This window comes from Prionailurus viverrinus, chromosome A2, assembly GCF_022837055.1.
Source record: "Prionailurus viverrinus isolate Anna chromosome A2, UM_Priviv_1.0, whole genome shotgun sequence".
Lineage (NCBI taxonomy): Eukaryota > Metazoa > Chordata > Mammalia > Carnivora > Felidae > Prionailurus > Prionailurus viverrinus.
In genome coordinates this window covers 51,594,872-52,701,155 of record NC_062562.1, presented here as the reverse complement: position 1 = coordinate 52,701,155, position 1,106,284 = coordinate 51,594,872, and the positions used below count along the sequence as shown (strand labels likewise).

The window sequence follows — 1,106,284 nt, the reverse complement described above, 5'->3', positions numbered from 1 at the left end:
GTCCCCCACAACTTCTGTGTTCACCTCTCTGTCAGGCAGGGCTGCAGCCTATGGAGTACCAAGAAGTTTATCTCTTCAAAATCCTTCTATTTGTTTTTTTCCAGTTCATTCATTGGCTAGATCTGCCTCCACCTCCGTGAAGACCTCTGATTATCACCTTCCCATGTGCTCTCCCTAGATCTTGTATGACCTCTGGACCTTTGTTTTCACCTCTCATGAGATATACTTAATCCCTGTGTTGTATTGGTATTGGATTGGTGTTGTATTGGAACAGGACACCGCAGATATAGTACTTTATATTCAGGCCACTCTGGGTGATGTGCGACCTCAGGCAGATTAGCCTCTGAACCTCTTTTCTCTAGCTGATAAAAAAGATAACACTTTAAAAATTTTTTAATTTGAATATAGTTGACACACATCATTACATTAGCTTCAGGTGTACAAAATAATGATTCAACAAGTTTATATGTTATGCCATGGGGAGATAACACTTTTCAAAGTTGTTACATACACAGAATAAATGAGATTGTGTATATATAAAGCACCCGGCACACAGTGGGTCTTCTAGTAGTAGTGGCTAGATTCTTATTTGAGCCAGTTCTCAGTATAATAATGCATAATAATGCAGTGGTCTTCCCATCTACCATGTGCCAGGCAGTGGTAAGAGCTGGATAAACCGATATGAATGGGAAGTGACCCCTGTCTGTGGGAAGTTCATGATCTATATGGGACAGAGGAGAGTATGGGGAGGATAAACACAGGAACAATTAACCACAATAAGATGTGAGAAATGCTATAACACAGTTGGGCAAAGTGGGTTAGGGGCACCAAGGCATGAGGGAAGCATGGCTTCTCAGGGGGCACCTGGCTGGCTCATTTGGTTAAGTGTGGAACTCTGACACTGGCTCTGATCTCGAGGTTTGTGAGATTGAGCCCCACATTAGGCTCTGCCCTGACAGTGCTGAACTTGCTTGGGATTCTCTCTCTCTTTCTCTCTCAAAATAAATAAATAAACTTAAAAAAATGGCTTTCCCAGAGGAGGTGACATTTGAAGTGGGTCTTGAAGCAGCTGTAAGAGTTTACCAGCAGAGAAATGGGGAAAGCACTCAGAGAAGGTATGGAGGAATGCTAGTTGATGACTCCTCCAAGAAGCCTTCCCTCAATCCTCCAAGGCAGACTAAGTGTTCATTACCTATGCTTGGTTTTGTCATAGCCCCTTAAAAATTATAATGAAATATTCTTGTGACTTGTATGTAAGATTTTCAAGGATAGGATTATGTTTTAGCCATCTTGGACCCCAATATGAAGCACAGTGCTTGGCATGCAGTAAGGACTCAGCTGTTTGAAAGTTGAACTGTAATCTTACCCAATTCAGCTCTTGTGTCTGTTGGAGAATAAAACTGATATGTCACTGATAACTAAATAAATTCAATTTAGGGTATCGCCCTTCCTGGAAGTATTTTTTAGAGTGTCAGATGAATCTTTTACAAAGGTATGAATCTCTAATGATGGGATTTCATATACTGTATCACTTCGATTTTTCAGATGTGTGATTATCTTTTTTTTAATGTTTATTTATTTTTGACAGAGAGAGAGACAGAGTGCGAGTGAGGAAGGGGCAGAAACAGAAAGGGAGACACAGAATCTGAAGCAGGCTCCAGGCTCCCAGCTGTCAGCACAGAGCCCAACGATGGGGCTTGAACCCATGAACCGCAAGATCAAGACCTGAGCCAAAGTCAACGCTCAACCAACTGAGCCACCCAGGCACCCCCCCTTTTTAAATTGGGTTATCTTTTTTATATTTCACTAAGCAGTTCCCCTTAACCATTAAGGGTGTAGTACATGTATAATATTTTTAAATCAACCAGTTAAAAAACATGTTGTGAGTACCTAATACATACAGGGTATTATGCTAAGCACTCAAAGGTAAACAAGATTCAAGAACGAATAAAACCCAAGTTATGCCCTTAAAAAGACAACTCATAAACATGTGAACACATAACCAGCAATAGCAGAGCAGTCTCTGAATGACAAGAAAGTGGAGCAGGCAGTGAGTGTTAAAAGAGCCAGAGGAAGAAGAGATCTTTGAGGTGGAAGAGGATTTCACAGAGGAAGTACGGCTCAGGCATTGTGAAATGGGTGGAATTTAGATACCCAGGACAGGGTGGAGAAGGCAACCAAGACAGAGAGGACAGGAAAAGCAGAGACAGAGAAGCTGGACTAGGCATGTGATGAAAATGTATTGATCTACTCCTCGAAGGCAAAGACCCCACCTGTGTTATCACTATATCCTTTAAGCCTTGGAATAGCACCTGGCATAAAGTATACCCTTAAATATTTGTAAGGAGGCTCTGAGAGGCTGTACTTGTATGTATGTTCTGTTGTTAGTGTCTATCCAGCTTTCTTTTTAGCTGGCAGTCACCTCAAGGTGAGGGATTCTGTCTATGTTCTATGAAGCCTGATATAACACCTAACACACAATTAGTGTAATCTTGGGTGCGAGACCAGAATGTTCCCAAAGAACTACTTAGGTTGAGATTGCTTCATTGAGACAATGTAGGCCCACAAGACCATTGAAACATATTTATTAAATATTCCATGAATTTATTGTTATTTTCTGGTAAGTTTAAATAAGGATATTATTCTTATGGAAAAACAGACTATTTTCTTATAATTGGGAATGTGTGGTCATTAATCAGTTGTATATGAGCAGAAGATTTTGATTAGTTGGCACAACTATAAATCACATCTGCTTCAACCAGTATTCTCCATACTCCTCTGAGTCCTTGCCAAGAAGTGTCTGTGCAGCATGCAAAGACACGTGCTTGTAAGTGGGCTTGGGTTTTTAATGAGCTATAATGAAAATCTTTCCCTTATCCTTACCTGTGGATCCAGATTCCAGGGGCAGGAAGAATACAGCACTTTCAGTCTATCATATGTCTTGTCTTTTCTCTGGAATTGAAGGGGAAGCAGGCCTTGGAAATTCTACAAAACATACAATTCTGGCACTATTTAGGTCTTTTCTCCCTATCTCCTTCTGAGACCAAGCAGCCATTCCCAGCTCTAGGCAGAAGGCATTTCTCTCAGAGCAATCAGTGGAAAGGCCTCCCCCACCTTTCTGAATCACTCAGTGACCGACTAAGCCAAATGTCAGAATTTCAGAGGTCTCTACTAGTTTTAGAAGCCCAGGACTGTGTAATGCTCTTCCTTGCATAATCTTTATCTTCCCACTGAGTTGTAAACACAGGCACACATCTGGTGACTGCAGATGAAAGAATCCTGCTAAAATCAGGAACGAATTTAAATGCTTTATCGCCTCTCTGATTTCTCTCTTCCCATGAACAACAATGCAGTAAAGAATGCTCACAGGGAGAAAGGCAGACAGAGCTCAAAAAAAGAGCTTAAAGGAAAAGCTGACACACCAAGCCACCTGACCAAACACTTGTTGTCCAGTGTCCTCTCAAACGAGGGAGTTTGCTAGAACATGCCACCTTTGGCCCTTGCTCACGTCTCAGGATCAGGGACCCCATTCAGACCTCCTGCCCTAAAGAGATGTAGAAAGAATTTGAAATTCAGAAACTATAGGTCCCATCACTACTTGGCTTTGCAATTTTCAACAAGTTGCTCAGTCTCTGGGCCTCTTACGTAAACAGGGAGGGACAGGTGTGCCTTGGGTCTCTCATGAGATAATATAAGAACACTTTGAAAGTGAAAAGCTTTACCAGAAAAGGCATCAATATTGCTTTCCACACGTATGTTACCTGCCATTTGGAGAACCCAACTGAATTGACTTTGTCACCTTCACTCGGGGGCCTTTCGTGACATCAGCCCTGTGGATGCCTTCCTCCTCCACCTGTGGATAGAGAACAGCTGTGTGCCTGACACTGCATTCTCCATAGGTGGCCATGTCAGCTGGGCCAGTGTGCTGTAATTAGGAATCACACAAATAGAAGTTTAATTCTTAAATCTACCCCACGGTAACTGTGTAACTTTGAACAAATCACTTTCAGACTCAGTTTTCTCATCTGTAAAAGAATGGTGTGATTATCATAATGACCTGGAAGGACTACTACCAAGGCTAAATAAGATCAAGTATATGAGTGTACCTTATAAGCTGTAAAGCACTGTGCAAATGTTAGCTATTAATATTCCTGACGCCAGGGGAATCACAGAACTCACCAGCACCACAACTAAACTACAAAAAAAGGACTCTCCCCACACACACTTATCCTAAAGCCACACACCCAAGAGATTTCATGAAAAGCATGAGGTGGGTCCTCTGCAGCTACTCCCAGGCTTAATCACACCTGCTAAAATGAATGCAACAATCCCTTCAACTAATGGCTTCTACCTCCCTGGGTGACCTTAAACAATGCACTTCTCTCTCCAGGCTTCCATTTCCTGACCTGGAAAATGAGGGAGAGGGACCTGAGCTGGGTGATCCCCAAGGTCTAGTGTTGTGAGATTCTGTGAGCGGAGCCCCACAGGGGGAAGTAAGCATCTGATGTCACCAGGCTGAGCCAGGCAATACAGGGGCTGAGTCTGGGGAGCAAACACTGAGCATGGCTTTAGGAAGAACGACAGAGAGAGAAAGAGAGAGAAGCAGAAGCACCCAGGAAACTTCTAAGTCCAAGTCTTTCCCTGACTTCAAGGAGTCGGAGATGGTCCCCTTGCCAAGTCTCCATTTCTCTGACAGTATTGGGGACACAATAATGACTACAACTGATTAGATGCTGACCACATGCCAGAAACTGCTCATGTGTTATCTCATTTAATCTCCCTCGGGGAGGTGTTAAATATCCCGTTTTTGCCATTGAAGCAATTAGACTTCAAAGAGGTTATACCAACTAACATGAAATCTTAGAATTAAAAAATTGTGGAGATGGAAGGCAGGTCTGGTTGTTTGCAAGGCCCATAAGATTCCCCATTAGAATACTCTGGCAGGCCCCTTAGAAAGGTGCCATTCATCAGCAGCTTGCCGAATAAGTTCATTTCATTGGAAGCCATGGAAGAAATAATGTGCCCTCCTGGGCTCTCAGCTTCCCTGTCATCTCCCTTTGCCCAGAATCCTGCAGATATAGGAGGCTTGGCATCCTGTATAAACATTCCTGCCCTCAGGAACAAGCTGGCTTCAAGCAGAAAGAATCAAGCTGGTGAAACACCCCTTCCCCCATGCACCCTACTCCTACTCCCACCCAGCATGGACCACAACTCCCCACAGAGCAGCTCTGGCCTCTTGTGGGATGCGGGTGTATTGTTTGTTGCTATGGTGATAGAGGAACATTACTGTCACGCACAGAGGAGCAGCACAGAGTGGGTCTCCCCCGCCTGAGAAACTCAGAGGATTCATCAGAGGTTGTTTTCTAGTAGCTTCCTCACACCACTTCATGGATAAGTGAAAGAGCATCCTTTCCACTTAGCATTCAACCCACCCCAGGGATAACATTGAGCTTTTTGTACTGAGTGGGTGTAGAAGACAACACCCTGTCTCTACTTGGTACAGTTCCTCTTCAAGGAGGCTCCTGCCAGGTAGTAGGAAGAGATATTTACAAGATGCCAGTGAATGAGCTGTTGTGTTTATAATCTTTTGACTACTCTTAGATTGTGAACCAATTAGATTTTTAGTGTCAACCCCCTGTGGGTTTATCCTCTGCCTCAGCTGCTTATTAGCAAAGCAATCTCATGCAATTTATTTAATGAGACTCAATTTATTTATCTGTAAAGTGGGGTTAATCACTCGTTGCAGAGTTTCTGAAGAAAAATAAGTGAGATCATGTATGAACAGTGCTCAAAACAATGTCTGGCACATATTCATGACAGCAATTATTTTAAAGAGAGAAATATAATGAAACATATGTTCTGAATTGGAGACAAATATTTGAATCCCTCGTTCACCACTTAATAGCTTAATAGCTATGTAATATTCTGAGGTCAATTTCATTTTGAGTCTCAGTTTCCTCAGGTGTAAAAGGAAGAGGTCAGGAGAGATTCATAGGCTCAAAGTCTATGATATTCTTAAGTGAAGATTTATTTTGAAGGTATGGTTATAATATCTCTGCTTGGAATCTGAGGATTTATGTGAAAAAGAAAAGAAAAAGACATCCACTTCTTTATTGGTGAAGTGGCATAAATAATCAATGGCATTCTTTCTTTCTTTCTTTATTTCTTTTTTCTTTTTTTTTTTTTTTCTTTTTTGAGAGAGAGAGAGAGAGCGTGGGACAAAGGGGCAGAGGGAGGGAGAGAGAGAAAAAAAAAAAAATCTTAAGCAGGCTCCACACTCAGCACGGAGCCCTATGTAGTATTTGATCCCACCACCCTGGGATCATGTCCTGAGCTAAAATCAAGAGTCAGATGCTGAACCGAATGAGCTACCTAGGTGCCCCAGCATGACTTCTTAATGTAAGTGTCTACACATTGAGAATACATTTCTCCCACCCCCACCCTTGACACCGCATTGTATGAGTTCCTGCACAGCTGTCCCTAGGGAAAGGTTCCTTAGTGCCAGGACCAGCTCTGAGCAGATGGCCCCATTTCTTCTCTCGAAAACAGTCAGCTCCAGGGATCTGAGAAAAACAGAGTCATAGTCCAAGGTCGAATGCTTGACTGTTGTTTTAATGAGTGTGATTCAGCCTGAAAGCCCATCAGCACTTTCTCTTCGTCCCCTCCCCTAAGTCCCAGGGTCTGCAGGACTCTGCCAGGGCTGGAGGCCCTCTGGATAGCTGAAGACACCTGGCTGGCTTGCCTGTCCCTTGTTCCTGATTAGGAGTGGGTCAGTTTTCCTATTTCTTGGTTTTTATCTTCCTACACTGCCAGTGTCAAGAGAATGTCTTTTCTCATCTCCAAAATAGCATCTGGTCCATTTGAAGCAGGCTAGCAGTAGGCTTTCTGCCAGCATTCTCATTTCTTGGAGGATGGAAGGCATTCCCCCATCCAATTATCTAAAAGTCCCTCTGCCTGATGATTCAGCCAACCCCTCCATCAGGAGCCAGTCCTGGGTATCCTAAAGTCACCTTGAACAGATCGATAGTAATGATCTTGCCTTGAATTCTTACAGCTCTACAAGGTAGGATACATACTCTCACTTAAATAAGGAAACAGAGGCTCCGAGAGGGGAAAAGACTTCTCCAAGGTCACACAGCCTGTCACAAAAGAGCTGATATTGAAACTCTATTTCACAATTTTAAGAGAAAGACTTAAACATTTACTTGCCACTTGCTTTTCCTACAAGCCACAGTGAGCACTTTGGAAAGTGCTGGGGACTAGTGAGCATGGCAGCCAAGGGTTCCAAAAAATTACCCCATATGTCATCTCTATTGTGCTTCCAAGCCTTTGCCCAAGCTGTTCCCTCCACTTGAGACACCCTTCCCCATGCTTTGCAGCATGGTGCAATGGGACAACCACAAGCTTTGCAGAAAGTAGACAGAGCTATTTTGGAATCCTGACAGTACCATTTACAGATTTATGATCTCAGCTAATTTATCTAATATCCCTGAGGTTTTCTTCTTCTGTATAGTAGGACTATCTACCTCATAATGTTGTCATGAGGACTCGAGCTAAAAGGGCCTAGCATGGTGCCTGGCAGTTAGCAGGTGCTCATGACTATAACCAATCCTTCCAAATGCAGTTCAGGCACCACTGCCTCTGTGAAGCCTTCCCTGACTATGCCTCCCTCCTCCATGCCCTAACCCATGATCTCACAGCTGGTGGGATCAAGCCCTGTGTTGAGCTCCGCACCACAGCATGGAGCCTGCTTGCTATTCTCTCTCTCTCTTCTCTCTCTGCCCTTCCCTCCCCTCTCTTTCTCTCTCTCTCTCAAAATAAATAAATAAACAAACAAACATTTAAAAATATAGTAAAGTACATAAATAACTCAATTGTAGAACTCAGCAAATGGTATTGTAATTATTGGATCATGTTCTGTTTCCTTCATTAAACAGATCTTTCTGGTGGCAGAGATTTCAACTAAATCATCTCTGAATCCAGAATGCTTCATCCAAGGCCTGGCAGGAGGAAGGAAAGGCAGAAGAAAGATGAAAGAATAAAAGGCAGAACGAAAAGAAAACAAGGCCAAAGACTGCTTATGACACCTGCTCAAAAAACAAAACAAAACAAAACAAAACAAAACACCCCTCAGTATTCAGGCAGACAGGAAAAGCACCTGGTCCTTCCCCAGCCTGTTATGCAAAAGCCTCCCAATTCCCCCATTGACAGAAGCCAACAACAGGATGAGAATATCAATGACTGAATAGGAAGCTTCAGATGAGCCCCACATGGAGAGTGGAGACAGGCAAGTGGTGAGCGCGAAAGCGCAGCTGCAGAAAGGAAAATTCAGTCTGTGCAGGCGCTGGGGATAGACAGTCGCCAGGGCCTGGCAACAGCGCCGGCTGTTGAAAGAGCTCCGCCCACCTCCGGAGACAGCGGCTGCATCCCCCGCAACTCCTTGGCCTGGTCTGGCCAGTGATGAAGGCAGCAACCAATCAGTAGGAAGGCAGGAGGCACTCCCAGGTGAGGGTCTGAGCCCTATAGATAGCACTACAGAGCTGGAGCTTGGAGTCCCAAGCCTTGGCCAAAAATACTAGGAAGGAGGAGATGAAGGTCTTCAGTCTCCCTCCTCCCCAGACAGTGCCCTTACCCGCCACCAAATCATCCGAGAGACTTCTAAAAAATCCCATTCTCATCATATCGTCCTTCTTCACAAGAGGATAAATGCCACTTGGTAGCCAGGCATTTGTGATTCTCCATGCTGCTTTTTCAGTCATCTCCTAGCCTTCCTTGAACCGGTCTGCAACCATCTGCAACTGCTTTCTGGGCCCAAAAGAAGGCAAGTTGTCATATGTATGTGCCTTTGCTGATGTTCTTCCCTCTTCTGGTAATGCACTCTGTGCTTTGCTCTGTTGGGTCAGTTTCCCAGAAGCAGACCCTGAAACTAGGATTTGAGTGCAAATAGTTTGTTCAGAGATGATTCCCAGGAAGCCCCATTCGGGACACGGACAAGTGAGACCAGAAAAGGAAGAAATCAGGGAAAAGCATTATCACTTTGGGTGGCTGGGGCCCAATCCTACTCAGCAACCCTGGTAGATATTGTAAAGCATATCTTGGAGTTATCCCACTCAAGGGGTGAGAAAACTAGGGCAATTATCAGTCAGATCCCATTCAAAACTGGTTGAGTACTGCTCCTGGGAGCATTAGCTCCCCCAGCAGCCTGCCTTCTACAAGAGCCAGGCATATCTCTTCACCAAAGCTAGCATTTGAATAGAGAGTTACAGGTTACTAGTACCACCTGCTACCCTTGTCAAACTAGCTAACTACTTCTTACCTTTCAAGGCCCGACTCAAAAGCCAATACTGCTAATACCAAATTAATTTCACAACCCCTTCTCTGCATTCCCAGAACATGTTGATCTTAACTCTATAGAATATTTAATCTAGTGCATTATAGTGAGTTTCTACCTATTATCCCCACTTGACTGTGGACTCCTCTAGGGAAAGGAATTGTGACTTTACTCACTTCTGTGTCCAGAGCTCCTAGCACAGAATGGCACATAAATAGCAGGTGCTCATTAAATAGTAATGCTGATTGAGAATGCTAATGAACATTGACAAATTCCAATGCCAGCCCAATAATCCATTTTTCTGGTAGCATACCTGACTCCCTATTGTCTTTTGTGATTTGAGGAGAAAATCATACTATATCTTTAGAATGTGTAATACTGAATGCTACATCAATTTCCTCAAGGTGAGCAGTTACAGGACACCAAAGAAAAATCCATCTAAAGAGTCTCATCTTGAAGCAACATAAGCTTTAGTTTGCCATCTTTTGCCCTGGGGTGGACAGACACCTTACAGTGCATGAAAAGACATTCAATTCTTACAGATTTGTGTTGTTTATAACACATATAACACCATCAACCTGTTTTAGTATCCATGGCACCCACTCTAGAAGAGCTTAAGGTGTATGGACAGGGCATTCCCTGGGCCAGAACCCTCAGAGGGTCTAGGTCTTGCCTGCAAGCTGGCAGCAGGAACTGGAACCCAAATCAAATCAGATATGATGTTTCTCAAGATACCATGAGGCAATACTGCCACCATGGAGATCTTAAATTGTTGCCAAAAGAACATCCAGTTAGAGCACATGGAGGAAAGAACAAATACTTATATAGCAATAAAAAGATAAGTTATCCATCAGTAAAGTTAAAAAGATGTATTCAAATTCTGTTTGAAAAAAATTAACGTTGGGGTGCCTGGGTGGCTCAGTCGGTTGAGCGTCCGGCTTCGCCTCAGGTCATGAGCTCACCGTTCGTGAGTTTGAGCCCCGCATCCGGCTCTGTGCTGACAGCTCAGAGCCTGGAGCCTGCTTCGGATTCTGTGTCCCCCTCTCTCTCCGCCCCACCCCTGCTTGTGCTCTTTCTCTGTTTCAAAAATGAATAAACATAAAAAAATTTTTTAAAAAAAGAGAAAATAATGTTACTAAGGGATACCAAAGAACACTTAAAAAAAGCTATGTTTTTTTCTTGGGTAGGAAGACTCAACGTCATAAAGATGTCATTTCTCCCTAAATTTAATGCAATTCCAGTAGAAAAGATACTGACTGACAGGTTTCTTGGGGGAACTAGACAAACCAACTTTGAAATTCATATAGAAAATAATCAAGCAGAGGGGTGCCTGGCTGGCTCACTTAGGAGAGCAGGCGACTCTTGATTTCAGAGTTGTTAGTTTGGGCCCCACATTGGGTATAGAGATTACTTAAAAATAAAATCTTTGAAAAGAAAAGAAACAAGCAGAAGCTAGGTGAATTCTGAAAAGGAAGAGAAGAAAGAGAGTGGCCGGCTCTACTACATATTAAAACATGATATTGAGCTGCAGTGATTTAAACAATCAATAAATAGACAACTCAGAAATAAAGCTAAATATATCCAGAAATCTAGCATAGGATAAATGTGGCATTTCAAAGCAGTGGGGAACAAGATTACTCAATAAACATTGTTGGAATAACTTGAAACTTATCAAGTTAAATTGGATCCATATCTCACACATTACATCAAAAATTTTTCAGATGGATCAAAGCCAAAACAATAATAGAGGAAAACATAGGGTAATTTGTTTTATAATCTTGGACTAAGGAATAACCTAAGAATGACATATCCCAGTCATAAAATTTTTAAAAATTGATAAATTAGACTGCCAAACATTTCTCCATGGAAAAAACCTTCATATATTCAGAAGGCAAAAAGACAAACTGGGAAAAATACTGGCAATTCATACCACAGGCATAGAACTAATTCACTTATAATAAAAGCTTCCACATATCAGTAAGGAAAAAAAAAACAATTCTATAGAAAAATAGATAATAGACATGAAAGAAAGAAAATACAAATGACCTCTAAACCTCATGCATTTTAAACAACAAAAATTCAGCTGAGTAAATTTCAAGATCAAATCGGCTTTATTCAATGATTCATGAATCAGGCAGCATCCTATTGAGCAATAGAAAGGAGATCTGCTGAACTGTAGAAAAGGAAAAGTTTTTAAAGTTTTTATTTAAATTCCATTTAGTTAATACACAGTGTAATATTAGTTTTAGGTGTACAATAGAGAGATTCAACACTTCCATACAACACCTGGTGCTCATCACAACAATGCTCTCCTTAATCCCCATCGCCTATTTAACCCACCCCACCCCACCTCCCCTCTGGTAACCATCAGTTTGTTCTCCATAGTTAAGAATCTGTTTCTTGGTTTGCGCCCCCTCCTTTTTTTGTCCCTTTGCCCATTTGTTTTGTCTCTTAAATTCCATATATGAGTGAAATCATATGGTATTTATCTTTCTCTGACCGATTTTTTCACTTAACATAATATTCTTTAGCTCCATCCATGTTGTTGCAAAAGGCAAGATTTCATTCTTTTTAAGGCTGAGTAATATTCCAGTGTGTGTGTGTGTGTGTGTGTGTGTGTGTGTGTGTGTATGACATATATCACACACACATGTGTGTATATATATATATACATATATCACATATTCTTTATCCTTTCATCAATCAATGGGCACTTGGGCTGTTTCCATAATCTGGCTATTATAGACAATGCTGCTATAAAGATTGGGGTGCATGTATCCCTCTGAATTAGTATTTTTTTATTCTTTGGGTAAATACCTAGTAGTAAGATTGCTAGATCGTAGGGAAGGTCCTTTTTTTAACCTTTTGAGGAACTCCCATATTGTTTAAGGAACAAAACAATGCTGATGTGGGGTCTAGTACAAGTGACTCCATTTTGGACCTGCTGTCTTCTTTTTAACATGCTTAATAAGATAACTGGGTGATGGGGAAATAACCGTATGGTCTTTTGTATCTCTAAATTTTATACCATTTGCCTATATATTACCTTGTTTTCAAAAAAATTTCAAGTTAAAAAAAACAAACAAAAAGTTATGTTTTAATGATAATCAATATTACCCTGAGTACTAGCTGAAGGGGTAACTATCAGCATCAAAGGAGTACATGGAAAAACAACTAAAGTTGATAACTAAGGGAGTTAAAAGCAGGGTGGGGGAGCTTAGTGAGGTGACCAATTACACAGTCTTTGGTGTTCAAGCTGCAGATCTACTTTCTGTTAGCTGTGTGACTTCAGCAATTGACTTCATTCTATGACCCTCAATTTTCTCATCTGTGAAATGGGAACAATTATAGTAATTACCTCTTGGGGGTTTTCTAAGATTCAAAGAAATGATGCATGAAAAATGCTATGACAGGGGCTCCTGGTGGCTTAGTCGGTTAAGAGTCCAACTCTTGATTTCAGCTCAGGTCATGATCTCATGGTTGTGAGATCAAGCGCTGTGTCAGGTTCCATGCTCAACAGAAAGAGTGCAGAAATAAGAAAGTATTAGCAAAGAACGCGTTGTTTCTGGCAAGGTCACCCTCCTGAGGGTCATTCCCTTAAAGATTATTGCCCTCCTTCTCCCTCTGCCTCTTCCCCACTTGTGTGCATGCAGGCATGAGCATGCGCATTTTCTCTTTTTCCCAAAAAAGAAAAAGAAAAAAAGAAAAATGCTAGGACATTGTCTGGCATATAGTAAATGCACGAAGGGCACCTTGCATATGCCTGGAAGAGAGTGCGTTTGACAGCTTAGTGGCTGTGCAGGATAAGCACAGGGTTCTAGACCTCTGATTTCCCAAGCTTAACACCTGGGGATCTATTCTGCATTTCGCTGTCACAAAGTCATCCCCTTTTATCTCAGAAGATCTATATGAAACAAATACCTCAAATCCTCTTCTGTTATTCTCTTTCCCAAAGTCTCTGATACCCAGGAATTCCAGATTTCTGTTGATTTGCACAGGGCTCTCTGGCCCTGAATTCTCCTGGAAAATTCCATTAAGGCTCCAAATATACAAATCTATAATTATGGCTCAATTGGGCTCACATTAAGGGTTCAGTGTACACATTTTGCACTGTGCCATGACTGTTCCACCGCTGGACCTTTCAATGAAACCATCCCACCCACACATCACATTCCTGCCAGACCTTAAAAGCAAGCTATAAATGGTAGTTGATACCTTAAGCAATCCTTCAAGGCCAGTCGATTTCCATTGCTATCTGATCTGCCTACCCAAACAATCTCCCTCTTGGGTCCAAACTCCTGGCTCCGTTCCCAGACTTTGATCCTTGCCTCTGGCCCCTTCTGGGTTTTTGTATCTTGTCTCTCCACTGGACTTTGGATCTTAGAGCTCCTGAACAATTTTAGATTTGCATAACCATTATAGTAGTTAAGGACAATACGTTGTTCCTCCACTGAGGGGGACTCAGATAAGGCTGGCCCCTAACAGAATTGGTAAGAAGATACAAGTGTTCTTACTAGGAAGATACAAGTGCATTCCGACTCCCATCACAGAGTTCCTGCCCAGGCTTGATGCTGCCTTTCTCCCTGGGTACTATTCATAGTGCTTTATTCTCAGTTCACCATCATTGGTACCCTCCAGACACCAGCTGATAAGGTTTAAGAATGAATCTAACTCCCCTTTTATCATGGATTTTCCAAGAAGTTCTGAAAACCTGCAATGCCTCCAAGACCCTGTGGAAAATTTTAATTGCATCTGTATTGCATCCTCTTCCCCAACCTTTTCTTGGGTCCTTTCTCCCAAACTCCATCCACATGGCTGCCATGTGTCACATGATTCACTTTCTTGACTACAGTTGATTGGTTCACCTGACGTAGGCCAACCCCACCCAGAGTCTTTCTCTGGGAGTTTTTTTTTTTTTTTTTTAACAAATAGATTAAAGAATAATTACTGGTCTTGATGGTAGTGGTAAATGTAGGGCAAAAATGCAAGACCTATTCAAATCCCTTTTTACCACCTGTGCTAGTTCAGGTCTTCTGAAAAGCAGTTAACCGGGATGGGATTAGACATGGAAGAGATTTCTTTCTTTCTTTTTTTTTTAATTAAAAAAAGTTTTTTAATGTTTATTTATTTTTGAGAGAGAAAGAGACAGAGAGTGAGTGGGGGAGGGAAAGAGAGAGAGGGAGACACAGAATCCAAAGCAGATTCCAGGCTCCAAGCTGTCAGCACAGAGTCCAATGCAGGGCTGGAACTCACAAGCTGTGAGATCATGACCTGAGCTTAAATCGGACGCCTAACTGACTGAGCCACCCAGATGCCCCTTTTAAAATTTTTTTAAAGTTTATTTACTTATTTTGAGAGAGAGCATGAGCTTGAGTTGGGGAGGGGTAGAGAGAGAGGGAGAGAAAGAATCCCAAGCAAGCTCTGCATAATGCAGAGAATGATATGGGGTTCGAACCCCTATGTGGGGTCCTGATACAATCTCACAACAGTGGGATCATGACCTGAGCCAAAATCAAGAATTAGATGCTTAACTAACAGCCACCTAGGCACCCCATGGAAGAGATTTCTTAAAGAAACACCTGTGAAGTATAAAAGGAAGGGAGCAGGAGTAGGGCAGGGGGAGGCTCAGACTGCAATACAGGACTGACGCCTATGAAAGGAGAGAGGGAAGGAAGGAAGATTGGTTAGGAAGAGTCTCAGTTCTAAGCACAGTTCTAAGAAAGCTTGGCCAGGCCTATGGGGAGTTGTCAAGCCAAAATTTCCCATTAGAGACATGGACTAGCATTAGCCTGCACCCCCTCCCCTGCCACCATGCTCATTTATTGGCTGTAAATAGTCTGGGAAAAGCGTGGCCTCAGCAAAATGCTGTTGTGCATCCACAAGAGTGAGCCAGGCTCTTCAGTCAATTCTGCTCTCATGGTAAACTCTCTTGAAGGAGTCTATTACTCCAGTACTCTGAGAAGCAGACACTAAAACAGGATTAAATGCACACGGATTTTATTGGGTCAATCACAGTAAGGGAAAATGGAAAGGAAGCCAGGAAGGTGGAGAGAATCATTAGACTATAATGCAAGTCTGACTCCAAGTGACAGAGGAAATTAGCTTCCAAGACTACCAACCAGTCCAAGGAAGGTTTGACAAGGCTGTTGGGGAGTCCTCAAGCCAAAATCAATCATCAAGGGGTTCTGGTCTTCCCAGGAGAAGCCTGACACACTTAGTCAGTCACTCCCATGGAGCAACCCAAGGAGATCATAACCTCAGGGCAAATAGAAGCAATGAATTTCAGCAGCTGGGACCTTTGGTCAGTGACCTCTCTCGAGTGTCTCAGGCTCATGCTCCTGATCACCTCAAGGAGATCTGAGTGGTGTATTTACATAGCCTCCAGCACCACCATGCAGAGAGAAAGCTGGTTGGCATTAAGAATGACATCAACACAACTGAGAAAAGGGATATAAAGATAATCCTGGTACTGAACCTCTGATGGCACTTCTTCCTGAAATCCAGATTTCCCTGCTTTTTCACATAATTTGGCTGTTCACCTTTTCCGTGGTGAGCCAGTAAGTTCCTCTTTTGGCTTACACTAGTTTCAGTTGGGTTTCTGTCACTTGCAACCAAAAGAATCCTAATACAGACCTAGAGTAGACAAACTTAAATGGTGAAATTTCAGCATGGAAGCTAATCTTTAGGGGGAAATGTTTCTGGTGATAGGATTCAAATCAAGCCAACTCACAGGGCCTACAGACAAGGAATGTCCAGACAAATGAGACTGATGTGAGTATGCCCTATAACAATCATCAATTTGAATTGAATTTTATGGATAAATGACTGCTTCTTTACTAAACTATGAATTCTTTAAGGGCAGGAACGTGCATTATATCTCTGATGTCTGAGCATGTGTAGTGGTGCCAGGCACAGAAGGCTTAATAAATAATCGTTGGATGAATGAGACAGAGGCCCCTGATTTCAATTAGCTCCTGCTCTAGCAGCAGGAATAGTCATATAAACATTCCAGTACAATAATTAGTATAATAGAATTATATGCAAGGTGCTATGGCATCAAAGAGCAGAGATCATTCAATTCTGCCGTAAGATATCAGGAACTATTTTACAGTCAAGCTGGATTTTAAGGGATAAATAAGACCACCAATGAGAGAAGGAAGAAAGGTCTTGCTAGGCAGCAGAAAGGGCATCTACACAGAGATGATGACATAAAAGTATGAGAAACTTTTAGAAATAGCAAACAGACTGTAACTACACCATAAGTTCCCATGTCTTAAAAAACAGAGTTGAATTTTTGAGTGAGTATCCACACTTAGAAATGGCCTGGAATATAGTAGGAGCTCAATGCATTGGTTTTTTTTTTTTTTAAGTTTTTTTTCCCTCTGCTTTATTAAGGTGTAATTGACATATGACACTGTGTGAGTTTAAGCAACATGTCGATTGGATACACTCATATATTGCAAAATTATTATCATCATAGCATTAGCTAACACCAGCATCACATACATAATTACCATTTATTTTTTGTGGTGGAACATTTAATAATCTACTCTTTTAGAATTTGCAAGTATGTAGTACAGTATTGTTAACTCTATTCGTTATACTGTTCAGTTCATTTTTTAGTGGTATTTCAAAGTGGCTGAAACATGGTGTTGTATGAAGTATGGCTGGAGGGAAATAAGGCTGACAAGCAAGTTGAAACCAAGTGGTAATAAATAATAATAAAATTAAATTTAAAAATTAACAATATAAAATAATGATAATAAATAGTAACAACAATAGAAAACACTAATTATGTGACTGATGTGTTCCAGGTTCATGCTAAAAACTTCACATGCATTAATTATCTCATATTATCTTTTCAACAATCTTATGAAATTGGCACTATTATAATCCCCTTTTTTTATTTTTACCACTGAAAATATTCATGTTCAGAAAGTGGAGTGACTTCACCAAAGTCAAACAGGAAGGATGGGGCAGACCTGGGATTCAAATCCAGCTAATTCCAGAGGGAGAGCCCTTTATCACAATCCTGCCTCCCTTGCCAAGGAGAATTAATTTGATTCTGAGGCAATGGGGAGCCAGTAGAGCCATTTAAGATCTGCATGATGCCCTCAATCTACACTGCATCAATGACCCCTTTCTTTACTTCTCTGGTGTGTAGAGTCTAAGAAGTGGGCTGAGGTATGACCAGAGTGACATGACCACATGGGATAGGAGAAGCTAAATTAAAATCGGGAATGAGATTGGGGGTAGATGCCAGGAAATGGTCTTAAAGCTACCCTTTACCGAAGCATGGAGATCTTATCATTCTCTAGGCCCTGTGTTTAGCACTTTCATTGCATCCTTGTGTCCCGTCCCTCTGTACACCATCCCACCAAACACAAGACAATTCTGAAGCTCAGAGAAGTGTAGGGTCTTGCCCTGAGGTCGCTTAGCTAGTTAGCAGCAAAGCAAGGATTCTAGCCCAGGTACTTCTGACTCTTGAAGTTAAAAGTACTCATATTTTTTCATAGCAGAAAACTGTTTATCTCCAGTTTTTATTTTAATCAACTCATAGTTCTTTCCCATCGTGGCCATGTAACAACAGAGGACAACTATATCCATGGTTTGAGGGATTATGTCAAACCCTAGGTTTCACAAAAACATCTACATAAATGCCTGCTAGTGGTCAGGGACTTGCCTGCTTTATCAGGCTTTCCTTTTTGATCAGCTGTGTCCATAGGTCTGTCACGTAAGTTTATCACACAGATAGGTTTGTGCCAAGCTGAGCCACAATCCAAGATAAGCTGCTTTATGAAGGATTTCACCTATGAGATTATTTGAGGAAATTCCCAAACATTAATATCTTTCACTAAGATTCCTCGGAGGAGGAATCACCTTCTTCCCTAAATCTGTGTCATTGGTGAAATATCTCTCAATATCTCTGTTTTAAAATCTGAAGCTCTGTTCTTTAGAGTTATGTTCTGATAAACTTAGGTCTATAACTGAAAGCTCTCCAGCTTAAAAAAAAAAATTGGTAACAACTTCTAAACTAGCTGTCAGAAAATGTGGTAATTGGAGAAAAAATTAGTTTGAAGCATCAGTGCGAACACCATTATGTAAACTGTTTCTCCTGCTTCAGTCAGAGGTGACAAAGGACTCCTCTAGGAAAAGGAATGTGCCAGAGACTTCTCTGGCCAAACAAGAATGCTAAGAAGGACAACTGAGGCTATTCCACTAATTATCCCTAACAGGAGAGGAATGTGAACCACAGAAGCTGATGGGAAGTGAGAAGTCTCTCTAAGGATGCTCAGTGTCAGCCTTATTTGAAGCATGTCCTGCATAGATAGGCTCTAGGAGGATTTAATCCTAGAATAGATTCAGGGTGTTTCAATTATCAGTTATGGCCCTTCCTCTCTTGCCCCCACCTGCCAGCAACTCATGTTAAAAGTTGAAGCTGGGAGGGGCACCTGGGTGGCTCAGTTGGTTGAGCATCTGACTCCTGATCTCACTCAGGTCATGATCCCAGGGTTGTGGGATCGAGCCCCACATTGGGAATATGGAGCCTGCTTGAGATGCCCTCTCTCTCTCTCTTTCTCTCTCTCTCTGCTCCTCCCCCCCCCAGCATGCTCATACACACACACTGTATCTCTATCTAATAAAACAAACAAATCATTTAAAAAAAAAAAAAAAGCTGGGGCTCCTGGATGGCTCAGTTGGTTAGGCGTCCGACTTCAGCTCAGATCATGATCTCATTCATGGTTGGTGAGTTCAAGCCCCGCATCGGGCTCTGTGCTCACAACTCAGAGCCTGGAGCCTGCTTTGGAATCTGTGTCTCCCTCTCTCTCTGCCCCTCTCCCCCTCATGCTCTCTCTCTCTCTCTCTCTCTCTAAAAAATAAATATTTTTAAATAATTTTTAAAAAAATATCTAAAGCCAGGTGGAATGGAAAGCCTTGTTCAGGGTCAGAAAATAAGGAAGTGTCAAATTCAGGGCTTTTTCTCCAAGCTTTTTATAGCTCTGCTCCATATCTATATTGTCTTTATAGGTGATCTTAGTGAGAGAAATCAGATCTGCTTAATGCTATCTTTATTCAAAACAAACATGTATCATTAACCCTAAGAGTTCCCCCTCTTTACAACAGTTCTTCAACAAATTAATTTGAGAGATTTGTCATTCAGGTACCCAGACCCCCTGTTTTTCATCTTTTTCCTTATTCCTTTTCTCTTGACCCAAGACTCATCTCAGTCTGCCTCTGTTGCCCCTCTTGGTTCCCTCTCCCCAGTTAAAACCTCTCTCAAGGAAGGGGTATGCACACATCCACACTGACATGCTTGAGCAGTTGCATTTTAACAAGGGTATAAGAAAGGCCTAACAGAACGCCTGGGTGGCTCAATCAGTTGAGCATCCGACTCTCTGTTTCTGCTCAGGTCATGATCTCACAGTTTGTGAGTTTGAGCCCCACCTTAGACTCTGCGCTGATAGCATGGGGTTTGCTTGGGATTCTGTCTCCCTCTCTCCTGCCTCTCTCTCACATGAAAGTAAATAAATAAACATTAAACAAAAAAATAATGGCCTAACTTAGAGGAATTAATATTTAATGTTAGAACCTCAGAGACCATCTAATGAGGGGAAAGCATATCTTGGAGAAAACAGTCTTCCCAGGGCTCTCAAAGTCATACCAATAGGGAACCACTTATATGCATTAGATTCAGATCCATTTCACTAACTTTATAGATTTGGTCAGTTTCAGTAAAAGGCAGTGTGGTGCATCATCAGAAACCACACTGGACCAGGAATTACCTGAACTTTGCTTTCCTCATATGTAAACCTTAGAAGATGTACCTTATATTCTCTTGCTTAATATTCTAGAATTCAGGGGTAGGTTTTTAAGGGTCATAGCTCTGCAAGCAGTCAAACCTGGATGAGGGTCTGTCGCTTACCATCTGAGAGAATTTGACAAGCCAGTGACCCTCACTAAGCCTTATTTTCTCCATCTATAGAATGGGAATTAAAAGTGCCTACCTCAGTATTATGCTAAGTGAAATAAGTCAGATGGAGAAAGACAAATACTGTATGATTTAACTTATATGTGACATTTTTAAAAACAAAACAAACAGTGCTCACTTCAGCACATATACTAAAAACAAAACAAACAAAACAAAATTCACAGTTACAGAGAGTAGCTGGTGATTGCCAGAGGGGAGGGGAGATTAGAGGAGTGAAGGGGATCAAGAGGTACAAACTTCCAGGTATAAAATAAATAAGTCATGGGAATGTAACATACACCATGATGACTATAGTCAATAACACTGTATTACAAATTTGAAAGTTGCTAAGAAAGGAAATCTTAAAAATTCTTATCATAGGAAAAAAATTTTGTCACTTTGTATGGTGACAGACACAAACTAGACTTATTGTGGTGATCATTTCTCAGTGTATACAAATGTTCACCATTATGTTGGACACCTGCCACTAATAGAATGTTAAATGTCAATTATACTTCAATAAAAATAAAATAAAATAAATGTATGTATCTCAGGGTGCTGTGAGAAACTCAACAAGCTGTGTGGTGCATGGAAGGGCTCAGTAAGTATTAGCTATGACCATCATTGCTTCGTGTTACAGGATGATCAATTCTACCTCAGCCAGCAGCCTGTAACCAGATAGTTGGCTATTCTTTCAATAAAGCTTGGGGATGAGCCTTCCTTTAGTTTTACTGAATTCTCCAACCTAACTTCACAGAGCAATTTATGTCTAAAACAATTACAAGTCTATTGAGAAGAAGGAAAATTATTTCTTTCTTAAACAAATGTAGCTTTAATAATCTAATTTCTCACCCTAGCACTTATGAGTCACTGAAATTAATTGGGTTCAGTATTGAAAGAAGTACATTATCCCCCTTATGTTTTCATCGTCAGCTCCCTAGAAACTATTTTTAAAGAGAAATCACTATGTCACACCTGGTCAGCATTATACCATGATTAGTTCTTAAATTAACAAGGAAGAAAAAAATATCATATTTTATTAAGTCTTTGTGGGAATATTGTTGGATTCTAGCAGCTGAATAGTTTGTAGCAATTCAGCATGGATCACGCCCAAGAAACTATTAGACAGAAAAGTATACATTTTATTCATCAAAAGTTAAAGATGTTTATCATATTTTAAAATACCTCCTTACTTACCTGGGCCGCTAACAGCATCATTGATTTCTTTTGTCTCCCCTCTCTTTAATGCACAAGTAAATGCAGGCTCTTTATAAGAAATGTAGATCAGAAAAAAAAAAAAAAATCCCCAAACGCTTTGCATAACACCATCTAGTTATGCAAACGAGAAACTTAGAATACATCCTTGATTTTACCACATATCAGAACCTTTGCCTAATCTTGTCAATTCCATCTCCTTCAGAGGAGATGGAACCTCACCATCCCACTGCCAGTAACCTAGGTCAATCCCTCATCCTGTCTGACTTAGATCCTTGCTACTTCAAATGTCATCCTGGACTAGCAGCATTGGCATCAATTGAGAACTTGTTGGAAAGGCAGAATTGCAGCTCCCCCGCCAAGACCTACAGAATCGGGATCTGCATTTCACCAAGATCCCTGGTAATTCATATATACTTCAGAGTTTGAAAAGCATTGCACTAAACCAGCTCAGGAGTGGAGGGGGATTCTGCATTTCTTTCTTTCTTTCTTTCTTTTTAAGTAGGCTCCATGCCCAACGTGGTACTTGAATTCCTGACCCTGAGATCAAGAGTTGCATGCTCTACTAACTGAGCCAGCCAGGCACCCCAGATTCTACATTTCTAACAAGCTCCCAAGTGATGCCTGATGTGGCTCTTCCACAGACACACTCTGAGAGGCTCCTCAATTGTTTCCCTACCCCCAGCCTGGAAGAATTGGAAGAAGTTCAAATCCTAACTACATTTAGCCAACAAAAGCATCTTTCTAACATGTATTTGATAATGCCACTTCCCTGCTTAAAACCCTTCAGTGGTCATTTGTTTTAGTAGCAGTAGTAATGATAGTAGTAGTTGTTGTTGCTGTTGATTTGGATTTGCATAGTTTGGCAGGGGCAATTTGGTTGATACCCTTCCTAGTTTGGGAAATCTCTTTCTCTCTAACAGTTGGTAGAAGACAAAAGTGCCTCCTAATGTAGAAGCTGAAAAGTGCAGATACAATCTCTGTCTCAGACTTTCTGGCAACTAGAGGACTGGGAACGTGACCTAGATTTGGCCAAGTTGATGTACCCATTTGGGATTTTGAATCTGGAGTTGGTGATGAAAAGAAACACAGAGTTGCATCCCCAACACCCAATTTCTAGGGGTGGAAGTGGCAGAGGTATCCAGGGCTGAAGGTGTAGGCTGTGCAACCTGGACTGTCCAATGTCCAGCAGTGAGAGTGGCAGTGTTCCCAACAGTCTGGTTCCAAGGTTGATTTTGCCTGTGATTCTGGCTATATAATTTCCTTCTGTCCTGTCCATTTCCCAATCCTGGATCCCTAGCCTTGCTGGCAATTCAGTGAACTATACCATGTCCTATCCCTACACAACTTCTTTCTTGCTTATACAATCCAGAGTCAGTTTCTGTTGTTTGCAACTAAGACCCCTGATGGTAAGGCTAACCAGTCTTGAAAGTCAAGTCTAAAGTCCTTAAACCAGCCTTCTTTATTTTTCTCTTAATTAAGGTAATGGTATCTGTTGAAACACTAACTCTCAAATCTCAGTTTAACACAATAGATTATTTCTTGTGTACATGTACTCCAACATATATGTTCCTGATCGATAGGTGGTTCTTTAAGAACCAAGTTCTTTCTACCTTGAGAATCTGCCATCTTCAGCATGGCTTCAAGATGCTAGTCTGCATCAGGCTAGTAGAGTGGAAAATGTAGCAATCTTAAGTGGCTCAGTTGGTTAAGCATCCTACTCTTGATCTCAGCTCCAGTCTTATTCTCAGGGTGGTGAGTTCAAGTTCCACATTGGACTCCATATTGGGCGTGAGGCCTACTTTTATTATTTTTTTTAATGTTTATTTATTTTTGAGAGAGAAAGAGACAGTGCAGGGGAGGGGCAGAGATACGGGGAGACACTGAATCTGAAGCAGGCTCCAAGATCTGAGCTGTTAGCACAGATCCCAACATGGGCGTGAACCCACGGACTGTGAGATCATGACCAAAGCTGAAGTCAAATGCTTAACCAACTGAGCCATCCAGGCACCCCAACCTACTTTTAAAAAAATGTAGCAATCTTTATCTGTGATTACAATTAGGTATGAGAGCAGGTAGGACAAGACTTTGGGGCTGGTGGCTGGGTGAAGAAGGGTATTAGAAGGTAGGGCAGGATATCTGGAAGCATATGGTAGAAATTCGACTATCTTCATCAAGGGTTCTTGAAGTCACAACAGATTTCTCCTCTAGCCATTTTAAGCTGGCTAAAAGAAAGAAATTTATTATGAGAATAGAGTAACATGTGATGAACACCTATTGTATTTATTGCCCTATTTCCAGTCCCCCTTCCTCTGATGAGTGTTTCTTTGGGGAGCCACTTTTCCCCTCTCAGTCTATGTGATTTGAGTCTCAGTGACTCCAACCCCTGGAACCATATTCGGTCAATTATGCATTCCATCTCTTTGAACATAGTGTTAGCCTCAGAGATGGGCAATGCCAGCCAATGACTCAATGATGAGTCCTTTCTTAGAACTTTTGGGAAAGAGATAGTCTCTGCAAGATGAAAGCCCTGCACTAGTTCTGTGCCTGGGGCTTCTGGCAGCCATCTTTCCACCATGGAAAGAGCTTGCTTGAAGCTGACACTAACACAGAAGAAAGCAGATCAAAGAACAGAGACAGGTTCCAGACAATATTGAACATATTGAATCAAGGTGTGCCTGAAGTCAGTGTTATTCTTAGAGCCAATGGATTGATTATTTTCCATTTAAACCAGTAGGAGGCAGATTTCTATCATTTACATCCTAGTCATGACTAACACAGGCAAGAAGTCTAACTGGGGAATCCAGAGAGTCTCTCTCATCTTCTCTTTCTCCACAGCCTCATTCTCCTGTTTCTGTCTTTGTGTCTGCTTCACTCTCTACAAAATTTCTGCCTTTGTGTATACCTAACCATTAATGACTACTCTGTAGCTCCCAAGTTTACATGTCTTCATTTTGAGTGACCAGCAGAGAGTATCAAGCATCTGAAATCCAATTCGCAATTTCTGGGAGAGAGAATCTAAGTGATTCAACCTGGGTCAGGTATCCAATCCTGATCCAATGAGCTGAGGCTCAGGGGCCTTTGGCAATCTACATAACTTTCTTGGACTCAGTTTCTTAATCAGTAAAATGAGGGTAACACCAGAACCTACCTCATACATTTATTGGAGAACTAAATGAGATCACACATGTAAAGTTCTAAGCATAGTACCCAGTGTGTAGTAAATACAGAACAAATGTAAGCTATGAAAATAGTACTTCATTGGTAATTATGATGCTCCTCCTCTTTCCTTGGTGTCCTTAGACTTGTAATGGTAGCATTTGAGGCATTATCTTCTTGAATCCTCACTATATGCCCCTTGAGATAGGTATTAGTATTTTTCCTTTTCCATAAATGAGAACATAGGCGCTCAAAGGGGTTAAGTAGGTTGGCAGAGTTCTCAGAGAAAGTAGGGGACAGAACCATAATGTGAACCCACATCTGTTGGATTCTGATCCCCAATTCTTTCTATTGGGCCATACCCAATTCTGCAGTGTCAGGATTCACCAATCAATCTCACTGGCTAAACGAAATCCATTACTTTTGTGACTGTAGCCATCAGTCTCACTTCTCAAACAACTGGTACAAGCCTCAGGTCACCTCATGGAACAGAGGGTGATTATAGGGGATTTGAGCACAGGAGTTAAATTCTGGAAAGAAGGAAGGGTCTAGATTGTTAGGAGTTGGCCTTTAGGCTTTGGTCTGAGGGAACTATTGATGCTTGGAGGGAAGTCCTGCTAAAAGATAGCTCTCCCCACTCTCATGGACTGGATTGTCCTCCCCAGATTCATATGTTGAAGCTGTAGCTTCCAATGTGATGATGTTTGGAGATGGGGCCTTTGGGAGATGATTAGGTTTAGATGAAGTCATGAAGGTCCCTCATGATGGGATGAGTTCCTTTATAAAAAGAGACACCAGAGCACTTGTTCTCTCTCCCCATCATGTGAGGACACAGTGATGAGGCTGCCATCTGCAAGCCAGGAAGAGGCTCTCACCAGAACCCAATATCACCCTAATATCAGACTTCCAGCCTCCAGAACTGTGAGAAAATAGATTTCTCTTATTTAAGCTACCTATTCTATGATATTTTGTTATGGCAGCCTGAATTAAGACAGATATTAACTTGTGATAGTTAATTTTATGTGTAAACTTTACTGGGCCATAGGGTATCCAGATATTTGGTTAAATGTTATTTCTAGGTGTGTCTCTGAGGTTATTTCTAAGATTAACATTTGGATAAGTAGAATGAATAAAGCAGATTGTCCCCCCACCCCAGTATGGGGGAGGCCCCATTCAATCCGTTGAAATTCTGAATAGATTAAATTTTGAGTGAAAAAGAATTCTTTCCCTCTGCCTGACTGTCTTTGAGTTGGGACAGTGGTCTTCTCCTGCCTTCATACTTGGACATGGACTGGAATTTACACCATTGACTCTCCAGGGTCTCCAGTAGATCTTGGATTTCCAGGCTCCAGGAATGTGAGAAATAAAATTCTGTTATGTAAGCCACCCAGTCTGTGTTATTTTGTTATGGCAAAAGCTAGACGTGTAACCAAGTCCAGATAAGTACCCAAAACACATACCTGAGCTATGACACTTACCAAAGTCCAGACCACCTTTGGAAGTTCCTTTTCCCCAGTTTTACTTAAATGTGTGTATAGGGAGGGGTGGGGAGATAAGAGATTTCATACCAGCATCTCTGAGGACATCCCTCTATCCCATCTCCATCACAGTGGGCAGGAAAGGCATAATCCAGACCCCAAGGAAACAAGTTTTATGGCCTGAAGTCCATGTGGACAAACTACCCCATGGAAGGCTAGGAAAGAACCAATTACGGGGTGGGGGGAAAAAAAGAACCAATTACTAGAATGGGATATAGGGCCTCTTCCTCTTCTCTCCATTCATTTGTCACTGTTTTAGTCCAATCCTTCGTCAATGTCTGCCTAGGATTGTTATAATCACCTCTTAATTTGTCTATGCGCCATCTGTCTCTCCTCTCCCATCCATCCTTTACCATGCAGCTGGAAAAATCTTATCTGGTCTTGTCCCTTCATTTCTCTGGGATTAAAAACATGAGCTTTGGAGCCCAACTGCCTGGATTCACATCTCTGCTCTGCTATTTCCAGCTGTGTTGCTTTAGTAAATTACTCAGTTTTATCATCTGTAAAATGGGGTTTGTGGTGTGTTGAATGGTAACCCCCCCCCCAAAAGATATGTATGTCCACATCCTAATCCCTAGAACCTGTGAACACAATCTTATTTGGAAGAAAAAAAAAGTCTTCATAGATATCATTAAGTTAAGGATCTTAGGGGATAATCATCCTGGATTACCCAGTGAGCCCTAAATGCAATAACAACTGCCAAAAATCAGTTGGCTATAAAAATAAGGATTTATTTTGAGATTCCCAGTTCTGTTCCATTGATCTTTATGCCTATCCTATGTAAATCATTTTTTAATTGAGATATAACTTACATACCATAGAATCCACCTTTTCAAAGTAAATAATCCAGGGGTCTTTAGTATATTCATAAAATTATACAATCATCACCACTATCTACAGGCATATCTCAAAGATATTGTGGGTTTGGTTCCACACCAACACATTGAAACAAATATCACAGTAAAGTGAGTCAAATGAATTTGTTGGTTTCCCAGTGCATATAAAAGTTATGTTTACACTATACTATATTCAGTGTGCAATAGCATTATGTCTAAAAAAAATAAAACACATAACTTTAATTAAAAATACTTTATTGCTGGGGCGCCTGGGTGGCGCAGTCGGTTAAGCGTCCCACTTCAGCCAGGTCACGATCTCGCGGTCTGTGAGTTCGAGCCCCGCGTCAGGCTCTGGGCTGATGGCTCAGAGCCTGGAGCCTGTTTCCGATTCTGTGTCTCCCTCTCTCTCTGCCCCTCCCCCGTTCATGCTCTGTCTCTCTCTGTCCCAAAAAAAAAAAAAAATACTTTATTGCTAAAAAGTGCTAAGCACTGGGACGCCTGGGTAGCTCAGTTGATTGAGCATCCAACTTCAGCTCAGGTCATGGTCTCCCAGTTTGTGAGTTAGAGCCCTGCATCAGGCTCTGTGCTGACAGCTCAGAGTCTGGAGCCTGCTTCGGATTCTGTGTGCGTCTCTCTCTTTGCTCCTCTCCCACTTGTACTTTGTCTCTCTCTATCTCTCTCTCAAAAATAAACATTAAAAAAAATTTTTTTAAGTGCTAAGCATCATCAGGGCTTTCAGCAAATTGTAGTCTTTTTGCTGGTGGAGTGTCTTGCTTTGATGTTGATGGCTGCTGACTGATCAGGGTGGTAGGTGTTAAAGGTTGAGGTGGCTGTAGCAATTTCTTAAAATAAGACAACAATTAAGTTTGTTTCATCAAATGACTCTCCCTTTCATAAATGATTTCTCTGTAGCAGGCAATGCTGTTTGATAGCATTTTATATTCAGAGTAGAACTTCTTTCAAACCCTTCCAGTGCTTTATCAACAAACGTGATGTAACATTCTAAGTCCTTTGTTGTCATTTCAACAAGCTTCACAACATCTTCACCAGGAGTACATTCCATTTCACGAAACCACTTTGCTCATCCATGAGAAGAAATTCCTCACCCATTATTGTTGTATCATGAGATGGCAGAATTCAAGTGTAATATTAATGAAAAAGTTTGAACTATTGTGAGAAAAACCAAAATATGACACAAGACACAAAGTAAGCAAATGCTGTTGGGAAAATAGCACCAGTAGTCTTGCTCTGCACAAAGTCTTGCCACAAACCTTCAATTTGTAAAAAACCCAATAAGTGCAGTAAAGTTAAGTGCAATACAATGAGATACACCTGTAATTCTGGAACATTTTCATCATCTGTAAAACCTTTTTGATCCTTTCTTTCCAGACAGGAGTTTTGGGTAATGGATGGGCTTTAAAGACTTTCTCCAGGGGCACCTGGGAGGCTCAGTTGGTTAAGCATCTGACTCTTGATTTTGGCTCAGGTCATGATCTCAGGGTTGTGAGATCCAGTTCTATGTCTGGCTCTGTTCTGGGCATGGAGCCTGCTTAAAATCCACTCTCTTGGGGTGCCAGCATGGCTCAGTTGGTTAAGCATCTTACTCTTTTTTTTTTTTTAATGTTTTTAAATTAAATTATTTTTGAGAGACAGGGAGACAGAATGAGAGTGAGGGAGGGACAGAGAGAGAGGGAGACACAGAATCTGAAGCAGGCTCCAGGCTCTGAGCTGTCAGCACAGAGCCCGACACAGGGCTCGGACCCACGAACTGTGAGATCATGACCTGAGCTGAAGTCAGTTGCTTAATCGACTGAGCCACCCAGGCACCCCAAGCATCCGACCCTTGATCTCAGCTCAGGTCATAATCTCAGAGTTCATGAGATGGAGTCTTACGTTGGGCTCTACACTTTCAGTACAGAGCCTGCTTGGGATTCTCTTTCTCCTTCTCTCTCTCTGCCCCTCCTGTCTCTCTCTCTCTCTCTCTCTCTCTCTCTCTCTCTCTCAAAAATAAATAAATAAACTTAAAAAAATTCTGTCTCCCCTTCTCCTTCTGCCCCTCCCCTGCTCACATGCAGTCTCTCGAAGAAAAAAAAAACACTTTCTCCAAAGCCTTGCAAGCTTTCTCTGAATAGAACATCAGGATGGAGTTAAATCCTGCTCTACAAGAGCAGCTCTGATGGCAACTGGAATACCAATACCCCAGCTCTGTTCACTTCTTGGGTGGGATAACTCTGAAGATGAGAGTTTTACACTCACTTTACCATTTTTTCCCCAGCAAGATAAGCCCCATTCACCCACAATGATAGCTGGCTTGACAAAACGTGCTCTTTACTGTCTACCTTCCTTTACTGTCTCACTTCCCCATTCTTCAATCTTTATCTCAGGGTCTGCTTCTGGTCAGATCTAAACTAAGGCAGTCCCCATTCCCAAATCTTTGAAACAGACAACTAATGCCTTCTCAAACGTATGTAAAGTGCTGTGCAAATGAAACTTCCAATTCTTTCTTTCAACCGGATTGCTGCCCATAAACCTCTCATATAGAAATTCTGGAACTGCCACCACTTTGCTGGACAGATCTTGGTACCTCTCTTCCCCAACACACACATTTCCTTACCCAGAACCCATCTTCAGTCTGCAAGCTTCCTCTAAGGCCCAGGGAAGGTCTACTTCAAAGAAGGAAACTTTCTAGTCATTGCTGGCTGGGCTCCATCCGATAGCCCAGAAGCAGATCAGTACTTTTTATTTCTGTTCATTGTCAATGTCAGGTCCTCTTGGCAGGCAGGATCATGCCCCTGTCTGTCAGTGGTGAGAGCTGTCTGAGCCCTCTGAGAAAAATGGATCACAACTTCCCACAGTATAAAGGGAGAGCAAAAGCAGAATTATGAATGTAGGAATTTGGAGAAAAATGACCCCAGGAGCAATGAGATCTGATTGGAGCCATACTAGAAGGAATCCCCACTGCCCAAAACTCTGTTCCCACAGACCACATTACATGTATGAAATCCCACTGATGAGGGAGCATAGGGCAAGCTGATATCCTGCAAACCACCCTCCTCCCAGGTAGGATACGTGTATATTCCTCAGGCACTCTAGGCTGCCCAAGAACAAAGGAAAGGACAGAAAACAAATGGCTAAACTGATAGAGTCTCCAACAGTTTACAATTATCTCATCAATAGCCTAATCTCCAGGAACTCCCTACTATCTTAATATTGCTTTGCTAGAGGGAAAAACAATCTTAGCCTGCCAATACCTAGGCCTCCAGTAATCTGTAAATCCTCTTTAGCGTAGGAAAATCCCTTTAAAAAACTTTCTCTTGATTTTACCTCCCCCAACTCCACAGTATATAAGCAGTCACTCTGCACAACCCTGTGCAGCTCTTTCTGCCCGTGGGTCCTGCCCCCATGCTTTAATAAGTCACCTTTTTGCACCAAAGACATCTTCAAAAATTCTGTTTTGGCCACCAGCTCCGAATCCCACCATCACCCCAAAACTCCATCCACACCATTAGAGAGTTGTGCCAGATTATGTTTTCCAAAGTCAGTTGCACTAATACATATCTGTCCCACAAGATCTTATAATATGACATTGGCATTCCTCCTTTGAGAAGTGGGGTCCATGTTACCATCCCTTGAAACTGAGTAGACTTTTGGTACCACCTCAATCAGTGAAATGAAGAAGAAACAACACTAGGTCATAAAAGGTAATATGCATTCTATCTTGTCTCTTTTGGGATACTTGCCCTGGGAACCCAGTTATTAAATTGAGAGGACATTCAGACTGCATGGATAGGCCACAAGTAAATGTGCCAGCTGCCAACCAACACCACCACCAGATATGTGAGTACCGGTGTCTTCAGATGATTTCTGCCCTAGACTTTGAGTCTTGCAGCTGAGGACCAACACATCATGTAACAGAGTAAAGACTTCTCTCTGCCCTGAGTTCCAGATTCACAGAAATTGTGAGAGATAACAAATGATTATTATTGTATCAAGCCACTAAGTTTTAGGGTTATTTAGCAATATATAGCAATATATAGCAATATAGCAATAGATTACAAATATAGTTTACATTAGAGAACAACCTCTCTAAGTGCAAACACACTCAGATGGGGAAACATATGAAGCTAGGTATAGTCATTCACACATCAGTATGAATCACTCATACTTGGCACCATTCCCCCATCCCTACTGGAAAAGAGGTAAGATTGAAAATCTTAGGAAATGAGAGTTAGCATCAGGATCTAGGAAACTGAAGAAGCCAAAATAGTTATGGGATATTTTGTAGGAAGAAATCTGGACTTAAAGCCAACAGGACTGGGTTGTAGTCCTAATTATGCCCCTTTCTGACAGAATTTTTGCTTGTGTATACAATAGGCTCTGCTACTTATTAGTTATGTGACCCTGAGCACAACCTCAGTTACCTTATTTATAAAGCACCCTAAAATGAGCCTGGGTGGCTCAGTCAGTCAAGCGTCCAACTTCAGCTCAGGTCATGATCTCAAGAGTCCATGAGTTCAAGCCCCGAGTTGGGCTCTGTGCTGACAGCTTAGAGCCTGGAGCCTGCTTCGGATTCTGTGTCTCCCGCTCTCTCTGCCCCTCCCCCCGCTCATGCTCTGTCTCTCTCTCTCTCTGTCAAAAATAAATAAACATTAAAAAATGTTAAAAAAATAAAGCACTCCACAATAATACCTATCTCCCAAGATTGCAACTGACTCTGGAAAACACAATAAGACAATTATTATGAAGGCAAATTGTCCACGTAACTTAAGAAAGCTGCAGGATGTGGTGGATCCAAGTGGGACTCAGCAGATTTGGGTTTTAGTTCAGGCTCCCCCAGTAATTCACTCTGCATCCTTGGCAAAGTCATTCCCTTCTCCGTTGTAGCCTCCACAAAGCTCATGCAAATGTAATACTCACCTCAAGACCCAAGCATCCCTGGTGCGAGGTCTTCAGCTATCAGTGCTAGCAGAGGGTTTCAGAGTCTCAAAGTCACCAGTCTAGTTACCAATGAAAGGTCAAGGGGCACCTGGGTGGCTCGGTCAGTTGAGCGACCAACTTCGGCTCAGGTCATGATCTCTCAGTTTGTGAGTTCGAGCCCTATGTGGGGCTCTGTGCTAACAGCTCAGAGCATGGAGCCTTCTTCTGATTCTGTGTCTCCCTCTCTCTCTGCCCCTCCCGCCCTCATGTTCTGTCTCTCTCTGTCTCAGAAATAAATAAAAACATTAAAAAAAAAAGAAAGGTCAAGGTCAAAGCAAGGTCAAGTCAGGGTCAAGTTAGCAAGGTACAAAGCCAATTATCAGACATGTTTAAGGGAGTTCAAGGTGAGTCCCATTGTCTAAATATACCTTTACAGCAATGAGAGACCAGGGATACAGCTCATAACTGGTAATGGGACCATCTATACCGTTCATGTATATTTATTAGATATATTATTTAATATTATAAATATTAATACATCAATATATTATGTATATAACATATATTATAGATATACAATTTAGGAACTTAGACTTTGGAGCCAAAACACCTGAGTTCCATATCCCAGTTCTCCTACCAAATAGCTATAGCAATCTTGGGCATTTTAGTTAACCTTTCCATGCCTCAGTTTCCTCATCTGTAAAATGGAGGTGATAATTACAGCACTCTTGGTAGGGTTATTGAGAAGATTCCATGAGCATGGGAAGTAGGAGTTCTTTCACACCTAGGAAGCTATCCTTCAGTGCGGCAATTTTGGCTGATATTCCCCAAGTGAGGAAAATGATGGTTATAGAGACAATTTTAGGAGGCAAATTCACAGGTCCTTTAACTTAAAATCACATGTCCCCACCTTCCAAAAAAAATCACTTTTCAGTGCACTTTTGCACCCTCTTCAAAGCACCCTCTTCAATGCATCCACTTCAATGCACCTTCTGTCTAGACTAAGGGGAAAGTATCAGTTTGGTGCTATAAAGCCTTTAACACCTCTCTAGTGCTTGCTAATTTTCTAATCTTCCTCTCTAACAATGCAAAGTTCAGGGCCTAGAGCTCAGAGCCTCCCCAGGTTACAGTGTGTAGCTACAATTTAATAACAATTTGCTTTTGTTATGGTTTATTATATTTATTTTTTTATAGTTACTTTCTTTTTTATGGGAGTGATTTATAGTAGTGACTTAAAGTTTTCTTTTAAACTTCACGGGTGCCTGGGTGGCTCAGTCAGTTGAGCGCCTAACTCTTGATTTCAGCTCAGGTCATGATCCCAGGGTCATGGGATCGAGCCCCACATCAGGCTCCATGCTGAGTGTGGAGCCTGCTTAAGATTCTCTCTCTCTCTCCTTCTGCCCCTCCCCCTAATCACACATGTGCATGCACTCTCTCAAAAAATAAAACAATAAAGTTTTCTTTTAAATTTCAAATGTATTTTTTAAAGTAAATCTATTTTTAAATATTAACTATAGTATAGATGGTTCTTGGATATGGAAAATATCATGAAGGTGATACTGAAATGATTGAAGTTTGGAAAACATGTCATTACTCTGCAAAGGGCAGACATGGCGTCTCCAGGAAACTATATGGATCTACTAACAACTAAAGCACATCCTCTAGCCCCAATTTGTGTCCTCACAGTTTCCTGTTCTGTTTCCCAGGACCTCAGGGAGTCATGCTCTCTCCTATCCTTTCAAATGTTGCCAGGATGTGAATTGGTACAAACTTGGGATAATTTGGCAAGTACATCCTCTATAAATCAGTGATTCCATTTCTAGGAATTTAATAAAATAGCCATAGATGTGCTCAAAGATAGATGGTTGGGGATATTTGTGGCCATATTATTTATGATAGGAAAAAAATGGAAATCATCTAAAGGGCCAACAACAGGGAACCAGCTTAGCAAATTATAGTATCTTTTTTTAATGGACTGATCTAAAAACAGTCATGACATTCTTACCAATTGCTCTCAAAGGACTTTAGATATGTTAGCTCATTTAATCCTCACTACAATTCTACAGGGTAGATGTTGTATTTATTAGCCCTGTTTTACAGGTGAGGAAACTGAAGCACAGAGAGATTGTCTTGCCTAAAGTCACACAAGCTAGAAGGTGGCAGAGCTGACAGTTGAACCCAGGCCATCTAGATCCAGGGTCCATGCTCTTACCCACTATGCTCTACTCTTTTCATTGAAGCTAATGTTATAGATTAGAATATATTAACATGGAAAAGCATTCCCAAGGTATTAGTAAGTAAAAAAGCAGGCAGAGGGGCTCCTGGGTGGCTCAGTCAGTTGAGCATCTGGCTCTTGATCTTGGCTCAGGTCATGACCTCACAGTCTGTGAGTTGGAGCCCTGCATCAGGCTCTGCGCTGACAGCCCAGAACCTGCCTGAGACTCTCTCTACCTCTTTCTCTGCCCCTTCTCTGCTCTTGTTCTCTCTCTCTCTCTCTCTCTCTCTATCTCTCTCTCAAATAAACATTAAAAAAATATTTTTAAAAAAATCAGTCAGGAAAAAAAAGATCTGGAAAAACATATCATTCATCAAAAAAGATTATTTCTGGTTGGTGAGATTATACATTTTTGTTGTTTGGGTTTTTTCTTATATGTGTTTTCCAGGTTTCCTGTTTTGAATGCATATTACCTTTATAACAGAAATGAAATTTACAAAAAGATGACTTTCTACTGATTTCTGCCATTCCTTGCTGTTTCTAAAAACAAGGCAATTGGTCCTTCATGATGACAATAAAACTGATGATGGTGATGATAATAGCCAATATTTAATGAGCTTTTTGTACGCTAGAGAATTGGTAACCATGGTTTCATTAACTCATCCTAGCCAGGACCACTATGTCTAGGCTGTGCACTGCACAATTCCAGGGAATAGTACTCATATATCACCTGCATGGTGGACTATGGTCTGAATGGTGCTGCTTGGAGTTATACAACATGGCCACCCTGTCAACAACGTTGAGAGGTAGATATTCTGATAATTCCCATTTTGTAGAAGAGGAAATTGAGGCACCAAGAGACTAATTAACTTCCCCCTTGTAACCCGGCTCCATGAGGGCAACCAGTATTGAAATTCAGGCAGTCTGACTTCAGGTCTATTCTCTTACTTTCAGTTACAGAGGGGAGATACAGAGGGCATGATGACGAAGAAGACAAAGTAAAATCTGGACATCTAGACAAAGATTACAGAAACAACAGAGGCATTATGGCAACTTCAAAAGAGCACTGGCCTGTGTGGCAGGACATCCACGTTCTAGTCCCTGCTCTGTCCCCATCTACCTATGTGACTTTAAGTAGGTTCCATTTTTCCCCCTGTGGGCTCAGCTTCCCCATCTGTAAAATGAAGGAATTATACAAGATGATCCTTAAGATCTCTTGCAGTTCCGAGAGTCTACAATTACAGATGGCATCCCAATATGGGCCCAGAATCGTGCCCTCCCACTCAGCATGGACCATTCTCCCTCCTGCTCGCTCAAGGCAGTGTCTCTCAAGCTGACCTACTTTGTGTGTGAGGGAGAGAAGGGCAGAGAGGAGGGTTAAGAGTGGGGTGAATAACCAAAGGTTTGCCCTCCTGTGAGGGTCAGGCTCCTCTCCAGCCAGTGCCCCATCTCACCTGCTTCTGAGGCCTCTCCCCCCTGCTCCACAGAATGCAGCAGGCTGAAAATATCTGACAGGGCGGCAGTGCTGTGTTAATGCACTGCTTTTAGTTTTTAATCATGTTAGTGATTCACCAGGGTGTTTTTCTGACTTTCCAAACATGCTTTGTTAAAGTCATTATTGCAGGATCATCAGGATGTTTATTAAACAAAAAAGCAAAGTGCAAAACAGTGTGTATAGGGCGAGAAAAATAATTTAAATATACATTTGTGGAGAGAGAACAAAAATGAATAACCAGGAGGAAACCTGAGGGCTGGTAACCACTTGCCTCCCAGGAGGGAAAACAGGTGGGGATGGAGGTGGGGTGCAGGTAGGAGGGAGGCTTCATGCTGTTTGAATGTGCATATATTATTACCTAGATAATTTTTTGACAATCAACAAGAGACATTCCTCCTCTATTCTGACTCTGCTTTTTCCAAGATATTCCTGGCTGTATTAATTTGCTAGGCTGCCATAGCAAAGTACCAGAGACCAGGTGCCTTAAACAACAGAAATTTATTTTCTGACATTTCTAAAGGCCAGAAATCCAAGATTGAGTTGTCTGCAAGACTGGTTTCTTCTGAAGCCCCTCCACTTGGCTTGCAGATGGTCACCTTCTCTGTGTGTCCTCACGTGATCTTTCTTCCTTCCTGGGTCTTTGTATCCTAATCTCTTCTTAAAAGGACACCAGTCATATTGGATGACGGCCCACCCTAATGGTCTGATTTTAGCTTAATTACCTCTTTAAAGATCCTATCTCCAAATACAGTCACATTCTGCTGTACTGGAGAGTTAGGACTGCAATAAATGAATTGTGGAGGAAATAATTCAGCCCATAACACTGCCCTGCACCAGTGAACTCACCCCTTCAGATCAGTGGCCCTCTGAGGAACAGGTTTTTACATTCATATAATTTTAATTGAGCATCTCTTGTGAGGGGAACACTGTTTTGGAGTTGGGGATAATATCAAATTGAGTTAGATTTCCTTCTTTCCTGAAGATAAATAGGGAGACAAGAAAGAATGCTAGATCCTGGCTACCTACCTCTTACTAGCTGAGTTAACCTGGACAAGATTTTTAGCCAACAGTTTTACCACGTGTAAAATGCAGGTCCTAATACATACCTCAAAGGGTTGTTGAGAGGACTGAAGGACAAAGGCATGTAAAGTACCTGGCCTAGAGTAAGTGTTTAGGATGTGGCATTTATAGTTTATCTCATCTCCCACCTGACCTGTGGGCTCAGGGAACAGGGCCCACAGCTTTTTCATCTTGTGGTTCTGGAGTGTAGCAGTGGACAGCTGCGAAGTTTTGCTGAAGCAATAGCCCAGACTGATTTGGGAGTCCATATGACCATACCCAAGAGGGACTTTTAGGAATATCTGAGGGGCCACGTTTACAAGCAGTTTAAAAGAAAAAAAGTAATAATGTTAATATGACCTTCTTGGGAACCACAGACTGATGTAAAAATGAGTAATTTGGGGGAGTTTTACTGACACTATCAAGAAAGAAGTGCTCTCTTTTCATCAGGGTTGCTAAACTGGAACTTCTAGTGGTTGCTTTGCCACTGAGAGGGGAAAACATACCTGGGATCCTGGTTACATTTTTAGAGTGCCTGGATCCAGCCTTGCCTAAAGCCATTTGCCCTGAACATCTTGGTTATGTGAACCAATAAGCTTTCCTTTCTTTCTTCCTTTCTTTCTTTCTTTCTTTCTTTCTTTCTTTCTTTCTCTGTTCATTTCCCCTCCTCCATGTCCTGGAAACCACCAGTTTATTCTTTATATTTGAGAGTCTGAGTTTGTTTGTTGTTTTTTAGATTCCACATATAGATGAAATCATATGATATTTGTCTTTGTCTGACTTATTTCATTTATCATAATACCCTCTAGGTTCATCCATGTTGTTGCAAATGGCAAGATCTCATTCTTTTTTTTATGGCTAAGTAATATTCTATTGTGTATATATACACACATCTTCTTTATCATTCTTCAGTCGATGGTCACTTGAGTTGCTTCTAAGCCTCAGCTATTGTAAATAATACTGTAATAAAGATAGGGGCGCATATATCTTTCTGCATTAGTGATTTCATTTTCTTTGGGTAAATATCAAGCAGTGGAATTACTATTTTTTAAATCTACTTTTTATTTTTTGAGGAAGCTCCATGCTGTGTTCCACAGTGGCTGCACCAATTTACATTCCCAATAACAGTGCATGAGGGTTCCTTTTCTCCACATCCTCACCAACACTTGGTATTTCTTGTCTTTTTGATACTAACCATCCATTCTGATTGGTGTGAGGTGATATCTCGTGGTTTTAATTTGCATTTCCCTGATGATGAATGATGTTGACTATCTTTTCATGTGTCCATTGACGATATGGATGTTTTCTTTGGAAAAATGTTTACTCAGGTTCTCTATTTTTTCATTGGATTATTTGGAAGTTTTTTTGGTGATGAGTTTTATTAGTTCTTTACATATTTTGGATATTAACCTCTTACTAGATATATCATTTGCAAATATCTCGCCCCATTCAGTAGGTTGCCTTTTTGTTTTGTTGATGGTTTCCTTTGCTGTGCAAAAGCTTTTTATTGGGGCACCTGGGTGGCTCAGTCAGTTAAGCATCTGACTTGGGCTCAGGTCATGATCTCATGGTTCATGAGTTCAAGCAAATACTTTTTAAAAAAATGTTATTTACTTATTTCTGAGAGAGAGAGCGCGCAAGGGGGAAGGGGCAGAGAGGGAGAGAGAGAGAGGGAGACACAGAATCTGAAGCAGGATCCAGGCTCCAGGCTCTGAGCTGTCAGCCCAGAGTCCCACGTGGGCCTTGAACTCATGAACCATGAGATCATGACCCAAGCCAAAGTTGGACGCTTAACTGACTGAGCCACCCAAGCACCCCTAAAAAAATTTTTTTTTAATTTTTTTTTATTTTGGCATAGCCCCAATAGTTTATTTTTGCTTCTGTTTCCCTTGCCTGAGGAGACATTTCCATAAATACCTTGCTAAGTCCAATGTCCAAGGGATTACTGCCTGTGTTTTCTTTTAGGAGTTTCATGGTTTCAGTCTCACATTTATGTCTTCAATCCATATTGAGTTAATTTTTGTGTATGGTGTAAAAAAGTGGTCCAGTTTCATTCTTTTGCATATGGCTGTCCAATTTTCCTGGCACCATTTATGGAAAAAACTCTCTATTCTCCATTGTATATTCTTATCTCCTTTGTTGTAGATGAGTTGGCCATAAAAGCGGGGGAAGTGTTCCTTTCTACTTAAGTCAGTTGCGTTGGGTTTCTGTCACTTACCAACCTGAGGAATTACATGTACAGGATTAGTTCTTAATGACTTCTCTCCTCTTGTAACTCAAATCCTTTGTTCATAGGCTTAGAACTAATCACTACTAAAAATCAGTTCATCAAACAACTTACATGAGGATAGCCCTTTGGAGTTTACAAATTCCTTTCACATATCCAGGTGTGTGTTGTGTGTATGTGTGTGCGTGTGTGTGTGTGTGTGTGTGTGTGGAGATAGACATTGAGGATGAAATGAGAAATTGAGAAATGTGTGGTAACTACTCCTGCCAGGTGTATCCACATGCTGATTCTGATTCAGCCAGGACACCTAGCTGCAAGGTGGCTGATTTTGGGCTCTGGGACAGTGGTACACTGGAGCTGGCTTGTACCAACTAATAGGAAGATTTGTTAAATATCTGGGAATTATCTGCAAAGTTTCTGCTTGTTGTTAAACTGTTGGTAGCCTGATGTTGGCCATGGTGAGAGTATTTATTCCATGAATATCACCAAACACTACAAATCAAGGGGAGAAATGTTCGGAGGGTCCATTTACTAGCAAACCACAGGCCCTGCCCTTGGTTCAACAGATCCCAAAGTGGCCAGTAAGAATGACTGCTTAACAACAAAGATACCTATATTCCACTTCATAGTACTTTCTCCTCCATAATCTCATCTGGTCCTTCTAGCAATGCTGTAAAGTAGAAATTATTATTCATATCGTACTCATAAGGAATCCAAGGGCTGTCTTTCTTGTGATCAGGTAGCAGAGCTAAGAAGTGAACTCAGTTCTTTGGACTCCATGCCTAAGGTTGTTTCCCTAACACCCCAGTAGGAGGTGAATGAAATATCAAAACAGGGTATAAACAAGTAATTTGGTCACTGGTATGGAAAAGCTGTTACTACAAAAAGAGCCTTTTAACAATGTATTTCTGAACAGAGGTGGCCAATTAGCAAGGCAGTTGCCCAGGAGTTAGCAATAATACTACATATTTGATCTGCTGAGAAAACACAGCATCACTTCTAATAAATTATATACCTCACATTTGTGCAGAAGTTTTTGGTTTACAAAGCCCTTCCAAATATGTTGCCTCAGTAGATCAAATCCTTTAAAATTTGGGCCCCGTGTGGCAGACTGATTAACCCACAGCCCACCACCAACACTCTTCTCCTTAACTGCTTCCACTAAAAAAGTCTGGAAAAACTAAATAATCACTTTTTAAGTCTTCTTTAGAAACATACAGTCTTGAGATCTAGTTCTGGCTATTGAGACTTATGCAGAAGTCTGCTTTCCTGATGAAAAGAATTGCCTTTCCCTCTTTTTCTTGCCTGAAATAAAGACATGGTATCTGGCTCTGCAACAGCCACATTGTAACCATGAGGTGACAAGACAAAAAGCTAAGCATAGTAGAACAAAAGTATGGGTCGTTGGTGTCATTATTGAGTTGACACCTAGCTGCTTCTTCTGAATCTTTTGTTATGTGAGAAAAATAAACCACTGTTATTCAGGTATTCTGTGCTTTTTTTGCAGGGCAAAATTCCTACTACGACTAGCAATTCTGCTTCTAGAAAATTATCATAAAGATTATCTATAACAGAAAAACTAGAGTCTAACTATCCAACAATAGGTTGGTGAAATAAATGGTGGGGTGGCCATATAATGTATAACATCCAGTTATTGAAAATTGCATTGAAAACAAGGGATTTTTAACCTTGTGTTCTTAAACAGGTACCCTTAAATTATACAGAGACATTTTTGTGTGGATGCATATGTGCATTTTTCCAGGTAAATAATTCTTATCATATTCTCAAAGGTTTCTAAAAACACTTTAAGAATCACTATTACAAATTAATATTTGTAGACATAGAAAGATGCTCATAGTATATTTGAGAAACAGACATTTACAAAATAATTTCTGCAATACTCTTCCAAATGGGAAAAATTACAATTACATTATAAATATAGGTATGTATGGTAGTGAGCTAAAAGCTACAAAATACATCCTTAGGTGTCAAAAAAAAATAGCCTTATTTATTTCTTTAAACTGAACTTGTCTTAGGCTCCTAGCCCACATTCCTGCTGATTGTAGAAAACTTAACCTTGCGATTCATAGCAACTCAGACACTTCCTGATTTCAGGTGGGCAGTTCAAGATCCTCCCCATTTCCTGTTCCTTCCTGTTTCTCCACTTCTTCCATGGTCAGATGCCTTGCCCTGGAGTTCAGAGGAGTGGCATCTGGTCTTGTGCTACCCTCTGCTCTTCCCTGGCCTCTGCAGTTATCTTACCTGGTCCTCGTTATCAAGTTCTGGCATCTGCTGCTAACGTCTATAGTTCTCTCCTGGCTGTTGGTTGAAAAGCCTACACACTCCTGGTCTACCTTTTCCCAATTTGTTCTCAGCCTGTTTGGTCCCATCACAGGGGGTCACTGGGGAACTCTTAGATGCTCTCCCTCATCTGAAGGGATGCTTTCGGCCCTGCCATCCCTGCTCAGCAACATCACCCCCTCAAGGTACTAGGTTTGAGATGGAGTGACTTTAATGAACTTACATCCTGGGAAGAGAGGCTCAGGTGCCTTCTGCTTTTTTATTCTCGTGAAACCCATTTAGAATTCCTAATACCCACTTCCAGTCTCAGGTGTGGGCCTGAGTTCTGAGCCCCTCCTCCAAATCCAGGTAATAGGTCAGTTCTGTTTTCATCCCTCCAATGCACCTTTTCTCCTCCAGATAGTCCAACCTATATCTTTTTTTTTTTTTTTTTGCGCCCTCATTCTTCTTCATTCTGGGGTTTATCCTCCAGACATTCATCTGAGGTTCCCAGGTTTGTTCTTTTATACATAAAGTCAGGCTGTTGCAAATCCAGAGGTAAACATTTTTTTTATTCCTGCCAAAAAACCCTGACTCTTTTGTATCAAAGGTACTTCCACTTCCAAACTTTTGTCTCTGCTATAGGTTTTTAAGTACCCTTAGGATTGGCCAAGAATTTGGCTTTTTGTTTTTCTAGAATCCTTATTTTCCCTCATGAGTAATGCCTGGAAAATGATCAAATGCTGGGCACAGAACACAAAAGGTACAGGTAGCATGTGTTAGGAGGGAACAACCTCTTAATAATTCAAAATAGTTTTCTGCTACATATACTTTGGAAAAAATCTGAAAATATGCACACTGAGATGTTATTGGTTATGATCTCTGGATGCTAGGAGTGTATTAATGTAACAGTTATGATAGAAGTTACAGAGAATCCAACTAACAGTGGCTTAAAATAACAAGGGTTTATTCTTCTCACAAAAGAAGTCTGGTTGTAGGTGGATGCTAGCATTGGCTCAGCAACACAACATTGTCACGGGGTAGCATCTGTGCGGTTCTCTTGGCCTTTCCCTGTGGTCTCAAGATGGTTGCAACTCACACATTGCATTCCACACTCAAGAAAGAAGGGATGGCACAAACCCCATCTGTTCATCTGAGCTGGAAAAGCAAAGCCTGACACTTTCATCTCATTGGACGGAACTGGGTTGCATGCTACCTCACGTTCAAGGGAGACAGAAAAAAACGGGGCAGAGGCAGCGGTGGGGGTGGGGGGGGGTGGGGAGGGGGACGGGGCAGGGCAGGTTGGCGTCAGGTTAGCCAGCCCATGGTGCCTACCACAAAGGATATTTATGTTGTTTTTAATTCATGCTTCTTTCTGTCTTCCAATTTTTCCACCATTGACAAATGTGTTTATAATGAGTGCTATATTTAAATACAAATAAATAATACTTAGAAATCAAATACACTGCCTCATTTGTTTCTTAAAAATGTTTATTTATTTTGAGAGAGAGAGAGAGAGATCGTGAGCATGAGCAGGAGAGGGACCGAGAGAGAGGAGAGTGAGGGAGAATCCCAAGCAGGCTCCACACTGTCAGTGCAGAGCCCAACATAGGGCTTCATCCCATGAATCATGAGATCGTGACCTGAGCCGAAATCAAGAATCAGACACTTAGCCAACTGAACTACCCAGGCACCCCTGCACTGCCTCATTTGATCCTCCCAACTCCCTGTCCTGGATAATCTTACCCTTGTTTTAAGAGAACATAAAACTTGGAAGTAAAATGACTTTTCCAAGGACATATAGCAAATTACTCATAACAGTGAACAAAGAATTCAACTACCCAGATTCCAAATACTCTGATTTTTGCTATTAAAGATCAGGAAGTTTAGGGGCACTTGGGTGGTGCAGTCAAACAACTGGCTCTTGATCTCGGCTTAAGTCATGATCTCACGGTTTGTAGGTTCAGACCCGCATTGGGCTCTGTGCTGGTGGTGTGGAGCCTGCTTGGGATTCTGTCTCTCCTTCTTTCTGCCTGTCCCCTACTTGTGTTCGTTCTCTCTCTCTCTCTCTCTCTCTCTCTCTCTCTCTCAATAAATAAATAAGTAAATAAGATCAGGGAGTTTACACATGAAACTTCACGGTTACACTAACAAAGAGGCAAGTGAAGATTAATTAAGCACAACACAAAAGCCCGATTTCCCACCTTCCAAGCAACATTTAGTGGGGTTCCCATTAAGCCTATACTGACTTCCCATGCCTCTCTACCTGCATCCTGCCTCTCCTTTCCTCTCCGCTCCCTCCTCATATTCTCTGCCCAACCTTCCCAACTGCCATCCCCAGGAAAGTGTCTTCAGCTACATCTGAGTACAATTCCTGATTCCACCCCTTACAACCTATGACACCTTGAGCAAGTTATTCAACTCTCTGGGCCCCAAATTCTTCATTTGTTAAATGAAAATAGTATCACTTATCTCACAGGCTAGTTTAGTAATTTTACGAAACAGCATGAGTGAAAGCTTCTCGTGTGGTATCTGATGCTTAGTACATGCTCAATTAATCACAATAATAGTCATTCTTGCCATAATACAGAAGTTCAACAACTTTTGAAATCTCAAATGTGGGTAAGCATGTGCCAAAGTAGAAGGTCATCAACTCTGCTCTTTGTCAACAGAGCAGTTACTTGTATGATGGGCACACCTCAGGACTTTAAGCAAGTGGATTTAGGAGCAGACTTTGAGAACTCAGTCTTCTAAGTAAAGGAATTTCTTAGTAGCATATAGTTTTGAACACAAATGGTTGAAATCATGGCTTGGACATTTAGAAGCTGTAGGTAGGAGTGCCTGGGTGGCTCAGTTGGTTAAGCATCCGACTTCAGCTCAGGTCATGATCTCACGGTTCGTGAATTCGAGCCCCGCAAAGGGCTCTGTGCTGACAGCTCAGAGCCTGGAGCCTGCTTCGGATTCTGGGTCTCCCTCTCACTCTGCACTTCCCCTGTTCATGCTCTATCTCTCTCTGTCTCAAAAAAAAAATTTAAAAAAATAAAAATAAATAAGTTAAAAAAAAAAAGCTGTATGTCAAGTTACCTAATGTTTCTGTGCCACAGTTTGCTTGGGATAATAGTACTTAATCTTATAGGGTTGTGGTGAGGATTCAGTGGGTTAAAATATATAAAGCACCTAGAAGGGTGCCTGACACTTTGTAGGTGTTACATAACTCTTTGCTATTTATATTATTGTCATATTGTATTAAATAGCTGCTATGTGTCCAGGGTGGTGAAGCCAGAATTTACACTCAGCACTGATTCCAAATCAGCACTCCTAACCACTAACCTGCCTTTTAGGGAGGAGGGTTCAGATTAATGGCAGGCGTTTTGTTTTGCTGAATGGAGATGTAAGTTTGAACCCAGAGCTGTTTTGCTTGGACAAGAGAGAGACTGTAAACTGCCAAGAGGAGTATTTGTTTTCATTGTTAACACTCAACAGCATTCAGCCTCTTCTCTAAATTCCCTTTACCAAATATTTGAGGAATAACATTTTGAAGCAATGCCAAATTATTAGCCTGCCTGAGATAGACACCACTTGTGTTCACCATTATCTGGCCTTGTTTTTCTCTTTCTGAGCACCCAACACAAGTGCACTATTCAGCCCCTTTGCAACTATGCTACATGCCTAGTTCCAGACCGCAGGCTATACGCATAGGCCACATATGTCACTTCTAGGCCGAAGCATCTACAAGTAGATGTACATTCTCCTTGGTTTTCTCTCCCCTTGCTATGACAAATGAAGAGGTCTTGTGTTGAGATAAGGGAGCCACAAAACCAAAGTGGCCTGACTCAATGAGTGTTGTCACATGGAGAACACTGCCCTAGGGGGTTGGATGGGGTCTCAGTGAACTTTGACCAACGAAGAAATAAATTTTTCAGAATAGCCCAAAAGTAAAACAACGCAAATGTCCATCAAATGATAAATGGATAAATTAAATTTGGTATATCCATGCAATCAAATATCATTCAGCCATAAAAAGAAATACCAATACATGCGACAAGGTGAAAAAATCCGGAAAACATTATGCTAAGTGAAAAAGCCAGACACAGAAGGCCACATATTGTAGGATTCCATTTATCTGAAATGTCCGAAAGAGGCAAATCCACAAAGAAAATAGATAAGTGGTTGCCAGGGGCTGGGTTGGTAGAGGGAATAAGGAGAGACTGTTAATGGGTACAGTTTCTTCTTAAGGTGATAAAATGTTCTAAAATTAGATAAGGGGTCATGGTGGCACAACTCTTAAATAGACTAAAAGCCTTTAATTGTGTGCTTTAAATGGGTGAATTTTATGATATACGAGTTTTATCTCAATATAGTTGTTAAAAAGAAATTTTGTTATGTTCAACCACAGAGATTCCATGGCTAATTTGTTACTACTAAAGCATAATCTGGTTAATTTTAAATAAAACACTGCCCAGGGTACCCACATGTCTGTAGTCAGCTTTGGCTGTAGCAAAGTATGAATAAAGTAGTACAGGAACAGAGAGCAGGGTTCAACTAACTCTACCTGGTGGCAAGATTTGAGCTCTGCATTGAATAACAAGTAAAATAGTCCTCTCCTCCCCAAACTAGATGATGGATAGATGGATAGACAGATAGATGCCTGGTGGGTGGGTGGGTGGATGGACGGATGGTTGGATGGATGAATGGATGGATGTGAGTCACTTATGATAAGATACAGACTCACTGAAAGAAGATAATGAGGAAAAAATATGCAGGCTGTGAGACACATATCATCAAAGGGTCTTAAATTCCTGCCCAATATGTTAGGACTGGATCCAATCAGAGGGGTTTTTAACAGATGGTCGGAGTGGGAATATTTGTATTTTAGATCACTCTGGCTCCGGGGAAGACACTGGATTCATGTCAGTGAAACCCTGCGTCGGAAGTTGAGAGCTTGAGTTTGTCGGTCCCATGAACATGTCTTGCTATTGGGCCTGCACACATGCTGGTACCTCTGCTGGGACACTGTCCCCTTGCCTCCTGGCCTGGTAACTCCTGCTCATCCTTCAGGCCTCAGCACCAAAGCCACTTCCTCCAGGAAGCCTGCCCTGGATCCAGAGTCTAGGGTCCCTTAGACTATGTGGGCCTTCCTGCACTTGTCCCAGTTGTAATCAATTACCATTCGTGGGATTACCTGCAGATGGTTTGTCTCCCTCACTGAACTCTAAGCTCCAATGAGCCATGCTTGCCTTGTTCATGGCTGCATCCCCACTGCCTGGCACAGTGTCTGGCCCATCTCTAGTGCTCAATAAATATCAGGTGAATAAACCAGCTGGGCAGGTACATGAACTGGTAGATGAATCTGGAATTCTAACAGCTGCCTTAAAGGTGAACTTTCTTCTTCTTGAAGCAGAAAAAAAGCATGAACTGAACGTCCATGAAAGCAGGGAGTGGTGAAGAGATTGGGCTTTGGAGATAGCCTGGCTTAGTTGTGCCTCAGCTGTGCAACTTAGAGTAAGTCACTTTCCTTCTCTGAAATTCAGTTTCTTTCTCTATAAAATGGAGACAGTATTTGTCTCATTCAATAGGGTGTTCACAAAGCAGCTAGCACTGTGTCACACAATAGTAAACCCTCAATATATGACAATAATAACAAAAATAGAGCTTAATTTTCTCAGTCCTGACAATAGTCCTTTGAGGATTATGATTCAGGGTTTCCCAAACTTGTCTGGTTATATAAGAATCACCTGAAGGGAACATGGTATTCATACAGATTCACTGACTCTCACCCTGGACATTCTGATTCAGGGGGACTGATGAGGTAGGGGTGAGGCCTAATGAATCTATATTTTCATCACACACTCCAGGTGACTCTTCTGATCAGGCAAGTTGGAGAAACACAATGGGTGCGTATAACCCCTATGTTACAGATGAGGAGAGCGAGACTTACAGGAGTGCTTCTCCCATGCACTTCAGTGCACAGGAGAATCACCTGGGGATTCTGATTCGGTAGTCTGGGGTGAGGCCTGAGGTCCCCAGGTTTTAGCAACCTTGCAAGTGATGTCAACACAGCTGGTCTGAGGACCACACCAAGTGGAAGAGACTAGGCTGGAGAGTCAGCTTACCGGTCCTCAGAGAGCTGCATTGGAATTGCTAGAAATGCTCACGCCCAGGGTTCTGCCCCCACAGATTCTGATGCAATTAGTAAGCCTGGGTATTGGAATTTTCTTTTTTTTTTTTTTAACATAAATTCTTTTATGTTTATTTATCATTTTGAGAGAGAGAGAGAGAGAGAGAGAGAGAAAGTGTGTGTGTGTGTGTGTGTGTGTGTGCACGTGGGGTAGGGGCAGAGAGAATCCCCAAACAGGCTCCATCCACACTGTCAGCACAGAGCCCGATGTGGGGCTGGAACTCAGGAACTGTAAGATCATGACCTGAGCCAAAATCAAGAGTCAGACGCTTAGCCCACTGAGCCACCCAGGAGCCCCAGGCATTGGAATTTTCAGGACCTACCTAGATGATTCTACTGAATAGCAAAGTTTGAGAACCACTGATTTAGGTAAAAATCATAGTTGAAATTCATTGAGCTAATAAGTGGCCAGGGTAGGATGTGATCCCACAGCCAAGCATCTTGTGAAAAGAGTATACAAAATGGCAAATGATACTATTATTACTAATATTATCATTATTTGAGGGGGGGGTTCCCAGAAATAGGGCACAAAGAGGTAGCATAGGCAGGGGCCCCAATCTTGAACTTGTAAGCAAGAAGTGGGCCAGGCCAGTAGCACAAGCAGGGTGTAGTCTAGGAGAGAGACACCTGCTCTTACTCCACCAGCTGTTGGCAGACAAAAGCAGACAAATGTGGATGTAGCCACTTCCCTCTCCCTCTGGCAACCTTCCAAATGGCACGAGCAGCTGAGGGCTGAACTCACCTCACACCCACACTTACAGTCTTTTGACGATGAAGACAAAAGCCAGGCTGCCCCAGCCCTGAGATGAGAGAGGCATGATTGGACAACCTTGAGAAAATTGTAGCAGCCCCTAACTCAATTTCTTGCTAATTATCCAGGCGAAATGTCTCCAAGGGACAGACGTCCTTGGCCTGATGAACTAGAATACCAGACCACCAGAGACAGACAAACAGTCTAACCACAAAATTCATTTGGAAGACTCAAAGCAGAGAAGGGATGTCAAAGAAAGCCAGCTATAATTTCAGAAGCCATGAGAGGTACCACCTGACACGAATGATAAAAAGAAAAGCTGTCATTTTCCGATGGCTCGCTGTGTGCCGGGCCCCATGCTAAGTATTCTCCGCACGTTATCTCATTTAGTCCTCTCCACCACACTATGAAGTCGGTGCTCTTGGCCCCTCTGAACAAGTAAAGGGATTCAAGTTCACAGGCCGGGAGGTCACACAACTAGTAAGTGGCAGTGCTGGGGTTTGAACTTCATCCCAGCTCCTAGCCACTTTATATTTTCCTTCTCCTTCTTCAGAGCTGAGCTTGCTTCATAGATCACTGCCTGCTTTGGCCTTTACACAAAGAAAGACATATTCTTCCTCCAACTAAGCTGTGTAATAATTATCCCTGCTGAGTTGGGGAGACACAAAGTCCAGCTGTTCTCTGTTCTCTGTATAGAAGGATGTACCCAGAGTCACATCCATCTCTCCAAGAGTTTTTTCTCTAGTGAGGAAAGGGACAGACTTTGAGATGGCTTGAAGGCCCCAAAGAGAGAAACAAATGAATTCAGTACTCAGCTTTGAAGGGCTCCGGCACCAGAGAAAGAGAGATCCTTCAGGAGCCACTAGTCTTTGGTTTTTCATCAGAGCTTTCTGCTGTTATGCCCTGGGGATCTGGAAAGACAAGCCCTCTATTCTAAAGGCTTCATGCAGAAACAATTACAGGTGTGGTCATTTAATTTCCTATCTTAGAAAAAGGAAAGAAAAAAAAAAGACCAGGTGACTTTCTGAACCAGCTGGCAGGTTTTGGTTCTAAAGAACTCTTATTTTGTGCTCTCCACCGCAGGGCACGATATGGTCCTATGTCCTCTACCAAGGTGATTCCCAGGGTACAACATTATCTATCTCCTATCTGATCTCTGAAGCCTGAAAACCCTTTCACTTGAGGACGAAAGGTTTTCTTCCATAATTAGAGACAAGGCCTTCAGGCAGATAGCCGGGAGAAAAACATGGTGAAGTCTTTCCAACCTGTCCACCAACAAAGACCTAGAATCATCACGAATCCTAAGTCTGCTTTTTAGCAACTCACAACTAAGAATGTTTTAGTAAAAGAAACTAAGCAAAAAGCTGGTAGCAGTCTTCAATTATAGGCTGTTAGCTAGCTAACAAAATAGTGAGCAAAGACTTTGAATTGCCTTTTTTTTTTTTTAAACTTGCAAGCTAATGAGGAAACGTCTTCCCTCAAATTCAGAGCTAGCTAACAAACCAGTGAATAACTGGAATCCTTGGTGGATTTCAAGCTCTTTTGTTGGCTCAGATGCATTTTGGTTTGGAAACTCTCCAGCTAGCAAGCATACAAGCAAATAGTTTGGGAGACCATCTTGATTCGTTGGTTTGTTGTTGTTGTTGTTGTTGTTTTAGTCATTCTGGCTACAAAACCTAGATACTAAACTTCCCAGTTCCTCCCTAGTTATAAAGCTTCTTCTCACCAGCTTAGGCTGCAAATTGTCATATAATAGGAATAATAATAGCCAATCTTCATAGAATGTTTATAATTCACCAGAGACAGTTTTACGGGTTTTATATATATTAACTCATTTGCTCCTTGGGACAGTTCTATGAGGTAGGTACTATTTTCATTTCAAATTACATGTGAAGAAACTGGGACACAGGCATTAGGTTTTAACTTCTCTAAAGACACAGACAATAAGAGGCCAAGTCAGGATTTGAATCCAATCCATCCAATTCCAGAGCCCACACTCTTTTAAAAATTTAGTTGTAAATGGGGCGCCTGGGTGGCTCAGTCGGTTGAGCGTCCAACTTTGGCTCAGGTCATGATCTCGCTGCTCGTGAATTCGAGCCCCGCGTCAGGCTCTGTGCTGACAGCTCAGAGCCTGGAGCCTGCTTCGGATTCTGTGTCTCCCCCTCTGCCCCTCTCATGCTCTCTCTCTCTCTGTCTCTCTCTCTCTGTCTCTCTCTCTCTGTCTCTCTCAAAAATAAATAAACATTCAAAAAATTTTAATTGTAAACATTTTATAGAAGGATAACAGAAATTAGGAAAGTGCATGAGTCATAAGTGTATAGCTTCAAGAATTTTCACCAGGTGAATATTGCCTACTACCAAAACCCAGATAAAGAAACAGCCCAGAAGTGCCCTCCAGCTCAGTTTCAGTCCCTAACACCCACCCCAGGGTAACTTCTTTTCCCAGTGCCAACTATCTAACATCCTACCGTCTTTGCCCCTTTTTGAACTTTATATAAATCTAGTCGTATAATATGTACCCTTTTGTGTCTAGCCTCATTCATTCCTCATGTTTGAAGAATGTAGTTAATGTAGCTATAATGTCGTTGCCTCTCTATCCCATTCTGTTGGTACATCCTTGGGCCAATGCCACACTGTCTTAATGACTATAAGCTTTATGTTACAACTTCACATCACACTAGTAACATAAAACTCTAGTAGGTAAGACAACATTGTTCTTCAAGATTGCTTTGGCTACTCTTTTTTTTTAACAAATTTTTTTAATGTTTATTTATTTTTGAGAGAGAGAGAGAGAGCACAATCAGGGGAGGGACAGAGAGAGAGGGAGACACAGAATCCAAAGCAAGCTCCAGGCTCTGAGCTGTCAGCACAGAGCCCGACACGGGGTTCAAACTCACTGACTGTGAGATCATGATCTGAGCTGAAGTCGGATGCTTAACTGACTGAGCCACCCAGGCACCTCTGCTTTGGCTATTCTTAATTCTTTGCCAAGTTTGTCAATCTTCACCAAAATACCTGTTGGAATTTTTTAAAGTTGAGATTGCACTAAAATTATGAGTAAACGTAGTGAGAATTGTCATGTTTACAATAATGAGTCTTCCTAATGAAATATCCCTCGGGTTTTTTGTTTGTTTATTTGTTTGTTTGCTTAGATCTTCTTTAATTTCCCTCCATAATGTTTTGGGTTTATTTTTTGTTTTTCTTTTTAGATCTTATATATCTTTCATTGAATTTATTCCTAGATAGCTGGTGCCTTTTATGCCATTATAAATCGATTTTTAAAAATTTCATTTTCAATGTGTTGCTAGAAATAAAATTATTTTTGTATATTGATCTTGTATCCAGTGATCTTGCTAAATTCACTTATTAATTTAATCATTTTGTGTAGATTCTTTTGGATTTTTTAATGTACACAATTATAATATCTAAAAATGATGATGTATTAGTTGCTTCCTTTCTAATAACTATGCTTTCATTCTTTTTTATTAAAAAAAATTTTTTTAAATGTTTATTTATTTTTGAGAGAGAGATAGAGCATGAGTGGAGGAGGGGGAAAGAGAGAGGGAGACACAGAATCTGAAGCAGGCACCAGGCTCCGAGCTGTCAGCACAGAGCCTGACGCAGGGCTTGAACTCACAAACCACAAGATCATGACATGAGCTGGAGTCAGACACTTAACCAACTGAGCCACCCAGGTGCCCCTATGCTTTCATTCTTTATGTGTGTTTATTTATCAAGTTAGGAATGCTTTCTGCCCCAAAGAACAGAAAACCTGACCTTTGTGGCATAAACAAATAGGAGGCTGTTTCATTTTGCTTTGTTTTGTATTGTTTTGTTTTGCCTGAGTCAGCTAATGGAGATTCTAAATAAATGGCTGCTGCAGCCCCAGCCATCAAAGCCACATTCATGCAGGAAGAAAAAGAAAGGGATCCATGTTTATACCCTGAACACTTTCCCAGATGTCCCCAGAGCAGATTGCCCCTAAAGGCACAGTGACCAGTATTAGGTCACACGCTCATTTCAACTTCAAGGGAGCCTGGGAAAGAGGGGCCATGCAATTATTATAATTGACTCAGCCCGGATCCATAATCTGGGCCAGACACATTGCCTCTTTGAACAAGATGGCAGTTCAGTTACCAAAGAAGAGGGAATGGTATTGGGTAGACAATTAGTAGTGTCTACTATAAGTTAGATAGACTTATCTCTACCATCACAGGCTTCTGCCTGCTCTCTCACACACCCACTGAGGATCTCTGAGTCCCCTCTGGACAACACCATCTTCTGCCACAACTGAAGCGTCCAGGAGGTCAGGCTACCCTGTAATGTAGCAGACAAGTGGAGTGAACGCTTCTCATCTCCTTTCGTGCTACCCTCTGTTAGAACTGTTGCAGAGTAATGCTGCTCATGCGCAAAACATCACAGACTTTTTAGTAAAACAGAGCAATTACAATCCTCTTCTTTGCAAGGACCTCAACACAAGTGTCTAGATCTGAACCCAGAACCAATTGAGACCCACCACACTCTACTCATGACCCTATCTGAAGAGCGTAATTTACTAGTGAGTCAAGCTCATTATGTTAGTTGCCTCCTCTCCTTAGGATGAGCTCTTTCCCAGGAAATACTGGTATGCTAGGGAGTCAGGATTTGCATCTGAATCCGCACTCAGGCTTGAGCTGGGACTTTGGCTACACACATGAGGAAAGTAAAACCTAGGAAACCATTTGGTTTTGTACACTTTTCAAACTGGATGACAAAGCAGTTTTGAATTTTTTTAGCTAGCTAGTAAGCTGAAAAAGCTGGAGTTTAGACCCAATCCCAGCACTACTTGGCATATTCAATCTGGTTTTTTTTAACCTTTTTAATGTTTGTTTTTATTTTTTTGAGAGAGAGAGAGAGAGAAAGAGTGGGGGAGGGGCAGAGAAGGAGAGACACAGAACCCAAAGCAGGTTCTGCTCTGAGCTATCAGCAGAGCCTGATGTGGGGCTCGAACTCACAAAACATGAGATCATGACCTGAGCCAAAGTCAGACACCCAACCACCTGAGCTACCCAGACACCCCAGCAAATTTAATCTTAAGCAATTTCTCTCCTCTCCCTGAGCTTCAGTTTCCACATCTGAAAACCTAAAGGAATCGGACCAGAGGACTCTCATGTTTAGCTCAGCTCAACTCTTTTTGGAGCCCACCCCACGGGAATGTGCTAAAGGAACCTGAATAACCTAGGAGGCAGCCCTAATATTATCCCCATATTAAAGATGAGGCAAACTGTGAGTCACCACAGTAAGGCAACTATCCCTTGATGGCACAGCTAGTAAGCGGCAGATCGGTATTGGAACCCAAGTTGGTCCAACTCCTTCCTTACGTCTAGACCACTACAACATGCGACCTCTACCAACACTGGTCCCACACTCCCTGAGCATGGAGCCTCTGGAGTCACTGTGCAAAACCTTGGCTGCAGGAAAGACATTCTTGCTTCTGGGTGAGTTGAAACAGCTCCCAGGTGAGGGGGAGGGCTGCCATCCACCTACCCATCCTTCCTTTGCATTGTCTGCCTACATGATTACAATTTTCTGCTAAGCTTTCAGCTTTCATCTGCTTTTCCCTACCATGTGCTTTTTATTTTGTGATTTCAATATAAATGATTTCCTGACAGTTGTCATTCCCTAGCTTGCTCAGCCTGCTATAGAAATCAGACTGCCCAAATCCACCGCTAAGTTGAACAGAGGAAGCATACATACCCTTAGTTCTAAGGATCCAGAACTGAGGTAGCAGGCAGTCTACCACACTTGCCACCTGTGTCATCCACTTAGTGGTGCATCTTGGGGCCTGCCACACAGGAGGCCTGTAAACACATCCACATGTGACTGTTCTCTTCCTGTTGTCTCCATGGGAGGCTATAGATACCTGCCGACAACTCCACCTTGGAAACTTTTTGTGAGAACTTAGGTCGTATTTGTTGACCTGCCTCAGTTTTCCCAAAAGCAATCAACCTTTGGGAGGACAATAAGCAGAAAAGGCAAATGGGAGTATTCATATTACTGCCCATTCTCTGAAGCAAAGGCAGCCAGGGTCTCAAACTTGAACTCACTGACTGCTGCAGTTTCCTAAGGGAGATTCGCAGAAATGTACGCAATACCCACTCCTTACACTGTTGACTCCTGTTCTAATCAGTTTGGTAGTCCACACAGGAGCAGAAAAACCTCCTTTTGGGGCACCTTGGTGACTCAGTTGATTAAGCATCCAACTTCGGCTTAGGTCATGATCTCACAGCTCATGGGTTCGAGCCCACGTCGGGCTCTGTTGCTGATAGCTCAGACCCTAGAGCGTGCTTTGGATTCTGTGTCTCCCTCTCTCTCTGCCCCTCTCCCACTCACTCTCTGTCTCTCTCAAAAATAAATAAACATTAAAAAATTAATTAAAAAAAAGGAAAAAACTCCTTTTGCCCCTTTCACCTGAAGCTCTCAGCCACTGCTTCTGAAAGACTCTTTGGTGAAGAACCATTTTTTCCCTTGATATGTCACGGACTAATAATTTTATAAAATGTAATAAAAGTGAATTATCTAGAAAAAAAATAAGAAGAAATACATCCAAAATAAAAGCCTGAATGTTTTATTATTAGATTCAATAGATTCAATAAATTCAATAGATTCAATTAGATTCAATAGATTCAATAAAATTACTCTGTCAAATTGCGATGAAAAATTTTAAACACTTACTCTCAATTTCTGCTCTTACCTTGTCACAGACCAGTTTCTAGTAGCTTGCAGATGAGCTCTGGTCCATGGACCATGATTGGATAGCACTTTGTCAGATCACAGAGGGCAGATATTGGCACCAGTTCCCTATCCCACAACTGCAGCAGACATTGCTAATTGATCACAACCCTCACTCTTGAACTCAACCCCAGATTCCTTCTCAACACATTCATCTACTCCCCAAACAGATTGGGTGTGCAAAATGAGAACTGTTTGCCATCCCTGTTCTCTTTTTCCAGCCCCATGCTTTCACCCTGGCTCTTCTGACTCTGTGCAGAGCTGCTGTCCTGAGCTGTCTACTCTACCCCTATTTCCCACTATTCAGCATAGGTAGGTCTCCCAAGGGGCCAGAGCCTGCCTATGGGACACGTGGCCCCAGCAGTGGATTCAGCAGAGGGAAGAGAGAGAAGTGCGATCTTGAAATTTCAAGGATAGGAAAAGTCCGGAGAATTCCTCCCCCATCCCCAGCTAGTTTTATTTATGATCACTTTACACCCCCCTAGCAGCATTTATTAATCATGTGCTTTGAATCTTTTACTAGAGATACCATCTGTAGAGCAATGTATCAGATGTTATTTTAGGCGGTTATTTTTGTTATCTCAATCCATCATACAAGATCCCTATGAAACAGCCATTATTATATCCCCTTTTTAAGAGTATGAAACTCAGAGATGGAAAGTGATGAAGTCATGCAGCTGTGACAGAGCTTAGATTCAAAGGTCTGTCGCATTCTGAGGTCTATTTTCAGATTTCCTCTATCTTTTCACCTCCATCCAGACCCTGCTTTGGAGCTGGGGAAGACCAGCTTGAGCTCCTTGTAGAGGTGACACTGTGCAGCCCACGATCTTCCCCAAGTGGTACCACAAGGCATTACAGGCAGCACTTCCCCTCCCCACCCCTAGATGACAGTGGAGGGCAGACCAAGGCAAGCTGCCTTTACCTCAAAGATCACATATTGATGTGTATTGAGGAACCACAATGTCCACTCGTATAGTACGTGAGTGTTGTTAAGGCAGTTGATTAGACATTATTCATTTGCTTCTCTGGTTCCTGGAATCTTGACATTTTAAGGTGGGAGGCTACTGAGTGTCCAGCTCCAAAAAAGTGATGGAATGACTCAGTATTTTATCAAAAGCATTGGCTGGAGAATTCACCCATCTGGCCTCAGCAATCTGGCCTCCTAGACAAATTAGGAAATAAATAAAACAAAATAAGAAAATGGGAATAACAACTGCTACTATTTATTGAGCTCCATATGCTGAGCACTGTGATAAGCATATATATATATGTATATATATTCCTATATATATGTATTCCTGTATATACATATATATATGTATTCCTGTGTATATATATATATATATATATGTATTCCTGTATATATATATATATATAAATGTATTCCTGTGTGTGTATATATATATATATATATATATATACATATATATATACATTCCTAAAATCCAAACATTTGTTTGCATTCCTTCAGTGAAGGGGAAATTTTTGTACTTTAGTAGAGTGATTTTTCAGAAGATCCTGAAGTTATTTGGTATAGAAACAGATGAATAAGGTGAATGATAGAAGTGAAGCATGGCCGTATTTGACCCAAAATGAAGTGATAACTATGGAATAATATGATCAATTTCTTATGTGTCACAGAAACTAGCTCTTAAGACTGCTGCAGAGGGGGCCCTAGAAGATTCTGAACAGCAGCAGCCCTCCAAAAGAATATTTGTGGTCAAGGTGGCATTCTTTTCCCCTTTTAGAAAAAGCAGAATTTATTTGTTGCCCAAATTGTAAAGGCCATTTCCCTTTACTATAGAAAATAGAAAAGAAAGTCATCTGCAATTTCCTGTCATTGTTTTTGTTGTTTCCAATTTCGTTGTTACTAAAATTATGATGCAATTTTTGTATTAATATATTTTTTGCACATCCCTGATTATTTCCTTAATATAAATTTCTAGCTGTGGAATTTCTACGTGAAAGAGTACATCTAGTTTTATTTTTATTTTAAAGTTCGTTTATTTTGAGAGAGAGGGAGAGAGAGCACACACACAAGCAGGGGAGGGGCAGAGAGAGAGAGAGGGAGGGAGGGAATCCCAAGCAGGCTCCGTGCCATCAGCACAGAGCCCGATGGGGGGCTTAAACTCACAAACCTGTGAGATCTTGACCCCAGCTAAAATCCAGAGTTGGACGCTTAACCGACTGAGCCACCCAGGCACCCCAGAGTCTGTATATTTTTAAAACTTTCAAAATTCATTGCCAAGTTGGTAATTGAACAATGTTATTTTGACTATTAATATGATGGAACTTTTTATAGGTTTATTTCTTATTTGTATTTGTCCTTTTGTGAGTTTCCTATTCATAATTTTTGGTTAATTTCACATTGAAATATGTATCTCTTTCTTTTTCTTTTTGTTACACATACTTATGTACTAGGAAAGCCCACCCTTTTGGTGTCCTATAGTTCACTTTGCCTAATTTGTCACTTGCCTTTCAATCTTTAATGATTTTTAAATTACATTTTTCTGATGTTTCAATTTTTTTATTTTTGAGATGGGGGCGGGGAGGGGCAGAGAGAGAGGAAGACAGAATCCAAAGCAGGCTCCAGGCTCTGAGCTGTCAGCACAGAGCCCGACACAGGCTACATCAGATCTAAATGATATCTGTCTTTGCTTGCATACTCTAAGAGGCTTTTCCTATATGGAGATAAATATTCATTAAGGTGACTGCTTTGCAGGGAACATGTTTTTGGATTTATAAGCACTGGTATATTGTTTTTGAAGTCTCCATGCTTTATAGTCCCACTTTTTAACATATTCATTCAATCTTTTTTTTAAAACCGCTACCAGATCAGCACCTTTACTTGCCAGGCTCTGTGATGACTGTTGGGGCTGCTGTGATGAATGTTTTAGGAGCTTGGAAATCACCCTCACCCCACTGTACTCTGGCCAGAGTCAAACTTGACAACCCAGGAAGCAGCAGGAAGAAGAAAATGGGGTGGCTTTCCTTGGCTTCTTCTCCTTGACATCAGTGTGTCTCTTAGATTCAGTGCTTCCTGGAGCTCCAATCTAGGTCTTTTTTTCTCACTCTCATGAGGTGCCTGGAATATCATCTCCAATGACTGTGGGGGTATGAGGACCTCCGTATTACCCTCCCAAGCATCAGAGCTCTATATGCTGTGTTCATCAACACCTGTGGTCCCATGGGGATCTCAGACTCAACATAACCCAAATAGAGCTCATTACCTTACCGATGAACCTCACCTCCCTCATTCATCTCAGTTAATGGCCCCACTATGTACCCAAGTGTCAAGCAGCAACCTGGGCCACCCCTCATTCCTAGCCTCTCTATCTCCTGTTATCTGATCAATCACCAAATCCTGACAATTCTACCTCCTAACATAGTTCATCTCTGTCCCCTTCTTTCAAACCATGACCTTACTCTAAGTTCTCTCATCTCTCACCCAGGTAACTGGCCCAGACTCCTAACCAAACTCCAAGCTTCCCATCTGGTGCCCTCCCAACCTGTCTTTCACATAGCAGCCAGAATGATCATTTCAAACAGCAACTCTGGCCATGTCATGTCCTCCTCCAGTTGGTTCTCAACGGCCTCAGGATAAAGTCCATCCCCTTAGCCTCCCCTACCAGACCTCCTCTGATGTGGCCCCTGCCAACCTCTCTAAATTCATCTGTCACGTTCTTTGCCTATCCCTCCCTCCTCATTCCAACTACATAAACTGGTCCCAAATCCCTGAATGTACCAAGCAAAAGAAGGCCTCTAGGGCTTTTCAAATGCTATTTCCTCTGCTTGGATCTTTTTCTTCCCACATCTTCCCCCAGTTAACTTCCACTTTTCCACAGGGCTCAGTTTAGATATTAAGTGAAATCCACCCCCATGTCCAATGACTTGATTAAGTACCCCTCCTCTTGGCTCACACAGTCTCCCTTCTTACTTATCTTAAATACTGTACCACAACTGTCTGTTTACTTGTTTGTCTTCCTGTCTAGACTGGGGCTGAGCAGCATGGGTTATACATTGCACAACTCATCAGACACAATGATGTAAGGAGTGACCCCTGAAGTTATGCAGTGTACATCCTATGGAACTGTATCTGGAAGCCCTACATGTGACCTCATGGAGGAGCAGAACTATATGTTGTTTACTCTTGTATGACACATGTGTTCCAAAGATAATTGTTGAATTAATGGATTGATGGATGATGAATGGGTTGATGAAAAGGTGGATGGATATAGAACTTGCTCCTTGGTCTTCGTGTCTCCTGGCCAGTGAAATCCACATCCTCTATTATCCTTGTCATCTCCTATCTGCTCTGCTTTCTTCTAACCAATCCACCATATCACCCTGCTTCTAAGCAAGCAAGTACCTTATTTATGGGAGTTAGTTCTTACATTGCCTAAAATCAAGACTCATTTCTCTTTATTGTTGCCCCAGGTCCTAAGAGTCTCCTGAAGGTTTAATCAGGAATGACTGATCACCTAGGTTTAAGTGGGTTTTTGTGTTTGACATTATGAAAAGTTAACCAGACTCTGTGCTGTGCTTCCTACGGCATAGAAGATTTAAAGAGGAAACAACTTAAATCTTTCTTCCCCACTCTCCCCGCCCTCCGTCCTTTTTTTTTTTTTACTGTTTAAGGAGAAATTGCCTTTGGAAAATTACAGAGTTTTTTCCCTGCATCCTCGAAAAGAAAAAAACAAAGAGTTTATGAGAATTATAATCAAGAGACTGTACCTAGGAAACATTTAAAGATGCACTATACAGATATGCAAAGTGAATTAAGCCAGACTCAAAACGCCAGATATCATACAATTCCATGCATATGACATTCTTGTAATGGCAAAACTATAAGGTCAGAAAGCAGAGTAGGAGATGCCAGAGGTTGAGAGTTTGGGAAATTTGGGTGGGGGATAGGGCTCTTCTATATCTTGATTATGGTGTAGTTACACAACTATATTTGTGACATTTGTCAACACTTAACAGAACTAAACACTACAAAGGTGAATTTTACTGCGTGTAAATTATGCTTTAATCTTTTTAACTGAAGAAAGTTGTACCTTTAACAACAATGTAAATGTGAAGAAAACAGAAGGTAATGTATAGTAAATTCAGTTCTATGAGTCTCTACTTTTTACCTCTGGAAATCCACCAAGAATGTCATTCTAACTCATCCTTTTGATTATCCTCTCTCTACCCCTCCCTTTTTTCCAACTAATACAGACTTGGGTTTGCAGTTTGCATTGCCACTTGCCAGCAGATGAATCCTGGATAAATTGCTCAACCTCACTGAGACTTGGTTTCTGGGTTTCCTTATCTGTAGACTGGGGATAATCATACCTATTTCTCAGGAAGTTTCGGTGGGTACTAAAAAAAAAAAAAAAAAAAAAAAAAGCCAACGTAAGCAAAAGCAGGTACCAAGTCCTGGGAAAACCTGTAGTGTAGGTAGAGTGCTGCTGTATCCATCCATCCATCCACCCACCCACCCATCCTCTACTGATCACTTCCAGATGAGAAGGGAAGAATCAGTAAACTCACTTTGTTGAGGATCTACTGGTACTGTGGAAAATACTTTCATGTAAAGTTTCTCACTCAGGGGCACCTGGATGGCTCAGTTGGTTAAGTGTCCAACTTCGGCTCAGGTGAGGATCTCAGAGTTTGTGAGTTTGAGCCTGCATCAGACTCTCCACTGTCAGCGCAGAGCCCACTTCAGACAGATCCTCTGTCCCTCTGTCTCTCTGCCCCTCCCCCGCTCACACACAGGTTTTCTGTCTCTCAAAAATGAATAAACTTTGAAAAAAGTATTTTTAAATAATAAAAACAGTAACGTTTCTCACTCAGTTCTCCCAACCTCATGAAGAAATTCAGATTCTGAAACATCAGATTTCACATCCAGGAAAAGCAATCAACGGGATGCAATTTTTCTGAGTCCACTCACTCCTTCAGTGGTACATCTGAAGGCCATCTCAGAAGGATTAGGAGTGTCCATGGAAAAGCTAAGAGGAGTCGTTGCCATAGTTACCCCATGCCCCGCACAATGCAGCTGGACAGGGACTGAGCAAAGTCTTGGGGGTGCAGGTAGGCACTACTCCCGCAGGGCCCCTCTGGGTGCTGTTGAAAGAGGTCCTCATTCCTCACCAGCAAGAGACAGCAGAGCCCTTAAAACAGAGGTAGGGTAGCCCACAGACACTGATTCATTTCTCAAATTCTTCTGGTTGCGGGTAAGGGAGAGCATTCACGCTGGTAGAAGCTAGATGGTGAGCAGAGGCTGGCTCAGCTCCTGTCCATGTGGTCCCTTCAGGTCCAAACCCACAAATTCTCTGCTTCCTCATGCCCTCTCTGTCCTTCTCCTCTCCTGGCACAGAAAATCATCCTGTAGTTTTGAGGACAAGAAGCCTTGGTCTGAATCCTCAAATTCTTCTCTCAAATGTGCTGAATATGCCCTGAGTTCTTTTCATTCTCTTGAAAGCCTAGGCTTTGGGAACTCAAAAGCCAGAAGCAGCACTCTTTCCTCTGCCAACACATCCCTTTCCTAGGATAATTTGTCCCAGAATAATCTAGCTTAGTGGTTAGCATCAACCACATCAGCACTGTTACAAGTACAAATTCTCAGACCTTCTGAGGGGGAAGCTCTGGGAGTAGGGCTCAGCAATGTTTTAACTAGCCCTCCAAGCCATTCTGACACAGGATGTAATTTGAAAACAATTGCTTAGCTGATGGCTGAAGGGTGAGGTAAGGTAGGTTAAGAAAGGGTAGAGGAGTCATATGCTAGGGGTTTACCCAAGGGATACAGGAGTGCTGATGCATAGGGGCACTTGTACCCCAATGTTCATAGCAGCATTTTCAACAATAGCCAAATTATGGAAAGAGCCTAAATGTCCATCAACTGATGGATGGATAAAGAAGTTGTGGTTTATATACACAATGGAATATTATGTGGCAATGAGAAAGAATGAAATATGGCCTTTTGTAGCAATGTGGATGGAACTGGAGAGTGTTATGCTAAGTGAAATAAGTCATACAGAGAAAGACAGATACCATATGTTTTCACTCTTATGGAGATCCTGAGAAACTTAACAGAAGACCATGGTGGGAGGGGAAGGGGAAAAAATGTTACAGAGAGGGAAGGAGGCAAATCATGAGAGACTCTTAAAAACTGAGAATAAACTTAGGGTTGATGGGAGGTGGGAGGGAGTGGAAAGTAGGTGATGGGCATTGAGGAGGACACCTGTTGGGATGAGCCCTTGGTGTTGTATGGAAACCAATTTGACAATAAATTTCATATTAAAATAATTAATTAATTAATTAATTAACTTAAATTTTTTTAATGTTTTATGTATTTTTGAGACAGAGAGAGACAGAGCATGAACGGGGGTGGGTCAGAGAGAGAGGGAGACACAGAATCTGAAACAGGCTCCAGGCTCTGAGCTGTCAGCACAGAGCCCGACGTGGGGCTCGAACCCAGGGACCATGAGATCATGACCTGAGCCGAAGTCGGACTCTCAACCGACTGAGCCACCCAGGCGCCCCAATTAATTAATTAATTAAAAAAAATAAACTCAAAAGAAAAGGGTCAAGGAGGAATTGAAAATACTAATGGCAACCAAAGAAGTTACTGTATGACATAGTGAAAGGGCGGGCCTACACAGGCCGACTCCATCTTGTTCTGTGTCCTTCACCTTGACTACACCTCCTCCCCTTGAGTAATCCCCCACTCACCTGCCTAACAGGACTCGGACCCTTCCCCAGCCAATCGGCTGAGGCCACAGCCATTACCTCACCAACCGCGCCTAGGCCCCAATAAAACCTTTGTCCTTTTGAAATTCACTCTCTCTCTCTGGTATCTCACCGCTGCATCCATGCAGGTAGGGCATTGAGCTCAAGCTAGGTCGAATAAAGGCTCTTTGCTTTTGCATCGGACTCGGCTCCCTGGTGGTCTTTGGGGATCACGAATTCTGGGCATAACAATAGGTTCTCCTCTTCTAATAATAACTAATAATTGTATTTGGGTTTTTTTGCTTTTTTTTTATGTTTATTTATTTCTGAGACAGAGAGAGGCAGAGCATGAGTGGGGGAGGGGCAGACAGAGTGGGAGACACAGAATCAGAAGCAGGCTCCAGCCTCCAAGCTGTGAGCACAGAGCCCAACGCGGGGCTCGAAGTCACAAACCACGAGATCATGACCTGAGCCGAAGTCGGTCACTCAACTGACTGAGCCACCCAGGCGCCCCTAATAATTGTATTTGTAAGGACAACTGTATTTGACTACTTATGATGTACCATGCACTAAAACAACAGATTTACCTACACTGCTCACAACAACATTGTGATGTAAGCACTATTATAACTTCCATTTGTCAGGTGAGGAAACTGAGGCCTGGAGAGAGGATTAGGAATTTGCCTTTGGTTATACAGGAAGTAGTGGGGACAAGATTGGGGTCTTGTGGGTGGGGGTAGGGAAAACGGGTGAAGGTGGTCAAAAGTACAGACTTTCGATTATAAGATAAATAAGTTCTGGGGATGTCATACACAGCATGGTGACTATAGTTACTAATACTGTGCATTATATTTGAAAGTTGCAAAGAGAGTAGATTTTTTTTATATTTATTTTTTTGAGAGAAAGAGACAGAGAGAGAGCCCACAAATGGGAGAGAGGGGCAGGGGGAGAGAAAGACGAATCTTAAGCAGGCTCCATGAGCAGCACAGAGTCCGACGCGGGGCTCTATCCCACAACCCTGGGGTCATGACCTGAGCCCAAACCAAGAATCAGAGGCTCAACCAACTGAACCACTAAGGCATCCCAAGAGGGTAGATCTTAAAATCTCTCATCACAACAACAAATCTGTAACTGTGTGGTAATGGATGTTAACTAAACTTATTCTGGTAAACACAACACATACGTAGAACATATCATTTACTGCTACAATGTTATATGTCGATTATATCTTAGTAAAAAAAAATTGGGATCTTGTAAATATGATTCAAGAGCTCCATTTTAGCACCAACTTAAAAAAAATTCAAGTTACAGGGGTGCCTGGGTGGCTTAGTTGGTTGAGCATCTGACTCTTGATTTCAGCTCAGGTCATGATCTTTTTGTCGTATCAGGCCCTGCATCAGGCTCTGCGCTGACAGCAGGAGCCTGCTTGGGATTCCCTCTCTCTCCTTCTCGCTCTGCCCCTTCCATGGGTGTGTTTGCTGTCTCTGTCTCAAAATAAATAAATAAATAAATAAATAAATAAATAAATATTTTTTAAAGGGTCATCTGAAATAAATAAATAAATAAAATATTAAAAAGTAATCTATACATTAAAGGTACCATATTGGTGAAATAAAACCTATAAAACATTATCTATAAATGCATATATATACTTTACATGAATATATTAGATCTATCAGTAGTTATTTATTCACAAGAGAAAAAACTAGAAGGCTCAGCATCCAAACATTAGCAAGGATTATCTCTGTGGTGGAGATCTAAATGATTGTAATTTTCCTCTATTTGCTGCTCAGGACTCTCATATAATACCCATAAATTACTTTTGTAATCAGAAAAAGAATTATTTTAAAAATCTGAGGCTTTCTGACTCCAACACCAGAATTCTCTCATAGCAAACTGTCAGTGCTTATTTTAAAAAGCCTTTCTTTTTTCCTAGCCTTTACCAATAAGCCAGTCTTGTTTTTCTGTCACATGTATGACTAACCACTTAGCTCATTCCACATCATCCAAGAAGGAATCAAACCTTCCAACAAGGAGCCTCCTGCAAAGCTGCCAGATGATATCTCTGATTCAGATTTTGCCTGCAATCTTGTTGTTCTAAATAAAGACTAGAAACACACTTTGCCTTTCCCTGGATAATAGTTGAGCTCTAGTTAATTATGGAATGCTCCTCTCTACATTTTTGACTATAAGTACATGAGAGGTAATGTTCCCTCCCGGCTTCTTAAAGGATTATGGAAACACACACACCTAGGTTCAAATTCTAACTATTTCCATTTCTTACCAACCCCATTGGCCTTGGGCAAAATGCTTAACTCCCCTAGGCTTTAGTTCTGTTCTAAAATTAGAGAAAGTGGGCCACCTGGATGGCTCAGTCAGTTAAGCATCTGACCCTTGATCTCAGCTCAGGTCTTGATCTCAGGGTCTTGAGTTCAAGTTCCACGTTGGGCTCTGCATTGGGCTCCACCTTGAGCTCTGTGTGGAGCATGAAGTCTACTTAAAAAAAAATTAGAGGCATCTGGGTGGCTCATTTGGTTGAGTGTCCGACTTTGGCTCAGGTCATGATCTCATGGTTTGTGAGTTCGAGCCCCTCGTTGGGCTCTGCGCTGACAGCTTGGAGCCCAGAGCCTGCTTTGGGTTCTGTGTCTCCCTCTCTCTCTCTCTGCCCCTCTCCAGCTTGTGTTCTCTCTCTCTCTCAAAAATAAACAAACATTTAAAAATTACTTTTAAAAAATTAAAGAAAGTAATGAATGGTGTTCAATATTATGAGGAACCAAGAGGAAATAAATGTGAAATCTCCTAAAGTGCCTCGCACAGAGTAACCCTCAATCTTAGTTTCCTTCTTTCTGGAAGATTCAGAGTTTGATTCTGCTAATTGCTATTGCAGGGCTGGTTACTTAGCCTTTTTCAGGCTCAGTTTTCTCATCTGTTAATGAGGATAAGACTTCTTTCACCTTTATCCTGAAGCAGTGAACACAGATGGGAGCTGTCCAGATGCCCCTTAAAAGAAGAACTTTTTGTCTCAGCTGACAGCTTCTGAGGGGTTGGCTTCAGGGGGTATCCTCATCCAAAGATTAATTACAGTGGGGATTGGAGAGTGCGCTCATCTTAGCCCGCTGTGTTGTGGTCCTGGTAGGTCTGGCCAAGGCTCTCTTATGTCTGCATTACAGTTTGACTTCTCCCTCTGCTCAGTCTACCTCCTCCCTTTCCCTGCCACAGCCAGTGATCCCTATTAAATATTCTGCGTGCCAAGTCTTATCTCAGCAACCGCTTACAGAGAATCCAAATTGTGACAGTTGGGATCAGAGTGAATCTCAGAAAACAGGCAATAGATGAGGGGTTTAGACCTAAATCGCTCATCAGTGAAGACCCCACCACTAATGGCAGGTGCAGTACAGACAGCCCCCAGCCCAAGGTGATAATAGCCCAATTGTTAAAACATTCACCTGTAGTGAATCGGGATGGCATGTACCACTGGCAATCACAAGCTGGTGTGATCTATCAGGTGTTCAGACGTATGGGCACGTAGTAGCTATGAGGACAATGGGATTGGGTGGGGGAGTACTTTCCTAATGCTGTCATAACAAATTACCACAAACGTGGCATTTTCAAACAACAACAATAGATTCCTTCACAGTTCTGGAGGCCAAATGCCCAAAATTGAAGGGTTAGCAGGGTTGGTTCCTTCTGGAGGCTCTGAGGGAGAATCCGTTGCATGCCTCTCTCCTCATGGCTGCTGGCAACTCATGGGGGCTTTGCAACTCCAAACTCTACCTCCATCTTCACACTGTACCTCCATCTTCTTCCTTCTGTACCAATGTGTCTCAAATATCCCTCTCCCTTCTCTTAAAATGAGCTATTAGATGTAGGGCATACCCGAAATCCAGGATGATCTCATCTCAAGATCCTTAACTTAATTACATCTGTAAAGACCCTGTTTCCAAGTAAGGCCACATTCTGAGATTTGGGGCACACATATCTTTTGGGAGTCACACTTCAACCTACTATAGATGGTTATTGCATAACACCATTGATGCCTTTCATAGAGATCATGAGAAGCTGCTGGATCAGTAGGCAATTGAAATCCACCTGTGAAAGCCAAGGGAACTCCTGATACCTTACAGAGGGGCTCTCATCTCCTCCCCGAGGAGGGCAGGAAGCCAAGCACCAGGCCCAAGACCTAATAGAGGCCCAAGTTCCAGGGAAGATTAACTGCTCAGTCAAGGCAGATATGTCAAGCCAAGGTCAGGGCCCAGGTTTGGAAAACATGGGCCCCTGACACTCAGGAAGGGAGTATCTGTTCTAGACCTCCTCTAGAAGCCCCGGGCCAGCATAAGTGGTCCACCCCTTCTTAGTAAGAGCACTCCCCTTGCCTCTTACTTGGAAACCATGGAGAGGCCTCTCTATAACAAGACAACAAGTACCTCCACTTAGGATCTGTCCCCACCTCCCATCCAGGCTATCAGGTCTATAGCTAGGTGACATGGTGGACCAGGTAGGGGAAGAAAAGGGCAACATCTCAAAAGAGCTGTAAGACCTAGCAAGCTTGTATTTCCAAAAGCTAGGGAAACACAGGTGGGATTGGATTCTAAGAATGTTTGATCAAGGGGGCTTATGATCAAGAACATAAGATTGGATTCCAGAGTATTTATTGATTGCCAAGCACTCTCCCCAGATACAGAAATTAACACCCTGGCAGAGAACTCCAGGAGATGGTGCAAATTCGCCCTGTAGATGGTTCCTGAAAGCATGGAAAAAGTGATGGCTCATGCTAAGCAAAGTTCCAATTGCCATGGCTGACCACAGAAGAGAATATTAAAATGCTCAGGGAAATGGATATACTATGACAGACCAAAGCCTTGCCAGAAGATTGTGTTTCATGGGAAGGCCCAGAGGATACATCATTTACCAAGACTTTAAGAATGGGTTGGTGAGAGGGACACTGGCATCACTAATAATTCAGTAATGAATGGCTCTCTTCCATAATCCAGGACTGGCAGTAGGAAGGAAGGGTAAGAACTAGGCTCATTGATAGCAGCAGAGGTAATAGGACCCCAAAATAGAGGCCAGGTGGTGGCATTTAATCGCCAGAAGCCAGGTGGATGCAATTATCATAGTGAACAGCAGGGTCGGAGTGGCAGCCAAGGGGCCTGACCCACAGAGCTGGTTAATAGTGCACAACATCCTTGGGCAAAATAGATGGGCAGCTTGTACAATCAGAGGAGATCAAGGGGGAATGATCTTAGGCTTAGGACAGTTGTCTCAAGAAAAAGCTTGATCCTTTGCCCAGTTCCAGACCTGAGCCAGTTTTTGGTCCTTGAATTTACTGACTGAATGGGAGGCTGGGTCCTCTGGAGGAAGGACCCTTGTAACACCATGGTCTGTATGCACAGTAATGATTCCCAGTCTTTTCCTAAAGGGATCTGCAGCCATTTACTCTGGTAACTGTTCTCTGGGAAAGGTGAATACACAAATATGTTGAGGACTGTTGAACACAGGGCCTGAGCTGACATTGTTAACTGTAGCCCTGAAGCGGCATTCTCCCCGATAGAGTTGGGGCACAGGGGGACAAGAGAATAAATAGAGTCCTGCCTCCAGAAACCAGAACAATGAATCAGTATGCTTTCAGAAGTCCTTCATGATCTGGTTTCTGCTATCTCTCCAGACTTATCACTCGGCACTCATTCCACATAGCTAAGCTACTCGCACTTCCTCAATACTTCATCTTCTATCCTCATATCTCTTTCAATCTCTGTCTCTGTGTCTCATCTCTCTTCTCTGTCTTCCACAACCCTGTTAAATGCCTCCTTCTGTCCTTGTCTCTCTGTTCTTTATCTCTTTTTATGTCCCTCATCAATCAGTCTCTCTCTGTCTCTGTCTCTCTCTGTCTCTCTCAGTCTTTCAGTCTCTCTGTCTCTGTCTGTCTGTCTGTCTGTCTCTCTCACAAACACACACACACACACACACACACACACACCAGGCTCTGTACACACGTATTCACTAGTCTCAAATGCTTCTCTCTCCCCCTGCCTTTCTTCTTGCTAACTTCTCTTTGTGCTTCAAACTCTTTTCAAGGATCACCTCTGAGACTCAGGGAAGCTGACTTCCTTATTCTCTCTGTGCTTGCCTCAACCACAACATAAACTAGACTCTGGAATAATTAGGACTCCCCAAATTCATCTGCATATTCAGTGCAATCCTTATCAAAATCTAAGCTGGTTTCTTGGCAGAAATTGAAGAGTTGATCCTAAAATTCATGTAGACATTCAAGGGATCCGGAATAGACAATGCTATAGTAATCAAGATGGTGGGGTACTAGCCTAAGGATAGACATATAGATCAATGGAATAAAAGTGACTGTCTGGAAATAAATCCTTACCTCTATGGTCATTGATTTGTGACAAGGGTGCTGAAATAATTCAAAGAATCTTTTCAACAAATGGTGCTGAAACAACTGGATAGCCACATGCAAAAGAATCGAGTTGAAACCCTACCTCATCATACACAAAAATTAATGCAAAATGGATCAAAGGCATAGATATAGGAGCTTAAACTGTAAAACTCCTAGAAGAAAAACCTTGGATAAAATTTGAAACCCCTTCCCATCATGGAAATGCAAATCGAAACCAAAGTGAGATACCATTTCACACTTGCTAGGATGGCTGGAATCAAAAAGATATAATAAGTATGGCAATTCCTCAAAAAATTAAATAGAATTACCACATGATTTAGCAACTCTACTTCTGGGTGTATGCTCAAGAGCATTGAAAGCAGGGACTCAAACAGATATTTGTACACCCATGTTCACTGCAGCATTATTCCCAACATCCAAACAATGAGAGGAGGCAACCCAAGTGTCCATTGACAAATGAATGTGGTCCATACATACAATGGAATATTATTCAGTCTTAAAAAAGAAGGAGATTCTGACACATACTACAACATGGATGAACCTTGGACATTATGCTTAAGTGAAATAAGTCAGTCGCAAAAAGATAAATGCCGTATGATTCCACTTATGTGAAGTACCTAGAGTAGTCCAATTCATAGAGATGGAAAATAAGATTGTGGTTTTCAGGGGTTAGGGGAGGAAGGAATGGAGACTGTTTAGTGAGTACAGAGTTTCAGTCTGGAATGATGGAAACATTCTGGAGATGGCTGGTGGTGATGGTTGCACAACAATGTGAATGTACATAATGCCACTGAACTGTGCACTTAAAAATGGTTAAAACGCTAAATTTTATGTTAGGTATATTTTATCACAATAACGAAAAAGAATATTTAAAGTTGCCTACACTTACCACTGTGTTTTTAAAAAGATAGCAGGTTGATCATCAAAGGTCAAAATCCTATTCAAGACACGTTACTAAGTTTGGAGGCACTGGGAAGGCCCATGCACCTCCTTGAACATCATGGCTTCGCTCAAAAATAAGGTGGGGCGCCTGGGTGGCTCAGTCGGTTAAGCGTAGGACTTCAGCTCAGGTCATGATTTCACGGTCCGTGAATTCGAGCCCCACATCGGGCTCTGTGCTGACAGCTCAGAGCCCGGAGCCTGTTTCAGATTCTGTGTCTCCCTCTCTCTCTGACCCTCCCCCCGTTCATGCTCTCTCTCTGTCTCAAAAATAAATAAACACTAAAAAAATTAAAGGGGCGCCTGGGTGGCGCAGTCGGTTAAGCGTCCAACTTCAGCCAGGTCACGATCTCGCGGTCCGTGAGTTCGAGCCCCGCGTCAGGCTGTGGGCTGATGGCTCAGAGCCTGGAGCCTGTTTCCGATTCTGTGTCTCCCTCTCCCTCTGCCCCTCCCCTGTTAATGCTCTGTCTCTCTCTGTCCCAAAAATAAATAAACGTTGAAAAAAAAATTTAAAAAAAAAAAGGTGTGTAAAAAGCACCTGGGTGGCTCAGTCGGTTAAGCATCTGACTTCTGCTCAGGTCACCATCCCGCAGTTCACGAGTTTGAGCTCCGTGTCGGGCTCTGTGCTGACAGCTCAGAGCCTGGAGTCTGCTTTGGATTCTGTGTCTCCTTCACTCTCTGCCCCTTCCCTGCTCACACTCTGTTTCTCTCTCTCTCTCTCAAAAATAAATAATAAAAACAGTAAAAAAAAAAAATTTTTTTTTAAATGAGGTGGATAGGATTAGATCAGTGCTACTATTCTAGCTTAGAGCCTCAGGACCCCTGTGGACTCCAAATGCAATTTAAAATATCCTCTGGTTACACTCAATATTTCAAAATAAAACCTAATAAAATTATTCTTTTACCTTCCGAAAGCCTGCCCAGAGCAATAAAAAACATCAGGCTTCACAGGTTATTAGTTATAATTTTTATAGAGGAGGGAGGAAAGGATTTAAGCTGCTTATGTAACGGCCCTACTGTTGCAGGGGGAGGGGACTGTCACCATGGAAGCTAACTGGAGAAGTATTTCAGAGCCAGCAAAGGGCACAGCAGTTTGAGCTTGGGCCACACCACCTACAGCTGGAGGAGAAGGGAAGGACGTCACACCTGAATGGGCACAGGTGCCTATGGCAGACAGAAACATCATCACAGATGAAGTAGTGCCTTCAGGTCCTATGTCAACTGGAGTCAGGCTCAGCAGCTGGGGGAGAAGAGGAACATGGCACCTGTTACAAGGCAGCTGAAAAGACCAGAGACACTGGTCTCTGACCACAGACACTGACACTCTTGATTCCCTAAATTAGCAGTTCTCAAACTGTAGCTTGCCACAGAATCACCTGGAGGGCTTGTTAAACCAAAAGGTGCTAGGTCCTGCCCACCCCCCACCCCCATATATTGTTACAATAGACATGGGGGTGGACCAGAGAACATCTAACAAGGCCTTAGGGAATCCGGAAGCTGCTGGTTTGAGGACCACACTTTCAAAACTACTGCCCTACTGTATCCATCAGGATCCCGTATGCTATGCTATAGTACTAAATAACCCCCCAAATCTCAGGAGTTTAACACCATGAAAGTTTAGTTCTTGCTCATGTCTCAGTGCAGTGTGGCTTGGCTAGCCTTCTCCCCTATCATACTATGCCAATTTACCTACAGGGAAGAAAGAGTATGGGAAAGTGCATGAGATGCTTTTAAAGGGCAATGCCTAGGTGAGTTTCACATCACTCCTTCTGTCTCCTTCTGCAATTGGCCAGATCTCAATCATAGGACTCCAACCTCACTGAGAAGTGTAATCTTCCTGGGTGCCCAGAAGGAAGGAACAAGTGTGGTAAACACACAACATTATTTCTGCCAACCGACTGTCCATTCCCACTGTTCCTCCCCGCCTTCTTAGGAGCAGATTATTTTTTAATAGAGATACATTTAACATATAACAGTGTTTATTTTTTTAATGTTTATTTATCTTTGAGAGAGAGAGAGACAGAGTGTGAGCAGGGGAGAGGCAGAGAGAGAGGGAGACACAGAATCTGAAGCAGGCTCCAGGCTCCGAGCTGTCAGAATAGAGCCTGATGCAGGGCTCGAACTCACAAACTGTGAGATCATGACCTAAACCAAAGCTGGACGCTTAACCAACTGAGCCACCCAGGTGCCCCACATATAACATTGTTTAAATTTAAGGTGTACGCTTGTTGGTTTGATACATTTATGTATTTTAATATGATTGCCACTGTAGTGATAGCATTTCTATCATGTCACATAATTACCATTTCTTTGTGATTGGAATAATTAATATCTACTTTCTTAGCATGTTTGATGATTATAATACAATATTTTTGTCTTTATTCACTGTATTGTGCATGAAATCTCTAGGACTTATTTACTACTAGGTGCAATTTGTACCCTTTTTTTTTTTTAAATTCTTTTTTTTCAACGTTTATTTATTTTTGGGACAGAGAGAGACAGAGCATGAATGGGGGAGGGGCAGAGAGAGAGGGAGACACAGAATCGGAAACAGGCTCCAGGCTCTGAGCCATCAGCCCAGAGCCTGACGCGGGGCTCGAACTCCCAGACCGCGAGATCGTGACCTGACTGAAGTCGGATGCTTAACCGACTGTGCCACCCAGGCACCCCCAATTTGTACCCTTAAACACCATCTTTCTTATTCTCCTCCCAACCCTGGTAACCACCATTTTACTCTGTTTTTACAAGTTTGGCTTTGTATATTCCACATATAAGTGATACCATACAGTATTTGTCTTTCTCTGTCTGACTTATATCACTTAGTATAATGTCCTCAAGGTCCATCCATGAATGAATGGCCCTTTCTCATGAATGAATAATGTTCCATTATATGTATACACCACATCTTATTTATCCACTCACCTGTTAACAGGCACTTAAGTTGCTTCCATATTTTGGCTATTGTGAATAATGCTGCAATAAACACAGGAGTGCATATATCTCTTCAAAATTCTGTTTTCATTTCCTTTGGATATATACCTAGAAGTGGAGTTGCTGGATCCATACTAGCAGACTTTATTTCTATCCAAGGAATTTACCCCTTCTCCAGGAGGGGGGAAAGCTCCCTCAGCTCTAGGAGATTGTCTATTAGACTAAGATAATCCACCTTGCTCATGATTAATTCAGGTACTTAGACTCAAGCCAATGAGTGCATGTCAGTCTTTTGTCAACTGTTATTGGTCCAGGGGGTGAGCATGTGACCCAATCAGGCTAAAAGGAATAAGGAGGACAGAGAGAGACTTGGAATGAGGAAGCATGCTGCTTCAGTTGACACCCGCAACCATCTTGAAACCAAGAAGCCAAGCTAAGAAATAGAATCTAAAACAAGATGAGAAAAGTGGAGCCAGAGCCCTATACTATACCTGAAGCCTACTTTACCTCTGAATTTATTTTAAGCCACTTTGAGGCCAGACCTATTGTGTGTAGCACAAATTAGCCAAACGAACACATCTCTCAAAGCATAAGAGTGGGAACAGAAATGTTTTGTTTGCTAATCCTGTGACCTTACTCTTACCCCAAGGGTTCTACAGATGAAGAAATGGGTTACACTTAATAAATGCATTTTGTGTGGTAGAAATTATTTCAAAAGGTAGATCCCACAGAGTATAGCTATAGCAGATTGTAAACTTTAAGGAGACAGAGACTAGGTCTCTTCTTTTCCCTTTTATAGACTCAGGGTCCAGCCAGTGCTTGGTGTGCACACACACACACACACAAGCACACGCACACACACACACACACACACACTCATAAAATCTATGTTGAATGAATCCATCATGAGAAACTCATAAAAATGGGTCCTTGGTGGTGAGAAGGCTGGGAGATTAAGCATTGTAAACACAGAAACAATGTAAGGTTTCAGTTAAATAAATGTGTGTAAAATGCCTACCACAGGGTCTGGCATCTAGTAAATAAATGGACATCGTCATTTATGTTACTGGAGTCAACTAAGCCATTCCATCTTGAAGGTTCCTTTCAATTCTATGTTATTCCAGGACACGTAGTTCAGTGATGAAAGAATATAGATTTTTATATTCTTTGAGATATGAGCCACCTGGGTGGCTCAGTAGGTTAAGTATCCGATTTTTGATCTCAGCTCAGGTCTTGATCTCCGGGTCGTGAGTTCAAGCCTTGCATTGCGCTCTGTACTAGGTGTGAAGCCTACTTACAAGAAAAGAGAGAGAGAGAGAAAGAGAGAGATAATATAGACTTTATTCATAATTTTCTAAAACTAGAACAACCCAATCCAAATTCCATCAGCAGGTGAATGGATAAACGAATTGTGGTCCAGCCATAAAACAATACCAATTGGCAATAAAAAAGAACAAAATTTTCTCTCTCTCTCTCTCTCTTTCTCTCTCTCTCTCTCTCTCTCTCTGTTACACACACACACACACACACACACACACACACACATCATGGATGAATCTCAATAGCATTAATGTTAAATGAAAGAAGCCAGAGACAAAAACCTATATTCTATATGATTCCATAACATGGCATTATATAATATTTTTAAAAAGGCAACACTATAAAGACAGAAATCATATTGTTGGTTGACAAGAGCTGGTGATACAAGTAAGAGATAAACTAGAAAGGGTCATGGTGGAGCTTTTTGGAGTAGTGATGAAAATATTTGATACATTAGTTATAGTGGTGTTTACACAGCTATGTATTTGTCAAAACTCATTGAACAGTATACTTTTGAAAAGGTGACTTTTATTATAATTGAATTGTACCTCAATAAACTTGACTTTTTAAAAAATGTAGCATGTAGATTGTGTAGATTGTACTCATACAGATTCAGTTTCAAATTCTGGCTTCATCACTTGTGCTGTAACCTTAAAGATATTTCCTTAATCTCTGAGGGCCTGAGTTCCATCATCTAAATAATATCAGAGGGGCTTTTGTTCCAGTTAAGATGGAATTAGCACACTACCGTCTCTCACCCACTGAATGCAGCTATAAAACCTAAAAATGATGCTTGAAGCAAATATTTGAGGTCTCTGAAAAATAAATAGTAGCAAATTAGGAAAGAAGACTAGAATTTTGGTTAAACTAAAAGACAGTTTGCCCCCCCCGCTTTTTTTTTTACTCCATTGTCTCCCAGTGTGGACTCAACACAGCCCCAACCTGGAAGAGGACATTTACAAGGACAGAGAGAAGTCCTCTAGTTATGGCTCTAGGAGCAGGATAAGGGTGTCACCTGAGGGTTTTTCTTTTCTTTTTTTTTTCCTCATCTTCTTTGCACTAGTCTCCAAACAACTGTGTAGCAATAGCAGTGACAGCAGTAGCAACAGGGACTCACAGAAACCTGAAACTCTGAGAGATGTGGGACACTTCCTTTCTGATCAGAAGAGATGTGGTCCTAGAGAGGTAGGGCACACCTACTTATTTTTCTCTTTCTTGACCCCAGATGTGGGTGTACTAATTGAAAGTGAGCAGCAGAACAGGATAGATAAGTCCCCATCTTTCTGGTCTGTGCCAGAAAATATTTTAAGTGATAAAAGAAAGAAACTACTAAAGAAACATGAATAAATGGAGAGACTGACATACAATATTCATGGATTGGAAGACACAACATAGTAAAGAAGTCAATTCTTCCCATATTTATCTACAGATTTAGCATAATTCCAGTACAAATTCCAGTGGTATTTTTGCAAATATAGACAAGCTGATTCTAAAATACAGGGAAAGGCAAAAGAATTAGAATACAAAATAATTTTTTAAAAAAAGAATAAAATTGAATGAATCACACTACCCAATTTTAAGACATTATAAATCTCCACTAATCAAGACAATGTGGTAATAGAGGAGGAAGAGACATATAGATTAATGGAACAGAATGGAGAGTCCAGAAATACACCACATAAACCATAACCAATTGATTTTTCACAAAAGTGCAAAGGCAATTCAACAGAGAAAGAACAATCTTTTTAACAATTATTGCTGGGAAATTTATACATACCTACTTAAGAAAATAAACCTTGAGTTAAACTGCACAATTTATAGAGAAATTAATTCAAAATGGATAAGATCTAATTGTATAACCAAAAATCTAAAACATTGAGAACAAAGTATGGAGAAAAAGCTTTTTGGTCTTAGGATTAAGCAGAGTTCTTAGATGTGACACCCAAAATACGGTTTTTAAAAGAAAAAATTATCACCTATTGATAAATCAGACTCAATGAAAAGTAAAACTTTTCAAAAGAATAACAAGATTAGTTACAAAGTAGGAGAAAGTATTTGCAAATCACATATCTGACAAAGACCTTGTAACCAGAACATATAAAGAACTTTCAAAACTCAACAGGAAGAAAATAATTCAACAACAACAACAAAATAAGCAAAAGATTTGACCAGACACCTCACTGAGATGGATATAGAAATGGTGGTGAATACCACACAAAAAGATGTTTTGGGGGTGAGGGAACTGTTCTATATTTTAATTGTGGTTAAAATCTATAAATGTGTTACAATTCACAGAGCTAATGCATCAACAAAAGGTCAAAAAGCCATGAAACTTTTAAAAATAAAAGTAAGGGGCGCCTGGGTGGCGCAGTCGGTTAAGCATCCGACTTCAGCCAGGTCACGATCTCGCGGTCCGTGAGTTCGAGCCCCGCGTCAGGCTCTGGGCTGATGGCTCAGAGCCTGGAGCCTGTTCCTGATTCTGTGTCTCCCTCTCTCTCTGCCCCTCCCCCGTTCATGCTCTGTCTCTCTCTGTCCCAAAAATAAATAAACGTGGAAAAAAAAATTTAAAAAAAAATAGAAAAAAAAATAAAAGTAAAAGAAAAAATAACCTCATACTACGAGTACTTTCCTCATTGGGCTTTGGTGTTTCATCCATGGAAGTACTAATAAAGAGGTGTGTGGGCATTAGCTGTAGTATTTCTTCTTCAATCATTTCCATCCATGAGGAGCCCCAGGTGATGCCCAAAGTAGTAATATACCAGGCAAAGGGTCACATGCTCAAACCCTGGAGATTTGGGGGGTTTTGCAAGATGGCGGCTTAGGAGGACGCTGGGCTCACCGCACGTCCTGCTGATCACTTAGATTCCATCTACACCTGCCTAAATAACCCAGAAAACCGCCAGAGGATTAGCAGAACGGAGTCGCCGGAGCCAAACGCAGACGAGAGGCCCACGGAAGAGGGTAGGAAGGGCGGCGAGGCGGTGCGCGCTCCACGGACTGGCGGGAGGGACCCCGGGGCGGAGGGGCGGCTCGCCGGCCAAGCAGAGCCCCCGAGTCTGGCTTGCAAAAGCGGAGGGGCCTGACGGACTGTGTTCCCACAACAAGCGCGACTTAGCGTCTGGGAGGTCATAAGTTAACAGCTCTGCTCGGAAAGCGGGAAGGCTGGAGGACAAAGGGAGGGAGAGCTGCTGAGCCCCCTGACAACAGAGCTCAGTTTGGTGGGGAACAAAGGCGCTCGCCAGCGCCATCTCCCCCGCCCATCCCCCAGCCAAAATCCCAGAGAGAACCAGTTCCTGCCAGGGAACTTGCTCGCTCAGCGCAAACACCCAACTCTGTGCTTCTGCGGAGCCAAACCTCTGGCAGCGGATCTGACTCCCTCCCGCTGCCACAGGGTCCCTCCTGAAGTGGATCACCTAAGGAGAAGCGAGCTAAGCCTGCCCCTCCTGCCCCCGTGCACCTTGCCTACCCACCCCAGCTAATACGCCAGATCCCTAGCATCACAAGCCTGGCAGGGTGCAAGTAGCCCAGACGAGCCACACCACCCCACAGTGAATCCCGCCCCTAGGAGAGGGGAAGAGAAGGCACACACCAGTCTGACTGTGGCCCCAGCGGTGGGCTGGGGGCAGACATCAGGTCTGACTGCGGCCCCGCCCACCAACTCCAGTTATACACCACAGCACAGGGGAAGTGCCCTGCAGGTCCTCACCACGCCAGGGACTATCCAAAATGACCAAGCGGAAGAATTCCCCTCAGAAGAATCTCCCAGGAAATAACAACAGCTAATGAGCTGATCAAAAAGGACTTAAATAATATAACAGAAAGTGAATTTAGAATAATAGTCATAAAATTAATCGCTGGGCTTGAAAACAGTATACAGGACAGCAGAGAATCTCTTGCTACAGAGATCAAGGGACTAAGGGACAGTCACGAGGAGCTGAAAAACGCTTTAAACGAAATGCATAACAAAATGGAAAACACCACAGCTCGGATTGAAGAGGCAGAGGAGAGAATAGGTGAACTAGAAGATAAAGTTATGGAAAAAGAGGAAGCTGAGAAAAAGAGAGATAAAAAAATCCAGGAGTATGAGGGGAAAATTAGAGAACTAAGTGATACACTAAAAAGAAATAATATACGCATAATTGGTATCCCAGAGGAGGAAGAGAGAGGGAAAGGTGCTGAAGGGGTACTTGAAGAAATAATAGCTGAGAACTTCCCTGAACTGGGGAAGGAAAAAGGCATTGAAATCCAAGAGGCACTCCCTTCAGACGTAACTTGAATCGATCTTCTGCACGACATATCATAGTGAAACTGGCAAAATACAAGGATAAAGAGAAGATTCTGAAAGCAGCAAGGGGTAAACGTGCCCTCACATATAAAGGGAGACCTATAAGACTCGTGACTGATCTCTCTTTTGAAACTTGGCAGGCCAGAAAGAATTGGCACGAGATCTTCAATGTGTTGAACAGAAAAAATATGCAGCCGAGAATCCTTTATCCAGCAAGTCTGTCATTTAGAATAGAAGGAGAGATAAAGGTCTTCCCAAACAAACAAAAACTGAAGGAATTTGTCACCACTAAACCAGCCCTACAAGAGATCCTAAGGGGGACCCTGTGAGACAAAGTCCCAGAGACATCACTACAAGCATAAAACATACAGACATCACAATGACTCTAAACCCGTATCTTTCTATAATAACACTGAATGTAAATGGATTAAATGCGCCAGCCAAAAGACATAGGGTATCAGAATGGATAAAAAAACAAGACCCATCTATTTGCTGTCTACAAGAGACTCATTTTAGACCTGAGGACACCTTTAGATTGAGAGTGAGGGGATGGAGAACTATTTATCATGTGACTGGAAGCCAAAAGAAAGCTGGAGTAGCCATACTTATATCAGACAAACTAGACTTTAAATTAAAGGCTGTAACAAGAGATGAAGAAGGACATTATATAATAGTTACAGGGTCTATCCATCAGGAAGAGCTAACAATTATAAATGTCTATGCGCCGAATACCGGAGCCCCCAAATATATAAAACAATTACTCATAAACATAAGCAACCTTATTGATAAGAATGTGGTAATTGCAGGGGACTTTAACACCCCACTTACAGAAATGGATAGATCATCTAGACACACGGTCAATAAAGAAACAAGGGCCCTGAATGAGACATTGGACCAGATGGACTTGACAGATATATTTAGAACTCTGCATCCCAAAGCAACAGAATATACTTTCTTCTCGAGTGCACATGGAACATTCTCCAAGATAGATTATATACTGGGTCACAAAACAGCCCTTCATAAGTTTACAAGAATTGAAATTATACCATGCTTACTTTCAGACCACAATGCTATGAAGCTTGAAATCAACCACAGAAAAAAGTCTGGAAAACCTCCAAAAGCATGGAGGTTAAAGAACACCCTACTAACGAATGAGTGGGTCAACCAGGCAATTAGAGAAGAAATTAAAAAATATATGGAAACAAACGAAAATGAAAATACAACAATCCAAACGCTTTGGGACGCAGCGAAGGCAGTCCTGAGAGGAAAATACATTGCCATCCAGGCCTATCTCAAGAAACAAGAAAAATCCCAAATACAAAATCTAACAGCACACCTAAAGGAACTAGAAGCAGAACAGCAAAGGCAGCCTAAGCCCAGCAGAAGAAGAGAAATAATAAAGATCAGAGCAGAAATAAACAATATAGAATCTAAAAAAACTGTAGAGCAGATCAACGAAACCAAGAGTTGGTTTTTTGAAAAAATAAACAAAATTGACAAACCTCTAGCCAGGCTTCTCAAAAAGAAAAGGGAGATGACCCAAATAGATAAAATCATGAATGAAAATGGAATTATTACAACCAATCCCTCAGAGATACAAACAATTATCAGGGAATACTATGAAAAATTATATGCCAACAAATTGGACAACCTGGAAGAAATGGACAAATTCCTGAACACCCACACTCTTCCAAAGCTCAATCAGGAGGAAATAGAAAGCTTGAACAGACCCATAACCAGCGAAGAAATTGAATCGGTTATCAAAAATCTCCCAACAAATAAGAGTCCAGGACCAGATGGCTTCCCAGGGGAGTTCTACCAGACGTTTAAAGCAGAGATAATACCTATCCTTCTCAAGCTATTCCAAGAAATATAAAGGGAAGGAAAACTTCCAGACTCATTCTATGAAGCCAGTATTACTTTGATTCCTAAACCAGACAGAGACCCAGTAAAAAAAGAGAACTACAGGCCAATATCCCTGATGAATATGGATGCAAAAATTCTCAATAAGATACTAGCAAATAGAATTCAACGGCATATGAAAAGAATTATTCACCATGATCAAGTGGGAGTCATTCCTGGGATGCAGGGCTGGTTCAACATTCGCAAATCAATCAACGTGATACATCACATTAACAAAAAAAAAAGAGAAGAACCATATCCTGTCAATCGATGCAGAAAAGGCCTTCGACAAAATCCAGCACCCTTTCTTAATAAAAACCCTTGAGAAAGTCGGGATAGAAGGAACATACTTAAAGATCATAAAAGCCATTTATGAAAAGCCCACAGCTAACATCATCCTCAACGGGGAAAAACTGAGAGCTTTTTCCCTGAGATCAGGAACACGACAAGGATGCCCACTCTCACCGCTGCTGTTTAACATAGTGCTGGAAGTTCTAACATCAGCAATCAGACAACAAAAGGAAATCAAAGGCATCAAAATTGGCAAAGATGAAGTCAAGCTTTCGCTTTTTGCAGATGACATGATATTATACATGGAAAATCCGATAGACTCCACCAAAAGTCTGCTAGAACTGATACATGAATTCAGCAAAGTTTCAGGATACAAAATCAATGTACAGAAATCAGTTGCATTCTTATACACTAACAATGAAGCAACAGAAAGACAAATAAAGAAACTGATCCCATTCACAATTGCACCAAGAAGCATAAAATACCTAGGAATAAATCTAACCAAAGATGTAAAGGATCTGTATGCTGAAAACTATAGAAAGCTTATAAAGGTAATTGAAGAAGATTTAAAGAAATGGAAAGACATTCCCTGCTCATGGATTGGAAAAATAAATATTGTCAAAATGTCAATACTACCCAAAGCTATCTACACATTCAATGCAATCCCAACCAAAATTGCACCAGCATTCTTCTCGAAACTAGAACAAGCAATCCTAAAATACATATGGAACCACAAAAGGCCCCGAATAGCCAAAGGAATTTTGAAGAAAAAGACCAAAGCAGGAGGCATCACAATCCCAGACTTTAGCCTCTACTACAAAGCTGTCATCATCAAGACAGCATGGTATTGGCACCAAAACAGACACATAGACCAATGGAATAGAATAGAAACCCCAGAACTAGACCCACAAACGTATGGCCAACTCATCTTTGACAAAGCAGGAAAGAACATCCAATGGAAAAAAGACAGCCTCTTTAACAAATGGTGCTGGGAGAACTGGACAGCAACATGCAGAAGGTTGAAACTAGACCACTTTCTCACACCATTCACAAAAATAAACTCCAAATGGATAAAGGACCTAAATGTGAGACAGGAAACCATCAAAACCTTAGAGGAGAAAGCAGGAAAAGACCTCTCTGACCTCAGCCGTAGCAATCTCTTACTCGACACATCCCCAAAGGCAAGGGAATTAAAAGCAAAAGTGAATTACTGGGACCTTATGAAGATACAAAGCTTCTGCACAGCAAAGGAAACAACCAACAAAACTAAAAGGCAACCAACGGAATGGGAAAAGATATTTGCAAATGACATATCGGACAAAGGGCTAGTATCCAAAATCTATAAAGAGCTCACCAAACTCCACACCCGAAAAACAAATAACCCAGTGAAGAAATGGGCAGAAAACATGAATAGACACTTCTCTAAAGAAGACATCCGGATGGCCAACAGGCACATGAAAAGATGTTCAGCGTCGCTCCTTATCAGGGAAATACAAATCAAAACCACACTCAGGTATCACCTCACGCCAGTCAGAGTGGCCAAAATGAACAAATCAGGAGACTATAGATGCTGGAGAGGATGTGGAGAAACGGGAACCCTCTTGCACTGTTGGTGGGAATGCAAATGGGTGCAGCCGCTCTGGAAAGCAGTGTGGAGGTTCCTCAGAAAATTAAAAATAGACCTACCCTATGACCCAGCAATAGCACTGCTAGGAATTTATCCAAGAGATACAGGAGTACTGATGCATAGGGCCACTTGTACCCCAATGTTCATAGCAGCACTGTCAACAATAGCCAAATTATGGAAAGAGCCTAAATGTCCATCCACTGATGAATGGATAAAGAAATTGTGGTTTATATACACAATGGAATATTACGTGGCAATGAGAAAAAATGAAATATGGCCTTTTGTAGCAACGTGGATGGAACTGGAGAGTGTGATGCTAAGTGAAATAAGCCATACAGAGAAAGACAGATACCATATGGTTTCACTCTTATGTGGATCCTGAGAAACTTAACAGGAACCCATGGGGGAGGGGAAGGAAAAAAAAAAAAGAGGTTAGAATGGGAGAGAGCCAAAGCATAAGAGACTGTTAAAAACTGAGAACAAACTGAGGGTTGATGGGGGGTGGGAGGGAGGAGAGGGTGGGTGATGGGTATTGTGGAGGGCACCTTTTGGGATGAGCACTGGGTGTTGTATGGAAACCAATTTGTCAATAAATTTCATAAAAAAATAAATAAATAAAAATAAAAAATAAAAAAACAAAAAACAAAAAAAAAACCCTGGAGATTTGGAGAGTGGCATCCTAAACAAGAAGATTATTCAAAGAATTTTGTCAGTTTGGAGTCTAAACAAAGACATCCTCAGAATAAAAGGCATAGATATTCTTGGGTTTTTACAACCACACATTACACCTGTAATTCATGCTTCTTAGTTTCTCTCTTAGGTTACGGCATCCTCTTGTGCCTTCAGGCAAAAGAGGTCTTGATTGGTTTGGGACCATGATATGATTCTCTGGCAGCAAAGGAGTGCTTGGCACCAATGTTTCCAAATTGATGCCATGAAATACTAGTTCCAAAAGATGTTGAGAGAGGAGAGGGGGAAGGGAAAGGAGGAGGGAGGGGGACAAGAGGAAGACATAGTCTGGGAAACTGAAAAGTGCTATGTGCTCTGTTTTTCTTTTAGAGATTCACAATGCATATTGATCTATTAATGCTCTGAGAAATCCCACAGCAAAGAAATCTATTTGCTTCTATTTAATCCAGTTTCCCAAACTCAGCTGACCATGAATTTTTTTTCAAATAACTCTGAATAATAATAATTCAGTGAAAACCCACTTTGGGACATGCTGCTCTACACCAAATCTAGATTATAGACTTTGGTGGCTAAAGATAGACTTGGTATACAGTGATTAATTCTTTCTCCTCTAACTGGGGTCTTTGCCAACTCAGTTTCTCCCAAAATTTAGGGCCAGTTTTACAAAGAGATAAAGTAGACAGTTGCTGACTTGCTTAAATTTCAGGGACAATAGGTAATAATAATTAATAATAATGGCAAACACATACACAATATCCACTACATATCAGGTATTTTCCTAAGCACTTCATTTATGTTAACCACTTTAGCTGTTATGACAATCCTGTGAGGTAAGCACAATTACTCCCAGTTAGAAGGAGGTGCTATTTGAGCTAGGATTAAGAAATGAGGAAGATTTCAGTGAGAGAGTGAATGAGTGAATGAATGAATGAGTGAACAAATCCCTTAGGAAAATGAACAGTTTCTGTTATTTTTATGGTGCAAGAGGAAAAGGATTAGACTTGGATGCTGTATTGGCAGGGGCTGCTATTAGCTCTGTGCCTTCAGGCAAATCACTTCGTTTTCTACACTTCAGTTTATCCATCTGTAAAATTGGAATAATAACCATTAATTTCCCAGGATTTGTTTTAAGAATTAAATAAAATCATGTCCGGAAAAGTGTTTCATGTGAAATGCTAAATGTCATAAAGATGTTAGGTTTAACGACGCTTCTTAATTCCTCTTGTACATTGTCTCTTAAGAATTCAATGAGATGAGGGGCGCCTGGGTGGCTCAGTTGGTTAAGCGTTGGACTTCGGCTCAGGTCATGATCTCGCGGTCTGTGAGTTCGAGCCCCACGTCAGGCTCTGTGCTGACAGCTCAGAGCCTGGAGCCTGTTTCGGATTCTGTGTCTCCCTCTCTCTGACCCTCCCCCGTTCATGCTCTGTCTCTCCCTGTCTCAAAAATAAATAAACGTTAAAAAAAAAAAAAAGAATTCAATGAGATATTTGAGAGCTTACTCTGTGGCAGGCATTATTCTATGTACTTTCTGGATACCATTCATCCATTTACTGTCCCAACAATCCTATAATGTAGGTGTTATTACTATGGCCATTCTGTAAATGTGGAAATGAAGGCACAGAATGCTTCTTGGTTGTCTTGCCAACCATCACACCACTATTAAATCTTAGGGCCAGATTCAAACTCAGGGGGTACATGAGCATCCCTGATGAGAGACTAAAGATAGTAAATGATGTCTTCAGTCTGAGCCAATTATTCTACATCAAAAATCAGCTGAGAATGGACAGATATGACAAGGTGAACTTCCTTTGATGGGCAGAGATCAAGACCCCTCTTCTTCACTTCCATCACCAGACAAATAATAAACGTGTGACTGATCATAAGAAACACAGAGCTTGGATTTTTCTCTCCCAAAATATTTTCTGTCCTTTACTTAAACCACTGATTAGACGAAAAACTAAGGTATAAAAATATAGAGATTTCACAAGGCCTTTTAAAAAATGGAATAGGTGAGCCTTGTCCTAGTGAAACCCAACCTGACAAGGTCATTGTTAATGATACAAAACCAACAGCTGGATGATAAATCAGAAAAATGAGGCCCAACATTCAGTCAAATCAAGTGGCATTTATCTGCAGTGTAAAGGGCTCTCTAACATTTGTATTTCATTGGTATGAGAGTTCCAACAGAACCCTAAAGTGATTATATAGAACACCAAGGCTTTTTAAGAGTTTCTAACTTAGCAAGCCATGGTAATTTAAAAGGGAACGGATGAACTGCTAGAAGCGAGGAGCTTTCTGCTGAAGAATACAAATGTGTTCTCTGCTATTGCTTCTGCCTCTTTCTGGGGAAAAGCAAAACGCACACAGGAATGTGATGGAACTTTCCAGCTGGTGGTTTTGCATTATCAGGAAGGAAAGTGTCTGTGAAAATGAAAATTACTGATAATTAGTTGTGAATGCCTGTAAGGGAGAAAAATGGAGAACATTGCAGAATCTTCATTTATATCAAGGGCTGACCCTCATGGGTGGCAGTGTGAATTGGTACAACCTTTCAGAGGGGGTTTTAGCAAGGCGCTGACACTTTGACCCAGCAATTCCACTTCCAAGAATGTACTTTATAGTGATATTTGCACATGTACACAAAGGTGCTTGTATGAGGATGTTCACCGTAGCATTGTTTGCATGTTTGAAAATGGAAATGAGCTGTCAGTATGAAAATGTTTAAACAAACGATGGCATATCCATAGTTTAGAAAAATTTGCTGCTAGTAAATGGGATGACATAGATCTATATATTTGACACAGAAAGATGTCCCCAGTATGTTAAGTGAAAAGGGCACATTGCAAAATACTATCTGTCATATGATTCCATTTAAACATGTTTTTAGTGTTGGGGCACCTGGGCAGCTCAGTCGGTTAAGCATCTGACTTCAGCTCAGGTTATGATCTCAAGGTTTGTGAGTTTGGAGCCCCGCGTCAGGCCCTGTGCTGACAGCTCAGAGCCTGGAGCCTGCTTTGGATTCTGTGTGTGTCTCTCTCTGCCCCTCCCCCGCTCATGCTCGCTCACTCACTCTCTCCATTAGAAATAAAATAAACATTAAAAAAATTTTTTTAATGTTTTTAATGTTAACATGTATGTAGAAAAATATCTGGAGGAATATGTACCAGAGATTGCCAGTGGCTGTTTCTGAGGGATGGTATACATGTTTTTGTAATGTTTACATTTTTATTTGCAAAGAACGGGGAGGGGAGGAATACAAAACAAAGTTGAATTATTTCCTGGAGGGAAGAACGAAAGAAACACAGCTGGTGGAGATTTATTCACTGTATTTGGGTGAAAGGTTTTAGTGAAATTCTGCAGTGAGTGTGTTTCAGATTCTGACAATCTGGGCAAGGGTGCTATTTAGTCCGAATGCTATTTAGTCCGGTGCTCTTTAGTCCAAAATGGCTGTGCTCGCGCTGGGAGACTGAGACACACTGTGTCTCCCTTCCGCCGCCCTTATTCTGGTCTCTGGGTTGTACCTCTGGCTATTGCTGCTGCTCCTCAAAACCTTAGCTGACAGATTTCCCTTTTGCTTCTCTTGCCTCACAGGTCGGCCATTTTAGAAGGCACTAAAACATGGTAGTAAACAGCTTGGCCTTTGGAGTTCCAGAGCCTTGGGTTCAAATCCCAACTTCTCCACTCTCCTAACCTTGTGACTTTGAGAAATTTGCTTCTCCTGTTAGGCTGTCTGTTTCCTCACGTGAAAAATGAGTTTAGAGAACCTGCCTACTGGGGTCTTTGGAATGATGAAAAGAGATAAGTATAGAAAGCACTTGGGAATTTATCTTGATGACCCCGCAGTAATATTTGGAACTGTTAAATCACCATAATGAACACCTGAAACTAATGTAACACGGAATGTTAACTACACCAGAATTAAAATTTTTTAAAAAGGAAGTGCTTGGGAATGATAAATAAATGAACAAATATTACCTATAATTATTGTCATCATGGCCTATCAGTCTCTTTGTAAAACTTCCTTTCATCTATCTTCTGCCTGATAAAATCCTACCCATTCTTCCAGCCCCTGCTCAGATGCCATCACTGCAAAATCTCCTCTGGTGTCTCCCCACAGAGCCAGAACTGATCAACGCTCCCATATCAGAGGTCTCGCCAGATGCTGGGTGCCCCAGCTTCATTACTGCATGTTACTAGTTCTGGATTTGCTTGTCCCTCCCCTTTATAGACCCTGAGATCCACAGAGTTTGAATTCACATAATTACTTTTCAAATTAAATTAATCTCATCCTTGCCTCTATCATCCACCAGGCATCTTTAGTTCCCAGTGAAACTATGGTAACAACATCCTAACTGCTCTCCCTCCCCCTGCTTACCCCGTTCTAATCTAAACTAACATTCAGCCCTGGATTTTAGCTCCCCTTTTGCCACAGGCTATTGTGATCCTAAGCACATTGCTTTCTCTCTCTAACATGTTAGCTTTCTCATCTGTAATGTGGAGATAGTAACTTCCTGCCATCCGGTAGTAGAGGAGACTCCTTGAAAACTGCATGTGAAAGGCATCAACATTACCTGAGTTCACCTATTACCACTTATGCTTTTTGAAAGGCAATGTATGTCAGGGAAGAAGAAACACGTATCTAAAAAGTCTATGTCCTGGAAGTTAAAGTACATCCTGAATGGCCCTGTGATTTTTATCAAGTTTCTCTAGTTACACATAAACAGGTGAGCTCTCACCTGGGGTCCTATTTCCTCCAGAAATTGCATTTGATGTGCCCTCTGTGAGCCCAATCCCAGAGGCAAAGGGGCAAAGGCTCTTCATCACCGTTAGAATGAAATACAAACCTCAGAGAACATTGGTGCAGTCCTTACTATGCATGAACACTTTCATACCCATCACTGGATTTGAAAAGAGCTTTAAGGGAGAAAGAAAAAAAAAATCACAGCTAAATCTTAACAGTGATCATCTCTGGATGGTGGAAATGGACATGATTTTAATTTTATGTGTGATTTCCTAAACCCTCAAAATCTTCAATTTTGGAGCTGGGTAGAGACGATGGCAATACAACATTGTGATGCACTGCCACTGAATTGCACATAAAGTGTACACTTTTACGTTAGTTGTGTGAATTTCACCTCATTAAAAATATTCTTCAATACACATGCATGATTTTATAGCCATTTATTTTTTTTCAATTTTTTTTTTGTTTTTTTGGGGGGACAGAGAGAGACAGAGCATGAACGGGGGAGGGGCAGAGAGAGAGGGACACACAGAATCGGAAACAGGCTCCAGGCTCTGAGCCATCAGCCCAGAGCCTGACGCGGGGCTCGAACTCCCGAACCGCGAGATCGTGACCTGAGCTGAAGTCAGACGCTTAACCGACTGCGCCACCCAGGCGCCCCTATAGCCATTTATTGAAATGTGTTTGAGATGAGAACGAACACGGATTCTTAAGGCTCAAAAGCAGTTCAAGTAGCTGACACTCTCCCGCTCCCGTCTTTCCAAGTCACTTGCCTAGGCGGCTAGCCTGCAGTGCGCTCCTCCGACCACCAGGGGTCTCCGCGGAGCCCTCGCGTCCCCACCCGCGGAAGAGCGTCATCTCTTGCGCCTTTGAAGCGCGTGTGCTGCCGAGAGGCGTGGTCGGGTTTGGCAGGTCGGCCGGCCTGACCGCCGACCACCTGGACCACCCCCCGGCTCTTCTCGGTCCTGGGCTGGGGCTGGCTTGTAGCCCCGAGCCCTCGCCTGTCCCTCCACTTCCCACCCCCGGCTGCAGTCTTCTGCTGCTTCCAACTCCCCACCCTTAACTGCCTGCCCCGGTATCTGCCCCCCCCCCCCCCACGCCGCCCTCCGCCCTGCTCTGCCCCTCCAAGGGCCGTGTCTCTGAGCCCCGACCCCATGGCGCTTCAGGCGCTGCAGAGCTCGGGGGTGGCCTTCCGCAAGATCCTGTCTCACTTCCCCGAGGAGCTGAGCCTGGCTTTCGCCTACGGCTCCGGGGTGTACCGCCAGGTGGGGCCCAGTTCAGACCAGAAGGTGAGCCTGGCCCCGGGGCAGGCCCCACGTCGGGAATCGGCCTCATCTCACGAGGTGCCTTTTGCCTTGGATCCCTCCAGAGCCCTAGAGCTGCCTCTACTACGAGCACTCCACATATCAGCTAGCAAAGTGCAAACTGTGGGAAAGTGTTCCTGGTATAATGACATCATGAGCTGAATTTTGGAGGATAAGTAGGAGCCGGTCTAGAACAGGAGATGCAGTTATGGGGAGGGTAAAGCTGATGCAGAGGCAAGATGGAAGGAAGGAAATATTTGCCTGGTGCTGGTTCAGCGTACTCAGCCTTGGCGGAACATTGGAGTTTTCCGAGAAACTTTAAAATGCTGATGCCTGGGTTCCATTTGCGGAGATTCTGATTTACTTGGTGTAGGCTCAGACCTGGGCTTCAGATATTTTAAAAAATACCCTGCTGATTCTGATAACGCAGCCAAATTTGGGAGTCACATGTATCGCTGTGGGAAAAAATACAACATGAGCCTCTTGACTTCAGGAAGCTGAAGGGCCAGGGCAGACTCAGGGAAGTTATCAGCAAAAGTTAGTGAGTGACCAGTATATTTACCAATGCTCAGAACATTTAACAAGAGTCTATTTAGGACTAGGAGTTGTTACTCTTTAAAGTTGGCTGAGCGCAGCAGGAGTGAGGGTAGGGTGTTCCTTGTGTTGCAGTCCCTCCCCCCCCCCCCCCACCCCGGTAAATAAAATGGAAAAAAGTTTGCTTTCAAGGTGGAGACAAGATTCAAGACCTTGCAGAGAAGTGGCAGGCAAATATTTTCATTTAAATGGGGCTGTTAATGACTCTCTCCGCTAAGGCTTTAGAGCTTTTGCTGAATTAACATAAAAGGAAATGGAGTCTAAATAGAGATGCTGTCTGGTGAACTGGATTTTTACTTGCGGCAGTTCATGCACAGCCTAACAATTCACTGTCTTCTTTAATAAACTAAGGAAAAAGAAGTGTGCAGATTGTGATAGGGCCCCTCTTGGATTTGGACACCTGGCTCTAATCTGTCCTTAGGTTAAAGTTTGTTCACTTCCTGGTGGAGCCATCTGTGCTGTTGCTTGGGTTTCCTTTTCCCCAACTATACTGTATTTAAGTGATACTTTGCTTTAAATTGACAATATGTGAAAAATTATAGATTGTAGGAAATTCTATAGATTATTATAGGCTAGTTATTTTTTTCTAACCTGTATTAACATAATTATACATTTTAAAAAAACATGTCCACCCCAAATCTTCAGTTTCACCAGTGGTTTGTGGATTACATTTTGAAAAACTTAGAGCAGGCCTTAGCCTCCTGATTCAATAGCCACTTCTTCATTTTTGCATGAAAATTTTCCTTTGAGTAGACCTGGAATTTCCTCCAAGAACAAGCCCTTTCTTCCCTTTTCCTCACCCTCATTCCCTACAAGATAACAAGTCTTATACATTCCAACAGGAAGTTTCAGATCAGTCCCTACCCTCAGTGCCTTACTTAGTATCTTTTTCATTTCTCACTGGGAATTTTGCAATTAACCGCCTGTGTGGTTTCCCGGCCTTTAGTCTGTCTACCTCCAGGGAGCTCTTCTGTAGGAAATTTTTTTAGCCTGGCAACCAGCCTCCGTCTCTGGTCTCATCACCACCCCCTGCTTGTGTTCTATTCCAGCCACATCAAACTCAATGCAGCATCAGGAACATGGCCAGCTCTCATATCTACAAGAATGCTTTCCTTTAACAGGACTCCCTTCCCTTCCCCATCCTTCTAATATTTCCACCAAGCCTGCTTAATTCTTGCACATTCTTCAGGACTCAGATTTATCAGAGTCTTGAAGAATATGATTTTATAGCAAGATTTCTGCTTCCTGTTCTGACCCCACTCTAAGTGAAATTGGTACATTTTGCATTCCTCTGTCAAGTTCATTTAGTGATAATTCGTGTCTTCTCCCCAGTAGACTTTTTTTAATCTCTACCCCAGGATCTATCAGAGCTCCTTGTAGGTGCTCAGTGAGTGGTTGGTGAATGGCTAAGAATTAAAATAACTTATTTCCCTTTCTATAATATTTTACAGAGCTTTGCCATACTGTGTTGTTTGATCCGGAAGAAGAGTGGGACACATTTAGATGAAAGGCCAGGTGGCATAAGGTTCAGCACAAAGAATTTGTAACCAGATTGTGTCTGCCACTCACTGGCTTTATGTCCACAGGCATGGAACTTACTCTGTGCCTTGGTTTCTTTTTCTCTAAAATTAGGATGATAACAGTACCTATCTTGCAGGATTATTTTGAAGATAGAATGAATTATGGTGCATATAATTCAAAGTATTTGGAAGAGTACATGTTGGGCAGGACAGTACTGCTGTTACTATGTGTATTGATGAAAACAAGCTCAAATTGGTACCAGAGACTTGCTTACATTTTTGCTGACAGCTTCAGGTCTTCTATTTTAATACTCATAATGGCGTAGAATGTTGGAGCTTTCTGCTCTATTTAGGTGCCTTTCTAGGAATCAAAACTAAAATCGTTCTCTTTTCTTCATTCCCAGAATGCCATGCTGGACTTTGTTTTCACAGTAGATGACCCTGTTGCATGGCATTCAAAGAACCTGAAAAAAAATTGGAATCATTACTCTTTCCTAAAAGTTTTGGGGCCCAAGATTATCACCACTGTACAGAATAACTATGGCGCTGGAGTCTACTATAATCCATTGATCATGTGTGATGGTAGGGTAAGTGACTTCGGACCTTTGTTGTAACTTGGATGGTTATTAAATTAAATATTAGAATACCAGCTGAATATATATGTTCTTGCAATTAGGAACTGTTCGCATTCCTGCTGGGTAAAGGTGGTTGAGAGTAACTGTCTTTAAGTTTTGCCTTTGGCCAGTGGTTCTCAAATTTTAATGAGCATCAGACCCACTAGGGTGCCTCTTGGACACACAGATTGCAGTTCCCCATCTCCAGAGTTTCTGATTCAGTAGGTCTGGGGTAAGGTTTGAGAATTTGTATTTTTCTTTTCTTCTTTTCTTTTTTTTTTTTAAATTTTTAATGTTTATTTTTGAGAGAGGGAGTAGGGGAGGGGCAGAGAGAGAGGGAGACAGAGAATCTGAAGCAGGCTCCAGGTTCTGAGCCGTCAGTACAGAGCCCAATGCGGGGCTCCAACTCATGAACCGCAAGATCATGACCTGAGCCAAAGTCGGAGGCTTAACCGACTGAGCCACCCAGGTGTCCCTGTATTTTTTCTATTGAGATATAGTTATATAGCATTGTGTTAGTTTTAGGTGTACAATGTAATAATTTGATATGTGTGTGTATTGCAGGATGATTACCACAATAAATTTAGCTAACATTCATCACCACACATAGTTACATTTTTTTTTCTTATGATAAGAACTTTTAAGATTACTGTCTTAATAACGAGGATTTGCATTTCAAACAAACTTCCAAATGATGCTGATGCTGCTGGTCTGGGAAACACTTTGAGAACCGCTAGTTTGGTCAGTGGGAGGAATAGGCAGGCCCATTAAGGATGAGTGTGAAGATTAGTCTTATCTATATGGAGGGACAGATACTCCCAGGAAGAAGTTGGAAGTGAAGAGGGTAATTGGGAGAATGTGGTGCCACATGATAGGAACCTCCTGGTGCCAGCAAGTGGGTGGAATTTGAGGATGCAGATAAGATGCACAGATCCCAGCAGAGTGTTGTCTGACAGCAGGAACCCTGCCAAAGGGTCTTTCACATGAAGGGGGCCAGTCTCTAAGAGAGCTCCCAAGACCTGGGCAGGACCGCAGCCTGAGAGGACCAATGGGGGACTATGTCACATCCCTCCCAGAGATTAGCTGGGCTACTGTTGACATACAGGTTCCACCAGCTATGCCAGTTCTGCTTCATGGTGCTGATTGCTTAGATCACTCCTGCTTTGATGTGCCCATAAATCATCCCTGAGGATCTCCTTGAAGTGCAGATTATGACTCACTTGGTCTGGAATGGAGCCTGAGATTCTGCATTTTTTGACAAGCTCCCAAGTGATGCTGATGCTGCTGGTCAATGGATCACACTTTGAAGGGCAGGAGGTTGGAGTATTGACCTGAGAAGGATTTTGAAGACCTGTCTGATCTTGGCGGGAATGGGCATTATGATTGGTGATGTCTGCATAGCCTCTGGGCTAGATGTATACTTTTCTGGTTGAGGTCTAATCCTGCTCCGCCTGCATTTTGCAGTTGAAAAGATGAAGGTTCAGAGAGTGAACATGGCTTTCATAAGGTCATGCGACTCGTTAGTGACAGTTAGTGACTTTCAGGTCAGTGGTGTTTCCATTACCTCCCAGCTGTTACATGCCTGCAGCAAGAAGGGCTTTTTCTGCAGTATTGCAGTCACATCGGAGGGGAGATTGTTGCTCGGTACAGCTTTTTACGTCTGCTTCAGTCATGCCAAACGCATAGCTTTGTTCTTTCTCCATAATTAGTATTATGCTGAGCCTATCTCTAATTAGTGGTTTCAAACAATATTACAAGCTCCAGTAACCAAATGTTGGGGCATAATTATATGCCAAAGAGACTGTACTTTTTAATTGAAATTCTTTAGCTACTTTTTAGATATTCATAGCCTGAGAAGGCTGTTTGGATACTGAAGTTTAGCAAAGTGAGTCTGAAGTTATTCATTGAAGCAAATGGGATTTTGTAACCTGGAACAACTACATTTAGGGTTTATACAAATTGCTTTTGAAATGAGCTTGGCCATAATTCCATGTGTTTAGCTCTGATAAAGAGGTTTAATTTTTGGAGATGTGGCTTTGTAATTACAAAAGTGTTTGAAATACTCAGTAGCAAAAGGGAAGTTCACCATGTAAAGGAATTTGGTGAAAACTTCTAAAGAAAATGTCTTGTATTCTGTGATGAAATGAATGTTGGAAGCCCAGACTGAAATTCAGGGACCTAGTTTTTACACTGCTACCATGGTTATGCCATTTATTAGGTTTCTTATTTCTCAGATGAGAACCATGAACTATATCTTGGCTTCTCACACTGTCTGTGGTACAGACTCAGTTTTTATTTCCAATCCAGGGAGGACCAATAGGTACTGGACAGCACCTAAGAACCGTTGTGCCTTTAACATCACAAGAGCCTGAGTAAAGATAGTGGTCACTTCACCTCACATCACTGAGGGGACAGATCAGTCTTGGAAACTAATCCTTTGTGACAGACTTTGTGTTTTCACAAGGTAGATTTTAAATGGCTTTGGAAATCTAGGTGCTACTCTGCTCAGAAATTTATTACCTTAGGTTTTGCATTTGCAAAAGCAATAGTATGGTATTTTGCCCTCCTTGATGCCCATTTCTCTTCTTTTCCAGCTTATCAAGTATGGGGTCATTAGCACTAGTATTTTGATTGAAGATCTCCTCAACTGGAATAATTTATACATTGCTGGACGACTCCAGAAACCGGTGAGCAAGTTTTTATTGGCTGCCACGGTTAAGGATATCTCTCCTCTCTGAACCTAACCCTGCTTTCGTCTTTGTGATTGCATTGAGATGGAACTCCAAGAAACAAAAATGCATTTCAGATTCCTTTAAGTCCTTATAGAATTCAGTGCCAAACAATATCCAGATATTACCCACACTACCCCTGCCCGCTCTCTAAAGATAGTCCAGTTGTCTGAATGGATCAGCCTCAGAGTCAGTACCTATAGATGGCAGTACCTTTGGATGGCAGAAGAGGTGCTCAGTGCCTCAGTGGAGCCTCTATCAGCATGACCCAGATCACCATTTCGGATTGTAAGTGCCACAGGGCAGTTTTTGTCCACTGATGTATCCCATCAGTGCCTGGGACAATGCCTGGCACACAGTAAGCATTCAGCAACCATTTGTTGAATAAAGGAATAAACCAGGTAGTCATTCAGAGGGGAGTAGATTCTGATCCACTTTCTTACTCTCCTCAGGCCAGTAGTGAGATCCTGCGATAAGTCCTTCCCTCATTTGGGATTCTACTAGAGGAGGCTATGGGGGGAAGGCTTCCCCCTGGGCATAGGAAAAAAGTGGAAAGGACTTGAACTTTTGACATGTATTTACATATTACATTTCTTCTTTTTTGCTGATATATAGCCTATTTTCCATGAAGGAGTCTTTTCATAGTTTAAGAACTGTGTGACATAGTCACAGTTGCTAATGTCACAGCAAGGAACGGTTTTTGTGCTGTTAGACAGTCTCAGGCCCCACAACAGGGTACATGGATTGTTCTCAAATGTTTCCTATAAGAGGGACTATGCTGCTCCCTTTTTTGTCATTTACGGCAAAAATTAAAGATTTATACAACCTTAGCTCACTTGGTTGTGCCATAAAAATCTCTCTTGATATACATGGGCAGTCACAATTCTCTTGCCTTGCTTCTGGGCTTAGAATTTAATAGTGCAGCTCATTAGAACAGCCAGAACCGCTTGATCAGGGCAATAGTTACATGGGTAAGTCTATATATGAAAATTTGTCAAGCTGTTCCCTTTAAACTTGTGCACTTCACTAAAAACATTTAAGTCCAGAAGCAATAGGCTTACTGAAATAACTTCATATTTATGTAGATGAATTTCTCATTTCTAAGCTGCATAATTAATAAAGACAATCTAGTAAAGCTGAATAATCAGTAAAATAATTGAACAAATAGATGTAATTGAAAATTTGTGTATGTTAATTTTCTTTCCATTTTTTCTTTTTTAATTTACAAAATGTGTAGCCTGATGGAAGAGTAATGCAAGTGGAATTAGAAGCCTTGGGTCTTATTCATTCATGCCACTTATTAGCTGTTTATGTGAACTTGAGAAACTTGTTTGATCTTTTTGAACCTCAGGTAATTTATCTAGGATAAATACAGTGCTTGTCCTGCCTGCCTCACGAAGGCCGTGACGAGTAGAAGCAGAATGAAAATGCTGGAAAGAACATGGGTATTTTAGACTCAGATCTAGGGCTTGGATCCCAGCTCTGACACTCCCCAGCTATGTGACCCTGCACCAATGACTTAATTTCCCTGAGCCTTGGGACATCCTCATCTGTGTATGACGCTGACAGACACCAACCTTAAAAGGGATTTGAGAAATGCCTAAATCTAAAATGCCTGGCACTGGGCGCCTGGGTGGCTCAGTTGGTTAAGTGTCCAACTTCGGCTCAGGTCATGGTCTTGCAGTTCGTGAGTTTGAGCCCCGCTTCGGGCTCTGTGCTGACAGCTCAGAGCCTGGAGCCTGCTTTGGATTCTGTGGCTCCCTCTCTCTCTGCCCCTCCTCCACTTGCACTCTATCTCTCTCTCTTTCAAAAATAAATAAACATTTGTAAAAAAAAAAAAGAAAGAAAGAAAGAAAATGTCTGGCACTTAGTAGATACTCAGGAAATGATCTTTACTTTCTCTTTGTCCTTGCCTATCTCGGTTATTTTGAGATAAAGTGAGATACTGAATGTGAAAATGTTGTATTTTGCTCTGTACTATGATTTGTGCTTACAATATTTCCATTTTTTTTTAAATAAGCTTTAGAAAATGAAACACCGTGAAATCTCAGAATTTAAGCCCTGAAATGACCTCAGATTTCATCTAAATGTCACATATCCTGGTAAAATAAAACCAGCAACTCAAGACAAGTAGTAGCTGCTACACCCATCTTGATAAAAATTGCATTTCTCATCTAACTTGAAAAAGAAAATGTTATCAAGAATGATGACTATTCTTCAGGCTTATTAAGTTTCTAACTCAAGAAAACTAGGCTATCTTAAGAATCACTTGAAAATAACACATGGTTGGGGCGCCTGGGTGGCGCAGTCGGTTAAGCGTCCGACTTCAGCCAGGTCATGATCTCGCGGTCCGTGAGTTCGAGCCCCGTGTCAGGCTCTGGGCTGATGGCTCAGAGCCTGGAGCCTGTTTCCGATTCTGTGTCTCCCTCTCTCTCTGACCCTCCCCCGTTCATACTCTGTCTCTCTCTGTCCCAAAAATAAATAAACATTGAAAAAAAAATTAAAAAAAAAAAAGAAAATAACACATGGTAAAAAATAAAATCAAAAATTATAAATGGGCAAATTAACTTTCACCCATTAGCAGCTTCCCTATCACCTAGAAATCACTGCTAACCAGAGAATTCGGTGATAACTATCTTTAAACCAATGATTTTTGCCACTAGGTGGCAGCAAATAGTAATGAAACTTGAACAAATCTGATAAAAAGAGGGTTGATAGCATTGTGGACAAAAAAAAAATGATTGAAGGTCTTAGAATTGTGAGAATACGAGTGCGAATTCTTTGCTTTTATGTATTTTCAAAGAAGTATTTATGTTAAATGATATTGTCTAAAGCTCTAAAATTGTCTTCCATATTGCAAATAGAATTTCTCAGTTCATGTCTTTAAAGGAATATACAGAGGGTATGTGAGAATTCACTGTACTTTCCAGTCAGTTTTGCTATAACTCTAAAACTGCTATAAAAAATAAATTTTATTAATAATAATAAAAAAAGAAATATAGGAGCGCCTGGGTGGCTGAGTCAGTTGAGTGAATGGCTCTTGATTTCTCCTCAGGTCATGATCCCAGAGTTGTGGGACTGAGCCCAACAACAAGTTCTGTGTTGAGCATGGAGCCTGCTTAAGATTCTCTCTCTCTCTCTCTCTCTCTCTCTCTCTCTCTCCCTCTCTCCCTCTCTCCTTCTCTCCCTCTCTCCCTCTCTCCTTCTCTCCCTCTCTCCCTCTCTCCCTCTCTTTCTCTCCCTCTCTCTCTCTCCCCCTCTCTCTTTCTCCCCCTCTCCCCCCGTCTCTCTCTCCCTCCCTCCCTCTCCCTCTCTCCCCCACTTGTGTGCGTTCTCTCTCTAAAAATATATATAAAAGAAATAAATATAAAATATAAAAAGATGGACATTTCTGGAAAAAATTGAGTGTAAATTAAATTTCTATTATACTTTACCATTAACTTACCTTGTAATTGAGGAGATGAACTATTTTTATTTCTAGGGCAGCTTTAAGTTTCCGAGTCATTTCCCAAGTCATATTTCTATGAAATATGAAATTTAAAGTATTTAACAGAATCTTGTGGCCAATCCTTTTTTTAGGTCAAAAGAACTCTAAAGTAAAATTAAGTCATTCCCCTAATTTATTTAACCTAAGTCTGGGTTTTTGTATATCTATGTTTAGATAATTTGGCTTGAATTTTTAAGACATTCACATTGACATACAATGTCAATATTTTGCTAGTAATATAGCTTTTTATAACAAATTATTGACATATAATTCATATATCATACAGTTCATCCACTTAAAGTGTTCAATTCAGTGGTTTTTAGTATATTCACAGTTTTGCATTTATTACCATATTGTAAATTTATTGATTTGCTTTTTGCAGATAGAAAATTACCAGTGGTATTAAAGATCCCTGAAAGAGAGTTGGAAAACCTGACTTACTGGTTTGGGCTCTGCCCAGTTGTGAGCAAATGTTTGCGTCCCTAGCCTTTGAAATGCAAAATTTGAGCCATTAATATACTTATTCAGACAACTAAGTTCTTTCTCTGTGGTTGCTAAAGGAATAAAAAAAATAATAACACCACATTGCTGACCCTGGAAAAGCCTGCAGTCCAACAGGCATATAATAAGGTTTCAACTAGGTCGAATGTTCAGTGTTTCTTCTTAGTCCTCAAGCAGTAACCATTTAGAAAAATTAGTCTTTCTGGTCATTTGGAATGGGAAACTTCTGTGAGAAGTGTCATTTGGTTGAGTGTTTGAACACTAGGTAGGGCTGTGTTCCTTGTGAACTGTGACTTCACTTTTTGCAATTCAAGGACTGTCTCCCTGTGACCGTATTATAGAGGAAACCACATGTGACTCTCTTTTTTTTCTGTTTTGAAAGGTACTCACAAATCTCTCCGAGTTGGGCTTTTGAAAGTCCCTTCAAGCATTGCCCCTTCCTCTTCCCAGTAAAGATTTTTCTCCTTGGCAGTAGTGCTAATGCTATCTGTGTGGTTCAGGTCGGGGCATTCCCAGTAAGATACAAACAGCTATTCACAAATCTGAGGACTTTCTTTTTTTCCCAGGCCTCTCTGGCAGCGTCCCAAGAGTTCGCTGGCTTTTCACTCTGAACCACAAATAACAGTGCTGCTGAGACAAGTTCCTAGGTCACCTTACACTGGAGAGCCAGATCAGCACAGTAGCAGAGTCTTCTGAATTGACATTTTTCCTTTGAGTAAGGATGCTTTTATTTTTACTCTCTTAACCTTAAATAGCAAACAGACTGCTTTTCTACAACCTAAGTAGAACAGCTTTCTTAGAGAACAAGTGTATTGCTTTGAATAGGAACGTTTTCCCCAAAGTTACTCTTTGCATCTGTGATTGGTTAGCATCTCAGAATAACCTCTGTTTTTATTTTCTGTAAAAGCCACCAAAAAGAGAGAGGATGAAGAATTATTGAGCAGGACCTGATGAATGAGGATGACAAATAGGGTTTTGGAAGTAAACCTGTGTCACAGGGTTGTAGGAAGAGCTCTGGATAAATCAGGGACCTACGTCCTCTCTTGGGGTGCTTCTCAAGGGGGAGTCTTTTAACCCTCCGGGCCTCAGTCTCCCCATTAGTAAGATAAGGAGGTTCCCCTTCTAGATCCATGATTCTATATGGAATACAAAGTTCATGAAAGTTATTCAAGGAATAAATATAGGTGTTATTATAGCACCCTAACATAGCTTTTAATCATCTTTTCAAGATAAATTAACCAGCACCAAAAAAAAAAAAAAAAAAAAAAAAGTTAGCCAGAACAGATCCCTAACTAAATGCATGAGAATAATTCAAAATATTTAGAGCAGGATTTGCCAAGTATAAGGGTGTTACCCTGATTTTTGCCATCGACTCATTATGCAACCTTGGGCAAGTCAGGCTACTGGACTGCACCTTCATTTTACTTTCTGCAGATGATTGCAATAATGCTAAACTCACCCAAGTGCTGAAAGGCTTAATTAAGGGCTATTAAGTGCTGTAATTACAAAGGAGGAGTTGGTAGTAGTGAATAAAGTGGCTTACCTACCATTTGAGACGTTTGGATGTTATAAATATGCCCTTAGAAAAAAAAGTAGGGACAAAAGGTGAAAGATAGAAGTGAGGTTCTTAAGTTTATAAAATAGTTATGTTTCATAATGCTGTTTTTTACAATTAAAAAAAGAAACTCTATTTTGAGACAGACATCCCTCCTTTATCCTTGCCATCCAATAAAACTTCAGAGTTTCTCATAGTGTATGTCTTTTATGTGCCATCTTAATTTTTCTCAGAAATCATCTTCCTTTGACAAATAAAAGGCAACTTAAGCCCTATTCTCTAGAATGGGAGAAGATTTGGTGACAGCGCCACATTGTGTACGGAAAGCGAATCCATTTTGCTTGTGTGAGAGTCTTTATTAGGGACTTCTAGACCCCTTCCTTGTTTAGAAAATCAGTCCGAAGCAGCCTGATGGTTTATGGATCATGCTGGGAGTGTAAATTGGCACAGCCACTCCGAAGAGCAACTTGGCATTTCTGCTTCTAAGTATGTACTTGAGAGCAGTGGTTCTCAAAATGTGGTTCCTAGACCAGCAGCATTAACATTACTAGGGACTTGTTAGAAATGTACATTTTCAGGCCTGACCCAGGCCCACTGAATCAGAAACTCTGGGGGTGGACCTAATAATATGCATTTTCACAAGCTCTCCCAAGAGATTCTGGTGCTTATTAAAGGTGACAACCCCTCGCCCAGAGAAGCTCTTGAGTCATGCCGCAAGAAAGACCCAGAAGGAAGCTACAGGTCCATATGCAGTATCTCATGATCTAACCAACAACCTTATCAATTTGGTTCTGTTATTAACCCCATTTTACTGATAAGGGATTATGGTCATAGTCACAGAGCTAGTAAGAGGTGGAGCTGGGTCTTGAACACATTTTCTTTCTCTCTCTCCCCCCCGCCCCATATTCCTTTTTCATTTATTTATTTATTTATTTTTAAAAAGCTGGCCAACCAATATCATCAGTTCCCATACTTTTTAATGTTTTCACACCTGTGAGTACCCCAAACCTGGGCATCCCTGTCCTAGATCCCATCCCCAGCCCCCTGCCATCATAGCCTTGTTCAACACATTTTCTTGACTTTACAGTGCAGTCTTCAATACAGAGAATCTCAGAACAGACTGGACCAATGTGTAGTTTAATGGACTTGGTGGAAGTCAGAGAGAGCAGCTTCTGGTGGGTGTATTCAGAAGAAAAATCCTTTTTATTGACCAAGTCACTCACTAGTACATGAGATAGTTTGCATTTATCATTTAATTCGATCTTTGAAACAATTCTTTGCTGCGTATTTATCCTCATGTTGTAGATGAGGACTTAAGTTCAGAGAAGTTAAATAATTTGCCCAAATTCACACAGCTAGTAAATCCCTAGACCTGAACCCATACCTATCCCCAAAGCCATCTGCTTCTACTGTCGCTAATTTTCTTTCCTTTTTCCTTAGTGAAGTTCAAAATAAAGCATGAAGTGCTTAGGTTATATATGGATAAGAACAAAGGTGAGTTCTAAATAAAGGAGTTAAACGCCTTTCTCTACCATGAAATTAAGTAAAGAAGACTGAGACTATAAAATTGTAAAATATAAAATTTCCCGAAGGACATGCATTCCTTTTATACTGACTTCTTTTTCAAAACCCATGGAGAGTTTATTCATTTGAGAGAAATTTTTCTTTCTTTTCTTTCTTGTATCTGATATCTTTGGTTTAGCATCAAATGCAAGCCTCTGGGATTGCTTATTAGAATAGCAATTATTTTGTGTTGGCTGCCTAATCTTCTAAGATCTTTTGGGCTAAGGGTTTGGGACAGCTCCAGTGCATGTGTAAGCCCGTAGCTTGAGCAATACTCTACTGCAATTTTTCTTCTGAATGTTCTGTTTTTTTGCAGGTGAAAATCATAGCAATGAATGAGAATGTTGCTCTTAGGTCAGCCCTTGATAAAAATCTGAAGAGTGCTGTGACCACGGCTTTCCTCATGCTACCCGAAAGCTTTTCTGAAGAGGACCTCTTTATAGAGATTGCTGGACTGTCTTATTCAGGTTAGTAGATCTGGTGCTCACGTTTTCGGCAAGGAGATTTGTTGTGCAGACCAACATTCCACTCCTCACGCTACACAGGAGGCATGGCACCCTTCGTCCTGGATCCCATCACTTCCCGTGCACGTTCCTGCAGGAACCCCATGATTTGCCTCCAAGGTCTCTCCTTCCCACATCTGTATATAGATCACCCCAGGGTAATCTTGCTGTTGTTGTTGTTGTTACTGTTCATTTTCATTTTGAAACAATTTCAAACTGACAGAAGAGTTTCAATAATGATATAAAAAACTCCCATATACCCTTTCCCCAGATTTGCCAATTTTAATGATTCACCACATTTGTGTTGTCATTCTGTTTGTACTAGTGGTTTTCTGACTCTAGTGTGCATCAGAATCCCCTGGAGGGCTTGTAAAAACAGACTCCTGGGCCCACCCACACACAGCTGCTTTGGTAGGTCTGGGGGATGGAACCTAAGAATTTGTATTTCTGGAAAGCGGATGATGCCATTGCACCTCTATGGATCCCACTCGGAAAACCACTGCTCTCTCTGTATCTGCAAATACTGTATTATGGTTTTTTTTTCTGAACTATTTGAGAGTAGTTCATTCATATCCTGTCCCCATCAGGCCAAATGCTTCAGTATATGTTTCCCAAGAACAAGGATGTTCTCTTATGTAACCACAGTACAGTTGCCAAATTCAGGAAGTTTATCACCAATACAGTACTTTTATCAAATTGAGGATCCATAGTCCATATGTTATTGCTGGTCACAGTGATGTCCTTTTTAGTGTTTTTTCCCCCCTCAAGTACATGATCCAGTCAAGGATCACATTTATTAAGATGTCCTCTCTCTTTTATCTTTTAATCTGAAACACTTCCTTAGCCTTTTTTTGTCTTTCATGATATTCACATTTTGAAGTCTCAGACCAGTGATGTTTGTGCCCTGACAAGCAGAGTTTTCTCTCTTCTAAGCAATCCATGGGGAGACATTTGAAGATCATGAATATATTCTGCTTCCTGTCAAACTTTCCTTCCTAGATTAAGCATTCAGTGATGATTCTTGCTTGAACCAGTCTTTACTATGATGGTTACAAAGTGGTGACTTTCCAGCTCCACCTCTCCTTGCACATAAAGGAAAAGCTTTCCCTTCTTCCCCATTCATTACTTTCTTTATCAATCTTAACTTCCTTTCCCTTTCTCCTTAAACCAGTTGTGTTCCTCAGATATGTCAAGGGCCCCCTTCAGAGGGGAAGGGGAAAGCTGAGAAAATAAAGTCCCTGGCCCCTAGCCCCTGACCTGGCCACAACCTGAGGGGAGTCCCCCTTCCTGTTTATTGTAGTAAGGATCTATGTAAAACTTCATTTACAAAAGAGTAGTCTGCTACTTTTAAAATAGTTTGAAAACCACTGTCTTAAATAAATGTCTTCTTTCCCAGCTTTTAAGTGTGAGTCAAGGAACTATGCTCAAAACACTGCAAAAGCAGTTTACTCATTTTCTGAATCCCTGTACAGATAAGATTTCATGGAAATCTAATGCTGAAAGAGACCACTAATGCCTGTTCTTCAGTCTTTTTTTTTCCCCGAAAGGCAGCTTGCAGGACTACAGCTTCAGTTGCAATACTGGGGAGAAAGGAAGTGACAAAACCTCTGTCTTGGTCGCTTCCAGCTCCACGTGGCAGCAGCCCTGCCTTTCGGCAGAAAGTGGAGGAGCAAAGGCTGGTGCGGCTAAGTACCAGGATGAATGGGCCTGCACGCCACATGTGGGCAAAAGGGGCCCCCATGCTCCCCTGTGAAGAAAGATGGACCCAGAGCCTTTTTTGAAGGGCTAACTTGGTGGGAGAGGTGCAGAGCCGATTTCTGCTTTGCCCACATCACTGCCGCTCTTCCATTTTCTCCCCATGATCAACATCAACAGAGTGTTGGCTGGATTCTAGGAGTTCCTATACATTCTGAGCATTGACTAAAGAAGTTTATCAAATGACATAACTGCCTGCACCTATGAGCAGACTTTAAGTTAGCATTCAAGCTGCAATCAGTCTTTAGCTGACTTTTGCTTTGTCTCCTGGAAGGGCCGTGATTTATACCCTTCTCTTCTCCTGTACTGTGAAACAGGTACTGGGTGTTCAGTGAGTACTTGCTAACTCATAACAGTATCATTCTCTGTTTTTGCTTCTTTTATAATAATTGAAACCTCACACAACAAGCCTGTTTGTTCAACAGACATTTCCAGTGTGCCTTCCATGTGGCACACACTGCCCCACGTCCTGGGCATACACTGGTGAGCATGACATGAGTGAGACTCCTCAAGGAGTTCATGTTCTCTTAGGTAGAGCCAGACAGTAAAGAAGCAGTAAGGTCATTTAAGAGAGTGGTAAGCGCAATGAAGAGAAGAAAATAACTCAAGATGAGGGCCACCGTAACGGTGGATAGTCAGGGAGGACCCTCTAAGGTAGTGATGTCTGAGCTCATATCTAATAGTGGCGTGGAGCTTGCCCTGGGCTCCCAGGAGAAGGGCAGAGAGAGAGAGAGTGAAAGAGAGCGCGCTTCCTATGAGGCAGGTCCTCACCTTGGTGTGCCTGGCTCCAACTTTCTCAGCTTCCACTTTTTCCCATTTCTTATCTGGTCTCCTCTTGCTCTCTTATCGTTATATTATTTATTGCTTAACCCAGATTTGGATCTGAGAATTTGACCAAGGATCCCACTTTACTCATTTCACGGAGGTTGGCTTCTTTTTACTAGGACAGGACACAGCACAATTAATGGTTACCTACTCTATAATATAATGGAATTAAAGTGGAATAGTGAGGATAGGGAAGGATCTAGGCCCTGCAGGTAGATACCTTTCACAGGTATGAGACCTGCCTCAGGCCATGTGTTGAAAGGCAAGCTTTTCCTCTTGCCTTTCCTAGACTTCTGAGAACCCAGTATCCTTGAACTGATTGGATTCTAACCTTTCTGCAAATCACCTAAATCTCCCAAGCCCCCGGAATATTTCAAACTTTAAATTATCCACCAATCTCATTTTTATTTACAGCTTTGACATTTATTTTGTACCGTTTCCATGTGAGAGACAATATGTTGTTCCTAACCTGCGTAGGTCAGCATTTCTCCCTGGAAGGGGGTGGGGATGGGGAGACAGGAAACAGCATCTCTCCATATTATTGGACAAGTTTCTGCCCGTAGTTACTAGCAGAGACAAGAGCTGTCTGTATTACTAGTAGTAATAATAACCCCTTACAATTTTATATAGTATTTAAGGATCACTTTGCCTTGGGGGTCGGTCTTGATGGCTTTGTTGTAAATGATGGTGAGAAAGGAGTAGGTGGAAGATGAGAGCCTGAAAATTGGGAAGGCGAAAGCTTTCTAATCCTTCACTTATTCTTAGAAGTCAGCATTTAAGTAAACAGAAAAGGAAAACCAAATGAGCTTTAAAGGGTCACCTTGACCTTTCTCATGTAAGTGCAAACTATTAAAATGACTAATTTTACATAATGATCCTGGTTTAGCATTTATCAAATGAATCAGCATCCCATACCTCATGAAGAATTAAAGCTATAATTTCTGCTCTAAGGAACTTCACATTAATAAACATGCAGTCATAGTGAGTCAGTGATAGGCTTAAAAACAACACGTGTAAAAAAAGCAGGGAGTGTGAAAGAACACAGCTTGTTTAGGGAAGAAGGAATAGATAGATGTAACTGAAGTCCGTGGCTCATAGTAGGAGAAAACAGTAGTCATTATTATGTGCCAGGAACGACGCTCAATATTTTTGATTGAATAACTAGTTTAACCTTCACAATAACCCGTTCCTTTGTGTGCTGATTTATTGCCCAATTTTAAGATTAGAAAACTGAGGGCCAAATCTGTCTAAGGTCATTTGTCTGGTAGGTTAGTAGGTAGTGGAGCTAGAATGTTATTTATTTATTTATTTGTTTGTTTATTTATTTATTTATTTAAAAAAAATTTTTTTTCAACGTTTATTTATTTTTGCGACAGAGAGAGACAGAGCATGAACGGGGGAGGGGCAGAGAGAGAGGGAGACACAGAATCGGAAACAGGCTCCAGGCTCTGAGCCATCAGCCCAGAGCCTGACGCGGGGCTCGAACTCCCAGACCGCGAGATTGTGACCTGGCTGAAGTCGGACGCTTAACCGACTGCGCCACCCAGGCACCCCTGTTTTTTAATTTTTTTTAACCTTTATTTATTTTTGAGACAGAGAGACAGAGCATGAATGGGGGAGGGGCAGAGAGAGAGGGAGACACAGAATCGGAAGCAGGCTCTAGGCTCTGAGCCATCAGCCCAGAGCCTGACGCGGGGCTCGAACTCCCAGACCGCGAGATTGTGACCTGGCTGAAGTCGGACGCTTAACCGACTGCGCCACCCAGGCACCCCTGTTTTTTAATTTTTTTTAACCTTTATTTATTTTTGAGACAGAGAGACAGAGCATGAATGGGGGAGGGGCAGAGAGAGAGGGAGACACAGAATCGGAAGCAGGCTCTAGGCTCTCAGCCATCAGCCCAGAGCCCGACGCGGGGCTTGAACTCACGGACCACGAGATCGTGACCTGAGCTGAAGTCAGATGCTTAACCGACTGAGCCACCCAGGCACCCCTATTTATTTATTTTTTTAAATGTTTATTTATCTTGAGAGAAAGAGAGAGTGAGGGAGGGGCAGAGAGAGAGAGAGAGAGAGAGAGAGAGAGAGAGAATCCCAAGCAGGCTCCACACTGTCAGTGCAGAACCCAACATGGGGCTTGAACTCACAAACCCTGAGATCATGACCTGAGCTGCAATCAAGAGTTAGATGCTTAGTAGGGGCGCCTGGGTGGCTCAGTCAGTTAGGCATCTGTTTTCAATTCAGGTCATAATCTCACAGTTCCTGAGTTCAAGCCCTATGTCCAGCTCTGTGCTGACAGCTCAGAGCCTGGAGCCTGCTTTGGATTCTGTGTCTCCCTCTCTCTCTCTGCCCCTCCCCTGCTTGTGCTCTGTCTCTCTCTCTCCGGCTCTCAAAAATAACTAAACGTTAAAAAAAGAGTCAGATGTTTAACTGACTGATCCACCCAGGCTCCCCTGGAGCTACAATTTTAGCCCACACTCTTCACCATTTAACTTCACTGCCTCTCTGGTATTTTGGAGAAGAGGTTGTGCCCTGGCCAGGCCAGGCAAGGCATTGAATACAAAGATAAATGAAAGTGGAATTTGACACCCTGTACACAAGCAGGAACCACAGGTTTCAGGCATTGCAAGACGGTGGGAGATTCATTGCTGTGGAAAGATCATTTTGCCAGCACTGTGCAGGAGGCAGAGAGACTAAAACAGGAAAAAGTCTTACTCAACAAATAATGATGAGAGTCTCCTATGCCAAGCACTCTTTAAGCTCTGGGAATGAAGGAAGTAATTAAGGCAGGCATTGTCCCTGCCACTGTGGGGCTTTGATTCTGGTTGAAAAGTCAGTCAGCAAACACATGACAGCACTAGAACAGGGGAGGGAGGCGAATGTGTACATGTTACATTAGTGTAACCAGGGAAGGCCTCTGGGGGAGATGGGGGATGACATCTGAACTGAGCACCACAGATGAGGACCCATGTGGAGGGCCCCCTCCCACCATGAGAGCCGTGCAGGCAGACAGCAAGATAGTTAGGACTGTGTTCGCATTTGGCCGGCCGTGCATCCCCAGCCTCTGGGACAATGCCATGGTACATAGTGGGCACCCTGCACATCTCTGTTGGGTGGATGGACAGGGCGTGAATGGTGATGAGGGCTCGAACTAGAGCAGCACCTCAGAGAAACGTACAAATTCAAATTCGTGTCAAGTCCTTAACTTCTTAAATCAAGTATCTTATTTTGTACCTTCCTTTTTTTTTTTTTTTTTTTGAAACATTGTATTACTTCACCGAAAGCAGAATTAGTGAAGCATTTAAGAGCTGAGACTCTAGAGTCAGAGGCCTGGGTTCGAATCTCAGCTGCACTCTTAATTTTTTTGTTTTTAGGCAAGTTTCTTAGCACCTTGTGACTCAGTTTCTTCATTTCTAAAGAAGGGTCTTATATGGATTAAATTAAATCATACATGTAAATGTACTTAACACAGTGGTTGGCACACAGTAAATGCTCAGCCATTGTTATCTTAGATACGTGGTGTTTATAGATACTAACACAGCCACTTGAGGTTGTAGACAAAAGAAAGAGAAAGATGGCAGTCAGCCCTGACTTTGAAGACTAGCTTTGTAGAAGTGCTTGAACCTCTCCGAGCCCATTTTCTTTTTGTAAAACAAAAAGAACTGTTCTATAATAAGGTTTTCAATGAGATAATATATATAAAAGTCCCAACATCATACCTCATTGATAGTTGGCTCTCAGAAAACGATTACTGTTGTTATTCATTACTGTTATCGTGTATCATTGCTGGCCGCGTAAGTTTTTCTTAAGTTGAGACACCATTATTTGCTCGTTCAGTGGTAGGTGGACACTCAATTTGGCTCCATTTATCATTTTATTAATGACACTGCTGTGAATCACTTTGGAGAAACTACTTTGTAGGGGAAGGGGGCAGAGAGGGCCATGAACTTCCTTGGATATGTTCTCCAAAATGGAATTATATTGTTAGTTATAAGAATTACAAAACTTGTTACATGTTGCCAAATAGTGCTTGTCAAAATTAGGAGGCGTTAGAGTTCACTTACATCAAGTGGATTATTTGGCCCTTTCCTGTCCTTGAGAAGTAAAAAACACCTTTAAGCACTCTTGTGTAAAAGAGAGAATGGGTTTCTTTCAATGCCAGGTTGTCTGAATTCAGGCTCAGCTACTTCTAGGAATAAGACAAAGCAAGGAAGTTGCCAGTTGAGTGATTCTTGGAGGAAAAAAAAATTAGTAATGGGTGCCAGCCCTGTAAAGTGTGAGTAAACATCCTCATTTCTGGACCCTGGTAAGAGCCAGTGAAGAAACTTTCTCTGGAGTGAGAGTTATTAAGTTTTATTCTATGAAAGTCACACCATCTGAAACCTTGCAAGCAGTGTCACTGGATAACTTGCATATTGGAGATTGACTATTTCAGTAATTTGGAAGCATATTTCTCTCTGCTTGCCAAGCTTGAGCTTTTGCTGAAGCCTCAGTTGGAACTCTGTGCTTAGTCACTTGGTAATTTCTGAGAAAGCAGTACTCCAGAAGGGATATTAATTGTCAATAATAGCTAATGTTTTTGGATTACTTACTGTGTGTCAGATACTGTTCTAAGTGTTTTACATGTATTAACTCGTTTAATCCCTGAATCTTATAAACTAGCTACTATTATTGCTTCCATCTTACATTTGAGGTAGTGAAGCCCAGAGAAGCTAAGTAGCTTGTAAGCTTGGATTTAAACAAAAGTGGTCTGGCTCTAGAACCTTTGCTCTTCTACAAAGAATCTGTGGTGGCGGGTGTGATTCCTGGTTCATACGTGGGACAGTCTTCCCCCAGGCCTCAGGGCCCTGGATGTGGCTCCCCACCTCCCTCCCTCCCCCACACCCACCTTGTCATCTTTTTCTGCTTGTGTTTTTTCCACAGCACTTCCTGTTGTCTGATACACTCGTTATTTTATTCACTTGTTGGTTTGTCTTTGGTCTCTGTTCCACTACTAGAATGTAAAGGGCAGAAATGTTTGTCTTTTTTGGCTCACTCTACCCCATGCTTATAATGGTACCTGACACATACTAGGTGAATGAACAGATAAATGGCTGTGATACTGGTGCCTTCCTGAACCAATATCGTAAACCCGATTCCTCCCTGTCTCTTTCTACACTCAGCCATTTTGTGTTCACGCAAGTATGAAAGGAAAGGTGATTCAAATTTGTATCACCAAGTGCATCAGCTGTTTATTCTTATCTCATTCTCTTCCACATTATGAGTTAGTGGGATATGGTGCCTTTTCTGCCACCATGGAGATATTTTGGGAGTTGCAATTTGAATGGTGTGTTAGACCGCCTCCTAGACATGCTGTCTTAGTCATCTTAAAATAGGTATTATTTTGTACACATGCAAAAGAATGAAGTTGGACTCCTAACTCATACTATGTAGAAAATTAACTCAAAATGGATCATGGATATAAGAGCTAAATCTATAAAGCTCTTAGAGTGACTTTGGGTTAGGTAGTGGTTTCCTAGATAGATACCAAAAGCACAAACAACAACAACAACAAAATAGATAAATGGGAAAAATAGATAAATGGGAGAAGAGATTTACAAATCATGTATCTGATAAGGAACTAGTATAAAGAATTCTTGGAATGCAATAAAAAAACAAGTAACCCAGTATAAAAATGGGCAAAGAATTTGAATAGACATGTTTTCAAAGAAAGTATACAAATAGCAAGCAAGCACATGAAAAGATGCTTGGCATCATTAGTCATTAGAGAAATGCCAGTTAACGCCACAGAAACAGTGCTTCATACAATGGCTATAATCAAAAAGACAACAAGTGTGGATGAAGATGTGGAGAAGTTGAAACTTGCATGCATTGTTGGTGGGATTATAAAATGGTGAAGCTGCTTTGGAAAAACAGTTTGGCCGTTCCTGAAAATATTAAACATAGAGTTACCATATGGCCCAGCAATTCTACTCTTAAGTATCTTCCTAAGAGAAATGAGAACACATATCCACACGAAAACTTGTACACAAATGTTCATAGCAGCATTATTCAAAAAAAAAAAAAAAAAATTAGCCCAAAAGTAGAAACAACCCAAATGTCCCTCAGCTGAGGAATGGATAAAAAAATGGGGTATATCTATCCAATGGACCATGATTTAGCCATGAACAGGAATGAGTATTAATACATGGTACAACATGACAAACTTTGACAACATAACACTAAGTCATAAAAGACCATTTATTGTACAATTCTATTTACATAAAATGTGCAGAATGGGCAAATCTACACGTACGGAAAGTAGATTCGTCTTTGTCTAGGGCTGGGGTTGGAAGGGTGGAGGGAGACAGAGAGTGGCTGCTAATGGGTACAGGGTTTCTCTTAGGGAGGCCAAAATGTTCTAAAATTCAATGTTATATAACCCTGTAATATATTCTAAAAATACTTAAAAAATTGAATTGTATATTTTACATGTGTGAATTGTATGGTATGTGAATTACATCTCAAAAAACGCTGTTAAAAAAAAAAAGAATATTATTTTGCCATATCAACATCCAATTTGGGCTCCTTTTCTTAAACACTACCACATAAGAAATTCCACTTCCGTAACCCTCACTGAAATGATCTGTTTTCACAGCACTTGCTGCCTCAAGCAGGGCGTATGTCTTTATATCTCTGATGTCTGGCACAGCTTCTGGTACTTACTAGCCACCCAAATATTTATTGAACTGAAATAGCGGCAGTGTTGCAGTTAGTTTAAGAGGGAAAAGTTAGCCAGTTATTATCTTCAAGGACTCAGGGCCTCCTCTGCCCTCTATCCTTTCCCCGTCCCAAATACATTATCACAGCAACAGTACTGTCTACTTTCCTATTTATGAAGCATTCTCTACTGCCTTAACTCACTTAAATCTAAAAAGGCGCCTGTGCGGTGCCTGGGTGGCTCATTTGACACTGACACCCAGTGAGTGTCCACCTCTTGATTTCAGCTCAGGTCACGATCCCAGGGTTGTGAGATCAAGCCCTGTGTCAGGCTCTGTGCTAAGCATGGGTCCTGCTTGGGATTCTCTTTCTCTCTCCCCTCCACTGCACATGCTTGCACGTTCTCTCTCTCTCTCTCTCTCTCTCTCTCTCAAATAAAAAAAAAAAATAACCTTGTGAGGTCAGTATGATTGTTATAGCCATTTTACAGAGAAGAAACCGACTCGGAAAGGTTAATCTCCAGTCCCCCTGAGACCCTGTCAGACTTGAGAGCCAGGGCCTTACCACTGTATGCTGTAGCCCCTTACATCCCTACCTTGGTAATAAGGCCCCTGACCACTGGAGGCATGCTAGAATCACAAAGCAGGCTGACTGCAGATGCTTCACAAGTCTCTGGGTTTGTTTCATTTCAAAGTTGAAGACAAATTATCTTTTTGGTTACCCATTGTTACTAGACTGGCAGTTCTCTGGCTGGATCGGTCAAGATTTAAACTTATCAGTCGAGGTATAAAATAAAAGCAGTCGGTTTTTCTCAGTCCCTGTGTTTTGTTGCAAACGTCTCTGGAGGTAAGAAAACTTGATTCTTATGATCAAAGTGCTGGGTCATGCTGTGCCCACGATTTTATTCATGTTGTTTTGAAGAAGCAGGTCATAAGCCCATTCGCTTGCTCTTCCCTGTGGCTGACCTAGTTGTGCTGCACGGCAGCTGGACAAATTCAGTTCAGCAGATATTTACTGATGGTGCCTTCCCTGTGCCAGGCGGCGCACAAGGAGCTGGAGATGCAGGGGTGGAGAAGCCCCAGTCCTTGCTCTCAGAGAGTCCCTAGTATTTTCCAGGTCTTTCCTTTAATCACGACATGCCATTGTTCTTTTGGCGAGGATTTGCATTAGTCGGCTTTTACATTTTATTTAAAAAAAAATTTTTTTTTTCAACGTTTATTTATTTTTGGGACAGAGAGAGACAGAGCATGAATGGGGGAGGGGCAGAGAGAGAGGGAGACACAGAATCGGAAACAGGCTCCAGGCTCTGAGCCATCAGCCCAGAGCCTGACGCGGGGCTCGAACTCCCGGACCGCGAGATCGTGACCTGGCTGAAGTCGGACGCTTAACCGACTGCGCCACCCAGGCGCCCCGGCTTTTACATTTTAGTAAAATACAGCCACTCTTTCAGAAAGTTACTGTCTAACATACAAGAACATTTCGTGGAATGCACAGAAAGAGAAGAAATGACACAAATGTGTAGAACTCAGCAATGATGCAAACTGATGTTTCACTTCAGAGCCAGCCAGGTTGGATTCAGAGTTGGATGATGTCCTATCCCTTCAAAGATCGATAGAATCCATTTATAGGCTCTAAATAAAAGCATAAGGATTTACACAAAGGAAAGTTAACCCAGCTCCTCCCCATTCACATTTGCCAAGTTAGCACGTCAGCATCCCATGCATCTGTTTAAAAATGCTAGAGGGGCGCCTGGGTGGCTCAGTCGGTTAAGCATCCGACTTTGGCTCAGCTCACGATCTTGCGGTCTGTGAGTTTGAGCCCCGCGTACCGCTCTGTGCTGACAGCTCATAGCCTGGAGCCTGCTTCGGATTCTGTGTCTCCCTCTCTGTCTCTGCCCCTCCCCTGCTCGTGCTCTGTCTTTCTTGCTCTCAAAAATAAATAAAATATAAATTTTTTTAAATAAATAAATAAATAAATAATAAAAATGCTAGAAGTAATGTGCCAACATTATAGAAGTGAGGGAAATGGAGGAAAATTGCAAAGCAGTGTAACACTAGTCACCTAAAATATCACTCCCCTGATACTGAGAGGTGGCTGTACCTTTGCACCTCAATCTCTTCATCTATAAAATTGGGAATACTTAGTACCTTCTTTAGAAGGCTTTGCCAGGACTAAACAAAGTAACAGTGCAAAGCACACACATACCACAATAAATGTGTACTTATTAGAGCAAAAATAACATTTTTCTGTAATCTTTTTGTCTTGTTTTCCCTGTTTGTTTTTTACAAAGTTTTCTTGTACTTTTGTGTCTTAGTTTCTTGCTTATTATATGATCATTTTCCATCTCACTGTGTGTGACTACTGTAATTCTTTAATGGCCATACGCTTCTGTGGTAGGGTGTGGGTGTACCACTGTAATTTATCCATTCCCCTGCTGTTGGACTTTTGGGCTGCTTCCAGTGTTTCGGTATTATAAATGGTGTCTCAGTGAACATTTGTATGTATGTAGCATATTCACTTACTTACTGGGTCCATTTCATCTCCGTCCTTGTTGCCCTGATGCTAAATGGGGTATAGAATACTATCTACCTAAGAGGATAGGGACGTGCGGATTGAACGAGGTAATACAGCAAAGCACTCGCAACAGTTCCTGGCCCTACCAGATGCTCAGCGGACATTACCACCTGACGTCTGTTTGAGTCTGTTTCTTTAGGCTCACTCTCCAGAGATAGGGTTGTCTCATTCCCTGCTTTCCGAAGGATTTTACCAGTTTATGAAGTCGATAATATTATATGAAAGGACCGATTTCTCTGCACTCTCTTTGGCAGTCATCCCAAGATGTAACTATGTTAACTCTCTTTCCCTTTAAAATAGTGAAAAAAAATAAGTTTGTTCATATTTGGGCAGCCTGTTATGACCGGAACGCATTTCTGCTCACCGCCCTGAACAGATCTGATGTGCCAAGATTAGGTTCCAGAGGCTGTTTCTAAGTCTGTTTTCATGAAGCTTGCAGTCCCCCGCTGCTTTCCATAAAATTGTAGCATAAATTGGTCTTTGGAAGCTTCAAAACCCAGCATATTTTATTCCTTACTGAAGTACATACTATTGGGTGTCTTTATTTTTTCCAAAACAAAGCAAAAGTTTGCTCTAGGAATACCTGTAGTGGCCCATAAGAATTTCAATGATCCCTCCTCTCCTGTCTCCCCAGAGGAAATAAATTGGCAAAGTTCACCGTATGTTTGGGTTTGCCCAGTTTTTACTTATCCTAATGTAATTACTCATCATGCCACCTTCACTCTCAGAAGCGACCTGGTTTGGATGATGAATTACACTGTCACCTCTTCCCCAGGAATTTCTCAGCAGCTGGGGTATCTCCCTACACTTGCTACCTCACCATTTACATGGAGGACTTTCTCCCTGTCCAACAAAAGCTTCAGCCACAGTGGAGGCAAAAGCTTCAGCCTCCCAGGTAACTGGGAGGTCCTCACATGTGCCCAGCCTGTTTTGAATGCACATTATCCCAGTAGGCGTTCCCTCAAGTTTTCACATTTTATCATCTCCCTCCCCTCCCCCATCTTGCTGATAATTGTCATAGGCAGGCCAGGGCACTTAAATTTATGTCAGAAGTAGTGTTATCCTTCAGAACTATATATTCTGCAGCTCAATTCATCCTCACACTTACCTCACATGTAGGTAAATGTAACATTCCTCATTCCTCACCAGTTGCAACTTAAAAAATGATACCTGCTTTCAAGTTCATCTTAAACGTAAACCTCTTCTTACTAGAACTTTTAACACTCACTGCTCTTGTGCTCAAATATAAGGTCCTTTTATATTCATCAAGTATCTCAGAGGCACTCATGCAAACGCAGGAAAAAGGTTCAAGCTGAGTAAGCAGTAGCAATAGCAAGGACGCATCCAAGGAGACACACAACCCCCAGCTCCATGATTGGTCCCAGGCAGAGTTTTGTTCACAGGATGAACCATCATAAGTATAGGACCTTCTACATTGGAAAAACAAAAACAGGGAAGCCTGGGTGGCTCAGTCGGTTGAACATCCGGCTTTGGCTCAGGTCATGATCTCACGGTTCATGAGTTCAAGTCCCGCGTCGGGCTCTGTGCTGACAGGTCAGAGCCTGGAGCCTGTTTCAGATTCTGTGTCTCCCTCTCTCTCTGCCCCTCCCCCAGTCATGCTCTATTTCTGTCTCTCTGTCAAAAATAAACATTAAAATTTTTAAAAAACAAAAACAAAAACAAAAACAAAAACAAATCCACTTCTCAATGGTGATTACCTTTTGTGCTTAGGTAACCAGCATAAAGGGCTTTATGATTTGGAGGCTCTCTTTTCCCCTAACAAGCATCCGCATTCCTTGGGTAATGTATTCACGGCTTCAAAGAGGAAAAGCAAATGTTTTGAATGTGGGATGCTGCTATCTTGAGGTAGTGCAGGATGAATTTGGGGCTGTAGATTATAGATTAGGATGTGGACTCTCAAGGAAAAATTTGTTTTTCCATTTGTTTTAACCAGGCGACTTTCGGATGGTGGTTGGAGAGGATAAGACAAAAGTGTTGAATATTGTGAAGCCCAACATAGCCCACTTTCGTGAGCTCTATGGCAGCATACTGCAGGAGAATCCCCAAGTGGTGTATAAAATCCAGCAAGGCAGACTGGAGGTAAACTGTGTGTGGGAAATAATTTACATTGTTCCTAAGGCAAGAGCTATTTTAAGAGGAAGAAGTAAGGGTTAGAACAGTATGACTAGTGTGATAACATTTGCAGTTTAAAAAGTAAGTTTCATATGGAAACATACTCTTCTGTGTATTTGGAATAATGCTAAAAAGTACCACAAGAGACTAGTAATAAGAGGCCACCTTTGGGGAGAGGAACCAGGGCTGACATGGGAGAGGGACCTGTCTTCACCACGTTTATCTTTTTTTGCCATTTGAAATTCTTATTATGCATACTAATTACTAATCAAAAATGAGTGAAAATAAACTCTCAGATTTACCTTCTTTTCGCCCCCAATCCCATTTGTGTCCCCAGATGTAACCTTACTGACAGTTTGGCATATATTCTCCCAGATCTTTTGTGTGCATTTTTGTATTTATTTGTACATATACACCTGTATGAAGAAGTTTGGTCTTTGGTTTTGTTTTGTATAAATGGACTCTTACTTACACATATTATTCTGATGCTTATTTTTTCCCCAGTTGTTATGTTTATTATGTCTTGGAACTTTCCTTTTGAAATATCAAATAAAACTTTCAGAGTATCTTTAAAAATTATATTATTAAGTATTTGAAAATAAGTATTAAAGAACTTTTCCTTTGAGGAAAGTGATTTGGATTTAAGGGTTTTTTTTAAACTATAAAAAACACAGGTTTTTATTTTATGTTTAGCATAAAGAACACTGTATTTTACCTTTTTTTTTTTTTTTAAGAGACAGAGAGGGACAGAGCACAAGCAGGGAAGGGGCAGAGAGAGAGGGAGACTCAGAATCCCAAGCAGGGTTCAGGCTTTGAGCTGTCAGCATAGAGCCCGATGCAGGGCTCAAACCCACGAAAGTGATATCATGACGTGAGCCAAAGTCAGAAGCTCAACGACTGAACCACCCAGGCACCCCTGCATTTTACTTTTTTTAAAAAAATTTTTTTAACATTTATTTATTATTGAGAGACAAGGAAAGATAGAGCATGAGCATGGGAGGGGCAGACAGAGGAGGAGACACAGAATCTGAAGCAGGCTCCAGGTTCTGAACTGTCAGCACAGAACCTGACTAGAACTCACAAAGCTGAGATGATGACCTGAGTCGGTTGGATGCTTAACCTACTGAGCCACCCAGGCACCGCCCCCACCCTGTATTTTACTTTTTTAATGCTCTTCCTCTTCCAAATAAAAGGGACACCTAATAAGGTTTTTTTTTTTTTAATTTTTACTTTTGTCAACATAATGCATGCATATGGGTTTTGTTTTTTTTTTTTTAAGTCTACTTATTTATTTTGAGAGAGAGGGAGAGAAAGAATCCCAAGCAGACTCTGCACTAGCAGCACAGAGCCTGATGCAGGGCTCAAGCTCATGAACCGCGATCATGACCTGAGCCAAAACCAAGAGTGGACACTTAAGTGACTGAGCCACCCAGGCACCCAACATGCACGTGGTTTAAAAACCAAGTGGTGGGGCGCCTGGGTGGCACAGTCGGTTAAGCGTCCGACTTCAGCCAGGTCACGATCTCTCGGTCCGTGAGTTCGAGCCCCGCGTCAGGCTCTGGGCTGATGGCTCAGAGCCTGGAGCCTGTTTCCAATTCTGTGTCTCCCTCTCTCTCTGCCCCTCCCCCATTCATGCTCTGTCTCTCTCTGTCCCAAAAATAAATAAACGTTAAAAAAAAAAATTAAAAAAAAAAACACAAAAACCAAGTGGTACCTCACAGTTTATAACAAAAAGTAGCGGTTCCCTCCTGTGCACTTTCCTACTCCTCAGTGCTGCTTCCCAGAGGTGAGGGCTACCCTTTCACTAGAAGGCCCGATGTTTACCTCCATGTCTCTAAACAATATGATTTGACTGTTATTTCTTGCTTTCCCCTCTTTTATGCTACATTTTTGTCACCCGTCTATGAAAGAAGAGGATTTTCTTACTCTTATGCCATTCCCATCAACGTGCCCTCACGCATGTGCGTACGCACCCCCACCCCCCCACACTTCCCTTGCCACCTCACTTCCTCTTGCTTCACATATAGTTATTTCATAATTTTTGGTTAGGTTAATATTCAATATTTATTATGAGAACTTATTTTTCTTCATTGCTGAGGTATACTACTATGAAACTTCCTTTCCTGAACAAATTTGTTTTTCTTGGAGTTAATAATTGTCTCATTTTCTTCATTTGCTTGGTTTTCTGTGTACCTATCACTAATTCATACCCTCTTATAAATCTTTATAGCTTCTCCCCTTATAGACAAACATCACACATTTTCCGTTTCTTGTTTTTCTTGGGGACATTTCTTCCTGGAGCCCTGCGTACCCTGTCTTTTCTGGACTGGTTGTTTTCTAGGCTGGCTGCACAGCTCTTCTCCTGGAACATCTTTTCATTATCACCCTGGGGATTTTTTCTGCCTCTCTTCTTTGGTAATTTTTTATTTTCTGCATCTTTTATCTTCCTCTTTCATGGTAACACTTTAATTTTGGTGAATTGTACCTTCTAGTACCTCTCTAACATCAGTTGCGAGGAAGGTAAATTTTTTGAGACTATGTACATCTGAAAATTCTACCCTTGCACTGACTGATGGGGTCCATATCACATTCTAGGTTGGAAATAATTTTCCCGTAGACTTTTTAAGTCGTAGCTTCACTTCTTCTAGTTTCTGAGTGTTGTGTTAAAAAGTCCAGCGGCAGGGGTGCCTGGGTGGCTAAGTTGGTTAAGTGTCCAACTCTTGGTTTTAGCTCATGTCGTGATCTCACAGTTCTTGGGATCAAGCCCTGCATCATGTGATTCTCTCTCTCCCTGTCTCTCTGCCCCTCTCCTGTTCATGCACATTTTTTTCTCTCTCTTTCTCTCTTAAAAAAAAAGTCCAATGACATTCAGATTGCCTGTCCTTTAGATGTGACCTTTTTAGCTCTTGGACAGTGTTTAGGATCTTTTCCTTTTTTCTAATGTTCTTAAATTTCATGATGGTTTGTCTTTATATATGTGTTTTTCACTATTATTCTGGCATTTCATGAACCTTTTCATCTGGAAATTCATGAGCTCCGGTTCTAGGAAATTTTATTATTTCTATAATAATTTTCTTCATACCCATTTTCTTACTTTGTTCTTCCTGGAATTTCTGTTAACTGGTTGTCAGGCCGCCTGGTTTGATCTTTTTTGTTTCTCTTTCCTCTTTCCTGTTTCTTTGGGGATTTTGTTCTGCTTTCCAGAAGGATTTTTCAAATTGATCTTGTAGCACTTCTATTGAATTTTTAATTTCCTCTGAATGTTCTTTTTTTCTTATAGCATCCTGTTCTTGTTTTACAAATGCATTAGCTTTCCTCAGCCCTTTAGTAGTCTTTATTATAATTTTTGAAGTTCTGTCTTTGTCCCTACATTGTCTCTGTTTCTCTTAGATACCTTTTTCATTTGATTCACCCTTGTCTGCTGTTGGAAGCTTTCTTCAAATGTTTGGATATCCTTTGTGTCCTGTTTTTAAAAAGAGAGGCACTCTCTGAAAATGCAGACTGGAAGTTCTTTGTGATGGACAGGGCTCGTCAGCTATGGGCTTCATTGCAGGATTATGGGGCAGGAGGGACCTGGCTGTTTCATTAGAGGACCCCAAGTATCAGTATCTGTAGGATTTATCCAAAGGGACATCATCTGCTCCCTGGTTCAGGATCAGGAAGGATAACATGCCTACCTGCCAACTTTCAGGAAACTTTTGGGAAACTGAGCAAGGGGAAAGGGCTGGGAATTTTCTTTGACTGTGAATATAAACGTTTCCAAGTTCCTCACTATGGCCTGTGAAAGTCTGCATAATCTAAGTTCTCATTGTTCTCTTCGCCTGGGGAAACTTAAGGGGGTAAGATGAACTACAGTTCCCAGGCTGCATCTGGTCTGAAGCTGTAACTGACACCTACCTGCTCCATCAGTTACTACCTATTCTAAATTCCCCTCACCCTCATCTGGCATTTGTGCTGGGCTCAACCTGGTGGCCCAGACCTTCATCCCTGAGGGGCCTGAGACCCGGTTACCATGCCCATCTCAGGCTATGGTTGCTGCCCTTTCCATCTACCACCAACATTGGGCAAGCGATGCTGAGAGATTGTGCCAGCAGCCCTACCCCTGATGATGAGGATCTGTTACTTCTGCCAGTATGGTGACTCCTTTCAGTGTCTGCTGGCATGGGATCTGAAGGCAGTAGGTGGCAGTCCTAGCTTCAAGTTTAAAGTCCTAAAGTTATGGAGATGGGAAGCACACATTTCCCAAGTGGGTCACTGGGAATGTTGGTAGGCAAGGCCGTCTGTTACATGCCTTGGTTCCCAGACCTATGTATTCCACCAGTTGAGAACATAGTACTAGATAGCGGGCATTACTTTAGGATGTGCACTGCACCCCGCATGCTCACAGAGTATCGTCTCCAAGCTGCTGCCTCAGCTGTTCTTCATTGTTCGGCCATAGCATTTTTTCCCGTAGCACTATTGGCATTTCAGGCTGGATGATTCTTTGTGATGTGGGCCCCAAGTTTCCCCTTTTTGAGAACTGCTCTGTGAGTCTGGCAGCCTTGGTGCAGTGTTTGGTAGGAAGAGTGGAGCCATGGTCCTGTGCCATTGCTACATCTGTGTACCTCTTGCGCTCTAAAGTGGGTCCCCTAAGTGATGTTACACAGCACAACCATGTTGGCGAAGCAAGTATTCTGTAAGCCCTGGAATGGTGCTGGCTAGGTCCTGCGGGCAGGAAAGGCAAACCCATGCTCAATATATGTGTTATTTCCAACTGAGATGAATTGCTGCCCCTTCCCATGTGGAAGGGGTTCAATGTAGTCAGCCTCCACCAAGTGGCTGGTTATTCTCAAAAGATGGTCCTATTTTCAGGATCTCAGTGTTGGCTTCTGTTGCTGTCAGGATAGAGTTTCCAAAGCAGCAGTAGCTAAGTCAGCCTTAGGCCTAGGCAGAGCCTCTATCCCCGTCACCATGGCTACTCCTTCGAGAAGCCAGATGCCAGCACTGGGATGACAAAGGCTGTTGAATCAACTGGCTGAGTTTTTCTTTTGGTTATTGTTGGTTCTTTTGTGAAGGATGCTCATGCTGGACATTAACATACAATACAAAGATCCTCACACCTTGTGCCCACCTCCAGTAGGTCCATCCACATGCCTCTTCTTCCCAGTTTTTTGTCTTCAGTCTTCCAGTCTTTTTCCTTTTAGGTGCAACCAACCAACGAACCATGCTTTGGTCCCCATGAGTCTTTGTATATTCTTACCTGGGCCCACTTTTCCATGTTATGTGCATGACCAGGTACACTCCCTGAAGCATGCCCATTTGGGAAGATTTTCCCTTAATGTCTTTCAGGACCATCCCTGAGTGAGGCTGTAATGCATCATTTTTAGTTTGTACATGCCAAGTCAAATCCTCCATGAAGCAAGCTCATCCCTTATCTTCCCCCAAAATCCAATCACAAGGGAACCTCCCTGTAGCCATATGCATGACCCAATGGGAAAGTAGAACGGTATGCACTGGAACAACTGTGCTGTACTCTACGTTGTACAGCTGTACACAGTTGTGCCAATGCACAGTAGATATTATGGGGGCCTAGGCTTCCTGTTTGTGGAGCTCACTACTTCTGGCCTTACTTCTGTCCAATGCTAGTATAGCCCTTTCATCTTCAGTGCAATACTGTTGAGCCTGCCTGACCTTAAGACTTGATGGATACAGGAGGTTCCAGCTCGTGATGGGCAGTTCTTGATGCATGGTGACTTGGTGACCCATGGTTAGGAGCTCCATCTCTCCATCTCTCCGTCTTGTATCTAGGAGCTGATTTCAAATGGTGTATGATTCTTCACTGCATATGGCAAGGCCTTGCCCCAGAACCCTAGCAGTCCACATTATGATCTCCTCAAGGGAGCCTACCACAAGCCTCCTGTGGCTTCTTTTTATACTGAAGATACACTTCGTACTATAGAGTTTACAGGGTTGTGTGGCCCAAGGGGTGGGGCCGCTTGCACTGCTGCCTGGATCTTTCGTAGAGCTCTTTTCTGCTCTGAGCCTCACCAACCTGACATCCTTTTATATCACTTGGTAAATGGGTCTGAGCATGACACCCAAGTGTGGAATATGCTGCCTCCAAAACCTAGAGGGCCTACCAGGCATCATGCTTCAATCTTAGCAGTGAGAGGTGCAAGATGCAAGAAACTGATCTTAACTTTGGGGAGGATGTCCCAGCATGCTTCACACCACTCGACGCCTAAACACTGATGTGTTTAAACTACTGATGTGGTAGACTCCTGAAACTTCTACCCTCTGGAGTATGTCTATCTATCAAGGACTCCAGTGTGCTTACCCCTTGTTGTTTATCAGGTAACAGTAGCAACATACCATTGATGTAGTGGACCAGCATGAGATTATACAGAATGTCCAAATAGTCTGGTTTTCTTGGGCTATCTTATGACAGAGGATGGGAGAGTTAACATAGCCCTGAAGCAAACCATAAGAGATACTGTTGTCTGTCTCATGAATGTGAGCTGCTTCTGATCCAACTGCCCAGTAAGAATGGAAAAGAATGCATTCCCCAGGTCTTGGCCCCATCCAGATACCTGCAGTTCTGTTGACTTGCTCTAGCAGACTTACCACATCTACAGGAGATGTAACAGGGACTTCTACTTGGTTGAGTTGTGGTAGTCTACTATAATCTTCCAGAACCCATTTGGCTTTTGTGAGGGCCAGACTTAGTGGAAATATGATGGAGACCAATAGGGTTCTCCAAAGAAACAGAGCCAGTCTGTGTGTGTGTGTGTGTGTGTGTGTGTGTATGTCTGTGTGTGTGTGTGTGTGTGTGTGTGTGTGTGTGTGTGTGTGGAGAGAGAGAGAGATTGAGATTTTAAGGAATTAAATTGTGGGGTCTGTCAAGTTTGAAATTTACAGGGAAGAGCCAGCAGGCTGGAGACCCGGGAAGAGTAGTTTTAAGTCTGAGGGCTATCTGGAGGCAGAATTCCTTCTTCCTCAGGAGACTTGAGTCTTTCTTCTTAAGGCCTTTGACTGATTAGATGAGGCCCACCTGCATTCTAGAGTGTAATCTGCTTTACTCAGAGTCTACTGACTTAAATGTTAATTATGTTGGACCAAGCAACTGAGCACTATAGCCTAGCCAAGTGACACAAAATTAAACATCACACCCCTGCATCTTTAGGTTTACAGATGGCATTAATCTCTGCCTTTCCTCCTGAAATGTGTTGGGTTTTTTTAGTTACTCTGTTGGATAAGAGGTAAAAACGGCAGCTTCAGAGGCTTCCACTCGCTTCCATATTATGACAACTCCAGAATGCCATCATGGAATATGCTTTTTAGGACCATTCCTGGTACCTATTGGTAGGATGGGAATTGAGTGGATCTGAAGCAAGCCCTCATCTGATCCTATGGTGGCGCTGTAGAGCTAGATGGCCCTTCCTAGTTATCCTAGCTTGGGGAAGAGAGGCCAGTGGTACCCCTTCATCTTCTCATCTTGGGATCCAATAAGCTCCCTTTGGTTGAGGATAAGTCTGAGAGAGACTGTAAGAGAGGGATCCAGCCGATTTTCCCAGCAGCTAGTGGAATGAGTACCTTGGCTCTTTAGCTCATCTACTTTTTTAAAATGTCAGTTGTATTGAGATATAATTCACATGCCATAAAATTCAGTGGTTTTTAGTATATTTACAGAGTTGTGCAACTGTCACTACAATCTAATTTGACAACATTTCCATCAGTCCAAAAACATCCTTGTTAGCAGTCCCTAGCTCCTGTTCCCCACAGGCAACCCCTAATCTGTTTTCTGCTTCTATGGATTTGTCTGTTCTGGACACTTCACATAAATGGAAACATACAGTATGTGGTTTTTTCCATATCTGCTTTTAAAATGCAGTTTGACTCTCACAATTTTGCTTAATGCTTTCACTACCATGTTTTAATGGAGAATCAAAGAGTAAAGATAATTACACAGAATTTAGCAATTTATTTGAACATGTCACCTAATATTTTGTCTCTTGACACATGCCTATAAGCAAAAATTCCAGTGCATTCTTTTCCTCAAGAGAAAGCAGTAGCAAATACTTTTTTTTTAATTAAAAAAAATGTTTTTATTTATTTTTGACAGAGAGCAAGAGAGAAAGAGCGCATGTGAGCCAGGGAGGGGCAGAGAGAGAGGGAGACACAGAATCCAAAGGAAGGCTCCAGGCTCTGAGTTGTCAGCACAGAGCCTGATGTGGGATCGAACCATGAGATCATGACCTGGGCCCAAGTCGGATGTTTAACCGACTGAGCCACCCAGATGCCCTGCAAATACTATTTTTTAATTCCTCATATTACTCAAGCCATTTGGCATCTCTGAAATTCCTGAAAGTTTCATAGATAAACCCTTACAGAAATATAAGGTCTTTTTGGCTAATCTCAATTCTTAGCCCCAAAATATGAGTCCATAAATGTTATTTCTAGCAAATCTACAAAAGTGTCCACATTTTTTGTCCTTTGTCTAAGCAAAACTAAACAGTGGTCAAATCCTGTGAATTTAGAACCATCTTAATGATGAATATGAAATATTCAGGTTAAAAAAAAAAACCTTTACTTTTACTGGAGCCACAAGATAATAGTATTTTCTTCTTATTTGCATTAATTTTATAGAAAACTAGAAAATCCAGGCATTAATACTCAATAAATACTTGTGGAATGAAAAAAGGTGGTAGAATGAGTGAATTCTAATTGTTAAGATGTTAGTCATATCTGGAAAATCTGAATCTAAAATTGAATACATTTGTCTAATTTTTTTCTTATTGTTCTCTTAGTCAAAGTTAAAACCTAAACATTTGTTGAAAGAATACAAGACAGATTCTTACCTGGAAAATAATGGATGAGCTGTTGAGGGCAGGGTTACTGGTTCTCACCTTGGCAGGCAGTCAATGTTTACATGATTTTGTAAAAACTTAGTTCCATGGAGCAAAGTATATTAAACTGGAGTTAGGGAAGCAAGGTGTGGCCTCGGCTCTGTGGCTAACTTTTGATTCAAAGTAAAGTCTGATGCATAGTTTTGTATGTTTTGTTTCTGTATTTGTCTTTCAACTTGATGTATTTAGAATTCTTGGGAATAGAAAACACTGGTTTCTATTTCTTACCTAATCCTAGGTAAGAAATAATGACAACTAAGTTTTATTGATGCAGGTATACATTCCTTTATTCAACCAATGTTTTTTGACTACCTCCTGTGTGCCGGGAGATTAAAAGTGAATAAGCTTAGTCCTTGTCATCAATTTATTCCTACAGCTTATGAAACACAGCATGGGAAGTCAAAGGCCCAGAAGGCAGGAGACATGAGCTTAGAGCACCCCTCTCTCCTACTGGCTGTATAATCCTGGATGTGTCACTCAGCGCCCTGCCCCTCTGTTTAAAATGGAGAGAGAGTTTGAGTGCCTGGATTTGCTGAACCTCAGTGAATGTTAACTGTAGCCTCACTTCCTTTAACTGCTGGATTTAAGACAAATAGAAATTTTGAAGCTGAGAGTGAGAAATTGATCCTTGAAAGAGGCTTCTATTCTTTTCTCATGTAAAAATGGACTATGATAGGAAAAGAAGTGGCTTTTTTGAAGGAACATAGGATCTGAACTCTTAGGCATTCAGTTTCAGAAAAGGAGTAACTCTCCTTAGTATGCCGCCCAGGGTATGGGTTCATGTATGTTTGTGTGACTTGAAAGCCATATGTCCTTGAATCTTTATAGAATTCAAAGAACTTACCATAGATATTATCTTTTTTTTTTTCTTAGATAGATAAAAGCCCAGAAGGACAATTCACTCAGCTAATGACATTGCCTAAAACCTTACAGCAACAAATAAATCATGTTATGGACCCTCCTGGAAAAAACAGAGATGTGGAAGAAACTTTATTACAAGTTGCTCATGATCCAGACTGTGGAGAGGTGGTGCGACGAGGTATGTTTATGAATTTGACGTTGAGGAAGTGCTGGCCGTGGGTAAAAAGCAAACTTTGTGACGGAGACATATTCTTTATTCTTTTTTGCTTAATTGAGATCAAGAGACAGATTGTCCCAGGGAAGAAGAAAGCACTAACAATCTGGGGTTTTTCCAGATCTAAATTGTCATTTGTTTGAAGTAGGGTGGCGTAAGTACTTCTGTTTTCAGATTCCTGGGTCCTAAATCACTGTCAAAGGGGGAAACAATGTTTGTTTTGGTTCCAAGAGCATAATCTAGAAGTTATTCCAAAGACTCCTCTGTGTTCTTCACGGTGGTCTGAGAAGGAAGGAGACTGGTGACATTTTTAGTGCTTTTGTAACATCAGGAATACAGCTTTCATCAGCCAACTCCCCTTCGATGTGTCTCTGTGTGTTCACTAGATTCCCTCTGACGTGGCCCGTAATATGTTCCACATATTATCCCCAGGGCCTTCCTCATGTTTACCCAAAAATCTTATCTTCGGAGACCCACTTCCTTTTGGAGGTGTTAAAGATAATGTAGAAAGGCAGTCAGTAAAGAAATAGTTACGATTGGAAACAACTCCCTCCCCCACATACCATATTTTCCTGTTTTACTGAGTACATATTTATGAGCTCCTCAAGGATGCAGGCTCCTGCGCTAGATGCTCTTGACCGTGACGGTACTGAGCGTTAACTCCAGTGGGCGGACCCACGTACTCTCTCGGGGACCTGCCCCAGGCTGTCAGAGCATGCATTCAGGTTACCATGTACCTATTCTGAAGATGAGTGAGGAGGCATATTGTTTGTTCTTTCCCACTTTAACATGATTCTGGTCGCAGGAGTCCTATATATGTTTTCAGAATGAAAGCTCTTCTCCTAGGCAGAAACTTTGGGGTTTTTCTTTTAAGTCATTTCAAATCTTGGGGTTGAGAACCAGCAGCCTTAAGCAGATTTAAAGTCATAAAATGACCTCTGAGGGTGACTTAGTCCACCCCTATTAATAAAGGTGAGGAGGACCAGGCCCAGAGGGGACCAGGCGTTTGCTTGTGCTCACAAGTTGGTGACATGGCCGGCGGCTCCGGGCTTCTGGCCCTCAATCCTGATACCCTTCCCACTGTCGTTCTGTGACACCAGGACAGAGATGGATTTGCTCATTTTATTGGATAACTGGAAAGAACATTTAGTTTTAGGTTTTAAAAGTGTTAAGATGACTAACAACTGGCTTTTTTGGCCTCCTTGTTGGTTTTTTCTCACAGGGCTTTCAGCAATTGTGAGACCTTCTAGTATGAAACAGAGCACCAAAGGCATTTTCACTGCCGGTAAGAACTTTGGAAAATCTATGCTTGATGTGCCTCCTGGATTGAGTGGCCTCAGCACTCCTGATTAAAACATAAAGCTTTATCTGTATCCTGCAAGTACTTCTGAAGTGCTGAATTTTGATGGGCATGAACTAGGACATAGCAATGGCGTACAGACAGACAAAACGGAACTGTCATCTGGTCTAGAGAAGTCAAACCGTGGGAGGTGATGTTGGAAGCCTTGCTCCCCTCTCAGTTCTCTGAACAACTCCTCATATACAGCTTGTCCCCTGGCTTTTGGATTTCTGAAAGTTGCCTGTGCATATTGTTGCAAAAGCGGCAGTACCTTGCCCTTCCCCCCACTGGCCCTCTCCAGAGACCCGTAGTGGGTGCTTTGTCTGCCCTGCCCGTTTTCTCTGTAGCGGGTGCATGCTGCTGCCTCCCTCCGTTTCAGTTCCAGGCATCATCTGTTGACTGCTCGCTCTGGCAGGTTAGAATTTGGCTCTCGCACCCACCCTGCCCCACACACTCAACCACTCCCATCCCTTGGTCCTAAGGTAGTTGCTTCAACGAAGTCAGTTGCCTGAGTTTACAGCATATGACTCTGCTATTGTGATTCATAGGTGAGCCACATCATACGCTTTGCTTTCCCTGCACCACTGTCTTTTCCCACGTAGATCATCTCCCATGTCTTGCAAGAGGGATCCCGTCTCCTGACTCTTGTGCCTTTTGTTTTTGCGGTGCCCGCTCTCATTTTGGGGAAGCACGCCATCCATTTCCTAAGAAAGGATGCAAGGAAGCAACTCTGGAGACTGTATACAACTCGAAATATCTTTAGCTTACCCTCACATGGAATTGACACTTCGGCTGGAGAGAGATAGAAATCATTTTTTAAAGAATTTCAATATTATTATTCCAATTGTCTTCCCACTTGAGGATTGCTATCGAGGCCCAACGCCATCCTGCTTCTCAGTCCTTCATGTGTGTTCTTTCTGGAAGCCGATTAGGTCTTCTTTTGCCCCAGGGCTCTAACATTTCTCAGGGATATACTTTGATAATGAATCTGTTTTTATCTATTTTACTGGGTACTCATTGCCCTTTCATTTTGGAAACTCAGAAAAAAAGAATATAAGAAAATGTTCTTTTATTGTTGCTTTAAGTTCTCATCTGTTTTCTCTCTTCTCTTTCTGGAACTCCTTTTCTTCAGATATTGGACTCCTTTGGTTTTGAAGAGCCCTTTGGTTTTCTTTCATCTGTGTTTTTGTTTTTTTTGTTTTTGTTTTTGTTTTTATCTCTTTATCTTTTTGCTCTGCTTTCTGGGAGATTTTCTCAACTGTAGTTTCCAACCCTTCTATTGAGGTTTTTGTTTGTGCTATTATATGTTTTAATTGCCAGGAGCTCTTTCTGTTTTGTTTTGTTTTGTTTTTTATTCTCTGAATGTACATTTAAAAACATTTTTTTTTAAACATCCTGCTATTGTCTTATGGGCCTAAGCATTTGAACATAGCTTTGGATATTGCTACACTGCCCTCCAGAATGATTGTATCAATCTATAGTCCTACTAGCAGTAAAGGAGAGTTCTCATCCCCCCCATTTTCTCCAGTACTTGGTATTGTCAAATGATGGACTTTCCTAGTTCAGTCTTTTGTGATGTGACCATCTACTGAGCCTCTCTCATGTGCTAGCCATGCAGGATATAGAAGTGAACACAACACCATCCTGCCTTCAAGGAGTTCATAAACTGAATGTGTACATTTGCAGTAACAAGGGATAGATGGCACAGAGCTAACCCAGAGAAGCGAGTAATCTTCCAGCCTGATTCTGATCCCTGGGCTGAGATTGCCAGGAAGCTGGTATGGTCACACCTCTTAACCTCTCACCCCAGCTGCCTGGATACCCAGCACAGCGTTTGGCCTCGAGGACACAGTGTTGCCTTCCTGAATCTTTGGGAAGATTCAGCCAAAAATTCAACAAAGATTTAGTAGCACATGTGCCAAATCTACTCAGCTAAAGATCTTGCTACCACTCAGGAGTGTATAGCTTTGCATTTCCAATTAAGATATTTAATCTATGATCCTGCTGGCTTATCCTAGCAAGGTGAAGATGAGGTGTCTTTGTTTGCTTGGGTGGTTCAGGCTATTAATCTGTGATTTGCATGATTGCAGCTTCTTGGGTGGGGCTGAATGCTCTTTTTTAATTTTTTTTTTATTTTGAGCCTCTTGTGCTTTAAAGAAAGATTCATGGATTTTTTTTTAGTTGTGATCATGTTTTAAAATGTTTCTTTTAGAAATTAAGTTAAAATTTTTACAGATGAAAGGACAGGATGTCTGAGATTTGCTTCAAAATCAAACATAGTGGAGGGAAGTGGGTAAGGGGTAGATAACACCAGATTGGCCATGAGTTGATATATTGTTGAAGCTGGGTGAAGAAATGAGACATACTGTAATATTCTATTATAGTTTGAATTTTTCTCTCATAAAACATTTTCTAAATCCATCATCATCTTGAGCATCAACCTGAAATAAATCTTTGGTCCTCTTTCCACTCATTCTTTCCAGTGGCCAGCAGAGGGCAGTGGGTGACACCTAACAGAAGCCACAGCCCAGTGTTTCCTTGTGGCCGTCCTAGTGCCCAGTGCTGATTCTCCTGAGTGCTCACTGCCTGCTTCCTTTTCCTCTCTAAAGATGCCTTATCGGATTGTGGAAGCCCAGAGTAACAGAATGTATGCAGCCTGCTCTGAGGGTGCAGAAATTGTGAAAAGTGTTGGGCATCCCTTCAAGGTCTATGGGTTTACTGACCTCACACTCTGGCTTCTCTGGTTTTATGGTGGTTTGGGGCTGTGATGAAGGCAGCCCAGGCCAAGGGCAGGGGTTTATGAGCCCCAGAGACTAGGGTTCATATTCCAACTTAAGTACTGTGCCTTGGGCAAGTTACCTAATTTTTCTGAGTTTTAATTTCATAGGGATAATTAAACCTGCCTCACCAGCTTGTGAAAATTACATCGTAGGATATATAAACGCATCCAGCACTGTGCCTGGTCTTTCCCTTTTTGCTATTATCACCTAAAAGATTTCGTGACCCCTCCTTAGAATATGCGTCTTTGCACTGTCATATTCAGATGGCATGAGCCCACCCATTAACCAGGTCTCCAGTGGGAGTAAACTACAAACAAAAGGGCCTGAGTGGCTGGTTTACTGTTTGTCTTCCCTCTCATTTCACATCAAGCTTCTGAACCTCTATGCTTCTGTACGTTGTTCTTTAGAAGTCCTTTTGTTGTGGTCATGGCTGTTGTTCTGCTTGCTGCACTAAGACAAAATCCACCAAGTCCTACCTGTGTTCAGTTTTTCAGCTAGCTGGTGCATCATGTGCAGGTGAGAATCCCAGTGTATTTGATGGAGTTTGTATTCGTTATTAGCCATTCTCATGCCTCCCTTCATAGTCTCCCACTGGGGGGGAGGGGTGAAAAGGAAGGTTCATACTTCCCCCTTAGCTAATGAATACCTTTTATATTGAAATATGCTTAGCTTCAGAGGTACATAGCTAACCAAGGAGCTAAGCTTCGGGTCAGAAGACCTGGACTTGTGTTGCAGTTATTCATTTGTTGCCTCTGTAACCTTGGTATGTTAATTAGCCCTTCTTCCTTGAAATGGAGGGGTTACTAATACCCAGCTCAGTACATGTTCTGAGAGGGTCCAGTATGTACCTAGTAGGTGCTTTATAAACTTGGGTGACTCTAGATCTAAATTTCACTCTATTCCTAGGAAAGATAGAGGCCAGGCATCTATAACCAGCCCAGAGGATTGCCTTTTCTAACAAACTGTTCGATAACACGATTGCCTGTTCTCATGTGGTCTTACTACCTCCAAAGCCAAACACTGTTTTCCCCTTTTAGACTAACTCACCAGCAGCTCAGGAGAAGTGAAAGGCCATTTAGTCTCCTGATACTGGCCTGCTCCTCTTTTCATGGTGGCAGCAGATGGCATCACATCTCAGACTGGTCACAGAAGACCAGCTAAGCAATCTGTCATATTCTTTTTTTTTTTTTTTTTTTTTTTTTTTTTTGAGAGAGAGAGCACAAGCAGGGAAGGGGCAGAGAGAGAGGGAGACACAGAACCCGAAGCAGGTTGCAGGCTCCAAGCTGTCAGCACAGAGCCTGATGCAGGGCTCGAACTTGTGAACCACAAGATCATGACCTAGGTCTAAGTCAGACGCTTAACCAAGTGAGCCACCCAGGCGCTCCACAATCTGTCATATGCTGATCAGCAGCAGCCTTCCCGTTAACAACCTGCTTCAGTATTCTGGTATGGGAATAAGAGAGAGATGGTGGAATATAGTGATGAGAAGTAAGCAGAAGCCAGTGAAGGGGGGCCTGAAAAGCCAGGCAGAGGAATTCAGAGTTTATTTTGAGGGCAGAGGGAAGCCACTGAAGGATTGTAGCAAGACCTCGATGGCTACAGAGAATAGAGAAGAGAGGGAAAGGAGATAAAGCTATTGCTCGGGAAACTGGTTAGCTCTGGTTGCAGCCAGTCAGTGGAGGAGTTAGGCAGTCTGAACTCAGGTCATTGCAGGCAGGGAGGAGAGATGTACACAATATTGAGAGGGCAAGTTACCTGTTCCAGATGATTGGAGGGACATGGGAAGTGAAGGAGAGAGAGGAGTCAAACAGAATTCCCAGGTTTCTGGCTTGGAAAGCAATGGATGTTGCTGCCATTCCCAGAGGTGGGGGCAGTCAGGGAGGATGATGAGTTTAATTTCTGAAATCTTGCTTTATTTTTCCCCACCTCACTTCCTGGTCAGTCATAATTGACTCTGGAGACAGATACCTATTTACCTCTCTAGCTTCAAAGGATTCAACTGAATTAACAAAACAGGTTTAGTCTTGTTCCTAAAAAGTTTTTGACATACCTGAGGGGTTCCTTACCAGCCCTTTCCTGGAACACAATAGAATGATCATTGATTATCCTCTGCTTCTGATTTCTTATTACTAAAACACTTCTTCCATTTTTTGGTACCTATATATTAAATAAGAAGAACGTATAATAGTTATGGGTTTTTTTTTCCAGCTTATTATTTAACCCAAGAGTCCTTAAAATAAGTTGTACTTCTGCTTCAAGAGATTTTCTTCATAGATAAGGTCTATGATTGGAAAATAATTGGAAGACTGTTTGGGGGCTTGCTGATTTTCCCTCATAAATATCTGAAAAGTAGAATTATGGGAACGGAGAGACCTCTCACAACCTACTCCTGTCTCTGCCTCACATTGCTTCCTGGAGAACTGTGTCTGTCATCAGACCCGTCTTGTTTAAAGTCACATAGGATTCATGGTCTTACATGTGAGTAACTTTGCTGCAGGTCACATGGAACAAGATAGAAATCAACAGAAGTAAAACCTTAGGAGCCATATGTTGAAGTAGATTTCTATATGCTTCCAAAACAGATCTGACTTTAGATACTAATCAAAATCCATAATGACTCACTTTAGGTAGATAAGAATCTGTCTAAATACACGGTATCTAAAGAGATATTCCATCTTTATCCTTTGGAGAAGGAGCAAAGACAATGACGGTGGTTCTAAATGTCTTCCCCCAAGACACATTCTAAATACAGACTTCCTAAATCACCATCCTTTTCTATAGAAAGAGAGCAGAAACCAAAAGTAGACTTAAGGTAAGCCAAGTAGAATTCTGTGGATTGTAAACTGTAAGAGCAGAAACCATAACTGTTGTCCATACCAGTATTCCCAACAGCTATCTTGGTGTCTAGTATTATATAGATGCTCAATAAATATAATAAATATGTATGTAAATAAATAAATAAATAAATAAATAAATAAATAAATATGGCTCAGTGTATTTCAGTGACTGAATAAATCAAAGATTCGAGGCTTTTGGTAGTAGAAAAAAAATCTCCATATGTACAGAAAATGCATATATCAGAAATTTGGTGAATTTTCACAAAGTGAACACTCATGAACCTAGACCCAGATGAAGAAATAGAACAGAACCATCCCCCAGACAGTGTGCCAGTCAAGGTCACTGTTCCTCCAGTAGTAACTAGTGTTTGACTTCCAATGCCTTGCTTCTGTTGTGCCCATTTTGAACTTTAAGCAAATATGTAGTCTCCTGTGTCTTTCACTCCCCATTATATCAATGAGATTCAACATGGTGGTGGGAGCAGCAATAGTTCATTTATCCTCATTGTCATGAGCCTACTTTATGATTATACCACAGTTTACCCACTCTATGTTAATGGTTTCTTGGGTTGGTTCCACTCTGGGGCCATTATAGGTAGTGCCACTGTGAATGTTTCTGTACCTGCCTTTTGGTGAGCAAACCTGTGCATTTCTCCTGGGTGCATACTTAGGGGTGGAATTACAAGATCATAAAGTATGTGAATGTTCAACTTTGGTAATACTACCTAATAGTTGTCCAAATTACACTCCCACTAACTGAGCTCCTGGTGCAGCTCCTCCTTACTTGATACTATGTCTTTTTCATTTTAGGCACCCTGATAGGTGAGTAGTGGCATCATATTGGAGTTTTAATTTACATTTTTCTGATGGCTAACGAAGCTGGGCATTTGTTCCATGTTTATTTGGATATCCTCTTTTGTGAAGTGCCTATTCTAGTTTTTTTGCTCATTTTTCTACTGAATTGTCTATCTTTTTGTGTTTTTCATTTTTTTTTAACGTTTATTTTTGAGAGAGAGAGAGACAGAGACAGAGACAGAGAGACAGAGCATGAGCAGGGGAGGGGCAGAGAGAGAGGGAGACCCAGAATCCAAAGCAGGCTCCAGGCTCTGAGCTGTCAGCACAGACCTGGATGCGGGGCTCAAATTCACAAGCCATGAGATCATGACCTGAGCTGAAGTCAGACCCCCAACTGAGTGAGCCACCCAGGTGCCCCTGAATTGTCTACCTTTTCTTACTGAATTCTCTGTAAAGTCTGGATACAGGTCTTTTGTCTGATATGCATAGCGCAAAAGTCTCCCACTTGGTGGTTGTCACTTCACTATCTTGATGGTGTATTTTTTTTAATTTTATTTAAATCCAAGTTAATTGTATATAGTGTAGTAATAGTTTCAGGAGTAGAATTTGGTGATTCATCACTTACATATAACATCCAGTGCTCATCCCAACAAGTGCCCTCCTTAATGCTTATCTCCCATTTAGCCCATGCCCCCACCCACCACCCCTCCAGCAGTCCTCAGTTCTCTGTATTGAAGAGTCGCTTATTGTTTGCCTCCCTCTCTGCTTATATCTTATTTTTCCTTCCTTTCTGTTTTATTTCTTAAATTCCACATATGAGTGAAATCATATGATATTTGTCTTTCTCTGACTGACTTATTGCTTAGCATAATACACTGTAGTTCCATCCACATTATTGCAAATGGCAAGATTTCATTCTTTTTGATTGCTGAGTAATATTCCATTGTATATATACAGAACAGTAAAACATGGCTACATGGTGATGCTCATGTACTTTAGGTATTCTTTGTCCATCTTCTTTATCCATTCATTAGTCGATGGACTCTTGGGCTCTTTCCATACTTTGGCTATTATCAATAGTGCTGCTATAAACATTGGAGTACATGTGCCCCTTTCAATCAGCACTCCAGTACCCTTTGGATAAATACCTACTAGTGCAGTTACTGGGTCACAGGTAACTCTATTTTTAATTTTTTTGATGAGCCTCCATACTGTTTTTCAGAGTGGCTGTACCAGTTTGCATTCCCACCAGCAGTGCAGAAGTATTCCCCTTTCTTCACATGCTCACCAACATCTGTTGCTTCCTGAGTTGTTCATTTTAGCCTTTCTGACAGATGTGGCGTGGTATCTCTTTGTGGTTTTAATTTGTATTTCCCTGATGATGAGAGATGCTGAGGATCTTTTCATGTCTGTTAGCTATCTGGATGACTTCTTTGGAAAAGTGTCTATTCATGTCTTTTGCCCATTTCTTCACTGGGTTATTTGTTTTTTGGGTGTTAAGATTGATAAGTTCTTTATAGATTTTGGGTACTAACCATTTATCTTATATGTCATTTGCAAATATCTTCTCCCATTCTGTCAATTGCCTTTTAGTTTGTTGATTGTTTCCTTCACTGTGCAGAAACTTTTCATTTTGTTGACGTCCCAATTGTTCCTTTTTGCTTTTATTTCCCTTGCCTCCAGAGTCATGTCTAGTAAGAAGTTGCTGTGGCCAAAGTCAAAGAGGTTGTTGCCTATTTTCTCCTCTAGGATTTTCATTGTTTCTTGTCTTAAATTTAGGTCTTTCATCCATTTGGGGGTTTTTTTTTGTGTATGGTGTAAGAAAGTTGTCCATGTTAATTCTTCTGCATGTTGCTGTCCAGTTTTCCTAACACCATTTGCTGAAGAAGCTGTCTTTTTTTCCATTTTCTTTCCTGCTTTGTCAAATGTTAGTTGGCCACACATTTATGGGTCCATTTCTGGGTTCTCTATTCTATTCCATCGATCTATGTGTCTCTTTTTGATTACAACTTTGTAATGCAGCTTGAAGTCTGGAATTGTGATGCCTCCAGCTTTGGTTTTCTTTTTTAACATTACTTTGGCTATTTGGGGACTTTTCTGGTTCCATACAAATTTTAGAATCATTTGTCCTAGCTCTGTGAAAATGCTGGTGTTATTTTGATAGGGATTATATTGAATGTGTAGATTGCTTTGAGTAGTATTGACATTTTAATAATATTTGTCCTTCCAATCCATGAGCATGGAATATTTTTCCATTTCTTTGTGTTTTCTTCAATTTCTTCTATAAGCTTTCTATAATTTTAAGTGTATAGATCCTTTACTCGATGGTATCTTTGGATGAAAAGATGCTCTTAATTTTTTTCAGTCCAGTTTATCAATGTCCTTTATGGGAGCAGCTTTTGTGCCCTGTTTAGGAAATGTTGCCCACTCCCAACCTCATGCACTGTTATTCTTCTACCTGAATTGCAGTTAGAATATTAAGGCTGAAAGAATTCTTTGCTCCAATCTGTTGGTTCTTAACCTTCTGCAAATCCTGGCTCCCTGTGAAAATCTGACAAAAACTGCACACTCTGCACAGAAGTGCACACGTGCACACACACAGCAAACTTTCCTACAGTTTCCTCCTCACTTTCCTACAGACTGACGTTGTTAAAGAACCCTGAACTAGTCCAACCAGTCTTTTTGCAGATGGGAAAGTCAAGGCGCAGAGAGAGTGAGTCACAAACTGTAAGTTTGTGATCCAGCTGCAACTAGATTTCAGGTCTCTTGACTCCTATTCCAGTGCTCTTTCTAACACAGTTCCCTCCTGCAGTCTTTCTGAGACTCACTCTGTCGGAGCCATCAAAGGGAGAGACCGTTTTCAAAGAAGAGAGGTTTCTGTGCAGTAGCAGCAAACCATGGCTACACGGTGACGCTCATGTACTTTAGGTATTTACCTTAAATGTTATGCTCCAAGGAGTCTGTATGTAAGGTTTGTGAAGTTGCGCTGGGACTTATCATGGTTGATGCATCTTCCTCTAGCTGTGACTCAATGCCCTGGGGTTGCTATGTTGAACCTTACTGTATGCACCACCTGTGTTCTGCTTAGTGTCTTGATTGGCTCCGGCTGGAATATTAAAAAAAAAAGAACCTTACGTAATAAGTTTCCAGTCTCAATGCTCAACTGGGTGAGGTTCACCAAAGTGGTTGCTCCAGGGAGAAAATTAAAAGAGGCGGAGGCAGGGAAAGGAGCTCTGAGTTTCTTGACTACGCTATGTCAGTTTGCAAATAATCAGTAGAAAAGCTGGGCCAGAGTTTATAGAAGTATTCGCTAACAATTTTCCTGATATGCTGCCTTTTTACCCACCACTGCCTGCAGTAGCTTCTTCGAAGGTTCTGAGTGGACTGGGCAGCTTCCAGGTAATATGCCCAGGTATTTTCAAGAGACCACTCAAACCCCCATAGTAGGAGTCTCCAGAGTTAATCCTGTTACTCATCCACAAAGCTTAAGGTGCACTGCCAGAAGTGTGTGTTTCAGACTTGCAACACACACCACAATTTGTATCTCATGATGAAAAAGACTGTTGGGATCTTTGGGCCACACCCTGAAACACAGACTAAATGATCTCATCCTCAGCACAAAGGAAGTTGAGCCCATAATACCGTCTGCAAATTGGATCCTATTAGATCTGACAGACAAATAGCATCCCATTATTCTATCCCATTTTACTTCTGTCCCATTGGCCCCCAGAGAGCCTCTCCTCCGGTTTCATCAGGTACTTGTGATTAAGTAGGTGGGGAGCTAGAAGGTCACATATCTGGATGAGGTGCATCTGTCACATCATTTCAAAAGTGTATACCGAATACCTGCTATGTGCCAGGCACTGTACTAGATGATGGGGATACAGGGACAAATGAGGCATGCTCCCTGTCCTTAAGGAGCTCCCAGTCTAGGCAGAGGGACAGCTCAGTAAACTGACAAGCACCACGCAGTGTGGTAAGTGCTGTACGCGTGGCCAGCACAGGTGCTGTGGGACCAGGAGGACCAGCATCTGAATCGGCCTGGGGGGTCCAGGAAGGCACTTCTGCAGAAGGAATCTGAAAGGGGGATGGAGCGAACAGATGGAGAGGGATGGAACTGATACCCGTTCTGGGCAGGCCGGTGGGGTACTCAGTGATGCAGTGGCAGGGAGCTGGGGGTGGTTGGGATGCAGGCACTGGGAGTCAGAAGGGGGGCTGCGGATGTCCATTTACATGCAGAGTTTTGTCTTTGTTTTCCTTTCTCGTTTTTAAAAGAGCTACTGAAGTCAAAGGCTGATGATAGACTTGATAGGCTCGTAACTCGAAAGATTCACGTATCCCATTAACTCAGGTACCTTTGGCATTCATGTCACTGTGGCAGTAATGCCTAAATCAGAATCTCTCCCCCTTATGTTGACCATGGTGATCCTTAATCATCTTCGGCTCCCAGGGTCTCCTGGGCACCACCAATCAGCCCATCACTGCTGCCTTCCAAAGACAGGTCTCTGATGAGAATATCATGGAAGCTCTAGCAGAGTATCTGGTCATCAAGCCCCAACTTTCTAACCATCTCTTCTTTTTGTCTTTTAGGCATGAAGAAAACAGTGGTTTATAGTTCACTAAAACTACACAAAATGTGGAAAGGATGGCTGAGGAAAACATCCTGATTTTGCTTGCTTTTATATGTTATGTGTAGTTGAATAAAGTGATCCTTTTTGACAGAACAGCGTTTGTCACTTTGACCCATTGCTTGAATTTGAAGATACCTTGGTTTGTACAATATTTGATTTTGAAACGTATGTGTTAGGTGTTTATCCAGGGGGGACCCAAATGCCTTTGAGGACTTACCATGAGAAGAGAAGAATCCTCTTTACATACAAAACCATCTGTGTCCTGCTCACATAGGAGCTTTAGCTGTGGTCTGTGTTTTGGTACGTGAGAGTCAGTGAACGGAGAAATTATGCGTACGGTTGTGGACATGCAGCCCACGGGTGACAAGCAGGGAAGTGTGGCTACCTCTGTCTCTCAAGTCTCCTCTTCACCTGGCTTTTTCCATTGAGAGCTCACAAGTGTCATGTCAACATTTTCCTAGACCTAGGCTTTTTACATTTCTCTTTGTTCTCCTAGAAGGTGTATGACAGTGACTTGTGGGTGAGGAGCCTGTGACCATCCCTTGCAGAGCCTTCCCTATCGTAACAGGAATGTTTGAGTAATAGGCAACCCCCCGCAGAGGGCCTTGAACAACAAACAATACATTAGCTCAAAGAACTGAAAAGCTAACAGTGTGGTGGGCTTCAGGGTTGGTTTGATCCAGCAGGTTGACAGGATCGCTCAGGACTGTTTCTCTCCAACTCTTCTCTCTGCCTTTTGTGGTGTTGGCCTTATGCTGAGGCTGGCTCCCCCTCATAGTTCTGAGACCGCTGGCAACAACTTCAAGGGCTATATGCTGCCCCATTTGCGTTTGGGGAGACAACGCGGGTTCCCTTCAAACTTCCTCTTAGAAAAGCAAGAAAACTTTCCAGCAGCTCCCAGCAGGCCTCCGTCTGGTTTCATGGGCCCTAAGTGGGTCACTTGCCCATCCCTGAGCCAGTAAGTACAGAAGCATGGCTGATAAGCTTAGGCCTGAACCACTTGCTCCAACTCAAGAGCCAGCTGTCCCTCAAGCTCATGGACTCTGGGGAAGGTGTGGACGCCTGGACCTTTCCTGATGAGGTGACCCAAATCCTCATTCCTGAAGGAGCTGTGTCCTTATTGGATTGCTCTAGTTAACTCTTGTTAACTTTTACTGTTGAGCATGGCTCCAGGTTTTACGTATTGAACAGTGAGAATTTGATAGCGCTTACTATTCCACAGAACATTTCTCATGACTCTTATCTTCATAGCAATACTATCAGTAGGCACTATTATCCAACTTATAAATGAGGAAACTGAAGCCCAGGTTAAGTAATTTTCCCAAAGTCACACTTCTAGTTAGATGGGAAAGCCAAGATTTCAAATCCAAACATTTGAATAGTCTGAATCGAGCTCAGTGCTCTTAACCACTGTGCTATTCCACAACTGAGCACACAATAGGTGCTCACTAAAGGGTAGTGTTATTGTTGATATTACTTCCATTTGACTGATACCTGTCTTTTGGAGACTCTTTTATTCACTGCCCTGCAAAACTAACCAGTTAATTAAATAAAGCTTAAATAAAGAAATTTCTCTGATTTCTGTCCAGAATTGTTTAAAACACTGTTCCAAAATTTACAGTCATCTAATGAAAGGCCTGATCCCCAAAAGAGTGCTTCCTCACAAATTGAGAGTCATGGCTTCTAGTGATAACATTTCCCTTTATTACCCAGGTGACCTTGGAAAAAGCTTTGGATTTGGTGACCATAGCCTCATGATCAGATTCCAGGTCAGCTGTACCACAAATCAGCCAGATGATATTGGGCCCTCTCTGAAGGAGTTGATGGTTGAGTGTTCACACTCCGCTCAAAGGTGAGCAGGCTTTGGGAGACTGGAGAAAACATAGTTGGCTAAGACCATAAATACAACAGTATCCAACACTGGTGGGCTGCCTTGGCCCACAATCATATGTCAGAACCCAAGTGACCCCTAGATGAATGTCAAAATGTCCATGTGGTCAGAGATAGTCCTTCATACTTTGTCACATAACTTCTTAGTAATTCTGTAGCTCCCTGGGGGGTTGCTGAGGGGTCTCTAGGGCCAGAGTCTTGGATTGCACTACCAGCTCAATCATGAATTCCTTTTAGGTACTATGTGGCCGATGTGTCTTCAAGCCCCATGTCTCCCTCCTGAGCGTTGCCCTTCTGTTGTCCTGGAGCTGGCCGTCACCTTAACAACCAGATACCGCTGCATTAGACTCAGAGAAGATGCTCATTGCTCTAGACACTGTCCTCCCAAAAAGTTACTGAGCTAGTCTAACCCACAGAAATGCCCATTCTCCAAATCCCAACTTGTGGTAAGGAGCAAATGAATTAGTTTTATAGGCACAGGTGGGTATCTGTGAAAGTACTTTTAACAAGTGAAGGATTGAATGGAACAGGGAAAATGACCTGACATTTCTTCAAGGCCTATTCCCTAATTTATGCCTGAGGAAACAGAGGCACAGAGGAGTTAGGCCTTGCATGCCATTTCAAAGCTGGTAGATGACAGCCAGGATTCAAAACTGGGCCATCAGTTTGCAGAGTCCTGCCTCTTAATCTCTTTGCTAAACTATCTTTCAATCACTTAGTGTTCATCCAGTCTGAAGAGAAGGACTAAGTCGTGTTCAGCCCGTTGCTTAATGAACAAGTAGGAGTTACCCTGCAGAGAAGGAAAGACTATCCCGGGCACAGGGAAGTGCTCGTTCAAAAGCCCTGAATGGAGACATCACAATGTGTGTAGGGAACTAAAGCTAGCTCAAGATGAATAAAATGCCACGCAGATACTGTACAAAAGTGAGGCTGGAGAAATAACATAAGTCAGATCATAAAGGTCTCCTAAGGCCTCTTAGTGTTATTAATCATTATCCCCGGAGTAGTGGAGAGCCAGTGGGGGACTGGAGAGTGGCCAACCTGGATTTGCATTTTATAAAAATCATTTTGTCTGAAACATGAAGAATGGATTAGAAGGGACAAGACCAATCATCCGAATGAGAGATAATGGCAACCTAGAGCAGACTCATTGAGAAGGGACCAAAAGGGACGAATTCAAGTGATGTTCAGGAAGTGGACTCAGTACAACTTGGTGGTTGAATATGAAGAAGGTGCCAGGGTTCTGGCTGGGGCAACTGGGAGAATGGTTTCTCAAACTGGGGATTCAGGAGGAGGTGCAGATTTGGGGTGGCATGAAGACAGTGATAAATTCAGGTCTCGGCATGCTGAGTTTGGAATGTCTGTGGGAGATGTTCAGTAGACAGTTGGCCACACAGGTCAGAAGCTGGAAGTGTAACTAGGAGAGTTGGCAGGTAGTAGATTGTGGGAATGGACAAGATGCCCCTAGGAAGTCTATAGAGTATGAAGAGAAGAGGGCCAAGCTCACAACACTGGGAAACACCAACATGAAAGAGGCAGGGAAAGAAAGCTAAGGGGTAATGGACAGGTCAGAAGAACACCAAAAGAACAAGGTGTCGGGTCATACAGGGGACGGTGAGGAAGGATTAAATTGTATTACTGTTCCCCAGAATAATCCGTTTTCCTTCCCTGCAGTTCCCCACCCTATGGGAGGAGTAATTTTCTTCTCTCCAAGGACATCAGTTTGACCTTATGACTTTTTTTGGCTAATGAAGTGGGAATGGGAGTGATATGTGTCACTTCTGAGCAAAATTTTAAGAGCCAGCCCAGAATTTACCATGTCTCATTTTCCCTCTGCCACAGGACTGGCAGTGTTCCAGATAGAGGCTACTCCATCGGCCTGAGTCCTCATTCAGTTGGGAGGATCAAAAAAGGTTTCATGCATTCAGTTGATTTCTTAATTTTTGGCAAGGGCACCCAGACATAAATGAGGGAAAAATGATTTTTTTCAACAAACAGTGCTGGGACAAGTGGATATCCACATCAAGAGAATGAAGTTGAACCCTTACCTCCCACCATGTATGAAAGTTATCTCAAATGGATCTAAGCCTGAATATAACAGCTAAAACTATAAAACTCTTAGAATAAAAGATGACTAAATCTTCATAACCTTGGATTAGTCCATGGCTTCTTAGACATGACACCAAAAGCACAGGCAACAAAAGAAAAAAAAAATAGACGAATAGGATATCATCGAAATTTAAAACTTACATGCTTCAAAGGACACCATCAAGAAGGTGAAAAGGCAATCCACAGAAAAATGAGAGAAAATATTTGCAAATCATATATTTGACAAGGTACTTGTACCTAGAATATATAGAAACACTTATAATTCAATAATAAAAAGATAAGTAACCATGTTTTAAAATGGGCAGGAGATCTGGATACACATTCCTGCAAAGAAGATACACAAATGGCCAGTAAGCACATGGAAAGATGCTCAACATCAGTCATCAGGAAAATGCAAATTGAATCACAACGAGATACCACTGTATACCCACCAGGGTGGCTATAATCAAAAGATAGAAAATAGCAAGCGTTGATGAAGGTGTGGAGAAATTGCAACCCTCATACATTGCTTGCAGGAATGTGAAATAGCACAGCTGCTGTGGAAAACAGGCTGGCAGTTCTTCAAATGGCTAAACATAGAGTTACCATATGATCCAACAATTCCACTTATAGCTATAGAGCCAAGAGAAATGAAAACATATGCCCACAAAAAACTTGTACAAGAATATGCATAGCACCATTATCCACAATAGCCAAGAAGTGGAAATAACCTAATATCCATCACTGATGAATGAATAAATAAAATATGGCATATCCCACACAATGGAATATTATTCAGCATTAAAAAAGATTGATGGGGCACTGGGTGGCTCAGTCGGTCATAGGACTTTTGATCTCAGCTCAGGTCATGATCTCAGGGTTCGTGAGGTTGAGCCCCACATCAGGCTCCGAGCTGACAGTGTGAAGCCTGCTTGAGATTCTCTCTCTCTCTCTCTCTCTCTCTCTCAAAATAAATAAATAAACATCTAAAAAAAATAATGAAATACTGACAACATCCTACAACATGGATGAACCTTGAAAACATTATGCTACTATAGAGAGACAGAAATTAGATTAATAGTTACCCATGGCTGGAGGTGGGTAATGGAGAGCTTAGGAGTGACAGCTGAGGGATGCAGGGTACCTTTTTGAAAATGTTTTTGAAAATGTTCTACAAGAGGGGTGCCTGTATGGCTCAGTCAGTTAAGCGTTGACTCGGTTTCAGCTCAGGTCATGATCTCGTGGTTTCATGAGTTCAAGCCCCACATCAGGCTCTGTGCTGGCTGTGCAGAGCCTGCTTGGGATTCTCTCTCTCTCTCCCTCTCTCTCTCTGCCCCTCCTCTACTCATGCTATGTCTCTCTCAAAATAAATAAATAAACTTAAAAAAAGAAAAAAAATTTTAGAAAATGTTCTAAAAGTGATTTTGGGGGCACCTGGGTGGCGCAGTCGGTTGAGCGTCCGACTTCAGCCAGGTCACGATCTCGCGGTCCGTGAGTTTGAGCCCCGCGTCGGGCTCTGGGCTGATGGCTCAGAGCCTGGAGCCTGTTTCCGATTCTGTGTCTCCCTCTCTCTGCCCCTCCCCCGTTCATGCTCTGTCTCTCTCTGTCCCAAAAATAAATAAACGTTGGAAAAAAAATAAATAAATAAAAGTGATTTTGGTGATGGATGGTTGCACAACTGTGAATATACCATAAACCATTGAATTGTACTTAAAATTCAATAGTTTAAATACATAAATGGTAAATAGAATGGTATGTGAATTATATATCAACCTTCAAAATGAAATAAGGTTTCATGGAGGAGAAACCCTTTGAGATGGTCTTGAAGGAACGAGAGAAGTTGAGTGGATGGAGAAAGAGCAAGTAAGAACGAGCCTAAAGGCTGGAAAAGTAAGGAGGTGACAAAGAGCAGGTAGTAGGACATTTTTGGTTGTTTTTTTTTTTTTGCTTGAGAATTTAGGGTTTTGTCTGAGGGTCTCCCACCAGAGCTGTGTGTCATCTTTTAAGCCAAGCTAGACTTCAGGACAAGGAGACAAATCAAAGGGTATCACATTCCCTTTGTTCCCTCTCCAATGCTATGCCAAAGATAACCTGGATGTTAGCTACACTGCTTACCATCCTCTACCAGAAGATAGGATTCCTCAGCCTGTCCCTGGCCCAGGGTTGCTCTCAGAAAGGTTGTTGGGACCTTTGAATTGAGAATCTACAAACCTCACTGCCTGAGGAAGCATGCTAACAAGACGGGCCACGGTGACATCCACTCTTACCTCATTTGTATGTTGAGTGGCAGGTGGCAGGTTTCTCCCTATTTTCTTTTTTTACAGAAATTGGAGACCCAAGTATCGTTCCTAAAACCTGGAGCGACTTGTACCAGGGAACTTGCAGTGATTACATATTTTCCTCCTTTGTGCAGATAAATAGCCAATCATCTGACAAGAGGCCCACAGACTTCAGGGTCCTTGTGCAAGTATGACCCAGAAAAATGTCAGTCTGTTAATACAGCTGCTGTCCTTATGAAGGGCAACCTAACACGGGGTAGAAGTGTTAGGAGGATTCCTCAGGAAACGGGCTCTGAGAAGGGAATCTGCCTGCAGGAGGGGTATGGAAGCATGCTCTCAAGAGTGATACCTGTAAGAAAGTGAGGGCAGAGGCATCTGGGTGGCTCAGTCGGTTAAGTGTCTGACTTTGGCTCAGGTCATGATCTCAGCATTTGCGAGTTCAAGACCCACATCTGGATCTCTGCAGTCAGCACAGAGCCTGCTTCAGATCCTTTGTCCCCCTCTCTCTCTGCCCCTCCCCAGCTCTCTCTCTCTCTCTCTCTTTCTCTCAGAAATAACAAACAGGGGCACCTGAGTGGCTCAGTCAGTTAAGCGTTCCACTCTTGATCTCGGCTCAGGTCATGATCTCACAGTTCATGTGTTTGAGCCCCACGTTGGGCTCTGCATTGACAGTGTGGAGCCTGCTTGGAGTTCTCTTTCCCTCTCTCTCTGCCCCTACCTCACTTGTGCTCTCTCTCTCTCTCTCAAAATAAATAAATAAACTTAAAAAAATTTTATATAAAAATAAATAAATAATAATAACTGAACATTAAAAAAAAAAGTGAGGGCAGCAGGATCAGGCAGAGGGACGAGTTGAGCTGGGATGCAGCTGTAACAGGGGCCTCAGCCATTCCTTCAGGAAGCTCTGGAGCTGGGTGGCTTTGCAGGGTGGTCCCAAACTGAGACAAGGCAGTCAGGACTTCTTACTAACGCAACAACAAGTTATTGGATGTGGGGCCTACCCTGATCAAGGCAACTTCCTTTGGCTGGTGGCAAAGCCCACAGAAAGACCCAACTGTGAGCTGTCAGCTGGAGGAATGTTTGCTGTGTTTCTGGAGGGAATCTGAATGGTGCTGAAGTCAAAAGGGCCTTCCGGACCTTTTTCAGCTGATAAAACTTAAGAGCCCCCGTAATGTAGAAGAAACATTCAAACATTAAATGTTTATATGTTAACACTCTTTTATTTTTTTAAGCTGGCTCCACACCCAGCGTGGACCCCAATGTGGGGTTTTAACTCACGACCCTGAGATCAAGACCTGAGCTGAAATCAAGAGTCAGATGCTTTGGAGGGAACTGGAGGGTATTATGCTAAGTGAAATAAGTCAGTCAGAGAAAGACAGGTATCATATGATTTCACTCATATGTGGAATTTGAGAAACTTAACATGACCGTAGGGGAAGGAAAGGAAAAATAAGATACAAACAGGGAGGGAGGCAAACCATAAGAGAGTCTTAAATACAAAGGACAAACTGAAGGTTGATGAGGGTGGGGGGTTGGGAGGGTGGGGAAAATGGGTGATAGGTACTGAGGAGAGCACTGGTTGGGATGAGCACTGGGTGTTGTATGTAAGTGATGTATCACGGGTATCTACTGAAGCCAAGACTACACCATAGGGTAGCTAACTTGACAATAAATTAAAAAAAAAAAAAAAGAGTCAGACACTTAATTGACTGAGCCACCCAGGTACCCCATTTGTTAACATTTTTCTTGAGCACTTTTTTCTAGAGGTCTCATAGACCTCCTTTCCAATATGGTGGCCACCAAATACATGTAGCCATAGAGCCCTTGAAATATGACTGGTCCAAATTGAGGAGTGATGTAAGTATAGAGTATACACCACATTTCAAAGCCTTTGTATGACAAAAGGAATGTAAATGTCTCATTAATAATTTTTTTACATTTATTGCATATTGAAATAATTATTTTGAAAACATTAGCCAAAATATATATATTTTTAAATTTTTTTTAAGGTTTATTTATTTTTGAGAGAGGGAGACAGAGTGTGAACGGATGAGGGGCAGAGAGAAAGGGAGACACAGAATTCGAAGCAGGCTCCAGGCTCCGAGCTGTCAGCACAGAGCCCGACACGGGGCTCGAACTCATGAACCGTGAGATCATGACCTGAGCGAAGTCGGACACTTAATTGACTGAGCCACCCACATGCCCCCAAAATATACTTTTAATGCTAATATTAATACCAATTTCACCTGTTCCTTTTTACTTTTTTTTTTTAACATGCTACTAAACAGTTGAAAATTAACATGTGTGCCTCCCATTGTATCTCCACTGGGCAGTGCCCTCATGGATGTTTTCTGACAGTCTATATACTGGCTTCTTTCTGCAGTGGGAAGAAGGCTCTTTCTCTCTTCATTTGATGGCTGGTAAGAACTCTATTCATCTCTTCCAGTCACCCATGCCTTGCTCATAGTAAACTCTCACAAAAGCTGGTTCAGGAAAATGATGAAGCAAGAACATCCCATTTTGTTTCACTTTTGTCTTTCAGATGCTGCTATGCAATTTTATCGGATTCTTAGCTTCGTCACAGATGGGAAAGAAGAAAGACGGGGGTGTGTCAAGGGTGTGTGAAAGACAAGGGAGCTTATTAGGAAGTCATGATGTCCTTCAAAGAAAGCAAGTGGGCGAAGATCCCACAATAACAATGGTTACTATTTCTACAGAGACTTAACAGCGACAACCATGTCTCTGAATGCATTTTCTCGGGCATTATCTAATTTAATCCTTACAATAGTACTGTGATATTTGTATTTTCATTACCTTAATCTTACAGGTGAGGGGAAGCTGTCTCTCCAAACTCTGGTTTACATTACCTGCGTGACCCTGCGGGATTTGTGTTTTTGACCCCTGTTCCTTGGCCAATTACATGTTCTTTATATTGAAAAACTGTTTGTAACCAAGTGAGTAGGGTTCCAGTCTATGTCTTAGTTCAAAGACCTTGATGGGACTCTTTAATCAAATGCACTTAAATTGTAACTTTAATACTTATTTAGACCTGATTTGATCCCTGCAATAGAAGATTCCATATAAGTTTTTCTCTTGTAAGCACACTCGAGTTGTTTAACACAACCTTATTATGCCTCTTTCTTAACTCAGAGTTAATTTTAAGGTTTCCTTTTTGGGAAGACCAGATGCTGCAAATTATTTGTGTGTGTGTGTGTGTGTGTGTGTGTGTGTGTGTGTGTTTGAATTCTGGAGCTATTCCAGAATATGAAGCTAATCGAAGCAGATAACTGTGAATTCACTGGGAGATGACCCATTTCCAATTCTGCAGGTCAGGGAGGGGTTTGAGGTCATCTTTTCACTATTTGCATTAGGAGTAGAGTCACAGCTAGCACAAATGCCGCGATGTCAATGGTTTTATTTAACTAGAACAACAAACATATGTTTTCCAGATATTTTTATTCAAGACCAAAAAAGCAAAAGATCTTTTTTCCAACAAAAGAATGAGAATTTTAGAAATGTTTAACTCACTTATAAATGTAAAATACGTTTGTTTTTAAAATATGTACTAACCAGGCTGTTTTCATCAGGTTGGCATGTGAACCTTAAACTATGTGATTATTTTACATGTGATTACATATGTCCATATGATTATGCAGCTAACACTCTTCTCTGTCTCCTTCCTCTTTATTTGCAAGACAGAAGAGAGTGCCTCCTTACTTTCCAATTCCCAAATATTTCCACACAGTATTAACTTATTAAAAGGAAATACGTAATTTTTCTATGAAAAGCTTCTTAACTCAGAAAGTCACCACATAGTTGAAAGGGAAAGATGTGGCCTCTCGGGATAGTCAGACCCAGGCTCAAATCCCAACCCTACCGCTTATCAGCTGAGTGGCCCTCCTTTATCCTCCAAAAAGTTGGGCTTCCTTTTCTGGAAAATGAGATAACTACCTTGCAAGGGTTGGCATGAGTCTCAGATTGACCAACTATGGTAGCATTTTATCTGCTGTAAGATTACAGGCATCTTCCCCAAAGAATCCCACTGATCACGAAGCAGCAAGGTAGAATGGCTCCAAATCTGAAGGACCACAGGAGAAAGAAGGTAACACTGCCTGAGTACCTCCTGCTCTCCTGCACTTCACCTAAGTACATCAATCTCTCTACAATAACCCTGCCAGGTAGGTGTTCATGTTCCCATTTGCACTCTGCCCTTCTCACTATGCTTCTTAGATTTAAGTTCAAGTTTCCATTATGCCAGTTACTCTATGGGCTTGAGGACAACATTTATTCTAATGCTCAGTTTCCTTATCTGTAAAACTGCATTAGTATTAATTTTGACCTCACATAGTAGCACCTCAGCCCCTTTAGGGAGACGCCCAAACCCTTCATAGAGCTACATGAGCTCTGAATAAAAAAGCAAAAGCTCCATTGGTTACCTTTAGGATTGAATGGGACGACATGCATAGTAACACATAGCTCACAAGAGGAGCTCAGTAAATAATCATGACATCTGGATCTGAATTAAGTTACCTCCACTAGCATAGTGGCATGATTTTATTTTAAAACTTCTCTGGGGCACCTGGGTGGCTCAGTCGGTTAAGCGTCTGACTCTTTCAGCTCAGGTCGTGGGAGTTCAAGCCCCACATCCGACTCCACACTGACAGCCCAGGACCTGCTTGGGATTCTATCTCTCTTTCCCTCTATTTCTGCCCCTCCCCTGCGCTCTCTCTCTCTCTCAAAATAAATAAATAAACTTAAAAAAAATTCTTGGGGCACCTGGCTGGCTTAGTCAATAGGGCATGAAACTCTTAATTCTCAGAGTTGTGAGTTCAAGCCCCACTTTGGGTGTAGAGATTACTTAAAAATGAAATCTTTTTAAAAAATAAAGAAATCTCCAGGATGGTGGCAGGGAATATGACAGAAAAGAAGATGGTGAGCAGGATTCTAAAGCCTGCAGGGAATGTAGGGGAGGTCATTTGGAGATAGTAATAAGAAAAGTATTCTGGCTCACCAGTTTGGACCTCAAAGGGCAAGAGGTAAGGTCCAGGGGCAGTCTTGGGAGCCAGGAGATTGCAGGCTCTGCCCTTGGGCCTGTGGTGTGTGGTTGCTTCGTGGAACATGCTCCTGCTTCTGCCCATTGCACAACTAGTCAGCCTGTGCTAGCCTGGCCATCTAGTTACTAGCCACTCTGGAACTCAATTACTGCTTTTTTTGGCAGGATGGGGAGCCTGCCTAGGTCAGCTTGGTTTGATAGGGAACTTTCTAGGTTCACATTTAAAAGGAAAGAATACTTTCTGATTCCCAGGGAAGAAAAGAAAACAACTGCCTGAGCTGGGATGGTGGCAAGAAGTGGCAGGAGAACTCTCCCTTGCTCTGTTTTGTCCAGGAAGTTTTCCTGTGCATACACAGAACATTCACAGAGTCAGAGGACAAGGGTGCTCAAACCTGTTTTAGGTGGCAGAGCACCTGCAAGGCAGCTTCCTTTGCAGAGGATGATGAAATACTGGCATTTCTGTGCCTCGTTATACAAACGATGACTTAGCTCCAAATACATTGGTGGATTTCGCTTGTAGGTCAGGCTAGAAACACCTGCTTAATTAATTGTGCAGACTGTTAGAGAATAAAATCACAGCCATAAGCGTACTGGCTCACAGGAGGAACAAGCTATTGAGCCACTCAGGGTCCAGTTTCCAAGTGTCTCCACGACATTCATTGCCAATATCCACTTGCCAGTAGGTTTGGATATTCTACTAGTACTTGATAGTAGTCATCAAAGGAAAATGTTGGGAGAAAAAAATTAACAAAGTACTAGCCTTTAGCTTTTTTTTTTTTTTTTTTTTTTTTAGCAAATCGGAAAGAAAAAAAAGATCACACGTAGGGTACTTTGGAGTCAGAAAGACCTGGGTTTAAATCAAGATTATTAGCTGTGTGACAGTGGGCAAGTTACTTAATCTCTTGGAACTCGCTTGCTTCCTCTTCTTTAAGAAGGAGATAATACCTCCTTGCCAGGATTGTTCTCAAGATTAGCATTCGTGTATGTGAAGTCCCTAGCACAGTGCCAGGCCCACAGTAGGAAGCTTAATATAGGGCAAGTATTGTTAGTGTTAATGGCATCAGAATGCTTCGTCCAGTTGCTAAAACATCATTGTTCCATCAGTGGGGAGAAACTAAGCTGGAAAAGGCCTAGAGACAAGATTGAGTTGTTTCCCCCCATGCAACAGATGAGGTAACAGAGACTCACAGAGGAGCCCAATGTCACACAGCAAGTGTGCCCTGAGCCAGGCATAGAATCCCAACTCCCAGTGGCCTCCCTGCCATGATGTACTGTTCTTTTCTGCCAACCCAGAGCCTTTCTAAAATGCCCCACGTTGTCCCTAGAGGCCACCGGCTGTGGCATGTATTCTCTTCTGGTGGCCAGCCAAGAGGAGACAATGTGCAGTGACTCACCAGGTGAGCCAGTCCTCAGTCCCTAGTTACTGCTCGTGTTAAAGAAAACAGTCCTGACGGCCCACATGTTTGTGTTTCTTGTTATGTGTATTCTTCCTGCTGTGGCTTGGCTGTTTGCAGAATTTGTCAAGGTAGGTGCCTTGTCCCCACACAAGGCCGCAGCTCGGGAAGCTGATATGGTGGCTACTTGGAGTAGGGAAGGGCCCAGGTCTTCAGGCTGGGCTGGGCTGAAGTGTGGGGGAAGCTGGCTGCCAGCCTAGGGGCTCCAGAGAGCAGGTCTGGGCAGAGAGAAAGGGACCAGGAGTGGAGGGAGGCGTGTCAGCACTTGTCTGCAAGTCACTGGGGAGAGAGAGAGAGAGAGAGACAGAGAGAGGAGAGAGAGAGAGAGACACCTGGTACAGGAGGAGCCCGAAGCAACACAAAAGAACCCACGTGCACTTTGGGGACCATACCCAGTTTTCACTACCTTGAAGACCCTCTTTATTATTTCAAAGACTGCTTGATGCCTTAAAAGATTTTGGTTGTTTCTCCCCCTCCCCTCCCCTCCTGCTCTTGTGATCCCATCCTGGACACATGCCACTCCTGTCCTCCACCTTCCTGCTCTGAGGCTCAGCTGGGGTGGCTGGCCCGCCAATAATGTTCATGAATTTCTATTATGTCACCGGCAGCCAATCACAGTGGCTGATTAGTATGTGATAACCAGTGTTACTACCTTGGGTTGACATAATCCTAGCCGAGAGCAAAGAAGCTTGACAGTTTTTGTCAGCAGGCAGAACTTTGTAAACGGCTGTTTGAAAGCCTACATATTTTTATAAGGCCACTCATAAACCTTCTCCGTGTCTCCACCCCATGCTGACTATTGAGTCATCTGCACACCAGGGTGAAAAACGGATATGCAAAGCCTGCAGCAGACACTGAGAAACCAAGAGAGGCACTTGCTCCTAACTTTGCAGCTCCTGGCTCAGTGTGAGTTCTAGGAGGTGCCCTGAACACACTCTTCTTTACTTAAATTAACTGGAAATCAAGCCTTCCTGTCTCAGACCAAATGATGCTTTGCCAAGACTTTGTACCTTATTACCCAAGCTTCTCCTTGCCTGGGCTGTGGGTTCCTTGGGAGGACTGTCACTAGTATAGGCTCTGTATCTCCCCCCTCCCTGACACGGGGCCTGCAGAGAACTCCAGTGGCCCAAATGAGTGTCGGGCTTTGGCGCCTGCCTGGCGTACTGCCTGGCCTTGTAAGAAACAATGGCTGGTGGGTGGGAAGCAAGAGTTCTATTTTCCAGCCCAGCCCATATTGAGGCTTGACTCTTCTTGAAGTCTGAAGACATCCTCTGGCTCAGTTAAAAAATCATACTTCCTTTGCTCCATTTTGATTTTCACCACTAACGGGAGAACTTCTGGATAGTCCAGAGTCTACTTGCTTTCATTCTTCCCTTCATCTAATCCATGAGGCAATAAACCACAGCCCCCCAGACACATCGGTTCCTCCTCTTTTTAGCAATAAAGTTGTATTAGGACACAGCTAGGCTTATACATTCGGGTATTGTCTGTGGCTGCTTTCACACCTCAAGAGCAGAGTTGAGAGGTTGTGACAAAGATCATATTTCAGCAAGGCTATGTGCTACTTGGCCCTTTACAGAGTTTGCAAACTTCTTAATTTATCTCGCTGGCTGTCCCCCGAGGGATCTCTCAAGCTTCAGATGTGATCATGCCATTCTTCTGCTTCAAAACAAAGACAAACATTTTCAAAACTGACAGGGCATAAGCAGAACTTCTTGGTGTGGCTCTACACAACCCGCCCGTGCTACCGTCCATCCCTCCTGTGCACCCTTCACCTCTGCTCTTGCTCGCCTCTGACATCACCAGTCATGCCTTTGTCCACGGTGTGCCTGATGCCTAAAATGACCTACTTTTTCCATCTGCCAAACCTCTGAACATCCTCTCTTTTTTAAAAATTTTTTAACATTTATTCATTTCTGAGAGACAGAGTGCAAGCAAGGGAGGGGCAGAGAGAGACAGGGAGACACAGAATCTGAAGCAGGATCCAGGCTCTGAGCTGTCAGCACAGAGCCCAACAGGGGGCTCGAACTCACGAACTGTGAGATCATGACCTGAACTGAAATCAGACGCCTAACTGACAGCCACCCAAGCGCCCCCCTCTGAATATCCTTTAACACTAAATTCAAATGTCACCTCCCCTAAGCCCCCTTCCTACATACCAGCAGAATTAATTGCTCCTTCCTCTATGCTCCCACAGCTCTTTGGACAGATGACTGACATTGTATTGACCAAATGGGATTGCGTGATGTGTTTATGTGTTTGTCTCCACCACTAGGCAGTGAGCTACTAGAGATCGGGGACCTTGTCTCATTGCCTTTCTGCCTCTGACAGGAACGAAGATGAATCATCTAGATGTTACAAGTAAGTCAGAAACAGACCTTTATAAAAGTACCAGGAACCTGACTGTAACAACTTATCTAATGCCATCTCTCATGATTAACTCTCTGGTTTCTTCTCATCTCTGTACTTCCTGGTAGCCGGAATATCATAGGTGCTCAGAAAATGTCTTAATGAGTGAGTTTGTAAGTGTATACAGTATATATATGTATATATATATATATATATGTATATATATATAGTGTATATATGTATATATATATACATATATACACTATATATATATACATATATATTCCTTCTATTCTAACATCAAAATGCACGAAACATATTGTCACATTCACTTTATCGTCAAGCACATTCAGGACTTTTAAAAGTAGTGTACCTCCATCCTGGGCACGTGGGTGGCTCAGTCAGTTAAGCATCTGACTTCGGCTCAGGTCATGAACCCTCACTTGGTGAGCTCGAGCCCCATGTCGGGCTCTGTGCTGACAGCTCAGAGCCTGGAGCCTGCTTCAGATTCTGTGTCTCCCTCTCTCTCTGCCCCTCTCCCACTTGCACTCTGTCTCTCTCTCTCTCTCTCAAAAATAAATAAACCTTAAAAACAAACCTTAAAAAAAAGTAGTCTACCTCCATCCAAAGATATGCAAATGGCCAAGAAACACATGAAAAGGTGGTCAACCTCATTAGCCGTTAGGACAATGCAAATTAAAACTACAATGAGATACCACTTCCCAGCCACCGGAATGACTATGATAAAAAAGACAGATAATAGCAAGTGTTGATGAGGATGTGGAGTAGTTGGAACCGTGTACATTGCTGGTGGGAATGTAACATGGTATGTAGAATGTTGTAGAAAACAGTTTGACAGTTCCATAAGTTACCAAGTCACACAGCAATTCCACTCCCAAGCATATCCTCCAGAGGAATGAAAACATGCCTCCACACAAAAACATGCACAGCAATATTCATAGCAGCATTATTTATGATACATTTCATAGCAGCACTGCTTAAAATAGCAAAAATGTATACACAATGAAAATGTCCATTGACTGATGAATGGATAAATAATATGTGGAATATTCCATACCATGAAATATTAGTCAATCTTAAAAACGAATGAAATTCTGATACATGCTACAAGATGTATGAACCTTGAAAACATTATGCTAAGAGAAGCCTGCCACAAAATGCCACGTAGTGTATAAACTGCCCTTGTATAGAATGTCCAGAATGAACAAAACCATAGAGACAGAAAACAGATTAGTGGTGGCCTGGGTTGAGCGCGGATGAGGGTGGGGAGGAGATAAGCAGTAACTGCTAATGGGTAGGGAGTTTCTTTTGGGGGTGATGAAAATGTTACGGAATTAGACAATGGTGATGCTTGTATAGCTCTGTGAATGTACTAACACCATTGAACTGTGCACTTTAAATGGGTTAATTTTATGGTAGTGGATTATACGATGTGGGTGTTGTTTTTTTCAAGTACTCTGCATCAGGTGAGAACTACAATTGGTGAATTCTATCAATTCAACTCCTGGTTGGGAAATTGTACTATAGTTTTGCAAGATGTTAGTTACCACTGGGAGAAACTGGGTAAGAGGTACATGGGATCTCTCTCTCTATTATTTCTTACAAGTGCATGTAAATCTACAATGATCTAAAAGTAAAAAATTAGGGGTGCCTGAGTGGCTCAGTCAGTTAAATGTTGGATTCTTGGTTTCAGCTCGGGTCATGATCTCACGGCTCTGAGATCAAGCCCCACATTGGGCTCCACGCTGAGCGTGCTTGGGATTCTCCCTCTTTCTCCGCCCTTCCCCCACTCACGCTTTCTGTCTCTCAAAATAAACAAATAAATAAACTTAAAAAACAAAACAAAACATATTCTACCTCTTTCCTATTTCTCTCCTCTCCAAATAAGAATTTCCTTAATGCTCCTTAAATGATGTTGCTATGGGATGGCATCTTTTACTTGTTAGGAACCATAGGCCTGGCTCACAGACCCTATGAATTTTTCAAAGTGTTGGAGGCAACAAAAATATTAATTAACTCCAAAAAGTGAAAAGAAAACCTAAAACCATTAATGAATGTTTAAATGGCTACCTAATATGATCTTACATAAAATAGTCAGCTGCAACTCAACTAGTTTATTTCTGTATGCCTGTGTGTGTGTGTGTGTGTGTGTGTGTATTATATATCCCTAATATTTGATGTGGGATATGAGAAGGATTCAAAACCAGAGGTGACTTGGTTTTGAATTTTGCCTACCTCTTGTAGCTCTGTGGCTCTGGATAAAATTTTAACTTCTTTGAATCTCAATTTCATTTTCTGTAAAAAGAATTGCAGTATCTACTCCATAGAGTTGTTGTGAGGGATAAAATTACATGAATAACCAATTCATGTAAAGGCTCAGTAGAGTACCTGCCCCAATGTAAGGGCTCAATAAACGCTAGTTATGATGATGATGATAATACCAAGCGTGGCGATGTGTGTGCTGTTGTCCCTGCTGTATATCTGTAGGCGACTGGGCCTGGTGGTAAGAACCCTAAGCCCAGGAGGTTCTCAGGCCCACTCGATAATGGGTTTGTATTTAACCAGAGCCAGAGAAAAGGCCTCTATTGTCAGTTGTGCTAGAGGATCAATAGGAAGAGGAGAACAAAGGCCTGGTTACATTGGAGGCTCAAACTAATATTATTTTAAATGAAAACCACAAAAGCTTGTGGGAAAAAACACAGGAGGGGTGAGGCCAGCTAAGGTTTGCACCCTGAGGTCGGCAGGCAGTTGACTGAGTCACAAAGCAGTTCATACAAATCGTGATCTGACACTTTAACTGTATTTTCCTTGCTGAAACTCAGGATACGTATTCTAAAAAAGCTATTTTTTAGAAATGTGTGTGATTTGTGTTGTCTTCTATATGAAAAGGTTTGTATATGATTAAATCAAATGTGGCTAGACATCTACTTTTTATTGAAAAGTGTCAGATTATGTGACACGGGCACCTGCCTGACACACGTGAGCTTTAAGGTTGTGTAAGATTGTGTGACCTTTAGGATAACTGTTTGGAGCATCTCTGCAAACATGCGTCAGAGCCTGGCACCTCGCTCAGCACCAAGTTTGCAAAAGAGTCTGTGTCGTCTGTACATCCGGTACTATACCTATAAAATGTAACAAACAACAGCAAAACCCACAGGAAAAAAAACAGAGAGATCTGTAATAAATAAAAATCAGTGATTCTCCAAATGTTTTGTCTTAACAATCAAAGATAAGATTAAAACAAGAATGATAATGAAGGTCATCTTCACGTTTCTGGCACTTTTGATGTGTTGTTTTAGAAAAACAATGTGACAGTAGAAATAGCGCTGATATTCTAGGCAATACAAAGATTAGAAATGAAAAGATCTGGGGGCACCTGGGTGGCTCAGTTGGTTAAGCGTCTGACTCCTGATTTCGGCTCAGGTCATGATCCCAGCGTTGTGGGGATTGAGCCCCGTGTCGGGCTCTGTGCTGAGCGTGGAGCCTGCTTGAGATTCTCTCTCTCTCTCTCTCTCTCTCTCTCTCTCTCTCTCCCCCTCCCTCCCTTCCTCCCTCTCTCTCTCTCTTCCTCTGCCCCTCTCCCCAAATCATGCCTCCCCCCCTCAAATAAAAGAAAAAAGAAAATAAATGAAGAGATCTGGGGTGTGGTACAGGTCCTGACCCTTACCTATTATGTGACTTGGCTAAAGTCACAAATAACCCAGGATCACAGAATTGTATTATTATTTTGTATTGTGTTGTTTCACATTTTAGGTCACAATTAGAGCAGGAAGTAAAAATTCCAGAACAATGAAGGACACCACGGAATGAACTTAATTTACCAATTTTTTTGTGTTCTGTCTTTTAAGAGCTTTAAGAGCTTCAATTCATAGAAGAGAAATCTGTGTCCACATTGGGAGGCAAATGCTCATCAAATAATAGTGCCTGAAGTGCTAGGTAGGGAAGGGTCATGCAGCAAGGGCTGGGCAAGGTGAAAGGCCAGACTCAGGCAACCGGAAACTGCTAGACAGGGAAGGGGTGCAGCAGGGGCACTGGAAAAGTTGAGAGAATCCCCAGAATTCCCAAACACTATGAAGAAAATCAATGCGGAGGCACCTGGCTGTTTCAGTCAGTGGAGCATACAGCTCTTGGTCTCAGGGTGATGGGTTTGAGCCCCATGTTGGGTGTAGAGATTACTTAAAAATAAAATCTTAAAAAAAAAAAAAAGGAAAGAAAATCAATGCTAAAACACAGAGCCAAACAAAACAACCAGGAGATGAATCTATTCTGAGTAAAATGGAAATAATAAAGCCACCTGAAGATGACTTTAAGATGATCGTGTCTACAGTCCTCTAAGGGATAGAGGGAGAAACAGCATCTATTATTTGTAAAAGGACAAGACATTAAAAAATAAAAATGGGAAGAAGTGAAAAAGTAGATATGAAAGAGAAGAAAATGCTGAAAATAAAAATAAAACCATTTATAATGAAGTATTAATAAAAAATAGGGGTGCCTGGGTGGCTCAGTTGGTTGAGCATCTGACTTTTGATTTGGGCTCAGGTTGTGATCCCAGGGTTGTGGGATCAAGCCCCACATTGAGCTCTGCACTGAGTGTGGAGCGTGCTTGTCTCCTTCTGCCCCCTCTGCCCTCTCCCCAACTCACATTCTCTCTCTCTCTCTCTCTCTCTCTCTCTCTCTCAAAAAACAAACAAAAAGAATAGAAAAGGCAGCTCCTAAATCAGTGGTAGAATACCAGAGGAAATGCTGAGTTGCTTTAAGGACTATAGGTGCCACCAGGGAGGGAACTCCTTAACATGTTTTGGAATGTTATACTCACTAGCTCTTGGGTTGTCAGATAAGGCAGTAGGTTGGCTTCCTGGCTTTGGGGAGAAAAGTAGGCAATTGCTTGCATTACAGGGAAGAAAACAAGCTTTGTTTGACAAGGAAGTTATTTCCTTAAATTGAAAAGCTTCCTGAGAGGACAGCAACTTACCCATCCAGAATGACTATAATTGCGTGTTCTGGAAATATTATTATTGGATCCGTCATCTTTTTAATTTTTTAATGTTTATTTATTTTTGAGAGAGAGAAAGAGAGAGAGACAGAGAATGAGCAGGGGAGGGGCAGAGAAAGAGGGAGACACAGACTCCAAAACATGTTCCAGGCTCTGGGCTGTCAGCACAGAGCCTGATGAGGGGCTCAAACTCATGAACGGTGAGATCATGACCTGAGCTGAAGGCAGACATTTAACCAACTGCAGGCAGCTTGGACTGTGCTATCTCTTGCCCTCCAGATTCTGTTTTTCCCTTCCTGTGCAGATCTTATTCCTACGCAACCTTTAGACCTCAGGTATCAATTCTGCGGAGAAGCAGACTGGGTTGGGGCCTTTGTTGTATGCTCCCATAGTTCTCTGTACACTGCCTTTAATAAACTCTAGTAAACTCTAGTTGCTTCTTAAATATCTTTCTTCCCAACTATACTAAGACCCTAACCAACTGGGACTATATCATTCTTTTTTTTTTTTTTTAATGTTTGTTTATTTTGAGAGAGAGAGAAAGAGCACACCGTGAACGTGAGCAGGGGAAGGGAGGAAAGAGAGAGAGGGAGAGAGAACCCCAAGCAGGCTCCATGCGGTCAGCACATGGGGTTTGATCTCATGATACGACGAGATCATAACCTGAGCCAAAATCAAGAGCCTGGCGCTTAACTGATTGAGCCACCCAGGCGCCCCAGGACTGTATCATGTTTATTCACTAACATGTCCAGAGAACCTACTCAGTGACTAGACATATGAGACACTCTCAGTGAATACATGTTCTCTGCATGAATGATTTGCACACTACCCTTAAGTGGTGACATACCCAGTGATTGAAGGGAAGTGACACAGAATTGCTTCTAAATCGCAGAATCAGAGCAAAGATTAAACGACCCCGTGATTTACTTCTACGTGACTTTTAGACAGAGAGCTCCTGATGGTCTGAAGAATAGGTTAAAAAGCATTGTCATTTTGCTGCCTGTAGCCGGCAGTTAATCAAACCCCAGTGGGGCCTGATTCCCCTGCGGGGAATAAACAAGGTGACATCATGGTGACACACTCCCGAGGGATTGTGCAAGTTGTCAGCTGTGCAAGTTGCTGGTTGGAAGAGGCTGTCCTTGCTGTCTTGGGCCGCTAATCATCTTTGGAAGGCTTATGATTCCGTGGGTCTCCAGAGATAGGTGACAAACTTGTGACCCTCAGGATCCAGCCTGTCCCTCTGGGGTGGTGCCCTCCACTGCACATGCAGAGACCAGGAGAACAGTGCCTCTGCTCACTGGTGTTCAAACCTGCATACACTCAGGACTTCTCCTCCCTTGAATTTCAATGTAACAGCTTACATCCTTTTAACAAACCTTCATTGTTTGTCAGACTTTCCCACTTTCTCTCTGTCATTTGATCATGGATCTTATATTCATTGAAGAAAGAAGATAGTTTGAAATTGCAGTATTCTGTGACATACTTTATATATACAAACAGAATCAGTTTCCTGATCTGGGCAAGTATTTTAACCTCCTTATGCTTTATTTCTTCTCTGTGAAGTGGAATAGCAATAATGACTTCATAGGATGCATGCCAAGGTTAATTAAATTAATACATATACAGAGCTATAACCATAACCAGCACACAGGTAATCACTAAATGTTTAGCCATTTCTATTACTATTGTTATATTTCATGAAAGGAAATGTGGTCTATTTGAAAGAACATGGGCTCTGACATCCCGAAAATTGGATTTCTATCTTGGATCTATCAGTTATTGGCTGTGTGACTTCAGCGTAAGTATTTAATTTCTTGGAGCCTCGGTTTGGTCATATATAGGATAGTGATTAATACTACCAACCCCCGAAGAGTCTTTGTGAATATGAACCAAGAAACTAGCTGGAAAACGCCCAACGAAGGCCAGGCACAGGGTGGGCGCCCAGTAAATGATCGCTCCTGCCAATGACTCCGCATGGAAAATGCATCACTTTCAATACATAATAAATGAGAATTGCATTGACGCTGACCAGTAAGAAGAAGTCAAGGAAGAAGGGAAAGGCAGTGCTGTCAGATACTGCTGGTAGCATCCTACAAATAGTAGCTCTCCAATGACTCTGAAATTAAAACCAACGTCTTTTGAGTATCTCAAGGGCAGGAAAGAGATTTAACATTTACTGAGTACCTCCTTTGTGCCAGGCACTTAAAAAAATTTTTTTAACATTTATTTATTTTTGAGAGATAGCATGAATGGAGGAGGGACAGAGACAGAGACACAGAATCTGAAACAGGCATCAGGCTCCAAGCTGTCAGCACAGAGCCCGATGCGGGGATGGAACCCACAAACCTCATGATCATGACCTGAGCCAAAGTCGGGTGCTTAACTGAGCCACCCAGGCACCCCTACTTGGTGCCAGGCACTTTATATAAGTCCATTTGAGCCTCAGAAAGACCTGCGAGGAAGGGATTATTACTCTATTTTGCTAATAATAAGACAGAACGGTTGCTAAGGTCTCAGTGAGTGAGCAGTAAAGCTGGAGTTCTAATCCAGGACCACGTGATGCCCAACATGGCCTTCTCCCCCCCGCCCCCATTATAAAATACTCAAACATCTAATGTCCATCGTAAGGACAGATAGATAGCAGCGAGGAGATGGGCAAGGGAGTGTGTTTTATGCAGGTGATGAGAACAGTGTGGCATATTAGAGAAGCACGAGCGAGCAAATGCTTTACAGGAATGGAGGTATCCGCCCAGGGAAGGTGAGAGAGGAGTCAGGAGAGGTGTATGGGAGGACGGCAGGTCGTGAGGGTCTTTTGCAGCACCAGATCCCTTCACAGTGACAGAAGGGGCACATCATCAAGCAGCCTTACCACAGGCCATTGAGTACACATTGGTCGCAAACACATGGGAAATGGTCCTTGTCTTCAAGTTCAAGCTCAACATTCGCACCTGTTTCCTGAGTGCTCAGAATGCTGGGGGCTGGTTCTCCTAGTCTCAGTTCGTTTTCGCAGCTCCTCCACAGGAATGTGTCCTCTGACATGGGTGCTTGGACCCCTGTGCAATCCCCTCACGGCACCTGGTCCCTTAGCCCTTTCACATTCCCTCTCCGGGAGTCCACTCTTCCTGGTTTCTGCCTGGAGCCTCAGGATGGAGCAGTGAGTTGCCTTGGAGCTGTAGGTCATGTCAGGGAGGTGCCTGCCAGTTCCAGACTTTCCACAAAACCATGAGAACGCCCCTCTCTGCCTATCTCTGATGTCCACATGTTGTTATGCTTCCTCCTCTCCTCTCTTTCTCTTCGCTCAATCCCTTTCCCAAGGTTTCCTTTTGTTATCCCAACTGAGGCATCTGCCAAGGCCTGGAAGGACAGTGCGGGGGAGGAAGGCAAAGAAAGTGGATCCCACCACCCCACGAGCAGTCAGACTTCCCCAATTGCATCCAGGAAGACTCATGTGTTAGCAGGTTCACCCTGGCGGTCAGTGTGAAGAGCACATTTAAGAAGACTGCCGGGAGAGGGACTCATTAGGGGGCTGTTGCAGCCATCTATGGAAGAAGAGCTGTGGTCATCCAGTTTAGCACTGCCATCTGGATTAGGCGGGATAGTGAGGGAAAGAGACATGAAAAATATTTTGGAAGTTAAAAAAAAATTGGTAATTGATCGGCTGGAGGATGGGTGGGAGAGGGAGTGAAACTCAAGTTTCTAGGTTGGGTGTCTGTGTAGCAGCAGTTAGTCATCACCTGGGCTGGAGAGACAGCACGTGGGGCAGATGGAAGAGGGTGCTGCAGGATGACTTTGCACAAGTCAGAGGAGCCTGTGGGACAGACAGATGGAGGGTCCAGCCTGCGTTTGATACAAGAGTCCAAGGCCCAGGGTCCCCACCCACCCAGGTAGAATGAGAGCGGGGGTCAATGAAAGAAGCTGGGAGAATAGTAACACACAAGGCTCAGGTAGAGAAAAGGCAGTTCAGAAAACAACCATAGAGACATGCAGGAAATATATGAGGAGAACCTGAGGCTTCCCAGTGTGTTGAGAATAAATCTGAATTCCTTACTGCTGCCCACAGACCCCAGAGAGATCCTGCGCTGTCCACTTACCTCCTTGTCTTTTGCACTCCCTTCCTTGGATCAGACACTTGACCTTCCTCTTTATTTGGGTGTGTTAAGTACATTCCTGCTTTAGGTCTGCTCCTTCTGACATTCACCACCTTCTAAGGCAGTCTTAAAAGAATTTTTTTACTAAGGTGTGATTGACATGTAAAAAGCTTTACAGACTTAGTGTGTACAACTCAGTGAGTTTGGGGATAAGTGTACATCTGTGACCATTGCCACCATCAAAGCCATAAATATATTCATCACCTCCCGAAGCTTCCTCTGCTTCCCTTTATTATTTTTGTTTGTGGTAAGAACACCTAACATAAGATCTATCCTCTTACGTCCAGATGGCTAACAGGCACATGAAAAGATGCTCAATGTTACTCATCGTCAGGGAAATACAAATCAAAACCATGATGAGCTACCACCTCACACCTGTCAGAATGGTTAAAATTAATGACACGGGGAATAACAGATGTTGGTGAGGATAAAGAGAAAGGGGAACCCTCTTGGACTGTTGGTGGGAATGCAAACTGGCGCAGCCACTCTGGAAAACAGTGTAGGGGTTCCTCAAAAAGTTAAAAAATAGAACTACCCTATGACCCAGCAATTGGACCATTAGATATTTACCCAAAGGATACAAAAATACAGATTCAAACGGGCACATACACCCTGATGTTTTTAGCAGCACTATCAAGAATAGTCAAACTATGGGAAGAGCCCAAATGTCTATCAACTGTTGAATGGATAAAGAAGATGTGGTATACATGTACAATGGAATATTATTCAGCCTTCAAAAAGAATGGAACCTTGGCACTTGCAACAATGTGGATGGAACTAGAGTATATTATGCTAAGCGAAATAAGTCAGAGAAAGACAAATATGTGATTTCACTCATATGTGGAATTTAAGAAACAAAACAGATGAACATACAGAAAGGGAAAAAGAGAGAGAGAGGGAAACAAACCATAAAAGAGTTTTAATGATGGAGAACAAAGCAGAGTATGAAGGAGAGAGGTGGGCAGGGGATGGGTTAAATGGGTGATGGGCATTAAGGAGGGCACCTGTTTTGATGAGCACTGGGTGTTATATGTAAGTGATGAATCATTCAATTCTACTTCTGAAGCCAATATTACACTATATGTTAACTAACTAGAATTTAAATAAATTTTTTTAAAGAAAGAAATAGAATATTAATAGTACCTTTGATGCCACTGTGTGCTTTCATTGGCTGCATGCTCCTCTTCCCTGTCCAAATGTAAGTGTGCCCTGAAGGCTGTATCATTAGTTTATTTGTTTTTACTTACATACTACAGGTCTGTATATATGCATATTCATACATATATAAAATCCATAAGCTGTATATTATTTACTTTTACTTGGTTTTGGCCTATATAAAAATTAAATCATTCAGGGAGCATGTGGGTGGCTCAGTCCGTTAAGCGTCTGACTTCAGCGCAGGTCATGATCTCACAATTTGTGAGTTCGAGCCCTGCATTGGTCTTTTTTGCTGTCACCATGGATCCTGCTTCAGTTCCTCTGTCCCCACCCCTTCTGTCCCTCTCCCACTCTCTCTCTCTCTCAAAAATAAAAAAATGTTGAAAAAAATGAAATGATTCAGTGGGTACTCTTCAAAAAAAAAATCTATCCTCTTAGCAAATTTTAAGTACACGCTATAGTACTGTTAGCTATAGGCACTATGCTGTATGGTAGGTCTCCAGAAATTATTGATCTTGCATAACTGAAAGCTTTGTACTCTCTGACCATCACTTCTGCCATTTCGTCCTCTCCCAGCCCCTGGCAACCACCACTCCAGTCTCTCCTTGTATTAGTTTGATTCTTTTTGATTCCCTATATCAATGGACTTATGCAGTATTTGTCTTCCTACATCTAGCTTATTTCACTTATTATAATGTCCTCCAGGTCCATCCACATTGGCATGAATGGCAGGATTTCCTTCTTTTTAAAGACTGAATAACATTCCATCATTTATATATATCACATTTTCTTTATCCATTCACCTGTCGATAGACATTTAGGTTGCCTCCATATCCTGGCTCCTATGAATAATGTAGGGCAGCCATTTTTGACCATCCTAATGCAAATCTTTATTCCTATCGCTTCCTCTTGATTTATTTCCTCTATAGCTCAAAGCACTGTCTGAAATCTTTGGAACATTTACTTGTTCATTTGCCTTTCTCCACATCTCCCATTAAAATAGAAGCTCCATAAGGACAATGAGCTTGTCTGCCATGTCTTAGCACCTACCTGAGTGTCTGGCACCTAGTACACACTCAATAAATTTCTGCAGAATGAATGAATGGACCAGAAGAGGGTGATGCCACAGGAGCCCAGGACAGTGGTTCTCAATCAGGACTGTTTGCATCCAAGTCACCCACGAAGCCTTGTAAATATACAGATGCCCGCCCCTTGTGCTAACCTCATACCCACAGAACTTGAGTCCCTGAGCATTGATAAGCATAAAATTCTCCACTTTGATGTACTCCGATGAAAGCCAGGCTTGCGAACCTTTACAGTGAGGAATTTCAAGAAGGATCAACAGTGGCAAAATCTACAAGGAGTTTCAGTGAGAAAAGGACTGAACAACATTCACACTTGATGTGACTTGGGGTTAAGCCAGTCAGTTCAAAGTGTAGAGGAAGTTGCTCAGGAGGAAATGTGCCGATTGCCTTCTAGGACCTACTTACCTATGCTGTCCTGATTGTCCTTTGGGGGATTCATTCTTCCCTGTTCTTGACCATGTGGTTTGGTGGGTCTGACCCCACCAGAGCAAGGGCTTGCTGGTCACAGTGATGTGCTGCCTCCTGCAGCATTTGACTCAGGGCTCAACATATGACCAGATCACAGCCAAGTATGTCTAAGAAGATGCTTGCTTTTAGGCTTCTGAGTAGAAGTCTGTTCTGGAAACTCCTAGAAGAGACTTCCTCTGGATGTTGTGATATAAGAGTATACAACACGGACCCGCAGTAGCCATTTTACTACTGCCAAATAGAATGTGGAGCCTGCAGATAAAACAGGTCCACAGAGAGAGAGCTGAGGAAGAGTGTAACTGGAGCCTCAGTGACAGGTGGGCTCTCTGGAAACAAGCCCCGTCTGGAGCCAGTTCCCTCTGAACGCTTCAGTTACAAGAGCAAATAAATTCTTCTCATGGGTGAAAAAGAGTTCTGACCAGTACGACTATTATGTCAGCCTGTGCATCTGGTGAGTTGAGAGTGAACTGGGCTTTAGTTTGTTTATGTTCAGACTCGGCAATAGATTTTATTGAAGTAGGATGTCAATCCAAGCCACAAGTCTTTAGTCATCAGAATGATGTGAGTGATCAGGACATCTGTCACAACTGGTCGATGTTTTCAGAGGGTTAGAACATAGGTCTAAAGGGGTTGGAAGCCTACTGTGGACTTGATTCTGGCAAGGAGATCTTTTACAACTGCCTCGATACAGAGAAAGCTTTTTAGAAATAGACATTCCCTGAAGTCTTTGTTCACGTGGGCACAAACTGTTGCCAAGATGTTCCAGTATCCAATATGGCCACAGTAGTCTTAAAAGCCAAAGTCAATTTGGGGCCCCTGGGTGACTTAGTCAGTTAAGCATCTGACTTTGGCTCAGGTTACAATCTCACAGTTCGTGAGTTCAAGCCCCACTTCGGGTGAGCACGAGCTCCACTTTGGGTAAAAACACAAGCCCTGCTTTGGGTGAGGCCCCCTTCTCTCTGTCTCTGTGTGCCCCCCGCTCACTTGTGCCTCCTCTCTCTCTCAAAAACAAAACAAAACAAAACAAAACAAAACAAAACAACCGCAACAACAAAAAACCCAAAGTCAATTCTTGCCATCCTCAGAAACCAAACTTAAACAAGCAGATCCAGCAGATCTCAAGTTACTTTGGGTGTGAATGAATACCCTACCTTGCTTCATATCTCAATGCTGTACATCCGTCTTGGGTTGTGTGTTTATGTGTTTATGCTTTGATTCATAGCACTTCTCATGTTATGGAATTAGTTTGTGTTGAACACAACTGTAAATAGAAAGACATAAATGGCTGAAAGAGAAAAAACTGCCAACAGATCCTGACCAACTGTAGGAACCAATGGACTAGCTAGTCCATTGTCGCTGCGTCTTACCTATGTAGGTTGGAGTTATAGAGAATTCAGGGTCCCTCCTGGGGACCCTAGTCATTGTAAAGCAAAGGAAACAAGTTTGGGTGGTCAAGACTCAAGGTATATGAATATAGGATTCTGGTTTCCAGGTGTGTCGTCAAAAGAGTATGAGGTTCAAGTCCTAGTTCAATTGCTTATTGGCTGTGTGACAAGTAAGTTGTTTAGCAAATCTGAGCCTCTTTCCTCAATTCTAAGCATGGGTGAAATGAAATTTGCTTCCTAGGGTGTTAAGGGTCAAATGATAATATATGTGTGAAAGTGCCAAGCAGGACCCACCACCACAAGCTCATTGTAATATCAAAATAATTGTCATCGGTTCAAATCTCATGCTTTCCTCTGTACCATCCAGATGACTCCTCTGATAACTCCCACTGAGAGAACTCTCAAAAAAAAATGTCAATCTCTATTTCTTTTCTTTCTCATTTTACTATTGCAAATAAAAGTACAAAAAACTTAACATTACTATCAGACACTCTAATTACTTTAAGGCTGAAGAGTTGGGATCTAGTGTTTGATATGTAAATACTGTGTCCCACTAACATTTTTAAACTTTATTAAAGTATCATCTACATCTATTTCAAGTGTATGGCTCAAGGACTTTTGACAAATGCATACACTTATGAAACCAGCAATCAAGATAGAAACTATTTCCGCCACTCCAGAAAGATCCCTCATGCCTCTTTGCAGTCATTCCCTCTGGCCTTATCCCTGGTAACCACTGGACTCGTTTCTATCACCATATATTAGATTTGTCTTTCTGGAATTTCATGTAGATGAAATCATACAGTATTTGGTCTTTTATATCTTGGGCTTTCTCAGCGTAACGTTTTGAGATTCTTCTATGTTGTTACACGTATTAGTGGTTCATTCTGTTTGTTGCTGAGGAGTATTCCATTGTATGGATATATTACAATTTGTTTTATATTTATTTACCTGTTGCTGGACATTTAACTTGTGTAGGGTCTTTGACTATTATAATCAAAGCTGTTCTGACATTGTGTACAAGTCTTTGTAACATTTCATTTCTCAGGTATATATCTGGCTTTAGTTAGAATTGCAGGATCACATGATAAGTGTATGTTTACATTTTTAGATGTTTATAAAAAGGGTTAAACAGCGTATGAGAACTCTAATTGCTTTATATCTTTGCCAGCGCCTGATAATGTTTCAGCCATTCTAGTGGATATAAAGTGGTTAACTCATCGTAGTTTGTTACTCCTTATGGGGCGCCTGGGTGGCTCAGTCAGTTAAGCACCCGACTCTTGGTTGTGGCTCAGGTCATGATCTCACGGCTCATGAGTTTGAGCCCCAAGTCGGGCTCTGCACCGATAGTGTGGAGCCTGCTTGGGATTCTCTCTCTCTCTCTCTCTCTCTCTGCCCCTCCCCGACTCTTACGTCTGTGTGTGTGTGTGTGTGCGCGTGCGCGTATGTGTGTCTTTAAAAAAAAAGACAAACAAAATTTATATCTGAACCATTTTTTAAGTGTAAAGTTTTGTGGCATTAAGTACATTCATACTGTTGTGCACCATCACCACAATCCATCTTCAGAATACTTTTCATCTTGCAAAAATGAAACTCTTTCCCCATTAAACAATAACTCCCATTCCCTGGCAACCATGATTCTACTTTTGGTCTCTAAGAATTTGACTGCTCTAACTACCTCAAGTAGGTGAAATCATATAGTATCTGTCTCTTTTTTAATGCTTATTTACTTATTTTGAAGGGGGGGAGGGGCAGAGAGAGAGAATCCCAAGCAGACTCTGCACTGTCAGTGCAGAGCTCAATGGGGCTGAAGTTGGATGCTTAACTGACTGAGCCACCTGAGCACCCTGGTATCTGTATTTTTGTGCTGGTTTATTTCACTTAGCATAGGGTCCTCAGGTTTCATCCACGTAGCATGTGTTAGAATTTCCTTCCTTTTTAAGTCTGATAATATTTCTTTGTATGCATACACCACATTGTGCGTGTCCATTCATCCTCCATGGACACTTAAGTTGCTTCCTTCTATCTTCTGGCTGTTGTGAATATTGCTGCTATAAACATGGGTGTACAAACATCTCTTTAAGACCCTCCTTTCAATTTGGGGGGATATATTACTGAACGTGGGATCTTTGGATCGTATGATCGTTCTATCTTTAATTTTTGGAGGATGGGGCACCTGGGTGGCTCAGTCGGTTGAGCGTCCGACTTCAGCTCAGGTCATGATCTCGTGGTCTGTGAGTTCGAGCCCCGCATCGGGGTCTGTGCTGGCAGCTCAGAGCCTGGAGCCTGCTTTTGATTCTGTGTCTCCCTCTCTCTCTGCCCCTCCCCTGCTTGTGCTCTGTCTCTCTCTCTGTCAAAAATAAACATTAAAAAAAAGTTTTAATTTTTGGAGGAAGCACCATATTGTTTTCCACAGGGGCTGTCCCACCTCACATTCTCACCAACAGTGCACAAGGGTTCCAATTTCTCCACATTATTTCCAACACTTGTGGTTTTCGGGGGGGGTTGTTGTTGTTGTTGTTGTTGTTGTGTTTTGGTAGCAGCCATCCTATTGAGTGTGACATGGTAGTTCACTGTGGTTTTGATTTGCTTCTCCTTAATTATTAGTGATGTTGAACATCTTTTCATGTGTTTATTGGCCATTTATGTATCTTCTTTAGAAAGATACCTATGCAAGTGTCTTGCCCATTTTTAAATTGGATTGTTCTAAACTGTCCTTCTCTTAGTAATGTTACTCCATTTTATAGATAATGAAACTCTAGCTCAGAGTGGTGAAGTGACCATGACAGTACTGGTCACAGGCGTTGTTTTTACGTCATCAAAGATAAAGATAAGCAATCATTTGAATATTGGTTGAGCAAATCCTAAGGGCAGTAGAAGTGTGACAGAGGTTAGGGATGTGGGCATGGTTCTGAGAGAAACAGATAAGTAAACAATCTTAATACAGTATGAGAAGCGCCATAAATGGGGAAGTACATGAAGCCAGTAAAGTATATTTGTGAAACTGGAAGTGGCATGTGTGGGATAGCTGGGGCACTTGGTGTAAGAAGTGGCTGGCCAGAGAAGAGGCTAGAGAAGGAGGTTGGTTGGAGTTCTTAGTTGCAAACAATAGAATCCACCTAACCTTATTTAAGCAGAAAATAAATTTTTAAAAGAGTATTAGGTAGTTTGCCTCTCCATGAGGGGCATAGAGGGGGGCTGGGAGGCCAAGGGACCAGGGAAAAAATGCCCAAACCACCTCACAGGAGTTTCACCAAAGACACCACTGCCAGCCCCCTTACTGGTATAGTCACTGCTGCTCACTGGCTGCAGTGATATGGACACCCAGACCTCCATAATTGCTGCCCTCCAAAAGCTGATTTCCACTTGTCTTACCCTAAAAGTCTCTGGAGTACCTGGGTCCTCACACAGCCCACATGTGAACAAAATCTCATACGTGTCTGATGGATGGAGCCTAAGTACCTCAGATACAACTTGGGAAAAGGAGTCTTTCTGGCTTCTGTCTTCAGTAGTCAGGACTTATAAGGCAGGGAACACTTCAATCCTAGGAAGGGGTTCAAAAAGTAGTGGGCATGTTCACACACGAAGTTGTACAGGAATGTTCATAGGCATCTTTACTTGTGATAACCCCAAACTGGAAATAGCCCAGCTGTCCCTCAGTGGGGGAATGGTTAAACTGGTACTCATCACTCAGTGGTGAAAGGAAGGGACAGATTAATACACACAACAACTTAGGTAGTTCTTTGGAGGATTATGCCAAGGGAAAAAAGCCAGTCTCCAAAAGTGGTACACTGTGTTAGTCCATCTCTAGAACATTTTCTTTATATATTTTTAAATTTTTTAATATGTATTTATTTTTGAGAGAGAGAGAGAGTGCACATGAACATGAGTGGGGGAGGGGCAGAGAAAGAGGGGGACAGAGGATCTGATCTGAAGCGGGCTCCATGCTGACAGCAGAGAGCCCAATGTGGGGCTCGAACTACAAACCATGAAATCATGACCTGACCTGAAGTCAGACTTTCAACCGACGTGAGTCACTCAGGCACCCCTTTTCTAGAACATTTTAAAATGACAAAATTTTACTCTCTCTCAAAACACAAAAACAAAACAAAACGGGTACCTGGGTGGCTCAGTCAGTTGAGCGTCCGACTCTTGGTTTGGGCTCAGATTGTGATCCCCAGAGTCATGGGATTGAGCCTCTCCTTGTGGCTCTGTGCTGAGCATGGAGCCTGTTTGGGATCCTCTCTCTTCTCTCTCTGCCCCTCCCTGCTATCTCTCTCTCTCTCTCTCTTTCTCTCAAAAATAAAGAAAGAAACTTAAAAAGTAAATAAAATGGCGGGGCGCCTGGGTGGCTTGGTCGGTTGGGCGGCCGACTTCGGCTCAGGTCATGATCTCGCGGTCCGTGAGTTCGAGCCCCGCGTCGGGCTCTGGGCTGACAGCTCAGAGCCTGGAGCCTGTTTCGGATTCTGTGTCTCCCTCTCCCTCTGCCCCTCCCCTGTTCATGCTCTGTCTCTCTCTGTCTCAAAGATAAATAAACGTAAAAAAAAAAAAAAGTAAATAAAATGGCAAAATTTTAGAAATGGGGAATAGATTGGCGGTTGCCGAGGGTCTGGAATAGGGGGAGAGGGCACAGTGTGGGGGAGGTAAGTGCGGGGATAAAAGGATCCTCATGGTCATGGAAATATTCTGTGTCTTCACTGTAGAGGTGGATATGTGGATACCTACACATGATAAAATGGTAAAGAATTAAACACACACAAGTGAGTACAGGCAAAAAGTGGGGAGTGAATCAGAGTGGTGGACTGCATCAATGTCAATTTTCTGGTTACGATGTTGTACCATATAGTTTGCGTTGGAGAAAAACCAGCAAAGGCGCATGAGATCTCTCTGTATTATTTATTACAATCACATAGGAATCCACAGTTATCACCATAGAAATTTTTAAAAGTGAAAAATAACACTAGGGACTTCAGACTTTAAGAGCTGTGGGGAACTGTTGAAGGATTTGAAACAGGAGTGACGCATGGCTTCATTTAGCACCCATGCTCTGTCCAATGGTAGGATAATGTTATCCTGCTTTAAGTTGCAACTGTGACATTTAAAAAATTTTTTCTTAACATTTATTTTTTGAGAGACAGAGAGAGTATGAGCCGGGGAGGGGCAGAGAGATAGAGGGAGACACAGAATCCGCTCCAGGCTCTGAGCTGCCAGCACAGAGCCCGATGCAGGGTTCGAACTCACAAGCCGTGAGATCATGACCTAAGCCGAAGTCGGATGCTTAATCAACTGAGCCACCCAGGCGCCCCCAAAACTGTGACATTTTAATTTAAAATAAAATTTAAAAGACTTTTCTTTACTTTTAACCTGATGTGGTTTCCCAGTGTCCAGAAAGGCAACTGTAGGCCCAATATGCAAGCTCTGGTTCCTTCTGCAACAGAAATAATAAGGATTTGTTCTTTCCTTCCTTCCTCAAGCATTTATTAAGCATCTGCTATGGGTCAGGCTCTGTGCCAGGCACATAGATTCAGCAATGAGTAAGACGGTCCTGCCTTTGAGACACCATGTTGTTAGACTCAGGGAGAAGAGTGGCCCCAACAAGAAAGGGATTTACAGAAAGAAAGAAAGAAAGAAAGAAAGAAGGGAGGGAATGAGGGAGGAAAGAAAGAAAGAAAGGAGGGAGGGAGGGAGGGAAGAAAGAAAGAAAGAAAGAAAGAAAAGGATTTATTTGAATATCGTGTGAACTGAAGCCAGGGGACAAAGGTCCAGGGACTGTGCAGTGGCCTCACAATGTCACCAACGTCCAGGCTGCTGCTGTGTTTTTTTCCCTGCCATCCTTAGCATGCATCTCCCAGCCTCAAGCTTACCCATGGCTGCAAGCTGGGCAATGCAGCCTGGCTGGTATAAGCAGGAAGGGAGAGCAGCAGACTGCCTGTCAGCCCAATCATCAAGCACCCCCAAAGCCCATCAGCCTCTGCATCTCATTGACTACTCCTGTTGGCAAGGGAGCTGGGAAATCCACGCTTTCTTGTTGGGACAAGGGGAAAATGGAAAATGACTGGTAACTAGCCTTCTCAGGAACTAATTAGAGACAATACAGTGTGACAACCACCTGTGTGTGTAATAGAAATGTGACATAAAGGCCGCAGAGCCACACTTCCAGCCTTGAAGCAATCAGGGGAAGCTGCACAGAGGATGAGACTTTTTGAAGAAATGCCCAGTAGGGGGACCACACGGCATATACCGAGGCATCAGAGGGCCTGTCACGTTTAAGACGGAAAGTAGGGGCACATGGATGGTTCAGTCGGTTGGGCGTCCAACTCTTGATTTCGGCTCCGGTCATGATCTCATGGTTTGTGAGATGGAGCCCCGCATTGGGCTCTGCACTGATAGCGTGGAGCCTGCTTGAGATTCTCTCTCTCTCTCTCTCTCTCTCTCTCTGTCTCTCTCAAAATAAATAAATAAACATTTTCTAAAAAAAGACAGAGAGTGAAGTCTGATGGTGCTAGAGCATAAGGTATTTTCAGGAGTGTTAGGAAAAGAGGCTAGGAAAGTAGCCTGGGACCAGAACAGGAAGAGCTGTGAATGTTGTGCTAAGGAAGTTTGGACTTGGTCCTATAAAGCAGTAGTTTTTAAACTTTAGCTTGTTTCGAAATCACCCAAGGGGCCCTGTTGAAATACTGATTCTTGGGCCACACCACCAGAGTTTCATCAGGAGTATGTCTGGGGTGGGGCCTGAGAATTTGCATTTACTTTTCTAACAAATCCCTGTTGATCAGGGGACCCAATGAACCACAGGTATAAACAACAGGAAATGGACAGTTTCTAAGTAGGGGAATGATGTGATCAGGTTTTTTGTTTATTTCTTTGTTTTTGTGTTTTTTTTTTTTTAATGATCATCAGTGAAATTAACCTGGAATGAGTAATTTCCTGCAGAGTGTAAATCTCGCAGACACAACAACTCCCTATGAACACGGCCCTAAAAGGTAGGCAGATGTCCCTAGGGGCCGCACACTGCTCAGCACAGGTGCTTTTAAAAGCAAAGGGTAACATGTTGAGAGGATCTGAGCTAGGTCTGTCTCTGGGACCAACTGGTATGAACTGGGGAAAATATTCCAATTTGAATGTCAGGACACCTATAACAACGAGTATCATTTATGATTGTTACACAATCATCTTGTTTAACACAACTGTCCTGAAAGATAGGTATTATTGTTCCATTTTACAGGTAAGAAAATTAAGGCTCAGATTATAACTTGCTCACAATTCCAAGACTATTAAAGGATTCAGAACCAGAATTTCTTTTCTTTAACTCAAAGCGTATACTCCTTGACTACTTTGCCATGGGATTTCTGAAACTTAGGTTTGCAAATGTATTCTTGGGAATTGATGAGAATTTTGTAAGAGAATTTTTAAAATTTAGTATTCTTGAGGTTAACCTTTAAAACATTGATATAAGCAAATATTGGGTTATCTGGAGGATCCTTCTAGCTGATTGAGCCCCTGCATTTGTGGTTATGTTTGCAATGGCATTATGGCCAAGTAGAATAATTTTAATGGTTCCAGCCAAAGAACCAAAGAACATCAGCAGTCTTCATTAGCAAATGGTGCACCCATGCAAAAAAAAAAAAAAAAAAAAAAGCAAATGACCTCAAGATAAGCTATATGAATGAAGTGCTTGCTCACAGTGGTTTGAATGGAGAAAAGAGGTAGAATTAAGTCATCAAGTGGCCCATGGTAGTAACAAAATGAGACCACATGAGCCCAAATCAGTCAGTTCCATTTTCACATTACTAACAGCCATTTAGTTTCATAAAACAGCACCATCTGTCATATTAGGTCAATGCTGTTAATTTCAGCATTGGTGATTTTGCAGCATTGCTTGTATTTACCTTGCTAATGTGTTTGTGTTCTCTAGTTGCTTAAGAACTAGCTCCAAGCCTCTAAGGAGTTTATGCTTGGTTTTATGGTGTACATATTTGAGTGACATGAGAGCAAAAATAATGCACATCAACTCTGGGTGTCCAGAATTTTTGTTCTTTATTGGGGTCTGCAAATTATTTAGTATTAAGCCAGGGCTCTAGCTTACAGTGAACAGAAATGGTCTCTGGTAATATAAGCAGAAATGGAGTTTACCAAGTGGGGTATTGGGTGGCTGAAAACCAGGTGGGACAGACTCAGAACGTGGTAAAAGCCAAAAAGGGTGGGCAGGTCTTCCTTGAGACAGTGGGGCCAAAAGCACCTCTGACTCTCCCAGCAGTGGATTCACCACTTTGCCTGGGCACTACCATTCCAGGACTCGTGACATTGCCACCCACCAAGATCCCCCATGTTCCCCAGGAACATCCAGTTGGCTGAGCCTAGACCCCGCCCTGGCATCTGCTCACCTCCTGGCTGCCAAGGAGGGGCCATGGGGCACCCTTTGACTTCCGTAGTCCCAGCCAACGTAGAATTTCCCCCAAATAGGAGGGACCTCTAGATGCTGGGGAGCCAAAACCTAGTCGATAGCCACAACTCACATTTTCCTATAAAAAAGAGAAAATGGGACCAATTCCAGAGATGTCAGCATTAACTAAGACGACCTCATGAACATCAACTGTAGAGCCCTGCCCACACGTTTGTGGTCACTGCTGAGCACTGTCCAGCGAGTCCCTCCATGATTAAAAGCAGTTCCGAAAGGCCCAGACTCCACCATGGGTATTTCTGTTTCGTGGCTCTCACCACAGTGGGCAGATCAAAAGGGAGCCACGCAAGGTAACTTAACAAGCCTGAGAAACTTCCCCACGAAAAAAGGTGTTTTTGGGGCGCCTGGGTGGCGCAGTCGGTTAGGCGTCCGACTTCAGCCAGGTCACGATCTCGCGGTCCGTGAGTTCGAGCCCCGCGTCAGGCTCTGGGCTGATGGCTCGGAGCCTGGAGCCTGTTTCCGATTCTGTGTCTCCCTCTCTCTCTGCCCCTCCCCCGTTCATGCTCTGTCTCTCTCTGTCCCAAAAATAAATAAAAAATGTTGAAAAAAAGAAAAAAGGTGTTTTTTTTTTCACTTACGCCAGCTTCTTCTGATGTTATAAAAACCCGCTGATAAAAGGCTTCTGGCTCAGTTTCTGGAGTATTCAGAAAACAAAGTATTTATTATTGCAGGATTTTAAGGTTCCCATCCTCCTGAGCTAATCACACAACTGGTCGTGCTCTGAGCACCAGGGATGGGAAGTGTTTGCTCAGGTCTCTCTGATGGCGCTTGCTAAAAATGCTTCCCCGGTGGGCACACTTCACATGTGGCTGCAATTAACTGTGAAGTAAACCTGCTGTAAGCGGAAACACTGAGCATTCTATGCTCCATGTTGTGAAACTGTAACCCTTTCTTATTTTGGTTGCAAATACTCCACTTTGAAAGTGTTTCATTTTGGGGGTTGCACAGGAAGTTATTGCTTGCGTGTTGCTTTCCTTGCAAAGATTTCTGCACTAGGAAATAGGTTTGTTTTTCTCCCTCCTTCTCCAGTTACATGAAGGTGTAGGGAAGAAACCAGTTACATGGCTGGCCAACCCCCCCACCTCTCTGACCTCATCCTCTACCGCTCTTCTCTGTTCCCACCTACTCCAGCCATACCGGCCTCATGGCTGGTTTTGGAACATGCCAGGTACTTAACTCTTCTGCCTCTGGGCCTTTGCATTTGCTCTGCCCTCACCTGGAACCATCTTACCCCACACAGACACATAGTTTGCTCCCTCACCTTCCCTCAGGTTTCTGCTCAAGTGCTCCTTTGTATAGAAGTCTCTCTGCTTCTAGTAACTCCAGGGCCTGACTTCCCTGGTACTTTCTCATTTACCCCACCTATCATTCTCTAGGGCAGGTGTACTTCTCTGTTTATGATCTTATCCTACTAGAATGGCATCTTCATGAGGCACGGACTATTTGCGAACCACCAGTATTCAGCACACACTAGACACTCAATAAACTACGTGTTGAATGAGTGAATGCACGTAATAGTAACAGCTATCACTTCATGGGTAATAAAATTACAATGATCTCTAAAGAGGGGTGAAGTTGTGCTATTGCAGTTAATGCTTTGAGTGTCAAGTGTAACGAGGGGCCCATACCTGTATGAGGAGGTGCTAGAATCAGAAGCCACTGGGTAAAGGGGAAATGCAACACTTAAATCTTTAGTCTTGACCCTTCCTTTGCAGCCCAGACTCACATACCCAGCTGCCTTTTTCAACATTTCCTTTTGGATGTTTCAAGGCAACTCATACGACATATGTCCAAAATGGGTCTCTTGATATCTCCTGCCCCTAGTATAAATCTGCTCCTCCCCCAACTTCCCTTGTCAGTTAATGACCACCTTCCACCTTTGCTCAGGCCAAAAGCCAATGAGTCATCCTGGGGGCCTCACTTTCTTTCAACCCCTGTGTGTAACCACCGGAAAAATTGCCAACTCTACCATGACAGAAATGGCCACTTGAACACCAAGGATCTATGTTCCTTTCCAGTAGTGTGGAACTGTTGACCAGAAGCGGCTGCCTACACATGGACCACATTTCTTGGCTCCCCATCATTGGGGTGAGGCCATGTGACTGGTTCTCACCATTAGGATTATGTGGGAGTGATCTGTGCGTAGGCCCCTGAAGAAGCATGCGTGCCCTCTCTGTGCTCTCTTTCTCCATCTGCTGGACGAAGAGGACCCTGCAAAGGATTCTGAGGTCCTAGGGCTACAGAATCATAAGACTGAGAGAGATCCTGGATCCCTGAGTCACAACTTGCAGAACAGCCACTTGTTCTTCTAGAACACCGTTTGAACTTTGTGTAAAAAACCACTCAGCTTTTGGGTCAAATGTTATAATAGCTGACATTGCCTTAACTGATACATCTATCAACAAAATATATCTCAAATTTGTTCACCTGCCTTCCTCTATCTCGTTTCGTTTTGAAACACCATCCCCTTTCATCTGAAAGATTGTGAAAGTCTCCTAACTCATCTCCTTGTTTCTATCTCCCTGCCAGCTAGAGACTGTGTGTTTGTCCCCCTGCAGATTCACATGCTGAAACCTCATCCCCATGTGATCGTGTTAGGAGGTGGGGCTTGTAGGAAGGTGATGAAGTCATGACAGCAGAGTCCTCATGAATGGGTCTAGTGCCCTTATACAAGACCTCGGAGAGCCCCCTTGCCCCTTCTACCATGTGAAGACACAGCAAAAAAATGCCCACCTAAGAACCAGGAAGCTGGTACTCACCAGACACTGAATATATTGGACACCTTGATCTTGGATTTCCCAGCCTCCGGAACTGTGAGAAATAAAAGTTTGTTGTTTAAGCTCCCTCATCTATGGTATTTTTGTTATACAACCCAAAAGGACTATTCTCCACATAACCATCAGAGAGTTCTTTTTAGAACTCAAACTTGTATTACCCCTTTCCCTAAACCCCCTCAAATGGCTTCCTTTTGCATTAGAATACAGTCTGAACTCCTTGCTATAGCCTGTCTACTTTTAAGTTAAGTTAACTTATGTGACTTAAATTATGCTTCCTGGCTAGTTGTGTCTCTTTCTGCCTTCTCCTCAACACCTCCCCATTAGAACATAAGCTCCTTCAGGGCAGGACCTTGTCTGTTTCAATGATAGCCACAGCTTTAATACCTAGAATGGTAAGTGGCAAACCGAAGGTGCTTACACAGAAGGAATGGAGGGAGTGAACAGCTTCCTGTTCTTTGGAAAGCTCCCACTCTGGAAGGGGAAAAAACACCCTTGCCCTTTTTTCCTTCTGTGCAGAAATCGTGTCTATTTTGGACCCAAACCCATTTCCCCCACTGCCAAACAGCACTGGAAAGATTATGGTGCCTCTTCATATATGTAATTCAGAAGAATATTAAACTGTAAACATAATATAATCAAGACATAGTTTGCCCAAGATGACTATTTATTTATATATATCAAATTCTTTCAAAAATAGTTTTGTACATTGTGGTGCCCTAAATACAAACACAGTCTGCTTCCAGGGGATTTCAGCACTATATGCAGTAGAAGCACATTAGACTTGGAACTGGAGCCACTTTCATTGTATCTGTGACTGTTCTAAAGTATACAAATACATTAAAAATATACATATATACAAGCAGGGTGCCTGGCTGAATCAGTCAGTAGACTGTACAACCCTTGATCTCGGGGCTGTGAGTTTGAGCCTCATGTTGGCTGTCAAAATTACTTAAAAAAATAAAAGCTTAAAGAAATATATACATTAAATATAGATAATATATAAATTATACATATAAATATCTACAACATATAAATAAATACATATGTGTATATGCCCACCTAAGAATATTTATATTCTTATGTATATATTTATATATACACAAGCTCATAGGAATTCATCAGCTCAAGGAGGCTTGACTTGGATTTTAAAGCTGTCTTACATAATCACAGGGTCAAACAGATGAATGAGGAAGTGGAAAAACAGCCACTAAGTAATTTTACTATTTTTAAAAGTACTTAATAATGCTTTAAAACGAACAACCCTGAATCTTTTTTTTTTTACAGTTAGGGCTTCTTTTTTTCTCCAGTTTTATGGTGGTATAATTGACACACAGCACTGTCTCCCATAATGACTTGACTTACACACACATATTGTGAAATAATTAACACAATATTTAGTTGACATCCATCATCTCATATAGACACAAAAAAAAGAAAGAAAGAGAAAAAATTATTTTTTCCCCCTGTTTTTCTTGTGATGAGAACTCTTAGGATTTACTGTCTTCACAACTTTTAAGTATATACCATACAGCCGTGCTAGCAATGGTCATCAAGTCGGGCATCCCTAGTGCTTATCTTATGACTGGAAGTTTGCATCTTTTGGCCCCCTTACTCTGATCATTCCCCAATTCTGTCTCTGGCTATCACAAATATGTTCTCTTTTTCTAGGAGTTTGGTTTCTGTTTCTTTCTTTCTTTCTTTCTTTCTTTAAATTGTTTTCCTTCCTTCCTTCCTTCCTTCCTATTCCACGTATAACTGAGATCACACAGTATTTGCCTATCAGTACTTGTCTTTTTTTTTTAATTTTTAAAATTTATTTTGAGAGAGGCAGAGACAGTGCCAGTGGGGGAGGGGCAGAGAGAGAGGAAGAGAGAGAATCCCAAGCAGGTTCCACACTGTCAGTGCAGAGCCCGATGTGGGACTCGAACTCACAAAATCATGAGATTGTGACCTGAGTTGAAGCCAAGAGTCCGATGCTTAACCGACTGAACCACCCAGGTGCCCCTGTCAGTGCCTGTCTTATCAACACCTTTCTAAGTAGGAATGTATAGGAGAGGAGAGAAAGATGGTGGGACTGAGGTTTGAACTCTGGTCTGGCTGACGCTGGTGTCTCAGCAATTATCACGTGCCAAGTGTTTTTCCATCCTTTGACAAACAATGTCAAAAATGATGCTAGAACTTCAGTAAATTTCAGTTCCATATTGTAGCCCATAGGGGATGGCCCACCAAGAGGAGATATTTCCCTTCAGAAGTGAAGTGTTGGTTTACAAGAGTAGATATAATAGTTTACCTAGAGAATCTTGAAAGGGTCTTTTCTGGGAGAACTTAGTGGTATCATTGAAAGGTTGTTGAATCAGAATCAGGACAGCTGGTTCGAATCCTGGCTCTGCACTACTGAGGCAAATGTTGTGTCCTCTCTGAGGCCCCATTGTTTCATCTGTAGAATGGGGTCTCTAACATCTTCCTCACAGGATCAAATTGCACTAAATGGGAATGCTCAGCAACGTGGCTGGCACGTAGTTGTCATCCAGGAATGTTATCTCCTTCCTTCCTTGTTTACTTTCTCCCTGACTATATATAGCACATGCTTGTAAGAGTTGAATGCAAAGGAAGAATTGGAGGCAAGAGAGACAAGTCAATCTTGGTTGGAAGAATTTCCCTCCTAGGTGGTGGTGTCCTCCGAGTGATTCTACACTCAGAGGAAAACCACACGCTCATTTCTTTTTTTTTTTTTAAGTTTATTTATTTATTTTGAGAGAGAGAGAGCACGCAAGTTCGAGAGTCGGGGAGAGGCAAAGAGAGAGGCAGAGGGAGAGAGAGAATCCCAAGCAGGCTTTGCACCACCAGTGCATAGCCCGACGCGGGGTGCGAACTCACGGACCGCAAGATCATTCCCTGAGCCGAAATCAAGAGTCAGACGCTTAACGGAATGAACCACCCAGGAGCCCCAACATATGCTTATTTCTGGTAAGTTCCCCAACTCTCAGACTCTCTCTGTCTGAGAGTTAGCTAGTTACCAGTGGTCAGACTCTCGACGACCTTGAATCCAGCATCTTTTCTCAGGAAAATGGCTTTTATTATCTCCTGCTCCGGCCCACTGGTTTGTCTCTAAGAAAGATGGCAAGCATCTATTGGCAAGATGAATTGTTTCTACAGTATTTGAAGGAAAATTCCTTGTGTGAGGATAATTCCAATCTTTGGATCAGTTAAGACAGATATCACTCAGAGATCCGAAGTCTGAGCAGTTGTTCTGGCACAAATCTTGTGTTGCTTCAGGGTACTCATTCAGAACCATGCTGTGAAAAGAGCTGACATTCAGAAAAATGCTCACCACTGACTCCTTGACAGGTTTCAAATGGTACCTCCCCGAACCTTGGAACATTGCCCTCACTGAATTCCACAAGCAGTTTGAGGCTGGGGTTACTACCACTCAAAATGGTCCCATCACTGGACTCCATCCAGTTGGGTGAAGGGTAAAATTCATGTTGGGTCATGGTGGTGGTGAGGGTCACTTCTGGGCTCGCAAGTGGTTGCAAGAAAAGAAAGAAAGGGAATTCACTGAGTGCTTATTTTGAGCCTGGCCCTGTTAGATGCTTTCATATATATATCTGCCTAGAAATTCTGCAAATATGTTAACCATTCGTAGCTCTGTTATTTACCACATTCTGATCCTGTGACCATAGCCCCAAAATCTGAGCAGTAGAGGACTTAGCAAGCCAGATCTTGGTTTGAATTCTTACTGCCTTCGCTAGAGTGACAGCTCAGTAAGCAATGTTTGTTCACTGCTGTGTCCCCAGTGCCTGCACATAGTAGGACCTCAATGCTTATTTGCAAAGTTGGGCTGCTTAGCGTTTTTAAACCTTTTGTTTTCTCAACAATCAAAGTAGGAAAAGTAAAACCTACATCATAGGATTGTTTAATTACACTTTTTATTTTGAGATAATTATAGATTTGCATGTAATTGTAAGAGGTAATACAGAGAGATCGTATGTATCCTTTCCCCAAGTGGTAACATCTTGCAAAACTACAAAATAATATCACAACCAGAATGTTGACCTTGATCAATCTATTGATCTTGTAGGATTTCCCTTCTAGGATTTTTATGTGAATTAAATGCAATTATATAGGCATAATGCTTAGCACAGAACATGCATATTGTAAACATTTAATCATGGTAGCTAATCTCTTCCTGGGAGACAATATGGTGTAGACCATGCTTCTCAAAGGGTGATGTGAATATGAATCATCTGAGGAGTTTGTTGAAATGCAGATTCTAATTCAGTAGGTCTGGTTGGGGTCTAAGAATCTGCATTACCAGCAGGCTCCCAGGGGATGTCTGATGTGGAGTTACAAGCCAACCACGTGGACTCCATAATTAGGTTGCCAGGTTCCATTCTAGTTGCACCGTTATTATCTTTAAGAACTTGGACCAAGTTATTTAACATCTCTATGCTTCAGTTTCTTCATTTGCTTAAATATGGGGATATTTACAGCCCTCACCTCAAAATGCTGTTGTGGGCAGATAATTGTCTTGAAAGCACTTAGAACAGTGTCCAGATCATAGCCGGTGCTCATTATATGTTAGGTATCATTATTAACTTTATTTATTTGTTTATTTTAATGTTTATTTATTTTTGAGAGAGAGAGAGTGCAAGCAGGGGAGGGGCAGAGAGAGAGAGAGAGAGGGAGAAACAGAATCTGAAGCAGGCTCCAGGCTCTGAGCTGTCAGCACAGAGCCCGATGTGGGGCTTGAACTCACGAACCGTGAGATCATGACCTGAGCTGAAGTTGGACACTCAAATGACTGACCCACCCAGGCAGCCCCAGGTATCATTATTACTTTAATTTCTTATTCTGTATTCTTGCACTGAAATAAGATCATTTGAGTTTTCCACTGGTTACTTTGGCCTCTGGAAAAGTAGAAATTTACCTGTTCACACTCTATGAGTAAAGGGAAGTTATGGCTAGAAGGGATTTTTAGAGCTCTTCTAGATCAGAAATGGCAAACATTCCAACACCAGTTCCCATTCCCTGTCCACAGCAGACATCACTAATCAATCTTGACACTCTTCTTTCATTAAACCTCAATTGTGGCTTCAGAGTCCTTCTCAAGATAGGACTCTAGACAGAGCTGGTGCTCAAGATAACACCTGTTTGCCAAACCTGATCTGATCTAAGCTCTTCATAGATGTGGAGACTTAGACCCATAGTTATAAAATGACTTTCATGGGCTCACACTGTCACCTAGAGAACACAAACCTTCTGAACAAGAACGCAGGTCTTCTGTCTCCTCGGTGCTCTTCGTGGAACAATTTGGACCGAAGAGAAGAAAAGAACAGGAGAAATTCATGTGAGCACATTATAAGCAATGGGCCATGGGGTAGTAAAAGACATTCTTCCTCGTTAGGTTAATGCATCGAGAAGAAGAATGAGTCTATCTGCACTATGAGCATTTCAGATTAGCAGCCATTGCTGTTTCCCCAATTCCCCCTTGGAAGTATGACATGGGAGGACAAATTGGAAAATAAATTACTTATTGGTAATTTGGTGTGAAAAACCCCATGTTTTTATAATACTGAGTAATTGGAGAGCCTTCACAAGTCATAAGGAGCACATGGAAAACAAAGACCTTATTCTCATTTAAATGAACTCCTGAGGGTCTTTCAAAGTTGCCTTGGTAAGAGACTTGGTGCTGCCCCCCCTCCACCTGCTAGCAGCTCTGTTATATACCCTGTAGTTCCCACTCTCCCTGCCCTATCCTTTCTCCTGCTGGACCATGCCTGACTTCACGGACTTTCATGGACCCTCATGGACAACGCACTTCAACACAGATTAGATTGATGCCATTTTTTTTTTAAAGTTTATTTATTTATTTAGAGACAGAGAGAGAGAAAGAGCAGAGTAGAGGCAGAGAGAGACGAAAAGAGAGATCCCAAGCAGGCTTTGCACTGTCAGCACGGAGCTGGATGGGGGGCTCAAACTCATGAACTGCAAGATCATGACCTGAGCTGAAACCAAGAGTTGGACACAACCAACTGAGCCACCCAGGCACCCCAGATTGATGCTGTTTCTATGGATTAGTAGAAAGAAGAATCAGATCGTCTCTGAACAATTTGAACTCTGAGGATACAAAGGGATTCCACTACCAGGGAAGCAAAAGCCAAAAGGACCTATACGGAGTCGAAGTGATAAGGAAGTTCCTTGGTGGAGGGGTGAGAAGGAATTAAACACAGGAGGCAGCACAGAGAAACAGAGGAAGACTGACCAATGACACTGTGGCCTGTTGAATAAGCAGGATAATGGTCCATAGAGGTTCTTCTGGTTCTTGGCACTTTCTTTTCCTTTTAATTCTTTACTGTTTTAATATAATAATTTCAAACACATACAAGAGTAGACAGAACAGTATAACAACACTCTCCCCTGTACCCATCACTTGGCTCCAGCTAAGATCAACTCAGGGCCGATTTTGTTTCTCCTCAATCTCCACTCACCCACACTCTTGATTATTTTCATTCTCTTTTTAAAAAAAATAAATTTCTAGGGGACACCTGGCTGGCTCAGTCGGTAGAGCATGAGACTCTTGAGCTCGGGGTTGTGAGTTCAAGCCCCATGTTGGGCACAGAGCTTACTGAAAAAAATAGATTTCTGAGGTGTTTATAAAATCCTTGATTTGAAACACATTCTCATTTAGTGGTCAATGTACAACCTATCTTTGTTTTTCAGGTAGCAACTCAGCAATTTTTGTTTTGTTTTTGTTTTTAGAAATTTGTTCAATTTGTTTTTCCTATAGCTCCTTTTTTTTTTTTTTATTATGGTACAATACAGATAACAAATTTTACTATTTTAACCATTTTTAAATGTCTGGTGCAGTGGCATTCACATTGTTGTGCAATCATCATTTAAGTAGTTATTTTTCCTAGTGAACCTGTGTACCCACAGCCCAAAGGTAAGGAACTTGACAATAACCTCCATTTAGGCAATGGTTCGCTCCCACCCCTACCATCCAGTCTCTTCCCTAGGTAATTACCATTCTGAATCCTTGGATCATCATCCTCTTACTTCCTTTGCATTAGTTTTATTGCAGGTGTATATATTCCTACAATTATTTTTCATTTTATGTATAACATTACAAATAGGATATTATGCTGCGTACGATCTTTTGGAACTTACTTTTTTTTTCACATAATATTGTCCAGATTTATCCCTATTGTTACAGGTCGGTGAAAGTCATTTGTTTAGGGTGTTAATATCCCATTATGTGAATATTCTATGTACCTGACATGTTCCAGGTCCAGTCCACCTATATCTTGACGGCACACCCCCTTTTTCTTAGGATATTGAGTGTGTCCTTCTTCTGTACAACTAAAACAACCATGCTTAGATGTTGCCAGAGGGAAGTCACACTAATGCTGATGTAAGGGAAGCAGTGAGATTAATTCGTGGAAAGGTCGAAGACTGGTCACATCCACGAGAAAAGGCCCTCTGTCCCCATGATTTATCTGCAGAGTAAGGTTTGCTCTGAGCAGTGATGGAAATTAAAGAGGCAGCTTTAGGACCTCCACACTGACCCCAAATGGAAATCATTTAGCAGCATACAAATGGCAGGATTGTCATAAAAATCAAATGAGATAATGATATGTGGGAACACTTTGTAAACCCCACAGCCATTTTATAAATGTGCAGTTGCATTATTATTGCTATCATCATTCATTTGCATTCATTCTCTGGGCAAATCATTTTTCTATCCCTGGATGTGAAGGTGGGTGTCTGTTTATAGGGTGCCACAGCAGGACTGGATTTAAGGTAGGAAGAGAGAAGGAGGGAGATGTGAATATTCATCAAATATTTGGCCTAGTCCTTGGTCCCTAGTCCTTGGATGTCCAAGGTAAGCATTATTATCTCTGTTTTACAGATGAGAAAATTGCACTTGATCACATGCCCAAAGTCCTGCAACTAACAGAGGTACAGTTTGGATTCAAATCCAGGTCTTTCCAAATCCAAAGCCCTCTTTCTGTCTTGCCACGCTTCCTGAAATCTGCCCAAGGAGCCCTCACTCTTTTCTCACGCCCTGCCCTAACTTGGCAGGGTGAAAACCTCCTCTTTATGATCTTTTCAGGTTTTTTCCCCCCTACTCTGAGACTACTGATGTACTAACATGGAGTCGAAGTAAAAGTATCCTTGGGAAGACTGGGAGCCTTCCCAGCTTAAATCTGTGAATTTTTTTTCAATGTTTTATTATTTTTTTTTTATTTTTGGGACAGAGAGAGACAGAGCATGAACGGGGGAGGGGCAGAGAGAGAGGGAGACACAGAATTGGAAACAGGCTCCAGGCTCTGAGCCATCAGCCCAGAGCCTGACGCGGGGCTCGAACTCACGGACCGCGAGATCGTGACCTGGCTGAAGTCGGACGCTTAACCGACTGCGCCACCCAGGCGCCCCAAATCTGTGAATTTTAATCTGGGAACTGGGAAACCTGGGGCAGCCATGCTTCTGAGACTGCCTTGTCACTTGGGCTGTCCATTTGCAGTGGTCCTGTGTGGCCTGGAGGAGAGTGTATTTCACAAGGGGCCATAAGCCCCAGGCTCTGGTACACCTCTATCTGCTTCAGGTAAAACATTTAATCTGGCAGTAGCGAACCGTTAATACCTGTCCTGCTTTCCAACAGGGGCTAAGATCAAATGAGGAAATATGCTGTGAGGTAATAGATGGGAAAACAGTGTGAAAACTAGAGCAGCCCGTCTCCCCCATCATTAATGTCAGCTGGTATTTGTTTTTACTGTTATCTTTGCCTCTCAGCGGAGCCTTCTCCCAGAGAAAGCCCTAGAGTAGGAGCTCCAAATAACGACTAAGGTTTGAAAACAGCCAGGAGGCGAGCAACATGAAGCCATTTAAAGCAAACCAGAGGAAGTCCAGTCTCTGGCTATTTATTTTATGAAGTTAGCGGCTGGATATGTTAAGCAAATGTTTTCTTAATTGTGGCAGTATGAGAAAACAATGGGGCAAGGGCTGCCGGGGACCGGAGTATTAGGCCTCCACCCCTCCTACCCCCCCCCCCAAAATCTCTAGAGAATGACAGGAAAAAATTAAAGACAGGGCTTTTCTTTTCGTGGTCACATGTCTACGCTGCTGCTGTAATAAGAACCTGCACCAATTAGAAATGTTTCACCTCCTCCCCTCTGCCCCTCCCCGGGCGCATTTCAGAACAGCCTGGGTTGTGGACTCCAGGAGTTTGCCAAACACAGCACACACTGCTGTGTGAGCGGCTGGAGGGGGCTCTTTCCACCCCGACCTCCCTCCCTTCCTCCTCTGCTCCCTCCCTTCCACACTGTTTTCATTTACTAGGACTTCCTCCTCCGGGCGAGGGAGGGGGAGGAAAGACGCTGCCGAGCGCCTGGGGCGTGAGTGTGTGTGCGTGCGTGTGTGTGTGAAGTGGAGAGTGAGTGGAGGAGTGTAAAATGCTGTAATGGGAGGAAACCGAGCCGCGTCAGAGTGCCCCGGACTGCAGCGGCCGTTCTGATCGCAGTGGCACCTGAGTATACACTTCCCCAAGCAAGTGCGACCTGTACCTGCAGGTACGTGTGGCCGCCGGCCTGTCTGGGCAGTGTGGCTGGGGTGTGTGGGTAACGAGAAAGTGAGGCAGCGGTCCAGGTCCGCGTCCCGGGGACGGGAGTCCCCCGCGTGCGCTGAGGTCTCGCGGGCGAGCCGGGTGTGAGCGCCGACCTCCGGGCGCTGGAGAAGTCGTACACCCTTCCAGGGACTGCCGCTGGAGGAAGGGGAAGCGTGCGGGTCTGAAGCCGAGCACCGCGTAGGTGCTGCGGGTCTGGCTCAAATACTCTGGCACTTGCTGGCTGTGCGTGGCGGGGAAGGGGCAGCAGACCCAGTGGGTGTGGAGTAAAGCTAGACCGTGGATGTCGGTGTCACGTGTACTGTGTGCACTGGGTGCGTGGGCCCACTGTGTGCGTGTGGGGAACGTGCCTGGCCCAGAGCAGCAGGCACCTGGGCGCCACGAAAGGTTCGTTGGTGCGTGTACACCGAAGGTGAGTTCCCACTGGCTGGGCCTTTCGGGGGTAGAGATATGCGTAAGATGCCGGGTCCTCGCGCCCTCGGGAACTGGCGCCTCCTCCGGGGGCCCAGCGCCGCTCCAGGCCTGCAGCAGGCGTCCCCCTCCCGAGCGCGTCGGCGCCCGCCGGGTGGGTGCGAGCGGCCGCGGGGCGTGCGGCGGGAGGGGGGAGGGGAAACAAGCCTCTCCCTGGCGCGCGGGGCCCCGCCCCCGCTTCCCAGCCGGCTCACCTGGGCTCGGCCGCCCACCTGCTCGGTAGGAGGGGCGTGTCCGGGGGGCGTGTTCTGGCGGGCCAGGCGGAGCCCGGCGGAGCGGGGCTGAGGGCGGGCGGGCGGCGCCTCATTCCAGGGATTCCTCGCGCTTCCGCGCTCGCGTCCGCCGCGGAGTCGGCCTGGCGCGCGCCGCCCGCGTGTGCGTGTGGGCGTGCAGCGGGGGAGTCGGTGCGGGAGCGCGGGCGCGAGCGCGCCTGTGCGTCGGCGCGCCCCCGGAGTGCGCCCCGCGCGCTCGGCGGTCCCGCCTCCACGCCCGCCCCCGCCCCCCACGGGGCCCGGCCGGCCCCAGGCGGGCGAGCCCAGAGCCGCCCGGCGGTGAGTGCGGGAGAACCGGGCCCGCGAGGGGCCGGCCTGCGGGGGGACTCCCGGGTGGGGTGACTTGGAGCTGCCCTGAGGGCGTCCTCCGGGAGGGAGGAGGCGGCTGGTTCTCGCGGGGCAACTTGAGGCTCCTGGTGGGGAGCCGAAGCTGCAGGGCTCTCAAAGGGAGGTCCGGCTCCTGGAGGGGTCCCGAGAGGAAGGCGTCCAGGGAATGCGAGGCACGGGGCCGGGAAGGGGGCCCGGAGCCCTGTAGACCCTTGGTCCTGGCCAGCGGCACCGGAGGGCTGGGTGTACGACTGCGGGAAGAGGCTGAGGATGGGCCGCTGGGATGGGTCTCGCTTTTTCTCTTCCTATATTCCCTGCCCCTCCTCAAAACAAAACGGCACACTCTTCCAGCACCGAGTGCAGGCCTCGCCGAAAAGCAAAGGTCTTTTTTTTTTTTGCTTAAAGTCTCCTTTGATTCCTGACACTGAGACATTGAAATGTCTTAGGTTAGGATGACAGTGCTTGTTGGCGCTACTTAGTCTATGCATTTTATTGACATATTCGTCTATTTAAGCTAGATAATTAAAAAAAATCGGTTTCACTTTGATCATTGGTGCTGTATGTTTTTGCTGGTTGTATTTCCTTCTCTGTGGTTAATAAGAACCAGCAGCCCGGGGGCGGGGAGTGGAGGCTGCTCTTCTAGTTTTTATCAGCAGCTGGTTGCTCTCTCTGAAAGGTGCTGTCTCTCAGTTTGCAGATTTTACAAATCTGTTTCTAAACCCCAGCCTACCTTGACTATTTGTTTCCTCTGAACGTTCAAAGACAAAACTAAAATGATAGTTTTCCTATTAGTATTCGAAGGTTAGTTTTGCATGCCATTTTAACATACCACACTTTAACTCTTTGCTCTACCCCACTACCTTGAGATGTTCATTGTTTTTCCTCCTTGCTGCGCAGCACTGTGAAGGGTAGCGTGTGTAGTTGAAAGAGCTTTAGGGTCAGTGCCTTAAGGCTGTACTGATGACGCGATCTTGGAACAAGTTTATTATCGTCTCTAAATCTTAATGCCTTAACTTTAATGGGTTTAGAAATACTTTAGAAGTTTGTTGTGTACTCAAGACACGATTTTGTGTTTGTTTTCTTCTGTGTGTTTCCTCTTACATCTGGCTGAAAATCATCTCCCCCATGGTTGAAATGATGTAAACCTCTCAAATTGTTATTTAATTTTGGCAAAATATTAATCCCAGGCTGATTTCCCCTGCCACTGGTTTTGTCACACTCTGGGGCAGCTTGCTTTTTGCTTTCCATTTGGAAGGGGAATGCAAACTAATTTTTATGTTGACCAAAACACAGTACAATTAAGATAATTCTGTTATAAATAACCATGGACTACATTCCCAAACTGTGAATGTTGTAGTGAAAACAGCTCTTGCTTATTTTTGGAGACACGACTTTAAGTCCAATCTGTGTCACCTAAGTCACGTAAGTTTGTGACCAGAAAAAGTTACCTCTACTTAACCTTTGTATTTGATTCTCCTCTGTAAGAGGGTAATAGTATCTGATCCAGTACATCACAGAGGTTCAGGAATTACAGGAAATAATATGCCTTGAAAAGTAGTTGGTATTATGTTATTTACAAAAGTCTTTGAGGATTTCAGAGAGCTTCTTAACCACAGTGGTTGCCACTTCCCCCAGCTGATTTAGAACTGTGAGTTTACCTGACTAGTTCACTTACAGACTTGATCATTGTGAAACCAAAACTTTTACTTTCAGATGTTATGTTTTATGAGTTCTGTAATGGGAAATTCCTTTTAACTGCTTATGGAGTCAGCCTTGTTGCCAGCCTCTGATGGTTGCCAGAACAAATCCAGAGGAAGATTTTACTTTGTGTCTTTTCTAGGTTCCTTGCTGGATAGTTTTGCTGTGCAGCTTCTAGTTTGCCTTATTAAAATGATAAGTAAAAGGGACACCTGGGTGGCTCAGTCGGTTAAGCATCCAACTTCGGCTCAGGTCATGATCTCACAGTTCAGGAGCTCGGCCTGTGTCAGGCTCTGTGCTGACAGCTCAGAGCCTGGAGCCTGCAGCCTGCTTTAGGGTTCTATGTTTCCCTCTTTCTCTGCCCCTCCCCCACTCATGCTCTCTTTCTCTTGAAAATAAACAAACGTGGAAAAAAAATTAAAAATAAAATGATTTTGACTCACATATTACATTAAGAAATACAAATAACATTAAAAAATTATTCTTAATGTTTATTTTTTGAGAGAGAGAGAGTGCGTGTGCACAAGCGGGGGAGGGACAGAGAGGGAGACACAGAATCTGAAGCAGGCTCTAGGCTCTGAGTTGTCAGCACAGAGCCATATGTGGGACTGGAACCCACGAACCACAAGATCATGACCTGAGTGGAAGTCGAAAGCTTAACCCACTGAGCCACCCAGGCACCCCACAAATAACATTTTTAATGAATGGAAATGTACACCTTAATTAACTGCTCTTTGAGAGCAGGGACAGCCATGTGGGGACAAGCCCTGCACCAGATCTGGGTTCTGCAGTTGGTTCTTTTGTGTGATTCCGAGCTAAGCCACTTAGCCTCTCCACATCTCTTTTTGCTCTTCTGCATAAGGCCAGAATCACACCTGCATTCCTGCCTCATAATGACCTCAGATGTTCATTTATGAAAGCTCACATAAGACAGTGGCTGCAAAAGCACGGGGAAGAAAGCCTCTGAGTAAGACTGGTGATGAAAACAGCCAGATACACAAGCAGCTGACTTCGACTCAGGTCATGATCTCACAGCTTGTGTGCTAACAGCTCAGAGCCTGCTTGTGATTCTGTGTCTCCCTCTTTTTCTGCCTCTCACCCCCCCCCCCGCTTCAAAAATACATAAACGTTAAAAAAAATAAGTAAAATAGCCATCTTAAAAGTTGTTTTGCACCTTTGAGTATGACTTAATAAAACAATAAGAGTTGTAAATTCAGGAGGTAAAAGTCACATACATTGGGAAATATTTAATGTGACTAAAATTATGACAGTGTGGCAGTCTTAACATATCAAGTCTGGATTTTGGTGTATGTTAGTTAGATAAGCTGTTGCAGAACCTGGTGAAAGGAAGTTTTTTTTGTGTGTGTGTGTGTTAAGTTTGTGCAAGTTGTGTTAACTGAAGCTCATTTGTGATTGTTTTAGGGATCCCATCTAAAGGTAATGACGTTGATATGTGAGATCCTAATAGACAAGAAAAGAGAATGAATGCTGCCAACAGTCTGTAGCCATTTAGAATATGTCCACGTTAAAATGACGATAGCAACAACAACTGCTTAGCAATTGGGATTGCCGGGGTGCCTGGGTGGCTCAGTTGGTTGAGCTGGTTGAGTATCTGGACTCTAGGTTTCAGCTCAGGTCATGAGCCTTGTGTTGGGCTCAGCACTGTTAGTGAGGAGCCTGCTTGGGATTCTCTCTCTTTTCCTCTTTGTCTGCCCCTGCGCACTCTTTCACTCTCTCTCAAAGTAAATAAATAAACTTTGAAAGAAAGAAAGAAATTGGACCGCCAAATTTTGATAGTATAAATTGCCAAGGTAGGAAAGGCGGAGTGTAAGTAGGAGGTGCTGAAACCAGAAAAATTCTTGCTACCTGGGATGCAGTATGACAGTTCCTTTGCAAAGGAGGAGAATCTTATGGAATATACTCTGTCTCATACCTCAGGTCCAATAACCAGATACAGCCCATCCTCGAATTTACGAGTTTATCTACTCACTAAAAGTTATTTGTAACCTCAAATTCGAACTTGCAGCGCTGTCTCTGTCATCCATGCACATGCACAGAGTGGTGAAAAATTGGAGTCTCCCCAAGTGTGCATCCCCAGGTGAGGTCAAACAAGGCAAGACTCTGACTTGTTCCAGCTCTCATACTGTACTCTTACTTGTGGTGTCTTTTGTGCCCCATGTTTCTCATTTGGGGGCTTTCTGTTGGTGTTTTTGCTGCTTATAATGGCCCCCAAGCATAGTGCTGAAGTGCTGTCCAGGGTTCCCAAGAGCCAGAAGGCTGTGATGTGCCTTCAGGAAAAATATGTGTGGAAAATGTGTGCATTAGATAAGCTTCCTTCAGGCATGAATTGTAGTGCTGTTGGCCATGAACTCAATGTTAATGAATCGATAATAGATCTCAAATAAGATGTCTTTAAACAGAAACACTCATGAAACAAGATGATGTATTGATCAATTGACAGAAATGTAACCAGAGGCTTGAAGGAACCTAACTGTGTACTTCCCCTAGGAGCAGTGGTTCATGTTCACGAGTTCAGTGTTATTGGACACCTTAGCGAGCGTGACTACTGTGAATAATGAGAAAGCATGTTTACTGATGCTGGTAACTAGAGTGCTTCCTAACGACAGAATGTGTCATGGGTTAGAAGGCTCTATCTAGGCTTTAATAGGCTGAGTTGAGATTTTGGACCAGTGTATATAGTTAGACCTGGGTGTTATGGGAAGTTTGCCAATTTGGACTTTGATGCAAATTCACGTTTCTCATTCTTGGGTGTGCTCTCATCCTGAGAGGACAGGCACCTGAGGGCTTGTGAATAGGAAATTCTAAGTATCCAAATAAGAGAAACGGCAAGAACAAGCATATCCAGAGTAAACTAAAAATGATGACGCGTTTCCCTTATTTCATATGCAGTGCTATAGAAGGCTGAGGACTTGGGAATGAAGAGACAGATTCACAAGAGCCTAAACATGAGAAAGAAAAGGATAGTTCAGTTTTATTTGACAGCAGTGTTGAAAAATGGTGGGAATTGGTCATCTGAATGAAATGTCCACACTTGGATTTTCTTATCTTTTCCTGACAACAGTGGTGTTAATGTGGGCCCACCATACAGTTTCTAGGGGACCCTTGAGAGAGATGTGTGAACTTCAGCCAGCAGTGAGAATTTTACCCCAGCATCAGGCAGCCTCGCATAAAAGGAAATATGCTGTAACATAAGTTTAGTTTTGCAGCATCAGGCTTACGTAGCTGGCCCTCAGCGGGCACATGGTCAGCTTTCATACTGCCTGTGCATGGCTGACATTGATACCAAACTGTAGAACAGGAACTGAGGATCTAGTTACTGCACAGTAGCAGTGTTCGTTAGCTTGTGTTGCTGGGTCATCAGGATGACTGAATAGCACATCCCTAACACACCACACCCCTGGGGGAGGGGTAGTTAAGGAGGTCCATAGAGTCAAGACTTGGGTCATTTTAGTATCGGAAGACCAGAGGTGGTTGAGTCGAGCGTTCATTTGGGAGTTTCCATCCAGAGTGGTACCTTTTATTCCACCTAAGCTGGCTGGGATTTCATTTCCCTGGGAAACGATCAGAGGTGGTGATGAGCAGTAGGCAGGGCCGAATTGATGACGCGCACCTGGGATTACTTAATTCCAACATCTCACAAATCCTACTTTGGAGGATGAGAGATGGACAGCTGCCCAACCTACAGACTGTCTCCTTTCGCAGGAGGGGTGTGATGTCATTCATTATGGGAAGGGTACAGAACTGTCCCAACTTAGCAAGTTTTATAGCTTTCTAGGACACTGGAAGGACTGCCACCAGCTGACTCTTACATTCTGGGGGTTATGCTTGAGGTCGGCAAGCACCTGAAAGCAGCCTAACTAGGGATTTTATGCACATATATTTTCAATTCTCTGGAAGTGGGCATAGAGCATGTAAGTATATTCAGATTTAATACATTTGGCCTTCAGATACATTTTCAGGAGAGGGTATGTGTAGAAGTGAGTTGTATGTAAGCAGAGGGCAGCCACGTCCTGACATTGTACTTAGTATGGAGTATGGATCGAGTATTCATGCCAGGGATATGCCTCGGTAAGGAATGCTGGCCTAGCACAGGATCCATCTGTTCATGCTTTTTCAGTAGTATGACTTTTGAAAGAGTAGTTTGAATAAGGGCTGGCCTCTATTTAGTAATGTGGTGTACCATTCAAGGTGGTGAGAAACACAAACAATTAGGTGAACATCTGAAAATACCATTCACTGATCCCTAACCGTTATCCATCGTAACTCAGGCAACAGGTTTTCTTGAGCGTGACTGAGTAGAAGCCATCCTTCCTAATACTGAGCCTGTTCTTGGAGCCTGAAGGTTTGAGGGCCTATGTTTACAGGCCGTGTTGCATTGGCCCCAGGAACCTACGGCTGCAGCTATTGACAGTGTTGCTTTGCTCTACTTTCAGAACATCTTCTGCGAGCATTTTCTCACCTGGCTTGGTTACTATTCGCGTGACTCCGTGCTCAGCTCTGTTCAAAGAAAGTATAATATGGCAGCGTTTTCGCATTTGCAAGAGGGGAGGATTTGTTTCCCTTTGCTTACTTGAGAAACTGTCAGGTTATTGCCTGATGTATCTCAAGGTGTAGGGAAAGAACATAGACTACAAGTCTTGCCTTGGTTGATGGTGGAAGGTTTTTTGGGCGGGGGTGGGGGGAAAGGGATGTAACTTAAACTAAAAATAAGTAACTGCTTTTCTTCAAAAGTCTTTATGAAAATCAGCTTAAGTGGAGTAAAAATAGCATTGGATGGTGAGTCAGGGGACTTGGATTCTAGTCTTAGCTTCTTCTGGAAGTCACTTAGATTCTTGGCACTTTGGGTTTTCATCTGTAGGAGAATATGAATAATCTTGTTTGGCCAAGTTGCAGTGAGAATCCAATGAAGTAATTTACATGAGTGTGCTTTGGAAAAGTGTGTGCCCTACAACCTTAAGATGGTGGTGGCTGTTTGAGGCTGACATATATTTTCTCAATTGAATTTACAGGGCATGTATCCTTGAATCCACACGCCAAGTCTGTGACCATATGCAGGAGGCAACATTACTGCTATTCTAAGTGAGGAAACTTGAGCCTGGAGAGGTGAAATGGCCCACACAATTAGTGTTAGCTCTGTAGAGCAGAGCCTAGAAGGAAACTGACTGAGTGAAAGTGTTAAAGTAGGGCTCGAGCTTAGGTTTTGTGCCACTAAAGTTCTGGCTGTATTGATGTAACAGATGGCAAAGTGTTGAGAAGAAAAAAAAAGGATTACACAAATGAGAGATATTTTCAGCAAGAACATAGAGGGATGGTCTGAGAATTGGATGTTAACAGGAAGATTATGTGTTGCAAGAAGCTGGGGTGGGGGGCATCAATTGGACATACTGTGGAGAAGAATCAGAAGGGGAATGCTCACCTTCTTGATGTGCCCAAAGCTATGCTTGCCCGTGGCTGTCTGGATCTGGTGATAATTTGGTCTGAAATTTCATTTCGGTTATCCTTCCTACTGGACAGACTGCTCATCAGATTGACCACAGTGTGATATTGCTTCAGGGCAGTGAGGTGCCTTTTCCTTTTCTGTAATGTCTGTATATAGTTCTAACGGAAATAGGAGAGACTCAAAGCCTCTAAATTCTTGATGGGCAAAAGGGTCACATACCTTGTGCTGTGGTGTGAGAGTTCATACTTGTAGGCTTGTGCTCCAGTTGTACTTTATTAGCCAAGGCTGGTTTAGATTATCTCAGGAAGTGGCTCTGATTGCAGGGGATAGAGGGATGGAACAGTGCCAACAGGAATTAGAGAGACTGAATAGTGTGCATCTGGAAACTGGAGATGCCATCAGTACCCAGGATAGTGCTGTCTTCCTGTTTCTGTTTTTTTGGGCAAGTGACAGTGTGGCAGGAACATCAGGAGGTTTGAATGTGCTTCTTCCCACCTCTACTGGCTTCCACCCCTAGCCAGGACGGTTGCTTCATGTTCTCATACTCTTTCCTCAATTATACTGTAGTTAGGCCACTGTTCCTGGAAGAACCATGGAGTGAGATAGTCCTGGTGCTGTAACTTTCACCTGGGAAATCTCCTTAGAACATTCGCATAACATATCTTGAAATTCTGTTCTTTTGCCTGGAAAAAAAATTTGAATACATCTTGTAATTCTATTTCTTTAATTTTTTTTAAAGTTTATTTATTTTGAGAGAGACAGCATGAATGGCGGGAGGGCAGAGAGAGAGGGAGACAGAATCCCAAGCAGGCTCTCTGCTATCAGCACAGAGCTGGACGTGGGGCTCGACCCCACGAAACTGTGAGATTGTGACCTGAGACGAAACCAAGAGTTGGATGCTTAACTGACTGAGCCACCCTTGTGCCCCATAATTCTGTTGCTGAGACAGGTGCTTTTGTCCTCTTGTTGATCAAAAAAGGACAGTTCTTCGTGGACGTCCAAAATAATGGCATTCAAATTTATAGCTGAGCTTGTCATTAGCACTGAATGTCCCTAAATTTTAGTAGCTTTAGAATTGATACCTCTTATTCTCTAATTCTGCACCTTAAGCTATTTGTAAGAGCGTTATTATTGGCGATAAGGGAGTCCAAAGAAAAGAATATGGGTCAGAAAATACCGTTGCTTGTAAAACAAAACAAAATGTATGTTCTATTCATGATGACTTATGTTCATATTTGTCAAAAATCCCCAATGAAGGTGAATGGATAGACCAGAAGTGGATTGCAGTACAGTAGAATACCTTTACAGGTGCAGTTGAAGTCTTTTTTCAGAACCATCTTCTTCTCACCTTAATGGGGTTACATTTCAGGCCTGAGCATTTCAAGTGATTATATTTTTGCTTATCATGATTTTATAGTGTAAAAACTGTCACAGAAAGGAGGACCTGTTATTGAGATGTACTTAGCTTTATTTTCCAGATGCTGCATAATCTTTGGCAAAAGGGAGGAGATGATTTTTGGTTCATAAAGGATACAGAATAAACCAGGACTTTCTCTCCCCTGTTTCAAACCATTCAGACTATTCAAGGGCTTTGCACTGATGAAGAATAAATCTCAGCTTTGTCACACCCTGCAGAGTATGCTTGATCTGCCCTTGCCCAGTTCCCTGCCACCACCTCCTGTCCTCTCCCCCTTGTTTCCTGCCCTGAGGTCATTCCCTCCACATCTCCATGCCCAGCGTGGGTCTGTCTTGGGTATTTTGCAAATGCTCTTTGTCTCCTCCCTGCCTGCCGTGCTTCACAAGGCTAATTCCTCTCCTTCAGGTGTCAGCTTTCATCCATCTTAGAGGCATCGCCATGTAAAGTTGTGGTCAGTACCCTTTTTTCAATACGTTTACCATCATTTGCAGTTTATTTAATATGTTTGCAAAAGTTTTGACAAATATTAATACATATAAAGGCCATCCATTTCTCATAACACCCTATGAGGGGAGTAATATTAATTCATATCCCCATTTTACAGATGAGGAAACAGACACACAGAGGTAAAGTCATTTTCCAGGGATACACAGATAGGAAGTGGCTGAGCCCAATTCAAACTCAGCCAGGTTGGTGTCCAAAGATCACCCTCTTAAATAACCAATCTGCTAATTTGCCTCTCAGTGTTATGTGGCCCTCCATCAAATACTGTAATCATTGTTTCCCCCCAGCTCCCCTTACTTTTTACTAACATGTTTTATTGGTTTTTTTTGGGGGGGGGTTGTGGATATTGTACAAGGTGTAAAATTCAGAAGTTTTTTTTCCATAAGTTTTTTTTTAATTTTATTTTATTACTGTTATCTTCCACCTTTATTTGCTTAGGTTTTTTTTTGTGGCTAGATAATGCCTAGTTGCTGGACCTCATCTCCCACCTTTACTGAACCAGCCCCTACTGCCCTTATCTCACACTTGGTTCCTGGAGGAGCCTCCTGACTGATCTGCTTCCAGTGACTTCTCACTTGACTTCATCAAGTCAGACCATCCTCCCCAGAACTGCTAAATGAAAATCTCATTAACATCGGATCACCAGCTCGCTCAGGGACTAATAGTTGCTGCCTGTTTCCTGCTATGTTTAGTGTGAACCTGGTTGGCTAGCCTTCTGCTTTTTCCTCTGTCCACCCACATCATGTTTACCCTGCTTAGATTCTACTCCTTATCCAAGATTCTCCATTGTGAGAATGTCTCGGGTTTTCATTCTGCCTCTGTGCCTTTCCTGAGACTTTTGATCCAACATGACTGTAACATGTAAGGATAAGACAGAGTCCTTGCACCCAGGACATATTCCAACGGTGTGATCTGGTAAATAAGAGAAGTCCGAGAGGAGCCTGACAGCCTGAGGGAGAGAAACTAGGGAAGGGAATCTTTGAAGTGGCTTTTAGAGGCACACATATGTGCACACCAACCAAAGAATAGATGTTTGCAAGGTATACGCTTTGAGCTGATGCTCATCTCTCTTTTATCACACAGTACACATTTTGGTTTTAAATTATATATTGTCTTTTATTATGCTCTTTTAAATTTGTTTGTTATCCTAGTCCCTTAAAAGATTTGTCTGTTGTCTTATTCCTTATACTTAATGTTCACAAACAAGAACGTAACTCCTTGAAAGCAGAGATCTTATCTTCTGTTTCTCTTTTCTTCTCTTGAGTACTTCCCTGAACTCAGAATAATTGTGTAATAAAAATTGATTGGTTTCATTAATAAGGTTGCAGCAGATGGCAGGTGCCTTGCAGGTGAACCTTAAACACCTAATCTCTTACCTGCCTACTTTGAACATTAAGTGCTTGGAGGTTTGGAATTCATAGTATCTGAATACATTTAAATATGTAATCTCCTAGATTTGTGTTATTTGATGTTTTTATGCTTTGATATTTTGCTTCTATGCACAACACTTGTAATTTGCATAACTTAAGGCATGTGTTGTTAATGGATATCTATTTGGGTTTAGAATTTTCACGTTGCTGGCAGAGAGTCAAGAGTGTGTGATCAGGAAGGCAAGGTCATTCAGAACTTCAATTTCATGGGGAAATTAAGGAATTTGAGTCTAAATTCTGTATTATGGAGTAGAATGCTTATCAGCATTTACTTAATCCAAATAAAAGGCTTTAAGCCCAAATCTTGCCTGAATAGGAAACTGGCTTAGATAAAGATGGTAAGACGGAGTTCTTGGGAGTTCAGCAAACCTTTCTTCTTCTTTGAACAAGTTCAAAAATCCTTACTCTCAGGAGGTGATCTTTTCTATCTTACCAAGACGATTATGAATGTGAATGCCATTACATTTTCTTTTGTTCTTCTGATTTACTCCTCTTCCCTTGTCTCTGAGAAAGAAGAAATGAACTCTGGTTTATGACGTCACTGCTCTTGCAGTGACTGACAACCCCCATTTCTGGTGTTGATGAGCAATTGATTTATTTTTGTCGACCACTTTCACCTATCCCCTCCTTACCCCACCCTGTAACCAGCAAACTGTTCTCTGTCTCGATTAATTTGTTTTTCTTCTAGATTTCACATATAAGAAACTAAACAGTATTTGTCTTTGTCTCCTCTCACATTTCGAGACCTTCCAAACCCTGTCAGTTTGTCTCTGGTTTTCTCCTGTCCCCACAGCTCCCTTAACAGTGCCCCTCATTACCTTCTGCATAGCTCTTTGATATTGTTTACCCTGTCTTTAGCTTCCCATTCTGTAGAATGGGACTACATGGTCCTATCAGAATAATTTTCATTGAATATGTGGATGACCAAGTCAGTTCTCTGCTCAGAGGTTGCAGTGGATCCCTAACACGTACACAATCAAACCCAACTTTTGTCAGAGCCCTCAGTCCTTCCATAATATGGCCCCGATCGAAACTCCCATCCCTGTCTCCTACTTCCTATTCCCGTTTTATTCTTGTCTTCTAGCTGATTGGGGCAACTTGTTCCTGAATAGATTATCCTTTTGTTCTTCCATTCTGGAAGAACTTTTCTATCCATTCTTCAGAGGTTCAGCTCATGGTTCTGTTTTCTCTACAGTCTTTCAGAATTCATCTGTATTTCTATAGGATTTTGTTTATACCACTGTTGTGGCACTTAGCACACTTTACCTTAATCCATTATTTCCCTAAGTGTTCCCTAAGAGATATTTCAGGTTAAATGAATGGCCAGTGAAATTCGAGAGATTTCATCTATCCAGAGGTAAATACCCCCACTGCCTGAGCCTCTGCAGGAGGAACGCCTAGCAGTATATTCCAAGCACAGGAAGCTGCTTAATTCGGTTTACTTCAGTGTTTCCTGAACTTATTTCTGGAAAAATTTTTTCTTGTAAAATATGAACATATAGTGCAAAACACTTTAGAAAACACTGCCTTAAACTACTTTCTTGTAGGCACGTCTACTGTACAGATTGAAAGCTCTTTGAAAACAACTACTGGCCTTTGATTTTTTTTTTCCTACCTTGGCAGCACCTAGTAGATAATTTTTTTTTAATGTTTATTTATTTTTGAGAGAAAGCGAGAATGAGCAGGGGAGGGGCAGAGAGAGAGAGGGAGACGGGATCCGAAATGGGCTCTGTGGGCAGAGAGCCCTACGTGGGGCTCAGGCTCAGAAGCCAACAGTGAGATCATGACCTGAGCTGCTGTTGGACCCTTAACTGACTGAGCCACCCAGGCGTCCCCATAGTTCACTTTTGTTGAATGAAATTACGTTGCCAGGCAAGACCTGATGTTTCTTTGGGGACCTGAAATACGAATATTATAAAGCAAGCTGATCCACCATGTCTTGTAACTGGCACATACCTAGTAGTTACTCAGTAAATGTTGAAGAAGTCTGATTAAATGCTGAGTGTCTTTTTTAATTAATTTATCTTTTTGAGAGAGTGTGGGCATGTGAGCAGGGTAGGAGCAGAGGGAGAGGGAGGGAGAGAATCCCAAGCAGGTGTTCCATTGCTGTCTTTAAAGGTATAGTTAAGAAGATATTTCTCTCAGTTGAACTAATGGAGTATGTCTGTTTTCCCAGTAATTGTGTATGTGTGCCTGTGTATGCGTGTGTGTGTGTGTGTAAGTAATCTGGAAAAGAAAAATTGGGCGAGGTGGCCTGATTTTCTAGGTTTTCCACCCACCATCTTTAAATGTTCTGCAGTCTTTGCTTTTATATGTATGCTGTAATTTAAGAAAACAGAATTAAAAATAAAACCCAGGCTTATTAGAAAACATGGCACTAGCTAAATTGGTGATGGGTGGTGGTGATAGTGGGTACTTACAAAACATATTTAAAATGTTTTTTTAATGTTTATTTATTTTTGAGAAAGAGAGAATGCGAGCAGGGGAGGGTTAGAGAGAGGGAGACACAGAATCTGAAGCAGGCTCCGGGCTCCTAGCCGTCAGCACAGAGCCCAATGTGGGGCTCGAACTCACGAACCATGAGATCATGACCTGAGCTGAAGTCAGATGCTTAACCGACTGAGCCACCCAGGCTCCCCAAAACATATTTTAAAATAAAGATACACAGGGGCGCCTGAGTGGCTCAGTCTGTTTGCATCCGACTTCGGCTCAGGTCATGATCTGACGGTCCATGAGTTCGAGCCCCGCGTCGGGCTCTGTGCTGACGGCTCGGAGCCCGCTTCAGATTCTGTGTTTCCCTCTCCCTCTCTCTCTCTCTGCCCCTCCCGCACTCATGCTCTCGCTCTCTCTCTGTCTCTGTCTCTCTGTCAAAAATAAACATAAAAAAATTTTTAAAGAAAGATAAACATATTGGCCTTAGAATACTACTTAAGTTAAAATGCCATTTAACTCATTTTTAAAATAAAGATTCTTATTGGACTTCAAATACCATTTAACTCACCCCTGGAATTCACAGACCTTTCACTAGTACATTGAGTATATTAAGTGACAAGGTCACAAAGAGTCTCTCAGCTAAGTAGGTGAATGAACAGAATGGTTCGAGCTTAGTCATTTTTGTTAAAACTAATAAACCAACAACCACCACCACCACAACAGAAATCTCAGACTGGTAGTACCACTACGTTCATAGAGTAGCCTTTGTTCCAAAGCTGTTTTTTACTTGGTCTGTCTGAATGGGCATGTTTTTATGCACGCACATAAACATTTATAAGCACAAATAACATGGGCATGAATATTCACAATATCCCTTCTTTTAGTTCTAACACTAGCTGTTTCCTGGAATCTGCAAGGTTTAGCTTAGTACACAGAATGGAATTTAACCCTTTCCTCTCTTTGTGCCTGAACCAAATCCACTGCATTTCTTCACAGATTGGGAAGATTTTCATCCTTAGGATTGTGATTTGCATTTCATGGGGGAATCATTCTAATTGTTAACTACCAGAATTCTTAAGGAGTCCTTTGAATTCTCTTTAAATTCTATTCTTTGTCTCTCTTTTTTTTTCCGTCTAGGCTCCAACCAGGAATGGAGACGCCATTGGATGTTTTGTCAAGGGCAGCGTCTCTTGTGCATGCTGATGATGAAAAACGTAAGTCATGAACCTGTTTTAAAGCACTTTTTACCCGTGTCCCCTTGTCTCCTGCATTATCATAGACTCACGTGTTTCTCCACACAGTTTGATGGTTATGTGCAGTTAACTTTGGTTGTTCTCAGAACAACTTAGTATTCTCCTTTTCATTTTCAAGTGCTAGGATATGTAAGTCTTGTAAATGTCATCTTTGGATACCACAGCTCCAAGGGTTAACTCGAGGAAGTCCTGTCCTTCCTGGCTTCCCAGCTCTTGAGTGGAGATAGTCCTTAAGAGACACTTAGGGACTTTGGAAGTTTACATAAATACGTGTTGTCTGACAGACAAATTGACCAGGAGAGAAGTAGAGGTGGAAAAAATCATCCAAGAGCATTTCTGTCATAGGTAGCACGTATGTATGTGATGGAAAATAGTCTTGAAAATTCCATTTGCGTGAGCGAGAAACAGCAAATATTGGGGGGAAAATTCACTAATGTGGTGGGGGACAGGTGAAAGGAAAAAGAACATGACATTGTTCTCCATGAGGTTATTCCACAATGTGTTAAAGCGGTTTTCCTGCTCATCCTAGGTTTTTAGTAAGTTTTTATTTACGTTTTTAAATAAGTTCTTTTTCAAAGTTAAAATTGCTTGCTGAACAGTATTTGCAAGGGTGACTGTTTTATGTGGGAACCAAGTTTTCTTTTTCTAAGCACTAAAATGCTAAAAACAAAACAATTTCTAAGGTTGAGCTTTTATACACTCTAAATTCTTTTTTTATTTAATTTTTATTTTTTTATTGAAATCCAATTAACATATAGTGTAATAATGGTTTCAGGAATAGAATTTAGTGATTTGTCACTTATGTATGGTACCCATTGCTCATCCCAACAAGTGCCCTCTTTATTGCCCATCTCCCATTTAGTCCATCCCCCCACTAACATCACTCCAGCAGCCCTGTTTTCTGTATTTAAGATTCTCTTATGGTTTGCCTCCCTGTTTTTATCTTATTTTTCCTTCCTTTCTGTTTTGTTTCTTAAATTCCACATATGAGTGAAATCATATGATATTTGTCTTTCTCTGATGGACTTATTTTGCTTAGCATACATTCTAGTTTCATCCATATTGTTGCAAATGGCAAAATTTATTTCTTTTTGATTGCTGAGTAATATTCCATTATATACACATACATGCACACACACACTTTATCTTCTTTATCCATTCATCAGTTGATGGACATTTGGGCTCTTTCCATACTTTGGTTATTATTGATAGAGCTGCTGTAAACATTGGGGTATATGTGCCCCTTCAAATCAGCATTTTCGTATTTCTGTATCCTTTGGATAAAAACTAGTATTGCAATTGCTGGGTCATAGGGTAGTTCTATTTTTAATTTTTTGAGGAACCTCCATACTGTTCTTCAGAGTGGCTGCACCAGTTTGCATTCCCACCAGTAATGCAAAAGGGTTCCCTTTTCTCCGCATCCTCACCAACATCTGTTGTTTCCTGAGTTGATAATCTTAGCCATTCTGACCAATGTGAGGTGGTGTCCACTGTGGTTTTGATTTGTATTTTCCTGATAATGAGTGATGTTGAGATCTTTTCATCTGTTAGTCATCTGGATGTCTTCTTTGGAAAAGTGTCTGTTCATGTCTTTTGCCAATTTCTTCACTGGATTATTTGCTTTTTGGGTATTGAGTTTGATAAGTTCTTTATAGATTTTTAAAAAATATAATGTATTGTCAAGTTGGCTAGCATACAGTATACACTATAAATTCTTAAAGATGAACTACTTTCCAATTTAAGTCTTAATGAATAGACAGACTGGAAAGTGCATATCCTTAAAATGTAAGCTCTGCCTTTTTACTGTCTAGGACTTTTATTTTTCTAAGCCTCAGTTTCCTCATTCCTAACATGAAATAACACTTACAAAGTATTTGTGAGGATTAAATGGGCTATTGTATAGATAGTGCCTATCTTAGCTCTTGGCTCCTGGTGGGGATTGCCATAATCTGTTCACTTTGGGCAGTTTTGTTGGCTTGTGGTCGGGCTTATTCTAGTCCTGTGTATTATCAGTGTGCCTGGGTCTTCCCACTCTCTCCTAACACCAACACTCACACGAGGTTATCTTTAAACTAGTGATTGGATGAGGTAACAATTAGAGGGTTTTTTTTTTTTTAAACCTCTTGCATAATTTACATTTATTTAGGTTTTGGATTGTTGGGGGGGGGGATATAACTATCCATTGGTGTAGTATAATTATCCCTTCCTAAAGAAATTGAAACTCAGGGATGTTATGTATCATTCCTAGGGACGCTAAGTTAGGGAGAGGCAACTCAGGTTGTGGGCTTTTATCTAAGATTGCTGAAAAGCATGAAAAGCTCCTTTATGTCTCTAAGATTGCAGTACATGTTGCTGAGTTGAATAGCTAGTTACAAGCTTCATTAAGTATGAATATAGTTAATTTAGAAGTTTTTATACTTTATTAGACAGTATTACAAAACTTTTTTTAATGTTTATTCATTTTTGAGAGAGAGAGAGAGAGAGAGCGCGCGCGCCCAATAGTGAGTGGGGGAAGGGCAGAGCCAGAGGGAGACACAGAAACTGAAGTAGGCTCTAGGCTCTGAGGTGTTAGCATCGAGCCCAAGGCAGGACTTGAACCCATGACCTGTGAGATCATGACCTGAGGTAAAGTCGAATGCTTAACCAACTGAGCCACTCAGGTGCCCCTAGATAGTATTTTTAATTTCTGTTGTATAATGCCCGCATTTAGTTAGGATCAGTAAAACAAGATAGTGTTCATACAAATGAAAAATGGAAGTAATGACCTTGAGGCTGCCCTTCGTGTCCTGGATGTAGAGAGTAAAAGTGTCTTCTCTTTTTCTCCTACCTTCTCAGGTTCGATTCTGGAGCCCAGCTTCAGGGTCACTGTGTTCAGGCAGGAGACCTGTATAGTTACCAGTTCAATGAACAAGGGTTGAATTCTTATGTAAAAGGGGCACACATAGATGAACAAGGGACAGCCACTGCCTTTATGGAGCTTATGAACGTAGACACTTGCAGCTATAAAATGCATAGAAGGGGGAGACTGGGCATATTTGGTGATAGAAATAGAACGATAATGCCAAGGGAGAGAGGAATTCTTACTTTCTTCCTGTGTTCAACACATCTGTTAATGATTTGCAGAGTAAGGATATATGCATATACAAGGCCAGAACGATTACAGAGTAGCCTTCATTCTGGAATATTCTTCTTTGGACTCTGGCATGATTCTGGAATCCCTCTGGAATGACTTCAGTTTCTCAGGATCATTTTTTACGTTTAAAGAAGAGGGAAAAAGTCCAAAGATGTCTATAGTCATTATTATTAACATCAGGCAACATTTTTGAGAAACTTTTTTGCTATGATGCTCTGTGCATCATCACCCACAGGAGCACAGAGCTCAAAAACCAGGCATTCATTGTATTTTCTATTATCTAGTCATGTAAGTATGTGAAAATTTATTCTATTTATAGGCAAAGTTGAGCATTAAGTTCAGAGTCTTCCAAGAGATTTCTTAAGACCTACTTGGGCTTGTTCAGCCTGAATCAGCTTTCTCTGTCCCAGATTAGTTCTATTTTAGCTTTTGTTGTAAATTGCTCTTACATTTAGCATTCTCCTCAACATTTAAAAAAGTCTTGTGTATGTAATCTGATTTGGGTGTCTTATTACAAACAGAAAAATGTTCTACTACTTGAGATCGGTTTCCCAACTCCTGTAGGTGACCTAAATGATTCTCTTTTCTTTTGCTCATGGAGAACTGAAAACTTAGGCATTTTTGAAGATGTTATTGTTTGAGTATTTTGAAGAGAACAGTACCTATTAGGACTTGGATCTGTAATACCTGATAGCCTTAAGGCTTCATTATGTCTACTAGCAGAGAATAGAAGAAATATCTCAATGGTACACTGTAGAGCTGAAGTCAATAGTGAAATGGTGGTTTTGTAGTCACACAATAGTCACTTATCTGGATGGCCTAGAAGGAATACATTTACTTAAAATAATCATTCCACCGCTCATGAGACATTGATTTAATCAGCACCCAGGGTAATCCTGGAAGGTACTTAATGAGAATACAACATGAGATTGCCCATTTTTCCCTGTGCTGCAGGAATCTCTTCTTTCAGTCGTAATTAATGCTGGTGCTGGGATGACCCCAACCTTTTTCCAGGCTTATTTTTAGTAGTCAAAATTGAACAAAATTTGAGGATAAGACACATTAGCACTGATGTTTAGAATAACACCTTGGTGCGTCTTTTTTTTTTTTTTTTAATTTATGTATTTTTTTTTAATGTTTTGCTTTATTTTTGAGAGAGAGAGTGAGCAAATGAGCAAGCAGGGGAGGGGCAGAGAGATAGGGAGACACAGAATCTGAAACAGGCTCCGGGCTGTCAGCACAGAACCCGATGTGGGGCTCTAACTTATCAACCGTGAGATCATGACCTGAGCTGAAGTCAGACGCTTAACCCACCGAGCTACCCAGGCGCCCCCACTTTGGTGCGTCTTTAACATACTTTGATTTATTGTGATTTTTACAAAATATTTTTGGTAATTTTGTTCATGTGGCTTCTGATGAGAAGATCTTGTATCTGCTTATGTCTTCACTTAGAATAAAATAATTTTGAGGGGCACCTGGGTGCTTCAGTTAGTTGAGTGTCTCACCTTGGCTCAGGTCATGATCTTGCTGTTAGTGAGTTCAGGCCCACATTGGGCTTGCTGCTGTCAGGGCGGAGCCTGCTTTCAATCCTCTGTCCCTCTCTCTCTGTCCCTCCTCTGCTTGTGCGTGCTCTCTCTCTCTCATAAATAAACATTAAAAACATAATTTTAAGAACTGTGAAATTTTGGTTTTGAGGATTTTGGTGGAGGAGATAGCACTTTGGATTTGCTCTGATGAGCATGCATACGATCAGGAAAAATGGGATAAAGTTGGTGTGATTGAAGTGGGGAGAACAGGAACACAAGCCAGTCTTTGTAGGGGTTGCTGCTGCACCCACTTGCTCCTAGAAATTCACGATCTCCTCACTTGGTGAAGTTCACTGCAAGTTGACTGAATGATGAAGTGTAAATTACCATAATCCTTCCAAGTAAAGAATGGCCAGGAATACAAGCTTTTCTTATTAGAGGGGACTGATGCCCCCCCGATACACGGGATATTTTCATGTATATAGGTTGTAGTCTATTTTGCCTTAAAAAGGAAAAAAAGCTTGATTAATTATAACATGATGATCAGTTGCACTCGTGTCCTGTTTTCACAGGTAAATTTCCTTCCTGCAATATCCTGACCAGCCTCTGCATCAGTATAGTAACTGGCTGCTGTGTGCACAGGTTACAGGGGCTTTAGCCACCACTTTGCTTTGAGCATATTGGCTGGATCTGCTCCTGTCTCTTTCTTCCTCTATCCTCTTAGTCTCTTGTTTTTCCTCCCAGCATCTGTTAGGGTACCTTTCAAACATTTCTGACCATGGCACAGGGTAGAAAAGCATTTATATTGTAATGATATATTGACATAAATGATACAAAAGCTTCATGAAGCAGAAATTACCCTGAGTGCATGGAGATGTGCCTCTTCTGTTCTTTATATTCTGCTTTGTTTTTATGAAAGTTGGGTCATGACTCATTAAATAGACTTTAGGATTCACTAATGAATGCACTTGAAAAAACATGATTTGCTTTATATCTCTTTTGTTGGATAAACTTGCTGCTGACTCCTCCATTTAGGTGCTGGGAAGACTTGACTAACACATGGGTCATGAAAATACAGTGAGCCAGAGGATTCAGACATGCTGGAATATATCGGTGACTAGACAGGAATGACATCATCAGTTCCTTTCAAGAGGACGGGAGGTGTTGGCACACCAGTTGTGAGCAAATGTGACTGTTTAGACACACTTCTTCCATGTTCTCAGGCTACATTGTTCCCACATTTTAGAGTCAGGGCTCAAATTCTGGTTACTCCCCTTTGGTTAAATCTAATTAGCTCCATCTTGTTCCCTAAAGTGTGCTCCTAACTGTACCTTGACACTGTTGAGCCTACCTAATAGGCACTGATGGAGAGGACACCCATCTGATCATTTGTAGCCCAATTTGATGGTTTTGTTTTATTGCATTAGTTATTTTTATTCTTGGTATCTTAAAACACCTGAGAGGGATACCACGCATTTCTATCCATGACAGTAGCTTACTGTGGCAATGATTCCCAAAGAGAGGAAGAACGGGTGTTTGTAAGCATTCTGAAAATGCCTGACTCGGTGATTCTGATGTTGGGTCCCTCTTCCCAGCTGAGAGTCATTGGTCTAATAATATTCTTTGGGGAATTCTGGATCTGGATCTTTAAGGAGGGGCTAGATCCCCCTAAGTGTCAGGTGCTGTAATTCCTTGGCTATCATGTATTCTTTAACCAAATTAACCATTTATATTTTGTACCATTTCCTTTGACACTGTCTCTCTCATGTATATGTGCATATATTTACAAATACATATGTGTGTGTATATATATATATATATATACATATATACACATATGTATATGCAGAATATTTTTCCTGAAACACCTGAGAGTAGGAGGTATCATGCCTCTTTACTCCTAAGTAAATATGTTTCCTACAAATGAGAATACTGTCTTGCATAATCACAAAATGCTTATCTTTATTAAAATGTTACTTAAGTATATAAGCGTAATAGTAGGCGTAAAACCTTTATGCATTAGTTCGTGTACAATGTCATAACCAGAATATGAATTTATAATTTAAATATAGCCATAAAAGTTAGGCATGATACAGTAGATAGTAATGAGCTACAACTAAAGCCTCTTCCACTAGTATGATACTGCTGCCATGCTGGGGTTGATTCTTCAATGTCAGGGTGCCTCTACTGCTGTGTGTCCTCTGATACAGTTTCCTCCCCACTTTTATCTTTGCACACTCTTGTAAGAAGATACGTCATTGCACAGATGGTGGTGATGTTTTTCCTAGTGCAGATGTTTCAATTTCATATTAGACTTAATTTCTGTCATTTTCTCATTAGACTAGGAAGAAATGCAAACATCTCTGAAATCATGTGCCAGTATACCTGGTTGTATCGTAGATGTCTGATTCAGAATATGGTTATGTCAGATTTCTCGTCCCCCCAACCCCAGATTTTCTTTTTTTTATTTATTTTTTTTATTTTATTTTATTTTTTTATTTTTTTTTTTTTAATTTTTTTTTCAACGTTTATTTATTTTTGGGACAGAGAGAGACAGAGCATGAACGGGGGAGGGGCAGAGAGAGAGGGAGACACAGAATCGGAAACAGGCTCCAGGCTCCGAGCCATCAGCCCAGAGCCTGACGCGGGGCTCGAACTCACGGACCGCGAGATCGTGACCTGGCTGAAGTCGGCCGCTTAACCGACTGCGCCACCCAGGCGCCCCAAGCATTTCATAAGTATTAAGTAGCTATAATCAGTGAAATATTTAGGATGTGTGGTAGCACATATTCAGGAACCACAGGAACTGTGCTTTCTCTTGTGTGTCCATGACTCAGATGCCCACTGCCACAGAATTTTTTTTTTTTTTAAGTTTACTTATGTATTTTGAGAGAGAGTGAGGGAGCACTGGCATGAATGGGGGAGGGTTAGAGAGAGGGACAGAGAGAATCCCAGGTAGGCTCCACGCTGTCAGTGCAGAGCCGTCTGCAGGGCTCCATCTCAAACCATGAGATCATGACCTGAGCCGAAATCAAGAGTCGTATGCTTAACCAGCTGAGCCACCCAGGGGCCCCACAGAACTTCTCTTTATATGGGACGTTCTTTTCTAGTAAATATCTTTCAGTTAAGGGTCTGATGGCATGGGTGGCCTCACTGAGTAACAGATCCCTTATTGCTAAAGTGTTCAAGTGGAGAAGAGATAACCACTGTTTAGTCATTGTAGAAGAGAGTTGGCAGCGGGTGGGTGGCCACACTCTCTGACCTAAGGTTCTTTGAGTCTGTTAGATCCTAGACTTGATCAAGGCAAGGGTCCTGTTCCGCACCACTTCATATTCCAGGCACGTGCCATTTGAGGCATGTGGTTGGCATTTTATAAACCTCTGTTGGTAGTAAAGTAACTGCTGTAGTAAAAGGCTCGTCTCTAAGGAATTAATTTTTTTAACACTAGCAAAAATGACTCATTACAATGGTCACTATTACTACTAATAATGTACAAACCAAAAGGAGTACTGTATTCCACTTGATAATAATACTTTGCCAAACATTTTCATCTGATGGTTATAACAAGAACTTTTGCAGTAGGCTGAGTGGGAGATGTCAGAGAAAAAATTAAGCTTGGAAAAGTTGGATGCCGAATTCAAGATTAAAGTGTAAAAAAACCGAAACAAAACAAAACACTTGCCCTATGTCTCTCCTTTCTGTGTCTTCGTATGCAGTCCCACGCCAGGATTGTCAGAGGCGCAGTTAATAACTGAGTGGCAGCTGTTGCTGGGGTGGGGAGTGCAACATTCTCCAGGGCAGGGAATCACGTGGTCTTGGGGAGCTGCCTCCTCTGACTCCCAAGCCTTTTGATTTTCAAAATAAGGACTGAATTTACTGCCCTTTCTAAAGGTTGGATTCACTAATAATATGCTTTGTGCTTTCAATTATTTCCCTTTTCTGAACAGTGGCATTGAAAATACCATCTCCCAAAAGTTTATTTTACTTCTAAAAGGTTCATAAAACATAAGGCGGGATAGTATTTATGTGCTAACTTAAGACACTCTAGGTGTGGTCAGCCGCTTTAATCAAAGGTTGCCTCCCAGGGTCAGCACCTGGCATATAGTCAGAAGGGCTGCCCTCCAGAGATAGCTACTACAAATGTCTCTGCTAGTTTTTGTGCTTTTATATCAACTCAAATTAGCATACTACATGTTAGAAATGGATCTCTGCCGGTGAAAATAATGGCTTGTTAATTAGGATAATGGATGTTGGAAATAGATTCTTCCACTGAATAGCTCTTTAGCCACTTGAGGATGGTTTATTATGTTTCTTTTAACCAAGTATTTCTCAGTCTTTAGAAATCCACACTTCCCATTAATACACATGAAAATATAATGAGCTAATTTTAATGTCGGTTGCAATTCAATTTAAAATGTCAGAGTTGAGACTCCTTGGATGAACTACTTATTTTTTCATTTGATGCCCATCTTCCTCAGTGTCCCCTTTGCTTCCCAGCATGTTCCTCCCTCCTGGGGGGTTCTCTCTTTCCCTCTCCGCATCTGGAGAATCGCTGCCCTAATCAGGATCTTCTCCGCACATCCCCCGCACCTGCAGCCATTTGTTGAGTATGTCTTCTAAACTCACCGTTGGGAGTCACTGTCTTCTCTGCCACCCCTGGCTTCTCAGTGCGGGGCTTGAACTCACGAACCTTGAGATCATGACTTGAGCTAAAATCGGACATGTAACTGACTGACCCATTTGGTGCCCTGGGACCTAAGCAATGGTTTTTGTGTGTGATCTGGGTATAGTGTACCTGGTACTGCCACCAGCTTTGATCTGGAGTTCTTTGGGGTGGAGGGAATAGCAGGGGGTGGGAGGGCAGACTGGTGCCAAGTGCACGAAGCTGCCAAGTGTAAGACCTTAGGGAGGAGGGAATCCTGGAGAACACAGCTCTTGACCCCTTTCCAGGAGGCAGCCATCATCTAGTTGCAGTCACTGTCAGAGCTGGCTCCTGAGAGCCAGCTGTGTGCATCTCAGCTGGGACCTCATGTTGGACACTTGTCCTCAGCCACGGTGGGGGTATTTACACCATGGCAAAAGCCACAGATGTGGGCTTTTTTGGTTTTTCCTCCCAACACAGCCACTTGTTACCATTTACTACCATGCCACTGGCTCCTGGTTTCTGCTTTCACATGGGACTATGGGGCTGGATTTGTCAAATTTTCTGATTGTTTAAGACAAACTGAATCCTGGATTTTTATGTAAAATGTCTAGATTTTTAAAATTTCATGTGAGCCAAACAAGCATTTCCTTGCCAAGATTGTCTTGTAAGTATCTAGTATATGCTTTTTGGTCTAGTTTCAATACTTCTATTAATATAACCTATAATAATAGGTTTTTTATTTATTTTTATTATTTATTATTTATTTATTTATTTAATAATAGGTTTTTTATTTTTATTTTATTTTATTTTATTTTTTTAAAATTTTTTTCAACGTTTATTTACTTTTTGGGACAGAGAGAGACAGAGCATGAACGGTGGAGGGGCAGAGAGAGAGGGAGACACAGAATCGGAAACAGGCTCCAGGCTCCGAGCCATCAGCCCAGAGCCTGACGCGGGGCTCGAACTCACGGACCGCGAGATCGTGACCTGGCTGAAGTCGGACGCTTAACCGACTGCGCCACCCAGGCGCCCCAATAATAGGTTTTTTAAAAAAGCAATTTACTTTAGCTTCTCTCCCTTCTCTCATTGTGGTTGGGAATGACTATAGCAGTTCTTTTCTTTTTTCTTTTCTTTTTTTTGGTAATGTTTATTTTTGAGAGAAACAGAGTGTGAGCGAGGGAGGGGCAGAGAGAGAGGACACACAGAATCTGAAACAGGCTCCAGGCTTTGACCTGTCAGCACAGAGCCAGACGCGGGAGTCGAACCCACAAACAGTGAGATCATGACTTGAACCAAAGTCAGATGTTTAACTGACTGAGCCACCCAGGTGCCCCATGACTAGGGTAATTCTTTAAGAGCTGAAGAGGTGATATTTAATATTAAACTCTCTCCTAGTATCTATCATTAACTTGATATGGAAATTAATTTGGATTAATTTTTCTTCTTATTTAGATTTTCTGTTGTTTAAGGACAGGCCACATGTTGTCTTCATCTGCTTTTGCTTTCTTTAAAAAAAAATTTTTTTTTTAATATTTCTTTATTTTTGAGAGACCTACACAGACAGAGTGTGAATGCGGGAGGGGCAGAGAGAGAGGGAGGAATGGAATCTGAAGTAGGCTGCAGGCTCTGAGCTGTCAGCACAGAGCCCAACATGGGGCTTGAACTCATGAACCACGAGATTATGACCTGAGCTAAAGTCAGAAACTTAACCGACTGAGCCACCCAGGTGCCCCTGCTTTGCTTTCTTTAAAGATTTATGTTACACACTTATGAAATACTTATTGAATTGATATTTGATGTGGGTGTAATTTGCAGAAGCAATACGTTTGGGTTTTCACTTTTAGGGGAAATAGAGCCAAGTTTGAAATATCAAACTGCTATATCCTTAGTGGTTTTAGATTTATTGTAACTACCTATTTATTGGATCAAACTCTTGATCCCTTGTAAATGAAATGAATAAATCTTTCCATTTGAAATCTGGAGAAGTTACCATTTCTTTCTCTAGGACTGCCTTTCTCATCAGATTTTATATGTGTGTGTGTGTGTGTGTGTGTGTGTTTCTCCCTCTGAAAAATATTAAATGTCATTTCTTTCATGGAACTTGCCATGTTTAACTGGATTGTAGTCACTTTTTTAATGAACTTGAAAAAGCAGAAATCTGTTTTGTTCAGCAGTAAGCAAGGGTTGAGAAGAGTGATTTTTCTTTTCCTTAGCAAAGTGTTAGTTGGGGTGCTTTGAATAAAAGAGTTTAAATTACAAAGGAATATTTCATTTAGGAACTTTGTAAAACAAACTGGACTTTGGGGATAAAATGTCAGCCTGAATATATGCCTTTAGCTCCCCTCTTACCAAAAACCCTTTAAAATAACAAAATACAGACATTAAAAGAAAATCTGTTATACTGTTAGAAAACCAGAAAATGTACCTACGTTTAGTAGACCAAAAGTTAAGAAGAATTCCTGGAAAATTGGAAACAGATGGGGTTAGATTGACAAAAGGAAATAAAAATTAAAAAATCATAACCCAAAACACAGGTGCAAAAGAAAATGGAATTAAAAGCAGAGCTTACGGTGACTAACCTAACCGCTACTGACAGGAAGGGGCCCTAGAGCCAAATTCGAGAAACTACAGTATTCCATTTATAACTGTGACCCTCCGGCTAAGAGCTGAGACCTGTACTGTGAAAAATGTGAATGCTCTCTCTTGGGAGGACTCCTCAGGTGGGTGTAGGGATCTGAGAGAGAAGCAGAGTGGAGCTTAACATTAGGGTGGTCACCCCCAACAAAAAGCAGGGTGGGCAAGACAATGTAAGCCTTCCTTCCCATAGGCAGTGTCCACAAAAATCCTTCCCCACTAGAGGAAACTTTCTTATCTAGGCAGTTTTGTGTATTTGTCTCCCAGCCTATTTTCTTGCTTGTTTCCCACTCATACACCCCAAAGCAAAGCCCGTCACTGGACACCTCTTCTACTCTTACATAGAGCCGAATGGGGACTCTCCCCAAGGAAAGACCTGCCGCTAGCCCCGACATGCATTAGCTGCCCTTGTTGATTGACCTCGTCTTTTATTCTGAAGTGTGAATGAATGTCAAAGGGTCATCCAGCATTCATGGAAAACACATAGGATGAAAGAAAGACCCAGAGTAAGCAGAATTTGGGGAATATAGGAGAAGCTGAAAACATATTAGTTGGTATCTTCAAAAAGATGTGAGATGTGAGATGGTGAATATGTTAGAAAATAGCCTGGTATGAAAAAGGATTATGCAATAAAGTTCATGGAAATTTAAACTAGTATTATTGAACTTAAAAGGTTAAGCACATCTGCTTGAGAATTAGGCAGATGTGATTAAAGACAAATTTGGTAATCTGGAAGATAGGCAACAAAATTTTGTTGAGTATCCAAAATTTTGGAGTATATCACAAGGAAATTAGGAAGTAATAGAGATCTTAAACATCCATCAGATGGAAGTTCTCGTGGGATGAGGCCAAAGAAGTATTGAGAAAATGCATTTATTAGAAAAATAGGAAATTAATGGGCCCAGTGAACAACCAAAATATTGATAGTAATAGTAGTAGTAATAATAGCACCAGAGTAGAAAGAAAATAATTGATCTCTGCTTTTATTTTTGTAAATAAAAATTAGTAAATCTAAACAAAATAAAAAACTGTTTTGTTTTGTTTTTTAAATAGGCCAACAAATGACAAATTCTTTGGTGAATTTGATTAGGGAAATGAGAATATATACAATTACAGAACATTAGAGATGATAAGAGTGGCATAATCATGAGTACAGATAGATATAACAAAGGGTGAAAAATGTAGGTGAAACGGATGCTTTAATGTGAATCATTGAGAGGTAGAAGATTTGAATTGGTCAATGATTATGGGAAAAATTGAAAAAGTAGTCTGAGATATGAGGCCCAGATGGCTTAATAAGTGAATTTTACCAAATCTTCAAGAAACAAATTTCCCTATAACACTTTTCTGGTGTGTAGAGAGCACTTTCTGACTCCTTCTCTAAGGGTAATATCACTATGATACTAAAATGTACAAAGAAGGCACAAAGCGTATGTATATAAGTCAGTTTCACTTATAACATAGACATGAGAATCCTAAATTAAATGTTACAAAAATCAGTCTAGCAGTGTAGTAAAAAAGTAACATATTACGTGTTCAAGTAAGTTGTTCGCATCACCAGAATGCAAGGACAGTTCAGTAACAGGAATCTTATAATGTAATACATTATTTGTATTACCTTAGTAGATTAAAAGAAGAAAAATCTATATAACATTCATGACAGAAATCCAAAAAGTATTTGATGAAATTCAGTATCAATTTACGACAAAAACTTAGCATGATGTGATTCAAAAGAAATTTTCTTACATTGATAAAAGTTACCTTTTAGAAACCTATAATCAACATGTTTAATGGTGAAACAGTTTAAGTCAGGGGCAGGACAACTCAAATAGCATTGATCTTCAGGTTCTACCTAGTTAATTTTTTTTTCAAGTTTTAATTTTATTTTAGTTCTGTTATAGTTAACATACAGTGTTACATTAGTTTCAAGTGTACAATATAGTGATTCAGCAATTATTTACATTACTCCGTGCTCATCATGGTAAGGGTCCTCTTTAATCCCCAATCACGTATTTTACCCATCCTCTCTCCCATCTCCCCTATGGTAACCATCAGTTTGTTCTCTATTAAGAGTCTTTTTTGGTTTGTCTTTTTTTTTTTTTTCTCCTTTGCTCATTTGTTTCTTAAATTCAATATATGACCAAAATCATATGGGGTCTTTGTCTTATTTCACTTAGCAGGATACTCTCTAGCTCCGTCTATGTTGTTACAAATGGCAGGATTTCATTCTTTATTATGGCTGAATAATGTTCTATCATACATATAATGTGTGTGTGTGTGTGAATTTATGTATATATATATATATATATGTATATACATGCATTCACACACACACACACACACACACACACACTGTATCTTCTTTATCCATTTATCTGTCTGTGGAGACTCAGGCAGTTTCCATATTTGGCTATTATAATTAATGATGCATAAATAATGATGCATGTATCCCTTTGAATTAGTGTTTTTTTTTTTTATTTTTTTAATGTTTATTTTTGAGAGAGAGACAGAGCATGAGCAGGGGAGGAGCAGAGAAAGAGGGAGACACAGAATCCAAAGCAGGCTCAGGCTTTGGGCTGTCGGCACAGATCGCGATGCAGGGCTCAAACCCACAGCTCATGAGATCACAACCTGAGCTGAAGTCAGATGCCCAACTGACGGAGCCACCCAGGCGCCCCTGTCTTTTTTTGGTAAATACCCAGTAGTGCAACTACTGGATTATAGGGTAGTTCTATTTTTAACTTTTTGAGGAAGCTTCATACTGTTTTCCACAAATACAGTTTGCATTTCCACCAACAGTGTACGAGGGTTCTTTTTTCTCCACATCCTTGCTAACACTTGTTATTTCTTGTGTTTTTGATTTTAGCCATTCAGACCCATGTGAGGTGATATCTCATTGTAGTTTTGATTTGCATTTCCCTGGTGATGAATGATGTTGAGCATCTTTTCATGTGTCTCTTGATATGGATGTCTTTGGAGAAATGTCTTTTCATGTTTTCTGCCTGTTTTTTAATTGGATTGTTTGTTTTTCTGATGAGTTTTAATTTTTTTTTTTTTCAACGTTTATTTATTTTTGGGACAGAGAGAGACAGAGCATGAACGGGGGAGGGGCAGAGAAAGAGGGAGACACAGATCGGAAACAGGCTCCAGGCTCTCAGCCATCAGCCCAGAGCCTGACGTGGGGCTCGAACTCACGGACCGCGAGATCGTGACCTGGCTGAAGTCGGACGCTTAACCGACTGTGCCACCCAGGCGCCCCTTCTGATGAGTTTTATATAAGTTCTCTCTATATTTTGGATACTAACTATTGGATATGCTATTTGCAACTATCTTTATCCATTCAGTAGGCTGTCTTTTAGTTTTGTTAATTGTTTCTTTGCTGTGCAGAAGTTTTTAAGTTTGATGTAGTCCCAGTAGTTTATTTTAGCTTTTTTATTTCCCTTGTCTCAGTAATCATATCTGGAAAAATGTTACTACCACTGACGTCAGAGAAATTATTACCTGTGCTCTCTTCTAGGAATTTTATGGTTTCAGGTCTTTACATTTAGGTCTTTAATCCATTTTGAGTTTATTTTTGTGTATGATGTAAGGAAGTCATCTGGCTTCATTCTTTTCAATGTAGCTGTCCAGTTTTCCCAACACTATTTGTTGAAGAGACTTTTTCCCATTGTATATTCTTGCCTCCTTTGTCAAAGATTAATTGACCATATAATTGTGGGTTAATTTCTGGGTTTTCTTTTCTTTCCCATTGATCTCTGTGTCTCTTTTTGTGCCAGTCCCATACTGTTTTGATTACAGCAGTTTTGTAATGTAACTTGAAGTCTGGAATTTTGACACCTCCAGTTTTGTTTTTCTTTTTCAGGATTGCTTGGGCTATTCGGGATCTTTTGTGGTTCCATATAAATTTTAGGATTGTTCTAGTTCTGGAAAAATGCTGCTGTTATTTTGATAAGGATTGAATTCTAGCTAGTGAATTTTTAAAAACTGAGAAGGTATAGTCAAACTATAATTTTCAGATGTTTATAAGTAGTCTATTAGAAAAATCATAATTTCCCTGTGTATTGTAATGGGAATAAACTACCAGGACTAATAAAAGACTCAAGGTGGCTGGTTATAACAGTAGCATTTAAAAAATCAATGATCTTTGGGGTACCTGAATGGTGACTCTTGATTTTGGCTCAGGTCATGATCTCGTGGTTGTGAGATTGAGCCTGGTGTTGGGCCCTGTGCTAGGTGTGGAGCATGCTAAGATTCTGTCTCTCCCTCTGCTCCTCCCCCACTTATTTTCTCTTTCTCTCTCTCAAAAAAAAAAAAAAATATTAAGAAAAAAAATTAATATTATCCTTACTCACTTGGTAATAACCAGTTAGAAATTATCTCTAAAAAAAGTCTCATTCACATATTAACCATAGATATAAAATATTTAGGAAAACACATAACAAGAAACACATAAGACCTATGTGAATAAATCATAAAATTGTTGAATGGCAGAGCACCTGGGTGGCTTAGTCAGTTAAGTGTCTGACTGTTGATATTGGCTCAGGTCATGATCTTGCAGTCATGAGATGAAGCCCTGAGTTGGGCTCCACGCTGGGCATGGGGCCCATTTAAGATTCTCTCTCCCACTCTCTCTGCCCCTCTCCTGCTCATGGTCGCTCTCTTTCAAAATAAATAAACATTAAAAAACAAACAAAAAAGCCCCTGTTAAAAAAAAAACAAAACAAAAAACTGTTGAGTAGCATAAAGATGATCTGAATGAAAGAAAATACCATATTTTGATTCAGTCAAATAAAGATGTCAGTTACATTCATATTCTATGTAATTCTAATCACATTCAATAATTCAGTATAATCATCAGAATATCAAATGTAATTTTTAACTTGATAAGCTGATTCTAAAGTTTATGTCAAATTTTGTTTTAATTTTTTTTTAAATGTTTACTTATTTTTGAGACAGAGACAGAGCATGAGCAGGGAAGGGTCAGAGAGAGAGGGAGACACAGAATGTGAAGCAGGGTCCAGGCTCTGAGCTGTCAGCACAGAGCCCGACGCGGGGCTCGAACTCATGAACTGTGAGATCATGACCTGAGCCGAAGTCGGACGCTTAACTGACTGAGCCACCCAAGCGCCCTCAAAATTTTTGAAAAATAAAGGGTGGGGAGGAAAGGGACTTGCTATATCAGGTATTAAAGATCTCCAACATGCATTACTATACAGTGATTAAAATGGGGTAATATTGAAATCAGGATAACTAGAGCAGTATTTATTAAATGTTTTAAAAACTACAACCCTATCACTTCTTGGCCTTTTGGCTAAGATCAAGTGTAAAAACTACAATCCATAGCTGCGTGCCTGGGTGGCTTAGTCTGTTAAGCATCCGACTTCAGATGGCTCAGGTCTCACAGTTCGTGGGTTTAAGCCCCATGTTGGGCTCTGTGCTGACAGCTCAGAATCTGGAGCCTGCTTTGGATTCTGTGTCTCTCTCTCTCTCCCTGCCCCTCCCCGACTTGTGTGCGTGCTTGCTCACTCGCTCTCTCAAAAATAAACATTACAAACAATAATAAAAAACTACAGTCCATAGCAACAAAAGCATTTTACAATTAAATCAAGTTTTATGGAGTAGATGGAGATAGTGTGCAGGAAGTTGGTTGGAGGCGTGCTGTCAGGATGGTCCCTGTGGGGGAAGGGAACGGCACAGGAGCAGTTGTTGAGCTGTCATGCAGTCACAACAAGGTCCTGCCAGTATCTCTGTTTCAGTCTGTTTTCTGGTGAACGCAGCTTGTAGCAGACCTCTGCTTCCCTATGATGACTTCTGTGCAAACATATGTAGGATTACAGGGATGGACAGGACCTTGGTTATTCTCTTATTCAGTCTTCTTTCTGATGCAGAGGTGCTGTCTGCAATATTCCTGATGTTCGGCTCTCTGTCCTCTGCTTGAATCTAAGAGATGGAAAATTTATAACTTCACTACACCCTCAGTGTTGAACACTGAGGAGTTAGAGCAGTTTTATTATTGAGTGAAAATCTACATCCTGTAACTTTCTTTCCTTAGACACACTTCTCCTAGCTACTCAGAATATCTCTTCCAATCCTTGGAATTGTTCCAGTTTCCATCCTTAGGAAAGTTGAAGAAAGTAGTCACATTTCCTTAAGTCTCTTCTTTAGATTCTATTGAAATGCCTCATTGTCTCACCTATTTTCTTTTCTTTCCTTTCCTTTCCTTTCTGTTTATTTATTTATTTCGAGGAGGGGAAGAGTAGGGAGAGAGAATCCCAAGTAGGCTCTGTGTTGTTAGCATGGAGCCTGATGCAGGGCTCAATCTTACCAACCGTGAGATCATGACCTGAGCTGAAGTCAAGTCAGACGCTTACCTGACTGAGCCACCCAGGCACCCCTCACCTATTTCTTATGTGATCTCCTTTCTTTCTTTTTTTCTGCAGATTTATTGAGGTATAATTGACAAAATTGTATATGCTCATGATGTGCAGCATGATGGTTTGATATACATATACAATGTAAATGATTACCACAATCAAACTAATACATTCATCACCTCACATTAGCAAATTTTTTGTGTGTATGTGGAGTGAACGCTTAAGATCTACTCCATCAGCAAATTTCAAGTATAAAATACAGTATTTTTACCTGTAGTCACCATACTGTACATTAGATCCTCAGAACTTATTTATCTATTAACTGAACGTTTATGCCCTTTAACCAACGTCTCCCCATTTCTCCCACCACTGGCAAGCCCTGGTAATTACTTTTCTACTGTCTGTTTCTATGAGTTTGACTTTTTTAGATTTCATGTATAAGAGAGATTGTACAGTATTTGTCTTTGGTTTATTTCAGTTAACATGTCCTCCAGATTCATTCATGTTGTCGCAAATGGCAGGATTTCTTTCTGTGTGTGTGTGTGTGTGTGAATAATACTCCATTGTGTACATATACACACAACATTTTCTTTATCCAGTCATCCATTCATAGGTTCTTTCTGTATCTTAGCTATTTGTGAATAAGGCTGCAATGAACATGGGAGTGCACATATCTCCTCCAGATGCTATTTTCATTTCCTTTTTGTATATACCTAGAAGTGGGATTGCTGGATCATACGGTAGCTCTATTTTTAATTTTTTGAGGAAACTCCTTGCTGTTTTCCACAGAGGCCATACCAATTTACATTCCAGGTAACAGTTTTACAAGGGTTTCCTTTTCTCCGTGTCCTTGCCAACATTTGTTATCTTGTCTTTTTGATAATAGTCATCGTAACACATGTGAAGTGATTATTTCGTTGTGGTTTTGATTTGCATTTCCCTGATGATTCATTGATGTTTAGCACCTTTTCATATATCTGTCGGCTATTTGTATGTTTGTTTTGGAAAAATGTCTATTCAAATCCTTCACCATTTTTTGATCAGGTAATTTGCTTTTTTGCTATTGAGTTGTATGAATTCCTTATGTATCTTGAATATCAACTCCTTATCAGATACATAGTTTGCAAATTTTTTCCCTATTCTGTGGGTTGCCTTTTGATTTTGCTGATTTTTCTTTTGCTGTGCAGAAACTTAGTTTAATGCAGTTCTGTTTATTTTTGCTTTTATTTCTTGTGCTTTTGGTATCATATCCAAAAAATCATTGCTAGAATTAGTATCAGAGATCATACCCCCTGTGGTTTTTTTTAAGGAGTTCTGTGGTTTCAGTTCTTACATTAAGTCTTTAATCCATTTCGAGTTGATTTTTGTATATGGTGTATGGCTTTCTCGAGTCTGTATTCTTGGCACCCCTGTAATAGTTTAGTTGACTGTATGTCTGTATGTTTATTTTTGGGTTCTCAATTGTGTTTCATTGGTCTATGTGTCTGTTTTTATGTAGACATAAAAACTTACTGTTTTGATTACTATGGCTTTCTAATATAGTTTGAAATCAAGAAGTATGATGCCTGCAGCTTTGTTCTTCTTTCTGAAAATCGCTTTGGCTATTTAGGGTCTTTTATGATTCCATACAAATTTTGAGATTTTTTTTTTCTATTTCTGTGAAAAATGCCATTGGAATTTTGATAGAGATTGCATTGAATCTGTAGACTGCTTTGAAGAGTATGAACATTTTAATTATTATTATTATTATTATTATTATTTTCAAGTTATTTATTTATTTTTAAACTTAACATCCAAATTAGTTAGCATGTAGTACAACAAAGATTTCATTAGTTTCCTAATGCCCCTTACCCATTTTGCCCATCCCACCTCCTACAACCCCTCCAGTAACCCTGTTTGTTCTCCATATTTAAGAGTCTCTTCATGTTTTGTCCCCCTCCCTGTTTTTATATTATTTTTTGCTTCCCTTCCCTTATGTGCATGTTTTGTATCTTGAATTCCTCATATGAGTGAAGTCATGTGATAATTGTCTTTCTCTAATTTCGCTTAGCATAATACCCTCTAGTTCCATTCACGTAGTTGCAAATGGCAAGATTTCATTCTTTTTGATTGCTGCATAATACTTGGCAATATTGTGGCGTATATACCACATCTTTATCTATTCATCCAACGATGGACAATTGGGCTCTTTCCATACTTTGGCTATTGTTGATAGTGCTGCTATAAACATTGCGGGGGGGGTCCCTTCAAAACAGCATACCTGTATCCCTTGGGTAAATACCTAGTAGTGCAATTCCTAGGTCATAGGGTAGTTCTATTTTTAATTTTTTACGGAACCTCCACACTGTTTTCCAGAGTGGCTGCCCCGGTTTGCATTCCCACCATCAGTGCCAAAGAGATCCTCTTTCTCCGCATCCTCGCCAACATCTGTTGTTGCCTGAGTTGTTAATGTTAGCCATTCTGACAGGTGTGAGGTGGTCTCTCATTGTGGTTTTGATTTGTATTTATTTCCCTGATGATGAGTGATGTTGAGCATTTTTTCATGTGTCATTTGGCCATCTGGATGTCTTCTTTTGGAAATGGTGGAATCTTTAGGGTTTTCCATATAGAGTATCATGTCATCTGCAAAGAGTGAAAGTTTGACCTCCTCCTGGCCAATTTGGATGCCTTTTATTTCTTTGTGTTGTCTGATTGCTAAGGCTAAGACTTCCAGTACTATGTTGAATAACAGTGGTGAGAGTGGACATCCTGTCTTGTTTCTGACCTTAGGAGAACTCAGTTTTTCTCCATTGAGGATGATATTAGCGTTGGGTCTTTCATATATGGCTTTTATGATCATGGCGTATGATGGTTCTCTCCCTACTTTCTTGAGGGTTTTTATCAAGAAAGGATGCTGTATTTTGTCAAATGCTTTCTCTGCATCTATTGAGAGGATCATGTGGTTCTTGTCCTTTGTTTTATTGATGTGATGTATCACATTCATTGTTTTTCAGATATTGAACGAGCCCTGCATCCCAGGTGTAAATCCCACTTGATCATGGTGAATAATTTTTTTAATGTAGTGTTGTTGGATTCTGTTGGCTAATATCTTGTTGAGGATTTTTGCATCCATGTTCATCAGGGAAATTGGTGTTAGTTCTCCTTTTTAGTGGGGTCTTGTCTGGTTTTGGAATCAAGGTAATGCTGGCTTCATACAAAGAGTTTGGAAATTTTCCTTCCATTACTATTTTTTGGAACAGCTTCAAGAGAATAGGTGTTAACTCTTCTTTAAATGCCTGGTAGAATTCCCCTGGAAAGTCATCTGGCTCTGGACCCTTGTTTTTTGGGTGTTATTTATTATTTTAAAAATAAATATTTTTAGATTGTATTGGGGGAGTGGGGGAGAAGGAGAGAGTCTCAGGCAGGTTCCATGTTCAGCGCGGAGCCCTATGTGGGGCTCAGTCCCACAACCCGGGGATCATGACCCAAGCTGAAATCAAGAGTCAGATGCTCAACTGACTGAGTTGCCGCAGGTGCCCCTGGACATTTTAATAATAGTAATTCTTTTAGTCCATGAGCAGGAGATATCTGTCCATTTTTTTTGTGTGTCATCAATTTCTTTCATTGATGTCTTACAGTTTTTTGTGTGCAGAACTTTTGCCTCCATGGTTAAATTTCTAAATCCCTTAGCATTATTAATTTTATTCCAAGTTGTCTTTATACTTTTTAGAGGTGGTTCAAACAAGGCCATTGTCATAGTACTACCTTTTCCATACATACTATTAGCTTTTAAGCCATTTTTAGGACCTTTGTTCCAGCTATTGTAACTGAAATACTCTTCTCCTAAATCTGAATTGCTGACTCCTTCTTTATATTTGGTCCTCAGCATGAATGTCTCCTAGGGCCACAGTATGACTTTCATGAGTCTGAGGCACTTTTGCCTTTGTCGGTGACTTTTTTCATAAAAAAAAGTTTCAAAAATTGTGTTTTATGACTGCATTAGTATAAAGATGACTATATTAATATTACTTATTAAACATTCTGTTCATCCTAAAATTTCATTGTTCTCTTCTGATTTTGAAACATTTTCATAGGTCCCCCAAAATGTTGTAGGCCCTAGGTACTATGCCTTCCTTAGGGCAATGTCATGCTGTGTTGCATGATCTTATGGTACGTATTGTTTACTGCTGTATTCTTATTGTCTAGAGCAGAGCCAGACTCATGAATAAATGAAGAAAGAAAGATATACTGGGCTCCAGGTGAAGAATTCTGTTCTGACTAAAATGCATGAGAATTGCATGTTCCTAGAATGTTGAAACATTTATTAAATTTTTACTATACAAATAATACCTGCTTAGTGAAGAAAGTCTGATGAATACAGAAAAGTAGGAAGAAAAAACTCATAATCCTACCATCCAGAACATCACAATTACTATTTTGCTCTATTTCTATAATTTTTTCCATGTAATTATTATTTCACGTTATCACTTACTGTTTGTTGGATATACTTAATATCCTTTTAACTTAAGAGATTGTGAACATTTTTAATGTTAGGAAATGTTTTCAAATACTTTAATGGTTGTATAATATACCGTCCAGTGCCTGGGGCACAACAGAGGTTCCTTTCATTTTGGTGTTGTCTCATGAGTTTCATGCTGCTTCTGTTTCCCCTGCCTGAGGAGACATATCCGTAAATGTGTTGTTGAGGCTGATGTCCAAGAGATTATTGCCTATTTTTTTTTTTTAAAGAGTTTCATGGTTTCAAGACTCACATTTAGGTCTTTAATTCATTTTGAATTTATTTTGGTGTGTGGTGTATGAAAGTGGTCCAGTTTGATTCTTTTGCATATATCTGTCCATTTTTCCCAAGGCCATTTGATGAAGAAACTGTCTTATCCTCATTGTATATTCTTGCCTCCTTTGTCATAGATTAATTGACCATATAAACGTGGGTTTATTTCTGGTATTTTTTATCCTGTTTTGTTGATCTGTGTGTTTATTTTTGTACTGGTACCGTACTGTTTTTTATTATTATAGCATTATAGTATATCTTGAAATCTGGGATTGTGATACTTCATCTTTGTTCTTCTTTCTCAAGATTGCTTTGGCTATTTGAGGTCTTTGGTGGTTCCATTTACATTAAAGGATTATTTATTTGGGTTCCGTGAAAAATACTCTTGGTATTTTGATAGGGATAACACTGAATCTCTAGATTGCTTTGGGTAGTATGGGCATTTTAATAATATTCTTCCAACCCATGAGCGGGGAATATTTTTCCATTTGTTGTATTGTCTTCAATTTCTTTCTCAGTTCTTTATAGTTTTCAGAGTATAGCTCTTTCATCTTTTTGATTAGATAAAAATCTTTTGCACAACGAAGGAAACTGTTGACAAAATTAAAAGGCAATCTACTGAATAGGTGAGGATATTGGCAAATGATTTATCCAGTGAGGAGTTAATGTCCCCAAAATATAAAGAACTTACACAGCGCAACACAAAAAATAAATAATATGATTAAAAATGGGCAGAGGACTTGAATAGATATTTCAGAGAAGACATGGAGATGACCAACAGGCATATGAAAAGATGCTCAACATCACTAATCATCAGGGAAACACAAATCAAAACTACAATGAGATCTCACCCCTCACGAGTCCGAAAGGTTAGTACCGAAAGGACAAGAAATAACAGGTGTTGGCAAGGATGTGGAGGAAGAGGAACTCTCATGCACTCTTGGTGAGAATACAAATTGATACAGCCCTTGTGGAAAACATTATGGAGGTTCTTCAAAAAATTCAAAATAGAACTATCCTATAATCCAGTAATTCCACTTGTGGGTATTTACCTAGAGAAAATGAAAACACACATTTGAAAAAATATATGCACCCATATCTTCATTCTGGCATTATTTACAATGAATAGCTAAGATATGGAAGCAACCTAAGTGTATGTCTAGAGATGAACAGATAAAGAATATGTGGTGTGTATTTATATACATATATGTATACATATACATATACATACAATGGGATATTAGCCATAAAAAGATAATGAAATCTTGCCATTTGCAACAACATGGATGGACCTAGAGGATATTATGGTAAGTGAAATAAAAGAAAGACAAATACCATATGATTTCACTTACATGTGGAATCTTAAAAACAAAACAAATGAAAAACAACCCGCACCACAGACTCATAAATGCAGAAAATAAAACTGGTTGCCTTCACGGCGGGTGGGCAGGTAGATGAAATAGGTTAAGGGGATTAAGAAGTACAAAGTTCTAGTCATAAAATAAGTAAGTCATGGGGATAAAAAGTACAGCATAGGGCATTGAGGAGGGCACTTGTTGGGATGAGCACTGTGTGTTGTATGGAAACCAATTTGACAGTAAGTTATATTTAAAAAAAAAAAGATTAGCCAAATACAGCTCAGATGAGCTGAACTCCCTTAATGCTCAAAAGTAAATAAATGGTTGTTACTATATGCAAAAAAAAACCAAACCCATAAAACAAAACAAAAGTACAGCCTAGAGAATATAGTCAGTAATATTATACTAACGTTGTATGGTGACAGATGGTGACTACACTTGATTCACTTACTGTGGTGAGCGTTGAATAATGTATAGAATTGTCAAATCACTATGTTGTGCACCTGAAACAACTATAACATTGTATGTCAACTGTACTTTGGTAATAAAAACTGAAAGAAACCAGATACTCCTTTACTGTTCAATTTTAAAGTTATTTCTCATTTTTCCTGTTTTATGCATGATACTACAATGAACATCTTTTGTTTAAATAACTTTTCATCTCCTTCTCCCCTTTAGGGTTATTTCTTTATGATGAGTTTCCAGACATGAATTACTAGTTCCAAACTTGTGTGTATACTTCTATCATGGCTGTCCTGTAGTCTTTAAAATAAACAAACAAACAAACAAACAAAAAACCAGAGAAAAACTATTCTCTGGTTCTTACTTTTATCACATATAGTTGAATTTTCAGTTAAGTAACTTTTAGATACATGGAATGAACAGCTTGCTATTTTCTATTTTGCATGTTGTTAGTTTATTATTTACAAGTAGGTATAAAATTATTTTTTATTTTTATTAAAAAATTTTTTTAACGTTTATTCATTTTTGAGAGAGAGAGAGACAGAGCATGAGCGGGGAAGGGACAGAGAGAGGGAGACACAGAATCTGAAGCAGGCTCCAGGCTCTGAGCTGTCAGCACAGAGCCTCACTCAGAGCTTGAACCCACGAATGTGAAATCATGACCTGAGCTGAAGTTGGACGCTCAACCTACTGAGCCACCCAGGTGCCCCTCGGTATAAAATTATTGAAGGTGGGATTCTGCATTTTCAGCCCAGCACAGAATAGAACTCATGGTAGATACTTAGTTTTGGTTGCTTCGTTGAGGAAAAAAAAGAAGTTTAGAAGGGGAGCTAATTTGGAGGAAAAGATGACAAAACATTATTGATATTTGGTCAGATTATCATTTCTAGAAATGTGAATTTGGAATTTATTCCAGAAAGAATAACAGTCGATTCCATGGAACGATATCCTCTGTGAGGGACAGAAACCCACAGCAGATGTGGGACAGAAGGGAAGTAGGTAGGATAAGGCAGCTGCCATTTACCAAGTACCTATTATAATGGTGCGAGAATTTCCGCATGTAATCCTCAAAGTAATTCCACCTCTCCATCCATTCAACAAACATGTATTGAATGCTTCTGGCATGTCAGATGCCATGCTAAGTAATGACATACAGGTATCATCTGCTTTGGTAGATTGGAACTGTTGTCAGTCATCCTCATAGCCAGTTGGTGGCAGAGATGGGTAGGAAATCAGACTTGACTGTCTTTATAGTGCATATCCTTTCCACTATGCTGTTTTGGTTGTAGGTGAACATTGAATTGACCATTGGGAATTAATCATGCACATTTTATTTAGAGTTATGTTAAGGGACTTGGCATAAGTGCTGTCTATGAGAAAAAAGTGGTATTTACCAAGGCAGCCCATGTCATCCTACTATTCTCCCCACTGCCCGTCTGCAGTCAATCTTAGTATATTATGGGACCCTGTATTTTAGTATAGTCTGCCTTGTTTTCGAATTATTACTGGTCAGTCTGTTTCTCCCACACAGTTTTAAAAAATTTTTTAATGCTTATTTATTATTGAGAGACAGACACAGAGCATGAGCAGGGGAGGGGTAGAGAGAGGGGAGACACAGAATCTGAAGTAGGCTCGAGGCTCTGAGCTGTCAGCACAGAGCCTGACGCGGTGCTTGAACTCATGAACTGTGAGATCATGATCTGAGCCAAAGTCGGTCACCTAACCAATGGAGCCACCCAGGTGCCCTGTCCCACACATTTTGACCTCCCAAAGTATCTTTGTGTAGTACTTCAAGCAAAATAGTTATTTCATTTAAAATTGAATATTATTTCTCTTAGTAGGAATGAATTTGGTAGTGTGTTGGGATACTTGATTATCATACTGCTGTGGGAAATAGCACATGGTTGTAATAATAGGAAATATTTAAAAATGTGATGGCCTTTCTTAGGAACATCTCTTGGCTCTGATTTTTAAAATATGAATATACTTGTTTTATGAAATATTTACAACATAAACAATTAGGGGGAAGTTATAATGGGCTCTCTTATGGTTTCAGTTGGATTAGGATGATATGTTGAGGGCACAGCTAAACAAAAACCAGTTTAAAAGGAATTCAACATTGTGACCAGGAATGGCATTCCTGCTAGAAGATAATTAGTATGTAGGTCAGAATAACACTCTCTTATCTCTGGAGTGAAAAATACCATGGAAATAAGAATTTAGCTATGGGTCTGAGGTATATTATTTGGTATGAATCTTTAAGGATTCTGTTCTTGTGAAAAGAGCACTGAGAATAATAGTTTTCATTGAATCTAGCCCATGAAATTAGTAATTTAAATTGTGAAGCAATATGGCTGTAACATTAAATGAAATTTTAAAAAATAAGATTACTTGTGTGTTCTCTTCTCCTGTTTGTTCACATATATTCTCTTCATTATAGCACTTTTTAAAATTTGCACTCTGCTTTTTAAAAAAATCCAACAACTCAGAGGCGCCTGGGTGGCTCAGTCAGTTAAGCGTCTGACTTGAGCTCAGGCTGTGATCTCGCGGTCTGGGAGTTTGAGCCCCGCATCGGACTCTGTGCTGACGGCTCAGAGCCTGGAGCTTGCTTCAGATTATGTGTCTCCCTCTGTCTCTGCCCCTTCTCCCACTCATGCTCTGTCTCTCAAAAATGAACAAACATTAAAAAAAAAATTAAAAAAAAATCCACAACTCATATTCATTCTCACTGATTGGGAGTACAAATGAGTAGACTCTCCATACTTAACTAATTTAGTAATTCTTCCAGGGATTTATCCTAAGAAAGTAACCTGAGACTTACACAGTGGTGCTTATTGTGGCGTTGTAAAACTATTAATATTATAAAATATTAAAAACAATGTAAATTCTTAACAAAATTACTCGTATGGTATGACACTAATTGTGCCAAAAATGTGTTTGTGTCACTTAGGAGAAAGCATGTGTCAATTTTAGCTGTAGTAATCCCTTAGTGGTAGAATTATGATTGGTTTATATGTCCTTATTTGATTTTTTTATTGTTTTCAAAAAATTTAATGGGTTAAATGTAAAATTATCAAATGTTTAACCTATTTCGTAGTGCTCTTATGGAGTTGGTAGGACATAATTTACTTATTCATCATTCCCTCTTTTATTAAATGGTTTGCTTGTAAATAGTTACTGTAGCTAGTGACTATTTTCTACTGCATTTTTTTTTCTTAGTTATTTCCTGGCTTCAGGTTAGTTATTTCCTAGTTCCACCAAGATCACTGGGTCAAAGAATATAATTTTTTAAATGTTTTTTATAAAGCTTTCTAAAAAGTTTGTACCAATTTTTTGTGACACAAAATAGTTATATCAATTTCACCTGTATTAGATACTGGCTTTTTTTTTTTTTTTTAATGTTTATTTATTTTCGAGAGAGAAGGAGAGAGAGAGCTTGAGCAGGGGCAGGGGCAGAGAGAGAGAGAGAGAGAGGGAGATAAGACTCCCAGCCAGGCTCCATGCTGTCAGCGCACAGCCTGATATGGGGCTCGAACTCACAAGCCGTGAGATCATTACCATTGCCTGAGTTGAGATCGAAAGTTGGATGCTTTTTTCTTTTTTTAATGAATATAATTTATTGTCAAATTGGCTTACAAACAACACCCAGCGCTCATCCCATCAAGTGCCCTCCTCAGTGCCCATCACCCACTTTCCCCTCTCCCTATTTCCTCATCTCCCAATCCACCCTGAGTTTGTTCTCTGTATGTAAAAGTCTCTTGTGGTTTGCTTCCCTCCCTCTCTGTAACTTAACCAACTGAGCCACTCAAGCACCCTGGGCCTCTTTTTCTTTTTTCAAAGTTTGTGATTCAGTAGACAAAATGTTGTACTTCAATGCCACATTCTTTTGGATTTCTTTGATTATTCACTGAGATGAATAATAGCCCAGAATTGTTCTAAAATTAATATTTTATTTTTTTTACAGTAGGCTTGATGCCCAGTGCAGAGCCTAATGCAGGGCTTGACTCACGGCCCTGAGATTAAGATCTGAGCTGAGATCAAGAGTCTTAACCAACTGAGCTACCCGGGGCCCCCATCTATTCATTATTTATTTATTTATTTATTTATTTATTTATTTACTTAAACTATTTTTTAATTGCACAAATCCATGAGGATTTTTGAATTGCTCATAGTTCTTGGTTCTGTTTTTTTGGAGATTACATGGGAAGAGTAGCTGTTAAGAGAGAGTGAGAGTAAAGAATACATGTGATAAAATAAATTAGGTTCTCTTGAAGGCAAAGTATATATTTATGGAAGTTAAGCATACATTATTGTATGAGAATAAAATCAAAGGAAAACACCCAAATCAAGTCAGACCTCTGTTACTGACTCCAACATGAACCTAGTTAATTTAGCAATTAGTTTTATTGAGTGGGGGTTTTCAAGCCTATTGAATATAGTATACAAGACTTTTGCTTTAGTTGAAAATTATTAACCGAATGATGTATTTTGCCTAGTCTCTTAAGAAAGGAATCTAAAAATGATTAAATGTGCCTGTTATTAGATTTTCTGACCTGTTGCATTTTGATGAAATCTGAAAAGGTGAGTTGAAGGAATATGGGATCCTGTTGGATGTGATTACTTAGTAATGGATTGGACCCAATGTCACTTGAATTATGATGTGCCATTAAAGACTGTACTTTTTGAAGTCCTGACTGAGCATGTCATTCCAATTGTATTTCTTTCTTTCTTTCTTATTTATTTATTTATTTAAAAAAAAATTTTTTTTTCTCCACGTTTTTATTTATTTTTGGGACAGAGAGAGACAGAGCATGAACGGGGGAGGGGCAGAGAGAGAGGGAGACACAGAATCGGAAACAGGCTCCAGGCTCTGAGCCATCAACCCAGAGCCCGACGCGGGGCTCGAACTCACGGACCGCGAGATCGTGACCTGGCTGAAGTCGGACGCTTAACTGACTGCGCCACCCAGGCGCCCCCCCCCCCCCCCAAATTGTATTTCTTAATGCTATGTCTTTTTCCTATTTCTTTCCATTTTCCCCTTCACTTGCCACTTTCCTCTCTCCCCCTTCCTTCATCTGTTTCCTCTTTGTTTTTTTAATTTGGAAAAGTTGTTGAAATCAGAAAATAAATACATAACAGTGTTACCCATGAATGGTAGTCTCTTTCTTTATATCTTGTTGCATGTACCTGTCCTCTTTGCTTTCTTATCCTTGTTTCCTTTCCCTCCTCCTTCAGGTTTCCAAATGTCTGTTCTATCTCACAGTATCCTCTAGTGGTCACAAGCACAGGTGTAAAAGGCTAACAGGTTTGGGTGTGAATTTTCAACTCTGCCACTCACAGCCATGTGACATTTGGGGAAATGAATCTGTCTGAACCTCAGTTTTCTCATGTACAAAAGAGCCATAATGACAGTTAATAGTAGCTCGTCTCACAGGATTACTATAGAATTTAAATGAGATGATGCACATTAATTGCTGAACATAGTGCCGGAACAGAGAATGCCCACAGGGACAGGGTGCACACTCTATAGGTGCTGGTCGTCTGGATGGTTGCCCGGGGTCGAGGACACACAGGAGTCATGCTGGGATCCCTCTTCACGTTCATCTGTGGATTCCTTCACATTTCTTCTGTGTCCGGTGTCTCTTGTATTTCTCTTTCCAGACCTACTCTCATATTTTGGAAGAGCTTATCCTGAGGAAGAGTGTGTGGAAGGTTTTGAGATCTTGCAGAAGACACCTTTATTCTACATCCACATTGGATGAGTAGTTTGAGTATAGAGTTCTCAGTTGGAAATTTTCCTCTAGAATTTTGGAGGCAAGCTCCATTGCCTTCTGGCATTGTCTTACTGTTAGGAAATCTCAAGCCATTTTGATTTCTTACGTGTTAATATGTGGCCAGTTTTTTTCTCTGAGGGAATTTTTGGAATTGTCTTTTTGTCCCCAAATGTGGTGAAATTTGGCAGTGCTGTGACTTGCTCTGGGTTTCTTTTGATTCATTTCATTGGAGACTCAGGGAGCTCCTTGTATTTGGAAACTCATTCCTGGGAAAATTTCTGAAGTGATTTTATTGATGATTTTTCTTATCTGCTTTCTTTCTTCTCTCCTTCAGGCAAATTTTTCAGATGTTGGATTTCCTGGACCGTTCTTCTAATCTTTTCACCCTTCTCTTCCTTTCTTCTTTCTTGATTTTTTATTCTACTTTGTGGAAGATTTTTCTTAACTATATTTTCCCATCCTTCTACTGATTATTTTTAAGACTTCTATCATTATTTTAATTTTCTGGAGCTCTTTTTTAAAAGTCATACTCTCTTTCACCAGTGTTATATTTCTCTGAGGTGATTGATACATGAAAGTGTTTTCCTTCTTGCATAGTCTTTGGGTTGCTTGATTTGCTTTTTTTTTTTTTTGGTTTGATGTGGTCTCTTTCTTGCATGTGAGTAGCTTTTCTCAAATATCTGCTTGTCTACTCATGATTAAGTTAAGGGAAGAAATGACTGAGTTCAGGAACAGGGGGAGGAAAGCTTGTACTCTGAACCCCACTATGGGTGATCTCTTAGGACCATCTGTTGGGGGACGTCCATTGTCAATATTGTGGGTCTTTTTATCTTGAGTTGGTCAGTTTATCAGAGCTCCCTAGAATCCAGAAGCCTGTCTGTCGGCATTCTGGGTACCAGATGAGGATGTATAATCAATCTGCCATCTTCACTTGGGTAGGGGTTTAAAGTAGCACAGAATCGTGAAGTTCAGTACCCAACTCCACTGATAAGCTGCATTTTACTTTTGTATTTTTTGAGAGAGTGCATGAGTGCGTGTGCGTGTGTGCATGTGCAGGGGAGGGGCAGAGGGAGAGAGAGAATTTTAAGCTTCATGTTCAGCGCCAAGCTTGATGCAGGCAGGGCCCAGTCTCAGGACTGTGAGGTCATCACCTGAGATGAAATGAAGAGTTGGACACTTGACTGACTGAACCACTCAGGTGCCCCATAAGCTGCATTTTAAAAACAGGCCACACCGCTGACCACCTTAAAGTGTATGGTTCATTGGTGGTTAGTACGCTTATGGAGTAGCGTATTTGTAGTGTTGTGTAACCTGCATTTCTTTTTTTTAGTTGAAATATATTTGGCATATGACATTGCATAAATACAAGGTGCACAACATGTTGATTTGATGCAGGTGTGTTTTGTAATATGATTGCCACTGTAGCAGTAGTTACTACCTCTATCATGTTACATAATTATCTTTTTTTTGTGGCTTGGAATAATTGAAATCCAGTCTCTTAGCAAGTCTGATGATTATAATATACTATCTTTGTCTGTATTCACTATGCTGTGCATTTATTTACTGGTTGCAAGTTTGTACCTTTAAACAACACTTCTGTTCCAGTACCTCCCAGCCCCTGGTAAACATTTTACTCTGTTTTTATGAGTTTGGCCTTTGCAGATTCCTCTTATAAGTGAAGCTTACATTTCTTTTTATAGCACTTGTTATTTCCTGGTATTATATCATGTATTTGTCCTTCACTGGAAAGTAAGCTCTGGGAGGGCTGGGAATGTGTCTTGTTCATTGCTGAAGCTGTGGCATCTAGAACAGTGCCCCATGTGTGACAGGCTTCCAACAAGTGTTTGTTTGCATGGAGTTGCACTTGGGATGCTTATCTGGGCTTCCTTCCCTTTGCAAACCCCTCTTTCACTGTCCTCTTTTGTAAGTGATTGCGAGGGTGTTTGTTGAAGTGGAAAAACATTGAGCTAATGATGAAATTTGAAGCTAAATATATGTTTTGGAGACCTGTTTTTTTTTTAGCCCTTGCTTTGGCAAGAACTGTGTTGTTTATTTAAGCTTTTTGTATTCCATTTTTCTTAGTGAAACTAATACCTGCCCTGTCTGCTTCGGGTGAGGCTCCCATGAGATGTCTTGTCACAGTGTTAAAAGTGTAAAAAGTATACAGTGCTCTTATTACAGAAGATTTTAAAATTAGGAACATGAGATATCACCTTGCACCTGACAGAATGGTATTTCTCAAAAAGACAAGAAACAACAAGTGCTGGCAAGGATGTAGAGAAAAGGGAGCCCTGGTGCCCTGTGGATAGGAATGTAAATTGGTGCAGCCACTGTGGAAAACAGGTGGAGGTTTCTCAAAAAAATTAAAATCGAACTACCATATGATACAGCAGTCCTTTTTTTGTGTGTGTGTGTTTATTTTTGAGAGAGAGCACATGAGCAGGGGGAGGGCAGAGAGAGAGTGGGACAGAAGATCCGAGGCGGGCTTTGTGCTAACAGCAGCTAGCCTGATGCAGGATTTGAACTCAGGAACCCTGAGGTCATGACCTGAGCAGAAGTCAGACACTTAACCGACTGAGCCACCCAGGTCCCCAGCAATCCTACTTCTGGGTGTTTATCTGAAGGAAACAAAAATAGGGTATTGAAGAGATAGATGCACTTGCATGTTCATTGGAGCATTATTCACATTAGTTAAGACCTGGAGGCAATCTAAATGTCAGTCGGGATGAACGGATAAAGAAAATGTGGTGTATTTGTTTACAGTGGAATACTACTCAGCTATAAAAAAAAGAAGGAACTCTTGTCCTTTGCAACAGTACGGATGGACCTTGAGGGCATCCTGCTAAGTGGAATAAGCCAGAGAAAGACAAATGCCATAGGGCCTCACTTATATGTGGAATCTTAAAATGAAGAAGACTCATACATACAGAGAAGAGATTGGTGGTTGCCAGAGGCAGGGAGGGGCATGGTGGGTGAAATGGGTAAAGGGTGTCAAAAGGTATACATTTCTAGTTATAAAATAAATAAGACCTGGGATGTAACCTACAGCATGGTGACTATAGTTAACAATACTGTATTGTGTATTTGAATGTTGCTTAATGTAGATCTTTAAAGTTCTCATCAGGGGCGCCTGGGTGGCGCAGTCGGTTGAGCGTCCGACTTCAGCCAGGTCACGATCTCGCGGTCCGGGAGTTCGAGCCCCGCGTCCGGCTCTGGGCTGATGGCTCGGAGCCTGGAGCCTGTTTCCGATTCTGTGTCTCCCTCTCTCTCTGCCCCTCCCCCGTTCATGCTCTGTCTTTCTTTGTCCCAAAAATAAATAAATGTGGAAAAAAAAATTAAAAAAAAAATAAAGTTCTCATCAGAAGAAATTGTAACTATATGTGGTGTTAGATGTTAACTAGACCTATTGTGACAATTTCACAATATATACAATATTGAATCATTACATTGTCCACCTGAAACTAACATAGTTACATCTCAATTACATTTCAGTTAAAAATAAATGAATGAATGAATGAATGAATGTAGTTAGAATCAGGATAACTGAAGATCTCTTTAGAGAAAGCAAAAAAAAAAAAAAATACAAAACCCTAAAACCCACAATCTCACCTGCAAAAAAAAAAAAAAAGAACCGGGGTGCCTGTGTGGGTCAGTCAGTTAAGCTTCCAACTCTTGATCTCAGCTCAGGTTTTGATCTCATGGTCAGGAGTTCAAGCCCCGTGTTGGACTCCATGCTGAGTTGTGAAGCCAACTTAGCAAAACAAAACAAAACAAAAACAAAAAAAAACCCTTATTTATTTATAACTTAACTTATTTTCAAGCTCTTAACTCTTGAAAGTCGGTATTATTATTTATGGTATACAATTAGCTCTTAGGGGTGCCTGGGGTGGCTGAGCCAGTTGGGCGTCTGACTTCAGCTCAGGTCATGATCTCATGGTTTGTGGGTTCGAGCCCTGCGTTGCACTCTGTGCTCACAGCTGGAGCCTGGAGCCTGCTTCAGATTCTGTGTCTCCCTCCCTCTCTCTCTGTCCCTCCCCTGCTCACACTGTCTTACTCTCTCTCAAAAATAAATAAAAACATTAAAAAAAAAAAAGAATTAGCCTGTAAGATAATTAGATTTAGTAATATATAAACTGAGTTCATGAGTAAAAGCAGAATCTCTTATGTAAAGCTTTCTTGGATGTCAGAGCTTGTGATAGAATATTATGATAATACAACATTAGAATGGTGATAATACAGTATTTGCAGAAAATACTATGTTTATGTTCTGGATGTTTAAAAAAAACTCTCATGTATCCAAATTCGCGTGGCTTACTAGTGACAACTGGCTGAGAAACAGTACCATGTTGTTTTTGGTATCTATCTTGCTGTAGTATTGTTTTCATCCTCAGGTTAGTTCAGGTTAATCTGAAAATGCACACTTTTTTTTTTTTTTTTTAAGATAGGATATAGGTAAATGGGATTCTAAGATTCCTTCTTTCCAAACTAGTAATTATTATTTGGAATTGCCTGTTTAATTATTCTTACTGACAAATATTTGTCAATAAGTGGGGGACTGAGAACCTAAAGGTAGGCATTGTCCCCACAGCTTGTTTTTTGAGGCCTCTGAAGGTAGAGGAGTCAGTTGCTAATGCCTAAAGGTTAAGCATTCTTCTCTATCCCTGCCTTTTCCTATTTCTCCCAAGGTTTTCTCTCTTTTCCTTGGCTGAACCTCAAGTCATGGCTTATTATCTGTCATTGGTCCATATGAAGTTCAGTTCTGGTTTATCTGTTTATTATACTGTATCCCCATTTCGCATCCCATAAACAGCCATCCCGGTGGATTTAATGTAGCTCTCTGTGCCCTGTAGCTTTCTTCTCTTTTTCCCTTTCCCCCTTGGAGTCATTCATTCACTTGTATGTGGAGCACCTGCTCCGTGTTTGTCACTCTTCTGGCCCTGGAACATAGCCACGAACACTCCAGAAACCCTGCTCTCATGGAGTTACATGGGGCTTTCAACGTTCTTCAATCTGGAATGCTTCTGTTTTTCTTTTTTAAAAAAGTCTTTTTAATTACACTTTCTGATAAATATTTGTCAGTGTTTTGAGAGGAGTAGAAAGAGAGGGTGCATGTGCACATGAGCAGGTGAGGGGCAGAGAGAGAGGGAGAGAGGGAGAATCCTCAGCAAGCTCTACCCCGTCAGCGTGGAGCCCGATGTGGGGCTCAAACTCACAAACTGTGAGATCATGACCTGAGCTGAACTCAAGAGTGGGATGCCCAACCGACGGAGCCAACGAGGCACCCCTGAGATGCCTCTTTTAATTTCCTCCAATATAAAATAAAAGTATAGTGGTGCTTGGGTGGCTCAGTTGGTTGAACATCCCACTCTCGATTTAGTCTCAGATCGCTATCCCAGAGTTGTGGGATCGAGGCCCACATTGGGGTCCCTGCTGAGAGCCTAGAGCCTGTTTAGATTCTCTCTCTCTCTCTCTCTCTCTCTCTCTCTCTCTCTCTCTCCCCCCCATCCCCCGCCCTCTCTCTCTCTCTCTCTCTCAAATAAAATAAAATAGAAGTATATCATTAAATAATACATGAATGTCTTAACTAAGGTTCAGTGGTCTTTGTTCATATTTTTAGCAGTTGCATAGTCTAAATTTTTCTGAGAATTGAACTTGAATTCTTGTAGTTACAAGTGATCCTTCACTGATTGTCTTTTGCTCTGCTTGTACTCGGTTGTACTCAATAAAAACGGATTTCCTTCCTTTGCTGAACAGCAGAGATTTGCTGTGGAACCTGGCCTGGTAGAATAGATGAGGGGGAAGTTGCTGTTCTAAATTCAGTTCTGTGAGTAGCTGGCCCCAAATATTCAGTGTGACGTCTGCCCTTTCTTTTTCAGTCTTTGTCCTTGTCATAGAATTTCTTGTTGTTGGTAACTTCTAAGGTAAATGTTTATGAATGGCTTTTATTTCTCAAAATTGGCTGCCTCAGCCTGCCTGTGGAAAATTTAAAACTGCACAGATGAGAAAACCAGGAGACCCAGTTTCAGTAGCGGCATAGCTTTGAGGGAGTCCATTAACCTCACCTATAAAATGAAGAGCCTGGAGAAAGCTGTTTGAAAGTCTCTCTTGCTGCGCCTAAGAATTTTAGCAAAGTCTCAGCAAGGGAATGATGATGAATAGAGCTCAGGATGCATATGTCATTACCTTACAGAAGTTCAACAGGTGGTGTTTGCACAGGTTTTGACTTGCCAACCTGTTCCTGTGCTGGAATACTCATGGGCAATTGTGAAGAATTTGTCAAGGATACTGCTCCAGAGATAGTGAATGTGAGAGAGAATGAAAATGGTTTTTAAAGTAAGAAAATAATAGGAAAGTAGAATTTTGAACAAGGAAAAAAGCCCACTAAACCCTAAAGAAAGCATATGCTTTCTTCTTGAGCTATTAAAAAAAATTTTTTTTAATGTTTATTTTTTGAGAGAGAGTGGGGCAGGGACACAGAGGGAGACACAGAATCTGAAGCAGGCTCCAGGCTCTGAGCTGTCAGCACAGAGCCTGAAGCGGGGCTTGAACCCACAGACTGTGAGATCATGACCTGTGCCCAAGTCGGGCACTCAACTGACTGAGCCACCGAGGCTCCCCTTCTGGAGTCATTTTAATACTGAGAGTACAGTCTTCGAAAATCAATTTACTGCCTGGTTGTCTGAAAATATCTTTGCATCCTGAATTCTTTTGAAGTTGACCTTCTGTACTTAAATTCTAGTTTTTGTTGTTAAATAGTTTTTGCTTTGCAAAGAAGACTCCTAATTGCCCTCTCTTTGGGATGATGATTTGAAGTTACCGTGAACTTGCAGAAAGTCCAAAAGTGCTTGGTTTCCTGATTCCATTACTCCCTGGCACGATATTTTGTGCCATTGGGAATCTTAAAGAATTTAGAAAGAGGGAGAGGTTGGTAAAAGGGTTCCAACTTTCAGCTATTAGGTGAATAAGGTCTGAGACTGTAATGCAGAACGTGGTGATAACACTGCATTGTCAAATTGAATTTGCTAAGACAACTTAAATGTTCTACGTAAGTAAATAAATGAACAAACAAGTAAGTACAGTGGTGGACATGTTAATTAACTAGATGGGGGAGATCCTCTCATAATGTAGATGTATATTGAGGCACCACGGTATATGCTTAAAATAGTTCATAATTTTATATGTTAGGTATACCTGAGTAAAGCTGAAATAAAAAACAAACAAACAAAAACAAAAGAATTTAGAAAACTTGCCAGGAAAAAAGTCTTCCTTTGCTTTGTAGGAGACAAGCAGATGGCAGAAGGGATTTCGTCTACCTGGCGAGCAAGAGCAGTAGAGATTTCTCAGTTTTGTGACACATTTTAATGGCAGGGTAGAGTGGGAAGTGAAAACTGAAATAAGGATGAAGTTAATAAAAAAAAATAATTGGACTGTTATCAAGAACTTTGCTAGAATTTTAGCCAAATATCCTATTCTTTTTTTGAAAAAATGCTAGGCATTTTGAAAACCTATTTTTAAGAGGCGTGTGGCTGGGATCCTGGGCTTTGAGCCAGGGTCTGGCTTTGTGCAGTTTTCCCAGTTGAAATAAAAACAACAACAAAAACAAACAAAAAACCCACAGTGAATTTTTAGATTATATATTCTCAAAATGAGCCCCTTTAGGAAAGCATATTTGTACAGAGAATATATTCTCTACCTTTTGTTGCTCCAAGGTGGTCCACGGTGTCACCTGGGGACTGGTCCTCAGAACAGAAGTACTGATGGAGAAGATGCCTTGGGGCCAGATCCCCAGGTGAGTACTGTGCACTCTCCAATTTGAGAAGCACAGCTCCACAGGTGGTAAAAACGTTCTCTGTATTTTTATATTTTCTTTCTTTTTTGAGAGGGAGGAGGCTCCATTTTGCCCTCCAGCTCTATTTAGCTATAATTGGCAAATATAATTGTACATATTTAAAGCGTATAATCTTCTTCAGGGCAGGGACTCCTGCTACTTGTCTTCACCCCCCAGCCCCCCCCCCCCCCCCCCCCCCCCGCACCGTGTCCTTCACGTGGTTGGGCCTGCTCCTCTATATCGGTGCCAGACTCCACTCGCTTCCCAGTCATTGGGCACCAGAGGCAATGGTCCAGGTCACTATAGAAGTTCTTTTTATATTTATTTTTAGCTGAAAGAGAAAGTGAAATTTTATAGATTTTGACATTATATATAATTTAGAAATGAATATATGTATTTGAGGTATGAATGTTGGAAAGCATTTAATGATGGTTACTTGATTAAGTGGAATTCAGGTAGTAACCATGTGTATGCACCCTGAAAGAGCCCCTGGGAGTCAGGTAAATTATTACATGCTCTGTCTCCAGCATTGAAGATGTTTGAAAATGATAGCATTTTCGGAACCTAAGCTTTATTTTAGGTACGAAGAAACTGAGGCCCACACAGTACTTTCCCAAGGCCCTAATATTAGGGATCAGGACAAATCCCCATGTTATACTTCAGTTTTCTTTTTATTGGTCCTTTGTGTTCTGAATGTTTCCTGGAGAATCTAGGGGTTCCGTGTGGGGGGTGCCTCAGAGGCCAAGGGTGTGGGTGGGAGGAGGAAGAATGGTAGGAAGGGGTTCTGGTAGCCTGTCTCCGATCTGAATAGTTTTGCTTTTATCTGGTAAAAGAAATAAAGAGGTTCCTGCTTTTATACGTAATGCGTTCCTGAAAATGTGGTCTTCCTAACAGAAGTCTTACCTTCTGGAAGTGGGATTCTATTTAGTTTTAAAGAAGCGTGCCAGAATTGATATATTCCAAAGAATGTTCTAACCGTTACTCTAGGATAAAAATGTTACAGTGATACTGTCATGACTCAAGACATTTGTTTTTAAGTGTTTATTTATTATTTTGAGAGAGAGAGGGAGGGAGGGAACACATGAGCAGGGGAGGGGCAGAGAGAGAGGGAGAATCCCAAACAGGTGTGTGCTTTGGAGCCAGATGCAGGCCTCCATCCCAGTAACTGTGAGATCATGACCTGAGCTAAAACCAAGAGTCAGACAAGTCACCTGACTGAGCCACCTAGGTGCCCTGGTTCAAGATATCTTTGGAGTTGCCTTAGGGAGGAGTTTATGAAATGGACCCAAATAATCACTTTCATTAACATTTAAGCTTTGTTTCAGAATAGCAGTTGTATTACCTATCTTAATTACCTCTTTCATTTACACTTATTTAAATGACTAGATGTTTCCTAATATTCTAATTACATCTTCAAATAATATTTTCCATCATTTAGGGGCGCCTGGGTGGGTCAGTCAGTTAAGACTCCGACTTTGGCTCAGGTCATGATCTTGCGGTTTGTGGGTTCGAGCCCCGCATCGGGCTCTGCGCTGACAGCTCAGAGCCTGGAGCCTGCTTCGGGTTCTGTGTCTCTGTCTCTCTCTGCCCCTCCCCCATTTGTGCTCTGCCTCTTCTCTATCAAAAATAAATAAAAAATGTAAAAAAAAAATATTTTCCATCATTTAAAATAATGTCATTTTGAAAAAAAGACAAAAAAAGATCATTTTGAAAAAAAAGATCTAGAGGAAAAGACCATATTTGTCTCCGAGTTGCATTTTGGAAAACATTTAATTGTTTTTTAATTCCAAGCCATGTGCTAGGTGCCAAGGCTACGAAGATGAATAATATACGGTCCTGACCTTGAGGTGCACACATCACCCAGAGGAGCAGAAAGAGATATTTAAATATGAATCACAATTTAAGGGTGCAACCCTCACTGTGTTAGAGGATAAATGGGAGCCCAGAGAAAGGAGAGAGTATGTCAGCCTGGTTGGTATTTAGTCAGGGACAGGCCATGGGATGTGTGGAAGTGGTTTTATTGGTGGTCTTTGAGTTGAAAGGAGTTTTTAAGGTATGAAAGAAATTCTGGATAAAGGGAACAGTGTGAACCCTGGCATGAAGTCAGTAAAGTGCATGGATACAATTGGAAAAGGGTGAATGGGTAGGGTGACCAGAGCACAGGTGATGAGGCAGAGTTTACCCCACTGGGAGGAAGCTCCATGAGAGCAGGGACATGAGGTACATCCTTGCTACCTGCGAAAGTGCCTGCTATATATCGGGCGGTCAGCATGTGTTTATTGATTTAATGGGAAGACAGTTGCAGTTATGTATTGAAGACCCTTCACTTTCTGCTAAGATGTTTGGATTTTATCTTGTGGTCATTGATGGTTTTTGATGAGAGAACGACATTTTGAGGACTGTTTTCAAAATGTAACTCTGGCAGTGGGACAGAGCTGTCCTTCCACTGTTTGACCTGAAGAGCTTGTCTGCTTCAGTAGCTTGGGGAGGGCCCTTCGGTCTGCTTTTCTGACCAGCTGCTGGTGTTGCTGGTACTGTTGGTGGCCTCACTTTCAGTAGCAAGGGAAGAATGGATTTGATCATTTTAATAAGGAAATTGCATGGTGTATATAGAAATCTGAGAGGGTATATTTTGGATTTAGAAGATGAGAATAAAGCTGTTTTGATGTTTAAAAATCTGTCCTCAGAATAGACTCTTAAGGTTGGTTTGTTTGCTCATGTTTTTTTTTTTTTTGTTGTTTTTCTTCATTTGTTTTTGTTTATATTTTGAAGAAATGCGTTGCTTCCTGTGGCTAAAGGTAGGAATTCAAGGCCCCCATGAAGTATGTCAGAAAGGCTCTTTATTTGTAAGTAGTCTTTGTTAATTGCAGAATGAAGAAAGTGCCATCCAAGTGGTAATGGTATTTAGAGAGTTTAAAAGGAAGTGCCTTTTGACGAAATTATTAATGAGCTGGCTTTGATGTTTGGTTACTTCCCACCGTCTTTTACATTTGTTTCTTTTTCTTTATATTTTTTTAATGCTTATTTATTTTTGAAAGAGAGAAACAGAGACAGACAGAGAGCGAGCTGAGGAGGGGCAGAGAGAGAGATGGAGACACAGAATCCGGAGCAGGCTTCAGGCTCCGAGCTGTCTGCACAGAGCCCAACGCGGGTCTCGAACTCATGAACCCCAAGATCATGACCTGAGCTGAAGTCAGACACTTAACTGACTGAGCCACCCAGGCGCCCCTGCATTTGTTTCTGATACAGCAAATATTGTGGCCCTTCTGTGTGCAAAATTTGGTGCACAAAGTCTGTGTGCACTGGTACTATGCAGAAGTTATATAAACTGAATCGTATAGGTCCTAAATGATTATATGGTCTAATAGAGAAGTTAAAGCAATCTAAAGCAATCAGATTGATGGTAAATAGTATATATCATAGTATGTGTATATAGAGTATATATATAGATATATAAATAGGCTATGTCACTTTTTATCTTTAGATCAGGTAGAGTGTGACATTATACTGTGACAGATAACATGTTATGTAAATTCAGAGGGAAAGATATCAGGAAACTCACCAGTCTTATGTTGTTCCATATTAGCTATCAAAGTAAGTCCAAGCTGTCTTTCAAAGTTATGCTCCCTTCTCTTTAGCCAATGAGAACAAGTGAAGATTAGAACCTTAGTTTAGGACTCAGTGAATTTGAGAGGCTTCAGGATATAAAGCACATTTGTCGAGGATGCCACTTGAAATAGCAAACTATGGTCCAAAGAGAGTCACGCTAGAGATGGAAATCTGTGCTCTTTCAAGGGATTGTTGCGTGAAGTGATTTAAAATTGTTGAGCGAAAGGCTGTTGAGACAGAAGAAAAAATAAAGGAGGATAGAACTTTGCAAAAGATCAGCATCAAGGTGTGTTGAATGAGAAAGTGCAATCAGGGAAGGAATCAGGAAGGCAGGAGTACCCGCAGAGCAGTTCAGAGAACTTCTCCAGGGAAGGGGAGTTCGTTGTGGCTGCAGAGAAGTTACTAAGAGTGAGAACTAAAGAATGTATTATTAGTGATTTATGAGAACAAACACGTTTCTTAAAAATGTGTAAGTACCTCTGCAAAGACGCGAGTGGGAGTGAGTAAAACTAGGTCAGCATTAACATTTTCTAAGTGACTAGCTATTGCAGTGAGTTTATTTGTAAGTTGGGTGTTTCATGGAGTCTTAGAAGCCTATAGGTTTACAGGTCCCTGTAGAGGACCTTTTATAACTTACAGTCCCCTTGGCCCTGGATTTCCAAGCCTGTTTTCAGCGTTTCAGCAGTAGTTATACCCAGATACACATTAAAATGTTTTACGTGGAGGCCAAAACCCTTAGAGTCTTCCTTGACTGTCTTCCTCTCACGTCTTACAGACTACCCACCAGCAGCAAATTGTGTTGCATCTACCTTCAAATATATCCCCAATCTGAGCACTTTTCACCATCATCATTGCTACCACCCCAGACCTCAGACACCTCTTTGCCTGGATTACTACAGAAACTTCTCAGCTGCTGTCAACTGCTAACTATCCCTTTTCAGTCTGTTCTCAAGGCTGTTGCTACAGTAATCCTTTAAAAATGTGTATCAGAGGTGCCTGGGGCTCAGTTGGTTAAGTGTCCCTCGGACTCTTGATTTCAGCTCAGCTCATCATCTCCCTGTTTGTGGGTTTGAGCCCCATGTTGGGCTCCATGCTGACAGCATGGAGCCAGCCTCCTTGGGATCCTCTCTTGGTCCCTACACTGCCCATTCTCTCTCTCAAGGAAAATAAACCTAAAAAAAAAAAAAAAGTAAATCATTTTGGGGTGCCTGGGTGGCTCACTCCCTGGGTCATTAGTTCAAGCTCTGTGTTGGGTGATGGGCATAGGGCTTACTTAAAAAAAAAAAAATGTAAATCAGGGGCACCTGGGTGGCTCAGTTGGTTGGTTGTCTCACTTTGGCTCAGGTCATAATCTCACAGTTCTTGGGTTCGAGCCCGGCATTGGGCTCTGTGCTGACAGCTCTGAGCCTGGAGCCTGCTTCAGATTCTATGTCTCTCTCTCTCTCTGCCCCTCCCTCACTCGCAGTGTGCCCCCCTCTTTCTCTCTCAAAAATAAACATTAAAACCAAATTTTTTTTAATGTAAATCAGATTATGTCACTCCTCTGTTCAAAAACCTTCTAGTGGCTTTCCCTCTCAAGCTGAGATTCAAGCTGATGTTCTTCTATAACCTCTGAGGCAAGAGGGCCTCCTCACTGCTACAGGAAATATGTCCTCCCTCACCTCCTGCCTCAGGACCTTTGCACTTGCTGTTCTGTCAGCACAGAATGATCTTCCTTCAGATATCCTCATGGGTTATTGCTTCCTTTCCTTCACATCTTCACTCAAGTGCACCTTCTCAGAGCAACCTTCCTTGTCCCCTGCCTTGTTCCCATCTGTGACTTGACTGCACATTTCTGCTTTATTTTTATCGAACTTGTCTCTCACATACATTAGAGTGTATGATCAATGAGACCAGGATTTTTGTCTTGTTTTATGCATTACAGAATCTCCACTGCCTAGAATGGTGCCTGGCATGTGGGAGGCGATTAATAAATATGTGCTGAATGAAGGAATACCATCTCATCTTTCCCCAAACTGGTGGTATTCTGGTGTAGAGTTAGTCACCTGCATGCATGGACAGGACTTGGTTTTCTTTATAGGAGAGTGATCTGGTAAAGGATCTCCTTCCTCCGCAGCTGCTCAGCCAGCTCCCTCTGCCCACTCAGAAGTTACTCATTCTCTAGGTTGTGGGCCAGCAGTATGGTATAAATTGGCTTTGGCAAAGTTATGGGTGCATGAAGGCATGTTGGGATTTGAATATGGTGAAATTTTTAGAGTAAGTGAAGACATTAAAATTTTTTCATCTTGGTAAGCAACATTTGGAACTGTATTTTGGAACTCATCAAATTTATCAAAAAACTTAACTAGAGACATTAAAGGAAACCCCCTGTAGTCACTGCAGAATCTCCAAAAAGTGCTACGTATGTCCTGTAAGAAATGTGGGAAGATGCTGCCTTAGAGGAGAAAGAGAATGAGAATTCACTTTGGCTAATTGAGTGGTCAGTTTTATTTTCTGAGAGAGAATTCTGTGAGTTGTAGGCATTTGGGGCTGGGAGAGTTTCAACCAAGAAAAGGCCCATTTTGGACAAATTTCAAAGGTTAAACATCTATTCTGATTTCTGGTGAGATGTTTAGTTCCAGAACTATATTCTCTTTGAGGAAATTGTTTCCAGTAATAACTCTTGACAAATCTGCCTCTCTCACCAAAGTCTAGACTAGTGTCTCTTTTATGTGGAAAGCATTTTACCTCTGGGGCATATCAGAAACCCTTGGAATGGCTTTTTACAAATGACTCTGTGTGCATGCGTGCGTGTGTGTGTGTGTGTGTGTAGATATATGGAGGTATATATATCTTCAGAGATTTTTTTTTTTTTAATTTTTTTTTCAACGTTTATTTATTTTTGGGACAGAGAGAGACAGAGCATGGACAGGGGAGGGGCAGAGAGAGAGGGAGACACAGAATCGGAAACAGGCTCCAGGCTCTGAGCCATCAGCCCAGAGCCTGACGCGGGACTCGAACTCACGGACCGCGAGATCATGACCTGGCTGAAGTCGGACGCTTAACCGACTGCGCCACCCAGGCGCCCCTCTTCAGAGATTTTAATGCAATAAACTTCTATGACTCCTGAGAGACAAATGACAGAAAATAAACCATTAGTAGATATTTTAAAAATGCTACAAGCTTTTTGTCATTTGCTTTTTGCTTATTTGTTAAAAATTGGAAAATATATACAAAACAATAACAAAAACTACCTGAAGTCCTTCCTTCTGCCTATAAGATGATTTACTAGTTTTGGTGTATAGGCTTCAAACATTTTTCTGTGCAAGTGTATACTAAATATAAAAAAATAGAATTATATCTAATATAATATTTATGTATTATTAGCTAGATATACACTATTTTATTTTATATTTTAAATGTTTATTTTTTGAGGGGGGAGAGGCAGAGAGAGAGAGGGAGAGAAAGAATCCCAAGCAGGCTCCATCGAGCTGTAAACACTGAGCCCAACGTGGGGCCCGAACCCACGAACCGTGAGATCATGACCTGAGCTGAAATCAAGAGTCAGACGTTTAACTGAGTCACCCAGGGACCCCTACATCATCTTTGTAAATGCTTACATTATGTAGATGTTCTGTAATTTATTTTGTTAGTTTATTAGGTTGTTTTCAGTTTTTTTAAACTATAAATAATGTGGTCATGTGTATTTTTGTATATATATGTGTTTCTGTGTTAGGGAGGTTTTTAAGGTGGTTTGCTACTTGTGGGACAGTTATAATAATTTTTCTTCAAATACTAGGACATGTCGTAGTTTTGTTTTGATTTGTGAGTATGTCATATAGGTATTATCACTAAGGTAGGGAATTACTAAGGCAGAGAATCTACGTCTATTTAACTGTATTTAAAAAATTTTTTTTTAATGTTTATTATTAAGAGACAGAGACAGAGCATGAGCATGGGAGGGGCAGAGAGAGGGAAAGATACAGAATCTGAAGCAGGTTCCAGGCTCTGAGCTGTCAGCGCAGAGCCTGACACGGGGCTTGAACCCACAAACTGCGAGATCATGACCTGAGCCGAAGTCAGACGCTTTAGTGACTGAACCACCCAGGCTCCCCTGTTTAACTGTATTTTAAAAGAATTGCCTATATTGGAAAAAAAAATACGTAAAGTTGGGATTGTCTTAGAAAACTGGGATAGGTGGTTACCAATTACTGGTATATTGGTGTGAGCTCATTCCCTGCTTTGTACGTAACCCTGGGCTGAGATCATTGATTTTCTTAGTGAGAACCTGGCTTAAAGCATTCGGGAACATCGGAGGAAGGCTGAGTTGTGGTTCTACGTGCACTCTGCTCTGAGTGTTTATGTAAATAGCTGTTCTGTGATTGTCTTCCAAGTAATTGAAAATTAATTATTTATAAGGGGTAACCGACTTAACCAGAGCTTTTAATTAATATTCTGTTTCTCCCAAACAAATAGGAGTGCACTGCGATTGCTTCTTGTAACTACCCTGGGTAGTTTAGCCTGTGTGTGCCTATGTCATTGAGTTTAGATAGTTAGGTATTTTAAATTGACAACAAGTTAAAATGTTTATCTTGATGAGATAATAGCAATTTAAAGGAGTCTGTTTCCAACTGTGATCATACCATAGTTTTACTTGGCAAAATTCCACAAGCAAATAGAATTTCAATTATCAGGTAATTTACTCTCTGGATTCTTATGCATAGAATTTCTCTGTTTAGACAGCCCCTGCCACCGCCCCCCCCACCCCATTCTAATTTTTCTCAACTACCTTTTGAAACTTACCTAGTAAATAGTATTCAGTGCTATGTGGTATCTTTATTTTGTTTTTGCATTGTTTTGGTTTATTTCAATTGCTCCTGGAGCAAGGAACATAAAGGAGGGAATTAAGTTACATAATCTAAAACAGAAGAAGCAGAAGAAAGTAGAGACTCAATAGTGTAGAAATATCAGATCATAGGAATAAGTAATCCGTTCTGTTGGCCAGCTGTCTCCTGAAATACCGTGTTCACCTGTATACCATTTTTAAAAGAGGGTCAGTAACATGGGGCGCCTGGGTGGCTCAGTCGGTTGAGCATCCAATATCGGCTCAGGTCATGATCTCCCGGTTTGAGCCCTGCGTCAGGCTCTGTGCTGACAGCTCAGAGCCTGGAGCCTGCTTCGGATTCTGTGTCTCCCTCTCTCTCTGCCCCTCCCCTCCCCTCTCCTCCCTGCTCACGGTTTGTCTCTCTCTGTCTCTCAATAATAAATAAATGTTAAAAAAAAAAAAGAATTAAAAAAAAAAAGAGGGTCAGTAACAAACTCCATTCACACGAAGAAGGAAGTGGAATAGAATGATGCAGGGTTAGAACTGAGATAAGAGTAGGGGTGCCTGGGTGACTCAGTTAGTTGAGCATCTAACTCTTGATTTCGGCTCAGGTCATGATCTTGTGGTTTGTGGGATCAAGCCCCAGATTGGGCTCTGCACTGACAGCACAGAGCCTGTTTGGGATTCCCTCTCTCTGGCCCTCATCCCACTCGTACTCTCTCTCTCTCTCAAAAACAAACAAACAAAAAACTGAGATAAGAATTGAAGGAACTAGGGATAGAAATAGGAGAGCTGATTTCTAAATGACAGATATTCTTGTTTTAGCTGAGGGAATAGGCTTATCCAGTGTTGTTCCAGTGGGTCTAACTGGGATCTGGGAATTGTAAAATCCTGTAAAATCAATTCCTGTAATTGATTTTAGTTCATTGGAAAGAAGGAATGTCTAACAGTAAGAGTTGTCTAGTAATGGAATTACAAGCTCCCAGATGAAATGCTAAGCCTCCAATAGCTGGAGCTGAAGGGGGCCACCATCCACTCATGGGTCTTTTGTGCGGTGATTTCTTCAACTCTAAGGAGGTGGTGAGATACAGATAACCCTCAGAGCCTTTCGAACTCTCAGATGCTTTGTTTGTTTGTTTGTTTATTTATTTATTTATTTATTTATTTTTTAATGTTTATTGTTGAGAGACAGAGAGAGACAGAGCATGAGCATGGGAGGGGCAGAGAGAGAGGGAGACACAGAATCTGAAGCAGGCTCCAGGCTCCAAGCTGTCAGCACAGAGCCTGATGCGGGGCTCAAACTCACAAATCGCAAGACCACGACCTGAGCAGAGGTCTGATGGACACCCAACTGACTGAGCTACCCAGGCGCCCCTCAGATGCTTTGGTTTTTATACATTGGTCAGTGAAATGCTCAAATCAAATGCTTAGCCATTTAAGTCTACTTCCTGCCATTTAGTTAAAAAGATTTTAAATGCTTTTCTATTGAGACTTCTGATGGCCATGCAGCCACAGCCTGGCTGCATCCTGCTATGACTCATCCCCTTGCCTTACCATGGGTTGCATCTCAGTGCTGTAAACATCCTTCTTCAATCAAAAAACTAATAAAAAAAAATCTTTAGTAAGGTACTTGAAGATGTAGATTTACAAAAGAGAATGTCTCAGTGTAAAATTTCTATCAGTGCATTAACTTAATTAACAATGAAAAAGTCCATTTCTAAGACACTGATGGTATAGAGAAAGCACCAACTGAAAGACTGAATGCATAATTTCTGCAATTTATCTAACTGACCTTTTTACCTAAAGGCATAAGAATTCATTTATGAGATATTCATCGCAGCATTGTGTGTAAAAGCAAAAAATATGATAAAGAATAACATTCTTCAGTAGGTATTTTTTTCAATTGTGGGAAACAATAGTCAACATGCAACCTACCCTCTTAACGCATTTTTAAGTGCACACAACAGGATTGTTAAGTGTAGACACCACATTGTACACCAGAGCTCTGGAACTTACCTTGTAGAGCTGACGCTGTATAACTGTTGAACAGTAACTCCCCGTTGCCCCCTTCCCCTGGCAACCAACCTACTCTTTCCATGAATTTGACTGCCTTGGATTCCTCATGTAAGGGGAATCATACGGCATTTGTCCTTCTGTGATTGGCTTCTCTCACTTAGCTCCAGGTCCATCCATCTCGTTGCATATGGCAGGATTTCCTCCCTTTTCAAGGCTGAAAAATACCCGTTACATGCATATACCATGTTTTCTTACTGTATTAAAGAAATAGAAGGAGCTCGTATAATAAATGAAAATCCTTTATACATTAAGATGGTTGTAGTCTGAGTAAATTTTTACTCTTTGTAATATCAAGCTATTAATACATTTTTTTCAAAAGCCTTATAATTTTTTTTTAATTTTGTTTTTAACCTTTATTTATTTTTGAGACAGAGAGAGACAGAGCATGAACGGGGGAGGGGCAGAGAGAGAGGGAGACACAGAATCGGAAGCAGGCTCCAGGCTCCGAGCCATCAGCCCAGAGCCCGACGCGGGGCTCGAACCCACGGACCGCGATATCGTGACCTGAGCTGAAGTCAGACGCTTAACCGACTGAGCCACCCAGGCGTCCCAAAAGCCTTATAATTTTTAATGTTTATTTATTTTAGAGAGAGAGAGTGTGAGCATGCATGAGCAGGGAGGGGCAAAGAGAGAGAGAAAGGGAGACACAGAATCTGAAATAGGTTCCATTCTCTGAGCTCTCAGCACAGAGCCCAATGTGGGGCTCGAACTCTGAACAGCGAGATCATGACCTCAGCCAAAGTTGAATGCTTAATCGACCACCCAGGAGCCACCCAGGTGCCTCTCAGAAGCCTTATATATCTTATGGATGATGTACTTCTGGTAGCTATTAAGATTTCCATATTCAAGGTACATAGGAACTTGGATCATACAGGTTCCTGAGGGTAGGACTTCTTCAATATTCAAGAAGTTTTATATAGCTGATTGGAGTGATGCATGTTCGGGGTGTCAGTGGTAACCTTTTACTACCTGTCTCTGTTGTTCAATTCTAGCTCTGGAGTTCTGGACCCAGGTTCTCAGTTGCCATTACTGCCAGCTCTAAGGCGAAACTATTCATAAAGTTTCACAGTTAAGAGAATTATAGCACACTTTTAGTCTAACTCCTTTGTTTTATAGATGAGTGCCAAGCTTCAGAAAAAGGGGGTGGCTTGTCCAAGACCATGCAGGGAACTAGAAGTAGACTTGAAACCAGAACCCAAGTCTTCAGATTCCTAACTGCGTGCTCTTTTATGATCTCTCTGCAAATGTAGTAGATCGGACTATAGTTGCCTTCCTTCTAGGCATTGGTCTGTCTAGAAGCTGCTCTCCTTTGTGGAGCTATTTAGATGGAATTTATACTTCCAGTATAATGGAAAAAGAAATGGCAAATGTATTCTCTTACATTAATGTTTAACACAGAGAAATTAAATCCATCATTTTGCTAATGTCAGAAATGATGATAGGAGCATCTGGGTGGCTCAGTCAGTTAAGCTTCTGACTCTTGGTTTCAGCTCAGGTCATGATCTCTCGATCCATGGGATCAAGCCCCTCATTGGGCTCTGTGCTGATATCCTAGAGCCTGCTTGGGATTCTCTCTGTCCCTCCCCTGCTTGCTCACTTGCCCTCAAAAAAAAAAAAAAAAAGAAAGAAAGAAAGAAAAAGAAATAATGATATATAAATAGTGCATAATGACAGAGCTGTCCAAATTCTTCAACATAATGCACCAACATAATTTTTTTTTTATCAGGTATTGCTAATTTAATTTTGAAACCTGGGAATTAAGTGGGATGAATTAGCTGTGATTTCCACCTCCTTTTCCTTTTGCTTCTTTCCCAGCTTATTCTGTATCCCAGACTGATATTCAGACACTGTTTTTATTATATCACTGCCTTCCTCTCCCTAAAAGGAACCAATAGCTGTTCTTGACTATTTTATGTTGCTGTACAGAGTCGTGTCCTGGTCCTCATCCTCTGGCCCCTTTTATCTTTTCAGGTATATTTTCTGTTGCTTTTCACTACCCCAAACCCTTTGCTTTGGTAAACTCAGTGGCTCATGTCATTTTTGTAGCCTGAATATTGTTTCCCCTTGCTATTTTGCTTACCCAACTTTTACTTGTCCCTTGTCTAAAACCTCTTAACTACTTTGTGGGACCCTTCATAATCTCTCCTCCTGTAGTTACCAAATAATTCTTATTTTATCAGTTTTGGTTATAAAATGTTTAGAGAAAAAAAGTCAGCCAGTGAAGAAAGTCTTTCCCATCTCAAGTTCCTACTTTTTCTCAGGTAACCACTATTAAGTTTCTTTTGTAGCTATTTGCTTTATGGTCACAAAATGGCTGCCTTATCTCCAGGTATCACATGTGCATTCCAGATAGTCAGGAAAGGCAGAAAAAAACAGTATAACGAGCCCAGACTGACCTTTTTATTAGGAAAAGCAAAAACTTTTCTAGAAGCCAAAGCAGACTTATGTTTACGTCTCATTGGTCAGGCCTATATTCCCTAGCTACTCCTAGCTATGAGAACTCTGGAATATTCAGTTTTCCTAGCTCCTCTAGTGGAGGTAATAAGGGGGAAGGGAGTTGGGAGTGTATTGTGAGTTAGCCATCACATTGTGTCTACCACACGCCAAGTATTATTAACTTTTTAAAAAAATTTATTTATTTCGAGAGAGAAGGAGAGCTTGAGTGGGGAGGGGCAGAGAGGGAGAGAGAGAATCCCACTGTCAGCACAGAGCCCGACGCAGGGCTCAATCCCATGAACTGTGAGATCATGACCTGAGCTGAAATCAAGAATTAGACACTTAAGTGACAGCCACCCAAGTGCCTCCAAAAATTATTATTATTATTATTATTTAATGTTTATTTTTGAGACAGGGAGAGACAGAGCATGAACGAGGGAGGGTCAGAGAGAGGGAGACACAGAATCTGAAACAGGCTCCAGGCTCTGAGCTGTCAGCACAGAGCCCAACGTGGGGCTCGAACTCACTGACCACGAGATCATGACCTGAGCCGAAGTCGGCCGCTCAACCGACTGAGCCACCCAGGCGCCCCCCAAAATTTTTATACTGGATTTTTATAAGTTAACTTTACAACAAGCCACTTTACTACCTTCTCCTATTGTTTTCAATGCTTTTTCCAACATTTCCCGCCCCCCCCCCCTTTGGCTTCCCAGTGTATTATTTTAAAATTATGAAAAATTTGCCTTTTCTATTTCAGTTGTTTTTTCCATCTGATCAAGAAGCTTTCAGTTCCAAGTAATGGAAAACTGAATCAAATGATTTTAAAAATAAAAGGAACTTATTAATTCACGTAGCTGAAAAGTCCAGAGGTAGGACGGGCTTCAGGGGCAGTGAGATTCAAAGGATCCTGGTGTTACCAGGTTTTGGCTTCATTTATCTGTGATTTTCTTGGGTATGTGGCTTTGTCCAGCAGCATGGCTACATTGTATAAGCCAGAGGAGACTGTCTCTTCCAGTCTCTTAGGCTTCTTTCTAGAAAATCTACAGCAAACATGTGCAAATCTTGTACTCACCCTTGAACCAACCACTGTGATTTCTTGCAGCCTGTCCTCTGTATACCCAGTGGCGTTTTTATTCACATCTGTTTCTTTTATTGCTTTTAATGCAGCATCCATTTCCGTCACAGACTACTTTTTTTCTATTTCTTTCCTGAACTCTGCTGGCTATCTTTTCATCTCCCCGTGTTGTCATCCTGTTTCTTAAAAATAGAGCTCTTACCTCAGAGAGGTTATGCCTTTTCTTCTTCTTTTTTTGGTATATACCACAGAGATATATTGGTTCATAACTTTCAAAATTCTGTGCAGCATAATTTCCCTGGTGTGTTTTAACACCTTGTTACTTTTCTTTCCTTCTTTTATCTTGCATCATTTGGTGATGGTTCATTTCTCATTATTACTCAAAAATTTTTTTTGATGTTTATCTATTTTGAGAAAGAGAGAAAAGGTGAGTAGGGGAGGGGAAGAGAGAGAGGGAGAGAGAGAATCCCAGCAGGCTCCATACTCAACGTGGAGCACGACTCAGGACTTGATCTCTCACGAGCATGAGATCATGACCTGAGCCAAAATCGAGAGTCAGAAACTTAACTGACTGAGCCACCGAGGCAACCCTCATTCATACCTAGTTTTAAATGGGGCTTGTTCCTTCTGTGATAGCAATTTGCTGAATGTTGGTGATTGGGGAGCGTTTGGGAAAAGTGCTGGTGCTGTTAGCTCGCAGCAGTTTGTTATCGGCACTCCATCCTGAGGGTGTTCCTCCTTCCCAGCAGAGCAGGAATTTGGGCTGCCCCACAAAATAGGTATACCCAGGTCCTTCTTACTCAGTGCTTGCATAAACAAACAAGCCAGGTGTATGTTTTCATTTTTGTGAAGACATTCGTGTATGATAGCTTAGCTGTTTTGTCCCACAGCTACTGTGATGAAACAGAACCAGGCAGTGGACTGTTTTTGATGCTGTTTGGTGTTCTGTGTTCTTGATCTATTATGGAAGCAGAGCTGAAATGAAAGTTCCATTAAAATAAAGCTTGAGTCTCAGAATGTCAAAGTTTTTTAATTTTAAGAATTCAATATAAATGATTTTTCACCAGCATTTCATATGCCCAGGTCCCCAAAGAGACAGATAACATTTTTTAAACCTATAGCACTAATTGCACAAAAAAATCCTACTGGACTAGAGATACGCTAAAGTGTGTAAGATGAAAGTCAGATTTTGAAATTGGGATTGTTTCAGAATTTGAAGAACAGTCTATAGTACAAAGGCAGGAATTTTCATAGTGAATAGAAATCCAGTAGAAGGAGAATTTGGCAGGTATTGGGCGCCTACTGGTGCTAGCACTGGGTTGTTTCAGATTTTTATTTTATTTTATTTTATTTTATTTTATTTTATTTTATTTTATTTTATTTTATTTTATTTTATTTTATATGAAATTTATTGTCAAATTGGTTTCCATACAACACTCAGTGCTCATCCCAACAGGTGCCCCCCTCAATGCCCATCACCCACCGTCCCCTCCCTCCCACCCCCCATCAACCCTCAGTTTGTTCTCAGTTTTTAAGAGTCTCCTATGGTTTGGCTCCTTCCCTCTCTCTTTTTTTTTTTTTTTTCCTTCCCCTCCCCCATGGTCTTCTGTTAAGTTTCTCAAGATCCAGTGAGATAAGTCATACAGAGAAAGACAGATACCATATGTTTTCACTCTTATGTGGATCCTCAGATTTTTTTTTTAAATGTTTTTATTTTTGAGAGAGAGAGAGGGGGGGGGCGGGGGGAAGGGGCAGAGAGAGGGAGACACAGAATCTGAAGCAGCTCCAGACTCTGAGCTGCTGGCACAGAGCCAGACATGGGGCTCAAACCTACAAACTATGAGATCATGACCTGAGCCGAAGTCAGCCGCTTAGCCAACTGAGCCACCCAGGCACTCCTGGGCTATTTCAGAATTAATAAGCAAAGAGGTTGACTCTCAGGGAGCTCTTGGTCTGTAGGGAAGATAAAGCCATGCATGATTATAACAGACTGTATTAAATAGCATGTTAGAAGCGGTGGCATCCAAGGAGAATGATTAGTCTTTTTTTAAATGTTTATTTTTGAGAGAGAGAGAGACAGGGTGAGTGGGGGAGCGGCAGAGAGAGAGGGAGACCCAGAATCTGAAGCAGGCTCCAGGCTCTGGGCTGTCAGCACAGAGCCCTATGCGGGGCTCGAACTCACCAATGGTGAGATCAAGACCTGAGCAGAAGTAGGATGCTTAACCGATGGAGCCACCCATAGAAAGATCAGTCTTTTGAGCGTGTTAGCATTCTCCCCATTTTTCAAAGATGGAGAGCCAGATCCAAGGCATTACATAATACATGTGTACTCACATAGCTGTTCTGGGACAGATCCAAGATTGGAACCTGCTTTTGACTAGCTCCTGGCCTCTTAGGATTGCACATTTTAAGTATTTCAATATTTGAAGTTACTTTTGCCCTGAGTAATGCCTGAAAGTTCACTTAATATGCCTCTGGAAATCTCATTGAGCTGTATCAAATATTTTATTTTGTTGATGTCTTAGGAAATACTGTTGGGAACGCTTTGACCCTCAAGCCTTCTTTGAAACTCTGTTCTTGTGAGGGTGCAGACAAATGCCACTCTCTTTATGAAGCCATACCTACGTCTCTTCAGAAATAGGATCTCTTCCCCCCTTTGCTTCCTATTGTTTGTCTGTAGTTCTTGTTGTCTGTCTTCAGTTGGAAGCTCTTCAAGGACAGGGACTATACCTTATTTATGTTTGGGCCCCAGTCTCTTCTGGGCCGGTGAAGCGTTGTGAGCATTAACATGGCACTCTGGTGGTATTGTGTATGGCTGTCTTGCTTGCCGTTTGTTTAGGGTCCCAAAGACAAGTGAACAGTGCTTGGAGCCAGGAACATTGTACCTGTGCTGGGTGGATTTTTACCTCTACTGTGATCCTGGGCAGGATCACTTTGTACCTGAGGCTTGGAGGGTAGGGGTCAGTTTGTATGGGTAGTCTTGTAGGATGGATGTCTCTAATTCTAGAGCTCAGCAACACTCTTTTATCAACAATAGAAATGCTATGTAGTGTCTTCTAGCAACAGCCAAATAGAACTTTTCAAGTCTTCAGAATATTTTCACCTTCATGTACTTGGTGCACATAGTGGGCATTTAAGTATTTTATAACTGCATATTAGGCAAGGTATTCCCACTCTCTTATCTTTTGTTGCTTGCTGACTAAATGTGCATTTACAAGTGAGAATAGAAGACTTGATTTTTCTTTCATGGAGATGAGTGGGCCACGTGCCAGGTGTTAAAAGAAAGGTCTAGAAAGAGTTCATGTGTTTCTTTTCTCTCTGGCCTTCCCAGTTTATTAAAATGGGCAGCTGGTTCTTTAATTAATCATGATATTCGATCAGTGAACACGCTGCAGTGCTCTGTCATAGGATGATTGGAAGGTTTGATTAAACACGAGAAGGAAAGCGTTTTTTTTTTTTTTCCAACGTGTCAGTCTTCCAAAAGAAAATGTATTGGGGTACCTTTCCTTGGTGGTTCCAGGCCAAACTAGAAGTATTTTAGCCTGCTCTTTGGAAGCAGATGTATTTTTAGAGCATCTGTAAATAAAATACGGTCATTTGGCTATTTGTGCGGGAAATGGCACTCAGTGTGCAGGTGCAAAGCTGTGTTTTCTCATGTTTCTCCTTCTCTTTTTAAAACTTGTTTTACTGGGAAAATGGAGAAGAAAGAGCAGGAAGAATCGTTTGTTTTGATGCCATGTAAATTGGCATTAGTGCAACAAGGATCATAATTTTCTTCTTGGCAGTGTGTACCGCGGGGCTGTTAGCACAGATATTCTGTAACAGGAATCCTTGAACAAGTAGAATTTCAAAGAACACTGAGAGCCATTCAAAAGTAATAGGATTATATGTGAAACGTTTAGGGGTGGTTAGGCTGCTTAACCCTCTGGTAACTAGCCTTACCTGGAACTAAAGACAACCAGGAATTTTAGATCTTTTCATTTTTTAAAAGTTTGTTTATTTGAGAGAGAGAGAGAGAGAGAGAGAGAGAGAGAGAGAGAGAGAGAGAGAGAGAGAGAGAGAGAGAGAGAGAAAGGGAGAGCAAGCATGAGTGGGGGGAAGGGCAGAGGGAGAGGGAGACACAGAATCCGAAGCAGGCTCCGGGCTCCGAGCTGTCAGCACAGAGCCCAAACACATGAACTACGAGATCATGACCTGAGATAAAGTCAGCTGCTTAACTCACTGAGCCACCAGGGCGCCCCTAGATCTTTTCATTCTTATTGAGCTGAAAAGCCAGATCTCCTCTAGGTAGTGGTGGCTTGGCTCGCCTTCGTGTTCTCCTCAAGAAATGTAGAACTTTTGGTTACTTTAAGCCCTCTTGCCCTTTGTTACTATTGTTAATTCAAACCACCAGGAAATGATCTAAACAATATCTTCATGTCCATTGTTAGGGTAAAAGTCTGTGTGTGTGTGTGTGTGTCCTCTTTTTTTTTTTTTTTTTTTTTTTTGCCCTGGGAAGTATAGCACACACACACTCTCTCCACATGCCTTCAAGTCGGAAAAACCTAAGAAAAACCTCCATAAAGCCAGCAGCAACAGCCATCTCTAAGTAATAATTACTGCCATTTATTATCCAAAACATGAAATTCTGTCTTGAGATTGCAAATGAACGTGGCAGCCTAAGGTTGGGTATGGATGAAGGGCAAAAGGGAACAGAGGAATTACCCAGAACCTTAGAATTTTAAGGTTGATGCATGTACCATAGAGGTTGAAGGAAGAATGTTGTTTATTGAAGGGGGATGTATGGTGCATTAGAAAGAAGAAATGAGGCTTGGGGAAATATGTAAGTAAAGGACGTACATTTGTGTGAGGTCAGCTGAGTAAATCCGCTCTGGTGTCAGATCCCTGTTTTTAACGCAGTCTGCAGGAGAAGCTTTTGTTCCATTTAAATAATGGAGAAGTAGTCGCTGTGATTTTTAAATATTTGACAGCTTTTAGGGTAAGGTTGCTAAATTTAACTGAACATGCATCAAGGTCATATTTTTAAAGTTAAAAAAGATGTGTGCAGATTCCTTTGGGTGTGCAGATTCCTTTGCAGATCCACAGCTGTCTTAAATTACTTTTCCGTCCTCAGGATGCACAGAAGAGGTATGTGGCAGGGGCATTCCTGGACTCTCAGAAATCCACATAGGTCTAATTAAGCATAAGGAAACTGCTAACCAGCAAAAAGTCGACCTTTGTTCCCGCGTTTTTATAGATGTTTCTGTTTGAAGTTCTTTGGGAGTCGGGAGTGGGCAGGGCAGTCTAATGTCTGAACAGGCTCTGCTTCTCCTCACGGGATACCAAGAAACCTCATCATCTGTGGAAAGAATGGCAGTAATAATTCACTCCATTTGTATGTGCTTTGTAATTCATGCATCGCTGTAATAGCTGTCCTTCCCTGGGTCCTTGGCTGCCCTATGTAATGGGCAAGTGAAGTTTTATCATCCTTCTTTTGCAGATCAGGAAATTGAGGCTGGAAGAAGGAAAATTCTCTAGGGGATAGGAACCTAACTTTTCTGACTGACTCTAGTGCTTTTTTCCTACTGGAATGCCAGTCTGAGATTGCAGAGTGCAAGGGGTAAGCTTATCATGGCTATCAGCTTCCAGTTTTACCTTCTTTCTCCTCTTTTGCCTCCCCATTCCTGGCTTCCTCTGTGGATGGCCCTATTCCCCTACAGCCCTTCCTCCTTGGATTAGCCCTTATTCCTAGGCCCTATTCTCCCTTTCCTTAGGGTCTACCTCCCCCCCCCCCCCCCCACCCCCGTGCCCCTCCCTCCAGGGCTGTGGTTTACTCTTCCTGGGTCCACAGTACTCACTGATTCCTTGGGAGGCTGGAATATCGCTAGTCTTCTAAGTCTGGTTAGAAACCTAGTTCTATATTGATCACCTACCAGGTGCCAGACAGTGTATATGGACTGGGGAAACAGTGATAAGATAGATATTAATCAGAGGACCATACCAAAGTGACATTACAGCTGTCTAAGTCCTCTGAAGGGAGATTCATGGTGCTCTAAGTCACTAACAATTCACCATCACCAGCCTTGACTAGACATACACACTGTGGAAATGCTACTCTGCTCCACCAGTAAATGCCCTGTCTTGTTTCCAGGACCCCTCACACACTACACACCCTTACCCACGTGAGGATAAGTAGGAAAGCCTGGTGTATGCATTTCAGGTCTCAAAACAGTTGAATATTGGCAGTTTATAAATTTCTGGTTTTATTCTGGCTACTGAACGCCAGTGGTTGAAGAAGGCTGAGAATGCAGGGGCTCAGTTGTCTCTTACACTGTGTAAAGTCAAATTATGGGGTTCACAGTCCAGCTTCTCAGTGGAAACAAGGTTGAGCTGTGTCTAAAGTTGGCTCACGTCGCCCCCTAGTCCTGTCCAGGAGTAACTCATTGGGATGCCCTTGAACTCTGGAGGGTGTGAATGGCAAGGGGTTTACTCAGCGTGATGCTCTTTTACTAATTTCAGCTCAACATCCCCAGTGCAGAACTCCTGAACCTCAGGGGGACGGGCCACATGTGAGAATTATATGGGGAGCTATTTTTTTTTTCAACGTTTATTTATTTTTGGGACAGAGAGAGACAGAGCATGAACGGGGGAGGGGCAGAGAGAGAGGGAGACACAGAATCAGAAACAGGCTCCAGACTCTGAGCCATCAGCCCAGAGCCTGACGCGGGGCTCGAACTCACGGACCGCGAGATCGTGACCTGGCTGAAGTCGGATGCTTGACCGACTGCGCCACCCAGGCGCCCCTATGGGGAGCTATTTTTAAACTGTACTGAGCACAGCTGTTTCCTGGGTGTAAATTCAAAATACATCTTTCAGGGCCCCACTGTGTCCTTCCCCAGATTTATTAAATCACCTTCCAGATATGGCTTTCAGAGCCTCCTGGGTGATGTGTATCCAGGATTGGAAACTGCTCTTCTGGCCAGTGGATTTCTGGTGGCCCTAAGACTGTAACGCCCTCTCAGATAGAAGCATCAGTGAAAACGTTGAAGGATGGTTGACAGGGCAATGCATGTAAATCCATCCTTGGAAAAATTGAATTGTTTGTGTTTTGAAGAGAATTTGATGGTATTGACTGTTATTTGACTTAATTGAATATTTGCAATCAAAACCTCTTTATTCTACTTGATACTAAATATAGTTGACTGGGTGAAAAAAATACAGTCTGAACCATCTGCTTGCTTTATGAGGACTCTTGTTTTCCCTCACTGGGGTTTTAGGTCACTAATCCAGGGAGCTTTAATTGCCTACTCCTGTAGGAGTTTAGGAGTATGTTTAGGCATACCCAACAAGAAATAAGACATGACCTAACTTCAGAGAGCTCACAGTGTTGTGGGGAAGATGTATTTGTTTAAAAATTTTAAGGTACAGTTCTTACAGGTGCGTGTTAATCTTAACATTGCCAATGATTTATTTTTTAGACCCAGTTTTTATTCAGTGGCATTTTGCAAAGCTAATGTGAAACTCATCCCTTGCAAGTCAACAATCCTTGTGGACTTAAAAAACTCTCCTTATTTTTAGTAAACGTAAGACCTTCGGTGTAGTGATAAAGCACAGCTTCAGATCCAGACCTACCACTGTTGTGTGTGTTTGGACAAGACACTTAGCCTCTCTGATACCTGTTTCCTCATCCTCTAAAACTGTGATAGTACCTAGTAGCATGGTTGTGAGGATTAAAAAAGAAACAAGGTATGCGAAAGAAGGTAATGCTGCGCCCTCGACTGTGCCCAACACGCAGCATGTGTCCTTTGTCTTCTGTCCCTTCAACTTTAGGGAGAAAATAACCTATTGAGAAAATAGGAAATTGGCCTCTTGAGCTGTACCAGCCGTTGATTGTATGGCTAAGGAGAAAAATTCTAATAATTGTTTGCTTAAACCAGGGTTTTTTGATAGTGACATCATTGCCATTTTGGCCTAGCTAATTCTTCGTTGTGGGGGCTGCCCTCTGTATTGTAGCACGTTTGGCAGTGTCCTTGGCCTCCATCTGTTAGGTGCCAGTAAGCGCTCCCAAGTTATGACAACCAGGCATCACCCAGTGTCCCCCAGGTGGGGGGCAGCACAACTGCCTGGTTAAGAGGCACTGGCTTAGACTCTTTCCCTCTGTCCGTGTGGGGAATCCTGTCCTTCTGCCTCGTACGAGCATTTAGGAGTTTTACTATCGGGCAGGGAAGTGCAAAGTAAAACCGCAGTGTGGCTGGTCCACACTTAGCAGAGTAGTGGGAATGAAAAGGTGGAAAAGCAAGGATGTGGAGCACCCTAAAGTCCCTACGCTCCGGCAGGTGTATGTATTGGTACAACTGCTGCGTTGTCACTGTGTCCAACTACACTTGTGCGTCAACATGGTGTGTCAACTATACTTCAGTGGAAAAGATTTAAAAAATGTAAAGCTGTAAAAAAAATAAAGTGTGAAGACATGTATTAACCTGATTTCAGTTCTCACCAGAAACAAACAAACAAAAAAAACCCAAGGCAGCCGTATGCTCACCAAAGACATGTGCTAAGAATATTGGTGGCAAACATAATTAGAATAGCCCCCAAATAGAAACTGCCGAGATGCCCATCAACAGTGAACTGGAAGAAGTGTCGTCTCTTAGGGCAACAGAATGCTATACAGCAGTGAAAAGGAATGAGTTTTCAGCCACATATAAAAATAAAGGCACCACTCGTAAACAAGTTGAGAGAATCCAGTCACAGAAGAGTACATGGCACACCGTTCTATTTGTATGAAGTGGTCCAACTAATTTACACTGTTAAAGCTTAGGATAATGATTACCTTATGGAGGTAGTTACTAGAAGGGGGCACAGGCAGGGAGGCATTAAAATTCTCTTTTAAAATGCCTGGTGTGGGATCTGTGTTCTAGACTGGATCCTGACTGGGTGCATGGGTGATTTTGGAGGTGGAAAAATGCTGTGTACTAAAGCACTGTGAAGGCAGATTGAACTGTTAATTGAAGATTGGGTCACATATTGGGACTATCAGTGATTTTAGTCCTTCATATGTTAAATACCTGGGACTTTTCCTTCATTGGATTTCTTCTCTGATTTTTACCATGGAAAGCAGTTCTAGCCAACTGTGAAGGGATACATCTATGGGTGATTAGGATTTGTGAGAATGAATATCAGAATAATATTTTATTTGTGAGGGTCCTTTGGATGGGATTTACTGAACCTACGTTTTTTTTTTTTTAGTAATGAAAACCTCTAAAATAATAAAATGTTACAAGAAAACATTTGTGTCATTCAGCATATAAGGTACTAGTTGTAAAACTAATGTTATGGTGTTTTGCAAGAGATTTCTCCTTCCTTAAATGCTAATTGATTCAATTCCTTCTCCCAGTACTGATTTATTCTGATTTAAGACATCAGTCCAAAGATGTTAGCTAAGTTTATCATGGTGATCACTTGGCAATGTGTGTGTGTGTGTATATATATATATATATATATATATATATATATGTATATGTGTGTGTGTGTGCATGTAGATATATATATTGATTCACTATGTGGTACACCTGAAACCAATATAGTATTGTATGTCAATTGCACTTCAATATATATATATATATATATAATATAAAATAGTACTTTTAAATACTATTGATATTTTAAATCATGTTAATAAAGCAGATTTCCTATTCAGTCATTTGAGAACAATTGAACTAGTTTTGTTGGTATTTTAATTTTTGCAGAGTTTAGTGACAGTTCAAGTGTTTGTTAAAAGATATTTGCTGTGACTTTTAAATAAAATAGGAGGCTCATTGTGTGACTTTTAAATAAAATAGGCTCACTGTGTTTGAAATATAATGTATATCAGTTGAGAATGGCCCAAATTGTGCAGTTTGCCTTCTCAAAATTATCTTTGCATTTTAAAATTCACCCCTAGAGGGTGCTGTTGTATTGAAAGTTTAAATCTTTGTTTTGAAGAACCATTTTAAAGTTATTTTTAGAGTACTGTACATATATTTGTGTTAAAGTACTACTATATTACAGCAAATAATCTACTAATACTTAATTGAAGTTGAGAGTGTTTTGGGGACCCTGACTGGCTCTCAGTCAATGGAGCGTGCAATGATCTTGGGGTCGTGAATTTGAGCCTCATGTTGGGTATAGAGATTACTTTAAAAATAAAATCTTAAAGTTGAGAGTGTTTTAACTTAGAAATGGCACTATTTTATTAACAATAAAAGTCAAGACATATAGCTTAATGGTTTTTGCTTTTGTGAAAAATTTGACAACATACTGTTTATTTTTCATTATTTCACTGTGAGCAGCTCCAAGTTAGAGAAATAAACAATATTTTACTGTATACTTAGGAAGTCTTTCCTTGAAAGGAAATTCAGTGATTTGGAAGCCTAATAGATATGTAGGTTCACCTCATGGATACTTGAGGCATTTGAAAATTGTTTTGTTTTGGTATCTCCTTCAGCTCAACAGCTATGTTTTTGAAGACCTACTGTGTGCAAAGCAGCCTTTATAAACTGATTGGGGGAGATACATAAATTATCTCATAGTCTCCCTTGTTTTAGAATTAAGCGCAGTATATCTAAAATAAGGTAATTTGATACAGATTAATCTGAGCTAATGGGGTTCTTAGAGAAGTTGGGATTGTAGCTAGGCCTTTAATGAGCCACAGAACTTTGCATTCTAAATAATAGTTAACAGAAAAGGAAGTTTGGTTTCTTAAGTCTTCTTTCTTCACACGCAGTCTAGGTTCATTTAAGACTTTTGAATTTTAAGACATTTTAAGACTAGGTTCATTAAGACCTTTGTCTTAGTAATTACTATAATTAGATAAAAAAGGGAAAGTGCCTTGACCAAGGAAGTGTTGTGCAAGCATCAGCATCATCTTTACTCTTGCTGCTGTCTTATTTTGAGGAATGTACCCATAAATGGCAGTGGATTCTAGAGATGCTTTGAAATATTTTTAGACAGCCAACTTCTTGTTCAACTGATACATTAAGTCAAGGTATAGTCAAGCTTCCTTTCATTCTTTTGGTTAGGTCTGTTGTGATTGTTATTCATATATCAGGCTACAGTGATTTGAAGAGAATAAATGCTCAGTAAAGAGAATACCTTAAAATAAAAACACCAGCTAAGTATCTAACTTAGAATCCTGGGAAGAAGAGAGCAGTTAAATCCTCTGGAGGAGCCAAATAACGCAGTAGGGTTATTTATATTTCCCAGTGTCTTTGAAGAGATTATTGTTAGACTTAACATTAAAATATTCCCTTCTCCATACATGTCCCCTGATACTTATAACAGCATTGTCTACAATAGCCAAATTATGGAAGCAGATTAAGTGTCCGTCGATGGATGAATGGATAAAGATGACGGGGTGTATGTGCACAGTGGAATAAAAGAGGATGTAAACTTGCCATTTGCAACAACGTGGATGGAGCTAGAGAATATTGTGCTAAGTGAAGTAAGTCAGTCAGAAAAAGATAAATATCATATGATTGTGCTCATATGTTAAATTTAAGAAAGAAAACAAATGATTATAGGGAAAAAAAAGAGTGAAAGAGGCAAACCAAGAAACAGACTCTTAACTATACAGAGAACAAACTGATGGTATTAGAGGGGAGTTGGGTGGGGGATGGGTTAGATAGGTGATGGGGGACTAAGGAGGGCAGTTGTTGTGATGAGCACTGGGTGTTGTATGAAAGTGTTGAATCACATATTATACACCTGGAACTAATACTACTCTGTATGTTAACTAACTGGAATTTAAATATCAAAACTTAAAAAAATCCAAATGAAAAAAAGTTCCCTTCTCTCTACATGTTCTAACGAGAGCATTTCGTTTTTAAAAAAAGTGTCTGGAGAGTGAATTTGATCTCCCAGCTTTTATTCAGCAGCTCACAGTTTTGGTGATTCTATTCTGAATTGGTAATCCACTCACCAGCAAATGCAGCGATTTAACCTAGAAACCAGCCTGGGCTGCTGTCACCATTTGGCCATCATTTTCCCACTAAGATGTTGAGATGCTGCCATGGTGAATACTTAGGGAGCGCTTAGTGTATGCTGTGGGGAGCTTTATACCAAAAACTGAAGTTCCATTTTTTCTCTCCAGAAGCTTAGGGTCTGTTTGGGGAATCGATACTAATGCATGAAATAACTAGTAAACAACAGAAGACAGAAAGTATATGCACACATGTCTACGTGTTCTGAAAGTTGAAAGTACAGGGACTTTCTCTTTTTTAAAAAAAATTTTTAATGTTTAGTTATTTTTGAGAAAGAGAGAGAGAGACTACGAGCAGGGGAAGGGCACAGACAGAGGGAGACACGGAATCCGAAGCAGACTCCAGGCTTCGAGCTGTCAGCACAGAGCCTGACGTGGGGCTCGAACTCACGGAGTGTGAGATCATGACCTGAGCTGAAGTCAGATGCCCACCTGACCGAGCCACCCAGGCACCCCAGTACAGGGAGTTTCTTTTTAGTTTCTTTAGGACATCTTTGAATAAACATCTTAAACGTCTTTGAATCTTACAAAGGTCTCATGTTGAGCATCTTTAGTTGTTAAATCTAAATTAAAAGGGTGTATTGTGGTGTTAAAAAAACAAACATATGATTCACCACTTAGGCCTCACCAGGGCATGTTTTCTCATTATGCACCTGCTTTTTAATAAGTGGGGAACCTGCACCCTCACCTTGATTCTGTATGGAAATATACTCTTTGTAGGTAAATTAGAAATACAGAAAAATGTCAAAAATGCCCGTCACTCAAAGACAGGCATGGTTATTTTGATACTCTTTACTGTCTCTTTAAGACATACACTTTTTCTCTATGTATGTGTATATATTCATTAATATAGAAGCAAAATTGGTGTCCAGAATACACACTGCTTTTATATCCTATTTTGATGGTATTCAGTTAACCTATGTAGTACTGTTATACAGTACATAGTATAGCACTTCCTCGTGTCATTCTATTTTTTTTTCTAATTTTTTTTAACGTTTTATTTATTTTTGAGACAGGGAGAGACAGAGCATGAACAGGGGAGTCAGAGAGAGGAAGACACAGAATCTGAAGCAGGCTCCAGGCTCTGAGCTGTCAGCACAGAGCCCGATGCAGGGCTCGAACTCAAAAACTGTGAGATTATGACCTGAGCCGGAGTCAGTCGCTCAACCAACTGAGCCACCCAGGCGCCCCTATTCTTACTGTTTTTAAAGTTTTTCAGCAAAAACTTTATTGCATTATCTGTATAGTGCTACTTATTCTGTACCAGGACCACCCCCAAAATGTTCTTTGCTTTATATTTTAAATATCTAATAGATCAAATTTCTTCAGTGTTTAAAAAAAAAGGTAGACCTTCTTACCTGCCTTTTTTGTTGATAAAATTTACAACCATCTTTTCAGTTTCCTTAAAAACAATTCTGTTGGTACTTCAGTTATGAATATATTATTAGCCTGCAAATGAACTTGAGAAGCATTGACATTTTCCAGTATTTGGATTGCAACCTGAAGTGCATTCAGAATCTCGATGAGTGTTCCTCAAATGTCAGAACTTGTGGCACCAAAAGATATCGACAGAATCCAGTTTGGGAAACCTTGTTAGGTAATACAGTGTGTGCTGGGGTGGGCGGTTGGATGGGGAATCTACCTGTGAATCCTACTGTGTAACCTTACTGATTTTATTCAACAAGTGTTCATTGATGGCCTACCATGTGGCAGGTTTATGCTAGACCTTGAAGAAGCGAAGAAGCCATAGTTCTTGCTCTTGAAGTCTAGACGTGGTTAGAAGTATATACCTGGTAAGATGATAGGGGCAGGGAGTGAGGACATGGAAGGAAGGGGTTCCCATTGGATGAGAGGGGCGTATGCCAAGTCTTAAGAGAAGAATGGGTGTGTTTGCTCGGTAGACAGGCTGGAAAAGTCTTGGACAAAGAGAGAACATATGCACTGAGAAGTGAAACAGTGTGGTTTTAAAGTAGGCGATTCAGTGTGCTTCAAGCACGAGGTGAAAGATGTGCGGAGCTGGGCTGAAGGCCGTCGCTGTGGAGGGAGTTCACTGCGCTGCAGTCCGGCCGTTGTAAGTAGCCAGCCATCTGCACAGGGCTTCTCACACCGTCTGGGTGGAAAACTAGGGTTTTCATTTTTTGTTTTTTTTTCCTGCCAGGCTTTATTGATACTTTGTAAAATACAACGAAACTCAATAACTAGAAATATGGAAAAAATAAACCCTCATTTAAAAATTTTTAGTTAAAAAAAGTTTTTTTTAATGTTTATTTATTTTTGAGACAAGGAGAGACAGAGCATGAACAGGGGAGGGTCAGAGAGAGGGAGACACAGAATCCGAAACAGGCTCCAGGCTCCGAGCTGTCAGCACAGAGCCCGACGCGGGGCTCGAACTCACGGACTGTAAGATCATGACCTGAGCCGAAGTTGGATGCTTAATTGACTGAGCCACGCAGGCGCCCCTAAAAATTTTTTTTAAAGTAATCTCTGTACCCAATGTGGGGCTCGAATTTACAACCCCAAGATCAAGAGTCGCATGTTCCGTCTACTGAATCAACCAGGTGCCCCAGCGCTCATTTTTTAAAATGAAGATTTAAGAGACATAAAATTACTCTGTCAAACGGCTATAAAAATTTGGAAATGTGCACTCTCCATTTCTGTATCTCTCTCTTATGGATAGTAGCATCCATTTCTTGAACCCCTCTGTGGACCACTGGTGAGTAGCACCACACTGGCTTCCTACATGAGTAGGGAAGATGGGTCTGGGTGCTGGGAATTTTGCCACAGATCACTCTGAACACAAATCAAGGTACACTTATGGGACTGTCGTCACAGATGATTGCCACTCAGGCTGAGAGAATCCCATTGTAAGTGACACAGGGTCATTTAGGGGAAGTTACTAAGTACTCCTATCTTTACAACTGTTTCTGTTTAAATCTGGTTAAAGCACTATATTTTATTTTAAGTTTATTTTTGAGAGAGACAGAGACTGCGTGAGTGGGGAGGGGCAGAGAGAGAGGGAGAGAGAATCCCCAGCAGGCTCTGCACTGTGAGAGCATGGTGTGGGGCTTAAACTCACAAACCATGAGATCATGACTTGAGCCAAACAAAGAGTCGGGTGCTTAACCGAATGAGCCACCCAGGAGCTCCTAAAACCACTATATTTAAAAAAAAATTTTTTTTTAACGTTTATTTATTTTTGAGACAGAGCATGAAGGGGGGAGGGGCAGAGAGAGAAGGAGACACAGAACCGGAAGCAGGCTCCAGGCTCTGAGCCATCAGCCCAGAGCCTGATGCGGGGCTTGAACTCACAGATCGCAAGATCGTGATCTGAGCTGAAGTCGGACGCTTAACCGACTGCGCCACCCAGGCGCCCCTCCTAAAACCACTATATTTTTAAAAAGAAAACCTTCTCAGAAGAAGGGTTTAAAATGAAGTATCGTAAGGGGGGTAATTTTTTTCCCCCTCAGATAAAAGCAGTGGTTTTCAACCTTGATTGCATATTAGAATCACCTAGGACTCTTCAGAAATGATACAGACCATGGGTCTCACCTCCTCAGATTAGTTTGGGATGCCACCTCAGCACTAGGATTTTTTTAAAGTCCATGTTAATTCTAATACACAGCCAGCTTTCTCCCATAGGGGACAGGCTAATGACTCATCATGTTTTTTGATTGAGACCTTATGTCAAAGAACACAGTGATTGTACTCTACAACTATCATTTGAATTTGATCTGATGCTTAAAAGATATTGAGATTGTTTGAAATGCAATAATCTGTGTATAGTAGATGCTCTAAGAGCTTTTTTTCTGACCCTCCATGCCAAATGCCATTATTTTAATTATAATTGATAGTATATGTATCTTTTCAGCATAGCTTATTCAGACTCTAGGATATGTAACCTAGTGTTAGTAAATACCCTTATAAATTAAAGCTTCATTTTTCTGTTGTCTGCTTCACCTACAGCTCTCCAGTGATGGCAGTAGTATTGGGTGTTGTATGAATCTCCTGATAAGGCTTGATTAGAACAACTTGCTGTGTGCATGCCTATTATCCAAAATGCAACTGCCGCTGGATTTTTAACATATAAGCCCTTGAAATTATTTATTCAACTCTTATTTTAGCATATTAAAATTTCAGGTCTTGGTCTACAGTATACCACATTCCTTGATATTTTCTAAGTCTCCAAATAGCATACAATAATATCAACATATGAACACTTCCTTTGGTGAATTATTATTCTATTTGTGGTGCCAAGAGCTAGCTACAGTCTGCAAAGATAAAACTATTTTCCCCTATTTGCTGGTGTGCTCTTTATGTGCCAAAGGCTCTGAACGTTCAGTGATTTACTCATTCAGTAAACAGCTTTTGGGTACCTGCTTGTGCTAGATATTGGAGATATGCAAAGTTTAAGGCTCCGGTCCTTCCAGTAAGGAACAGCATAGCAGCATGCTACTAGCCACGAATACACAGATGGAACAGCTTTCATATGTGCAAAATGAAAATAATTTTATTCTGCCCCACACCCCATCATTTCAAGTAGGCATTTGGTTTTGGGTATATCAGTCTTGCTTAATCGCCCCCTCTCTCTGTTTCTTCTTTCTCTCTCTTTCCCTCCTTTTTTTTTTGAAAAGTTATTAGGGGGAAAAATCCTAAAAGTAGTTCTACCAACTGTTTTGGGGTCATGGGCCAGTCATTTAATCCCTCTGAGCCTCAGTTTCTTCTGCTGTAAAAAGGTGATACCATCCCTGCCCTGTTCATGTGAGTTGTTATGAGGATTATGAGAGAAGTTACATGTTAACATTAACATCAAAATTTGAAACACTGTTAAAGTATAAATGGATATTATAAAACAATTTTGAAAGAAAAAAGGAGCCTTACAGATATGGGTGGAATATATCCCACAGCAAAACCACTGTGGGTTTCTGAACCCCAACAGGAAGGTACAGCAAAGTTAAGTTCCACGGACGTTTGCTTCCATGATGGATTTTTTACTTTTTACTCAGCTCCTGAAAAAGAAACTTCCTGGGTTTTCTTTCTCCTCCTCCGGTTGTGCAGTGGCAAGCCTGCTTCCCGTCAAGAGCAGCTCTGCACGGCCCCTCTGTGCAGGCTCTCCACCTCCTCTTTCTCTTTCTTTCAAACACTTAATACATTTAGAGACTGATCTTGTGCAGAAAATATCCCTGACATTTGAAGAGCTCCAGGGATTCAGTGAGCATGCTCCGTGCTCCCTCCCGCTGGGAAGAGGAAGCTCGTTTACATACGAGTCATACCAAGCATAGCCAGCATGTCAGCGCAGTTAACTTGCAGCGGGCTGTGAGGAAAGCGAGCGTGGCTTTGTCCTAGGAAATGTGCTTCGTGTTTTTCGTTTCCACTCCTTTTTTATTTCGAAGAAAGACTCGTAAAGACTTCAGAAACGGTTTCTAAGTGCTTGATTGAGGATACAAAACATAGACTATCTACAAATAAACCCTTGAAGGGTTTTGTGCGAGTTTGATTTTTTTTGTGCGTGTGTTTTTCCCCCCTCTTTTTTCGTTTTTCTTCTTTTTCTTTTCTTTCTTTTTTCTTTTTTTTTTTTTTTTTTAACTTTTACATACTTTGTTTTGATCATCTGAGGCTGGGCCTCCCGTCTTTGTGAAGTTTAAGAGAAAGCCAGGAGCTACTCAGCAGTAACTGATTTTTGAAACGTACTCTTTTGGGGCGAAAGCAGAGAGCTGGTTTTCTGTGCTAGCCCAATAAATGCTATTTATGAAGATGGATCTGTTGAACTACCAGTACTTGGACAAGATGAACAACAATATCGGCATCCTGTGCTATGAAGGTAGAGGTTCTGTTCTAGAAATTGCTCTTCCATTGCTTTTGTCAAGGCCACTCCTCCTTTAGGGTTCTGAATGCCTTCTGTGTATTTTGTTCTCTTTCTTGGGATTTCAGGGGGCTTTGAAAGGCGAGTGTCTGTTATGTACTATTTTCAATACAAAGTTTGTTGTTCCCTCTCTTAGCCTTCAGGGTTACGGTGGGGGAGGGAAGGCGGTGAAATATAAACTGTTAAAAGTTTGCTTTTTGCTTGCAACATATTAACTCTTCAAATTTTTAACTCTTGATTATATGATTATTTTTTATTTCTGTTGCTGTTTTCTTTAGAGGAAGAACTTCCAGGACCCAGTAAAAGTTAAACGTGTTGGGTTTTTTTTTTGTCTTTCTTTCTTTCTTTCCCTGCTTTGATACTTATTTTAAACCTACACTGTGGACAGTATTTATACTGTATTGCAGTCAGTGCTTTGGATTTTCATGGAGAGGGGAACGGAAAGTTACAGTGAGTTTTTGTTTTCAGGAGTGATTGTCCCAAACAATGAAGAATTTTTCTGTTCAGTTTAGGGGACTGGAAGGGCACCCATGTCACAAAGCACAGACTGGCTCTTTGTCTGACTTCCCATTTCCTGTACAGCGCTGAGAGAGTTCTGACATTGAAGGATGTTCCCTCCACACTCCAGTCCCTTGTGGAAGTGATTGCACAATGCACCAACCAGAAAGCTAAATTGAAAGAAAGAAAGAAAGAAAGAACCTACGCTAAATTCTTATTGTTTATTGCCTCCTGCTAATCCATGAGGTGTTTCCCCACTGGCTTGTAGTGTTTCAAGCTGTCTCTGTTAGTAGGAAGAAGAGAAAAAGTGATTTCTTAATCTGTTGGAACATTATCTACGTGCGATTTGAAAAAGTGGTAATGGCCAGGGTTTGAGTGGCCGGAGAGGCATCTCCGGGGGAATTCAGCTTGGCAGGAGGAGTGTTTTTTGTTGTAACCACATACAAATCGAGGAGGAGACATCTCCTCTCTGATTCAGGATGGGTAGTTTCTATGTTTTCTCTTAATAGTGAACTGAATGTTTCTTTTGAAAAAGAAAACATTGAAGAAACTTGAATTTTTCATGTAAAAATTGCAGGCCTGTTGTCTAATCAGTTGAAAACTTAACCCTTTCCCCTTCAAGGAAAATAAAATCTCATTCATACTGTTTTTTACTTAACTCTGTGGATAAAGATCTCATACTTAAGAATTTTTTTTAAGGTATATATTTTTAAACTCCTGCTTGTTCCATTAAAGAGATTTTTGGTGAATTGCTTTCTTTGAATCTGCTTCTTTGAGTAGCCTGTTGCTTCTGAAGTCACTCATTTAAAAGGCGGACACTCCTTTAAAATGTTGCTTGTGAAATTAACATACTGTAGTTTTTTAAACTTTTCTTTTTCTCAGTGAACAGGAAATCAAAACTTTTAAGGCAATATCTGTTGGCTTGTCTTTGTCGTTGAGTAATATGATATTTTCAAAACAGAACGTAATGATCAGCCTAAGAGAGGAGTATAGGGATTGCGAGGAAATTGATACCACATTAATTTTTTATATCTCCAGTTGGGGGTAGTGAGGAAAAGCTTATGGAAAACTTGTCCAGGTTGATTTGTTGTTCCGTAGTGTGCAATGATAACTCGAAAGTAGTCTGCTTGCAGCCCCCTGTCTATTTGGGAGGAAGAAACTTTGATTTTGAAAGTTGAGTAGATATGTAGGATGATTTGCTATAGTCTGTTTGGTTTAAACATCTGCTGCTATTTTCCTTACTACGAAAGTTAACATTATTTTAACACCAAAATAAATACACAGGAAATGAAGAAAAGCACAGCAAAATTTGAGTGGTGTTTATAGTGGGTAGTTTATGCCCTGGTGGTTTTCTTAGTATAAACACTGCACACATCTGCTCTGAACTCAAAGGGTGTTTTTGAAGATGAACATAAATCTCAGATGGGATTTTTTTTTTTTTTTTTTTTGGTAAGAAAAGTAGGAACCTTTACTATTATTGTAAATCCAGTACTTTGGAAATGTTCGTATTAAACATAGCAGCTCACCAGCATTCCAGGGAAGTTATTTGGAAAATGGAACGTACAGTTGTAGGCAGCATTTGATTTCACTTAGGACACAGGCAAGTTTTCCATCTCTTAAGAATAAGGGACAATTTAATTTTCTGAAGTTTCGGTTTTAAAAATCAAGATGTTGATGGTTGTTCTTATTCTCTAGGTCAGTTATACCATATTCCTGTGTATTGTACTTGGCTCTACTCTGCTAAATAAACCATGTGTCTGCACTGTCTTTCTTCAGCCTCTGTGGCAGTGTTCCCACAACTAGATCTTTTTTAGCCAATTATCTTGTAGCATACAAGGCCTTTCTAAAAATCCCACATGGAAAGCGACTCCAGTGGCTCAGATGTGGACTCTGCTTGGTGACTGCTGCTTTCACCTTAGTCGTCTGTAAGCATAATTGAAACAGAAAATAAAGGGAGAAGGTTTGGGGTGGGGCCCACTGGTAGGAGAAGGAGAAGATTGGCAAAGGACAGAAAGAATCTAATTTCTGGAAACCAATTACCTTCATTGGTAATGGGCAAATTAGCAGAACTCTGCTTGTGTTAATGTGTCTCTTCAAAACCTTTATGGTTTTTTTCCACAACTCTCAATAGTTAACTTAAGACCCTATTGAATGTTCAAATTATACCCACATGAACCCAATTTTGCCTCTATCTCCGTGAAGAGGTCATAGGCCAACCTCAGCCTTCGTTTTTCCCCTGTGAACTCCTGAGAATAATCCACTAGTAGACTGGAAAGCTTCATGAAGGCAGGACAGTCTTTCTTGGGCACTACTGCATCCTGGAGTCCTGGCACGGTGCCCAGTTTGGCTCTCAGTAAGTGGCTGACTCAAAAAAAATCCATGAAATCTCTCCACTGGTGGTGTAGTCCCTACTGTACAATTTAGCACTTCATTATAAAAATCTTGTATTCGCTAATTATCTCATAATTGCAGAGCTGTACAGGGCCTCTTAGATAGATCTTAGACATTTGACTTTTTTTTTTGGCCAAGGAAACTGAAGCCCAGAGAGGTAAGTTGTCCATCCAAGTGTATTCAGAAAGTTTGTGGCAGAAATGAGCTGTGGTGGGGATTCAGTGGTTTTGATTAGTCTCTGATTTTTCTACAGCATTCCTGCCTCCAAGATTATTTTACGTCTTGTCTTCTTAATTAATAGCCCCTCTATGATAGGGACTGTGCTTGGTCCTGGGGGTGCTCCCAGCTCCCAGCCACAGGGGTGGCATCTTGGATTACAACACACAGCGAACCTGTCCTGGAGTCCTCATTGCTCTGAAGCCAGTTGCTGGTCTGGGTTTCCAGGCTGTTGTGATGTTCAGGAAAGAGTCATGAGGACTCTGGGTGACCAGCCTTGTTGGAATTTGTGCTTCTTCTGCTCTGGTGCTTAGGTTTGCTTACTTTTTTTCTGACTGTGCAGAGCAGGAGGCCCTGTGTAATGCCACTTTACCAAGAGTGTTTTCCCAAGGGAGCAGGGAACTGGTTAGACCATTGATTTTTCTCAAGATGGCTGACGGTTATATTTACATAATTACGTGGTGCTGAAAACATAGGTCCTAATAAATGTGCTCATGGTTGGCCGTGGCTTTAAGCTGCTGTTAGTGATACTTTAATTATGGGTTAAGAGCCATTAGTGTGTAATTTGGTAGAAGAATTCTCCCCTTTTAATTTAATAGTGCGATTTATATTGGGAGAAAGTAAGAATAAATTGTATATTGCAGTCATCGGAAAGCTTAAGATTCTGAGTTCCTCAGATTTTGAGCTGTTCATTGTTTTAGAACATAATTATCACTTATTTCATCACAGGCTGAACTTAAATTAATTTTCTGGAATCGAAAGGAAAATGCACACAAGAGTTGTGGCCTGAGACTCTGCCAGGGATACGAGGTTAGGTGAGGGATTTCTTTTGTTTTCTGCCTGTCTAACCGGCAGCAGTTTAGCGTCCTTTGTCTAATGAGTTCAGACGCATCAGGAAAACTTAGAGCATTGGGTACTGTCGAGGTGAAAAGGCCACAGAGCGGAGCCATTTGAACCCCCCTCTGTTCCCCAGGCCTGCGTATCAAGTGACCAGCTCTTGATCCAGAGGTGTATTCCGAAGTAGAACATCTGCAACTATTTTGCTGTGGAAATTGGTTTTACTTTACCATTTTATTTGCAGGAGAGGGTGAGGAGTGAGGAGAGAGAGAGAGGGAGAGAGTGGGAGAGGAAGAGGGACAGGGAGAGGGGTAAGGGGAGGGGAGGAGACAAGACCCGAAGGAGAAGGCAGAGGAGAGGAAGGCTGAAAGGAGCTTGGTTAGTACAACATGCCCAGGTGAGCCCAAGAGATCTCCTGCGAGAGATCTGGCCAGTTTGTATTTCTTCAAATTACAGTTTGTGAAGGGAAGGTGTGATTATAGCCTCCTTCCTTCTAGCTCTCCGCCCTCGTTTCTCTACTCTCCTCTGGAAGGATTATTTTACTTGGCTGTTTATCTCTTGGAGCCTACACATGGCTTTGTTTTGGAAGGCAGATTTCTCTTCCTTCCTTCCTCCTTCCCTTCCCTATTGTCTTCATGGCCTTCTATTCCTAGCGTGTTTGGATTTGTTGCTGTAAAGATTTTTTTTAATCATGCCATAAGATACAAAAAATTCCCCTCAGCATGTGAGAAGACTCCAGACCTCTCAGTACAGCCTTGTTCTGCTCAATTGTGAGGCTGTTGCAGAAAACTTGGTTTTGTCTGAAGAAATTGGATCCAGACTTAGCACTTATGCATGTATACAAATCTATAAAACCAGTCTTACCAGGGATTGTTTCTGGCTAGATTTGTTTTATCTCCTTATCTGAGCATTTATTCAATGACTGTTTATGTTTAGCGGCATCTCTGTAGTGCATACTGAGCTCATTGGAAGTATTTTCTAGTCTTGCTCAGCCATATCAGTTTGTTCTACAAAATAGTCCCTCTCCCTGTTATATTTTTTAATCAACTCATATATCGGCCACCCCCTATGCCCCCCTCCCCCCAAAAACTTCAGCCACGGACACTTAATTTTAAAAGTAGAGTCTGAAAACAATTTTACGTTCTCCATTTGTTCTCTCTTTGCCTTCCTGAATGTTATGTGTTCTGCTAAATTCTAAGGAATTATTTCCTTCAGTTTGCTTTGTTATCTTGCCGCCTTTGCTGCACTTCCCACCGCCCCCCCCCCTTTTAAAAAAAATACTATAGATTGTTTTAGTTTCAGGGTATTATATACAGATTATGTTTAAATCCTAACAATGTGAATTACTACTAGTTAAAAGACTGTTTATTTCCCTTAAGTAAAATAGAAAATCTATTCTTAAAGTTATCTTTAATTTGTGGCCATTTAAATGATCTTCCTGAACTCTTTAATATTTTACTTGTTTGTTTGCAAAGAAGTCTCTAAACATAACAAACTGAGGTATATTTAGTAAGTGATTGCAGAAAACAGTTCTGTCCTTTTCCCACCCAGTATCCATTCTCTTAAATGTATATGGAATGCCTGTGCTCTGCTGGTATGTATTAAGTCTTGGGTTATCTCTCTCTCTCTCTCTCTCTCTCAACATTTTTTATTATGAAATGTGTTGTATGTACATAAACATGCATAAAACATATGTGTAGTTTAAAAAGGAACAACCTCATAATCACTACCATGTCAGGAAATAATCAATCACCTCCCTCAAGTATTCTCTCCCTGTCATATTCCTCTCAGCCCCAAGAGGTCATCACAAAGTTTTGTCTGTTTTGGTTGTTTTTGTTTTTGTTTTTGTTTTTGTTTTTTTTTTTAGCCCTGTATAATCAGAATTATTTTCTATGTCTTCTTTTGTGTCTTACTTATGAGACTTTTTACAGTGGAGATGTCTTTGTCTTTTCCATATGAAGCCAGCTTATCTTCAGGTGTGGAGAATCTTGGCTGTGGAACATGTGTGGATGCCCCAGCATCCTTCTTGCTCACCTGCTGGTCACTTTTAAATAGAGCTGGTGGACGCTTTGGTCCAAACTTTGTTTTCAGCCAGTGTTTTGTTCACAGTCTTCATCACCTGTCAAAGCCTTCTGTTATCCAGGCTGTAATGGGAAATGGTGCGTTTGAGAAATTCTGTCCAGTTTTGGTGAATGCAGAGTTGGGGGACACTTGAGAAACATACCTTAATTAGGATCTGAACAACGACTTTCGTTCTGCATTAATAAGCAATTTGCTTAAAGGCTGAGACTTGTTACAAGTCAACTTTGTTGCAGTGCCAGATTTTTTTGGATGTTAATCCAGGGACTTTTAGATACACAGAAAAAGCTTGGGTTGTTCCAGTATTCAAACAATACTCTACATTGTAGAGAGATGGCTGTCCGAGGGCAACAAAGATCTGAAACAATAGTCTGCATTATGCACCATCTAAAATTATGAATGAAAAAGAATCATCCATATGTATTGCTCTTGATTTTTATTTTATATCTGTTTTGCATGAAAATAGTTGCCTGTTAATTGTTCTTGGCTAATGATTTGATTTTAATAGAGTGAATTCTAGAATTTAATGATTTGTTGCAGATACGTTCTGCCAAGCAATTTAGCAAAGTTGTTTACACTACCCCAAGTCCAGCTGGACAGAGTAAGCCTGTGCTTCTTCCCTGATAACAGTTAAGGGAGTGATGAGTGCAAATTTCTGGACACTTTTCCCCCTTTGAAAACAAACACACATCTTCCATTATGTGGCAGCACTATTAAAGTGACAAGGGATTAATTTAAAATTTTAATTTAATGTCAGCAGCTCTTTCCGGTACCCATTTTCTCCCATTCTTACTATGTGTGTCCTTTTAAACGATTGTTGTTGCCTTTTTTTTTTTTTTTTTCTGATGAGCAGCTGATAAACTATTGGCTGACCCCAAAGAGAACTCTTGTTTTATTTTCCTGCTGAAAAGCTATGACCTTTTTGCCAATGCATAAAATCACCCATGAGAGGGCTTTGAGTAGCTTTCTTTAAAGGAATACACAGTAACAGCTATACTAGGCTCTCTAAGTTCTACTGAGCAGAGGGCACAAGAAATGGAAAATAGTAGTCATTCTCAGGATAAAACCTATAAAAAGTTTTCTAGCACTGCTCTACTGAATTCAGATTTGGGAACAGTTACCACCAGTTTCTGGAGACCATGATGGGAGCCCTTTTTCTCTGATAGGCTTTACACCAGTAAAGGATGGCTGATGTTGGTAGGGGAAGAGGCGGACTAGAATTCTAGAACCAGATGGGGCGCCTGGGTGGCACAGTCGGTTAAGCGTCCGACTTCAGCCAGGTCACGATCTCGAGGTCCGTGAGTTCGAGCCCCGCGTCGGGCTCTGGGCTGATGGCTCAGAGCCTGGAGCCTGTTTCTGATTCTGTGTCTCCCTCTCTCTCTGCCCCTCCCCCGTTCATACTCTGTCTCCCTCTGTCCCAAAAATAAATAAACGTTGAAAAAAAAAAAAGAATTCTAGAACCAGTAGCAGACATCAAACATCGCTCTTGGTGTCCGATAAATATAATATACATGCTGTACTTGGTTCTGTATTTTGTACGACACAGAGTGGGAAAAGGCCTCTTATAGAGCTGGAAGAACCCTTATATATCCTTTAAGAAGAAACTAGAAGAACCACCACATCGTCCTTTTCCACCTGCAGACTCTTCTGAATCTAACTCCATGTTTCTTCCCTTTCCCTTAGGATCAGCAAAAGGCTAATTTTAATTCTTTGATTGGGATTGGTGGCTCACTGGTCCCAGCTCTTCTGGCCTCAGGGACTTTATGATCTGTTTCTTTTCTGATTTCCCCCTCTTCCTCTCCTGGTTCTTTCTCTTCATCATGTGTTTATCCACACAGGTCTCTCCCAACTTCAAAACAAAACCAAACTCACCCCTAAATCTTTTGCCGCCCCCCCCCCCCCCCCCCCCCCCCGCCGCTGCAGCTATTAGACTCTTTTCTTTGCCATCCAGGTTTTTGGAAGAATGTGGTCAACCTATTTCTGGTTCCCTTCTGCCCAGTCTCTCCTCGATCCACTGTTGTCTGATTTCTGTTCCCACAACTCCACCAAAGTTGTTCTGGACAAGGTCACTAAATGATATCCTTCATGGTAGCTTGAGTGGGAACTTTTTAGCCCTTACCTGTTGAACCTTTTAGTACCATTTGGTGTTGATTCCTTCCAAAATCTTAAAATTCTTATATCCCTTGGCTCAAACACTTTTTTGAGTGTTCACTCCATCGGGAGTGAGGTGCTGGCAAGCATATAGTGAGTAACATCAGCAGGGGCTTTCTAGAGCTTCTGGGGTTGGTAGGAGGGTATCAAAGAGTGAGGCAGGCTGATAAACACTCAAAACGAGCAAACTGTGGTTACAACTTGAGAATAGATTGGAAGGGAAGAAGGAGGGAATAAAGAAATAGAGAATGTAAACCTGTTGCAGTGGTTTAGGCAAGAGATGGTAGAAACCCAAACTGTGGTGGTGGTCGTGGAAAAGGAGAGTAGTAGACAAACTAAGACTGTTTAGAGAGGAGACTGACAGGAAGGACATGGTGAGAGATTAGAGCAGGGGAAGATGTTGAGGGTGCCTCCTAGGTTTCCAGCTTGGCCACATGAGTGGAGTGTGCTGCCATTTGCAGAGATGGGAAACCAAGGGAGAGGACTGGGTTCTGGGATGAGGTCATGAGTTTACTTTTGGATATGTTGAGTTTGAAAGACCTTTGAAATTTCAAAGAAGAGCTAAATATTTTAAGGTTGGGTGTATAGGTCTAGAGTGATAGGAGTTTGGGGTAGAGAATAAGTGAAGCTCTGGGCAAGAATGGTCACCGAGGAACAAAGAAGACAATCAGAAGTGGAAGAGGTTCTAGGAGCTCTTCTTCTAGTTAGGGCTCCATCAGTTTTCTTTTTTATTCCTAAAATAACCCTACAACTAACCCTTGCCTGCAGTACTGTTCCTGTCTAGGCTTTTATTCATTATATTACCAGAATGCCATCCCTTATGTACTGTTCCAGCTTTAATCTTCAATTATTCCTTCACCCACACCCTATAGTCCAGATACATCAAACTACAGTTGACCGTCAAGCAACATGAGGATTAGGGGTGCCTATCCACCCTCCCCCCGCCACCTCCCATGCACTTGAAAACATGCATGTAACTTTTGACTTCTCCAAAACTTGACTACTAATAGCCTACTGTTGACTGGAAGCCTTACTGATACTATAACATAAACAGTAATTAATGTATATTTTGTATGTTGTGTGCGTTATATACTATATTTTTATAATCAAGTAAGCTAGAGAAAAGGAAATGTTAATAAAAAATCATAAGGAAGAGGAAGTACATGTACAGAACTGTACTGTATTTACTGGAAAAGAAAACCAAAACACGTAAGGGGACCAGAGCATTTCCAACCCACGTTGTTCAAGGCTTAGCTGTATTTCCTTTGGATGAACCATTGCCTCTCTCTGAAATCCCCCCTGCTCTTTGTCTTGGATTTTATTAGTCTCTCAAGTGCGGAGTCTTATAGAAAGTGACCCTCCTCACCTCTGCCTTTTTGGCTGGGTTTTGTGTTGTGTTTGTGTTTTCATGGCATGCCATGCATGCTTTTGTCAGAGAATTTATCTCTCTTTGTTAAATACTCCTCTGTCTGCCTCACTATAATCTCGGGACAGCTAGAACTTGGTCTTTCACCTCTGTTCTTAGCACCAAGCGCCATGGTGTCTACTTAGGTATGAATCTCCTCCAGTGTCTTTTTGTTAAAGAGAGAAACATTGAAATTGTGTGATTAACCCAAGGATACTCCATTATTTGGTAACACAAGAGAGTTGGTTAACTCTTAGAATGTCCTTCTTAGAGGAAGGAATGGCAGCTGGGAAAGGAGGGTTGAAAAGGAGAGGGGAAGAAAGAAAACTCTTTGAGGCTCAGTTTCTGTATAGAAACATTGCAAATGGGCTGGTTGGTTGTAAATAACTGCTCCTATACTTGTTTCCTAGTTTCTGGTGTGGATAGTCTAGTAGATAACTGATCATTTATGGGAAAATACTTAATGCCTATTGTGTGCTAGGCACTGTTTTATGTGTGGGGGGTATAGCTGTTAAGAAAACAGGTAGTGATATCCCTGGATTTTTGGAGCTCCATTCTGGCAGGGGAGATACCGTGACCAGGTACATAAACAAGATAATTACAGATTATGAATAGGTCATTATTATAGGTTGACGTCTATTAGCTGATTTACTGTTTGGAATAGTTACAGCCATACTTAAAAAAGTGACTGCTCTTATTGTTAAACTTCAAAATATAGATTTGAGTGGATGATTTATTTCCCTCATGATGCTGTGAAGGATTTAAAAGTATTTTGAGGAGGGGTGCCTGGCTAGATCAGTTGGAAGGGTGTGCGACTCTTAATCTTGGGGTTCTGAGTTTGAGCCCCACATGAGGTGTAGAGATTACATTAATTAATTAATTAATTAAATGTATATTGAGGAAACTTTTAGAAAATTTCCTTTGGAATTTTAGAAGTTGGATCTTTTACTTGGCTTTTAAACTATGGTCGGAGAGTCAGACTGCATCACTCCATTTTACGTTGAGAACTAACATTTATTGTACTATTACCAAATTTTTCGTTAAAATTTTTTTAATATTTATTTATTTTTGAGAGAAAGAGAGAGAGACATGGAACGGGAGCGGGGGGTTAGGGCAGAGAGAGAGAGGGAGACACAGAATCTGAAGCAGGGTCCAGGCTCTGAGCCGTCCGCACAGAGCCTGGCGGGGCGGGGTTTGAACTCACCCTGAAATCATGACCTGAGCTGAAGTCAGGACGCTTAACTGACTGAGCCACCCAGGTGCCCCTCAACTTTTTCTTAAAAAAAAAAAAAAAACAAAAAAAAAAAACAAAGTCAAATTTTTTTTGGGTCCTAAGAGGAATAAAATATATTTAGAATTTAAAAAATTCAGTGAATTTCTAAACGGCTCAAGGCATCAATTGTATGTTCTTCTTAAACTTTTCTGATCAGACCTTTAAAGTTCTTGCCCTGAACAGAATAGATCTTCCAACACCCCAGGGGGAATTTTTATTGTGTGCTCTTTATTTTGTGATAAGGGTATTTGGGAAGGGCTGGATAAAATGTAAACCTTGGACTTCACATGTGTAATAGACTACTGGGACGTTCCACTTATTCAATTTTTCTTTTTGTTTTTATTGACGCATAATTGATTATGGTGAAATCTTAAGGGCATGGCTTATAATGAATTTTTTTTTCCCCTATAATTATTACCTTTTGGAAGAACCCAGATCAAGATATAGAACATTTCCATTACCCCAGAGTGTTCCTTCATGTTTCCTTGGACAGGCCATACACCTCCCCCAACAAACAGAACCACTATTTTGACCTTTTCTAGTCCTGGATTAGTTTTGTCTACTTTTGAGCTTCATATAAATAGAATCATTTGATTCCAACTTTTTGTGCTCAACACAGTATTTTTGAGATTCACCCATGTTGTTGTATGGATCGGTACTTTATTCTTTTGTATTGCTGTGCTATCGTCCATTATGTGAGTATGTCACAATTTGCTTATCTGTTCTAAGGTTGGTAGACCTTTGCATTGCTTCTAGTTTGAAATTGCTGTAAACATTTTTTTTTGTGTGTGTGGTAAAATAAACATACACTAAAATTTGTCATCTTAACCATTATTAGGTGTACAACTCTGGTATGAAATTCATTCACTTTGTGGTACAACCTCGATGTTTTTGTGCAGGCCTTTTTGTGGACATACACACTCCTTTCTTTTGGATAAATACTTATGTGTGGAATTTCTGGGTCATTTGGGTATGTTTAACTTTGTATTAGAAACTCTCATCCGTTTTCCAAGTGATCATACTGTCTTACTCTCCTACTAGTGTTGTAGAAGGGTTCCAGGAACTGTACATCCTCACCAGTACTTTGGTTAGCCCGTCTTCTACATTTTAGCTTTGCTGGAGGTTTATGGACAATATTAAGGTGTTTTTCATTGTTAACTTAAAATTCATTACTTGTTTTCCATTGCTGTTTGGTATTATGTGCGAAAAGACATATTCTTAACTTTTGATGGGTTGATCATCTCAGAGGCTGGAATATGTGTATATTTCTTGTCTAATTTCAGACAGAGGTAGTGATTTTGGTATTGTCAAAGGAGGGGTTGTTTTTCCAAATGGGTAAATCCAAGCCATGGAAACCAGCAAGCAAGCAGCTAGATTGAGGGATGTGAACAAACACCAACGTGGCACAGAGGACTCTTTTTTTGGGAACACTTTTCCTTTAGCGTAGTGTTGCTTTATTTCTTACTTGGTAATGATTCATCCAACCACTGGCCTGTTAAAATAAAGCTCAGGGAATAAGCTCTCTTAGCTCCACAGTTTGATTTATCTTCTGGTTTGTCTACCATTCCCTCTGTAGACAATTTTAATTTCCCCCCAGTTTGGAATGTTCTTCCTGCTCCTTTCCAGCTATGTGAATTCTGTATATCCTTCAGGGTGTAGCTGAGCCTCCCTCTGTGAAACTTTATCTGAAACTTTTTGTTGGCAGGGATTGTACTGTGTGCAACCTTTCAAATCCTCCATGGCTAACAAGATGCCTTGTCTTCTTTCATGTATGACGATGTTTATATCCTCCTCTTTTGAATTTCTGTAGGGTTTATAGCCTGTAATATTCATTTGGCAGTTATATCACCTTGTATTTTGTTATCTTTAATGTAAATAAAGTGTGACATTAAAAGCAAACAAATGTAATAACTTACACATCTAAATAAGTAAGGTGTTCAAACTTGTCTTCACAGTAATTACCTTGGAAAATTACACATTTAACCTAACATTGTGGTGATCTCATTCCCAGAACATTGTTGGGTTTGTTTTTTTTTGTTTTTTTTTTTGAACTTGCCTTCAAGGTCTGAGGTATAGTCTTTGGAATATTTTATATGGTGGTTAGTGACTGTATACGTATGTGTACATGAATGTATATACACATATGTATTATATGTTATATATGTGTGTGTGTATATATACATATACACACACACACACACACACACACAGATATATACAAGACACTTTGGATGTATATGACACTTGTAGAGTACTTACTGTTGGCCAGGCACAGTTCTGTGTAAGTATGCCTATAAAATGATGAGCTAGTTTTTTTCTGTAATTTCAAAGCCAGTTCCACACGTGGAGTGACAGTTTTAATGAGTGAGTGTTCTTTGGAACACATCATTCTAGAGTGAATACTTTGAAAATAACAAGACACCTTTGAATGTTTAAAAAAAACTTTTAAATTCAATTTCACTGCCATCTAGATAGGAAACCACTACATTTAAAGTGTAAGTTACTTGAGGGAAGGGAGTCTGGTGTCCTTTGTATATTCTCTGCCAGTAGCACTTGTCATTGTTTGTGACCATGGTAGGCACTAAGTAAATGTGTGATGATCTGAGATCATAGAGCCCCCCTTTTTTTTCTTTTTAAAGTTTATTTATTTATTTTGAGAGAGAGAGTGCGCCTATGAGCGGGAGATGGGCAGAGAGAGAATCTTAAGCAGGTTCTGTGTTGTTGGCACAGAGCCCGATGTGGGGCTCGATTGCACAAGCTGTGAGACCATGACTTGAGCCAAGATCAAAGAGTTGGATGCTTAACCAACCCAAGGAGCCACCCAGGCACCCCTGTAGAGCCCTTCTTTTATAGGGGGTAGAGGTAATTTGATCGTTAAACTGGATAGACCGAGGGTTTCTGGCTTTGTCTTTATTCTGTTCAGCTTTGCTCCCTGATTGTATTTCGTGCAGTCATGCTATTGATGGCCTTCTAGCAACCTGTTTCACTTTATGAAAGATGTGAATGCCACTTAGTTTATCTGTAAGTGAGTTTTTGTAGAATGAACCTTCCTTTCCCATTAAAGAGGTGGGATAATCACAGCTCATAGCTATCACAGTGGTGTCTAGAGGGAAATGGTGTCTAGGGTGGGAAATACGCATGGCACCTTAAAATATGTTACTACCTTATTAAGGTTATGAAATCTCCAAATATGCTAGATCTGATGTGTCATGAGGAAACAAAACTTCAAATTCCTTCCTTTCCCAGGGGCTTATCTTTTAAGTAACAAGAGGAGAATGAGAGGACACCTCAGTACTCATCCACCCATACAGCAACTCCTGTTATTTTGATTTTGTGTCATATGTATGTAGGGTGTTTTTATTCTTTTGCACATTTTTTTTCTTTGTGTTCAGGATTTCCCTACCATGTTTGATTTGCCTCATTTTATTTTTAAAGTATTTTTATTTTGAGAGAGAGAGAGAGAAAGAATGAATATGAATCCCAAGCAGACTCTGTGCTGTCAGTACAGAGCCCAATGCAGGGCTTGATTTCACTAACAGAACAGTGAGATCATGACCTGAGCTGAAATCAAGAGTCAAGCCAACCGAGCCCCCCAGGCACCTGATTTACCTCATTTTAGGTATCGTTGCAGCTGTAGCAGTTGCTTAACTAGCTCTTACAATGCCCAGGGCTCCCTGAGAATCTTGGAAAGATAAAGAGCTACCATATTTACTCACCTCATTGTTGGTTCTGTTTCTGCTATAGGTTTTTAAAGGTGATAGTTATTTTAAAATTTAATATTTTTAAACAAAATTCACCCCTGTAAAGTGTTACAACTCTGTGGTTTTAATATATTCACAGTTGGGCAACCATCACCATGATCTAAGTCAAGAGCATTTTCATCACCTTCCAAAGAAACCTTATACTTGTTAGTGATCACTCTCCACCTCCTTCTCCTTCCAGACCCTGGTAACCCCAAGTCTACCTTCTGTCTCTACAGATCTGCTTATTCTGAACATTTCATATAAATGGAATCATACAATATTATGGTCCTTTGTGACTGAGCATGATGAAAGGTTCACTTATGTTGGAGCATGTATCGGTACTTAATTCCTTTTTATTGCTGAATACAGCCCCTTGTATGGGTATACCACATTTTATTTATACAAGAGATAATATATTTCAAGAAGCAGCAACAGCTCCTGGGTAAAGGTTGGGCTGAGCAGTTATACAGACTACAATGCCTTCCTCACTCTTCTTCAGCTATGAAAAAGCAAGAGAAAAACAAGCCATTTTGTGTGCTGATTTGTACCCGCACTCCGGCAAAGATGTCATGGGCCCATCCCAGTGGTATAAGTTCTCTAGAGCAATAGTGTGGTTTATTTTTAGTACCTGAGTGATAATTTCTGCTTACAGGTAGGCTGACAATCTCTGGCTTTGTGTTTATTGCATTTGGCTTCACTCCCCTGTTGACACGGTGCACAGGGCAGTAGCTATTTGTGAAGTTGGTAGACTCCTGGCTCTCGGGTAATTTACACTTTAGATGTGGTGATTTTGTGTAGATACATAAAATTTTATGTATTCGTGTGTGTGTGTGTGTGTGTGTGTGTGTATGGCAGTGAAATTGGCTTTTTATTTTAGATCTGTAATTTCACGTGGATTATTTATCGATAGATATCTATATCCATACATTATACATAAATTTGAAAATATATACCTACATCTGTATCCATATCTATCTGTATGGATATAGATAGATAGTTGGTCTTGGACATTTTCAAGCCTGTACTTTGAACCAAATGAACCAAATGTCATTCAACCTACACCAGAATGGGTTGTAAACTAAGTGTTGTGTAGTTTTGTTCTCAGTTGTCATGGGGTCAGAGAAGATAGAATGTCAAATGCTTGTAGGATTTAAAAGAAATGTGCTGCCATAGATGAATGATCCAACACAAATGGCAGCACACGGCTCTCCTGAGCGATACCTTCTGTCCCGAAGTAGCACTGAAAAACAATCTGGGCCAAAAGGAAAAAGCTTCTGGTACTTCTGAAGTTTTGAAAAGAGAAAGAGAAACTTTAGAAGTTAGCATGTGATTTTTTTCTAAATTATTTTATTATTTTATTTCTCATTATTTTTACTTTATTTCTTATATTCTCCAAGTATTTACAGAATGATGTTTTACAAGGCAGATCCACCAGAGAATTTTGATCTCTCCCTCCACTGACACCAGTCACGCTGAACGGGTCTTCATGCCGTCCTCAGTTTACCTGCTCTGACCTCTCAGAGAGTGATCATGGTGGCTTTGTAGCTGGCCTCAATTTAATCATGAGTTAGTTGGGAAAATGTGAGCAGTTTCCCACTGAGCAAGTTACAACAAGTTCCTGGAGTTAAAGTAGAAATTTCTCTTTGCTCCCTTCTCTGTTCCTTTTGTTTTTCTGGGCTTTGAGAAATTGATGAATTGGACCTAGAATCTATTAGGCTTTTATTGAATATCTCAAGGCTTTTATTGCACAATTGAAAGCTTTTGGGGGCCTGAGTTCTTTTGTTATGCAAAAGACATATAGGAAATATATGGCAGTATACGCATTAAAGAGAATATAAGGCAGCAGATGGCATACCCATTTTCTGTGTAAAGAGACTGAGGCACCAGTGAGGGTCATTTAATTGCAGATTCTAGCCTCTAAAGAAGTGAACATAAAAAAAAAATAGAGAAATACATCTTTGTTTGAAAACAGAGGTGAGCTCTTCTAAAGGCTATCGTTAGCGATTTCACCTGCTATTGTTGGCTGGTGGTAATGGGGAGAGCCTAAACTCTATTTCTGAACCCCAGCTCTTCAATCATTTCTTGATTGAATGCTTGAGCATTAAGATACTCAGCCATCAGTTTTCCCCTTCCACCAATCACTGCTCCAATACCCCTTTGGCAGTTGGAAATGTTTGATTGATCATAGTATTGATTGATTGCACTATTGATCAGTTTGGAGACTGGATGGGGCCCAAGAGAAGATACAAGCAAAATGCAGGGAACCTCCTGGGGAACATGCTAAAATTATAGATTTTTAGGGTCCCTGGACAACTTTTTCATGAGGACTGGGGTCGGGCTTAAGAAAATGCATCTTAAATAGGGGCGCCTGGGTGGCGCAGTCGGTTAAGCGTCCGACTTCAGCCAGGTCACGATCTCGCGGTCCGTGAGTTCGAGCCCCGCGTCAGGCTCTGGGCTGATGGCTCGGAGCCTGGAGCCTGTTTCTGATTCTGTGTCTCCCTCTCTCTCTGCCCCTCGCCCGTTCATGCTCTGTCTCTCTCTGTCCCAAAAATAAAAAAATAAACGTTGAAAAAAAAATTTAAAAAAAGAAAATGCATCTTAAATAAGCGTCTCAGGTGGTTCTGATGCAGGTGCTCCAGAGACCACACTTTGAAAAGCATTGTACCAAGTGGAGAATAGGAGTAGCTGAATGAGAAACAATAAGGAAAATTTCCATAGATTGATAAAAATGAATGGGAACTACTTTTGCTCTAACTAGGAGCTCAGTAGATCAAGATCATACTTAACCAAAAGTTAATTTATTCCCAAATTTCCAGTAATGCATTTGTCACATGGAGTCAGTTTCATTTGAGTAGCCATAGAAATATTCATTAGCCACTTACAGAAAATCCTGCTATAAAAATAGAATGTCTCTTTTGTATGACACCTATTTTTAACTCTTTGCTAATATAAGAGCCTTTACTGCTTTTCCTTCATGGATTCCTTCTTCTTTTCCCTTCCAGAAAGTCTACAGTGCCTTGATATTATTCCAGTAGGTAATGTGCTGTCCCAGTGAGGGGACCTGATTATGTGTGGGCTGATGTGGAAGCTAGGATTTGGATATGTAGGAGGTGATGTCACTTTCTTCACCTGGAATTATCACCTCTGTGCTTTCAGCCATGCTTGGGATCCGTACTAAGTCTAATGTGAGCATCTTCCATGAATATCCACCCACCTTTGGCAAGAAAGGCAGAAACACTAGCCATTTAAGATGTTTGCAGAACTACCCAGCGCTTAAGTACATGGGCCATCCGGTGTCTGAACAGCCCTGAACGATAGAAAATGTGAGAGTCTTTCAGGCCTTAGTTTTCAATGCGACAGATGGAAACCTCTCAATTACATGAGCTCACATCTGTCTCTCTGATCTGACAGGGTCTGTGCCATAATGTGCTGTGGAATTACTGATTCTGTAATCCTTAGAATGCATGGTTGAAGTGAGATTGACAAAGAGCTAGACCCTAAAGGTTAATGGCACAGAGAGAATGAGGACCCTGGAGAACTAAGAGTGAAATATGAATGTCAGTGGTTGCAACCACTCATCCATCTAATTTGCCAAAAGTTTAATATAGTCTAGGAGGCCCCAAATTACAATGTTTCAGTTTGGTTTTATTTCTTCATTAGTCTAATTCCCATTGACCTCATGTCAAGGCTCAAACAGTTACGGAGCATTCTAGCATGGGAGCAGTTTTAACAATCATTGTCAACACGGTTTTAAAGAAAATAGGCTGGCAAGACACATGTAGGTTCTGCAGTCTATTAATAGCGTGACATTATATTTCTTTATTTTGTAAAACCATTAAAGCACGGCTTTGGGAAGATGGATGGAATTTCTAAAACGGGCAGAATGTCTATGGTGAATGTCACTGTTGTTTATTTTCCTGGAGTTTGCCACCTAGGTGTATGTGGTGGGCATTTAGCCATGGCTGGGTCCTTGGTGTTCAACACAGGCTGGGCTATCAGGAAACAGGATGGGAAGATAATGGCTCTTAGAAGAGCATTTGTTATAACATTCCCATGCCTTGTAAGAGATAAGAATAAGAGTCAGATTTTGTGTGAGGGGTCTTTTTTTTGTTCCTAAATCTGAAGGCCATAGGTAATGGTAATAATAGATTTGAATGAAAGCACAATCCACAGAATGGAAGAACATTTATACAAATCATATATCTGGTAAGGGGTTTGTATCCAGAACATATGAAGAACTCTTACACCTCAACAATACATGGACAGTAACCCAATTTAAAATTGGACAGGGACACCTAGGTGGCTCAGTCAGTTGAGCGTTCAACTGTGGCTCAGGTCATGATCTCAAAGTTCATGGGTTCAGGTCCCATGTTGGGCTCTGTGCTCACAGCTCAGAGCCTGGAGCCTGCTTTGGATTCTGTGTCTCCCTCTCTCTCTTTCTGTCTCTCCCCCACTCATGCTCTGTCTCTCTTGCTCTCAAAAATAAGTAAACATAAAATTTTTTTAATTGAACAAAGGATTTGAATAGACATTTCTCCAAAGAAGATATACTAATAGTCAATGAGCAAATGAAAAGAAGCCTCAATATCATTAGTCACTAGGAAAGTGCAAATTGAAACTACAGTGAAATACAACTTCACACCCACTAAGATGGCTAAAATTAAAAAAAAAAAAAAAAGACTGTAAGAAGGGCTGATGAGGGTATAAAGAGATTGGAACTCTCATACATTGCTGGTGGGATTGTAAATTTTAGGCACAGCCACTTAGGGAAACAGGTTGGTAGTTCCTCAGAATGTTAAACTTGGGGTTGCCATTTGACCCAGCAATTCCATTCCTGGATATACACCCAAAAGAATGGAAAACACGGCCTCACACGGACATCCATAGCAGCATTATTCATAATAGCCAAACAGTAGGATCAGTGTGAATATCCATCAGCTGATGAATGGATAAGTATGTTGTGTTACAGCCCATACAATGGAGTATTATTTGTCATTAAAAAGTAACACAGTACCCATGCATATTACAACACGGATGTACCTTGAAAACATTATGCTATGTGAAGGAAGCCAGACACAAAAGACTACAATATGATTCTATTTATATGAAATGTCTAGAAGAGATAAATATATAGAGACAGAAAATAGGGTAGTATTGCCAGGGGCTGGAGAGAGGGGGTACAGTGTGGGTACTGACTGCTAATTTTTTGGGGGAAGAACTAGTCTAAAATTAGATGGTAGTGATTGTTGAAGTGCCTGGCTGGCCCAGTTGGCAGAGCATGTGATTCGATCTCGGGGTCATAAGTTCAGCCTCCATGTTGGGCGTAGATTACTTAAACATAAAATCTTAAAAAAGATTGTGGTGATTGTGGCATGACCTTAGGCATATACTAAAACACATTGAATTGGACACTTTAAAGGGGTGAATTGTGTAGTGTATGAATTATATCTTAATAAAACTATGATACAGTTTGGAGATTTGGAGGGAAGGCTATTGTTTGTATTGATACTCCTTTACTTTATTCTTAAAGCTCTGCACATACCATTCGCTTCCATGAAAACATTTTGCAGAGTATTACCAGTTAGGTGATGAGCCTTATTAATGGCACCTAGAGGGCCATCCAGTGAATATTTGAGCACCAGGCTTTGTGTCCAGTGCTCTTCTCAAGGAGCTGACAGCCTAGTGTCAGGCTTTCTTTCTGATCAGTACTAGTCATTATATAAGAAACAAGTTGGCATCATGCATGTTGTAAAGTAAGATAATCTTTAGAAAGTAAGTTGTGGGTGGGGGTGTTTGGTGATGATGAGCAGAATATGGGGATGGAATTCTAGGTGAATCCAGTCAACAAGGGCAGATGTGCAGATGGCCACGTATATATGGGGATATGTCACTTTCCAGGTTGAAGGTCATCATTGGCTGCTCCCCATTGCCTGCAAAATACAGTCCAAACTTGCTTGAGCATGGCCCAGTAGAAAAGGCTACTGCAGAATTTCCATGCAGGAGAACTCCAGTGACAGCAGTCTGATTGGAAGTGGAAGGAAGCAGGGCTCATGGTCTTGTCTTGAACTTGTCTGCATAGCAAGCTAACTGCTTGTAATGAGTATTTATTTGAGGGGGGCTTCTAGCCACTAAAGCCTTTAGATAGCCTAAGCCCAAGGTGTCCCCCAGCATCACTGTTAATGGGCCTTTCTCTGCCTGTCTCTTTAATGCACTTTCACTTTGCCATGTATATTCCAGTGGCTGGGTTGCCCATGCTTTTTCCGACCATCCTTCACTGAGTGCTTGTCTGGTCTGCAGGATATTTTTCTCTGGCAAACTCCTGCTCATCCTTCAAGACCCAGCCGGAGTACCATCTGCTCCGTTAAACGTCTCTGAATGGCATGTGACCTTGGGCAACTTGATATGCCACCTTTTTGCTTCTGTTTCCTCCTCTGTAAAATGAGACTCAATAAGAATACCTACTTCATAGGTAATTAGAAGGATGAAATGAATTCGTGTATATAAGCTTTGCAACACCAAGTAAATGCTCCTCAGGGTTCCCTATCATCCTGATTATTAACTTTGGGTAGAATAGGTGGCTATCTGTGCTTCCTTTGCACGTACGTGCACTTCTGTTACTAACCATAAATTACAGGGTGGGAGGGCCTTGCAAATTCTGTGAAAAGTCTCCAGGATGGTCAAAACTACATAGATAAGGTTGCTCATGTGTTAAAGGAGGTGAAGTAGTGAGTGCACATTTCCCCCATTTTATAGTCATTCCAGGGAGTCTATCTTGGGATGGAGATTAGACTAGATGACTTAGGGTCCCCCTTCTAATATAAAATCTTTCCTGCCTGAAGGAGCCTCTGTGTGTGGAAATACTGTGAATGGGTGGGAAGTCGGGGTCTGGGGAAGGGACAGGATAGGATGAGGGAACTGTAGTGACATCCTAAATCCACCTGACTTTCCTGCCCCTGCTCCCTAGCCCTGTCTGGTTCTAGACCAGCTCTATCCGCCCCCCCCCCCCCCCCCCCCCCCCGCCCCTAGACTCCAGCAAGTCTGGATGGCCTTCTGCATGAACACACTGAGTACCCTGCATTAAATTGCTGGGGAGGTGGACCTGCTGCTTCGTCCCAGACCTCTCAGAATGAAGATTTGTTTCCTTACACGCATGAAAGCCCAGGGAGAAACTTGGCTTCGGTGTAACTGCATGCTGTTTCAGAAAGCCACCTTTGGCAGCTGCCCTGGAGCCCCATCAACTTTCCTCGTTTTCATTTCTGCAGTGAGGTTTGCCCCTTGATATTTTGGGGAAACCCACCCCTCTGTACATTCAGGAGGAAACCATTGGAGTTTCTTTTTTACAGAGCGGGGACACAGCAGCTTGAGGAATGTCTGCACCGCGGATCCAGGGGCTCCCGCTGTCAGCTCACCCAGGCTCCTCTGTACCTTTGAAGTGGAGGGCAAGCCTTTCATCTTCCCTCATTTTCACTTAATGACAGCCTAGCCTTTGATCAGCTCAGTTTTCCTCTTTCTTTTGCTTCCTAATGAGTCACTTGGAGGTAAGGAGAGACCTGAAGTGTAGGCCCTGAACCGGCCACAACTTTTATGAGCCCAGTGGTTGTTTGACCTTCATATCTTAAGTAAATACACCAGAGGACTCAGTCCTTCCTGGCCTTTCATTGATAAAATTTGCTCACTGGCTAATGTAAACTTTAAAAGAAAGGTGGAGGGGGGTAGACAGGATGGAGATAAGTAGAGATGAAATGTAAGTAGCATCCCCTCCCCTAATATTTGAAGTTGTTTAATTTGGGGAACCCCCTTCATGTTCACTCTTGCCTATAAAACTCTGCATCATGGGGATGCATTGTGTTTGAGAAACACATCAAATTCTGCATGCTAGTGGAATATTTGTTTTCAGATTAACTGTTACAAGTTTTTAGTTTGTATTTAACAGTATCTTTTCTTGGCACTTGATAAGGATACAAAAAGTGCTTGGGGCACCTGGGTGGCTCAGTTGGTTGAGTGTCCAATTCTTGATTTTGGCTCAGTTCATGATCTCCTGGTTTGTGGGTTCAAGCACCATGTTGGGATCTGTGCTGACAGTAAGGAGCCTGCTTGGGGTTCTCTTTCTGTCCCTGTTTCTCTGCCCCTTCCCCACTCCCCTGCTCTCTGAAAATAAATATAAATAAACTTAAAAAAATATATAAGCAGGAGGACAAAAACCATAATTGTTTAAAAAGACCTCTCTCTCTCTCTCTCTCTGCCTCTTTCCCCTGCTCACGTACTCTCTCTAAAGTAAAAAATATGTATATGAAAAATAAAGTTTTCCTTGATGTAATACACTTTTTTGCATAAAGATCTTAAGATTTCCAATTAATGTTAAAACCTAGGAAACAAATCTGCAATAGTCCCTTCACAAAGCTACTCTCAGATTCGCATAGTCTTTGGTGATGCTGTATGCTATTACCATACCTCTGTTTGTAATGTAAAACAAAAATACATTTTGGTATTAAATACTGTTATCGATAGATGAAATTAACTGTTTGCCTCTCCAGTAAATCGGCAATAAATGGTTTAATACTCTCTCGGGCTAGTTAGTGTACTTTTAGACTTCAAGTACAATAGTGTTTTAGTTTTTGGTTGGGGAATGCAAACATTTTTCAGTCATAGCTTATGTAAACTATAATTACTGAGTAAAATTTTTCCATAAAAGGACTCCAAAATATACTGCATGCTATGAAAAAAAAAAAAAACTAACATAACTGCATATTAGCTTGACACTAATTTAATGAAGGATGTTATATTATAATTGTTTAGGATTGGTTTATTTCAACATAGGGTGGATTTCATTTGAGTCTGTTTTAAATCACTGTTAAGAATTTTTATTTTATAAGTATGTATTATTGAGATACTTGATATTTGTTCTTTACAACTCAGATGTTACCCGGGAAACACCTATGAAATGAATATTTATTTATTTATTTATTTATTTATTTATTTATTTATTTACATTTATTCACTTTTAAGAGAGAGAGACAGAGCACAAGTGGGGGAGGGACAGAGAGAGAGGGAGACACAGATTCCGAAGCAGGCTCCAGGCTACGAGCTTCAGCACAGAGTCTGACACAGGGCTCGAACTCACAAACCACGAGATCATGACCTGAGTCATGATGAAATGTAAGTAGCATTACTTACATCGGACGCTTAACTGACTGAGCCACCCAGGCACCCCTGTGAAATGAGTTTTGATTATTCACAGACAGTTGGAAAATCTTAGCATACTTCCTGCAACTAAAACAATAGATATCTCTATTATTTTATTTAAAGAAAATGAGTTTTGGCATACTGAACTTTTTCTCCAGCAATAAAAAGAATTTCATTAGAATATTAATGTCATAACAAAAATGTGGATGTAGAAAGCTCATTAGCCTTTGTTAGATCACTTTGGAGAACCTAAAATATAGACTCACACTGCTAACTCAATCTTTATTTTTTCCCTTTTATCTTGATAAGGTAGAAAAAGAGTATAGCTTTCAGCTTTTCCAGTTTGCATGGTTTCTCAGTTTATAAAGATCTTTCCTTAAAGCATCTCTTGGACTTGCCTCTTCACTACCCTCATAGATGTGAACGTTGTTGACCCCTACACCTTACACGTGCGTCACTGCCCTACCCCCACGCTCAGGTGTGTCCATCCCAGAAGTCCTAGGCATAGCGCCTGAATATTTGCCTTTGCCGCGTCAACACTTATGTGGCTCCCTATCAGTCACTTGTCATACCTAAACACTCTGTCTGTGTTATCTGACCCATCTATCTATTTAGCTTTAACTCTTTACCATTAGAAGGAATGAGCCCTTCGTAACAGTTAGATTGACCTTGTGCACACGTGCACACATATGACGTCATCCTTGCTCTCTCCATTTACTCCTGCAGCTGTCCCCTCCTGGAATGGCCGTACCCATCATTTCAAGTGTCCAAATCCTACTTATTTTTCAAATCCTTATTCTTAACTGGTACAGCTAAAGTTAATGCCCTCCTTTTACAAGATGCCCATAGCTGCTGCTTCTTTTTTTGATGTGCTAAGTTTATCTTCAAATTAATATTTGAACATTTTCTTCATTTTAATTCCTAATATAGGAATTGTTGATAGGTAGAACTCATATAATCAAAAGCGCTTTGTGATCCTCTATTATTATTATTATTATTATTATTAATTTTTAAGTTTATTATCTTGAGAGACTGAGAAAGAGAGAGCATGGGAGGGGCAGAGATAGAGGGGGAGAGAGAGAATCCCAAGCAGGCTCCACACTGTCAGTGCAGAGCCAGGTGTGGGGCTCAAACTCAAAAACGGTGAGATTGTGACCTCAGCTGAAATCAAGAGTCAGATGCTTAACTGACCGAGCTACCCAACTGCCTCCTACAAGTTACTTTATAAAAGACTATAGGGGCGCCTGGGTGGTGCAGTCGGTTAAGCGTCCGACTTCAGCCAGGTCACAATCTCGCGGTCCGTGGGTTTGAGCCCCGCGTCAGGCTCTGGGCTGATGGCTCAGAGCCTGGAGCCTGTTTCTGATTCTGTGTCTCCCTGTCTCTCTGCCCCTCCCCCGTTCATGCTCTGTCTCTCTCTGTCCCAAAAATAAATGAACGTTGAAAAAAAAAATTAAAAAAAAAAAGACTATAGCATTTATAGCCAAAAAAAAAAAGTGAGTATAGATAAAACACTGACAGGATGCTTATGCTAGGTGAATCTAGGTATAGGAAGTGGGATATTCATTGTCCATTCAACTTTCAGTAGCTTAACATTTTTTTTTTTTTGAAATAAAAAGTTGGGAAAAAATTACTCCTGTATTTAACTCTTTCACTAATAAAGTTTACAGAATGTTACTTTGAGTGGCTCATTTTATTACAGTCCTCATGGTTATTAGGCACTTGAATTATGTCCATGCCTGAGTTCTTAATGTTGCTGTCACTCTCTCAGTATCGTGTGCCACTCTCTCAGTATTTGAACTTTGTGTCCTATTTTAATCCTTGGAAAATTCACTCAGTGACTTCTGAAACCAGCATGTTTCATGATAAGTAATACAGTGAGTTAATGCATCTCTGTGGGATAGCAGAATATTTGACTTAGGGTATTTGTTACATCCTAGCTACCTGCCTGCTTTAGCTCTGTTGAGGGAGTTTGGAGCTGATAATGAGATTTCATGTTTGGAATAGGTAGGCCTGTATGTGACTATCAACAGTCCGTATGCCAGTTTGTGTAAGAATTTTGTATCGGTTCCTGGGAGCCTCCTTTTACTCCTCAGGGTCTGGACTAGAATCTATTGCAGAGAACAAGACTGCCTGTTTATCTTTGGAGACCATAGCAAACATGGTGATATTGGTCAAAAATCTGTACCTTTTGGGGGCACCTGGGTGGCTTAGTCAGTTAAGCGTCCAACTCTTGATTTCATCTCGGGTTGTAATCTCACGGTTTTGGGGATTGAGGCCGTGTTGGGCTCTGTGCTGACAGCACGGAAGCTGCTTGGGATTTTCTCTCTCTCTCTCTCTCTCTCTCTCTCTCACTCTCTCACTCTCTCACTCTCTCACTGCCCCTCCTCTCCTCGTGCTCCCTCTCTCTCCAAAATAAATAAAGAAACTTAAAAAAAAAAATCTGTAGCTCTTGAGTTGGAGGCAGACAGTACTAGAATGTCACTCAGGACAGCCGTGTCAGCTCTACCAGATGGTGTCAGAACAGATATTCTTGGGGCTGGGGGTGGCAGGGTGCCTGTGGGTTGGGTTTTGAAAGTGGAGATGAATATGAATTGGTCCAGAGGAATTCTGAATGCCTCTTAGTGGGGAGAAATGTGCATGGAAGCAAGCATACTGAGTTGAGAGTGTGCCTGGGAAGGAAGAGGTGCTATTTTACTGAGCACCAACTGTGTGTTAGGCACTGTACCAGGTTTCTTGTTTAATCTTTGAAATAGCTCAGGGTCCATGTGTAGGTTCATACGGGCATTTTCACACATATGGAAACAGTCGTAGGAAGTCAGGTAGCTGCCCCAGGATCATCTGCTGGCTCCTGGTGGGGCAGATTGGGAACGCTCACACACCCATGCTCCTTGACACGGTGTCTCCTGACCTTCTCAGTTAGTTAGTGGAAACTATATGTGCTAACTTGATGAGAAGAGAGGAGTTCTCATGAATAGTGAGAGTGACGTTTGGAGAAGTCTCCTTTTCCCCCACCATCCCATCCTTTAAATGGGACTGTCAACTGATGGAATTAGACACATAGTATAATACATGGCCTCTTCTGGACTGGAAACCTTCTATAAGTTTTCAGTGCTTCTGACAACAATCTCTCAAGGTAGATGAAGAAATGGGGGTTCACCTCTTGCACTGTTGGTGGGAATGCAAGTTGGTGCAGCCACTCTGGAAAACAGTGTAGAGGCTCCTCAGAAAATTGAAAATAGACCTACCCTATGACCCAGCAATAGCACTGCTAGGAATTTACCCAAGGGATACAAGAGTACTGATGCATAGGGGCACTTGTACCCCAATGTTTAGAGCAGCACTCTCAACAATAGCCAAATTATGGAAAGAGCCTAAATGTCCATCAACTGATGAATGGATAAAGAAATTGTGGTTTATATACACAATGGAGTACTACGTGGCAAGGAGAAAGAATGAAATATGGCCCTTTGTAGCAACGTGGATGGAACTGAAGACTGTGATGCTGAGTGAAATAAGCCATACAGAGAAAGACAGATACCATATAGTTTCACTCTTATGTGGATCCTGAGAAACTTAACAGAAACCCATGGGGGAGGGGAAGGAAAAAAAAAAAAAGGTTAGAGTGGGAGAGAGCCAAAGCATAAGAGACTCTTAAAAACTGAGAACAAACTGAGGGTTGATGGGGGGTGGGAGGGAGGGGAGGGTGGGTGATGGGTATTGAGGAGGGCACCTGTTGGGATGAGCACTGGGTGTTGTATGGAAACCAATTTGACAATAAATTTCATATATTGAAAAAAAAAAAAGAAATGGGGGTTCAAGAGAAGTGAAGAGACATTGCTAAGATCATACCTTTTTCTGATTCCAAAGCCCACTTCTACTGAGTCTCTGCACATGGGTAGTGTGGTCAGGGGTACAGACAGGAAGAAGCGAGACACTCGTGGCCCTGTGCTTGGTGTTGCAAAGAGAGCTGGGCATGAGTAAACTCTTCTATAGGCAGACTGTGATGAGTCCATTCCAAAGATTATGGGAAATCAGAGGAAGCACAAGTTTAATTTTCCAGTCCCACCTTTCCCTCCCAGAATTGTCTTTTTTTTTTTTTTTCCTTCCTTAGTGGTCAGTGACTGATTCTAAGACTTAACCCTCCCAGAGCCCCTGCCCCAGTCAAACCCTCCAGAATTCCCTTCAAGTAAAGAATGTTTTGAAAATGCAGATATTAACATACTATCTTCGATGTTTAACCTGTTGCATTTTAAAGGGCTTAAAGAGAGAGTTTCTTTGGGAATTTTTACCCGCTTACATTAACCACTTATGTTTACTATTTTCCCACAGCTTAATTTCTCTATTTTAATGCACGTCCCTCATGAGGCAGTTCAACTGTTGAAGAGGTTGTTAGAACAAGCCTTTAAAATTTTTTTTTAATGTTTATTTATTTTTGAGAGAGAGAGAGAGAGAGAGAGAGAGAGAGAGAGGGAGGGAGGGAGGGAGGGAGGGAGAGGGGCAGAGAGAGTGGGAGACACAATCCGAAGCAGGCTCCATACTCCAAGCTGTCAGCACAGAGCCCGACGCAGGGCTTGAACCCACAGACTCATGGGCTGTAAATTCATGACCTGAGGCAAAGTCAGCCGCCTGCACAACCAACCGAGCCACCCAGGTGCCGCAGAGCAAGCCTTATTTTGCTTTACTTTGTTCAGCGATTCCTTCTAAGCATGTATGAGCTCTACCATGGAGGAAATTGAGCCTGATTCTAATACCATCTGTAAAAACTTTACTTCCATAATTCTCCTCATTAACAGTAACATGTCACCAAAGTGGATTTTCTGGTAAATACAGTGAAGAATTTCTGCTGTTAAAAACAGGGCCTTTTCCATTAGGAGGGTTCTGTATGCCTGGCATTAAAAGTTTCTTGAGCTGCCTCTGGGGTCATGCGTTGGTGCCAGGACCTCAGATAGGGATTTGTGAGGACACGTGACACATTGTATCGATGTTCTAATATCCGGGCAGACACAGCCCTTCCGGCTTCACCGGTACAGGAAAGCAGGGCTCACGCTCTGAAACTCAGCTTCCTGATTGACTCTGGACTCCCTGCAGAGCCGTAGCCTAGGATTGGAGGACCAAGAGTAGAAGCTGGTGTGGTCATTGGTTTGGCTCAGGAAACGGAGGGCGTGGTCAATTGTTTGATCTTTTTGAGTCCCAATTATGATTTAGAAAGCCAAAACCCAACTTGGAACTGAGATCTGCTGATCTTCCCTAATTATGTCATTGTTAGATAACTGAGTTTTTCTTTGAGCTGAAGTGACATGTATAATAAGACATTAATTTCACTTCTCTTACTTTGTGATAATTTCCCCCAGGTTCCAGTATTGTGTAATCCATGAAGAAGGTACAGTTAACTTGTAAATTGAATTCAGTAGAGCAAATGATAGTGCATGGATTTTCTTTCTTTTTTTTTTAACAACAAACACAACAAAATTATTTTAAGTGGTATAAAACTTGTTAAATGAATAGCAACATATGGGTGTGAATATAATAATTTTTAATTGACTTTAATATATCTTCAGCTAGTTAGTACTTTTTGATATTTAGATTAACCTTTCCTAAACATTTTATTGTCTGTTCAGAATGGAGATTGAGAATTCCAGACATTTTACTATTCCCCTGGCGTTCTTTTTTAACCCTTTATGCTCTAATCTCTATGGAATTACAGATGATTAAAACCATTAAGGATTGTAGGGGAGCTTGGGTGGCTCAATTGGTTGAGTGTCCCACTCTTGATTTTGGCTCAGGTCATGATCCCAGGGTGGAGGGATTGAGCCCTGTGTAGGGCTCCTCACTGAGCATGGAGTCTGCCTAAGATTCTCTCTCTTTCTCTCTCCCTCTCCCTCCCTTTCCTCCTTACCCCTACTCATGCCTCTCTCTAAAATAAAAATTAAAATAGTAAAGTGAAGTAAAATAAAATAATAAAACAAAACCATTAAGAGTTGTAGACATCCTCCACCCTGATAATACCAGCCACACTGGCATTGTCTGGGAGCAGGTGCCAGCCAGACTTGCTGAATTGTAATCTGGGTGAACCCCCCACCTGCTCTGCAGGGACTCTCCCCTTTACCTGTCTTCTTCCCACTTCTTTTCCTTACCCTGTAAAGAATCCTGCACATCTAAAAAGAATATGAAAATGGGGGAATCTGAATGCCTGGCTTATCCTTCCAGCTCTTCTGTGGATCAGCTTTATGACCTAAGCAATTCACTTAATTCTTGACACATTAATCTCCTTAGCTGCAGTTAGGGAATCATTCTTAATCTTCTTCCGTTATGGGACCGTAGTGAGGAAAAACTGGAATAATCACATTTTTAAATGCTTTAAAAATAAAATATACTTGGCGTAAGATACAGGAAACCTCTGACAAAGTGTAACATTTACAGGATTATTTGAAATTCTGATTACGAAGGCGTATATATGTTGCAACGCCACATTTTACTATGTTTTGTTAATCCTTAGTTATATTATTAGCAGTCAGTAATATGCTGTAAGGGTTTTTTCTTTCTTTCTTTTTTTTTTCTTTTTTCCTCAACAATCTCCTTGTTGCCCTAAAGAAAAGCCCAGAGCCTCTCAAATGATGCTCAGCTGGGGGTCTGCACTCACACGGCCTCCCCGCCTGGCTGGCTGCATCCGAGTAACCTTTTGCTGAGGTTTGGCCTCCAGATGTGACATGGGGCTCTGCAAGTCTCCAGCTGCGGCTCTGGGCTGCTGAGAGCGGCTGTGGGAAAGGGGTGGGGGCGAGGGGGCGTGGTCACTGCCCTGTAGAATCGCTGGTAATCCTTGCACCGCTGGCAGACGCTACGTCACGTCTTTTATCTCTTCTGGCTCGCCCGGGTTTCATCATGTTGCCTAACAGCCCTCCTTTAAAAAAAGAAAAAAGGGAGCCAGAATGGGGAGAGCCACCAGTTGAACTGTGTGAAAGAGGTTGACTTCACTGTCTTCTCTCCAGCTGCTGCTCCCTGAGACAAAGAAGTATTATTTGAAAGAAAATGAATATGCCGCGGCCGCTGCCCTGCACGGCCCTGAGCGTGAGGGGAGAGCAGTTGTTTTATCTGGGTGGCTCTCGCCAGTAGGGTGATGTCAGTCTGCTCCCCCTGGGCTGTGGTCAGACAGGAGACGGTCCCACGTAGCCGCCGTAGCCGCCGAGAGGCTTTTGGTGGGGGGTGGGAACCAAGCTGTGGTTTTTTTTTTGATTTAGGTTCAAACATGATAAAAGGGATGGGGAAGGGAGTAGAACCTAAAGTCTTAAACACAGCGACGATTTAAATTGTGGAAGAAAGGTTTTGAGTATGGAAGGCAATACAGATTTTTGTGGAAAATCTGCCCTTTTTAAGGGTAAGGGCAAGATAACTTTTTTTAGTACACTCATACCTTCCCCTTCTCCGTAAACACGAAGACACTGTCATTTCAGCCTTGTGCTGTTTGACTAATCTCCATAAAATGATAGTCAATACCATGATTTTCATGAATTCCTCGTGAGGCGGGCCACAGTCATGAATGCAGTCACAAATCCTTGTGTGGCGATTGGCTCACAGAGCTGGTGAAGCGATGCGGTGACCGGGAGCTGAGGGACCCGGGTTCCAAAGCTGCCTCTGCTTTTCCCTGGAATCCCTTATGGTCACTGAACCAAATTAGTTGTCTCACCTCCATGTTGAAGACCTTGGCCTTCATCATCCCCTTGTATGAGGGTCGAATCTGCATTTTGTGGACCAGATGATGGTTATTTCCAGTTTCAGTGTACTAACTACAGTGTTCTTAGGGTATTTGAATACGTGAGTGAAACTTGAACACTGAGAATTGGAAGTCTCCTTGATTTTTAATCACATGCCTTTCAAGGATGAGGTAAATTTGGGGCGCCTGGGTGGCTCAGCCAGTTAAGCGTCTGACTTCAGCTCAGGTCACGATCTCACGGTCCGTGAGTTCGAGCCCCGCGTCGGGCTCTGAGCTGTCAGCTGGACACCTGGAGCCCGTTTCAGATTCTGTGTCTCCCTCTCTCTCTGCCTCTCCCCCGTTCATGCTCTGTCTCTGTCTCAAAAATAAATAAACGTTAAAAAAAATTTAAAAAAAAAAAAAAAAAAAAAAAAGGATGAGGTAAATTAGTTAAGCATACATAGTGGAATCACTTTTTTCTTCTATTGTGTAAGGTGTGTCCTATAAAAGTTGAGTATTTCTTCATCGGCAGCTAAAGTGTGACTTAACATTGGAAGATAGCCCTTACGTAAAATGGAGGAGACATTTAGAGCAAAAGTTAAGCCATTAAGGTGGTACAATCAAATCACTTAATTTTACAAATGAAGAAACAGGCTAATGAGACCAGTGCTGTTTTGAAGGCCCTCCAGTTTGGTTCCATATTGTATCCAGTCTAAGACCAACCATTATTTCACGTCCCACTAAGAAAGAAACTGTCTCGCTTTTGAAAATATGCTAATTGAATGTAAGACAAACTTTAATCTCAGCTATATTAAAATGTAGCAAGTAAGGAGTCTTAGAATCTGTGCAGGATTCTGAAACTAGGCCACATGTCCCTGGGTCTTGTCCCCATGCCTTGCTTTCCCTCCACCGTATTCTGACTAGAAAGCAGAATTTTCTTCTGATATTTCACCAGAATCATTATATGGCACATCATAAAGCTAAGCGGTTTTCTTTATCTTTCTGTTCAACTCTTTTTTTTTCCCATTGAAATTAATAGATGCTGATTTTTATGAAATTTTGGGCCAAAAATCTTTGCTCATCTCCAGTTGGAAGACATATTTAAGGAATATTTTTGATCCCTATGTTAGAACTGCTACCAGGACTGAGAACAGCAGTTATGTAATCTTTGCATGTGTTGGGCATTTTCTTAGTAACCCATCCCTATATAAAGAGGCCAAATGCATTTTAAAAACTAAACTTCCTTTGTTACAATCATATATATATATATATTTTTTCTTTTTTTTAAAGTTGACAATCCTAGTGAGACCAGCTTGAGAAACTTAAAACACTGAGTTCCTTGGATCTCCTTTCTCCTGTTTATTTCTGAAAAAGATACTTTTCTTTTTCAGTTACCAAATCATTGTGAAATTTAGAATATACGCTAATTCAAGTGCAAAAAGTCTTTTACACCTCAGATTAAGTTCCTTTTGTTGTGTATTCTTTCCTTCCCTGCATGTGGTCAGAGTCTGTTAGGTCATTTGCTTTTTCACAGCACTTGCCCTCAGCATGCAAGGGGGGCTCACACACGGTCTGATTAAAAGCTGAGCTGGACCTTAATAGAACCCTTGGTGAATCCAAGTGCCTACCTGACCTGTTTTTTGCTTAAATTAATAGTTTTTTTTTAAAAATTACCCAACTTTAACATTGTAGAGAGCTGTAGCTATAATAACACAAGGTTTATTTTTATTCCAGGGAAAATTAATGGATGCTTGTTCTCATTGAACAGTTCAGTGTGAAAAACTTGAGATAGGAAAGGAACTAATGATACTGGAGTCTTTTGTCATCTACTTATAAATATTTTTTTATTTTTTAGTGGTGAGGGTAACAGCTTTAGTAGAGATATTCACATACCAATACAATTCACCCATTTAGCATATACAGCCCAGTGGTTTTGAGTATATTCACAGATTGTGCAACTTTCACCACAATCCATTTTAGAGCATTTTTTAAAATCTCTATTTATTTATTTTTGAGAGAGAGTGGGCAGGGGGGCAGCAAGAGGGAGACACAGAATCTGAAGCGCAGGCTCCAGGCTCTGAGCTGTCAGCACAGCTGGGTGCGGGACTCGAACCCACGAATCTTGAGATCATAACCTGAGCTGAAGTGGATGCTTAACCCACTGAGCCACCCAGCCCCCGCCCCCCCCCCCCAATCCATGTTAGAACATTTTCATCACTCCCAAAAGAGCTTAACCAACTGAGCCTTCCCTGCCCCCCGCCATCCATGTTAGAACATTTTCATCACTCCCAAAAGAAACCTTCCACTCCCTGGCAGTCACTTCCCATTGCTCCTCCTTGCAGCCTCCAGCACTAATCTATTTTTTGTGTCTTTAATTTGCCTATTCTGGACATTTCATGTAAATGGAATCAGTAGCAGCCCTTTGTGTCTGGCTGCCTTCACTGAACGTACTGTTTTCTAGGTTCATCCATGTTGCAGCATGAATCCGTACTTCATTGCTTTTTATGGCTGAATAATGTTCCATCTTCTGGATAGACATGTTTTCTGTACCCACTTGTCAGTTGGGGGACATTTGGGTTTTTGGCTATTACGAATAATGCTGTGAACATTCATGTATAAGTATTTATATGAACATATGTTTTAATTTCTCCTGGTTGTATGCCTCCGAGTGAGGTTGCTGGGTCATGCGGTAACTTGATGTTTAACCATTTGGGGAACTGCCCAAAATTGTTTTCCATGGCAGTCGCACCATTTTGTGTTCATACCAGCAGTGCACAAAGGTTCCAAATGCCCCACGTTCTTGTCAACACTTGTTCTTTTCTGTCTTCTGATGAGCCCTCCTGGTGTGTGTGTAGTGGTGTCTCATTGTGGTTTTTATTTGTGTTTGATTTGTGATGGCTAATGATAGCCATCTTTCTTTGAGGTGATAGATAATCTTTCTTTGAGAAATGTCTATTTAGGTCTTTTCCTATTTTTATTTTTTAATTTTTTTAATGTTTATTTATTTTTGAGACATAGAGCACAAGTGGGGGAGGGGCAGAGAGAGAGGGAGACATAGAATCCCAAGCAGGCTCCAGGCTCTGAGCTGTCAGGACAGAGCCTGACGCAGGGCTTGAACTCATCAACTGCGAGATCATGACCCGAGCCAGAGTCGAATGCTCAACTGATTGAGCCACCCTGGTGCCCCATAGATCTTTTCCTATTTTTAAATTGAGTTCTTTTTATTGCTGAGTTCTGAGAGGTTTTTTTTTTTAATAATATTCTTTTTTTTTTTAAATTTTTTTCAACGTTTTTATTTATTTTTGGGACAGAGAGAGACAGAGCATGAACAGGGGAGGGGCAGAGAGAGAGGGAGACACAGAATCGGAAACAGGCTCCAGGCCCTGAGCCATCAGCCCAGAGCCCGACGCGGGGCTCGAACTCATGGACCGCGAGATCGTGACCTGGCTGAAGTCGGACGCTCAACCGACTGTGCCACCCAGGCGCCCCTAAATAATATTCTTAACTAAAACTTTTAATATTCTTTATTCTCACAACTTTGATCTGTAACATATCCTATAACTCTCTCACCTGGGCACCCGATTGCCATGCCTCATTTATTCATTCAGTCAATGTTTACCATCCATTTACTATGTGGAAGGTATTGTGCTCTGCATTCTTGAGTATATGAAATGAATTAAATGTCTCCTGTTTCAAGGAGCATAAAACAAGGTAGGAAGGGAAGTATCATAGGGATAAATTTCTATGGGTATTCAGAAGAAGAGATGACTTTATTTTTATTTTAGAGAGAGGTGTGTGTGTGTGTGCGAGCGCGCGCGTGCATGCACGCACGTGCACACATGAGAGCCAGGGAGGGGCAGAGAGAGAGAGAGAAAGAGAGAGAGAGAGAGAGAGAGAGAGAGAGAGAGAGAGAGAATCTTAAGCAAGGTCCTTGCTCAACATGGAGCCCAACTTGAGGCTTGATCCCACAACCCTGGGATCATGACATGAGCTGAAATCAAGAGCTGAATGCTCACCCAAGAGAGATAGCTTTAAGATTGAGGAGTCAAGGAAGACAGTCTGCAGGAGGAGGCATTTTAAGTGGCCTTTGCCGGATGCGTAGGATTTAAGTGTAAGAAGAAGATTGGAGGAAGAAGCCCTGGGGTTAGAGAGTGAGGTCTTTATGCTGTGGTGTCCAGTCTAGTTTAACCTCTAGGGCTGACATTTCCAGAGTTCACAAAGGGGGATACTGGGAGCAAAGGCTGAGAGGGTCATGGGGCCACTTGTTGGTTATAAATGGAGAAGCAGCCTGCAGGGTATCTCATCAGTGACTGGCAAGCCCCCGCCGTTTGGGGTTACAGTGGGTTGAGCTAGCCAGAACGCTGCTGTGGGAGACTGAGTTTACAGAAATGTGTAGGAGCAGGGGGGTGGGGGTGAGTAAAATCGGCACAGCCGTGTTTCTGGCTTGGAGACAGACAAGTGCTTTAGAGGATACAGAGGTCTGTAGTGAAGAAATTTGTGTGAACTTTGTTTAATCTTGTGGTTTCCAAGTTACAAGTTGACTATGGGTTCGCTTTTTAGTTTTTTAAACCTATGGCACCTGAGACACACACACACTGTGCCTTTTGCTGCCTTGGTTTGGTGTTAAACAAGGAGTAATCGCTTAGTAAATGTTGGCTGGTTTGTACTTGATCCCTTACAGGGCTGTGGATCAGAGTTGGGTTGCTAATTCGGAGGGCTGCAGGAGAGTTAGGTGTTAGCTAGTCCAGCCCCTTGTTGGAGGCAGGACTTCGAGGGGAAGCATGTGCCCATATTCTCCTGGTTCTAAATAAAGTGACAGTGTCCTGCCAGTGTCTTGACTCTCAGACTATGTGTTCTCCTTGATTTTACTAAAATTATTTTAACCTTCCTTTGCCACTTATACAATAATAGTAGCAAATCCTACTTTATAATAAAAGGAGTTGGACTAGTGTCCTCGAGTGGGGGCCTAAAAATGAATGAAGGTGTCTCACTGACCAGACCTGTTTCTGCACTTCTAACTGTGGATTCCTTCCCTTATACCCTCAGTTCCTCTGCTGTAAGCCACATGTGGGCCTTGCACAGCATTTACAAGGAGATGTCATTCTGATAGGCCGAGGGCACGGGTTCTTGTTTGCACTAAGCCTGTTAACCCTGGATAGTTCCCTGCATGTCTGGGCACACGGTTTTCTCTGTCCATTGAGGCAATCCAAGTGTACAAGAACCACTTGGGGAAGAACCACCCGTGGTTCCTCTGTGGGTCCTTTACCCTCCAGGTTAGAAATCCCAGTTTTCAGGGGATTCCTGTAGACTTTCTTCTCTCTGTGTCAGACACCAGCGATTTCGGTCTTAAAGATAAGCGGGGCATTCGTTGGATGAATGTAGACTGCCAACAAACACAAACAAGCTTATGTTAAGATGGAAATTGGGGAGTAGAGTGGGAACGTTGTTCTTACTGCAAGAGTTTTGCTTTTTGCTTAGCAGTGTATTCTAGTGTTGTGATGAGTGACTTTTTTTGGGGGGGGGGGGATTTGAATTTGTTGCTCTGGTGGTAGGTTTCCATGGCAACTGCTGCCGTTCCACATCTGGCATCTGATAAAATGGTTCCCAAAGCCCAGGGGTCCACACAGAGCCGGACTACTCCTCCCCACAGAAGCTGCCAAGGATGTGGAGAAACACAGGGTGGCGGGCATGGTGGCTCTCTGTGCCATGTTGAGGAGACTTGATTTGCAATTGCTGAGTTCCTGGGGGTTGTCATCAGGGCTGCTCCGAAAGTTAGCTGGGCTACTGACGTGTTTTACATTGGAAATTCCCCTTCCCTTTCTGTGGAGGAGGATGGTATAAGAGAGGGGGGTGTATTTGGAAAGAATATTTTCTGATTTATCACAGTATAAATATTAGTTAGCATGTCTTTTTTGTTTGCTTTGTAAAATTTTTTATTTTTTTTTTTATTTTAGAGAGTGAGCGAGCACAAGTGTGGGGGAGAGAGGCAGAGGGGAAGAGGGAGAGAGAGAATCTTAAGCAGGCTCCACACTTAGTGCAGAGCCTGATGTGGGGCTCAGTCTCACAACCCTGGGATCATGATCTGAGCCAAAATCAAGAGTTGGATGCTCAACCAACCGAGCCACCCAGGCTCCCCTGTTTGCTTGCTCCTTTCAATCAAAAATTCATAAATAGGAAGTAGAGGACAAACAAAATCCTGCTGAATGTCTGAATGTGGCAGGGAAGCCTATGGCCTGTTTTTAGCTATTTCTTTAAAATGGAAAGTTCCAGTTTGCTTTGGGGCCAAAATCCCTAAAAGAAATCCTGCCTGGAGGTGTGTTATGGGGTCGCTGTATATTTGCTAGTTTATATCTTGCTGACTCAATTGGCAAAAGTTTTATTTTTCCTGGTAAACATTCAGGAGGTTTTTCCCTCACTCCTTTCCCTAACAAAATCATATTTGTCATATGTGTATGAAGCAAACGACTGTTAAGCCTGTGCACACATCTGTGATGATATGAAAATTAGTGGTGGCAAACAAAGGTTTCCTGTCTTAGGTACCACAAGGTTTCAGATGAAGTTGGCTTTATCCTAATATTTCTCTCAAATTGTGACCGAGTGGAAACAAAATTGGTCAGGCCTTAGAGACCAATAAGAATAGCACAACAAAAGGGTTATTATTTGTGAAAATCTTAGGTCCCCCCCCCCCTCACCCATATGACTTAGAAAACTTGAAATTTTCTCTTCAAGTAATTATTACTCTTGTTTATAAATGTTAGAAGATATAAAACCTTTATTATAATAAAGGGTCATGCTTATTTTAGTTAATAATGAAGCACAGAGTTACTGCCTGCTGCAAAGCCTTTGTAATTACAGGAATGAAAAACATCAAGATTTGGAGTCCGGTCACAATGTGATTTCTAATTTGAGTGTTCAGCTTTGAAAATGTGTGAGAACTGCACCTGTGCAGGTCAAATCCTATGCAGGAACTTTGTGCTGATAATAGCCAAAACATATTTAATGTGCCATTTTTAGTGTTCTGTAAGAACGAAATGTTTATTTTTCATTAAACAATGTGTTTTTATTTCTTTTAACTTTTGGGGCAAATATGTGAGTTATGAACCTATAAATTTTCCTCATTCTTAAAAAAAAAAATAACATACCAAAAATGTAATAAAAATGTAACAGGCAAGAAAAGTGAGTTTCTACTCAGGTTCTAATGAAGCCTGTGTTAGGTCATTCTCTTACAGGTACGGGGTTGAAAAGACCTTTATTGTTTTAAATTAACTTTTGAGATGGTTTGTGGTCAATACTTTTACTGTTTTGTTACTTTATTTGTTACTTTTAATTTTAAACTCTACCCTAAAGAGTTATTGAAGAAATGGTCATTATGTGACATGATGGAGGGGTTAGCAATATATAAGTGTATCAAATCAACACATTGTACACCTTAAACTGGCAGTGTTGTATGTCAGTTACATCTCAGTAAAGCTGGGAGAGGGGAATGAGTTATTGTGTAGAAAACCACATTTATGTAAAATGCCTTGTGCTTGGCAGCTAACCTTGCACTCAGGCCGTGTTCTGAGAATGGCAGGCAGCCTGTCATGTGCCAAAACTTTCCACGGGAGTCTTTTTGCAAGGGGTGGGCGGGGAAGCGGGGCGCTGCGGTGGGGCGTTTTTTCTGCTCATTGATGACGACGACCTCTCTCTTTGCGTAGGTGAAGCTGCTCTCAGGGGAGAACCCAGGATGCAGACCCTCCCTGTGGCATCTGCCCTCACCAGTCACCGCACAGGCCCCCCGCCCATCAGTCCCAGCAAGAGGAAGTTCAGCCTGGAGCAAGGGGACGATGGCCTGGACTGTGAAAACGACCATGCTTCCAAGATGAGTCGCATCTTCAACCCCCATCTGTAAGTTCCCTCTTTGTGAAGCGAGGGTCTTCTGGGGTTGGCTTCCGTGCATTCTGTGCTGGGGCCATGTTTCTCTGGCAACTTTGTGCCAGCTGTGAAGTGACAGATGAGCGATGCTTACCTGCCAGGCAGGAGATGAACCGATTGTAACCACTTGTGGAGAGGTGACCTCTTCTTTCCTTCCTCCTGACCCTGTGTGTGTGCTCCCGCGGATGTTAGCTTTCTCCTCTGGCATCTTGGGGGTGGTTGACTGAAGACTGCCTTGTCTGGCCTGTACCGATGATGGTTGTTAGGAGAATCAATCTTTGGTGAATGTCTTATGGGCCGGGAAATGGAAGGAAAGGTTAGCGCCTAGACAGTCTTATGTAACATGTTTTGCTTGGGAGTCTAGAATTGTACGTGAAAAAGTACGGTAGTCCCCCCTCATCTGCGGGGTATATGTTCCAAGACTCCCCGTGGATGCCTGATATGCAGACAGTACCAGACCCTGCATATGTTCTGTTTTTTCCTAGACATACATATCTATGAGCAAGTTTAATTGATAAATTAGGCACAGTAAGAGATTGGTGACAGTCACTAATAATGGAATAGTTATAACCGTAAGCTGTAATAAAAGTTGTGTGAGTGTGCTCTCTCTCTCTCAGAATATCTATTGCACAGTACTCACCCTTCTTCTTGTGATGATATGAGATGCTAAATGAATGAGACGCGGTAAGGTGAATGACGTAGGCATTGGGAGGTCGTGTTAAGCTGCTGTTGACTTCTTGACAGTATATCTATTAATTCTCACCTTGTGTGCTCACGGTAAAAACGTAAGACCTTCCTAAGGTGGGAAAGATGGCTTTTTGTGTTTGTGATAACGTGCTGCTCGTCACTTCTGGCACGTGAGCCTGTTGTAGCTGTTTGAGCACCAGTCCTCCTTCAGCCACCATCACTGTTTATGATCATCACATGAGCTGCTTCAACTCTCTGGTCCTCAGTTTCCTGACTTGTAACACAGAGGGGTTGAAATGAAAGTTCTCTGAATGTGTGCAGCGTGACCACATTCACATTAGGAAAACAGCTATGCTTCTGTGCGCCTTGTTGTGGGTTCCTCTTTGCCCTTTCTTCTTACTACTCATGCCCCACAAAGGGGGTCGGATGCTTTTTCACATGTTTTCAGGACTTGGAGACACCAGCCAGCTGCCCGGAGAGTCTGCTCTGGCAACTGTGTAGCCGTTAGGCGTTATCAGAGTGTGGGAGCTTGTCAGAGGGGGAGGTAGGCCTGAATATTAGAAGGCGTAGCTTTGTATATCCAGGTAAAAAGATCCTCCTCGTCCCCCGCCTTCCCTGGGCGTGAATTAATGTTACATAATTATTCAAAATGCTTGGCTTCCCCAGTTCTGATTTCTGAGGATGCTGCTGTTTCTGGCAGGAACATGAGTGCTCAGAGAGTTCCTGTTTTCTCATTGGAGGAGACCTTGCGCAGTGAGAGGTAGCCGATAAGGCCAGCAGCCCTCTGCTGTCTCAGCGCCAGCAGCCCTGGGCATTCCATGCATTCCATCCCGCTTGGACTGTTGTGTTCAGTCATAAGACACACTGACAGAGGTATTTATCCTCAAATAAATCACTGTAGTGTTAGTCAGAGGCTGAGCTGCAGTCTGGAGCCCTGGAATTTGCTACAATCAGGAATCCAGAGACAAGGCACTCACTACAAAACAATGAGCTCTCCCAGATAGGGAGAGGCTGGTCATTTAGGTGCTGGGTGCTCAACTGTTTGTTCCTTCTTTTGTTACGAGGAATTTCTTCTTCTCCTTGTCCTCTTTCCTAAAACCCAAATAGACATTTGGGTTTTTGTTTGTTTGTTTTTGGACGGAAAGGGGAAGTGGCCCTGAAACGGTATATATTGTGAGCAAACATGCCTTGGTTTAAATTTCAATTTCTGCCACTTCCTTGGACCGTCACTTAATTTACCTGGGCCCAATATCCTTCTTTGTAAAATGGCAATGATATCAGTTCATGTGAGGGCTGCTGTGAGCTCGAGAAGCACCATGTGCAAGGAGTCTGGTGCAGTGCGACACTCAGTTGATAGTAGCTATTACTTTTACTATTAATAAGTCACTTATTCTGGTATTGATAACAGCAGTAGAGAATAAAAATACTATTGTGGTGAATTTAATGTCTGAGTGTGTGTGAATTTCAGTCAGAATGTCTTGGGCTTAAATTTCAGCTTCTTTATCTTTCAGTGGAAGTAATGGTAATTGTTCCCTCACCGGATGGTTGTAAATGCAGCGCGGGGCCAGTGGGGAGCACCCCCTGCCTGAGTCATCAGTAATATTATTATTACAGTGTTAAGGCAGTTAGAAAATGACTTCGTGATTCCTTGGGTCGTTGCACATCTGAGCTTGAAGTATAGGTGACTATAAATAATTCATACTATGTTATAATTACATTGAGGACACTACAAATAATTAAAATTTTTTTTTTCAACGTTTATTTATTTTTGGGACAGAGAGAGACAGAGCATGAACGGGGGAGGGGCAGAGAGAGAGGGAGACACAGAATCGGAAACAGGCTCCAGGCTCTGAGCCATCAGCCCAGAGCCTGACGCGGGGCTCAAACTCACAGACCGCGAGATCGTGACCTGGCTGAAGTCGGACGCTTAACCGACTACGCCACCCAGGCGCCCCATACAAATAATTTAAAGTGTAAATAGAATTGCTAGATTTCATGTGCAACTCAACAGTTGATGTCATCATGCAGAGTTTCAGGAATATAGAAATAGCAGCAGCCCCATGGGCCGTCCTCCCTAGACTTATGGAAGAAAGGTGGTCAGTGTGCGATTAGTTAATTCTGGCCTTTCTGTTCACCTGTGATAATTGTTTGTTTCAGCAATAGTAACAATGTTTCTGTTTGTATCCTCCAAGAGCCGAATGACAGATTTTGTACACAGATTGGAAAGATGCTGTATCTATTACTTCTTCATGTTGTAGGATATTTACTATTATTGTTTGATTTGGTGAAACATTTTCTCTTGGAGCTATGGCCTGTTCCCTCCTTTTTATTTAATATACCTGAGAAATTTTTTTTATAATAAATTACAAACTGATGCCTGTTTGGAAAAGAATGGTCTGGTATATTTGTCTCTTTAAGGAGATTACAAAATGATTTTTGCTTTCTGTCTTCTCAGTACGTGTTAATGTTGTGTAGTGAAAATGTGTTTTGTTTACTTTATCACTAAAGAAATCACAGTAATTCTGGGCATGGAGTGTAGTGTTGTTGAAAAACAGTTTTGACAGCTAGTAAGAGCGTTTCAAAGATGCAAGCTTGGCTACATTTCATTACAACCATCATACTGAGATATTTTCCAGTAGAAAGGAGGAGATTAAGTGTCTCTGAGCCAGAGTAGAAAACTACAGAGAATGACTAAATTTCATCTGATTTGATTCAGGGAAGAGGAGGAGAGAGAAGAGAGTTTCCTTAGTCTCTGGAACTTGGAAATTGAGAATTCCTGGGCTCCTGTTCTAACCCTTGATACTCATTTGAACTCATTAATTTTCTTGTTGATGTGGTGACTCAGAGAAATAAATAAATAAATAGTCTCTTAAGTGTTAAGAATATGAATTTCTTATTTGAAAGATACCACATCTCTTAGAAAGGAGGTGGATTAAGTAAGGTATAGGGGCATGGCTATTGGGATTCCTTTCATGGAAATGCCAAGAAGTAATTCTTTTCCAGGATCCTGATATTCAAGTGTGATCTGCTAAGGAAGAGCTCCCTTTTCCCTTCTCTCTTACCCATATGGACTCTTGGATTCCTATTTTATAGCTGTGAATGTGGTGAATAAAGCACTTTGTTATTTTCTGGCAAACATGATCCTCTTGTAACCTACCTGTGCCAGCCGCGGAATCAACCATTTCTCCAGGGGATCCTGGTTCCTTTTAGTGGAGAATAGGATTTAGAAGCCACAGTCTGGGTGCTAGGTATTAGTATGGTGTCATTGCCTTTAGATTTTAGTTGTCTAATATCATAGACACTAGCTGCTCATGGCAATTCAAATGTAAAATTAAATAAAAATTAAAATTTCAGTTTTTCTGTTACACTGGCCACACTTCAAACTCAACAGCCACATGTGGCTAGCTGCTACCATATTGGACAGCCCAGACATAGAATATTTCTACTATCACAGAAATTTCTTTTGAACAGCACTCTTTCTAGACCCTTTCAGGGGAAACAGCTAGGAAATCATCAGTTATTATTAATACTCCCAATTCTAATCCAATTCCACAGAGTTCTTCCTCACCCTCCCCCATTCCATATTTGCATCTCCCTTCTTCCCAGCAACACATTTATTTATTGTTCATTCCTATAGTTCACATAAAATAGTTTCAGAATTGCTGTGCCCATACCAATTAGAAAAATAAACCTAGTAAGAGTTAAAGATTTGTTGGCAGTTCTTTTTTTGTTCTGTGCTGAGGGTAAACCAAAATACTTACAACTTTGTAGTCCATTACATACCCTCCCATGCCCCCCAGTATTGAGTTAACTAAAATATATAGTTGGACTCACTCATTTCTGTTTGCATTCAGCTGTAGATTTTTTTCCACCCTTGTTGATTACATTTTATTTTTTCAACATGTATACCATTAGCATACTTCTAAAAGTCAAAGCTATATTAAAAAGTATTTGAAAGTGTGAGGAGCGTCACTCTGTGCCGTCTCCTTCCTTCCTTTTGCTCCTTCTGTAGGGTGTTAACCTTTTTGTGTTTCTTTTGCTAAAGTAAGCAGATAGGTGAATGGTTTCTCAATTTCCCTACCTTCTCTTACATATAAGGAAACACTTTATGCTCGTTTGAACTCTGGTATTTTCATTCAACCATATCCCGCGGAGGTGTTTTCTTGCCACTTCTGCATCCTTATTTCCAGCCGCATAGCATTCCACTGCCTGCATGTGCCAGAATTCATGTAACTAGTCCCCTCTCTTTTGGGTATTTAGGTAATTTCCAACGTTTTACAATACTGATAATGCTTCAGTAGATAATCTTGTGCATTTTTAAAAAAATTTTTTTAATGTTGATTTATTTTTGAGAGAGAGGCAGAGTGTGAGTGGGGGAGGGGCAGAGAGAGAGAGGGAGACACAGAATCCAAAGCAGGCTCCAGGCTCTGAGCTGTCAGCACAGAGCTGGATGCAGGGCTTGAACTAACAAGCCCTGAGATCATGACCTGAGCTAAAGTCAGATGCTTAACCCACTGAGCCACCCAGGCGCCCCATGATAATCTTGTGCATTTCTAATAGCTTGTGTATCAGTATAGTAAAAATTCTTGAAGGCACACAATTGATGCATTATAACAGCAGGCTAAACTCGTATTGGTTTTGAGACTTGTTTTGGGCTGCTTGACCGATAACTTCTGTGCTGAAGAGTACAGTCTAAGATGATTTTTGGATATGAAGCAGTTTTCATCTCTGTGTGTGTATGAAAGTATGTGGTAGGGTTTGTGTGTGTTGAAGGTTTGCTATTGAACTGTTCAGTCAGTCACCTGTGAGAGGAGGGGAACATTTATTGAGTGCTTACTGTATACTTACCCTATGCTAGACACTTTATATTATCTCACTTAACTCTTGTAATAAATGTGACTCTTTAAGGTGTGTGCATGTGTGTAAGAGCTCTGTTACTTACAGAAGCAGAAACTGAGGCTCTGAGAAGATCGTGTGTTCAAAGTAGTGGAGGTGGGATTAACCCTGTTGTGTGTGACACAAAACCAAAGATCCTTTGATTATGCCATAGCTGTTTCTTACCTGAGACAGGATTACATGCATCTTAAAACATACGATGGACATTGTATATTTATGACACTTCACCAGTCCAATGTCCAGTATATGGTAGGTACTAAATAATTTCTGTGTTGAATTGAATTAGACCCACTTTCAAGAGACTGCTCTCTGAGCTCATGTTCCAACTGGGGCAAGCATCCTCTTTTGATCAATGCTCCACAGTTGCAAAGTAGTTGCCCCTGGCCTCAGATGGGCCAAAACCCATAAGCTCATGCTGGGATCAAAGCCATGGTCACTAGCCCTGTGCTCTAACCAGCTGAGTTTGCCACAGACCAAGTTAGCAATCCACACTGAGGAAGGGCTAGTGAAAGAAAACAGTGCCTCTCCTCAGGGGTGGCGCTCCTTTGAAATACTGTCCTGGTGTGAAATGTGTCCATTGTTGTTGTCTTTGCTTCTGTGACCACTCTTTTGAAGTTTTTTCTCAAGCCTAATGTAGCCAATTCTGCTTTATCCTTGATTGCAGATCCAGTCTCTGGGCTCCTCTGTTTTCCTCTGCTTCTCCTTTTTCTCTCTTTTCTCCTCGTGCCTAGCTTTCTCCTCCCCTCCACTCCATATTCTTACTCCCTTCCCCCCCACCCCATGGCCCAAGTTAGTTCACTCTTCCCTCCATAAGCATGAATAGAAAAGAGGGAAAAACTGACAAACTCAAAACCAGTACTTCTGTCAGCTTGAGAAAAAGTTGGAGGCAGCGTTTGATATCAAGTGCTGGTCATAGAATAGAAACTCAGTTAAAAAAAAACAACAACAAAAACCAAAACACCTTATTGATTACTAGCTCAAATGGGTTTTGGGGTTTTCCTGTGGACTTTGTTTACTTTTGTGCAATGGAGTTGATTGTGTAAATGGTACCTCAAATGTTCTGGAGTATTTATAGTTTGTGATGTCTGTGCATAAAATGCTTGGCAACGTAATCACACTGTGTTTCTTGTATCTCCTGAGTATGTTTAGTGCCTTTAGTTCCTGTAGTACCTTTAGGATACATATGGACACACTCTACCAAAAGACTATTCCCCAAACGTCATGAAAGTAAAGGAAGCAATTCCTCATTTCATATTAACTCTAGACCCAGAGGAAATGGGAGAGTTAGGGTTATTTTAGTACCTTGACCCTACTGACAATTGGGACTTTGTAAGGTAAACTGGGACTTTGTAAGGTAAAATAATACATATTTATAGACAGCATGTTACAGATGTGTGTGAGTCTTCATAAACCTTCCAGAGAGGCAAACTTTATCACTGAGCATGGAGAGAGGTCAGCATCGCCAGCGTCCAGAGAATCAGGAGAGCCTTTGCATCAGGGCTTATTAATAACAGTGACTGTTGAGTCTTTATTGTGTATCGAGAGCACTGTGCTGAGTGCTTCATGGGCATAATCTCATCCCATCCTCACAGCCCTGTGATGTGGATACTATGATTATCACCACTTAAGGATGGTAAAAATGAGGCCCAGAGAGGTTCTGTAACTTGGTCAAGGTTGCACGGCTAGCTAGTAGGTCACAGGGACAGGAATCAAAACCCAGGCTGTCTGATCCTAAAGCCAGTGCTCTAAGTGAGCAGGTTACATTTATATTAATAGCTTGGTTATCCAGCCTCTATGAATCATTTGTCAAAGAACCCTAAAGCCTTATAGTTTTGAACGATCTTCTATTTAAGCACTCTCAAAACACAACTGATAATGCTTTGGGGATGAGAGGTGGAGACATTGCTTCAGCAGGAACCAGGGACCTAAGGTGATGAAGGGCTGTCAGCCCTTAAAACTTCCACGAGGCAAAGCCTCCCAAGCAGTGCTTGCCCCGTCAGAGATGCTGAGCTGCCACTTAGCTTCTGTTGAAGAGGCTGGAAACGGTGTGTCTGTGCATGTGAGGACCCCTGCAAGAAGAAACAAGCGGGTTGGTTGGTTTATGCCCAGGAAAGTGCTTTTTAAATTGTTTTAATTCTTATTTAAAATTTCTAACCCAATTTTAAGTTAGTGGCTCACAGGCCAATAGTAACCTTAGTCTAACAGATTCACACTGGAGCAGTTTAAAATTGGCTTTAAGTCTACAGAGACACATCCTCCCCCCACCCCCCCACCCCTGCTCCAGATTTCATAAATCAGAGGCTCTTGAAATAGAATCCCTCAAACTACGTACCCTCTTTTCTCCCACATCCTTCTTGGCGTCATTCAAACTTGGGACATTTTAGCCTTGAAATTCTGTATTTTTCTGTACATCTACACACAGTATTTTGGTATTCCCAAAAGTGTTCTGAGGGATTCAGGAGGCTGTTTTATAGCCTTATTTTAGTTATCCTAAATAACTAACTTAGAAACTGAGATAATGTTAAACAAGATTTTTTAAAAAAAAATCTCTCCTCTCACGTGCAGCAAATATGTGTATTTACTTTAAAAAAAATAAATGAGGGAGCCTGGGTCTAATAAATGTTTCACATTAGGGAAGTATAATCTGAGAACTGTTTAGTGTGAGACTGTGCCCCTAACACCATAGCCAGAGCTGTGGGTCAGCCTTAACAGGGATGGAAACGAAGCTGGGTTTTTTTATGGCCGCTCCTGCTCCCGTGTGGCGTTAAAGGCGCATCTGTGAGTTCCATGCAAGTGTTTTGCTAATGAAGTGTGGTACCTTTAAATAAAGGTCACAGGCCTGACCTGTGTTGTGTGGGTTGCTTGTTTGTCAGGCTAGAGGCATTTTCTCATTTTCACAGTTCAGCTGAAAACAAAGACCTCCTTATCCGAGCAGGGAGCTGTGCTTTTAAGAGCTGACATCAGCCTTTTCCCAGCAGGCATCACTTCTGCCTTAAGAGTCTTTGCAGAGAGCTGGAAAGGGAGATACCCATCCTGCTACTGGGTTCTTCTGCCAAATAACACACAGAGTAAAGAAATGCCAGGAGTGCCAAGAAGCAAAGAAGTAGAGAAAACAGGGCTATCATCGTTTGCCTTCTGGTCTGCTCTGGGGACCTCTGTGGTGCTTGCTTATCTTTGTCACAAAGAATGTAAAAGTGGGAAGAGAACCTTGAGAAAGAAGGACTTTTTTCCTAGAGAGGAATTAAAGAACATTAGGGATGTATCAGAAAACTTCCATTAGGATGAGTAAAGTCACTTTTTAAAGTGGCACATTAAAATAGAAAAAAGGACTTTTTATTTACAGAGGAAGTCAGAGGCATTTGTTCAGAAGTTGAGGAAAGAAAACAACACAGGATTTGGCTGTTTCTCCCTCCCACTCTGATTCTCTGCTCCAAAGCTCTTTTTGGAGTGCCATTGTCTTGAAGATGCTTCTGCCCTGGGAACACAATGGCAGCTATTTTTATACATAGAGGATTAATCTTGATGTTGCTTTATGACCACACAAACCTCTTATTGCCATACAAAGCCAGTTTGTCCAAGTATATGAAGTGCTGTCATTTGAGTAGATTTGACCAAGGACCAGAAAGAAGAAAGCTAAGAAACATGGTCTGTGTGTGAGTGCTGATGGTTCTTTTATTTTCCTCTAGGATCTTGCTTATAAACCCACCATTTGCCTGTGCTATATGTAGCTCACACATAGTGAGGTCATTTACAAGCCCAGCATTCTGTGTCTGGTGTCATTTTTATTTGATAAGTGCCACCACTTGGTCTCTATCTTCTTTGCTAAATCTCTGCATAAAGCAGCCCTCTTCCTCCTTCCCTCTCCATTTTGAAAATTCTTCACAAATTGTCTCCAAAGCATAATTAGAGAACTTAATGTTGCAGTAGTGTTCTGAATCTGGCAGTAGCTGGAAACCTTGCCAAACAAGGGATCTGAAGTCTGGATCCAAGCCTTCATGGCCCCAAGAGAGGCAACATGTACTGCAGAAAAGAAGGAAACAAATTTCACCAGCATACTCTCCTCAAAATTATCCTACCTCTTGCCTTCCCTTCCTTGAAGAGATCTAAGAAATGCAGCTAATGCGTCCACATAGAAACCAGCTCCAGAAACTGGCTGAAGGTCGAGTGGAAGAAACAAACCAACTCTTAACTAGGTTGGGTCACTTGAGAAGCAAGTCTGAGAACTGAAACCTCTTTGCTTCCCTAAATTTGTCTCTGTCATTGAGCCCATCAAGGAGTGGTTGTGGGGTTTTCTAACACATCAGGAGTGATTTCCTGCACGTGACTGCTGAAGTAACACTCCTTAGGGAATCAAGGCACCATTGCTCATAGATGGTCTCAGAATGCTCTTGCCTCCAGATGCTCTAAGGAAAAAGGTGTTCCCTGGTATAAGTTTGGGAAGTACTTAACCCAGTCTTCTGGGTCTGGTCGTGCATGGTAGCACATTTCAGGCTTTGAGAAGTCCGATGTACAGAAACATCGTTTAGCCCAGGGTTAATCACGTGTGACTGGCCATGGATTCTTTATCCCTTTCTAATGAGACCTATTAGGAATATTCCAGGGAACCTACTTGCCTAACAAAAAGAACATTTTATTTGGTTTCAAAATTCCATTATGAACTTTCAGACTCTCAAAGGTCTGGTGCTGTACTGTTGTACCAACTGTTGCAATGAAATGACTATGTAATTCCTAGATTTGGGACTGTTGGCTGCCATCTTTCCTGCCTGGGGCTCTCCGGGAAGTTCCGTGAGTCCAGAGAAGTTGAGCAAAGCCCGAGGTCCTCCCTCCCTTGAACTTATGTCCCTCATCTTCCATCCCTAGTTCTCTCCTCTCCTCGGGGCTGTTTCTAGGGAGCAGATCATCTCTACTTCCATATCTGCTTCCCAGTCCAGTGCCTTGATCTCTGCTAGCAGTTTTAATGAAACTTCTCTCCCTCATTCACTGGGGACCCACTCATTGCCAGATCTAGAAGGAAACCTGCAATTCCTTATCTTATTGGACTTCCTCTTCCTTGTAAGTCTCTTTTCCCTTGGTTCCCATGTCCCTTTCTTGCTTTCTTTGGTTCCCCTCCTACTTCTGTGCCCACTCCACCCAGGATCTTTCAGAGACTAGGCATTATTGCCATTCTGCAGGGCTGCATCCTTCTTACTGTGCAGATCCTTCTGAAGAAGTCACATGCCAACAACTCAGGGCTTGAATTACCTACCTCTCCAGGTAGAGGCTTCCCAAATCTTTATGTCTCGCTGAGTCCTACCCTTCACCCCCACCAGAGCCACCTGCCTCCTGGATACTGTGTGTGCTCCTCAGGCCAGTGATGCTTGGCTGGAAGTGATTTTAGTAGCTCCTTTCTTCGACACGTCTGTCCCCTGTCTTCATGATGGAATAGCTGTCTTTCCACTTGGCTTGGAAGTCACCTCCTCTCTGATGTCGAACCCACTGGTGCACAGCCTGCTGCCTCACTCTACTAACTGTTGTCCATGTCAGTACTGGCCTGGGCCATAGTTTGGAACCCCATTTCCATGACAGTGCTCTCTTTACTGGTCTTGCCACTTCAGAAGGTTTCTGAAGTCTTACTCTCTTCTTGGAATCTTCCATGACTCCCAGTCAGCTCCAGAAAACACTGAACAGATGTCTGCGTTTGGGGGCTTCTGCCCGTGTGCTCCTGCCTTGCTGAGGTGAGCCCATGTGCCTTCTTCACTCCTTCCTGGTACACTTTCCTTGCCTCCCTCTCTTGGCAAATGATGGTTCATTTTGCTTTGCGATGAACATCTCTTTGTATAAAATGATAACATTTTGCTGTGATGGTGTGTCCATCTGTCTGCTCCACTTCCCAGACTGCAGGGCCCTCCAGGGAGGGAGCGGAGTCCTACTCCTGTCGGTTCCACTAACACCCAGCACAATGTCCACTTGCTAGGTGCTAAATAAGTGTTTGAATGAAGAACAAGTCACTATGAGGGCACTGTCAAAACTTCCCTTTGGGGAAGATTTTAAGAATTGCTTCAAATATGTAATAAACCCTGAGTGGTACCACTTACTCTGTTTCCATGTTTTCCTTGTAGGCTCAATGTTTTAGTTCAGGGAACATTCTGGAACAGAGGGAACCCCACCATCACTACCTCCACTGCCTTCCTTTCCCCTACCCCTTGTTTCCCCAAGACAGGAAAGTACAAATCCCGAGGACCTGGGCCGTTGCAGTTTACAGTCTGAATCACTAGTCCTGCTTGTAATGCTTGTTTTGGATCAAATGATCTTTTCCTGATGTTGACTCTGAGTTAATAAGCCTTCAGAGTTTATTGTGTGAATGAAATGTGGTTCCCCCCCCCCAACTCCACTATTTATATTTCTTCTTACGCTTTGTGTTCTGACCCCCGTGTGCACATAAGGTATGTGGGAATGAGAAGTTCACTTCAGCTTGGGTGCACCTCGCAGTTCAGAGGGATGGCCAGACATTTCTTCCGGGTGGAAATCAATCCAAAGAGTAGATCTGTTCTTACTAGAACAGCAAACAAATCCCTGCCTAAGTGTTTACTACTTTTGGTGTTGTTTCCAGTCTACCTAAAAAGTTCTCAAAGCGGAAGTGTTTATTTGGCTATTCTAAAAGATTCATTGTGTTTATTTTAGTTGTGTGTGATAGCTTCGGGCTTGCATCACTAGCAGCCCCATTTCCCTGTGTGTTCGAATGATCCTGCCTCATTTTGTGTTAGGCTTTTACTTTTAGCTTTAGAGCAAGTTATATCAACTGATGGAAACAGCTTTCTCTAGGAGCTGTGAATCGTAGATAAAGCTTGGGAATGGAGATCTTGCTGAAAGGGGCTGATGGCTGCATAGTGCCCTAGTCGGCACGTATCCTGAGAGCCTATTTGAAGGATGAGACAAAGTTTATTCGTGGGCGGTAGCTCTGACTTCTTTTTGGCAAGATAAAATCCAAGTTCTTCAGGGTGACTTTCAAGGATTATGGTGATCTGTCCCAAACTCCCTTTTCCCACTTCTCAGTAGAGGGCCTTTTTGGACTATGGATCATTGAAATACTCCTTAACCATGGTTAAATTTTAAAATAATGTATAGGCAAGCTACACAGAAGGTGGGAAGCAGCTCGTGGGCCATTTGGATTATCCAACCTGCCTCATGACTTTCCTTTTGAGGTGGTATTTGAAGCCAACATTTTCTTTGCCCGTGGCATCTTAATGTGTATGGCATCTCTCCATCACACAGCTTCCTCCCCATATCCCCGTGTCAGCTCTTCTGTAAGACCATTCAAGGGTCCCCAACATCCCACTTCGCCTGTACTTGGTTAGATCATTCTAGACATACCATTCAAAGTTGGCGATCATCTGACCTGGCAATCTTCTTTCCCTCCACCGTATCCCACCCCAATTTTTTATTTTGGAAAGAGTTCAGATCTCTAGAAACATTGAACAACTAGTTAAATGAGCACCCTTCACCAGATTCACCAGTTGTTAATATTTTGCCAAATTTGCTTTCTCTTTTGTATGTGTTTTAACAATGATGTGATCCAATTTACTAATATATTCACATTGACTAATGTCCTTTATAGTTGTGCTCTCTTTAATTCAGGATTCAATTACAAAGTACATTTTGCATTTAATCTAGAATAGATTTTCCCATTTTTGCAGGGTGGGTGGGTGGTGATTGGTGTTTTGGTGGCTAAGGAAAAGGGGGACCTGGACCGGGACAAGTGTCATTGCCTCATGAGGTCTCCCTTGGGATACCAGTTGGACCTCTGGCAGGGAGATGGTTTGTCTGTGAGCCCTGGGAGGGATGCCATTGTACATGATAAATAAAGGCGGTATTAGGATATGTGTGTGGTTGTTATATGGTGGGAAGTGCAAGTTCAGAAACCGGAGAGAAGGGAAAGGGACAGAAGTCATGGTGAAGGAGGCAGCAACGGGTCTGGAACACAAGATGGATGAGTACATGGAACAAATTAAAATTTTCATGCCTGGGGGAGCCTGAGTGGCTCAGTTGGTTAAGGGTCTGATTCTTGATCTTGGCTCAGGTCTTGATCCCAGGTCGTGAGTTTGGACCTTGCACTGGGCCCTGCACTGGGTGTGAAGCGTACTTAAAAAAAAATTCCATGCCTGCTCTCTAAGTTAGCTTAAATCACCTTTTTCATAGATTTTTATTACTGCCCAAAAGGTTCCTTTCAATTTCTAGCCCATAATTCCAACAGTTTTACCTAAAAGAAAAAAAATTCTAGTACCTTCACTTAATTCATGGCAAAGATAGAGCATTCTCTGTTCCTTTGTCCCCCAAATCTACAGAACTCCAGCAAAACCACATATATTGCTTCCTGTGTGATCTTACTGACAATTTCTTACTGACAAGTAATTCATTTGAAGCTCAGGTGAAATCTCTTGACTGAAAACTGGTGCCGTGTGTGTGTGTGTGTGTGTGTGTGTGTGTGTGTGTGTGTGTGTAGGTGTCTTCTAATTTTCAGCAGCATGTATGGTATCTAATAAAAACAGTCCCGGAATTCTTAAGACTTGATGGCAGTAATTGCTCACTGGTGCTGTGATGGGATGTGGGTGTCTGTGTAGGACCTGGAAAGGTGACTGTGGCGTTACTCTGGTGACTGAGCGGTAAGACCTGGAACTGTTGGCAGTGGTGCCTCCCAGCCAAGCGTCTTGCCCGGTGCTGAGCTCCAGGCAGCAGCTGCCGTGGCTCACAGGAGCTCCATGCTCCTTCCCCCTCCTATTGCCGAGGTCCTGGGACTGCCTCCTGTTTTTCCTTTTCCAGGATTGGTTGTTTAACTCTTCTTTCATTTCCAAGAAATGTAGCACAGTATCCTTCCAGTAAATTCCCCTTCAACTAGCAAGCCTTGTTTTATGTTGCTTATAACCCAAAGAACTTGTTAGCAAATGCAGATCCTTGGGTTGTTTACAGTGTTTTACTGTTAGTTGTGAAACTTGTGGGATGATGTGTGTATATACATCCTTGTTCATATGCCATATTTCCCATTTTTCTTGAGATGGAATTTCAGGGTCAGAGGGCACCCATTTCTACTTTGGCTGGTTTATTTTGCCAGCTTGGTCTCTACCAGGTTCACTGATACACATTCCCACTAGTCACTGTGTGCATGTCCTGTCTCCCTGCATCATCACACAGGTGACTGTTACCATGTATTTAATTTTTGCAAGATTCATAGGGGAATCATTGTGGTAATTTGCCCTTTTTCCCCCCTCTCTGCTGTTAGGGAACTTGAATGATCTTTTCATATGCTTATTGGCCATTTGGATTTCTTTTGTGACTGTATCTTTGTCCTTTTTTTTTTTTTTTTTTCCATTAGGGCATTCATCTTCTTTCTCTTAACGTGTTAGCACTTTTCACGTAAAGGATCCTTCATCAGATGTGTTAGGAAAATAATTTCCTAATTTGTCGTTTGCTTTTCAACATTAATGTGTTTTTGAAATAGAGATGTTTAAAATTTGGAAGTGGTTGAATCAATCTTTTCTTTAATGGAAAAGGCTTCTAGAGTGTTCTGGAAGGTACTGCAGTGTGTTGGTTAGTACCTTGTAACACATATATCTGTGCTGTTTTGATGGTAGGATCATTGTGTCTGCTAAATACATGTTAGCTGTGAACTGGAGAGAAGCGTATCGTTTGTGTATTACTTCACTAGTTCATTTTACCCAGCATTTCCCAAGTGCCTACTTTGTGGGTGGCATGGGGGATGTGGGTGTGCAGGGAAGGAGTCAGCCCTGGCTAGGGGAGGGGACCTAGCTGTGCCTGAAGAAGTGCCGGGTGGTGGTGTGAGGGCAGGGGCACCGCCTGCCTTTTCCTAACTTGTCTGCTTTCTCCCTCCCTTGCCCCTCAAGGACATCTTTCACCGTCATTCAGCACTGTGAATGGCCAGAGTGCTTTCGGTATTTGTTTTAATAGCCTCTTGTTGGGTACCATAAGTAAGCTCTGAAATCAGAAGTTTAAATTCTGTTTTTATTTAACCATTTTACCAGATGTTTCCTGTGGTTTGACAGATGTACCATTTACTCGAAAGTTACACTCCTGAGATTTTGAATGTTATGGACACTGTTGCTATAGACAATGATTCTGTCAGGGCAGGATTTGGAAGACAACTTTCGAATCATTTTTGAGTTGAAGATGTGTGTTTACCCAGAACAGAAATGCCGGTCTTCATAATCCGCTTTTCCTTTCTCTGTTAGCATCCTGATCTCCGGTTTATGAAAGACTGTAAGCTATTAATTAGAGTTTGTTCCAATAAACACTGTTGTGCCTCAGTGGGGATTACTTTCTGAAAGCAGCCGGACTCCGGTACCTCCAGGTTTTGTTTGCAAAACTCACCTGGGTCAAAACGAACTCAGATGGTGGGCAGGAGATGATTCAAAGTGGGTTGAAAATCTGGCTTGATGCCCCTGTTGGTGGGCCCCTTGACGCTGGGGTACTGTCGATGGAGACGGCTGCAGACATGGTAATTTTTTGCACCCACTGAATGCCCGTGAAGAGAAAAGCAAGTACTGCTGGGGTACCTTTGCCTCCCCCCTGCCCACAGTCAGCGTTTCTCTGCAGCCCGAGTCCTAACAGAAAAGAGCCTCTGATCCAGGATTCTGCTGGTGGGAGGAAAGCAGAAGGAAGTTGCTTCCTACGAAACACAAGTGAGACCGAGTTGTGGCTGCAGCGCAGGAAAAATGGGGATTTCTGACATTCCTTCACTGAGGGCCCAGATGCAAGGGGTGCCATGGAGGTGCATGCATGGTGCCGTCAGGGCTGGCTCCCTTCTCCAGCAACCTTCCTCTCCTGTGTTTTGTTTAGCCTTATTTAGAGTTTTATAAAAGCCTTATGCTATGGAAGATGGAGAAACAAAGAAAGAGGAAATCGCATGCTATAATTCTGACAGCACATCTATTTGCGCACGAAATGGAACTGTAACGATGCATGTAACGTTTTGGCAAGACCCCCTCTGTAAATAAACCCTCCCAGGAGTTACTAACCTATCCCAGGACCCACAGGAAACTTTTCCTTGCAGTGTGGGGCAGGCAGGCCCCTTACCTTGCAACTCTCCTCCTAGACGGGGACTCTTATTCTGACAGGCGATCTGCCTACCCACTTTTGTGCCTGGGCCTGCTTGCCAAGTTTGTGAGGCCCAAGGCTTTCTTGTGGGAGGACGCGGGGCTGTCTTCATGCTCTTTGGCAATGATTAAAGTGAGGTTAGTACCAAAAACCCTTTCATTTTATTCCCTTATCCTTGCTTTTTCAAACCAGATGGCAACCCTGTATTTTCAGCTGTAATTAATTTAAACTATGAGGCAGCGAGTCCTGGGAGAGGTAGAGTTGACTGTGCTCAGAAGGGACAGCAGTGATTTTCCTGCTCAGCCCTCTCCCCTCACCAGATGGCACCTCGTCCCAATCAGAGCCGTGTCCCCGGTGCTGCTTCTGAGAGGACCTGGCAGGAGAGAGAGGGCTGTTAATGGGGCTGCTGGGCTGGCCACCGGTGACTCGTGTGAGCTCTAAGGGTTAATGCACACTAGTAATTGTTGCCTTAATGGATTGGAAGTAACCAGGTTCCAGGTGATGGCTGACGTGTTATTGCCAGGCCGGGCTATCATGTGACTGCCTCCAGACAATGGTGCATAGTTTGAGTGGCTGCTGATTCATGGAGTACAGGGTGCTTTTTCTTCCTATTCCCTTCAGCTGCCAGGTTGGCCTCCAAAAGGGGGTATGTTTTAGGTTTAACATTTATTCTTAAAGAAAATTACAAGGGAAATAAAAGCCCTTGGCCACAATTGCAGTCTGGAGGTTTTGACCTCAGCTATTTGACCACTTCCCTCCGTGGAAATTCTCCTTGTGTCCCCTGTCTGTAAGTTGTTCTAGATGCAGGGTCAATTAGTGACCAAGAGATCCTTCACATTTAATAGAAAGTGAGCACTTCGGTTTCATCTCTCAGTAACCCGTCAAATAACTCCACAGAGCGGCCTCCTACCCCCCTACCCTCTTCTCGCCTCCTTGCTCTGAACTGACCACCTGAGAGCTGGGCATCCAGGCGCTCCCACCTGCCCACACAGGTAGGCACAGCGGGGTTTTCGTTTCACTGTTTGAGAAACACATTTTCAGGGCAGTTGCCGAGGAATTGCAGACTGAAGAAGATTTGTTAACGATAATATATGTGCAAAACACTGTGTAAAACTGTATGCTAATGTTATACAAGTGGTAGTTATTACTATTATTAACATTAGCCATCCTTGGATGACCTGAACTAATTTTTAAAGGCCCACAGTGAGAAATGAGAACCACAAGTATGTAGCTTGTGAGTCTCCCAGAATGCTCACTGGTGATTACAGCATCATTGACTGCGGTCCGTGTGTGTGCCTGAGTTTGCTGACTTTGGTGAGCTGGGCGATGGATGTTCTTTGTTTATTTAATTTTTATGTCAAATATTTACATTATTCATGAGTATTTCTCTCATGGGCCACTTGGGCTGTGTTTACCAAGACTTGCGTTTTTGTTGTTGTTGTGAGCCAAGACCCATCGTTTTGGAAACCTTTTATTTTTCTCTAGTAGAGAGGCATAGACATGTAGATGATTTGTCAAGGCTTGTAAGGACGAACAGTTTCACATAGAATAACCATATGGTCCAGCAAGTCTCCTTACTGGCATGTGCCCCAAGGAAGTGAAAGCAGGAACTCAAACCAGTTTTTGCACATCTTTGTTCATAGCACCATTATTCACATTATTCACCCCCAAGAAGGGGGCGAACAACCCAAACGTCCATCACTGGATGAATAGATACACAAAATATGTGTGCACATAATGGGGTGTTTATTCAGCCTTGAAAAGAGAACACAACTCTGATACACGCTGTAACGTGGATGAACCTTGAAGACCTTCTGCCAAGTGAAGTGTACCAGTCACAAAAGATGAAATCGTATGCAATTCCGTTTATGCGAGGAGGGTGGCTGTCAGGTGAAGGGGGAGGGGAGAATGGGGAGTTCGTGTTTCATGGGGACAGAGTTTCATTTTGGGAAGATGAACATTCTGGAGATGGTGGTGATGGCTGCACAGCAGTGTGAATATTTAAGGCCACTCAGTGGTGTCCTTAAAAATGACTAAAATGGCAAATTTTTTGTGTATTTTACCACAGTAAAAAAAAAAAAAAAAAAAATATATATATATATATATATATATATATATATATATCTTCAGTTCACTTGAATAGACAATAATGAATCTATCATGTGTTCCATACTCCGTTGAGATGAGTGGTGTGTAGGGAGGAGGTAAGTGGTTTGGAAGACAGCAGAAGACCAGCCCCCGAGGATTTGATATTTGGTGCCTAATAATAGAGAATCACAGTGTGAGGACTCTGGGGGTGGTGATTTTAATTTAAAGGGCAGGTAGGATTAACCATTACCATTTGGTTTTGAACTCCTCAAGAAAAGGAGAGGGGTGTGTCACTGGGGTATTGGGGGACAGACTCTAGAGGTTCTCCAAAGGGTCTAGAATCATCGACTCAAGATTTTGGGGAAAATGCCATCTCAGTGTTGAACAGAATCATCAAGTTCCCTGAGGTTCCTTTCCCCATTTCTTTTCCGGGTTTCAGGTTTCGGATACGGACGTGATTTTTAATAGCCCAGGGGATGGCTCTTAGACGTTAGTCACGTAAAACAAAGCTAAGCAGACACTTAGAGATAGTTCTGAATTTTATGAAGTTTGCAAATGAGAATATTTGTAAAGCATTGCAACTTTAGGGATGCCTCATGGCTCAGTTGGTTAAGCATCTGACTCTTGCTTCAAGTTCAGATCATGATCTCACGGTTTGTGAATTTGAGTCCCACATCAGGCTCTGTGCTGACAACTCAGAGCCTGCTTGGGATATCTCTCCCCTCTCTTTCTCCGCCCCTTCCCCACTCGTTCTCTCTCTCAAAATAAATAAATAAAACTTAAAAAAAAATAAATGCAACTTTATAACTCATAAAAAAATGAGATAGACCATCTCTGTTGTTTTTTTCAGATCCCTTGGGAACTTTGCTTTAAGAATAGAGATTGATGAGTGATTTCCCTATCAATTGTTAGTATATAATAGCCTTTCCAAGCATATGAGGGTCCTCAAAACAATCTTTAATTCATATCTCGTTCCTATCTTGTAATGTTTAAAAAAAAAAGGCCAATTTTTTCTCTAGTCTTTGAAAGATGGGGTTCCGACCGGACTGCCTGGATGCCCAGGGGGAATTAATGGACTAAATGCCTAGCATTAATGTACTCCATAATTTGCTCTCAGAAGGTCTTTGAGGTTCTTTATTACTATTTTAAAGAATATTGGGTAGAGCCCTCATTATATTTTATTAGATGAATATTTAATCAGTTTATATATACAATACTTAAATTTTCAAACTTTTTAGTAGTTACATATAGTAATTTAACTCAGTAATTTTGCCCACAAAGTTTCTGATGTCAGTCAGTCAAGGTAGGTGGGTGGTTTCAAGAGAAAAATTGGCTTTCTAATTTTTGTTTAGTGTTGAATAAATGCACCAAATTAGAGGTTATCCTCTAATATCAAGAAGTCACGAGATCACTGGGAGCTGGTGGCCACCGGCGTTGAGTGCGGGAAGGCGGCCTGAGGGTGTGCGTAGGGAAGAGGGAGTAGTGGCAAAGCCTATGGTGCGGCAAGGGTGTTGGCCAGTCTGTCTCCGATGTGCAGCACATGTGATGTGAATGTGGAGTAACCCATTTGTAATTCTTGCCAAGGTTCGGTCACAAATATAGCTGAATTTAAAGGGAAAAAAATAGTGGGAGGAATTCAGATGACCACACACCTCCTATGTGACACGGGTCCTGGAGTGACTGTTGGCATCTTGGGTAATGCCGTTAAAAGTGTAGTTCCAGGTGACTGAGGCTGTTGAAATAATCCTGATTTCGAGCGTTCTGTTAACCTTAGTTTTTATTAGACCTCATGTGCTGATGTTTGGTTCAGAAATAGGCTACCATACATTGAAAGGGATGCTCTTTTCCTGCATGCCCTGTGTTAGATCACATCTGGAGTATTAGGTTTAGTTCTGGGCACCACACTCAAAGATGAATGTTAATTTGTAAGGCAGGTGGAGGTGGGTGTCAAGATGGTAAGGGGGTCCGGTACAATTTGCAGCAGTTTTTTGCTGAAGAGAAATCTGGGCATGGCAGGGCTGACGGCAGTTTCCAGGGCTTAGAAGAGGAAAGAGGCTCCATTGAATTTTTCCAACGGTTTTCCAAAGGTTCAAACCTTTGACCCAAGAATTGAACTGGAAAGCAGATTTCATTCATTAGGAGGAAGAATCTTTCATTGAAGCTCTTCAGTCATTGAGTGAATTGCCTGAAGAGAAAGTAAGTGCTCATCCCTGGAAGTGTTTAAGAAGTAGCCACCCTCCAGTTAGGGAATGAATGAGTCACTGGGGTGAAAGGCACAGCATAGGGAATATAGTCAGTGGTACTGTCAGAGGGTTGCGTGGGGACAGATGGTAGCTACACTCGTGGTGAGGACAGCATATGTATAGAAGTATTGGATCACTGTTGTCTACCTGAAACTAATGTAACATTGTGCATCGACTACACTTTAACTTAAAAAAAAGGAGTGGTATGGCCATCTTCAGGAGGCCATGGTTGCTCATTCTCTCCTTTGTTTACAGCCATCTTACCATGAAGCTCTCTTCCTTTGGGTAGGACAATGCACCCAAATCTTTTTGTGAGACAGCTTTATAATATAGTCCAGTGATTTGCTGCAAAATGCAGAGTAAAAACTAAGAGTGAGCCTTCAGAAGAAATTGAATGGAATTACGAAAGGTGGCTTGGTACCAACCTGGAAGAACGGAAGCAGAAATGATGATGGAAGGTGTTTTGAGACCCCTTTTTTCTATGGGGTTTGCGGTGGCTGGAGTTGGCTCTCCTGTCACCAGCTTCATGAGCTCCTCTGACTTGTTCAGACCAGTTTGGGCTGGTTTTTCCCTAAGAGTTCATGTGCCCTTTGGTTGGTTGCTCCAGAAGTTCGTTACTGTGTGCCAGGCACTGTTCTGCATACGGGTGATGGACTCTTGGGAACAGCGCACCATGCACGAAAGTCACTCTGCCTAGTTTGCTTCACTCCAGCTGTGTGCGGAGGGACCTTTCTTCTCTCTGGGTCTCAGGTCTGTGGACAGCTAAGAAGTGGGGTGCTTCCGCCCTCCTCCTCCCTGAGGAGGGGAGTGTAAAGCAGCAGGTCCCACACTCTACTTTTCTAGTATAAGTAAGGTGTTGTCTGTGGAGTTTAGAATCAGACTGGGGGGTGGGGGTGGGGGATGGGACACAGCAGGGAGAGCTGAGCATCTGGGTTGACCCCAGTTAAGCCGGGGCTGGCACCGGACAGTCTCGGTGGGCAGATCCCTTTGCCCCCGCTTTCTCCTATCCTTGTCCCAGCTGTCGCAAGCATTCCCTAAATTAGGACAGTGGAGCAAAATGTCACCATATTGATGCCTCTGTTGTTGTGAAGGGAGGTAGATGGTCTTTTCTAGGCTTTGGTCTGCCTCAGACATTACAGCTTAGTTACAGAAGAGGAGACATAATGTTTTCCATCCTGTCTCTGGTACAAGGGCTCCCATTAATGCCAAAAATATGATAGTGGGTGTATTTTTTAACATACCCTTCATTGAGAGAATACATAACGACAAAGCTACTATCAATTTAGTAGCAGTAGGAATTTTAAATTAATTTAAATTTTATTTATCTCAGCTACATCTCCATCCACTTGAAAGCTCCTGAGTGTACACGTGTGGGACACGTGATCCGTTCAGGGGTAAGCAGCGCACACGGATCCCGGTCCCGGCAGTGCTAAGTCCCCAGGGCTCTGGCTCTCAGGTGGAGGCCCACTGTCTTGGTGGCAGTTGTGACCAACATGGGGGGAGGGAGGAGATGCTTTAAAGTCATGTTCTTGGGGTTTTTACCTCTTTTCTCAGACGTTAGTTTTTCCTCTGATCTCAGCTAATGATGGAAAACATGTGTAGACAGTTCCAGTCAAAGAAAACCAGTACCTTATTTACATAGGGTTGAGCTGTTTGGAAATGTGGCTGGAGTCTCTCCGCTATCTGTGAGGGCTCTGCCCTGCCCGCTAACATCTCTGAGAGTCTTGCCTCCCGTGGGTGACAGGTCTGGAAAGCTCTTCCTTTGTGCAGCAGGTCGGGTGTCTGCATGCTGGAGCCGTGCACGGGGCGGGTGGGGTGCCGTGGTGCATCCTGCACTCACTCAGGGCCTGTGTACTCTTACTTTACACATTGTTCTAGCAAACCCACTTAGTGGCTTCCTGGCCCAGCACAAGGAGAAGGGAGAGAGAAGCGCTCCCCGCGGTGGCAGGCACACTTCTCCAGGAGGAAACTGGCACACGGCTTCCAGGAAAGGAAAGAAGTGAGTTCTAGGATGTTTCAGACAGGTTTCTAACTAAAATAGTTAAAAAATGTTTTCTTGCTTATGACTTACATTTCGGTTTTATGTAGAAGCTTTACCTAAGTGGCTGTGATGGGTAAGTGCAACTGCATGGCTCAGGTGACCTCAGTCAGGCTTCCTGGGTGCCCTGGAGTCCCTTGTGCAGATCTGCATAGTAACTGTGCTTGAGGAAAAGAGAGACCCCCTTTCCCCCGGAGATCCTTCTAGTCCCCTGCAGAAAGAAGGGCAGGAGTTCACAAAATGCTCACTAGGGCTGACCTGCTGGAGGAACAAGAGGGATGTCTGAGGAATCTCGAAGGCTCAAGAATATATGGAGATGTTGTTATGCTGATTTAGTGCCTCCCCTTTTTGAGAAGGCTTTGATTGGAAACCCTTGACTCCTTTATACAGAGAGAGTCCACATCAATGATCTCAGAAATGTCACTTAGATACGTAGTTGTTCTTACACTGTCCGCTGCTTGTGATTCCCCTACACGCCAGCACTAGAGAAATGTGCTATTTCTGAAACCCTTGCAGGCAGTTTCAGCAGAAGAGGCAAGGTTGGCCTCATCTGAGTCCCTGCCCCACCTCCTACCAGCTGTTCCACCTCTGAACGCCAGTTCCCTCCATGCTCCAAGGGAACAGCGGCGGATGACCCAGAGGGCAGGCACAAGCAGTGAATGCAAGCGGGGGACAGTGTACAGCTGGCCCGTGGGCTCGAGGGTTTGGTTATCGATGGGCCCATCGGTGTAGGAATGATGGAAAGATCTGGTGGGTCGTCCATGCCTTCATCTGTCCAAAATGTTACTGAGCCACAAGGTTTTGGATTATAATTTGGCTGATGAGCTTCTTCCCTTGTTTGTGGGGGCAGATGGGGTTTCCTTTTCCTGGCTTCCTCAATTGCTCTTGGAGGTGAAGTCAGGGGGCAGCTTCTTATTGGCAGGTCTGGCCTCACACACACAGTCTCGGCTTGTGCTGTCATTTCTTGGTGCTCATTAAATATGCCTCATAATGACAGGCTTGCATGACAAGGTCCAATGGGTCTTATGAACCTGTTTGAAAATGAAGATATAAAACATTCGTGGTGTGTGTGTGTGTGTGTGTGTGTGTGTGTGTGTATCATAGATGAAGCAGAAGAAACCATGCCTGTGGAGAATATCTAAAGGAGCATAAAGTAATGGCAGGGAAAGGCTGTGGAAGTTGTATTTGTTTCCTAAGAGCGCCCTGACAAAGCACCACGAAGTAGGGGGCTTAAACAGCAGAATCGTGTTGTCTCACAGTTCTGGACAGAGGCTACAAAGTCTAAGATCAAGGTGTCAGCAAGGTTGGTTCCTTCTTGAGAGCTGTGACTATGAACCTGCTCTTGCCTCTCTCCTTGCTTCTGGTGGCCTCCAGCGTTCCTTGGCTTGTAGATGGCATTCTCCGTGTATCTTCACGTTGTTTCCCCCCCTTATGGGTTTATCACTTGGTTCAAATTACCCCCTGTGTATAAGGACTCCAGTCGTGTTGGATTAGGGCCCACTCTCATGACCTCATCTTAACTAGATTATCTGCAAAGACTCTTTCCAAGTGACATCACATTTACAGGTCCTGGAGGTTAGGACTTGAGCATCTTTTGGGGGAAGCACAATTCAACCTGTAACAAATTAAAAGCCAAGGAGGTAGAATGACCAATACGTATATGAAAATAGGCTCACCTGCGCTGGCAACTAGAGAAATGCAAGTTAAAACAGCCAGGAGGACTGACTCTGCACCGCGAGAATGACAGAGATCCGCAGACTGCCAAAGCTGGATGCCACAGAGGATGCACGTTGGTAGGGACGGTGATGTCCAGCTGGCAGAGGCAGGTACAGACAGAGTGGATGGCCACATCATAAAGGGTTTTGGCAACATCTGTGTGAGCACTGCAACCCAGCAGTGTACTTTAGATATCTGCCTGAGAGATCCTGAGAGACCCCCGCACCCAGGCACAAAGGGACGTGCAGAGATGGAAACACCATGGGGTTATTTATAATGAGGGAAAACCAGAGATGGTCCAGATGCCTGTCAGTAGAGAAATGGATAAATACATTATGGTGTGTTCCTATGAAGGAATACCACACAGCAGGTAAATTACTAGATCTCTAGGTTGGAACGTGGGGAGAGCCCTAAAGCCACGTGAGGGAGGAAAGCATGACTGCAGAGCAGTATGTACAGTGTGATTGATACCATGATGTAAATTTAAAACGTGCTAATGGGGCGCCCAGGGGGCTCAGTCGGTTGAGTGTTCGACTCTTGATTTTAGCTCAGGTCGTGATCTCATTGTTTGTGAGTTCGAGCCGCTCATCGGGGACAGAGCCTGCTTGGGATTCTTCTCTTCTCTTCTCTTCTCTTCTCTTCTCTTCTCTTCTCTTCTCTTCTCTTCTCTTCTCTTTTCATTGTTTGTGAGTTCGAGCCGCTCATCGGGCACAGAGCCTGCTTGGGATTCTTTTCTTTTCTTTTCTTTTCTTTTCTTTTCTTTTCTTTTCTTCTCTTCTCTTCTCTTCTCTTCTCTTCTCTCTCTTCTCTTTTCTTTCTCTCCTCTCCTCTCCTCTCCTCTCCTCTCCCCTCCCCTCCCCTCCCCTCCCCTCCCCTCCCCTCCCCTCCCCTCCCCTCTCCTCCTCTCAATAAATAAATAAATAAATAAAACAAATTTTTTAAAAAGTGTGCTACATACTGCTTACAGATCTACTCCTATGTGGTGAGAGTTCATAAACACGAATAGGAAGATTGCCCAAATACAGGACAGCGGTGCATCCAGAGCTGAAGAGGGGGAACGAGCCTGGGGTGCGATCACAGAGGAAGGGTTTCAGCTCAGTCTGCCCTGTTCTCCTGTACTGATGGCTGCCAGCGTTTCCTAGAAGAGGAAAGAAAAGGTCTGAAGCAAATACAATATGTAATTTCATTTGTTAGTCTTGGATGGTAGGTTCATAGGTGTTGGTAGTTTTCTCTACCACTCTCCCCCTCGCTTGAGAGGGAAAGATGAAAAGGAAAGGCTTTGGAACAGTCAAATAGAAATTAGAATCCTTGTACGGTTCTGGTTTTGCAGCTTTAGATGAACTACTTGACCTCTCTGAACCTGTTTACTCCTCTATAAAATGGGCATGATGATACTTACTGTGTAGCATAGTGAGAGATTGAATAACACATTACGGTCTAGGATATGACCTGGCATGTAGCATTCAATAAGTGATAGTTCATGATAATAAAGATACTGTCTTTATTTGTGACTGCAGGTCACAAATGTCATGCGATAGAGCAAGTGGGGAGTGTGTGGCTTGGTTCTGTGTCATCGTTTTCTGAAATCTGAATTATCAGTGGGGGACGCTACCTTTGTCGGGGAGTCATGGGGGAAAAGTTACGTGGGTGGATAGATGTGGCAACCCTGTAAGTCACCAGTTGTAGTGCCCTTCAGGCACAGGTTGGATTCCCTTGAACCTCTGAGGGTGGCAGGGCTCTGGCTTTTGTCTTGATTGTTAAGTGATGTTGAGGGATGATAGTTGTCGTGTGCAACACATATCTCTCCCTAGAGTTCAAGTCAAAGGCAGTCTCCATCTGCTTTCCACTGCTGGCCAGGACATGTTCGTGACCAAAGCAGAGGTCCCAGATTGTTCTCTGTCTTTGGGACACCGTGAATGGCAACATTTCCCAACTTTTCTTGCCTGTGACACGCAGCTCATCAGTTTGCACCCAGGAGGGTGTCTCTGCCTTCCCTCTGTACAGCAGTGCCCTGGCAGTGTCACCGCCCCCTCTGCTTCCTGTCTGTAGTTGGTACTAAGGAGGGACAGGCTTGACCAGGATGCTTGGGGACACATCTGGAAGCATGTCGGGAAGCTGTGGGTTACCCTGCTCACAAGGAGAAAGCAAGAGGGGGTATGTGAGGTTTGGATGCCCTAGGGGAGAATGGGGGAGACGGCAGAAAATGGGGAAGGTATCTTCACTACTGCTTATTCTCCATATTTAAATTTTTTTTTTTCAACGTTTATTTATTTTTGGGACAGAGAGAGACAGAGCATGAACGGGGGAGGGGCAGAGAGAGAGGGAGACACAGAATCAGAAACAGGCTCCAGGCTCTGAGCCATCAGCCCAGAGCCCGACGCGGGGCTCGAACTCACGAACCGCGAGATCGTGACCTGGCTGAAGTCGGATGCTTAACCGACTGCGCCACCCAGGCGCCCCTTATTCTCCATATTTAAATGCTCCCTGAATTCTGCTCTTTAAGAAAGTCTCTCCTGCTAGGAATTGTCCCTGAAATTTCCTTAATTCCCTTTTCATTTACCACAGATGCTGTTCACTGGACACACACGTAATGTAGGTACTTAAATAATTCACTTATTCACTGTGTGCTCAGCCCTGTGCAGGGCATTGGGGAGACAGCAGAGCATAGGGGTGCAGGGCCCTCTGGAGCACCCCGTGGAGCTGGCTGACTGGAGAGCAAGGCCTACAGGACCAGGCCTACAGGGTCTCCCAGCAGCATGGAGCAAGCAGGAGGTGGTGAAGGGCTGTTGTAGCGACCCAGGGGGAGGATGGCTCATGCCCTGCCTCCCCCTCTGTCCTTGGCTAAGTGTTCATCTCTACCATCCTGCTCCTCTTTCCTGCACAACTGAGACAGCACCACCTACACAGTCACAAACCCAGGGGGATCCCAGTAAGTGGTGGCTGTGGGATGCTTTTTGTTTTTGAGAAAATCATTAATTTTAATTCTGGTAAAGCATATTTACCATACAGTGTACCATTCTAGCCATGTTTTTAAAAGTGTAGTGTTACTTTTTTAGTAATCCCTACACCCAGTGTGGGGCTGGAACTCATGACCGTGAGATCAAGAGTCACATGCTCAGGGCACCTGGGTGGCTCAGTCAGTTGAGCATCTGACTGTTGATTTTGTCTCAGATCATGATCCCAGGGTTGTGGGATTGAGCCCCACATCAGGCTCTGTGCTGATCGTGGAGCCTGCCTGAGATATTCATTCTCTCTCTCTCTCTCACTCTCTCTCTCTCTCTCTCTCTCTCTCCCTCTCCCTCTCACTCTCCCTCCCCCTCCCCCTCCCTCTCCCTCCCTCTCCCTCTTTCTCTGTCTCTCTCTTCGTCTCTCTCTTCCTCTGGCTTTCTGTCCTTGCTCGTCCCTCGTTCATGCTTGCTTTCTCACTTGAGTTCTCTTTAAAAAAAAAAAAAAAAAAAAAAAAAAAGTCACATGCCCTTCTGACTGAGCCAGGCAGGCACCCCTTTAGCCATTAAAAAAAAAATTTTTTTTAATGTTTATTTATTTTTGAGAGCCAGAGAGACCAAGCCCGAGCAGGGGAGGGACAGAGAGAGAAGGAGACAGAATTCAAAGCAGGCTTCAGGTTCTGAGCTGTTGGCCCAGAGCCTGACGCGGGGCTTGAACTCATGAACCACGAGAACCTGAGCCAAAGTCGGATGCTTAACCAACAGCCACCCAGGCGGCCCTAGCCATTTTTAAAAAACATTTATTTTTGAGAGAGAGGGAGAACCCGCACACAAGTGGGGGAGGGGCGGAAAGAGAAGGAGGGGAGACAGAGGATCCAAAGTGGGCTCTGTGCTGACTGTCCACTGCAGGGCTGGAACCATGAGATCATGACCTGAGACTGATGCTTAACTGACTGAGCCACTCAGGCACCGCTCCCCCACCCGCCCCCCCCCAGCCATTTTTAGTGTTCCATTCAGTGGCATTAAGTATGTTGTCTTGAGGAAGCTTTTTTTAAAACCAAAGCTGCTCTACTGAGTTGATTGTTTGTGCTAGACTGTGAACATTTGTTCACGAACTGTGAACTGTCTTGTTCGTTCGCAGAGGGCGACCATTCCTGTGAGGAGTGAAATGGGAGCAGGAGCACTATGCTGAGGAGAGGACTGCATCTTGGCTGCGACCCTCACCCCCATGGGCTCCTCCCCCCACCTCACCCCTGCTCCTGGGTCCTTAGTGCTCTGTCTGCACTAAGCCCTCGTGCACCAGTGGAGGCTGCCACAGACCCTCACTTCACCCCCACCAGGACTGGTCTGGTGCCCCACCCCGCAGGGCACTCTGTCACTTCAGGGATGTTCTCTGTGTCACCGGGACCTGGGCCTGGGGTCTGAGTGGGCCCCACCAGACCCACCTGGGCCGAGAGACCTGCAGCATGGGGGCCTTTGGGGCCCAGAATATTTCCTCAAAAGCAACACCTACAATGTCTTATACACAGATCCCTTCCCCTGCTGGAGGAATTCGGACTCACATTGGTTTATTTAATGGCCGTCAGTAGTTAATGGAATTCAGTCAGGGCCCAAGAATATCAAGTAGTACCTTCCCAAGGGTTTGGTTTCAGGTCCAAGCTCCTGTTTAAGGGCAGGAAAATCCCATTTTAATGAGAATACAGATGGACACGGTGCACTTTCTTCACGTGATTCTTTCACAGTCTCAGTGCTTGGAATCCAGCTTACTTTTCCCCAAGCACAGTAGACACTTCTGATTTCTCAGCTCAGAGAGGGCAGAGGGAGCATGTGGTGTCCGTTCCCCGGAACGCTTTGTCCTGGAAAAAAGTGTAATAGGCATCTTCTTTTTTACCACCTCTTTACCCTTGTCCCCCCCCCCCCCCCCCACCCCGACGGACACACACCCACCCGCCTTTCCGTTTTCTCTCCTGAAACAGTTGGCACTGGCAATCCCGCCCCAGGATGAGTGTGGGTTCTCAGGAAGGGGGCCGGGTGCATCGGAGGCAGCAGCCCGGCCATGGCATCAAGGCACCTGGGAGCCCTTTAGGCTCTGATGGGGCTGCAGTGGGTTTTTCCTGAGCAAACTTTGTCTTTAACTACGACGGGGGCGACTTGGATCTGGCAGGCAGGAAGCGTGCGGTTTGTCTGCTGTCCGTGAGAGCACATGATGCTCTGGGAAGCAGTGGAGCCTTGGGTATGATTCACTGGAGGAGGGGGAAACATGGAAAACAGTGTCTGTCGTTAAGCTCCGGGAACCAGGAAAGTGAGCTGGAAATGTGAGTAATGTATAATTTTACTAAAATTAAATGCCAGGTACTTTAGACGTTTTCTTTCTGTTTTCAGTGTCTTGTCTGATCTGTGATGTCCCACTGTGTCATGTTTGCAGCTGATCAGTTTTCTGGTTAGCTTTCCCAGAGTTCTCGTCTCCTGCTCCCCAGGGCGGTGTGGGTGCAGAGTGGGTTTCGGGGGCACACTTTGTGGATATGGCATTGCCCTGTTAGCCAGATGCCTTTAGACCATTCACTACTGCCTTGGGGCATCCCTTTCCGCTATAACGTGGTTTACTAATCCCCGCGCTTCAGTTGACTGTCCAGAGGCCCGGCTGGGTTGATAAACCTCACTGCGCCTTGTCAGTATTGAAGTGCCACTTGGGCATGAGACTCGGATGATCACCGGTGCTGTAGTAGGTCTCTGCTGGTGACTCTGACATTGGATGGATGGTCACAGGTACGTACGGCCTGAGCTTCAGGCTGCTTCTTCCCGCCAGCCTGGGCAACTCTTCATCCTTTGGCTCTTTCCCGCATTCTCCCCTGTCTGTGATGTGGCACGTGCTGGCTTCCCCGGGGCTGTAGCTGTCATGTGTGAGCCTGGCCCCTCCCCAGGCCTCTCTGCTGTAGCCAGGTCATGAGCCTGTGAAAAGGCAGGGATGTGCCTTACTTTCTGTGGCCTTCACAGGATAGGGGCTCAGTCAACCTTGCTTGATAAAACTGGAGTCTGAATTGGACAGAGGCAGATTCGGACTGGGAAGCTCATCATTCCATCCGGAGTTTCTGGAGTGTGTTCGGTAGGCTCCAGGAACCTCATTTTGGCGGGCAGGGAGAAGATAGTCTCAGGGAAGCAGTTCACACACCTTATCAAGGATTACGTCTTATCCAGATTGAGAAGAAAACCTGATACTGAAGAGGAGTATTGTGAAAATGTAGTTTTTCCCTAGTCTGATAAATTGTGTGTTTAGCGATAAATTTCCATTTAGGTAAAGTCCGGTTTATCTCGGGTTCGACTGGCTGGAAGTCTGTCCAGCGAAACGGCCTATGCTGTGTGATTATGGCTGTTTGCTCTCATAGCCCCGGAGGCGTTCGTTGGGAAGCCCTGTAATGTCTTCTGAATCATCACAGGAAGATGGAATTGTGGACAGGCCGGTTTCAAAATTAAGGTTTTTTTGTTTGGTTTGGTTTTTGTAATTCTTCGAAAATTGTTGGGGTATATGTGGCATATATGGAACTGTTTGACCAGAACATATTCTCCCGTGATTGCCTTAATAGGCTGAAAATTTATTCTCGAACTGCTTTTAAGTCATTCTATATAGTCAACCCAGAGGATAAGAGGGAGAAAAATCACCCATAAATGAAAAGCTGTGGCTTACACAGTGAATTACTTAGGCTTACAGCTGATGTGTCCCTCCGCGTTCACTGCTCACTTGCCCTGTGCTAGTACGATTATTGGATCTGTATTATGTCCAGTCCCTATTTAAACCCCTCTGAGGCATATTGTACTGTGACACATGGTAGATGAGGGCACTGGGCTGAGCGGCTTGCCTGTGAGATGGTGAGTGGAACTAAAGCTTGGGGCTGGAGTTTGCCACGTCTACTGCTCTTTCCACCTAGCCCCTGATGGCGTACTGATCCCGGCACACAATCCACCTGAAAGGTGTGAGCATACTCGCAAGCGGCCTCTCTGCCCTCACTCCTTCACGATTCTGCCCATCCTTCGTTCCATGGCCGTGGGGTCTGCCTTTCCTTCCCCCGTCACCCGTGTACGGCTTCCTTTTTGTTCACTCACGGTCCTGACTGTGGGCCTACCATGCTGGGTAGCGTGCCGGGCAGTGAGGGTACAGGATGAGCAGGGCTTGGTGTGGTTCTAGAAGCCCCCGGAGAGGTGGGGTGGGGGCACAGGTGAAGACGTTGTTAATATTGGTGTGATGAGCTTTTCATTAAAGGTTTGCTTGGGCACTTGGGGATCCAGAGCACAGCTCCTAAAGCTGCAGGCATGGTTAGCAGTGAGTGCTGTGTGTGTGTGTGTGTGTGTGTGTGTGTGTGTGTGTGTGTTGGGGGGGCACACACATACACCATTAGCCACAGAAAGTGGCACATCTTACCTGAAGAATGGCAAGTAGACTGTCGGAACTGCAGAGCACAACGCTTGGGGGTGTGAGGATGGGAAGGTGGTCGGCCTGGCCTTCGGGACTCTGGCGAGAAGGCGGTGCCAAGCTGCTGAAAATTGTAACTAAGGGCGTGATGTGGTCAGATCTGCGTTATACAGAGCTCACGCTGGGATGAAAACAAGGACACCTGCATCAGATGGGCTCAGATTGAGTGTGGGTAGCCTGGGTGTGGTGCCATCCTACGTCACCATGGGGGAAGCAGGGCAAAGGGTATATGGGATCGCCGTGTGTTCATTTCCTACAACTGTCTGTGAGTCTGCAGTGGGAGAAGGCATGCCTGGGTGCATAAAATACTAGCTTACCTTTCATCTGATTCAGGCGGAGAGGCGGGCTGTGACTGTTGATTTCTCTGGGTTTCTCAGTGCACAAGCCCAAGCTTCTCTGCTGTGAAACAGGCTGCCCCCTGAGGCGGATGGTGGCTGTGGACTCTGAGAATAATTTGCATCCCTTAAAGAAAAGTCATTGAAATTACCCACCACATTTCTAGTTAAAAGACTTCTCATTTGTTGCAAAAAAAAAAAAAAAAAAAAAAAAAGATTATCCTGGCAGTAAAGAACATGGTGGACTGTGGGGGCTGAGACCCAAGGCAGAAAGAACCCCAGGAATAAACAGGGGAGGAGGGACCTGGGCTGAGCCCACAATGGTGTTCCTGGTCTTTTATCGGCTGTGCCTTGCCAGTCACCCACGCTGTAGCATTCTCTAACAGATGCAATATAGGATGCTGCCTTTGGACTGGGTCACTCAGGTTGCAGGTGGGGGTGGTGTTTATAGCCCCACCCATGTTCCACACAGCTGAGGGCTTTGGGAGTGTCCGTTGAGGGACTTCCCTCAAGTGGACTGCTGTGGTCGGTATGTTCTGGATGGTAGAGCTGCACGCTCGGAGCCGGGGCAGACGGCACCAGTTCTCAGCCAGTGTGGCACCACAGCCCTGAGTCTCAGTTCTGTCACGTGGAAAGAAAGTAGTTGCGGCGCCTCCTTCATGCTGTGGGGAAGATCCAGAGAGCTAATGCTGCTGGAGTAAGCTTAGAACACGATCCGCCACGTTGGAGGCATCTGGTGACTTTGGATTATGCCGAGTGGCAGATCCTTGTCAAACCAAGCCGGCCTGGAGCACGCAGGCGAGTTCTCCAGGCTCCGAGCAAGCGGAGTTTATTATGGAAGGGCTCTGCAAGCACGTCCCCGAGCAGGGGCAGGGTGCTGAGCCGAGGGGTGGCGGCTTCGCTTGGACGGCCCCACATGGCGGACCTCAGACCCTGGGGCTCTGGCGTCACACCGACCTGGGTGAGCACGGGGGTTCCTCGCCTTACTGGAGCTCTTTGGCCTGAGCCTCAGCAAATGGAGATGACGATGGTGATGAGATATTTCTCCCTAGTGTGGTGAGGAATTAAATAATCAGCATGAGGCGCCCGGCGCAAGGCCGGTCTCCCCTTCGCCATTCAGAGCGTGCCAGGGTTTCCATCCGAGCGCTCATTCCTCTTTTTCAGGAACAAGACTGCCAACGGAGACTGCCGAAAAGACCCCCGGGAGCGCAGCCGCAGCCCCATCGAGCGTGCCGTGGCCCCCACCATGAGCCTTCACGGCAACCACCTGTACACGTCCCTCCCCAGCCTCAGCATGGAGCAGCCCCTGGCGCTGACCAAGAACAGCATGGACGCCAGCAGGCCGGCTGGCATCGCGCCCACGCTGACCCCTGCGGAGCGGCAGCAGGTATGCCTTTGTCCAGGAGGGCTCAGGTTGGCGGCCGGTCGTCGGTCCAGGGGTGTGGGGACCACGGCCCGGGTGGAGACCACGGGGCAGAGGACTGGGAGGGAGGCGGCGGCCTGTTACAAGGTCACACTGTGACGAAGTTAAATGTCAGGTTGCTTTGCTTTGGGTTGGAATTCTATAAAGCCAGTGGTCAGGGGGGTTATTAGCTCATGCTGGTGAGAAATCTGTGATTGGCAGATAGGAATGTTTTTTATTAAAGGAAAATAAGGAAATTAAATTATTACTTAGTAAACACAGTTCGCTTGATTAAAAAACCCAATATTTCAAAAATGGGGCTCCTGGGGAAATACGAAAGGAAGCATTGGCATTGAGGTTTGGAATCCCTGCATGAGCCCATGGTGTTTCTCTCTGAACCGCTAGGGCCTTGTGACCTAATAGGTCCCGCTGTCAGCGTTTGCTTAAGATCAACTGGCAGTGAGTGGAGGAAGGTGCCGGGTCCTGAGGAGATGCTGCATGCAGCTGGAGGCCCGGGCTCTGCTTCTGGGCTCCCCTCTGCTTTCCTGCAGCCCCCCACCGAAGTGCCTGTCCCTGGGCTTCCGGCCGCCCTGCCTGATACAGCTGGCCCAGCACGCCTGGCGCCAGTCTCTGATCTAGTCTGTAGTAACTGCTGTCGGCAGGGCCTTGGCATCAGACGAAGTCATGCCAGTGCCTCTGAATCCAGTAAGGCCGACGAACGGTTTCATTTCCCATGGGGGAGCCAGACATCTGCATCCCGTTTGTTTCGTTCATTCATGTAACAGAATGGGGCAGATACCTACCATGTACGAGGATGCTAGAAGCTGGGCAGGCAAGATAAGGGCACTCATGGTTTTAGCGTAGAGGAGACTGGTTATCAAATAACTATTAACGTATCTGTAGACAGCCACTTACTGCACACTTAACTAGTACTGCCTGTGCCTCGGGCACTCGGCAAAGCTCTGGAGGTACAGAGACACATGAGTGGAATACGTTTCCAGCCCGGAAGGAGCTTGCAGTCTAGTCAGGGGAGTGGGTGCGTGCAAAGAGGATTGCACTCAGAGCCCACAGTAGAGGTGTTTTAGGCATCAGAGAATTTGATTCTAGGAACAGGGAATTCAGCCCTCTGGCTGCAGCCACTGCCGTGGGGAGTCCCTTGGCAAGGTGGGGGTGGGATTCCACTGGGAAGATCAGTCTCTAAGCCCATGGTGGCTTGGGGGAAGAGGCTCCCTGGAGCCCCTGGAGCCATGTCTGCCCAGAACAGATGTCTCTGAAGCTTTAGTGTTTCTTGGATCATGGGTTTCCATGACTTTGAGGGTCTTCTGGTTGGTTTGGGTCACATTTGCTGTGTGAGAAGTATGCTGCTGGACACAGTGACTTGGCTCTTTTACCGTGGTCTCCCTGACCCTACGGTAAAACGTGCCTGGCTGCCCCCCGCCCCCCAGCAGGAAGGTCCCTGGCCTGTCCGATGTGCCGTGCGGCTGTGGAGCAGGCTTTCTAGGACTGAGAACCTTGAATTCCCACCTGAGTTCTTAGGGGATCCCTGGATGGAGAACAAAGCCATGGCTGTGGGGCAGGCTGACAGCTTTCCTGGGAAGCCTTTGGCTTCCCCGACGTGGTGGCCACACCCCTAAGCTTTCATTTAACGTTGGGGGTGGTGATGAAGCAAAGGTTATCATTCACGTGTGTTTCATTCATGGGGTAACCGCTCAATGAGCTCCCTCCTTTGTCAGTGTGGTGTGGTGTGGCCGGTCACTAGAACCTGAGCTACTGCTCAGACATTACCAAGTTCTGTGCCCAGTACTCTGCTGACCACACAGAGGTGAGCAACACGGTTAGCTCAGAGGCTGTTTGCTGGGGTTCTGTTTTATTTGTGAGCGGTCAGGGTGGCTCCTGTGGGGAAGTGAGTTTGCCGTCCCGAAGCTCTGAGCAAGGGAGAGGACTGGGTGGGGGCTTCCTGGAGCAGTGGCACAGCTGTGTGCGGTGGGCAGGCAGGACAGGCGGTGCAGGGCGGCCAGGGGAAGCCTTCCTCTGTTGGGTGGAAAATGTGACTCACATCTCCGGGAACCAGAAAAGGAAAGTTCCCGGAGAGGCATGTCTGGGGAGGCTGCAGAAAATGTCACCCCACTTCGTGTTCTTGTGATGGCGGCTCCGAGGGGATCGTGTGTCCTAAAGGAAGCTCCAGAAGAGACCGCGAGAGTGGCTTTGACAGCAAATGGGGAGATGCAGGCTAAGGTTAAATACTAACCCGGGGGATAGCGTCCATCGGGATGGTTCTCACGTGGTCGGTCTTTTCTCCAGGGCAGCGTCGGTTCCACATGCAGCCAATGTGGGTGGGGAGAGGAGTGAGTGGAGTGTGAGTGACACATTCTCAGCCTGGCCCTGCTGCTGGTTTGCTGTGGAGGCTCCAGCAGGTTACTCATTTCGGGCCTTTGGTTTCTCTATCTGGAAAACTAGGGTGTTGGGGGAGGAGTTTGCATCCCGTGAGCTCACAGTCTGTTCCAGGTGGGTGTGTGGCGCTGAAGCACAGCGTGCATTCGGCCAGAGTCGGGGAGATGGGCCTGAGCTCGGAACAGGAGGGTGGTGGTGTGGCCTGTCCTGGGAGCCCTCTGCCAGGTGGGTTGGGGGGAGGGGGGAGAGGAGGTGAGGCTGCCCCCTGCTGTCCATGTGCACAGCCACCGTGTTCCCTCCATCTCGGGAGGTGCCCTAGAGATGACCTGCTGCCAGGACTGAAGTTAGAATGTCTTCACAGCATCCCCTTGTTCATCGGTGGTTCTGTGTTGCTGGCCCCTGCTAGGCGGCCATATTCTGTCCGGGAGTGGCTGAAATAAAGGCTGCACGTTGACTTTATTCTTCTAGCTTTATTCCAAGCTTCTCTAAATTCATTCTAGGATGCTTTACATTTCTTTGCCTTCTGTGACCACCTCTCCAAAACATGTCCCCACTTTGCGACATTGCGTCAGTCAGGACTCTAGTTCCAAGGAACAAAAACCAGCCTGAGCTGACGTAAGCACAAAAGGAAGGGAGTTTTATTGGGAGGACCCCGGGCCGTCTCCTGGAGCCCAGGGTCATTGGTACAGCAGTTATCAGGAAGGAAGGGCTGGCCCTTGCCTGGGAGAGCTGGTGAGGAAGCCAGGCTCTCCCTCCCCTGGCTCTGCGCCAGCCTGGATCTCTGCTGCTCACCCACCTAGCCAGCTTGGCACAGCCATCCCATGGCTCCTGAGACCAATCTCAGTCTCCTACTGAGTCTCGCTTAGTAGCTGGCCCCGTGCCTGGGTCAGATTTCCAGCTTGGCCTACGGGGCAAGGTCACTTTGGCCACGGCTGTCTTAGTCCTGCCTCATGGATGGAGGTCAGGAGGTGGGGAGAACACGGGCTCAGCATTAAAAAGACCCTTCGGAAGGTGGGCTTCAAGCTGCAGGCTGTCCTCCATGGGAAGCATGACCAGCCCCTGAAGGGCAGGACTCCCCTGTCACCACGGGCTTGGCCCCGAACCCCTCACCTCAGGTGGTCCTCCAACCCCTTTGCAGCTGCTCCTCTTCCTTTCTCACACGTGGAGAAATGGAGGCTAGAGGGGTGCGGCTACTGCCTAATGAGTGGAGGGCTGGCATTCACCGCAGGTCTACTTGGCCTCTCGGCCTTGTTCTCATGGCGCCATTTTTGCCCATACCGGGATGGGTCGCACTCACTCCATCCCCATTGCTGATGTGTTGAGCTAATAAATGAAACTCCCTACTTTTCCTTAATGTGCTGCTGCTAAGCCACATCTTCCCCCATCTTGGATGTGAGTAATTTCATGTTAGATCCAAGCACGTCCTGGCTCATCCTTGTAGGTCCAGATCTTTATCACAGAACGTGTTTTTCACTCCTGTTCATTTCCCATCATGGGAAGGTTTGCTGTGCAAGCTTTTTGTATCTTTATCCTGGCTACTGGTTGAAATCTTTAAAGGGAAGGCCAGGGGTGGACGAGCCCTGATCCCCCTCACATTGACATTGCCCTCCCCCCCTGGGCCCTCTGGGTGGCCCTTCAACCAGCTGTCTTCCAGTTGTCTTGCAATTCAGGGCACATCCTTCTCCATCTTGTCTTCTGCACCGTCAGGAGAGGTCTTTCCTGGCTGGAACCTTAGGCAGCTATTTAATTCACAGACCTTCTCTGTCCTGGATACCAGGCCAAGGTCTGGGGATCCAGAAACGCTTCCTGGTCCTTGCTGTCAAGTGTGCCTGGGCTAGAGGAGCCAGGTGCCGGTGTCTTCTGGGTGCACTTAGAAGGGGTGATTGACTTGCTGAATGTGCAGGTGGCCATAAAAGTCTTCACAGAGAGGATAGGTGAATGGGGTTTTAAAGGATGAGCAGAGTTTACCAGGCAGACAGCATTGATGTTCTTGGGGCAGGGGAGAGTGTCGGCAGAGCAGAGGGGGTGAGGGGTGGGATACATCCTGTATTTCTGCCTCCATCGTGATTTGTGTGGTCATAGTAGAAACCGACTGGAGCTGTCTCTAGCTTAAGCAGAAACCGGGAGTATGTCGGAAGGGTCCTGGGATGGCTTAGAGCACCCTGAGGGGTACAGGGTACACCGTGAGAGAGGCAGGGACTGGGCTGCTCTGGGGACTTGACTGGAAGGGCTGTGAAGGCTTCTCACATACCCACTGAGGCCCCACTCACTGTGAATTTGCTGTGGTTTAGCAGGTTCTCTTCAGTTTTGAAGTCAGAGGCAGCAGACGGGCTGGGCTTCACTTTGTCTCTCATCAGGAAGGGCTTCTGGACACGCTCACGGCAGAGGAGGGGAGGGTGCTGATGAGGGCCTTGCGCGGAGTAGCTGCGTTTCCTGCAGGCAGGATGGGTGCCCGTCCACGGTGGCGGAGGGACATGGAGACGCGTCCTCCCTCGCAGCTGCGCCGCGTGTGGAAGGACTGGGGTCCCGGCTGGGGCGAGCAAGCGACGCCGCTCCCTGTCGGCCTGCCGAAACCGCAGCTGACCCCAGCCTCCTCTTCTCCCCAGAACCGGCCTTCGGTGATCACGTGCGCTTCGGCCAGCACCCGCAACTGTAACCTCTCGCACTGCCCCATCGCGCACAGCGGCTGCGTGGCGGCCGGGCCAGCCAGCTACCGGAGGGCCCCGAGCTGTAAGTCACCCTGTGTGTGGGGCGGGGGCTTGGGCTTCCTCGTTGGGTAGGATTCAAGTGGAGTGTTTGCAGTTCGGCATCATGCCGTGGACGGAACAACTAACCCCTGGAGCTTGTTTTATAGAGGTCGAAAAAGTGTGGGTTGTTTTTGAGCCCACAGGCACCCAGCATTGTGTCTGGCTTGAGTGGGACAGAGGGAAGAAACCTCCAGGATCCCACTGTAGTGGGACAAGATCTACAATTACTTAAGACCACGCACTCTCTCTCTGAACTCACACCTAGTCCAGGGTGGCACGTTGCCGTGTTCAGAGAAGCGACCTGCCCAAATGCCCAGCTAGGGCGGGTGGAGACGGGCCCTCTGTCCCCAGAGCCCTGACCGACTGCTGTCCTACCCCCCAACAGCCACCACCACCTGTGACCCCGTGGTGGAGGAGCACTTCCGCAGGAGCCTGGGCAAGAACTACAAGGAGCCCGAGCCGGCGCCCAACTCGGTGTCCATCACAGGCTCCGTGGACGACCACTTTGCCAAAGCCCTGGGTGATACGTGGCTTCAGATCAAGGCGGCCAAGGACGGCGCATCCAGCAGCCCTGAGTCAGCCTCGCGCAGGGGCCAGCCCTCCAGCCCCTCGGCGCACATGGTCAGCCACAGTCACTCTCCCTCCGTGGTCTCGTGAAGGGAGCACACCACCCTTGAACAAGATGTCAATCTGCATGGTTTGCCTGAGCTTTGAACAGTCAGTGCTTAAAACACAGAAAAAAAAAAAATTTGTGGGGGGGTGGGGTAGGGGGAAGGGTAGGGAAGGGATGGTTTATTCGCAAAAACCATGTCGTTGGGATTTTTGTTCTGTTTTGTACTTGCTTGGTATTCGTACCTGGGGGCCCTCCTACACGAGAGCAGGAGCTGCACGTGGAGCATCCGATGTAGCGTCCTACCTTCCTGCCTCAGTTACCAAAGAGACCTCTGATGCAGGTCCGCTGCCCTGACGGGGGCCAGGACTCCACGGCGCACGCTTTCTCAGTCACAGGCCATGACGTTGGTGACTCAAATGCTTTGTGCTTTTTATTTGCTTCTCGAGACCAGGGTGTGTGTGGCTTAGCTTCCATTGCGTGTTTGGTCCGGCCCGCGCGTGCGTGCGCGCGCACGCGTCTACTTGAAGAGAACAGAGAACTGTCGCGTCTGATTTGCACTATTGGAGGAGGGCTAAAGTTGCCTGCCTGACAACTTTATGTGAGATGCTAGTACTCTGAGGGCAAACTGCTGAAAAACAAAGGGTTTAAGGATGACATTTCTGACCATTTGTGTTTTTTTTGTTGTTTTTTTTGTTGTTTTGTTTTGTTTTAATTTAGACAAAACAGCTTTGGAAGGGGAAGTCTCATACAGGTTATAGGTCTTTCTCTCTAGATTTCAGGTGCTCGCAACTGGACTGCAGACTCTACCAATCACGGGCATTTTTACCTTTCCTAAACACTGCAGTTTGTTAGACTAGAGCTGAGGTTGGACGATTCTATAGTGCTTTCAACGTGATGCATGTTTTAATGGAGAAAAATAGCTGGTTTCTATTAATTGTATAGATAGTAAACAAGAACCTTAATACTTACTAGCTTCTTTTCAGAATTAGTTTATTTTTGTCAGTTACAGTCCTAGATATACTTACTGCTGGTACAGTTGTACTCTGAGATTTGTGTTTGGTCGTCACACTACTCCTGAGCAGCGCGGGGCCGCCCGGCCCTGGAGACGGGCAGTCGAGTCGTTGGTCAGCCGCGGTGCAGGATGCTGGAGTTTTTGCTGCCGGCTGACATTTATTTTTTGCATCCCTGTCTGCTTATTACTAGTGCCCAGGGGAGTTGGGATTTGTGTCTTCCAACTTCCCTCCATGCAGAAACTGTTCCCTTTCAACCCTTTTGGCTGAACAGCAGATTACTGACAATCTGTGATATGGTATTTTGTGTGCTTCCTCGTACGCTGGGGCCAAGGCAGTATACATTCCTCTGACTTTATACAGTTATTACTGCATTTATTATTGTTTGCTATAGTAATAGCTACTAACTAGAAATTAGGCAAAGAAGAAAGCATGACGGACACAGCTGTGGATGTTCAACAGCTGCTCCTCTTTTTTGTGTTAAACAGACATTTCTATCCCCCCACCCCTCCACCGTGCGACATTCCAGCCTCACCCACCAGAGGGCTTAAGAAGACACCTGCCCTGGTGACACAGGCCAGGCGTGACTGCCTCCCCCCGGCCCCCCCCCCCCCCACCGTGAGGCACCGTGGACTCGAGGGAGCCCTCCAGGCTGGTTTTCAGTGTAAGAAAAATACAAGTTAGCTGGTTAATTTTGAAAATGGTCACTGGGAAAAAAAGGTCAGCGGATTGGCTCTTGCTGTGGTCACAGGGTGGCCGCAGGTCTTTCAAAAGGCGAAAGAAAAGCCCTTCTCCTCTTGCCCCTGCACACATTTCACTCCCACTTACTGGGCTTCCAGGCTTTCGCGTTCAGGCCCCTATATTTTCTGTAGGAAGAAATCAGTGAGAACACTTTTTTTATATAGGTAACTTTAAGACCATCATTACGCTGTGCGTAAAGAATGTACAGAGAAATTTGTAGGTATTTTTTGAAGAACAATTAATTTGTTAATGATATGTAGCTATTTAATTTTCCCCTTTCCTATTGTAATCATTTTTTTTTTGGTTTGGAAAAAAAAGTTGATCTTTTTTTTTTTTTTTTTTTTGTCGTAGATTTTGTCTGTAAAAGTGCAGGAACACAGTTATTCTATGAGAACACTGCATCTGCCTTAATAGCCACTAGTTTGTTATTGCTACAGGCTACTGAGCGTTCACAGGAAAACAACCCCACTGCCGGTGGGCTCTGTGAAGAGCAGGCTCCTGGGACAGCCATCTAGTCTGTCCCCAAGCGAGGCCGTTGCTTTGGGAGGAACGGCCCTGGGGCGCTGGCCTATCTGGGATAGGCGGTACCCTGGAGGGGCACCGGCAAGTGGGGAAGCAGAAAACCAAACATTTCACTGGGAAAGGACACACTCCCTGGCCTCGGGAGGAGCACAGTGAGTTCTTCACAGAGCCATGCTGTTGCAGTGAGTTCTGACCGTTCTCTCCATGTTTGTAAATCTGTAATATACCATTCTCTGTGGCCTGTTTTCCTGGAAGAAAAAAAAAAGGTTTGGCAGGCCATCTTTTTTTTTGTACTTAAAAGTAGCCTTAAGAACAATAATAAAGTGCTCTTAAACCACAGGCTGTGTGTGTGACCCGCGGGCCCCGGGGAGGGCTCAATGGCCCTGCACCAACAGATCCCACAGGGGCCAGAACACCGCTGACAACCTGGCCTGCAGAATCCCCACTCTTGTAAGAGCCAGCCTCAGACTCCACTCTAGCCTGGGTCCTGGGCCTGAGACAGTAGAGGGCACCCCTGGGTGGGGCAGGCGCCCCCCTCACTTGGCTGCAGGAGAGTGGGCTTGGGTGCTGAGGCATCCTCTCCGAGGCAGGAGGGGCACCTGCCCAGGCGGCAGTGGCAACTTCTTTCCTCCCTTGAGCAGGGACTGACAGATGCTCTGCCCACACATGAGGACCGGCCAAGCAGCGGAGGAGCTGTCTGGGTCGCCATCTGTCCATAGTGGAGTTCTGGGTTCACTGGGACGAGTGTGGGCCCTTCTGTTCCACATGGAGGTCAGCTCTCCTGCCCTCCCTCTCCAGCAGACCAGGCTGACAGACCTCACAGGCACATCAGCCCTCGCTGGTGCCCATAGGCCCCTCTCGGGTTTGCATCGTGGCCCAGGGACCCTGGTGCTGCCCCCACAGTGGCTGCCGGAAGGAGCTGGTTTCTCATTTCCCCATTGGCTGTGTGTAGGGCTGACTTCTTCCCTGTCCTCATTGCTGCCCCAGCCGGGGCCAAGGTAGGAAGGATCCTGGGAGTTTTCACTATCAAACACTTGACCAGAAGAAGAAGAAGAAAAAAGAACTCGTGGAGGGAACCAAGTCCAAGATCAGTGGCAATGCCAAAGCCAAGGTTATTATTTAGCTCAGAACTGGCGGGATCATGAATCAGGAGAAATGGAGAACCCCAGAAGCTCCTGGGCAGTGGAGAGGGGGCCCTGGTCCTCAAGGTATGCAGAGGAGGGGACCAGAAAGATGGGAGGGGCACAGGGCCCAGAGTCACCTATCCTGGAGGTGGCAGTCGCATTCAGGCAACAGAGAAGTCCTCCACAGGCAGCCAGGGAGAAGCCAGCCACACGAGGGTGGGCCGCATCAGACCGTCTCGTCGTCGCTCATGTCCCAGATCTGTGTAGAGAAGGGGAGACGTTCAGTGTTCAGCCGGCCGGTGGTGCCCGCTGATGTGGCCTCAAACCTGCGCTGGGTGATGACAAGAAGAATGATGGCTCCTACCTGCAGATGACTCACTGCGTGCCTCAAGACACCCTTGGCACTAAGGACAGACACCCTATTTCTTGTATAGTAAGAGCAAATCCCAGAGAAGGGAGGTCATTTACCTGAGGCCTCACTGCTGAGTGAGTGAACCAGTGGCTAGCCTGGGGGTGGGGGTGCTGAGATTTGAACGGGGAGCGTGAACACCCCTCACCTCCACCGTCCACCGCACAGCAGCCATCCCTGCCCCGACCGGCCCCACTGCCTCGTTTCTGCAGCACCGACCACCATCCCAAATCATCCTCTCCAACTGCCTCGCTGTGCGCTGTCTGCCCTCACTGAACGCAGGATCTCTGGCTCGTGCGCTTGCTCTGAGGGGGACCAGCCTGCCTGTGCACACACTTCCCACCGTGGCAGGTTCCCACTCTTAGGCGGCATGTCAGCTGCGGTCCAGGTGCCAAATGCACTACAGATGGCACACGTGGACAAGCACTGACGAGCTGTCTGTCCCTTGTGAGTAAGCTCTCTGCCCACCAGCCCCAGGGGAGACAGCAGATCCTCCCTCTGTCCCTCCTTGTGTGTCTCTGGTGAACCCCAAACTTCTGGAGCCAACCTTCATGGGGACAGCGGGGCTTCCTCAGCCATGCTGCTGTGAGACGAGGGAGCAGGCCTGGAGGCCCGTCTAGCTGTCCCCCAGAGGTCTATTTTGCTGCAGCTATCTGCAGGAATCCCTGGGAGGGAGCCCGAGGCCAGCACGGAGGCCCCCCCAGGGCTCCTCACACCCTGGGATCCCTGGGGGGGCTGGTCCCTGAACTTATGCCTCAGACTTTCAAAATTCCTAGAATTGGTTGCAAAAGGCCACCTCAACCCTAGCAGAGCTGAGAAGGAACATCATGTTTACACGAGGCTGGCCCAGGGAGATGGGGAGGCCCGGCCAAGGTAAATATCAACACCAGCTTGGCTTTCAAAGTCAAGGATGTGGAAAATAAATACACAGAGAAGGAAATTTCCTTTATCCTGAGGTCCCAGTTGCCTGGGCCGAGCGCTGGTGGTGGCTGTGCCTCTCACACCCATCCCCCTTTCTACATACACCCTACTGTCCTGAGATACCAAGATGGGATGTGCAAGCCAAGATCCGGATGCCGGCAGGAGCAGGGACGGGTGGGGAGAAGCTCGGTCTGGGGTCCGGCCACCTGAATGAGGCCAGGCAGGCCCTGCCTTTCTCTGGGTCCAGCTCCCCACCCAGCAGATCCACAGTACGACTTGAAATAGACTCTGGGGCCTGGGCCCTTGATGGGATTTGGTGGTGGTGGGGGCCGGGGGTGGCTGCATCTCGAACCAAGGGTGCACTTAGGAGCCCACGTTTGTGATAATCCTCTGGTTCAGACCCCCTGACTGGGAAACCAGCCACCAGAGGGTTCGCTGGTGAGGTTCATCCATTCTTTTCACTCAGTCATTCAATAAACATGTTTGTAGAGCCCCTTCCTGTGCTACAGCTGCATAGACCTGGTGCAAATACTCCCTCCTCCACTCCTCACAATAGCCTGGGAGGTGTGGATGGAAACACATTCAGGGAGGTAAGATGGCTTGCCCTGGATTACACAGACAGCAAGGTGTGGAGGTGGGAGCATAGGCGTGTGGGAAGAAGTATGTGAACAACCGGGGCTGCCCAGGGCAGGCCGCACAGAGGAAGGGGCCGTGGCCTGTGGGCTGTAGCCTGCCAGAGGTGGGATGCTAACCAGGGCCCAGGAGTTCTATGTCAACAGGCAGTGCCCTCTGTGAATAGATGGGGTTTCTCATAGGACACTGGGGGGCCAGGCCCAGGGTAGGTCTTTACAGGAAAGCAGGAGCTCCAGGGAGCTTCCATCCACTTTATCACCCGTTTGGTTGCATCTCAGCTATGGGGAAGGGTCCTCAGCACCCAGCCCTGCCTTTGCACACCGTTGGGGGGGGGGGGAGGGGCAGGAGAGGTGCAGGCTCTGGCTCCAGCTCCTGGAGCACCCAGGTGGTGCAGGGCATCAAGTGAGGCGTCCAGAGGGCTTATGATGCCAGGACTCCCCAGAGGGGGGGCGGGGGGTAATGGGTTTTACATAACTGCTGGGGGATTTTCCAGGAGTTCCCTGGGCCTGAAGAGGGTTTCTCCACTAGGGTAGCCAGTCCTTTTCCCATCCTCTGGGCTCAGGAAAGCTTAACTGTAAGCTTCTAGAAACTTCAGGCTCCACAACCCATTACGATCTCACTTCTGGGTGGAATCCAAAAAAGCTGAACTCAGAGAACCAGAGAGCAGAAGGTTGGTTGCCAGGGGCTGGGGGGAAATGAGATGTGGGGCAAAGGGTACAAACTTTGCGTTATAAGAGGAGTAGGTTCTGGAGGTCCCGCATACAGAGCACGGCAACTACAGCGAAAAATACTATCTACTTGAAACTGGCCGAGGGAATAGATCTTAAGTGTTCTCGACACACACACACACACACACACACACACACCACAATAACCATGTGAGGTGATGGCTATGGTAGTTAACTTAATAGTGGCAATCATTTCATAATGTATATGAAATCACCACTTTGTAAAACCTAAATTTATACAATTTGTGTCAGTCACTGCTCGGTAAAGCTGGGGAGGGAAAAACAAACGACAGCGTCCTCTCACTCTAGAATAAGGACTTGAGAGTGGGGGCGCCGGGATCAGTCTGTTCCCCACTGTGTCCTCAGCCTCCCTCAGAGCACCTGTAGGTGTAGAAGGGGCCCTGTGGATGTCCTCTTCAGGATGAATGAAGGTTGTATTAAACTGGCAAAGATTTAAAATGTGTTGATACTCAGTGCTGGCAAGGGAGTGGCAAAACACTTCCAGAAGGAACATAAATTGGTACCATATTTTTTAACAGAAGAGATCTGGCAATATATAATGCAAAGCTTTAACAACATTCAGGGGCGCCTGGGTGGCTCAGTCGGTTAAGCTCCCGACTCTTGATTTCAGCTCAGGTCATGATATGGTTTGTGGGTTCGAGCCCCGTGTTGGGCTCTGTGCTGTCAGCACAGAGTTTGGGATTCTCTCTCTCCATGTCTCTCTGTCTCAAAATAAACATAAAAAAATAAAAATACACATACTCTAAGGAAGAGATATATGATCTCCTTTTTGCAGATGATATTCAAGTATACCTAGAAAACCCAAGAAAATAAAAGCTAATATGAATAAAGACAATAAAGTGTTCAGTAAGAGGGCAAGGTATAAAATTACCAACAACAAATTCTAGCCTCCATATATGCAAACAGTATCCAGTTGGCAAAGAGTGAGAGAGAAGAGCCCATTATAAGCGATGCAAGGGATCCAACTCGGAATGAACCTACACGAAATGTCTGACATCCACATTGAGAAAGCCCTCCCACACAGTCCTGCAGGGGTCCTCCCGAGAGTCTTATGGAAAGGAAACTGAAACGAATGGGGGAAATGTTCCTTGTTTGTGCACAGGGCGATTCAACAGCAATAAACATGTCAACTTCACCCAAGTTCATAGATTTACCACACTTTCAATTTTAAAAAATCAACAAGTATCTTTTCTGGAGCTAGACAAGCTGGTTCTAAGGTTTATGAGGAAAAACAAATAAGCAAGAGTATCTAGGAAAACCTTGGCAAAGACAAGCAACGAGGAGGTTCTGTATGTTCAAACATGTCATAAAGTCTCCAATTTAGAGAAGGTTACATCACCATGGGAACAGACAGATGGGCCAATGGAACAAAATGAGTCCAGAAACAACAGAACAGTATGTCCAAGTACATATGGAAATTTAGTATCTTAATGATAAAGGTCTGGGGAATATGATCTCAAATCACTACCAAAAGATGGACTTTTTAATAGAGGATATGGGGACAACCAGACAGTCATTTGCAAAAAGATAAAACTGGGGCGCCTGGGTGACTCAGTCGGTTAAGCATCTGACTCTTGGTTGCGGCTCAGGTCATGATCTCATGATTCTGCACTGACGGTGTGGAGCCTGCTTAGGATTCTCTCTCTGCCTCTCCCCCTGCCCCCACCTCAAAATATATAAACTTAAAAAAAAGATAAAACTGATTCCATGTCTCATTGTATACCAGAATCTACTCCAAATGGGACAGGTCTAAATATACAACAGCAAAATCATACAAATACTAGAGGTACATGTGGGTAAGCTCCTTTATAACCTGGGAGTGGGGAGCCTATAGCTTAAAATCTTTAAGCAATAAAACAGATACACTGGATTATGTGAAAACACACGTGTGCAATTATACATAGAAAAATCACTATATGCAAAGTTGAAAAGACAACCAAGTGGGAGAAAACAATGCATAAAGGGCTAATCTCCCTAAAATACAGATAGCTCTTAAAAATCAAGAAGAGAAGGGACGCCTGGGTGGCTTGGTTGGTTAAGTGACTGACTTCAGCTCGGGTCATGATCTTGTGGTCTGTGGGTTCAATCCTCACGTCAGGCTCTGTACTGACAGCTGAGAGCCTGGAGCCTGCTTCAGTTTCTGTGTCTCCCTCTCTCACTGCCCCTCCCCTGCTCATGCTCTCTGTCTCAAAAATAAAACATTAAAAAAAAAATAAAAATAATCAAGATGAGAAAGACCAATAAACTTATTATTTTTTTTTAACGTTATTCATTTTTGAGAGAGACAGAGCTTGAGTGGGGGAGGAGCAGAAAGAGCGGGAGACACAGAATCCGAAGCAGGCTCTGGGCTCTGAGCTCTCAGCACAAAGCTCTATGTGAGACCTCGAACCCATGAACCTTGAGACAATGACCTGAGCTGAAGTTGGCCCGACTGAGCCACTCAGGCGCCCCTTTTTAAAAAATGTTTTTATTGGGGCGCCTGGGTGGCGCAGTCGGTTAAGCGTCCGACTTCAGCCAGGTCACGATCTCGCGGTCCGTGAGTTCGAGCCCCGCGTCGGGCTCTGGGCTGATGGCTCAGAGCCTGGAGCCTGTTTCCGAATCTGTGCCTCCCTCTCTCTCTGCCCCTTGTCTGTTCATGCTCTGTCTCTCTCTGTCCCCAAAATAAATAAACGTTGAAAAAAAAATGTTTTTATTATTCATTTTTGAGAGAGACAGAGTGAGAGTGGGGGAGGGGCAGAAAGAGAGGGACATATCGAATTTGAAGCAGGCTCCAGGCTCTGAGATGTCAGCACAGAACCTGAGGCAGGGGTCAAACTCACGAACTGCAAGATCATGACCTGAGCCCAAGTCGATGCTTAACTGACTGGGCCACCCAGGCGCCCCTAAATTGATTCTTTCTTAAACAAACCAAGGACATTGGCAGGTCACAGAAAAAATGGAAAATAGCTTTTAAACATAAGAAAAGGGGTTCAACTGCTCAGAATAAGAGAAATGCTAAAATTTCATAGGATACAAAAAATGCTAACCAGAAAGAATATTGAGTCTTCACAAAAATCAAAACTTCTCATCTTTATTCCACTAGAAAGAAAAATATCCATAGTGTATATAAAAAGGACTTGTAACCAGAATATATAAAGAACTCCTACTGCTCAATAGTAGACAGATAACCTGTTTTTTTTGTTTGTTTTGTTTTGTTCTTATGGGCAAAAGATGTGAATAGACACTTCACAATGAAGGAAATATAATGGCCAGTAAGAACCTGAAGAGGTGCTCAGCATCCTTAGTCCTCAGGGAAATGCAAACCAGAAAGAGGCACCACACTGTACCTTCTAGAACCGCCAAAATGAAACTAGGCCGGTAACAACAAAATTGTGTCAGGCTGTGGAGCAACAGGAAGTCTCGCACAGCTGCGGGCAGGGGCAGAAACTGGCAAAACCACTTGGGAGCAAGGTCTGGTGACTTGTACAGTGAAACATCCACACGATGCAGCCACTCCACTCCTATGTACCCCAAAGGCACGAGAACACGTGTCCACAAAAAGACTGCTGCAAGTATGTTCACAGCACAACTGGAATCAACCCAGATGACTCTTGCCAGGCAAACAGAGAAACAAACAGAGGTACATCCATACAGTGGGTACTACTCACCCTCAAAGGAACAAACTACAAATGCACGCAAGCGACGCGTATGCATCTCAGAGTCATTATGTGGAGTCAAAGAAGCCTGGCACAAAAGATCCATATATACCATACGGACCCATGTATCTAAAATTCTCGACGTGGCCAAACTAATTTATGGAGACAGAAAGTAGATGGCCTGTCAGAACTCACCAAACCATGCACTTTAAGTGGATGTATTTTATTGTACACAAATTATACACCTTAATAAAGTTGACTTTTTTTTTTTAAACTACACAGAACGTTTTCTCACCTATCCGATGGACAAAAATCCCCAAAAATATGTAATGTAAATACATAATTTACATTATGTAAATTTACAAATAATGTAAAGCTTGGCATTACATTCTGCGAATCTGTGGGAAAACGGCACTCCCATTCAATGCTGGTGGGACATAAACGGCAAGGCCCCTATGGAGTATCCAACAGAACTACCTGTCTCAAAGTTTGACCCAGCGGGCTTACTGTTAGGAGTCTGTCCTAAAGATACACCTCCACAAACACACAAGGACATGATTCGTTGCCCCATGGGTTGTTACAGGCAAAGACTGGAAACAACCCAAGTGACCCTCAGTGGGGAACCAGCTAGCTGAGCCTTTCATTCGATGCACGTGCCCCTCCCCCCATCAGGGACCACTGTGGCCCCGAAACACGGCAAGGAAGTTCAACGCACAGTAGGGTGCCATTTCCAGGATTTACTTAGCAAGAGAAAGACAAATGGGGGAAGAGATGGAAGAGGAAATATGAACAGTTTTATATTCTTTTATTTTTGCAAAAAATAAAAACACAAATGATAAACTGGAAATTCATTTTAATGGCTACTGATGGTGGGGGAATGGATGTGAGGCTGATCTGAGCATACTTTAAAAATATTTTTTTTCTTAACGTTTATTCATTTTTGAGATGAGCATACCTTTGCACTGGAGCATCAGGTAAGTGTTTCTATATTCAAAATATTAAATCAAGAAGAAAAACAACTGAAAGCACAGCAATCAGGACAGAACAACAGGTGCACTGGACTTCATCAAAATTTACAAAATGTGTGCTTCAAAGGACATTATTAGGAAAGTGAAAATACAACCCACAGAAATGGGAGAAGATACGTGCAAATCATAGATCTGATAAGGGGCTTGTTTCTAGACCATTTGCAACTCAGTAGCAAAAAGACAACCTAATTTATGAACAGGCAAAGGAGCTGAGTAGACATTTCTCCAAGAAAGACAAATGGCTCAGAAGAACATGAAAGATACTTGAACGTCATTAGGAAAATGCAAATCAGAACCACAAGGAGATGCCACGTCGTACCCACGAGGATGGCTTTCATCGAAAAGTCAGATAATAGGTGCTGGCGAGGATGTGGAGGAACTGGAATCCCCAGACGCTGCTAGGGAAAATGGGACATGGCGCAGCCACTGTGGACAACAGTCTGGCTGTTCGATGGCCCAGCAATTCCACTGGTGGGTGTGTACCCAAGAGAACGGAAAACCTATGACCACACAAAAACCTGTACACGAGCCTTCACAGCATTATTCGTAATAGTCCCAAAGTAGAAACAACACTGATGGCCACAAATTGATGCGTGGAGGTGTGGTCTGTCAGGATGGTGTAGTACCATCTGGCCAAACGCACGCCTGCGCTCAGTCTTCTCAGGAGCCCAAGTACAGTGCTGCGACCATTTACAAAACAGGCAACTGACCCAGAGGAAATGATGTAACTCGTCAAGGAGGCCGAGCTGGTAAGGGGGAGAACGGAGGCTGTTTCCACTTGATCTCACCACTTCCTTATTGTTAAACACAATTCTTTCTAAAAAAAACTATGAAGGACAGTCTCTGAACCTGCTTCCTGGACCGGCCCTCTGTCATGCTGACACACAATGAGAGGCCCCGCGGCCAACAGCACCCACAGGAACCATGGGGAAACCCAGGGTTCGCGACGGGCCAGGCCAGCCTCCGAACTGTCCCGGCTGCCGGGGTCCCCCCACCTGTCTTCTGCACCGCCCCCGGTCAGGAGGGGAGCCCCAGCTCCTACCCTGAGGACTGTGCTGCTCCTGACTGGCCAAGGGCCTGGCCCGTGTGGTCACAGCCTGACAGAGCCTCTCTGTCCTCGGCCCCTGGCGGCCCTGCAGCAGGGGGAGGAGCTCTGGCTCTTCAAGCCAGTGTAGACGTGAGGACAGTGGGGCTGGGGCCACTGCTATGAGTCAGGGGGACCTTCCAACATCGGGACTCATCATGAGAGGCCGGACAGAATGGGTAGCTGGACCGCACACGCCCAAAGGGCCCTAAGGTTTCACTTTTTCGCTCTCTCCAAATGAGACAGGCACATTTTCCTTAAAGCCGTCCATCATCCAATTCCAAACTTGGGTCCCCTTTCTGGACCACACTGCCTGGAGCCTGCCATGAACCAAGGTTTTTCTTTTATAAACACTGTAATTACCCTGTCAATGGCACGATTATATTTGTGTGTGTGTGTTAACAGTGTTCATTTGTTAAATGTAAACATTTAAAATACACTACAGTTTCTGAAACCCGGTTTTGGCGTTTCTTTATTTTTTAATGTAAATATGGAAATGTCCAGATCTCTCTGGGCCTCTGAGCAGCCCTGCTCCCCACACCTCCTCTCTGGGATCCTCACAGGTATGTGTCTTTCTGTGGGAAGGACAGAGACCAGAGGGGTCTAGGCGGTGGCATTGGCCGGAGACCAGATGAGGACATCAGACTGGGCTTCCCAGCAGACTTCCCAGCCAGGGTTCTGTCCACTTGGGAAAGAATGAAGCCTCCATCATGTTTCCAAATGCATCATACACATAACCATTCATTCATTCACTCATGTATAATCACCCACCAAAGAACATTTACTGGGTAGGCAGCACTAGGTGAAGGGTGAGGGATGTCCTTCATTTCTTGCCATCCAGGTGGTCAGTACCTTTCTCTAAACTGTGGGAAACCAGTGGAGGGCATTAAGCCCCTTTTCATCTGAGGGACGGGGGTCTGGTTGTCTGTGAGCTCCTTCAGAGTACCTGTGAGGGACCATGGGGACCAGCGGAGGAGGAGGACAGCAGGCATCCAGAAGATAGCACCAAAAAGATTTTGGAGGGCAGCCAGCCAGAGACACATGCCACTGGAGGGCCAAGCCAGGCAGGGCTGCCCAGGACAGGGGACCAATCACAGCCGAGACCCAGAGATAGGATAGGGATTGTAGGGCTCCCAGCAGATGGTGGACCTGCCCTTGGTCCCTGACATCCTAGGTCAGGTTCATGGACAGGAAGGGAGGGGAGGAGGTGGCCTGGCAGGGGGAGCAAAGAGTGGGGAGGAACAGATGGCAGACTGCAGGCCAGAGTCTGGCAAAACCCCTGTCCCACCCCACCACAGGGGCGTCCTGCAGGTCTTTGCCACAGCCCCCGGGGGAGATACGCTGACAGCCTGAGGAGGGAGGCAGGCTATTTCCAGGGTCACTGTGTAGACTCTGGATGCCCACCAGAGTACAGGATCTGTTGTCCTCAGGTGTCATTGCCCCCTGGTCGCTCCCCCTGGGTCTCCACAGTCCCTGAGTGCCATTCACAGGGAGAGTGCGATCCATAGTTGTTTCTGTGCCACCAGGCCCCATGCCCAGTCCTGTCCACCTCCACAAGCTCACCTCCCAGGACTCCTCACTCAATGCTTCCAGCCACCTGAGCTCGAGAGCTTCTCCCTTGTGCGGGGTTCTCACACACGCTTCCCTTAGCCATGGAAGATCCTCCCCACGACCACTTTGCCTGGCTGGCTCCTGCCTGCATATGGCTGCTGGTGTCTTCCCTGGTCACCCATCTGAAACAGCCTTCCCTCATTCTCTGGTGCAAACAGCCCATTTGGCTCCTCCGGTGCCCCTACCATAATTTGCCACTACATCCTAGTCTGTGCATCTGCCTGACTCCCTCTGGGAATGTGAACCACCTGAGGGTTGGGCCCAGACTGAGTTCAATGCTGTGCCTCCGGCTCTGGCACAGTGTCTGGCCCCATACACAGCCTTTGAATGAACAGTGATTTGGAACCTTCTGCTCTGTATATGATACCACAGTGGAGAAAGGAAAGAGGGACTTTTGGTGCGAACGTAATACCCAAGAATCAAACAGTAAAGATAAGTGTTCCTCAGTCTAGATGGTTGCTGGGGACTCCAACAAGTCAATCCCTGCCCTCCAAACCCCAAAGGATGGTAGAGCAAGGCTGCGGGTAGGGCAAGGAGCCCACGGAGTAAGCAGGCAGCAGAGCCAACTTTCCAAGGGAGGCCCAGGCTCCAGACCACAGAGACCCTTATTGTCCTTCCTGGGCCCCACCATCAGGTCCCAAACCAGGCCAAGGCAATGCACAGTGGTGGCCATTTCTTGCTTCTAGATTCTAAGGGCCCCAGTGCAGGATGCTCTGTATGTAGTAGGAGGGGAGCCTCCCTAGATGGTGGGCCTTTCAGGCTATCCTGTGACCATGCCCAACCCAGGTCTACTCCTGCAGTGTGGGCCTGGGGAGGGCCACCTGAGGTGCCACTGGGTAAAGGACCAGGTTCTGACTTCCCAGTTCCCAGATTCCCACCTGGAGCTCACACCACACCATGGGGACGAGGGCCAACTCAGAAGTGATAGTAAGTCCAGAATGCGAGAGGACAGCCTGTGTGCCCCAGCATCCATGTCTGTACCATGGGATCTGAAAACTTCCAGATCCTTCTGCCTTTCTACTAAGGCAAGGGTAGCTGATGTGAACTGGCTAGGCCTGCTGGTATAAGCAGGTGATGGCCATAAGGGACGAACAAGAGAGAAGAGAAAGGGCAGAGTCTGCACCAGGAAGTGTGGAGGAGATGGCTAGGGCCACCCTAGTGATCGAACACCCACACCCTGCAGGGGACTTCTAGGTGCCCTGTCTATCACCAGCACCCAGGGTCCCTTGCTCACACTCCATCCACATACCCTTTTCACCCTCCTTCAGTGGAGATGAAACGATTCCTTCCCCATCCCATCCCCAGGGCTCTGCAATTTTTCTTATACATGACTGCTCTGGTACCTTCCTTTTTCCAGATGCCTGCTTGCTCTTCCAACTTTGGGCCCTAAACATTCACTACCTCCTCCAGCCTAGCCTCTCCTGGGCACCTAATTTGAGAGAGGGATTATGACCCAGCCCTTCTTCTCGTGGAAAACCCAGCCCCAAACTCAGCAGCCTCTCAGATACCAGGCAGCTGAGGGCTGCAGAAGGGAAGAGGCTGGGAGGTAGCTAAAACTCTTGGGGCAACTTCTAGCACAAGAGTCCTCTGGTGGAGACGTCACCAGCCTTCCCCATTTCCACCCCCACTGTTGCCAATGCAGGGCGCCAGTGTGTGCTGCCCTATGACCCATTGCTCCAGGGGGTCCCGGACAAGGTTAAGGTTTTACTAGAAAGAAAAAGTTGTGGCCAAGTCAGCTGGTAAGATGCAAATAATGAGTTATACAAAGCACACTGGTGAGCCAATGGTGAGGGAAGACAAAGGAGAAAGGAAATGTTTCATGCTGGCGGCAGGATGGGGTGCCTCTCCCCCTGCAGTGGGGTGGGAAAGATGCCTCTGTCTGGCTGCACAACTGATCAAAGACACATCGAGAGAGGAGGCGTGGCCCGGGCCTGTGCACACATGCGGCTTGCACGCTACCTTCGAGGGGCCTCTGTCCCCAATCCTCCCCCACGGCTCCCCCAGCAGAGATGCTCTGGGCTGCGAATGACAAGAGGGAGTCTGAAAAAGTGGTCTCCTATTTCAAAACCTAGATCCAGACAAAAAGACAGGCCAACACACCTGGCCCGCACTCAGAAGTGCTGGGGAGGCACTCAGCAGTTCCGAAGTTCGCTGGCCTGGGTACTGAGAAAACACAGCTTACACCTGAAACACCAAGACAGGGGACAGGACGCTCTGGGGAGGGATGCCCGGAAGGTGGTCATCTTGAAGCGCAGGAGGAAAGCAGCAGAGAACAGGCTGCCAAGAGCAGCTAGTAGGCCAGAGGGAGGAAAAAGAGAGAATAAGATCAAGGTTGTGGCTCCCCTCCATCTGGGGAGGCACAGACCTCAGGTGACAATACCCAGTGGGTGGCAGGGAGGCTCTGTGACCATCCACCTGAGGAAGGGCTGATTGTTTCCACCTTCCCACCAGGGGCTGAGTGGGTCTCCAAGGCCAGAACAGAAGGATGCAGAGGGAGAAGGTATGTCTCATGGAGGACAGGAGTCTCAAGCCATCCCTTGGGGCAGAAGAGAGAAACCAGGATCCCTGTCGTCACACCAGGGGAGACTGAGCGGGAGAGCTTGGCCTACGTACAGGATGAGTACTGGGCAGGCAATTAACATGTTTTCAAGCAAGTTCCAATGATACAAGAAAACTGTCAGAAACGTATACGTTAAAAGAGAAAACAAAACCTTGTGCTCCAATCACTTACACCCATGGTTACAAAAAAACCTAGAAGGAAAAAGCAAAACCGAACAATAACCTCCAAGGGGTGGGGTCATGGGTGCCAATTTTATTCTTTATTTTAGGTTTTTCTCTGACGCTCACATGCCTCTTTTGGGATCAGAAGACGATGTGGTATGGAGCTGGGTGGGGGTGAGGGTGCTGCCACCCTGTGCGGACCCTGGGAGCCAGCGCACCGGCTACGGAAGTGCCCAGCCGCCCACAGGGCAGAGGCATCCCGCTGTTACTTTCTGCTCTCCCTCCCACGAAGTGGCGAGAAGCAAAATAAGAAACCTTGGGCCTGGGTGGAGATGCCGCCATTTTGACCATGGACTCGGACCCTGGAATTCCCAGCTCCCAGCACAGGCTGCCCAGTGTCTCCCCATTTGATTAGTCTGGAAATGGACCTTCGGACCCTGCTATATTTAGCACCCTCCTTCTGGACCTGTCCTTAAATGAGCACCAGTATCTGAGCGCTCTAACGAGTGTTTGTTGCCTAAGGACGAGGGTGCGACTGAGGCCTGAGAGGGGTCAGTCGAGTCCAAGGACCGTGGGGAGCAGCCTGGGTTTTGGGCTCTCAACTCCTCATTACCAAGCGACATTCAAAGGCGAAGGCTCCAAAATAGCAGCGGCAGTCCCAGAGAAGGACTAACAACAGGGTGTGTGTTACGTGCTTCAGCTTCTCTACTTACTTTGGGGAGTAGTGTGGATTTATTTTGGGGACAGAGGGAAGGAAGGGGACTTGTAGGAGAAGGGCAGGCGGGCCCCAGGCTTGTTTGCTTTCTTCTCAGCTTCAAAACACATTTTTCAAATTAGGTGGTAAGAATACAGGGCAATTTCTGTGGCACCAACATACTTTCTTTCAAGATATGATTTATATGTTTGGCCCACATTTTAAATGAAATGGTTATTGAGATAAATGGCCGTGCTGGAGGCTGCAAAATGGTTTCCATTATGTAGTTCTTCTTTTCAGTGCCTTAGAAAACTTTCTGAAAAGTGCCCCCTGTAAAAAGGCGGACACTTTGGCATCTTTGTTCTCTACCTCAAAGGCCTTCTGGGGTCAATACTGGAGAGAGGGAGAAGGGAAAGGAGAAAAGCGGGAGGGCTGAGAGCTCTAGAGTGAGGTGAGAACGGGATATAAACATACAGAGACTTCACTTGGTAAGAGAGAATTTTGAAACTTTAAATAATGCAAAGGCGGGTGACCTGGAATATCACGAGAGGGCCCTGATTCAGTCCCTGGCAGACATTCAAGACCATGTTTGGTATCCTTGCACGGAGCCCTGAGGGTGCTGCCTCTGGGCGCCACCAGCAGAGATCATGGGATGACACAGACACGGGCCCCTGACCTTATGTATAAAGCTGCAGGAATCAGATGGTGAGACACTGAAATAAAGACAGAGAAGAGGAGAGAGGCAGAAATAGACCCACACGTATATGGGGTCGACCGACTTTCAACAAAGGTGCCACAGTAATTCACTAAGGAAAAGAGAGTCTTTTCAACAAATGATGTGGGCATAATTAGATATCCATATGCAGAAAAACAAACCTCAATGCTTACTTCAAGCCATATACAGAAATTAACTTGAAATGAAACATGGAAGTATATGTAAAAGCTCAAAGTATAAGACTTGTTAAAAAAAAAAAGAACATAAAAAAATTAATGAGACTCTGGGGCAGGCAAAGAATTCTTAAGATACTACAAGTATGAACCATAAAAAAATGAATAAACTCGGGGCGCCTGGGTGGCGCAGTCGGTTAAGCGTCCGACTTCAGCCAGGTCACGATCTCGCGGTCCGTGAGTTCGAGCCCCGCGTCAGGCTCTGGGCTGATGGCTCAGAGCCTGGAGCCTGTTTCCGATTCTGTGTCTCCCTCTCTCTCTGCCCCTCCCCCGTTCATGCTCTGTCTCTCTCTGTCCCAAAAATAAATAAACGTTGAAAAAAAAAATTAAAAAAAAAATGAATAAACTCGACTTTGTTAAATAATCAGAACTTTTTCGTTCTTAAAGACATTAAGAAAATGAAAAGGCAAGCCAAAGATATGGAGAAAATATATGCAGTGCGTGTATCGGAAAAAGGACCTACATCTGGAAAATATAAAGAATTCTTGCGACCCAATAATGAGGTAAATAACCCCATGGAAACTGTGGCAAAAGGTTTGAAAGAGACGTCACGAAAAGAAGACACACAGATGGCAGGCATCCACTGTCACCAGAGGACTGCCATCAAAACCACAAGCTACCGCCATATACCCAGCCACCCAGTGACAAGGGAAGACCGCCGGGCCCTACATTCTGACCAGGAGGCAGAGCAACCAGAACTCTCAGATGTTAGTGGCGGCAACAGCAAGCGGTGCAGCTACTTTACAAACCAGTTTGATAGTTTCTTAAGAGATCAAACGTATACTTCCATTTAAACCCAGCAATTCCAGTCCTAGGAAATCGCTTAAAAGAAATGAGAGTACGTTTCCACACAAAGACTTGTACGTAAACACACACTGGAGCTTCATTTACGACAGTCCCAAAGTGGAAACAATCCAAATACTCATCAGTAAGTGAGTGAAGGAACAATTTGATATATTCATAAAATAGTATACTATTCGGCAGTAAAAAGGGACCAACTACCGAGACACAACAACAGGGATGGATCTCAACAATATGCTGGTCCAAAGAAGCCAGAAAAAATAGGACTTAACATGGGATTCAAAAAAATAATCCAAAAAATGTATATGGAACCACAAAAGACCCCAAACAGTCAAAGCAATCCTGAGAAAGAAGAACAGAGCTGGAAAGATCAAGCTTCCTGTGTTTTTTTGTTTGTTTGTTTTTAGTTTTATTTATTTAAATAACCTCTACATCCAATGTGGGACTTGACCCTGAGGTCAAGAGCTGAATGCTCTTCTACTGAGCCAGCAGGTGTCCCAACACCATGCTTCCTGACCTCAAATTATATTGCAAATCTATAGTAATTAAACCAGTATGGTACTGGCATAAAAAGAGAGACCTAGACCAACAGAATAGAACTGCAAACCCAGGAATAAACCCCCATTTTTTACAGTCAACTGATTTTTGCCAAGGGTGTCAACAACACTTAGTGGCGAGGGGTGCCTGGGTGGCTCAGTTGGTTGGGCATCCGACTTCAGCTCAGGTCATGATCTCACAGCTCATGAGTTCGAGCCCCACATTGGGCTCTGTGCTGACAGCTAAGCATAGAGCCTGCTCAGATTCTGTGCCTTCATCTCTCTCTCTGCCCCTCCCCAGCTTGGGCTCTCTCTCTCTCTCTCAAAAATAAGTAAACATAAAAAAAAAAAAAAAAAAGAACACTTAGTGGGGAAAGGGAAGTCTCTTCAACAAACAGTGCTGAGAGAACTAGATCATCACATGCAAAACAATGAAGCTGGATCCCTATGTGACACTGCTCACAAAACTTAACTTGAAGTGGATTAAAGACTTAAACATAAGACCTCCCACTGTAAAACTCCTGCAAGAAAACATAGGAAAGAAGCTCCTTGATGCTGGTCTTGGCAATGATTTTTTAAACATTTTTTAATGTTTTTATTTATTTTTGAGAGAGAGAGAGAGAGAGAGAGAGAGAGAGGCAGGCAGAGAGAGAGGGAGACACAGAATCCAAAGCAGGCTCCAGGCTCTGAGCTGTCAGCACAGAGCCTGATGCAGGGCTCAAACCTACAAACCGTGAGATCATGATCTGAGCTGAAGTCAGACGCTTAACCAACTGAGCCACCCAGGCATTCCGGCAATGATTTTTTTTAGACACTACACGAAAAGCACAAAAGTGGCAAAAGCAAAATTTAACAAGTAGAACCAGAAAGCTTCTGCAAGGCAAACCCACTAAAACACAATAACCACCACCACCACCCATAAAATGAAAAGGTAACCTATGGAATGGGAGAAAATGTCTGCAAACCATGTATAAGTTAAGAGGTTAATATCCAAAATACATAAAGAACTCATACAACTCAACAAAAAAAGAAAATAAACAATCTGATGACAAAATGGACAGAGGAACTAAGTAGAAATTTTTCCAAAGAAAACACCTAAATGGCTAACGGGTCCATGAAAGTGTGTTCAGTATCACTAACCATAAGGTAAATGCAAATTGGAGTGAGATATCACCTCACACCCGTTAGGACAACTATTGTCAGGAAGGTTAGAGAAGTTTTGGTGAGGATGTAGAGAAAAGGGAACCCTTCTACACTGCTGGTGGGAACTGGTTCAGCCACTATGGAAAACAGTAGGAAGACTCCTTTAAAAATTAAAAATAGGACCACTATATGATCCAGCAATTCCACTCCTGGGTATATATCCAAAGGGCATGAAAACATGACATCAAAGATGTTCCCTGTGATATCATTCACAATAGCCAAGCTATGGAAACAATCTAAGTGTCCGTCAACAGATGAATGGATAAAGAAGATGTGTTATATAAACACAATCGAATTATTATTCAGCCATGAGAAAAAGGAAATCCTGCCATTTGTGACAACATGGATGGTCCTTGAGGGCATTACTCTAAGTGAGATAAGTCAGAGAAATACAAACACTGTATGATACCAAGGATATGTGGAATCTAAAAGAGGTGAACTCATAAACAGAGAATAGAATGTGGTTACCAGGAGCTAGGGATGGTGGTGAGAAAATTCGGGAAATGTGGTTTAAGGGTACAAACTGGCCACCAGTAGATGAATAAGTCTAGAGATCTAATGCACAGCAGAGTGATAAGAGTCAACAACACTTTATTACATACATCAAGGCTGCTATGAGACTAGATCTTAATTTTTCCCACCACAGAGAAGAAGTAACTGTAACTTGGTAGAGGGATTAGCCAACACTAACGTGGTAATCTGGCAATCATGCTGCCATATATAAACGTATCAGATCAACACTGGATACCTTAAACTTACACAAGGTTGTATGTGAATTATGTCTTGACAAAAATAAATTTAAAAAGTAAAAAAGAAAAAGAAAACACAAAATATAGTTCCATTTGTACAGAACCTTGGAAAATACAAATGGAATCTGTAATGATGGAAAGCAGACCCTTGGTTGTCTGGGGCTGGGTGTGATCTGACTATATAGGGCCTCAGGGAAAGTTTCACCTTTTGGGGTGATAGAAATTGTCCCTATTTTGCTTGTGGTGGTGGTTACACACAGGTGTGTAAGTTTGTCAAAACTCATAGAAATGTACACATTTACATTCGTGAATTATACCTCAATAAATCTGATCTTTTAAAAATTCAGCAAAAAAAAAATATTCAGCAAAAAAAGAAACATAGCTAAAAGGGAGAGTTCACAGAACAGAAACACATAATTATAATAGTTTCCAAAAGTATCAAAGAGGAATACTGTCCTTTCTAAAATGGCAGAGGGTGGGCAATCCTAAAGACAGACCCCATTTCTACCCTTTTCGTACCAACACTGGCTCCCAAACATTTTATCTAGAAGTCTCATTTCCAATCGTTTTAGGCAGAACAGAATCATTATGATCCAGGGTTCCCATACTTCTTCAGCTAAATGGTCCTCCTCTCACCCTGCGTCCTGCATGGAACTCCCCTTTGGTCACCAAACAACACCAAATCACGTAGCCCAGGAGCTAAGAGTTTCTCAGACTCTGAAGTTGGACTTCCCGGACTATGTCCCTGCTCTGCCATTTACTTGCTGGCTGTGTGACCTTGGGCAACTTTCTTAATCTCTCCGTGCCTCCATTTTTCTCATCTGAAAAACAAAGCCCAAACTGTATCTTCCTTATGGGGCTGTTGTGACAATTAAAGGGAATACAAAGTGCTCAAATAGTGGCTGACAGGGTAGAGACAGGAGTGTGTACTATTATTTGTTTCATATCAGTGAGCACACAACTTTACAACCTGAAGAAATGAATCTCTGTTCCTATCATTAATATTTATTGATAAGCTCTTCTAAGTTGTGAGTAATCCATTTCATATATAGCCCAATTAAAGTTTTTCATGCTGAAAATAACACAAAGCTATTTCCTCTTTTCTATCGAAAATAACACGAAGCTATTTCCTCTTTTCTGTTGTCCCTTCAGGATGAGGGCATCTTAGATGTGATTTCTTCACGCACTCACTCAGGCACAAGAATTAGGAAGTATTGACTCTGCATCATATTAAAACAGAGAGGGCAGATGCCTTGGCCAGGTTCACATAGCTTGTATATAGCAGAGCTGAGGTTCAAACCCAGGTCTTTCTGGTTGCATGCCTTGTGTTCTCTTCTCCACTGCAGCTTCTGGCAAATAGGCCTATTTTGAGGCTCCATGTGGATGTCCTACCAAGAGAACTATTCTTTGAAGGGCAGGCTCTGTGCTGGCCTTCAGAAAGGCCTTCCTCAAGCAGCTGACAGGTTACTGCTGAGGGGCCAGCATCACCCAGCCCATCCCCTAGGCTTTATCACTAACCCTAACACAACCCCCATGCTCTCTATGACAACAGGTCTCTAGAAATCCCAAGACCTTACCTCAGGTTCCCCTGACACTCAGGGATGCCAGAACTGGGCTGCAAGTTTCTCCTAGCTAGGTGGACAATAAAGGCCACCTGAAGTCACACACAATGCCGGCTCTGGCTCCACCATTCCTGGGCTCCTGCCATGTTCAGGGCCACAGCTTGGCTCGGTGGCATGGGGCGTGAAGGAAACAGCACCGTACCTGGGGCAAGGCTCTACCACTTACTAGCTCTGCAATCTCAGGCAAGGTTACTTAATCTCCGAGACCTGGCCTCTATCATCGACCTCACAAAGGTCACCAAGGGTAAATAAAATAATGACTGGAAAACACTAACCCTTAGGAAATCACACTGGCGGAATCTGGTCCAACTGTGCAGAGGCTGTGGGAACAAACAGCAGAGTGGGGAGTAAAAATACGGCTCGGCTACTAACGGCTTCACAACAGACATTTGGTTTGCTTTATAATCTCCCTTTTGCTACATCCAGATCGTAGAGGGAAAATGGGGCCTGAGCAGTCAGGAGGAAAAACGGGAGCTCTTTATGGAGGGGTATCCATCCATTCAACCGTGCGTCCATTTAACAAACATTTATGGAACACCTGCTGCGTAGCAGGCACTGTGCGAGGCTCTGGGTGTTCAGTAGTGATGGGGACTGATAAGGAAAGCCCTCACTCTTGGAGGTCCCCACTTGTGTGAAGCCCACATTCTAGTGCAGGCAAACAAGAGACTAACACACCACCAGACCCAAGAAAATGGCTTCAAGACATTTACGGACCATGACGGAAAATAAACACGGAGTGAGAGGTAGAATAACAGAGGAACATTACTATAGACAGGGATTTTGAGTCAGGCCTCTAGAAGGTGACATTTAAGCCTAGATCTGAAAGATGGGAAGGAGTCAGCCCATTAAGGGGCGGAGGGAGGGCGGCTTTTTGGTGGACAGAATAGCAGGTACGAGAGAAGCAGGCAGGAGAGGGCGTGGCTTGCCCCAAGGCTGACAGCAGTTCCTGCAGTCCGGGTGGGAAAAGCCCCAGGCAGATGCATGGCAAATCTGTCATCAGAGAGTCCTTTGTAAAGAGTCTGAGCTTATTCTATACCACTCCAGTGACAGGATCATGGTCAGTGCCAGGAGAAATGGAGAGCAGTGTGCATATCTAAAGTATATTTTGGAGGGATGATCAACATTTTCATAAATACTTATGATCAGAATCCTAAAATGTCAGAGCTAGAAATGATCTTACATGTGTTTAGTCCCCACTGTTACAGAAGGGGAAACCGAGGCCCAGAGAGGGTACATGGCCTAAGCAAGGTCATAAGCAGAGCTTAGGTCTACCAGGGTGGTCCTTGGCTCTCCTGGGTCAGGACCTCAGGCTCAGGCTAGGTGCACGCCTGTGGAAACAGAGGCGAGAGCGTCCCCTCTCCACGGACTCCCCCTTTTGGAGTGCACTCACACAAAAGTTTACTCTGAAAACAAGGGCAGTGACCTCAAAGGAACACAAACATCCTCCCTAGGTGTGCGTGAAACTCTGCACTTTGCTTGGGAAAAGGAAGTTTTGGCTTTCTTCCTCTGTAGTTCCTGCGAAGGTCCTGGGAAGGCACTGACCTATCCTGAAACCTAGGCTCCCTGGGCAGGACGGAACAAAAGGAGTCCGTGATGATGGTTGCTGCTGATGGAACAGGGCAGGCACACTTCCTGGAGCCCACAGGGGGAGGGGCTGAGTGGGCCAGCTGAGGGCTACTCTCACTAAGAACAGTCGTTAAAGACGTTTCTTTTGCTACCTAATTTGTCCCAAATGAGCTATTTCAAACCCACTGAAGCCTCTCAGTTCCGCCCCAGTCCTGCTCCCGTGGGCCCTAGGGCAGCCCTTCCAAACTCCCCCTACTGGCTTGGCTGGCCCTAACCTGCTAAGTGGAGAAGGGAAATCTCTTATCTCCACTGGCCAGGTGTGAAGCCCCATCCTGAACCTGTGAATGGAGGCCCAACCTGAGGCCAGGCCTGACAGTGGTTTGGCAGGGGGCTCTGTCCATCCCATATGGAACTGCTTTTTGCCCCTCTGAAGGTAAGGTAAACTTTGGGGTTCATTTTCAGTGGGGTCAAAAAGCACTGATGTGTCTTACCAGGAGAGTGGGGGTACAAGGCCAGTGCGAGCCCTGGGTCCCGGAGAGTTCCAAAGGGCTCTAGAAGGCATGGCAGAGCACACTCCACTGCTCTCCCAGAAGCCAGAGCCTGGCATCATCCTGGGCTTCCCCAACCTCTGTGCCAAAGAACCTGGACCTGGATATTTGAAAACTGATAGGTCCCAACCCTCCTCTGAGGAAGCCTGGACCTCAAATGCCATATCCACCCGAACGGCTGGTCCTCCCGTTGGGTTTACAGCCATCATCTCAGAGGGCCCCCCAGCAAGCCCATGAAGTCCCATCATCTCCTCCCCAAGCCTGTGAAAGGAGGCTTGCTGTGAACCTCCTCTTGTTATGCACATGCTCTTCTACCTGCTCTGGGAGGGGCTGATGCAGGAGACTTTCAGGCTGATACAAGTTGGGGTTCCATGCTAGGGCCATGGGCACTGTGGTAGGTGTTACTAGGGACACAAAAAGGACTAACAGAGGATGCCCCCATCCCAGGCAGCCTTCAGTCTGCCCAGAAAAAGATAAGGCACACCTTGGATAACATTAGACAAGGTTTCTGATAGATGAGCCCAGAGGAGTGGTCCTAGCTAGAGGGAACATAGGGCTGGAAACTAAGCTGAGGCTCTGCATGGGATGGTCTCATTCTAGAACTCGAAGGATGGAACATTCCAGAAGGAATGCCAGCATGGCCAAGAGGGAGGCCTCTAAGCAAGGTATCCAAGGACGAAATCATTCTGCCCTTTACAGAAGGCTTCCTGTAGCAGGTGAAAGTGAATGAGGGTGTGAACTGGTAGGAGAGTTGGACAATACAAGGAAACAAAGACACTGGGTGAGGAGGTTCAGGAAGAGGACTGAAGGCCAGCTGGAATGGAGGCCCCTGTCAGGAAATAAGGAAAGGATAGGCACAGGAGACTTTTGGGGTAGGAGTCCCAAACTGGGAAAAGCATCTGGGTTGCCAGGTGGCTAAAGCCTGCTGAATCTACAGTGAGGTTGCTTGAGCTGAGCCACTGTGGGATGTGAGGGACACTAAGGAGGTCCCAAGGCAGCCAGGTATGTGATGGCAAGCAGTGACTGGGGCTCCATCCCCCAGGTGCTCCACAACACAGAAGACCGAGCCAGGAGAGAGCAGCTCCCCTCTGTGGGTTGAAGAACACTGGCTTTTGAGAGACGACGATCTACTGGGCATGGCTGGGTCATTCAGGGTGTGACTGCCAGGCTGCTAACAAAGAGTGTGCAGCGGCTCCCTTAAGGACAGGACAGCAAATAGGAACCACAGTGTCCAGTCCCTGCCTGGCAGCACGTAGCCACCCAGCATGAAGGACAGTCATTCAGGAAGGGCTCTGTTGCCTTCCAAATTGCCTGGGCTTTGGGCAGAGGCCTTCTCCTTGAGAGCGCTTAACCCCCAGGGCAACACAGGGCCTCTGTTCCAAGACAAAAAGCATGCTGAGGTGACACCGACCATGCCTTTCTTTACCTTGGCAATCTCATGCCCACACCTAAATATAGATGCTGGTGCAGAACATCTGCCCGCTGCCACAGAATTGGTAAAGTCCGACTTACAACAGAAGGGCATGGTGTTAAGACTCTAGAAGCTTTTCACTACGTGTTGTTAGGATCCCAAGTTCCTTTTTCGTTCAGATTGAACATCCTCAGCTACAGGTGAAGATGGCACGTGGCCTGGCGGCGGGAGACAGCCATGCAAACTGGACAGACATGCAGCTTCTCACCAGGAGGGAGGAAGAGGCATTGAGCCCCAGGGCCCCAGCCTGAGGCTTCCCTCTGGTCAGTACTTTTCCAGCCCAGACCGTTCACAGGTACCATAATTCTAGAGTCTTCCTTTGTGGCTACACATTTCTAATAGTGGGAAACCTGGGCCTGAAGATGCACTGCAAGTTTTTAAAAATTGCCAAAACTTTGAAAGAGCTTAAAGTTTTAAGAGCAGAAAAGAAGGGGAGTTCAATTTCTTCATAAACACATTAAAAAAAAAATCCACTTTATAAGCAATTCAGTGTTTCCTGCTTTTAGTTTCTTTCGTTTTTCTCTTTTTATTGTTGTTGATAATCAGCAGGCACTGAGTTCAGAAGGCTGCGCTTTGGTTAACAAAGAACAAATGAACAGCCGTGACTTTAAGAACTAAAATCCTTAAAGAATCAGTATTCCTTCCCATCTTTTCTCTCTTCTCAGAAAGCAGTTTTTTAATGACAGTTTTCAGTCTTTTCAGAAAAGAGTTTCTGCTTCAATGTATTTCTGTAATGGGTGACTATTTTCACAGAACGGGACTTCTCTCAGTGGCTCCAAACTACCCTGAGAAGGAGGTAAATCAAAGTTCACGCCGGAAACATCAAACCCAAGCAGAAGAATAACACAGAGCAAGATCGTGGATGGTCCTAGCTCTTTAAAATCACACTTAAAAATCACTTTATCTTTCTTAATAAATTATTGCAAGCTGAACTAGGAAAAAAGTCACTCCAGAGAAGGTTTACAATATAAATAACCGCTAAGAGATCATTTTCTTTGTTTTCATTGGCATATGTCCTGCTGAGTTTAAATGCACATGCACCATGATGATGAAAGGGGCTGGAAGAGTGGGGCTGGGGGAAGAGACTACTCCAGGCAGACCATGCCCCCAGGTGGCACTGGGGGGAGGGGGGCATGAGGTCAGGGACTCCTGGGGTACAGAGGCCTGAGCCGGCACCCTCCCTCTCTGCTCTGCACAAAGGCACCCCTCCAGGCTGTTCCTGTCTTGGGGCCCTTCCTCCAGCCCTCCTCTCTCAGGCTGGGGCGTGCTCCTCTTCTCCACCCTCCTGGGAAACCCTCCAGCTTAGCACTTGGGTACCCAGCTGGTAGGCTAGTGGATGGCATACAGACAAATGAATAAAACTCAGGGCCTCTGTCAGAGCCCTTTTACTCTATTAACAACAAAGCTCATTTTTCCAGCTTGCTGGATACTGTGGTAAACACCACTCCTATGTTACCTACGTCCACTGTCACCCTATAGGGAGATGGTGCGATTGGTGACTTGGGGAGAGAGGCCTGTGTTCTCAACCACCTGTTCCATCTCCCTTCTTGGTATCTCCGACTCACCCTTCCAGACCCAGCCCTCTGCCCTCCTCCTCTCTTGGGCGGCCAGCACAGGGCACCTCTGGTTTGCTAATTGCAGATGATGCGCTCCAGGCCAGGGGCTGCGCCTAAGCTTTGTGCCTGCAGAATCTCACTTAGAGCCAGTAACTGCTCAATAAATTATAAACCATGCATAAATCATAAGTCAGCCTCAACAAATGCTTGTGCAATGAAGGAATTAAAGAATAAGCCACATCCTACAAATTCTCTTCTCACCATTTTGAATCTCAAGCATCCTCATGGCAACACTGACCCCCAACCAGTGTCTGCAGGCCTGCACACTGCCTAGCACCAGAGGCTTAGGGACGGACTCGGCTGTCTGTCGGCATGAAATACAATCTTTTCATTTCTAAGTCTTAACAAGTTGTCACTTTCCAAACAATGCTTCTGGGGAAAATCAAATAATTAGAATTGATGATTAAATTAAAACTGATTGATGGAACTGGATGCCAGCAAAGTGTTTACTTAGAACACTGCTTGGCATACAACAGGCACTCAATAAATGTTAGGTGATGTTACGACTATTATTATTAGGCCTGTTTTTAGCTATTTAAGAAGCAAAATGCTATGCAGTCAGGGTGAAAGCTGACACACAGATTTGTACACCATTTATTTGTTCCTTGGGCTTAAGGATGATTACAAAAGGGTGACACTCTTAGTGCCATCTGGCAAAGGCTTGGTGCAAGGGAGTGGGGTGTCCCTGAGGGTAAGGTGTTTGCCTCCCCAGGCAGGTTTACATAGAGGCTGAGAGGTAAGTAACTGCCAAGCATGAAGTGACAGTGAAGTCCCCTTCTGTCCCCAGGTCCTCCCACCTCTCCAGCTTGTGGCTAGGACAGTAGGTCCCCACCCTCACACTCATGCTCCCCACTTTCCCCAGGACCCTAGCATTGGCTGAGGACCATGCACAGTCCCTGCTCCCCCCTTCCCTCCCCCGGGTTCCAGGCCTGGATTGGGACAAGTGGATTTTAGTCTTGACTCTGTAACTTATTAACTGAGACCACTGGGCTGAGGGAGGTGAAGCTGGCTCTACCTTATTACACACTCCTATGGGGAGGGGACAGTCACCTGGTCACCACAGGGGGAAGGCAGTCCTCATTTTAAAGAATAAAGCAAACGAGTACAGAGAATTGGAGAGAGAAAGATCATGGCTAAATGAAGGTCACCAGCCGAGGGAGGAGTCGGGAAGGCAAAGGAGGGGGCACATTTCATGATGAGGTCCAGGTTGGGTACTAGTTGAAAAGAATTTGGATTTTTCTTGTATTTCTGTTTCAGCTAAAGCAAATCATCACTTCCCACTTCAGCATCCAAGTTTCTCAGAAAACCAACCAAAGGAGTTCCGGAAGCAACTTGTGGGCCAAGGCATAGCCCAGGTCACCATGGCTCTTTACATTCAAAGGGCTGCACTTCCTTCAAAGTTTATCTTAGCGTGTTCAACATGGGCTGGCCACACTCTCAACAGAAGGAAGTGTCTGCAGACACACACCCAGGACTGTTGCTGTGGAGAACGTGTCACCGCTTGCAAGGCCTCACTCGCCCTGTGAGCTGCTCTGACAAATGGATTAATTGTTCAAAGCAGACGGTTTGTTTAGTCATGTCTGCTGAGGTGGGGAGGATGTTGCAATGCCTCTGCACCGGCTCGCTCTGCGTGGGTCATGCAGTCTGCATGCCTGCCTCTAACCCGACACCCTCCAGCCAGAGTGAGAGGCATGGCCACAAATGCCAGTGACGCACCTGCTCCACTGCTTTCAAATTAAAAAGGAGTGAGTGTGAGAGAAAGGCTGTAGGCTCCTCCTCTCTCCTCAGTCACTGTGAGGGTAAGAACAGGGCAAAGAGCAGGGGAGAGAACCAGTGCCTGCAGGTGACAATGTCGCAGAGCCATATGTGCCCCAGCGCCCTCGGGGGAGAAACAAACCCAGGCTGGCTTTTGACTGTCCCAGAATGTGACCCTTGGGCTCTTAACTCCTAGTCCTTCCTTCCACCCCTTTCATGTGCCCTCTTATCTAGCTACACTGGATGGTTCCCGCTGTCACCTGCATGTACCATCCCTTGCTGTCAACCATGCTATCCAGGCAATATTTTTCTCACCAAAACGTCCCCCCAGGCCCACGTTTGCAACTCCTATCCCTTTTGCAGAAAGTCTTCTCCCACCTTTGTTGGCCCCACTGACAACCCGATTGCTTATGTAGTTATGGGAGTTCAACAACATTCTATTTATGACTTTCCTTGTGTCCTTCAATTGTGACCTTACTCTTGTAATGTTGCTTTTAACTTAAAAAAAAATTTTTTTTTAAATTTATTCCTTTTTGAAAGGCAGAGAGAAACAGAGAGTGAATGGGGGAGGGGCAGAGAGAGAGGGAGACACAGAAACAGAAGCAGGCTCCAGGCTCTGAGCTGTCAGCACAGAGCCCGAAACAGGGCTCGAACCCATGAACCATGAGATCATGACCGAGCCGATGATGGACGCTTAACCGACTGAGCCACCCAGGCATCCCAACTTTTAACTTTTGTTAAAAAGAAATAACAGATCTGAAATGGAGTCACCTGTACTAAGCCGCACTTCAGCAAACCAAGACCTATTACCCAACCCAAGGGCAGTTACAACTTTCCCCTAAATGTGACTTTTAATCAGCATGAGGAGGTAATCTGCTGAGAGACCCCTTTGGTTCTCCTTAAGAGGGCATCCTTGCCTGAAACAATGCATTCTTTCCTAATAATTTCCTTTTTTTTTTCTGTTCCCTCTCTGCCTTTAAGAACCTTTCCTTTGCTGCAATTTAATGCAGTTCCTTTCTATTGCTAGATGGGAGTCTGCCCAATTCATGAATCATTTGATAAAGCCAATCAGATCTTTAAAATGTATTCATTTGCATTTTTGTTACTTTACATTTTCTAGGTATACTTTGCATTGTCCCTCCTATGGACATGATGTTATTAGACTGTGATGTCAGAGACCAGCCTTTCGTACTGTAGTCTTCTTAAGGTCTCTGATGGTGAATGGCACAAAAAAGGTACATGGCCATCTGGCTCACTAGATATTAGTGATAATAAATGACTGACTCTAAGCCCTCTGAAGGCAGGAGAGAGGATTTATACTTCTGTAAGGTGTGTGCCATTGTGACTTTGATATGCCTGGACACTTGAGCAGGGGCTGACACTTGCTGATTTAACAATAGCAGCTCAATAGATGCTGGTTGAAATGGGCTCAACATTCTTGTGGGCTGAGAACAGGGTTCAGTATAGAAAACCTTCTCTTGTGAAACTAGAATGGCAAACAGAACCTTACTTCATTCATGTGTTTATTTTCTTTGCTGCATAGACTCCTGTGGTCCCCCAAATGCAAAGGTGATAGCAAGTCCACAAGTGAAACAGAAATGACTGCATGGGTGACCTTCAAGCAGCAGGCAAAGTGGGGAAGATTTAATGATTCAAACCAATAGGCATGGAAACAGGATAAATACCAAATCAGGTCCCTGTTGAATTTCTGCATAGATAAGGGTAATAAATCTTAAAGTAGCAAGGTAGTATACTGTTTCCAATGCAGTTAAAGTCTTTTCTAGGATACAAGTTTCTCAAACTTTGATATGTTTGCTTCTCAAAGTCTTTGGGGTCTACACAAATGTGCCTACAAGCACAGGCCTACAACGCCTGTGTTCCTTCCCACCCGATCCTGATACACACTGATAAATGTTGTGAGGTATTTGCATAATATGAAAAATAATCCAGTGTCACTGATAACCCAGGAGTTCCCAGGAATGTATATTCTTAACTATAGGAGATAATCATTTGGGGACAGGTAGAGGAGAATGATAGTATCTCAGGAATGCAAAGATAGTTCAACATTAAACAAACAAACAAAAATTATATATATATATATATAGTATCTTAATATATACCATTCTACTCATTTTTATAAAAGGATAAAAAATTTAAACATCTTAATAGATCAGGAGAAGATAACATTCTCTCACAATTTTAGCAAAATATCAAATCCGTAACAAAGGAAGATTCCTTAATCTAATAAAATCTACAATGAATATCATGAAAATGTTAAAACTTTAGAAGCATTCTCAGTAAAGTCAGGAACAGTTCAAGGAACATTCAAGGAATCTGCTATTAGTACTTTGATTCAACATATTTTGGATTAGCCTTAGCTAATGAAACAAAATAAGAAAAAGCAAGGGTGTATACGAATTGGATAAGAAGAGCCCAAACTATTGTTAACTGAAAAAAGATATGACAGTCTACATGGAAAATCTAAAAGGATTTTCAGAGGCACCCGGGTGGCTCGGTCAATGGAGCGTGTGACTCTTGATCTCGGGGTAGTGAGTTTGAGCCCCATGTTGGATGTAGAGGTTAGTTACAAATCTTTAAAAGTTAATAAATAAAAATAAAAGGGTTTTCAAACAAACTATGAAAACTAATGAGGTAAGTCAACAATGTTTTTGGACACATAGGCAATGTACAACAATAGTTCTGCTTATATATCAATAATAACCAATTTGAAAAATGTAACAGAAGGAATCAGAGGCATTATTGACAATCTCCTTGTTTAGAAGCTGGCAATTTAAAAAAAAAGTCAAAATTCTACTATGGCAAGGATTTCTGAGGGAAGGTTACCGCCCAAGGTTACAGAATCTCATACTCTGCCTGTAAATTTGAAAAACAGAGCAGCAATCATCACATCTATATCAGCATAGCATTTTACAGCTTACTGAGTGCAATATTATTGTGTATACTAAGAAATGCACTGATAAAAGAAAGATGAGTTGAGTGGCTGCCAAAAGAAATGGCATTTCTTTTCGGGGTGATGAAAATGTTCTAAAATTGATTGTGGTGATGTTTGCACAAGTCTGTAAAAATACTAAAAACTGTTCAAATGTATACTTCAGGCAGGTAAATTATATGATTGTGAATTATATCTCAATAAAGCTGGTACTAAAAAACAATAAATAAACCAAAAGACAAAACAAAACAAGAATATCTCCAGGCAAACACATCTTAGAACTGACAGTAAAATGTCACCCACTTGGTAAATTTTTCCTAAAGGTATAAAACCTTTTTTTTAAAATTCTGCTTTAACCCTGTGAGAACCTTTGGAAATATAGTTAGGTCCCTTTGGGCTTTATTTTATGTTGGAGAAATTGAAATACAGAGCCTCACTTGGTCTGGGAAAGCTTCATGGAGAAAGTTGCTTGCCCTAGAAAGTTTTGGGGAATCTAAAGAAGAAAATAGTTCTGGAGGATAAAAGTAGACTGCTTAATAAAAGAAGGAAACACATGAGTGAGATGATCAGGCTAGAAACTCCCTGAAGGCAAGAATTTTCTTTCCTCTGTGTCCTCAGTACCTAGTCAGAGTCTTGGCCAAAGAATGATTCAGTGAACATTTAACACATAAACAAATGGATAAATATGGATAAACATCACCACCAACAAAAAGATATATGTATTTTGGTCTTTGTCTGTGGCTCCTGGCCAGAGCTCCTAAAACCTTTGGAATTCTGGGTGACAGGAGCATTTTTTGGTCTAATGAGGTAAGTCTTGGTGGGCTCCTGGATGGCTTCAGGATGGCAGCTGGTCCCCAGAAAGACCCAGTCACATTAGAAGCCTGGAACTCTTAACCCCACCTACCACCCTTGGGGGAGGGGAGAGGAGCTGGAGATTTAGTTATCAATCAATCATGCCTACATGATGAATCCTTCATCAAAATCCCCCGAAGGATGGAGTTTGGAGAGCTTCCGGGTTGAACACAGGGAGGTGGGGAGAAGGTGGCAGAGGACATGGACACTCCACACCCCTTCTTCCCTCATACCTTGCCTATGGCATCTCTTTTGCCTGGCTGTTCCTGAGTTGTATCTTTTTATAATGAACCGGAAACTGGTAAGTAAACTGTTCTCCTGAGTTCTATGAGTTGCTCTTAGCAAATCACTGAATCTGAGCAGGCAGTAGCGGGAATCCCTCATTTGTAGTCAGGTGAGACAGAGGCTGCGGGAAACCTGGGGACCTACTACGAGCAAGTGCCATCTTTTTTTCAAAATTAAATTTTTTTTAATGTCTATTTACTTTTGAGAGAGAGAGAGAGAGAGAGAGAGAGAGAGAGAGAGAGAGAGAGAAACAGAGTGTGAGCAGGGGAGGGGCAGAGAGAGAGGAAGATACAGATCCGAAGCAAGCTCCAGGCTCCGAGCCGTCAGCACAGAGGCCAACCCGGAGCTCGAACCCACAAACCGTGAGATCATGACCTGAGCTGAAGTCGGACGCTGAAGTCGGACGCTGAACCAACTGAGCCACCCAGGTGCCCCGCAAGTGTCATCTTAAGTGGGGGGTGGGGTAGGGGGGGGTGGGTAGTCCTGTGAGACTGTGAGCTTTTAACCTGTGGGATCTGATACCACCTCCAGGTAGACAGTGTCAGAATCAAATTAAATTGCAGGACATGTAGGCAGTGTCTGTAGAGGACTGGAGAACTGTTTGGTGTGAACATCCATAAATTTAAAGTAGAGACATTCTATGAGTAGGGACAAACAGTTGTGCCTTTTAATGAGTCTAGTCAACCAGCACAGTAACATTTTAGATCCTCAAAATCATTGTGAGACAGGTGAATCTGTTTTGTATGTGAGAAAATAAAGGCTACAAAGTTTCTCAGTTCCTGGTCCTTTGATTTAAACAAACAAACAAACAAAAAAAGGTCTGTAACTAGATATTTGTACTGGATACATTAAAGATACTCAATCAACTAACAAGTGAGTACCTATCAAACACGAGGGCAAGACAGTAAAAAACCCTACCGAGGATTTACTGCAAATCTCTTATGCATAAAGTCAATCACTCAGAGCAAAGAAGAGGGACACTTTCTTCTACTCCTCGGGAAATAGCTAATGTGGAATTTGAGCACACTAAGATAAATGTCCTTAAGTCCCATCCTAAATCCTGAAGCAGCTGGGGACAACACAGAATATGTGGGTTTGTTGCTGTGTCATTTTAAGCATCTGCTCACTGATAAAGAGTTGTGTTCTTACGGCCCCTCACCTGGAAGATGACAGGATAATGGGGGTCCTGCTACAGACTCGGAATGCATGGTATTTATTAATAGCATTAAAAACAGACTATATGTTCATTATTAGAACACTTCTGCTTTCTTGAGAAATGTGTACCAGCTGCCACCATTTTATACAATGACACTTTTCTGTTTCTCTAACATGCCACAGTCAGGGAAACCCCAAATCCCATTTTCAGCTTTCCAATGCAGATTTCCAGTAGCGGAATGAGCTGCCCTGTCAGTAGCTGGGAGGAAATGCCTGCCTTCATCTTCCGCTCTTCAAATTCAGCTTAACTAAACCACAGTTAACCCAGGGGAGCCAGTTTACTGGGTCAGTCAGCTAACCTGGGGGAGCCTGCCAGACAGACAATCAGAGAGAGGTATGGCACACTGAACTGTGGAGAGGTGTGGGGGTTCCTTTTGATGGGGACACTCAGGTGAGAAAAACAGAGGATGTTTCAGACTGCTTTTGAACAGAGACTTTTACCAACTGTTTTGCCTGTTTTAGCCCGGGGCTGCATACTTGAAATGATAAAAGCAGTTCTTTCAGCTCAATCATAAGAGTTCCCACAGCCAGTGTCAACATGCAGAGCTTAGGGCTACAGAAAACAAAGGGGTAGGGGCCTGGGCCGGGGGCCACCAGGTATTCCAGTTAGCAACAGACAAATGGAAATACAAGATTGTGTGTCTGACCAAGGCCCCCTTCTCCATCCCTTGCCACGGGTTTGGTAGAATTTTCCCCTTCTTGTCCAGTTTTTCCATGTTAGCTGGACTTAGCAACTGTTGTGTTGGCTGAAATCAGAGATTGAGTGTGGTATAATTATTCTAACATCACAAGGTGCAGTTTCATTTCCAGAACCGACATTTTAAAACCGCTGCCAATATTACCAGAGCACTTCCTTTAGAGTATGCGAAAGGAAATCAGTACCAGGGTGATGCAGTAAATCAGGTTTCACCGAAACCCCTGCCCTCCCAAAGGCAAATCAACATTTAGGACTCCCAGAGGAAAGGCAGGGCAGATTTCCCCATTACTCTAAATCAAACACTTTGGAGTACTTCACCTCTGCCAAAAGGTAGATTGGGAACGAGTCTTGCATACGGTACAAATTAAAAAGCATTCTCCCCGCTGCTCTCTCTAGGCCTAGGGACAAGCTACATGGATATGCCTTGATGTAATGGGTCACCAGGATAGAGGGTAAAATCACTGTTGGGTAAGAATTTTTGGAAGATCATTTTAACAGAATTGAACATCCCCTCCCTCCCCCACAGCCCTCCGCAAAGAATGAGGAGGGAAAGGTACTAAGTTTAGTTTACAGGCCAAACATTCACAAACCATTTACAAAACCATCATCATGATTTCAGGTCGATCCTTACACTTTGGGATGTTCTCAAGAGGGATGTGCATTGGGTGTTACAAGGACCAGAGGAAGCATTTCCTATATGACACAAAATTACATCACCACATTTACCAGGTACTTTACAAAGTGTGATCACACAATTTCATTAGCCCCTCTGACAAAGCCCTAAGAGGTCTCAATATGTCCATTTCAGGTGGGGAAACAAGGTGGAGAGAAGAACAGCAAGTGGCTTGAGGCCATATGGCTGGTGGGTGGCTGGCTGGGACTTGAACTCCGCTCTGTTTGATTCTAAATTTTTTTTTTCAACGTTTATTTATTTTTGGGACAGAAAGAGACAGAGCATGAACAGGGGAGGAGCAGAGAGAGAGGGAGACACAGAATCGGAAACAGGCTCCAGGCTCTGAGCCATCAGCCCAGAGCCCGACGCGGGGCTCGAACTCACCGACCGCGAGATCGTGACCTGGCTGAAGTTGGACGCCTAACCGACTGCGCCACCCAGGCGCCCCTGTTTGATTCTAGATCCAGAGCTGTCTATTAGCTTGTGAAAAGCAGCTTTCAAACACTAAATCAAAGCAGCGCGGATGCTCACCGCCTGCCCACATCTCCCGGCAGCCCTGCCACTGACTGACGTGGCCGTGCTTGAATGCGGACATGTCAGGCTCAGAGGAGAGGACACACAGTGAGCATTCAATAGGCTGGTCTGAAGGTTGAGGTTTGTTTGAATTCGTTATTCAGTCCCTTGGAACTGGCCAGCAAATACTTTTAAAATTGGGTGGACCATTTTGACAGAATTTAGTCTAAATTTCATTAATATCATGTCTGTTGCCTTGGGGCATGACTGCTTCTGTTCCAAGCCCCTCCCAGCCCTGTGCAGACACTTCACAGAAGAGGTGTATCGTGGCCTTGCCCACCCCTGCTGATTCACTTGACCGACCTGCAGAGCTGTGAACTGTGTGAGGCCCTTAGCTCCTCTTTGATTAGCAAGCCCTGAGTTTATTCAGGAATTCCTTAGTGTCTCCTAGCACAGGGTCACATTCCAAATTACTGCAAACCCACCTGTAGTTAGGAGAGTAGCCAACACACAAAAGGGTGGCAAGTTCCAAAGATACTCGACTCTTGGCTTTAGATGTTAGGGTTCCCTGACACTCCACCAAAAAGATTTGCCGTCTCTGCTATGGTTCAATTCTTCATCGGGGAAGGTCTCAAACAGAAGTAGATAAAAGGAAGTGAATGGGCTTGGGAGGCATAAAAGTCTCCTCCTCTCAAGACGAACTTTGTACTGCTAGGTTAAGGGCTCGTGCTGTGGAGATGGACAGCTGTGCAGGGGAACTCTGGCTTGGCCACTTATTAGCTAATGACCTGGGGGCAAGTCACATAAACTCTGTGCCCCTCAGTGTCCCTTTCTATACAATGAGGATAACAATGGTAGCTGCCTCACGTGGTCATGGTGAAGACCAAGGACATAAAGGGTTAGTACAATACCAGTAGCACTCAAACATTTACCTACTCCGTTCCTGTTGTCAGCAGCAAGCAATCTAGAATCATTAAGCACATGGAAAATTCCCCACAAAGCTTCCTGGGAGGGCCATGCAAAGCCGACCCCCTGGCAGGCCCTGGCAGCAGATTAGACAGAGATTGTTTGGGTGCGGAGTCTCGCATTAGAGGGTCTCCACTGCCCCTTAGGCGGCTTGCTCCTTCTCACTATCCCGCTACTCTGTGTGCCTTTCCTCCCACCTAGAATGTGTGCCTGTTCTTCTCCCTGACAGCATGCCCATAGTCTCCGGGGTTGAGTCACCACATCTGTGATGCTGTTCTCAGCCACCCTTTCCCAGGCTGGTGCCAGCCACTCTGATTTCCATTAGTACTTTGTCAGCACATGGTGTGAACAGAGGCATTCTTGTCCATTCAGCTGTTTCATGGGCTCCTGGCCTTCCCACCTCATCCTTACTAACGGCAACTTCTGCTAGTGCTTTACAGATCCCAAGTGCATTACACCTATTGTGTCATGACTGATGGTGTGTCGGGGTGATCCCTCCAACACCTCTGTTAGGCAGACATTTTTACCGTCATCCCCATGTTACCAAAAAGACAAGTGAACATGATGGTCTATAGCTGTCCATTCCACTATTCTTCCTCTCAAATCCCCACGTGTGGCCTGAAACAATAGCTACCTGGAGTTATGCTAACATGGCAGCTTTTGTGCTAGGAAACGCTCGAGTGTTTGCAGGTGTTAGTCCCCTGGAGAGGACTCGAAGCTGACTGTGCCTCATTCTCAGGGGTGAGTGAGATGTGAGGCAGAGGAGAGTGAGGGATCCTACCAAATAGCGACTTTTTAAATAGGGAGGAGCCACATCTGAAACACACTGCTGACATCCTGACAAGCCGAGGGCCGGACCCACAGTGGTTTCCAGAACCATGCTTGTCAGGTCATTGTAATTTCCTCTGTGAGGCAAGAAGGCAGGCTCAGAGGTGCAGTCTTTGCTGAGGTCCTGCTTTCACTATATGTGTGTTGTTTGGGGGCCGTTTCTTCCGCTGGGCTTGGGCTCTTGCCGGGCAGGGACACGACTTCCTCACGTCTGTTTCTCCAGCCCATCTGGGATGGTGCCAGGCACAGCAGCCAGGAGTAGTGGCCATAAGGGCTCCTGTTCAGCAGGTACTTCCTGCTGAGTTGTAAGCCAAAATTCTTACGGGGAATGTATCTCTTTAATCCTTAATCGAAAGGTCCCAGTGAGGGAGGTGGATATGGCACTTCCACTTGTTTAGTGAATGAACAAACAAGAGGAAGGCAGTAGATTTCAGACATGCTAGTTCTCTACTAGAATACTGGCAGAAAAGGCATTGTAACCATGGGTGCCCGTTATGGTAAAGCAGCATGCTTAGCAGAAAAGAATTGGGCGGGGGGGGGGGGGGGGCAGCAGAGGTGGTCTGCTCGACGTGGGTTCAAATCCCAGCTCAGCACCTTCTTAGCCGTGTGACTCTGGGTAAGTTTACTGAATTTTGCTGAGCCTCAGTATCTGAGTCTTACTAGATTCTTACGGAAATTAAGTAAGTTTGTGTGCAGGGTCTCAAGCACAGAGCTGCCATTTGGGTATAGCTGTCAGGGACAGCTCAGGGACAGCTGTCAGGGACAGCACAGCCTCAACCTGTATGAATGTGGTCCCAAACAATATCCATTCTACAATGCCAAATTAAAAGTGTCATTATCTGAGAGTGGGGAAAGCAAGGAGAAAGTGAAGACAACAGGGTATGAAAAAAGATTGCAGGCTGTACGAAAACTCTAACAGACTTCACCGACAACAAAGAATACCGGGAGCTGGAATGGAAGACGACTTTCGTGCGCTGTATCCCTCCGCACTGACAAAGAGGGCTGGTTGTGATCATCAGAACAAAATCTTGAGTGAGAGTCACTACCCAGATCTGTTCCACCAAGGAAGCACGGGGTCTGAAATAATTACCCTCATCTATTTATTTCTTCATCATTAAAACGGGGACTCTTTGTAAAACATGTCTGATTATATTCTGCTTTAAACGCCCCCCCAAATGCATGTGCTGTTGAGGGCTAATCTGTAGTTCTTCAGGCTGGCAGGGAAAACCCTGTACAATATGACTTCTATCTGAGAAGCTTCATCTCCTACATCTCGCTCACGTGAATGCTTTGCTCTGGCCAAATTGATCGTCTCACTGACCCAAACCTTTCTTCTGTGGCCTCCCCCTGCGTCTCTTGTGGACTGCTCTGATACTCTGACTACCCAGGTCTTAGATGCTGGTAGACCGGGGCCACTGTGCTGTCTCTTTACCTGTATACATGTCTTATACCAACCAGATTAGAAATTCCTGGAGATCAGGGACCAAATCTTAAGATTTGTTTTCCCTAAGGGAACAGCTTGATGGATACGAGGCTTCATCAGACTATTCCGGTACATTCAGAAGAACTCTGAGTACAAGTGTTTTTTAACCTTGGGTGTACATCAGAACTGACTGTGGAGCTTTTCTTTTTCTAAAATTCATGTGCTGGGTGCCTAGACTTGGTGATTTCCTTGTGTTACATCTCAGGTAAGATCCATGCATCTTTAGTTTTTAAACCTCCCTCCTGGCACCACCCCCCCCGCCCCCACACCCCCAGTGATTCTGATGCATCTTAGAGGTTAGCAATTACTGCTACCTTCACCCCCACCCCCAAAAGGACACACAGACTTCCCTAAGTCCTCATTCGCTCCTGAGGTACAGTAGGAAGTCTCCTGACTTTGGTACAGGTGCCATCTCTGGCACTATACTCTGGACCTCTTCATCGGTAAAATGTGGATATCACCTGCTTCATAGTTTTGCCATGAAGATCAAACGAGACAGTGCAAGTTAAAGCACTTTGTACAGTGCAAAACACAAAATATTACTTCTGCTAATGCTACTGCTTATAATTAGCCCAGATGGGCAATGTGAAATGGGCTTGATGGAGGCAGAGGCTGTTAAGCAGGGTGCTTATTCAGCCTGAAGCAAAGGCAGTGGGGGCCTGAGGTTCCCCAAGACTACAAGACACTTCTCACTGGTACTTACCCTGCCTCTGTGCATTTCCTCATACCAGAGTGATCCTCAGTTTATATCTGAGGTTCTCAGCAGGAGTTGGATCCTGACTGTTCTCCGAAAAAAGTATCATTCCCTTTGCACCTGGCCATTCCCCATGACGCTGCCTGCTGTGGCAATAATTAGGAATGACTTCTTCATTTTTAGCTAACTACATGGTGGCAACAAGAGGGAAGGATCTCTCTCACCAGCCACAGTGTGGGGACATTAGGGGACCAGGAAAAAATGCCTGGCAACCAAATCCCCACTCAACCTTGAGTGGAAGAAGAGAGGTATTCCTAAATCCTTCCTCACTCCAACACTTTCCTACACAGCTGCTGGGCCACGCTCACAGCCTTGGAAAACACTTGCAGGTAACCTAGTAAGGCTTCAACTTCCCAAGTGAGACAGATGCTTACTGTAAGATCAAGGCCTAAAACATGAACAAAGATGTAAAACCAAGATACTGTGTCTGTTTCTGGCCAGGAGACATGGGGAATGTGTAGTTTAAATACACATTTTACTTAGTGGTTGATGAAGACAATGGGAGAGTATTTACAACTGAAATGCCCCACACTCGTGCTCACTGCAGTGAGAACAGCATGACAGAGTGATCAGAGCATGTGCGCCAGAGCCGAACCCCCACATCTTGAACCCTGGCTCTGCCATTCACTGAGTGTAAGCTCAGGCAAGTCACTTCACCACTTTCTGCCTCAGTTTCCTCATCTGTAAAGTGAGGAAGATAACACACCTACTCACATCATATGGCCGTGAGGATTAAGGAGTATGTAAAATCAGTTATCACGAACAAAAAATGAGGATTATAACTGCGCCTGGGTTCCTTATAGGATGCAAGATTGTTGTAAGGCTTTCCTAGCATTAGTATCAGGAAATTCACTGCTGGAAACATGGAACTTCCCCTCCCCCCTTCTTCTTTCCTCCCTCCCCCCCTTTCCTCCCTCAGTCAGAGCTTCAGAGGTTACAGTATTTTCAAACAATAACAGCATACTGGTCAGAGGATTTACACTCTGGGAAATCTGACAAGATGGAGTTTCAACATTAAAATTTTGGATTAAAAAATGTTTGAGGTTCAATAAGGGAGAGCTCTATGTTTATTCACATAGGGTTTTTTTTTTTTTTTTTTTTAAAAAAACCTTGATGAAAAATTTTATTAGGCTAGAATTTCAGAGCTGGAAGGGAACTTTGAGATCAACAGGTCTGTTTCCCTCATTTACCAGATGAGAAAACTGGGGTCAAGAAAGATTAAGGTTGTTTCTACTGTTTACCTTACCATCTGAATTCAATACTTCAAGAAATAATTGTTAAAATTTAATAAAAGCTATTCTCTTTTAATTAACTACATTGGCTTTGAGGCTTATATCAAGTTTTTCTCCAGGCAAGCTCCCGATTGTCAGTTTGGGTATGGGCCACTTTGGGAATGCAAAGGCTGTCAAATGTTTATTCTAGAGTCTAACAATTCCCAGATGTCCATCTATATTCCAGGGTCTGGCTGAAGTCTGATGTTACCAAAGAAGAGAGCAGTAACAAAACAGCGACTTGCAGTGAGGCTGTGTCTTCCCTGGGCTTCCCTTACCTAGTGTTCACGTTGGCAAACAGCACTGTTCTAATCCCCCTTTCTAGCCTATTCCCCAACCCTCCTCTCCCTGACCCTCATCCTCCTTTGTGGATCCCGCAGCCCCTGTTCCCGTCACCACTGGCTGTCTAAACCAGAACCAGAGCCCAGAGAGGTACCAGAGTCCTTCCTCTCTCTTACTCACCACCCAACCAATCACCAGCATCTGCAGATTCTACTTTCTCAACTCATCCACGTCTTTCTGGCCTGCTCTTAGCCAAGCCACTGTCCTCCTCGAGCCAGCCTGTCATCTGCAATCTGTTCTCCACTCTGTGGCCATCTTTCTGAAGCAGGGATCTTTCTGATCATGTCATCCTGCTCAAAACCCTGTGGTTCTCCCCACAGCTCTAAACATGAAGTTCGTGTACTTGTGTGCCTCAGCAAGCCTCGCACAGCCCGGCCCGTCCAGGCATCAGCCTCCCTGTCTGTCCTTCCCAGCTTTGCTGAGCGGCTCTTATGTCACAGATGGTTTCTCTTCCTCTCTCTCTCATCTCTAGGCCTTTGCATGTGAAGTTTCTGTGGCCTAAAATACTCTTCCTTTCTTTCTCTTTGCAGCTCTTTCTAGTCACACCTAAGATGTATCTCTTCCCCTAGAAAACCTCTAGCGAAGCCCCCTATGGCCAGTCAGTTCCTTTCTCTGGCTTCTTCTGGGTACTTCCTCTACCTCCCTCTGATCTGGGGGGTCTGTGTCCCCCAGCTAGCCCAGACATCCTTGAGAACAGGGATAGGGGTTTTTTCCCACTGCCTAAAACTCCTCTATGCTCTGCCTACTTGTTTTCTCACCTACCCCCCACCAGCCCTTGGCAACCACGGATCTTTTCCTGCCTCCATTGTTTTCCCTTTCCAGACTGTCACATAGTGGGAGTCATACCATACGTGGCCTTTTCAGACTGGCTTCTTTCACTTAGTAATATGCACTGAAGTTTCTTCTGTGTCTTTCCATGGCTTGATGGCTCATTTCTTTTTAGCACTGAATAATATTCCATTGTCTGGATGTATCATAGTTTATTCACCTACTGAAGGACATCTTGGAGCCTCCAAGTTTTGGCAATTACGAATAAAGTTGCTATAAATATATGTGTGCAGATTTTTGTGTGGACTTAAGCTTTCAACTCACTTGGGTAAATACCAAGGAGTAGGATTGCTGGATGGATTCTAAGACTATGTTTAGCTTTGTACGAAACTGTCTCACTGTCTTCCAAAGTGGCTGTACCATTTTGCATTCCCACCAGCAGTGAATGAGGGCTCCTGTTGCTCCGTATCTTTGCCAGCATTTGTTGTTGTCAGTGTTTTGGATTTGGGCCACCTTAACAGGTCTGTAGTGGAATCTCATCATTGCTTTAATTTGCAATCCCCCAATGACAGATGATATAGAGCATCTTTTCATATGCTGTTCTGCCATCTGTGTATCTTCTCTGGTGAGGTGGAAATGCAGATGAGGACTCATCTCGGAATCCCCAGTACTCTGTTGGCACCGAGTGGGTGCTCAACAAATACCAGCTTAGGAATTATGTCGTATGTTAAACACACACACACACACACACACACACACACACACACACCAAAGAGAATGTGAGCTGTTTCAAAACACACCTCCCTGCTCCCATGCCTTTATTCTGGCAGTTTCTCACTCCCAGATCTTGCTGCATATGCCACGCACTGTCAGAATGGTTTGGGTTTCCCCAGCCAGCAGTGCTCTGTGCTGGCTTCAAGCCCCCACAATGTTCTTCTGTTCAACCTCTGTTGTCACACACTACATTACCTAAGGAAGACAGTTTCCTCTTTTTTTTTTTTTAATTTTTAAAAGTTTATTTGAGAGAGAGAGAGAGAGAGAGAGAGAGAGAGAGAGAGAAGAGGAGGGGAGGGGCAGAGAGAGAAAGACAGAATCCCAAGCAGGCTCCACACTGTAAGTATGGAGCCTGATGTGGGACTCGAACCCACAAACCATGAGATCATGACCTGAGCCGAAATCAAGAGTTGGACACTTCACCAACTGAGTGCCCTGACAGTTTACTATCTCGTCTTTCATTAAGCTATAAGCTGTTGGAAGGGAAGGATTAACCTTATGCACTTAAAAATAATCATTTAAAAATCTACATATGGTAATAAACTGACTTTTTGGGGTGAACAATTCTGAGGTTAAAAAAATTTTTTTTTTACATTTATTTTATTTTTGATAGAGACAGAGCACAAGTGGGGGAAGGGCAGAGAGAGGGCGACACAGAATCGGAAGCAGGCTCCAGGCTCCGAGCTGTCAGCACAGAGCCTGACATGGGGCTTGAACTCACAAACCGTGAGATCATGACCTGAGCCAAAGTCGGATGCTTAAACGACTGAGCCACCCAGGCGCCCCAACAATTCTGTGAGTTTTAACACACACATATGTCTATGTAGCCACCACCACTATAATCTTCCTTACTGCCCTTCAATTCCCTTACTGACAGTTACAGGTTTTGTAAGCATACACTTAGACATGTTGAGCAGAATTACACGATTTCTCAGTTAAGACATAAACACTCTGAAAAGTGGCAAGTTTTAATATGTGCCTTTTCTTGAATTAAGATTAAAACCCAATTTATATAAAATGCTTCCAGGAACAAAGCGTTTTGAGATCTTGACCAGATACGCCTGGCTGTTTCTCATATCTGGAACATTCTTCGCTCTCCTTGCCATTCTACCCATATGCGCCAGCAACCAGATCAAACTCTCATGGAGGCTTCCCCTTCTCTGAATTCCCGGTGGATGCACTTCTTTCTACACTGCCAATTATACACACACTGATTAGTCACAATGCCTGTCCTGTCTTTGCTACAGGATGGCGACCCCACACAGGAACCAAGCCTTTTATGTCTCATTCTCCTGTGGCTAACCATGTGCTATGCCAGGGCTTGATGAACTCACCTGCCCAAAGGTTCTTACAAGTAGAGCAGGCCTAAATGCCCTACTCAATCCACTGTCAACCACAGAAACAGAAATGCAGGGAGCACTGTCTGAGCCTTAGTCATCTTGACAGCTAGTGGCTTACACAACAGTCATCATTGAGTTGGCTAATGTATCGTCAGTGCACTGGGGTGGTGCAGTGTGGGTGACAAGAGTGGGTGGCATTTCCTGGAACAGACAGACACATCTCATGTCTCCCTCTCCCAGTGGGAAAACCACTGAGTTCCTTCTGCTCCGGAAATAAGGCCTAAGCACAGAAACTTGCTTGTTGACTCGAAAATGGAGGGTAAAATACATATCCCAAACAAAATGCTGTAAATTCCCACCTCTGAAGTTAATTATGTTTCTCTTACCAATCCTGAAATGGGAAGGGAAATATTCTACTTAATAGATGAGAGTGTAGGCCTTAAATTCACCCTGACCAGACTCAAATTTTGACTCTACCACTTTCTCTAGGTATGGCATCCTGACCAGTAACTTCATCTTTTTGAGCCTCACTTTCCCTTTTCTATAAAACGGGCATATTAATACTTTCAAAGAGTAGTTGTCAGGAGTAAATGAGACAGTTCCCATAAAGCACTAAACAAAGTACCTGGGACACAAGAGATGCTCATAAAATAGTACCCACTATTTTTATTCTTGCTGTTATCTTTCTACCTTTCATAAAGTATTTCAAGTATTAATACCTTATTTGATCTTCATAGTTATCCTGAGATGGGACATTAATCCCAGGCAGAGGCAGAACCAAAGCTCAGGGCATGGATGGACTGACTGGTGACCTGGTTTTGTGGTCCCTTTGGCCAGACTGCAGCACCAGGCTCTGGGGCCCTTGACCCTGGGGTGGAACTCAGAGACTGAAACAATCTCTTTTACTTCCAGTACTTGGCCCAAGAAGTAAGAAAGATCTCCAGCCCTCAGAGCTGACTGGGGGGTGGGAGGGAGGGGGCAGGGCTCCAAGAGGCAAGCCAGTTGTGAAGTTAAGGAGACACTCAAGGCCACTGGGTGGGAGAAGCCACAGATGCTGGTAAATTATCCAGGGGAGCTAAGGCTACACATGGTATACTGCCGACCAATTTAACTTATTACACTTGAAGCTATCAATTCTACCCCCAAGCCTAGAAGCTTGAGTGTCAAGAACAGCATGGTGAAAAACACAGGATGAAAAAGAACAGGATCAATTTTTGCTTCATGTTGAGAATGTGTTGTTTTCAGCATGAAAACCTGGGGAAAGGATGCAAAGAGAGGGTGGCACCCCAAGGCGAGCCTCTCCTGGCTGACAGCACATGTACTGTGTGTGTGTGTGTGTGTGTGTGTGTGTGTGTGTGTGTGTGTGGTGGGGGGGGAGGGGTACTTCACAAGGAGGAAAGAGAGCTCTGGAGACCTGGGGCCAAGACACCCTCAGGGAAGGCCTGAGCAGGCACTCTAGAGTCTGCACCACCCGGGGCAGGGGTGTTGGCCACACATACAGTTGGGGTTACCTCAAATGAGGCTGTCTGGTTCATCAACAGTAACTCTACTGAGCGTTTTGGGTGTTTTTTCCCCCCAACTTGGGGCAGGGGCAAGTCCACAAAGACAAATAAAAGGTAATATTGTAAAATATACATTCAGGTATGAATGTAGGGAATTGTCCTGCCTGAGAGAGCCATTGGGTATCTATTTCAGACAAGGCGGCTAGTCCCACAGATCCTGTGGCCTGATGGGCGGGGTGGGTGCCATTCTTGGGCCGGATGAAAGAAAGATGATACTGAGAGGGGGTGAAGATATAGGATTTCAGGCAGCTCTATGTCAAACACGTATCTTCCTTCTGATTTCTGCAGACACCAGCTGGCTGGAGGAGGTGTAAAGACAGGCCCGCAGAAAAGAGGATCTCCCCAGTGGCAGAGGAAAACAGGGGAAGCCAGAGGGAGAAAGTCATTCTGGGTTCAAAGAAATCAACTTCGAAAGCTTCCCTTATAAAAATAGCCATTGGCAAATCCTAGACTATTTATATCACCCGACCAAGATCACTATCAGATCCTGGGTTGAATCACAAGACCCTGTAAATAATCCTCACAAGTATGGGGCACTGGCTGCCTGATATAATGGGAAGACATTTGAAACACCACAGGAGCAACTGAGTCAGGGAAAATTTGAGTGCTGGCACCAAATGGTACACTTGCGAGTGGATCTCACTTTACAGAAATACACAGGTTCCTGAAAAGTTGGCTCTAAAATTAATTCAATTAATGGAGTCATATTTTCCTGGTGAATCACATTTTTAAACTGGCGATGGACTGGGGGGAAGGGTGGCCAAACAAATAAAACAATGGTGACCCTAAGACTAAATAAAAACCACACTTCATTCAGCAAACTTTAAAATGGCACTTATTTAAAAGGCCATTATAAATGCTCATAAAATAGAAGCGATTTGTCAGCAAACATATGTCTAGCGCCTGTGATGTACAGGGAATTGCACCAGCATTCAGGGGGGCTAGGAAGACCCCAGTGCCTGCCCCTTGGGAGCTCACAATCAGGAACTTTAAAGTAAATAATACTGAGTATTCATGTTCCACCAGAACCCCCCAGGATGGAGACGAGAGGTGTGCATGAGGGGTTGCCTGGCCCTTTAAGTGCTCTCGGGGCTTGGACCAGCTGGGCCTCACTCCTGCCAGAAGCCAACCGGGCTCGCCTGTAAGTATGCCTTTTCAGACTCTTCATTTATAAGCTAAAAGCTGTTGGCCATGTGGTGCTGAATCAAAACTGCTATTTATTTAACTAAGTTTAAAAAAAAATAACGAAACCCCCCATGATCTGGGTACTTTAATAAAATAAGAGTTAAGGTACTTCAAGCTCTCTAAAAAGTTAAAGGCCTGTACAACCCAAAGAGTTGTTATTTTAAACTTTAAAGAGCATTTGCTCAAGGAATGTTTGTTTGGAAAAAGCCTGCCTCCTACTTTTTATGCTCTCTTGCACATAGACTACTGGTCACTGGTGACAGGAGTAGATGCCTAATTTGTTATTGCTTCCCTCAGTACAGATAATGGCATACTGAGTCTGCTTTGAGCATGAACACACACATTCTGAGAGGGGTGAAACTGTTGTCTGTGAACTAATAACAAGGTTGCCAGCAGATGCACAGAATTGGGGAACATCAGCTCCAAATTTGTTACATCCCTTAGACGCTGTATACCTCAGGAACTGGTGACACTGTGGGAGCCCGTCCACAGTTAGTAAGAGTGAAATTCTTTCTCCCATTTCTGACTTAGACCTGAAGAGTGCACAAACTATTAGGAAAAAAAGAGCCATTTTTTAAAAGTAAACACAAATTTTTTGTTTTAATTCCATACTGAAGAACCAAGCTGAGACTGCTATTTATCCTAATACCGCTTCTTCCCTTTTTCCTTTTACTAACAGAACTCCTCCAAGCTTTTTAATAGCAAGGTAAAGGGCTACCCTCAACACTACATTTCCCAGCCTGCCTTATACTACAGGTGGTCATGTGACTGCCTGCTGGCCAATGGGATGGGAACAACTTCCAGGTCATGTCCTTTAAAAGAGAAATTATTTACTCTCCCTTTCCCACATTCTAGAGTATAGACCTGGCATTGCCAAGCCAGCTTGGACATCACCCAGGAGGGCTCCTTAACCCTGGATTCCACACACCCCCCAAGGGGTCCATAAAGAGAAATGTTAGTTTGTAAACTTGGATGGGAAGAAAACTATATAACTTTATTTTTACTAGCCTCTATCTGAAACAGCATTTCCTTCAGTTAATATGTAGGGAACAAACCATAGTAGTATTTGCCATATCCATGACTGTCACTAACTGAAAATACAGATACGTACATATCACATTATACTTGTTGTGGATTATCTTGAAAAATCACACACACTCATCAATACTATGAAATTACAGTAGCCATTAGATTTGCCACTAGATCATTACTTGGTGTATTAATAAAGCACTGACTACTTTATCATGAGTTTATTTTTTTATACTTTGACAATTATATTTCAACATAATTAATTGCCATTGTAATTCTATGCATTTTATCTTATACATTTAAAAATATTACTCTGTGAGGTAGTCTGTAGGCTTTATCATAATGCCAAAGGGACTAAAGGCACCAAAAATGTGTTATGAAGTCTTACTAGAGGATGGCAGGGCAAAAGTATTCATGAAACTCAGGTCCATGGATGACCTTGTATAGCAGAGCTAACCTTGAAGTTTTGGACCGCTCCTCTAGGTCAGGGCTGCCTAACAGAACTTTCCGTGATGAGGGAAGTGTTCTCTATGTGCTGTTCAATACAACAGCCTCTAGTCATCTGGCTACTAGGTGTTTGAAATGTGGCCAGTGCAACTGAGGAACTGAATTTTAAATTTTAAATAAAATTAAATAATTGTAATTGTTTAAATGTAAATAGCCACATGTACCTAGTGGCTACCATATTGGATAGCATAGCTCTAGACCGTTATATGAGAGAGAAACAGATTTCTGTCTTGTTTGAACTGCCATATTTTTGGATCTCCCTATTAACAGTACTTTAACCTATACCTTAACTAATACACAAGCCTACCTGGAGTCAATAATATTAATACACCAGGGATAGAAGGTACATTTGTACAGACAAACTCAACACATAAAGGAACTAATTGAAACCAATACTTGTAATAGGAATATTCTAGTTACAAAGCATTCCCATATACATTATTCTGCCTGATACCTATTATCACCCTGTGATTATTAGTGCCCCTATCTTATTCTCAAAGAGGTTAGGTGACTTTGATAGTAGAGCCAGGAGTCGATTCCAGATCTTACCATCACCACACCATGTGCTTTCCAGCATTCTGAATGCTTTGAAAGTCAGTCTCACCCCGTAATTTCTGGGGAAATGGAGATTGAATCAATAACCAATGACCAATGATTTAATTAATCATTCCTATATAACAAAGGCGCCATAAAAACTCAAAAGGATGAGGTTCAGAGAGCTTCCACATTGGTGAACTAGAACACTCCTTTGTGCCACTGTGCTGGGCCCCAAACTCTAAAAGGACAGAGGCTCCTTTGTTGTTCACCCTATGTATCTCTTCATCTGGCTGTTGATTCGTATACTTTAATATCCTTTGTAAAAAGTCAGTAATCTAGTAAGATGGTTTCCTGAGTTCTGTGAGCCATGAGCAAATTAACTGAGCCCAAGGAGGGGGTCATGGGAACTGCTGATTTATAGTCCACTGGTCAGAAGTACAGATAATAACATGGACTTGTGACTGGCACCTGAAGCGGAGGGCAATCCTGTGGGACTAAGCTTTAACCAGTGCAAGCTGACATTAGCTCTGGGTAGATAGTGCTAGAATTGAGTTGAATTGTAGGACACTCAGCTGTGTCAAAGAATTGTGTGGTGTGTGGGGAACACACCTGAAATAGGAATTGGGTACAAAATCTTTAATGTCTATATTGTTACTTCTTGAGTTCATGATTTTCCTCCCTCAGGTTTAAGCTTTAGGTATCTATTTCCCATTTGGTAGATGAGGATTTAGCTATCTTCTACTAAATGCTCCCTCACCCCCGCAATCACAAACTCTTACCTACCCCTCCTTTTATCTTGTCAATATAATTATAATTCCATTTTGATCAGTATCCAAGTGTTATATCAAGGTGAGCTGTGTAATATGCTAGGATTACTTTTACATTTCTTCTGCAACGTTGTTTTCCCTGGACTTAACAACTGTCTTTTTTGTTTTACTGTGTTCTTAAGTAATTTACCTATAATTTAATCCCAAACTTTCTGCCAACTGTCTAAATCTCCTAAACAAATGCTCACATTAGAGCTTTAATGGTATTTAAGCAATTTCACTTTCTTAACAAAATGTGTTGGAGCCTTCTACCCTGATCTAATTTGTTATAGTTGCTTTTACTGCTTCAGGTCTGTCATTCTGAGATTTCCCTTCACTATTATTCTGAGGATTCCTCTGACTCTCTCCCTCTTGTGTACCATCCCCCCATTCCCATTTTCCATGTCTTTCTCTTTCTTAGTTTATTCTTGTTTTTCCAGAATTTGTCCTTCAGTGGTTTCCTCAAAAAGAGTGAATAAAACGTAAATTTTTTGAGATCTTGTGTATCTGAAAATGTTTATTCTAGCTTCATATTCAATTAACAATTTGGCTGGATACAGAATTGTAGATTAGAAATAATTTTCCTTCATGGTTTGAAAGCACTGTTTCATTGGCTTCTGGTTTCCAGGGTAGTTATTGAGAAGTCGAAAACCATTCTGATTTTTGGTTCTTTATATATGACCCTATTTTTTCCTCTCTTTAAGTGGTAAGAATTTTTTTACCCAGTGTTCTGAAATTTCATTATGATGGGCCCTGGTGTTGGGTTATTGCCATTCACTGCTCTGGGCAGTAAGTAGACCCTTCTAATCTAGAATCTCAAGTCTTTTGGGGCACCTGGGTGGCTCAGGGGGTTAAGTGGCCAACTTTGGCTCGGGTCATGATCTCGTGGTTCTTGGGTTTGAGTTCTGTGCTGGGCTCTGTGCTGACAGCACTAAATGTTACAATCTTGAGTCTTCCAATTTTGGGAAATTTTCTTTAACTCCTTCTATATTTTTTTCTGATGTGTCTTCTGTTTTTCTTTCTGCAACTTCTTTCATCGGATGTTGGCACTCCTACCCTGATCCACTACTTTGCTTATCTTTTCTCTCCTATTTTTCATTTCTTTGTCCTTTTGTCTTAGTTTCTAGAAGACACTCTGAATTTTATTATTTAACCCTGCTGAATTTTAAAATTACTAAGTATTAAAAAAATTTTAATGTTTTACTTTTGAGAGAGAGAGAGAGGGAGGGAGGGAGAGGGAGAGATCGAGAACAAGCAGGGGAGGGGCAGACAGAGAAGAAAACACAGATCTGAAGCAGGCACCAGGCTCCGAGCTGTCAGCACAGAGGCTTGAACTCGTGAACCACGAAATCATGGCCTAAGCTGAAGTCAGATGCTTAAATGACTGAGCCACCCAGGCGCCCCCAAATTATTATATTTTTAATGTCTGAGAGTTCTTTTTCATTATCTGAATATCACTTTTCATGGCCCTTTGTTGTTTCATGAATTTAATATCTTTGACTCATTGAGAACATAAATAATAGAGAAAATTTTTCGACTATCTAAAATGTTCTTCTCTTGACACAGTATATTTCCTTCAAATTTAGTTTAGTCTCTGTCTTTCAAGTTAGATGCCTGGCAATACTTGGTTTCTGCTCCTGTTTAATGAGTTACTCAAAAGCTGTTTGAGGTCTACTGTGGATTTCCCTGTATGGTCATCTGGCTGAGCTGTCATGTCACAGAGCTCTTGACATTTTCTCTTCAGGGTGGTCAGATTCCGGAGACAGAGAATCCTCTCTCCTGTCTTGGAGGTACTTAAGCTTGACGACCTAGCTGTGGTAGCCGGGTGTGGGCAGAAGGTCTGGTCTCTCTGTATTTGATATGTAAACATTTGTTTAATCTCGTGTTTTCAGCGCTGCATACCCTAATTTCAACTCTGCTATGGCCTTGTCCAGAAACTCTGTTTTATTCTCACCAGAAAGTAAAATTTCAGTTTCCTACCTGGAGTTGGGGGTGGGGGTGGGCAGGTGTCCTATTGTGCAGAGCTAGCATGAAAGGCTAGGGATCTAACTGCCTCTTAAGTCAGACTTTCAAACAACCCTGTTTTAAGTCTCATTTTCAGATGCATCTACTGTCCCCAACTCCCAAGCCTTCAGGTAGCTCTGTGGAAACAACTGGCTCTCTATTGGCTGGCTTAGAATTTAACTTCCTTGCTGTCCATCTGTCTTAGTTTGGGCTGCTATATCAAAACACCACAGGCTTGGTAATTTAAGCAATAATCATTTATTTTTCATAGTTCTGTAGGCTGAGAAGTCCAAGATCAAAGTGCCTGCAGATTTGGTGTCTGGTGACATTCTGCTTCCTAGATCATAGATGACCACCTTCTCACTGTGTCCTCACATGGTGAAAGGGGCAAGGGACCTCTTTGCGGTCTGCTTCATAAGGTTACTAATGCCATCATGACCTAGTCACCTCCCAAAGGCCCCACATCTCCAACTACCATCACATTGGTGATCAGCATTTGAATTTTAGTGGGACACAAGCATTCAGTCTACAGTGCCATCTTTCCAGACTCCAATTTTTTTGTTGCCATTGTTTGCTCTCCTATTTTTATTATCTTTGAGGGTTTAAAAATAATATCCCTTGGGGTGCCTGGGCGGCTCAGTCAGATACACATCTGACTCGGCTCAGGTGATGATTTTGCAGTCCTGGTGTTTGAGCCCCATGTTGGGCTCTGTGCTGATTCTGTGTCTCCCTCTCTCTCTCTGCCCCTGCCCTCCTTGCACTTTGTCTCTCTCAAAAATAAATAAACATTAAAAATATTTTTAAATAATAATAATATCCTTTTACTCTCAGGATGTTATAGGAAGGATAAAAAATAAACATGCTTGATTTTTTTTTTTTTTGAGAGTAACATATTTAGATGGTTCAAGTTTCAGGAGGAGAAAAGATTACATAATGAAGTCTCTCTCCCATCCTTAATGCCCAGGCACTCAAAAGCCCCCCTAGGAAGAAACCAATGTTGCTGATTTCTGGCATATCTCCAGCCTACCTTAATCATTTTAGATTTTACTCTTTATTATCACCCTATTTGTATCATTTTATTCTTTATTTGAGAGATAGAGAAAGAGAGTGAGCAGGGGAGAGAATCTTAAGCAGGCTCCAAGCTCAGTGCAGAGGCCTGACATGGGGCTCGATCCTACAACCCTGGCATCATGACCTGATCTGAAATCAAGAGTCAGATGCTCAACTGACTGAGCCACCCAAGTGCCCCTATTTGTATAATTTCAGACTTTGCTTTATTGCCATAGTTCCTATCACAACGCACCAAGAACTTCTTGAGGAAACAGATAAAAAAACTGAAGGAGCCTAGCTCCATGGGAAGGGTTAAAACAATGGTAAGATTTATCTTTTTTATCCCTTCTATTTTATGTACACTTTCCCACCTTGTATGTCCCTGTTCACTGCCTCAGACACCAAGGAGTTTACTACAAAAGTTTCTCCCCAGCTACTATTAAACCAGGTCTATAAGAAGGAATCTGATAAATTGTTTTCATATGAATGACTAATACAGCCTACTCTGCCATTCTTCCCCTGAAGTGGCTGAATTTTCACAGGAGATAAAACTTAAGGCCAAAGATATTAAACTCTAATGGCTGCCATTTTGGGAGTCACCCAGGACAACAGGTCCATTTTGCCAAGATGTGCTGTTACTAGGACTATGCTTACCAGGAAATTGGGTCAAGCCAGAGCAGACTCTCAACACTAGACAATTTTCAAACCAAGCAAATGTCGAAGAAGCTATCTCTTAATACAGTGAGCACCAAAGCTGAAGAGGCTAATTGAAACCTTCATACATTAATAAAGATGAAGCTAAAAAATAGTCATTTCCCATCTAAATAGCAATGTTGGGAAATGTTACTGAATAATAGTTACCCTGAAGTAAATTTAAGATAAAAATTATCCATATATCACACCTTTAAAAATGGGTGTCTAAAAACATGTAACTAAAACCAAGATAGCAAAATGCTACCTTCTATTTCTATGATAAAGTAGATGGTGTCAGTCTCATGTTTCTGCCATCAACAATAAAAACTTGACAAATATATAAAATAACAGTTACCAGGCTCAAAGAGCAACCAACACAGAAACTCCAGCAGGGATTTGATAGACGGGTGAGGCAGAAATGTAAGTTCAATGTCACTAAGATGGCTGAGGTTTGGGGAGCCAGGTGGTAGAAATGGTTGAACATGAGGGACTGAACCCAGAAATCTACATTGAAATTGCTCTTGGCTCCTTGGCTGATTCTCAGGCTACTGAGTGATGGCTGAGACTCATAAAAGTCTGGGAAGAAAGTATGTGCTGTGAAGCTGAGAACTGTGAGTGAATGGAATTAGGTATTAAACACTATTGGAAAGATGTTGGATTTGGGGCCAAGGCAGAGTAGAAGACATAGGTGAGCATACCAAACATTTACTTACAACTCAGAAAAGCCACCCATAAGATTATCAATCATACTGAGCAGTAAGGGGACACGGAAATAGATCTTCCCTAAATAAGGTCTCAAAAGAATCAAACTGGTCTTCTAGTAACTCAGCTAACTGAACAAATTTAAATATTCTATAGAATACTACAACACAATCTGGAGTAAATCTATCATTTACAGTGTTTAGCATATAATAAATATTTACTAAATATTCTCTCCCACCCTGGAAAACTGTAAAAGCCCCAATTATCAAGAGATAAAACAGTGATTAAAAGCAGAGTTGATCCACATATTTGATTTAGCAATGATTTCAAAATAACTTTCAAAAGAAAAAGGACAGAAAACTGGATGAAAAGATAGATTATTTGAATGCAGGATCTACAAAAATAAAAAAATCCAAAAAACTTTCTACAACTTCCAAAAACAGTATCAGAGATTAAGAACTCACTGGATGGGTTTAACAGTGGACTAGATACAGCAGCAGACAGGATTAGTGAATCAGTAGATAGGTCAATACTATATGCCCAAAATAAAGTACAAAAGAAAAGCAAATAGAAAGTAATATAGATTTGACACATGGTCAGAATGTCTAACAAGCATGTAATAGGACTCTCAGTAGGTAGAAAAAATTTTTGAGAATGGAAAAGAAGACAAATTTGAAAAAATGGCAAATAATGTTCAAAATGTGAGGACATATCTTCCCCACAGATTGAAGAAGCTCAGGGATCCTCAGGTAAGATAATAAAGAGAGCCTACAAATTGATAAAAAGCAAAGATAAAAAGTAAATCTTAAAAGTAGCCACACACACACACACAAAAAAAGACACATTGCCTTCCAGGAATCAACAATAAGAATAAATGTTGGGGCATCTGGCTGGTTCAACTGGTTAAGGGGCTGACTCTTGGTTTTGGTTCAGGTCATGGTCTCACAGTTTCATGAGTTCAAGCCCCATGTTGGGCTCTGCTCTGGCAGTACAGTGCCTGCTTGGGGCTCTCTTTCTCCTCTCTCTCGGACCTTACCCCACTTGTAAATAAATAAACCTAAAAAAAATTTTTTTTTTAAGAATGAATGTTGATGGAGGTTAAAAACACGCTACTAGGGGCACCTGGGAGGCTCAGTTGGTTAAGCATCCAAGTCTCGATTTCAGATCAAGTCATGATCTCATGATTTGTGAGATACAGCCCTGTGTCAGGCTCTGCACTGACACTGCATGTCCTGCTTGGTATTCTCTGTCTCCCTCTCTCTCTGCCCCTCCCCCACTCACATGCATACTCTCTCTCTCTTTCTCTCTCTAACTTAATAATAAACATTAAAAACAAACAAAAGTGCTACTAAGCAATGAATGGGTCAACCAAGAAATCAAAGAGGAAATCAAAATTAAATACAGAGACAAATGAAAATGAAAACACAATGGTCCAAAATCTTTGGGATGCAACAAAAGTGGTTCTAAGATGGAAATTTACAGCAATATAGGCCTACCTCAAGAAGCAAGAAAAATCTCACACAAACAACCTAACCTTACACCTAAAAGATTTAGAAAATGAACAAACAAAACCCCAAATCAGTAGGAGAAAGAAAATGATAAAGATTAAAGTAGAAATAAATGAACTAGAACCAAAAAAACCCACAGTAGAACCGATCAATGAAACCAGAGGCTGGTTCTTTGAAAAGATCAACAAAATTGACAAATCTTTAGCCAGACTCATTGAAAGAGAGAGAGAGAGAGAGAGAGAGAGAGAGAGAGAGAGAAGAGGAGAGGAGCGGAGAGGAGGAGAGGAGAGAAGAGACGGAGGAGGATGGAGGGGGAGGGGGAAGGAGAGAGAAAGAGAGGATTCAAAATCAGGTATGAAAGAGTAATAAACCAATACCACAGAAATACAAAGGATTATACGAGAATATTATGGAAAATTATATGCCAATAAACTGGACAACCTAATGGATAAATTCTTAGAAACATGTAACCTCCCAAAATCGAAGCAGGGATTAATAAAAAATTTGAATAGATCGATTACCAGGAATAAAAAAAATCCCAGCAAACAAAAGTCCAGGACCAGATGGCTTCATAGGTGAATTCTACCAAATCTTTTTTTTTTTCTTTACTACTTGGAGTTTATTTTAGACTTGGTGCAAGGCACACCATTACAGGGTGTCACGAAGGCTTGAATGTGGCTTGCATAGTAAAGAGTGGGGTTCTCTTAACTTCCTTTTTGGTGTTTTGCTGTTTTGATACAAAAGATACCAACTGCTTCTGCTTGTTGCAGCCTCTAGTCTATGAGGAGGGGAGGGGAAGGGAGAGGAGGGAAGAGGAAGAAAGGGGGGTAAGGGAGAGGAGGAAAGGGGAGGGGAGGGGAGTGGCTCTGATGAACCTAGGACCTCATGAAGCCTGGTGGCTGGTGGTGGCCACTCAGGATGGGGGCTCGGTGTTGGCTTTGCCAGGCTGGCCATGAGGCTGCTTCTTCATGGCTTCCAGAGCCAAATCACAGGTGACTGTGCCACTGGAGGCCTGGGGAGATTCCAAGTGTTTTAGGGACTCCAATACTGTAGCCATAAATAGGAGTGTAGACTTCCCAAAAAAGAAGCCTGCCCACCAGTGACCCAGGTTGGCCTTGGGGAGACCAAGGTGGTGGGGGATGGCATCCCCAGGATACTCTGCACTTCTGTTACTAGAAGTGGAATCCAGGTGGTGCTGGATAATAGTTGTGGGTGGCCATAAATGAGACACTGGAGGGGATGGTTGCCACACTGTTGCTTGTGGGCTGGTGGAAACCTTGGTGGTGACTCCTCAGGGGCCTTGGCCTGTGATCACAGGTGGCAGGGATGAGGATGCCAGGCCATAGAGCCCATTTGCAGAGAAGGCCGCCAAAGGCTGTTCTACGACAGAGGCATGGGCAGAGTTTCTGACAAACATTTTTTTTTTTAATGTTTATTTTTGAGAGAGAGAGAGAGAGAAAGAGCGTGATCAGGGGAGGGCAGAGAGAGAGGGAGACATAGAATCTAAAGCAGGCTCCAGGTTCTGAGCTGTCAGCACAAAACCCGACACGGGGCTCGAACCCACAAACCGCGAGGTCATGACTTGACTGAAGTTGGCTGCTTAACTAACTGAGCCACCCAGGCACCCCTCTAACAAACATTTACAGAAGAGTTAATATACCTATTTTTCTTAAACTATTCCAAAAAGCAGAAGAGGAAGGAAAGCTTACAAATTTATTCTATGAGGCCAGCATTACCCTAATACAAAAGTCAGATGAAAATACTACAAACAAAAAGAGAACTACAGACCAGTATCTCTGATGAACATAGATGCAAACAAAATATTAGCAAACTGACCCAACAATACACTAACACAAATCATTCACCATGATCAAGTGGGTTTTATTCCTTGGATGCAAGAGTGGTTCAATATTTACAAGTCAATCAGTGTGATAAATCACATCAATAAGAGAAAGGATAAAAACCACAGGATCATTTTAATATAGGCAAAAAAAAAAGTGCATTTTATAAAGTATAACACCCATTCATGATAAAAACTCTCAACAAAGTAGGTTTAGAGGGAACAAACCTCAACATAATAAAGGCCATCTATGAAAAATTCACAGCTAACATCCTTACTGGGGCAAAACTGAGGGTTTTCCCCCAAAGCAGGGGACACAAACATGTCCACTCTCACCACTTTTATCTAGCATAGTACTAGAAGTCCTAACCACAGTAATCAGATAAGAAAAAGGAATAAAAGGAATCCAAACTGATAAGGAAGAAGTAAAACTTTCACTATTTGCAGATGACATAGTACTATATATAAAAATCCCCCAAGACTCCATCAAAAAACTACTAGAATTGATAAATAAATTCAGTAAGGTCTCAGCATAAAAAAATGATATAGAGAAATCCACTGCATTTCTGTACACTAATAATTAAGTATCAGAAAGAGAAATTAAGAAAACAATCTCATTTACAATTTCACCAAAAATGATTAAATACCTGGGAATACACTTAACCAAAGAGTTGAAAGACCTGTACTCTGAAAATTATAAAACACTGATGAGAGAAATTCAACATGATAGAAACAAATGGAAATATATTCCTTTCACATGGATTGGAAGAACAAATTTAATGTAATTCCCATCAAAATATCAACAGCATTTTTCATAGAACTAGAACAAATAATCCTAAAATTTGCATGGAACCACAAAAGACCCCAAATAACTAAAGCAATTCTTATAGGAAAAAAAAAAAGAAAAAAGAACAAAACTGGAGGTACCATAATCCTAGATTTCAAGATACACTACAAAGCTGTAATAATCATAAAGTATGTTACTGGCACAAAAATAGATACATAGATCAATGAAAAAGAAATAAACCCACAATTATATGGTCAATTAATCTTTAACAAAGGAGGCAAAAACATGCAATGGGAAAAAGACAGTCCTTTCGACAAATGGTATTGAGAAAACTGGATGGCTACATGCAAAAAAATGAAACTGGACCATTTTATTACACCACACACTAAAAATTAACTCAAAGTGGATTAAGGACCTAAATGTGAGACCTGAAGCCATAAAAATCCTAGAAGAGAGCATAGGCAATAATGTCTCCAACATGGAACATAGCAACATTTTTCTAGATATGTCTCCTGAGGCAAGGGAAACAAAAGCAAAAATAAACTGTTGGGACTATATCAAAATTAAAAACTTCTGTGCATCAAAGGAAACAATCAACAAAACTGAAAGGCAACCTACTGAATGGGAGAAGATATTTGCAAATGACATATAAAGGGTTATCATTTAAAATATATAAAGAATTTATATAACTCAACACCAAAAAACAAAATAACCTAATTTAAAAATGGGCAGAAGACATGAACAGACAATGCTCCAAAGAAGACATCCAGATGGCCAACAGACTCACGAAAAGATATTCAACACCACTCACTGTCAGGGAAATGTATATCGAAACCACAATGAGGTTATCACTTCACATCTGTCAGAATGGCTAAAATAAAAAACACAAGAAACAACAAATGTTGGCAAGGATGTAGAGAAAAGGTACCCTCCTGCACTTTGGTGGGAATGCAAAACTGGTAGAGCCACTGTGGAAAACAGTTTGGAGGTTCCTTAAAAAATTAAAAATAGAATTACCATATGATCCAGTAATTCTACTAATGGGTATTTACCCAAAGAATATGAAAACACTAAATCAAAGGGATAAATGCACTCCTATGTTTATAGCAGCATTATTTACAGTCGCCAAATTATGACAGCATTCATCAATAGATGAATGAATAAGAAGATGTGGCGCACACACACACGTGCGTGTGCACACAAACACACACAGGAATATTACTCAGCCATAAAAAAGAATGAAGCCTTGCCATTTGCAACAATATGGATGGATCCAGAGGGTATAATGCTAAGTGAAATAAGTCAGAGAAAGACAAATGCCACATGATTTCACTCGTATGTGGAATTTAAGAAACCAAACAAGGAGAAAGAGAGACAAACAAAAACAGACTCTATTGAAAACTGATGGTCACCAGAGGGAAAATGGGTGGGGGAATGGATGAAATAGGTGAAGGGGATTAAGAGTACACTTAGTGGAGTGCCTGGGTGGCTCAGTCGGTTAAGCATCCAAACTCTTGATTTCAGCTCAGGTCATGATCTCACGTTTAGTGAGTTTGAGGCCTGCATTGGGCTCTGCACTGACATTGCAGAGCCTGCTTGGGATTCTTTCTCTCTCCTTCTCTCTGCCCCTTCCCTACTTATGCACTCTCTTTCTCTCTTAATATAAACTTAAAAAAAATTTTTTTTAAAGAGCACACTTATCATGATGAGCACTGAGTCATGTCTAGATGTACAGAACTTTTGAATCACTATATTGAGATACCTGAAACTAATAGAATACTATATGTTAATGATACTGGAATTTTTTAAAAAAGTGAAAAAAAAAGAATGTTGGCTTCTTAAGAAAAAATACACAAAGTAAAAAATTTTTAAAGTTCTGAAGGAAAAAAAGTCAACCAAAAATTCTATACCCAAGGAGGATGCCCTTTAGAAAGAAATGTGAAGTAAAGATGCTCTCAGAAGAACAAAAAAACAAGTGTTCATTTCTTGTAGAGAATTGCTCTACAAGTAATACTAAAGGATATGATGAATATATGGTGGAATGTTCTTCAGGCTCAAGGGCAAAAGCTCTGATATGCAAACATACAATTTTAAGAAAGAATCAGTAGCTACAAAATGTAAATATATAGGTAAATATAAAGACAACTGACCATTAAAACAACAACAATAATAATGGTTTGTGCGGTTTATCCCTTACATAGAAATAAAATATATGGCAAGTATAACAAAAAGTTGGTAAGGAGAAAATGGAATACACTGTTTTAAGTTTCTTGCTTACTTGGGCAATGGTGAGGGAAACTGTAATAGGTTAATTTGGAAATTTCATGAGCTTGAGCTCCATGTTAGGGGTAGAGTTTACTTAAAAAAAAAAGAATAAAAAAGAAAAATATTTAAAATAAATAAGTAAAATAAAGGCAAAGAAAAACAAGCAAAGGAGAAAAAAAACAGAGCAGATAAAACAAATGACAAGAGAATTAAACCTAACTAAACCAGTAGTTACATGTAAATGGCATAACCAACCTAATTAAAAGACAAAAACTATTATATTGGACTTTAAGAAACACAGATACAACTACAAAAACCCAGCAATTCACTTTTGATTTTATACCATGCAAATAACAAAAAGAAGTTCTGTTACATCAATATTAGATAAACAGATATTAAAGTAAGAGTTATCACAAGGGAGAACTAGAGACATTTCACAATGATAAAAGGGTCAATGCCACAGAAAGATATTACTGCCCTAATCATTTATGCATCAAATAACGTAGCTTATAAGTTCTTGAAGAAAAAACAAAGCTGAGAATAAGAAAAAGGTACAGGGGCGCCTGGGTGGTGCAGTCGGTTAAGCGTCCGACTTCAGCCAGGTCACGATCTCACGGTCTGTGAGTTCAAGCCCCGCGTCAGGCTCTGGGCTGATGGCTCGGAGCCTGGAGCCTGTTTCTGATTCTGTGTCTCCCTCTCTCTCTGCCCCTCCCCCGTTCATGCTCTGTCTCTCTCTGTCCCAAAAATAAATAAAAAACGTTGAAGAAAAAGGTACAGACAAATCTACAGTCACCACCGGAAATTTTAACACACCTCTCACTAACAGAATCAGCAGACAAAAAATCAGCAAGGATACAGAAGATTTGAACACGACTAATCCACTCAATTTAACTGACAAACATAGAATTATATAGGCAACAACTGCAGGATATAGATTCTTTTCAAGTGCACATGGCACATTTACCCAAATAGATTATATTCTTAACCATAGAGTAGATCTCAACAAATGTCAAAGGATTAAAATCATGTTTTCTGACCACTGTGGAAATGAATTAAAGTACGAGAACAGAAAGACAAGAAAAACCTCCAAATGCCTGGAAATTAAGCAACACATGTCTAAGTAACCTGCAGGTCCAAGGAGAAGTCACAATATGAACTAGAATTAAGGTCTAAAAGCTAATAGGGCATGTCTAGGGCAATCAGGCAAGAAAAAGAGACTGGAAGATATTAGGTCTGGAAGGGATACTGGGGCAACAGACAAATTCTGTTTTATGATGGAAGGGACTGCAATCTTAGAAAGGTCAACTGGCTTGCACAAGGTCTCAAAGACAGTCAAGAAGCAGGGCAGGGACACTAAATGCTGGCTTCCTGATTCCAAATGCAGAAGACTTCTCCCCTTTCCTGTCTTGAGCATGTGCAGAAATCAATACATGATAGTTAAAACATGTGGAATGGTTCTACTTTTAACTAATGCTCATTTCTTTCATGCACCTCAAACTCTGGTCCTTAGATATTTATACGATTACTTCCATGTTATACTCCATTTTGTTGTCTCTTGTTTTCATAGTTGGTCTCTCCATCAATCTACATTTGCTCATTCATGACAGAGTAGCTGTCTTCAAATTCATCCTTTCCTTCCTTTTTTCTATTGTTACTGCCTCCTCTTATCTCCTGATCAGACCTCTGGCTGTCCCTTTCCAATTCAAGTCTTTCCTGGCTGCCAAAGGCATTTTTCTAACAGTGCTTACCGTGTCTCTTCTCTGCTTAACAGGATTCAATGGGTCCCCAATCATGAGGAATGATGGGTCCCTCATCATGATGAATGAAGTCCATTCAAAATGCTTCTCAGTCTAGTCTCAACCTACCTACCTTACTACCTTTCAACCTTCACCTTTCTGCATCATCCCTACATGCACCCTACTCTCCAGTTACTTAAAAAAGGTAACATCTGTGCCTTTGAACCTGCTATTCTTATTGTTCGTCTTCTCTGTTAGCCCTTTTAGATAAAGCTGAAATGGTCCCTCTTCCATGAAGTCTTTCCCTGTCCCCAAACTGGAATCATTTCCCTCTTTGACACTCTATACCCATCCCTTGTACATATCAAGTGGCCTATATAAGGTGTTACAATTCTAAATGCATGTGCCTAAAGCCTTTAGCACCAGAATGCAATCTTACTGAAAGCAGTAAGATTCTAGTTTGATACTAGAATAAGTGATTGCCCCAGTATCTGGGGTTACAGAGGATGAGCCTTTTCTAACACAGACGAAATACAAATCAGCCAACCTGCCATAAATACAGGTGCCTAAAAGGGATGATATGGATGGAAGTCAAATGGTATCACCAGCAGGCCAGGACTGCACCACAGTGGTGTCTGATGATCACAGTGGGTACTCCGCTGAAAGGTCATTTCCTCTCACAGGGTCTGCCCACTTTCTTGAGCACCATAACCAGAGTCTAGTGAGATATGTGTGTGGGTGCGTAGACTGCCTAAGTACAGCTGGGTGGAAAATCAGTGGAGGGCTTCAGTCATTAGGAGCTTCTCCAAAGGAGCTTTTCTTCCCCACAGAGACATTTCAACTTCAGTAGGTCTGTGGTAAAGACCTGAGTTAATTTGGAGGAAAAAAAAAAATTCCCAGGTGATTTAATACAGCATTCTCCAAATTAAAACCCTGAGGTAAATCAAAGTGCTGTCTCTCAGAGAAACACCCACTTTCTTGAATCATGAATTTTTTTTAATGTTTAGTTTTGAGAGAGAGAGAGAGACAGAGTGCTAGTGGGGGAGGGGCAGAAAGAGAGGGAGACACGGAATCTGAAGCAGGCTCCAGGTTCTGATCTGTTTCCACAGAGCCTGATGCCGGGCTCAAACCAACAAACTGTGAGATCATGACTTGAGCCAAAGTCAGACACTTAACCAACTAAGCCACCCAGGCACCCTTGAATCATGAATTTCTCAAAAAAGGGACAGAACCATTTGTTCTTTGTGTAGATCAATGAAGGATACAGCAATAGTGAGAAAAGGTGAATACTGTGTGCACAAGGAACAAGTGCAAAGATGTTTGTTGGGCCATTGTTTGAATCGAAGGTTGAAAACAACCTAAATGATTAAAACAGAAGAATGGATATGTTTGCAAATATGTGATCAATAAAATGCTCTGCCCTGGTGAAAATGGCTGAACTGGGGCTACACACAGCAGTATGGATGAATCTCAAAAACATACTCTTTTCTTAATTTTATTTTTTATTTTTTAAAATTTATATCCAAATTAGTTAGCATATAGTGCAACAATGATTTCAGGAGTAGATTCCTTAATGCCCCTTACCCATTTAGCTCATTCCCCCTCCCACAACCCCTCCCGTAACCCTCAGTTTGTTCTCCATATTTATGAGTCTCTTCTGTTTTGTGCCCCTCCCTGTTTTTATAGTATTTTTGCTTCCCTTCCCTTATGTTCACCTGTTTTGTCTCTTAGAGTCCTCATTTGAGTGAACTCATATGATTTTTGTCTTTCTCTAATTTCACTTAGCATAGTACCCTCTAGTTCCATCCACGTAATTACAAATAGCAAGATTTCATTCTTTTTGATTGCTGAGTAATACTCCATTGTGTATATATATATACCACATCTTCTTTATCCATTCACCCATCGATGGACATTTGGGCTCTTTACATACTTTAGTTATTGTTGATAGTGCTGCTATAAACACAGGGGTGCATGTGTCCCTTCGAAACAGCACACCTGTATCCCATGGATAAATGCCTAGTAGTGCAATTGCTGGGTCGTAGGGTAGTTCTATTTTTAGTTTTTTGAGGAACCTCCATACTGTTTTCCAGAGTGGCTGCACCAGCTTGCCTTCCCACCAACAATGCAAAAGAGATCCTCCTTCTCCACATCCTCGCCAACATCTGTTGTTGCCTCCGTTGTTAATGTTAGCCATTCTGACAGGTGTAAGGTGGTATCTCATTGTGGTTTTGATTTGTATTTCCCTGATGATGCGTAATGTTGAGCATTTTCTCATGTGTCGGTCGGCCATCTGGAAGTCTTCTTTGGAGAAGTGTCTATTCATGTCTTTTACCCATTTCTTCACTGGATTATTTGTTTTTTGGGTGTTGAGTTTGATAAGTTCTTTATAGATTTTGGATACTAACCCTTTATCTGATATGTAGTTTGCAAATATCTTCTCCCATTCTGTTGGTTGTCTTTTAGTTTTGCTGATTGTTTCCTTCGCTGTGCAGAAGCTTTTTATTTTGATGAGGTCCCCGTAGTTCATTTTTACTTTTGTTTCTCTTGCCTCTGGAGATGTGTTGAGTAAGAAGTTGCTGTGGCCAAGGTCAAAGAGGTTTTTGCCTGCTTTCTCCTCGAGGATTTTGATGGCTTCCTGTCTTACATTGAGGTCTTTCATCCATTTTGAGTTTGTTTTTGTGTATGGTGTAAGAAAGTAGTCCAGGTTCATTCTTCTGCATGTTGCTGTCCAGTTTTCCCAGCACCACTTGCTGAAGAGACTGTCTTTATTCCATTTGATATTCTTTCCTGCTTTGTCAAAGATTAGTTGGCCATATGTTTGTGGGTCCATTTCTGGGTTCTCTGTTCTGTTCCATTGATCTGAGTGTCTGTTCTTGTGCCAGTACCATACTGTCTTGATAATTACAGCTTTTAAAAAAAATTTTTTTTTTCAACGTTTTTTATTTATTTTTGGGACAGAGAGAGACAGAGCATGAACAGGGGAGGGGCAGAGAGAGAGGGAGACACAGAATCGGAAACAGGCTCCAGGCTCCGAGCCATGCAGCCCAGAGCCTGATGCGGGGCTCGAACTCATGGACCGCGAGATCGTGACCTGGCTGAAGTCAGACGCTTAACCGACTGCGCCACCCAGGCGCCCCAATAATTACAGCTTTATAGTATAGATTGAAGTCTGGGATTGTGATGACTCCTGCTTTGGTTTTCTTTTTCAAGATTGCTTTGGCTATTTGGGGTCTTTTCTGGTTCTATACAAATTTTAGGATTATTTGTTTTAGCTCTGTGAAGAATGGTGTTATTTTGATAGGGATTTCATTGAATATGTAGATTGCTTTGGGTAGTATTGACATTTTAACAATATCTGTTCTTCCTATCCAGGAGCATGGAATCTTTTTCCATTTTTTTGTATCTTCTTCAAATTCTTTCATATGCTTTCTATAGTTTTCAGTGTATAGATTTTTCACCTCTTTGGTTAGATTTATTCCTAGGTATTTGCAATTGTAAATGGGATTGATTCCTTCATTTCTCTTTCTGTTGCTTCACTGTTGGTGTATAGGAATGCAACTGACTTCTGTGCATTAATTTTATATCCTGCCACTTTGCTGAATTCATGGATCAGTTCTAGCAGTTTTTTGGTGGAATCTTTTGGGTTCTCCATATAGCGTATCATGTCATCTGTGGAGTGAAAGTTTGACCTCCTCCTGGCCAATTTGGATGCCTGTTATTTCTTTGTTATCTGATTGCTGAGGCTAAGACTTCCAGTACTATGTTGAATAACAGTGGTGAGAGTGGACATCCCTGTCATGTTCCTGGCCTTGAGGGAAAAGCTCTCAGTTTTTCCCCATAGAGGATGATATCAGCATTGGGTCTTTCATATATGGCTTTTATGATCTCAAGGTATGATCCTTCTATTCCTATTTTCTTAAGGGTTTTTTTTATCAAGAAAGGATGCTGTATCTTGTCAAATGCTTTCTCTGCATCCATTGAGAGGATCATGTGGTTCTTGTCCTTTCTTTTATTGATGTGATGAATCACATTGATTGTTTTGCGAATACTGAACCAGCAGCCCTGCATCCCAGGTATAAATCCCACTTGGTCATGGTGAATAATTTTTTAAATGTATTGTTGGATCCGGTTGGCTAATATCTTCTTGAGAATTTTCGCATCCATGTTCAGCAGGGAAATGGGTCTATAGTTCTCCTTTTTAGTGGGGTCTCTGTCTGGTTTTGGAATCAAGGTAATGCTGGCTTCATAGAAAGAGTTTGGAAGTTTTCCTTCCATTTCTATTTTTTGGAACAGCTTAAAGAAAAGGTGTTAACTCTTCTTTAAATGTTTGGTAGAATTCCCCTGGAAAGCTATCTGGCCCTGGACTCTTGTGTTTTGGCAGATTTTTGATTACTAATTCGATTTCATTACTGGTTATGGGTCTGTTCGAAGTTTCTATTTCTTCCTGTTTCAGTTTTGGTAGTGTATATGTTTCTAGGAATTTGTCCATTTCTTCCAGATTGCCAATTTTATTGGCATATAATTGCTCATAATATTCTCTTATTATTGTTTTCATTTCTGCTGTGCTGGTTGTGATCTCTCCTCTTTAATTCTTGATTTTATTTATTTGGGTCATTTCCTTTTTCTTTTTAATCAAACTGGCTAGTAGTTTATCAATTTTGTTAATTCTTTCAAAGAACCAGCTTCTGGTTTCATTGATCTGTTCTACCGTTTTTTGGGTTTCGACAGCATTAATTTCTGCTCTAATCTTTATTATTTCCTGTCTTCTGCTGGTTTGGGGTTTTATTTGATGTTCTTTTTCCAGCTCCTTAAGGTGTAAGGTTAGGTTGTGTATCTGAGACCTTTCTTCCTTTAGGAAGGCCTGGATTGCTATATACTTTCCTCTTATGACCGCCTTTGCTGCGACCCAGAGGTTTTGGGTTGTGGTGTTATAATTTTCATTGACTTCCATATAGTTAATTTCCTCTTTAACTGCTTGATTAGCCCATTCATTCTTTAGTAGGATGTTCTTCAGTCTCCAAGTATTTGTTACCTTTCCAAATTTTTTCTTGTGGCTGATTTCGAGTTTCATAGCGTTGTGGTCTGAAAATATGCATGGTATGATCTCGATCTTTTTGTACTTACTTAGGGCTGATTTGTGTCCCAGTATATGGTCTATTCTGGAGAACGTTCCATGTGCACTGGAGAAGAACGTATATTCTGCTGCTTTAGGATGAAATGTTCTGAATATATCTGTTACATCCATCTGGTCCAGTGTGTCATTCAAAGCCATTGTTTCCTTGTTGATTTTTTGATTAGATGATCTGTCCATTGCTGTGAGTGGGGTGTTGAAGTCTCCTACTATTATGGTATTACTATCGATGAGTTTATGTTTGTGATTGATTTATATATTTGGGTGCTCTCACTTGACGCATAGATGTTTACAACTGTTAAGTCTTCTTGGTCTGTAGACCCCTTGATTATGATATAATGCCCTTCTGCATCTCTTGATACAATCTTTATTTTAAAGTCTAGATTGTCTGATATAAGTATGGCTACTTCGGCTTTCTTTTGTTGACCATTAGCATGATAGATGGTTCTCCATCCCCTTATTTTCAATCTGAAGGTGTCTTTAGGTCTAAAGTGGGTCTCTTATTAACAGCATATAGATGGATCTTGTTTTCTTATCCATTCTGTTACCCTATGTCTTTTGATTGTAGCATTGAGTGCATTGACATTTAGAGTGAGTACTGAAAGATATGAATTTATTGCCATTATGATGCCTGTAGAGTTGGAGTTTCTGGTGGTGTTCTCTGGGACTTTCTAATCTTTTTTGCTTTTGGTGTGTGTGTGTGTGTGTGTGTGTGTGTGTGTGTGTGTGTGTGTTTTATCTTTTCTCCCCTCAGAGAGAATTTCTTAAAATTTCTTGCAGGGCTGGTTTAGTGGTCACACACTCCTTTAACTTTTGTTTGTCTGGGAAACTTTTTATCTCTCCTTCTATTTTGAATGACAGCCTTGCTGGATAAAGAATTCTTGGCTGCATATTTTTCTGATTCAGCACACTGAATATATCCTGCCACTCCTTTCTGGCCTGCCAAGTTTCTGTGGATAGTCTGCTGCAAACCTGATCTGTCTTCCCTTGTAGGTTAGGGACTTTTTTCCCCTTGCTGCTTTCATGATTCTCTCCTTGCCTGAGTATTTTGTGAATTTGACTATGATATGCCTTGTTGATGGCTGGTTTTTGTTGAATCTTATGGGAGTCCTCTGTGCTTCCTGGGTTTTGATATGGGTGTCTTTCCCCAGGTTAGGAAAGTTTTCTGCTATGATTTGCTCACATAACCCTTCTACCCCTTTTTCTCTCTCTTCATCTTCTGAGACCCCCTATGATTCTGATGTCGTTCCTTTTCAATGAGTCACTGATTTCTCTAATTCTTAAATCATGCTCTTTGGCTTTAATCTCCCTTTTTTTTTTCTGCTTCATTATTCTCTATAAGTTTGTCCTCTATATCGCTGATTCTGCCTCATCCATCCTTGCTGCCACTGCATCCATCCATGATTGCAGCTGTTATAGCATTTTTTATTTCATTCTATTTTTTACTTCTTTATCTCTGCAGAAAAGGATTCTACTCTATTTTTGACTCCAGCTAGTATTCTTATTATGTGATTCTAAATTCTGGTTCAGACATCTTGTTGTATCTGTGTTGGTTAAATCCCTGGCTGTCATTTCTTCGTGCTCTTTCTTTTGGGGTGAATTCCTGCTGAATTCTGTGGTTCAGGTTGTGCAGATTGTTGTGTTAATCCTCGAATCAGTTTTCTAGGTGCGTAGGATGGTTTAGTGTTGGTCTGGCTGTATTTCATGGATGCGAGACACACAAAAAACTTCCATGCTGTTCCACCATCTTGGCTCCTCCTCAAAAATATACTCTTGAGTGGAAAAAGATAATAGTGGAAGGATATGTACAACATGACACCCTCTCTATGACGTTTTATGGAAAACAAGGTGATACCTTATCTAGGGAGACATCACACATGCAGTCAGGGTATAAAGGCACACAGAGCAATGATAAGTACTATATTAAGGGTGGGGCTTACATCTCGGGGAGGGGAGAGGGAAGGCCTGTGATCAGTAAATGGGCTGGGGCTTCAACTAAATAGCCCATGTCCTGCTTTGGCTGAGTGTAGTATGTAGGTTTTCATTATACTCACTAAGTCTTTTTTGCATGTCTGAAGTATTTCCTTATTTTTTTTTAAGTTTATTTATTTATTTTGAGAAAGACAGAGTGCATGATTGGGAGAGGGGCAGAAAGAATTCCAAGCAGGCCCCGCATTGTCAGTGCAGAGCCTGTCTTGGGGCTCAAACTCATGAACCGTGAGATCATGACCTGAGCCAAAACCAAGAGGCAGATGCTTAACTGACTGAGCCACCCCGGTGCCCCCTGAGGTATTTCTTTTTTAAAATGTTTGTTTTTAATGTTTATTTATTTTTGACAGAGAGAGAGAGAGAGAGAGAGAGAGAGAGAGAGAGAGAGAGACAGAGCATGAGCAGGGGAGGGGCAGAGAGAGAGGGAGACACAGAATCCGAAGCAGGCTCCAGGCTCTGAGCTGTCAGCACAGAGCCCAACACGGGGCTTGATCTCACGAACCTCAAGATCATGACCTGAGCTGAAGTCAGATGCTTAACCGACTGAACCACCTAGGCGCCCCTGAAGTATTTCTTTTAAAAAAAATTTTTTTTTTGTTTTAATGTTTTTATTTATTTTTGAGAGAGAGACAGAGTGTGAATGGGAGAGGAGCAGAGAGAGAGGGAGACACAGAATCCAAAGCAGGCTCCAGGCTCTGAGCTGTCAGCACAGAGCCTGATGTGGGGCTCAAACTCACGAACCGTGAGATCATGACCTGAGCTGAAGTCAGACGTCTACTGACTGAGCCACCCAGGCGTCCCCTGAAGTTTTTCTTAATAAAGTTAATAGTGAAAAAAAAGTTCTCAAATATTCTATGTAAAGTCTTCAGTGTTAGTATTTTAATACTCTGAGGGCAAAGGATAAAATCCTCACAAGTTTATCAGTCTCTTTCAAGTAAGAGGTGAATTGGGTTCCCTGTGAGACTTTGCACAGACAAAATAACAGTTTTTAGTAAACCGTGCCTTCTTTCTCATCCCCCTCTCCCTCCCTGACCTTTAGGCTACACTGCACTGCACCCTTCTCTTTTGAGAGAAAGTAAGCATCTGCCCAGTGTAATGAGTTTAAGGCCTGCCCCAGAGTCCCCAGCCTCTCAGGCGGCTGAAGGGTCATGGAAAGAATCCTGCAGAGATAGCTCAGGAGACGTATGGTTGGTTACTGGCTGTGCCACTCGTCCAAGTCAGTGGACCTCTCCTGGCCCCAGGGGCTTCATTTATAAAGTGGATAGTTTGGATGTATATCCCTTCCAGCTCCGAAATCACTGGCACCACAAGCCACATCCAAAAGACTTTCAGTTCTGGTTTTCACCATGAAGAAGCCTAGAGGATCACGTGCCTCTTGTCCTGAACTCTGGCACTGGGGAGTCTCACTTGTCAGGGTGAGCAAGTTATTTATTAAGAGTGTTGAACAGAAATGCTCTCCCACATGTCTGAGTCACAGCAAAAACAGGAAGCCCACACCTTTGCCTCTGAGGACCATCCCATTTGCCCACCACCTTCCACCAGCTGTGAAAACGTCTTCATGAAACCCCCACAGAGCCAAAGTCAAAGGGTGCTGTGTGCGGGAGGGGGCCGGATGCTGGGGCAGGAGGCATTCAGGCTGCTGGCCCACAGGAAACCCGCAGCAGACTCCCAACAGAGCAAGGAGGGAACCATCCAAGAAATCTGCACAGAGTGAAGGCACTTCATAAGTAGTCTTTGCCCCACCCTGGGCATAAATTATGTCATTTATACAGTGATGGCACAACAGTGAAACTGAGCACAGGACACAGGGTTTAAAAAAAAACAAAAAACATTACAACAGCTTTATTTTTCCCATTAAGATAGAAAATGGAAGCATACAGTACAAATTTAAAAGCTAAGTTTCCTTCCAGTCCTCTCCCCAGCCAACCAATTCCTTTCCCCAGTAGCAATCACTCAATTTCTGGTATATCCCTTAGAGTTCATGCATTGTACAAGCATGTAGACATATAAACACACACACACACACACACACACACACACACACACACATATGGTTCTTAAAAAACACGCTACACATGTCCTATACTTTGGTTTTCGGTAATATCTTTTTTATCTTTTGCAAAGCTTCAAACTTAGAGAAAGCTTGAATCAACACCTTGATCCTATTCACATAAATGTATTGATATTTTCCCACATTTTTCTCTTCATCTATGTTTATTTTTTACCGAATCACTGAAAAGTATACAACAGACATCATGATACTTCTGAATGCACCAGCATGTGTCCTGTAAGAATAAGGGCACCCTCCTGCACACCCATAATGACATCATCATACTCATGAAAATTAACATTAATTCAATACTATCAATCATCTAATATGGAGTCCATATTCCACCTTCCCCAGCTATCTCAAAAGTGAGCCTTGCTTTTCAAATTTAGTACTATATCCAGGAGAGTTTTCTGTACCATTCAAATAGAAATGCCTCAACTTTTGTGACAGGTCAATAATAATAATGGCTAGCATCTATTAAGTGCTTACTGTGTCAGAGGTACTTTTCTAAGATATTTCTTCTGCCATCTGTGGGTTAATTTTTTTATAATGTCCTAAGTTTGATGCACCATTTCTCTAATTTTCATTCATTTTTGTTATTCATAAGAGAACTTAGGTTGGTAAATTTTCCTATTATATTAGTGTGTCAAAAAATATTTATGTGTAGCATGTTCACATTATTTCTAGATAATCTACCATTTTCATTCTGATTTCCTCACTGACCCAACAGGAGTTTTTAAAACTCCCAGTGGCATTTTATTCTCATGTGTTAATTTTTCTTAATTTTTATTTTTTTAGTTGTATTATAGATGATCAGATTTTTTTGTGTGTGCTACTTCTACTTTTCTGATATGTACTGCGGTTTTCTCAGTGTCCTCCTATATGGCCAATTTCTGTGGCAACTGAAAGAAAAACGATTTATCAATGAATCTACCTTATTAATTAAGGAAACAGCGGCTTTATGTCTCTACCTCCATATCAAATTTAGCAAGTTAGAATTCAAATATTTTTATATTTTTTGCCTAGGGGTTTGAGATGTTTCATCCTTAAACTTAACACTCTTGTCATGCCGTTGTGCTTATGTCGATCCTCTATGACATATGGCTTCTACTGAATTAAAGAACCTTACCAGTGGAATGGAATTTAAAGGACACTTAAGCTAACCTCCATTTAGTATAGGAATTTCCTTTACACATTCCCCCAAAAGATACTGAAATGGACTTAACTTGAATTATTGCCATGCCAGAGAACTCAACGCACTGATTTTGTGATGCTTATGGCCTCTATCAGACGGTCAAGGATTAAAATCCTCAAAAAGTATTAATTGGCTACCACTATGAGGATTGCATTGCTCAGTGCACTTTGGGGGACACACAAGAGAAGGATGGGAGATATTACACCAGAGGTGTGGTTCCCAAAGCGTGTGCCTCAGTGCTTCGGGGCACTGCAGTGAATTTGTACCATGGGATGGGATATTTTAAAAATTTCAGGAAAACATGATACACAGTATCTGCCAGGCACTGCAGAAACTACCAAATCAAGGTAGTTTACAGCTTCAACACTTTAGTTTGTGCTATATTCTTTTTGATGATCTCATATCTTTGCAAAACTGGGTTTTGGGCAGTCGTATTATAAAAGTATTATGTGAAAACATAGAACATGAAAGGAATGTGTCAGTGTCCCATCTGATTCCAAGCTTTGGGAAGCTGTGCAGTACCCAACAGGAACCTATAACCTATTAGTAAATAATTGTGTTTATTTCAGAATAAAACAGTGATGTTTTCTTTCCATTTGTGTGCAGTATTTTTTCAAAGAGCTATTCAACTGTTAGGACAGGACTACTTATTGAGTCCTAAATGCTTCATAAATGAAACCTCCCTCTATTTCTTTTGGCCCAGTGGCTCTGTGAAATAATCTCTGAGACTCTGAGAGCACTGTGAACTGAGAAAGTCTGAGAACTTCTCTGGGAGCTCATAGCTGAGTTTCAGAGACCAGAGCTCAGGACAGTGATGCAATCAGGATGTCACCAGCTGCAGTTGTACACTCTCATAGAATCAGCACACATTTCAGGAGATCAGCCTGAGGGATGTACAGCCAGGCTGCAGCACAGCCTAGGACAGAGTCAAACAAGTGGGACTGGCCGGGCTCCTGCAGGGTGGGCATGCCTGAACCAAAGACAGGAAGAGAGCTTTTACAAGAGCAAAGAAGATTGGGAATCAATATGGCCTGTTCTGGAGACGGTGAGGACAGTGGTCTGGCGGGGGGCAGGAGGGGGCTGGAGAAGAAGCTGAAGAGTTTGGAGCTTTGATCAGAGGAAGGTGTTTGGTCACAGCAGTGATCAGTAACAACCAGTGTTTGAGGAAGATTAATCCAAGCAGGGTAGTAGATGGAGGGTGAGAAGGTAGGAAATGATACCACCTGAAATAGCAAAGCACCTATGTAGGACAAGCCTGATAGAATACACAGTAGGTGTAAGGCCCCTCCCTCAGCAGCCACAGTGCACAGGAGTCTACACTGCAAAGTTCCCAAAGCTATAATCCTGAGAACAGGAATCATAGCTCTTGATTGCATGCTTGGAAAATTGCTGTTTTAGGATTCTTTTAACTGGGGCATGCTGGAATTGAGTTTACAGAAATTCCACTTGGAGATCATAGCCTTGCTTCTAGGAAAGTATACAAAAAGAGGGGTTAAACATAGGAGAGAAAAATACTGGATTGAGAGCCAGGATACTTGGAACTCAATGTCATCTTGACCAAAAACTCACCAAAGAGTAGTCCTAGATCCTCCACTTCTTCGCTCTTAGAATGAGGGCACTGCGATGTGAGACATGAAGAAATCCTAAATTGCCAACAAGGGCTCATTTCTATCTGAGGAATCAGGTCCAATCTTTTTGTATACTGATAAGTAGAGCCAAAATTGCGGTTTTAATATTTCATTCCAATTTGCATGAAGCACTTATACCAACAAAGGGCTCTATATTATTAAAATATCATAATCTGGGCTTCTGTAAACTATTATTACGATAATAGCAGTGAATGTATACAACAGGCCAGAATATTGGCAGAGACTTCCAGGGAACAAAGATCAGCTTCATATACCAAAGTTGCCCCATGATGACGACTCACAGACAACATTGAAAATATAAATTAAGCAAATGATCTGCTTTGTGTCTTGAGGGAACAAACAAGCTCTGTACAACCTGAAGACAGAGTAGGAGCATCTGAGTATGACAAGGAGAAGACGATGGAAAATCAAGGGAAATCATGGAGCAGAATGACGGACTTAGAACTTGACACAATTACAAACACAAGAAACACCCAGTAAAGGCCACATCAGAAAGGACATTAGGAAAGTCCTATGGGTTTGTGTTTATTTTGTTTTAATTCAAGCAATAACAGCTTTATTTTTCCTAACTTCAGAAGGAATGATAATGCATCCTATGCAATCAGCCTGTAAAGCCCTCCTGATTCTTTATTCAAACTGGGTAGAAGATCAAATGAGACAGTATTTGGGACCCCCTAGGGTGATGGGATTATTGAATATCAGGACTTGGTGATGAGTCACAGAACATGTCTCTGGCTTTTTAAATGGCCCCCGGATATTGGAGTCTCTTTGATAGCCCTGAAATGTCTTTTTAGAGGCACTGGACTAGTGGGGGGCACAAAACCTCAGTAGCCTCCAAAGAAGACCAAGATAAACACGGCCACAGCAGGCCTCTGAACGTAGCTCTGGGTTACAGTTTTTGCTCGGGGAAGGGAGGCTGAGGTTGTTTTACAGTGGAACAGGAGGGGGAGTGGCAACAGAGGGAGAAGAAAAAAACATTCCCTCATCCTTGGGAAACTTGCAGAATGACTTCCTTCGATGGGTTTGTGCAAGTGAAATCTCCACCTCCCATCCTTGCTTACAGGTCAGCGAACCCATTCACAGATTAGGAAGTGACCTGCAAGCACCCGAGTGAGGACAGGGGCGTGGTGGTGGAAACACTGGGAGAGAATGCTGTATCCTGTTTAACTTGGCCTTGCCAATGCCAAACCCTTTCTCTGTAATGTTTCTTTAGTTAAAGAGCAAAAATGTCCCACCTCCAATGGCCTTTCCATTCGTAAAATGGGCTGTTCTCCACATTAACTAAACTACTCTCCCCACCTCAGTTCACCTCTCCTGCATTAATATCATCATCTGCAAGATGGGGAATGAGCCCTAACTTACTCACGTCGTAGGGCCATTGTGCAGAAAATGCCTGGAAATACAACTGTGATGTGTTTGCAAAAGGTAACACGATGCAGTGCAAGTCCTTACAGTGCAAATGAACTGAGTCAATGTCCCCGGAATACGCTCTGCATCTTGCTGTTAGCTGTTCAGTTAAGAGAAAATAAAGGGTGAATGTTGGAAATAAAACTAGATAAAGTGTTTTACCTACAGAAGGGCTCTCTCAAGCCTCATTTATGAACAAAGGCAAAACAGAAACTTGTTTAGAATGATGGCCTCTGGGAATGACAACCTGAAGCTTTGGAAAGTTTAGAAACATAGCATTGGTACAAATGCAAAACCTCCACTGAGGCTGCAGGTGCATAAGCCTTGCTGATCATGTCCTGACAAGGTGCCTTTCCCCCATGGCCTTTAGGAAACTGGCTGTGGGGGTGCCTGGGTGGCTCATTTGGTTAAGCAACTGACTCTTGATTTCAGCTCAGGTCATGATCTCATGGTTTGTGGGTTTAAGCCCTGCATCAGGCTCTGTGTGCTGGGATTTTGTCTTTCCTCCTCTGTCTCTGCCCCTTCCCCACTTGTGAGCATGTGTTCTCTCAAAATAAATGAATAAACATGAAAAGAGAGAGAGAGAAAAAAAAAAGAGGAAACTGACTGTGACCCTTCTGTACTAGAAATAAGTTTTGAGTGGTTTGGTCTGGATACCCCCACTGCCTATCAACCAACAAAACAGGGAACTGCTAATATCACCAAGGTTGTGGGGTTGGGGTCTGTGTCACCCTGTGTCCTTGTAGGAGACCACGTGAGAACAAGGGTGCCCAAATCTCCATCCTCTAAGGTTTCTCACTCTATTGTTCCACCCTATCAACCCAAACTTCTCTTGCATTGTCTCCCAACACACCCCTCACACCCCATGCCTGTCTACCTTCGCCTTGTACTCCTCAATTCTGTCACACTTCAAGATGCATGTCAGCCTCTGCCTCCTTCCCCAGATGTTCTAGCCCATGGCCATCTTACTGGAGGTCACCCGACCCTGCACTGTGCGCTGAGGTCACACGTGCACACAAACAACCATAGGGAATCAGGGTTGGATGAGGCCTGTTCCAAACCTACAGGGCACACGGATCTCTTCCACAATCCCTCTGACAAGTGGCCACAGGGGCCCTTCGACTGGTATGAAGTCCATCCCCCATAAATGTGAGTCCTCCACACCCACACACAGTCATGAGGTTGCCTATTCCTTCTGTTCAGCAGCTTCGAGTGTGTGTAATGGAATTTTGAGAAGCGTGAGTTCACAGTGCAGAAGCTACTGTTACGCCTCTTCATACTACTGCTTCACCCACGCTGTGCCTGCAAGCGTCCACAACCTCTTCTCCCAAGTGCTGATGTTTTTGTATCTCCCCCACTCAATACTCAGGGAAGCTTTGTAAAAAATGATCTAAGGACTTACACTTGTGCCTGCTGTATTTCAACTTTCTAGGTTCAGCCCCCCGTCTGTCATGATCTCTTTAGGGCTTGATTTTCAGTCTCTTCCAGGTTTAGCATCACCCATGAATCAGCTACATGTGCCAATTTTGTCCTAATCTAAATCATGGATAAAAATGTTAAAAAAGACAGTTTTGGGGTGCCTGGGTGGCTCCGTTGGTTAAACATCTGACTTTGGCTCAGGTCTCTGATCTCTGGTTCATGAGTTCGAGCCCCGTGTCGGGCTCTGTGCTGCCAGCTCAGAGTCTGCAGCCTGCTTCAGATTCTGTCTCCTTCTCTCTGTGCCCCTCCCCTCATCATGCTCTATCTCTCTCTCAAAAATAAATAAACATTAAAAAAATTTTAAAAAGACAGTTTTGAGGACTTACTCCTTTTGACATATTACCTTCCCTTTGGGCTGCAAACTGCTTTAGGCAATTCTGTGCATAGAATAAGTGCTTACATACATTGTTGAATTACACCAAAATCTACCCCATATTAAAGAATGTTATAATTATATTTTCATGCTAATGATGGAATCAATCTCAATTCTTTCTTGCTGTTCATCTCTCTCTAAGCCTCCTTCTCACTTTCGCCCTCAGAACTCTGGGAACACAATGTAGTCTGCAAAGCCCAAGAAATACACATTATGTCAATAACATGTTCCTTAAATCCTTTTGTGGAGTCTATCCTGATTGGCTACAAAGGCAGCGTGTAGAAAACCCACTGCATTAAAGCAGATAACATCTGTGAATCCTGTGATTTCCTGTTTGGCTCCAATGTCAATATAATAATAGCTTCTTGTATGTATTTTTACTGTAGGATAAACAGACTAAGCTCCATTTTTAAATATAAGGATTTGAGTATGGCAGTACATGCCAAAATGGGGGCTTCTGTGTACCTTCTATAAAATCATCTTCTCATAATACTCCCCAGTACAAACAGTTCAAGATGGTCAACATTAACATGCTGAAAGGGGAGTGCGATGGTGATATTCCTCATCAAACGCATTCCTCATTCCTGAGGAAACTGAAAACATAATCAGGGGAAAGATAAACCTACTTTGACAGAAAAAGGAAAACAGGAATCTGAGTATGTTGGAAGCTCAATGGGTATCTGATGATTCTAAGAACCACACTCTTGTTCAGCTTAGAAAGTACTATACTTTGAGGTTTGGGCACCAGGAAAACAGGACTAAGGTCCCAGAGCTTCTGTTTCTATTCCTTTTCAGACTCTGGGACAGAGCATAACTGACCAGAAAGGGTGGGGATCTCACCTCCCTGACCATGACCTGGTTGATGGGGCTGGTGGGGGCAGAGGGCACATTAGAATGTTTGTAGGTGGGGAGGGCAGAAGAAGCATTTCTAAAATGACCACTACTTTGTTTCTTTTTGGTCACAACAGGCAATAACCAATTTCTAATTCTTAAATGATATTAAATAGAAAATTGGGATTTAAGGGTGGGAGTAGGTGCAGAGAAGACGAGAACCCAATCCAATCTAAAATGATAGAGATTGGAGCAGTAGTTGCCTTTGTGGGGGTACTGACAGGAAGGGGTTCCAAGGCTCTGGAGTACAGGGAATGTTCTGAATCTCAGTCTGGGTAGTATTGATACAGATGCGCAGATCATAAAAATTCATTGAGATGTATACTGAAGATCTGTACACAATTAAGATTTAATTGTATATAAATTATACAATTTTGAATTAAAAAGTTAAAAACAATAATAAAAGGGTTGAAACCACAAACTTGGTAGCCTGGCACTAGCTTGCAGTGCTGGTATGGAAGCGGTGCCCAGCTTTTTATCACCCAGATGTTTATCAGTCAGATGTCGTGAATCTGGGGAAGCTGATAATTTATGCCACCCATCAAAGTACTTTAATCTTCAACAAACTGAATTCTAGGTCTTGGTGAGGTCTGATACAAGGCCGGGCTGTCCTCTGGAGCCAGAGGAACAGCGTGGATCCACAAGGAAGGAAGGGTAACAGCTCCCAGGTACAGCTTTGCAGACCTGCACGAAGAGGGAGTGCTGGGGCCAAGCTACCAGACTAAAAGACACAGGTCTGGGGTAACAGGTACCTTCCTTTGCTCCTAGCTCCCAACTGAGGGACAAGAGGTCACAGGAAACCAAGGGGAAGACATTTGAACCCTAGGGAAGGGTACTGGGTCTGAGAAGCGAGACAGTGAGGCCTTGGGCTCATGAAAGAGCAGGAGACCCAACACCAAAAGACACGGAGCACTGCTGTGCTTCCACAGCTGCTGGTGGCGTGGGGCCAGGGGCGGGCCATTTCCCCTCTGACACAACATCAATATATTGGCATCATGACCTTCCCAGTTCAAAGGCAGGCAGAGCAGGAGAGCAGAGTTTAGAGAATGACTGGAGAGGAGACCTGGGTATCAGCAGAGGGAGAAAAGATTTTCAGGAGGAGGCTCACGTACTCCCACACATGTGGGATGAAGGGCGCTCTGGAGGCTGTCTCAGACACCCACTGCATTAGGATCCTTTGTCACAAAAGCCTCAGGGGCAAGGGAGATGGCACTGACTTACCACCTGTTATGCCCCCAGCCCAGCACTAAGTGTTTTCACAAGTGTCTGCATGTTTACTCCCAACAGCCTGCATGGAGGGCATCTTCACTCCCATTTTACAGATTAGGACACAGCAGCCCATGAAGATAAGATGGCCTGCCCACACTTGTAGCACTGGCCAAAGGCAGAGGCAGGAACCAGAGCCTGAAGGCCAGGGATTTCTCCACTTTAGCAGGCCCCAAGACAGGATCTGATTCTCTGTTCCCCAAGCTCAACAAAGCTCTGGCCATTTTGGGGCCCTGTGGTATGGACATTAAGTAGAAGGCCTGACTCAGTGGTTCGTTTTACAATGCAATTGCTGAGACTCTTCACTTCGATCGCAGAGGATAATCATTTGTTAACTTAAATATGACCTTATATAGTATTCTGACAATAGGAGAAATCAGTGAAATAATGACCTCAGTACTTGCTATGTGAAATACAAGAAATGTAGAATTCTAGATTTTTGTGGTTAGTCCCACACACTTTTATTTTGCTGGATATAGGATAGGATATATGTGGAACTGACATCTTACAACAAATAATTAATCTTTACTGAAAAAAAAAGTTTAAGACCTCTAATTTATTCTGTGCTAAAAATATTTAAGAAAATCTACCATTTCAGCCATTTTAAAATGTACAGTTCAATGGCATTAAGTACATTCACACTGTTGTACAACCATCACCACCATCTATCACCAGAACTGTTTCATCTTTCTGGACTGAAACTCTGTCCCCACTAAACACGAACTCCCTTATCTGTTCTCAAGAGTAGCAGCTTGCACAGTACTTTGCCCAGAGCACATGCTTAGGAAATGCTTGTTAAAGAAAAGTGAGATTTATAGTCATATGAGAAGACCAACTATTATATTATATAAATAAAAGAGATTAAAGTGAGTATATTTTTCCATCACTAAAGACTAACAGCATCCATAGCCAAGAAGAATTAAGAGTAATTTATGACTTGTTTACACTTCTGGCATCAACTCTAATCATCTGTTGTGACCAAGACCTCTTGCTCCTTTTAGATGCATTAGCAGGTGGTAGTGAAGTCTAATGAAGGGGGTGGGAAAGACGAGAGGGCTGGCCAGCAAGCACTCGAGGATGGTTGTTGAGCCAACACTCTGTGGACAGGGACTCGGTGCTCTCCTAGACAAGCCTTCTTTGACAGATTTATGTGACTTGGCAGAGACCCTCTGATGGAAATTCACTGAAGAACATGGATCTCAAGTCCTGGTCAGCAAGGCTTTCAGAGGGCTTCTGCGTATAGAAGCAGCATAGGCAGAAGGCAAGTCTCCCCCAGCACCCTTTGGGTAAAATTGGGGAAGCAGAGAAGCACGGATCACAAGGCTTTTTACTGATTCCAAGGTACCACCGAAGCATGCAAAGCCTGAACAAGCAGCCCCTTTGCTTCAGAATGATCCAATCTGGTAAAGGCATACTGCTCTAAGTGGAGAGGGTTGGAAGTAGGCATTTTGCTGGGAACAAGTTAGCTGGATTTTCAAAAACTGACTAAGGGACCAGATATGCATACAGCCACAGCCCCTGGGCCATTGGTTGGCCTCCCTTGTCTTTCTTTGGTTAAAAAAAAAAAAGAAAGAAAGAAATTTTGCTAGAGAAAAAAAAATGCTCACTTGGACAGTGCTAATGTCTGTGGTTTTTGATTCATCTGACAGTTGTTGTTCAGTAACTTTTCCTTTCCTTCCCGGCGAACGTGCCTTCCCCATAGCTTCATACTCAAAACCCTGGGCTAGGAAGGTGATTCTGAGCTGGCAGATTTGGTCTAGCTGAGAGATGCTCTGTTCCAAGAGAGGGGACGGATAATTATCAGGGCTTTGGAAGTAACTTTATGATGTTTGGATTTTGTGCTGGCACCAGCCTCTGGGTTTTTAAGAACTCTGCTGTCATATGGCACGCAGCCTTTCCAAGAAAAACTCTATAAAATGAAAATACTTTATTGCCGCGGCCTTTGACTTTTTGAAAGTCACACAAATACTGTAATCTCTTGCAACATTTAATTTAATTTAAACTCAGTTCACCTAGAGAAAAAATTAGTTCTGAATCTGCCCATTTCACTTCTTAAAAAGCACTAGTCTTCTCTATGGTGTCACTGTTTTGTTTGCTATGTGCCAAACTGTTATTTCACATATGTGAAAAGAAAATTGGCATGAGGTCCCTATGAACTCAACTACTGGCAGAGGCAATGCTGGAGCTTGCCATTGAGAAGATTAGATTCCCAAGAAACTCCTCTAGCACTGTCCAATATCCACAAACTAAAAAAGTGTGTGTGTGTAAATACACATGCACTTACTTGATTTGAAGAAGTGGATTCCTTGCCCCCCGCTCCAGAGTTCAGGTAGGGTAGTATTTCATTACTGGTTTAAGTTGCGCTAAACTTAAATATCTCAGTTGTACAAATAAGTACATAACAAAAATAAATGTGCATTGGTTAATAAGATAAATAGGAAATTGAGAATTTATTTTTATTCAAGTTTGAGCTTGGACAATTTGATTATCTTCCTTATATGCTTAATAAATAGCATGATTCATACTTCCCTTATTGATTAGATCATGTTCAGTTGGTGAAGGGGAGGGGTAGGAAAAGCACTTTTAAATTTTCATCGAAGGTTTTCTTTCACTTTAAAGGTCTTTTGCTGGGCACCACTGTCAGATGAGCAGTTGCTCTCAGTTAAGCATCTGACTTTGGCTCAGGTCATGATCTCATGGCTTGTGGGTTCGAGCCCTGCATTGGGCTCTCTGCTGTCAGCTCAGAGCCCCGTTTCAGATCCTCTGTCTCCCTCTCTCTCTGCCCTTCCCCCTTTCAGACATGTATTCTCTCTTTCAAAATAAACATTAAAAAAATAATAAAAATAAAGGCCTTTTGCTCTTTAAGTCTGCCATTTTGCAGACTGTTTAGCCTTCACCCTCACAGGTTCAAATATGGAACTAAACCAAGAGAAAAATGGAGATTTTTATTATCCAGAACTGTGGTTAAGTGGTTTGATACTCTGAGGCAGTAGTTGAAAACTGTGTTCCCTGGAACTCCGGACCCTTAGTCCCTTGTAATAGCGCAGCTACGGTGGCCATGCCATCTTTGTTTCTGCCTGTTCCATCTCGTCAGGACCCTGTCCTTGGATCACACTATTCAGGGCTCAAGAATGACTGCAGAGGAGTGCCTGGGTGGCTCAGTCGGTTAAGTGGCCGACTTCAGCTCAGGTCATGATCTCGTGGTCTGTGGGTTTGAGCCCCAAGTCAGGCTCTGTGCTGGCAGCTCAGAGCCTGGAGCCTGCTTCTGATTCTGTGTCTCCCTCTCTCTCTGCCCCTCCCCTGCTTGCTCCCTCTCTCTCTAATAATAAACATTAAAAAAATTTTTTTTAAAAAAAGGATGACTGCAGATAAAGTTAGGCAATCATTTGAAACTTAGATGGACACTTTTATAACTCAGTCTTACAAAGGTGGAATATTTCTAAAAGAAAGAAGGAGATCCATTTTGGGAAAACACGTAGAGTACATTTTTAGGTTTGAATAATTCAGATTTTCACATTCATTCTCTAAAATAATCATTGTGTTTTTCTTAGTCATTGGTGAACCACCTATGGGGACACATCAAGGTCTCTGATAGGACGGTCAATCACAGACTCCATCTTCCTTACCCTACTCCCAGGGATGACATGTGGTCCAGGCTTGGCCAATTGTTTTTTTTTTAAGTTTATTTATTTTGAAAGAGAGAGACAGAGAGCGAGCTAGTGGGGGAGGGGCAGAGAGAGGGAGAGACAGAATCCCAAGCAGGCCCTGTGCTGTCAGTGCAGAGCCCAACGTGGGGCACATACTCACAAACCTTGAGATCATGACCTGAGCCAGATCAAGAGTGAGATGCTGAACTGACTAAGCCATGAAGGTACCCCTAGGCTTGGCCAATCATATGTGTCATTTCCTTGGCTTGGTAACAATAATTAGTTCACTGGGTGGTGTATGACCCAGGTACGGCCAATCAGAAGTACTGTGATTCCTTGAGACAGGTTTATGAGAGACGGAAGATACATGTTGCCACTGGAGTTGCTCAGCAAGGAAGATCAGAATCTAGGGCTACTAATGGCCATGTTCCCTGCCATAGGGAAAGGCCTAGAAGCCCATCCTCAGAACAAGGCCAAACACAGATAGGCTCAGCTGAGAGGTGAACAGAAAGTGAGTCTTGAGAGGGACTGGGTCCCAGTTCCTAACCCTGAGCCCTGGTTCATGCAGCTCTTCCTTTAGTCCTAATAGCGGTTCCAATAACATTCCAGCTACATAAGCCAAGAAATGTCTTCTTTGCTAAGGTTGGTTAGGATTAGATGTTTGTCACGCTCAAAGAATTCTGAATCATGCAGTGGACCATCTTAACTTGGGAATCACGTTGTTACTAACTTCTTTAGTGATTAATGACTTTCCAGGTGTGGTGTGAATGCCACTCATCTTTTATGCCAACTTTTTGCTAGTGGCATCCCATAGCCATTTATAGGTCATGAAAGAAATGCTGAAATGCCTAGATCAGAGTGGGAAAAAATGTTTGTGTTTAAAAAGGCAGACTTATATAAATATACTTCTATGCATTCATCATTTCTCAGCACATGGAGCAAATTTATATTTGTTACTGAATGTATTGATTGATTCAGGAGTTTGTAGCACAAAAATTCTTACCTGCATCATATTTGATCACTATTGTTCACCCACCTTATGGAAGAAAGAGGCCAAGAACCAGACTGGGGAAGAATAAAAGAAAAGCTTCCATTCATAGAAGTGCTTGATTCTTCCTGTTCATATGTTTAGATTCTGCTTCTTTCCCTAATCCAGAGCTGAAGATCTCAAAGATGCTGGCAGGTACCAACATGCTCCCTTTTAATTACACCACCAAATTGCTGCAGTAACTGATTGCCAGTTAAATAATTATAATCAAGTGCCCATTGTGCATAACAATCATTTAATGACTGCCATCCAAAAACACTATAATAAAGAGAGCTTTAATGAAGAAAACTGGAAAAGAGCCAAGGTTTTATGGCGGTTTGCTTAAAGGGAAAGAGAGTCATAATCTGTATTTAAGATTAAAAGAAGCCTTTAATCCAGATGCTCAACATTAAACAAGAGAGTGGAGTCATGTTCTGATCAAAAGTTACTGCATGCATAAAAGAAAGTAATGTAAATGTTCTTTAAAAAAAAAAAAAAGCTCCAGTAAATTATATTAAGTAAGTGTTTGTAACCATTTGCTTTGGAAAAAAAAATGAAAAAGAAGAAAAACATCTGATTTTCATTTTGGACAATAATACTTAACTAAAATAAAACAAAAGGGAATAGGATTTTATTTGATTTGTGTAATATCATTGAAAAGTAAGTGAGTTGCCATTCAACCTACCTGGTATCAGTAATCATTCCCCTTCTACCGACGTTATTTACTTTTTGTCCTCACTTTCCTAGGCCAGACCTGTATCTTTGGGAGCTATAATTATATTCTCACACAAAGACCTAAATTGAAATGGTTTTGATGATCTCAGTGCTAGCAAACAGTAGTTCTCATCTGAGGGGGGAAAACAAAAAACAAAAAAAAATCTCATCACATAAAACTCAGATCAACTGACAGCTACTACCCCTGCTGATGCATGGAGTATTTGGCTAACAAGTTAAGTTCAGTTCCTAGAACTGCTTTTCTACCAACTGATACGGAGCCTGGCCAATGATAAACACGTTTTGCTAAAATGAATGCTGGGAGCAAATTAAGAGCAACACAGGAAGAAGAAAGGAATGCAAAAATAAAACCAAAAATGGTTCCTAAACGTAAGAGCAGATTGGACTCCAACAGCTTTCCTGGTACCTCAAGGTACAAAGGGGCAGGACCCAACCCTTATTAGGTGCCTACATAAGCACCTAGTCCTCAGGAGGTCATGATGATGTCTTGGGGCTGCGAAAAGGTCCTGAGCACTTGAGGGAAACATATCACCAACCGGGGGATCATTTGTGTCCCAAGGTGAACACACAGGACAGAATAAGCTACCCTGGAACTCCTGAGATGCCCCAGAAAGCCCAGTTCCTGGCATGCGTATGTGTGCGTGTGACGGCGGGGGGCAGGGGGCGGGCGGGGACAGAGAGAGAGAAAGAGACAAAGGACCAAGATGAACTGGGGGTAGACGACACAGACAGGTCAGGACAGATTTTCCAAGACCATGCTAGCTTAAAACTGACCTTGGAGAAGGTGCAGGAATTCAGTGAAGACACCAGGACTTTTTCTGACATTTTAAGTTAAGTATATCAACAAATTCTCCTTCCAGAAGTTGGACCTACTTTCTAGTTTGCACTAGAGGCGCCTCTAATTACCTGAACTGTTAAGTGCCAGCATCAGCATCCATTTCATCTAAGACTCTCCCACAGCACTGGCCACAGTGGTTGACACAGTGAAGGCTGCCCTTGGATGTGTGCTCCTAACACAGGTTCTTCACCATCACCAGGACTGACTCTTCTCTGCACCTCAAAGTCACCGCCAAACTCCAGTGTACTTACTGACAGTCTCCCAGCCCCCTTCCAGGAGTTCGGTGCCTGGCCATCATGCCATTCCTGCTCCCTCTCCTCACTGAAGAGTGGTCAGTATCCAGGGTCTCCCCATTTCAGTTGCTTCCTTTATAAAAAGTGACATCGATAATAAACTCAGTTTATAAGGTTCTTCGTGTGTGTGAGGACTTGATGAGAAATGCACGGTAAACCATGTGACTGGCACTGATAAATGTTCAATAAGTAGGAGCTATTATTGACACACATCATTGCCTCTAGGAGAAAACCCCAATTCAAATTTCTCCACCAGGTATAGGACAACATCAATAATTATAAGAACATAACTCATCTTGTTCAGCCGCTCACACCAAACATTCTTGTTCCTACCTTTTCACACCCTGATCCATTCCCCACATAGCAGTCAAGGCTTTAAAAAATATGCAAATCACTCCCTGTCACTCTCATGCTTAAAACACAACACTAGCTCCTTCTCATGGCCTATGAGAGCCCCTGTTGCTTGCTCCCTGCCTGTGTCTCCAACCTCACTTCCTACCACTCCCCTCCCACTCCCTGTGTTTTCATCATGCTGGCTACATTTCCTTCGTTTCTTAGGTTGAACAACCTTGTTCCTAGCCTACGTCTTTGTACAGGATGCTTCCCTGCCCACAGGCTCTTCCCCCAGACCCTCACAGGTCTGGCTCCCTTCTCTACTCAGATGCTGCCTTCTCAGAAGAGCCTGTACTCACCTGCTAGAATAAACTGTCCAACTCCTGACCTCTATTTTCTCTTCCTCCATTCCCAAACCAATTCAATTGATCCCAACACTCTGTTTTGTTTTCATCTTTGTGCTCAACATGAGCAGAAAGCACCTTCTGTTTGCTTGTTTACGAAGCTCCATGAAAATAGAGACCTTGCTCTGTGTGTCACAACCACCAGTGCTTCCAAGGGGCCTGACAACAGACACTGAATGAACAAGCTGTACTCCTACACAGGGCCCTGCACACCAGCTGCCACTGACTAGGCACTCAGTAGGCCTCTGCTGAACTGAGCTGCACTGAGTTCAACCAAGTTGCAGACATCCAGGGCAGAGATAAAAACCTCCTGTTGGCTACACTCTTGCCAAATCAGGTGTGCAAAGGAGAGCTCCTGTGACCTGTGCTTATCAAAGAGCTCATGAAACTTGAAAGGCAATGGACACAAGGGTGAACATGTGTAAAGACACTTAGGGCTCACAAATGTTTCTGGGTTTGACAGAAGGGTGAGGAGACATAGCATCTCAATTTACGGTCCATCGTAAACAAAGTGGTGAATGAGTATACTGTGCAACAAGGGCTGGGGTAACATTTAAAATAAACTCTTGATTAAATATTTATAAATATGCCCAGTCAGGTTCAGATAGCAGTAGAGTGGGATTGGGAGGCAGAATTCACCATTTCTTGAACAGTCAACTCTACCATATCACATGGCACTTAGAAGCGACCCTACCTTAAATTCAGTCTTGTTTCAAATGTGTCAGTCTTATCCCTCTGACTTCAGGTCAGAAGTTGGACCTTATACTATTCCAGTATCTTAGAGTTCCTAGCCTAATTCTTGGAGAAAGGGCTTTGAGGTTTACCAGACTCGGAACTGAATCCCACATCTTCCACCAGTTGTAGGACGTTGGGCAAATTATTTATCCTCACTTAGCCTCTTTTAAGTGGTGATGATGATACACATCCCATAAAGCATTGCTAAGAGAAAGCAATGGCATGATTTTCATAAAAGGCCTACTGATATCATTAACAGAATCAGGTACTCCGTAATTTACAATTTCTGTCCTGGTAGGTGGTAGGAGTTAAAAAAAAAAAAAATTGCTAGGTAGCAGCCAAATTGGGATGGAAAGCATGCTAGGAAACAAGTATAGGAAGTGTAATGGGAAAAAAAAAAGAAACTATCAGTTGGAAGAAATAAAACAAGGGCCAAAGTGCTGTAAAGTTTTATTATTACTCCCCATTTAAGAAGGATCCACTGGGGCACCCAAGTGGCTCAGTCGGTTAAGCGTCCAACTTCAGCTCAGGTCATGATTTCATGGTTCGTGGGTTCGAGCCCCACATCCGGCTCTGTGCTGACAGCTCAGAGCGCAGAGCCTGCTTCAGATTCCATCTCTCCCTCTTTCTGTGCCCCTACCCTGCTCACACTCTCTCTCCCTCTCTCAAAAAATGAATATACATTAAAAAAATAAAAAAGGATCTACCAATATTGGTATTTTGTGGCTTGGTCATGGTGACAAGTGGCAGTCAGAAGCACTGAAGATCAAAAATCACTAGTAAACTACAGAAAGAAAGTAGAGGGAGAGCACGTTCCTGAGAACAGTATTTGCTTTAAATCTATATGGTAGCAGAGAACTTATGGCAGGATTCCAATTAAAAAACCCCTGGGAATTTAACTGTGCCTTGATCTTATCAAGAAACACAAGTCCTCAGGAAAAACTGTGGTATTCAAATCCGTCCATTTGTTATTCCGTGGCTCTCGCACAATGGAGCTGTTGGACCAATCACAAAGGCTAGGATAAGAAGTCAGAGAAAGCAGTCAGCTGACTGTTTTTAACAAACCTGGGGGCAGGGGGTCAGTTGTTTACAGAAAAAGGACAAGACAAGCCACCTGCTTGGGGTCTATCACACCATTTAGCTCTAGGAAATAAGAGAACTATTAGCAACAGAAAAGAAAGGTAACCTCGAAGGATGTCTGCCACTCAGTTTGCTCAGCCTGCTGCATCATTATCTCTAGGATAACCACACCAGTTTCCTAATTTTTCACAACTTCTCAGTGACTCTCAGGTCATGTGATTTTGGTGGGCTGTCTACCCCATCACCACCAGAGATGGGAACATATCCCAGCTCCGACAAGTGGGAGTTACCTGCCTGCCCCCATCATGGTAACTGGGTCACTAGCAACCGGTGGAACAGGACCTCAGCGCCGATAGGGACAAGACTCTCTTTCCACGGTTGTTGCTAAGCCTGGGGACGTAAGCCTGAAGCCACCAGTGCCATCTTGGTCTCACGAGGCGAGAGCCTGCCCAAGAATGAATAAGTGCAGAGAAAAGCCAGGCAAGAGAAGGAGATAGGAAGGTCACCATGGACATTTTTTGAACACCTGGATCTAGCAGTTCCTAAAGCTAGAACTACCCATGAATTTTTCAGTTACCTGGACATATGAAACCTCACATTTGCTCAAATTTCTTTGAGTTAGTGTCTAACTTCCAAACCAAAGAGTCGGACTGATACAGAGTTTAACCCTAAAAGAGTTATCTTAAAAAGCAGTCCATAAAGCACTTTTCTGAGTTCTCCTAAAAGAGAGAGGGGGGGGGGGGGAGAGAGAGAGAGGGAGGGAGAGAAAGAGAATACATGAAATGCTGGGAAAGCATCTATATTTCTCATACCAGCAATTCCATCAGACCCAATGCATATATGTATGAGATACAAATATACATATACATGAGACAACAGCACTGTGAGATTACTGTAGACAGAAGGAGACCTTCTCTTTATTATGTCCCTGATCTCTCACCTTCACCTCCCCATTAGAGTCAAACAGTCATTCATTCTTTCAAAATTGTTCTTAGTAAGTGGTGTGCATATGTCAGGTATATGTTAGGTAATGAAAATATAAAGGTAATTAAGACACTGTTCTTATTCTCAAGAAACTAACAATGATGATCCAGTATGACAAAGGTGAGAAGAGACCCAGCAGAGCCTTCTGAAATGATGAAAGGTTGAAGGATGAGCACGCAGTTGCCAGGTAGAGAGAGTAAGTGCCAGGGGACAGGGAGAAGTCCAGGGTGGCAGGGACTGACAAGTCTGAGAGCTGGTCTGAAGTCTGCTGTGCGCGGGAGCTGGCTGTGACTGCCACACCAAGGGGCCAATCTTCTCCCAAGGCAAAGTTTAGCCTCCTAGTCCCTGAGGAACACGCTCAGATCCATGTGACAGAAAGGAAGCCTGGTGGCCACTGGAAGGTGGACTGGAGGGGACAGGGACTGAAGGCAGGACTCACCGGGGGCCTGTGCTTGTCAATGGGAAGTGGCTGTGAGACTTTGATGGAGGGAAGCCAGACCAGACTAACAGGCAAGTGTCTATAGTTCTAATTCAGAAAACAACGAATACTAATCCCATACAGATGACGAGAATTCTGGTCAAGGTGATTATCTGCATCTTAAATGACAAAGACCAAACAAGAGTAATGTAGGGAGATGGTAATAAGTGTCTGTGCTTTCCTCAGACTCCGGGTCTCAGCTCTTTTTCCAAACTAAATTTCATCTACCCTGTGACTCAGCTTCAGGATAGGGCCTCTGCTTCATATCTGCTGGTGGCCCTTGGGTCCTCCTATGCTATGGCACCCCTACACTTTTTGTATACCTGATCACCGACTATACCTCTCTGAACCTCAACTTGCTCATCTGTAAAATGAGAATACTGACATTTGCCTCAGGATAAGGACTGAATGAGACAAATGTCATAGAGTACTGCACAGAGCCTGGCATGTGATAAACACTCAATACATAGAAGCTGCCATACTCCTGCTGAAGATGAAGTATTCAAGTAACAAAGACACAGGGGTGCCTGGGTGGCTCAGTTTGGTTAAGCGTCCCAGGCTCAGGACATGATCTCGCGGTTCTTGAGTTTGAGCCCTGCGTCAGGTTCTCTGCTGTCGTCACGGAGCCTGCTTTGGATCCTCTCTCTCCCTCTCTCTGTGCACCCCCACCCCTCCGCCCCAAACATGCATGCACACATATGCTCTCTCTCTCTCTCAAAAATAAATAAACATTAAAAAAAAAAAAAAGGAACACTCACACCTAGCAGCAGCTTTTCACTTCCAGACCTTACAGTTAATAGACTTTTGTGGTAAGAGCAAGGCAGAAGCACTTGGCTGGGTAGTTAAAACAAGGACTAAGTCTGAAGGCCTGTAAGAAATCTAGTCAGGCCGCAGTGGAGGGTGCTGGGCAGAAGGGGAATGAGTGTTCGTTCTTCTGGATGCAGAAACGCAGGGCTCATCCTGCGCTTCGTCAGTGAAAAGCTTGTTCTACTGTCGCCCCTCCGCTAAGAGTATGAGAACGGTGGGGAATGTTTTGTGACTAAAGAAACTGAGGGGACTAATACGTTTCCTGATGACATGGCTTTATCTTATTCCTCACGCCAAATTTACAGAGACATCTTGGGACAGATGTTATAGAATTTCCTACTATCCTCTTCAACCAAACCCTGTGTGGACAAGTCGGGACTTGGCTGCCAATGGGCCTGGCTTAATTGTTCGTGCAAATGAGCAAAGTCAGGAAGAGATGAGATAGCCATAATGCAAAACCCCAACAAGATTGGGCAGCTGTACATCTTCGACCCACCCACACAGAGCTTTGGGTGCCAGAGAGCAAAGCTGCAGAATTCGCAAACACTAAAAAAAAAAAAATATATATATATATATAATATATATATATATTATATATATATAATATATATATATTATATATATATAAAATATATAAAAATATAAAAAATATATAAAATATTAGGTCCCCTTAGGCTAGGGGTTCCAAACCTACTTTAGACCAAAGATACCTCTGGAGAATTAAAAGACATTGAGCCTCCACCCATATAGCACACATACATGCAACCTTTTGTGTACAACCCCTGGGTGTTCGGGAACCATCCTTGCCTTGTCTGCAGGCCCGGGATGGTCCCACAAGAATTAGAGGAACCAGTTCACAGGGCTTGGAAGAATGAGGTAGGAGAGTCAAGAGCTCCTCTTCTCAGGACTCAGTTTTCACTGGGAGACAAGGCAGTATCAAATTTGGCAGTGTAGACATAAAGGAGTGACTGTTGTGCATACAGTTCACTGCCATGAATGCCACCTCTTCCCAGGGAGAGGGCTAATGAGTGAGGTTGAAACTCAAGCCAAACATATTCTGTCTGCAGTGTGCCTAACTCTTAGTGGTTGTGGAGCACCTTGGAGTCTTAGTGGTGTCCAATGTGCTAGGTCTATTCAAGTCAAAGAAGATGCTCTGGGGATGTAAGGTGGGGAGGGAGCCAGGCCCTGGGTTCCCCTGGGAAGCAGCAGGGAAGGCTGTTCTCTCCCCCTCAGCTACACCTAGTCCTTCCGTTCTCATTCTTCACTTACGCACAGACAGCAGATTCCTCTGGTGAGCTGTACCAAATCCAAATGGTTAAAAATAATTTGCTAAATACCTTCCTAGATGCACTGAAATCCAAGACCTTTTTGAGCCCTGTCCAGCCATCCCTCAAAGGGTGAGCGGGACTGAAAGTCATGCTCTTTCCTAGCTCAGTCCCTGAGTCAGACTTCTGTCTGTCAATCCTCTGATGTCACAAGTCAAACTGTGCCATTGAAGGCTGAGTAAGCATCTTCAGGAAATAGAAATTCAACTGTAAGAACACAGGTATTTCCAAATACAAAACACCTCTGCCTGGTTTCTAACTCAGCTACTGTATATAAATTTAGTCATGATACTGGGAGGGGAATTTTTTAAAAAACAGAAGTCAAAGGTGAAAAGAATGACAATAATGTACCAGTCACTATCTTAGGCAAGACATGTAAAGTGGTAAACAACACACATAAAGTCTTTGCCCTTATGGGGATCTGAGTGGGGGATGGAGTAGAAGGCAGGAAATCAACACAAATAATTTCAGATAGCGGTAAGTGCCATACAGAGAATAAAATAGGACAACGGGATAAACAATGGTTGAGGTACTATCTTTTTTTAAAGGTTTAAGTTTATTTATTTAGAGACAGACAGAGACATCGTGAGCAGGGGAGGGGCAGAGAGGGAGGGAGAAGAGAGAATCCCAAGTAGGCTCTGTACCATCAGCACAGAGCCCGAATTGGGGCTCGAATCCATGAAACTGTGAGATCTTGACCTGAGCCAAAACTGAGAGTCGGATGCTCAACTCACTGAGCCACCTAGGCAGCCCAGTTGAGGTACTATTTTATATCCATTTTACAGATGGGGAAACTAAGGTAACAGACGTCAAGTGAATTGTTCAATGCTTCACGGCTAACAAGTAGTGAATTTAAACTTAGGTCTGTCTGATTCCAAACCTGTTCCTAACCACTATCCCATGCTATCTCTTCAGCTTCCAGAGAAACCAAAGAATCTGGAGAATAGATAAGATGACAGATAATCCTTATTTTTTAACTTCCTCCCTTTAGGATATCAGCAAAATTCTGAGATCTATGAACTCACATGTGTGTACTACAGGCTGACATTTTGATGCTAATGAAACTAACGTTTGAGATTTCCTACATGATACTTAACATACTTTAATCCTCAACGCCACCCTCTGAGATGGGAATTACTATCCCCGTATTTGACAAAAGGACACTAAGGCTCAGAGAGTTTAAGTAACCTGTTGAAAAATCACAGCACTTAGGAGTGCAGAAGCTGCAATCCAGGCCTAGTGCCTCTGAGTGCATTGCTTTTTCCATTACACCATGCTGCCTTACAGAAGACTCCCCAAGGAGCTACATTTTTCTCCCAGTGGGAGACAGGGCAGTAACTAACTTGGCAGTGCAGACAGAAAGGAGTGACTGTTTTGCATCTCTGCCAAGCAAGCATTCATGCCCTTTGCAATATGACTTGGACATGATACCCAACCAATCTTTAGCAGCTAAGCATTCTAGAATTTGCTGAAGAATTTTCTCACCTTCTCCATATGGGGTCCAGAATTAAGGGGGGAAAACATATTTATGTCTCATTCAGAATTCAAAAACCAATAAATCCTTCAAGGCTCTGGCAAGTTTCTCTAATCCGCTGTAATCATGTTTCCTTGTATAACAAGTCTTGTGATGTCTGTAGCACTGTCTCGCTATAGTAACAGCAGCCTGAATGTTGGAGTTCTTCTTCTTGTGCCTGGGGGATTATTCCATTTTCCACATTAGGAATAAGCCGCAGACTTTAGGTTCTAAAACAGAGCCAGAAATGCTGACTAGAATCCAGATGCCTGAAATATACTTAGAACTAAATTTTGCTGCCCTCTGTGAAAAACACAAATGAAAAGAAAGTACCAACTTCTAGAATACTGGTCCAGAAAGCAGAGTTATGAATAGAACCAACATGGCTTCTGCTGCAACAAAGATGCTCCTTAAAGCTACATGAAGACTTTCTAATTATCTCCCCTGCTTTCAGATTTTTTCCCCTGGCTTAACCATTTAAAAAAAAAATTTTTTTTAATAAAAACCAAACATACTTGGGAAGGAGGATGGACTTGCTACAGACTCATCCTAATAAGTCAGGTTTTCATGTATCTCTAGAACTTTTTGGAGGTTTCCTTTTATATTAAAAAAACTAATGGTTAATTAATTTTAATTAATTTGCTCTATGTTTAGCAATCACCTCTGATTGTTATTTAAAGAAATGTTTATTAAATTCTTTAATAGAAATAAAATCTTCTCATTACACCATTTAACAAAGACTAGGTGTGAAACAGTGTCAATATATGTGTCTCCCTTTAAGTAGTGGCTGTTAATAATAATTATAATAAAGATGATGACGATGATACAAGATCTCTCATTTGTCGCGTGCTTCCTATGTGCCAAAAAATGTGTTCAGTGCTTTAAATACATCATCTTGCTTAATCCTAACAGTTCCCCCAAAGAAGTTGTTACTGTTTCCATTTTACAATAAAGGACTAAGTCTCAAGATGCTGCTGCTACTGCCCAAGGTAACACAGCTATAATTTCAATACAGGGGATGAGACTCCAGAACCTCTTCTGAACAAAAGGTAAAACCCTCTCCCCCACTGCAGAAGAGCCATTGTTTTTAGCTGCTGGCTGTCCTCAAATCTTTCTGCATCAAACTTGATTTTCTTAACTTCCTTTTTGCATTGTTTTTTCATTAGGAGGATACTTCATTAAACAGTGTAATTACAAGTCCATCTGGCGTTCCCAGGTTTTGGAAGGCATACCCCTCAACTGGTAGGAGCAGAAATGTGCAGGTGTTCTAGAAACCAGACTAGTATTTGGAAGCATCCAGCCTCTGCTGGTACCAGATAATGCTTTAACAAGAGAGTGCACAGTTAATTAATCAGCAGAGTCAATTAAGGGAAAATTGGTTAGGAAAGCTTTATTGAATATATAGTATTTTTTAAAAAGCATATTATGCCTCTTGTTTTCCAACCTGCTCTGAGTCATTCCTCTTGTGAGGGACTCTCAGGTTTGTATCAGACACCTTTAGTTTTGAAAGCCCAGCTCCCTTGGGGTTTCTGGTAACAGCAAACACCTTCTGATGGGGACTGCCTCTCTCCCCCATGCTAACCACGCTCCAGACCCTGCCTCTCTGGCCCAACTTGACTAGCCCCCCAAAAAGCAAGAGACCCAAGCTGGGATCTCGGTTCTGAATCTGGGACATGAGAGGCAAATCCATGTGGGGTGACTGTAGCTATGAATTAGGAGGCCCTTGAGCTGCCAGCAGCCATGTTTCCTGTCTCACGGAAGAAGCCTGTCTGCAGGGAGAACCCCAGTTCCTGTTACTCCTGAAGTGCGGCTTTTCCCAAAGTGTGCCTGATTAACCTTTCTTTCAGTTGTGTGCAATGCTCCAGTATTTCTGTTTGTCTCTGGTAATTCAAGTTGGGTCTATTTCACTTGAAACCAACAGGGTCATGAATAATTCAGAAACGGTACCAGGAATGGGGAGCTGGAAGTGAGCAAGTCTAAATGCAGAAAAGCAAGAGATGAGGTGGGAGGTGAGGCCATAAGAAACCCCCCATCTCGGGCAGAAAAATTCCCAATTGCTGCTACAGGCGGTAAAATAATCGGTTTAGTGAGGCCAAAGGTTTAGGGGACTTAGGGAAGCATCAGATTATTGGAGGCACTGTCTACTTCTTACGACCTTTCATAAGGGGCAGGAAAGAGATACTTGAGTGCAAGGTGAAGCAGACGGAAGCAGATAAGGGTGTAGAACTAGTACATAACACCTTAAAGGGAGACCTTATGCTTTCAGTCAGCAATCTGAGTCTTTTTGAACTGCAAAAGCTGATTTTTTGTTGCTGCAAGCTGAAGTTAGCAGTTGTAACAGAAATGGTGGGACTCTGATAAATGGACAGAAATCTATGGGTGGGGTCAGGGCTCTTAACAACTGTGACGGGAAGGCCCTGAACCCAGATGCAAACTGAGGGCAGGGACCCAGCAGAAGTCCTTAAATTGAGTCCCAGAAGGAGAAGCAGAGGCTCATAAACAGCTCTTGAAGGCAGTGGCTTCCAGTCAGAAACAGAAACCATGAGGACTGAGTAGGTTTTAATGGCTGGACCCTTCAAGTTCCTGGGAGATGTCCCCTGGATTCAGATTCCACATCTTGGAACAAGAGCATTGGATAAGATTATCTCTAAAGTGTCTTCTTGGTTTTAATCTTTTGCTTTTTGATGATTAAATACAATATAAAGCTTTATTATTTTCTTAAAACCACCATTCTAAGCATTAAATTTAAAGGCAAATGTGGGGGTAAGAGAGAAGAAGCGCTCGCTTGTGAGTCTTTGCTCAATCACTGTGTAATCTCACACCACAAATTCAACTTCCTCACCTGCAAGTGGGGATTTTATGTGCCTGTCTTCACAAGGCACTGAAAAGGGAAACGTGAAAGCCTCGTGACTTCTCTTAAGGGAACAGGCTACAGAAATCCTAAACAGGATTAGGGCAAAGCTCTTTCTAAATACAAAGATTAGCTCCAAAATGACTTTGGGGCTTTTCAGTCCCAGTGATGCCATTTCTGACCCCAACCACTGTTCCCCGTAGTTTCCATATGTCTGCAGAGAACGGATTTCCCAATGGACACAGAACTGGCCTGGGAGAAAATGCCAATGCTGGCTCATCCCTGGCATTCCTGATTTTTCCTTTTAGTGTCCTATTTCACCTGTTCAGTACTGACTCCCTATTTCCCTAGCTTCATGTTACCCAAAGGTCATACTCAGAGCTATACTTGTAAAATACTGACCCAACCTGATGGATTAGTTTTTAAAAAAAAATTTTTTATTAATGTTTATTCATTTTTGATAGCACAGAGAGACAGAGCTTGAGAGAGAGAGGGAGACACAGAGTCCGAAGCAGGCTCCAGCCTCTGTGCAATTAGCACAGAGCCCGATGTGGGGCTCAAACCCACGAACTGCGAGATCATGACCTGAGCTGAAGTCGGACGCTCAACCAACTGAGCCACCCAGGCGCTCCCTTGATGAATTAGTTTCATCCTCTCTTCCTGGGTGTTCCACTGCATTGCGACTCAAAAGAAATGCCTTACTAATGGGGGTGGTGTATGTATTCTGAATATGATAGTAACAAAAACAATGGGGGACATTGGTGATGCCAGGTGGCTCTCAAAACACACTCCCTTCCAGGCTCATACATGGGGACTGAATTAGGATTTAGATTAACTGGCACCTTCTCTGGGAAACCTGTCCGCCCTTCCCGGGCATGGACAGCAGCTCTTTCCTTTGTGCTCCAACAGTACTTTCTAAGAATGCTTATTATCTCACTGTATAGAAACTGCTAAAATTTATAGATCTCTGGAAGAAAATTTGTGGAGATAGAAACTTTGACTTATTCATCTTTCTAATGTGTGTCTTGTACAAAGCAGGACTTAAATTTTTGTAGGATGAATTAATGAATTATGTGAATCACTACAGCCTGTTCTCCTCTTGAAGGAAAAATAACCTCAGAAGCCACGCAGTTCGGAGGGAACCTCTGATCCTGAACTGGATCGTGGATGGCAAATACATACACTTGTGCTTGCCCATGGCAGATGTTACTATTCAGTCATGAACCTTTCTCTCATCACATCTGAACCAGGCCTGCAAACCCTTCTCAACACAGTTTTCCAGGCAGCCACCTCCTCTGCTCCAGCTCAGCTGGAGCTGGCTGATTTAGCAAGCCTGATGTAGACTAAAGATACCTGACAATGAGAAGACACATGGCTGACGCACAGTGCTCTGCACCCCAGTAATGAGATGGACAAAGGAATGCTCAAGAAAGCCTACACTGCTCTTTGGAATTCAAGATGCCACCTTAAAACAATGTGAAAAGACCCGGTTAACTCAGAGCAAACCAGTTATGAAGCACTGCAACTGTCTACTTTGTAAGTGATTACTGCTGCTGTAAATGAAACATTCTGAGCTGAGACGGCTCATCCCTGGGGAGCTGAGCTGTGTAACCGGTGGTGAGTTAAATCTCCACATGATTTCAGATATGGGAGAGGCAGTATGCTGCAGTGGTTAAGATCACAGATCTCAAAGCACTGTTCCTAACTCACATGGCTACTGGAAGAATTTCATATATTAATATAGGTAAGGTACTTAGAACAGTGTCTAGCACATAAGCACCGTAAGAGTAAGCATCAGCTACTAAATATGTGGCCCAGCTACACTCTGATAAACAACCAGAGAAGTAAGGTTTGGTCTATGTTGGCACTCTTGTTCACATTTCGGTAGTTTCTTTATTAACTGATAGCTACTGCTTTGATAAGAGGCTATTAGAACAAGCATGGAAGGATAACAAATTGTGCTTGCAGTCTCCTTTTTTTCTCCAAAGCCAATTACCCTGACTATTGTCAGATAAGGAGAACAAGGTAGCCCATTACCTCCCTCTTTGCTCTGACTGACAGGAATGAGGAAGTTACATTTCATGTTCAACTTTGGAAGCTTTCCTTAGTTTAAGTTTCCTAAAATAATGGCTTAAAAACAACAACAACAACAACAACAACAACAAAACAACTTTGCTCTTGTCCTTTCTCATTCTAAAGGTTTTTAGGCTTAATTATTTCTTTTTAATTTTTTTTAACGTTTATTTATTTAAATTTTTTTTAATCTGTATTTATTTTTGAGAGAGGGACAAAGAGCGCGAGAAGGGGAGGAGCAGAGAGAGAAGGACACGCAAATTCTGAAGCAGGCTCCAGGTTCTGAGCTGTTAGCACAGAGCCTGATACAGGCCTGAATTCATGAAAGCGAGTTCATGACCTGAGCCAAAGTTGGACGCTTAACCGACTGAGCTACCCAGGCGCCCCAATGTTTATTTATTTTTGAGAGCGAGAGAGACAGAGCATGAGTGGGGGAGGGGCAGAGAGAGAGGGAGACAAAGAATCTGAAGCAGGCTCCAGGCTCTGAGCTGTCAGCATAGAGCCCAGTGAAGGGCGTGAACTCACAGATTGTGAGATCATTACCTGCGCCAAAGTTGGCGGCTTAACCTACAGAGCCACAGAGGTGCCCCTAGGCTTAATTATTTTCATGGTATTGAGCATAACTTTCTTCAATCTTTTTTTTTTTTTAATCAGGCAGGATATATATAAATACAAAAACATTTATTTGTCAGATCCTTGGTGAATGTCAGCCAAGACATTTGTCTGAGATGATACATTTTATTTTTATGCAACATGTGCACCATAATAATCTTGGAATATAGGGCAAATCTCATGTAACATTCTGCAGAGACATCAGATAAGGCTTTCATTATGTGGACCCTTCACTATAGTGATCATCGTTAAAAATGTCATCCCCCCCTCCTTACTCTAAGATCATTGCTCTTAGGACAGAAAGGAAAGCTGAAATCAGAGAAGCAAATCAGCAAGGCTGGAGAGAGTAAGATAATCTTGTTGAAACTCCCTTTCTTCTTCATCTTCTATCCTGATTCACAGAATCAAAGAGCTCACGGACTTCAATTGTCTAATGTTTTGGAGGGCACTAAGACCCAAAATGGAGAAGTGACTGGCTTATGGTCACGTAGTATGTTCATGGCTGAGCTGTAAGTAAAACCCAAATCTGAATTCTAGGCTGGTATTCTTTCTAAAATACCAAGATGCCTCTTTAGGCCACTGAAATGGAAAATGAGGAAATTTGTTTTGAGTAGCCAATTTAAATGGAAACCTTTTGAAATGTATTGTTTCATTGTAGCAAAATGGAAAGCTGTTTTGAAAACATCAAGGCAAGAGCTCCATGAAAATCAAAGTTCTCTGGGAAATATCTCTGTTGCAAAAAATCCATTTACTGTTAAGGCATTTAACATGTGTCATTTACTGAGAATTATGGGCCAATTCCAAAACTAGGAAATCAAATCACTTATTCAACCAGTACATCCGTACTGCTGACTTCCTATAAGCCAGGTTCTGAGACTAGACAGACTGTCCTGGTTATCGAGGAGCTCAAGGTCTAGGGCAACTATTCAACACACATGCTACTTCTTAATCTCTTAGGTATTCACTACAGACACCACTAATTCAATATATGACCATCTTTCCTGCTGAGCCTGAAATTGGCCTCAAAAATCCTTCCCAACACAGCCTTCCATGTGGCCACAAGCAATTGATAAGTGAGGCACACAAATTACATTTATCTGTCATCTCTGGACTAGTATAGTTTTCTATTGGTGTTGCCTTAACTTCTGGGTAGAGATCAATTCTTTCAGGCACTGTAAGAACTCTTGATAATGGCTCACGAAAGACCAATTAGGTCCCAATGAGATGCATTTCTCTTTGACTTGCACTTTGTCTTTCAGACTGGGAAGTGCAGCCTTCAGCCTTCTGCCGATCATCACCCACAGCTGCCATCTGCTGCTAGACAACCAGACAGAATTGTTGCCCCACTAGCTCCAGACCAGCTGCATAACACACTCAGTGATTTCACCAACTGAGAAAACAACCAGTTACCCACAAGGCCGTCTAGTATAGTTCTTCCTGCCGGCAAAAGTTTGGGAAAATACACTTCCGGTCTTAGCCCCTCATGGTGGACCCAAAGACAGATGTAGGGCCTCTGTTTTATAAACTTGGCACCCTCCCTCTCCTTTACTAAAGTTGTTTTCATAGGGTTTGATCAAGGGAGAAAAAAGCAGGAAGGTATTTTTTCCTTTTAATGGCTTTTATCATGTCTTCACATGTTTTAATTATTGGCAAGAGACACGCAGAAAGACCTTGTGAAGCCCTGCTTCGTGGAGGTACCTTATTACTCCACACAAGCGGACCTTTCTCAGCAGCAGAGAACAGTGCTGTCTGCAAGGAGACAGGTTGGAAGCTTCCTTGTGTGCCCCAAAGCACATTTCCCTCAAAACGTGCAGACCTCTGGGGTGCTGTACGCTGACCATCTGCAGGTAGTTCACCTCCACTACCCAGACCTCCAGGAGACGAAATACTTTAGAAAAGAATAGAGATGCAGCAGTCACAGAAAAGGGGGACATAAATTAGGATCAAACAAGGAAGAGAATGTCACAAGTCTCTACTCCTTTCCAACACATTTTCATGTCCTAACAGTGACTGTGTTTTGTTGTTGTTGTTATTGTTAGGTGAACATGATGGTAGGTACTGGGTGGAATAAATAAAAAAAGAAAAAATAAGGCTTTTCTTTCCCTGCCCTCAAAGGTTTAAATTTCCTAAGGAAGGCAAAATGTAATAATGATAAACTAAATACCACAGGATTTAAGTATCAGAATCTATCATGCTGTCCCTAAAAAGGTAAAAAACACAGAATTACCATATAACCCAACAATTTTACTCCTACGTGTGTAACCAAGAGACATGAAAATGTATGTTCACCTAAAAACTTGTACACAAATGTTCACAATATAATTGTTCACAACAGCCCCCAAATGGAAACAACCCAGATGCCCATCAAATGAGTGGCTCCACAAAAAGTGGTTCATCCATATAATGGAAAATTACCTGACTTAAAAAAGGAATGAAGTATTGACACACAGTACAACATGGATGATCCTTGAAAACATTATGCTAAGTGGAGGAAGCCAGTCACAGAAGACCACACGTTGTAGGATTCCATTTATATGACATGTCCAGAAAGGGCAAATCTATAGACACAGAAAGTAGATTTGTCATTGCCTAGGGCTGGGGGGTGGGAGTAAGGGAGCATGGAGGAAATGAGGTGAGGACTGACTGCTGAAGAGTACAGGGTTTCTTTTTGGGGGTAATGAAAATATTCTATATAGATCATGGTGACAATTGTACAACTCTGAATATTAAAAAAATTTTTTTAATGTTTTTATTTATTTTTGAGACAGAGAGAGCATGAGCGGGGGAGGGGCAGAGAGAGGGGGCGACACAGAATCTGAAGCAGGCTCCAGGCTCTGAGCTGTCAGCACAGAGCCCGATGTGGGGCTTGAACTCACGGAGTGTGAGATCATGTCCTGAGCTGAAGTTGGACACTCAACCGACTGAGTCACCCAGGCTCCCCTACAACTCTGAATATTTTTTAAAAAAACATTGAATTGTTTTGTTTTGTTTTTTTTTAAGGGTGAATTGAAGGCTACAGGAGCTACATCTCAATAAAGCTGTTATAAGAAAAAAACAATAGTACAGACAATACCGCAGAGGCTCAAAGGAGGGATAAAGAATTTCTGGGTTGGGTAGATTGAAAGAGGTATTTAAGTTTTGAGGAGAAATCCTTAACTGGAGGTAGGGCGGATAGATAGGAATGCAGTACAAGCCAAAGGACACAGATGCCCTAGGACTTTGAGTAAACTGGTTTGGTTAAGGTGGTAGACTTCACTGGAGGAATTAAAGACATGAGGCTGAAGATATAGTTGTGGCCAGCATGGGTGAAATCAGAGGGGTGGACAAGAGCCCCTGGTGAGGGCAGAATCCGTTCAGCTCTGTGAGTGCTGCTGGCTTCCAGGTTAACAACGAACAGTATGCTGACAACCTCTCTGTCAGTCTCTCCCACAGCTGTTAGGAGAAATGGAGGCCCCCGGAGTCGGGAACTATGGAGAGGCCACTTCCGCATCTCTTCAAAATGAGTACTGCAGAAGTCAGAATATGTATGCTTCAGGCACCCTACTCTGAGGGAGAGGGTGGTGAACTGGATGTGGGACATCAAAGAGCAGAAGAGGCTCACCGGATGTCTGGAAGCCACCTGCCAGAAACTGATTACTCTGGACCAGGCTATTTTAGCATCACCATCGTTATGGCTTGGCACATGCAAATCTTACTGGGTAAAGAGAAGGAATGAACTCTGTGAGAAATTTGAGGACTTTACTACTCAAGTGACATTCCACTTAAAAATCAATGACTTATTTCCTGAAAAGTCTCCAAAAGTCAACAAGGCATTTTAAGTACCTTCGGGTTTCAGGTCCAGTAAATGCTAGTTCCTCTTGCATGAAAGAACATTTATGTATACCTCATTTTGTATAATGTGTGGCTCTATATGGTAATTTTTTCATCACACTACTACATTAGAATTTATACGTAATTATACATGAGAGAAATAAAGCTGATCTTTCATAAATCACTCTTTTCAATAGGTCAGACTATTGTTCTGTACATTGTGCTATTGATCATTTCAAAACAAACATCTGCAATGTTTCCTGGAAATATAGTTTCCTGGAAGCATGGTCTGAGTCTTATGTATGTTTGTATTCTCTACAGTACTGCTGTCCAATAGAACTTTCTGCAATGATGGAAATGTCTGTATCTGCACTGTCCAAAAGAGGAGCACTGAGCACTTGCAGTGTGGATAGTGTGATTTAGGAACTGAAGTTTTAATTTTGTCATTAATTTAATTTACTATTTTTTATTTAACTTTTTTTTTAATGTTTATTCATTTTTGAGAGACAGAGAGAGACAGAATGTGAAACAGGCTCTGGGCTCTGAGCTGTAAGCACAGAGCCTGATGTGGGGCTCAAACCCACGAACTGTGAGATCATGACCTGAGGCGAAGTCAGACGCTCAACTGACTAAGCCAACCAGGTGTCCCTATATATATATTTTTTTACATGTTTATTTACTTTTGAGAGAGAGATAGAATACACAAGAGTGGGAGGTAGGGCAGAGAGAGGGGGATAGAGGATCCAAAGTGGGCTCTGTGCTGACAATAGCAAGCCCACCACGGGGCTCAAACTCACAAACCGTGAGACTGTGACCTGAGCTAAAGTCAGACGCTTAACCAACTGAGCTGCCCGGGTACCCCTAATTGTCATTAACTTAAATTTAAAAAGGCACATATGGCTTGTGGCTGCCATTTTGGACAGTGCAGTCCTATAGGATCCAGAACAATACATTTGTCCCTCATAACTGTTCAGTAAACATCTGTTCAACTGAAAGAAAATCTGTGCATAAATAAACACATACTGAGCTTCCTCTACATGCCAGGCACTCTGCTAGATGTTGGGTATGAGTGAAACAGTGCCCCTGAATGAGTTAAAACTCATGCAAGTGACAGCAAACTTGACCCTGATTAACTCAAGCCAAACGGGAACTTTTTGGCTCACATGCCTGGAAAGACCAGGATAATGGTGCTTTCAGGGCAGCTTGGCTAAAGGCTTAGAGGATAACACCATGACCGTCCTTGTCCTCTCCCTCTCCCTCCTCAGTTAGACTCGGCTCTCTTCCATGTGTGGTCTCCAAGCTCAAACTGGCTCTCCACTCATAATCACTAGAGAGCTGCCCCACCCCCCACCCCCCAGAGCTCACACTGGCAAAGCTCCAAGCCCTGACCCCAGCCTTCTAGCCAAAGTCTCCTTAGATCTCATTGGTAATGACTGGGTCAGATGCCCATTTCTGCACCAATCATCATGGCCAGGGGAAAATGATGTATTGACTGACTTGGGCCACAATTACCTGAACCAAAGGGGGAGCCAACTCCACCAGAAAAGCACCTACATAGTCTCAGAATAAAACCAAGATGATTATTAGGGAAGAAGAAATTTTGCTAGGCAGCAAACACAAAAGGGACCCATTGTACTCTCTAAAGAGCTCAGAGTCTCCCTAGGGAAATCTTAAAGAAAAATGCTGGTTGGTCAGATCTGCTGGCCAGAGAGTAAAGAAAATACTACCTAAAAGGAAAAGCTCAATTTGCAAGATCCAGGTTTAAATGACAGTAATATTTATTTATACAGAATTTCCTCTGATGTTTACTTTTTCACAGATAATTCCTATAAAATCCTTGTGGAGAGAGTAACATCTATGAAATCTAGAAACTTTTAGGAGGGAGCAGTCAGCTGACCAGGCACTGTTGTCTGCAGACTTCCCTCCTTGCCTCCATCTGGGAGTCCAGATGTCTCCTTCTGTGCCCCCCTGTCACTGAGCACACCGAGGGCGTGCTAGACCTTAGAAGTCCTGACATGTGTGGATGCACACAGAGCAGACACACTGTGGCCCACCCAGGGAAGGGACACACAACTGCCAATTCACACAATGCAATGTGAATTGTCTATTTTCATAAGGGCTACTCCAAGAGAGATTATTTGTGGGCAGCATGACTCATGAGAGAGACAAATGAATTCGCCCCACAGAGAAGACAAAGAGCTTGGAACATCACTGAAATGAGAAAAATTAGCCAAAACAGCTGCAGCACTTTAGGGCCTTTTAAATAGCCTCCTTCTGTCTACTTCTCCGCCCCTTTCTAGCTGTTCCCTCTCTCTCATTAAATACTGATGAGGCTTTGCTTTTGTTGGCTCCAAGGGCCAGCCGAAGCTGGGAAATAGTGTTTTTAGCAAGCGTATCTTTTTATCCCTCTGAGTTTTCTGGTATTATCTTTTGTGAAGATGATTCTGGATTACTCTGAAACTTCTTGGCTTGTTTCTAGGTGGGAAAAAAGTCAATAAAGCTGTGGACAGGACTTTCTGCACTTCAGGGACATTCAGTGCTCAGGCCCCATGGCAAGAAGGCCCATGACTCTCTATGCTCTCCCCCTGGAATCCTGAGACCTCTCAGCCCCCTCAACATCAAACTGACCACCCTCCTTCCACTGTACAGTGAATCTTCTCATTGCAGTGTGGCTTTCTTTAGGCATGTTGGACAGAGCTGCAGATACTCTATGCTTGGTAAGAAAGGAGGGGCTGTTTGCAATATCCTTTCTGGGTTTTACCAGATCGCTTAGTTCAGCAGTCAGTGGGCCTATCCCTACCAGAATGGAACTGTGCCTGCAGGGCCCAGAGACCGTGCACATTTCATGCACAAGAACTGAGCCTCCCAGGTTTTGCCAGCTGGCACAAAGTAGGTGCTTATTGAATGCTGGTGAACTGTGGAATATTATTGGAAACTAAGAGATTTACTGTCCACAAAAAAATACTAAACAGAATGGGTCTGAACACTAGTATCTGCAATACTTGCTGTTCTAGAAAAGTGTTCAGCTCTACCCAGTAAACCTCAGTCCTCCAATCTTAACAAGTTCTCAACTCTAAGGTGATTCAACTTTAAAATGCTCTTTATTATGGATCTCAAGCCTGTGTAAGCTAGTCAACTGGTTCTCCAGTCCTCAAGGGCTAACTTCCAAAGGACTCTAGTTGTAGCTCAAACTGGCATGAGATAATTTCCTTTTCAGAATGCCCCTAGTCTTTTCCCTACCATAGTATGCTTGATGTCTAGTGGGCTTTTTTTGTTTCACCTTCTCATTCACTTTTAAATGAAATTTATTGAGATATAATTCACAAAACATACAATTTGCCTGTTTAAAGTATGCAATTCAGTGATTTTAGTATACTCGCAGAGTTGTGCAACCATTATCACAATATAATTCCAGAGCATTTCACCATCCTCAAAAGAAGCCTAGTACCTATTAGCAGTTATTATCTGATCTTCCCCCAACTCTCCCTCCACCCCTAACTCACCACCAACTGCGCCCACCCCCCGCCCCCAGCTCCTGGCAATTACCAATCTAATTTATGTCTCTGTAGATTTTCCTATTCTGGATATTTTATATAAATTGAATATCATTCACTTTTTTTTAAAGACCCTTTAGTGTATTTTCTATGTATGAGCTCTCACTCCAGGTGCTGCAATCACAAACTTAAGTAAAATCTACTGTCTGCCTTCCAGTTACCCACAGTCCAACAATAAACACGCTGAGTGTAGAATTCTCAGTGTTTTCTCTTGGGCATAACAGCCACATGCATATTAGCTAGCAGAGGCCCTTTGTACCAGTGGGATATTCAGGCCAAAAGGCTCTTCATTTCCCTTTGGGTTCAACTCTATTGGGTAGATGCTACCCAGTGCTCCATCCCATGTGCTGATCAGACCTACAAATGTCTACCTTTACTCCTATTTGATCAAGCACCTATACCTGACCTGCCCTTTTCAAAAGATTCTGTCTTTGGTTAACGACTCAGAAGTCTTGGGTTGTTTTTAAATACACCCAGCTTGTCTTCTTCTTTACATTAAAATCAAAGGAACAGAGAAAAAACTGATGGCTAAGGGGGTGGAGGGTTAGGTTAAATAGGTGATGGGGATTAAAGAGCACACTTGTGGTGATGAGCAACAGGTGATGTATGGTAATATTGAATCACTACGTTGTACACCTGAAACTGGTATTACATGTTAACTATACTGGCACACACACAAATCAAAGGAATATTTTTCTCAGGTTTCTAACAAGATATTTGGTATTTTCCTATGTGATAATAACTATTTAGCATATCAGAGGGGGGATACACTGAGTTCTCTCTGAAGATCTTGAACGTAAGGTTAAGCTTGCAGAATGGAATGAGTAAGAACTCATGTGCCCTGAAGGACTTTAGCCATGTGTGGAAGTTAGTCATCTGAAGAGACTGTAGAAAAGCAGTTAAAGGGATTGGGAATTTCCATCTGCAAAGTGACAAAGGAGGGATCTCAGGAGATATATTTAAAAAAAATACAACCTATGTAAATAACTCTACAAGACTGTTTATAGATAGTAACAGAGTCCATGTGAAGTTTGAAAAAGTCTCAGAATTTGTGAAAAAATTTGTTACTGTCTCTGCGGCTGTCCAAAAATTAGCAAGGTGATCTTACTGGAAAGCAGACCCCTGTAGTACTTGGGGTACCACAGCTCCAAGGGGGCAATCATAACATCTTCTGATCACCAACTGTCTCCCCATGTATGTATGGGGAGTGGTAGAATAAATTAAACAGCCTCACTTATACTTCAATCTCTTAGGAGATCAGCTGTTGGGAATTAGACCCAGAGAGCCTTCGTGTTCTGGCAAGACCCAGTTTCTGACTTGAAAGGCAGGGCCCATAGACCATGATGATTTACCCAATCACAAATCTGTAGGACAGAAGTGTGGACAATGTGAGAGCCATGGCCAAACATACAAAGGCCTGCCGTTTAGAGGAGGAAGTCAACCTGCTATACGTAGGCCCAACAAATAAAGGCACTACAAAGCAGTAGTTAAGAACACAGCCTCTGGAGCCAAACTACTTGGCTCTGACACTAGCTACATGAACTTGAATAACTTAGCCTGTATGCACCTCAATTTCCTCATCTATCAAATAATGGGCTTGCGAAAATTAAATGAGATAACCCGAATAAATATTGAGCATGACATCTGGAGCACAGCAAGTCCTCAGAAGTCAGCCATCACATTATCACTGTCCAAAGAAGACAGACCACCCTGTGGGATGGGAAGCCCCCACAGCTCAAGTCAAGGCAGAGATTTGTTAACTGAGGGTCAAATACAAACTTGATGCTGCTGAACTAATTTCAAGCCCAGGACTTCCAATTAGCTCCTATGCCCCCTCAAACTCCTACATACAATTCAAATAAAAAATGCTGTCTCAGGAGCTCATGTGTTGCTCATGTAAAACTGGTTTTTCTCTTTTGGCATTTAACCCACATATACCTTGTGTGCAAAGCAGCTGTTAGCCAATAACAATAAGGAAGAAATGTGGTCCTTGCCTTCAAGAAGCTGAATATCTAACTGAAAAGAGAGGAGCAGAGAACCACAAAGTGATGCAAACATGCATGCTGGATTTAGGCCAACCACATGTTTGGCGCTTAACTTTTTATTAAAGAACCATGACCAAGAGAAGGCTCAGGGCACTCACTCTAGTCTACAAAACGTGAGAAGCTTGTTAGTATACTAAACTAAAATCAATCACATTCTCCCTCCCTCTCTCAGTCTCCATCTCTCTTTCTCCCCTTTCCATTCCCTTCAAGCTATAGCATGATGGTTTTGGGACCTTCCAGTCTCAAATTCTCAGGCTCACGTGCTGGCCAGCCTATGGCAATAGTCAGTGAAGATGGACAAGCTGCTTCCCTGTTGCAAGTTCACATAGGACTCCCCCACAGGACATTGAAGGCTATTTTTTATTGTACCTACTGCTTGAATGCCCTTGTGTCTCTCATCCGTAAGTTCAGTAAAGAGAAGGAAAGTGGGCTTTCTTCATCACGTAGCACAGGCCAGCTCTCACCTATTTACTAACTGAGGCAGGTTCATCCTATGGCTACTACAAGTAACATCTGTAAGAAAAACTGATCCTTCTTCTCTGAAAACATCCCCCTCCCCCCAACCACAACACTTGTGTGTGTGTGTGTGTGTGTGTGTGTGTGTGTGTGTGTGTGTGTGACATTCCAGCCACAGTTTCCAGGCTTCTTTTACGTTCCACAGGATCTGGTTGCTACATTTTAAGTATTGAACTCTCCTGTAAAATGTCAGGTAGGGGAGAGAGGCCCCTGGGGCTGCCTTGCATTTTGTGGACAAACACCCAGGACCAGGGAACACCAGGAGGCTCCATTCATGCTGGAACACTCACCACTTCACTGATTGCTCTGTTGCCTCAAGAAATTCATAGCACCTTCGGGCAAGAGAACAACAGTGTGGTGTTTATTGAAATCTACATCTGGTAGCAATTTGTCCAACAGCAACCAGCTTTCCCCCCTCCTTTTCTTCAGTCAAATAATCCACAGGGGCCCATAATACCCCACAACCGTTCATTTGTGCGAGGCCTGTATTGTGTCATTTATGTTCCTAATTACAGATCTGGGTTTATCAACAAGTTTCAGCATGGTAAGTAATTTTTGAGACTGCAGAGGAGACTAAAGGCCCATGTCTTGAGGCAGTGACACTGTTACTGACCGTCACTGTCTCGACCGAAGGATGAAGCCACACATTGGCCCCTGTCCTCCACTCCCCTGCCCACACTTGGTCAGCAGAGGCCACCAGAGCACACCCCTTCCCCACCCTAAGAGGTGTGGCCTCGCCATGGTGTGGGAGCTTGGGAAAAGGGATAGCTGAGTCTTGACCTAGAATTAGAGATTTGTGTACTGTAGAGAAAGTACAATCTGAGAGAAAATCCTTTCTCCCTTTGGGGCTGGTTGTGAAGGAGATTGAACAGTTAGTTTGCTAAGGACTCAATGAATAAAGAGCTCTTTTTTTAAAAATTTATTTATTTACTGAGTAATCTCTAAACCCCACATGGGGCTTGAACTCACGACCCCGATATCAAGAGTTGTGTGCTCCTCCGACTAAACTAGCAAGGTGCCCCAATGAATAAAGAGCTCTTAATGGTACCCGTGATTAGGTGAAAAGATGAGGTAAATTCAGAAAGCAGAGTAAGTCAAGCTTGGGAGCAAATCTGGGGAATGGATTTCAAAATTTACATGAAAAGTCCTTAATTTGAAATTGCTAATAGAAAACTAGAACTGTTTAGTGGGGAGAAGAATACACAGAGGAGCAGTCTTAACAATAGAATTGACATCTCTCTGTTTGCCCAGCACCCATCCACCCACATCAGCTCCTCAGAGGGGTTCATGCCCCTCTCACCCTAACCACATGGTTCTGAGGGGGCTGCCAATCACCACACCCTGCCTGTGGCCCAAGCTGGCCAATCACAGCAGCCCAACCCTGTCTACTGCCAGTGGTCCAGAGGAGGCATGTGACTCAGGCCTGGTCAATCATATGTGTCCCGGGGTTTTCCTTTTGGAGCCACCAGGGAAGAAGCTCCTAAAGGAAGAAAGATTTTGGAACCGCCTGAGGCAGTGTTTTTTGCTCAACAAAAAAGAGAACGTGTTTGTAGTGAGAGAAAATGAGGAGACAAAGACGAGCAATAAAGACAAAGATAGTTGTCACATTAAGCCCCTCTATGTAGAATCCCTGGAGCCAAGACTCCATGGCCTAGTTACAAATTTATTTATGTTAAATCCAGTTTGAGCTTTCGGTTTCTGCCATCATAACCAGGGTCTACAGGACTACAAAAGGCTTTTCCCTGAAAATGACTGCTATGATGACCAACTGAATAAATGCAAGTAAACTCTCTGAAAAATACAAGTGCTGCACAACGGTCAGATATTGATCGCATGCAATCACCTATGTTATGAAAGGCAGGTGAGCACAAGAAAACACAGCTGACTCAACACCAGGAGAGTGGTTTCTTAAAAACCTTTTCATTCTGGGGACTTCTGAAGACTTATGAAGAGGTACATGGAATGGTATTAATGCCCTCTCGTAGTACCCCTCCCCAGCCCCAATAACCACTGACCTACAGCGCTGTCCAGGAGAGCCGTGGTTTTGACTAACTCTTCCCGGAGCACAGCTAGTTCACTTTGTGCCTTGGTTCTGGGCCTGAGCAGCCCTTTGTCTGAATGGAACTGAAGATCCGGCTTCTGGCAATGGGATAGAATCTTATAGCAAGAAGCCAAATGTCAGGAATTCATGAGTTCAGCCTTGTCAGGCTGTACTTGGCCCGGACACCATAATCTGACATATGCCTCATTCAGTCTCAATGATGATAACTTAGCGTGGTCTTTGGATGTATGTTTTGTCATGACAGGTGTCAATGAAAGAAAACCCTATCAGTGTTCAAAGTAAATCAGCTACAAAAGAAGTTTTTTGAATGCTGATACCATCTTTCCTCCATGGACTAAATTAAGGAGACTCCTCTTCTTCAAAAACAAATTATAGTCCTACAGAGAAGTAGTCCCCTGACATATGTAATGTAGGATACATACAAGGAGGATAATTCAAAGCATGGAACCTAGGTGTCAAAAGACTTATTCTATCAATATCATTGAATCTTCGGTTGGGAGGGATATAGAAATCTCTAATCCAATTGAATCAAACTTTATTTTTAGTATAGAAGTATGCTCTAAACATGTATCTTTTTGCAAAGACAATTCTAAGAGGAAGCCAGGGTTGAGAACCACCCCTCTCCCCCAGCCAATACCTTTATTTAGTATATGACATGAAGTTCCTTAGGGGAGGTGATAAAGCAAAAAAAAAAGATTAGGAACGCTGACCTAGAGAAATGCTGCATTACAATAACACTCCAATCCACACTCTTTATTACAGCTCCAAACTGGAAGGGCTACAAGTATCCATCTACAGTAGAATAGGTAAACTACAGCCTATGTAAACTATACAGTACTATACAGCAATGAAAAGGAGCAAACTTCAGCTGCACACAACAACACGAGTAACCTTCCTAATGTTGAGCAAAAGAAACAAGACACAAAAGATCATACAGGACTTATTACTTCCATTTATAAAGTTCAAAGTCAGGCCAAGTGAATTATGTTGCTCATATACCTGACAGAAACTGTCAAGAAAGGCAGGGAAATAACTATCACAGGAGTCAGTAGGGTATTTACCTGGAAGGTTGTGATCCAGGAAGCCAAACATGAGAGGGGTGAAAGGAAATGCTGTATTTTTTTTTTATCTGTGTGTTAACATGATAGTTATTCTCTTACATTATACATAATGTATAAGATTTCTGGCTTATGTGATAGCTCATGTGAAAACATCAAGATATAAAAGAAAAAAGCAGGGGGAAAAATCTCTTGATCTTTGCCATCTGTATTTCCCTAAAGCATTGTTTGGATCAAGCTATTCCTCTGCTCCCAAGTAATAATACAAATTGCCCCAAATGTGCATGGTGCTTTTGGGTTTTCATTTACAGAATCTCATCTGTACCTCAGCCTCAGTGGGAAGGAGAGAGTCAGAAAGCACTTCTCAGAAGAGGCCGGTACATGAATTAGAAGGGCCAGCAGAAGTAACAAGCAGACCCCACAGGGGAAGAAACAGAGCTTGACAGGAAGGACTAGGTCCACTCACTCTGGAGTGGGGAGAGGATGGGGCAGTGGTACGGAAGTACTTGGAACAGAGCTGGAGAGAACATAAGGGGGCACTCTAGAGACACATCTATTCAGCTGTCCTTTTGAGCAGTTCATTTCAGAATAGGTGAGAATATTCTTTTATTTTTTTTTAATGTGAAATTTATTGTCAAATTGGTTTCCATACAACACCCAGTGCTCATCCCAACAGGTGCCCCCCTCAATACCCATCACCCACTTTCCCCTCCCTCCCACCCCCCATCAACCCTCAGTTTATTCCCAGTTTTTAAGAGTCTCTTATGGTTTGCCTTCCTCCCTCTTTTTTTTTTTCCCCTTCCCCTCCCCCATGGTCTTCTGTTAAGTTTCTCAGGATCCACCTAAGAGTGAAAACATATGGTATCTGTCTTTCTCTGTATGACTTATTTCACTTCTTTTAAAGATCATGATTAACTAAAAACTTGCAATTGAAGTTAATGTGTATTCTTATACCTGGACTAGAATCAAGTAGTTTTCTATAGGTTCTTCTACAACAAAACTATCTATTGCTCATCTCTTTGACACTCAAAATCCATTTAAACAAATTATTTTAAGGGTTAATGATTGTTTACATTTTAATTCAAGACACTTATGTTCAGAGGTTTAATGGTATATGAAGAAAAAAAATTATTTTTAAAACTATGGCAGTTTTCCACTTGGTTCATTTGCATTTAGCTTACAAGAAGTGAAGTTTACATTATACTTCTAAGATTTCAGAGCACATTATAATGCCAACTTTGTGGGGGTAGGTATTATATCCCATTTTACACATGAAGCCCAGGCAAGAGGAAGTCAGGAACAAATCCTTACTCTTCAAGACTCAAAACCTGTATTTCCTTCCACAAGAATACTGTTTCTAGGCCCATGCCATTAAGGGCTGAAGGGAGTTAGGCTTAATATCATTTCAATCTAGTTTTCATGGTATTAAAGTATAAAGTTTTATTTCCACTGGTCATCACTGAGAGGAAGAGAAAGGGGAAGGAGGGAGCAGAGGATAAATAAACCAATCAGTATTAGAACAATGAAACTTGAAATAGTTATCTCTAAAGAGTTGGTACTAAACTGGTGTTTTTAATTTATTTTTATTTTTTAATGTTTATTTATCTTTGAGACAGAGAGACAGAGCACAAGTGGGGTTGGGACAGTGACAGAGATGGAGACACAGAATCCAAGGGAGGCTCCAGGCTCCAAGCTGGAGTCCCATGTGGGGCTCGAACTCATGAACCGTGAGATCATAACCTGAGCCGAAGTCGGACGCTCAACCAACTGAACCACCCAGGCACCCCACGAACTGGTGTTTTAAAACATCAATTCAATGCTTAGAACTGGAAGTTTGACAAAGTGTATCATCAGTGTTACATGTGTGTGTGTCCTGTATGAAAATATCTTAAAAATCTTTTTTACCCCTCCCCCGTTCATGCTCTGTCTCTCTCTGTCCCCAAAATAAATGTTGAAAAAAAAATTTATAAAAAAAAAAAAAAAAAAAGGGCGCCTGGGTGGCGCAGTTGGTTAAGCGTCCGACTTCAGCCAGGTCACAATCTCGCGGTCCGTGAGTTCGAGCCCCGCATCAGGCTCTGGGCTGATGGCTCAGAGCCTGGAGCCTGTTTCCGATTCTGTGTCTCCCTCTCTCTCTGCCCCTCCCCCGTTCATGCTCTGTCTCTCTCTGTCCCCAAAATAAATAAATGTTGAAAAAAAAATTTATAAAAAAAAAAAAAATCTTTTTTAAAGTAAAGTTTGTTTCCTTCTAATAAAATGCTAAGCAGAACTAGGTATGGCCTAAGATTACAGTAAGGAAAATGCAAGACCTTAAGTTTAGTAGCATAATTAAACACAAACCAACCCACAGCAGTTTACTGTGCTTGCAATTAGAAACTCAATGATTTGTTTGCAACAATAAGATGTAAATATTTCCAGTTTAGCACTGTTTATTTTTTTTTTAACCAGATGGTTGAATAAAGACAAATGGGGGCAAGCTCTTAATTTCTCTTTACAATTTAGGAAAAAGAAAAGGCCAGGAAGAAACAAGTTGTTTCTTATCTGCCCCTTTCCCATTGGTAAAGTCTGGAGATGGAATCATGAATGAGTACAACCTCATTCCCATGGATTTTAAGATGCCAGTCTGTTCCTAAAGACAGTTCAAGAACAAGAAAGCACAGTGGGGTTGGCTGACCAGGCTCCAGGATGGGACAGTGAAATATATCATGCTATTCAAGAATACAGTTGGAAATAAACAAAGAGCAAAATTGCTTTTTGAAACTGCTCGGTGTGGAAGCAGAGGCACTCCCTGTAAGGCAGAACGCATCCAGACCTTCCTGTCTGCTCTCAGGCACATAAGCATATTGTAAACCTCGAGATGTAGAGTAACACTGCAAAGTTAAGGTTAACAGTGTCCAGTCAAGGTAGCAAATCAATTCACTTCTCTGAGCTGTAAAACGTAATGTCGACCTCATAAGACTGGTATGGCACCAAAAGTCTAGGTATGAAAGCTCCAGGAAAATTGCAGATAATGTAATCAACATTAGTTGCTAGGTCTCTCTTGGCACTCTTCATCAGGGATCTCGGATGTTCCCATGCCACAGGCCATTCTGGAATGCCTTCTCTCCTTCTCCTCTGCTACACCTGTAGCGCCCACCTTTCAGGACCAGTTCAAAATCTAACTCTTGCCAGGAGCCCTCTCTGTATCCTATGCTCCTGAAATCCTGCAGGACTTACCACACCATGTGTCCAGCTCTTCATGCTCACATACTACCCTGCAGACTCGGTTACTCATCTGTTTACTGCCCTAACTATGCCATGTCAGCTTCCTGAAGGCTTGGCATGTATGTATTCTTTGAATTCCCCCACCACCATGAACTTGACCAGGGGTCACCATTTGTTGATTGACAGAAGCCATGATCCCCCCCACCACCATGAACTTGACAAAGGGTCAACATTTGTTGATTGACAGAAGCCATGATTAAACATGAAAAATATTTAATTTAAACACAATATACACCTTAGAATCTCTCACATCCCTTTCCTCCTTGCCCTCCTACAGCTAATGGCAAAGCAAGACGGATCAAAACTAAGATTTCAGAACCAAGAGTCAATTTAATTTTACAGTATCAAAACATGGAAGCCCCCCAAATTCAACATAGCAGTTGTTATGTTTGCAAATGAGAAGGGTCAGCTGTGCAAATATAGCCCCTGGAATAACGGTCACAGGGCACACTGCAGTCACATCTCCCTGGGACCCTCTATTGCTGGTGCAGGCGGAAAGTCAGGGCCAGTGGCCTTCTTCCTAACCCCTACTCTCTCTCTCTCTCAGACTACATCTTAAAAAATCCCTCCTACCTAACAAAATGTACTACTTTATCTTACTGTTTTTATAATTCAAAGGCATGCATAACTGTCAGCGAGAGCTTCTGACTGGATCAGGCTAAGCAGTATTCCATTCCACTCTTGAGACAACAGAATTCAGAAAAACCAACCTGATAGTTTAGTTGATCAATGTAACCTCATGTCTTAAATGTTTTGTTGCTGTTTGGCTTTACAACGTAAGGAAAACAGTCTTCACAGTCCCATTTCTACCTCCTCAACAGCCTCAGGCACTGGATACCCCCACAGGAGGGTGAGAAGGAACCCAGTGCTCTGGGCTGGGTGGCTATGAGGTTGCCTCAATCAGACCAAGATGCCCAGGTGATACCTTGAGATACCTCACCTGGAAGAAGCCTGTCTGAGTAGTGGGAGTTCTGGGGTGTGCTTCCTAATAGGGTAGCTGTGTCTCCGTATTTAGAAATCAGGATGTTAAGAGCTAAGATCAAGTTTATATACCAAGTGACTGATGTTTAATTTTTATTTCTTTTTAACAACTTTTTAAATATAAACTTACAAACCTGAGGAAAAAAAGCAAACAGTGGTTTAAAAGGTGCTTTTAAAATTTTGTGGACTACTGAGAAAATAGGAATACATACTGGATTTTAGATGCCATGGTGAAATAATCGTTCATTATTCTGTGACAGTAATGGTATTCTGCCGACACAAGAGAATATCTGTATTCTTAGGAGATTCATGCTAAAAATTTAGGGGTGATGTGTCATCGTATGTGGAACTTGCTTTCAGGTGGTTCAGAAAAAGAGAAAATGTGTGAGTGTGTTTGTGATGTGTTGGTGTGTAGGTGCTAGGCATAGTGCAAGAAAGGGTGAAATGAGCTGAGCAGAGACTAAGGCTTTGAAAACACTGAGGCACAATAAAAATGGGGAAAAATATCACTATCACATCTACACAAACTTCATTTCTACATATAATAAGCTAACATGCTCTGACAGCCCATCACAACAGAAAGTCAACACTACTGTCCTTAGAAGCCAGACAGAAAAGTTAAGGATAAAGAAGCACACCGAGTCCCAGCTATGTGCACTGGGGCTACATGCTTTCTTTTCTCTTGGTCAAACATCTTTATTGAGATATAATTCACATACCATACAATTCACCCACTTAAAGTGGACACAGTGGTTTTAGTATATTCATAGCCGTGCAGCCATCACAATCTAAGACTAGGACATCGCTTCCAGAAAAAAAAACCTTATCATATAGTTATTCCTCATTTCTTCCCCAGCCCCTACCCCCATTCCCTGGCAACCTTGAACCTACTGTCTGCCTCCAGGTTTTTTTAAATTCTGGACATTTCATATAAATGAAATCCTGTAATGTGTAGCCTTTGGTGACCAGCTTTTTTCACTTGAGCAGGTTCACCTGTTACAGTATGTGTCAGTAGTTCTTTCCTTTTTATTGCCAGATAATATTCCAGTATTTTCCAGTGTAACACCCACATTTCATTGATCCATTCACTAGATGGACCTCTGGGTTGTTTCTACCTTGGGGCTGTTATAAATAAAGAATGTGATCAACAACAGTATACATGTTTTTGTATGAACATATGTTTTCATGTCTCTGGGTTATATACCTTTGGGTGGAATTGCTGAGCCAAATGGTAACTCTGTGCTTAACTTTTTGAGAAACTACAGCACTGTTTACCACAGTGGCTGCACCATTTTACATTCCCACCAGCAACATATGAGGGTTCCAGTTTCTTCACATCCTTGGAAACTCTTTTTATTGTCTGTCTTTTTGATTATAGCCACCTCAGTAGGTATGAAGTGGTATCTCAGTGGTTTTGATTTTCATTTTCTTGATGGCTGATGATACTGGGCATCTTTTCATGTACTTATTGGACATATGTATATCCTTTTTGGAGATATGTCTATTTAAATCTGTTGCCCAATTTTTAATTGGGTTTATGCCTTTTTATTTTTGAGCTACAAGAATTTCTGATATATTCTGGATACCACTTCCTGATAAGATATGACTTGCAAAAAGCTATTTAAAGCATAAAGTTTTGGGGCGCCTGGGTGGCTCAGTCGGTTAAGCGTCCGACTTCAGCTCAGGTCACGATCTCGCGGTCTGCGAGTTTGAGCCCCGCGTCAGGCTCTGGGCTGATGGCTCAGAGCCTGGAGCCTGCTTCCGATTCTGTGTCTCCCTCTCTCTCTGCCCCTCCCCCGTTCATGCTCTGTCTCTCTCTGTCTCAAAAATAAATAAAACCTTTAAAAAAAATAAAAATAAAAATAAAGCATAAAGTTTTAAATTTTGATGTACTCCAATTTGTCTTTTCTTTTGTTAGGTACTTTCTTATTTAATGCTCACAGTGGTTGTAAGGAGTAGGAGTTACCGATCCGATTATACAAATGAAGAAAACAAAACGCAATGTAACTAGGTAGATGACCCAAGGTCTCACACAGGGCTGCTGCACATGGCTGTGCCCTGCACAATGTAGATAGTTGAAAGGCAGCAGTCTTGGGACTGGAGCTCCTTGCTGGAGCTGGTATGTGGATTCAGGCCTTCTGACCATGCCAGGGTTCAGGCTACTCATTCACTCTAAGTATTATAATGCAATATGCTTATTTTTAAAGAAAATTCTTGGATATTATGCATTCAACATTCTAAAGATGGCTGCCATTACTTAAGGCTTTAGAGTTCATCTCTAAAAGCTATACCAAGAGGCCGGGAGTGGCAGATTTAGGGAACATACTCAATTATGGTGTGGGAAGACTTTAAAAAAAAAGCCAAAAGTCCAGGGCATCAAGACTGGACCAATGATGTAAGTTATCAGGCTGGCTTATACCATATTGGATTTATATATTCTGCTATTCACACCAACAATAAAGCATGAGAAATGTAATTTTATGGCTCAAAGTAGATCTAAATCTCAGAAGAACGTAAAACATGTTTTTAGCAATGACAACCCAGATAGGATAGATATCAAAGAATAGTTATAAAATATATAAAAAGTAATCATCTCGATACATTTTAAAACATTCTGACATAAAAATTGGCTATCTTTTTACTTCTTGGCCATACCAGCTAAATTTGAAACAAAACCACTGAATTATTAGAGCTAAAAACAGGATTTCACAAATGGTTCAATCTCTTTATTTTAAGTGGGGAAGCTGATGTACAAAATGTTGAAGTTATTCACCCAAGTACTTGGGAGAACACTAGCAGAACAAGGTCTAAAATTTAAGAAGGATGCAGCAACCATGTTCTATTTCTTACTTAATATTAACTGTTTTAACTCTGCTTTTACCATGTATGATCCTCTTCTCTCTCCTGTAGACCTCCAAGTGGATTATACCATCCAAGACTGCTCCTTGGGAGGGGAGGGATTCTGGCCAAACTTCATTATTTATCCTCCAATTGGATCCTTCCTCAACACCAACTTATCTAAACATCTCAAATCCATGTAGATAACTCTGACAGCAAATAAAAGGGATTCATTTTATAAAGTGAGTTCTGAAGGGATGCTGCCAAGCCTTATTTCAAAAACCAGGCTCCAGTTTCCAATCTAAGAATTAAATGGCTTTCTGCCTGCTGTTTCTGCCTTTCCCCCTCAATTAGGAGAGAAGGCCAAGGCTGTGTCTCGAGGGATCGCTGCATAAGGAAAAATCAAGGCAGGATACAGTCTCAGGATGGGTCAGTGTAGGCTGGAAGTGGGCTTGTAGAAGGCTTTGTGAAAAGAGAACTGGATTCATGAGCAGGCTAGGTCAGTCTGCACAGTGATTTCTCTCCATTGGAAACAGGTCTAAGTGCTGACACGGGGGTTTCCCACAGCTTCTACTGGCCTCCAAAGGCATATTTGTCATCAGAGTCTCTTGATGAAGCTGTACATAAATATCTGATTGTTGTTAAATACAAAACAAAACAAAAAAAAATATTCCACAGGAACCAAATCAAAACCATCTGTGAGGGGGAGAGGCCAAAAACTCAGTCTAAGTGTAAAAGGCCCAGCAGAAACACTTGTTAATTGTGTTATTTACTTTGCTGAATAGTAAACTGTCATGCCAATGAAGTCATATCACATGACTATAATGTTTTTCATATGACTTTCCTGCTATGAGAGAAATGGGCACTTTATTTTCTAGAATTCCAAATTCTGTAGTAGATGAGTCAGAATCTGAGTTTTAATCCAGAGTCAACCCTTTGGCTCAGCCTTGTTTATTTCTGTCAGCCTGTTTGTGATTGTACATCTTAAACTTCTTACATTGAAGTTTATTTTTTTAAGAATCATTCATTAATCCTGATTCTGCAGAACATAGTTCTGCTTAGCAAACACTCGATAAACACGCAAATTATCTTAATGAAGTGTTTTAACTGCATTCCTGAAATCATAACTGCATGACACAGCATCACATACTGATGATATAGTCAAGGCAAAGGAAGAAAACATAGCCTAAAATTAATCTGGGAATCACAGAACTTGCAAACCTTCAAAAATGAGAATGAAGTGTTTCAGGAAAATTAGGTTGTGGAATTTTGTTATTTGAATTTCTCAAGGATATAGCTTGCTTTATTAACTGTGTTATGAATCAGTCTTTTCTCTCTTAGACCAGATTTGAAAATTATTTGGCATTTTCTTTTTTTTTTTTATTTGGCATTTTCCACAGAAGATAAATCACAGCAATTTTATGAAAAGATGGCTAAGTCATTTGCATGTTTGATTTAGACTGAGCCTTTCTTCAACAAATTCAGCAATTTTAAAAGCATTTGGTAAGCACTTTAACAGCTTCATGACTTAGACATCTTGTGCTTCATCAATTTTAAGGCCATTTCCTTTGGTTCCAACTGGGATAAATAGACAAGGATGAGCAATAGGGACTGGGATCAATCTCTAAGTACCCAAATCCATTTCAAAAAGGCTCTTGAAAGTAAAGATCAGAACTTTGCATATTTGCAAATAATATATCCAATAAAGGGTTAGTATCCAAAATCTATACAGAGCTTCTCAAACTCAACATCTAAAAAACAAGTAAACCAGTGAAGAAACAGGCAAAAGACACGAACAACACTTTTTAAAAGAAGACATCCAAATGGCTAACAGACACATGAAAAGATGTGTCTTTTCAACATCACTCCTTATCAGGGAAATACAAATCAAAACCACGATGAGATACCACTTTACACCTGTCAGAATGGCTAATATCAACAACTCAGGAAATGACAGATATTGGTGAGGATGAGGAGAAAGGGTAACACTTTTGCACTATTGGTGGGAATGCAAACTGGGCAGCCACTCTGGAAGACAGTATGGAGGTTCCTCAAAAAACTAAAAATAGAACAACCCTACAACCCAGCAATTGCACTTCTAGGTATTTCTCCCAGGGATACAGGTGTGCTGTTTCAAAGGGACACGTGCACCCCCATGTTTATAGCAGCACTATCAACAATAGCCAAATTATGGAGAGAGTCCAAATGTCCATCGACTGATGAATGGATAAAGAAGGTGTGGGGAAGGAGAAATAATATAAAAACAGAATGGGAGGCAAACGATAAGAAACTCTTAAATACAGAGAACAAACTGAGGGCTGCTGGAGGGGTGTGGGGTAGGGGGATGGGCTAATTGAGTGATGGGCATTAAGGAGGACACTTGTTGGGATGAGCACGGGGTGTTATATATAAGTGATGAATCACTAAATTTTACTCCTGAAACCATTATTACACTCTATGTTAACTAACCTGGATTTAAATTATATATATACATATATATATGTGTGTATATACATATATATATATTTTATATATATATAAATAAAGAACAGAACTTCACGCAAAATTCCCTATTTGGACAGCAACATGTTAAGAAGGCAAAGAGCTGAGTGGAGGGCTTTCCTCCATGGAGCCTTCTAATACCTCACGGGTAGAATGTAACTATAATTTGGCAGCTAGATGGGCTACAAAGGACATGGGTCTCTGTCCAAGACCCCTTCATTAGGAAACATAACACTGCAAAAACATTTATGAGGGGGGTATTTTTAACGTTGCAACTCAAGATAAAATTAATATACCACACATATTTCTCATTTAAACATCTTTTTACTGCAGCCCAGTCTTCTTCTTGTTCTCCAAGATCTATCACCATCCTAACTCTAATACCATTCAATCATTTCCACTCATTTATTCCATTACCTAAAAATCACCCCGAAGCAAACTCATTTTGTAAGTCTGATCTGTCTGCCCCTCGCCCCCATCACCACTATCCAGTCCCCACTCTGCACCTTGCACCTCAACCACTTCTCCAACAGAAAACAAACTGGTGATTTGTCTGTTAATCTCAATCTCAACAGCACTATGATTACACTAGTAACCTAGACTGGCATTCATCTGGGGCTATTTGATGATGGAAGAAAAATGGGTGCAAACAATTGGGTTGCATTAGCCAATCTCACTAAATCTGGGTGAATCTGTCTTGAATGTATCTTCTAATCCATTACTTCTCTTTTCCCTTTTATGAAAAGAAAGGGATTTGTGGTCTCAGGTAGGATCAGCTTTGTACTCTTCCTTCATAAAGGGTCTGTATTTTGGGAGACAGACCACAGATGTTAAAAGGTTAGGAGATTGTTTAATAGCATCAAAACTTTTCTTTCTTTAATGAAAGGAGAATTATCTTGCTACAACATAGATGAGCCTTGAAAACATCAGGCCAAGTTAAAGACAGCAGACACAAAATGCCCCATATCGTTTGATTTCATTTACATGACATGTCCAGAATAGGCAAATCCATGCAGAGAGTACTGTAGCGGTTGCCAGGCCTGGAAGGAAGGGGGAATGAGGAGTGGAGTAACTGTTGAGTGAGTACGAAGTTTGTTTCTGGGTGATGAAAATGTTCTAAACTTAGTAGTAAGAGTAGCACAACAAGTCTGAATGCACTAAAAACCACTGAATTGTACATTTTTTTAAAAGGTAAAGTTCATGGTATATAAATTACAACTCAATAAAGCAGTTATTTAAAAAAGAACACCTTGGGGCACCTGGGTGTCTCGGTCAGTTAAGCATCCGACTTCGGCTCAGGTCATGATCTCGCGGTCCGTGAGTTCCAGCCCCGCGTTGGGCTCTGGGCTGATGGCTCAGAGCCTGCAGCCTGCTTCCGATTCTGTGTCTCCCTCTCTCTCTGCCCCTCCCCCATTCATGCTCTGTCTCTCTCTGTCCCAAAAATAAATAAACATTAAAATTTTTTTTTTTAATTTAAAAAAGAACACCTCATCTGATTTCAGATAATTCTGGCTCCAACTGCATGCTCATGATTCTGAGTAACACACTAAAGACTCTTAGCCTCTGAGACCTTTATTCAGCCTAGAATGCCCTCCTCCACTTCCCTTCTCTTTCCCTACTCATTTTATTTTATTTTATTTTATTTTTATTTTTATTTTATTTTATGTATTTATTTATTTTGGGGAGAACACAGTGGGCAAGGGGCAGAGAGAGGGGCACAGAAAATCCAAAGCAGGCTCTGCGCTGACATGCTGACAGCAGTGGGTCCAATGTAGGGGTCAAATCCACCAACCACAAGATCATGACCTGAGCCAAAGTCAGATGTTCAACTGACTGAGCCAGCAGGTGCCCCATCCCTACCCATTTTTATTTTTAAAGATAGCCTACTCATCCTTTAAAATAACTGGTGATGTAGTACCAAAATCTATAAAGAACTTATCAAACTCAACACCCAAAAAACAAATAACCCAGTGAAGAAATGGGCAGAAGACATGAATAGACACTTTTCCAAAGAAGACATCTGGATGGGTAACATGAAAAGATGCTCAACATCACTCATCAGCAGGAAAGTACAAATAAAAGCCAATAAGACTCCATCTCATACCTGTCAGAATCGTTAAAAGTAACAACACCAGAAACAACAGGTGTTGACACAGGATGCAGAGAAAGGGGAACCCACTTGTACTGTTGTGGAAAGGCAAACTGGTACAGCCACTCTGGAGAACAGTATGGAGGTTCCTCAAAAAACCAAAAATAGAACTAACCTATGATCCAGCAATTGTACTACTTGGTATTTACCCAAAGGATACAAAAATTCAGATTCAAAGGGGTACATGCGCACCCCAATGTTTATAGCAGCATTGTCAACAATAGCCAAACTATGGAGAGAACCCAAATGTCCATCGACTGATGAATGGATAAGGAGGTATATATGTGGTACATATATAAAGTAGAATATTAATTAGCCAGCAAAAAGAATGAAATCTTGCCATTTGCAATGACACAGATGGAACTAGAAAGTATTATGCTAAGCAAAATAAGTCACTCAGAGAAAGACAAATACCTTATGATTTCACTCATATGGGGAATTTAAAAAACAAAAGAGGTGAACACATAGGAAGGGGAAAGGAACCACAAGAGACTTAATGACAGATAACAAACTATGAGCTGACAGAGGGAGGTGGGTGGGAAATAGGCTAGATAGGTGATAGGTACTAAGGAGGGCACTTGTTGTGATAAGCACTGGGTGATGTATTTAAGTGGTGAGTCCTGACTTCTACTCCTAAAACTAATATTGCACGGTATGTTAACTAAAATTTAAGTGAAAAAAATTATTAAAAGCCAGATGAGAAAAAAAAACTAAAAAAAACCCCTAACTGGTGATGGATGTTAACTAGAATTATTGTGGTGATCATTTTGGAATATGTACAAATATCAAATCATAACATTGAACACCTGACACTAATATAATGTTGTACGTCAATTATCGCTCAATAAAAAATTAAATTAAAAAAATAATTAAATTTTAAAATTTAACTGCAAACTTGTTTCCTTATGTATAAAGCTTTCCTTGGCGTGCTACTCCCCAGGCAGGAGTAACTGCTCTCTGAGCACTTAATATATATAAATGGCTAAAATACTTGTGATGATATTAGAATGCACTATTTACATCTGTTTCTTATATTAGACTATGAGTTCATCTCATTAACTTTTGTATTCAGTTACCAGCACAGGGCTTTCCTATCAAATTTTTTAAAGATGTTCAGTAATTCTTGTCATAAAAAACAGTATTTGTACAAACACATATTTTATAAACAATATATAAAAGTATACAATCATATATAATTATCTGGTTGAATCTTTTGCAATTTGAGTGTTGAGGTGAAAAACAGCCCGAGATGAGAACTGAGCATTCTTGATTGCATTGCTAAAATAAATAAATTGGGACGTTTTCATACAGGATGCAGAATTTTGTATTTTCATTACTCAGTACCTGTTAATGCACTGGGAATCAAATATATAAATTAAAACTCTACCTCCACACAGATATGTATATATTTTTTGATATATATGTTTATTTACACATACATATTTTTCACAGTAATGTAAAATAATGTAAGGCAATGAGTTTTCTTGTTATGAGGTCCTCTGCTGAGCACTACCTTAAAACACAGTCCTATTTAGAAGAGTGAAATACATAAAACACTTAATAACAAACATAAAGGAAATAATCCACAGTAATAGTAGTCGACTTGAACACCCCACTTACACTGATGGACAGATGATCCAAACAGGAAGTCAACAAGGTAACAATGGCTTTGAATGACACACTGGACCAGAAGGATCTAACAGACATATTCAGAACATACAATCTTAAAACAGCAGAATATGCATTCTTTTCAAGTGCACATGGACCATTCTCCAGAACAGATCACATATTAGGCCACAAAACAAGTCTCAACAAATTAAAAAAAAAAAAGAAGTCATACCATACATCTTTTCTGACCACAATGTTATGAAACCAGAAATCAGTCACAAGAAAGAAATCTGGAAAGAGCATGAACGCATGGCTTTAAATAACATGTTACTAAACAATGAATGGGTCAACCAAGAAATCAAAGAAGAAATTGAAAATTACATGGAAACAAGTAAAAATGAAAACAACAGTCGAAATCTTTGGGATATAGCAAAAGTGGTTCTTTTTTTTTTTTATGTTTATTTATTTTTGAGAGACAGAGACACATCATGGACAGGGGAGGGAGACACAGAATTGGAAGCAGGCTCCAGGCTCTGAGCTGTCAGCACAGAGCCTGATGCGGGGCTCAAACCCACAAACCATGAGATCATGACCTGAGCCAAAGTCGGGTGCTTAACCGACTGAGCCACCCAGGCATCCCCAGCAAAAGTGGTTATAAGAGGGAAGTTCACAGCAATACAGACCTACATCAGGAAGCAAGAAAAATCTCAAATAAACAACCTAAACTAACACCTAAGCTAGAAAAAGAACAAACAAAACCCAAACCCAGCAAAAGGAAGAAAATAATAAAGATTAGAGCAAAAATCAATGATAAAGAAACTAAAAAAACAATAGACGAAGTCAATGAAACCAGGAGCTGTTTCTTTGAAAAGATCAACAAAATTGATACATTTCTAGTCAGACTCATTAAAAAGAGAGGGAGAAAGAGAACCCCATTAAACAAAATCACCAATGAAAGAGGAGAAACAACCACCACACCACAGAAATATAAACAATTGTAAAAGAATATCGTGAAAACCTGTATGCCAACAAATTGGACAACTCAGAAGAAATGGATAAATTCCTAGAAACACAGAACCTCCCAAAACGGAAGCAAGAATAAACAGGAAATTTGAACAGACATTACCAGCCATTGAAATAGTAATCAAAAACCTCCTAACAAAAAAATACAGGACTTCACAGGTAAATTCTACCCAACATTTAAAGAAGAGTTAATACTTATTCTCAAACTCTTCCAAAATATAAAAGAGGAAGGAAAACAACCAAATTCACTCTATGAGGCCAGTATCACCCTGATACCACGACCAGAAAAAGATGCTACGAGAAGAGAATTGCAGCCAAATATCTTTCATGGCTATAAATACAAAACTCCCCAACAAAATATTAGAAAACTGAATCCAATACATTAAAAAAAAAAAATCATACACCACAATTAAGTGGGATTTATTCCCAGATGCAAGGGTAGTTCAATATTCACAAAACAATCCACATGATACATCACATCAATAAGAGAAAAGATAAAAACCATATCATCGTTTCAATAGATGCAGAAAAAGCATTTGATGAAGTATAACATCCATTCATGATAAAAACAAAAACAAAACCCTCTGCAGAGTAGGTCTAGAGGAAACATATCTCAACCTAATAAAGGTCTCCTATTAAAAGCTCACAGCCAACATCATACTCACTGGTGAAAAAACCAGAGCTTTTCCCTTAAGGTCAGGAACAAGACAAGGATGCCCACTCTCACCACTTTTATTCAACATAGTACTGGAAGTCCTAGCCGCAGCAATTAGACAACATAAAGAAATAAAGGCATCCAAATTGGTAAAAAAGAAGTAAAACTCTATTTGTGGATGATATGATATTCTATGTAAGAAACCCAAAAGATTCCACAAAAAAAACTACTAGAATAAATGAGTTCAGTAAAGTTGCAGGACACACAATCAATGTACAGAAATCTGTTGCATTCTTACACACTAATAACGAAGCAGCATAAAGAGAAAATAGGAAAACAATCCCATTTAGAATTGCACCCAAAACAATAAAATCTCTAGGAATTAACTTCACCAAGGAGGTGAAAGACTCTGAGAACTATAAAACATTGATGAAAGAAATTCAAGATGATGCAAAGAAGTGGAAAGACATTCCATGCTCATGGGTTGGAAGAACAAATATTGTTAAAATGTCTACACTACACAGAGAAATCTATAGATTTAGTGCAATCCCTTTCAAAATACCAACATCATTTTTCACAGAACTAGAGCAAACAATCCTAAAATTTATATGAAACCAGAAAAGTTTGCAAATAGCCAAACAATCTTGAAAAGAAAAGCAAAACTGGAGGTACTACAATTCTATATTTCAAGTTCTATTACAAAGTGCTAGTAATTAAAGCAATATGGTACTGGCATAAAAATAGACATGAAGATCAATGGAACAGAACATAAACCCCAGAAATGAACCACTATATGGTCAATTGGTCTTTGACAAAGGAGGCAAGAATATACAACGGGAAAAAGACAGTCTCTTCAACAAATGGTGCCAGGAAAACTGGACAGCTACATGCAAAAGAATGAAACTAGACCACTTTCTTTCATCATACACAAGAATAAACTCAAAATGGATTACAGAACTAAAGACAAGACCTGAAACATAAAATCCTTGAACAGAGCATAAACAGTAATCTCTCTAAGATGGGATGTAGCAACATTTTTCTACATATGTCTCTTGGGGCAAAGGAAATAATAGCAAAAATAAACTGTTGAGACTACATCAATATAAAAAGCTACTGCACAGCGAAGGAAACAATCTAGAAAACTAAAAGACAATCTAATGAATGGAAGGATTCCAAATTCCAAGATAATGATTTCAAATTCCAATACTGGAAGGGTTATTAGCTCAAGAGCATCATTTAAATGGAGAATATCACCTAGAAAATACCTTTCGGCAAAAACCAACAACAGTGTTTGTCTCTAGGAAGGAAACTGGGTGGTAAGGAACAAGTGTAGAAGATTTCCTTTTCATGCAAAATAAATTTCATATAAAGTACATTATTTAACTATAAAATTTGTATCCTGATTCCAGCTAGCCATCACTATTAAGAAATGCAGGCCTCGGCACACCAGATCTGATTTTTCAAAGAAGTTAGAAATGGGAAAAATTCAGATTTTTATGTAAAACTCACAAGTTTTAAATGTTGAGTTTATTCAGGATTTAACACACAGGGCAAGCCAAACAAAACACACCTACAAGCCATATCTGGCTCACAAGCCAAACAGTCTACCATCTCTAATCAAAAATTTGATGTGTGGCTTATGATTCCAAACCTATAAATATAATTTAATGGAGGAAAACTTCAAAAAGCAATCTCAGGCTTGTGGATGAAACCATGTCCCCTGCTGCCCCACCATCTATTTAGTCACTATTGCTCTCCTTCCCCTTCTCTTCCTTCTTTGAAAGGCTATTAATGCAACTCATATGCAAAACAAGCCAGATTTTATCAAGGAATCTGTCCATTATCTTAGCATCTGCTCTGTTTTAAAAGGTGAGATTTGGGGTCAATTTCAAGTTGCAATTCATCTAGCCAACAAAAGAGAAGTATATGAATTGTTTCTATCTGGGAAGAAATATTCCCCCAGCCAACTAGTCAAACAATTGCATGGTGGAAAAGACCTGTAAGTTACTTTTCCCTTATCATCAGGCAGTACAGTGCTGCTCAAAGGATAATACAGTGGCCATGACCACCATAACATTCTGAACCCTCTGGGAACCAATCACAGTTCTGGGGAAAATCTCAAAGTCTCTTAAAGTTCAGCAAAGATTCCATTCATCTTCTGAGACTGAAGCTGAGAGACTCTGTGTGGGTCTAACTATTGGCTGTAAGTTGGATACTGTATCTACTGAGCGCCCAGAGGATACCATGGCGAGCAGTGCTCAAACTCAGGACCCCCAGATTGAGTCACGTGCTCTTCCAACTAAGCCAGCCAGGTACTCCAGAACTGATTTCAGTGTTAAAAGTTGTATTAGAGATGTACTATCTTGCCTCTCGGGTGTGCCTACAACTCTCACCTCAGTCTGCTGAGAGTGTCAAAGGATTGGACTCTGGCAGTTCCACCCTTACTCAGGGCTAGCCCCAGTCTGCCCAACAGCAGCTTTAGTTTGCCACCAGCTAGTCCAGTACTGGGCCTGAATGTCTACCCAGTGACCACTAGGGCCTGTCCCAACAGTGAAGACACACAACCCCGGGCAAGGGTGGGAATGGGATGGTAATCAATAAATAGGACTATAGGACTAAAGGCCTCTTTGCAAGTGTTCCACTCCTGCAGGACACAGGCACACAAGGTTTTCCTTATGTAGCTTGTGGAAATGCTAAGACAGGCCATTTTTCCTAAGAACTTCTTCACAGGAAATTAAGATTTGCAATACATTCTAATTGACAAGCAAAGCATAACTATCTCAGGTTGTGACCAGAGAAGCCATTCATGGAGGGTTTGGTGGCCTAAGAAGATGCATCCAATCATGAAATAAAAGCCAGGCATATTCTCTCTGAACATGGCCAGAACCCAGTCTTCCCTGTCTTACATTTTGAGCTATGGACATTAGAGCCAACTCTCCAATGGCTACAGGCATGGTGTTCTTCAGAAAGGACCAGAGGTGCCTGAAAATCAGTAAGCTATACCCCCTTTAATTATGTACATTGGGCACCTACTATACAACAATCTGCACACATGAACATACAGCAATTTCCGAAGGTCCATTCTCCTCTGATAACTAGCAGACTTATTTAGTGATGTTTGTTCTAAGGGAAAAAAAATCCTAATTAACCACTTCCTTACTTTTCCATAAATCTGAACATCAAGTAGGTTTCAAACACATCAGTCCTCAGTACAGAAAGCTTGCTTTATTCTTACCTCAGCAGCTTGGGTCTCTTGATGCAGCAATGTGAGACCGGTCAAGTCTTCTAAGAAGGAATGTGAAGAATTAAACACCTTCGCTAGAAAATTAAATCCTTCTCGTTCATATTGATCAAGAACCTGTAAAACATTAAATTTTTTTAAAAAGGGTGTTGTAGGATTTAAAAGCGTATTATAAAATTTTCACTTCTACAAGCACCTATCAAGAATGAAACTAAAACTAGAAATTAGATGTGAGGATAATAATGCAATCTGGTGGGCAAACATTGGGAGGGCTTAGTATTTACCATTTTCCCCTTTTTGGAAAGAATGACAATATCATCTTCCAATTCAGATGATAATTTTTCTCAAATAAAACGTAAGTTTCATGAAAACTTACTAAAAATTCTAGAAAAGCTACGGTTACCTGATTCTAAATTTCACTTCTTAGGAAAAAAAAATTACAGGCCAGAGAAGAGCCAAGAAAAAAATTAAAAGGGATAAAGGAAAAGAGGGACCAATGGATGGGAAATGTGATCTACTGGCTAGCCATATGTTTTTAAATAACAGAATAGTTTAAAAAGGTAAAAATAAATTTCACCAGGCATGTCACAACAGAGGATATCCAAATGGCCAATAAACATATGAAAAGTTGGGGCGCCTGGGTGGCACAGTCGGTTAAGCGTCCGACTTCAGCCAGGTCACGATCTCGCGGCCCGTGAGTTCGAGCCCCGCGTCAGGCTCTGGGCTGATGGCTCAGAGCCCGGAGCCTGTTTCCGATTCTGTGTCTCCCTCTCTCTCTGCCCCTCCCCCGTTCATGCTCTGTCTCTCTCTGTCCCAAAAATAAAAAAAAAAAAAAAAAAAAAAAAAGAACATATGAAAAGTTGCTTAACATTACAAGTGATTAGGGAAACGAAAACTAAAACCACAAGGAATTCCTACTTTAACCCACCAAAATGGCTAAAATTAAAAAGAAGTTACCAAGTACTGGCAAGAATGTAGAACAACCAGGATTTTCACAGGAATGCAAAATGGGAGAGCTACTTTAGAGTCTTTAACACTTACATGCCCTATGATCAAGCAATTATATTCCTAGATATATGTACCAATAACAAAATGTATTCAGGTATGCATCAGAAGACCCAAAGTGTCTACAGTAGCACTATTTATGATAGTCCAAACTAGATCCTACTCAAACGTCCATCAATAGTAGAATGAATGAACAAACTGGTATATTTATGCAATGGAATACTACTTAGCAATGAAAACAACTATATCTACATGCAACAACAGAGATAACTCTCACAAACATAATGTTAAACAAAAGAAGAGGGAAGCAATATGTACTGTATGGTTACATTTATAAACTTAAAAAAAAAAGAACAGGCAAAAAATGAATCTAAGTCAGGAGAGTAGTTACCCACGGAGGAACTACACATAGAAGGGGCACAAGGAATACTATTTGTTTCTTTATCTGGATGTTGGTGTACTTTGTAAAAAGCCATCAAGTACCTTTTTGTATATATATTTTTCTTCAATAATAAGATTAAAGGCCCACAATCTTGACAGGAGAACAATATGAGTTCTTAGAAGGAAAAAAAAATGATTATCATATTTAAAAATTCAAAGATCACAGGAATTGTGAAAATTAGAAAGGAAACAGTAAAGCCGAATATCTCAGAAACTGTGTCAAAACTCAGAGGAAATAAAGAGATTAATGTATCAAAAAATAGCAGACACTGAAGAGAAATCCGAGAAATCAATTACACATGAATAGAAAGGCTGGAAAAGCAGTAATACTAGAAACAGAAAAATGGGGGAGGGGGGAAGAATAGATATATACCAATCATTATATTTTACTACCCTAAAAATCCCCTGTGCTCTGCCTAGTCATCTCCCACCCACCCCAGCCTAACAACCACTGACCCTTTTACTGTTTCCATAATGGTGCCTTTTCCAGACTGCCATACAGTTTGTGGCCCTTTCAAATGGGCTTCTTCACTTAGTCACATGCATTTAAGGTTCTGCCATGTCTGTGCATGACTCAATAGCTCCTTTTTTTTTTTTAGTGGTAAGTAATATTCTTTTGTTGTATGTACCACAGTTTGTTTATCCATTCACCCACTGAAAGACATGTTGGCTGCTTCTAAGCTTTGGCAGTTGTGAACAAAGCTGCCATAATTAAATAATTAGTTAATTAATTAAGTTTACAAATTCATCCATTCAGAAATAAAAATGTATAAACTCTTCGATCCAGCAATTCCATTTCAAAGACCTTTCACACAGATACAGTTGTCCATGGGCAAAAAAAAAAAAAAAAAAAAAAAAAAAAAAATCAGCATGTAATCATGCTCATTGAAACACTGCAGCAACAAAAGATGAGAAGCAATGACTCTTTAATAGGGGGCCGATTAACAAAATTATGGTGTATTTACAATCAAGGGCATAGTCTAGATCCATTAAAAGAACGGAGTAGCTCTAGAGTATTGATATAAACCTATTTCCAAGACATACGGATATATTAAAAGCAATGTACAGACCAAGCATCTAGTATTAAAGTTTTTGAAATAAAGGTAGAGGAGGAAAGAGGAAGAAAGGGAAATGTGACCTGTGTGTATGCTTGTTCATGCATATAAGATCTCTGGAAGAATACACACATACAACCGGCGTCAAGTAGTTGCCCCTGTAAATTCTTTTATACTGCTTGAATTTTTAAAACCAGGGGCATGCGTGACTTATTTAAATAATAGTAAAATCTCTATTTCCCCCCTAATGCTGGAGGAAGGTCGTGCAAGAGGAAGAAGAACTCTAAAGCTTGATGAAGTTGGAGCAAAGAGGGGGACCCTCCTTCAGCCACAGGAAGCAAAGCAGCTGTAGTGGTGAGTTAGGAGAGTAGGGAACTGGGGGCTGACAAGTTCTGGAGTCTGACAGGAGGCAGCACGGTCATCCGCTGCCAGAGAAGGGGATGAGGTGGACCACAGAGCTTGAGGAGGGTGGTGATGGTCTGGCACAGCTGCATGGGGAATGTGAGAAAGGAAGTGGAGGCCCCTGCTCAGGACAGAAAATAGAAGTTTGGGGGGGAAATATGGTTAAGGACCTATGTAAGCTTGGGGACAGGATAAAGGTACCACAGATGTCAAGGAAATCAAGGGGCTGCTGAATACCTATGAAAGAAGCCAAGGAAGATTAACCTAAAACCTGCAGGGAAGAGGTACACAGGGATTACGGAGGAGCAAGGGGTGACCAGAATGCCTCAAGGCACACAAAGCTGAGCCTTTGGCTGATTAGCTCCAGTAAATTAATCTGACCACCCAATGCCTGGATAAAAAGGCACTTGGTAACTGAATCCCTCAGAATAAAGAGACTGCTTACAAACCAGAATTTTATCTTAGGAAAAATGCGTGAAAATTAAGTGATCTTTTTCAAAATTATAAATACTGTGTGCTTAGTGATCACTTATTTCTAAACGACTAAGCTCACCAACTAGGTATTTTATGCCAGGTGTGCAGTAAGGTAAAAGAAGAACAGGTTGGAAAAATGGACAAAAACTTTGAAAAAAAAAACTGGAATAATTCCAGAGACGATATTATGTTGGACCTTAATTAACCTTTCAGATTTCAAGCCCATGTTTCCACAGATAATTCGCAGTGCTACAAATCTGAAAAGCAGAAAAACTAACAGCAAGAGCAGTAGGAGTGAAAGCCTCCCCCATAATCAGGATGTACAGAAAGTTAAATGCTGAAACGTTATTCATAGCTCTGGCTTCAAAAATATGTGGAAAAACTTAATCCTCCAGGGGCATATTTAATCATGCAAGGGTTTTCTAGTATTCCCTTTATGTGCTGGGAAGTTAATCTGTGTTACGAGTATAAGCAACTTATAAAAGGTACAAGGATATTTTCCCCTACAAACAATTTGACCTTCTTAAAGGGATTTGAAAATGTGTTTTAAATTACCCCCACCCCCAAATGATACCAACACAATGAATTTGAGCACTGCAACAAACTACATAAAGCATATTGCACCTTCTAAGTAAGAATACAGGGTCCTGAGAAGTGTACACATTACATTTTGATAGGTTATAAATACTGTAAAGGTGCTGGGGGAGTTTGCTAAATAGAGAAATAAGAAAGACTTTTTAAATATACAGATATGGATCCTTCCCTGATAAACATGATTATCCTCACCTAACTGTTTTACAAGGCTAGGTTAACTTTACTGGTGACATGCAGACAACTGGACAAAGATGGTACAATCTTTTTTTTAATTCATTTATTTATTTTGAGATAGAGAGCACGAGTGGGGAGGGGCAGAGAGAGAGGGGGGCGGGGAGAGCAATCCTAAGCAGGTTCTGTGCTATCAGCACAGAGCCCAATGCGGGGCTCGAACTCACAAACTGCGAGATCATAACCTGAGCTGAAATCAAGAGTCAGATGCTTCATCAACTGAGCCTCCCAGGCACCCCAAAGATGGTAGAATCTCCTCTTAAGACATGGTTTTAGGAGTATCTGTTCTCTGGCTGAGATTTTCTGTCAACTCTTTACTAGACCAAACCCATACCCCCTAGCTAGGCAGTTAAGTTTCTCCAGAACACTCCAATTTGGGACAACTCTAGAGAATGCCTTTCATAGGGTCTAAGATCTGACAACACCATGCAACGATTTACATTTCATGAGAAGAGATTCATGGCTTAAAACTCTTGTCTATTCTTAAATAAGGATATGAGGAACTAAGTACCTGACCCCCCAAAAATAGCTTCTGTATTTTTTTAGCTTATGTATTTTCATGCAGTGCCTGCAAATCACTTATTTAAAGTCTATGTTGTTTAGAAACTATACTTACTCTAAAAGATTTTAAAATATACATGTGTCCTGGGGTGCCTGAGTGGCTCAGTCAGTTGAGCGTCTGACTTGGGCTCAGGTCATGATCTCACAGTTCATAGGTTCAAGCCCCACATCTGGCTCTGTGCTGACAGCTCAGAGCCTGGAGTCTGCTTTGGATTCTGTCTCTATCTCTCTTTCTCTGTCTTAAAAATAAATAAATGTTTAAAAAAAAAAAAAAAGAATATACATGTGTCCTGATTTCTCAAATACTCAGGGAAAGCTAGCCCAATATTCCAGACAGGGTAATAAAAGAGTATGGCTGGGAGCCACCAAGACTTTTAATTCCCATCCTATGAGAATCCATAAAAGAAGGGTCAAAACACTCCCATCTGAGGTTCAGTCACCCAGTAGTCTGCAGAGGCTTTGCTCCAAGTTGAGGGCAAAACCTTCTGTTTTCCAGTTCTGTTGCTAAGAGGGCCCTTCCAGTGCAGAGAAGCCTCACTTTAGAAAATGAGCTGGAAGCATCACTAAATAAGACCAGGAAACCCGCTCATCAGTTTCTGTCTCTTGACGTCTGGGATTCCTGTCATAATAATAAAAAAGAAACAAAGAAGAGGGAAAAAAAGTTCCGGTTTCAGCAGACCTTAAAGCTGCTGTCCCACCCTCACTGCTCCCAGCTCCTTTCTGGTTCCCTCTTGGTGCTACCCACTGAGAGTGACCTCCTGTCTTCCCCATCAAGGGAGATCTTTCACTTCCATCAAAGTTCAGCTCAAGTACTAGCTCCTGCAGCAAGTCTTGCCTGATCAATTCCACTCTCTAGGATCTTTTCTTCCCTTTTATATTCTGACCTCACTCTCCAGGACACACTAAGTTGCCAAAGGGATTGAAGGAAATGCTCTGTTTCACTATCCCTGGTAATCAAGAGTTGATGGCATTTCCAACTATTGGCCACATGTTCAGTAACTTTGTTTCTGTTTCTATATATGTCAGTGATATAGAGCATATGACGGATGAGAAACAGCTTCATATGGAAACATGTAGCTATCAATCTAACTAAATTTGCTGCTGCTAATTTCCTCTTCCTCTATTGGACACAGGCAGGATTTAGAAGGCCAAACTTCAAAAAAAGAAAGATCTGAGTTCAAGATATGTAATTGCATTACTGGAATACCAAAAATATAGAACAAGTCTCTATGTCTTTCCTTAAAGTCACTGTATAGTGTACAATCTTAGGCATCCAAATGCAAAATGGGTACAACTATAATTTAGAGGATGTGGGAGAGTTCAGGTCAAAACAGCAAATAGTATCAACATCGAGATAACCGATTATGGAATAGAAGTCCCAACACTTTACTATTTTAATTAAACTTCTTATGGTATAACACATAACTGCATTTAAAAAATCAAATATTACAGGGACGCCTGGGTGGCTCAGTCAGTTAAGCAGCCAACTCTTGACTTTTGGCTCAGGTCATAATCTCACATTTCTTGAGTGCAAGCCCCACATCGGGCTCTGCATTGATAGTGAGGAGGCTGCTTGGGATTCTCTCTCTCTCCCTCTCTCTGTTACTCCCCCACCTGTGCTCTTTCTCTCTCTCTCTCAAAGTAAATAAATAAACTAAAAAAAAAAAAAAAATCAAATACTGGAACACTTGAGTGTCTCAGTCATTTGAGCGTCTGACTCTTGATTTCAGCTCAGGTCACAAGTCCAGGGTTGTGGGATCAATCCCCGTGTTGGGCTCTGCACTAAGCATGGAGCCTGTTTAAGCTTAAGATTCTTTCTCTCTCTCTGCCCTTCTCCCCCACTCGTGCTCTCTAACATTAAAAAAAAAAATTATAAAACCAAATATTATATCTTGGTTTTTTTTTCCACATACCAAAATCACAATTCTGCTTGAGTCAACTGGGCAGAAGAAACTAATAACTGGGAATTGACACATAACTGGGAATAATTTGGAAACACTGGGCAAAACACTTCACCTTTTTGAGCCTGTTTGCTCATCTCTAAAATGGGGATGCCACTCCATGCCTGTTTCCCTACGCACTGAGATACAAAAAGGATTTCATGATGCCAATTACTGACAGAGAATGCTTTATGAAGAGAAACAGAAATGCTATGCATTTATTACTTTAACAATGTCATTATTGCCAAATAAGGCTTGATAAATATAGAAAATATGTGACAGGAAGACACATAGAGATGTCATTGATGATAGCAGAGAAAGGACCTCTATAAATCCTCTCTTCCATAAGAGAAAAGAGAACGGTAACAAAGTCTGGGAAGTCTTTATTCAAGAAAACATCTGAATCTCTGTAAAAACAATGGGCTTTGAGGCTTTTAACATGCTCCATTCCCATCCTCATTCCCCCTCCAGCTCAACTGTAGCCTTGAAGCCTGTAGCCTTCAGAATCACAGTGAAAACCAGCCTGGCAGCCACTGGAGGGGGTAGACTGGGGCTGAAGCTCCTTCAAAGTTTTTTTTTTACAGAAAGTGGCCACCTGTTTGGCGGTTCCCAAGGACATCCTGCCTGCATGTTATTTTTATTTGACCTGACTCAGAACTCATGCTGTGTGAAAGCCTTTCTCCCAGGGCTAGTTGTTGAAAAGTATCAGGAGCAACTGTTTAACATCCTGATCTCCTGAGATGGTGGATAAGAGTTGCTGCAACAGTAAGCTAACCAAAGAGCTTAAAACAAAAATCTGGGGAATACCGTAAGAGACTTTGAAAAGCTCCAACGTATTTTTGGGAATCTAGAAGACTGTGCCCAGGCACAGGGTGAGGTAATATGCCTGAAGTTGTGCACATGCTCAGGAAAGATCTGAGAAGGCCCTAAGCTCTCACCTCTAGCTGGCCCTGAGTATTTGTGCAAGCAGGAGATGAGAGGTAAGGCAAAGCTCTTAACTGCCTGGCTCAGCAGTGAAGGCACTCCCCAATACATACACAGAGCACCTCAGCAAAAACTGATTTAGCAGTTCCAGGAGGTTAAGAAAAATCTCTCTCTAATCACTAGATGACCACCAAGCTAACTAAGGAGAAACTTCATGGTTACACAGGACAAAGAACACCAACTTAATGAAAGTAGTTCAGGAAAGTAACTAACAAACAACAACAGCAGCAGCAAAGAACAACAATAAACCATGGCAGGGGAGAGAATCTGATTTCCAGAGTTAACACATTGTATTATTTAACATGTCCAATTCTCAACAAAAATTACTGGATATGCAAAGAAACCAGACAGTATGTCCCATACACAGAAACCAAAACAAATCAAAAACATTCAACAGAAATCATTCCTGAGGAACTTACTAAACAAAGACTTTAAAACTGCTATTTTAAGTAAATTCAAAGAACTGAAAGAAACCATGTCTAAGTATCTAAAAATAAGCATGAAAATGATGCCTCACCTAAATAGAGAATATCAATAGGGAGAAATTATAAAGAAGAGCCAAAGAGAGGGGCACCTGGTGGCTCAGTCGGTTGAGTGTCCGACTTCGGCTCAGGTCATGATCTCACAGCTCGTGAGTTTGAGCCCCGCGTCGGGCTCTGTGCTGACAGCTCAGAGCCTGGAGCCTGCTTCGGATTCTGTGTCTCCCTCTCTCTCTGCCCCTAACCCACTTGCATTCTGTCTCTGTCTCTCTCAAAAATAAATAAACACTACAAAAAATTTTTTAATTAAAAAAAAAAGAGCCAAAGAGAAATTCTGGAGTTGAAAAATACAACTGAAAAATTCACTAGAGAGACTGAAATCAGTTTCAGGCATGGTAAAGAAAGAATCAGTGAATTTGAAGATAGGTTAATTGAAAGTATCCAGAGGCACCTGTGGCTCAGTAAGTTAAGCATCCAAATCTTGGCTTCAGCTCAGGTCATCATCGTACAGTTCGTGGGACTGAGCCCCGCATCGGGCTCTGCATTCTCAGCACGGAGCCTGCTTGGGATTCTCTCTCTCCCTTTCTCTCTGTCCCTCCCTCCCTCTCTATTTCAAAATAAATAAACTTTTTAAAAAGAAAGTATCCAGTCTGAGGGACAAAGAAAAATGAACAAAACCTCAGAGACCCATGTGACATCATCAAGCATACAAACATGTGCCTAAAAGGAGTTCCAGAAGAGAAGGGCAGAAAGAATATTTGAGGAAATAATGGCAAAAAACTTCCCAAATTTGATAAAAAACAGTAATCTACATATCGAAGAATGTATAAACCATGGAAGAATATGTAAATGTAAGTCACCTCCAAGTAGCATAAACTCAAAGAAATCCATATCTAGACACATCATAAACTGTCAAAAGACAAAGAGATGACCTTGCAAATCCAAGAGAGAAATAACCTATCATGTAAAGAGGATCATTAATAGCCAATTTCTCATCAGAACTAAAGGAATCAAAAGTAATGGGATGAAACACTCAGTGTTGAAAGCATAGGAATGTCAACCAAAAATTCCATGTCCAGCAAAACTAATCTTCAAAAGTGAAGGAGAAATTAACACATTCCCAGGTAAACAAAAACAAGATAAACAAAACACATTCCCAGAAAAACAAAATTCATCACCAGCAAACCTGCCCTGTAAGAAATGCTAAAGTGAGTACTTCAGGTTGAAATGAGAGGTCACTAAATAGTAACTCAGATCCACAAGAAGAAATAAAGAACACAGGTAAAGGAAACTACATAGATAAATATAAAAGACAACAAATGCATTTTTCTTTGTAATTATTTTTTTCTTCTATGTGATTTAAAATACAAATAATGCAGGGGCGCCTGGGTGGCTCAGTCAAATGTCTGACTTCGGCTCAGGTCACAATCTCACAGTTTGTGAGTTCAAGCCCCATGTCAGGCTCTGTGCTGACAGCTCACAGCCTGGAGACTGCTTTGGATTCTGTGTCTCCCTCTCTCTCTCTGCCCCTCCCCTTGCTCACACTCTGTCTCTCTCACTCTCTCAAAAATAAATAAATGTTAAAAAAAATTTTTTTAAACACAAATGCATAAAAAAATAAAATACAAATGCAAAAAGCAGTAATTATACATCTGTGTTGTCATATAAAGTATAAAGATTTAATCTGTGTGATAGTAAGCCCAAAGGAAGGGGAGGCAAACCAAGGTACAATGGAGCAAAGTTTTTATCTATTATTCAAATTAAGGTGATATTAAACCAAAACACATGGTTATAAGTTAGTATTTTAATTGTAATCTCTGGAGCAGCCACTGAAAGAATAACTAAAAAAAAGTGTGTATGTATATGAGAGAGAGAGAGAGAGAGAGAACACGGGAATTAAAATGGCACATTAGAAAAGATCTATTTTGGGGTGCCTGGTCCGTTAAGTGTTTGACCCCTGATTGCAGCTCAGTTCTTGATCTCAAGGTTGTGAGTTCAAGCCCCTTGTATTGGGCTTCATGCTGGGCATGGAGCATACTTAAAAAGAAAAAAAAGTAAAATGTCTATTTAACACAAAAAAAGGTGGAATACAGAAAAACAGAGGAATTCAGAAAGAAAGAAAAAAAAGGCATAAGACACATAAAAACCAAAGATCAAAATTGCAGACATAAATTCGATTTCATCAGTAATTACATTAAATGTAAATGAATTAAACCCACCAACTAAAAGGCAGACACGGCAGAATGGATGGATAAAACAAAAAACATCATGCAACTATATGCTGTCTATAAGAGATTCATTTTAGATGCAAAGACATGAATAGGTTGAAAGTAAAACAATAGAAAAAATATTCCACACAGTTTCAATTATGCACTATAAATAAGTTTTGAAGATATAATGTACAGTATGGTGATGACAGTTAATAATACCATATTGCATACCTGAAATTTTCTAAGAGGATAGATCTTATATTAAACTTCTCAACACACACACACACACACACACTCACACACTGGCAACTATGTATAGGTGATGGATATGTTAACTACCTTAGTTGTGGTAATCATTTCAACACATACACACACAGCAAGTCATACACCTTAAATATGAACAATTTTTATATGTTAATAATATCTCAAAAAAGGTGTTTAAAAAAGAACCCAAAAGACCGTTAACTGGAGAGACTATACTAACATCAAACAAAAGACACTTTAAGACAAAAATTGTTACTAGCAACAAAGAAGGGCATAAAATATGATAAAAGAGTCAATATATTGAGAAGATACAATAATTAAAATCTTATGTTATCTATCAACACAGCCCCAAAATACATTATGCAAAAAACAGACAGAATTGAAGGTAAAAATACACAATTAAACAGTAATAGTTAGAGACTTCAATACTGCACTTTCAATAATGGATATAACTAGAAAGATCACCAAACAAACAGAAGACTTGAACATTATATACCAACTAAATCTGATTAGCGTCTACAGAACACTACATCCAGTAACAGCAGGAAATATATTCTCACAAAGGCTAATGGAACATTCTCCAGGATACACCATGTGTTAACACCATAAAACATGACTCAATAAGTAAAATAAGGTGAAATCATAAAATTATGTTCTCTGATCACAATGGAATGAAATTGGGTATCAATAACAAAAGAAATTTGGGAAACTCACAGATACATGGATATTAAACAACACACCCTTAAAGAAATGGATCAAATAAGAAATCACAAGGGAAATTAAAAAATACTTTGAGATGAATGAAAATTAAAAAAAAATAAGACACGTAACATACCAAAAGTTATAAGATGCACTGAATGCAGTGCTCAGAGGGAAATTTATAGCTATAAATTCCGATATTAAGGAAGAGTGATTTCAAATCAATAACCTAACTTTCCAACCTAAGAACAAAACAAAAAAGCGATGTAAACACAAAGCAAGCATAAAGAAAAAAATACAAATAATTGACAAGAAATAAAATCTTTTCAGAAGACAAACAAAATTGACAAAACTTTTATCCAGACTGACCAAATATTGAAGGGAGATGATTTAAATTACCATATCATCCATGAAGAGAGGGGATATTACTGTCAATCTTACAGAAATAAGAATTATATGGAAATACTGTAAACAACTGTATGCCAATACATTAGATAATCTAGATAAAAATGGAAAATTTTTGACGAAGTCACTAAATACTGAAATGACAAAAAAAAAAAAAAAGAAAATCCTAATAGACTCACAAAAACTGAAGAGACTGAATTACTAATCACAAACTTCCCACAAAGAAAAGCTCAGAAGTAGAGGGATCTGCTGATAAATTTTACCAGACATTTAAAGAATTAACCAATCTTTCACAAATACCCCTGAACAACAGAAAAGGAAGAAACATGCCTCAACTCATTTTGAGACCAGAGTTATCCTAAAAAAATTTTTTTCTAACGTTTATTTATTTTTGAGAAGAGAGAGACAGAGCATGAGTGGGGGAGGAGAGAGAAAGAGAGAGACACAGAATCTGAAACAGGCTCTAGGCTCTGATCTGTCAGAACAGAGCCCAACGCAGGGCTCTAACTCACGGACTGCGAGATCATGACCTGAGCCGAAGTCGGACGCTTAACCGACTGAGCCATCCAGGAGCCCCCTAAAAATTTTTAATGTGTATTTATTTTTGAGAGAGCCAGAGACAGAGAGAGGGAGACAAAGAATCCAAAGCAGGCTCTAGACTGCAAGCTGTCAGCACAGAGCCTGAAGTGGGGCTCAAACCCATGAACTGTGAGATCATGACCTGAGCCAAAATGAACAACCTAGGTGCCCCCAGACCAGTATCATCTTGATACAGAACCAGACAGAGACATCACAATTAAAACCAAAGACCAATGTCCCTTATGAATATAAATGCAAGCATCTTTAACAAAATATTAGCAAACTGGGGTGCCTCACTGGCTCAGTCAGAAAAGCATGCGACTCTTGATCTTGATTGTGACTTTGAGCCCCACATTGGGTGTGGGGACTACTTAAATAAATAAAGCTTAAAAAAATTTTTTTTTAATTAGCAAACTGAATCTCCAGAAACATATAAAAAGGATTATAGGGCATGAAAAAGTGAGATTTACCCCTGGAAAGCAAGCCTGGTTCAACATGTGAAAATCAATATAATTCATATTAATAAAGAACAAAAACCACACCATCATCTAAATAGACACAGAAAAAGCATTTAACAAAATCCAACACCCTTTTATATAAATAATAAGCTTGTAATGGAGAATTTCCTCAACTTCCTAAAGGGCATTAATAAGCATCAATATTATACTTAATTGTGAGAGATTGAAAGCTTTCCCACTAACATCAGGAAAAGACAAAGATTCCCACTTTTGCCACTTCTATTCAACACTGTATTGTAAGTTCTAGTCATGGTAATAGGCAAGAAAAAGAAATAAAAGCATCTGTCTAGATTCGATCTGGACTGGAAAGGAAGAAGTAATACTCTATTTTCAGAAGACATGACCTTGTGCATGGAAAAGCATAAGGAATCCATAAACACTCTTAGAGCAAATAAGTACATCAAGCACTCCTCTTGAAGAGTTCATTCTACTCTGGTAGGATACAAGAGCCATATACAAAAATCAATTTTATTTCTACACACCAGCCATGAATTATTCAAAGAAGAAATTAAGAAAACAATGCCACTGATAACAGCATTAAAGGAATAAAATATCTAGGAATAAACTTAATAAAATAAGTGTAATACATGTACACTGAAAACTACATTGCAAAAAATTCTTAATACAAAGATATCCCAAGTTCACCGATTACAAGACGTAATGTTGGTAAGATGGCAATATACCCTAAATTAATCTAACTTTCAGTGTGATCCCAGCTGGCTTTTAGTAGATGGGGACAGATCAGTATCTGATCCTAAAATTCATATGGAAACCTAAGGGACCTAGAATAGCCAAAATAATCTTGAAAAAAGAACAAAGTTGGAGATCTCACATTTCATGATTTCAAAACTTACTAGAAAGATACAATAATCAATACTTGATGGTACCAGCAGAAGGACAGACATATAAATCAATGGAATAGAGTCCAAAACTAAACCTTTCCATTTGTGCCAAGAACAACAAGATAACAGGGGTAGGAAAAAACACTTTTTAACAAATAGTACTGGAAAAATTAAGTATCCACTACATGGAAAAGAATAAAGTTTAACCCTTACCACATACAATATACAAAAATTAACTGAAAATGGATTATTGATCCAAATGTAAGCACTATAATAATTACACTCATAGAAGAAATCACTAAATCCTTATGAGCTTGGGTCCTAAAAGAGTTACATGTGGCAACAAAATCATATTCAACCCACCTATGCCCTCCCCAAATTAGGATGTCATTAATATTAAAACATATTGTGCTTCAAAGGATACATCAAGAAAGTATCTGCAAATTACATATCTGATGAGGGTTTGATATAAAGAACTCTTATGACATCTCAATTAAAAGGCATAAATAACTTTTTTTTAATGGACAAAGGGAGTGAATAGACATGTCCCCCCAAAAAGATAAACCAATGTCCAACAAGCACATAAATAGATACTCAACATCACTGGTCATTAGGGAAATGCAAATCAAAACCACACTGAAATACACCACTTCACACCCAGTAAGATAGTTACAATAAAAAAGAGAAAATAACAAATGTTGACAAGAAGATGGAGAACAAAATCCTCCCACACTGATGGGAATTTAAAATGGTACAGCTGTTGTGGAAAACAGTTTGGCAGTTTTATAAAATGTTAAACAGAGTTACCATATGACCCAATAATTATACTCCTAGGTATACAGCCAGGAGAACTGAGAACATATGTTCAAGCAAAAGCTTACACACAAATGTTTGTAGCAGCATTATTCATAGGTGCTCCAAATGGAAACAACCCAAATATTCATCAGTTGATGAATGGATAAAAAAAATGTGGTATATCCATATAATGGAATATTTTTTAGCCTTAAAAAGAAATGAAGTGCTGACACATGCTACATTATGGATGAACCTTGAAAGCATTATGCTAAACGAAAGAGGCTCTTTGCAAAAGGCTACATGTATGGTTCCATTTATATGAGATGTCCAGGATAGGAAAATCCATAGAGACAGATAGTAGATAAGTGCTTGCCAGGGTGTAGAGGAGGCTGAAAATGGGTGGAATGACTACTAATGGGTACTGGGATTATGAGGTTGGTTTGGGGGGTGATGAAAATACTCTGTAGTTAGTGTGATGGTTGCACAAACTTGTGAATATACTTAAAAACCAAAGAACTGTATACTTTAAATCAAAGTGGTGAATTTTATAATATGTGAATTGTGTTTAATAATAATAAAAAAGATTTATAATGAGCTGTTAGTATGAGGATCCAGTGTAAGGTATCTGTAAAGCAGCTTGAGTAATTAAAAACACTATCTGAAGTGAGGGATGGAGGGGTGGATTGATGGACAGATGGACAGATGCACTTAACCTCTCCCTTACCAATCTGTGGACTACTTCTTAAAAATATGTCGTTTCCAATTAGAGTTGTTTGGAACTAAGTAAGTACCAAGTCTGGTTTATCATCTTAAAAGATCAATAATACTTCTGAAGATTCTTGTAAAGATAAAGAAATATATATAAATGAGGAGAAAGAGAAGAAAAAGGAAGCTCTCCTTAGAAGGTTTCACAACCTTAAAGAGGATCCCTTTTGTACTGCTGGTGGGAATGCAAACTGGCGCAGCCACTCTGGAAAACAGTATGGAGGTTCCTCAAAAAACTAAAAATAGAACTACCCTACCACCCAGCAATTGCACTACTAGGCATTTACCCAAGGGATACAGGTGTGCTGTTTCGAAGGGATACATGCACCCTCATGTTTATAGCAGCACTATCGACAATAGCCAAAGTATGGAAAGAGCCCAAATGCCCATCGACGGATGAATGGATAAAGAAGAAGTGGTATATATGTGTGTATGTGTATATGTATATATATATGTATACATATACACATACGCACATATATATGTATGTATGTATGTATATATATACATATATACACATACATATGTATATATACATATGTATATACACACACATATATATACACATACATACATACATATATGTATGTATATACACACACACAATGGAGTATTACTCGGCAATCAAAAAGAATGAAATCTTGCCATTTGCAACTACATGGATGGAACTGGAGAGTATTATGCTAAGTGAAATTAGTCAGTCAGAGAAAGACAAATACCCTATGACTTCACTCATATGAGGACTTTAAGAGACAAAACAGATGAACATAAGGGAAGGGAAGCAAAAATAATATAAAAACAGGGAGGGGGACAAAAACATAAGAGACTTTTAAATACACAGAACAAACTGAGGGTTACTGGAGGGGTTGTGGGAGGGGGCATGGGCTAAATGGTAAGGGGCATTAAGGAATCTACTGCTGAAATCATTGTTGTACTATATGCTAAATTAAAAAAAAAAAAGGTTTCATAACCTTCAAGTTTTGGGGAGTGGTAAAAAATCAAAGAACTACTGCAGACCCTTTGTGGAAAAGCTAATTTGCCCAACCTCCCTGCCTCCAAAAAAAAAAAAAAAAAAAAAAAAAAGCTAACCTGCCACAAACAACTTTCTCTAAATCTAAATCTAAAATAGCTCTCTTGGGGCGCCTGGGTGGCGCAGTCGGTTAAGCGTCCGACTTCAGCCAGGTCACGATCTCGCGGTCTGTGAGTTCGAGCCCCGCGTCGGGCTCTGGGCTGATGGCTCAGAGCCTGGAGCCTGTTTCCGATTCTGTGTCTCCCTCTCTCTGCCCCTCCCCTGTTCATGCTCTGTCTCTCTCTGTCCCAAAAATAAATAAACGTTGAAAAAAAAAAAATTTAAAATAGCTCTCTTTTTATCTCTATCATAAAAGCAATATAAGGTTGTCTCAAATAATTCGACTTTACAAATTTGAATTGCTTAATGACCATGATATTATAATGATCGAAATATTTATAAATGGATGCTCTAACCAACTAATCTACTTTTTAGACTTACACTATTGCATAGTGTAAATCTGAGGAGGGCTTATTTTAAATACAGACAGAAGTCAACAACGAGGCAAACTGGAGAAATGAAAACAAAAAGCCACTCTAAGAATAATTATAGCCCAAGCCACTCAATACATTCATTTGAGTATTTACAGAGCCTGCTCTAGATTACAGACATCTTGGGGAAATTCTGTATGTTTCTGTATAAAAAATACCATCTTTTATTTTTTCCCAGTTTGTTGTTGTGGTAGTGGTGGTGGTGGTGGTAAAATAAACAAAAATTTTACTATCTTAAATATTAAAAAAAAAATTTTACATTTATTTATGTAGTTTGAGAGAGACAGAGTGAGCAGGGGAGGGGCAGAGAGAGGGAGTGAGAAAGAACCCCAAGCAGAGTCTGTGCTGACAGCGTGGAGTCTGATGCGTGAGCTTGAACTCACGAACCATGAACCTGAGCCAAAACCAAGAGTAGGACACTTAACTGAGCCACCCAGGCGCCCCATCCTAAATATTTTGAAGTGTGTAGTTCAGTGGCATTAAGTACATTAACAATGTTGCACAACCATCACCACCACCATCCATCTCCAGAATTCTTGTCATCTTGCAAAACCGAAACTCTACACCCATTAAACACTAACTCACCATTCTCCTCCAGCCCCTGGTAATCATTCTACTTCCCGTCTCTGTGAATCTGACTACCCTAAATACCTTATTTAAGTGGAGTCATGCATTGTTTGTCTTTTTGTGACTGACTTAGCACAATGTCCTCAAGGTTCCTCTGTGTTGTAGAGTATATGAGAACTTCCTTCCCTTTGGAGGTTGAATAATATTCCATTATATGTACAGACCACATTCTGTTTATTGATTTTTCTCTAGATGGACACGGGTGTTTCCATGTTTTAGCTATCGTGAATAATGCTGCTACGAACAGAAGCGTACAGGGGTACTAACTTTTGTCAAGGAGACAACCAAATATCTACCATAATGTACAACGCATGCAGAACTATTTTTACACTTGTGAGATTCATTCTTTGGTCTCAGGCTTGCTTATACACTAATGCTTTGTTGGTTTGTTTTTATTTTATCGTTTCATTTCTATTTACAAAACCAAATTAGGGAAAAGGAACTGGACTATCTTCCCTACCTGAGTATTAATTAACACTAAAATGTAAAAGGAAGACTTTTCACCCCAACTAAATGCAAGTAACTCACAGAGAAAAAAAAATCCTAAAAAAAATATGTAAGTTAAATGTCTATCTAGGTACAAGTTGTGTTTCTTAAGTAACCTCCTCTCATCCTTCTTTATCTAAACAGAAGGAATCAGACAAGAACTATCCCCACCTCTCTATATTCTCATCTGAACACAGAGCTGAAATGCCCACCATCTTAAAAAATAGAATTGCTGTTGACAATCCCGTTGTCTTACTACCTTCTCCCCAGTACCCTTAACAGTAAAAAAAAAAAAAAAAAAAATCCTTGAAAAATGTATCTATTTCATCATATGAATGGGGGATAAGGAAAGCAAAGAAAGTATACAAATCTTTACTATAAAATGAAATTTTTAGGGCTATAACTTTTCCTGCTCATTTTTAACCCAAATCATATTTTTTCTTGACTACAACAAACTGAAGATATTCTTTGAAGGATCATTTGGAGGATGCCAAAACATTAACAAATTATACTTGAAACCTTAATATAACAAAGTACAGCTTTCTAAAGTCATTCTTCAAAATAAGTCACAAAGCACAAAAACTATTGAGCCAAGGTTCTCAGACCAGAGCATACATCAGAATCCCCCAAGGGCGTGTTAAAACAGAAAGCTGAGCCACATCCCCAGTTTCTCATTAATTAAGTCTAGGGTGGGGTCAAAAAATTTGCATTTCTAGCTAGTTCCCAAAAGACAGGATGCTGGGGGTCTTAGGACCACGCTTTGAAAACAGCCCCTTTATTTAAGCAGGACACCTTCTCTTACACTCAACCCGTGAAGAAGCATGTATGTTTCCTTAACTTTAAAAACTCATCTTTAGCTGTTCCTCCTAAAAGAAATAAATTACTGTGTGATATTACTGTTTATTTAGCAGTTTTAGTCAAACACTTTGATAAATTCTGTACGGTAAAAAAAGTTTTTAGTTCCCCTGCACAGAGAGCCAGCTCTCCTTAAGAAAATTATTATCCCAGGTGACTTTTGTAATGTGTGAATTTTGGTTCAGTGAGTTTCCTTTAATTTTGGAGCTGAGAATTATACAAGCACACATTTGGCAGGCAACGTCCACTGAGAAAAACTAGGCATTTGATTATATTATTTTATACATTATTCTCTATCTCCATCTGTACGGCCCTTGATGTCACTGCCATAAACTAATAGTGCTTGCCTGGAAATATCCCAGACACAGGTTTGATTTGACTCATGGCATATCTGGGGGAAAACATATTCTTGAATTAACACTTAAAAATCAAATGCTTTGAGTTTAAAATTCAAATTTCCATTTACTCTTAAAACAAACAAACAACAGAAGGTCTGGCAACATTACTCCGAAATTTCCGCAAGTCGGTGATCCGTCGGAGTTGGGCTCAAGCTGCCCCTCAGAGAGAACCTGAGCTCCAGCGGCCATTGTCCCCCATTTGTTTCCTGTCCTTTTGAAACTAGTTTGCTCCCCTCGTGTGTTTACCAGCCTGCTTTGTAAGCTTGTGTGTTTGGGTGCCTAACATAACAGGGAACACATGGGAGAGTCTCAATTTCAAAAAATATAAATACACTGGCTTACATTAACTACGGTGTAGGTAAGTTCCTTTGGACTCAGCCCCTTATGGCCTAAGTTATTGGGTTGTGTGATCTACCAGTAGGCTGCCTCTGCTCTTGTGTTAGAAACCTTCAGGCTAGGATGAGCATTCTCTTAAAAAGCAGTTTGTTGGAAACTGAGGGTTGATGGGGGGTGGGAGGGAGGGGAGGGTGGGTGATGGGTATTGAGGAGGGCACCTTTTGGGATGAGCACTGGGTGTTGTATGGAAACCAATTGGTCAATAAATTTCATATATATATATATATAAAGCAGTTTGTTGGGTTGAGACCCTTTTGTGTACAGCTAAAATTAATGTAAATGTAAATTCACATTTGTAAATGTAAATATAAATTTACAATGTAAATTATGGGTGAGAATGAGCAGCAGAATGCTTATTCATTATTTTAACCTTTTTGTTGTGAAATAATACAGACATAAAACATTACAGCTTAAAAAACTGTAGAGTGAGCCCCTATATTACTATCAAGAACAGGAGGGGCCCCTGGGTGGCTTGGTCAGTTGAGCATCTGACTTTTGATTTCAGCTCAGGTCCTGATCCCAGGGTCATGGGATCAAGCCCCAAGTAGGGTTCCACACTGAGCGTGAAGCCTGCTTAAGATTCATTCTCTTTCTCTCTCTGTCTCTCTCTCTCCCTCTGTCTCACCCTCTCTCTAAAATAATTTGAAAAAATGTTTAAAAAAAAGTTCTTTAAAAAAATAAATACAGGGGCGCCTGGGTGGCGCAGTCGGTTAAGCATCCGACTTCAGCCAGGTCACGATCTCGCGGTCCGTGAGTTCGAGCCCCGCGTCGGGCTCTGGGCTGATGGCTCAGAGCCTGGAGCTTGTTTCCGATTCTGTGTCTCCCTCTCTCTCTGCCCCTCCCCCGTTCATGCTCTGTCTCTCTCTGTCCCAAAAATAAATAAATGTTGAAAAAAAAAAAATTAAAAAAAAAAAAAATAAATACAATAAAAATTCAATACTCTGTTCTTAAGATACACGTTAATTGTGTTTTCTGTGCCCTCTTGGTTGGCCTCACCAGAGGTTTCCCAATTTTATAGATGCTTCTACACTCCTGGCTTTGTTCATCTTCTTTCTATTCTTCTTTTTAGTTTCTGTCTTCTGTTTGTTTGTATTTGTTATGCTTTTTTTGACTTCTTAAGATAAATATTTGCTCATTAATTTTAGGCCTTTTTTTTCTTTTAAGGATACCCATTTTTCTATTAGGTACTCCTTTATCTGCACCCTATACATTTTTACAAGAAATACTTATTCATTTAAAATATTTCTTAATTTCCATTCTATCTTCTTTAATTCATAACTTTTTTAGTCCTATATACTTGAATTTCCAAATAAAGACATGGAGATGATTTTCTAGTCTGTCTCTGATTTCTAGCATAATTACATTGGGATAAAAGTATACATTCTGTATAGTTTCAATCTTTGAAATTTGTGGGACTTGCTCAGTGATCCAGTCTATGGTAAATTCTTGTAAAACATTGTCTTGTGTCCTTGACAAGAATGTGCTTCACACTTTGGTGCAGTGTGTTCACCAGAATAGATTTCTTAATCATGTTGATCAGATTTTTTAACAACCATCACTAACTTTTTTTTTGTATGCTTCTGTGAGACAACAGAAAAAATATTATATTGGTCTCTGCCCCCAGTCCCCAGCATAGAGCTCCTGAAACCGTTGTAATTTACTCAGTGATAAGAGCATTCTTATCTTCTCTTTTAAATTTCCCATTGTTCTACCTCTCCGTGCTTTACCTTGAACAGTTTCTTCTAACCTATAGATTTCAGTTTATAGATTTGCTCTTTGCTGTGTCTAACTGCCTATAAACCCATTCACTTTGATTTTGTATTTTAGTTGTAGAATTTGATTTTTTTTTTTTTTAATGTACAAAGCCACATTTTAGAATTTTCAGTCCCTGCTGAAATTCAAGTTTGGCTTTTCTTTCTTTCAATCCTATAACTGTAGTATTTTATCATCTGCTTCTGGAAAGTCCAATACCTAGAGTCTCTGTGTGTCTATTTCTGTTGCATGTTGCTTCTGCTGGTTCATATGTTTGGTGTCTTCTTTCTTTGTGTGCCTGGTTACCTCTGATTGTGGCTGGATACTGTAATGGAAAAATTATTTGCAGAAGTAATTTGAGGATTAGGATCGTGATATCCTCCTCTACTAAAGATATCATTTCTTTCGACCTGGCACCTATGGGCATTAGCTACAGGCATTCATCTTAATCCAAGTAAACCTTAAAGTTTGTGGGCCACTCAGATAATATGAAACAGAGCTGCAGCCAGTCTGAGAGTTGGTTCACTTCCAATTACCATTACTCCTAAGTGTATCTCTTAGGGGTGTCCAACTCAAAGGGGGGAAGTGGTTTACCAGGTTTCCTAAGCTTGACAAGACCCAGACTATAATTTTTAACCCCGAAAGGACACCAAAGGTGAGCTCAGGCTCTCAGCTTCCTTTTCCTGATCAGCAAATGCCCTTAAGACAAAGGTGGCCCCAGTGTTAGGCTCACTCCTCTGTGTCACACTCTCTCCCAAATCTCAACTCAGTAATTCCTCACAATTTATTAGTTCTTCAATGTTTAAGAAGATTACAAAGGAATGATTTATCTACTTTCTTTAGATGACTTCAGTAAAAGAACTGGTTTGAATTATATGGCTTACCACAAGTTAAACTACTAATCTCCCAACATTCTTTTACGTATCATATCTTTAGCACAAGGCCTTACCTTGCCCACACCTGCCCCAAAGTGAAAGTGCTATTGGATTCCTTGAGGAATCATGATCGCTCTCCTTGGTAGCAATTTACTCTTACAGTGCAGAGGAACTATAAAGAACAAAAGTTCAAGTTACAGTTCCTATAATTTGCTCTATGACTATGCACAAAGATTTCTCTGCAAATTGCATGGAAGATACTTCCACACATGTTAGAAGATTAGATGGAGGCATGTGCAAGAGCTTGAAAAAGCCTACAAAACTGATTCTCTTTTTCTGTCCCACAAGTGAACCATTCATCCATGGCTCTGATTAACTCATCATAGCAGGCCAGTGGTCAACTGACATTTCAGGTCACTCATCAGTGGCTGACAACATTACACAAGACACAGTATTCCAGGTGCAAATAAAGGAATGCTTAGAGTACTATCTATATTTTAAAATAGTTCAGCATACATAGTGTGTACATGTATGACGTGCACCACACACTCTCTCGTTCCTAGGGGTATCTACTTTGTATCTGAGGCACCCAAATCTATTTATATACATGCGGCTGGTTCTCATTTGAAAGACTAAGTAGAAGAAATCCAACCTCCCAAATCAGAGTGTATCAACTGTAGCTACCTAAATCTACACTGGAGGGTTTCCCTCATGAGAATAAAGGAGGGGGTGGGGGAATGATTTTTCGGATGAAAGGAACAGTGCTCAGGATATATGGGTTGGTTGGAAACAGAACCTTATGTATACATGTGGATTATAAGAGTCTGGCAGACCAGGCAGCCTACCACTCTTTGCAGGGGCACTCTGGGCCTAAGCTTCCTGTCCTGGGTCTGGACAGTTAACGGAAGCTTCCAACCAAAAGGTTAGACATGTCCTTTAAAAAGGATACATTTATATGTGTCTCTACTGAATAGCTGATGTGAGATACATATGAAAAGGACGAGGTTGGGCTTTTTCAGTCTCCAAGAACAGGCTGAATGACCAACTTTCGCATCTGCTTGCTAACAAATGTTCACATGTGTGGCAAAATGTGGTCTGAGACTTAACTTCATTGTTACAAACCACACGGCAGCAAGATAACCTGTAATTACTGGAAGCTACTGATTTCTACCAACAGGATTAAAATGCAGTTCAGTCTGCAACAACTGTGGTGCATCAAATTTCCCAAATGGATCCTGTTGGGAAATAACCTCAAAGCAGGAATATCGTGCTGATCAAGCTAATGTACAAACTTGCCATCCTAACTTGGACCATCCAACAGAAAGGCTGTTTCTCTTCAGTGGGAAAACCACAGGAAGCTACAGAGACAGCCTTGGGGTGTGGGTTTTGCTGGGCCTGGAAGCCTGCCAGAAATACCATCATTCTGTCTCTTGGCCCCTGGAATGCAGTGATACCCAAGTGTTGTAGGTTTCTTTGTTTTGTTTTGTTTTGTTTTTAACTTTTTCCCACTGATTTCCCCCAAACCACCTGGACACTGTATTTTACTCAAAATGGTATCATTTAAACAGTATCTGTATTCACAGGAATAGATGGGAGGCAACTTCCTTAAGTAAATGCAAAACAGAAGCATTTGTATTTTCAAAAACAGTCCTGTCTTGGATTCTTAGCAGCTGCATGTCCGTACCTTCCAAATGTTTTAAAAAATATTTAAGCCGAAAATTAACCAAAAAGTCTAGTGAACTATGTTTGTCATAAACAATTTTTAAAAAGCATTTAATGTTTATTTTTGAGAGAAAGAGACAGACAGAGCATGAGCGGGGAAGGGGCAGAGAGAGAGGGAGACGCAGAATCCGAAGCAGGCTCCAGGCTCTGAGCTGTCAGCACAGAACCAGATGCGGGGCTCGAACTTTCGAACGATGAGATCGTGCTTAACTGACTGAGCCACCCAGGCGCCCCAGTCATAAACAATTTCTTGAGGAAAAACCTTGAAACTCTCATCCCCATGCCATGCACCTGTGCTGGAGGGCACATAGAAGTTGCCCTAGTCCCCACAATGTTCCTGATATCACAGTAGGAAAATGATACATTCTTCTGGGTGTTGGGATTCTCCTTTAAAAGGACAAGTCCCCCAAGGATAACCAAATGGTTCACCATGGAGCGTAACTAACCAGTCCTAAAAACTGCTAAACTTTCTTTCTTTCTTTTTTTAGGTTTATTTATTCAATGGAGTGCCTGAGTGGCTCAATAGGTTAAGCATCCGTCTTTGGCGCAGGTCACAATCTTACAGTTCGAGTTCAAGCCCCACATCAGGCTCTGTGTTGATGGCTCAGAGCCTGAAGCCTGCTTTAGACTCTGTGTCTCCCTCTCTCTCTGACCCTCCCCTGCTCATGCTCTGTCTCTGTCTCACTCTCAAAAATAAGCATTAAAAATTAAAAGAAAATTAAGTTTATTCAAAAGAGAGAGAGCAAGAGAACTCATGAGCAGGGGAGAGGCAAAGAGACAGGGGAGAGAATTCCAAGCAGGCCCCTCACTGTCAGTGTGGGCCCAACATGGGGCTTGATCTCACGAACCATGAGACCAGGCCTGAGCCAAAACCAGGAGCCGGATGCTTAACCAACTGAGTCACCCAGGCACCCCTGCTAAAACTTTTAAATGGAAGCTTCCCCCTCACACTCCCCAAGGACAGTACATAACGATTCTGTGAGTGTTAGTCTTGCCACATCACTGTCAGAGAGATGTTTAACATGGTAGGTAAGTGAACTGAAAGCGCTGGAAATCCTGCACTTCCATGTCATTTCTCCTAGCTTAATGAACTCTTGACCTGATAGATTGGGTAGCCTTCTTGCTAGCCACTTCCTGGAAAGCTTGAAAAGGACATTGGGAAGACATCCATAACATGTGCCCAAAAAGAGGGAAACACTGCAGCAGTTAACATGATGAAGCCAAGGCAGCTGGCCCTCCCTGTGAGTGTTGCTCTGGCCTCCAACCTCACTCAGAGCCGTGGCAAGGAAAGCCAAGATGCTTGAGGCTAGAGAAAGGCTTCTGAGGAGCAGTGTGGGACAGGGGCAGGAGCATGGACTGCAGGAGGCCTGGTGTTGTCACAGAACTACCATCCTGAGTCCCTTACATCCCTACGCTCTAAGAACACACAGGTATTCAGAATTCAGAGGGAACATAGCCAAGATGTCTTTCTTAAGGTTCATACCCGCTCCTCTGGAATTGTGGGCCTGACACTGGTCACAGATACCTGCACAGTAACTTCGGCAAATATGAAGATTCGCCTCCTCCCCTAGCACACATTCCTGGGAACATTAAACCTCAGCTTCATTTTGGTTAATAATGAAAACGCTGGATTAAGATTAACTGCCAACTAGAAAAGAAAAGTGAAAAGGAGAGAAAAAGACACAGAATGTAATAACCTACACATTAATATTTGCTCACCTCTTGAGGCCATGCCCTTTCAAAAGAAATGCTCATCCTTTTGGTTTCCTTCCCTTTTCAACCTCTAAGGATAGAAAGACTTTATGGCTATAATTACGAAGTGAGTCCACTTAGGAAAGGAGATGGGAATTGCACCTGATTTCTGCTTTAAAGAACGAACAATTAAACACACTTACAGTACCAATCATATAGGACAGTGGCACACAGCTCTCGTTTAATCTTCACTGCCCCTAAAAAGGTATCTTAACTTTTTTCCACCCAAGTGAAGCGCAGAAAGTTTGAGATACTTGTCATTGGTGACACAGTTAGTGGGTAGCGCCGTCTCTGAAGCCAGTGCTCATTTCTTTCTTTAAGGTTTTTTTAAAAAGCTTTAGAGAGCGAGCGAGCATCCAAGCAGGGGAGGGGGCAGAGAGAGAGAGCAGCTTCTATGTTTAGCCAGGAGCCTGACACAGGGTTTGATCCCACAACCCTAGGATCGTGAACTGAGCCGAAATCAAGAGTTGGATGCCCAAGCCAGTGCCCTTTCTATGGCACAAACCGTATCAAAAAGTCCTGTTATCTCTCAGCCAGCTCCGAGCTCCCTTGAACTGGTGCGCTCGCTTAATCAGACCCTACAAACTGTCTGAAGCTGTTGCAGTGCTGTTTTTTTTTCTTTCTAATTTTAAAGTTTTTCTTGCAAACTGCTTGTTCCCTTGATTCACAACATGCAGCTTCAAATTACTTCTAGCCTTTCCAAAAAATCAAACCCACCCTCAAAGGTCAAGAACTCACCACTGCTGAGGCTATTAACAGGAAAATATTGTGAGATCTGAAGCAATTTCCCCAGAAGAACTTGTCAAATGTCCTGAGCCTGCATGGCAGAGCTGAAGCAAGCACACCGTCTCCCCCAGGGACCCTGGGAGATGGCCCTCTTCTTGGGACTTGCAGTTCTTTTGCACAGAGGGTGCTAGGGTGTCACAGGCCTCATTTTTCAGGTATTAAGTGCCTACTGGAATATTCTCAATAATAGGAAACAGTAAGCGATTAGGCAACAAACGGCAGATGTTAGGAAATACAACTCTTACTCCTCCAGTAGAGCCAAGTGACGTGTGCATGTTTTTGTTTTCTTTGGTACACACGTTACTCTACTGGTAAATCGGTTTGCACTTGTTTATTTTTTAAAGCCTGCTTGCATTATGATTGGAGTCAAGTCTGCCGGGTCAAATTGAACTAACAGAAAATCTAGATAGTGGCCCATAAAGAGCAATATTGGGCTCATGTCCCACGTCTGGGATATGTGAGAGGTATTAACACAACAATAAATAACTTGCCTCAATTCCCACTTTTGTTACCATTTCCCCCTTCAGGGTCCTTCATGAGAGAGCGGATATAAAAGGGAAATGTCAAGTACAACTGAGAACTGGGAGAAACCCAAATTTCCTCTCCCACCTTTATAAATAACATGAAAATATATGCTTTTGCATGGACTTCTATCCCAAGTGGGAGTGCTGACAAAGGTCTTTAAAGTATCCAAATGCTCTACGGAATCCAGAGTCACCTACAAAGACACCAAGGCTGTCTAGAGTCATGAGGACAGGTTTAAGTCCTGACTACAGGCAATGGGACTATTCAGAACAGTCCTCATGGGAGGCGGGTCAGTTATCCCACATATACTGCCATTCCTCAAGACCCTGCTCGATACACACACATGCAAGTACACGGTTCCTCTGATTTGCAAAAACTCGCTACATCTATTCTCCCACTGAGTGCTTACATTTGGCACACTTGCAGCTGTTTCAGGATCACAGACGAAAGGATCACTAAAATTTTCCCATTTTAGTTGGATGGCTATGAAGTCAAGATGTCAAACTTTGGTGTGCACTTTAATCAGCCACTAGAAATTCTAGAAAAGAGAAGCATGCAGTCTTTTCTTCCTTGTGAAGAAAAAAACAACTTTGGGGCACCTGGGTGGCTCAGTTGGTTAAATGTCCAACTTCGGCTCAGATCATGATCTCATGGTTCGTGGGTTCGAGCCCCACGTCGGGCTCTGTGATGACAGCTCAGAGCCTGGAGCCTGCTTCGGATTCTGTGTTTCCCTCTCTCTCTGCCCTTCTCCTGCTTGTACTCTGTCTCTCTCTCTGTCTCTCTCTCTCAATAATAAACAAACATTAAAAAAAACTTAAAGAAAAAAACTTTAATTTCTATGATAAAAACTTATTTAAAACTAGGGAAGGCCAGGGGCACCTGGCTGGCTCAGTTCACAGAACACACAACTCTTGATCTCAGGGTCATAAGTTCGAGCCCCATGTGCAGTACAGAGTTTACTTAAACACACACACACACACACCCCAAAACAAAAAACAAACAAAAAAACTAGGGAGGGCCAGACACTCCAGAATTTATCATCACATAAAATATTTTATAAGTTATAATGACAGCAGCTTTAAGAATAGGATGTTCTCAAACAGTTCTTTCCACATCTTCTATGGCAAAAAAGGCTATGGTGGTAAGTACTTTTAGAAATACCTGGACAGGGTATTGGAAGGCTTTTTAGAAAAAATAAAATGGAGACTCTTAAAAATCCTGCAGGAGAGCAAGCAAAACCCTTCAAAGAACTCATTGCCAAAATGTGTCCTTTAATAAAATGTTAGGTCATCTTTGATGAATCCCAAAGGCCCCTTGTTTTAATATCCTCTAAAAATGATCTTCCAATCTAATAACAAATCAGCGAAAGCATCAACTAAAGCAAAGGAGACAGTAAAAGCTGAAAAAGAAGATCAGCTGAATAAATATTCAGAACACTGAAACGTAACATTCAGTGATAGCCACCACTTATGGCATTTATGGCATAAGGATAAATCACACCTTGGCACTAACAGGCAAAGGGCATCCTGCTGCTGAGCCCTAGTCACCTGTCTGATTGAGTTCCTGCAGGGCAGAGCTATCTTCTTTCTTCCTTCTCCGGTTCTGCTGTTCATTTGTTCACCTACTGAATCGTTACTTTTTTCTGCCATTCAAAACATCTACCTGATCATTTCCTACCATTTACTAAAAACTAGTTACCCCTTCCAAGGTAGGAACATTTCTTGAGTAAAGATGTTTATATAATTCAAGTATAGCAAGTTATATTGAATCATGTAATGTAAGTTTACTATCTTGTCCAGAAGGACATCATCAGAAACTTCAGAGGCTTTTATTCACCTCTGTGTCCTTCAAAAATGTATCATGAATTAGGAGCTTTAATGTCTGCTCACGTAAACTATTATGCCAAGAGTCATTACAATAAACTCACATAAATATATATCTGGGTGTTTTTAGTATTCAGTGTAAACAGTTAGTTATATGTTGTATACAACTTGTCCATGTACAAGCACATACATCCATAAAAAGCTCCCCAAGTTGATGGTTCCCTTATTTCAAAAACCCAGCAGTAACTACCATGATCCGCCCTGCCCCCCCCCTTACTTCCAAAGCTACTGAGGGTGGAGAGAGAAGGGAAGATGTCTCATGAATATCATATATAAATATTTTATGAATATAAATGAATGTATGAAGTATGAATATAAATATAAATTATAAAATACACATATATCTTTATATGAAAAAGGAAGGAACATTAACAGATGATAGTTGGGGCTCTTTGTCCATCAGGAGTCAAATCGATGCACCACCAGAGATGCGAGAACTCTCAGAGCTCTGAGCAGGGTCAGTATCTTCCCTGTCCTAAACATAGTTGGGCCTGAAGAAATGGTGATCAAGAGACCGCACAATCTCAGAGTCATAAAACAAAATCCAGTGGTAAATGAGCTCCTGAATCTCCCTTTACTACAGCTGAGGAAAATGAGTCCCCAGAGAGAGATGGCAACTTTCCAAAGCCATACAAGAGGTCATGGTGGGGCTACTTGCAACATTCATTCCCCAGCGTCTCACCCAGGACAGCTTGGGAATGGCAGCAAAGAAAAACTCATAGTACAAGGGTGCTTTCCTAGGATCCACAGGCATGTTTCTAGGACTTCATGGGAGTCACTGAAATTGTCTGTAAAACTGTGTGTGGCTTTGCATTTTTTATTTTTATTTTTTTCCCCAGAGAAGCAGGGTCTACTGCTCTGGTCACTCTGCACAAGGCCCAGGACTCAATGTTAAGGACCACTCTGTCAAGAGATGGGCTTAGGGTGGGGGAGGGGAAAAGAGCCCAAAAGTGAGTGAGATTAATTCCAAACTAATAGGAACCCAGATTTTCAACAATCTGAAGATTATGCTTGGGCCGGGCAGCCAGTGGAACCATGTAAGAACACAGTACTAAACTTTCTGGTCTGGATCATAAAAGGATCCTGTAAGAAAAAAATGTGTTCAAGCAAACTAGGCATGCCTTTGTGACCTCAGGTGACAGGGAGAGGAGTAAGCAGTACAAGCTTTAACTACCAATTAGGACGTCTCAGAAGACCACTGGTCAGAGGTAGCAAGCAAGGCGCAGTTCTCTGGACTCGAGGAGAAGGTTTTGGCAGTACTTGTCATGAGTCATGATGGAAGGTTTCTCAGCTTCTCAAAGCCAGGGCAGTCTTGACCTTCAGTCAGGACTCTCATTGTACCTGCTTGTACAGTGAGCCCAGAGAGGGTTCCACACACCCCGGGTGACCTATTTCAATCACAGGGGTCTTTGTTTTCTCATTTCTGATGTCAACACCAGTCCCAGGAGTGGGCAAAGGCCTTGGTACTTGGTCACAGGGAACTGGATACACGTCAGCCATTGCAATTTCCCTGGGAAACAGAAAATATTTTCCCCACTCTATGGATGAGGAAATTGAAGCAAAGGGAGAAATGTCCAAGGTTTTTCAAGGAGGTGAAGAGCCAAGAGCTCCAAGGTTAGAGCTTGCAGTTACAAACTCCATACTGCTTCTGGCTGGATATTCTGTCTCCATTAGGGAACCAAGCAGCTCTGGAGACTGGGAAACACTAGTTGCTAAGCACAAGATGTGGGATACAGCTTATACAACACGACCATGCACATGGAATCCATCACACATTACAACAGAAGACTGGAGGCCTCACTGGGTAAATGAGATAGGGAAAGGGAACCTGGGGGTTACTCATCATTTTCCAAATCAGAGATTTATGTCCCTTTTGGACAGGAGAAGGAAAAGCTGGCTGCAGCCCAGTTTTGAGTAATATTTGCCACTGAGAAGCTGTATGCAAAAATTCCTGGCACAAACTTTGGAGAGCTCTTCCGACTGGGCTCTGGCCAGTCCTTATAAATGACTGAGATTTAAAACCCTATCAAATCAGAGAAGCAGGGAGTATCCTTGATGAAGCACCATAAATCCCTCTCTTGAAAGCTAATTTCAGACATACAATAGGAATGTTCAGAGAGAAAAATTATCTATACATACCTCTATACATAGCAATTGTCTTTCTTAAGTCAAGAAGGGCAGAGATCAATGGCTAACTGTGGTCTGAGTGGCTGGAATATGGTTGATTATCCTGTTTAACCTTAAATATATTTTCTGATTTTTCTATAATTAAAATAGATTGCTGTGGAATAAAGAATAAAATTAAGAAAGGAAAATATAAGAGCTACTAACTTTGAGTGTCAATAGAGAGCCAAAGCTTTTCTCATCTGACTGACTCATTTAACAAAAGAAGTAAAGGAGGTGGACAGAGCAGGGAGCACCTTGCTTGTGGTCACTCAGGCAGCCAGCAAGCCAAGACCCTGGAAATCCCCTGAATGACTTCCTGGCCTCTACACCACCCTGTTGCAGCTGCTGGACTCCTTAGGCTAGGAAACTCCCTATGATTGGTGCTAGATGAGAAACCATTTTAAATGGAATTGTAAAATTCAAAATGGCAGCCTCAAATGCTAGACCAAGTCCACCAGATTCCAACTCAAGAAGAGCTGAAATTGAAATAGCACTCACAAACAGGACAGTCTGTACGGACCTGGGTGTCCAGTGCTCTGTCACAACTGCTATACTGAACAGCTTCATAAATGTGCCATGTTTTCTTTCTTGTGGCTATTATTCATGCAATCCCCCCCCCCCCCGTCTACAATGCCTTCATCTTGTTCTATCTCCCACATGTTTCTAGAAATTCCCACTCATCCTTTAACATCAACTCAGAAGTCACTTTCTGCAAGACCACCCCGTTCTCTCCTGTTTGAAAAATGAGTAGGAATATGACACCACCACAAGAGGATGTACCTTGACTGCAGAGCATATCATGATATGGTTTATATATCACTGCTGGTTTATAGGTCAGTCTCATCCTCTAGACAGCATTCCTTAAAGGCAGTGGCTATTTTTATCATCTTTGTCCACTGCAGGGACTCAAATGGCAGTTGAATAAAATGAATACCAGCTAACAGCCATACAGCAAAACTTTAACCTCTCTTTGCATATCTATGACTTGTCTTTTTTTTTTTAATGTTTTTCTTTAACATTTATTTATTATTGAGAGACAGAGAGACACAGAGCATGAGCAGGGGAGGGGTAGAGAGAGGGGGAGACACAGAATCTGAAGTAGGCTCCAGGCTCTAAGCTGTCAGCACAGAGCCCAAAGTGGGGCTTGAACTCACAGACCTGAGATCATGACCTGAGCCAAAGTTGGTTGCTTAACCAACTGAGCCACCCAGGCACCCCTATGACTTGTCTTTCTATCCTCTAAAGGGTGCATTTGTAGAATCTCAGGCACCAGATTGCTCAGGGACAGTTTTTTTCTTATACAAAGCTTAAATAGCTAAGCTGAATACTGTTATCTCATGCTTTTTAAGTAACAAGGAAATATGATAGAAGAAAGTTAGGATTATATAATACAAAAAAAAAATTGAATGGTTGGCTAGGAGAAAGGCAAAAACAAACAAACAAACAAAAAAACAAAAACATATAATTTATTCTATGAGGATACCAGCTAACATGTATTATTCCTACACCCCTATCGTTCCTCAAGACACAGAACACAGATGCACACAAAAGGTTAACAGCAATCACTTTGGGAAGTTTAATCATAACCCATCAACAGAAGAGCCTGTGGCAGAGTAAACACCAAAGGTATTATTAGGGTTGCTAATTGCTAATTAAAATCCCAAGATCAGGTTTCTGGGCACATCTTGCTACATCTGTGCAGTGGGCAAGTCCCAGATGGTATGAAAACAAAGAATGGGGCCTGCTTCTTCCTAAAAGGCTATTCCTGCAGTATCACAAAGGTTGTGGGTGGCAGACTGTGCAATAACCACAAGAATATCCACATGCAGTTGCCTCAGGCACAGCCCTGCTCTGGACTACTGATCTGCAACAAGTTTCTAGTCAACTTCTGGGTCCCAGGAACTGGGCTATGGTTGCATAAAACACCAGAAGGTGCTCAGCTTTCTCCTTATAGGCAAAGAAAACAGTCATAATATTCAACATACTGTCCCCCTTCCTCGAGACAGACTGGAAAGTAGGACAAGGGGACTTTCTGAGCTGAAGGAAAACAGTCTATATCTTGATTGAAACGTGGGTTACATACATGTGTACATTTGTCAAAACATAAAGAAGTGTTCTCTCTTAAGATTCATGCATTCCACTGTATATAAATTCCACCTAGGAAATAAGAACCACGCACAAAAATCGAACTCTAATTAGTAGGTTTATTTTCTGCAGTAGTATGGGCTAGCAGTTTGGAACTCCCTTTCTATGGGGCCGCCTGGGTGGCTCAGTTGGTTGAGTGTCTGACTCTTGATTTCAGCTCAGGTCATGATCTCAAAGTTTGTGGGATCAAGCCACACATCGGGCTCTGTGCTGACAGTGAGAAGCCTGCTTGGGCTCTTCTCTCTCTTTCTCTCTCTCTTCCCACCCCCCCCCCCCCAACCTCCCCTGCTCTCTCTCAGAATAAACAAACATAAACACATTAAAAAAAAACAAACAAACAACTACTTTCTATGTATTCCAGACTTGAGCAAGTGAGTAAATACATCCAGGATAATGACAGCCAGGTTTCTCATCATTGGGGAAGGTAGTTACAAATATAGGAAGGGGAAAATTAGCATCACCAAAGGAGATAAAATACATTATGTGCCTCCTGACACAAAGATATATCATCACATCTTTGGTACCTCTACCAAAAATTCATAACCTGACTCTAATCATAGGGAAACATTAGACAAACCCAAAATGAGAGAAATGCTACAAAATAACTGGCAAAAATATCAAAATATTGAGGTTAAGAAAAACAAAGAAAGGCTAAGGAACTTTTCCAGATTGATATGATAACTAAATTCATGCTCGATCCTGAATTAGATCCTGAATTGGACTGGGAGAAAAAAACAATAAAGAACATTTCTGGTACAAATAACAACATTTGAAATACAGACTGGATTAGATTAGTATTGTGGCAACATTAAACTGCCTGAAACTCCTTTTTCTTAGGAAAATTCACACTGAAGTACAGTGTTTAGTTGGAAAGAACCACAAGGTCTCCAACTTACTCTCAAATTTTCAAGAAAAAGAGAAAGGTGGGGAGGAAGAAGAGAGGAGGGAGGGAGGGTAGTGGGCACATACACGAATGGGGCAAAATAGAAACAATTGGTCAATCTGGGTATAATATAAGGAGGTTCCCTGCACTATTCTTCCAACTTTTCTGTAAGTGTAAAATTATATCAAAATAGAAAGTTACCCCCCCACAAAGACCCTAAGCTTCCCCCCAAAATATTTAGGTGAAAGTTCATAATAACTAATTCAATGTATTATGAGAACTTCTTTTAAGAACATTGGTTTTAAAATTCTATTTTTCCCTCTGGTAGCAATCTACAAAACTTGACTCGGTTCTAAATTCCTTTTTAGAACTAAAAACAACTTGTATAGTTTCAAATACGATTTTTTGAAATTCCAGTGGCAGACATCGTCATTTTAGAAAGTCTTATGATATACGGAAATTGGAACGAAAGCGCCTTTTCACTACCCTCTCCCTCCAGATTCTTCAGTAATTTTTCTGTAAGTTTGAACAGTTCCAAGTTAAAACCAAACAAGATAAGAAATGATTTATGTGTAGATGATTCAGCCTTCCCAGTCACAGAGAGGTATATTTTTCCCCACCTCAGGCCTTATAAAAGGTCTATACATGTATATAAACACGGTAATCAACAGAGCATTATTACTCAGCACTGAGAGCTTATTCTATCTCCCCCATCTTTCTGCCTGCATTTGTATTAAATTAAGACACAAGTGAGGCCTTGGTCCTGGAGGGGGAAGGGGGGAAGCAAAAATATCAAAAACTACCACAGGAAAAAATTACTTCATGGATATCAAAGGAGAATTTTTAAAAAGTCATTTTTAGCCCCAAAGAATCTTTCTGAAACAATAACAACTATGATATGACTCAGTATAAAAATATTATGCTAAGTATGCATTAAGAAAAATTCACATGCACAGAGATGAAACTGTAATTGGATTTGTCATTTCAAAGTATTAATGTTGGGTTTGCAGATAATAGAGAATGACATTCTCCTAAGCGAATAAAGAAGTTCGCCAAGTAAGTAAAGGCCGTGTTTCTACTGTAAGGAAATACGTGCGCCAGTGAAGCAACCTTTTCAGCACAAAAGAAATTTAATACCCAGACCACATGAAAAGTGATCGCTATGGGAATAGCACAGCTGTTAAAATCCAAGGCAGTTTGTATTAAATCGTCCAACATGTTTATGTAAAGCAGGACTCTCAGAATGACCACCAAGAAGAATTAAGTTTGCTAACAAAAAAGTGATACCTATATTTAATGTAATGCTTACAATAAGTGTGAAAGAAAAATGCAAAGCGATTCTTTCTCAAAGAAAATAAGGGACCTTGGTTAGCTGGTATGCTTGTGATTCTTCACAAACAGTATCTCCAGGACTAACTCAATTAAGAAAGTCAACAAGAAGGAATTGGAGTGCTTGCATTTCACTTACAAAACCCAATTATCTTTATTTCATTGACTAGTCTAATCTGCATAAAGCCACAGAAAATCTTTGGGCACCTGTGCCAAATGATTTCAGTATGAAAATTAATACTGCCAAGTTATTTTGAGACCAATTAACTGAGCCATTCAAAGAAAACAAAATGTGTTCACTATAAAGCATATAATCTTAAACTTGCATTTCTGAAGACAGAAGTGCATGTAGACATCCTTGAGGCCTTGACTTGAACAGACAGAAGATATCTCAAAGAGATGACAAAAAGAATTCACTTATGAGTAACTAGTGACCAAGTGGTAAGCTTTAAATCTCAACACGGACACTTGGGATGCATAATAATAACACTGCTTAGTTTACTTCATTTTTTATTCTTTTTTAAATTATGGCTCATAATTTTTATTTTTTTCATATTTATTTATTTTGAGAGAGAGAGAAAGAGCACTTGTGCACAAGCAGGGGAGGGAAAGAGAGAGAGAGAGACAGAGAGAGAGAGAGAGAAAGACAGAGAGAGAGACAGAGAGAGAGAGAATCCCAAGCAGGCTCCAGTGCTGTCAGTGCAGAGTCCGATACAGGGATTGAACTCATGAACCATGAGATCATGACCTGAGCTGAAATCATGAGCCGGGTGCTTAACCGACTGAGCCACCCAGGCGCCCCTATTTTTTGAATTTTTTTTTACTGTTTATTCATTCTTGAGAGAGAGACAGAGCATGAGCATGGGAGGGGCACAGAGTAAGGGAGAAACAGAATCCGAAGCAGGCTCCAGGCTCTGAGCTGTCAGCAAAGAACCCGATGTGGGACTCGAACTCGTGAACCGTGAGATCATGACCTGAGCCAAAGTTAGACACTTGACTGACTGAGCCACCCAGGTACCCCAGTTTACTTTTTGAAGAAAAAAACTGCTCTAAATGTTTAAGCAACAAAAATTAACCAATTTATCAACATTCTCAAATCTGAGTTAAGTTGTTAGAGAACCTGGTTAGGATTGTGCTTCTCATAGGATATGACCCAAGTGAAGTTTTTTTATTTTTACTTTTGTTATTTTTTTATTTATTTTTGAGAGAGGGACAAAGACAAAGTGTGAGTGGGGAAGGGGCAGAGAGAGAAGGAGACACAGAATCCGAAGCAGGCTCCAGGCTCCAAGCTGCAGCACAGAGCCCAATGTGGGGCTCAAACCCACAAACCTTGAGATTATGACCTGAGCTGAAGTTGAACCCTTAACCGACTGAGCCACCCAGGTGCCCCAAAGTTTTTGTTTTTGTTTTTGTTTTTTAAACCTTATCAACTCAGAGTGGAGGGAATTTCCCTAGAATTCAATCCCTTCCATACTGCCAAATGTAGGCTACGTGGCAAAGAAGTTCTGAATTAGAACTGAGAGGCCAGAGTTTGGGATTAATGATCCCAACTCTATTTTGCGTAACACTTGCACATGAAAGCCTTGTCAATAAGCTTGGGTTTTAAAAACCCAGGTTATATCACTGAGCATCAGAAGGCTTAGAGGCATACAAAAGAAAATTAGCTATAACACACGGTATACAGGCACAGCTAACTTAGACTATATCTAGACCTATTAAAAAATGAGATGTGTGGCACCTGGGTGGCTCAGTCGGTTAAGTGTCCAACTTCGGCTCAGGTCATGATCTCGCAGTTTGTGAGTTTGAGCCCCGCGTCGGGCTCCGCTGACAGCTCGGAGCCTGGAGCCTGATTCAGATTCTGTGTCTCCTCCTCTCTCTGCCCCTCCCCTGCTCATGCTCTGTCTCTGTCTCTCAATAATAAATAAACGTTAAAACAATTAAAAAAAAGAGATGTCATCACTGTAGTTTTGAGATACATCAGCCGTTTCCCATTACAATGGAGGACATACCAGCTCTATTTTTAGAGCCTCTGGAAAGATCAAAGCTGAAGGGGCCCTTTGATGGGCTCCCTATCCAGGCCCCTAATCTCTGTTTATTTTTTGTCATTATGTAGATCTCCAAAAGACACACCACCAGGACTGCCTAGTATCCCCCCCTCGTCTGAGTAACACTTAAAAATTGCTCTATGATGGTCCATGCAAAGGAGGAACCTCAGGGGAAGAACAAAACCTACTGAAGTTCATACTCAAGCCGAAAATTAACATGATGCAAGTATCAATACAGAACTGTATTATCTAATTCAGTCTCTCTTTGTACACTATAAATCAAACTTTCTCAGGCTGGTTTCTCTGTGAGAATGAATACAGATAAGCAACACCTAGAAAATCCTTTCCAGTTTTTTAGACCCCACCCCTCCCTGCCGAAAAGTTCTCAGTTGGTTTCAGTGCCTCTGGCTGGTACAGTGATGGGCTCAGTTTTAAAACCAAGTCCCTCAAATGCAGAGTGACTTACTTTGGAAGAACAAGCTGTACATTTGTCAAATGCCAGGCTGACAGGAAGGACATTATCAAATCGTGACAGAAATCCCCGGATCTAAAAACAAAACAAAACAAAACAATTCACATCAAGCTCAGAACGCCCATACCTGTGAAACGTATTTGTAGTTTCTGACAAGAAGTGGCAAACAATATGGTGGTCCTGATACAGATTACTAGCAAAAATAAAGTTCGGCATAGAGATTTTCCCCTGTACCACAATCAGTTTGAGGAAGAACTGTATCATGTCCTTTATTACATTAGGAGCCGGGGCCTACAACCTTTTCATGTATGTGAGACCTAAAAACACCAAAATACAAAATGAAAGCAGTAAACTGTAAAGTATTGTTGTAAGAAATGTCTTAAAAAATTTAACAGATCAACTAGTTTAATGATGGCTCACCTCTCACATGCAAGTTATAGTGAATATTGGTAAACTTGAGTATCTAGGGTATGATAGTGGGTGGGGTGTCACAGGTGAGAAGGCCTGGGGACTATCCGAGGCAGAGAAGGTGTTAAATATATATCCAGTTATTTGCTTGACTTGAAACAGACAGGGATTAAAAAAAAAAAAAATCACCAAATTTATGGGGAAACAGTGCCACCTTGAGCATAAACTTCTAGACTACAACTGGCTGCCATTTTAAAGGATATCCACTATAAGTAACCAGGTTCCATAAACTATGATTTAAGTCATTTATTGAGAACATTATACCTCTCTAGAACTATACTTACACCAAAAGGAGAGTTTTAAACTGTTGTGTATATCATTAACATATTATTACAAAAAACATGAATGGTAAACTCTGAAGTGTCCACAGGACTCAGCATTTATAATAAGTCAGACAACATGAATCCTCTCATGAGTTAATTTATTTCATCTTCCCAACTGCCCCCATTTTATGTTGATAAAACCCAGGCTCAGAAAGGTGAAGCAACTTGGCTCAGGAAAACAGAAAGTGGCAGAGCTAAGATTCAAAAGTAGGAGTCTTGACTCCAAACGTGGCCCTGCCCCCTACTCTCCTACCTCACCCCCTCCCTCCCTTTCTCTCAGGGTATCACAGGTTTGTTTTCGATATTAGGTCTGAACACAAATCAACAGTGTCACCTGAAAAGAGCAAAAGGACCAAGCCTCACCTTTCCTGCCTTTAGCCACCCTACCCACACTCACCCCAAAAGAAAAATAAACAAAACCTGACAAACTCTTTAAACAAACAGACTTCCTGTTGCAATGTGATAACTCCACCTTCATGCCCACACTGCACCTGTCTAATTTCATGTTCATACTGGAAAATCGAAATGGCCATGACAATCTTTCAAATACCCTTAATGATGCAATCCAAGATCAAAAGACCATTTGGTAGAAATGATAAATTAGATAGCTGAGATTAGTTAGATGGCCTCATTGCGAACCTGTGAAAATGTGACAATCTTCTAGTTCTTTCAGTCTCAGGAATGTGGGTGACCATTTCACCATACAGGACTGGAGGTACAATCGGGGTCTTAAGTTTGCTATTCAGGATACCAAAACAGGAGACATCAAACTTCTAGAAAAGACTTTTGAAGTAGGTCATAAATGGGAATGCTGAGATCCTATGAGATCAGCAAGTTACAGGCTTAAAAGAATTCTCATAGTGAGCCTTCTCACACCTCAATTCCTTTTATATTAAATTCACTTAAGGAAAAATGTTATCATATTTTGCATATTTTCCATTAAAGTATTCACTGATACAGCCTATATTACTGCCTCCATATGGGCTTCATGGAAAGATTTTCTTCATTCTTTTTTCTCCTACAACTAATATCTAGTTTTACATTATACAAAGAAATATTGGCAATTTTCTCTGCTAAACTGTCTCATGATTGCAGATGGAAGGTGAAAGCTTTGAAGGTAAGAGAGACAGAAGACCAAGCAGGAAGGAAGGCAGGAAAGGAAAAAATAAAAACAAAAAACACAGGTGGTGAGTAACAGAAGAAAAAGAAACCAAAATGAATGGACTGGCCAAGCATGGGCCCACACACTATTGTTTAGCACCCCCAGACAGCTCTTTACTAGGAAACTGTGATTCATTTTCTCAGGAAATGAAGTAAAAATAACATCTGTGTATGAGGCCTTTCAAATTCACCAAGTTGGTATCAGAAGGCCCAGGGCTCAATCAATTAGTTTCAGGTAATTTTAAAAAGGAAAACCTTCTCAAACCAATTGCATCAGACTCCTAATGGTTATCTCCACAGGTGAGCTCTCTCCCTTCCATTTAATGCAACATTCTGCCATTGCTTAATTTTTCCAATACACAGCTCCAAGATGTGTCACTTTTTATTAATTTTCTACAGCAGAAAATTCGTTATGCTGGCATTCAAGATTCCACCCCCACCCCACTCATCTGTCCCATCCTGCCTTTCCAGTTATGTCTTAAATTGAAACTTCTCACTGGCCCCGTATAACTATCAAGCTGAACTTCCAAAGACATTCCTGAGTTCCTGACCTCATCTTAGGCTGAATTCTGTGACTCAGAACTCTTCCTTTTGGAAACAGCTACATAGCCAAGTCTTCATCTTCCTTAAAAGCCACTCAATGCAAACACACCTCTTTCATAAATCCTCAATCTACCTACGCCAAGCATAGAGACAATGTTCCATCATCTGGAATCCTTCCTTTTGATATTTACCACTAAATACCTTCCGTTAGTTATTAAAAAAAACAAAAACAAAAACAAAAACAAAAAACAGCATGTTAGTGGGATATAATTCATGTACCATAAAATTTATCTTTTTAAAGTATACAATTCAGAGGCTTTTAGTATATTCATGGAATAATTATCACCAATATCTAATTTCAGAACATTTCCATCACCCCAAAAAGAAACCCTGAACCTATAAACAATTAGTGCCCATTCTTCACTTTCCCCAGGAAACCACTAATCTACTTTCTATTTCTACTGATTTGTCTATTTTGCTTATTTCCTAGAAAGGGATCATACAAGACTGGCTTCTTGTTCTTAGCATGTTCTCATGCATTTTACATCAAGTATCTGTACGTCATTCCTATTTATTGCCAAATAGTATTCTGTTAAATAGATATACCATATTTTGTTTATCCATTCATCAGTTGAACATTTCTTTTGGGTATCTACAAAATTGGGCAGATACAGTAACTCCAATTATTTTAAGAATTAATGAGTCACATGGTAACTATATGTTTAACATTTTAAGGAACTGCCAAACTCTTCCCAAGTGACTGTACCATATTACATTTCTGACTTCAGGGTCAACACTTCATACGGTCTCTTTGAGTACAGCCATCCCAGTGAGTCTGAAGTGGCAGCTCATTGAGGTTTGGTCTGCATTTCTATAATGACTAATAATGTTGAACATTTTTCCATGTGCTTCTTGACCATGTATATAGCTTCTTTGGAGAAAAGACCATTCAAATTCTTAGCCAAATTTTAAACTGGATTTTTTTATTGTTGAATTTTAAGAGTTTTTTTTTTTTTAATATATTCTGGATAGAAGTTTCTTTTCACATAAGATTTGCAAATATTTTCTCCCCTTCTGTGGGCCGTCTTTTCACTTTCTTGATGGTGTCCTGTGAAGCACAAGACTTTTATTTTCATGAAGTCCTATTTATTTTTTCTTTGGCTGCTTTGTCTTATGGTGTCATATACAAGAGGCCATTGTCTGACCCAAGGTCATGAGGATTATTAAGTTTTCTTCCAGTTTTACAGTTTTAGCTGTTATATTTATGTCTATGATCACAGTTAACTTTTGTACATTAAGGGTCCAAATTCATTCCTCTGCATGTACAAATCCAGTTGTCCCGGCATTTCATTGACAAGACTCTTCTTCCCCAGTTGAATGGTCATCAAATGACCATACATGTAAAGGTTCATTTCTGGACTCTCAATTCTATTCTGTTGGTCTATAAATCTATCCTTATGATAGTACAACACTGTCTTGATTATAGTAGCTTTGTCATCAGTTTTGAAATTGGGGAAGTGCGAGCCTTCTAATTTTGTTCTTATTCAAGATTATTTTGGCTATTCTGGGTCATTTGTCTTTCTCTGAGTTTTAGAATCAGCTTGTGTGCTACTATTACTTAAAAATATTTTTTTATTTCTCTTGCTTTTAGAGGGCAAGACACAGGTTGAACTATATACATTTGCCCACGGCGCAGTGATATGCTTATAAGAGAGACTGCATATTATTATGAAATGAATGACAAAAACACAAAAATCCCAAAGCCTATCAAATTATTCATATCTGAACTATACACAGAAAACAAGTCCCAGACAGACCACAAGAAAAACTCCAACTTAGCACCATTTACATTTTCCAGGCAATTTGAAGCCCTTCCCCATCAACAATGCTTTAAATCCCCAGTATTAAAAATGCACTGAGCTTCCACAATATGCTCTGCATTCCCTCAAGCTTACAAGAAATGTGTAAAATTTAAAGAGCAGAGGTTGCTACTTAAAATTTTAGCCCCTTCCTTAGACATGCACAGAAATCGCAGAGAAATCTAAAATCCAGGTACCCTAGGCAAAATCCTTATAAATATTTTCACACCTATTTAAGAAGCAGTCCTCAATTCACAATCCAAGAAGTTTATAAGGATTTGTCCTTTGCTTAGGCGGAGAAAAACTCACCATCACCTTCCTACTTAAGAAGTGTGCCTACTTAGAAGGTATAGGAAGCATTATGCTCATTCAGCATTTTTCTGAATTTGCCCGATAAGAAGAATCCCCTGGGCCTTGATTCAAAAGGCCTGGAGTAAGGCCTGAGGATCAGTATGCTTAACAAGAGCCCCCAGGTGATTCTCATCAGGCAAGCATGTGAAACAGGGGCTTTCGGTTACCAACCTTATTCACACCTTCCTGTGGTTGGCTCTAAACACTCAACATCTCCTGTTAGATGTCAGAAAACAGATGGAAGCATTTAGCAAACCTCTCATTCTTTCCATGTTTTCTAAAGATAGCACCACCACACCTCATTTTGCCCACATCCCAAATAATGTTCAAATGAAAAGGCTTTATAAAATGATATTAAAGTCATTCCCCCATCCACATGGGAACTAATAAGTAAGGCCTCCCGACACTGCTCAAGGTAAGTTCTCTAACTTTGGGGACTGCACACAGTTTACTGTCACCTCTTAGTCTATTATTAGTATTTGCTGTCAATCTTTCCTTATGGGGGTGGGGCAGGCATTAAAGAACTATTTTTAAAGATTTAACTCTACCTATAAATAAAAACAATGAGCCCATGACAGAAAACAGAAGAGCAAACAACAACAAAAAATAACCCATACTCCAACAGGATATTTACTCCCATTTTCGTATTTAAACAAAAAATTTAAATATTTAACTTCCTTTTAAATCACCTCCTCTGAATACTGAGAGGGGGAAAGTGCTAATTTTACAAACACACATAGGCCTCTCCACCTAGCTTTCGGGCTAGTAAGAGCAATTCCTTAGAGGGGCCAAACCTTGCCTGCTTCCCTGCACATTTTATTTTTTAAGTTTATATTGTTTTTTTCCTCTCAACACAGAAAATAAGGAAAAAATTTAAATGGCCCATATGGTAATAGATCTGTGGATGCCTAAGACTGAGGGTGGGGATATTAACCAAGTAAAGGCGCAAAGCAAATTCTGGGGGTGATTGGGAATGTTCTGTATCTCACTTGGAGTGGTAGTGGTTATATACGAGTGGAGTGTATGCACTCAAAATTCATTAAAATGCACACTTAAATGAGCATACATAAATTATACCTCAAGGGGCGCCTAGGTGGCTCAGTTGGTTGGGCGTCCGACTTCGGCTCAGGTCATGATCTCACAACTCATGAGTTTTAGCCCCGAGTTGGGCTCTGTGCTGACAGCTCAGAGCCTGGAGCCTGCTTAGGATTATGTATGTATGTGTGTATGTCTCTCTCTGCCCCTCCCCCACTCACACAGTCTCTCTCAAAAATAATAAACATTAAAAAAATAAATTATACCTCAAAAGGGTAAATTAAAAAAAAAACTGTTTATAATCTTAACATTTTCAGAACAGTTCAGAAGGGCACAAAGGAAAATTATAAGTCCGTATTGCCCCCCAGTCTCCCATCCTCAAAATAATCTCCAGCTTCAGTTTTCTGCATTGCCTTCTAGGAAAAAAAAAAAAAAATCACACACAAACCATCTCTAAGAGGTATCACTGCTACCCCCTGAATCCTTAAAGGCCCACCTGGGAATGACAGAACCTAGAAGAAACACAATCCACTGTGGTTTCTTGGCTCCCTTAGTTCTCATGCACCACAGGCCCCAACAAGGTTCGTGAAAGCAGCCTGAGGTGAAATCCCCCAGGTCAAATCCTAGTGAGGCGCTTGGTGGTGTTTGCATTTGGCTGACAGGGCCTAGTGAGCAGGACAGGCTCCCCTCATAAGCAAGAGTAAAAACCCGGCCGGAGATATGCAAAAGCCTCAGAGCAGGGCCTTTAAACTCTCTTTGGCCTCCCTCCTGGGCGGTCCCAGCAGCACAGTGGGTGATCCCAGCCCAAATCATTAGGCACACCTGTGCATGCCTAATTAGCTCCATAGGCGCACAGGCAGAACACATGCTTAGGCTGGAGGTGTGTGCTAGGGACAAGGTGTCAAGGGTCCTTCTGGAAACCGAACTCATGTTGATGGGAGCACAAAACTCAAAGGCATGTTCAAAGAGCAGGATTTGGTCTGCGTTAACTTGACGAGAATTGTGTTTTGTCCCATAGGATGACACCGAGAAGCCATTTATTTTTAATAGACTGAAGCTGTGGTTCTCAAATGCCTAACGTCTCTGGAGACTGTCACTCAGTGGATCTGGAAGGGGGCCGGGAAATGTAATTCTGAAATGGCTCCCAAGGTGACTCTGAGGCACAGCTGGACATGGGAACCCCTGGATTAGGCGGTCTTCCACATAAAGGCCAGCTAATATATATACAGTGTGTGTATGTATGCATGTGTGTGTGTATATATATATATATATATATATGTATATACATGTATATATATATACACATATACATATATGTAGTGTGTATATATATATACATACATATATACACATATATATGTGTGTATATATATATGGCTAGTCTATACCCAGACCCACTTAGATCTCCTCCAGTCCATTCTCCAGGCAGCAGCCAAATCTTACCATGGTATATCCAGCTCATGACTTTCCACTGTTTTGGGGTGAGGGTCCAGGCCTTTCAAATGGCCCAGTGGATCCCTGATTGCTTCCCCTCAACCTTAATTACTGTGCTTTCCTAGCTCTGTTACTGGCATGCCCGCGGCCCTGCAGGGCCTCAAACTCACCAAGCATCTTTCTCACCCATCTTCTCTGCCTCTCCTGTCCCTCCCCTACAGTGCTTAACCCCTCTCCTTTCTCTCTTCCACGAAAACAGCTGCTCCCTCTCCACCTTGCAAGCTGTGCGGGAAGGCATGTCCTGGAATAACATGGAAAACAGGAAGAGAGGGAATACCATCCCTGTGCCCTGTGCTCTTGGGTGTTTTTGCACACTTATCTCAATGTACCCTCACAACTTTCTCAGGGAAGTAGCATCACTTGCCCAAGGTTCCACAACCACTAAATGGCAAAGCCAGGATTCGGAGTTCTATTCCTTCTGGCTCCAAAGCTTGGGGAAGACAGCTGCAGAGCATGGGGGAGGTAAAAAAAAAAAAAAAAAAAAAAAAAAGGAAGAAGGAAAAAGAAGGCCATAGGAATTAAAACAAACAAACAAACAGTCCTACAAAACCCAAAAACACAATACCTAGATAGGGGCTATCAGGGCCTGGGTAAATGAAATTATCTTCAGTCGTTTATGCCCAGTTGGCTACAAAGTCAGTAGATCAGGAGAAGAAAGGGGCCCCTTCCATTCTGGGCTATCACTGGCAGTGTGTATGCCAAAACTGAGTGAAATCAGCCTGAGCTCCAAGCCCACCTTGCCTCGATGGGGAGCAGGGACCCAACGCCCACAGACAAATAGCCACTCTGAGGAGGCGCAGCACAGCCACAACGGAACCTGCTGCCTTGACTTCACACCAGTTTCCGGCAAGCCTGGCAGTACTTCTAGAGCTTGGAGTTTGAATAAATAAAAATGAACTCCAAACTCCAAGAGCTCACTCTTGGATGCTGAAAAGTCTTAATCAAAATAAATGTCAAAATGGGGAGTTGAGCAATTGCAAAACCCCAGGCACAGCACAGTCATCTTCATTTCAGACAATGGCGTCGGCGACTCCCAAAGATCCACCTCTCCTTATCAAACTGGAGTCACCGAGGGACAGAAGAACTGAGCTGGAAACGAGCCAGCATCATTCTTAGAAAAATCCTGCAGAATGGAGCTGGCCAGTCTTTGCAACCCTTCCCAACACACTCATTGCTTCCAGAGTTTTATGAAGATTCTTTGTAACTTCCTTTTTAGCAGACCACAGAAGCTCCCATTTTACCATTTTAATTAAAAGCGAAAGAGAAAGATAAAACCAACATTTACAAGTGTCCCTGATGTGCCCAGAACTGTGCTTGATAAATGTGATGTAATCTGTATGTTAATTCCAGGAGTATATTATATAATTATCCCCATTTTTTTTAAACATTGAAGTGACAATCATGTTTTTAAGTTTATTTATTCATTTTGAGTGAGAGAGAGAGAGAGAGACAGAGACAGAGACAGAGAGGGCAAGGGAAGGGCAGAGAGAGAGGGGAGAGAGAATCCCAGGCAGGTTCTACACTGTCAGCATAGAGCCCAACACGGGGCTCAAACTCATGAACTGTGAGATCATGACCTGAGCTGAAATCAGGAGTGGGACGCTCAACCAACTGAGCCACTCAGGTGCCCCATGATTATCCCCATTTTACTGGTATAAAATATGAAATTCAGAGAGGATTGGTAACCTGTCCAAGGCCACATAGTAACAAGTGATGAGAGCTGCTGCAAATCCTTTTGTAATAGGAGCTAAAGAATGGATGGATGAAAATGAAATTAAGACGCAAACGCAGGATTCTAATTGGATCTATATGATCACAAAGCCTTTGGGCTGCCTCCCACGTGGGACCTCTCAAACAGGACGGCTTCATCAGGTGAGCAAAACTCATAGGGCACAAATAACATCCTTGAACTGGTAAACTTATGCCCCAGTCCTCTGGGACAAGAGATGCTAAGACACATCTGAGCTCTGGCACCAGGTGTACTTCATCCCCTCCGTCATGCACCAAGTAAGGCCAATCCCCATCTCTTCTTCTAGGGCCCCACACAGAAAGCACGGATATTGTCAGACCTTGTACCAGATCCCTCTTTCTATTCAGGGGCCTCCAGCTGGAACCAGGTCCTACCACATCCAAATAGTGTAGGGTATATCCACAACCTTAGAGGACCCCAAAAGCAAAAGGGGATAAACACTGGGTGACCTTGTGCCAGTTACTGAACTTCTGTGAACATCATGGTGCCTGGCACAGTGTTTGGAAATCATCTGCTGATGGGAGAGCTGAATGGAAGGGGGTCTAGGAGGATGGATAGGTCACAAACCACAACATCTGATATAGAGAAACACCAGACATTTAGACTGTCCCTTCTTCCTGCCATTCCCATTATCATCAATCGGACTGGTATAGAAACAGTGGGGGAAGGAGACTCCCTTTCTTGGGCTACCTCTCAGGAAATGGGCTTTTATTGCTTATCTTCTTAATCTCTTTCTTCAGCAGTCAGTCCATCCATATCCCCAGAGGCACACTGCAATAAGTATTTCCGAGCAAAGGGAGCTTATTAAAAGCTAAAGGCCTGAGGATTTGTGGGGGCACAGCCTGTGCAGACAGGCCAAATAACTAGCAGCCCAAGGCATAGCTAGCGACCCCAGCTCTCTATCACACTTGTCTCCGAGATTTCCCAGGCCAGGTCTCTCCCAGGGTCCTGCCCTAGTTTGGGCTTTGTTCTGCTTTTCTGAAAGTAATTAAAAGAAAGAATTCAAGAGCCCAAGAGAACCATGGGGTTGGCAAGTCCAAACCCCTAGGAAGGGCATACATATTCACGGTCTTTATTCATCAGTACTTGAGAGCCAAGAGTACATTCACCCAAAGACAAAAAATGTGAACTGCCTGGTCCACAAGTGGGATAAGAGCTGACTGCTATATTAATGACTGTGGTGTTTGGACGACTACTGGACTGCCACCTTGTTTTTCATTTTCTGACAGAGGTCCAGTCAAATGATCAGCAGCTCCACAGGCTGCCAATTTCCGTCACTTCCCAGAGATATCAGGAGTGGCCTATACCTTTTTTTTTTTTTTTAATAACTCAGCTACCACCCAGGAGCCAGGAAAAGACAACTTTTTTTTGTTTGTTTGTTTTTAAGATCCCACTTGATGGGAAGCAAAAGGAATAACACTATGCTAAGATCTGCAATGAAAAAGTTTTCTCTACAAAAGAAGCCAGGCTCCAAAGAGGACACTATATTATTTCTTTTACAGAAAGTCCAAAATTAGACAAAGGTGTCCCATGGTGTTAAGAGTCAAGAGATGCTTGCCTGTGTGTAAGAAGGATGCAATAATAATTGGAAGAAGCACAAAGGGGGCTTTGGGGATGCTTGATAACATTTTATTTTGATCTTTGTGCTGGGTACATAAATGGTGCTTACTTTGTGATAATCCAAGCTGTATACTTAATGATTTGTATGAGTTGATGCATTTAAAAAAAATTTTTTTTTTCAACGTTTATTTTTATTTTTGGGACAGAGAGAGACAGAGCATGAACGGGGGAGGGGCAGAGAGAGAGGGAGACACAGAATCAGAAACAGGCTCCAGGCTCTGAGCCATCAGCCCAGAGCCCGACGCGGGGCTCGAACTCACGGACTGCGAGATCGTGACCTGGCTGAAGTCGGATGCTCAACCGACTGCGCCACCCAGGCGCCCGTTGATGCATTTTATACATCAATAAAATGATGATTTAAATTGCCAAAATCATTGTCTTTACAGACAGAAAGAGGGCTACACTTATTGCTGGCTGCTTGCAGAATCCCGTTCGTGTACACTGGGCCAGACACTTTTAAAAAAGAATAAACCCGTAAGCCTATTTTCTTACCTTCAAATGGTTTTCTCATGGTTTTCAAAATCAATCAGAGGTTACCCCCCCCCCCCCCCCCCCCGCCGGGCTGACTACCTACCACTCCATGTCAGAGCCTAATCAAGCCTTTTCCTGCACTTGGCCAATCTCTGGCTGGGCCAAATTCTGCCTGTGGTCCCACGGGCAGATCAACTAAGTAATCCTCATGCCTCCCCAGTCTGACATGGAGAGCAGAGACACAGAGCCCACAGGCTAAGTTAAGCAACTTTCTCCAGATTACACAATGAGCTGCTGGTGGGGGGCCCTTGTGATTCCTGTCCAAGGGCTACTACAGCTCCTTCACAGGGGCCAATTAGCACACACTCTCCTTTGGGGAACAAAAAAAGGAGCCCAGGGAACTCATGGGTTGTTCTTTGTATGCAAAGCACACAAAAGGGGTTTACTAAGTTCCTATCCAAGAGGAAATCTGAAGAGCCAGGAAAAGGAGGAGGGAAGTGCTGAGTCTGCAGCAGGGCATTGCAACACAGCCCAGTGTTTTTGTGGAAACGATGTTCTCCTAATCAAAACACAGTTGCATAAATGGACTTACTCCACTTAAAAAAAAAAGAAGAAGAAATTTAAAGCCTATAAATAGGAACCACACAACCCTGATTAATTTTAAAGTTCTTTCTCCACTGTCTTTTTTAGATAGTAGCTAAAAATAAAGGCTTGAAACTTGAAATAATGTAAGCAACTAATCACCCACAAGCACTGGGCTTTTTCCATATATGGCTGGGTTATTCTTCAGCCTTTGAAAAGACCAAATGAAGAGATGGCCAACAACCAAAATAATCCTTCAGACATTTGAAAACGAGGAGAAAGAACTAGAAGAGTCGGTGAATGACAAACAATTGTGAGGCTCAATGGGGGTAAATGACACTGAGAGGGATTAGTTGCCATAGTACTTCAAAAACATGGGCACATGCATTTTGACGCTGGACCCTTCAATAAAGGGACTGTTTTGCCCTCTGGCCTCAGCACTGAGAAAACTACAACCACCGTGATTTAACATAAAGGACTTAAAGAAGGAAAGAAGTGCAGGGGCATGACTGAAAATTTAATTAAGGCCCTTCTCAGTACGAGATCTACAAAGAAGATGAGGGCACATCTCAAGGTCAGAAGAAAGGGACTGGAGACGTGTGAAGAGGGGAAGTGGGTGGGGATTCGAAGGAGATTCGAGAGCATAAATACAGGGGTCGGCTCTGGAGGGCGGCTTCCTTCTGATGGAGGGTTACTACAGCGTCTTTTGGGTCCTACCCGAAATGTCTCTCTAGAAAGATTAACACATTCATGTCAAATAAATGGCACCTTGTGTGAGGCAGACTGGAAAAGCTGCATTTGCACTGCTTTATGGTTTACAAAGCCTCATAACAGACATAATCCTGGACACGAGGTAAAGCACTTGCTTTTACTGATATGGAAAATGAAGCTCGGGGAGGGTCAGTGACCTAACACAAGGTGTCTGATGGATGTCTTAGTGCAGGAGGGCTGGAGGAGTGACCTGAAGGGAACGCTCCCATCGGGCAGGCCAGGGAAGTTTCACTCACAAAACCTCACGAAGGACACCAGTAGGAGTGCAAGTTTAGGTGTGGGTTTTGGCTCATCCACAGCCTGTGTCTGTGGCTTTGGGCAAATAATGTCCTCTCTTCTGATTCAAATCCTCAAATGGAAAATGACAGGGCTGTCCTAGAGGACAGGAGGCAGGTGGTGGGGAGGCAGGCGGAGACAAATGTGGGCTCAGTGGGCTGCTCTCACCCTCAGCTCTGAGCCTGTCCTCACACCCCAAGACAGGCCTGTGGGGTGCCATCACCCCTTCACAGGGGTCAGCCTTCCTCTTACACACCGAAATACACGTATGGTGCCTACAGAAATGACTTCCAAAAAGTGAGATTGGAATACGTCTTCATTCCTCCAAAAAACACAGTAACAAAACTACTGGCGAGGCAATGTGAATTTGAGTTTTCGTTCCACTACTTTTTTTCTCTTTCCCTCTCTATGCGATAGATGTTCTTTCATGATACTTCAGATTCTTTTTCTGAAAAGAAACCCGATTTTTTGACACCTCTAATGGTTTTCCCATTCATACCCAGAAGGCTTTTTATGTAGCTAGGGAGTCAATAATATTAACAAATGACAGCAACAAAAATAGCAAGCACCCTTCACTGAGGGCCTGTGACATGCCAGCGCCACTGTTGAGCCCTCTGCAGACCATCTCTGGTCTCTGCAACTACCACGTGAGGTCAGTATGACTGTTTCCATTTTATACATGGGAAAACTGGGGCTCAGACAAGTTTAGGGATTTGGCCAAGGAAGGCCGTCTTAGTAACTGTAGGGCTGGGATTTAAACTGCCGTCTGGCCAGTTCCGAAGTCTGTTCTTGCTTCTCCATTATGAGACCTTTGGTCAACATGCTAAATGCATCAAAGACTCGATGCTGCTGCTTGTTCATGAATTCTCCTCACGGCCATCCTACAGAATGGGATACCTTGTAGGTGGTCTTAAAGTGAACCCACTGAAACTCAAGGGCAGCTAGAGGATAAGAAGTGTGGAAAAGTGGTGGGCTGAGCTGATGGTGTGGTCAAGTGACCCCAAATGCATTCCCCCTGAGTGCTGGGACCAGGTCCAGAATTATGCCTTCATTTCCAGATCACTAACCTGGTGAGGCACAAGGCCGAGAGAGGTTGGCGGTTCATTCATGCGGTCATCACTGCTGCTGGCAATGGCGTAGCCCCTGAGAAAAGAAAAACAATTAGAGCCACTCATTTAACGAAAGTTTATGTTTGACACCTGTGAGGACGATTTGGGCAGGAGGAGAGCTAATGAAAACCTAATTTCTGCTGGAGGGAAGGAGGAAGAAGAGGGGAGAAGAAGAAAAAAAAGGCAGCATGAATTTTTGGAGTCAAAAAGGCCAGAGCTTGTGACCCCAGACAAGCTGCTTAACTTCTCTGTGCTCTGGGTCCATTAACTATAAAATAGGAACAAGACAGTTATGAGGACTAAATCAGGAATAAGTTGGAAAAACTGCCAAGTGCGATGCTTGGCATATGATAAGTCGATTAAGGTCAACTCCCTGACTCTGAGAGAGAGTCTTGTCAAAAACCGTGGCACCTTTCTGTACTGAAATTTTGAAATGGAAAACTTTCCCACCTTAATTAACTGAGGTGATATGAATGCTACTGTGAGGCAGAACAGTGAGAGATTATTTGGGAAGGAGAATGAATGCACTCCTTCCCGAACAACAGTGAGATGTTTCCTTACGATACAGAAGACACGCGACATAGGACCTGGTTTTGTCCTACAACCAGGGTGAACGCCGGAGAGAGAGGGGTCGCATCAAGGAATCGTGGAATCATCTCTCCAAGATTTGGCCCCAGATATGCCCCGTCAGGAGGCACAATGACACTGAGAAGGCAGGGGTAGCCCAGGGGGATGACGGAGATGAGAGGAAGTAAAAAAAAAGCTGTTTATTTTCGCTTAACTCTGTTGCACCCAGACTAGCTACGTATGCCGCCAACACTGTACACAGGTTGTCTTTTTGATTTTGCATAGAAAAAAAAAAAACACCCTTGAGTCATGAAATCAATAGAATATTCAAGTTAATTTCTGAGAATTGGAAAAACAAATCTTTTGAAAATTCAATTCTCTCCTGCCTGTGTTACAAACAGTATAGCAGGGTGATTAAAAACAGAGTTTGGAGCCAAACTGGCTGAGTGAAAGGCCCGTTTTACCACTTACCAGCTATGTAAGTTTCAACAATTTAGCCTCCCCATGCCTCAATTTTCCCATCAAAAACAGGTCAGATAATAGTTCTTTCCTAATAGGTTTGCTATTGGATTAAATGAGTTACTCCTGCAAAGTGACCGGAACAGTGCCTAGAACAAAGCAAGCACTATATGAGTACCTGACAAATAAAACAAATTACAGTGTATTTGTCAGATAGGTAGGTGTAAACGTCCTTTTGGCTTCAGTCAGCCTTCATTAGCCTACACGTGCCAGCAGAGCCTTAGACAGTTATGGAGAGAGTCTTCAAGTGTTCAATCATTTATTTTCTTTTTTGTTTCCTTCCCCTTTCTTTCCTCCATCCCTTTCTCCTCTTTTCCCTCCTTCCTTCTTTCTTTCTTAAAATTACTGATTTGGGGCACCTGGGTGGCTCAGTTGGTTAAGGGTCTGACTTCAGCTCAGGTCATGATCTCATGGTTTATGGTTCAAGCCCCATGTCAGACTCTGTGCTGACACAGAGCCTGGAACCCACTTCAGATTCTGTGTCCCCCCCCCCCCAACCCTCCCCCACTTGTGCTCTGTCTCTGTCTCTCTCTCTCTCTCAAAAATAAATAAACCTTAAAACAGTTACTGATTCTATTTTTTTAATTAATCTAATTTTGTCTCACTTCTATTTATTACAAGATGAATCTACTGTTTGTAGGTCATAAAGCAAGGTCTTCTTGCCTGGAGCAGATCACAATTGTGCCAAGTTTTGTATCTTTAATATAGCATATATACAGTATGGTAAACATATAGACTACTAAAAAGCCAAGGTCAAGTTGAAGCAAAACACACCAGCCTGCTCATTTCTCTATGCTCACATGCAAGCTTACTACACTATGAGTGTTTAATAAATTAAAAAAATATATTTTTAAAAAATGGTATGGCATTGGTAGACCAGGTTGTCACAATAGCAGAATAGCAGAGCCAAGATCTGTGAGAGGAGAGAAGCCCACGAGGTAAACAAGGCATTTGCAAAGGGGAGCTTTCTGCCATAGAGTGATTGCCAACCTCCAAAAGCAGTGGCTATAGGATCAGAGGCTGAAGAGTTATATGGACAGACAAATGGACTGGAAGGAAAAACTAGAGTTTGGGGTCTGACAATAAGGAGAAATTATGGAAAATATGCCAGGCTTTGGGCTGGGAACAAGGTGGGCTACATCTTAGGGAATGAATCAGAAATAGAGAAGCCCTAATTCTAGTTCTAGTACTGCTAATCCACTTTGCCTAGCAGTTTGCCAGAAGGAAATGTAAATCACATAATCTCTGTAATTTTTCATAAAAAATGTCCAGTAGTCATTCAAAAATAACCAAGCAAAACAACAACAACAACAACAACAACAACAACAAGCAGATTCGAGAAACTGAGGTAAATTAAAAACTAACTGGATATGAGGTAATATGAAAGCATCACTTTTAATTTGTCTTTATATGTAAAATAGTAGGGACACTATATCATAAGGTATTATAAAAAGATAAATGCTATGTCTTGGATTTGCTTTAAAATAAGCCAGTGGGAAGAGAAAAAATGTGGATAGCTGTATAGATAAATAATGCCTGGCTATATGTCGGTAACTGTTGAGGCTGGATGGTATGTATATATAATGGCATTTATTATTTTCTGTATGTTTTTTCTTTCATGTATGTTTGAGTTTTCCATAATACAAAGGTTTTGTTTAAAAACAAAAAAAAAAAAAAAGAAAAGAAAAGAAAAGGAAAAATACCAGGTATTGGAGGAGATAATAGATAAGCAAAAGCCAAAAAACAAATAAACAACCCAAAAACCAATAGACAAGAGGAACAGACTTACAGGAGATCCAGATAATGGGGGTACCTGATTAAGGACTTAAAAACACAATTAAGTGTTTTCAAGTAATGAAAAAGATCAAAGTCACAATTTCAGTACAGATCAGGAAATGTATAAAATAAGATCAAATGGAAATTTTAGAACTGAAACATAAAATAATTAAATTAAAACTCAGGGTTGCCTGGGTGGCTCAGTCAGCTGAGCTTCTGACTTCAGTTCAGGTCATGATTTCACAGCTCATTGAGTTTGAGCCCTGCGTCAGGCTCCATGCTGAAGCTCAGAGCCTGCAGCCTGCTTCGAATTCTGTGTCTCCCTCTCTCTCTGCCCCCCATGCCCCCATTCATGCTCTGTCTCTCTCAAAAATAAATAATAATAATAAAAAAAAAAACTCAGTGGATGGCTTGACACATATTAGATACAGAAGAAATAGGAATTAGCAAACTGGAAGCCAAAAGCAAATGGGCAGACTAAAGCAAGGAAAGACAAAGTACTGGAAAATACAGAAAAGGGCATAGGTTAATTCTGATATGTAATCAAAGACTCAAAAGGAAAGAAGACAGAAAGGGGCAGAAGTCATATTTTAAAGAGATAATGGCTGAGAATTTTACACAACAGATGAAAAGCATCAAGCCATGGATTCAAGAAGCACTAGAAAACACAACCAGAATAAATACAGAAGTAGGTATATGATAGTCCAACTTCTGAAAACCAGAGACAATAAGAAAACATTAAAAGCAACTCAGGGCAGGGAAAGAGGGAGAGAAACAAACTGTATCAAAGGAGCAGCAGTGAGATAAACACCAAACTGCTCAACAACAATAAAAGCAGCCAGAAACACTAGTTTTTTACTCTCAATGTGCTGAAAGAAAATTACCACCAATCTAGAATTCTATACTCAGCACAAATATCTTCTAAGAATGAAGATAAAGACATTCTCAGACTGACAAAAATTGAAATATCTTGTTCATAGCATTCCTGAAGTTAATAATAAAAGGCATTCTTCTGTCAGAAAAGTAATAGCCTTGGCTGGAAGCTCGAAGATGCAAAAGGAAATGAAAAGTAACAAAAAAGGAAAATGTTAGCCACACATAATGAATACCAACTATATAATAATCTCTCCTGGGGCTTAAAATATATGCATAATTTGAAAAAATGAGTGTGCAGACACTGCTGTTTGCCTATCCAATACCCTTCTCCATGTCTATCTTACCACAACTTTTTTTGGAGAGGTAATATGCCCAAACAAAACAATCATATTTGTCAGTCTTCCCTGCAGCAAAGGGTGGCCATGTGATACAGGGGTTAGAATCAATGGGTGAGTCTTCCAGGAAAGCTCTTTACAAGAGGGGAACCTCAGATAAGCTGACATGTGTTCTTAACTTTAACACAGAAGCAACACTGGAGGTGAAGCAGTCATCTGGTGGCCACAAGGTGACAAGCATAAGGAAGAAAGCTAAGAGTGGCTGAGTGAATGATAAGAAGGAACTTGAGTCCCTGATGGCATAACAAAGACTGTGTAGCAGCTACGGACTGCCTGCCTCTAGGCTTCTTGCTGCGTAAGCAAAATAAAGTCCCATTTGGCCGTATCACTGAAGATGTCACATACAGCCCAGTGCAATTTCTATCACATGGGATTCATGCACTGTCTTACAAAATGTTCACAGTTAAGATTAAAACCTACTAACAGAATAAAAGCATGAAGGTCCCAAAGGCCCCCACCAAAATGTTTATTTTTCCTTATCATCAGTTACCAAATAATTCCAGGAGAGGTCAATTCCAGGAGGATGCAGAGATGTAGCCCCAAAGATCACATGACAAGTTCCCCCCAGGCCAATGAATCAGACCAGGCTTTTCAGTCTTGTGTTTTTGAGGACAGAAAGAACAACACAATGCTCAGAAGAGTCAGGCCAAGAAAAGGCCAAGGGAGACACGAAAGCTTTCTTTGTTTAAATAACCATGTCTAAACAGTAAACTCACCCGTCTGGATGCTGCAAAACAGAAACCATCAATTCCACTGCCAAGGCTCCTGCAATCATGGCCAGTCCTGGACGACTCACAGTGCACTGCTGGTCCAAGGTCCGGTCTCTGGTGGACTACAGAGAAAGAATCATTGATGTGTGCTCAAAGTTCTAGTCCACTCAACTGTCGCTGTTTGAAGCATGAAACTCGTCCGTGATAAAGAGATACAACATAACCAGATACTCACTCACTGTGGGCAAAGAACATTCAGCCTCAAATAACATCATCTCTTGTAAGTACCAAGAAAAACAAAACACATAACTTAGGTAACTAAATGAGGTAATACGCTAAAAAGGAGTAATAGTTATGAACAAATTAAAGATTAGGGGCCTAACTGCCTCATACATGGAGTTGCACCATATGCTCTTTTAACTGATTCAAATTCAATCCTACTGTGCTTGATAGCTGAGGAACAGAGACATGGAGAGGAATAATCATTTGAATAGCACAAATGATTCTGCCCTGCCACTGTAACTGAGCCAATGCCTCAGAGTGCCTGTGAGGCAGGACAATAAATAACATGCCTTTCCTGCAGTCCTCAGTTCCTATGTGCCTCTCACAGTGTGGGCATTGTGTCCCCCTGAATGTGACCCCTGGGCTGAAATACAAATAGTTTTGCTATGACAGGGCTTCAAACACAAATCGTCTTTAGTTGCAACTAAAGAAATTCTGATCTTCCACCTTTAGGCAAATTAAGAGGTTGTTAGGGATAATTTTGAGTCTGAAATTTTCACCTTATGAACAACTTTACTCGACCCATAATCCTACTTGTTGATAATGAGGAAATAATGGGACCAGCTGTATAATACCACTGATGAAGATCATAAAGTCAGCCTTCTTCACATGGAGAATATTTATCTTTTTTTCTTTATACTGGGAGGCCATAAAAACCAGTCATCCAAAAGAGGTAGGAGTTATTCAGGAACAAGTTTTAAAAGAAGGGGAAAATGAAGAGGAGGGTACAGAGATACCTATGCTTTGCTCCACTGTGAATGATGATCTGTTCTGGTAAGAGACCATTCCTACAGACTGTGCCTTGTGTGGAGGCACTAACACTATAGGTAGAATCTTACATTTGAACAGTGTAGTGCTTACTGTTCAGAGCACTTTCACTTTTGACCCACCTTGCACTATGAGTAGTCGGGGAAAGTATTCTTCCCTCCCTTACTGGGGTTGGCAGATAAAACACAAGATGCCCAGATAAATTTGAACTTCAGATAGACAAGAAATATTTTTTTAGTATGAGCAGGTCTTGAATATTGCATGGGACAAATTTATACTAAAATATTGTTTACCTGAGATTCCAAGTTAACTGGGAAGCCCATATATTTTCACTTGCTAAATCTAACAACCTTATAAGGGGCCCAGCCCGATTCTGCAGAAGCAAAGAAAGTGTAAGAGCCTTATCTGGAATCACCCCATGAGGCAGTGTCCAAGTCTTCAGACCCCTTACTTAATGCTCTCTTCAAAGGAGACAGTGCTTCCAGGGACCAGTCTATCCTGCAGTTTCCCTGCTGGGCTTTCTACAAAAGTGGTTGGTCACTACGTTTATATTAGTGAACAAGGAACAGCTGTGCACAGTTGACGACACCAATCAAGGTTCATGGTGGGATAATGTCACCCCCCAAATTGGAGAATTCTTCTCTTTGTTAAAAGACAGTATTTAAATAGTCATAAAAGAGAGTCGGGCCTCTTTGCCCCAGTGGACAAGACAGTTGTAGGAAATATTTGGAAGCACAGAGAAATCCACTTACATCTCCTGGGGCCACCACATCATTGCAGAAATAGCAGCCAAGTTTGTAGCCGGGTATGTTGGCAAAAAGCGATGAGCCCAGGAGGTCGGCAGGTGCCACAAGGTGACCAGGACACAAGGCCCCAGCTCCTTGCTGCTTAGGTTTCTTCAAGCCATGTCTCATGACAACAAATGTGTCAAACCCCAAGGCAGCATTGATGACAAGCTGTGGATTTCAAGGAATAAAAGTCTAGAGTTAAGAGACACTTATAGTTTAAGCTGTGGCTAATTTCATACTTGGTCAACTTTCAGAATTTATTTTATAAGTAATTGCGTATGAGTATAATTAGAGTCTTGGAAGCCAATACTAGTAAAAGCTACCCAATATTGAGGATTTATTAAGTGCACACACACACACACACACACAAAAAAAAACCCTTGACCAGTAATTAACAATAATTATCTCATTTGGTTTCATTTAAAACTCCCAGCACACATTTCCAATTACAGATGAGGATCCTGAAAGTCAGAGCAGTCAGCTCACTAACATGCCCAAGGTCACTTAGCTGGTAAGAGGTAAATGCATCAAACCAAGTTTAGAGAGTTCTCAACCTCATTCTTTCCACCATATGCTATCATCTGACACGCCCACATAGATTTTCTTTTTTTATAACAGCTTCACTGAGATATGATTCACACACTATGCAGATTTTTAAGGACGATTGTTTTCTCATTTGTACTAAAAGAACTTCTCTTACTTATAACTTATTCTCTGAAATTTCTGGTTATAAAGAAAGTTGGAAAATAAAGAAAAACTGTAACAGAAAAAAAATCACAATCTCATGGCTCAAACACTTATTACTAATAATTTGGGGTATTTCTTCCCATTGTTTTCTCCCGATCTCTCTTTCCCTCCCTTCCTTTCTCCCTTCTTGCCTCCCCTCCCGACCTCCTTTCCCAAACAGATACAAATGTGTATGTGTTTATATAAACAATTTATATTAAATATATACAATATCATATCTTGCTTATTTAACATAATGTGGTATGTTCCATGTTATTAAAGTTTTTGAAAACACGTTGTGCATGGCTGCATATTATTCCATCACATTTATGTACTAGGATTTATTTAACCATTCACTACTGTTGGCCCTTGAATGTGTCACTGACCAAAGAGTAAATAAGAGTGTCTTTGTCCTCTTGGAGCTTATGTTTAAAAAAAAATTTTTTTTTAAATGTTTATTTATTTTTGAGAGAGAGAGAGAGACAAAGCATGAGCAGGGGAGGGGCAGAGAGAGAAGGAGACACAGAATCTGAAGCAGGCTCCAGGCTCTGAGCTGACAAAGGGCTCAAACTCTTGAGCCAGGAGATCATCATGACCTGAGCCAAAGTTGAATGCCCAATCAAGGGAGCCACCCAGGTGGCTTACGTTTTAATGTAAGTAGAATATCCCTTTGAGATACAGTGTCTCAAAAGGTTCCTATGAAAATTAAATAGTAAAGAATAACTATTATACTGGACGGTGGTGCGTGAGGCAAAGACAGCACGTACCAGCGGAAGCCCTTTGGCACCATGTCACTGGGTCACACACAGCACATCTCTCTTCTGGAAGGAAGGCAGACAGAGGACACCTCTCCCTCCAGGGTGATGGTACATTAAGTCACAACCAGAAACAAGAGCCCAGGATCCACACACTCTACCTTTCTTTTGCTCGCAGCAATGACGGCAGGGAGCCAGCGGCTCTCTCTGGTGTCCATCAACAGGAACACGACATCATGGCTTTCGATGAGCTGCTCCAGGTGCTCCACGTCTTTGCGGGCCTGCTCCAAGGTGATGCTGGAAAAGTTCACTGGGTGTCCAGGCATGGGGATGCTCATGTTGAACCCTCTGGCATTCTAGGGAAAAACCCAGATATACAGATGTCTGAAGCAAACACAGGTGGTATCTTAGAGCCTGTGTCTCCCCATAGCTACGAACATGTAAGTGTGGTCAGTTGCAACCAGAAATTTCTCTGTGCACGATCATGCTGCTTGTTCCTTTTGCTACCCGTGCCCTGACCTTCTTCACCTCTACATCCTAGACTATCTTATCCTGTCATCCCCAGGTCTCTGAGCCTGGATATATATAGCAGCAAGTAGAGACATACGGATCCTAGTTCCAAAGGAGGGAGGCACGTCCATCTGAGCCAAGGAGGACACTGAAGAAAATGGTGCCTTTGACTTTTTCCTATAATCTGAGGCCAGGAACCTCTATCAAAATGCCCTGTGTCTGCCCAAGTCCCCTCTGTCTAGCTGAGTTGTTTCTCCCTACTTCTTCCCAAATTGCCCCCCACCCCGCTGATTTTCTTAGTGCATAACATCTCCAAATAGGATATTATAACAGAAAACATTTGATTTAATAAATTTATATAAGATTAGTATGACTGACTGTGTTAATCTTCTTAGGGGTATATGCATTTTTAAAAAACCTCTCTAAACCAAAAACTGTACTTGCTAACTTACAATCAGAAAATCTACTTAGGAGTGTGCAGATATTTGTTTGAGAGGGAAAGGGACAGGGTCTGAGCTGTAGCAGAGTGTGGTACTGAAGTGAAGCTTCATTCCTTGTCCAAAGAAGTTACCTGGTGGCCTGGGTTCTCCTCAGGGGCTTTAGGACAGCTCTGTAATTTACTATTTGTCCCCTGCTGGCCCCACAGCGTCTTGGCAGATTAACAGTGAGTCACATATGGGTGTCAGTGAAGTCAGGGACATTAACTGTCCACAGAAAAGAAAGTGTTGTAGAGTCACAAACTACATACACCCTTAATCCCCTGCATAGTGCTGGCCACAAGGAGGAGTGTGAAAACATCAACTTTCTCGTTCATTTGCCAAAACCCGTCACCTACTAGAAAAACAGCTCAGGGGGCAGAATAAGTAGGTCCTTTTACAAAGGAAAATTCTATTTCGTGGATTGTAGCCATTTTCTCCTTATCTTAAACTTTGAACCTAATCTCCGGAATTCAAGAAAGTGACAGTGGTAGCAAAGGCAACAATATTTAAAAGAATGAAAAAAAAAAATGTTGCAAGCAAAGCAGGAAAAGACACCAAGCAGAAAAGGACTTCAGAAAGCGTTCAAAACAAGTCCAATTTAGCAATGAAAACATTAAGAAGACAACTATCTGGACCTCATTAAGGAATTCACTCATTATGTATCATGTATATACTCAATACTGTGGTAAACAATAAGCAAAGACCACAGTAATGTTAATACCTTACTGTTGTATTACAATTGACAAAGCATTTGAGAAGATGGTAGCTTGATCTTGGTATTATTTAGGTACATTAGTGACACCAAAGCATAATTAATCAACGCCAATTCTGACCTTTTCAGTAATACAGATCCATACCCACTTTACTAACCTAAATCGTTCTCTGCTTGCTAAAATTGCAGCCAGCAAGCCTCTGTAGGACTGGCTCTCAGCCCACCATTTGGTCCACACGCCTGAGGCCGGAATTTGGCAAGTTTCAACACAGCAGTTTTCAACCTTGGCTGTGCATTAGAACCACCCAAAGAGTTTTGAAAATTCCTGATGCCCAGGCTTCTCCCCAGACTATCTCAACTGGAATTTCTGAGAGGGGACCCTGCCATCAATATTTTCTCAAACTACCCCCATGATTCATATGTGTAGTCAGGGTGAAGTATAGTTTACAGAAGAGTGTAATACATAGATTTTAAGTATACAGTTGGCTGTGTTTCAACAAACTGCAGGTGAACCACTGCATATACCTTAAGACACAGGACATTTTCATCACCCCAGAATGTGCTCGTGTGCCCCTTCCCAGTCAATCCCCACTACTCCTCACTGCCACTGGGACAACCATTGATGCAACCACCTTTTAAACCCTAGATTAGTTTTTGCCTATTCTAGAACCTCATATAAATGATATCCTATGGTATACATCTGTTGGTGTTTGGCTTCTTTTGCTCAGCATAATGCTTCTGAGGTGTGCCCATATTGTTAAGTACCAAGAACATGCTCCTTTTTGCATTGTGAAAATACCTCGATTTGTTTATTCAATCTCTCACTGACAGCTATTTGGGTTATTTCTAAATTTTGGCCATTAGGAACAAAGCTGCTATGGACATTCTTCCACAAGTGTTTTAGGGTATATATGTTTTCATTTCTTTTAGGTAAACATCCACGAGTGGGATTTCTGGGTAATTAGGTAGGTGTAGTTTCATGAGAACCTGTTGAGCTGATTTACAAAGTGGTTGTTTTAATAGCAGACTGAGTTCTGGTTGCTCCACAGCCTGACAACATTCAGCCTTGTCAGTTTTGGTTTTTTTTTTAATGTTTATTTTTGAGAGAGACACAGAGTGTGAGTGGGGGAGGGGCAGAGAGAACGGGACACACAGAATCCAAGGCAGGCTCCAGGCTCCGAGCTGTCAGCACAGAGACCAATGCGGGGCTTGAACTCACAAACTGTGAGATCATGACCTGAGCCGAAGTCGGACGCTCAACCAACTGAGCCACCCAGGTGCCCCCGTCAGTCTTTTTAACTTGACCCACTGCAGTGGGTGGATAGTGACAGATCTCCATGGTGTTAACTCATATTTTCCTGAGACTACAAAAGTTGAGCGTTTTTACGTGTGCCCTGGCCATTTACAGATCTTCACTATGAAATCAGTACCTCCACAATCTGCCCCCCGTAAAAAAAAGACTTGTCTGTCCTTTTATTACCGAGTGGTAGGGGTTGTTTATGGATTCTGGGGAACAGCTTCTTGCCAAATAGACCTACCTTGTGTATTTTCTGGTTTTGGCCACCTTTTTCATTCTGTTAATGGCACCTTTTGAGAAGCAGATGTTTTAGGTTGTGTGTGTGTGTGTTTTATGTTTATTTTGAGAGAGAGGGAAAGAGACAGAATGAGAGAGAGAGAGGCAAAGAAGAGGGAGACAGAGAATCCTAAGTATCTCACAGAACAGAGCCCAACTCAGGGCTTGATCACATAAACTGTGAGATCACGACATGAGCCAAAATCAAGATCAGATGCTTAACCAACTGAGCCATGCATGTGCCCCTGAAAATTTTAGGTTTTGATGAGATCCAAGCTACCCATTTTTCCACTTGTGGTCAGTATTTGCTGGGTCCTAGATAATCTCTGTTTATCACGAGAGCACTATGCTGCTTTCTGCTGGAAGCTCTGTGGTTTAGCTTTTATGTCTAGTTCTGACCTTACTGGGGTGTCACCTAAGGGCTCAGGGTGTTCAATGAGGGAGCTCCATTCTGGATAGGTGGGTCTCCAATGTCTCATGGCCTTGGGATAGCTCTGAAGTCTCCATTCCACTCACAACAGATGGTAGTGCTTTTTTGCCTGGCTTTACAGAGTCATGTCCTGAACACACGTGACTTGAACTGGTCAAAGGCTCAAGATGCTATCCAGACTCCTCCTCTGCCCAGCTCCTGCATGTCTGATACTCTGTCCTGCATGTTTCAGCCCCCTTAGCTGCTCTGAACTCAGATCTGTTTCCTCAGCTCATCAAACCCAAGAACATCTCCTTGGGCTCCTCATGGGCTCTAGCAAAGGCCAGAAAGTACCTCCATGCAATGGGCTGGGACAAACATTCCTTCTTTCCCTTCTGTCTAGGACCATGGCCTTTCACTACTCCACTGCCTGGAGAGAGTCATTTTATATATTTTTCCCGGCTGTGTAATTGTTTATGATAGAAGAGCTGGTCCAATACCAGTTACTCATCAGGGTTGTAAACAGATGTCCAGAGTTGGGTTTTAAAACCTCTGGTGTGGTTCCACAATCCTACATTGCCTTGTATTTAAAAAAAAAAACAAAAACAAAAATGGTAATCTCAAATATTTATTTGATTTTTTAAAGGTTACTTTGTTTCCGACTCAATTAATTCAACCCCAGGATTAGACAGGGTATTTGTAGCAGAGCAGTTCTTTTCACATCTTGTTCACTTAGGACTAGCCTGTGTCTGTGGCCTGGTGTAAGGGGATGAGTAAGTATCTGCTGAATGAAAAAACTACACCAAACTGAACATACAAAGAAAATGCCGTAAGTCTGGGTAATTGGCAGGTGAAATAGTTTCACAAGTACTTTGCAGGAAATTGATGGATTACACTAGTACTTTAATGGGTTCTGTACATTATCTATTATTGCTTACAAGGCAGGAAGGATGAAAGTATAAAAACCCTTGCTCCTGGCCTCCAGGACTGAATAACCCAGTAGGGAAAACACAGTAGCACAATATAAGTGCTGAAGAGGAGGTTCGACCCTGGTAAGCTGATGGTTTCAAGAAAAGGTGAACTTGATCTCAAAGGCCCAGAGTGACCCGGCCCTTGCTTCTGCCCTAGCCCCTTCTCTGTCTTCCTTGACGTCAGTGCTTCCCTTCCTGGTTTTCCTTCAGTTCCACAGAAGCACCATGCTGTCTCCTGCCTCAGGCGTTTGCAGACAGCTCTGCTACCCTTCATCTAGCTGACTCCCACTCATTCATCCTTCAGGACTTAGCTTCCTCAACAGAGTCTAGCTTAGCTCAGGCTGCCTGGTAAACGCCCTCACAGAAACCGAGCTCCTTTTTCATGCACTTAACAATTACAACTGTTTACAAAATTAGGTGTTAGGGACCATGTACCCCTCTGGACTATAGAAGCTCCACGGAGAGGAGAGAGAACTTTTCCTGCTTGTGCCCCTGCTTGTGTCCCTAGTATACGGAAGGCCTGAAATATTTAATAAGTAACAGAACAGCTGTACAAATAAATAGGGGGGGACTGCATTGGGTCACAGACCATTTGGGCAAGAAAAAATTTCAGGCAACTAGAAAGTAGCTGAATTCAGATTCAAAGCCAGGTCTGTCTCGGCCCTGAGGGGAGCTCACTCTCCAGTGACAGACTGGATTATTCTTCCCAACTATGCACTGCCTCCCACTAATAGAATGTCTTTGCCCTTTGCCAGATGACTTTGCAGGACCTCCCACTAGAAAGGCAGAGTATTCTGACAAACCCCACTGACTTTGCGCTTGGCCCTGTGACTGGCTTGGGCATATAAATGGAAGATGCTACACTGTGTCACTGGTGAGCTGAGGTTTTAGAGGTATAATAAGTTTTCACCAATCCTTTTACACTCCCACCTTCTACCAGAAGAAGAGCATGACCCAGACTGTTGCTCTGTAAGCCCAGATTTTAAAATAATGACTTACAGAGCAAATTGGAACCTGACTTAAAGCCTGGAGTCCAGCCTAGCCCAGCAGCTAAACTACAGTCAATCTGCAGACCTGGGAGCCTGAGATAAATGCTTATAATAATAAGGCAGGGAGAGGTTAGGACTGTGTGATGTGCAATAATGTGGCAGAAAGCTAACTAATATGCCTCCTCAATTGACAGGGTTGTAACATTTTTATTTCTTTTTGGCCTCTAGCACTTAACTGGATACACAGTGGGCGCTTAATCATTAGTGTTGAATTAAACCCAATAAACCATGCTCCTCAAGATTGCTGGTGAAATGAACAAAACCATTAACGTTGCTTCTTTTCAAGCAAAAGATTCTGAAATAAATGAATATAATACTGAGTGATTACACAGAAAAACTTTGAGAAAGTGGGCTATCTTTTAGCTGAGGCCGAGAGCCTCTTGTGGCACTAAGTGGTAGCAGATGCTTCGGAGATATCTAATCTAACTTCTGTCAGACCAACTGATTAAGTGTGCAAGTTGCAGATTCTCTTTTGTGGATGACCTCAAAAAAAAAAAAAAATCTTGCCAGATTTTGAATCAAATGAGCTGAATGACTTGTCTCTTATTATCTAGTGTGCTTTTAAAGGGAACAGTCTGATTCAAATACAAGCAGCTCAGGTAGCCACATCATCCTTCTGTGTGGACTTACATCCAATTTAATTTCATAAACCTGTATTCAGTAACTATTGAGTATTTTGATGATGAAGGAAAAATAACATCCTGTATCTGAGCTATTATAAATCCCTTTCGGGGTGCCTGAGTGGCTCAGTTGGTTAAATATCCGACTTCAGCTCAGGTCACGATCTCACAGTTCGAGTCCCACATCGGGCTCTGTGCTGACAGCTCAGGGCCTGGAGCCTGCTTCGGATTCTGTGTCTCCCTCTCTTTCTCTATCCCTCCCCCACTCATGCTCTGTCTCTCAAAAATAAATAAACATTAAAAAAAAATTAAAAAAAAAATTAAATCCCTTTCAAACAAAGCTAGATATAAATACATGCATACTCCCAAATTCCTCAACTGAAACTCAGGTAATACTTTGCCACTCACAAAAACATTTTCTCACTCTTCATTTTATTTTCACAATAATAAACACGAGTTTTGTTTCGTTTTTTAATCCCCATCTCTGAGATGAGGAGAGGCTTAGCCATATGATGAAGCCCCAGGTAGTAAGTGACAAACATCTGACTCTCTTTTACCAGTACCACAGGCCCTCATTCCCCAAGATTAAGCACGGAAAGCTACAGGAGAAAACCTCCAACATTCCCGAATAGCATCAACATACCACTCCAGGGAATATTTTCTGGAGCCGCTCTGCTGCAGCCAGGGCCTTGGGCTTACCACCTGCTAGGCAATCTTCAAATTCATAGAGAGGCTGCCTCACAGGATTGGAGTAGGAGATGTTGGCATTGTCCACAAATGTGATGTGTCTGACACCCCAACCCTGCATGGAAACAAGAGATCATGGTGTGTTTCTGATGAACATTTCACAGGGTGTCTCTCTTGCAACCTATAAAGAGGTTTAGTTTTGGAATAGCTTGGGAATCTCAAAATACAGGAAACTTTAGAAACTGAATTGTGCAAATTCAGTTTTTGATTAACAGAGGGCCAGCTTCCTTTAAAAGACAAAAATAATTATATACCCGGTGCCTAGTTTCCTGCAGTAATGAATCTAAGAAATGTCAGAGTGGGTCTAATAAGTCATTATTTTTGACAGTGGCACCAGAGAAAGAGTTGGAGGTGAGTCCCATGAGAACTGTCTTAAAAGAATTAGCGATAAGCCCCCAAATGTACTTGTTTTCCCTTAATGAGTAATTAAATATAAATAACAGCTCACACTAAAACTCACTTAAAGCCTGAATTAATGCCTCAGAAAAATGACTTACAAGTTATTTTCTGTTGTATAACATCGCAGAAGATTTTGTACTACTGAAGACGTAAAGGGCTTGTTAATATTCAGTAATACAGGGGACAATTCTATATTCTCTCAAATAGTTTGTATGATTTCATACACTTTAATTATAATTCCTTCAAAGTATTATAGAACCACACAATTTTAAACTGAGATGGCATCTCTAACATCCTTAGTCCAACTGTTTTGTTTCACAGATATGCAAAGTGTAGCCCAGAAATCACTGAAGGTCATAGATCTGGTTAATGGTGGGAAGGGCTGAGATCCTGAGAGTTGCAACCAAATAGAGATGACTGCTTTCTGGAGGGTGGGGTGTAGTGTGTGCATTTCAGCATATCATAAATAGGCACAGTGATCGAAGAGAAGCCCCTGCCATGATTGGCTACAAAGCTAATTCTGCTCTCTCTCTTATTTCAATAGCCTTCCATTAGGGACTCTGAAATTCAATTAAACTGACGGTTCCCAGGGGACAGTCAACTAGTACCCAAGATTCATTTTCAGGGTTGAGAATGAAAGGACAGAATCCATCCTTTCAAAAGCATAGTTTTTACATTATTGGTTTTGAAAGCCCACTGGTAAACTCAGATCTACTCATCCAGTTTTGTAAGTGACTTTCATCAGCTAAGCAACCTACTGTGGAGGTGGAATAAAGACAAGGACAACCCAAAAGTCACTTGTGCTTGGTTTGAGGACATTTACTTCTCAAGTGTTTTTACATTCCTTAAAGCAATGCTGAGAGGACTGCAAGGAAGGCAGTCTGGGAACATACTGGGCAGTGGGAAGAAAGCCAAATAAATTACAAACATACTATGGGTTAGCCACATGTGAGTGCGGGTTTGCACTTAACTTTTGGCTTCCTGGGATGCTACACGGTTTAAATGGCTAATCTGTAAAGATTAAAGGAAATGATAATACTCATTGAAGAAAATGATAATACTCAGTGCTGGTGAGGATGTGGAGATGAAAAAACTATTGCACGGGTTGAGAATGTAAACTGATCTAATTTTTCTGGAAAGCAATCTGGCAATATGTGTCTAGAATCTTTCAAATGTTCATATCTTTCAACCTACTTGTAGCAATATATCCTAAGAAAATACTTACAGCAATCTATCCTAGGAAGTAATCTGAAATATGAACAAAAATGCTCCACAACATAATTTATAGTTGTAAAATATTGGAAACATATTAATGCCTACCATTAGGGGAGTGTCTCAGTACATTATATTCATCACAGAAGAAGGCATATTCTAGTCATTAAAAATGCTTTATAAGCATCATTTCTAATGACATAAGAAAGTGTTTACAAAGGTAACAGATAAATTAGCAAGGAGCATTATTATAAATCAAATAAAAATTTTAAATATGTATTTAACAAACATTGAAAGGAAATAAGTGAAAAAGTGGTAGGAAAATGGGTACCTTCTTTTCCTGCTTCGTAACTTTTATACTTTACAAATTTTCTATAGTGGGTCTCTACTGACTTTATCATTTTTAAAAATATTAAGAAAACCTAAGCACCTAATTATGGAAGCCAGAAAAAGAATAATAAAATAAATTCCACAAAGAGAGGAAGATTATTAATGAAGATAAAAATAGATGTTAATGAATCTGAAAGCAATACAAAACAAAAACAAAAACTATAGAACTAAAAAATAAATCAAGGACTTAGCCCTCCAAAAAGAATGATACAGTAGACAAGGCTCTCTGGCAAGTCTGAATAAGAGAAAAAAGAGAAAACATACACATGCAACATTAGGAATGAGGAAAGATTTTTTAAAAGATAAAGAGAGTTTTAAAAGATGCTAAGAGAATACCATATGTATTTTGTGTCAATTAATTATAAAATCACATGAATAGAATAAAATTCACAAAGGAAACAAAATTAAAGACTCACCCTCACTAGTAAAAGAAAAGCAAATTAAAAAGTCATATATGTTTCTAAAAGTACAGGCTCGTAAAATGTTTTGGGAAGGTGATTTAGTTTGAAAAAAACCCATATATACATATTACATATAGTATGTATATATAGTATATATAGTATATAGTATATAATATATATATATATTATAGTATATATATAGTATATATTGTGTATAGTATATATATATGTATGTGTGTATATACTATACATATATATACACAGTATACACACATATACATATAGCATACACACAATACATCCTCTCTAACATAATAATTCTACTTATAGGGATTTCTGCCTAAACAAATAATCCCATAGATATGTAAAGATCTAAAAATGTTCATTTCAACAGTATCTCAAAAAAATATGCTGAAATCGAAATAAAGTGAGGGCAGAGTCATACAACAAAATACTACATATACCAAATATAGAACCATACAGAGAGCCACAATTATTTTTCTCTTGAGTTAAGAATAAAAACCTGTTACAGACAGTATGCTATGATCCAATTTTTGCAAATATAAATAAATGACAGCAAAGGTGACAAATGTCCCTCTCTTTATTTGCAAGTGCCTATGAAAACGTCAGGGAAGGACATACTGTGTACTAATCTAGGAAGTCTGCTGAATTCTGGGAAGTGGGACGAGAGGAGAGTGGAGAAAGACCTGTTTCTACTTTGTGATAAAAGTATGAATTCCTTTTATAATAAAAAGATAACTGAAAAAAGAAAAAAGGAAGGGAAAGAGGGAGGGAAGAAGGAAGGATGGGAGGGAAAGAGGAGTAGGTAACTCTGGGAGGAGGAAAGCAATCTGGTATATTAAGATAAGAGGAGAAGCCACAGCTTCAGAGGTACCATTTGGCCCCCACAAACTTACCATCAGTGTCCTAGCGACATTACAACCCAAGGTGCCGGCTCCAAGCAGCAGACACTTGACAGACACAACCTTGTCTAAGTCCAGAGTAGGGACCAATCTCCAACACATCAATTTGAGATTTAAATCCACTGATGACTCAGCTAACCTAGAAAACGACAGAATTATTTATCCATTCAGTCACTCATTTATGCCCCAATCTTGTCTTAAAAAGATAGAAAGCATCTGAATAAGAAAATGAGGACCAAATCCTAACTAAGCAAAATGAGATCACAGGGAAAATAAGATGAAGCATGAGGGCAACAGCGAGGAGAAACAGCACAGCACATGTGCCCGTGTGGATCTCCGTAACTGCTACCGACAGGCCACAAATCTGATACCGAGTCCCTAGCAGCCAAAGTGAAAATGGAAGCATGACCACTTAGAGGAGTCACTGGCCCCTCAAAAAAGGGTGCACTTTTATCCCTTAAACACAACACTAATTTCTATGAAATATTTCTTATAACGTCCTTCAATGTAGGCTAATAGGATGAAATTAAAAGGCCACGAATAAGGACTACAAGGTAGCACGTATCTGTAACTAACTAGTTTGAGAGACTCAGATCAAAGCAAGAACAAAATTTATAATGTCTAGAAGACCAAATGAACTGTGTGCCCTTCAGGACCTCCATCAGGTGGTTAATTCTCACAACCACACTTAAATCAAGTCAGGCAGCAAAGAGTGGAGTAACACTCATTGTCAATGTGAATGGTACCCCCTGCACTGATGTGAGCGATGTGGTTGGCCTGACAGAACCTGCTGTGTGTCCTCATTACCAACGGTCCCCTTGGGAGAAAACAGCTTCCAAAATATACCTTTTAGGGTCCATACATTCACTGAGGTTCACCATCCTCGGTCCCATGCCGCCTTTCTGGTTTTTTTCCCATCCGACTGCTTTGGGACAATCTTAAGGCAAACAAAATAGTACGTTTAATGAAGGAGGGACAAATAAAAACATGTAAGTCAAGTGGCAAGATGGCACACACATTAAGAAGCTTTCAGTTCACTTCTTTCTCAAAGCGGCTCAGGGACCTGAATTTGCATGTACTTGAAGCAGTTGCTCAACACCTTCCTCTACTACCAGGACCCTCGCTGAGAAATCACCAGGGTTTTCCTGCAGAGGGGCTTCTGAAATAGCCCTGGACTCTGGCCTGAGCCGCCTCAACTTCTGCAGTTCCTGGGAGCTGCTCGAAAAAAGACAACCCAACTTGGGATAGGTATAACCCGGTGCAGGGCTCTTATCTGTGGAAGACCAGCCAGCATGACTGCAGCACACTTTCTGCTGAGCTTCCCATCAGGATTTGAACCTCTATGTTCAGTGCATCCTTTCCGTTCCTCATCCTTACCACAGCACTCTGCTCCGCCTCTCAACCCTGTCTCCACGCACCTATCCTGTCCCTTTGTTAAGCTGCCCTCTCCTTTAAGCTCATCCTTATCTAGTCAGTCTTTCCCCTTCCCTGACTTCTCTCTTCTCTACCAACTTCTTTTAATCTCTGCAGTCGGTGCCTCTGAATTTCCAATCCCAGTTCTTGAAGTGTGCTACAGGCAATGCTGTGTAGCAGCATTGGAGGATAAGGATCCTGTGGCTGCTCTATTCTATTATTACAAAATCCTCTTATAAGTCTCACTTTCTTACCTTAATGGTAACCTGACTTCCTTGCTGGCAATCTGCTAATGGGGGGGACCATTCACTCTATTACCCTCTTCACATCTTAGGACCTCTGTTACTCTCCCTCTCTCACCAAGTACCTGAGATTCACAAGAAAGCCTCTACTCTGTAACAGGGAATTCACTCAGTCACAATCTACCCTGCCAGCGTCCCCTCCAGTATCTGCCTTAAGTAACAGTCTTTGAAGGAACAGAAACTCCTGGACTTAAAGATGTACAGGACTACTGGGAAGAAGTCTATGTTTCTAATTTGTATTCTGGTGTTCTTTGGCCACTCTCCTACTTTTAGATGGCTGTCAACACTTCTATTTCCCTTTCCTTGGGAACTTTTCCACGTTTGACCTTAGTTTTTAAAAATAGTATTGCTCAATATAATTATGGGACCTAGAAGGTGTAGATTTCCTTGACACAATCTTTCCTTTCTGAGATAGGATGACCAAGGGAAAACCTTGGGGCCAACTATCCTCAAAAGCTACTTGGGCCCCAGTATGGCTGGACATATCATTCACAGTGAGGAGCCAGAAAACAAATGTCCCTTCCCATTATAACTCAGGCACTCTGATGCACCCATGTGTGTGTTTTTTTAATATAACAAAAAATTAGAACTGATGTAATAGATTTGAGTTCTTAAAAAAGGTTAAGAGTTCAAAATTCTTTTTTCTGGGGAAGGAGTTCAGACATGCTACTAATTCATATTTTGTCTGCTTTTCTCACTAGTCTTACATTTAATTTCAAAAAAAAAAAATGCATCCCTAACATATAGCCAGAAACTTGAAAAGAACTTCAAACCACACAGTCTAGTTCTGCAATTAATAACCCTGGCCTAAGCTTTCTCCTGTTACAGATAAGAAGTCATGGTACAAATAAAATCTCATTTCAAGTGAAAACATCTCTGTTCTCAAAATGTTACAGCCATTTCTAAGAAAATTAGACATACCTTAAGCTTATTAATAATGAAAAAAATATACTTGATCTATCCTATCTGCCTCTATATAAATCAAATCCATAAGACATGCCCCAAATTAATAGAAAAACATTTTTTTAGGGGAAAATTAGGTCTTGTTTTCTCACAGGTGAACAATCAGGAGGAGAACATCAAGGACGTGAAATGAAGGATCTCCCACTCTCTGCAGAGTCTGCTGCCTCCTTCTGCCGGCTACCAGAATAATTTTTCTATCAGCAGTGGACAGTGGGCTTGGCTGTACCACGAGGAGCCAAAGATGACAGAGGATATTTAAAACCATACTTCTCATACCAGTGCCATTGCAACTATAGGATGTCTTCGAAATAGCATAAACTACTACTATATCAATACCTTCAGTTCACGTTATGCTATAGAATAACTCTTTACAAAGTTTTATTTAAGGTTTTATTTGTAGCTAAGAGGGATAATATTAATTTACATGAAAAAAGAAAGAAAACTTGCCTTTCCTAAATTACATAATCTACACTCAGTATCAAGCATAAAAAAAATGTAGCAGAGGCATTACTGGATGACAAAAAAACATCTTTTTCAAAAGGAAATGTGCAATGTTTCTGGAGTTTGCCAGCTTCACCACGTATCAGCAAGATAATTGGGAATGGGGAGGAAGAATCATCCAATGACTTTATCATAAAAATGGAAACAAAAGTACCTCCTCTGTAGGGTGGCTGGCAAGATTGAGTGAGTGAGTTAGTATGGAAGGCATCTAGTGGCCTGTGGGGCATAGACCAGACACATATTACTTGTTAGTTAACTCACCCATTCCCCTAGAACTATCTACAAATTGCAGTTTAATAACAAAGGTATGGCACCTAAGTTGAGTCCATGGAAGCTATTTTAGAATGTGCCAGAAGAGGGTGCTAAATCAAATGCAACTATCTAAAGACAGCAGGGAAGCAGTGAATTTCTTAGGGCTCTGAACTTACAACTTACAGCCTTCTCCTCTGCTTGACCAAGCCGAGTCCACCCTCAATCTTTCCGAGAAATCTATTTAAGACACTTATCAGTGCTGTGGCAAAGACTCACCAATAAAATGCTGTCAGAGTCAATCCTAAAGCCTTCTGACTTCTGCACTCCAGAAATGACATCTCAGAAGAGATGTTACCACTGCCCTCCCTGACACACACACTCTTAAGCACATGACCCCAGACTATAAAGAAAGCAATGTGTCTTGAACAACGCAGATGTGGTGAAAAGCAGATTAAACAACATATGTAAAGGTACCCTGGAAAGCATGAAAGTCAAAGAAACCTGAGGGATCGTTTTGGAGAGTGCTGGGATTGGCGTAAGATAAGAAATTAACATAAATTAGCATTTATTAAATACCTACGCCAGACATTGCATATCTTTTACACAGGACCCAGATTTGCCCTAGGGTATATTCCATGAGGTGGGTATTATCATCTTTATTTTACTCGAAGTTGAGTATGTATTCTATCTTTGTGACATGTATATAAACACATAAACATCTGCGTACACACACATCTATAAAATACCTGTGAGCCCAAGTTTCCTAACTTATGATATCTACCACACAGGATCTTACAAAGAATATTAAACACGGAAGGAGAAATGGCACTTTTGCTAACTGGTTTACTATGTGGAGAACAGGATCACATATAACTTTATGTAACAAATAAATCTGTAAGTAACATTCTTCCTCTAAGAAAGGTCAGGAATAAAGATTTTATATGAAACAAAAACTAGGAAGGGAGAAAAAAAAAATCCTCAAGCCTGGAAAAAAAAAAAAAAAAAAAAAAAGCCTGGAGGAAATTTCCTGAGGACAATCTTTGCCTTTGTTGCTTTCTGAATAGCAGAGCAATGCCCTCTGTTCAAGAGAGGTGTTCCCATGGGCAAAGAGGTAAGAGCTGTACTTTTCTCTACCTTCTGCTGCCATTGTGAAGGGATGAAAGGAAAGTTAAACTTGATGAGGTTTCTGATAAATGATAATTATATGCATTCTCAACGACCGGCAAATTACCTGGGCTAAATGCCATTTCTGGAAGCTTCACTTCGAAGACGATGCTGTGGGCGATGTCTCTCACCCCCTGCATGGTGCGGTCTCGGAAGCAGAGAACTTCAACAGACTGGAAACTGCTACTCCTGATGTCAGGTGCCAGGTTTTAATTAATTCATTTTTTTTTTTTAAGGAAGGAAAAGAAAGAGCTCTCATAAGAGCTTCAGCAAAACCAGTTGGAGTATTCAAAGCATTGTAATTATGCCTCCCTGACACCCCTGGGGCATGGTTTTAACCTCTGAGAGATTTTGAATGCATACACGTATGCTCTCCTTTGTCCAAATGTTTAGAGGCTGAGCAGTGAGTTGGCTCTGATTGCTTTCTAAGTGAATTTTATATAACAATCATGTTGCAAATAAATAATTCTAACAAATGAATCATCAATGCAGGGGAAAAGAGATTGCAAGATGTTAAAAAGAACCTATAAGACATACATGGTTTCTTCTGGGCCTCCTTCTCACTCCCTGAACTCATATTCTGTGAAACAGCACCTCAGTCAGTACTAGTTAGGAGGCCTGTGTGCACTCTACAGACTCACCACCTGGATAAGCAAGTGTAACCATTCTCCCTCTGGGGAAAATCTATAATTTAGCTATCTTCATTTGTTTTAAGCACTTTTATGTAAGTAAAACAGATACAAAGACAAGTACACAAATCTTAAATATAAAGGAGCTCATCTCATGCCTTCTCCCAGTCACTGCCCACCCCCCTTCAAGAGTAACTACTACTCTACTGTCCACGTCCATTCCTGGGTTTTGTCTGGTCTCATCTTTACCTAGAAGGAATCACAGAGTACGTATTCTCCTAGGTCCAGCCTGTTTTACTCAACATTAGGTCATCCGTGTTGATACGTGTATCAGTATTTCACTCAGATTCGCTACAACATCACATTCTATCACAATGAATACACCACAATTTCTTATCCGTTTCATTGTTGAAGGACATCCGGGTTATTTCCGGTGTTTGATTATTAAGAATACTGCCGCTATAAAAATTCTTGCACGTGTGTTTGCTTGTATCTATCTGAGTACACATTTCTGTGCATTATGTACCTGAGAAAGAAATCACTGAGCCACAGATAGTTTTAACTTTGGGGGATGCTGCCAGTTTCCTAGCAGTGTTTGAGGGCTCCAACTGATTCACATCTTTGACAACACTTGGTATTGTCATCTTTTTTAAGTCATTTGGTAGGTATGTAGTAGTATCTCAGCATGGTACCTCATTATCTCTAATACTGAGTAGTATCTCATTATATTTTATGTCCACTGAACAATGATGTTGAGCATCTTTTCAAATGTATACTGACCCCTTAGATATCCTGTTTTCATTATTTTAGGGCTAGGAGAAAAGGAAGATGGTAACAGTAGGAAAATCTGATCTGAGAGTGACCCAGACAGGTGGAGGGAGGGGCTGGAGAATTTGGGGACTGGGACCTCTGGGTGATTGCCCCTACTCTGAAATATCTTCACTGCAGTATGGTCAGAATCTGCAGCTCCATAACACACCTACTTAGGGGTTCATCATTGATGGAAATTGGATCATGACTGACTTATGGATTTATTATCTGCTTTCCATGCCAGAAATGAAAACATGCATTTGGAGGAAAAAAGAGACAGATATAGGCAGACACAATGTCCAAAATAGGTAGACTGAGACACACAGACAGACACAGACAGAGACACAGACACACACATGTAAATACCATCGGTGGGCTGCTAGGACCAAAAGATTCCTCAAAGGCCATCCAGGGTGCTGGGCTAAGTTACAGGGATCATATACACCAATCGTTATCTGTGAACAGAAAAGACTTTGTGAGTGAGTCAAGCATCGTGTCAGTTTCACAGTACAGACACTGCTAATACTTCCTCTTGTCTTTATAGGCTGTTCTGCAAAAGCACTAAGAATTAGACACTTGATGAAGGGCTAGAGGGAAGAGAAGAAAGCAAAAGGATCTCACACCAGACCCCAGAACTTCTGGATGGAGGGGCTATAAAATTCTTCTCTGCACCACCCCAATGCCTTGCAGTAGGCCTGGCAGAGTAGGAACTAGATACATGTAGAAAGAAGAAAGATTGCATGGGAAAACAGGGGGTGAGAAGACAGTCAACTGTCAAGGTTCACATAGAGACCATCCTCTAATAAAAAGATAAAAATCTGTGAAGATTGCTAATGTTTATGTACTGAGAAAATAAAAGAAGGGCCACTGCCATTATAAGTCTACAGTCAGATGCTCTTGATACTGTTAACATATATTTCTTTCTACTCCTTCCCCCTCCAACTCCCTCAACCCTGACTTCTGTCTGGAAAACTCTATTTAACTTCAAATAGCATTTCTTCAGTGAAGACTCCCTTTAGTGGGAACAGTCACTCTGTCCGTTGTGCTTCCATAGCAATTTGTACATTACACATGCCATTTTTCATTTTCTCTTCTTCCTTTCAAAAGACAATGAGCATGCAGCACCCAGATCTTAATTTCTAAGTACCATCCTCCAATAAAAGGAATCAGGGCTCCTTGAATGCATGGCTAATTGTAGGGCTGGAACAGGGAAAACACAAGAAGAGACTGTAGCATCTTGTATACCAGAGAGTAAGGAAGGGGGTGCAGGTGGCATAGTCAACTAAGTGTCTGACTCTTGAGCTTGACTCATGAGATCAGGTCATGATCTCACAGTTTGTGAGTTCAAGCCCCACATTGGGCTCTGTGCTGATAGCATAGAACCTGCTTGGGATTCTGCCTCTCCCTTTCTCTCCCCCTCCCCAGCTTGTGTGCGTGCATGCAGTCTCTCTCTCAAAATAAATAAACTAAAAAAAAAAAAAAAGTAAGGAAGTGCTCAACAAACAAAAGCATGGGGGCACATCAAGGGGACACAAGAACCAACAGAAACAGCATTCGATGGCCAAGGCTGGAACCATCTGAACAACAAAATAAATAACGTGGTATTGGATTATAATGCAAAGTATTAAATAAATACCTAGGAGTCCACACTGATACAAATAAATGATGGGATAAACAAATATATGAAGGTGAAGAGACAAGTCTTCCTTACAGAAGATTTCCAAACAATATATACAGATACTGCCTCCTCCAGGAGTAGAGCTTAATCCTTCTCCTCCTTGACAGTGGGCCAGACTTAGTGACCCACTTCCAAAGAAAAAAACAGTAACCACACAATGGAGAAACCTGGCAAAGACTACCTTAACCAAGTGGTCAAGTTTAACATCATCAGGGATGCCATGTGAGTAGCAGGTACCCCTGATATGATGTGATGACCAGGGTATTTCACCTTAGTGGCACTCTTTCTCAAAACCCGTAACCCTAATCATACAAAAACATCAGACAAACCAAAATTAAGGGGCATTCTATCAAAATAACTGTCCAATACTCTTTGAAACTGTCAAGATGATCAAAAACAAGGAAAGCCTGAGAAACTGCTACAGACCAGAAGAGACAAAAGAGCCATGACAACAAAATGCAATGTGGTCTCCTGGAAGGGCTCCTGAAACAGAAGGAAGATGTGAGAAAAACGGGTAAAGGCTGAATAATGTCTAGAGTTTAGGTAATAGTAACCTACTAATGCCAGTTTCTCAGTTTTGACAAAGGTACCATGCTAATGTATGGTGGTAACATTACAGAAAACTGAAGCTGGGAGAGGGTATATGGGAACCCTCCCTCTACTGTACTTTCAAATTTTTATAAATCTAAAGTTACTCCAAAATGAAAAGTGTATCTAAAAAAAAGAAGCAGCGAGCATCTAGAGAGCAGGGAGTATCTTTTTCATCTTCCCATGATCAGTTCATATATACACAGCAGATACTTAGTGAACGCATGCTGAATGATGAAAAGATGGATGGATGGATGGATGGATGGATGGAAGGAAAAGGGTGAGTGAGTGAAAGGAGAGAGAAAGTCAGGAAGGGAAGAAAGATAGCTGGGAGAGAACCATAAATCAACCCACAGGTTTCCTTTATGGGTGTATTTTTGGGTTAAATAAAAACACGGCAGAATTTTGGTTATTCTAGATCCAGTTAGTTTTATAAGAATGGGATCAGTCCAAACAATTCCATTTATTTACTGAAATGCTTAATATGTTAAATAGAAAGCAGAATCTTAACCCATATTCAGAGAAAGGAAAGAAAGGAAACAAAAAATAGGAAGGAAGGAAGGAAGGAAGGAAGGAAGGCCTCTAAGATCACCATCCAGAGAAAACCAACATTAACACCTTGGTATGTAACCTCCCATAACTTTATCTTTGAATAAATATATTTTATTAGTATAACTTTTGTACAATTATTTTAGTAGATAATTTTTATTGCTAAAGAAAAATTATATCATGCTATACATACTGTTTTATATCTCTTATTCTATTGTGAATTCTCTTCTCTGCCAATAAATATCAGTCTACAATCACTGTCAATAGTGGCTGAAGAGCATTTCATTGTTTTGGTGTACAGTAACTTTTTTCTATTTCCTATTGAAGGACAATTAATTAGCCTTCATCTGTGCTCAGTAAAAATATCTGAAAATGAATTTTACTATTGTCTTATCAGACAATTATTGTATTATTTGAAGGATATTCTGTTTTTGCTACCCTCCCTGTATGAAATGTTCTTACTCCTAACACTAAACATTTTTGCCTAGATCCATTTCATGTCTTTAACGCACACAGACAGATTCATATTTGATTCAATGCAGATTCAAATGTATGACCATCATCTCAGGAAATACAGAGTATCTTTATTTGAGATTTCCTTTTCCACAGGAAATGAAACATCAGCATCCAGGAAGCTTTTACAAATAGAGTTTGCAGAGACTATTCTGAGTACTGTCCCCTACTACACGAGTGGCCTAGGGCAAATGAGTCAAATTCTTCAGGCCTCAGCTTTTAAAATCTGAATCAAAGCATGCACCTATTTCACGGAGAGGTAGTGAGGATTAGAGTGTGATACTGACATGAAACCCCCACCTGTGTAGTGCTGCTAATATTATTATGGTGCCTTCAAATCCCCAGTCATGAGCCTCGCCTAAGTAATTCTGATGCAGTTGGACCTGTCCACAGACTTACTCTGCAAACCATTACAGAAGGTGGTCTTGTAGACAAAAGAAAAAAAGCCTGGGGGGCCATTTTTCATTACCTTGAAAAGTCTGGATTGGCTCTATGTCTTTCCATTCTCTGTAAAATGTGGTCCATGCACCAGCAGAGCGTCACCTGGGAATCTGTCAGAAATGCAGAATCTCAGGGGTGCCTGGGTGACTCAGTCAGTTAAGCGTCCAACTTTGGCTCAGGTCATGATCTCACAGTTCATGAGTTCAAGCCGAGTGTCGGACTCCGTGCTGACAGCTCAGAGCCTGGAGCCTACTTCAGATTCTGCATCTCCCCCTCTCTCTGCCCCTTCCCTGCTCACACTCTGTTTCTTTCTCTCTCTCAAAAATAAATAAACATTTTTTAAAAATGCAGAATCTCAGACTCCCTGTCTCCAGCCTTGCTGGATCGGAATCTGCATTTTAACAAGGACCCAGGTGATCTGCAGTGAGTAGGGAGCACTACTCTGCCCCTCAACCCTCTCCAGCCTTGGTCTTCACATGTGAATGTGCAGGAGAATCACTTGGGAAGCTTTCAAAATTCCTGTTGCCTGGGTCCCATCTCCAGAAGTTCTCATTCATTGGTCTGGCACGTGGCTTGAGCATTAGTTGTTTTATTTAAAAGCTCCTCAGGTGATTCTAAAGTACAGCCAAGTTACAAAGATCTCTTGAGAGTCTGTAGCGATTTCTCAAAGTACGATCCACCACACACACACTCCCTCGGTACCATTACCCACGTGCTTTGTGACCTCCTCTGGTGATTCTTGTGTGCACCATCATTTTGGCACTAGCCACCTCAGGTCTAGGATTGCTTAAAATGGAGTTCATTGCATCCTATATTTTTCCCACGGTAGTTGTGATTATTTGTTAAACCAGGGTATTTTCTTGATTCAAAGGCACCACAGATTATAAAATCCACTCTCAAACTGTACAGAAAAGGAAATGTCACGACATCAAAGATACAAAACAACTGCAAGAAATTCCTGACTTTAGAAAAATTAAAATGTGAAGAAGAAAGCATTTTAGAATGGAGGTCATACAGGATGCATTTCACATCTGTTTCTCTTGCTGGCCTCTAAGCTCTGTGAGTGTTGGAGCAAGGTCGTCTATCATATGCATCTTTCCACTCCTGGTGCCTGGCATGGTACCAGCTAGTCAGCAAACTGTGCCGAACAAATGACAGAACCGGCCAGTTTCTCCATGCCCCGCTATATGGAAAGCTCCGTCTCTCGTGCCCCATCTTCAGGCAGGGATCCTGGGGGGCGGCCAGAGGGAGGTGATGGCTGAAGCTCACATCAAGGACCATGGTGCAGCATCTCAGCTGGCTCCTTTTCCTCCCCTGTCCTTTCTCAACAGCACAGGTTCTCCCTCCAGTGACATTTTGACCCTGGGATTCTCCTGGGTAAGAATGTGACAGTTTAATCTCACAGGGTTTGCTCTGAGAAGCGAGAGAACTCGAAGAATGATGTTTCCCCACCCAGGGCTCCCTATGAACAAAGAAGCTGTCTGCCTTGAATTCTTCTGGTCCCGTTTGCCACCACCACCACCTGGGACACTTTTGTTGCCTGCTGTCAATCATGACAGAAGGCATCTGCTGGACAAACTACATTTATTGATCATCGCTTCAACTTCAAATTTTTAAAAATTCATCAAAGACATGTACAACTCTATTATCCAGCAAGAAAAGGGGGAGAGGGGAGACACCTGCATTCTACTTCTGTGACATTTCAAGCAGCTTAGAAGAAAATGACCTGATGTAGTGAAAAAAGCTGATGTGGAGGTCAGCAGGCATGCGTCCTAATTCTACAGCTACCTGATTTTCAGCCTTGGGGTGTGAGCAGGCAGGCATACAAGTATAGGGGGAAAACAGACCTTGGAGAAGTGCTTTCCTCACCTATAAAATGGAGACGTTGTATCATTTCATCTCAAAGGATTCCTTCTAGCTTCAGAATTACAGAACTTTAAAGAACATTAAAGAGAAAAAAAATCCTACATAGGTTATAAGACAATATAAATTTCTTAGGTTCAATCTTACTGGGTGTCTAAAGGCTACTTAAGTTTTATTTGGGAAGAATCCAGATAGTATCAATTCAGAGAATACTTTTTGTATAGAGATTCTTGAGTTTCAAACTTTCAAATGTGACTCAATAAACCTGGACTCTTATCCAATGTCCTGAGTCACCTACTCTCATATGACCTCTCTATGCCAGGTTTCTCATCTTTGGAGAACTCTGCCTGGACACAGACACTGGAAACAAGGCAAGCACTTAATGATGTGAACTATAACAGCAATGTAAATAAACTCTATTGTAGTAACTTTACTGACCTCTCTGTTCAGTTCAATCTTACTGTTACATAGTTCTCTACCTTCAGTCTCAAGGTTCTCTTTTCCTAACCCGCAGAGAAAACAAGGGGATAAATTCCAGTTTATCAAATATTTTCTACATTTAGGTGTTATCATCTATAAATGCAGAGTTGGAAGTAAGTGAATTTATTTATTTATTTTGAGGGAGAGAGAGAGAGTGTATGTGTGTGAGCAGGGGAGGGGCAGAGAGAGAGAGAGAGAGAGAGGGAGAGAGAGAATCCCAAGCAGCCTCCACACTCGGAGAGTCCGATGCGGGGCTCAACTTCATGACCGTGAGATCACAAATGCAGGATCATGACCTGAGCCTATATCAAGAGTTGGACGTTTAACTGACTGAGCCACCTGGATGCCTCAGAACTAAGTGAATTTGAATTATAGAAGTTAGACTATCATATTAGATACTACAGGTGGGTGCCTAATTTCAAAGAATGAGCATATTTCTGACACTAAATACAAAGGCCATGAGGTAGGAAGGCAATAAGAAAAAAAAAAAAGAAATCTTTTTCTGAGTAGGAAAAAACAGGAGTAAGTTTCTTAGAGCAACCTGACCTAAGAGGAGCTACAGGGCTGGAATGAACTGCTAAAGAGAAATCTATCACCCATAAAGGGAGGTCGACGTGGAGATGCTTCAGAGTAACTCTCTTACCCACGTGAGGCATGCATGAGTACAAAAAGCAAGCATCCAGACAGGAAAATGATGGAACACATTTGACATGAGGCTGAACGTCATTTAGTATTTCTTTGATGATTCAAAAGTGATTTCAAAATCTTTAAGTGCTTTCAGAACCAAATCAGGTACCTCAATCATTGTAGGAATTATTAGTCAGCACAATGCTAGGTAGGCCAGCTAAACTGTTTGGGTAAATAGATTTTTTTTGTTTGGTGGTAGCAGCAGTCAGAAATAACCATGGGATAGGAGTTCTGCGTTCTCCAATTGGCTTTGCCACAAAGTCATTCTGTGAAGCTAGGCAAATCACTTCCTTTCATCACACAAATCAGTAGAAAAAAACAAAATGTAACTGGAAAAAAAAAAAACAACTTTGTTTATAAGGCTGACGAAATAAATGCTCCTTTCTACTTGGCTGAGAGCACACAATTCACTGAAGTGGTTCAGTCATGTTCTGGCTATGGTCCACCCAGCTATTTGCTGAAAAAATTCAATGTGAGAAAGAAAAGAGGGTGAAATTGTCAACTTGAGTACCCTGGGCTAGAGAAATTTCCACACTGATCCCATAAAACACACTTCTCTGACAAATGGACATCTATTACTCAAACACTTGATGTAACAGGAAATGCGCAAAGGTGATTACATGCTTTAAAAGTACAGGACAAAAATTCAAGTATCTAATGCACAGCGATGTCACAGACAGCTGCCAAGATGTGGAGTTTGCTAAGTGAAGAAATAGCCCCGCTAATAGCATACCAATTGCTGCTCCTTGGCCATCACTCTTGTCCGAAGATTTTTAAAACCCTAGAATTAAAGGCTAATGTTGTTAAAATTACAAAATGTATCCCAAACATCCAATTTTCAACGACTACTCTGAAGAAAGCAGAAGACCCAAGCAAGCTTTCCTAAAAGACTGGCAACAGAACAGTGATATGGGCTGTTTTTGATGGAATCACAAGCAGTGGCTTGAAAGACAACTAATTGTTGGTGATGCAGCGTCACCGTGACCAGTGTGGAATAACATTTCGCTGAGGGAAATAAGAACTTAAACAAGGCCAGTCTTTAACCGATGCAGATGTGTAAAATGTGTAACATCCCAATGCTGGTAAAAGGTGCATGGCTGGCAGGAGGGCAAACTGCACAGTGTGTGAGTCCCAGTTATAATAAGCAATGGTGAGCCAGAGCTGGCTGGAACAGAAAGGGGAGAGCCAGCTGTTACCAACTCTCCCCATCTCTGTGCTCTGGGACCTCACACTGGTAGCCTGATGCCGGCCACAGTGGGAGTACTGGAACCCCAGGAAGAAGCAAATGCTACACAGTCAGGGTTTTGCCCCACCTGAGAGCTAGCTGTCAAACACTTAGCAGGACACTACCGATCGGACACCTTCAAGTGTCCAAACTCTTTAACCCAGTCATTCTGTATCCAGAAACTCCTCCTTCCCAAGAAATAATTCAAGGTAAGTGGGGGGATGGCAGGAATTTGATGCACACGGAGACTCCTAATACGGAAGACGTATGAGAAAACTATAAGTCAAAAATGTCGCGTTATCTATCTATCAGAAAGGATGTTGATACAGACTGCGACAGTATTATGCTAAAATCTACAATAAAAGAGAATATAGTATAATCTTAGTCTTTGAAAAACAGGAAAAGATTAGTAGGAGATATACAAAATGCTTACTTAAGAAACAAAAACTTAAAATAATAGTTGAATGGCTTTGTGAGAATTTAAAAGCAGAAAGATGCAGCTGGAAATGAAAAGAACGAATGGAACCATACTTAGTGTAGTTCACTTATCTGACAGTATTCTCAAACTTGGCACACAACATTGTCCAAACTACAGTGATGACCCATTTTGGAGTCCAAATCACTTAGTGGATCACAACTGGTATTTTTCAAAAAGACAGAAAAGAAGAGGATAGAAAATAGAGTGCAAAGCACTGAAGAAAGTATTATTTTGTGAAGGAAAATGCTAATGTAAATGGGGAAAAAATGTACTTAAAGAAAGTATCTTAAGTTCAGGCTAAGGAATAATAAGGACATCAGTTAGAGGTCTCTCTTTTCTCAACTCTGATATGTCTACATGGCTAGTGAAATTATCCTACTTGATTTCACGACTTCATAAAATTCATTAATTTTTTATTTTTAATTTACAATCTCTTATATGGCTGAGATAGCTTACTACATACCTCATTACTTCTAATAGACACTCACAGTACTTTTTGATTCATTCAGAAGAATTTTTATTGAGGACCTAAGACAAGTGCTAGACACTATGGAGATGCAGATACATAAGACACAGTCCTGCCCTTGGGAGCTTACTATCTAGTATGGAACAAAAGTTATTTGACAAGGGAACAGAACAGTAAATGAAGAACAGGGAATAAATGTAGTGAGATCAGAAAAGGGAAGATCTATGAGAAGGCTTCACTGTGGAGTTAGGATCCCAACAAGGAGAGTTTCTTAAGATCTTCACAGGTAGAGATTTCAGATGACACAATGCAAGGTCAAAGAGAGATATAGAAAAAGTCCTAGGTAGACTTGATTAGTCGGTGGTGGTGGTGGGGTTGTCTAGTTAAAAACAGGAAAACCTGGGGGGCGCTTGGGAGGCTCAGTTGGTTAAGTGTCTGACTTTGGCTCAGGTCATGATCTCACAGTTTGTGAGTTCAAGCCTTGCTTCAAGCTCTCTGCACTGCCAGCGCAGAGCCTACTTTGGATCGTCCATCTTGCTCTCTCTGTTGCCCCCTCTCAAAAATAAAAATAAACATTAAAAAAAACCCAACAACAACAGGAAAACTTGGTTGGAACAATGGTTTATGAGGAAAATAGTGGAAGAATGAGGCAGGAAAGGTGGCTTGGAGCCAGAAGGAAGACACCATTAACTTGTGATCATTGAAAGATAGGGTGGATGTGAGCAGTTTAAAGCAGATTCTTCTATTGTGGTGGCGTGCAAGACAGAAGCAAAAAGACTAACTGTCCAGGAGAGAGGTAAGCAGGGCCTGAAATACGTGGTAACTCTAGAAATAAGTTAAAATATAGATGCAAAATATAGTGCAACAAAAACTGAAATAACTTTATCACTAATAGGAAGTGAGGAACCCAATAGGAGGTGAGCTAGGAAAATGGAGGAGAAAGTGATCTGGGAATGGCAGGGGGTGGGAGAGGGTGAAGACAAAGAAACGTTGTACAGCATTCTTTGGAGGGCCAAAGAAATCTGAGTTTGAATTGTGTAGTAGTCTATCATAACATGAACATCAGATTTTTTTTTTTAATGGATGATAAAATGAAACTCAGAGTTTCTCTGACCTTTGTCCTTTGGTCTTGGAAGAAATCACTGTAGTGTTTAAGCAGGGAAACCAGCACCACGTTCTCATCATACTTGATTAAGAAGTAAGGTAGCGCTGGGACTCCTTCTGTTTGACAAAGATCATCATATGCACGCTCAAGGGCTTGAATCTAAGAACAGGAAACATTGAGTTATTCTCCAATCACATACCTAATTCTGAGCTAAAAATTAACATAAAAGGTATTTTCAACTGGAAATGACTGAGCATACCCCTGTTACTCTTTTGCAGCAAATGAACACAGAAGTGCCCCCCAAATAATACCACTTTACTTCTGTGTAACACTTCCCATGTGCAAGGTGGTGTCTTAGGAGCACAAGGAGACATTTTTATGGTGCAGCATGGTGGTTCCCTAAGATGTTAACCACAAAGGTGTACAGAGAGAGCTCCAAACATTATTTAGCTCCTGTAATAACCAAGCACTGAATCCATCACTGATTAATTTTACCCTGAACCTCTCCACAAAATAACAGCATTATTGAGACACACCTCACTTATTATATAATTCACCCACATAAAATACATAATTAAGTGCGTTTTAAGCATGTTCACAGGATTATGTAACCATCAACTAATTTTAAAGTTGCCTTTTTTTAAAGTAATCTCTATACTCAATGTGGGGCTTGAACTCATGACCGTGAGGTCAAGAGTCAGATGCTTTTCCAACTGAGCCAACTGGGAGCCCCAACAACATAACGATTTTACAACATGTATGTCGCTCTTAAAAGAAATTCCATATCCATCAGCAGTCAGTCCTCGTGGCGTAATCCTTTTCCTCTACTTACACTTATTCTTGGGAAACTAGTTCCACAAAACCACAACGTTTGATTTATACTAAACAAAATTACTAATTTTTCATCAATAAGGGTTTCTCCCTGGTGTTAGAATCCATGGTTTAATGACTGACATGCTTCATGAATCCAAATCATCTTGCCACTCAAACCTTGCCCCAATGACAATCAGAATATCTGGTTGAGGGTCTGTGTTGTACTAGTTTGATTATTTTCATTGCCCTCCTTCAGACCACCTCTTTCTTATGGTCTTCCTTAGACCACAAAGACTACCTTTGTGTGTACCATTCCTGATGTAGAAGTTCCACAACTTGGTGTGAGGGTAGTGGAATGTCTTCTATTTGGTTTCAAAGACTCTCTTCCCAAAGTATACTAGTGCCTTGGGGTCTTCTACAATGAAAGTGAAAACCACATTTTGGCAAACTCTTGCAGACTTTCAACATGTTCCTATAGCTCCTCTACTGGCTCAGCCTTTCACCAAATGTCACTGAATACCTGGAAAAGTATCTTGGACTACTCCTTTGAAATGATTCTACAAACATTTTGTAAATAAGTCTGCTCCTAGTGCCACCTTTGGAGGATTCCACAGTGACCAACTCTTCATTCAGACAACTGCCTGCCTTTAAAGTACTCAAGCTCATTAAGTCCAATTTTACCTGCATTTTGCTTTATTTGTTGATACCTGTTTTGGTGAAAACCTTTGATCCAAGCCCACTGGCCCCTGAATGAGGGGTAGACTCTCTGGAAGGCAGAGAGCAGGGAAGCAAAACCAATAGTAGAAGTGGTACTTCTTTAGATCCTAGAAGAAAGAATATAAGAGGATTATAACCAATGATGAAACTGAAATGCATTCATTGATGTAATTCCCCAACACCACTTAGACACATTGAGGTGCACAACATAGAATCACCTGGTCAGAAAGTCTTATCTCCAACAGAACTCAGGATAGAATACAGAATTTCTGTCTTTCTCCTAAAATATACCCACACACCAAACAATAACATATCATGATAAACATATTTATCATCTACTTGCTAAAGAAAGTGTTGACAATTATCATCATCACTGTGTAATACACAAAACCATCCCAAGAGGTAACTATTATCCCATTTTACAGACAGAAAACTGAAGCTTATAGGGGGGGTGAAGGAAAGAACTTCAGCCAAACAAAGATATTGATTAGTGGAGAGGGAAGCAGAATTCCATTTCCAAAATATCAGCTTCCTCCGCAGAACCACACATACTCAACGACCCTTCTGGGGAGGCACAGCCACCAAACATGGTTATCGCTCTTCACAGTCAAATGAATTAGCATGGTATTGAAGAAGCTGTGCTATCCATAACCTATATATGCCTGAGATAATAAAATGCTGCTTTCAGAAATACTTTGTTGGTGAAATTCAGGTCAACAATTATTAGGCACTTGCTATGTACAAGGTAATACATTAGACACTCTGACAATAAGAAGATAAATAAAACCCAGTCCAGCCCTTGGGCAGCTCACTCTCTATACAGGCAGAGATAAAGTGAGTCACGAGTCACAGAAGAGGTTCTAAGAGCAAAGGAGCATCAGCGATATGAGATTGTATCTTCAGGGGTATATCTGATGGCTCCCCACCAGGGGAAGTGAGGCAGGGGCAATGACTCATGAAGCTGTTCTAGATAACTGTTTCCACCCAGGTTGGATGCTTTTGCCCTGAACTCTTGCAGCCTTTGTGGCCTGAATCACTCATATTATGGGATCTCACAGTTATCTCAGTGTCTGACAGCTTCTCCATCAGTCTGTTTATTTGGCTAATCAATGTTTCTTCTTTAATCTTACTAAGAATAAACAATAGATAGTTGTTTGATGACTTTTTGAGACAAAATTCATATACCATAAAATTTACCATGTTAAAATATACACCTGAATGTTTGTCTGGGGGTACTGACAAGGTTGTACCACCATCACTCAATTGCAGAACATTTTCATTGCCCCAAAAAGAAAACTCCAATAGTAGAAACTCCCATTAGTTTATTAGTTAGAAATACCCATTCACAGAATTCCCCATTCCCCCTTCTCCCCAACCCCTAGGAACCACTAATCTATTTTCTGTCTCAATGAATTTGACTATTCTGAGATTTTCATATAAATGAAATCATACTATGTAACTTTTTAAATGAATATAAATGTATACATAAATGTGTGTCTAGATGAGAAAGCCTAGTCATTATAGATTCCAGTCTCTAATTCTGCCATTAATTGATCAACTGACAACAAATTCCCTTTTGACAACAGCAAAACAAACTACAAAATAGAAATTAATGAAGTGCCTGTTCCTTTGAATCCTAAAAACAGCAGAAAGAAGAGCAAAAGTACCTCCAGAGATTATACTCTCTTCTTTGTATTTAAATGATTTGTCATAACTGATCTTTAGTCAAAGGTTAAACAATTCAAGATGAAGGACTTCATAATTTCTAAGAAGCTTTATCAGATCATCTTCAAAAGTCAAAAGGCTTGAATTTCTTAGAATTCTTTTCAGGATACAAAGGATCTTGATAAAATTAAACACAAAGCCCTTTGTATTTGAAAATTTTAAAAGACAGAGACTTAATTTTTTTTTTTAAGGTAGGCTAAGAATGGTCAGTAAAAAGGGCAACAGGGCCAATACACGCGCTAACTCTAGGAAATGCCTTAAGACTTTAACTAAGAGCTAATGTTATTTTTCTTATTAAATGCAAATTGTCAATTCTACTAACTAGAATTCTTGGTACAGAAAATATATTGATGTTAAAATAACAAACCCAGAAATCTTTAACTAGCACCACTTATCTCTCTCTTAGTGGCAGATCTACAAAACTGCTCAAATTTACAGACAAATTATTAATGCCAAATTGCAGCTAGTAATCTCATGAAGAATTTAAACATTTTTCTATCTCCCCCACTATTACACAGAAAGCATTATAACTCGTTAGGAAATGTGCTCCTTATAGATAGCCAGCCTTTGGCATGACCTTCAGTATGACTTTTATCATTCTCTCCTTTGCCTTGGGCAGCAAATCAGGCAGCATTCAGAAGAAACAGGATTAGTTCATGGGGCAGGAAGAAAGGTAAGACCTATAACTTGGTGAAAGAAAGAGGTTAGTGGAGGAGAGGGGGGAGGGGAGGATGAAGGGGAGGGAAGGGAAGGGAAGAGGAAAAGAAGAAAATAAAAAAAGGAAGGAAGGAAGGAAGGAAGGAAGGAAGGAAGGAAGGAGATAGATAGACAGATGTGGGGAAGAAGATTAATATTCAAAGCTGATGAAGCTGGTAAAACAGTACACTTAATACACATCAACGTCGATACGTTTATATGCTTTCTCTAGAGAATTTATCCTAAAGAAATAAAATGAACAGGAAAAAAAAATCAGTATGGCCAATATTGTTCACTGCAGCATTTTACAAAATAGTGAATACTAGAAACAACCTAGATGTACAAGAACCTATAGAACATACACTTGACAGAATATTATATAGTCAACCTAATTATAAATTAGGTTCATTTCATATGTAGGTATATAGAGACATACACTCATGTACATATATGTGTACATACACCTGCGTGTATGTGTGTTAAGTGTGTGTGTGTGTGGCTCATATCTCTATCATCAACCCTTTCATTTCCCCATATCACCCATCACCAAGACCAGGTCCTTCCCCCTACTTCCCTAGGCATTAGATGTTACATTTACACAAAACATTTTTCTTTCTTAAAAAACCACAACTGTTGGGGCACCTGGGTGGCTCAGTCGGTTAAGCGTCCGACTTCCTCTCGGGTCATGATCTCACGACTGGTGAGTTCAAGCCCCACATCGGGCTCTGTGCTGACAGCTCGGAGCCTGGAGCCTGCTTCTGATTCTGTGTCTCCTTCTCTCTCTGCCCCTCCCCCACTTGTGCTCTGTCTCTATCAAAAATAAATAAATGTAAAAAAAATGTTTTAAGGGGCGCCTGGGTGGCTCAGTCGGTTAAGCGGCCGACTTCGGCTCAGGTCACGATCTCACAGACTGTGAGTTCGAGCCCCGCGTCGGGCTCTGTGCTGACAGCTCAGAGCCTGGAGCCTGTTTCAGATTCTGTGTCTCCCTCTTTCTGACCCTCCCTCGTTCATGCTGTATCTCTCTGTCTCAAAAATAAATAAATGTTAAAAAATTTAAAAAAAAAATGTTTTAATAAAAAAAAAAAAAACAAACACAACTGTGTGGACAAACTATGTAGAGCAGTGTGAACTCCTCTAGTCCAGAAGCTGCTGGAGGATAGCCGGGATCCCCAAGATGTCATCTTTTCCTTATGGTGATGGACCCAGCAACCGAGCCCCACAGACTATACTGAATAAAGACTTTAGCAACAAAGAACCACTACTCCCTGAAGCTGATTTTATTGTGTCCTGAATGACAAGACTTGCATCACTGTGTTACATAAACCATGCAGTATGTAAGATCAGTAAGAATGAATTAATTTTGCACCGGTGATAAGTGCCAGCGCCTTCGGGCCACTAATCAAATGAGTGTTTCTTGACCAGCTCTGATTTAAATAACACCAGGTAATAGCTTCAGTGAGAAGTACACAGACTGCCCTATTGGCACCCAGGGCTCGGCCAGGGCATCTCAGCAGTCTAAATGTGACCGAGATTCTATTTACTTACTGCAAATGTCAAGAGGAGGAACTTGTTGAGGAGGACAGGGTTTTCGAGGGCAGCGCCCGATTTTACAGCTTCCCAAATCTGCCAGAAGAAAGAGAAGAGTCAAGGCAGGTTCTCAGGCCTCTCTGAGTTTCTCACTCTCAAGACAAGCACAGAGGTGAAGAGCACCAGGGCCCAGCACCACTCATCCCAGGCAATAAAGTGGGATGTTACCTCACTCTGGCCACTTTGCACGGCCTCTCCACCAGCCACACTCCATGAGGGGCCTGGGGAAAGTGAGAGAACGCAGAGTGCTCCTCTCAGTGAGTCTCAGCATCCAAGGAGGCAACCAGGACATTTTCACGCCTTCATTATTTCCTCCAACAAATATTTACTAACTGCCTATTATCTACCAGGCACATCAGGATTACAGAATAAAAGACACAGTCCCTACCCTCAAGAAGCTTTGGGTCCCAGGAGGGAGACAGGCATAATTGTCTGAATGCACCACTCAAAAAGAGGTGGAAATCTTGGGAGGAGCTCCGAACTGGGCTGGGGAGGTGGGAGGGAAAGGAAGCAGGAAGGGGTTCCAGTAAGCGGTGATTTGAACTAGGTATAGGGGATTTCTGGAAGTGCTGTTTGGGATTATCTTGCCCTGAGACAGGAAGGTAAGACAATGAGGAGTTGATGCATACTCAGCAAGTACTGTGGCCAGAAGCAGAAGCTGGCACTGGGCTGCAGCTGTTGATCACAAGATGTTTTAGTAGCTAAGATTAGCTGCTATACTTTGTGTTACTAAACAAGACAAACGGTTGCACCCACAGGAGCCACTGGGTGGAAGAGGGAAATTAGCAAAGAGAAGTTCCTGCTATTGACATGATCACCTTGGAGGAGCTAGACCAGAGAAGAGCAGGCCCCACTTCTGATAAACTGAGAGGGTGGGAACTGCTGGGGAGTGTGGACAGGGGTGAAGGCTGAGCCCCAGAACAAGGGGTGGGATTTCTGTGGGAAGCAATCTGTGATTTTTGATGGTGGATGAGGACCTGACCCAACTCTTTGGAGATAGCCTTTTAAATGTGCAGCCACAGCAGGAGCCCAGGAGCAGTTGAGTGGCAGGCCAAGGACAACCATCATCACCTGGGTCACAAGCTACATGCATCTTGAGGGATGTAAGGGATACCAAAGGCAGAAGACTTCCTTCTCTGACCATGGCACCCACATAAATAAGACTCTTTCGTTTAAGACTAGTGCGAAGACCACTCGATTAAGTGGGTTAGAGGGGATTGGGATAAACTGTCCTACCATTTTAATTCCTCACACTAACTCAGATATGAACAAGTTAAGGGAAAGACACTCCCGGCAGAGAGAACACCATGTCCCAAGGACAGAGGTGAGAACCAAAGTAGGTGGAGTAATTATAAGTGATTTGCTGTGACAGGGTCAGAGAAGGTGAGGGCAAGAGTGACAGGAGAGAAAAGCCACAGAGACCACAGAGGCCAGGCCACAGGTGCCTTGTAAATCAGATGGAATAGTTTATATTTAGCCCGAAGTATACTGGAGAGACTATGCGATCATTTCAGAGAGCATTACAGTGCTCAGGACTGGACTGGAAAGCCAAGGAGCACAAAGAACAGAGAACCCAAGGCCATGCAGACACAGGAATAGAACTCTCAGGGACAGGTCAAGCTGCTTCAAAATGCTAATTAGAGAGCAACAGCAAAGCTTTCACAACTGCCCTGCGATGAAACTCCTGCCTATGCCCAACTGAGAGCCTGAATATCTTCTCCCTGACTTTCCCGCCAACACAGGAGAGCTGGGGAAATAAACCAAAGCCCACGACTATCTTCAAGTACCGACCAGATGCTAGTTTCCATGACAGACGCATGCACCTGATCAGAGACACTGCACCTACCGAGACCACAGAAAACAGAATACATACATCATCTTTTCCCAGCTAACCTCGTCTGCTGCTTGTTCCAAAAGTAGCTTCTTATCTGCGGCCTTGAAAGCCTCGAGTGTGTTGGTGTTAAAGAGCGTTCCAATAGCCGGACAGCAGTGGGCTGGGGTGGGAGCACTCCTGGACACAGGAGAAACATGGTTAGGCAGGCACATCCAGGACAGCAGTGGGAGACAAAAGACAGTGCTCTGTAGGGCAAAGAGAAGATCAACCACACATTTCTTTGGGAAAAGATGAATATCCTCGCTTAGGAACTAAAAATAGGCACTGCACACACACACACACACACACACACACACACACACACACACACAAAGCCTCTATATTCCCTTTACCCTAATCTCTTGGCATGTTGTTCTTCCACTGCCCCTCCTCCAGTATAAGTTGATTTCCTAGTTTTTACTCTTTCCCATCTTTAACCCAAAAGGGAAGCATTATTTATTGAACTTCCACTGTGCCAAGAACTACACAATGTTTGAATTTTCTTAACAGCTTTTTCTTTCAGTTAAAGCTTTAAGTAACTTGCCTAAGGTCACATAAAAATAGGCAGAGCTGGAATCTAAAGCCAGAACTAGCCCACTCCAAGGTACTGGGCTGCCTACTGCCTACTCCCCACTCAAACCCTCCCAGGCTTCAAGGCCCTGCTCCAAACCCTCTCTTTCCAGGAGGCCCCTCCCATTTCCTCTGGTAATGGCTGGCACAGGAAACTGAGCGTCCCATTTTAGATTGTCGTATACACCTAACTAGAGGACAGCAAGCTCCCTGCAGGCAGGGAACTTGTCTCCTTCTTCTGGCTGTCCCCAGACCTCCCCAGCCCAAACAGGTTTCATGCAGAGCTGCTGCTAAGCAAACTCCTGGTGGTCGTCTGAGTCATACAGACAATATGTGTCATACCTGGGCTACCTACCAATCTGTTGTGTCACATGTGTGTCGCACTCTACACTGTCCCCTTATAGTCAAAATCAGGGGAGCAGAAGATGAGTTACTTCTGAATACAAATTCAGATGTGGAAACATCTGGTCTCTTCTCTGAAATGACTGATTTGTGTTTCAGAGGTTACATACGCCTAATATTGTTGTCAATTACAACTACTGCAGAGAGAATATACATTTTTAATGACTGCACTGATGGGAGCTGTATGGTTTCGAAGACCTTGTGTCTCTTCACTTGGAGTCTGTGTAAAACTGGGTCCACAAGGGCTGCAAGCAGAAGATCAAAACCTAGAAGAGGTGTGGAGGGGTGCAATGGGGGCAGACGGCTCTGCCAAATGCTGTCTGTGGGGCTCAAATACCAAGTCCTGGGGAAAAAGTAACTTTACATGGTCAGAGCCTTCCCTTGGAGGGTGACAAGTCAGCAAACAGGTTGCTTCTCACAATGCTACTCTAATAAAATATTTTTCAGCCATGTGATAGGAGGACATCAAAGACAGTCTTAAGGAGAAAGAGACATCAAAAAGGGGCGAAACTCAGCCTAGAGGGAGGAGGAAGGAAGCACAGTGGTTGGCACATTAGGCCTTCTACATTCAGACTCGGCTTCAAGAAATTACTGCTGAAACAGAAGGAGCAAACCTCTGAGCTAATCTGATACTAGCACAAGAGGAAGGTACCCTTCTTCCTAAGTGCCCGAATGTCCCAGGTGTGTGAATGCAGTATCAAAGTGTCATCACAAGAATTTGAGCAACTGCCAGCACACCGGCCAGGCTCCTAGAACATTAGTACTCATGCAAGTTAATCAGTGCGGACAACCGAAGTCTCAAAGGAGAAGAACTTTTCATGAGTAAAGCTCTACCAGGGGATGTGGCCAAGGAAATAAATTTAAAGGGTGATAGTGGGAAGGAAAGCCATTCTGCCAATCTCTCCAAGTTCAAGTTCACTAGTTCTGCACAGAAGTGGCTCAGATGAGGAGTGGAAAGAGCCTTGGACTTGGAAACAAGAGAATTTGGTCCAAATCCTGGATCCTAGATACATATTAGTTTAGTTTCCTACAACTCCATTGATATGAAATGTCCAGAATAATCAAATCCATACACAGAAAGCAGATTGTGGTTGCCAGGCTAGGGGGAGGGGGTGGGGGACAGGGGTGGGAGAAGGGAAGAAGGGAGAGTAACTGCTAATGGGGTTAGGCTTTCTTTCCAGAATGATGAAAATGTTCTGAAATTGGTGATGGCAGCAGCTCAACCTGGTGAATACACTAAAAACTGCTGAATTACACATTTTAAAAGGGTGAATTTTGTGGTATATAAATTATATCTAAATAAAGCTGCTAGGAGATCAGAATTAGAAATCTTCGCCATATAGTAAAGCCAACAGTGAATTCACAATGATATATAGACTAACCAGGTAAAGAATTGATCTTAGAAAGGCCTCTAGCTTGGGCCTGCTTGGGGTTGCTACTTCTAGAAACTTGGCCTTCACTTCACTCAGTCTCACAGTGCTTACTGTGGAAAGTACTGAAGCTGGTTTGCACCTGTTATTTACACCTGGCCAAAGGCAGGCATGTGGCCAGAGCTTCCAGAACACACAGGCAGGGTGGTGGCCAGGACAGGATAAATCCCCCAAAAGAAAGACAGAGGCTGTTCTTCACACCTGGAGGAACCTTTGCTCCACAGGCACAGCTCTGCATGCCCTAGGAACCTAGGAAGTCATACTCAGCCTGGGGGCATGTGCCAGTATCTCTGCTTTCCCTAATAATCTGTGAGTTTCTGTTTGCAACATTTTCTTTTTTTTTTTAATTTTTTTTTTCAACGTTTATTTATTTTTGGGACAGAGAGAGACAGAGCATGAACGGGGGAGGGGCAGAGAGAGAGGGAGACACAGAATCGGAAACAGGCTCCAGGCTCTGAGCCATCAGCCCAGAGCCTGACGCGGGGCTCGAACTCACAGACCGCAAGATCGTGACCTGGCTGAAGTCGGACGCTTAACCGACTGCGCCACCCAGGCGCCCCTGTTTGCAACATTTTCTAACAGAGTCCACCGGTGTCTCTCGACCACCCACACCACATCCCATTTTGACAGCCATGCATTTAGACTGCTTTCAAGATTTCAAGGTATTTGAGCAACTAACACACATCAGACGTGTTAGGGGCTAAGGAGTTAACGGAGACTAAGAGCCTGTGTCCCAGATGATTTTGCCTATGAGTCTTACATTCCTTAACTGTTTTTTTAAGTTTGGTTTTTTTTTTTTTTTTTTTTTTTTTTTTAGGGCAAAGGTTATGCCCTAATCATGTCCAACTTGAGGCTTAGAAAATACTTCTTATGACTACAAAGATAAATGTTCCTCAAGGGAAAGCCCAGAGAAACAAAACTTTTTTTAATAAGTCAGTTTCACATTTATGCCGAGAATGTCCACCAAAATCTATTCTTTTCTTTTTAAACAGATATAGAGTACATATGTGCAGCTTGTAGCTGGGCACCATGTTTCCCAGTTCCTTATAAGACAGGTAAGCCCTCACGCTCCTACCAATTAACCTAAGTGAAGGGAAGCATGTCTCTACCCGGCAAGGTAAAGTGACAATTCAGTTTTTTGGTTTGGTTTTTTTTTTTACTTTTTTTTTTTAATGTTTATTTATTTTTGAGAGAGAGAGACAGAGACAGAGTGTGAGCAGGGGCAGAGGAGGGGCAGAGAGAGGGAGACACTGAACTCGAAGCGGGCTCCAGGCTCCACGTTGTCAGCACAGAGCCCAACATGGGGCTCAAACTCACGAATTATGAGATCATGAGCTGAGCTGAAATTGGACACTTAACCGACTGAGTCACCCAGGCGCCCCGTCATTTTTCTTTTTTTTTTAAGTAGGCTCCACACCCAATGTGAGGCTTGAACTCACGACCCTGATCAAGAGTCAAGATCAAGAGTCAAGATCAAGATCAAGAGTCGCACACTCCACTGAGCCAACAAGGTGCCCCTGACAATTCATTTGCAAGCAAGCCCTCCAGAATGAGGCAGCCATAGTCCAGAACACTGGACTATTAAGTGGGCAAGAAATAAACCTCCTTTGTGTTTGGGCCATTACATTTGTGGGACTGGTTCAGCAGTACACCCTACCCAAAGACAGCAATCTCCAGTGAAAGACAGTTGATGCCTGACAAAATACTACTTCACCACTAACTGAGCCTAATACGTGTACGGAGGAGGATCTTACGGTGCTAACTGCTGGCAGAGAGTCCCCATTAGGCTTCCGGGGACTCCAAGGATAAGGGATTGATCTGGGGCTACGTGAAGCTGAGATATGCCTGGCATCTATAAACGAGTACTAGGACTGAGAGCTTTTCAGCTGTGTCTTATTCTTCTCTGCATGCCCAGTGCCTACCACGTTCTATTGTTACAACACAGAGGAAGCAATCAATAAGTATTTCCGAAATAACGATTACCTCTTCACATGTATTACAGCACAGAGCACACTACAATGCAAATATTTGTTTTCTACCTCTATCCAGAGCTCTGTGTTTCCTAAGTCTTTGTGTTCCTAACACCTACACATCCTGCACTTATGAGACATTCAGTGTCTGATGAATAAATTTATAAAGATTTGCCCTACAAACCAAGCCAATGTACAGCAATAAAAACAAAGGAAGATTAATAATGAAAATAATTTGGATACGAAGAACTCCTTTCTTCTGTGGAGCTCCAAGCACTTTCATTAAACTCCCTAGCTGCTTTAGTCTGTTTGGTCTGCTGCAACAAAATGCCACCGACCAGGTGGCTTATTAACAACAGAAATTTATTTCTCATAGTTCTAGAGGCTGGAGGTCAAGATCAAGGTGCCAGCATGGTCAGGTTCTGGTGAAAGCCCTGTTCCAGTCATAGACTGCCCAAGTCTCCCTCAAGGGGTGGAAGGGGCGGGTTAGCCGCCTGGGGGTCTATTATAAGGCACCAATCCCATTCATGAGGGGTCTGCCTCCTGACCTAACCTCCTCCTAAAGGCCCCACCTCCTGATACCATCACCTTGGGCATTAGGTTTTCAACATATGAATTTGGGCAGGGACACAAATACTAAGACCAAAGCACCAATCATCCTAAGACAGAGAGATTCAGAAAATCACAGACTTTTAAAAGCAGAAGGAACATCAGAAGCCAAGCACTCGAGATGAGGAAACTGAAGAGGAAGAAACTAAAAAGACTTATCCTAGGTAACAGAGTTAATCCAATGTAGATACAGGCCTTCCAGGTCCAGCTCCACCACTGGGGCCGTGTCTCATTCCTGCTCATCCCCGCAAGGGCTCACCACACAGCCTTGCACACTGTGAGTATTCAGCAGCACAATGAAAAAATATGACCAAATAGAGCAATTTATGTAAAAGTCATACCTGCACGATCACAGATTTTCTTATCTCCTTCAACCAAAATTTCTGGATCACTCAAGTGTAAGATGTTTGGATTTTGTTATCTGATCAAACCTAACATCTGTGAACAGCTTTTTCTATAGTTGATTGTTCCAAAGGATAAAACTATTAAAATCTTCATTAAAACCAATCTAGTGTCAGAATAAAGGTGGGAGCAAGTCTAGCTTGCAAGGAATGTTAGATTCTCCAGATCACATTAAAACTACACTGTTGATATACTCCCTTGATCATCTTCAGATAATTTAATGCTTGTACTCTGCTGGTTCTTTTCCTTATTATCTTGCAATTGCTTCAAAGGTAAGTTAGTCTCTACCAAAACAAGAGATCGATTACTAGGATTTGATTTGTTCTGACAAGCAATCACAATGAATTTATTACAGAGCAAGAAACCTCTGAAGAGAACAAGAAACACCAACACATACCTTTTAAAGGTGTAAAGACTAATATATTTTTATCAAGACTGCATTTTATTTATCCTAAGCCATTCTTTCCCCTCAAAGTATGGGGTATTATTTATCTCATATCAAATCTCTGACTTACCTGCTATAGAGGAAAGGGCTAATATAATTTTGGATTTATGTTATGCAATTAAATTTTGCAATTTGATATACAGGAATCAAATGCATTGACTTTTGGAGAGATTTAAAAAATACATTCTAAGGCTAAAATCAACAACCTAAACAACAACAGGTGTTGTCAAGGATATGGAGAAAAGGAATCCTCATGCCCTGCTGGTGGGAATGTAAACTGGTACAGCCACTGTGGAAAACAGTATGGAGGGTCCTCAAAAAGTTAAAAATAGAACTACCCTACCATCTACCAATCACACTACTGGGTATTTACCCAAAGAATACAAAAACACTGTTTCAAAGGGATACATGCACCCCTATGTTTACAGCAGCATTATTTACAATAGCCAAATTATGGAAGCAGCCCAAGTGTCCATCAATTGACTTGTGTGTGTGTGTGTGTGTGTGTGTATAATTGGATATAATGGATAAGGAAGATGTGGTGTGTATATATAATATATATGATGGAATATTATTTAGCCATAAAAAAGAATGAAATCTTGCCATCTGCAATGACATGGATAAAGCTAAAGAGTATAATGGGAGGTGAAATAGAGAAAGACAAATACCATATGACTTCACTCATATGTGGCACTTAAGAAAGAAAATTAATGAGCAAAGGGGATAAAAAAGAGAGACAGAGAGAGAGAGACATCAAGAAACAGACTCTTAATTATAGAAAACAAACTGATGATTGCCAGAGGGGCAGGGGATAAGGGCATGGGCTAAATAGGTGATGGGGACTGGGGAGTACACTTGGCACAGTGAGCACCAGGTTGACTCACTACATCGTATATCTGAAACTAATACAACACTGTACGTTAACTAACTGGAATTAAAAAAAGAAACAAAACTTAAAAATCCAAAAATAAATAAACAAATAAATAAAAATAAAAGATATATTCTAGGGATACTGTACTCGGAACACCCTAATCTTTGACTACTGCTACTCTGAAAAGCCAAGCAGTACTTACAAAGACCACTTGGCCTTCCCCACATCCTGCAACTTGATACTGCTAATGTGGAGAAAGCAAAAAACGTTGACCACTTGGAAGCTTTCCATTCTTCAACCTTTAATTGTCTTATAGCCCCTCAACACGGTTTCTGCTCCACCCTTCTGTGTAAAATTCACTTTGGGAAACAATTCTCAAGAACTGCAAAGGGCCTAATCAACAAATCCAATGACCCTTGCACTGAACTCTGACCTTTCTGTTTCTGATATTGTTGATCATCTCTTTCCTTCCTGAAAGCATACATCTTTGGTTTCTGTAATGCTTTTCTGGTTCTTCCTCTGCGACAGTTCTTGCCTACTCTGCTAGTTCCGTGTCTTCCTTTGCAGACTCCCCAATCAGATCCATTCACTGTTCTGGTCCTTTGTTCTTCTTACACAACAGTCTTCGTCTCTCATGGCCTCACAACTCCTCTACCTGGATGACTCTTCCTCCTTGACTCCAGTGCCTCCAGGGCATTTCTACAAGATGATGTCATCTCAAACTCAACAGGTTCTAAACCAAACTTACCTCTTCTTAAAATTGTATCCACTTCCTGGTCTATCTCTGTAGAAGATAATAAAATGCCCCCAGCTACTAAGACTACAACCTCAGAAATATACTTCACTTTTCTCTCATCCCTGCTTCCTAAATTTAGCCACATGTGACCTTGGGCAAGCCACTTTACCTTCTGACCCATTGTTTCCTTGTCTGAAAAAATAGAGATTATTCACATCTGGCAGGTCTGAAAAGGATTACGTATGTGAAAACACCCACATAATTAAGTTAATGAATGTCTGTCTTCTCTCCAGCACTCCCTGTGGCCTTCAACCAGGGGAAAAAGACTCCTTGAGGGGATATATCATATTTCTTTGAGTATTCCCATAATATAATGCCTTACACAGTGGCTTGTATACAGAAGTAGTCTAATAAATATGTTCACTGATGCCCATGGACAGGCATCTAAAGGAGTAAGTCAAGAAGTACCAATAAAGGATCACAAAATACTAACTAAAATCAAAAGCAGGTGGATATTATCTAAATCTCAATTAATCTAGATGATACTTGGACCTAACAAGCTCTGATAATTACCTGCTGAAAATAATATATCTGATAGTCCTAAGCATCTAACACTTGTCTCTGTGCTATAATGGGGACAAAAGAATCAAGGACCTGGCCCTGCTCCCGGGGGCTCCCCCAGTTCTCCCTGTGGTCCACCTATATGCAAAGTTAAGAATGCTCATTCCTCACAAAAAGCAAACACTTTTAGATTTTAAGCAAAAAAAAAAAAAAAAAAAAAAAATACTCACATGTCAAAAGCACTGAACTCCAATGTTAAGCGAGCTGGAAGCCCAGCAGAATCACCTGGACAGAAGCATTATCACATTTTTCCATTATGAGTCAGTAATAGCAGCATTCATAACTAAAACGTTTGTGAATAATTTTGTTCTTTTTCTTGAGCCCAAACTGCCCTGTGCAATTCTGGTCATCCATACTCAACAGGGACTTAGCAAAAGATGCCACAGCTTTTCTGAATCTCAGAAATTTGTCAAGAATAAAAAAAAAAAAAAAAAAGAAAGATTCACTGGGGGAAATTATTTCTAATCTCCTCCCCCAGCAATTCTAAGTAATCAGTATTCATTCTTTGGATTAATTAACTGGGGTCTCGCTACTCCCTTTCTTTTCCCCACAACAGAGGGAAAGAAGTGAAAATGAACTTGGGTCAAAAGTCAGGAAGTAAAAGGGGGATAAAAGGTGCAGCATAGGGAATACAGTCAACGTCACTGTAATCGTGTTGTATGGTGACAGACGGTAGCTACAGTTGTGGTGAGCACAGCATAACGTATAAACTTGTTGAATTGCTATGTTGTAAGCCTGAAACTAATGTAACATTGTGGCTGAACTACACTCAAATAAAAATAAGCAAATAAACAAATTTAAAGAACGAACAAACGAAAGAAATTAAGACAAGAAGTAAAAATAGAAAACAGTGAAAATCATTAATTATACAAGACAAGAGTGTCCCTTTCTAAAGGAAAGCTGACCCTATTCTGGAGGGCAGAGAAGGTGACAGAAGATGATGGCATATGGAGTGAACTGTCTCCTACCATTGTAGTAATATCCCTTAATGTCCTTGGGAGCTTCATCCAGCCGATATTCATTCAGTTTCCTCTGGGTCAACTCGTGCCAGAATCCAACATCCAAGGCACTGCTAAAGGGAGCAAACTGTAATTTGGAGAGCCCAGGATCCCCCGTAGCTGCTGCCATTATTTCTCTCCTACTAAAAAACAAAACGGAACACAGCAAAATGGCATCAATTGTGGTGAGAAAGAAAAAAAAACATTTATAATAAGGCATAATCAAAACAAACAAAAAATGATGGGAACTATGCAGGCTACCTGAAGACATAACTGAAAACCACCCTGAGTAATGTGCCCGTGTTGCCAAGTTTAGCCTCCTGGCAACACAACTGATTTTCTAAGTGAAGTCCTTTATCTAAGGCCTTTCTGGCCTTCACCTCTGTGCATCTTCCTTTCTTGTTCAAGTCGGTCTGACTGGTGTACAAGTGCTACTACTCCTTCTTCGACATAATCATAGTCTCAGAAATTTGTGCCCTCCTGTGTGATCCTGGAGAACTTCACAAGTAAAAAAACCCAGGCCCAGCCGGTCAGAAACACAAAGCCCTGTCACAGCTCTGAATGAAAGCACTTGAGCACCCCCCCTGAGGAGAACAAAGAAGTTTCTGGCCCACCTAACCACAGTACCCGAATTTTTTTTTGACATCTCATCTTTTATCTTTTAAATGCATGGAAAATTTGCATCTTACTCTACTATATATGTATTTTAATATTTCTCCTCCTGAAATCTCCCTCTGACCCCTCCCCCAGCAATCAGGCATAAACACACTATAACTCCCCTACCCCTGCACACACTCTCAGAGATACACCTCCTCCAGCACAACACTAGAGAACTTGATATTTCCGAAAAGCAGAAGTGGGGGAGGTCTCTTCACGTTCCATCATCCTGTCCATCACTGTCCATCCCTGTGACCAGACAGAGTAATATTTCTACAGCAGAAGGTATGAAGAGTCACACTATGACTATCGTTCACACCTACTGCCTGAGTTTTGAGTGAAGATTATGACCTAGCTTTCAGTTTTCCCAACTTGGCTGATTTTGGAATTAAGAGAAATATATATAATTTGTAGTTAAGTTTTGGGGGAGTCAGAAGTTATACATGGATTTGGGGGAGTCAAAAGTTGGCATGGATAGGGATCAGCACCCTGTTCCTCAAGTTGTTCAAGGGTCAACTGTGTAAGTGTGTTTAAAGCCAGGGCTTACCATCAACTGATGAATGGATAAAGAAGATGTGGTTTATATATACAATGGAATACTACTTGGCAATGAGAAAAAATGAAATGTGGCCATTTGCAGCAACGTGGATGGAACTGGAGGACGTTATGCTAAGTGAAGTCAGTCAGTCAGAGAAAGATACCTTATGTTTTCGCTCATATGTGGATCTTGAGAACCTTAACAGAAGACCATGGGGAAAAGGAAGGGAAAACAAAAGTTACAGAGAGGGAGGAAGGCAAACCTAAGGAGACTCTTAAATACAGAGAACAAACTGAGGGGAAGGGGAGATGGGGGAAGGGGAGAGGGGAAAGTGGGTGATGGGCATTGAGGAGGGCACTTGTTGGGATGAGCAATGGGTGTTGTAGGGAAGCCAATTTGACAATAAATTTACATAAATAAATAAATAAATACATACATACATAAATAAATAAATAAGGCAGGCAGGCAGGCAGGCAGGCAGTCATGCAAGCAAGCCAGGACTTGGATGTGCTCGCTTTACCAACACGTATACTAAAGCCAGGACTTGGATTTCTCAGAGACGTCTCAAGTTTGACAAATCCAAACTAAACATTTCTTTTTGCAAAATTCTGCCCCTTTTCCTGCATGTCCTAGTTTACATAATAGTACCACCTACATCCAAGGTCGAAACCTCAAAGTCATCTTCAATTTTCCTCTCTCTCACATTCAATAAATCACTAATTGCTAGAGGTTCAACCTTAAACGGGCCTCCGGAATGAGACGAAGATAACAGCGACAGCTACTCAGCATTGACCGGGACCAGGCACCACAGCAGGGTGTGCACCTGAATTTACTCCTCCAAAAAGCCCTAGGAAGTGACAGTGCCAATTTTAAAGAGAAAGAAACTGAGGTTGAGAGAGGTAAGAAGTCCACAGAAGGACATACAGGTAGGAAAGTGGAAGAGGGAAGAGGACAAGGACCAAAGTCCATATTCCAAACATGTGATTTCGTGCTTCCTGTCCAAGTCAGCTTCTCTTCTCTCCGTCTTCCCCGCCACACATCAGGCCCACCATCTCACACCTTGGCTCCTGCAGTAACATGCTCACAGGTCACTGCCTTCTGTCCCTGTCTTCTCCAAACAAGTTGTCACATTGCCACCAGACCTGATCTGTGCAGGGGGCTCCCTTGTTTAAACAAACAAAATCTTACTGGCTTTACTCCACAGAGAGTTTCCCAGCCTTTCACCTTTCCCTAGGAGACCTCTCCCCCTCTCTACCAGGGAAATTCCTCTCATCTACTAAGACTCTTGATGAAGCTCTCATTAATGCCCACAGTCAGTGGGCATCAATGGCCCCCTTCTCTGTAATGACAGATGAAAACTTCCATTACAGGATTTGCCATCATGAATCATACTTACTTTTTTGATCATACCTTTTAAAAAACTTTTTAAATAACAGCAGCAGTAGTAACTGTTCTAATTGAATGTTTATTCTGTGCCAAGCACTAAACATTCTACATATTATCTGATGACAACCCCAAAGTGGTTGCATTGTGCCTACTTTACAGAAATGGAGACACTGATATATCAAGTCACTTGCCCAAAGGCACTCAGTTAGGGAGTAGAAGAGCTGAGATTATAACCCAGGTTGACTGGCGGCAAAGCCCCAACTCTCATCACTATAGTGTATCGCCTTGAAAGAAGACACCCCTTTTCAGAGCCTGAATATTACCCATCAGCCCCACATATGCTAAAAACAATAACCATTTTGAAAAACATTTACATACTAGCCTCCTCTCCAACAGGGTCAAAAGAAAAAGGTCATGGCCAGAGTAATCGTCCAATATGGAAGGAAATCAACACAGTGCAGACAGTGGTACAAATGGATCTCTGAGATCCTCCACGGGATGGGTCATCAGGTCCCTAAATGCTTTAGTCATCCACAACTTACTCTTAAAGGTTAACAGGAACTCACCATCATCTTGATGACCTACTGAGGTCATCAAGACGGAATTTTACCAGCGCCAGAAACAAAAGAGAAAACTCTTCTGTACAGCACTTCAGTAGCTGAGAAAAAGTGATTCAGGAAGACCACTTAGAAGATAACCGACAGGCATACTAAGACAGTAATCTACATAAAAGGCACATCCTTCAAACATTTTCTGACTTATTTGATCTTTGAGAAATTTCAAACAGAACCCAAGAGCCTATTTCACAAGAGGATGTGGTTGGTATTCAGCTGCTGAACTCCTGCTTGACAGGCTCATAAAACAGAAGGGTCCTATGCAGCAGCAGCAGCAACACATGATGGGGAATTTGCTGGAAACATCTAAATATGATATGCAAGTATAAATGTATCACTTAGGAACCTATACATCTATGTCATACTGCTATCTTCCTTAAGCTGGAAGGGAAGATTTAAGAGGAAATGATCAGAATAGAAATCTGGAGGGAGCAGTAAGTTACAGGTGCAAAGTCATTTATGTGTAACTAACCTATATCCAAACATCACCTGCTTCATGAAAATTAAGGCTTGCCTATATATCCCAAGGTCAGAATTCTAGCTTCTGCTTAGCTTAGAAAGTTAAAATATGACTTTCATCATACCTCAACACTACATACAGACATATTCCAGGAAAGAAACTGACAGAGGCATCAATATAAGTGTGGGTTAACTTTATTTCAGACTATTTCTATCATATCCGGGATGTGAAACCCAGGAGTTACACAAGATGGGATTGTGTCACTTCCACTGAAAGAGGAAAGGATTTGATGAAGATTCAATGCTGTAATGGAAAAGAATCCCAGCAGTAACCAAAACATCCAGCCAAGGTTAAACTGAAATCGCAGATGGGTGGTTAAGCAATCAAACCCTTTTGGGGCTGTGTCTACCACCCAAAAGTGGTGCAAATTTTATGGAAATAAAACTAAGTCACACTCAGCAAATTACATAAGGACAAGCTCAAAAAATACCACTGTCTGAATATTTACCAAAAGTTTCTGTCCAAATGGTCCTAAACCTTGGGTAGTGCTATTCTTCAAAGTCAAATCCCCACAGGAAATGGGTAATAGTGCTTGCCTCCCAAGAAAGAAGCTATGGAATTGGGAGACAGGGGTGTGGAGAGAGTTATTTTAAACTGTCTGGCCCTATTCCCTTTGAATTTTGTGTTCAGACTTCAATGAATTTTGTGTTCAAAATACAATGAATTTTGTGTATGTAGAACAACAATACAGAAATAAATACAATAATTAAAGAAAAAAGTCCTAACCCAATGGCAAGATGGGGAATGAAGGAGACATAAGACTACCAGCACAACTGCTTTGGTTCCAAGAAATAACACCTGAGAGATCTCTGATGCAACAATCATGTCTTATTCATCTTTCTTCAGCACTTACCACACTGCCTAGAATATATTAGGAGCTCAGTAAATGTTGACATGAAATAATAGTTCCCTTCCCCTCAAAAAGGGCCACTACATGGAGGCAATAATGAGACAAATTACAGCAGACTTTACAAATTACTAATAGCCTGAATTGTCCAAATAAGAAACAGATTGGCCGGAGACATAATGAATTTTCCATTAGTGGAAGTGTTCAAGCATATATTAAGATGATTATTTGCCAAGTCATATTGTACAAAGGTTTACTGTATCAGGCAGTCAGATTAGCCCAGGGTTTGGTAGGCTTTTTCTGACAAGGGCCAGACAGTAAATATTTTAGTCATTTCATGCCAAAACAGTTTCTGTCATAGTTTCTTCTTCTTTTTTACAACTCTTGAAAAACGTACAAACAATCCTTAGCTTATGGACTGTGCACACACACACACACACACACACACACACACACACACAAGGTGTGGGTCAGGATCTGACCTTCAGGCTGTAGTTTGCAGACCCTCAGACTAGATGATCTTCCAAACCTGTTATCTGGGTGAAGCAGGTTGCAAGGTTACAGTTGCTGGTCCATGAGAGAAACCTTGTGATGCTGCAAATACATCTTTATGAACTGGAAAACGTAGTCTATACGAACACTCACACACGCATATATCAGCATCAGTAAGCTACCGTGAAGTTCAGTTAATATTTACTGAAGCTCATAACATGCAAGGAGATGGCATTAGTGGCAATGCACATGCAAAACAGGCATGTTACCACACCTCTGATGGTTTCCTTCCTACTTTTTCCTTGACCCCTGATACTGCCTCCCAACTTTTCCGGGGCCACCTTGGTGGCCCCGCCACTCTTCACCTCTGACTTGATGCTGAAGAAACATCCAGCTGCTTGGTGCCCCTCTAACACACCTGTTGTCTTGCCTCCACAACCCTGAACAAACAGCTCCCTGTGTCTGATAGGCATCCCTGCTCCTGTGACTGGCACTTTTCAAAATCCAGCTCAGAGGCTATTTGCTCCATAAAGCCTTCCCAGAGCTCCCTTTCACTCTCTTTACCCATTGCTTTCTCTTCTCCCTTGGCTTTGGTTAATCACTTCTGTCTCTAAACTACCTCTACATTTAGTATTACTGTTCAGCTCTTTGCTGATCTGTCTACCTCCATCAACCTGATTGTAAATTCTACAGATACAGATCCTGGCTCATATCCCTCTCAATACACCATAATCACTTGCAGAACGGCTCCCAAATGTTACTAAGATGAATTCTAGAAACCTTTTATGGGTACCTTCCCATAAAAGAAGAGAAAGAAATAACCCAGGCTTCTATGACTGGAAAGACAAACTCCAAGCTTATTACAATGGAATATGGAGATTAGAGCAAGCAATCATGAAGAACACTTGGAAATATGCCATATGACTTAGAAATAAATCTGTTATCATTTTTTAGGACTAAGATCTTAGTGGATAAGAGATATGCATGTACAAATCAACTGAAATGAAATCTCACCCAACCAAGTATAAAGTTAGTATAGATCTTTCTTCCTGAAAGTATTCCCATAGGTACAGAAGTCAAAGGCCTACATCCACAGTCTCAAAGTATCTCTCCACAAAAAAAAAAAACAAAAAAAAACAAAAAACAAAAAACAACTATTAATTTCAAAGGAGAGAAAAAGTAACTCTACAGTGACAAAATCTGGCAGACACCATCTTAATGCAGGGATTGAAGTCAACACCAGCAGCAATGGGACACAGATACATATGCTATCTGATAGAATGCAGTGAAAAGCACAAACATCCATACCACTCCACTGAAAGCAAATGACGTGGGTCTCATTGAGAAGAAACGTTAGGTAAACCCAAACTGGAAAACATTCTACAAAATGACTGAGACTGGCTTACAATCTTCAAAAGTGTCAAGATCTTGGGGCACCTGGGTGGCTCAGTCGGTTAAGCGTCCGACTTCAGCTCAGATCATGATCTCTTGGTTCATGAGTTTGAGCCCATGATGGGCTCTGTGGTGACAGCTCAGAACCTGGAGCCTGCTTTGGATTCTGTGTCTCCCTCTCTCTCTGTCTTTCTCTCTCTCTCTGCCCCTTCCTGCTCACATTCTCTCTCTCTCTCTCTCTCAAAAATAAATAAACATTAAAAAAAAAAGTGTCAAGGTCAAGAGAAGACTAGGGAATTGTTCCAGAGTAAAAGAGAAAGACACGATGACCGGGGGCAACATGTGATGCTGGCTTGACACTCTGCTTTCATAAAGGGTGCTACTGGGACAAAATCTGCCTGGAATCTCTGGAGAAGGGTATATGAGAGGTCTGTCTTATTCTTGTAAGGTTTCTACAAATTTGAAACTGTTCCAAAATAAAATATGAAGACAATTTTAGCGCCTGCACACACCCAGCCTATGCTATACTGAACAGGCAAAACCAATTACGTGAAAGAAGTTAGAATAGTAATTACAGGGTGGGATGGGGCTACTGACTGGAAGGGGGCAGTAAGAAGCCTCCTGGGGAGCTGGAAACATTCCATTTTCCTTGAGCTGGGAGGTGGTTTCAGAGCACATACATATGCAAAAATCCATGAGCTATATATTTACGATTAATGTACTTTACCATATGCATACTATACCTGAACAAAAAAGTAAAACTGAAAGCCCTATATTCAAGCTATAATGATCCTACACAGAACCTTCCTGTATTCACTTAATAGTTAACAGATGACCTATTTAAAATCTAGCTTTGGTGAAAAGAAACTCATTGCTCTAAATAAGTATAAAAGAAGTATCATTTCCATAAATTTTTCTGGCATTTGTTATTAAAGATGCTGAAGACGGAAGTATTTTGGATTTACTGCTTATGTAATTAATTGGACCAGGAATGCTCCCTGGTGAGTCTGTCCAACTGGTCTCCCTCCAAGGGAGGGTAGGCAATAGGATTGGATGCAGCAGATATTAAGCCAGGGTAGGATTTCTGGAAATGAAGAAGTCAACTGGTAGAAAATGAACAAAAATCACAGTGATGAAACAAACAAACCTGTCTTCAGGGAAACTAAACCCTTGGAGGGACAGCAGAGAAACAGACTAGCCTAACTGTTCTAATAAAAATTACTTGCTCTGACTTTTCCCTGTATGTTGTTGGGGTTTTGTTTTTTTGTTTGTTTGTTTGTTGTTTGGGGAGGGCAGGGGAACTTCCAGTCGTTCAGAGAAAGGATGCTAATGTGACAGTGGGGAGCCCGGTCTTCAGAGAGACCCAAGCATGAGTTCCCAATTCCACCTCTCACTGGCTGAGGAGCCTTGGGTGGGTAACTTCATCCCCTGTGCCTTGATTTCCTCACCTGTAAAATAAGGATAATTCCAGCCAACCTGTGAGGTTGTTGGGAGAGCTAAATGAGAAAGGGCGTGATGTGCCTGTTCAGGGGCCTGGCGCAGTCAGCCTAAGTGGTAGTGCCCTCAGATTGTCAACACATGCCCCGTACCTCACATTAGCCAACGCTGCCTGCCTAATGCAGCTGCGCTTCTCCGTGCTCACTGTGAAAACTTTCTCCATCTCAAACGGGCCTTGTGTAAGCCTCACTTCCCTCAAAGGAGCACTGCAGTCACAGCAGAGGTTTAATTAAAATGAAACGGATGGTCTCCTGCTATAGGTCATCAAGGGGAAGTCCAGAGGAACAAGTGCTAAGGGTTAGGAGCACTTTGTGTTCAATTTCTCGCAGGCCACGTGGGGCCATTCACTTAGCAGAAGCGCCAGAACAACCGCAATTTGGCCCTGAAGTGCCGTCTCTGGGCCAAAATGGAGCACATAGAGCAGACTTCTGTTCTCATTTTCCCAGCTGCGGGGCTGTGAGCTCTGGCAGTCTTTAAAATAAGCACCAAACCACATGGCCAAGTCCTGCTGACAAACAGAGTATGTAAGCTAATGGGTTAAAGAAAAAAAAAAAGGGAGATGGCCAGGAGTGGGGAGGAGGCCTCTTTGGCATACGAAGCCAATGCACATTTTGCCAGCTAATGACGTCCTGCAACTTCACGAGTTTTGGAAATAATGTGCAAGGCTGCCAAAGAGGGAGGTTTACAGGCCCTCCCTTCCAAAAGGAGGGGGGCAAAGTTCCAAACTTCGAAGACAGATTAGGCTTTACTGGAAGATGAAAACTCAGGACTCGGACAGGGGAACCAGCTGGGTTCGGAAGTCTCAATTCCTTTTAAAAATCGCATTACAGTCAAGATGCCCCTGGGCCAAACTGAGGTCTCCACAAGACACCAAGTCATCGAAAGTGGCTTTTTTGTGTGTGTGACTGTACTGATAGGTGGCCGCAGCTGATCACATAAGCAGGCAGGATAACTGCTATTATGGATAGGTTGTCTCCCTCACCTCCATGCATGCCACCTTGGTCAATGAGAGAACTGGCAGTCACCTCCACTGTCTTCAAACTGTAGCCTTCATTCTCACTGGTTACTCCTGGGAGTTTTTCCTTTGTTTTCCTTCTGCTATAATAACCTTAACCTTCACATACAACATGCTCTTGTTCAGCCTGTTTTTGAGAATGGATGCACTGGATACCAGTGTTGTGGGGCGTGGCAAGCCCACGAGGGAGGGATAGTAAAAGCTGAGAGAGCCTGTGAGAGAGGAGAAAGACAACACAAGGAAGATGGAAACAGCATGCCTGCTTCAGAGTCCGTTTTGTTAACTGCACCGATCAACAGGGTCATGTTGCTTCATTCTATATACGAGGGACAGCCACCTGGATTCACCGGCATCGCTAGACAGCCCTCATGTCAACCAACAGGTAAAATCTGGCATGGTTTCCTAAAAGCTGGCTGAGTTATGGAGGCTAGCTTCTGAGTAACAGAGGCTCTGTGGTTTCATTTCTGGTGATATCTAAGAAGTCCTGGAAAAGGAAGAGGTGCTGAAAAATTGGGCCAACCCAACAACACATGTTACCAGATTTCCAAAATATTTGATTTCCAAAGATAAAAATAAGGATGGATTCTACAGCCTAGTGGACAGAGGTTTTGCTCAGGAAAGGTGGCATGTGGGCCATTCCAGACCACATGTCACTTCTGTGCAATTAGAAAACTATACCCCCTCCTGGAGACATTTTACTTCCTTTCCTTAGAAAATTGTTGTAATACATTGATTAGGTTGACCCAAGACATTTTACCTTTGTCTGCCAGAAAATCGTCACTACAAAAGTAAATTCATGATGCCTATGATCCAAACAAAACCCCCTCAGATGTGGCCTCTTGGGCAGCGCACAACCTGCACAACTGTATATGGCAGTCTTGAGTATTAATCCTAAGAGGCCACTATGGTTTAAGAAGGAGTCGTGAGAGTAACTGCATTTCTTCCTTGATCAAAGAAGAACTAGATATAGGATATAGGATATCTGGACCTAGGAAGGCCTCTGAAAAGACCACTCCAAATATCCTGGTAGACAAGATGAAGCTGTCGTAATTGGATTCCAACATAATCAGAGAGACTATGAACCGGTAAAATAATCTTATCTGAAGAATGCTGGTTACGATATGAACTGGTGTTAATAAGAAAGGAACTAATAGGGGCATCTGGGTGGCTCAGTTGGTTAAACATCCGACTCTTGATCTCTGCTCAGGAAATGATCTCATGGTTTGTGAGATCGAGCCCTGCATTGGGCTCTGTGCCGACAGCATGGAGCCTGCTTGGGATTCCCTCCCAAAAATAAATCTTAATAATAATTAGTATAATAAATACAATTATATGTATAAACAAAAATATACATATATATAAAAGAAAGGGGCTAACTGTGATAAGTCATTGGTTCAGTCTTTGGTCCTAATCTATTTATTTTTATTTATCTACATGAATGAATATTCATCAATATTTACTAAGTGTTTGATGTGTGCTGAACATTGTGTTAGGGGCTTAGAGCAGGGAAAAAGACACATAAACCACATAAACAAATATATTCAAAAAGGTATACTTACTACATTTACCAGTGACTTTGATGATTGATACAGGTTTGCTTATCAATTCTATACATGACACGAAGCAGGAAGGAATAGGCAATATGATGGATAACAAAACTTCACAATACAAAAGATTCTGACCACCTGGAATAACAGGCCTATTTTAACAAGACTAAAAATTTCAGAGATAAATACAGGGTCTTAAATCTCAGTCCAAAAAAACAGCTGGACAACAGTGCAGGCACTGGAGGCAGTATAATGGAAGGACACAGCTTCATGAGCCAGAGAGACTGGAGTTAAAATCCCACCTCTGAGGGGTGTCTGGGTGGCTCAGTCTGTGAAGCATCCAACTCAGGTCATGATCTCACAGTTTGTGGGGTCAAGCCCCGTGTAAGGCTCTGTGCTGACATCTTGGAGACTGGAGCCTGCTTCAGATTCTGTGTCTCCCTCTCTCTCTCAAAAAATGATTAAACATTAAAAAAATAAAAATAAATAAAAATTTAAAAACCCCACATCTGCTACATCTAGCCACACAACCTCGGGCAAGTCATTTAACTTTTCTGAGCCTTCTTCCCCACCTGTAAGATGGGACACTACCTGCTGCACAGAATTATTGTGAGGATTCGATTAGAAACTGCATGTACCTGAGGGACACCTGGGTGGCTCAGTCAGTTAAGCATCCGACTTTGGCTCAGGTCATGATGTTGTGGTCCATGAATTTGAGCCGCACATTGGGCTCTGGCTGACAGCTCAGCGTATTGTGCCTCCCTCTATCTCTGCCCCTCCCTCACTTGTGCACAAGCTCTCTCTCTCTCTCTCTCAGAATAATAAACACTTAAAAATTTTAAAAAAAGAAAATGCATGTATCTGATACAGAAGTCATTCTAAAATAGGACTGACGTTATCAACAAAACATGTGTGAAAGACATGGGGATTTCCATTTAGTTATCCCTTCAGCAAACATTATGTTATGTACAGTTCCCGTGCTGTATTTCAGCACTCAATGGCAAAAGAGATTAAGGTCTCTGCCTTTCAGGACCTAAGTTTTGAGGGTTATACATACCAGGAATGACAGTATAGCAATCTGTGGATAAAGCAAGTACCATATGGTATAGTATAAGTGTTTGTACAGGGTGTTATGGGAGGATGGAGGGGTATCTAAATTGGACTGAAGAAGCAGGGATTTGTATTTTAGCAAAGATCCGTATTTTAGGAATGATACTCCAGTACCAGTGAGCACCAGACAGGGCAAGTGGCTCAGTGGTTGTGCAGGAATACAGGCAAGAAGCAAGAAGAGCCTAAAGTAATGGGAGAAGGTAATGGGAGAAGCAATGGAGGAGAAAATGTGTCAGGAGACATCAAGGAAGGAGAATCTGTAGAACTCTGATGACTGCCTGGGATGGGAGAAGAGGGAAAAGGCCAAGACAACTGCAGTGCTCTGATGTGAATGACTAAATGGAAGAAGGGGAATGAGTCAGAGGAAAGGATGTAGAAAGAAGGGCAGCTTTGGAGGGAAGCTGATGAGATTAATTTTGGACTCACTGAGTCTGAGGCCTGGCCTGCAGGAGAGATCTTAGCTCAACATACAGAACAGGGGTCCTTGGCACATAAGTGGGAGTTGAAGTTGTGGGTGAGAAGAGCACAGAGTATAAGGCAGAACCTTGGAGAAAACTAGCATTTAATGAACAAAAGGAGGGGGGGGGGTGACCCACAATGGAAGCTGAGGGGGAAATGGCCAGACAGATAACACAAAGGAATATCAGCAATATGAAATGTGCTCAGAATTCAAAAGGTAAGGGAAAAATTTCAGGGGTTCGGGCAACGTGAAGGTCTGAAGATGAGGAAGGGCAATTTTGGAGGACAGGTGGGATAGAAGAAGGATTTTAGCAAATGATGACTTCAGGAAGTCAACAAACGTGGATGGGAAGAGATGATGTGATGTGATGTGATGTGATGTGATGTGATGTGATGTGATGTGATGTGATGTGATGTGAAGGTGTTTCGTCTTTTCCAGATATTTAAATGAGAAGAGATGGTTAAACAGGAAAGAAACAGAACAATGGAACCTCAGCACAAGTAAAAGAATCAGCCTTAAACACATTTCTTTCACAGAGGTGAAGTGATACAGTCAGCTGGAGACAAGTCAGTAAGTGACAGAAGCTGAGGAGCCTTCATTGATGGCTGCAACTTAGTGAAGTCAAAGTCCAGGTTAGGAGGCTGGGAGAGGAATGGAAATCTGAAAGACAAGGAGAAGATGGGCAAGAGAGCTGTCCAAACACAAGGGGGAGTGTCAAGCAGTGCTGGGAGCCCACAGCGTGACAGTGTCAAGGGCAGGTGTGTCTACAACAAAGACAGGGGGCCTCAGGTCTCCACAAAAAAAGTAAAGTCCTGCTCCCTCTGGTCAGACTCCTAGAGAAAAGAGGCCTTCCTTTCTATACTACACACTCAAGGAGACACTGTCAAACAGGAGCAAGTTCAAAGGAAAGTAATCACAACAAAGAAGGTGAGAAAAGCCCAAAGGTGATCATGGTTGGGGGGGGGGGGTTGCAGAGGCTGGAATGAGACTGAGCTGTTACCCAGTCTGCCAAGACCACAGAGATGCATACTCCCTACTGGGTAACAAAGCAGCATCTAATTATTCTTCCTTGAATACACAACCAGGCCTTACTTATACTGGAGATAGGTAGAAGGATCAGGAAACAGAAAAAGGAGGAGGAAGGCAGTCCTGAACTTCATTTCCCAAGGGTAAAAGTGGATAAAAGAGGCCATTTGGATTTCCAAATAAAACCTCCGAGGAAGTGAGGGATAACCAATCAAGGGCCACTAATCAAAAGAATTTTGTTATTACTTATGTCCACACACAGGATCCATCCCTCAGCACCCTGTATCCCAATTCACCTTCCTCCTCTCCCCATGTGGTGTTATCCAGCTACCAGTCCAGCACCTCCTTTATCCCTTAAACCCACCCATCTTTCTCCCTTGGCTTAGCCACTGCCTTGGTTCAGGCCTTCCTCCTCCGCTACCTGGACCACAGAACAGTGCCCTGACTGGTCTTCCTGCAGGGTCTGCCCTGTCCAGTGTAGTCACCATGGGAGAGCCTGAGTAATTTAAAACAGATGAGAGCAGGGGCGCCTGGGTGTCTCAGTCGGTTGAGTCCGACTTCAGCTCAGGTCATGATCTCACAGTTCATGGGTTCGAGCCCCGCGTCGGGCTCTGTGCTGACAGCTCAGAGCCTGGAGTCTGCTTTGGATTCTGTGTCTCCCCCCTCTCTTGGCCCCTCCCCTGCTGGCTCTCTGTCTCTCTGTCTCTCAAAAATAAATAAATATTTAAAAAATTTAAAACAGATGAGAGCACATCACACCCCTTCTTCAACTTTCACTGCAACTATCTGACACCACACTTTCAAAATAAAGTGCAAACTTCTTTGCACGGTAATATTAACTGCTACTATTGATCATTTACCATCTAGCAAGTGGGTAACATATACCATTCAATCCTCACAGCAACCCTGGGAGGATGGCTTACAGATAAGGAAACTGAAGTTTAGAAAGGGAGTGACCAGCCCCAGGTAGCAAAACTAGTTCAATGGCAAAGCCAGCATGTAACTTACAGTCCAAATTCTGTGCTCCTAATTATATATCATATATTAGATTATACAACCTTATATTGCCCGCAAGGTCCTTTGTGATCTGCCTCCTGCTTACCTTTCCACAGTCACTTCTTAGCCAAGGTGAACGATGCAAGTTACCTATAGCCCTCCCCACTCCCAATGTCTGCAATGTCATCCCACCTCCCATGCCTCTTCACCTGACTAATCTTGCTCATCCTTCAGGCCTTGAGTAAAGCGATGCCTCCTCACAGAAAACTTCTCTGATGCCTCAGCCTGACTTGTGATCACCCTAAGTCCTCCTCTGGCAAATCTCTACAATAGCTGCATTCCACAGTGCTGTTGTCTATGTCCTTGACTTAAAAAATAATTAATTCCTCGAGGACAGGGATGGGCATCTTGAACAAGAGCCCGGTACGCAACTCCTTTAAGAATTTCACAATCTTGTCACATGAGGGGCAGGGAGGAGTTGGCCAAGAAAAATGGGAGGGGGAAGGGGAGATCTTTTAGGAAGCAGGAGCAGCAGGAGCCAAAGGCTACAAGTGAGATACAACCTGTAAACAGTTTAACAAGACTACAGCGCAGAACTGGGGGATGGAAGTATAATTAGGCAAGATGAGCTTTCGCAAGGCTGCCTTTTTCTTCATTCAAGTGTTAGTTCCAAAGTCACCTCCTCAGAGAAGTCATCCCGGCCAGCTAGCTTTTAAAACAGCTCCCTCTGCTTACCCGCAGGTACTCTCCATCCCATTACCATTTCTTTTTCTTTTTTTGATAGTATCTGAACAGGATACTAACAGGATCTGAAACACCTACTGCCCACTAAAAGCTCTGTATTATTGGCAATCACCACAACTGCCACCACCAGGATCAAAAAGTAGGCTCCCTGAAATCGGTCTAATTTTACCCCCCCCCCCCCATCACCAGTACTTATGGTAATGCCTGGCACATCACAAAATTTTTGGTTGTTATGGAGTTTACTACAGGTAAATATATTAAATGTGCTCAGCCTGGAGAAGAAATGGTGTGAAGAGGAAAACAAACCAGCAGCCTTCAAGGATGTGTGGGCAATAAATTGGAAGGGAGATCCGAAGAGTCTGAAGGAGGGACAATAAGCCAAGATTATGGTATAGACTTAAGTCAGAGTTAGGGGAAATCCAAACAAGAATAACCAGAAATAGTTTTCTGCCACCAAAGAAATTTAACCAGTGGGCAGGGGTGTCACAGAAGAAATGCAAGTATGCAATGGGAAAGGCAGACTGGGACCCAGAGGTCTGAAGGTCTGGAACTGGCAATCACAGATACACCTGGTTTCACTCACAGAATTAAAAACAAAATTTTTTAATTAGCTTTGAAAAAAATTGTAGTCGTCAGTGTTTAAAAATCAAGAGATTACACGCGTGCAACACAAAAGTTTTGTTTTCACTTCTCCAATTTCATAAATGTTAGTACTGTGCTTGCTTATAAAACTCAACTCAGTAAAAATATAAGTTTGACCTTTTCTGACATGGAAATTCCTTACACCTACATTTATACTTTACCTGATGGAATAAGCACTAAAGTTTGTAATCCCTGGACCAAACTGAAGAGTCGAAAACCTTAGCTTAGAAAGCCCTGAGAAAGAAGTGACTTCATTTAACACCCTGGCTTCACAAATGACGTTATTATCACTCCCATTTTACAGATGAGGGAAGAGAGGCTCACAAAGAGGTGACATGCCAGAGTCACACAGCAAATCCCGGGCAAAGCCAGGATGAGAACTGGCGTCCTATCTCTGGTGTCCCAACATCGAAGGTTGAGAACCATCCCTGCCAGACGCCAGGAGGGACTGACTTAGAACATCAGGGGGTTTCTAGTCAGAAGACCCCGGGCTGAAACCAGTCCGACGGGACGCGGCAGGAGGAGGGCGAGAGCTGGAGTCAGTGACTCCCTGGAGGAGGGAGGAACCTGAATTCTGCCACGACCCTCGTCCTCACAGCCGAGAACGCCCCTTCCCGCCAGGCCTCCAAAACGCAGCCCGCAGGACCCCACTACTCCCTCCGCAGCGCGGCTCACTTACCGCCACTCAACTTCCGGCAACCACAGCGTCGGCCGCAGCGCGCGCCCCGATGACGCAATTGTCCCCGCCCCGTCCGCCTGCGGTCAGTGGTGCGCATGCGCACACGGAGGCGCGAGCCAACCTGGTAAATGAGCCCCTAGCACCGGCCTGAGTGGGAGGATCTTGAGTTGCCGGGAAGGCGGAGCATCAGCAGGTGGGCGAGGCCCTCTGATAAGGGCTGAGCTTCGGGTGATAAGCCACTTTATTGGCTGTGGGAATGCGTCTATGCCTGTCATGCTTTGAAAAAAACTCCTCCGCTTTCTCTCGATTTCAGAGGATGACAGGAATTACGGTCATTTCCATTTTCCAAGAGAGGCGGCATTAAACGTATCCCAGGTGTCAGTGAGGAGGCAAGTGTGAAGACAGATGAGAATTTTAATAGGTAAAAGCCCGTGAAGGTCGCCAGTGATTAACCTGCTCTTTCTAAACTAGGCATTATTCTCATAACTCCCCGCTGTCAGTGGGATAAAGGCAGTCATGCCAAATTATTTATTGAGCATATACTGTGTGCCAAGCATTGGTCAGGTACTGAAGACACAATAATGAGTACAAACTTAATGTGACATATAAGGGCATTCGTTCATAAGGAATGAAAGTGACTCTGATGTGGCTCAAAAGACTCAATAGCAACAGTAATGACTACTATTAACTACTATGTTTCCAGGCTGTCATATCTTCTTTTTTTGTGTGTGTTCTTTTTTTTTTTTATTTTTTTTCAACTTTTATTTATTTTTGGGACAGAGAGAGACAGAGCATGAACGGGGGAGGGGCAGAGAGAGAGGGAGACACAGAATCAGAAACAGGCTCCAGGCTCTGAGCCATCAGCCCAGAGCCCGGCGGGGGGCTCGAACTCACAGACCGCGAGATCGTGACCTGGCTGAAGTCGGACGCTTAACCGACTGCGCCACCCAAGCGCCCCAAGGCTGTCATATCTTCTAATCGCCACAAAGGCCCTGAAACGTATCATATTCTCCCCCATCTTACACATGAACAGAGACTAGGAAAAGTTAAGTGTCTTGCTGAAGGTTAAAGAGCTTTGGGGATAGGATTCTAATGCAAGTGTGTTTGACTCTGCCAAATAAGAAAACAAATCCAGATTTAGTAAGGAGATACTTTATTCGAAAGGATTATTGCAAGGGGGAGGGGAAAGGGAGGGAAGGGACTATTGCAATAGGGAGCCACTCTGACCTAAAGATCTGCAAGTGTCTTAAGGGCTAGGCAAAAAGGATTTTTCCTTCAAAAGGAAGAATGAAGAAGGCTAGAAAGAACTGGGTATGGGAAAGTGGGAGGAAAGGATGGCTTGATTGGATAGTAGTAGATCAGAGAATATTTTACCTTGACGTCAGCCTATTCTCTGGAGGGGTCGTATGCTGGCTCAGGCTGAGGGTAAGTCAAAAATAAGGAACCTGAAGGGTATGGGAGAAGCTTAACTAAAGTTGGTTAATAAAGCATTTTGTTTTGATTTATCAGTGGATACAAGTAGCTCAGCTAAACATTTTAAGGCAACGATTAGTTCAGAAGGATTGTCTTGCCTTGTCGCAGGTAAACAAGTATCCATGAGTCTTACCTAAGTCATAAGGGAATGGATATTTCTTTGCCATAAATTCTTTCTGGAGCACAAAATAAAGTGGAAGGAGGGTGTTGAAAAGCCATAGCTTCAGGAGTGCAAGGCTCAGGTCAAATTCAACATTGCAAATTCTTTCCCTATAGCAGTCTCCGCTCCTGCCATTGCCTCCTCAGACTGCATGCTTGGGTCACATCAAATTAATTCTGGTGTTTTAAGCACTCTCTGCTCTTTTATATCTCCATCCCTGCAATAGCCTCATACTTCCTCTGTTTTTGTAACCCTTTCTGTCTTCAAAACCCAGTTGATGCACCAAAAAGAATACTTAGGAATAAATTTAACCAAGGAGGTGAAATACATATATTCTGAAAACTATAAGACATTGATGAAAGAAATTGAAGATGACACAAATGGAAAGATGTTCCATGGTCATGGATTGGAAGAATATTGTTAAAATGTCCATACTTCCCAGAGCAATCTACAGATTCATTGCAATTCTTATCAAAATACCAATAGAATTTTTCATAGAACTAGAACAAATACTCCTAAAATTTGTATGGAACCAAAAAAGACCCCAAATAGCCAAAGCGATCTTGAGAAAGAAGAGTAAAGCTGGAGGTATAATCTCAGATTTCAAGATATACTACAAAGATGTAGTAATAACAGTATGAGACTGGCAGAAAAATAGATACATCGATCAGTGGAACAGGTCAGAGAGCCCAGAAATAAACCCACATTTATATGGTCAATTAATTTACTACAAAGAAGGCAAGAATATACAATGAAGATAAGACAGTCTCTTCAATAAATGGTGCTGGGGAAACGGGACAGCCACATGAAAAAGAATGAACCTGGAGCACTTTCGTACACCACACACAATAAACCCAAAATGGATTAAAAACCTAAGTGACCTGAAACCATAAAACCCCTACAAGAAAGCATAGGCAGTAATCCCTTGGACATTGGCCTTAGCAACGTATTTATGGATATGTCTCCTCAGGCAAGGGAAACAAAACCAAAAATAAACTATTGGGACTACAGCAAAATAAAAAGCTTTTGCACATCACAAATCACCAACAAAACAAAACAAAAAAAAAAACCTAGTGAATGGGAGAAGGTAGTTGCAAATGGTATATCTGATAAGGAATTAATATCCAAAACATATAAAGAATTTATACAACTCAACACACACACACACACACACACACACACACACACACACACTAATAATCCCGTTAAAAATGGGCAGAGGACTTGAGTAGACATTTCTCCAAAGACTTAAAGAAGGCTAACAGACGCATGAAAAGAGGCTCAATGTCCACTAATTATCAGGGAAATGCAAATAAAAACTACAGTAATATCTTACAGTAATATCCCCTCACAGCTGTCAGAATGGCTAGTATGAAAAAAGACAAGAAATAACAAGTGTTGGCAAAGGCATGGAGGACAGGGAACTTCTGTGCACTGTTGGGAATATAAATTGGTGAAACCACTGTGGAAAACAGAATGGAGGTCCCTCAAAAAATTAAAAATAGAAATACCATATCATCCAGTAATTCCACTATCGGGTATTTACCCAAAGAAAACAAAAACACTAACTTTAAAAGATATACGCACCCCTCTGTTTGCTGCAGCATTATTTACAATAGCCAAGATACAGAAGCAGCCCAAGTGTCAATCAATAGATGAAAAGATAAAGAAGTTATTACAAACACACACACACACACACACACACACACACACTTTGGAATATTACTCAGCCATAAACAAGGAATGAAATCTTGCTATTTGCAACAACAAGGAAGGGCCTATGAAAGACCTATGAAGCTAAGTAAGTCAGATAGAGAAAGTCAAATACTATATTATTTCACTTATATGTGGAATCTAAACAACAAACCAAATGAACAAACAAAACAGACACATAGATCCATGGAACAGAATAGAGAACCCAGAAATGGACCCACAAATGTGTGGCCAACTAATCATTGACAAAGCAGGAAAGAGTATCCAATGGAAAAAAGCCTTTTTAGCAAATGGTGCTGGGAAAAACTGGACGGTGACCTGCAGAAGAATGAAACTGGACCACTTTCTTATACCATACAGAAAAATAAATGCAAAGGGGCTGACAGACCTAAATGTTGGACGGGAAACCATCAAAACGCTACAGGAGAAAACAGCAGCAAACTTTTTGACTTTGGCGACAGTAACTTCTTACTAGACATCTCCGGAGGCAGGAGAAATAAAAAAATGAACTACTGGGACCTCATCAAGACAAAAAGATTCTGCACAGTGAAGGAAACAATCAACAACACTAAAAGACAACTGACAGAATGGGAGAAGATATTTGCAAACAACATATCTGATAAAGGGTTAGTACCCAAAATGTATAAAGAACTTATCAAATTCAACACCCAAAAAACAAATAACCCAGTTAAGAAATGGGCAGAATACAGGAATAGACTCTTTTCCAAAGAAGACATCCAGTTGGCTAATAGACACATGAAAAGATGTTCAATATCACTCATCATCAGAGAAATACAAATCAGGGCCACAGTGAGATACCACCTCACACCTGTCAGAATGGCTAAAATGAACAACTCAGGAAATAACAGATGTTTGTGAGGATGTGGAGAAAAGGGAACCCTTTTGCACTGCTGGTGGAATCCAAACTGGTGTAGCCACTCTGTAAAACAATATGGAGATTCCTCAAAAAATTAAAAATAGAACTACCCCATGACCCAGCAATTGCACTATTAGGTATTTATCCAAAGGATACAAAAATGCTGATTCAAAGGGACACATGCACCCCAATGTTTATAGCAGTGCTATTATGGAAAGAGCCCAAATGCCCATTAACTGATGAATGGATAAAGATACATATACATAGAGGAGCACCTGGGTGGCTCAGTTGGTTAAGCCTCCGGCTTTGGCTCAGGTCATGATCTCACGGTTTCTGAGTTCAAGCCCCATGTCGGGCTCTGTGCTGACATCTCAGAGCCTGGAGCCTGTCTTGGATTCTGTGTCTCCCTCTCTCTCTGCCCCACCCCCGCTCACACTCAGAGTCTCTCTCTCTCTCTCTCTCTCTCTCTCTCTCAAATAAATAAAAACACTAAAAAAAAAGAATGAAATCTTGCCATTTACAACAATGTGGTTGGAACTAAGGGATATTATGCTAAGCAAAATAAGTCAGGCAGAGAAAGACAAATATCATATGTTTTCGCTCATATGTGGAATTTAAGAAATATAGATGAACTTAGGGGAAGGGAAGGAAAAGTAAAATAAGATAAAAATAGAGAGGCAAACCATAAGAGACTCTTAAATACAGAGAACAAACTGAGGATTGCTGGAGGGGCGGTGGGGGGGGATGGGCTAAATGGGTGATGGGCATTAAGGAGGCACTTGTTGGGATGAGCACTGGGTGTCATATGTAAGTGATGAATCACTGGGTTCTACAGCCAAAACCAATACTACACTGTATGTTAACTAACTTGAATTTAAGTAAATAAATTTAAAAAAAGAAACAGACTTATAAATACAGAGACAAACTGGTGGTTGCCAGAAGGGAGGGGGGTGGGGTGGTGGGCAAAATAGGTGAAAGGGATTAAGAGGTACAAAATTCCTGTTGTAAAATAAGTAAATCATGGAGATGAAAAGTACAGCATAGAGAATACGGTCAGTAATATTATAATCACGTTGTATGGTGACTACACTTACTGTGGTGAGCAGTGAGTAATGTATAAAATTGTCAAATCACTACGGGTACACTGCAAACTAATATAACACTGTCAACTATAATAACATTAATAATAATAATAAACCTGATTGAAAGGTGGGTGAATCTTAGACAAAATGGAAAAAAAGAATACATACCATACAATTCCATTTATGCAAAGTTACAGAATCAGCCAAACTAATCTATAGTGTTTAGAAGTCAGATCACTGGTTGCCTGGAGCATAGAGGGAGCATGAGGAACTTGCTGTGATGATGGAAATGTTCTATATCTTGACTGAAATGGGGATGACATGGGTGTGTACATCTGTCAAGATTCATTGACCTCTACATTATAAATGGGTAAATTTTACTGTATATTTTGAATGTAACCAACTTGATTAAAAAAAAAAAAACAGTAGGATGACACCCATCCACCTCTAGGCTTCACTCTGTATGAGCCTGGGTTGAGTTAGTTCTTTAAAAGCTTGTTTCCTCTGCTAGACTTCAAGATTCTTATAGTTAACACCTTTTGGAGTTTCAACCCAGCTCACAATGATTCCACTTCTCTAGGAACTGTTGGTCCTTCAGCCATGTTTGTACCACATGTCCCACCTGACCCCCAATCCCCTTCAGAGTTGATTGCAGCAAAGGTAGACACAGGATGATTCTTTAAGCTTTGGACTTTGGAACTGATGCTCATGCCTTGGGGCACCAAGATGATGGAGCATAATGAAAGAGGCCAGACAAGGACACAGAAAAAGGCAGAGAATGTTCTTGGACACAGCAAGGCAATGAGGCCCATGACATTTATTCAAGACCACAGAGATTCAGGTCAATCCACCTTCATCATTTGTCTTGCAGCTCAATGGGAACCATATGCTGCACAGCCTAGGCGTTGAAAGCCCAAAACACTGTGGAATGACATATTGGCAAATTAGATCTTAAAAGCATTATTTATTTAAGGAACTTAGAATGCATCTCAGCCAGCAGCCTTTTCACCCTGTATTGACTTAAATCTCCTCTGGAAGGCCCATCTTAAAAAGAGAGACCAGCAATTTTCTGCAAGCCAAGTAGCCAAATGACCAAATCATCAAATGGCCAATCTGCAGACTAATGGCTTTTCTGAATGAACACTTTTATTAACATGACCAGCTTCTACGATTTATAGCAATTTCTATTAGGTGGCATGGTTTCACAAGCTTTTAAAGATTTATGTGATGCAGTAGTTGACTGGTTTTCACATGATCTTAAGAGAATCATTTGAAGGAATTTCTACTTATCAAAAGCTAAGGATGGTTTATTTTCCCTTTGAATATATTTAACTTGTGAATACATTAATGAAGAACATGTTTTTGAATGTAGATTTTTCTTGAGTGCATGAATATTATGCCATTTGGTTTATGCTCTTTCTGTCCCCCACTTCCTACTTCTCCTTTTCTGTCTGCCCATTCCTCAGTTTCTTTCTGTGCCTCAGTTTGCCTAGTTGTAAAAATACAGAAGTTTCCCTCATGAGATCCGTGTAAAGGCTAAATTAGATAACAGTGGTAAAGCATGGGGCCTGGCATATGATATACACAGTATGTTTTAAAACTACATATGAGTCCCCACCATGTACCAGATGCTCTGCATGCACCATAAACACTGTATTCAATAATGCATGGGCCTGGCTTTTTGTGTTCTGACAAGTTATATTGACCATTTCTTCTTATCAGACTCAGATGCAGGTCTCTTTGACCCAAAGTCAGAGCTTATAACCACTTCTCTTCACTAGTTGCCTCAACCATTCATCAACACGAATAATGGGCACTTAGCCATTTGTCTGTGGGAGGTGATCTTTTTAAAGCTCCTTCATTATGAGGGATCTTGGGGAGCAAGCTGAGGGATCTTGGGGAGCAAGTCTCTCACAGGTCTTCTGGGAAAGGCTTTTTGACCTAGAAACACACCAGCTACAGCTTTCAAAACCAGGATAAAAGTCTCATTAGCTCCCCCAATTTTGACCAAGAAGAGCTTTGGGGGATGCCAAACAGACAGTGAGGCTTGTTATAAAAAGTTCTTTCCTAAAGACATTTACACATGCGACCAGAAACCAAAGAGCAATCCTGTATCATATCTTATAATATTTGACAGCATGTTTCAATACATCTTCTCAGTCCAAGAGACTCAGAAAGGGAGAATTAAATAAAACTCATAACAAGGTAGTTTCAAATATCATATTTTAGGCAGGTAAAAATCTGTCATTTTTAACATCATGCGAACAGGAACACAGGACACAAAATACCAGCTTGTACACGCACTCCATTTGGCTACATAAATTACAGTTTAGCATTAAGTTTTAAAATATAAATCACAACCAGACTGCAATGTAAACACCAAATAAAACTGTATGTTCCATGCCTTTGCTAGTTTTTACTAAAGAGGTGTGAGTATAAAAGAACATGATGACTTTTCTTCAATGAATACAGCAGAACTCACAAATAAAAATGCACACTGTCCCCTCAAAGTATCACCTTCTGCTGCCTCAGGAATATTCTATGCCAGCTTTTCCTTCTCTCAGCATATCCTTTTGAGAATTGCCACCACTCTTAGGAATAGTTGTGCGTGCATGTGTGTGTGTGTGTGTGTGTGTGTGTGCACACATGCACATACTTAACAGGACAAATTTTTGCCTTTTGGAGAAAACGTGTTACAATGAGCCAGAACCCCACAGGGTTCTCATTCTAACTCTCTCACATTACTAGCTGTGTGATGTTGGGCACTTTATGTCACCTTGCTACATCACAATTTGCTCTTCTAGTAACACCATCCACCTGCTATGGAGTGTCATGGAGCTTAAGGAGGATAAGCCTGGCCCAGCACTCAAGAGATATAGTTTTATTCTCCCCATTCCCTTTTTTTATGCTTTCATTGTGCAACCATTAAAAACACGCCTTTTCTTTTTCTTTTGAAGGCAGCTTTTATCATTATTCTGTTAATAGCCAAAAGGAATTTGGGGTTGCAAACAAGGAAATGTACAAGCTGAAAATTTTCCTATCAACTCTAAGATGTGCATGAGTGAGAAATAATAAAGCAGAATTTCCAAGGTGGGTCAGACACTGGTTCTGGAGAAAGCTGTAGGAGAGGCTCAGAGGAGAGGTGTTCTGAGAAGTGACAGTCACAATGGAATAGCTGTCATGCCTATCAAGGTGATCCCTGGAAGGGGACAGCATCCATCTGCATATGCGAGGTCTCTGCACAGTCATATAACTCCATTCCAGGAAGGCTTGAGAGTTCTAATTCTCCAGTAAAACTCTACCTACGTGTCCCTTCAGTTTCCAATTAATTCAAGTCTGAAAGCTTGAATGACAGTGAGAGTCTGAGGCTCCCACATTTCCTGAGGAGCAGGAGAACTCATCCAGGTCTGATTCTCTTGGAAATATCCTGCTTTCTACTCAGAGTACAATCTCTCTGCTGACCACCAACATGTGCTATTCTGCCAATGGGTCTAAGAACCTTCCAAGCTACCTAGTCCTTAAGACTATTCTTTTGACTCTGGAAAGCCCAGGTGCCTGGCAACTCACAGGCCTCATCCTCCATTTTCTTCAGGGACAGCCTAAGTGTCACTTTGGTTGCATCCCCTTGTAGCCTCCCTTAAGAGCGAATGTGGAGAATTTTCTTGAATGTCTTCTTGAAGTTTTCATTGCACAAGGGGTAAATGAGGGGGTTCAGCGTGGAGTTGATATAGCCAAGCCAGATGGTGAACATATGCACATGCTCATTGCAACAGCTTTTGCAGAAGGCAATGACCATGAAGAAGATAAAGTAAGGAATCCAGCAAAGGATGAAGGCCGCCATAATAAAACCCAATTGTTTGGCAGCCTTCCGTTCTCGGTTCATGTGCAACCCAGACACGTACTGTCTGGAATGTGAGCGGAGCCTCTTCCAAGTGTACTTGATGTAATCCAGTCCTGTGCTAGACCCACTTCTAGGTTTGCTTTTCCCTGATGCTGACTCTGGGGGTGTGTCTGAGTCTGTCCGGGAAAAGGATTGGCTATCACCTAGGATTTGATCCTCTGATATCTCATTGGCCACACGCATTCTCAGGCTCTGTTCATCTATCTCCAGCTGGCCCTGGCTCTGGTTGATAGCTACATAACTCCTGCCACTCCCCTCTGCCTCAGTCTGCATCTGCATAATGTTAAGTGGAAAGCAGTGGAGTTTGTCCATTTCTTTGTCCTCTTCTTGGCTGAAGACACCTGGGCATTTCATCTCCTCTGAGTCTTGGGATGGTGGCTTCATGACAGGCTCACCACTGGCATCTTTTGATTTCCTTTTCAGAACCTCCCAGGGAGACTCCTTCCCTGGTTTCTTGGCCCCCACCTTGGGGTTCTCTGGCTTCAGCTTAATTTCAGAGAAGGAAGGGAGGGATCCATTGATGAGCTCTCGGTGCTGACAGTGCTGCCGTACAGCCTTGTAGATCTTGGCATAGAACCAGAGCATGAGCAAGGTGGGCAGGTAGAAGTTGATGATGGCGGTCATGATCTTGAACCAGGTGACATCATAGAAGTCTGTTTCGCACTTGTCTTCCCGGTGTCCCGAGACCGGTGACATAAAGTGATGCCATCCCAGAATTGGAATAACCCACAGGAAGGAGAGAAACCAGGCCCCCAAGATGGTGGCTGATGCTCTGGTCTTGGTACGATACTTAAGATATCGGAGGGGCTGCTGGACAGAGCGATAGCGATCGATGCACAAGATGAAGACACTGAAAATTGATGCGGTGCTGGCCACATAGTCCATGGAAAGCCAAAAGAGGCAGAGAGGGTGGCCCAGGGACCACCTGGACATGAGGAGGTAGAGGATGTTCATGGGCATGACAACAGCTCCCACGATCAGGTCTGCCACAGAGAGGCTGACAATGTACAGGTTCCCCACAGTGTGTAGCTTCCGCTCACTCCGTACAGCGTAGAGGACCAACAGGTTGAGTCCCACGGTGACCAAGGAGATGGCACTCAGGAACACCACCAGGGGCATCAGTTGGGGGTTGGCTATGGTGGTCTTATTCCCCTCGCACATCTTGTCTTCTACGACACAGGAAGAATTGGGAAGGGTCATTGGCACAAGAGCAGCCTCCAGCTGGGGCTCCCTCCCTAGGAAGAAAGACACAAGGATTAAGGCCAGAGCCTTGGAGATCGGTAGAGTCACTTGGTACCATCAAGTTGATCTAAATGGGGTTGTATGCTGTTGGGAGCAGTAGATACAGCCTACGGTCCAAATCCCCTTCCTTCCTTAGTCATTCATTTCTTCACTCATTCAATGACTATTTAGTGAATTCCTGGCATTGTTCTGGGTGTTGGGAATATAGCAGTGAACAAAACAAAAATCTCTGCCCCCATGGAGTTTACATTCTAGCGAAGGAGTTGGGCAAAAGCAATGCAAAGTTTGTGTAGGTCCCATGTGGCATGTGTTCTGGGAAGGTGGGCTGCATTATGACTGGTCTGAGCTGGATACGGCACTCTAGTTCCTCTTTGCCAGTGGCTGGTCTAGGATTGGGCACAAGACACAACTGTGGCCAAGAAAGTAGATGGGGAAGTCTCATGGCAAAGCCAGGGTTCTAGAAATTTCTTTCTCTCTGACAAATGATCAAAACAAAGAAAAGTTTTGCTTCTTGCCCCCTTCTCCCTATAGGAGGTGATGCTTGGGGCTTATGGCAGTCATCTTGGGGCCATCAGGGAAATACCAAGAAAACCACTGTGATGCCAACCCAGAGTCCTATTATCACTGAGCTGCTGAACTAACCCTGGAATCTTCTTCCTTCATACTGGTTATTAATGGGAAACAATGAAATGTCTTCTTTGCTTAAGTCACTGTTGGAGTTTTTACTTGCAGCCAAAAGCATCTCTAACTGATACGGGGGAGGTTACAAGGGTACCCAAAGCATGGAATAAATCTACACATCCCTTTAGACTAATGATTCTCAAAAGGGAAGGGAGTTATGTTGTTTGATAAAGCATATTTTATCTTTTTTTACTTATTTTGTTTTTATATTTGAAAAAAATTTCATTGTATAAACTGTGCAAAGTAATATGTAACAACACTTTCTTTGCTAGTAAGGCTACACTGAAAACACACTGTATACTGTTATTGATGATCCTTAATTGGGGTGGGAGGTGGAAGCAGGGAGTTAAAACTTCTGGAAGAGGTTGTGAGATTTTGATACTCATCAAAAAGTAGTATGATTCTGAAGAAAATTTAGAAACCCTAACAGAGTGTAAATATCTCTCAGTAGCTTAGCACAAACAGACTACTGTAACATTAAGACAAAGCCAGACAAATTCTTGAGAAGAAAGCTAAATTTGTGTGATATTTTTAAAAATAAAAAGCAAGACCTTAAGGCATTTGATCCTTGTGGAAGGAACCCTTGAGTTACTTTGTTGGAAAAGCACCATCTGGGTAGCACCAATTTTGCCCCAGCTCTGCCACTAATACTCAGAGTGGTCTCTCAGTCTGCAATTTCTCACAGGTCAAATGTGAAAGATGGCACAGGTGATCGCTACAGGCTTTTTCCAAGTACCCTGTTTAGAGGCTTGCTTTGGGTACTTTTCTGTATTCTCCTCCAGCTCTGAACTGCCCGCCAGAGCAACCCTCCACCTTCTTTGAATGTGCCTCCTCTGAACAGCATCATCTTCTATTGTGCCCCAGTCCTGCTCTCTGCTCCTGTCACTCTCCGCTGTCAGCCTGAGAGCCTTCCCCACTCAACGCCGTCCACCCCAGCCACCAGCTCTGTGAGGATAATAACCCCCAAAATCCACCGCATCAGCCTGTACCTTTCTCCACTTCTACATCCCAGACCCAGGACCTTGCAGTTTCACCTTCAGTTCTGCCCAAGTTCACACCCCCTGGAATAGTCCGCAGCCACCTCAAGGAGGAAAGAGGCTAAGGAAGTTCATCTCAGATTTTCAGTTTTGATTGGGAGGAAGCAGGAAGCTGTTCCCTAAAACATTCCCACAGCTTGGTATTCTCAAGGTAGCTCCAACCACCCTCTGTTACAGAGATGTTTCTCTTTTCTCCTTGTTACCTTGAGGAAAGTTCTCTCTTATTTCTCTCTCTGCCTCATTGCACACAGAGGGGAACTAAGAATTTCTTTTCACTATGTGTATACTATTTGTCATTCAATAATTGTATTTGACAGAAAATGATTTGTTTTTATATAAAAATCATTACTTTTTACCTTTTGACTAAAAAAGGAAAAAAATTTTTTGAGAGAGAGAGAGAGAGAGAGAGAGAGAGAGAGAGAGAAAGAGAGAGAGCAGGGAAGGAACAGAGGAAGAGGGAGAGAGAATCCCAAGAAGGCTCCATGTTCAGCATGGACTCTAATGTGGGGCTCGATCCCACAACCCTGGGACCGTGACCTAAGCCAAAATCAAAAGTCTGCCACTTAACTGATGGAGCCACCCAGGCACCCCGAAAAGAAATTAGTGTTGCATATTAAGTGTTTAGGGGTGAAAGCTACTGAGGTCTGCAGCTTACTTTGAAATGAATCAAAAAAAACAAGTTGGATGGATAGCTGGTTAGAAGAACGGATAAATGAACAGACATAAATCAAGCAAAAAGAGCAAAATGTTAATTTGTAACCTAGGTGGTAGATATATAGGTGTTCACTGTACATTGCTTCCAACTTTTCTATCAATATTTTGAGTGAGAAAATGTTGGGGAAAATTAATATCACATATGTATTTATATAAATAATATATGTAAATATATAAATTTATATATATATAAATTTACACACATAAATTAATATCACATATATATTTATATAAATATATATAAATATATATAAATTTATATATATATATATTTATCTTCCTATCTCTGTAAGCACAGTTCTTTATCACATATATATATCACAGTTCTATATCACACACATATAACACAGTTCTATATCACATATATAAAAATATATATAAATTTATATATATATAAATTTACACACATATAAATTAATATCACATAAATATTTTTATATAAATTTACACACATATAAATTAATATCACATATATATTTATATAAATAATATATATAAATATACAAAAATTTATATATATTTATCTTCCTATCTCTGTAAGCACAGTTCTTTATCACATGTTCTCCTTTGTAGCTTGGACATGTTATTTTGCTTAGACATAACAGCCACAGATAAATGCATATTTGGTAAAGGGATGAGTCAGTGAGTGAGGGGCAGGGTGCTACGAATCATTCAACAGATATCTACTGGTGAAAAGTTCTTTCGGCTCAGTGATCTGCTTCAGAAGTAAGAAAATCCACTTTGTTCTCTGAAACCATGGAATTGAGCAGGATTCCTGGAAAGGCAAATGGAGCACCCACCTGCTGAATACAGACCTATCTTGGCACCTGCCTCCCCTGAAGAATGTGGGGTGGGGGTGAGGGTGTCAGGGAAAGAGGAGGAAGCCTGAGGGAAGCCTAAAAAGTGGGTCCCACAGGGTGGGCACCCAGAGGGTAGAAGGAGCAGCCACATCAACATTGACCTCCTGTCTCACTCAGGGATGGCTATGTAATTTTCAGGGCCCAGGGCAAAATTAAAAATTAAAAAATTATTAAGAACTTCAAGATGGCAACAGCAGAACATGAAACCGAGATGGGGGCCCTCCTGAGCACAGGGCCTGTGTGGCTGCCTGGGTCACAGGCTCGTATGCCATTCCTGGTCTCCATTCCTCTTACCCAATCCCTGAATATGCCCTACTCGATGAGATAACTAATGTAAGGTGCTTTCCCTTCTCTCGGACATCTGCATTTTGAAAAACTGATGGTTGAATGGTTTTCTCTCTATAAATGCCAAAGGGACATCAGGCTGAGAGCGGGAAGTATCCGGGGACGTGGATCCTCATTGCACCTAATGCTACACAGGAGGCCATCCATGCTCCCTTCAGGCTGCCCAGACCCCATCGGGTTCTGAGATGCCCCTCTCTGGGATCAAGGCCAAGCCTACAGAGATGGTGCAGGCTAGAGGGTGTGCTCTGGGGGACAGGGAATAGAGGCTGGAGGAGGCACTGTGGACAGGGCAATTGGGGGAAAAAGGTGGGCACCTGTAGCTTCCTTATAGCACTATGTCCCTAAAGAAGCGGGTGATGGAAGGAGAAAGTTCTCACCCGGGCTCTGCCACTTGATGGGCTGTGCAGAGCTTGGGTCAACAGCCACGTCTCCAATTACCTTCCCTGTAAAGTAGGGAAAGCATCATTACCTCCCTGGGCTGTTGGGAGGGTCGTTGAGACAGTGGGGTGGGAAAGTTCTGACAATTCCTAGGTGACGAGGACTGGGGGATCAGCAGAAATGAATCCCTTCTCTCTAAGAGGCTTGTGTGCACGAGGAAGCCATTAATTTTGAATTAAGGGAATGGCTCCATTCCAAAACCATTAGCTGCAGTGGGACTTTCTCCAGAAAGATTACAAACAGTGTAATCTAATCAGGCCCATGTGCCAGCAAATAAACAAAGGTAGTCAACGTTCCTTCCACATCCTGGGAATGTTGATGAGAGCAGCTACAATGGTAAGGAGCCAAGCTCTGGGCTTTTCAGATATCAGTTATTAAATGCCTGCCACAAGCACATAGGGAGGGCATGTGATGATCACCAAGGTAGACACGAGGAAACAGCTCAGGCTCAGAGAGGCAAGGCAACCTACTCAGGGTCACACAGCTAGGAAGAGACTGGCGATGTCAAGATTCAAACCTTAGTCTATTTCTCAACCTTTGTCCTGTTGACATTTTGAGCTGGATAATTCTTTGCTGTGAAGGACTGTCCTGTGCTTTGTTGGATGTTTAGCAGCATCCCTGGCCTCTACTCACTAGATGCCAGTAGCACCCTCTCATCCATTCCCAGTCATGACAGACCAAAATATCTCTAGACATTGCCAGATATCCATTGGGAGGCAAAATGGTCCTTAGTTGAGAACTAACTGAAGAATAAGCACCTCGAACTGCCAAAGAATACAGCTCTCCGCTAATGAATTGCCTTGATATAGTAAGCCCCCCATCATGGGAGGTATGCAAGAAGAGGTGTCCTGGACCTCACTCCAAATCAGAAATACTCCTTTTTCAGTGGCAACTATTTACCTAAGTAGAACTTGCAGATATTGGTTTTAGATAAAAAGAGACCAATAGGTAGGGATCTCTGCTAATAGGAAGGGAAGGCAAGAGGAATTGGTGGGTTTGGAGAGATGCTAGACATTAAATGAGGCTCCCAGTGGTCTCACCTTCCCACTTTTCTAGCCATTTCAGCAATGCTGATTCACAGAAGGCATGGAGCTCACTTGGATGGAAGAATTGGCCAGTGGTTAAGAACCTAAACTTTGTAAACCAGCTAATCTCTGCTCTAATCTTGTTTCTGCTCTAATTAGCTGGGCCAGATATTTCACTGCACCAAGTCTCCATTTTCCTCATCTCTAAAATAGGGTGGAAGCACCTAGTACAGTGCCTGACATATAGGACATACTCAACTAATAGTAGCTGTTGTGTTTTCTTCCATTTCTGGGTAACACAATGATCCCAGAGCTGGCCCAGTCTGACTCAGAGGAATCATCTTTGACCTTGTTTTTCACTGTGGCAAAACCTGCCAATGGTCTTCCATAATTATTTCTCCTCTATTTAGTAACAGACTTCTATTTTTTAGCTGAATACACAGCTGCCTGGAGTACAGACTACATTTTCCAGACTCCTTTGTAGCTAGGTATGGTCATGTGACTAAGTTCCGATGAAATGGAAACAGAAGTGTAGTTTGCAACTTACAAAAAGCAGCCCTAAAGGGAGGATGTATTCTTTTCTTTGGCCCTTCATTCTTTCAGCTGGCCAGAATGTTGATAGGATGAACAGGGCTTAAGCAGCCTTGTTGGGACCATGAGGAAGAGTCAAAAAACGAGAACATTGAAGCAGCAATTTGGATGGAGCTGAGGTCTCTGATGACTATAAGAGCTGCCAAATAAGTCAGGGCTCTCCACTTCTGGGTAGCATAGGTTTTCTATCACACACAGCCAAACTGAATCTTAACTGATACACTACCCCTGACTTCAAGGAGTCCGTCAATTAACGTGAGAATAAAGACAAAAGATAAATGAACAGTATCAAAAATTAAAAAAAAATTTTGAAACATTAAAAACTCTAGAATGTAACTGGGACAAAAATGATGACTGAGGTAAGATCAAAGCAGCTGACAGGACAGAGGAAGGAGAAACAGCCACTCTCAAGGTGGAGTATGGATGCCAAGAAGAACACTGGAGAAGGAGTGTTCTGTGAGCTGGGCTTTGAAGGATGAGTAGAAGTTCTCCAGGAGGAAGGCAGAAGAATTTAAGGATGAAGAGAAGAAAGAATGAAAGTACAGAGCTGAGTTCGAGGAATTGGGAGGGAATTGCTGGGATGGCGAGTCTTTACATCTCTATGCCTTTGCTTGTGCTGTTTCCCCCCTCTGGGGCACCATTTGCCTTAAAGCACCCCCTTTGGTGTCCCCACATCGCTTCTAACACTTCCCTTTACATCACCTAGCTTACTATTCTTTCTTTAGCTGGTTCTCCCTAACTAAACAGGGAGCACGTCTAGAACATGGAAAGCATCCACTATTTCTGTTTCTAAAGTGAGACACCAGTCACCATCAAGGGTACGCCTCATCCTTCATGGCGGGGGCAACACCTTTTCACTCACTGCCATTCTCCCATGCTGGCACCAGGCCGGCACATAACAGATCTCAAAAGAAGTTTGTTGGATGGACTCTGGAAAACCACATGGATAAGAGCCAGCAAGAGACACAGGAAGGAGGATCTAACTACAGAAGACATGGGAATATTTTTCATGAGGATGTCTAGACCAACACAAATTTGAGGTAAGATTTATGCTAATTGATGAATATTGATACCTTTCATGTAACTTTTCTACTTTTTGCTGGAAACTTTTTTTTTAAATGTTTTTATATATTTTTGAAGGAGAGAGAGAGAGAAAGAGACAGAGCATGAGCTGGGGAGGAGCAGAGACAGAGGGAGACACAGATTCCAAAGCAGGCTCCAGGCTCTGAGCTGCCAGTACAGAGCCTGATGCGGGCTCAAACTCATGAACTGTGAGATCACGACCTGAGCTGAAGCTGGACGCTCAACCGGCTGAGCCACCCAGGCGCCCCTGGAAACTTTATTATTAGAAATTTCTCTCATGCTAATCCAAAAGATGAGTACAGATTCACACACAAGGATGCTTACTGCAACATCATTTATGATAGCCAGTATAAGGAAATAAATCTAACATTTGGAAATGAAATACATTATGGGATAGCTACAGAATAGAATATCATGCGGTCATTGATAATCACATTTATGGAGCACCATTAGTTATATGGAAAAATGCTTATAATGAAATTAAATTTATAACAGATGTTGTTTGTGCAGGATGATTCTATTATCAGGTTTAGAATGAGGGTGAGTCTCTATTACGTTATGTTAACAATGGTTTCCTCTGGGTGGGAGGTGATGTTGATTATTCCTGGCATTTCCCCAGATATCAACAATGAGAGCATCTTAGTTTTGTAACAGGGAAAAAAGCAGGAACGAACTGCATTCATTTTTCAAAACAAAATAAAATAGAGGTATTCCACTGGAAAAAAATGTTTTCAAAGGAAACTCTTCCACATTCTTAACACAGCTTTTATTTTCTTTCGTGAAAAGTGAGAGTTTGGGATTCCTTTCTTGATGGATTCTAAAGTGCCTCACCCACCACTCCCCATTCCCAACTGTTCTACTCGCTGGGAACCCTTGGCGCTGGATGCTTAGTCAAGTAAGTCTGAATATTAATTTATTTGCTCTAATTACACAAGAGAGGTGCCATGCATGAAGTACCCCAAGTGCAGCAGATTCTCATCGAATCTGGCCAAGGCATAATTTCCATAAAACACCCAGACTTGGGTGTCAGTGCTACTGACACATGGTGCAGAAAGCAGACTGCAAATAGCAAAATCCTGTTATGAACTCAGTGCTGCAGGAACATGTCTGACTTCGAATCAAGGGCAGTGCTGGGTTAAGTTAGTCTCTGGGTAAGATGCAAGAGGCAGATGAGAGCACCCCTGAAGAGTTTTCTGGGGGTGCAGGCACATATTCAAATGTCTCACAGAGTCAGGGAGGGAAAGTTAATAAGAATGGGGGACTAGGGGCACCTGGGTGGCTCAGTCGGTTAAGCGTCTGACTTCAGCTCAGGTCATGATCTCACGGTCTGTGAGTTCGAGCCCCACGTCGGGCTCTGTCCTGAGAGCTCAGAGCCTGGAGCCTACTTCTGATTGTGTCTCCCTCTCTCTCTGCCCCTTCCCTGTTTTCTCTCTCTCTCTCTCTCAAAAATAATAAACAATAAAAATTAAAAAAAAATAAGAACAGGGGACTGTGTGTGGAGCAAGAGGGAGTGGCGGGGACTGGGGCACCCTGGAGGGTATATTCTCTGCTCAGATGCCACCAACTGCTGTAGACCCAGATCTGCCTATTTTTAAAATGAAGCATAAAAGCTGGATTTGTACACGAAATCTTTTAGTTTTAAAATGCCAACTATTCAATTGTTTTATTTGTTTTCTTGAGCACTTGAATGCAGGTCAAGCAAAAACAAATTCTAAGGGCATGACCTGTGTAAGCCCCGAGCTGGAAATGTCAAGCTAGTTCATAGGGAATCCGGAATGCCAAATATAAGATAATGACCCTAGAAATGACCCTGGAATAGACTCCTTGTGGGGGTATTTGCCCAGCTCACCAGCTTCCTTCTCTGAGGACCATCATTCACCTAGGGGTGGGCCTCTGGCAGGGTAAATCTGATCCTTAGACATGTGTTTGGACTAGGGGATGTCCTCTGACCCAGAAGGGCCAAGTCCCATTCTCTCTTCCGGAAAACTGGGACTGGGGTTGTACAGCCAAGAGAGTCTGTTGGTCTCATGAACTGAAATGACAAGAAAGTGGGGGCCACGGCTGCCACTGAGGAGCGGTGTTGCTCATCTGCAGGCATGCTGAAGTAGAGGAAGGGAGAGGAGAAGGCAGGGGACAAATGAAATGGCTCCAGTGCTGCAATAACCGACCTCTCCATGCACAATAATGAATCTAGACCTTTCCCTCACACCACACACAAAAACTAACTCACACTGACATTAGTCCTAAATGTAACAGCTAAACCTCTTAAAACTATCAGAAGAAATCATAAGAGAAAAGCTTCGAGACCTAGAGTTAGCCGAAGATTTCTTAGATACAACACCAGAGGTACAACCCATACAGAGAAAAATTGCTAAGTTAGACTTTGTCAAAATTTAAAACTCTTATGTTTCAAAAGGCACCACTAAGAAAGGAAAAAGCTACAGAATGGGAGAAAATATTTGTACATCATATATCTGATAGATTGTATGTCTGATGTATCCAGAATATTTGGAGAATTCTTCCAACTCAATAAGACAAATAACCCAATTTAAAAATGGGCAAAGGATCTGAATAGACAGTTCACCGAAGAAGGTACAGGAGTGGTTCAGAAGCTTGTGGAAAGATGCTCCACACCACTGGTCATCAGGGAAATGCAAATCAAAATCACAATGAGACACCACTTCACGTCTACTGGATGACTATACTTTTAAAAGACAGATAATAATGATAAGACTGTGGAGAAATTAGGATCCTCATATACTGCTGGTGGGAATGTAAAATGGTGCATCCACTGTGGAAAAGTCTGGTAGTTTCTCAAACAATTAAACATAGTTATCATAATAACCAGTGGTTCCACACCGAGATATCTACTCAAGAGATCCACACACAGATTTGCATGTGACTATTTCTAGCATTATTAATAATAGCTGAAAAGTATAAACAACTCAGATTTTCATCAACTGATGAATGGATAATCAAAAGACGGTATAACCATGCAATGGAATGTTAGTTGTCAATTAAAAAAAAAAAAAAACCCAAGTACTGATGCATGCTATAGCAAGGATAAATTGCAAAACCAAAATGCTAACTCCTAAAGAAGGTAGACACAAAAGGCAACACACTGTATGATTCTACTCACGTAAAAAGTCCACAATAGGATATCCATAGAGACAGAAAGTAGATTAGTGGTTGCCTGAAACTAGAGGTGGAAACAGGAAGGAATCTTTGAGAGTCATGGCAATGCCCTAAAATTGAATTCTGATGATGATTATATAACTCTGGAAATTTACCAACAATAATTGAATTGTATGATTTACTTAGAATGGGTGAATTTCATAGTATGTAAATTATATCTCAAAAAAGTTGATTAAAAAAAATTCAGTAGTTCAAGCAAGGGGCTGTCTAGGTTTCCATATCTCTGTCTGTTTTAAAAACCTATCTTCATACACTAGTATTGCTCCCTGAAAATACCTACCAGGCACTAGGATTTTTTTTTAAAGGGGAGTAAAGAATGTTAGGCAAATAAGGATGAAACTAAGGTGGATCCTAACGGACCACTAGAGTTGGGCCATGGTTTTGACTCTGAGCTTCCCAGGAGCCAGAACAAAGAAGAAAACAGGATCAATTACAAGATTCTAGTGTCGTTTGCACGAAAGCAAAATAGTTGCTTAACAGAATGCTTTAGCTGGAACTGAGTTTTAGATAAAATAAATCTCGTGGTTTCTTGTGGAAGGGGCACAATGTTACACATAACTGCTTAATCCTTAGAAGTGGAATGGACGTGACTGAGCGACATCACCCGTCTCCTCCTGTGCCTCTGTGATCTTCTCTCATTGATAACTTGGCTTAAGATTTTGGGAGGTTGGACTTGTTTGTCTCTGCTTCCCATGCCCTACCGCTGGTGGGACAGGCTGGGATACTGAAATGAGGCCAGGGATGGGACAATGAAGGATGATTACCACTAAATGGTAAACAGAAGGAGTATAAAAATCTCAGCTCCATTCTCTCTTACTCTCTGGCCTTGAAAAGCAATGAACAAAAAGAAAAGTAAGATTTCAAAGGCTTCCTACATACCAGCATTGGGCTAGGAGGGTTTCCATGTTGCTTCACTGAATCCTCACACTGACTTTATGATAAAGGGATCATTTTTTTCCTTCCATTTTAATGGTGTGGAAACAGAGATTTCTGGAGTTTATGGGGCTTGGTGTCGTGCACTAAGGTCCAAAAATGACTGAAGACCAAGTTCGCTAAAGGCCCAAGTGATACCCACCTTCTAGGATATTTGAGTGGGCTTCAGACCTCCTGCTCTAGCTCACTCACCTTTTCACTCTAGTAAGAAAGAGAGAAGTGAATAGACACTTTAAATAAAGATTTCATGGAATTGGAACTATGAACATCTGTGCTAACATTAGACAAAGACCCTGCACACACCACCGGGCCCAGCATACACACACGTATCATTTCAGGACATGATGAATAATGTTTTATTTTTGTTCTAAATCCCTGGAGATTAACCCTTGAGAAAGGCACTTTTGATGATCAAAGTTATCCAGTCTGTTCTCTTCTTGAGAGAGAGAAAAAAAGAAGTATTTATGATATTGAGGTAAATAAAAGAGCTGGCAGAAGAGAAAGGAGAAGTAGATGAGATGTTTATAGAGAGTGCTCCTAGGTAATTGGGAGTTTCTTTAATGTCTGTCTCCTTCAGTCAAGTGACCTCACTGCAGCAGTCATCCCAGGACCACACCTGGGGCTCCTCAGCGCCACCTGCTGGCCAAGCCCCCTACTGGTGCTGGGGCCAGGCTTGTGTCTAGCTAGACTGAGGTATGTGTGTATGGGGGCATTGGTGAGAGTGAACCATTCTGGCTGCTCGTTCCATTCTCATATGCATTCATTTATTCATCCATCCACCCACCCATCCACCTACCCACCCATCCATCCTCCCTTCCTTCCACCAATCCATCCATCCAAAAAATCCTTATTGAGGCATCAGGTACAGAAGTTATTACAGGTAAAGAATAGACACAACCCCAGCCCTCATGAAGCTTATGGCCTATATCAGTGGTTCTCAACCCTGGGCACATGGAGACCTCTTAAAACATACTGACACATCTGGTTCAGGGGGGATTGAGTACAGGTACTTTTCCCTATTTTTCTGCCAAATGCAATGAAAAATCCTGAACATTACACTTAAAACAAACATAAGACAAGTCTAAAAGGTGGAGAGGCAAAGGCAGACCAGTTAGGAATCCCAGGACCCAAAGAATGACACAGTGATGAGTTCCCTGGGCTCTTGTTTGGCCCTATATATCTGAGACTTTGAGCTAAAAAGACAGGAAAGGGGCAGCCTAGCAAAATAGAAAACTTCTAGATGAAAACTGCTCTATTTGCAGCCAAACACCACAGAAAACACCAGAGCCACGTTCCCATCCTGGCTAGCAGAGGCTGGGTGGAGCCAAGATGTCCCCCCTTGCCAGGCTACAAAGTAACCTGACCTTCCTGCTGGAGTGGTGGTCCTACAGTCCCTCGGAGGGACTTTCATCCTCCTCAGGCAGAGACAGGCCCTGTACCCCATCCCTCCAGAGTCAGTGGAGGCTACATGCAGAATAGTAAGGAGGCACCTCTACCCCTCCCAGCCAGGGAGTTATTCCTGGAGGCCTGGTAGGGAGCCAGAACTTCCCCTGCCTCAAAAGTAATGAAGAACCCTCCCTCTTCAGATGTCACAGAAGCTGAGCAGGGAACCTAGACTTCTACCCCCACCTGGAAGTAATGAGGCAGTACACCCTCTTCCCACTGCCCCCTGCTTCCCCTGCCAAAGAGGTGTCTCATAAAACAGAAAACCTAATATGATCCAGAGTCTCAAATGCACCCCTAAAATGCATGCATTTTAGTTGAAAATCATTTCTCATATGGAAAACTGGGAAGAGTTCATATCGAATTTTTTTAAAGCAATCATGATATCACTGCCAAGATGACAGGGATGCTAGGATGAGCCAACAAACATTTTAAAGTAACCATCATAAAAATGCTTCAATGTGCAAATGGGACCATGCTTGCAACACATGAAAAAATAGAAAATCTGGGCAAAGAAACAGAAGAAGAAGGAAAAAAAAAAGAACCAAATGGAAATTTTAGAACTGAAAAATCTGGTAACTGAAATAAAAACTCAATGGTTGGGCTCAACATCAGGATGGAGGGAACAGAGGAAAGAATCAGTAATTGGAAGACATAGAAACGACCCAATCTGAACATCAGAAGGAAAACAGTCTAGAAGAAAAAAAAAAAAAAAAAAAAAAAGAACAGAGCCCCAGGGATCTGTGGGACTGTATAACAAAAGACCTAACGTTCATGTAGTCATAGTCCTGGAAGTTGACAAGAAAAAGAGTGGGGATGAAAAGGTACCTGAAGAAATAGTGACTGAAAACTCCCTACATTTGGTAAGAGACATAAACCTACAGAATCAAGAAGCTGGGTGAACCTCAAACAGGATAACCCTCTCTCAAAACCCACACCAGGACACACAGTTATTAAACTTTGGAAAACTAAAGGAAAAAGTCTTAAAAGCAGCCAGAGAAAAACACCTTACCATGAGAAAGACAGTAGATTTCTCACCAGAAAATATGGAGATGCAAAGGAAGTGATACAATATTTTCAGATGCCAAAGGAAAAGAAATGTCAACTCAGAATCTCACGCTCGGCGACAATACCCTTACGGAATGACAGGAAATCAATACATTTCCAAAAGAAGAACTTGTATAAGTTCTTCCAAAAGAAGAACTTGTATGCTAAAAACTACAGAATGCTGATGAAAGAAATAAAGGATCTAAATAAATGGGGAGATACGCAGTGCTCATGGATTAGAAGATTCAGCATAGTAAATGTGTCAACTCTCCCCAAATCAATGTGCAGATTTAATGGCATTCCTATCCAAATCTCAGCAAGATGCCTTGTAGATACAGAGGAGACCATTCTAAAATTTATAGGGAAAGACAAAGGAACTGGAGTAGGTAAAATTATTTTTTAAAAGAAGAATAAAATGGGAGCAATCAGACTACCTGATTTTAAGACGGATTATATAGCTACAATAATCAAGACCATAGCATTGGTGGAGGGGTAGACACAGACCAATGGAACAGAATAGAGAACCAAGAAACACACCTGCACAAATATGCCCAGGAGATTTTTGACACAGGTGCAAAATCAATTTACCTGGAGAAAAGGTGTGTTCAACAGATGGAGTTAGACCAGTTGGATATCCATAGGCAAAAAAGAAAATGGACCCTCACTCGGAACCTCATACTTCATAAGAAAATGAACCCAAAGTGGTGCACAGACTTAAATGTAAAACATGAAACCATAAACCTTTTAGAAAAATATATTAGAGGAAATCTTCAAGGTCCAGGGCTAAGCAAAGAGTTCTTAGACTTGACACCAAAAGCGTGACCCATAAAGAGAAAAACTGATGAACTGGATGGATCTCTCCTTCTGTGATTTACCTACTCCCATTATAATCTTTGCTGCATCAATGTGTTTTTTGTGCCATCATTTACTTGATGTATATTTTTAACAGATCCACTTTTTTTTTAAAGCTCAAGTTTATTTTACTACCATATATGAAAAGCCAGTCTTCTGTTTTTGTTTTTTGTTGTTTTTTTTTTTTTGCCATTTACTAGAAGCTTTATATTAAAATAAAAAGGATGACAACAAAACAATGTGATTAAATTCTAGCCAGATATTTTGAGGAAGGTTCTTCATTAAAAAAAAAAAAGATGAATACTTGCAATCTAAGTATTAAAGATCTACCTGCACTAAATTGAGACTCTCCTGCAGGTAATCAGAAGAAATGAAAACCAACGTGACTCAATATTAATCAACGCCGTGACGGTGTGCAATTTATAGTCACTTCAGGTACCACCTAAAATGTGGCAAGCACTGTTTTAAATCTCATCACACCATCATTATGCTCCTAAATGCCTTTAAGGAAAAGTCCAAATTCTTTAGGCTGCTGGCATGATGTTGTATACTCCAATAATAATGAAACCACTGTCCCCAGACACCCCAAATTCTTTCAGCCTTCAAGCTACACATGTTATTCCCTCCTTGTGGAAGAGGATGTACCTTCAGAATGGGGACCTCATTTTCGTACACTATTCTCTCCTTCGGGGCCTACCTCAGAGCCTGCCTGCAACAACCAGGTGAGGAGGATGAAAAGGAGAAAGAGAGGGATGGAAAGGTCGTTAAAGAAGATGGGAAGAAAAGAACAGAAGGGAGGAAGACAGGAAGGAAGAGAAGGATGGAGGAAGGAAGGAAGATGATGAACTCTTTTCAAAGTTTGTTTGTTTAAGTAATCTCTACACCCAATGTGGGGCTTGAACCCATGACCCTGAGATCGAAGAGTCACATTCTCTTCTGACTGAGTTACCCAGGCACCCCTGAACTTCTATTTATCATACAAAACTCATGTTAAAATTTCCTTCCTCTTTGAAGCTTTCCTATATCCTTTAGACACATGTAAACATTTCTTCCTGCGGATTCCCACAGTATTGTTTCCATATCTCCATTAAGGCATTTAATGTTCTGTATTCTAATGGATGGATGGATGGATGGATGGATGAGTGAGAGAGGGAGTGAATGAATGACTGAATGAATGAATGAAAGAATGAATGAATTCAGGTATCCTTCACTTAGACTTTGATCCTTATAAGGGCAGGGACAATATGATATTCACCTATTATTCCAGTACCTAGCCCATAGGTTCTTAACTGTGGCTGCACACTGGAATCCCACAGGGAGACTTAACAAACCAAAAACCACTAATGTCTGGTTCCCACCCTCACAAATGATTCTGATTTTGATTGGCATGTGGTCTGAGTATCAGGATTTTTGAAAACTCTTCAGATGCAGCCAAGACTATGAACCATTGCCTAATCCAAAGCTGAATGGCAGGAGGAGCTGAGTAAATGATGAATGAGTGAATGGATGAATTCTTTTTAACACATCACAATCCTGACCTAATGTGACCATTTTTAGGGCTTCTTGTTATGCTAATTCATTAATATATTCAGGAACTATTAATTAAGCAATGATGCAGTACCAGGTGTTATGCTAGGCCAAGCTGCTGGAGATGGAAACATGAGTAAGGCTCCCACTTCTCCCCCTGTTCCAATGTGCCTTTGGGAAGGCTGGGGCTGTGTCCTTGTTCATCCAAGAACTTTCTGTCCTGCTGGTTAATTGGTCAGTACCAACAGCAATCATCTCCCCAGTGACTGACTGCAAACCTTACATGTGGCTGCTTCCTTCTGCAAATGTAAGGACAGACTCTATAAATTCCCAGAGAGAAACTTCCTGGAGGGTATGTGTGAGTCAACAGACCAAAAAGAAAGTGGTCCTGTCTAGATGTCTCCAAGCACTGCAGAAGTGACAGGCGAGTCTCTCAGGTGAAACCCTGTCCTACTCAAATAAACTTCCTTCCCGGTGTGTAGTTACACAAAGAAAATCCAAGGCCCTAGGGTAGGGTATTAAAATCTGAACTACCCACAGTTAAAGGGAATTTCCTTCCCAACTGCTGGCCTCTCGTACTTAGAGCTGCTTTAAGATTTGCACCACAGATTGCTAAAAAGCAGAGATAATGGTCATTTGGGCCACTGCTGCTCTGGTTCAGACGTAGATAATATCTCTGCTCAACTGTTTAACAGCTTCCTAAATAGTCATCCTGATTCTGATCTGGGTCCCCTCAACCCATCCTACATGCAGAAGCCACATAATCTTTCTAAAAACCACACATCCAATCACCTCTTTCTCCCAATGAAACTCTAATGGCTTGCCATGGCTGCCAGGCCACAAATAGGACACACAGGATAACCCCCACCTCCCCATTTGGCAACCCAAATGAAACTGGGCTGTCTTGTGTCCAGTCTATCCATGGTACTACATTCAGAAGAGATTCAAGTCCAACATCCAGGAAGAAAACAGCTGGAAAATAACTTAAACATTTACCAAAGATTCTAAGAGAGGTAAAATCAAAAACAAAAACAAAAACAAAACAAAACAACTCCCACAGCACCTCTTCTCCCATCCATCACCCTACTGTGCCACTTCCTGTGTCAGCTGCTTGCCAGCAAATCTCCCTTTCTCCCCTCAAAAACCGTAGCTTGCATTTGTTCCCTCTTCGCATTTTTTCTATCTTCCACACACCAATCTTTCTGACCTAGCTGAAGGGCACCTTGCACTTCTAATATAAATCCACTTCGCTTTCTTGGTGCCTTGTCTTCTTTGCCCATTACTCCGATCAGCACCACAGAAGCCCCAAAGAGAAGTACTCAAAACCATAGTCTACTCTGGAAACCGAGGGAGAGGGCCAGGCAGTGTGGCGCTTTGCATGTTAAAACCTTTGACCTCACACAAGAGCCTTTTCCAAGGGGACCGAACTTCCCTCTTCGATACTCCACTTTGTCTCCACAGGCCTGGCTCTCGCACACCCTCATACCTTTGCAAATGCTGTTCTCTCTGCCTGGGCTGCCTGTTCCTCTCTTCTCCGCCTGGCAATACACTCAATTAATGCTTTACAACCAGCTCTGATGTCACTTCCTTTAAGGCTGAGTTCTACTAGACGGGGCTCCTTGGCTTCCTTCCCTAGGCTTTTTCTGAACTTTGTACAGACCTCTGTTGTAACCCTTGTCAAGCTGGGTTGTAATACCTTAATTACTGATCAGACTTTTTCATTAGACCGTGGGTGCCAAATTTAAGTCTGAGTCATCTCTGTGCCCTCAGCCCCAAGAACCAGGGAGCTGCTCAAGAAACAGTTACTGAATGCTCTAGAAATATGCTCCAGCTATGAGTGCTACAGAAAAGCATTTCCCTGTGTCCTCCCCTCTGCTCATTAGCCTGGGAGCACTTGTCACAGTGGGGCTTGAGAGGTCTGCCCTGGCACTCACAGGGCTATGCCTGCGTGCCCTCCCTTGTCTGGCCAGCCCTCCAAAGGGTAGTCTGTCCCTCTCTCTGACCCTGCCAGGCCTGGTTCTCACCTAGCCAAAAATAAAAGGAGCTAAAGGCAGCCCAGCAATTAGGCATGAGAATGAAATAAAGGCATCCAGACTTGAAGAAGTAAAACCTCTCTGTTTGCAGATGACAAGATCTTACATACACAAAATCCCAAGGATTCTGTAAGAAAACGATCAAAGCTAATAAACGATTTTAGGGGGCCTATGTCCTCAATCTGGGATGGGAAGGGCCCTACTGCCACTGGATCCACCTTCCTGTGTCATTTGCCATCACACCTTCCTTTCCATGGCTCTTTGCACCAGCACATGGAGTGTCCTGTTCAAGGCTGCCTGCTTTGCCCTCAGGGCGCTGTATCTGGGCAGTGCCTTTGTCTGGAATGTTTCTCTCCCACCATTGCCTTATTTGTAAACCCTAGAAATAAGAGCTACATCTATTGAGGTTAAGTGTTCATCATGTATAATCTCACAGCAACCCCATCAGGAAGGAACTATCATTATCACCCACATTTTTCATATGAAACTCTGTTCCTGTCCCTTGCCCAGACTCCATGGTTCCATGGCCCAGCTGGGCTTTGAATCCAGGGCTTCCAGACTCCAACATCCAAGTTCCTAACTAAAAATCTGGGAAGATAAGAGAGGACCCATTCCCCTGGATAGATGTGTCTCTTCCCTTCCTAATGCCAAGGCTGGCGTTCAGTGCTGACTCTGCAGCGTGGTCATTTGTCTGGAGCTTTTCTCTTTCCTGATAGGCAGGAGGTTCCTTGGCAACAGGAGCCATGCCATCATCAGCTTTGAGCCTCATATGCCAGCACTGCTCAGCACACAGTAGGTACACATATTGTAGGGCATCAGCAAGGATGGAACAATACAGTGGGGGAACAATACACTAAGGAGAACATATGTCTGTTCCTTTTTGCACGTACAGGAGAGATGACATCACTCATATGTGGGGGACGAGGTTAATCTGGCAGGCACACGTTGTGGTGGGGGGAAGGCTGTCCCCTTCCCTGCTGATGCTCCCCGTGCATCCAATCCCCATCCTCTGCAAATCTGCAGAGGACCCACCCTAAAGAGAAGAGCCCATTCTTCGTGGCACAGGATTTGTCCACTCATGTTTGTTTACTGTGTGTCTGGCTCATAGTAGGTGCTTGGTAAATATTTGTTGAATGAATTTGCTGTGTGACTTTCAGCTTCTCTGGACCTCCTCTGTCAAACAAAGGGGTTGCACTAGATCAGATGCTTTCAAATCCCACACCACTTTCCTTGGTAGTTCACTATTGGTTCTTATATATATATAAAAAAAAGTTTATAATCAGATAAAAGCAGATTGCTCTGACTAGTGGGGGAGGAATGGGGGTCCCAGAGCCCTATCTGCTTGACTCTTGCGACCTTCTTTGCCCCAGTATGCCCAGAAATTCCTCAGAGTACAGTTTGATAACAATTGAGCTAGAGGAACTCTAAAAGTCCTTATGACTATAAAATTCAGACTTCTCTTGAAGGAACATCTGCATTTTAGAGAGTGGCTCTGAAAATGGAAAACCCTTTCTGACACATTTGGACAACTATCATCGCATGTCTAATGTGCTTGAATGGTGGAATGTGAGGCACCTTGATTGGAAGTGAGAGGTGGAGTTGTCTCAGGATGGAGGATGGATTCTTCCCAGTGCCTTGACACCACACTGGTATAGAGGACCACTTGCTCTGCCTGGACATGTATGTAATTTGGCCCTGGCCACACAATGTGTCAGCAGTCAGCAACCTGAACCACTGTACTTTCTTGTCAGCCTCCCATCTTTTTCCTAAATGGGAGTCTGCTTCAATCCTACTTTTTTCCACTGATTTTTTTCCTCTCTTTCTGTTTGCCAGAATTCAGTAAAACCTCCACTGATTGTAACAATTTAAATAGAGCAGTAAACTCAGGAAGTTGAACAAATGGATGAATGACAGGCAAATAGCCTTAGATTTTGGTATTTCAGTTAAAATTCCATACAACTCTTGGGTTTTATAATAACATGGGAACCACTTAGCTTCTTGTGAAAACAATCACAGACACTAGGAAATAATCATAGTCTTCGTAAATGGTTACCAAGAGAACCTTCCTAATCCAGGGAAGTTACAGCTGTGAATATACAGCATGTTTTGGTTCCTTGTCTTGACCCAGCCCTGGCTGTCCTTCACCCCCACCCTGACCCTTGCCTCCTGCTGCTTTGTTATTCCCCCAGTTCCTGAGCCCAGGGTGTAGATGTTAAAGAGAGGTGTTAGCTAACTGCCATCAGAACAACTACACAATAATTGGAATAAAGGATTAATGGACAATTTGAAGGAGAAACTGATATAATCATGTTCAGAGTGGCATCACTCAAAGGGTGGAAGCAATCCACCAACAGATGAATGAATAAACACAATGTGGTCTGTGCATATAATGGAATATCATTCAGCCTCAAAAAGGAATGAAATTCTGGTACATACTACAACCGAGATGAGCCTAGAGGAAATTGTACTAAGTGAAAAACCAAGTCACAAAAGACAAACATTGTATGATTCTATCCTTAGGGCAAATCTGTGGAGACAGAAAGTCGAATGATGGTTGCCAAGGCTAGGGAAAGGGGGAATGGGAAGTTAGTGTTTGATGGGTACAGAGGTTTAATTTTATAAGATGAAAAAGGTTCTAGAGATGGATGGTGGTGATGGCTGCATGATAATGTGAATACACTTAATGTTGCTGAACTATACACATAAAAATGGTGAAAATATAAGTTTTATGTTCATTTTTCCACAATAAGAGAGAAAGAGAAAGAAAGAAAGAAAGAAAGAAAGAAAGAAAGAAAAAGAGAGAAAGAAATGAAAAAAGAAAAGAAAGGAAGGAACAAAGAGAGAGAGAGAAAGAAAGAAAGAAAGAAAGAAAGAAAGAAAGAAAGAAAGAAAAAGGAAGGGAAGGGAAGGGAAGGGAAGGGAAGGGAAGGGAAGGGAAGGGAAGGGAAGGGAGAGAAACAGGTCAAACAACTCCTTGCAGCATTCTGGGGTGGGGAGGTGTCTAACATGAAAGGATTTGTCAGTTGAAGGGGATTCTTAGAACCTTCCTGAGAATTCAAGGTAGATTGAATGTGAATGTCTAGTAGATGCCAGTGCACTGACTGAATTATATTTTACATTTTCTTACGAACTCCTATTCGCATGTCCAGATATTCAGGGAGCAGCACCCTCAGTGACTCCTCCATCTGACTTAGTCTCTCCTCTCAGTACAGTCAAGGAATCAAGGGTTGGCTGTCTCTTTCCCTGTCCTGAGGAAGCAGGACTGTGAAGGACACTGGCTAGGAAAAACGACTATGAGAGGCAGGGAACCCTTCCCGGGTCACTGCTCTGCACTTGTCTGTTCTTTAAGCTCACACAGCCTGGTAAAGGCAGTAGAAAGGTGGGAGAGGCAAACAAGGCTTGTGGGAGGCAGCCCAAGCCTAGAAGGGTAAAAGCACTATTTTCCCGACATAAGACAACAGGAAGCAATTTACTATCTCCGTTTTGTGTCTCCAGTGCATTTTCACCTGCTACAGGCATGCACAGGAAGGCACTGGGGACTCCACACCTCTCACTGCCTGCTGCTTCCTGGGGCCACGGGAGGCTCTGCTCTGTTGGAGGAAAAACAAGTATGAGCAGGTTCAGCCCCGAGTGCCACAGGTCCCAGCATGCAGCTACCAGCCTCAGTGATAGTTCTTACAGAGGACAGGATTTTCAGGAGAATCAAGAGGCACTGGACCTCAGACAAGTGACTTCGGCAAAATCACCAAGCACGTCAGGGGTGGAGGTGAAGACTTCACCTGGGGCTCCTTACCCCCAGGTCTGCTTCTTTCCAGGACCACCAACTCACATTTATAGCTCTTACTAGAATCCAGGTGTGGTGCTAGGGGATTATACGCATTGTCTTGTTAAATGGCCAGCACAATGCTAGGAGCTAAGTACTTTTAAAATTTCTTTTCCAGATAAGGAAACCAGGGCTTAGAGAGGTTAAGTAATGGTCACAGGTCACAGAGCTGACAGGAGGCAGAACCTGAATTTTTATCTGATTGTATACAATACCTCCTCACTTCTTACTTTAAAAGCGTTTTTTTTTTAACGAAAAAAAAAAAAAAAAAAAAAGCAAGCCTGACCAGTCCCTGAACTCTCTGCCTCCTGTGTCTTTGGTCACGCAGTTCCTTTTTGTCGCACCACCATTCTATAAAATGTACTGACCTCCTGACCTGCTGAGATCCTGCCCAACCCAAAGGCCCAGCTCAAGTGCTACCCCTACTGAGGTGCTTTTCTGATTCCTACCACCTGACCTGGTCAGAACCTCTGTCATCTCTCAGCATGACAGCCTTTTGCACACTTCTTTCCTTTTCTTTAGTACATTCTATCTTAATTTTTTGGTCTAAGTAATAATAGTCTAAGGTCAGTTATCACCAGGGAGCACTTGTATTGTGTTGGCCATGCAAAGGACTTACATTTAAAATGTAAGCCTCTATTATCATGTCCGTTTTATAGACTTGGAAACTGCTAAGAAGCTCAAGGTCACCCAGTTAGCAAGAAACAAAGCTAGGCATTCATTCAATCAAGTAATCAATCAATATTAAGGGTCTATAATACACTAGACATATACTAGATGTTGGGAAAATAGCAGTAACCAAGTCAGACAAAGTTCCCATCCATTCTGGTGGGCAGAGCCAGTTTATAAAAAAAAAAAAAAAAAAAAAAAAAAAAACAGTAAATAAATACTACATTAGGCAGTGATAAATGCTCTGAGAAAACAAGAGGGTTATTATGGCTGGGGTTGGTGTGCTATTGTATAAAGGATGGTCAGGGTGATGTGGTGGCACTTGGGCAGAGGCCTAAGGAAGTGAGGGAATGAGTTATGCAAAGGTCTAGAAGAAAGAGCATCACAGGAGGTGGGAACAGCCTGTGCAAAGGCCCTGGGGTGGACACATCTTTCACATGTTTGATAAACACCAAGGATATCAGTATGGCTGGAACTGAGTGACAGAGGAAGGCAGAGGAGTGGCAGGGATTAGTTCACATGGGGCCTTGCAGATGTGGTAGGTACTTTGGTTTTGACTTTGAGTGAGATGAGAAGCTGCTGGAAGATGGTTCCCAGAACCCATGCTCTTCATTACTATGCCATACGGTCTGATTGTTATTTGAATGAATGCCAAAAGTACTTGTGGACATTTTCTCATTAAAACCAGCATGATGGCAGCTAGATAGCCTGACAACAACCCCAATCTAACAGGGATGGCATGACCATCCCTTTGGTTGTCAGGAGAGTCTGTGGCCCCCACAGCACAGGACTGGTGAGGTCCTGTGATGGCCTCAGTGGGTTCTCTAACTGGACTCAGCAAAGTGTAAACTTGCTAGGCCTGTCCCTGGGGTGGTCTCAGCCCCTCCATGAAATGTGTCCTTCGCTTGAAAGAAGCAGAGAGAAAAAGGTAACTTCTGTAATGACTCACCAGAGAGAAATGAAAATTGTGTCCAGGCTGGAAAACAATCCATGTGAAAGTCACACATTGGCTTCCAGAATATATATATACAAAGCTTTTTCTTTTTCCTTCTCATTAGAAGTATGTCAGAGCCTTCTCACATAGACTGCCTCACAGCATGACAGAGACCAAGCCCTGAAATTCCTGCCTTTGTTCCCGCTGCAGTTCTCTCTGAGGCAAAAATACAGTCCTGGGGATGTGGCCAGGCCCCTGCCCCTGAGCCTGACTGGCAAGTGCCATCTGACAGCAGCAGGCACATGCTCTGGTGGTCCTAGGACAATCCTGGTTGCAAATATTCTCCTGAAGGGTACCCCCCTACGAACCAACCATTCCCCAACTCTGGAGGCCACAGGAACCACTGAAGAGCCTGTCAAAAGGCAGGTTTCGGGGAACTGGGCCCAGGAGGTCTGGCATGAGGCCCAGAAGCTGCATTTCAAATAAGGAGTCCCGGATGATTCTGATCTGAAACACTGCCCCAAACCATAGGAACAAGGCCAGGAGCTGCATGCATCTAAGCTTACAGGAAGTGGCCCCAGATCCTTTCTCAAGAAGGATGTTTTGGTTCCTGGCAGGGCTGAGAACTCTCCTGGGCAAATCTCAGCAGAGAAGAATCTTGAAAGCCCACTCCTTGCTGAGGTCCATCCCAGCGCTCTGCATTTATTATCCTGACTTGAGCTTCCAACACTGCCCATGGTTTGCTCTTTGGGTCCTGAGGCCCACGCCCTGGGGTCTGGAGCTGCCCTGCCTACGGCCAGAACTGGGGCGGGTGTCAGACCTGCTCTGGTGTGAAAGGTAAAACAAGGTCTCATCCTTATTATGAAATACTATTTCATTTCTCATTGTGCTGAATTGATGTCGCGGCAATAACGTACTCCCCTAGCAGCTGGAAACAAAACAGCTCAATGGGCAACGTCTGTGATTATTATAATCACTGGAATAGGGGGCCACTAGCTCTAGCGCCTGGCTGGCACCCCCTTCCTCAGGATTTACAACGTTGGCTTGAGAGCTCTGTTTGCTGCTTGCTTTAGGCACCAAATTTGCTAATTAAAAATTTCCCATGGTGCATTCATTTTTATCTCTGGTCTAAGGAATTCTCCTCCCCAAGCCTTCTCTTTTGTTATTTCTAATCTCTTCACTTGCTTGCTTGATATTTTCTCTTATCCTCCTTTCTTTTTTTCCTCATAGCACCCAGCACTACTGAAATAGATTTAGTTGCTTGCTACTTTATCTTCTATCTCAATCCCCCTAGCAGGTAAGCTCGTTGGGAGCTGACCTTTTATCTTGTTCATCGCTGGATTTTGATGCTTGGCACATAACAGGCACTGCATCAATATTTGCTGAGTGAATGAATAAGTGAATGAATGATGTTATTATACTGAGAGTCCATGGAATTATCTCTAACTCCATGGTGCTCCATTCATTGGATCCAGGGGTCTTTGGGGGACTAAATGAATATACCAAAAATAGGAAGTTTATTTAGTAGTTACTATGTACCAGGTGCATACATTATTTGTGGTTTTGTCCTCAAAGCAGTTTTTCAAAGTAGAGATTATGAACCCCATTTATGAGATGTAAAGCCAAAGACAAAGCCACAGAGCTGCTAAGGGCAGAGGGGGGATTCAAACCCAAGTCATCTAATGCTAAGGTCTTCACTCTACCCATAAAGAGCTGGACTAAATTCTATCTACCTTGTGTTGACATTGGGATAGGATCCAGAGGCAAGCACGACATACCCCTACCCTCCACAAGTCGTGTCTACAGTCTATCTGGGGAGGCAGCAGAGTGACAATGGGCAGGGAATTGGAGTTAGCCTCCCAATCAGAGCTCCATCTCTTACCAGCTGAGCCTCAGGATCTTCCTCTGTAAAATGGAGTTAATAATTACTTCCCTGTAGGGATGTTCCACTGACACAATACACAAAGAGAGTATACCGAACAGAGCTTGGCATGTAATAGAGACTCAATAGACAACTGGGCTGATTGGCTACCGCTGGAGAGACAAAACTCACATGAAAGTGCTGATCTAGCCCACTGGTTCCCAAACTTGTCTTCACGGAAGATGCCATGGACTGAATGCGTCCCCTCGATTCATATGTTGAAGCCCTAACTCCAATGTGATGGTATTTGGACATGGAGCTTTTAGGAGATAATGAGGTTTAGAGGAGGTTGTGAGAGTAGAGACCCCATGATAGGATTAGTGCCTTTATAAGATGAGGAAAAGACACCAGAGGGTCCTTTCTCTGCCATGAGAGGACACAGTGAGAAGGTGGCTGTCTGCAAGCCAGGAAGAAAGCCCTTGCCAAGAGCCTGACTATACTGATACTCTAGTCCTGGGCTTCCTGCCCTCCAGAACTGTGAGAAGTAAATGTCTGTTGTTTACTCGCCCAGTCGATGGTACTTTGCTGTGGCAGCCTGAGCTAAGACAAAAGAGATTCTGGAAGTCACAGGGCTAAGAGGCAAACACATAAACTACTGATAGATTTAATTCCACCAAACAGACCAGAAGCAGTTTTATTATCAGATCAGATGTGCCAAGAAAAGAATAAAGAGCCTCTACACAAAAATTACCATCACGGGCACCTGTGTGGCTTAGTTAGTTGAGCGTCCAACTCTTGGTTTTGGCTCAGGTCATGATCCTAGGGTCGTGGGATCAAGCCCCATGTTGGTCTCTACACTGAGCATGGAGCCTATTTAAGATTCTCTCTCTCTCTTCCTCTGCCTCTCTCCCTTGCTTGTCCTCTCTCTCTCAAAAAAATTACCATCACAAATAAACAATTTCCAAATCTTTTTGCTAAGTACAGTTGACCCTTGCACAACATGAGAGTCACGGGACCAACCTCCCCCGCCCCCCCCCCCCCCCCGTACAGTCGAAAACCCATGTATAACTTTTGACTCACCCCAAACTTAACTATTAATGGCCTACTATTAGCCGGAAGCCTTACCGATAACATAAACAATCCATCAACACATATTTTATGTATGTATTAGATACTGTATTCTTATAGTAAGCTAGAGAAAAGAAAACGCGAAGAAAACCATAAGGAAGAGAAAATACATTTACAGTCTTATACTGTTAAAAAATCCATATGTGAGTGGACCCATGCAGTTCAAACCTGTGTTGTTCAAGGGTCAACTGTATTTCCTAATTGGGCTTTTTTATTTTCCTATCAACATGAGCAATCCAAGGCAGATGAATGTGCAGGAAGCTGGCATTCTCACAGCTGTGGTGGTCTAAATTAGGGCTCTCTTCCAGGAGTGCAGTTTGGTAATTTTTTTTGTACTCAAAGTCTTTAAAATATACATCCTTTTCCTCAGCAATTCTATTTCTGAGAATCTGTCATCCCACAGCATACAAAGAGGTGTTCACCAGAGTTGTTTCTATTATTGGAAAACCAGAAACTATATAAACAGCAATCATTACGGGATTGGTTAAATATTGGCTCATGTGAACACTGAGAAAAAAATGCAGCTGTTAATAATGATGTGGCTTTTTCTGTTGATGTGGGAAGATGTTCACGGCTGTCAAATTAAGAAGGGCACAAAATAGTGTATAATCATATTATGCAAAATTGGATGAGTGTGTATCCTGGGAGAAAAGTTTCCTGAAAATCCCCAGTTTTACCTTGGTAGGATTTTAAGTGACTTTTTTTTTTTAAGCTTTTGATTTAATAAATAGTATTGTGTCAGGACAAAGTTAAGCAAAAAAAAAAAGTCAATATAAAATTCATTTAAGGTAAAGTGTTAAGGGAAGAACAGGTACAACAAGAAACAGATGTGAAAAGACTGTGAAGGGAATGTGAAAGTTTGTAATATACACCCTTATACCATTTTATTTTTTAAATATTTTAAAGTGTATTTATTTATTTTGAGAGTGAGAGAGCCTGCGAGCATACGGGGAAGGGATGGGGGTTGGAGAGAGAGAGAGAGAGAGAAAGAGGGAGAGAGAGAATCCCAAGCAGGCTCCACTCCATCAGCACGGAGCCCAACAGTCATGACCCATGGTTAGAGGGTCAGCTCAAACCCACTAACCATGAGATCATGACCTGAGCTGAAGTTGGACGCTTAATCCACTGAGCCACCCAGGCACCCCTGAAATACACAGCTTTAAGTTCTTCTTTGACCCACTCTTGTATACGCTGTACAATGTGGAAAGACTGTTCTCACCTTTAAACAATAAACTTCTGAATGAGGAAACCTCCCCCTTTTCTCTACCCACTGATCTGGTTTGGGTGGTCCACAAAACCCATCCCTCTTGACAGCTGTCAGGGCACAGGCTAGACAGACCCAGTGGACATGAGGGGATGGCCACCCCTGTCGCCTGGCTCTTGCAGTGGCTCCCTATCTCCTAGCCTCCCAAATGAGGGCAACAGTGTGTGCATATGGAAGGTTCACTTTGCAAAGATGGTCCTGATCCTTTGTGCATCTTCCTACAACCAATCTGGAAGGGAGGCCTTTTGATTACCAGCCCCCTCCATTCTATAGACCAAGAAACCAAGGCTCAGAGAGGTAAAGTCTTGTCTAAGGTCACACAGCCAGTGAGCGGAAAAGCTCAGACTCAAGCCCAGGTCTGTCTGAGTCTTGAACACGTCACTGTAAACCTCTGCCAAGTTCTGACTTGGCCTGGCCTCTGAGGGTCAGCGTGATCTGGCTTCTACCTGCTTTTCCCGGCTCCCCCTCCCACTGCCACTCCCTGCCTACCACCAACTCCTGACCCCCAAACTTCAATACACCCAAGTATCTCATACCTCCATGCCACTGCTCCTGCTGTTCCCCACCTCCAGGAATGCCCTTTCCACTGCAAATCTCCAGAGACTTCCACCCATCCTTCAACTCCCTAACCAAGTGCTCCCCCCATGGGTTCCCTCCACCACAGGACTTCCACCCTGCTGTTATGGTCTGTCCTCCTGTCTGTTCTTTCCTACAAATCTGCGAGGCCCTCGAAGTTACAGACGGTGTTTTCTGCCCCAGGCGCTGGGCATAGGGCTTGGCTCATGGCAGGCACCTGGGAATTCCCGAGTAGCTTGACAAAAGGCTTAAAAAGTCAGACAGACATAGTTTGAACTCAGTTCCCTACCATACCAGCCGTGTGACCCTGGACAAGTCACTCTACCTCTCTGAGCCTCAGCTTCTGCGTCTATAAATTGTTGTGAGGACAAAATAACATGATTGTAGTCAAAGAGCTTGATGCAGTGAGCCCTCCACAAATATCAGCTATAATCATGATGATCTCAGTTGAGTAATGTATTTATAAATGAATCTGGCCACAGGTGCAGGGGGAGCCAGGTGGTAGGAGGAGTGGGATCAGGTACTGAAAGAAAGTCCAGGTCAGAGGCCAATTCTGGTATCCAAGGATGGGAGAACAGCCAACCATAAGTGGCAATCCATGTCAAAGGTCAGAGGCTGGGTGTACCCCAGCTTTGCAGCCAGGTGGACCACAGGGACAGGGGATCCAGGACCTGAGTAAAGTCCAACTCCAAGGCGAGAGACCTCTGACGGCAGCAAAAAGAAGTTTGTGAGCCTAGGATCTGGGGGCAGAACTACTACCCACAGTGGCCAACATCCACATGCCAGGGGCTTGCTAAGCGCTTTCCATGCATTATCTGACTTCATCTTCACAGCGACCTATTTGTGTCCCATTTCACAGAGGTAGAAACTGAGGCCCAGCCAGGTTAAGAAACTTGCCCAAAGACACAGCTGGTGAGGGTGGAGTCAGGATTCGAACCCAGGCAGTCTGGTTTCAGAAAACTGCTTCCGGCCCTCCTACCCACATAAGGGGACCTGGGCAGGGCAGAGCCTGTGCGTGGGGGTCCAAGGGCCCAGAACGAGGTGATCCCCGTGTCAGGGATTATGTGATCTGAGTCGTTTGTGCACAGTGTGTTCTACCTGGGCTGGGTTGTCCTTCTTCAGCAGAAAGGATTGATCCCTGGAGAGCAGCCAGAGGCAGCTTGGTGAGTGGCGGTGCATACATTTTCCATATCCTCAGACCCACCTACTGAGAGGAAAGGCACCGAGGAGGGTCCTGTGTCACCAGCCAAACTGCCTCCAAATTGCCTTCTTCATTAACTGTACAAATTTGCATCTTAATTAGGCTTAATGGAATACAATTACCAGACCCCAAGTTTCTCTGTCTGATTCCAAGCAAGGATGCCACAGAGGCAGGCCAGAAGCCAAAAACACAGGGCTGAGGAGTGTGTGCCCGGGCTCTCCCTGTGGGAAATCTTGCACCTGGAAGACGAGGCTTGTGGCAGGCAGGTGGTGTGGGGATGGCAGCTGCCGTGTCCAGGCCCTTGAGGTGAGAAGCTGAGGAGGGCCTGGGCTTTGGAACTGAATGTGGTAGGACGCCCAGTGCCACCTCTGACCAGCTGTGGGGCCATGCTTACCTGCCTTCTCTGAGCCTCAGTTTTCTCCTGCATAAAATGGAATGGCGAAAATATTTACCCCTGGGTGGCTTCCAGGATTGAATGAGATCACAGGTATGACAGGCACAGAACCTAGAATCTAGTTTGCTCTCTTTCTCATGCAATCTCTTTGCTCACTCCGGACTCAGGAGATCATGTGGTGCTGATCCCCGTCTACTCCTCCCAGGATTCAGTGAATATCGCCTTCTATGACCCTCTCCATGCTCTAGCCACACACACCTCTGAGCCCTGGGAAAGATCGAAGCTCCTTCCTGCCTCAAGGGCTTTGAAAGTGCTCTTCCTTCTGCTTGATCATCCAGCTCCCGACTCTTGCTTTGTTAATAGTTACTCATGCTTCCAATCTGAACTCAAGGGTCACCTCCTCCAGGAAGCCTTCCCTAGCCCAGACTCGACTCTCCTAATACCATTTATGTGTGGGGGTGTTTCACTAGGGTCTCTCTCTCCCCTACTAGACAATAAGCTCCCTGAGTGTGGGCAACACTTACATTGTGTTCCCTGTTGTTTCTCTAGCTCCTGGCTTAGGGTTTATCACACGGGTCCTGTATTCATATTTAATGTGCACATCTCCCTGAGCCTCAGTGAATGCATCTGTCAAATGAGAATCATAACCCCCTCCCTCACGTCATGTTGTTGTAAACAAATTGGGGGGCACCCGGGTGGCTCAGTCAGTTGAGCGTCCGACTTTGTGTCAGGGCATGATCTCGTGGTTCGTGAGCTCGAGCACCACGTCAGGCTCACTGTCAGTGCAGAGCTAGATTCAGATCCTCTGTCCCCTTCTCTGTCTGCCCCTGGCCCACTCATGCTCTCTCTCTCTAAAAAATTAAAAAAAAAAAAACAACTTCAGAAAAACCCCACAAGTTTTGGCACACAATAGGTCCCAATGGACCATCACCTCCTGCCCCCATTCCTTTTGATTAAGGAGCAGTCAGAAGCATCTGTATAGCTAGCTCAAAAAGCAGTCTGGTTAGGGGACAGCAGAGGGTACACAGCCTAGAGGCTGGCACCATGCAGGATCAGGGTGTTAAATCTGGAAGGAACCTTAGAAAGGATCTAGTTAATTTGTTCCCAAGGGTTCCTTTTCATCTCCCCACCATGAAATAACTCCATCTACCACACCACTACACATATTAAGGAAAAACCCACACTCTCAGCTTTGAACGACTCAAAGGCATTCCGCTCTCTCTGCCTGGTGCCTGCCCGGTGTGAGGGAAGCCATGTGGAGACACCTTGCTGAGGCAATTCTAGCAAAAAGGAAGGCCCGCCGGGGCCTGGGCAGCCAGAAAATGATTTCCTTTAACTTCCCCAAATGTTAACCACAGCCTCTGGAGGCCAGTACAGGGCCAGAGTTAGAGTCACCATGGGACCACACAAAGGGAAAAGCTCCCTGCTTTCATTTTTCCAAGCTAGACCTGCTTCCTATTGGCAGCTCAGCAGGCCCATGATGAGGCCCGGTTAGGACAGCTTTCTGCCCGGAAGGCTCCTTCTCAGGGGGCAGCGACAGCCTTGGAAAAACCTTGAATTTACAGACAGCCCTTGTCCCACAGGGTCTGAGGTTGTGTTGACTTTTCAGCTCGTTTCTTGGAAGGCCCACGTCTGACCTGAGGTCCTTGTGAACCTCTGTAGAGACTTCCTGCCCCGATCCCCACTCTTACGACATGTCCCAAAGTATCCAGTACTCGGCCACCTCCCCTTGGCTCCTCTCCCGCTTGCCATTCTCTGTCCTTTCTGCTGCCCTGCCCCTCCCACCCCCATCTTCCCGGTTTCATCTCTGCTTTGTTCCAGAGGCATAGTTACTCAGTGTCCATAAAAGCCAGCACCCTTTCACACCCCGGGGCATGTGCACGTGCCGTGTACTTTCCCTGCAGGAGGCCTTCTTCATTTGAGAACCCAGCAAACTCCTAACAACCAGCAGGCCTTTCCCCAGTATTCCCCAGCAGCTCCAGCGGTCACCAGGGCCTGCGTGTTTCAGTACCTCTCCAACTGGAGACAAGTGGCTTATTTGCCCATCTGCCTCTCCTTCTGCACTGAAGTCTCCTCTGGGGAACACGGTATGCTTCTGTGGCCCCTAGCTCCAGCTCAGACAAGGCTGGAAGGAAGGGGTGGGCCTCTGGAGGCTTTTGTCTAAACTGAATGGATTCCCTAAAACTGCCCACAGATACAAAGAGGGGAGGAGCATCACCCTGGGGAGAGGCCATCAAAGAGATCTAGTCCCCCCACAAAGGTACAGAACCTCCACCCTAGACCCTGAGTATCTCGATGGAAGGAAACCTGTCTAATTCTTATCTGTATTGCAGAGCCCTGCACAGAGCAGACCCTTAACATAAAATGCTACCAAGTCATGGAATTTCTTGGAGCGAGAGATTTAATCTAACCTTCTCATTTTACAGATGGAAAAGCTGAGCCCCAGAGCAGGGAAATGAGTTACTCATTTATCAGCCAGGGGGAATGCTTAGGGGAAATGCCTTCTCTCTTATGAATTAGGAAGAAGCAATATTAATATTACTTGTCCTTCCATTTATTCCCCATTTTCAAGCACCTACTATGTGCAGAGTAAAATTGGGGGTGGGGGGAGATACACAAATGACTGCCACACAGCCCTTTTCTTGGGGAGCTCACAAGCAGCAGGGAGAGAAGATATAGGCATGGTTTACCAAGATACACAGATAGCAAAGAGCCTAGGGGAGGGAGGAATGACTTCATGGTGGCTGGTGTCAGGGGAATGCTCTGGGAAGGCTTTGTGCAGAAGTGGCTTCCAATCTGTGCACAAAAGATAACCCGGGCCCCTCAATGCTGGAACCAGGGCCCATGTCTCTGCTCTATTCCCTACTCAGTCTGAACTGTTTCACCCATAATACAGGGATAATAATATATGTGTAGCAGGGCATGTGGCTGAAATAAGGTCAAGTCCATAAAGCTCTCACCACAGTGTAATTCTCAATTACCATAATTATTGTATTATGATGATCAGAACCTACAATGAAGAGATGCTCAGAGAGAGATGGGTGGGGCTGAACTGGCTCCTCCCTGTGGTTCTTTAAGGCAGACAGGCTGGACTGGGGCCACCCAGTAAGTGGTCACAGCCACATGTGACTAGTGAGTCCTTGAATGTGGTGGGTCCGAACTGAGATGTGCTCTAAGTGTAAAATACACACAGGTTTGAAGACTTAGCCCCACACCCCCAAATGTAAAATATCTGATTCATAATTGTTTGTGTTGGTTACATGTTGAAATGATAGTATTTTGGATATTGGGTTAGATAAAATTTACTATTGAAATGAATTGCACCTGTCTCTTTTTACTTTGAAAACTGTGGCTACTAGGATATTTCCAATTACATTTGCGGCTGGCATCCTATTTCTACTGGGTGGTGCTGAGAGAAGCATATCGTCCCGCTGCAAAGGGCAAGGAAAAGAAACGCGAACCTGTTCCATGCCTGCCTGTGTTCTGTGGCTAGAGAGGGTGCAGTGAGGACCGGGGACATGGCATCAACCCTTGGGCTGGCACTCCTTCCACTCACTCTCTGCTCGCTTACTCACTTAGCTCGGTGATGTGCTCGTGGTGGCACTCCCCACCACACCCCAGCTCTCTTAGTTTGTTCTCAGATGAGCCTATCTTCTCCAGGTCCCCAGCCTCCTCTCTGCCTAATGAGCCCCACTTCTTGGAACCACTGACAAGTGGCACTCTCAATACACAGAGACGGAGGGAGGGATGTACTCGCAGTTGATGACTGTTCTGTGAGAAGTGAACTGAACTCTAAAGCACTGGCTTTTCAGCCAGCCCCAGGGGTGGGAGAGGAGTTCATCTGAGGGGTCCGACCAGACCACTGATAATTACAGGCTCTAAACACTTACAAAGACCCACCACCCTTCCAGGGCACAGTGTCAGGAATCCTTGATGCCTACTGCAGTGTCACCATCTTCTGTTTGGGGACATCTCCGCCTGGAAGTCTCAGATGTCTGAGACTCGACCCATCTGAGCCGTGTCATGACCTGTAGCAAACGCCTCTGGTGTCCTGCCGATACCTCCTTGGTCTACTCTGAGACAGCTGTCTACACCACCAGAGAAAGTTCTCTCTCCACCCACAACAAGGAACAGCATGGAAGTGATGGAGAGTTAACATCCCAGGAGCGACGCTCAACCAGCTACCAGGGACCATTGTCAGGTGTGGTCCAGAGTCCGTCATCAGTTCCCAGGTGGGCCGAGGCACTGGCGCCCGCAGCAGCGACCGGTGCAACAATACACTTTCATCAGCGCGCCTCCTTGCCTGGCTCACTTCCCACCTGGAACACCTCCTTAAAAAATGGCTTACCCAAATCCTTGCCTCAAGCTCTGCTTTGAGGAGAACCCAAACTAAGTCATCATCTTGCCCCCACAAACTATGTCTTGTCCCACGGGTGGCACTGCTCTCCTCTCAGATGCTGCGGCTAGAAAAGGGGGAACCACCTCTGACTTTCACCTCCAGCTCATCGCTGGCATTCCAACCATCTCTGAGTGCTGTCCATTCTGCCTCCTACAGGTTTCTCAATTCCATCCACTTCTCTGGGTCATTTTGCCACTGTTTCTGGGCTGAGCCACCATTGCCTCTCATCTGGACAGCAGCTCTCGCCTTCTGTATCCCTGCCCTCACTTTTGATCCCGGTGGCCCCTAAATCTGCCCAGGTCTGCCCAGCCCCACCCACATATTTAAATGTCTCCTGGACAATTTCTCTTGGAGGTGTAACTCAAACTTGGCATTTCCAAACCTCCTCCCGGGGCACCTACCTCAGGGACTGGGTCCCCCCACCTTATCAGCCACACACCTGGAAAGCAGGAAGTTACCTTCAGTAACTTTCTTTCCTCATCACCCTGTGTCTGTTTTGGAAACTTCTGATACATCCACCCTTCTCACCTTTTGTTTTCCTATCACTGCCTCAGTCCAGGTGGCCCATGTCTCCTCACTGGTCTGTCTGCCTCCAGTCTTGCCCCCCACCCCCCGATCCCTTCTCTATGTTGTTATTAGACGGATTTTCCTAAGATGTCAATCAGATCATGCCACCATCCTGACTCTTCACTGGCTCCCCATGTCTAAAGTGTGAATTCCACAAAGATCCCTTATAATGTGGGTCCAAACAACCTTCACTCCCACCTTCCACCACAAACTCCATGGCTGCACCCACCCCCAGACTATTTTTACTTTCTTGCTGTAAGGGTGGGCCCAGGGATGGGGATCTCCCTCCTCAGCTCAGTCAGACATTTCAACAGAAAGTCCCCATTCTCCTCTTCTCCATCCCAGAGAATGGCACCACCATCCCCCTGCACACCCAACCCAGAGGCCAGGCAAAACTGGATGTCCAATCCACTGCAGCAGTTATGATAATAATAAGAGATGGGTCTCGCAGTTATTCATACGCTCTTGTCCCTTAGTTCCTTCTTAAAATCCTGGCTTCAAGGCCCTGAGGAATAGGAATAAGATCAGAGGGAGTGAATGTTTAGAGCATGAGGAATTAGAAAGTGAGGGGGGAACAGATGCGGATTTGGGTGGGACTTTGTAGGGAGGGGCAGCGAACAAGCACAGGGCAAGAGGGAGTACAAGGTGGAGGGGTGTGCAAGAACAGAAAATGTGACGACACACAGGCCCTGCCACAGCTCTCATGACCTCACAGCTTTGCAGAAGGCTGAGCCCACGGCCGCCACATCCCCTGTGCTACAGACAGCAGAGGCTACAGGTAGTGCAAGGGGCACAAGACTGAGGGTATTGAGGATAGGTGAGGGCCCAGCAGATAGCTGGATAGCCCAGCCCTCAGCCAGTTAGTGGAATACATGATGCCAAAAGGCAAGCAGAGGTGGAGAACAGCATCCCAGTTTCCCAGGTCAGGAAGTAAGACTGATCACCTTCAATGACCTGTTGGGAAAAGGCAAGGCAGGGACTTTCTACTCATGACCCGATGCTGTAGCATGAGCGACAGTGTGCAGCTGGGAGGAAAGTCTTCAATGAGCTGTCTGTTGTTGTTGTTGTTGTTGTTGTTGTTGTTATTGTTGTTGTTTTTTAATAATTCAGTGGATGTATGTCACGATCCTACAGCACAACGGCATACTGCAATACTTTTTAAGACAATCTTCAAAAGGCATGTACGGTGATATCTAGTGATTACAACCGTGAAGTCATACTTTCCAGAAATGATGACTAAATTGGGTTGCATTTCCTTACGCATTGTTCACTGAACCCATTGAGTGACGTCTATAAACATCCAAACTAGCACTGAGGTCATTTTCAACATTAATATGCCTCTTCCGGACAGGGCTTATTGTTCAAAACAAAATAACTTATGGAGTATTCTAGAATATGAAAGATGTCATATGGACCCTTTTCTGGGGGATAATTTCAGGGGGAAAAAACCATCCTTGACCATGTATACCAGGCCACACCCCAGGCACTGAGGTTAAGGAGCTGGGCAAAACAGCCAGGACGCCTGTCCTCAGGCGGCTCACAGGCTACCAAGGAAGTCCAACACTAAAGAAGCACTTACAAATGCAAAGAAATCAAGGGAGGATATAGGAACGTATAAAAGGATGTCCTAACCCAGCGCTCCTCAAACCTTATTGTGCACGTGAATACACTTGTTAAAATACAGATTCCTCCTGAGTAGGGCTGGGGTTGGGTCTGAAATCCTGCATTTTTAACAAGGTCCCCGGAGATGCTGATGCTGCTGGTCCATGGACCACACTCTGAGGAGCTGAACAGCTGCTTATGATTTGGGATATAATTTCCTATGACGGCATCATACACAGTTTCCAAAAGCGCAGCATCTCAAATATTTTATACGGGCTTGAAACTCAGCTGCTCCGAAAGGCTCTGAGGGATGACTAGGTTCAAGGCTCCAGCAGGAGCATTGCTGTTATTGAGGAGCAGCTGCTAGGTGCTAGGAGCATAAACAGACCTATCCCCATCCTGGTGGAGTGAGCAGTTGTACGGGAATAGACAAATAAACATCCAAAACCCATAACACAGGCAAACACAGGGGGAGGAGGACAATGACCAGATTACATTGTGAAAAGATCACTGGCTCAGGGAGGAGAAGAGACTGGAAGGCCAGATTGTATAGTCCCTTCCTTGGGGGCATGGGATTAGGCCTGACAGAGCACTTCAGTCTCTCTCTCTCTGGGTGGCTGTGGATGGCCACGTTCTGCCCCAAGGATGCTGGAAGCAGGGACAGATGATCTGCTCAGAACAGGGCATAAATGAGACACACAGGAAGTAACTGGGAGAGGGAAGGCTTTCAGGGGAGGGGGCGGGGAGCTCTGATGCACTGTGGCTCCTGGTTCCAGCCCTTCCTGAGGCTCTGTTGCAGTCCTGCCCTGATTTCCTTGGGATGCCTCTGTATCCTTATGAGGAGTTCTTTGGTTGAGGTGGCTTCTATCTCTTGCAGCCCAGAGAGTCCTAGAGAACTCTTGCAGCACCCCTGAACTGAGGCTTTCACAAGAGGGACAGCACTACAAAGGCAAGGGGCAGTGCCCCAGGACTAGAGTCTCCAGATACCTCATAATTTAAGGCATGCCGTCGTGAAGGCGGCTTGGCTCCGATGAATACATGTAGATTCCTGAGGTCCAACAGGGCCACCACCCCAAGCCCTCCATTGAGGTGGAGGGGATTTCTAGCTAACCCATGAGTGCGAAGGTGGGCTGGGGTGTGGGGAGGGGGGAGCAGGGAGGTTGTCAAGGAATCTCATGGCAGATATGCCTAAATATGGTTTGGCTGGAAGCACAAATTGGCTTTGAAGGCCCACAGCTGGCACCGTCCAGTCAACCCATTCAAAGTTGTTTACGTTTTCCCCTCACGTTGGAGGTTCGGGTTTGATTTACAAGGGACTGAGATGAATATGAATCTTTTCAAAAGGAAAACAATCTCTCAGAAAGCTGCGTGTTCCAAGGAGCACTCCCTACCATGTTTTTCTATTTTTGGTTACAGTCAAGAAGAAGATTGAGGGTCTGAACGATCCCTCTTAACAAGAAAATGTCTTGGGGCAGCTGGGGGGGTTCAGTCAGTTAAGCGTCTGACTTCTGCTCAGGTCATGATCTTATGGTTTGTGAGGTTGAGCCCCACATCCAGATCTGCGGGCTCTGCAGTGATAGCGCAGAGCCTGCTTGGGATTCTGTCTCTCTCTCCCTCTCTCTTTGACCCCACTTCCACTCACCCTCTCTTTCTCTGTCTCAAAGTAAATAAATAAACTTTAAAAAAAAAAAGAAAATGTCTTGAAGGAATGTCAAACTGACTTCTCAAAGGTACTGATTGGATGTGTGCTGTTGAGCAGGAAGTCCATTTCTTTATCTTGAAAAAGGGAGTCATTCTCCTCCCAAATCCTCCTCCCGACAGGACGGCTTGGGAATTAAATTTGGACATTTGGGCGTCCCCAAGTGTGGTGTGCATATCAATGTTGCTTAGCACACTGATTCTTTTCTCCTTCCTTCCTTCTTTTTTTTTTTTTTTTTTTTTTTGGTCTCACACAAAGAAAAGTGTTGTTTTAATAGTTATGCATATGTTGTAAGGCATGTTAGGAAAAAAAGCGTATCAAACCTGTAATTTCATGGTTACATTTCTTAAACTAAAAAGTGAGTTGACTTAGAGAGTTATTAGGTAAATATTAGTGCATTGGTATACCAAAAGTTGCGAAATTTGCAGAATACTAGGGAGAAGGGTGGGTAAGCATCCAGCATAGAGTAGGAGCCCCGATGTGATGGCCATCACCAAGCAAGTGCCTATATCATCAATAATCCTTACAACAAGCAGGGTAGGAGATATCGTTCCTATTTTACAGTTGAAAAAGCTGAGGCTTGGGGCGCCTGGGTGGCGCAGTCGGTTAAGCGTCTGACTTCAGCCAGGTCACGATCTCGTGGTCCGTGAGTTCAAGCCCCGCGTTGGGCTCTGGGCTGGTGGCTCAGAGCCTGGAGCCTGTTTCCGATTCTGTGTCTCCCTCTCTCTCTCTGCCCCTCCCCCGTTCATGCTCTGTCTCTCTCTGTCCCAAAAATAAATAAACGTTGAAAAAAAAATTAAAAAAAAAAAAAAAAAGCTGAGGCTTGGGGAAATGAGATGGCTTGTCCAAATGCATAGTATTACACAGGGCCAAAATTGGGATCTGGCTGTTGGTCCGTTTGCCTCCAGCTCCCATATTCTCTGACTGCACTGTACCACCCTGGACAATATATCGTTCTCTATCACTTCTAGGGAAAACAACTGTCATAAAACACCTCATTAATACCATACTTGGGGCATTGCCAATTTTACTCCAACCCGCTAATGTATGCCACCTGTCTATCTGCATTTGTGCTTGGACAACCCAGTATCAAACCAACAAATTTGAGGACCAGCTCTTCTTTCCACGTAGCTGGCCCACTGCCCTGTCCTCAGGAGCCCTGAGGTGAGCAGACTGGGGCAGCTCTTGGGACAGTGTGGGAGACGACTGGGTCTCTTCTCGTTACTGGGGTGGTAAACATTGGGGCTTGAGTGAGGACCAGGGAAGGGGCCCTTCCAGTCTGGTCTGGTCATGTTCACTCGGGGGCCAGGTGGGTGGGTTTCTGGAGCCAGGGTTGCAGAATGACATTTTTCTCAGTGTCCTCTGGGTACTTACGTCCCCCCTTGGGACCTGCAAGGCAGGACTGGGTGTTCCAGGGCCCTGGCTAAATGCCATTTGGATGACACCCTTCTGCCAACATCCATAAGGTTTCCCAGAAACCTCCTGTACTGCTCCAGAAAGGCTCCTGGCTTTCTGCCTACACACGGTCATTCTAGAGACACATGCTTCCTGCCTGTCTCTCCCCTCAATTACCTGGCTTTACACTATTCTCACTCCCTTAGTGGTTGTTTTTCACACAGAAAAAAGTATGTGTGTATGTTTTAAGATGATCATCATAATATCATTCCATGTGAGTAGTTAACTTCTGTCTCAGAAAAACAACAAATTGTTATATGTCATGGAGTGCTAAGGTCCTTTGAGAATTGCCAAACTACCCACCCACTGATGCCAAGTGTCTCATTAGTGGCCTGGCTAATGTCCACTGAGTGCTAACTATGTCCCAAGCACTATGCTAAGAGCTTCGTATGTATTTGTTTATTTACTTCTTCTTGAGGCAGACAGGTACTATTATCCTCCTAATTTCTCCACAGATGAAGAAAGTGAGTCACAGAAGGCTTCAGTAACTGGAGTATGAATGTAGAGCCATGCTCTTAATCATTGGGCTGGTCTACAACATGAACTTGAGGGTGTCCCCTGGATCCAGAAGGACAGCAGATTTATCTGACAGTAAAGAATCTGGGTTACAGTTACACACGAGCCATGTGACCTTGGACAAAACACCCCACCTCGCTGAGCGCTCTCTGGCATCTGTGCAATGGAAACAAGACCTGCCTGCTCACTCAAAGGGTTTCCGTGAAGGTCAGAAGAGAAAACTGATGTGCAAATACTTCGTTTCTGCCGAATGTACGCACGAAGGGACAGAGACGAGGGGACAAGTCCAATGCCACCCCTGCCTTCGGGAAGCATTTAGGATCTTATAGCAGAGGAAAGGCAGAGCAGACACGCATTTTCTTCTGTGGACTTCTGCACACGCTCGGGCGAAATGTCTGAAGCACTGTTGGGGCAGCTACCAGGAATGCACTGTGTGATCGAAATAGGGGACGTCCCATCTTTGGGCTTCACCCTCCTTAACCCCAAAATGAGGGTACCTCAGAGGAGATCCCTCTCTGTTTGAATGTCTTTTTATGACTTTGATCTTGTTTCTGAGTTAACATATTTGTGAAACAACAGACACCTCACGTTAGGGGTTCTTGCTGGCGGGAGCAAATAGCAATGATGTGTCAGGTATGAATGGCCTCTTTATATGCAACATCAAGGAGTGGTCACTCCCAAAGTAATATTTAAAGATGCATTTTTGTCTCTCCATAAATATTGTATTCTAATTTGAGATCTTGAGCCTGGATGTTCCTTCTCATCCTAAACTGAGTACTTACTTCCCCTTTGCTCTGACTCCCTAGCCTCCAACATTCACCTTGCAGAATATATTTTCTTTAAAAATGTTTTTAATGTTTATTTTATTTATTTTGAGAGAGAGAGAGGGAAGTACAAGTAGGGGAGGAGCAGAGATAGATGAAGAGAGAGAGAGAGAGAGAGAGAGAGAGAGAGAGAGAGAGAATCCAAAGCAGGCTCAGTGCCATAAGCGCAGAGCCTAATGTGGGGCTCGAACCCATGAATTGTGAGATCATGACCTGAGCCAAAGTCAAGAGTCCGACGCTTAACCAACGGAGCCACCCAGGCATTCCCAGATTATAATTTCTTGTCTAAGCTCCTTTGAACTTGAAACTAGTTTAGGGGGCAAACACTAGGGGCAACTGGTTCACACTTGGAAGAGGAAGAAAGAGAAGAGGGGACAGGACTACCCAGGACAAGATGACGAGATGTTTCCATCTCTCAGCAATGCTTCCAGCCCTTCTCAAGCCCTTCCTCTGGGCCCTTTGGTCACCTGGAGGTAGGTGGGTGGATCACAGCTATGGAAATCAATGCAGAGAGGCAGCATGGCTTGTCCATGGACCCCAAACACGCCAACAGTAGACCAATGTTCCTCCCACATTTTTCCCTTCTTCCCAAACCCTGGCACTCTGCAAAGTCCTCCTTCTTGCCTAACATTCATAGGAACAATTGTGGGTCACAATATGTCAGAACATCTGCTCAAGAGGATTCCTGAGAGCTGCTGCTGACCCCCTTACCCCAGGTGGTAGAAGGGGGCTTGAGAAAGATCCCTTCCCACAGGAAGGAATCACCTATCACCCCATTCTCCTCTGGGCTCACAAATGTGTTTTGGTCCTGGCTCTGCCATCCTGCCACTGGTTGACTTTGAATAACTCACCACCCTTCTCTGGGCATTGCTTTACTCATCTCTAAAGTCAACAAGCATGCAGCACAGGCTGACAGAAGGAATGGGAAGGTGCAGATGACTAAGCCAAGAACCTTACTTCCATGCAGAGGAATAGGTCAAGTAGGGGTCACAAGGACTTTCTATGCCGGCAGCCCAGGCACAGACACCAGGGATGGGGGAAACAAGTGAACCGGGGGGACTGTGGAGACCTGGCACCTGCATGTTGCCAGCAAAAAAACACTTTAAAGATACATTTTCGGTTGACTTTCCAAATGGGTAATCCCAGTTTCTTAGGGGCTCCCTGCATTTGTGTCACAGGAGACAAAAGACTTTTGGTTTGCTAAGATCATTCTGTTGCCACAAGAAAAAGATATCTTTGTCCTCAGTGGCAAGCAGGGCTCATGGTAATGACCCTGAGGTTGATTCATTCCAGGCCTTTGGGTCCTCCTATCCCCCCTACGCTGAGGTTTGGGAAGAAGCCAGGTCTGGAATTACATAACCCTGAGGGTGAATGGAAGGCTAATAAGCGCATGATCTGGGGTGGCCTCTAGTCAACTGAGCAGGAGAGGAGCTAGGATGGCTCTTGCTGGAACAAGCAGGAAGCCTTCTGGGCCTGCAGGGTCAGGAATCCCCCAACATGAGCTCTAGATGGGCCTACTTTACATATGAAAACACTGAGGCCTAGAGAGGGAGAGTTTCAGCCATGAGGGCAAACAGGCTGGGCCCTATTTGGGGCTACATGTGGGATGCCCTTAAACAGCAATGATACTATTACTACTGATATTCTACATTAGTAGACTAATGGGCCCCTTTCAAAGCATGCTCTCTTTTGACTCTTGCCTTTGCTGCTCACAATGACCCAGAGAGAATGGCAGTGCTGGAATTTAGCATTCCAGTTTAGCAGAAGGGAAAACTGAGGTTCAGTGAGGGGGAAGGAAACTGATATATTAAGTACCCCCTATTTGCCAGATGTTTTTGCATTGCTTTGTTCATACACACACACACACACACACACACACACACACACACACACACACACATATATCTGTGCCCAGAGTTAGAAAAAAATGATACTAAAGAAAATAGAGTACAAAATTAAACTGTTGGGACTACACCAAAATAAAAAGCTTGTCAACAAAACAAAACAGCAACCTAATGGATGGGAGAAAATATCTACAAATGATATTTCTGATAAGAAGTTAATGTCCGAAATGTATAACTTATACAACTCAATACCCAAAAAAACACAAAAAATCTGATTAAAAATAGGCAGAAGACATGAACAGACACTTATCCAAAGAAGACATCTAGATGGCCAACAGACACATGAAAAGATGCTCAACATCACTCATCATCAGAGAAATGCAAATTAAAACCACAATGAGGTATCACTTTACACCTGTCAGAATGGCTAAAATAAACACAAGAAACAACAAGTGCTGGTGAGGATGTGGAGAAAAAGGAACCCTTGTGCACTGTTGGCGGGAATTCATAGTGGTGCAGCCACTGTGGAAAACAGTATGGAGGTTCCTCAAAAAGTTAAAAATAGAACTACCATATGGTCCAGCAATTCTACTACTGGTTTATTTACCCAAAGAAAACAAAATCACTAATTTGACGGGATCCATGCACCCCTATGTTTATTACCACATTATTTACAATAGCCAACATAGGGAAGCAACCCAAATGTCCACTGATAGATGAATGGAGAAAGAAGATGTGAGATACACACACACCCAACAGAGTATTACACAGCCATAAAAAAGAATGATATCTTGTCATTAGCAACAACATGGATGGACCTAGACAATATAATGCGAAGTGAAATAACTCACGCAAAGACAAATAATAAATGATTTCATTCATATGTGGAATTTAAGAAACAATACAAAGAAAAAAGACCAAAAAACCCCCACAGAAAACAGACTCTTAAACACAGAGAACAAACTGATGGTTACCAGAGAGGAGGTGGGTGGGGGGAGGGGTAAAACAGGCGAAGGGGATTAAGAATACACTTATCTTGACAAGCACTGAGAAATGTACAGAGCTGCTGAATCATTACATCTGAAATTGTTGTAACACTGCGTTAATTGTACTTCAATCAAAAAAGAAAAAAGAAAGGAAAAAACTAAGCCCATTCTCCCAGCCACTGAGATCTTATTCCCAGAAGCACTTCTGTTACTAACATCCTGTGTCTCCTGCACCAAACTATGTGCACAGAAGCAAAAGTGTTGACATAAACTCTTTGCTCCTTCCTTCTCCCTCCCTCCTTCCCTTTCTTTCTTTCTTTTAAACAAATGGCCTTTGAAAGGCATTCTATGTCATTTCATATGAATTGGAGTCACTCTTTTCCACAGTTGCAGAGCAAGACATCTATGGCTATACGGTCCTTTATTTAACCAATATCTTATAGGGGGCATTTATGGTTATTTCCAAGCTTTTGCCACTTCAGACTCTCCTCGTACAATCGCTGATTCACCTGGGCGCTAGTCCTCTGTAGGACAGACTTCTGGAAGTGGCTTCGCTCAGTCGAAGGATTTGTGCATTTAAAATCTCGCAAGATCCAAAGCGCTCTCCGTAGGCTGCACCCTTTGCACAGTATTAGCAACTTCTGAGGGTGTCTGTTTCTGCACAACCTTGATAACAGGATGTCTTGTCTAACTTTTAAATCTTTGCCATTCTGGTAAGTTGGAGAGATATGATCATAGTTTAATTCACAATCCTTCTAATAAGAGAGGTTGAGCATCATTTTACATGATTAAACGCCTTTTGTAATCCCCCCTTTTCTGTTCATGTTCTTTGACTGTTTTTTTTCTGTGGGGTTGACCTTTCTCTTATTGGTTGTAAGGACTCCTTATATATTAAGAAAATCAGCTCATGTGTGGGATATATGTTTACAAATATTTTTTTCCAGGTGACTTGTCTTTTGACTTTGCTTATAGTATTATAATGAAGACATTTAAAATTTTTAGGTGTTGGAGTTTACCAAACATTTTTGGTGTATCTTTGTACATTGCACTTAGAAAGGCCACCTCCACCCAATTTGAGCTTATTTTAAAAATCTCTTATCTTCTTCAAATACTGGTATTTTATCTTTTTTTTCATTTAAGTTTTTGATCAATCTGTAATTAATTCTGGTGAAATGAGTGAGTTGAGGTGCAACTTAGTATTTCCCAGGCAGCTCTCCAATTGTTCCAACACCATTCACTGAGTGACGCGTCTTTTCCCCAGTGATTTGCAGTTCCACCTTTCATACACATTACATTCTCCTAAGTATTCAGGTCTATTTCCAGGCTCTTCTGTGTGTCGGGCTGCCTACCCCGAAAGAGCCAGACACTTTCATGTATGACCACATTAACCAAAGCACACCTGTGGTGCAGGTGAGGCTACAGCCAGATCTTCTAATCTGTGCTACTTTATTTCCTGTGACTGGTGCTAATGCTCTCCTGACCCTGGGGGTGGGGGATCAGAGAGGCCCCAGATCCTGGTCCCCCAAGACAGGGGGACACCCCAGGCATAAAAGTCAGCCTCTTCTTCCCCTCCACCCACTTAGGGGCAGTGAATGGTTATCAGCCAGCTCCGAGCTGGATCCCAGCTTTCTCAAGAGAGAAGCAGTTTGCCCTTGGGTAAGTTATCTCACCTCTCGCAGCCTCAGTTTTCTTCTCTGCAAAATGATAATAATAATAATAATGCCTATGTCATGCTTCCAGGATTCGGTCATCTGGTAACGGACAAAAGTGCGATAGGAAAAGCCACAGTTTTGACTACTAAGTGCACAGCCACCATGGCAGAGCTGCTGTCCCTTGTTCTCAGGCCAGCAATGTCCATCACTTTGATTTATCAGAGCCAAGCTGTGCAGCTTTCTGAAAGCTGGTTAATAAATCTGAAGTTCTGGCTGTGCACACCCCAAGGGTATAGAACTCTCAAGGGAAAGTTCCTTGAAAGATGAAAGGGCCTGACCTTTGGAGTGCTAAGCTGACCTTAGAGCTGCAGCACTAAAAAGAACTTAATGTACAGCCCGATCCTGCTTGGCAGGGGTCTAGGGACCCCTTAGGAGCCCCGCAAGGTGGGTAGAAAGAGCAGGAAAACTCTCTCAAGGGAAGGTGGTTGGAGGTCAAGGCTTCCACATTATACCAAACAACCCAGTGAACTGCTCCCTGGTAGTCACACGTGCTCATATCTGGACCTTCCATCTGCTTCCCCTGAGTGCTGTGACCCGGGGAAGTCAGGCTCAGAGCCCAGAAGTTGCCATAAGCAGCATCTCTCAGAATGCCCACATTCCAGAACAAGAAGGACATCCTCCTCTGCCTTCACCCCACATCAGCATGGCACCTCAGGTTTACAAACCACCATCACACTGTTTCCTGTATCATCGGAGCTCCCCAAGAGCAAAGCACTAATATTATTCCCATTTTCCAGATGAGCAAACGAGGACTCACATTGAGCACATGAATAGCCCAAAGTCAAGATGATAGGGAGTCACAAAGTTAGAACTCAGGTCTTCTCAGTCTGTAGGCCAGACCACCAGGAGCTCTCGACAGGGGCCAAAGTATCCTGTCTGCTTGGTCACCTGTTTGTTCAATAAACATGCATCCAGGGGCGCCTGGGGGGGCTCGGTCAGTTGAGCGTCCCACTCCTGATTTCAGCTCAGGTCGTGATCTCACGGTTTGTGGGTTTGAACCCCGCACTGGGCTCTGTGCTGACAGCGTGGAGCCTGCTTGGGATTTTCTCTCTCTCCCTCTTTCTCTGCTCCTCCTCCATGTGTGCGTGTGCACAAACACACATTTTCTCACACTTTCTCACAAATAAAAAAACATTTTTTAAATGTTTATTCATTTTTTTGAGAGACAGAGACAGAGAGCAAGTGGGGGAGGGGCAGAGAGAGGGAATACGAAGCAGGATCTGGGTTCCGAGCGGTCAGCACAGAGCCGAACCCGAGCCCCACATGGGGCTCGAACCCACGAACCATGAGATCGTGACCTAAGCTGAAGCTTAACCACTGAGACGTCCGTGCACCTGATAAATAAACATTAAAAATAAATAAATAAACACGCATCCAGCACCAACTTGATATCCAGCGCTGGAGTCAGTGTTGGATGTGCAGAAGCTGAGCAAACACAGTTCTCACTCAAAAGGGCCAAATAAACAAATAACTACTCTGTGACATCAACTGTAATGGGTGTACCAAGTGCTGTGCAGGGGTCAGGGAAGGAGCAATTAGCCTCTATGAATCAGGAGAGGCTTCCCGGAGGAGGCAATTGTGAGACAAAACTTGAATGATGCTTTCATCATCAATGATAAGTAGGAGTTGATTTCTTCCTCGGTGACTGAAAATGCAGGTTTCGGAGCCCCACTCCTCCCCCAGGCAATGCTCTAGACTCCTGCCCTCTCTGGCTGTACTTCAGAATTTCCAGGGATGCTTGGTAAAAATACCCATTCATAAGGCTCACACTCCAGACCCCTCAATCTGACTCTATAGTGCTAGTACCCAGAGGCACTTGAATTTTCTCACAATCCCCCAGGTTTTTGTCTGAGGGTGTATGACTGGGGCCTGCTATCCAATGAGCAGCTATTGGCAGTTTTTCCTTATGAGCATTATTTGTTTTAAGAACAGCTAAAAACAGTGGAAAAATAAAGCCAGAAGCCCCAAGGATGAACCCCATGCCCATTTATCCTACCACAATTAGTCTGATTCTCTCATTCGGGCTTCAAAAACAATATCTGGGTATGTTAGGAAAGTGCTTCCTCTGCTCCCATTAGTAATGCCTGACTTGTCAGCTTCTTATGTCTGTCTGGGAGAAAGGTGGCCCCAGAAACATGAGACGGGGAGGGCAGGCTGGGCTTTGCTGGCAGCTTTTAAGAAAGGGAGCAAAATATCCAGTGATAAAAAGCATGGAGCTAGACCACCTGTGTTCAGATTCTGCCTCTGTTGCTTTTGAGCTGTGTGACTGCAAACAAGTTACTTACCCTCTCTGTCTCAGTTTCTTCATCTATCAAGTAGGAATATAACAATAATCTCTCTCTCATAGGTTGTGTGAAGATGAACTCAGTTCACGTATGTAAACGACTTAGAATTGTGCCTGTCAGACGCAACAAATTTGCCATAGCTAGTTGCTTCCATTATATTAACATGTGAGTTCGTCGTAAAAGTTGGGAGGTGAGAGGCTGGCCATAGGCTAAGACTGGGGTGGCTCTTAAACCACCAGGAAGTATCTTCTCTGGCCACCAGTTTTCATTCAGCAAAGTCCTGCTACGCTCATTTACTGTGCTGGGCACCGGAGAAAGAGCAATGAATGAGACACGGGGCCTGCCCTCAACAGGCGCCAGGCTTCACAAAACATGAGCCAACCATTTCATCATCTGCCTCTCTGAGCGGCAGGGACCTGCCCCCTCCCTGCAGGGGAACGGGATCCTCGGTGCTTTAAAACAATAGAGCAAGCTTTCCTGCCGCAGGCCTTCATCACAAGTTTATTTGCAACTTCCAGCCTAGAACATAGGAAGGGGGGCAGGACAAGACAAGGATCCCTAGCAATCAAGTAGAGAAGATCTTCCTTAGCAGTAGTCACCCCCATGCACACACACACGTGCCCATGCCCCTTGTGGGCCCCTGGGAAAAGCAGGTCCGATCCTGCAGCTGTATTTGCCTAGAACAGAATTTCTCAGCCTCTGCACTGCTGGCACCTTGGGGCAAGAGAATTCTTTGGGGGGCTGCCTGGGCACTCTAAGATGTTTAGCAGCATCCCTGGCCTGTACCTTTGAAAGGTAAGTAGCACCTCTTCCCAACCCTCCCCAGGTCATAACCACCAAAAATACCTGTAGGAAAAAAAGCCCAGTGGGGGCAAAATCACTCTCAGCTAAAAACCACGGCTTTAGAATCTGAGCCCCCCTGTCCAAGAGACCCCCCCCCCCCCACCCATACACACACCCAGTGAGAACACAGACTTGTCTGACTTCTACAAGGAGAGGCCCAAGGGATCTTTACCTCCCAAAGCCAGCACAGTCTAGGCTCGGGTTGGCCTTGGGGATGGTTAAACTTCTGGCTTCCTCAGGCCACCGCCTCAAAAAGGTGGGTCTCAGCTGGGCCTGGACTACATTCAAAATCTTGCAAGTCTAAATTTTTTTTTTTTAACGTTTCTTTTTGAGACAGAGAGAGACAGAGCATGAATGGGGGAGGGTTGGAGAGAGGGAGCCACAGAATCTGAAATAGGCTCCAGGCTCTGAGTGGTCAGCACAGAGCCTGACGTGGGGCTCGAACTCATGGACCGTGAGATCATGACCTGAGTCGAAGTCTGACGCTTAACCGACTGAGCCACCCAAGTGCCCCTAAAATCTTGCAAGTCTAAAGATGATGAAAGCATCAGATAGGATCAGAGTGGGAAGTGCGTTTTCCTTTTTCCTCAGGTGTCCTCTGTGGTTATTAGAAAGTTTCTGATATAATCACAATCGATATTAGCAAAGAAAAAAAGGAAAAAGTCCCTTCCTGGGGTGACCCAGGATGGAGTACCCCAGGACACGCGTTGTGGCAGCAAAAGAGAAGACAGACATTGGGGTTAGAAAATCCCGATGCTGTCACTTCCCAGACGTGAGCCCTCAGGCGAGGGACTTCATCTCTCTGAGTATCAGTTTCTACACGTAAATGGGCACGCAGGAACACGTATGACTTTGGGAAGTTGGGAAGACTGAACAAGAAGATGCTCCTGGAAGCATTTCAGGCAATGCTTACCACATAGAAGTTGCTCAGAGCAGGTGAGCTTACACTCCCTCCCTCACCTCCCTTTTACACATAACAACACGGGGGTGCACAGAGAGGAGTAACCTGCCCAAGGTCACACAGCTGGGCTCCATTGCAGATATGCTTTAGGCCATTTCTGAATCCAAGAGGAGGAAGTAACTTTCCTTCTCTGGCATGAGTTGCTTCATCTGTGGAATTGATAGAGGGGAGGGACAGATGGGATATTATCGGGAGGCCGATCTGGCCCTGTGAACTGAGATACCACCGCACACTGTCTAAAGTGGCCGAAACGGCTAAAATTAACAACTCAGGAGACAACAGATGTTGGCGAGAATGTGGAGAATGGGGAATCCTTTTGCGCTGTTGGTGGGAATACAAGCTGGTGCAGCCACTCTGGAAAACAGTACGGAGGTTCCTCAAAAATTAAAAATAGAGCTACCCTACGACCCAGGCATTGTACTACCGGGAATTTATCCAAAGGATACAAAAATGCTGATTCAAAGGGGCACTTGCACCCCAATGTTTACAACAGCGCTATCAGCAATAGCCAAATTGTGGAAACAGCCCAAATTCCAGATGTCCATCGACTGATGAATGGATACAGAGGATGTGGTATACATACACAATGGAATACTACTCAGTGATGAAAAAGAATGAAATCTTTCCACCTACAACCACATGGATGGAACTAGAGGAGATTATGCTAAGGGAAATACGTCAGTCAGTGAAAGACAGACATCGCATGATTTCACTCCTATGTGCAATTTGAGAGACTGAACAGATGAACACAGGGGAAGGGAAGGAAAAATAAGATACAAACAGAGAGGAAGGAAAAGCATAAGTGACTCTTCAATAGAGAAAACAAACTGAGGGTTCCTGGAGGGAGGTGGTTGGGGGATGGGTTAAATCAGTGATGGGAATTAAGGAGGGCACTTTCTGGGATGCACACTGGGTGTCCTATGTGAGAGATGAATCACCGGCTCTACTCCTGAAGTCAAGACTACACAGTATGTTCACTAACTTGAATATAAATTAAAAAAATAAAAGAGCGTTCTATTAATGATCACAACTAACAGCTACCCGGTATTTGTCAGGCACCTTACATACTTTGTATCATAACCTGGGAACAGCAAGTTACAGATGAGGGAACTGAGGCGTCATATACCTGATAACGAGCTAATAATCCAGAAAATATACAGAACATTTACGAATCAAAGATAAAAAAGCAAATAACCCAAGTAAAAATAAGCAAAGACTCTGAATGGACCTTTCTCCGAAGATCTATAAATGCTCAATAAGGACATGAAAAGATGCTCAACATCATTAGCCGTCAGGGCAATGCAACTCAAAACCACAATGAAATATCACTTCACGCTCACTGGCAAGGCTAAAATAAAAAAGACAAGTAGGTGTTGTGGAGGATGTGGGAGAAATTAAGACCTTCATACATTTCAATGAGACTGTAAAATAGTACAGCCTCTTTGAAAAATAGGCAATTCCTCAAAAAGTTAAGCAAACCCACAGTTACCATATGACACAAATTCCACTCCTACATATACATACATGGAGTGGAATTTGTGCGTGTGTGTGTGTAGCCAAGAGAAATAAAAACATATATCCACATAAAAACCTGTTCCTAGCAGGGGTGCCTGAGTGGCTCTCTCAGCTGAGCGCCTGACTGAGCGCATGGCTCAGGTCATGATCTCACAGCTCATGGGTTTGAGCCCCATGTCGGGCTCTGTGCTGACAGCTCAGAGCCTGGAGCCTGCTTCGGATTCTGTGTCTCCCTCTCTCTCTGCCCCTTCTCAGCTTGCTTTCTCTCTCTCTCTCAAAAATAAATAAAACGTTAAAAAAATTTTTTTTTTAAAGTTGTTCATAGCAGCATTATTCATAATAGCTCAACTGTGGAAACAACCCAAATGTTCATCCAATGATGAATGGACACATAAAGTGTGCACCCTCCATACAATCAATTACTCAGCCACCACAAGGAACGAAATTCTGACCCCGGCCACAACATGAACGGACCTTGAAAACATTTTGCTCAATGAAAGAAGCCGACGCCACCAAAGATCGCACATTATATGACTCCACTTACAGGAAATGTCCAGAAGAGGCAAATCCATAGAGACAGAAAGGGGACTGGCAGTTGCCAGGGGCTGTGGGGTGAGCCTGGAAGAGGGAGGAAATGGGGAGTAACTAATGGGTCAGGGCTTTTTTGTGGGGTGATAAAAATGTTTTAAAATTAGATCATGGTGATGGTTGCACATCTCTGTAAACATACCAAAAACCACTGAATTGTGCACTTTAAATGAGTGAATTGTGTGGTCTGTGAAGTATATCTTAACAAATCTATTCAGAAAGAAAAAGAAACTGAGGTCTAGGGAGGCAAAGAGACTTCCTGAAACACAAGTTGGGGCTCCCACTCTCCAGACGCATGCTCTCTGGCTGACTTTCTGAAAAGAAAAAAAAGGAACCATGTGTGAGCTTCCTACATGCCATAGGCCAGGAACCTTGCATCTATTTTATTTAATCCCGCCAACAACCCTAAGGCATAGGCACTACTAGCCTCAAGTTTCGGAAGAGAACAGAGGCTCAGAAGTGTGGAGTTACCCACCTGAGGCGCTGTCTTAAGCCAGGTTCCCCAGAAACAGAGCCAGAGGGAAGGATTCATAAGTGAGAGATGTGCCAAGGGAAGGGTCTGAGGAGAAAGCAGAAAGGGGGTGAGGGAGAGGGAGCCGAGCAGGTATCCTGCGCGGGAGTTCTGAAGTGTCTGACACAGCCCAGGGGTGGCCCAGCCAAGGCATGGAAGATGGGGTTCCAGATTCCCACACCCAACAGTCTTTGGTCCAGGGCTGAGGGGATGGGAGTGAAGGTATAAATTCTCAGACACTTCTGGATCTCTGCACTTGTGGACAAAATGGCTCATAGCGCAAGAGCAGCCCTTCAGAGAAGGGTCACGGTGTGTACCTTTGGAGGCAAAAGCACCGTGAGTTGGAGGAAGGTCACAGAGAAACTGTAAAGGACATAGGATAGAACACCAACATTGTCCACTGCACGCACCTAGCTAGGAAATAAGGACCTGGGATTTGAAACCAGGTCTCTTCCCAAAGCCCATGAACTTGGCACCTTTCTTTAAGAGGGATGTGCCCATAGACGAGGCGGGGGAATGGACCAAACGTATGGCCCACCGGTGTGAGGAGGACAAGCTGGGTCCTGAAAGAAAGGAGGACGGTGCCCGGAGGTCACAGTCTGGGTAGGACATGAACCTGAACCCAGGGGAGACAAGAGGAACTAAGTACGCGTGAGGTGGAAGGCTGCGTGACAAAGAATGCTGGCCGGAACAGGCGAACAGCATCTCCTCCCTCCAAGGCCTGGATCTAAATGCAAGCCAGCCCCCTCTTCTCGGCTTCGGGAAGCTCTGGTGTGGGGGTAGAGGGGCCCAAATAACAGAGATGCCTGCAGGAAGCAGATGTGTCTGAAAGAACCCCCACAGAGGCACTCTTTTGGATACATCTCTTCAGAGGGAGGCTGAATTGCTGCAGGGACAGGCTGACTCCTGTCTCTATCTGTGCCAACTGAGAAGCTTCTGTGTTTAAAGAGAAGCCATAAACAGCTCATAAATCCCAGGTGACTGTGACCTGCTCCACTTACTCACCCAGCATGAAGGGTCTGCTCTGTGAGCAACTTAGCAGGCAAAGTGAATTGATTCAGTCAAAGATAAATTCTCTACTTCTTCATGCCTGTGATGGACCTGGATGGCACTGTGTTGGGCACTGGGGGTGGAGGGAAAGAAGCAGAGGGGTTAAAACGAATCAGACAAGGTCTCTGCCCTCAAGGAGCTCATCATCAAGTAGAAGAGACAGACACAGCAGGAATCACAACACAGGGTAATAAGTGTCATGGTGAGAGTTAATGATGGGAGCAGAGAGGCATAGAGCCCAAAGGAGGGACTACTCCCTCATCCTGGAGGAGCTAGGGATAACTCACAGAGGAGGTAATGTTTGAATTGGGTTTTGAAGGATGAGTAGGAGTTCACCAGGAAACAAAAGTGAAGGAAGTGCCATTTCAAAGTTACTCAGCTGATGGAGAGTAGGGCTGGGTTTGTACTTGACCCCATACTGTGCTCTGGAGCATATACCATTACCTTAACACTCCCATTACATTAATCTCCCAAATTGCAACCTTAGTTTTTAAAAAGCACAATAGAAATTATCCCCTTTGGGGCACCTGGGTGGCTCAGTCAGTTAAGCATCTGACTTCGGCTCAGGTCACAATCTCACGGCTTGTGAGTTTGAGCCCCGTGTCGGGCTCTGTGCTTATAGCTCGAGCCTGGAACCTGCTTTGGATTCTGTGTGTGTCTCTCTCTCTGTCCTCCCCCTGCTCACACTGTCTCTTTCTGTCTCTCAAAAAAGGAATAAATGTTAAAAAAAAAAATCAGAGATTATCCCCTTTGGAGTCAGTCTTGTCTGAATCTTGGCTTTAGCCCTCATTAACAGTATGACCTTGGGCCTAGCTAACAGTAAACACTCAATATTCATTAATTTCTATTCTCTCTTTCCTACTTGGTTATATATAGGCTCATCCTGCCCAGGTCCTGAGCCAACTTGAGACACTGGACACTGGAAGGTGTCACCAGCAGGTGGCATCTGGAACTGAAGCCAGAGGCCTGCAATACACAGCTAGCATGGTGGGGTGGGAATCACGGTGCCCATGTACCTCTCTAAACCTTAGACCCCATCACCCCACCGTGCTAGCCTAGGAGATGGCTTTCAACAGGCGGTGGTGGTGGTGACGTCTGGAGGTATCAGCTGTGGAGCATCTGGAAATGGAGGGCGTGTTCTGAATCATCACCATGATTTGGAGGGCACAACTGGCATTTAGCGGGCAGCAGTGAGTGAGGCCTCATACAGCAAGCACTGTCCTTTGCCCTGCCTACTTTTAAATGTTCCCTGGACTCTGTGTAGGTGGAGACACGTGTTTATAACGATCTAAATCTAGAACACCTCCTTCCATTTACATACAAACACAAGAATTCATTGCGTGGTTTCAATCTGCTCTGAATCGTCTAATACTGCCCTGATCATGCATCAGGGAAGGTGATGCATTGTTTTGTTTGGAGCTTTACCATGGACTGAGTCACCGGGTGGCATTTGACTTGCTGACTCAACACGCCTGTATCGGCCTACCTTTGTACCCATGCCTTTACCTGATTCTAGATGTGACTGCAGGCATGTGTCTGCTTCAGAAGATCTTTGAGTGTGGGTGTGCCCAAGCATTTATGGAGTGAAACATGTATTAGTATTGCATTATAAATGGCTTTCCTCTTATGTCTCCTTTACCACAAGATTAGTGTATGGCTACTGTTACCACCACCATTTTTAATATTTGTAGGTAGATTGCTCGGTCCGTGTATGAACCGCATTTCAGGATGGGAAAGAGGGTATCACGAACTATTAGCAATGAAAGAGAGCACTGGGTCTGAGGGATGCAAACCCACTGGTCTAGCCCATACGACTGGGAATCTTTCCCATTTCCTTGGGATGACAGGTAGTATAGCCTAAGGATAGGAACCAGGGTTTGGGAACCAGAAAGACTTAATTTGAAACCCAGGTTTACTACTCACAAGTTACATGACTTGGGGGAATTTGTATAACCCTGCTGGCCCTTTTCTTTCTTATCTGCAAAACGGGGTAAAATAGCCTTGTCCCCCGGGTTGTAGTGCGGGTTAAGTGAGGCTGCCTGTGACAGAGAACACATTAAGTGCTCAGTAACAACAGAAGCTGATTTATCATGATGTTGTTGTCACCTATCCACAGGATCTTCCCCAGCTGGAACCCTGAGATGTGACCAGGTTTCACGTCTCAACCACACCCGCATCCTGGTATCTCCAGACACTGAGGGAGATCCATATGAACCATGGAACCAAGACACCCCTGCTGGGACCATGTTAGATCTAGGCCTGAATCAGTCCTCACACGCTACTGATGGTTGCCCTGGGTGGTGGGGTGGGGGGAGCATTCTATTGCCCAAAACTCCTCCCGTTTCCACGCTGGCTTTGAGCTCACCCTCCTCACTTGTCTCACTACCACTGGGGCTCTGGCATGCCCTGAGCTGAGTCTGTAGGCTATGGGGACAGCCAGGTGTTGCCTCCCAGCTTCTGGCTCTGGCCTCTGAGCATCCAGGATCAGCCAGGGCCCCTCTGCACTAGGCCCATGCCAGCCTCAGAGTGCTGGAGACAGCTGTGTCCTCCCAAGGTTAGGCAGCCTCAGAGCCCTCACCTAGCTCTACACAAGCCAAGTTTACAGTTCATGGCATACAAACTCTGGAGTGGGCCCTGGGAGCTGGCTTTTCTTATCAACATTCCTTTGTGGGTTTCTCTGCTCTTTCACTATCCTCTTCTCTTCTCTTTATTCCTCTCAGTAACTCCAGTTTTCATCTCCTGCTTCCTGGCTTCTGTTCTCAGAGACCCTGGGCAGGTCTTGAACCATGCATGTGGCCAGTGGAGGGAAATGATTCTTTCCCCCAAGGCAATGGGAACCAGCAGAGTTGTCAGTGTGGAGATGTCCTCTCCCAGCCTCAGAAGAGCCAGAGCTATCTCTTCACTTCTCCTCTCTTTGGCTGAGTCATAAGGAATTCAGAGAAGGTGATGAATGAAATCTGGTCTTGATGAAGTGTTGTCTGAGGGTCCTGAGATAACACACATGGATTCCTGTTCTGAAGAAGTTCATGGTCTAGCTGGGAGGAGACAGTTACATAACAGATAACTATAGTTAAACGTGGTACATGTTGAGTGTGACATTTGCTCCAGAGGCTATGGGCCTTCTCAAGTGGGAAAGGTCAAGTAATTTTGCCTTGGCAAGGTGGGAAGTCTTCTGAGAAAAGTTAACACTGGAGTGGGTTATTGAAGGATGAGTAGGAGTTTTCTGAGGCCTGGGCCAGACTCTCAAGCCTCACTCCATACTGCTAGCCCTACAACTCTGGCATGGTTAGTTCATGCCTTTCTTCCTGAGTGACAATCTTAGGGGGAAAAGGAGATGGAAAAGGCACTGAGAATGAAACACAACTCTTTATACCCAGAAGGATCCATATTTAGACTGGATCCTGGTTCAGAGACATTGGCTTCTCCAGACTGTTCCCTAAACACAAAAATCAGTATTTCCCAGAGTCCCACAGAACATGAATTTCTTAGAAAGTCCTGTATGTTACGTGAAAAAGGAGACTCCAAGATCAAATAAAGTTCAGAAACATTAGGGTAAGCAAAGTCAAGCAGATTCTACTGCAGAATTTCTCAGAGCCTTTAAAGTTAAAATAATAAGACAGTAATAATTTGTATTTGTATTTATTAATACAAATATTTACTACTATTAAAATATCATAATTTTAAAGCTTCTCTTTATTTAGTGTTTCCTAATGTACAAGACAGATGCTACACATTATCTCATAAATATTCCTGATAACTTTATGTCATTGGTACTGCCATTATTCCCATTTTGCAGATGAGACTGAATCAACCCAAGAAGTGGTGGAACTGAGATTCAAAGCCAGGTTCTGTCTGAGCTGAAGTCCTCACGCTTTACTGGGCATCGTGAATCCCTAAGAAGGGGATGTGATATGCCACATTCCCAGACTTATGCGACCATGGAACCTCCTTCTATTGAGGGTTCCACGGAGCGGCTTTGGGAAACACTTTCTCCCTAGTGAGATTCACTGAAGGCAACAGAAGGACTTTGAGGCTGTGTTTCTCTCTCCTCCTCCCCCTTCTCAGCTGGGCCCAGGGGTCCTGAGTCCTCAACAGGCCCTTCCACGTCCACCCAGGGGCTGGTGTGAGAATTCGGGGGAGTTCCCAGGGGAAGTCGAGAGCCCGGCCAGCAGTTCCTAAACTGTCCATATCTAAATAGATGACTTCACTGGCCACGTATGACCTGCAGAAGGTTCCAATTTTTATTCTCAGCTAGTTCTAAGTGACTGCTTCAAACTTAGCAGCTGCTTCTGTCTCCTGGAGACTAGATGGGTTACAAACTTGGAATTTGTGCGACATTACCCACTGAGCAAGGCAAAGTATGGGCTGGTGCAGTGTGACCAAACAGGGCCACTGGCCAGACCCAGACCTCATCTTTCTCACTTGGACTCCAACAACACTAACCTCTGCACTGATGTCACCAAGCCCTTCTTGCCAGTTCCTCCCTGCTGGCAGAGTGGTCTTTCAACCAGCAGCGTTCATCTTGTTACTCCCTTCCTTGGAACTCCTCAGTGGCTCCCTGGTGCTCTGGTAGAAGTCCAAACCACTTGGTCTGATTTTCAAGGTCCTGGGAGATGCAAGAGACTTTGTAGCCACTGTCCCTTTCTCAAGAGAACACATGGATGAACAAAGAAGCTATAAAAGTGACACGCACAAGGTCTAGGCACCCTGTCCCTGAAGACAAGCCATCTTAGGGAGGAGGTCAAGTAAGCAGCACCTGCCACATCTCCTGCCCAAATATCTTTTCTTTTGGAGACTGTTGTTAACAAGGAACAGAGAAAGCTTTCCCCTTGCCGAATAAGTAAAAAAGTTGTATTAATATGTCCCACTCGATCCTGCTTGAGACCAGGCAAGAGACCCCAGGGAGGTGGTAAAAGCAGTTCAGACATACCCCGTTTAGGGCTATCCCAACATTGGGGCAGTGCCCTTGCTAGCCTTCATCTAAGACCAATGACACAGGCCTAATGAAGGTCCTGCACTGCTTGAAGAGCCATGAGCCCATGTTTACTAGGGAGCTGGGAGCAGAGCAGGTGATGTCTGGGTGCTTTTCAGCACTGCGTCACCTCACTCTGTAAGCTGCATATGCGCCACCTTGTTAAAACGCAGAGTCTGATTCTACAGCTCTGGAGTGGGGCCTGATGTTCTCCATTTCTAACAAACTCCCAACTTATGCAGTTGCTGCTGGTCCTGGGACCACTCCACGAAGTGCATGTTTCTGGAAAATAAATAAAAAAAACTTTCCCGCCCACTGGGTCTCCCAGGGATGCTGAAACTTTCATTGCAATGAAAAGATTCTAGGTTAGACCAAGGGAGTCAATCCCTAATGACCTGCTTAACTCTAGGCATGTCCATCTCCGACCACCCCCTGCCCGTGAGCTTGACTTGATGCTCTGGCAAACCCTAACTCCTTCCGGTTTCCTGAACACACAATGCTATTTGGTTGGGATGCTATTGCCCTCTGCTGAGGCTGTACCTTCTGCCTGTGAGCTCATTTCACCTGATTGTGCTAAATTACATCCTGCTTGTCTTTGAAAAATATGCTAGTGCATCCTTAGGCTGAGATAAGTATCACCGCCCCCCCACCCCACCCCCCGCCCCATAACCCCATGGGCATCCTTACAGCTGCAGTCCTTGTGTCCATTTAGACCATAGCACATATCTTCTCACGTGGAGACTGACTGTACACGGGTCTGTCTTCCCCACCATGCTGCAGGTTCCAAAGCCTTGTCCCCCATTATTTCCTTAGAACCTAGCACAGAGCCTGGCACGTAGTAGGTATGCAATAAATGTCTGGCACACTGATCCAAAGCTGAGAACATCTCCTCCAAGGAAAGCCTTTAGCAGATTCTATCCATCGTAAAGAGAAAGGGCTTAATTTTATAAACAAAGTGTGTCTAGGGGTTGTCTTTTTCTGCTTCCTTCCTTGCTCCTGAGTTGAAAGAAAGGTGTGAAGTGACAAGCACAGTAATGCAGTTTGCTGATGCTCTACCTGGGTCAACTCACTGAGTCCTGTGAGGCAGATCCTACGCTCAAATCCCCTTGAACCGGTAAGAAAACTGGGACTCCCAGGGGTCGCTGACCCATCACGCAGTGTGTAAACGGCAGAGCAAGTGGGGATTCCAACACGGCTCTGTATGACTGCAAGCCCTGGGGTCCTCCTCCCGAGTTCCTGCAAAGCTGCAGAGCTCCAAGTGTGCCTTCTGAATAGGGGAGGGGAGCCCTAACAGCGTCCACATGCTGTGGGAAGGCGAGGTGTGGGATGTAGTTCCAGAGGGCTGGGGCATGGAGAAGGGGGAGGAGGACCATTTCCTCGAGACAAGGTGTCCAAAGGGATCTAATTTTTGAAGGACACCTGGATGGGGAGTCTCGGTCTCCAAATGGAGCTGTTCTTGCTACAAGACAGCGAGCCACTCATTTTTGATATCAATTCAGAGAAACAGTCAGAAGAGTTGTCGGCTTTGACTTGACAGAGATGCTGTGGGGAGGCTGTTTCAAAGGGCAAGACAATGAATGTATTGCCTCTTGAAGGGAGCAGAAGGAACGGCTAGACAAGGGATTCCAGAGTGAGTCACATCCTGGCTCTAGCCTGCTCAAGCCTTGGGGGGCCTGGGAGGTGGCTTCGAGTGGCCCCACAGGTGGTGCCCTGTGTCCCACACTCCCTACAGGAACAAAGCTTCCAATTGAGCCCAGCCAGCCTTTGTCTCCTCCATCACAGCCTGGCTTCCCGCCCCCACTCTGTTCCTCTGAGCCATCACTGCTGTAATGAGCTGGCTGAGGTGGGCCAGAGGGTGAGCAAGGGAATGATGTCCCCTCCCCCCAGACCTCCTCCAGGCCTCTCCTACTCCCCCATCTCTTGGTTTCCATGACAGCATCTGGCAACGAGGCATCTACTTCAAACTGCTGGCAGGGATGCCAGGCAGGAGCCACAGAGACACAGGCCTGGGGGCAACACAGGAGAGGTCTCAGCTGTTGAATGTCTGCTCTATGTGAGTCCCATTGAAGACTTGACATCCAGCACCTTCCTTAGGCCTCACCCCAACCAAGCAAGGAGCCTAGTGTTGTCCCATTTTTCACAGCTAAGGAAACTGAGGCACAGAGAGGGGGAAGGGACATGCTCAGGACCATACAGAGCAGAGCCAGGATTCAAACTCAGACTTCTGTGGGCCCTAAGCCCTGGCCTTTCATCACTATGCCACCCTGACTCTTGGCCAGGGGTCAGTTGTTCAGGCCCGAACCCCATCACTCGGGTGGGGCCCTCGGGTGAATCCCTTCAGCTCTCTGAGACCCTGCAGAATGGGGCTGTGGAGTTCCATTGCTCTGAGGGGCTGTGAGGACTGAAATAAGTTAGGGCAAGCCCCAGGCTCTTATTTGGATTTCAGTAAAGGGGTCTGTCCCTCCACTTTCAACTTGAAAGGTCCCGACTCTAGGGTGCCTGTCAGAGCAGAACCAGGGCTGCCTGAAGTCCACTGGGAGAAGTCCAACCCAGAGGGATCTCTTGCATGCTTCCCGCCTCCCTTGTTCCTGAAAATAATGGCCATCACTCACCGGGCCCCACTTTGCACCAGGGGCCCCACTAGGGCCCTGCATGCTCATAATGACCCCAGGAGGGAGGGGTGATTATCATCTTCTCGTTATAGATTGGGAAACTCGTCAGCGGCACGCAAGGTAAGCACCTCAGGAGCAGACAGGAGGCAACCTTTGTGTCCGCCTGGGTGACTGGGGGAAAGTATATCAGGAAAGTATACCATTACGCTCAGTTCTACCTTCACAAGAGACCCAGAAGCCCATTGTTTCTCTTCGTGTCCACACTGTACCCTGGTCTAGGCCACCACTGGCCCTGCTTGTATGACAGCATTAGCCTCCCTGGAACTACTCTTCCCTTCCTTTGGTGTATCGTCCACACGGCAGCCAGGTTGGTGCTTTTTACTGCACATTTGATCATGTCACTGGAGGTTCCCGGGGTCTTCTGGACAAAAGCCAGGTCCTCACAGTGGCCAACAGGGCCTTGCGTGTCTGGCCCCATGACTCTGACCTGATCCCCTACACTTGCCCTTGCATACTCTGCTCTAGCTACTCAGGCCTCCTCCCTCTTTCTAGAACATTCCAAACCACTTCCGGCCCAGGGCCCTGCTGTTTCCTCTGCCCACAATGCTTCCTTCTCAGATATAAGCATGCTTCAGGTCCTCACTCGATTCGAATGCCACCCCTCCTACCTATGGAAGTGGACATCCCTCAATCTGCTACCCTGCTTATCACTTACTGCTCGTCAACACTGCATTTTATATTCATTTGTTGATTTACGTCTTGCCTGTCCCTCCACTAGAGCATAAGTATTAAGAAGGCAGGACCCTTCATCTCATTCATCCCTTTACCTTAGCACCCAGAACGGTCCTCGACAGTCATTCACGGGTTGTCTGTGGGCTGGCCTGGGGCAAAGTTTCTGGACAACCAGATACTGGCTACCTGAACTAGAAGACTGCCTCTCAAAATGCAGAATGTGAAACATACAAAGCAGCCATAGTCGGTAGAAATCAGGGACAAACATCAAAAGCTATGAGATCACAGAAATGATAACACAACAGATGTCACGTCACGGGCCAGCAGAAGCCAGGGACAACAGACACATGGGTGAGCAGAATCCAGGAAGCAGACCATAAGCCCCACCTGGGCAGGAATCTTCGTCTGTGGCGTATCCCAAGCGCCTAGAGGAGGGCCTGGTACATAGTAAGTGCTCAGTAAATGTTTACTGGAATGAATGAAAGGTGCAGTGGAGCAAAAAGAAGAATTAGTTGGCATAAGCAGGAAGAGCCAAAGCCAAGGAGTAAGCAGCGAGGAGCTCAAGCCCCTCGTTGTCTCCATCCTACAGAAGGGAGAAGAGGACACTACTGTAGAGACAGGATAGGCTAATGAGTCTCCAGTGGATCCAAAAAACATTCCAGCTCTCTGTGGGGCCCGGCAGTATGGTGTAACCCTGTGTTTTGTCTTTCTCACATCCCGCTATACACAAAAAATAAACCCCATTAACTGAGGTTAAACAGGGTGCATCTCTAGTCCCTATAACCCCAAACAACCTGCTAACAGGGAAGCCTTCCTGAAAGAGTCACCATGGAACCAGCATTCCTAACTCCTTTCTTTCTTTTTTTTTAAACAGCTGTAGAGACATAGTTTATATACCATAAGATTCACTTGCTTTAGGATGCATATTTTATCACAATAAAAAAATCCCCAGAATAAAACTCACCTGTTTTAAGTGTACAGTTCAGTGGGAACTTAGGGCTTGAGTGGGCAGGGGAAGCGGGAGGCTGGTGGCACCATACCTCATGGTGACGAGGAGGGATGAGGCGTGTCTGGGGAAGGGCAAGTTGTCCAGTGCGGATGGGGCCAGTGTGCAAACACCCCATGGACAGAACTCTGGCTTGGAGTCTGGAACTGATGTGAGAAGTCTCAGAAAGAGAACGGTCTGCCCAAAGCCAGAGGTGGTGCCCACAGGGGTCACAAGACCTGGGTTCTGGGGCCAACCCTGTCATGGCTCTAGACTGGCTTTGAATCCCAGTTCCTCCACTTTTTGGCTGTGTGATCCTGGGCTCCTCATCACTGACCCAGGGCAACAACAGTCTTGACCTCACGAGGCTATTTAGAGGACCAAATAAAGTGACACATATAAAGTGCTCAGCACATCATCCAACTCAGAGTAAATGCTCAGTGCATGCCATTATGACCGGTGCCTCGTGTTAGGTGAGGCCAATAAGATGTGTGAGGGAAATATTACAAAACAACAAGCCCAGAAGACGAGATCCATTCCCAACTGCACTGTTTTCAAAGTAACATTTAGTGCACAAACACAGAGCTCTGTGTCTGGGATGAAAGAGAGTTAAGATGCATTCATCAGGAAAATGCTTGGTTTCCCCTAGCGACCAGGGACGCAGAGGAAGCCCTCAGTGTTCAGAACAGCCATGGTGAGCTCGCCCTTACGGAACTCCGCACTGACGGGAGACCCGGGTGTCCAAATCCCTGTCCCTCACTCAAGCTCTCTGCTCCAATCTGTGGAGCCAAAGGTTCCCTTGAGTTTTCTTCCCTACTTGTCTGTTTTTTCTGCTTGTAACAGAGAGAAAACAGTGAAAACTCTGGGTATTAGTGAAGACTCAACACAGGAAACCCAGGGTTAGCTTTGTGACTTATTCCTGCTACCTTGCCTGGAACTTGCCCCTAGAAAGATATGCTTTCTATATTTATGGATGACACGAATGGAAGAATGCATCCTGAGGTACCCAGCAAAGACTCAGGATTGCATTACACTGAGCAACTTCTAAAAATGTTTTAGGCAGTTACCTCGAGGGGGTTCATGGCACTAAGGAAAGAGGTCAGAGGATCTCAGTTCAAATGCCAGCTTGGCTACCCTGGCTGTGCAACCTTGGGTGAGTCACTTAGCCTCTCTGAGCCTCCCATAGCATTACGCTTTCCCATCTGAGAACCTTGCATCCCGTTTCACTGTGACTTGTCTAGCATCCGTCTTCTCCACCATCCCTTAAAGGCAATGGGTGTGTCTGTCCACTGCAACATCCCCAGCACACAGTAGGGGCACAATCCCCCCAAACAGACTCCAACTCCTGCTTTTATCTTCCCATACCTCTGCTGCTGGCCCAGGCAGCACTGCCTGTTTGGATCTGGCAAGGACCCTATTTAGCCCCAAGAACTTAATTGAGAACTTCTTCTTTTGCAGGCCTCTGGTCAAAAGACTGATGTCCGCATCTGACCAAGGAATGAACTGCAAGAGTCCTTCTGTTTCTGGCTTGATACAAGAATCCCATGAAGGAAGCAGAGTCCTATGAATGGTTCGATTAAGGGGAGAAGCTACAAACCCTCTACTCCCACAGAACCTGGAGAGATTTGTACTAGGATCCACATACTGGAAGGCACAACAGAAATCGTATCTACAGCCGTATGTGGCAGAGGAAAGCAGGTGTGGGGGAGGAAATAGCTGATCTTCGTGGGCAAGGAGAGTCTTAGAAAAAAGAGAGAGAAAACATAAATTTCCATCTCTGAGGGGTGTGCAGTCTGGAGGTGGAAAGAGACAGATAAACTAGGTATTTATTTTACATGATGCTGAATACACGGCGTCACAGAGGCACCTAAGCCAGTCTGGAGGATCAGGGTATAAATGATGTCCTCAACAGACCCCTTCCTTCTCTGTGCCCACCCTCACTGCATCGACTTTCCTTTTGTTTACACAAGACATTTTTTATGCTCCCTACCTACCTCCCAACCTTCAGGACTTTCTGTTACTCTGGTCACACTTTACGATGTGGTCTGACCAGCCTGCTTGCTCTTCCTGGAGAGTGTATCTTTTCACCTCTTGTGCCTTTGCTCATGCTGTTCCCTTTGCCCAAAATGTCCTTCCTCTACACCTCCACCCATTGAAACCCTATGTTTCAAAGCCCTGCTCACATTCATCCATTCTCCCATTCATTCATCCAACAAGTATTTTCTGAGGGCTTCCTATGTCCCTCCCAATGTGATGGGTACCAGGAATCTAATGAGGAACCAGCCACGGGCCATGTCCTTAGGCGCTTACAGCCATGAGTAGACAGAGATGGTTACAGTATGGAGTAACATGCATAGTAGAAGTAAGATCAGGGGGTGCTGTGAGTCCAGAGAAGAATTCAAACCTAGCCTTTAAGTGGAGGGGAAAGGGGTGTTTAGGCAAGGTTTCCTGGAAGAAGAGACTTTTTTTTTTTGATAGGCAGAGAGAGAAAGAGATGGGAGGAAGGGGCAGAGGGAGAGGGAGAATCTTAAGCAGGCTCCATGCTCAGCTCAGAGCCAACACGGGGTTTGATCTCACAACCATGAGATCATGACCTGAGCCAAAATCAACAGTTGGACACTTAACCGACCGAACCACCCAGGCACCCCTGGAAGAGGAGACTTCTAATCTGAGTTCCGAAGAATAAGATGAAAAGAGAGAGAGGTGCCTATAAATGCATGTGAACGCATACAATTATGGCCATGATAATGACTGGCATTTACTGAGTGCTGCTAGGAGCCAAGCACTGGGCTAAGCCCACCTGTAGCCCTCTCAGCCCTATGGGAGCTGAGTACTGCTTTCGTTCCCATTGTTCAGATGAGGAGTCTGAGGCACAGAGGCATTAAGAGTTTGCTCCTGGGGGCGCCTGGGTGGCTCAGTTGGTTGAGCGTCCGATTGCAGCTCAGGTCATGATCTCACAGCTCATGGGTTCAAGCCCCACATTGGGCTCTCTACTGTCAGCACAGAGCCCACTTCAGATCCTCTGGCTCCCTCTCTCTGCCCACCCCCCTCGTGCGCTCTCTCCCCCCTCTCAAAAATAAATACACACTAAATAAATGTTTTAGAAAAATAACCTGCTCCCGGTCACACAGCTACCAAGTGGCAGAGCTGGGGATCAAACTCAGCGTGACCCCAGAGCCCATGCTTTTGACTACCACACTGTGCCACCCTACGTTGTCAGAGCTATTCTACCATATCCTCTTTTCACTTAATGATACATTTCCCATGGACATCTTTCCAAGTGATGATACTCGAGTTTCACTCTACTTAATGGCTATAAAGGATGCCATTGGATTTTGAGCAGGTAAGTGACATGATCAGATTTGTGCCTGGCAAAGAGTCTTTGGGGGGACATCAGGGTGCTGTCTGGGGGCAGGGAAGATTAGTAGGGGGTCCTGGGGAGGGAGAGCAAGGCTTAAGCCCAAGCTGGGCCTCCGGGAACATGACAGGGCAGTGGGGGCAGCAACTGTCAATTCTGAAGGAGGGAGGAAATGGGAGAGGGGCCGTGAAGGACCCACTTCTTTACAAGGCCTCTTAGAGACCCAAGCATCTTTTCCCTTGGCCCCCAACCTCAGCCCTGTATGTTTTCATTCTCTCCCAGCACGCTCCAGCTAGCACTTCCAATTAAAAGTGAGCGATCATCAGTTTCAGTTCCTCTGAGATGTGCTGATGTGGTGCCTGTGGAATTCTTAATTCTCTGAATAATCTTTGCCCAGGAGGATTACATCTAGTCTACCCCCAAACGCAAGAAGCAAGCAGAAAAACCCACGAGTTTACCCAATGGCAGTGCTTTAATACTGACCCCCAAGTAGTGCCCTGGCCAGACTTCCCACGTTCAACCACCTGTCTGTCCTAATCCATTTGCTCCAAAACAATGTCCCCGCCTGCCCACGGCCACCGCCCTCTGGTCCAAGAGATCATCCTGTCTCATCTGGACAACCACAATAGCCTCCTTACTGGTCTCCCCAGTTCCACTCTAGCATAAGTTAGTCAACATCTCAGACCTCAGTTGTTTTTATCTATAACATGGGCACACTAATTCTTATCTCACAGAGATATCTCCCACATGTTTATGAGGGAGTTTGAGAGATGAAATAAGGCAAGTGTTACTCACACCCTTCTCTGCTTCCCTTAGGAGCCGGCCTACCTGCAGGGAGCATGTATCCGACTCTGCTCCCCACCAGGAGGGAGAAGGGGCCCTCTGCAGGGCCCAGCACCCAGGCAGGCAGGGACACCCGTTGAATTCTGGCCATCAGCGTTAGCCCACCCTGCTGCTCCAAGGTCACTCCAATTAGTGCCAATGGTGACATGCTGTCCTCCTGCCGCCAACTCTCAGTTGGGCCTGAAGTCAGGCCAGACAAAGGAGTGCTATTTATCGGCCCTTCTAGCCCCAACAGGAGAGAACAGCGAGAGAAACCCTGCCTCTATTCCTAACTTGTCAATGGAGTTTCTCATGGCCTCCGTCAAGCCCAGTGTTGGGTGCTGTGAGAATCAATCAATAAATGACTGACAAATATTGATTGTGCTCCTGCTACAACCATGAAAAGAACCCATCTTTGTTCAGTGTTTCTTACTACTCTAGAAATGCCTAAAAGCAATTTTAGGTGTGTGAATGCTACAAAGTACCAGGGACATTCGCCATCTCAATGGTGTTCACTGCCACCTGCATGACTGGGGCATGTCCTTGTCTTTACGGCTCTAGCTGTGATCTCACTTTCTTCATCCAATATGTTTTTCAGTGCACACCTACTAGGTGCTTGTGCCAATAAATGGAGTCACTGTAGGTATAGCAGTAAACCAGGCAGATAACATCCTGACACTCCTGGAGCTGGCAGTCTGATGGGGACCTATAAGAAAATCAATGGTGAGGAACTGGATTGGGGTGGGGGTGGAGGGTGGTGACCCAAACAGGGTGGTGAGGGAAGGCCTCTCTAAGGAAGGGATATCTGAGTCCTCAGTGATGAGAAGGCATAGTTACTGCAAGTTTGGGAGAAGAGACTCTCAATAATGCTGTGAGAATTATTATTACTAGTACTATTATTCCCTTTTACGGATAAGAAAACCAAGGCCAGGGGGGTTAAAATGCCTCCTCTGAGGTCAGAGAGGTAACCAGGATGTGAAACCCCAACTATTGGCACTAAACTCACTGCCTCTGAGTTCTAGAATTTTTTATTTTTTATTTTTATATGTTTATTTATTTTTTTTGAGGGGGGGAGAGCAGGGGAGGGGCAGAGAGAGAAAGAGACCCAGAATCCAAAGCAGGCTCCAGGCTCTGAGCTGTCAGCACAGCCCTATGCGGGCTCAAACCCATGAAATGTGAGATTATGACCTGAGCTGAAGTTGGACACCTAACTATCTGAGCCACCCAGGCGCCCCCTAGCACTTTTTATTTTTATTTTTTAAATATAATTTATTGTCAAGTTAGCTAACATACAGTGTATACAGTGTGCTCTTGGCTTCGGGAATAGATTCCCAAAGCACCCTCAAGGAGCTTCCAGTCTAATCTGAGAACATATCTTCACACAGAAAGCACCAATCACACAAGGAGTCAGAAATTGATATATGGGATGAACTCAATTTCAACTTTTAAAACCCAGTGGGGTTTGTTTTGGAACATGACAAAATGATTCCCAATTTCTTAGGGGAAAAGAAATCCATATAATATATTTATTAATTGGTACTTAATAAACATTTATGAGTTGCCAGACTGTGGTAAATCCTTTTTAAATATTAATTTTTTCAAACTTCATGACTTATTCATTACTCATAGTGATGCTGTAAGTTAATATGGTCACTAACTCCATTCTATACTTGAGAGAATCAAGGGAAAGATGGGGGGGGGTGATTTGCCCCAGACACACTCTGGAAAGTGGTGGACCCAGAATCGAACCTATATCATCTGGCCCTAGAACCTTTGCTCTTACCCTGCGCTGAATTCTGAGGATCATTTATATGACTTAATGTACATACATAACCACATTTTATCTCTTTCTGTCTCACATGAACTTGCTTTCAAGAGATTGTGATGATCTGATTTAAATGCAGAATTCAGGTTTCCCCCCAGTGTGCTCTGGGGAGCTCATGGGAAGTACTTTAAAGACCTAAGACCATCCTTCCCCAGGGAGGTGGAAACTAGATCGGCCAGAGGCCCATGTTAGGCCCACTATGGTGGATCCAGTTAGGCAGTTAGGTGCCGTGGACAGAGGAAAGAAAATGAGGCTTCCATCATGGGCTCAGGATCAACAGTCATTGCCAGATGTTCCAGACCACACGTGTGGGCTGGCGATGGACAGTGTTTTGTGCAGGGCAGGGAGAGCGACAGTAGGACAGATGTATTTAATGATGGTTTTCTCCAGGAACACAGAAAAGCCAGCTAGCAAATAAACGAAGGTCTCAGAAAGAATAAGCCGAGTGAAAATTGCCTAGAAAAGTTTAAAAGAGAAAAAGAAGAAGAAGCCAGGGCGAAGCAGATGCCTTTGCCAGCTATTAAAAAGTACAGTACACAGATAATCATCAAAGTGACATGGTACAAGGCTCCCCCACTCTTCTCCACCTGTGCTGTGCCTGGTTGTCATTTCCCCACCGTTTACTGCCATGATCCTGTCTGATGGTTGGCCGCTAGAATCAGTGGAAAGTCCGACACCAGAATAGACAGCCTGGAAAGAGACTTGCTACTAATGACAGGGCTTCCCGGTCACACACCCTGATGCCCAAGACAGGAAACCGTGCAAACGGCACCCCTGGGAGGTGCCCAGTGCTGCGGCTCTGCCTCTGACCATACAGGGTGCTTTGGTATCTGATACAGGGGGCACACAGGTGAGGAAACGAAGAAAGATGGAGTAAACAGGATGGGGGCACAGGTTAAATATGGGAAAGGGAAAGTAAGTCAGATCTTTATCTTACACTCAAATTCAAACAGCTTAGAGAAGGCTAACTTAGTGTGAAATATGAAACCATTCAAATAATGACAACCAAAAACCTTGTTTTCCTAATGTGAATAATGGAGATATTAGTAACTACCTTGTAGCATTATTATGGGGATTAAGATACAGGATCCAAATTAGGACAGTGCCTGGGGCTTCTGTGAAAGAGGATTGAGGGAAGAATAGGCAGAGAAGTTTGCCCAAATCTAGCTACCTGCAGTGGGACAGGGGGAGGGGCAGAACCGGTAGGAGGGGTGTGACCCCAGGTCCTAATTGGGGATTCCAAGTAAATGGATATCACAGAGAGGGAAAGCCTCTCCCACCAGCTGGAAGATGAATGGTCCGTGGAGGCAAGTCCCTCCATCTGTAGGCACCAGGGAGTAATAATTCATTGTGAGCACACTATCTGCAGCCACGTCAATTTTAGTAGTAGGAAGATGCTCAAGGGGAGCTCACAGGCATCAGACTCTTGCCCTAGGCTGAGCTCCATCCATCCAGGATCCCTGGTTGCAACAACCCTACCCAGTGTCCAAGGCTAGGTTCTCCCCACAGCACTCAGGACAGCCGGCTTCAGAGTCCCTGAACCCCTACCTGAGGCAGCCTGAACCTCCCACTGGTAGAAAGTTCCACTTAGGACAGAGGTGAAACCAGCTGTCTTCCCCACCCTTCTCTTCAGCTTCCACCCTCTGGGTCCTCATTGCTGAGTTCACCACATGAACACCACCCAGCTTGCACAATCTCTTCTAGAGAACTGAACAAGTGGAAACACTGCCCACCTAGTTTCATGAGGCCAGTGTAACCTTGATACCAAAGCCTGACAAGTAAGCACGAGAAAGGAAAATCACCAGTGGATCTCACGCATGGAAACGTGATGCTAAAATCCTCAATAACAGGTGAGCAGAAATAATCCAGCAATAAAGATACTACAGGATGACCCAAGTTGGGTTTATTCCAGAAGTGCAAAAATCACTGTGGATTATCATGTTAACAGGCTGAAAAAGAAAAATCATGTGACTATCTAAGCAGATGTAGAAAAAAAAAATATGTCAAAAACTCTACTTCCATTTATGACCGGAGAAGAAGACAAAAACAAAGAAGAAGAAGAAGAAGAAAAAAAAAACATGTGGCAAAGTGGGAATAGAAAGGAACTTCTTTAATCTGATGAAAATTATCTACCAAAACCCTAAACATTATCCTAATTGTCAAATGTGGACAGCTGCTCCATAAGAGTTAAAAAAGGCAAGATGCCCAGTATTTCCTCTTTAATTCATTCTTATACTGAAGTCTTAAGGACTGTAAGGCAAGAGAAAAGAAAAAGAAAAAAGAAAAACCCTGAAAGGACTGGAAAGGAAGAAAAACTGTTACCTGCACCTCCTACAATTCTATAAACACTTCTTCCAAAAGAATCTACAAATACATCTTTTTAATTAGTAAGAGACATTAGCAAGATTTCTAGATACAAATCAATATACAAGATGCTAACATATTCTCCCAAAATGTAACCGACAGAATATTAACGTAAAAATATACATATATATATTTAATTTATGATAGCATGCAAAATATCAAATAAATATCTAACCAAAGATGTGCAAGACCACCAAGGGAAATTAAGAAACTATACTGTAAGAAATTAAAGCTATCCTAAATAATGAAGAGAGATACCATGTTCATGGAAGACTAAATACTACACCTTCCCATCCCCAATGGAGCAACAGAGAGCTCAGCAGAAAGAGGGAGCAGATCGGAGTGAACTGGGCTTATATTCTACCTCCTAGTTATTAGGGGTCAATGGATATGAAAGCACTTTATAGAGTACTATGTAAATACAGTGATTCTTATGACCAGCATTATTGCCTCTTACTGGTCTGAGTGTGGGGGAAAAAGTTCTCCCTCCCAGATAAGGCCAGCCTCTGCTCATCAATTTCTCATTAAGGGCATTGCTGAGTGCTTACTCTGTGCGTAACATTTCCTTATTCAGTCCTCACAACCTACAAGGTGGGTGCTATATTAACTCCATTTGACAGATGAGAAAGCTGAGGTTCAATCAAGCAACTTGTCATTCATAGATCCATTTATTCATTCATTGGACATTCATGAACCCCTTCTATGCACCAGGAGCTGTGAATACCATGGTGAATGAGACAGACACGGTCCCTGCTCTATCAGAACGGATAGTGGGAAGATAGCCAAAAGTCATACCACAACTAATGAGCTGGCAGAATGAAGATTCAAACTCAGGTCTGCTGAACACCAGAGTCCATGCTTTTAATCACTCCCTGGAGATGCCTTCCTCAATCTCCTCTACTCCATCCTCTCTGTTGTGATGTAAAGATTTCTAACATCCATTCTGCTGGCAGAGGCAAGTTTCAATGGGCCTTGCCATGCAAGCTGCTACACAAATTGAGAGCTGTCAGCTTCGATCCCAGCCCATGTGATCTTCCTGCATTATCACTGGAGAATTACAGCAGGAAAGATGAATGCATAAAAGAGGAGAGGCATCCTGCCCCCCCCCACCCCTGCATCAGCGGCATTGTTCCCAATGAGTGTGTGCCTGAGTCCTCTGCCATCATTAATGGCAGAAGTGAGTCACTTATAAATAAGATATGGGAGCTTTATTATAATTACATCCCGAGATTCAGAAATGCTCAGCGTCACTGTGAAAGGGAGGGCAGCAGGTGACTGAGGCTTGAATGATCCCTCTGCCAGGTACATCTTTCAGATAAAATGTCTTGGATCAGTAGCAATTACTGCTAAGGCTTGGCCTGAATGCTAATGAGAATTACTTACAATTGCATGTAATTCTTTGCCATTTGTACTATCTGCTTTTTTCCTTCTTTTCTCTGCTTTTCCGTCTTGGTATTAATCCTGAGAACCAGACACTGGGAAATACGATTAAAGACCATTTTGCAGATAAAAAGACTGATGCCCAAGGTCACTCAGTTCAAAGGTCTAGGGCTGGAGTTCTAACCCTGAGGTTTTGTTTGTTTGTTTTGTTTTGTTTTTGTTTGTTTTTGTTTTTGTTTCTTTACCTCACTTTCTGTCTTTAAGGGCAAAAAATTTTGGAACTCTGGATGTGTCCACTCCACTTCCCTGGAAGTACACAAAATATCCCGAGTCAACAAGACAGGCTTGAGTAGTGTGTTCTGTTGAGGCCTTTGCCTTAGTGAGGACAGGGCAGCTGGGGCAGATCTTATGAAGCGAACTTCAAAGCGACCCTCTGCCATCCCATAACCACCAAGAGGCTCAGGCTTGGGCCTGAGAAATGTTGTGAAGAGAGGATTTTAAGACAGAAGATAGGAAGGTAGGAAAGATAGGAAGAACCTTTGTCCTGCCCACAGACACTAGAAAATTGCCCCAAACCCATGGCCCACGGAACCAAGCCAGAGAATGAAGTTCAAGCAACTGCTTGAAGCAGTGGGTTTCACCCTAACAGTGACAATTATGGGAACGCTTAGCATTTTCTGAGTTCCTAGTGGAGTGCCAGAAGTTTCAGTAAGTCTGCCCTGAGACATCGGGCTTCAGGCTATTTAAAGCTGGAGACCACACTAAGATTTCTGGGACAAACCACTTACGTCTCCCACTTGACAGATGAGAAAAAGCAAGAGGATTGCACTGGTGAGGCAGCTTGCAGACGGCAGATCCAGGATATAAAGCTGGGCCTGTTTGACTTTAATACTAACACTCATGACAACTAACGTTTAAACAGCACTTTTATGTATGACATGGCACCATGTAAGTACTCGGCGCATCTGAACGCAATTCTCTCAGCAACCCAGTGAGGGAGGTGCTATGAACATTTCTATTCTAGAAATGGGGAAACTGAGGAACAGAGTGGTGTAGCAACTGGCCCAAGGCCACAGAGCTCATAAACAGCACTGGAATTTGAGCCAGCTCCAGGATCCACACTTTTGCAGCATTTGCTATGCTTCCCTCCTCTTTGTTATGAAAAGGCCACTCTGTTTCCACCAGGCACAACTCCCTGTGAAAAGGAAAGTGCAAACATGGAATTCTGAGTGGCTCCAACGGCAGGAGGTTCACATACAAGTTCTTCCTTCCTTGGACACTTGAGGGCCAAGAGGGACCACTCCCAGCTCAGGACTGCCCAAACTCCCCCGGGCTGCAGGCGCCTCTTGAGGCTGGCTGCTCCAGTCTCCACCCAGCTCTGAAATCACAGACAGGGAGTGCTGGGCCAACTCTTGCCTTAGAAGGATTCTGCATCACACTGGAAAACGGTACCAAGCTTTCCCTCCCCTCTCCACAGATTCTCTCTCCACCAGGGGCAACACCTCTTGATAGAGCCAGGTAGCCTCAGGTGGCCTTGGGCTTATAGCAGGGTCTAGCAAGTCCTGAATCATATTAATATATTTACATGGGGTTGGCAGGGATTCCTGTGAATGACGACCCACCCAGCAGCAGGTCCCCTCGAGGACATCCATGAGAGAAAAAGGAGAATGGTGCGCAGGCATTAGGGACCCCATTCTTTAACTCTGCTTCTGCCAGCCACAAGAAGGAGGGACCTATCTGCAGCCTGAGTTTCACTGATAATCTGGAAGGAGTCAGGTAAGACTTGTGTTGAAATCCCAATTCTGCCACGGACCAGCTGGGCAACCTCAGGCAAGTCACTTAACCTCTCTGAGCCTCAACAGAGCATCTGTCCAATGAGGTTAGTAGTAATAGTGCCTACCTTGTAAGGTTGCTGTGAGAACTAAATGGGATAATGCATAATGACACTACAGTTGGTGCTCTCTCTCCCCCTCTCAGTCCATGCTGGTTCCTGACTGCCAAGAATGGGCATATATCAGATCCCCAACTCCCCTCTCTTTCCTGTTCTGGAAATACACTCCATCTGTGCTCCACTCACAGTGGCCCACCCCTCACCAAAGAAGGAATTCCCCAGCACCTTTCAGCCAGGCTCAGGACAAGCACTGTCCCCTCATGTCAGACTCCAGGTCTGAGGTGGGAGCCCCCTGCCGGAGAACAGCGACCCTGCCTGCAGCATCTCTGCACTACCAGCTGCCAGGCAGAGAGGACACCTTAAAGAGATTAAGGCGTTGGAAGGGGTCTTCTGAGGGGGGTGGGAGGTGGGTGTGAGGGGGACAGTCACCCAGGGGGACAAAGCGACATCCATAAAGAACTGCTGCTCTCCAGTGTCTGCTCCTGACTTCGCTGGCTCCTTCCAGAAAAATCCAGAGCAACTTCCAGAATTTGGTCCCCGCTCACTCTTGCCCTGAAAGAGCAGCCCCTACGCGCTTCGGCCACCAAAATCCACTCCCTAGCAGTAATGGCCACCCATTTTTCCAAAGGATCCTCCCCTCGGTACAATGAGGAGGTGGTCCGTCCCTCCTGGGCTTGCCCAAGACCTCTGGCGGTGGTCTCAATGCTTCCCATTGAGGACCCCGGTGACGCTGAACCAGGGGCTTCTCCGCGTGTGGTTATGTGGTTTGAGTCAGGCCTCCTAGGGCTCAAAACCCTGGTTCTCTCCTTGACTTGGTCTCCCTCCTTGGCACAACTTTCCCTCTCTAAGCCTCAGTTTTCTCCTCTCTAAAATGGGTGTAGTAACACCCGGTTCCTGGCGTTACAGGGAGAATCCCAACAGGCACCGGATGCCCAGCGCCTGGCACAGATAACGCACTCCACAGACGGGCTGGGACTGCGGTTAGCATCGAACTCAGCGCCAGGGGCAGCTCTGGAAAAGCTGGGGACTCGCCCTCCCCGCCCCAGAACCCGGAGGCAGACGCTCTGGGCGCGCGCCCTGGCGAACCCCGGGGAAGCCACAGGTGTCTGCGCGTCGGGGCGAGGCGCTAGAACGGAGTATGAGGGCGGGTGCCGTGCAGCGAGCCGCGCCGCGGGACCCTCCCCGAGCCGCCGGTGTCCCTAGGGCCCCCAAGCGCGCCCACCCTGCGCCCGCCGGGTCCCGAGGTCCGTGCTGCTCCGCAGGGATGCCCAGACCCCAGCGGCCAGCGCACAGCCTCGCCCCGCCGCTGCGGCCCCGCTGCGGCCCCTGCCCGCGCCCTGCCCGCGCTCCGTTCTGACTCACCGGCGCCGGCTCCGGCGAAAGTTTGGTGGCGCGGCGGGCGCGGCGGCCAAGCTGCTCGATGCTCTGCGGCGGCGGCGGCAGCGGGGGCGGCGGCGGGGGCGCGGACTGCGGAGGCGGGGCTCCGAAGGAGGAGGCGCGCCGAGGGGGGCCAGCCGGGGAGGGAGGCGGAGACCCGGGCCCGCGGGCCTGCGGCGCCCCCGCCTCCGGCTCCGCGCTCCCAGGGCCGCCCCCACGCCGGGAGGGGGCGCGAGGGGGCGCCTGTGGCTCGGTTCGGACACCTTCTCCCGCCTCCTGCCGCGCACCCCGGCCTCGGGCTCCGCGCAGCGTGACAGCTCCTCGGGTTTGGAGAGAAGGGTGACGGAAGGGTCAGAACCCTGGCGAGAACTCCCCACCGCCCACACTCACCTGAGGGCGGGCGGAAATAGGTAAGTCCAGACAAAGAAGCAGAGCTAGAAAGTCAGAGAGATGATGTTTGGCAAAGTCAATGACAGACTGAACGACAGACATCTAGTGATGCCCCCACCTCCACTTATTCCTGCTGGAGAGGCCAAAATAGAAACAGATGGACAGAGCCAGACAGATGCAGAAACTGTAAGATTGACAAGAGACGCCACCCTAGAGGTTTCATGGCGAACTAGAGAGACACCCCCCCCCCCAAGGTCCAGAACGCCACACCCCTCATCTATTTCTCCTTAGCCCCTCCAGATGAGCTCAAGTTTCAAAATGAAGATGTTTCCATTGGCATCCTGTGCTAGATTGAACCTAGAGTTGGGACCATGGGAGACTGCAAGGGCGGGGTTGGAGGGTGGTTCTTCTACAGGTCCCCCGGAGCCTCTGCCCCGTGACTCTGGGAGCCTGAGAATTCTTACCGGCTGCCTTCAGTTCCAAAACTGGGGAGGAGTGGCAAAGTTTTCTTTCCTCAGTACCGGGAACACTTTTGAACCTCTAAGCAGTTATGGCCTCAGATCTTATTTCAACACTTCAGAAGAGACACCCAAGTTCAGAGGGAGAGAAGAAAGGAACTGTGTGTTGGCGGGGGGGGGGGGGGGGAGGGTAGGATGTGGGTTGGGGGCATGGTGGGGGTCCCCCCCCCCAGCTTCCTCTGAGTAGAAGGCAATTCCACTCAGTAGTTGTGGGATCACTTAAAGCTAGTTTGAGACCCAGCTTCACAAGCTGTGTGTGGTATGTTAATGATCCCTCTTTCTGGCCTCAGGGTCCACATGTGCAAAATGAGAGTTAATAAAAACAGCTGTCATAGTGCCATGTACTCTTCTAAGAGCTACAGGTGCTTACTCATTTAATCCTCATGACACCCTGAATAAGTAAGAATTGTTATTATTCCTATTTCACAGAGGAGAAAACTGAGGTACAGAGAGGTTAAGTAACATGCTCAAGGTCACACAGCTAGTGTGGAATCCACTCTATGCAACCTGGTTACAAGGTCCAAGGTCACAGTTACTGGGCTGTAATCTTCATCTCCCTGGTCTGCTGGAAAGTCCTATGAGGTCATTTACATAAGAGACTTAGCAAGTACTCCATAAATGGTAGTTCATAGACCATTGAGCCTGTCTGCAAGGTAGGGATTAAAGCGTTGATGGTGATGCCCAGAGATAGGAGACTTTGGGTTCAAGATAGCTGACAAGCCATGTTACCACCCTGGGTACCAGTTCTGACCTTCATGAATCAGAGAGACAAGGGACTCCCCCTTTGTTCCTCTAACCAGACTTCTATTCATTAGCATACCCCTCAACCAGCACTCACTCTGAATCCACAGTTAGCCCCCCTCCATTCCCTGGTGAGTCTCCAGGGCTGGCATATTTTACACTCTACCAGACTAATGCCCCTTTAGGAATTGAGTTAGCACTTGGGGTAGCAACTGTTACAAACTCTAAGGGAAATGCAGTCTATCCCCTACAGCTGTGGGGCTGACAGAAGTAAGAGGTTGGGGGGAGCTTGGAAAAGTCTGGGTCCACTTCCATTCCCTCTCCTTTCTGCAATTCAGCAAAAGTCTGCTTACTTGAAATTCCTCTCCAAAGTTTCACTTCCCAGGCTGGTGTTAGGCCTACTAAGCCCATAGTGATCACCACTTTTAGAAACATCAGCATTTTAGAAAGAGCAGGTCAGACATTATTTGAAGCCCCTGGCGGGCAGGGTGTGTGTTGTTTGTTTTGCTGCAGCATTTGGAACTGATAGATCATAACTCAGGCCACATCCTGGGTGTGTGAGACGGAGGTGGGTAACCAACTTACTAATAACATACAGGCAGCAGAAGAAAAATAATAGTAAGCCCTTTCGCATATTTACCATGTACCAGGCTCTCAGATCATTAGACATAATCTGATATACCTACTCCTCGGAACAATTCTGTGAGGAAGATATTGTTAACTTCCTATTTTGCAGATGAGAAAACTGAGGCACAAATCGGGGAAGAAACTAGTTCAGCATATACAGCTAGCAAGTCATTCCAAGAGCGGACAGTTAAGAAGATGCTGAACCAGGTCTGGAACCTAGATCAGTCTGGCTCCATGAGCCTGTTCATACTTCTGTCCTTGGTGGAAGAAAGCTAGAAAAGGGGGACTCGTTGAGCCCCTGAGTAGAGATTAGAGGTATGGATTAAGAAGGGGTAAATGAAAAGTATCTGTTCTACCACTTGTTAGTTCAGTGCTTACTTTGCTTCTCTGAGCCTCAATGACCTCGTCTGTTACATGAGAATAACAATACTTGTGTCATACCCAGGGTTTTAGTGGTGATTCTTTTGGTTGCAGGTAACATAAACCCAGGTTCAGTCAAACCTGGTTTGGTGAACCAGGTTCAGCCAAAAAGAGTTCTGAACTGAAAATTTTAAGAAGACATTTTGGATTCAGACATAGTCCGTGCCAGAAGCTCAAAGGAAGTTGTCATGAATCTGTTTCCCTCTATGTCTTGACTGTTTTCTTTTGTGTCTGTTTTATTAGCAGGCTGAGTCTTTCCACAGGAAAGCAGAAATGGCCAATTAAGCCACCTCAAAGCAAAGAGATCACTACCTTAAAACTTCCAGCAAAAATCCCAGGGTTGACTCCCATTAGCCTGGATTGGGTCACATGTCCAGCCCTGAACCTATCACAATTGCTCTGATGGGCTAAGCCTGAGTTACATATCTATAGCTAGAGTCAGGGAGTGGGGTCAGCCCCTCCAAAGTTATAAGGACTAGGATTGTGTGGGGGATGGTTCCCTAAAAGCAAATTAGGGTGCTCTTAGCAGGATAATGGGGCACTGGGGCATTGGTGCTGGGCAGCCACAGAACCCAGTCATAGAACCTATGTCCCTTGAACTGAAACAAATCCCAGTTAAAGTAACAGCTGAAAAGTGTTATATCGCTCACTAATCAAAGGAGTTTTCTTTGCATTTGCACAGGGACACTAGAAATCACAAAGCCTTTAAGACCCAGAGGAAACGAATGCCACTTATGTTGGACTCCCAGACTGTGCAACAAGCTATGGCCCAGGGGACCTGGGAAGAGTGCTCAGTCCAGCTCCCCACACCCATCACATTATGAACTCAGCCATTTCCTCTGGGGACTCTGCACTCTGGGTGCTGAGAGCTCCAACTGGTCATTTTTCAGATAGCTGCCCAAAGAAGGCAAGATGGCCCTTCTCTTGTTATACTTCCGGTTCAGTTTGTGAGAACAGATGTTAGTTCTTCACGGCCAAGTATCGAGCATGTTATTTAGAGTTATCGCAATTGACCCTTTCAACTTGGCCCAGATGCAGTTCCAGAGTTTCTGGCCTTGGGCAGTTAGTGTGACTTCTCCATTATAAATGTCGTTAGACTGGCACACCGTAAAGCTTATCTTTTTAAAGGAAAGTGAGCAAGAATGGCATATGTCAAGCTGGAATAAGACCTACCCCTTCCTTCCCCACTTAAGAAAAGCACATAGGTTAGGAGTGCACACTGCTGGTGGAGTGGGAACTGATACAGGCTTCCTGGAGGGCACTTTGGAAGCAAATGTTGAGGACTTTAAAAATGTTCGGTCTAGGGGTGACTGGGTGACTCAGTTGAGCACCAACTCTTGATTTCGGTTCAGGTTGTGATCTCATGATTCATGAGTTCGAGCCCCACATCAGGCTCTGCGCTGACAGTGTAGAGTTTGTGTGGGATTCTGTCCCCCTCTCTCTCTGCTTCTCTCTCCCAAAATTAAATAAACATTTAAGACAGTTCAGTCTATGAGTGAAATAAGTCAGTCAGAGAAGGATAGATATATGTTTTCACTCATATGTGGAACTTGAGAAACTTAACAGAAGACCATGGGGGAAGGGGAGGGGGAAAAATAATTACAGAGAGAGAGGGAGGCAAACCACAAGAGACTCTTAAATACAGAGAACAAACTGAGGGTGGATGGGGGGTGGAGAGAGGGGAAATGGGTGTTGCGCATTGAAGAGGGCATTTGTTGGGATGAGCACTGGGCATTGTATGTAAGCCAATTTGACAATAAATTATATTAAAAATAAATAAAAATAAATAAAAAGTTCGGTCTATTTTTCCATACCCTGTTTTTCCTGAGCAAATAATCATTTAGATATCACCAAGATATACATAAAGATGTTCATTGCAGTGTTGCACACAATAGAAGCACACAATGGAAAATAATCCAAATATCTAACTATAGGGAACTGGTTACATAAATTATGGTATATTGAAAGAATGGACCATTCTACAACTGTTAAGGTAATATTAGAGACTATGGAATTACGTGAAAATGGGTTATGCTATGTAAAGTTAAAAGGGCAAGTTACAAAAGACTAGGTATGTATAAACTCACTTTGTGAAAAAATATACCTATTTGTGTATAAAAAAAAAACCCTAAAGTAGTTGCATTAGGCATAGTGGGAAGGAGAGGAAAATTGATAGGTGCTTTTGGTGTTTATCTGTATTACCAATATTTCTTTAGTAAATTTGTATTACTTTGGTAATTAGGGAAAATGCCCAAATAACTGTTATAAAAGGATCTGTGTTTGGTTTCCTTTTAGAAAAGCACTTTATTCATCGAAAGATCACAAACCAGAAGTGAGATTAAATTGACCTATCTGCCTTTCTCTCTCTGTCTCTCTCTCTGTCTCTGTCTCTCTCTTTCTCTCTCTCTGGCTAGGATGCGTGGAGACGAATGGGGAGCTTAAGCCTGGCAGTGGCAGTAAAGCTGCAAACCAAAAACTGCAGAGACCAAAAACTCTACGTATGGAAAATGTCTGTGAACTCCAATGGACGTTCATATATACTCCAGGAGAACACATATGGCCTAGGAATGGGTTCAGCATAAACTCTTTTTGCCTCTCCAGCCCCATATGACTGCTTCTCCATTTCTCAGCTTCTGTCTCCCCATCTAGTTACCTAGGAATTGGCAAAGGCCTGAGGGAAGTCACACAGAAGACTGGGCTCACCTCTGTGTGTTTCTTTTCATTCTGGGATCTTGATCCTTCAGGTCTTGGCTTCCTGGAGAGCTCTCTGATGCCTTCTAACAGATTTTCATGTTCTTTTTGACAGTTCTAGCCAGGATTTCGAGTTGTTTATTGAGAGAATTGCTCTCTGCAAGCTAGTTTGTCTTGAGCAGAAACAGAAGTTGGGTCATACGTTATTTAAGTGCAAATGGCTAGTTATGAAATGTATGCACCGTGGGATTCTATTCATATGCAGAACATGTATATGTGTTTAGTCAGAAGAAATACTGGAAGACAGAAAGCTACATACAGCATCTATCTGTGGCTAAGTTTTCATTTTTTAATGTTTAGCTGGTATTTTTCAAAGTTTATACAGTGGGCTCTGACCATGTCTAATCTAGGAGTGAGTTTTGAAGTCATTTGTACCCATTTTAAAAATGTGGACACTAAGGCCGAGAACATTTAAATTCATTTCAGTTGAACAATTATTGGAGGCTTACTGTGAGCAGAGAACCATGTTATGGGCCCCTGGGGCATCGAAAGAAATAACACCTAGTCACTTATTCCTCTATCTCAAGCATCTCCACATGTGCTTGACTTTGGGATAAGAGAGTGAAGATGACAACAATCTGCCCTCAAGATAATCTAGCTGTGCAGAAAGATATCCGAAGACACCATACCAGGGATGATGTGGTAAATGCTAAAGCAGTGACGTGGTAGAGACTGTGCTTTGCCTGTTAACAACCATTCTTTCAATATCAAACTACAGGATTGGATTTCCCAGCCTCCCTTGCAGCAAGGTGTGGTCATGTGACTTTATCCATCTTGCACTGTCTATCTCCATACTTCTTTTACATGAAAAAGAAACTTATTTTGCTTATCACCCTGTTATTTTGGATCTTCTCTTTCATACAGATAAACTAATCCTGACTCACACAAATCCCAAAAATAAAGTGCTATGGGAACAAAGGAGTAAAGGGAGGTTGGAATGCATATTTCTACTCTTGAGCATCAAGGAAGTCAGAGGAGATGTAAAAGGTGTGAAGAGTTCACCAGTAGGATGGGCAGGGATTAAGAAGGAAGAGGATTTCAGGCATACCATGCAGGGAGCATGAGCACCGGGCTGGAAATGGGTAATGGAATGGGCTGGAGATGGGTGCATATGTGTTGGAATCAGTCAGCCTGGACTCAAATCCTATCACAACTTTTAGCAAGTCACTTCATTGCTCTATGCCTCAGTTTCCCTGTCTATAATATGAGGATAATAGTGGTATTAACCTCATTGGGTTGTAGAGGAAGTTGGGAGGAGAACATGAGTTAACATGAAAAATGCTAAGAGCAATGCCTAGCACATGGTGAGTACTCAGTAAACGTTGGCTGTTATAGGCTTATCTGTAAAATGAGGTAATCATAGTCTAACCTCATAGGGTGGCCAATGTGTACAATATGGCACAGGGCTTTCTACAGAGGACGTGCTCAACTATTTAGCTCTCTTCCTCTTCCCTTCCCTCAAGGAGCTTACAATCAGCATTTGACAAATCTTCAATGAGCCTCTACTGTGTGCCAGGTCCTGGCACAGAAAGTTGCTGATTCCAGGACAAATCAGACCTTATTCCTGACCTCCAGCTGCTTAGTCTCAAGAAGAGGAAAGGAAAATAAAGAGACAAATATAATACAGTGTGAAAAGTACAACACTGGTCCAATTTCAGTTCATGAACTCAGGTGAGCAAGAAAGGTAACTTTAGTTTTTATTAGGTGAGCTCAGTCTCTGCTCTGATTGCCCATTTCGGGTAGAAATCCTTAATCTCAGGTAAGTTAGGTTTTTCCTATTTCTCTGGGGATAGTAGGTCAGTTCGAGGACTGCTGCGGGGACATCTGGGGTGCGTCATCACTTATCCACTCTGGCATCTGTTAAGACATCTTTGTTCCTGTCCGAGGAGAGGTCACCACCTGCACAGGGCACTGCTAAGTTATCTCTTGTCCCTAAGTCTCATTTCCTCTCTCAGCTGCTCCTGGGTCCTTCCAAATGCACAGGACCCATTGCTCAGCTCCCATGGCCCCTGGGGTACAGAGAACTCTGCTAGACATTTGAAGTTCTTCAGCCCAGCCAAACACAGCCATTTGTAAGCACAGGCTCTTCTACGTTCAATTTCTTTGAAGTTATCTGGAGATTCTAGGGCTTTACTCCAAGCTCGGATATGTCCAGAGAAGGGGCAGGTTCAAGTGTCCCTTTCCTCAGGAGCTCTTACCACCCATCTGTCCCTTTGCTGCTGCTCCAGCTCTCTCTCCTACTCTTGTCTGTGTCAACCTTTTAAAAGAAAAAGGTAAGTGATTCAGCCAGCCAAATCCAGTTCATTCAGAAATAGCAGAGGAATTGTAATTCAGGACAAGCGAACTGTAAGGGACCATAAGCAAATCTCCAGAACAAAGGAGGAGAGTGTTATTTATAAAGGAAAAAATGGAGTTGGGTGGGGGTGTTTTGAACCCAAGTTCATTGGAGGAAAATGAGAGTTTGAAGAAGTGGGGGCCTCTCCTGGGCTACAGGCAAGGGCACCCTCCTTTGCCCATCCAGAGGAAAGCTTTCTTCTTCCTGCTGTGCTACGCATGGCTTCCCTACTTCAATTCTGAGTTAGGTTTCCTTAACACATTTTTACATCTGGAAGCGCTTATCTAGTTTCAGGGAGGGGAGCCTTGCTCCTCAATACCCTGCATTTTCCCATATTCATCATGTCATCAGTATACAACAACCTTTTCCTGTTGCTGTCACGATCCTAGACTTTAGAAACTCAAAAGCTAAGAAAAGATTTTGTTTTGTTTTATTTTTTTATTTTTTATTTTATTTTGGCAGAGCCAGAAAAGGGAAGTAGCCTTGAGACAATATCTTAAGATAAGACTTCCGGGTAACAGAAATTAGCAAGAATGAAAAACAACCCAAGGAGCTTCCCCCACATCCGCCATCAGAACAGCTAAGCTTAAGACAAGTGACAACATCAAGTGTTGGCAAGGATGTGGAGCCCCTGGAACTCTCATGCACACCTGGTGGAGATGCAAAATGGTACAGGTACTTTGGAAAACTGCTTGGCAACTTTAATAAACAAAGATCGGCCTGAGATCCAGAAATTCTACTCATAGGTATGTCTCCGAGAGAAATGAAAACATGTCCACAAAAACTGTATGTAAATCTTAACAGCTTTATTCATAATAGTCCAAGACGGAGACAACCTAACTATCTACTCAAATAGGAGTTTGAATAAACAGTGTGGTAAATCCATAGTATGGGATACCACACAGTAATCAAAGTGGATGAATGATTGCTGCCCACAACAACACAGAAGAAAAAAATCATTATGTTGAATAAGAGAAACCAAATGCAAAAAAAAAAAAGGTGAATATTATATAATTCTACTTATGTGAAATTCAGTAACTGGCAAAACTAATCTATGGTTTTACAAGTGGTTGCCTCTGGGGGAGAGGTGGGAAACGGGACTGTTTTTGACCTAGAAGGGGCAATGGAAGCAGGTGTTAGAACAATTCTACACTTCGATCTTTGGGATGGTGACACAGGTGTATACAAAGGTAAAATTTTTAAGTTTTTAAAAAATGTTTATTTCTTTTTGATAGACAGAGAGCGAGCATAAGCCGGGGAAGGGCAGAGAGAGAGAGGGAGACACAGAAATCTGAAGCAGGCTCCAGGCTCTGAGCTGTCAGCACAGAGCCCGATGGAGGGCTTGAACCCGCGAACTACAAGATCATGACCTGAGCCAAAGTCAGATGCTTAACTCACTGAGCCACTCAGGTGCCCTGTTTTGTGTTTTTTTAAATTAATGTTTATTTATTTTTGAGAGAGAGAGAGAGAGATACAGCACAGGCAAGCGTATAGATAAAAATTTCAGTATTTGTACATTTTACTATATGTAAATCATACCTCAGTTTTTAAAACTTCATTTTAGTTAAAAAACACACAGGCTACTACTATTTCAAAAGTAATATGCTACCCTCGGCGCTATGAAGAGGTAAGCACATAGCACTCTGTGGGAACCCAGGAGGGGTATTAACTACACTGTGTGTGGGGTGGTTGTGGGGATGCAGAAGTTCCCAAGGAAGCCTTCCTGGGACAAGTGATGGCTCAACTGAACTTCAAAAGATTTGAACTGAAGGTGAAGCAGAAGATGTCAATAAGGGCATTCCAGGCACAAGGAACAGCATGAAAGGCACTGGGTGAATTCCAAGAGAATTTGACTGGGGTGGGGGTGTGGGGGGCGGGGATGAGACTGCAGATGCATGCAGCAGTCAGACCTGACTGAGCCTTATAAGCTGTAGGGGAGCTCAGAGAAGGTCCTGAAAAAGTTGTGGTCAGATTTGGACTTTAAAAAGCTCTCTAAGGAGGAAGGGAGGACAGTGGTATAGAGGGGGTTGCAATAATCCAAGAGCTGGGCTATGTGGTCTGAGTTCTGGCAGGGGTAAAAGGGATTGGGGTTGAGAGAAGAGCTTCCAGGGGTTGAGGAAAAATGCTTTGGCAACTGGTAATAACTGGGGGGAAGGGGAAATAGTTATGGAGACTGTCAGGATTTTGCCTTTCATGCTAGGGTGGAGCCATTTGCTGAGAAAAAGATCGGAGGAGGTAACATCTTTAAGTGTTGTAGTGGTTGGCCTGATGTTTTGCCTGTCCAGCTCCTGTTTCCCCCTTTCTCTTGTGACAGAACCCTGCTTTTCCTGCAAAAACTGAGTTCCATCCTAACCTCCAGCTGTGCACCTAAAGTGGGGGTGACTCCACTTCTCAGCTGTAGGACATGTGACCCTGACCAAGCAGCATGTTTGAGCTCTCTGGTGGAATGCAGTGATTGGTTCAGGGATTGGCACATGACTCAGATTGATCCAATGAGAGTTAGCCCTGGAAATTTTGCTGGAATTCTTGGGAAACAATCCTGTCTTTTCTCCTGGGGTTGCTGAGCTGGTGAAATGGAAGCCTGGTGATGCTGACAGCCCTCTTTGCCACCAAGAAGGGAAAGCCTGCCTGAGAATAAAGCCAGCACTTGAGTAAACAGAGCGAAAAGAAAGAGAGCCCTTTTCCTGATTATATTGCTTGGATTCCTAGATCCAGTCATGCCTGAAGACTAACCTATACTTCTCACTTTTGTGAAACAACGGCTTCTCTTCTTGGGGTAATTCTACTTGAGTTGGGCTTTTTGTCACTTTTAGCTGAAAGATTTCACATGACTATAGGCTCCCCTGAAACGCTTAATATAGGTATAGAGTTTCTGTTAGGGACGATGTAAAAGTTCTAGAAATGGATAGTGGTGATGATTGCACAACATTGTATATGTATTTAACGCCACTAAATTGTACACTTAAAAGTGACTAAAGTGGTAAATTTTATGTTGTGTATATTTTACCACAATAAAAATGTTAATAAAAACTTGTTAAAGAATATATTAGAGAGACAAGCAACCCACTCCCACACAATAGGTAGAGCGCCCTTTTGATACATATTAGATCATTCTATTGAAAATCGTCCAAAGGCTTTCTACCCCACTTAAAATTCAGTGCACACATCTCTCTGAGGTCTGCAAGTGTCCCCATCATCTACCCTTGCACCCCTGTGTCCTCATCTGCTGCCCTCCTCCCTGGGCTCACTATCCTTCAGCCACTCTAGTCTCCTTGATGCAGGCAAACACAGCAACCTCTTGTCCTGGGGCCTCTGCACTCGATGGTCCCTCTGCCTGGGACCCTCATCCTCTCTCCCACGCCCCCATAATCTTTCCATGGTCACTTCACCATCATTCAGCCTGTACTCAGTTCCCACCCTTTGGAGAAGCCTTCCTTGGATAAAGTAGCGCCCCCCTGCCTATCACTTCACCCTTTATGGTTCTCATGGCTTTCCCAAGTGGTCTTTTTCTTTGTTGGTTTGTTTATTGTCTCTCAGCCTACATTGGAATGTGAGGAGCTGGAAGGCAGGGACTCTATCTTGTTCCTCGCTGTGTTCCCAGCACTGAGACCAGTATATGGTCCATAGTATGTGCTTGACAAATGACACTGAATGAACTATTTGCACACGTAAGTTCCCTACAGGCAGTTCTGGAATTGAGCCCAGAGAGGGGAGGGGACTTAGCAAAAAGGCATCCTACAAATCAATGTCAAAGACCTAGACCAAGAACTCCTGGTTTCACATTCAGTTCATTTTCTATAATTCCCCTCCACCTCTTTCTGCCAAAAGAGTTGTGAGGCTTCAGTCATTTTCCCCTCTGATGCAAGTATCCCAGAACAGAAAGAACAGTGAATGAGAAGCCATAGGACTTGGGAGCTGGATCCAGCTCTGCCATCCACACCCCCTCTAGACTGGGTCTCCTTGAGAACAGGGGCATTGCCACCATCTAGTGCACTCATAGTACAGTGGGTGCTTAGATAAGGTTTGCTGAATGAGCATGTGATTGTTTGCATGAAGAAAATGGATGTTAACAAAGGGTAGTGGTTAAGATCTTGTAGTCTGAGCTAGACAGACTTGAATTCAAATCCTGGCTATGCTACTTTCTAGTTGTTGGACACCTGATCTCACATGAAAGAATATACTCTCATCATCTGTGGTAGTTGGGTCTTCAAGATGGGTCCAATGACATTCATCTCCTGGTATTTATGTTTGTGCATAGCCCATATTAAATTAGGGTTGGCCTGCATTGACCCATAGAGTCTTGCAGGAGTGACAGCATGTGACTTCTGAATCTAGATCATAAAAGGTATTGTAGCTTCCTCCTTGGATTCTTGGATGGTTCACTGGGTAAGCCAGCTACCATGTTATAAGGACACTCAAGGAGTTCTGTGGGAAGGCCCATATGGAGATGAACCAAGGCCCCCACCCACCCACCCCAACAGCCAGCACCAATTTGGGGACATGTGAGTGAGCCACTTGGAACTGGATCCTTTAGCCCCGTCAAGGCTGCAGATGACTAAAGCCTCAGCCTCATGAGGAACCTGGGGATAGAATTGCCCATCCAAGATACTCCTGAATTCTTCATCCACTAAAACTGCGAGAGAGAACACATGATTATTGATGTTTCAAGTCACTAAGTGTCGGGGTGATTTATTATGCAGCAATAGGTAACCAATACATCATATTCATCTTTATCACTGACATTTATTGAGAGCTTACAATGTGGTTTTTCATTTAACTCTCCCAGGAATGCTGTGAGATGGGTACTCTTATCCTTGTTTTACAGACAAAAAAAACTGAGGTGTAGGGTGGTGAAGTGTCTCCCTGCAGAGCCCCTGCACTTAAGAACCTGATGGTCAGGCCTGAGAGTCAGAAACTCAAATATGTATGACCCAAGGCAATAGGGCTCTAGGATCCCAGGAGGGAGAGAAGAATTTTGGATTCTGGCTCCTGGTAGTTTCTCATAGTTTAAGAGAACATTCAAAAGCAGCAGACATATCCCCTGCCCTTGAGCACCAGACTGGAGGTCATATGCTTATGAAGGGCATATGGTATTCACTTGCCAAGAAACACACACATGCTTATATGGGATTGATGAAAAATAACCCTTCACAAGGGCCTGGCATGTTGCATAAAGCCTTAAACCTACAGAATTCCATGTATTCTCACTCAGCAAATAAGCACGGATTTATGGGCTGAATGTTTGTGTCTCCCCTCTCTGAACCAAATTTGTTTGTTGAAACCCTAACCCCTTGGAGGTGGGGCTTTTGGGAGGTAATGTGGGTTAGATGAGGTCTTGACGGTGGGGCCTCATGATGGGATTAGTGGTCTTATAAGAAGAGACACCAAGGAGAACTTTGTCTCTCTCCCTTTCTTTCTCCCTCCCTTCTCTCTCTCCATCTCTCCCTCCCTCCCTCTTTTCTCCTTCTTCTCCTCTTCTTCCTCTTCCTTCCCCTTTTCTCTCTCTTTCTCTTCCTCCCTCTCTGTCCTTCTTTCTATGCACAAACACAGAGAAAAGGCCATGTGAAGACAGCAAGAAGGTGGCTTATCTATATGCCAGGAAGAGAGCTGTCACCAGAACCCGACCATGCTAGCACCCTGATCTCAGACTTCCAGCCTCCAGAATGGTGAGAAAATAAATTTATGTTGTTTAAGCCACCCAGTTCAGGGTATTTCATGGAAGTCTGAGCAGACTAAGACACATGGCAATGTACATTTTACAGATGGGGACAGTGAGGCCCAGAAAAGGTTATATGATTCTCAAAGAGTCACAGAGGCTTTCAGTGGCAGAGCCCAGGTTAAGACTTGGCAATTTGGTGTCTTTACAAATGCAAAGGGCTGATGGGAGGCCACTGGGGGACCCTCTAGGGGAGGTTCCAGGAAGAGGTGAGCAGGGAGCCAGGTTCTGAAATGGGGAGGTGGCCTGGTGGAGGGGAAGGGGCATGGAGGGCTAATGGGGTGGGGTGAGCCCCTGGGAGGCTCCTGGGGATGTGAAGGCAAAAAGGGAGCATAGTTGGAAAGATTGAGCAAGTCTGGGTGTGTGGAAGAGGCTTGGCTGAAAAATTTGAGTGTTAGAATTGCAGCCAAAGGGTTGTGCAGAGTGAGAGATCTTGGAGCTGGGGCCAAGGCCAACCACAGTGCCTACAGCAGGAAGAAGGGCTTATTTTGCTTCTTGGGTGGTTTTAGTATATTCACAATATTTTGCAACCATTGCCACTACCTACCATTACCCCCCAAAATAATTCTATATCTCCTGATTCCCCCTTCCCTCATTCCTTGGCAACCACTAATCCACTTTCTGTCTCTATAGATTTCTGCACTTTCATATATATGGAATCCACTCTACCACATGTTGTCTAATGTGACCATCTTCTTTCACTTAGCATGACGCTTTCAAAGTTTACCTATGCTATAGTGGGACTTCCTTCCTTTTTGTGGCTGAATAATATTCTACTGTATGGATATTCCACATTTTTCTGTATCCTTTCATCAGTTGATGGGCACTGGGTTGTTACTTCTTTTGGGCTGTTATGAATAATGCTGCTATGAACATTCTTGTATAAGTTTTTGCGTGAATATGTGTATTTTGTTTTCTTGCATACACATGTGGGAATGGAACTGCTGGGTCATATAGTAATTCTATGCCTAACTTTTGGGGAGCCACCAAGCTGCTTTCCAGAACAGCTGCACTATTTTCCACTCCCATCAGCGATGTTGCAGGGTTCCAAAGTCTCCATAGCCTTGCCAACACTTGTCTTGTTTTTTATATAGCTGTCCTAGTGGGTGTGAAATGATATCTCATTGTGATTTTGATTTGCATTTCCCTAATGACTAACGATATTGAGCATCTTTTCATATGCTTATTAGCCATTTGTATAGCTTCTGTGGAAAAATGTCTATTCAGATACCTTGTCCATGTTTTAGTTGAATTGCTTGCTTTTAAGTAGTGATTTGTGAGAATTCTATATAGAATCTAGATAGTAGACCCATATCACATATATGATTTGAAAATATTTCTTCCCATTCTCTGGTGGGGAGGGCTCTTGTGGGGCTGATAGGGACCTTAACCTTAGTGACAGAACACCAGACACTCTCCCACCATGAAGACAGAAACGGTCTCCCAGACATCTCACCCAAGAGGACATGTTAGCACTTCAGTACCTTTACAAAGTCCCACGTGCCAGGGGGACTCAGTGCATAATTCTGAAGATAACATGTTCCCCTCCCTCTCGTGTTCCCCTTCTCAGTGAACAATACCTACAATCATTCAGACTCTCAAGCCAAAAACCAGCGCCCCCTCAGGCTAATCATCTGCCACTGTAGCGGTCACCTCCTGTCCTTTCTCCTCCTCCCACTCCCTGGTCTAGGCCAGGGTTACCTGAAGGATTTCAACAGCTCCATAATTATACGTAGACCTCCCGGCTTGCTTCTTCCAGTACATTCTCCCTTCCATCAGCACGGGAGCACAGTGACTTTTCTTAACTGAGAATGCCGTCATGGGGCTCCCCTCGCCAACCACTTCTCAATGTCTACTGTCAAGACGGAAGATGCACACGGAAGCAGTGGCATTTGGCTCAGACTGCTCTCTCCACCCTCCTCCTTCAAGTGACTCAGCCAGACTGAACCTTTTCCCAATTTTCCAACTCACCTCGTCTCCACGCTGGGCAGAAATCACTCACTCTGACATAGGAAAGAGTAAAGAGATGGCAGTGGAGAGTTCCAAAATACGTCATGGGTTGGGCAACAACAGGTCAGGGAGGAGCTGGGGGGGGGGGTGTGAGGAAGAGAAAGGGTGTGGGGCAGGGGAGGGAACCTCACTTACGCATGTGCAGTGACGTGCTTGTCCTTGGACGCACCGGCCCCACCTGGTGCTCATAGGACTCACCTGAACCTCTGGGGTGTGTGAGAGCCTGAGTCAGCCCTAGGTATTGGGAGGCAGATTCCGCCAGCCCACCCAGACCCTCCCAGATTCCTCAAACCCCAACACTGAAAAAACCCTCAGAGATTCCATGGCCCATCCCTCATCCCTTTGCCTCTATTAAACCCCCCTTCTTCCCACCTCATAACTGGAAATAATGACACCCTCTGGGCTGTTGTGGAGCTCAAACCACGTGTGTGCCTGGAAAGCACCTCTAGACTCTTCGGTTAACTTTTATAACAGATGGGGAAACCGAGGCCCAAAGAGACAGATTGGTAGTTTTTGACCTTGGCTGTGGCTTAGGATCACTAGGAGAACTTGTGCGAAATAAGGATCCCTGGATCTTACTGCCGGTTTCTGGTAGGGGCCCTGTCATCTGTATTTTTTTAACAAGTGACCGCCGAGAACCAGGAGAGCCGCTGACCACTCTGAGGATACACAGAAAGCTGTGGGAGAGCGAGGGGGCCCCATCTTCTGACGAGATCCGGTTCTCCTCCCAGAATTCTGAGATGTACCTCCAGCGAGAGGTCACTAGGTCCAGGCTGTATGTGGCTGGCCACCTTACTTTCCCAGACTGGAAGCCAAAAGCTGGTTTTCCTGCTGCCCTGCTGGAAATACTTCTCCCCGCTGGATTTGGCTATTAAGGATGTTCTGGGGAGAGAAGCCTCTTGGGGTGCAGTCCCTAATGAGCTGGGAAGGGGAAGTCTAGGGAGGGAGGGAAACAGGAAGCTCCATCCTACAGCAAATAGAACTGGAACCAAATTCGAAAGGAGACAATTTGTCTTGGGGCAGGGTGGGGACTGTGGTGAGGAGGGGACTGGCTGGGGCAAGGGCTTCAGCTCTCCATCTCACTCCTTGTCCAGATGTGTTCCTTACCGGACCTGAACTTCATCCCTACTCAGGTGCAGTTGCCTAACAATACCAATCTAAAACAGGATCATACTACTTCTTTATTTTCTCTCTCTCTTTCCTCCCTTCCTCCCTCCCTCCCTCCCTCCCCCACCCTTCCAGGGTCTGGCTTTCTAATTTTGCGCCCCCCCACCCCACCGTCTTGAGCTTTTGATCTGAATTGCTCTCCCCACTGAATTGCTTTTCTTCATTTATTATTTGTGTTTTCCGTACTCGCTTGGCAGAGCCACAGCTCTGGTCATGTCCACTCTCAGCCAATGCTGTGTCCACCCCCCACGCAGCAGCAGCTGGACAACCACTCTGACTGTGCTCACTTCAAAATTCGTGACCTTGAACGTCAAGAGAGCCCTTGGTACTGCCTGGCAATTGGGCTGTACCTGTCTATCCATTGGCTCTCCAGCTCTGTTAGACTACCGTTTCACTCCCCCGCTCCCCTACACCCTTAGTGCCTCCCCCCAGCCCCCACCGCCCACACTCTCCACTTCCTATTCACTGACAAAATCAAAGCAGTCAGAATGTTCACACACCCACCATGCACTGACCACCCTACCAGCATCTCCACCCACGTACTCAGGCTTCCTACTTGCTGCCACAGGTGAACTGCCCATGAGCTCGTGTACCTCTTCTTGTGCCCTGGACCCCATCCCCCTTCATCTGCTCTCTTTTCCCACAGCATCATTTTTAACCTCTTCTGGATCATTCTCATCAGCATACAAACATGTCATTATTTCTCCCATCTTTAAAACAACAACAAAAATCTGGGCAGCTACATGCACAAGAGTGAAACTGAATCACTATCTTACACCGTCTACAAAAATAAACTCAAAATGGACTAAGGGCTTGGGGCGCCTGGGTGGCTCAATGGGTTAAGTGTCCAACTTTGGCTCAGGTCGTGATCTTGCAGTTTGTGAGTTTGAGCCCCACACTGGGTTCTGTGCTGACAGCTTGCAGCCTGGAGCCTGCTTCAGATTCTGTGTCTCTCTCTCTCTCTCTCTCTCTGCCCCTCCCTCACTCATGCTCTGTCTCTGTCTCTCAGAAACAAATAAACATTAAAAAAAATTTTTTAATGGACTAAGGACTTGAATGTAACACCCAAAACCATGAAATTCCTGCAAGAAAACATATGCAGTAATCTCTTTGACATCAGTCTTAGCAACATTCTTTGGATCTCTCTCCACACATAAGAGAAACAAAAGCAAAAATAAACAAGTGGGACTATACTCAGTGAAATAAGTCAGATGGTGAAAGACAAATACAGTACGCTTTCACTTAAATGTGGGATCTAAGAAAGAGAACAAATGAAACAAAACAAACAAAAAACAAAACAGAACAAAACCGGAACAGACTCATAGGCACAGAGAACAAACAGATGGTGGCCAGAGGGTAGGGGGCAGAAGGAGGGGTGAAACGGGTGAAGGGGATTAAGAGGTACAAAATTCTACTTATTAAATAAATAAGTCACAGGGATGTCATGTAGAGCATAGGGAATATAGCCAATAATATTTAATGACTTTGTATGGTGACAGATGGTAGCTAGGTCTATAATGGTGATCATTTTGTAATATATAATAATATCGAAGCACTGTCTTGTACACTTGAAATGAATATGATATTGTATGTCAATTATAACTCAATAAAAAAAAATCGTGATGCCATTACCATTAAGAAAAAATCTTGACTACTCTTCCCCCCTAACTACTCCTATGTGTCTCCCTGTTTGGGTTAGTTATTGCTGTGTAGCCATTCACCCCTAACTTAATGCTTTTTGAACAATCACCATTATTTTATTATCTCTCCGTGCTGTGGATTGACAGGGCTCTGCCGGGCAGCTCACCTGCGACATGTGGTAGCTGGGGCTGTAGCCTTCTAGAGACTCCACTGGGCTGAGATCTTAGAAGGCCTGTGGTTGGTGCCAGCCGCTGGCTGGAGCTTGGTTTGGCCTGTTGAGCACATGGCCATTCTCTCCTCCATGTGGCCTGCCGTGTGGCGTGGGCTTCTTACAGCACGCTGCCTGGGGTCCAGCAGGGCAGAAGCTTCCAGGCCGTCTTAAGGTTTAGGCCTAGAAATGGCACAGCGTGGCTTCTGTCACATTTTGTTGGGTAAAGCCACAGGGACAGCCTAGATCCAGGGGAAGGGACTATACAAGGACTCCAATACCAGGAGACAAGGTCACTGGGGACCTCCAAGTAACAAGCTACCACTCTCCTTTGCGGCAAAACTCCTCAAAGGAACTGTCCATCCTCAGTCCTTCCAATGCCTCCCTCCCCTTATTCATAAACCCATCCCAATCAGGCGGCCACTCCTGCTGCACCACGGGTGCACCTTTAGTGAAGATGGCCAGTGGCCTCCTCATGGCAAAATCCATGCCCAATCCTCAGTTCTGTCTCTTACATGGGTTGGCACAGGTGACTGCTCCCTTCTCTCATCGGATTTCTAGGACCGTGTGCTCTCCCACTCATCCCCCTACCTCACTGGTCTCCCCTTCTCCTTCACTGGTTTTCTTTTCTCCACAGCCTCTTGATGCTGGGATGACACCAAGCTTGGTCCTCAAGGCTCTTCTCTTTGTATCACTGTCTTGTTAACCTCACCCAACGTGAGCATTTTAAATACCATTTATGTGTGTGTGCGTGTGACTCCACGTTTATGTCTGCAGCCTAGACCTCTCTTGAATTTCAACTGCCTGTTTGACATCTCCACTGGATGCCCAGTGCACATTGAAACCTCTCGTGTCCAAAACTGAGCTCCTGATTGTGCCCCTCCCCAAATCCTGGCCTGACCCCAACTGTCCCCATTTAGATTGGTGGCTACTGCTTTCTTGCAGTTACTCAGGCCAAAGCTGCCAGCAGCAAAGCTGATTCCTCTCTTCCTCTCACACCCATACCCAAACTGCCATGAGCTCCTGCTGGATTCACCTCAGAAGATACCCACACTCTAACCACCTCTCATCGCTTCTGCTGCCCCCGCTCTGGTGTGAGCCCCCATCCCCTCTTAGCTGGCTGACTTCTCATTGCCCTTTCTTTTTTTTTTTTTTTAATGTTTATTTACTTTTTGAAAGAGAGACAGAGACAGAGCGTGAGCAGGGGAGGGGCAGAGAGAGACGGAGACACAGAATCCGAAGCAGGCTCCATGCTCCGAGCTGTCAGCACAGAACCGGACATGGGGCTCGAACCCAAGAACAGTGAGATCATGACCTGAGGTGAAGCTGGATACTCAACCCACTGAGTCACCCAGGCGCCCCTCTCATTGCTCATGCTTTGAGTCCAACCTCTGGTGGTCTACTGATTTAAAAGAGTGGCCCAAAGGATCCTTTTAAAATCTAAGCCAGCTCACATCCCTCCTCTGCTCAACACCCTCCTGTGGCTCTCACATCATTCAGCAAAAACACCAAAGTTCTCACCATCATGAACAAGGCCTTATGCGATCTGGCCACTCTGTGACCTCTGATCCCCTACTCTCCCGTCCACTGACTTTGCTCCAGGTGCTTGGCCTCTGATATTATCCCTCAAACAGAGAGGCACACTCCCACTCAAAACCTCTGCATAGGCCCTCTCCCCCACCTGGGATGCTCTCCCCCTAGGTCCCTGCAGGGCTCCCTTCCTCATCTCATTCCGGTCTTTGCTCAGAGGTCTTTGCTTTTCTCCATGAGTCCTTCCCTCCTCTCCCTGTTTAGAATGGTGTCCCCTCTTTGGCTTTTCCAGTCTCTCTTTCCCTGCTCTTTTCTCTCACTAATAGCTCTTAGTCTTCTAACATACTCCATATAATTTATTCATTTGTTATGTTTATTATTTATTGTCTGTTTCATGCTGCCAAAATATAAGGGTCACAAGGGGAAGAATCTTTGTCTCTTGTTCACAGATGCGTTCTAATGCCTAGAGTGAAGCCAGGTACAGAGACTGCACTAAAATTCCACTTTTCAATTTTATTATAAGTATCTTGAATCTTTTTGAGCATCTCAAATCCTTTGTGACACAAGGCAGGCTATAGACAAATTTATTCTTGCAGTCATTTACCCATCTAACCGTCCATCCATCCATTCATCCATCCATCCAATCTATTGCCCATTCATTCATTCAAGTCTGTATATCTGCTTATCACGATCCATTCACGTCTGTCCATCTGTCTGTCTATCCATTCATCCCATTCAACATATGTCCAAATAATCTTTCAAAAATTTTAAAGCATTTACTTTTGGCCAAGCACAGTGCTGGGCTCTATAGTCAAATCCATGACAATAAGACTCTGACCCCTGAGGTGGCAGTAATCAGATAAATAACCGTTACAGGATGTTTGCATAAGAAAAACTCTTATAACAACAGGGCCTCCAGTCTTACAGTAGAGAATGACACCATAAATGACAGCTGGTGAATTGCTTGGGTGGAGATAGACTGGGGGGAGAAAAGAGGGAGGTTGCTGGCCCTTCTCCTGTCTCTGTTTGATGCTCCCTCTGCCCAGCAAAAGATCAGAGCATTTGGATTCTCCTTCAAGTCTCAGAGCCTCTCAGACTCTCCAAGACTCAGAGCCTCAGTGTCGTCACCTGCAAAATGAGACAGCAGCACCCACCAGACACAATTAACTAACCCACATGGGAAACTTCTTGTATCAGTGGTACCTAACCCCGACTGCACAATCCAATCCCTCGGGAAGCTGAGGCCCAGGATGCACCTCCAAACAATCAAATCTGAACCTTCTGGAGTGGGACCCGGGCATCAGCATTTTAATTCTTTGGCAGTGGGGCCCGGGCATTGCTGTTTTTAAGAAGCTTCCAGGGGATTCTAATGTGCAGCCAAGCTTGTGTGCTGCTGGAGCTAGAGCCATTGAATCAATGCCCCTTATCTGTTTAATTGATCTTGAATATTGCAGCTGGAGAAAGGCGGATTTAATTAGAGGAGACGAGACATTTGTGGAGATGCTGATGACAACGTCTGGACACTATCAAGGCCCTCGCAAGTTGTACAGGTCTTCTTATCTTACTCTTACTCGTTTTGATTTAGCTTATGTCACGGGAGAAACTCATGTGCATAAAGCCAATGTTTGAAAGAGGGAGTTAAAGTCAGAGTTGGAGAGAAACTCTCAAAGGTTGAGACCCAGAGAGAAAAAGAGAAAGAAAGAGAGAGAGAGGGAGGGAGGGAGAGGGATGGAGACATTTTCTTGAGCTAATTGGTGAAGAATAAGTGGAAAATGGCAAAGAAAAATCTGTGGAAGCAAAACAGCTCTGGCCAGAACAAGAGCAATGAGAGAGTGGGCTGGGCAGCGGCTCCTCTCCTTCCAGAGGAGGTGGGGGTGTGTTTTCATGAGAAGAGAATCGGACCCATGTTACCACCTCATGGTCTTATGGTGATGGAACACTAGTCCAGGTCCCCTGAGAAGCAGACCCCAACACAAGAGGTGTGCAGAGGACCTTGCGGGGAGCTGCTTGTGAGGAATAATAAAGGGGAGGAGGAACAGAAGGAGACAGAAGAGCCTCACGTCCAAGTGCAAGTCGGACACCCGTGAAAGCTGAGTAGGAAGAGGCCCTGGACTTTTAGTGGCACTGAGAAAGCTGAGGCCAGGCCGATGGAGAGCCCAGGGCAAAGACTGGCTGACTGTAGGGTCTCCACTGGGAGGGAAGACCAAGGGCAGCCGCTGGAGGCAGTCAGCCAACTACACTCTTCTTAGCAGGAAGTCCTTTTAAATTTTTTAAATATTTTTAAAATATTTTTTAAGATTATTTATTTATTTTGAGAGAGAAAGAGAGAGAATTTCCAGCAGGTTCTGCATTGTCAGTGCAGAGTCAGATGCAGGACTCAAACTCACGAACTGTGAAATCATCTAAGTGGAACCAAGAGTCAGATGCTTAACCGATTCAGCCACCCAGGTGCCCCTTCTCAGGGAGTCTTATAGGGGCAGCTCCACGGCCACCACAGACACTTACAAAGCAGTAGAAACATTCATTCATCCAATCAGTATTACCGAGCTCCTAATAAGCAGAGAGACAGTGAGACTTTGGCAGTGAACAAGGCAGGCATGTCCCTGCTCTCTGGGAGCTTTTACACCACAGCTGGAGAGACAACATTACACAGTGAACTAGTCACAATTAAGGAATGCTAGAAAGGTCTGCAACGGGTGGATGACCATTTGATTTGCCAACTAAATCTGGACCCTTCTGTAAGTGAAAGTGAGTGCTGTTAATAACTATGCCTGGACAAGTGTCATAAACTGGGACTATCTTGGGCAAACTGGGATACGTAGTGATCTTGAAATAGAGATGCACCATCTATCCCAGGGAATCAGGGAAGACTTCCTTGACAAAGGGACATTGGAGCTAGGATCTGAAGGATATGTAGGAGTTAACCAGTTGCTTGGGCCTCCAATATATGTTATCAGAGTCTGGTGACCCCTCTTGTATGGTTGGCACACAGGTGTTGGTTGGTAATTTGGTGGTTGATTTCTCACTGTTTTAGTGACTCCCATATTGGGGAATGTCACCACTGTCTGGAAGAGCACTGCCTGGGATTCTTTTGATGGCATTTTAATGGAAACATAGGACACCTAGAAGAATCTGTCAATGGCTCCCTCTGCCTTTGATTATGTCATTCTAGTCAGAGAATGAGGGAATCTGTTGACATCTGATTATAACCCATTTTTACCTTTTTTGAAACATCAATGAACGTGCTTTCCTCTCATCTCTTTTTTAAATTGTTATAAAATACATAACACAAAATTTGCCATTTCAACCATTTTTAAGTGTACATTTCAGTGACATTATGTTCACGCTGTTGTACAACCATCACCACCATCCATCTCCAGAACTCTTTATCTTCCCCAACTGAAACTCTGTCCCCATTAAACATGAATTCCCCATTCCCCACCCCACAGCCCCTGGCACTCACCATTCTACTTGTTGTCTCTATGAACTTGACTCCTCTAGGGACCTCACAGAGGTGGAATCATACAATATTTGCCCTTTTGTGATTGGCTTATCTCAGTTACCACAGTGTTGTCAACGTCCATCCATATTATAGCATGTGTCAGAATTTCCTTCCTTTTTAAGGCTGAATAATATTTTATTGTATGAATTTACCACATTTTATTTATCCATTCAATGGATATATATTGTTTTCACCTTTTGGCTTTTGTGAATAATGCTGCCATGAACATGTGTATAGAAGTGTCTCTTTAAGTCCTTGTTTTTGATTCATTTGGGTATATTCCCAAAAGTGAAGTTGCTAGATCATATAGTAATTCTCTGTGTAGTTTTTTGAGGAATTACCTTACTGTTTTCCACAGCATCTGCACTATTTCACATTCCTATTAACAATCTACAAGCATTCCAATTTCTCCACAACCTCTCCAACACTTGTTAATTTCTCCTCTAATCTTTTATGGGGACTTTAAAAAATTTTTTGAGATAATTGTAGATTTACATGCAGCTTTAAGAAATACTGTGGAGAGGTCTGTTATACTCTTCCCCGGATTTCTCTCCATGGCAACACCTTTCACAAGGATAGCCTAATATTGATATTGACAGGATGTTGACATTGATACAATCTTCCGACTATTCAGTTTTAGATGCATTCATTAATTTGTGTGTGTGTGTGTGTGTGTGTGTGTGTGTAGAATTGGTTCTTTGCAAATTTATCCTCCATGTAGATTCATATGACTCTCCCCCCACCATAGTCAAGATACAGAACAGTTCCATCACAAGGATCCACAATATAGATCTTAAAAAACCTTTCATTTTAGAAAAACGAAAGGGGCACCAGGTGACTCAGTTGGTTAAGTGACTGACTTCGGCTCAGGTCATGATCTCATGTTTCGTGGGTTCGAGCTCTGCATTGGGCTCTGTGCTGAACACTTGCTCAGAACCTGGAGCCTGCTTCAGATTCTGTTTCTCCTTCTCTCTCTGCCCCTCCCCTGCTCACGCTTTGTCTCACTCTGTTTCTCAAAAATAAATAAATGTTAAAAAAAAATTTTAAAAACTACACACAAGTAGAGAGCATAGTGTAATTGACCCCACATGCCACCAGCCAATTTCAGTAACTCCCAATTTGTAGCAACCCATTTCCTCTGTAGCCTTGCCCACTCCCATATTATTAGGCAGCAAATCCTAGTATTTTTATGGCTTCAACTGCAAACATTTCAGAAAATAACTCTAAGAAACAAAGACATCACTTTTAAGCAGAATCACAACACTACCCTTATGCTCTATCCCCTGCCCCTGACCAACAATAACCCCCAGAAGAGCTTCACAGGGAATTTGTAGATATTGTAGCTTCTCCTTCCTGAAACTACATCTTAGCAAGAGTGCACATCAGCCATGAATAAGTTGCTGAAGGATAACAGACAAGACTAACAAGTTCTTTTGCTCCCAGACCCCCAAACCAATCCATCAGAAGAGCCTGTCGCTCTACCTTCAAAACAGAATCAACATCCAACCGCATGTCACCACCTCTGCTCCTGTCACTCTGTCCCAGCCTCCACTGTCTCTCACCTGGGCTGATGCAGAGCCTCCTCTCTGCTCTCCCTGCCTCCACCTCTGCCCTGCTACGCCTCATCTCTGCACTGAGCCGGAGGAATCTGTCAAGACAGAAGCCAGAGAGGGCCCCTCCTCTGCTCAGCAACCTCCCAGGGCTCCTCATCTCAAACACCTAGACAATCGCCTCCACCCAGCCTCCTGTTACCTTCTGATTTCATCCACTGCCCTCTCTCCGCTCCAGCCAGAGGCCAGTCTGCTGTGGCATAGACGCCCCTGTCACCCTTCCACCGCAGGACCTTTGCTCATGCTCTTCCCTCTGATTGGAATACTCTTTCCCAGATGTCCACTGGAATTTATCCTCTTTAGGTCTCTGCTCTAATGTCATTGTGTAGCTTCTGTTTGCATGCCTGGATCCACTCTCCACCGACTTCCACCCTGCTCCATCTCCTGGGTGCTGACTGTAGGGACTAAATCAACAGAACCTTCACCCACTGGCTTCCACTGTGTTTGGCCTACAGAGGGCACCATGAAAAGCAGCGAGGTCAGGTATTTATTCCCGGGGCTCCCTCCTAGGTGACTGTTGAAGGCTGGTGGTGGCCCTGTCAGGTGCCCTCCCTATATAGTCTCTGCCTTCTGTCATGTGTCCCTCCCCACCTCCCACTGCTGCCGCCAGCCTCAGGGTCATAGTAGTCTCACTCCACTGTTCCTGGTTTCTCCCCATCCTGCTCACATCATGGTAAATAGTCCCTCCGCTAATTCTCCTCCAATGACCCACTTCCGTGTGCCAGCTGTTCCCTGCTGGGATGCTGACGGATGCAGTAATCTTCTCGGTGAGCTTGTCCCTGGCAGTGCATAAAATTGCACCCTCCCACATGTCCACACCCTCTCTGTATTCTCTGCTTTATGTTCCTCAGCATTTTTCACCATCTACTGTGACACATATTGTACTTCCCTATGTTGTTTATTATCTGTTTCCCCCAAGTGGTGCAGCTGTGGTCTGTGGCACAGGGTGTGCACTGCACAGTTCCAGAAGTCACTATTCACACAGACTTCAATGTGATAGGACAATGGCACCTCCTAGAGTTGTGTAGCAGGGTGGCACCATCCCCCATCAGAATAGAAGCTCTGACTTTTTTTTCTCTGCACTATTCTTTTAAATTTTAAAGAATATTTTATTTATTTTTAAGAGAGAGAGAGAGACAAAGTGCAAGCAGGGGAGGGGCAGAGAGGGGGTGGAGGGAGACAAAGAATCCGAAGCAGGCTCCAGGCTCTGAGCTGTCAACACAGAGCCTGATGAGGGGCTTGAACCCACAAACCCTGAGCTCATGACCTGAGCTGAAGCTGGACCTTAACTGACTGAGCCACCCCGGTGCCCTGCTCCACTATTCTATCTCAAGTGCTTAGAACAGTGCTCAGCACATAGTAGTTCTCACGAAATTGTCATAACGACCGTTAATCTCTTCGACTTCCCATGAGAAGCATAAGTGCAAGGATCCTTACAGGGCAGCATCAGCAGGTCTAGGCGTGTTCCTTGATACAACGGTCCCTTGCAACTGCAAGGCCCTGGAAGTAGGAACCGTGTTTACCTCCTGTACTACCTACTATAGGGTGTCCCCTTGGTGTCCCTCCCAGTTCTTCTGAGAATCTCCCTCAGCCAAATGGGAGCCCCCTTGCTTGCGAGGTCCTGCCTTCCACCCCTGGGAGGGTCTGCGGCCCATGACTGATACAGGTCCAAAATCCTGCCCCCTGGCCTCAAGGTGGGACCAGCTCAGCTACGCACCCTTGAAGGGCCAGAATAAAGCCGGCCTCCCTGCAAAGGTCTCATCCTCACTTAGCTCCCACCCCACATGTACATTAGCATCCCGACTGGGGCTCCCCTTCCCGGGAACCTGCCCTAAGGTGTCTGTGTACTCTCCATGCATGGCATACTGTCCAGCACACAGCAGGTGCCCCCTCACTATCATCAATGAATGAATAGATCACTGTGGGTTGCCTTCCCACCCCTGCCACTCACTACCTGTATAACCTTCGCCAAAGCGGTCCTGATCTTGAGCCTCAGCTTCCCCAAAGGCCAGGTGGGATAATCCCATTCATGGAGATGAATGACCCTGCATGCTGTGAGGGACAAACACTAGAGAGGTGTGGCACACCCTCGCCCTGTCCTGCTTAGCTCTTTCCCCCCTCCCTGAATGTTACATCTTGTCTGGCCAGCTTACTTGTTAGCTCCTGGTGGGGTGGCTTTCTGTTTCCTGGCCTCTTTCCTCCAGGGGACAGGGCTCAGAAGCACTCACTCTGTGGATGCTCTTTGCTTGATTGAAAGTGCTTTGGGAAACAGGAGGAACTTGAGGAAAGACAGCGATTAGAATAGACCATTAGGTATTAATGCCACCCACCATCAGTGCAGCGGCCAGACTGGCTTCCTTTGAGTCTGCTGGGCTGCAGTTAATTAGCTTTTGGATTTCTTAGCTGTGGGGTGTCGCTTTAATCATCTGCCACCTGCCCCCAGCTCAGCCCTGGTGGGAGAGAGGCCTCTAGAAGCATGAGCTGAGGAGAAGCCAGATTTGCAGAATGAGAGCCCATCAGGGCTGAAACTGTGCTCCAGTGACTGGACTGCCCACCTGCTTGCTCCATTGGAGGGAACTGAGGCCTGAAGAGGCTGGAACCAACCCTCAGCTTGTGGCAGAGCTGGGATTCACGCTCGGGTTTCCTGTGTTATGATTTGGAGCTTTGTCCATTTCAGAATCCCTCCCTTCATTCCACAGACCCTTCTCCAGCACCTCCTCAGGGTGGGACACTGGGATTTCATGGATGAGGAAACCAGAACTGGTCCTTTCCCTCCTGGGGCTTATACTCCTGTAGCACCGGGCAAGCAAGCAGATACAGTGATAATGGCATATTGTGACAAGGGCCATGAAGGAGACAAACAGGGCAATAAAAAGGACTACCATGAATTACCCTATACAGGGATGTCAGGGGAATCCTCTCTGAAGAGATGACTTAAATTCCCTAAGATGACAAGAAGTTTCTTTCTCTCTCTTAAATATGTGTGTGTGTGTATAATTTATATTAATATATATACATATTTAATTATTTAATTATTTTTCAGAGGGGGGAGGAGGGTCAGAGAGAGAGGAGACAGAATCCCAAGTAGGCTCTGAGCCGTCAGCACAGAGCCCAATGTGGGGCTCGAGCTCATGAACTGTGAGATCATGACCTGACCAAAACCAAGAGTCGGACGCTTAACTGATTGAGCCACCCAGGTGCCCCAAGAAGTTTCTCTTTATAGATGGCAGCTAATAAAGAAAGATGAAACAATAGCATGAGAATATCAGAATTTTGCAACCGCTTGTAGATTAACGCACCAGGCTTTGAGCGTCAGTGGCCGCAAGCATCACAAAAAGGGAGGCCAGCAGGCACTAAGTGCCTCCAGATGGAAGAACACAGCATTGCCCTGAAATTGCTGGAAAATTGAACCTAAATCTCATCAAGCCCTTAGCTCAGGACTATTCAGTGAAATACACACAAATGCGAGTTACCCAGGTCACATATGTAATTTTAAGTTTTCTAGAAAGTACGCTGAAAAAGAGTGAACAGAAAGAGGTGGAATTAATTTTAATAATAGATCTTATTTAACCCAACATATTATCATTTCAACATATAATCAATACAAAAAATGATCAGTGAACTCTTTTCCATCCTTTTACACACATCTCAACCTGGACAAGCCACATTCAAGTACTCAGCAGCCACGTGTGGCTGGCAGCTACTATCCTGGACACCACAGCTCTGATCAACTACCAGTTCCTAGGAAATTCAGAAGACAGAGGAATGTGTGAATATCACCACGCTGATGCAGTCTGCAAAATCCACAAACTCTGATTTTCTGGAGAACTCTACAGAAAAAGCAATCCAGCTTTTTTTTTTTTTTTAATACATTTTAAAGGGGAAAAGTAATAGAGAGAAGTAAATTACTAGAGTCTTTAGAAACATACATATCTACCAATCACAGTGTGTGAATCTTATCTGATCCTGTTGAAGCAAACAATCTGTAAACACTCTGCAAAATGTTTTATAGTGATTATGAGATAATTGGACATCTGAACGCTGAAGATTTGATGCTACTGAGAGTTATTTGTTCTACATGTGATCATGGTATTGTGGTTATTTATTCTTTTAGAGAGTTATTATCTTTTGGGGAGACATACTGAAATATTTATGAAGGCACGTTGAAATAATATGGAATCTGGAATTTGCTTTAGCGTAATATGGGAGGTAACAGAGTAAAGGGGGGGTGGGGTGGAACAAAACAGGAATGATAATGGGGGGTTCCAGGTGAAGGACACATGGGTCTTATTATGCTATTCTGTCTACTTGTGTATATGTCTGACATTTTCCATAAGTAAATTTTTTTTAATTTTTGATGTTTTTATTTATTTTTGAGAGAGAGAGGAAAAAGAGAGAGAGAGAGAGCATGAGCAGGGGAAGGGCAGAGAGAGAGGGAGACAGAGAATCTGAGGCAGGCTCCAGGCTCCAAGTTGTCAGCACAGAGCCCAGTGTGGGGCTCAAACACTTGAACTGCAAGATCATGGCCTGAGCCGAAGTTGGACGCTCAACCAACTGAGACACCCAGGCGCACCTATAGTAAAAAAATTTTTAAGGAGGTTGGGATGATATTGGAAAAGGCTGCAGATAGCAGAGGCCACAAAACAACAGATTCCACAGGGTAGGGATGTTTGCCTTATTTATCAGTGTTTCCTAGCATCTCCCATGAAGGTGACACATGGTAGGCACTTAGCACATTTGTCTTTTGCAGTCATTTCTCTCCTTAGGGCTCTTCAGGTATATCCCACTGGAGGTGTACAGTCAAATTACTCTATCTTTAATCATAATTCTTCTCTTTATGGTTATATCAGCAAAGTTTTTTTTAAGTTGATTTATTTGCGAGAGAGAGAATGAGAGAGAGACCAAGCAGGGGAGGGCAGAGAGAGAGGGAGAGAGAATGTCAAGCAGGCTCTGCACTGTTAGCACAGATCTGACACAGGGCTTGGTCTCATGAAACGTGAGATAATGACCTGAACCCAAACGAAGAGTTGGACGCTTAACTGACTGAGCCACCCAGGTCCCCCAACAATGGTTTTTTCAAGGCTTGTTTTATTTTATTTTTTACTTTTAGTGATTTTTTAAACTTTAATTTTATTTTATAATCATGTAAAGTAGTTGGATGTTTCCCAAGTCAAATCCACAAAATTAGGCATATCAAAAAAGTCTTACTCCAATCCCTGACAATTTTCTTTTGAGGACTTCCCTCTACCCTTTGGTATAGCTAATATGAGTGAAGGCGGGGGAGGGGGGGAAACCTCCTCCTGCCTGGAAGGTTGACCGAGGACCCATCAACAAGTGCATTGATCATATCTGTTTGGAATCTGAAACTCTAACAGAAGGACAAGGACATGAAAGTAGCTGGACTTTACTCATCGGTGATGGCACACTGACCAGACTGCCCTCACTACAGTCCCACTCTGGAGGTCCTAGCATCCTCACCTTCTGGCACTGCTTTGGCTCCTGCCTCCATCCCAGCCAAGTTCTCCAGCCTTCTCTTAGTTCTGATCCCCCAATATGAATCCACTAAGTTCCTTTTTGGTTATGTTAGCTTGAGTCCCTTTCTGTTGTTTGCATCCTAAGACCCCTAGCTGAAGCACAGATCTCCAGTGAATTCCTTAATCCAAGTTCCTATAAGACATGCCTAGAGCGAGAGCCCAGAACCATCTTGGGGGGTCAAATGAGCTTAGAGAATGCCCTGAATTGGGCAAAGCTACAGAAGCAGATGCGGCAGCCAGGACACCTATGCTGGAGGCTTGGCCGGGTTATTGATGGTCCTCAGCCCCCCCGCCCCGGTGATATCAGCCTGAGGGTCTCCAAGCCTGTGTTTAGGATGGTGCTCCCTGAAGCCTTCACCCCATCTCTCGCCAGCGTATACATTTCTATCTATAGCATCACCAGAGCAAGGGCTGTGATTTCCACCATGGCGCCGCCTTGTTAGCTATTCAGAGGATAGACCTTTGAGGTTGAGGTATTTTTTTGCTGTCTTGAGTCCTCTTGACCCTGCTCCTGGCAGGCTGATTGAAATGCCTGGAGGAGCTAGGCCAGGTATAGGGTAACATGGAGCAGCGGGAGCTGGAGAGAACTTGAGGAGTTCTGCTGCTAGGTTCTAGCAACTGCCACCATGAAACTCAGGGACCAGATCCCCTTATTTTTCATGAGAAACTAAAAACTAAGAATTTCATGTTAAGTGTTCTTATTTTCAAAATACTCTAAAAACAGATCAATGGGATGAACTCATCCCACAGGCCATCAGCTGGGAACCCCTGGTCTACCACCTACATTGTGTACTCTCCTCTCTGTGGGGTCATCATCTGCCTGTCTGTCTGCCTCTCCCATAAGTCTATGAGTTTTGAGAAGGTCAACATCATGATTCTCTTGTTTACAGCTGAATCCCACACACCTTGCTCACTCCCTGGCATGCAGCAGAGTTCAGTATGTGCGTGGGTGGTCAGACGGATGGATGGATGGATGGATGGACCAACAGATGGGAGGGAGGCCACACTACTCGTGGAGGATGACAGTGCAAAGATATGAATCAGTACCATAGCAGGCAGAGGGAGGGAGAGAGGGAAGAGAGGTTATCTGGCTTCTCAGCTTGGACGTGGCTGCACCATTAGGCATTATTAGCAAGCTCTTCTGCCCACATCCACAAGGACCAGACCGGTCCCTTGTCAAAGCTGCCAGATTCTATTCTCGGAAGAGTGCTTCCAGAGCACTCACTCCGCCCTGGGCGAGGGACCTGCTTTCCTGGCTCCACAAAGCTTACTGACTGCCCGTGGTTACTCAGAACTGAGGGCCTGAAGGTACGGCTCCCGTGCTTTCCCCTGTGCCTGGCCTCCGAGCACCTCTGTGCCCCCAGCCCCAGCAGGGAAGCAGCCTGCCTAGCGCCCTGCTAGTCTCAGGGCATAGAAGTCATGGCTGTCAGGCCAGGATGGGGCAAGGAGGGGGATGTCCCTTGGTCTGCCCCCCGCCTCCCCACTTTGCTTCCTTGCTGGCTTCCTATCTGGAGCTTCTCCTCCCCTGCTCCACCGCCCACTTGGCTGTGAGGACACAGAAAGACTCATCAGTTGCTATAACAACACCTACCACCTTCCTCTGCACTTAACCAGGCTATTTAGTCCCTGCCGGATAATGGATCTCCCTGTACAGTGACCGGTCCCCTTTAAACTGGCCAGCCACTGGCCCAGCCTTTGGCCTCAGAGTTGCGTCTGAGGGAATTATTACTACCACTATTAGCAGTGGTGGTGTTGTTTCTGGTTGCCAATTACGGAGTGCTCACTATGTGCCGTTGTTACGATGAAGCCTTTACAGGCACTATCTCATTTAATTCCTCAGTGACACTATGAGATGGAGAACATGGTTTTAACTTGTGGCTGAGGGAAAAGCCAGCATGGTCTAATAAGAGCAGGGACCCTGCAACCAGACTGCCTGGGTTCGAATCCTGACTGCCAGATGCTACCTGTGTGGGCAAACCACTCCTCTGTGATTCAGTTTCCCCATCTGTAAAACAGAGATATTAAAACTGCCTAGAGTAGTGTCTGTCATGTTGCAAGTGCTTGTCTTGGTTGCCCCAGAAGGGGACCCTGAGATGAGGGACCAGCAGAAATAGTTTGTTTGGCAAGATCGGAGGTAGGCAATAAGGAGTGAGCAGAAAAAGGGGGCACCCAGGAAACTGCTCTGTTAAGTTACCAGTGTGGACAGCTGGAGATGAAACCTGTCTGGAGCCAGTATAGATGCACCCCTTCGAGTTACCCCATCTGAAGAGTGATGGAGTTGGGGCTTAGCCACTAATTGCACCAGCCCTAAGTTAAGGGTTGCTCCTGGGTGGGTGTGAGGTCCCCAGCACTTCTGTCCTACTCTATGGGCTCCACGAAGTCACTCTGGCATCTGGAAAAAGCTTGCAGCCAGCTGATGTGGGTGCCGGCGGTGGGGAGCTGGGCTGGCCATGCACTGACAGCACCTGATGGTATCTGCTACAAGGCTAATAAATACTCGCTGCATAAAGGAACAAAAGAAACTGTGGAAGGCAGAACAGGCTCCCAAAGATGTCAATGGCCTAATCCCAAAGACACGTGACTATGCTATGTTACATGGCAAAAGGACTTTGCAGACGTAGTTAAACATACAGATCTTAAAATAGGGAGACTGTCTGGTGGAACCAATCTAATTACATGAGTTATTAAAAGCAGAGAGCTTTCTAGAGCTGGGGTGAGAAGGAAGCAGCAGAAGGAGCAGCTGGAGAGATCCAAAGCATGGGAGAGACTGGACCAGCCTGAGAAGGAGAGCTGGCAGCCCTTGGGAGCAGAGGCTGGCTCCCAGCAGACATCTGGCAAGGAAACAGGACCTCAGTCCTGCAGCCACACGATCTGAATCCTGCCTATGACCCGCCTCCACTCCAAAGTGGGTTCTTCCCCAGAGCCTCCGGGTAAGGGCCCAGGCTGGCCAACACCTTCACTGTAGCCTTGTGAGACTCCAAGCACAGTGCCCAGCTGAGCTCCTTGGACTCCTGAGCTGCAGGCTGTGAGATAATAATTCTGTGTTGTTTTAAGCCACTGAGTTATGGTAATTCATTACATCAGCGCTGGGAAATGAATACAGAAACTGAGGCTCAGAACGTGCCAGAAATTTGCTCAATGACACACAGCCAGTAAGTGTGAGAGCTGAAAGGTAAACACAGTATCTTCAATACGCAGGTCCCTGACCTCTAGGTAATCCTGCCTCCTGCTCCTTCCGGGGCAGGAGAAGAGAGGGAACCCCTGAGAATGGCTGTGGAAAGGGAGAGAGTAAGAGCATAGATTCTGAGTCGGACATGTTTGGTTTGAAGTCTGCTCTGTATCTAATTAGCTGGGTCACTTTGGGCAAAATCACATTACTTCTCTAAACCTTGATTTCCTCATCTGTAAAACGTAGGTGATGATAGCGCCTCCCTGGTGGAGTGTTCTGTGAAGATTACATGAGATTGTGCTTATGAAGGGTTATTTATGATGCTGGGCACATGGGAAATGCTTGGTAAAACTTGCCTACTATGGTCATATATTCAGCATCCATTTTGTGTCAGGTGCCACAATGGTACCCCAAAGCACACAGTCATGCCCTGAGGTAAGTACCATCATGCCCTTTTTGCAGATGAGGCAACAAGGCGTATGGAGATGAAGGGACTTGTCCAAAGTCACACAGGTGGTGTCAGAGCAGGACTTAAACCCAGCTCAGCCAGAGTCCTGGGCCCCGTGTCTCTGTCCATCCCTCCCCAGTAGTCCTGAAGTTTGTGCTGAGGACTTTTACCAGTGAGCCTGGGGAATTAACCAGAACCTTCCTCTCTCTGCCCCGAAGGCAGTCTTGCCAATTCCAGATGCTCAAAGAAAGCTTTCTCCTTCTGGTTTCATTTTGGTGTCTGATCTGATGCCTGTTCCATACCTGGTGCCAGAAAGGGACCCCCCTGGCTTCACTAAACACATACTTACAGGGGTCTTGGCTTTGTCAGACCCTGTCTTGGGCACCAGGACGCATAGCTCAAACAGCCCTGAACCCAGGACTGAAGAACACCTGATGAGGAAGACAGACGTGTGAATGACTACAGCATAGCATGCCCAGGTTATAAACCAGTTCTGGATAAAACAGGATGACGAAAGTGGTAATAATAATACACTATATTGAGATTGTTTTCACATTTGGCTAGTGAGAAGATAACAGACATTCAAAGAAGAACAAGGGCATTGCATGTTGGTGAGAAGTGATAAAGAGAAAAAATAAGACAGGGAAAGAAGATAGGAATGGTGCAGGAGTAGTGTTAAAATTTAGACTGTTTCTTTAGAAGGCCTCACACAGAAGGTGTGTGAATGAAGTCCTGAAAGAAGTGACAGAGCTAGGGGTGCCTGGGTGGCTCAGTTGGTTGAACGTCCGACTTCGGCTCAGGTCATGATCTTATGGTTCGTGGGTTCAAGCCCCGTGTCAGGCTCTGTGCTGACAGCTCGGAGCCTAGAGCCTGCTTTGGATTCTGTGTCTCCCTCTCTCTCTGCCCCTCCCCTGTTCATGCTCTGTCTCTCTCTGTCTCTCAAAAATAAATAAATTAAAAAAAAATTTTTTTTAATGAAGTGACTGAGCTAGCTCTAGAGATACCTGAAGAAGAGTTCCCCAGGCAGAGGCAACAGCCAGAGCAAAGGCTCAAGAGTGCCCAGGTGAGTGGAAGAGTACCTGGTATATTCCAGAAATATAGGAGACCAGAGTGGTTGGAACAAAGTAAGGGGGAGAGAATAAGTGAAGTCAGTTAATGTAGGGTCCTAATGGCCATCAAGGACTTCAGTATTTCTCTGTGATAGGGAGCTAGTAGAGGGCTCTGAGCAGAGGAGAGTTAGCAGGAGCAGGTCCTGAAAGAGTTAGCAGGACTCCCGGTGTTGGGTTGAAGATGGGCTGGGAATGGGAGACAATAGCAAAAGCATGAAAAACTTTTCGGATGTCACTGCAGAGTAATCCAGAGGAGAGGCAATGGTGGCCTGATCCACATGGTAGTGTCGACAAGTGGTTGGATGCTGGAATCAGTGTGGAGTGATCTCAGACATCTATTGCTAGACAAACAAATCAAACTTTAAGATACAGTGTCTTGGGTCACATTTCCCCAGAAGCAGACCTTGAGACAGAAAAGTGAATATAAATAGTTTATCCCAGGAAGCATTGGTAGGGGAGAGGGAAGTGAGATGAGAAAGGGGGAGGAGCCAACAAAGGGTGTGCTACTGAGCAAATTAATTTTTCAGTAACTGAGCCTCAATCCCTCTGTGGAGCTCTTGGAGACAATGTTGAACACACTTCAGTGATCTCAATAGAGAGGCAAGAAGATGGCGTGCTTATATATGGACGCCTGCTACTCATTGGTCGATGTCAATTCTTAGAGGGAGGGATTAAGTTCCTGGCACTACAGTACTCTGCCCTGGAGCATGCTAGAGGACTCCTGTGACCAAAAGAAACCTGTAGGCAAGAAAACTCAGGTGCTTGGAGTTGGAAGCAGAGTCAGTGTGTACAGCAAGTACACAGAGTATGGCCAGGACATCAGAAGTGCCTGTTAGACCAGGTTTGTGATAAACTGTAGTTCTTGCTTTTAAAAAGGAATGGCTATAGAATAGCTCTGAAAGGATAGCTAAGATGCTGGTGACATTGGTTGCCTCTGGGGAAGGAAACTGGGATATTTAGAGTCAAGATGGTGGAGATACTTACCCTTTACCATATAACTTCCTATACACTTTTAATTTTTTATGGTGTTCATTTTAACTTATGAAATTAAAAAAATTAATAATGGGAATTTCACTTTCATCCATAAAAAATGCAATAGCCAGAGGGAAAGAAGGGACACACACAAGTGAAGCATCATGTTCACCCTGATGTTCAGCCTAGAGGTGCTTTCCAGATCACAGTGTAGGATGGTGGCAGAGAGCAGAGTTTGAATCTGCTGAAGTCGTTGATATTAGCAGGGCAAAGTACCAGAGGGAAGGGAGTTATGCAGGGGAGGATGATAGGGGGAGAAGTCCATTTGGGAGTTTCTGATAGGTTCTTGGCCAGGGGCTGTGGTGCACATGTACAGGGAGACTCTGCAAGGCCCAGCAGAGAGTAAATGCTGTCACTAAGGGCTGAATGAAGACACTGGTGGTCACCTGATGGAGTTCCATAGCAGTCACAGTGGACAGACCACACTGAGTATCTTGGACATTCATTTGACATCTCAGAAAGGCTACACCTTAAGAGTAAAGATCAAGCATTAGGGCTATGCACTAGTACAAAAGACAGAAAAAGATACACCACACAAATGGTAAGCTAAAGAAAGCTGGTGTTATTGTGTAAATATCAGACAAAACTGACTTTAGGACAAGGAGAACTATCAGACTGACCAAATCTGACTCCACGCTGACAGCACGTAGCCTGTTTGGGATTCTCTCTCTCCCTTGCTCTCTACCCCTTCCCCACAAGTGCGCTCACACGCTTGCTCTCTCTCAAAATAAATAAATAAACTTTAAAAAAAGGAGAAAAATGTCAAATCGATAACCTATCTTTAATTAATACCTCTAAGAAACTAGAGAAAGAGGAGCAAATTGAACTAAAAGTGAGCAAAAGGAAATAAATAATAAGGATTATGGTAGAAATGAATGAGAGAGTACAGAAAAACAATACAGAAAATTAATACAACCAAAAGTTGTTTGTTTGAAAAGATAAACAAAATTGCAAACATTTGACCAGATCACCAGGAACAGAAGAGAGAAGACTCGAATTACTAAAATCAGAAATAAAAGAGGGGACATTATTACCGACCTTACAGAAATAAAAATTATAAAGGGCCAAAGTTACCTTGATACCTAAACCAGGAAAAAGGCATAAGAAAACCACTGACCAACATGCTTTGTTATATATGGACAATTATATATAGACAATATCCTTTGTAAATATAGATGCAAAGTCCTCAACAAAATCCTAGTAAACTGAATCTACCAACCTATAGGAAGGATTATACACTATGACAAAATCAGATTTATCCCAGAAAAGCAAGGTTAGTTCATCATCCAAAAATCAAGTAATCATATCAATAGAACAATAAACAAAAATCACAAGGTAATCTCAATAGTTGTAGAAAAGAGCATTTGACAAAACCCAATACCTTTGCATGATAAAAAAATCTCAACCCACTAGGAACAGAAATATATAACATTCTCAATTTGACGAAAGATATCTATGAAAAAACTACTGCTACTTACTAGTGAAAGACTGAAAGCTTTCTCTCTAAGATAATGAATGAGACAAGGGTATCTATTCTCATCACTTCTATTCACTATTATAATGTAGGTTATAGCCAGGAAAATCAGGCAAGAAAAAGAAAAGTCTCCACATTGGAAAGACAGAAACTGTCTCTATTTTCAGAAGACATAATCATGAATATGGAAAATCCTAAGAAATGAACACCAGAAAGAAGAAGGAGGAGAAGAAGAAGAAGGAGAAGAAGAGGAAGAGGAGAAAGAAGAAGAAATTACAAATAAAGAAAGAAGGGAGAAAGGAAAGAAAGAAGAAAGGAACTATTGTGCTAATAACTGAGTATAGGAAGATTGCAGGGCACAAGATAAATGTACAAAAATCAATTCTATTTCTATGTACTAGCAATGTATAATCCAAAAAATGAGATTAAAAAAACAATTCTGAGGCAGAGGCCACCATGGCGGAACAGCATGGAAGTTTTTTTATGTCTCTCATCCCTGAAATGTAGCCAGATCAACACTAAACCATCTTGCACACCTAGAAAACTGATTTGAAGATTAACACAACAATCTGCACAACCTGAACCACAGAACTCGGCAGGTATGCTGTGTGAAGAGGTGAACTGGGGGAGAGAGAAGCCGTGGAGGGCAGGGAGCTGTTTTTGCTTGTGGAGAGAGGACACAGATGGGGGGGAGAGTATGGGAAAAGTAACCCCCAAAAGGAGCTGGAGAGAAAGTTGAAAAGTGGAAACAGCCATGGGGACTGAACTAAAAAGGGAGAAAGGAGAAAGAAGAGGGTTTAAATTCCATTATGACTCTATAAAGAGGGGAGTGCAGAGTCTGAAACTCTGCAGCGCGATACCTGGTGGTGCTCTGGTGGGAAGGGCAAATCCCCAAGAGCAGAGTGAGGTCTGGGGATCCTCGGGCCACAGGGGAGAGGTGGTTCCAGCAGACCCTGGAGAACAACCACATTCACTGGTTCTGGAACAAGGACATTAAAGGGGAAGCCTGGCTCCAGATGTGTGTTGTGATTTTCCATAATCCCTGAAACCTGCAGCTGCACAATCTCCTGAACTTTTTCTGGGGCAGGCTGGCACCCAGCCGCAGTCTCTGGGCATCGGCAGCAACGTGGTCTCCAGAACATTCTTGGGGGTGGGTGGGCACCTGGCCATTCCTCAGCAAGACCCTCCCCCAGAAGGTCTTAGCGGGTGAAAGCTTCCATCCCTCAGAAGCGAGTGGTTGGGAAACACAGCCCCATTTGAGATAAAACTCAGGATGGAGGTACCACCTGGCATCCTGACAGTTTGGTCACAGATGGTGTAGAAGCAGGGAGTGGAGAGAAGTCAGAGACAAAGGAGGGTTGCTTGATTGCTGGTCAGTGAGAACACAGAGTTCCGATACTAGAGAGCGGGTAGCTGGGTGAGGCCACTTTCACCCCTCCTGCGCATGCACATACATGCCTACGTGAACCATGTCAATCCACCCAAGGAAGCTAAGCAGCACCATCTAGTGGAGAACAGAGCCATCACACTAAACCCCACCCAAATGGGCCAACAGCACTCTTGACCAACACATGTCTCTGCCTGCTTAGTTTACAGAGTATAAAGTGCTTCATAGCATGACGTCAATGGGAAACCAGATGTAACTTCAGTCATACTTCATTGTGTTCACTGGTCCTTTTATTCAATTTTTTTTCTTTTTCTTTTCTTTTCTTATTCTTGAATACAGAAAGAAAACTGTTTTTATTTTTCATTTTTATTAAAAATATTTTTCTTTAATTTTTTCTACTATATTTTTTAGTTTTGTAAATTTAAAAAATTCTCCTTTACTTTCATCACTACATTTTATTCTATTTTATTGCATTCATTTTTTTAAAATTTTCAAACATTTTCCTTTTTGTTCCTTTTTTTCTTTTCTTATCTTTCCCTTTTTTCTCTAATCTATCAAGCTTCTTTCAACAACCAGACCAAAACATACCTAGGATCCAGCATCCTTTATTTGATTTCCTTGTGTTGTTTTTAATTTTAAATTTTTTAATGTTATGAATACCCTTTCTTCTTCCAAAATGACTAAATGAAGGAATTCAGCCCAAAAGAAAGAACAGGAAGAAATGACAGCAGGGGCTTAATCAACACAGATACAAGCAAGATGTCTGAACCAGAATTTAGAACCACAATAATAATAATACTAGCTGGGGTTGAAAATAGATTAGAATCTCTTTCTGTGGAGATAAAAGAAGTAAAATCTAGTCATGATGAAATAAAAAATGCTATAACTGAGCTGCAATCATGGATGGATGCCATGGAGGCAAGGATGGATGAGGCAGAGCAGCGAATCAGTGACATAGAGGACAAGTTTATGGAGAATAATGAAGCAGAAAAAAAGAGGGAAACTAAGGCAAAAGAGCACAAAATGAAAATTAGAGAACTCAGTGACTCATTAAAATGGAATAACATCAGAATCATAGGGATCCCAGAAGATGAAGAGAGAGAAAAAGGGGTAGAAATTTATGTGAGCAAATCATAGTGGAAAACTTTCTTAACCTGGGGAAAGACACAGACATCAAAACCTAGGAAGACCAGAGGACTCCAATTAAATTCAACAAAAATTTACCATCAACATGGCATGTCATAGTCAAATTCACAGGGTACTCAGGCAAGGAGAGAATCATGAAAGTAGCAAGAGGAAAAAAGTCCCTAACCTACAAGGGAAGACAGATCAGGTTTGCAGCAGACTATCCACAGAAACTTGGCAGGCCAGAAAGGAGTGGCAGGATATATTCAGTGTGCTGAATCAGAAAAATATGCAGCCAAGAATTCTTTACCCAGCAAGGCTGTCATTCAAAATAGAAGGAGAGACAAAAAGTTTCACAGACAAACAAAAATTAAAGGAGTTTGTGACCACTAAACAAGTCCTGCAAGAAATTTTAAGGGGGAATCTCTGAGGGGAGAAAAGACAGAAAAACTACAACAACAACAACAACAAAAACAACAAAAACCAAAAGACCAAAAGCAACAAAGACTAGAAAGGACCAGAGAACACTACCAGAAACTCTGACTCTACAGGCGACATAATGGCAATAAACTCATATCTTTCAGTACTCACTATAAATGTCAATGGTCTAAATGCTCCAATCAAGACATACGGTAACAGAATGGATAAGAAAACAAGATCCATCTATATGCTGTTTACAAGAGACTCACTTTAGACCTAAAGACACCTTCAGATTGAAAGTAAAGGGATGGAGAACCATCTATCTTGCTAATGGTCTCCAAAAGAAAGCTGGAGTAGCCATACTTATATCAGACAATCTAGATTTTAAAATAAAGACTATAACAAGAGATAAAAAAGGGAATTATATCATAATTAAGGGGTCTATCCACCAAGAAGACCTAACAATTATAAACATTTGTGTTCCAAACGTGGAACACCCAAATATAAAAATCAATTAATCACAAATATAAAGAAACTCATTGATACTAATACCAAAATAGTAGGGGACTTCAACACCCCACTCACAGCAATGGACAGATTGTCTAAACAGAAAATCAACAAGGAAACAATGGCTTTGAATGACACACTGGACCAGATGGACTTAACAGATATATTCAGAACATTTCATCCTAAAGCAGCAGAATACACATTCTTCTCGAGTGCACATGGAACATTCTCCAGAATAGACCACATGCTGGGACACAAATCAGCCCTCAACAAGTACAAAAAGATCGAGATCATACTGTGCATGTTTTCAGACCACAATGCTATGAAAGTCTAAATTAACCACAAGAAAAAATTTGGAAAGATAATAAATACTTGGAGACTGAAGAACATCCTACTAAAGAATGAATGGACTAACCAAGAAATTAAAGAGGGAATTAAAAAGTACATGGAAGCCAATGAAAATGACAACACCACAGCCCAAAACCTTTGGGACGCAGCAAAGGCGAGGATAAGAAGGAAGTACATAGCAATCCGAGCCTTCTAAAGAAGGAAGAAAGATATACAACTTAACCTTACACCTCAAAGAGCTGGAAAAAGAACAGCAAATAAAACCCAAAGCCAGCAGAAGACTGGAAATAATAAAGATTAGAGCAGAAATCAATGCTATCAAAACCAAAAAAAAAAAAAAACCCAAAAAACAAAAAACAAAAAAAACAAAAACAAAAACAAAAAACCCCCAAAACCCAACAGTAGAACAGATCAATGAAACCAGAGCCTGGTTCTTTGAAAGAATTAACAAAATTGATACACCTCTAGCCACTTTGATCAAAAAGAAAAAGGGAAGGACCCAAATAAATAAAATCAAGAATGAAAGAGGAGAGATCACAACCAACGCTGCAGAAATACGAACAATAATAAGAGAATATTATGAGCAATTATAAGCCACTAAAATGGGCAATCTGGAAGAAATGGACAAATTCCTAGAGACATATAAACTAACAAAACTGAAATAGGAAGAAATAGAAAATTTGAACAGACCCATAACTAGTAAAGAAATCAAATTAGTAATCAAAAATCTCCCAAAAAGCAAGAGTCCAGGGCTGGATGGCTTTCCAAGGAATTCTACCAAACATTTAAAGAAGAGTTAACACCTATGCTTTTGAAGCTGTTCCAAAAAAATAGAAATGGAAGGAAAACTTCCAGACTTTTTCTATCAATCCAGCATTACCTTGATTCCAAAACCAGACAAAGACCCCACTAAAAAGGAGAAGTATAGACCAATTTCCCTGATAAACATGGATGCGAAAATCCTCAAGAAGATATTAGCCAACCTGATCCAACAATACATTAAAAGAATTATTCACCATGACCCAGTGGGATTTATACCTGGGATGCAGGGCTGGTTCAATATCCACAAATCAGTAAGTGTGATACATCACATCAATAAAAGAAAGGACAAGAACCACATGATCCTCTCAATAGATGCAGAGAAAGCATTTGACAAAATATAGCTTCCTTTCTTGATAAAAACCCTCAAGAAAGTAGGGATTGAAGGATCATACCTCAAGATCATAAAAGCCATATATGAAAGTCTCACTGATAACATCATCCTCAACGGGGAAAAGCTAAGAGCTATCCCCCTAAGGTCAGGAACACGACAGGGATGTCCACTGTTATTCAACATAGTGTTGGCAGTCTTAGCCTCAGCAATCAGACAACACAAAAGAATAAAAGGCATCCAAACTGGCCAGAAGGAAGTCAAACTTTCACTCTTCATAGATGACATGATACTTTATATGGAAAACCCAAAAGATTGAACCAAAAAACTGCTAGAACTGATCCATCATTTCAGAAAAGTTGCAGGATATAAAACCAATGCACAGAAATAGGTTGCACTGGGGCGCCTGGGTGGCGCAGTCGGTTAAGCGTCCGACTTCAGCCAGGTCACGATCTCGCGGTCCGCGAGTTCGAGCCCCGCGTCAGGCTCTGGGCTGATGGCTCAGAGCCTGGAGCCTGTTTCCGATTCTGTGTCTCCCTCTCTCTCTCTGCCCCTCCCCCGTTCATGCTCTGTCTCTCTCTGTCCCAAAAATGAATAAACGTTGAAAAAAAAAATTTAAAAAAAAAAAAAAAAAAAAAGAAATAGGTTGCACTCTACACCAATAAGGAAGCAACAGTAAGAGAAATGAAGGAATTGATCCCATTTACATTGCACCAAAACCCATAAAATACCTAGGAATAAATCTAATCAAGGAGGTGAAAAATCTATACACTGAAAACTATTTGAAAGAAATTGAAGAAGAAACCAAAAAATGGAAAAATATTCCATGCTCCTGGAATGGAAGAACAAACATTGTTAAAATATCAATACTACCCAGAGCAATCTACATATTCAATACAATCCCTATCAAAATAACACCAGCATTCTTCACAGAGCTAGAAAAAACAATCCTAAAATTTGTATGGAACCTGAAAAGACCCTGGATAACCAAAGCAATCTTGAAGAGAAAACTGAAGCTGGAGGCATCACACTTCCAGACTTCAAGATGTATCACAAAGCTGTAGTCATCAAGATAGCATGGTACTGGAACAAAAACAGACAGATCAATGGAACAGAATCGAGAACCCAGAAATGGACCCACAAATGTATGGCCAACTAATCTATGACAAAGGAGGAAAGAATACCCAATGGAATAAAGAAAGTCTCTTCAGCAAGTGGGGCTGGGAAAACTGGACAGCAACATGCAGAAAAATGAACCTGGACAAATTTCTTACACCAAACACAAAAATAAACTCAAAATGGATGAAAGACCTAAATTTAAGATGGGAAGCCATCGAAATTCTAGAGGAGAAAGCAGGCAGAAACCTCTTTCACCTCAGCCACAGCAACTTCTTACTCAACATATCTCTGGAGGCAAGGGAAACAAAAGAGAAAATGAACTAGTGGGACCTTATCAAAATAAAAAGCTTCTGCACAGCGAAGGAAACACTCAGCAAAACTAAAAGGCAACAGACAGAATGGGAGAAGATATTTTCAAATGACATATCAGATAAAGGGTTACTATCCAAAATCTATAAAGAACTTACCAAACTCAACACCCAAAACCAAATAATCCAGTGAAGAAATGGGCAAAAGACATGAATAGACATTTCCAAAAAGAAGACATCCAGATGGCAGACACATGAAAAAATGTTCAACATCACTCATAATCAGAGAAATACAAATCAAAACTACAATGAGATGTCACCTCACACCTGTCAGAAAGGCTAACATTAACAACTCAGGCAACGACAGATGTTGGCAAGGATGCAGAGAAAGAGGAACTCTTTTGCATTGCTGGTGGGAATACAAACTGGTGCAGCCACTTTGGAAAACAGTATGGAGGTTCCTCAAAAAACTGAAAATAGAACTACCCAATAACCCAGCAACTGAAATACTAGGTATTCATCCAAGGGATACAGGTGTGCGAAGGGGCACATGCACCCCAATGTTTATAGCAGCACTGTCAACAATAGCCAAAGTATGGAAAGAACCCAAATTTCCATTGGCAGATGACTGGATAAAGAAGATGTGGCATATATATATATATATATATATACACACACACACACATATACATATACATATATATATACATATACATATATATATACATATACATATATATACATATATATACATATATATACACATATATATATATACACACACACATATACATATACATACATATATACATATACATATATACATATACATATACATATATATACACACACACACACACACACACACACACATACATACATACAATGGAGTATTACTTGGCAATCAAAAAGAATGAAATCTTGCCATTTGCAACTATGTGGATGGAACTAGAGGGCATTATGCTCAGAGAAATTAGTCAGAGAAAGACAAGTATCATAGGACTTCACTCATATGAGGACTTTAAGATAGAAAACAGATGAACATAAGGGAAGGGAAGCAAAAATAATGTAAAAACAGGGAGGGGGACAAAACATAAAAGACTCATAAATATGGAGAACAAACAGAGGGTTACTAGAGGGATTGTGGGAGGGTGGATGGGCTAAATTGGTAAGGGGCTTAAGGAATCTACTTCTGAAATCATTGCACCATATGCTAACTAACTTGGATGTAAATTAGACAATAAATAAATTTTTTAAAAAACAAGCAAAACAACAACAAAACAATTCCGTTTACAATCAAAAGATGAAAATTCTTAGCAATTTGAACAAAAGAGATGAGAGACTTTTCCACTGAAAACTACAAAGTCCTTTGAAAATAACTAAAAAAAGACCTAACTGAATGGAAGGACATGTGTGTTGAGGCACCTGAGAGCCTCAGTCAGTTAAGTATCCAACTCTTGATCTCGGCTCAGGTCATGATCTCACAGTTCACAGATTTGAGCCCCGCATCAGGCTCTGCGCTAACAGCATGGAGCCTGCTTGGGATTCTGTTTCTCCCTCTCTCTGTCCCTTCCCCAGGGGACATCTGTCTCTCTTTCTCAAAATAAATAAACTTAAAAAGACTAGAAAGACATTTGTGTTCATGGGTAAGACTTAATATTGTTAAGAGGGTAATACTGTCCACATTTATCTACAGATTCAATGCATTCTCTATTAAAATAGTTGTCCCTTTTTTGGGCAGAAATTGATAAGCTGATGCTTTTTTTTGATAAGCTGATCCTAAAATTCACATGGAAATGCAAGAGAGCCAGAATAGCTAAAACAATCTTCAAAATTAACAACAAAGTTGGAGAAATCATACTTCCTAATTTCAAAACTTACTTCAAACCTACAGGAGTCAAGACTATGGTACTAGCATGAGTGTGTGTGTGTGTGTGTGTGTGTGTGTGTATGTATGTATATGTACATACATATGTATATATATATGGAATAGAATTATATATATATAATATATCTGGAATAGAGAGTCCAGAAAGAAGCCCCTGCATTTATGACTGGGCTTCTGACAGAGTACCATGACAGAATTATCTTTTCAACAAAAGGTTCTAGGAGAACTGGATATCCACATACAAATTGAATCAGAGATCATACAGTAAGAGCCAAAGCTGCAGAACTCTTGGAGGAAACATAGGTGTTAGTTTTAGCTGGATTAGACAATGGTTTCTTAGGGATGGCTGGGTGGCTCAGTCGGTTAAGCGTCTGACTCTTGATTTCAGTTCAGGTCATGATCTCATGGTTCCTGAGATCCTGTCCCAAATTAGGCTGTGGGCTGTTAGTGCCGTTAGAATCCCTGCTTGGGATTCTCTCTCCCTCTCTCTCTCTTCCCCTCCCTCACTCACATGCACACTCTCTCCCAAAATAAATATGTAAACTTAAAAAAAAAGATGATAGTTTCTTAGACATGAAAAACATAAGCAAAAAATCAAATTGGACTTCATCAAAATTAAACACTATTGTGCTTTAAAGGACACCATCAATGAAATGATAAAGGCAACCCACAGAATGGAAGAAAATATTTGCAAACCATATCTCTGACAAAGATCTAATGTTCAGAATATATAAAGAACCCTTATAACTCAACAATAAAAAAGACAATCCAATTTAAAAACAAAGGATTTGAAAAGACATTTCTCCAAAGAAGATGTACAAGTGCCAATAAGCACATGAAACTCATATCACTAGTCATTTAGGAAATGCAAATCAAAATCACAACAAGGTACCACTTCACATCTATGAAGATTTCACATCACACTATGATGACCAGAATGAAAAAAAAAACCCAGCAATAACAAGTGTTGGCAAGGATGCAGAGACCCTGTAACCCTTATATACTGCTAGTGGGAATATAAAATGGTATAAGCTGCTGTAGAAAACAGGTTGGCAGTTCCTCCAAAAGTTAAACATAGACTTACTATATGGCCCAACAATATCACCCCCAGGTATATGCCCAAGAGAACTGGAAAACATGTGTTCACACAAAAAATTGTGCACAAATATTCAGAGCAACGTTATGCATAAGAGCCAAACGGTAGAAAGAATCCAAATATCCACCAACTGGTGAATGGATAAATAAATGTGGTCTGTCCATACAATGGAATATTATTCAGCCATAAAAAGGAATGTAGATATAAACATGGATGAATATTGAAAACATTATGCCAAGTAAAAGAAGCTAAACTTATAAGGCCATATATTGTATGATTCCATATACATAAAATTTCCATAATGGGAAAATTCATAGAGTCAGACTGTCAGTAGATTAAGGGTTGCCAGGTGCTGCTGGGGGAGGGGAATTGGGAGTGGCTGCTAATAGGTACAGGATTCCCTTTTGGGTGATGAAAATGTTCTGGAATTAAATAGTGGAGGTGGTTGCACAACCTTATGAATATATTAAGAACATTGAACCATATACTTTGTTATATAGTTTAATAAAATAATAAAATAAATAGCAATACACACAGCATTTGTGTTAGGAGGCTTTTAGCTGCAGGTACCTAGTTTAATCAGTAAGAAAATTTATTGACTCAGGAAGCTTGCAGTCCAGAGGCAGAAGGAGCCCTCTAGATTGAATGCTTTGGTGGCTGAATGTTGGTGTCAAGGACTCAGATTTTTGTACATCTCTCTGCTTGGAAGTCCTCAGTGTCAGATTATTTTTTCAGACTGGTAGTAAGCTATTTCAAGTGACCGCAGGCATCACATCTGGACAAAGAAATGTCCCAAAGCAGCAAAGAGAGCTCATCTTCTTGAGGTTTTTCTCTCAATAAAGAGGAAACTTTTCCCAAAAGCCCTCAACAGTCATGCCCTTACATCTCATGGCCAGAAGTAGCTCATGTGCCCATCCTAAGCCAGTTGCCAAAATCAGGAACAGCATTACTTTCAAACCACTGAGGCCCAGCCTGGATTTTGGGGTGCTGTCAACCTTCTCTGCAGCAACTGGCTGAATGGGGAAGGAATGGATACTAAACAAAGTAAAAACTAGGAAGGAAGGTGGAAATAGATGTTGGATGGGAAGCCAATAGTTAAGTTACCTCAACAGATGATTGATTCAACTTTTATAAATTAGATTACCAAGTGTTAAAACATTCAGTCAATGAGCTGGAAAGAAGTACATGGACAATGTGAAAGCCAGTGTTCTCCATGGAGGCTTAACAAGTAATAGTGCCAACCAAGGATACATCACGACCTCCATCCTCACTGCTAGAGGTTCTTCAGAGAGGTTCCATCTTCTAATAACTGAACATCCCCTAGAAGAGACCTTAGCTACAGAATAGAGAGAACCCCAACCTGGGAACATGTTATGCGTATCACAGCACCAATGAATCAATTTCTAATTATTTCTAAGACAGGATGAGTCGTAGAGTATTTCTTTTCTACTTATATATAAAAATGAATAATAAAAAAAAGCTTTTTTAAAAACAGGCCAAAGACTTGAACAGATTCTTCACAGAATAATACATTCTAATGGCTGATGAGCACGTGAGAAGGTGACTTCATAAGTCATCAGAGAAATGCCACTTCTAAAATTAACAGCGCTGAAACACCAAGTGTTTGTGAGGACAAAAAGCAGGTCCAGATGTCAAACATTGCCAGTGGCAGTATAAATGGTACACCCACTTTGGAGAACAGTTTGTTCGTTTCTTACAAGTTAAACAATATACCCCACAACCCACCCATCCCACTCCTAGTAATTATTCCACGAGAAATGAAAACAAACGCCTTCAGAAAGACTTGTTCAAGAATATTCATAGCAGCCTATTCATAAGCCAAAAAGTAGAAACAACCCAAATGGCCGTCAACGGGAGAACAGATAAACAAATTGTGGTGTATTCATACAACGGAATGCCACTTAGAAATGGAAAGGAACGCACAGCTGTCCAACATGGACGGATTTCACAGACATGCTGTTGAATGAAAGAAGTCAGGCCCCCAAAAGTACATACTGTGTGATTCCATGTATACGATTTTTCAAGAACAAGTTCATCTAATTTATGGTGACAGTAATCAGAACAGTGATTGTTGTTTATGGGGGTTAATTGGAAAGGAGCATGAAAACACTTTCTGGGGTGATGGGAAAGTTCTATATTCTGAGAATCATGTTGATTACACAGGTGTATACATTTATCCAAATCTGTTTATTGGTATACCCAAGATCTGTGCATTTCAGTGTATGCAAATTTACATTCAATTAAAAGAAGTAAAAAAGGCAAGAGGCAGGAGGGGAGGTGTCTGGGGCCAAATTGAAAGAGGTCAGAATTTGAGCATAAAGAGTTTGCCTCTGCTGTTCTGGGGGCCCTGGGGCCCTGGGAGGTGTCTAAGCAGGGATGTGTGGCTCAGCCTTTGCTGCGTTCCGGGGACATTGTCGGTCTCCTGTTACCCTGCTGTACAGCTTTGGTGGCTGAGTCAGCTTAGCTCCTAGGACCTGGGCTTTGCTATCTGCCCCATCCTTCCTGAAACACCTTGGAGAGCTTGTCCCTGAAGAGACACTCAGCTGGAGGCAGAGCAGCCCCTGGGCCTCCAGTCCCCAGCCCTGGGTGAGCCAGGAGTGACGACTCCCCCCACCACCCGGGGCCCTCCCCAACCCCAGCTTTCCTGAGCCAAGCAGGATGAGGCTTCTGAGAAATCTCATTTTAAGTGCCAGCTCTAGGATTTATCACCGCTCTGCATGGGCGATGACTCAGTGTGGGGGAGGGGACAGGAGCCATGCTGCTGCCAAGCGGCCAGGGCTGCTGCTGGGGGAGGAAAAGCTGCCCATCCCTGTGGGGACTTGGGGTTTCCGTTTCCACTCCTGACCTGTCTGTTGTCCAATCTGTCCAGGCAGGATGAAAGGAGCAGAAAAGGCTTGAATTTTGGGGACAGACTGAGTTGGGGTCCTCCTATGTAAGCTTAGTTTCTTTTTCTATAAAATGGGGTAGGGATGTTTTAGGGCTTTGGGTGCATGTGATTCATTGAGAAAGTGCCCTGAGGAAAAAACCTGTAAGGGGTGAGGGAAACAGGATAGGGAAGGGGGAGGAGCCAAGGGGGAAAGTGACCCCAGGTAAGGTCCAGCCTCAGCCTGGTCCACTGGGGGCTGTGGGGTCAATCACACTCCAAAGTTGTTCATAGCCCCAGATGAGACGGGGAGCCAGCGTTTTGCACCCCCTTGCCAGCATCCTACTGACTGTAGGATGCTCTTGGAGGGTTATAACCAACTGGTGAGGCTCCCATCAACCAAGGGCAATTCTCCAGAGAAGGCGGGCAGCTGTGAGCTCTAGGCAGCCAACACTGGTGTGTAGGCTTGCTGGCCTGGTTATGGAGACCTGACTGGGGCCCCAGCAGCACATGTTAAAGAGGCAACATACACATTTGCCCAGGGCTTCTGTGAGTTCACACAATAGGCAGTGAACTGGCACCCGGTACTATAAATGTGCGTGCCCTTCCTACTATGAATTCAACACTTTTGAGGACCAGGGTAGGGTGAGAATCCAAAGTCTATGCACCTAAGCAAGAGTAATATCAAAAATACTCAATAGCCAGAAAGTAGCTGGCAGAACATCTGGGTCCTGGAGGTCTCCTTTAGTTTCTGGATCATAGGAAAGTTTGGGGCTCCTGAGGACAGTGGCTGGGGGACTGGTGGGGGGCCAGCCCTTTAGGAAACTGGGGCAGTGGCTACCGATCATCTGGACTTACCAGCTTGCCACATCACTCTGGCATGCACTCGGATGATCTTTATGCACACCTCCTGGAGACAGGGGAGCCTCCAGTCCCCTGTCCCCACTCCTCCCCCTGACATTTCTCTATTACGTGCTTCTAAGAAGTTGAGAACTGATCATTGAGCATCATCTGGTCCGTTCAACCTAGGACTCTGCTTTTGATGAGGCTTTCCAGAAACAGTGAGTTTAAAATGTTCTTGGGAGGTCTACATTTTCTCTAATAAACTACAGTATGTACATCAAGGGAGCAAAGAACATTGACTTTGGAATCAAACAGATCTGGTTTTGAATCCAGCTCTGCCATTTCTTGGCTGTGTACTCTTGAGGGAGTTGCCTTACCTCCCTGAGCCTCAGCTTCCCTCTCTGTGGGAATAAAGAAAAAGGCTAAATTAACGTGCCTGCTCCAAATGGTGACTGGGAGGAGTGAGCCTCACCATGCAATGTGCTTAGCACACAGTAAGCCCTTGATAAACGTTTGCAGGTGGATTCATCACCTGCATTAGGGGGTTTACCCCAATGAACTTCTTGACCCTCTGGGAGGGGACCCTTTTCCTTTCGGTCTCTGGCCCCAATTTCAGGAACCGCCCCACAAAGGCCCAGTTATTTTCCTCCAGCTATTTCTTACACGTCCCAGAAGACTCATCTTTTTTATGAGCACCCTCATTGTCCCCTCCATCCGGCCTCCCTTTCCTTGGAAAGATGGTTTGGGCCGAAGTGGCCCCTTTGCCAGTAAACTGTGTCCGTTGTTAGGAATCCTGATAAGATGGTATGAAGAACCACGTGGAATTTGCCATCATACGTGACTTCAAAGGGGCTTGTGGTCAGTGCCTATTTCCTCCCTTTCTTAGAGGAGCTTTTGCAGGAGAGAAGGCACTTATGGATCATAAATGTCAGGGCCCAGACAGCACGATCCCAGCCTGACCTTGAGGTCCAGGAAGGTAGCTAACAAGTGAAGTGTGTCTCTTGATTCAGTCTGGGAGTTCAGACACGGCGAGAGAAATCCAAGTGTGCAGGTGACTTGCCCTGAGTTCTAGAACCACCACTCATGGGGGGCAGGTGGGGGGGGGGGAACCTGGGCTTGAGTCCTGGCATGGCCAGTCACCAGCTATGTGACCTAGGGCACTTTACCAAACCTCTTTGTGCCTCCGTTGCCACTCCTATAAAAGGGATAATAATCAGCATTTTTTTTCTGAGAGTGGGGGGTCTTCCTCCTTTACACACAGGCATTGTCCCATCTGGTAGTAGCACCTGCTTCTCCTGGAGAGCAGCTCCTGCACTCCCAGGCCCTGTGCTTGGGAAAGGCTAGCCTTCAAATGGGGCAGGTATTTCAGCCCTGGACAAAAAGCACATTCATTCCATCCTTATGCCCTCCCTGTTTGTTCAGAGATGGACGCTGGACCCCTGAAGGCTCAATGAAACTCAATTCCAGGACTTCTGTTGGAAATGTTGAGAAACAGCTCTCTTTACAAAGGGGTTTCAGAGATTTCTCGGGGGGGGGGGGGGTTGTACTCAGGGCTGCTTAAGGTCATTTTGCTTCCACAAAAGGAGAACCTGACTGAGAAAAGAGACAACACAAAGCCATAGGATGGAGTGGAAGTTTCCTGAGAACATCCTTTGAACACCTGGATCCAGCTGGACCTGAACATCTCTTCAGAATTTTTAATCACTGTTTCTTTGCTTTGTTTTGTTTTGTTTTTTTTTTTTTTGCTAAAGCCAGTTTGTGTTGGGCTTTCTGTCCTTTGCAACTGAAGATTCCTTCTTCTGTATCATATATACAACAATAATGCATCCCCCCTTTGGTTGTTTGAAGATAAGCCATGAGAGGCTCCTAGCACAGTGCCTGACACACAGTAGGCACTCAATAAATGCCCCTTTCTCCAGGGCCTGTTTTCTCATTTGTCAGATGTATCCCAATGCTTCTTAACAGAGGTGGGGACCATAGATGGGGAAATCTGGGCAGTCTGTTAAAGTAAGAGGGGAGCATTCGGGTAGGAAGAACAACGTGCCTCCTTCCCAAAATGTTCACATCCTAATCCCCAAAGCCTGTGAATAAGTTACACTATATGGTAAAAGAATTTTAGCAGATGTGATTAAATTAAGGATTTTGAGATCCTCCTAGAATATATAGATGGGTCCAACCTGACCAGGCAAGTCCTTAAAAAGAATCCAAGAATCAGGTCAGAGATGCAATGTTGTTGGCTTTGAAGATGGAGAAAGGGGGCCTAAAGCCAAGGAATGTGGCAGCTTCTAAGAAGCTGGAAAAGGTAAAGAAATGGATTCTCCCTAGATCTTACAGAAAGCAACATAGCCTTGCCAACACTTGATTTGAGCCCAGAGAGACCCGTGTCAAGCCTCCTAACTTCCAGAACTGTAAGATAATCAATTTATTTTGTTTTTAGCCACTGAGTTTGTGGTAATTTGTTAACAACAGTGACATGAACTCAGACAAGCATTCGCACATTTACGTGTTCTTTTCATTCATTCATCATTTGGCAACTATGTATCAGGCCCTGTTAGTAAAATCTATTTCATCCCTGCTTATAATCTACTTGGGGATACAGAAAATTATACTCAGTTTGAAAAGCTCTGGAATGCAAAAATTGAAGCTGTAAAATGGGAAATTTAAATGTTGCTATGAGAACACCAAGGGGACACCTGACGCAGCTTGTGGGGCAAGACTGATGGTGCCCAGGGAAGACTTCCTGTAGGAAGTGCCATCTAAGCAGAGACTAGGAAGGATGAGAAGAATTCACGAGAATATGAGCAGTCTTCCCTGGGGAGAGCTAAAAAGTGTATGGTGGTGTATTAGTCAGAGTTCTCAGAGAAACGGAACCAACAGAACACGTAAATATTGACCTAGAGACTTATTTTAAGGAATTGGTTCACATGACTGTGGAATTGTATGATAAATCCAAAATCTGCAGAGTAAACCAGTAGGCTGGATACCCAGGGAAGAGTTGCATTTTGAGTTCAAAGGCCACCTGCAAGCAGAATTTCTTCTTGCTCAGGGAAAATTAGTCTTTATTCTATTAAAGCCTTCACCTGATTAGATGAGGCCCACCTCCCCATTATGGAGGGCATTCTGCTTTACTCAAAGCCCACCAATTTAAATTTTGATCTCAACCAAAGTGCCCCTTCACAGAAACTTCCAGAACAATGTCTTACCAGATGTCTGGGCACTGTGGTCCAGCTAAACTGACACATAAAACTGACCGTTATAGGTGGGTAACAGTTTACTTCACAACATACAGACATATGAAAAATCACACTATTTTGTCTCAGCCACTTAAGAGTGTCCCTCTCTTCACACTCATCAGATTTTCAAGCACTTCAGTCTCAACTATGTTTTTTCAGGCTACCCCTTTTTAGGCTCCAACAAAAATCAAGGCTGAGGGCATCCTTGGGGCTTGCTCTGTAGTACATGTGAAGGATACTGTGGCAATTTCTCCCTCTGCTCCCCAAGGCAGCTGTTTGACCCGCTTCTCTGCTCCATCAGCCCCTACTGGCTCCAAAGTTTCCTTTCACCACCAGCCACATGCCTGGCTGTGGAAACATCAGTTTCCATCTTGAGTGAACTTAAGATCTATCTCAAGGCCATCTCCCCAGGCATTCTGCAATGGCAAGGACACTACCTCTCTTCCACTTGCAAAAACAACCACCCTAAGAATCCTTCCATTTCCTTTCCTGCCTGTTCCTCCCAGGTCAGAGCTCAGCCCCCACCCCAGGCTCCTACCATAGACTTCCCTCCCTGGCTGAAGTCTGGTGCAGGTGAGGGCCTTTCCAGAGGCCTGGTGAGTTCCATTTAAGGCTCTGAAACACAAAAGCTCCTGGAAGTATCAGACTCTACACTCAGAACTATAAAGGGATTTGGAAGAGAAAGGAGGAATTGATAAAGGCTTGTAACTCTTCTGAATCGCCTGCAGGAGTCAGAATTAGTCACAGATGAGTTCTCCAATGACTTTGCCACACACATGTTAGACAGAAGGACCTGCTGTGCAAAGGGGGCAGGAGGGGAACCACAAGGAGGCAGGGGTGGGCAGAGAGAACAAGGGGAGAGTGGTGAGAGAAGAGGCTGGGATAGTGGGCAGAGGCCAGACCAGAGGGGGGCCTTGTGCCAGATGAGAGGCTTGAAAAGTATCCTGAGGATGGCAGGGAAACATACCTTTAGTGGGAGGCAACACAATCCCATTTGTGTTTTAGACAGCTCCCTTTGGCGACTGAGCAGAAAGTGTTCTTGATGGGTATTATGGGCTGAGTCATGCCCTACTCCCAAATTCATATGCTGAAGTTGGAACCCTAGAAATTCAGAATGTGACTGCATTTGGAGATAGGGCCTTTCAAAGGGCAAAGAAATGAATGAATGAATGAATGAATGAATAAGAGGTAAGTAAGGTAAAATAAGGTCATGTGGATGGGCCCTAACACAAGATGTCTGGTGTTTTTATAAAAAGATGAAATTGGGACAGAAGACAGACAGCGGGAAGATGGCCAGCTGCAAACCGAGGAGAGAAGCCTCAAAAGAAATCAACCCTGCTGACACCCTGATCTTGGATGTCCAGCCTCCAGAACCATGTGAAGACACATTTCTGGTGTTTTAAAGCCAGCCGATCTGTGCTGCTGTTATAGACGGCTGCCCAAGCCGGTGGATACAACATGGCCAAGGCAGCTGCTGTGGCTTTTCAGGCAAGAACTCAGTCTGGGGGTGATGGGCAGATGGCCCCCCAGAAGGGCTCAAAGGCCTGCAGCTGGATGAGGCCTGAGGCCAGACACGTCGACTTCCCAGAGACCTCCCGCTGTATCGAGAAGGGCAGGGCTCGGTGGTGATTCTGTCGCGTCTGGAAAACTGCTCTTGGATCACGTGGCATTGATTTGGCTGCCCTGGGCCTTAAACAGACTTCCTCAAACCCGAAGTTTTTTGTTTTTTTGGTTTTTTTTCTCCCACTTCTTGGACACAGTGTCATTTTCCAAAGCTTGGTCACACCAAGAAATTTTTATCAAGCAGGATCAGATCATTTTTCTTCCTTTGAGGACATGATCACACCCATGGGTATACTTTGTCAATTGTTTTGTGAAAACTTGGCATTTGGACACTTCTAGTGGTTTTTATTTTGTATAGTTCTAGAAGCAACACGCCCCGACTTTTATATTTTGATATATAAATGTTTATATACTGCAGTTTATATAATTACATATGTTGAGTTATTATTAAAGTACAGGAAAACGCATACGTCTTAGGTACATAGCTCGATGAATTTGCACCCTTTTCGATTGTTGTAACTCCCACCCTGATCAAGCTATAGAATATAGCGTCATCCTCTTGTCAACTAGAGGAACAACTTCCCCTTGTTCCTCTGTATTCAGTAACCACCCTCCCCACTCCCTATGTAACTGGCATCACTGAAGTTCTGAACTTTGTATAAGCTCATGTAATCCATAGTCCTTTGTGCCTGGTTTCTTTCATTCAATACCCTTCTAAGATTCATTCACGGTGTTGCATTGATTTGTAGCCATTCTTTATTATTATTATTATTATTATTGCTGAATAGTATTCCATTGTATCACTATACCTCTGTGTATCCAGTGTCCGGTGGATGGGTAACAGCCGACTTTATTTTATTTTATTTTATTTTATTTTATTTTTTTATACTTTAGTTTTTGTTTTGTTTTTATTTACTTTATACCAATATAATTAAATATACAGTAAAATGCTTAAATCTTAATGCATAATCAATTTTGTTTTTCCATGAACATTGCATACCTACTACTTAGAGCAAGGTACAGAACATTGCTTACCCTTCTGAAGGCTCCCATATGCTATCACTCAGTCTATAAATGACACTTGGTACAAAGGTAAGCATCAGTTGTCCTGTGATGAAGCCCCTTTGCTTGAATCATATTTTTCCTCTTTTTAAAAATTTTTTTAAATGTTTGTTTATTTATTTATTTATTTTATTTTATTTTTATTTATTATTTTTATTTATTTATTTTTTTAAACCAATTTGACAATAAATTTCATATATTGAAACAGCCGACTTATTTTAAAGCAAAGCAGACACAGGACATGTTGAATTTCAGTGAACAGAATGTCAGGGCTGAATGGAAGGAGCCCTTGGGATCATCTCTCTCAACTTATTTTTCACATGAGGCCCAGAGAAGGAAAGTGAGTACCCCGAGGTCCCGACCAGAACTAAGATCCAAACCAAATCTTCCACTTCTCTGGCCAGTCAAGGCTCTTTATTCCTCTCCTATCTGACCATACATTTTTTAAAAATGTGGAAAAATTAATTCTTTCCTTCCTAAAAGGACACATTCTTTTAGGCATGTCAGTGGCAGGGAAGCGGGGATTTGGTCTGGAGTGTGTGAGAGACCATTTTCTCCTTATAAAGTTTGACGTTTTCCTTGGCAAGAGCTGAAACATTTTCAGTTGTCTGGCACCTGACCTTGTCTATCTGCTTTGCTCTCTCCAGGGTTGCATCTTAGAAAGGGAGGCCGGGAAAAGGGCAAGGGCTTGTGTAATCTGGAGGGCACAGGGCTGGGCAAAGACAGCCTTGGTGTGAAGCTCCAGCCTGGCACTGAGCTTGGGGAAGGTTGAGCAGCAAGACAAGAAGAAGAGAAGGGCCCCAAGTAGGCAACTCTGATTTTCTTTTTTTCAACTCTTCAGGGCCTTGGGAGACCCCCATGAACAGGGCTAGCCACAAGAGTTGGAGTATCTGGAGCAGACGAGGGAGCCTGTGTTGGGATCCCGGCTCAGTAAGCCGCGTGGCTCTGGGTGAGTCATTTTCCCCTCCGTGGGCCTCAGTTTCTTCATCTGTGAGGTAGGGGAGCCATTCCATTGGGACGGACAGGAGGATCCAATGACCTGACAACAGGAGAAAGCTGATGGGTCAGGTTGAATTCCTTTGTCTTTTCCTACTTGATGGTGGATCAGTCTCCAGGCCACACCAACTAGCTGAGCTGTGAAGTTACTGATGCCTGCCCCCACCCCCCATCCCAGATCCAGGCTCAGCCCAGCAGCTTCCACGGGCATCGCCACAGTTCACATCTGCCTGTCTCCAGGACAAGGAGACAAGCCCAGCACCCATGACGGAAGGACATGCTTCCCATTCTTCGTGGGAAGCAAAGGTAGGTCTTGGGGTTTTCTTGATGGTCAGATGCTGCTCGCCATGTGACTCCCTCTCTCTCAGTTTCTGGTACTTTCACTGTAAAATGGGATTAAATAACTCCCCTGATATTGCAAGATCATCATGAGGATTAAATGAAGCCATGATTGCAAAGCACGTAACACAGAGCCAGGGGATGTGCAGTGGATAAAAGAATGGGGGTGCGATTCAAGCTGGGCTTAAACCCTGTCCCCACCACTTCCTAGCTGTGTGAACCTCGGAAAACCTGCTTAAGTCCTTTGGGCCTCCATTTCCTCATCTGTAAATTGGGGGGATGACTAGAACCCACTTCACACAGTGGTTGAGCAGCACCAATAAGTCAGATGTGAAACAAATACAGCGATTAAAAGCTGACTGAAGTTCTCAGATGGTAGGACAGACAGCATCTGGGTGGGGTGACAATGGGTTAAGGATTCATCATTCCTTAATCTCCCTGTCTACCAATCATAGCAATATAATTGAGTTGTAATAAGTTATAGCAATATAATTAACTGAATTCTGTACTGCTATGGCAGCCCTTTTTTTATTTTTAAGATTATTCTCTTTTCAACTGTTAAAAACTGAGAACAAACTGAGGGTTGATGGGGGGTGGGAGGGAGGGGAGGGTGGGTGATGGGTATTGAGAAGGGCACCTTTTGGGATGAGCACTGGGTGTTGTATGGAAACCAATTTGACAATAAATTTCATATATTAAAAAAAAAAGATTATTCTCTTTTCTAGAGGGGGAGACAAACAGGCCCAAAAGGGGGTCACTCATGCTTAACCCCGCTTCATTAAACCAAGACTTAATACCTGACCTAACTGCTGTTTCAACACACCCCCCCCCCCCCCCCCACCGCCGCTGGCCCTGCAAATGTAACCTTTAACCAGTCAACATAGAATTACCTGGTCTGCACAAGTGACAACGTCCATCTGATAGATCCTTTCCATTCCCCTTAGGAGGGTGACCTTGCCTGAAACAATGCATTTTCTGCTAATAATTCTCTCTGTCCACTCCCCTTCTGCCATTAAAAACCTTTCCTTTTCTACAGCTTTAGTGAAGCTTCTTTCTTTCCTTTTATTTTCTATTTTATATTTATTTACTTATTTTTAATTTTTTAATATTTATTTTTCAGAGGGGGGGAGGGGCAGAGAGAGAGGGAGACAGAGGATCCAAAGCAGGCTCCTTTTGACAGTTAGAGAGCCCAACTTGGGGCTCAAACTCATGAAGTCAGACACTTAACTGACTGAGCCACCCAGGCGCCCCTCACCCTCCCTTTTGAATGTTTATTTATTTATTTTGAAGAGAGAGAGAGAGAGAGAGAGAGAGAGAGAGAGAGAGAGTGCATACGATCAGGGGAGGGACAGAAAGAGAGGGCAAAAGAGAGAGAATCCCAAGCAGGCTCCATGCTGTCAGTGCAGAGTTTGATGCAGGGCTGGAATCCATGAACCCTGAGATCATGGCCTGAGTCAATATCAAGAGTCGGATGCTTAACTGACTGAGTCACCTAGGCGCCCAAGGTGGAACTTCTTTCTACTGATAGATAAGATGCTGTCTGATTCATGAACCATTGAATAAAGACAATTTCATCTTGAAATGTATTCAGTTGAATCTGTGTTTTAACAGATTTGGTTGGTAGCTGTGGGATCCAAAGTCATCTCCTGATGGCATCTGGGGACAGCAAGACACACAGCCATGGTACCCTGCAAACCCTTTTGAGATTGCTGCTTTTCTCGCCATTTCTGAGGGCCTTGAGTGAACCCCTCTTGGTTCTGAGCTCTCCTCTCTTTGCACCGTACTCCCAATCAAATTGACTTTCCGGTCCAGAAACTTGCTGGCAGACAGTTCAATCTGGAACCCCAGTCCATGGCCTTTGGTTTGGTCCAAAATTCCTCAGTTCCAGTCCATGGTCCCCACTTTAAGATTGACTTTATGGAGCCAATAAAACCTTTTGGAAAAATTGACCTGATACCTTGCTCACAAGGTTCCAGCAAAACAGTCTTAAAAAAGAGCTTTTAGGGTCAGTCACTAGTCTCGCTGCACTTATGTAAACGATCAGGCCCAGTTTAATGCAGACAGACGTTTTACTGTAAATATCTTTTTTAAAATTTGGAGATAGTTATAGGAAGGAAAATTATGTTTGTACCTTTGTAGCTATTAGATTCTAGTACCGTTAATTGTCTGCTGGTTTTGTTACATATCTTTAAGCTGTACTAGATTCTGAATTCTAATTTCTTCAAACATCTGGCTGTGACTCATCAAACTAACGTTTCCAACTTTCTCTCACCCTTCTGATTTGGAATCACTAAGAACAAAGATGGCCCTTGAATCTCCTTGAAGGGGATGTACAAGGTCCTCCTTGCTACCCAGATGGCAGCCACACTTGAGGGGCTTGAGCTGAAGAAGGCTCCACTTGAAGAAGGCTCTGTCCTGTGCAAACACTGGGCATCTCCAAATGCAACTGACCAGAAGAAGTAGCTGATGTGGAGGTAGACTGCCTCCTCTCAAGATGCCAGATAAAGACTTCATACTTTAAACATGAAATCCTCTCTTCCTCCCTTTCTCTCCTTTACTCTGGCACAGGCCTGGATGGATAACACCCTCATGCATCTCTCCCAGGCCACTGCTAAGACGGGTAGTCTTTACTTCTTGGACTGCTGGATTTGTCATCAAAACCTCGTCTGTCCATTAACCGTGCCCCTCTTAGCAGGAAGTGGTTTATGCCCCAACAGGGATTGGCTTTGTCTGCTGAAGTTATTGTTCTCCTTGGACCTATGAATGCCTGGATGGCAGGTATTTAACTAGGCAATGCCTCTTAGGTTGTTTAACTGTGTCCCTAATTGCCCACAAACAAACTGACACAGCTGATTGGTCAACTCCCCTGGATTTACACCAACGAGTTAGGAATTACAGGAGGCATTCATAACTCAGGATTCACTTGCTCTGGTAGGGCAATAGTTGCCTGATTAGAGGTAAGTGTAAATGAGACCATGATCAGGAATCTCTCCTTAACTCTTGACAGTGTTACAGAATCCACTGTGAAAACAATTGCTGCCCAACAAAAATCCTTAGACTCTGGTCAAAGCTGTCTTATTATCAGCTCGATTACCTTTTAGCTGAGCAAGGAGGTGTCTGTGCTGTGGCCAACACTACCTGCTATACCTGGGTTAACACTTCTGGGGAAGTTGAGACTCAGTTATGTAAGATCACTGAGCAAACCACTTGGCTTAAAAAGGTGATTCCCTCCAATAGGTTTTTCTTTGATTTATTTGATTTTGATTGGTTTGGATCTTGGGGGCCACGGCTCTGAAGCACAGTCCAGACATTGGGAAGTATCCTGCCTATAATAATCATAATAACCTCCCCGGTGCCTGGTATTGTCCCCAAAGATGTAAATGTGTGTTTGCAGCCACTAAACACCAAGCAAAACAAATCTCCCGAAGGCTGGAATGTCGAGAAAGGAATGAAAAGAACAACTTAAGAGTTGTGAACCTAAGGTCACGGCTTGTGAATATCACGAAGATTAAACTTTCATGACAAAACTGTCATGACCCATGACTACCACGAAAAGGATTAAGAAAAGCTTCTAGAACTACAGAGTAGTAGTTGGCAATGGCACTAAAGCTTTAAGTTTTGACAATCTCTCTCAGTCAAGCTGAGAGTCTGATCCAAAGGAGAAAACTGTTACAAAGGCAGCAAGCTCAAAAGGGAGTCATGGGTGCTAAACCCTGACTCAGCAAACCAAGACTTAATACCTCACCTAACCAGTTTTAAGCCCCCAGAAATGCAAACTTGAACCAGTCATCCTGGAATTATCTGGCCAGCACCAGTGAGGCAATCTGCCAGAAAGATCCCTTCTGCTCCCTTCAGGAGGGCGACCTTGCCCAAAACAATACATTCTTGGGGAATCATTTCCTCTTCTGTCCCCCCTCTCACCTTTCAAGACCTTTCTTTTTTTTTTTTATTTTTTTTTTTAACATTTATTTATTTTTGAGATAGAGAGAGACAGAGCATGAACGGGGGAGGGGCAGAGAGAGAGGGAGACACAGAATCGGAAGCAGGCTCCAGGCTCTGGGCCATCAGCCCAGAGCCTGACGCGGGGCTCAAACTCACGGACCGCAAGATCGTGACCTGAGCTGAAGTCGGATGCTCAACCGACTGAGCCACCAGGCGCCCCTCAAGACCTTTCTTTCTCTAACTGCTTAGCAGAGCTCCTTTCTACTGCTAGCTGGGATGCTGCCTGATGCATGAACCACTGAATAAAGCCAATTTGTTCTTTAAATTTACACAGCTGAATTTATGTTTTTTAACAGGGGCAAGGTGGTAATTGGAAAGAATGGGGACATTGGGTTCAGACTGAGTGTTGAATCCTGATTCAGTCACCTACCAGCCACAGGAAACTGGGCAAACGCTTCCCCTCTCTGAGCCTTTTTTTCCTCCTCTGCAAAACGGGGGTGAGTATGCCCACCTTGCTGGTTCCCCTGAGGGTGAGATGACACATTTGGGGCCCAAGCCCCCACCCGCCCTCTGGCCCAGGATCAGCTTCCCAGAGGAGGGCTTCCTGCTTGTCTTTGTGTTATAGTTGTCATGGTAGTATAAGTTTAGCTCAAGGGCAACAAGATGACTCCCTGCCATTAACGGAGTGTTGGTATTTGTTTATTGTCCTCAGGCTCTCCCCCTGTACCCTCTACGCCTGCCTTCGGCACACGGACAAGACGGCAAAGAAAGGCACACCCCAAGGTTCCAGGAAACCATCTGGATTCCTGGCTCCTGTGCCTTCCTCTGCCCGTGTGGAAACATGGTTAATGAGGCCTTCTCCAGGGAGAGGCGAAGTGTCTGCGCTTTGATGTCAGACAGATCTGGCATCTGTCTTGTTCATTTTAAACTGCACGCCCTTGCATAAGTGACTTCATTGCTCAGATCGTGTGAAATGGGGATAACCATGGACCTTACCTGGAAGGGCTATTGAGCCACCCTGCCTGCGAGGAGTGAGTGGCATCTTCTCCTGTTGTTGTTGAAGATCAATAAGGGCCTGCTGTACGGTGATGGGAAGGTGAACTCTCCAGGGTGGGCAGAGGCAGGCCTTCTCCTTCACAGCTCTTCATGGGCTCTGGGGAGCATGATAGGACATATACATGTACATTTAGTAATGTCAACCAAGAGTTTGGCACATAGTAGATGCTCTACAAATGGTAATTCCCCCTCCTCTAACCTCTCACAGGTAAACTGGAGGGCCCAGCAATTCTCTGGGTACCATGGTCCTTATCTCCTTCTTCTCAACCCTTTACAATGTCAAAGGGCTGGAAGTCTCCTTCAGCCCCTGGGACAGCCCCTTGGGACCTTGTTCCCACGCAGGGGAGGAAACTCAGCAGGGAGGCTCTTCGTAGCTTCATCAACACGGCAGAGCTGGTATGTGGTAGTAACCAAATACACTCGATCTACTGCCCACCCATCATTCATTCACTCAACATATTTATTTAACACCTATGACGTGTTCTGGGCATAAAGTGGTTAACAGGACACCCTCATCTTGGCCTGTGGAGTGTATAGTCTAGCTAGGAGAGAGGCATGAATAGATAACTGCATAAAAGTTTCTCAGATGCAAGAGTGATAAAAGCTATGAATGGGAAGTATAGGGAGTTTCCAGAGTGTATAGGGATGACCCAGCCTCCTCTGAGGGGTCAGAAAAGCCTTCCATGAAGAGGGTCTCAGCCTCAGACCTGCAAGAGTGGAGCCTGAGGCAGGGACTCGGTATCAAGGGGTTTATTTGTAGTAGGGAAGTGCCCTGGGGAGCAGCAAGGAGGGTGAAGGGTAGTGGGCCAGGGCAGGAGAAAAACCAACATATCAAATTATGTTATCAAGCTCATTACTGGGGCAACTCCTGAGACCACTTGAATAGGGGGCAGAAAGTTTCCTGGCAGTAAGCCTCCAAAGGGAGGGGGGAGATACTCTCTGTAGAAGGCCCAGCCAGCTTCCCCAGTGTCCCATCCATGGGAGGAGCCCGAGGGCAGCTGTCCGGCCCAGCCCAGCCCAGGCTGAATCAGAGTTTTGACCCAGAATAGTCAGGTACAGGAGGTGACATTTTCCATGTAGCTTCAGAGGGTCTGGGGGAGTATGCCAGGTGGAGGGACAGCTCCAAATTCAGCAGCCTGTCAGAGGGGTGGCTCATGTGCCATCACGCAAGTCCCCAGGATTTCTGCTGGTTCCTCTGAGTCCTAGAAAAGTATTTTCTGGAGCAGCACATCTTCCCAAAGCCCCAGACTCTTTCTAGACACCCATCCAAAGCTACATGTCTCACTGTGTCCAACAGGACACTTTCTCCACCCAGTGCCTCTGCTACTGGTCCAGGTGGGCACAGGGTATACTGGTGAGAAGTAGATTTAGTTCCTTCTCCTCCTCTCTGGACCTCTTGCCTCCTGGACTCTCAAAGACTTTGGAAAGAAGGAATTTCCCGGACAAGCTGTGAATAATAGAGGGCAGCCTGTGCCTGTGGTTTGGGTTGTTAACCTTGAAAATAAAATTGCCAGTTATTTTACCAGCAAAAATGGGTTTATTCGGGAATAGCAGAAAACTGTGACCCAGGACAAGCAACCTGCAACAAAATCATAGGCAAAACTGCAGAACAGAGAAAGGCTCTTTTATAGAGGAAAGGGGGAGGGCTCGAGAGCTGTTATAAACAAAACATCCATTGGAGTAAACTGAGTGCTGAAGTATCATGGCTTTTCATTGGCTGAGTCGTGACTGCCACTCATTGGCTGAGCTGTTGCCAAGGGAGGAGGAAAGCCTGTCTTCCTCCTGCTGGGATGGTAGTGTCCACATGCAAGGTCCCTCTCTTCCTGTTGGATCTGCTATTGACAAGGAGTGGTAGGGTGTGAGAGCTCCCCCTTCTGGCCTCCCCACTCCATTCTAAATTTTCTTTCATTAATTTCCACAGGGTCATGGAGGGGTCATTCTTTGATGACCACAGAAGCGCAAAAAAGATGGATCTCAAGCACAACTATCTCTAATGGAACTCAGGAAGTCCGAGGTATTTTCCACCCTTGCCTTGCTCTCCTCCAGCCATCCCATTTGCTAAGCAAATGGCTTCTGGCCAGAGGCCAGTGTGGGGCTGGAGGAAAGATGTCTTCAAGCAAGTGGCAGAGTGACACCTAGTCCCCTCCCAACTGACAGTGGCAGAGCAGTGGCCTGGGAGTTAACCCTGCCTAGTTCCAGAGTCACTGACTCTTTTGGGCCATTATTGCAAAAAGACCTAATCCGACCTGAAATGCACAATTGAGGTTCTTTTTGGTGGATGGCAGCAATGGCCAACAATTAGGATCGAGGCACGGTTTGCTGCTTCCCCACAGGCTTGCTACCAGACTATAATGAAGCAACCAGTGGGTGGAATTCTACGCCCACAATGACATTTATTAAGCAACTATTATGAACAAATAGGCCCCAAACAGTGCATACAACATATTATTAAGTTCAATAAATCTGAGGCAGACCTAAAAATATTCCAGAGCCACATTCTGTGACTGTTAGAATCCATGTGAAACAACTGGAATCACCCTACACCAATGGCTGGATGAGATCCACAAGGACCAGCCGGGAGTGCCCTCCTGAGGGTTTGCAGGACCCTTCCACCTTGTCCGGGCCAGCGAGGGAGCATCTCTACAAGCTCTACCTTCTGAATCCCATCAATTTCATCAACAAGTGCCTGTTTCTAGCATTCATTAAGCTGACTAACAAGGCACTGATTTCATCTCTGAAAACCCATTTATTTTTAACAGTCATTATGCTAATCAGCAAAACCTCTAGTGTTGATCAACATCAAGGATAAACGAACCTTTTGTGCTAGTGCCTTCTGGAGCCAGTGAGGCCTTCCTGGAGAGGATGCCAGCTGGCCACCCCTGGACTGTGAATTCCAGAATAAGCAACGGACAACTCCCGTGGAATTGTAGCTTGAACACCATCACAGGCTTATATCACATTATCTTCCTTGAAGTGTTTCATTTAACTTCCAACATAGTGGTGGTAATCTTCCCATAGCCAACCCCCCACTGGGCTTCAGTGTCCCGATCTCTAAAATAACTGGTGCCCCATGCCCTTGGCACAAACTCCTCTCTGAAGGCGGAGTCTTGGGGAGGCTGTTCCAAGCTCCCTGTGCACAAGACTGATCATTTTCCAATGCCTTTTTTTTTCATAGATACAAGTGACCTATAACATATTAGTTCCAAATGTACAACATAATGATTCGATATTCATATATATATATATGTGAAATGATTACCACAATAAGTCTAGTGAACATCCATCACCATTCATAGTTACAATTTCTTTTCCTGTGATGAGAATTTTTAAAATTCACTCTCTTAGTAACTTTCAAATATAGAATCAAGTATTATTAACTACAGTCGCCATGCTGTTCATCATACCCCCAAGACGTGCTTATCCTATAACTGGACGTTTGTACCTTTTGACCCTATGACTCTGTTTTGTTTTCATTTTTATTTTATATTCCACATATAAGGGAGATCATATTGTATTTATCTTTCTCAGTCTGATTTCTTTCATGGAACATAATGCCCTCGAGATCCATCTATGTTGTCACAAATGGCAAGATTTCCTTCCTTTTTATGGCTGACTAGTATTCCATTGTATACATGTGCCACGTTTTCTTTATCCACTTGTCCGTTAATAGATACTGAGGTTGCCTCCATATCTTGGCTGTTGTAAATAATTCTGCTGTGAACATGGGGGTGTTATAGTTTAGTTTCGAGTTAGGGTTTTCATTTCCTTCAGATAAATACCCATAAGTGGAACTGCAGGATCATATGCTAATTCTATTTGTAATGTTTTGAGGAACCTTCCTACTTTCCACAGTGGCTGCACCAGTTCACATGCCCACCAACAGCGCCCCAGGGCTTCCTTGTCTGCATATCTTCACCGACACTTGTTATCTCTTGTCATTTGAAAATAGCCATGCTAACAGGTGGGAGGTGATATCTTATTGTGGTTTTGATTTACATTTCTCTGATGACTAGGACATTGAGCACCTTTTCATGCATCTTTTGGCCATCTGTATGACTTCTTTGGAAAAACGTCTGTTCAGATCCCCTGCCTATTTTTTTAAATCACATTTTTTGTTAATGCCTTTCGTTTTGGCAAACCGGTCCTGCCCCCTAGTTAGGCCTCCCTTTGTGGAGAGATGATACTTGCTCATCCTGAGGCCCCAGTTGTACTATGCTTATCCTGAGGAAAACGTTCCTGTTTTTCACTGGTGGAACCAACCCTTACTTCCATTCTTCCGTTCCACTGATCATCCATTTGTTCCCCACCAACTTTTTGGCTATTTTCCACGTGCCTGTGACTGTGTTAGTGTTCATTTTCTGTCTCCTCGGCTAGAGACCATAAGCTGCACCCCCTGTGCCTAGCACAGTGTTGGCCCTCAGGAAATCCTGAATAAGCACATAAATGAGTAGCAGAAAAGGAGAAAGAGGTTTGTGGCTGGAGAGATGCCAGCTCTGCCCGTCCCTGAGGTTTCCTTGGCCCCTCATCTTAACACCTCTCCCAGGTCGGTGGTGAGCCTTGAGAGAGGCTGAATGAAGTGCCCAGCTCCCTCCGCCGCCTGAGTGCTTGGTGGAGCTGTGCCCATCGGCAGATTGCCAGGGCGGAAGGTGCTCGTCCTTGCCTGGCTCATGTGGGAGCAGGTGGCTGTGATTCCGAAAGGCTGAGGCCCAGTGAGTTCTCATGGCTACAGGGAGTCAGAGGAGCAGGAAACAAAGCAGCACAGAGACACAGAGGGTCAGGGCCAACTAATAGGTGTTGAGATCTCACTCCAAGCCAGCCATGCTGGGAGGCCCCTAGGATTTAGTGGTGAACACCAAATCACGCCTCACCCTCACGGAGCTTAGAGTATAGAGCAGGGTTGGCACACGGCAGCCCTCGGGCCCACCCTGGCCCACTGCACAGGCTTGTGAGCAAAGTTTCTTTGTAATACTGCTGTGCTCATTCATTTGAGTTGTTTATGGCTGCTTTCACCCAATGGCAGAGCTGGGTTGTGGCAACAACTGTATCTGGCCCACAGAACGTTAACATACTCTCTGGCCCTTTACAGAAAAGCGTGCCAGGTGAGATCATATATGTGACTGAGGGCTCACTTGCCTCCTATGAATAGAGCTGTGATTTCTCCTCCATCCCTGACCCTGACCAGCACCTGCTTAGGCACACGTGCGCACACATGCAGGGTCCCGTGCACTGGTGTGTAACAAGGAAGGATCCACATGTTTCATGGGGGAGGGGATTTACATTTTGTATAACTTGGGGGACCCTGTTTAAGCAAAAGATTTCAAAATTATCAATACAAACGTAGGTACCCATGTGAATATTTATTTGGAATTAAGGAAGAAATCACAACGTCGCAAATTTCTAAAAACCTACAAATACCAGAAACATCACAAAACCTAGGAAAACAACATGTATTAATGGACTTCCTGGTACTTTCTGAAATGTATTTCCTACTTTTTTTTTTCCTTTTTGGCTGTATAACCCCAGATTAGCTCTTCATTTTTGACCGGGTGTCGATGAGAATGGAATTCAATTATGATACTACATGTCTGATAATGAGAAGAAGTTTCCGCGCCCATTTCCAAGACTAATTTCCAGCTCTGTCCCTTTCCAACCGTGTTTCTCTTGTTACCCGCATATTTCCAGCATGGTAGGCACCAGGGCATACGCTGATCTTTCTGCATGACCACAGGCCCTACTCCTTCGTGTCATGAACCAAGGCAGGTGGCCTCAGGGCAGCAGCACGATTTCTGGAAGCCATCACTATACCAGCATGGCTAATAATAAACTGTCTCTGGAGGGGAAGGTGAACCACATGCATATACCCCACTGGTCCCAAATTAAAAGTGTCCCCAACTCAACTTGCCCCAAATGCTACCTGTCATGTGACCAAGGGGGTTAGTGAAGAAGGAGCTAGTAGTTTTAACCAACTGTGGTTAGAATGTGTTACTTTTTCTGAATGTCCATCAACTGACAAATAGATAAACCAAATGTGGCACATCCACACAATGGGATATTATCCAGTCATAAAAAGAATGAAGAACAGATACATGCTATAAGATGGATGGACCCTGAATATACTGTGGTACATGAAAGAAGGAAGACACACAAAGACACACATATTGTCTGATTCTATTTATATGAACTTCCCAGAAGAGGCAAATCTATAGAGTCAGAAAGTAGATGAGTGGTTGCCTGGGGGTTGGAGGCAGGGGAATGGGGAGTGACAGCTAATGGGTACAGAGTTTCTTCTTGGGGTGATGAAAAAGTTCTGGAATAAGATAGTAGTTATGGTTGTACAACTCTGTGAATATGCTAAAAAAAACCCACCCAGAATTGTACACTTTAAGTGTTTAAGTCTTATGGTATGTGAATTATATCTCAAGCTATTATTTAAAAAATAATATTACAGGGGTGCACGGTGGCTCACATTTTAAGCATCTGACTTTGGCTCAGGCCATGATCTCACGGCTTGTGAGTTCAAACCTCATGTCAGGCTCCGTGCTGACAGCTCAGAGCCTGGAGCCTGCTTCGAATTCTGCGTCTCCCTCTCTCTCTACCCCTCCCCCACTCACTCTGTGTCTCTCAAAAATAAATAAACGTTGAAAACAAATTGCAAAACATTAAAGAGAACATTACTTTTGCAAATTTTAGAAAAGCATATGACTAGGTAAACACATTGCCAGGGGCCCCTCCTAGGACCTTTTAAGGACCAATGCACCAACATGACAAGTTCCTTGGTGGTATACATATGAATCGGTTATCTACTGGTATACTAAATGTGTGTACACACAGCAAACAGCCACAGAACATCAGCAGGTGTTATACGTTTACAGGTATCTGTGCATTTATATGTGAATATAAGCATGTTCAGGCATAAGTGTGTGTGCATGTGAGGCTGCTGTGTGTGTACTTTCTCTGAGTGTGAATACATGTGCTACATGCATGCATGCATGGGCATGTTTTGGAAGCTTTTCTGCTTATGTGTCTGTGCAAATGTGACCTTTCCTAGATAGGGACCAAGCACGGTGGGGTGTAGATGGCACGAGGGCAATGCACGTGACCCTACTGCCCCAAACCCCAATGCCAATGGGATTCTGGAGTCTCTGTGTCCTTGTCTGTCACTTCCAAAGAAGGACAAGGTCACAGGCTTTGCAATTCCGAAGGCTGGGTTCAAATACCAGCTCTGCCACCGACTGGCTTGGCAAGTGACTCCAGCTCCAGTTTTCTGATCTGTAAAATGGGAACGCCATCCGCTAGTTTCCTTGGGAGAACCCCACAAGGTAAAGCTTCTGAAAGGGCTTTGTAGCAGGCACTGTGCCACAGCTTTGTTCGTTATAAAGACCCTGGGGGAGTGGCTTTCTTTCCCACTCCATGTTCCAAAGGCTTGACCCTTTCCAGACACAGAAACTGGAGGTGGCTTTTAATGTGTTGCCATGGCAACTGCTGCTTCCTGCACTTCTGTCAGCAGTGTGGGCTGGGGCTCTGTCGCCCCCTCATGCCGGCCAGGCTCCCCGGAAGTGCCTTCCTAAGGATGCAGGACAGGGAAGGATGCAGGGAGGTGGCTATCTGCCTTTGGTGCCTTTGCTTCAAACTTGAGCACACCTCAAAACCACCTGGGCAAAATGCACTGTCACAAATGCCCACTCCCGTGCCCTGTCCCAAAAAGTCTGATTCATTGGCTCTAAGGAGCACTGGACACCTGCATTTTTAATATGCTCCCCAGGAACTGCAGCTGGAGAAACCCTGCACCCTTAGTGCGGGACCCAGGGCAGCCCACGCTGGCTTCCGCTGCTGACTCCCACAACAGAGCCGGTCACTTCATTCATTCATTCACTGATTCATCAATTCACGTACCCACTCACCAGTTTACTCCTTCATTCAATTATTCATTCATCCACTCACGCCTAAAAAACCATTCCCTCATTTATCGACTTATTTATTTAAACGAACATGTATAAACGTCTTAAGTGCTGGGAGATGGAGAGATAATTAAAGACGCGGTCCCTGCAGCCTGGCGGGAGGTGCTAGGGCAGTGTTTTACAGACTGTAGCGAAATGAATGTAATGGCTTGACTAGCACGTCTTACAACGTGAAACAGAATAGACCGTAATTGAAAATATCAGCGTGCATAGCAGGTAGCAAGGGAAAATGGTGTTTGAGAAACTTTTGCACCCAGCGTACGTGTGAATGTGGGTATTGGATTTTGATGTGAAACGTATTTTCTGGTGGGGGTGGGGGCTGTGGAAACAAATGCCAACACCGCAGGTGGGGGCCATGGCCAGACGTGCTGGGGGGGCCGGCAGAGCTCAGTCCCTCTGCCAGGACGACACTGGGGAGGTCTCACACAAAAGGTGACGTCTGGGCTGGGTATTGAACCATGAGCAGGAATTTTTTTTCACTAAAGAAAGAGGAAAGGGATTACAGGTAGAGGGAATAGTGTGCCCCAAAGCACAGAGGCATAGAAAAGCGGAGAGAAGAGCCACACCACCAGGGAGTCCAGAGCATGGAAGGTGTGGCTGGAAATGGTATGAGGTCAGGCTGGATCCCAAAGGGCCTGAATTCCAGGAAAAGCACTTGGGTTTTATTATGATACCATGGGGGACCACTGGAGAGAAGTCACGGAAGTAATGTCATCAGAGTGGCCATTTAGAGAGGCCATGCCGGCCAAGACCTGGGCAGGGAAACCAGAGGGAGACTGGCTATTATGTGGTGAGAGACTGTTGTAACAGGAGCCAGGAGGAGGTCTGTGGTTGGGGCTGGGAGATAAGGATACACTTGCAGTGTGGTTTAGGAGGTAACATGCACGGGCAGTGATGACTGCGCCTGGGAAGGGGGCATTTGGAAGAGTCCACAACAATGCCTGGGTTCCTGAGGTGAGAAGCTGGATGGCTGGGGAGGCCATTGACTCAAATAGGGCCCCTCGATTCTGCTCTTTTTAAGGGTCTCCACCTAACGTTATCACAGGCTCTCTCCTTGGGAAGTCGAAGTAGTTACTCAGCCCTCCAGTGGGAGAAGAGGTTCTATAACTTTATAATATTTTCAAATATTACGATAGTAGAAAACAGTAATAGGATTGTGATGTCTATTGCCAGTCTAACTTCCCCTATTCTGAGTATCTGGAGGGTTACACTCTACCCCACCCCCTCCCTCCAGGATGGTTACTGGACTGTATGAGCTTGACTGGGCCATGGGGTGCCTGGATACCTGGCTAAATATTATTTCTGGGCATGTCTGTGAGGGTGTTTCCAGAAGAGGTTAGTATCTGAATTGGCAGACTGCATAAAGATCTCACTCACCAATGCAGGTGGGCATCACCCAATCTGTTAAAGGCTTGACTAGAACAAAAAGGCAGGAGAAGAGAGAATTCTCTCTCTCTCTCTCTCTCTCTCTCACTGTTGAGCTGGGACATTGTTCTTCTTCTGCCCTCAGACTGGGACTCCCACCATCAGTTCTTCCAGTTGGCAGGCATCCCGACTCAGACTAGAACAACACCACCACCAGCCCCCCTGGGTCTTCAGCGTGCAGACAGCAGAGTGTGGGACTTCTCAGCCTCCATAACTGCATGAGCCAATTCCCATAATCTCTTTAGGAATACACACATAGACATAGACATATAATAAATGGAAATATAGACAGAGATATCTCTCTATCCCCTGTTGGTTCTGTTTCTCTGAAAAATCCTGACTAATAAACCCCTGAAGCCAGGCATGAGTCTAATTCTGACCACTGAAACATGAGAGGCAGTGACGTATGTGATTTCTAGTCAGAAGCACCTAGTTGCTACCTGCTGCTGTTCAACTTTTCACCATGCCCTTCCCCTGGCTTGGTGAACCCTGAAGGCTTATGTCAAAGCATCAGCATCATTGATTGGTGGCAGTGAAGTCAGCTGGATCCCTTAGTGAAGGATACCCCAACCCAGCCCAGCCAACTCATTTTTGGACATGTACTGTGAGCAAGAAATGTATCTTTGTTGCTTCAAGCTGCTGGGACTTGGTGCTATTCCTTACCCAGCCTAACCTAGGCTATTCTGACTGGTATACAAAAGCCACCATTTATTGAGCATCTACTATGAGCCAGGCTCTAGCCGTACAGCTAGAAGAGCGCTGTTGCCATGTAAGAGTCATGGCGCTCCACTGTCACAAATGTTCTTGGCTTCCTCATTTCTCATTCACAGCGAAAGCCCAATCCCTTCCACTCTGACCCAGAGAGCCCTTCATTTCCTGGTGCCCTGCTTGGACCTCCTCTCCTCTGACTCCCCTCCCAGCTTACTCCTCCAGTCCTGGCCGCCTTCTCGCTCTTCCTCCAGCACGCCACGCATGCTCCCTGCCCAGGGCCTTTGCCCTTGATATTATTCCTTCTGCCCCGAACGCGATGCCCCTGTGTTTCCTTAGGGCCACCTCACCTCCTTTACTCAGATGTCACTTTTTCAGCAAAGTGTTCCTCAGTACCCAACTCCGTCTCTATGTTTGACCCCCTGAACACACATTTCCCACCTGCCTTCTCTGCTTTATAATTTTTTCCTCCTGATCACTTCCCCTGATATAATGTTTGCCTTATTTCTCTTGTTTGCTCTCTGTCTCCCCACTGGAATAGGGTCTCCCCTAGGGCAGAGATTCTTGTCAGCTTTGATCCCTGCTGAATCCCAGGGGCCCGACATTGAGGAGGCAATTCATTCGAATGTGTGAATACACCAGCTCCTTGAATCTTCCAGTGAGGGATTGTGAGCCCACCCGCAGAGGAGGAAGTAGAGACCCAGCATCAGCTGTAAGTGACCTACCTGGCACACGGGCAACACTGCAGGAGGCCTTTCATCTGCGTCTGAAGCGCCCCGCCTAGTCTCACTTCAGGCAGATCCTCTGCCCTGGGTCCCCCCACCTTCCAGGGGCCGCAGGCAGGCTCCCGTTGCCGGCTGGCACTGCGGGCTGGCGTCTCTGAGTCGGGCAGCAGCGCCACCTGCTGGACACCTGCAGCCATCTGCGCCTCCTCTTGCCACCTGAGGGCCGGGAGGGACGCCCCAGGCTCACACCTGGGCCTAGCCTTGAGGCCCTCAAATGGTTGAAGGATTTGCCTGCAGGGTGTGAACTGAGAAGTTCAACAAGGTCCTTACTTACTCACCGTGTGGTTAAGAGTCCCAGGGCTAGGCACCAACACACCTGGACTCAATTCCTGCCTGGGCCACTTCCTGAGCTGGGCAACCCTGAGCACCCCACACCCCGAGCCTCAGTTGCCTCATCTACAAAATGGGTATAATCACAGTACCTACCCCATAGGGGTGTGGCAAAGATCAAGCCAGGACGCCCAAATTACGGCCTCCTCAGAGAGCCCTTCCCAGTTTACGTCGTCTGAAAGAGCTCCCCCATCTCCAGCCAAGGCACTCTTCATCCTTTCACGTTGCCTTATTTACTTTTCTTTATAGCACTGTCAAATGACAAAAAGGAAACAATTTAGTAACAGGCTTGATGACCTTTATTTTAAGGGAAAACGATCCATCGATTGGGGGAGTTCCGTGTCTCCCAAGCAGGGGAGCAGTGTTCCAGGGGGATTTGGGCCAAGTGTGAGTTTTACAGAACTTTGGAAGGGGCAAGGCAGAAACAGGGCATGACCGACCAGGAGATGTGGGATTTCCTCATAAGGCTGGTACAGTTTTCTGGGGTAAGGCAAGCTAGCTAAAGCTGAGTTGGAGGATTTGATTGGCGTAGGTTAAGCTTCCTTGACAGGTGTTTCCTGTAAGTGCAGCCCAACTGAGATTTATATTTGCCACGTGGGCCAGGCCACCGGGGCAGCCTCCATATTGAGGGTCCCAATATACAAATTGACTTTTTCATCACACAGCACCATTTGACGTTTTCATATTCCTTGTTTACTATCTGCCCCACAAAATGCCGGGTCTATCGCGGTAGGGGTTTTGCTCACTGCTGTACGGCCAAAGCCTCCGGCACCGCTGGCCACGTCCTAAAAAAACTACCTGTGAGGGCGAAGAACATGGCGCACGAGGACTGATACATGCTGAGTGCTCAGGGAATATTACCGTTGTTGTGATTATGAATTCGTGTGTTCATTCGCTCATCTCTTAGTCTATTCATTCACATACGCTTTTTATCGTGGCCAAATACACGGGACATACAATTTGCCACTTTTACTGTTTTAAAGTGTGCAGTTCTAACGTGTTAAGTCCATTCACAGTGTTGTACAACGGTCACCACCATCCATCTGTAGAACTTTCTCATCTTCCCAAATGGAAACTTTGTCCCCATTAAACACGAGCTCCCCATCCCCCTCCCCCCAGCCCCACCATCCTACTTTCTGTCTCTTGGAACTTGACTCCTCTAGGGACCTCACAGAAGTGGAATCATATGGCATTTATCTTTTTGCCATGTGTATTTCTTGAGCCCCCACTACATACACAGGGAGTAGCTCTTATAGTGCTAAAGTGAGTATTGAGTGAGATCAATGCAGGTGAAGCACCTAGAACAGGGCCAGTCACAGAGGAAGAGGCCACATAAAATTGGCCGGGTCCCCTGCATGCTCTTCAGGCTGCGGGGACCCTGGGCAGGGAACTGGGACTGCTGCCTCCAGCGCTTCTATGGCTGCTGTACTCTGAATGGACACCAGGTGGCAGCATCGTGCCATGAAGGAGCCTTTGCTGCCTTGGAGTGGAGCCGTGGGATGCCGTGGGAAGCAGGAGCCTGTCTGGGATTCCACCAGCAGCCGGAAGAAATTAAGGAGGTTCTATATCCTTTAGAGTTTGAATCCCGAACAGAAAGCAAAGCTCCGAACAAGGAGGACAGGAAGGGGCAACATGTTGCAGAGGCAAGAGCAGCTGGTTGGCTCTGGATAAACGTGGGATCCAGCCCAGCTCATGTGCTTTTCTGCTGTGTGGCACTGGGTGAGTGTCTTTACCTCTCTGAGCTTGCCCTTCCAAATCTGTAAAATGGGTCTTCTGATAGACTCTCTGCAGGGTTGTCGGGACCCTGAGTGAGTGAAAGGGCATTCTAGAGCTGCTGGCACACAGCAAGTGCTCCATGTTTATTGGCATTTATTGGTGTTTACTGACATGGAGGAGAGAGGTCCTCCCTGTGACTGCTACAGAACCAGGAGGTGAGGACAATCTTTATTCCTCCTCATGCCATTGAATAAAGGGTACTCCAATTCCTACTTACCAAGGAGTCACTGCCCGCCAGACCCTAAGCCAGGTGTTGGCAAACTGCGAGAAGTGGGCTCTTCTCCAAACCCACTTCATAGCCTGGAGCCCTGGAACCCTCTGCCTCCTTCTAAGCGCCAGCTGATTGCAGGAGTTCTTTTGTCTTCCCACTGGGAGTGGCCAGGCAGGGGTTGTTCCGTTTCTATTTCACAGATTCCTCCCCAACCTTGGAAACTAGGTTTTGTTGCCCATAAGAAGTCTGATTTGAGAAGCCAGACACAAAAAGTCACATACTGTTGATTCCATTTATATGCAAGGTCCAGAAAAGGTAAAACCATAGAGACAGAAAGTAGGTTAGAGATTGCCTACTTGGGGGGGGGGGCAGTGGAGGATGGTGAGAAACTGCTTAATGGGGGTTTATTTTGGGGTGAAAATATTTTAGAATCAGATAGAGGTGGTGGTTGCACACCATTATGACTGTACTAAACACCACTGAACTGTTCACTTTAAAATGGTTAATTTTAGGAGCATCTGGGTGGCTCAGTTGGTTAAGCGTCTGACTTTGGCTCAGGCCATGATATCAGGGTTTGTGGGTTCAAGCTCTGTGTCGGGCTCTGTGATGACAGCTCAGATCCTGGAGCCTGCTTTGAATTCTGTGTCTCCCTCTCTCTCTGCCCCTCCCCTGCTCACTCTCTCTCTCTCTCTCTCTCTCTCAAAAATAAATAAACATTAAAAAAATAAAATAAAATGGTTAATTTTATTCAAAATGGAACTACCCTATAACCCAGCAATTGCACTACTAGGCATTTATCCACGGGATACAGGTGTGCTGTTTCGAAGGGATACATGCACCCCCATGTTTATAGCAGCACTATTGACAATAGCCAAAGTATGGAAAGAGCCCAAATGTCCATCGATGGATGAATGGATAAAGAAGATGTGGTATATATACATACAATGGAGTATTACTTGGCAATCAAAAAGAATGAAATCTTGCCATTTGCAACTATGTGGATGGAACTACAAAGTATTATGCTAAGCGAAATTAGAGAAAGACAAGTATCATAGGACTTCACTCGTATGAGGACTTTAAGAGACAAAACAGATGACAAAAGGGAAGGGAAGCAAAAATAATATAAAAACAGGGAGGGGGACAAAACAGACTTGAAAATATGGAGAACAAACTGAGGGTTGCTGGAGGGGTTGTGGGAGGGGGGATGGGCTAAAAGGGGAAGGGGTATTAAGGAATCTACTCCTGAAATCATTGTTGCACTATATGCGAACTAACTTGGATGCAAATTTTAAAAATAAATAAATTATTAATACAAAAATAAAATAGTTAATTTTATGTCATATGAATTTTACCTCAATTAAATAAAAGGAAGTCTGGTTTAAGAATATGTTATGATTGTTGTGACCACTGAAAAAAAGAGCTGGGGCAGGCACAGAGACCTTCCAAACCTTGATATTGAAGTCTGGAGTTTTTCTCCCTCTAATGATAGAGAAGGCCAGCATCCATCCATCTGTGTCCACTCACCTTCCAATAGTTCATCTACACAATCATTCACCCACTCACCCACTATTGATTTATTAATCGATCTATCCTTCTAGTATTAATCTACCAATATATCATTCCTTCTCTCCATTCCTCTACTTATCTATTCATCCAACCATCCATCCATCCACTCATTTATGTACTCATCTACCATCTAGGCAATCAACAAACCATCCATCCATCCATCCATCCACCCATCCACCTATCCATTCATCCATCCATCCATCCATGCAGCAGACCCTTTGACATTGTCTCTGTCCCAGGTACCATTATTTCAGTAATAAGCCACTCCAACCTAGTCTCTATCCTCGAAGTTCCCTAAATCCAATGGAGAAGACACACTTCTAAAGTAATTACAACACAGTATGGTGAATGCTCAATGAGGGAAGCTTAGAAGTTTGCGGAAACCTTCAGCAGTGGACTTCGGGAGTGTTGGGAAGTTTCCTCAAGGAAGCAGTGTATAAGTGTAGCAGTTTTGGTGGGGCGGTGAAGGGAAGGGGCAGGAGGGGAGCTTCTTGCAGAGGGAACTCCATGGTCAAATGCAGAGGTGAGAGAGCATGGCATGAAGGAATGCTCAGGAGTGGCTGAGTCTAGCCAGTGAAGTGGGAAGGGCAGTGGCCGGAGAGGATGGAAGGGCCAGACCACAGGAAAGGGGCTTCAGGGTCACGGTAAAGAGTTTGGACATGATGCAGACGGCAGTGGGGAACCTTGGAGAGTTTTGACAACAGAGTGACAAGATCAGATCAGACCCACATTTAGACAGACCCCTCTGCGGCAGCGTGGAGGCTGGATTGGAGGGAGCCGGCCTGGAGGAGGCGGTGGGGAGGAGCCATGGTGGTAGTCCCGGCTCCGGACATGGGGTCTCAGGCTGCTGCGAGGGGCAGGAAGTGAGGGAGAGGGGAGGAGCCCCTTCCAGGGCAGGGGTCCAGGACCTATGGGGGACAGGCTCTGCTCCTGGTGCCCCTGCCCTCCCACCTCTCCCAGCAACCCTTCCCAGGGACTGTTCTTGCACCACGTCTCACTCTACTGCAGCCCTGCGAGGGGGCAAGGGTCCCGTTGTGCGGACGAGGAGGTGGAGGCTCAGGGTGACTTGCCCAAAGGCAAGCGCCTAGAAAGCAGCCGCACCGAGGCTTGATTGCCAGTCTGCCTGGGCCCTGAGCCCCTGCCCTGCAACCTTGACAGCCACTCCGTTCCTCGTCTTTTAAAAACAACTGCAGCTCAGCACTATTCACACCCATGTTTCCACATCCGCACTGAGAGGCAGAACAAGATGATGCCCGTAAGGGCCTGGGTCCGTATCCTGCTCCTCTCCTTACTAGGTTAGCTGTGTGAGCTTGGGCAAGTTACTTAGCCTCTCTGTGCCTCTGTGTTTGCGTCTACCAGGAGAGATCATGAAAATGACCACATGGGATACAGGGATGGATCAATGAGTTAACCTGAATAAATGTGGTGTTTTAATAACAACTATCGTTTATGGAGTGTGGGCCATGTGCCAGGCACTGTTCTTACACGAGACACATATTTACTAATTTTATTCTCTATGACACAGGCCTCACTATTATCCCTATTTTACAGATGGGAAAACTGAGGTCCAGAGAGGTGAATTAAGTTGTCCTCAGCCACACAGCTAGGAAGTAGCAGAGGCAGGAGTCAAACCCACACAGGCTGAGCCCCAAAGTCTGTGCTCCTATGGGTGCCCCTCCAGGGGCAGTCATTACATTCAGTAAACATTGACTGCAATAAATGTTGGGTGTTGGCACGCACCCCCCACCATCCTGTGCATGTCCAGCTGGGCCATGTCACAGGCCTCTGGGAAGCTGGCTCAGGAGACGTGACAACCTCAAGCAGCGTCCTTCCTCCCCTTCGCTCTGTCTGAACAGAAAACCTGAGAAGCCAGTGGCCCAGCAAGTGAGAGAGGGAGCAAGGAGGCCTGGAGACCCAGAGCTCTCTGTGGGCCAAGCCCAGAGCCCCGTTCTCCTGTGTGGTTTGCGTCCACCTCGTCCCCGCCTTCCCCATGGCTCCTCAGAGCGCCAGCAATAATGTCTCTCTCAGGGGGTCCTGGGTTCTGAGATCGGCTGGCCACCCTTCCTCACTGTGGCGAGAAGACCCCAGAATTGCAAGGGACCAGGAGAGAGTTGCAGGGACAGGAGGGTGGCTCCCCGCCTCCACACTCCTGCTCCCTCTGGCACCCGCCCCTGCCCGTTCTGCCCTCCTGGCCAACTTCACTTTCATCAGAAAGGGATTTTAGAGCCGCCTGGATCCTCACTTTAATTAAAAGGAAACGTCCTCCTGGAGTTGTTGGGCCGTTTTTCCTTTTCCTCCTCAGAACATTTGCTCAGCCTCTGAGCCGGAGCCTGGTGCCTGGTTAATTGAAAGTTACAGATGAGCAAGGACATGGCCCTCTTGGGAGGGAGTGAGGAGAGGCACAAGCTGGTGCTGGCTCCCTGCGTTTCCTGTGGGAGGGAGCAGCCGTGCCCCAGGCTGGTGGGCAGGGGTCCGGAGTGCCCCCCCCCACCCCCGCATCAGGGCAGGCCCCCTCCCAGCTGCTGCAGACCCCATCCGAGCTCCAGATGCCAACACATCTGACTTCTAAACAACTCATGGGCTCACTTGCTACAGAGAAATAAAATAGAGTGAAATGAAGAGCTCAGTCCTCCTGCCAGCTGGAGGTAATCATGGTTAACACCTGAGTGTGAACAACCTTCTGGAACTTTCTGGACACTTTGCATACACAAACGGTTTTATTGCCTTTCCCCCCTTGATTATATAAGTGATAGATGTTTATTGTGAACAGCTTAGAAAAAAGTTTTAAAAGCATAGAAAAAGTTTTAACCATCTACCTATAGGGTCATACCGAGATACTGTGTATAGAGAAGGAGGGGATAGAAGGTGTGGGCCTAGGTGTGGGCACTGCAGTTGGACAGTTCTGGCCTTGAGGAGGAACTTAATTTCCTGTGCCTCACTGGTCCCATCTATGGAATGGGATACAATACAGCAGTGGCTATCTTCAGGCTGTTATGAGGAGGAATGACGTCATCATGCATCCTGTCCAATCTGTTCAATAAATTTATCCAGTATGCTACACACAGTCCCAACCCTTGGGGAGGTTTCCTTCCAAGCCTATAATGACACCGCACAACACAGTATGAATGATACTATGTATACATAATTTCGCATCCTACTTATTTTTACTCATAGCTGAATTTTGGACGTTTTTTAAAAAATGACATCTACTTTTCGGGGTACCTGGGTGGCTCAATCGGTTAAGCACCCGACTTTAGCTCAGGTCATGATCTCACAGTTCGTGAGTTCGAGCCCCGCAGCAGGCTCTGTGCCGACAGTTCAGAGCCTGGAGCCTGCTTCAGAGTCCGTGTCTCCCTCTCTCTTCTGCCCCTTCCTGCTTATTCTCTCTCTCTCTCTCTCTCTCTCTCTCTCTCAAATATAAAATGAAACATAAGAATTTTTTTAAAAAAACGACATCTACTTCTCTTTTATAACATCATCTTTGATGGCCGATTCATGTTTCGGGGCTCCGGGTGCCACATTTTATACCATATTATTAGCAAACTATATCCAAAAAGATTTTTAAAAATCAATTTATGTATCTGTCCAACAGGCATGAGTGTGTTTCTTTTCCTTGCTGATACCGCCATCAATGATTTTTTTAAAGTTTTGTGGACTTAATGGATGAGGAAGATCTCTCTAGTTGCTTTAGTTACTGGGTGAAAAGGGAATATTTTGGAACTTGATGACTATTTGATAGTTGAGAGAGTGAGTTTCTCATCTCTTTGCACATCTGGTTCCTTACCTAGAAATTGAGGATAATAACAGTATCTATCTCACAGGGTTGTTGTTAAGATTAAATGAGCTAATACATATAAAGCCTTTAGTGCCCTTCCCAATAAATGCCAAATAACCCTCGGCATGCATTATTACCTTTGTTGCTGTTGTTGCTAAATCCATAGACATGGGCCAGGATCTGTCTTCTGATAGAAAGTACGCTGTGTAATTTTGCATAGGTCTCATGTCCTCTCTGGTCCTCGTGGCTTAATCTGTCAGATGGGGCTAAGAAAGCCTGTCTTGCCTGCCATGGAAAGCTGTTGGAGGTACTGAATGTGGACTTGCCTCTCAGAGATCTGGATACATGTAAGGGTTTACTGCCTCTCTTCTTGCTTGACGGAGTTCAGATTCCAAAGAGATGCATGGGCAGTCCGGGAAGTCTTCTTGGAAGGGCACCTAAGCCAAGACTTGAAGGAGGAGATGGAGTTAGCCAGCTGGACGAAAGGAGGGGGAGCTCCAGGGAGAGCAAACAGCATGTACAAAGGGCAAAGGTAGAAGGGCCTCCAGGGTTGGGGACCTCGGTGTCCCCAGAGTGTGGGGGGACAGTGAAGGGTGAGAGAAGAGGCAGGAGCCTCTTCGATGTGACTTGCGAGGAGAGGGTTCCCAGACACCCCAGCCCGCAGGGGTCCATCCAGCCCCCCTCCAAGGAGCTGTCTCTGCTCTGTCCTGCATGTAACATCTATTGTTGAATTTGTTTGCATTGGCACCACATCCCTGCCCTGAGAAAACTGGAGCGTAAACATCACAGCGGTGTGGGGACTTTCTAAGCTTTTTCTGCAGGCCTCAGCATCCTGGGGGATAAAACAGGAATGATGACAGGCCCCACCTCTTATGGTCTGAGGGAGGATTTGATAGATCTCGTGTGTTAGGGGCTCAGAAAACTGTCTACCAGAGTATATGGGCCATGAATTGTAGTTATTACTGATTGTTACACGAATATTATTATGTGAAGGGAGGTTGGAGACATTGAGGGAGGGGCCCAGGAGAGATGAGGAAAGGGTGTATGGGAGCAATCTCTGGGGAATGTGTCTTATCCAAGAATAATAGTAATAGCTCATTCCTGGGCACTTGCTGGGTGTTGAATGCTGAATTTTACAGACGGCGCCCTGTTTATTTCTCACAGCTTCTCTACCAGTCGGTCCAGATGAAGGAACGGAGACTCAAGGTGAGTCCTGTTTCCCTCAGAGAAGTAGGTGGCAGAACCAAAAGTTGAACCCATGTGGGGTTGGCACGGTGCTATGCAGAAGAGCTCCAAGAATGACAGGAGGAACTTTGGGGCAAATATATGGGTGCAGAGAGGGGATTTGAGAGGAGAGATGTTTCTGGCTGGGTAGAAGGTTCTGGAAGGGGACTAATAGGAAGAAACACTCATTTGTTCATCCATTCTCCTATTGTTTGGTATGGGTTGGGATGTATACAACTGCAAGTTACAGAAAACCTAAATAACAGAGACCCCAATAGCATAAATAATTATCTTCCATAATAAGAATGCAGGAGGCAGATTTGACCCAATAGCTTAATGATGTCATCAAGCACAGGTGTCCTTTGCTTTTTGTCTTCTTACCTCCTGATCACAATAGGGCTGCCACATCTTCAAACATCACACTCCTTGCAACTGTTTTCAGAGCAGGAAGCAAGCCAGGAGCTCTCTGTTATCTTTTTCTCAGGGAGGAAACTCTGTCTCGGAAACTCCTTTTCCCTCCTCCTCCCGGATATATCCTCATTGCTCTTGAACACAGCTGTGCCATGAGCACCCCAGGAGCTATGAGAGACTGGGAAAATGAGCATCTGGCAAAGGTGGATGGGTTTACCATGATTGGCTTAGACCAGTAGTTGCCCCTTAGTGTAATCTGAAGAGCTTTCAGAAAATACTGACGCTTGAATACCCAACTAAACCAGCCCGAATCTTTCCGTGTGAGGCACAGACTGGTGTTTTTAAAAAATCTTCTCAGATGGGGGCTCCTGGGTGGCTCAGGCACGGGAGCATCGGATGCTTGATTTCTGCTCAGGTCATGATCCCGGGGTCATGGATGAATCCCTGTATCCAGCTCCACACTGAGCATGGAGCCTGCTTAAAGATTCTCCCTCTCCTTCTGCTCCTCTCCCCTGTTTGCTCATGCTGTCTCTCTAAGATACATATACATATCCTCAGATGATTCTGATGTATGGTCAGAGTTGAGAACCACTAGACTAGGCCAGTAGTGGTCTGTCCTCCATGATGGGACCCATCGCTGTCCAAATACAACTGAGGTCCATCAACATGGAGGGGAGGAATGGTTATGGGTGCGTAACCCTTATCGCTGTCCAAATACAACTGAGGTCCATCAACATGGAAGGGAGGAATGGTTATGGGTGCGTAACCCTTATGGTGAGCCCCACACTTGTTCTGGTTAATCAAGATTCACTGAGCACCTACTCCATCCCACCCTGCCCTCAGGAGATCCCAGCCTGGGCAGGAGGATGTGGGCTGGTCAACGAATGAGAATAACATGGGTGCTGGATACTACACAGAAGTAGGTGCACAGAAGAGAAGGCGGCTTTCAGCCTTGACATTAGGGCCCTGGGATGCATAATAAGGGGCCCTGGACCACCCAGCTGTGTGTTGGGCAAATGCGGTTCCCTCATCTTTTTCAGTATCCATTTTCCAGAGCAAAAAAAAGACCAAAAAAAAAAAAAAAAAAAAGCCAAAACAAAACAAAAAGCCAAAAAAAGAGCCAAAAAAAAAAAAAAAAAAAAAAGAAAACCCACAAAAACCAAAAACCAACAACAAAAAAACCTCCCTCGCCCCACCCCCCCAGTCGGCTCCTTACACTTCATTGGCCATAATTGCTCCCGTGCCCAGGACTCCACCAATCACTGCCCAGGAGAATAGAATCGCAGAATTGACATAGACCAATGAAGATTTACCTTCTGGAGCAGGGGCAGAGCCCCTCCTCTCCTGTAGACCTAGGCTGCCTGATACCTGAACGAGATCAGGGTTTCATCCTGAGGGAGAAGTGGGGGAGTGGCTGCTGCTTCCCCTGCCAGCTGTGTCTTTCACCCTGTCTCCAGAGACCACCTTGGCAGACAGGAAAATGGGCCGTGCAGAAGCCGAGCATCCCCCAAGGAAGGGAGCATCCTATGTGACAGCCAGCGGGTAGCCTCCAGTTGGCTGCCTTGCCTCATTGGCTCCTCGTTATTTTCCCCTTGTGACTTGGCAGACCCCGGAGGCTTAGGAAGCGGAGGATAAATCTACTTTCTCTACCGGGGTATGGGGGGAGCAGGAGGCCTGGCCCAGGTAATTTGGAGCTGAGGCCCCACCAGAAACCTCCCATTGCTATGCTCTGCCCTTGGGGTGCTGGTGTCGGCTCCGAAGGGGGTAGGGCTGAGTTAAAAGGCCTGATGCCCCAGTTCAGAGCCATACCTGGTACTTAGCAAGGACTCAATAAATATTCTGTTACATCATTTAAAAAAAAAAAAAAAAGATTTGATTCCAGCCTTTGGGCAAATTAGTGCTCCTCCCCAGGCTTCAGATTCTTCATCTACAAAAATGGTAAAGTAAAGAAAAGGAAAAAAAAAAATTGATAGAACAATCTCTGTCCCCACCTCCCACCCCCTTACATGGCTTCCTGCTCCCAGAACAGCAAGCATTATCTGTCACCCCTTCCATTCTTCTCTTTTTTTCTGTTAAGGAAGGAGAGACAGAGTGCCTCTAGAGCCCTGGGCTTTCAAGTGTCACCCCCGACCAGCAGCACAAGCAGCATCTGGGAACTTGTCAGACAAGCGGAGGCCCAGGACCCACCACAGAGCTCAGGAATTGGGAAAATGCCAGGCTAAGTTGCAGAAACACTGATGTTCCCAGGGACGCCGATGCTGTTGGTCTCGGGACCACAATTTGAGAACCACTCAACCCTGGCTGTGTGTTACAATCACTTGGCCTCGTGGCTGAAGATTCTGAGCTAATTGATCCAGGCTGGGCCTGGGCCGGGCTACTGTCAAAGCTCCCATGTGGTTCTAGCAGGAAGCCAGGGTTGAGCACCATTGCTTTAAACGTTTTGGGGGGAGTGTCCTGTCACTTACTTGTTTACTTACATTTAAGCATTCATGCATGTGAGCATTCATTTGTGTTCATGTTTGTGTGTTTATATTTGCTAGTTTGCTCCTGTGCAGAACACGATCGAATGGTATTCCCCATCTAATCTGTCCTCTGGTATTCTCACAGATTCATCCATTTGCCCATTTCAGCCAACACATAGTTATTGAGCCTTTATGATGTGGCGGACATACACTCGGTGCTGGGGAAATAATGCTGAACAAGATGGCCCTTGTCCTCACAAGACTGACAGTCTAGCCGGAGAAGGAGTGTGGAAGAGATGGTACCAACACAGTGTGTATCGTGCACAGCAGGGCAGGTCCGGACACCTCCAGAGCACGGGGTGGGGTGGCTGGCTCAGGGAAGGGTTCTGCAGGGAGAAGGTGCCCCGGAGGGCTTTTGAAGTATGAATAGGAGTTTCCAAGGCAGAGCAGAGGGAGCACAGGGCACAACAGGTGGAGGGCAGGCACTAGCAAAGCCAGAGGGATGAACAACTTAGGTGAGTGTGCGGAGGACAAGGGGCGGCTGGATGTGGCTGAGGTTATGAGAGCAGGTCAGACAGGGCCTTGCTGAGCACAGCCCGGAGTTTGAACTTTTCAGCACAGTGGGAAGATCTTGGAGAGTTTTCAGCAGGAGAGTCTCACCACCTGCCTTAAGCTTCAGAAAGAGCTCTGTGGCCGTGGGTGGAGAATGGGTTGGAGGGTGAACACTGGAAGACAGAGTCCAGCGAGGAGGCCCCTGCAGCTGCCAGGTGAAGCAGGGCGTGGGCTAGACGGGGGACAGGGAAGACCCAAGGTGAGATGTATGTGGAGGGGCTAGCCCCAGGTGAACGTCCCACATCGAGGGCTCATGGGGACCTGGAGTGGAGAGCCGGGTGGGGATGGGTGCCGGGAGCAGGGTTCTGGCTGAGGCCGAGAAGAGGCAATTGTGAGCGTCCCAGTTGGCTCTCAAGCCCCAGATGAGGCCAGCTGCAGGCCCCACGTGACCACTATTTGTCTGTTTTGGGGGTTGGCTTCCTCATTTCAAATAAAGTCTAATGAGGCCATTGTTTTGTTGCAAAGCCTCAGCTTAAAAATAGTCTAGGTGCAAGGGCCAGTTTTTTACATTAGTGTTTTAATGGGCCAGGACTTGGCCACGTGCCCTCAGGGAAATGCCATTCTTGGACCCGGGGGTGAGGACAGAGAATAAAGACTTATCTTCAGGTATCGGGGGTCCCAAATCCCTTCTCCCACTGCCTCAGCTCAGAAACCATAAGCTGCCGGAAGAATCAGCCCCTCATAGAACGGGCCCCTCATCTCTGTCCAGGTGGGGCCCCCTGCTTGCCCAGCTCCAGGGACGGGGAGCTCACTCACTACCAAGGCAGCTTGTTGTATTATAGGATAGTCCTGAACGTGACAATGTGCTTCCTTCAGTAGAATTGGAGTTTATCTCCTGGGCCCTCCTCATACCCCAAATACACATGCCTTCAGCCTCTCTGGGGTCGCAGAACACTGCACCTTCTGCCTTATTTACTTATTCATTCATTTTGTTTTCAAGAAAGTCACTTCATTTTCCTAAGCATCATTTTTTCATCCATCAGACAGGAGTAATCAGACCTATCTTACAGGTTAGCTGGTTAGTTAACGAGTGTATTGGTAACCAGACCTACCCTACGGGTAAGTTAGCGAGTGTATATTGCAGAATGCTGGATTTCAGCCTTAAGAAACCAAAAGCAGACTTTCGAGCATAGGTCTGTGGCAAACATGCCGGGTCTGGGGACGCAAAGACAAATGACGCACAGTCCACTCCCAGTGGACTGTGGGCCAGTGGGCCAGTGGGAGAGACCAGTGAGCAAGAGGGGAGAGGAGCACCCACCAGGGAGCACAGCGGGGGCATCTAGCATAGCCTGGGAGCTGTTGCTCCTGAGAGGCTGCAAGGAGGTGACTTCTCACCCGAGGCCTGAGGGGGTTGTTGTCCAGAAGAAGGGGGCAATTCCAGAATGGGCGAGTGTGAGGGACGAGTGAGTCTGCTCTAAACTAAACCTGTGTGTCCAGGGCCGGGCCCGCTGTGCCCCCGTAGGATCCCCCATGCCCACCACCCTGGACTGTTCTCATCAAATGCAGGTGACACCCAGGCTCTTCCCTGGTCATCTGCTTAAATAACTTCAAACTTATAAGTTGCAAAACTTGTGTAAGGAGTTTTTATATAGCCTTCACCCAGGTTCCTCAAGGGTTTTCTCCCCCGTTTCCTGCTTCATCCTACACACATGCACACATATGGGTATATTATATTAACACTTCTCTCAATCATTTGAGAATAAATTGTACACATGTTATCTGTTTACCCCTGAGTACTTCGGCATGCATTTCCTTAAACAAGGATATTCTCTTACATAACCACAAAGCATCGATCAAAATCAGGAAATTAACAGTGATACGATATCATTATCTAATCTACATTTCTTATTCAAATTTTACCCATTGTCCCACTAACGCTCTTTCTCGCAAAAGAAAAACACATTTTTTTTTTCGATCCAGAATCTAATTCGGGATCCCCTGTTACATTCAGTTGGCATTTCTTAAACTGAAAAAGTCTACCACCTTTGTTTTTTAAGACCTTGACATTTTTCAAGAGCATAGGCCAGTTGTTTTGAAAAATGTCCCTCAGTCTGGGTTCCTGGATTGTTTTAAACAGCGTTTCTGGCTGTGATTGGCCGCCATTTTGCTCCATCAGAAGAGCTTGGGCTGCTAAAAGGCAGGCCATTGCTGGGCCCCAGCCCAGACTTCTTGCATCAGAATGTTTGAAATGGGCCTGGATGTCAGCTTTTGATCTGGCACCCTCCCTGATTCTCTTGTGCACCGCTGGTTTAAAGCTTTCTCCTTCTGGAGACGCAGTTAAGGTTCTCTGTGCTCGAGGCCTCCAGGCCGGTGCTACCTGGCATGGTCCTTGTAAACTCTACTGTGCATGTCTACAGTGGAGCTCCCTGGACGCCCTGGGTCAGCGCGGGTCCTTACATCCAGAGGGGCTGGCACAAGAGGTGGGGCTAATCCCTGAGGCTCCAACAGAAAAGAGTCAGAAGCCCCTGATGTTCCTGCCATGGATTTTTCCTGATCACCCTCTGGCCTTAACTCTACCTGGTCTTAGACCTTTGCTTGGTGTCTCTGCCCAAGGAAGCCACGATGGTGTCCAGCCCCATGACTTGTAGTTAGTTGTGTGGCTCTGGGGAAATTGCTATCCCTGTCTGAGCCTCAGGATACTACTCATCTACAAATGGAAAGAATGACCTGTGCCTTTTTGCAGTGTGGCAGTGGGGAGGAAACCGCATCCCTTGAGAAAGTGCTGGGCAGGTAGAACATTTGCAGGAAACGTGGCTACCTTTTCTTGTCCCTAAATTTCTGCATTTTGTGGAACTACAGTGGAGAGTATAGTCGGCATGGCCTCCAGCCATAGCACCTTTGAACGTGTCCACAGTCCCCCTGGCAAGCCGCGGTCAGGGACTGAGCATGGTGGAGGTGCTGGTGCCTGGACGATGCTCCAGTGGGACTCCTCTAATGACAGCCGCTGACCTGGGGCTCTTCCAGGCTCGGCCAACACCGTCTCCGTGCAGCCCCACTGCCTGAGGCTCTTCCTACCGGGGCCCCCTTTGCTCTCCCTTCTTGCACAGGTGCCAACACCATGGCCTGGGTGTCCCCACCTGCTCCTGCCCTTCTTCCCCTGTGTCATTCAAAGGCATTTATCCCTGCAAATCTCTTACACTTCTAGTTCTGTCTTGGCGTCTGCTTCTTTTCAGACCTGAATTGACCCAGACCTCAAGGAAAACACCAACAAATCCTCTTGAAAACATCAGGCGAAAGAAACCTCCGGTGATCACGTCGCTGGAGCCCCCGGTTTCTTCTTAGACGGTGTTCTGATATTATTAGAACTCTCCATTGTGCTTGAGCTGCTCACCCATGTACCCGGTAGCATTTTTTTCATACAAGAAGACTTTCCTCCGAGACCATATGCATCGTCCTTAATTGTATGTGCATCATAATGAGACGTTCTTGTCAGTAAACTGTCCTCCTCCACATTAGCAAGCCCATGTGGCTTTGTGATTAAAAAAAATACAGTTTATTATGTATTTGCTATTATAAAAAGTGACGACCGCGTCTGCAGCACAGACTGGAGGTGCCACATATGGGAGGGAAGGCACAGGTACGCAGAGTGAAAATGGGGAAGGGACCCCAAGGCTGGGGCGCTTCATGGGGTGTCCTGAGGTTAAATGAGAAAGCGCTTGGGAGGCTGTGGGCCCAGGACCTCGTACTTAGCACTCATGATCATCGTCACTGCTGTGCGACCACCAAGGCACCAACACCCGATCGGGCGGCATCTCAGGTGGCCCTGCCACAGCTCAGTGAGCCTGAGGGGTGTCCCAGGGAAGGTTCTACGAGGTTCGTGAAAGGAATGGTTTGTGGGGACAGGGAAGGAATACCCCACTGGCACTACTGTGGGGTCTCAGAGAGCCAGTCGTCAGAATGATGTGATCTGCACGTGGATATGTTCCAGGTGCTGCTCTAAGTACTTGACATGCAGTAAGTCATTAATCCTCAACTCTGTGAGGAAGGTGCAGCTCCCACATTCCCACCCGAGTGAGGGCTTAGACCAGCCCAGAATGGGAAGAGGGGGTGCCTGGAAATGGTTTTTTGATTTTAACTCAACACTCATGTCAAACTATAAAAGAGCTGAAGCTGGAGAAGCCAGGAACTGGAACACAGGCAATCAAGAAGAAGATTTCTTTGGGAGAAGATACCTACACCTACACATCTACACCTGCACCTACACGAATACGCCTGCACATCTATACCCACACATCTATACCTATACATCTACGTCTGCATCTGTACCTGAACATCTACACCTACACCAAACGTATACATCTACACCCGCGCATCTACATCTGTGTGTTGTGATTTAGCTGCCCAAGATTTAATGTGTACTTTTAACATAGATAATGATGAGGGAGCGTGGGGCAAGCTGAGGACAAAATACAGGCCGGCACACTTACCCCCCACCCCCTGCCTCGGTAGGAGATGTGTGATATTCCTCAGACACTCCTGGCTACCCAAGAACAAAGGAAAGGGGTATAAGTGTTTGCCATGGCGATGTGGGAAACTAAGGCAAATGGAAAATTAAATTCCCCTATTGCCTACAGTCGATTTGACAAGTCCTTGAGACCATCAGAGTGTCCTCCCTCTAAGAGCTCAGCTGCCTCAAGGATGACACTTTTCAGGGGGCAAAAGAGAACTTTAGCTTAACATGATTCCAACCTTGAGGACCCCGTAAGTCTACTTCTTGTATCTCAACTGCCCCAGCATATATGCTGGCAATCACACTCCAAGCTTATGGCCCCTGATATATATCTGAAGGGTCTCACGACTGAGGTATTATTAAATGGTAATAAATGGTGTTTCCCTAGCAACAGCTAGCCCCTCAAGGTCCTGGAAACCTTGCTTCCAAAATTCCTTAGACACTTACTCTATCCCTGACCTCCTCCCAACCTAAGGGTATATAATCAGTTACTCATCACAACCCCAGTGCAGCTCTTTCTGCCCATGGGTCCTGTCCCCATGCTTTAATAAAATCACCTTTTTGCGCCAAAGACATCTTCAAGAATTCCTTCTTGGTCGTTAGCTCTAGACTACCCCACCATCACCCCAAAACTTCATCAGATAAGGTGTTAATGTTCTCAATGGATTTAAAAAAAAAGCCCTACCACAAAAATCAGCTACAAAAACAACATGTCTATGAACTGTAAATTTACAAAACAAATATAAAAGGCCAGAAAACACATGAAAAAAAGACAAGCGTCAGTGGCAGTCAAACACATATAAACTCAAATATTCAGATATCTTTGGCTATGAAACTGCAAATGATTTTTGAAAATAACAAAGCCTGCTTTTGGGAAGAGTGTGGGAGGACTGTCACTTCTTAATTTGGGGGGAATGAAAACAGACATGATTTTCCCAGAAGGTAATTTAGCACTAGATATGAATGGGTGGGGGGGAGGGGTGAAATAGGTGAAGGGGATTAACAGATACAAACTTCCAATTATAAAATAAATAAGTCACAGGGATGAAAAGTACAGCATAGGGAATATAGTCGATACTACTGTAATACACTGACGCTGAGCATTTCTTAATGTATATAATGGCTGAATTCGTATATCCTACACCTGAAATGAATCGAATATTATATTTCAACTATACTTCAATTAAACATAGGGGCGCCTGGGTGGCGCAGTCGGTTAAGCGTCCGACTTCAGCCAGGTCACGATCTCGCGGTCCGTGAGTTCGAGCCCCGCGTCAGGCTCTGGGCTGATGGCTCAGAGCCTGGTGCCTGTTTCCGATTCTGTGTCTCCCTCTCTCTCTGTCCCTCCCCCGTTCATGCTCTGTTTCTCTCTGTCCCAAAAATAAATAAAAAACGTTGAAAAAAAATTAAAAAAAAAATAAACAGAAAAAAAGAAAGCACGCAGGCCTTAAAAACGGACTTGTGAGTCCTGCGGGTGCAAGTTTTTCTGAAGAAAAAAGAGGATTCCCACAAGTGGGACTTCAAGGCCATGAGCTGTTTTCCTGAGGCTTTTGATTTGCTTGAGCCAGGGCTGCGGCCACCCCACGTAGAGGCTCGTTCCTCAAAGCAACCCGCGTGGCTTTGATTTTAAAGAGGGGAAACACAAAGTCTGCAGCCAAATGTTTGGTGAACTAATGGAGACGCAGACCCCACCTGAGGCCCCGGACCTGCGAGGGTCCCCGGAGAGACCAACGGGGCATCTGGAAGCGATTTCTCCACGTTACAAGGAGCCCAGAGGAAATCACATAATAATCCACCATCAGGGTGAGCCGCGTACCCAAAATGCCACATTGCTCTGCTTTTGTCTAGACTGTTATCAGCTCAGTGCTGTCGCCCTGGCTACCTCATGCTAATCAGGAGCTCTAATTAGCAGCCACATCTGATTCATCAAAAGGAGGCCTTGCTTATTAAGCAACAGTTCAGGAGACACATCCTTCAAAACCTGGGGCTATGGGTGGGGAGTGGACGCTGATGAAAGCAGTCTTTCTAGGGGAGCATCTCCTAACCATCGCTGTAACAACACTGGCTATTTTGTGCACGCTCATTGTGGGCCATGCACTGCCCTCTGTGCTTTCCTTGTTTTAACTCACTTCATGTTACTACAATTTTGTGAGGAAACCGAGGCACAAAGAGATGTAAATAAGTTCAGAGTCCCATGGAGATTGAGTGGCAGAGCCAAAATGCACATCGAAGGCCATCTGATCTCAAAGCCTCTGACCTTGAGGGTTGTTATGCCGCCATTCCCTGTCCATTCATATTCATTCATTCATTCATTCATTTATTCTCGTGTTCTTTGAGCTCTTACTGTCAGACACTGTTCTGGACATTTAGGACACAGCAGTGAACAGAAAAAAAAAAAAAAAACAAACCCTGTCTTCCAGGAGTTTCCTTTAGAGTAGAAGAAGACAGACAAGTTAACAAGCATATGAGTGTTGAGAATAAGAAAAATAAAGCAGGGTTAGGGGACAGAGAGAGACAAGGGAGGATGTTGTTTTAGCTAGCATGGTCAGAGAAAGCTTCTGGGAGGAGGTGACATTTGAGCAGAGACCTGAATGAAGGAAGGAAGACTTAAAGATATTTAGAGGACGAGCAGAGCAGAGCCCCTCCCCCCCATACAGAACCGTGAAAGATTTCTGCCTCTGTGTTCCAAGGCCCTGGGTCTTCGTTTACTCTGCCTCCTCTGTCCCTCTCGCTAAGTCTTTGTCATCTCTCATCTTTGAGCAGGCTTGGGACCATAGCTGGACCAAAGTTCCATGGCTAAGTCATTCTTAGGTTCCCAGCTTAAGTGGCTCCTTCCTCAGAGAGCCATCCTTGTCCTTCCAGGATGAATCAGTCCTTCCAGCCTGCCTCTTTGGTGACCCCACAACTCCCCGAGCATATTCCAAGCACAGGGAATGGCAAGGGCCAAGGTCCTGTGGCAGAAACAAAGTTGCAGGGCTCAAGGGACAGAGATGGCCAAATGCTCTGAATGAAGGGGTGAATGGTCCACACTGAAACTGGAAAGGTAGATAGTGGTCATCAGATCACAGCATTACAGGTCAGAGCAGGGAGGTGGAACATCCTTCCAAATGCAGTAGGAGAAGCTATTGGAGAGTTTCAAGCAAGGAGATGACAGGATTTATAATTTCTGGAGATCACTCTGGCTACAGAGTGCACTTGTAGAGCGAGTGACGGCAAGGAGACGAGGGGCAGGAGACAAGTTGGGAATCTGTTGCGGTGGTCCGGCTGGGCGATGGTGATGATCTGGGCTGAGTGGAGGCAGCATTCCTGATTTCTACCCCTGGGTCTGTCTAACAGTAGCCCCACCCTGGACTGTCCCACCTCGTCCCAGACACCTCTAGTTCCTCTGCCCTCCTTATCGCACCACAGCACAAAGGACTTGCACTAGAAACGGACCAAATGGGCACGACCGTTCAGAGACTCGTGTCAGGGAAGGACCTCAGAGGGTTATTTGAAGAGATAGTGGCTTTCTCTGGGGTTGGGGTGGGGGTGGGGGTCTTTGTCATGTTTGTCTGCCCAGCATCTATTCCCACCTTCTTCCATTAGGGACCCACTTCCCTCCTCCCCCATTCTCAGTTCACATGCTTGGGCACAACTCATCCATCCCCCAGCTCGAGAGGTGGCCGGGGTGACCCAAGCCCACCAGTCAGTCCCTTCCATCATCGGCCACACTGATCGATTAGGAGACAGGCCTGCAATCTAGGCTCAATGGGACTCAGTCCCAGGACTGTGACAGAAGTTTTGGGGATGAGAATCTCACTTCATAGTGTGGTCGCCAATTTGGTAGGATGTTAGCCTGAAGCTTCTGGAAGCCTTTTCTCACTCCCCCATTAGCAACAGGAACAGTCGGAAGGTAAAGCTTGGGCAGAGAAAAGCAGACAGGTGGAGAGATGGATTCCCGATGCCATCCTTTGAGCACCTGGATCCAGCTGTGCCCGAAGCAAGAGCCCCTGGAAATTTTTATGAGTCAACAAATTCTCTTTTATGCCTAAGACAATTTGAGTGTCTGTCAGTTTCCTAAGGAGGTTGTAAAAGCTCTGAGTATTTAAGAAGAGGCCGTGTGGCTTTTCTTTGGATACTTGCTACGTAAAGGATGGGAGGGGTCCATCAACAATACCTGAGAGTTTCTTGGAAATGCAGAGTCCGGCCTTACCCCAGACCTATGGAATCAGCACCTGCATTTTGACAGGGTCTCCTAGGTGATTTGTATGCACATTGCAGTCAGAGAAACAAGTCCCCGAAAGCAGTCCAAACGTCAGTAGAACCGGGTGACCTTTAAGATTCTGCCCGGTCCTGGGCCCTCTGACCTGTTTCTGTCTTCCCTCTGAGCTGATGACAGAGCAGCTGAGGAGGAAGCACCCCTGTGTGGGGGCAGAAGGGGCGGTGCAAAAAAATCACTGTGGCCGTATTTGACCAGTGACGTTCACATTTTGGATTTTCTTTTCTTCTGTTTGTGCTTTAAATGCTTAGGGCTAAGGGATGCAGGGCCAGGAAGGGCATGGAAAGGAGAGTGGGCAGGAGAAGTAGCCAGAGAAAGAAATGATGAGAGCAGCTGGGACGCAGCCCTGGGAGGGAAGTGACTTCCTTAACGGAACCCTCCATCTGCTCTCCTGAGGGAGAGACACATTCTTTTTTGTGATGCCCGGAACAAAATCCCGGCTGTTGTTTTTTGGGAGAGCAGACAGAGGGGCCTTCTCCTAACCTCCTTCAGAGACCGGGGTGGGGGGAGGAGGGGGAGGTTTGGGGGATGGGGAGGGGAGGCTGGCGGTGTCCTGTGGGCTTGGCAGGTAGTAGGCGCTCACAAACGTTAGCCAAGAGACACAACAATTAAATGCCACGCGTGATCCTGGATCAGACAGGAATTGCCATAAAGGGCACTATTGCAGAAATTGGATATGGACTGTAGGTGAGGTAATCGTATTGCAACAGTGTGAAATTTCTCGAACTTGATAAACGTATTGTGATTATGTAAGGGGCTGTCCTTTTTCAGAGGAGACATGATTGTGTTTAAAGACAAATAGGGTCCAACTGTCCACAGTTCACTCTCAAACGGCTTAACAAAATCATCATTGTATGATTCTGATTATGATGTGTGTGTGTGTGTGTGTGTGTGTGTGTATGAGAGGGAGAGAGAGAGAAAAATTAAGGCAGGCCATATTATATGCTCTACTTGCTTAAGCTAAAACCACGTTTCCCCAAACCCCCTTCCACGTATGGTTCAGAGTGAGAACTGGTTAGAAGCAACTTTTGCCCAAGATTTAGAAGGCAGGAGTGGAGCAGGAGCCATCACTTCTCTGAAGGCCTCCAGAGTCAGAGGCTGTGAGAGCTGGAAGTGCTCACGGAAGAGCTGGAGGGAGCTGGCTTATCCTTGCTGTCCCTCGGCCTGGGCCCTGCTGACCAGCGGCATGAGGCTGTCCATCACACATCCAGAGCTGGAAGCTCTGTGGAGGCACTGGCCTTCCCCAGGGCAGTACTTTACCTGCAGGTTCCAGGGAAGAAGGCAAACGCAGGGCCCCTGTGTTCAATGAGCTGGAAAAAAGCCAATAAAGGTACTAGAGTATAAGGCTTTTCCTTCCTTCCATGGTCTTTCTCTTGACCAGTCGTGGTGTTTTAGAATTTGCTACTTTATATCCTTCTAAGTAAAGGAAAATTTAAAATCTAAATCTTCAGCAGACGATCTACTGTTCATCTTCATACTCTGCAAATGCCAATGGAAGAGCACATAACTTCTATGTGAATTACAGACTACGTATTTCAGAACTGGTACGCGCACGTGCATTTCATTCTTTCCAGAACAGGAGAAACTGACACAAAACAGAGGTGTTTCGATTTCACTTCCTGAGGTTTTCACATGCTGCCCATACCCCCAACTTCTGCTTTCTGATCGGGGAAAGAATGGGGTGCCGTATCTTTCCCTTCCCTTCCATGCCATCGTTTTCAGGGCGAGCGGTTGGCTCGTATGAAGAAGTGACTCAAGTAAGGAAGCATATGATGGGGTGCTGAGTGTTTCCTAGAGCCCTGCTGTCTTCCTTCTGGGTGGGAGGCAGCTTGCAGTTTAACAGAGAGTTGTGGCCTCTCAGAGCCCTGCTTACGAGTGAAAAAACCTCCCTTATGTAGCTCAGAGTCACTTTTTTTTTTTTAATTTTTTTTTTTCAACGTTTATTTATTTTTGGGACAGAGAGAGACAGAGCATGAACGGGGGAGGGGCAGAGAGAGAGGGAGACACAGAATCGGAAACAGGCTCCAGGCTCTGAGCCATCAGCCCAGAGCCCGACGCGGGGCTCGAACTCCCGGACCGCGAGATCGTGACCTGGCTGAAGTCGGACGCTTAACCGACTGCGCCACCCAGGCGCCCCGCTCAGAGTCACTTTTTATTCACTCATTCCAGGGTTTTGGGAAGCCCAGCTGTATCTTTCTGGAGTTTTGAGCCCACATCTCTCTCCCTGTTGGGGAAAAAAACAGTTTTGTGTGTATGTATGTGTTGCTGTTCCAGTGAACGAGGCTCTTGTATCCACAACCCAAAGAACTGAAGGTCTGCCATCGTATATCATAGAACCTTTATTATTTTTCCTCTAAATTCTTAGAAACGTACATAACGCCCGTGCTCTAGTTATGACACCATTTATAGACATTTAAAATGCATCTTCATTTATAAATATTTTACATTTGGTCCATAGAACAGATAATTTTTCTAAATAATAGTGTAATTTTTTTTAAAACAGGCTCTGTATATAGTTTGAATATGTATATATTACATATATTTTTTTATATAGAGATAGATTTACTTGATGTTCTGAGAATAAATCCTTATTGCAAAAAAAGCATATATGATAATACAATATCTTCTCCCCCAGGGCAAATACTAAAAAAAGGTACACATATTCACAGTTCTCACAGAAATTGTACGACACGGAATATTGTGCTATATAAGTAGGTTTGGATGGAAATCAGTTAGGGGATTTCTTGCCAAACATCTCAATTAGATTTGCTTACAAACATTAAGTACACTGCATTTATCTTGGAAAGACTTGGTCTTAGTTTCACATTGAAGGACAAAGAGAATGTCAGAAGTCTTCCTGCCCTTATTCTAAAGGAATTCACACAGGCTGGGGAGGTGGGACCATGAGACACAGTGAAGGGTTCCTTTCATCCTAAACCCTACAATGTAACAACACGTAAGCATCTTGATCATGGATTCACCAGTTGGCATGTGGGATGCCTTAGCAATGAGACTATTTTACAGATGACCTCAGGAAAAGGTCTGAGATTCCCTACACGTTACCAAGTAAGACCCTATATACCACGCGCGAGGATGAACGTATAGGTGTGTGCCTTTCTACGTGTACACGTACTTTTTGTTTTCTCTACAAGGATGTGCTTAATATTCTGAGGGTCATACCTTATTGCGAGAATTGGTATGCTGGTCACTGTCGGATGAGAATGACAAGAGATTAAAAAACCCACGGTCACAGTTAATTCACCATAATTATTAAGGATTAGTCGTAAAACACGATTTGTGAGCTAACTAGCTAAGGAGCTACGGGGCACAACATACAGTTTGCTACATGGGAACCCATCTTCCTGGCAAATGAGAAACGCTGAGTCACCGGAACTTGCAAGAAAGTGTCTTTGCCAGATTTGCTGTCCACCAGCACCAGCACCACCACCACCACCACCACGGAGCCCAGTTCCGGAAAGAAACAAATAGTACTTCTCGACGAAGTAGTTTAATCTTGGAAGCACTTTGGGGGTGGGCGGTGGTCTGGGTTAACACTAGCTCCTCAGTTAGTGGGCTGGGGAGATTTTCCTGGCAGTGAGGGGATTCCCGCTGAGGAATATGAATGAAGAAGGCAGCATTTTGACTAGGGGCGGCAGTGAGGACACAGCAGAAAGGGGAGCCAGAAAGAGAACTGCATCCATTTTGACTCAAGGACAGACGAACCTTCGCCTTGATTTCTTCCGCACCTGATCTGCGTTCCATGAAATGGGGCAGCCTCAGAGAAACTGGGGCTCCTGATTAGGGAATTTCCCCAGAGGGACCTCAGGCCCCCAGAATGGCAATAAAAAAATCAATTGTGCTTGTGGCAGTTTTCCAAGGAGGGAGCGAGGGAGAGCTGGGCCGTCTGGAATGATGGCCGTTGGGCCAGGTGCAATCAGAATGGCCTGATGGGAAGGGGGCAGGGAAGGACGCTCCACAGATTGCTGGAGATGCAGCTCAGGGAACAAGGATGGAGGTCCTCGGGTTGGGGGCGGGGGTTGTTTTGTCCAGCTGCCTCGGGAAGGATAAACAAAAAAATGAAAGTAAGAGCTCCGCAGGCTCCCTGCTTCGTACGAGTGAGCTCTCCCTGGAAATCCCCATTATATGAAATGCCCTTTTCATGTGTACAGAGCAGCGTTCTGACGGAACCGAACTCCTGCGAAGTCCGAGATAAGAGTCGTGGGTTTCGGCAGTAAGAGAACAGTCAGGAACATGACTAAGAGCCTCGAGGTGTGTGGCCACACCACACCACACTCTCGGGCAGGATGAAAAGGATTTACCACACAGTCACAAAGGCTGATTGCTTGATGCTTATGGGGCCCGATTAAAAAGGTCACCAGCCTACAGGAGCTGGAGCCGTGGGGTATCTCTGCCCCTGGCGGGGCCCACCGGGGGTGTGACTGTCCCCCACCTCCCCTCTCTCTGCATGGTGATGATGTCTGGACTCGCCGTCACTCGAGGTAGGTTGAGACAGACGGTATCTTCAGACAGCAAGCGGTGGTCACGTTCAGCCAGGTCGGGGGGTGAGAGTGTCGGGTCGGGGAGCTGCCAGACGCCCCTAGATGTAGGCCTCTTTGCTGGCTGAGCCGCTGGCCTGGGGCTGCTCCGGGCCGTTCTCGGGGCGGACGATGTCTTCGCTGGGCTGGATCATGACCTGGATGCGCTGCGGGCACCGGGGAGAATGTGGGCTGTGGGGGGAGGAAGACCGGCAGCTCCCTTCCCCCACCCCCCTTTCAGGTCTGTCCTGCCTGCCTGTTCTGCCTTCAGAGTGCCCCCAGACTCCAGCCTCACCCCCACATCCTCCATACTCTCCCATGTTCCTACCTGGGCCGAGTGGCATCTGTCACATTTGGGTTATTGTAATAGCTCCCGGCTGACCCTCTCCCTGCCACTCCTGCCCTCCCCACCACTTACTCCACTCCAGCCACACTGGCCTCCTCACTGCTCCTCAGGCACGCCAAACATACACCTGCCTCAGGGCCTTTGCACTCGCCCTGTCTGGTACATCCTTCCTCTCAGATAATTAGACAGCTCAATCTCTACCTCCTTAGGTCTTGGCTCAGTGTTACCTTCTCAGCAAGGCCTTGCTCAGCACTCCCTAAAACCCCTTTCTACTTTATTTTTCTCCACAGTACTCATCCTTATCTAACACATTTTTATTTTGTTAATTGTTGGTCTTCCTCTACTAGAATGTAAGCCCCAGGAGGGTGGGATTTTTGCCTATTTTTCTCATGGCAAAATGTGTCTCTAGCACTGATAATACTGTCACATAGTAGGTGTTCAATACGTATTTCCTGAATGGATGTCCCACTACTTTCTCTACACATATTCCCCGAAATCCTGTCCCTTCAGATAATGCACTGTCTTCAGAGATGCCCACCTCTGGGCCTTTGCCCACAGGCTGAGCTCCCCTCCTCAAATGCACTGCCTTTGCCTCTGCCACTCCAAGACCTGGCCGCCTTTGGGTACTCAGCAGAGGATTATGGAAAATCAAAGCATTGGGCCTGGAGTTGGAAGAAGGGGCTGTAAGCCTCAGCTCCTCTAATGACTTAATGACTTACTGCAAGGGGTGGGGAAGTATTTTATCCCACCTGATCTCAGTTTCTCCATCTGTGAAAGGACGAGCCTGGCCCAGGGGCTACACACAAACCTCCACCTTGTCCTCCTTAGGCCACAGACCATAGAGCTCCCTCTTCTGGCTCTGATTGGTCTGGAAGGTCCATCTTGGTAGAAATAAGGTTGAGAACCACTGATCCCAGGCCCTCCACATTCTGATTATCCACCTCTCCTCAGTGAAATCTCAGCGTGCAGTTACTCCATCAATGTCTCTAGCACTTGGGTACTTGCAACATGGCCTTGTTTCACTTGAGAAGTCCATATAATTTAACAAAGAGCTGGTATGGGCCTAGAATGTGCTAGTAGGCCCCTGCTGAGGGCAGCATGCTTTACATTATCTTTCCTCAAGGGTACGACCATGTTTTGTCTTTATCAAGCCCACAAAAGAGGTCTAGAGTAAGCCCTCAATACATCCGACCCTACCCTTCACCCGTTTCAAATCTTTGAGGCTCCCCTCTGCCCTCAGGATAAAGTCCAAAGTTCTTGTCCTAATTTTCAAAGCCCTTCATGAGCCTGACCTTCTTACATGCCCAGCCTCATCTCTTATCATCCCCTCTGCACCCCTCTCTACCATTCAGTCACGGTGCTCTGCCTTCAGTTCACCATATGCACTTTATACCCCTAGGCCTTTGCAAATGCTTCCTTTCCATCCCCTTCTAGAAACATTCTTTCTGTGCTTCTACTTTTACTGCTGGCTCATCCTTAGGCACCTTCTTAGCTATCTCCTCTTTCAAGAAGCCTTTCTTAACCCTCCCCAGCCCAGGCAGGGCTAACCCACCTCCTTGATTTACCCAAATCATGGTACTTCTAACACCCTATTGTCATTGGATATTGGCCTGTCTGTATCCTAACTAGACTGTGAGCTCCGCAAGGGTAGGGGGCTGTGCCCAGCACAGCAGGGTAAGGGGACTAGCAATCTAAAGGGTGCAGAAGGGGATTACCTGCTTCAGAGAGCCCTTTAAGGTGAGGAACATGTAGGCCATGTAACCAGGGATGAGGACCATGGAAGACAGAGCCATGAGCCAGCCCACGCCCTGGCCCCACTTGGGGAAAACGTAGTTCCCCATGGTGAGAGGAGTCATCTGCACAGCGCTGAAAATGAACACGCCCTGGGGAGGGTGGAGGAGAGGGGATGGCACACAGTCAGTCACCCAGAATGGACAATCAATGCCTCTTTCTAGACCCTGAAGCTGATAGGTCCATTGACCACCTCCTTCGCCGTGAGGTTGACCCTCATAAGGGCCCAGTATCTTGGGAATCCTGCACCCAAGGCCACTGCTGGTACATAAGACATCTTTGTATAGAATATAAAAAGGCACCCACTTCGGGTAGGACCAATAGCCAAAGGTTCCCTCTCTGTGAGAACCAGCAGAAAATGGCAGTCCTTCCGGGAGGACCGGTTTGAAGTTGGTGCCCTCTCTGGGAGGACCCTTCCTCCAAGATAAGCAGCTTGGCAAGCAGAATGAGGACTGGAAATCAGCCTCTGGTCGGCCATCAGTCGAGTGTCTTTGTGCAGGACACAACATACAGAGTGGCCTAGCCCCCACCCCAAGGACTGGGGCAGCCCTCCTAGGCCTGCTCATGCCTCAGCTTCCTCCTGCCTAAGGCAATGAAGGATGCTGAGAATAAGAGGCCTCCCGTGGTTTGAGCTTCAGAATCGGGCCCGCCTGGTTTGAACGCAATACCAACTAGCTGGGTGAGGCAGGCTGAGCCTGGGTCCCTCAGCGGTAAAGCAGGGACAAGAATGCCTATTTTGCCGAGGTTTGTGAGGATGGTGTAACGTACCACGGTACCATGCAGGGCACAAAGCAGACGCTCAGCAAACAGGAGGCAGTAGTATTATTACGGAATGGGCGCCTTTGCTTCCAGAAGTTTCTCTCTGGACCTGAGTGGCCCCAGGGCCTGGTCTGGCCTCACACTAACAGGGCTGGTCAAGCCTTGTCCTTACCGCTACAATGATTGGGGTGAAGAAGGACCAGCAGAGTTTCCACCAGATGCAGGGCCTGGAGCCAACCATCTCTTGGATGTTGTCATAGAATCGGTTGACACCTGTGACATTTGGAGCAAGAGCAGCAGGGATGAATGAGCTCGAAGCCCCAATCTGCCACTTTCTTGCAGTATGACCACGGGGAAGTCACCTGACCTCTCGGAGCTTCCGCTTCTTTGTCTGTAACAGGGGGCTAATGCTCCCTGGGGTCCTCGTGATCCAAGCATTCAATAACCAAACCCCCCAGCGTGTGGGTTGTGTGGGAAAGCCAGGCACCTTCACATGAAAATACCCACCAACAAAAGGATATGCTCATAAAGATGTCCCCGCCTCTCTCAATGTCCCTCCCACCCAACAGCTAGCCTAGACATTCCTTCAAGGCTCTGCTGGACAGGGCGTTTTCCCCTGATGATCTGATGCTATAAGCAACCGGGAACAGACTGCAAAGAAGAACCTCAAAGCTGGCAGAAAATCACAGGTGTCATGAAGTTCCCAAGACTGATGTTGGGCATTGCCCGAATTCTAAGCAGAGCCACTGACCAGTGAGGATCTGACAGCGTTAGGCCAGTTGGGAGTGAGGCGGGAGATGACAAGGAGGAGGAGGAGGTGAAGAAGGAACAGTGGCTACCAAGGACTAAGAGGGACCCAGTAAAACGGTTCAAAATCGTCTTGCTGTGATAATCAAAGTGCAGGGGAAGATTACTTTGGACTATCACGTAGCAGGGTCTGGAAACTTAGGCCATATAAAAAAACATACACACACATAAAAATCACTGTTTACTACATTCTTTGTTCTAAGGTAGTGCATACCTTTAATTATAGCCCCATTTTTGTTACATATTTAACTTCCGAACTTTTTTTTGTAGTTTGTTTGTTTGTTTTAAGTAGGCTTCATGCCCATTGTGGAGCCCAACGTGGGGCTTTGAATTCACGACCCTGAGATCAAGACCTGAGCTGAGATCAAGAATCAGATGCCTGACAAACCGAACCACCCAGGAACCCCTGGTTTTACTTTTCTAGATAAAATCTCAAACGCTCTTAACCCAAAATTTATGAAGAAACTTTGGCTCCCATTTCCAACGAATGTATTTAACCCGCCTTTATACCATCTTCTAAGCACAGAATCTCCTGTGCTAACTTCATCAGATTGTTGTAAGGACTAACGACAGTTGACCTTTGAGCAATGTAGCAGCCAGGGGCGCTGATCCCCCAACATGCAGCCAAAAATCTGCATATAACTTCTGACTCTCCACAAACGTAACCACCAATAACTTACTGCTGAGTAGAAGCCTTACCAATAACAGTTGACTAATACACATTTGGTATGTTCTATGCATTATGTACCGTGTTTTTACAATGAAGTAAGCTAGAGAAAACAAATGTGATTAAGAAAATCTGAAGGAAGAGAAAATACATTTATAGCACCGTACTATCCTGAAAAAAGTATCAGAAAAAACACTGCACTATATTTACATGCAGAATAAGCAGACTGTGCCGTTCCAACCCGGGTTGTTCAAGGGTCAGTTGTAAACTAATGTATAGAAAGGGCTTGGTGTCCAAGTTGTCTTTGTTGAATGATAACTGAAGAAAGGAATGACTGACTGACTGACTGAATGAATGAGGGAGGGTAGGAGGAAGGAGAGTTGACACTCACCATAAAACCAGGAAATGGAGACACATTCGAAGAACACAAGGAAGAGTAGGCTCATGCCGCTGGCAGAGTAGTAATCAAACAGTTTGAAGACATAAATGCCTCCCTAAAAGAGGAAAAGCAGTAAGAGGGGGTCCACTTCCGGCCAGTGCCCAGGACACGCAGTTCACAGACCACATGGCCTTTGCAGTCTGGCCAGGTAAGTGTTAGACGATGCTGCAAGGAGAAGGCTTAAGGGAAGATTGAAAGAAGCATCGAGGGCCTAGTGACTATGAGAGGAGGTGATCACTGCCTCCCTGGGAATTGGGAAGAAAATGTCTGGGGAAGAAAAACATCCCATTCCTGGGAATGCTGGAGGACTGAGAGAGGAGCTGGTCATTAGAGCCAGCTCTCCACAAAGCTAAATCAGTTGTGCCTCTTCCCTGCTTAAAACCTCCCATGGATTACACAAGACATAAATATAACACATCAAAAGTTGAGAGATTAAAATACAATACAATACAATACAATATAATACAATATATTGCAATGCAATGCAGTACAATACAAAATACAAATGGCTTTGGCCAGCAAGGTCCTGCATGATGTGGTTCTGCACCCCCAACCTCTGTCCCCTCACTCCCTCTGCTCCTCAAATTTACCAAGCCCATGCCCACCTCAGGACCTTAGCACCTGCTATGCTTTATTCCCCCAGCTCGATCTTCCCCTGGCTGTCTCTTCCTTATCATTTGAGTTTCAGTTCAACTGCCACTTCCTCAAAGGGCCCTCTCCTGACTACTCTGTCTGAGGTAGCATCCTTCCCACTCTCACTGGTCATTCCCTGTCCCACTGCCCTTTTTTTTGGGGGGGGGCACTGAACACTCTCTGAAATGATCTAATTTGTATGTCAGTCTTGCCCACCCAAGTGTAAGCCCCAAGAGAGCAGATACTGTGTCTGTCATGTTAACTGTTGAATCTCCAGTGTAATGCTAGGCCCATGGTGAGTGTTTAACAACTATGGAGGAATAAAGGAATAAATGAACAATATTCTGGGAATGAGCTATATTTGAATCCAGGGGTAGTTTTGCCGATAATAAAGCAGACCACAGGGCTGAGCTCATGGCTTTAGGGTCATTTATATTTATTGTACAATTCATCAGCTATATGTATGCCTTCTGACTAGACCAGGAAGGCCTTGAATGCAGACAGGAGTGCTCATTAATATCGATAGAAAAAAGCAAAGTGGGAACAAGAAGAAGAGACAGTATTGATGTCAAAGGCTCAACTCCAGCTCGACTCTCCAGTTAATTTTTATGAGTTTTTAAAAACACGGTCTCTGTATCCCTTCCTCCAGGAAGTAGTCCTGGGTGCCCCTGGCTGGGGTAGGGGCTGTATTCTCTAGCTGTGTCTTATCATTTCTAACTCAGTGTGTGTGTTTCCCACCATCCCACTCTAAGGGCCGGGACCCTGTCTGACCCACTGCTGTGTGTACAGGGCTTGGAACAGAGATGGTGCTCAACGAAAAGACGAAGGGTGACACAGTACAAGGCTGGGGTGGAGAGGACCTGGAAGTGGCTGCACCAGAGGCGAGCCACGTGCCCAGTGAGCTCACCTGGGTGATGTTAGAGAGGCCAATCAGGTAGGACACGATGCAGACGGCAGCAATGAAGAGCTCCCTGCGGTTGCGGAGAAGTCTGGGATACTCGTCCACCAGCGCCGTGATAAAGCCCTCCACGGTGCAGAACTTCAAGGGGGTCAAAGGTCAGCCACATGCAGCGGACCCCAGCCCCAACCCACCCAAAGCCTGACTCTCTGGGGCAAGACCCAAGGGGTCCGGCAATGTCGGGATAGCAGGGCTAGGAGGGCCCCAGGATCCAGGCCTGATTCTGCTTCTGCCTCTCTTTGTGATCCTTCCCTCTGGACATCAGTCCAGGGAACTCGCCGGGGTCCTTTCCCTCTGGACATCAGTTTCCCCATCTGGAAAATGGGGAAAGTGGATGAGCTGATCCCTGAAGTCTCATGTGGTGGAACAGGCTAGGGGTCTGAAACTCTTGACCATCTTCCTGGGGGCCTGAGACAATGGCCTCCTCTCCCTGCTTATTCCCAGACCCACAAAGCTGGCTGGGGGCTCTTCAAAGTGCCAGGGAGGCCATCCTCACCTGGCTGTCAATGCCCAGCATCAGCAGCATTGAGAAGAAGAGGATGGCCCAGAGGGGAGAGATGGGCAGCTGGGTCACTGCCTCCGGGTATGCCAGGAATGCCAAACCAGGGCCTGTGGAGCAAAGGGTAAAAAAGAAAACAAAAAAAAGGTACTGAGCCCCTACAGCATACCCAGCACACTACCCACTTTCTAAGTTTTATTGCATTTCATCTTCAGAGTAACCTTTTAGGTGAGTGTCGTCAGCCCCCCTTTTCCTAGATGAGGATACAGAGTGCGTGTGGGCAGGGGAGGGAGTAGGGTTATGTCTGGAGGCCAGGGTGCCAGTGAGATGAAATGAGGGACTTTGGTGGCTTGACCAGCAGTGGGGACAGTGCGGGTGCAGAGAGATGACCCAATGGAGAGATAGTGAGGAGGTGGAAAGGGCAGGTCCTGGTATTGGCTGGTTTGTGGAGTGAAGGTGAAGGAAGGGTCCAGAATGATGCTGGGGCTGTCCTGGCTCCTGGACGGTGGTACCTTTGGGGAGCACAGGGAAGGAGAAGGCTTAAAGAGATCAATATTGCGTTTGAGCATCTGGGTAGGGGGTAGTCAAGAGATCAGGGGAAACCTTACAAGGAGAAGGAAAGAAACTGTATCCTCCCTGGGTCTGGCTCAGGAAAGGGGGTGGCGGCTGGGGAGTCCCAGAGAAATGAGCTGGCCGTTGGAGGGAAGATGACATCAGTGGAGAAAGTTCCTTTCCACATGACCGGCCCAGTTCTCCATGATGGAGAAGATGCCTCCCTGAGCCTCAGGGCCTCTGCTGTGTACACAGTGGGGCCCTCATCTCACTGCTTTCTTGGGTGAGTAGGGAGGTGAGGGTTGCCTGGGGTTCTCCTGGGACCCTGCACCACTGATGACTGTGTGGTGAACAGAGTGGGTACAGCCTGCTTGATGAGGACGTGTTTGGCAGTGGGACAAAAGCAAAGATTCAGGCACTTTGTGTCAGGGTGGTGAGCATGTCTGAGTTGGAACAAGGTTTATATCCCAGGGGGCAAGAAAGAGTCTGTCTCCTCCCTGCAAAAGGCAGCATTGTGCTTGGAAGAGCCAGTATGGTCACGGGATTAAGAGCCCAGGCTTCTTGATGGGCTAGGTCGATGCTCAATTCCAATTCCACCACTTTTCTAGCTTGGAGAACGTGATCCATGAGCCTCAGTTTCCTCACCTAGTAAATGGGATAACAAAAGCGTCCGCTCCATCGTGTTGGAAAGTTTCAGAGATGCTTTCCAACTAAAATGCTCCGTGCCCTGCCTGGCACATAGTGATGCTCAATGCCAGGGAGCCCACACACCACACTCATCCCTGTCTCCAGGCCTGTGTACTGGCTCTTCCCTCTGCCCGCAGGCTTGTCCCCAGGCTGCTGCTGGTGATGTTGACGATGGCCACAGATGCCCCGTGTTATCCCCTCCCACCCCAGGAGCCCGTGCCCTCCAATGTGAGGCCCGAACCTGAGGCCGCCACATCAGCAATGGACCTCTTGGTGACATGGGCCATGAAGCCCACGATGGAAAAGATGACAAATCCTGCGAACATGCTGGTGCACGAATTGATACAGCAAACAATGATGGAGTCCCTGCAGAGAGGAAAGGGCGGAGTCAGTGAGGGTGGGGCTGGTCAGGAGGCGAGCTAGGAGCAGTGGTTAGGAGGGGTGAGGGATGAGGGGCAGGGGCAGAAAAGGATGCCTGGGAGAAGGGCCACAGGGCAGGTGCCCCCACCCCATCCCAGGGAAGGGGTGGAAGAGGAAGGAGTGGCCACAAAGGAATAGGCTTAGAGAGGAGTGGAGCTGAAAGTAGAGAAAGGCCAGGGGGCGTGGTCTGTACGGGGGCGTGGTCACGTGCAGGCTTGACCTTAGAGAGGCGTGGCCAGGAAGGAAGGGGCTCTTGGGCTCCCGCACCTGTAGACATTGTTGTGGAACGAGTTATAGCTCCCGAGAGCGATCAGGGATCCCAGGCCCAGTCCATAGGAGAAGAAGATCTGGGTTGCCGCATCCAGCCACACCTGTAAGTGGATGATCAAGAACTAGTCAAAATTATAATCATTGCCACAGTGCCCCATGGCCTTTTACACGTGGTAACCAGTTCTACCTGGCAACCATCTTGGTTTCCATGAAGGATAGAGAGGTACAGGAACTTTTCCTAAAGCTGGTAAACGGTGGCTCAGGACTCAGGTGGGCCCTTCACCCGGCCAGAGGCGCGGGGCCCCGGGGAAGGCACTCACCTCAGAGTCGGACAGCTTGCGGAAGTTGGGCGTGATGTAGAAGAGGATGCCCTCCTTGGCCCCGGGCAGCGTAACTCCACGGAAGAACAGGATGATCAGCATGATGTATGGATAGGTGGCGGAGAAGTAAACCACCTGGGAGAAGAGTTGGCAACGAGGTCGTCACCCCCCCTCCAGCGCGCCCATTCTTCCCCTCCCCCCACTTCACCTACATCAGTATCTCCTGTGGCCCTGGGCTTACTTCCAGTTCATCTTCCTCCAGGAAGCCTTCCTGGATTCCTAACTGGTTGTATTTGCCCACTTTTCTGAAGCCTCTCCTTGGAGTATGAACCAACCAGCTCAGCACCTGGAGTTTCCTTCCCTCAACCTCTCCTTTATTTTTTGACTTTGGTCTAAATTGTTCAAGTACAATATGGTGTCAGGAAAATTTTACACACACACACACACACACACACACACACACACACACACAAACACACACACAAAGTTCCCTTCAACAGCTCCTAGAATTTAAGTTACATGAAGGAGAGGGCTTGTCTTGTTCAGTTCTGTTTTCCCAGTGCCTAGAACGGCCCATGGTATATAAGAGACACTCAATAAATGCCTAGTACATAAAAGCATGGGGGTGAACATTTTAATGTTCCTTTTTGAGAATTTGCTTTGCATATATGATCACATTTTCTTACAAAGTGATGCTCAAATTATGTACTTGCATCTTCATTTAACATGTTTAAAATTCAAAAACACAGTACATACAACTTTGTTTACTAAAAATTGTTTTATTGTCTCTTAAAAATGTGATATTTAATTATGCAAAATAGTCCCTCAGAAGGCTCTACCATTCTTTTTAAAGTTCCCCCTACTGTTATCCATTTATGTGAATTTCACTAACTTTTTTATGCATTTTATATGAATGTCACTAATACAACATTGGACACCCCTATATATAAAACTTTGTCCAGAAAATTATTATACCACTCTTGGGAAAATTTTGTAGAAGTAGAATTAATGACTAAAAAGGGATAAATTTCTCAATGGCTTGTGATTCATATTGCTCAATTACCTTCCAGAAACCGAACTTTGTCCAGCATTTCAGAGCGCACCTTCCCCACAAAGGTGCCAGCACTGAGTATAATCATTAAAAAGTACGTGGGTTGTTTTTTTTTTTGCCAAATTGATAATCAAAAGACTGATGTCATTGTCTGAGATTACACTTCTTTGTCCACTGTTGTGAAAGAGCAGTTTTCAAGTTCAATAACCCTTGTATTTCATAGTTTCATTTCCCTCAATGGATCTGAGATTCTTCAGGGTTAGCAAAGGCAGCCATAATCCACTAGAAACACCACTGTACTCGGAATTAGGAAAAAGGAATTTGAAACACCTGCAGCACCTATAAGCTGTGTGACGTTGGATCAATTTCTCATCCTCTCTGAACCATGCACTTTCTTGTCTGGAAAATGGATACAATCAACCTGCCTACTCAGAGGACATACAACATACTTAATATATATTGCCTAGGTCTTACACTTTAATCTGTCTTCCATGTTCAGAATGGAGTCAGGTATACACTAGGTGCTTAATAAGTGTTTACTGTTGGATTGGACGACTCACTCAAAAGATAACTGATATCATGGATTGTCTACATGGTATATGGTATATGGTGGCTAGGCATATGCTACATATTCTGCATAGATTATTCTCCTCAGTCTTTATGACAACCCTGTAAGGTACTATTATTGTATCCATTTAACAGATGAGGAGACTGAGGCACAGAGAGGTGAAATAGATTGCCCGAGCACACACAGCTAGGAATCAGGGGCCTGAGATTCAAGCTGAGCTCTATTTCTTCCAGTGCCTTTAGCCCCTACATTCTTCTGTTTCTTAAAATCGGGATGGGAGACACCTGTGCCCTCCTCCTGACTGCCTAGTCTAAGGACACATTCGAGAGGTTTTGACACTGGATTTGGAACTGAGAACCTGGTAGGTCCAAAGGTCCCACCAGACTGGAATTGGTGAGTTTTTCATCACCTGCACTCATGCCCAAGCATGTTTGTTAAGGTTCTGTTTTGCTTACATCAGCTTAGGTAGTCTGGACCTCCCTGCTCTTGCCTGATTCAGTTCAAATCCCTTCTCTCCCTTACTTGCTATAAGAACTCAGACAGGTCTCTAAGTTCCCTTCAGGCTAGGGCCAGTGACAGGCTGAGCCATCTTCTGACCCTGGACTCCTGGGGTGGGGCTTTAAGGAGAAAGGAATGGGAGTGAGGCCAGTCCCCTTACCCCTAACTTGATTGGCGAGCTCCCCAGATGTCCCCAGGATGGACCTCCCCGCCCCTCCAAGCTTGACCTGCTCTGCCCTTGCCAATAATAAAAACAAAACAAGTACAATTCCTCTCGCTAGCTGCTGAGAGCTTTACAAAATCATCACCCCATTTGATTTTTATGACAAACCAACAGATGAGCCCCATTTTTTAAAGAAGGAAATGGAGTTTCAGAGCAGGGACCTGTCTAAGGTCACCTAGCCAGGTAAACAGGGAAGTTGGGATCTAAACTCAGGACTGTTCCAGAACAGGGCCTGAGTATTTAACCATTCATTGATCCATTTCTGATGCTCCTCAAAGGCTGGGATGTGCAACATTCATCTCTGGATCACCCTACAAGGCCTGGCTCAGTGGAGATGTGCAGGGACAGTTTGTTCAATGGTCCTTGAGCAAAGTTTACCACGTGTTTTGTCATGGCTCTGTGTAACTGTCTGACTTGCATTGTGGTATGTAATCCTCAGAGCTGCCCAGAAGGTAGGTAGTGTTATTATTCCCATTTTACAGGAAAGGAAACCAAGGCAGAGGGAGATGAAGAGAACTGCTTCACTCCAGGTTCGACGGCATTCCTCGAGGTGCAGACTCCTTGCCCAGAGCAGAAATCCCCTTGTAGATCTGTCCCCTTCTGGTCCCCACTGTGCACAGGCCTTACCTTTCCAGTCCAGCCAACACCCTTCCAGATACAGAAATACACAAGGATCCAGGCGATGGCCAGGGTGATGGCCAGAGGCCAGCGGATCTGACCTGGCTTATCTAGCCCGTCTGTCATCTGATGCATATTCCGCCTGGTGGAACAGTGGAGAGAGCAGAAAGTCACGTGGGAGCTGGAGTGACCTGGGGGTACCCAGGGACTGAACACAGATGACATCCTCCACTGGGACTGTGCTGACATCTGTGGTCACTGAGATCCAGGAGCTGGCTGGAGACCGTGGGGTCCGTTATACTAATTGGCAGAGAGTGTGCTATTTGCTCAAGGGACCTGCCGGAACCTTAGTCTGGCCACCCTTATTGCTCACCTGTTTGGCTGCAGTGCCCTCCTAGCTAGACCCTCACCTTCATTTTTGCTCTGTCCCCACTCCCTTCTAGCCCCAGAGGCCCTTCTAAGTGGTACGTCTGATCGTATCACTCGCCTACTTAAAACCCTACAGTGAATAGCTCTTTACTTCCTCAGCATGAAGCCCAGCCTCCCCAGGCTAACCTTGCAAGGCCCTTCTGGGCTGGCCCCACTTTTCTCTCCAGTCTCAGCCCCCCCTGAAGCCCCTCAAACGCTCATCAGCCTGGATGACTCCCATCCCCTCACCTGTGCCTGGCTTGCGCTCACCTGCCTCCAAGCCTTCATGCATTCTCTTCCTCCTGCTGACACCTGTCCTTCCTATGTGGTTTTCATCCTTAGATGTCACTCCTCACCTGAGCTGGTCCAGGTACCAACTTGGGGCACCTCTAGCCTCCAGTGCATCCCCCCACTCTTAGCCTTGCTCATCTGGTGTTATGACTGCCTGTTTGCTTATGTTTGCCATGCCTCTAACCACACTGCACACAGTAAGCACTCAAGAAATGTTTACTGAATAAATGGCTGAATGCAGTCCGGAATTGGTATGTGGCAGATGCTGGAAAGAAGCAGAAGCCAAAGAATCTAATTTTATTTGTAAGGAGACCAACCTAGCCAAGGACACTTCTGCACAAAGACTAGCATCACGTGTTCTGACACCTCCTGAGAACAGTTCCTCCTGGCAGCTTATCTAAGGTGCTGTGGAACCTTTCAGAGTACTCTCAGACCCTTTCAAGCTACCCAACACAAATGCTTCCTTCATGCCAAAAAGATTTGGATCCCAAGGCCCCTTTTAGTAATCAATATCCCAACACACAATCTATGATGTGTTCTCCTGAAGATACAATCAGCACGGCCTTCAGTATGTACAGTGTGTGTGTGTGTGTGTGTGTGTGTGTATGTGTGTATGCGTGTGTGTGTATGCATGTGTGCCTTTAGTCCAAACAACTCTGGGTTTCTAAGTAGACTGGACTGGTTTTCAGGATGAGCTGGGATTTTGTTGTCCTCTCCTGGCAATTCTCCCTGTCCTGTGCTGGTTACTCCCTTCCGGGGACTCACTCTTCACCCTTGTCCATTCTGTTCTGTGCCCCGGGAGGCTGGCTTCTATGCCTATATGGCTGGCTCCCTTGTCCTCTGGCTTCTAGCTAGGTTTGACCAATGGCAGGAGCCACTGGTCAGGAGGAGAGAGAAGGCAGGAATTCATTCTCTGTACTGAAGCAATTCATTCTCCCTAGTTTGTAACTAGTGGCCCTTTCCATGGCCCAGCTCTCTAGGAGGGAGAAAGGGACTTCACTCTCCCTCGCTTCCCCCTCAGCCCTGCGCACATCATCAGCTCCCATCACCCTTTTTGAGGGCACCTCTGTCTCCTGCTGGCCCTGGCTGATAGACACCCCCACCACCGATGGCCCCACACTTACTCCCAGAACTCTACCACGGCGCTGGTCATGTTGGTGGTGTTGACGACGCTGTAGTTGGAGAAGCAACGGTCTGTGTTCCAGGGGTTGTCACACTGTTTCCACGGCAGCGTCTGCAAAGGCACAGGGGCACGGACAAACACAATTGAGCCCCCAGGGGATGGCAACAGTGGTCCCAGTGCACCTCGTCCATCCTCACAGTCCCCCGAGCCTCCTCATAGCCATCCATTACCTCGCCTCCCCTCTCCAACAGCTCTCAGGTGCAGGTCTTGTTGAGATCCCCATTTTAGAGATCAGAGAGGGGCAGCAACTTGTTCGAGATCGCACAGCTCCTAAGTGTCAGAGCTGAAACTTGAACCTTGATCATATCCCTCTGAAAACCAGCTTTCTGAGCGGCACCACAATATCTTGTCTGTTCATCTGGGGGCCGCTTCCTAGCTATGTGACCTTGAGTAAGAGATCTCGCCTGTTTGACCCTCTGCACACTGATGTTAACAGTGAACACTTTACGGTACTTGTTCTTTGTGAGGTACAATCCTAAGCCTTTTGCACATATTTACTCCTTAATCCTCACAACAACTCTATGAGGCAGGTTTCCTTTCTACCTTCATTGCATAAATAAGCACTGTGGCTCAGAGAGGTTAAGTTTCTTTCTCGAAGTTGCACAGCTGGTATATCCTGGGGTCAGGATTGGAACCAAGGAAGTCTGGATCCATATGAAATGAGCTAACAAAAGCCACCTTAAGGAGGGTGTCAAGAGGAGTAGATGTTAGCCCCCATGAAGCACCTGGCCCAGTGGCTGGCCAGAGCAGCTGTTGGTTCATGGTGCTACAACTTGCAGGGAGACAGGGACCACTGAACACAAACCACACCCTCCACCCAAGGAACAGCACTGTGAACAGAAAGGTAGTCCCAGTAGACAGAGAGCAGGCTCTGGGTCTGGCTCCTTCTGGAGGGGGCGGTGCAAGGGTCCACTCACTGTGGTGAAGGAATTGTACAGGTAGTAGATGGCCCAGGAGATGATCACGATGTAGTAGATGTTCAGCCAGAATGACAACACAGCAGCGGCAAGGCCCACACCTGGGAATGGACACGGCAGCATGACATTTCATAGAATAATTACATGGGGCGCCTGGGTGGCTCAGTCGGTTGAGCGTCCGACTTCGGCTCAGGTCATGATCTCACGGTCTGTGAGTTTAACCCCTGCATCAGGTTCTGTGCTGCCGGCTCAGAGCCTCGGGCCTGCTTCGGACTCTGTGTCTCCCTCTCTCTGCCCCTAACCCACTCGCATTCTGTCTCTGTCTCTCTCAAAAATAAATAAACATTAAAAAAAATTATAACACTCTAGTGAGTGCCATTCTTATCATTTTCCATGATGCCCACCAGCTCACTGGCCCTTGGAGACAGGTGTTATTGAGGTACTGAGGCTAAGAGAGAGGCAGGAACTTAGGTAAGGTCACACACATCTGGCAAGTGGGGACTTGGGTCTGCGGCCCAGCACTGGCTGGTTGCAGGTGGGGCAGGAGTCTGAGCTTGCCAGACAAGAATGCTTCTCCACATATCTATCTGAGTGTCAGGCACTGAGTAAGGAAGCAAAGAAAATTGCACCAGCCCTGGCTAGGGAAATAAGTTCACAGGACAGCAGGCTGGTGTGTGTGTGTGGGGAGGGCCTCTGCACTGGGCACTCCTGTCCACCTCCCTCACCCTAGATTATAGTCAATGCCACCATCTATCACCTGGCTCCTTGTGAGGGCTCCACTCTGCTCAGAAGCGAACCGAGCAGGTCCCCTCTCCAGTGGGGATGGAAGTGCCAGGAAGGGCCTAGTTTCACCATAGTTCTGTGGGCAGAGGCACCAGCACATGGCCCCCCACTCTGCAGACTTACCCTTGAACATGGGGGCCAGCTTCCACACCCCCAGGCCCCCGATGGATGTGTACTGGCCCAGGGAGCACTCCAGCAGGAAGAGAGGGACCCCCGCAAAGATAAGAGTCAGGAAGTAGGGGATCAGGAAGGCCCCTGTGGGGTTGAGAAGAGAGACGCTCATGACCCCAAGGCTTTGGAGAAGCCCCGGTCAGAGGGAACATCACGGCAGGGCGTTTTCGGGTCCCAGCCATGATATCCTTACCCTCTGCCTCAAAAGCAGCACCCATAGCCAAACTGAGGTCCAAGGATGTCCTTTGCTCAAACTATGTCCCCCGTTCTTTGCAAAATGAAGAGGTGAACTTTTTGGTGGTGTTAACAAAGGACACTTGGCCTTTTGGGAATCTTTTGGTTAAGGGACAAGAAACAGGAAATGGGGCCTGGTACTCCCTTTGGAGTCTTGAGGGGACCCCTTCCCCTGAGTTTGCCCCAGAAAACACCCAAGTGTGACACTCTCCAAGGGGTCCAGAACCGGCTGGGAGGTTGCCAGGCCAGCACCTACCACCTCCGTTTTTGCCGCAGAGATAGGGGAATCTCCAGACGTTGCCCAGGCCGATGGCATAGCCCACACAGGACATGAGGAAGTCGAAGCGGCCCTTCCACGTGTCCCGGTCTGGAAGGTCCGCTGCCTTCTTCTGCACCTTGACCACCAGAGTTTTGGGCTTGTCATTGGCCACAGGGGCCTCGCTGACCTCCGTGGAGATCTGCCCGTCGGCCACCTTGCTGCCATTGGTCGCCATGTCTCGGAGTTTGGACACAGAGGTCCTGGCAGATGGACGTGCGATGTCGGCCCCGGTCCACGCGGACAGCAGTTTTGCGGCTCAAGGTCACCCTGGGAGAAGAGAGAGGTGGGGTGATAGGCACAGAAGGGTGGCAAGATCCTGGAGTTGCCCCAAAATTACAAAAATAAAATAACCCCAAACAACCTAGGAGCTGGAGAAGGCTCTCTCATAAGCCCTCTTTCTCCTAGAGGAAGGGCAGTACCCTTTGTTTCTAGACTTGTGCGTGGGGATGTGGTGTCTTCATAGCTCCTGAGCTAACGTCAAACCTGCATCTGCGTCACATGCCCTTGTTATGGGTCTTGCTCAGAGAAGAAAACCGAGGAGACCAACTATTCAGACAGAAATATTAAGTGTTCCTCATCTTTGCCTCGTGGGGTACAACTAGATTTCTCATTCCCAGAGGTCATAGTAACCATGACCAATGTAAGCAATGGTGGGGCTTAACCGTGGGCTGGAACAGGGAGGTGACCCAGCTACAGATGGTGAGTGAAGGCGGTACACCCCTTGTGCACCCCGATGTTTATAGCAGTGCCATCAACAATAGCCAAAGTATGGAAAGAGCCCAAATGTCCATCTATGGATAAATGGATAAAGAAGATAAGTGAATAAATAAAGAACACACACAATGGAGTATTACTCGGCAATCAAAAAGAATGAAATCTTGCCATTTGCAACTACGTGGATGGAACTGGAGAGTATTATGCTAAGTGAAATTAGTCAGAGAAAGACAAATACCCTATGACTTCACTCATATGAGGACTTTATGATACAAAACAGATGAACATAAGAGAAGGGAAGCAAAAATAATATAAAAACAGGGAGGGGGACAAAAACATAAGAGACTCTTAAATACACAGAACAAACTGAGGGTTACTGGAGGGGTTGTGGGAGGGGGCAGGGGCTAAATGGGTAAGGGGCATTAAGGAATCTACTCCTGAAATCATTGTTGCACTATATGCTAACTAACTTGGATGTAAGTTAAAAAATAAATTTAAAAATATATTAAAAAATTGAGTTATGATAATAGTATGTCCCTCATTGGGCGGTTGTTCTTTGCTTATTCAGTGAGGACCCTGCGCCTGGCAAATGGGGGGGACTTGTTACTATTTTCTCAGCAACCCCAAGCCTGGCCACGCTTCCAAGTTCTTTGCGAAACTCTGTAACGATGCAGATTCCCAGGTCACACGCCAGATGTCCCACATCAGAATCTCAAGGAGATGCATCCTGAATCCATACATTTAACATATTCTGCAAAAGGAGCTTCTTATGCTGGGAGCCAGTCCCAGCCATCAGTTGAAGAAGGACCACTAGTTTACATGACCTCTCTGACCCAAGATATATCCCACCTACACCCTGCACTCTCCTTACCTCTTTAGTTCCAGAGGCAGCGTGGGGTAGAGGGCGGTGTATGACGTTGGGCTCGGTCCCGTCCTGGATTCAAATCTCCAGTCTGCCTTTTACAAGCTGAGTGACCCTAAGCACTGTTTTTTATTGCTCTAGCCTCAGTTTCTTCATCTATATAATGGGAGTAATCTTATCTAGCCTGTAGAAGGGTGGCAAAACTAAGCTTTAATAGCTGTAAGAGTACTTTTCACCTGACTGGTTTACAGAGAGAACTCCACAAATGGTTGTAATGATTTTGGTTACAGATGTTACCTGATGATTTTCAGTGGTGCGTCAGCTCCAGAGCAGTGCCCTCTGCAGCCCCTGGGTGGGATCCTGAAAAGCAGACATGAGGAGGGACCCTGGTGAGCTGGCAGGCAGTGGCTAATGGGCAGCCCTGGGGGGAGGGCGGTAGGGGTGCGGGAAGCCTCTCTCTGAGCGCCCCCGCTGGGTGACCACGTGAGTCCATGCAGTGTGGTGCTGGCCACGGGGCACTGGGAACATGCTGGAAGGGGCCTGCTGCCTCTCAGGACCTTGCCTTGAGGGCAAGGCAAGGATGTCATTCCATCATTTTATGAGAAGGAAAAGAGAAGGCGACAGAGAGGACGCAGCTCCTCAGGGCCCAAATGGGAGCCGGCGAACTCAGCCGAGATTTTTCTCCATCCTCCAACCAAACATGCAGAAATGTTGTAAAAGACCACCTTAAGAACATGTGAGACGGTACCTTGTTTTATGGAGTGAAAAAAGCAGACCTCAAAATAGTTCATTTAGTATGATCCTAATTTTGCCCACTCCCCACCCCCAAATCTGTTCATTAAAAAAACCCTCCAAAACCCAAGGGATATATCCTAAGGTATTCACAGTGATTAGTTTATAAGAGTCATTTTTATTTCCTTTTTGTGTGTGTGTGTGCTTTTCTGGATTTTTAGAATTATTTCTAAATTTCTGCAAAAAATTACATTTCTAAGTTTCTATAAGACATTTTTAAATTAATAAAACCATGCAGAATAAATGTATGGAATCCCCAGGGCTCACAGGAATGTGTGAAGCACTGGTCTGAGGTCTGAGATGTAGGAGGGGAGCCAAAGCAATGTGCGGCCTCCTCCCTCAGCGCTGTCCTGCTGGGGGGACCCTGGGGGCTGTGCACCCACCTGACAGCCCCTCATGCGCAGTCCTCATTACCAAACACCATTGTCTCTTCCTAGAGTTCACAGAAAACCAGACCACCTTCAGGCCATCGAAACTTTACTGCCAACCCTGTTTCTTGTTCTCAAGGATGACCCACAGCCTTGTCTCAGATGCCCATCTAGCTCCTGACTTGGGCCTGGCGCCATCAGAAGGAACTCCAGACTCAGGTAGGGTGACCTCCCATTGTCAGGGATGGTAGCTCATTCTGTTGTCTACCAGGAAGTCTTGGGATATGCAAGAGAGAGAGCAGCATCAGGAAAAGGGGAGGCTAAAATGGAACCCCTTTTGTGGGGGGGGGGCAGTTAGCCATTCACTATCAAAGCAGTGATGCCCTTTACTGTCCCCATGACCTACCCTTGTGGGCTCCAGCCACCATGTTTGTCCAAAAGGATCCAATCACCTTGGACCAGGGCTGATCACCTGACTCTGGCTAGTCAATCAAAGCTCCTTGCCTGGGAATTTGGCATGAGACTGAGAAAGAAGACCAGCCTCTCCCATCTATCTGCTGAGAAGGAAGGAAATCAGAAGTCCAAAGATGGAGAGAGAGGAGTACCTGCGTGGCTCAGTCGGTTAAGTGTCTGACTCTTGACTTGGGCTCAGGTCATGATCTCACAATTCGTGGGCTCGAGTCCTACGTCAGGCTCTGTACTGACAGCGCAGACCTGCTGGGGATTCTCTCTCTCTCTCTCTCTCTCTCTCTCTCTGCCCCTCCCCCACCCATTCTCGCTCTAAAAATAAAGAAACTAAAAAAAAAAAAGACGGAGAATCTTGGAAGCATTTGTGTCTGCCATTCCAGGCTTTCTTAAGGCTGGGTTACATACCTGTGTTTAGAGGTTACAAAGAAAGCATCCCCATAGCGGTAACATAAATTTCCTGTTTGCTCCCATTGACTCAGAGGATTCCTGCTAAAGTCTTGAATCTCTGCTCCCTTACCACTTGACCAAGTTCTCTGTAGCCTACGGGAACAACAACTTCTGGCCTCCACTCTGGATACATTTGTTGATTATCCACAGAGAGTCAAACCAAACTAAAATTTACGGTGCTGTGCACTGGGGCCTCAGATTGCCCCACACCACTCAGGGAGAGAGACAGTGACAGGCAGGCAGGCAGGCAGACAGGTGCCCCTCTGGCCTACTCCCAGAAAGCAGGGGAGATGGCAGGGTGTGTTTAAGGGGGAAACACGGTGTGTATGTCCTTTGAAGAAATCATTCAACATTGACACATAGGAAAGGTGGAAGGTCGGGAGGAAGCAGAGTTCTGGTTCGCCGGGCGGTTTATTCCACCACCCTCTCCATGAGTACATTTAGCATCACCTCGTGCAAAGGCCAGAGAGATCAGAGTCCATGGCTGCTTGAAGAGCTCAGCATGAGAGAGGCATACATGCTATCTTCAGAATATGAGAAAGATTTAGCCAGATGCCTGTAACTGCCCTCTGAAGAGCCACGTCTCCGCGTGTACAGCCTTCCTTTTAGAAGACGTGCAAAATGTGAAGGTAACAATATAAGGCCACGCACTGATGTAACTGGTGCTTCTTTGGGGATCCCCATGGAGAAGGCCCTCTGGCTTGCAAGGCAGTGGGACAGACGGCCCTGGGGCTACATCAGAGACCTCAGCTCCCCTTCACATTTACTAACGCTGGGCAAGTTCCACCCCCTTTTTGATCCTCATCTGTAAAATGGGGCGGTGAAGGGTTACATGAGATCATGCATGTAGAGCAGGGGAAGGAATACCTAGCTCAGAGTGAGTGCTTAGGAAATCTCAGCCCTCATCATCACTGTGATTATTTCTGTATGTGTGCGGATTGTGGTTCCAAATCTAGGTGTCACAGCTTCCCAGAAGGCCATCGTGGTAGTGACGATGGCAATACCACTACTAAGAGCAGCTAACATTTATTGAGGGCGTATCATCCGGTCCTTCACAGACTTTCAGCATTTTCAGACCGATGGAAATAGTCCTCTTAGCCTCCAGGGGGAAACTAGCTAATGAAAATTTCAAATCTCCATGCTTTGGGTTCTCTGTATATAGACCACTTAGGAGTGGTCTAGCTGATCACCTTGGGCCAGTCGAAGGTGGGAGTGGTACGTTTGTGTGGTCAGTTAATAAAATAAAGAACCGTTCTGTAATAAGTCAAGTCTGGCAAGAAAAAGACAGTCCAAAGCATCTAGTAGATGGCAGGAAAATGATCAAAGGGCCCCTGTTCATTAAAAAGGCTAGGGCCCGATGCTTACAGACAGCACATTCAGAAGCGGCCTGGCTAATAGCCCCCAAGAATAGCTTCTTGCCAATTTTCATTCCTGACACCAGCTGGTTAACCTGTCGCTCCCTTTCTCTGAAAAACGGCACATGGAAAGCACAGGCATGTTCAAGTTCACAGGAGGAATCTGGCTGTCTTTCTAGAAACGTAATGCTCTCTGAAGCAGGAGCCAACCTTCTAGCCAGTTGCTATTTCCCCTTTCCCGAAACAGGTTCCTGCGCTTTGCCGCCAGGGGCTGCTCAGTGTTGAGATGGCTCTGTGGACCCACCGCCATGAGACCAGGCATTTCTTCACCAGCCTGTACAGTGCCATTCTGCAGCCCTCCTCCACCTGCTGACACAATGGGTAATAGGAATGCCTCTCACCACCTCGTGATTTGGGACATTTTTCCAAGGCCCACTTCCAGAGCCTTCTGGATCTTCCCCATCAGGTGAAGATATTCCGCAGACCAAGAATCTGGCTACGTGTTCCTCCTTAGTACTTTCCCATGTTAGCTGAATTCCACCGAAGTTAACATTCTAAAGGGCACTGTTAATGTGTGACCGCAAGTGACCCATTTTCCACTTTTGCTCACCTACTCATTCACTCCTTCCTTTCTTCAGTAAGTACTTACTCAGCATATGCTGGGTGCTGAAACAGGGATGGGACAATCATTTCTAGCACTTTGCATTTTGAACCGGAGTTTGAATCCGTGAACTAACAGGGACCAGCAGAAAGATTCCATGTTGTAAATGTTTACTAGGGTCTAATGTGTACACGGAGCTGGGCCGGACACTTGGGTTGCAAACATTAACAAGACCAGGTCCTTGACCTTGACAAGGTCACAGCCTAGAAGGAGAAATATCTCTGTCTACAGCCAATCATAATACCTTATGATACGTGCAGCAAGAGTGTACGAACAAGACACCGTAGGCCTAGAAGGAATGATTTAATTCAACCAGAGAAGGCATCCCAGATGAGGGGACATTGGAACTGGGTTTTGAAGGCTGAATAGGTGTTCATCAGGGTCAGAAAGAGGGAAGGGCATCCCAGGTGGAGAAACAGAAGTAGGGAGGTTTGAAGATAGGAAGGTCAGTTTGTGAAGGACCTTGAAAGCCAGGCTAAGGAACTTAGGGGCCAGTTGCAGGGATGCAACGGGGGTGATAATATGATCAGATTAGTATTAGAGAAGAAGACTCACACAGGGAGGCTCTGGGAAGGAGTTAAAGAAAGAGACTCAAGGCAGCAAAGTGGTGAAAATGTTTCCATGAACATGTTCCCATGAAAATGTTCCTTCCTCGATGTGCACGTTGAGACCAAGTCCCAAAGCCATCGTTAAAAACAGGGCCAAACCAAGCAGAAAGAATACCTCTGCCAACCCCTGAGTGAGGAAATGCTTTATAAGAAAAAAAAATATGTAGTTTGGAAGCTCTAGATCAGAACTGGCAAAATGGGTCAAAGTTGGCCCTTGGGCTTGTTTTATTTGGCCTAAACAAAAATTTTTTTCAGTTTGCATTAGAAGCCAGAAATATGACTCTCTAGGATACATTATTTCAAACAGGGGGAACAGCAAGTGCAAAGGCCCTGAGGCAGGAATAAGCTTGGCATGTTTGAGAGTCAGCATGGAGGCTGGGCTGGCTGCAGTCCAGTACAGGAGGGAACAGAACTAGTCAGAGGCAGGCAAGGGCCAGATCACACAAGGTCTCAGAGACCACAGCAAGGAGTTCACATTTTCTTCTAAACGGGATGGAAGAGAGTAGAGGGTTTAAGTGGTGGGGGAAATCTGACTTACATTTAAAAGTCTCACTCTGCCCAGAAGAGGCTGCAGAAGGGCGGGCGAAGCGGGGGGGGGGGGGGGGGGCATTAAGAGGCTGAGAGTCCAGGGAGAGAGGACAGTGACTTGAATGGTGGCAGCTAGGGCAGAGGTGGTGAGGAGTTGACCGGGTTTCTCTTTTGGAGGTGGGGCTTACAGGCCTTGCTAGCAGACTGGCTGTCAGCAGCCCCCTGCACAGATGGCAGGCTGGGGGGAGGGGAGTGTGTGGCAGCCTCCTTGGACAATCCTCCCTCTGTCCCACTGCATCAGAGGGACTGGTGGCTGCATGGGGTGGAGACTTGGGCAGAGGCCAAAAGGTCAAGGCTAGTGTCTCAGGGCTGCCATTGTCCAGGTCCGGGGGTGGGCCCAGAACCCACTCAGAGCGAGTGGGGCACCATTAAGAGCCAGAAAGGCAAGGGGGGGGAGCAGCAGGCTTGAGAGTAGGGGCCCCCGCTCCCTCCCATGACGCTGTGCATACTCCTGCTTTGTCTTGCTCCCATTCTGTAATTACAGAAATTACAGAGGCTTGCTTCATACTGCAATCACTCTACTTGCTTTTATTTCTTTTTGGAACTCTGCGGTTCAAGAAAAAAATTAATATTGGGTTTGGCTTCATTCCAAAGGGAAACATAATGCAGTTTATTCTCTGCTTTGGGGGAAAATGCTGGGCTCATTAGATTTATTGAGCATCTGTTGTGTATCCAGACCCATGCCAGCTCCTATCAAGGGAGAAGAGCCAGCATTTATTGAGCACCTATTGTGTGCCAGGCATTTCACAGGTGTTATATCATCCAGTCCCCATTCCATCTCCATAAGCCAAAAGCTATTTCATCCATCTGACAGACAGGGAAACTGAGGCTTGCCAGCCTGGGGCTACTGTAAAGCAGTCTCAGATTGTTCACTGACCCGGGGCATCGTTATCCAGTGTGATTCTCTTATGGGGCGCCTGGATGGCTCAATCCGTTTTGCGTCCAACTTGGGCTCAGGTCATGATCTCATGGTTCAGATCGTGAGTTTGAGTCCTACATTGGTCTCTGTGCTGATAGCTCAGAGCCTGGAGCCTGCTTTGGATTCTGTGTCTCCCTCACTCTCTGTCCTCTCCTGTTCACATACACTCTCTCTCTCTCTTTCTCAAAAATAAATAAACATTAAAAACAAAGAGAAAGAAAGAAAGAAAGAAAGAAAGAAAGAAAGAAAGAAAGAAAGAAAGAAAAAACGAACGAACGAACTTTGGGCCCCACTCCAGACCCACAGGATCAGAAGCTGCGTTTTAACAAGGACCCAGTCATTCAGGTGCCCAGGGCAGCTTTGGAAGCTCTAGGTTAGGGATGACCCTGATTCTTCCACAGAGCTTGGTTCAAATCCCTGTATGACCAGGGGCCAGATACGTAAGCGTGCTGGAGTACCAGTTTCCTCATCTGTAAATGTGGACTCCTGTACCTCACAGGATTGTTGTGAAACTCTGAATCAAGATGATGCGTGGAGAGAGGCTGGTGAAAACAGAGGGCCTGGCGCACAGGAAGTGCTCAGTAAATAGCAGCTCGGATTGCTATTCAAAGAGATGAATGGCCGGGGAAGTGCTTTGTAATTGAAAAATGTGGCACAAATACGAGGACCAATTAATAGCTGATCATCATGTGCGGAAGGTCAGAAGGAGGTTGGACGCGTGCAGATGGATGCCGGTGTTGTGGGCAGCCTTTGACACCGACTGCCCTGAAGGCCAGGGAAGGTTCCCCGAAGAAGGCGCTCGGATGGAGAGGGGGCAGCTGGAGAGGGCCTACGAGGCCTCCCCTGAGTCGGGTGGGGGTGGGCAACAAGTCAATCTTTGCCAGGGTGAGAGCTGCAGGCAAAATAGACGACCTCAGGTCTAGACGGCTAGCCCTTTTCCTTGGACCCTCAGCCAGCGGGGTTTAGAGCCTATGCAGCTTCCTTCCTGTTTGAGACTTATTCTCTGCCACACTGGTACACCTGGTCTACCCCAGCAGTCTACAGATGAAGAACAAGGCCCAGAGAAGGCTGGTGGCCGGCCCAAGGTCACACGGGACACAAACGGTATGATTCTTTTAGACCCCCCAGCTCATTACACATTCATACTTAAGAGATGAAAGAAAGCAGGTCTGTGCTGGTGCACACTCCTGACTTGCCTCAACATACCCGAGAGGTCATTTACAGACCCGGGTGCATTTCTCAAGAGCATCTATTGAATGCCTACGCCTCACAGCATCCTGTTGTGATTTTCAAGCACGTTACTTATTTTCTCCAAGTGTTTGTTTCCTCTTCAGGAAATGGGGCCAACAGTAACCACTTCACAAAGCGTGAGGACTGGATTAGAATTTTCTAGTGCTGTGCCAGGCCCAGCAAGTGCTAAATACATTGAAGCTACAATGATTACTAGCTCCCATTTCGCAGATGATGGTACCGAGGCTCAGAGAGGTCAAATGACCTGTTCAAGGTCACACAGGATTTAACCCAGGCCTGCTGACTCACAGTCTGGTGGTGTCAGCTCACCTAGCAGGTGCCTCCCAGACAGGGGCTTGTGTGAAATTCTCTGAAGCCTTTATATGTAGCCTTACTACTATTCATGCCTGCCTGCTGGATTCTGAGGAGAAGAGATGTGACTCACATAGATGAGTTTCCCCAGACTCACAGCCCCATGCAGATGAGAAAACCCAGGCTCAAGCCCTTCCCCTCTGTTTGCAGCCTCTGAGAGCCTGCAGGTCCAGTTCTCCGGGGTGCCCTCCAAACCAGAATATAGGAGAAGGCCAGAGAACACACCCCTCCCCTGCCCCAACAACCAGAGTGAGAAAAAAAAAAAAAATCAGCTTTATAACTGCTAGAGGCTTAACAGACCCATTTAACGGTGGAATAAACTCCAGGAGTTAAGGCTCTCTTTCTTTGGGGTTGCACGCAGCAAAAGCAACAAAAACAACTTTTCATTAACAAAGAGAAAGAAAAAGAGCTCAGAGTGGGGGAAGGAAGTGAGTTAGGCCCTTACTAACATGCCCAAGGCCTGCTGTAAATGATTTATATGTATTAACTATTGAACCCAGGAAGCTGGGCTCCTGTGTCCACGCTCTTAAACACTCTATTCTGCTGTCTCTAGTGGGATGCTTGTGGAACCCCCACATGCCACCTTTGGGGTGTGTAAGAGTGGCCCATCTCCAGCAAGCAACTCCCTCCAGGGAAAACCCCCACAAGGACAAGGCCTCTCGCTCTTTTTAAGAAACCCAAGAGGCTGCTGAGGTCTGGCTCCGTAAGAGGCTAACGTCCCCACGGTCGTATTGGGCAAACCCGCCGGTATCCCAGGGGCCAACAAGCAACCACATGGGATCCAGGCTGAGCAGCTCTTGCCAGGCCCCAGGGGTCTAATTAGAGTCCTTTGGGGAGGCAGCCAGCCCCAAGGGGCTGTGATCCCCTCCGGGGGTCCCCAGCTCTCCTCCAGCTGCACACATGTGCCCTGTGTGCAGCAGCAAGGAGCTGGCCCTCGGGGCCATGTCTGCAGGGCAAGGAGAGAGCGTGGCTAGCTGGAGACTTTGGAGTCGCAGGCCCCTGTGGGAATCCACTCCACACATTACTAGCTGTGTGATCGCTAGCAGTCCCTTCCGCTCTCTGTGCCTTGGTTCTCCTCCGAGTGCAAGGAGAGGAGGCAGACAGCGCCTTCCAATGACACTTCTGATCTGCATCCTTATTCTCCTCTCACCCTGCTTATCTAGCTCAATCAGTGGTTTGCTAACATGTGCCCTGGCCCCTAAATGTCTGCAAAGCCCGACGGAGCACCTCCTCTTGTCAAGGCAGTATTCAATCCAATCCTGTCCGCATGGACTGTGTGCCTCTGGGGAGCAGGTCCCACACTGGGTGCAGGGGGACAAAGATACCAGCTGGAGTCTGGCCCTGCCCGCCACTGAGCTCTTGGGACGACTGGGGGATGGGCCACAGGTAACCAGCATCCCTGTGATAAGTTCTTCCTCAGCCCAGAGGAGGGATGGCCCCCTCAGCAGGCAACTGGGAGAGGATGGCACTCTGTCCCCCTGACAGATGGGGACAGAAGTGGGGACGTTCTCTTTATAATCACAGCTAGAAAAGCAGGACCGGAATCCTTGCCTTACCCCAAGCCTGGCTGCTGATCTATTCTAGGCAGATAGAACAGGGTGAAGACGCATAATGTATTTTAGGGACAGTGAGGAGCCTGGTATGGCTGGCTAGAAGCTGGGGTTATTCAGGGTGTGTGGCTAGACAGGGGAAAAGCAGCAATAAGGGGTTTCAAATGTAGGAAAAGGGGGTGCACCATGTCCTGTAGTAAGAGCAGTGACCAAACTGAACGTTTATCGAGTGCTTAATATGTTTAGTGCATTTCACAGATGATCATGTTGACCTCTCACTGCACAGATGTGGAAACTGAGGCTCAAAGCAGGAAAGCGCCTTGCCTGTGGTCCCAGATCCAGGAGGCAGCAGTTTGATTCCGGAGCCTCTGCTTCTAACTGCCCTTCCCCACCTTGGATACCGGGGGAAACTTGGGGGTCACCAGAGCCTTTTAAGGTGGAGGGATTTGGTCTGATGACTTGGCCAGAGTCTGGCACCTGGGGAGGGGGGCAGCAGAAGGGGGACGGAGGGTAGTATCTGAGCTGGGTTCACGGTGGGGGTGAAGGCGAAGGCCCTGTCGCTACACATACCTTGACTTCTATCCAGTCTCATCCCCCCAGCGACATTGTCACCTCTGTACGAATGGAACCCAGGTCTTCCACTTGCCCTGTTTCCCCCATAGCACTTCAGTGATAGATGCAAACGTGTTGCACTGAGTTCCACCCTCTGTCCCCCTCTATCCCATGTCCCTCTCTGTGACAGGGGACGTTGTTATTATTAAGTCCTCAAGAAATGTCTGTGTAGGAGAAGGTGACACTGGTCTCCAAAGCAGCAGTGTGCCAGAGTTCACCAACGGGCCCTCAGGAGGGCAAACAGAAGGTTGATTTCCATGGCGTAAATGCTTCCACTGCAGCCGGTTCAGGGTGCCACCATGAGGTCACATGACCCGGAGGAGACGCGTACACCCCAGGAGTGGGCTCTTGAGTGCTTCCTGCAAGGAGAGCCTGGACATAGCCTCCTCGGCTGGCCCTGGAGGGGAGGCCGCCTGCTGCTCCTGCAGGTGCCTGGGGTCCAGGGTCCAGCCCTCCTTGGGTGTTTAGGAGTGGGGAGGGATGCAGAGAGGAGGGCAGGAAGGAGGAGGGGAAAGGAGAGTGAAGAAAACCGGAGCGAGAGGCCAGTACACAGTGGTGGGAACAGGGCCACAGGAGGAAGACGGGAGGAAAAAAAAGTAAGGACAGCAGAGGGAGGGGAGTCAGGGTGCTGTTCCTGAACCGGACGCTGCACTAGGCTCTACTCTGTGATCTCACTGTAGCCTCCAGAGAACCCAAGGAAAGAGGGGGCCTATATTTCAGCAGGAAGAGCTGGTTGGCAGAGCCTGCGGTCTCCAGTGGTTAAGGAGCTCTGACTGGAACGCAGGCTTCCGGACCTGCCTGACTGGCTTCCTCCATTTGGTCTCACTGGATTCACTGTCAGTGACCATCAGTCAGTGTCCTCAGGAGGGCTCGAGGCACCTACTGGGAAGTACCCTGTGCCAGGCACAAGGGGAGCCCACAGCAGAACAGGTCAAGGTTCTCAGCCTCGGGGCCCTCACAGTCCTGTTCCCGGCTGTTCCCGGCTGCGGATTTCCTCCTACCGTTCTTGGCTCCTTGCTTGGTGAGGTGGAATTCTGCAGCATTGCACTCCGGGGGCTTCTTCTGAAAAGACCTCCCCCCGCCCCCCCCCCCCCCCAGCTCAACCGGTCAGAAAAGATTAATTCAGATCAGGAAATAAGAGTCACATGCTGACCACCTGGCGTTCTTTTACATCACTCCTTGCCTTTTAAGACACACTTGTGAGAAAACCCAGGGGTTAAATAAGCATTCTCTCCTGTGCATGATGTGCTTGAAGGACTCTGAAGGGCATTAGGATAAACGCCCTTAAAAAACTCAGATTTGGGAAAAAAGAAAACACAGTACTGCAGGGACTGGCTGAACTAAGTGATAATCTGTAATAAGTCACACGCAGACGTGCAGCCTAGATGGAGAGCTGACTCCGCTTCACCGAATGGCACTTCTGGGCATTTCCACAGTTCGTTATCGAGCACCCACACCTGGGGCGCTGTTTCCACTCTGCAGGCTTTGTTGCTTCCATTCTAGAGATGAACACACTGAAGCCCCAAAGATAGACCGTCTGGATCAAGATCATACAAAGTCACAATAAGAACCAGCAGGGATCTCAAACTAATGGCTTGCGGGGCCGAATGGGTCCCCTGTAAGTGTTTGGTTCAGCAGTATCAGAATTTTAAAACTTCGGTTTGCAGGGACTGGGGGGAGGGAGCAGTTATGTGTTTCCCAGTTTACTGTAAGTCCCGCCATGACAATTATCTCATCCCTGGCCTCTTTACTCATTTGTTTGACCTGCCCAGCCTTCACTGGACCTTGAGTTTGCAATCTTAACATACATGGTGCAATCTAGTCACTCCAGAAAGCTCTTCTCCTAAGCGGTAGAAGGACAAAGTTACTCTTTCCCCTTCCCTAGCGGAGATATGCAAAACTCACTGGGATGGGAGCATCAAAAAGGCACATTCAGTATTGTAATTTTATATTTGGGAAACAACAAATCCTATTGTTCTCTTAATACAAGCTCAGTTGGATTTAAAAAAAAAAAATGTTGAGAGACTCTGCTTTAGAATATTTTGCGAGAATGAGGAGGGTGTGTATTTTCAGAGTTGATTAAGGGTCAGATTCCTGGGTCTCAAATATTTCCCACAAGAGAAAGCTGATTTTATTTTTTAAAAGACTCACATGAATGCTCACTTTGGCCAATGCATCTGTTCTTGATTCATGCAGTTAGGTTTCTAAAGGAATCTTTACAGTACGAATCTCCCCTTCTTTGTAAAGTGAAAAATCACATGCAGCAAGAAAAACCTACCCACTTGGGAAAACGGGATTTTTATTGAGCGAGTTTTCCGAAGTCCATGGACAATGAAGGAAGTCATGAATAACTTCTGCTGAACAGGTCAAAGGTCTTCAGAGATTATCTGTCAGCTGTGATAGGGGCAGGCAGAACAGGGTAGTGGTTAAGGGCACTGGCCCTGAGGGCAAGAAAATCTGGGTTTTGAGTCTCAGCTCAGATGCTGTGTGACCCAAGTTAGTCACCCAACCTCTCTCAGACAGAGGCGATGGTATCTACTTTTAGCTACTATGAGGATTAAATGAGCTAATATGTAAAGTGGTTAACACAGAACCTGGTACAGAGTAAATGCTTGCTACCTGGCAGATATAATAAATCACTTGATTAGGGCTAGTATTATTTGTTTTGTTTTGTTTTTGATAGCTGTGGGAAAAAGTCCTGGGCAGAATGCCACCGTTATCTTAACCTATAGGCAATCAATAGAAGAAGAGCGGTGCAAACCACTGGGAAGTGCTGATCAAATCAAATTCTCAGAGCAAATTGTTCATTAAACACAACTCCTGAAGTGGACATGTGTACCTTTCCTGCAATTAGCACGTTCGTTCCAATCCTGGTTAAATGTCAGCTGTCTTCATTTGTCCACTGAATGAGTCTCCCTGACCCCTCTCCTGCCTGGCCAAGTTGGAGGAGTGGGAATCCAAGGTCTTGGGGCTCATTGCTTCACACCCTGTCACCCAGCCCCAGGATCAGCAGCGAACAAATGACCCTCCCTCTCTGGGTATCCAGAAGCAGGTTGCTTGCTATCCCCGGGGGTGGATCTCCCTCAGACAGGTTTGCGGAAACAAACAAAATGGTTGCTTGCGTCCAAGTAATCAGGATCCCAGCTCTCACCACTGCTTTTAAAACAGCTAAATGCCTGAATCCAGCACCCTCTTTCTGCTTCCCAAAAGGAGTGGGGTTGTCTGCCAGCTCCATCACATCTTTGCCAGCATGCAAATGATGCACTTTGGGGTTTCTCAGGGTGTTAACCCCATGCTCTCCAATCCCCTATTAGGGGAGTCAATATTTTGCACCAGCTGTGTGAGAGGGAGAACTGACGAGCGTGGGTGAGAGTATTCACTTTCCAAAAGGGTTTACAGCATGGGGTCATTTAGATAGCTGGCAGAGAGAAAAGGCAATTTCCCCCATCGTGGTTTGCACATGGGCTTTTAGGGACAGTGCACTGCAGTGAGGTACATCAATCATGCTTTCCAAATGCAAAATATTTATGTATATTTTTGGTGATGGGGGCTGTTCATTTGTTCTACTGATACCCACTAGCCTGGAACGAAGAGCTCTGTTATTTATCACTTTCACACTCATTTTAGCCAGTTCCACTCTTCCAAATTACAAGCTGATACATGGCTGGGAGCGGGCTCTTCTCCTGGCCTCTCCTCTTTGGTCAATAATTATAGCTACTGTTGATTGAGCTACGCTCACAAGCAGGGTTTGACGCTCTAACTCCCTTACCTTATTTGGTCTGAGAACAATCCTATGAGCTCAGTCCGTTATTTTGTCTCCGTTTTTGCAGATGAGGACACGGGGACTCAGAGAGGTACGGTGACTTGTCCAGGGTCACGCAGCCAGGAAGCGGCAGGGCGGGGTTTGACTTTGGCTTCAAAGCTGATAGGGGTAGCCACCTTGCCATACTGTTTACCCATTCCTCTTGGGCTGGGATTGTCACCCCTGGCCCATCAGGATCTCTGTGAGCACTCTCTTCAGCAGTCTTCAGAGGGGTTGAGGTGCCCAGAGGGCAGGGTTCAGAGTGGGGTCCATTCTGGTTCCCTGTCCCACCAACCTGTCCGCCCCCTCTGGGTGCCCTCTCCAGGCACTCTCTGGGGCCTAGACTTCCGGCACCAGCCTGAGATTTAAATCCCAGCTCCACCTCTCCCCTGGCTGTGTGATTGGGTGAAGAGTCACTTCACCTCTCCTGGCCCTACTTCGTGCCTCCACGAAGGGGAGGTAATTACCCCTCTGTGCGAGGTTGTGGGAGCAATGGAGCTAGGCAAGGCGAGTGTCCCCACAGCTGTCCCCACCTACTCAGCCCAAGCCTCCTTCTTGGGGAGCTCAAACCCCAGACACTGTCCCCTCTGCACTCTTGCTCACTCACTCTAGCAGGTCCCGAATCAGCATTCAACACACATCACTCTGCCTGTGCAACGCCATTATCTCCCGAGGACACAGGCTCCGTTGTCACGGCAACCAGAGTCCTTCCACCAACTCTATTTAATAATTTCTCAACAGTGGAGCTGGGCTGGCTTGGGGAAGGGGAAAGAGCACTGGGTTAGGGGTTAGAAGTTCTGGGTCCTAGCACCTGCGGCCCTAGGGGTCCTCCTCTCTGGGCCTCAGTTTACCCATCTGTAATGCAAGGGTGTCGGAAATGGGTGGGTTTTGTGACTTTCTCTGGCCTAGAAAAACCTAAGAAACAATTTTCCAGGTCCGGGAAGCAGGAGGCAGGGGTCTGGAGCTACTGGAGATCAGACAGAGGTCTGAGTGACATCTTAAGTCCACAGGAAAGAACCAGAAGCTACCTTTGGTGACCGAAGTCTCTCCTTCTGCTGAACTGCCCACCAAAATGTCACTTTTCAGATGCTTATGCAATCTCTGTGACCCTGTGGGTTCAGAGCTGGGGATGCTTAAAAGACACAAGTTTGCCTGCAGCTATCATAGCCCCGACTCTCCCCATTTTACAGATGTGTAAACTGAAGTTCGGAGGGCAAAAATGTTGTCCATGGTCACCCCGCAGGTGGCAAGTCCAGCTGTCCAGGAAGGCTAGGTTGGTGTGCCTAGAGAAGAGAGCCAGTCCGCCTGCCTGTTGGGCCTCATTCAGCACACAGCTGATCGTGCTCTGGCCCCCACACGTGTGGCCTCTGGCTCTCACTGAAGAAGCCTTGTAGACAACAGAAAGCAAGAGGTAAGTACCTACTACGTGTCCCACTATGCTGGGCCCCAGAGACTCCCGAAGACATGGCATTTCTATTTACAGGGAACATACACTTTGACTGTGAGTAGCTCGTCAAAGGCCAGAAACAATACCTGATTTGTCTCCACAACCCAACTAGGACCTGGCATACAGAAGGCGCTCAAAATTTTATCTGGCCCAGTTGTCTGCCCACATCTGCCCCTGAAGGCAACTCATCCAGGCCCCCAGAGGCCTCTGCAAAAATGTCCCAGAGCAGCCACCGACATCCCCGGCTCCAAGGAGCCACTGCGGACCCCACGCTGGGGAGGGGGACCCGTGTAGACAAGCTTTGTGGCTCCTGTCTGGCCCCACAGTTGGGGAGGGGGCTGTTCTGCCTTGGCGCAGGTCCATGGCACCGCTTTTAGGCATGGCCACTGCCAGCCCAGCGGCACTATTAAACTCCTCCGGGGTTGGCATTTTCATTTAATACCCGCGGCATAATTAACAGTGCTGCATCTGCTCTGTCATTAGTGGCATTCACTGCCATTTGGAGAAAGGGCTCTTATCTTCCCCAGTCATTAGTCTCAGGAGGCTATTATGGGGGAAATGGAGGAGGAAGCGGGGTGTGCAGCCACCCTTCCCCTGCCTGGAGAGCTGGCGCCGGGCTTGGGGAGCAGCCCATGGTCCAGTCCAGTCCAAACCTCTTGGCTTTACGGGCTGAGAAAGCAAAGTCCAGAGAGGGGAAGGACCCTACCCTTTGTCCCCTACAGGCTTGAGGCCTGCCTGGACTGCAAGCCCAAGCCTCAGGGATCCGGCAGACCCAGATCTGAGTCGCAACTCTGCAGCGTGTCAGCAAGGGAGCCTGGGCAACCACGTGAGCTCCCTGGGCCTCAGTTTCCTTACTGAGGATCCTAGAACACTGCTTGTCAATTGCTCAGCTCAGTGCCTGGATCACAGTCAGAGTTCAAAATCAGGGCTTGTCGGTATCTGATCATTTGCTACCAACCTGTTAAAAATGTATACATTTCAACTCCATCTTCACATAATACTCTTCAGTATGATAACTTCTTCCCTGTTCCCAAAACGACTTTAAAAAACAAAAATCATGGGTGAGACCTTGATCCCAAGCTCCGAAAACATCTGACATGGGAGCAAAGGGGCAAAGGGGTTCACGCAGCAGGGGAGCTGGACCTCAGAATCAAGGGCACAGAAGCCTTTGGCTTTGGTTGCTTGTTTAATATAGCTTACACTCTGCCTCAGTGAGTCAGAGCCCCTGTCTCTTCTACTATGACCTCCACCCAGGTGCATTCCAGAGGCAGTGGGCAACAGGAAAAGGTACATGGGGGTCGGCATCAGCAAGGATTGGGTTGAAACTCTGCTGTGCAAAGCAGGGTAAGTGACTCCACCTCCTTCAGCTTCCAGGTCCTCCTCTGACTAATGGGGACAGTAGCACCTACCCCCCCCCCCAATCCCTAGCATCCTTCTCACAAACCTCAGATGGCCCAGGACTGGTGCCCAGGGGGCACTCCATACTCAGTAGTTGGGGACTGGCTGGCCACCAGCAAGAGGATGAGTCAAACTGTCAGGTGTCCCTGCCCCCTCCCCAACCCCAGAAGGAAGCTCCCAGAACTTGTGATTTTTCATAATCTCCAGGGTATAAGGTAATGGCCAAAATGAGTGATGGACTCCCTCCCCTTTCCTACCCTCTTGGCTGGGAACGACTCAGAACCACCCAGTCTGCTCCTCCAGTAGGTCCCAGACAACCCAAGGCGCACCTATGAATACTTCCCCACACGCTTCCTGGTTACCAAGGCCCTGAGATCCTTCTAGACAACTTCATGGGGCTCCTGGTTTATTTGTTTCCACCCAAATCCATCTAGAGAAGCATGCTTGTGTTCATGCGGGTGTCTGAGAGTAATCAATCATTCCCTCTTCCCCAGCACCACCACCCCCCTAAATCTGGCCACCACTGGGGGCCCCCTAGCGAAATGAGCACACGTCAGACTTCACAAACTCTGGGCATAACTGAGGACATGTTAGCTTCTGGCCAGAGCTCAGAACTGGAACTAAGGCTTAAACTCTGCCAGAGCCCTGTTCTCCCAAACTGCATGGTGATGCCTTCCCACACTATCCTGCAATCAGTCCCCTCTGCTTGGTGTTCTGTCTGCTGCAGATTGGGCTTGACTGGACTTCTTCTCAAGGGGCAACCTGGTGAATTTGGACTTGGGTTTAGTAGAGGTGAATACCACCAGCTGGGAATCCAGAGGTCAGGGATAAGTGTGTTCAGGGCTTGCTAAGCCTCAGTTTCCCCATCCAAAGGACAGAGACAATAATGGTAATAATAATAATATCTTCACATGGATCTCCTAGGGCTGTTGCAAAATTCAGCGGAAAAAGCACTCGGACTATCAAATTCTACCTATTAAGCGTGTGTGTACTCACATGTGTACAAAGAGACCTCATTGGAGTCAAGGTCATTCTAACTCGGGCTTTACGAGAAAACAAGCTTTAAAAAAATGTCTCTTTTTGTTCGACAGAGGATTCTTCTCCGGGATATCAAGGACCATATTTTCTTCCTCTGGAATACTTCATACAGGATCAAAAGGCAGAACAGCTTCAAGAACATTTTTCTGCAACTGCAAAGTACTCTTCTGATGACCCAGCGTACGATCAGCAGTCAGTTCCAGCAAACTGCAATACCGACACCAAATGTTCACCTCCCGTGGCTGCTGCCCTCTCCATGTACACAACCTCCTCACCAAACAATAAGGCCATGAAAACAACCTGCTGTCAGTGTCTTTCAGGGCATCTTTGACCTTGAATGTCCCTCTGGCCAGGGCTCAGTCGTCTCGGGAGCTGGCATGCAATGCTGATCCTGCAGACACCATGCAGCTGACAGGTGGGCAGAGTGCTGCAGGTTACCGTCCGAGGCGGCCACTAACTCCTGCATTCTCCGGCCTGTTCTACATGCCAGGATCCCATCCGGCCCCATCCAAGAGGGTCCCAGGTACCCTAATGTGGCCCGTTCCACCTGGCTGCACACCCTGGGCTTTCAGGGAGCCACAGCCAATCCCTCTGCAAGACCTGGCCTCCTTGTAATTTCCAATTTGTGACAAATGTAAAAATAGAAGGCCATTCGATGCAGGCAGCTCGCATCAAATTGGATGCCGCTTTCATGTCATGTCAGATCACGGTAAACGGAGCTGATGACTTCGTCGGCCACTCTCAATGGCTTCCAGAGCAGTGAGAGGGTGCTGACAAACTGGGAGATACTTAAGAGTTAGCGAAAGGTGGCTGGGTGCACAACACTCAAAACAGCTTTAAATGAATTTGAACTCTAGGTCAGAAATCTGCTGTAAGAAGTAGGGCACTTGCATCCAACTTCGGCTCAGGTCACGATCTTGCGGTCTGTGAGTTCGAGCCCTGTGTCAGGCTCTGTGCTGACAGCTCAGAGCCTGGAGCCTGCTTCCGATTCTGTGTCTCCCTCTCTCTCTGCCCCTCCCCTGTTCATGCTCTGTCTCTCAATAATAAATAAATGTTAAAAAAAAAAAAAAGAAGCATTTAAGAGGCAGGGCACTTGAGTGCGAATCCCAGTTCTGCACCTTAGCAGCTCAGGGACCTTGGGCACAAACTCCTCTCTCCATGCCTCGGCTTCCCATAAAGAACACCACCGACCCCCACCCCCACTCCCCCAGCTGCAGCAAAGCTCAAAGCTCAATCCTTGGAAAACAAAGCGGGGAAGTGCTTTCTAACTGTGCAGCTCCTTAAATGGGGAGTGTGGTCCTTGCCAAGCGAACCGCCCTGGGGGGAGGATGGGGGGGGTGGCTCTTCCGTGGCAGGAATGTCAGCACAGTACGGCAGAGCTTGGGCTCCAGGGTCACCTACTAGCCTAGCAATCCCACAGCAAGGGCCCTCAGCTCTCTTCTTCTCAGTTTCCTCATCTGCAAAGGGACAATTCCGTGTACCCCACAGGGTTTTGTGAAAATTAAATGCAATCGTGTAAGTAAAGCACACAGCACGTTCCCTGGCAGATCATCGACTTGCAATAACTGTTACTTATTATTGTTATTGATGACATTACCATTGGAACAACATTTAGTGTGTTGTTTTGCTTTGTTTTCTGTTTGTGACTGAATCCAAGTCTGTGCTGAAATATCACAGCTTGTGTTCGCACCTATCGTCTCTGCCAGGCAGCCCTTATCCCCGCTATTAGCTGGGCTTCCCACTAACTCTCACGCCCCTTCCCCCTGGCTCTGAGGTCTGCAGGTGAGCTCCGAGCAGAGATGCTGGATGTTCACAAAGCTCACAGAGGCACATTGCCTGAGAAGCCCTATTTTGGGGTCTATCTCTGTCCTCCCAGCCGTTTGCCCCTCTCTGCCCCCCTCCACACTCTCTCCCTCCACCTCCCAGCAACCTTCAGAGAACGGGGCAAAAAGGTGACAGAAAGAAGCACAGTGCTGGGCCCATTTGAGGAGCTGGTGCCAAGGAATGCGATGGAGCAGCGGCCCGGCTGGTGTTCTCCTGTTCTCCTCGCTCAGAGGGGCCCTGCTGCTCTTTGCAATTGGAGTCAATTCAAGGTTGTTTTCATCACGGCAGGGACTGTGCTCTGTCCACTGTTCTCTGGGCACAGAGAAGCTCAGGGGACTCTGCACAGGGAAATTGAAGGGGCAGTTCCGATGCGGGATAAACAGGCCAGCTGACACTCACATCTCCGTTTCCTTTCGGGGAACAAGGCGATTGAGGGGCTCTAATTGGGTTTGGCATTGTAGGTGCAGCTGAGGGACAAGGCTGCTGGGGTGGAAGCTGGGTACACCTGGGGCCAGGTGACAGGGAAGGGCTCGGGCATCCCATCTGCTCCCATGGACGAAGGGGATGGACTTGGGATGCAGGGGGCTAAAGGTGGCAGGCAAGGCTTACTGGTTGGCACTGGGCCTGTCATGCATATGCAGGCTAAGGGAGGAGGGAAAAAGACGTCTCTGAATTCCAGGTGGCTTGGGACATCTCTTTCTCAGCTGCCGAGCTCACAGCCAAGCCTAGGAACAGTGTCTTTATGTGATGGCCAGAAGCCACCTGACATTTGTGTTTTATTTAAGCTCTTAGCATATGCTGGGAAGGTAGAGAAGCAGCCACTGCTCAGACAGCAGACCCAGAGGCCTCACCGTCAATCATTAAATCCTCACCATTACCCTTCCACCTCACTCTATAGAGGTGATAACTGAGGCCCAGAGACCCAGCCGTGGAGCAAACTGTTGGCCAGGAAATCAGAGGAGCAGGGTTCAAATCCCTGCCCTGCCTCTTCCTAGCTGGGTGACCTTGGGCAAGTCAGTTCCCTTCTCTGTACTGCAGTTTCCTTACCTCTGCAGTGGGGATTAGAATACTACCTGCTGCACAAGGTTATTAGAGGGCTTATGAGCCGGGCATGCTGGAAGCTTTCAGTACTCCATTCTTTGCTTCCAGTGGGGATGAGAACTTACCCAAGGTCACCTGGCCAGATAATGGCAGCACCCTAGCTTAAGGCCAACTCAGGGCTGGTTCTGGTCTCAGAGTCCATGTTTCATAGCCTCCCTGGCTCCATGACACAGACAGATATCACAGGTCGGTCCACGCCGGGCCCATCATTGCCTTCCATCCATGCAGGCTTTATTCTAAGACACTTGCCGAGTGCCTACTATGAAGCTGGACCAGGCATAAACAAATTACAACGTTTGGAGTTCCTGATCTCTAGGCATGTGAAATCTGGGAGACAGAGCAATTGTGCTTCTTTTAGCTCTGATGGACTTGCTCTTTCCTCCGTCTTTACCCTCTGAGGTGCTTCCTCCTGGGCCTCCAGATGCCCCTCTCAGCTCTTGGGTGGGCCACTTCTCACCAAATCTCCAGGCTCTGGAAGGGCTGCACACAAGAGAGATGGTCCCTGCTTTCTCTCCACAGCAGCTGCCTCTCTCCTGTTGTGGTTCTTAGGAATCGCCCCACTCTCCAGATGCTGTGCCAGACAAGCCCGGCTGTGTGCCCCTGCCTGGGACTCACTGTTTGTCCTCCAAGCCCTGGCCACTGAGCCAGCCCTTGGCTGGAGAGAGAGAGAGCACTTTCTTTGTTTGCTGCTTGCCTGACAATTTATTTCTGAGACTCAAGAGAGGCTCAGCCATTTTGCCCTGGATGCTCTGGGGGAAAGTCCCTCCCACTCCTCCAAGGACTAGCACCTCTAAGGGCAATGTCTCCTCTTCCTCCTTTGCCTGGGGGGGAGGGTCTGAGACCGCTCCAACCAGAACCAGAGCAGAGGCTGGGTCAACCCTTCCCTGAGAGAGTGCTCCAGAGAGAGAGAGAAAGAGAGAAAGACAGACAGACAGAGGGTGCAAGTTGCCTGTAGTTCCCACTGATCTCCTTTGTTCTGGAATTTGGGAGTTGGGCAGGCTTTTCAGACTCCCTTATGTATACATTTTCCCCAAAGTTCCCAAAGAGAGAGAAAAATCTGAACAATATCCAGCACCCAACACCCCCTCTCACCAACCACCTCCTCTCTTGCCAAAAACCCACTTTGTGTGTCACAGAAAAATGAAGGTCGACTCCAAAGTCCATGGATTTTGGGGGTGTCACCAAAGCTCAGGGGCCATTTTGCTCAGCGCTTTCCCCCTCCACCCCAGTTCATGGGGGATGAGGTTGGGGTTTCTGGGAGAGGGAGCGAGTGCTCCAGACCCATATCAGGAAGAAGAAACAGGGCTGTATCATTTGGCTTTTTAAAACCCAATTTTCTCCTTAGGGTCCATGTCTATTTTGCAAAAAGATTAGCTAAGAGCCTTAGTAGTGAGCTGCCTGGTCTAAGTTCCTCATCTGAAGACCAAGCCAAGCTAGAACAGGGCATCTGTGGGCACCACCCGTGGGGATGGTGGGCACAAAGGGACGGAGCATGGAGACCCTATGGCCATTGCCCTGGAGTAACCGTGGCAGGCAGTTTCCCTTTACCCATCCCCAGAGAATAAATGAGGGATACAAGAAGGTGAAAACAGTTTCCGCCGCGACATGGGGACACTGTCTTCCAGCCCTCTGGGGGACTCCCCTCACCCTACATTGCTCGGAGGAAAGGAGTGGAGAGCGCGGCGCGAGCTCCTGTGCGCTCGGCCCAGGCTGTAGTATGCTTTTTAGCCAACATCTCTTGAGAGCTTGAGCTGCCCCAGGATGGGACGGAGGTGCCCCATGCCCAAGTCGCTCGCCCAGAGCCCTTGGAGAATAAATAAAGCGCACGGCTCTACCTCGGCGCAGCTGACCCCGACACGGAAAAGTGGCGCACTGCCCCCCAAACGCTCTTCGTATTATTCACTCCCGGAGTCCCGCCGTCCCCTAGGGAATGAACGCGGCGCTTCGACGGCTCGAACAGAATCCAGCGCCAGTTAGGGGATCCAAGGGGCCCCACGACCGGGAAGGGGCACGAGACTCTCGCGCCCCTCGCGCCCCTCGCGCGAGTCCCCCTGCCCCCGCGCGTCCCAGAGGCATGGCCCGGGCTCACGTCGGCGGTCGGAGCGGCGTCCCGGGCTCCTCCGCGCCGCCCTGAGGTGAGGCGAGGCGCCGGGGTTGGCATCTGGGTGTCGGCCCCCACCCCGCCCAGCCCGACCAGCCCGGGCCGTCCGGGGCTCTGTGCCCCGCGCCCCGACGCCGGCCGCCCGTTCCTACCTGCGGCCCAGGCTGCGCCGCCCGCAGCGGGCGCCGCGCGGGCAGCTCGGCCGCTCCGGTGCGCTCCGGGCTCGGGCCGCGCTGCGCTCCCGGCTCCTCCGCTCCTCGGCTCCTCCGCTCGGCGCGGCTCGCCCGCAACCTCGCTCGGTCTTCCGAGGGCGGGCGGAGGGACGCGGGGAAGGGGCAGGGCGGGGGAGCGAGGGAGCGAGGGAAGGAGGGCGGGAGCGCGCGCGGGCGGGGGGGGGGCGGGGCGCTGCTCCGGGAGCCCGCCCAGCCCGGGGAGGGGCGCCGCCCGCCGCCCGCCCCCCGCCCGCGCTACCCCCGGCCCGCGCCGCGCGCTCCCCACGCGGCCGCCGCCCCGCGGCCTCCCAGCCGGCAGCTTCTACCGCTGGCCGTCGCCACTCTCTCTGCCTTCCCCTCCTCTGCCCCGTTCTCTCTCCATCCCGCCTTCCAGTTTTCCCCTCTCCTCCCGGTCTCCTTTCCTTCTCTCCCTCCTCCCTCCCTACCTCCCCCTGCCAGCCCACCCCCTCCCGTATCCCCCCCCACTCCCCCCACTCCTCCCCCCCCACCCGCCTCCCGCTCCCTTCTCCCCCTCCTCCTCCTCCCATTCCTTCCCTCCTTCTCTTTCGGTCTGTTGGCCTCTTCCCTGCCTTGGCCTGGGGTCCTCAGCCTGCCTGTGTTGGTCTCTGTTTCCCAGTCCCTTTCAACCCGTATTTCCCTCTTGGCTTTTCTCTTTCCAGCCTTACAGTCTGCTTCTGTTGGTCTGTCCTTTTTGTTTTTCTCTGGCACCCACTTCTCTCTGTAGGTCATAAGGCCCGGCCATTGTGGGTGGCGGTGATAGTGGACTCCTACCCCTCCTCTGCTCTCCCCCCAGGGCAGCCTCCCCCGCTGTTAGGAGGGGACCACAACTTCTGACCTAGAGCTCACTAATGCTGTTGGTGTCAGGCTGGGGGCGTGCCTGCAGTAGGCAGGGAGGGGTGGGTTGCTACCAGGAGTTGGTCTTGGAGACACTAGTGGCTATGTGTGTGCAAGGACAGTTGGATAAACAGATGACTAAAAAGGGAAACAGCCTGGAAGAACACCCAAGGGATGGTGGCAGAACCCCCAAGACATCCTACTTCCAGTTTTTGAGGTTTAAGAGTTTGTCCCAGAGAAGCCTCTCTCCTAGCCAATCCCAGCCCAATGCCTGAGGACTCCCTCCCTTCCCTTTGCCAAGTCCTGACATCGCCCCCCCCCCCCCCCCCCCCCGCCTTCACTTTCACAAAGCCTCCTGGGAATGGGGCCACAGCTGCCCTTCCCTCTGGGTCCCTCAAGGACTCCTAGAGTGACCTGCTCTTCACCATCCTCTCTCTTTCCCCAGGGCTGGCATTTCTTGATTAACTTGCCATCCTCTACCCTAACTTGCCCCCACTCTGGTCATCCATCCTGGGGTCCCACAACACAGTGCTCCCCAAGGCCACCCTGACTTCTCCTGGTTCTTTCCCCACACTCACTCACAAGCATGGAATCCTGATACTTTCCTCTATATCTTCCTTGATATTTTCCATCCATCCCTCCCCTCTTCACTGGCCACTAGCTCCCATATGCTTTTAACCTCCAGTGGTGCTTCAAATAAGTATTTACTGAGCTCCTTCTACTCGCCAAGCATAGTCTTAGGCTCTGGGGACACAGTGGTAGACAAGACAAACCTCAAGATGGTCTTGGTTCAGCATGGGAGATAGGCTTCTGTCCAGTAGTCAAATAAACCCAGAGTGACAAGTTCTGCCAGGAGCATACATTTCAGGGGAATCTCAGGCCAGCTCGGGATGATTGAAGACGGTTTCCTCAAGGAAGTGCCATTTGAACTGAGGGTCAGGGGATGATTAGGAGCTGCCTGGATGGAGATGTGGGGCACAGCTTTGAGCAAGGATATGAGGGTAGCAAAATATGGAAGCTATTTTTGCTTGCCTGAAATTCATTTCTACTTCTTCAGGTAATAGCACCTCAGTTTTGATTTGGGGAACTTCTCTTCCTCCATTCACATTGCTATGGCTAGGTGGGGTTCCCTCCTTCCAGAGGTGGATATGTGACCCAAGCACAGCCAGAGCACATCACCCTGACCTCAATGGTGGGGGTAAGGGAACATGTGACATAGGCTGACTCGATGAGAGCTCTCCCTGAGTTTTGCTAAAACTATTGTCAAACAGAAGCTTGATCTCCATCACAGTTCTTAAGCCTGGAGATGCCAGCAGCCTTTTTTGTCACACCATTTTTGTCAGACCCTACCTGAAAATGAAGCCAGCAGAGACCACGGCAGAGCTGCGAGATGGAGAGTGGACCAAGTCCTAATGAAAAATGTTTGAGTCTCTGAATCTAGCCATGCCTGAAGGCTGTTTAGTTATTTGAAATCCCATTAAATTCCTTTTTTTGTCAATGATTAAAATTTTGAATTCAGTTTATGTTGCTTAAAGCCAAAATTGTCCTGATGAATCAAGATCTGGATTGAGAAATATGAAACATTACCTATATAAAGGAGTAATCATCACCACTTCCCTCCACCTTTCTTCCTTCATGTCTCCTGGATAACCTCGCTCGCAACTGTCTCTCTTTTTTCTAGATTCCTGATCAGAAGTTAATTCTCCGCTGTTTTCATTGCTGTACGTGTTTTGCCTACATACCAAAGCAAAGTCTGGCTGTCAGGTCAGTTTCATAGGCTGCCATCTGATGCTTGAATTATCTTCACGACATTCCCTGCTCCGTCCCCCACCCCCTCCATCCCCATGACTGTCTAGCATCTATCTGCACATCTCCAAGGATGGGAGCTCCTTATTCCACCATGCAGATGGTTTCAAACAACAACTCTTATCTCAGTGCAGTTCTGAGAACGGTCTCCTGGGCCTTGAGGTTTGGGTAAGACTCACTATGCCATAAGGCTGAGTTCGGTGTATACAGGACCTCTATGTCCTTCCTACGTCCCCAGTTAAAGCATTCCAGAGAACTCACAGGCGTCTCCCATGGGCTACAGTGGTGGGTTCCATTAAGCAGTGTTCCCAAAGTGTGGCTTGGCAACCACAGGTGGTAGCTAGGATAATTGTCACTGCAGCAGAATAACCTGAAGGGCAAATGCTCTTCTCTGTCCATCTCCCTGTGACATTCAATTTCTGTCCATGGGTAAGTCTCAGGTTGGTGCTCATCTGTCTTTAACACTTCTCCAAAGTGCTGACCAATCCCATTTTAGCTAAGAGAGAGAGAGAAGCCCTCAGACTCCAGCCTTGGTAGACAGCAGTATCTAGTTAGAACTGAATGCATTGCTCATTTGTCCTTGCATTTCTTTTAATGGAGACCTATTTCTGGCAAGCAATACTGGTCTTCTAGTTATAGCATGATGTACAGTTTCCTTTTGGGATACATTTATTTAATCTAAAAAAGAAAAATATTTAAGTAAATAAAAATAGACACGGTGCACAGATTTCAGAAAACTCTGATAAGTGGTTTGCAAATGACTAAAGTTTGAGTAGCCTAATTTAGAGAAACATTACACCCACGTGTTCATTCATTTAAGGAATGTTTATTAAGCACCTCTGAGTACCAGGCACAGGACCAGAGGAGAGGACCAGACAAAGAGACCATAGAGTTGATAAGAAATTCCATTAGAGAGGGCATGGCCTGAGCATGGAAGGCTTAACCACCACATTAAAGAATTGGACTTGACCTTGGAGGGCACTGAGGAACCAGTCGGAACCAGCGACTGTGCTGGAGCAAAAGAGGAAGGTAAGGTTTAAGAAAGCTGAGACTGGCCAGGTATGCAAGGTGGATGGAAGGGGAGAAGACTGGAAGCCAGGAAACCAGCACGGAGCTGTTAAATAGCAGTGTAGGTGTGATAGGAGGTAGGCTAGCACCTAGCAGAAATCCCAGCCCACAGTAGACATGCAATAAATGATTGAAACGATTATTGTTAATATTATTGCTGTAGTCCTTGCCCTTCCTTGACGTGAAGTAATTCATGAAGTCAGACTTACAGGGCTTCAGACTGGAACTGGCCCTTGCTTTACCTAGTCTAATCCTTTGATTTTACAAATGGGTAAATCAAGGCCCAGAGAGAGGCAGTAACTTGCCTGCCAGCACCTTGCTGTGTGATGGCTGAGCGAGAAAGACGAAGGCTACCTGCTAGTTTCTGGAGCAGCGCTTGCTGTATGATAAGTACTGACATGTAGGGAAACAAGAGGCCCAGAGAGTCACTGGCCCAAAGTCACACAGCAGGAGAGGAGCAGAGCTGAGATCCCAGTTCAAGCTGGGTCACCTCAAAGCCAGCACTCTGGGCCATCAAGCTCATTAATCTTGCCCCAGGGCTGGGGGCGGGGGCAGGGATGGAAAGGTTGGGGGGTGCAGTTTCTGCCATCCCAGGGAGCCTCCCATCTGGCCACAGGTGACGCTGGGGGTCAGGATGCTGTCACCAACCCTCTGTGTCACCTTGGGCAAGTCCCTTTCCCTCTCTGAGCCCCAATTTCCTCACCTGTAAATTAAAAAGATGGCACTTCCCTTCTGCCATCCCCAGTCACCAGGCTGCTGGGGGAGGGGCTTGGAGGAAGGCTACGTCCAAGTCTGCTCCCCACTGCCTTTCCCAGGCCTCCTACCCCAAACCCCTGTCTGCTGCTTGTAGCAGACTATCTCCACGGACAGCAGAATTCCCTCTTCCAGTTTCTCCAAAATTATAGTAAATCTGAGACGCATCCCTTCCACCTAAGAAAACATCCACTGTGGGGAAACAGAGCTTCGTGGTGTTTTGTTTCCTGAAGGGATGCTGTTATCTTAACCACACCCCCCTCCATGCCAGAAATTCCCCCATTAGCAAGAGAGCCGCAGCTGTAATGTGTGTAATCACTCGGAAAGCCACAATAAACCTCACGGGGCATAATAGGACATAAGATCATTTTGTTATCCTGTCCGTGAGTCACGCTGGGGCAGCTCCCTGACAGCGGCCTGGCTGCGGAATGTTCAAATATTTGTGTGTGTCATACTGTGCTGGGATCTGTGCTCGAACTCTTCAACAGAATGCCACTTCCAAAGAAACAACTCCCCGAATGGGCATGGGCGGAGAGCAGCCTGTGCTCAGCGGGGCCTGAGCCTGTCCCTGAGGAAGTGGCCCAGTAAACCTCCCTCCACTGTGGATGACGTGCGGGCTCTGCAGCTAAACAGACCGTGGACAAGTGACCTCACTTTCTGGGCCTCAGTTTCCTCATCCATAAGATGAGACTCATAATGGCATCTACCTGACAACATTGCTAGGAAAAAGCCAGATAATGCTCTGATCCCTGGCAAATGCTCGACATACTTTCATTATTCAGGTGCCATTCATGAGCAATCTCCTTGCTTTCGCCTCCCAGTCGACAAGATCCTAGTCGAGGGCTGAAATAAGTCTCAAATTCCTCCAGGAAGCCTGGTGGATTTTGGCCCAGCTGTTTGTGATTTCTTCTTCCTCAAATCCCCACATGGGTCTTATTCCTGCCTCCCGTTAGGTACTTACACTCTCCCTTTGGTGGATTCAGGGACCATTGTCCCTTGGAGGCCCGCATGCAATAGGGGCTCAGTATTTGTTGACTCATATCATCTCCCAGGACTCTCGGATTCCTTCCACACTCATTACCTACATTCAGCCATAGGGCTAGTTTCAGTGCCCCTCAAAAGGTTTCCACCTCTGGACCTTTACATATGACATTCTGGCTGCCAGGAATGCTGTTCCCTTATCCTCCTTTCCTGATGGACCCTTCTTTGGTCGGCAGGCTTCAGCTTGGATGCCAGCAGATCAGCCCTTGCCCTTCTGGCTTGGGCCAGTTCCCTCGTGTATTCAGGCTGCATACAGTTGTCCCCTGGACCATGGTTTTGCTTTTGCTTTCCTCTGGGTCAATTACCCAGGGTTAATGACACTTGGGAGGCAGATAATCCCCCCCCCTCGAGGAATCATCCAAAGGTCAAATAGTAGCCTCACACTCTGTCACAACACCTATGTCATCCACCTCACATCCTCTCATCACATCTATGTAAGGAATTTGGGGGGACAGACTCTATATATCTATAGAGCGTTCATATGTGATGCAGGTGTGAGCTCTAGAATTAGTTACAAAAGGGCTAAAAACCAGATCACCCCTTCCCAGCCGGACGATCTCAGGCAAGCTGCTCAAACTCGCTGCTGTGTCTCTGCTCCTTGGCTGGTGGTCTGGGGTCAGTAAGTCATGACTAACAAGTATCTCATGCCCAGCCAAGGTAGCAGTTTGTGCAGTGGCAGCCCCAGGAGAGGGCTTTTGTGGCCTTAAAAATCATGGCATCTTTGGGCAGCTTTTGAGATAAGCGTCTGTGAGAAATGGGCACTTCTAAGAGAAAGGAGGGAGAGTCGTTCCCCCACTGCCATTCCCTTGAGTGCCTCTCTGATTCCATTCTTGCCCAGAACTGGTGACCAAAGCCACCAGCAGCCTGATCTTCCCAGCCTCACTCCCTCACCCATAGCAGCCAACCCACCTTACCTGTTGGCTCAGCCAGCAGCCTATATACAGTTTTCAAATTGAGGTATAACATATTGGCCTTAAAGTGTCAATAAAATTGTAACAATTTCGTGTAGTGACGGATTGTAATTACACTTAGGGCAAGCGCTTCGTAATGTACATAATCACTGTGTTGTACACATCAACATAATATTATAGATAACTAAACTGCAATGAAAAATTTTTTTAAAAATTACGTATACAGAAAGTACTCACCTTGTGTGGACGGCTCAGTGAAATTTTACATGTGCACACCTTCATGTGCAAGATAGAGCATTTTGAGCTTTCCAGAGATTCCCACTCAATACATCACCCGAAGAAGGAACGACTCTTCTGACTTCTAGCATCATGAATTAGTTCTGATCTTGAACTTCATATAAGTAGAATTGTTTTCTTACGTGTCTGGCTTTTTTCACTCAGTGTCATGTCTGTAAGATTCATCCATTCTATTGGGTGCAGGAATTAATTTATTCTTTATCAGGGCCATGTAGTATTCCATTATATGACTATGCTATGATTTCTTTATGTATTTTCCTATTATGAAGACTTACATTGTTTTCCATTTGGAGCAATTATAGATACTGCTCCTGGGAATATTTTATATATGCCCTTATGTGCACATGTGAATGCATTTCTGGTTGGTGGTCTTCTTTTATTTGCTGATAAAATGCCACATATTTTTAAAAATTTTTTAATGTTCATTTATTTGTCAGAGAGAGAGAGAGAGCCCCTCAAAAGGGTGCAGGCAAGGGAGGGGCAGAGAGAGAGGGAGACATAGAATCCAAAGCAGGCTCCAGGCTCTGAGCTGTCAGCACAGAGCCCCACATGGGGCTCGTACTCACGAACCGCGAGATCATGACCTGAGCTGAAGTCGGGCGCTTAACTGACTGAGCCACCCAGGCACCCCAAAATGCCACATATTTTTAAGCCAAGACTCACTTACAGATTTGTCTTTCCAGTCTCTGGAATGGGATTACTGGTCATAGGTGTTTAAGTTTGGTAGGTATGTAAGTTTGGTAGCCCACTTAAGAGCTCTTGATCCTTGGTGGAAAGAACCCAGATCTTCCTCTTTTGACAGGAAAGAAGGAACCCTTGAAATGGACTCATGTCGAAGTTCCCCACCGAGCCTTGGGGAGGCTGAAGATGAGGTGTGCAGGGCTCTGCTTTCAAACCCCTGGTGCCAAATGGAGGGTGTGCACCAACGTCTTTGACTCAGAAGGTTCAAGGGCTAATTAATTCCTTCATCTGACAGCTATGCTCCTCACCCCATCAAAATATTTAACCATTTGATGTGATTTTTGTCCATGCTGCGTTCTATACAATCTCCTTTATTTATATTTGTTAAAAACGAAAAAGTTTTAGATTCCAGCCTTAACTGGGGAGGGGTGGCAAAGACGACGGGTGGATTTATCTCCTTGGCTTCCTTCAGCCTGGCTCCTGGCTGTCACATCAAAAAGAAAGTTTCAGATTAGAGCCACCATGCCTTTAACACCTTGCCAATACTTGCTAATCTCTCTTTTTAACAAAGAGCCAGCTTTAGACTCCCTCCTGCAATGTAGAATTTAATAGCATTGCTCTTTGCTTATTATTGTTATTGTAATTATTTTTAGTTGCTTTCTATTTTGGCAAGGAATATTAGCTTTCCATTTGCAGTGGTGAAATGTTTCCTTTTCAATAAATTTACTGTTGTTTAAAGGAGAGTTGCTTTAAAGAGAGATCTGAGTACTGCCCAGATCTGGCAAAATTCCTAAACTGGGGTGTGAATGTTGAAAAAAAAAAATCAATGTGGCATGTGAATGGCTGAAACTTCAGAAGCCCAGGGGCTCACCTGGATTCCATTTATGGCTCTGAATGTGTGACCTTGGGCAAGTCACAGGAGGTGATTTGCCCAAGAGCACACCTTCTTTAGTGTTAACATTTCCTTTTGATGTGAACAGAAAGATTGGGAGTGAATTGAAGAGGAAGTCACTTTCCATGTTTGTGGGTATTTAATGCCATACCCAGATACTACCTGGAGCCCCTCCAACCCCCCAGTGGTAGACATCTGACATGAAGGGAGATTCTGCCACAGTGTAGTGCCTCTGAAGCTTTCGTGTGCCCATGAGTTTCCTGACTCCTCAGCTGGGAGTGGGCAGTGGTTTGAGGTCCTGTTGGTCCCTGGACCTTCCTGTGGAGGTGCCTCTGCGGGTCAGTAACATGTGAGTGGTGGTTGGGGAGTGGGGATCTCAAGGACCCACATGTCTGATTCAACCAGAACAGATCCACTTTTATTATCTGGGCTTCTACTTAGGATTTTGTTTGATATAATTTTTGCACAGCTAAAGATAAAAGAAGTCATTGGCTTTAAAATCTTAAATGGCTGTCTGGCTCATTCTATTTAGTTCTTGAGCAAGCTTCCATTCCAAATTCTCTTGGTTGCAGGAGATGGAATCTGAGCTCAAACCACCCAAAATACCAAATGGAATTTACTGGCTTGCACAGCCAAAATGTCAAGGGTATATCCAGTTGGTGTAGCTGGTTCTATTCTGTCTCTCTGTCTCTCTGTTTCTCTGTCTGTATTTGTCTTTCTGTCTCTCCGTCTCTCCTCTCCCTTTCTTAGTCCTCCTTTCTCAGGGCTGGCAGCCTGTCTCCCATGTGTTGACAGTATGGCTCCCAAGAGCTCCAGACAAACATCTCCATTTTCTCATCAGGAAAAACCCTCTTTTTCCCAGCATCCCCAGAAACTTCCTGGAGTTGACATTCGTTTAACTAGCTTGGGCCCATTCCTGAGCCAGCCACTATGGTCAGAGGTGTTTGATGCTCTTTAGGGCTCTAAGCCTGAGTCATAGGTACCCCATCTTCATGGAGCCTTGGCGGAAACAATCCACCTGAACCATGTGCCAGGCACTGTACTGAACCCTGTGCATGTATGAGCTCATCTAATCCACACAAGACCTATGTGCGAGGTTCTCTCCTTGTTGCCTATCAACGTAAAGAACACACCTAAAGAATAGAGGCTCCGTGAAGTACTTGCTCACATCACCAGACAGGATTCAAATCCATACACTCTTAGCCATGATCTTGTCAAGGGTGCTATCTATCCGATTTCTGTTTGGACTAAGTTTGGAGAAGTAATCCCCCCACTCCCCAAATTGAGGGATTGCAACCAGACCAGAGACAAGGGTTGCCAAACAGGCAAAACCTCTAAACGTCCAAATACCACCTTAAGGAGTTTGAACCCGTGGTTGCCAGGGGTGGAGAGTGCAGGTGGGTGAAGGGAGTCTAAAAGTAAACTTCCAGTTAGCAAGTAGCTAGGTCACGGGGGTGAAGTGCACAGCCTGGTGACTATAGTTCATAATATTGTAACGCATATTTGCAAGTTGCTAAGAAAGTAAATTTTAAACATCCTCATCAAAGAAAAAAGTTCGTAACTACGTGTAGTGACAGATGTTAACTAGATCAATTATGGTGATCATTTCACAATAAGCACGTATATCAAATCATTACATTGTACCTGAAGCTAATGTAATGCTATATGGCAATTGTACCTCAATCAAAAACAAAACCAAAGCCAAAAACAAAGAAAAAAGTTGAACTTAACTTAGGGAGCCTTGAAGGATGTGACCAGACCTGAGTCTTAGGAAGTTCCTTCTGGGAGATTTACTGCTGGTGACTGAAATTTTTGTTGGAGTGTATCTGGATCGTTGCTTCCAAGGTGCTCTTTGATTGGGTTCCCCCAGAGGCCCACCCCGAGACAGATTTGAGTGCAAGTGGTCTGTTTGGGAGGCACGGGGAACACAGTAGGGAAGTGGGATGTGGGATTGGGAAAGGAAGGCGGCCGGTATGGAGTGCGTGATCCAGCCCGTCAGCCTGTGGACAACTGGCGCTCAATTCCAGGGGGAACCTCTAGGAGAGGGTGTAGCACATGAGCCTCAGAATCACCCCACCTGAAAGGAGAGGGCACTGGGGTATCTACATACCAACTTCTGCCAGCCGTTGGTCGAGGGAGCACCTGCTCCAAGGGTGCTAATTTCCTGGCACCTCTGGACTAATGAGCATTTGGCTGAACAGTCTTCTAGGGGTCGTGGGGAAGTGCCCAGGCAGAGATGCGGGTGACTGAGTGGGAGGTCAGCCAGACTCCCTAGGAAAGGTCAGGTCCAGGGTTATGGGTCATATGCTGTGTCTCTCCACTGGGGAAGGGGTGGGCTGATGATGCCTGATAGGGGTGAGCACTACCCTGAGTCCATTTGTCTTCTGGAATTTCTGCTTTCCAAGAGTAATGGGCAGCTGGGGTGTAGACATGCGAATCCTGATCTTGGAGAGAGAAGTCCTCAGTTCATTCTAGGTCTTCGTTGTTGGGTTTTTTTAAAGTTTTTTTTTTAGTTTATTTATTTATTTTGAGAGAGAGAGGGAGAAGGAGAGAAAGGGAAAATCTCAAGCAGGCTCTGCACTGTCAATGCAGAGCCCAACATGGGGCTTGAACTCATAAACCGTGAGATCATGACCTGAGCCCAAGTCAAGAGTTGGATGCTGACCTGACTGAGCCACCCAGGGAGCCCCCATTCTAGGATTCTGTAGGTGGATGATGTCAGTGGGTCACAGTTTACTCCTCTGTCATGTAGACACAGCCACGACTGCCCAGGAGAGGTGGAAACAGTGTGTGGACTCAGAGCCTGGCATGGAGCAGATGCCCCAACAGGGCCTGTGGCACCCACACATCTCTATCTTAGGAGATCTAGAAGCAGCAAATGCATGCTCTACTTTCATTATCTGCCATCAGAATGGCAGCTAATCACAATATCGGTATTTATGAGAAAAATGGATTCAGCATTTTTATTCCAAACAGAAGCTATTGACATTCCTAGAATAGTCCTGGGAGAGGGAAAACCCATTGCTAAACACTCCTTCAGAAACAATTTGCAATCAGTGGGCCAGGCGTGGGGCCAGCCATGTGGTCCTTTCTGGTCTTCTCTGATAAGAGGAATAAAGGCCTCTGCAGGAGGCCAGGGCTAGGGGCAGGCAGGAGCCAGGAGTGGAGTTGACATCTTAATGGGAGAGAACACAGCAGAGCCCTGGGATTTCAGCTTGTCTGCCCTGGGCTGATGGGACTGGAGAGATCTTGGCGGGTGCAGAGGGAGGGGGCTGCAAGGGGTTTCTGCAGCCTGCTTCCCCACCCCTGCTTCCTCCCCTCCCTCACTTCCTCCCTAACCCTCCCTCTGCCCTTTTACCTCCCTTGTCTCTCTTCCTCCCTCTCCCTCCTTTCTTTCCTTATTTTGTTCTCCTTCATTTTTCCTCTTAAAAAATATATTAATGACACAATATTTCTGATATGTACTCTTTGTAAACTGTGACAATACTTAAGACCTTTTGATCCGGGCACCTGGGTGACTCAGTCGGTTAAGAATCTGACTGGGGCTCAGGTCATGATCTTGCAGTTTGTGAGTTCAGGCCCCACTTCAGGCTCTGTGCTGCCAGCTGGGAGCCTGGAGCCTACTTCGGATTCTGTCTCCTTCTCTTTCTGCCCCTCCCCCACTTGTGCTCTGTCTCTCTGTTTCAAAAATAAACAAAAATTAAAAAAAAAAACTAAGACCTTTTGATCCACTGCTTAATCTTCATTTACTCCTCCCTTCCCAGAGAAAACATGAAGGGTGTACTGCATGTCCTTCCAGACTTTTCCCTTTCCAGTGGCATACATCTATATATACCTAGAAAACATCTAACAATGGTTTTCTGTGCGTGCGCTTATATTCTAAATATAGCATCGTACTCTAGTTATCATTCTGCCACTTGCTTTTTTTAAAAAAGACTTTTCTGTAGAGTAGATCTAGGCTCACAGCAAAATTGAGAAGAAGGTATAGTGGATTCTCACATTCTCCCTGCCCCCACACATGCACAGCCTCCCCTGTTATCAACCAGAGGGTACCCTCCCCCACCTGAGGGTACACGAGTTATAATCCATGAACCTACACTACCGCATCCAGAGTCCACAGGTTACATCAGGGCTCACTTGGTGTTGTACATTATATGAGTTTCCACAAATGTATAATGACACGTATCCATCATTATAGTATCATACCATATTCATCATTTTCATTGCCCTAAAAATCCCCTGTGCTCTGCTTTTTCATCCCTCCCCATTCTCCCAGCCCTGTCAGCCACTGATCTTTTCATTCTCCCCATAGTTTTGCCTTTTCCAGAATGCCATACAGTCAGAATCATATAGTATGTAGCCTTTCCAGAATGGTTTCTTTCACATAGTTTGTGGTTAAGATTCTTCCATGTCTTTCCTCGGCTTGCTAGCTCATTTCTTTTTAGTGCAGAATAACATTCCATTGTCTGGATTTCCCACAGTTTATTTGTCCATTCACTTACTGAAGGCATCTTATATCACACCTTTGGCATTGTATCTAAAAAGTCATTTCTGTCCCCAAAGTTATATAGATTTTCTCCTATCTTCTAGGTGCTTTGTGGTTTTGCATTTTACATTTGGGTCTATGATCCATTTTGTGTTAATTTTTGTGAGCCACTTACATGATTTCTGTTGGTTGCACATAGGCACAGGTATAGCCAACGTGACTGTGGTTTGTTACTTTCATTCAGAGTGGAAGGGAATTAATGAACATAAAGTTACGACGCTTTCCCCATGCAAGTTTACGGATGCCTTGAGTTCTCTGCACCACGGTCTATAGACCAGAAGGAAGGGGCTACCATGGAAGCTGGAAGGGTCCCTTCCATGGGAGTCCCCATGAGGCTCTGGACCCATGCAGCTCTGTCCAGGCTCGGTGGCAGGTGGACAGAGGAGAGAAGGTACTTTCTTGTCCCATTTATGCCTTGCCTGGAGCACCTATCCAGCAGCTTGAGAGACACTTGGGTATAGCACCTTGGGCCTAGTCATCAGCAAGGATAGCTAGGGACAGCCTTGCTGGCAGTAGCCAGTGTGGCTGCTAGACAGGAAGAGCACAGTAGACGCTGCAGGTAACTGACGCTGATGGGCTGGTTGGTGAGCATGGGGGAGACGTCATAGGACCTATTGGGTGGGGGGATGTAGAACCAATGAAGTATGAGTTAGGACTGTTTCCAGAGCCACATTTGAATCCATAAGCTAAGGAGCTCAAGGACAACTCAAGGTATAATTCTTTTTATTTGTAGAATATATGACTCATTTTTTTCCAAGACCTATCTATTGTTAGCCCCAATTTACAGATTAGGGCCCAGAGAGACAGAAATTTGTTCAAGGTCACATAAGGTCACTGTTCACTAGAACAGTGGTACTAACCCAAGTCTTGGACTCTTAGTCAAGCCTAGAAGATTGGAAGAGACAAAGCTGAGAAGGAGAAGTAGGGTGAGACCTTGGGGGCCTTGAGCATCAGGCTGAGGCATGAAGATCTTGTCCTGATGGCAACTGGGAGCCAAGGAAGGTTCTTGAGCGGGGGAGTGATTTGGCAACTATGGGAAGATTAACCTGGTGGTGGTGTATGCTGTGGGTTGGATGGGGAGAAAGTGGGTGGAGATTAAGAGGTTATCCAAGGAGAAATGATGACGACATTTTGAGGAGAAGCCCTGAATATAAGTTCCCCACAAAGAATCCTCAACTCTCGACAAAGGATGTCAAAGGAGCAAACTCGGTCACAATGAGTCCTATAGATATCATCCAGGCCCCAGCCATGCATGAAGCCATCCATGGCATCCAGCCATGCCTGAAGTCAGCCATCCATGGCATCCAGCCATGACTGAAGTCCCCAGGACTTTTCTCTTATATGACACAATAATCCCTCCTCCCTCAGACAATGTTTAACTTAAGCCAGTATACATTGGGATTCTGTTGCCTGCAACCCAACTTGTCCTGACTGATACACCAGAAGGTTCACCTGGGTTAGGGGTAAGCAATCTATAGTCCATGGGCCAAGTTTGGGCCTACCACCTCTTTCTTATAAATAAAATTTTATTAGAACATAGCCATGCCCATTTGCTTACATACGATCTATGGCTGTTTTGCACTACAAGGGCAGAGTTCAGCTCTTATGACACAGACCCTATGGCCCACAGAACCTTAAATATTTACTATATGGACTTTTTACGAAATGTTTGCCAAGCCCTGCTATGGCCCACAGAACCTTAAATATTTACTATATGGACTTTTACGAAATGTTTGCCAAGCCCTGACCCAGCTTAATCTCTCTCACCTCTTATTAAGGTAGAAACTAGGGCCCAGAGTAGGGCTAACCTAAAATTGGGGCAGGTCCAGAGTCAGAGCTTAGGTTTTCTGACTGCCATCCAGAACCCTTTGAATTGTCTCTCTCGGTCCCTCAGACATTGAAATGTCCATGGGTCCTTCTGAGGATGTTTGATTCATTTGACAGGTGAATCTTTCTCCTAGGCCGAGACAAATACCTTTCTGCAGCTTCCCTGGGATGCTCCTGGGAGTCACAGGGAACCAGGGAAATTGAAATCCATAAATAACCAAGGCTCACATCCTAGCCAGTCCACCCTGCCTCCTCTAGAGACATGCTAACTGGAGCTGGAGCTGATACGGAGGACAACTGTCCTGTTTGGGACTCTATCTAATTCCCACAGATGCTCTGCTGGCCCTGGGACCCAGGACCAGAGGAAGGCACAGCTGTAAAATGCTTTTACCATCCTTTGAATAAGATGACACAGGGGTTTAGAGACTCCTCAATCTTAAAGGGACCAAGAGCTGATTCAGGTCATGAGGGGTAGGGACTGAGAGAGTTCACAGGCACAAGGGGTGGGCACCCAGAGAAGGTTTTCTGGAAGAGGCTGTCTAGAGCATTCAAGGACAAATTTTTTAAATGTTCAGGAAATGCTTTGCTACCTCTCTGAACCCTCCCCTTCCCCAGCTCTCTATACTCCAGCTACCTGGGCATAACCCAAACATGCCAAACTTACTCCTACTCCAGGGCCTTTGCACCTATTGATTCCTCAGCCAGAAGTCCCCCGTGTATGCAAAGAATCAAAGATGATGTTGTGTCAGTGAGGAACTCAAAGTAAGAGAGGAAGTGAGCATGGGGAGATAAGTTTGGACAAGCAGGCCTGGTACAGTGTTTTGGAGGGACTGGACTTCATCCAGAGGGTGGTGGGGCCCCTAAGCAGTGGTTTAGCAGGGACGTGACAAAATCAACCATGGGATTAGAAGACTCATTTCAAGGATGTATTAGAATAGGAAGGCAGTGCCAAGGGGAGGGGCCTGTCCAGGGGGAGGGTTTCTCCCCTGGAAAGGAGTGGGGTGGAAGAGAAGAAGATGGGGTGTCCTAGACTCTCTGCTCCACCTCCTTCCCCTAGCATCTATGGCTCGAGGTTGCCATCCAGCTACAGTCCCAGGCCAGACCCCTCCAGGCTATGAATTGGGACAGCTTCCTGGAGGAGGTGACCTGGAGCAGCCCAGCTGCTCACCCAGAAGGGCTGAACAGGGAGATGTTAGCACAAGACCCAGTTTTGTTACAAGTGGGCCGTGGAAGCTTGGATATCTCTCTGTGCCTCAGTTTCCTTACCTGTCAAACAGGGAGAACACTAGCACCTGTCTGTCGGGTTTTGCGAGGAGTAAGGGAGACTGCGCATGTAAAGCACTTAGCACACAGCCTGCCATAGGATCAGCACCGGAGGAGTGGAGACTCTCTCAGCAATTATTAGGGTCTGCTTTGCTTTGGCTGGAGGTCCCTACAGGGGTGGGGGAATGAGCTGGGAAATGGAAAGGGTTGCTGGAGGCTCAGGGGAGTCCGAGTTATCTTGAAGATGCCCAAATCCCTTCTATCCTTGGGGACTGCTCAGGGCTGTCCCCTACTGGGCTCCCGTCCCCCAGGGCAGCTCCAAGAGAGCCAGTCCTGGACCAGGAGAGGGACCTTATTCTCTGGAACTGGTAGCTGAGGGCAAAATGCCTGCCTGCCGGTCCTACCAGCATTCCTTTGTAGCCACAGCTCACAGGCCAGGTAGAGACAGCCACCATGTGGAAGGTGACAGATGGCCACAAATGAGGGGTGAATGAACCTGCTAAATCATCAGCTGGGAAATTGAGCATCTCACCTCCCATCTGCGAGAGCCTCTTCCCCGTGGAAGGGAGCATATGTTTAGATGTGCACGTGGGGGGCGTTCAGCGGACGTATGCACGCACTCAGACAAGCGCTGTGGCTAGGGCGTGCGTGCACACACACGTGTGGGTACACTTGCATGCTTACATACGTACACGCTCACATGCATGCTCTCACCTGCATGAGTGCCCAGGCGCTTGCATACACATATGGACACACGCACACGTGCTGACACCCATGCTTGCACACCCACATGCTTACACGCCCCTGAGCCACATTCTTCCCACTACACACACACTCACAGTTGTCCCTTCACCCACAGGCTCTTGTACACACCTCTCACGTGCTTTTCACATCTGGAAATGCCAACCTACTCCATCTACACCCAGAGCTCAGGCCCCCCAACAGGTAGATTTGCACCCTTGTATTTTCTCACACAAACCAACACCCATTAAGACGCAAAAGCCCATTTGAACCGGCGTCTCACACATCGGGAGTCACGGTGGGGTCGGCTGTCTCTCTGTTCACAGATTTCCTAGCTCTCCCTGAAGGAGGGGTCCGCTTCCCCTCCTGTTGAAGTCGGGCTCGCTCACATGGCCATGAAACAGGGGCGGGAGAGCCACGCGTCATGTCAGGGCAGGAGCGCTGAGAGCCAGTTCGCAGTTCCTCGTGTTTTCCGTGCCCTCTGCCGTGGCAGCCCACGGCAACCCAGGTGGAGGCTGCCCATTTACTCTGGGCTCAGGGTGCAGTTGGCAGGGAGCAGATGACCCGTGAATAACTGGTAGGTGCTGAAAAAGATGCCCCTGCTGCTGTGAACTACGGAGGTCTAGGGGCTTTTGTTACAGCAGTGCAGCACAGTCTTGGCTGACTGAAAACACAGCTACGCACACACTCCTGATGGGCTCACACACACGCACACACACACACACACACACACGTGCGCACGCGTATGCACGCTCCCCTGGGCTCACACATTCCCTAGCACACTCCAGGCTGGTCTGATGTGCAGGGACAGGATGCGGAGAGGATGAGACAGGAGCAGGTGTGTGCTTCCATGATAGGGTTGTGGTGGAATTATTTCATTAGAAGAGGCTTTTATGTTATCAAAGGATGCGGCACTAGACCATGCCTGGATGGCGAGGTTTCTGAGGATCAAGGAGCACTTGCTGGGGAGTTGGGAGTTAGGCAACTTGGCTTTGAGCCTCATGTGGCTGTGTGATCTTCTCTGGTCTGGCCAGACTCTCTGGGGGCAGGAATTGCTTTGAATCCAGGAAGGGGTGTTGATTGAATCTGAATAACAGTAAGCAGCCCAGCAGTGGCCTTCCCCTGTGCTAAGTACTTACTGTGTGCCCAGCCAAGCCAGTCTTTTTGCAAGTGTCTGCTCATGGATTCCTCACAGCAGAGCTCTGTGATCTCAGGTTTCACCAGATTAAAGTCCCCTTGGCAAACGTGAGCGGTGGCTGCCAGCGCCCCAGGCCGGGTGTGGGCACAGCTGACTGGAACCTGCAGAAGAAGAAGGCAAGTGTGATCCAGGGAAGGAGTGATATAGGGGTCCCAAGGAGTGAGTGGCCATATCCTGAAGGAGTTTGGGAAGACTTCCTTTGGCAAGGGTGTTTGAGCTGGGCCTCCAGATGCTGGTGAGAGCATGGGCTTCGACAACAAGTCCCAACTCCTTTGCTGCCTGGCTGTGGAATTTCGGGTATAGGACTTACCCTGATCAGGCCTCAATGTCCTCATCTGCAAAATGGGTATAATCATTGCTATACTTATCACTGGGTTGTTGTTGTGAGAATAAAGTGAGAAGATGCTCAGGGAAGACCCAGGCACAGCCAGTCTATGTGTCTTTGCTTGAAGGCCCACTTCTGATGCTCCCACCTCCAGGAAGCCTTTCTTGCTCTCTTCTTCTTCCAAACTCACGGAGCAATTTGTACACCTCTTCACATTCTGGCATGACAGAGCTCAATCACTCATGAATTTGTTCTACATTTTATTGAGCGAGAATCTTCACCGTCCCAGGCCTTGGGCTGGGGGCTACGATGTGGAGTTGAATAAGATGAGATTGGTGCCCTCCCGGAAATGTCTCCTCTATTGGCCTGTAGTCAGGCTGAGGCCTGGCGCTGTGCTCTTTTCTTTCCAGCTGCCTGGAGTGGTAACTGGCACATAGATGTGAATCGGGGTCTGGGAGACAGAGGGACAGAGTAGGAAGGGCTCAGGAGTCACGTCCAAGCTCTGCTACTTTCATAGCCTCAGCCAAGTCCCTGCACCTCCCTGAGCCTTAGTTTCTCCATCTGCAAAATGGCAGGGGTAGGGCCTGACCATCTCTAAGTGCTACAGGGCTCTGTCTCTCAAGAGTTGCCAAGCACGAGTCTGTTCTCACACTAGAGTGCTACCAGCAGCCAGGGCCCACGCCCGTGCTCACCTCCTCCAGGCCCTGAGTGTGTGCCCTGCCAGGGGAAGTGAGGGAGAGGTTAATGCCAGACCTCTCAGGAGGCAGCCCTTTATTCAGAGTGGCTTAAATTAGCATCTGTGGCCCGATCAGAATCTGAGTATTAATGAGCCATTGAGTCAGAGCCAGTTGTCCAGTGGGCAGTGCTGTTGATGAATTAATCACTTCTGACAGCTTTGAATGCCAACTCTGTGCTCACCCGGAGCAAGCCTGGGGTGGCTGCTGGCTGAGCCACCCAGGGCCAAGGCCGGCCTAGCTGCCCACGGCACCCCCTGCCCTCAGCAGCACGTCAGCAGCTCAGCCTGCGTTCTTGCCATTCCTAATCTGGGACCCGGCCTCTCTCTCCTTTCCATCCATCACTTCTCCCTGTGCCCTAATAAACTCCCATAATATGCTAAATCACTCAGCCTCCCCAGCTGGAATGATGGCCTCTTCCTCTACTGTTGTCCTCCAGTGGAATGAAATAACACTTTCCCGTCTCTTGGGTAACAATGTGCAGAAAATAATATACTCTCAGAAGCGCATTTTCTCCCTAGGAAGACAGGTGTTTTATTTTGATGAATACTTGTATACTATTTTGGGGATTGGAAGTGAGATCCCCGATGGGAATATTGAACAAATGACCAGTTGAGCAATGCAAATTGAGGGCAGAGTGGATTTGCTCTAGCAGGAGAGAGGACTTTTAAAGACTATGTGGTAAGAAGAGAAAGGAAGAGACGTGGGGCACACCTTAAAAGCTGTTCCTTTTGTGTTAGTCTCCTGGAAACTCTCACCGTGACCTTTCATATCCTTGGGCCTTTGCTCAAGCTGTTCCCTCCTTCTAGAATGCCTAGGCCTCTCTTATTGTTCTGAGAAAATTCCTAATCATGTATCAAAGCCCACTCTAGTTTCTCCAATCAGCCCTTTATGGGTTTCCACTCAGTTCAGGAAAGATAGCCGTATAGGCATTTGCAATCTTTCGCTGGATCTCTTTGTATACATATGTGCCTCCCCTGTAGACTGGCTGAGAGCTCCTTGAGGGCAGAGACCTCATCTTATTCACCACGGTAGCCCCAGGATCAGGCGCAGAGCCTATCATGGAGAGCTACTCAGGGAATGGGGGTGGGGAGGTGAATAGAATTAGTCAAATCCTGTTGAAGATCAAATGAGGTCCTTAGGGAGAAGTTGAAAACCTCTGCCTCAGGTTTTGGTCATGTGTGTCTCAGAAGTGATAGCCCCATGAGCCCCATGACCCCCCTGATGTCAGAGTCCTCTCAGAGCCCTCAGCATAGTCCAGCCCATGGGTGATGGTTGAGAGGGAAAACCAGGGTGCTTGGAGCTGAGTGAGACCTGGTGTCTGGACTCTAGCCCTTCACCTAACATCCTTCTCTCTCTTAGGCTCCACCACTCCCTGGGCTATTGACCAGTTCAGACCCTGCCAAGGAGCCAGGCTCAGTATATGCTGTACATCAGACTGTGGTATGCAGTCAGGGTCAGTGGTAGGACACAGAACCCTAGCTCTGACCTCTTGGGGCTCCACTTTCCACATCTGTGAAATAGGCACAGCGATGAGACCTACCTCCTAGATGTTGTGTGGACTAAATGAAATAATGGATAGGAAGCCTCCGGCAATGTGTCTGCCCAGAATTGGGGGAATTCGTCCCTTTCTTCCTTTCTGCTCTGTCTCTTCTTTCCCTCATCCTTTCCCCTTTCAGCTTCAGCTCCTTGTCTTCCTTCTGCTCTCTCCCAAATTCCCAATGACAATTAAAGGCAGAAAGAGAATGAGAGAGAAAGAGAGGAGAGAGAAAGAAGAGACAATGCCTGATTCAAAGGAGCTAATGCTCTGTTGGGGGGCTTTCCGGCATCTATGGCCCCATCTCTAACTGGCACCCCTAAGGAATGCTTCATGGGCAGCTGTGAGAGCTTTCTCCTATTGGCTGCTGCCTGAGGCCACCAGCCTGGGGCTGGAGGAGGATGAGAAGGGCTGTGAGGGATGGCCTGGGGCCTCTTGGAAGCAGCACTCTGAGGGAAAACAGCTGTCACAAGACGTGGGATTATCTTCTCTGCGTGGGACTCACTTTCATGTCCATGATCACACTAGCTCCCTGAGGTTGTACTGGCGGGAAGAACACAGGGATGGCAGAGGCAGCTGGGGACACAGCAAAGCCCATCAGCTTCCCGCCAGGCCCAGCTGCCTGTCTGCAGGGCCTGCATTCCAGACTCCTCATGTGGCAGAGGCTTCCAACAGCTTCTCAGTCTTTCTTGCCTCCTGTCTCTCCATAAAGTAAGCAGGCAGGACCAATCTGTGAAAAGGTGCACGGATACTCATGCATTCATTCACTCACTCATTCATTCATTCATTCATTCACATATTACTTTATTCTCTTCTCAAGCCTGTCCCCAGAGGGATCCTGGTGAGTGTTATGTCAGACCGGGCCCCTCCTCTGCTCAGAAGCCACCTTCCTCAGAGTGGAAATAAAAATCCCTGCCATGGCCTGTGAGGCCTTGCGTGACCTTGCCTCACAGCCCCATCCCCTGGGAAGCCCACTCCCCGGTCAGGGAACCCACATTAACCTCCTGAGGGCTCCTGTCTCCACACTCAGGCAGACTCTTGCCTCAGGGGGTTGTATTTCCCTTCCCTCCACCTAGAACTTGGTTCCCTCCCTTGGATTCCTTCTGCAAATTTTGGCATAAGGCTGTGGCTTCAGGGAAACTTTCTCTGATCGCCTATTTCATTTTGTACTGCTCCCCCAGTATTCCCAATCCCCTGTATTTTATATATAGCTCCTGTATTTTATATATAGTTCCTTTATTTTCCTCCATACACACACACAGAGTTGTCGTCTTTAAAAGCCCTATACATTCCACTTATCTACTTGCTTATTGTCTGTCTTCTTTTCCACGAATTTAAGCAATGTCAGGGCAGGAGTTTTCATTTATTTTGTTCACATACTGGCTGAAAGACCTTGAGAAAGTGATGTAATCCCTATGCCTCAGTTTCCCCATCTGTAAAGTGCAGACGATTATACCTGCAACCTGACAGTGTTGTTTGAAGACTGGAGTCGTGGGTGTGTAAGGGGCAAAGCTCTGTACTGGGTAGTGATACAGACCCATGGACCCAGTAGTGAACTGGACACATGTCACAGGGGGCTCTGTCCTGTTGTGGGGTGAGTGATGATGCATTTTGGGTGATGGTGGTGTGGGTAGTTCCCAATACAAGGCCCTGCACCTCTCCAGCCAAGTGCTTTCTCTTGGTCATGTGGGGCAGGCTGGACATGCTAGAACTTCTTGCTCCTAGAAGCACATGTTGGCCAATGAGGGATGGCAGGTGTAGAATGGATACCCAGCTTCCTGCCTCTCCATAGGATGGCACTTGGCTGTGCTCTATTCTGGGGGGATTGTCTCCAGTTACTCACAAGAGTAACCTACTCAGTAGTGAGTCACTTGTATACTCCTTCCCCTCTCCACCTTCTCCATTCCTCTATCAGTGCTTCCTGGGGTCATCTCCTAAATAAGCTGCTTGCATTCAAATCCTTGTCACAGGGTCTGTTTCTGGGGGGATTCAACTCAAGACAGGTGGATTTTTGAAGGGGGGAGGTCTTCATGGGGAACATGTGCCATCTTTTCTTTACCAAACTGGCCAGGACTCTCCATCCCAAGAGTTGTCTCTGTGGTTTTCTCAAAAGTGGCCTTGGAACTTGCCTTTGAAGTTCCACCTGTTCCCACAATGGAGCTCCTGGTCAGCACCTGGGCTGCATGAGAGGAAGAACTACTTAAGGTAGTTGAGGATTTTCTTCCCTCCAACTAGAGTTGCCACAGGTCAAAGAAGAGTATATTTGGTTGAGTCAAAAGGTCACTGGGAGGAAAATGCCTTGTGGGGGGGAATTCTTCTAGGACATCCTCAGGCCATACATAAAGGGAGAACTGGTCTGAAATAGGTTGGTCCTAAAATACAGGAAGAGTTCAGCTGGCTCCTGTACCAGCTTGTGGACTCAACTGTTCATTCACTCATGTCCTCAGCATACATTTATGGAGACCCCACTCCATGTGTCAGGATCCAGTGATGCAGTGGAAGACAAGACAGATATGGCTCTGGGACAACAAGGCCATTTTAGGGATGTGGTAGCTTCAGACTTTGGGGATCTGTGTTATTGGGAGTCTGGTGGATTTGGTCTCCAGTGAAGGGAGCTGAACTTGCCCTCTGAGGGTCCCTAGCACTGCTTTGGGAAATAGCAGTGATCAGTTAATTTGCACCCATGGTTGGTGGTGCTGGCACCTTCTTGGCCATATTGTAGAGGTCTTTTTATACCCTCTGGCCTTGCAAGTTCTCCCAGTTACCGTTGGAAAGGGGCTTAGAGGTGATTGGCTCATCCCAATAGAGAGAGAAACCAAGTCCTGCCTTCTGTCTTTCCAGGCAGAGCTCATGTGACTTAGAAGAACATCAAAACTGCAGAGAACCAAGCCTTGGGGTGGGGTAATAAAGCCTTCACAGACCAGCTGGTCAGCTGGATTTCTTAGAGAGAATGAGGGGAAAGAAAGGGTGAAAGACCGAGAAAGAGAAATTCTCAAGATGAGAATCATAGAACAGCTTAGAGCCCATGGGCTGGAAATGAGAGATTCCTGGGGTAATTTATATTCCAAGCTTCATTCCCAAAGCTAGAAACCTCTAGAAAGCACTCTCTGGTTATTTACACACCACCAGGTGAACTGTTTTTCAGGGGGGTGGTATGTATGTCTGTGTGCATTTGCGCGCATGTTGGGAGTGTTGTGGCTGGTCAGAGTAACGACTAAAACCTTTTGGCCTTTGGAGCTGCATAGCCAATAGTGGCAAAAGTGAACTTTTACTCAGTGCTTATGGTGTACCTGTGGCCATGCCGAGTGTGTTCCATGCGGGGTTTTCTTAGCCTTCGCAGAAATCCAATGGGACAATGTAACAGGCAGGTCTTGGAATGAAAGAGAAGGTGCACACACATGGGGAAGTCCAAGAGCGTTTCACAAAAGGTACAGGGAAACCAACAAAAGGTAATGAACCATCTGAGGTCAGCAACTATGGGTCCAAATGGACCAAGGGAAGGAGATGTTACTGGAAAACGATGAGCATGGCCACAGCCCTTGGCAGGGCTGCCTGACAGAAGCTGTGTCTTCAACAGAGGAACGCAGCCAATCTGAAGTGACTCAGCAAGGAGGGAGCCCTGGGGAAAACATCCCACTGTGGGATGGGTAGCATGCCCTTGGACTTGAGTGTGCACCCTCTCCTTGCCCTCTCATCTCCTGCCAGGGCCTCCCATTGGCTGAATACACCTGTGTGTCAGAGGACCTGGGAGCTTGATGGTGTAGTCATTATAGGCCAGCCTTCTGGGCCACAGGGCAAGGTGCAAAGGGCTGGAGAGTAGACCTGGAGTGGGGAACAGAACATGTCCAGCTGAGGGAGGTGCTATAATCATCATTCTCACACAGGACTGGCTAAGGGATTTTTAGGGCCTCGTGCAAAAATGAAAATGCCAATATTCTTGTTAAAAATTATTAAGAACTTCAAAACAGTGATGAGAGAGAATTAAGCCATGTCATCTGCCCATGACAAGCCAACCTTGTTCCCTTGTTTCACATGAGCAAACTGGAGGCAGAGAGATCTGACACCTTATCCAAGATAGTTACACTTGGACTTGGGTCCTGGCTCTGTGCCTTTCTAGGTGTGAGGCTTCAGACAAACTACTTAAGTGGCATACAGGAGTGCCTCAAGACACATTACTACTTCAGAGGCATTGTTAACAAGGAGGGGATAAAATCAGGTTGAGGGGGTTTGTGCCAGGACCATGTCTTTGGGAGCTGTCAAAGGTGATTCCGTTTGGGGTTCCTTGAGTTCTGTGCACATCATGGATGCTGAGGTCGGCAGAAACTTTTGAAATAATGTGCTCCCACCCTCAGTTTGCCTTGGAGTTCCTCTAAGCTTCAGAGCACTGATTCCTGAAGTGTTATTGCCTGGAGTTTGGGAAATGATGTGCTGAGCTGGAAAGAGTGCAGGAATGGGAGTCAGGAAAATCGGATTTCACTAGACCGGTGTTGACATTATCTCATTCATCCTTATAATCATCCATCAGAATGACTGCCTTAGCTACATCACATGCTTTACTGAACACTTACCAGGCACATCCAGTGCACAGTTACTCTAGCATCTAAGTGCTCTTAGCACCCTCACCTAGGGAATCCTGGTCAAAGAGAGTCACTACTGCAGTAGATTCTATCAGTGCTTACCCCCCATCATGCTTACCCACTGCACAGAGCAAGCTGAGAATGCTGGAGTTAATGCCCATGGAGATAGCTCTCAACCAGTGATGGGTAAGGATTGGATGGGAAAATATCCCAGAGTCCTCATGCTCTGAGTCATGAGGCGACTCTGAGGCATGTTCTATGCTGTCCTCAAGGACCCCCCATCCTGTGGGGGTTAAGCTCTAGTCACCCATGGGACCTGGCTTGACAGGTCCTCTCTTGGCTTCCATTGATTCTCCCTGTCTCATTTTCTGTCACAGAGAGCCACTAAGATGGCTCCCATGATCACCAACTCCTGGTATTCACACCCTTATAGCCCTATCAGGGTTTAGTGTGTGTGGCCAATAAAATATGCAAAAGTGATGGTATATTGTATCTGAGATTAAGTTATAAAATACACCATGGCTTCTCTCTTGATCTATCTACTCCCCCCCCCCCCGCCCCACCACATCCCCCATCACTCACTCTGAGGGGTAGCCTGCTTCCATGTCATGGGGCAGCCCTGTGGAGAGACCCACATTGCAAGGAACTGAAAAACCCCTGGCCAGCAGCTGGTGAGGAATCCAGGTCTGCCAACAACCCTGAGAGTGAACTTGGGAGTGAATCTTTCAGCCTCAGTTGAGTCTTCAAATGACCACAGCCCTGGCTGACAGCTTAACTGAAACCTCATGAGAGGCTCTGAGCTAGAAGTGCCAAGCTAAACCACTTCCAGATTCCTGACCCTCAGCAACTCTTAGATAATAGGCATTTGTTGTTTCACACTGCTAAGCGTTGGGTTAATTTGTTTTGACAGTAGATAACTAATACACTTTCTCACTTCACTACTGATGTTTCCTATATTCACCTCCCAAACAAACTATTTAAACTTAAATCCTTGTTTCAAGGTGAGCTCCTGGGGAAACTCAGACTCAGACCATTACCCAAAGACACCTATCTGGTAAATGAAAGAGATAGGATTTGAACCCAGAGCACATGGAGTGACTGTCCAAGAGCCCAGTACTATGTGTGCTGGTCACTCTCAGCTCCAACCTGCAGGTGCCTTGGTTACAGGAACGAGGTCTCAGTTCCCTTGGTGGCCTCAGAACCCAGCTCAGTGCCTCCCATATACTAGATGCTCAGTATATGCTGCTTCCTTTCTGCTCCCCCCTCACTGGCTTTTATTCTGGATATTTGGCTGCAGTAAGCATACTTCCCCCTTTTTAGATTGAGATTTCAGAAGATAAATTCTGGAGTTAGGCTGCATTCAAATCCTGGCTCTGGAACTCACTGGCAGGGTGACTGTGGGCAAGTCCTTTACCTGTTTTGTGCTTCAGTTTCTTCCTCCATAAAAAGGGGATAATAATGGTATCTACTTTATAGTGTTGTGGGGAGGAACATGAATGTATGCATATTCTTAGTCAGTGCCCAGAACACGGAAGTGCTGTATAAGTGTTTGCTTTACTAGGACCATGCCATGCCTGTCTCCATTCTTCCTAGTCATACCCATCTGAAGGGCACATAGCTCAGGGAGCCATTACCTGCCATGATTTGAGAGAAGACTTTGAGAGACACGAGAGATGATTTTTTGCAATTCCCAGTGCCCCCTATGGACCCTTACCAGACATATAACTCAGAGTGAGCTCTCACCTTAGCCCACAACAGACAGCAAATCTCTTTGGGAGTGAGAAGGGGGATGAGGATGGGGAGCATATTCTATGAATTTAATTTTCTTTTTTTTTTTTTTTTTTTGCCAAGAATGAATCCTGGCTGCCTTCCCAGCAGGTGCTCAGTAAATACACATCAAAGTATGGATTGGAAAAATGCCAAATGAACATCGATGCCTTGAAAACAAGGGTGCGTTTTACATAAAATAACATCTCCTGTGGACACTCACACAGCAACAGCCCAGAGCACACATATTTCCTCCCCTCTTCTCTCCCCTCTGAACTGGTGACCCCAACTCCTGGCTGGTGTCGGTGTCTCTACTGGAGCCACTGAAGGCACCAAAATTCATATTCACCTCCCACTTTGGGTTAGGAATATTGGCCCATGTATGCCCTGATTATGCTAATTAAGTAGTTTTTTTTTTTAAGGAGACAATTATTACCTTCAGTTTGACAGTTTCTAACCCCATTAGCAGTCACAGCTGCCAGCATCATGGTGCTGATTAGTTACCTCGAGTTGCTCAGAGAAAGATAATTATCCTCAGGATGCACCCCCAGCCTCTCCTGCCATGATGGGAGCACTGGGCTCCATGACTTCTACAGTGAGCAGGAATCTAGGGAGATGAAGTCGCAGCCGCCGAGGTGCCAGCTCTGACTCTGGTTTAGGCAAAAGCAATTGCAGTTGGAGGAGACGTCACAGGAGTGAAGATCCAGACAGCTGGGGCTGCTTTCCCTGGTCAGAGGAGCCAGAGCAGCAAGAGGCCGCCTTTCTCCCATCCACACTGCTTTCCATGGTCCTGAATCACTGTGCACGGGAACTCCTGGCTTCTCCGAACTCCTGGCTCCTGGTTCCGGAAAGTCATGGCCACCTATTCCCATAGCTCACATCTTTTCTTTGGTTCTTTAAATTCTTTATCTCTTGATAAACATTTTGTCTCTTTTTATACTGTCACTGAATAATTAGGCCCGTGACTTATTAATAATTCACAGGAGTGATTTCATATACCTTTGACAGTTCCATAACGGTTCTGACAGTTCCATACTTTATTTTTGTCTCTGGGAGGTTGGGACGGGGGCTCTCGTGACCTTAACTGCCTTCTCCAAGGCTCTGCTTTTGAGTAGTGGGTGCACTTGGCGGGGACAAGGATGATGCCTCCCACAAAAGCTGTCTTCCACCTTAGGGAGCCAAGGACAAGGAGCTGACCAATGCCACCAAAGGGCCACTAATGAGGAAGAAGAGGATCTTGAGCACAGGATGAAAGTCTGAACCAGGGCCTCTGGCTCCCATCTATGTCATTCTAGTTATAATCACAACCCCCATTTATAACCATTTTCTCTATGCCAGGTACTGGGGTAAAAGCACTTTGCGCGTAATTCCTTTTCCCTCTGACATCCACTAGAATGTTGAGAGGTAGGAATCATTAGCCCCATTTTACAGATGAGGATACTGAGATTCAAAGATGTCAAGGCCCTTTCTCAAAGCTTGTGAGTGCTGAGTCCAGGATTTGAACTTCAGAGTCTATATGAGTCTCCTCTCCTCTGCCACTTTACCTGGCCTATAAACTGAGTTTATAATCCTTACCCAACGGTTGTGGGGTAAGAGGGGATGATGTCTGTGAAGCACTTGGTGCCAGTCACTAAGTTCCTTTCTTCCTTTTCCTCCTTAATCTACCCCCCTCCCAATACTTCTGACGCCTCACGCCTCTCCCCCCATTCTCCCTGGGGCTGACTGGTCTGTATTGCAGACAGATGACCTGTGGGGCTCCTTCTCAGGCTGTGTGCACCTTCAGCCTACTCTGCCTATGGGTAGCTGTGGCTGGATTGTATGAGAGTTCCTAGGCCACAATTGTGGATATTGAGAAAGTGTGCACATTTATGCATGCACATGCACTGTGGGCTAGCACATCTTCATATGTGTACTTGCACATGTGGTGTTCATATGGGTGCAGGACTTGAACACACACACACACACGTGTGTGTGTGTGTGTGAACATGTGTTATGACCCTGCATATGGACAGACATTTTCCCCTGAGCCATAATACACAGTGCTGGGTGAGACAGAAGGCCAGATGGTGGGAGAATTCCACAGCAGATGAAGGAGGGATTTAGCCTGAGGACAAGCTCCAATGTTTGCAGGGAGGAGAGGAACAAGTGGAGGGTGAGGTCACCCAGGGAACACCCAGACTTCCCTCCAATACCCACACCATTCATGGCCACATGTCACAGTTGCAGAGATCCAACCAATCCATGTAGCAGATGAATAAACCAAGACTCAGAGTGGGCATCGCCCTGTGCAAGGTCATAACATGTGTAGATGGCAGAGTCAGGAAGACCCCAAGCTCCTCATCCAGGCTCAGACTTTCCTGAACTCTGGATCTGAGGCAAGGACTTGTTTGAGGTGGTTTGTGTGAAAGGTGATGTAAGGCATAGAAATGGGGGAGCAGGAAGACTGCGAAGGGAACGTTAATGCAGGGGTGTATGATCCACGTTGCCGTCGTGGCAACAAGACCTCAAATCTGCCAGAACCTTCTGCACAGTATATAGAAGTCTTCCAGAATTGTCCATTAGGTTCAGGCCCCCATTTGTCAAGGGTTGCCTGGGACAGGGGTGCTGATTCCCCTTACTTCTGAGCTGCATGTGCATGAGGTCCTAATGAGCTCCATGGACACCACCACATTTAGGCAAAGGCTCTGGCATGTCCTTGAACAAAGTGAGAAGGAGATGGCATAGATAGCCATGACAGAAATCAGAAGGGTCAAGAGCATGTGAGTCAAAATCAGAGGTGTCAGATGTATTCTGGGCACCAAATGCATCTGCCAAATACATCGGCTTTCTTTGGGTAACTCCTTGACAATTCACCTATTTGTGCCCCTGCCCCTGGCAGGATCACTCACTCTGAATAATAATAAGACCCGATAACACTCACTAAGCCTTTGCCATGTGCCAAGCCCTGTTCTCCTCACTTTACATATAGGAACTCATTTAAACCTCCCAACCACCCTGCGAGGTCAGTGCTATTATTATTGTTTCCATTTTACAGTAGAAAAAATGGAGGCATAGCTAGTAAGTGGCAAAGGTTGGGTACAAACGTGGGTCCAAAGTCTGAGTCTCTAGCTCCATTCCTATGATACCCCAAATTTTAGGTAACCTGACCCCCAGAAGGAGCTCTGAGAGATTTCTATCTCAGCAGCATGTGGCCAACAGGTAGCTCAGGTCAGTTCCTGGGGAGGGATGAATGTGAGTTTGGGCAGCACCCAGAGAATAGGGGTCCCCTGACCCTCATAGCCTGGGGGTGTCTCTTTTAACCCCTGTAGGACTTGAGTGAGACTGCTCTTTGCAGACTTCTCTAGGCTTTTTCCTCTGCCTCTGGCCGCCCATCCGGGCCTGGGTCTCAGCAGAACCTTGTCTCACATCCTAGAGGTGCAGGCATAAGGGCTGCTGAGAAACAGACACCCAGCTCAAGTGGCCTCTGCAGCTTGCTTTCCAGCCGCTGTGGCATCTGAGTTGCCAGGTCATTGATAGCTGGGAAGCCAGCCAGGCCACAAGTGCCAGCTGATTGCTTCTGAGTGCATGACTTCTTGGAAGCTCAAGGCCTGCTCCTCTCTGCTCACTTGGGCAGGGGTCAAGGCTCACCAAGGGGGCATATGCAGTGGTGGTGGGCAGTAAGATGTACTGGGGCACCTGGCTCCCTCCCCAGCTGGGCACCTTGGTGTCCCTCACCCTCCCTAGGATCCCTCTGGACAGCAAAGGGATGGGGATAAACCAGGTTCCCCCACTCGGGGTTATAGAGGATGGAGTAGGGTCATGATCTACATTGGGACCATGCATCCACTAGTCAGTAAGCTGTGTCTCTGGGGCCTGTATATCTTCTTCCCTGCTAGATGCCATTGTCACACAAGCAGGCAAGTGCTTAATGAACATGTAGTGAATAGATTCACATACAATTCCCGATTATTATTATTATTATTATTAATGGCGATCGCTGGCTGAGAGTTGCCTCTGCACGAGGCTCTGTTACAAACATCACTGCATGTGATCTGCAAAGGCCTGGGAGGTGAGCATCTCCATTTTGCAGATTAAGAAATGGACACTGAGAAAGGTTGAGCCGCTTATTCCCCTTCACACTTCTAGCTGGGACAAAACAGGGATCCTAGTCTGGGTCTGGCTGACTCCCAGGTCTGGCCTCTTAGCCTCTGTTATGCTAAATCAGCACTGCAGCTACTAGCTACTGTTGACAGAGTATTCCTGTGAGCAAGGCCCCAGCAAGGATTTTTGTAGATACTGTCTCATTTAACCTTTGCAACAGCCCATTGAATGGATGAGGAAACAGGCTCAGAAGAAATGAAGCCAGTTGCACGAGACCCCAGGGTTCAGAAATAGGGGAGTTGGGTTCAGAACCCACATCTGGCTGCCCTAAAGCCTATATTATTTTGACTAGCATAGTGTCCCCAGATCCCCCAATAATCCCCACTCCAAATAAAGTCGGGATATGTGGGTGACAAATCCTCCTAGAACATCCAGCATGCACCGTAAACCCGTCCCTGCAGCCCCCATGATCTGTGCTCAGGTTGTTCAAAGCTCTCTCTCCCTGTGCTACCAAGAGGTAGAAAATGGGGTCAAAGTCTCCGGCAGGAGAGGAATGAATGCAAGATGACAGTCCCGTGGCCGGCGGGCCTGTGGGCAGGAGGGAGTGGAAATGGGTTAGTGTCCAGGGCAGCGCTGACCCACTTTGGGGTTTGTTTCCTCTCTCTAAGCCTTCCTCAGGCCCCTCCTTCTCTGCCCATCCGGACTGGGTGAGCAGGGTTGCCCCCCATCCACAGGGCAACTGGGGACACTAGAAAGATCTTTCCCTCTTTGCCTTTGCTGGGGTAAGCACACGCCTGGCACCCTCAGCATCAAGGAGACCTGCCTGGGAGATTTCAGCATGCCCGTCTGAGCAGGAACAAGGGGCCAGCTTGGCGGGCCTGGGAATCGTTTGGAGAGTTGTTACAAGTCGGCGGTTTCTAATCTGAACATCCACAAAAAGGACATCCCTCAAAGACAACTGTGAAAGCTGCCGCCATTGATTCAGCACCCACTATGTGCCAAGAACTTGACATATCTTGCAAAGAGTGCTCTCAATGGGTGGAGGGACTGGAGTTATGTTCAACTGCCCCACTCTAGATGAGGAAGGGAGGATCAGAGAGGTTTAGCTGCTTGCCCAGGATCACACAGTAGGTCTGCTGGGATTTAAGCCCAGGGCTTTCTGCTTCCAGAGCCTCCAGCTTTTCCCTCTATCCTATGCTCAGCCTTGCCAGTTCTCTATTCTAGAGCAGTGGTTCCCAGTCACAGAGAAACTTACGAAAAATCCAGAATTCCCTGGGAGATTCTGAACTGCAAGTCAGAGATGGGTCCTGGGAAACTGGATTTTTTTTTAGAAGTTTTGGTGGGATTGGGAGCCCTAATTTAAGGAGATGCCCAATCTGAAAGTGCAAGTTACATTCTAGGTGCGGGTCTTAGTAGCCAGGGACTAAGCGTCTATCCGTCTTTACCTGGGTTGAGTCCCCCTGGATTGGACAACTAGGGAACAAAATGGCAGAGATTCCTAGAATTGGAGGGAATTTGTTCTCTGAGCACCAGGCCTCCTGTGTGCTCTCCGGTTTCAACCCCAGCAGGTGGGGCTCAGATGAGAGCCCCTGCCTGGGGCCCACATGCCCGGAACTGCTGTGGGTCAGGGGAAGGCAGCAAAGGAAGATGTGTTTGCAGCTGCTGCCTTGACCTCTGACTGAGGCCCTGCCTGGCCGGCGGACTCAATCCTAGGGCAGGGCTGTTGGGGGAGGCAGTGACGGACCACACGTCAGCTCAATGAAGCACAAGGATCTGGCATGTGGCAGGCCCTCAACACATCACAGCTACAGCCTCCAGTCGCCCAAAGCAGAAATCGACTCATCCTCGATTCTGTTCTCTCCCCCTGGCCCTGCTCTCTGCCCGCCACACCAGACCCAACACTAGGTCCGGCCTACCTGTCTAACCTCTGTGGCACCGTCTGCCCCCACCAGCTGCCAGTTCTTCTGGCCTCCTGTCTGTACTGTGCACACTCTCGTGCCTGGGGATTTGCATTTGCTATTTTCTCTTCCCTGTAATGCCTCCACTCTGCCGGGCTTGCTCCTTCTCCCTTTGAGTGTCACCTTCAGAGGGGCCTTTCCTGAGCACCCCCTCAGGAGCAACCCATCCCTGGCCTTAACATTCACTGTCTTGGGCCCTTGACCTCCTTCTAGCCCACATCATTATCATCATCTTCTTTTTTTATGGTTCAATGTATTAGTATATCTTCTCCACGGGGCAAGAAACATGCATCAAGCTAGTGGTTGGTTCATAGTAGGTGCTCAATACAATTTTATCTAGTGAGTTAATGAATGATTAACAAACAATCTCAAACTCGGGCTTCTGACTAGATGTCTTGGCTCCTGCTCTTGGCTCCCTGCCACTTCTGGGATCTTTTGAAAACAAGACAAAAGGCACTCACATAATCATAGTGAAAAGATGACTTTAACAAAATGTAAAGAAAAATTAGGTGCAGTGAGAACCAGTGTGGTCAGAGTGAGGGGCTGGGCAGAGAGGGCTGCTAGGCAGGGCCAGGTTAGGTCCAGGGCTGCCCCCTGCACACGGGATAGGCCACCGTGCCCTGGGCTCCCAGGCAGAACTGACCATGGAGTGGGGGAGGGGGACACAGCTTGTTCACCTCTTTCCGCCACCTGGTGTCATAGCCCCCCCCCCCCCACCCTCCCTTACTGGTAGCCCTGCTCTTTGTCGCCCAACATCAGAACCTCCTGTGTTTCTTGGCTGGGTCATGAATGATCCTATTTGAGATGAGAAGATCAAGGAGACCATGGAAACATTTCAGGGAGAGAAGAAACCCCAGCTCCACAGGAAAAACAGCATGTGTGTGCTTGCACATGTGTGTGGAGAGTGTTGTGATACGTATGCATGTATGTGCACACGTATGCACGTGCAGGGGGAGTGCACATCTCCCTCAGATGTTCTCAAGTCCCACCCTTGTGTTTAGAGAATCTTCACAGGAAGCTCCTTCCAGCACGATTCTTATCCAAAAACTCCCTCCCCAGAAAACTCCCTCCCCAGCCCTCACCTCCGCTCCACGGTGGCAGAAAATATACCACGTCCTTCTGACCCGGACAGGGTGCCTGTCCCTGGCAAAGGATGATCCCAAGCAGACCCACTGGGGAGGGGAAGGCTCTCTCCCTCCCGTCTCCCGTGTCAGCTGCCTCCTAATCCACCTGCATTCCTTGGAACAGGTCTTGCGGGTTATAAACCACGTCCATGCGTGTTCTGAGTTGCCGAGCCTGAGCATCTGTTCTGACTCCTCAATTGGCAGAGGAGAAAATGGAGGCTGGGCAGGGGAGGGACTCGCCCAAGGTCATGTAGTCGTCAGGGGCATGCCAGGGACAGAGCCACCTTCTGACTCTCAGTTTGGTGCTTAAGCTAGGATGCGGCCCTGTTTCCGGGAAGGTGACAGTCCAGCACATGCTCATTGACACTCTGTACATCTATAAAACCACCTGCTGTGTGCTCTGGGTGAATAGGGCTGCCCTCTCCCCAAGCCAAGACCCTGCCTTCAGGGAGCCCTGGCTGGGAGAGTGGGATGACCATGGGTTTGATGAGCACCCACGTAAGGGGCTCAGTCTTCCCCGTGAGGGTGACTGGGGAAGGGATTGCAAGGCCTTGGGTTGTTCATGGGCCCGTGTCCTGTGTGCCCTGCATGGGTCAGAGGAGCTGAGACCCAGTGGTCCAGTGGTAAGTGCCTGGCTCTGGGCTCAGCGACTCTCCCTGTGTCGTGGGGTTGAATGAGCTCACTTAAGATGTGTGCGGTAAGTGATGTGTGTGGTGTGTGCATGGCATGTGTGTGACATGCGTGGGGCAGGTGGAGGGGGAACCTGCTAGGTCCCCCCCCAGCAGCCATAAGGAGGCGGAATGAGCGGATGGGGTCTGAGTCTAGGGAATGGGAGAGAGGACGCTGGAGGGAGAGAGAGAAGCTTGCAGAGTCAAACCCACCTTAAGCCAGTGAGACGCTCAGGTGAAGCCCAACAGTTGCCAAGCAACCATTCCACTTGGCAGCCTGACACCTGCACCCCGCCCTCGCGGGCCACCATCTTTTCCTTCCCTCGCCCGCTAACCAGAGACCTGGTGAGGTCCGGTTCTGATCCCGTCCCCCAGCGCCCCTCAGCGAAACCCATTTGTTGGGCCGACATCTGCCTTTCCAGGAACAGAGCTGCTGGCAAAGCTGGGACTGAGCACGGTGTGTCCTGGGGATGGAGGGTGCTGGGGTTTCAGCTTGGCTACCGCCAAGTCCCAGAGGAGACAGACAAGAAAGGAAGGACGGGGTCAAAAATTCCTTGAGCGCCGCTTCTGTGTCTGACACTCTGGGGGGGAGGGGGTGCTTGTGACCACTCCCCCATTTAATTTTTACAGGGAAGGCTTGCTTTCATCAAACCCATTCTACGTACAGTAGAGTCTGAGGTTCAGAGAGGCACAGCAACTCACCTGCAGTCACACAGAGGACAGCGCAGAGCTAGGTCCTGAGGTTCTGACTCCCAGGCCCCAGGTGAACTCTGTTCCACCATATTTCTCAGGGCCTCCATATCTGTAAAACGAGATCGTAAGAACAGGTAAGAGATAATAAAAAGATTTATCTTGCACGCCAGCTCTGACCCATTGTTAGACTTGCCCAACCACTCTGTTGAGAATTGTGGGGCTAAGGCTGGGCTCAGTGGAAGAAGCATGGTCCCCGAATGGCACTGGCTGCCCTGCCTCAGGAACCGAGGGGTGACAGTGCATGTGCTGTGTGAGAGCTGACTTTCTGAGTATCCGACCAGCTTGGGTATTTTGGCGCTGGGATCTTAACCTGTAACTGTAGTGGCCTTGGACAAGTCCTTGCACGTCCCCGAGACACAGATCCTCACTAGGCTTGACCTGGGAACAGCTTCCACTGGCGTTTCTGCAAAGGACAAAGCTGGCTGCTCGGCTTCCCTCTGCTTGTACCCTCAGCAATGAGCAGCTGTTGCCTAGCAACGGGGGACGGGTGGGGGGAATTGGAGGGGTCTGCAGAATCCCAGAATCTGGGCACACATCCCGCTTATCTTCCACAGCCCAGGCACGGGTCTCGAACATTCCATGTCAGCCCACCGAGAGTCCTCAGAGCTGAGTTCAAGCCCTGGCCATGGGAGACATGCTGAAAGACTTAGGGCACCCTGGGCACCCTCGCAGTTCCTTCATGTAGAACACTGGAGAAAAGCCACTCCAACCCTGGAACCTGCCTCCTCCCTCAGAGGGCTCATCTAAAAACTCAGAGACTGGCTCAGATGTCCATCTCCCACCCCAGTCAAGCCTGAGACCATGATCTGTCCCTAGTCACCTATTAAGAGCACGCACTGTGTGTCGTGCCTGGTGCTACATTTGCATATATTAGCTTATGGAATCCTGACAACAACCATGGGAGGCAGGAACTAGCTTTATCCCCATCTCACAGATGGAGAAACTGAGGCTCAGAGAGGTCGGGTCACTAGCCCAATATCACACAGCCAGGAAGCGGCGGAGTGGCAAAGTCAGGATCTGAATCCAGGCCTGTGTGAATCCAGAGCTTAGGTTCTTAAAACCCAACCTGACAAGCCCTCCCCTAGACTCCCCTTTGTTCTAGGTCCTCCTACCAGCGAGGCCTCCTCTCTGCCCACAAGGCCCCTCTGCTCTGCAGGAGGACATTAGGGAAGAGCTTTTAAAGATCAAGACTTTGGAGCCCATCCCCTAACAGTGGTGTAGGGGGGCTTTGAAGTCCAGGGAGAACAGCAAAAGGTCAAGTTTCCTGCCCGGCCTGTCCACAGGGAGGCCATTCCTCAGGCTATTTGTAGAAACATCCTGCTCTGGCCTGACACTTGCAGCCCTCCCTGGCACCCTGGCCCAGGTGAACAGAGGTCCTCAGTCTGGCAAACAGGTGGGTATGTGTGTGTGTGTGTATGGGGGGCAGTGCTGCAGAGAGGGAGACAAACAGGGACCAAGTAGTGAGACAGGGAAGGGTGCAAAAAGATTGGAAGGGCAGAGGAGGCAGTAGGGGTGTGCAGAGGGGAGAGCCACCTGTGAGAGTGGGGGGAGGAAGAGGAGACAGCATTCAGAGGGGGATTTGGGGAGAGGGGAGAGGAGATGTGGAAGAGACAGGGGGTGGGGAAAAGGACAGGGGCTGCCAGAGAGAGACAAGTTCTCAGAGTAGTAGACAGGTGAGGAGGAGGAGTTGACCTGATCCTCAAAAACCCCTTGCAGCTGCCAGCACTTGCCGGCCAGGAGTCAGGGGCCAAGTGGACAATCTAATGAGAATTCCGGTCTCGTTGCCAGAGCTCCGGAGACCCTGCTGCTGCCAATCACCCTAGGCGTAGGCCGCTTGGGGTTCTAGGGACCAGGGCCAGGTTTCCACTGCCCACCCCAGCTCCCCACACCCCAGGAGGGCAGGGCTCCCTTGTTCCAGAGAACCACAGTCTCTCCTAGGTAGGGGGAAGGATCTAGGACTCAGACCCAAAGCAGAGATCCTCTCCACGATCTCCTTCCAAGTAGATAAGCAGAATCTTCTTGCATGTCTCCCAGCACGGGGAGCTTATGTCCCCCATGGTGGCCCAATCATCCCCAGGATTCCTCTCGGAAGTGAGGTTTGAGCTCTGTATAATGGATGGGCAGGCATGAACAAGAAGAAGGGAGAAAATGTGCTCCAAGAAGGGACGGCGATACAAAGGCCCTCTCTGGTGGATAGTCACACTGTGGGTTGAGATCTGAAATATGAAAGAACACCAGGGGACTGCAAGGGGAAGTTTGGTCATGTAAAATGAGGCTGGAGGGGGGGGAGGGGCCAGTCCCTGCAGGGTCTAGTAGGCAAAGTATAGGATTTAGTCTTTATCCCTGAAGCAATAGGGAGCCATTGGTGGTTGAAGCCAGGGGCAGGGAGGATTGGCTGGTGGTGGTGGTGTTGGTATTTAGATTTGCACAAGACCATCCTTCAATCTGTTGTATAAAAAATGGACCAAAGAGGACCAGAGAAGTAGCAGGGAGTCCAGGGAGGAGGCTGCTGCAGTGGTCTGGGTATGAGATGATGGGAGGTTGGGCTGAAGGCAGGGTCAACAGGGGTGTGGAGAACCAGCCAGATTATAGACCCATTAGAGAGTAGAACAGACAGGTCTTGTGTATAGATGGGGCTGGTTGGGAGAGAAAGTTTGGGGCAGAATTGACTGATGTCAGAACCACTGACCCTCACTGGATAGTGTTTTAAAATACTGACTTCTGGGCCCATTCCAGGATTATTGATTTCAGATCTCTAAGGATGAGGTCCAGAACCTGCATCTTAAAAATGCACTTCTGGGTTATTTCAAGAATCAGTCCACCTGCCCCAGGCAACAGTCTAGAGTTTGGGCCACTCTGAGTGCATTCCCCTTTCTACAGAGGAAAAAACAGGTCCTGGAAGGGGAAAATACTTTTCCAGGACCACACAGGACTAGCATGGTAGAAATAACTAGCAAGAGGCTTCTGATACACAATACCCATTTGTGGTTTCCCTTCAATCTGGCGAAGAATCCAGAGCATGCTGTGGGATGGGGAGAAACACAGGCTCTGCCTTCACACTGACCTTGGTTCAAATTCTGACTTCACCATTCTCTAGCTGGGCAATTCACATCACTTGTGTTAGTCTCAGGGTCGTCACCTGCACACGGGCACAAAATATGTGCCTCAAAAAATCGTTGTGGCATTTGTACTTGATATTGTGCCCAAGGCACCTGGGATGTGCTCAGTAAAGGGAAGCTCTGATATTTAAGCTCAATCCCACCCTACCGAGGGCAGCCTCAAGTACAGGCAGAGGCAGAAGCAGTGTGTGTGTGTGTGTGTGTGTGTGTGTGTGCATGTGCGTGCACATGTTTGCATGTGTGTACATGCATGTATGTGTGATGGGGTGTCTTGAAGAGTTGCTTCCCCTGGCCAAAACCATTCCCCCTTGTGACCTATCACAATGTCTAAAAGCCCACCATTAAAGTCACATTTCCCTGGGCACAATTTTGTTTGGCGCCTTTTTGAGCATAGGAGAATTTTGCAGTGGAGTAAACAGGGGCCAGGGAGAGGGAAAGTGGCCTGCCCAAAGTCCCATGGGTGGTAGAGGCAGAATAAGGATCCTAACCCAGGGATGCTGCACCACTTACTGGGTACCCCTGGGTGCCAGCGGGGAGGTGGTCGGTGGGTGTGGGAGCATGTACTCCCCACAGAGCCTGGGGAGGGGGCTGAGCAATGCGTTCTCCATAATCAAGGCGCAATCAACGTTAATCAGCGTGTTCTTGAAATAGACCCAACTGGATGGGGGAAGCGAGCAGCCGCCTGGGTTTGTATAGCGGCAATCAGAGGGAGGCAATTTTAGATCCGCGGGAAAAACAGCCCTTTGTCCAGGGACTCTGCCGAGCTCTTCTTCAGAGCCCACTGCAGCTTGGAGACAAAAAACACCACACAGGGGCTGCAGCTGCCTTGGCCCAGGAAGGGGAGCGTTCATGCAGTGGGTCCAGCTGCCTCCAGGGTGAAGTCCAAACTCTTCAGCACCTTGGCTGGGCACCTACTATGTGCTGGGTGCATGGGCAGCTTCCATTCCCCACTCCCCACCCCCACCCCCACCGCTGCAACCCTGCTTCCATTCTGCAGGGGAAGGATTGGAGGCTCAGAGATGACAGTGCTTTGCCCTAGGTCACTGGGCTGGTAAGTGGCAGAGCTGGGGTGGGAATCAAGTCTGTCTGACTCCAAAGCTTGGACCTATTTCTTTTATGGGGGGGCACCATCAGGCCCAGGAGATGTTATCCTAGGGTAAGCCAACACCCTTAATGGAATTCCTAGGTCTTGCAAAAGTCTCTAGACTTGAGGATTATTGGTACCAATTTGCCGATGAGGCAAATTGAGGTTCAGAGATGTGAAGGGACAAGTTCAGGGTCACCCAGATGGTGTGTGAGTGGTGGAACCAGGATTCAAACCCACATCTGTGAAGTGCCAAAGCCCACCACTTGAAATCACTAAGCTCCGAGCTTCTTCAAAGACCCACCCCCCGCCCTTCCTCTAGGAAGCCTTCCCTGTTATCTCTGGGGCCACTGTTCCCTCCCCTTTGATTGCTGCTTGGTTACCATGGAACTGGGTGGGTATGGCTGGAAGGCAGACTTCATGGGGTTTTTGGCGACCCAGCATCTTTCCCTCTTCTCTTGGTGCCAGTGCTCCCCTGATTTGTTTTGGGATGGTAACTCTCAGGCAGAAGGAAATCTTCCTGCCAGAGGCTGTGACTGAGGTGGGAAGTGCCCTGGCTCAGGTATACCCAGCCAGGAGCACAATAAGTGAAGTGCTTTATCATCAGAAGAGAATGTACTAGGGGTGTGCAGGCAGGAGGCCACAGCAGTGGTCCAGGTGATGGCGGATGGTCCAGGGCAGTGGCTGAGTCAGAGGAAAGCGGGTGCATTTGAGAGATTTCGAGGAAAAAGAACCAAGGAAATTCACCAATTGCTTGAATGTGAGGAGGGAGGATTTTCCACTTGACCATTTGGCCCTACACAACAGTCACACTTGATTCCTCTCATACCCCACATCTAGTCCCCTAGGAAATCCCGTTACTTTACCTTTAAAATATGTCCAGAATCTGATCATGTCTGCCCTTCTCTGTCTCCACCAGTCCAGTCACCATCACCTTTCTACTGGATTACAACACCCTCCTCACTGGTCTCCTTGCTTACACCCAAGCCCACCACTGCAGCCAGAGGGAACTTACCAGAACAGAAATCAAATTATGACTGTCTTCTGCTCAAAACCCTCATCTCACATCTAGGGCAGCCTCCCAGGTCCTTTGTGATCTTCCCAACAACTCTCTCATCTCACTTTCTATACTTTCCCCTTGCTCACTTTGCTTCGGTCACCATGGTTTCCTAGCTTCCCTGGGAACACTGCAGAGAAGGTCTCACCCCAGAGCCTTTGCACATGCTGCTGCCTTTGTCTGGAAGCTCTTCCCTAGACAGCCACAGGCTCTGTCCCTCACCTTCTCAGTGAGGCATTCCCTCACCATTCTGTTTAATTTTTTTTTAATTTTTAAAATGTTTATTCATTTTTGAAAGACAGAGAGAGACAGAGCACCAGCAGGGTTGGGCGGAGAGAGAGGGGGACCAGAATCCAAAGCAGGCTCCAGGCTCTGAGCTGTCAGCACAGAGCCTGATGCAGGGTTCAAACTCACCAACGGTGAGATCATGACCTGAGCTGAAGCTGGACACTCAACCGAGCCACTCAGGTGCCCCTCTATTTAAATTTTTAAAAATGTTTACTTATTTATTATTAGAGAGAGAGAGAGAGAGAGAGAGAGAGAGAGAGAGAGAGGGGAGGGGAGGGGCAGAGAGAGAGGGAGATAGAGAATCCCAAGCAGGTTCCCAATGGGGGCTTGATCTCACAAACTGCGAGATCATGACCTGAGCTGAAACCAAGAGAGTTGGATGCTTAACCGACCCAGGCACCCCTCACCATCCAATTTAAAAATCCAACCCCAACCCATACTCCCTGGTCCTCCCTATACCTCTGCCTCACTTTATTTTTATCCAGATTATTTCTTATCTTCTGCTATAGTATATATCTTTACTTTTAAAAAAATGCTCATTGTCTTGTCTTCCCACTAGAATATAAGCTCCATGAGGGCAGGGCCACAGCAAGTGCTAAACCATATTTGCTGAATGAAGGAAGTTGTTGAATGATTGTGTCATTTATTGAGACTAGGAGGGACAGACTGGGGGAGATGGGGGTTAGAGATGAATTTAATTGGGAAAACTGAGTTGGAGATGTCCCAACAGACACCCAAAAGGAGATACCCAGAAGGCAGTCAGATATACAAGTTCATACCTTGGTTTCCTCCTCTGAAAATTGGGCTAATAATCCTAGCTCCCTCAATGGGTATGGGTGGATAGGGTGGGGGGGAGTCTGATGAGATAAAAGGAGTGGCAGTAATTAGGACACAGTCAGCCCTCAACAAAGCAAGGCAGCCTTGCCTTGCATGTCTGCTTCCTTCTCTCCTCAAACAGTTGCAGTGAACTCCCTGCAACACTTGAAGATGTTGGAACGTGGGACCGCCCAGACATGCTGTGCAAATACGTGGCCCAGAGGAGAGATCCTGCTCCATTTGCTTCTCCCACATCCTGAGGCTCAGGATCCCCCAGGGGAGGCTGGAGCCTGAGGACTGAAGGAATGTTTGTAGTGGCAGCACCCTCCTCCCTTTTCCCGCTCGCCATTTCTTCCAACCATATCAGAATCATTCTTCATTCCCCGACTCTTCATTTGTAACCAACCTCTAAGTGGTGAGGAGAGGATTTTTTAAAATAGCTTTATTGATTTTGTTTTTTATTTTTTTGGAATATAAGCAATAGATGTTCTTTGCCGAAGAAAAATTAGATGGTACCAATAAAAGGGAGTAAATAAAAATCAGCCCAAATCTTATCAACTGAGAGATAACCACCGTGTATATTTCAGTGTGTAGCTTTCTCATCTCTGTTCTATATTTTTGGGTCCAAATGCGTTGGGGGCAGGACTTGAGGGAAGGTAAAGGAAGGTAAGGACTAGGGGGAGGCTGGGCAGATACCAAGGCAGGGTCTGGAGGATAGGGCCTGTGTGATTGTGGGTACACGGTCAGGGCAAAACCCACAGTCCGGCCCATACTCCTGGTCAGACCGTGAGGGGCTGGCCTGCCCTCCTCATACCTTATCACCTTCTGCATATTCACCTAACTACAACCTCCTGGAAACTTTAATATTTTCAGTAATCATTTTTCCTGTTTATTTGGAGCTCTATAAAATAAATGACATAGAGCCACTATGTCACCTAATTCACAGAATAACCAAATCAGAGAGTTCCTGTGCTTAGCCCCATTTTACAGATGAGGGACCTGAGGCCCCGGGAGGCACAGTGATTTTGTCCAAGGCATACAAACAGTTCAGAACTAGGACATGGGTCTCTTGACATGGGTTGGGGCCCTTCTTAATGTCATCCTGAGAACGGTGACTTGTGAGAATAACTTTTTTTTTTAGTTTATTTAGAGAGAGACAGAATGTGAGCAGGGGAGGGGCAGAGAGAGAGAGAGAGAGAGAGAGAGAATCCCAAGTAGGCTCCACTAAGTCAGTGCATAGAGCCCAATGTGGGACTCAAACTGACGAAACTGTGAGATCATGACTTGAGCCAAAATCGAGTTGGACACTTAACTCACTGAGCTATCCAGGTACCGAGAAGAATAACATTCCATTTGCCAGACGCTTGGCGCACACTATTATCTCATTTAATTCTCTCAACGGCCCTGCCAGAAAAGCCCTATTCTGTCCATTTGCACAGATGAGGAAACTGAAGTCAGAGTGAAGCCACTTGCCTAAGGCCACCAGCCATTATGGGGAAGCTGAGAGCTGAAAGCAGGTGTGTCTAGCTGTTGGGGTAATGCTTCCAACAGAAGCAAGGGATAGGGCGAGGTGAGAAGGGTGAATTGCATCCTTTTGTCAAGGGCAGCCTCTTGGTCCCTCATCTGGGCACCCAGAGCAAAGCCTCTGGACCCTGCAGCCCTAGGTCCAATTCTGACCTTACTAGTCAGAGCCTGGACCATGGGGAGGGGGCTTGGGTTTAGCAGCAGCGCCACCTGGTGGCTGATTTGCTGTCACCAGCGCCCGCCTGAGCCCAGGACTCTGGGTGGGAGAGAGGTGACGAAGAAGGAGAGGGAGGCCCAAGGCCCAGTCTTCTCTGCAAGAGACTCAGGCCAACCCAATAGTCACCTGGTATAGAGAAAAAACTAAGGACTCCGGGTTTGATACACCTGGCTTTGAATTCCAGCTCAGTCTATGTGACATCGGGTAAGTTCTTCCCCTACCTCTCTGGGCCTGTTTCCATATCTGTAAAATGGGAATGAATCACACTTGAAGTGGTTGTTTTCCAGCTTATGGAAAATACCTGAACCTATCCCAGGTGCATGGTAGGTGCTGAATAAATGGTACTTCAGGTGGTCAATGGTACTGGCCTGTGCTCTACTCTTTCCTCTGTCCCCTCTCTCCCTCTGACCAGGGGCTCCCACAGAAAAATCCCAGACTTCCCTATTGGGGCCAAGCTCCTGCTCAGACTACCAGAGCCTGCTCCTTCCAGAAATGGTTGGCTTTGGAGAGATACTCAAAAGGCAGGCAGAGAAAATTCTGTGGAGAATAAGAAAAGCCAAGTGTTGGCTAATTGGTACACCCAGGTGGGGGATCTCCAGAAGAATCAAGCCTGCTCCACTCTTCTGAGGTCAAGTTCATGGAGTCCTGGGCCCAGGCACAACTTGCCCACTGCCTCCTGATGTTTGCAGTTCTGGCTGGGCCTCCCCATCACTGCCAGGTAGGCCCTCCCTGTCCTCATTCAGTCACCTTAGCTCTAACATCTATGCCCCGCCTCTAGGAGCATTTCCAAGCTCTCCTCCTCCCCTCCTTCACTTCCCTCAAGGCTGCATCCTACAGGGTGCCCCTCAGAGACTTGCTTCCCACAGGGACCCTAAGTGGCCCCAGAACTCTGCATGGCTCTAGTGTCCCTCAGTAATGACCAAGGGCTCTGATACTTTTTTACAGCTCTTTATGGCCCTTAGCAACTCTGAAGTGCCCCCCAAAAGCCTTCATTTTTTCCAGTGGTCCCCTAAGAACTCCCATACCCACCCTCCAGTATCCTCAACCCCTCTTAACTCCTAAAGGCTCCATCTCTCACTGATTCCACATAATTCTAGCTCCTCATTCAGTACCTCTCAACCTCTCCTGCAGGTCTCCAGGGTTCCAATGGTCCCTTCCACTCTCAGTGCCTCTCATTAGCCCCAAACATCCCTTTGTCCATCTCACTGAACCCCAGTGACCTTCTATCATTTCTGAGAAACTATGGAGGCTTCCAGAAGTCTCTTGTGTCCAAAAGATATTTCAAGGCTCCTAGAGACTTTCCAACCTTCCCCACCTGGCCTCCATCATCCGTTTCTCCATGGCCTTTAATGATTCTTCAGTGCTGATGGCTGTGATGGCACTCAATGCCTCCCAAAAGTGGTCTGTGGAAAGTGCATGAGCCTTGGAGCCAGAATCCCATGGGGCTGTTACAGCAGCCCTGCAACTATCCAGCTCTGGGACCTTGGGCTGCCTACTCTACTTCTCTGAGCCTGTTTCCTCATTGGTAGAAAATGAACACCATGGCAATCCACAAGGGGATTGAGGGCAAGGTGATACATATGAAGGATCCCAGCATGGTTTCAGCACCGAGTGGGTCTTCAGTGCCTTTTGATTCCCTTTCCCATGGTTCCCCACTCTATGGCAAGCCAAGCATTTGTTCGTTGGAGGCCCTGTCCTGTGGAGCACCCACTCTGTGCCAGGACTTGCACAGTGCCATCCAAAAGGAGCTCTGAGAGAATGAGGAGGGGCCACCCTCACAGCTGGTGAGGTTGTACAAGGAGTTGTAAGAGTATACCAGGGATGGGGAGGACTTTCTTTTCCACCATGTTCCCCGAAGACAGTACACTACCTCTACTTTGGCTTGGGCTGTTCCCTCATCTCAAATGTTCTTCTTGCTGGTGAAATCTTCACATCCCTCAAGGTGCAGCTCAAGTCCCCACATCCTTGGTTAAGAGGTTGGGCACATGGGCTCTATTTAGACCCAACAAGCCTTGGTCCAGCCCAGCTTCTTCATCTTCCAGGAGGTATATCTGGTATCATTTGGGTAGGTGGGGGGGGAATTTTTTTACCATCTCCAGAATTTTAGTTCCTCCATATGAAAATGGGATTAATAACACTTCTTAGATTTGCTGTGATGCTCTGGTGAAGTAATGCAGGAATGACACTTGGAACACAGTAGGTGCTCAGTAAAGAGTTCTTTCCCCATGCTTGGCACTCCCAGAGCACTTGGTCCCTGGCACATTCCACCCTGTAGTTTCTGGAACAGTACATGTGCATTCCCCCCCCCCCCCGCCCCCTCGTAAAGTGATCTTATTCAAACCTGAGAGGCAGAGAAGGCCAAGAGTTGGCAACAGATGGACTTTGCTCCCTAATGGCTAACAAGCTGCCTGGGTCAATGATCCATTTGATTTTTAACAGTCTGAGACGGTGCAGAGGGTCTCTAGGGGACTCTTAAGCCAGCTGTTTCCTCTCTGCATTTCATTTTCTTCACCTTTCTGCCAATGGCTAAGCTGAAGTCCAGAAAAGTGGGCAGACTTGCCCAGGGATGCAGTGCAGAGCTCAAACTAGCTGGAGAAGGCTGGGGATAGGAAGCAAGAACAGCTTCTCCATGTACTTACCCCTGTCCAGGGGAGTGTGGACACCTGTCCTCTTGACCTGAAAGAGCAGAAACATTCAAGGAAAGGGGATTTCCCATTTGTCTTAATATCCCCAGTTCTAGGTCCAGGCAGGAAACATGACGGGTACTCAGTAAAGGCCTGCTGAATACATGACCCAATTTCTAAAATCTGCAGCCCTCAGCAGAAAGTATCAGCTCCTCAGTGCCTGATTCCCTCCCCTGCCTCCTTTCCCAAAACCAGAGGAAAATCTCCTAGGTCTGAGTAGACTTTGACTTCACTTCCAAACCTCCTCTGTGCTCTGGTTATTTGCAGTGCCTAACAGAGCTAGGCTGCAGGGTCACATTTGGCCAGCAGGGGTCACTAGCACACACTGCAGGCTACAGGGTCTACTGGGTAAAATAATGCCATAGGTTACAATTCTGTAAGCTTAAGTGTCTGCAAATCAGATTTCCTGGGGATGAGGGAGACCCACATTTCTGTGACCCAGTCTCTTTGTGTCTTAAATGCTTTGCACCAACTGCTTAATACACTTTCAGACACGAAGAGGGAATGGTGGCAGATAGGTGACTGTACCAATCCCTGTGGCTCTATGAAATTATTAAATTCTCAGGGACCATCTGGCCATCAGAGATTTTCTGAACCTGGAACTCTGTGGGGATGCTTTCCTTGTGAGTGGATGCTACTGCCTGAGAGAGGGTGAGAGGCCAAGACAGGTTTGGGTGGATCCTGAGATCGGGGATTTTAAACAGAAGAATCAACCACACAGGAATGAGCAGACACTGTATATGGATGATCTCACTGTTCTGTGGACTATCCTGGAGCCCAAACCAGGGCTGCATGTTTCAAATCATCATGTCTTTCCACCCTACCTTGTCTGCCTCAGACATGCAGGTCTGCCAGCATGGAGACAGTAAGGCACAGTGATTCAAGACTGGGTTTTGAGTTCAGACAGACCTGACTTCTCTGTGTCTCAATTTCCCCTATCTGTAAAGTGGGGGATGTAATACGTGGGAGGAGCCTCTGTTATGGGACTATTTTGAAGGAGTAAAGAGACAACTTTTGTAGAGGACCTAGCACAAGGAGATGTTCAATGTATGGCGAGGAAGGAAAGGAAGTGTGGGTTCCTACAACACCCCCGGGTGCTTCTAATTTGCAATCCTGAGTTAAAACGGCAACCTCCAAGTATGGAACCAAGGTGGTTTTGCAGGTATATCATGGAGGTAATACAGTACAGGAAGAGCAACTCAATGAATACCACCACTCTGCTGGGAACAGCCACATATAGTGTGTTCATTCCTTTAATTTTTAAAAATGAGTAAGCAGACAATCGTGTGCCCTTTGAATACCCAATAAAAACGTTCATTATGTAAAACAGTACAACCTTTTTCATTTTTTAATAATTCTGTAAATATCTCAGAAAGGATATATTGTTTCTAATGAATATCAAAAAAGTCACCACAATGACATTTCCCCTGCCCCCACATTTCCCTCCCCACCCCACCCCAAGTTGCCCAAATACTAGTAGGAAATTACAAAAAACAAAGAGCAAAAGCCCTCCCTCCGCCCTGCCCCATGAGTAGTGTTAAGTGAGTGAAATGTTAAGTGCCACAGGTACAATGCAGTGTGTCCCCAGCAAGACCTCAGAGCTGTAGGTGGAGAATCGGTAGCAGCAGCAGGGGGGAGTCTCCTTCCCCGGGACCTGGTGGGAGAAGAAGAGTAGCCGAGGACAGACACAAGCAGAGGGCTCAGCACAAGGCCCAATCTTCCTCGGTCCACTTCTGGGGCCACCAGGTCAGATAGCGTAGGGAGAGCCAGGCAGGCCTGGGCAGTGTGTGCAAAAGGGGGCCCAGAACCAGGCGTCCCAACCTGCCTCGGGGGTGGGCACTGGGCATCCCTTCTAGCAAACTTGGGCTTCAGGTGGGGGCTGGCCAGAGCAGAGAAGCTGTCAGTTTGGAAAGTTTTGGGTGAATCAAACAGGTGGGTTCCCTATGGGAAACTCAAGTCTTAGTTTGGAGAAAGCTCCTGTTTCCATCAAATAAAACCGGCAACATACAGGAAAAGGATAAAGAATGCACCTTCCCTGTCCCCAAATAACTCAGAATCCAAGAGAGAGGGTTGATGAAATCCAGTTAAAGAAGAGAGGTCAGGCAGAGGGGTGTGAGGCAGCACTGGCCGCACCCCCCAGCAACCCCAGGCCTGCACAGAGGGAGGGGTGGGAGCCAAGTTCTCCCCTCCAGTATAAGTGCCAAGGCTTCTCAGCCACCTGGTGAGAGAGGCAGGTAGGATGGCTCCCAAAAACAGGGTGGGGAAGAAGCCTCTGAGAGGAGGGTCTGCTGGTGATAGGAAAGAAGATGGGGAGGACTGAGAGGAAGTAGGACAGGGGGAGAGAGAGGAGGGCAGAGGACAGCAAGAAGGAGAAGAGGTGACAGGCAGATGGAGAAGGGGTCAGAGGAGAAAACCAGGGTTCAGGCCCTACTATGGCTCCTTCCCCTGGGAGGCTGGTGGAAGGTTCTAGACACAGATCCCTGCTGGGGCAGCAGCAGGACAAACAGCCACAAGGGAATAGCGGCTGCTTCCTGACCCCAAATATTAGCGCCCAGGAGATGCCAGCGAGCCCCGTGAGAATGGAGAGGCAGAGATGAGGGGGGAGAGCAGATGGATAGGACAGGAGGAGCCCTGTCATGGGGACTGAGGACCTGGAAGGACTCCAGAGAATGGAGCCACTCACAGACGCATCAAACTAGAGTTTTAGGGGGAAACACCACATCATTTTCACAACAAACTTGATTTTAAATAAGCAGGAGGTGCAATGCAGGGATGATAGCTTGGGAGTGAGTCTTCAGAATAATCCAAGATCAAGGTCAGGCCTGCCAGCCAGTGAGGCACACTGAGAGAACCCCCAAGAGATGTGGCAGGGCCAGGAAGGACCTCAGAGATCACCGGATCCAGCCCTCCCCATTTGAGAAATGGGGAAACTGAGGCCCAGGGAGGTGATGGGAGCGCCCAAGGTCACTTAGAGGGATCAGGGCGGAGGTGGGGTTGGGGGTGGGCTATAACCCAGGAGTCCTGAGTCTGGTGGGACTTTCTCTCCTCTGACATAGCCTTGCTGTCTGCAAACCCACTACTAAGGGATCGGGGATGGCAAAGGCAGGATTTGAAGGCAAAGGCTTCCTGGGGGCATGGAGGACAGGCAGCTCATCAGGGACGAGCGTGGGATGCGGTCTGGTCAGCTAAAAGGCTGACGGAGAACAGGCATCACTCCCACCCCACCTGCCCCACAGCCCAAGTATAAAAGTTTGACCATATGATACAACTTCTCCCTACCCCCTAGAAAACATTGGTTAACACCATCCTAGCACAGAAGATTCTGCTAGTCCCTGTACAGTATTATCTCTTTGTAATGTTACTTACATGATAACTGGGGGCAAGGAGGGGAATGCGACTTTCCAGAGTGTACACGGCCACCTTAAAATTAACTTGTTAATAAATCCTGTGCAAAACGAGCAAGCCTCTATCATTAGGTGAAATACATGTTTCAGGTATTCATTTACACACATGGGGTGGGGGGAGGAAAGGAAGGAGAGGCATCCGAGGTGGAGGTGTTGCTCAGAAGTGTGTCTCCTTCTCTGTGATGGCTGCAATGGTCCCATCGCCCTTGAGTTTGGCGTCACAGTCATTAACCATCACCGTCCGTGGGCCTCCCCCAAGCTTGCCCCGCATTTTCAGATCAGCGCTGGGGATGGTCAACTTCCGGAATTTCTACGTGGAGAGGAGAAGAGCTGTCTGAGAGGGATTGCCGGGGTCCCGGCACCTGCCTCGGCCTCTCCCACCTGCATGGGTGGACACCACGGGGCCACAGAGCCATCAGACCAAGATCTGGGCCTTAGCGCTGTCACTTAGAGCTCTGTTCTAATGAACTGACCTTCGTGGGTCTCAGTTTCCTCCTCTGGAAAATGGGGACAATGAGGAGTAAGGAGATGGCTTGTACAAGTGCTTAGCCTTGTACCTGGCCTACTGGGGGTAATCGGGGGCTGACCGCCTCGTCTCTCCCTGTGGTGGAGAAGAGCAGCTAGGCTTTGAATCTCTGCTCAGCCACTCACTAGCTGTGTTGGGGAAGTTATCTAACCTCTGTGAGCTGCGCTTTCCTGTTCTGTGAAATGGGATAATAGTACTTGCCTGCAAGGGGTGTTGTATGAGGGAGCTAAGGCTCACTCTAGGGCTGTTTACATGATTGCTGGATAAATGGGTATATTTTCCACAAAAGGGATGTCATCACATTGCCACTGTCCAGGGGAACACGTGGTGTGTGCCATGTGCTCCTCTGGCCACGCTTGAAGGTGGGAACATTGTCACAGCCACAGCCCCATTCCACTTGGAAAATGGCCAGCACTGGGCTGGGCACAGATGGCATGACTCTCATCCTGACTGTACCAGTGAGGGAGCAGAGGACACAGGCAGACTCCTGACACACGTCTGCTGCCACAGTGCTGCCTGGGGCCCCACACCTCAGCTTCACATGTACCCCATACATTCCATCAGGAGAAGACACTATACCAGGATTTGAGATGTCCTTGCTGGGCATAAACCCTTTCCCCCAGGGAAGCCGCAAAGACTCGGGAGGCCTGTTTTTTCATGATCAAGGTTCCGTCTTCTCTTGCAGATACTGCCATGCCTAAGAGGCTGAACCTACGTTGTCCAGGTGGGATAAGCAGCCCGATTCCCCCGTGCTGAACGCCTCCTGTGTGCCAGGCACTGCACTAAGCTCTTGACACAGGACAGGGGCAAAGACTACTGGCTCCAGAGCCAGGCGCTTGGGTTTGAATCACAGCTCTGCCACTGAACTGGGGCAAGAAACTTAACCTCTCTGCGTTTCAGTGTCCTCATTTGTCAAAGGGGGAGAACAAGGGCACCTGTCTCCTAGGATTAACATGAGGTCCAGTTTAGTTGAGCTTGTCACAGACTAGCACAGATATCTATCCTCACAGCAGTTCTCAGAGGCCTAAGTACCATTGACCCCATTATTCCTTCCAGATCCTTCCTGTCAGCTGGTAGAACCTTCAGGGAAGGCCTGGAAGCCAGTTCTGCTGTCTTTAACGAACCTTGCTGTCTGTGGAGGCAGGTATGGGAGCTTAGGGACGTGGAAGAAGCTCAGGAAAGTAGCCTCTCCTTCCCCAGCCCTCCCTCGCTCCCTCCCTCCCTCCTTGCCAGGCCTGAGCTGATCTCTGGAGGATTTGTAAGGCGACACAGAGCATTCCTGAATACCAAAGGCCACAGAAGTTTGGACAGGGGCCGGCAGGGACCACGGACATGGTTTGGTTCCAGATCAAAATTCACCAACTGCCCTTGACCTATATTCCCTGCAGGAGCCAAGGAAACTTTCTTTGGGGGCATGAGCAGGTCTGAGAAAGGGACTTTCCCTCTCGGCTTGCTCCTTCTGGCTGGATATGTGGAGCTTTTTTCTGGAGCTTAGGCCCTTCGGTGGGCAGGCAGGCTGGTTGCAGCCTGAGCTGGATTTGGGTGTCTGCATACACAACTACTCCCATTTCCCTTTGGCCTTGTCCTGGGGAGAGAAAGGTCAACCCCTGAGATCCCTGTCATGTGGCACTGGGGCAGAGACAGGGGCTGGCAGTGGAGTGTGGCCAGGCTAGCAGATGAAGGAGGCCGCAAAACTCAGGCAATGAGAGCCCAGACTTCAGAGTTTCTGCTCTGTCACTCTGAGGCTGTGTGCTCTTGGACAAGCTGCTTCACTTCTCTGTGCTTCAGCTTTCTCCTCTGCGAAGCGGGGGCAGGAAGAGCCTCCACCGCAGGGGACTACTATGAGAATTCGATGGTGCAGTGTTTGTAAACAGAACAGCGTCTGGCACGTAGCAGTTCCCTAAATGAGTGAGAAAGTGACTCAAACCATCTGATGTGCCAGCAGGTGGGAAAGGAGAGTAAAGAGCCAGCGGATGCTCTGGAGTACCACGGTGTGTTTGTAATTCTGCCTGCCACCAAGGGACCACATATGGTGCGATGCCGCTGACAGGAAGTGTCCCGAGCAGGCAAATCCACAGAGACGGGAGATGCGTGGTGTCTGGGGTGGGAATGGGGAAAACCATGAAAGGGCATGAGGGGTCTTCTTAGGGTGGTGGACAGGTTTTAAAGCTGACTCCTGGTGATGATTCTCACACACAGAAAGTTACTACAAAAATCACTGAATGGTACACCTGACATGTGAATTTTAGGATATATAAAACATACTGTAACAAGATTGTTTTTAAAAAATTTGTTTTCCACCATGGAAAGCATTCTGAAGTTTCCTCAAACAGTTAAAAATAGAACGTACCATATGATCCAGCAATTTCACTTCTGGTATTTATCTGAAGGAAAGGAAAATACTAACTTGAAAAGGTATGTATGCCTCCATGATCACTGCAGCATTATTTACAGCAGCCAGGACATGGAAACAACCTAACTGTCCATCCGTGGATGAATGTATAAAGAAGATATGGCACGCATATATATGTATGTATGTGTATGTGTATACACACACACACACACACACACACACACACACACACACACACACTGGAATATTACCCAGTCATAGAAAGGGAAATCCTGTTTGTGACAACATGGATGGACGTTGAGGGTATCATGCTAAGTGAGATGAATCAGAGAAGGACAAATACCGTATGGCATCACTTATATGTGGAACCTAAAAAAACCCAAAAACTGAAAAACAAACAAAAACCTAACACACAAACAAACAACACCTAACAGAGCTCAAAGATACAGAGAACAGACTGGTGGTTGCCAGAGGTGGGGGTGGGTGGGGAAATGGGTGAAGGGGGTCCACATGTACAAACTTCATGGAGACATAATAAAGAAGTCAGAGACATAATGCACAACATGGTGACTATGGTTGATAATACAGTACTATATATTTGAAAGTTGCTAAGATAATAGATCTTAAAAGTTCTCATCACAAGAAAAACATTTGGAACTGCGGGGTGATAGATGTTAACTAGACTTAACTGTGGTGATCACTTCACAAAACATACAAATGTTAGATCATTATGTTGTTACCTAAAACTAATGCTATATGTCAATCATATCTCAATTAAAAGAAATTGGTTTGCTAAGCTTTGGCTGTGTGATGCTCACTTTGGGTTGAATGATTTAACTTCTCCGAGCTTCAGTTTCTCTACCTATTGAATGCAGAAAATGAGGCCAGCACCTGCTTTGCTCTGAGGACTAAAGGAGATACAGCATGTACAGAGTCTGGCACGGTGATGACACGGGATAGGTGTTCCCCCTCCCTTCGCCCCAGGTATGGGGTCCTTCATGAATTAACAGGACAGTAAAAGCTACCACTTGGTCAGTCTCTGTTCCAGGTCCTGGTCTGAGTGCTTTTCCCTGTATGAACTCACCAAGTCCTTACAAAATCCTCTATAAGTCAGGAACTGCTCTTGTCCCCATTTTACAGATGAGGAAACTCAGAGAACCTGGCCCAACCTCAAGGCCTCATACAGATGACCTCATATAACGGAAACAATGAACACCTGCCAGGGAGGGGCTGGCAGTGGCTTCCCTGAGAGACACACGAGGGCTCATTCTTAATACACTCCCTGCTCAGGTAAGACCCATGGACTTGCTCCTGCTCTTTGGCCCACCCGAGGCAGAGCCAGTCCCCGCATGTGCCTCAGCCCCCCTCAGAGCTGCCCTTGCCAGCCGGCCTCCTGCCCGGGGCTGTCTCACCTCAGGCAGCGTCCCCTCTGTCTTCCACACCTTGATGAAGACCCAGAGTGGGATGCACAGCATGGACGAGAGTGCCATGAGCCAGCCAATTCCATAGCCCCAGGTGGGGTAGGTATACATGTTGTTGTACTTGAGAGGCTTGTACTTGACCAGGAAGAAGATGAAGATGCCCTGTGGAGAGACAGGAGAGGTCCCTGGGGGCTCGGCTGCAGGCCCGTGTGACGGCCTTGGACAGGGGAGGCGCTGCACGGGATCGCCAGCACCGCGGGCACAGGGAAGGGACGCCCACAGGGCCCAGCGCCAGCTCGGGGCTCGGAGCTCCTTCCCCCCCCAGGAGACCCATCTGCTGCCTCTGCCCAATCAAGGATTTTCATTTTTCCCTAGCTACTTCTTGGCGTTGCTTTCAAAGTTGCCTTTCAAAACCATGATGGTTTGTGAAGATGCTCTGAGATGCTTCACATGCCAAGAACCTGGTAAAGAGCAGCGGGGCTGCAGTTTTTATCAAACGTCCATTCACAAAGTCCCCTCCAGGGTCTGGCCTGAGGGGCAGAGCATGAGTTCCAACTTTACCCTCAATTCTGTGGCTTTCTCAGTTAACTGCAAAGCTAAACATTGTCCGTGGTACAATCCTTGGGCGCCATGGAGACAGGCCCCGGACACTTAGCTTGTGGGTATAGAATCCAAGGCTTCGAGAAGGGAGAAGACTTGCTTGTGGTCACCCAGCAAGCTGGTGGCAGAGCTGGGATCCCAGGGAGGCCCCTCCCTGGCCGAGCCCAGAAACTGACCCCATGACTCCAACTTAGAAAGCTGTCGGGTGCCGTGGACTCTGAATTCACAGAGGGTCACCCAGGGGGCCATCACCTCCTCAGTTTCAGCCTCGGCCAGGCTTGTGGCGCTAGAGTGGAAAAGCGGGTGGGTGGGCTGGAGGCAGCTTCTGGCAGGGCCCTTACCGCACAGATCCCGGGGGTCACAACCTTCCAGCACCATTTAATGAGCGACAGTGGCCGGTAGCCAATCATGTCTTCGATGTTATCGTAGAAGCGATTGCTTCCTGTCCAGGATAAAACAGACAGCCACACACACATCCCAGAGAATTTTTGTACAAGACTCAGACAGAAGGCTAGAAGTGTTTGCTTTTCCCAGCCCAAGACAGACAAATGATGGCAGGGACCTTATTTACCACTGAACAGCTACCAAGATGTTATGTATGTGAGGTTTCAGAATATACTGCAGTAGGAGGAATTCTGGTCTGATATTGGGAACACCACTGACCTTGGGCAGTGAGGCCCAGGAAACAGTAAAGAGGAAACATTTCTGGGAGCAAAGTAGAAGGTGGTCCCTTTGAGAGGCAGACCCTGGGCCTGGCTGACATGCGTGGGGGCAGGGGCAGGTCTCTGAAGGCGACTGCTTGGCTGGACTGTTAATGAGTAGGGCAGCCCACAGGGGGCCCTGTTCCCAAGCTATGCTCCCAGTGGGGGTGTCCATCACCAATGAGTCCAGATCCTCATCCACTCATAGGATATAGGAGGAAACAGGAGGACCACAAGGCAGCTGCTGACTGAGGGCCAGGCACTGTGCTTGTTGTTTTGCCCACACTATCTCCTACTTGTAGACATGGTGAGGGCTACTCCATTTTACAGATGGGAAAATTGAGGCTCAGGGGCAGAGAAGCACAGGCCCAAGGTCACAGTGCCTGAGTCTGGAACCCCTCCCTGTGCTGCAGGGGTGTATGAGTAAGAAACTCTCTTGACAAGTATGAAAGGCCGAGCCCCTGAGGAAAGGAAGAAGAGGTGGACACAGATGGAGACAAGCCATGGAGAACCTGAGCCCACCCAGGCCCCAGGCGTCCATATGCTGGGCACCACGGCAGGCTGCTGGGGTGTGGGTGGGCCCGGCCTCTACTCACCATACACCCAGCCGATGCAGATACACTCAAAGATGGCTACAAAGAGAAGGCACATCCCGCTGGCAGCATAGGAGTCGAAGAGCTGGAAGATGTACATGCCACCCTGCAGAGCAGGAGGACAGATACATGGACAGAGGGACGCAAACACATATGGGAGAGCAGGGTTGGCCAGCTGGCCTTGGAAAGGCCTCTGCTCTGCCCTGGGGCTACCATCGGCCAGGAGTCACTTCCACCAGGGCAGACTGCATCTCCCTATCCTCCCCAAATGATATCCCTTCTGCACCTGGGCACCCCATAAGATTCCACCCTCTGGGGCTGCTCAGATTGCAATCATTTGTCTTGTCTCTGTTCCCCACATGCCAAAGACAACATGGAAAACCAGAGGTGGCCTCAGCCCCTCTCCCTGATGGCTCTAACAGCCTCCCCACAGGTCTCCCTCTCTCTAGATGTTGGGCGCATCAGCTTTCACCAGGACCTCTATAACACGCAAATCCAACCATGTGCCTCCACAGCTTAACGTTACCCCTTGGCTTCAGGCAGCCTGGCAGTCACAGCTGCCCTCTCACTCGGCCTTGTCTGCCTTCCTACCAGCTGACTTCAACACGCTTCCCCCCGACAGACCAAGGGATCGTCCTGCCTCTGTGCTGTTCCCTTTTGCTTGGTAAGTTCTTTCAAAGCTCAGCTCAAATGTTACCTCATCTAGGAAGCCCTCCCTGAAAGCCTCTGTAGCACATTTTCTGGATTCACAGTTTTTAAAACAAGTTTTCCCATCAGCTGCTCTATTAGCTCTGGGCTTCTGCTGGGGAGGCCCCCACACCAGTTTTGTCTCCTGCCAGTGCAGGGCCTGGCTCGAAGTAGGTCCCCGATAGTTGCAAGTTGAATTGTGTGGACTGAGAGCCCCGTGGGGGAGGGACTCTGAATGGCTTGTTCACAGCTGTGTCCATTTCTGGTCAAGGCCTTGGCACAGACTAGGTGTGCAATCTTTGTGGAATGCAGGATTGGTGTGGGCCAGCTCTGTGGTATATACATCTGTGATGATGGACTTCAGGGAAAGGCCTGGGAGGTATAAGCTCAGGTGGCCAAGGTGGTCCGGGAAGGTTCCTAAAAAGGAGGGATAGCATCTGGGCTGGGGGAGGCGGGGAGGCCAGCTACAGGTGTGGGAAGGGTTGGGATCCTTACAGAAAATCTTTATAATACGTGACTGCCCTTAGGGGAACACAACCAACAGCAGGAGAAATAAAAGTCGAAAAGGGAAGGAGGGTCTGGTTGGGGGAGGCACTGTGTATGCCAGGACAGGAGGGTAAGAGGCCAGGACAAAGCCTGGACAGCCTCCTGTGTGTCTGCCACAGGGACGTAATTGGAATTAAGCTTCTGGTCTGTGCTCCCACAGCCCCCAGGGCCTCCTCCTGGGACTATTTCCTCACATCTGGACTGGGCTGGGACTATTTCCACACACAGGCTGGGACTATTTCCTCACATCTCTTCAGCTGCATCAGGGGCAACATCTCAGTGCCTACAGGGCCAGACAGGTAACACAAGGGAGAGACATTGGCCCAGTTGGCAGGAAGTGGTGGGGACTAGTGCTATTTGGCCACACACAAGTCTGGTTGAGTCGCTGGGGGAGGCAGGTCTGAGTTGGCCAGATATGCAGATTTTCTAGAAGATGCCAGAAATCCAGGCTTTCCTGAGAAATCTTTCTCTCCTGAATAGTTGGCAACCTCTTCACGTTCTTAAAAACACATTGGGGGTGAAACAAAGGGGATCTCTGGGCCGTATCTGGTCTGGGGCCTCCCATCGGTGCCGGACATGGTGGATATTCAGGTCTGTGAGAGTAAGGAGCCAACCGGAGGCTCCTCTGCGACCAGCAGTGGGCGTGGCTTTCTGAGTTAAAAGCAGAGACCACACTCCCAAGGGCTCTCCTGAGCGTCTCCTTCCATGAACACCATACATGCATATGCAGCGCTCTCCAAGCACCAGGCTCTGAGTGAACTGCGTGCCTGGTCTCAGTCTGGTTGGTCCTTGCAGTGTGTGTAATTAATTATGAGGCAGGCACGACTGCTGTCCTCGGCGTTCATGGGGGAAACCAAGGCACAGAGTCATCCGGCTTTAGCCAGTCACTGGGCTGAGGACTCAACCTAGGCCGACTGCCGCACAGCCTGTGCTCTTAACCCTCCACCACACTGCCTTCGTGGAAGACAAGAAATCTGTGGCCTATTTCTTCCCCAGAGCCGAAGTTTAAATGTGTATACTTAAGGGAGAGGATCTCGCCGGCAATTACTGTGGAGGCTGGGGCGGACATGGCCCATTTGGCCATCTGAACTTCCTGCTGCACTCACTCACGGATCTTCCTGCGGGGAGGCAGAAGGTCGGCATGTGAAGCCCACGCGTCTGCTGATGAATGGTCAGCTCCTCCCTGGGGGCCAGGAGGCACCCCTGGGCAGATCCACGCCCTCAGGTTGAAGGGTGGGCAAGCAGGCTCTGGGAGGCCCAAGGCCCCCATCACCGGAGGTCCAGCAGGGTCCTCTGCCCGCCTGCTCCAGGCCAGTGACATCCACGCCCACCGCCCGGCTTATCTTCTTGCAGCCCAGTCCCCACCAGCCCCCCTTAACTCATCACGTTAACCCCCCAATTTGTACGTAGGTGACAAAAGACTCTACTTTGTGTAATGAATCAGCACTTAATGAAGCCCTGCTCACTGCAGGGCTGGTTTCCCCAGTGGGAAGAGGAGAGATAGAATGCCACACCATTCATTTGCACAAAGCTGATTATCACTTCCATTAATGTGACAATGACTAGGAACACTAATAACACCAACCACCATGCCCTGAGTGCCTGCCCCCTATGAGGCCCCAAGGGAAGAGAGCCCACCGGCACCCCCCTCCCCACCCCCGCAAGGCCAGCTCCTGTTTTCAAGGACCTCAGAGCCTGGTAGGGGAGAGACAGGTGCTTGGAGGGGTCATTCTAAGGTGGGAGAAAGGCTGGGCTGAGCCTGGAACAAAGTGCTTGGAGGAAGGAAAGCAGAGGAGGCTTCCGGGAGGCAGCCTCTGAGCTGAGAAGCAGAGGATGCTGAAGATTCCCCAGACTGACCTCAGTATCACCTCAGCCGCTTTGATGGATCTGGAATTCCCTCCTCTCTTTCCACGTTTCTTACAAAACCTCTTCTTGTCTCCCAGCAACAGTTTTCTGTGTTTTTTTCTTTTTAAACTAACTAATTTTGTGAGTATGGGGGTAAAGATACCTAATGTCACCACCTCAAGGTACTTGAGAAAGTATTTATTGGACAGGATGGTTGCAGGAGAAACATGGTATTATGAGTCTTTTTTTTTTTTAATGTTTATTTATTTTTGAGACAGAGAGAGAGACAGAGTTGGGGAGGGGCAGAGAAAGAGGAGGACAAAGAATCCAAAGCAGGCTCCAGGCTCTGAGCTGTCAGCACAGAGCCTGACATGGGGCTCAAACCCACAAACCGTGAGATCATGACCTGAGCTGAAGTCTAACGTTTAACCGAGGTGCCCCCCCCAGGTGCCCCAAGAGAGTCTTAATTTGAGGGGTTAATGGTGAACCCCTCCTCACCCACAGGCCCAGCAGAGGCAAGAAGAGGGATACATAAGGGGTTCTGGGGATCAGACACACAGTGCCTGAAGGTGCCATACATCCTCATGTGTGTCGTTCTCAGTGATGTCCCAGAAAAGCCTGCTCTGAACGTTAGTCCAAGAGCAGTACCTGGTTGAAGGGTGCATAGCTAATACTGTCCCTTTCACCTAGAAGTTACAGTGAGAGTGGTCCGGGCATCCAGAGGCTCATGACTACAGATAAACCCAGTATCTCCCTTTCCGAGTTTCACTCCTGTCTGGTAGCGACCACGGTGACCTTTAGCTGAGCCTTCACACGCATAAGACATTATGCTAGGGGCTCAAGGAGAACTTCGAATGATTTGCACAACAACCCATTACAAAGAGGAGAAACTGAGTCCTAGACCTGTACTAGACCTGCCCAGGGTCATAGGGCCAATTCCAGAGCTGGGCTTTGACCTCAGACCTGCCTAAGCCAGAGCCCAGGCACTTAACCATCATGTTACCGTGTTCACATTGCTTACTTGCGTCCACATGGCTCACCTCCGTTAGCATCACAAGGCCCAGGAAATAGGAGACGACTGATAGAGCCAGGATGAGCAGCTCCCGCCGGTAGCCCCTCCGAAAGACCTTGGGGTACATGTCCACCACAGCGGTCACGAGGCTTTCCACGCACACAAACTGGACGGGGCAGAGAGGATGGTGTCAAGTCCAGGAGAAAGCTGGTTCTCAGCGGCCCTGGCTCTGGACAAGTGCAACACGTCTAACCCCTGGGCTTCTCGCCCGCTGGCCTTACCTTCCTTCCCACACTCACACTGACAGAGGACCCGAGAATAACAACAATCCCAGCACTTAATAGAACTTCAGCAAGTGCATGGAAAAGATGGAGACCCTGAAACTCCGAGAGGGGAAGTAACCTGCCTAAGGTCACTCAGCAAGGAAGCGGCAGAGTCAGGACTTGAACTGGGGTCTCTGACTCCAAAGCTAGTACTCCTTCTCCCCCATATTTTCTATCAGGAGCCTACATGCTGGGCCCTGTTCTGGGGTCGACTACTTAAGTGAGACGCTGTCTGGGAGGCAAGATAGGCGTTTCTGTACCTATCCTGAGAGTGAGTGCTCTGGTAGTGGCAGGCTCTGGTCAGTGTCTGCAGGCAGAGCTTGATTTCCTCATTCTCTAGGACTGTGACACTTCCCCTGTCCTTTGCTTCTGCTGGGCAAGCACCCCTCTGATGCATGGAGAGCAGTCAGAGGCGAGCCAACTCCCAGCTCTTGTGTTTGTGCTGTGGGAGACTCTGGGCCCGGCCAGACCGGGCAGGCTCAAGACAACACAGCTGGAGCCCCTGTCTGTATCCCACCATGCTGAGACAGGGCCAGATGCACGGTGTCACTTCTATTCCTACTCAACCATCAACACCCAGCCCAAATATCCCAACACACAGTCACCCTCCTCCCTGGGTTCTTCCAGACCATGGGCAGATCTCCTGCATAAGCCTTTTCCTGACTGCTCCTTCTTGCCCCCAACTTGGGCAGAACAGACCTTTCCTCTCCTCTACCCCAGCCCCCCTACCTCTGCTTCACCTCATGGGTCCCGTGCTTGCTTATATCTGTCCCCTTACAAGGTGGGACCCTGGATTTTCATCTCTTTCCAGTGGCACAGAGGAAAGGCCTCAGAAAAGGTTGATAAATTCATAATAATAATAAATAATGGCAAATGCATGGTACTTATGGTGAGCCAGGCTCTATTCTAAGCATTTAACAGATACTAATTTATTTAATCTCTATGGTACTATTATTATCCCTGTTTCATAAGTGAGGACGTGTAAGTATAGGGGGTAGGCCACCTGCCTGAGGTCACAGAGGTATTCAGTGATACAGCCTGGGTAGGAAGCAGGGAATCTTGTTCTACAGACTGGGCTTTAACCACTGTGCTGGACTGCCAAGAGGGAGGGCAGCAAAAAGAGTAAAGAATTCTTTTACTGGTCACCATGTTGAGACACCCCCTTCCCTGGGGCCATTTGTTGGACCCATATCCTTTCTACTTTTCATTTCTACCCCCTCAGAAAAGGTATTTCCAACTTCACTGTGCAGGGGACTGAAGCACAGAGAGGTGAAGTGACTAGCCCAGAGGAACACAGCTAGTGAAAGTCATGGAGCTGGGACTCACACCCAGCCCTGTTTGACCCCAAAGCCCAGGCTCCTAGCCTCCAGGCTACCCTGTCTCTACAGTAAGGCTGGCTGCACTCATCCTTTCTCCGGGGTCCCCAGGGAAGGAAGGAGATGCAATTCAGGGAAGGCTGTTTATCCAGGACCCAAACTGAAGAGACATCAGAGCATGCGGTAGCTAAGAGGCACAAAAACCTGGGTGCATGTCCCAGCTGGTCACACGGCCTCAGTTTCTTCATCTGCAAAATGGGGATGACACAAGGGCCCTCGGTCCATGTGGTTATTGTGACAAAGAACAGAGGATGTGGTTCCAGCATAGCACAGCACACACGGGGGTGAGCAGATCACCACCTGCCCGCTGGGCCCCCGGGTCTCCCTTGCTAGCACAGTGTCTCAGCCCAAGTGCTGGCTCCGCTCAACACCCCCAGGGACTCACAGAGCCGAGGCCCCTGTCCCCCACCTCCCACTGCAGGACAGTCACTGTCACGCACAAGCTGCCAATCCCTCCCGAGGCCTCGGCCCTCAACAATAGAAGGGAAGATTATCAGCAGGAACACCCGGTGCTTCAGCAGCTCAGCTTTGCAGTTTCTGAGAAATCATCCAGGGGGGAGATCGGACTTGGCTGGGTTGACAGACACACCGGCCATGAGGTCTGGGTGCTAAGTGACTTGCACAAGGTCATGGGTGGGGCGTAGCACCTTGCCGCAGAGGCTGACAGCACAGCCTCCAGCCTTGGGTAGAAGATGTTCACTGGGGCTCACAGGAAAGCCCGCTGTGCTGGAACAGCAGGCAAAAGGGTGGACTTCGTCGAGTGGAGAGTGACTGGAGGCCATGGGGGTCTGGCTGGAAAGCCGAGGAGAGGACTGGGGGAGGGCTGGGAGTGCAGGCTGGGGTGAGTTTTACAGGGTGAGATTAAATGCATGCCTTCGTGAGGAGAAAACGGAAAACATGCACAGATAAATTGCTAGTTCTAACTATACACCCTTCACTGAGGAAGGCAGGCTGCCAAGTGCAGGGTGGGTGAGGGGAGCCCTATTAGCAACAATGAGAAGAGAGCAGATGGGTGGGATGTGGGGTGAGTGGGAGCTGGTGGTGGTACTGAGGACCCTTGTGGCATCCTGGAGTGCCTTGGGGGGCCGTAACACCGAGAAGAAGGAAGAAGGTACTTTTCTGTGTTCCTGTGTCCCCCACGATTTGACTGGGACAGAGCCCTCAGATATGCCATTAACTATAAGCCTCTCTCTGAGAATTTCTTCCTGCTTGCTAAGTGGTGCTACTAGGCAGAAATATTTTCACCAAATGGAAGTATTTAACAATTAAAAAAATTTTTTTATTGGGAGTTGGGAATTCTGGGTAAGGGAAAGTATGTTTGGGAAGACATGGAGGGACTCATACAGGTGCATCTGGGGGTGACAGAGGAGACCGCCTGGAAGGGGGTGCTGAGAGGAGACCACATGGGGACAGCAAGCAGGGCCCTGACAAGCAGCACCTAGAGGTGGCAATCAGGCCCCTGAGCTGCTCCCAGGTGCAGTGTCTGGCCTCCCTGCCCTCCCAGCCTGGGTTCTCCCCCTTACCTGGCTGTCCAGGCCCAAGAAGATCAGCATCATGAAGAACAAGGCAGCCCACAGTGGGGAGAGAGGCATCATGGTGACAGCCTTGGGGTAAGCAATAAAGGCCAGGCCGGGGCCTAGAGAGGAAGGAGAGAGAGAAAGGTGCTGGGTAGAGCTTGGTCCCTCATTCAATTGTTATTTGAATCCATCATATATTGAGTGCCCCCTTTGTGCTGGGTACTATGCCTCATTCTCCCTCAAGTCAGGTAAATTTCCCAGCCACCCTCCTAAGCTGTTGGTACTATTTTGATGCCCATTGCAGGGATGAGCAAGCTGAGGCATAGAAAGGTACGCAAGGGTCAGCAGGGGTCAGGATTCAAACCCAGGTTGGTCTGACACACAGACTTTCCCCTGCATAGACCTGTCTCTACTGTTCTCACTGGGGCAGACGTGGGGATGGTGGCTTATTAAAATGCGGGTTCTCAGGCCCACCTCACAGATTCTAATTGGGTCAGTCTAGGGTGGGGCAAGGACCAGGCACCAGGTGATTCCAAATGGGTAGCAGGAATAGCCTACCCCAGGCTGCCCCTTCCTTTGCTTCTTCCCTTCATTTCCTGTGTCTATACTCACTTATTTTGGCTGCTCCAAATAAAGAGCTTGGTTAGCACATCCTGAGGATGAACTTTATTAATATTGAGGGAGAGATACCTGATATTCTAGCCCTGAAGCACAGTGGTCAAGGGCACAGGTTCTATAGGCAGATGGCCTGGGTTCAAATGCTTATTCTTTATTGTGATCTGTATCTGTCTCCTCAGCTGAAAAATGGGGATGATAAAGTCCTACCTAATGAAATGGTTTTGAAAATCCAATAAGATGATGCAGAATATGGAAAGCACTTAAAATACTCAGTAAACATTAACTGATTATTATATTTGTTCTTAAAAGCAACATTATTAAAGTCTAATTTACCTATAATAAGCATTCATTTTAATTGTACAACTTCAGTGAGTTGTGAAGTGTATATACCCAGATAACTGCATTCAAGATGGAGAACATTTCTATTGCCCCATTGGGCCCCTCTGTGGTCTCTCTATCCCCATTCTCTGTCTTAGCTCCAGGCAACCATTGATCTGATTTTTTTTCCACCTTATATTAGCTTTGCCCATCCTATTTAGGAGTGGAATTGCTGGGTCATATGGTAACATAGCTTTAACTTTCTAAGAAATGCCAAACAGATTTCCAAAGTAGCTGTCATTTTATATTTCTACCAGTAATGTTGGAGGGTTCCAGTGGCTCCACAACCTTGGCAACACCTGATGTTATCAGATGTGGAGGATCTTCACGTAGCTTTGTTGTCTGCTCAAATGCCTTCTTTTGTGAAGTCCTTGTTGATTTTGCCCATTTTTTTTACTGGGTTGTCTCCCTTTTCTTGAGTTGTGAGAATTCCTGATATATTTGGGATATAAATCCTTTATCAGAGAAGGATGATTAATATTTCCTCCTACTCTGTGGCTTGCCTTGTCATTTTCTTAATGGTATCTTGTGAAGAACAGAAGTTTAAAATTTTCCACTTGTTTGTTGCTAGCATATTAAAAATACAATAGGTTTTTGTTTATTGTTCTTTTTGGCAATACTAAGTTCACTTGTTAATTTTTGTGTGTGGCTTTCTTACAATTTTCTATGTGGTCACTCATGCTGTTTATAAGTAAATACAATTTTGATCCTTCATTTCCAATCTTAATTATTTTTATTTATTTTTCTTGCTTTATTGCACTGTCTAGAAATTCTAGTACCATATGGCATAAAAGCAGAAACAGCATACAGCCTTGCTTTATTTCTGATTTTAGGGGCAAGCATTCAATATTTAATGGCTAGGAAATTAACATTTGTGCAATAACCACAGACCTTTTTTTTTTTTTATCTACCAGTTTTTCTCCTTATGTCCTTTTTTCCTATTCTAGTATCCAATTCAGGATTCCACACCATACTTCACGATTGTATTTCTTTACTCTCCTCCAAATTTGCAATAGTTTCCCAATCTTCACTTTCATGACCTTGACATTTCAACGAGTACTGGTTATTCTTTTGTGGAATGTTCCTCTGTATGGGTTTGTCTGATGTTTTATCATTATTAAACAGAGGTTATACAATTTTTTTAAGGTTATGCATTTTTTTTTTTTTTGGCAAGAACATTACAGAAGTGATGCTGTGTCCTTCTCAGTGCATCAGGTTAAAGGGGCACATGATATCTGTAAACTTTAGTACTGGTAATGTTTACCCTGATTACTTGGTTAGGTTGGTGAATGCCAGTTTCCTCCAGTGTAAAGTTACTGTGTTTCCCTTTATAACTGATAAGTATCTTGGTGAGGATAATTTGAGATTATGAAACTATCCTGCTTCAAGTAAAACTTTTACCCACTGATTGTAGTATCCATTGGTAGATCTTGCTTGCAACAATAACTCCTTTGAGGTTTGCCTAGTGGGTTTCTTTTCTTCATTCCTTCTACATTTATCAATTAGAATTCTTCTGTAAGAAAGACTGCTCCTTCACACTCATTTATTCAATTTTTATTTATTTCAATGTGGACTCCTGGGTATTCAGTTTATTCTACAGATTACAATCCAATACTATCATTATTAGCTTCTTCAGTTTGGTTCCTGTGTCCTTATGACATGCCTCCGTCCTTTTTCTGAGTACTTCCTTACTTTCTGGCACTACTAAATGTTTCAGCTTATCATGTCTTGCTCCAGCACTAGAATCAACTGTTTCTCCAAAAAGCCTGAGTTCCTTTAATTGAAAAATGGTGTTCAGAAATCAAGATCTGGCTTCTGGGTATGTTCGTTGCTACTGGAATATCATTTCTTGCAGGCCCTCTCAGCACACAAAGCTAGGAGACATATGTATGTCTATCTACACATATACACACACATATGTTTCTATATCTAACTGCATATATTTTAAGCCCACGAGTCCATCCTGATACCTCCAATTCTAATACAGATCACTGTAGCTTCTCCATTTTCTTCATGTGTAACTTCTTCCTCAGTGAAAATTCTGTCTCTAATGATCCCTATTGACTTGTTTGTTCAGTCCCCACATACACATACAATAGTTACAGAATTGCAAACCCATACTCCTGTACTAACAAGAGAACAGTACAGTGATTTTTGTTTTTAGCCTTATAGTGTCCAGTCAAAATACTGTGTCCAGAAATTTACTTAGATTTGGTCTTTTCTTTCCCATTCTCTTCAGTATGGTTACATTTTTTTTATTTGTAATGCAGTTAGGCTCATTTTTTACTGTTTGTATTCCATTTTAATTCCACTCAAAAAAAGGAACTGTTTATTTTGGGTGCTATGTGAAATGTTACTGTTACCGTGGTTCTCTAAGAGTCAGAACTAATAGAAACATACTAAGAAGTATTTTTTCCTTTCCATCTTTACTTAATTCCACCCTTCTTTCTATTCCTTGTCCACTCATGCCCTACAGGTAACCATTCTCTTCATTTTTTAGTTTATCCTTTCCATATTTCTTTTGCACAAATGAGCAGACATACTTTCTTACATCTCCTCCTTTCTTCTACAATGGGTAGGATACTATAGATATTTGCTTTTTAAACTTACATACACACATTTATCCTTTAAAAAATACTCATAAATTTCCATTTACTCGATTATTTTTATATTGTGAATGACTATTGTATTTTTTCAAAGACTTTTTTAGTATATATGAAGATAATTTTATAATTTATTTTATTTGGGCTATTAATAGGATGTATGATATTACTGGATTTCCTAGCATTACACCAACCTTGCATTATTCCTGGAGTAAATCCTACTTGGATTACCTTCTTTTTTAAAATTTTTTTAAATTATTATTTTTGAGAGAAAGAAAGACAGAGAGTGAACAAGCAGGGAAGGGGCAGAGAGAGAGGGAGCCACAGAATCGGAAGCAGGCTCCAGGCTCTGAGCATCTAGGACAGAGCCCGATGCAGGGCTCGACCTCACAAACTGCGAGATCATGATCTGAGCTGTAGTCGGCTGCCCAACCGACTGAGCCACCCAGGCGCCCCCCGCTTTATTTATTTTTTTTACATTTTTTTTAATTGTTTAGGTATATTACCTTTTTAATGTGATTTTGGATTCTAATGGTTTGGATTTGGATTTGCTAATATTGTATTTACTATTTTTACATCACTATGCATGAGTGATACTTTGTTTCTTTGCATTGTCTATTTGGTGTAGGTATCAATGTTATTCATGCTTCATATAAATGTTCCTTTCCTTTCCCTCTGGAATAATTTATAGAGCACTGGGATTATCTGGTGCTTGAAGTTTTTGTTGTTGTTGTGTTTATTTATTTATTTAGAGACAGAGAGGGAGGGGGGAGTGTGAGTGGGGGAGGGGAAGAAAGGAAGGGAGAGAGAGAGAACTCCAAGCAGTCCCTGCACTGTCAGCACAGAGCCTTACAAGGGGCTTGATCTCATGAACTGTGAGATCATGACCTGAACCAAAATCAACAGTTGGACACTTAATCAACTGAGCCAACCAGGTGCCCTGGATACTTGAAGGTTTGATAGCATTATCTGAGAAGCCATCTGGGCCTAGTGTTGCTTTTTGTTTTGTTTTGTTTTGTTTTGTTGGTAGGGTAGGTAATAACTTTTTTCCTTCTATGGAAATTGGCTTAGGTTTTCTAAATCAAATGTGGTCAATTGTGGCAATCTGTTTTTTCCCAGGAAAATATTCATTTTCTCTAATTTTTCAAATTTATGTGTTAAGAAGACTACAAAGCAGGCTCTTGTGATTTTTTTTTAATTTTTAAATTTTATTTAAATCCAAGTTAGTTAACATATAGTGTAATAATGATTTCAGGAGAATTTAGTGATTCATCACTTACATATAGGGCTCATCCCAACAAGTGCCCTCCTTAATGTCCATCACCCATTTAGCCCACCCCCCCCCCCCACCTCTCCTCCAGCAACTCAAATGTGTTCTCTGTATTGAAGAGTCCCCTTATGGTTTACCTCCCTCTCTCTTTTTACCTTATTTTTCCTTCCTTTCCCCTATGTTCATCTGTTTTGCTTCTTAAATTCCACCAATGAGTGAAATCATATATTTATCTTTCTCTGACTTATTTTGCTTACCATATAAATGTCTTCCACTTCAATGGTTATTTCCCCTTTATCATTTCTTATTTCGCTCTTGGTAAGTTCTTTTATTCTTGGCCGTTTGGTAACTTGTATATTTTTAAAACCCAGAATTTTAATTAGATCTACTGTTTGTAATTATCTATCCATAATTATTTCACTCCTTCCTGATTTTATCTTTATTATTTCCTTTCCTGTGCTTTCTTTTAGTTCACTTTGCTGTTTTTCTTAATGTAATTAATTTTCATTCTTTCACTTTTATCGATGTGTTTTTAGTATAGTTTTCTCTTATTATCAGTTTATTTCTATCTGTGTCTCCTTGTACCTCCTGCAGTTTTGCTTCATAAAGGTTATTGCTGTATTATTTGGTGCATATATTTTTATGTGTGCTGTATCTTTATTATGAATTATAGTTTTTACCATTTAAAAAATGTCCTTTGTAATGCTTAGTGCTTTGGCGCTTGAATTCTACTTTCCCTGATATTGCTGTCATTGTCTATTCCCTTATTTTTAGCTTTTATGAATCACTTTGTTTTAGGTGTATCTCTTATATACAGCATATATATAGGTCATGTTTTGTGAGCCAAATTGAAAATCTTTTTTTTTTTTTTTTTTTTTTTTTTTTTTTTTTGGGACAGAGAGAGAGCATGAACGGGGGAGGGGCAGAGAGAGAGGGAGACACAGAATCAGAAACAGGCTCCAGGCTCTGAGCCATCAGCGCAGAGCCTGACGCGGGGCTCGAACTCACGGACCGCGAGATCGTGACCTGGCTGAAGTCGGACGCTTAACCGACTGCGCCACCCAGGCGCCCCTTATTTTTTTTTGAGAGAGAGAGAGAGAGAGAGAGAGAGAGAGAGAGAAGGGAGGGGCAGAAAAAGAGGGAGAGACACAGAATCCAAAGCAGGCTTCAGGCTCTAAGCTGTCAGCACAGAGCCCAAAATGGGGCTTGAACCCACAAGCTGTGATAGCATGACCGGAGCCAAAGTCAGACGCCTAACTGACTGAGCCACCCAGGTGACCGAAAGTCTTTTTCTTTTAATGGATGAATTAAGCCCACTCACATTTATTGATATGATCAGTCTTAATTTTGACAAAATACTTGGTGGTTATGTGTATTTTTAAATATTTGTTATGTTTCTCTAGGAGCCATTTGTTCTTTTATTTATAAATGTTTTTTGGTATTTAGGAAGGTTTATGTTTTTGTCCTAGTGGTTATCTTTATACTTATTACATCTTTTAAAAATGCCCTTAGACCCTTATATTTTATTTAAACCTTTACTGTCTGGCTTTCCAGGTCTGCCCCCACCCCACCCCACCCCACCCCCCGTATCATTTGACATCATTTATGGTCTACACAACAATGAGCTTTTCTGTTTTCCTTTTGCCTTCTCTCTCCATCTTTTAGGTTGATGATTTCAACTCTGTTAACAGTACACAGCATATTTCTACATTACTCGTCTATCTTTTTCCCTACCTTTGTTTTGGTCTTAGATGTGTACTTACATATTTTTGAATGTTATTTATTTAGAGATTTACTTTTCAGTCTTTTTTCTAAGTTTTCCTAGTTATTCCTGGGTTGGATGAAGCTCACCCCATAGTAGATTCCTCCAAAGGACTTATGAGTGTAGAAGTCTCAAAGTTCTACTTAATATGGTTTTCCTATAACCTCGACATTTTCCATAGCCTTGATTCACACTTCTTTTTGTAAATTAAAAAAAAAAAAAGATACTGCTTCATAGTTGCCTTTCTTTGTATGTTGGTTTTGAAAAGTATGATACCAGTCTAAGTCTTTTGCCCTTTTAAGTTATTTAATCTTTTTTGCCTGGAAGCTTTGAGGATTTTATCTTTATCTTTGAAAGCTAATATCTTTATCAGGATGTCTTGGAGTTGATCAACCTGGGTTAATTTTCATTAGTACCTGAGAAGTCCTTTCAATGTGTAGATTGAGCTCTTTTTCTGTTTCTGAAGAGTCTTCTTGGATTATAGTTTTAAATATTACCGCTGTTCCATTGTTTTATTTTTCTTCTTCAGGGACCCTATAATGTGAGTATCTTCTTCTCTGCTGGTCTTCCATTTCTAGTTTTTGGTGGGATCGTTTTTACTTCTTTATGTCATTTTCATTCATCTGGTTGTTTTCCTTCCTTTTTAAAATGTCCCTTTATTTGCCTGAGTGGCTCAGTCGGTTAAGCATCTGACTTCAGCTCAGGTCATGGTCTCGCGGTTTGTGAGTTCGAGCCCCGCGTCAGGTTCTGTGCTGGTGGCTTGGAGCCTGGAGCCTGCTTCGGATTCTGTGTCTCTCACCCTCTCTGCCTGTCGCCCGCTCACACTTTGTCTCTCTCTCTCTCTCTCTCAAAAATAAATAAACATTTTAAAAATTTTAATAAAAAAATAATAAAATGCCCCTTTATTGAGACCATTCTCCAGTGGACATTTGTAATTTATTCTTCATTTCTGAGATAACTTGGCCTTATCTTTTTTCTCATTTCTTCCCCCCTGAGTTCAATTAACTTTCTCTTCATTCATTCCTGTGCCCTCTTCTCCTACCTGGTAGTTTTAAAATTCCAGGTTCAAGGTTTTTGTTTGTTTTTCTCACATCCTCAGAGGCTTCTTTGGATATATTTAATTCTGTCTGGAGTGTTGACTTACAATTTTCCTCTATGTCATGGTTGGTTTCATGGTCATTGATATGTGGGGAGTTTCTATTCCTGATTTTCTGCAGTAGCTCTGTATGGACTTGACTTTTCTCATGTTCATGTTTGTGGGTATTTTATAATATTCCCAACTTAATAGTGCCCTCTTTTGTCAGTACGGCAAAGTCCAGGTACTCTAGCAGCTTTTTGTTTTGAGGGTGGGGAAGGGTGATCTTCCCTTCCCACACCCTGATTTAATGGTTCTCTTTGGTTTTTCAGGACTTTATTTTATCTCCTTTTTTTTGGTTTTCCCTTCACCATCTAATCGTCAAAGGGCACTTCTCCTTTTCTTTTTGCCTTTTTCTCTCCCAGAAGTTCTGTGTTTCAAGTGGTGTCTCCTTTAAATTGTGCTGGTTCCTTTAAATGGCCCCTGTTCCTTGAATTACACATCGAATCCCTTCTCTGTTGTCCCTGGTCAGGGATCTGTCTGGATCTTTTCCAGGTTTTTCAGACTTACAGTGAATTTCATCTTTCTGGGGATTGCTCCAAATCACTCTTAGGTCCCTTCACCAGCCTGTCTTCTGTTTCCCCCATAGTTTTTCTCCGTTTGCTTTTGTTCATCACAAAGCCTTACCAGCTGTGAGGGTGCAGGTGGTAGCAGAAGGGATTATGCACTGAGATTGGTATTTTTTCTTTTTGTTACTGTTATCTGTAGCTTTAATATTTTCTGTCTTTGAGTTACGCAGGGGCATGGTTTTGTACAAAATATATTTTCCCTTCTTGTTTTTTTCTTGTTTGGGAAGGAAATTAGGATACAAGTAGCTATACAGCTCTCATAGTCCTCAGATATTCAGAGGTCTAACATACTCTAACTTTTAAAAGACCCACGTAAGATTGATATTACTTTTTTCTTACATGTTCGGTAGATTTCACCAGTGAAACCATCAGGGCTTCAAGTTTTCTTGGTAGAAAGGTTTTTGATATGAATCCAATGTCTTCTAAAAAGTATAGAGCTATTCAGTGTTTCTATTTCTTCTTGAGTCATTTTGAGTAAATTATATTTTTAAAGGAATTTTCCATTTAATCTACATTATCAAATATATTAGCTTGAAGTTGTTCATAATATTTCCTATTCTCATTTTTAATGTCTGTAGAACTTCATCCCCCTTCTTTCATTCCTGATATTAGTAATTTGTGTTTTCTCTCATTTTTTTTCCTTGATTAGTCTTACTAGGGGAATTATAAATTTTGTTGTTTAATACTGAATTTGGCTTTGGAATTTTATTGTGGGTATGTCTTCCCTTTATTATTTCTTTGTTTATACTTACTTTGGTTTTAATTTATACTTCTTTTTTTCAGCTTCTTCAGATAGAAACTTTAATTTTTTACTTTAAATCCTTCTTTCTAATTAGGCTTTAAAGTTATAAAATTCCCTGTAAGTACTTTAACTGTATCCCACAAGTTTTGATATGTTTTCACTACCATTCAATTTGAAATACTGTCTTCTTTGGCTCATGGGAAATTTAGAAACATGCTGCTTAATTTACACATACTTAAGGATTTTCTAGGTATATTTTCATTATGGATTCATAATTTAATTCAGTGGTAGTCAGAGAATATACTTTGTAATTTCAATCTTTTGAAACCTATTGAGATTTAATTTATGGCCCAATTTATATCCTATCTTGGTGAATATTTCATGTTCATTTGAAAAGAACTGTACTTTGCAGTTGTTCCTTGCAGTGTTTTATAGATGTCAATTAAGCTAAGTTGTTTGACAGTATTCAGATCTCTATGTCTTTATTAATATTTTGTATAGTTGTTTTAACATTAATGAACAAGGGGTGTTAAAATCTCCCACTATGATTGTGAGTTTGTCTATTTTTACTTTCAGTTTGTCAGTTTTTGCTTCATGTATTTTATTTTTAAAAGTTTATTTATTTATTTTGAGAGATGGGGAGGGGGGCACAAAGAAAGGGAGAATCCCAGGCAGGGATTCTCCATGTCAGCATGGAGCCTGATGCAGGGTGCAGACCCACGAACTGTGAGATCATGACCTGAGCCAAAATCAAGAGTCATACACTCAACCAACTGAGCCACCCAGGCACCACTGCTTCATGTTTTTAAAATCCCTGGCATTAGGTACCAACACATTAAGGATTAGCTATCTTATAAATAAACTGCTCCTTTTATAAACATTATGAAGTGTGCTCCCCATTATCTCTAGTAATACTCTTTGACTTGAAGTCTACTCTAATATTAACATAGCAAAGCCACTTTTCTTATGCTTGTTGTTTACATGGTATTATCTTTTCACTTTGTGTTACACGTTATCTGTGTCTTTAAATTTAAAGGATCTCTTGTTGAAAGCTTATAGTTGAGTCTTGCTCTTTTACTCAGTCTGATAATCTCTGCCTTTTACTTGGAGTATTTGGCTCATTTGCACTTAATATAATTATTGATATAGTTGGGTGTAATTTTACCATTTCATATTTGTTTTACTTTTGTCCCTTCTGAATTTTGGAGGTTTTGTTTTTTTGTTTACTCTGTTGTGTTTTTATTGCCTTCTTTTGGGCTGATCAATATTTTGAAATGTCCAATTGCACTTCATCTAAGCTTTGTAGCTCTACCTCCTATTATTATTTTCTAAGCAGTTAGCCAACAATATGCACCCATAACTCATTAAAGTCTATCTGGAGTTAGCAACATATTACTTTATCCTGCCACCACACATCTGACTCTTTCCACTTCTGATGATCATTCTGACATTTTCTGTCTCAAAACAGAATTCAGGACTTAACCACATCAATAATTATGAAATGGAAAGAGACAGATACTCCAATTAAAAGACATAGATAATCAGACTGAATAAAAAAGCAAGACCCAATTATAAGCTGTCTAAAATCTCAACCTCCAGGAGAGGGTATCTCACAGAAAGTATCACAGAAACAGACCAAGGGACATGTGGGTAAGGGCTTGGGATCATAGCATGACAAAATCTGAGTCCTGTGAGAAGTATATGTTGCCTTTCTGGCTCAGTTTCCAGGTATTCTGGGACATCCCATTGAGCATTCTGCCATCTAATTAGGTATTTTCCAAAAATCACTCATCAGAAAGCAAGCCCAGGTCCTTCCGAGCAAGGTGAGGTGGCCACACACTCACTTAAAACTTGCAATTTCTCCATATGGCAGATGTTCCCAAGGAGAATCTTAGCCTGACCCCTATGCCCAACCAAGGGCACAGAGCAGATTTACCAGCTGGATACCAGGAGCAACACAGGAAGGTGAGCCAGAAAAGGCTACAGCCAGGTTGTAACACCTATGAGCTGTGTGACCTTGGGTGAACCACTTGAGGCTCTGAGGTATGGGGTCCATATCTCAATGGGCATGGTAAAACCTAGCGCTGTTTATGTGAACAGTGCCCCCTGCAGTTGTGCAGAGCTTATTCTGCACAGCCACGAGTGGAAGCCCGGACAAAGCCTACCCTGCAGAGGTGCTGTGAGAATTTCGTGAGGTAGACTATGAAACACAACCACCCCAGAGCCTGACAAACGAGACACAGTAAATCCATTATGATCCATCCATCCAGTGGAATACCACAGAGCCATGAAAACTCTTGATTGAGATCTCTGTTTACTGAGGCACAAAGTTCCTCATGCTTTATTGTGAAGGGGGAAATGTAGTCTACTGAATACCAGGGGCAATTTGATCTGATTTCCATCAACACACATATGGATATGTAGGCATGGAAAATGCCATGACAGGAAAAACCCAAAATGTTGTCTGATTTGGAGTGCAGCGTTTTTCCTTTGTTAAGATTTCCACATTTTTCTAACATGAATATGCTTTCAATTTGAAATTAGAAAAAAAAATAATAAAATTTATTTTTAGTTGGCTCTTTTCCTTTCTATGAATCTTCTCTGAACTCCATCTATAAAATGGAAATAATGATAAAAAGAGAAAACATAATGCTGCAGATATCTTATCCCACTGCACACCTAAGGCAGAAATTAGGACATTCATTTTATAGAGGAGGAAATGAATTCTTGGAGTGGGCAGTGCTCCCATATAGAAGGTAACACTCTTTTTTTACAGGGCTGTCTGTGGTTTGATGCCAGGAAGGAGCATGGGTGTTTGGTCAAGGGTCAGGTGCCCACAGTGGGCAGTAGGATGGCATGGTCAGAGCATGGGCTCTGGAGCCAGAGGGCCTGTATTAAATCCCAGCCCTGTCCCTTCCAGCCTTCCAGCTTGTGTAATCTTGGTTGAGTGACTTCACCTCTCTGAGCCTCAGCTTCCTTATCTGTAAAACAGGGGTAGCTTCTTTACAGAGTAAGCACTTGATGAGTGAGAGCTTTGGTCAGATTAATATCCTCTAGGCTAGCTCTGGCATCCTGATTTCAGCAGGGATGGTGTCTCTCTCTCTCTCTCTCTCTCTCTCTCTCTCTCTCTCTGACATACATTATCCAGAGGAAGGTGGACCCTGAGTGGTCACGGAGCAAAGCTTTGCAACCACGTCCCTGCTCTGATGTCCATATCCACCACCTTGCCCAGCTTGGTGGGTTAGAGGGGTGCTTCCTGGTGGGTTAGAGGGGTGCTTCCTGATCTATGTGTGCCACATAAAAAAGGATACTGTGGAACAACATTTTCCACAGAGGCAGTGTGGCTCCCACAAGTGCTTGGGGGTGGTCACAATAAATGGGGGCATGACTTGCACTGAGTAGATGGAGGCCAGAAAGGCTAAGCTCCCTGTGCTGGTCTTGACAAACTGTTCTACTACACATTCTTGTAGGTGAAAAACTTATTTAGACTTAACTGAGTTTAGAACCTAACCATTTGTCATGAGAACACGAACTATTTTCATACTTTTTAACACACATTTTCCTAGAATTCAAACACCATGTAGATTGTGAATCACAACCATGTAAATACACCATTTTGTGTCATCGCCTCAGCAACAATAACTCTGCCTGTAGTGTGTTTGATACAAACACATCAATCTATACTTAAGAATGTCACACTCAGTGATTCTACATTTAAAAGAGGGAAAGGGAGAGAGGTTCTCTAGGCAGAGAGAACGGTATGTGCAAAGACCCTGTGGTGGGAGGGAGCAAGTGACGTTGCAAAAGCAGATCACTGCAGTGGGGCAGCATGAGCACGAGGGGGATGATGTTGGGGGTGAGGCTACAAAGGCTGGGCAACACGGGGCCTTGGGGCCATGCTTAGAATCCACTACTATGAGAAGTAAAGAAGAGCTTTTCACCAGAGATGGACATACTCAGATCTGCATTTTGAAAGAAATCAATCTACACATGGAACAGAAGGGGCAATAGTGGAGGCTAGGAGGCCTGTGGAAGGTTGCTGCGATCATCCAGGTGAGCGGTGACGGTGGTCTGGGCTGGTGGGGAGACAGTGTAGCTGGGGGAAAGTACATGAAGTGGAGCAACACTGAGGAGGCGGAAGCTATACAACCCGAGGACGTCTTGGATATGGAAATGAGGAGGTGTCAAGGTTTTTCTCCCGTGATCCTGGTTTGAGGATGGATGGCGGGCCACCTCCTAAGACCTGAACCCAGGAGGAGAATGAGCTGAGGAGGCAGATCACACTTGTGCTATGACCTTCAGTCACCCGAGGCCTCCCTTGCCTTTGGCGAACTTACCTGACTCTGCCACCTCGGCAATGGGCACCCCCTGCTCGTATGCCATGAAGCCCAGGACTGAGAAGATGGCAAAGCCAGCCACAAAGCTGGTGCCACTGTTCAGGCAACACAGCATGATGCAGTCCCTGTGGGGAAGCAGCGAGAGGGGCTGAGGTCAGAGTGGGCGGAACAGGTGCCCTGCTTGAACATTCTGTGTGAGCACCACCGCCAATCCTGTGGGGCAGGCAGGGCAGGGTGGGCACAGACAGCCCCATTTGCCTGATGAAGCCCTGGTGGTTCAGAGAGGTTAGGTGGCTGGCTGACGGTCACACAGCTGCTCCTGCATTTTTAGAAGATAAGGTGGGTCACGGACCAGACGCATGGAAGAGGGATGGGAAGGAAGAAAGGCTGGCAAGTGAGAAAATGCACTAGTGAGAAGATAGTTGGAGACAAAGCAACACTCCTCCAAATCCCCAGAAGGAAACAAAACCAGGGAAATGACAGAGGAGTGATTTCCTGGGAGCCCAAGGAGAGCCGGAGAGGCCTCTGAGAAATGGCTCCTTCTCAGGGGAGCATCCACAGACTTTACACCGGCAGCTCCCAGCAGCTTCAGGAGGAAACACACTCCCGAAGGTCAAGCTTCTTGCCAGGCTGTTTACTGGAGCAGAGCCTCACTGGCCTCACTGAAGTCCCTATGAGGCAGCAGCCCCTCCCAGGTTGGATCCCGCATGGAGGGATTACGGGAGCAGTGACTGTCTCTTGCCCTTGGGAGGAGCTTACCAGCAAAGAAGCACCAGCATAAAGCTGCAACCAGGAGAAATCGGAGTACAAACGACTGGGTTTTGTCAAGATGAAAACAGAACCCTCAAGTCCCGGCCTCTCCTACCTCAGGCACTGCATTCTCACGGGGCCAACTCAGGGAATCGGCCTCCCCGGATCTCAGCTGCTGCCAGCATGCGCCAGGAAGTTAGGATTACGACACGCGCGATGCCCCATTTTACAGGGAGGAGCTCCCAAGTGGCCTGTCCAGCCATTTGTCTGGGGTATGATGCGCCGGGGGCGTCCCTGTGGTGGTGCTGGTGGGCTTCCTCTGGTCACACCCTAGCAGGCCTAGTCCCCTCATCCCATGGTGCTTTCCCATGGCCGGCCAGCTAGTGCTGCCTACAGCAGTAAGAACTTCCTCGTGTGTGTTCGACCAAAACCAGCCTTCTCTGGTGAGTTTTAGTTCTGCCCTCCCTAACAGCCTGCAGCTCCTTCAGCTTTGGCAGATCTGAAGATAGTGGCCCGATATCCCCTTTGGGTTTTCGGTTCCCTCAGTTAACTGCCCCAGTTCCTTTACCAGTTGTTCATCTGGCTTGTGATCTGGAATCCACTCCAGCTGACCCAGCCCCTCTTCAAATGCCCTATCCAGGACTGAGTGCTTGACTCAAGAACACAGCAGGGCTCTCACCTCCTCTTCTCCGGACAGCCTGCCTTTTGTAATGTAACCAAGGGCTACACTAATGTTGGTGACTTGTGACACCCAGCTGCCTTGCAATGACTCTGAGAATCAAGGGCACATTGGAGTAGGCATTACCCTGGGGGTCAGGAGACGTGGGCCCTACTTCCCCCTGCAGAATCTTCTCTCTGGACCCCTCCTCCCCATGGAACAAAGTGCTTAAGAACAGGGTTTCTTGGGCCTTATGACAAATTATGTAATTTTCCAGCAAGTAGTCATCTCCCCCTACCTTCTTCCTTGGGTTCAAGTATGCTTCCCCACTGACTTTGGGCTTAGCCACATGACTTTCTTTGGTCACAGGATATTAGCAGATGTGATACAAACAGAGGCTTCAGATAACACTTAGGTGATTGAACTTTCCCTTTATGCCTTCTGTGACTTGCCATGAGAGGAACTGCCCCAGGGGAGCTGCTGTCCTCATAGTCTGCACCCCACGATGTACACACATGAAGCAGACTTGAGCCTGCCCTGGGTCCTGGGGCTGAATCCAACCAATTCACAGCCTGCGGGAGAGCTTGCCCAGTTGTCCAGGAGACTTGAGAGTAATAAAAGTAAATGCTTGTCATGTTAAACCACTGAGTTCATGGGGATGTTTGTTACACAGCATTACTATAGCAGTCAGTGACTGATTACAGATCTCTTTAAATAACTCTTCTGGCACTGTGGATTTAGGCTGGGCTGGCAGACCTGAAGACTATCTGCAAGCCTGATATCTCTCCTCTTTTTTTTTAAATGTCTGTCTGTCTGTTTATTTATTTGTGAGAGAGAGAGACAGAGAGAGAGACAGAGAGATAAGGAGGGGCAGAGAGAGAGGGAGACAGAAGATTCCAAGTGGGCTCTGCACTGACAGCAGAGAGCCTGATGTGGGACTCAAACCCATGAACCGAACCATTAGATCATGACCTGAGCTGAAGTCAGATGCTCAACTGACTGAGCCACCCGGGCATCCCAGATTTCTCTCCTCTTAAAAGGAAATGCAGCTCAGTCAAGGTAAGGGGAGATTTATCCCTACGGTTGGGGTAAAGCTGCTCTTCATGCCTATTTCTTGACCCTGCCTTATCAAACAGTGGGAAATAAGGGGGTCCTGAGGAAAGCACTTTCTCTATATCCTCTCAATTCTGGAAATCTCCTGTATAATTTGAATCTGCAATGTACCTAGTCCTGTGCTATGGTTTCTTGAACATTGTGTCACTGAATCTTGAGGCTCAGGGAGGAGAATCACCTACTCAAGGTCTCAGGGGCATCTTGGGATGAGGTTGGGATGTGTGTCCATTTGTCTCAGATGCTAAAACCCATGCTTTTTCCAGGAGCTACACAAAAACAATGCCCCCTAAGAATTAAGACTTTCAGATCCTGACTTGTGGACAGTTATCTGTGGGCACTCATGTGGTTGTTGAAAAACAAATATCCCTTATTGCAAACTCCCCATCTGTCCCCAGGGGCCTCTTGAGTGAGTTCCTCATACCACAGAAGGACAGAGAAGCACTAAGCAGACCTGAGGTCCCTTCCAGCCCTGCATCCCGCCCCTTGGCCCTCAGAGCACTCACACCTTTTAAGCAGAAGGAGCTTAGCAGCCTGTGTTCTGAAGTGAGGATTTTCCCCGCCTGGTTTGCTGCATTTCCCATCCCTCTAATTCCTTCCTGCAGGGCACCTTCTAGGTGAAAAGCTTATGTAACAAGCGCTTTAAAGTTGGCAGGAACTGAGCTGGGCTTTGAAGACCTCCAGAAGCTATTAGGCTGTCAGAAGGGAGGGTACTAATTTACTCCCTCTGAGTTGGGAAGACCTGTTCGCAGAGAAATGGAAATAAAATGGGCCTTCAGATGTTGCAACATCCCCTGGGGGATTTTCTTTCTTCTGCTGCCTCTTGGATGGGACAGCAGAAGAGATCTGTGGTGGCCAGCATATCTTACCCACACGCTCCGTGGGGGAGACGGTTGTAGGACACGGCCCGAAGACAGGGCAGTCTTGGCCAAATCCTTGTCAGCTACAGATGTTGGGAAAGAACTGGCCATCCCTGTTGCTGAGGAATAGCGGTGCAGGAACTAGAAAGCCCTGAGTTCAAAGCCATGTTCCACCACTGGTAATAATGAACATGAGCAAGTGACTTATTTGGGGGCCTCAGTTTCCTCATCTGTGTAACAGATGGCTCCTTCCCTGCTTCCTGACACACTGGGCAGCACTGTAGTAGGCTCAAGGGATGGTGGCCAACAAGAACTAGCTTGTGTCCTCATGGAGCTGACAGCCGGGCAGTGGCCAAGTGATTTCTGCAGTGTCCTGCACAGAAGGCTGGTCTAAGTCAGCAGTCACGCTGGTGTGGTGACAGCTGTGTGCAGACAGCATTCTTCAACATCCCAAGCGGCTCACACTCAACCCTGACCAGAGGACTGCCATGCTGTTCTCCCTGCCCCGTGCCTTTCTCTTCCTGTCTGTGGTTACTGTTTTGTATTGTGGCTGACAGAGTGCTTTGCCTCTCACTCCCAACACCCACCTCCCCACGAACGCCTGGAAGGTAGAAAGGATCATATGGACAACTTGGTGTGGTCTTCTGCCTCTCCAGCATCCTTCTGCCCAGCCATACCCAATACCTCTCTGCCCAAGGGCCCCCAGGAACAACAGAACTTGCTGCCTAATGGCACACTGGATTCCACAATGGCTTTTCCTTACAGCATGCTGGACCTGGCCACTTTCACTTCCTCAGTGCCTCCGTTTCCCCAACTTACAAAATCTGTAGACCGAGGCTGTGCCATTCCTGTGTGTTATCTCCTAAGGTACCAATGCTGGTGTCTTGCACTCAGCAGACACGCAATGCACATGGTTTTAACGAATGGGTTAATAAAGCAATCACACAGCTAGCTTTCAGAGAGATGTGGCAGGGCCCTGGGATGGAAAAATGGGAGACCTCAGGCAGAGTCCAGGCTCTACTGTGTACAGCTGAGGGGGGTCACTTCCGTGAGCCTCTCTTTCCCCATCTCAAAGATGGGGATAACATGGGAGGGACTTTTATCATGCCAAAAGTTCTTTCAAATGCACGATCTCCCTTGAGCCACATAGCAACCAAATCGTGTGGTTATTAAATACAAGTCTCCTGAAGAGCCACCTACTATGACCAGGAGTTGAATTCAGGGGTACAGAGATCTCAGCAAACAGACCATTGGCTAGAATCCAGAGTGCCAATTTCCCTTCTGCCATGCACTGCTTGGTGACCTTGAGTGGGTTCCTGGCCCTCAGTGGGTCTCAGCCTCACAGTAGAAATCAGGCTGCAGGCATGAGAAGCCAGGCAGCCAGGGTCAGACAGCCTCAGGCTCACCTCCCAACCTGGGCAATTCCCTTCCCAGTTCTGGTGTGGGCACATGCAGGAGGCCAGGCAGGGAGGCCAAGGGGTAAGATGGGGCACTAGTCATTCCAGATGGGATAGGAGAGGACCCTAAAATCAAGTGAGAAGGGGCAAGAAGCAGGGTTCTGAACAGAAGGCAGAAGAACAAAGCCCTCACTGTCAGAAGACCTGAGTTAAAGTCCCAGTTTTGCCGCTTACTAGCGATGTGACCTTGGGCAAGTCACTTACCTGCCCTGGGATAAATCTTTGCCACACAAGGTGGGATGGGGGCCTGAATAAGACTCCTGGGGTGGATTCACATTCAGTCTGCAACACACTCTGATCACATTCGTTATTTTCCTAGCTCCTCAAGTGGCCCGCTCTTTTATCCTGGGGCAGGGAGAGGCCGAGAAACAGACTGCCTGTCTTGTCCTGGCCCTGCAAGGCGGGAAGACGAATGTGACCTAGCCTGACAGTGTGGAGCTCTTGGGGTCTGGTGGAGGTTTGGGGTTTGGCAGGGCCACAAAATGCTCACCTGTAGCAGTTGTTGTTATAATTGTTATAACTTCCCAGAGCAGTCAGGCAACCCAGGCAGATGGCATAGGAGAAAAAGATCTGTGTCCCAGCATCTACCCAGACCTGCAGGAAGGCACAAAGAGGTCAGCATAAAGAGAAGTCAGATGAGTGATGGCCCTGTTCTCTGAAATCCCCCACCCACACCTTACCATCCAAAAAGTCTAGACGGAGAAATAAACGAACTTCCTAAACTTCTCAGGAACGTGTTTTAGAAGTTCTGTTATTGGGGACTGCTTCATTAAATATACATGTCCTTAATTAATTCCAGAATCTTCCAGAGGTTATGGGTAACAGTTCGCTGAACAGCAAGAATTTGGATGTTTAGGTCCCTGCTCCAGCTTGTGTGACCTTGGAAAAGCTACTTAACCTCTCTGAGGCTTAGTCTCCTCATCCGCGAAGTGGGGAATGAACTTCCCTCTTAGGATTGTCAAGAGGATTTGTGTGATACGGAATGGAAGCTCCTGGGACCCAGCTCATAAGGCAAGTCATATTTAAGCCAAATTGAGTGACTTCTTATCTTTGTGATTAAGATTACCATGAGAAAACTGTCACAGGATTCTGCCCATGAGAAAATATTTGCATAGCTGATCTGAGCATAAGAGGTGGCAGGGAAAGGGTAGGAGAACGGGGAGGCCCACCTGTATCTTTCACCTTTCAAAACAGATGCATTTTAGGCTTCCTCTGTGGTACTTAATGGAAACTACTTTCTTAGTTTCCAGGCTCCTCTCTGACAAAAACTGCTGTTGACAGCATGAGACGCACACCAGGAGTTACAATGGCTTTTCTAACATGTTTCCCCAGGCTCTCTGTGAGCCCAGCTCCAAGGAAAATCCAGAGCTAAAAGCCAAATGCAGCCGATGATGCTGATAGGGTGCCATCTAGAGAACAAGGCTTTGCACTAAATACAAATACTAGCTACATTTACTGAGCACTTGTTATATGCTGGGCACCAGGGCTGAGCCCTTTGAGCATTAGGGCATTTGAATATTCACAGCATCCCTACGTGGTAAGTGCTATTATTTATAGCTGAGGAAAGTGAGGAACAGAGAAGTTGAGCAATTTATTCAAGACCACACAGCTGGGAATGGCAGAGGCAAGTCTGTGGAGACCCACCTCTAGAGATACATACTTAACCAATCCCAGAATTTCAGAAGTCCTCTGGGATAATCTCCCACCCAAGACTCTTCTGAGTACTCCTGACTATTAGAATAGTCTCTGATTACTGCTAGTGACAGGAAACTCACTATATCCTGATGTGGCCCTTTCTTCTTTAGAGAGTTCTGACCATGAGAACATTTCTTAAAATGAGAGGAAGTCCCCCTTCCTGAAGGTTCCTAGTTCTGGAGCCATCCAGACCACACCTTCCTCTTCTATGCAGTAGTACTTTAGAGATTTGGAGAAAGCACCAGTGCCCCTTGGATCCTAGATCTCATCCTTCTCCAGGAAAATCTCTTTTTTCTTCTCTCAGGGATTTGATTACAACAGTACAGGTCACTCTACCCTGGATTTGCTGGAGTGTGTTAATCATTCAGCAAATACTTATTAAAATTAAAGATCTTAATCTTAGGCTGCTTCTCAACCTAAGAAATGAATACATTTTTTCCCTCACTGGAGTGTCCTGGAGCTAAATGAGCATCTCAAGGACAGCCCTTTTCATGAAGTGTGTGTGTGTGTGTGTGTGTGTGTGTGTGTGTGTGTGGAGAGCAGGGGTGCCAGTATAACAGAATGGACTGAGACATGGGGAAGAGGAAATGGAAAGAGTGAATACAACAAGAGCTTTTTCAAGAAACTTTGCCTCCAAAGGGAGTTGGGAGATAGGTAGTGGAAGGGGAATTGAGGGAGAATTTTTTTTTTTAATGGTAGAAACTCAAGGATGCTTAAATGTTGATAGGGAGGGTCCAGTGCAGACACAAATGTTAAAGATTTAGGAGAGAAATGGATGCATTTTTAAGTCCTCCCGCTCTGCCTCAGTTCCCCTATTTGCTACGTCAGTGGATTTTCTTTACCCAAATCCAGGGCAGTGACCTTACTGAGTCATCAAATCCCCAAGAAGGAAAGAGAGGTATTTTGCCTGGAGGAGGGAGAGTTCTAGGGTCTAAGGGCAGAGGTGCTTTCTCTGAATCTCTAAGACCAGTAGTAAATCATACAGAGGGGTAAAACACAGAACAGCTGCTGCCCCAGGAAACCAAAGACCAAATCACAGGAGCTACCCAGTGGGACTCCTGGCACTCTATCAAGCACAGCTCCTCTGGTACCTCACTCTTGCCTGTAATGCCTCTGCAAATTAGATGTCCCTATACCCAGCCCCTTTCCTGTCCTCTGGCAGACTGTACAGAACTGCTTGAGAAAAACTGCCAGACTTGTGGGAAATCTAGTTTGTCCATCATGACTGAGCTCCATGGCCACTGGTTCCTCTCCACCCAGAACATGGTAAACAAGCTCTCTGTGACTTTGAAAACACCGGAGAGCTTTCTATCCACACACCCTGAAGATATAACCCCTAAAGAATGACTTTCACTTATGGGGAATTTTCCTTGCAGTCTGTGCATTGAGCACGTCAGCACTAAAACAGACATCTGCTGGTTTTGTCCACCCAGCATCCATCTCCCCCTTTCAGGTAACAGCTCCCCAGTTTTCCTTTAGGAAACCACCTCTTCTCTACTGGGAGGTAGCTTCAGAGATGGTCACATGACCCAGGCCTGGCCAATCAAAGCATTTCTCTTGACCACAGTGATTGATTCAGAGATGAGCATATGATGCAAGCCAAGACAATTAAACTCAATCCTGGGACTTTTACTGAAGCTACTGCAAATGGGATACCTTCTTTTCTCCTAGAGATGCTAAGCTTGTAATTCCTGGGGGTCATCACTGAGCATGAGGGAACAGCCTGCCTGAGAATAAAACCAACGCAGAGGAAAGCAGAGTTTAGAGCAAAGAAAGACTGATATTGATGATATGACTTGAGTACCTGGATCCAGTTATGCCTGAAATGGAGGCCTACCCTAGAACATTGCACTTTCAGAGGCCTATAAATTCCTCTCTTTTTAAAAATGTTTACTTATTTATTTTTGAGAGACAGAGAAAGAGAGAGAGCACACAAGCAGGGGAGGGGCAGAGAGAGAGAGAGGGAGACAGAATCTGAAGCAGGCTCCAGACTCTGAGCTGTCAGCACACAGCCTGACACAGGGCTCAAACCCACGAACTGTGAGATCATGACCTGAGCCGAAATCAGACGTTCAACCAACTGAGCCATCCATCTAGGTGCCCCAAATTCCTCTTTTCCTTAAGTCAACTTGAACTGGATTGCTGTCACTTCAAACTCAAAGAATTCTGACTAGTAGCAACATTAAGTGCTTAGAAAAGCCCAGGGGATATAAGCCCAAATCCTTCAATCAATCCTGAATTACTGGTAAACCAGCATTTACTGAGTGCCTTCTGTATGCAGAATCCTGTGCCAGAACCTGAAAGAAATACTGTACAGTTACATATAGCACTTCATCTTTGTCTGCAGATGAGAGAAGCTGAAACATTCAGAGCACAAGGTAGCCAGTACCTAGGAGTGGCTGATGGTGGTGAGGGTGGGGGAAGGATAATTAACGTGCTAGGGCAATCAGAGAAGGTGTGCTTAAAGGCACACCTTTAAAGACAAGAAAGATGGGGGAGGACATTTTGGGTCTGGAGGTTCATGTGACAGGGGGATGTTTTCTCACATAACTTTTCCTTCTTGCTCCCCTATCTCCAAGGTAAAATGCCTGTCATTGTTATTCTGGTCGTTACCATCAAATTCATGCCTCTATACAATTCCCTTTGTTCCCCCCTCTTTGTGACACTGTGTGTTGCTTCCCAACTATGAGGAATATTGAAATTGAAATTAGCCAGTAGTCTCAGTTTATTTTTCTTCCCTTTCCTCTAGCAACTAAATAGAAGAAATATTCATTGGTTTCCAGTTGATAGGTAAAAGCAACATGTGAACTTATCCTATCTTCCATATACATACTCCACCGTTTCCCAACTTTAAATTTTGTTCCGTAACAGCATGATCACAATGTATAGCCATTACATATTGTCTCTGACAGCCACGATTCAGTGTGAGCTCTACAGGTGACTATTAATTTAATGCTTACTCCAGCCCTTATGATAATACCTCTCCTGTCAGTTTGGTTGCCGGTAGCCTGTTCTCTAGTAAGTCCCTCAGGCAAGGCTCATGAGAAGTAAGATTTCCTGGCTTCTTGTATGTTCGTAATAGTTGGCTGATGGCTTTCATACTTGAACGTCAGTATGGCTGCATATAATATCCTTGGTTCTCTTTTTCTTTTCCAGAGAATCTTAAATACATTGCATAGTTTTCCCCTGGCACAGAGTGAAATGTAGAAAAGCCTGAATTCATTCTTCTCACTTACTTTTTGTTTGAATGACCGACATTCAGGTGTTGTTTTTTTTTTTCTCTCTCTTTAATGTTCAGTCATTTTTATTAGAATAGGTCTTAACGTTGACTAGTCTGGGTTGATTTTCCTAGGCTTCTGGTGTACTTTTTCAAGATAAAGTTCAAGTCTTCTCTTTTATTTCAGGAAAAAAGAATCCCTGAATTATTGTTTTTAGTATTTATTTTTCTTCCACTGCTTTGGGTTTCTTCTTGGCATACTCATGTATACGTTGGATCTTTTTTTTATATCACTTTTTCTTTTATTCTTTAAATTATCTCTTCATTTCTGACTTTATTTTTTTTTTTACTTTCCTCTTTTCCATCCCCTATTTACCTTATGATATTACCCATGGTGTCTATTCACCTCTTTAGTCCTTCTATTTAGTTATTCCTCCCAAAATGTTTTGCCTTTCTTAAGCAGGACTTCCTGTCAGTCTTATTTTCAAATGTTCTTTTTGTCTCACAATTTCACCTATGCTGTTGTTTTATCACACCTGTTGGTTCTTCATTTCTTTCAGCTTGTTTTGAAATATTAAGTTTTAGCATTCGGCTGTATTGTGGGCTTGTCTGTGGAATGCATACATTATCTATAGGAATACTATTATGTTCACAATTCTTTTTCTTATAATAGCTTTGTATGGGATTTGACATGATTCTTTTCTGTTGTTCATGTGTAGGGCAGACACATTTTCTTGTCCTCTTAGGAGGAGATTTTCTTGTGTAGAGGAATGGGGGGATAGATGATCCAGGGTAGAGTTTCTAGCCTCATAGTTACCTCTTCTGTTATTATCAAACAGTCTTGAAAACTATGACTGTGCAGACAGTACATTCTGAAATTACTGTTTTCTGTTCCCTTCCCCTACTCTTATCCCAAATTTCTCTTTTTGTTTCCTCTAGTGTCACTGATCTGCTCAATTTGGATTCTGCTTCTAGTGGTTTCTCCCCTGGGTGGTGTTCTCTCTGGCTATGGAGCCTCAGCTGCTTGGTCCTTAGAGTTCCCAGGGCCCAGACCTCATGCTCGAGCTTCCCAAAGCCTTCCCACATTCACCTATAGCTTGGGGCCCACATATATTCCTCTAGTTTTGGCTGACCTTCTTCTCTATTTTTTATTTATTTTTTAGTTTAAATCCAAGTTAGTTAACATATAGGGTAATAATGATTTCAGGAACAGAATTTAGTGATTCATCACTTACATACAATATCCAGTGCTCATTCCAACAAGTGTCCTCCTTAATATCCCTTGCCCATTTAGCTCATTCCCCCACCCAACATCCCACCAGAAACCCTCAGTTTGTTCTCTGTTTTTGTCTCTTATGGTTTGTATCCCTCTCTGTTTTTATATTAGTTTTGCTTCCCTTCCCTCATGTTCATCTGTTTTGTATCTTAAATTCCACATATGAGTGAAGTCATATGATATTTGCCTTTTTCTAACTTACCTCTCTTAGCATAATACACTCCAGTTCCATCCACGTTGTTGCAAATGGCAAGATTTCATTCTCTTTGAATGCTGAGTACTATTCCATTGAATATATATACCACATTTTCTTTATCCATTCATCACTTGATGGACATTTGGGCTCTTTCCATACTTTGGCTACTGTCAATAGTATTGCCATAAACATCAGGGTGCATGTGTGCCTTTGAATCAGCACCCTGTATCCTTTGGATAATACCAAGTAGTGCGATTGCTGAGTCATAGGGTAGTTCTATTTTTAATTTTTTTGAAGAACCTCCATGCTGTTTTCCAGAGTGGCTACACCAGTTTGCATTCCCACCAACAGTGCAAAAGGGTTCCCCTTTCCCCGCATCCTTGCCAATATCTGTTGTTGCCTGAGTTGTTGGTTCTAGCCATTCTGACAGGTGTGAGGTAGTATCTCATTGTGGCTTTGATTTGCATTTTCCTGATGATGAGTAATGTTGAGCATTTTTTCATGTGTCTGTTAGCCATCTGGATGTCTTTGGAAAAGTTGTCTATTCATGTCTTTTGCCCATTTCTTCACTGGATTGTTTTTTGGAGTGTTGAGTTTGATAAGTTTTTATAGGTCTTGGATATTAACCCTTTATCTGATATATCATTTGCAAATATCTTCTCCAATTCCATTGGTTGCCTTTTAGATTTGCTGATTGTTTTCTTTGCTGTGCAGAAGCTTTTTATGTTGATGAGGTCCCAATAGTTCATTTTTGCTTTTGTTTCCCTTGCCTCCAGAGACAACTAAGAAGTTGCTGCACTCAAGGTCAACGAGGTTGTTGCCTGTTTTCTCTTCTAGGATTTTGATCAGTGGAAAAAAATAGAGAACCCAGAAGTGGAACCACAAATGTATGGCCAACTAATTGTTGACAATGCAGGAAAGAATATCCAATGGAATAAAGACAGTCCCTCAGCAAGTGGTGCTGGGAAAACTGGACAGCGACATGCAGAAGGATGAACCTGGACCACTTTCTTACACCACACAGAAAAATAAACTCAAAATGGGTGAAAAACCTAAATGTAAGACAGGAAGCCATCAAAGTCCCAGAGGAAAAAATTGGCTGACCTTCTAAGATAGACTTTCCAAGCTTCCCCTCCTAGAGTCCTCTCCTTCCAGGGGTGAACATGTTTTAGAGAGTTCTGGTTTTCCTGGCTCTCAGGCTTCTGAATTCCTTTGGCCTTTGCTTTTATCTTCATATTCATCTTCTCTCACAAAGTTGACATCATGCAAATGTTACTGCTATCAGCATTTCGCTCCACTTGGTCACATTTTGTGGTTCTTGGAGTCATTAGCTCTAGTTCATGGAGTAATTATTGTGAAGATGTTGTCTGTAGGTTTTTTTGTTTTACTATCCTGGGTTTTCTCTTTGGGTGGAGAGAGTCTGGAAAATTTTAAGGTTTTTTTTTTTTTTTTTTTTTCTGCTGCCATCTTGTCTCCTTGGTTCCCAAGAAATGATCAGGGGGGAGATGAAACAAGATTGGCCTCAACTGGAGATGACAGAATACCTAGGGTTGAGCATTTTAGTAGACAGAGGATAACAGAAGATGAGCTAGTTTTTTAAAGGGAGGGTGGAGGGCGCCTGGGTGGCGCAGTCGGTTAAGCGTCCGTCTTCAGCCAGGTCACGATCTCGCAGTCCGTGAGTTCGAGCACAGTCGGTTAAGCGTCCGACTTCAGCCAGGTCACGATCTCACGGTTCGTGAGTTCGAGCCCCGCGTCGGGCTCTGGGCTGATGGCTCAGAGCCTGGAGCCTGTTTCCGATTCTGTGTCTCCCTCTCTCTCTGCCCCTCCCCCGTTCATGCTCTGTCTCTCTCTGTCCCAAAAATAAATAAACGTTGGAAAAAAAAATTTTAAAGGGAGGGTGGAAGTATAAAGTGGGGAAATGGGGAAGTATGGTTTTGGACAAGGCAAGTTTGAGACATCCAACTGAGATGTGCAGGAGGCAGGGGGATAGTCAAGGGCTAAATATCACAGCCTGGGCTGGAGACACACATTTAGGAGTCATCACAATTTTAGCAGTAACTTTACATCTCCTTGACTCCAGATCCAAACCTTTCTCCACTGGCTTTTTCCATTTTCCACATTTGTAAAACTCAGGTTGATAAAACTCTGCTTAGACACATGCTCATTGGGCATTCAAGAACCAAGAATCTTCAGGGTTAGACTTCATGAAAGTATCTCATGAAGAAGCATGATATATCTTCACATGAAGCCTCCTTAACAGACTTGCCTAAGTGAGGTGTGTCTATGTTCTTAAACATCTGCCTGTCGTTGCAAAAATGCAATAAGGTCCCAGTTGTCAGCCTTCCTCCTCATCAGGGAAGGAAATAGTTAACTTATGAGGGAGCTGCTATATTTGTTAAGATAATTACTGCTGGGCTACGCAAGAATAAACAATAAACTCCCAAATCTCAATGGCTTAGGACAACATAAGTTTATCGTTTTTCGTTTGTTTTCCCACAAAAAGCCAAACACAGATTATGAAGGGGCTCTCTTCAACCCAGTGACTTAGCAATACAAGCCCTTCTATCTTATCTTGATACTTCTACATCAACGCACCCTCTGAGGCAAAGGAGCATAGAATTGGAGGTCTGCTTGGGAAGTTTTAAGAGTTAGACCCAGGGGTTGATTAAATCAATTCTGCCCACATATCACTAACCAGAACCAGGTTGCATGGCCCCAACCTAAAAGCAAGGGAGTCTGGGAAATGTACTCTTCCTACTTATGCAGGAAGAAAAAAGGAAGTGAGAACTGGTTGGTAAACACACAGTATTATCTCTGCTATAGGCATTATCCCAAGTCTATTTCCCCTACTTCTTACTTCAACTAGGAATTCCACAAACACCCAGAGATCAAACAAGATTATGGTGGCTCCTGGAATGACTCTATAAAAGATAAAAAGAGAAAGAGAGGCTAATAAAACAGACTAATAACATTTATGAACCCTTCCACCAATCTTAAGGTGATGCCTTAAGAAGTGGGAAACTTCAGGGGTGCCTGGGTGGCTCAGTTGGTTAAGTGTCTGAATTCAGCTCAGGTCATGAACTCGCGGTTTGTGAGTTCAAGCCCCGCGTTGGGCTCTGTGCTGACAGCTCAGAGCCTGGAGCCTGCTTCAAATTCTGTGTCTCCCTCTCTCCCTGTTCCTCCCCTGCTCGGGCTCCATCTTTCTCTGTCTCTCGAAAATAAATAAATACATTTTTTAAAAAAAGTGGGAAACATGAGTTAACTGTTGAAAACCTGCCTTGTACTAGAGGTTTTCACAGACACAATGTCATCATTTACATAACCATCCCACTAAGGCAAGTACTCCTATCTCCATTTTTATAGAAGAGGAAATGAGTCCATACAAAGTCAAACAGCTAATCAAGGAGAGAGTCAGGTTTGAACCCAAAGTACTCTGGCTCCATGTTTCAGAGAAAAGCTCGGGCCTCCTGGTGTGCTGAGTAGGCCTGGAGTCTCCACTAGGATATAAACAGCTCTGTGGCTGTCCAGTCAAATAGGACAAAGGCAAACCCACCTTAATGAAAGGAAGACCAGGCAACTGAACCCCATTGACCAGCATCTCCCAGGATGCTACAAAGGGGGAAGCTCAGTGGAGAAAGGGCTTCCTATTTCTCAACACAATTTGAAGGGAAAATAGTCTCCACAAAACAAACCCTAAGGAAGCTGGGTAAGTAGCTGAGAAACGGATCACTTCCCATGTTCTACAGCAATGAATGGGGGGCGTTCTGGCAGCATGAACGTAGGCGGTCCACATTCAGAGGTTTGGAGAACAGATTTGCATGGGAACAGGGGAGCAGAGCCCCTTTTAGAAGAGAGGTGGTTCCGCCCTCTAGCTCTGGGGTAACCTCGCATCTTTCGGGACAGTTGGTTCCAGTGAGCGCTGGTGCACAGTAGGTACAGAAAGCAAAGGATCAGAGTGTAACCCCACTTCCCAATGAGACCCACAGGGCCCAGCACAGGGCTGCAAAGAGTAGTAGGTCCTTGATGATATTAGCCAGGAGGAACAAAGAATGGTGGATGGACAAGGACAAATTCTTCCCTACCCACACTCAGAAGCTATGTTTTTCATGACAGACGCTCAGTATTTGCTGCCCCAGTCCACATGAAGAACACTTTACAGTTTGCAAAGCACCTGCTTATGTTCTGTGACCCACAGGCCGCCCTGAGGTGGACATGATTATCCCCAGGTTAGAGACAGCTGTGGGGAGGGGCAGAAACATGCTTTCCCTCTCCCCACATTTCTACCTTGACCATATATGTAGAATGTCTTATCCCTTAGAAGTTTGGGAACGAAAGCTTAGTGTCTTTTTCTCACCTCTTGGAGTGAGACTTCTACTCAGCAGGGATCAAGGAGAGGGTTATTGTGCCTAGGTGGTTAGCACCTCCCTCTTTTTCTCTCACAAGCAAAAGGTTCAATAAGACAATGTGTGTGAAAGAGATATTCGACACAGTGGCTAGCTCTTGGAGGGCACTGAGGAAGTGCTCAGAAACCCAGCCATGAGCTCTAAGAGTAGGTGTTTAATCAATATCAATCCCTCCTCAGATACGCCAGTATTGAAAAATCTAGAAAAAAAACAAACCAAAAACCTCTTCCCTTCTTTTCCCTACAGTAAACATGCACTGGGAGTCTACCATGTGCCAGGCACAGTACCAGCATCTCCCGCCCTCAGGGAGCTTCCATTCTAGCAGGAGAGACAGACCACACACCAAAGCAGAGAAGAGGCGATACAACACCTGGTGGACAGGAGCAAGCAGGGACTATATGGGAGATGAGGTTTCGAGGCAGTGAAGGTGCCGCTGCTGTCTCTGGAGGCTGAGAGGGAACTGGAGCCAAAGGTCTCATTTTCTGTGGTGTCTGGCACAGCATGGGGGACAGGAAGACACTTCCCTAGAAACGTGCTTTCAGGTCCACAAACAGAGCTGACCATCAGAGCAGAAGGGCAGTTCCTCTGCGCATCACCAAAGCGGAGGCCAGTGGGCGGGCCCGGTATGCCCCTATCTGTGTCCTGGAGTGGGTGGGATTTGTGGCACTGACCCTTCCAGGTCCCTGACAAATGCAGCATTAGCCCATCCTGCCCTCAGTGAAAGGAGGGGAGTGAGGACAGTGATGCCAATGATCATGACACCAGCTCACCTCTGTTAGTGCCTATGACACGGCAGGGGCTGTGTTCCAAGCGCCAGACTCACTGTTGAAGTCAGTGCTATTATTATCCCCCTTTTATAGATGAAAAACTAGTGCCCACAGGAGTGAAGTCACTTGTCTCTTTAGCTTTGGACAGACAGACACCCTGGCCACTGTGTGAGGAGTCAGCCTTAGGGACAAATGAGCCTCTGGAACTGCCCTTTGGCATGTGGCCTGCCCTCTGGGAGACCATGCTAAGGGGGACTAAATTAAATCACGTGGCTTCTGTCAGGTGCCTGATTCCAAGCCTTGCTATGGCTTAATGGAAGGATGTGAGCTTTGGGGTCAGGCAGGGGCCCAGCTTGTCCACTTACCTGCTGTGTAACCCTAGGCAAGTTACTTCACCTCTCTGAACTTGGACTTCTTTGTCCGTGAAAGATATGGCGAGTATAAGGTACACAGTGAGATACCTGGTAAGATTTCCTTAATGTGCTTTCTTTTGGGGGCTAACACTTCTCAACTGTACCATGAAAACAAGCTCTTGCTTCTTTTCCCCCATCACGGCCTCTTCAGACCAGGTGAACAAATCAGATGTCTGAGTAGCACCAAACACTGCAGCTGCCCATCACTAACGCAGACCCACTTACTTCTAGAGCCTGGAACATGGGTACGCCAGTGAGGGGTGGAAGGAGCCAGCGTCTCACCACTCCCAGGCTCCTTGCCGTCCGAATGCCTGGCCAAGAAGATGCGTGAAAACTGCCAGACCCAACAGCACATGCAGCATTTGGCTTTTGGGTCCAAGTAGCCAGAACAGGGCTTGGTGGCCCTTCTGGGGCTCACAACCTACAGGCTTTTGTCTCTTTAACATTTTCTTTTATACAGACCACCACACAAAGACACACAAACACACATACACAACACAACTTTTGTTAGCGGAGCCTTCGACTGAGGCTAAAACATAACTTATATGGCCCGGCAGAAAATGGCTGAGTTAAGCTCTTTCTTTTCTCCTTTTATATTGGTAAAGATTCTCAAAAGATTAAAAGTAGGTTAGGAGAATAATACAACAGCTGTGTTTCCAGTGTGTACCTGACAACGGCTTTTGTAGAAGTGAATAATTACATGAAAATCACTTCCTTCCCACCTCTTTCTCAACCCCCTCTGGGTTGCTAGGCGCCCTCTCTCCTTCTTTCTGCTAATGCCACATACAGAAGCTGATGAATACAGTATGGCCATTATGAGGGAAGGGAGTTGGGAGAGAGAAGGATTCAAATGCTCCCTCCCTGATGGATTCAATGGTGGGGAGAGGGCTTTGGGGGAGTCCACTCTGGATATATTTAAATGCTAATGCACTGGGCAGGCGGGCAGGGCCAGTGGGAACAGTGGTGGGAAGGGGCAGAAGCTCTTGGCCTGGAAGCCCCACTGGAAATATGTTCTACAGCCTCTGGCTCTGGAGCCAAGCACTTCCCTGGGCAGCCGGCCCTGGGGGCTGGACTGAGGCCCTGCCAAAGGCCCTGCCAGTAAAGTGTCATTGGGCTGAAGGGTTGCACTGCGGGCGGTGAGGAGCTGTTCAGTTCTGCGGGGGGGGGGGGGAGCTTGGGCGTGTAGGCTAACCCTGGTGGCCCTTTTGTGTGGAGCAGGGAGCGGGGTCACTGTGGCTGGGTCTTTGCCCGGAGGCTGGACAGCCATGTCCCAGTCACAGAGAGCTGAGGGAGTGTATGGGTGTTATTGGCACTGAGCTGATGGCAATGACCTCGTGCCTTCTGTGGTGGAATCCTGAGGCCTGTGCATGCCTACCCCTTAATCCATCACATGAGACAATGGAGTCCCATCTTACCAAATGGCTAAACAGAGGAGGTTCTGAGAGTAGGAAGCGTGAGCAAGGCCCACAGATAGCATGTTTCCTGCCCTGAGCTTTTCCCAGGACTGCCCATGCACCCTCAAGGGGTTGCACTTTAGGCCCAAAGTGTTCCTCTGGGGGGACACAACTGGCACTCTGGACAGGACAATTCACTGTGCAAGATGTCCTCTTCACTGCAGGGGTGTAACATCACTGGCTTCTACTCTCTAAATACTAGAAGTAGCCGCAGTCAGCACAGAAACCAGAACTAGGCTTCCATGTGTTTCTAAGTGATCCTGGGACAGTGGTCCTATCTAGCCCTGGTTGAGAACCACTGAGGCACGAGGAATCTGAGCTGGCATCAGTGGTGGGGCTGCAGAGCCCACATCCCATCTCTGGGAGCACAGGGCCAGGGACTTCTTGGCCAAATGAGACCTGAGCTCCCAACCAAGCCCCAAACTGGCACATTCTCCCATGTCAGCTGAGCAAGCAGCCAAGATGAAGCCTCATCAGCTTCTGCCATAACCACTTCTCTCCTCTCATAATCACTGAGCTGGTTCAAGGCAGAGAGCCAAGGAAAGAGAGGGCACGCCAGGATGCTCCATGCCCTGGGAGAGCCAAGTGGCCACATGCAGTCCTGTCTACAGAAAGGACTCCCTTGAGAGGAAAATGAAAAAGAAAGCAGCCACAGTTGGTGAAGGCAGCCACCTCTGCATTTGCCCAGAGACAAAAGAGTAAATACATTTAATCCCATCATCATATTCATTGCTTATGGTCTGTCTCTTCCACCTAGAACAGAGACTCAATGAGCAGGGACTTTCATTTGTTTGTTCACTGATGCATCTCTGGCACTTTGCACACTGCCTGGCACATGGTAAATACTCAACAACATGTGCTGAAAGCCCACAGCTGCTTGGAGTCTCCAGGACATAGGAAGGGAACATTCAAGGCTCATGCAGAGTCCTAGCTACCAGGCTAAGTGGAGAATGTGCTGGACTGACAAGGTTAGGACCCCTGTTTCCAATTCCAGGTTGCCCTGATAGTTCCTAGGTGTTCTCCCTCAAATTCTTTCTCCTGGCCTCAGTTTTCTAATCTGTAAAATGAGGAAACTGGGTTGTAATGGCAATGACAAGTATGTGGTAAGCACATCCCCCTCCAATTCCTACCCATGGCAGACACTGCTAATCAATTTCACTCCATTTCTTTCCATCCATGGCAGACATTGTTAATCAATCCCACTCCAATTCCTGCCCATGGCAGACATTGCTAATCAATTTCACTCCGTTTCTTCCCATCCATGGCAGACACTGTTAATCAGTCCCCCTCCAATTCCTGCCCATGGAAGACATTGCTAATGAATTTAACCCCCATTTCTTCCCATCCATGGCAGACATTGCTAATCAATCCCATTCATATTCCTGCCCATGGTAAACACTGTTAATCAACCCTCCCCCTTCCCTACCTTTCCTCTCACAGCAGATATTGTTAATCATTCACAACACTCTCTTGCTCTCCCCTCTGCCCAGCTATGGTAGAACTCCTCCATCAGTCAGAGTTGGTAAGTGAGCTGAAACCTGTGAAAGATGGTCTTCTAGCCCTGGACACCAGGCTTATATAGCAAGGATATGTTCTGGGGTCAGTGGAGACTCACTTTCCTTGAGGTGTTTTGACCTTCTAGTCTTGAAAGCCCAGGAAGACACTGTGACACCACAGAGTTTAAGCTCCTGCCCCTTCCCAGGAGCAAACTTCAATTCAAATGCAAGGAGCAGAGAGTCTTTATAAAGGGAAGAGGAGGAGGATGCCACACTCATGGAAATATACATTTTCAATAGGTTTGCAGCACTTGTCCTGGCCTGGAAGGCTGAAAGGAAGAGGAGGGATATTCTAGGGGTGCAAGTGGTATCAGCAAAGAAGGGCCTAGAGGCAGGGGAAAGAAAGATCTATGTGAAGTTGCCCAGCAGAAATGCTTCCAAGCTAAGCAAAGGATGTCGAGCGGGGATAGAATGTGCCTTCCTGAACTGCATGGATTTACAGAGCTGGCATTTCATTCATGACTATATGTTTGGCTGGAAGTTGCTCTTACTTTGAGTTGGAAAACGCCTGTGGTAGTCATAGGGACGAGGCAGGAAGATGCTACTCACTTCCATGGGAAACAGAATTCTGAGAGTGAAAGGGAAAGGAACTCAAATTCCTGCCTGGAAGAGCCTCCTTGAGGGGTTCCATGGTGGTGAGGGTATGGGGACAGTCACAGCAGCAAAAGAGCTTTGTCCCCAGCTGAGAGCTCCAGCCCCAGGATGAGCTCCCTCTTGCTAAGTAGTTGGGGGTGCAGTGAGGAAATTCTTGCACTGCATTGGAAGTTAGGGCAGAAATCTCAGAGGTTTTCTGCTGTTAACAAACTTAACGATCAGGGGGTCAATTCCCCCCCAACAACACTTTCTGAGCATCACCTATCTGCCAGGTGTAGAGAATACACAAATAATAAGACCCCTAGTCCCTGCTCAGAAGCTTGTAATCTAGCAAGTGAATGAGGGGAAAGGAAGTCAAACAAGACCTTCCCCGGTCCACAGTATCAGACAGATCTTGAGTGCCTGCTCTGCTAGGTGACATGGAGGGGGCACTTCTTTGAACCTCAGTTTCTTCAGGGGTACTGTGGGGATAACAACAGCTCCAAGGTGCTGGCATTGTTCTGGACACAAGACAACACATGTAGAGCACACACTGGCCCCTGGCTCACGTTAAAAGCTGCATCCAGTGGGAGGGGCCGAGTGGCCAGAGGGGTCATTACTTCCGGCTTGAGGAAGAGTCTGAGGAGTCTGAAAAGCCAAGTAGATGTGTCCCAGGAGGAGAAGCAAAAGAGCAGTCAGCTATTCTAGACTGGTCCCAGAGCCCTGGCCTTGTCTCCACCCCAGGGTGAGTGTTCCCATGAGGGCCAGGAAGCTCATGCCTCCTCTCCCGGGTCCAGCAGACAAACCCCAGGGAGCTGAGCTCTTCAGGCTTCACTTCCTCTCCCTGGGACCTCACTTTTGGACAGCGTCAGGAGTGAGAGCAGAGGGGAAACCCACCACCTCCATATGGGCCTTCAAGGAACTATGCACGCTGCTCGCCTGAGTACCACCTGAGAATGCAGACACCAGCTTGCTCCTGAAAAAGGTGAGTGTGTTCTATCATCTCAGCAGCAGAAACCCAGGCCCTCAAATCCTCATGCACCTCACTCTCTTTTCTGGAGGCCTAAAAAGGCTATTACCTCAGTCCTTCCAAAAATGCTTTGAGCTAGGTACTATTATTTTTTTTAATGCTTATTTGAGAGAGACAGGGAGACAGAGTGTGAATGGGGGAGGGGCAGAGAGAGAGAGGGAGACACAGAATCTGAAGCAGGCTCCAGGCTCTGAGCTGTCAGCACAGAGCCCGATACAGGGCTCAAACTCACCAATCGTGAGATTGTGACCTGAGCTGAAGTCAGCCACTTAACCAACAGAGCCACCGAGGCGCCCTGGTACTATTATTATCTCTATTTATGGATAAGGAAGCTGAGGCCCAGAGAGGTCATGGACGTGGCCTTTGATCACCCAACCAGAAAGTGGAAGGTTCAAACCCTATGTGCCTGATTCCAAAGCCAGGACACTGCCACTGTGTCAACCAAGAAGAGAGTACCCAGGGTGACCACCCTCATAGGCCCAAAGTCCAGATGGATCTGGATAACATGCAGTGGCCTGCCCACATCCACTCACATACTGTTTCCTTCCACCTCCCTGCATCCTTGTCAAACTGCATGGCCCCATGGCTACCTGACCCACACTGCCTCTCCCCTGCTCATCTGAATGGAGAGGTGACAGCTTTAAACACCAGCAGATCCTTGAGAATCATGGCACCCAGAGCATGCAGGGCAGATGACAGAAGCAGGTTCAAGTGATGGACTGAGTGAGCCACCACAGCAGTACCCGCAGACTCTGACACCAGCTGCCTGAGCACCGCAATGTCTTAGAGGGGCCAGAACCCAGGAGGGATGGCTAACCTCACAGACAGACTAATGGGAGACACTGACGGGTTACCACAACATGTCCTCCCAAATGATGCTCCACCGGTGTGGCCTCAGCTCTGGGCAAAGCGGTCATGACTGAGGGGCTGACCTCATTCCTCATGCCCTCCCTTAGCAAGTTCTGCGGGCATTGGCTTGAGGAACAAAACCAAGAATGATCATTTTAAAAATAAATCAAGGCATGAATGCTGAAGTGTTTAGCGGGTAAAGTGTGCTGATGTCTGCAACTTACTCTGAAATGTATCAAAAAATAAATTAAACGGATGGATGGATAGAAGGCTTGGAGAGGCCTGCGATGAAGCAGACACAGCAAAACATCGATGGCAGAATCTAGGTGGTGGGTATGTGGGTGTTCCCTGTGCAGGCAGAACCAACAAGATGACACAAAGGATGCTCCCATGCCAGCAGTGGGAACTGGTGGGCTTAATGAGATGAATCATATACGCAAACTGGGGAGGGAAATGCTTCCCAGGGATGCATCAGTGAGAATACCTAGGCTTTGTGACCAGTAACTCATGATCAAATCACTGAGGGGTAAACTTAGGTAATCCCTCTGCTGTCCAGGTGACAGTCAGAAGCCACACTCAGTGTCAGCTCCCAACCAGAAAACCTGGCAGTTTATTGTCCTTGACATCACCTCATTGATTAAAAACACTTCTGAATTCCTTAAATCATCCAACTGAAATTCATGGTTTTATCCGAGTTTTTAAAGCTCATTTTCAGCCACAATTGTCTTCTGGATGAGGTAGATCAGCCTTCCAGGGCTTACGGGAGAAGGAGGAACAATGGACCAGAACGTAGCAGTCCCCAATTGCCCTTGAGACTGTATGGATTCATTTTATATTTGGTTCTTGGGCACTCAGAAAGAAGCCCATGCCCATAATTTATCTTCCCGTCTTTCTTAGAACCCTTTCTTTCTTTCCACTCTGTTTCTTCTCCACTTTGTCACCAATTCTGACGTATAAACAGTTATCACGGCACCCACTGTCCCAGGCATGATCAAAACACTGAAATGATGACCATATTCTACACAAGCACTTAGTGAGTACTTGCTATGTGCTGAGCCATGTACAAGCCTCCACCATGGGAGAGGTATAGTTGAATAAGGTGTTGTCCAGGTTCTGGAAGGGTAGTCTTGGGCGATGCAAGTGTAGTTTGGATTATCTCCACAAGGAAGTTAACCACATACTCACTTAGAATGCTGTTCATCTGACCCTTTCCCCCAATCTTATGGCCTTGAGAAATCTTAATGCACTATCATCCATTATCTTGGAGGCATGTGGATGATTTATAACATAAAAATACTCACATGACTGCAGATATATCATCTCATATCTCTGAGTCTCATTTTCACAAAGGACATTTTAAAGAATAATTCCTGGGCTGACACCTTTTATTAATCAGACACATACAACTGCTAATAAGCACCTTCCATGGGTATGAAGTAGCCCACAGGAATGGGTCATAAGGGAGAAAAGAAAAGCAAAGAGCTACTGGTAATGAAAAGCTTGAAAACAAGTGATTTTACTTGATGCTCTAATTTTATGGTTGAGGGAACAGTGTGGCACAAGGAAGGACAATGTCTTTTCAAGGTCAGTGATGGAACTGGGTTCCCTGATTCTAAGTCTGGGAGTTACCCACTATGCGACACTGCCTCCTTGGGGCAGGGGAGGGTGGGAAATGCAAGGACCAAGGCACTTACAACATCGGAGGCTGAGCTTTGCCCACCAGCCCCTAGTATTTGGAACATCTCTAAGGCTCTAATAAAGGAGACAGAGCTATGTTTGACCTCTTTGTGAACATTATGCAGGACTCAGTGCTTGCCCTGCAGGGCTTTCCAGTGCTTGGTTTGCATATGAGAAGTGAGGGAAGCGGAACATGAGATTCACACACCAGTGAGTTTTCACAGAGAAGAACATCAAATGTCACAATCCCAGAAAACTAAGATGTATCAAAGCCTTGTCATCTTGCTGCTTACAGACAGAAGAGATCCTTGCTTTCCTTGTTCCAATATGTGCTGGGTCAGAAATCATCAGAACACATTGCATTTGCAAAGCAGACTTCTTCTTAACTAAGGAGGGGTTGCAGGAGGCAGTCACAGCATCTTAATTATAAGAACTGCATGCACCTCTCTGCAACCCTTGTGTTTCTCAGGGCTCTGTTGTGCACATCAACCTGTTTGTTACTCTCGGCAGTCATCTGAGGTACAGATGGGAGGCCTTATTAAAATGGAAGCCCAGAGAGGTTAAGTGATCTGCCCAAGGTCACAAAGCTAGGGAGTCAGGAGCTGATTCTATGTCTAGCCTAACTCCTTAACTTCACAGATGGGAAAACAAGCTCAAAGGGGTAGAAAGATGACAGATGTTTCAACAATAAGTTCTGCATTCCAGTCCAGTTCTCTGCCAGCTGAGGTCTTGGGTAAGTCAGGTCCTCTCTCTAGGATTCAGCCACTCATCCACAAAAGAAGAAAGAAGGCCTAGATATTGACTTTCAAACTTGTTAAAATAGCAAATAAATGGGCTCCATGGGGCTTTTTATCTTGATGAATATGATTTTTACTGAATGTGCTGGAAGTATACTTATTGTCAGAAAATATATTCAGTGGGTAGTATGAAATATGAAATCACCATAAACATATGACTTTATGGATAAAATTGAGCTGCTGAATTAAGCATGAATGACTAAGGGCTAATTCTCTTAAATGTGCTACCTGAACATTCAGTGTGTCATATTCAAGACTAGTAGATGAAGAAAAGCAAATACCTGAGGGTTAAACATATTTTTATGGGAGATACAGAAAACACATAATTATAAAATATCATAACCATTTAAAAATTCATAGCCTGGCTTGAAAGGAAGATATAAAATTCTCCCAGATGCCTGAATGAGAGAAGTCAAAGCTGAAAGAGAAGGAGGAGGAAGAGACTTAGCAACCCATTGGGATATCCAACCAGATAGAAGCCCAAGAGGCTGAGGTTTAAATTCCTTTTCAAGGATAGAATTAAGATTACAGCCCCTGAGCATGACCAAAAGCTGAGTGGGCTTACTGCAAAAAGTGAGGAGCTAGAAAAGGACTGTCCTATGATGAATGTGGTATTAGAAAATTCTGCCCCTTAGCCCAGAACTCAACATGGAACTTCTAGGTATGGATATGACCACACACGGCTCCTGTAAAGTAGGCACCCAAGCTTAAACTGCAACTTGAAAATCACCATCCTAGAATTCCATACCCAGCAAAACTACCATTCAAGAATGACAGTGAAATAAATATCTTTTCAGACATAAACAGACTAGTTCCCATGGGGCTGCTTAAAGAAATATTAAAGGATGCACTGCAATACAAAGGAAATTTAATTCAGTAGAAAGAAGTGAAAGAAATGGGGAGCAAAGAAATTGGTAAACATATTATAAAATCCAAGAATCAACTCTAGAAAGTAACAAGGCAATATTTTAAAAAGTAGTAAATAACCATAACAAGGGTGAGGGTGTGCGTGTGGAATTTGGAGGGAATTTTGCATCTTTGTTATTTTCTTGTTCAGAAAAAGGACAAGGCTGGTTAACAGCCACTCTGATTAACTCAGCATCTTTTGTCTTTCCAGTGTACCCCAAGAGAGACTCTTTCTTCCCAGCTGGGAACTGCCACATGGGCAGCTACCACCTCCTTCTCAGCACTTCACAGGGCGGCCCTCCAGTTGCCGTGCTTTCTGCCCAAGACAACTGTGGCCACAGTTCTGGTGCTGATTCTTTAATGGGCATGCTCTGAACTCTTCTGGAAATAACCTGGGCCCTACGGTGTACAGTAAGGAACCCCAGAATACTGATAGCATGCCTTCGAAGAGTCAGGGGTCACTGCTCCATTTCCAAGTTTCTGGAGTAATTTGAGTTTCAGTTTCCATAGACACCCCCATCCCTGGTTCCTGGGCCCTTTTCCCTCTAGAGCACTACTGACCAATAGAATTCTATCTGCAATGATAGAAATGTTCCATATCTGCTCTGTACAGTATGGTAGCCCCTGGCCACATGTGGCTATTAAGCACCACGTATTTGCCGAATGAAACTGAGGAAACTGAACCTTAACTTTTATTTAATTTTGATTACTTTAAGTTTTAATAGTGAGTTATAGCTTGTGGCTACCTTAACTGACTGCATAATTCTAAAGGGTGGGCATCCCTGAAGGGATCCATTCTACCCCCAAATGATTCTTGAGAGACAGTCCCCTGCCTCTACAGGAATCTCTGAAGTGAGCTCACCCTCCCTCTGCTCTGGCGTGTGCATGAGGGCAGGTGGGGGGCCCCAACACTCGGCCCCCACCCCTCTCCTTCCCCTGACCACAACCCTCATGCTCGTCTGGCAGCCTCAGCCCGCCCTGCGTGCTCTCTCAGACCAGCACGCCTCAAACCTGCCTGTGTACACAAACCAGAGACAGCTGTTGTTAAAATGCAGACTCTGATGAATATGTTTGGGATGGAGCCTGCAAGTCTGCATTTTTCAACAAGCTGGCAAATGAGGCTGTTGCTGCTGCTGGTGGTCTGGGGACCACACTTTGAGCAAGACAGTTTTAGGACAGTTGTCTTGAAATGTCACGTCACTCTGCCTGTAGGCACCATGACAGCTGGCATCATATCAGCTCCCATTAATATTTGTATCTTCTGTTTTTGCCATACCTGTTTTCCACGGGGTTTTAAAAGCAAACTCTATGAGAACAGGATAGGTCAAATCAGCTCATGCTGAACAGAGCTGCCAAAAAACCCTGAAGTGTTAGTCAAGAACATAAAATTAAAGGCGTATTCATCTCTTAAAGAAAACAAGAGCCAACGTTCATTGAGCATTTACTATGCACTGGATATGATGTTACGCACATCATGAATGAGGATGATCTCATTTGATCCTCTCAACAACCCTTTTTATAGATTAAAAAAAAACCAGGGGTGCCTGGGTGGCTCAGTCAGTTAAGCGTCACATCCGACATCAGCTCAGGTCACGATCTCACGGTTGGTGAGTTTGAGCTCCATGTCAGGCTCTGTTCTGTGTCTCTCAAAAATGAATAAACGTTAAAAAAAAAAAAAAAGAAAAACAACAACAACAAAACCAATGAAGGCCCAGAGAGCTCAGTAATTGCCTGAGGTTACAGTTAGTAAGCGGATGAGCCATGATTCAAATCCAAGCAATCTGATGGGAAACTCCACACTATACCAGAGCTCTGATGGAAAGCTCAAGTCCAGGGATCTTGATTGTTGGCAGTGGATGGACTCCTTTACAGAAAAACATGCTTAATGAGGTATCTGCACACAAATGTTCCTAGCAGCTTTATTCATAATTGCCCAACTTGGAAGTACCCAAGACGTCCATCAATAAATGAAAGGATAAACAAACTACGGTACATCTTGAGGACAGACAATTATTCAGTGATAAAAAGAAACGAGCTTCTAAGCCACAGAAAGACATGCATAAACCTAAAATGCTTATGACTAGGTGAAGGACGCCAATCTGAAAAGGCTACACGCTGTAGGACACTCTGGAAAAGGCAAAACTATGGAGATAGGAACAAGATCAGTGGTTGCCAGGGGCTTGGGGAGGAAGGAAGGATGAATGGGCAGAGCACAGGATGTTTAGGACACTGAAGCTATTCTGTGTGTCATGGCAGATACATGACATTATGCACTTGTTAAAACCCATCAAGTGCACAACACAAAGAGTGAAACTGAATGTAAACTCTGGCTAGTAATAATCTCAAGATTGCCTCATCAATTGCAACAAATGTGCCACACTCATAAAATGTAAATAATAGGGGAAATGAGAGCAGGGTGAGGAGGTGTATGGGAATTCTCTGCTTAATTTTTCTGTAAAGCTAAAACTGCTTTTAGAAATCCTATTAATTAAAAAAAAAAAAAAGAACATGCTTAGTGCACACAATTCTATGTCTAACTGTGGGGGGCGGGGAGGGGCAGGCAAAACCCCTCTCCAGTTAAAAACTCCTGTCCTAGAAAACACCACTCATCCACATACTCCACCCGCTCCCACAGAGAGCAGCAAATGTCTAGCAAGAGTAGATACTTTGTACATGTCTGTTGATTCATCTAAAAGGCAAAGGCGTAGCCAGCACATGGCACACAGTAGGTGTTCAATAGTACTTGCTATATGAAAAAATATAAGGCTGGAATTCTAAAAACAAAACAAAACAAAACAGAAACAGCCTAAGAAGCCCTGGAGATTCTTAGAGAAGTCTCACGGTCAGTCTCCTGTGCTGGTACAGCTAGAGTCACGACTGTCCATGGTCCTCATCAACCCACACTGTGGCCACTCTTGGTGACATCTCTCTTTCTCCCTATGAGAATACAAAATCCTCAAGGACAACAGCACTGCCCAGTTCACCCCTCATACTACGAATATATGGTCAGACCTGGAAGGCAGCAGGCATATCTTCAGGGTTTGCTGACATCTTTTCAGAATGAGCCCCATGTCTCTTTTCTCTGAGGAGTCTCTTGGGCTTCCAGAAGTAGCCACATGAATTCAAACAACGGCACTAACCCTAGGTCCATGTGCCCATAAACCCACAATGTCACAACTGGGGGGCTGCTTCTCGTGTCCCCTATGACATTGCAAAGTCTCCAGTGTCCTGGGAAGACAGACTTCTTCCTTGCTTTACACTGTCCTCCCCCACCGCCCCCCCCCCCACCGGCTCCAAAATCAAGGTCATTTGATACGTGTGTCCACTTCTTTACTCACCTCCAAACTTACTCTCTTCTCTTTCTCTTTTTCTGTCCCTAGAGAAGTTTACACATTACTGTTTCATCTAATCTCACCACGTCTACAAGGGGCACATATTAGTAAAAGATTGTATGTTGAGGCTTGTAAGAGAGGAAACTGAGGTTCAGAGAGGGTGAGTGCCTGCCTGAGGTCACACAGTGGGGTAAGCAAGAGGCAGGCATTCAAATGCAGTTCTGTCTGACTCTAAAACTCTGCTGCCAATGTCTACTGAGTCCCTCCAGTCTGAGCAATCTTCGAAGTTACAGCTTTGTTATGCCAATCAACTTCTTGCCCAGAAACTTTCAACAGCAGCCTCCTGACCACTGACTGGAGTCTTAAACTCTTTGGGCTGGCACCAAAGGTTCCCAGTGACAGGGCCTCAGTCTGCTGTCTCACTCTTACTTCCTACGACTCCCTGTAACAAAACCTGTTCTATAGCCACACTGAGTTACTGACCATTCCCTTCATATATGCAGACTTTCCTAGTTCTGGTGTTTGCTTATCTCCAAACAGCCTTCTTTTCCCTATCCTTCAAAGATAAAATCAAAGGCTACCTGTTTCAAAAAGTCTTCCAAAGGATGTGCAACTGGAAATAGTTTTGTTCTCCTCTGTGTGCAGTCCTTTATCTAAACCACCATATGGTATCCACCCACCCACCCATCCAGTATTGACTGAGAGTCTAACATGTGCCAGGCTGTATGACAGGTGCCAGGGAGACTACAGTGCACAAGACAAACCCGTTCTTTGCTTACATAGAGCTGCATTAACTGGGGAGACTAATCAACAAACACATGAGATTGCTTCAGACAGCCATCAGTGCCGTGAATAAAAGAAAACAGGGGTTTCATTAAAGTCACGGGGTTTAGTGAAGGTTTGAGCTCAGCTGGTCAGAGGCGACCTGACTTTGGAGCTAAGACTTACAGGACAAGAAGGAGCAGGCCACAGGATTATCTGAGGGAACAGTGATCCAGACAGGCAGGGTTTATGGTAGGAAGGAGTCTAGGATGCCCAAGGCCATGTGGGACATGGGACCAGGCCACAGAGGGCCATGGTAAGCAGTCTCGATTTTAATCCTAGTGCGAGGGGAAGCTGCTGGGGGGTTGACCTCTGTTTCTGGTCATGAATGAGTGGTATCAGACTAGCCCTCCTGCCATAAGCAGCTATCAAAGAAGTCACAATAGGGGAGGCAACCCTTTCAGGCAGTGGATAATATGCAGGGCAAGATTGTTATCTCTGAGAGATGGCAACCTCCAAGGGGGTTTTCCCCAGCCCTCTACCTGGGGACAGTTTCTTGACCACAGCAGACAGGGCTAGAATCTGGGCAGAATACATAGTCTCACCGGGCCAAGGAGGCAGGGCCAGAGTGCAGGACAGCTGAAAGAGTTATAATCTATAGTGTGGGGCACCAGAAAGGGGGAGCTATACAGAACAGGGCCCCAGATGTCCATGTGGAGGTCACCTGGGAGACTGTGGCTGAGCGCTGAGCTGTAAACGTCCAGCGTGAGCCCACCCAAGGCCAGATAGTGCTGCCAGGGGTTGAGAGTGGAACAGATATGCTAGAGGTCGGACACTACCGGGGGAAGAGCACGGCCGGGGGACTGCCTACAAGCATGACAGATCGGTCAACACCAAGTATTCACCCTTGGCACCTGGCTGAGACACAGAAGGACCTCCCCTTAGGAGCAAGAACCAGACCTCCAGGTAAGGTTTCTCCACCATGGCATTACGGATATTTTGGGCCCCATAGCTCTTTGTTTGGGGGGCTGTCCCGTGCAATGTAGGATGTTTAGCAGCATCCCTGGCCTTTACTCACTAGATTGTCACTAGTGACATTAACACGGTTTCCAGACATTGACTTATGTCTCCTGGGATGCAAAATTTCCCTAGTTGAGCACCAATGCTCTAGAGTAAGAACTCTTCTAGACCCATCCTAACAAAGCCTAAAGAGAGCCCTGACAAGCTCTACAGAGGAGACAGAGCTTAGAACCAATGAAGGCCCACTGAGTCCAATTAAGTTAGAGGGTCTTAAGAAACAGCTTGGGATTTCCACATGCCTGCAGCAAGAAAACATGAAGTTGAGTCTACAGAAGTTTAAGGTGTCAATCAGTATTTGAAATACCTATTCAAATAAAACCCAACACTCTTCAGAGGAAGATAACAGAATTCAGAGCCTCTATAATATCATATCCATAATATTTAACTACAACCCACAGTATTCAATCAAAAACTAACAGATATGCACAGAAACAGGAAAATATGATCCATGAACTGGGGAAAAAAGATGTTAGAATAAACATATGCAAAGAATTAAAGCAAAACACATTTAAAGAACAATTCCAGGAAGTTACATAATCCAGGATTCCTTTTTCAAAGCTCCCTCAGTCTGTTGGGTGAGGAAGGAGATCGTGGTAAGGGGCAGGAGCCCATCTTGGAGGCTCTTAGCCCACAGGAGGCTGGTCTGTACCTCATTTGTTTAAGCTGCACTTATATTAGCATGTTGAACCCTGGTAGATTCTCTCAAAGTGGGGTACAAATTAGGGTAGATGAATCAAGAAAGAACAAGCAAATGAAACAAAGAATGAATGAATGTCAACATTGGGAACCAGGTGAGCAAGGAGTGTTCCAAAGTGGAATTGAAGGGTTTCCTTGTCACAGGAGGGGCCAATCAGAAACTGACCAGGTTACTACAGAGGAGATTCCTGCACTGGGTGGGGACTAAACCCACCTGATGCTGAGATTCTAGGATTCTTGCAAGGTAGTCATGCAGGTCTGGGATGCTCAAAGACACCAGAGCCAGAATTGCTAGCCCAGGGCTGCAGAGTAAGAGCAAGGCCAGAAAAATCAGATAGGACAAAGGGTTTCAGCATTGCATCCTTTAGTTGCCCAAGTCAGACTCACCTGGGTTCAAGGGCTATCTCTATAAGCACAAGGCAAGTAGTTTAACCTCTTGGAGTCTCAGTACCTTCATCTGAAAAACCTTTAGGACATAGGTTTTAAAACTCTCATGACCCATAGGAGAGAACCTTTCATATGGTAATAGGACCATAGGTCCTGTCTTACAGGTCATAAAAATTTAAGGTACTTATACATAGCATTTAGTGCCTGGGTCTAGAAAATAATAATTATCAATAACTACTTGCTGATTGAGTGAATAGGATAAATTAAATGACAAGTTTGTGAAGTATAATACCTGTCATAAAATCAGCCATCAAGAAACGATAACTAATGGGATGCCTGGGTGGCTCAGTCAGTTGAGTGTCTGACTTTTTTTTTTTTTTAACATTTATTTATTTTTGAGAGACAGAGGCAGAGCATGGGGGGGTGGAAAGGGAGGGGGAGGGAGGGAGGGAGGGAGGGAGACAGAGAGAGAGAGAGAGAGAGAGAGAGAGATACAGAATCCGAAGAAGATTCTAGACTCTGAGCTGTTTGTTAGCACAGAGCCTGATGCGGGGCTTGGAACTCACGAACTGTGAGACCATGACCTGAGCTGAAGTCGGAGGCTCAACCGACTGAGCCACCCAGGTGCCCCAAGTGTCTGACTCTTGATTGCTGCTCAGGTCATTATCTCACAGGGTGTGAGTTCGAGCCCCACATCAGGCTCTGAGCTGATGGTGCAGAACCTGTTTGGGATTCTCTGTCTCCCTCTCTGTCTGCTCCTCCCCTGTTTGCGCTCGCTCTCTCTCTCTCTCTCTCTCTCTCTCTCTCTCTCTCTCTCTCTCTCTCAAAAATAAACATTAGAAAAAGAAACAATAACTAGTATCACTACTCATATGTGTACCCAAGCAGCTCTTCAACCACTGAGACTGCAGATTAATAAGGGGCTACTGAAACAGCTGAGAACTAAAATTCACAACACTTCCCCCTGAGTAAGCCTATGGCTGAAAGAATTTAATGAGGAACCCCAGCGACGCACAGAATCTCAGTGGAATATACAGGAAATCTGATTCCACAGACCAGCAACTCTTGAGGAATTTTAAGCAGTCAAGAAAGAAGAAATGCTCACTACCTTCCTTTCAGTGTGTGTGTTAGATCAGTAATGTGTCTCTAATTCTGGAGGCATTCACCCAGTGACGGGAAGCATACCTGGGTCAGGTGAACTCCAACCCTAGTACCCCCTCCTTCACTACTGTTAACACTGACCTAATTATGTGTGTCTCCCAAGAGACTATCATCTCCTTGAAGACAAGAATCACGCATCATCTGATTCTGCATCCGCAGTACCTGGTGCTGAGTAGACAACAGATGAATGCTGGTAGAACAGTGACCCTAGCCCCAAACCAAATATACCAAAAGGAAACCTTGGTTGATTTTCAGTCCCAGGGACTAGCCCTCGTGTCCAGGGAGGTTTGCAATATTTTCAAAAACATATCCAATGTCTACAAGTCAGTATCATTATTTCCATTTCAGTCGGGAAGTCCAGCAGTGAAGACACTCATGTTTCCTTGGGTCCCTGTCTGGAGCCAAAGTACATTGCCACCAGGTGGCAGCGATTCCATGGGCGTGTCCACGAGGCTCATCAGGTGAGGTTTTAAATGAGGATCTTGTTTTCCCTGATTTGTCCTTATGGGGTGAGGGCAGGTGGAGGAGATTTCCAGTGTTCTGAGGTGCTCACTCTTTGGGCATCCTTCTACCCCACCTCCAGGACTTGGGACACCTTAGCTGCCAGCTCCAGTTCCCTCCATAGAAGAGGCTGACTTGGGGGACGTGTGCACACCCTGGGAAAGCAGACCCCGCGATTTGGATCCGTGACAGGCCTTTCTGTTCTTGCCCTGAAAACACACACTCGAAACACAATGAAGAGTGAGAGTGGCAGGAATCTGGGGCAGGGAAAATGTGATTTCCTGAAAGCGGCCCTCCATTCCCCAAAGACTGAAAAGACAGAAAATAAAAATTTGGGGGGGAAAAAATGGAGTGGAAGCACTTCACACTTCGGAGAGAAGACAGGGCTGACAGTGAAGGCAAATAGATGTTTAGAAAGTTATAAGAGACCATGGAATGCAAATTGCCAGAGGACAAAGAAGGCGAGCCGTGTTGCTTCAAGTTCTTGATGAGAAACTTAATTTACTGGATTCACAATGAAGGCACTCGGTTCTGAGTTCAAAGCCTCCCTCTAGGCCTGTGGAGCTCTGACTCATCCTGCCCAGAGCCCAGTGACACGGAGGCAAATGAAGAACATCACTGGTGTCCCTGGAGCCCTACTGCATGCCAGACCCTGGGCTGGGCACTGAAAATGAGAAATAGAAGTGCTTTTGCATTCACATGCAAACCTGCTCCACAACTGCTCTGTGTGGTGGATATTCTAACCCCAACAGACAGGTGAGAACCCTGAGCTCTGAGAGGTAAAGAGACAGCCTGAAGGCCACCAAGCTGGTCAATGGCAACAGAGTGACTCAAATTTCCTTTCCTACATACCAGATTCCAATGCACTAAAAATCCTGTCTCTGGAGAGCTTACCCACAACTGCAGTCCATGCTAGGTCATTGTAACAGAGTCACATAGGCTTCTCCTGAAACTGTCCGTCCTTCCTTTTTTCCTTCCTTCAATTCCTTCCTTCCTTCCTTCCCTCCCCCCCTCTCTTCCTGCCTGCCTGCCTAAAAGTATTTACTAAGCTCTTAATGTTGGCAGGCTCTGTTTCCAGGGGCAGGACATCTAACAGTGAATGTAACAGATCAATCCTCTGCCCTCCTGGAGCTAACATTCTAGTGAGTGGAGTATGGTGACACAAAATGAAAGGTGTCTTAGATGTTGGCAAGTGTCATGGTGAAAACCAAAGCTGGGGGGTGGGTGGGTGTGTAGACAGGATGTGCAGGGTGGAGAGCATGATTTTATACAAGGTGGTCGGGAAGCCCTCACGGAGACTACAACAGTAGGGTGCACAGCCCTTTAGACCTTAAAATAACTTCCATGGCTCTCTCTCTGGACTTCACAGTTACCCTGTGAGGAAGGTGTTCTTGGCTCCCAGGCTCCCTACAACTGAGTTCTCTTTACATGCTTTTTGGAGTTCTCCTGCCTCGCTGGCTGGGGAGATAGAAGGAGGGGGCCGCTGTGAATGCATCTGCCTGTCCAGATCAAGACTTAGTCTTCATGCAGAATGCCACACAAGCCCAGAGGGCTCAGGAGCACCCCTCAAAAGGATTTTTCCCTTAAGGCCCTGGGAGCTGGGGTCCAGAGCGTTGCATCAGTCAGGAACCTGTGCCCCTTTAGAAAAGTAAATGACACAGCACACATGCATGTCTGAACCCCTTATAAGCAGCAGGGAAGGGAAGCTGGAGCCCGGGTCTGGAATTAATGGAGATCCTGGATCACGGAGAGGCCCCACCTTGCTGTCACTCCGGCCAGGATATGGGATCCAGGAAGCAAGAGTTTCCTATGGGGTAGAAGGCACCCTGAGGGTTGTTTTCCTCAGGTGGGTCATTGCCTGTCCTCCCTCTGCTGACCTGTACAGGCAAGCCCTCCCACCCCAGGCCCCCAACTTCACCAAATTCCAAACATGGCTTCAGGGAGGTAAAGCTGTGATGATAACATGTGAGCCCCATAGCTATTCCTAAAGCACTGGGACAGGGCTGGCTTTTCCAGCTGCACGAGAGAGAAGGCAAGCTGGGGGTTCCATTTAGCACCCAGAGCATCAGCTATCAGCCCTCCTGTGAAGTCCCCACCCACATAAGCCCCCAGGAAGCAAAAGACAGAGAGTGATGGCATGGATGCAGCCCCTTTAGATCTGCCCTAGTATTTAAAAGGCAGGAGTTATTCACAGGCTTTGGCACGAGGACATCACCAAGAACAAGGTGCACGTTCTTCTCAACAGACCAAAGGAAGGATGCAAAGCTCCGATCTCTTCCAACCCTCTTCCTTCTTCCAGGGAGGGAAGCCCACCCAGTCACAGAGTGCTCTTACTCACTTATATACTGACTGCCTGGCAGAGGTAGGCATGCTATAAATATCCGTGGGATAAGATACGGAACAGCTTTGCTGGGCTCTGGTGACAGGTGAGTGGTCCACAGGACAGTCGCGATCCCTTTCCTCATGGAGTTGGCAGCCTGGGGAGGACTCCCAGTAAGGGCTTATTTCACCCCCTGGTGGCCCCCAGTCCCTCTGAGACCACGCCCACACTCTGGGAATGGCTGGAGCAGTGCAGGGACCCAATGAGTCTCTGAGGCTGGAGGTCTGAATGTGTCCAGCAGCCTCCCCTCTGACCAGCCCGACTCCCCGGCTCACCACCCCCATCACCTATCCTTCCCATTGGTTCACACACAAGAGACACTCTGATAGGTCCAGCATCAACCTTTTAGTCCCTTGTAGCTGCGGGAAGCCTGACCACTGCAACTTCTAGATCACCCTGAAGAAACAAGGGTGTTCACACTCATAGACAAGCAAAGTGGCCAGGCCTTTCTGGGAGTCCTTCTTCCTGTGCATTCTGAAGCACAAATGGGAAACTAAGTCAGGTTCATTAGTCACAACAAGGACTTGATAAAAGGAGAAAACCACCAAGAGGCTGAGCCATTTTCTGATCTCCTGATTAAGTATTTCTGGCTGACAGCTCTCCTGACCTACTTTCTCTACTTCTGAGAGTCATGCCTCAATTGTCTTGAGTGGGACCATGTGGCTACCTGAAGTCCTAATGCTACTTCAGGATGATTCTCCAGCCCCAGCCGTGTCCCGAACCTCAGCACACCGTCTTCACCCTGTACTATTTTTGCCAAGTCCATGTTCATTCTAGTATTTATTTGATAGCTGCTTGTAAATTAACCTTGCTCCTTACCTACCACATACATGTATGTAAATGTGTGTGTGTGTGTGTGTGTGTGTGTGTGTGTAAAGTGTATATAGATACAGCTTCACTCCAGCAATAACTATGAAGTCACGGTTCTGATACGGTTGATGGATGTCCCAGGTTTGTTTTTTTTTTCTAATGCACATTAAAACACATAACTGCAAAAAGAAAAAACATTCCTCCACTAACTGGGTCATTGCACTTCACCTTCACAGCCATCTGATGGGGCAGGCGACTACAACCTGTGACCCTCATTCTAGGGAAGAGATGACCAGGTCCCAGAGAGGGAGGAGCCTTGCTAGAGGCCACACGAACTGTAATGGGAGAGCAGGATTTCCAGCCTGGGCCTTCCCGATGGTTCATGCCTGGGGTGTGCACAAATGGGAACACTTAGAACTTCTTGGTGTGGATCTGTCATTTTATTCTTTAGATCTTACCTTCCTTCATTCAGAGCCCAGAAACCCTGGGCTGTAAGTCCTAATTGGGCCACTGAGCTGCTGTGTGGCCACAGACAAGTAGCTCAGCCTCTCTGACCTGGATCTATCTACTGAGTGGACATTCTAGCTGGGGTACTGTGATTCTACTGACCCACACACAGGCTGCCTTCCCTCAGCACGCCGAAACGAATCTGTGTGATGTGCTAGCCTCCAAAGTTCGAGGAGTTATCAAGACCCCTCCACAGATTCCAGGTTACTATACACCCCAACACCAGCCCTTCAGCCCCCGGAGCAGACAAAAAGCAGGCTCAGGGCCACCCCCACCTCTCTTCTCAGCCATGTTGGGCCCTTCCTGCAACACACTCCAGCTTCCAAAGACACCAGTTACATGGAATTTTGTTTACCCTTCCCTCTTGCAGTCACTATCCTTACCTCTATCCCAATTAACTATCTCTGTTCCTTTTGGTGGGCATGCTCACACAAGGAGAATCAAAAAAAATTACAACTCACAGATCTGGTGAGCTGGAGGTTTTTAAATTTTTGGCTAAAGCAACAGAATCTTTCTTCAAAAATCTCAAAATAGCTTTGGCTCTTACAGTCATTCAGCAAACATTTATTGAGCACCTATTATGTCCCACGCACTGAGCTAGCTAGGGATTGGAGATACAATGGTGGGAAAAACAGATACAGACCTTGTTTCCAAGCTGTCTTCTCTGGGAGGAACTTTGTATCCACCCTCTCTTAAGCACTCCCCTTGCCACTCCATCCTTGGCCTCTTTGGGTCTTGTTGCCATTTAATGGACTGCATATTTTATTTTTTATTCTGTTCACTGCTTTCTTCTTTGACTGGCATATAAAATTCTTGGGGAAGGGATCATTATTTTGTTCAATGTCCACTGCTATATATCCCTGATACCTATAATAATCTCTGATACAGAACAGGCACTTAGTAAGTATCTGTCAAGCAAATGAATGGACATTAAACAAATCACACATGTAATACATACATACATGTATATACATATATAAATATTTCCCTGCAAACATGGTAAGCACTTTGGAAAATAAGTATGAAATACTAGAGGGTGCATGGTTAGCAGTTCGGAAAGACTTGCCTGAAAAAGTGATGTTTAAACTGAGTCCTAAAGGATGAGTGGATGTTAGGCAAGGTGCAGAAGGAGGGTCTGGGGAGGAAAGAGGGAGCATTCTTAGCAGAGAAGTAACATGTGCAAAGGTCCTGAGGCAGAAAGAAGGCCAGTATCTGGCATGAACTGAGAGAGGGGGAGAAATGATGGGGATGCAGCAAGGAGACAGCTGAAGGAAGCCCTTGGAGGCCCTACCAAAGACCACAGGGAACCCCAGAAGGGATTTAAGCCAAGAGATGCCTGTCAGATTTAGATTTCAAAAAGATCACTCTGCTGCGGAATGAGAGTGGCCCACAGGACCAAGGGGTTAAGGGACATTTCTGGAAGACCAGTTAGGAGGCTACTGTCAAGGGGGAGATGGTGGTGACTGGACCAGGCTGGTGGCAGCCGAGGCAGAGAGCAACATGGGTAGAGTGAGGGAGTCAAGCAGAGATCAGAGGCCAACAAGTCTCCCCTTACAGGCATTTGAGGGTTCTGCAGCTCAAAATTAGCACTTTTTTCTAGAATAGCCCAAATAGTAAATATTTTACGTTTTGCCAGTGTGCAGCAAAGAGTTACCACAGCAGACCTGATGTTCCTGTCCCAAAGGGCCTGCTGGCAGGATTGGCTCTTGGCTGATATCTGGGAACTTAGCTAAGATATTCCCCTGGTACTAAGTCACACCGTCATTTTGTATGCCAGGGGCACTGAATTCTGCTGTGCCAGCTTGCCTGGACTATTTGTACAAGCAATGCAACTTACGGTGAGTACCTGCTTTCCTTCTGGAGACCGTGTGATCGATCACATGGCCACAAAGTACCTGCGCACTTAATAAAACTTCCCCATTAAAAACCCGAGTCCTGACCAATCTCCTCTGGGGAGAAATACTGCCCACATGCTGCTGCATTTTGATGCTGCAAGAAGGAACACGTTCTGTGTGGTTCCTCCTGGCAGGTGACTGTGGGAAGCCTATGCATGGATTCCTCCCGACTTGATGTGATGTGTCTTTTTCTCTCGCTGATGCTGGAAATAAGCTGTATTAAAGAGTATGACTGCTCTGAGTCCTCTGAGCCCCTCTAGTGAGTCATTCAATGTGGTAGGGGGCGGGGCATAGGGGTCATATGGTTTCTGTCTCAGCTACTCATCTCTGCCTCTGAGCTATGCCTTTGAGCAGCCAAACAATATGGGGAAAAATAAGTAACATGGCTGTGTTCCAATAAGACTTTATTTACAAAAATGGGCAGAAGGCTGAAGATGGCCTGTAAGTCTATCAGTCAACCCATGTTCATGGGAAATGCAGGTATCTCAAAATCCACTTTGAACCTGGGAATGAAATCAACCTTTTCTTGCCTTCATGGGAAAACGAAGGCCCAGAAGGAGAAAAAGAGAAGGAACCTGTCCAAGGTCACTTAGGATCAGCAGCAGAGTCCGAGGAAAGCCAGGTCCTGACTGCTGGCCCAATGTTCGTACCACGACTCCAAGTGGCCATTCCTCAGAACAGCCTAGCAAGTGAGTGCTGGCCTGGGAGCCAAAGCCTGAGAGGAAGGGAGATGGCAGGAAACTGGGATGATGAGGCATACAGTGTGAATGGTGAACACCTGACTTCACCTCTGTTCTGTGTGTGGGTATGTGCGTTTGTGGTACATGTGTATATGTGTAGATAGGGCTCTACGGTCGTTAGTGTTGGCTGGCTTTTCCCAAACTTTTCTGATCATCAGAATCTCCTCGGCAGCTTCCTAATTATATAAATAGGCAGGTGCCATCACATACCCCCAAAACTGCATTCTTAACATGTTCCAAGGTGTTCCGATGATCAGTTAGGTTTGGAAAATGTGGGTGATGCCCAGGATCTCCTTCCTGACAGACCCTGAGGAATAGGATAAGGAAACCTGTGAGCAGAGGAAAGAACAGGAAATCTGTACTGGGTCAAGAATTTGTAGATCTGACAAAAAGGCACAGACCAGTGATTCTGGAAATACGTTTTCCAAAATTCACTCTCCAACTGAGCCTTTGCCATAGGAGGTTGGAGTTGGTGAGGCCAACAGTCAGGAGCTAATTTCCTTCTTCCTAGGGATTCTGCCTGCAACTCAGGATGCTGCATCAGGTGCCCGGTGGTGCCCCGAGCCTCAGGGGCCCCTCACGGCACAGCAAACTGAGAAGAAACGAGCACACGTTGCCACTTCACCATGGACCTTAATCAGTGTAATGAGCTACACCTGAGCTGCAATAACTCACCCTCCATAAACCTTTCCACCCAAGTTCTCCTAACAGGGGGTGGCTGGAAGCTACAGACTGCAGACTCAGAGTTTCCTGCAGTCTCATCTACTATGAATGCAGATTCTACATTCTAATGCATGATGTATCTATGTTCATTTTAATAGAAATATGGGTGCCTCTATGTTCATCACGGCATTATTTACAATAGCCAAATTATAAAAGCAGCCCAAGTGTCCACTGATTGACAAATGGATAAAGAAAATATGGTACACAGATACAACGGAATACTATTCAGTCACAAAGAAGAATGAAATCTTGCCATTTGCAACAACATGGATGGACCTGGGGGTATTATTTAAGTGAAATAAGTCAGAGAAAGACAAATACTGTATGATTTTGCTTATATGTTGAATCCAAAAAAAAAAAAAAACAAAACAGAACAGAAACAGACTCCAAGATACAGAGAACAATCTAGTGGTTGCTGGGATGGGGGTAGGCAAAATAGCAGAAGGGGATTAAAAGGTACAAACTTCCAGTTATAAAATAAATAAGTCAGAGGGATACAACGTACACTACATGGAATATAGTTGATAATATATAACAACTGTGTACGCTGACAGATGGTAGCTAGATTTACCAGGGTGATCACTTTGCAATGTACAAAAATGCCAGAATCACTATGTCGTACAGCTGAAACTAATATAACATTGTATATCAACTATACTTCAGTTAAACAACAATGGATGTCTCCTTGGCCATCAGATGTCTTTGAGCACATTATCTGACACCCTGGATTTACCTGATGGCCTTTAGGAAACACTGATACCTGGGAACCACCCCCAGAAAATTTAATTTAATTGGTATGGGTTACACTCTGGGAATTGGGATTTTTCAAAAGGTCCCAGGAGCTTCTAACAAGTAGTGAGGTGGAGCATTTCTGGGCCTGCAAGATGTCTGTTTTCACCTCTTGTCTAACATACACCTGGGAACACCATCACTGCCCACTTAGAGAAGCTTAGGTATAAACAGTCACTATCCAAGATTCAGCACAACCAACGCCTTACCGGACACAACTAAGAGGTGAGCCAGTTTTCACCATTTATTTTCTTTCTGCGAGCTGCACCCACAAGGAAAATCAATCACCAACAAAGACCCAGTTGGTCTCACTGAGATGCATGGCTGGGGGATCTGTGATCTTAGGTAGAGGAAAAACTTTCTGTTTACACTTACCTCTAACAAATTTAGCATTTCTTCAATTATGAACATAGACAACAAACTGCAGAATTGTCAGCAGTAGAAATCCCAGATACTTTCATATCACAGTACAGATATCTCCACACATCATTTATGCTCACCATGACTTTGAAACCATAAAAATCATAGGACCTGTTGCTGGATCTTGCTCTTTAATGTATTGATAAACAAGCACATATATTATTACATGCCACAAATTTGTCTTTTGTTGATGTTTTGATGGTTGTATTTCAATATACTGGATTTCCTAGGCATTTAATTTATGCATGGAAAATGATTATTGTGAGAAGGGGTCCATGGACTTCTACATGCTCAGCCAGCTGCTAAGCCCCCGTGGCTGGCAGCAGAGGCTAGCAGAGGGCATCCCAGTGGTAACAGGCAACTGGACACGAAGCAAGCAACTTTACCTGTGGGTCGGAGAGCCGGGAGAGGTCAGGATACAGGTAGAACTTGATGCCTTCGGAGGCCCCGGGCAAGGTGACGCCTCGGATCAGGAGGATCAGAAGCATGATATAGGGAAATGTTGCAGTGACGTATACAACCTGCCCAGGGGAGGAGAGGAAAGAATCAAGAAGGGGTGATGGTGGTGGGCAATGTGGCAGGGCCCTAACTTCTGGCCAGGAGCAGAGGGCTTTCCAGTGTAGAACCCCAACGTGGCTTCTTCTCCCACCTCATCTCTCACCACTGTCCGCTCAGGGGCCTGGCCTTTCAGCGAGTATCTCATGAATGCCTACAATGATGCTTGAGACCGGTGCTTATCAATCATTTGTGACCACAACCCACAAAAGGAAATACATATGATATCAAAATCCCATACATATTGAGCTGAAACAGGACGTCCCACATGATACTCTTACATGTGTGAGGCACTCAATATTTTCTATCATATTCTATTTCATGTTTTCATAAGGCTGGTCATGACCCTCTAAATTTACGTCACGATTCACCAATGGGCCATGACCCACATTTTTGAAAAAGACTGCTCTTAATGATAATCAAGTTTTCACAGCCAAGGATAGAATAGAAAGATGCAGGGGAGGGGCACCTGGGTGGCCCAGTCGGTTGAGTGTCTGACTCTTGACTTTGACTCAGGTCGTGATCTCAGGGTTTGAGAGATCAAGCCCCACCTTGGGCTCTGTGCTGACAGTGTGGAGCCTGCTTGGGATTCCCTCTCTCTCTCTATCTCTCTCTCTCTGCCCCTCCCCTGTTCACATGCCCTCTCTAAATAAATAAATAAATACATACATACATACTGAGGAGAGAAGAAGAGAGGAGAGGAGAGGAGAGGAGAGGAGAGGAGAGGAGAGGAGAGGAGAGGAGAGGAGAGAGGAGAGGAGAGGAGAGTAAAGTGCAGGGAAATGGGGGAGGGAAGCTATTTGGGGCAAGAAAGACCCAGTGTTTGCCTGGGATCATTTCTGCTCGGTGTGCCTGGAGGCCAATGATTGGAACCAGCAAACTGAGCAGTTCTTTTCAGCCCACAGATTCTGTACAAGAAACAGAATCTTCCCTGGGTTTCCTCACACAAGCACTGCTTATAAGCAAATAGCAACACCCTCAAGACTCTATCCTGTCCTTGGGCCACAACCTCTCCTTGAGGTCCATGCAGGACTCGGTGTCTCCTCCTCCAGGTCTGATTTTTCCTCCTTTGTCACATCTCTTCTGTAATCACTTCATTGTGCCCTCTCGGTGGGGCCTGCCTGTTCCATCTGTTTACATCAGCAACTTGTCAACATTTGGGGGCCATGGATGTCTCTGAGAATCTGAGGACAGCTACAGACTCTCCTCTCTTCCCCCAAAGGTGCACAGACACAGATATGTGTACCAGCTTTTGTATGGTTCAGAGACTCAGACTTCCCTGCTAAAGTACTTATGCTGTGTGACCTACGGTCTTAATTCTTCTAGTTGAAGACCTTCCCAGCTCAGGGTTTCTTTTACCAGTGGTCTAGTCCCTCACTCAGTTTTTGCATTCATTCATTTACTCACTCATCCACCTACTTACTCACTCACTCACCAAAAACACTCCTATGCACCAAGCGCTGAGCTAGACTCTGGAATATGCAAATAAGTCTCAAAATGGAAGTTTCTGCCTCAAGAGGCCCCACTCTGGTAGAAAAGACAGACATGTAGGTAAGTAGATAATTAATGCATTATGTAATCAGCGGAATATAAAGGATGGAGGACCAAAGAGTAGCTAATTACAGAGGCAGTCAGGGAGGGCTTCTCCAAGGAGGTGATCCAGGTATTGAACCATAAAGGAGTTCAGGACATGGGAAACGGGGACAGAGGGAAGAAGAGAATAAAATCTTACTAAATGCCAGCCACTTTACACATGACAATGGAAATAGTTACATTTATGTAACTTGAATTTTTCCTTGTATTATTTTTTATTTTCATATAAATTAACATCTTCGAAAAACTGAAATAGAGATGCTATTTATGGCAGGACACACAGTGATCCTTGTGTTAACTGGGCTATTACTTCATTGAAGAATGGTCATATACGCATTAGAGGGACTAAAGGGGACAGGAACATTGCAAAGCAGTAACAAAAAAAGGTATTGCTTCTTTGCACTTAACCTTCAAACAAAAAAGTAAGAGTCCATACTTTACATAAATGCAAATGTAAGTCATTCAGTTGGTGACAAAGCAGGGATTTAAACCCAGTCCTCAAAAACAAGAAATAAGAACCAACAGAGGGTGGTGTCATTGGGTCCTGGAGCTCACATCTGGAGGACTGGGTTGTTTCATCCAGACACTGTCCTTGGCCCACAGGGCTGGCAGCATCCTCAGCCTACTCACAGCCCTGCCCCAGCCAGTTAAGCATCCTGTTTCCAAACCAACAGTCAGCTCTACTGACATGTCAGTTATTTCAAACAACCTCTGGCTGTAACATATACTGTAATCCAGGTGAATGCAAGTCAGATGTATAAGAATCGGAGCCAACAGCTGATATTAATAGTCAAAAATGAGAGGCCAGCAGTCAATAGGGCTGACGGTTCCTGCCCAGACAGCTCATCGTGGTATAAAAGCTCCCATTTCTCTTAGCCTTACAGACACAATCTTGCGTGGATCTTCAGCATTTCATATAAATTCTTGAGTATCTTCCTTCAAAATGAACCCCCACACCGTGGTCAACTGGCTTATGTCTGTGAAAAGACAGGAGGAAGCTAAAATCTATTGCTTTTAATTGCATAATTTCCACTTTTGTCTCTGTGGTATGGCAGAAGATTAATTATCCAGAATGTCCAGGCCCTGAAGGATGACATATCTATCTTAACCCCCAATGCTCACAAAATGTAAGGAAAAGAATGTTATCCTATAAAATAGAACAAGTGAAAATCATAGGACTTTATCTTTACTCTGTGGGACCACCTTGATGTGACTAAACTTGTTGGTTATACTCCACCTGGTCTTTTTTTTTTTTTTGAGAGAGAGAGCGAGAGAGCACACACACGAGCAAGCAAGGTAGAGGGGCAGAGGGAGAGAGAGAATCTTAGGCTGAGCATGAAGCCTGATGTGGGGCTGGATCCTAGGACCCTGGGATCATGACCTGAGTCAAAATCAGGAGACAAGTTGGATACTCAACCAACTGAGCACCCAGGAGCCCCTCCACCTGGTCTGTTTTTGAGTGAACATTAAGGGGTCACTTATAACCTAGCCAAATGCACTCTCACTATGCCCTCAACAACATACATAGCAGACTACTCCTCAATGACCACAGTAGTATGATTTATTAAATAGATAACAATTATTTTGAAGTAATTCCATTGTTTAAGGTTCTAAATGCATGTTCTGCTTCTACATTACATTGAGGAGAACTACCCTCCCTCCACTGGTATCCACACCTTCATTTTTACGTTTTTTAAAATAAAACCATAAGGGAAACAAAATATTCAGATGAACTGCTCAAAGACCACAGTACAGACAATGACTTAGGCTGCCAAAACGAAACCACTGGCTGGCAGGCATTAGCTAGAAAAATCCCTTTGTGAGCTGAGGTTTGAGAGCCTCAAGTCAGGGAACAAAAGGTGGTTTAGGGGCATCATTATGTAATGGACACAAGTGGTATGAAAGTTGAAATGCAATGCTGAGGACAGCCTGTATCTGACACTTGTCCTGGTTCTCTTAACAGCCCCCTTCTGATTTGTTTCTGCCCTCAGTTATACCAGCCATTGGGACATCATCTTTGATTTTTCCTGAGAACAGCTGTAGATTGTCCATACAATACAGATCTTGTCATTAAGAAATTGTACATAAATAGCATTTACCCTGCCCTATCCCTCCTGTGTTCATGGCAGACATCACTAATCGATCACAATACTCTGTGCAGCTAAGCATGGACACAGCCTCAGAACCCTCCACAGTACTCCAAGCAGCTCCATAATCAGCTGGGAAGAAACCCACTATCTTCTACCCTTGATCTAGCCCACTTTTCATTTATGCCTTCACAGTCTCCTGCAGGTCCTTAGTCCCTGTGCCCAGAGTGGTAAGCCCCAGATCTCGTGCTTAAGGAAAGACCTGCTGAATGTGCATACCTGAATGGGATTCCTGGGGTCATGACACCCAAAGGAGCAGTGTGAAACAGGAAAAGGAGGCTAGAGAGACAGGCTGGAAGGTTCTTTGTGAATGGATTCGGCCTTTGGGTGCCGACAGTGGAGTTGCAGCTGGGTCTCCAAGGATAAGCAGGAATGGGAGAGGCTGAGTCAGGCAGGGAAGATGTGGAACTAGCCAACAATGTGGAAGTGGGCTGAGAATACTGTCCCCTGGGTTGTCCTCCAGGTGTTCAAGCTGGAGTCTGCCTCCCCTCTTTCCTGAGCTGTGTCCCCATTCAATCAGTGGTATTAAGACCCACCAACTTGATCTCCAACTATATTCTGAAATTACACCCCCTCTTCAGCCCCACCACCAAAGCCTTTCATTATCTTTCTTCTTAGTCATGCACCAGCCCCACTCTGTCCACACTGCAGGCAAGTTTCAAAACTATGAATTCAGCATGTGTCTTCCTGCTTCTCTGAATCTGCCCTCCCCAACCGCACATTGAAGGCCGTGGGATATAGCGCAAAGGATTAGGCTTTGAGTCAGATGACCCCCTGTTCAAATCTTGGGCTTCCCTGGCTTGCTGTGTGACTTGATCAGTCTCTATCCTTCCCCCAACTACTTTGTCCTCTGCTGTACCAGGTTCCTCACCCTTGGAAAGCATGCCAGGCTCCTTCAAGGCCTCCTTATCTTTTTGTGCCTTCTTCTATTTGTACTATCCAGCCCCAGGTGTTCCTCCTGGGTGTGTTTGAATCCCCACAAGGCTGAGGACTCCTCAAAGTCAGGGACCCTGCCATCCAGGTGTGATACCATTGTCCTACCTACTTTATACATCAGGCAGCTGAAGCCCAGAATGGTGTTTCTGAAGTACTATAAGCCCCCACTCACCCTTATCCATGGGGGATATGTTCCAAGATCCAGACAGGTAGGACTGAACCCTATATATACTATGTTTTTTCCTGTATGTACATACCTATGATAAAGTTTAATTAATAACTTAGTCACAGTAAGAGATTAAACACATTAATGAACATTAACTAAGAATAAACTAGAACAATTATAACAATATACTGCAATAAAAGTTAAGTGAATGTGGTCTCTCTCTCCCAAAATACCTCACTGTACTATACTTATCCCTCTTGTGATGCTGTGAGATGATAACGTGCCTGTGTAAGGAGAAGCAAGGTGAATGACCTAGACTACTGTGACATAGCATTAGGCTACTATTGACCCTCTGACATCAGGAGAAGGATCATCTGCTTCCAGGGAGGAACTGAAACCGCAGAGATCAAAACCATGAATAAGGGGCGGGGGGCCGGACTACTGTACCTCAGTCCCAGCTCAGGATCCACCCTCTAAACCTATAAGCCATGCCATCTGCCCACCTGTTACGGAGAGCTGGAGTGCCACTTCCTCCCTGACTCCCTCCCCCACCACACACACATCCCTGTCACTCCAGTGCTCTCTGGTCCCCTCTAGCTGCTTTCCACCCACTGTTTTATCACCTTGTAAGTGTAAGATTTCCAAAACATAAGCTCCTTGAGGAAAGGGAGTTTTGTCTTTTACTTTCCCTGCTGTGTCCACAGTGCCCAGGACAGCACAAGGTACATAAAACAAGCTCAATAAACATTTGGTGGATGGATGAACAAATAAGCAGGCTGAGGTCTGGGGCCCCAAGGTTAGACTGCAGGGTTTCATAACACTACCGTGTGCTTCCTCTGTAGGAAACGCTGGGTCCGCATAAAATGGGATTCAGAAAATCGAATCGGATTTTCAGAGGAGTGTTTATAAATAAGGAAGTAAGAGATCTTGCTTTAAAAGACAGATCAGTTCAGATGCAGAGGTCAAGGAAGTGCAGGTACAAGGTACTTTGCAGCAAAGTTCAGCATGGCTTTCAAGATGCCCAAGGCTACAGGAGTCTCTGGAAGAGCCAAGCAGGGCTTGGGCATTTAGCTAAAATATGCAGTGTTTGGTGATGGGCATAAAAGTCACTGACAAGGTACCATCAAGTCTGGCTGGTAGCTCAGACCCAGAAAGTTGGGTGTGGGGGAAGGAGGGTCTAATCTGTCAGACCTCAGAGGCCCCTGAAGTGAGGCTCCTGCCCCAAGCACATCCCCCTTGGTTAAGGAAGAGGTTTTGTTTTGTTTTTTACTATTGTTTAATTTCCTTTCAGCAGGTCAAGTCCTCTTGAATATAAAGGTTAGCACACTTGGTGGTAATTATACTGTATCCTGTTTTAATTGACTCTAATTGCTCATTTGCATTCCAATACTGGAATTGTGGAGCATTTTCCCCCTACTTCCAGGACACAGCTATTTATTTCATAGCAGGGAGACTGTCTGATCATTGAGAACATGACAAAAGTTGCAGAAAGGCTGCCCCTCCCTAAGTTTTCCAGGATAATGGGGTCAATTGGAAAGTTGAGCCTTGTTCAAAAGGCTTTGGGAAAGTAGGCTGGTGTGGGGGCAAAGACATAGAACCACAGGGTCAGAAGATCCAATATAATAAGTGGCTTGAGCAAGTTCCATTGCCTCTCTGGGCTGGCACTTTACCATCCACAAGAGGCAGGGATGAACTAATCCAAGCTTCAATCATCTTTATACCATTTTCTCAATTTTTTTTTTGCCATATATATGTATACTTTTGTATTATTTACTTAATATTTTCTATAATTCAATATTCTCTCTTATGTTCAATAAATATATGTAATGGAAAAACTGAATTACCCCCATAAACAGAAAACCATTACATCTAATGACAAATATAGAAGGTAAATGCAAAAATAAATGCAATGAAAACAAAGCATGATTAAATTATAGCCAAAGGCTCAGTCAGAGTCTGGGCTATGTTCTCTGTTCAAAACCAAGAGTAGCAAGTGTCAGGGAGGTGCTAAAAGATGAAGTAGTTAACTGTACCTTTTGCCTTAAGCAACATGAGAATATTATCTCATTATGTAATCGGATGTTCTTTAATCCAGGTTCATGTATCACTAAAATCATCCTGTGGACTGCCAGTAGAAAAAAACACTTCCCATATTTGTGGGATAGATCACATGGATGATTGCTGGGGTCCTGCCCAGCAACCACAATGTTTTCTAGAACAGTCCAGGATTAACCACAACCCTTTCAAAGGACCAGGATTTGTAGAGCTATCCAAGGTCCTGACTCTAATTTAGGCTGAACCTTCTGAGAGCCAGTTACCCAGGGCCTTGGAAGATGCTGTTGGTAATTGAGGCACCACCGGGTGCCAAAGATGTGTCGTATACTATCTCTGACTGATCTTCATGCCAGTCGAATAGGTTCTGGCCCCATTTTGTAGACAAAAACAAACAAACAAACAAAAAACAAAAACACTTGAGGATTAAAGAAAGAAGTGGATTGTGCCAGGTCACAGAACGGTAAGTAATCAGAAGTCAGCTCTTTCTACCATACAAGCTGTGCTCCATGCCATAAACCTGGCCAGACATGCCTTCCTATTTTCAACTCCTGTTTCTCCCTCTGTCTGTCCTTAACTTCAAAGGTCCAGTTTTCTTGACTTTTGCCAGCAACTCCTGGTAGCCTACCACCCCAGTGTGGGAAACATTGTATTAGTCCAGCCTTCCCCCAACCCTTTCCATTCTAGCTGGGCTTGCCTCTGTGTGTAGGGTACATATGCCCATTACATATGATTGCAATCCTTAGAGAATCAATGTTTTTAATAACAACAGATTTTCCCCAGTGCTGGTTTTTGAGGGAAAACTACCTGAATTCCTAGGTAGGGACACCATAGCAGGCACCAAATAGTCTGGTATGATCTCCCAGAGGATGTTACTGATCTCTCAAAACAAGGTTCTAGGAGAATGTGGATCTGAAGGAGGGATGTCACCATGAACACATCTGGCCTCTTCACCCTTTTTAGAGACATTATTCTTAGACCATTCTAACAGAAATAGGAAATGAAGAAAAAAACATTCTGTTCTAGCAATCAAATTCTAAATAGGTGGATAGAGCCATGTTTTCATAAGAGTATAGCAAAGATATTCACTATTCAAGGAGATAACAGCATTTCAGCAATGCAGAAATATTTCCTTGGGAAGCTGAAGTTATAATTTTTATGCAGTGATTTGTGGTGTATCTTTATCTATGAAAGTTAGTCCATGTGTGGAGCCTAAAATCACCAGCCAGCCTTGGGACCCATGTTTCAGGGTACTGTCCTAGATCTGGGTTGAGAGGGACAGGGTTAGAACTGGAGGCAGCAAGCAGGGTGGGATGAGCTAGCTCTAGTCCCCATTTTACCATAGTGGCAGAGAACATGGGCCCCCTTTCAAGATTCGCATTCCCTTTTTCTGCAGTAACAAAACTCCTATTTTTGACTGGATCCATGGCTGTCTAGAATAAAGTCAACATTTCCCAGACCCTCTTGTAGCTAGGTGTGGCCATGTGACTACACTATGTACAAGTTCCAGGTTGTATCTTTAAAGGGAAGAGCTGTATCCTATTCTTCTCCTCTTGCCCATCCCACAGGCTGGAATGAAGACCAAGTTGTGAGAAATCTTAGACCATGGAAATGAGGGCAACCATTCTAACAGAAATAGGAAATGAAGAAAAACATGGCAACAGAACAGAAACAGCCTGGGTCCCCAACAGCAGGCAGCTTATACCTGGACTGTTATGGGAGAGAGAAATACACGTTCCTTCCACTACTGCTCTTTGAGGTCTCCGTTGTAAGAAGTCCAACATGTAACCTAAATATCTAACCACGGATTGCCTCTGTGATCTTGGATAGGCCCTGTCCTGCTTTAAGTCTGTATCATTTTTTCTTAAATGAAGGCACTAGCCCAAATGATCCACCTTATTCCTTTCTACTCAGAATGAAAAGAAGATTCAAAGGATGACCTGAGAATCCTGAAGGTAGACTCTTCAGAGCCACCATCCTTCCACACCTGGAATCAACCAGGAATGGCAACAAATACAGTCAGGAAGTCTTCAGAAAGGTCCAGTCCATAAAATTAAAAGAGCAGTTAAAACAGACCTGTCAAAGAGATCACCATTTCTAACAAACCACTGTTTTAACCTTCTCTGTCACAGTTTAGAATGAGCCTGACAGGGTGAGTAGCCAAATTTGGTGTGGATCCCATCATCAAGTAGAAAGGTGCATACATGGGTTAGAAGGTCTCTGAGGTCTTCCTGAGCCCCTGTCCTCTTCATGTGTGAAATGAGGATAACACTTATTTCAAAGGTTGATGTGAGAATTTGAGATCACCATGCAAGGCAACTGCCACACAGACACTGCTCAATAATTGGAAAAACTGTGACTGCCTTTGCATCACTAGGTCAATAAGCAATGTCCCTCCAGCCCAGTGAGTGAGTAGCTTTGGCCAGTAGAAATCAACATATCTGGGGGTTCAAGAATGTAAACAAAGAGGCTGGAGTCATCTCTGTCTCGGCGGTAAGGGTTGGGGGGGGCAGGAGAGTGGCTCTTGAAAACCCTTATGGGATCCTCTCATTAACAATGGGAGTGAAGAGCATTGTTGGGGCAGCAGAAAGCAGAAGGCTGGTGTAAAGAGGTAGTAAATCATTGGCTGGGACAATCTAGGTGAAGAGGACCAGAGATAAGAAAAACATCAGAACAGAAGGGAAGTACACATAGCCACTGTGAGGGGGTGCAGCAGCCAGACTCTGAAATGAAGGCTAGAGAGAGGTAGGAATAAGCCAAAGTGGCCATTATGGGTGAGAATCCTCTGGAGTCCTGACTCCAGCCAACAGCTATGGTCACTGAAGGGGGCAGGGTGCAAACAGTTCTTAGATGTAATAGGAGAAATTATACCAGGATAAAACCCCCTAAGACCAAGTTCCAAATTAAAAGAATAGAAGGGACTGAAAGGCTGCAGTGAAGGGAAGGATGGGTCCCAGCTGTGTCATCACAGGGACAAAGCTTGCCCTGTGAAAGGGGGGAGCCAGACTTTCAGGGGAAGCCAAGGACAATAAGCATTGCCAACCCTCATGAGGCTTCAGGAACCCAGTGAGAAAGGAGCCTGGGGGCTCCCCATTGAGGGGTATGTGGCTGTTGGGGAATCAGGTACAGTTTATGGGGGTAAATTTGCTAAGACTTCTCAGATTCTGACCCAAAAATGCCACTGCCAGCCCTCATAGGTTATGAAGGAAAGATTAGATCAATAAGGGATCTTCAGGGGTTGGGGCATGGTGGGCACAGAACCAAACATCTTAGGAATGGTGTTATTCTTTCTTCTTGTTAATGGTTGGGGCCATAAAGATCATCTACACCCATGGACTAGTCCAATTTGGAGATCCCATGGTTTTATTATTTACCAATCAGGGGTATGCTGGTTGGAACAGAGGGATTAAGAGGGAAAAGTGCTCTGTTCAGGAGAAATGGAAAATCAGGAGATCCCTAATAATGACACGACTAACACTTATTGCTGGTTCTACATGCTTCCTTCTTATGTTATCCAGTTCTATAAGATAAAAACCATTATCATTTCCCCTTTCACAGAAGTGGAAAGTGAGGTGCCCAGAAGCTGAGTATTTAGCCCATGGTTAAACAGAAAAAACAGGATTCAAGCTCAGATCTGTCTGGCTCCAAAACCAGCACTCAACCACTACACAGCCCCATAGTGAATTCAAGTGGCCTTACAATCCAACCAGCTTCATCTCACACATTTCCCTGTGGTCCCCGAACAAACCCTGCACTTTCATGGGTGTAAGCCTTTGCTTTTGTCATTCTCTTCACCTGGAAGGTCCTTTCCCCCTTTTCTAGTTAACAAAATCTTGCCAACTTTCAAGACTGGTCAATTACCATGTCTTTCAGGAATCAGCATTAGGCTACAGGATGAAATCCTCCTTCCTTAGCCTACAGCACATGGGGGCAGTATAGGGGGATCAACCTTGACAGCAGAATAACCAAGCTCAAATCCCGCCTCTGGCACTTTCTGTGTACATGACCTACTTTTGGCAAGTTATTGTCTTTCTAGGTCTTGATATTTTCTTCTACAAAATGGGGATAATCATACAGCCAATTAACTCAATCCCTTTGAGCCTTGGGCTCTTAACTCTATGGAATATGGATAACAGTTCCTACCTCTTATGGTTAAGGGTGAGAATTAAATGAACCAATGCCTACACAATACCAGGCACAGAAACTTCACACATTGGCTCATAGCAAACAGCCTCCCAGCCTTCTTTCACTTAGCTCTGATATCATTCTACCTTCTCGTACACCTGCCTCTCCTTCTAAAGTGGGATTCACTGAAGGACAAGCGCCTTATTCATCTTTGCAGGCTCTGAATGCTTTTCACAAAGGCCTACACAGACTAAATAGTGGGTGAATGAACACATTATGACCTCAATAACCCAGAAAGAACAAATGGAACAAAACAGGATATAATCCCATGTGTCTGCAACAGGCCTTAAATGTAAACAGTTCTCACTTTGAGCCTCTCCATCTGAGGATTAAGAGCTTTCTAATTCAATTCACCAGCCATTTATTGAGTCCACTGTGTGTCAGGCCCTCTGCTGTTTTTGGAAAGCATGCTGATGAATGAGTCGGACCCCTGCCTATAAGGGCATACAAGCCAGCCCTAGACATGGACAGCCATAATGGTGGACCCATTCAGTAGTAGCAGCGGGAGCTCAGGAACACATCACTCTGATGAGGGAGCAGGCAGCTCAGGTGGCAGTGGTGTAGCTAGAGAGCTCTTCATGGGCCTGGGCTGCGAAGGGAGACAGACTGTCCCTATTGCTCTAAAGAGTCCTGATCTAGAATGTACTATGTGAATACATTCCTCAGAGCAAGAAAGAACTGTCAGGACATGGAGCACGTGGGGTGCTTCAGCCTGGGACCATCATCTCCAGGGAAAGAAACCAGCTTTGCATGGTAGTAGAAAAGCTGGGGGCCCAGAGGTGACAAGGTACTTAAATAGCAACCATGCTCATTAAGACGGTTGAGCCCGATTCAAATCTTTGTCCACAGGATATCTAAAAATCACTGGATGGGGGAGTCTAGTGTTTAAGCCTATTTCATGGTGAATTAAGATTAACTAGAGAGGCAATGCTATTGATTTTTACATAGCTCCACCATAAAGACCACAAAAATGAAAACAAATCCCTAGACAAGCTCAAATGACATAAATATTCCATGCAGTGCCCAGCCAAGCTTACAAGAGCTTTAGGAGCTATTATTTACTGCCTGGAAAACACACTTGGTACCTTGGCTAATAATGATTTAAACCCCATCCATCTCTCTTGGACTAGAAGGCTGGTGTCACCATGGAGACCAAGAGCACCATTAAAGCACACCATTAAATCCCAGGCAGGGGTTGTGGGGAGGCTGTCAGATGAGAAGCACCACACTACATCCTCTTACGCTAGTCTTTAACACGCTTCCTCTTGGCAATGGAGGTGTGGAGAGGAGAGCCAACATTCAGGGACTGTGTCTCAGTCAGAAAGAGCTGCCTGGATCCTGCATGGATCCTGCATCACCTGTTCTCTAAGACAAACCACTTCCCATCAGCCCACAGGCCAATCACCTGCTGTTCTCCTGGGTCTGCCTTAGGAGTCCTGAACAACACGGATCCCACCTAGGCCACCTGTGGCTGCAAAATGCTCCCTCCAAAACAGCTTTATGACTTGAAAGAAGAATCTACACTTGCCTCTGTTGATGGAGACCCACCTTCTGTCTGCCACCTCTCCACTCAGCAGCCACCCCAGAAGACACCAGGCACACCTATTAGGTCAAACTCAGTAATTTCTTAGCACGTGTCCTCCAATTTTGCAGCTTTCACTTTCCCTCATTAGATGATGCCTCTGGTTTCCTGTTTCCGTTCTGCATGATTTTTTTTTAGTCTCTTCCACAGACTCATTTCTTCACTCATTCTTTCCATCAATTTATCAGCCAGTTGACCAACTTTGATGAGCATGTGTCCTGTGCCAGATGCCGTGGGAGGCATAGAGGATACAAAGATAGATTGGGAGCGAGCCCCGCCCTCTGTTTCACAGTTACACTTGCTCTCTGTAGATTCCAAAGCTGATCCCCCAAAATCTGGCCTCAGCCAACCTCTATTTGCTCTCTACCCACTCTCCTGACTTGCCTTACTTACTCCGGTAGTTAAGCACATCACCGATGTGCCGATGGCCTTCAGTCTCTCTCACCAGCCCAGCCGTATCTCAAATTTAAGACCCACATTTTCAACTCCTTTTGTTCCTTATGTGTACATCCACCCGGATTTCTGACCTATAATTCCACATGCTCAAAACCGAAACCACGACTTTCTCCCCCAAACAGGTTCCTCCTTGTGTGTCCCTTTGCTGGATAATGGTGTCACCCTTTGTCTCTCACCCCCCTCTTCATGAATAAATTAAGAAATGCACAGCTGGACTCCACTGCCCCAGAGCCCCTTCAATGCACTGAAGCTGGACGTGCTCTCACCACGTGTGAACAGATGTGGTGGGCTCTCCTCCCTCACTCCCTCCTCAGGCCTTTCAATTCTGGCTTTTCTCGACTTCCCAGGGAACTCAGCTTCCTTTTCAGGTTCCTTCTCCACCTCTCAGCCTCCCCAAACCCCTGATATTTACCCCTCCTCCCTTCTCTTGCATTCTCTCCCTGGGTAGCCCATCTGTTCCCACAGTTTCAATTCCACCAATTCGAAGATGCATGCTTTCCACACTGTTCACCTTATTATCTCTGAAGTCACGATGCCCCCCCTCAGGTGGCAGCTGCAGGGTCGCCACTGCTCCCTGAGTATAAGGGCCCTAGGTCAGAGCTGTCCCTATTATCATCGCTTCAGTTGAGGGGCTTTGTAGGTTAAAATTGTTTAGGGGCCCCTGGGTGGCTCAGTTGGTTAAGTGTCCGACTTCAGCTCAGGTCATGAACTCATGGGTTGTGAGTTCGAGCCCCACATTGGGCTCTGTGATGACAGCTCGGAGCCTGGAACCTGCTTCAGATTCTGTGTCTCTCTGTGCCCCTCCTCTGCTCATGCTCTCTCTCTCTCTCTCCCTCTCTCAAATAATAAATAAACATTGAAAAAAATAGTTTAAATTAATTTCAATCAACTTCTGGTGTTTAAAAGGTCTTTTGAAAAGATTACACTGACAGGCACACAAAAAGAGGTGAAAATTGGTACTGTAAAGCAAATATAAGTCATTAGAAAAATAATCATAATTTTATCTTTTCTTATGAAGAAACAACCAAGTACAGTTAACCTTTGAACAATATAGGTTTGAACTCTGCAGGTCTTCTTATAAGGACTGTATTATAAATCCAGTAGAGTGCTGTAAATGTATTTTCTCTTATGATTTTATTTTATAGAGAAGAGAAAGAGCATGAGTGGGGTGAGTGGTAGAAGGAGAGAGGGAGGGAGACAGAATCTCAAGTCGGCTCCAATGCTCAGCGTGGAGTCCGATGTGGTGGCTCAATCCCATGACCCTGGGATCATGACCTGAGCCAAAATCAAGAGTCGGATGCTCAATTGACTGAGCCACTGAGGCACCCCCCTTATAATTTTCTTAATAACATTTTCTTTAGTTTACTTGACTGTAAGACTACAATATATGATACATACACAAAATATGTGTTAGTCACCTGCTTATGTTATCGGTCAACGGCAGGCTATTAGTTAAGTCTTTGGGGAGTCAAAACTTAATATATTGATTTTCAACTGTGCAGCCCTAACCCCCATGTGGCTCAAGCATCAACTGTACTTTATGGATCTAAGAAAATACCTTCCAGGACATGAAGCTGTATTACATTGTTACTGCAGTACATGCAAACAATAGCTATTAAAATCCAAACAATATGCCAGCAGACAAGAGAATCCACCAAAGAAACTTCAAAACAGTGAGAGTCCATTAGAGTCTTGGTTGGTTATTTCATGTGGCACAGGTGAAGTTCAGGGAACACAGAGCACACGAATTAGAGGTATTTTTGCTTCTGGTAAACACCCTTCTCAATTGGTAGTATTTTGTACTGGTATATAAAATAGTGGTGTAACTTACATCAGATGAAATTACACTATCAGAAATTCCTCACCATTTGGGGGACACAAGCCTCTTTGAAAATGAGAGGACAGCTGTGAACCATCACCCTAGAAAAATGTGGTTATCCACATGGTCCCAAAAGTTTTACACAATTCCAAGAGGTTTAAGGGCTCCCTTAAGCATCCGTGGACCCCTAACATATATGCTGGTGCCCCCCCCCCCGACATCCCTCCTTCCTGGGCTTTAGACCACTGTGCAGACACTCTCTACTTACAGTGCTACAGACATCACAAATGCAACAGGGATCTCCCTCAGCTCTAGCCGTGCCTCATCCTCCTGCCGGGTCCCCCATCTCAGCCAGCAGTGCCACCAGGCACCACACACTTGAACCAGGAACCTGGGTTTCCTTGCGGACGTCTCTGTTCCTTTCACCCTCTACATTCAGTCACAGGGGGGCGGGGTGGGGGCTGATTTGCACTCCTGTGTTGGTTCTCAAACCTGTCCTCTTGTCCCCACTGCAAAGCTGCCACCGCGTGCTGGTGAACCAGCAGAAGAGGGCCCCAGCCTTGGCTCCTGTTGACCCACTCTCCATGTCACAGTCACAGGGGCCTTTTCATAAGGAAACCCTGGTCATGTCACCCCTCTGCTTTCAGCCTTCCAGTGACTCTCCATTCCTTTCATCTTCTTACTAGGCTGGCCTACAAACCCCTCCTAAGCTGGTCCCTGCCTACCAACCCAGCCTGCCTTTCTCCGTTTCCTCTTGAGGAATGCACATTGGCCACAATGTGGATTTCCTTCTATTCCTTTCCTGAGCCATGTTCCCTCTTTCTATCCCTTCTATTCCTTTCTTTCTTTTCCTTTCCTGAGCCATGTTCCCTCCCTCTCTCTCTCTCTGGACCATCCCGTGTGTTATACAGGGACCACATCTTAGTTATTTGCCTGTGTGTCTACAGGACTTATCGGTGCCTGTAATCCAGTAGGTGTTTAATAAATGCATGATGAATTCATCTTTAAGTTTATTTATTTGAGAGAGAGAGAGAGCAGGGGAGGGGCAGAGAGTGAGAGAGAATCCCAAGCAGGCTCCCCACTGTCAATGCAGAGCCCAACAGAGGACTTGAACCCCAAGAACTGTGAAATCGTGACCTGAGCCAAAGTCAAGAGTCAGATACTTAACTGACTGAGCCACCAAGGCACCCCTGAATTCATCTTTAAACATACACTTCCATAAAACACTAACGCAGTATTAAACGCTGTGGTGAAGCAGATGAATGAAGTGGGTCCAGTCCCAGCTCTGTGATCATGAGCAGGTGACAACACCTCTCCAAGCCTCGACGTGCACACCCATAATGTGGGAATGAAAATATCTACTCAGAGGATTGTTGTCAAGGCTAAACAGCTTAACGTACATTGGTGCTTGTCAACGAAGTAGTACTGTTGTCTAAGGGGTGACCTGGAGACACGCGGGCCATTTGAGGTCATCACAAAGATAGAGACCCAGCACTTAACGACCGAGGGCTAGGAGGGCTGGTAATTCTGCAACGCATGGGACACTCCCCACATAACAAAAACTGCTCTGTTTCACACGCTTTCCCAATGTGCCACTAGACATTCATGGGGGTGGGGAGCTGTTTCTATAAAGCCTAGAATCTGTTTTACAAGTAACTTCAAAGTATATTTTACCTCATTTTAATATAAACTGAATTTTCCAGAAATGGAATTACCATGTAAATTGAGGGTACACTGTACACTCTCTTATTCAGTTCTTTACCAAACATTAATGTCATTCATCATTTCAGAAAATCCTATCACCGATGGTAACGCCACAGATAGAGCCCAGTGGTCAATGAAACACCCGTCTACCCACATTTGTAGCTGCTGCATTCATGGTGATTCCATAACAGATGTGGTTAGCTCTTATTTCAAGATGTAAACCACAGAAAAAGCACTGACAATATTCTGTGAAAACTTAGCTCTCTTTTTAAAAAAAATTTTTTTTTAACATTTATTTATTATTGAGAGACAGAGAGAGACAGGGCATGAGCACGGGAGGGGCTGAGAGATGGGGAGACACAGAATCCAAAGCAGGCTCCAGCTCCAGGCTCCGAGCTGTCAGCAGAGAGCCCAACGCGGGGCTCAAACTCACAAACGGCGAGATCATGACCTGAGCCAAAGTCAGATGCTCAACCGACGGAGCCACCCAAGGGCCCCAAACTTGGCTCTCTTGTCTTATATCCAGATGTATTCGTGCCAGGCTGCTGCCAGCACCTGATGACTCTATTACCTTTGTGGCATGCTGGAACATTTACATATTGAAACACATGCTATTTTATTAGAAGTTGCTTCCTTTTTGTTTCTCTTTTAAAAGACAGCTGGGTGATGGGGCACCTGGGTGGCTCAGTCGGTTAAGCGGCCGACTTCGGCTCAGGTCATGATCTCGCGGTCCGTGAGTTCGAGCCCCGCGTCGGGCTCTGTGCGGACAGCTCAGAGCCTGGAGCCTGTTTCAGATTCTGTGTCTCCCTCTCTCTGACCCTCCCCTGTTCATGCTCTGTCTCTCCCTGTCTCAAAAATAAATAAAACGTTTAAAAAAAATTAAAAAAAAAAAAAGACAGCTGGGTGTTATGTCAATTTTCTTGAACTTATCTGTGCAGGTAGATTATTTATGAATCGCATTTCAGGGCGATAAAGGCATTATTGCAAATCTTTGCCATAAAGAAGGGGTGCTGGGTCTGTGAGTGGCTTAAGCGGCACTGGGGGGGGGGGGCAGTTAGGGCTGGCATGGAGTGAGCACCTGCCTCCTGGTGTTGATACTGCTATTGTCAGTATACTGGGTCCATCGTAACTGTGACACAACATACCTGCGATTCAGGATAAAGATCATGTCTGGCTTCTGCAGAGTGAATTATCTTCTGCTTCAATGTTCTCACTGGGGGTTCAAATTCATTACACATGGGGGGTTGTCAAACAGGAAGGAAGATAGCTACCGCCATGGCACGATGCACAGTGCGAGGCCTATCTGTGCCCCCTCCACTTTCCCTAAACACACCCCTGGTCAAGGACCCTCAGTGGATCCCGACCATCCATGTGACCTTAGTCTGGCACTTGTGCCCCCCTCCCCTGAAATCTGGCCTTGCCTATGGCTTCCCAATCTCCATGACCACAACTGACTCCCCCTTTCCATACCCCTGATCCTCTGGAAGGCCCAGCTCAGCCCCTGCCCCTGGGCTGTCCTTCAAAGTGAAGCTCAGGTCCCACCTCTTCCAGAAGGCTTTTCCAGACTACTCTGGGCCACAGTAGCTTCCTTATCCAAGCTCTGTACCAGCATGACAGTGCCATTATTTGACAACTAATCTGTACTACAAAATAGTGTTAATTATCTCCAAGAAAGGGAGTCCAGTCTTACTTCTCCACTAGACTGAGAACCTTTTTAAGTTAGAGAATGAGTTTATAAAAAAACACAAGCAATTAAATAAAAACAACAGTGATCTGTGTGTGTCCTGTGTGATAAGCACCAGGCAAGTATTTGCATGCCTCACCCTACTTAAACCTTAACGTGCCTCAGACCACTGACATGGGCACTCTTACTGTCCCCAGTGAAGGCTGAGGAAATAGCTCAGAGGCAAAAGAAAGGCCCATGCCCAGACCTGAAGGGCAGAGCTTCGGTTCAAACTCAGGACCACCAGGCTCTGCTCTCTTCTGCCTGTCTACCTCCAGGTCACCTGCCTATGGTGCCAAGCACATATTAAGCACTTGGGCTGGTGAATATTCATCTAGGCCAGGAAGGCAGCCAACACGTATTCAGGGCTCTGCATACACTGGTGGGAACAACACCAGTTTCGAGATCCACTTTGGCAGACCTGGGTTCAAATCCTGACTCCTCAAACAGCTAAGTGGCCCCTCTGCACATCACTCACCTCTGGGCCTCAGTATCTTCATTTATAAAGTGAGTTTGCTAATACTCACCTGACGGTCTGTTGTGAAGGTTAAGTTCAATCATGAAAGTAGAGTGCCCAGCCCAATGTCAGACACACAGTAAGTCCTCAGTAAATGTTTACTCAGCTTAGGGCAAAGACCTGAGCTTTGAACCTGGGTCAGTCTGACTCCATAGCTTCTGTGACACCCTCCATATCATCCTGCATCCCCCCCAGACCTATCATCACCCCTCATTTTCTGCTGGTCCTTAGATAAGGGTATCACACCTACAGCTGCACACTTGGGATCACACACAATTCCTATGGACTCCGCCTCATTTTTCACTCCTCTCCCCCAAGATAGGTTGTCCCTCTGTTTTCCTAGCCACCGGTGTTGGGAGGAGGTGGAAGGAAGAGGGCTTGGTTGTGTGATTGTCAGGAAATTGCTTTGGAACTTTCACCCCAATCAATGAAATGGGTCCTAACACATGATAGGCAACACATACTTGTCAGCTGATTGAATCAACTAACAAGAAATAAGGAAATGCAGAAGAGCCCCTGACAATAAGCAATGGATGCTCACTCACTGAATGAGGAGGGAAGAGGAAGGGAAAGAGGAAAAGAGAGAAGGAAAAAAGAAGAGAGGAAAGAGGGGGGGCGGCGGGGGGGGGGGGGGGAAGGATGTAAGCCAGCTGCTGGTGGACCGTAATCACAAGCACAAAACCCCTTCACAGCAACATTAACACAGGTGTTTGAATCACGTGACTGTAGCCTAGCTACCTTGCACGTTATAGAGTCTTTCCTACACTCTCGTCCAGAGGTGTCCTACCCACGCCCGGCTGAGTGCACAGGGGCTACCCTGCCGTGCCCCCTGCCCGGGACCATCGTCCACCACTGCCAGGCTCAGCTTCTTTCACCATGGCTTTCATTGCATCACTTCTCTGAGAACTCTGGAGCAGCCCCCATTACCTGTAGCACCCACTCTGGTCTCTCAAAATCAGCCAACCAATATTACAGCACTGAGTATTTCAAAGTGAAAGGCCAGTTTCCCCAGAACGTTCCTGTGCTGCCTTCTGATCCTTATACACGTATAACCAGAGTTTATACCTTGTTTAATCATAACATGATGTAATTCAATATTGTATAATGTACCTTTTCCATTTAACAGTCCTTCGCAAAGCATGTTCTCCCCATTTTGCCAAAGGCTATTTTTAAATTCCACTGAGTAAATATCCCATGACATAATAAGCTATTCCATGACTGTTGGGCTCTTAGGATCCCTTTTTTTCTTTACACCATTGAAAATGCTGAAGGAAATACTTTATTCATATGGTTTCCCATCCCCATGGGAGGTGATTTTGATAGGAAGGTTAAAAAGTGTGAAACTTCTGCCAAAATCACCAGCCTCATCCATCCAGAAAACCTTGGTCCACTCCCCGCCTCCCCCAGCAAGACACTCCCCGCCAACAGCTCTTCCCTCGTGTCTGGTTGCCTTCCCTCCCGCCCTGACATTCTGCCCACATTTGAAGGTCCAGCTTGAATCCTTCCCTGGCATTTGGGGAATTTTCGCATTGGATGGAGGAGATTTAAGTCTCCCTCACTGCAAGCTAGCTTTCCCCCCAAACCTGCCTCCCTGCCTCTATGCCTCTCACCCCGCCAGTCCTCCCTGTGTCACTGGCAAGTAACGGGCATTGGCAGGGTGACGGGCAGCACCGTGGCTTCTTCCCACTCCTGCTTCCTCTTTTTGCTGTTTTTATGCCCTACTCTGATATCTCCTGTTCCTCCAGGAAGCTTTCCAGACCCCTTCCACTCTCATCCTTCCGGGCCTTCTCTGAACTCCTCTGGTGGCCCTTGATGGCAGCCACCTGCCAGCAGCATGCAGCCGGCCCAAGTTTGCCTGTCATTGTCTCATGACTGCCAGGCTTGTGAGCTCAGGGAGACTTCTTACTCGGAGAGGCAAATATTTATTAAGCATGCCCTGTGCCTGGGACTGCAGATAGCAACTCCAAACAAGTTTAGAGGCTGGAGTGTAAGCAGGCAAGTAAACAGGCAGTTACGAAACATCCCTGTGCTAGGAATGATCCCAGGGAAGCAGTGACATCCAAGCTGCATGGTTATTAATTTACCCCACGACAGAGGAGAAAGGAGATTGCAGGGAAAAGGAACTGTACAAAACCCAAAAATACTCAGTGCTATGATATTGGTTGGCTGATTTTGAGAGACCCGAGTGGGTGCTACAGGTAATGGGGGCTGCTCCAGAGTTCTCAGAGAAGTGATGCAATGAAAGCCATGGTGAAGGAAGCTGAGCCTGGCAGTGGTGGACAATGGGCCTGGGCAGGGGGCACAGAAGGTAGCCCCTGTGCTATCAGCCAGGTGGGTAGGACACCTCTGGATGATGGCACGAGAAGGACTCTAGTGTGCAAGGTAGCTAGGCTACAGTCACCAATGTAGGTGTTGCTGTGAAGGTGTTTTGTAGATGTGATTAAGGTCCACCAGCAGCTGACTGATGATAAGGGAGATTATCCCAAATGATCTGGGTGGGTCTGATTCCATCAGCTACAAGGCCTCAGGAACAGAAGCAAGGTTTCCCTCAGGAAGAAGTGGTGCCTGTGGGCAGCGGTATTAGCTCTTGCTCAAGAGTTGCAGCCTCCCCTACGGACCTTACACTTGTCCGGCAAGCACCCACAATCAGCAGTGCCTCGAACAAAATCTCTACCTCACCTACTGGTTCTGCTGCTCTGGCTGAATGCTGACTGACACAGTGGCAATATCCCTGACTGACACAGGGATAGGGAGGAAGGAGGGATCTAGCAGGGGCTCTGGAGGAAGACAGTGGCTCCCTGTCAATTCCAGCTACACTACACTGAGCTAGCCAACTGCTGCCAGCCAAGAGCAAGCAGGTGCACTGTAACTTGCCAGCCCCCTGCTTCGCCATCCACTCCACAGTCTGCTCAGGCTCACATGACCTCTCAATGCTCCCCCGAAGTCCCCTTTGGGTCTATGCTCATCACCCTTCCCGTTCACCCCTACCCAGAACCTCCTAGACACGCTGACCCCTTCCCTGTCTTCCTCCCCCTCCAGCATGCTCTGGCTGCCAGGACCCCCTGCCTCATCTGTTCTGTCATTAGTGACATCAGCACAGCTACCAACTTGTCACTGCACTTGTCATGCTAATCTTGACAGAAGAGGAAACTGAGGCCCTGAGAGATGAAGTGATATGAACAGCCATACAAGGTCATGGTGGCACGCACTGAATCACACAATTGGTGAGTAGTGGGGTGGGACTCTGGACCCCAAACACTGGCTTATTCTGTTCCTCTTAATTGCTATCTCTCTTCATCTCCTTTGCCAGATTCTTGTGGGCAGGATACATAGCTCACAATTCTTTTGTGAATGCCTAGTACGGTGCTGACATTCAGTAGGCACAAAATAAGTACCCACTTGCTTCTGGTTTAGTTTTCCAAAAGCACTGCTCTTGGCCTCACATTGACAGCAAAGCCACTTTGACTCTTCCATGCCTGCCATAGGGAAGGGTGGGCTCCTGATTCCCAGGGAGGCCACGCATGCGGGTGGGCTCCAAGCGTGCCAGGTCCCCAGAGGTGCTCCGCTCCATGAGGGTTAACAGCGCCCGCTGCCCCCAGCCAGGTCCCCCGTGCAGTGCTCCAACGGGCCTTCTCAGGAGGCGGCCAGCCCTGCAGAGCCCCTCCCATCCAGCAACCACTGGGACTTTGGGGGGCCTTTGTGCTTTAATAAAGACAGTATTACTGAGTCACAAAGCTTCCCTCCTTTCCAACCTTCCTCGCTGCCAGGGTTCCCGCTAAAGGTGACGCGCTGTCATTCAAGGCCAAAGAAAGGGTTGAATCAAGATGCTAAACTCCTTTGACTTAATGTGACAATCTACAGCTCTCCCCAAACCACAGTTGTGGGAGAAGCACTCCCAACTGGGCACAAAAGCCCCCTCGCAGTGGCTCAGGCTCCGGGTGTCCTCGGGCTCTGGGGGCCCGAGGGCAGGGACCTCCCTGCGCCGGCCGCCTGGGCTCTCTGCATGCAGCTCATGAGCGCTCTAGTTTCTTCTCTGAATGCAGACATCAGCCAGGCCACTGGGAGAGCCCTGCCACCAAGGCCGTCCCCACTTGCTTCAGGCTACAACAAAGGCCACTTGAGGGCCTAGAGACAGCGCTGCCCAGTTCCTTCCCTGGGCCTGTTCTCTTCCCTTTCACACATCTTTCCCTTTTATTTCCCCTGCCCCCTTTACTCCTGCTTTATGCCTCATTGAATCCATTAGCCACTTTAGAGGGTGCTCCTGAAGAATAAATTTTCTGTGTGGGGCTCCTGGTGGTTTCCCCGCTGGCGGCTCTAACCCGCCTTAGTGGTGGGGGGGGCGGGGGGAAAAAAAGGCACACACTCTGGGGAGGAGCCTCCCAGGGCCCCTCTGGGCTGTGCATCCATGAGGCAGCTCTAGGGCAGACTGCCTGGAGTGGGTGCCCTCACCTGCCCAGGGGCCCCACCTTGTTCCTCCTCCATCCCAACAGGCTCTGGTCCCCCCAGGATCTTAGGGCACACAACTTAAGCCCTACGAACTTTGGTCTTCTCATCTGCAAAATGGGGTAATTGTCACGCCTTTCTCACAGGGTTGTTGTGAGGACTCAGTAGGTTAATGTAATTAGAGCCTTAGAACAGGGCCTGCAACAAAGTGCCACTTAACCATTTGCTTTACTATTAACATCATGCAGACGACACGGGCTGTTTAAGAGTCCTGTGCCACCTCCAATTCTTCTACTTGTTGGTAAATGAAGGAAGGGGAAGAAAAAAAAATCAATTCAAGGCTATTTGCAGCTGTTTCTGTGTGTGTGTGTGTGTGTGTGTGTGTGTGTGTGCACGCGCGCGCGCGCGCGCGTGTGTTTTCTTTTCTCCTGCCTTGGTGTCCTAGAGCTCTGAAAAGAATAAAAACAGAGCCCCAAAGCAGTGAAAAGGCAGGATTCTTCTTAAAATCCCAGCTAATCCTGCAGCTTCCTTTAAAGTGGCACTAGTAGGAGGCGGGGAAGGGACCAGAATTGTTTTTGCAGTGCCCTCCCCTCCCAACCTCTGCTCCTGGAGACCAGGAAATGAGGGGGAAAAATCCATAAATCATCCACCAAGAGGAGGACAGAGGAAGAAATTGGGCAGAGGAGAGAGCAAAAACCAGGAGCCAGAAGGGGAGGGAGTGGGGGCAGCATGAGGGGACACCCTGACTATCTGGTGGGCAGGACGGCTGCCTGCAGAGGGCAGAGTGTCCGGGACCGAGGCTGGGCCAGCCACCCCCATTCCACAGTCAAAGGATTTTAAGGTCTCGAACCCCTGTGCACCTTCTGGCCCCACAGAACAAGGATGCCACGCCAAAAGTCGACTGATGCGACCACTTCTCTCCATTCCGCTGCTACCTCTGCCTTGGTCACCTGCTAACAGGGCTCCCACAGCCTGTCTCTCACCCATCCACTTGCAACAAGCAGCCAGAACCAGCTTTTAAGGATGAACATTATATCATGCTGCTTAAAAACGTTCAGGGGCTCTCCATCACACTTAGAATAAAATCCTGCCCTTTCCCCATGACCTGCAAGGTCTGACCCCTGCCGACTTCCCCTGCCCCATCTCATGCCATCACCGATTCTATCTGGACTCCCAGTTGCTTCGCTGCACATTCACCAGATGCTTCCCATTTGAAAACTTCACATGTGCTGCTCACCTGGCCAAGCCCTGCTCGTCCTTCCCATTGCAGATGGACACCTCTCTTGAAGGAATGCTTCTCTGACCCCTGTGAAGCGTTCCCCCGCCCTTGTTCTTTTCTCTCCCAGCCCCACTTGTCTTCCATCCATAGCATTTCTGTTACGTATTCATTCTGCATCTCCCCCAGCAGGCCGTAACTCCACGGTCTGGATTACCCACCGCTGAGAAGAACCCCCAGCCTGGTACCTGGCACACAGTAAGTATGCAACACTTACTGGATGAATTAATGAGTGAATGAGTAACATCCATAGTAAGTGAGCATTTGGACACAAGAAATAGCACATCTGCGGGCTACAAAGGCTGGGGTGAGATTTTTAAGGACCTTTCAGAAAACCTCTGCACTGCAGCTATCACTAACGCTTTGCAGTGTTTGAAACCATCCATGTTTTGGGTGACAGCAGTTTATAGTAGTTTCTTGTTAGATGCCAGAGAGTCTGCGTGAATTAGTTTCACAGATTATAGACCTATTTGGGGCGCCTGGGTGGCTCAGTCAGTGAAGTGGCTGACTCTTGATGTCAACTCAGGTCATGATCTCACAGTTTGTGAGTTCGAGCTCCACATCAGGCTCTGTGCTGACAGTGCAGAGCCTGCTTGGGATTCTCTCTCTCTCCCTCTGCACTCCTCCCCTCCCCCCCTTCTCTCAACTTAAATAAATAAACTTAAAAAAATTACAGATCCACAAACTTTTTCTGTGAAGGAGCAGAGAGTGAATATTTTAGGCTTTGTGGGTCACATCGTCTCTGTCACAACCATTCAAGTCTGCTGCTATACAGTAGCACAAAAGCAGCCACCTACAATGCCTACAGGAAGGGATGTGGCTATGTTCCAATAAAACTTTATGTACAAAAACAGGCCTTTGGCCAGATCTGGCTACTCCCTGAGTTAGACTAAGGTTTAGCAAAGCTACAAAGGAAGGACAACCAGTAATCACCAGTTTTTTCCATCTTCAACAAATATGCATAGAGGTACCAGGAAAATATTGCAAAACCACAACATTGCTTCACATGCTGTCATTTGATAAAATAGAATGAAGACAGGAGCATACAGAAGTTATTTGAAATTGCTGTTTCATAGAATATACAGCATTTCATTTGTATTATTCTGCGTGTCAGCAATATGTTTGTACAAATGGGAAATTCTAAGAGCAATTGTCACTCTGGAGGTACTGAAGAGCTACTGAGGGCTCAATATTTGTTGCATGTGTGGGTGAGTAGATGGATGGACAATAAATGGAGAGGACAGGATGTTTGCCAGGGTAATTACAAAAAGCAAGCTGGTCAATAACTGCATGAGACATAAAGGGAGAAGTTGTCAAAAATGCCTTGGTGGTTTCAGGCTTATGAGACCAGGGGAGGAGTGGGTGGCAGGGATGGTCAAGATGAATTTGGTTGATGAATAAAAACAAAAAAATAAGGACAGAGCAAAGACAGTCTTTTCAACAGATGAACATCCACATGCAAAAAATAAATAAATCTAGACACAGACCTTACATCCTTCACAAAAATTAAATTGAAATGATCATAGACCTAAATATAAAACATAAAACTATAAAGCTCCTAGAAGATAATTGGAGAAAGCCTAAGTGGCTTTGGGTACGGCAATGACTTTTTAGACACAACACCAAAGGCAGGATCCATGAAGCAGGTGATCAGATACACTTCATTAAAATGAAAACTTCTGTTCTGCCAAAGATAATGTCAAGAGAGTAAGAAGAGAAACCAAAGACTAGGAGAAAATAGTTGCAAGAGGGGTGCCTGGCTGGCTCAGTAGGTAGAGACTATGACTCTTAATCTCAGGGTTGTGAGTTGGAGCGCCATGTTGGCTGCAGAGATTATTTTAAAAAATAAGCTTAGGGGGGCACCTGGGTGGCTCAGTCGGTTAAGTGTCTGGCTTCAGCTCAGGTCATGATCTCACAGTTTGTGGATTCGAGCCCCATGTCAGGCTCTATGCTGACAGCCTGGAGGCTGCTTCAGATTCTGTGTCTCCCTTTCTCTGCCTCCCCCCTCTCACTCTGTCTGCCTCTCATGGGCAAATAAATGTTGAAAGATTAAAAAAAAAATAAGCTTAGGGGCACCTGGGTGACTCAGTCACTTAAGCATCTGACTTCGGCTCAGGTCATGATCTCACAGTTTGTGAGTTCAAGCCATGGAATGGACTCTGCGCTGACAGCTCAGAGTCTGGAGCCTGCTTCAGAATCTGTGTTTCACTTTCTTTCTGCCCCTTCCCCACTTATACTTTGTCTCTCTGTCTCAGTCTCTCTCTCTCTCAAAAATAAACATTAAAAAAGATTTAAAGAACAATAAGCTCAAAAAATAGTTGCAAGAGGGGCACCTGGGTGGTTCAGTCAGTTGAGCATCTGTCCTACTTTGGCTCAGGTCATGATCTCACAGCTCATGGGGTTAAGACCTATGTTGGGCTCTGTGAGGACAGCTCAGAGCCTGGAGCCTGCTTCGGATTCTGTGTCTTCCTCTCTGCCCTTCCCTTGCTTGTGCTGTGTCTCTCATTCTCAAAATAAATAAACATTTAAAAAACATTTTTTTAAAAAAATTTTTTTCCAACGTTTATTTATTTTGGGGACAGAGAGAGACAGAGCATGAACGGGGGAGGGGCAGAGAGAGAGGGAGACACAGAATCGGAAACAGGCTCCAGGCTCTGAGCCATCAGCCCAGAGCCTGACGCGGGGCTCGAACTCACGGACTGCGAGATCGTGACCTGGCTGAAGTCGGACGCTTAACCGACTGCGCCACCCAGGCGCCCCTAAAAAACATTTTTTTAAATAGTTGCAAGAGACACATCTAATAGAGGATTGTTATCCAAAATACACACACACACACACACACACACACACACACACACACACACACACAAAAACACTTAAAACTCAACAATAAGAAAGCAACCTGATTATAAAATGGGCTCTGGGCACCTGGGTGGCTCAGTCGGTTCAGCATCTGACTTGGGCTTAGATCATCTCATAGCTCATGGGTTCAAGCCCCGTGTCAGGCTCTGTGCTGATAGCTCAGGGTCTGGAGCCTGCTTCAGATTCTGTGTCTCCCTCTCTCTCTGCCCCTCCCCCATTCATGCTCTGCCTCTCTCACTCAAAAATAAAAATAAACATTAAGGAAAAAAAAAAATGGGCCCAAGACCTTAACAAACACCTCACGAAAGAAGATACTCAGATGGCAAGTAGGCATATGAAAAATGCTCTGTATTATGTGTCATCAGAGAAATGAAAATTAAAATAATGAGACAATGGCAAAAATCCAAAACACTTGGATGTTAGCGAGGATATGGGGCAATACTAACTGTAATTCACTGCCGGTGGGAATGTGAAACGGAAGACAGAGTGGCAGCTTCTCATAAAACAAAACGTTCACCATACAATCCAGCAATCACGCTCCTTGGTATTTATCCAGAGTTGAAAACTGATGTCCACACAAAAATCTGAACACAAATGTTTATAACAGCTTCATTCATAATCGCCAAACTTGGAAGTACCCAAAATGTCTATCAGTAGGTGAATAGATACGCACCCTACGTTAATTGCAGTATTATTTATAATAGATAAGATATGGACACACCCTAAGTATCCATCAGCAGATGAATGGATAAAGTTGTGGTATGTATACACAATGGAATATTACTCAGCTATGAAAAGAATGAAATCTTGCCATTTGCAGCAACATGGATGGATCTAGACGGTATAATGCTACATGAAAGAAGCCTGACAGAGAAAGACAAATACCATTTGACTTCACTCATACATGGAATCTAAAAAACAAAACGAATGAATAAACTAACAAAAAGCAGAATCAGACCTATAAATACAGAGAACAAAGTGATGATTTCCAGAGGGGAGGGGGTGGGAGGACAGGGAAAATGGGTGAAGAGGAGTGGGAGGCACAGGCCGGAATGAGTAAGTCACAGGAATGAAAGGTAAGACATAGGGAGCATATGAGTGGTATCATAATAGTGTTGTATGGTGACAGATGGTAAATCCACATGTGGTGTGCATAGCATAACATATAGAGATATCCAATCACTATGTTGGACACCTGAAACGAATGTAACATTGTGTGTCAACTATCAAAGAAAAAAAATTAAGGTGAATGGATAAACCATGATACATCCAGACAATGGACTATTATTCAGTGCTAAAAAGAAATTAACTTTGGGGGGCACTTGGGCCTTAGTTAAGCGTCCGACTCTTGATTTCACCTCAGATCATGATTTCATGGTTCATGAGATCCAGCCCCATGTCAAGCTTCCTGCTGAGCCTGGAGGCCTCCTTGGGGTTCTCTCTCTGTCCCTCCTTGCCCCTCAAAATAAAAAAAGCATAAAAAAAAAAGAAATGAACTTGTAAGCCATCAAAAGACATGGAGGAACCTTAAATGCATATTACTAAGTGAAGGAAACCAATCTGAAAAGGCCACATACTGTATGATTACAATGATAATGACATTCCGGAAACGTTGAAACTATGGAGACAGTAAAAAAAAAAAAAAAAAAAAAAAAAGGATGAATGGTTGTCAGGGGTTAGGGATAGGAGAGAGGAAAAGGTGGGGCACAGAAGATTTTTAGGGTGGTGAAACTATTCTGTAGGATACTATAATGGCGGGTACGTGTCATTATACACTTATCCAAATGCACAGAATGTACAACAAGACTGAAACCTTGTGTAAACTAGGGCCTTTGGGTGATGATGAGGTAGGTTCATCAACTGTAACAAATGCCCAACTCCAGTGGTCGGTGTCGATAAAGGGGGAGGTGACACGTGTGTGGGGGCAGGAGGATACATGGGAAATCTCTGTACTTTCTGCTCAATTTTGCTATGAACCTAAAACTGCTCTTAAAAATAAAGTCTTTAAAAACAAACTACAAAAACCAAGGACACAGGAAAATCACAAAGATGTCTCCATGTTGTGAACACTTGATTTCAATTATCTGGAGTAAAACTGTTTATCATGCAGAAGACAAGTTACAAACAGCCTGGAAGTTTCCTCATGAAGAAATCAAGTATCTTAGAATCCTACATCTTGGCAGAATTTAATTAACAATTGAGAAAGGTTTTTATTTATTTTTCTAATTCAGACTTCTAGAATTTTGAATTGTGCCTAAAGAGAGAAAAAAAAAAGCTATGCAGAAATAAACCATAGCTGTTGCCCTGGGGTAGGGAAATAAACACCTACTGTGTGCTTAGAACTATGATCAACGTGCTCACGCTGAACTTGCACATGAACTCCCAGCTGAGGGCATGAGAGCAGAGGAGGATCAGGCTTAGGGAAGGCAGACAGACCCAGGCTTGAATCCCGGCTCTGCTCCTTCCAAACAGGGTGGCCTTGAGCAAACCTTGCAACCTCTCTGGGCCTCTACTCTCTTATTTGTACAATAGGGTTTGACCTTAAAAGCCAAGATGCCTCCCAGCTCTGACATGCTATGTTCCAATATTCCAGAGCCAGTATGCAGCCATTAGAATCCCCACATTCACAGCATCTGATTCTCTAGCTGTTCTATTGTGAATGCTAGCACTAACACACTAAATTGCAATGGCTTATCTGTCTGTGCCTGCCCTGCTAGGCACACTCTATGGGGACAAGATGGCCCACCACCCTCTCTATTGGATCCCAGCACCTTGCAGGGAGCCCCAGGCACAGGTGAAATTCATCCATTCCACAAATGTTTATTAAGAACAGTTAGGTGGCACCTTGCTACGTACTGAAGTTTGAATCTAGTTTGTGTCTCTCCAACCCACAGCAGCTTCTTCTGACAGGAGATGCTGCTCACTCTGACCCTGGGGACATCCTGAATGCTGGCCTCTGTGATGTCAGAAGACCGTAAAGCACTCAAACAGGGAGCAGGAGGGGAGGGCACTGAAGGACATTTGCGGAGACCATCTGTGGGGGGTATGCTAATATCAACACAGATCAGGAGCCCACACACTGCCTGTTGAGCCACTGGAGAGGGTGGCTGGGCCTTCCTCTATGGCCCTGTCACAGACTCATCTGTGATCTACTCATTTGTGGCCTGATCCCAAACCTCCATTTAGACAGTCATCTGCTAACAGGTGAGTCTGTAATGCATGCCTCCAGCAGCAAGAGACACGTTCAATGAATTAAGTTAAACCTGGGCCAGGAAACTTTTCTCAAGCTAATGAAATTTCAGAATTTTCTGCTGAAATCTGAGTTTGGGAAGTGGGCTGGAACTCAGTCATGGCCTGGACAAGATCAGAAAGACAGGGTTCTCCTTCCTTGGACAGCCTCATGAAAGTGGCTCTGGTCATAGGCAAGAGACAGGAGCGGTGGCTCCCCACTCAGGAAGACTCATATGACCTGTGTTTATTTTTAGCTGTTTTTGTACAGAACCTGAAAAACCTTTGGACCCTGGGCTTATGTCCAAGGTGAGGCGAACAATAAACAGTAAGAAAAGCAACAGACCCTCTCCTGAGAAGACACCATGTGCTGATGGGGGACCCCTGGTCTCCTTAAACTGTCAGAACCTCATCATATATAAAGAGCTGAGGAGCTGGGCCACCAGGCTCTAGTTCCTAACCTGACACTTGTCACTTACTCCCTGTGTGGCCTTGGACAAGTCCCTTCTGCTCTTTGAGCCTAAATTTCTTCACTAATAAAATGTCAGGGGTGGGGGTAAAGCACATGGTTTCTGAGAAATCACAACAGCTCTGGAAAACCACATTCCATCCTGATGCTAATCCTGGTCTTGAGCATGGAACAGGGGAAGAGCCCCTGAAACCCAGCCTTCAGGAAAATGCTTAATTGGCTCATCGGATTTCAGCATTTCCCTTAAAACCACCATCTTATTACAGCTGCAACCAACAACCACTGAGCCCCCACTGTGTGCTATGTTATCTCATCAACTGCCTCTTTATAATCAGCCCATAAGAAAACTCATTATCGCTACACCACAAAGGGCAGGCAGGATAGTACTCTCATCCAAAGCCCAGGCTATGCAGCCACCAAGGCTTGGGGTCTGCTTCCTACCTGAGGGTCCTTAAGCAAGTTACTTACTCCGTCCAGGCCTCAGTTTCCTCGTCTGAAACAGAGATAATGACTGCCCCTGTCTCCTGGGCTTGTTTCAAGTTCTAAACGGAGTGGGCATGTGAGGCGCTCAATGACCATCACCCGTTACTATCACCAAGTACTACTGCCCTCATTACCATGCCTACTAGTGATGAGAGAAAGTAGGCTCAGGCAGAATGCGTGAAAGAACATCACTCAAAATATCACAATCTTCTAAAATTTGATTGAGTCCAAGGACAGGCAAGATGGGAGCAGCATGGGGTCAGTGCCGAGGCACAGTCTTCATCCAACTCAGGCCAGGCTCCTCAATCTCTCAGCCTCTGGGTCTCCACCTATGAACTCGAGGCAGTATCTCCCCAGGTTGTGGGATCTCATGTACTAATGTGGATGAAAAATGCCTGGCAGAGTGTGCACCGAACAGAAGGCTGTGGATGAATGTTCTCTCCCATGCTTCCCCATATGTCTCTTTTGAAATCTCCAAGAATGCAGCCCGCTAGTCCTTCCTTGAAACCCAGTCCCTGCATTAGAATTCTCAACACACAGGCTCAACAGCCTAGCCAATGGCAAGTGGCCCTATAGTGGGACTCAGCTTCCTCCTAAGAGCCAAATGGAACCAAATTTTGCTGTGGCCCATGTTCTGGACCCAAGAGCTCAAGGCTACATGTGCCCACATGGACAACCCAAGTACACGCATGCACAAATGCCTTATCCAATGGCCCTCGCCCCCACCACACACAACTGCTAGCCAGCCAAGCCTGCTGGCCTTGGCATTGACTCCCAAGAAAGTGGTAATCATGGTGGAAGCAGTGTCCCTTCCCTTTGCACTTCACAAAGCACTCTCACATATATTAACTGGGTAGGGTAGAGGCTGTGTTTCATTCACCTTTAGATATCCATTGACTAATGCTAGGCAGAGAGTAGATACCCAGAAACAACTTCTCATATGAGTAAATTTTATCATTTTAATAAGATTTTTAAGAATCACCATTATTTAGCACTTACTATTAGTCACACACTCCGCTAAGCATTAAATATGCATCCTTGCATCTCATCCTGGCAATCACCCCATGAGACAAACTTAATGATCAATCCCCATTTTGCAGAAGAGGAAACTGAGGCTCAGAAAAGTTAAGTGATGTACCAAGGTCACAGCTAGTGAGTGACAGACCTCAGATGTGAATCCTGATTCCAAACTCTGGTTCTTCACTCCTCCAAGTCATTCTCCTCCTCTTTAGCCAGAAGAGGCAGCAAAAAAGGGGACAGGAGCAGCGTGTATGTAGTCTAAAGAAGTACATCAATAATGCACTGATTTTTAGATTTGGAAAAACAGAAAAATTCTATTGTTTTCATGATGCAAACTAGAGAAAGCAAAGATTAGCAAAATCATCTCGGCCGACAGAACATGAGTCTCTGTTCTCCTTTCTCTGGTGCACCAGGCAAATTTATGATTACTTTCTAGTACCTCCTTAGCTCCCTTACCACCCTCAGCATGGAAACTTGTCAATATCTCTTTTCTGCTCGCCTAATTTCCCCCCAGCAGGTCTGCCCACCAGTCAATACCTACCACTGTGGGAAATGAGGGAACCACCTTTTGTAAAAGGACCCAGAGTGGTTAAGTTCCCATCTCCTTAGAGGTTTGACCTCCAGTCCCTGATCCAGCCAACAGCTTAGAATAAAGGTGATGCCTACCGGAAACAGGCAGGCAAGGAGTGAGATGGTCAGGGTGACTGGAATAAGAAAAGCTGCACGTCCTCTTTTCCACAAGAAAAAATGGAATAGCACAAATGAGCAAACTACTGGCACTGACATTCAGCTAGAGCGTCAGGGCAATAGGGAATGGTGAGGACTGTCGCCAACCAGAGTATCCCTAGAAGGCGGTGGCTACTGCTCAGCTCCACCAACCCAACTGCTGTGTAGGCATGCAGGCCCAGTGCTGCCAAACCTTTCAACTTGCCAAAGGATACCAGAATCATACTTCCTTTTCCAACATGAAATCTCCTGATTTTTAAGTGTTGGCAACTATGCTTTTATTTTAATGTATTTGAGAGACAGCACACACACATGTGCGCCTGTGCACACACCAGCAGGGAGAGGCAGAGGGGCGGCGGCGGGGGGGGGGGGGGAGAGAGAGAATCCCAAGCAGGCTCCACTGACAGCATGGCGCCCAACACGGGGCTAGATCCCACAACCCCGGGATCATGACCTGAGCTGAAATCAGAGTAGGCCGCCCAACCAGCTGAGCCACCCAGGCATCTCTACTTTTTTTTTTTTCCTCAAAGCACATGAGTGGGCGGGACTTGTCCATGAGCTACATGTACAACATGTGCATTGATTCTTATGGCACAGATGGCTGTGCTCACTACACTTCCCCCCATGTTCCCCTACATCTTGAGCCTCCCTGGCAGGCAGCTGAGGCCATGCTTCAGGCTCCAGCCAGGTGCCTGTGAGTGGGAGCTAACTTCCTGGCCAGGGCTGTTGAGACCTGGCTGCTTCCTCCCACTTCTCCGACCCCCCCCCCCCCCAAGAGGAGATGCAGGTCCCGGAGGCCACACAGTACGGATGGCACGGCAAGGCAACGAGATGGACACAGCTGCCCTCCATCCACAGACTCTTAGTGGGTGAGGTCCTGGGGCCTATCAGTGCAGGCAGCCAGCATTTCCTGCCCTGGCACATGCCTGAAGCCCATATCTTCATTACAAAAACTATATGGTTGTACTTCAGCACTTCCAGTTTTCAAAGCATTTTACCTCCCCTTTCCTTGCAGAGCTCTCAGTAAGACAGGACAGGCTTTGCTATTTCACAGACAAGCAAACTGAGGCTCAAAAGGCAGAACTGACCAGCCCTGAGGTGTGTGGCACGTGAGTGGTGCACTGGGTTCTAGCTCTGAGCTCCTGAGTGGACTCCTAGTCTAGTGCTCCTCCTACCTTCCAGCATAAGAGCTAACTTTTATAATTCAAACTCGGGGCACTCTCCGGGTCACCTGTGATCTTATACAAGGACAGCTCATGTCCTCCCCTGCTGGTGGCTAGTTGCTTGAAGATGCACCTCTTACCTTTCCTGTGGACTTGGTCCCCTTCCAGATGCAGAAGTAGCAGATGGTCCAGGCTGCCAGGAGACACAAGGCCAGCTCCCAACGGAGGTTCCCAATGTGCTCGATCCCACCTGAGATGGCCAGGACCCGGCGCCTGTGGAGGGGAGAGGGGAGAGTCACAGGGGCTGGAGACCCACCCTGACCCCACCCGGGGCAAAGCTAGTGCTATAGGGAAGCAAGAATGGGCCACCCAATCATTCACCTGCCTCCCCTACCACCATTTGCCAAGCATCTCCTCCGAGCCAAACCCAGGGCTGGGACCCCAGCGAGGAACAAGACCCAGCCCTCTGTCTTCGTGGATTCACTCATTGGGGAAAGACAGGCCAGTTAGGAATGGTTTACAGTAAGTGAGGCAAGGGCTAAAACGGAAGAAGTAGAGGGGTTCTGGAAAGGCTGAGAAGCATCTAGCCCACCTGACGACTGCCAGGAGACTGAAGGACTATCCATACACATTCCAGGTGGGGAATTTCAGTGGGAGCAATTATACAACCCTGGCTTGCTGAACTAAACAGCAGCCAATGAACTTGCTTTGGCCAATAGCACCCGTGTCACTTGCAGAGCCAGGTGAGGTGATTCACCATGTTGCCTTCTCCTACTATTGCTGTGATGACAGAGTATGTGTCAAGATGGAGCCCCTAGGAGCCTGACTTCCTGAGTGACTACACATGAGCCCTCCTGCTACCCTCTGTCAAAGATGTTGTGTGAGCAAGAAAGCAACTTTGCAGCCTTAAACTGAGATCTTTGGAGATGTTTGTTATTGCAGCAAAACCCAGCCAATCCTGACTGATACATGGGGTTAGGGAAAGCAGTCTGGAAGAAGTGATATTTGAGCTAAACCATGAAGGATGATGGGATTCAGCCAGGAGAGAAAGGGACTTAAAATTGTTTTAGATGGAGGGAATAGCACAAGCAAAAGCCAGAAAACAGAGTATGGGATACTTGGGGAATGCTGGAACATAGGGGTCATAAGGGAATCGCAGAAAAGGTAAACAGAGATGCATCCCTGGGAGCCTTGAATAGCAGGCCAAGAGTAGGGATGTCCCAGAAGGCCCAGGCCACAGGAGGGGGAGGACCCCGGGCTACACTGAGTCAATGCCTCGAGCTACAGTCTTCCTTCAGAACCCATCAATCCTTCAGGGTTGACACAGGCCTGGCTCCCAGAGCCTACGCCTGGGGTTTGTGTTTCTTTAAAGTCAAACTCGCCACGCTCCATATTGTGCAGAACCATGGCACTAACACAAACCCCCTCTAAACTCGCTCCACGAACCCCATTCTGGCTGCCAAACCACCCCCGTCGGACCACGCCAGTCGTCTCAGCGCTCTGGGAACATCCTTTGAGCAAGCAGCTCCCATCCCACCAAGCATGAAAGCCTCCCTCAGTGTCTGTCTCCCTGGGAATCTGCTCAGGGCCTGATTCTGCATTAATTACTCAATGACACCAATTAGCACTGGTCTACAGGCTCCCTCCAGCCCCAACCCCTGCTGGAGAAATCAGGCAGGCCCCCAAACAAAATTGGGCTGTGTGGGTTTATTTGAAAGGAAACCAGCTTTCAGACCTATCGCTAGAAGTGCGAACATCCACTTAAATACACATTTACTGAGCACCTACTATGGACCAGGCACTATATTAAAACTGTGAATTAAAACAAAAGCATGTTTGGCTTTTGCCCTCTACAAGTATAAGTTAGACCAAAAAAAAAAAAAGTCCAAGTTTTTAAGGAAGGAGATAGCCACATCATTGTAACAGCAATTTTTTTTAAATTTTGTTTCTTATGCTTAGTAGTCTCTGGCTTTAATTCCGTTAAAAACTACAGGCCATTAAATGAAACCTTCAAGAGTATCTATTATCATAACAGAATAGTGGGCCTCAGAGCACGGTCCTTGTGGAGTGCTTGCTAAAAATAAAAAAAATTCCTGCATCTCGTCCCAGACCTACTGAGTCCAGATCTTTGCCGAACGACTCCCCCGAAGCTGCATTTTGGTGCACCCGTCCAAGGATTGCTTATGCATGGGAAGGCCTCAGCACCACAGAAGTAGAGTTTCCTGACAATGAAGGAATAACCTACAAACCCCACCTGAATAGTATTTTTGAAGAGGACCTAGAGATGGGGTCTGATATCCTTTGAGAAGCTCCTGAAGGACTGGACTTTCTCCTCCCCCAAAATACTGTGATGCACCCACTCACTCTCAAAATTCTGCAGGGAACCTCAGAGTGTTCATCAAGGACCTTGTTTCTCGATTAAGAGTCTCGTAGCCTACATATATCTACCACCTTACAAACTGCCCCCGACAGCATCCTGAATGCCCATGAGGTGGGCATTCCTTCTCATTCAAGAAGAAATAAGCCCGCTCAGGAGAGAAAGTAGGCCAGTGCAGATGGTGTGCTTTTCCCATTCCACTCCAGGCTGTGAATTTTTCATTAAAGAAGCACTTACATGAGGTCCCCAGCTAGCAGGGGTGCACATACACATATGCCTTCTTGTTGATGTAGTTGTTTTCTGAACTGGGACTTGAAAACTGGAAACGGCATGGGGACAGAGGGACAGCAGAGGGGGCAGAGCAGCCAGGAGGGAGCTGGCTCAGGTCCCCTCTCTTCCACATTTTGGATGCCGCAAACTTTTGAGTCATGCAGCCTGCTTCGGCGCCCTCTCGCTTAATTGAACAATCTAATTCCCAGAATGGGAAGCAGATTACTAAAAGCTACGCAGGATGAATTGCTCTTTTGTTTCACCAGACACTATTTGAAAACATCCTCAAACTATTTTCTTTAGGTTTTACCAGCACTGACTCTAACTAGCAATGGACCTCGGGTTTCTAAAGATAGAAGGCTCAGGGGCCAGGTTCTCAGCCTGCAGGGCTGTGGGTTGTTTTGAAACCCACAAGGGCAGCCTTTGAGAGCCCAGGGGCTGGGGCACTCAACTCCGGAGACTTGGAGAAGGCACAGCTCTTCCTGGGAAAAAGCTTTCTTAATGACCCTCCCCATGAAGTGCTGGAGAGGAGAAAGGTCTGAATAAGGAAGAGTTTGCTGCCAACACCCTGGCAAAAAAAAAGGGGACCAAGGAACAGACCTCCTGACACTGTCCAGGGAGCGGGAAATGTTGAAGACTAAACAGAACTCTTTGGAGGCATTTACTCAAGTTATTCTGAACACCTACTATAAGCCAGGCATGGGAGCAGGTCCTTCACGAGGTATCTTTTTCAGACCACACGTGTAGAATATTTCTGGAGATAGCTACCCAGAGCTTGGCGCCTCTGCTTCTCCAGCCCCTGGCACCTGTAGAGATGGACTGGGTTCAAACTGAGCGCTGTTCCTTACCAGCTGTATGACCTTGGGGAAGGGACATCGCTTCTCTGAGTCTCAGCTTCCTCATCTGTAAAATGGGAATGACAATACCTCCCTTTGACAGGTTTCCAAGCATCATTTAACCCTCCCAACAATCCTTGAGGTAAAGAGAATCACCATCATTTCAAAGATGGGGAAACTGAGTTGTGAGCAGTTCAGTAACTCACCCAAAGTCATACCAGGAGCAAGCAACAGAGCTGGGATTTGAACCTAGGGATCCTGGCTCCAAAGCCCGCACTTCCAGCCTCAATGCTAGCTCTGAGATTCCCCTGTAACACTAAAATCACTGCCTTCTTCTCTTCTTCATTAATGAAAGCTGTCATTAAACGCATGCTCCAAAGCTATCTTACGTGTTTTTGCATATAACATAAAGGTAGTACGCAGCACATGTCCTTCGTAATTTATTAATTTATTCAAGTAGCACTTAGTAAGATGTCTTTAGTGTGCCAGTGTTACACCGGTGGTCCATAAAGAGCTCATGTTCTAATGGGGAAAGCAGACAAGAAAATAGAACTGGGCATAGAGAGGAACAAGACAGAGAAATCATTGGGACCATCATCGGGGATTTGGCCACTACCAGGATGTGGAGATCAGAGTGAGCCAGGAGATCCTGGAGGGTAGGAGGGAGTCAGCAAAGAAGGGCGGGGAGCACGTGGGGCAGAAAGGCCACCAGGAGCAAAAGGCTGGAACAAAAGTTCAGTGAGACCAGGGAAAGGCATGGCACGTTGGGTAAGCGCGGCAGAAGCCAGGGTGAGAAGTGGGATGAGGACAGAGCTGGACTATGAGCCTTGCTGAGGGGCTAGGGCTTCATCCTGAGGGCAACAGGAGCCTCATTGAATCTTAAACAGGACTGAGACCCTATCAGATACATATTCTGGAAGACTCTCTTTGGCTGCAGTGGGAAGAATGGGCAGTAAGGGTAGAATGGGGCAGGGCTGCCTTAGTTTGCATAGTAATTGGTGAGGGTCTGGACCAAGGTAGGGGAATGGCCCTAGAGGAGAACAAGTGGGCTTGAAAAAAGCACAGGAACAAGGTGACTGCTGGGGGTGGCAGGTAGGAGGGAAGAGGGGGTTTCCAAGTGACACCCAGCTTCATACTTGGATGGATGGCGGGCATTAGCTGAGCAGGAGTGAATTGTCAAGAAGGTTGGAGGAGGAAGAGGTGAAGAATCAATCTTTTAGACAAGATGATTTTGAGGTGCCTGTGGGACACGTAGGAAGCTGCAATGCCCAGAGGCAACTGGGTCTCTGGGTGTAAAGCTCAGAAAAGAGACACAAGGAGGAGATTCAGACCTGAGCCATCAGGGTGTTCTGGGAGCACATGAGGCTCCCTTGGGAGAGCTGGAGGAGGAGGAGGAGGCAGGGGGAGGACGTGCACAGAGCCTCCAGAACCCCAACATTTACAGGACAGGAGAGGAAGGGAGGAGCCCTTGCAGGAGGGAGACAAGTGTGAGCAGAAAAGCAGGGAGCAACAGGAGAAGCCGGCATCCCTGGAGGCGGAGGACATTCCAGAAGGGGAAGCAGTCCACCTGCCACGTGCTGCAGGGCAGCCTGGCAAGACGGAGGGTGTCAGGGGATTTGGGACCAGAAGGTGGGAGTGAGGCAGGGAGAACAGATCCTCGTGGGGCAGACTTCAGGCAGCTGTGAGTGAGGAGCAGACATGCAGTGGGATGCTGGTGGGACCCTGGAGAGTTTGGCTCTTATGGGTCAGAGACCGTGGTAGCTGGAAGGGCCACACAGAACACAAGAGCTGTTTTACTTATAATGGGGTGAATGTGTTGGGGAAATCAAGAGGCCAGTTTGGAAGGAAACCATCCTTATTATTTTTTTATTTTTTTATTTTTTTATTTTTGAGAGAGTGACAGCAAGCACATGCCCGTGAGCAGGGGAGGGGCAGAGAGAGGGGACAGAGGATCCAAAGTGGGCTCTGCGCTGACAACAGATGCAGGGCTCGAACTCAGGAACGTGAGATCACGACCTGAGCCGAAGTCTGGCACTCAACCCACTGAGCCACCCAGGCGCCCACAATCTGTCGTTATTAAGAGACTGCCAGGAGAGAATTGGAAGGAGCTGGAAGCAGAGGGGACTATGGCAGGTGCCACATGAAAGCTGTACAGCTCATTACATTCAGTTCACTGTGAGGGTATTATTAGACCCATTTTATGGGTGGGGAAACTGAGGCCAAGTGAGGTAAAGGAACTTGCCCAGATTAGGACTTGAAACCAGGTTCTTCCGGTGCCCACACCCTTTCCCCCACTGCTGCCCCGCCAGAAATGGACCCCAGCAAAAGGATGCCTCTCACTCAAGGCTTCTCCCCCATCCTTCACAGTCTGAGGGAAAATGGCTGGGTTCCCAAATCCAGTCTCCAGACATCACCCTCATTTCCATCTCAGTGTCTCATACACAGAGAGGCTGAGTCTGGAGAGGAGGAAACAGCCTCACACCTGGGGCTTCCCTAGCTTGCAGAGCCAGGCATGGTCTGACCCCAGAAAGCGGAGAAGGAGCAGGCAGCCAGGCCCCTCTCCTCCACCGGCAGAGAGCCTGGGAGAGGCCATGTGGGAACAGCTCCCAGCGTGGCTGGCCGGCCGGAGAGGCCTCATCTTGATGTCCAGCACGGAGCCGGCAAACACATCACCTTTCTTTAACCTGCCACGGAGTAAGTGTTGCCAGGGACGCACAGACCGCCCTAAAAACTGGCGCTGAGGGGCTGGGCTATAAATAGCCTTGCTGGTCTTCCTTTCTGGTCTCCCCAAGCAACAAACAAACAAAAAAGGGCCCATCACCAAAACTAATGTGCCTTCCCTGCCCCCTCCAGAGTTTCTCTGCCTTCGGGGTTCTGCGCTCACTTCTCTGGGAAGAAAGAAGTGCAGGCCCCCAGCTCTGACTTGCTCCTATGAGCCCCAGCAGAGATCCTAAATGCCGCTGGAGGCACAGGGCAAGGACCCTCCTTGTCAAGCAACTGAGGCCTCTGCATCATGCCATCTTCCAGCAGATAGTTATCAGGTGCTAACTCCATGCCGCGTACCCTAAGGACTAAAGCCACAACGATGAGTGAAGCAGGGGTGCCCTGAGAGAGCACCCCCTCAGGTTGTACCCAGGAGTATGAAGAAAATAACAAGGACCATGATAGCCTGGATTTCCTCATGCTCACTCCCAAGGTAAAGGCAACAGTTGTTCCCATTTTACAAGTGGGAAAAGTGTGGCTTAGGGAAATTAATATGCCCAGGAAGGCTGAGGCAGAATCCGAAGCCTCACCTGTTCGACTTCAGAGGCAGAGCTTGGAGCCACTGTCTGGTCATGGGGAAGATGGAACAGAACTGTGTCATTTACAGAATGACCCAGGTTGGCATGAGGAGTCAGGAGCTACTGCTCCAATTTCTTCCGTCACTGCAGAAATCCCCCTAGGCCATGAGGAAGTCCCCATCAGCCCCCAAGCACACCTTGACTTCTCCACCTTACAGGATTCATTCCTGTAAGGAATTCTTCCTCGTTCTTCCTCATTCTCCCAAGCTGTAAAAATTCTACCTGTCCTTTAAGCACCAGCTCAAATAACACAAAGCCTCACAAAGTGTATTCTTGGTCCCTACCTATATCGTAAGGGTTAGTCCATCCTTTCATCTAAAGGTTAAGCGAGCATCTACTGTGCACCAGGCACTCCTAGATCAGGGGTCAACAAACCTTCTTTAAAGGGTCAGTGTGTAAATATTTTAGGGTCTGCAAGCCATATGGTCACTGTCCCAACTATCTATCTTTGCAGTGTGAAAGCAGCCATACACAATTTATAAACAAGTGTGTCTGTCTTCCATAAAACTTCATTTACAAAAACAGGCAGGAGACGGGGTTTGGCCAGTGGTCTCTAGAACCCTGTCCTAGGCTTTCCAAAGAACAGCAATCCTTCCAGGCACTCAAGAGTTCTCACCAGGACCTCAGTGGAGAAAACGAAGTACACTGTAGCCCTCCTTTGAGAATCTCAATGATCATCAGAATATTAAAGGTTCTAAGGAGTCCTGCGGTAAAGATACTTTTATACTCTGATTAACCCAATGTTTCCCAAGTTTATTCAGAAGTATTCCCCATTAAAGCCAAACTAAAACCACAATGAGATACTGTTTCATATCCACTTGGGTACACCTACCAGGATGGCAGTAATCAAAATAACAAGTGTCCCCTAGGATGTGGAGAAATGGAACATCATATATTTTTGGTGGAAATGCAAAAATGGTTTAGCCACAACGGAAAACGGTTTGACAGTTTCTTAAAAAGCTAAACATTCAACTCAGAGATTCCACCCCTAGGTTATTCCTAATAGCCAAAAACGGAAAAGCACCCAAATGTCCATTAACTGACCAACAAAAGGTGGTGTATCCATACAACGGAATGTTATTTAGCCACAAAGAATGTTATTTATGACGAAGTGATACATGTGATAACATGGGTGAGCCTTGAAAACATGCTAAATTAAGGAAGTTAGTGAGACCTTGCATGACTCCATTTATATGCCAAGTCCCAACTAGACAAATTTAGGGAGACAGAAAGTGGAGGAGTGGTTGCCTGCAGGCTGGAGGAGAGATGAAGTGTAAATGGGTACTGAGAGCCCTTAGGACGTGTTGGAGATGTTCCAAACCTGTATTGTGATGATGTCACGATCGGCAGTGATTCAAAATCACTGACTTGCGCACCTACAAGGGGAGCACTTTATGGAATGTAAACTGTAACCCAGTTACTAAGAAGTTGTCAGGAAGGGGGGCGCCTGGGTGGCTCAGTCAATTAAGCGGCCGACTTTGGCTCAGGTCATGATCTCGTGGTTCATGAGTTCAGGCCCCTCATCGAGCTCTGTGCTGACAGTTCAGAGCCTGGAGCTTGCTTCAGATTCTGAGTCTCTCTTTTTCTCTGCCCCTCCCCTGCTCACATTGTTTCTCTGTCTCTCTCAAAAATAAACATTAAAAAAAAATTTTTTTTTTAAGTTGTTAGTAAGAAGTGTACTGTGCCATGTTTCTGCCTTTCCAAAGCAATACTTCCTCGAGGGCATTACGCAGAACACACACTTAGGAACAGCACACTGGCACTCTTGCGTCTGTTAGTCCTGTTTTGCTCCCATTGTTCAGGGGAAACTGAGGCTCCATGTATTACTGAGCTTGCCTTGGATCACAGACGGGGCTTGCGCCCCAGTCTTCTGTTCCAGTGCCCCCCTGGCTGGAGGGTGAGATCCAGGAAAGTAGAAGGCAGTGAGGAGCGTGAGTCTAGAAGAAGGGACTCTTATGGCATCAAAACTCAGGGAAGAGCCCTAAAACTTGTGCCTCATGGGGAGTCGTGAACAGAGGTACTGCAGGTCAGGAGGCAAAGTGCAGAAGGGGCAGGCCAAGCAACAGAGAGGCTCCCACGGCTTTGGGGAACCCGCTGGTTCGTAACATAGCACATCCTCATATGTATTACCTAGGTCCCACGCAGCAGAGAGGATCTCACCACCCACAGCTGGGGTCCCAGGACCCTCCAATTCCTGACCCTTTCTCCTCCTCACCAGGACTCAGCATGGCCCAAAAGTGCTGCCCAAGCCTTTCCAGTCCCACCCCACGGGCCCTCACAGTACCACACCTCTGCATCACCAGCCACCAAAAGCTCTGATGAAGTCTGACCATCTTTGCCACCCCTCGCGCCTCTGAGACGTTCTGTGCCGAGGCTAGCAAAGAGCTACTGTCTGCCAAGGAGGGACAGCACGCAGGAGAGGCACACGTGCCATTAGGAAAAGCCCTGGACAAGGAGCTCCAGAGTGGGGAGGAGGGGTCTATTCCCAGCTCTGGTGTCTATCACCAGGAGACCTCCATCCTTTGAATGTCACCTTACCAACCGGGAAGGGGGGCAGGCTGGACGCAGAAGTGAGAGGAGCTACCATTGGTCAGCTACTCACAATGCACCACTGTCCCTTCACACTGACAGCACCTTGAAGGGTGGGACAGGTACACCATTTCACCAACGAGGGAACAGAGGTTCCGAGTCACATGCCCAGGGACCCCACCAGTAAGTGGGAGGGTCAGGTTCCCCAGCTTTGGTGCTTCTTCCCCATCAAGATGTCTACCAGCATCAGTCTAGAGCAGACGTGAGGATACATGTGTGTCAGGCATCTTGACAGTTTCATATACTTTCTTGTGGTTTCATTAAATATCATCTGGACTAGGGATGCCTGGGTGGCTCAGTTGGTTAAACGTCCAACTTCAGCTCAGGTCATGAGCTCACAGTTTGTGGGTTCGAGCCCCACAGGAGGCTCTGTGCTGACAGCTCAGAGCCTGGAGCCTGCTTTGGATTCTGCGTCTCCCTCTCTCTATCTGCCCCTCCCCTGCTCGCTCTCTCTCTCTCTCAAAAAATAAACATAAAAAAATCACCCAGAATAGAGTTAATGCACTGAAATTTGGTAACAGCCCCTTATGCATTATTCTGTGCCTGAGCCTGAATTAAAGTCATTCATTAACACCTGTGCCACCAGCTACAGGGCCATAAGCTATACACCAGGAGGCCAGCATCAATTTACATCTGTCATCACAGTAGATCAGAGTCTTTGAGTGTCACAAGCACCATCTGGCTCAGCTGAAAACAACAGTATTCTTTCAAAATCAAGATTCAATCATTTTCCTAAAGGAACCTCTTGAAATCCAGCAAAGACATAACCCAACAGGTGCTTTTGTTTTGTTTTTGCTGGGCACCAGAGCCTTCTCTTCACCCATTCCCATTCATTTTTCCCTCCTTCCATCAATTATATTCTCCCCAATCTGCTAAAAAAAACCTCTTCCTTCAAGGACCTAGGTCCAGCAGCCTGCAAAGAGAAGGGACATGCTGGTCAGATTCTGCCATGGGATAAAACAGGCAGCTGCCCGCATTTCAGACACAGGCAAGAGGAGCATGGAAGGGCGAAGGGGCGAAGGGACGCGGGTGGGGTGGAGAGTCCTTCTCTCAGCCCAGTTCTGGCTCTGGCTTGCCAAGAGAGGCAATTTGGACAAGTCCCTTAACCTCTCTCTGCCTCAGAATCCCCTGTGTGGGATGAGGACCCCCACAGTGATGTTACATCATTTATCCCCTGGGTGGGTGGTTGGAATTGAAAAAGCGTGGCTGGAGGGCATGCTCCGGGCCAGGGCACAGGGCCAGGGCTTCCCCTTCCCCTGCTGCACCATCAAGACATAAAAGAAACCTCAGACAAAGCCCTGTGGTTCACTAAATTGCTACCTCTCATTATTTAGTGTAAGTCATCCACCATTTTTTTGTGTGTGAATACAAACACACTCGTGGCTGATTCTATATACAAATATCTTTACTCCACCAATGAACAAAAGATAATAGATCATAGCTCTTCAGCACTTCCTAATAAGCTGAATTACTCCTCCTCCGCCTCCCATTCTGCGGGCAAAGAAAGTGAGTTGCCGGGAGGTGTAAGTAACGAACACACAGCTCATAAGTGGAAGCCACAGGGTTCAAATTCTTGTCCTGGGGTCCCAAAGCCCAGGTCTCTGCATCCCCATACCGCATCACCATTCTTTTAAAGAGCATTTCAGTAATTCTGCGTACAAGCAGTGCTTCTACTCTCAGCTCAGTGGTGTATTCAGACTGCATCAGCAGAAGAAGGGTTAACCGCTCCTTCTTGGGGCAGGGGCTCTGGGTGAGCGGGCACCCCAGTGCTGACAACTGAGGGCAGATAGCTTACTGCTGGGGGGGGGGGGGGCGGAGCGGGAGTGTCACCTTGGGGCTCTATCACTGTCAGTGGGGGACAGGTGCTGCATGCTGCTTCTTGAAAGCGGGGGCCTGGGTCTGACTTCGAGGGTGGTTACCAGGCTAGATCTAGAGGAAACAAGGGAGCCACAACAGTGGGCTTTGACACGTAACCCCTCTCAGCTTCAGCAGTGTGGACATTGGAATGCTATCATGTGTGCTGTTTTTTTCCTTTATGTACTTAAACATGCTTCCTACATCTTCTGCAAAAAAACATGGACTACTTTTCCAGTAAGGAAATCGAGTGTCCACTGGAGAACCCACTTCTGTAAAAGGGAGCTGACCTTTACAGAATAAAATTCCTGAACCTGGGAATTTCTTTTCTTCAACACACAGAGCAAAAAGAAAGGTAAGAAGAATGGAGCTAAATGCATAGGGAAATACTGACAGGAAGAGATTCTGAATTGTTAACAACAGCCTCAAAGTTTGTGTCGCCCCAAATTATATGTTAAACCCTAACCCCCAGGGTGATGGTATTAGGAGGTAGGGCCTTTGGGAGGTGATTAGGTCATGAGGGTAGAGCCCTCCTAACGGGACGAGTGGCCAGAGAGTTCTCTTGCCCCTTCCACCACGTGAAGGCACAGCGAGAAGATGGCCACCTATGAACCAGGAATGAGCTTTCACGACACATCAGATCTACCGGCACCTTGATCTTGGACCTCCAGCCTCCAGAACTGTGAGAAATAAATTGTTGTAGAAGCCACCCAATCTGTGGTATGTTTGTTATAGCAGCCCAAACGGACTAAAACACATATTTATAAATTATGTATATCTGATGCACAGATGTACCTCATTTATGTAGCTGTTGTGTTTGAATCACTTACAACATTCACTACTTCTGCAACCAGTTAAATATTAAATAATTAGAAGGAAAAGGACACAAAGTGCCAGTTTGGGTTTGCTTTGGTGCATCTCCTGAGAGCTAGGAAGGGCGGCCCAGGCCTGCTCCCTTGTAAGGGGGCTGGTGATCTCCTCCCTGCTCTCCTTAACTCAGGCCCCCAGGAGCCTCCCTGGTGGTGAGGATTGAGCAGAGAAGGAGGTGAATTCCTCTGGTCCACAGGAAACATCTGTAGGGGGAGGCAGCCCCTCCCAACCCCACCGGAGAGCAGCACCTTCTGGAGAAACCAGGGCTGCCCTGGGGACAGCCAGAGCCAGGAGTTTTGAGTTCTGGTGTATGAGCTGGGCAATCCCTTAGCTTCTCCAAGATTATGTTTGTTCAACGGGAAAACAGAATTGTTTTTCATCTGCCTATCTCATGGGGCTGATATAAAAATTAAATGAGATAATGTTAAGAAAAACGGTTTATACGATAAATAAATAATGACTAGTAAGTCACTACCAGGGCTGTGATTAAGATTTGTCACTCAGAGGGGATCATTATAATAAATGACAATGTATTCTGTAACCTCTCAGCTCCTATTTTTTGTAATTATGAAATAATCATGTTCCTGGTTTTAATTTTTTAACTCAAATAGTACAAAAAAAATAAAAAGCAAACAAAACTCTCTTTCTCCACGCCTGTGTGCCCCCATCCCACTCTCGGGTCACCACGTTTAACAGCTTCCTGTGTAAGGTTCCGGAAATATTCTACGAAAACAAGGCATGTACATATATTTTTACAATTATGGTATTATATACAACTTTCTGCACTGTGCCTTTTCCACTTAATTTGACCTTAGAGATTTTTTTCCATATCAACACATTTTCTGTTCATTCCTTGTTAGCAGTTCTTGCGACGATACCACAATGTATCTAATCAGTATCACATTTTACATGTGTCCCTTTTTTTTTCCAACGATGACAAACGATGTTGCCATTGGCATGCTGTTCATAACTAGAATGGTCACCCAAGTAGGATAAAGTTCCAGAAGTGGAATTTTGGGGAGAAAGCTGACACACTGCCCAAGCACTGAGAGTTATTGCTAAGTTGGCTTCCACTGCCGTGTAAAAGCTGTGAGAGAGTCCAGACCAATTTGGAGCCTCCCCCCTGCCCCCATGAGGAAAAGCCCACCACGGATGCATGCCAGCGGGTAGCTGGGAGGCATTAACAGATCATAGGGACGTGTTCTTACTTTCTCAGGGCACAGATTGGCCAAGCAGAATTACCATCATCCTCACAACACTGTTTCTGCCCATCCCTTCCCACCCACATGCCCTCTCTCAGGCAGAAAACTCAATTTCATGCACTTGGACCAGGAAAGTGTCCCCCCAGCCCTGCCTCCTGCATCCACCTGGCAGCATGGGTGATCTGTCTTACTCCTATTATTCCATGGATGGGGCCTTTGGAGGCAGCCCATGGGATGATTTCAAACCCTTTGGAAAGGCACCAAGGTCCTTCACACTCGGCTCCAGCCTTGCTGGCTGCCGGCTCTTCCCCAAACACCTCAAACATTCTCCCGCTGTAGGGTCACAGCCCCCGCTACTCCTTCGGCCTGAGGCCTCATCCCCCACATCCACATGGCTGCCTCCCTCACTTCTCTCAGGGACCTGCTCAAATGTCACCTCCTTAAAGAGGCCCTCCTTGGTCCTGTGACACTCTTGTTCCCTGCCTGCTTTTTCTTCAGCAGAACGATCCTGACTTAAGCTAATACTTTCTGCGTATTTGATTGTCTGCAAAGCCAGCTCCACCAGGAGAGTATGTTGTTCTGTTTATACCGTATCCCAGAACCTACAATGCTATCTGACATATAGTAGGTACTCAGTAAAGACTTGTGACTGACCAGATGCTCTGGCTCCTGCCTACTTCCTCAGCAAAGCCCCCACCATTCCCCAGGCTCCACATGCAGTAGTATGGCAGGTAAAGTCTACAAGCCTCAACATTTAGCTTCAGGTCTTGCTTCGGTTCTTGCTTACGCTATTTCTCCACCTGGCATGCTATTCAATCACTCCGCTGGCAAACACATAAACTTCTATTCACCCTTCAAAACACAGTTAAGCCTCATCAACTCCATGAAGCTTTCCCCAAAGCCCAGACTTCCTCATCTTGGCCCAATGCAACCATCCTACACATATCTGTTGCTTTGTATTTCAAAAAATCTTTTATTTTATCACATCTTTACTTTCCAGCTTCCCCCACCAAGCTGTGTGCTTCTTTGGGGACAGATAGCACCGCCCCCTCATGTTTCTGACTACTGATAAGGTGTCCAACACCTAGTAAGTTCTCAGAAAATGTCAAAAGAACAACCAGGTGAAGAAAATGCACTGAGAGTTCTCCAGGTCCACCATGAGGGGCACACAGACCTGGCTGATGAGACTTCTCTAAGAATGTTTAGAAGAATCCACGCAGACTTTCAAAGATGTGGATGACATCTTCCTTGTAAAAATTAGCTACCACATATTGAACACTTGCGACCCGGAAAGCATACAGGCCTCATCTCTTCTAACACTCCTGAAAACCCTGAGAGTTAGGTCCTATGACCCTCCCATCTTCAGAGAAGCAGATGGAGGTTTAGGAGGGTAAGCTGCCCGGGGTCATGCACTGGGCTGGTAGAGGAAGCGATGACTTAAACTGGATTCTAGAACTTGCCGCTCAAGTCTACACTGTGCACGTCAAGGAGGTAATACACTGGGAGTGGAGTACTCCAAACTAGCAGGAGTAGACGGTGCCATGCAGTGCTGGGTTCTGAGTTAGGGAAGGGACATTTCTGAACCTGCAGTAGGAGGCACTATGGCTGCTTCAGACGCACAGGCTGATGCTGCATGAGGATCAGCCATGAATCCACACCTGTAGAGGCAGGGGCGAAGTGGGGCACCAAGCCTCAGTACCAGGAGCTAACTTGGGCACCCCACTTACACCCCATCAAAGTTAGTATGTGTTCTCCCCTTTAATCCTCAACAGAAATCCAGAGAGGCTGGCAAAGCAGGGAATGTGACTAATTTCCAACTCACAAATAGGAAAGTCAATCACAAACATTCTCTTTCTGCACTCAGTCCTTTCCAAAGGGTCTAAACTATACCGGGCTCAAGACAGGGGAGGACCCATTCAATCCTCATCTCAGCCCTGCAGGTGAGTGTTATCATGATCATTTCCAATTTACAAATGAGGACAATGAACTTTGAGGAGTTAAGAAACATCTGTTCAGGGGCGCCTGGGTGGCTCAGTTGGTAAAGTGTCCGACTTGCGCCCAGGTCTTGATCTCGCGGTTTGTGAGTTCGAGCCCCACGTCGGGCTCTGTGCTGACAGCTCAGAGCCTGGAACCTGCTTGGGATTCTGTATCTCCTTCTCTTCCTGACCCATCCTCCGCTCATGCTCTGTCTCTGTCTCTCAATAAATGTTAAAAAAAAAATTTTTTTTAAAAGAAACATCTGTTCATTTATTCACCCTTCCACTCACCCATCTCAACTAATATTTGTTAAGCACCTAGAATGTGCTGGCAGAACAGGGAACAAATGAGGGCAGCCCTTCCTGGCATGGGGCTTACATTCTAATGGAGTGAGGGAGAAAATAAGCAAAGATGCGGGGATTTCAGTAAGGGCTACGTAGACAATAAAACAGAGCTATGGGGTTGAGAGGGGCTGAGTGCTGATATAGCTGGGATGGCCAGAGAGGGCTTCCCAAATGACATCTGCATGAAGATTTCATGGTAAGAAGGAGCCAGACACATAAGGATCTGGTGAGGAATCTTCCAAACAAAGGGAACAACAAAGACCTGTGACTGAGCATGGGTCAAGTACGTACAAAGGACAGAAGGAAAGCCAGGTGGAGGAGGGTGATGGTGGAGGGGAAGGAGTCTGAGAGGGAGGCAGAGCTGGGCCCTGGGTCCACAGGAATCAGGGCTTCACTCCAGCTCCCCTGCCTCCCAAATTCTGTGTCCAGAGAAAATCAAGTGGCCACATGATTTAGAAATAATGAAATTTTAAAACCTTGTCCAGTGAAGATACACCAGAAAGATAAGACCACATCCTTCTGAACAAAGATACAGAACTGAAAACCCTTAGAGCTTAATTCAGGCCCAGCACACAGTATGTGCTCAACAAGTGCTAGTCGAATGGACACCACGAAAAAGTGATTTTAATTGTACACACAGCAAATATGGACTTGCTGGAGACACGTGGACTAATGGAATCCAAGGCCTGATGTGAAGACAGACCAAAGCCCACCTGATGCCACGACGGTGGTTACACTCTTGGCAGTACTCAATCCCAGCAGAGGACACAGGCTTAAAATTTAGGACTGCAAACATATTTAGATAAATGCTCAGATGCCAGAAGCATAATGAGTTACTAAGAAAACCAGAACGGCCTAATTTTGAAATTTGACATGAGAAAGACAAATTGCCCCTGCCCCATAGGCCCCTTGCTTGAGCCACAGTCCAAAACTGACCCAGGGCCCAACCTTTTCTCACTGGCTAAGCCAATAACTTGTACCCTGAAAAGGGAAATGAACCTGTAAGACAGGGGGTGGGTTGGGCCAGGTGCCCAAGGTCAAAGTGAAGCTATGGCCAGTCATGTGCAGGGAAGTAACACCTTGTACCTGATTTTATGGCCGTTTAGGGGCTTGTCTCACCTCCGCTTCTAGAGGGCTAGAGTTGCATCCCACATTTCTGCCTCCTCCAAACGTGCAGTGTCCTTCCTATGAATACCAGGAACTCACACATTTATGGAATGAGTGAACGAGCAGGCAGCCAAGGCAGTCTATTTGGACCAAGCAGTGTGTGGGCCTGAATGAGGTCAGAGGCAGTAAGGAAAGGTACCAGGAGCACCCTGAGGTGGGGCACCCGTGAGCCAGCCACACAGGGAAACAGGACAAAGAACCAAAGAAGAAACGCTTCTGAGGAAACTTGATACAATACTTGAAGAGCTGTCACACTGGCAAGGAATTAGACATGCTCCATCCAAAGCCCCAGAAGTCAACTGTCAGCTGAATTTAAGGAAGAACTCCCTCCCAGCAAAGTATGTGTCAAATTGTGCTGCATGGACGGCTAGCATTCAGGGAGTGGGGGTAGGGTGGGGGTAGAAAGGAACGACTCCAAATGATTCCACAGGAAAATACATTTGGCAATTTGAGTTAATCAAAGACAACAGATGTTCTTGCCAAAGGGCACAGTTTTCAACACTTCTCAAATGCATGTGGCCCCAGTGGCTTTTCATAGGATGTTATGAACATCTCACAGAGTCTCCTTTCCAAGCTCATCTCTGGGAAGAGATGAATTAGAACCACCTGACAGGGGCGCCTGGGTGGCTCAGTTGGTTATGTGTCCAATTTCGGCTCAGATCATGATCTCACAGCTCGTGAGTTCAAGCCTCGCATCAGGCTCTGTGCTAACAGCTCAGAGGTTGGATCCTGCTTCCGATTCTGTGTCTCCCTCTCTCTCTGCCCCTCCCCTGCTCATGCTATCTCTCTCAAAAATAAATGAACATTTAAAAAATTAAAAATAAATACATACGTACATAAAAGAACTGTCTGACAAAAGCATGTTATGAAAAGGTGATTGTCACACAGGTATCTGAGTACTTTTAGGATGTAGAATTCAACACTGCACAGATGATACAGATGCAATCTAATAGAAAACTAGAACCATGGGTTCATTCTCCCATGGACTTTCATCTAGAATGGCCACGCGGTAGGCCACAAGGTTCAGTTACACACGAGGATGCAGATTAGCTGTCTCCTCCCACCACTTTGTGTCCAAATAAGTTGATGATATGGATAGTGCAAAGGGATCCAGGAAGCAATCGATGCTGTTGGCCAGGGACCTTAGTGACAGGATGAATTCTTGCCAGAACCCACTCTGAGTTTTCGTGTAGTATTTCCAAGAAAATATTGCCTGCCTGTCTTCCTCGCATGCATCTATGCATTCTGTAAATATTCCTTGGGGATCTTCCACAGACCAGCAGTAGTAAGTAAAGCCAGACAAGGTGTTCCTTCAGGACTACCTTTTGGTGAATACAGACAATAAACAAACACATTTCACACACAAAAAAATGATTTGAGGTTTTCTATATATGACACAAAGGAAATAAATGGTGAGAAACAATGTAAGTTACACAGAGATCTTCTCCATTGTGGGGTTTCAGGATCGATTCTCTAAGGGAGCAAAGAGACCCTGTTTTACAGACCCTCAAAATATGCAGGTCACAAATAAGTCTCTGTAATATGCCTCTGGGAAATCATAGCCCAGTGGGGCTGGGAAAGGCCACACCAGTCCACCTACCACAGCAATCCTCTCTCTAGCACATGTCTTACGTATGCTGTATTTGACACTATGACTCAGTAGGTCTGGGGAGGAATGGAGAACCTGAATTTCTAATCAGGTATTCTAATGCCACTACTTTGTAGACATTTAAGTAACACTATTGTATCAGGAATTAAAAAAAAAACCTAAATAAATGGAGGGCTATACCATGTTCATGGACAGAGACGCTCAGACACAAAGATATCAATTTTCTTCTAATTAACCTAATCATTCAATATACTTCCTACCAAAATCCCCACGAAGTTATTTTGTTCTTTATTGTTGTTTAACCTGACAAACTGGGTCTAAAATTCATTTGGTAGGCAATTTTGGAAAAGAACAAAGACAAGTCCCCACATGTCTTACCAGCTCCAGGCTTACAATAAAAATGTGGGTGTAGTATTAACACACAATTAGCTAGAGAGACAAATGGAACAGAACAAGAGCCCCAAAGCAGACCTGTATTTTTAAGATAACTATGTATGGAAGATAGCATTATAAATCATAGGAAAAAGATGAATAATTCAGTAAATATGGCTGGAAAATTTGATAATTTGTATTAAAAAACAACAGCCCTGAACTCCTACATCATGCCATGTACAAAAATAAAATTCCAAGTAGATTATATTCTTAAATATGAAAACACAAAACTTTAAAACTTTAAAATTTTTAACATTTATTCATTTTTTTTTAATTTTTTTTTCAATGTTTATTTATTTTTGGGACAGAGAGAGACAAAGCATGAACGGGGGAAGGGCAGAGAGAGAGGGTGACACAGAATCAGAAACAGGCTCCAGGCTCTGAGCCATCAGCCAGAGCCCGACACGGGGCTCGAACTCACAGACCGCAAGATCGTGACCTGGCTGAAGTCAGACGCTTAACCGACTGTGCCACCCAGGCGCCCCAACATTTATTCATTTTTAAGAGACAGAGTGAGCGGGGGAGGGGCAGAGAGAGGGAGACACAGAATCTGAAGCAAGCTCCAGGCATTGAGCTGTCAGCACAGAGCCTGATGCGGGGTTCAAACTCACGGACTGCGACATCATGACCTGAGCTGAAGTCGGATGCTTAACCGAGTGAGCTACCCAGGCACCCCAAAACTTTAAAACTTTTAGAAGAACATATAAAAGATTTTTCCCCCAACTTTGGGTAGGGAAATACATCTTAAATAAGATACCAACTGTGCAAACCAAAAAGAACAGACTGGCAAATTTGACTTCAATAAAGTTAAAACTCCAAATGCCATAAATAAATAAGAAAAGCCACACACTGGGGAAGGCAATTTGCAGCATATTTATATCTAGAATGTGTCAAGATACTAATATCTAGAATGTGTCAAGAATTCCTACCCATGAGGAAAGACACACAATCCAAAGAGAAAAGAATACGAACGGGAAGTTCACAGATGAGGAACCCAAATAGGGAAAAACACATGAAATGTGCTCAACCTCGCAAGTCATTAGAGGAATGCAAATTTAGAACAGTCGGATGCAAAACTTAAAAATTAACCAGACCAAATGCTGTCTAGAATATGGAACAGTAGAATTCTCATACACTACTGTTTGGAAAGTAAATTAGAACAATCCTTTCAGAAAGCAATTGGACGTTATCTGATAAAACCGATAATAAACATGCACACTACCATTAGCAATCCCACTCTTAGGTACAGGCCAGGAAACCTTCCTTCACGCACACAGGGAAGCATGGGCAAGACATTTATTCAGTGTTCTTAGTAACACTGGGAAACTAGAGAAAGTCTAAATGCCCATCAAGAGGAGCTGGCTAAATACAATGTAGTCTTTTTATACATTGAAATACTAGACAGCAGGAAAAAATAAATGAACCAAAGCTGCATGTATCAACAGGGGAACATCTCAAAACCAAAACTGAGCAAAGAACAAAGTTGTAAGAAAAGTAATGGATACCATCAATAAAAAACTTTTAAGTATGCCACAAAGATCTAGGTACTATTTGGGAGATGTATATATAGCATATATATAGCTGACATACAAATAGTTTATATATAATTTTATATAAAGCTTATACATTTTAATAATTTTATAATTTTATATAAAGCTTTATAATTTTTATAATAAAAGCTTATTAAAGTTTATAATTACATATTAATATAGAATGTGTATATATATGTATGACACACACACACCAACTATAAACATGAGAATGATAAGTCTAAATTCAGCATCATGACCTCTAGAGAGGTAAGGAGATGAATGGTATCTGGGAAGAGAATTAAAATGACTCATAAAACCACTGCCCCTCTACCCTACTTATAATCAGCATTAGGGTAGGCAATGTTCTTGAACAGAGCCATACTTTTTTCAGATTGAATAGTCTCAGAAAACATTTAGCCCAACCTCTGACCCACAGAGGAAACATCTCTTCAATACCCAAAACAAGGTGATCCTTCTACCTCAGAAGACCCCAAGTCAGGGCCTCTGTGTACTGTTATGCAGGTTGGCACTGCACAATTCTGGAGCACACATTTCACAATATGAATGAGGCCCCCTAGAGTTGTGCAGTGCACGACTTCTATAACCATACGTGGCAGCCCTGTAACTGCCAGGTCACAGACCCCTTTGGGATGTTAAGGAAGAATGCCCACCTCTGGGGAAATGACCATTCACACAATTACTGCCTGTAATGTCGGTGGATTCAGACACCTCCCCAACAATGCTTAGTGACCCTCCACCAGGTAAACACTTTCAGGGTTGGGTGATCACAACCTTCAGAAGTACTTGCAGACCGTGCTATGAAACTAACCTCTCCCTTAAGCACATTTAAACTTGCCTCTTTAGAACCTCTAACCATTCAAGTTCACCTGTTTCCTTTGCACATGACACTTCAGGTACTGAAGGAAAGCTAACCTGCCCTCTCTGCCCTGGAGACTTCTGCTTTCCAGGCTAAATACACTTCTGACTTAGCTTATAGCAAACATGCTATGTCTCCTCTTTTGTTAAAAACCCTTTTTTTTTAAACTATCATTTTTAGCAAGCAGTTCCTGCCCTAATAAGCAACCAGGCATGCTGACATGCCATCAAAGAACAAGAAAACATTCCTCTCAGCTGCTCCTTTAGGAAATGTGTAAAATTTCCGCACTGGCTTCCAAAGCAGTCAAACGTCCCCAGAAACCAGGAAGTGCGAAGCCAGAGAAAGAAAGGGTCAGACTTTTTCCAAGGGTGGGGGCAATGTTAACTCAGCAGAACCAGGACAGAGGCCCCACAGGCCAAGGGACACGAGTCACTTTCCACTTACTCCCAAAACTCCATGACGGGAGAGGTGGCGTTCTGCAGGGACACATGACTGTGGTTGCTCACGTTCAGTTTCTGGAACTCCACACAATTCTCTACAGTGGAAACAAGACAAGAAAGAGAAGATTAACCTCTGCAAGGGCTGGACCTTGGGAAACATTCAAAGCTGATGGTGCAACCAGGTGGTTTTAACTAGCCGCTCTAAGCAAACATGCCTCAGAGAACACCGAGGAGGAAAATCGATCACTTACAGTTTAAATGAGAGGTCTGGTCTGATTAGAACAGGAGGGAAAGGTTTGGGGGCATGACACCTTCTCTCACTTCCACTCCAAATGCCCTATCAAACTCTCCTCCTGCACAGTTCCAAATTTCCTTTCCTTTTTTCCACTTCCCTACAGAAGCCCTCTCCATGGCATTTACCTGTCCTGCCCAGTGGCCCCAGCAGGGGTGGAGGGTCTAAAAGAGTGAGTCAGTCACAGTGTCCCTACGACGGTAATGCATTTGAGACTCCGTTTTCCTTCACGTAGGAAGACACTAACATCGCAACTGCCTCATAAAGATGTGGGAACTGGATGAAATGGCGTGAGCCTGTAGGTGTAAAGAATTTCTGCTTTCTTCCTCATTCCCTCACTTGATTGGTCAATCCAAGAAAGGATTTATTGAATGTCTCATTTCATGAAACTTGATGACCAAGGGGGAGTTGAATTTCCAGTAAAAATATCCAACTGTTCGATCTTAAAGGCCCAGATTGACCCCCTCCTCCAGGGAGACTTCATCTATCTCCCTCCCCTGAATTCTAAGAAAAGCAGAATGTAAAGACCCTCCAAGGAACCACCTTCTCCAACTCCCTTCAATTTTGAAGAGGAGAATCTAAGGTTCAGGAACAGTCAAGGGACCCATATCCCTACCCACTCCCTCCTCTATAAAGTCAGTTAGGGACAGAACTGGGAGTCCACCCCAGCAAGTGCCCCATCTCGTGATTATCACCCAGGTCTGTTTCCCACCACAGGACCTGCACCTCTTTACAGCACCCCTGTTTACAGAGCTCTGAGCCAGACTGTGAACTCCCCGAGGGCAGCTGCACTGTTCACTCTGGAGCCCCTGCACCCAGCACGGAGTCAGTGGTCTGCTTTGCTCTGGCACTGCTCTCTCCTCGCATGGGTACAAACCCTCCAAGTACATCTGTAGCCTCTGGAGCAGGAAGTATCTCTCACACATGACGTTTTTACACAACACAAGTGTTCACATGCTAGGAGAGAAAGGGGGCTGCAAACCAGTGGGAGAAAGGTTTGCTGTCTGCTGGGGAAAAGTCCCCCAATCGTCTGCCTCCTTCCTGCTCCTCCTGGCAAGGACTAACCACATTCTGAAAGCCGGGGGGGGGGCCTGTGGGGGCCATGACATCCTGAAAGGAGTCTGAAAACCTGAGATTATAGGAACCTCATGCTTTTTTCCAGGGAAGGGAGCCCTTAGTTTTGATCAGTCTCTAAAACAGTGCGTCTCTTTTTTTTCTCCCTAGAGTAAACAAATTTCTCAGACATCCAACATTGACAAGGTATTTTTATTAAAATGACATCTGTGTACAAATAAATGAGTTATAAAGTCCTTGTGATTATAGTACTCATACGACTATAAAACCAGAATTAAATTTATACATTAAATACCAACTACGGAACACAATTCAAACTGATAGCATAAAATGTATGTGTAGGACAATGCCATTTTGTGAAATTAAATGGATTTTCTGACAGGAGAGTGGAGCCAAAGGGAGGAGGCAGGGTCTGTGGAGTTCAGCTTGCCTATTCTTCCACTGGCTACTTGAGAAGCAATTCTACTATCATTTTCCTCTGGTCACACTTGCGCAATATCTTCATTCTTACAGGTTGTGGCATTCCTAACTGGACTTTGATGAATACCAAAGCACCATTTACAAATTAAATCTCTGTGCTCTCCTCCATTGGCCACCATCATCCTACTTATCAAGAACCCATCTTAAACTGTAAACACGCACAACGCTGGGCACTGAAGTCTCCTGACTGTCCTCGGTGGAAGGTGGTTGTGCAGATAATCTAGAACATGTGCATATTTTTAGAGTGCCCTCAAAATAAACACACACAGTTAAATTATCATGGAGGACTTGCAGGCCTCCAAGAATATATCCTTGAATTTTAATTTGATAAACATCTCTATGAAGTCCCCAGCCAAAGAAAGGTTAGGAACCAGTGCCCTAAAGAGAGATAGTGAGACCTCCACACAATCCAACAGTGGGAGCAGGGCAGTCACCACAACACTGGAAGTGACATCACAGCACTTTCTAGACCTACTACTCCCTACTCCCTGTTCCTTATGCTGATAACCAACATCCCACCCAATCTTACCATACTTCAGCCTGCAGGATGAAACAACCCTTCCAGGGACAACCTAACCACAGGTTATAACACAGATGGTGAACAGCTTAAAACATGTGTGTTCATTCCAGTCAAAAGGCAGTGGCTGCCTGGAGCACTGCTGAGAAGGGTTCTGAGGCCAAGACTAGGCTCAAAAGGATAGAGTTCTACAGTCAATTAGTGATGTCTGCTCTGAGCACAGCCATCACAGATAGGGAATAAATATGTTGTTGCTTTCCCTAGATTTTAAGACACCATCTTGATAGGATGGACAAACTGAAAAGCAAACAGCACATTAGAATCCAAAGTAATCTAAAGAGTTATCCATTCAAGGAAGTGGGAGAATGGTACATTCAAATTTCTACCTGGGTTAGATTGGGAAAGTAAATAAGCAATGTGAGCTGAGTGGAGACTGTGGCCAACTTGTGGACAGATGCCTTATCCAAAGACAACTGCTTATCAGCCCCAGCTGCTGTCAAGCAAGACTGTGAGAATGTGGGTCTGCTATTGCCAGATCTTTTATTTATTTTTTTCAAGAGAAGCGGGAAATCTGGATTTTCATGTGAGGTCTTCTGGTTTTTAAATTTTGGCAACCAAACACATTTTTGAAATTCACTGATCACTGAGTTAAAGCCTAACTGGTCTACACGCCCATGGTTTGCAACCCTTGATCTAGCCTAACCCGTTCATTTTACAGAGGAAAATCTGACACCCAGAGGGGCCTGGCTGGAACTAGAGCCTGAACCCCTCTCTGTCCACAAAGGGCTCAGTCTCTGTATTCAGCAAAGCGAGGAAAGAACATCACCATTCTTCTACCCATGCCAATTACTGAGCCAGGGCAACCAGACCCAGCACAGAACGGATCTCCAGTTTCAGTGGAATCTAGACTCATGTCAAGAGGCCAGGATTGATGTCCAGGACAAGGGCATACCCCCAATCCCTGGTCCCCCAGCAGGACCTGCAGAGAGACCCTCCCTGGGGACCATACCTGTGTTCCACTCATGCCCACAGGTAGCCCAGGGGAGCTCGGTGGTGAAGCAGTTGCTCAGGTAGAAAATGGCCCATGCCAGGATAATGATGTAGTACACGTTTAGATGGGCCTCGATCACCTGTGTTGCATAGCCAATGCCTGAAAGAACAAAGGGAGTGATGTGGGTCTCTTACCACCTTGTTAAAACAGTCTCAGCTGCCTTTCACAGCCTGACATCACCCAGGCACCATTTCATTCTTGAACTCAGTGCTTACCTTCAAACAAAGGGCAAACTTTCCTCCAACATGTAATGCCACCTTCACTCGTGAACTGTCCCAGAGCTGTTTCCAAGAAAAAAACAGGAATTCCACAGCAAATAAAAAACACCACATAGGGAATCAGGAACGCCCCTACAAGGATGCAAAGTAAGGGAATGAGGTTAAAATTGCCTCTACTATTTCGAATTCAGCACAAGAAATCTTTAATAATCACCTACGACGTGCAAGACATAATGTTCGCTGAGCTTGAGGTCAAGTTCACACCTTGACGACCACAGTCAGAAAACATGGCCCTGGGTTTGTGCTCTCTGCACATCTACCTCACATCTCCCAGCCTCAACTTGTTCATATGTAAAATAGGGCTTTTAATATTTAACATCCGTACCACTCATCTCACAGAAATGTTGTGCATCTAAGATGATAATGTAAAAAGGAAGTGTTCTCTCTGCTTAATTCTATAATGTATATATTTCACTCTCTAGCACTCTTTAGGTTAAATCCATTCTCTCCCTGAACATTACATTCTTCTTTTTTATCCTAAAGTAACCTCAACAGGCTAGGTGAAGGGGACCCCTTCCTCCTATTTACTTTGGCAGTGATCTGCAAAAAAAAAGAAAATACTTTTCATTAAGAAAAGCATTCTCAAGGAGATGTGCTATTAGCAATATGGCGCCCCAGTACATGAGACCCAGCTATGGAGTTGACTTATAAGGGGTTTGCAACAAGTATCTATCTCCCCAGAAGGCTGACTCTGAATCAATCTGAGAAAGACCGCCATAAACTTTAGTGCTCCTATCCTCGTACACAATACCCACTGCCTGGGCCTTTCTTTGAAACAAATGAAATAACTCAGGTGAGCATGAGCTACTATAACCAGAAAAGGATTTTCCAAATCCCTCATTCCCTCTCACCTGTTTAATAACAAAGCTTGGAAACACATGCTATTCCTCACGATCTAATCTAACAAATGAAGGCTTTAACTGAAATTGCTTTTTGCTAAATGAAGTCTCTTCAGCCTTAGAACTAATAGCAACAATTTTGATCAAACCTGATAGTAGGACCACATCCATCAAATTTTGAAAGCGTCTTTGAAAAGCTTTTTGGGGCAAGATACTGTTTTGTTGTTGTTGCTGTTTTCGTTTTCTTAGTTTCACATTGGGAAAGAAATCCTTTAAACTAGTGCTGGGATCTATGAATAGAATTGTATAGATTTTTTTTTAAAGGCAAGCAGTGGATAATCAGATACCCCAGCTATAGCAGAAGGCAAAAAGTGTGTGAAAGGAACAAGACAGTCTGTTTGCTGAATATAAATCTAAGTGATTAGAAGAAGCTACAACAGGTTCGCTAATATGCTGTGAACCCTCTAGAACCTAACAGCACTTTCTGAAAGACTTCTAACCCATGTATTCGCAAAGCTAGTACTCAAGATAACTACCTCAATTAAATCAGGATATTTGTGCGCCCAATGGGGACTCTTGGCGAGTTAAAAAAAAAAAACCTACTAATTTTTAAATTTTACTCACTGCAACTTTTTTTTCTTTTAATCTGTGCAGAATTTGTAATTAACCCAATTTACTCTGTCTCCTCCTTTTAGGAATGCATTGTTTTGGTATAACAATTTCCTGTATTAAAAAAAAAAAAAAAGATGCTAAAACGATTTTTGCCTGGGACTACCCTAAACAGGGTTTCCACAGGTTTCTAAGAAGACATGGCAGCTAATAAAGGCTGAATCTGCAAAAAGGCAGAACTCAGCTGAGGCCACAGGGCACGTTCCGGGTCTCCAAGTCCACTCCCTCTGTCCCCAGTGCCAAGCCACCAACACCGGCGGCCACTTCATTACCAGTGCAGAGCAGGCTTGGAGCAGCCTGGGCTTTCAGGATGAATGTCTCCAAAGAAAGGGCCTGGGCCAAGCAGTACCCTTCTCGCTCTCCCTGCAGCTGCTCGAACAGGAAGTCCTACTCCAAGCGGCCTAACAGTGTGGTCCCTGCCAGCCAACTTCTGAGCCACCTCCACTGGGGTCTTGGGAATCTGCTAGAGGGGCAGGGGCACAGCAAAGAGGGAGGAATACATGGACACAAGCTTTTCCTGGGAGAAACTGTGCCACCCACGAAGGTTTCACAAGGTCCCTTGCCACACACCTACCATCTGTCCTGCTGATAGGACAGGTGGAGGCTCCTAAAGTCCTTCAGCTGAAAGATTTGAGGATTCACTGCAGAATCTCCACCAAACTGACTCGGACAAGCCACTAGGCACAACTCTCTCATCACCTTCCTCTCCCTGTCCCCCACTCCACACTCTCGAAGCATCTCCTAAACATTAAATCCGTGTCGTTGCTCTTTGTCCGTGTCTCTGACACCGGTGAAAGAAACCGCTTGGTGCCAGTGCTTCCGCCAGATAGGCCCGAAAAGAGGACCTAGTAAAGGCCTTAAGGGCAAATGAAAGACGGGGCGGGCAATCGAACATCAACACCTCGCCCAAAAGTCCTCCCTGTTGTCAGTCCAATCCCAGTTTAAAACAAGGCCTTGGTGTCAGAATCCCATCTTTATCTCTTTATGGGGTTACTTCTCTGACCCTTTGCATCCTCATCTGCAACATGGGTTTGCCACTGCCTGCAGAGATGACTTTAAGGATGAAATGAGATGATGGAGGGAAAGCTGAGTCTGGCATTTCACTAAGTGCTCAGAACCCCAGCCTACACGGATCCGAGTCCTTTTCCTTCACACTGGTTTCCAGTTGGGAAAGCTGAGGCTCCAAGGGGTTGTCTCCTGCCCCAGACGCTAAGGCACGTCTCAAAAGCAAGGAAGGGCTCCCAGCATGGGCCTCCACCCGACGCTGGTTCAGAACACACCTGGCGACCACGTCCTCGCGTGCTGGCAGGCGGCACATTCAGGTGCGAAGAAACGTGCACATGCGCCCTGGGACAGGCGAGCCTAGCCCCGGGAGAGCTCACGCGCCAGGTGGCCCAAGGCAGGCACTCCCCACGAGGGTCCCGCTACACGCAGGCGCGGGAGGGGTCACTCGCTCACCCCCTTGCTCCCCGCCCCCACCGGGCCGCTTTCCCCTCCTCGTTCCCGCTCACGCCGCGCGCGCGCCGCCTCACCTCCTCCGTTCTTGTAGCACAGGTAAGGGAAGCGCCACACGTTCCCCAGCCCGATGATCTCCCCAGCCACGCTCAGCACGAACTCCACCTTGTTGTTCCAGTGGCCGCGCTCGTGGACCGCCTTGTCGCGCTTGTCGCGCGGGTCGCGCGCGGGCGCCGCGCCCCCGCTGCAGCCGCCGCCGCCTCCCAGCGCCTCAGACTCCCGCGCCTCCTCGGCAGCCTTCCCATTGCCCAGAGGCAGCGCCTTCTCCGCCGTCATGGCCGCGCTGGCTGCCTCGTGCGCCGGGCCCGGCTCTGCGCCGCCGCCCCGGGCGGGCTGGCTTTTCAGGAGGCGCGAGCGGGCGGGAGGGGGGAGGCAGGGGGTGGAGCTGAGGGGCCGGGCCGGGCCAGCGCGGGGACCGGGACGCGGCGCGGCGGCCCGGCCCTCAGGGCGCCCACGCCGCCTCAGCCCGGCAGGGCCCGGGAGCCCGCGAGCACCTTGCGCGCGCCGAGCACCTTGCGCGCGCCGAGCACCTTGCGCGCGCCGAGCACCTTGCGCGCGCCGAGCACCTTGCGCGCGCCGAGCACCTTGCGCGCGCCGAGCACCTTGCGCGCGCCGAGCACCTTGCGCGCGCCGAGCACCTTGCGCGCCCTTCCTGTTCACCTTCCTACTGGCCTCAGCGCAAGAGTGGAAGCGCCCATTCAGGCCTAGGTTGGGCTGCTGACGCCAAACCCCCAAATTCCACCACTCACTGTAATCTCCAACAGCTTGGGCCTCGGTTGCCCATCTCTAATAAGAGAAGTGGGCTCTAGACCAGGCATTTCCAACTTTAAGGTGCACACCAAGCACCTGCAGGTCCCTGCAGATCCTGATCCAGGGGGTTGAGCTGGGCTGGAGCTTCTGCGTTTCTAGCAAGCACCCAAGTGCTGTGGATGCTGCTGGTCCGGAGACCACACCTGAACGTAACAGGGAGTAAATGAACTCAATTTCTTCCCACTTCTCAAGGTTTGTGAGCTCCCATAGGATGGGTACACCTTCATGTCTTGTTCATCCTCGTGCTCACTGTTCTAAACACAAGGAGGCAGGACAGTGTGGCAGTTAAGGGCATCTGTCTGATGACAGGCAAACACAAGTTGAATCTCACACTCCACCTGTCTGAGCTGTGTGAAGTCATCTGACCTCTGTGCCTGAATTTCCTGATCTGCAAAAGGAAATACCAACAATGCCTTTCTTAGGGTGTGTGTGTGTTTGTGTATGTGTGTGTGTACTTAATGAGAAAATGCTTATAAAGTACTTAGTACGTTGGAAGTGCTCAATGAACATTAGCATTTTTTAGCATTATCATACAATGTGTAGTTACACAATGTACATATGTGTGCATCTTCTTGTTTACTATCCATCTCACCACTCAAGTTTAAGAATGATATACACTGTATCATTCATTATAATAGCCACAGAGCTTAGCACAAGACCTAGCACATAGTAGGTGTTCAGTAAATACTTAGGGCAAAAGAGGGAGAAAGGGAGGAAGGAGAAAGGGGAAAGAAAATTAGTGGGCAAGGAGCCACAGAGATAGATCCACCTCTGTCATTTCACAGCCCTGGAGAAGCCCAACCACATGAGCTGTTACTAATGCCACCCACTGTGCTCTCCATCCATCCCTTGGAGCTCCTTCTGGGGCTCTCTCAGGAAGAACCTCCCCATCTGGTAGCCCTCAGCCTCTCCTTTCATTCTGGCTTACAACTGCTCGAGTCTCTCCCCACCTCCAACCCCCTAGAAAACCCTTCCTGCCTCCATCTTCCCATTTCAGGCCTCCTTCCTCCCCTCCCCCTCACTACCATGTTTCTTGAAAGAGTAAGTTTACATGCTGCTGGCCCTGTCTTCACCTCCCACTCATTGCTCAGCCCATAGCAATCTGGCGCCCACTCCCACCATTCCTCTGAAAGTGCTGTCTGTGAAGTCCCTCTTCTTTTGGCAGATCTTACAGTCCTTAGTCCGTCCCCATCCTGCCTGATCTCCAGGTAACTTTCTGCACCATTTGCCCCTCTTGCTGTCTTAAAATTCACACTTGCATGCTTTTCTTAACACTGCCTGCCTCAGCTGCTGTTTCTCTCCCTGCTTCTGTCCTCTTAAATCTCATCTCTCTCATGGCTTTAGCCGCCCAGTGAAATACTGATGGTTCCCACACCTCTGTCCCCATGCGCTGTGCAGGGTATGTTCTAAAGCAAAGATCTTGCAGTGTTTGGGGTGAGAGTAAACTGAATTCAGGTAGATGTGGGGTCACATCCAGGCTGTACCCCTTATGAACTATGTTATCGCTGTCCTCAGGCTGTCTCCTCTGCTAAGTGGGGTTGATACTCATTCTGACCTCATGGGATGGGTGTGAGGGTTTGCAGGCTGAAAGCATTGAAAGCAATAGGTCTCTGTGAACAGTAGCTGTTATTTTTATTGTGACGATGATGGCGATGTCATTCCCTTGCTGAAAGATCCGCAATGGCTTTCCTTTTTCTACAGGATGAAATCAAATTGCTTATCTTGGCATTCAAAATTACCCCACAGTCTGTCCCAGCCTTTCCTTCTAAATTGATGCCTTTTCTATCCCACACTAAAACTCTATATGAGTACAGTAAAACCTTGGCTTGTGAGTAACCTGTTTTGTGAGTATTCCACAAGGTGAGCAAATGTTTCTAACATCCTAATAAATGAGCGATAGCTTGCCAAACATCACATGATCACAACTGAACCAATGATTCTTCTCTCTCTCTCTCTCTCTCTCTCTCTCTCTCTCTCTCCCTGCGGGATTGTGGGTGGTCGTCTCCCATGCTCAGATGCTCAGTCTCAGGCCACAGCCTTTGGCAGAAATCAGTGATTTTTCAGAATGTTGGAAGGTGCCCACAACTGGCACTCGTGTATTTTTTGTCACTTCCAAGCACTTATGAACAGTCCTTTTCCATACAAGAGTAAGCTTAGGAATGCTTTGCTTCATTCTCCTAGACTACCTGCAGATATAGACCCTTTCCTCTGCTGCTTTATTGACAGTTACATTAAATACAGTAAATAACAAGAGATTATTAATACTGTATGGTAGTCAGCATCTGTGTAAGTGCATACAATGGCCCCCATGCAGAAAAAGGTTGAAAAGAAAGGCAGTAAGAATAAGGAGATGATTACAGTGGAAGTTAAGAAAGAAATCATCGAGAAGTACAAACAAGGTATGGGAGTGGCCAAAAGTGCAAGATTTTGTAAGAAGTCCACATATGCATCTTACCCACAGAGGAGGAGGGGAAAAAGGGGGAGGAATCCCTCACTTCAAATGAAATTAGCGAGAAGTATAAAATGTGGGAAACAGTGAAAAATTTTGTGGAAAAGCACCACCCAAATAAGGCTGTAGCAGTGAGAGCAATGAATCTGTTTAGAAACAACGCAATGTTGCATTTTTACAAAATCCTCAAAAGGAGACAAAAGCAAGTGTCATTGGATTGGTTCCCTGTTAAAGTTGCATGAAAAGGAAAAGATTCCATTGAGCCAATAGATAGCAATGATTCAGTTCGTGATACTGAAAGTTGTACTACACAATAACCCTCCTCTCTCTTGTCTCCCTCACACCAGCCACAAAGGTTTTCAAAGGTAAGTACAGGTTAATTTGCTTATTTTTCTTTATATTTTGTATTTTCGTTATTATTTTGTATTATATTACAGTATTGTAATCATTTTTGTGTGAATATTTTTGGGTTGTGGAACGAATCATCTGATTTTCCATTATTTCTTAGGAGGAAATTCACTTTGATTACAAGTGTGTTTCTGGAACAAATTATGCTCACAAGCCAAGGTTTTACTGTAATTGCATTTGGGGGGAGGATAGGAGGGCGAGGGTATGATGCACAGTACTGCACATAGAATGGGCAATAAAGGAAGGAATTCATGTTTGACCTTGACAGTCCTTGTACACAGTAAGCACAGAGTGCCTCAGAGTCCCCCTGTTAAATGAACAACTATAGCAAAATTTTGAGACACAGTCCAAACCTTATTGCAACATTAGGCTGTCACCCCAGAATCTCTGTAAACCTCCTTTGAATCTAATTGCATTTCACTTTATAATGTTCCTTAGCATAATTAGCTCCAGGAATTGACTTCCTCTGAGAAGCTATGATTTTCTGAGACCTGCCTGGGGAGCAACCACTGAACAGCATGAGAGGGTGGACGGTGGCCAGCCTCTGGCACAGACCTGGGCTCAGTTTTGCTGATGGATGCTCATGTGGCCTTGGGTAAGACCTCTTACCTCTGAGCTTTGGTGTCCTTGGTTTATCAAAATGATCTTGATTATCCTCATCTCCCAGGGTGGTCTTAGAGGTAAAGTGAGACTACATGGAGAGAATATTTTACATTACACTAATGTCCCAAACTTACCTCTCAGGGTTTTTGTAAAAAATTTTTTAACATTTATACATTTTTTTAAGAGACAGTGTGAGTGGGGGAGGGACAGAGAGAGGGAGACACAGAATCTGAAGCAGGCTCCACACTCTGAGCTGTCAGCCCAGAGCCCGACGCAGGGCTTGAACCCACGAACAGTGAGATCATGACCTGAACCAAAGTCAGACACTTAGCTAAGCCATCCAGGCACCCCTCACCTCTCAGGTTTTAATGTTTCCATATGAAAGTTGACCAAATCAGTATTTTCTTCCTAGAATTTAGTAAATAAATGTTTAAAGTCTATCCCCATGCTTACATCAGAGCTCTGGAAAAGACTTATTCTTTTTCCTCTTTCCTTATACGGAAGAACCCACATCTTCCCTATCATTTTGGAGCCTCATCTCTGGGCCTTTTCCATTTTGTTATTTCTTGAGTGGCAGTGACCTGAAGGGCATACACCCAGGCCCCTGGGATGGATGTACTTAGATTGGAGCAAGATGGGAATATGGGCCATGGATCATCCCCAGAGCTGGTCCTGATGCAGCACAGCATAGTGGTTAGGAACAGGGGCTCTACAGTCACACTTCCTGGGTTCAAAGCCCAGGTCTCCCTACTCGGCACATTATTCTGAGCTTCAGTTTCCTTATCTGCAAAATGAGAGTACTAGTAGTATTTGCCTTTAGTTGATATGAAGATTAAATGGGTTGGTATTTGTAAAGCACTTAGATTGTGCCTGAATTAGACATTCCTGTTCAATAAATATATGGTCTTCAAAGAATAGAATTGCCATGACTTCCTTATTCCTTTTTGGGGGCAAGAATTCAAAGTTTTTCATCTTCCAGAAATAGCCTTCCTGAAGGCTTATTTAAACTTCAGCATGGCTCATTCATTCATTCTCCAAATACTTATGTTCTTCAATTATCTTCAGATACTTCAGATACTTGAGGTCGTAAGGGTGCAAAACTAGATAGAAAGCCTGCCCTGGCAGTATGCTGAAGCCAGCTCATACTAGCTCATGAAAGCCAATTATTAAGTTTTCAGGGATTTGGGGAGCTGTAATTGGGAGCTGGAAGTCTGCTATAGTGGTTGTACTTACACCACAGGAAACTACAAAGGCTATAAATCAGCCCCGCGCCCACTTAGCAAGTGCACCAGCCCACCATTGTGGAATAGTGGAGGAGGCAGATCCTAGTTCAGGAATCGCAGAAATTAATAGAAGTTGGAAATTCTGGTTTACACCATAAAAGGGAGCCTTGTGGGTCTCGAAGAGCTTGTCACTGAGAGACTGACCTTGTCAAGGAGATCAGGGAGGACTCACTGAGCAAGTGACAGATGAGCTGAAGCCTGAAGGGACAGAAGCAATGAAGTGAATGAGGAGGGGTTGGGGGTCCTGAAAGACGATCACTGAGGCTGAGGCTGTAGCAGAGAGTGTGGGTCAAGATGTGCCTGAAGGGGAAACTTTTTTGAGCAGTGAGTGACATTAGCATATTTGCATTGTAAAGAGATTACTGTGAAAAGTGGTTTATGGAGTAGGGTGAGTGCTATGAAGAGACTACTGTAATAGTCCAGGCAAGAGATGATGCAGCAGCTTACACGAGGGAGGTGGCAGTGGAGAGGAAGAGAGGAAGATAGAGTTGAGCGATATTGGTGGGGGGGTTGGGTGGTAAAACCCACAGAACTTGACCTGGGGCTGCATATGGAGGATGAAGAAAAAGAAGATAGGTCTGCCTGGTTAGTAGAACTCCGGCACTCCACCTTGGAGGGGATGGCCCTGCTCCAGTTTGTGTAGATACACCCACTCTGTCTTGCTCAGGGAGTGATAAGCCACAACCACTGAACCAGTGCATCGTCCTCAATTGTGTGAACAGCTGCAGGACCTAAACACCACATGGTTCCTCTCAAAGGAAGGAAGCTAAAAAGGCATTAGGCACCAGAAAGAACTTCCTACAAATCATCCAGTCTAAAGAATCTGTCCTAGGAGGTAGTAAACTCCTCACATTAGAGATGCTGCCATGAAAGCTAGACTGGCACACAGAACTTATGGACAGGCTGTCCCAATCACAAGAGTCTCTGAGAACACAGTTTTCTGCAAAAACGTTGCCTCACTACCACCACTATAACAGGATTGCATTAACAATACCAATTTCTCACCCTCCCTTGTATCCATGCCATTTGCCATGTAACTCTGCAGGACCCTCCCAGCACTGGAGTTCAGTCATCTGACTTGTTCTGATCACTAGAATGAGGAAGAAGTGATGAGGTGCCAGTTCTAAGCCTTGAGTGACCGTAAATGTTTCTGTTTGGCTTCTGCCATTACCCTGTGAAGGATGTTCTGGGTCAGTCCATAGGTGAGGAGGAAAACAGGATATGGAGCAGAATTGCCCTGGCCTAAGTGCCTCAAGGCAAGCCCAGACTAAAGTAGAGACCTCAGGGACTACGGAGGTATGAGCAAACCCAGCCCAGCCCACCTCCTGACTTAGGAACTATAATAATCAATGTCTGTTACATTTAGCCATGGAGTGTCAGTGGGCTTTATACACTTTTGTTCATGTCCTTCCCCTTCTCCCCTTTGCTTATCAGGCACAACTCATTCTCTTAAGCCCATTGTAATGCTCATCTTCTTCATGAATTCTAAAATTATTTCTTCACCCTCTAAATTCTTAGGACTGCTTGATCACTATACCTTCCAGGGTGAAGCATCATTTTGCAGCCTTTATACCACCAGACTGAGGAACTGCCCTCACCAGGTTGCTGTGGTAACATTCTTATTTTAATGCTTTCACTGCTGGTTCAGGGCAAGACCTTTACTCTTAGGGCCAGAATTAAGATGGACGGGTGACCCTGCCTGGGAACACCTCCCTCCCCTTGCCTCTTAGCCACCTCCCTGCCTGAGCCTTCACTCATCTGCTTATCTTCTGCCACAATCCCTAAAATGGACTTCTTTTTTTTTAATGTTTTTACATGTTTTATTTTATTTTATTTTTTTGAGAGACAGAGCACAAGCGGGGGGGGGGGGGGGGGGGGGAGGGGAGCAGACAGAGAGGCACAGAATCCGAAGGAGGCTCCAGGCTTTGAGCTGCCAGCACAGAGCCCAACATGGAGCTCATACTCACGAACCATGAGATCATGGCCTGAGTCGAAGTTGGAAGCTTAACCGACTGAGCCACCTGGGTGCCCCTAGGACAGCCTTCTTTTGAAAGAAGGAAATACTGTTAAGACCTACCTGACTTTCCACTGAAATGTTTGGATGACCAAACTCAAAGAGACAATAATTGTATCTGTACACTACAGTAAATTGACGACTGGTCCTAAGTGTTCACTTGCCTGTAATTGTGTTCTATGTCCTTACTCTTGCTGTGACCCCATGGTGGGCAGAGCATGCTTCCCCATCTCTTGACTATGTGGTTCATGTTGGCCAAGCAGAGGTTTGAAATGTACTTGTGTAATTGCACTTTCCCTCTTACCTGCTGACATTACCATGAAAAAAAAAATGTATCTCTTGTAGCTGCTGCCCTTTTAGCCTGATCCCCAAAAGGGGACAGTGGAGCAGAGAAACTCCAGCCAGACCTCAGATCCACAGCCTAAAGCAGAGCTTCCCCAGCCCATCCACAGTCAAGAGGAGTGCAAAATAAATGCACTGAGATTCTGAGGTTGTTACACAGCAAAAGCTGACTGATAACACTTTCACAGGCTATGCGAGGGCCCTCATGCACCCTGTCTGTTACACTGCACAAAACTAGTGTGGGGTAGGGATGGTAAGTGCTTCATTCTGCACAGCATGAAGCTGAAGCTTAGAGATGTTGAGCAACTTGTCCAGAATCACATGGTCAAGTCAGAATTCAGTTCTTGGACGTATCCTCTGTGACCTACCAGGCCCAACTGTAGTCCTCTCCTGGCTGCTGGTTTTACCCACGTGAACTGTCTTTCCCTGTTTGGTCTCAGTGGAAAAATGAGAGAACAAAGGAGGAAGTATATATCTTTTACTCATCTAAGCCCAAGAACATTTGTTTAAAACTTAATTATTCTATCCTGGATGCCAACCTGGGAAACAAATCCCCCATCTGGGCCCTGTTGCTATAAAAGAATGCTTTCCAAGTTCCACACACTGATTTTACACTTGGACTCTTAGCTGTTGTCCTTCTGGGATTGGGCAGCATCTGTGTGTGTGAACACACATGGTTCCTTGTGTTCTGATTTTCCTTGTGTTTATATCTAATGATCTCCTGGAAATCCTGGCTCAGATGTCTAAAGCCAGTGGTATGTCACAGATATTTACATTTGCCTACAGCTACAGCTCCTAGGACCACTGCATCTGGCCACACAGACTCTGAGTGCTCAACTCTGGGGACCCCATTTACATCGTTACTTTGGAATTGTGCAATATGGTGGCCCTGGTCCTCTTATGACAGATGTCAACACTGACCTCAAGTTACCCAACTGGTAAAATGCTGTGCTCTCCACTGGCCCCAGCTATACCGTGCCTTGTAACTATACAGCAAAGTGGTTCAACTATCTCCTAGAGAGAATGATAGACTAAGAAGTGAATGACTATTAAAGATACATGCAACCCCAAGTCATAGCTCTCTGGTTCAGAGTTTCTCTGGTAACAATGACACCCCAAGCATTGTTTCTGCCACTTTCTTTATTGCAACTCACTATTAAAAAAACTTAACATGGGAAACTTTCAAAGAAATTTTCCTGGTGCCCTAACATCCTCATCGCAGATAGAGCCCCACAATTATTCTTAAAACCAACAGCTGTGATTGGAGGTCTTCTTTGTGCCAAGCAATGTATTAAGTGCTGGTGATGACTCAGAAATGGTCTTGGCCTTTCAGTGAGATAACAAACAATAATCCAGTATGGCAGGCACTAGTATAGAGATCCATGCAAGGTCTTAAGGAAGCACAGAGGAAAGGACACCTCTCCTCCTTCAGGGTTGCATAAAACTTCAGGGAGCAGGTAAAATTTGCATTAATCCCTTAAGATATGACTGGGAGTGCAGGTGGGGAAAGGAGAGGAAGCTATGTCAGGCAGAGGCACCGTGGAAGCAAAGGCATGGAATTATGGAGATGCCTGGTGGGCTTGGGGGATGCCACCTACCTAGAACTGCCTTGCCTAACAGAGCAGCCACCAGCCGCATGTAGTTACCAAATGGTTAAATATGGCTGGTCTTAACTGCAATGTGTTAAAACACATTCTGTATTTCAAAGACTTAGTATAAAAAAAGAAGAATGTAAAATAATTAATATTTTCAATATTGACTACATGTTGAAATTATAATGTCTTGGTTTATACTGGGTACAATGTTGTGATTTATAAGAAATATATATTTAGTCATTAAGATAACCAAAATACATTTTTATATATATTTGGTCTTCCATGATTCCTAGTTCACAGATCCCCAAATGCTTAGAATTTCCTAAGTGGAAAAGATCAACGGAACCATCTTTTGTCCCAATATTTGATCTCTCATTCTCAGTTCCTGAAATCACTTGAGGGCCATTAAGTTGAAATGAGTATCTTGTTATTTATAATAATTTCCTTTCCACCACGGCTGAGTTTATGGTAATGAGGTGATTTATAGAGGCTGGTTACTAGCAGAACCAACCATGAATAGAGGATTGCAACTTTCAGTCCTGGCCCCTGGCCTCCAGGAAGGGAAGGAGAGATGGAGGTTGAGTCAGTCACCAGTGGCCAATTATTTAATCAGTTGTTCCTATGTAATGAAACCTCAGTAAAAACCCAGAAGGACAGGGTTCAGATCACTTATAGAGTAGTGAACACATGGAAATCTGGGGAGATTGGTGCACTAGGACAGAGCATGGAAATTCCACACCCCTTCCTCATGCCTTACCCCAGGCATCTATTCCATCTGGCTGTTCCTGAGTTATATCCTTTTATAATAAATTGGTAGTATAGTAAGTAAGCTTTTTTTTTTTTTTGAGATCTGTGAGCCAGTATTGCGAAGCGATTCAACCCAAGGAGGGCATCATGGGAAACTTTGATTTATAGCTTGTCAGCCAAAAGCACAGGTGACAGCCTGGACTTGTGATTATGCCAGAAGTCGAGGGGTGGGCAGTCTTGTGGGACTGAGCCCTTAACCCGGGGAATCTGATTTCTGACGCAATCTCTGGTAGATAGTGTCAGAACTGAGAACTGAGAACCCAACTGAGAATTGCTTGCTGGCAGTGGGGTGGGAGTGGGGGAATCCCACAAACATTGGGTGGTGATCAGAATCATTTATTGGGTTAAATAAAATATACTCAAAATTAATTTCATCCTTATACTTTTTAAACATGGCTACTAAAAAAATTAAATTGCTTATGTGACTTATATTTCTATCAGACAGCATTAGTCTAGAAAAGCTAGGGCAGTAGAAGATAATAAATTCAGAACTGAGCCTTTAATTCATCTGTGGGCTTAAAATGAAGCTCTAGACACACTCAACTTGCCACACAAATCATAGTACCAGCCACTCACTACTAGGTGGCACCCAGCCTCTTCACACTCTTATGTTCTCTGCCCAGCCTCTGAAGCATCTGTGCTTCTGATTCTGCTGTGTGGACCAATGTGATGGCCACACGTTTTAGAGTGGCAGCCAAAGCATTTAGTGTCTCAGCTTTTCAAGGCCATGGCTGTCCAGTTGAGATATAATGTTAGAAAAAGTTGATCCATGCTGCAAACCCAATCCAAGTCCCAACCAAGTAAGTTCTCAGGGGGCTATTTGAGGTCTCCAATCAAAGCTATTGCCAAATCCAAACCAGACAGTTTCCTGCCCGAGGCTGGGTATTCAGCCATGACTTAGCGATCAGGCACCCCCCAGTGGGCCATTTGCTTCTCATCAAGCCATGAGTTACAATATGCTCTGCCCATTTCTAACTGCCCATCTGTTTTCCTCTTTGGAGGATGACGAGGGGACAGGTGTCTGTCACTGCCCCAAGCAGATCTTTCTCAACTGTGTTCTTGCAGATTTCCTTACTCAGCCCACACCACTAATAGTTTGTAGTCTATATTAGCATCATCTCCAAATTACATTTGAGCAAACCAGGTTGGAAGAGATTGAATGGCCCACACAGCTTGTAAGTGGAGTTGCCAGGGCTTGGATTTGGGTCTCCTGCCTCCAAAGTCATCTTTCATTGTCCAGCCTAGCCTCAGCCTTAATGTGTTATTCAACCTCCCAAGTTCTAGTCATAAAGCTCTGTGTTACTTAAGAGAATGGTGGCTGCTGTAACATAAACTCTCAAAGCTCAGTGCTTGCCCACATTTGAAGTTTATTCTCAGTAATGCAAAGCCCTACACAAATGTTTGGCAGGCAGCCTTCCATGCAGGGATGTAGGGATGTAAGTTCTATACACGTTGTAGCTGTTTTATGGTCAACATGAGGTTCCCAAGGTCTTTGCTGGGCACCTTCATGGCTGCCATGGAAAGATGGAATGCAGTTGATGTCATATTGGAGGATGCAAGGGGCAGACACTACATCAGGCAGCAATTACATTCTCCTCATACAGACACCCCAGATGGCAGTGTCTTAAAGAGAGGAGGCACGCCCCTTCTTCCCTCCTTTTTTCACCTTGCGTCTTAGGACATAGATGTGGTGGCAAACCCTCTTGAATCATGGGGAGAAACACCCTAGGGATGGCAGAGTGCAAGAAAGGAGACTGGATCTCTGAGGGACTGAATGGAGCAGAGTCACATTGCCAGTCCTGCACTGTCCATGTCCAGACTGTATGTGGGAGAATTGAATTTCCATCTTGTTTAAGCCACTGTTGTTTGCGCACCTGTTTTATGCAACTGAACCTGTGTCCCAAATACAGGATCCTACTCTTTTTGTCCACAACAGTACTCTGGCAAATGGCAGCCGGAAGAAGAATGAGTCAGCCCAAAGCTCCAACCCTCAGCACAGAAGCTTGGTTGGGTGGACAGCAGAGGGAGTAACTACCTTTGAGCACATGACAACAGCTTAAAATTGTGAAATATGCATAATATAAAATTTACTGTTTCAGATGTAATTAACTATACAGTTCATTGGCATTATGTACATTCACATCATTGTACAATCTTCACTGCCATCCAGAAGTTTTCCATCTTCCAAAACTGAAATTATGTATCCTTTCAACACTAATTCCCCTTTTCCCCTGCCCCAGACCCTGGCAACCACCAATCTATTTTCTGTCTCTCTAACTTTACTACTCTGGGTACCTCATGTAAGTGGAATTTTATGATATTTGTCTATTTGTGACTGGCTTATTTCAGGTAGCATGATATTTTTAAGGTTCATCTTTGTTGTAGTGTGTCAGAAGTTTTTTCCTTTCTGAGGCTGAATAAGATTCCACTGTATGTATAGACCACATTTTGTTGATCCATCCATCCATCAGTGGACACTTGGGTTGCTTCTACCTCTTAGCTACCATGAATAGTACTGCTATGAACAGATGGTGTGCAAATATCTGTTTGGGAAAAAAATAAAAATATCTCTGTGGAAAGAGGAAGAGAAAGTAGAGAGGGTATGCTCATATCTTAACCTCATGAGCCTGGAGTGGCATGTAATTTTTCAGCTCACACTTCATTGGCAAGAACTGGTCACAGGGTGTAATAGTTATCTATTACTGAATAAGAAATTACCCTAAAACTTAGTGCCTTACAATGATGAGCATTTACTATCTATGGTTTCTGTGGTTCAGGAAATAAGGAGAGACACCACTGAGTAGTTGTGTCAGGGCTTCTCAGGAGACGGCAGTCAAGAAATGGGCTGTGGCTGCAGTCATCAGAAGGCTTGAGTGGCATGGAAGGACCTGCTTCCAAGATGGTGCACCCACATGGCTATTGGCAAGAGGCCTCAGTTCTTTGCCAAGTAGATCTCTTCATAGAGCTGCTTGAATGTCCTCAGAACATGACAGATCACTTTCCCTGGAGTAAGTGATCCAAGAAAGCCAAGGTAGAAGCTGTAGTATCTTTTATGACCTAGGCTCAGAAACTATACACCATCATTTCTTTGGTATCCTATTGGTTATACAGGTCAATCCTATTCAGTGCGAGAGGAGACTACCCAGGGATGTTATCAGCAGGAGAAGGAGTCATTGGAGACTGTCTTAAAGTCAGGCCACCACTGATACTCTTGCATCTGGGAAATGTGGTTCCTGTCCAGGCAGCCATTTTCTAGCAATAACTTTGTATGCAGAAGGGGTAATATTTGGTGGACAGCTGGTCATCTTGGCCATAGACCTCTCTCCAGGAGTTTCAGAGGTGCCTCTGACTACCTCTGTGACCTGGTGCACAGTCTCCCCTTCTGTAAAATGAGCTTGTTCTTTCCTGTTAGCTAGAAACTAGCTCTGATATCCCTGTCTTGGCTTCCAGCCCAAGTAAAGTCTATGGATGCTCATTGGTGCAGGACAGACCCAAGTCTCAGAGAGACACATGAGGGGAGAGGCATCATCAGAAAAGTAGGGGTGGGGGCTGAATTCAAAGCCTGGGAGCCCAGGAACATGACAGATAAGAGTACTAGTTTTATTTATTTATTTTTTTTTAAATTTTTCAACGTTTATTTATTTTTGGGACAGAGAGAGACAGAGCATGAACCGGGGAGGGGCAGAGAGAGAGGGAGACACAGAATCGGAAACAGGCTCCAGGCTCTGAGCCATCAGCCCAGAGCCCGACGCGGGGCTCGAACTCACGGACCGCGAGATCGTGACCTGGCTGAAGTCGGATGCTTAACCGACTGCGCCACCCAGGCGCCCCAGAGTACTAGTTTTAAAGTCAGCAGTCTGTGTTCAAAATCTTCCAAAAACTTTTTGTCCTTGGTTGAGCAGTTTCACCTCTTGAAGTCCAGTTTTCTGTACAACAGGAAAAAAATCAACATTGACTTTATAGGGCTATTAGGATTACTGATCTAATCCAGTGTTTCCCAAACTTGTATTCACTGCATCTGTTTTCTTGATGCTTTTTTTCATATTTGTATGCTGTCTGTAGTATGTAAAATTTTCTTTATATATACTTACAACTTTATTGATCTATAATTCACATAATATAATTTTCCCATTTAAGGCATACAGCTCAGTGAGTTTGTCATATTCACATAGTTGTGCAAACATCACCATAGTTTTTGAACACCCCAATTTTCACCAACCCAAAAAGAAACCCTGTACCTTTTAACAGTCACTACCCATTTTTTCCATAACCCACCCCTTCCCCAGCCTAAGAAGCCTCCAATCTACCTGCTGTCTCTATGGATTTTACCCACTAAGGACATTTTGTATAAATGGAATTATAAAATATGTGGCCTTTTGTGTTAGCTTCTTTCACTTTCACTTAGAGTAATGTTTTCAAAATTCATCCACACTATAGCATGCATCAGTACTTTATTTTTCTGGCTGAATAATGTTCCACTGCATGGATATACTACACCGTATTTGTCCATTCATCAGTTTGATAGGCATTTGGGTTGTTTTGAACTTTTGGTTGTTATGACTAATGCCATGAACATTCATGTACAAGATTTACATGGACATATGTTTTCAATTCTCTTGGGTCTATATTTAAGAGTAGAATTCCTGCATCATACAGCAAGTCTATGGTTAGCCTTTTGAGGAACTGCTTGCCTATTCTATCAAGAGGTAGCACCATTTGTCATTCCCACCAACACTGTATCAGGGTCCAAGTTTCTCCACATTCTCACCAGCACTTGTTGTTGTTGTTATTATTATTATTATTATAGCCATTCTAATTGGTGTGGAATGGTATCTCAGTGTGTTTTTTTTTCTCATTGTGGTTTTTATTTGCTTTTCCTTTCTATTGATTCATTTTGTTTGTATTTAAAGGAGACTTTGTATTGCTACCCTAAGTGGAAAGACAGTATTGTTTACCACCAGTAGAAGGTAACCCATTAATGATATAACTGTTAAAGTGACACTTGTCTGCGTGTCACATGCTGTAATTGATGTTTGCCACATTTGGGGAAACACCGAGAGTATCTAGATAAGGGTCTTATTCATGCTTTATAAATGATAAGCTGTCATTTTTGTCATTTCTCATTATTACTGTTGTTTGTGAGGCATAACCAAGGGATTAGAAGGAGTTTGCTGTGTTTGTTTATTTGTTTGCTTTTCAGAAAGAGGGTAGAGCAAGATTCAGAAAGCACAAAAAAAGGTCCTTATTAAAGAATCTAGCTAGTGGGAGGGAGCAGCCTTAGAAACTGAAAACAACCAGTAGGTCAATGGTAAGAATTTGTAAAGTAGGGTTAAGTATAACACTTGAGATCCACATGCTATGCTTTCCCTTTTGTCTTCTTCCAGATCCTTCAGAAAACTCCTTCCTCAACTCTTTTTTAGTTTTATCTAAAAATATTTATCAAGCATCAATATATGTCAAGTTCCGTTTCTAGATACCAGGGGTACAGTGGCCAAGAAATTAGACAAAGTCCCTCTTTTCAAGGAGCTTTTTTTTCTTGAAAACTTTGTTTTTGTTTCTGTTTCAAAGTTTTTTTTTTAACTTATTTTGAGAGGGAGAGAGAGAGAGAGAAAGGTAGAGGGAGAGAGACTCTGCCAGTGAGGAGTCTGATGCAGGGCTCAAACTCATGATCATGATCTGAGATCATGAATGTGAGATGATGACCTGAGCTGAAGTCCAACGCTCAACTGACTGAGCCACCCATGTGCCCCATAAAGGAGCTTTTTTGTATTCTTTGTTCTACAGAGAAAAATGAAAAGGGCAACAGGGTCAGGGAAGGGGTCTCCTTTTGGTAGAGTGGTTGAAGAAAGCTGGTCTGAAATGGTAGCATTCTAGCCCAAGACTTGAGAAGGAGCCTGTCCTGTGGCATCTCAAGAAAAGTGTTTGGGTGGCTTTGGTGGGGGCTGTCATTCATGTTGCTAGGTCTGCCTCTGGACTCATTGGCTGGTGCAAGAATGAGCATGTGATCCAAAAGAGTTAATCAGAGTCTTCCCTGGGATTGATGTATAAGTATGTGGAGAAACTAGTTGCTTAGTGATTTCTTTGTGACCTTGAGCAAGTCCCCTCCCTTCTTTGAGCCTCCTTTTACTCATCTGTGAAACAGAGAGCTTAAACCACATGTCACCTTAGACTCAGCCACCTCTAATTGACAGCTTTTCAAAACAAAGCATCACAGCACTGGCTTCTTTGGGGGGGGGTCTGTCCTCCCTCCCCCCTTCTCAGACACCCTGAATAACAGTCTTACTGACTGAAGCTGGCTCCTATTTGAAAAGTCTGCCTAACAGGAATTCTATCTTGTAGAGGTTTGATTGATAAGATCCATCTACAGCCTTTGTATTTGTTTCACAACTAGAGTGTGGGAAGAAGGACCTGGGCTCAAAACCTAGTTCTGTCTCTTACTAGTTGGGTGAACCTGAATCAGAATTGTAACTTTTCTGCATCTCAGTTTCTTCATCTAAAAAGTGAGTATAATAATAGTATTTACCTCATAGGGTCCATTTGAGAAGAAAGTGAGCTGTCACATGCACCTTTTACTCCCAGAGCTTGTGGTTTGTGGATGAATATCCACCTTCCCCCCTGGACTATAAGCATCATGGGAGCATGAACTGAAACTGCTTTTACATGCAAGTTAGCTGTTGTTGTTATTATTATTATTGTTAAGGTCATTATTGAATTTTGTCTTTTTAAATAGCTACGCCAATCTGTTACTAAGATTGTAAAAAGGCCTGGGCTATGATAGGACTTTTTTAGTCTCCAGTGAATGTATTAGCTTAGGATACATGGAAATAGCAAAAAGAAAAGAGGTCAGATATCTACGTAGCATCTCCAGTATGCCAATCAGTGTCCAAGGAGCCTTCACATCAAGTGCCCATTGACCCCTCACCATAATCCCATGAAGTGGGTGTGACTGTTATTCCCATGGTGAAAATAAGAAATTGGAAGCCCAGAAAGGTTAAGAGACTCATCCAAGGTCACGCAGCTAACAAGTGACTCAGATGAAATTCAGACCAGCCTGGGTCCAGAGGCCAACTTCTTCCTACGTCTTCAAGATATAATTTTTCACAGGTTATAGGAAGAATCTGTACTTAGTCAGGAGTCAAGGAGGTGGGTGTTCTCTGGCAATTGAGAAGGAAAAGAGAGATGCTGCATGTAAACTGAGGCAGAGCTTTTGTGCAGAGAGGATGATCTTGGGCTAAAAACAGGAGGTATCTACTTGTGTGACCCATAGTGACCAGAACCCAAGTACTGCTTGTTGAATGTCACTGTGTGCTATGCCCAATGCTTAGCCATACAAGCATTCCCTCACAACAGTGCCAGGTGATGGGGATGTTAAAAGCCAGACCTTACAGATGGGTAAACTGAGGCTCTCAGAGGGAAAGGTATTTAGTGCAGGTCACACAGCTAGTAAGGAGCAGAATGTGTTTGAATGCCCATCTGCCTAGTTCCAAAGCCCATGCTGTTTGACAAAACCAAACAAAATGAAGTAAATGCTGCCTTTTCTAGTGCAGGATCTTCAAGGGTAAATCAACAGACAAAAAACAGTGGACAGCAAAAGAGTTCCCCAAATCAGTGGGGTGTTTTCTTGCACCCCTCCTCACACTCAGACACACTCCAGCCTACCTTTCCCAGGCCTTTTGTTACCTTTCCCATTCTGTGTGCCTGGGGCCCTGGGGATCTTTGAAGACAATGATGGGATTCCTTCAGATTTTTATCATTTCAATGATAAAGTTAAAATAGCTTAAAATTATAGTTTCCTGTACTAGGAATATACAAGAAAACTGATGCAGCATTTGCTTCTATTGAAGGTAGACTGATTATTTTCAAAGAAGCTTTTTTTTAAAAGTTTATTTATTTGGAAGAGAGAGAGAGCAAGAGAGAGAGAGAGGGAGAGAGAGAGAGAGAGAGAGAGAGAGAGCGAGAGTGCACAGGGTAGAGGCAGAGAAGGGGAGACAGAGAATCCCAAGCAGGCTCTGTGCCATCAGCACAAACAGAGCCCGATGTGGGGCTCGAACTCACGAACTGTGAGATCATGACCTGAGCTGAAATTAAGGGTCGGACACTCAACCAACTGAGCCACCCAAGTGCCCCTCAAAGAAGCTTTTTTAATTTTTTTCCTAGCAGGAGAGAGAAGAAAGCTGAGGACCAAAGTCAGGACCTCTGGATGTGATAGCTAATTTAAAGACAGTTAAATGACCAACATAGGTCTGTTATGCTAATATCATCACCCTGCAGCCTGTGGTTTTCTGGGAAGTGGGTGGGAAGTCCTGATTTATTTCATTTGCTGATTTCCCATGTCATTTTCCCCTTCCTCCAAGGAGCCCTCTATGACTGGTGACTCCAACCAAATTCTCTTTCCAGCACCCTGTTAGGCTCCATCACAGCACTTTCCACATAGTAAATCAACCTTTTTTTTTTTAAGTATGATGTACAAAACAAATGCATATAAGCCGTAATTATACAGCTGGGTGAATTTTCACAGGGTGAGCCACCATAACCAACACCCAGATCGAGTAATGGAATAAGGCCAGCACCAGAAGTCCCTCATGCTCCCTCGCAATCACTATTGCTCCTAAGAAGAGCTACTGCCCTAACTTTCAACACTATAGATTAATCTTTGCTGCTTATGAACGTTATAGAAATGGAATCCTACTGTAGGTACTCTTGGGTCTGGCTGCCTCTTCTACTCAGCATTACTGAGGGGATGGGAAGAGCTTCATCCATGTGGTTATAGTTTGTTTGTTCCTGTGGTGTTAATATACTGCAATTTATTCCACATTTCATGGACATTCTAGTTGTTTCCACTTTGGGCTATTAGGAATGGTGCTGCTGTGAACATTTTTGTATATGTCTTTTGATGAACTTATGCATACATTCTTGTTGGTTATATTTCTAAGAAGTAGAAATGCTGGATCTTAGGGTGTGTGTACTTCAATTTAGTAGATCCTGTCAAAGAGTTTTCAAAATGGTTACACAATTAACCGTTTTACCAGCAAAGTATGAGAGTCATTTTTGTTCCACAATCTTGCAAACACTTATTATTCTCTACCTATATCATTTTAACCATCCTCATGGTTATGCAATGATGGGTTTTTAATTAGCATTTTTTCATTTCTTTGATGAGTAATTATATTTAGCACTTTCCACATATCTTTTGACCATTCAGATGTCTTCCTTTGTGAAATGCCTGTTCAGGTTGTTTGCCCATTTTTCCATTGGATTTTCTGCTCCCCCTTTTTTGAGAGAGAGACAGACAGACAGACAGAGACAGAGACAGAGACAGTACACATGGGAGAGAGGCAGAGAGAAAGGGAGACAGAGAATCCCAAGCAGACCCCACACTGTCAGCACAGAGCCTGAGGTCAAGCTCAAACTCAATGAAACTGTGAGATCATGAGTTAGATGCTTAACTGATTGAGCCATCAAGGTGCCCCGGATTTTCTGCCTATTTTATTTACTTGTAGGAGTTCCTATTAAATTATGATACACTGGGCCTCCTGGGTGGCTCAGTTGCTTAATCATCCAACTCAGGTCATGATCTCACCATTCGTGGGTTTGACCCCCTCATCAGGCCCTGTGCTGACAGCTTGGAGCCTGGTGCCTACTTCAGATTCTGTGTCTCCCTCTCTCTCTGCCCTTCCCGTGCTCACACTCTGTCTCTATCTCTGTCTCTCTCTCTCTCTCTCAAAAATAAATAAACATTTAGAAAAATTCTGATAGAAGTATTGTCAGATATATATATTAAATGCATTCTCCCTCCATGTGGCTTTTGTTTTTAATAACTTTGATGTTGTATGCTTTTGTTTTCAGATTAAGAAATTTTTGCATGCTTAGTGGAATATAGATATTTTCTTAGGTTTCCTTCTAAAAGTTGTATGGCTTTACTTTTCACATTGAAATCTGTAATCCATCTGGAATTTGTTTTTGTATAGGACATGAGCTAGGAGGCAAGATTTTTTCTTTTCTGGTTATCTAACTGCTCTGGCAGAATTTATTGAAAAGATATCTTTTTCTCCACTGAATTGCAGTTGACACTGTTATTTTAACATATATGTGTGGATCTTTTCTGGACCCTCTATTTTGTTCTATGGCTCTATTTGTCCTTGTGCCAGTACCACTCTGTCTTAATTATTATAGTTTTTCCTAAGGCTTGAAATCTTCAACTTTGTCTGATTATCTAAGATTGCCCTAGCTATCCTACATCCTTACATTTCCATATACTGTACATCTTAAAAATAAGCTCTCGATTTCCAGTAAAAAACCAATTGGGGGTTTTGATTGGGATTGTATTGAATCTATAGATCACATGGAGGAGAATTAACATCTTGACAGTAATGAGTCTTCCTATCATGAACATGGAATCTCTCTCCATTTATTTAGATCTCCTTTGATTACTTTCAATCACGTTTTGTAATTTTCAACGTAGAGGTCTTACACATCCTTTGTTAGATGCATTATTAGATATTTTACATTTTTGATGATCTTGTACATGGTATTTTTAAAACTCCATTTTCCCATTTCTTGTGCTATTATATGAAAATACAATAGAGTACAATTGATTTTTCTAGTTTTATTGCAGTATAATTGAAGTACAGTAAGCTGTACCTGTTTAAAGTGTACAATTAGTATGTTTTAACATACATATACACTATGAAACTATCACCACAATCAAGATAATGAAGACATCCATCACTCCCCAAACTTTCCTCATAACAACTTTATAGAACATTTTTTTCTACCCCCGTCTGTCACTATACAACCGATCTGCTTTCTGTCAGTGTATATCAGTTTTCATATTCTAGATTTTTTATACAAACGGAAATTCATTCAATATTTACTTTGGAAAGGGTATGAGTTCTGTTCACTAAGATAATTATCTTGAGATTCAGTCAAGTTGCTACATGTATCAATAGTTGGTTCCTTTTTTGTTGCTGAATATTCATTATATGGATATAACACAGTTTATCCGTTCACCAGTTGATGGATATTTGAGCTATTACTAGTTTTGTGCTATTATAAATAAGGCAGCTGTGAACATTTATGTATAAGTCTTTCTATGGACATTTACTTTCAGTTCTCATGTCTTGAGTAAATACCCAAGCACAAAATGGCTGAGTCATGGGGCGCCTGGGTGGCTCAGTTGGTTAAGCGGCCGACTTCAGCTCAGGTCACGATCTCGCGGTCCGTGAGTTCCAGCCCCGCGTTGGGCTCTGGGCTGATGGCTCAGAGCCTGCAGCCTGCTTCCGATTCTGTGTCTCCCTCTCTCTCTGCCCCTCCCCCATTCATGCTCTGTCTCTGTCTCAAAAATAAATAAAACGTTAAAAAAAAAATTAAAAAAAACAAAACAAAATGGCTGAGTCAGATAGTAGGGGTATGTTTAATTTTTAAGCAACTCTAGTCTCATTTACAGAGTGACTATACCATTTTATGTTCGCAACAGCAGACAATGAAAATTTCAAATGCTTCACTAACACTTGGAGTGATCAGTCTTTTCAATTTTAGCCACTCGAAGTGGTTGCAAAGTGGTATATCATTGTGGTTTTGGTTTACATTTCCCTAATGACTAATATTGCTGAGCATGTTTTCATGCACTTGTTTACTATCTTCTTTGGTGAAATGACAGTTAAAATGTCTTAACATTTTTTTTATTGTACCCTTTGTCGTACTATTGAGTTATAAAATTTTTAAAATATATTTCACACACAGATCCTTTGTTGAATATTTGTTTTGATATTATTTTCTCCCAATTTGTGGCATGCCTTTTTATTTTTCTAACAGTATCTGTTAAAAATGAAAGTTTAATTATGATAGGAACCAATTAACTAATTTCTTTTGTTATAGCTTATGCTTTTTGTGTCCTATTCAATAATTTTTTTAGTCAAAGCTAAGATCACTAGAGTTTCCTCTCGGAAGTATATAGCAATTCAGGTCTTCCTAAAGAAGGAAGAAATGTCTCCTTCTTACATCTAAGGAGCTGGAAAAAGAACAACAAATAAAGCCCGAAACCAGCAGAGGGGAAATAATAAGGATTAGATCAGAAATCAATGTGATCAAAATTTAAAAAAAAAAAAAAACAACAACAGTAGAACAGATCAATGAAACGAGGAGCTGATTTTTTAAAGAATTCACAAAATTGACAAACACCTACTTAGATTTATCAAAAAGAAAATGGAAAGGACCCAAATAAATAAAATCATGAATGAAAGAGGAGAGATCACAACCAACACTGCAGAAATGCAAACAGTAATAAGAGAATATTATGAGCAATTATATGCCAACAAATTGGGCAATGTGGAAGACATGGACAAATTCCTAGAAACATATAAACTACCAAAACTGAAACAGGAAGAAATAGAAAATTTGAACAGACCCATAACCAGTAAAGAAATTAAATCAGTAATCAGAAACATCCCAACAAACAAAAGTCCAGGGCCAGAAGACTTCCTGGGGGAATTCTACCAAACATTTAAAGAAGAGTTAATACCTATTCTTTTGAAACTGTCCCAAAAAATAGAAATGGAAGGAAAACTTCTAAATTCATTTTATGAGGCCAGATTTACCTTTATTCCAAAACCAAAGACCGTACTAAAAAGGAGAATTACAGACTAATTTCTCTGATGAGAATGGATGCAGAAATTCTCAATGAGATGCTAACAAATTGAATCCAACAATACATTAAAAGAATTATTCACCACAATCAAGTGGGATTTATTCCTGGGCTACAGGGCTGGTTCAATATCCACAAATCAACGTGATATACTACATTTATAAAAGAATAAGAGCCACAAGATCCTCTCAGTAGATGCAGAAAAAGCATTTGACAAAATACAGCATCCTCTCTTGATTAAAAAAAAAACCTCAAGAAAGTAGGGATAGAAAGAACATACCTCAACGTCATGAAGACCATATATTGCTAATATCATCCTCAATGAGGAAAAACTGAGAGCTTTCCCCCTAAGGTCAGGAACATGATAGGGATGTCCACTCTCACCACTGTTGTTCAATATGGTATTGGAAGTCCTAGCCTCAGCAATCAGACAACAAAAAGAAATAAAAGGCATACAGATTGACGAGGAAGAAACTTCCATCCTTAAACTTCCACTCTTCGCCAACAATGTGATACTCTACATGGATAACCTGAAAGACTCCACCAAAACTTATAGAACTGATACATGAATTCAGCAAAGTTGCAGAATGTAAAATCAATGTACAGAAATCTGTTGCATTTCTATATACCAATAATGAAGCAGCAGAAAGAGAAATCAAGGAATCAATCCCATTTACAATTGCACCAAAAACCACAAGATACCTAGGAATAAACCTAACCAAAGAGGTAAAAGATCTGTATAGTGAAAACTATAGAACACTTATGAAAGACATTGAAGAAGATACAAAGAAATAGAAAAACATTCTATTCCATGCGCATGCATTAGAAGAGCAACTATTGTTAAAATGTCTATACTACCCAAAGCAATTTACACATTCAATGCAATACCTATCAAAACAATGCTAGCTTTCTTCACAGAGCTAGAACTATTCAAAAATTTGTATGGAACCAGAAAAGACCCCACATAGCCAAAGTAATGTTGAAAAAGAAAACCAAAGCTGGAGACATCATAATTATGGGCTGAAACCCATATTACAAAGCTGTAATCATCAAGACAGTATAGTACTGGCACAAAAACAGACACATAGATCAATAGAACAGGATAGAAAACCCGGAAGTGGACCCACAAATATATGGCCAACTAATCTTTGACAAAGCAGGAAAGAATATCCAATTGGAAAAAAAGTCTCTTCACCAAATGGTGCTGGGAAAAGAGTGACATGCAGAATGAACCTGGACAACTTTCTTACACCATACTCAAAAATAAATTCAAAATGGATGAAAGACCTAAATGTAAGACAAGAAACCATCAAAATCCGAGAGGAGAACACAGGTAGCAACCTCTTTGACCTTGGCCATAACAACTTCTTAGTAGACATGTCTCTGGCAGCAAGGGAAACAAAAGCAAACATGAACTATTGGGACCTCATCAAGATAAAAACCTTCTGCACAGCAAAGGAAACAATCAACAAAACTCAAAGGCGACCGATGGAATGGGAAAAGATATTTGCAAATGACATATCAGATAAAGGGTTAGTATCCAAAACCTATAAAGAACTTATCAAATTCAACACCCAAAAATCAAATAATCCAGTGAAGAAATGGGCAGAAGGCAGGAATAGACACTGTTCCAAAGAAGATATCCAAATGGCTAACAGACACATGAAAAGATGCTCAACATCACTCATCATCAGGGAAATACAAATTAAAACCACAATGAGATACCACCTAACACCTGTCAGAATGGCTAAAACCAACAACTCAGGCAACAACAGATATTGGCGACGATGTGGGGAAAGGGGAACCCTTTTGCACTGTTGGTGGGAATGCAAACTGGTGCAGCCACTCTGGAAAACAGCACGGAGGTTCCTCAAAAAAATTAAAAATAGAACTACCCTATGACCCAGCAGTTGCACTACTTGGCATTTATCCAAAGGATACAAAAATGTTGATTCGAAGGGGCATATGCATCTCAATGTTCATAGCAACCCTATCAACAATAGCCAAAGTATGGAATGAGCCCAAATGTCCATTAACGGATGAATGGATAAAGAAGATGTGGTATATATGTACAATGGAATACTACTTGGCAACCAAAAAGAATGAAATCTTGCCATTTGCAACAATGTGGATGGAATTAGTGTGTATTATGCCAAGTGAAATAAGTTAGAGAAAGACCAGTATCAGATGATTTCACTATATGTGGAATTAAGAAACATAGATGAACATAGGGGAAGGGAAGGAAAAGTAAGATAAGAACAGAGTGAGGCAAACCATTAGAAATTCTTATTTTTTTTTAATTTTTTAATGTTTTTTTTTTATTTTTGAGAGAGACAGAGTGTGAGCAGAGGAGGGGCAAAGAGAGAGGGAGACACAGAATCTGAAGCAGGCTCCAGGCTCTGAGCTGTCAACACACAGCCTGACACAGGGCTCACATTCACAAACTGTGAGATCATGACCTGAGCCAAAGTTGGACACTTAACCAACTGAACCACCCAGGGACCCAAGGAGACTCTTAAATACAGAGAACTGAGGTTTGCTAGAGGGGAGGGGAGGTGGGGGGTGGGCTAAATGGGTGATGGGCATTAAGGAGGCCGCTTGTTGGAATGAGCACTTGGTGTTATATCTAAGTGATGAATCACTAAATTCTAAAAACCTAAAATTCTCCTAAAACCAGTAATACACTATATGCTAACTAACCTGAATTTAAATAAATTTTTGAAAAGATTTCCTCTCATTATTTCTGCTGGAAATTTTATAGTTTAAGCTTTACATTTAGATCCATGATTCAGGGGTGCCTGGGTGGCTCAGTGGGTTAAGTGTCTGACTTCAGCTCAGGTCATGATCTCACAGCTCGTGGGCCCAACCCCCATGTTGGGCTCTGTGCTGACAGCTCGGAGCCTGGAGCCTGCTTTGGATTCTGTGTTTCTTTCTCTCTCTCTGCCTCCCCCCACTTATGCTCTGTCTACCCTTTGGCTAAGAAATAAATAAACATTAAAAAAAATTTTAGATTTATGATTCATTTTGAGTTATGGTGTGATTTGGTAATGATCTGGTTCATTTTTTACTTTCAAATATTCAACAGTTTCAGAACCATTTGTTGAGAAGATTATCCTTTCCCCATTGGACTCTCTTGGCACCTTTGTTGAAAATCAATTGACTATGTATATGAGGGTCTATTTGTGGACTTTTCATTCTCTTTCACTGACATTGTATCTTTGTACTGATACCACACAGCCTTGATTATAAAATTGCTTTATAATAAATCTTGAATCCAAGATTTTTTAAGTCCTTTAAATTTATTCTTGTTTTTCAAAATCGTTTTGGGTATTCTAGGTCCTTTGCATGTCTATACAAATTTTAAAATCAGTTTTTCAATTTCTACTAAAGAAAACAAAACAAAACAAAAAAACCTGCTGGGATTTTGATTCAGATTGATTGAATCTAAGATCTAAGATCATTGCCATCTTAATACTGATTTTGCTAATTGACAAATGTGGTATATTTATTTCTTCATCTATTAAGCTTTCTTTCATTTCTATTAGCAGTGTTTATTATTTTTGATATAGAAGTCTTGTGTATCCTTTATTCAAAGCTGTATTTCATATTTTTGATGCTGTTATTAATAGTCTTTTTAAAAATATCAATTCTCAATTGTTTCTTGCTGGTATATAGAAATACAAGTAATTTTTATATGCTAACTTCATATGCAAGCTTACTTATTACAGTATTCTTTAGGATTTTCTATAAAGACTATAATGTTACCTGTAAGTATAGTTTTATTTTTTTTCTTTCCAAACTGCATGCCTCTTGTTTCTTTTTCTTGCCTAGTGCAAGAAACCTGGATGAAACCTTCAGTAGAATCTAACATAGAAATGGTAAGAATGAACATCTCAGCCTCTCTCCTGATCTTTGTGGGGAATGTATTCAGTCTTTCATCACTAGGTTTGATGATGTTAGCTATAGGTTTCTATAGATCACCTTTACCAGGTTGAGGACATTCCCCTTCATTCCTAGTTTCTTTCGTAAATAGTTGTTGGATTCTGTCATGTGCTTCTTTCTCTTCCTTCTCTCCTCCTCCTCCTCTTCTTCCTCCTTTTTTGGCATCTATTGAGAAGATCACATGTGGGTTTTTTTTTCTCTTCTTTTTTGGTCCATGGTCCATAAGAATGGTGAATTATACTGATATTAAATGTAAAATTAACCTTATGTTCTTGGGGTGAACTTTACATGGTCCTGATCTTTTTTATATTATAATTATGATTTACTAAAGTTTTATATTTTGTGTCTATGTTCATGAAAGAGATTGGTGTGTAGTTTTGTTTTTGTTTTTGTTTTTTTCTTCTAATGTCGTCTGGTTTTGCTATCAGGTTAATGCTGGCCTTGTAGAATTTGTTGAGAAATGATCTCTCCTCTTCACTTTTCCAGAAGACTTTGCATAGAATTGATTTTTTCTTTCTTCAGTGTTTCATTGAATTTACCAATGAAGCTCTGTGCCTAGAATTTGCTTTGTGAGAAGCACAAAAATAAGTTCCTTAGTAGATATATTTAGGATATATACTTATTCTTGAGTGAGCTCTGGAAATTTGTGTCTTTCAGGAAATTTGTCCATTTCATTTAAATTTGTTGGCATAGATTTATACATAATATTCCCTATTAATCTTTATGTCCCTCCTCTCATTTCTGAAGTTGGCAATTTATGTCATCTCATTTTTTTCTGATAAATCTGCCTAGTATTCATTTTAATGATTCTATTAAATAAGTAGATTTTTATTTTTTGTTTCTATTTCATTGGTTTAATTTTTTTCTTCTTAATTTTTTCTGTTTATTTGAGGTTTAAACTGCTGTTTTTATTCTAGTTTCTTAGAATAAATTTGAGTAAAAAGTTAGAAACTTAAGTCATTGATTTGAAATTCTTCTTTTCTAATGTAAGCATATATTACTATAGAATTCCATGTAAATACAATTATAGCTGCGTCTCACAAATTGTGATATATTGTGTTTTTATTTTTATTCAGTTTGAAGATTTTGTAAATTCCCTGGTAATTTCTTCTTTGGTCCACAAGTTAATTAGTAGTGTGCTATTCAGTTTCCTATATTTGAGTATTTTCCATATCTTTCTATTACTGACTTCTAATTTAACTCTATTGTAGTTCAAGAACATAATTTATGTTATTTAAATCCTTTTAAATTTATTGATATTTTTAATTGATCCTGTATCTTGACAACTTCATTTATTAGTTTCAATTTTTTGAATTGAGCAAGGTTGTGAGCAAGATAATTGACATTCTTATCTTGTTACCAACCATAGGGAGAAAGAATGCAGTTTTTCATCATTAAAATCTGTGCATATATTGTACGTACTCATTTTTTGTTTAAAGAAGTTCATTTTTATTCCCAATGCCGAGAGATTTTTATCATGAATAGGTGTTGATTTTATCAAATGTTTCTTAAAAATCTTTTGAGATAGGATTTTTCCATTAGTGTGGTGAAATGTATTGATTGATATTTTAATATTAAGCCACGCTAGCATTTTTCAAATAAACTTGACTCAGTCATGATATATTATCCTTTTTTTAAAAAAATATATCACTGTATTCAATTTTCTAATATTTTAAATAGGATTTTCACATCTCTATTTTGACTAATATTGGACTATAATGTTCTTTTCTTGTAATAACCTTATTTAGTTTTGGTATCAGGGCTGTATTGGTCTCAAAAAGTTAGGGAAAGTTTCCTCTTTATTTTGAGGATAAGATGATGTAATATTGGTCTTTACAATGTGTAGAAAGAGTTGTATTTTTTTTCTTTAAGAATATAGGATTGGGGTGCATGGGTGGCTCAGTAGGTTAGGCTTTTAGTTTTGGCTCAGCTCACAGTCTTGTAGTTCATGGGTTCGAGCCCTGCGTCCGGCTCTGTGCGGACAGCTCAGAGCCTGGAACCTGCTTCAGAATCTGTATCTCCCTCTCTGTCTACACCTCCCCCACTTGTGCTCTGTCTCTCTCTATCAAAGATAAATAAACATTTTTTAAAAAGAATATAAGACCATTCAGATTTACTCTTTCTTGTCGTTTTAATGTTGGTAAGTTGTGTTTTTCTTATCACAGGCCTATTAATTTGCACATGTAGAGCATGTGGTACTCATGTGCCCACATCAGTGGCACCATGAGACAAACAATAGATGAGAAATTGTAAGGCCAAACTAGTTGCCCTTGCCCAGGGGGCATACAGGGACACAGGCCTGCAGTTACCGATATGGCCACTAGGGGAGGTAGTGATTAGTGCAGATCCTGGGCAAAGCACCCAGTGTGTGTAACTGAGATCTTGTGGGCATGTGTACACACAGAGAAGGTTTAGGTCTTTATCGGAAAAATAGTAGATATTATTCAACTACTGTAAAATAGAAGATCTTGATATCAGATTTAGAATAAGGTAGGGAGAAGTACAAATATCTAGATCCAAGTTGCACGTTTTCTTATACTAAACTTCAATTGGTTTCTAATGTTCCATATGTTGAGGTTGGTCCTTGGTGTGACATTGGGAAGACACAGGGGCTTTCCGGGCCATCTGGGTCCCCAGCGCAACTTGGTTTTCTGTGTGGGGACGTCAGATTGATTATCTTAAAAGCCTAAACTATTCACTTGCTGTTAACAGATAGAATGAGGGAATTGCGTTTTAGAAACTATTTCATCCTGAGAACTTCCTATGCTAACTACCTTTCCTGCTTCATTTCCTCTCACATTCAAATACAAGGACTCATCTTTCCACTTGAGGATAAAGCTGAATTCTTGTATGCCATAATCCAAGGAAGGTTTCTTAAAACCTGGAATCATATCTCCAAATTCCTCACACCACGTCCTTCGTGACCCTTTTCCTTTTTGTTCGGGAGAGAGAGATCCCAAGCATCTAAATCCCCACCTTCTCCCTTCCTCCCACTTTTCAAGTTCAGACACTCACTATCGTGGAAAATGCAAAAACAAATTACTTGTTAAGACTCTATTAGCAAGCCACTGCCCCCTCAGGCCTAACATTTTGCATTTTTTGTCCTCTGAATATTTAAAAACCCATTTTAAAAACATTTGGATAAATGAGTTTTTAACCCAAGTTTGAACAATGAGTCTTCTTACATGATTACAGATTCTTGGGAACAGAATTGCTCTGAAGCCAGTGGGCAGTGCAAAACAGGCTCCTCTTCTGAGCCAGCTCATTTATTTGCTTGGGACAGCGAATGCTCTAATCACAACATATTTGGTTTCCTTTGTAATACTGGAATTCCTTAAGTGTCCTTGGATACTTTCCAACCCCCCAAATATTAGTCATGCCGCTTGATGCTCAAACAAATCCTAAAGTCGACACTCTCGAACACATCCCTTCCTATTTGCATGGAAATTAGATTTTAAAAACATCAAAATGAAAACAAGTTTCATAGACCGTGTCCACAAAATGCCTCTCTATCGGTAAGTAGACTGTAAACTTTGCTTCCAAATGGTGGCTTTCAATGCCATTAGTTTAGGATGCTTGAGAAGCTGAACAGGAATTGCAATCTGGAGCACTTCATTGTCAATGGGAAACTTTTCCCTTAGTGGCAGCTTCACTGTTTTTAGCTTTGCTTAGGTCTGAATTAAAGCACCTTCAGATTTTTCACTTGGTGCTTTTGTTATACAGTAAACAGATTAAATCATTTTATGGTCTCCTGTCTGTACGATATCACATTGATTTTCAAAAATCAAAAGATAAAAAAAAAAACACCACTAACCATTTTTGGCAATGGATAGAAAAATCCATTACTTCCAGTGTGGGCATTAGGAATGATCATATCTCATAATTCCATCCTGTCATTTTTATTAACTATTTAACATTTTATTGAGCATCTCACATTTATCACATGCTAGAAATCTAAATATGATAGTGCTCGTGCTGGTAGGGAGAGACATATATTTGAATAGAGAGGAATGTGTGATATAATGAAAGCAAAGAATGACTATTAGATCTATGGGAAAGTGGATAACTTTCTGGAGAAGTAAGGGAAGGCTTCACAGCAGAGGTGGCATTTGAGAAGTGCTTTGGACGTGGAGCAGTGTCCTAGCTGGAAGTCAATATAGGGCATGTGGAAAGACAGTTTGGGTCAGATTTATGAAGATCTCCACATGCCTGACCAAGACTAGTCCCTATCTTCCTCGTGTGTATATGGAAACATTTATCAATTCTTTGGTTTATTCAACTATCTGAGCACTTGTTCCTGGATGCTGATGGTGCCAGTGGTGTGCTGGGATCTCCCGTGGGCTTCTTCAGGTCCACCAGGCACCCTTCTGTGCACTGCTCTGTCCACCAGGAAGCTGACCCACGCTGATCATATCAGCAGGCACGTCTGACCTCTGGGTACTGGTTAGTGGTAGCAAATCAGAGGCATTAGCAAGAGACCAGAGGGTGAAAGTAGAGAGAGAGATCAGGGTACGGATTGTCCCAGCTCCCTCTCTGTGGGACTAGCAGTGGCCAAATCTCCCAGGACACAGCTGCCATCAGCCTACCCTCTCCAGATAGCTCTGTTGGGGTCAAGGAAACTGCTCCCTCTTCTTGACCCTCAGGCCTCAGCTGGCAAGAGCTCCCCATTGTTACTTGTCTTGGGCACTGCACTATCTTTGTTGCTCTACTTAAACTCTGCCAATACCTTTCTAAGCAGTTCCTTTATTAAGCTGTCCTCAGTCACCCAGCTGGGTGTGTGGGCCATCTGTCTCCTCCCAGGACCATGACTCAAAAATGGCAAAAGAAGTCCCAGCTCATTTGAAGCTTATCATCGAGTCCTCTTGAACTTGTGTAAGCAGGAGAATGGCCAGATAGGGTGTTTACATTTTGAAAAATCACCTGGATGTCAGTGAAGAAAAATATTTCAATGGCAGAAATGGCCATGGGGCACCTGGGTGTCTCAGCTGGTTAAGCATCCAACTTCAGCTCAGGTCGTGTTCTCACAGTTCATGAGTTCGAGCCCCACGTCTGGCTCTGTGCTCACAGCTCAGAGCCTGGAGCTTGCTTCAGGTTCTGTGTCTCCCTCTCTCTCTGCCCCTCCCCCGCTCATGCTTTGTCTCTGTCTCAAAAATAAATAAAATGTTAAAGAAAAAAGTATAAAAACAACAAAAAAAAGAAATGGTCGTGAGGGAAGGAACTGTGGCTGCTGTCCTGACAACAGTTGCAGGTGGCCCGTATCTGGGAAGGACAGGGAGGTAGAAGGGTTGGGCAATGAAAGAGCCACCTGGGGAACCTTATAGGTTTGGCAGTTCCTGGTGAGTGACAAGGAATGGTCAAAGGTAGTGCTTATATCCTGGATGGGATAACTGGGAGGATGTTCTGTTCCTGAGCTGGGGAATCCAGGAGAAAGGGTTGATTAACAAGGGGAGAATAATTCGATGACCATGGCGTTGACCATGTTAGCTGTGTATTGCTGGCGCAATATCCAGGTGGATGTGCCCAGTGGCTCTTGATATGTAGGTTTGAGTTTGTGGGAGAGGTCAGGGTGGGAAGTACGGTTGTGAACACCATCAGAGTCTAGGTGGGCGTGAAGTCAAGGAAGCAGGTAAGACCACCAAAAGTGAACATGTTGAGTGAACACCGCAGAGGACCTTCAAGAAACCCTGTGGAGTTACGATATGCAAACACAGCTCAGCACTGATGCAAGGGCCTGACACTCCCTACACTCAGTAGTGGGTCCTCTCAGCCCCCGGGCAGCAGTTGGGGCCTCACAGCACCCATGTGTCTAGGGAAAACTACTGAATCTATCTTTGGTGACTCAGGTTTGCCACGTATCCCAGGCCCTTTGTCCTGCTGCCCATGGAGATCCATAAGGAAGAGCCAAGACATTTAATCTGGGTCTGAATACCCCCAGATGTATTCTGAAAATGTGGCTAAGAATCATGAAATCCCTCAGTTACCAAAAAGAATGAAATCTTGCCATTTGCCACAACATGGATGGAACTAGAGTGTATCATGCTAAGCAAAATAAGTCAGAGAAAGACAAATATATGATTTCACTCATGTGGAATTTAAGAAACACAACAGATGAACATAGGGGAAGGGAAGGAAAATAAGATAAAGACAGAGAGTGAGACAAACCATAAGAGGCACTTAAATACAAAGAACAAACTGAGGGTTGCTGGAGGAGAAGTGGGGGTGATGGGCTAAATGGGTGATGGGTATTAAGGAGGGCACTTGTTGGTATGAGCACTGGGTGTTATATGTAAGTGATGAATCAATGGGTTCTACTCCTGAAACCAATATTATGCTGTATGTTAACTAACTTGAATTTAAATAAATTTTAAAAATAAAAAATTTTTTTAAATGTTTCAAATGAAATCCATGGTATGTTTTGGTAATGTGGCCAAGGTCACCCATCTGATACATGGACACCTTTCCACACCCTCTGACACAGGTGCCTGTGTGCCGCCACAGCTGGCTCACTCACGCCTACATCTGATTCCAGCTGGTGATGAGGCAGAAGTCACTGTGGGCAGGTAATGATCAAGTATAAGAGGAAGAAGCATCCACAGGAAACAGAAAGCCAGAGGCTTTGAACAAGAGCCTTTTAGACATAAAGTGAAAAGAGACTTGCACTTTGAATGATCTAAGTAATGGCTTTGGCATTTTGATGTGCACAATCCCCTCCTCCTCTCTGTAAATCCCTGTACGTGTTCATTCTCACTCACTGACTGGTCTGTAGGGAAGGATCAACATACACGAAAAAGAACAGAGGAATTTAAGTTACAGTTGTACAACGCTGAGCTTAGAAAGCTTAGAAGAATGGAAACAAATACAAAAGACACGTGGGGAAAAGAGGGGAGGGAGAAGAGGAGGGGAGGGAAGTGGCCTGGACACAGCAGAACAGAAAACAGAGAGAATGTCAGTCATTTCAGGGCAGAAGTTTCTAGTTCTCTCTACATTATGCAAAAGGTGGCATGGAGGGGTTGGCACCTACCCTACTGGCTGGTTAACTGAGTGATGGAGTCAGGAAAGCGTAAAATGAACAATTCACATTTGGAGGCGACAGGAGTACATGGGCAGCTCTGAGAAATGCCATGATATGTCTGATGGAGCATGGCTTCTGTCTTGACTCTGCACCACTGATTCCTCCCAGGAGAAGAAGCTCCTTGAGACCATACTCATTTGTGCTCCTTGATGCAAATATTATCTCTGGAGACAACCCTATAGCGGGGTTGGCTGGCTTGGTTTTAGGAGAGTGGAGGTTACTGGGGAGTTTACCCCATCTGCTACGTTTTTCAGATGGGGAAACTGAGGCACTGATTGGGACAGAAGCTGTCAGAAGGCACCTCTGCCACCTCCAGCCTTTGCTCACCTGCTGTCTTGGTACTCTTGAATTTGGAGACTCAGCTCCCGTTGCTTTCCTGAGTCAATCCTGGCCCATAGAGGTGTATATGTGATAGGGGAAGAAGGCACTAACTAGGAGTTCTCTCCCTACTGGCACTTGGAAGTTGCACCTTATCTAGGTCTGGAGTCTGAGAGCAGCACCCCCGATTGTGAAGGACTCCCATTTCTCACACCCACCCTTCTCCATGGATTCATCTATGAGTAGAAAGGCAGAAAGTTGATCTAACTTCATTTGGCAACTCTCAGTGAGAAGGACTTGGAGACTTCCAGGGGACCATTCTGTAATAGATTAGTTATGTCTGCCAGAGACACAGCCTGTAGAGCAGTGGGATGCATGCCACTTCTTAAGCCACATCTATTGCCTGCTAGACTTCAGGTATCATTGCAACCTGGTTTCTCCTGCTCCACCTACAAAGTTGGGCTCCCTCTGACATAAATGCCTATGGCAACCAACCCCAAGTGAGATATGCCCACTGTCCCCTGCTGCCCATCCACCTTGGACTGGGTTCGTTTGTCCAGTCTCCACTTCTACCTGATCCCAGCACCCTGCTTGTTAAGTGGACAATGCATATTGAGTATTTGGCAGTGTCCACACATGGTAGATATTCCATAAGTTACTAATAATTTTATTAAATTCCAACTGTCTTCCTTAATAAATAACAGTTGAGTGCTACTACATATCAGGTGTTTTCTCCCATTTAATCCTCCTGACTTCCCTGGAAAAACAGGTATTACTATCACAGTTCCCATTTCACATGTAAGGAAATGGAGGCTAAACAGGTGAAATCACCTGGTCAAGGTCAGATAACTTCCAAATGATGAGCCAAGGATTCAGCCCCAGTCTTGTCCAGCCTCCAGTACACAGGCTAAGGATTTTCTATGCTAACACTGATAGGTGTCAGCCTGAATTTCTTGCTCACAGAACACTGAGGCACCTTCCGGGAATCCTTGTGCAGTTCTAGTAGGGCAAAGTCATGGGCTCATGACCAGCATCCCTTCCCACTCCGTGAAACTCTCTGAACCTCTGGCCACAAATCTGGGACCCGAAGAGCTGGCTGTAAGTGCTACTGGTGCACCAGCCCCCAGCTGCTTTTTCATATCCAGCAGGGAAATTACACTTAATTGCCTTTTAATGCATTTCGGTGAGCATTCATTCTGGTGAATGTCAGTCTTCTATGGAACTTCTTGAAGTAGGGGAGAAAAGACCTTAGTGGTGTGCTTTCAAGGGCTAACTCCCTGGGACTGGGATCTTCACATGGAGGGCACTTCTCGCCTCAGAGTGTGCTTCCATGGCCACCTGGCACCTGGGCCATATGGGTGCTGGCTTGGCTGCCCTGCTCTGCCTTAAGGTGAATTGCTGTGTGCTCTTGGCTCCCTCCTCCACTTCCTGCTGAGTTGATGGATGCAAGTGAAGCAGTCTGGACTTGGACTTGGAGAGGGCAGAAGAGCAGAGGGACAGTGGCTGGGGTACCTCAGGCATCCTTCATCCCTTTGTCCTCCATCTTGGAGGATATGGTTACTTCCCTCCCCTCCCACATCATAGAGTCATCCCTGGCCCTCCACTTCCTGCACACACAGCCACAGAATCACCCCAATTTCTAAGCTAATCCTGGCCAAGGCAGGAAATACACCAGCAGTCCTGGCACCAACATCCAGTCTCTCCCCACAATTTCAGGCCCCAGGGTAATACCCAGGGAACAAATACTTTTGATTCCCTACCCATACCCTGTCTGCATGTTAGCAGTACCTACTTTGGGGGAATCAGTGAATAAAAACCCCTGTTGGAATAGCTTTGGGGCATGTTCTACTCTGTGTCCCAGGGTCCCCAGCAAGACCAGACTGAGTTACCCACAGGGGCCATGCACTTGATAAGCCATTCCTCCCCTACTGGTATTTCCTCAGATCACCTTCCAAATAAGCAATGTTTGCTTGAACACTTGCCTTGAATCTGCTTCTGGGAGACCCAAACCAAGACACCCTCATACACATTCCCAGAATGCCCTGGTTGCCCCTCAGCTCAGAGATGAGCTCCCAGAAGATATGTGCTAATGCAGCCCAGCAAGGTTGACCTTCCTCTCTCCCTATCCTCTCTTTCTAACTTGTTGTACCCCCATCACCTTCAGGACTGGGGTCTGGCTCCAAGACGGGGCTATAAATATTGACCATCACCTGGGTTCCCTCCATTCTGTTCCATATGTCCCAGGGACAGCAATTTTCAGCATCTACTAGGACTCTTGAATCTGCTTTGACCATGTGACTGGTGCACCTGCAGTGTCTGAGTCAGGTCTTTACTCTTTCCTTCCCAGGGGTTGGAAGACCTGGCTTAGACAGGAGGAGAGACAATGCCGCAGACAGAGGCAGGACTCCTCAGCGGAAAGACGTGAAGGTTAGGATTCAGACATGTGCTCAGATCTCAGCACTGCCATAGACAAACTGCTCTGCCTTGAGTGAGTTCATCTCTCTGAGATTCAGCATCTTTATCCTTAAATGAGAGGTGACAGTGATGTCTAACTGTCCTCCGTGGCTTGTGATGCTCTTCCATCATAGTAGAGTTGAGTAGTGGCTGCCAGACAGGGATGGCATTTCTCAGCACTCCTTGCACTTAGGTGACTAGTTCTCACCACTGGAATGTCCGTGGAAGGTTTGTGTGTCACTTCCAAGCCAGTGGGGTTAAGAAGGAGGTGTATCTCCACCATCTCTTTCAACTTCCTCCTAGATACAGAAGACTCCAGAGTTCTAATCCTGGATCCCTGAGTCACCACATGGAGTAAAGCTGCCTTCCAAGCAGACACACCAGCACTGGAGCATGTGAGCAAAAAAGTATTTAAGTTACTGAATTGTAAGGGTTTATTTGTTACAGCAGCTGGCACTCCCCAAACCAATACGTTCTTTTTGCATGTTGTCAAGATAACACAGATAACGGGTACTATAATGAGCTCTTACTATGTGCCAAGCACTACTCTTCACATGCATTGTCTTATCACATCCTCAAAGCAGCCACATGATCCACATCTTGTATCTGAGGAAGCTATGGCATGGAGAGACGAAATTACATGACCAAGGTTACACAGCTAGGAAATGCTATATCTGACTATCAATTTAGTTTTTTTTCACTAGGCTAAACTGCCTTCTGTATATGGACAGTATTAACACAGTGCCTGCCACAGAGTGAGTGTTTCCTAAATAGGTACTGTCTGTGTTAATCATGCCAAGAGAAAGGCCAGGGCCTCCTGACATTTATATGGAGCCTCTGTCTAAATGAAGCAAGGCCCCACCTCTCTGGGCAGATGAACTAGACAAGGGCACCCCCTCTGGTGAGGAACACAGACTACGCTTTCGGCCTCACTTGAGCCCTCCACCAAACATACTTGCTGAGGACATAGCCTGCATACCTAAACATTGACTCCCTAGAATCACTGCTCCCCAGAGATGCCCCTGAGTGATTCCTCAACTGGACCCCTTGCTGGTGGATGGCCTGAAATTAAACCTGATGTCCCAGATTTCCTGAGGCTAAGCATGCCCTCACAGCCCTTCCCTGCAGCCAGCAGCCCCTCGGTGGACCCCTGGTCCCCTCGAAGAGGCCTCCCTGAGGCCCCCTGGGACAGCTTCTTGGCCCTTGGCTTTGGCCCAGCCTCCAGCGGGGCTTTTTCTGGCCAGGAGGGTAATAGATTTCTGTCTCCTTTTTGAGGGCCTTTTGTGTGCCCTCAAACCCAGAGCCAAATGCTCCCCTCCAAAAAAAATAAAGCCGTGTTTCTAGCCCCTGCGTGAGGAGACTTTTATTGCTGGAAGACCCTGGGGGAGCGCTGGCCCAAGGTTTTATTTATGTTAATTGCCCACCCCTCTTCCCGGCCCCTCTGTTCACAAAGCTCCCTTGTGGGACACCAGTGAAGCATCTAATGTGTAGTATATATCGAGGCAAGGGCAACTGCCCTGCATTTCCTGGCCCGTGATTTATGAGGTGAGGCTGGGCTTGCCTCCCTCCTTCCTGCCCTGACCCTGCCTTGTCCAGGAGATACAGCCTAGAATTCTCTCTGATGGGGTTCAGGATTGGGTACCCTGCCACACCACTCCAGGAACCTACTGTGCTTCTTTCATTTGCCCATCAGAGGCTCAAGGAAGCCATTATTCCAACTTTATAGGGAAACTGAGGCATGGTTAGGTAGGTACACCTGGGTCCCAATTTGGGCACTTTGGGCCAGCAGAAATTACCTCAACTAGCTTCTCATACCTCTACTAATGAGAATCTTCAGGGAGGTGTTTAAAAAAATTGTTTCAGGGGCTCCTGGGTGGCTCAATCGGTTGAGCACCCGACATCAGCTCAGGTCATGATCTCATGGCTCATGGGTTCGAGCCCCATGTCGGGCTCCGTGCTGACAGCTCAGAGCCTGGAGTCTTCTTCGGATTCTGTGTCCCTCTGTCACTGTGCCCCTCCCTCACTCATGCTCTTGTCTCTCTTTCTCTCAAGAATACATAAAAAACAATAAAAATTTTTTTTAAAAATTTAATGAAAAACATTGATTCATGGGGCACCTGTGTGGCTCAGTCAGTTAAATATCCAACTCTTGATTTCAGTTCAGGTCATGATCCCGGGGTCATGGCATTGAGCCCCACATTGGGCTCCACACTGAGCATGAAGCCTGCTTGAGATTCTGTCTCTCTGCCTGTCCCTCTGCCCCTCTCCTCCACTCACATTCTCTCTCTCTCTAAAAAATAAATAATGTAAAAAGTACTGATTCAATAGAGGACCAACTTTAGTTAGTTAGTTAGTTAGTTAGTTAGTTAGTTAGTTAGTTAATAGGTTCTATGTCCAACATGGGACTTGAACTCACAATCCTGGGACAGAGACAGATGCTCTAATGAACTGAGCCAGCCAGTCACCCTAAGGGCCAACTTTGATAAGCATTGGAGAATTGTTCAGGGATGATGTGGGAGCATACAGAAGCCCCAGCCCCAACCTGAACATGAATTCCATCTTGAAATTTCAAGGATGGTGCCTGGGTGTTTTGCTTTCAATGAGGTCTGAGAAACTCCCAATTATGAAAGGTGAAAGGAATGATGAAATCAGCATAGCCCAGATTTCCCATTTTTCACATGAGTATATTGAGGCTCTGAGGGAAGTGGGGTCTTGACCAAGGTATCACTTCAGAGCAGCTGGGGCTTTCTCTGGGGATGGGAGGAGGGAAGGGGTGTGAGGATCCTAGGTGCCTGCAAGAGGTGAGAGAAAGCAGAGGAAGCATATCACCAGCATGGTTGGGGATGGACTTGAATTCTCAGACCTCTGGGAAGCTGGAACTGGTGCCTGAGTCCAGGTACTTTGTCCCTTACCACTCAGTCTTGGAAGACCCTCCCCACTTTCTCCAGATGGGGAAGAGGCCTGCTTCCAGCCTCGTCAGGACGTGGCATCTGTAGGCTTGTTTTGAAGCTTGTCAGGCCCCTAGGTAGGTGTCTAGGCTGTCCTAGAGGAACAAGCTGCAACTTCCCTTAGGCTGTGTGGACAGAGCCCAGTCTGCCTGTCCCCTGACCCTGCAGGCCTACATGGGGACTGCTTTCACGGGTGCCTGCATGTATGTTTGTGTGAATTAAACAGACATAGATGAATGGAAGGGGAACGATGTACAATTAACGAAAGATGGTGCTTGATTTAGAATTTCCTTTCCTTTCAAGTTTCAGAACTTTTGGTCCAGTGTGAACAGGCCGCTGTGACCCGACAGAGAAATGCTGGACTTGGAGCCAGCCTAAGGGCTCACATCTCAGTTCTGGCACATGGCCATGAGGCCTTGTGCATGCCATCTGCCCTCTCTCCACCTTGACTTTCCTCATCTGTAAAGTCAGGGTCATCCTCTCGTTCACAGCCCATTGGGAGCGGGACACGAGCTTCTGGACTGTTACACATTTTAGGTGCTGGGTAAATACTTGTTAAATATGAGCCTAAAAGGGGACACAGAAAATTTGCAGAGCAGACCCTCTCAAGAAGCCTGTCCATACAGAGATTCTGCACAGCAAGCTTTTTTTTTTTTTTTTTTTTTGAGACATCTGTGTTAGCAAATATGGCTATTTCTTTCAGTGTTCCCAAAAGGGGTGGGAATGTAGTCGGGTAAATGTTTTCCAGGAAACACCATGGGTTTGTGAATATGGGGAAGTACCTTCCCCAAGGGTTTTCCCTTAATGTTTACTTAAGTATAACAGGTATACAGAAAAATGCACAAATCGTATGTCGTTAGCTCCATGGGTTTCACGGACTGACAACATCCACGAAACTAGTATCCAGATTAAGAAGCTTCTAGTATCAGCATCTCAAGAGCCCCTTTTGTACCCTTCTTAGTCACTTCCCATGCATAACCACTACTCTGACTCCTACCAGGATGCTTTGGAACGTTATAGGAACAGAGTCCTACAGTATGTAGTGTTTTGTGTTTAGCTTCTTTCCTTCAGTGTTTTATCGGTGAGATCCATCCATATGCTTCCAACATATGTGAGCTTCGGGTGCTCTTGATCCTTGCCGACACCTGTGTTGTCAGTCTTGTGTTTTCGCCACCCTGGTGGGTGTGTGGAGGCATTTCATTGAAGTGTTCATTTGCTTTTCCCTGTGGTGTTAACTTGCCTTTCCCTGATCAGTGATAAGGTTGCACCTCCTTACATATATACATACTGACCCTTTGGACATTCTCTTTGTAAAGTGCCTGTTCAAGTCTTTTACTCACCTGTCTACTGGGCAAGCTGTCATCTTATTGATTTATAGGAGCCCTTTATGTATTCTGGGTACTCTTCAGTTTTTAGGGATTTTCAGAGGGCTTCCCACCTCTTGGCAGACATTTCACCCTGAGTACTTTGGTTGCTCTAGTCTTCATGGAAACCCACAGAATGTGAGCATTTGAGAAACTTATCCCTGACAGCTCTCAGAGACAGCTTAATGCTACTGTGTTCCTCTTCAGAGTGCAGGGTGGCTTGTCTGTACAGAGTGAAGCTGGAGAACTTTATCTCTGGCTCCCTCCCACCTCCACCTTCCTCTGTGCCTCTCCTTCACTTTTTGGTAGCCCACCACCTAGCTGACAAAAGATAAATTACTTCTCTGGTGACTGTTGACCCGGGGGCCACATTCCTTTTGGTTTTTGGATAGAGAAGAGGGCTGGAGGTGGGGAACTTGGCCTTACAGAGTGGCTAGGGCTTTCCGACCACCTCTCATTGTGCCTGAGATTCCACCATTCATGCTTTAATCCAACGTGACAGCAACTAGTTACAACATAAGGGTCTATTTCAGTGTTTTAACAACAGGTTTAGGTGCCTCAGTACATGCCCATCAAGTACCAGCCATGCTCATTGCTGAATCCTGACTAGGTCTGTGGTGCCAGGCTGATTCTCGTCTCAGCCTCACCCTTGCCTGGTTCCAGAAGGAATAGCCCCCAGTGACTCCTCTGACCTACTTCCATCCCATAACAGTACCCTTTAGATCTCAAACCTGATGCCAGTCACACATTCCTATTCACAAGTCAGTAGGCTCAGATTCCACTTTGCTAAGCTCCATCGTAGAGCACTGTGGGAGGCTAGAAAGAATAAAGTTTTAATGGTGTGATTACAGGTACTATGTTAGGTGTTTGGGGGAAATGTTTTCACAGGGGGCCAAACCTAGAGAAACCAACTGGCTTAAGTGAACCAGTAAAAGGATGAGTGCCATTCTGTTCTTGGACATCTTTTCAGAGAGTGGATATACATTGCTCTCTGCTGTCTAATTGTCCCCAGAGCAGGAAACCAAAAGGTCTTGTGGAAATTATTGCCTTGACATTTTGACTGAGCCATTTCCCCTCCAGGTGGGTGACCCAGAGCCTATTTGTTTGGGGCAGAGACAAAAATAGCATTCACTGGTTTTAAACTCATGTCCCCCAAAGCATTTCCTTCTGCACATCCAAGTTTTGAAAGGATATTTTTAAAAGGTTAGGCATCTCCTCCAGGAAAGGCATTTTGTTGTCTTGCTTTAACTAAGAATGTGCTTAAAGCTTCCAATTGACCCTGCCAGCCCCAGCAGAAGGAAGATTTCCTCTGCAAGGGTCAATATGAGGGTAACACCTGAAACACTTTTAAACAAGATTTTTTTTTCTTAACGAGATACGTTCTCAAGAGGAAAATTTAAATAATATAGAATATCTGAATACTCATCCTAAATTTTCAGCACTTTATGGCAAGAACAAGTATGTTACTAGAACCATTTTTATGGGTGCATCAGTCAGCATAAGCTAAGTTGTGCCATGATAACAAGTAACCTCAAGACCTCAGTGACTTATAACCACAAAGATTTATTTCTTGCTCAAGCTCCTTGTCCACTAGGGATTGTCTGTGGTTCCGTTTCATGTCTCTTTCACTGTAGGACCCAGGCTGACAGAGCAACCCCTATCTGAGACGCTGCTGTCTCACAGTAAAAGTTAAACAGAGCACTCAGTGTCATCAGGCAATGGCTCTTACAGCTTCTGCCCAGAAGGGACACGTGTCACTTCCTCTCACATTTCATTGACCAGAGCAAGTCACCTGGTCAAGCCAGAGGTTAGTGTAAAGACAACAAATATTTTGATCAGTTACACAACCTTTCATGATGGATAAAGGTCAGAATGTTCTTCTGCCTCCACAGACCCTTTATTCCCATGACTCCGTGGACCACTTCACCCTACAGAATGTTCTGTCCCCAGCATGTCCTAGAGTGTGCCCCACAGAATGCTATTCCCCTGATGTCAATAAGTGTCAAGAGACAAAAGAATTCTATGATTAAATAGGTTTGGGACACTTTGGGTTGAACAGGAGTCTTCACTGCAGAGGCTCGCAGAACCTTTAAGAGAACATGCATTGTCGGTTTTGAAGGAGATAGTCAGTTGGGCCTACTGCCTGGTCCTTCTAGGTTAGCATTCCTAAGTTTGGCAGCACATCAGAATCACCTGGGGGAGCTCTGAAGAAATCTTAATGCCCAGGCTCTAGCTGCCCTAGACCAATCGCTAAAACATCTGTTGGCTGGGACTCAGGGTGGGATATTTCGTAAAGCTCCCCTGGTGATTCCAGTGGCAGCCAAATTTGGGAACCCCTTCTAGGGGGATGATAAATCTTAGAAACTGGCCCTCCACAGCCTCAATCCAGCAGCAACACTCAGAAGGTACTAGGGTTGATTTGTAGCAATTTCTTGCATCTACTGAGTAGACTATCTTTAGCTAGAATGTTTAGGACAGTCCAGATGGACCAGAGGTATGTAATGACCTCAAAGAACCTGATGATTCAAGGTTCAGATACTAGCAGAAGCCTCCTCCCAGGCAAGTGATAACAGGGAGACTTGATATTTATGTGGGAGTCTTAGCAGTGCTGAGGCATGAGCACCCTCCCCCCACGGGGGCACATGGTGGAACATCATCAGATTTGTCTCTGAACTGCACACCAAACAGGTCCATTTCTATGACCTTTGCCTTTAAGGAAACAGACTCTTTAACAATGTCAATGGTGTCTCTCTGTTAATCTTCCTCAATCCTCTGGGACCCACACAACAATGTGCATGTTCCCAGACTTATCTGGGCACTGGTGTTCCATGGACCCCTACACCCTACAGAATAAGCTTGTCCTAAGGTGTGTAAGGAGAACTTAAGATCCTAGTTACGGAGACGTTCTTCTGTCCCTTGAATCATGTGTCCTTGGCGTTCTCCCCTGCAGGGATGAGATGTCCACTTCCAAGAGGCTCCTCTTAACTAATGCCTCCTTGGTTTGGATGACTTTTTTTGCTGAGCCCTGCTATTGCCGGGGCCTTCTTGTTGAACAGAAGAGCATTTGATACTAAAAACACCTTATCTACCATCTGGGGTGCTCTCCCCAGTGCATGAAGAAACCCTGAAAGATCAGTTGAAAAACAAAAGGTGAGTCTCTGAATAATTTGTGCTCAGATTCCTCTCATCACTGGTCTTTCAGATGGAGTCAGGAAAAGAGTAGGGAAGGGGCTTGTGGAGAAACCACTGCAACTGTATTCTGCATCAGATTTCAACCCCATTCATCCTGGGTGGGGCAGTTAAATGTGTAACCACTGGATCCCTTGGTAACTCATGGTGCCAGAGCCGTACCCTTGCACCTTGGACATCCCCCTTCCCCACATAGGTTATTGCCCAAACTGTAGGGTAAAGAAGTAATCTACTCCCATCTGTTTCCCCAGCCACCCTGTGGTTCCCCAAGTCTGGGCTGGTGTTCACCCACCTATTTTTCCTCATGATCCAGCACAATGCCCAGGCATAATACATGCTCAACAAATGTTGTACAAGAGAGTGCAAAAATGGCTCTCATCTTAAAGGACCCCTAATGATCTCAAGGCTTAAGCCACTCATGTCTGTTCCACAGTTAAATTCAGATAAACCTCAAGGAAGCAGAACTAGCTTTTAGATTCCTTTGACATCCTTGATGGGGACTGTCAGTGCAGGTTCAAAGCTTAGCAGCTTTACTGTAGCTGCAGAGGAAATAGATAATTAAGGCCTATGTTTTGGGTTACAAAATGGAATTGGTTCCATTTACGCCTCTCGGTGGAAGAGAGAAATATTTCCATCATCTCAATTTATAAAAAGCAATCTTAAGGCCAAGAAGAGATAAGTGGAGTAATTTCAGAAACCCTCAATTTGGGCAGTTACTTAAATCCCACAAGTCTGAAATCGCTGCACACGAACTCTTCTGCAAGCACTGCAGTTCCCTGGGCTGGCTGGTCCTCAGAGAGATAATGGGGCAGGTTGAGAGAGCTGTAGCCATGAGGACTGGCACAGGGACAAGGAAGGGATGGGTAAGAGCTGATGGTGGTGGCAACCTTGAATGGCAGGCTGAGTCTGGACTTCATCTCCTGAGCCAAGATTTTCGTGTGTGTAAGGAATATGTGGGACCGTGTTGAAAACACATCTGCCTGTGCCTTCCCCCCTCTTCACAAGATTCTTGTTCAGTAGCTGTGGAGTAGGGAGCTACTCAGGCAAGCGAATTTGAGCAGGCAAGTGACATCATAGTCACCCCAGCCACCTGGGTTTTCTAGTCACTGTAGCAGACACTGTCATGGATGTGCTGCTCTGGACTCTTGCCCTGACCTCTGTGGTGCACACCTGCCTGACTTCCACCTCCCAGCCCTGTAGCCCTTTCCTAAGGGCTCTCACTCTGACCACATAGCCACTCTGCCCTCACCAACAGCCGGCCAAAAAGAAAAAAATAACCAGGGGAATTAATGCCTCCTGGAGCAGCTCTGAACTGAATGCCAAAGGGAAGGAGGTATAAATATCCCAGCTCCCTCATCCATCAGGCAGGATATCTTGGAGATGTGTGTTCTACACTGTTTTCCAGAGAGCCCTAGCATAACTCTGCTCCAGCTGCCCACGGGAGTCACTTGCTTGATGACATATTCTCAATTGGCGTCCTTCCTCTCTGGTCTCACTTCTCCCTATCCAGCTGTGTTTCCAGGGATCACCTCCCCATAAACTGGAACCCTGTCTCAGGCTCTGCTTCTGGAAGATCCCCATCCACAGCAGTCACTGAGAACTGTAGGACCTTGGACAAGTGGCTTAAACCACCAGAGTCCAGGTTTCCTTATCTGTGAAATGTGGAAAATGTTACCTAAGCGGGGGGCAGGTGTCACACACAGGAGGCCTGAGAACTAGATGTGACCTATTTTAACCTATTTTAAAATAAGTTATTATGGAGTCTATGTCACACATTCCCAAGAAAATATATAATGTATATATAAGGCATAAAGAATCATGTAAAAACATCTGTGTATCCACCTCCCAGCTCAAGAAATAGCTGAGACTACTGAGCCTGCCCCGCCCCCGGGCTCCCCTCCCCAGCCTACTGCTGCCACCCCTGAGAGGTCACTGTTATGCTGAATTTTGTATTTATCATCTCCATGTTTTATATGCGGTTTTACTTTAGATGTAAATGATATATTGTTTAGTTTTGCATTTTTACAAATTCAGAAGATTTTCATCAAAATCCAGATTTCCAACTTCCTTTATTTTTTTTTTCAGTTTTTTTCTTTATTCTGAGAGAGAGCGTGGGAGGGGCAGACAGAAAGGGGGAGAGAGAGAGAGAGAGAGAGAGAGAGAGAGAGAGAATCCCAAGTAGGCTCCACTCTGTCAGTGCAGAGCCCAAAGCAGGGCTCAAACTCACACATCGCAAGATCATAACCTGAGCTGAAGCCAAGAGTCAGATGCTTAATGGACTGAGCCACCCAGGGACCCCCCAACTTCCTTTAGAAACAGAAGATCTGGCCAAGCTGGACCCACTTTCCCACATGGGAACGATTTCTGGCACTGACTCCTTGGGGACCATCATCTCTGTTATCCCACCTCTGGGCTATGACATTCCTTCATGTTACCTGCCTATTGTTCTCTGTAGACATCTGAGCTGGCGAATTCTCATTGTGAGAACCTTTGCAGTGAAATAGCTCCCTTTGCAGAGAGCCTGGCACAAAATGAGTGCCAGATGAAGTGACTCCTTATCGCCGTCAATATCAATGACAGCTGAGGAGGCAGCAGCTCAGCATTCTTATCTTGAGGCTGATGAAGTGACATGATGCGGCCAAGGCCACCTCTGCAGACAGAGGTGGGATCAGGACTGCAGCCAGCACCGGGACATTGGCAGGAGGATGTGCAAATCACTGGGCCTCCAGGGAATGGCTGGACCACGCTGACCCCCACCCCACCCAGGCCACATGTGCACACCAGCCGAGCCCCACCCAAGCCGCCCCCACCCAGGCCCACCTGCCTCTTACAGAAGTCCCACTTTGAAATCAAAGGCTGGGGCAGGTGGGGGAGGCCTTTGAACACCGGTTTGCATTTCAGCCTCTCAGAGGAGTGGCAAAGACACGCATCAGAGTTCTGTCTTCAGGAGCAGGCCCGTCCATCTGTCTGGGCATGGAGGTGGACATTGGGGCCTGTGAATTGTGGCCAACGGATGGAGCTTTGTTTGCCTCGCTGAGTCCCCAGACCAGGGGCCGGCCGGAGTGAGGGCTCTTTCCTGAGGGGCTGGACTTTCCCACAGGAACAAAGTAGGGCTTGTTAGCTGGGCATGAATCTTGGCGTGGGGCGGCCCGGGCCAGGCTCAGCGCTGCCAGGCGGCGGCTCAGCGATATCAGGCAAATTCCGCCTTCCCCACAGCTGGGGCTGACAGCAGGAAGCCCCAGGGAGGCTCCAAACAAAGGCAGAAAAATGGGCCACGTTTATTCATTCACTGACCAGCCTGGGCCTGGCTGGCCCACGAGCCCTGTCTCCATGGTGACGGGCGGCCTTCAGCGCTCCCAGTTGGCTCCTCCGTGACCACCGCCCCTCTGTTCCTGCACACCCCCATCACACAGGGACACAGCATCCTGTGGTTGCCTCGGTACGACTTTGCTCCATGGTGTCTGGAGGAACATGAGCTAGCCCAAACAAGAATCAAGGGCTTGTAAACAGGAGGAAGCCTTGTGTTGAGTTCTGAAAGCCAGATGCATGGCCAGTTTTAGGTGAGGGGGTGAAGGCAACGGGCGCAAGTCTACACACTGGCTAAGCACCTGCTGTGTGCTGGGTGAGGGGACACATACATCTAGCCAATTCAGCTTGTCCCCTCCAGTTTCATTTTAATACAGCATGCAAAAGCAGAGGTCTGTTTGAGCCCACTGAGCAGGACACTACTTCTGCCCCAGGGGAGGGGGTGTCAGACAGGTAGGCTTCCCAGGGTAATGATCATGACATTGGGTCTTGAAGGATGCATAGGAGTTTGCCAAGCAGGGAGGTAAAGGGCATTCCAACCAGAAGAGTCAGCTTGAGCAAAGGTCCTGAGGCCTGAAAGCATGTGGTGTGATTGGAAAGTAATGGAAAGTCTTTTTTAAGTGAAGAAGGGACATAGCTGGAAACGAGGCAGTAATGGGGGTGGGATGACCATGTGATGTAACTCGGAGAAGCAAGGTCATCTGCTCCCCAATAACTGCCCAGAATAGGCCTCCAGGACCTACTCTGAGTTTTGAATTTCTTGGGTGGGGGAGGGGACATGAGTTAGCGCACCTCTGACACTTCACAGTTTACAGAACCCTTTCACGCACATACTCTGTCTTATCTGGTCCTACAGCCACTGGGCTGGAGGGAATCTGCACATGAAGAAACTGAGACCCAGAGAGGCACCATAGGTCTCTGAGCCATTAAGTGGCCTGGCTGAAAGTCAGGGGCCTGAGTCTGATGCCCACACTCCGCTCATTCTTCCTTGCCTCCCTCTACAGGGAGGTTGTGAAGGCACATGCTTCTGGAAAGACATTTGTAGTCCAGTAATATCAGTGCCCCCTCACTGGGCACTGAGATCATGGCAAAAGGCTGGGACACCAAAGGACAAGTAAATAATCATGGTTGCTCCCCGGTCAGTGCTCTTGACTTCTAGAACAATTGCAAAGGGGCACCTGGGTGGCTCAGTCGGTTAAGTGTCCAACATCAGCTGAGGTCATGATCTCATGGTCGTGAGTTCAAGCCCCGCGTGGGGCTCTGTGCTGACAGCTCAGAGCCTGGAGCCTGTTTTGCATTCTGTGTCTCCCTCTCTCTGCCCCTCCCTCACTTGCCCTCTGTCTCTGTCTCTCTGTCTCAAAAATAAATTTAAAAATTTTTACAAATTAGAACAATTGCAAAGAAAAAACCAACAAATTTCCTTCCCAGCACTATCTCAAGCTGGTCCAGGGAGGAGCTAGAAACCTCTGAGAATGGATGGATCTAAATCCCAGGAAAACTTAGACTCTGGAACATGGTGGAAATTCCAGGGCCTGACAATAGGGACAAGAGAGGATGTCCATGATCAATGACCCAGGAAACACTTTGTCTCTCACAGGCCTACTCCATGTCTTTGGCCCTGGGTATCCCAGATTGAACCAGTGGGCCAGGCCTGTGGGGTTAATCTGGGACCTGATGCAGGCAGGAGATGGGCTGGAGGACAGGAGACAGGGGACATTAGGACACCATCATGTTGCTATGGGCATGGTGTCATATAGTCTTCACGATAGCCCCCCGAGTAGGGAGATGGTAGGATCGTGATGTCCATGTTATAGGTGAGGACCCTGAGGCTCAGAGAGGCAGGGACTCACCTGAGTCATGTAACTATGGAGCAGCAGAGCTCATACCAGCACCTTTGCTCTTTACGCGGTCCCAGGCACCTGCTGGTGGTGAGCAATTTGCTCACCGTGACTGGTTTCCTGGTCCTCTTTATCCCTGCCTGGCCAGGCCTCAATGTCCCTGACCTTCACTTGGAGAAAGGGCCTCTTATCCACCTCTGTGGGTCCTGGTGTTTATACCTACTTGCTGTTTCTATGCAACTCTGTGTGTTGCCCTCCATGCATCTGACTTTTGCCAACTCGACCTTCCTTTCCAGTTCTTTCTGCTCTTTGGGGTGTGATGTTGTTGATCCTGAAATCTGGCCTGAGTCCAATTCACCTGGTCATACTGCTCAGAGAGGGAGGAGAAGGAGGAGAAGGAAGAAGGAGAAGGAGAAGGAGGAGAAGGAGAAGAAGGAGAAGGAAGAAGGAGAAGGGAGAAGGAGAAGGAGAAGGAGAAGGAGAAGGAGAAGGAGAAGGGAGAAGGAGAAGGAGAAGGAAAAGGAGAAGGAGGAGAAGGAGAAGAAGGAGAAGGAAGAAGGAAGAAGGAGAAGGGAGAAGGGAGAAGGAGAAGGAGAATGAGGAGAAGGAGAAGGAAGAAGGAAGAAGGAGAAGGGAGAAGGGAGAAGGAGAAGGAGAAGGAAAGGAAAAGGATGGAGGGAGGGAGGAAGGAAGGAAGAAAAGGCCATGTGAGATGAGCACCCAAAGCCTCCTGAATGGAGGCTGCATGTTGGCCTCTCCCAGAGTGGTTTTGGCTTTGGGCTAAACAAGAAGAAATGACAGTGATGATACCTCACAACCATTTAGGACACAAATGGCAAACACACAGCATAGGTGCCCTCGGAAGACATAGCTAAGCGACCACACCACTCTTTCTGGCTTGGCCTCAGCTTCAGAATCCTTCTCAACACAGCAGCCAGGCAGCTACTACCAAGCAGAGCGACACCCGCATTTGTTTTCCCCGGTCTATCACTTTGTGATCTCTGAAGAGCTTGCCCACTTCTGAGCCTCCTTTTGGCCCCATGAATCAGAGCAGGTGTAGCTGTCTTCGTTTTACAGATGAGGAGGAGGCCAGAGTGACTGCCTCTGCAGCACACGGCAACTTAATACCAGAACTATGGGTGAGAACGGAGAGAATCTGGGCTTTCACTCTACTCGGGACCTGTTTACAAGTCCCAGTGTGATCAAGGTGGTGGTGTTTGAGTGGATTTCTCTTTCCTTCCTTTTTGTTTTCCCTGGAATCCCACCTAGTCCTATCTTTCATTGCTTTGGCCAGGGAATGAGTCTCCTGATGTCATCCAAAGATATTAGTCATCGCTAAATCTGGCCATTGCCCTAAAGCACCCAGCCTACTGGACTTCCTGAAGCACGCGTGACCACTGCTACTGCAAATTTGCTCTGACAGCCGCTGACAAGGAGAGGCAGGCAATGTTTGTACAGCTCTCCTGGGCCAGAGGGAGCTGCTCAGGGAAGCTCCCTGGGCTGGGGGGCTGGGGCACCTTGAGAGCAATGAAAGCAGCCTAGAGGGTGGGTGCACGGCCCCTCAGCTGACTGTTGATTCTAGGGCATGGGCACTGATGACTCAGGCTCCCTGACCTTGCACATTTGTCGGCTGATGAACTGAATGAAGCCTCATTCTCAGAGCCTCTACTGGGTATCTCACTCTTGTTCTCCTTTGACCCTCCTTTGTATCTCCATGCTGAGTGAGTGTCAACTATCTACCACCTACCTACCTAGATCCCTATCACCTGCTCGCAGGTGGCTGTGTTTTTCTATTCACCTGCTGGGACATCCACCTCCTCTTTGCTGCCCGCCTTGCACCTGGGTGGGAATGTCTCACCTGTTTCCACCCCACTTACCAGGCTTGTCTTCTTCTCCATTACCTACAGATAGGTACCTCCCCCGATACACCTGCCTTGCTCTTGCTAGATGGCATGGGGAAACCTTCAGCCTCCCTTCTCTCCCAGGTACCATGAGCTCTTTAAACACAAACTCACCTACACCTTTGTTGACTTAGCTCTGTTCCAGAAATTGCCACCTTTGCAGTAACAAATACCTATATTAGCTGCCAGGTGAAGTGACAAGTATTTGTCATGCATTCACCCATCTCAGTCACTGGAGGCTGTCTTTTTTATTCTGTATCAGGCTCCAGTGAGCACATCTGGCTTGTAATTTTATAGACTTGGCTCACCTTCTCCTTCCTCCACCTCAGCAATCGTGCTGACACAAGTCCTTGTTTACTGAGCACCTACTCTGTGCCAGGCACCGTGCTAGGGGCTTTACTTGCATGGGCTCACAGAATCTTTGCTATGTTCTTACAAGAAAGGTAGGATGCTCCTCTGTTTCTCAGATGGGGAGACAGAGATTCAGGAATGGAGGTCACTTTGCCCTGGGTCACCCAGCCAGTAAGTGGCAGAGTTGTGTCTAGAAGACAGGATTGTCTTTCCTCCAGAGCCGATGCCTACCTTGGTACGCTGCCCTTCCAACCAATGAGGGACAGGTTAATGACATCTACCATCCAAAATGCTTGAAACTTTGTTGGATGGTCCTGTCATGGTCCTGTCCTCAAAGAATTGATACTCTATTTGGGGGAACAAAAGCACTCACATTGCCAGCCAATATTTATTGAAATATCATTATCAGGAAAAATGGCAGAGAGGTTTCATTTCACCTGTCAGAGCTGATCATTTGGTGATGTTGGCTTGAGTACTGCATGGGACAGGCCTCTAAGGCAGACATGGATTCAGCTGGGGAAAGTTCAGTGATCAGTTATTAATGTCTGGGGCACAGCAGTGGGTCGTGAAGGTATGTGTGCCACAAATTTCATTTCTCCAGATTTGCACACAGTGGAAAACATGGGGGTTTCTAATGAGTTCCTTTAATTGTGTAAAGCAGACAGTAGAGGAAAGAGAAAGAAATGCATAATTGGAAAAGGCTGCCTGAAGGAGGTATGCTAGGAGCTCTTTAGCGTCACGGCACCCCCTGGGGTCTGAGCTATCATCTGGGCCAGGTTGTATTTACTCAGAAGCGGTAAAAACATGGATTCTTCCCCATGCCTTGGTTCCCTTCTTTAAAAGAGTTAATTCTGTCAAATTAAGATCTAGAAGGTCCTGTCTGACTCCAGTGTTCCTAATAATATATGTCCTAGGGTGGAACACTTAACAGCTTTCAGGCTTCTCTCTAATTCATCAGCTCATTTGTATTTCACAACAGGCTCATGATGCAGCCATTGTAAAGATGGAAAAACTGAGGCCAGAGAGCTTGGGTGTACTCCTTACCCAGGTCTGCAGAGGAGTTACCTGAATCTAGTTTTCCTAACTCCAGTCATTCTCCATTCTGAAAACATATGTATATATTTCCAAATAATTAGGGAATGTTAATTATGTTTAAATGTTCCTCAGGTTATTACATTTAAATGTTCCTCAGGTAATGTTAAGCCTAAGTGAGACCAGTGCTAATAAGTTTTTATGACTGATTCAGAAGAGGAAATAGAGGCTCAGAGAAGTTAAGCAACTTGCCCAAAGTCACACAGCCAGAAAATAGTGGAGAATTCCATACCAGGAAGGCTGACTCTATAACCCATGTGTTTATCATGGTCCAAGTGCTCTCCTATACTACTTTATTTAATGCTTTCAGCAACTTTATTGTTCTTTAAAACACTGAGGAAACCAGTCCAGAAAGGTTAATCAGCCCAAGATTGCAGAACTCATCAAAAGCAGCTAATAATGTCTCTATCTTGATTAGATTTAGGTGCAAAAGTGTGTGCGTTTGTCAAAACCCATGCAGTGGTTCACTTAAGATCTGTGCATTTCACTCTATATTGACTGTACCTTTAAAAAAGCTGAACTCTAGTCATGATTTAGAGCATAGGTATAGGGATGTTTACAACTGTCTAGGAAATGCATGAAAAGTAGGACTGGTGGCTAGAGGGATCATAAATAGATATGGGATAACGGTGGTTGGTCTATGGGTATTCACTGTAAAGTCCTTTCAACTTTCCTGCATGTTTGAAATTTTTCATAATAAATGTATGTAGGAAGGCAGTAACTCCTATTAGACTGTGAGCTCAGTAAGAACGGGGATCTTTGCCTGTTTTGTGACTACTGAGTGTCCAGCACCTAGAATCATGCCTGGCATGAAGCATGTTTTCAATAAATATTGGCTACATGAGAAATGATAGTAGTGTCTAGTCTCTTGCTTTAACTCTTAAACTAGGCACTTACCTAGAGAGGATTGGATGATGCCTGTGAACCAGGGCGAGAGAGGGGGGAGGCGGAATGTTGGGCAGGGTAGGGTGGATGGGCATGGTGGGGAGAGGTCTCCAGGTTTCCTGTATGTGAGGCCGCCCTTCTGGGAGCAACAGTAGGAGCCCCATACCCAGGAATCATCGTTGCCAGAGTGTTGTATGGGCTTGTGCTGCCCTCATGTGGCCAAGGCGAATGTTGCACTTGGGTTGGAAGGGCCTCTGCCCCTTGTGCCTACTGGGTGGTATTCAGGAGGGCTCAGATGGTGCTAGGGCAATGCCTGGTCCAAAGGGGCTGCATCTCTGGACCTGGGGCCACTTCCTGGCATTTTCTGTATCAGCTTATGGTTCTCCAAGTGGGGGTGTGGATCTCCCATGACCTCACTGCCATCCTGAAATTTGTATTAGTAATTGATCTGAATTAGGTACCCATCTGCTAAGACTCTTCCATGGTCTGCCTAATTTTATCATTGCATTGACTCTGCCAGGAAGATGGCATGATGGCTCAGAGAGATCGAGACCACACAGTAAGTTGAGGACAGGGAAACTGCCGCAAATATGGCAAAGAGGACACTACCCTTGGTGGGACTTAGAGAACCCTAGCTCTGGAAGGCTGGCGATGAGTTGGGCAAGTTTGAAAAAACCCCAGTACTCACATGCACATCTTGAGCCCTGTTGCTGTCAGTGAGGCACCATGGGTGGCATTCTCCTTCCCCTTCCACACCCTGCTGGACCCCACTGTGTGATGCTGGTAATGCTGTGTGATGTCTCTCTGAGTCCTGCCTCAATTGTCAAATGGGGATAATAATGTCCTTACCTTGTAGGGCTGTCATACACATAACTGAATACAAACAAATCACAGTGTCAGGCAGACAGTACATGTTCGGAAATTACTCCCCCAAGACTATTACATCCACATGGGCAGGGATTGTGTCTGTTGTGTTTATTCCTGGGACCCCAGCATGTTTGGAGGGGTCAGTTCTCAAAGATTAGCAAGATAAGAGTTAGGAGTATGGTCTTTGCAGTTGAAGACCCAAGTCCAAGTCCTGGCACTGCCTCTTCAGTCCAAGTGACCCTGACAAGATAACCTAAGATTCTGTTTCCTTATCTGTAAAATGGGGATGAACACCTACTCTACAGGATGGTACAGACAAATGGGCCAATGTGAATAAAGCACCTGGCATAGTTCGTGGTACCTAGCCAATGCCCAAATAAATGATAGCTTGTAGTTGTATGATTCTAAGATGGGTGTTCAATGTTAGCTGCTGTTGTTCTGAGGAATAGTAACAATAATCCTTTGGTTGTACTAATCTTCCCTTCAAAACTGCACCAGCTGCAGCTCTAACCTGACCTCGTCTCAGTTCATGTGTTGGGTGGAAGAAGAAGGTCAGTGATGGGGTGCCCTCCTGCTCCCATGAACCCAAATGACCCTGAATCAACAGCACAAGGTCACCCAGTCATCAGGGTGATGATTAATTTTATGCATCAGCTTGACTGGATCACCAGGTGCCCAGATTAAACTTTTTTTTTTTTATATATACTGGGTATGCCATGAGGGTGATTCTAGAAGAGCACCAGAGCACAGAGCACCTTTTGAACCAGCAGACTCAGTAAAGCAGATTGCCTTCCCCAGTGTGGTGGGCTTTGTCCAATCTGTTGAGGGCTTGCACAGAACAGGAAGGAGGAATTTGTCCCTTTTTTTTTTCTTCACAGCATAAGCTGGGACATTTCATATCACCTGATGTTCCCTGGCCCTCAGACTGAGATGTATGTCATTGGCTCCCTGGGCTCTCAGGTCTTTGGACTCAGGCTGAATCGCACCACTGGCTTTGCTGGGTCTTTAACTTGCAGATAGCAGACTGTGGGACTTCTCAGCCTCCATAATCTCAAGAGCCAGTTTTGAAGTATCTACTGCATCCTGAATGAGGACACAAAGAGGAGCATAGTATTCAACCCAAAAGGAAGATTCATCTGCAAGGCTGGAATTTCTGACCCCACAGATGTGGGGATAGGAGACCACATTTTTATGCCTCTCATAACATATACTGGGGATAAAACCCAGTACCAGACACACAAAATAATGTCCTACAAGCCCCAGAAGAGGAGTAATGATGATTTTAAGACCTGGTTCTCTGTTTCAGAGTCTGAAGTGGTTCAGCCTCTCTGTCCTTGTCCACAGTTCTGGGTTACAGAAGCTGCGTATTTGCTGTTGACCCTGAGTGAGGTTTTTTCTTTCTCCAAGCTATATTGTGATTTTTGCTTCTGAGAGTTGGCATCAGGATCCAGCTATCTGTTATTGCTATGGTCACCAGAACCTCTCAACCTTTCCTGCATTTATAGGTGATTAGCTGCACAGTGATGAGCCCCATAAGGGACTAAGCTTTAGCCAGACCATAACCACAGACAGTTTTGAACAGAGTGGGGGCCCATAAGTTGTCCAACCAGCAAGGAGCTGGGACAAGCACAATGACTGTTACTCATAGAAAGTTAACCATTTGTTGGTTTTTAAGTAGCTCCTTGATTGTAGGCTTTCTGATGGGAAAAAAAGGAAAAGCAAGATAAACGAGCTAAGAACTTCAGAGCCTAGAGCCTTTGTGAACAACCATTAGACCATTAGATGGGGATACCTGCCGAAAGCCCAAAGGATCCAGTGTGGCCCTCTGAGGAGGAGTTGTAGTCCGACAGTCCCCAAACTTGTCACACACCTGCTTCCCCTTCAGAATATGAGGCATCACCTCAGGGTGACGTTGGGTAGTTCATTTCATTTCTCTGGGGCTCGGTTTTCTCACCTATAGTATGGGCAGAGTAGGAGACCAATGGTCTCTAGAATCAGATCCACACAGGACCCAGAAGTCAGCAGCAAGGGAGGTGAGTGGGTGATGCAGTGGGATCTGGAATCTCAGAGGGCGATCAGTGATAGCCACTTTCAGCTCCAAGATTCCATTTTTCAGTGTCTGCATGTCCCGGGGAGGGCAAGGCTCCAGTCCCTTAATGCTCAGAAGGAGATTGGGGACAGGAGATGGCCAGGCCAGGTTTGCTGGGCATGCTGAGCGAGCTCCTCTCCAACCCGCAGACTCGGCGCTCTCCAGGGTCCTGACCTGGCCCTGGCTTTCCTTCTCTGTCCTGGATGCTGGCTCCAAAGTCCAGGTTCCTGGTAGCAGGATCCAGGGCTCAAGGGCAGCTTTGGCATGGCACCCTGCAACACAATCAAAACCTATCAGCTTTACAACTGATTTTTGAAAATGGGTTTTACATTTCCCCCTGCCAACAATGTTTTAAAATGGCTTATTGAACCACATAAGTCTAGAACTTTTTGCTTTTTATTCTTTGATCACATTTGTCTGTCAAGTCACATATTCTCTCTTATTTCTCTCACCTTTCTTTATATTAAAAAAGATTTTACTTTTAAGTAATCACTGCACCCAACGTGGGGCTCAAACTCTCAACCCTGAGATTAAGAGTCACATGCTCTTCTGACTGAGCCAGCCAGGCGCCATTTCACCTTTCTTTTTTCCTTATTTCTCCTCTCTCATTTTCTCTGTATTTTCCTCTCTTCTCAGAATGAGTGTCCTCTTCCTCCAGGAGGGGAAGGATTCTACTCATCTTCTTAAGAAATGATACTCAATGACTTCATTCTATTCACAATCTGGATTTGAATTTAAGTAATTCTGAAGTTCTCCAGACTACAAAATCCTTATGTCTTCATAAGCTGCCATGTTGTAAGAACATGTTCTTGCCCTTTGGGGCTGAAATCTATGATTGGGAATGGCTTGGCCCCATTTCCTAAACCATGCCCAAATCAGAGCACAAGAACTTGGTTGCAACACCCATTCATCCAGGGAATATGTATTGCATCCCTGGTATGTGACCCACACTGCTGTAGGTGCAAGAAATGCATCCATGAAAGAGACAGACACAAGTCCCTGCTCTCAAGGAGCTGACATGCTCTGGGGGGAGATGATATAACCACAGTTTAGGAGGACACCTTTCCTGTTGCTAGACAAAGCTGAGAAATCATGTAGAAAAAACACACATCCTTCTTTGGAACCAAGAATAAGATATTCCCAAACATCCAAAGTGGTCTCAAAGGGTGTTACTCTTGGGTGCAGTTTCAAGTATTTATCCTGGTGGGTGCAAGCATCAGGGCTGTGGGCCTCCTTATGAGAGGAAAGGGCAGTGACAGGTCCACAGGAGAGAAAGCAACAGGGAAGAGTTTATTTCCCTCAAGTCCCTTACTTGTTCCAGGTGTCAGAGAATTGGGAAGAAGGAGGGGCCAAGATTTGGGTAAGGAGGGAGGAGGTCTGAGGTTACTGGGGCTTTCAAGGGGTGAGTTCTGGGTCAAATTAAGCTCCATTTGAAGGTATATCAGCTCTTTCCCCCAAATTCACATCTTCCTAAAGCCCTAGACAGCAAGATGTCTGAAAAGGGTTCTGAATGTTCCTACTGCTAATGCTCATGGCCTCTTCCCAAAGCACACTCCCAGTCACTGTGTATGTAGTTGTGAAACTGTTCAAGCCTTTGGGAAGGCCACTGGCCTCTAAGGATTAGATCTGCATGTTTTGATCTAAGAATAGCAATTCTGGAAATTAATCCAATGAAATAATTCAAAACTAGGGAAAATGCTGTTTTAAGGGGAAAAACATATTTATAACAATGGCAATTAATACTGTGAAAGACCAAAAACAATACAAATGTCCTATAGATGGGTTAATTGAATCATGGTATGTTAATTTGGTGGGATATTAAATTTATCACAAAAATGATAAGCCTAGGGCTCCCAACAGATACAAATGTCAGAAGTCCTCCAGACCAACTGTTTGAGCAGTGAGGAGTCTGACTTCCAGAGAGCAAAAGTGACTTCTCTGAGATTGCACACAAGTCCAGAAGCAAGCAAGGAGTAGCCTCAGGGCTGCCTTGCAGTCTGGCTGCCTTAACACATTTCCAGAATCTTCCAAAGGAAGACTTATCCCTCACTTGGAAAACGAGTTTGAGTTTTTGGGGAACACAGTCAGGACATTAAGTGCCACGAAACCAGGGACATTCCATGCCTTTGAGTGACACTGAGAATGTCAGCACATCTCCACAGCCTTCTGGTCCTGAGCACTCCATGTGAAGGCCTCAGTGGGGAGCTTTGGGCCGTTTTTTTTTTTAACCTCTCAGCTTTATTGAGGCTACTTGACAACTGAAATTGTATATTTAAAGTGTATACTGTGTTTTTTGTTAAAATGTACAATGCTTTGATTTAATATCCATATACGTTGTGAAATGATCGCAAGTTAACTAACCTATCCATGATCTCACGTCTATATGCGGGTGTGCGTGTGAATGCGTAAGATCTCTCTGAGCAAATGTCAAGTGTGCAGCACAGCATGATTAACTATAGTCACCATGCTATAGAGCTCCCAGGTCTCTAACATCTCTCTGACACTTGCTGATGTCTCTTTTCACAAAGAGCAGAGATGGCTGGGGAGGTTCTGGCCCAGAACCCCCAGCAGGTGACAGTCTCTGTCTAGAATTTAATCCCTTTGTTTTTGTGCTCATTTTTACAGCTGCATTCTAATTATGGCTAGTCACACTGGTTTCTTATTTCTGGTAACATTATAAGATTTCTTTAAAAATACGGGGCGCCTGGGTGGCGCAGTCGGTTAAGCGTCCGACTTCAACCAGGTCACGATCTCGCGGTCCATGAGTTCGAGCCCCGCGTCGGGCTCTGGGCTGATGGCTCAGAGCCTGGAGCCTGTTTCTGATTCTGTGTCTCCCTCTCTCTCTGCCCCTCCCCCGTTCATGCTCTGTCTCTCTCTGTTCCAAAAAAATAAATAAACGTTGAAAAAAAAATTAAAAATAAATAAAAATAAAAAGTTGGTGCTTTTAAAGGACGATACTGAATCACAGGGGATAAAGGGGGTGTACAGATGTGGCAAACAGTGGGCAGTGGGATCAGAGTGGAGGATTCCACCACCCTGAGGTGCTCTGCAGCAGAAACATTTGTCAGCATGTGCAAGGAATGATTAGGGGAGAAAAAGGGATCCAAAACTGTATGTGCACATTGATAGCAGTTATGTTAAGGATGATGAGGAAAGAAAAAATAAAGTGATACACTAAATTTTAGGCAAGGAAAGGTTTTTGTTTTGTTTCATTTGTTTTAAAAATAGAGGTTTGGACATGTTTGTAGACTGCGGGGAAAGATTTGATAAAGAGGTGTACATTTAATTCACACACTCATTTATTCTATAGTATGTATTAAGCACATACTTTTGCCAGGAAACATACTAGGTACAGTAGATACAGTGAACATAAACAGAAAAGGGTCCTGCATTCAGGGGTTTGCATCCTAATGGGAAAAGATGGCAACAAATAAAAAAATAAATATATTATGTGTCTGGCGATAGAAAATCATGAGAAAACATAAGGCAGGGAAGTGGAGATAGAGAGTAATGGAGAGCGGCGGGATGTTATCTTTTAGTGCACGTTCAGAGGAAGCTTTACTGGTGAGGGATATTTGAATAAGTCCCACCTGAAGTGAGAGAACAAACTGTGGGAGTAAACTCTTCTGGGATAAGAGTGGTCTCAATGGAAGAAATAGTAAGTGCAAAGGCCCTGAGGTAGGTGCGCTTGAGGAACACCTAGGTGTGGTTGAGGTGGAGTTAGTGGGAAGAGAGAAGCAGGAGAAGACTCAGAGATCACGTGGGGCTGGGTGGGACAATGTAAGCACTTAGGCTTTTAGGCAGAGTGAAATAGGATCTACTAGAGGGCTTGGAGCAAAGAAGTGTTGATATCCGACTTGCATTTTATGTGCACAACCTCCCACACTGAATTGAGAAAAGACTGCAGGGGTAGGGCAAGAGAAATAGGGGAGGAGGCTATTGTAGCAGTCCAGGCTAGAGATCTCAGTGGCTCAGCCGGGGGGGGGGGGTGTGGTTGTTGTATATAAGCACCAAATCAACAATAACACGAATGGTAATTACTGGGGTAATTAATGGTAAGGCAAGAGGCTACAGAAGGCAAAAGGGAGGAAGATCAGGAGGACTGGGGAGTGAGAAGTGGGGAGTGAGCCTGGAAAGGGTGGGAGGATAGTCCTTCCTCTGGGGAGGAAGGAGACACAGATCATTGAGGAGCAGAGACATGTGGGGGAGGAGCTAAGAGAAGGTGAGGAAGGGCAGGAGCCTTTTCCCTGGAAACAGGGCCCAGGGCTTATTGCAAAAAATGGCAGAGAAGGGGAGATGCTCAGGCAGAAGGAGAGCCGACCTTCCCTATTGTGAGCCTTGTGAGGTGCCCTGCTAGGTTCATCTCTGTCTACTGAAGCCCCAGTAATGGACCTGGCTCAACGTGGGCACCCACCCAATGTTTGAGGGAATAAATGGATGAAATGGATGGAAGGAAGGATTGGTTAATAGGAGAATGGAAGAATAATATGCTAGAACAGGAGCCAGAACTCCTAGTTCAAAGTTACTTTAAAATGAAAGTGTGGATGAAAGTAAAAAAGTTTTGAACAGTGAGTTGGGGAATAACAGATTTGAATCAGATTTGAGTTGATGAAGACAATTTATAGGTCAAAGTTTCCTTGGAGGATCAGAATGAGAGCAGAAGGAGTTAGTATTCTGAAGGGATGTTTTAATCAAGCTGCCTAGCCTGATAAATATACTTCTTTATCCAGTGTGAGGCTGCGAAATTGCATCATTCCTGGAGTTAGGGAATCTGGGTTCAAGTGAAGCAGCTGTTCCCCTTAAGTAGGTACAGAGCTTGGTCTGACAGAACTTGGTCCCTTGGGGGAATATGAGCTGGAGAGACAGGTTGTCAGGTGCCCAGCCAAACAGAGCTGCACCCCAGTCTTGGGTAGAATCAGTTTTAAACATAAATTGAGTCCTATGACATACAACCTTTGTCTCCCCTATATTCAAGCTTATTTCTTCCATTTCTCACTTCTCCAAGGTGCTCCTAGGAAACCAAGCTAATTTGATAAGCTAATTCATACTAGAATGTTAATGGTTATTGAGAAAATTGGGCATTCCACTATCTTCCACCAATTAATAGGCATTGAAGCTAGGATTCATAGAGGGAAAGTAACTTGATCAACCGAGAGTAGAAAATAGGCTCCTGGGGAACTGTTTAGAGATAATGCCTGTACTGAGTCTGAAAGGTACAGTAGGTGTTAATAAATGAAAGAGAAGAGAATCCTAGGCAGTGGGAATAGCATGAATGAAGGCATGGAAATAGAAGGCTCTTCAAGCTGTTCTGGAGGCATGGGGCAGGATGAGGCTTGGAAAAAGATGAGGCTGGAGAGGTGAGATGTACCAAGTCACACAAGGAATTTGGATTTGATCTTGTAAGCAGTGGGAAGCTCCTGACAAATTTGGAGCCAATCATATTAGAAGCAGTAAAATATAGTGGTTAAGAGCTTGGACTCTGGAGCCAGGCTCTGTGGGTTCAAATCTTGTCTGTGACACTCATCAGCTATGTGATCTTGGGCAAGTTACTTCACCTCCCAGGACCTCAGTTCCCCGTCTGTAAAATTGTACCTCCCTCGTAAAGGTTGCGGTGAAGACAGTAAGTGTTGTATAAATGCTAAGAACCATGCCTAGCACATACTGAGTACTGTGTGTTTCTATGCCGATAGCCTTTACTTCCTCCTCCTCCTCCTTCTCTTCCTCCTTCTTATCATCATCATCATCATCATCATCCTATTAGGTTTTAGAAAGACTCTTCTAATCTTTTGGGGTAATGTTTCTAATGTTTTGGGGGGTAGATAGGAGCAGGGTCAGACTGCAAATAGGAAGACCAGGTGCTGTAATTCAAGTAGGGTGGAGCAGACTATAGCTTGAAGGACAAATCCAGCCTGCCGCCTGTTTTTGTAAATAAAGTTTTATTGGAACACGGTGGTGCACACTTACTGACATACTGGCTGTTGTTGCTTTCACTCAATAGCAATAGAATTGAGTAGTTGCAGCAAAGATGACCTGGCCCTCAAAGCTGAAAATATTCACTCTCTCGCCCTTTACAGAAAAAGTTGCAGACCCCTCAGGCCAGGAGGCAGTTCAGCTTTGGGGCAGGAGACATGCTTTTGTTTTCCTTCAGCCATCTTTGGAAGGGACTGCCCACCCCTTCTAGGTTCAAAAGACACCTGGCTCTGTGTTTCCCAGCAGAGTCATCACGAACAGATGGGCAAGATATTTCCATTCTTTCACAACTCAATTTCCTCTCCGGTTAGTTTGTACTGCTTTATTGTTCTTTTGCAAATTAATTCTTGCATCTTCAAATCTGTAAAGGAAAAAAATATTGAGAGCAGCCCATGACCTTTCTGGCAGTTTTCAATTTCTTTCCTCTTCATTTTTAGCTTTCATTACCCCCAGGATAGCATCTAATTATTTCTTGAATAATCACGTCTCTTGGGCTCTGAGGAAATTTGAGAAGTTTGCTCCCTATTATGTCTTCCAAATTAGTTTCTCTTCAATTTTGGTGCACTTTCTTTTGTCTTTTCATCTTGGTTCAGCCAAAAATAGTTTCTCAAATTGAGTGCTAAATTCTTCGGGATTTCGTTCACTTCAATTAACTTTCCTCAGGACTCTCTTTGGTTTTATAAATGAGGTCTCTGCTCATCAGGATCTTGGTCCTAGGCCACTGGGCTGCCTTTTCATGCCAGCCTCGCCTCTTGTCTTCACCCTTGTGAGCGATGGGGGCTGGGAGGGGTATGGGGAAGGGTGAGGGCAAGTGTAGAAAGAGGCAGAGAGTCTAATGTGTCTCGACTTTGGTGTTCGCAAGCTGAGGGATATTGGGCAAGTTGACCTTAGTTTTCCTCTCTGTAAAATGGGGGGAGATGCTGACTGCATTGAAGAGCATAGTGATGAGAGGTATCAGTATTTTAATGATGGATGTTGGAGAGCAGGCAGGCTGGTGGGGGATAACAATCCTTTCTTGCTATTTATGGGCCTTTAGGAGAGTTACCCACAGTAAAGACCACTCTGAGAGCCTCACAATCCAACAACCGAGCCCTCGGAATCAGCTTCACTTACAGGAGAAATTCAGAAAGCAAATGATGATACTTTATTGAAATTGTAGTAATATTGTCTGTATAGTGAAATGATTTTCAGTGTACAGATTGCGTGCACACCCACTATGTTATTTCTTGGCTCCTGGAACCCTGTGGAGTAAGCCTGAACCTAGGCATCAACCTGTTTTACACATATGGAAACTGTAGCCCAGAGAAATGAAGTGACTTGCCCAAGGTCACACAGCTAACCAGGGGTAGAGTCCTTTACAACGCTGAATCTTATCTTTTTATTGGCACAGGCTTTCTCCTTCCTTTGTTAGTTTTTTTTAGGGTTTAAGTGTAGAGCATTGTCTCTTAAGGATCCTTTTGATGGGTGTGTATTCCAATTTCCAGACAGTCCAAAAACCTGGAGTGGCCCAACCTGAACTAGGGTTCTGCATGCATGAACCCCACTGGACCTGAGGTCCCAATCCAGCCTGAGCTGCTAGAGGCCAGGAGCTGCGTCATCTGGACACCCCCAGCTCCCAGTACATGCTGGCCCCTCTCCAGCGGCTCAGAGCACACAGTGAGCTCCACACGTGACATCAGGGACACTGGGTATCAGTCTTAATTCTTCCACTTTCTAGCTGGGTGGTCTTGGATGAGTCCCCAAACCCCTGGGGGCATCAGTCTCCTCATCTTATAAATGGGGGTAATGCCCATTCCATAGGTTGGTGACAGGGTTCAAAGAGAACATGGGAACATACCTGCAACTGTATTTGTCATTTCCCAGGTGCTCATAAACATCGGGGGTCCTATTGCCCTCTTGCCTTGCCCCTCCTCCTGCCTGAACTTCCACCATGAAAGCCTTACTGCCTATCATTCTTTTGGGATCCATTCATCAAGACTTTTCATGAGATTAAGTTTTTACAAATTAAGAGGATGAGTGGCTGCGGATGTGAGCAGGACCCCATGAAGGGAGAGAAAGGAGAGAGTAGGAGATACGATTTCCTCCACAAATTCATGTTGGATGAGCCCTCTTCTCCCGCCTCTTTAAAATAGAGAAATATTGGGGCACCTGGTAACTCAGTTCATTAAGTGTTCGACTCTTGATTTTGGCTCAGGTCATGATCTCACAGTTCATGGGATCGAGCTCCGTGTTGGGCTCTGGGCTGACAGCTTGGAGCTAGCTCGGGATCCTTCTCTCCTTCTCTGCCCCTCCCCTGCTCACTCACTCTCTCTCAAAATAAATAAATGAACTTAAAAAATTTTTTTTAATTTAAAAAATGATTTTTCTCAAGGAAGTATCTGTAGGATTTGAACTGATGACCCAAAGGATCTTATAAGACCAGGAAGCCTCTATGGCATCAAGGCTCAGAAGCACAGGCTGGGTCAGGAGACCTGAGTTCAAATCCTGTCTCTGCTTCATCCTGGCTTTGTGGCTAGGGATTAATTACCTCTCCTCTCTGTGCCTCAGTTCCCTCCTCTATAAAGTGGGAATGATAGCTCCTAGGCCTGGGGGAATGTGAGGATTAATCAGTGTTGGGCACAGAGTAGTCAACACTACATAGAATAAAATAAGAATAAAAATAAAAACACAATAAAACACTTAAGATTTGATTATAATAAAGAAATATAATAATAAAATATATGCTATATAAATGAGCAGTTGTTTATAATCCTTCTGTTTAATCCAAATGTCTCTGAATGGACCCTGAGTGGTAAAGACGGACCAGGCAGGAAGTTGTTATACAGCTGTTTTCGCTGTCTGATAAAGCATCTACACTCTCCCTCTGCCACCCCGTCCTCACAATTATCACTTTCAGTGGGTGCCTGATATTCTCTTGAGTCTCCTGCCCAACAGCCAATCTGGATGCTCATTTTGCTGTTATCAATGACTCCAGCTGTATTCAAACTTCTTGGCACCTGCAGGATGTCCTTCCTGGGGTCTCAAGTCCCTCTATTGCCCTGTAAGTTGATGATTGAAGAATCAGGTGGGAGGAAGAATTCTCGGGGGGGGGGGGGGTGGAGAGAGTGGTGGCCTTGCATTATCACAGAATCCCAAAGGCCACTGAGGTTCCTAGGAGTCAGGCCCAGGCTAAGGGACCCTGGGGTGGAGCCAGGAGAGGCATCCGCTCTGCCTGGCCGCTGTGGTGGCACCTAGCAGCACTGGGTGGCAGGCTTGTCCTGCTTTTAAGGACACCAGTGTCCCCACAGTGCACAAGTGGAGGGGAGCACTGTCCCTCCTCTGCTCATGCCCTTCTCTGACCCCCAAGTTCTCCCCCACCTCTGTGCTCACACCTTCTTCATTCCTAAAAAAGTCTTGGAATTGTGACAGCCCTCATCATGCAGCAGGCACAGGGCTCAGTCAGCATTTCCCCTATTTAATCTCATGTTGTATTTGCCACTAGTCCCAGGTACCCATAGTGTACCCACTTCACAGGAGAGCAGACTGAGGCCCAGAAAAGTCAGGGCACTTGCCCACCCAGCGTGGGGGGAACCCAGGTCTGGTTCCAGAGCTTGCTCCCATGTCTGTCAGAATTTCCCAACTGGGTCATTCACCTTGTTCACTAGCCTTGGCTCCAAGCCTCAAGGATTAAATCCACTGCCAAAGGGTCATGTTTTGCATTTCTTGAATATATTCAAAGGGACTGGAATTTGGTATCATCATTTATTTGCTTGAATGCCTCTTTCCACCAGTCTGTGTGAGGCAGGAGTCACATCCGATTCACCTTTGGGTCTCGAGCATCTGACTCACATCTGAGTTACCTCTTGGAGCCACACACAGATCTGGTGCTCCACAAATGCTCCTAGGAGTCAACACTTGAGTCCTGCTTCTGCCAGTGCTTTGAGGAAGGAAATTATGAAAAGGGAGTCACAGCACTTTCTAGAAGCAAGTGGACACTCTCCTCCTGGAGCTCAATTCTGAGAGATGGTGATGGGTCCACTCATATGTCCACGTTGCCTCATGCACACCATGCCCTTCAAGGCTGGGATCACTGTCCCCCTCTCCCAGATGAGGAAACTGAGGCAGGTGCATGCATGTATGGGAGGTGAGGAGAGAACCGGCAGCCATCCACTCTTGACCAGGCTGTTGATGTGGGTCTGGTTACCTCTGCCCATGGTTTCCTAGCTTTGTGTCTGGTACAAATCCCAAGCCCTGGTCAAGCCATTCCAACCCATTTCATCTTGGTCTTATCTTCTCTGCCTCCCAGGAAGATGCTCATGTCTGTCATTCTGGCAGGCCCTGCACTGTTTCCTCTTGGTTCTAATTTTTGTGTTTTCATTGGGATACCCTGGCACCTCCTTCCAGCCTCTAGCTGAATGCCGTTGCCCCACAAAGCTCCTGACCTCATACTTGGCTTGAAGTGCAGACATCCCAGCCACTCTCTCTTGCCTGCCTCGTGGGAGCAGTGGCTGGGCCCTGAGCGGCCGTAACAGTGAAGATGCCCATGATTTTCCTCTGCACACCTGTCGCTCCAGGATGCTTCTAACCAGTGAGCATCCTTCTCCCCTGAGACTTCTGCCAGCTATTCTGCCAGCCTGTGACCCCCAGCCCTGGCCTCTGCTGACACCCCATCTCCATGTCTGGCATTTTCGCCATAGACATCTTTGCTGCAAGCATCTTCGCCTTAGAAACGATCGGCTGTGAGGCAATTTCGCTGTAAGGATGAAACAGTGAAAAGTAAAAGAGGGACATTAGAAAGGATAATGAATGAAGTGAAACGTGAAAAAAAATTAATAAAATTATTTCTTTCTTCCTTTGTTAAGAGAGGTATCAGTTTTCCAAAAACTGGGATGCATATGTGTAACCGATACACCATCATTTTCTAGTAGGGGAGCCTGGGTGGCTCAGTCGGTTGGGAGTCTGACTTTAGCTCAGGTCATGATCTCATGGTTCATGAGTTCGAGCCCCACATTGGGCTCTGTACTGACAGTTCAGAGCCTGGAGTCTGCTTCGGATTCTGTGTCTCCCTCTCTCTCTGCCCCTCCCCTGCTCACACAGTCTCTCTCTCTCTCTCAAAAAGAAATAAACATTAAAAAAAATTTAATAAAAAATGAAAATAAATAACACAGTAAGCAATCTAGCTTTACACTCTCTTATTTCCCATTCCCCAGTAAGTTTGATCCCTATATTTTCTATGTATACTTGTAATCCACTATCTTAAGGCCACCCCAGCTACTCGCCTCTGTATAGATGATTATAAGGACTAGCTAAGATTTATACGATATCAAAATGGAAACTTTGTCAGTGGAGAAATGAATCCAAGCTGTCACCCAGATATTTTATTTTTTACGGCAAAGTTGTCTTATGGCCAATTAGTTTTGTGGCAAAAACGCTTACGGGAAAGATGTCTACAGCTAAGATATGTTAGACGAAACTATCTGGAACTCCCCCCAAACCCCATTTCTTGTGCCAGTCTTACCGAAGCTCATCCCTGCAGGGCAGCCCATAAATCACGTGTGTGGGGCTTGGAAAGGTCTGGGGTTAGCCCATCCTGACCAGCCTTTGCCCTCAGTCTCTAAGAGCCCCTTCCCCACTCTGGGGGACTAGGGTTTTACTCTAGGTCTACTCTGAAGTCTCCCTAGGGCCCAGCCTTGGCCCTCATTCTCCCTCTAGAGGCACCTCCAGGTCCCATGCAACAGTCACCCCACGCTGCGTGAGCTCTGAATTCTGACCCCCCCCCCCCCACCTGCACTCCATCAGCATGAATCTGGGCCTTCCTGGGAGCCTTATCACTGGCATCAAGCCCGAGCTGAGATGCCAGCAGGTAACCTCCCATCCACGGGCCTGGAGTCACACAGATGTCGTTCCTGGCAGGTCCCCCTGCCACTCTGTGACCTTGAGTAAGAAATCTCTCTTAGCTGAGTCATTAGCACGTAAAAAGAGGTCCAGTCACAATATTCCTGTTATATCACTTTCCTATACTCTTTTCTCCCCCCTAAAAAAATGACATAATTTAAAATATATAATTGGGGCACCTGGGTGGCTCAGTCAGTTGAGTGTCTGACTTCAGCTCAGGTCATGATCTCTCTGTTTCCAAGCTCAAGCTGCACATCAGGCTCTGTGCTGACAGCTCAAAACCTGGAGTCTGTTTCAGATTCTGTCTCTCTCTCTCTTTCTCTCTCTCTGCCTCTCCCCTGCTCAGGCTCCGTCTCTCTCTCTCTCTCTCTATCTCTCTCTCAAAACTAAATAAACACTATATATACATATACGTATATAAGGGGCTCCTGAATGACTCAGTCATTTAAGCGTCCAACTTCAGCTCAGGTCATGATGTCACAGTTTGTGGATTCACATCCTGCATTGGGCTCTGTACTGACAGCCGGCAGCCTAGAGCCTGCTTCCTGTGTCTCCCTCTCTCTCTGCCCCTCCCCCATTCACACTCTGTCTCTCTCTCAAGAATAATAAAAACATTTATAATAAAAACAATAATAATGTTTATTGTTGTGAATGTTTTATTATAATAAAAACAATAATAAAAATTAAATAAAAATAAAAATAATAAAATATATAATTAAAATTATGTTTCTTTAAAAAAATAAAGGAAAATTGACACATGCACATTAACACAAAACTTTTGCCTTTAATTTCAGGGAATTCATGATCTCCCTGAAGCTGAGAGACAGACGTAAGGTAGGAGCTGGGGACTTTTCCCAAGGCAAAGATGTCCAGGATAAATTGTTAAACAGAGATGTGGATGGTGTGCATGATCTGCAACCACTGGTGTAAAAAAAGGGGGGCAAGAAATAAAAATATGTATTTGCATTTTTATATCTGCCTAAAGAAACCCTGGAGGCATACATAAGAAAATAAGAGTTTACTTGGGGTGGGGTTAGGGAAGGGGAAGTGGAAGAGAAGGGACAGAAAGTTAGACATTTCACTGCATACCTTTTGTGCTGTTTAATTTGGAGATATATATATATATATATATATATATATATATATATATCTCAGCCACTTAAAAGTTATCTTGAGGGCACCTGGGTGGCTCAGTCGGTTAAGGGGCTAACTTTGGTTCAGGTCATGATCTCGAAATCCATGAGTTTAAACTCCATATCAGGCTCTGTGCTGACAGCTCGGAGCCTGGAGCCTGCTTCAGATTCTGTGCCTCCCTCTCTCTCTGCCCCTCCCTCGCTCACACTCTGTGTGCATCTCTCTGTCTCTCAAAATAATAAATAAACATTAAAAAAAATTAAGTTATCTTAAAACAAAAGCAGAGATGTGAATAAACAACTCCTGTCTTAAAATGAAAAAAAAAAAAAAAGAGGGTCAGCAATCCTACTTTGTAGGATGGGTGAGAGGATAAAAGTGAAAGCATCCAGCTAATATGCATGGCTCCATCAGTGACAGCATTCATGCATGCATTCATTCATTCATTCATTCAGTATTTATTGAGTGTCTCCTCTGAGCCCAGCATGGGGAATTCAAGGTGGGTAAAGACTGAACCGTGCCCTTGCCTTTGTGATCCTTACATTCTAGTGGAAGAAACCTACAACAGCTAGACATACAGCAAGTATAGATTGTGAGGGTAATGGCTAGTGTTATGAAGAAATGTAGCAGGGTGTGGGAAGAGGGATGGGGGGCTGTCTGGGAAGGTGATGTCTGCACAGAGACCTGAGTCATGTGAGGAGCCAGCCCTCTGGAGGAGGAAACTGCCTGTGAAAGCCCTGGGACAGGACCATGCCTGGGGGGCAGTGTAGAGGCCGAGATGCCTCAGATAGAGCAAAGGGGACAGTCGGGGGTTGGAGTCAGCAAGGTTGAGGGGGCTGGACTGAGAAGGAATGCTCATTCTCCAGGTACGGTGGGGGCCAGTGGGAGGTGGGGAGCAGGTTGTAACGTCATGTGATTCACATTTTCCAAGGCTGCCATTGAGGACCAAGAGCCTGTTATGGGCCTTGCTGGCGTCAGAGACGACTCTACCCAGACAGAGACGTCCCCAGACACAGACGTCACCTGGGAAGACTCGCGCCTCCTCCGCCAGGTATGCTCCTGGAAGGGGAAATCGCCAGGTGGTGAGGGGATACCACACAAGCTCCCAGGGCATCCTGCACCCTGCTACTGTCCTGGGAGGCCTGGTCTGCCACTGGCCCCAAAGCTCCTCTGGTCCAGACCCCCCGCCAAGTCCCCAGGAAGCCACCCAGGCCATGCAGGTCCCCCGGAGCAGGAGGAAGGCTAAAGTCCCAGTGCCCAGTCAATGGCAGACCTCCAGATGGAGATCCTAGCATAACTTGGTTTCAGAGAGAAGACTGGTGATGGGGGAGGAGGTGAGAAGGGGGAGGGGGAGGAGGAAGGTGAGCAGAGGTAGGAGGAGGGCAGGAGGGGCGGGGAGTGGAGGAGGAGAGTATCAGTGCAACTGATTTACTGGAACAAAATTTCAAATTCTATGCACCACTCACCCTTGGGGGAAACTATGTCAGAACCCTTCTGGACCCATCAGTATTAGACGCCCACAAGTTTTAGGAGTTGGAAACCAAGTCATTTTAGGAAAAAAAAAAAAAAAAAAAAACAACCTGTCCTAGTTCTGTAATTGGCTCCCAAGGCTCTGCTCAAGGATTATTAAAATACTGACACAAAATCTCTGAGAGAAATTGCTCCGGGCCCTATATTTACCATTTGCGTCGGTAAGACAAGCAAGGCCTTTCCATGGAGTGTCAGCTATGGTACTTTTCAAGGTCAGGTAATTAACTTTATTAAGGAAGAGTCATATTTGCAAAGGGAGTAGGCACCAAGACTCAGGTATCCCTCGGATAACAAAAACTTGCTGAACAGAATTCCCAGGGCGAGGGATGTCATGGGTCTGACTTACACCCTTTCTGTGAACAGTGGTTCCTAAGGCGAGGTCTGTGGACCCTCCTCCCTTTCCAGAGCGCACGGAGAGGCTGTAGGAGATCCATGAACTGCCTGAAACTATAGATAACATTCTGGCTTTTGAGCTGCTGTGCATTTTTCTAGGTCAATGGTTCTCCTGGGGTGACACTACCCATTACTCACCGGGGGAGCAGTGGTCTCACCTGGAACATGTGAGCAATGCAGATTCTCAGGTCCACCCCAGACCCACTGAATCACACCTCTGGGGACTAGAGCCCAGTCATTTGGGTTTTCATGAGCCCTCCAGAGGATTCTAATGCACACTCCAGTTTGACGCTGAAACTGTGCTCTGTGGTAGAACACAATGGCTGAGTCATGCCTTGAGAGTCACGCTGACCTGGGTTCAAATCCCACTTCTGCCGTTGAGTATCTGTGTCAGCCTGGGCAAGACACTTAGCCTCCCTAAGCTTCTATTACCCCATCCATAAAATGGAGATAATAACCTTGGGATAGCAATTTTAATGCATCCATGATGACAGGTTCATGGTCTTCATCAAATAAGAGTCATGACAATTATAATAATGTCGTTGAGGAGAGGAGTGGTGTGAACAGAAGTGTGAATTAGAAAGACAACTCTATAGGATGTTTGAACACCTGAGGGGCTAGAGGGAATGTCACCAGTGATTATTGTCATAGCCACAGTGGCAGCAGTGAGAGGGGTGAGTGGATGGGTGAGAGGGTCATCAGGGGCCAAGTGGACAGGGCTTGCAAATGAATTGATTCACTTAGCAAATATTTACTGAATACCTGCAATGTTCCAGGCCCTATTCTGGACCCCTGAGTCCCTGCTCTCGTGGAGCTCATGTACTTGTAGGAAATAAAGTCAGTGAGGAAGCAAATGAATGCATGAGGATTTCAGAGCATGGTCAATGCCACAAAGAAGCAGAACAGGCAGAGTGATATACATAGGTAGGGTGGTCAGAGCTGGTGACACTGAGCAGAGACTTGGATGGCGAGTGAGAGCTGGCCAGGAGAAGATTCCAGAGGATGATCATGTGGGCAGAGGGAAGAGCCAGCACAAAGGCCTGGAGACAGGGATGAGTGTGGTGTGTTGGAGGAACTGGAGAATGCATCTGAGGGTGCCAGGACCCGTGGTTCTCACCTCTCTGAGACTCCACTCCTTCATGAAGGGCCGATGTGAGGAGCTGATGATATCATGACTATAACCAAATCTGGCACATATAACAGGCCCTAGGAGAATGTTCACTATTGCTCTGAAATGGGCAGCTCATTATCCCCCATGGTATCACATGAGGATTCTAGACATGTATCAAAATCAAAATCAGTTTGAGCATTGGAAATAAAAAGTTCTGATGGCTTTAGACCAATTATGAGGTGTCAAAACAGGAGTCAGTTTCCTTCAAGCAACAGATATGGATTAAATGTATGGATTGAAAGATGAGGAACTTGGTGGGTACAGAGGAGTATAGATGTCCCCACCTCTGGTACAGGTACAGGTCTTGCTGTTTACCAGCTTTGTGGTTTACTCCAGTCTCTTGTGTAGGGAGGTGAGATCCCCAACAGTAGCTGAGCATGATAATACCAAGTCAAGCCCCTAGAACATGCCAGGTGATGGGATCCAGAGCCGACATGTGATAAAAGTGGGGAACAGCCAGGAGAGTGGGCAATATGGGTACAGACTGTGGGAAGCTGTAGACTCAATGACTGGAAGGAGATTGGTGAGATTCCCGCTATGACTTCTCTGGGCCTCATCTGTAAAATGGAAATAATCTCAGTACCTATGGGATAGTTGTGAGGACTACATGCTGTAATGTTGTACAGTTCCGAGCACAGTTCCTGGAGCAAACTAAGGCTCACTAAATGATAGCTACTATTATTAATATTGATATCAATATTAATATCAGCAGGGGAAGTTGTGCCTCAGGGCTTCCCAGAGGAACTCACTGAGCCCTGATGCCTCTGTGGCTAGGCGTAGGACCTTGGGAGTGCAGCCCACTGTCAGCCAGGCTTAGAAAGACTCAGAAGCCCCAGAGGAGAGGATAGCAAGTTTTAGAGAACTCTGGGCTGGTGGCAACAGGGAGCAGAAAGGGCTCAATTGTAGTCACCTCCCCCTAGAAACCTCCCCATATTGTTTTAAGGGCTCCCAGAGCCTCCCTTGTGCTTGCATTTGGGGGGCACAGATCATGTTGTGGTATGGTAGTCTGTCCCTCCATCAGACAGAGATCTTTGATGTTAAGGCCTGGGGATGATCCATTTTTGTACTTCCTGCAGTTACCTGCAGTTACCTGCAGGGTAGTTGTTGCTTGCACGAAAAAAATGAAAAACAAATAAAATAAAAAATGAATGCCTGCATGAATGGGAGTAAAGGGACTGGCTGACCCAAGGAGGAGTAAATGGTGATGGTGAGTATAGATACATCTCTGTCCCCTGGCAGGATCTTGCCTTGAAGTGGCTGCACTTCTTTCCTTGGACACAACGGGGTGCCATTACTACAAAACCTGGCTGGCGAGGCTGAAGGAATCCTGGTAAAAACTAAAGTGATGCTTAAGTCAGGAGGGATCTGGGCCTTCTAGGGTGCAGATCAGCCTCCCTCAGACCTGAGTCGTGGGTTGCTAACAGTGAAAGCTTACGCTAGAGGCGCTTAGTTCTGCATTGCTGCAAGTGTACAAGCAGAGGCTGGCCTCCAGCCTAGGTGTCTGTAATCACCAGCAGGTCTTTGCCCAAGATTTGGAGGGTTCATCAACACCTTAGTGAGAGGAGAAAAGAAAGCTTTTGACTCTTCTTAAAAAGCTCTGTCCCCTCCTCCTTTCCACAGGTGAACACCTTTTTTAGGTAACAACTGAGGTTTCCCAAAAAACGACTCTATGTCTTTTCTTAAAAAAAAAAATCATTTCAAATTTACAGAAAGTCTCAACAGTAGGACCAAGAGCTTTTCTTTCCTGAGCCTTTTGAAATTAAGCTGCTAATGTGAACCCTATCACCTCCAAATATTTTGTGCATGTTTCTTACAAACATGTGGTGAGGATATTCTCTGCCTCACCACAAGCACCTGCGTTGGGAAATCTCATCAGTACATTATAAACATCTAATCCTCAGACTGCATTCCAGTTCCCCAGTTATCCCTATTGACGTCCTGATAACAGAGAATCCAGTCCAGGATCGAGTCTCTTTCCTTTTTAGTCTCTTTCTTTCTAGAACAGCTCCTTAGTCTTCCCAAGACCACATGACCTTAACACTTTCGAAGATTACAGGCCAGATATGTTAGAAAATATCTCTCAACTTCTCTTGGTTGCTATTTCTCATTATTGGTTCAGGTTGCCCATTTTAGGAATATCACAGAAGGGAGGCATCCTTCTCATGGCATCCTGTTAGGTAGCACACAATTTCTATTTATCCCGTTTCTCAGGTTAACTTCGATACTTGATTAAGGCAGTGTCTGTTGGATTTCACCACGGTAAGGTTCCTTTGTTCCCCTTTGTCACCAAGAAGTGTTTTGTGAGGGATGTACCTTAGAATTAGGTGGATATTCCCCATCAAACTCTCAGCCACTGAATTTAGGACTTATTCATGATTCTTGCCCAAATCAATTATTACAGAGACAGTTGCCAAACGGTGACTTTCTGATTCCATCATTCCATCTAAATTCATCAGTTGGCAATCCAACTGGAAAAGCTTTCTCCTCTTTTATTCGCTCATTTATGCACTGACTCAGTATAGACTCATAGATCCCCATTTTATTTAATGGGCTATAATGCATTACCGTGATTATTTATTTTGGTCTTCAAATTGTCCCAGATTGGGCCAGTGGGAGCTCCTTCAAGCTGGCTCCTGTGTCTTTTTGGGATGCCCCAGCATTCTTTGAACACCTCCTTACTTTCTGGCACAAGATATTGTAGGCTCCTCTCGTATTATGAGTTTATTGTCCTGCAGAGAGGCATTTTGCAAACTCTGTTGCCCGAACTCCACAGCTGTGAGAAGACTCACCAGGCAGGAGTTAAGGAACTGGAATCTGCAGTCAAGCTGGTCTGGGTTTGGAGTCACTTACTAGCAGTGTTTTTTGGGCAAGTCGGTTGTGCAACCCTTGTAAGCCTTTCCTCCTTGGCTGCAACATGATCACAAGGGTTCTACTGTCTCACAGTGGAAGATATGAGGGAAATCTCTCCTAAAGGTGGGTGGCCACCTCCTGGAGCTCACTCGGCTGCTGCTGCCGTAGCACTCCCCCAGCACCACCATGTGGCCAATGGCCTGGGAATTGCTGAGGGGATTCCTGGATCTGCCACAGAGAGTAGAGGGACAAGGGAGAGACCCCAACTCAGTTGAGCTTCCCTGTGGTATGAGTTTACCTGTCCAAGGTGCCCCTTCATTCCTTCCAACAGGACTTGAAATTTATTGCTTCTTCCAACCTTATCAGTGGGGAAAGATGGACGTCTGTAGGAGTGAGGCACACATGAAGTTGGGGTTTTGTGAGAGGGAGGCCTCACATCTTAGAGATGCACAGCAAAGGGAGTGTGTTCTCTGAAATCCCAGCTGTAGGTGAAGTGCCTGGCATGCAGGAAGCGCCCAATAATTGAGAAGCGCTACTGTGCTTCTGTTCTTCAGATGGGCAAGTGAGTTTGGGAAGTGCTGCATTCCAGAGTGCTCTCAGAGTCCTAATGCAGGTCAGAATAGTACAGATCCTGGTAATGCATGCTTGCATTTTGCTTCCAGAAGGAGGGAGCTGAGCTTTCCTTATCTCTGACCTCTCCAAGGTGCCATCGGTCAACTCAGGGCTTGTCCCATAATCGATGTGCAGCAAATGCCAAATGGATCAGCATTTGTCCTCCAACCCGGATCTCCCTACTCACTAACTGTTCCTCCTCCTTAGTTCCCCGTTTTTATGCTATGGATCTGTCTCCCAGTCCCTCTGGCTCAGATTCCTCCTATCTGCCCCTATCTCCTCCACCTTCTCCCTTTCCGCCCTGCCTCTGTGGTACACCAAACACATCATGTGTCTCTGCGTCTGCAGTGGCCCAGGCCTCCATCACCCCTTGCCTCCCTGGGTCTCTGTCTCCAGGCTGCAACACCACCCCACACACATTCCACATGTTGCATTCCAAACCCTGCAGTGAATCTTTTGCCTTGCCCAGGTCCTTGCCAGCTCCCAGCTGGGCATTCAAGGCTTATAGCCTTCCAGCCTGGTGGGGCAGTCCCGTCCCCAGGTAGAACCAAGGAATTTACATTTTCTCCAGCACGCCCCAGGGCATCTTGCTTCACTGCAGGATATTTATACAGCCACCCCAGCTTTCTTTAGATTAGTATTTGGAGAGTAGATCCTTTTCTATCCTTTCCCTTTAACCCAATTCATATCTTGATATTCAGAGTGGTTTATTGCAGACAGCATGTAATCGGGTCTTGCCTTCTGATCCAATCTGACAACATCTGCCTTTTAACCTGGGTGTTTTTGCTATTTAAATATTGTGTGATTATTGATATGCTTGGGTTTAAATCTACCACATTGCTGTTTGCTTTCTACTTGTCCTATAGTCTTTGTTCATTTTGCACCTCCAGACCTGGAACCAATCAAAAATTTTTTTATGATTCTATTTTACCTTCCCTGTTCCCTTATTATATACCCAGTTTTGGAGCAGTTGTTTTAGGGTTTATGTACTACATCTTTAATTTATCACTGTCTGTGTTCAAGTGCACCACTATGCGCCAAATGTAAGAACCTACAAGAAATACTTCCTTTCACCGCTCTTGGCTTTTGTCCAACTGATGTCATGCATTTGACTTTCACTTATATTATGAACCCCACAATAAATTACTATGTTTGCTTTAAACAGCTAATTATCTCTTAACGAGGCTTTAAAAAGTATTCATTCATCCATTCATGTCTCATTTCTAGCATTCCTCATTCCATTTTATAGATCCATATTTTCCATCTGATTATAATTTCCCTTCTGGCCTTTACTATTTCTGGAGGTGCTTGTGTTGGAGTCTTTCAGCTTTTGTTTATTTCACCTTTGTTTTTTTTAAAAAAAATAACAGCTTCATTAAGATATCATTTACATATAAAGTTCACTCTTTTAAAATGTATACTAGAACCATCAACACGAATTTTCTCACCTCAAAAAGAAACCTTATACCTGTTTACACTCTGTCTTCATTTTCTTCCTCTCCTCACTTTATACAAATACTATTGTATATCCTGTCTGCCTATCCTGGACATTTCATGTAATTAGAAACATGTGGCATTTTATGTCTGATTTCTTTTACTTACAGTGTTTTTGAGGAGCATCCATGTTGTAGTGTGTGTCAGTAGTTCATTCCTTTTTATGGCCAAATAACGTTCCATTATATGGATAGTCCCCATTTTGTTCATCTGTTCATCAGTTGATGAAGACCTGGGTTGTTTTCACTCTTGGCTAGTACAAATAAATTCTTCTATGAACACTTATGCACAAGTTTTTGTGTAGAATTTTGTTTCCATCCTTTTGTGTATATCCTTAGGAGTGGAATCACTGGGCCATATGATAACTATATTTACCCTTTAAAGGAACTGCCCAATTATTTTCCACAGTAGCTGCATCATTTTACAAACTTATCAGAAATATATTAGGGCTTCAATTACCCCTTTGTTGTTTGTTTTCCTTCATGTTTAAAAGATGTGTTTACTATGTACCTAGTAGAATCTAGGCTGACAAATTTTTGTCAGTACTTTAAAAGTATTGTCCCACTTCCTTCTAGCTTTCATTGTTTCTGGTGAAAAGTCTGTAGTAAGAAAGCGAAAAGTTATTCTTTCCTGTGTTTCTCTATACTTGATGTGTGCTTTCTCTCTGGTTCCCTGTAAGATTCTTTTTCACCAGTTTTGAAAAGTCTGCTTGTGGTGGTGGTGGTGTGTAATGCTTCCTGTGTTTGAGGTTGCTGGAGCATCCTGGATCTGTGGATTAGTAGATTTCATCAACATTTTTAAATATATGGCCATTATTTCTTAGGACATTGTTTTGTTTCCCCACCCAAACAAAACCTCTTTTTTCCCCTCTCCTTTGTGGTCTCCCATTACATGAATATTAGGCTTCTTGTTTCACAGCGCTCATGAATGCTCTTGTCCATTTTCTCTTCCTGTTTTCATTGTTAATCCCTGTGTTTAATTTTGGATAGTTTCTATTGCCCTTTATAAATTTTATTAATATTTTCTTCTGCTAAAGCTAACTTTATGTTAATATCATTCATATCTAGACATTCTACTTTTTTTTTAGTTTTTTGTAATGTTTATTTATTTTTGAGACAGAGAGAGACAGAGCATGAACAGGGGAGGGTCAGAGAGAGAGGGAGACACAGAATCTGAAGCAGACTCCAGGCTCTGAGCTGTCAGCACAGAGCCCGATGCGGGGCTCAAACTCATGGACTGTGAGATCATGACCTGAGCCGAAGTCGGATGCTTAACCGACTGAGCCACCCAGGCGCCCCTAGACATTCTACTTTTAATCTCTGTTTGCTCTGGGACTTTTTATGTCTTCCATATCTCTCCTTTGCATATGTCTATGCGTGCTTTCACTTTCTCATACATATATTTTTAAAAGAGCTGTTTTAATGTCATTCTACTAATTTTATTTCTGCATCACTTCTGGATATGTTTTAATTTAATGAGTTTTCTTTGCATGCCTAGTAATTTTTTTTAATTTATTGTGTATTGAATGTTGGGTGATGGATTTCTTCTGTTTTCTTTAAATACTTTTGAACTCTGTTCTGAGATTCAGTTAAGTTACTAGGAAACAGTTTGATACTTTTGAGGCTGGATTTTAAGCTTTTTTATGCAGGAACAGAATACCCTTTAGTTTGGACCTATTTTGGCCCCACTACCAAGGAGATAGTCTTCTGGGAGTCATACCTGATGCCTGTGTGTTAGAAGGTCTTCCAACTCTGGTTGGTGTTAATATGAGCAATTATAGACCCTCTGTGCATTTGGGAATTGGGAATTATTCTTTCCACTCCTTCCCAAGCCTCAGGTGGTTTACTCACATGCATGTGCTGATCACTACTTGGCTTAAGATTTGAGTGGAACTTTCTAAAGCTCTCCAGGGCTCTCTCTCTGTAGCATTATACTCTCTGTACTCTGCTTTGCAAACTCTAGCCTCCTTGAGCTCTATGAATTCTCAATTCTGCTTACTCTACTTAAACAGACCAGCAGTCTCTCTGTGCGTTCATTTTTCTCTGTTCTGTGGCTTGGAAACTCATCAGTAAGTAAGCTGAGGCATCATAGGGCTCCCGTCCTTTGTCTCCATTTTCTCAGGAATTGTGAAACAGTGCTCCTGTTGTCCAGTAACTGAAAACCATTATTTCCTATGATTTTGTCTGCTTTTATTTTTAGTTGGTGAAGGTGGTCTTAGTGTAAGTATGAGTGTTTGTGTAAATGTATTCCCTGTTACTCCATTGTGGCCAGAAGTAGAAGCCCCTATTATTTGTTATTAAGTCTTTGCCAATTTTCTCAGTTTAACTGATACCTCATTGTTTTAAATGTTTAACTTGTTTCCTTACTACCAAGGTTAAGATTTTTTTTCAAGAATATACAAAGCCATTTGTAATGCCTCTTTTATTAGTTTTTTACATCTCCTTTGCTGGTTTTTCTAGTGGGGAAGTTTTAGTGTTTTCTTATTGATTTTTATTTACTCTTTATATGTAGAGCTATTACCCTTTCTCAATTTGTCACAGGTAATTTTTCATTTTTCACTCTTTAAAATGAATAACTTTATTGTGACATTCATACAGAGAAGCACACAAGTCATGAGTGCATTGCTTGATGATTGCCACATGAACACACATCTCTGTGATCACCACTGAGGTCCATAATTAGAGCCTTCCCAATATACCAGAAACCTCCCCCTCTGTCCCTGCTATTCATGATACCCACCTTCTTTCCCAAAGACTATCAGTATTCTGACTTCAGATGATATCAGTTAAAGTTGCCTGTTTGAACTTTATATGAGTAGAATCATATGGGACATGTCCTTTTATGTCCAACTTCTTTCATTGAACATCATGATTGTAGAATTTGTCCATGTTGCTGCATTTAGTAGTAACATGTTCCTGTTCAACATTGCATTAATATACCACTATTTATTATCTATCCTACTATTGATGGGAATGTAGGGTGTTTGTTTGTTTGTTTGTTTGTTTGTTTGTTTTTGGCTATTTTAAATAATATTGCTTTATCTTTCATAGTTAGATTTAATATCTAACTGGAATTGATTTTTTGCATATGGGGTGAGGTAGGGATTGGACTCATACCACAACCCCCCCCAATATGATTATTGAGCTCTATCCCTTCCACTGGTCTATTTGCCTATTTGTGTTTTAATATGCTGTCTCAATTACTGCAAGTTTATAATATATCTTGACATCTAGTAGTGTACATGTTCTATTTTTCTTTCCACTTGTTACCTTTAGTTATTGCCTATCATGGATTGACTTGAGCCCTGCTTAAACTAAATTTTTGCTCCTTGGTCAGTCCACCATAGACACAAGGTCAGTTTCTCCTCTGGTAACATAAATCATGCCTAGAGTTCTCTGCTACAGAAATCCCCCCAGTGCTGACACATGGAATCTAACTTACCCTCCCCACATACATCTGTTTCTGGGACTGAGACTGTGGAGTCTGATAGTACTGAGTTCAAATCCTGCCCTGCTACTAACTGGGAGACCTGGGCAAGTTGCTTCTCTTTCTGGGCCTTTGTTTCCTCATCTATAAAATGGGGGGTCATAGTACCTAACTCATAGGGTTATTGTGAGGATTAAATGAGATTATGTAAATGCCTAACATATGCAATAATCAGTAGTTATCATCCTTACCATTATTGCCCCATAATTCCTCCTAGTTTGTTAACAAGAGGGCCAGACTTCAAACTGGCCATCTTGCTGCATTAACATTGATCGTGTGGCCCCCTCTGAGAACTGGACTTCATCCTTCTTCTTGGGCCAAGACCTTTCTATCCTACTCCCCAAACACCTCTTATTGCCCAGCCCTTGCCCCCAGAGACTCATTCCCTCTCTTCTCCCGTATACTGTTGTGGGGGTTAGCTCTGGACAAGCTTTCAAGAATGGAGGCAGGGGTGACTGGGGTAGCTCAGTTGATTAAGCATCTGTCTCTTGATTTTGGCTCAGGTCATGATCTCATGGTTCGTGAGATCCAGCTCCACATGAAGCTCTGCACTGACAGCATGGAGCCTGCTTTGGATTCTCTCTCTCTGCCCCTTCCCTGCTTGCACCTTCTCTCTCCTTCTCTTTCTTTCTCTCAAAATAAAATACATACATACACACACACACACACACACACACACATACATACATACATAGAATGGAAGCAAATACCACTTCATGGAGAGACTTTCCCTGCCCATACCCATAACCCATGACTATTTTTTTCTCTTCTTGCTTTATTTTTCTTTGTAATGCTTGGTACCTACTGTTAGATCATATACTTACTGTTTTCTGTCTTTTCCACCTGAATGTAACCTCAGTGGGGGGTTAGAGACTTGTTTTGCCATAACAATGTCTCCAGCACCTAAAATAGTGGCTGTCACACAGTAGGTACTCGATAAATATTAGTGGGTTGGATGGATGAATCCTGTATCTGAATGCCCACTCTAACGCTGAGACCAAATCTCCCCTTTTGCCAACAGTATTCATCCATTGATTCAGTAGATATTTGCTGAAAATCTACAATGTGTCTGGCTCTTGGCATGTGTGATGGATTGAATTGTGTCCCTCCTAACCCCCAATATCTCAGAATATGAATAGGATTCCCTTATTTGGAAATACGGTCATTCCAGTTGTAAGTAGTTAAGATGAGGTCATACTAAAGTAGGGTAGGACCTTAATCCAATATGACTAGTATCCTTGTAAGAACAAAAGAGACACAGAAACATACACACAAGGGGGGAAATGTCATGTGACTGTGAAGGTAGACACTGAAATATTGTGGCTGCCAGCCATGGAATGCCAAGGATTGCTGGAAAATGATCAGAAGCTAGGAAGAGGCAAGGAAGGATTCTCCCCTGCAGGCGTCAGAGGAAGCATGGCCTTACCAACACCTTGATTTTTGGACTTCTGTCCTCCAGAACTGAAAGACAATAAATTTGTTTTAAGCCATCCAGTTTGTGGCACTTTATACTTAGTTTGGAAACTAACACAGCATTCCTCTGCCGATTTGCCTGATGGGACATGAAATCCTTATCCCAGCCTGGAGTTCCCCATCAGTATTCTTATTTTCAGTGACAGACACCAGGAAAGCATTCAACAGAAGAGGTTAGCAGGCAGTGTATGGAATCTCCTGGAAGACTGGAGAGGGGGTTTTGGAGAGTGGGCTGGGATCCAGGAAGCAGGACATGAGAAATAGTCCAAATCCAACCATAGGACCTACTGGATATGTGGTAGGCAGATTCTACAATGGTTCCCAGTGGTTCCCCCCGCCCCCTTAGTATTCAAGTCCTTGTGTAATCCCTTCTTGAGTGTGTGCTGGGCTTAGTGACTCGCTTCTAATGAATACAATACTATAAAAAGTGATGGGGCATATTCATTCTTCTATTGGATTACAAAAAGGCTGTGACTTCTGTCTTGCTCACACTCTCTTGCTCTCTCACTTGCTTGTTCTGTGGGGAAGGGGCCAGGAGGTTGAGATCTGCCCTGTGGAGAGGGCCACATGGCAAAGGACTGAGGGAGGCCTCTGGCCAACAGCCAGTGAGGAACCAAATCCTCCCAGCAAGCACATGAGTGACCTTGGAAGCTGACTTTTCCTTGGTTGGTACCTCACCTGGAGCCTTATCAGAGACCCTGAGCCAGAGGACTCAGCTAAGCAGTGCCTGGATCCATGACCCACAGAAACTGTGAGATCAGAAATGTTCTTTTACTACACAATTTTGGTGTAATTTCTTACACAGCATTAGGTAATAACTAATACAGGGTGCAACCACTGGGGGATGCCCTGGTCACTAGATCTATGATTTATGCTTCCCTCTTACTCCTTCTAGATGAATCACCCATCATCCCTGCTTCTTTAGTCTCTCACTCCAGCTATAAAAAACTCCTAGGCATTTGATTGGTAACATTTAGGTCATTGCTGAAAAGAAAGGATACAGGTGCTGCATGGACAAAGAGAAAAAAATCAGTCTTATTAGGTTTCCTGCTTGTATCCTTATGGTGATCCTGACTTCTCAGCACTTACTAATTCATTATCTATGTCACTGAGTCATTAAAGTCTTATCCACCAGACTGCAGGCTCCTGGAAGGCAAAACCTGGCTTTTTACTCATTCCTCTCTACCTAACACATGGCCTGACACATAGTACGTGCTCATTGAATGCTTAGTGAATGAATGAATGAATGAATGAATGCCTAGTACAACTCGCTCAGTTTATGCACATTGTCTTCTTGGCATGGAGCACTATTTTTCAAATTTTTCTTATCATAAGGATCAGCTGGGATGCTTCTAAAAAATCCAGAATTACAGTCTCTATCACAGGTCTGAGATGAGGCCCAGGAAGTTGTACTTTAACAAACTATGCACCTTATTTGGGGAACCTGGAGCTATAACATCATTTGTCTGTAAGACCGTGTCCCCCTCAGCCCAGCCTACCACAAGCTAAAACCCATCTGGATATTTTGCAGTCATCTTCTCTGACACAAATGACCCTGTTTCTTTCCTCTTTGGAAGACGTGCTGGTCTCCCTCTCTTGTCATCTGTAGAGCCCTTTTTGCTTGCTTTCTGCTTTCTTCATGACCATTAAACATTGTTCCTGCCATGAATACTGAGGAATTCTTACGTAAAATGGTATATGGCCATCTCAGAGACAATTCTGCTTCCCCCAGCAGACTTTTGTTAATGTTTAGAAACATTTTTTTTAATTTATTTTGAGAGAAAGATAGAGAGTGAGCAGAAGAGGGGCAGAGAGAGAGAGAGAGAGAGAGACAGAATCTCAAGCAGGCTCCGCGATGTCAGCACAGAACCCAACACGGGACTCAAACCCACAAAACTGTGAGATCATGACCTGAGCCAAAATCAAGAGTCAGATGCTTGAATGACTGAGACACTCAGGTGCTCCTAATGTCTGTAAATATTTTTATTTGCACAGCCTGGGAGCATGCTAGTGATATCTAGTGGATAGAGGCCAGGGATGCTGCTGAAATCGTATAATGCACAGGCCAGCCTCCACAACAAAGAATTGGACATCTCCAACTGTCAAAAGCACCGGAGGTGAGAAATACTGTGCTATAGAAATGCATGGCAGGAGATCCTCAACTGGCATTGGGGGTGACATCAGGGAAGGCTCCCTTAAAGAAGTAACATTGGAAGAATGGCTAAAATCAACAATTCAGGCAACAGATGTTGGTGAGAATGCGGAGAAAGAGCATCTCTTTTGCACTGCTGGTAGGAATGCAAACTGGTACAGCCACTCTGGAAAACAGTATGGAGGTTCCTCAAAAAATTAAAAGTAGAACTACCCTATGACCCAGCAAATGCACCACTAAATATTTATCCAAATGATACAAAAATGCTGATTCAAATGGGTACATGTAAACCCCAATGTTTACAGCAGTGCTATCGACAATAGCCAAAGTATGGAAAGAGCCCAAATGTCCATTGATGGATGAATGGATAAAGAAGATGTGGTATACACACACACACACACACACACACACACACACTGGAGTATTACTCAGCAATCAAAAGAATGAAATCTTGCCATTTGCAACTATGTGGATGGAACTGGAGGGTATTATGCTAAGTGAAATTAGTCAGAGAAAGACAACTATCATATGACTTCACTCATGAGGACTTTAAGATACAAAACAGATGAACATAAAGGAAGGGAAGTAAAAATAATATAAAAACAAGGAGGGGAACAAAACATAAGAGACTTTTTTTTAATTTTTTAAAATATTCATTTTTAAGAGAGAAAGAGAGACAGAGCCCAAGACATGGGGGGGGGGGGGCAGAGAGAGGGAGACACAGAATCGGAAGCAGGCTCTGTCAGCACAGAGCTGTCAGCACAGAGCCTCACGCAGGGCTCGAACCCACGAACCGTGAGATCATGACCTGAACCAAAGTTGGACACTTAACCAACTGAGCCACCCAGGTGCCCCAAGAGACTCTTCAATACAGAGAACAAACTGAGGGTTTCTGGAGGGGTTGTGGGAAGAAGGATGGGCTAAATGCGTAAGGGGCATTAAGGAAGACACTTGTTGGGGTGAGCACTGGGTGTCATACATAGGGATGAATCACTAGAATCTACTCCTGAGATCATTATTGCACTATATGCTAACTGGGATGTAAATAAATAAATAAATAAATAAATAAATAAAAGTGACATTGGAAACCTCAAGGACAAAGGATCCAAGTAGTGTGTATGTGTGTGCAAAGGGGGCTTTGGGTTGGAATGGGGTAGAAGGGTGTTCCTGGCAGAGAATAGCACTGCAGAAGAGAGAGCACAGGGCCCCTGAGGTCCCGAGGAAAGCTCATTGTTCCTGGATAAAGAGAGTAGTGGGGGCTGGGGAGGACCCACAAGATTGCACGTGTGAATCACATGCTGCAGGAGAAGTGACCACTCCTAACGTTCAGTGGTCCAGGCCCCTAAGCTGAGCACTTCGCATGCACTACCTCATTGAATCCTCACTGTAACCCTCTAAAATGTTTGTGGTTTCACCCTTTTACAGATGGTTCAGGGGAGTGACAAGCCGAAGGTCACAATGCGTTTGTTGCCACAGAGCCTGGCACCGAACACATGTAGTTCAGGCACCAAGGAGATGACCAAGTTGTTTGTTTAGGGAGTGAATGAATGAGTGGGTGAGTAAACCAGGAACAACTCTGGGAGTCCTGGAGCAGAGCTGGGTTAAACACAAATGGTGCATGGGGCCTGCAGAAATGAAGCATGACCACCATGTCATTTAGTCAAGGCAGGAAAATGTCCTGGTACCCATGTATGATCCACCCTCTCGGCCCTGATCGTCTTGGTTTCTCTTGCTCCTTCTTCCCTGTCCTTGATGCAGACCCCATTCCAGAGGCCACCTTCATCATCAGCTCCCTCTCCCATCACCTCATCACAGAAGGACATGAAATTGGTCAGGCACAATCTGCTTTTCAAAGGTTACGTGTTGCTATGGGTCACCTGTGGATTTATCTAGTGACCTACATTGTACCTTCTCACAGCATGCTTTTGGGATCCATGGCTATCCAGGAGGAGTTCACAGAAGTGTGGGTTCCCAGACCCCACTCCATACTCTGAAGGCTGCATGCAGGAAAATTGAACAATCTGGAGTCTATAGGTTGTCAGTCTCTTCAGGTGACTTTTAGGCAGGCTGATGTGTGAGAAACAGCTCCAGGAACCAGCCTCACAGTCCGAATTGCAGCGTGCAGCCTGCATCACCCTAGAGGCCCTGCCTGTAGACGGCTACATTTGCTGAGGCCCAACTTTGTGCGAGACTCTGAGTTAAGCCCTTTTTCCATTCATGGCTGGCTCAGGGATCCACATGATGCACCAGTACTCTTCCCCTAATTTTACAGATGAGGAAACCGAGGCCAAATTCCCTAGCTAGAAAGCTAGCTTTCCTCCATCCAAGCAGCCTGATCTGTGGTTTAGAAAATATGACCTTATTAAATACAGGTGCTAAAATCTGTTTGTGGCTTGGAGGAAGTAATTTGCTTAAGCTCACCTTGCCGGGTTGTGAAATAGCTTTTTCTTTCTTCTCCTTCTCCTTCTCCTCCTTCTCCTCCTCCTCCTCCTCTTCCTTCATTTCTTTTGTTTTTTGCTGAGTCATTTACTCAAGAGAAAGGCCCCTAGAGTTTATTGGAATAAGCTGGGGAGACGCAGTGTGAATCTCAGTTCCAAGGGAGGAATGAAAAGAAATCAGAGAGCAGGGAGGCCAGAAAAACCCAATGAGGAGCCAGGACAGGGACCCAGGATAGGGGTTGGCATCTTGGGCAAGGGGTACCAGTTCTCTGAGACCTCTAGGCAAAGCCAAGCAATGGCACTAAACTTATCTGTAGACAGTGGATCTTTGCTTAGCTGCAAAGAATGAGCCTGCTGGATGGGTCCAAGACCCAGGAATGCCTCCAGAGATCTGTGTCTGGGTCCCATCACCCCATGTGTTGAGAAGGGAGCTTCAGGGTGATATTGAGGGCTTTGGGCTGAGGATCCAGAGATCTGAGTGTGACTTTGTTTTTGGTCTCTTTGCTATGTGACCTTGAGTCAATATCTGTCCCTCGCTGAGCCTCAGTGTTACCTGGATGATGCTGGGTTTGAACCAATTGCCCTCTAACGGCCTTCTGCTTCTAGACTGTAAATTGTTTTTTTTTAATAAATTTTATTTTAAGTTTATTTATTTATTATGAGAAAGAGAGAGTATGAGGAGGGGAGAGGGGCATAGGTGTGTGTGTGTGTGGGAGAGAGAGAGAGAGAGAGAGAATCCCAAGAAGGCTCCACACCCAGTGCATAGCCCGACATGAGGCTTGATCCCATGACCATAAAATCACAACCTGGGCTGATACCAAGAGTTGGATACTCAACCAACTGAACCACCCAGGCACCCCTAGACTGTAAATGTTTAGCCTCAGAGCCTGACACAGAGTAGGTGCTCAATAAATATGGCTAGAATAAATGAATTTGCTTTTATACAATATTTCTCTTCTTCCTCTGCTGGAACTGAGGTCAGCTCAGTGGTCAGCTCCTTCTGCCCACTCATTACCTACAGGTGTAGACATCAGCTCTGGTCAAGTGCTTTCTCTGGACCCTGTCTATAGCCGGTTTGACCCTCTATCCTCCAGCCCACACCCTCTGGTGGAGTGCCCCAGCTTCTCCCCTGCCCCTTCTTCCCTTCTACTACCTGCAGTCCTGTCCCTTCCAGTCTAGTCACTGCAGTACAGCCAGGGGCTGTTCAACTGGAACCAGCACTTCCCTCCTCCAAAACCCCAGTTGCCCATTGCTTGCCTACTGACATGTCCCCCATGCACCCCAGACCAACTTCCAGCCCAGGCCCTACCATTCTCTCTAAAGCCAGGCCCTGAGGGATTCCACAGCTCACCTGGAGGAAGTTGGGAAGAACAGGTAAGGCTCATGTTCTGTGGGCCTATGTCCCCTATAGCTCATGACACCACAGCATGGAGAAGAGTAGATGGTCTGGTCCCTGAATACATCTAATGTGCATCAGTGGCCCCACCATAGATGTAGGAAACATCACCCAGTGCTAAGCTGACCCATGGTGAGGGCAATGGGGGCAGGTGAAGGGAGGGCCTTTGCTGAGCCTGTTTGTAGCCAAACCAAAGACAATAACATAGATTCACAGGAAGAGTAGCCAATAGGGAGCTACCCCTCTGCTTGTTGTGCTGTTCCGTTGACAGGCTATGTGACTGTGTGTGTCACTCAGCCTCTGAACCTCGATGTCCTTCTCTGCAAACAGGGCTGGTGCAGCTCACCCCTCTCAGGGTTGCTGGGAGATTGCACAAGATAATGGGCGTGAAGGTGCATTGTGAACTCAGAGTGCTTTGCACATACTAGGTACTATTATTGACCATTACCAAGGAGGGCTGGCCCCCATCCAGAATTTGCAGTCTCTGAATCCTTCCACTTCTAGCTGTTCCCAATAATGGCCTGCCCAATGAGGCTGGCTGCATTTCTGATTTTGGCTCCGAAGAAAACATTGATCTGGGGTGTGCTTTGCGAGGATGGATGAGTGGACACCCAACCACTCTCCAAACTGAATCTCAGCATCGAAATGATTAATGCATTCAGGCTGCAAATAGTACCTTACATCTCAGTGCCTCTGGGATGCTTGGGAAAAAATACGGCCTCCTCAGCACTTTGGAACCTGTGGCCACAGCCAAGATGTGGTCTTATTTGCTATATTTAGGGCTGGGAGCTCCTTTGTGTAAACAGGATACTGCAGCGTTTGGGGGCAAGGTTTGTCTTCTCCTCTATTCAGATAGGTTGGGGTTTAGTTTCCTTTTTGGGAAGGAAAGAAAAGTGGAAAGAAGCCTGGGTTAGAAATTAAGAGATGTAGGCATGGGTCTTGACATTCTCTCCAACTGATTGCATGACTTCTGCAAGTTTTGACTTCCCACTTGTAAAATGGAGACATCAATCCTACCATGGAAAAGCTCTCTGGGAGCCAAGAAACAAGCACTAGGTAGGCTACCATCAGGTGGGTTTGTTGGTAGACTATACATCAGATAAAAACTGCCTGGGGCCATCTATAAGCTCTTAGGCTCAGAGATGGGGCATAAATAGGATGTCAGTTAGTTCTGAGCCCATCCTTGCCCCTCAGCCAATGGCAGCTGACTTTAGGCAACTGAGTCTCAGAGATGCTCTCTTTCCTCCCTTCATCCTTTAGTACTGGAGACCAGTCTGGCACATAGTAGTCTTCAAGAAAAATGGTCATTGGATGCATGAGAACACATTTGCACCAACAGAGACTGTATTCTCCACCCAGCCCCACAAGGAAAATGCTCCAGATGGAAACATCCCAAAGAAACTGCATCTTGCCTGTAGGTGACCACTGCCCTGTGACCCCCACAAGGGCAGGTACAACGGTGTGGAGTACATGTCATTTACTCAATGTAGACATCAGCTTCTAAGCTGCCTCCCCATGGCTGCATTCACAGAGATGTTCATGGTAGTGGGCACTACGTGAAATAGAGTCAAGCATGCAGACAAGCATATGAGCCTTCGCCACGTCAAGGGCTGCAGTTCTCACCTTGAAATCTTGGAACAACCCAACCCCTGCCTTCAGACTTCACTTTAGTTTCTCTCTCTAGTCTGGCTCACCATTGATCTAGAAATGACATGCATCCCCTTGGCTTGCAATCCGCTGGCCAGAGCTAGCCATGCACCCCCAAGTCAGTGGTGGAGAAGGGGGGACACTGGCAATGCATGGGAGCATGTGAACTATTTGGAGCATCCTCACTGCCAAGCTTTGACCAGGAGATGGCCCTTTATGATCCAGCTTGGGCCTACCCAGCAGGTGTATGTACCAGGGACTATCAGAGGGGCTTTTCCAGCGTTTTCCATCATGCTCTCCTTCTAACACCACAGAGAGGTAGAAATTACTAACTCCAGTTAGCAGAGGAGGAAACTGAGCCTTAACGTGGTCAGCCGCTTGCCCAGGTTCACGAGGCCACCAAGTAGCAAAGCCAGGACTCAAACACAGGTTTATTTTTTTTTTAATTCCAATCCCAGTGCTTTCCCCCCCTGTGATGCCTTATGAGCACGAATGGTCCAGGGGCTTCAAGACAAAGAAGAGGCGATGAGAATGTGTAAGAACACGGGTGAGGATAGAAAGGCGTAGAGGGTCAGAAAGCCTGGCAGGGGCCAGAGGAATACATGCACTGCCTTCTTTGAATGGTATCACTGAGGAAGGAAGCCCTGGACTGGGAAAAAAATTGCTACTTTTTTGATGACAGGTAAAGAAAAGAGGTAACTTACAAATGTGGCCTGATTTATTGGCTGCCTCCCACAAAAGTCCCTGGGACATCCAAGAGAGTCATGTAGATTTTGCCTCATCTTTGAGAAACGAGGACTGTCTCTTCATGATCTCAGGTTATTTTTGAAGCGAACATTTCCTTCATCCCACAGAGGACTAATCATTATTCAGAGTCTGTTATGGGTTTTCTATTTTGTTTTGTTTTTGGTGTGTGGGTTTTTTCTTGTTTGGTGTTTTTGTTTTCGCCATTAACTTCTTTTGGATCTAGTTGAATCCTAGAGGAGATAATAAATATATATAGGAGGAAGCAAAACAGAGAAGCAACCCCAATTTTCAACAAACTACCTTTCACACATGGATTCAGGTCTTCATCTGCTCTTAGCAAACCTGTGAGAAGCTCTGTTATGAATACAATCACCACAGTTTGAAGAGGCAGAGCAGTGGGGTTGGGGAAGGGACAGTTGGGTTTTGTTCAGGGGAGCCCTGTGGTCTTGATCAAACCCTCTCATACGGTGCTACCCTTGGCCGACAACTACCGGTCCCAGGCCTGTCTGAAAGCCTGGGGAGACAGCTTCATTCGGCAGCTCTGCTGAGTAACTGTGGAAGGCCGTTCGATTGCTGGGCAGCATGGGGAACGTCCACCTGTCCACAGACTCCACATCCGCCTTCCTAGCTTTACCACCTACACGCCCTCATTCTGCCCCATTTGTCTTCCCTGGGACAATCTGAAGGGGTGCGTGTTTTATTAGATTTCTCACTCAGGCATAAAAAGTAGGTCACTGATTTGTTTCACAGAACCCAAAGCCTTGAACGTCAAGACTTTTCAGGTTGTATTACATCAGGTGGTAGGTGGCAGCCACTGCCAGGGAGGTGCGAAAACCTGAAGGACAGGATTGTGTTCCTGGGGCCACAGATGTGGCCTCTGCGTTCATGAGCGCTGGCTGCAGGGAGGGGCACGGAGCTGCGGAAGCTCCCCCAGAAATGAATCTCTGTCACTCTGATCATGTCACGGCTGCTTACGCTCACCTGCAACTCCCTATCACCTTCAGGATGGAATCTGAAGCCATCCTTAAGTGGCTTCTGAGGCCTGCAGTGTCCTGACCTCTCCTGAAGTGGAATGCCACTTCCTCTCCTATGAAACAAACTCCCCACCTCCCACCAGAATGCCTCATGGGTTCTAGGCATCTTTGTTCCTGCTGCCAGGTGGGCCTTTCCTCCCGGTCCCACTCACGGCAACACACAGACCCCTGGGTAACTCCCTCTTGTCACCTAAGACTGACTCTCAGAAGCCTCTTGAGCCATTCCTGGACTAAGATGAGGGTATTTGCTCAGTCCTAGCATGTTTCCCCTCAGCTGGGCCAGTGAGCTCTGGATGGAGAGGGGAGGGTCTCATTCATCTGTGTCTCTTTCCACCCAGCATGGAGCATGGTCCCACAAGCAAAGAGATGAATGATCCAGGAGCCCTTCGTGTGTGTGGAAAAGCCTTCTAAAGTCCCCCATGTTAGCTAACATCTCAGATTCCATCACGCAAGTTGGTAGAAATACAGGATTTGGTTGCCGGCAATGCTCACACTGAGGAGACTCGGTTGAGTTCCGCAGCCAACAGAAAGACACCCATGTTGGGCACAGAGTAGGACAAGAAGGCCAAGAGGAGAGGCCATCAGGATTCTTTCTCTTCTCATTTACTTCCCTTGAAAGGATACAGCGCCCCTAACGGGAAAATACTAGAACAAGACAAAACATGAAACTTTTCAGCCTCTGTCTTTTCTTCTCACTCTCCACATTTATACATGACTTTAGGCAGTCATAATCCAGATGTTGGCAGATTTTGCATTTCCCCTTCTGATGAGAAGACCTTTGTGGGGCCCAGCGTCAGGCTCAGTCCTGGATGGACAGACTGGGGGTATTTCAGTCTGCTAGCCCCTTTTCTGAGCCCCATGTTTTATCAGATGCTAGTGCAAGTGGCCCCATTGCAAGTGCCACCCACTCCTTCTCCTCTCTCCACCCCGCCCCTAGCCTTCTCAGCACCACCACCACACCGGCCTTTGTGCCTAAGCAGGAGGGACTTGGCACGTATGGAGCACGCTCAGTACTTTACGCACAAGAGCCCATTTCGTGCTTGCAACAGCCCAGCAAGGAAGCACGATTTCCCCTCTCCTACTGATGTGGAAACTGAGGCTCAGAGTGAGGCAGCTTGTCCACCGGCCACACCTTCTGGCTCTGAGGCCTAGGATCTTGGCTAGTCCTGAATCAGTGGATCCATGTTCCGGCTCCAGTCACCTGCCTGATACTCCGGTTCTTGCCCAACAAGCACAGTGCTGCCCAGTCAGGACCCAGGTCTCCAGCTCAGAGGTAGGGGTGGGCCCTACATGCAATGTATGTATTTCCTGAGAGCAAGCGGAGAATCTTGGCTGAGAGCAGGCAAGACAGCCGCCACTTACAGGCTGTGACCCCGGGCAAGTCTCCCCATCCCTCTGTGTCTCAGTTTCTGCCTCTGTAAAATGGGATCTAGCTCACAGGGCTGTTGGGAAGACTGAATGAGCTGATAAAAGCAAACCACTTAAAACGGTGCCTGGCAAGTGACGAATGCGATGTAACTGCCATTATTATTATTAAGCATTATTACCGTCTCTGACTGGCACAAGTTATTTCTAGGTAGAATGTGCTACCGCACTGGGCTCTCTACTACATCTTTTTATTAGGGAATTGAGGTCTCCCACGTCATGGGATTTCCTGATAGATAACATTTATGGCAGCCCTATTTTGTGTCAAGCCTTTTAAATCCATTACCTCTACTCCTAACAACTACCCTGTAAAATAGGTAATCTTACCACCAGTTTTCAGATGAGAAAACTGAACTTCAGACTCCCGGCTGGCCAGAGGCAGAGCCAGGAATCAAACGCAGGTCAATCTGGCACCAGAAGCCCTGTTCTCTTTCACCTCTGTGTTTTCACTAGAAGATACGGGGCTCACACTGGTCTCTCCTCCCTCAGAGTTCTTTCTGCTGGGAGTTTGATGCTCACTTTGATGGTGCACGACCCTCTTGACCAAGAAGCAGCGGCTTTGGGTGGATGGTGTGGCCTGGATTTTATAGCTCTCCACCGATGTTGACTGTGAGAGGCTGGGAAGACAGGGACACTGTCCCCTGGGTCTTTCCTGGCTGGAGCCTGTGTCCTTAGCAGAGGTGCTGGTCCTTAGCAGAGGATGGCCCCAGCATTCCTGCTCAGGTCTCTGGAGAGTTCTCTTGGGGAAGCTGGAGGTGAGAAGCTTTCTCCATCCTTCCCTCCTTCTACCTTCTTCATTCATCACCAAATATTCTTTGAGCCCTACTTGTTACAGAGCCAGGCCCTATAATAAGGGAGTAGCAAATGCAAAGGTCCTGAGGTAGGAGGGAGTTTGTTGTGCTGGGTAACAGAGGGGAGGTTAGCATAAGTGGAGATGGCTGAAGATGGAGAAGTAGGAGAAGATGAGTATGGAGAAGTGGGCAGTGGCCAGACTTTGGTGGTCTCCTCTGCTCCATGAGGAACTGAGGTTCTATTCTAAATGTAAATACGCTTGGTTGTCCTGAGGCTAAGAGGCTGTGTGTGAGCTTATTAGCGGCTCTGCCTGCACCGGCTCCGCACACCCCAGGATCCCTCCATTTGTGTTCTCCCCACCCCCTTAGGTCCTCAGCTAGAACTGCAGGTCATCTTCAACTCTTCCCTCACCCTCA

At 44.2% G+C, this 1,106,284-nt stretch overlaps 6 protein-coding genes, 1 long non-coding RNA gene and 1 pseudogene across 20 annotated transcripts; 3 read left to right on the top strand and 5 right to left on the bottom strand.

Moving 5' to 3' along the window:
- Window positions 1-88,677: 88,677 nt before the first annotated feature.
- TAMM41 (TAM41 mitochondrial translocator assembly and maintenance homolog) lies at window positions 88,678-138,579 on the top strand. Of its 6 annotated transcripts, XM_047849803.1 has the most exons (9): window positions 88,678-89,135; window positions 91,615-91,797; window positions 94,419-94,511; window positions 101,976-102,126; window positions 115,966-116,111; window positions 125,903-126,068; window positions 127,327-127,389; window positions 136,668-136,783; window positions 138,446-138,579. In XM_047849803.1, the coding sequence occupies exons 1-8, from the start codon at window positions 88,947-88,949 to the stop codon at window positions 136,781-136,783; spliced, it is 1,107 nt and encodes a 368-aa protein (XP_047705759.1). In that variant the 5' UTR covers window positions 88,678-88,946; the 3' UTR covers window positions 138,446-138,579. The 6 variants fall into 6 exon arrangements, with proteins under 6 accessions (XP_047705759.1, XP_047705764.1, XP_047705761.1 ...); XM_047849808.1 differs by lacking the exon at window positions 136,668-136,783 and having other exon boundaries at window positions 88,678-89,081; XM_047849805.1 differs by lacking the exon at window positions 136,668-136,783.
- A 48,798-nt stretch (window positions 138,580-187,377) lies between these two features.
- VGLL4 (vestigial like family member 4) lies at window positions 187,378-354,984 on the top strand. Of its 3 annotated transcripts, none has more exons than XM_047835946.1 (6): window positions 187,378-187,667; window positions 202,871-202,947; window positions 312,507-312,696; window positions 346,386-346,608; window positions 351,621-351,744; window positions 352,147-354,984. In XM_047835946.1, exons 2-6 carry the CDS (start codon window positions 202,884-202,886, stop codon window positions 352,416-352,418), a joined length of 873 nt encoding a protein of 290 aa, XP_047691902.1. In that variant the 5' UTR covers window positions 187,378-187,667; window positions 202,871-202,883; the 3' UTR covers window positions 352,419-354,984. The 3 variants fall into 3 exon arrangements, with proteins under 3 accessions (XP_047691902.1, XP_047691895.1, XP_047691887.1); XM_047835939.1 differs by lacking the exon at window positions 187,378-187,667 and adding an exon at window positions 188,695-188,742; XM_047835931.1 differs by lacking the exons at window positions 187,378-187,667; window positions 202,871-202,947 and adding an exon at window positions 272,751-273,304.
- A 744-nt stretch (window positions 354,985-355,728) lies between these two features.
- On the bottom strand, window positions 355,729-603,509 carry ATG7 (autophagy related 7). 6 transcript variants are annotated; one of them, XM_047835874.1, is made up of 20 exons: window positions 603,469-603,509; window positions 587,277-587,449; window positions 586,479-586,533; window positions 578,273-578,390; window positions 576,338-576,415; window positions 572,362-572,478; window positions 570,851-571,000; window positions 561,135-561,223; window positions 559,397-559,518; window positions 555,581-555,671; window positions 554,729-554,873; window positions 551,306-551,464; window positions 544,501-544,695; window positions 542,823-543,026; window positions 541,027-541,142; window positions 536,136-536,211; window positions 522,359-522,439; window positions 484,459-484,581; window positions 375,391-375,435; window positions 355,729-356,030 (listed from the first exon to the last, which is right to left on the bottom strand). In XM_047835874.1, the coding sequence occupies exons 2-20, from the start codon at window positions 587,434-587,436 to the stop codon at window positions 355,998-356,000; spliced, it is 2,157 nt and encodes a 718-aa protein (XP_047691830.1). In that variant the 5' UTR covers window positions 587,437-587,449; window positions 603,469-603,509; the 3' UTR covers window positions 355,729-355,997. The 6 variants fall into 6 exon arrangements, with proteins under 6 accessions (XP_047691830.1, XP_047691838.1, XP_047691848.1 ...); XM_047835882.1 differs by having other exon boundaries at window positions 587,277-587,446; window positions 603,469-603,493; XM_047835892.1 differs by lacking the exon at window positions 603,469-603,509 and adding an exon at window positions 601,613-601,631 and having other exon boundaries at window positions 587,277-587,446.
- LOC125161094 (pancreatic progenitor cell differentiation and proliferation factor-like) lies at window positions 410,279-439,968 on the bottom strand (annotated as a pseudogene).
- Window positions 603,510-610,982: 7,473 nt separating the features above from the next.
- HRH1 (histamine receptor H1) lies at window positions 610,983-689,530 on the bottom strand. Its single transcript, XM_047850846.1, has 2 exons — window positions 689,231-689,530; window positions 610,983-613,909 (listed from the first exon to the last, which is right to left on the bottom strand). The coding sequence occupies exon 2, from the start codon at window positions 613,872-613,874 to the stop codon at window positions 612,411-612,413; it is 1,464 nt and encodes a 487-aa protein (XP_047706802.1). The 5' UTR covers window positions 613,875-613,909; window positions 689,231-689,530; the 3' UTR covers window positions 610,983-612,410.
- LOC125161190 (uncharacterized) lies at window positions 689,339-697,971 on the top strand. Its single transcript, XR_007150500.1, has 3 exons — window positions 689,339-689,655; window positions 696,156-696,363; window positions 697,490-697,971. It is a non-coding gene; the product is annotated as an uncharacterized LOC125161190 (long non-coding RNA).
- Window positions 697,972-786,724: 88,753 nt separating this feature from the next.
- On the bottom strand, window positions 786,725-829,878 carry SLC6A1 (solute carrier family 6 member 1). 2 transcript variants are annotated; one of them, XM_047851014.1, is made up of 16 exons: window positions 829,751-829,878; window positions 807,215-807,277; window positions 805,279-805,608; window positions 804,741-804,872; window positions 803,835-803,935; window positions 802,859-802,968; window positions 801,045-801,177; window positions 798,078-798,212; window positions 797,755-797,858; window positions 797,309-797,433; window positions 795,826-795,938; window positions 795,279-795,410; window positions 793,691-793,793; window positions 791,998-792,098; window positions 790,991-791,158; window positions 786,725-789,096 (listed from the first exon to the last, which is right to left on the bottom strand). In XM_047851014.1, the coding sequence occupies exons 3-16, from the start codon at window positions 805,514-805,516 to the stop codon at window positions 788,992-788,994; spliced, it is 1,800 nt and encodes a 599-aa protein (XP_047706970.1). In that variant the 5' UTR covers window positions 805,517-805,608; window positions 807,215-807,277; window positions 829,751-829,878; the 3' UTR covers window positions 786,725-788,991. The 2 variants fall into 2 exon arrangements, with proteins under 2 accessions (XP_047706970.1, XP_047706971.1); XM_047851015.1 differs by lacking the exon at window positions 804,741-804,872.
- A 47,599-nt stretch (window positions 829,879-877,477) lies between these two features.
- Window positions 877,478-1,012,149, bottom strand: SLC6A11 (solute carrier family 6 member 11). Its single transcript, XM_047850768.1, has 14 exons — window positions 1,011,701-1,012,149; window positions 1,008,598-1,008,732; window positions 1,008,341-1,008,481; window positions 1,004,973-1,005,063; window positions 983,392-983,524; window positions 948,533-948,667; window positions 911,645-911,748; window positions 906,320-906,444; window positions 892,912-893,024; window positions 889,718-889,855; window positions 885,603-885,705; window positions 884,647-884,747; window positions 883,697-883,867; window positions 877,478-879,715 (listed from the first exon to the last, which is right to left on the bottom strand). The coding sequence occupies exons 1-14, from the start codon at window positions 1,011,957-1,011,959 to the stop codon at window positions 879,563-879,565; spliced, it is 1,902 nt and encodes a 633-aa protein (XP_047706724.1). The 5' UTR covers window positions 1,011,960-1,012,149; the 3' UTR covers window positions 877,478-879,562.
- Between the last annotated feature and the right edge of the window lie 94,135 nt (window positions 1,012,150-1,106,284).

Bases quoted from the DNA above. Each gene is read 5' to 3' on its own strand.
- TAMM41 (XM_047849803.1), top strand. From the start codon at position 88,947: ATGGCGCTTCAGGCGCTGCAGAGCTCGGGGGTGGCCTTCCGCAAGATC. The intron at 116,112-125,902 runs GTAAACTGTGTG...TTTTTTTCTTAG, and splicing joins TCCAGCAAGGCAGACTGGAG to ATAGATAAAAGCCCAGAAGG. The intron at 127,390-136,667 runs GTAAGAACTTTG...TCCCTCCTGCAG, and splicing joins CAAAGGCATTTTCACTGCCG to TCTTTCTGAGACTCACTCTG.
- VGLL4 (XM_047835931.1), top strand. From the start codon at position 273,223: ATGCTATTTATGAAGATGGATCTGTTGAACTACCAGTACTTGGACAAG. The intron at 273,305-312,506 runs GTAGAGGTTCTG...CTCTTTGCGTAG, and splicing joins CGGCATCCTGTGCTATGAAG to GTGAAGCTGCTCTCAGGGGA. The intron at 351,745-352,146 runs GTAAGTCACCCT...ACCCCCCAACAG, and splicing joins CTACCGGAGGGCCCCGAGCT to CCACCACCACCTGTGACCCC.
- ATG7 (XM_047835874.1), bottom strand. From the start codon at position 587,436: ATGGCAGCAGCTACGGGGGATCCTGGGCTCTCCAAATTACAGTTTGCT. The intron at 578,391-586,478 runs GTGAGTATTTTT...TCCTGTGTCCAG, and splicing joins GAGTTCAGTGCTTTTGACAT to GAGTGCTCCCACCCCAGCCC. The intron at 484,582-522,358 runs GTAAGTCACTCT...AATGTTTTACAG, and splicing joins GTACAGCTTGTTCTTCCAAA to GTTCTTGATCAATATGAACG.
- HRH1 (XM_047850846.1), bottom strand. From the start codon at position 613,874: ATGACCCTTCCCAATTCTTCCTGTGTCGTAGAAGACAAGATGTGCGAG.
- SLC6A1 (XM_047851014.1), bottom strand. From the start codon at position 805,516: ATGGCGACCAATGGCAGCAAGGTGGCCGACGGGCAGATCTCCACGGAG. The intron at 798,213-801,044 runs GTAAGGCCTGTG...CTCTTCTCCCAG, and splicing joins GTGTTGGCTGGACTGGAAAG to GTGGTTTACTTCTCCGCCAC. The intron at 795,939-797,308 runs GTTCGGGCCTCA...TTTGCTCCACAG, and splicing joins TGCTGATGTGGCGGCCTCAG to GCCCTGGTTTGGCATTCCTG.
- SLC6A11 (XM_047850768.1), bottom strand. From the start codon at position 1,011,959: ATGACGGCGGAGAAGGCGCTGCCTCTGGGCAATGGGAAGGCTGCCGAG. The intron at 911,749-948,532 runs GTAAAGTTGCTT...GCCTTCCTGCAG, and splicing joins CCCGGCTCTCCGACCCACAG to GTCTGGGTAGATGCTGGGAC. The intron at 885,706-889,717 runs GTGAGCCATGTG...CCTGCTCTGCAG, and splicing joins GCCTTGTGATGCTAACGGAG to GGTGGCATGTACATCTTCCA.